General features: G+C 42.3%; 4 protein-coding genes and 1 long non-coding RNA gene across 8 annotated transcripts; 2 read left to right on the top strand and 3 right to left on the bottom strand.

Annotated features, from left to right (window-relative positions):
• Positions 1-279,239: 279,239 nt before the first annotated feature.
• On the bottom strand, positions 279,240-323,272 carry LOC140739526 (eukaryotic peptide chain release factor subunit 1). The gene is made up of 10 exons (XM_073067917.1): positions 322,938-323,272; positions 312,194-312,369; positions 305,698-305,837; positions 302,071-302,209; positions 298,978-299,168; positions 294,127-294,256; positions 288,849-289,004; positions 288,647-288,711; positions 283,848-283,995; positions 279,240-282,122 (listed from the first exon to the last, which is right to left on the bottom strand). Exons 1-10 carry the CDS (start codon positions 323,021-323,023, stop codon positions 282,040-282,042), a joined length of 1,314 nt encoding a protein of 437 aa, XP_072924018.1. The 5' UTR covers positions 323,024-323,272; the 3' UTR covers positions 279,240-282,039.
• Positions 323,273-327,444: 4,172 nt separating this feature from the next.
• Positions 327,445-362,166, bottom strand: LOC140739525 (uncharacterized). The gene is made up of 3 exons (XR_012101666.1): positions 361,924-362,166; positions 340,857-340,970; positions 327,445-328,632 (listed from the first exon to the last, which is right to left on the bottom strand). It is a non-coding gene; the product is annotated as an uncharacterized lncRNA (long non-coding RNA).
• A 157-nt stretch (positions 362,167-362,323) lies between these two features.
• Positions 362,324-423,104, top strand: lman2 (lectin, mannose-binding 2). Its single transcript, XM_073067915.1, has 8 exons — positions 362,324-362,773; positions 375,866-375,984; positions 380,760-380,877; positions 396,882-396,961; positions 398,988-399,149; positions 399,974-400,088; positions 400,555-400,674; positions 421,616-423,104. The coding sequence occupies exons 1-8, from the start codon at positions 362,575-362,577 to the stop codon at positions 421,774-421,776; spliced, it is 1,074 nt and encodes a 357-aa protein (XP_072924016.1). The 5' UTR covers positions 362,324-362,574; the 3' UTR covers positions 421,777-423,104.
• Positions 423,105-449,829: 26,725 nt separating this feature from the next.
• On the top strand, positions 449,830-495,170 carry LOC140739523 (programmed cell death protein 4-like). 4 transcript variants are annotated; one of them, XM_073067911.1, is made up of 11 exons: positions 449,830-449,977; positions 466,995-467,234; positions 471,093-471,190; positions 472,906-473,019; positions 475,780-476,001; positions 480,841-480,938; positions 482,424-482,535; positions 484,605-484,712; positions 485,670-485,780; positions 490,827-490,966; positions 494,680-495,170. In XM_073067911.1, the coding sequence occupies exons 1-11, from the start codon at positions 449,953-449,955 to the stop codon at positions 494,738-494,740; spliced, it is 1,329 nt and encodes a 442-aa protein (XP_072924012.1). In that variant the 5' UTR covers positions 449,830-449,952; the 3' UTR covers positions 494,741-495,170. The 4 variants fall into 4 exon arrangements, with proteins under 4 accessions (XP_072924012.1, XP_072924014.1, XP_072924013.1 ...); XM_073067913.1 differs by lacking the exon at positions 472,906-473,019; XM_073067912.1 differs by lacking the exon at positions 484,605-484,712.
• A 71,842-nt stretch (positions 495,171-567,012) lies between these two features.
• Positions 567,013-1,150,220, bottom strand: LOC140739621 (serine/threonine-protein kinase 32A-like). The gene is made up of 13 exons (XM_073068020.1): positions 1,150,168-1,150,220; positions 1,042,446-1,042,501; positions 999,165-999,316; positions 968,076-968,249; positions 936,776-936,813; positions 913,293-913,382; positions 650,526-650,629; positions 644,974-645,090; positions 640,211-640,336; positions 637,597-637,725; positions 620,888-620,919; positions 604,735-604,799; positions 567,013-568,182 (listed from the first exon to the last, which is right to left on the bottom strand). The coding sequence occupies exons 1-13, from the start codon at positions 1,150,214-1,150,216 to the stop codon at positions 568,088-568,090; spliced, it is 1,227 nt and encodes a 408-aa protein (XP_072924121.1). The 5' UTR covers positions 1,150,217-1,150,220; the 3' UTR covers positions 567,013-568,087.
• Positions 1,150,221-1,153,433: the final 3,213 nt, after the last annotated feature.

Here is a 1,153,433-nt window from a genome sequence, read left to right as displayed (position 1 = left end):
AAGGAAGGTGTTGGCAACATCAACTCCAGTTTCTGAGTCTCCATCACCAACACCCTGTTGCATCAGAGAAATAAGGTGAAAACTCCATGGATGCACCCCTGTTCAAAGACTTGATATTTTATACATCATGTCATTGTTTGGAGGAGGGATCGCAGAGACATCAAGGATACAAAAGCCATGGTCAGTGCTGACACTGGCTGGACAGACCAATGACTTATTCATTCACCTTCAAAATCATGTGGGAGGAGTAGAGTGGAAAAGAAGCTGAGCCATCCCAGATTCAACATCGAGAGCCTAGAAGACACATTGAAGGTACAACATCTCCAGGGTTTCTCGAAGACTCCCTAAGCAGTATCCAGAGGATACTGAAGCACACATGACCACACTGAAGGCCACCACTCTTGATACTTGTAAAAACATCATTGGATACAAGGCCAGGTAAAACAAAGATTGGTTTGATGAAAATGACAATGAAATAGAAGAGCTTTCTTTATTGTTTGGCACCTGCTTTTTGCTGCCATTCCCTGATACTCAATTTCATCTCACTTTCTCTTTTCTGACAATTATATTGTCTTTACTTTCATTTTTCACTTGCTGCTCTGCAGAAATTCCTTCACTAATACTTTCATTTCTCACATTCTTATCCCAGATATCCCAGTTTCCACCAACTTGGACTATATTTGGGCCAACCAAGGTTCTTGAGAGCTGGCTTGGGACCTGGCTTTTACTATACATTATACTAATGCGGCTGTTACTGTAGACTAATTCCATGCAGCTTTCCATTGTCTCCCTCTTCCACATTATCAGCCTCAATATTGTAGCTCTGAGGTTCCTATTCATATTTCTTGTCCCTAGCTCTGAATAACCTGCCTGTGAAACCAGATTACTCTCACTTGGATACAGATTTCAAAGGTTTCCAAGGTACATTTAATGTCAGAGAAATGTAGACAATATACATCCAGAAATGGTTTTTCATCACAACCATCCACGAAAACAGGGAAGTGTCCCAAAGAATGAATGATAGTTTATTTTCCAACTCTAACCCCTCTAACCCAGGATCTGTGCTTCCAGCCCCAGATCTTCTGTTTCGATAATGACTGATCAACCAGATGATCTCCAGTTTTCTGCCTCTACTCACCCAACATTCAGCACCATTCCCCAAACTTCTTATTGGGCTGTGTCTGCTCCAAGTTCAACCGTCCCTGAGAGGGGGCCCTTCCTCACAGGCTGAAGGCGATGGCAGATCCACCAACCAACAGGGGAGGAGCAACAGTGCCGATAGTTTGCAGTGGTTCGTCAGGCTATTCCAAAGAAATACGGTTAGAATTCCAAACAATACCAAGGAGATAAAGTGCAAAGATACTGCCCGCGTCAGCAGGGAGGAGCACATATCTTGGACTCTGTCAGCAGACAACTCCTGTCTTGCAGTTCTCAGAATATTTAACAATCCACTCGAAAAATAAGATGTACTGATGGCCTCACTACTTACCTCATTTTGATATTGTATGTAACTACAAGAAAATGCAAGATTGTTGTGGAAACAGCTCAGCACATAATGGAAACCAGCCTTCCCATGTGCAATAATATGCACTGATGACTTCACAATCTACCTCATTATGACCTTGAATGTGACTACAAGAAAAGGAAGAAAGTTGCGGACACAGCTCAGCATGGAAACCACCCTCCCCGTCATGAACTCTTCCGCATGTCCCACTGTCTCAGTAAAGACAACAGCAGATTCAAAGACCTCTCCCACACCAGACATGACCTCTTCTCTCCTCTCCCATTGGGTGCAAGACACAAAAAAGCACGTACCAGCAGCAGACACAAAAACAGCTTCTATCTTGCTATTATCAGACTATTGAACAGTCCCCATCCACAACAAGAAGACTTTTTATTTCACAATCTACCTCAATATCATCTTGCTTGTGATAAAAAAAAAACTGCAGTGCTGTGGACAGAGTTCAGCAATTCACAGAAACCAGCAACCCCTCCATGTACTCTGCTGACACTTCTCACTACCTCAGTAAAGCAGGCAGCATAATCAAAGACCCCTCCCACCTCAGACATTCTTACGTATGATGACTCCCATCCGGCAGAAGTTCAGAAGCCTGAAAGCATGCTCCACCAAGCTCAGGGACAGCTTCTACCCCTTTATACAAAGCTATTGGCAAATACAGTCGGGACAATGAAGAAACTTTCAGATAGGCACATGGATGATAGAAAATTTAGGGCTATCTCCTTTACCATAGCATGAGAGAGGGATAGGAACAGACAAGTTATGGAAGTGTTTAATTGGAGTAAGGGGAAATGGGAGGCTATCAAGCAGGAACTTGGAAGCATAAATTGGAAACAGATTAGAAATATACGGAAGAAATGTGGCAAATGTTCAGGAGATATTTGCATGGGGTTCTGCCTAAGTACGTTCCAATGAGACAGGGAAAGGATGGTAAGGTACAGGAGCTGTGGTGTACAAAGGGTGTTGTAAATCTAAGAAAAGAAGGAAAGAATCAAGAAAAGAAGAGGTAGAAAAGGATCAAAAAACTAGGTAATGATAGAGATCTAGAAGATTATAAGGCCAGCAGGAAGGAGTTTAAGAATGAAATTAGGAGAGCCAATTAAGAGGAAGATTAGAAGTGACCTGATAGAAGTGTATAAGATGATGAGAGGCATTGATCATGTGGATAGTCAGAGACTTTTTCCCCAGGGCTGAAATGGTTGCCAGAAGAGGACACAGGTTTACGGTGCTGGGGAGTAGGTACACAGGAGATGTGAGGGGTAAGTCTTTTTACTCAGAGAGTGGTGAATGTGTGGAATGGGCTGCTGGCTACAGTGGTGCAGGCGGATATGATAGGGTCTGTTAAGTGACTTTTGGATAGGTACATGGAACTTAGTGAAATAGAGAGCTATAGGTAAGCCTATACTTTCTAAGGAAGGGACATGTTCGGCACAACTTTGTTGTAGGTTTTCTACATTTCTATGTTTTTTTCTATGTTTCTAGCCAGAAGGGGCCATGAGAAGGCCTTGGTGGACAGGATTAAGGAAAACCCCAAGGCATTCTACAAGTATGTGAAGAGCAGAGGATAAGACGAGAGAGTACAGGACCAATCAAGTATGACAGTGGAAAAGTGTGTATGGAACAGTAGGAGATGGCAGAGGTACTTAATGAATACTTTGCTTCAGTATTCACTACAGAAAAGGATGTAGGGATGACCTGCAGTGGACTGATAAGATTGAACATTGATTTGTGGATCCAGAACTGGCTTGCCCATGAAAGGCAAACAGTGGTTGTAGACGGGTCATATTCTGCATAGAGACCGGTGACCAGTGCTGTGCCTCAGGGATCTGTTCTGCGACCCTTACTTTGTGATTTTTATAAATGACCTGGATGAGGAAGGGGAGGGATAGTTTGTAAATTTGCTGATGACACAAAGATTGAGTGTGTTGTGAATAGTATAGAGGGCTGTCAGAGGCTACAGCTGGACAACGAAAGGATGCAAAACTTGGCTGAGAAGTGGCAGATGGAGTTTAACCCAGATAAGTATGAGGTGGTTCATTTTAGTAGGTGAAATATGATAGCAGAATATAGTATTAATGGTAAGACTCTTGGCAGTGTGGAGGATCAGAGGCATCTTGGGTCCGAGTCCATAGGACACTCACAGCTGCTACGTAGGTTAACACTGTGGTTAAGAAGGCATATGGTGCATTGGCTTTCATCAATGCTGCAGCTATACAGGACCCTGGTCAGACCCCACTTGGAGTAGTGTGCTCAGTTCTGGTCACCTCACTACAGGAAGGATGTGAAAACCATAGAAAGGGTGCAAAGTACATTTACAAGGATGTTGCCTGGGTTGGGGAGCATGTTGTATGAGAATAGGTTGAATGAACTCAGACTTTTCTCCTTTGAGCGATGGAGAGGTGACCTGACAGATGTGTACAAGATAATGAGAGGCCCTGATTGTGTGGATAGTCGGAGGCTTTTTCCCCAGGGCTGAAATAGCTAGCATAAGAGAGCATAGTTTTAAGGTGCTTGGAAATAGGTACAGAGGAGATGTCAGGGTTAAGTTTTTTTTGCGCAAAGAGTGCGGGGAATGGACTGCTGGCAGTGGTGGTGGAGGCGGAAATGATAGGGTCTTTTAAGAGAGTCCTGGATGGGTACATGGAGCTTAGAAAAATAGAGGGCTATGTGTAAACCTAGGTAGTTCTAAGGTAAGGACATGTTCGGCACAGCTTTGTGGGCCAAAAGGCCTGTATTGTGATGTATTGGTCTGTATTGTGATGTTTCTATGTGAGAGAGAAGGGTTAGATAGAACTTAAGAGGACTTTAAAAGGTCAGAACAATTATCATGAGCTGAATAGCCTATACTTAGATGAACTCAAACTCACAATCTACCTCATTATGATCTTGTACTTTATTGTTTACTTGCACTGCACTTTCTCATTGGCTGCTACACTTTATTTTGCCTTTTCTTATTCTTTTACCTTGTTTACCTCAAAGCACTGTGGAATCTGTATGAATAGAATGTAAGACAAGCTTTTCACTGGATCTCGGAACAATCTCAATCCCAATATCAAATACATACTGGAAGTAAAAACAGGAGCCTGAGGCTGAGTCACTGTTGCCCATTGCAGGAAAGGTAGGCATCCATTTTAATGCAGATTTGGGTATTTTGTGCCCAATGGCCCCAGCACTTCCTGTATGCACCCCCAACCCCGCACTGTCTCTTGCCTGTGACACTGAGCCTGAGACAGTGCCGATACTTGTAGCCCCTGTATTAAGGGAGACACAAGAGACTGCAGATTGGGGCCAGAGCATCATCCCACACACAAACAAGCCCTCAGATCCAAATGGTCCATGCAAACTCAGTTTCCCATCTAAGCCATTTGCCTGCATCCAGCCCATGTCCCTATAATCCCTTCCAATCTATGATCCCATCCAAGTGTCTTTTAAATATGATGGTACACACCTCTCCTCACTTCCTCTGGCAGCTTGAGTGATTATGGAAAAGGAATGAGCTTCCTTACAAAAACCATTTCACGTGTGACTTTCTTCTGTTAATTGTTTGAATGGTCTCAGTGGACAAATTAAACTAATTTGGCAAGGGCATGAGAAACGTAGTGAAGGGACTCAGGACAGGACAGATGGCAAAAATGGAAAGATAGCATGCATTCAGACTGTCAGGGAGGGCAGACCATAATTGCAGCCAGCAGAGTGAGTATCAGTGCATTAGGGATGCAGAATCAAAAAGGGTAGCAAATACAGTACTCAAAGTGTGATATCTCAATGTACAGAGTATAAGAAAGAAGGTGGATGATCTTGTTCCACTATTATAGATTGTCAGGTATGATGTTGTGACCATCACTGAATAATGATGGCTGAAAGATGATTGTAGTTGGGCGCTGAATGTCCAAGTTTATACATTGTCTTGGAGTAGCTGGAAAGTACATAGAGGGGGCAGCGTGGCTCTGCTGGCATCAAATCAGTAGAAAGATATGACATAGGATCAGAAGATGTTGAATTCTTGTGAGTTGAGTTAAGAAACTGCAAGGGTAAAAGGGCCCTGCTGGCAGTTATATGCAGGCCTCCCAACAGAAGCTGGGATGTGGACCACAGATTGCAACAGGAAATGGAAAAGGCATGATAAAAGGGCAACGTTATGAAATGTATGGGAAGTTCCAACATACAAGTCAATGGGGAAAATCAGGTTGGAAATGGATCTCAAGAGAGTGACTTTGTTGAATGCCTAGGAAATGGCTTTTCAGAGCAGTTTCTCATTGGGAAACAGTGATACTACTTGGGGAACAGCGATACTAGATTGGGTGTTCTTTTATGAACTTGAGGTGATTAGGGAGCTTAGGGTAAAAGAACCCTGAGGAGACAGTGATCACAATATGTTTGAGTTCAACTTGAGATTTGAGGGGGAGAAAGTAAAGTCTGATGTAGCAGTATTTCAGTGGAGTAAAGGAAATTACAGTGGCATGAGAGGTAATTTGCCTGAAGACAGATTGGGAAGCTTCTAAAACCTGACAGAGAGCTACTAAAGAATTAAAAGGAGGGAAAAGTTGAAATATGAAAGCAAGCTAGCAAATAATATCAAAGTGGATTGTAAAAGCTTCTTCAAGGATGCAAATAAAGAGATGAGAGTGGATATAATACAGGACCATGAGGAAATGAGGCCAGTGATATAATAATGGGGAGCAAAGAGATGGCAGCTGAACTAGATGTATTTTGCGTCAGTCTTTGCTGTAAAAGACACAAGCAGTGTGCCATATGTTGAAGGGGTGTGAGGGAAGAGAAGTGAGTTCAGTTACTATTACAAGAGAGAAGGTGCTCAAAAAGCTGAAATGCCTAAGGATATGTAAGTCATCTGGACCAGATGAACTGCACCCTTGGGTTGTGAAAGAGATCACAGTAAAGACTATGGAGGCATTTGTAATGATCTTTCAAAAATAACTAGAGTCTAGCATGGTGCCAGAGGACTGGAAAATTGCAAATGCCACTGCATTCTTTCAGAAAGAAAGACAGCAGCAGAAAGGAAATTATAGACCAGTTATAGACTTCAGTGGTTGGGAAGATGTTGGAGTCAATTGTTTGGGATCAAGTTGTGGACTACTTGTTGAAAGAGGACCATATAGGATAAAGTCAGTATGCTTTCCTTGAGGGAAAGTCTTGCCGGCGAACCTGCTGGAAACCTTTGAGGAAATACATGCAGGATAGATAAAGAGAATGCAGTGGATGTTGTACATTTGGACTTTCAGACGCCCTTTGACAAGGTGCCACAAGAGGCTGTTTGCCAAGTAATGCCCATAACATTACAGGAAATTTACTGACATGCTGAGAGCATTGGTAGCGAGTGGGAATAAAAGGATCTTTTTCTAGTTGCTTGTCAGTGACTAGTGGTGTTCCGCAGGGGGCAGTTTTGGGGCTGCTTCTTTTTATGCTGTATATCAATGATTTAGATGATGGAATAGAACATAGAACATAGAAATCTACAGCACATTACAGATTCTTCGGCCCCCAATGTGGTGCCGACCATGTAGCCTTCTCTAGAAACTGCCTAGAATTTCCCTACAACATAGCCCTCTATTTTTCTAAGCTGTAAGAGGCTTTTCTAAGAGGCTCTTCAAAGACCCTATTGTATCCGCTTCCACCACCACCACTGGCAGTGCATTCTGTGCAACTACCAGTCTTTTGTGAAAAGCTGACCCTTGACATCCTCTCTGTACCTATTTCAAAGAACCTTAAAACTATACCCACTCATGTTAGCCAATTACCGGTAAGTTCTGGGAAAAAGCCTCTGGCTATCCACACGATCAATGCCTCTCATCATCTTACATGCCTCTATCAGGTCACCTCTCATCCTCTGTCACTCCAAGCAGAAAAGGCCAGGTTCACTCCACATATTCTCAATCCAGGCAACATCCTTGTAAATCTCTTTTGCATTCTCTCCATGGTATCTACATCCTTCCAGTAGTGAGGGGAGCAGAACTGGACACAGAACTCCAAGTGGGGTCTGACCAAGCACTTATATAGCTGTAACATTACCTCATGGCTTTTGAGGTAAATCCCATGGTTGATGAATGCCAACAACACTGTCAATCTGAACAGCAGCTTTGAGTGTCCTATGGACACGGACCCAAGATCTCTCTGCTCCTCCACACTGTTGAGTCTTACCGTTAATACTACATTCTGTTTTATTATTTGACCTACCAAAATTAACCACCACACTCGCCTGGGTTGAATTCCATCGGTCGCTTCTCAGCCCAGTTCTGGTTGTATTCATCCAAGGTACAAACCATTGACAACTGTTGGCAAGCTAGTTCTGGTTTGACAAAGCAGGGTCTCCTTGGATCCCATGCTTCCTTACTTTCTGAAGGAGCCTTGCATGGAGTACCTTATCAAATGCCTTACTGAAATCCATATACACTACATCCACTGCTCTACCTTCATCAATGTGTTTTGTTACATGCTCAAAGAATTTAATCAAGCTCATAAGGCAGAGGTGTAAAGGAGTTAATTTCCAGCTAAACGTGCAAAAAGTCTCATGTGTGGGGTAGGTAACGATTAGGGGTGGTGACATCATTAAGGTGTCACTCATTACCACATGGGGGACAACTGCCATCAGACAAAGGGAGCACATGGAAGGGAAAAGCCCAGGGGTGATTTGACCTGAGTATAATGACAAGTTTTTCCATGTTAGCAAACTCAGCCTTCGCAGTCACCAGCTTTTCTGGGTCCTGGCTCAGTGTCAGGCATGGACAAATGAGCCAGTTGTGGAAATGTGCTGCTGCTCCCATGTTTTATGACCGTAGTGGAGAATGTGGGGTGGTAAGGTTTGGGAATTCACCCAGCAGCTGAATAAACTCACATGCAGTGGTATATGCAGTTGTCAGGATCTTTGTGAAGAACCTATTGAGGGGGGCAAAGTAACGACCCAAAAACCTTGACATGCACAAGCCAGCAGTTCTTAAGATCAGGGTCCTTGAGCACACAGGAAATCTGTGTTGAGCAGATGTCAAGCCACTTCAACCAGGATGAAGTCTCGCCCACTGAAGCTGAGAGTCACACAAGTCTGGATTGTGCTGCTGTTAGCAGCCTCCAGCAGCCAGGTTATGTCGCTCTTTGCCTTCTCATCAATATACGATGCAAGCAGCAGACTCACGAGCATCAGGAAACATCACCCTGAAAGAGTGTCTGTAATGAACAGCAGACAATACTGACAGCTGGAACACGGTGTTCACAGACCTCTGATGTCCTAATGCACTGGCACTGTCAAAGCTGCAAAATGGTCGCAACTTCCCCGTATTTGTGCCAAAGCGAGCGTGATAAAAGCATAGACACAGTGTTATCCATTTCACAGCCGAGGGCATGAGGCTTGCACTGGGCTTGTTGAGGTAGAAAGAGGTGGAGAAATTATACACCTCTGCCTTGCTGAGTGTAGACTTTCAGTGATTTTAGCCAGCTCCCTAAAGTAGCTTATCATTCTATTAGCAAGGATTTTGCGAACTTGGTCAGGTATTTGTCACATGAAGAATTCTTTAAAAATAAAAGAAAGGTAAACACAAAGTACACTGCAGAAGCTGTGGTCAAATCAAGACATAAAAAAAAGTGGGATGAACTCAACAGGTCGGGCAGCATCCGTTGAAAGGAGCAGTCAACGTTTCGGGTCGACACCCTCCATCATGACTAAAGAAGGAGGGGGCAGGGGCCCTATAAAGAAGGAGGGGGGAGGGTGGAAAACCAATCAGAGGAAAGATCAAAGGTGGGGGAGGGAAAGCAGGGAGGGGACAGGCAGGAGAGGTGAAGAAGGAATCTAAGGGGAAAGCACTATGGAAAGATGGTGATTTTCCAGTGGAGACAGAACATGGTCCATTCACTCCAAAAGCATCGCATCCCCCACCATAGAGCCATAGAACATTACAGCTCAGAAACAGGCCTTTTGGCCCTTCTTGGCTGAACCATTTTTCTGCTTTTCCCACTGACATGCAACTGGACCATATCCCTCCATACAACTCTCATCCATGTACCTGTCCAAGTTTTTCTTAAAAGTTAATGAAGCATTTATCACTTCATCTGGCAGCTCATTGCACTTTCCCACCACTCTCTGTGAGAATGTCACCCTAATGCTCCATTTCTTATGCTTTGCAGTTGTCTGCAACCATTTTCATTACCTTTCCGTGGCTTTGTAAATGCTTGTGTTCTAGTATGTATAACATTACCTAAAGTAACTTCTCTAATGTCAATAAAGCACACATAAAAATGGTTGTAGACAATTCTGCAGCATATCAAAAGTAGAATTTTAGGGTTTAGATGAAGTTAGCTCACAGTAGTTTTCAGTAAAATTCAAACTTACACACTTTTGAACTGAATGCATCACTTTCTATTCTGTGCATAATGTGATAAATTGATGTATTTAGGCTTCAGCTGTAACTGTATGGAAATGGAAGGAAGAGTAGTCAGAACCATGGAATACTCAAAGTAAAGCTGAATTCATGAACATACAACACAGCAATTACATTGGAACTGCCATTACCTTCCCTTGGCTTTGTAAACGCTTGTGGTCTATCATGTATAACTGATAACATTACCTAAAGTAACTTCTCTAACTTCAATAACAGACACACAAGAATGGTTGCAGACAGCTCAATAGCATAGGAAAAGTAGAATTTAATGGTTTACATGAAGTTAGCACACAGTACTTTACTGCAAAGTTCAAACTTACACTTTTGAACTGAAAGCATTCCATTCTATTCAGTATATAATGTGATAAATGGATGAACATAAGTTTTAGGCTTCAGCTATAACTGCATAGAAATGGCAGGAATAGTTGCCACAACCATGGAATTCTCAAAGTAAAGCTGAATTCATGAAAATACCACACTGCATTTACCTTGGAAATGCAATTACATTTCCTTGTCTTTGTAAACGCATGTGTTCTACTATGTATAACTGATAACATTACCTAAAGTAACTTCTTCAACTTCAATGACAGACATACAAAAATGGTTGCAGTCAGCTGAATAGCATAGGAAAAGTAGAATTTAATGGTTTACATACAGTTAGCGCATAGTACTTTCCTGCAAAGTTCAAACTTACACTCTTATGAACTGAATGCATTCCATTCTATTCAGTACATAATGTGATAAATGGATGAACATAAGTTTTAGGCTTCCGTTATAACTGCATAGAAACGGCAGGAATAGTAGTCACAACCATGTAATTCTCAAAGTAAAGATGAATTCATGAACATACCACACAGCATTTACATTGGAACTGCCATTACCTTTCCATGGCTTTGTGAACGCTTGCCTTCCTATTATGTGCAACTGATAATATTACTTAAACTTCTTTAAGATGAATAACACACACAGAAGAATGGTTGCAGACAACGCCAAAGCATAAGAAAAGTAGAATTTTAAGGTTTGCATGAAGTTAGCACACAGTACTTTACAGCAAATTTCAAACTTGCGCTCTTTTCAACAGAATGTATTACATTCTATTCTGTGAATAATGTGATAAATGGATGTATATAAGTATTAGGCTTCAGCTATAACTGCATAGAAACAGCAGGAATAGTCGCCACAACAATGGAATACTCAAAGTAAAGCTGAATTCATGAAAATACCACACTGCATTTACCTTGCAACTACAATTACGTTTCCTTGTCTTTGTAAACACTTGTGTTCTACTATGTATAACTGATAACATTACCTAAAGTGACTTCTCCAACTTCAATGACAGACATACAAAAATGGTTGCAGTCAGCTGAATAGCATAGGAAAAGTGGAACGAAGGTTTACATGAAGTTAGCACACAGTACTTTCCAGCAATGTTCAAACTTACACTCTTTTGAACTGAAAGCAATACATTCTATTCTGTGCATAATGTGATAAATGGATGTACATAACTATTGGGCTTCAACTGTAACTGCATAGATACGGCAGGAATAGTAGTCACAATTATGGAATACTCAAAGTAAAGCTGAATACATGAACATATCACACAGCATTTACATTGGAACTGCCAATACCTTTCCATGGCTTTCTAAACTCTTGTTTTCTAATATGTATAACTGATAACATTACCTAAAATAACTTCTCTAACTTCAATAACAGACACACAAGAATGGTTGCAGACAACTCCAATGTATACGAAAAGTAGAAGTTTAAGGATTACATGACGTTAGCACACACTTCTTTCCAGCAAAGTTCAAACTTGCACTCTTTTGAAAAAAGCATTACATTATATTTAGTGCATAATATCATAAAGGGATATACATAACTATTAGGCTTCTACTTTTCTTAAACATTGGAGATGTCTGCAACCATTCTTGTGTGTCTGTTATTGAAGTTAGCAAAGTTACTTTATGTAATGTTATCAGTTATACATGGCAGACCACAAGCGTTTACTAAGCCAAGGAAACGTAATGGCAGTTCCAATGTAAAAGCTGTGTGGTATGTTCATGAATTCAGCTTTACTTTGAGTATTCCATGGTTGTGACAAGTATTCCTGCCCTTTCAATACAGTTACAGCTGAAGCCTAATAGTTAAGTACATCCATTTATGATATTATGCACTAAATATAATGTAATGCTTCAGTTCAAAAGAGGGCAAGTTTGAACTTTGCTGGAGAGTAGTGTGTGCTAACTTCATGTAATCTTTAAACTTCTACTTTTCTTATTCATTGGAGTTGTCTGCAACCAATCTTGTGTGTCTGTTATTGAAGTTAGAGAAGTTATTTTAGGTAATGTTATCAGTAATACATATTAGAAAACAAGAGTTTAGAAAGCCATGGATAGGTAAGGGCAGTTCCAAAGTAAATGCTGTGTGATATGTTCATGTATTCAGCTTTACTTTGAGTATTCCATAATTGTGACTACTATTCCTGCTGTTTCTATACAGTTACAGCTGAAGCCTAATAGTTATGTACATCCATTTATCAGATTATGCACAGAATGGAATGGAATGTTTTCATTTCAAAATAGTGTAGGTTTGAATTCTGCTGGAACATGCTGTGTTCTAGCTTCATGTAAACCTTCATCTTCTACTTTTCCTATGTTATTTAGCTGTCTGCAACCATTCTTGTGTGTCTCTTATTGAAGTTAGCGAAGTTACTTAAGGTAATGTTATCAGTTATACATGGTAGACCACAAGCGTTTACAAAGCCAAGGAAACGTAATGGCAGTTCCACTGTAAAAGCTGTGTGGTATCTTCAGGAATTCAGCTGTACATTGAGTATTCCATGGTTGTGACTAATATTCCAGCCCTTTCAATACAGTTGCAGCTGAAGCCCAATTGTTAAGTACATCCATTTATGATATTATGCACTAAATATAATTTAATGCTTTGTTCAAAAGAGTGCAAGTTTGATCTTTTATGGAAAGCAGTGTGTGCTAACTTCATGTAAACCTTCATCTTCTACTTTTCCTATGCTATTGAGCTGTCTGCAACCATTCTTGTGTGTCTGCTATTGACGTTAGCGAAGTTACTTTAGGTAATATTATCAGTTATACATGGTAGACCACAAGCGTTTACAAAGCCAAGGAAACGAAATGGCAGTTCCAATGTAAAAGCTGTGTGTTGTGTTCATGAATTCAGCTTTACTTTCAGTATTCTATGAGTGTGACTAGTATTCCTGCCCTTTCAATACATTTACAGCTGAAACCCAATAGTTAAGTACATCCATTTATCACGTTATGCACTAAATATAATGGAATGCTTTCAATTCAAAGGAGTGCAAGTTTGAACTTTGCAGGAAAGTAGTGTCTGCTAACTTCATGTAAACCTTAAACTTCTACTTTTCTTATTCATTGGAGTTGTCTGCAACCATTCTTGTGTGTCTGTTATTGAAGTTAGAGAAGTTATTTTAGGTAATGTTATCAGTTATAAATGGTAGAACACAAGCGTTTACAAAGCCAAGGAAACGTAATGGCAGTTCCAATGTAAATGCTGTGTGGTATGTTCATGAATTCAGCTTTAGTTTGTGTATTCCGTTGTTCTGACTACTATTCCTGCTGTTTCTATACAGTTACAGCTGAAGCCTAATAGTTATGTACATCCATTTATCAGATTATGCACAGAATATAAAGTTATGCTTCAGTTCAAAAGAGTGTAAGTTTGAAATCTGCTGGAACGTACTGTGTTCTAACTTCATGTAAACTTTACCTTCTACTTTTCCTATGCTATTGAGCAGTCTGCAACCATTCTTGTGCGTCTGTTATTGAAGTTAGCGAAGTTACTTTAGGTAATATCAGTATTATTCATTGGAGTTGTCTGCAACCATTCTTGTGTGTCTGTTATTGAAGGTAGAGAAGTTATTTTAGGTAATGTTATCAGTTATACATATTAGAAAACAAGAGTTTAGAAAGCCTTGGATAAGAATTGGCAATTCCAATGTAAATGCTGTGTGATATGTTCATGTATTCAGCTTTACTTTGAGTATTCCATAATTGTGACTACTATTCTTGCCGTATCTATGCAGTTGCAGCTAATGCCAACAGTTATATAGATCCATTTATCACGTTATGCACTAAATATAATGTAATGCTTCAGTTCAAAAGAGTGTAAGTTTGAATTCTGCTGGAACGTACTGTGTTCTAACTTCATGTAAACCTTCATCTTCTACTTTTCCTATGCTATTGAGCTGTCTGCAACCATTCTTGTGTGTCTGTTATTGAAGTTAGAGAAGTTATTTTAGGTAATGTTATCAGTTATACATGGTAGAACACAAGCGTTTACAAAGCCAAGGAAACGTAATGCAATTTCCAATGTAAATGCTGTGTGGTATGTTCATGAATTCAGCTTTACTTTCAGTATTCCATGAGTGTGACTAGTATTCCTGCCCTTTCAATACAGTTACAGCTGAAGCTCAATAGTTAAGTATATCCATTTATGATATTATGCACTAAATATAATGTAATGATTTGTTCAAAAGAGTGCAAGTTTGAACTTTGCTGGAAAATAGTGTGTGCTAACTTCATGTAAACCTTAAACTTCTACTTTTCTTATGCTATTGAGCTGTCTGCAACCATTCTTGTGTGTCTGTTATTGAAGGTAGAGAAGTTATTTTAGGTAATGTTATCAGTTATACATGGTAGAACACAAGCGTTTACAAAGCCAAGGAAACGTAATTGAATTTCCAATGTAAATGCTGTGTGGTATGTTCATGAATTCAGCTTTACTTTCAGTATTCCATGAGTGTGACTAGTATTCCTGCCCTTTCAATACAGTTACAGCTGAAGCCCAATAGTTAAGTACATCCATTTATGATATTATGCACTAAATATAATGTAATGCTTCAGTTCAAAAGAGTGTAAGTTTGAATTCTGCTGGAACGTACTGTGTTCTAACTTCATGTAAACCTTCATCTTCTACTTTTCCTATGCTATTGAGCTGTCTGCAACCATTCTTGTCTGTCTGCTATTGACGTTAGCGAAGTTACTTTAGGTAATATTATCAGTTATACATGTAGACCACAAGCGTTTACAAAGCCAAGGAAACGAAATGGCAGTTCCAATGTAAAAGCTGTGTGTTGTGTTCATGAATTCAGCTTTACTTTCAGTATTCCATGAGTGTGACTAGTATTCCTGCCCTTTCAATACAGTTACAGCTGAAGCCCAATAGTTAAGTACATCCATTTATCACGTTATGCACTAAATATAATGTAATGCTTCAGTTCAAAAGAGTGTAAGTTTGAATTCTGCTGGAACGTACTGTGTTCTAACTTCATGTAAACCTTCATCTTCTACTTTTCCTATGCTATTGAGCTGTCTGCAACCATTCTTGTGTGTCTGCTATTGACGTTAGCGAAGTTACTTTAGGTAATATTATCAGTTATACATGGTAGACCACAAGCGTTTACAAAGCCAAGGAAACGAAATGGCAGTTCCAATGTAAAAGCTGTGTGTTGTGTTCATGAATTCAGCTTTACTTTCAGTATTCCATGAGTGTGACTAGTATTCCTGCCCTTTCAATACAGTTACAGCTGAAGCCCAATAGTTAAGTACATCCATTTATCACGTTATGCACTAAATATAATGTAATGCTTCAGTTCAAAAGAGTGTAAGTTTGAATTCTGCTGGAACGTACTGTGTTCTAACTTCATGTAAACCTTCATCTTCTACTTTTCCTATGCTATTGAGCTGTCTGCAACCATTCTTGTGTGTCTGCTATTGACGTTAGCGAAGTTACTTTAGGTAATATTATCAGTTATACATGGTAGACCACAAGCGTTTACAAAGCCAAGGAAACGAAATGGCAGTTCCAATGTAAAAGCTGTGTGTTGTGTTCATGAATTCAGCTTTACTTTCAGTATTCCATGAGTGTGACTAGTATTCCTGCCCTTTCAATACAGTTACAGCTGAAGCCCAATAGTTAAGTACATCCATTTATGATATTATGCACTAAATATAATGTAATGCTTCAGTTCAAAAGAGTGTAAGTTTGAATTCTGCTGGAACGTACTGTGTTCTAACTTCATGTAAACCTTCATCTTCTACTTTTCCTATGCTATTGAGCTGTCTGCAACCATTCTTGTCTGTCTGCTATTGACGTTAGCGAAGTTACTTTAGGTAATATTATCAGTTATACATGTAGACCACAAGCGTTTACAAAGCCAAGGAAACGAAATGGCAGTTCCAATGTAAAAGCTGTGTGTTGTGTTCATGAATTCAGCTTTACTTTCAGTATTCCATGAGTGTGACTAGTATTCCTGCCCTTTCAATACAGTTACAGCTGAAGCCCAATAGTTAAGTACATCCATTTATCACGTTATGCACTAAATATAATGTAATGCTTCAGTTCAAAAGAGTGTAAGTTTGAATTCTGCTGGAACGTACTGTGTTCTAACTTCATGTAAACCTTCATCTTCTACTTTTCCTATGCTATTGAGCTGTCTGCAACCATTCTTGTGTGTCTGCTATTGACGTTAGCGAAGTTACTTTAGGTAATATTATCAGTTATACATGGTAGACCACAAGCGTTTACAAAGCCAAGGAAACGAAATGGCAGTTCCAATGTAAAAGCTGTGTGTTGTGTTCATGAATTCAGCTTTACTTTCAGTATTCCATGAGTGTGACTAGTATTCCTGCCCTTTCAATACAGTTACAGCTGAAGCCCAATAGTTAAGTACATCCATTTATCACGTTATGCACTAAATATAATGTAATGCTTCAGTTTAAAAGAGTGTAAGTTTGAATTCTGCTGGAACGTACTGTGTTCTAACTTCATGTAAACCTTCATCTTCTACTTTTCCTATGCTATTGAGCTGTCTGCAACCATTCTTGTGTGTCTGCTATTGACGTTAGCGAAGTTACTTTAGGTAATATTATCAGTTATACATGGTAGACCACAAGCGTTTACAAAGCCAAGGAAACGAAATGGCAGTTCCAATGTAAAAGCTGTGTGTTGTGTTCATGAATTCAGCTTTACTTTCAGTATTCCATGAGTGTGACTAGTATTCCTGCCCTTTCAATACAGTTACAGCTGAAGCCCAATAGTTAAGTACATCCATTTATCACGTTATGCACTAAATATAATGGAATGCTTTCAATTCAAAGGAGTGCAAGTTTGAACTTTGCAGGAAAGTAGTGTCTGCTAACTTCATGTAAACCTTAAACTTCTACTTTTCTTATTCATTGGAGTTGTCTGCAACCATTCTTGTGTGTCTGTTATTGAAGTTAGAGAAGTTATTTTAGGTAATGTTATCAGTTATAAATGGTAGAACACAAGCGTTTACAAAGCCAAGGAAACGTAATGGCAGTTCCAATGTAAATGCTGTGTGGTATGTTCATGAATTCAGCTTTAGTTTGTGTATTCCGTTGTTCTGACTACTATTCCTGCTGTTTCTATACAGTTACAGCTGAAGCCTAATAGTTATGTACATCCATTTATCAGATTATGCACAGAATATAAAGTAATGCTTCAGTTCAAAAGAGTGTAAGTTTGAAATCTGCTGGAACGTACTGTGTTCTAACTTCATGTAAACTTTACCTTCTACTTTTCCTATGCTATTGAGCAGTCTGCAACCATTCTTGTGCGTCTGTTATTGAAGTTAGCGAAGTTACTTTAGGTAATATCAGTATTATTCATTGGAGTTGTCTGCAACCATTCTTGTGTGTCTGTTATTGAAGGTAGAGAAGTTATTTTAGGTAATGTTATCAGTTATACATATTAGAAAACAAGAGTTTAGAAAGCCTTGGATAAGAATTGGCAATTCCAATGTAAATGCTGTGTGATATGTTCATGTATTCAGCTTTACTTTGAGTATTCCATAATTGTGACTACTATTCTTGCCGTATCTATGCAGTTGCAGCTAATGCCAACAGTTATATAGATCCATTTATCACGTTATGCACTAAATATAATGTAATGCTTCAGTTCAAAAGAGTGTAAGTTTGAATTCTGCTGGAACGTACTGTGTTCTAACTTCATGTAAACCTTCATCTTCTACTTTTCCTATGCTATTGAGCTGTCTGCAACCATTCTTGTGTGTCTGTTATTGAAGTTAGAGAAGTTATTTTAGGTAATGTTATCAGTTATACATGGTAGAACACAAGCGTTTACAAAGCCAAGGAAACGTAATGCAATTTCCAATGTAAATGCTGTGTGGTATGTTCATGAATTCAGCTTTACTTTCAGTATTCCATGAGTGTGACTAGTATTCCTGCCCTTTCAATACAGTTACAGCTGAAGCTCAATAGTTAAGTATATCCATTTATGATATTATGCACTAAATATAATGTAATGATTTGTTCAAAAGAGTGCAAGTTTGAACTTTGCTGGAAAATAGTGTGTGCTAACTTCATGTAAACCTTAAACTTCTACTTTTCTTATGCTATTGAGCTGTCTGCAACCATTCTTGTGTGTCTGTTATTGAAGGTAGAGAAGTTATTTTAGGTAATGTTATCAGTTATACATGGTAGAACACAAGCGTTTACAAAGCCAAGGAAACGTAATGCAATTTCCAATGTAAATGCTGTGTGGTATGTTCATGAATTCAGCTTTACTTTCAGTATTCCATGAGTGTGACTAGTATTCCTGCCCTTTCAATACAGTTACAGCTGAAGCCCAATAGTTAAGTACATCCATTTATGATATTATGCACTAAATATAATGTAATGCTTCAGTTCAAAAGAGTGTAAGTTTGAATTCTGCTGGAACGTACTGTGTTCTAACTTCATGTAAACCTTCATCTTCTACTTTTCCTATGCTATTGAGCTGTCTGCAACCATTCTTGTCTGTCTGCTATTGACGTTAGCGAAGTTACTTTAGGTAATATTATCAGTTATACATGTAGACCACAAGCGTTTACAAAGCCAAGGAAACGAAATGGCAGTTCCAATGTAAAAGCTGTGTGTTGTGTTCATGAATTCAGCTTTACTTTCAGTATTCCATGAGTGTGACTAGTATTCCTGCCCTTTCAATACAGTTACAGCTGAAGCCCAATAGTTAAGTACATCCATTTATCACGTTATGCACTAAATATAATGTAATGCTTCAGTTCAAAAGAGTGTAAGTTTGAATTCTGCTGGAACGTACTGTGTTCTAACTTCATGTAAACCTTCATCTTCTACTTTTCCTATGCTATTGAGCTGTCTGCAACCATTCTTGTGTGTCTGCTATTGACGTTAGCGAAGTTACTTTAGGTAATATTATCAGTTATACATGGTAGACCACAAGCGTTTACAAAGCCAAGGAAACGAAATGGCAGTTCCAATGTAAAAGCTGTGTGTTGTGTTCATGAATTCAGCTTTACTTTCAGTATTCCATGAGTGTGACTAGTATTCCTGCCCTTTCAATACAGTTACAGCTGAAGCCCAATAGTTAAGTACATCCATTTATCACGTTATGCACTAAATATAATGTAATGCTTCAGTTCAAAAGAGTGTAAGTTTGAATTCTGCTGGAACGTACTGTGTTCTAACTTCATGTAAACCTTCATCTTCTACTTTTCCTATGCTATTGAGCTGTCTGCAACCATTCTTGTGTGTCTGCTATTGACGTTAGCGAAGTTACTTTAGGTAATATTATCAGTTATACATGGTAGACCACAAGCGTTTACAAAGCCAAGGAAACGAAATGGCAGTTCCAATGTAAAAGCTGTGTGTTGTGTTCATGAATTCAGCTTTACTTTCAGTATTCCATGAGTGTGACTAGTATTCCTGCCCTTTCAATACAGTTACAGCTGAAGCCCAATAGTTAAGTACATCCATTTATGATATTATGCACTAAATATAATGTAATGCTTCAGTTCAAAAGAGTGTAAGTTTGAATTCTGCTGGAACGTACTGTGTTCTAACTTCATGTAAACCTTCATCTTCTACTTTTCCTATGCTATTGAGCTGTCTGCAACCATTCTTGTCTGTCTGCTATTGACGTTAGCGAAGTTACTTTAGGTAATATTATCAGTTATACATGTAGACCACAAGCGTTTACAAAGCCAAGGAAACGAAATGGCAGTTCCAATGTAAAAGCTGTGTGTTGTGTTCATGAATTCAGCTTTACTTTCAGTATTCCATGAGTGTGACTAGTATTCCTGCCCTTTCAATACAGTTACAGCTGAAGCCCAATAGTTAAGTACATCCATTTATCACGTTATGCACTAAATATAATGTAATGCTTCAGTTCAAAAGAGTGTAAGTTTGAATTCTGCTGGAACGTACTGTGTTCTAACTTCATGTAAACCTTCATCTTCTACTTTTCCTATGCTATTGAGCTGTCTGCAACCATTCTTGTGTGTCTGCTATTGACGTTAGCGAAGTTACTTTAGGTAATATTATCAGTTATACATGGTAGACCACAAGCGTTTACAAAGCCAAGGAAACGAAATGGCAGTTCCAATGTAAAAGCTGTGTGTTGTGTTCATGAATTCAGCTTTACTTTCAGTATTCCATGAGTGTGACTAGTATTCCTGCCCTTTCAATACAGTTACAGCTGAAGCCCAATAGTTAAGTACATCCATTTATCACGTTATGCACTAAATATAATGTAATGCTTCAGTTTAAAAGAGTGTAAGTTTGAATTCTGCTGGAACGTACTGTGTTCTAACTTCATGTAAACCTTCATCTTCTACTTTTCCTATGCTATTGAGCTGTCTGCAACCATTCTTGTGTGTCTGCTATTGACGTTAGCGAAGTTACTTTAGGTAATATTATCAGTTATACATGGTAGACCACAAGCGTTTACAAAGCCAAGGAAACGAAATGGCAGTTCCAATGTAAAAGCTGTGTGTTGTGTTCATGAATTCAGCTTTACTTTCAGTATTCCATGAGTGTGACTAGTATTCCTGCCCTTTCAATACAGTTACAGCTGAAGCCCAATAGTTAAGTACATCCATTTATCACGTTATGCACTAAATATAATGGAATGCTTTCAATTCAAAGGAGTGCAAGTTTGAACTTTGCAGGAAAGTAGTGTCTGCTAACTTCATGTAAACCTTAAACTTCTACTTTTCTTATTCATTGGAGTTGTCTGCAACCATTCTTGTGTGTCTGTTATTGAAGTTAGAGAAGTTATTTTAGGTAATGTTATCAGTTATAAATGGTAGAACACAAGCGTTTACAAAGCCAAGGAAACGTAATGGCAGTTCCAATGTAAATGCTGTGTGGTATGTTCATGAATTCAGCTTTAGTTTGTGTATTCCGTTGTTCTGACTACTATTCCTGCTGTTTCTATACAGTTACAGCTGAAGCCTAATAGTTATGTACATCCATTTATCAGATTATGCACAGAATATAAAGTAATGCTTCAGTTCAAAAGAGTGTAAGTTTGAAATCTGCTGGAACGTACTGTGTTCTAACTTCATGTAAACTTCACCTTCTACTTTTCCTATGCTATTGAGCTGTCTGCAACCATTCTTGTGCGTCTGTTATTGAAGTTAGCGAAGTTACTTTAGGTAATATCAGTCTTATTCATTGGAGTTGTCTGCAACCATTCTTGTGTGTCTGTTATTGAAGGTAGAGAAGTTATTTTAGGTAATGTTATCAGTTATACATATTAGAAAACAAGAGTTTAGAAAGCCTTGGATAAGAATTGGCAATTCCAATGTAAATGCTGTGTGATATGTTCATGTATTCAGCTTTACTTTGAGTATTCCATAATTGTGACTACTATTCTTGCCGTATCTATGCAGTTGCAGCTAATGCCAACAGTTATATAGATCCATTTATCACGTTATGCACTAAATATAATGTAATGCTTCAGTTCAAAAGAGTGTAAGTTTGAATTCTGCTGGAACGTACTGTGTTCTAACTTCATGTAAACCTCCATCTTCTACTTTTCCTATGCTATTGAGCTGTCTGCAACCATTCTTGTGTGTCTGCTATTGACGTTAGCGAAGTTACTTTAGGTAATATTATCAGTTATACATGTAGACCACAAGCGTTTACAAAGCCAAGGAAACGAAATGGCAGTTCCAATGTAAAAGCTGTGTGTTGTGTTCATGAATTCAGCTTTACTTTCAGTATTCCATGAGTGTGACTAGTATTCCTGCCCTTTCAATACAGTTACAGCTGAAGCCCAATAGTTAAGTACATCCATTTATGATATTATGCACTAAATATAATGTAATGCTTCAGTTCAAAAGAGTGTAAGTTTGAATTCTGCTGGAACGTACTGTGTTCTAACTTCATGTAAACCTTCATCTTCTACTTTTCCTATGCTATTGAGCTGTCTGCAACCATTCTTGTCTGTCTGCTATTGACGTTAGCGAAGTTACTTTAGGTAATATTATCAGTTATACATGTAGACCACAAGCGTTTACAAAGCCAAGGAAACGAAATGGCAGTTCCAATGTAAAAGCTGTGTGTTGTGTTCATGAATTCAGCTTTACTTTCAGTATTCCATGAGTGTGACTAGTATTCCTGCCCTTTCAATACAGTTACAGCTGAAGCCCAATAGTTAAGTACATCCATTTATCACGTTATGCACTAAATATAATGTAATGCTTCAGTTCAAAAGAGTGTAAGTTTGAATTCTGCTGGAACGTACTGTGTTCTGACTTCATGTAAACCTTCATCTTCTACTTTTCCTATGCTATTGAGCTGTCTGCAACCATTCTTGTGTGTCTGCTATTGACGTTAGCGAAGTTACTTTAGGTAATATTATCAGTTATACATGGTAGACCACAAGCGTTTACAAAGCCAAGGAAACGAAATGGCAGTTCCAATGTAAAAGCTGTGTGTTGTGTTCATGAATTCAGCTTTACTTTCAGTATTCCATGAGTGTGACTAGTATTCCTGCCCTTTCAATACAGTTACAGCTGAAGCCCAATAGTTAAGTACATCCATTTATCACGTTATGCACTAAATATAATGTAATGCTTCAGTTCAAAAGAGTGTAAGTTTGAATTCTGCTGGAACGTACTGTGTTCTAACTTCATGTAAACCTTCATCTTCTACTTTTCCTATGCTATTGAGCTGTCTGCAACCATTCTTGTGTGTCTGCTATTGACGTTAGCGAAGTTACTTTAGGTAATATTATCAGTTATACATGGTAGACCACAAGCGTTTACAAAGCCAAGGAAACGAAATGGCAGTTCCAATGTAAAAGCTGTGTGTTGTGTTCATGAATTCAGCTTTACTTTCAGTATTCCATGAGTGTGACTAGTATTCCTGCCCTTTCAATACAGTTACAGCTGAAGCCCAATAGTTAAGTACATCCATTTATCACGTTATGCACTAAATATAATGGAATGCTTTCAATTCAAAGGAGTGCAAGTTTGAACTTTGCAGGAAAGTAGTGTCTGCTAACTTCATGTAAACCTTAAACTTCTACTTTTCTTATTCATTGGAGTTGTCTGCAACCATTCTTGTGTGTCTGTTATTGAAGTTAGAGAAGTTATTTTAGGTAATGTTATCAGTTATAAATGGTAGAACACAAGCGTTTACAAAGCCAAGGAAACGTAATGGCAGTTCCAATGTAAATGCTGTGTGGTATGTTCATGAATTCAGCTTTAGTTTGTGTATTCCGTTGTTCTGACTACTATTCCTGCTGTTTCTATACAGTTACAGCTGAAGCCTAATAGTTATGTACATCCATTTATCAGATTATGCACAGAATATAAAGTAATGCTTCAGTTCAAAAGAGTGTAAGTTTGAAATCTGCTGGAACGTACTGTGTTCTAACTTCATGTAAACTTCACCTTCTACTTTTCCTATGCTATTGAGCTGTCTGCAACCATTCTTGTGCGTCTGTTATTGAAGTTAGCGAAGTTACTTTAGGTAATATCAGTCTTATTCATTGGAGTTGTCTGCAACCATTCTTGTGTGTCTGTTATTGAAGGTAGAGAAGTTATTTTAGGTAATGTTATCAGTTATACATATTAGAAAACAAGAGTTTAGAAAGCCTTGGATAAGAATTGGCAATTCCAATGTAAATGCTGTGTGATATGTTCATGTATTCAGCTTTACTTTGAGTATTCCATAATTGTGACTACTATTCTTGCCGTATCTATGCAGTTGCAGCTAATGCCAACAGTTATATAGATCCATTTATCACGTTATGCACTAAATATAATGTAATGCTTCAGTTCAAAAGAGTGTAAGTTTGAATTCTGCTGGAACGTACTGTGTTCTAACTTCATGTAAACCTTCATCTTCTACTTTTCCTATGCTATTGAGCTGTCTGCAACCATTCTTGTGTGTCTGTTATTGAAGTTAGAGAAGTTATTTTAGGTAATGTTATCAGTTATACATGGTAGAACACAAGCGTTTACAAAGCCAAGGAAACGTAATGCAATTTCCAATGTAAATGCTGTGTGGTATGTTCATGAATTCAGCTTTACTTTCAGTATTCCATGAGTGTGACTAGTATTCCTGCCCTTTCAATACAGTTACAGCTGAAGCTCAATAGTTAAGTATATCCATTTATGATATTATGCACTAAATATAATGTAATGATTTGTTCAAAAGAGTGCAAGTTTGAACTTTGCTGGAAAATAGTGTGTGCTAACTTCATGTAAACCTTAAACTTCTACTTTTCTTATGCTATTGAGCTGTCTGCAACCATTCTTGTGTGTCTGTTATTGAAGGTAGAGAAGTTATTTTAGGTAATGTTATCAGTTATACATGGTAGAACACAAGCGTTTACAAAGCCAAGGAAACGTAATGCAATTTCCAATGTAAATGCTGTGTGGTATGTTCATGAATTCAGCTTTACTTTCAGTATTCCATGAGTGTGACTAGTATTCCTGCCCTTTCAATACAGTTACAGCTGAAGCCCAATAGTTAAGTACATCCATTTATGATATTATGCACTAAATATAATGTAATGCTTCAGTTCAAAAGAGTGTAAGTTTGAATTCTGCTGGAACGTACTGTGTTCTAACTTCATGTAAACCTTCATCTTCTACTTTTCCTATGCTATTGAGCTGTCTGCAACCATTCTTGTCTGTCTGCTATTGACGTTAGCGAAGTTACTTTAGGTAATATTATCAGTTATACATGTAGACCACAAGCGTTTACAAAGCCAAGGAAACGAAATGGCAGTTCCAATGTAAAAGCTGTGTGTTGTGTTCATGAATTCAGCTTTACTTTCAGTATTCCATGAGTGTGACTAGTATTCCTGCCCTTTCAATACAGTTACAGCTGAAGCCCAATAGTTAAGTACATCCATTTATCACGTTATGCACTAAATATAATGTAATGCTTCAGTTCAAAAGAGTGTAAGTTTGAATTCTGCTGGAACGTACTGTGTTCTAACTTCATGTAAACCTTCATCTTCTACTTTTCCTATGCTATTGAGCTGTCTGCAACCATTCTTGTGTGTCTGCTATTGACGTTAGCGAAGTTACTTTAGGTAATATTATCAGTTATACATGGTAGACCACAAGCGTTTACAAAGCCAAGGAAACGAAATGGCAGTTCCAATGTAAAAGCTGTGTGTTGTGTTCATGAATTCAGCTTTACTTTCAGTATTCCATGAGTGTGACTAGTATTCCTGCCCTTTCAATACAGTTACAGCTGAAGCCCAATAGTTAAGTACATCCATTTATCACGTTATGCACTAAATATAATGTAATGCTTCAGTTCAAAAGAGTGTAAGTTTGAATTCTGCTGGAACGTACTGTGTTCTAACTTCATGTAAACCTTCATCTTCTACTTTTCCTATGCTATTGAGCTGTCTGCAACCATTCTTGTGTGTCTGCTATTGACGTTAGCGAAGTTACTTTAGGTAATATTATCAGTTATACATGTAGACCACAAGCGTTTACAAAGCCAAGGAAACGAAATGGCAGTTCCAATGTAAAAGCTGTGTGTTGTGTTCATGAATTCAGCTTTACTTTCAGTATTCCATGAGTGTGACTAGTATTCCTGCCCTTTCAATACAGTTACAGCTGAAGCCCAATAGTTAAGTACATCCATTTATCACGTTATGCACTAAATATAATGTAATGCTTCAGTTCAAAAGAGTGTAAGTTTGAATTCTGCTGGAACGTACTGTGTTCTAACTTCATGTAAACCTTCATCTTCTACTTTTCCTATGCTATTGAGCTGTCTGCAACCATTCTTGTGTGTCTGCTATTGACGTTAGCGAAGTTACTTTAGGTAATATTATCAGTTATACATGTAGACCACAAGCGTTTACAAAGCCAAGGAAACGAAATGGCAGTTCCAATGTAAAAGCTGTGTGTTGTGTTCATGAATTCAGCTTTACTTTCAGTATTCCATGAGTGTGACTAGTATTCCTGCCCTTTCAATACAGTTACAGCTGAAGCCCAATAGTTAAGTACATCCATTTATCACGTTATGCACTAAATATAATGGAATGCTTTCAATTCAAAGGAGTGCAAGTTTGAACTTTGCAGGAAAGTAGTGTCTGCTAACTTCATGTAAACCTTAAACTTCTACTTTTCTTATTCATTGGAGTTGTCTGCAACCATTCTTGTGTGTCTGTTATTGAAGTTAGAGAAGTTATTTTAGGTAATGTTATCAGTTATAAATGGTAGAACACAAGCGTTTACAAAGCCAAGGAAACGTAATGGCAGTTCCAATGTAAATGCTGTGTGGTATGTTCATGAATTCAGCTTTAGTTTGTGTATTCCGTTGTTCTGACTACTATTCCTGCTGTTTCTATACAGTTACAGCTGAAGCCTAATAGTTATGTACATCCATTTATCAGATTATGCACAGAATATAAAGTAATGCTTCAGTTCAAAAGAGTGTAAGTTTGAAATCTGCTGGAACGTACTGTGTTCTAACTTCATGTAAACTTCACCTTCTACTTTTCCTATGCTATTGAGCTGTCTGCAACCATTCTTGTGCGTCTGTTATTGAAGTTAGCGAAGTTACTTTAGGTAATATCAGTCTTATTCATTGGAGTTGTCTGCAACCATTCTTGTGTGTCTGTTATTGAAGGTAGAGAAGTTATTTTAGGTAATGTTATCAGTTATACATATTAGAAAACAAGAGTTTAGAAAGCCTTGGATAAGAATTGGCAATTCCAATGTAAATGCTGTGTGATATGTTCATGTATTCAGCTTTACTTTGAGTATTCCATAATTGTGACTACTATTCTTGCCGTATCTATGCAGTTGCAGCTAATGCCAACAGTTATATAGATCCATTTATCACGTTATGCACTAAATATAATGTAATGCTTCAGTTCAAAAGAGTGTAAGTTTGAATTCTGCTGGAACGTACTGTGTTCTAACTTCATGTAAACCTCCATCTTCTACTTTTCCTATGCTATTGAGCTGTCTGCAACCATTCTTGTGTGTCTGCTATTGACGTTAGCGAAGTTACTTTAGGTAATATTATCAGTTATACATGTAGACCACAAGCGTTTACAAAGCCAAGGAAACGAAATGGCAGTTCCAATGTAAAAGCTGTGTGTTGTGTTCATGAATTCAGCTTTACTTTCAGTATTCCATGAGTGTGACTAGTATTCCTGCCCTTTCAATACAGTTACAGCTGAAGCCCAATAGTTAAGTACATCCATTTATGATATTATGCACTAAATATAATGTAATGCTTCAGTTCAAAAGAGTGTAAGTTTGAATTCTGCTGGAACGTACTGTGTTCTAACTTCATGTAAACCTTCATCTTCTACTTTTCCTATGCTATTGAGCTGTCTGCAACCATTCTTGTCTGTCTGCTATTGACGTTAGCGAAGTTACTTTAGGTAATATTATCAGTTATACATGTAGACCACAAGCGTTTACAAAGCCAAGGAAACGAAATGGCAGTTCCAATGTAAAAGCTGTGTGTTGTGTTCATGAATTCAGCTTTACTTTCAGTATTCCATGAGTGTGACTAGTATTCCTGCCCTTTCAATACAGTTACAGCTGAAGCCCAATAGTTAAGTACATCCATTTATCACGTTATGCACTAAATATAATGTAATGCTTCAGTTCAAAAGAGTGTAAGTTTGAATTCTGCTGGAACGTACTGTGTTCTGACTTCATGTAAACCTTCATCTTCTACTTTTCCTATGCTATTGAGCTGTCTGCAACCATTCTTGTGTGTCTGCTATTGACGTTAGCGAAGTTACTTTAGGTAATATTATCAGTTATACATGGTAGACCACAAGCGTTTACAAAGCCAAGGAAACGAAATGGCAGTTCCAATGTAAAAGCTGTGTGTTGTGTTCATGAATTCAGCTTTACTTTCAGTATTCCATGAGTGTGACTAGTATTCCTGCCCTTTCAATACAGTTACAGCTGAAGCCCAATAGTTAAGTACATCCATTTATCACGTTATGCACTAAATATAATGTAATGCTTCAGTTCAAAAGAGTGTAAGTTTGAATTCTGCTGGAACGTACTGTGTTCTAACTTCATGTAAACCTTCATCTTCTACTTTTCCTATGCTATTGAGCTGTCTGCAACCATTCTTGTGTGTCTGCTATTGACGTTAGCGAAGTTACTTTAGGTAATATTATCAGTTATACATGGTAGACCACAAGCGTTTACAAAGCCAAGGAAACGAAATGGCAGTTCCAATGTAAAAGCTGTGTGTTGTGTTCATGAATTCAGCTTTACTTTCAGTATTCCATGAGTGTGACTAGTATTCCTGCCCTTTCAATACAGTTACAGCTGAAGCCCAATAGTTAAGTACATCCATTTATCACGTTATGCACTAAATATAATGGAATGCTTTCAATTCAAAGGAGTGCAAGTTTGAACTTTGCAGGAAAGTAGTGTCTGCTAACTTCATGTAAACCTTAAACTTCTACTTTTCTTATTCATTGGAGTTGTCTGCAACCATTCTTGTGTGTCTGTTATTGAAGTTAGAGAAGTTATTTTAGGTAATGTTATCAGTTATAAATGGTAGAACACAAGCGTTTACAAAGCCAAGGAAACGTAATGGCAGTTCCAATGTAAATGCTGTGTGGTATGTTCATGAATTCAGCTTTAGTTTGTGTATTCCGTTGTTCTGACTACTATTCCTGCTGTTTCTATACAGTTACAGCTGAAGCCTAATAGTTATGTACATCCATTTATCAGATTATGCACAGAATATAAAGTAATGCTTCAGTTCAAAAGAGTGTAAGTTTGAAATCTGCTGGAACGTACTGTGTTCTAACTTCATGTAAACTTCACCTTCTACTTTTCCTATGCTATTGAGCTGTCTGCAACCATTCTTGTGCGTCTGTTATTGAAGTTAGCGAAGTTACTTTAGGTAATATCAGTCTTATTCATTGGAGTTGTCTGCAACCATTCTTGTGTGTCTGTTATTGAAGGTAGAGAAGTTATTTTAGGTAATGTTATCAGTTATACATATTAGAAAACAAGAGTTTAGAAAGCCTTGGATAAGAATTGGCAATTCCAATGTAAATGCTGTGTGATATGTTCATGTATTCAGCTTTACTTTGAGTATTCCATAATTGTGACTACTATTCTTGCCGTATCTATGCAGTTGCAGCTAATGCCAACAGTTATATAGATCCATTTATCACGTTATGCACTAAATATAATGTAATGCTTCAGTTCAAAAGAGTGTAAGTTTGAATTCTGCTGGAACGTACTGTGTTCTAACTTCATGTAAACCTTCATCTTCTACTTTTCCTATGCTATTGAGCTGTCTGCAACCATTCTTGTGTGTCTGTTATTGAAGTTAGAGAAGTTATTTTAGGTAATGTTATCAGTTATACATGGTAGAACACAAGCGTTTACAAAGCCAAGGAAACGTAATGCAATTTCCAATGTAAATGCTGTGTGGTATGTTCATGAATTCAGCTTTACTTTCAGTATTCCATGAGTGTGACTAGTATTCCTGCCCTTTCAATACAGTTACAGCTGAAGCTCAATAGTTAAGTATATCCATTTATGATATTATGCACTAAATATAATGTAATGATTTGTTCAAAAGAGTGCAAGTTTGAACTTTGCTGGAAAATAGTGTGTGCTAACTTCATGTAAACCTTAAACTTCTACTTTTCTTATGCTATTGAGCTGTCTGCAACCATTCTTGTGTGTCTGTTATTGAAGGTAGAGAAGTTATTTTAGGTAATGTTATCAGTTATACATGGTAGAACACAAGCGTTTACAAAGCCAAGGAAACGTAATGCAATTTCCAATGTAAATGCTGTGTGGTATGTTCATGAATTCAGCTTTACTTTCAGTATTCCATGAGTGTGACTAGTATTCCTGCCCTTTCAATACAGTTACAGCTGAAGCCCAATAGTTAAGTACATCCATTTATGATATTATGCACTAAATATAATGTAATGCTTCAGTTCAAAAGAGTGTAAGTTTGAATTCTGCTGGAACGTACTGTGTTCTAACTTCATGTAAACCTTCATCTTCTACTTTTCCTATGCTATTGAGCTGTCTGCAACCATTCTTGTCTGTCTGCTATTGACGTTAGCGAAGTTACTTTAGGTAATATTATCAGTTATACATGTAGACCACAAGCGTTTACAAAGCCAAGGAAACGAAATGGCAGTTCCAATGTAAAAGCTGTGTGTTGTGTTCATGAATTCAGCTTTACTTTCAGTATTCCATGAGTGTGACTAGTATTCCTGCCCTTTCAATACAGTTACAGCTGAAGCCCAATAGTTAAGTACATCCATTTATCACGTTATGCACTAAATATAATGTAATGCTTCAGTTCAAAAGAGTGTAAGTTTGAATTCTGCTGGAACGTACTGTGTTCTAACTTCATGTAAACCTTCATCTTCTACTTTTCCTATGCTATTGAGCTGTCTGCAACCATTCTTGTGTGTCTGCTATTGACGTTAGCGAAGTTACTTTAGGTAATATTATCAGTTATACATGGTAGACCACAAGCGTTTACAAAGCCAAGGAAACGAAATGGCAGTTCCAATGTAAAAGCTGTGTGTTGTGTTCATGAATTCAGCTTTACTTTCAGTATTCCATGAGTGTGACTAGTATTCCTGCCCTTTCAATACAGTTACAGCTGAAGCCCAATAGTTAAGTACATCCATTTATCACGTTATGCACTAAATATAATGTAATGCTTCAGTTCAAAAGAGTGTAAGTTTGAATTCTGCTGGAACGTACTGTGTTCTAACTTCATGTAAACCTTCATCTTCTACTTTTCCTATGCTATTGAGCTGTCTGCAACCATTCTTGTGTGTCTGCTATTGACGTTAGCGAAGTTACTTTAGGTAATATTATCAGTTATACATGTAGACCACAAGCGTTTACAAAGCCAAGGAAACGAAATGGCAGTTCCAATGTAAAAGCTGTGTGTTGTGTTCATGAATTCAGCTTTACTTTCAGTATTCCATGAGTGTGACTAGTATTCCTGCCCTTTCAATACAGTTACAGCTGAAGCCCAATAGTTAAGTACATCCATTTATCACGTTATGCACTAAATATAATGTAATGCTTCAGTTCAAAAGAGTGTAAGTTTGAATTCTGCTGGAACGTACTGTGTTCTAACTTCATGTAAACCTTCATCTTCTACTTTTCCTATGCTATTGAGCTGTCTGCAACCATTCTTGTGTGTCTGCTATTGACGTTAGCGAAGTTACTTTAGGTAATATTATCAGTTATACATGTAGACCACAAGCGTTTACAAAGCCAAGGAAACGAAATGGCAGTTCCAATGTAAAAGCTGTGTGTTGTGTTCATGAATTCAGCTTTACTTTCAGTATTCCATGAGTGTGACTAGTATTCCTGCCCTTTCAATACAGTTACAGCTGAAGCCCAATAGTTAAGTACATCCATTTATCACGTTATGCACTAAATATAATGTAATGCTTCAGTTCAAAAGAGTGTAAGTTTGAATTCTGCTGGAACGTACTGTGTTCTAACTTCATGTAAACCTTCATCTTCTACTTTTCCTATGCTATTGAGCTGTCTGCAACCATTCTTGTGTGTCTGCTATTGACGTTAGCGAAGTTACTTTAGGTAATATTATCAGTTATACATGGTAGACCACAAGCGTTTACAAAGCCAAGGAAACGAAATGGCAGTTCCAATGTAAAAGCTGTGTGTTGTGTTCATGAATTCAGCTTTACTTTCAGTATTCCATGAGTGTGACTAGTATTCCTGCCCTTTCAATACAGTTACAGCTGAAGCCCAATAGTTAAGTACATCCATTTATCACGTTATGCACTAAATATAATGTAATGCTTCAGTTTAAAAGAGTGTAAGTTTGAATTCTGCTGGAACGTACTGTGTTCTAACTTCATGTAAACCTTCATCTTCTACTTTTCCTATGCTATTGAGCTGTCTGCAACCATTCTTGTGTGTCTGCTATTGACGTTAGCGAAGTTACTTTAGGTAATATTATCAGTTATACATGGTAGACCACAAGCGTTTACAAAGCCAAGGAAACGAAATGGCAGTTCCAATGTAAAAGCTGTGTGTTGTGTTCATGAATTCAGCTTTACTTTCAGTATTCCATGAGTGTGACTAGTATTCCTGCCCTTTCAATACAGTTACAGCTGAAGCCCAATAGTTAAGTACATCCATTTATCACGTTATGCACTAAATATAATGGAATGCTTTCAATTCAAAGGAGTGCAAGTTTGAACTTTGCAGGAAAGTAGTGTCTGCTAACTTCATGTAAACCTTAAACTTCTACTTTTCTTATTCATTGGAGTTGTCTGCAACCATTCTTGTGTGTCTGTTATTGAAGTTAGAGAAGTTATTTTAGGTAATGTTATCAGTTATAAATGGTAGAACACAAGCGTTTACAAAGCCAAGGAAACGTAATGGCAGTTCCAATGTAAATGCTGTGTGGTATGTTCATGAATTCAGCTTTAGTTTGTGTATTCCGTTGTTCTGACTACTATTCCTGCTGTTTCTATACAGTTACAGCTGAAGCCTAATAGTTATGTACATCCATTTATCAGATTATGCACAGAATATAAAGTAATGCTTCAGTTCAAAAGAGTGTAAGTTTGAAATCTGCTGGAACGTACTGTGTTCTAACTTCATGTAAACTTCACCTTCTACTTTTCCTATGCTATTGAGCTGTCTGCAACCATTCTTGTGCGTCTGTTATTGAAGTTAGCGAAGTTACTTTAGGTAATATCAGTCTTATTCATTGGAGTTGTCTGCAACCATTCTTGTGTGTCTGTTATTGAAGGTAGAGAAGTTATTTTAGGTAATGTTATCAGTTATACATATTAGAAAACAAGAGTTTAGAAAGCCTTGGATAAGAATTGGCAATTCCAATGTAAATGCTGTGTGATATGTTCATGTATTCAGCTTTACTTTGAGTATTCCATAATTGTGACTACTATTCTTGCCGTATCTATGCAGTTGCAGCTAATGCCAACAGTTATATAGATCCATTTATCACGTTATGCACTAAATATAATGTAATGCTTCAGTTCAAAAGAGTGTAAGTTTGAATTCTGCTGGAACGTACTGTGTTCTAACTTCATGTAAACCTTCATCTTCTACTTTTCCTATGCTATTGAGCTGTCTGCAACCATTCTTGTGTGTCTGCTATTGACGTTAGCGAAGTTACTTTAGGTAATATTATCAGTTATACATGGTAGACCACAAGCGTTTACAAAGCCAAGGAAACGAAATGGCAGTTCCAATGTAAAAGCTGTGTGTTGTGTTCATGAATTCAGCTTTACTTTCAGTATTCCATGAGTGTGACTAGTATTCCTGCCCTTTCAATACAGTTACAGCTGAAGCCCAATAGTTAAGTACATCCATTTATGATATTATGCACTAAATATAATGTAATGCTTCAGTTCAAAAGAGTGTAAGTTTGAATTCTGCTGGAACGTACTGTGTTCTAACTTCATGTAAACCTTCATCTTCTACTTTTCCTATGCTATTGAGCTGTCGGCAACCATTCTTGTCTGTCTGCTATTGACGTTAGCGAAGTTACTTTAGGTAATATTATCAGTTATACATGTAGACCACAAGCGTTTACAAAGCCAAGGAAACGAAATGGCAGTTCCAATGTAAAAGCTGTGTGTTGTGTTCATGAATTCAGCTTTACTTTCAGTATTCCATGAGTGTGACTAGTATTCCTGCCCTTTCAATACAGTTACAGCTGAAGCCCAATAGTTAAGTACATCCATTTATCACGTTATGCACTAAATATAATGTAATGCTTCAGTTCAAAAGAGTGTAAGTTTGAATTCTGCTGGAACGTACTGTGTTCTAACTTCATGTAAACCTTCATCTTCTACTTTTCCTATGCTATTGAGCTGTCTGCAACCATTCTTGTGTGTCTGCTATTGACGTTAGCGAAGTTACTTTAGGTAATATTATCAGTTATACATGGTAGACCACAAGCGTTTACAAAGCCAAGGAAACGAAATGGCAGTTCCAATGTAAAAGCTGTGTGTTGTGTTCATGAATTCAGCTTTACTTTCAGTATTCCATGAGTGTGACTAGTATTCCTGCCCTTTCAATACAGTTACAGCTGAAGCCCAATAGTTAAGTACATCCATTTATCACGTTATGCACTAAATATAATGTAATGCTTCAGTTCAAAAGAGTGTAAGTTTGAATTCTGCTGGAACGTACTGTGTTCTAACTTCATGTAAACCTTCATCTTCTACTTTTCCTATGCTATTGAGCTGTCTGCAACCATTCTTGTGTGTCTGCTATTGACGTTAGCGAAGTTACTTTAGGTAATATTATCAGTTATACATGGTAGACCACAAGCGTTTACAAAGCCAAGGAAACGAAATGGCAGTTCCAATGTAAAAGCTGTGTGTTGTGTTCATGAATTCAGCTTTACTTTCAGTATTCCATGAGTGTGACTAGTATTCCTGCCCTTTCAATACAGTTACAGCTGAAGCCCAATAGTTAAGTACATCCATTTATCACGTTATGCACTAAATATAATGGAATGCTTTCAATTCAAAGGAGTGCAAGTTTGAACTTTGCAGGAAAGTAGTGTCTGCTAACTTCATGTAAACCTTAAACTTCTACTTTTCTTATTCATTGGAGTTGTCTGCAACCATTCTTGTGTGTCTGTTATTGAAGTTAGAGAAGTTATTTTAGGTAATGTTATCAGTTATAAATGGTAGAACACAAGCGTTTACAAAGCCAAGGAAACGTAATGGCAGTTCCAATGTAAATGCTGTGTGGTATGTTCATGAATTCAGCTTTAGTTTGTGTATTCCGTTGTTCTGACTACTATTCCTGCTGTTTCTATACAGTTACAGCTGAAGCCTAATAGTTATGTACATCCATTTATCAGATTATGCACAGAATATAAAGTAATGCTTCAGTTCAAAAGAGTGTAAGTTTGAAATCTGCTGGAACGTACTGTGTTCTAACTTCATGTAAACTTCACCTTCTACTTTTCCTATGCTATTGAGCTGTCTGCAACCATTCTTGTGCGTCTGTTATTGAAGTTAGCGAAGTTACTTTAGGTAATATCAGTCTTATTCATTGGAGTTGTCTGCAACCATTCTTGTGTGTCTGTTATTGAAGGTAGAGAAGTTATTTTAGGTAATGTTATCAGTTATACATATTAGAAAACAAGAGTTTAGAAAGCCTTGGATAAGAATTGGCAATTCCAATCTAAATGCTGTGTGATATGTTCATGTATTCAGCTTTACTTTGAGTATTCCATAATTGTGACTACTATTCTTGCCGTATCTATGCAGTTGCAGCTAATGCCAACAGTTATATATATCCATTTATCACGTTATGCACTAAATATAATGTAATGCTTCAGTTCAAAAGAGTGTAAGTTTGAATTCTGCTGGAACGTACTGTGTTCTAACTTCATGTAAACCTTCATCTTCTACTTTTCCTATGCTATTGAGCTGTCTGCAACCATTCTTGTGTGTCTGTTATTGAAGTTAGAGAAGTTATTTTAGGTAATGTTATCAGTTATACATGGTAGAACACAAGCGTTTACAAAGCCAAGGAAACGTAATGCAATTTCCAATGTAAATGCTGTGTGGTATGTTCATGAATTCAGCTTTACTTTCAGTATTCCATGAGTGTGACTAGTATTCCTGCCCTTTCAATACAGTTACAGCTGAAGCCCAATAGTTAAGTACATCCATTTATGATATTATGCACTAAATATAATGTAATGCTTCAGTTCAAAAGAGTGTAAGTTTGAATTCTGCTGGAACGTACTGTGTTCTAACTTCATGTAAACCTCCATCTTCTACTTTTCCTATGCTATTGAGCTGTCTGCAACCATTCTTGTGTGTCTGCTATTGACGTTAGCGAAGTTACTTTAGGTAATATTATCAGTTATACATGTAGACCACAAGCGTTTACAAAGCCAAGGAAACGAAATGGCAGTTCCAATGTAAAAGCTGTGTGTTGTGTTCATGAATTCAGCTTTACTTTCAGTATTCCATGAGTGTGACTAGTATTCCTGCCCTTTCAATACAGTTACAGCTGAAGCCCAATAGTTAAGTACATCCATTTATGATATTATGCACTAAATATAATGTAATGCTTCAGTTCAAAAGAGTGTAAGTTTGAATTCTGCTGGAACGTACTGTGTTCTAACTTCATGTAAACCTTCATCTTCTACTTTTCCTATGCTATTGAGCTGTCTGCAACCATTCTTGTGTGTCTGCTATTGACGTTAGCGAAGTTACTTTAGGTAATATTATCAGTTATACATGGTAGACCACAAGCGTTTACAAAGCCAAGGAAACGAAATGGCAGTTCCAATGTAAAAGCTGTGTGTTGTGTTCATGAATTCAGCTTTACTTTCAGTATTCCATGAGTGTGACTAGTATTCCTGCCCTTTCAATACAGTTACAGCTGAAGCCTAATAGTTATGTACATCCATTTATCAGATTATGCACAGAATATAAAGTAATGCTTCAGTTCAAAAGAGTGTAAGTTTGAAATCTGCTGGAACGTACTGTGTTCTAACTTCATGTAAACTTCACCTTCTACTTTTCCTATGCTATTGAGCTGTCTGCAACCATTCTTGTGCGTCTGTTATTGAAGTTAGCGAAGTTACTTTAGGTAATATCAGTCTTATTCATTGGAGTTGTCTGCAACCATTCTTGTGTGTCTGTTATTGAAGGTAGAGAAGTTATTTTAGGTAATGTTATCAGTTATACATATTAGAAAACAAGAGTTTAGAAAGCCTTGGATAAGAATTGGCAATTCCAATGTAAATGCTGTGTGATATGTTCATGTATTCAGCTTTACTTTGAGTATTCCATAATTGTGACTACTATTCTTGCCGTATCTATGCAGTTGCAGCTAATGCCAACAGTTATATAGATCCATTTATCACGTTATGCACTAAATATAATGTAATGCTTCAGTTCAAAAGAGTGTAAGTTTGAATTCTGCTGGAACGTACTGTGTTCTAACTTCATGTAAACCTTCATCTTCTACTTTTCCTATGCTATTGAGCTGTCTGCAACCATTCTTGTGTGTCTGCTATTGACGTTAGCGAAGTTACTTTAGGTAATATTATCAGTTATACATGGTAGACCACAAGCGTTTACAAAGCCAAGGAAACGAAATGGCAGTTCCAATGTAAAAGCTGTGTGTTGTGTTCATGAATTCAGCTTTACTTTCAGTATTCCATGAGTGTGACTAGTATTCCTGCCCTTTCAATACAGTTACAGCTGAAGCCCAATAGTTAAGTACATCCATTTATGATATTATGCACTAAATATAATGTAATGCTTCAGTTCAAAAGAGTGTAAGTTTGAATTCTGCTGGAACGTACTGTGTTCTAACTTCATGTAAACCTTCATCTTCTACTTTTCCTATGCTATTGAGCTGTCGGCAACCATTCTTGTCTGTCTGCTATTGACGTTAGCGAAGTTACTTTAGGTAATATTATCAGTTATACATGTAGACCACAAGCGTTTACAAAGCCAAGGAAACGAAATGGCAGTTCCAATGTAAAAGCTGTGTGTTGTGTTCATGAATTCAGCTTTACTTTCAGTATTCCATGAGTGTGACTAGTATTCCTGCCCTTTCAATACAGTTACAGCTGAAGCCCAATAGTTAAGTACATCCATTTATCACGTTATGCACTAAATATAATGTAATGCTTCAGTTCAAAAGAGTGTAAGTTTGAATTCTGCTGGAACGTACTGTGTTCTAACTTCATGTAAACCTTCATCTTCTACTTTTCCTATGCTATTGAGCTGTCTGCAACCATTCTTGTGTGTCTGCTATTGACGTTAGCGAAGTTACTTTAGGTAATATTATCAGTTATACATGGTAGACCACAAGCGTTTACAAAGCCAAGGAAACGAAATGGCAGTTCCAATGTAAAAGCTGTGTGTTGTGTTCATGAATTCAGCTTTACTTTCAGTATTCCATGAGTGTGACTAGTATTCCTGCCCTTTCAATACAGTTACAGCTGAAGCCCAATAGTTAAGTACATCCATTTATCACGTTATGCACTAAATATAATGTAATGCTTCAGTTCAAAAGAGTGTAAGTTTGAATTCTGCTGGAACGTACTGTGTTCTAACTTCATGTAAACCTTCATCTTCTACTTTTCCTATGCTATTGAGCTGTCTGCAACCATTCTTGTGTGTCTGCTATTGACGTTAGCGAAGTTACTTTAGGTAATATTATCAGTTATACATGGTAGACCACAAGCGTTTACAAAGCCAAGGAAACGAAATGGCAGTTCCAATGTAAAAGCTGTGTGTTGTGTTCATGAATTCAGCTTTACTTTCAGTATTCCATGAGTGTGACTAGTATTCCTGCCCTTTCAATACAGTTACAGCTGAAGCCCAATAGTTAAGTACATCCATTTATCACGTTATGCACTAAATATAATGGAATGCTTTCAATTCAAAGGAGTGCAAGTTTGAACTTTGCAGGAAAGTAGTGTCTGCTAACTTCATGTAAACCTTAAACTTCTACTTTTCTTATTCATTGGAGTTGTCTGCAACCATTCTTGTGTGTCTGTTATTGAAGTTAGAGAAGTTATTTTAGGTAATGTTATCAGTTATAAATGGTAGAACACAAGCGTTTACAAAGCCAAGGAAACGTAATGGCAGTTCCAATGTAAATGCTGTGTGGTATGTTCATGAATTCAGCTTTAGTTTGTGTATTCCGTTGTTCTGACTACTATTCCTGCTGTTTCTATACAGTTACAGCTGAAGCCTAATAGTTATGTACATCCATTTATCAGATTATGCACAGAATATAAAGTAATGCTTCAGTTCAAAAGAGTGTAAGTTTGAAATCTGCTGGAACGTACTGTGTTCTAACTTCATGTAAACTTCACCTTCTACTTTTCCTATGCTATTGAGCTGTCTGCAACCATTCTTGTGCGTCTGTTATTGAAGTTAGCGAAGTTACTTTAGGTAATATCAGTCTTATTCATTGGAGTTGTCTGCAACCATTCTTGTGTGTCTGTTATTGAAGGTAGAGAAGTTATTTTAGGTAATGTTATCAGTTATACATATTAGAAAACAAGAGTTTAGAAAGCCTTGGATAAGAATTGGCAATTCCAATCTAAATGCTGTGTGATATGTTCATGTATTCAGCTTTACTTTGAGTATTCCATAATTGTGACTACTATTCTTGCCGTATCTATGCAGTTGCAGCTAATGCCAACAGTTATATATATCCATTTATCACGTTATGCACTAAATATAATGTAATGCTTCAGTTCAAAAGAGTGTAAGTTTGAATTCTGCTGGAACGTACTGTGTTCTAACTTCATGTAAACCTTCATCTTCTACTTTTCCTATGCTATTGAGCTGTCTGCAACCATTCTTGTGTGTCTGTTATTGAAGTTAGAGAAGTTATTTTAGGTAATGTTATCAGTTATACATGGTAGAACACAAGCGTTTACAAAGCCAAGGAAACGTAATGCAATTTCCAATGTAAATGCTGTGTGGTATGTTCATGAATTCAGCTTTACTTTCAGTATTCCATGAGTGTGACTAGTATTCCTGCCCTTTCAATACAGTTACAGCTGAAGCCCAATAGTTAAGTACATCCATTTATGATATTATGCACTAAATATAATGTAATGCTTCAGTTCAAAAGAGTGTAAGTTTGAATTCTGCTGGAACGTACTGTGTTCTAACTTCATGTAAACCTCCATCTTCTACTTTTCCTATGCTATTGAGCTGTCTGCAACCATTCTTGTGTGTCTGCTATTGACGTTAGCGAAGTTACTTTAGGTAATATTATCAGTTATACATGTAGACCACAAGCGTTTACAAAGCCAAGGAAACGAAATGGCAGTTCCAATGTAAAAGCTGTGTGTTGTGTTCATGAATTCAGCTTTACTTTCAGTATTCCATGAGTGTGACTAGTATTCCTGCCCTTTCAATACAGTTACAGCTGAAGCCCAATAGTTAAGTACATCCATTTATGATATTATGCACTAAATATAATGTAATGCTTCAGTTCAAAAGAGTGTAAGTTTGAATTCTGCTGGAACGTACTGTGTTCTAACTTCATGTAAACCTTCATCTTCTACTTTTCCTATGCTATTGAGCTGTCTGCAACCATTCTTGTGTGTCTGCTATTGACGTTAGCGAAGTTACTTTAGGTAATATTATCAGTTATACATGGTAGACCACAAGCGTTTACAAAGCCAAGGAAACGAAATGGCAGTTCCAATGTAAAAGCTGTGTGTTGTGTTCATGAATTCAGCTTTACTTTCAGTATTCCATGAGTGTGACTAGTATTCCTGCCCTTTCAATACAGTTACAGCTGAAGCCCAATAGTTAAGTACATCCATTTATCACGTTATGCACTAAATATAATGTAATGCTTCAGTTCAAAAGAGTGTAAGTTTGAATTCTGCTGGAACGTACTGTGTTCTAACTTCATGTAAACCTTCATCTTCTACTTTTCCTATGCTATTGAGCTGTCTGCAACCATTCTTGTGTGTCTGCTATTGACGTTAGCGAAGTTACTTTAGGTAATATTATCAGTTATACATGTAGACCACAAGCGTTTACAAAGCCAAGGAAACGAAATGGCAGTTCCAATGTAAAAGCTGTGTGTTGTGTTCATGAATTCAGCTTTACTTTCAGTATTCCATGAGTGTGACTAGTATTCCTGCCCTTTCAATACAGTTACAGCTGAAGCCCAATAGTTAAGTACATCCATTTATCACGTTATGCACTAAATATAATGTAATGCTTCAGTTCAAAAGAGTGTAAGTTTGAATTCTGCTGGAACGTACTGTGTTCTAACTTCATGTAAACCTTCATCTTCTACTTTTCCTATGCTATTGAGCTGTCTGCAACCATTCTTGTGTGTCTGCTATTGACGTTAGCGAAGTTACTTTAGGTAATATTATCAGTTATACATGGTAGACCACAAGCGTTTACAAAGCCAAGGAAACGAAATGGCAGTTCCAATGTAAAAGCTGTGTGTTGTGTTCATGAATTCAGCTTTACTTTCAGTATTCCATGAGTGTGACTAGTATTCCTGCCCTTTCAATACAGTTACAGCTGAAGCCCAATAGTTAAGTACATCCATTTATCACGTTATGCACTAAATATAATGTAATGCTTCAGTTCAAAAGAGTGTAAGTTTAAATTCTGCTGGAACGTACTGTGTTCTAACTTCATGTAAACCTTCATCTTCTACTTTTCCTATGCTATTGAGCTGTCTGCAACCATTCTTGTGTGTCTGCTATTGACGTTAGCGAAGTTACTTTAGGTAATATTATCAGTTATACATGGTAGACCACAAGCGTTTACAAAGCCAAGGAAACGAAATGGCAGTTCCAATGTAAAAGCTGTGTGTTGTGTTCATGAATTCAGCTTTACTTTCAGTATTCCATGAGTGTGACTAGTATTCCTGCCCTTTCAATACAGTTACAGCTGAAGCCCAATAGTTAAGTACATCCATTTATCACGTTATGCACTAAATATAATGGAATGCTTTCAATTCAAAGGAGTGCAAGTTTGAACTTTGCAGGAAAGTAGTGTCTGCTAACTTCATGTAAACCTTAAACTTCTACTTTTCTTATTCATTGGAGTTGTCTGCAACCATTCTTGTGTGTCTGTTATTGAAGTTAGAGAAGTTATTTTAGGTAATGTTATCAGTTATAAATGGTAGAACACAAGCGTTTACAAAGCCAAGGAAACGTAATGGCAGTTCCAATGTAAATGCTGTGTGGTATGTTCATGAATTCAGCTTTAGTTTGTGTATTCCGTTGTTCTGACTACTATTCCTGCTGTTTCTATACAGTTACAGCTGAAGCCTAATAGTTATGTACATCCATTTATCAGATTATGCACAGAATATAAAGTAATGCTTCAGTTCAAAAGAGTGTAAGTTTGAAATCTGCTGGAACGTACTGTGTTCTAACTTCATGTAAACTTCACCTTCTACTTTTCCTATGCTATTGAGCTGTCTGCAACCATTCTTGTGCGTCTGTTATTGAAGTTAGCGAAGTTACTTTAGGTAATATCAGTCTTATTCATTGGAGTTGTCTGCAACCATTCTTGTGTGTCTGTTATTGAAGGTAGAGAAGTTATTTTAGGTAATGTTATCAGTTATACATATTAGAAAACAAGAGTTTAGAAAGCCTTGGATAAGAATTGGCAATTCCAATCTAAATGCTGTGTGATATGTTCATGTATTCAGCTTTACTTTGAGTATTCCATAATTGTGACTACTATTCTTGCCGTATCTATGCAGTTGCAGCTAATGCCAAGTTATATATATCCATTTATCACGTTATGCACTAAATATAATGTAATGCTTCAGTTCAAAAGAGTGTAAGTTTGAATTCTGCTGGAACGTACTGTGTTCTAACTTCATGTAAACCTTCATCTTCTACTTTTCCTATGCTATTGAGCTGTCTGCAACCATTCTTGTGTGTCTGTTATTGAAGTTAGAGAAGTTATTTTAGGTAATGTTATCAGTTATACATGGTAGAACACAAGCGTTTACAAAGCCAAGGAAACGTAATGCAATTTCCAATGTAAATGCTGTGTGGTATGTTCATGAATTCAGCTTTACTTTCAGTATTCCATGAGTGTGACTAGTATTCCTGCCCTTTCAATACAGTTACAGCTGAAGCCCAATAGTTAAGTACATCCATTTATGATATTATGCACTAAATATAATGTAATGCTTCAGTTCAAAAGAGTGTAAGTTTGAATTCTGCTGGAACGTACTGTGTTCTAACTTCATGTAAACCTCCATCTTCTACTTTTCCTATGCTATTGAGCTGTCTGCAACCATTCTTGTGTGTCTGCTATTGACGTTAGCGAAGTTACTTTAGGTAATATTATCAGTTATACATGTAGACCACAAGCGTTTACAAAGCCAAGGAAACGAAATGGCAGTTCCAATGTAAAAGCTGTGTGTTGTGTTCATGAATTCAGCTTTACTTTCAGTATTCCATGAGTGTGACTAGTATTCCTGCCCTTTCAATACAGTTACAGCTGAAGCCCAATAGTTAAGTACATCCATTTATGATATTATGCACTAAATATAATGTAATGCTTCAGTTCAAAAGAGTGTAAGTTTGAATTCTGCTGGAACGTACTGTGTTCTAACTTCATGTAAACCTTCATCTTCTACTTTTCCTATGCTATTGAGCTGTCTGCAACCATTCTTGTCTGTCTGCTATTGACGTTAGCGAAGTTACTTTAGGTAATATTATCAGTTATACATGTAGACCACAAGCGTTTACAAAGCCAAGGAAACGAAATGGCAGTTCCAATGTAAAAGCTGTGTGTTGTGTTCATGAATTCAGCTTTACTTTCAGTATTCCATGAGTGTGACTAGTATTCCTGCCCTTTCAATACAGTTACAGCTGAAGCCCAATAGTTAAGTACATCCATTTATCACGTTATGCACTAAATATAATGTAATGCTTCAGTTCAAAAGAGTGTAAGTTTGAATTCTGCTGGAACGTACTGTGTTCTGACTTCATGTAAACCTTCATCTTCTACTTTTCCTATGCTATTGAGCTGTCTGCAACCATTCTTGTGTGTCTGCTATTGACGTTAGCGAAGTTACTTTAGGTAATATTATCAGTTATACATGGTAGACCACAAGCGTTTACAAAGCCAAGGAAACGAAATGGCAGTTCCAATGTAAAAGCTGTGTGTTGTGTTCATGAATTCAGCTTTACTTTCAGTATTCCATGAGTGTGACTAGTATTCCTGCCCTTTCAATACAGTTACAGCTGAAGCCCAATAGTTAAGTACATCCATTTATCACGTTATGCACTAAATATAATGTAATGCTTCAGTTCAAAAGAGTGTAAGTTTGAATTCTGCTGGAACGTACTGTGTTCTAACTTCATGTAAACCTTCATCTTCTACTTTTCCTATGCTATTGAGCTGTCTGCAACCATTCTTGTGTGTCTGCTATTGACGTTAGCGAAGTTACTTTAGGTAATATTATCAGTTATACATGGTAGACCACAAGCGTTTACAAAGCCAAGGAAACGAAATGGCAGTTCCAATGTAAAAGCTGTGTGTTGTGTTCATGAATTCAGCTTTACTTTCAGTATTCCATGAGTGTGACTAGTATTCCTGCCCTTTCAATACAGTTACAGCTGAAGCCCAATAGTTAAGTACATCCATTTATCACGTTATGCACTAAATATAATGGAATGCTTTCAATTCAAAGGAGTGCAAGTTTGAACTTTGCAGGAAAGTAGTGTCTGCTAACTTCATGTAAACCTTAAACTTCTACTTTTCTTATTCATTGGAGTTGTCTGCAACCATTCTTGTGTGTCTGTTATTGAAGTTAGAGAAGTTATTTTAGGTAATGTTATCAGTTATAAATGGTAGAACACAAGCGTTTACAAAGCCAAGGAAACGTAATGGCAGTTCCAATGTAAATGCTGTGTGGTATGTTCATGAATTCAGCTTTAGTTTGTGTATTCCGTTGTTCTGACTACTATTCCTGCTGTTTCTATACAGTTACAGCTGAAGCCTAATAGTTATGTACATCCATTTATCAGATTATGCACAGAATATAAAGTAATGCTTCAGTTCAAAAGAGTGTAAGTTTGAAATCTGCTGGAACGTACTGTGTTCTAACTTCATGTAAACTTCACCTTCTACTTTTCCTATGCTATTGAGCTGTCTGCAACCATTCTTGTGCGTCTGTTATTGAAGTTAGCGAAGTTACTTTAGGTAATATCAGTCTTATTCATTGGAGTTGTCTGCAACCATTCTTGTGTGTCTGTTATTGAAGGTAGAGAAGTTATTTTAGGTAATGTTATCAGTTATACATATTAGAAAACAAGAGTTTAGAAAGCCTTGGATAAGAATTGGCAATTCCAATGTAAATGCTGTGTGATATGTTCATGTATTCAGCTTTACTTTGAGTATTCCATAATTGTGACTACTATTCTTGCCGTATCTATGCAGTTGCAGCTAATGCCAACAGTTATATAGATCCATTTATCACGTTATGCACTAAATATAATGTAATGCTTCAGTTCAAAAGAGTGTAAGTTTGAATTCTGCTGGAACGTACTGTGTTCTAACTTCATGTAAACCTTCATCTTCTACTTTTCCTATGCTATTGAGCTGTCTGCAACCATTCTTGTGTGTCTGCTATTGACGTTAGCGAAGTTACTTTAGGTAATATTATCAGTTATACATGTAGACCACAAGCGTTTACAAAGCCAAGGAAACGAAATGGCAGTTCCAATGTAAAAGCTGTGTGTTGTGTTCATGAATTCAGCTTTACTTTCAGTATTCCATGAGTGTGACTAGTATTCCTGCCCTTTCAATACAGTTACAGCTGAAGCCCAATAGTTAAGTACATCCATTTATCACGTTATGCACTAAATATAATGTAATGCTTCAGTTCAAAAGAGTGTAAGTTTGAATTCTGCTGGAACGTACTGTGTTCTAACTTCATGTAAACCTTCATCTTCTACTTTTCCTATGCTATTGAGCTGTCTGCAACCATTCTTGTGTGTCTGCTATTGACGTTAGCGAAGTTACTTTAGGTAATATTATCAGTTATACATGGTAGACCACAAGCGTTTACAAAGCCAAGGAAACGAAATGGCAGTTCCAATGTAAAAGCTGTGTGTTGTGTTCATGAATTCAGCTTTACTTTCAGTATTCCATGAGTGTGACTAGTATTCCTGCCCTTTCAATACAGTTACAGCTGAAGCCCAATAGTTAAGTACATCCATTTATCACGTTATGCACTAAATATAATGGAATGCTTTCAATTCAAAGGAGTGCAAGTTTGAACTTTGCAGGAAAGTAGTGTCTGCTAACTTCATGTAAACCTTAAACTTCTACTTTTCTTATTCATTGGAGTTGTCTGCAACCATTCTTGTGTGTCTGTTATTGAAGTTAGAGAAGTTATTTTAGGTAATGTTATCAGTTATAAATGGTAGAACACAAGCGTTTACAAAGCCAAGGAAACGTAATGGCAGTTCCAATGTAAATGCTGTGTGGTATGTTCATGAATTCAGCTTTAGTTTGTGTATTCCGTTGTTCTGACTACTATTCCTGCTGTTTCTATACAGTTACAGCTGAAGCCTAATAGTTATGTACATCCATTTATCAGATTATGCACAGAATATAAAGTAATGCTTCAGTTCAAAAGAGTGTAAGTTTGAAATCTGCTGGAACGTACTGTGTTCTAACTTCATGTAAACTTCACCTTCTACTTTTCCTATGCTATTGAGCTGTCTGCAACCATTCTTGTGCGTCTGTTATTGAAGTTAGCGAAGTTACTTTAGGTAATATCAGTCTTATTCATTGGAGTTGTCTGCAACCATTCTTGTGTGTCTGTTATTGAAGGTAGAGAAGTTATTTTAGGTAATGTTATCAGTTATACATATTAGAAAACAAGAGTTTAGAAAGCCTTGGATAAGAATTGGCAATTCCAATGTAAATGCTGTGTGATATGTTCATGTATTCAGCTTTACTTTGAGTATTCCATAATTGTGACTACTATTCTTGCCGTATCTATGCAGTTGCAGCTAATGCCAACAGTTATATATATCCATTTATCACGTTATGCACTAAATATAATGTAATGCTTCAGTTCAAAAGAGTGTAAGTTTGAATTCTGCTGGAACGTACTGTGTTCTAACTTCATGTAAACCTTCATCTTCTACTTTTCCTATGCTATTGAGCTGTCTGCAACCATTCTTGTGTGTCTGTTATTGAAGTTAGAGAAGTTATTTTAGGTAATGTTATCAGTTATACATGGTAGAACACAAGCGTTTACAAAGCCAAGGAAACGTAATGCAATTTCCAATGTAAATGCTGTGTGGTATGTTCATGAATTCAGCTTTACTTTCAGTATTCCATGAGTGTGACTAGTATTCCTGCCCTTTCAATACAGTTACAGCTGAAGCCCAATAGTTAAGTACATCCATTTATGATATTATGCACTAAATATAATGTAATGCTTCAGTTCAAAAGAGTGTAAGTTTGAATTCTGCTGGAACGTACTGTGTTCTAACTTCATGTAAACCTCCATCTTCTACTTTTCCTATGCTATTGAGCTGTCTGCAACCATTCTTGTGTGTCTGCTATTGACGTTAGCGAAGTTACTTTAGGTAATATTATCAGTTATACATGTAGACCACAAGCGTTTACAAAGCCAAGGAAACGAAATGGCAGTTCCAATGTAAAAGCTGTGTGTTGTGTTCATGAATTCAGCTTTACTTTCAGTATTCCATGAGTGTGACTAGTATTCCTGCCCTTTCAATACAGTTACAGCTGAAGCCCAATAGTTAAGTACATCCATTTATCACGTTATGCACTAAATATAATGTAATGCTTCAGTTCAAAAGAGTGTAAGTTTGAATTCTGCTGGAACGTACTGTGTTCTAACTTCATGTAAACCTTCATCTTCTACTTTTCCTATGCTATTGAGCTGTCTGCAACCATTCTTGTGTGTCTGCTATTGACGTTAGCGAAGTTACTTTAGGTAATATTATCAGTTATACATGTAGACCACAAGCGTTTACAAAGCCAAGGAAACGAAATGGCAGTTCCAATGTAAAAGCTGTGTGTTGTGTTCATGAATTCAGCTTTACTTTCAGTATTCCATGAGTGTGACTAGTATTCCTGCCCTTTCAATACAGTTACAGCTGAAGCCCAATAGTTAAGTACATCCATTTATCACGTTATGCACTAAATATAATGTAATGCTTCAGTTCAAAAGAGTGTAAGTTTGAATTCTGCTGGAACGTACTGTGTTCTAACTTCATGTAAACCTTCATCTTCTACTTTTCCTATGCTATTGAGCTGTCTGCAACCATTCTTGTGTGTCTGCTATTGACGTTAGCGAAGTTACTTTAGGTAATATTATCAGTTATACATGGTAGACCACAAGCGTTTACAAAGCCAAGGAAACGAAATGACAGTTCCAATGTAAAAGCTGTGTGTTGTGTTCATGAATTCAGCTTTACTTTCAGTATTCCATGAGTGTGACTAGTATTCCTGCCCTTTCAATACAGTTACAGCTGAAGCCCAATAGTTAAGTACATCCATTTATCACGTTATGCACTAAATATAATGTAATGCTTCAGTTCAAAAGAGTGTAAGTTTGAATTCTGCTGGAACGTACTGTGTTCTAACTTCATGTAAACCTTCATCTTCTACTTTTCCTATGCTATTGAGCTGTCTGCAACCATTCTTGTGTGTCTGCTATTGACGTTAGCGAAGTTACTTTAGGTAATATTATCAGTTATACATGTAGACCACAAGCGTTTACAAAGCCAAGGAAACGAAATGGCAGTTCCAATGTAAAAGCTGTGTGTTGTGTTCATGAATTCAGCTTTACTTTCAGTATTCCATGAGTGTGACTAGTATTCCTGCCCTTTCAATACAGTTACAGCTGAAGCCCAATAGTTAAGTACATCCATTTATGATATTATGCACTAAATATAATGTAATGCTTCAGTTCAAAAGAGTGTAAGTTTGAATTCTGCTGGAACGTACTGTGTTCTAACTTCATGTAAACCTTCATCTTCTACTTTTCCTATGCTATTGAGCTGTCTGCAACCATTCTTGTGTGTCTGCTATTGACGTTAGCGAAGTTACTTTAGGTAATATTATCAGTTATACATGGTAGACCACAAGCGTTTACAAAGCCAAGGAAACGAAATGGCAGTTCCAATGTAAAAGCTGTGTGTTGTGTTCATGAATTCAGCTTTACTTTCAGTATTCCATGAGTGTGACTAGTATTCCTGCCCTTTCAATACAGTTACAGCTGAAGCCCAATAGTTAAGTACATCCATTTATCACGTTATGCACTAAATTTAATGTAATGCTTCAGTTCAAAAGAGTGTAAGTTTAAATTCTGCTGGAACGTACTGTGTTCTAACTTCATGTAAACCTTCATCTTCTACTTTTCCTATGCTATTGAGCTGTCTGCAACCATTCTTGTGTGTCTGCTATTGACGTTAGCGAAGTTACTTTAGGTAATATTATCAGTTATACATGGTAGACCACAAGCGTTTACAAAGCCAAGGAAACGAAATGGCAGTTCCAATGTAAAAGCTGTGTGTTGTGTTCATGAATTCAGCTTTACTTTCAGTATTCCATGAGTGTGACTAGTATTCCTGCCCTTTCAATACAGTTACAGCTGAAGCCCAATAGTTAAGTACATCCATTTATCACGTTATGCACTAAATATAATGGAATGCTTTCAATTCAAAGGAATGCAAGTTTGAACTTTGCAGGAAAGTAGTGTCTGCTAACTTCATGTAAACCTTAAACTTCTACTTTTCTTATTCATTGGAGTTGTCTGCAACCATTCTTGTGTGTCTGTTATTGAAGTTAGAGAAGTTATTTTAGGTAATGTTATCAGTTATAAATGGTAGAACACAAGCGTTTACAAAGCCAAGGAAACGTAATGGCAGTTCCAATGTAAATGCTGTGTGGTATGTTCATGAATTCAGCTTTAGTTTGTGTATTCCGTTGTTCTGACTACTATTCCTGCTGTTTCTATACAGTTACAGCTGAAGCCTAATAGTTATGTACATCCATTTATCAGATTATGCACAGAATATAAAGTAATGCTTCAGTTCAAAAGAGTGTAAGTTTGAAATCTGCTGGAACGTACTGTGTTCTAACTTCATGTAAACTTCACCTTCTACTTTTCCTATGCTATTGAGCTGTCTGCAACCATTCTTGTGCGTCTGTTATTGAAGTTAGCGAAGTTACTTTAGGTAATATCAGTCTTATTCATTGGAGTTGTCTGCAACCATTCTTGTGTGTCTGTTATTGAAGGTAGAGAAGTTATTTTAGGTAATGTTATCAGTTATACATATTAGAAAACAAGAGTTTAGAAAGCCTTGGATAAGAATTGGCAATTCCAATGTAAATGCTGTGTGATATGTTCATGTATTCAGCTTTACTTTGAGTATTCCATAATTGTGACTACTATTCTTGCCGTATCTATGCAGTTGCAGCTAATGCCAACAGTTATATATATCCATTTATCACGTTATGCACTAAATATAATGTAATGCTTCAGTTCAAAAGAGTGTAAGTTTGAATTCTGCTGGAACGTACTGTGTTCTAACTTCATGTAAACCTTCATCTTCTACTTTTCCTATGCTATTGAGCTGTCTGCAACCATTCTTGTGTGTCTGTTATTGAAGTTAGAGAAGTTATTTTAGGTAATGTTATCAGTTATACATGGTAGAACACAAGCGTTTACAAAGCCAAGGAAACGTAATGCAATTTCCAATGTAAATGCTGTGTGGTATGTTCATGAATTCAGCTTTACTTTCAGTATTCCATGAGTGTGACTAGTATTCCTGCCCTTTCAATACAGTTACAGCTGAAGCCCAATAGTTAAGTACATCCATTTATGATATTATGCACTAAATATAATGTAATGCTTCAGTTCAAAAGAGTGTAAGTTTGAATTCTGCTGGAACGTACTGTGTTCTAACTTCATGTAAACCTCCATCTTCTACTTTTCCTATGCTATTGAGCTGTCTGCAACCATTCTTGTGTGTCTGCTATTGACGTTAGCGAAGTTACTTTAGGTAATATTATCAGTTATACATGTAGACCACAAGCGTTTACAAAGCCAAGGAAACGAAATGGCAGTTCCAATGTAAAAGCTGTGTGTTGTGTTCATGAATTCAGCTTTACTTTCAGTATTCCATGAGTGTGACTAGTATTCCTGCCCTTTCAATACAGTTACAGCTGAAGCCCAATAGTTAAGTACATCCATTTATCACGTTATGCACTAAATATAATGTAATGCTTCAGTTCAAAAGAGTGTAAGTTTGAATTCTGCTGGAACGTACTGTGTTCTAACTTCATGTAAACCTTCATCTTCTACTTTTCCTATGCTATTGAGCTGTCTGCAACCATTCTTGTGTGTCTGCTATTGACGTTAGCGAAGTTACTTTAGGTAATATTATCAGTTATACATGTAGACCACAAGCGTTTACAAAGCCAAGGAAACGAAATGGCAGTTCCAATGTAAAAGCTGTGTGTTGTGTTCATGAATTCAGCTTTACTTTCAGTATTCCATGAGTGTGACTAGTATTCCTGCCCTTTCAATACAGTTACAGCTGAAGCCCAATAGTTAAGTACATCCATTTATCACGTTATGCACTAAATATAATGTAATGCTTCAGTTCAAAAGAGTGTAAGTTTGAATTCTGCTGGAACGTACTGTGTTCTAACTTCATGTAAACCTTCATCTTCTACTTTTCCTATGCTATTGAGCTGTCTGCAACCATTCTTGTGTGTCTGCTATTGACGTTAGCGAAGTTACTTTAGGTAATATTATCAGTTATACATGGTAGACCACAAGCGTTTACAAAGCCAAGGAAACGAAATGACAGTTCCAATGTAAAAGCTGTGTGTTGTGTTCATGAATTCAGCTTTACTTTCAGTATTCCATGAGTGTGACTAGTATTCCTGCCCTTTCAATACAGTTACAGCTGAAGCCCAATAGTTAAGTACATCCATTTATCACGTTATGCACTAAATATAATGTAATGCTTCAGTTCAAAAGAGTGTAAGTTTGAATTCTGCTGGAACGTACTGTGTTCTAACTTCATGTAAACCTTCATCTTCTACTTTTCCTATGCTATTGAGCTGTCTGCAACCATTCTTGTGTGTCTGCTATTGACGTTAGCGAAGTTACTTTAGGTAATATTATCAGTTATACATGTAGACCACAAGCGTTTACAAAGCCAAGGAAACGAAATGGCAGTTCCAATGTAAAAGCTGTGTGTTGTGTTCATGAATTCAGCTTTACTTTCAGTATTCCATGAGTGTGACTAGTATTCCTGCCCTTTCAATACAGTTACAGCTGAAGCCCAATAGTTAAGTACATCCATTTATGATATTATGCACTAAATATAATGTAATGCTTCAGTTCAAAAGAGTGTAAGTTTGAATTCTGCTGGAACGTACTGTGTTCTAACTTCATGTAAACCTTCATCTTCTACTTTTCCTATGCTATTGAGCTGTCTGCAACCATTCTTGTGTGTCTGCTATTGACGTTAGCGAAGTTACTTTAGGTAATATTATCAGTTATACATGGTAGACCACAAGCGTTTACAAAGCCAAGGAAACGAAATGGCAGTTCCAATGTAAAAGCTGTGTGTTGTGTTCATGAATTCAGCTTTACTTTCAGTATTCCATGAGTGTGACTAGTATTCCTGCCCTTTCAATACAGTTACAGCTGAAGCCCAATAGTTAAGTACATCCATTTATCACGTTATGCACTAAATATAATGTAATGCTTCAGTTCAAAAGAGTGTAAGTTTAAATTCTGCTGGAACGTACTGTGTTCTAACTTCATGTAAACCTTCATCTTCTACTTTTCCTATGCTATTGAGCTGTCTGCAACCATTCTTGTGTGTCTGCTATTGACGTTAGCGAAGTTACTTTAGGTAATATTATCAGTTATACATGGTAGACCACAAGCGTTTACAAAGCCAAGGAAACGAAATGGCAGTTCCAATGTAAAAGCTGTGTGTTGTGTTCATGAATTCAGCTTTACTTTCAGTATTCCATGAGTGTGACTAGTATTCCTGCCCTTTCAATACAGTTACAGCTGAAGCCCAATAGTTAAGTACATCCATTTATCACGTTATGCACTAAATATAATGGAATGCTTTCAATTCAAAGGAGTGCAAGTTTGAACTTTGCAGGAAAGTAGTGTCTGCTAACTTCATGTAAACCTTAAACTTCTACTTTTCTTATTCATTGGAGTTGTCTGCAACCATTCTTGTGTGTCTGTTATTGAAGTTAGAGAAGTTATTTTAGGTAATGTTATCAGTTATAAATGGTAGAACACAAGCGTTTACAAAGCCAAGGAAACGTAATGGCAGTTCCAATGTAAATGCTGTGTGGTATGTTCATGAATTCAGCTTTAGTTTGTGTATTCCGTTGTTCTGACTACTATTCCTGCTGTTTCTATACAGTTACAGCTGAAGCCTAATAGTTATGTACATCCATTTATCAGATTATGCACAGAATATAAAGTAATGCTTCAGTTCAAAAGAGTGTAAGTTTGAAATCTGCTGGAACGTACTGTGTTCTAACTTCATGTAAACTTCACCTTCTACTTTTCCTATGCTATTGAGCTGTCTGCAACCATTCTTGTGCGTCTGTTATTGAAGTTAGCGAAGTTACTTTAGGTAATATCAGTCTTATTCATTGGAGTTGTCTGCAACCATTCTTGTGTGTCTGTTATTGAAGGTAGAGAAGTTATTTTAGGTAATGTTATCAGTTATACATATTAGAAAACAAGAGTTTAGAAAGCCTTGGATAAGAATTGGCAATTCCAATGTAAATGCTGTGTGATATGTTCATGTATTCAGCTTTACTTTGAGTATTCCATAATTGTGACTACTATTCTTGCCGTATCTATGCAGTTGCAGCTAATGCCAACAGTTATATATATCCATTTATCACGTTATGCACTAAATATAATGTAATGCTTCAGTTCAAAAGAGTGTAAGTTTGAATTCTGCTGGAACGTACTGTGTTCTAACTTCATGTAAACCTTCATCTTCTACTTTTCCTATGCTATTGAGCTGTCTGCAACCATTCTTGTGTGTCTGTTATTGAAGTTAGAGAAGTTATTTTAGGTAATGTTATCAGTCATACATGGTAGAACACAAGCGTTTACAAAGCCAAGGAAACGTAATGCAATTTCCAATGTAAATGCTGTGTGGTATGTTCATGAATTCAGCTTTACTTTCAGTATTCCATGAGTGTGACTAGTATTCCTGCCCTTTCAATACAGTTACAGCTGAAGCCCAATAGTTAAGTACATCCATTTATGATATTATGCACTAAATATAATGTAATGCTTCAGTTCAAAAGAGTGTAAGTTTGAATTCTGCTGGAACGTACTGTGTTCTAACTTCATGTAAACCTCCATCTTCTACTTTTCCTATGCTATTGAGCTGTCTGCAACCATTCTTGTGTGTCTGCTATTGACGTTAGCGAAGTTACTTTAGGTAATATTATCAGTTATACATGTAGACCACAAGCGTTTACAAAGCCAAGGAAACGAAATGGCAGTTCCAATGTAAAAGCTGTGTGTTGTGTTCATGAATTCAGCTTTACTTTCAGTATTCCATGAGTGTGACTAGTATTCCTGCCCTTTCAATACAGTTACAGCTGAAGCCCAATAGTTAAGTACATCCATTTATCACGTTATGCACTAAATATAATGTAATGCTTCAGTTCAAAAGAGTGTAAGTTTGAATTCTGCTGGAACGTACTGTGTTCTAACTTCATGTAAACCTTCATCTTCTACTTTTCCTATGCTATTGAGCTGTCTGCAACCATTCTTGTGTGTCTGCTATTGACGTTAGCGAAGTTACTTTAGGTAATATTATCAGTTATACATGGTAGACCACAAGCGTTTACAAAGCCAAGGAAACGAAATGGCAGTTCCAATGTAAAAGCTGTGTGTTGTGTTCATGAATTCAGCTTTACTTTCAGTATTCCATGAGTGTGACTAGTATTCCTGCCCTTTCAATACAGTTACAGCTGAAGCCCAATAGTTAAGTACATCCATTTATCACGTTATGCACTAAATATAATGTAATGCTTCAGTTCAAAAGAGTGTAAGTTTGAATTCTGCTGGAACGTACTGTGTTCTAACTTCATGTAAACCTTCATCTTCTACTTTTCCTATGCTATTGAGCTGTCTGCAACCATTCTTGTGTGTCTGCTATTGACGTTAGCGAAGTTACTTTAGGTAATATTATCAGTTATACATGGTAGACCACAAGCGTTTACAAAGCCAAGGAAACGAAATGGCAGTTCCAATGTAAAAGCTGTGTGTTGTGTTCATGAATTCAGCTTTACTTTCAGTATTCCATGAGTGTGACTAGTATTCCTGCCCTTTCAATACAGTTACAGCTGAAGCCCAATAGTTAAGTACATCCATTTATCACGTTATGCACTAAATATAATGTAATGCTTCAGTTCAAAAGAGTGTAAGTTTGAATTCTGCTGGAACGTACTGTGTTCTAACTTCATGTAAACCTTCATCTTCTACTTTTCCTATGCTATTGAGCTGTCTGCAACCATTCTTGTGTGTCTGCTATTGACGTTAGCGAAGTTACTTTAGGTAATATTATCAGTTATACATGGTAGACCACAAGCGTTTACAAAGCCAAGGAAACGAAATGGCAGTTCCAATGTAAAAGCTGTGTGTTGTGTTCATGAATTCAGCTTTACTTTCAGTATTCCATGAGTGTGACTAGTATTCCTGCCCTTTCAATACAGTTACAGCTGAAGCCCAATAGTTAAGTACATCCATTTATCACGTTATGCACTAAATATAATGTAATGCTTCAGTTCAAAAGAGTGTAAGTTTGAATTCTGCTGGAACGTACTGTGTTCTAACTTCATGTAAACCTTCATCTTCTACTTTTCCTATGCTATTGAGCTGTCTGCAACCATTCTTGTGTGTCTGCTATTGACGTTAGCGAAGTTACTTTAGGTAATATTATCAGTTATACATGGTAGACCACAAGCGTTTACAAAGCCAAGGAAACGAAATGGCAGTTCCAATGTAAAAGCTGTGTGTTGTGTTCATGAATTCAGCTTTACTTTCAGTATTCCATGAGTGTGACTAGTATTCCTGCCCTTTCAATACAGTTACAGCTGAAGCCCAATAGTTAAGTACATCCATTTATCACGTTATGCACTAAATATAATGGAATGCTTTCAATTCAAAGGAGTGCAAGTTTGAACTTTGCAGGAAAGTAGTGTCTGCTAACTTCATGTAAACCTTAAACTTCTACTTTTCTTATTCATTGGAGTTGTCTGCAACCATTCTTGTGTGTCTGTTATTGAAGTTAGAGAAGTTATTTTAGGTAATGTTATCAGTTATAAATGGTAGAACACAAGCGTTTACAAAGCCAAGGAAACGTAATGGCAGTTCCAATGTAAATGCTGTGTGGTATGTTCATGAATTCAGCTTTAGTTTGTGTATTCCGTTGTTCTGACTACTATTCCTGCTGTTTCTATACAGTTACAGCTGAAGCCTAATAGTTATGTACATCCATTTATCAGATTATGCACAGAATATAAAGTAATGCTTCAGTTCAAAAGAGTGTAAGTTTGAAATCTGCTGGAACGTACTGTGTTCTAACTTCATGTAAACTTCACCTTCTACTTTTCCTATGCTATTGAGCTGTCTGCAACCATTCTTGTGCGTCTGTTATTGAAGTTAGCGAAGTTACTTTAGGTAATATCAGTCTTATTCATTGGAGTTGTCTGCAACCATTCTTGTGTGTCTGTTATTGAAGGTAGAGAAGTTATTTTAGGTAATGTTATCAGTTATACATATTAGAAAACAAGAGTTTAGAAAGCCTTGGATAAGAATTGGCAATTCCAATGTAAATGCTGTGTGATATGTTCATGTATTCAGCTTTACTTTGAGTATTCCATAATTGTGACTACTATTCTTGCCGTATCTATGCAGTTGCAGCTAATGCCAACAGTTATATAGATCCATTTATCACGTTATGCACTAAATATAATGTAATGCTTCAGTTCAAAAGAGTGTAAGTTTGAATTCTGCTGGAACGTACTGTGTTCTAACTTCATGTAAACCTTCATCTTCTACTTTTCCTATGCTATTGAGCTGTCTGCAACCATTCTTGTGTGTCTGCTATTGACGTTAGCGAAGTTACTTTAGGTAATATTATCAGTTATACATGTAGACCACAAGCGTTTACAAAGCCAAGGAAACGAAATGGCAGTTCCAATGTAAAAGCTGTGTGTTGTGTTCATGAATTCAGCTTTACTTTCAGTATTCCATGAGTGTGACTAGTATTCCTGCCCTTTCAATACAGTTACAGCTGAAGCCCAATAGTTAAGTACATCCATTTATCACGTTATGCACTAAATATAATGTAATGCTTCAGTTCAAAAGAGTGTAAGTTTGAATTCTGCTGGAACGTACTGTGTTCTAACTTCATGTAAACCTTCATCTTCTACTTTTCCTATGCTATTGAGCTGTCTGCAACCATTCTTGTGTGTCTGCTATTGACGTTAGCGAAGTTACTTTAGGTAATATTATCAGTTATACATGGTAGACCACAAGCGTTTACAAAGCCAAGGAAACGAAATGGCAGTTCCAATGTAAAAGCTGTGTGTTGTGTTCATGAATTCAGCTTTACTTTCAGTATTCCATGAGTGTGACTAGTATTCCTGCCCTTTCAATACAGTTACAGCTGAAGCCCAATAGTTAAGTACATCCATTTATCACGTTATGCACTAAATATAATGGAATGCTTTCAATTCAAAGGAGTGCAAGTTTGAACTTTGCAGGAAAGTAGTGTCTGCTAACTTCATGTAAACCTTAAACTTCTACTTTTCTTATTCATTGGAGTTGTCTGCAACCATTCTTGTGTGTCTGTTATTGAAGTTAGAGAAGTTATTTTAGGTAATGTTATCAGTTATAAATGGTAGAACACAAGCGTTTACAAAGCCAAGGAAACGTAATGGCAGTTCCAATGTAAATGCTGTGTGGTATGTTCATGAATTCAGCTTTAGTTTGTGTATTCCGTTGTTCTGACTACTATTCCTGCTGTTTCTATACAGTTACAGCTGAAGCCTAATAGTTATGTACATCCATTTATCAGATTATGCACAGAATATAAAGTAATGCTTCAGTTCAAAAGAGTGTAAGTTTGAAATCTGCTGGAACGTACTGTGTTCTAACTTCATGTAAACTTCACCTTCTACTTTTCCTATGCTATTGAGCTGTCTGCAACCATTCTTGTGCGTCTGTTATTGAAGTTAGCGAAGTTACTTTAGGTAATATCAGTCTTATTCATTGGAGTTGTCTGCAACCATTCTTGTGTGTCTGTTATTGAAGGTAGAGAAGTTATTTTAGGTAATGTTATCAGTTATACATATTAGAAAACAAGAGTTTAGAAAGCCTTGGATAAGAATTGGCAATTCCAATGTAAATGCTGTGTGATATGTTCATGTATTCAGCTTTACTTTGAGTATTCCATAATTGTGACTACTATTCTTGCCGTATCTATGCAGTTGCAGCTAATGCCAACAGTTATATATATCCATTTATCACGTTATGCACTAAATATAATGTAATGCTTCAGTTCAAAAGAGTGTAAGTTTGAATTCTGCTGGAACGTACTGTGTTCTAACTTCATGTAAACCTTCATCTTCTACTTTTCCTATGCTATTGAGCTGTCTGCAACCATTCTTGTGTGTCTGTTATTGAAGTTAGAGAAGTTATTTTAGGTAATGTTATCAGTTATACATGGTAGAACACAAGCGTTTACAAAGCCAAGGAAACGTAATGCAATTTCCAATGTAAATGCTGTGTGGTATGTTCATGAATTCAGCTTTACTTTCAGTATTCCATGAGTGTGACTAGTATTCCTGCCCTTTCAATACAGTTACAGCTGAAGCCCAATAGTTAAGTACATCCATTTATGATATTATGCACTAAATATAATGTAATGCTTCAGTTCAAAAGAGTGTAAGTTTGAATTCTGCTGGAACGTACTGTGTTCTAACTTCATGTAAACCTCCATCTTCTACTTTTCCTATGCTATTGAGCTGTCTGCAACCATTCTTGTGTGTCTGCTATTGACGTTAGCGAAGTTACTTTAGGTAATATTATCAGTTATACATGTAGACCACAAGCGTTTACAAAGCCAAGGAAACGAAATGGCAGTTCCAATGTAAAAGCTGTGTGTTGTGTTCATGAATTCAGCTTTACTTTCAGTATTCCATGAGTGTGACTAGTATTCCTGCCCTTTCAATACAGTTACAGCTGAAGCCCAATAGTTAAGTACATCCATTTATCACGTTATGCACTAAATATAATGTAATGCTTCAGTTCAAAAGAGTGTAAGTTTGAATTCTGCTGGAACGTACTGTGTTCTAACTTCATGTAAACCTTCATCTTCTACTTTTCCTATGCTATTGAGCTGTCTGCAACCATTCTTGTGTGTCTGCTATTGACGTTAGCGAAGTTACTTTAGGTAATATTATCAGTTATACATGTAGACCACAAGCGTTTACAAAGCCAAGGAAACGAAATGGCAGTTCCAATGTAAAAGCTGTGTGTTGTGTTCATGAATTCAGCTTTACTTTCAGTATTCCATGAGTGTGACTAGTATTCCTGCCCTTTCAATACAGTTACAGCTGAAGCCCAATAGTTAAGTACATCCATTTATCACGTTATGCACTAAATATAATGTAATGCTTCAGTTCAAAAGAGTGTAAGTTTGAATTCTGCTGGAACGTACTGTGTTCTAACTTCATGTAAACCTTCATCTTCTACTTTTCCTATGCTATTGAGCTGTCTGCAACCATTCTTGTGTGTCTGCTATTGACGTTAGCGAAGTTACTTTAGGTAATATTATCAGTTATACATGGTAGACCACAAGCGTTTACAAAGCCAAGGAAACGAAATGACAGTTCCAATGTAAAAGCTGTGTGTTGTGTTCATGAATTCAGCTTTACTTTCAGTATTCCATGAGTGTGACTAGTATTCCTGCCCTTTCAATACAGTTACAGCTGAAGCCCAATAGTTAAGTACATCCATTTATCACGTTATGCACTAAATATAATGTAATGCTTCAGTTCAAAAGAGTGTAAGTTTGAATTCTGCTGGAACGTACTGTGTTCTAACTTCATGTAAACCTTCATCTTCTACTTTTCCTATGCTATTGAGCTGTCTGCAACCATTCTTGTGTGTCTGCTATTGACGTTAGCGAAGTTACTTTAGGTAATATTATCAGTTATACATGTAGACCACAAGCGTTTACAAAGCCAAGGAAACGAAATGGCAGTTCCAATGTAAAAGCTGTGTGTTGTGTTCATGAATTCAGCTTTACTTTCAGTATTCCATGAGTGTGACTAGTATTCCTGCCCTTTCAATACAGTTACAGCTGAAGCCCAATAGTTAAGTACATCCATTTATGATATTATGCACTAAATATAATGTAATGCTTCAGTTCAAAAGAGTGTAAGTTTGAATTCTGCTGGAACGTACTGTGTTCTAACTTCATGTAAACCTTCATCTTCTACTTTTCCTATGCTATTGAGCTGTCTGCAACCATTCTTGTGTGTCTGCTATTGACGTTAGCGAAGTTACTTTAGGTAATATTATCAGTTATACATGGTAGACCACAAGCGTTTACAAAGCCAAGGAAACGAAATGGCAGTTCCAATGTAAAAGCTGTGTGTTGTGTTCATGAATTCAGCTTTACTTTCAGTATTCCATGAGTGTGACTAGTATTCCTGCCCTTTCAATACAGTTACAGCTGAAGCCCAATAGTTAAGTACATCCATTTATCACGTTATGCACTAAATATAATGTAATGCTTCAGTTCAAAAGAGTGTAAGTTTAAATTCTGCTGGAACGTACTGTGTTCTAACTTCATGTAAACCTTCATCTTCTACTTTTCCTATGCTATTGAGCTGTCTGCAACCATTCTTGTGTGTCTGCTATTGACGTTAGCGAAGTTACTTTAGGTAATATTATCAGTTATACATGGTAGACCACAAGCGTTTACAAAGCCAAGGAAACGAAATGGCAGTTCCAATGTAAAAGCTGTGTGTTGTGTTCATGAATTCAGCTTTACTTTCAGTATTCCATGAGTGTGACTAGTATTCCTGCCCTTTCAATACAGTTACAGCTGAAGCCCAATAGTTAAGTACATCCATTTATCACGTTATGCACTAAATATAATGGAATGCTTTCAATTCAAAGGAGTGCAAGTTTGAACTTTGCAGGAAAGTAGTGTCTGCTAACTTCATGTAAACCTTAAACTTCTACTTTTCTTATTCATTGGAGTTGTCTGCAACCATTCTTGTGTGTCTGTTATTGAAGTTAGAGAAGTTATTTTAGGTAATGTTATCAGTTATAAATGGTAGAACACAAGCGTTTACAAAGCCAAGGAAACGTAATGGCAGTTCCAATGTAAATGCTGTGTGGTATGTTCATGAATTCAGCTTTAGTTTGTGTATTCCGTTGTTCTGACTACTATTCCTGCTGTTTCTATACAGTTACAGCTGAAGCCTAATAGTTATGTACATCCATTTATCAGATTATGCACAGAATATAAAGTAATGCTTCAGTTCAAAAGAGTGTAAGTTTGAAATCTGCTGGAACGTACTGTGTTCTAACTTCATGTAAACTTCACCTTCTACTTTTCCTATGCTATTGAGCTGTCTGCAACCATTCTTGTGCGTCTGTTATTGAAGTTAGCGAAGTTACTTTAGGTAATATCAGTCTTATTCATTGGAGTTGTCTGCAACCATTCTTGTGTGTCTGTTATTGAAGGTAGAGAAGTTATTTTAGGTAATGTTATCAGTTATACATATTAGAAAACAAGAGTTTAGAAAGCCTTGGATAAGAATTGGCAATTCCAATGTAAATGCTGTGTGATATGTTCATGTATTCAGCTTTACTTTGAGTATTCCATAATTGTGACTACTATTCTTGCCGTATCTATGCAGTTGCAGCTAATGCCAACAGTTATATATATCCATTTATCACGTTATGCACTAAATATAATGTAATGCTTCAGTTCAAAAGAGTGTAAGTTTGAATTCTGCTGGAACGTACTGTGTTCTAACTTCATGTAAACCTTCATCTTCTACTTTTCCTATGCTATTGAGCTGTCTGCAACCATTCTTGTGTGTCTGTTATTGAAGTTAGAGAAGTTATTTTAGGTAATGTTATCAGTTATACATGGTAGAACACAAGCGTTTACAAAGCCAAGGAAACGTAATGCAATTTCCAATGTAAATGCTGTGTGGTATGTTCATGAATTCAGCTTTACTTTCAGTATTCCATGAGTGTGACTAGTATTCCTGCCCTTTCAATACAGTTACAGCTGAAGCCCAATAGTTAAGTACATCCATTTATGATATTATGCACTAAATATAATGTAATGCTTCAGTTCAAAAGAGTGTAAGTTTGAATTCTGCTGGAACGTACTGTGTTCTAACTTCATGTAAACCTCCATCTTCTACTTTTCCTATGCTATTGAGCTGTCTGCAACCATTCTTGTGTGTCTGCTATTGACGTTAGCGAAGTTACTTTAGGTAATATTATCAGTTATACATGTAGACCACAAGCGTTTACAAAGCCAAGGAAACGAAATGGCAGTTCCAATGTAAAAGCTGTGTGTTGTGTTCATGAATTCAGCTTTACTTTCAGTATTCCATGAGTGTGACTAGTATTCCTGCCCTTTCAATACAGTTACAGCTGAAGCCCAATAGTTAAGTACATCCATTTATCACGTTATGCACTAAATATAATGTAATGCTTCAGTTCAAAAGAGTGTAAGTTTGAATTCTGCTGGAACGTACTGTGTTCTAACTTCATGTAAACCTTCATCTTCTACTTTTCCTATGCTATTGAGCTGTCTGCAACCATTCTTGTGTGTCTGCTATTGACGTTAGCGAAGTTACTTTAGGTAATATTATCAGTTATACATGTAGACCACAAGCGTTTACAAAGCCAAGGAAACGAAATGGCAGTTCCAATGTAAAAGCTGTGTGTTGTGTTCATGAATTCAGCTTTACTTTCAGTATTCCATGAGTGTGACTAGTATTCCTGCCCTTTCAATACAGTTACAGCTGAAGCCCAATAGTTAAGTACATCCATTTATCACGTTATGCACTAAATATAATGTAATGCTTCAGTTCAAAAGAGTGTAAGTTTGAATTCTGCTGGAACGTACTGTGTTCTAACTTCATGTAAACCTTCATCTTCTACTTTTCCTATGCTATTGAGCTGTCTGCAACCATTCTTGTGTGTCTGCTATTGACGTTAGCGAAGTTACTTTAGGTAATATTATCAGTTATACATGGTAGACCACAAGCGTTTACAAAGCCAAGGAAACGAAATGACAGTTCCAATGTAAAAGCTGTGTGTTGTGTTCATGAATTCAGCTTTACTTTCAGTATTCCATGAGTGTGACTAGTATTCCTGCCCTTTCAATACAGTTACAGCTGAAGCCCAATAGTTAAGTACATCCATTTATCACGTTATGCACTAAATATAATGTAATGCTTCAGTTCAAAAGAGTGTAAGTTTGAATTCTGCTGGAACGTACTGTGTTCTAACTTCATGTAAACCTTCATCTTCTACTTTTCCTATGCTATTGAGCTGTCTGCAACCATTCTTGTGTGTCTGCTATTGACGTTAGCGAAGTTACTTTAGGTAATATTATCAGTTATACATGTAGACCACAAGCGTTTACAAAGCCAAGGAAACGAAATGGCAGTTCCAATGTAAAAGCTGTGTGTTGTGTTCATGAATTCAGCTTTACTTTCAGTATTCCATGAGTGTGACTAGTATTCCTGCCCTTTCAATACAGTTACAGCTGAAGCCCAATAGTTAAGTACATCCATTTATGATATTATGCACTAAATATAATGTAATGCTTCAGTTCAAAAGAGTGTAAGTTTGAATTCTGCTGGAACGTACTGTGTTCTAACTTCATGTAAACCTTCATCTTCTACTTTTCCTATGCTATTGAGCTGTCTGCAACCATTCTTGTGTGTCTGCTATTGACGTTAGCGAAGTTACTTTAGGTAATATTATCAGTTATACATGGTAGACCACAAGCGTTTACAAAGCCAAGGAAACGAAATGGCAGTTCCAATGTAAAAGCTGTGTGTTGTGTTCATGAATTCAGCTTTACTTTCAGTATTCCATGAGTGTGACTAGTATTCCTGCCCTTTCAATACAGTTACAGCTGAAGCCCAATAGTTAAGTACATCCATTTATCACGTTATGCACTAAATATAATGTAATGCTTCAGTTCAAAAGAGTGTAAGTTTAAATTCTGCTGGAACGTACTGTGTTCTAACTTCATGTAAACCTTCATCTTCTACTTTTCCTATGCTATTGAGCTGTCTGCAACCATTCTTGTGTGTCTGCTATTGACGTTAGCGAAGTTACTTTAGGTAATATTATCAGTTATACATGGTAGACCACAAGCGTTTACAAAGCCAAGGAAACGAAATGGCAGTTCCAATGTAAAAGCTGTGTGTTGTGTTCATGAATTCAGCTTTACTTTCAGTATTCCATGAGTGTGACTAGTATTCCTGCCCTTTCAATACAGTTACAGCTGAAGCCCAATAGTTAAGTACATCCATTTATCACGTTATGCACTAAATATAATGGAATGCTTTCAATTCAAAGGAGTGCAAGTTTGAACTTTGCAGGAAAGTAGTGTCTGCTAACTTCATGTAAACCTTAAACTTCTACTTTTCTTATTCATTGGAGTTGTCTGCAACCATTCTTGTGTGTCTGTTATTGAAGTTAGAGAAGTTATTTTAGGTAATGTTATCAGTTATAAATGGTAGAACACAAGCGTTTACAAAGCCAAGGAAACGTAATGGCAGTTCCAATGTAAATGCTGTGTGGTATGTTCATGAATTCAGCTTTAGTTTGTGTATTCCGTTGTTCTGACTACTATTCCTGCTGTTTCTATACAGTTACAGCTGAAGCCTAATAGTTATGTACATCCATTTATCAGATTATGCACAGAATATAAAGTAATGCTTCAGTTCAAAAGAGTGTAAGTTTGAAATCTGCTGGAACGTACTGTGTTCTAACTTCATGTAAACTTCACCTTCTACTTTTCCTATGCTATTGAGCTGTCTGCAACCATTCTTGTGCGTCTGTTATTGAAGTTAGCGAAGTTACTTTAGGTAATATCAGTCTTATTCATTGGAGTTGTCTGCAACCATTCTTGTGTGTCTGTTATTGAAGGTAGAGAAGTTATTTTAGGTAATGTTATCAGTTATACATATTAGAAAACAAGAGTTTAGAAAGCCTTGGATAAGAATTGGCAATTCCAATGTAAATGCTGTGTGATATGTTCATGTATTCAGCTTTACTTTGAGTATTCCATAATTGTGACTACTATTCTTGCCGTATCTATGCAGTTGCAGCTAATGCCAACAGTTATATATATCCATTTATCACGTTATGCACTAAATATAATGTAATGCTTCAGTTCAAAAGAGTGTAAGTTTGAATTCTGCTGGAACGTACTGTGTTCTAACTTCATGTAAACCTTCATCTTCTACTTTTCCTATGCTATTGAGCTGTCTGCAACCATTCTTGTGTGTCTGTTATTGAAGTTAGAGAAGTTATTTTAGGTAATGTTATCAGTCATACATGGTAGAACACAAGCGTTTACAAAGCCAAGGAAACGTAATGCAATTTCCAATGTAAATGCTGTGTGGTATGTTCATGAATTCAGCTTTACTTTCAGTATTCCATGAGTGTGACTAGTATTCCTGCCCTTTCAATACAGTTACAGCTGAAGCCCAATAGTTAAGTACATCCATTTATGATATTATGCACTAAATATAATGTAATGCTTCAGTTCAAAAGAGTGTAAGTTTGAATTCTGCTGGAACGTACTGTGTTCTAACTTCATGTAAACCTCCATCTTCTACTTTTCCTATGCTATTGAGCTGTCTGCAACCATTCTTGTGTGTCTGCTATTGACGTTAGCGAAGTTACTTTAGGTAATATTATCAGTTATACATGTAGACCACAAGCGTTTACAAAGCCAAGGAAACGAAATGGCAGTTCCAATGTAAAAGCTGTGTGTTGTGTTCATGAATTCAGCTTTACTTTCAGTATTCCATGAGTGTGACTAGTATTCCTGCCCTTTCAATACAGTTACAGCTGAAGCCCAATAGTTAAGTACATCCATTTATCACGTTATGCACTAAATATAATGTAATGCTTCAGTTCAAAAGAGTGTAAGTTTGAATTCTGCTGGAACGTACTGTGTTCTAACTTCATGTAAACCTTCATCTTCTACTTTTCCTATGCTATTGAGCTGTCTGCAACCATTCTTGTGTGTCTGCTATTGACGTTAGCGAAGTTACTTTAGGTAATATTATCAGTTATACATGGTAGACCACAAGCGTTTACAAAGCCAAGGAAACGAAATGGCAGTTCCAATGTAAAAGCTGTGTGTTGTGTTCATGAATTCAGCTTTACTTTCAGTATTCCATGAGTGTGACTAGTATTCCTGCCCTTTCAATACAGTTACAGCTGAAGCCCAATAGTTAAGTACATCCATTTATCACGTTATGCACTAAATATAATGTAATGCTTCAGTTCAAAAGAGTGTAAGTTTGAATTCTGCTGGAACGTACTGTGTTCTAACTTCATGTAAACCTTCATCTTCTACTTTTCCTATGCTATTGAGCTGTCTGCAACCATTCTTGTGTGTCTGCTATTGACGTTAGCGAAGTTACTTTAGGTAATATTATCAGTTATACATGGTAGACCACAAGCGTTTACAAAGCCAAGGAAACGAAATGGCAGTTCCAATGTAAAAGCTGTGTGTTGTGTTCATGAATTCAGCTTTACTTTCAGTATTCCATGAGTGTGACTAGTATTCCTGCCCTTTCAATACAGTTACAGCTGAAGCCCAATAGTTAAGTACATCCATTTATCACGTTATGCACTAAATATAATGTAATGCTTCAGTTCAAAAGAGTGTAAGTTTGAATTCTGCTGGAACGTACTGTGTTCTAACTTCATGTAAACCTTCATCTTCTACTTTTCCTATGCTATTGAGCTGTCTGCAACCATTCTTGTGTGTCTGCTATTGACGTTAGCGAAGTTACTTTAGGTAATATTATCAGTTATACATGGTAGACCACAAGCGTTTACAAAGCCAAGGAAACGAAATGGCAGTTCCAATGTAAAAGCTGTGTGTTGTGTTCATGAATTCAGCTTTACTTTCAGTATTCCATGAGTGTGACTAGTATTCCTGCCCTTTCAATACAGTTACAGCTGAAGCCCAATAGTTAAGTACATCCATTTATCACGTTATGCACTAAATATAATGTAATGCTTCAGTTCAAAAGAGTGTAAGTTTGAATTCTGCTGGAACGTACTGTGTTCTAACTTCATGTAAACCTTCATCTTCTACTTTTCCTATGCTATTGAGCTGTCTGCAACCATTCTTGTGTGTCTGCTATTGACGTTAGCGAAGTTACTTTAGGTAATATTATCAGTTATACATGGTAGACCACAAGCGTTTACAAAGCCAAGGAAACGAAATGGCAGTTCCAATGTAAAAGCTGTGTGTTGTGTTCATGAATTCAGCTTTACTTTCAGTATTCCATGAGTGTGACTAGTATTCCTGCCCTTTCAATACAGTTACAGCTGAAGCCCAATAGTTAAGTACATCCATTTATCACGTTATGCACTAAATATAATGGAATGCTTTCAATTCAAAGGAGTGCAAGTTTGAACTTTGCAGGAAAGTAGTGTCTGCTAACTTCATGTAAACCTTAAACTTCTACTTTTCTTATTCATTGGAGTTGTCTGCAACCATTCTTGTGTGTCTGTTATTGAAGTTAGAGAAGTTATTTTAGGTAATGTTATCAGTTATAAATGGTAGAACACAAGCGTTTACAAAGCCAAGGAAACGTAATGGCAGTTCCAATGTAAATGCTGTGTGGTATGTTCATGAATTCAGCTTTAGTTTGTGTATTCCGTTGTTCTGACTACTATTCCTGCTGTTTCTATACAGTTACAGCTGAAGCCTAATAGTTATGTACATCCATTTATCAGATTATGCACAGAATATAAAGTAATGCTTCAGTTCAAAAGAGTGTAAGTTTGAAATCTGCTGGAACGTACTGTGTTCTAACTTCATGTAAACTTCACCTTCTACTTTTCCTATGCTATTGAGCTGTCTGCAACCATTCTTGTGCGTCTGTTATTGAAGTTAGCGAAGTTACTTTAGGTAATATCAGTCTTATTCATTGGAGTTGTCTGCAACCATTCTTGTGTGTCTGTTATTGAAGGTAGAGAAGTTATTTTAGGTAATGTTATCAGTTATACATATTAGAAAACAAGAGTTTAGAAAGCCTTGGATAAGAATTGGCAATTCCAATGTAAATGCTGTGTGATATGTTCATGTATTCAGCTTTACTTTGAGTATTCCATAATTGTGACTACTATTCTTGCCGTATCTATGCAGTTGCAGCTAATGCCAACAGTTATATATATCCATTTATCACGTTATGCACTAAATATAATGTAATGCTTCAGTTCAAAAGAGTGTAAGTTTGAATTCTGCTGGAACGTACTGTGTTCTAACTTCATGTAAACCTTCATCTTCTACTTTTCCTATGCTATTGAGCTGTCTGCAACCATTCTTGTGTGTCTGTTATTGAAGTTAGAGAAGTTATTTTAGGTAATGTTATCAGTTATACATGGTAGAACACAAGCGTTTACAAAGCCAAGGAAACGTAATGCAATTTCCAATGTAAATGCTGTGTGGTATGTTCATGAATTCAGCTTTACTTTCAGTATTCCATGAGTGTGACTAGTATTCCTGCCCTTTCAATACAGTTACAGCTGAAGCCCAATAGTTAAGTACATCCATTTATGATATTATGCACTAAATATAATGTAATGCTTCAGTTCAAAAGAGTGTAAGTTTGAATTCTGCTGGAACGTACTGTGTTCTAACTTCATGTAAACCTCCATCTTCTACTTTTCCTATGCTATTGAGCTGTCTGCAACCATTCTTGTGTGTCTGCTATTGACGTTAGCGAAGTTACTTTAGGTAATATTATCAGTTATACATGTAGACCACAAGCGTTTACAAAGCCAAGGAAACGAAATGGCAGTTCCAATGTAAAAGCTGTGTGTTGTGTTCATGAATTCAGCTTTACTTTCAGTATTCCATGAGTGTGACTAGTATTCCTGCCCTTTCAATACAGTTACAGCTGAAGCCCAATAGTTAAGTACATCCATTTATCACGTTATGCACTAAATATAATGTAATGCTTCAGTTCAAAAGAGTGTAAGTTTGAATTCTGCTGGAACGTACTGTGTTCTAACTTCATGTAAACCTTCATCTTCTACTTTTCCTATGCTATTGAGCTGTCTGCAACCATTCTTGTGTGTCTGCTATTGACGTTAGCGAAGTTACTTTAGGTAATATTATCAGTTATACATGTAGACCACAAGCGTTTACAAAGCCAAGGAAACGAAATGGCAGTTCCAATGTAAAAGCTGTGTGTTGTGTTCATGAATTCAGCTTTACTTTCAGTATTCCATGAGTGTGACTAGTATTCCTGCCCTTTCAATACAGTTACAGCTGAAGCCCAATAGTTAAGTACATCCATTTATCACGTTATGCACTAAATATAATGTAATGCTTCAGTTCAAAAGAGTGTAAGTTTGAATTCTGCTGGAACGTACTGTGTTCTAACTTCATGTAAACCTTCATCTTCTACTTTTCCTATGCTATTGAGCTGTCTGCAACCATTCTTGTGTGTCTGCTATTGACGTTAGCGAAGTTACTTTAGGTAATATTATCAGTTATACATGGTAGACCACAAGCGTTTACAAAGCCAAGGAAACGAAATGACAGTTCCAATGTAAAAGCTGTGTGTTGTGTTCATGAATTCAGCTTTACTTTCAGTATTCCATGAGTGTGACTAGTATTCCTGCCCTTTCAATACAGTTACAGCTGAAGCCCAATAGTTAAGTACATCCATTTATCACGTTATGCACTAAATATAATGTAATGCTTCAGTTCAAAAGAGTGTAAGTTTGAATTCTGCTGGAACGTACTGTGTTCTAACTTCATGTAAACCTTCATCTTCTACTTTTCCTATGCTATTGAGCTGTCTGCAACCATTCTTGTGTGTCTGCTATTGACGTTAGCGAAGTTACTTTAGGTAATATTATCAGTTATACATGTAGACCACAAGCGTTTACAAAGCCAAGGAAACGAAATGGCAGTTCCAATGTAAAAGCTGTGTGTTGTGTTCATGAATTCAGCTTTACTTTCAGTATTCCATGAGTGTGACTAGTATTCCTGCCCTTTCAATACAGTTACAGCTGAAGCCCAATAGTTAAGTACATCCATTTATGATATTATGCACTAAATATAATGTAATGCTTCAGTTCAAAAGAGTGTAAGTTTGAATTCTGCTGGAACGTACTGTGTTCTAACTTCATGTAAACCTTCATCTTCTACTTTTCCTATGCTATTGAGCTGTCTGCAACCATTCTTGTGTGTCTGCTATTGACGTTAGCGAAGTTACTTTAGGTAATATTATCAGTTATACATGGTAGACCACAAGCGTTTACAAAGCCAAGGAAACGAAATGGCAGTTCCAATGTAAAAGCTGTGTGTTGTGTTCATGAATTCAGCTTTACTTTCAGTATTCCATGAGTGTGACTAGTATTCCTGCCCTTTCAATACAGTTACAGCTGAAGCCCAATAGTTAAGTACATCCATTTATCACGTTATGCACTAAATATAATGTAATGCTTCAGTTCAAAAGAGTGTAAGTTTAAATTCTGCTGGAACGTACTGTGTTCTAACTTCATGTAAACCTTCATCTTCTACTTTTCCTATGCTATTGAGCTGTCTGCAACCATTCTTGTGTGTCTGCTATTGACGTTAGCGAAGTTACTTTAGGTAATATTATCAGTTATACATGGTAGACCACAAGCGTTTACAAAGCCAAGGAAACGAAATGGCAGTTCCAATGTAAAAGCTGTGTGTTGTGTTCATGAATTCAGCTTTACTTTCAGTATTCCATGAGTGTGACTAGTATTCCTGCCCTTTCAATACAGTTACAGCTGAAGCCCAATAGTTAAGTACATCCATTTATCACGTTATGCACTAAATATAATGGAATGCTTTCAATTCAAAGGAGTGCAAGTTTGAACTTTGCAGGAAAGTAGTGTCTGCTAACTTCATGTAAACCTTAAACTTCTACTTTTCTTATTCATTGGAGTTGTCTGCAACCATTCTTGTGTGTCTGTTATTGAAGTTAGAGAAGTTATTTTAGGTAATGTTATCAGTTATAAATGGTAGAACACAAGCGTTTACAAAGCCAAGGAAACGTAATGGCAGTTCCAATGTAAATGCTGTGTGGTATGTTCATGAATTCAGCTTTAGTTTGTGTATTCCGTTGTTCTGACTACTATTCCTGCTGTTTCTATACAGTTACAGCTGAAGCCTAATAGTTATGTACATCCATTTATCAGATTATGCACAGAATATAAAGTAATGCTTCAGTTCAAAAGAGTGTAAGTTTGAAATCTGCTGGAACGTACTGTGTTCTAACTTCATGTAAACTTCACCTTCTACTTTTCCTATGCTATTGAGCTGTCTGCAACCATTCTTGTGCGTCTGTTATTGAAGTTAGCGAAGTTACTTTAGGTAATATCAGTCTTATTCATTGGAGTTGTCTGCAACCATTCTTGTGTGTCTGTTATTGAAGGTAGAGAAGTTATTTTAGGTAATGTTATCAGTTATACATATTAGAAAACAAGAGTTTAGAAAGCCTTGGATAAGAATTGGCAATTCCAATCTAAATGCTGTGTGATATGTTCATGTATTCAGCTTTACTTTGAGTATTCCATAATTGTGACTACTATTCTTGCCGTATCTATGCAGTTGCAGCTAATGCCAACAGTTATATATATCCATTTATCACGTTATGCACTAAATATAATGTAATGCTTCAGTTCAAAAGAGTGTAAGTTTGAATTCTGCTGGAACGTACTGTGTTCTAACTTCATGTAAACCTTCATCTTCTACTTTTCCTATGCTATTGAGCTGTCTGCAACCATTCTTGTGTGTCTGTTATTGAAGTTAGAGAAGTTATTTTAGGTAATGTTATCAGTCATACATGGTAGAACACAAGCGTTTACAAAGCCAAGGAAACGTAATGCAATTTCCAATGTAAATGCTGTGTGGTATGTTCATGAATTCAGCTTTACTTTCAGTATTCCATGAGTGTGACTAGTATTCCTGCCCTTTCAATACAGTTACAGCTGAAGCCCAATAGTTAAGTACATCCATTTATGATATTATGCACTAAATATAATGTAATGCTTCAGTTCAAAAGAGTGTAAGTTTGAATTCTGCTGGAACGTACTGTGTTCTAACTTCATGTAAACCTCCATCTTCTACTTTTCCTATGCTATTGAGCTGTCTGCAACCATTCTTGTGTGTCTGCTATTGACGTTAGCGAAGTTACTTTAGGTAATATTATCAGTTATACATGTAGACCACAAGCGTTTACAAAGCCAAGGAAACGAAATGGCAGTTCCAATGTAAAAGCTGTGTGTTGTGTTCATGAATTCAGCTTTACTTTCAGTATTCCATGAGTGTGACTAGTATTCCTGCCCTTTCAATACAGTTACAGCTGAAGCCCAATAGTTAAGTACATCCATTTATCACGTTATGCACTAAATATAATGTAATGCTTCAGTTCAAAAGAGTGTAAGTTTGAATTCTGCTGGAACGTACTGTGTTCTAACTTCATGTAAACCTTCATCTTCTACTTTTCCTATGCTATTGAGCTGTCTGCAACCATTCTTGTGTGTCTGCTATTGACGTTAGCGAAGTTACTTTAGGTAATATTATCAGTTATACATGGTAGACCACAAGCGTTTACAAAGCCAAGGAAACGAAATGGCAGTTCCAATGTAAAAGCTGTGTGTTGTGTTCATGAATTCAGCTTTACTTTCAGTATTCCATGAGTGTGACTAGTATTCCTGCCCTTTCAATACAGTTACAGCTGAAGCCCAATAGTTAAGTACATCCATTTATCACGTTATGCACTAAATATAATGTAATGCTTCAGTTCAAAAGAGTGTAAGTTTGAATTCTGCTGGAACGTACTGTGTTCTAACTTCATGTAAACCTTCATCTTCTACTTTTCCTATGCTATTGAGCTGTCTGCAACCATTCTTGTGTGTCTGCTATTGACGTTAGCGAAGTTACTTTAGGTAATATTATCAGTTATACATGGTAGACCACAAGCGTTTACAAAGCCAAGGAAACGAAATGGCAGTTCCAATGTAAAAGCTGTGTGTTGTGTTCATGAATTCAGCTTTACTTTCAGTATTCCATGAGTGTGACTAGTATTCCTGCCCTTTCAATACAGTTACAGCTGAAGCCCAATAGTTAAGTACATCCATTTATCACGTTATGCACTAAATATAATGTAATGCTTCAGTTCAAAAGAGTGTAAGTTTGAATTCTGCTGGAACGTACTGTGTTCTAACTTCATGTAAACCTTCATCTTCTACTTTTCCTATGCTATTGAGCTGTCTGCAACCATTCTTGTGTGTCTGCTATTGACGTTAGCGAAGTTACTTTAGGTAATATTATCAGTTATACATGGTAGACCACAAGCGTTTACAAAGCCAAGGAAACGAAATGGCAGTTCCAATGTAAAAGCTGTGTGTTGTGTTCATGAATTCAGCTTTACTTTCAGTATTCCATGAGTGTGACTAGTATTCCTGCCCTTTCAATACAGTTACAGCTGAAGCCCAATAGTTAAGTACATCCATTTATCACGTTATGCACTAAATATAATGTAATGCTTCAGTTCAAAAGAGTGTAAGTTTGAATTCTGCTGGAACGTACTGTGTTCTAACTTCATGTAAACCTTCATCTTCTACTTTTCCTATGCTATTGAGCTGTCTGCAACCATTCTTGTGTGTCTGCTATTGACGTTAGCGAAGTTACTTTAGGTAATATTATCAGTTATACATGGTAGACCACAAGCGTTTACAAAGCCAAGGAAACGAAATGGCAGTTCCAATGTAAAAGCTGTGTGTTGTGTTCATGAATTCAGCTTTACTTTCAGTATTCCATGAGTGTGACTAGTATTCCTGCCCTTTCAATACAGTTACAGCTGAAGCCCAATAGTTAAGTACATCCATTTATCACGTTATGCACTAAATATAATGGAATGCTTTCAATTCAAAGGAGTGCAAGTTTGAACTTTGCAGGAAAGTAGTGTGTGCTAACTTCATGTAAACCTTAAACTTCTACTTTTCGTATTCATTGGAGTTGTCTGCAACCATTCTTGTGTGTCTGTTATTGAAGTTAGAGAAGTTATTTTAGGTAATGTTATCAGTTATAAATGGTAGAACACAAGCGTTTACAAAGCCAAGGAAACGTAATGGCAGTTCCAATGTAAATGCTGTGTGGTATGTTCATGAATTCAGCTTTAGTTTGTGTATTCCGTTGTTCTGACTACTATTCCTGCTGTTTCTATACAGTTACAGCTGAAGCCTAATTGTTATGTACATCCATTTATTAGATTATGCACAGAATATAAAGTAATGCTTCAGTTCAAAAGAGTGTAAGTTTGAAATCTGCTGGAACGTACTGTGTTCTAACTTCATGTAAACTTCACCTACTTTTCCTATGCTATTGAACTGTCTGCAACCATTCTTGTGCGTCTGTTATTGAAGTTAGCGAAGTTACTTTAGGTAATATCAGTTATACATGGTAGACCACAAGCGTTTACAAAGCCAAGGAAACGTAATGCAATTTCCAATGTAAATGCTGTGTGGTATGTTCATGAATTCAGCTTTACTTTCAGTATTCCATGAGTGTGACTAGTATTCCTGCCCTTTCAATACAGTTACAGCTGAAGCCCAATAGTTAAGTACATCCATTTATGATATTATGCACTAAATATAATGTAATGCTTCAGTTCAAAAGAGTGTAAGTTTGAATTCTGCTGGAACGTACTGTGTTCTAACTTCATGTAAACCTTCATCTTCTACTTTTCCTATGCTATTGAGCTGTCTGCAACCATTCTTGTCTGTCTGCTATTGACGTTAGCGAAGTTACTTTAGGTAATATTATCAGTTATACATGGTAGACCACAAGCGTTTACAAAGCCAAGGAAACGAAATGGCAGTTCCAATGTAAAAGCTGTGTGTTGTGTTCATGAATTCAGCTTTACTTTCAGTATTCCATGAGTGTGACTAGTATTCCTGCCCTTTCAATACAGTTACAGCTGAAGCCCAATAGTTTACATCCATTTATCACGTTATGCACTAAATATAATGTAATGCTTCAGTTCAAAAGAGTGTAAGTTTGAATTCTGCTGGAACGTACTGTGTTCTAACTTCATGTAAACCTTCATCTTCTACTTTTCCTATGCTATTGAGCTGTCTGCAACCATTCTTGTGTGTCTGCTATTGACGTTAGCGAAGTTACTTTAGGTAATATTATCAGTTATACATGGTAGACCACAAGCGTTTACAAAGCCAAGGAAACGAAATGGCAGTTCCAATGTAAAAGCTGTGTGTTGTGTTCATGAATTCAGCTTTACTTTCAGTATTCCATGAGTGTGACTAGTATTCCTGCCCTTTCAATACAGTTACAGCTGAAGCCCAATAGTTAAGTACATCCATTTATCACGTTATGCACTAAATATAATGTAATGCTTCAGTTCAAAAGAGTGTAAGTTTGAATTCTGCTGGAACGTACTGTGTTCTAACTTCATGTAAACCTTCATCTTCTACTTTTCCTATGCTATTGAGCTGTCTGCAACCATTCTTGTGTGTCTGCTATTGACGTTAGCGAAGTTACTTTAGGTAATATTATCAGTTATACATGGTAGACCACAAGCGTTTACAAAGCCAAGGAAACGAAATGGCAGTTCCAATGTAAAAGCTGTGTGTTGTGTTCATGAATTCAGCTTTACTTTCAGTATTCCATGAGTGTGACTAGTATTCCTGCCCTTTCAATACAGTTACAGCTGAAGCCCAATAGTTAAGTACATCCATTTATCACGTTATGCACTAAATATAATGGAATGCTTTCAATTCAAAGGAGTGCAAGTTTGAACTTTGCAGGAAAGTAGTGTGTGCTAACTTCATGTAAACCTTAAACTTCTACTTTTCGTATTCATTGGAGTTGTCTGCAACCATTCTTGTGTGTCTGTTATTGAAGTTAGAGAAGTTATTTTAGGTAATGTTATCAGTTATAAATGGTAGAACACAAGCGTTTACAAAGCCAAGGAAACGTAATGGCAGTTCCAATGTAAATGCTGTGTGGTATGTTCATGAATTCAGCTTTAGTTTGTGTATTCCGTTGTTCTGACTACTATTCCTGCTGTTTCTATACAGTTACAGCTGAAGCCTAATTGTTATGTACATCCATTTATTAGATTATGCACAGAATATAAAGTAATGCTTCAGTTCAAAAGAGTGTAAGTTTGAAATCTGCTGGAACGTACTGTGTTCTAACTTCATGTAAACTTCACCTACTTTTCCTATGCTATTGAACTGTCTGCAACCATTCTTGTGCGTCTGTTATTGAAGTTAGCGAAGTTACTTTAGGTAATATCAGTTATACATGGTAGACCACAAGCGTTTACAAAGCCAAGGAAACGTAATGCAATTTCCAATGTAAATGCTGTGTGGTATGTTCATGAATTCAGCTTTACTTTCAGTATTCCATGAGTGTGACTAGTATTCCTGCCCTTTCAATACAGTTACAGCTGAAGCCCAATAGTTAAGTACATCCATTTATGATATTATGCACTAAATATAATGTAATGCTTCAGTTCAAAAGAGTGTAAGTTTGAATTCTGCTGGAACGTACTGTGTTCTAACTTCATGTAAACCTTCATCTTCTACTTTTCCTATGCTATTGAGCTGTCTGCAACCATTCTTGTCTGTCTGCTATTGACGTTAGCGAAGTTACTTTAGGTAATATTATCAGTTATACATGTAGACCACAAGCGTTTACAAAGCCAAGGAAACGAAATGGCAGTTCCAATGTAAAAGCTGTGTGTTGTGTTCATGAATTCAGCTTTACTTTCAGTATTCCATGAGTGTGACTAGTATTCCTGCCCTTTCAATACAGTTACAGCTGAAGCCCAATAGTTTACATCCATTTATCACGTTATGCACTAAATATAATGTAATGCTTCAGTTCAAAAGAGTGTAAGTTTGAATTCTGCTGGAACGTACTGTGTTCTAACTTCATGTAAACCTTCATCTTCTACTTTTCCTATGCTATTGAGCTGTCTGCAACCATTCTTGTGTGTCTGCTATTGACGTTAGCGAAGTTACTTTAGGTAATATTATCAGTTATACATGGTAGACCACAAGCGTTTACAAAGCCAAGGAAACGAAATGGCAGTTCCAATGTAAAAGCTGTGTGTTGTGTTCATGAATTCAGCTTTACTTTCAGTATTCCATGAGTGTGACTAGTATTCCTGCCCTTTCAATACAGTTACAGCTGAAGCCCAATAGTTAAGTACATCCATTTATCACGTTATGCACTAAATATAATGTAATGCTTCAGTTCAAAAGAGTGTAAGTTTGAATTCTGCTGGAACGTACTGTGTTCTAACTTCATGTAAACCTTCATCTTCTACTTTTCCTATGCTATTGAGCTGTCTGCAACCATTCTTGTGTGTCTGCTATTGACGTTAGCGAAGTTACTTTAGGTAATATTATCAGTTATACATGTAGACCACAAGCGTTTACAAAGCCAAGGAAACGAAATGGCAGTTCCAATGTAAAAGCTGTGTGTTGTGTTCATGAATTCAGCTTTACTTTCAGTATTCCATGAGTGTGACTAGTATTCCTGCCCTTTCAATACAGTTACAGCTGAAGCCCAATAGTTAAGTACATCCATTTATCACGTTATGCACTAAATATAATGTAATGCTTCAGTTCAAAAGAGTGTAAGTTTGAATTCTGCTGGAACGTACTGTGTTCTAACTTCATGTAAACCTTCATCTTCTACTTTTCCTATGCTATTGAGCTGTCTGCAACCATTCTTGTGTGTCTGCTATTGACGTTAGCGAAGTTACTTTAGGTAATATTATCAGTTATACATGGTAGACCACAAGCGTTTACAAAGCCAAGGAAACGAAATGGCAGTTCCAATGTAAAAGCTGTGTGTTGTGTTCATGAATTCAGCTTTACTTTCAGTATTCCATGAGTGTGACTAGTATTCCTGCCCTTTCAATACAGTTACAGCTGAAGCCCAATAGTTAAGTACATCCATTTATGATATTATGCACTAAATATAATGTAATGCTTCAGTTCAAAAGAGTGTAAGTTTGAATTCTGCTGGAACGTACTGTGTTCTAACTTCATGTAAACCTTCATCTTCTACTTTTCCTATGCTATTGAGCTGTCTGCAACCATTCTTGTGTGTCTGCTATTGACGTTAGCGAAGTTACTTTAGGTAATATTATCAGTTATACATGGTAGACCACAAGCGTTTACAAAGCCAAGGAAACGAAATGGCAGTTCCAATGTAAAAGCTGTGTGTTGTGTTCATGAATTCAGCTTTACTTTCAGTATTCCATGAGTGTGACTAGTATTCCTGCCCTTTCAATACAGTTACAGCTGAAGCCCAATAGTTAAGTACATCCATTTATCACGTTATGCACTAAATATAATGTAATGCTTCAGTTCAAAAGAGTGTAAGTTTAAATTCTGCTGGAACGTACTGTGTTCTAACTTCATGTAAACCTTCATCTTCTACTTTTCCTATGCTATTGAGCTGTCTGCAACCATTCTTGTGTGTCTGCTATTGACGTTAGCGAAGTTACTTTAGGTAATATTATCAGTTATACATGGTAGACCACAAGCGTTTACAAAGCCAAGGAAACGAAATGGCAGTTCCAATGTAAAAGCTGTGTGTTGTGTTCATGAATTCAGCTTTACTTTCAGTATTCCATGAGTGTGACTAGTATTCCTGCCCTTTCAATACAGTTACAGCTGAAGCCCAATAGTTAAGTACATCCATTTATCACGTTATGCACTAAATATAATGGAATGCTTTCAATTCAAAGGAGTGCAAGTTTGAACTTTGCAGGAAAGTAGTGTGTGCTAACTTCATGTAAACCTTAAACTTCTACTTTTCTTATTCATTGGAGTTGTCTGCAACCATTCTTGTGTGTCTGTTATTGAAGTTAGAGAAGTTATTTTAGGTAATGTTATCAGTTATAAATGGTAGAACACAAGCGTTTACAAAGCCAAGGAAACGTAATGGCAGTTCCAATGTAAATGCTGTGTGGTATGTTCATGAATTCAGCTTTAGTTTGTGTATTCCGTTGTTCTGACTACTATTCCTGCTGTTTCTATACAGTTACAGCTGAAGCCTAATAGTTATGTACATCCATTTATCAGATTATGCACAGAATATAAAGTAATGCTTCAGTTCAAAAGAGTGTAAGTTTGAAATCTGCTGGAACGTACTGTGTTCTAACTTCATGTAAACTTCACCTTCTACTTTTCCTATGCTATTGAGCTGTCTGCAACCATTCTTGTGCGTCTGTTATTGAAGTTAGCGAAGTTACTTTAGGTAATATCAGTCTTATTCATTGGAGTTGTCTGCAACCATTCTTGTGTGTCTGTTATTGAAGGTAGAGAAGTTATTTTAGGTAATGTTATCAGTTATACATATTAGAAAACAAGAGTTTAGAAAGCCTTGGATAAGAATTGGCAATTCCAATCTAAATGCTGTGTGATATGTTCATGTATTCAGCTTTACTTTGAGTATTCCATAATTGTGACTACTATTCTTGCCGTATCTATGCAGTTGCAGCTAATGCCAACAGTTATATATATCCATTTATCACGTTATGCACTAAATATAATGTAATGCTTCAGTTCAAAAGAGTGTAAGTTTGAATTCTGCTGGAACGTACTGTGTTCTAACTTCATGTAAACCTTCATCTTCTACTTTTCCTATGCTATTGAGCTGTCTGCAACCATTCTTGTGTGTCTGTTATTGAAGTTAGAGAAGTTATTTTAGGTAATGTTATCAGTCATACATGGTAGAACACAAGCGTTTACAAAGCCAAGGAAACGTAATGCAATTTCCAATGTAAATGCTGTGTGGTATGTTCATGAATTCAGCTTTACTTTCAGTATTCCATGAGTGTGACTAGTATTCCTGTCCTTTCAATACAGTTACAGCTGAAGCCCAATAGTTAAGTACATCCATTTATGATATTATGCACTAAATATAATGTAATGCTTCAGTTCAAAAGAGTGTAAGTTTGAATTCTGCTGGAACGTACTGTGTTCTAACTTCATGTAAACCTCCATCTTCTACTTTTCCTATGCTATTGAGCTGTCTGCAACCATTCTTGTGTGTCTGCTATTGACGTTAGCGAAGTTACTTTAGGTAATATTATCAGTTATACATGTAGACCACAAGCGTTTACAAAGCCAAGGAAACGAAATGGCAGTTCCAATGTAAAAGCTGTGTGTTGTGTTCATGAATTCAGCTTTACTTTCAGTATTCCATGAGTGTGACTAGTATTCCTGCCCTTTCAATACAGTTACAGCTGAAGCCCAATAGTTAAGTACATCCATTTATCACGTTATGCACTAAATATAATGTAATGCTTCAGTTCAAAAGAGTGTAAGTTTGAATTCTGCTGGAACGTACTGTGTTCTAACTTCATGTAAACCTTCATCTTCTACTTTTCCTATGCTATTGAGCTGTCTGCAACCATTCTTGTGTGTCTGCTATTGACGTTAGCGAAGTTACTTTAGGTAATATTATCAGTTATACATGGTAGACCACAAGCGTTTACAAAGCCAAGGAAACGAAATGGCAGTTCCAATGTAAAAGCTGTGTGTTGTGTTCATGAATTCAGCTTTACTTTCAGTATTCCATGAGTGTGACTAGTATTCCTGCCCTTTCAATACAGTTACAGCTGAAGCCCAATAGTTAAGTACATCCATTTATCACGTTATGCACTAAATATAATGTAATGCTTCAGTTCAAAAGAGTGTAAGTTTGAATTCTGCTGGAACGTACTGTGTTCTAACTTCATGTAAACCTTCATCTTCTACTTTTCCTATGCTATTGAGCTGTCTGCAACCATTCTTGTGTGTCTGCTATTGACGTTAGCGAAGTTACTTTAGGTAATATTATCAGTTATACATGGTAGACCACAAGCGTTTACAAAGCCAAGGAAACGAAATGGCAGTTCCAATGTAAAAGCTGTGTGTTGTGTTCATGAATTCAGCTTTACTTTCAGTATTCCATGAGTGTGACTAGTATTCCTGCCCTTTCAATACAGTTACAGCTGAAGCCCAATAGTTAAGTACATCCATTTATCACGTTATGCACTAAATATAATGTAATGCTTCAGTTCAAAAGAGTGTAAGTTTGAATTCTGCTGGAACGTACTGTGTTCTAACTTCATGTAAACCTTCATCTTCTACTTTTCCTATGCTATTGAGCTGTCTGCAACCATTCTTGTGTGTCTGCTATTGACGTTAGCGAAGTTACTTTAGGTAATATTATCAGTTATACATGGTAGACCACAAGCGTTTACAAAGCCAAGGAAACGAAATGGCAGTTCCAATGTAAAAGCTGTGTGTTGTGTTCATGAATTCAGCTTTACTTTCAGTATTCCATGAGTGTGACTAGTATTCCTGCCCTTTCAATACAGTTACAGCTGAAGCCCAATAGTTAAGTACATCCATTTATCACGTTATGCACTAAATATAATGTAATGCTTCAGTTCAAAAGAGTGTAAGTTTGAATTCTGCTGGAACGTACTGTGTTCTAACTTCATGTAAACCTTCATCTTCTACTTTTCCTATGCTATTGAGCTGTCTGCAACCATTCTTGTGTGTCTGCTATTGACGTTAGCGAAGTTACTTTAGGTAATATTATCAGTTATACATGGTAGACCACAAGCGTTTACAAAGCCAAGGAAACGAAATGGCAGTTCCAATGTAAAAGCTGTGTGTTGTGTTCATGAATTCAGCTTTACTTTCAGTATTCCATGAGTGTGACTAGTATTCCTGCACTTTCAATACAGTTACAGCTGAAGCCCAATAGTTAAGTACATCCATTTATCACGTTATGCACTAAATATAATGTAATGCTTTCAATTCAAAGGAGTGCAAGTTTGAACATTGCAGGAAAGTAGTGTGTGCTAACTTCATGTAAACCTTAAACTTCTACTTTTCGTATTCATTGGAGTTGTCTGCAACCATTCTTGTGTGTCTGTTATTGAAGTTAGAGAAGTTATTTTAGGTAATGTTATCAGTTATAAATGGTAGAACACAAGCGTTTACAAAGCCAAGGAAACGTAATGGCAGTTCCAATGTAAATGCTGTGTGGTATGTTCATGAATTCAGCTTTAGTTTGTGTATTCCGTTGATCTGACTAGTATTCCTGCTGTTTCTATACAGTTACAGCTGAAGCCTAATAGTTATGTACATCCATTTATTAGATTATGCACAGAATATAAAGTAATGCTTCAGTTCAAAAGAGTGTAAGTTTGAAATCTGCTGGAACGTACTGTGTTCTAACTTCATGTAAACTTCACCTACTTTTCCTATGCTATTGAGCTGTCTGCAACCATTCTTGTGCGTCTGTTATTGAAGTTAGCGAAGTTACTTTAGGTAATATCAGTTATACATGGTAGACCACAAGCGTTTACAAAGCCAAGGAAAAGTAATGGCAGTTCCAATGTAAAAGCTGTGTGGTATGTTCATGAATTCAGCATTACTTTGATTATTCCATGGATGTGACTAGTCTTCCTGCCCTTTCAATACAGTTACAGCTGAAGCTCAATAGTTAAGTATATCCATTTATGATATTATGCACTAAATATAATGTAATGATTTGTTCAAAAGAGTGCAAGTTTGAACTTTGCTGGAAAATAGTGTGTGCTAACTTCATGTAAACCTTAAACTTCTACTTTTCTTATTCATTGGAGTTGTCTGCAACCATTCTTGTGTGTCTGTTATTGAAGGTAGAGAAGTTATTTTAGGTAATGTTATCAGTTATACATGGTAGAACACAAGCGTTTACAAAGCCAAGGAAACGAAATGGCAGTTCCAATGTAAAAGCTGTGTGTTGTGTTCATGAATTCAGCTTTACTTTCAGTATTCCATGAGTGTGACTAGTATTCCTGCCCTTTCAATACAGTTACAGCTGAAGCCCAATAGTTAAGTACATCCATTTATCACGTTATGCACTAAATATAATGTAATGCTTCAGTTCAAAAGAGTGTAAGTTTGAATTCTGCTGGAACGTACTGTGTTCTAACTTCATGTAAACCTTCATCTTCTACTTTTCCTATGCTATTGAGCTGTCTGCAACCATTCTTGTGTGTCTGCTATTGACGTTAGCGAAGTTACTTTAGGTAATATTATCAGTTATACATGTAGACCACAAGCGTTTACAAAGCCAAGGAAACGAAATGGCAGTTCCAATGTAAAAGCTGTGTGTTGTGTTCATGAATTCAGCTTTACTTTCAGTATTCCATGAGTGTGACTAGTATTCCTGCCCTTTCAATACAGTGACAGCTGAAGCCCAATAGTTAAGTACATCCATTTATCACGTTATGCACTAAATATAATGGAATGCTTTCAATTCAAAGGAGTGCAAGTTTGAACTTTGCAGGAAAGTAGTGTGTGCTAACTTCATGTAAACCTTAAACTTCTACTTTTCTTATTCATTGGAGTTGTCTGCAACCATTCTTGTGTGTCTGTTATTGAAGTTAGAGAAGTTATTTTAGGTAATGTTATCAGTTATAAATGGTAGAACACAAGCGTTTACAAAGCCAAGGAAACGTAATGGCAGTTCCAATGTAAATGCTGTCTGATATGTTCTTGTATTTAGCTTTACTTTGAGTATTCCATAATTGTGACTACTATTCTTGCCGTATCTATGCAGTTGCAGCTAATGCCAACAGTTATATAGATCCATTTATCACGTTATGCACTAAATATAATGGAATGCTTTCAATTCAAAGGAGTGCAAGTTTGAACTTTGCAGGAAAGTAGTGTCTGCTAACTTCATGTAAACCTTAAACCTACTTTTCCTATTCATTGGAGTTGTCTGCAACCATTCTTGTGTGTCTGTTATTGAAGTTAGAGAAGTTATTTTAGGTAATGTTATCAGTTATACATGGTAGAACACAAGCGTTTACAAAGCCAAGGAAACGTAATGGCAGTTCCAATGTAAATGCTGTGTGGTATGTTCATGAATTCAGCTTTAGTTTGTGTATTCCGTTGTTCTGACTACTATTCCTGCTGTTTCTATACAGTTACAGCTGAAGCCTAATAGTTATGTACATCCATTTATCAGATTATGCACAGAATATAAAGTAATGCTTCAGTTCAAAAGAGTGTAAGTTTGAATTCTGCTGGAACGTACTGTGTTCTAACTTCATGTAAACCTTCATCTTCTACTTTTCCTATGCTATTGAGCTGTCTGCAACCATTCTTGTGTGTCTGCTATTGACGTTAGCGAAGTTACTTTAGGTAATATTATCAGTTATACATGGTAGACCACAAGCGTTTACAAAGCCAAGGAAACGAAATGGCAGTTCCAATGTAAAAGCTGTGTGTTGTGTTCATGAATTCAGCTTTACTTTCAGTATTCCATGAGTTTGACTAGTATTCCTGCCCTTTCAATACAGTTACAGCTGAAGCCCAATAGTTAAGTACATCCATTTATCACGTTATGCACTAAATATAATGTAATGCTTTCAATTCAAAGGAGTGCAAGTTTGAACTTTGCAGGAAAGTAGTGTGTGCTAACTTCATGTAAACCTTAAACTTCTACTTTTCGTATTCATTGGAGTTGTCTGCAACCATTCTTGTGTGTCTGTTATTGAAGTTAGAGAAGTTATTTTAGGTAATGTTATCAGTTATAAATGGTAGAACACAAGCGTTTACAAAGCCAAGGAAACGTAATGGCAGTTCCAATGTAAATGCTGTGTGGTATGTTCATGAATTCAGCTTTAGTTTGTGTATTCCGTTGATCTGACTAGTATTCCTGCTGTTTCTATACAGTTACAGCTGAAGCCTAATAGTTATGTACATCCATTTATTAGATTATGCACAGAATATAAAGTAATGCTTCAGTTCAAAAGAGTGTAAGTTTGAAATCTGCTGGAACGTACTGTGTTCTAACTTCATGTAAACTTCACCTACTTTTCCTATGCTATTGAGCTGTCTGCAACCATTCTTGTGCGTCTGTTATTGAAGTTAGCGAAGTTACTTTAGGTAATATCAGTTATACATGGTAGACCACAAGCGTTTACAAAGCCAAGGAAAAGTAATGGCAGTTCCAATGTAAAAGCTGTGTGGTATGTTCATGAATTCAGCATTACTTTGATTATTCCATGGATGTGACTAGTCTTCCTGCCCTTTCAATACAGTTACAGCTGAAGCTCAATAGTTAAGTATATCCATTTATGATATTATGCACTAAATATAATGTAATGATTTGTTCAAAAGAGTGCAAGTTTGAACTTTGCTGGAAAATAGTGTGTGCTAACTTCATGTAAACCTTAAACTTCTACTTTTCTTATTCATTGGAGTTGTCTGCAACCATTCTTGTGTGTCTGTTATTGAAGGTAGAGAAGTTATTTTAGGTAATGTTATCAGTTATACATGGTAGAACACAAGCGTTTACAAAGCCAAGGAAACGTAATGCAATTTCCAATGTAAATGCTGTGTGGTATGTTCATGAATTCAGCTTTACTTTCAGTATTCCATGAGTGTGACTAGTATTCCTGCCCTTTCAATACAGTTACAGCTGAAGCCCAATAGTTAAGTACATCCATTTATGATATTATGCACTAAATATAATGTAATGCTTCAGTTCAAAAGAGTGTAAGTTTGAATTCTGCTGGAACGTACTGTGTTCTAACTTCATGTAAACCTTCATCTTCTACTTTTCCTATGCTATTGAGCTGTCTGCAACCATTCTTGTGTGTCTGCTATTGACGTTAGCGAAGTTACTTTAGGTAATATTATCAGTTATACATGTAGACCACAAGCGTTTACAAAGCCAAGGAAACGAAATGGCAGTTCCAATGTAAAAGCTGTGTGTTGTGTTCATGAATTCAGCTTTACTTTCAGTATTCCATGAGTGTGACTAGTATTCCTGCCCTTTCAATACAGTTACAGCTGAAGCCCAATAGTTTACATCCATTTATCACGTTATGCACTAAATATAATGTAATGCTTCAGTTCAAAAGAGTGTAAGTTTGAATTCTGCTGGAACGTACTGTGTTCTAACTTCATGTAAACCTTCATCTTCTACTTTTCCTATGCTATTGAGCTGTCTGCAACCATTCTTGTGTGTCTGCTATTGACGTTAGCGAAGTTACTTTAGGTAATATTATCAGTTATACATGGTAGACCACAAGCGTTTACAAAGCCAAGGAAACGAAATGGCAGTTCCAATGTAAAAGCTGTGTGTTGTGTTCATGAATTCAGCTTTACTTTCAGTATTCCATGAGTGTGACTAGTATTCCTGCCCTTTCAATACAGTTACAGCTGAAGCCCAATAGTTAAGTACATCCATTTATCACGTTATGCACTAAATATAATGTAATGCTTCAGTTCAAAAGAGTGTAAGTTTGAATTCTGCTGGAACGTACTGTGTTCTAACTTCATGTAAACCTTCATCTTCTACTTTTCCTATGCTATTGAGCTGTCTGCAACCATTCTTGTGTGTCTGCTATTGACGTTAGCGAAGTTACTTTAGGTAATATTATCAGTTATACATGGTAGACCACAAGCGTTTACAAAGCCAAGGAAACGAAATGGCAGTTCCAATGTAAAAGCTGTGTGTTGTGTTCATGAATTCAGCTTTACTTTCAGTATTCCATGAGTGTGACTAGTATTCCTGCCCTTTCAATACAGTTACAGCTGAAGCCCAATAGTTAAGTACATCCATTTATCACGTTATGCACTAAATATAATGTAATGCTTCAGTTCAAAAGAGTGTAAGTTTGAATTCTGCTGGAACGTACTGTGTTCTAACTTCATGTAAACCTTCATCTTCTACTTTTCCTATGCTATTGAGCTGTCTGCAACCATTCTTGTGTGTCTGCTATTGACGTTAGCGAAGTTACTTTAGGTAATATTATCAGTTATACATGGTAGACCACAAGCGTTTACAAAGCCAAGGAAACGAAATGGCAGTTCCAATGTAAAAGCTGTGTGTTGTGTTCATGAATTCAGCTTTACTTTCAGTATTCCATGAGTGTGACTAGTATTCCTGCACTTTCAATACAGTTACAGCTGAAGCCCAATAGTTAAGTACATCCATTTATCACGTTATGCACTAAATATAATGTAATGCTTTCAATTCAAAGGAGTGCAAGTTTGAACATTGCAGGAAAGTAGTGTGTGCTAACTTCATGTAAACCTTAAACTTCTACTTTTCGTATTCATTGGAGTTGTCTGCAACCATTCTTGTGTGTCTGTTATTGAAGTTAGAGAAGTTATTTTAGGTAATGTTATCAGTTATAAATGGTAGAACACAAGCGTTTACAAAGCCAAGGAAACGTAATGGCAGTTCCAATGTAAATGCTGTGTGGTATGTTCATGAATTCAGCTTTAGTTTGTGTATTCCGTTGATCTGACTAGTATTCCTGCTGTTTCTATACAGTTACAGCTGAAGCCTAATAGTTATGTACATCCATTTATTAGATTATGCACAGAATATAAAGTAATGCTTCAGTTCAAAAGAGTGTAAGTTTGAAATCTGCTGGAACGTACTGTGTTCTAACTTCATGTAAACTTCACCTACTTTTCCTATGCTATTGAGCTGTCTGCAACCATTCTTGTGCGTCTGTTATTGAAGTTAGCGAAGTTACTTTAGGTAATATCAGTTATACATGGTAGACCACAAGCGTTTACAAAGCCAAGGAAAAGTAATGGCAGTTCCAATGTAAAAGCTGTGTGGTATGTTCATGAATTCAGCATTACTTTGATTATTCCATGGATGTGACTAGTCTTCCTGCCCTTTCAATACAGTTACAGCTGAAGCTCAATAGTTAAGTATATCCATTTATGATATTATGCACTAAATATAATGTAATGATTTGTTCAAAAGAGTGCAAGTTTGAACTTTGCTGGAAAATAGTGTGTGCTAACTTCATGTAAACCTTAAACTTCTACTTTTCTTATTCATTGGAGTTGTCTGCAACCATTCTTGTGTGTCTGTTATTGAAGGTAGAGAAGTTATTTTAGGTAATGTTATCAGTTATACATGGTAGAACACAAGCGTTTACAAAGCCAAGGAAACGTAATGCAATTTCCAATGTAAATGCTGTGTGGTATGTTCATGAATTCAGCTTTACTTTCAGTATTCCATGAGTGTGACTAGTATTCCTGCCCTTTCAATACAGTTACAGCTGAAGCCCAATAGTTAAGTACATCCATTTATGATATTATGCACTAAATATAATGTAATGCTTCAGTTCAAAAGAGTGTAAGTTTGAATTCTGCTGGAACGTACTGTGTTCTAACTTCATGTAAACCTTCATCTTCTACTTTTCCTATGCTATTGAGCTGTCTGCAACCATTCTTGTGTGTCTGCTATTGACGTTAGCGAAGTTACTTTAGGTAATATTATCAGTTATACATGTAGACCACAAGCGTTTACAAAGCCAAGGAAACGAAATGGCAGTTCCAATGTAAAAGCTGTGTGTTGTGTTCATGAATTCAGCTTTACTTTCAGTATTCCATGAGTGTGACTAGTATTCCTGCCCTTTCAATACAGTGACAGCTGAAGCCCAATAGTTAAGTACATCCATTTATCACGTTATGCACTAAATATAATGGAATGCTTTCAATTCAAAGGAGTGCAAGTTTGAACTTTGCAGGAAAGTAGTGTGTGCTAACTTCATGTAAACCTTAAACTTCTACTTTTCTTATTCATTGGAGTTGTCTGCAACCATTCTTGTGTGTCTGTTATTGAAGTTAGAGAAGTTATTTTAGGTAATGTTATCAGTTATAAATGGTAGAACACAAGCGTTTACAAAGCCAAGGAAACGTAATGGCAGTTCCAATGTAAATGCTGTCTGATATGTTCTTGTATTTAGCTTTACTTTGAGTATTCCATAATTGTGACTACTATTCTTGCCGTATCTATGCAGTTGCAGCTAATGCCAACAGTTATATAGATCCATTTATCACGTTATGCACTAAATATAATGGAATGCTTTCAATTCAAAGGAGTGCAAGTTTGAACTTTGCAGGAAAGTAGTGTCTGCTAACTTCATGTAAACCTTAAACCTACTTTTCCTATTCATTGGAGTTGTCTGCAACCATTCTTGTGTGTCTGTTATTGAAGTTAGAGAAGTTATTTTAGGTAATGTTATCAGTTATACATGGTAGAACACAAGCGTTTACAAAGCCAAGGAAACGTAATGGCAGTTCCAATGTAAATGCTGTGTGGTATGTTCATGAATTCAGCTTTAGTTTGTGTATTCCGTTGTTCTGACTACTATTCCTGCTGTTTCTATACAGTTACAGCTGAAGCCTAATAGTTATGTACATCCATTTATCAGATTATGCACAGAATATAAAGTAATGCTTCAGTTCAAAAGAGTGTAAGTTTGAATTCTGCTGGAACGTACTGTGTTCTAACTTCATGTAAACCTTCATCTTCTACTTTTCCTATGCTATTGAGCTGTCTGCAACCATTCTTGTGTGTCTGCTATTGACGTTAGCGAAGTTACTTTAGGTAATATTATCAGTTATACATGGTAGACCACAAGCGTTTACAAAGCCAAGGAAACGAAATGGCAGTTCCAATGTAAAAGCTGTGTGTTGTGTTCATGAATTCAGCTTTACTTTCAGTATTCCATGAGTTTGACTAGTATTCCTGCCCTTTCAATACAGTTACAGCTGAAGCCCAATAGTTAAGTACATCCATTTATCACGTTATGCACTAAATATAATGTAATGCTTTCAATTCAAAGGAGTGCAAGTTTGAACTTTGCAGGAAAGTAGTGTGTGCTAACTTCATGTAAACCTTAAACTTCTACTTTTCGTATTCATTGGAGTTGTCTGCAACCATTCTTGTGTGTCTGTTATTGAAGTTAGAGAAGTTATTTTAGGTAATGTTATCAGTTATAAATGGTAGAACACAAGCGTTTACAAAGCCAAGGAAACGTAATGGCAGTTCCAATGTAAATGCTGTGTGGTATGTTCATGAATTCAGCTTTAGTTTGTGTATTCCGTTGATCTGACTAGTATTCCTGCTGTTTCTATACAGTTACAGCTGAAGCCTAATAGTTATGTACATCCATTTATTAGATTATGCACAGAATATAAAGTAATGCTTCAGTTCAAAAGAGTGTAAGTTTGAAATCTGCTGGAACGTACTGTGTTCTAACTTCATGTAAACTTCACCTACTTTTCCTATGCTATTGAGCTGTCTGCAACCATTCTTGTGCGTCTGTTATTGAAGTTAGCGAAGTTACTTTAGGTAATATCAGTTATTCATGGTAGACCACAAGCGTTTACAAAGCCAAGGAAAAGTAATGGCAGTTCCAATGTAAAAGCTGTGTGGTATGTTCATGAATTCAGCATTACTTTGATTATTCCATGGATGTGACTAGTCTTCCTGCCCTTTCAATACAGTTACAGCTGAAGCTCAATAGTTAAGTATATCCATTTATGATATTATGCACTAAATATAATGTAATGATTTGTTCAAAAGAGTGCAAGTTTGAACTTTGCTGGAAAATAGTGTGTGCTAACTTCATGTAAACCTTAAACTTCTACTTTTCTTATTCATTGGAGTTGTCTGCAACCATTCTTGTGTGTCTGTTATTAAAGGTAGAGAAGTTATTTTAGGTAATGTTATCAGTTATACATGGTAGAACACAAGCGTTTACAAAGCCAAGGAAACGTAATGCAATTTCCAATGTAAATGCTGTGTGGTATGTTCATGAATTCAGCTTTACTTTCAGTATTCCATGAGTGTGACTAGTATTCCTGCCCTTTCAATACAGTTACAGCTGAAGCCCAATAGTTAAGTACATCCATTTATGATATTATGCACTAAATATAATGTAATGCTTCAGTTCAAAAGAGTGTAAGTTTGAATTCTGCTGGAACGTACTGTGTTCTAACTTCATGTAAACCTTCATCTTCTACTTTTCCTATGCTATTGAGCTGTCTGCAACCATTCTTGTCTGTCTGCTATTGACGTTAGCGAAGTTACTTTAGGTAATATTATCAGTTATACATGTAGACCACAAGCGTTTACAAAGCCAAGGAAACGAAATGGCAGTTCCAATGTAAAAGCTGTGTGTTGTGTTCATGAATTCAGCTTTACTTTCAGTATTCCATGAGTGTGACTAGTATTCCTGCCCTTTCAATAGAGTTACAGCTGAAGCCCAATAGTTAAGTACATCCATTTATCACGTTATGCACTAAATATAATGTAATGCTTCAGTTCAAAAGAGTGTAAGTTTGAATTCTGCTGGAACGTACTGTGTTCTAACTTCATGTAAACCTTCATCTTCTACTTTTCCTATGCTATTGAGCTGTCTGCAACCATTCTTGTGTGTCTGCTATTGACGTTAGCGAAGTTACTTTAGGTAATATTATCAGTTATACATGGTAGAACACAAGCGTTTACAAAGCCAAGGAAACGTAATGCAATTTCCAATGTAAATGCTGTGTGGTATGTTCATGAATTCAGCTTTACTTTCAGTATTCCATGAGTGTGACTAGTATTCCTGCCCTTTCAATACAGTTACAGCTGAAGCCCAATAGTTAAGTACATCCATTTATCACGTTATGCACTAAATATAATGGAATGCTTTCAATTCAAAGGAGTGCAAGTTTGAACTTTGCAGGAAAGTAGTGTCTGCTAACTTCATGTAAACCTTAAACTTCTACTTTTCTTATTCATTGGAGTTGTCCGCAACCATTCTTGTGTGTCTGTTATTGAAGTTAGAGAAGTTATTTTAGGTAATGTTATCAGTTATAAATGGTAGAACACAAGCGTTTACAAAGCCAAGGAAACGTAATGGCAGTTCCAATGTAAATGCTGTGTGGTATGTTCATGAATTCAGCTTTAGTTTGTGTATTCCGTTGTTCTGACTACTATTCCTGCTGTTTCTATACAGTTACAGCTGAAGCCTAATAGTTATGTACATCCATTTATCAGATTATGCACAGAATATAAAGTAATGCTTCAGTTCAAAAGAGTGTAAGTTTGAAATCTGCTGGAACGTACTATGTTCTAACTTCATGTAAACTTCACCTACTTTTCCTATGCTATTGAGCTGTCTGCAACCATTCTTGTGCGTCTGTTATTGAAGTTAGCGAAGTTACTTTAGGTAATATCAGTTATACATGGCAGACCACAAGCGTTTACAAAGCCAAGGAAAAGTAATGGCAGTTCCAATGTAAAAGCTGTGTGGTATGTTCATGAATTCAGCATTACTTTGATTATTCCATGGATGTGACTAGTCTTCCTGCCCTTTCAATACAGTTACAGCTGAAGCTCAATAGTTAAGTATATCCATTTATGATATTATGCACTAAATATAATGTAATGATTTGTTCAAAAGAGTGCAAGTTTGAACTTTGCTGGAAAATAGTGTGTGCTAACTTCATGTAAACCTTAAACTTCTACTTCTCTTATTCATTGGAGTTGTCTGCAACCATTCTTGTGTGTCTGTTATTGAAGTTAGAGAAGTTATTTTAGGTAATGTTATCAGTTATAAATGGTAGAACACAAGCGTTTACAAAGCCAAGGAAACGTAATGGCAGTTCCAATGTAAATGCTGTCTGATATGTTCTTGTATTTAGCTTTACTTTGAGTATTCCATGAGTGTGACTAGTATTCCTGCCCTTTCAATACAGTTACAGCTGAAGCCCAATAGTTAAGTACATCCATTTATCACGTTATGCACTAAATATAATGGAATGCTTTCAATTCAAAGGAGTGCAAGTTTGAACTTTGCAGGAAAGTAGTGTCTGCTAACTTCATGTAAACCTTAAACTTTTACTTTTCTTATTCATTGGAGTTGTCTGCAACCATTCTTGTGTGTCTGTTATTGAAGTTAGAGAAGTTATTTTAGGTAATGTTATCAGTTATAAATGGTAGAACACAAGCGTTTACAAAGCCAAGGAAACGTAATGGCAGTTCCAATGTAAATGCTGTGTTGTATGTTCATGAATTCAGCTTTAGTTTGTGTATTCCGTTGTTCTGACTACTATTCCTGCTGTTTCTATACAGTTACAGCTGAAGCCTAATAGTTATGTACATCCATTTATCAGATTATGCACAGAATATAAAGTAATGCTTCAGTTCAAAAGAGTGTAAGTTTGAAATCTGCTGGAACGTACTGTGTTCTAACTTCATGTAAACTTCACCTACTTTTCCTATGCTATTGAGCTGTCTGCAACCATTCTTGTGCGTCTGTTATTGAAGTTAGCGAAGTTACTTTAGGTAATATCAGTTATACATGGTAGACCACAAGCGTTTACAAAGCCAAGGAAAAGTAATGGCAGTTCCAATGTAAAAGCTGTGTGGTATGTTCATGAATTCAGCATTACTTTGATTATTCCATGGATGTGACTAGTCTTCCTGCCCTTTCAATACAGTTACAGCTGAAGCTCAATAGTTAAGTATATCCATTTATGATATTATGCACTAAATATAATGTAATGATTTGTTCAAAAGAGTGCAAGTTTGAACTTTGCTGGAAAATAGTGTGTGCTAACTTCATGTAAACCTTAAACTTCTACTTCTCTTATTCATTGGAGTTGTCTGCAACCATTCTTGTGTGTCTGTTATTGAAGTTAGAGAAGTTATTTTAGGTAATGTTATCAGTTATAAATGGTAGACCACAAGCGTTTACAAAGCCAAGGAAACGTAATGGCAGTTCCAATGTAAAAGCTGTGTGGTATGTTCATGAATTCAGCTTTAGTTTGTGTATTCCGTTGTTCTGACTACTATTCCTGCTGTTTCTATACAGTTACAGCTGAAGCCTAATAGTTATGTACATCCATTTATCAGATTATGCACAGAATATAAAGTAATGCTTCAGTTCAAAAGAGTGTAAGTTTGAAATCTGCTGGAACGTACTGTGTTCTAACTTCATGTAAACCTTCATCTTCTACTTTTCCTATGCTATTGAGCTGTCTGCAACCATTCTTGTGTGTCTGCTATTGACGTTAGCGAAGTTACTTTAGGTAATATTATCAGTTATACATGGTAGACCACAAGCGTTTACAAAGCCAAGGAAACGAAATGGCAGTTCCAATGTAAAAGCTGTGTGTTGTGTTCATGAATTCAGCTTTACTTTCAGTATTCCATGAGTGTGACTAATATTCCTGCCCTTTCAATACAGTTACAGCTGAAGCCCAATAGTTAAGTACATCCATTTATCACGTTATGCACTAAATATAATGGAATGCTTTCAATTCAAAGGAGTGCAAGTTTGAACTTTGCAGGAAAGTAGTGTCTGCTAACTTCATGTAAACCTTAAACTTCTACTTTTCTTATTCATTGGAGTTGTCCGCAACCATTCTTGTGTGTCTGTTATTGAAGTTAGAGAAGTTATTTTAGGTAATGTTATCAGTTATAAATGGTAGAACACAAGCGTTTACAAAGCCAAGGAAACGTAATGGCAGTTCCAATGTAAATGCTGTGTGGTATGTTCATGAATTCAGCTTTAGTTTGTGTATTCCGTTGTTCTGACTACTATTCCTGCTGTTTCTATACAGTTACAGCTGAAGCCTAATAGTTATGTACATCCATTTATCAGATTATGCACAGAATATAAAGTAATGCTTCAGTTCAAAAGAGTGTAAGTTTGAAATCTGCTGGAACGTACTGTGTTCTAACTTCATGTAAACTTCACCTTCTACTTTTCCTATGCTATTGAGCTGTCTGCAACCATTCTTGTGCGTCTGTTATTGAAGTTAGCGAAGTTACTTTAGGTAGTATCAGTTATACATGGTAGACCACAAGCGTTTACAAAGCCAAGGAAAGGTAATGGCAGTTCCAATGTAAAAGCTGTGTGGTATGTTCATGAATTCAGCATTACTTTGATTATTCCATGGATGTGACTAGTCTTCCTGCCCTTTCAATACAGTTACAGCTGAAGCTCAATAGTTAAGTATATCCATTTATGATATTATGCACTAAATATAATGTAATGATTTGTTCAAAAGAGTGCAAGTTTGAACTTTGCTGGAAAATAGTGTGTGCTAACTTCATGTAAACCTTAAACTTCTACTTTTCTTATTCATTGGAGTTGTCTGCAACCATTCTTGTGTGTCTGTTATTGAAGGTAGAGAAGTTATTTTAGGTAATGTTATCAGTTATACATATTAGAAAACAAGAGTTTAGAAAGCCTTGGACAGGAATTGGCAGTTCCAATGTAAATGCTGTGTGATATGTTCATGTATTCAGCTTTACTTTGAGTATTCCATAATTGTGACTACTATTCTTGCCGTATCTATGCAGTTGCAGCTAATGCCAACAGTTATATAGATCCATTTATCACGTTATGCACTAAATATAATGGAATGCTTTCAATTCAAAAGAGTGCAAGTTTGAACTTTGCAGGAAAGTAGTGTCTGCTAACTTCATGTAAACCTTAAACTTCTACTTTTCTTATTCATTGGAGTTGTCTGCAACCATTCTTGTGTGTCTGTTATTGAAGTTAGAGAAGTTATTTTAGGTAATGTTATCAGTTATACATGGTAGAACACAAGCGTTTACAAAGCCAAGGAAACGAAATGGCAGTTCCAATGTAAAAGCTGTGTGTTGTGTTCATGAATTCAGCTTTACTTTCAGTATTCCATGAGTGTGACTAGTATTCTTGCCCTTTCAATACAGTTACAGCTGAAGCCCAATAGTTAAGTATATCCATTTATGATATTATGCACTAAATATAATGTAATGATTTGTTCAAAAGAGTGCAAGTTTGAACTTTGCTGGAAAATAGTGTGTGCTAACTTCATGTAAACCTTAAACTTCTACTTCTCTTATTCATTGGAGTTGTCTGCAACCATTCTTGTGTGTCTGTTATTGAAGTTAGAGAAGTTATTTTAGGTAATGTTATCAGTTATAAATGGTAGAACACAAGCGTTTACAAAGCCAAGGAAACGTAATGGCAGTTCCAATGTAAATGCTGTCTGATATGTTCTTGTATTTAGCTTTACTTTGAGTATTCCATAATTGTGACTACTATTCTTGCCGTATCTATGCAGTTGCAGCTAATGCCAACAGTTATATAGATCCATTTATCACGTTATGCACTAAATATAATGGAATGCTTTCAATTCAAAGGAGTGCAAGTTTGAACTTTGCAGGAAAGTAGTGTCTGCTAACCATGTAAACCTTAAACCTACTTTTCCTATTCAATGGATTTGTCTGCAACCATTCTTGTGTGTCTGTTATTGAAGTTAGAGAAGTTATTTTAGGTAATGTTATCAGTTATAAATGGTAGAACACAAGCGTTTACAAAGCCAAGGAAACGTAATGGCAGTTCCAATGTAAATGCTGTGTGGTATGTTCATGAATTCAGCTTTAGTTTGTGTATTCCGTTGTTCTGACTACTATTCCTGCTGTTTCTATACAGTTACAGCTGAAGCCTAATAGTTATGTACATCCATTTATCAGATTATGCACAGAATATAAAGTAATGCTTCAGTTCAAAAGAGTGTAAGTTTGAAATCTGCTGGAACGTACTGTTCTAACTTCATGTAAACCTTCATCTTCTACTTTTCCTATGCTATTGAGCTGTCTGCAACCATTCTTGTGTGTCTGCTATTGACGTTAGCGAAGTTACTTTAGGTAATATTATCAGTTATACATGGTAGACCACAAGCGTTTACAAAGCCAAGGAAACGAAATGGCAGTTCCAATGTAAAAGCTGTGTGGTATGTTCATGAATTCAGCATTACTTTGATTATTCCATGGATGTGACTAGTCTTCCTGCCCTTTCAATACAGTTACAGCTGAAGCTCAATAGTTAAGTATATCCATTTATGATATTATGCACTAAATATAATGTAATGATTTGTTCAAAAGAGTGCAAGTTTGAACTTTGCTGGAAAATAGTGTGTGCTAACTTCATGTAAACCTTAAACTTCTACTTTTCTTATTCATTGGAGTTGTCTGCAACCATTCTTGTGTGTCTGTTATTGAAGGTAGAGAAGTTATTTTAGGTAATGTTATCAGTTATACATATTAGAAAACAAGAGTTTAGAAAGCCTTGGATAAGAATTGGCAATTCCAATGTAAATGCTGTGTGATATGTTCATGTATTCAGCTTTACTTTGAGTATTCCATAATTGTGACTACTATTCTTGCCGTATCTATGCAGTTGCAGCTAATGCCAACAGTTATATAGATCCATTTATCACGTTATGCACTAAATATAATGTAATGCTTCAGTTCAAAAGAGTGTAAGTTTGAATTCTGCTGGAACGTACTGTGTTCTAACTTCATGTAAACCATCTTCTACTTTTCCTATGCTATTGAGCTGTCTGCAACCATTCTTGTTTGTCTGTTATTGAAGTTAGAGAAGTTATTTTAGGTAATGTTATCAGTTATACATGGTAGAACACAAGCGTTTACAAAGCCAAGGAAACGTAATGCAATTTCCAATGTAAATGCTGTGTGGTATGTTCATGAATTCAGCTTTACTTTCAGTATTCCATGAGTGTGACTAGTATTCCTGCCCTTTCAATACAGTTACAGCTGAAGCCCAATAGTTAAGTACATCCATTTATGATATTATGCACTAAATATAATGTAATGCTTCAGTTCAAAAGAGTGTAAGTTTGAATTCTGCTGGAACGTACTGTGTTCTAACTTCATGTAAACCTTCATCTTCTACTTTTCCTATGCTATTGAGCTGTCTGCAACCATTCTTGTGTGTCTGCTATTGACGTTAGCGAAGTTACTTTAGGTAATATTATCAGTTATACATGTAGACCACAAGCGTTTACAAAGCCAAGCAAACGAAATGGCAGTTCCAATGTAAAAGCTGTGTGTTGTGTTCATGAATTCAGCTTTACTTTCAGTATTCCATGAGTGTGACTAGTATTCCTGCCCTTTCAATACAGTTACAGCTGAAGCCCAATAGTTAAGTACATCCATTTATCACGTTATGCACTAAATATAATGTAATGCTTCAGTTCAAAAGAGTGTAAGTTTGAATTCTGCTGGAACGTACTGTGTTCTAACTTCATGTAAACCTTCATCTTCTACTTTTCTTATTCATTGGAGTTGTCTGCAACCATTCTTGTGTGTCTGTTATTGAAGTTAGAGAAGTTATTTTAGGTAATGTTATCAGTTATAAATGGTAGAACACAAGCGTTTACAAAGCCAAGGAAACGTAATGGCAGTTCCAATGTAAATGCTGTGTGGTATGTTCATGAATTCAGCTTTAGTTTGTGTATTCCGTTGTTCTGACTACTATTCCTGCTGTTTCTATACAGTTACAGCTGAAGCCTAATAGTTATGTACATCCATTTATCAGATTATGCACAGAATATAAAGTAATGCTTCAGTTCAAAAGAGTGTAAGTTTGAAATCTGCTGGAACGTACTGTGTTCTAACTTCATGTAAACTTCACCTTCTACTTTTCCTATGCTATTGAGCTGTCTGCAACCATTCTTGTGCGTCTGTTATTGAAGTTAACGAAGTTACTTTAGGTAATATCAGTTATACATGGTAGACCACAAGCGTTTACAAAGCCAAGGAAAGGTAATGGCAGTTCCAATGTAAAAGCTGTGTGGTATGTTCATGAATTCAGCATTACTTTGATTATTCCATGGATGTGACTAGTCTTCCTGCCCTTTCAATACAGTTACAGCTGAAGCTCAATAGTTAAGTATATCCATTTATGATATTATGCACTAAATATAATGTAATGATTTGTTCAAAAGAGTGCAAGTTTGAACTTTGCTGGAAAATAGTGTGTGCTAACTTCATGTAAACCTTAAACTTCTACTTCTCTTATTCATTGGAGTTGTCTGCAACCATTCTTGTGTGTCTGTTATTGAAGTTAGAGAAGTTATTTTAGGTAATGTTATCAGTTATAAATGGTAGAACACAAGCGTTTACAAAGCCAAGGAAACGTAATGGCAGTTCCAATGTAAATGCTGTGTGGTATGTTCATGAATTCAGCTTTAGTTTGTGTATTCCGTTGTTCTGACTACTATTCCTGCTGTTTCTATACAGTTACAGCTGAAGCCTAATAGTTATGTACATCCATTTATCAGATTATGCACAGAATATAAAGTAATGCTTCAGTTCAAAAGAGTGTAAGTTTGAAATCTGCTGGAACGTACTGTGTACTAACTTCATGTAAACCTTCATCTTCTACTTTTCCTATGCTATTCAGCTGACTGCACCCATTTTTGTGTGTCTGTTATTGAAGTTAGAGAAGTTACTTTAGGTAATGTTATCAGTTATACATGGTAGACCACAAGCGTTTACAAAGCCAAGGACACGTAATGGCAGTTCCAATGTAAATGCTGTGTGGTATGTTCATGAATTCAGCTTTACTTTGAGTATTCCATGGTTGTGACTACTATTCCAGCCGTTTCTATGCAGTTATAGCTGAAGCCGAATAATTATGCACATCCATTTATCACATTATTCACAGAATAGAATGTAATACATTCAGTTCAAAAGAGTGTAAGTTTGAAATTTGCTGTAAAGTACTCTGTGTTAACTTCATGTAAACCTTAAAATTCTACTTTTCTTATGCTTTGGCGTAGTCTGCAACCATTCTTCTGTATGTGTTATTCTTGTTAGAGAAGTTACTTTAGATAATTTTATCAGTTGCACATAATAGGAAGACAAGCGTTCACAAAGCCAAAGAAAGGTAATTGCAGTTCTAATGTAAATGCTGTGTGGCATGTTCATGAATTCAGCTTTACATTGAGTATTCCTTTGTTGTGACTAGTATTCCTGCCGTTTCTATGCTGTTATAGCTGAAGCCTAAAACTTATGTTCATCCATTTATCACATTATGTACTGAATAGAATGGAATGATTTCAGTTCAAAAGTGTAAGTTTGAACTTTGCAGGAAAATACTCTGCGCTAACCATGTAAACCATTAAATTCTACTTTTCCTGTGCTATTGAGCTGTCTGCAAACATTCTTGTGTGTCTGTTATTGAAGTTAGCGAAGTTAATTTAGGTGATGTTATCAGTTATACATGGTAGACCACAAGCGTTTACAAAGCCAAGGAAACGTAATGGCAGTTCCAATGTAAAAGCTGTGTGGTAAGTTCATGAATTCAGCATTACTTTGATTATTCCATGGATGTGACTAGTCTTCCTGCCCTTTCAATACAGTTACAGCTGAAGCTCAATAGTTAAGTATATCCATTTATGATATTATGCACTAAATATAATGTAATGATTTGTTCAAAAGAGTGCAAGTTTGAACTTTGCTGGAAAATAGTGTGTGCTAACTTCATGTAAACCTTAAACTTCTACTTTTCTTATTCATTGGAGTTGTCTGCAACCATTCTTGTGTGTCTGTTATTGAAGGTAGAGAAGTTATTTTAGGTAATGTTATCAGTTATACATATTAGAAAACAAGAGTTTCGAAAGCCTTGGACAGGAATTGGCAGTTCCAATGTAAATGCTGTGTGATATGTTCATGTATTCAGCTTTACTTTGAGTATTCCATAATTGTGACTACTATTCTTGCCGTATCTATGCAGTTGCAGCTAATGCCAACAGTTATATAGATCCATTTATCACGTTATGCACTAAATATAATGGAATGCTTTCAATTCAAAAGAGTGCAAGTTTGAACTTTGCAGGAAAATAGTGTCTGCTAACTTCATGTAAACCTTAAACTTCTACTTTTCTTATTCATTGGAGTTGTCTGCAACCATTCTTGTGTGTCTGTTATTGAAGTTAGAGAAGTTATTTTAGGTAATGTTATCAGTTATACATGGTAGAACACAAGCGTTTACAAAGCCAAGGAAACGTAATGCAATTTCCAATGTAAATGCTGTGTGGTATGTTCATGAATTCAGCTTTACTTTCAGTATTCCATGAGTGTGACTAGTATTCCTGCCCTTTCAATACAGTTACAGCTGAAGCCCAATAGTTAAGTACATCCATTTATGATATTATGCACTAAATATAATGTAATGCTTCAGTTCAAAAGAGTGTAAGTTTGAATTCTGCTGGAACGTACTGTGTTCTAACTTCATGTAAACCTTCATCTTCTACTTTTCCTATGCTATTGAGCTGTCTGCAACCATTCTTGTGTGTCTGCTATTGACGTTAGCGAAGTTACTTTAGGTAATATTATCAGTTATACATGGTAGACCACAAGCGTTTACAAAGCCAAGGAAACGAAATGGCACTTCCAATGTAAAAGCTGTGTGTTGTGTTCATGAATTCAGCTTTACTTTCAGTATTCCATGAGTGTGACTAGTATTCCTGCCCTTTCAATACAGTTACAGCTGAAGCCCAATAGTTAAGTACATCCATTTATCACGTTATGCACTAAATATAATGGAATGCTTTCAATTCAAAGGAGTGCAAGTTTGAACTTTGCAGGAAAGTAGTGTCTGCTAACTTCATGTAAACCTTAAACTTCTACTTTTCTTATTCATTGGAGTTGTCTGCAACCATTCTTGTGTGTCTGTTATTGAAGTTAGAGAAGTTATTTTAGGTAATGTTATCAGTTATAAATGGTAGAACACAAGCGTTTACAAAGCCAAGGAAACGTAATGGCAGTTCCAATGTAAATGCTGTGTGGTATGTTCATGAATTCAGCTTTAGTTTGTGTATTCCGTTGTTCTGACTACTATTCCTGCTGTTTCTATACAGTTACAGCTGAAGCCTAATAGTTATGTACATCCATTTATCAGATTATGCACAGAATATAAAGTAATGCTTCAGTTCAAAAGAGTGTAAGTTTGAAATCTGCTGGAACGTACTGTGTTCTAACTTCATGTAAACTTCACCTTCTACTTTTCCTATGCTATTGAGCTGTCTGCAACCATTCTTGTGCGTCTGTTATTGAAGTTAGCGAAGTTACTTTAGGTAATATCAGTTATACATGGCAGACCACAAGCGTTTACAAAGCCAAGGAAAAGTAATGGCAGTTCCAATGTAAAAGCTGTGTGGTATGTTCATGAATTCAGCATTACTTTGATTATTCCATGGATGTGACTAGTCTTCCTGCCCTTTCAATACAGTTACAGCTGAAGCTCAATAGTTAAGTATATCCATTTATGATATTATGCACTAAATATAATGTAATGATTTGTTCAAAAGAGTGCAAGTTTGAACTTTGCTGGAAAATAGTGTGTGCTAACTTCATGTAAACCTTAAACTTCTACTTCTCTTATTCATTGGAGTTGTCTGCAACCATTCTTGTGTGTCTGTTATTGAAGTTAGAGAAGTTATTTTAGGTAATGTTATCAGTTATAAATGGTAGAACACAAGCGTTTACAAAGCCAAGGAAACGTAATGGCAGTTCCAATGTAAATGCTGTCTGATATGTTCATGAATTCAGCTTTAGTTTGTGTATTCCGTTGTTCTGACTACTATTCCTGCTGTTTCTATACAGTTACAGCTGAAGCCTAATAGTTATGTACATCCATTTATCAGATTATGCACAGAATATAAAGTAATGCTTCAGTTCAAAAGAGTGTAAGTTTGAAATCTGCTGGAACGTACTGTGTTCTAACTTCATGTAAACTTCACCTTCTACTTTTCCTATGCTATTGAGCTGTCTGCAACCATTCTTGTGCGTCTGTTATTGAAGTTAACGAAGTTACTTTAGGTAATATCAGTTATACATGGTAGACCACAAGCGTTTACAAAGCCAAGGAAAGGTAATGGCAGTTCCAATGTAAAAGCTGTGTGGTATGTTCATGAATTCAGCATTACTTTGATTATTCCATGGATGTGACTAGTCTTCCTGCCCTTTCAATACAGTTACAGCTGAAGCTCAATAGTTAAGTATATCCATTTATGATATTATGCACTAAATATAATGTAATGATTTGTTCAAAAGAGTGCAAGTTTGAACTTTGCTGGAAAATAGTGTGTGCTAACTTCATGTAAACCTTAAACTTCTACTTCTCTTATTCATTGGAGTTGTCTGCAACCATTCTTGTGTGTCTGTTATTGAAGTTAGAGAAGTTATTTTAGGTAATGTTATCAGTTATAAATGGTAGAACACAAGCGTTTACAAAGCCAAGGAAACGTAATGGCAGTTCCAATGTAAATGCTGTGTGGTATGTTCATGAATTCAGCTTTAGTTTGTGTATTCCGTTGTTCTGACTACTATTCCTGCTGTTTCTATACAGTTACAGCTGAAGCCTAATAGTTATGTACATCCATTTATCAGATTATGCACAGAATATAAAGTAATGCTTCAGTTCAAAAGAGTGTAAGTTTGAAATCTGCTGGAACGTACTGTGTACTAACTTCATGTAAACCTTCATCTTCTACTTTTCCTATGCTATTCAGCTGACTGCACCCATTTTTGTGTGTCTGTTATTGAAGTTAGAGAAGTTACTTTAGGTAATGTTATCAGTTATACATGGTAGACCACAAGCGTTTACAAAGCCAAGGACACGTAATGGCAGTTCCAATGTAAATGCTGTGTGGTATGTTCATGAATTCAGCTTTACTTTGAGTATTCCATGGTTGTGACTACTATTCCAGCCGTTTCTATGCAGTTATAGCTGAAGCCGAATAATTATGCACATCCATTTATCACATTATTCACAGAATAGAATGTAATACATTCAGTTCAAAAGAGTGTAAGTTTGAAATTTGCTGTAAAGTACTCTGTGTTAACTTCATGTAAACCTTAAAATTCTACTTTTCTTATGCTTTGGCGTAGTCTGCAACCATTCTTCTGTATGTGTTATTCTTGTTAGAGAAGTTACTTTAGATAATTTTATCAGTTGCACATAATAGGAAGACAAGCGTTCACAAAGCCAAAGAAAGGTAATTGCAGTTCTAATGTAAATGCTGTGTGGCATGTTCATGAATTCAGCTTTACATTGAGTATTCCTTTGTTGTGACTAGTATTCCTGCCGTTTCTATGCTGTTATAGCTGAAGCCTAAAACTTATGTTCATCCATTTATCACATTATGTACTGAATAGAATGGAATGATTTCAGTTCAAAAGTGTAAGTTTGAACTTTGCAGGAAAATACTCTGCGCTAACCATGTAAACCATTAAATTCTACTTTTCCTGTGCTATTGAGCTGTCTGCAAACATTCTTGTGTGTCTGTTATTGAAGTTAGCGAAGTTAATTTAGGTGATGTTATCAGTTATACATGGTAGACCACAAGCGTTTACAAAGCCAAGGAAACGTAATGGCAGTTCCAATGTAAAAGCTGTGTGGTAAGTTCATGAATTCAGCATTACTTTGATTATTCCATGGATGTGACTAGTCTTCCTGCCCTTTCAATACAGTTACAGCTGAAGCTCAATAGTTAAGTATATCCATTTATGATATTATGCACTAAATATAATGTAATGATTTGTTCAAAAGAGTGCAAGTTTGAACTTTGCTGGAAAATAGTGTGTGCTAACTTCATGTAAACCTTAAACTTCTACTTTTCTTATTCATTGGAGTTGTCTGCAACCATTCTTGTGTGTCTGTTATTGAAGGTAGAGAAGTTATTTTAGGTAATGTTATCAGTTATACATATTAGAAAACAAGAGTTTCGAAAGCCTTGGACAGGAATTGGCAGTTCCAATGTAAATGCTGTGTGATATGTTCATGTATTCAGCTTTACTTTGAGTATTCCATAATTGTGACTACTATTCTTGCCGTATCTATGCAGTTGCAGCTAATGCCAACAGTTATATAGATCCATTTATCACGTTATGCACTAAATATAATGGAATGCTTTCAATTCAAAAGAGTGCAAGTTTGAACTTTGCAGGAAAATAGTGTCTGCTAACTTCATGTAAACCTTAAACTTCTACTTTTCTTATTCATTGGAGTTGTCTGCAACCATTCTTGTGTGTCTGTTATTGAAGTTAGAGAAGTTATTTTAGGTAATGTTATCAGTTATACATGGTAGAACACAAGCGTTTACAAAGCCAAGGAAACGTAATGCAATTTCCAATGTAAATGCTGTGTGGTATGTTCATGAATTCAGCTTTACTTTCAGTATTCCATGAGTGTGACTAGTATTCCTGCCCTTTCAATACAGTTACAGCTGAAGCCCAATAGTTAAGTACATCCATTTATGATATTATGCACTAAATATAATGTAATGCTTCAGTTCAAAAGAGTGTAAGTTTGAATTCTGCTGGAACGTACTGTGTTCTAACTTCATGTAAACCTTCATCTTCTACTTTTCCTATGCTATTGAGCTGTCTGCAACCATTCTTGTGTGTCTGCTATTGACGTTAGCGAAGTTACTTTAGGTAATATTATCAGTTATACATGGTAGACCACAAGCGTTTACAAAGCCAAGGAAACGAAATGGCACTTCCAATGTAAAAGCTGTGTGTTGTGTTCATGAATTCAGCTTTACTTTCAGTATTCCATGAGTGTGACTAGTATTCCTGCCCTTTCAATACAGTTACAGCTGAAGCCCAATAGTTAAGTACATCCATTTATCACGTTATGCACTAAATATAATGGAATGCTTTCAATTCAAAGGAGTGCAAGTTTGAACTTTGCAGGAAAGTAGTGTCTGCTAACTTCATGTAAACCTTAAACCTACTTTTCCTATTCATTGGAGTTGTCTGCAACCATTCTTGTGTGTCTGTTATTGAAGTTAGAGAAGTTATTTTAGGTAATGTTATCAGTTATAAATGGTAGAACACAAGCGTTTACAAAGCCAAGGAAACGTAATGGCAGTTCCAATGTAAATGCTGTGTGGTATGTTCATGAATTCAGCTTTAGTTTGTGTATTCCGTTGTTCTGACTACTATTCCTGCTGTTTCTATACAGTTACAGCTGAAGCCTAATAGTTATGTACATCCATTTATCAGATTATGCACAGAATATAAAGTAATGCTTCAGTTCAAAAGAGTGTAAGTTTGAAATCTGCTGGAACGTACTGTGTACTAACTTCATGTAAACCTTCATCTTCTACTTTTCCTATGCTATTCAGCTGACTGCACCCATTTTTGTGTGTCTGTTATTGAAGTTAGAGAAGTTACTTTAGGTAATGTTATCAGTTATACATGGTAGACCACAAGCGTTTACAAAGCCAAGGACACGTAATGGCAGTTCCAATGTAAATGCTGTGTGGTATGTTCATGAATTCAGCTTTACTTTGAGTATTCCATGGTTGTGACTACTATTCCAGCCGTTTCTATGCAGTTATAGCTGAAGCCGAATAATTATGCACATCCATTTATCACATTATTCACAGAATAGAATGTAATACATTCAGTTCAAAAGAGTGTAAGTTTGAAATTTGCTGTAAAGTACTCTGTGTTAACTTCATGTAAACCTTAAAATTCTACTTTTCTTATGCTTTGGCGTAGTCTGCAACCATTCTTCTGTATGTGTTATTCTTGTTAGAGAAGTTACTTTAGATAATTTTATCAGTTGCACATAATAGGAAGACAAGCGTTCACAAAGCCAAAGAAAGGTAATTGCAGTTCTAATGTAAATGCTGTGTGGCATGTTCATGAATTCAGCTTTACATTGAGTATTCCTTTGTTGTGACTAGTATTCCTGCCGTTTCTATGCTGTTATAGCTGAAGCCTAAAACTTATGTTCATCCATTTATCACATTATGTACTGAATAGAATGGAATGATTTCAGTTCAAAAGTGTAAGTTTGAACTTTGCAGGAAAATACTCTGCGCTAACCATGTAAACCATTAAATTCTACTTTTCCTGTGCTATTGAGCTGTCTGCAAACATTCTTGTGTGTCTGTTATTGAAGTTAGCGAAGTTAATTTAGGTGATGTTATCAGTTATACATGGTAGAACACAAGCGTTTACAAAGCCAAGGAAACGTAATGGCAGTTCCAATGTAAATGCTGTGTGGTATGTTCATGAATTCAGCTTTAGTTTGTGTATTCCGTTGTTCTGACTACTATTCCTGCTGTTTCTATACAGTTACAGCTGAAGCCTAATAGTTATGTACATCCATTTATCAGATTATGCACAGAATATAAAGTAATGCTTCAGTTCAAAAGAGTGTAAGTTTGAAATCTGCTGGAACGTACTGTTCTAACTTCATGTAAACCTTCATCTTCTACTTTTCCTATGCTATTGAGCTGTCTGCAACCATTCTTGTGTGTCTGCTATTGACGTTAGCGAAGTTACTTTAGGTAATATTATCAGTTATACATGGTAGACCACAAGCGTTTACAAAGCCAAGGAAACGAAATGGCAGTTCCAATGTAAAAGCTGTGTGTTGTGTTCATGAATTCAGCTTTACTTTCAGTATTCCATGAGTTTGACTAGTATTCCTGCCCTTTCAATACAGTTACAGCTGAAGCCCAATAGTTAAGTACATCCATTTATCACGTTATGCACTAAATATAATGTAATGCTTTCAATTCAAAGGAGTGCAAGTTTGAACTTTGCAGGAAAGTAGTGTGTGCTAACTTCATGTAAACCTTAAACTTCTACTTTTCGTATTCATTGGAGTTGTCTGCAACCATTCTTGTGTGTCTGTTATTGAAGTTAGAGAAGTTATTTTAGGTAATGTTATCAGTTATAAATGGTAGAACACAAGCGTTTACAAAGCCAAGGAAACGTAATGGCAGTTCCAATGTAAATGCTGTGTGGTATGTTCATGAATTCAGCTTTAGTTTGTGTATTCCGTTGATCTGACTAGTATTCCTGCTGTTTCTATACAGTTACAGCTGAAGCCTAATAGTTATGTACATCCATTTATTAGATTATGCACAGAATATAAAGTAATGCTTCAGTTCAAAAGAGTGTAAGTTTGAAATCTGCTGGAACGTACTGTGTTCTAACTTCATGTAAACTTCACCTACTTTTCCTATGCTATTGAGCTGTCTGCAACCATTCTTGTGCGTCTGTTATTGAAGTTAGCGAAGTTACTTTAGGTAATATCAGTTATTCATGGTAGACCACAAGCGTTTACAAAGCCAAGGAAAAGTAATGGCAGTTCCAATGTAAAAGCTGTGTGGTATGTTCATGAATTCAGCATTACTTTGATTATTCCATGGATGTGACTAGTCTTCCTGCCCTTTCAATACAGTTACAGCTGAAGCTCAATAGTTAAGTATATCCATTTATGATATTATGCACTAAATATAATGTAATGATTTGTTCAAAAGAGTGCAAGTTTGAACTTTGCTGGAAAATAGTGTGTGCTAACTTCATGTAAACCTTAAACTTCTACTTTTCTTATTCATTGGAGTTGTCTGCAACCATTCTTGTGTGTCTGTTATTGAAGGTAGAGAAGTTATTTTAGGTAATGTTATCAGTTATACATATTAGAAAACAAGAGTTTAGAAAGCCTTGGACAGGAATTGGCAGTTCCAATGTAAATGCTGTGTGATATGTTCATGTATTCAGCTTTACTTTGAGTATTCCATAATTGTGACTACTATTCTTGCCGTATCTATGCAGTTGCAGCTAATGCCAACAGTTATATAGATCCATTTATCACGTTATGCACTAAATATAATGGAATGCTTTCAATTCAAAAGAGTGCAAGTTTGAACTTTGCAGGAAAGTAGTGTCTGCTAACTTCATGTAAACCTTAAACTTCTACTTTTCTTATTCATTGGAGTTGTCTGCAACCATTCTTGTGTGTCTGTTATTGAAGTTAGAGAAGTTATTTTAGGTAATGTTATCAGTTATACATGGTAGAACACAAGCGTTTACAAAGCCAAGGAAACGAAATGGCAGTTCCAATGTAAAAGCTGTGTGTTGTGTTCATGAATTCAGCTTTACTTTCAGTATTCCATGAGTGTGACTAGTATTCTTGCCCTTTCAATACAGTTACAGCTGAAGCCCAATAGTTAAGTATATCCATTTATGATATTATGCACTAAATATAATGTAATGATTTGTTCAAAAGAGTGCAAGTTTGAACTTTGCTGGAAAATAGTGTGTGCTAACTTCATGTAAACCTTAAACTTCTACTTCTCTTATTCATTGGAGTTGTCTGCAACCATTCTTGTGTGTCTGTTATTGAAGTTAGAGAAGTTATTTTAGGTAATGTTATCAGTTATAAATGGTAGAACACAAGCGTTTACAAAGCCAAGGAAACGTAATGGCAGTTCCAATGTAAATGCTGTCTGATATGTTCTTGTATTTAGCTTTACTTTGAGTATTCCATAATTGTGACTACTATTCTTGCCGTATCTATGCAGTTGCAGCTAATGCCAACAGTTATATAGATCCATTTATCACGTTATGCACTAAATATAATGGAATGCTTTCAATTCAAAGGAGTGCAAGTTTGAACTTTGCAGGAAAGTAGTGTCTGCTAACCATGTAAACCTTAAACCTACTTTTCCTATTCAATGGATTTGTCTGCAACCATTCTTGTGTGTCTGTTATTGAAGTTAGAGAAGTTATTTTAGGTAATGTTATCAGTTATAAATGGTAGAACACAAGCGTTTACAAAGCCAAGGAAACGTAATGGCAGTTCCAATGTAAATGCTGTGTGGTATGTTCATGAATTCAGCTTTAGTTTGTGTATTCCGTTGTTCTGACTACTATTCCTGCTGTTTCTATACAGTTACAGCTGAAGCCTAATAGTTATGTACATCCATTTATCAGATTATGCACAGAATATAAAGTAATGCTTCAGTTCAAAAGAGTGTAAGTTTGAAATCTGCTGGAACGTACTGTTCTAACTTCATGTAAACCTTCATCTTCTACTTTTCCTATGCTATTGAGCTGTCTGCAACCATTCTTGTGTGTCTGCTATTGACGTTAGCGAAGTTACTTTAGGTAATATTATCAGTTATACATGGTAGACCACAAGCGTTTACAAAGCCAAGGAAACGAAATGGCAGTTCCAATGTAAAAGCTGTGTGGTATGTTCATGAATTCAGCATTACTTTGATTATTCCATGGATGTGACTAGTCTTCCTGCCCTTTCAATACAGTTACAGCTGAAGCTCAATAGTTAAGTATATCCATTTATGATATTATGCACTAAATATAATGTAATGATTTGTTCAAAAGAGTGCAAGTTTGAACTTTGCTGGAAAATAGTGTGTGCTAACTTCATGTAAACCTTAAACTTCTACTTTTCTTATTCATTGGAGTTGTCTGCAACCATTCTTGTGTGTCTGTTATTGAAGGTAGAGAAGTTATTTTAGGTAATGTTATCAGTTATACATATTAGAAAACAAGAGTTTAGAAAGCCTTGGATAAGAATTGGCAATTCCAATGTAAATGCTGTGTGATATGTTCATGTATTCAGCTTTACTTTGAGTATTCCATAATTGTGACTACTATTCTTGCCGTATCTATGCAGTTGCAGCTAATGCCAACAGTTATATAGATCCATTTATCACGTTATGCACTAAATATAATGTAATGCTTCAGTTCAAAAGAGTGTAAGTTTGAATTCTGCTGGAACGTACTGTGTTCTAACTTCATGTAAACCATCTTCTACTTTTCCTATGCTATTGAGCTGTCTGCAACCATTCTTGTTTGTCTGTTATTGAAGTTAGAGAAGTTATTTTAGGTAATGTTATCAGTTATACATGGTAGAACACAAGCGTTTACAAAGCCAAGGAAACGTAATGCAATTTCCAATGTAAATGCTGTGTGGTATGTTCATGAATTCAGCTTTACTTTCAGTATTCCATGAGTGTGACTAGTATTCCTGCCCTTTCAATACAGTTACAGCTGAAGCCCAATAGTTAAGTACATCCATTTATGATATTATGCACTAAATATAATGTAATGCTTCAGTTCAAAAGAGTGTAAGTTTGAATTCTGCTGGAACGTACTGTGTTCTAACTTCATGTAAACCTTCATCTTCTACTTTTCCTATGCTATTGAGCTGTCTGCAACCATTCTTGTGTGTCTGCTATTGACGTTAGCGAAGTTACTTTAGGTAATATTATCAGTTATACATGTAGACCACAAGCGTTTACAAAGCCAAGCAAACGAAATGGCAGTTCCAATGTAAAAGCTGTGTGTTGTGTTCATGAATTCAGCTTTACTTTCAGTATTCCATGAGTGTGACTAGTATTCCTGCCCTTTCAATACAGTTACAGCTGAAGCCCAATAGTTAAGTACATCCATTTATCACGTTATGCACTAAATATAATGTAATGCTTCAGTTCAAAAGAGTGTAAGTTTGAATTCTGCTGGAACGTACTGTGTTCTAACTTCATGTAAACCTTCATCTTCTACTTTTCTTATTCATTGGAGTTGTCTGCAACCATTCTTGTGTGTCTGTTATTGAAGTTAGAGAAGTTATTTTAGGTAATGTTATCAGTTATAAATGGTAGAACACAAGCGTTTACAAAGCCAAGGAAACGTAATGGCAGTTCCAATGTAAATGCTGTGTGGTATGTTCATGAATTCAGCTTTAGTTTGTGTATTCCGTTGTTCTGACTACTATTCCTGCTGTTTCTATACAGTTACAGCTGAAGCCTAATAGTTATGTACATCCATTTATCAGATTATGCACAGAATATAAAGTAATGCTTCAGTTCAAAAGAGTGTAAGTTTGAAATCTGCTGGAACGTACTGTGTTCTAACTTCATGTAAACTTCACCTTCTACTTTTCCTATGCTATTGAGCTGTCTGCAACCATTCTTGTGCGTCTGTTATTGAAGTTAACGAAGTTACTTTAGGTAATATCAGTTATACATGGTAGACCACAAGCGTTTACAAAGCCAAGGAAAGGTAATGGCAGTTCCAATGTAAAAGCTGTGTGGTATGTTCATGAATTCAGCATTACTTTGATTATTCCATGGATGTGACTAGTCTTCCTGCCCTTTCAATACAGTTACAGCTGAAGCTCAATAGTTAAGTATATCCATTTATGATATTATGCACTAAATATAATGTAATGATTTGTTCAAAAGAGTGCAAGTTTGAACTTTGCTGGAAAATAGTGTGTGCTAACTTCATGTAAACCTTAAACTTCTACTTCTCTTATTCATTGGAGTTGTCTGCAACCATTCTTGTGTGTCTGTTATTGAAGTTAGAGAAGTTATTTTAGGTAATGTTATCAGTTATAAATGGTAGAACACAAGCGTTTACAAAGCCAAGGAAACGTAATGGCAGTTCCAATGTAAATGCTGTGTGGTATGTTCATGAATTCAGCTTTAGTTTGTGTATTCCGTTGTTCTGACTACTATTCCTGCTGTTTCTATACAGTTACAGCTGAAGCCTAATAGTTATGTACATCCATTTATCAGATTATGCACAGAATATAAAGTAATGCTTCAGTTCAAAAGAGTGTAAGTTTGAAATCTGCTGGAACGTACTGTGTACTAACTTCATGTAAACCTTCATCTTCTACTTTTCCTATGCTATTCAGCTGACTGCACCCATTTTTGTGTGTCTGTTATTGAAGTTAGAGAAGTTACTTTAGGTAATGTTATCAGTTATACATGGTAGACCACAAGCGTTTACAAAGCCAAGGACACGTAATGGCAGTTCCAATGTAAATGCTGTGTGGTATGTTCATGAATTCAGCTTTACTTTGAGTATTCCATGGTTGTGACTACTATTCCAGCCGTTTCTATGCAGTTATAGCTGAAGCCGAATAATTATGCACATCCATTTATCACATTATTCACAGAATAGAATGTAATACATTCAGTTCAAAAGAGTGTAAGTTTGAAATTTGCTGTAAAGTACTCTGTGTTAACTTCATGTAAACCTTAAAATTCTACTTTTCTTATGCTTTGGCGTAGTCTGCAACCATTCTTCTGTATGTGTTATTCTTGTTAGAGAAGTTACTTTAGATAATTTTATCAGTTGCACATAATAGGAAGACAAGCGTTCACAAAGCCAAAGAAAGGTAATTGCAGTTCTAATGTAAATGCTGTGTGGCATGTTCATGAATTCAGCTTTACATTGAGTATTCCTTTGTTGTGACTAGTATTCCTGCCGTTTCTATGCTGTTATAGCTGAAGCCTAAAACTTATGTTCATCCATTTATCACATTATGTACTGAATAGAATGGAATGATTTCAGTTCAAAAGTGTAAGTTTGAACTTTGCAGGAAAATACTCTGCGCTAACCATGTAAACCATTAAATTCTACTTTTCCTGTGCTATTGAGCTGTCTGCAAACATTCTTGTGTGTCTGTTATTGAAGTTAGCGAAGTTAATTTAGGTGATGTTATCAGTTATACATGGTAGACCACAAGCGTTTACAAAGCCAAGGAAACGTAATGGCAGTTCCAATGTAAAAGCTGTGTGGTAAGTTCATGAATTCAGCATTACTTTGATTATTCCATGGATGTGACTAGTCTTCCTGCCCTTTCAATACAGTTACAGCTGAAGCTCAATAGTTAAGTATATCCATTTATGATATTATGCACTAAATATAATGTAATGATTTGTTCAAAAGAGTGCAAGTTTGAACTTTGCTGGAAAATAGTGTGTGCTAACTTCATGTAAACCTTAAACTTCTACTTTTCTTATTCATTGGAGTTGTCTGCAACCATTCTTGTGTGTCTGTTATTGAAGGTAGAGAAGTTATTTTAGGTAATGTTATCAGTTATACATATTAGAAAACAAGAGTTTCGAAAGCCTTGGACAGGAATTGGCAGTTCCAATGTAAATGCTGTGTGATATGTTCATGTATTCAGCTTTACTTTGAGTATTCCATAATTGTGACTACTATTCTTGCCGTATCTATGCAGTTGCAGCTAATGCCAACAGTTATATAGATCCATTTATCACGTTATGCACTAAATATAATGGAATGCTTTCAATTCAAAAGAGTGCAAGTTTGAACTTTGCAGGAAAATAGTGTCTGCTAACTTCATGTAAACCTTAAACTTCTACTTTTCTTATTCATTGGAGTTGTCTGCAACCATTCTTGTGTGTCTGTTATTGAAGTTAGAGAAGTTATTTTAGGTAATGTTATCAGTTATACATGGTAGAACACAAGCGTTTACAAAGCCAAGGAAACGTAATGCAATTTCCAATGTAAATGCTGTGTGGTATGTTCATGAATTCAGCTTTACTTTCAGTATTCCATGAGTGTGACTAGTATTCCTGCCCTTTCAATACAGTTACAGCTGAAGCCCAATAGTTAAGTACATCCATTTATGATATTATGCACTAAATATAATGTAATGCTTCAGTTCAAAAGAGTGTAAGTTTGAATTCTGCTGGAACGTACTGTGTTCTAACTTCATGTAAACCTTCATCTTCTACTTTTCCTATGCTATTGAGCTGTCTGCAACCATTCTTGTGTGTCTGCTATTGACGTTAGCGAAGTTACTTTAGGTAATATTATCAGTTATACATGGTAGACCACAAGCGTTTACAAAGCCAAGGAAACGAAATGGCACTTCCAATGTAAAAGCTGTGTGTTGTGTTCATGAATTCAGCTTTACTTTCAGTATTCCATGAGTGTGACTAGTATTCCTGCCCTTTCAATACAGTTACAGCTGAAGCCCAATAGTTAAGTACATCCATTTATCACGTTATGCACTAAATATAATGGAATGCTTTCAATTCAAAGGAGTGCAAGTTTGAACTTTGCAGGAAAGTAGTGTCTGCTAACTTCATGTAAACCTTAAACTTCTACTTTTCTTATTCATTGGAGTTGTCTGCAACCATTCTTGTGTGTCTGTTATTGAAGTTAGAGAAGTTATTTTAGGTAATGTTATCAGTTATAAATGGTAGAACACAAGCGTTTACAAAGCCAAGGAAACGTAATGGCAGTTCCAATGTAAATGCTGTGTGGTATGTTCATGAATTCAGCTTTAGTTTGTGTATTCCGTTGTTCTGACTACTATTCCTGCTGTTTCTATACAGTTACAGCTGAAGCCTAATAGTTATGTACATCCATTTATCAGATTATGCACAGAATATAAAGTAATGCTTCAGTTCAAAAGAGTGTAAGTTTGAAATCTGCTGGAACGTACTGTGTTCTAACTTCATGTAAACTTCACCTTCTACTTTTCCTATGCTATTGAGCTGTCTGCAACCATTCTTGTGCGTCTGTTATTGAAGTTAGCGAAGTTACTTTAGGTAATATCAGTTATACATGGCAGACCACAAGCGTTTACAAAGCCAAGGAAAAGTAATGGCAGTTCCAATGTAAAAGCTGTGTGGTATGTTCATGAATTCAGCATTACTTTGATTATTCCATGGATGTGACTAGTCTTCCTGCCCTTTCAATACAGTTACAGCTGAAGCTCAATAGTTAAGTATATCCATTTATGATATTATGCACTAAATATAATGTAATGATTTGTTCAAAAGAGTGCAAGTTTGAACTTTGCTGGAAAATAGTGTGTGCTAACTTCATGTAAACCTTAAACTTCTACTTCTCTTATTCATTGGAGTTGTCTGCAACCATTCTTGTGTGTCTGTTATTGAAGTTAGAGAAGTTATTTTAGGTAATGTTATCAGTTATAAATGGTAGAACACAAGCGTTTACAAAGCCAAGGAAACGTAATGGCAGTTCCAATGTAAATGCTGTCTGATATGTTCATGAATTCAGCTTTAGTTTGTGTATTCCGTTGTTCTGACTACTATTCCTGCTGTTTCTATACAGTTACAGCTGAAGCCTAATAGTTATGTACATCCATTTATCAGATTATGCACAGAATATAAAGTAATGCTTCAGTTCAAAAGAGTGTAAGTTTGAAATCTGCTGGAACGTACTGTGTTCTAACTTCATGTAAACTTCACCTTCTACTTTTCCTATGCTATTGAGCTGTCTGCAACCATTCTTGTGCGTCTGTTATTGAAGTTAACGAAGTTACTTTAGGTAATATCAGTTATACATGGTAGACCACAAGCGTTTACAAAGCCAAGGAAAGGTAATGGCAGTTCCAATGTAAAAGCTGTGTGGTATGTTCATGAATTCAGCATTACTTTGATTATTCCATGGATGTGACTAGTCTTCCTGCCCTTTCAATACAGTTACAGCTGAAGCTCAATAGTTAAGTATATCCATTTATGATATTATGCACTAAATATAATGTAATGATTTGTTCAAAAGAGTGCAAGTTTGAACTTTGCTGGAAAATAGTGTGTGCTAACTTCATGTAAACCTTAAACTTCTACTTCTCTTATTCATTGGAGTTGTCTGCAACCATTCTTGTGTGTCTGTTATTGAAGTTAGAGAAGTTATTTTAGGTAATGTTATCAGTTATAAATGGTAGAACACAAGCGTTTACAAAGCCAAGGAAACGTAATGGCAGTTCCAATGTAAATGCTGTGTGGTATGTTCATGAATTCAGCTTTAGTTTGTGTATTCCGTTGTTCTGACTACTATTCCTGCTGTTTCTATACAGTTACAGCTGAAGCCTAATAGTTATGTACATCCATTTATCAGATTATGCACAGAATATAAAGTAATGCTTCAGTTCAAAAGAGTGTAAGTTTGAAATCTGCTGGAACGTACTGTGTACTAACTTCATGTAAACCTTCATCTTCTACTTTTCCTATGCTATTCAGCTGACTGCACCCATTTTTGTGTGTCTGTTATTGAAGTTAGAGAAGTTACTTTAGGTAATGTTATCAGTTATACATGGTAGACCACAAGCGTTTACAAAGCCAAGGACACGTAATGGCAGTTCCAATGTAAATGCTGTGTGGTATGTTCATGAATTCAGCTTTACTTTGAGTATTCCATGGTTGTGACTACTATTCCAGCCGTTTCTATGCAGTTATAGCTGAAGCCGAATAATTATGCACATCCATTTATCACATTATTCACAGAATAGAATGTAATACATTCAGTTCAAAAGAGTGTAAGTTTGAAATTTGCTGTAAAGTACTCTGTGTTAACTTCATGTAAACCTTAAAATTCTACTTTTCTTATGCTTTGGCGTAGTCTGCAACCATTCTTCTGTATGTGTTATTCTTGTTAGAGAAGTTACTTTAGATAATTTTATCAGTTGCACATAATAGGAAGACAAGCGTTCACAAAGCCAAAGAAAGGTAATTGCAGTTCTAATGTAAATGCTGTGTGGCATGTTCATGAATTCAGCTTTACATTGAGTATTCCTTTGTTGTGACTAGTATTCCTGCCGTTTCTATGCTGTTATAGCTGAAGCCTAAAACTTATGTTCATCCATTTATCACATTATGTACTGAATAGAATGGAATGATTTCAGTTCAAAAGTGTAAGTTTGAACTTTGCAGGAAAATACTCTGCGCTAACCATGTAAACCATTAAATTCTACTTTTCCTGTGCTATTGAGCTGTCTGCAAACATTCTTGTGTGTCTGTTATTGAAGTTAGCGAAGTTAATTTAGGTGATGTTATCAGTTATACATGGTAGACCACAAGCGTTTACAAAGCCAAGGAAACGTAATGGCAGTTCCAATGTAAAAGCTGTGTGGTAAGTTCATGAATTCAGCATTACTTTGATTATTCCATGGATGTGACTAGTCTTCCTGCCCTTTCAATACAGTTACAGCTGAAGCTCAATAGTTAAGTATATCCATTTATGATATTATGCACTAAATATAATGTAATGATTTGTTCAAAAGAGTGCAAGTTTGAACTTTGCTGGAAAATAGTGTGTGCTAACTTCATGTAAACCTTAAACTTCTACTTTTCTTATTCATTGGAGTTGTCTGCAACCATTCTTGTGTGTCTGTTATTGAAGGTAGAGAAGTTATTTTAGGTAATGTTATCAGTTATACATATTAGAAAACAAGAGTTTCGAAAGCCTTGGACAGGAATTGGCAGTTCCAATGTAAATGCTGTGTGATATGTTCATGTATTCAGCTTTACTTTGAGTATTCCATAATTGTGACTACTATTCTTGCCGTATCTATGCAGTTGCAGCTAATGCCAACAGTTATATAGATCCATTTATCACGTTATGCACTAAATATAATGGAATGCTTTCAATTCAAAAGAGTGCAAGTTTGAACTTTGCAGGAAAATAGTGTCTGCTAACTTCATGTAAACCTTAAACTTCTACTTTTCTTATTCATTGGAGTTGTCTGCAACCATTCTTGTGTGTCTGTTATTGAAGTTAGAGAAGTTATTTTAGGTAATGTTATCAGTTATACATGGTAGAACACAAGCGTTTACAAAGCCAAGGAAACGTAATGCAATTTCCAATGTAAATGCTGTGTGGTATGTTCATGAATTCAGCTTTACTTTCAGTATTCCATGAGTGTGACTAGTATTCCTGCCCTTTCAATACAGTTACAGCTGAAGCCCAATAGTTAAGTACATCCATTTATGATATTATGCACTAAATATAATGTAATGCTTCAGTTCAAAAGAGTGTAAGTTTGAATTCTGCTGGAACGTACTGTGTTCTAACTTCATGTAAACCTTCATCTTCTACTTTTCCTATGCTATTGAGCTGTCTGCAACCATTCTTGTGTGTCTGCTATTGACGTTAGCGAAGTTACTTTAGGTAATATTATCAGTTATACATGGTAGACCACAAGCGTTTACAAAGCCAAGGAAACGAAATGGCACTTCCAATGTAAAAGCTGTGTGTTGTGTTCATGAATTCAGCTTTACTTTCAGTATTCCATGAGTGTGACTAGTATTCCTGCCCTTTCAATACAGTTACAGCTGAAGCCCAATAGTTAAGTACATCCATTTATCACGTTATGCACTAAATATAATGGAATGCTTTCAATTCAAAGGAGTGCAAGTTTGAACTTTGCAGGAAAGTAGTGTCTGCTAACTTCATGTAAACCTTAAACCTACTTTTCCTATTCATTGGAGTTGTCTGCAACCATTCTTGTGTGTCTGTTATTGAAGTTAGAGAAGTTATTTTAGGTAATGTTATCAGTTATAAATGGTAGAACACAAGCGTTTACAAAGCCAAGGAAACGTAATGGCAGTTCCAATGTAAATGCTGTGTGGTATGTTCATGAATTCAGCTTTAGTTTGTGTATTCCGTTGTTCTGACTACTATTCCTGCTGTTTCTATACAGTTACAGCTGAAGCCTAATAGTTATGTACATCCATTTATCAGATTATGCACAGAATATAAAGTAATGCTTCAGTTCAAAAGAGTGTAAGTTTGAAATCTGCTGGAACGTACTGTGTACTAACTTCATGTAAACCTTCATCTTCTACTTTTCCTATGCTATTCAGCTGACTGCACCCATTTTTGTGTGTCTGTTATTGAAGTTAGAGAAGTTACTTTAGGTAATGTTATCAGTTATACATGGTAGACCACAAGCGTTTACAAAGCCAAGGACACGTAATGGCAGTTCCAATGTAAATGCTGTGTGGTATGTTCATGAATTCAGCTTTACTTTGAGTATTCCATGGTTGTGACTACTATTCCAGCCGTTTCTATGCAGTTATAGCTGAAGCCGAATAATTATGCACATCCATTTATCACATTATTCACAGAATAGAATGTAATACATTCAGTTCAAAAGAGTGTAAGTTTGAAATTTGCTGTAAAGTACTCTGTGTTAACTTCATGTAAACCTTAAAATTCTACTTTTCTTATGCTTTGGCGTAGTCTGCAACCATTCTTCTGTATGTGTTATTCTTGTTAGAGAAGTTACTTTAGATAATTTTATCAGTTGCACATAATAGGAAGACAAGCGTTCACAAAGCCAAAGAAAGGTAATTGCAGTTCTAATGTAAATGCTGTGTGGCATGTTCATGAATTCAGCTTTACATTGAGTATTCCTTTGTTGTGACTAGTATTCCTGCCGTTTCTATGCTGTTATAGCTGAAGCCTAAAACTTATGTTCATCCATTTATCACATTATGTACTGAATAGAATGGAATGATTTCAGTTCAAAAGTGTAAGTTTGAACTTTGCAGGAAAATACTCTGCGCTAACCATGTAAACCATTAAATTCTACTTTTCCTGTGCTATTGAGCTGTCTGCAAACATTCTTGTGTGTCTGTTATTGAAGTTAGCGAAGTTAATTTAGGTGATGTTATCAGTTATACATGGTAGACCACAAGCGTTTACAAAGCCAAGGAAACGTAATGGCAGTTCCAATGTAAAAGCTGTGTGGTAAGTTCATGAATTCAGCATTACTTTGATTATTCCATGGATGTGACTAGTCTTCCTGCCCTTTCAATACAGTTACAGCTGAAGCTCAATAGTTAAGTATATCCATTTATGATATTATGCACTAAATATAATGTAATGATTTGTTCAAAAGAGTGCAAGTTTGAACTTTGCTGGAAAATAGTGTGTGCTAACTTCATGTAAACCTTAAACTTCTACTTTTCTTATTCATTGGAGTTGTCTGCAACCATTCTTGTGTGTCTGTTATTGAAGGTAGAGAAGTTATTTTAGGTAATGTTATCAGTTATACATATTAGAAAACAAGAGTTTCGAAAGCCTTGGACAGGAATTGGCAGTTCCAATGTAAATGCTGTGTGATATGTTCATGTATTCAGCTTTACTTTGAGTATTCCATAATTGTGACTACTATTCTTGCCGTATCTATGCAGTTGCAGCTAATGCCAACAGTTATATAGATCCATTTATCACGTTATGCACTAAATATAATGGAATGCTTTCAATTCAAAAGAGTGCAAGTTTGAACTTTGCAGGAAAGTAGTGTCTGCTAACTTCATGTAAACCTTAAACTTCTACTTTTCTTATTCATTGGAGTTGTCTGCAACCATTCTTGTGTGTCTGTTATTGAAGTTAGAGAAGTTATTTTAGGTAATGTTATCAGTTATACATGGTAGAACACAAGCGTTTACAAAGCCAAGGAAACGTAATGCAATTTCCAATGTAAATGCTGTGTGGTATGTTCATGAATTCAGCTTTACTTTCAGTATTCCATGAGTGTGACTAGTATTCCTGCCCTTTCAATACAGTTACAGCTGAAGCCCAATAGTTAAGTACATCCATTTATGATATTATGCACTAAATATAATGTAATGCTTCAGTTCAAAAGAGTGTAAGTTTGAATTCTGCTGGAACGTACTGTGTTCTAACTTCATGTAAACCTTCATCTTCTACTTTTCCTATGCTATTGAGCTGTCTGCAACCATTCTTGTGTGTCTGCTATTGACGTTAGCGAAGTTACTTTAGGTAATATTATCAGTTATACATGGTAGACCACAAGCGTTTACAAAGCCAAGGAAACGAAATGGCACTTCCAATGTAAAAGCTGTGTGTTGTGTTCATGAATTCAGCTTTACTTTCAGTATTCCATGAGTGTGACTAGTATTCCTGCCCTTTCAATACAGTTACAGCTGAAGCCCAATAGTTAAGTACATCCATTTATCACGTTATGCACTAAATATAATGGAATGCTTTCAATTCAAAGGAGTACAAGTTTGAACTTTGCAGGAAAGTAGTGTCTGCTAACTTCATGTAAACCTTAAACTTCTACTTTTCTTATTCATTGGAGTTGTCTGCAACCATTCTTGTGTGTCTGTTATTGAAGTTAGAGAAGTTATTTTAGGTAATGTTATCAGTTATAAATGGTAGAACACAAGCGTTTACAAAGCCAAGGAAACGTAATGGCAGTTCCAATGTAAATGCTGTGTGGTATGTTCATGAATTCAGCTTTAGTTTGTGTATTCCGTTGTTCTGACTACTATTCCTGCTGTTTCTATACAGTTACAGCTGAAGCCTAATAGTTATGTACATCCATTTATCAGATTATGCACAGAATATAAAGTAATGCTTCAGTTCAAAAGAGTGTAAGTTTGAAATCTGCTGGAACGTACTGTGTTCTAACTTCATGTAAACTTCACCTTCTACTTTTCCTATGCTATTGAGCTGTCTGCAAACATTCTTGTGCGTCTGTTATTGAAGTTAACGAAGTTACTTTAGGTAATATCAGTTATACATGGTAGACCACAAGCGTTTACAAAGCCAAGGAAAGGTAATGGCAGTTCCAATGTAAAAGCTGTGTGGTATGTTCATGAATTCAGCATTACTTTGATTATTCCATGGATGTGACTAGTCTTCCTGCCCTTTCAATACAGTTACAGCTGAAGCTCAATAGTTAAGTATATCCATTTATGATATTATGCACTAAATATAATGTAATGATTTGTTCAAAAGAGTGCAAGTTTGAACTTTGCTGGAAAATAGTGTGTGCTAACTTCATGTAAACCTTAAACTTCTACTTCTCTTATTCATTGGAGTTGTCTGCAACCATTCTTGTGTGTCTGTTATTGAAGTTAGAGAAGTTATTTTAGGTAATGTTATCAGTTATAAATGGTAGAACACAAGCGTTTACAAAGCCAAGGAAACGTAATGGCAGTTCCAATGTAAATGCTGTCTGATATGTTCTTGTATTTAGCTTTACTTTGAGTATTCCATAATTGTGACTACTATTCTTGCCGTATCTATGCAGTTGCAGCTAATGCCAACAGTTATATAGATCCATTTATCACGTTATGCACTAAATATAATGGAATGCTTTCAATTCAAAGGAGTGCAAGTTTGAACTTTGCAGGAAAGTAGTGTCTGCTAACTTCATGTAAACCTTAAACCTACTTTTCCTATTCATTGGAGTTGTCTGCAACCATTCTTGTGTGTCTGTTATTGAAGTTAGAGAAGTTATTTTAGGTAATGTTATCAGTTATAAATGGTAGAACACAAGCGTTTACAAAGCCAAGGAAACGTAATGGCAGTTCCAATGTAAATGCTGTGTGGTATGTTCATGAATTCAGCTTTAGTTTGTGTATTCCGTTGTTCTGACTACTATTCCTGCTGTTTCTATACAGTTACAGCTGAAGCCTAATAGTTATGTACATCCATTTATCAGATTATGCACAGAATATAAAGTAATGCTTCAGTTCAAAAGAGTGTAAGTTTGAAATCTGCTGGAACGTACTGTGTACTAACTTCATGTAAACCTTCATCTTCTACTTTTCCTATGCTATTCAGCTGACTGCACCCATTTTTGTGTGTCTGTTATTGAAGTTAGAGAAGTTACTTTAGGTAATGTTATCAGTTATACATGGTAGACCACAAGCGTTTACAAAGCCAAGGACACGTAATGGCAGTTCCAATGTAAATGCTGTGTGGTATGTTCATGAATTCAGCTTTACTTTGAGTATTCCATGGTTGTGACTACTATTCCAGCCGTTTCTATGCAGTTATAGCTGAAGCCGAATAATTATGCACATCCATTTATCACATTATTCACAGAATAGAATGTAATACATTCAGTTCAAAAGAGTGTAAGTTTGAAATTTGCTGTAAAGTACTCTGTGTTAACTTCATGTAAACCTTAAAATTCTACTTTTCTTATGCTTTGGCGTAGTCTGCAACCATTCTTCTGTATGTGTTATTCTTGTTAGAGAAGTTACTTTAGATAATTTTATCAGTTGCACATAATAGGAAGACAAGCGTTCACAAAGCCAAAGAAAGGTAATTGCAGTTCTAATGTAAATGCTGTGTGGCATGTTCATGAATTCAGCTTTACATTGAGTATTCCTTTGTTGTGACTAGTATTCCTGCCGTTTCTATGCTGTTATAGCTGAAGCCTAAAACTTATGTTCATCCATTTATCACATTATGTACTGAATAGAATGGAATGATTTCAGTTCAAAAGTGTAAGTTTGAACTTTGCAGGAAAATACTCTGCGCTAACCATGTAAACCATTAAATTCTACTTTTCCTGTGCTATTGAGCTGTCTGCAAACATTCTTGTGTGTCTGTTATTGAAGTTAGCGAAGTTAATTTAGGTGATGTTATCAGTTATACATGGTAGACCACAAGCGTTTACAAAGCCAAGGAAACGTAATGGCAGTTCCAATGTAAAAGCTGTGTGGTAAGTTCATGAATTCAGCATTACTTTGATTATTCCATGGATGTGACTAGTCTTCCTGCCCTTTCAATACAGTTACAGCTGAAGCTCAATAGTTAAGTATATCCATTTATGATATTATGCACTAAATATAATGTAATGATTTGTTCAAAAGAGTGCAAGTTTGAACTTTGCTGGAAAATAGTGTGTGCTAACTTCATGTAAACCTTAAACTTCTACTTTTCTTATTCATTGGAGTTGTCTGCAACCATTCTTGTGTGTCTGTTATTGAAGGTAGAGAAGTTATTTTAGGTAATGTTATCAGTTATACATATTAGAAAACAAGAGTTTCGAAAGCCTTGGACAGGAATTGGCAGTTCCAATGTAAATGCTGTGTGATATGTTCATGTATTCAGCTTTACTTTGAGTATTCCATAATTGTGACTACTATTCTTGCCGTATCTATGCAGTTGCAGCTAATGCCAACAGTTATATAGATCCATTTATCACGTTATGCACTAAATATAATGGAATGCTTTCAATTCAAAAGAGTGCAAGTTTGAACTTTGCAGGAAAGTAGTGTCTGCTAACTTCATGTAAACCTTAAACTTCTACTTTTCTTATTCATTGGAGTTGTCTGCAACCATTCTTGTGTGTCTGTTATTGAAGTTAGAGAAGTTATTTTAGGTAATGTTATCAGTTATACATGGTAGAACACAAGCGTTTACAAAGCCAAGGAAACGTAATGCAATTTCCAATGTAAATGCTGTGTGGTATGTTCATGAATTCAGCTTTACTTTCAGTATTCCATGAGTGTGACTAGTATTCCTGCCCTTTCAATACAGTTACAGCTGAAGCCCAATAGTTAAGTACATCCATTTATGATATTATGCACTAAATATAATGTAATGCTTCAGTTCAAAAGAGTGTAAGTTTGAATTCTGCTGGAACGTACTGTGTTCTAACTTCATGTAAACCTTCATCTTCTACTTTTCCTATGCTATTGAGCTGTCTGCAACCATTCTTGTGTGTCTGCTATTGACGTTAGCGAAGTTACTTTAGGTAATATTATCAGTTATACATGGTAGACCACAAGCGTTTACAAAGCCAAGGAAACGAAATGGCACTTCCAATGTAAAAGCTGTGTGTTGTGTTCATGAATTCAGCTTTACTTTCAGTATTCCATGAGTGTGACTAGTATTCCTGCCCTTTCAATACAGTTACAGCTGAAGCCCAATAGTTAAGTACATCCATTTATCACGTTATGCACTAAATATAATGGAATGCTTTCAATTCAAAGGAGTGCAAGTTTGAACTTTGCAGGAAAGTAGTGTCTGCTAACTTCATGTAAACCTTAAACTTCTACTTTTCTTATTCATTGGAGTTGTCTGCAACCATTCTTGTGTGTCTGTTATTGAAGTTAGAGAAGTTATTTTAGGTAATGTTATCAGTTATAAATGGTAGAACACAAGCGTTTACAAAGCCAAGGAAACGTAATGGCAGTTCCAATGTAAATGCTGTGTGGTATGTTCATGAATTCAGCTTTAGTTTGTGTATTCCGTTGTTCTGACTACTATTCCTGCTGTTTCTATACAGTTACAGCTGAAGCCTAATAGTTATGTACATCCATTTATCAGATTATGCACAGAATATAAAGTAATGCTTCAGTTCAAAAGAGTGTAAGTTTGAAATCTGCTGGAACGTACTGTGTTCTAACTTCATGTAAACTTTACCTTCTACTTTTCCTATGCTATTGAGCTGTCTGCAACCATTCTTGTGCGTCTGTTATTGAAGTTAGCGAAGTTACTTTAGGTAATATCAGTTATACATGGTAGACCACAAGCGTTTACAAAGCCAAGGAAAAGTAATGGCAGTTCCAATGTAAAAGCTGTGTGGTATGTTCATGAATTCAGCATTACTTTGATTATTCCATGGATGTGACTAGTCTTCCTGCCCTTTCAATACAGTTACAGCTGAAGCTCAATAGTTAAGTATATCCATTTATGATATTATGCACTAAATATAATGTAATGATTTGTTCAAAAGAGTGCAAGTTTGAACTTTGCTGGAAAATAGTGTGTGCTAACTTCATGTAAACCTTAAACTTCTACTTCTCTTATTCATTGGAGTTGTCTGCAACCATTCTTGTGTGTCTGTTATTGAAGTTAGAGAAGTTATTTTAGGTAATGTTATCAGTTATAAATGGTAGAACACAAGCGTTTACAAAGCCAAGGAAACGTAATGGCAGTTCCAATGTAAATGCTGTCTGATATGTTCTTGTATTTAGCTTTACTTTGAGTATTCCATAATTGTGACTACTATTCTTGCCGTATCTATGCAGTTGCAGCTAATGCCAACAGTTATATAGATCCATTTATCACGTTATGCACTAAATATAATGGAATGCTTTCAATTCAAAGGAGTGCAAGTTTGAACTTTGCAGGAAAGTAGTGTCTGCTAACTTCATGTAAACCTTAAACCTACTTTTCCTATTCATTGGAGTTGTCTGCAACCATTCTTGTGTGTCTGTTATTGAAGTTAGAGAAGTTATTTTAGGTAATGTTATCAGTTATAAATGGTAGAACACAAGCGTTTACAAAGCCAAGGAAACGTAATGGCAGTTCCAATGTAAATGCTGTGTGGTATGTTCATGAATTCAGCTTTAGTTTGTGTATTCCGTTGTTCTGACTACTATTCCTGCTGTTTCTATACAGTTACAGCTGAAGCCTAATAGTTATGTACATCCATTTATCAGATTATGCACAGAATATAAAGTAATGCTTCAGTTCAAAAGAGTGTAAGTTTGAAATCTGCTGGAACGTACTGTGTACTAACTTCATGTAAACCTTCATCTTCTACTTTTCCTATGCTATTCAGCTGACTGCACCCATTTTTGTGTGTCTGTTATTGAAGTTAGAGAAGTTACTTTAGGTAATGTTATCAGTTATACATGGTAGACCACAAGCGTTTACAAAGCCAAGGACACGTAATGGCAGTTCCAATGTAAATGCTGTGTGGTATGTTCATGAATTCAGCTTTACTTTGAGTATTCCATGGTTGTGACTACTATTCCAGCCGTTTCTATGCAGTTATAGCTGAAGCCGAATAATTATGCACATCCATTTATCACATTATTCACAGAATAGAATGTAATACATTCAGTTCAAAAGAGTGTAAGTTTGAAATTTGCTGTAAAGTACTCTGTGTTAACTTCATGTAAACCTTAAAATTCTACTTTTCTTATGCTTTGGCGTAGTCTGCAACCATTCTTCTGTATGTGTTATTCTTGTTAGAGAAGTTTCTTTAGATAATTTTATCAGTTGCACATAATAGGAAGACAAGCGTTCACAAAGCCAAAGAAAGGTAATTGCAGTTCCAATGTAAATGCTGTGTGATATGTTCATGTATTTATCTTTATTTTGAGTATTCCATAATTGAGACTACTATTCCTGCCGTATCTATGCAGTTACAGCTGAAGCCCAATAGTTATGTTCATCCATTTATCACGTTATGCACTGAATGGAATGGAATGCTTTAAACCATGTATAACTGATAATATTACCTAAAGTAACTTCGCTAACTTCAATAACAGACACACAAGAATGGTTGCAGACAGCTCAATAGCATAGGAAAAGTAGAAGATGAAGGTTTACATGAAGTAATATCACAGTACGTTCCAGCAGAATTCAAACTTACACTCTTCTGAACTGAAGCATTACATTATATTCTGTGCATAATCTTATAAATGGATGTACATAACTATGAGCCTTCAGCTGTAACTGTATAGAAACAGCAGGAATAGTAGTCACAACAACGGAATACACAAAGTAAAGCTGAATTCATGAACATACCACACAGCATTTACATTGGAAATGCCATTACGTTTACTTGGCTTTGTAAACGCTTGTGTTCTACCATGTATAACTGATAACATTACCTAAAATAACTTCTCTAACTTCAATAAGAGACACACAAGAATGGTTGCAGACAACTCCAATGAATAAGAAAAGTAGAAGTTTAAGGATTACATGCAGTTAGCACACACTACTTTCCTGCAAAGTTCAAACTTGAACTCCTTTGAATTGAAAGCATTCCATTATATTTAGTGCATAACGTGATAAATGGATGTACATAACTGTTGGGCGTCAGCTATAACTGCATTGAAACGGCAGGAATACTAGTCACACTCATGGAATACTCAAAGTAAAGCTGAATTCATGAACATACTACAAAGCTTTTACATTGGATCTGCGATTACGTTTCCTTGGCTTTGTAAACTCTTGTGGTCTACCATGTATAACTGATAAAATTACCTAAAGTAACGTCGCTAACTTCAATAAGAGACACACAAGAATGGTTGCAGACAGCTCAATAGCACAGGAAAAGTAGAATTTAATGGTTTACATGAAGTTAGCGCACAGTACTTTCTGCAAAGTTCAAACTGACACTCTGTTGAACTGAAAGCATTCCATTCCATTCAGTGCATAACGTGATAAATGGATGTACATAACTATTAGGCTTCAGCTGTAACTGCATAGATACGGCAGGAATAGTAGTCACAATTATGGAATACTCAAAGTAAAGCTGAATACATGAACATATCACACAGCATTTACATTGGAACTGCCAATACCTTTGTTTGCAATTGTGAACGCTTGTCTTCCTATTATGTGCAAATGATAATATTATCTAAAGAAACTTCTCTAACATGAATAACACACACAGAAGAATGGTTGCAGACAACGCCAAAGCATAAGAAAAGTAGAATTTTAAGGTTTACATGAAGTTAGCACACAGTACCTTACAGCAAATTTCAAACTTACACTCTTTTGAACTGAAAGCAATCCATTCTATTCTGTGCATAATGTGATAAATCGATGTACATTACTATTAGGCTTCAGCTGTAACTGATATAGAAACAGCAAGAATAGCAGTCACAACCACGGAATACACAAAGTAAAGCTGAATTCATGAACATACCACACCGCATTTACATTGGAACTGCCATTACGTGTCCTTGGCTTTGTAAACGCTTGTGTTCTACTATGTATTACTGATAACATTACCTAAAGTAACTTCTCTAACTTCAATAACAGACACACAAGAATGGTTGCAACAGCTCAATAGCATAGTAAAAGTAGAATTTAATGGTTTACATGAAGTTAGCGCACAGTACTTTCTGCAAAGTTCAAACTGACACTCTGTTGAACTGAAAGCATTCCATTCCATTCAGTGCATAACGTGATAAATGGATGTACATAACTATTAGGCTTCAGCTGTAACTGCATAGATACGGCAGGAATAGTAGTCACAATTATGGAATACTCAAAGTAAAGCTGAATACATGAACATATCACACAGCTTTTACATTGGAACTGCCAATACCTATCCATGGCTTTCTAAACTCTTGTTTTCTAATATGTATAACTGATAACATTACCTAAAATAACTTCTCTAACTTCAATAACAGACACACAGGATTGGTTGCAGACAACTCCAATGTATAAGAAAAGTAGTAGTTTAAGCATTACATGAAGTTAGCACACACTACATTCCAGCAAAGTTCAAAATTGCACTCTGTTGAACAAATCATTACATTCTATTCTGTGAATAATATGATAAATGGATATACATAAGTATTAGGCTTCAGCTGTAACTGCATTGAAAGGGCAGGAATACTTGTCACAACTACGGAATACTGAAAGTAAAGCTGAATTCGTGAACATACCACACAGCATTTACATTGGAAATGCCATTACGTTTCCATGGCTTTGTAAACGTTTGTGGTCTACCATGTTTAACTGATAACATCACCTAAAGTAACTTCGCTAACTTCAATAACAGACACACAAGAATGGTTGCAGACAGCTCAATAGCACAGGAAAAGTAGAATTTAATGGTTTACATGAAGTTAGCGCAGAGTATTTTCCTGCAAAGTTCAAACTTACACTTTTCAACAGAAAGCATTCCATTCCATTCAGTACATAATGTGATAAATGGATGAACATACGTTTTAGGCTTCAGCTATAACTGCATAGAAAAGGCAGGAATACTAGTCACAACAAAGGAATACTCAATGTAAAGCTGAATTCATGAACATGCCACACAGCATTTACATTGGAACTGCCAATACCTTTCTTTGGCTTTGTGAACGCTTGTCTTCCTATTATGTGCAACTGATAATATTACTTAAACTTCTCTAACATGAATAACACACACAGAAGAATGGTTGCAGACAACGCCAAAGCATAAGAAAAGTAGAATTTTAAGGTTTGCATGGTTAGCAGACAGTTCTTTACAGCAAATTTCAAACTTACACTCTTTTGAACTGAATTTATTACATTCTATTCTCTGAATAATGTGATAAATGGATGTACATAATTACTAGGCTTCAGCTATAACTGCATAGAAACGGCTGGAATAGTAGTCACAACAATGGAATACTGAAAGTAAAGCTGAATTCATGTACATACTACACAGCATTTACCTTGGAACTGCAATTACGTGTCCTTGGCTTTGTAAACGCTTGTGTTCTACTATGTATAACTGATAACATTACCTAAATTAACTTCTCTAACTTCAATAACAGACACAGAAGAATTGTTGCAGACAGCTCAATAGCATAGGAAAAGTAGAATTTAATGGTTTGCATGCAGTTAGCACACAGTACTATCCAGCAAATTTCATACTTGTGCTCTTTTCAACTGAATGTATTACATTCTATTCTGTGAATAATATGATAAATGGATGTACATAAGTATTAGGCTTCAGCTGTAACTGTATTGAAAGGGCAGGAATACTTGTCACAACTACGGAATACTGAAAGTAAAGCTGAATTCGTGAACATACCACACAGCATTTACATTGGAAATGCCATTACGTTTCCATGGCTTTGTAAACGCTTGTGGTCTACCATGTATAACTGATAACATCACCTAAAGTAACTTCGCTAACTTCAATAACAGACACACAAGAATGGTTGCAGACAGCTTAATAGCACAGGAAAAGTAGAATTTAATGGTTTACATGAAGTTAGCGCAGAGTATTTTCCTGCAAATTTCAAACTTACACTTTGGAACTGGAAGCATTCCATTCTATTCAGTACATAATGTGATAAATGGATGAACATAAGTTTTAGGCTTCAGCTATAACTGCATAGAAAAGGCAGGAATACTAGTCACAACAAAGGAATACTCAATGTAAAGCTGAATTCATGAACATACCACACAGCATTTACCTTGGAACTGCCATTACCTTTCTTTGGCTTTGTGAACGCTCGTCTTCCTATTATGTGCAACTGATAATATTACTTAAACTTCTCTAACATGAATAACACACACAGAAGAATGGTTGCAGACAACGCCAAAGCATAAGAAAAGTAGAATTTTAAGGTTTACATGAAGTTAGCACACAGTACTTTACAGCAAATTTCAAACTTACACTCTTTTGATCTGAATGTATTACATTCTATTCTCTGAATAGTGTGATAAATGGATGTACATAATTATTAGGCTTCAGCTATAACTGCATAGAAACGGCTGGAATAGTAGTCACAACTATGGAATACTCAAAGCAAAGCTGAATTCATGAACATACCACACAGCATTTACCTTGGAACTGCCATTACGTGTCCTTGGCTTTGTAAACGCTTGTGTTCTACTATGTATAACTGATAACATTACCTCAAGTAACTTGTCTAACTTCAATAACAGACACACAAAAATGGGTGCAGTCAGCTGAATAGCATAGGAAAAGTAGATGAAGGTTTACATGAAGTTAGTACACAGTACTTTCCAGCAATGTTCAAACTTACACTGTTTTGAACTGAAAGCAATACATTCTATTCTGTGCATAATGTGATAAATCGATGTACATAACTATTAGGCTTCAGCTGTAACTGATATAGAAACAGCAGGAATAGAAGTCACAAACACGGAATACACATAGTAAATCTGAATTCATGAACATACCACACAGCATTTACATTGGAACCGCCATTACGTTTCCTTGGCTTTGTAAACTCTTGTGTTCTACCATGAATGACTGATAGCATTACCTAAGGTAACTTCTCTAACTTCAATAACAGACACAGAAGAATGGTTGCAGACAGCTCAATAGCATAGGAAAAGTAGAATTTAATGGTTTGCATGAAGTTAGCACACAGTACTTTCCAGCAAATTTCATACTTGTGCTCTTTTCAACTGAATGTATTACATTCTATTCTGTGAATAATATGATAAATGGATGTACATAAGTATTAGGCTTCAGCTGTAACTGCATTGAAAGGGCAGGAATACTTGTCACAACTACGGAATACTGAAAGTAAAGCTGAATTCGTGAACATACCACACAGCATTTACATTGGAAATGCCATTACGTTTCCATTGCTTTGTAAACGCTTGTGGTCTACCATGTATAACTAATAACATCACCTAAAGTAACGTCTCAAACTTCAATAACAGACACACAAGAATGGTTGCAACAGCTCAATAGCATAGTAAAAGTAGAATTTAATGGTTTACATGAAGTTAGCGCACAGTACTTTCCTGCAAAGTTCAAACTTACACTCTTTTGAACTGAAAGCAATCCATTCTATTCTGTGCATAATGTGATAAATCGATGTACATTACTATTAGGCTTCAGCTGTAACTGATATAGAAACAGCAAGAATAGCAGTCACAACCACGGAATACACAAAGTAAAGCTGAATTCATGAACATACCACACCGCATTTACATTGGAACTGTCATTACGTGTCCTTGGCTTTGTAAACGCTTGTGTTCTACTATGTATTACTGATAACATTACCTAAAGTAACTTCTCTAACTTCAATAACAGACACACAAGAATGGTTGCAACAGCTCAATAGCATAGTAAAAGTAGAATTTAATGGTTTACATGAAGTTAGCGCACAGTACTTTCTGCAAAGTTCAAACTGACACTCTGTTGAACTGAAAGCATTCCATTCCATTCAGTGCATAACGTGATAAATGGATGTACATAACTATTAGGCTTCAGCTGTAACTGCATAGATACGGCAGGAATAGTAGTCACAATTATGGAATACTCAAAGTAAAGCTGAATACATGAACATATCACACAGCATTTACATTGGAACTGCCAATACCTTTGTTTGCAATTGTGAACGCTTGTCTTCCTATTATGTGCAAATGATAATATTATCTAAAGAAACTTCTCTAACATGAATAACACACACAGAAGAATGGTTGCAGACAACGCCAAAGCATAAGAAAAGTAGAATTTTAAGGTTTACATGAAGTTAGCACACAGTACCTTACAGCAAATTTCAAACTTACACTCTTTTGAACTGAAAGCATTCCATTCTATTCTGTGCATAATGTGATAAATCGATGTACATTACTATTAGGCTTCAGCTGTAACTGATATAGAAACAGCAAGAATAGCAGTCACAACCACGGAATACACAAAGTAAAGCTGAATTCATGAACATACCACACCGCATTTACATTGGAACTGCCATTACGTGTCCTTGGCTTTGTAAACGCTTGTGTTCTACTATGTATTACTGATAACATTACCTAAAGTAACTTCTCTAACTTCAATAACAGACACACAAGAATGGTTGCAACAGCTCAATAGCATAGTAAAAGTAGAATTTAATGGTTTACATGAAGTTAGCGCACAGTACTTTCTGCAAAGTTCAAACTGACACTCTGTTGAACTGAAAGCATTCCATTCCATTCAGTGCATAACGTGATAAATGGATGTACATAACTATTAGGCTTCAGCTGTAACTGCATAGATACGGCAGGAATAGTAGTCACAATTATGGAATACTCAAAGTAAAGCTGAATACATGAACATATCACACAGCTTTTACATTGGAACTGCCAATACCTATCCATGGCTTTCTAAACTCTTGTTTTCTAATATGTATAACTGATAACATTACCTAAAATAACTTCTCTAACTTCAATAACAGACACACAGGATTGGTTGCAGACAACTCCAATGTATAAGAAAAGTAGTAGTTTAAGCATTACATGAAGTTAGCACACACTACATTCCAGCAAAGTTCAAAATTGCACTCTGTTGAACAAATCATTACATTCTATTCTGTGAATAATATGATAAATGGATATACATAAGTATTAGGCTTCAGCTGTAACTGCATTGAAAGGGCAGGAATACTTGTCACAACTACGGAATACTGAAAGTAAAGCTGAATTCGTGAACATACCACACAGCATTTACATTGGAAATGCCATTACGTTTCCATGGCTTTGTAAACGTTTGTGGTCTACCATGTTTAACTGATAACATCACCTAAAGTAACTTCGCTAACTTCAATAACAGACACACAAGAATGGTTGCAGACAGCTCAATAGCACAGGAAAAGTAGAATTTAATGGTTTACATGAAGTTAGCGCAGAGTATTTTCCTGCAAAGTTCAAACTTACACTTTTCAACAGAAAGCATTCCATTCCATTCAGTACATAATGTGATAAATGGATGAACATACGTTTTAGGCTTCAGCTATAACTGCATAGAAAAGGCAGGAATACTAGTCACAACAAAGGAATACTCAATGTAAAGCTGAATTCATGAACATGCCACACAGCATTTACATTGGAACTGCCAATACCTTTCTTTGGCTTTGTGAACGCTTGTCTTCCTATTATGTGCAACTGATAATATTACTTAAACTTCTCTAACATGAATAACACACACAGAAGAATGGTTGCAGACAACGCCAAAGCATAAGAAAAGTAGAATTTTAAGGTTTGCATGGTTAGCAGACAGTTCTTTACAGCAAATTTCAAACTTACACTCTTTTGAACTGAATTTATTACATTCTATTCTCTGAATAATGTGATAAATGGATGTACATAATTACTAGGCTTCAGCTATAACTGCATAGAAACGGCTGGAATAGTAGTCACAACAATGGAATACTGAAAGTAAAGCTGAATTCATGTACATACTACACAGCATTTACCTTGGAACTGCAATTACGTGTCCTTGGCTTTGTAAACGCTTGTGTTCTACTATGTATAACTGATAACATTACCTAAATTAACTTCTCTAACTTCAATAACAGACACAGAAGAATTGTTGCAGACAGCTCAATAGCATAGGAAAAGTAGAATTTAATGGTTTGCATGCAGTTAGCACACAGTACTATCCAGCAAATTTCATACTTGTGCTCTTTTCAACTGAATGTATTACATTCTATTCTGTGAATAATATGATAAATGGATGTACATAAGTATTAGGCTTCAGCTGTAACTGTATTGAAAGGGCAGGAATACTTGTCACAACTACGGAATACTGAAAGTAAAGCTGAATTCGTGAACATACCACACAGCATTTACATTGGAAATGCCATTACGTTTCCATGGCTTTGTAAACGCTTGTGGTCTACCATGTATAACTGATAACATCACCTAAAGTAACTTCGCTAACTTCAATAACAGACACACAAGAATGGTTGCAGACAGCTTAATAGCACAGGAAAAGTAGAATTTAATGGTTTACATGAAGTTAGCGCAGAGTATTTTCCTGCAAATTTCAAACTTACACTTTGGAACTGGAAGCATTCCATTCTATTCAGTACATAATGTGATAAATGGATGAACATAAGTTTTAGGCTTCAGCTATAACTGCATAGAAAAGGCAGGAATACTAGTCACAACAAAGGAATACTCAATGTAAAGCTGAATTCATGAACATACCACACAGCATTTACCTTGGAACTGTCATTACCTTTCTTTGGCTTTGTGAACGCTCGTCTTCCTATTATGTGCAACTGATAATATTACTTAAACTTCTCTAACATGAATAACACACACAGAAGAATGGTTGCAGACAACGCCAAAGCATAAGAAAAGTAGAATTTTAAGGTTTACATGAAGTTAGCACACAGTACTTTACAGCAAATTTCAAACTTACACTCTTTTGATCTGAATGTATTACATTCTATTCTCTGAATAGTGTGATAAATGGATGTACATAATTATTAGGCTTCAGCTATAACTGCATAGAAACGGCTGGAATAGTAGTCACAACTATGGAATACTCAAAGCAAAGCTGAATTCATGAACATACCACACAGCATTTACCTTGGAACTGCCATTACGTGTCCTTGGCTTTGTAAACGCTTGTGTTCTACTATGTATAACTGATAACATTACCTCAAGTAACTTGTCTAACTTCAATAACAGACACACAAAAATGGGTGCAGTCAGCTGAATAGCATAGGAAAAGTAGAAGATGAAGGTTTACATGAAGTTAGTACACAGTACTTTCCAGCAATGTTCAAACTTACACTGTTTTGAACTGAAAGCAATACATTCTATTCTGTGCATAATGTGATAAATCGATGTACATAACTATTAGGCTTCAGCTGTAACTGATATAGAAACAGCAGGAATAGAAGTCACAAACACGGAATACACATAGTAAATCTGAATTCATGAACATACCACACAGCATTTACATTGGAACCGCCATTACGTTTCCTTGGCTTTGTAAACTCTTGTGTTCTACCATGAATGACTGATAGCATTACCTAAGGTAACTTCTCTAACTTCAATAACAGACACAGAAGAATGGTTGCAGACAGCTCAATAGCATAGGAAAAGTAGAATTTAATGGTTTGCATGAAGTTAGCACACAGTACTTTCCAGCAAATTTCATACTTGTGCTCTTTTCAACTGAATGTATTACATTCTATTCTGTGAATAATATGATAAATGGATGTACATAAGTATTAGGCTTCAGCTGTAACTGCATTGAAAGGGCAGGAATACTTGTCACAACTACGGAATACTGAAAGTAAAGCTGAATTCGTGAACATACCACACAGCATTTACATTGGAAATGCCATTACGTTTCCATGGCTTTGTAAACGTTTGTGGTCTACCATGTTTAACTGATAACATCACCTAAAGTAACTTCGCTAACTTCAATAACAGACACACAAGAATGGTTGCAGACAGCTCAATAGCACAGGAAAAGTAGAATTTAATGGTTTACATGAAGTTAGCGCAGAGTATTTTCCTGCAAAGTTCAAACTTACACTTTTCAACAGAAAGCATTCCATTCCATTCAGTACATAATGTGATAAATGGATGAACATACGTTTTAGGCTTCAGCTATAACTGCATAGAAAAGGCAGGAATACTAGTCACAACAAAGGAATACTCAATGTAAAGCTGAATTCATGAACATGCCACACAGCATTTACATTGGAACTGCCAATACCTTTCTTTGGCTTTGTGAACGCTTGTCTTCCTATTATGTGCAACTGATAATATTACTTAAACTTCTCTAACATGAATAACACACACAGAAGAATGGTTGCAGACAACGCCAAAGCATAAGAAAAGTAGAATTTTAAGGTTTGCATGGTTAGCAGACAGTTCTTTACAGCAAATTTCAAACTTACACTCTTTTGAACTGAATTTATTACATTCTATTCTCTGAATAATGTGATAAATGGATGTACATAATTACTAGGCTTCAGCTATAACTGCATAGAAACGGCTGGAATAGTAGTCACAACAATGGAATACTGAAAGTAAAGCTGAATTCATGTACATACTACACAGCATTTACCTTGGAACTGCAATTACGTGTCCTTGGCTTTGTAAACGCTTGTGTTCTACTATGTATAACTGATAACATTACCTAAATTAACTTCTCTAACTTCAATAACAGACACAGAAGAATTGTTGCAGACAGCTCAATAGCATAGGAAAAGTAGAATTTAATGGTTTGCATGCAGTTAGCACACAGTACTATCCAGCAAATTTCATACTTGTGCTCTTTTCAACTGAATGTATTACATTCTATTCTGTGAATAATATGATAAATGGATGTACATAAGTATTAGGCTTCAGCTGTAACTGTATTGAAAGGGCAGGAATACTTGTCACAACTACGGAATACTGAAAGTAAAGCTGAATTCGTGAACATACCACACAGCATTTACATTGGAAATGCCATTACGTTTCCATGGCTTTGTAAACGCTTGTGGTCTACCATGTATAACTGATAACATCACCTAAAGTAACTTCGCTAACTTCAATAACAGACACACAAGAATGGTTGCAGACAGCTTAATAGCACAGGAAAAGTAGAATTTAATGGTTTACATGAAGTTAGCGCAGAGTATTTTCCTGCAAATTTCAAACTTACACTTTGGAACTGGAAGCATTCCATTCTATTCAGTACATAATGTGATAAATGGATGAACATAAGTTTTAGGCTTCAGCTATAACTGCATAGAAAAGGCAGGAATACTAGTCACAACAAAGGAATACTCAATGTAAAGCTGAATTCATGAACATACCACACAGCATTTACCTTGGAACTGCCATTACCTTTCTTTGGCTTTGTGAACGCTCGTCTTCCTATTATGTGCAACTGATAATATTACTTAAACTTCTCTAACATGAATAACACACACAGAAGAATGGTTGCAGACAACGCCAAAGCATAAGAAAAGTAGAATTTTAAGGTTTACATGAAGTTAGCACACAGTACTTTACAGCAAATTTCAAACTTACACTCTTTTGATCTGAATGTATTACATTCTATTCTCTGAATAGTGTGATAAATGGATGTACATAATTATTAGGCTTCAGCTATAACTGCATAGAAACGGCTGGAATAGTAGTCACAACTATGGAATACTCAAAGCAAAGCTGAATTCATGAACATACCACACAGCATTTACCTTGGAACTGCCATTACGTGTCCTTGGCTTTGTAAACGCTTGTGTTCTACTATGTATAACTGATAACATTACCTCAAGTAACTTGTCTAACTTCAATAACAGACACACAAAAATGGGTGCAGTCAGCTGAATAGCATAGGAAAAGTAGATGAAGGTTTACATGAAGTTAGTACACAGTACTTTCCAGCAATGTTCAAACTTACACTGTTTTGAACTGAAAGCAATACATTCTATTCTGTGCATAATGTGATAAATCGATGTACATAACTATTAGGCTTCAGCTGTAACTGATATAGAAACAGCAGGAATAGAAGTCACAAACACGGAATACACATAGTAAATCTGAATTCATGAACATACCACACAGCATTTACATTGGAACCGCCATTACGTTTCCTTGGCTTTGTAAACTCTTGTGTTCTACCATGAATGACTGATAGCATTACCTAAGGTAACTTCTCTAACTTCAATAACAGACACAGAAGAATGGTTGCAGACAGCTCAATAGCATAGGAAAAGTAGAATTTAATGGTTTGCATGAAGTTAGCACACAGTACTTTCCAGCAAATTTCATACTTGTGCTCTTTTCAACTGAATGTATTACATTCTATTCTGTGAATAATATGATAAATGGATGTACATAAGTATTAGGCTTCAGCTGTAACTGCATTGAAAGGGCAGGAATACTTGTCACAACTACGGAATACTGAAAGTAAAGCTGAATTCGTGAACATACCACACAGCATTTACATTGGAAATGCCATTACGTTTCCATTGCTTTGTAAACGCTTGTGGTCTACCATGTATAACTAATAACATCACCTAAAGTAACGTCTCAAACTTCAATAACAGACACACAAGAATGGTTGCAACAGCTCAATAGCATAGTAAAAGTAGAATTTAATGGTTTACATGAAGTTAGCGCACAGTACTTTCCTGCAAAGTTCAAACTTACACTCTTTTGAACTGAAAGCAATCCATTCTATTCTGTGCATAATGTGATAAATCGATGTACATTACTATTAGGCTTCAGCTGTAACTGATATAGAAACAGCAAGAATAGCAGTCACAACCACGGAATACACAAAGTAAAGCTGAATTCATGAACATACCACACCGCATTTACATTGGAACTGTCATTACGTGTCCTTGGCTTTGTAAACGCTTGTGTTCTACTATGTATTACTGATAACATTACCTAAAGTAACTTCTCTAACTTCAATAACAGACACACAAGAATGGTTGCAACAGCTCAATAGCATAGTAAAAGTAGAATTTAATGGTTTACATGAAGTTAGCGCACAGTACTTTCTGCAAAGTTCAAACTGACACTCTGTTGAACTGAAAGCATTCCATTCCATTCAGTGCATAACGTGATAAATGGATGTACATAACTATTAGGCTTCAGCTGTAACTGCATAGATACGGCAGGAATAGTAGTCACAATTATGGAATACTCAAAGTAAAGCTGAATACATGAACATATCACACAGCATTTACATTGGAACTGCCAATACCTTTGTTTGCAATTGTGAACGCTTGTCTTCCTATTATGTGCAAATGATAATATTATCTAAAGAAACTTCTCTAACATGAATAACACACACAGAAGAATGGTTGCAGACAACGCCAAAGCATAAGAAAAGTAGAATTTTAAGGTTTACATGAAGTTAGCACACAGTACCTTACAGCAAATTTCAAACTTACACTCTTTTGAACTGAAAGCATTCCATTCTATTCTGTGCATAATGTGATAAATCGATGTACATTACTATTAGGCTTCAGCTGTAACTGATATAGAAACAGCAAGAATAGCAGTCACAACCACGGAATACACAAAGTAAAGCTGAATTCATGAACATACCACACCGCATTTACATTGGAACTGCCATTACGTGTCCTTGGCTTTGTAAACGCTTGTGTTCTACTATGTATTACTGATAACATTACCTAAAGTAACTTCTCTAACTTCAATAACAGACACACAAGAATGGTTGCAACAGCTCAATAGCATAGTAAAAGTAGAATTTAATGGTTTACATGAAGTTAGCGCACAGTACTTTCTGCAAAGTTCAAACTGACACTCTGTTGAACTGAAAGCATTCCATTCCATTCAGTGCATAACGTGATAAATGGATGTACATAACTATTAGGCTTCAGCTGTAACTGCATAGATACGGCAGGAATAGTAGTCACAATTATGGAATACTCAAAGTAAAGCTGAATACATGAACATATCACACAGCTTTTACATTGGAACTGCCAATACCTATCCATGGCTTTCTAAACTCTTGTTTTCTAATATGTATAACTGATAACATTACCTAAAATAACTTCTCTAACTTCAATAACAGACACACAGGATTGGTTGCAGACAACTCCAATGTATAAGAAAAGTAGTAGTTTAAGCATTACATGAAGTTAGCACACACTACATTCCAGCAAAGTTCAAAATTGCACTCTGTTGAACAAATCATTACATTCTATTCTGTGAATAATATGATAAATGGATATACATAAGTATTAGGCTTCAGCTGTAACTGCATTGAAAGGGCAGGAATACTTGTCACAACTACGGAATACTGAAAGTAAAGCTGAATTCGTGAACATACCACACAGCATTTACATTGGAAATGCCATTACGTTTCCATGGCTTTGTAAACGTTTGTGGTCTACCATGTTTAACTGATAACATCACCTAAAGTAACTTCGCTAACTTCAATAACAGACACACAAGAATGGTTGCAGACAGCTCAATAGCACAGGAAAAGTAGAATTTAATGGTTTACATGAAGTTAGCGCAGAGTATTTTCCTGCAAAGTTCAAACTTACACTTTTCAACAGAAAGCATTCCATTCCATTCAGTACATAATGTGATAAATGGATGAACATACGTTTTAGGCTTCAGCTATAACTGCATAGAAAAGGCAGGAATACTAGTCACAACAAAGGAATACTCAATGTAAAGCTGAATTCATGAACATGCCACACAGCATTTACATTGGAACTGCCAATACCTTTCTTTGGCTTTGTGAACGCTTGTCTTCCTATTATGTGCAACTGATAATATTACTTAAACTTCTCTAACATGAATAACACACACAGAAGAATGGTTGCAGACAACGCCAAAGCATAAGAAAAGTAGAATTTTAAGGTTTGCATGGTTAGCAGACAGTTCTTTACAGCAAATTTCAAACTTACACTCTTTTGAACTGAATTTATTACATTCTATTCTCTGAATAATGTGATAAATGGATGTACATAATTACTAGGCTTCAGCTATAACTGCATAGAAACGGCTGGAATAGTAGTCACAACAATGGAATACTGAAAGTAAAGCTGAATTCATGTACATACTACACAGCATTTACCTTGGAACTGCAATTACGTGTCCTTGGCTTTGTAAACGCTTGTGTTCTACTATGTATAACTGATAACATTACCTAAATTAACTTCTCTAACTTCAATAACAGACACAGAAGAATTGTTGCAGACAGCTCAATAGCATAGGAAAAGTAGAATTTAATGGTTTGCATGCAGTTAGCACACAGTACTATCCAGCAAATTTCATACTTGTGCTCTTTTCAACTGAATGTATTACATTCTATTCTGTGAATAATATGATAAATGGATGTACATAAGTATTAGGCTTCAGCTGTAACTGTATTGAAAGGGCAGGAATACTTGTCACAACTACGGAATACTGAAAGTAAAGCTGAATTCGTGAACATACCACACAGCATTTACATTGGAAATGCCATTACGTTTCCATGGCTTTGTAAACGCTTGTGGTCTACCATGTATAACTGATAACATCACCTAAAGTAACTTCGCTAACTTCAATAACAGACACACAAGAATGGTTGCAGACAGCTTAATAGCACAGGAAAAGTAGAATTTAATGGTTTACATGAAGTTAGCGCAGAGTATTTTCCTGCAAATTTCAAACTTACACTTTGGAACTGGAAGCATTCCATTCTATTCAGTACATAATGTGATAAATGGATGAACATAAGTTTTAGGCTTCAGCTATAACTGCATAGAAAAGGCAGGAATACTAGTCACAACAAAGGAATACTCAATGTAAAGCTGAATTCATGAACATACCACACAGCATTTACCTTGGAACTGTCATTACCTTTCTTTGGCTTTGTGAACGCTCGTCTTCCTATTATGTGCAACTGATAATATTACTTAAACTTCTCTAACATGAATAACACACACAGAAGAATGGTTGCAGACAACGCCAAAGCATAAGAAAAGTAGAATTTTAAGGTTTACATGAAGTTAGCACACAGTACTTTACAGCAAATTTCAAACTTACACTCTTTTGATCTGAATGTATTACATTCTATTCTCTGAATAGTGTGATAAATGGATGTACATAATTATTAGGCTTCAGCTATAACTGCATAGAAACGGCTGGAATAGTAGTCACAACTATGGAATACTCAAAGCAAAGCTGAATTCATGAACATACCACACAGCATTTACCTTGGAACTGCCATTACGTGTCCTTGGCTTTGTAAACGCTTGTGTTCTACTATGTATAACTGATAACATTACCTCAAGTAACTTGTCTAACTTCAATAACAGACACACAAAAATGGGTGCAGTCAGCTGAATAGCATAGGAAAAGTAGAAGATGAAGGTTTACATGAAGTTAGTACACAGTACTTTCCAGCAATGTTCAAACTTACACTGTTTTGAACTGAAAGCAATACATTCTATTCTGTGCATAATGTGATAAATCGATGTACATAACTATTAGGCTTCAGCTGTAACTGATATAGAAACAGCAGGAATAGAAGTCACAAACACGGAATACACATAGTAAATCTGAATTCATGAACATACCACACAGCATTTACATTGGAACCGCCATTACGTTTCCTTGGCTTTGTAAACTCTTGTGTTCTACCATGAATGACTGATAGCATTACCTAAGGTAACTTCTCTAACTTCAATAACAGACACAGAAGAATGGTTGCAGACAGCTCAATAGCATAGGAAAAGTAGAATTTAATGGTTTGCATGAAGTTAGCACACAGTACTTTCCAGCAAATTTCATACTTGTGCTCTTTTCAACTGAATGTATTACATTCTATTCTGTGAATAATATGATAAATGGATGTACATAAGTATTAGGCTTCAGCTGTAACTGCATTGAAAGGGCAGGAATACTTGTCACAACTACGGAATACTGAAAGTAAAGCTGAATTCGTGAACATACCACACAGCATTTACATTGGAAATGCCATTACGTTTCCATTGCTTTGTAAACGCTTGTGGTCTACCATGTATAACTAATAACATCACCTAAAGTAACGTCTCAAACTTCAATAACAGACACACAAGAATGGTTGCAACAGCTCAATAGCATAGTAAAAGTAGAATTTAATGGTTTACATGAAGTTAGCGCACAGTACTTTCCTGCAAAGTTCAAACTTACACTCTTTTGAACTGAAAGCAATCCATTCTATTCTGTGCATAATGTGATAAATCGATGTACATTACTATTAGGCTTCAGCTGTAACTGATATAGAAACAGCAAGAATAGCAGTCACAACCACGGAATACACAAAGTAAAGCTGAATTCATGAACATACCACACCGCATTTACATTGGAACTGTCATTACGTGTCCTTGGCTTTGTAAACGCTTGTGTTCTACTATGTATTACTGATAACATTACCTAAAGTAACTTCTCTAACTTCAATAACAGACACACAAGAATGGTTGCAACAGCTCAATAGCATAGTAAAAGTAGAATTTAATGGTTTACATGAAGTTAGCGCACAGTACTTTCTGCAAAGTTCAAACTGACACTCTGTTGAACTGAAAGCATTCCATTCCATTCAGTGCATAACGTGATAAATGGATGTACATATCTATTAGGCTTCAGCTGTAACTGCATAGATACGGCAGGAATAGTAGTCACAATTATGGAATACTCAAAGTAAAGCTGAATACATGAACATATCACACAGCTTTTACATTGGAACTGCCAATACCTATCCATGGCTTTCTAAACTCTTGTTTTCTAATATGTATAACTGATAAATTACCTAAAATAACTTCTCTAACTTCAATAACAGACACACAGGATTGGTTGCAGACAACTCCAATGTATAAGAAAAGTAGTAGTTTAAGCATTACATGAAGTTAGCACACACTACTTTCCTGCAAAGTTCAAACTTACACTCTTTTGAACTGAAAGCATTCCATTCCATTCAGAGCATAATGTGATAAATGGATGTACATAGCTATTGGGCTTCAGCTGTAACTGCATAGATACGGCAAGAATAGTAGTCACAATTATGGAATACTCAAAGTAAAGCTGAATACATGAACATATCACACAGCATTTACATTGGAACTGCCAATACCTTTGTTTGCAATTGTGAACGCTTGTCTTCCTATTATGTGCAAATGATAATATTATCTAAAGAAACTTCTCTAACATGAATAACACACACAGAAGAATGGTTGCAGACAACGCCAAAGCATAAGAAATGTAGAATTTTAAGGTTTACATGAAGTTAGCACACAGTACCTTACAGCAAATTTCAAACTTACACTCTTTTGAACTGAATGTATTACATTCTATTCTCTGAATAGTGTGATAAATGGATGTACATAATTATTAGGCTTCAGCTATAACTGCATAGAAACGGCTGGAATAGTAGTCACAACTATGGAATACTCAAAGCAAAGCTGAATTCATGAACATACCACACAGCATTTACCTTGGAACTGCCATTACGTGTCCTTGGCTTTGTAAACGCTTGTGTTCTACTATGTATAACTGATAACATTACCTCAAGTAACTTGTCTAACTTCAATAACAGACACACAAAAATGGGTGCAGTCAGCTGAATAGCATAGGAAAAGTAGAAGATGAAGGTTTACATGAAGTTAGTACACAGTACTTTCCAGCAATGTTCAAACTTACACTGTTTTGAACTGAAAGCAATACATTCTATTCTGTGCATAATGTGATAAATCGATGTACATAACTATTAGGCTTCAGCTGTAACTGATATAGAAACAGCAGGAATAGAAGTCACAACCACGGAATACACATAGTAAATCTGAATTCATGAACATACCACACAGCATTTACATTGGAACCGCCATTACGTTTCCTTGGCTTTGTAAACTCTTGTGTTCTACCATGAATGACTGATAGCATTACCTAAGGTAACTTCTCTAACTTCAATAACAGACACAGAAGAATGGTTGCAGACAGCTCAATAGCATAGGAAAAGTAGAATTTAATGGTTTGCATGAAGTTAGCACACAGTACTTTCCAGCAAATTTCATACTTGTGCTCTTTTCAACTGAATGTATTACATTCTATTCTGTGAATAATATGATAAATGGATGTACATAAGTATTAGGCTTCAGCTGTAACTGCATTGAAAGGGCAGGAATACTTGTCACAACTACGGAATACTGAAAGTAAAGCTGAATTCGTGAACATACCACACAGCATTTACATTGGAAATGCCATTACGTTTCCATTGCTTTGTAAACGCTTGTGGTCTACCATGTATAACTAATAACATCACCTAAAGTAACGTCTCAAACTTCAATAACTGACACACAAGAATGGTTGCAACAGCTCAATAGCATAGTAAAAGTAGAATTTAATGGTTTACATGAAGTTAGCGCACAGTACTTTCTGCAAAGTTCAAACTGACACTCTGTTGAACTGAAAGCATTCCATTCCATTCAGTGCATAACGTGATAAATGGATGTACATAACTATTGGGCTTCAGCTGTAACTGCATAGATACGGCAGGAATAGTAGTCACAATTATGGAATACTCAAAGTAAAGCTGAATACATGAACATATCACACAGCATTTACATTGGAACTGCCAATACCTATCCATGGCTTTCTAAACTCTTGTTTTCTAATATGTATAACTGATAACATTACTTAAAATAACTTCTCTAACTTCAATAACAGACACACAAGATTGGTTGCAGACAACTCCAATGTATAAGAAAAGTAGTAGTTTAAGCATTACATGAAGTTAGCACACACTACTTTCCAGCAAAGTTCAAAGTTACACTCTTTTGAACTGAAAGCATTCTATTCCATTCAGTGCATAATGTGATAAATGGATGTACATAATTATTAGGCTTCAGCTATAACTGCATAGAAACAGCTGGAATAGTAGTCACAACTATGGAATACTCAAAGTAAAGCTGAATTCATGAACATACCACACAGCATTTACCTTGGAACTGCAATTATGTTTCCTTGGCTTTGTAAACGCTTGTGGTTTACCATGTATAACTGATAACATTACCTAAAGTAACTTCGCTAACTTCAAAAACAGACACACAAGAATGGTTGCAGACAGCTCAATAGCACAGGAAAAGTAGAATTTAATGGTTTACATGAAGTTAGCGCAGAGTATTTTCCTGCAAAGTTCAAACTTACACTTTTGAACTGGAAGCATTCCATTCTATTCAGTACATAATGTGATAAATGGATGTACATAGCTATTGGGCTTCAGCTGTAACTGCATAGATACGGCAGGAATAGTAGTCACAATTATGGAATACTCAAAGTAAAGCTGAATACATGAACATACCACACAGCTTTTACATTGGAACTGCCATTACGTTTCCTTAGCTTTTTAAAAGCTAGTGTTCTACTATGTATAACTGATAACATTACCTAAAGTAACTTCTCTAACCTCAATAACAGACACGCAAGAATGGTTGCTATTCTTTTTTCAATGTTAGATTACTGAATATTGTTTATACTCCTTCACATAGCACTTCAGAATGTGTTATTTCATTAGATGCGGAGAAAGCATTTGATAGAGTTGAATGGCCTTACTTATTTTATGTGTTGGAGAAGTTTAATTTTAGTCCGACATTCATTTCTTAGATTAAACTGATTTATCAGACTCCAGTAGCCTCGGTGTTTACTAATAATCAAAGAGCTCCCTTTTTTCGTTTATTTCGGGGCACTAGACAAGGCTGTCCTCTTAGCCCATTGCTATTTAACATTGCTTTAGAACGTTTGGCAATTGCCATCAGAGAATCACAGGATATTTCGGGTACTAATCGTGGGACAGATATTCATAAGTTATCTTTGTATGCAGATGATTTATTATTATTCATTTCTAACCCTGAGAAATCTATTCCAGCAATTCTATCATTGTTGGCTCAATTTAGTGAGTTTTCTGGGTATGTTAAATCTTAATAAGAGAGAATTGTTTCCTTTGAATAGTCAGGTCCCAAGTTATGGAAATTTACCTTTTAAATTAGTTAATGACTCTTTTATTTACTTAGGGATTAAAATCACAAAAAACCATAAAGAATTATTTAGGTTTAATTTTTTACCCTTAATTGATCAGATTAAATGCTTGTTTACTAAGTGGTCACCATTATCTTTATCTCTGATAGGTAGGATTAATGCTATTAAGATGGTTATTTTACCTAAGTTTTTATATATTTTTCAAGCGGTACCAACTTTTATTCCAAAATCTTTTTTTACTAATGTTGATTCAAAAATTTCCTCATATATATGGCAGAATAAAAATCCCAGGTTAAGTAAAATATACTTACAGAAGACAAAGAAGGAAGGTAGGTTGGCATGACCTAATTTCAGATTTTATTATTGAGCAGATAATATTAGTTATTTGTTATGTTGGTTGAAAGACTGGGATGGATCTTTTGGCCCTCATTTTGTGAGTTTGGAAATTAAATCGGTACCAGGTTATGCTCTGGGTTCTATTTTAGGGACTTCTCTCCCTTTTGCTCTTTCTACATTGCCGAAACGAATTGACAACCCGATACTTTATGTATATGGTTTCAATTTCGGAAATTTTTTGGGTTGACTCAATTCGTTTTAAATATTCCTATTGTATCTAATTGCTTTTTCCACCCTTCAATTATAGATCAAGCTTTTTCGGCTTGGAAAACTAAGGGATTACTAAGATTTTCTGATTTATTTTTGGACAATTGTTTTATGTCTTTTGAGCAATTATCTAAGAAATATAATTTGCCTAGATTTCATTTTTTTTTTAGATGTTTACATATTAGGCATTTTTTAAGTACGGTACTTCCTACGTTTCCAAATTTTGTGTCTTCAGATATTTTGGAGAGTTTGTTTGAATTAAACCCTTTTCAAAAAGGGCTTATATCAAAACTTTATAATATAATTATGAAGATACATTCAGAGCCCCTTTATAAGACAAAAATGATTGGGAAAGAGAGCTTAATCTTATTATTCCTATTGAGAATTGGGATAGAATTCTTCAATTACTTAATACATCAACTGTATTATGAATGTCAAACATTCATTAATACAATTTAAGGTCGTACATAGGACCAAGTACATATGTCCAAGGATAAATTAGCTCATTTTTATTCTTATATAAATCCTATTTGTGATAGATGTCAATTTGAAACCGCGTCTTTAACTCATATGTTTTGGTCATGTCCGCTTTTGAAAAAATATTGGAAAGATATTTTTGATATTATCTCTGCGATAGTGAACATCGATTTACAACCCCATCCTATTACCGCAATTTTTGGTTTACCAATGATGGACTCACTTCATTTATCTTCTTCCGCCTGTTGAATGATTGCATTTCTCACTTTGATGGCTAGAAGATCTATTTTGTTGAATTGGAAGGAAATTAATCCTCCCACTGTATTTCATTGGTTGTCTCAAACTATGTTATGTTTAAATTTAGAAAAAATTAGAAGTGGTGTATTCGATACTTCTATTAAATTTGAAAAGATATGGAGACCATTTATTCAATATTTTCATATGATGTAATATGACCCTGTTCCAAGCTTATTTGATTTTCCAGCTTTAATCTTATTTATGTTGACAGGTTGGGAGTTGACGACACTGATGATTATGTATTCTTGTGAGATATTATAAACAGCCCTTTTTTTCTTTTTCTAGTTTTTCTTTCTTTTTTGTCTTTTTTTGCTTCTTTTTTCTTCTTTATTAGCTATTAGATTAGTAGTTTAGTTAATTTTGCAAACTTTTTTTCCTTTTTTCTGTTTTTTTATATCATATATTATGAAATACCTAGATTTACCTTCTTCATACATATACTGTATGGTTCATGTTTTGGGAAAACTCATTTATACTGTAATCATTGCTTATGTATTCTTTCATGTGCAATGGGAATTTGTATGTTTGTAATCCCTTTATTAATATATCAATTGTATTTTGTTCATATTATTAATTTTAATAAAAAAATTGAAAGAGAGGGAGAGAGAGAGAAAAGAATGGTTGCAGGCAGCTGAATAGAATAGGAAAAGTAGAATTTAATGGTTTACATGAAGTTAGCACACAGTACTTTCCTGCAAAGTTCAAACTTACACTCTTTTGAACTGAAAGCATTCCATTTCATTCAGTGCATAATGTGATAAATGGATGTACATAACTATTGGGCTTCAGCTGTAACTGCATAGATACGGCAGGAATAGTAGTCACAATTATGGAATACTCAAAGTAAAGCTGAATTCATGAACATACCACACAGCTTTTACATTGGAACTGCCATTACGTTTCCTTAGCTTTTTAAAAGCTAGTGTTCTACTATGTATAACTGATAACATTACCTAAAGAAACTTCTCTAACTTCAATAACAGACACACAAGAATGGTTGCAGACAACTCCAATGTATAAGAAAAGTAGAAGTTTAAGTTTACATGAAGTTTGCACACAGTACGTTGCAGCAAAATTCAGACTTATACTCTTTTGAATTGAATGTATTACATTCTATTCTGTGCATAATCTGGTAAATGGATGTACATAACTATTAGGCTTCAGCTGTAACTGCATAGAAACGGCAGGAATACTAGTCACAACTATGGAATGCTCAACGTAAAGCTGAATTCATGAACATATCACACAGCATTTACATTGGAACTGCCATTACGTTTCCTTGGCTTTATGAACGCTTGTCTTCTACTATGTATAACTGATATCATTACCTATAGTAACCTCTCTAACTTCAATCACACACACACACACACACACACACACACAAATGGTTGCAGACAGCTCCATAGCATAGGAAAAGTAGAAGTTTAAGTTTACATGAAGTTTGCACACAGTACGTTGCAGCAAAATTCAAACTTACACTCTTTTGAACTGAAAGCATTCTGTGCATAATGTGATAAATGAATGTACATAGCTATTAGGCTTCAGCTGTAACTGTATAGAAAAAGCAGGAATAGTAGTCAGAACCATGGAATACTCAAAGTAAAGCTGAATTCATGAACATACCACGGAGCATTTATATTGGAACTGCCATGACCTTTCCTTGGCTTTGTAAACTCTTGTGTTCTAATATGTACAACTGATAACATTACCTAAAGTAACTTCTCTAACTTCAATAACACATACAAAAAAAGGTTGCAGACAACCCCAAAGCATAAGAAAAGTAGAATTTTAAGGTTTACATGAATCTAGCACAGTACTTTCCAGCAAAATTCAAACTTACACTCTTTTGAACTGAATGTTTTAATAACCTCCTGTTTTTATTTTTCATGTTAGCCAGGAATACCAACGGGTTGTGATTTCTATAAACAATTAAGGGTCTTTGCGCTTAACAAATGTACACTTCAAAATGTATTGCCAAAACAAGTGCCAACAATTCCTTTTCCACGGTACAGTAATTCCTCTGGTGCACATTGAACTTCCGGGAAAAATACGCTACCGGGTGTTCCACTGCATCCCCTGCTTTCTGCAATAGGACTGCCCCTGCAGCCTCATCACTTGCATCAGTCGCCAGGGAGAAGTGTTCTAACAAGTCAGGTGCCTTTAACACAGGGTGATGGCACAATATGGTTTTTAACTTTTCAAAAGCATTCTGACAAGAATTGCTGCATTCAAATTTTTCCTCCTTCCGTAGGAGTTTTGTAAGAGGAAAAGCAATATCCGCAAAATTTTTACAGAATTTTCGATAGTATCCCACCATGCCCCAGAAATCTTCTCAGTGCCGTTTTATTGGTGGGTACAGGAACCTCGGAAATAGCCTGTACTTTTGCTTGCACAGGAGCCAACTGCCCCTGTCCTACCACATACCCCAAGTAAGTGATTGTGGAATGACCAAATTCACTCTTTGCAAGGTTCACTGTAAGTTGGGCTGCAGACATTCTTTTAAAAAGGTTTTCTACAGCCTCAATGTGCTCCTCCCAGGTGTCACTCCAAACTACCACATCGTCAATATAAGCCTTGGTGTTGGTTAGCCCTTTTATCATTGTGTCAATCATCCTCTGGAATGTCCCTGTTGCATTTTTCATTCCGAACGGCAAAACATTGTACTCGTAAAACCCGGATGGGGTGACAAAGGCTGAAATTTCTCGAGTCCTGTCCATTAAAGGAACGCACCAGTACCCCTTTAACAAGTCAATTTTAGTAATGTAACTCGCCTTCCCCATTTTATCAATGGAATCATCCACCCTAGGGATAGGGTAAGCATCTGTCTGCATGACAGCATTCACCTTTCTGTAATCGATACAGAATCTTATGGTACTGTCCGGTTTTGGTACGACCACGCAGGGAGAGGCCCACGCAGAAGAGGATTTGCGGATTATACCAGCAGCTAGCATATGCTCAATCTCTTTTCCTACTAGCTTGCTCTTTTTCGAATTCATCCGATAAGGGGATTGTTTAATAGGCTGGGTTGAGGTAACAATCACATCATGCTCTGTTCCTCTACACCTCCTTGGAACATCTGGACATAAATCTGTATGCCGTTTAATGAGCTGTGTTAATTGCTCCCTCTTTTCAGGCTCTAAGTGATTGACTTTATCAGCAAGGTTTGCTAAAATAACATAGTTCTCTAATCTGGTGGGACCTATACATCTTTTCAAACCGCTCTGGTTCCTCCTCAACACTCCTTTCTGCCTCATCAGTTTTTGTGACTGCACTGACCACCGCGGGGGTCGTTTCATGATAACCTTTCATCATGTTCACGTGAACTAACTGGTTCGGCTTTCGTCTATCAGGTGTTTCAATCACATAATTCAGTGAGTCCTTTTTTTAATCACTTCTTACGGTCCTTGAAACCTTGCCTGTAGGGGGTTGGTAACTGTAGGAAATAGGACCAAAACCTTATCGCCCACGTGAAACTCTTGCTCTCTTGTTCGTTTGTCATACCATTGTTTCATTCTTGTCTGGGAGTCTTTAAGATTTTCTTTTGCCAAGGCGCATACCTTATGAAGTCTTTCCCGGAATTTTAAAACATAGTCAATCACACTGACTTGAACGTTCGGACTAGACCATTTCTCTTTAAGTAGGGTTAAAGGTCCTCTGGGGCTGTGACCAAAAACGAGCTCAAATGGACTGAACCCCAGAGATTCCTGAACTGTATCCCTTACTGCCAATAACAGAAGTGGTAATGCATCATCCCAGTCTCGAACGTTTTCCTGACAATAAGTTTTAATCATGGTCTTTAGTGTAGTGTAGAATCTTTCCAACGCTCCTTGGGATTCCGGATAGTATGCAGAAGCTAAAATTTGTTTGACTCCCATCTGGGTCATCATTTGCTGAAATGCTTTGGATGTAAATGTACTCCCCAATCCAACTGTATTTCCTTAGGTAGCCCCACTATGGTAAAGAATTTAATAAGTGCCTTCACCACCGCAGGGGTCCTAATATTCCCCAGAGGCACAGCGTCTAGAAATCGTGTAGTGGCACACATCATGGTCATGACGTACTGTTGCCCATTCGCAGTTTTAGGTAAAGGACCCACAAAATCCACAATGACTCGGGAGAAAGACTCCTCAAAAGCGGGTATTGGTCTGAGAGGTGCCTTAGGGATAACTTGGTTTGGCTTTCCTACCACCTGACATGTATGGCACTTTTTACAATATTCAGCAATATTGGCCAATAGAAATCTTTCATAACCCTATCCACTGTCTTCCTTACTCCCAAATGTCCACCTAAAGGTCCCTTATGAGCTAAGTTCAAAATTTCATCCCGATACACCTTCGGAACTACCACCTGATATACCACTGCCCAATCCTCATCGACCGGCACCGTGGTGGGCCTCCACTTCCTCATCAACACACCCTCCTTCAGGTAGTAACCCTCTGGCTCTTTCTCCATCTCTGTCTCAGAAAGAACTGACTCTCTCAATGCCACTAGTTCCTCGTCACGTCCCTGCTCTTCTATAAATTCTCTTCTTGCTAAGGGTAGGTCTACCTCTTCTCTTTTACTCTTTTCCACCTCCCTATTCTCCGTTGCACCATCCCCTAACCCCTCTTAGTACAGGGTCGATAAAAACGTATCAGCCAAATGAACACTGGACTCATTTAAACTGTCCTCTTTCTCAGCCGCCTTTCTCGACATGCTGCGAGTGATCGCACATGTGGGATAGATCTTAGAATCCAGGGGCGGGTCCTCAGCACTCACAGACTTGCTCGTCAGTTTCACTGCTGACCCCACCTCACCACCTGCTAAATCATTACCAAGAAGGACGTCCACGCCATCTCTCGGTAATTCTGACCGCACCCCTATTTCAACTGGTCCAGATACCAGGTCACATTTTAAAATGATCCCATGCAAAGGCACAGCTTCTGTCCCTTTTCCTATGCCTCTCAAAACTACCTCTCCAGTCTCAGGACAAAAATCTAGTACCTTACTTAGGATTAATGACTGATCAGCCCCAGTATCTCTCCAGATCTGCACTGGAACTGGGGTTTCTCCCTCTTTCACAGACACTGTCCCTTCTGAAATAAATTTCTCACGCCCCTCTCGTATTTTATCTACCTTGGCCTTTCTTGTCGATTTGCTGATTGACTCAATACACCCTGTAGGGACTGCTGTTTTTTTTCCTGTCTCCTTCTTCGGAGCCAAGAACCTAGATGCAATATGACCAACCTTTCCACAATTATAACAGGTCAAGCCAGGAACTTTCCTGCCAGCCTGCTTGGCTTCCTCTTTACCTTTACCACTAGCTCCTGGTTTATTCTCTACCTTAGCTGGTGGGCATCCTCTACCGTCCTTACTGCCTTTCTGATAACTTTTATTTGAGGAAAACCTTGTCTTGTGGGTTAGGGCATATTCATCTGCGAACCTGGCAAATTCTGATATAGACTTATTTGGCTTCTCGTTCAGATACATCCGGATATTATCTGAAACATAACCTTTAAATTCCTCAATCAGAATTAATTCTCTGAAACGATGGAAATCCTCCTCCACCCTTTCTGCCGCACACCAGCGATCCAAGAGCACACCCTTCTCATAGGCAAACTCTGCATACGCCTGATTCCACACTTTCTTTAAATCTCTGAACTTTTGTCTATATGCCTCAGGTACCAACTCGTAGGCCCGAAGGATAGCCTGTTTTACTTCCTCATAATTCTCAGTCTCCCCCTCGGACAACGCCGCATATGCCCGTTGAGCCTTCCCTTTTAAGACACTTTGTAACAACGCCACCCTGAATCTCTGGGCCACTTCTGATTCATTGCCACCTTTTCAAAATGCAAGAAGTAACTGTCAACATCTGTCTCCTCAAACGGAGGTACTAACTTAAACTCCTTACTAACATTTAACTTCTCCTCTCGGTCTGCCCCGCTACCCACATATTGCCATTTCTCCCTCTCGAACTGCCGTTGTTTCTCTTCCTCCTCCATCCGCCTTTCAGCTTCCTCTTTCCTCCTTTCAGCTTCCAGCTGTTTTAACCTGTTCATGCTCCCTCTGCTTCTCCTTCTCAACCAAATCAGCTCTTTCTTTCTCCCTTTTCGCCTCCAACTCATACTCCATATCTCATACTCCATTTTCCTCTTCTCCGTCTCCAACCTTATTTTTTCCATCTCTAACTGAGCCACCCCAACAACTGGTTTCTTTTCAAGGAACAGGTTCAATGCATCAGGTGTGAACACCTCATCGGATATATAATACTGGGCTATGGCCCTCTGTATCTCCCACTTTTTCATTGATGACTTCGCCTCTGGGAGATTTAATCATTTCGCAACCTCCACCACGTCTGTCTTTGCGACACCCCCTAGCACCTTCAAAGTCGGCTTTCCTAAAAACTTGTCTATTTCCATCTCTGCTGGCTTCCCGTCTGGTTACCCATGCAACCAGATCAAATAATGGACTTATAGCCCGATTCACTGCCCCCCCCCCAATTTGGTAATCAACTCCCAGACGAGCCCCCAATTTGTTACGTACCCCGTAACTGGGTGTCTTACCAGCAAAGATAGAAGTGTCCGTTGGAGTCTGGTGGTACTATTTTCAACTGTGTTTATTAGTAAAAATATACAAAACAATATCAATGCAAATATACAGATAATATACGTTAGCAATACTAAACCTAAAAGTGTGGGTATAATAGTAATCAATAATAAACCAGCTCTATTGTTGTCTAGGGGATAATGAATTGTCACATGGAAATATAAAGTTCAGTTCAGTTCATGCAGGCTGAGGTAGTTGTTGGTCAATGTGTTGTAATTGATGGAGAGAGAGAGAGAGCAAACAGTAACAGCTATTGTCTTGCAAACCTTCCTTTACGATCTTGATCTGTCGATGTGTTGTTGCTGTGGCCATTCAAGTATGACCCCACCGTCCTTTAGCTAGACCGTTCTTCCGTAGTGGACTCGTCACTCAGGCAAGGGTGGACACACACACAAGCCCCCACTGGCCTCGCTATAAACACTGTGAGTTAAAATTTACCGATCCTTCGTTCGGTCTCTGATGCCCCACACTTTCTCGTGGGTGTTTGATGCTCGCTAGTGCGTCTCCTGGTGCGTCTGAGGGGTGTCACCCCAGACCTCACTTTTATCCCCACTCACGGGGTCTCAAGTGTCAATCAGTTTTGAATGACTTAGCCCATCAAACCAGCTGTCTACCAAGGAATTTCAATGAACAAAATAGTACCAAGTAAACAATCCTTCTCCAAAGGACAATAAGAGTAAATCAATGGCTCCTCTCCGCTCTTATCATTAGCAGATGTTCCAACTTGTTTACCTCTTATCTGTGTCTCTCTCTCATTCTCTCTCATGAGCTGTTATCAGTAACAGCTGTCCTGGCATGTTTTCTTTTGTCTCTCTGTTAGCAGCATCGAAATAGTAACAGTTTGCGATTCTCCAAAAAGGGGGGCATGGGCAACTCTGCACCATTCTGCCCATCAGAGTTGTTCATCCTTCGTAACAAATGTAACTCCTCGAACTTTAGTTGCACATTCATAATATTGGTTGCAGACATCTCTAAATCCTATGGTGAGGAAAATCACAACGTTTACATCAAGGTAGCACATAGTGCTTTTGAGCAAATTTGGAATGTACAATCTTCGGAGCCTAATGCATTAGTTTCCATTCTATGCACTTTGTGTTTAGTATGCGTATAAAACTGCTCTGGCTGAGGTCTAACTGTGGAGAAACGGCAGGAATTCTGCTCAGAACAATGGAATACTAAAAATAAAGCTGAATTCAGGAACCTATAGCATTTAACTGGGTATTGCCAATAGCTTTATTTGCTTTGAAAACGCTAAAGTACTGTTATGTGCAAGAAGTGTTTTTCCTTAATATAAATTCTCTTACCTTAGTTGCACACTCATAAAATTGGTTGTAGACATCTTTAAATCATATGCTAAGTAAAACGAAAAAATTTACATCAAGGTAGCACATAGTACTTTTGAGCAAATTTGAAATGTACACTCTGTGGAGCTGAATGTTTCAGCTTCTATTCTGTGCTTTTAGTGTTAATTATTTGTACATAACTATTCAAGCTGAGTTCTAACTGTGGAGCAACGGCATGAACAATACTCAGAGTCATGGAATACTCCAAATAAAGCTGAATTTAGGAACCTACCGTATAGCTTTTAACTGGGTACTGCCAATAGTTTTGTTTTGCTTTGGAAAAGCTAAACATCTATGTTGGGCAAAAGGTTATAATACATAAAGTACCTTCTCTAACTTTAGTTGCACACCCATAAAATTAGTTGCAGGCAACTCTAAATCATATGGTAGTAAAATTAAATAGTTTAAATCAATGTGACACATAGTAATTTTGAGCAAATTTGGAATGTACCCTCTATGGAGCCTAATGCATTAGTTTCCATTCTGTGCATTTTGTGTTTATTATGTGTATATAACTTTTCAGGCTGAGGTCTAACTGCAGAGAAACGGCTGGAATACTACTCAGCACCATGGAATACTCAAAATAAAGCTTAATTCTGGAACCTACCTTATAGCATATAACTGGCTACTCCATTAGCTTTGGCTTGCTTTGCAAACGCTAAAGTTTTGTTATGTTCAAAAGGTATTATTACTTAAAGTATGTTCTCTCACCTTAGTGGCACACTCATAAATTTGTTTGGAGACAACTCTAAATATATGGTAAGTTAAACTAAACGGTTTACATCAAGGTAGCACATAGTACTTTTGAACAAATTTGAAATGTAGTCCCGTTGGAGCTGAATGCATGAGTTTCTATTCTGTGCATTTTGTGTTAAACATGTGTACTTGTCTATTCAGGTTGAGGACTAACTGTAGAGAAACTGAATGAATACTACTGAGAACCATGGAATAGTAAAAGTAAAACTAAATTCAGGGTCCTACCTACATAGCTTTAACCTTGGAACTGCCATTAGCTTTCTTTTGCTTTGGATACGCCAATGTTCTGTTATCTGCGAATGGTGACATTACTCAATATAACTTCTCTAAACCTTAGTTGCACACTCATAAAATTGTTTGGAGACAACTCTAAATCCTATGGTGAGTAAAATCACAATGTTTACATCAAGGTAGCACATAGTGCTTTTGAGCAAAGTTGGAATGTACACTCTTTGGAGCCTAATGCACTAGTTTCCAATCTGTGCATTTTGTGTTGTATTTGTTCTGTTCTGGCTGAGGTCTAACCGTAGAGAAACTGCATGAATACTACTCAGAACCATGGAATACTCAAAAGAAAGCTGAATTCAGGAACCTACCATATAGCTTTTACGGCTATTAGTTTTGCTTTGGTTTAGAACCACTAATGCTCTATTATGTGCACAAACTGTTATTACTTAAAGTAATTTCTCTAACCTTATTTGCAGAGTCAGAAAATTGGTTGCAGACAACTCTAAATCATATGGTAAGTAAAACAAAAAGGTTTACATCAAGCTAGCACATAGTACTTTTGAGCAAATTTGAAATGTACACTCTTTGGAGCTGAATGCATTAGTTTCTATTCTTTTTTTGTGTTAATATGTGTACATAACTATTCAGGCTTAGGTCTAACTGTAGAGAAACGGCATGAATACTATTCAGAACCATGGAATACTCAAAATAAAGCTGAATTCAGCAACTTATCACATAGCATTTTTCTTGGAACTGCTGTTATCTTTGTTTTTCCATGGAAATGTGAATGTTCCATTATGGGCAAATTATGACATTACTTAATGTAACTTCTGTAACTTTAGTTGCACACTCCTAAAATTGTTTGCAGACAATTTTGAATCATATGGTAAGTAAAATTGGATGGTTTACATCAAGGTAGCACATAATACTTTTGAGCAAATTTGGAATGTACAATCTTCGGAGCCTAATGTATTAGTTTCCATTCTGTGCTTTTTGTGTTTAGTATGTGTATATAACTGTTCTGGCTAGGTCTAACTTTAGAGAAACGGCAGGAATACTACTCAGAACAATGGAATACTCAAAATAAAGCTGAATTCAGGAACCTACCTTACAGCATTTAACTGGGTATTGCCAATAGCTTTATTTGCTTTGGAAATGCTGAAGTCCTGTTTTGTGCAAATGGTGTTTTTCCTTAGTTTGCACACTCATGGAATTGGCTGCAGACAGCTCTAAATCCTATGGTGAGTAAAATTACAATGTTTATATCAAGGTAGCTCAAAGTGCTTTTGAGCAAATTTGAAATGTACACTTTTTGAAGCTGAAATCATCTGTGCATTTTGTGTTAATTATGTGTACATAACTGTTCAGGCTGAAGTCTAATTGTAGAGAAACAACTGGAATACTACTCAGAACCATGGAATACGGAAAGTAAAACTGAATTCAGGATCCTACCACATAGCTTTAAACTTGGAACTGCCATGAGCTTTCTTTTGCTTTGGAAACGCGAATGTTCTATTATGGACAAACTGTGATTTCAAGCAGGCTTTTTCCACTGAGGCCAGGGGAAAAAAACAGAGGTCATGGGTTAAGTTTGAAGGGGGAAAAGTTTAAAGGGAACATTAACTGGGGGGGGGGGGCTTCACGCAGAGAGTGGTGGGAGTGTGGAATGAGCGGCCAAATGAAGTGGTGAATGTGGGCTCACTTTTGACATTTAAGAAAATCTTGGACAAGTATATGGATGAGAGGGGTTTGGAGGGATATGGCCTAGGTGCAGGTCAGTGGGATGAGGCAAAAAAATGGTTTGGCACACCCAAGAAGGGCCAAAAGGCCTTTTCTGTGCTGTAATGTTCTACGGTTCTATGGTTCTAATATCACCCTTGAACTTCCCTTCCCTTACCTTAAAGCCATGTCTTCTTGTATTGAGAAGTGTTGCCCTGGGGAAGCGGTGCTGGCTGTCCACTCTATCTATTCCTCTTAATAACTTGTACACCTCTAACATGTCTTCTCTTATCCTCCTTCTTTCCAAAGAGTAAAGCCCTAGCTCCCTTAATCTCTGATCATAATCCATACTCTCTAAACCAGGCAGCATCCTGGTAAATCTCCTCTGTACCCTTTCCAATGCTTCCACATCCTTCCTATAGTGAGGTGACCAGAACTGGACACAGTACTCCAAATGTGGCCTAACCAGAGTTTTATAGAGCTGCATCTTTACATCGCGTCTCTTAAACTCTATCCCTTGACTTATGAAAGCTAATACCCCATAAGCTTTCTTCACTACCCTATCTACCTGTCAGGCAACTTTCAGGGATCTGTGGAAATGTAACCCCAGATCCCTCTGCTTCTCCACACTACCAAGTATCCTGCCATTTACTTTGTACTCTGCCTTGGAGTTTGTCCTTCCAAAGTGTACCACCTCACACTTCTCCGGGTTGAACTCCATCTGCCACTTCACAGCCCACTTCTGCATCCTATCAATGTCTCTCTGCAATCTTCAACAATCCTCTACACTATCTACAACACTACCAACTTTTGTGTCATCTGCAAACTTGCCAACCCACCCTTCTACCCCCACATCCAGGTCGTTAATAAAAATCACGAAAAGTAGAGGTCCCAGAACAGCTCCTTGTGGGACACCACTAGTCACAACACTCCAATCTGAATGTATTCCCTCCATCATGACCGTCTTCTGCAGGCAAGCCAATTCTGAATCCATCTGGCCAAACTTCCCTGGATCCCATGCCTTCTGACTTTCTGAATAAGCCTACTGTGTGGAACCTTGTCAAATGCCTTACTAAAATCCATGTAGATCACATCCACATCATTACCCTCATCTATATGCCTGGTCACCTCCTCACAGAACTCTATCAGGCTTGTTAGACACGATCTGCCCTTCAAAAAGCCATGCTGACTGTCCCTGATCAGACCATGATTCTCTAAATGCCCACAGATCCTATCTCTAAGAATATATTCCAACAGCTTTCCCACCACAGATGTAAGGCTCACTGGTCTATAATTACCCGGACTATCCCTACTACTTTTTTTGAACAAGGGGACAACATTTACCTCCCTCCAATCCTCCTGTACCATTCCTGTGGACACCGAGGACATAAAGATGCTAGCCAGAGGCTCAGCAATCTCTTTGTGGAGCAGCCTGGAGAATATTCCATTGGGCTCCGGGACTCATCCATCCTAATGTATTTTAACGACTCCAACACCTCCTCTCCCTTAATATCAACATGCTCCAGAACATCAACTTCACTCATATTGTCCTCACTGTCATCAAGTGAATACCAAAGAAAAGTTTTCATTGAGGACCTCGCTCACTTCCACAGCCTCCAGGCACATCTTCCCACTTTTATCTCTCATCGGTTCTACCTTCACTCCTGTCATCCTTTTGTTCTTCACATTATGTGAAGAATGCCTTGGGGTTTTCCTTTTCCCTACTCGCCAAGGCCTTCTCAAGCCCCTTTCTTGCTCTTCTCAGCCCCTTCTTAAGCTCCTTTCTTGCTACCCTATATTCCTCAATAGACCCATCTGATACCTTGCTTCCTGAACTTCATGTATGCTGCCTTCTTCCACCTGACTAGATTTTCCACTTCACTTGTCACCCATGGTTCCTTCACCCTACCATTCTTTATCTTCCTCACCAGGACAAATTTATCCCTAACATCCTGCAAGAGATACTTAAACATCGACCACATGTCCATAGTACATTTCCCTGCAAAAGCATCATCCCAATTCACATCCACAAGTTCTAGCCTTATAGCCTCATAATTTGCCCTTCCCCAATTAAAATTTTTCCTGTCCTCTCTGATTCTATCCTTTTCCATGATAATGCTAAAGGCCAGGGAGTGGTGATCACTGTTCCCCAGATGCTCACCCACTGACAGATCTGTGACCTGACCCGGTTCGTTACCTAATACTATGGCATTCCCCTTAGTCAGCCTGTCAACATACTGTTACAGAAATCCGTCCTGGACACACTTAACAAACTCTGCCCCATCTAAACTGTTGGAAGTGCCAATCAATATTAGGGAAGTTAAAGTCACCCATGATAACAACCCTGTTATTTTTGCACCATTCCAAAATATGCCTCCCAATCTGCTCCTTGGTATTTCTGCTGCTACCAGGGGTCCTATAGAATACCCCCAGTAGAGCAACTGCTCCCTTCCTGTTCCTGACTTCCACCCATACTGACTCAAAAGAGGATCCTGCTACATTACCCACCCTTTCTGTAGCTGTATGAGTATCCCTGACCAGTAATGCCACCCCTTTTCCCGCCTCTCTATCCCCTTTAAAGCACTGAAATCCAGGAATATTGAGAATCCATTCCTGCCCTGGTGCCAGCCAAGTCTCTGGCCACTACATCATAATTCCATGTATGTATCCAAGCACTCAGTTCATCACCTTTGTTCCTGATGCTTCTTGCATTGAAGTACACACACCTTAGCTCTTCTACCTTACTACCTTTACACCCTTTATTCTGCTTCTCTTTCCTCAAAGCCTCTCTATATGTTAGATCTGGCTTTACTCCATGCACTTCTTTCAATGCTCTATCGCTCCGGGACCCATCCCCCTTGCAAATTAGTTTAAACCCTCCTGAACCATGCTGGCAAACCTACCTGCAAGGATATTGCTCCCCCTTGAGTTCAGGCGCAACCCATCCAATCTGTACAGGTCCCACCTTCCACAGAAGAGATCCCAATGATCCAAAAATCTAAAACCCTGCACCCTGCACCAACTCCTCGGCCACGCATTCAAATGCCATCTCCTCCAATTCGTACCATCACTATCACGTAGCACTGGCAGCAATCCTGAGAACGCCACCCTTGTGGTCCTGTTCTTCAGCCTTCTGCCGTGTTCCCGAAACTCACACTTCAGGACCTCATCCTTCTTACTGCCTTATGTATCACAACTTTTGGTTGCTTTCCCTCTTGTACCAGGATGTCATGCACCCGGTCAGAGACATCCCAGATCCTGGCACCTGAGAGGCAACAAACCATGCAGGTGTCCTTCTCATGTCCACAAAATCTCCTGTCTGCTCCCCTGACTATTGAGTCTCCAATGATGACAGCTCTCCTCTTCTCCATCCCATCCCTCTGCACCACAGGGTCAGAATCAGTGCCAAAGGACCTGCCACCGTGGCTCACACCTGGTCAATCGTCCTCGCCAACAGTATCCAGGACGGTAAACTTATTATTCAGGGGAATGGCTACAGGAGTGCTCTGCACTACCTATCTACTCACCTTCGCTTTCCCCCCCTCTGACTGTCACCCAACGACCTGTTTCCAGCAGCCTAGGTGTGACTACCTCCCTGTAGCTTTAGAAGCTACACTGATTTAGGAGCGCACAGATAAAACTACTTGCAGACAGCTCTAAATCATATGGTAAGTAAATTAAAAGATTTACATCAAATTAGCACAGTACTTTTCAGCAAATTGAAATGTATACTCTTGTCATCTGAATGCATTACTTTCTATTGTGTGCATTTTGTTTTATAGTATGGACTTAACAATTCAGGTTGAGGTGCAACTATACAGAATCTGCATGAAGAGCGCTCCGACCCTTGGAATACCCAAAATAAATCTTTATTCAGGTAGTTAGCACTTGGCATTTACATTGGAACTGGCAAAGTCTTTCATTTGCTCTGAAACGTTAAAGCTCTGTGATGTGCAATAGGTGATACTACTGAAATTAACATCTGTAACATTAGGAGCACATACATAAAACTACTTGCAGACAAGTCTAAATCATATGGTAAATAAAATTAAAAGGTTTACATCAACTTAGCTATTAATTGAGCAAAATTGAAATGTGTACTCTTTTTATCTGAATGCTTTACTTTCGATTGTGTCCATTTTGTTTTATAGTATGGACTTAACTATTCAGGTTGTGGTTTAACTGTACAGAAGGTGAATGAATAGTGCTCAGAACCATGGAATACCCAAGATAAATCTGTATTCAATTAGTAACCACATGGCATTTACATTGGAACTGGCATTGGCTTTCATTTGCTCTGAAATGCTAAAGCTCTATTCTATCCAAAAGGTTATAGACACTGAAGATGGTTGTCCAAGGATAGGGTCATAGATGCTGGACACAGTTCTCAAAGGATTGGGTTATAGACACTGAACACGGCTGTCTAAGGATAGGGTTATAGAGACACTGATCATGGTTATCTAAGGATAGGGTTATGGACAGTTCACATGGTTGTCTAAGGATAAGGGTATAGACACTGAACATGGTTCTCTAAAGATACGGTTATAGACACTGAACATAGTTGTCCAGAGATAGGGTTATAGACACTGAACATGGTTTTCTAAGAATAGTGTTATGGATGCTTCACATCGTTGTTATAGGATTGGGATATAGACACTGTTACCTACCCCGCAATGGGTTAAAAAGGACCAGCAGAAATGGACACACCTGGAGTCTGAGTCTTCTGTTAAAAACTCTATTTTATTAGTAACTACGTGATGAAGTAATATAAAACAAGATAAGGCAAACAGGTTGACAGAGTATATGCATATATAAGTGAGTAAATAAAGTTCCCAAGCTTCTCCCAGCTCAGGTGATAAATGATACAGTCTTACAATGGTATAGGTATGAAGTCAATTCAGTTCTGGATATTGAATTGAGTAGATTGAAGAGAGAGGGAGAGGGAGAGGGAGAGGGAGAGGGAGAGGGAGAGAGAGAGAGAGGAGAGAGAGATGAGAGAGAGAGAGGAGAGAGAGAGAGAGAGAGAGAGAGAGAGAGAGATGGAGAGAGAGAGAGAGAGAGAGAGAGGAGAGAGAGAGAGAGAGAGAGAGAGAGAGAGAGGGAGAGAGAGGAGATGGAGAGGAGATGGATGTTTGCTTCCAGTACCAATGCCATCAAATCTTCCACGTTGTCCTCCTGCTCCCAAAAAGTCACCAACTGTGACCACACAAAAAGAGAATGCCATTTTCACATGGTACAGATATCAACCCAGGCGAGGGTTACCCACACTGATAGCTTTCCACTAGTCACCCCTTTGTCCACACTGTGAGCAAAAACCCCACCTTTGTCGTGGGCACACAAAGCTCAACCGGTGTCAGTGTCTTCCGTGTGTCCCCTGGCGTGTCTGATTACGAAGCCAGTTGACCTTGTATATATTCCACAACTACTGAACACCAGCTGTCCATCATATAGCTCCGCCTTGCAACTTCCAAGGCAACTCACAGTGATTTTGCTGCTTTCTCTCCTCTCACACACGCTCTTTGCTCTCTCTCTCTTTTAAAAGGAACAGTCCATATTTCATAATCCTTTAGACCTTGTCACACCACCCTCCTTTTACAAAAAAAATTGATCAAGGAGCAAAAGTTTTGTCTCAACTGTCAATTATAACATAGCAAAGTGTATACAAACTTGAACTTAACATCTAGGCAAACAGTCTGCTATAATGTTGCCAGTACCTTTTCACGTTTTATTTCCATGTCATAGATCAGACTCCAGTTAAGCAACCTTCTATTCTTACCCTTCATTTTCCTCAGAAAACACTAATGGATTGTGGTCCGTGTAAACCACAAGTGTTTTCTACACAGGACATGTGTATACTTCAAAATGTTGCAATGCTAAAATGAGTGATAGCAACTGTTTTTCAACAGTAGAGTAATTTTCCTGATGCGTATTAAATTTCTTTGAGAAATAAGCTACTGGATGTTCAATTTCATCATCATCTTTTTGCAACAATACTGCTCCGGCAGCTTCATCACTAGCATCTACCATGATTGAAAATGGTTTATTGAAATCAGATGCTTTGAGCACAGGATGATAACACAGGATGGTTTTTAGGTGGTCTAATGCCTCTTAGCAAAGGTCACTCCATACAAATCTTTCACTCTTCCCTAGGAGTTTCGTTAGGGGGAGAGCAATGTCTGTGAAGTTCTTACAAAACTTACGGTAATACCCAACCATTCCTAAAAACCTTCTTAACGCTTTATTGTCCGTCGGAACAGGAACCTCAGCAATAGCCTGAACCTTGGCTTGCACAGGAGCCAGTTGGCTCTGGCCTGCTACGTAGCCAAGATACATGACAGTGGCCAAATTCTCGGTACTAAGCTCCACAGCTTCATTTGCTTTCATAACAATACTCACAGGTGATGTCTCCTTGTCATGATAAGGCTTGAGCATGCTTCCTTCGATCATGAGTTCTAATAACATAATTCAAAGAATCAATTTTCTTAATTATCTGGTATGGTCCACTAAATCTCACTTGAAGGGGGTTGCTAAGGAGGGGGAACAGCACCAGGATCTTATTCTCCAACACAATATCTCTGTTCTTTAGCTTTCCAGTCATACCACAGCTTTATCTTTATCTGAAAGTGCTGGAAATTCTGCTTTGCAAGGTCACAAGCCTTGTTATGTCTGTCTCTGAATTCCAAAACATAATTAAGCACACTCACACAACACTTTTAGATCAGACCACTATTCTCTGAGTAGGGTCAAAGGTCCTTTAGCTTTGTGACCAAAATCAAGTTCAAATGGACTGAACCCCAATGATTCTTGAATCGAATCCTTAACAGCAAATAGGAGTAGGGGAACCCCACCTCATCCCAATTTTTCCCATTTTCCACATGCTATGTTTTAATCATGGTCTTAAGAGTGGAGTGAAACCGGTCCAAGGCTCCCTGGGACTCTGGGTGATATGCAGATGACACAATGTGCTTAGCTCTGAACTCACCAACTATCTGCCAGAATGTTCTCGAAGTAAAGTTACTACCCTGGTCAAATTGAATTTCTTTGGGCAGACCTACCAGTGTGAAAACTTAATGAATGCTTTTACCACAGTCTTGGCCTTGATATTTCTGAGGGAAACTGCTTCAGGGAACCTAGACGCAGTACACATAATTGTTAACAATAACTGATGGCCAGCTGCAGTCTTTAGCAATGGGCTAACACAAACCACTATGACCACAGAAAAAGGTTCACCAAAAGCAGTTATCTGTGTAAGTGCTGCTACTTGAATAACTTGATTAGGTTTCCCCACAACCTGGCAGGTACGGCAAGTCTTGCAAAAAATTATAACATCCTTTCTTAAATTAGGCCAGTAGAGTTCCTTCATAATCCTGTTCACTGTCTTTCTCACTCCAGAATATCCACCTAAAGGCATACTATGAGCCATGTTTAAAAGCTCAGCCCTGTAAACTTTCAGGACAACAACTTGATGTTCAATGGCCCAGTCCTCACTTGCAGGCACAGTAGGTGGTCTCTACTTACTCATTAACACCCCATCCTTAAGATAATATCCTACTGACTCTCTCTGAACCTCATCTCCTGTGAGAGCTGTCTCCATTAACGCAGCAATTTCTGAAATCTCAGCTTTGTTCTGCTATAAATTCATCCCTGGACAAGGACATACCTTTCTCATCCTCCTTACTACCCAAATCCTGTTGTAACATGGAAGTTAGAGAGGTCTGTGACAAATCATCATGATTTGAATCCCTGGTTTTGCTATTATGAGCCTCAGAATCCCCCTGCCCTGAACTATCTGCATCAGCAGACTTTTTAGACAAGCTTCAGGTTACTACGCATGCGGGGTAAACATCAATATCCATGTGTGGGTTGTCAGCCACAGGCTTGCTCGTTAGCTGCACTGCTGAGTAAACATCACCACCTACAAGGTCATTACCCAGCAAGACATCAACATTGTCTATCGGTAATTCAGATCATACATCTATCTTAACATGTCCTGATACCACTTTGCATTTTAAAATTACCTTATGCAAAGACACATACTCAGTCCCTTTTCCAATTCCTTTAATAATATTGACTTCATCGGTTTTTGTCTCATCACCAAAGTCCAAAACACTATCCAATATCAGTGACTGGAAAAACCCAGTATCTCTCCAGATTTTCACTGGAACCGGGCTTGACCCCTCTTTTATAGACACAAACCCATCTGAGACAAACCATTTAAATCTCTCTTGCACGGTCATACCCCTTCTTTCTCCATGGTGTCTCAACCGACTGAACACAACCAATTGGGATCATCTCTTTTTCTTTTCCTTTTTCCCTTTTCATTGCAAAACAATTCGCCACCACATGACCAGGCTTCTTACAATAGTGACAGGTAAAACTGGGAAACTTCCCTTTTGATTGCTTTCCTTCCTCCTTACTCTTGTCACTAGTTCCCAACTTACTCTTTGGTGTAACCTGTGGGTATTTTTGTTATCTCTGCTACTCCTTTTGTAGCTTCTGCTCAGGGAAAACTTTACCTTGTAGGTTAAAGCATACTCATCTGCTAACCTAGCAGACTCTGATAGGGGTCGCAGCCTCTTTTTCATTCAAGTGTGTCTTTATGTTATCAGGGGACACAGTTTTTAAATTCTTCAATCAGCATCAACTCCATTTAGGCATACATATTCTCATTTGCCCTTTTTGAGTTACACTAGTGATCAAAATACACCCATTTTTCATGGGCAAACTCCATGTAGGTTTGGTTCCAAGACTTCCTCAAATCTCTGAACTTTTATCTATACACCTCCAGAACTAACTCGTGAACATTAAGCACTGCATCTTTCACTATATCATAATTCTTTGACTGTTCAAGCGTCAGGGCAGAATACACCTACCCCTTCAACACACTTTGTAACATGACAGCTCACTGATTCCTTGGCCATTGCGAGTCTGTGCCACCTTTTTGAAGTGCAGGAAATACCTATGGACTTTGGCTTCATCAAATGGTGGTACTAACTTAATTTCTTGGCTGATATTAAATGGTTCCCCCAGCTCCTCATCATGACCTGGCACTTGACCTCCTTGCATCCTCTCTTTCTCGAACTCCCTCCATTTGTCCACCTCATATACCCTCTGCTTTTCTGCTTCATTAACCTCGAGCTGTTTTAACTGCCACTCATGCTTATACTTCAGTTTTGCTGCCTGAAGCTGAACCTCAGCCTCAGTAAGTACTTTACCTTCAGCAAACATTTCCAACATCTCCTCTTCAAATGTTCCCTTGGTTACATAATGCTGTGCTATTACTGTCTGCATCTGAGCCCTCTTCATTCTATTAATCACCTTAATTTTTAACTTATGAGCAATTCCCAACAGCACATCCCTCTTAGCATCATCCAACGCCTCAGGGGTTGGTTCTGCCACAACTTTATTAACATCAGACTCCATTTCTGCTGATATTCCACATGCAAAGGGATTCTCCCCAATCAGATCAACTGTTCAATCAAGCCCCCAACAATTTTTAGAATGGCTCCCACCAATTTGTTCATATCCCGGACGCAGGCCCCAATTTGTTATGTACCCCATAACGGGTTAAAAAGTACCAGCAGAAATGGACACAACTGGAGTCTGAGTCTTCTGTTAAAAACACTATTTGAATAGTAACTATGTGATAAAGTAATATAAAACAAGATAAGGCAAACAGATTAACAGAGTATATGCATACATAAGTGAATAAATAAGGTTCCAAAGCTCAGGTGATAAATGATACAGTCTTATGATGGTATAGGTATGAAGTCAGTTCAGTTCTGGATATTGAATTGAGTAGATTGAAGAGTGAGAGAGATGTTTTGTCGTCCTAGTGCTGATACCGTCGAATCTTCCACGTCATCCTCCTGCTCCCAAAAAGTCACCAACTGTGACCACACAAAAGAGAATGCCATTTTCATGTGGTACAGCTATCAACCCAAGCGAGGGTGACCCACACTGATAGCTTTCCACCAGTCACCACGTTGTCCACACTGTGAGCAAAAACCCCACCTTTGTTACAAAGCTCATCCTGTGTCAATGTCTTCCATGTGTCCCTGGCATGTCTGATTACAAAGCCACTTGACCTTGTATATATTCCACAACTACTGAACACCAGCTGTTCATCATATAGCTCCACCTTGCAGCTTCTAAGGCAACTCACAGTGATTTTGCCTCTTTCTCTCCTCTCACACACACTCTTCGCTCTCTCTCTTTTTAAATGAATCCTTCAGATCTCATCACAAAACTGAACAGAGTTGTCCAAGGATAGGGTTATAGACACAGAACATGGCTGTCTAAGGATAGGTTTATAGACGCTGAACATGTTTGTCTAAGGATTGGGTTATGGACACTGAACACTGTTGACTAAGGTTAAGATTACAGATGCTCAACATGGTTGCCTTGAGCGCCTGTAAGGTTATGGACACTGAAAGCAGTTGTAGATGCTGAACACGGTTGTCAAAGGGTAGGGGTTATAGACGCTGAAAATGGTTGTCCAAGCATGGGGTTATAAACACTGAACACGGATGTCCCAGGATAGAGTATAAGACAAACAACATGGATGTCTAAGGATAGGATTATAGATACAGAACATGGTTGTTCAAGAGTAGGGGTATAGATGCTGAAAACGGTTGTCCAATGATAGGGTTCTATAAGCTAAACACGGTTGTCTAAGGATTGGGTTATGGACACTGAAAACAGTTGTAGTCGTTGAACACGGTTGTCCAAGGATAGGGGCATAGACGCTGAAAATGGTTTGTCCAACACAGATGTCCAAGGATAGGGTTATAGACACTGAACACGACTGTCGAAGGATAGGGTTAGAGGCACTGAACATGGTTGTCTAAGATTAGGGTTATAGACGCTGAACATGCTTTTCTACGGATCGGGTTATAGACGCTGAAAACAGCTGTCTAAGGATAGGGTTATAGATGCTGAATGCGAAGGGATATCAAAATAGAACACAGTTTTCTTAGGATAGATTTATATACGCAGAACATACTTGTCCAGGGTTATAGAAACTGAACACAGCTGTCTACAGATAGGGTTATAGACACTTAACACTGCTGTCTAAGTATAGATTTATTGACGCTCAACACGGTTATCTAGGATAGGGTTATGGACACTGAACAAGGAAGTATAAGAATAGGGTTACAGACACTGAACATGTTTGTCCAAGGATGTGGTTATAGACGCTGATCAGGGCTGTCTAAGGATAGGGTTATAATCTCTGAACAGGTTTGTCTAAAGGAAGTTTAAAGATGCTGAAAATGGTTGTCAAAGGATTGGGTTATAGATGCTGAACGTGGATGTCTACGGATAGGTTTATTGACACTGAACATGGTTCTCTAAGGATAGGTATATGGATGCAGAGCACGGTTGTCTAAGGATTTGGTTATTGACGCTTAACACGTTTGTCTAATGATGGGGTTATGGATGTTGAACACGTTTGTCTAAGGATAGGGTTATGGACACTGAACACATTTGTCTAAGTATAGGGATATAGACCCTTAACATGGATACTGAATAGGGTTATGGATACTGAATATGGTTCTCTTTAGGATAGGGTTATTGACACCTATCATGCTTGTCCAAGGATTGGGTTATAGACACTGAACACGGCTGTCTAAGGATATGGTTATAGACAATGAACATGATTGTCTAAGGATAGGCTTTTGATGCTGAAATTGTTTGTCCAAGGTAGCTTTCTCGACACTGAACAGGGCTTTCTAAGAATAGGGTTATAGACACTTAGCACAGCTGTGCAAGGATACGGTTACAGATGCTGAACATTGTTAACTAAGGATTGGGTTATAGACACTGAACTCGGTTGTCTAAGGATTGGGTTATACACACTGAACACGGTTGTCCAAGGGTTGGGTTATAGATGCTGAAAAATTATTGTCCAAGGATATGCTTATAGACACTTAACATGGTTGTCTAAACATTGAGTTATAGACATTGAACACGGTTGTCTAAGGATTGGATTTTCGATGCTGAACACGGTTTTCAAAGGATAAGATGCTGAACATAGTTGGTCAAGGGTAGAGTTATAGATGCTGGAAATGGTTGTCCAAGATGGAGTGATAAACACTGAACACGGATGCCCAGGATGGGGTAAAAGATGCTGAACACGGTTATAGGGTTATAGGTCCAAGTATAGGGTTATAGACATGGAACACAGTTATTAAAGTGTAGGGTTATAGATGCTGAACACTGCCGTCCAAGGAAAGGGTTCTTTACACTAGAGAAATGAGAAAGGATCTAAAAAGCATAGATTGGGACAGGTTGTTCTCTGGCAAGGAGGTGATTGGTAAGTGGGAGGCCTTCAAAGGGAGAAATTTTGAGAGTGCTGAGTTTGTATGTTCCTGTCAGGGTAAAAGGCAAAATGAATAAGAATAAGGAACCTTGGTTCTCGAGGGATATTGGAACTCTGATAAAGAAGAAGAGAGAGATGTATAACAAGTATAGGCAACATGGAGAAAATAAGATGCTTGAGGAGTATAAAAAGAGTAAGAAAATACAAGAAAAAAATCAGGAGGGCTAAAAGAAGACATGAGGTTGCTTTTGCAGTCAGGGTGAAGGATAATCCTAAGAGCTTCTACAGGTATGTTAAGAGCAAAAGGATAGTAAGGGATAAAATTTGGTCCTCTTGAAGATCAGAGTGGTCGGCTATGTATGGAACCAAAAGAAATGGGAGATATATTAAATGGGTTTTATTGCATCTGTATTTACTAAGGAAACTGGAATGGAGTCTATGAAAACAAGGCAAACAAGTAGGGAGGTCATGGAACTTATACAGATTAAAGAGGAGGAGGTGCTTGCTGTCTTGAGGCAAATCAGAGTAGATAAATCCCCAGGACCTGACAGGGTATTCCCTTGGACCTTGAGGGAGACTAATGTTGAAATTGTAGGGGCACTGGCAGAAATATTTAAAATGTCGATATCCACGGGTCAGGTGCAGGAGGATTGGAGGATAGCTCATGTAGTTCCGTTCAAAAAGTAAGCCGGGAAATTATAGGCCAGTAAGTTTGACATCGGTAGTAGGTATATTATTGGAAGGAATACTAAGAGATAGGATCTACAAGTATTTGGATAGACGGGGGACTTATTAGAAACAGTCAGCATGGCTTTGTGCGTGGTAGGTCATGTTTAACCAATCTATTAGAATTTTTCGAGGAAGTTACCAGGAAAGTGGATGAAGGGAAGGCAGTGGATGTTGTATACATGGACTTCAGTAAGTCCTTTGACAAGGTCCCCGCATGGGAGGTTAGTTAGGAATGTTACGTACCCGTGACACGTGACGGTGGTACCCTTGTCACGTGACTGGGGTTGAAGTTATACTGGACTTGAGGTAATGGTCTTGTGATGGTGGAGTGATGTCATTTTCCCACCAGTAGAGGTCATGTGACAGGTTTTTTTTACAGGTTATAAAAGGAAGACCCACCCTGTCAGGTGGGGCAGTTCGTGGCTAGATTTGCCAAGATGACTTCATGTCACTGTGTGATTTAATGTGATGACGCAGTTTAGTTAAAAAATGAAGTTTTATATAATGCCTAAAGTTTAAAAGGTCATTGCCAACAGTTTCTTTACTGTGGAGAGTGAAGATAAAAGTTTGGAAGATAAAGATCGAGGAGAATCAATTTTTCGATGGTGGAAAGTTCGACCTTATTTGATCCTCATTCGGAAGGATTTTGTTGACTGTTCTCGTGTTAATCTCTGCTGGGATAGCGGGAGATTGAGAATAGTGTGGAAGGAAGGTCAGTGCCTTTAAGCCGTTATATTTCATAAAATTCTTTGTGGGAAAGTTCGACGCGGGGAATTGAAGGACATCGACGTGGAAGAGAATTTAAATTGTTTTAAAAAGTCTCTCCTTTTAAATGGACTGTGAGCTTTTGAACTTTTGGCATACCGCTTTAAAGAACTGTTTTTTTTTCAATACCGCTTTAAGAACTGTTTGAACTGCAACGTTATTAAGAACTGTGAATCTGCCGCACAGCAGCTGAATTCCGGTTAAGCTAATGTTTGTTTACTTTTGGGGGGTTTGTTTTCAGTGTTTAATAAACGTGTTATTTGTTATAAAAACCCTTGCCTAACTCATATATATTTATTGTTGCCTGAATACGTAACAGGAAGATTCATTCGCTAGGTATACATGGAGAGGTAGTAAATTGGATTAGACATTGGCTCAATGGAAGAAGCCAGAGAGTGGTAGTGGAGGCCTGTGACTAGTGGTGTGCCACAGGGACCAGTGCTAGGTCCATTGTTATTTGTCATCTATATCAATGATCTGGATGATAATGTGGCAAATTGCATCAGCAAATTTGCTGATGATACAAAGATTGGAGGTGTAGTGGACAGTGAGGAAGGTTTTCAAAGCTTGCAGAGGGATTTGGACCAGTTGGAGGAATGGGCAGAAAAATGGCAGATGCTGTATAATGCGGACAAGTGTGAGGAAGGTCAAACCAAGGTAGAACGTACAAGGTAAATGGTAGAACACTGAGGAGTGCAGTAGAACAGAGGGATCTGGGAGTACATATACATAATTCCCTAAAAGTGGCATCACAAGTAGATAGGGTTGTAAAGAGAGTTTTTGGTACATTGGCCTTTATAAATCAAAGTATTGAGTATAAGAGTTGGAATGGTGAGGTTGTATAAGACATTGGTGAGACTGAATTTGGAGTATTGTGTGTAGTTTTGGTCACCTAATTACAGGAAGGATATTAAAAAGGTTGAAAGAGTGCAGAGAAGGTTTACAAGGATGTTGCCAGGACTTGAGAAACTGAGTTACAGAGAAAGGTTGAATAGGTTGGGACTTTATTCCCCGGAGCGTAGGAGAATGAGGGGTGATTTGATAGTGGTGTATAAAATTATGATGGGTATAGATAGAGTGAATGCAAGCAGGCTTTTTCCACTGAGGCCAGGGGAGAAAAAAAAAACAGAGGTCATGGGTTAAGGGTGAAGGAGGAAAAGTTTAAAGGGAACATTGGGGGGAGCTTCTTCACACAGAGAGTGGTGGGAGTGTGGAATGAGCTGCCAGATGAAGTGGTGAATGCGGGCTCACTTTTGACATTTAAGAAAAACTTGGACAAGTTGGACAAGGTGAGAGGGATTTGGAGGGATATGGCCCAGGTGCAGATCAGTGGGACTAGGCAGAAAAATGGTTTGGCACAACCAAGAAGGGCCAAAAGGCTTGTTTCTGTGCTGTAATGCTCCATGGTTCTATGGTTCTATGGCTATACATGGTTGTCTAAAGATAGGTTTATAGACACTGAATATTGTTGTCTAAGGATACAGCTATAGACACAGAACATGTTTCTTCAGGGATACGATTATAGACGCTGAACATGGTTGTCCACTGATAGAGTTATAGACACTGAACACGGCTGTCTAAGAATAGGGTTATACACACTAAACATGATTGTCTAAGAATAGTGATATAGACACTGAACACCTTTGTCTACGGATATCGTTATACATGCTGAACACGGTTGTCTAAGGATTGGGTTATGGACACTGAACTAGGAAGTATAAGGATAGGGTTAAAGACACTGAACATGTTTGTCCAAGGATGGGGTTATAGATGCTGAACACGGTTCTCTAAGGATATGTTATAGTCTCTGAACAGGTTTGTCTAAAGGAAGTGTTAAAGACATTGAGCACGGTTGTCAAAGGATAGGGTTATTGAGACTGAACATGGTTCTCTAAGGATAGGGTTATGGACGCAGAGCACGGTTGTCTAAGATTTGGCTGTAGACTCTTAACAAGTTTGTCTAACTGTAGGGTTAAAGACACTGAACACGGTTGTCTAAGGTAAAGGCTATAGACGCTGAACACCTTCCTCAAAGGACTCTGCTATAGACACTGAACACTGTTGTCTAAGGTGAGGGTTACAGACATTGAACACGGTTGTCTAAGGATAGGGTTATAGATGCAGAGCATGATTCTCCAAGGATGGGGTTAACATGGTTGTCTAAGCATGGGGTTATAGACACTGAAAACAGTTGATTTAGGATAGGGTTATAGATGCGGAACATGTTATTCTGAGGACAGGTGTGAGATACTGAACAGAGTTGTCTAATGACAGGGTTACAGATGCTAAACACAGATGTCTAAGGACAGAGTTAGAGACACTGAACATGGTTGCCTAAGGGTAGGGTTATAGACGCTGAAGACGGTTGATTAAGGATTGAGTTATAGAGGCTGAACGTAGTTGTCAAAGGATAAGCTTGTAGACGCAGAACACTGTTGTCTAAGGATAGATTTATAGACACTGAACATGGTTGACCAAGGATAGGGTTATCAACACTAAACATTGTTGCCAAGAATAGGGTTATGGACACTGAACAGAGATGTCCAAGCATAGCGTTATAGACATTGAACATGGATGACCAAGGGTAGGGCTATTAACACTGAACATGGTTGTCCAAGAATAGAGTTATAGACGCTGAACACAGATGTCTAAGGACATGTTTTTTGATACTGAACACGGGTGTCCAAGGATAGAGTAGCAGACGCTCAACACGATTGTCGAAGAATAAGGTTATAGACGCTGATCATGTTTGTCCAAGTATACAGTTATAGACACTGAACATTGTTGTCTAAGAATGGGGTTATAGACGCTGAACATGGTTGTCCAAGAGTAGTTTTAGAGATGCTGAACATGGTTGATCAAGGATAGTGTTATAGATGCTGAGCATGCTAAGGATAGGGTTATAGGCACTGAACACAGTTGTAAAAGGATAGGGTTATAGACACTGAACCTGGTTGCCTAACGATAGGGTTATAAACACAACTCAGTTGTCTAAGGATAGGGTTATAGACACTGAACATGGTTGTCTAAGGATTGGGTGATAGACATTGAACATCGTTGTATAAGGATAGGGTTATAGACATTGAATACCATTGTCTAAGGATCGGGTTACAGTCTCTGAAAATGGTTGTCAAATTATGGGTTATGGTCACTGAACATGTAGTCTAAGGATATATGTATAGTCACTGAATGCTATTGTCTAAGGACTGGGCTAAATACTCTGAACATGGTTGTCCAAGGATAGGGTTATCAACACTGTACATGGTTGTCCAAGGATAGGGTGACAGACACAGAATATGGTTGCTCAAGACAACGGTTATAGACTCTGAATATGGCTGTCCAATTATAGGGTTGAAACACTGAACATGGTTCTCTGAGCATAGAGTTATAGACGCCGAACATGTTTGTCTAAGGATAGGGGTTATAAACGCTGAACATGGTTGGCCAAGGATATGGTTGCAGACCCTGAACACAATTCTCTAAGGATAGGGTTATAGACACTGAACATGGCTCTCTAAGAATAGCGTTAGAGAAAATGAACACAGTTGTCTAATGATAGGGTTATAGACACTGAAACTGTTTGCCTAAGGGTGGCGTTAAAGACACTGAATGTGGTTTTTTAATGATAGGATTATAGACACTGAACATGGTTGCCTCAGGATAGGGTTACAGATGCTGAACACTTTTGTCTAACCATAGCATTACAGACTCTGAATACGTTGTCTAAGGATATAGTTATAGACACTGAACACGGCTGTCTAAGGATAGGGTTGCAGAACAGAACATGGTTGCTCAAGAATATGGTTATAGACACTGAACATGGTTGTCTAAGCATTAGGTTGTAGACTCTGAACATGTTTGTCTAAGGATAGGGTTATAGACGCTGAACACGGTTGTCTAAGGACAGGGTGAGAGTCACTGAACGCGGTTGTCTAACGATAGGGTTATAAGCGCTGAACACAGTTGTCTAGGATAGGGTTAGAAAGACTGAACATGGTTGCCCAAGGATGTGGTTGCAGATGCTGAACACGGTTCTCTAAGGATAGGGTTATAGAAACTGAACACTGTTGTCTAATTATAGGGTTATAGACGCTGAACACGGATGTCAAAGGGTAGGCTTATGGAAGTATAGGGTTATTGACGCTGAGCACATCGACTGAGAATGTGATGAGAGAAACTGAACATAGTTGTCTATGGATAGGGTTATAGATGCTGAACATGGTTGTCCAAGGATAGGGTTAACAACACTAAACATGGTTGGCAAGAATAGGGGTATAGACACTGAACACAGATGTCCAAGGACATGGTTAGAGTCACTGAACTTGGTTGTCTAAGAAAAGGGTTATAGAATCTGAGTATGGTTGTCCAAGGATAGGGTTATAGATGCTGAACATGATTGATAAGGATAGGGTTATACTGCAGTAACTGATCACGGTTGTCTAAGGATAAGGTTATCGACACTGAACATAGTTCTCCAAGGATGTTGTTATACACGCTCTACACTGTTGTCTAAGGATACGGTTATAGAAACTGAACATTGTTGTCTAAGACACTGATCGCCATTGTCTAAGGATATAACCATATAGCCATATAACAATTACAGCACGGAAACATGTCATCTCGGCTGTTCTAGTCCGTGCCGAACACTTACTCTCACCTAGTCCCACTGACCTGCACTCAGCCCATAACCCTCCTTTCCTTTCCTGTCCATAGACCTATCCAATTTTACTTTAAATGACAATATCAAACCTGCCTCTACCACTTCTATTGGAAGCTCGTTCCACACAGCTGAGTAAAGAAATTCCTCCTTGTGTTACCCCTAAACTTTTGCCCCCTAACTCTCAACTCATGTCCTCTTTTCGAATCTCCCCTATTCTCAATGGAAAAAGCCTATCATCATCAACTCTATCTATCCCCCTCATAACTTTAAATACCTCTATCAAGTCCCCCCTCAACCTTCTACGTTCCAAAGAATAAAGACCTAACTTGTTCAACCTTTCTCTGTAACTTAGGTGCTGAAACCCAGGTAACATTCTAGTAAATCTTCTCTGTACTCTCTCTATTTTGTTGACATCTATTCTATAATTCGGTGACCAGAACTGTACACAATACTCCAAATTTGGCCTTACCAATGCCTTGTACAATTTTAACATTACATCCCAACTCCTATACTCAATGCTCTGATTTATAAAGGCCAGCATACCAAAAGCTTTCTTCACCACCCTATCCACATGAGATTCCAATCTATGAGATAGGGTTACAAACTCTGAAAATGGTTGTCAAGGTATGGGTTATCGACGCTGAACATGGTTGTCTAAGCCTGTGGTTATAAACACTAAACATGGTTACCTAAGGAAAGGGTTATAGCTACTGAACATGGTTGTCTCAGGATATTGTTATAGACGCTGTACACTGTTGTCTAAGGATCGGGTTATAGATGCTGAACATGGCTCTCTAAGGATAGGTTTACAGAAACTGATTGTGGTTATCCAAGTACACAGTTATAGAATCTGAACATCGTTGTCTAAGGATAGGGTTATAGACACTGAATACTGTCGTCTACGGATTGGGTGATAGACATTGAACATCGTTGTCTAAGGATAGGGTTATAGATGCTGAATACTGTTGTCTATGGATTGGGTGATAGACATTGAACATCATTGTCTAAGGATAGGGTTATAGACGCTGAATACTGTTGTCTAAGGATTGGGTGATAGACATTGAACATCGTTGTCTAAGGATAGGGTTATAGACGCTGAATACTGTTGTCTACGGATTGGGTGATAGACATTGAACATCGTTGTCTAAGGATAGGGTTATAGATGCTGAATACTGTTGTCTAAGGATTGGGTTACAGACTTTGAAAATGGTTGTCAAATTATGGGTTATAGATGCTGAACACGTAGTCTAAGGATATGTGTATAGGCACTGAACACCATTGTCTAAGGACTGGGTTAAATACCCTGAGCATGGTTGTTCAAGGATAGGGTTATAGATGCTGAACACAGATGTCTAAGGATAGGGTTAGAGACACTGAACACGGTTGCCCTGAGGATGTGGTTGCAGACGCTGGAAACATTTCTCTAAGGATAGGGTTATAGACGCTGAACACCGATGTCAAAGGGTAGGCTTATAGAATCTGAAAATGATTGTCACAATATAGGGTTATCGACGCTATGCATGTTGACTGAGAATATGAAGAAAGAAACTGAACATGATTATCCAAGGATAGGGTTATAGACACTGAAAATGGTTGTCTATCATCGGAGTGGACTGAGGCAGAGTGGGATGGCTTTTGCTCAATCAGGCTTCGGCGAGAACAGGCAGAGGTGAGGCTTGAACGGGGCATGACTGCACAAGCATGTGACTGTTGGCCTCTGAGATCAGTGGGAGAATTTAAAAAGTGAGCAGAGGCTAAGGACGAGCTTCACTCCAAGTGAAGTAATGCCAGGTAAGCTCCTTTGATTAATTTAATTACGTTAAGAGAAGGTAATGGAGGCAGCAGTTAGGGCAGTTGAGTGCTCCGTTTGCAGTATGTGGGAAGTCAAATGTGGGAGCACAATTGTCCCTGATGACTACATCTGCAAAAGGTGCATCCAGCTGCAGATCCTGACAAACCGTGTTAGGGAACTGGAGATGGAACTGGATGAACTTCGGATCATTCGGGAGGCAAAGACAGAAATACACAGGAGTTACAGGGAGATAGTCACCCCTAAGAGTCAGGAAACAGGTAGCTGGGTGACTGTCAGGAGAGGGAAGGGGATTAGACAGAATGAACAGAGCACCCCGGTGGCGGTTCCCATCAATAATAGGTATAATGGATTCTGTTGGTGGGGACGACCTACCAGGGACAATTTGCAGTGGATGCATCTCTGGCACTGAGACTGGACCCTCAGATCAGAAGGGAAGGAGGGAAAAGAGGAGAGCAGTAGTGATAGGGGATTTGATAGTTAGGGGGGCAGATAAGAGGTTCTGTGGAAGAGATCGAGAATCCCAGATGGTCTGTTGCTTCCCTGGTGCCAGGGTCCATGATATCTCGGATCGAGTTCTCAGTCTTCTCAAGAGGGAGGATGAGCAGCCAGATATCATAGACCATGACGTAGGTAGGTACAGTGAGGAGGTCCTGAAAGGTGTGTTTAGGGAGTTAGGCGCCAAGTTAAAGGACAGGACCTCCAGGATAGCAATCTCAGGATTGCTACCAGTGCCACGTGCTGGTACTGGGTTTAGAAATAGTAAGATCGTGCAGATCAACACGTGGCTGAAGACATGGTACAGGAGGGAGGGCTTCAGATTTATAGATAATTGGGCAGTTTTCCAGGGAAGGTGGGCCCTGTTCCAGTGGGATGGTTTACATCTGAACTGAAGGGGGACAAATATTCTTGCAGGTAGGTTTGCTAGAGAGGCTCCAATGGATTTAAACTAGATACGGGGTGGGGGGGGGGGGGGGGGGGAGGGGAAGCAGAGTGTAGGAACAGATGTATGGGAGAAGGAAGAAAAAGAAGACAGTAAAGTTCTTTGTACTGTTAGAGATAAACAGAGAGGAAGAGGTGGAGAATTTCTTAAATGCATTTATTTTAATGCTAGGAGCATTGTAAGAAAGGTGGATGAGCTTAGAGCATGGATTGATACCTGGAAATATGATGTTGTAGCTATTAGTGAAACATGGTTGCAGGAGGGGTGTGATTGGCAACTAAATATTCCTGGATTTCATTGCTTCGGGGTGATAGAATCGCAGGGCAAGAGGGGGAGATGTTGCATTGCTTGTCAGAGAAAATATTACAGCGGTGCTCTGGCAGAATAGATTAGACTAGGGAGACTATTTGGGTGGAATTGAGGAATGGGAAAGGTGTAGTAACACTTATAGGGGTGTATTATAGACCATTTAATGGGCAGTGAGGATTGGAGGAACAAATTTGTAAGGAGATAGCAGATATTTGTAGCAAACACAGGGTTGTGATTGTGGGAGATTTTAATTTTCCACACATAGACTGGGAAGCCCATACTTCCCAGTGCTTCCCAGGGTAAAGCAGTGGATGTTGTCTATATGGACTTCAGTAAGGTCTTTGACAAGGTTCTGCACGGAAGGTTAGTTAGGAAGGTTCAATCGTTAGGTATTAATATTGAAGTAGTAAAATGGATTCAACAGTGGCTGGTTAGGAGATGCCAGAGAGTAGTGGTGGATAACTGTTTGTCAGGTTGGAGGCTGGTGCCTCAGGGATCTGTACTGGGTCCAATGTTGTTTGTCATATACATTAATGATCTGGATGATAGGGTGGTAAATTAGATTAGTAAGTATGCAGATGATACTAAGGTAGGTGGCGTGGATAATGAAGTAGGTTTTCGAAGTTTGCAGAGAGATTTAGGCCAGTTAGAAGAGTGGGCTGAACCATGGCAGATGGAGTTTAATGCTGATAAGGGTGAGGTGCTACATTTTGGTAGGAATAATCCAAATAGGACATACATGTAAATGGTAGAGCATTGAAGAATGCAGTAGAACAGAGTTTTGATCTCTAGGATTAATGGTTCCCTGAAGGTGGAATCTCATGTGGATAGGCTGGTGAAGAAAGCTTTTGGTATGTTGGCCTTTATAAATCAGTGCATTGTTGGGATGTAATGTTAAAATTGTACAAGGCATTGGTAAGGCTGAATTTGGAGTATTGTGTACAGTTCTGGTCACCGAATTATAGGAAAGATGTCAACAAAATAGAGAGAGTACAGAGGAGATTTACTAGAATGTTACCTGGGTTTCAGCACCCAAGTTACAGAGAAAGGTTGAACAAGTTAGGTCTTTATTCTTTGGGGCGTAGAAGATTGAGGGGGGACTTGATAGAGGTATTTAAAATTATGAGGGGGATAGATAGAGTTGACGATGTTAGGCTTTTTCCATTGAGAGTAGGGGAGATTCAAACAAGAGGACATGAGTAGAGAGTTGGGGGCAAAAGTTTAAGGGTAACACGAGGGGGAATTTCTTTACTCAGAGAGTGGTAGCTGTGTGGAATGAGCTTCCAGTAGAAGTGATAGAGGTAGGTTCGGTATTGTCATTTAGAGTAAAATTGGATGGGTATATGGACAGGAAAGGAATGGAGGGTTATGGGTTGAGTGCAGGTCAGTGGGACTAGGTGAGAGTAAGCGTTTGGCATGGACTAGAAGGGCTGAGATGGCCTGTTTCCATGCTGTAATTGTTATATGGTTATATGGTTACTGTAAAAGGGCTGGATAGTTGGGAGTTTGTAAAATGTGTGCAGGATAGTTTTTTGCAGTAGGACATAGAGTTACCAATTACAGAAGAGGCAGTGTTGGATCTCCTGTTAGGGAATGAGATAGGTCAGGTGATGGAGTTATGTGTTGAGGAGTACTTCGAGCCAGCGATCACAATGCCATTAGTTTCAATATAATTATGGAGAAGGATAGGGCTGGACCCTGGGTTGAGATTTTTGATTGGAGAAAGGCTAACTTTGAGGAGATACGAAAGGATTTAGAATGAGTGGATGTTTTATGGGAAGGATGTAATAGAGAAATGGAAGTCATTTAAATGTGAAATTTTGAGGGTACAGATCTTTATGTTCCTGTTAGGTTGAATGGAAAGGTTATAAGTGTGAGAGAGCCATGATTTTCAAAGGATATTGGAAACTTGGTTCGGAAAAGAGAGAGATCTACAATAAATATAGGCAGCATGGAGTAAATGAGGTGCTCGAGGAATATAAAGAATGTAAAAAGAATCTTAAGAAAGAAATTAGAAAAGCTAAAAGAAGATACGAGGTTGCTTCAGCAAGTAAGGTGAAAATAAATCCAAACCATTTCTACAGTTATATTAATAGCAATAATGAGGGATAAAATTGGTCCCTTAGAGAATCAGAGTGGACAGGTATGTGTGGAGCCAAAAGAGATACGGGAGATTTTGAACAATTTCTTTTCTTTGGTATTCACTAAGGAGAAGGATATTGAATTCTGTAAGGAAAGGAAAACAAGTAGGGAAGTTATGGAAATTATGACGATTAAAGAGGAGGTTAGTTAGGAAGGTTCAATCTTTAGGTGTTAATATTGAAGTAGTAAAATGGATTCAACAGTGGCTGGATGGGAGATGCCAGAGAGTAGTGGTGGATAACTGTTCATCAGGTTGGAGTCTGGTGACTAGTGGTGTGCCTCACTTTACTTTATTGTCACCAAACAATTCATACTAGAGCGTACAATCATCACAGCGATATTTGATTCTGTGCTTCGTGCTCCCTGAAGTACAAATCAAAATAAATATAATAAAAATTCAAATTATAAATCATAATTAGAAAAATAGAAAAGGGAAAGTAAGGTAGTGCAAGTCAGGTCTGGATATTTGGAAGGTACAGCCCAGATCCGGGTTAGGATCCGTTTAGCAGTCTTATCACAGTTGGAAAGAAGCTGTTCCCAAATCTGGCCGCACGAATCTTCAAACTCCTGAACCTTATCCCAGAGGGAAGAGGGACAAAAAGTGTGTTGGCTGGGTGGGTCGTGTCCTTGATTATCCTGGCAGCACTGCTCTGACAGTGTGTGGTGTAAAGTGAGTCCAAGGATGGAAGATTGGTTTGTGTGATGTGCTGGGCTATGTTCACGATCTTCTTATGGTCTTTTGGTCTTATGATAGGGTTACACATGCTGAATACGGTTGACTCAGGATAGGGCTTTAGGCACAGAACGTGGTTGTCTAAAGATAGGGTTATAGACACAGAACTTGGTTGTCCAAGGAATAGACTATAGATGCTGAATATGGTTGTCTGAAGGTAGAGTTTTGACACTGAATATGTTTGTCTAAGGATAGGGTTATAGACGCTGATCATGGTTGTCTAAGGATAGGGTTATACACACTGAACACAGCTGTCTATGGATGAGGTTATGGATGCTGAACCTGGTCGTCCAAATATAGCTTTATCTAAATTGAACATGGTTGTCTAAGGATAGGGTTATAGATGCAGAATACGTTTGCATAAGGATAGAGTTAGAGACACTGAACATATTTGTCTAAGCATAGGGTTATAGACGCTGAACATGGTTCTAAAAGGATAGGGTGATAGACTCTGATGATGGTTGTCAGAGGATGGGGTTATAGACGCTGAAGACGGTTGTCTAAGGATAGGGTTGTACACACTGAACATGGCTGTCTGTGGATAAGGTTATGGAAACTGAACTTGGTTGTCCAAATATAGTGTTATCTACTCTGAACATGGTTGTCCAAGGAGAGGGTCAAAGACGCCTAACACGGTTAACCAAGTATAGCATGCAGATGCTGAACACAGTTGTCCAAGGATAGGGTTATAAACACTGAACATGGTTGCCTAAAGATTGGGTTATGGACAATGAACATGGTTGTCTAAGGATGTGGTCATAGACACTGAACATGGTTGTCTAAGGAGAGGGTTAGAGACACTGAACATGGTTGTCTAAATATATGGTTATAGACACAGAACATGCTTGACTTAGGATAGGGATATAGACGCTGAACACATAGAAACATAGAAAATAGGTGCAGGAGTAAGCCATTCGGCCCTTTGAGCCTGCACCGCCATTCAGTATGATCATGGCTGATCATCCAACTCAGAACCCTGTACCTGTTTTCTCTCCATACCCCCGATCCCTTTAGTCACAAGGGCCACATCTAACTTCCTCTTAAATATAGCCAATGAACCGGCCTCAACTGTTTCCTGTGGTAGAGAATTCCACAGATTCACCACTCACTGTGTGAAGTTTTTCATCATCTCGGTCCTAAAAGGCTTCCCCTTTATCCTTAAACTGTGACCCCCTCGTTCTGGACTTCCCCAACATCGGAAACAATCTTCCTGCATCTAGCCTGTCCAATCCCTTTAGAATTTTATACGTTTCAATAAGATCCCTGCTCAATCTTCTAAATTCCCATGAGTATAAGCCTAGTCGATCCAGTCTTTCTTCATATGAAAGTCCTGCCATCCCAGGAATCAATCTAGTGAACCTTCTCTGTACTCCCTCTATGGCAAGAATGTCTTTCCTCAGGTTAGGGGACCAAAACTGCACACAATGTTCTAGGTGCGGTCTCACCAAGGCCTTGTACAACTGCAGTAGAACCTCCCTGCTCCTGTACTCAAATCCTTTTGCTATGAATGCCAACATACCATTTGCCTTTTTCACCGCCTGCTGTACCTGCATGCCCACCTTCAATGACTGGTGTACAATGACACCCAGGTCTTGTTGCATCTCCCCTTTTCCTAATCGGCCACCGTTCAGATAATAATCTGTTTTCCTGTTCTTGCAACCAAAGTGGATAACCTCACATTTATCCACATTAAATTGCATCTGCCATGAATTTGCCCACTCACCTAACCTATCCAAGTCACCCTGCATCCTCTTAGCATCCTCCTCACAGCTAACACCGCCGCCCAGCTTTGTGTCATCCGCAAACTTGGAGATGCTGCATTTAATTCCCTTGACTAAATCATTAATATATATTGTAAACAACTGGGGTCCCAGCACTGAGCCTTGTGGTACCCCACTAGTCACTGCCTGCCATTCTGAAAAGGTCCTATTTACTCCCACTCTTTGCTTCCTGTCTCCCAACCAATTCTCTATCCACATCAATACCATACCCCCACTACTGTGTGCTTTAAGTTTGCACACTAATCTCCTGTGTGGGACCTTGTCAAAAGCCTTTTGAAAATCTAAATATACCACATCCACTGGCTCTCCCCCATCCACTCTACTAGTTACATTTTCAAAAAATTCTATAAGACTCGTCAGACATGATTTTCCTTTCACAAATCCATGCTGACTTTGTCCGATGATTTCACCTCTTTCCAAATGTGCTGTTATCACATCTTTGATAACCGACTCTAGCATTTTCCCCACCACCAATGTCAGACTAACCGGTCTATAATTCCCTGACACGGTTGTCTATGGATAGGGTTATAGACACTGAACACTGCTGTCTAAGGAGAGTGTTACAGATGCTGAACATGGTTGACTAAAGAGAAAGTTATAGATGCAGAACATGGTTGTTTAAGGATATATTATAAGAGGCACTGAACACAGATGTCTAAAGATAGAGTTATGGACACTGAAGATGGTTGTCCAAGGATCAGGTTATAGACACTGATACATGGTTGTCTAAGGTTAGGGTTATAGGCATTGAACACTGTTCTAAAAGGATAGGGTTATCGACACTGAACATGGCTGTCTAACAATAGGGTTATATACACTGAACACTGTTGTCCAAGAATAGGGTGGGACACTGAACATGGTTGTCCAAGGATAGGATTATAGACATTAAACATGGTTGCCTAAGGATTGGGTTATAGTCTATGAAGATGGTTGTCTAAGGATATGGTTATGGATGCTGAACATGGTTGCCTCAGCAAAGGGTTATAGACTCTTAACATGGTAGTCCAAGTATAGGGTTATAGAAACTGAACATGGTTGTCTAAAGATTTGGTTATAGACACTGAACATGGTTGTCTAAATAATGGGTTACAGACACTGAATGTGGTTGTATAAGGATAGGGATATAGTGTTACGAAGGATGAACAGCTCTGATGGGCAGAAGGGTGCAGAGTTGCCCATGTCCCCCCCACCCCCGGGAGAATTGCAAACCGTTACTGTTGCCATGCTGCTAATGAGAGAGAAAGAGATGGAACAAAAACATACCAGAACATCTGCTACTGATAAGAGAGGGGAGAGAGGCTTGTTGTTCCACCATATTATGACTTCTGAAAGACTTATGGCTTCTGAGAAGGATTGTTTACCTTATACTATTCTGTTCATGAAAATTCCTCAGTGGACAGCTGGAGTGGGCTGGTTTGATGGACTAAGCCATTCAAAACTGATTGACACCTGAGACCCCGTGAGTAGGGATAAAAGTGAGGTCTGGGGAGACACCCCTCAGATGCACCAAGAGACACACTAGTGAGCACTGCTTAAGTGTTGGAACCCATGAGAAAGTGTGGGGCATCGGAGACCAAATGAAGGATCGGTCAATTTTAACTCACAGTGTTTATAGCGAGGCTGGTGGGGGCTTGTGTGTGTGTCCACCCTTGCCTGGGTGACAAATCCACCATAGAAGAATGGTCTAGCTAAAGGCGAGAGGGGTCATACCTGAATGGCCACAACAACACATCGACGGATCAGGAACGTAAAGGACGGTTTGACTGAAAATAGCTGTCACTGTTTGCTCGCCCTCTCTCTCTCTCTCTCCCTCCAATGGTTACAACAAAAGAACCAACAACTACCTCAGCCTACATGAACTGAACTGAACTTTATACTTTCCCATGATAATCCATTATCCCCTAGACAATGATAGAGCTTGTTTATTATTGATTATTATTATACCCACACTTTTAGGTTTAGTATTGCTAACGTGTATTATCTGTATATTTACATTGTTGATATTGATTTGTATATTTTACTAATAAACACTGTTTTGAAAATAGTACCAGACTCCAACGGATACTTCTATCTTTGCTGGTAAACACCCAGTTGCAGGGTACTTAACAAATTGGGGGCTCATCCGGGATTTGATTACCAAATTGGGGGGCAGTGAATCGGGCTGTAAGTCCATTATTTGATCTGGTTGCGTGGGTAACCAGACAGGAAACCAGAAAAGATGGATATAGACGAATTTATAGAAAACCCAACTTTGAAGGCGCTAGAGAGTGCCAAAAAGACGGACTTGGTGAATATTGTGAAAGGTTTAAATCTCCCAGAGGTGAAGTCGTCAATGAAAAAGTGGGAGATACAGAGGGCCATAGCCCAGCATTATATATCCGAGGATGTGTTCATGCCGGGGGTATTGGAACTTATCCCTGAGAGTAAACCAGTTGTTGGGGAGGTTCAGTTAGAGATGGAAAGATTAAGGTTGGACGCGGAACAGAAGAAAAGGGAGTATGAGCTCCAGCTAAGGGAGTTGGAGGCGAGAAGGGAGAAGGAAAGAGCTGAAAGGGAGATGGAGGAAAGGGAAAAGGAGAGAGATAGGCAGCATGCGCTGGACATGGAGAGGTTAAAGCAACAAGGAAGATACCGAGGGGAAGGCTCAGTTGAGAAGTTTAATGTTAGTAGGGAGTTTAGGTTAGTACCTCTGTTCGAGGAGACAGATGTTGATAGTTACTTCTTGCATTTTGAAAAGGTGGCAGTGAATCAGAAGTGGCCCAGAGATCAGTGAGTGGCGTTGTTACAAAGTGCATTAAAAGGGAAGGCTCAACGGGCATATGCGGCATTGTCCGTGGACGAGTCTGAGGATTATGAGGAAGTAAAGCAGGCTATCCTTCTGGCCTACGAGTTGGTACCTGAGGCATAAAGACAAAAGTTCAGAGATTTAAAGAAACTGTGGAATCAGACGTATGCAGAGTTTGCCTACGAAAAGGGTGTGCTCTTGGATCGTTGGTGTGCTACAGAAAGGATGGTGGAGGATTTCCATCATTTCAGAGAGTTAATTCTGATTGAGGAATTTAAAGGTTGTGTTTCAGATAATATCAGGATGTATCTGAACGAGAAGACGAATAAGTCTATATCAGAATTTGCCAGGTTCGCAGATGAATATGCCCTAATCCACAAGACAAAGTTTTCCTCGAATAAGAGTTACCAGAAAGGCAGTAGGGACGGTAGAGAAAGCCCACCGGCTACGGTAGAGAATAAGCCGGGAGCTAGTGGAGAAGGAGAGGAGCAGGAAAAGCAGGCTGGCAGGAAAGTTCCTGGCTTGACCTGTTATAATTGTGGAAAGGTTGGTCATATTGCATCTAAGTGCTTTGCTCTGAAGAAGGAGACAGGAAAAGGGAAAACAGCAGTCCCTACAGGGTGTAGTGAGTCGATTAGCAGATCAACGAGGAAGGCAAAGGTAGATAGAGTACGAGAGGGGCATGAGAAATTTATTTCAGAAGGGACAGAAGCTGTACCTTTGCACAGGATCATTTTAAAATGTGACCTGGTATCTGGACCAGTTGAAGTAGGGGTGCGGTCAGAATTACCGAGAGACGGCGTGAATGTCCTTCTTGGAAATGATTTAGCAGGTGGTGACGCGTGTTCAGCAGTGAAATTAACAAGCAAGCCTGTGAGTGCTGAGGACACACCCCTAGATTCTAAGATCTATCCCGCATGTGCAATCACTCGCAGCATGTCGAGAAAGGCAGCTGAGAAAGAGGACAGTTTAAATGAGTCCAGTGTTGATTTGGCTGAGACGTTTTTACCGACCCTGTACCAAGAGGGGAGAATAGGAAGGTGAAAGAGAATAAAGGAGAGGAGGTAGACCTACCCTTAGCCAAGAGGGAATTTATAGAGGCACAGAGTAAAGATGAGAAACAGATGAGGCAACTAGAAGGTCCAGGGTTGGACACAGATGATCTGTCTGGCTTGACAGAGCAGTCTGACGTTGAAAAATTTAAATGTGTTCCCGATAATGATATAAGGGCAGTCCTAGATGAAAAGGATGCCGCTACCTTGAAGGAGTCTGCTAGGTTAGCAGATGAAGTTGTTTTAATCCGGAGGGTTGAGTTTACTCCGGATGGGAGTTGCCCAGAGAGTAACTGGGAGGATCAGGGGAACTTAGAATTTGAAAAAGGGACTGGTATGGAAAGCCTGGAAGAGGTAGATGTCCCATTTGAGTGTGTTCAGGATGTGAAGGATGTGGAGTCACAGGGTACTGAACCTAGTATTGAAACTCAGGAAAGGTCTGAGGTATCTGATTTAATTGAAAAGGAATGCAGTCCTTTTGGGTCAGATGGACTTGGTTCAGTGAAGAAAGGGTTAACCTTGGTACCAGTGGAAAGTGAGAATTCTCAGTTGTTTGTGTTAGAAGGTGTGTTAAAAGTTAGTGAGGAGATGGAAGGTGGTGATGTGAATATTATTGAAGGAGAAGGGAAAGGTGGTGTTCCTAAATTGAATAAAGAAAATTTAAAGTCTGAGTTGGTTTTAGAAGCAGTAACCAGGCTGAAGGAACAATGGCTTGTTAACAAGGTGCCTGTGAATCAATTACAGTTTGTTTTGCAATTTAAAGGTAAACAACTCGCTGATGTTGTTCAAGGAGATGGTTTGGAGGGTCAGAACCAAAAGAGTTGCTTTGACAAAGAGGGATCACTTGCAGATGTTAAACTGAAAACTAATAGAATGAAGGGTCCTGAAGATAAAATTAATGACTTGCTCAAAAATAAAGAATTGTGTGGAAGTTCAGAAAATGGGCTAAATTTGGAAAACATTGGTGATAAGATAACTCCTATGAAAGGAGTATATGAAAGCCTATTCCACACTGGTGAGCAAGCTAACCATGTGAGAGTTAAATGGAAAAGGGGCAAAGGTTGACAAAATTTCACGTTTGAATAACAGGATCTGGTTTTGAGGGAATTTGACAAAGCATGTGAATAATAAAGAAAACATCATGGAAGATTGACTATTAAGTTTAAAAGTAAAATAGAGATTAGTATTTGTACAAACTTTTGTAATGTACATTTTGTAATATACACTTAAGCTAAGATCACAACCCTTTAGTTTTTTTTGCTGACGAAAGAGAAAAAATAGGTGATTATTAAATTGGAGTCTGATGCTACAGGAATTTATTAAGATACAACATACTAAAGGAGGTGACAATGTAATCACTGACTGGTTATCTAGATGCTAAGTTGAAGGTATATCTGTATTGCTTTGTAGTTAAAAACACTTCTGTATTTTGTTAGATTCTATAATTCTATAAGACGCTGTATTAGTTAATTTTCCCCTTTGGTGAAAATTCCTAGAAGGATGGGGGTGTTACGAAGGATGAACAGCTCTGATGGGCAGAAGGGTGCAGAGTTGCCCATGTCCCCCCCACCCCCGGGAGAATTGCAAAATGGTACTGTTGCCATGCTGCTAATGAGAGAGAAAGAGATGGAACAAAAACATGCCAGAACATCTGCTACTGATAAGAGAGGGGAGAGAGGCTTGTTGTTCCACCATATTATGACTTCTGAAAGACTTATGGCTTCTGAGAAGGATTGTTTACCTTATACTATTCTGTTCATGAAAATTCCTCAGTGGACAGCCGGAGTGGGCTGGTTTGATGGACTAAGCCATTCAAAACTGATTGACACCTGAGACCCCGTGAGTAGGGATAAAAGTGAGGTCTGGGGAGACACCCCTCAAATGCACCAAGAGACACACTAGTGAGCACTGCTTAAGTGTTGGAACCCATGAGAAAGTGTGGGGCATCGGAGACCAAACGAAGGATCGGTCAATTTTAACTCACAGTGCTTATAGCGAGGCTGGTGGGGGCTTGTGTGTGTGTCCACCCTTGCCTGGGTGATGAGTCCACCATAGAAGAATGGTCTAGCTAAAGGCGAGAGGGGTCATACCTGAATGGCCACAACAACACATCGACGGATCAAGAACGTAAAGGAAGGTTTGACTGACTATAGCTGTCACTGTTTGCTCGCCCTCTCTCTCTCTCTCTCCCTCCAACTGTTACAACAAAAGAACCAACAACTACCTCAGCCTACATGAACTGAACTGAACATTATACTTTCCCATGATAATTCATTATCCCCTAGACAATGATAGAGCTTGTTTATTATTGATTATTATTATACCCACACTTTTAGGTTTAGTATTGCTAACGTGTATTATCTGTATATCTGCATTGTTGATATTGATTTGTATATTTTACTAATAAACACTGTTTTGAAAATAGTACCAGACTCCAACGGATACTTCTATCTTTGCTGGTAAGACACCCAGTTACGGGGTACGTAACAATAGCCACTGAACACGATTGTCTAAGGATAGGGTTATAGACTCTGAACACAGTTGTCTATGCACACGATTGTAGACACTGAACACTTGTTTAAGGAGAGGGTTATAGACACTGAACACGGTTGTCCAAGGGTAAGGTTATAGATGCTGAATATGTTTGTCTAATAATAGGGTTATACACACTGAACACAGTTATATAAGGATAGGGTCAGAGATGCTGAACACAGTTGTCTAATGATAGGGTTAAAGACAGTGAACATGGTTGTCTAAGGAGAGTGTTATAGATACATAGAAACATAGAAGAGCTACAGCACAATACAGGCTCTTTGGCCCACAAAGTTGTGCCAAACATGTCTCTACCTTAGAAATTACCTATTGCCCTCTATTTGACTAAACTCCATGTACCTGTCTAAAAGCCTCTTAAAAGACCCTATCGTATCTGCATCCACCACCGTTGCTGGCAGCCCATTCCATGTACTCACCACTCTCTGAGTAATAAACTAACCCCTGACATCTCCTCTGTACCTACTCCCCAGCACCTGAAACGTGTGTCCTCTAGTGGCAACCATTTCAGCCCTGGGAAAAAGCCTCTGACTATCTACATGATCAATGCATCTCATTATCTTGGACACCTCTATCACGTCACCTCTCATCTTCCTTTGCTCCAAGGAGAAAAGGCAGAGTTTGATCAACCTATTCTCATAAGGCATGCTCCCCATTCCAGGCAACATCCTTGTAAATCTCCTCTGCACCCTTCCTTTGGCTTCCACATCCTTCTGTAGTGAGGCGACCAGAACTGAGCACAATACTCTATGTGGGGTCTGACCAGGGCCTATCTAGCTGCAACATTACCTCTCGGCTCCTAAACTCAGTCCCACGATTGATGAAGGCCAATACAGTACACCATATGCCTTCATAACCACAAAGACACCTGTGTAGCTGCTTTGAACATCCTATGGACTCGGACCCCAAGATCCCTCTGGTCCTCGACTCTGCCAAGAGTCTTCCCATTATTACTATATTCTGCCATCATATTTGACCTACCAAAATGAACCACCTCACACTTATCTGGGTTGAACTGCATCTGCCACTTCTCAGCCCAGTTTTGCATTCTATCAATGTCCCACTCTAACCTCTGACAACCCTCCACACTATCCACAACACCTCCAACCTTTGTGTCATCAGCAAACGTACTAACCCATCCCTCCACTTCCTCATCCAGTCATTTACAAAAAATCACAAAGAGTAGGGGTCCCAGAACAGATCCCTGAGGCATTACACTGGTGACCAACCTCCCTGCAGAATATGACCTGTTGACAACCACTCTTTCCCTTCTGTGGGCAAGCCAGTTCTGGATCCGCAAAGCAATATCCTCTTGGATCCCATGTCTCCTTACTTTCTCAGTAAGCCTTGCATGGGTTCCTTATCAAAAGCCTTTCTGAAATCCATATATAGTACATCTACTGCTCTTCATTCATCAATGTGTTTAGTCACATCCTCAAGAAATTAAATCAGGCTCATAAGGCATGACCTGCCCTTTACAAAGCCATGCTGACTACTCCTAATCATATTACACTTCTACAAATCTTCATAAATTCTGCCTCTCAGGACCTTCTCCATCAACTTACCAACCACTGAGGTAAGACTCACTGGTCTATAATTTCCTGGACTATCTCTACTCCCTTTCTTGAATAAAGAAACAATATCCGCAAACCTCCAATCCTCCAGAACCTCTCCCGTCCCCATTGATGATGCAAAGATCATCTCCAGAGCCTCAGCAATCACCTCCCTCGCCTCCCACAGTAGCCTGGGGTACATTTCATCCGGTCCCGGCAACTTATCCAACTTGATGCTTTCCAAAAGCTCCAGCACATCCTCTTCCTTAATATCTACATGCTCAAGCTTTTCAGTCTGCTCCAAGTCAACACAATAATCTCTAAGACCCTTTTTCATAGTGAACAATGAAGTAAAGTATTCATTAAATACCTCTGCTATTTCCTCCGGTTCCATACTCACTTTCCCAATGTCACACTTGATAGGTCCTATTCTTCCACGTCTTATCCTCTTGTTCTTTACATACTAGAATGTCTGGGGTTTTCCTTAATCCTGCCTGCCAAGGCCTTCTCTAGGCCCCTTCTGGCTCTCCTAATTTTCTTCTTAAGCTCCTTCCTATTAGCCTTATAATCTTCTAGATCTCTAACATTACCTAGCTCTCTGAACCTTTTGTAAGCTTTTCTTTCCTTCTTGACTAGATTTATTACAGCCTTTGTACACCACGGTTCCTATACCCTAACATAACTTCCCTGTAAAATAACTTACTTATTGCAGAACTCCACACAAATTTCCCCTGAACATTTGCCACATTTGCTCCATACTTTTCCCTGAGAAAATCTGTTTCCAATTTAAGCTTCCAATTTCCTGCCTGATACCCTTGTAATTCCCCTTACTCCACTTAAACATATTTCTAACTTGTCTGTTCCTCTCTCTCTCTCCAATGCTGTTGTAAAGGAGATAGAGAGAGTGCATTGGGACAATTTGTTTTATGGGAAGGATGTAATAGAGAAATGCTCTCCAAAATGCTCTCCCACTGAGAAATCTGACACCCGACCAGGTTCATTTCCCAATACCAAATCAAATACAGCCTCTCCTCTTATGGGCTTATCTACATACTGCAACAAGAAATCTTTCTGAACACACCTAACAAACTCTACCCCATATAAACTCCTCGCTCTAGGGAGATGCCAATCGATATCAGAGCATCCCTTCTCTATCACCTGCCTATCCTCTCTCTCGCACTGTCCCCAAGCTTTCTCTATTTGTGAGCTAACCTCCTCTTCCCCAGTCTCTTCAGTTCAGTTCCCACACCCCAACAATTCTAGTTTAAACACTTCCCAGTAGCCTTAGCAAACCTCCTCGCCAGGATATTGGTCCCCTGGGATTTAAGTGCAACCAGCACTTTTTGTACAGGTCACACCTGCCCCAAAAGAGGTCCCAATGACCAGAAATCTGCTCCAATGCCTCAGCCATGCATTTATGCTCCACCTCATCCTATTTATATTCTCACTGTCATGTGGCACAGGCAGTAATCCCGAGATTGCTACCTTTGTGGTCCTGCTTCTCAACTTCCTTCCTAACTCCCTGTAATCTTTTCTCAGGACTTCTTCCTTTCTCCTGCCTATGTCATTGGTACCAATAGGTACCACGACCTCTGGCTGTTCTCCTTCCTACTGCAGGATATCTTGGACGTGAACTGAAACATCCCAGACCCTGGCACCTGGGAGTCAAACTACCATCCGAGTTTCTTTCTTGCATCCACAGAATCACCTGTCTGACCCTCTAACTATAGAGTCCCCTATCACTACTGCCTTCCTCTTCCCTTTCCTACTCTTCTGAGCCACAGGGCAGGACTCTGTGCCAGAGGCACAGCCACTGCCACTTCTCCCAGGTAGGCTGTCCTCCACCAACAGGCCTCAAACAGGGGTACAGCCACAGGGGTACTCTCTAGTACCTGACTCTTCCCCTTCCCTCTCCTGACTGTGACCCACCTGTCTGTCTCCCATGGGCCTGGTGTGACCTCCTGCCTGTAACTCCTCTCTTTCACCTCCTCACTCTCCCTGACTCTGGAGGTCCCACACTGACCTTGTCTCTCATTTTCAGGGTATCCAACTGACCTAGTCTCCCACAATCAATGTCTCACACTGACCCAATCACCCACCCTGAGGGTCTCATGCTGACACACTCTCCCACCCTGAGGGTCTCACTCTGAAGCAGTCTCCCATGCTAAGGTCTCACAATGACTAGTGTCTAACACTGAGGGACCCACACTGACCTAGACTGCCACTCTGAGCTTCTCTCACTGACCCACTTTCTGACACGGATACAGTCTAACACACTGAGGGGATCACATTGACTGAGTCTCCCATACTGAGGGTCAGAATACTGACCTAGTCTCCCATTCTGAGGGTTACAATACTGACCCAGTCTTCCATTCTGAGGGTTACAACTTTGACCTAGTCTGCCTCTATGAGGGTCTCACACTGACCTATTTTCTCATTCTTGGGTCAAAACACTGACCCAGTCTCCCATTCTAAAATGTCTCTGTTGCAGTGTCCCATTATGAGTGTTCCACACTGACTAGTCTCCCATTTTGACAGTCTCCCACTGACTTAGTCTCCCGTACCAAGGCTTTCACACTGACCCAGTCTCCCACACTCAGCATCTCACACTTACACAATCTCACACTCTGATTGTCTCACATCTGACCCAGTCTCCCACACTAAGGGTCTCACACTGACCCACTGTCTGACACTGAGGAACACACAGTGACCCAGAATGTGACTCTGAGGGTCTCAGACTGACCTAATCTTCCACACTGAGGGGATCACACTGACCCAGTCTCCCATTCTGGGGGTCACAACAGTGACCCAATCTCCCACCGAGTCTTACATTCTGGGGTCCCACAGTGACCCTGTTTCCCACTATGAGGGTCGCACTCTGACCCAGTTTCCCATTCTGGAACCAAAACACTGACCCAGTCTCCTATTTTGGGGATCTCACACTGACCCTGTCTCCCATTCTGGGGGTCCCAATACTGACCCAGTTTCCCACTGTGAAGGTCACACTGACCCAGTCTCCCACTGACCCATTTTTCCATTCTGGGGTCAAAACACTGACCAGGTTTACCATTCTGGGGGGGTCTCACAAACTTCCAGTGTCCCATTATGGGGGTCCCACATGACCTAGTCTCCCATTTTGAGGATCTCCCACTGACCTAGTCTCCCACAATCAACGTCTCACACTGACACAATCTCACACGCTAAGGGTCTTACACTTACCCAGTGTCTAACACCGAGGGACCCACACTGACCCAGACTGCCACTCTGAGCTCTCACATTGACCAAGTCTCCCATTCTGGGGGTCTCGCACTGACATTGAGGACCCCACACTGACCGAGACTGCCACAGAGCTTCTCACACTGACCCAGCTTCCCATTCTAGGGGTCCCACACTGACCCAATCTACTGCATTGAAGGTCTCACATTTACCCAGCCTCCCATGCAAGGGGTCTCACACTGATCTGGTGTCTAACACTGAGGGACCCACACTGACCCAGTCTGCCACTCTGAGCTTCTCACACTGACCCAGCCTCCCATTCTAGGGGACTCACACTGACCCAGTCTCCCATTCTGGGTGTCACAACTCTGACACAGCCTCCCAGACTGTGTGGTCAAAACACTGACCCAGTCTCCCATGATGTGGGTCTCCCACTGATCCAGTCTACCAGGTTGAGGATCTTACATGACTCTGTTCCCTACAGGAACCCAGTCTCACACTGACACAATATCTCATTCTGTGTGTTCAGAACACTGACACAATCTCCCACACTGAGGGTCTCACATGACCCAGTCTCACACACTAAGGGTCTCGCATATCAACTCTGGCATAAGCTCTTCAGTCTGTGCTCTACTGCTTGTGGTCTATGAACTCAAACTGAACTCTTCAAACTGTGATCTGCAGTCTCTGGTCTATGGTCTCTCACCTAAGCTCCACAGCCTCTGCTCTGCGGTCGGTAGTCTATGGTCTCTCATAGAATCTCCGTGGTCTGAGGTCTCTGGTAACTGGCCTAAACTCTACAGTCTGTGCTCTCTCATCTGTCATCTGTGGTCTCTGACTTAGGCTGTATGCACTATGCTCTACAGCCTGTGGTCTCTGGCCTAAACTCTACAATCTCAGCTATATGGACTGTGGTCTATGGACTCTGGCATATACTCCTCGGTCTGTGCTCTACTGTTTGTGGTCTGTGGTCTCTGGCCTGAACTCTTCAAATGGTGTTCTGCAGTCTGTGGTGTATGGTCTCTCGCCTAAGCTCTACAGCAGGTGCTCTGCAGTTGGTAGTCTATTATTAACTTCTCTAAATGGTCACCATGGTAGAGTATCAGTTAGTGTAATGCTGTTACAGCTCAGGGGCATCAGAATTCATTCCCAGCATCCTCTGTACATCGTCCCCATAGAAAGTGTCTGTTTCCTCCCACCGTCTGAAGATGTACCAGTCCTGTTTACTGTTATAGTAAAGTGTGCCGCGATTAGATTAGGGTTAAATCGGGGTTGTCAGGGTTTGCTGGGCAGTGCAGATTGAAGGACCACTGCATCACTAAATAACATAAAATATGATTCTTTGCACAATTTGTCCTCTTTTTCACATTGACTGTTAATCAGTCTTTATGGTTTTTCATAAATTCTGTTGTGTTACTTTATTTTCCTGTAAATACCTGCACCAAAATTAATCTCAAGCTAGTATATGGTGATATATATGTACTTTGAAAATAAATTTATGTTGCATTTGGAACACTGAACCAACAGTAGCCAACATGGGCTATCTGCTTGAGAGGAAAGTGGTCACAATAGATTCCTACACTGGGAAGAACAGCCAGAGATTATGGTGATAAGGACGGAGCAAAAAGGAAGAAGAGTCCTGCAACATGAATTTATAAAACTGAGTCACCCATTGCTCTTTGTCCAAGCCAACAGTAACGGTGGGGAAGCTGGCTCACTGTAAGAACTATTGGCATTGTCCTCAACATAATGGATGGTTCAGGTTGAATTCATCCACATCTCCAATTGTGCAGTGCTCTAAGTGAGAAGCAGCAACTGGGCATTTTTCCTCTATACACAGTCACTGGGGTTGATGGAAGTATTCCTCGTGAAGAGCATTTCACAGGTGATAAGATCTCCTGCTCGAGTAACCCTTTGATTATCATTGCATAATTAATAACTTATGCAGGAGATTTGCTTCAGTCTGAACACAACCTAGCTGGCTGGTTGCATAGTGGCATTAACGCCAGACTTCGGAGCAAAGGCTCCCGAGTTTGAATCCAGCCGGCTCCTTTGAACGCTGTCCATCTGTGCTGGGTTGAGTGTTGAGCTAGCAACTCAGCCTCATAAAAATAAGGAAGCCTGCGATAAAAAAACGCCGTGATGACAGCTTCCCGAAGTCTCCACTCGGAGTTAAGGGTTTTCTTCTTCTGAACACAACCTATTACAGTCTGAAGTCCCTTCACCTTATGCTTCTTGCACAGTGCACTGAGTCCAGCTGCTGGGGTACAGAGAGAGAAGTGAGCGAGCTGACAGTGCTGCATGTTTCATGATGGGCAGGAGAATGGTGAAACATTTCTGGTCTCAGTTGCTGACTTCTCTGTCTCTGGTCACCTATCACAGTGCTTATACCTGGTCTTTCAGTGGAAATGCACAGACCACACATCCCCTCACACCTTTACCCACCATCTTCACCTCCAACTCCCACCTTTCCTCCACACCTCCACTCTCCTTCCCAGCTGGAATTCTACAGACTTTGGCTAGTGAGGAGATTGAGGCCTCAGGGTTAGAGCAGTATGCAGTGCAGGGGTTCAGCTGTGGACTGCCGCTACTGAATCTGTGTCACTGCATGCAAAGACATCTTGGTGGCATGAGATCAAATGGGGTCCTGGTAAAATACTCCACATGAAGTCTCAGCGAGGGAAATTTGACGTGACGAGGACTATGTGCATTGCCTGGGTGTGTGACTAACCCCAGTTGCACCATCCTGTCCGCTTTCATCATTCACTATGCTCTCACTGAACAGACAGATGGGCCATTTCTGCACATTCCCCTCCTGCTTACCATCTTGGTTGACCCACTGTCATCCTGACTCTCTCTAATCCTGTGCTTCCTCACTGGGTGAGCCTGGAGTGCTGAAGGACTCAAAGGCAGCAAGGTAGGTGTCCCTCCTCCAATCCAATGCCATCACCCTCCTGTCTCTGCTCAGGATCTTACCATCTGACCCCCAGCAGGGGAGACTGGGTCAGTGTGAGACCCTCACTGTGGCAAACTGGGTCAGTGTGGGACCCCAGAAATGGGAGACTGGGTCAGTGTGGTACCTCCCAGAATGGGAGGCAGTGCCAGTGTGGGAGACAGGGTCAATGTGGGACCCTAGAATGGGAGACTGGGTCTTTGTGAGCTCATTGTGGGAGATTGGGTCAGTGTGAGAAGCTCAGTGGCAGTCTCGGTCAGTGTGGAGCCCTCAATGTCAGTGTGAGCAATGAGGTCAGTGTGAGACCCCAGAATGGGAGACTTGGTCAGTGACAGTAGCTCAGAAAGGCAGTCTGGGTCAGTGTGGGTCCCTCGGTGTTACACAAGGGGTCAGTGTGAGACCCTTAGTGTGGGAGATAGTGTCAGTATGAGACGCTGATTGTGGGAGACTAGGTCAGTGGGAGATCCTCAAAATGGGAGACTAGGTCAGTGTGGCACCCCCATAATGGGACACTAGGACATTGTAAGTCCCCCCAGAATGGTAGACTTGGTCAGTGTTTTCTCTTTCAATATTTTATTAATTTCATATAAATTGCATAAATACAAATACAAAATTAATAAGGTACAAGTAATACGAATTACATTACATTTAAATCAGTAATATGATCACTGTATCCCATATTCCAAATCAATCATGTAGAAAAAAAGATTGAATTATGTAATGAAATGAAATAAAATAATTGTACTTTATTAAAAGACATCTACCCCCACTACCAAAATGAGCTGGTTGGTGAAAAAAAGAAAAAAAACCTTACTATCTAATATTATATTAATAAAGGCTCAGAACCATACTTTAATAACATAGAAACATAGAAAATAGGTGCAGGAGTAGGCCATTCGGCCCTTCGAGGCTGCACCGCCATTCAGTATGATCATGGCTGATCATCCAACTCAGAACCCTGTACCTGCTTTCTCTCCATACCCCCAATCCCTTTAGCCACAAAGGCCATATCTAACTTCCTCTTAAATATAGCCAATGAACCGGCCTCAGCTGTTTCCTGTGGTAGAGAATTCCACAGATTCACCACTCTCTGTGTGAAGAAGTTTTCCCTCATCTCGGTCCTCAAAGACTTCCCCTTTATCCTTAAACTGTGACCCCTCGTTCTGGACTTCTCCAACATCGGAAACAATCTTCCTGCATCTAGCCTGTCCAATCCCTTTAGAATTTTATATGTTTCAATAAGATCCCCCCTCAATCTTCTAAATTCCAGTGAATATAAGCCTAGTCGACCCAGTCTTTCTTCATATGAAAGTCCTGCCATCCCAGGAATCAATCTGGTGAACCTTCTCTGTACTCCCTCTATGGCAAGAATGTCTTTCCTCAGATTAGGGGACCAAAACTGCACACAATATTCTAGGTGCGGTCTCACCAAGGCCTTGTACAACTGCAGTAGAACCTCCCTGCTCCTGTACTCAAATCCTTTTGCTATGAATGCCAACATACCATTTGCCTTTTTCACTGCCTGCTGTACCTGCATGCCCACCTTCAATGACTGGTGTACAATGACACCCAGGTCTCGTTGCATCTCCCCTTTTCCTAATTATTGTAAATAACAGTTCAAAAATTATGAAAATAACTCAGAAAGGGTCCCCATAACATTAGAAAACCATGTTTAGAATCAGAAATCGAACAATGAATCTTCTCTAGATCAAGGCACATCATAATTTCAGATAGCCATTGAACATGAGTGAGCAGGGCAGCCTCTTGAGCAAGATCGCCCTCCTGGCCAAAGGAGACAAAGGCCAATACCCACAAATCAGATGGCTTCAGCTTTGCAATACTATCCTGAACAATACCAAACATGGCAGTCAAGGGACTGGGCTTAAAACTAACATTGAAAAGTATAGAAAAAGTTTGAAATACATCTTTCCAAAATTTTTCACGGCTCGGACATGTCCGAAACATATGAATTAGTATGGCCATTCCATTAGTGCATCTACCACAGTAGGGGAAAATATCTGCATAGATAAGAGAGAGCTTGTCTTTAGACATATGAACTCTATGTATCACCTTGATTTTTAATAAAGAATGACAAGCGCATAACGATGAAGAATTAATCAATTTTAATATACTCTTCCAGCTCTCTTCAGATGTGAAAATCTGTAAAAACTTTCCCCAGTCTCCTTTAATTTTATCTAAAGAGGCCTTTTTCACTTCCAACAGCAGACAGCAAATGTAAGATATGAACCATTGTCGAAGGTTTTCAGATTAAAAATTGTATCTATTATATTCTTATCTGGACTTGTAGGAAATGTATGTAGTTGGGATCTTAAAAAATCTCTAATCTGTAAGTATCAAAAAAGTGAGTATTGGAAAGGTTAAATTTAATTGAAAGTTGCACAAAAGAGAGATTCCCTCCATCAAACAAATTCTGAAATCTATCCCTTTCTTTAAAAGATGGTTTAAAAAAACAATTAGAAAAGATGGGACTCAAGAGGGAGAATCTCAATAAACCAAAATGTTTTCTAAACTGTAACCAAATCCTCAAAGTATGTTTGACCACCACGTTGTCAGTTAGTTTATTTTAAAATAAAGGAAGTGAGGATCCAAGTAAAGAAATAATGGAAAATTTCACAACAGAGCTGGCTTCCAAAGCAACCCATATAGGGCAATTCTCATGGTTAATGTAACATATCCAGAATGTAATATTTTGTATATTAACTGCCCAAGAATATAATCTAAATTTGGGTAAGGCAAAGCCTCCATTCTGTTTGGTTTTTTTTGAAGGTGAGCTTTATATATGAGGTTTTTCATTCTTCAATATATAGGAAGAAAGAATTGAATCTAAAGAGTCAAAAAAAGATTTAGGAATAAAAACAGGCACAGCTTGAAAATGGTATATAAATTTAAGTAAGATATATATATTAATAGAATTAATTCAGCCGATCAGTGATAAAGAGAGAGGTGACCAATTAGAAAGTGTTTTTAACATAATTCATTAAAGTTTAAAAAATTTCCTTAAATAAATCTTTATAATTCTTAGTAGTTGTTACTCCTAAATATGCAAATTGTTTTCTTAAAATGTTAAAAGGAAGATTAATATCAGTTGGTGTTACATTGTTTAAAGGAAACAGTTCACTCTTATGTAAATTTACCGGTAATTGATATCCTGAGAACTGACTAAAATTAGTCAGTAGACAAAACACAAATGGTAAAGAGGTTGTAGCATTAGATATAAAAAGCAATAAGTCATCAGCATAGAGTGACACTTTATGGATAGTACCTCTCCTTAAAATACCAGTAATCTCTTTAGACTCTCGAAAAGCAATTGCTAAGGATTCTAATGCCAAATCAAAAAGCAGATGGCTCAAAAGGACAACCTTGTCTAGTTCCACATTGGAGTTTAAAGGGTTTAGAATTCTGAAGATTAGTAAGAACCTGAGCGGAGGGAAATAAATAAAGTAATTTAATCCAATGAATAAAATTAGGTCCAAAATTAAATTTTTCTAAGGATGTAAAAAGATTATTCCATTCAACTCTGTCAAAGGCCTTCTCCACATCCAAAGATATCACACATTCCGATATTTCCTTAGATGGAGAATGCATAACATTTAACAAATGCCATATATTAAAATGGGAATATTGATTTTTAATAAATCCTGTCTGATCATCCAAAATTATAGAAGATATAATATTTTCAAGTCTATGAGTCAACACTTCAGATAAAATTTTAGTGTCAAAATTGAGTAAAGAGATAGGTCTATACAAAGAGCTTTCAGTAGGATTCTTATTCTTTTTGAGAAAAAGCAAAATGGAAGCTTCGTAAAAAGACTGCGGTAATCTTCCTTCCTTGAAGGAATCTGTAAGGGTAGAACATAAGTGTGGTATAAACGAGGAGGAAAAAGCCTTATAAAACCCTCCAGAAAATCTATCAGGTCCTGAGGATTTCCCAGAATGCAATTCTCAAATAGCCTGAGCAACTTCCTCCTGGGAAATGGGTAGAACCAATTGCCTACTTGGTCAGTGTTTTGACCCCATAATGGAAAAATGGGCCAGTGGAAAAAAGGGTCAGTGGGAGACTGAGTCAATGTGAGGCTCCCAGAATGGGAGAAGAGGTCAGTATTGCACCTGCTGAATGGGAGACTATGTTAGTATGGGGCCCCACCATGGGACACTGGGTCAGTGTGGGAGACTCAGTCAGTGTGTGACACTAGAATGGGAGAATGGGTGAGTGTGACACACTCAGAGACAGAGATTGCGTCAGTGTGAGACTAGCAGGGTTGGAGACTGGAGGAGTGTATTTCTGTGAAATGGGAGACTTGGTCAGTGTTGTGACCCCCAGAATGGGAGACTGGGTCAGTGTGAGACCTTCAGTGCAGTAGATTGGGTCAGTGTGGGACCCCCTAGAATGGGAGACTGGGTCAGTGTAAGAAGCTCAGAATGGCAGTCTGGGTCAGTGTGGGACCCTTAGCTTGGAAGGTTGTGTCAGTGTGAGACGCTGATTGTGGGAGACTAGGTCAGTGCGGGACCCCACAATGGGACACTGGGAGATTGTGAAACCCCCCCCAGAATGGTAAACTTGGTCAGTGTTTTGACCAATGGAAAAATGGGTCAGTGGGAGACTGGGTCAGTATTGGGACCCCCTGAATGGGATACAGGTTCAGTGTGAGACCCCAGAATGGGAGAATCCCATCAGCTGTTATCTTTACCATTTATTCTGACAGGCACAATGCAAGCTTTGTATTCCCACTTTCACTTTTGAAGGCCTGCTATTTGCCATGTACACCTTTGCCAGACTATTACTGGGTCAGTGTGACCTTCACAGTGGGAGACTGGGTCAGTATTGGGACCCCCAGAATGAGAGACAGGGTCAGTGTGAGATCCCCAGAGAGGGAGACTGAGACATTCTGGGGTCCTTCAGAATGGGAGACTGGGTCAGTGTTTTGAATTCAGAATGGGAATTTTCCATGGGTCAGTGTGCAACCCTCATTAGGAAACAGGGTCACTGTGGGACCCCAGAACGTGAGACTTGGTTAGTATGGGATCACAGGTGGGAGACTGGGTCACTGTTGCGATCCCAGAATTGGAGTTGGGGTCAGTGTGGGACCCCCAGAATGTGAGATTTAATCAGTGTGTAATCCCCAGAATGGGAGCCTGGGTCAGTGTGATCCTCAGTGTGGAAATCTATGTCAGTGTGAGAGATTGGGTCAGTGTGCGACCCTCAGTGTGGAAGATTAGGTCAGTCTGAGACCCTCAGAGTTGCAGTCTGGGTCAACGTGTGTTCCTCAGTGTCGGACAGTGGGTGAGTGTGAGACCCTTAGTTTGGGAGACTGGGTCTTATTTGGAGAGCCTCATTATGGGAGACTGTGGGAGACTGTCAAAATGGGAGACTAGGTCAGTGTGGGACACTCATAATGGGACACTGGAAAAGTGTGTGAGCCCCCCAGAATGGGAGACTTGGTCAGTGTTGGGATCCCCAGACTGGGAGACTGCATCAGTGTTTTGACCCGGAATGGGAAAATGGGTCCGGGGAGACCCACATTCTGGGAGAGTGGATCAGTGTTGTAACTCACAGAATGGGAGATGGGGTCAGTGTGGAAGATTGGATCAATGTGAGATTGGGTCAGTGTGAGACCCTCAGTGTTGAAGATTAGGTCAGTGTGAGATCCTTAGTGTCGGACACTGAGAGACTGCGTGAGAGACTGCGTTAGTGCAAGACTGCAGAACCTGAGAATGGGTGAGTGTGAGACTCCCTTAATTGGTCAGTGCTGGACCCCCCCAGAATGTGGGACTGGGTCAGTGTGTGACCCCCAGAATGGGAGATTGGATCAATATAAGACCCCAAGAATGGAAGTCTAGGTCAGTGTGAGAGATTTGGGTCAGCGTCTGACCCTTAGCGTGGGAGACTGAGTCAGTGTGAAAACATCAGAGTGGGGGATTGTGTAAATGTGAGATGCTGAGTGTTGAGGACTGGTTCCATGTGACAGCCTCAGTGTGGGAGACTAGGTAAGAGGGAGGCATCGAAGTGGGAGTCTAGTCAGTGAGGGACCCCCATAATGCGACACTGTGACAGACACCCCCCAGAATGGAAGACTGTGTCAGTATTGTGACCCTCAGAATGGGAGACTTGGTCAATGTGAGCCCCTCAGTATGGTAGACTGCATCAGTGTGAGTAATTCGGTCAGTGAGAGAAGCTCACAGTGGCAGTCTGGGTCAGTGTGGGTCCATCGGTGTTAGACGCTAGTCATTGTGAGACCTTAGCATGGGAGATTGTGTCAGACTGAAACCCTCAGGGTGGGAGATTGTGTCAGTGTGGGAATTGAGTGTGGGAATCTAGGCCAGTGGGAGACTCTCAAAGTGGGAAATGGGTCAGTGTGAGACTCTCATGGTGGGAGACTGGTTCAGTGTGAGACCCCGAGGGTGGAAGACTATGTCAGAGTGGAATCCTCAGTGTGGGAGACTGAGTAGGTGTGAGGCCCCCAGAATGGGAGAATATTTCTTTGTGGGACCCCCAAAATGTGAGAGTGGGTCAGTGTGAGACTGGATCAATGAGAGAGCATCAGTGTGGGAAACTGGGTCAGTGTGAGACCCCAGAATGGGAGATTTTGTCAGTGTTAGGACCTACCAGAATGGGAGACTGGGTAAGTGTGAGACTCTCTGTCTGGGTGACTGAGTCAGTGTGAGGCTCCCAGAATGGGAGAGTGAGTCAGTGTTGCACCTACTGAATGGGAGACTGTGTCAGTATGAGACCCTCACAGGGTGAGAGAGTGGGTCAGTGTGAGAGGTTAGGTCAGTGTGAGACTCTCAGTGTGGGACACTGGGTCAAAGTTGCACCTGTTGCATGGGAGACTGTGTTAGTGTGGGACCCTCAGAATGGGAGAAGAGTCATTGTGGGAGACTGGGTCAGTGTGAGACCCTCAGTGTGGGAGACTGAGTCAGTCTGAGACCCTTAGAGTGGCAGTCTACGTCAGTGTGGAGCCCTCAGTGTCAGACACTGGGTCAGTGTGAGACCCTCAGTGTGGGAGACTGGGATAGCGTAAGACCTGTGGAATGGGAGAGTGGGTCAGTGTGAGACCCTCGGCGTGGGAGACTGGGTCAATGTGAGACCCGCGGTGTGGGAGACTGGGTCAATGTGAGACACCGGAATGGAAGATTGGGTCAGTGTTAGGACCTACCAGAATGAGAGACTGGGTAAGTGTGAGACTCTCCGTCTTAGAGATTGGGTCAGTGTGAGGCTCCCAGAATGGAAGAAGAGATCAGTATTGCACCTTGGTGTTCACTTGGTGGAGAATTTCACCTGATCCCTCAACACCAGCTCCATAGCAAAGAAAGCCCAGCAGCGTCTCTACTTTCTGCAAAAGCTGAGGAAAGTCCATCTCCCATCCCCATCCTCATCACATTCTACAGGGGTTGTATTGAGAGCATCCTGAGCAGCTGCAACACTGCCTGGTTTGGAAATTGCACCATCTCAGATCGCAAGACCCTGCAGCGGATAGTGAGGTCAGCTGAGAAGATCGGGGTCTCTCTTCCCGCCATTACAGACATTTACACCACACGCTGCATCTGCAAGGCAAACAGCATTATGAAGGGCCCCACACAACCCTCATACAAACTCTTCTCCCTCCTGCCATCTGGGAAAAGGCACCGAAGCATTCGGGCTCTCACGACCAGAATAGGTAACAGTTTCTTCCCCCAAGCTATCAGACTCTCAATACCCAGAGACTGACACCAACTTACTGCCCTCTACTGTGCCTATTGGCTTGTTTATTATTTATTGTTATGCTTGCACTGTTTTGTGCACTTTATGCAGTCCTGGATAGGTCTGCAGTCTAGTGTAGTTTCTTTTCTGTGTTGTTTTCACATAGTTCAGTGTAATTTTTGTACTATTTCACGTAGTACCATGGTCCTGAAAAACATTGTCTCGTTTTTACATACCAGCAGTTATGGTCCAAATGACAATAAAAAGTGACTTGACCTGACCTGCCAAATGGGAGACTATGTTAGTATGGGACCCCATCATGGGACACTGGGTCAGTGTGGGAGACTCAGTTAGTGTGTGACATTAGAATGGGAGACTGGGTGAGTGTGACACACTCAGAGACAGAGATTGCGTCAGTGTGAGAACAGCAGGGTTGGAGACTGGGGTAGTGTAAGACCTGCAGAATGGGAGACTGGGTCAATGTGAGACCCTCACAGTGTGGGAGACTAGGTCAGTGTGAGACCCCAGAATGGAAGATTGCATCAGTGTTATGACCACCCAGAATGAGAGACTGGGTAAGTGTAAGATCTCCATCTTGGGTCAGTGAGAGACTAGCAGGGTTGGAGACTGGGTTAGTGTAAGATCTGTGGAATGGGAGAATCGGTCAGTCTTGTGACTGTCCAGAATGGGAGACTGGGTCAGTGTGCAAACCTCAGAATGGATAAGTGGGTTATTGTGGGAGGCTGGGTCAGTGTGAGACCCTGGAATGGGAGACTGTGACAATGTGGAGACCCCTGAATGAGTGTCTGGGACAGTTTGAGGTCCCCTGAATGGGAGATTGGACCACTGTGAGACTCTCACTGTGACCACCCCCCCCCCCCCACAAAATGGGAGACGGTCAGTGTGGGACCCACAGAATGGGAGACTGAGTCAATGTGAGAGCCAAGGTCAGTGGGAGACCCTCAGAATGCTAGATTGGGTCAGTGTGAGACCCTCATTGAGGGACATGGACTGTGTGAGACCACCCAAATGGGAGACTGGGTCAGTGCAGGAGATTAGTTAGTTTGGTTAGTTTGAGACTCTCAGAATCAGAGACTCAGACCAGAGTCAGAGACGATCAGTGTTGGAATGTGGGCCAGTGTAAGACCCTCAGGATGGGAGCCTGGGTTAGTGTGAGACCCAGTCTCCCATTCTACATAAGAACATAAGAGATAGGAGCAGGAGTAGGCCAATCGGCCCCTCAAGCCTGCTCCACCATTCAACAAGATCATGGCTGATCCAATCTTAACTCTAGTTTTCACCGAATCCCACAAGGCAACAGTGCCAACCAACAGGGCACCATGCCGCCCATTTTATTTTATTATTCATCCCGCCCAAACCCATGTGATCACCCGGGGAAAAAAAACCGAGTTGCCAATTGAGGAGAAAAAATCTGGAAAATTCCTCTCCGACCCATCCAGGCTATCGAAAACTGGTCCAGGAGATCACATGGCTGATCTAAACCTAGCCTCATGTCCACTTACCTGCTCGCTCACTGTATCCCCTAATGCCATTTTTATCCAGGAAAATGTCTATCTCCGTTTTGAATTTATTGAGTGTAGTAGCTTCCACAGCTCTCTGGGGCAGTAAATTCCACAGCCCCACTACCCTCTGAGTGAAGAAATTTCTTCACATCTCAGTCCTGGAACGGCATCCCCTTATTTTAAGATTATGCCCCTAGTTCTAGTTTCACCCATCATTGGGAACATTCTCCCCGCATCCACACGATCAAGCCCCTTCACAATCTTATATGTTTCAATAAGATCGCCTCTCATTCTTCGGAACTCCAATGAGTAGAGTCCCAATCTACTCAACCTCTCATCATACATCAACCCACCCATCCCCGGAATTAACCTAGTGAACCTTCTCTGCACTGCCTCGAGAGCCAGTATGTCCTTTCTTAAATATGGACACCAGAACTGCACGCAGTACTCCAGGTGTGGTCTCACCAATACCCGGTACAACTGCAGTAAGAGCTCCCTGTTCTTATACTCCATCCCCCTAGCAATAAAAGCCAGCATTCCATTGGCCTTCTTGACCACCTGCTGCACTTGCATACTAACTTTTTGTGTTTCCTGCACCAGGACCCCCAGATCCCTTTGCACAGAAGCACTTTCCAGTTTCTCTCCATTTAGATAATAACTTGCTCTATTATTTTTCCTGCCAAAGTGCAAGACCTCACACTTGTCAGTATTATATTTCATCTGCCAAATGTATGCCTAATCACTCAGCCTATCTATGTCCCCCTGCAGGGTTTCAATGTCCTCCGCACTCATTACACTCCCTCCCATCTTTGTGTCATCAGCAAACTTCGATACGTTGCACTTAGTCCCTTTCTCCAAATCATTAATATAGATTGTAAAGAGTTGGGGTCCCAACACCGACCCCTGCGGAACACCACTAGTCACCAACTGCCAGTCTGAGAATAAACCATTTATCCCAACTCTCTGTTTTCTGTTAGAAAGCCAATCCTCCACCCATGCCAGAATATTATCCCCAATCCCATGATTTTTTACTTTAAGTAATAATCTTTGGTGTGGCACCTTGTCAAATGCCTTTTGGAAGTCCAAATACACCACATCCACTGGTTCCCCTTTATCTACCCTAAGTTATGTCCTCAAAGAACTCCAACAAATTTGTCAAACATGACTTCCCTTTTGTAAAGCCATGCTGACTTTGTCCTATTAAGCTATGTTTATCCAAATGCCCTGTTACTGTTTCCTTAATTATCGATTCCAACATTTTGCCAACCACAGATATTAGGCTAACTGGCCTATAATTCCCAGCCTTCTGTCTATTGCCCCTTTTAAATAAAGGAGTTACATTAGCATTTTTCCAATCTGCTGGGACCATTGCTGAGTCCAGCGAGTTTTGAAAAATTATCACTAATGCATCCACAATCCCGACCGCCACTTCCTTTAAGACCCTAGGATGCAAGCCATCCAGTCCAGGGGATTTATCCACCTTCAGTCCCATTAATTTATCAAGTACCATTTCCTTGGTGATTTGAATCGTAGTTAGCTTCTCTCCCCCTAGAGCCCCCTGTTTATCCAGTGTTGGGATATTTTGAGTGGACTACCAGACTACCAACTGCAGAGCGCAGGCTGTAGAGCTTAGGCGAGAGTCCATAGACCACAGACTGCAGAACAGTTTGAAGAGTTCAGGCCAGACACCATATTCAACAAACAGTAGAGCACAGACCGAAGAGCAGATGTCAGAGACCATAAACCACATTCCGTATATTCGAGAATGTAGAGCTTAGGCCACAGACCACAGGCTGTAGAGCATAGTGCATACAGCCTAAGTCAGAGACCACAGATGACAAATGAGAGAGCACAGACCATAGAGTTTAGGCCAGTTACCAGAGAAAACAGACCACAGAGATTCTATGAGAGACCATAGACTACCGACCACAGACTGTAGAGCTTAGGTGAGAAACCTGAGACCACAGTCTGCAGATCACAGTTTGAAGAGTTCAGGCCAGAGTGCATAGACCACAAGCAGTAGAGCACAGACAGAAGAGCTCATGCCAGAGTTGGTAGACCACAGTTTGTATAGCGCAAGTTGCAGAGCTTAGGCCAGAGAAAGCAAAGGACTGAGCATTGGTTTATACGATTGGATAGATAGGTACTTGATGGTCAGGAAGGTTATGTTGGGCTGAATGGCCTGTGTCTGTGGTGTAGGACTCCATGATTTTCTGTATACAGGCCAGCTGTAAACAGGCAGCACTCTGCATACAAACTCATAAACACAGGTTGGCCATGTGCAGACCCATAGAAAGAGGCTGTGGGATTGTGGGCAATGTTATTCCGTGCATCACAACCTGGTATGGAAGTTGTCTTGTCCAAGACCGGAAGAAGCTACAGAAGATCGTGAACACAGCCCAGCACATCATACACAAACCAATCTTCCGTCCTTGGACTCACTTTACACCACACACTGTTGGAGCTGTGCTGCCAGGATAATTAAGGACATGACCCACCCAGCCAACACACTTTTTGTCCCTCTTCCCTCCAGGAGAAGGTTCAGGAGCTTGAAGACTTGTACGGCCAGATTTGGGAACAGCTTCTTTCCAAGCGTGATAAGACTGCTGAACGTATCCTGACCCACATCATTTGGATATTTGGATACCTTCCAAATATCCGGACCCATCTCTCATTTTTTTTTTGCACTACCTTACTTTCCCTTTTTCATTTTCTATTATGATTTATAATTTAAATTTTTATTATTTTACTATCGATTTGTACTCCAGGGAGCACGAAGCGCAGAATCAAATATCGCTGTGATGATTGTATGCTTTAGTATCAATTGTTTGGTGGCAATAAAGTACAAAGGTAATAAAAGTATTCGGGCTCAGCTGACACTGGGCATATAGACAGTTTGCATTTCTACAGAAATATTCCAAGTGTTTACTCACACACTCTCCTGGTTTCCTCTCACTGCCATCCTTTCCCTGAAAGGAAGAACGTTTAAACCAGAGTTATTCAAACCTTCACCTCCGCCGTAGACGGTCCCAAGCCTGGCTGTAAAAGAGGTTTGGAGATAGGGTCAGCAACCCCATCCTGTAAAAACCCAGCTCTTCAGAAACACCAACATTGCTTGGGAGGGGAAGGATCTTTGCCTAGAAGACAGAAGATGGATTACACCTGGGGACAACTGGAAAAATTGGACCGGGACAGAGTACTCTTGCAGCTGCTCTAGGAAGTCTGTCCCAGTGGGAGATGATGGGCTTCAGAAGAAGGAAAAGAACAATCTGAACATTCGCTCTGCAGCAACAAGAGTTTTCACACACTAAACTTTTACGGAAGAGTCCAGTTAGCACTGTCTCTGGCAGAAGGAGAGGCAGGAATTGAGCAAATAAGAGACAGGAATAACAGACAGGGAGAAGGAGAGGTACACAGAAACAGCACACCAAATGAGGGGGGGGGGGAAGAGGGAGAGAGGGAGAGAAAGGGGGGAGTGAGAGGAGAGGGAGGAGGAGGGAGTGTAAGAGGGTGATAGAGGGGAAGAGAAAAGAGAGTAAGGGAGAGAGGAGGAGGAGAGAGGAAGGGGCAGGGAGAGGGAGGGATGAAAGGAAGGGAGAGGGGGAGTGAGAGAGAGAACATGTTAACAACTTCCCCTCATCCAACCACTACATAACACCACTCATTCTCCCTCCCACGCAAGACAGCCCTAACCCCTCTCAGTACCACTTCTCCAGGGGTCCTGCCTTTGAAATCCTGACCCAGGCTCTCATCACTCTTTACCTCACTGTGTGAGGTTCTCCAGTCCCATCTCCAGCTCTGAGGTTGTAGCACACATAATCCCACAGCTCCTGCCCCCCACACTCCAAACCATTCATGGTGTGTCTGGAAGGGTTTGCCACTAAAACACTAACTTTATTTCTCCTTCCATAGAGTTGACTTGCCTCACTGAGTGTTTCCCAGTAACTTTTCATTTAAAAACCTGCCAGAAAATCTCCTGGTATAGTTTGTTCTCCAGACCTGTTTGAAAAGTACACTGTGAAACTCTCGGAGGTTGATGGACTGACAATTCTGATGGGTGGGTGAACTTGGTCTCAGGAGAATACTGTCAATGGCAGAAAGTAGTCACCTCCCACAAACTGCCCACCCACGCACCCGCCCCAGACACCCACTCCCCATTGGTTCCCACACTGGCATCATCAGCTACCCTAGAGCCCACAAACTGCTAAGGTGAGTCATCCCCAACCCCAAAATGCCACCTGAGGAGAAGATAAACACAAGCTGATGTGAATTCACCAGCAGGCCAGGCTGTCTGACTCCAGGGGGTCCCTTCTGCCCCTGTTGAATGTAAAGAGAGCAAATTGTTAATTCACTAGTCACATTCAGCTGAAGTCAGCACAGAGATCCTTCAAACTACACATGACAAGACACCCGCACACTCAGCTTCTTTCCCTTCAGACCTGGAGTACCCACATGTCCTTGCAGACCTCGCAGACCCTATGACAATGGAAAAACACACTCACTCACACACTCACACTCTCTTTCTGACTGTAAGTTCAGACAGCCAATATTACTGATGACTTGCATGTCTTCTGAGTGTTTCTGTCCCAGGCAGTCCAGGATTGCCTCAAGGGCTTGGTTTCCCTGGAAGTCCAATCACTTCTTGAAATCATCTGGAATTGTGGGGTAAACCTCATACTGATCTCCCTGTACAAGACAATCGGAACACCACAAATAAATAGGGAATACTTCAGCACTTGATCCCAATCGGATTACTTGATGAATCAGGAGTGAGGAACACACTGGAGGATATTTGGACATATGATATGTGGCAGCAATATTATGTGACCTGTGTCTGGCCAGATGTGGAGGTGTAGTGTGGTGTAGAAATAAAATACGGACAGTGCCAATCAGCATCTCTCATGTTCACCACGTGACCTATTTGTCTGTGTGTCCTCATCAACTATGCCAAGCCGAAGGTGAGCAGGGCCAGAGCTGAGGGAAGCTGAGAAGGATCAGTCAGTGAGAAACAGAGGAACAGTGAGGTCACAATGTTGTCCAGTCATTTCCGCAGCTCACCACTAACCCTGAACACAGTATGCACAGCACCCTGGCTTCAAACCAGGGTGCAGGAAAGAAAAATGAGGGCAAGGACTGATAAGGCACCAAGCAGAAGTTCAACACTTCCTTCTCAACCAACCTCAGAGCCAACTGATTCCAGTTAGTAGGATGAGGCAAGAGCAATCTGTTCAAATCAGGGACACCTGCAGAGAGTGAGAACCTGCTGGGATCAGGGACACCTGCAGAGAGTGAGAACCTGCTGGGATCAGGGACACCTGCAGAGAGTGAGAACCTGCTGGGATCAGGGACACCTGCAGAGAGTGAGAACCTGCTGGGATCAGGGACACCTGCAGAGAGTGAGAACCTGCTGGGATCAGGGACACCTGCAGAGAGTGAGAACCAGCTGGGATCAGGGACACCTGCAGAGAGTGAGAACCTGCTGGGATCAGGGACACCTGCAGAGAGTGAGAACCTGCTGGGATCAGGGACACCTGCAGAGAGTGAGAACCAGCTGGGATCATAATATCACAAGATCACAAGACAAAGGAGCAGAAATAGGCCATTTGGTCCATCCAATCTGCTCCACCACTCCACCATGAGCTTTATAAACTATTCTCCCACCTAGTTCCAATTTCCAGCTTTTTCCCCATATCTCTTGATACCCTGACTAATCAGGTACCTATCAATCTCCTCCTTAAACACCCTCAATGATCAGGCCTCCATAGCTGTATGTAGCAATGAATTCCATAAATCCACGACCCTCTGGCTAAAAAAATTTCTCCTCATCTGTTTTAAATGGATACCCTCTAATTCTAAGACAGTGGCCCTTGTCCTGGACTCACCCACCAAGGGAAACAGCCTTTCCACATCTACACTGTCCAACCCTTTCAACATTCAAAATGTTTCTATGAGACCCACTCTCATTCTTCTAAACCCTAATGAATACAGTCCAGGAGCTGACAAACGCCCCTGCATTCCAGGAATCATCCTTGTAAATCTTCATTGAACTCTCTCAGTACATCCCTTCCAAGATAGGGGTCCCAAAACTGCACACAGTATTCCAAATGAGGTCTCAACAGTGCCCCATAGAGCCTCATCAACACCTCCTTACTCTTATGCATTATTCCTCTTGAAATGAATGTCAACTTAGCATTCGCTTTTCTTACTGCTGATCCAACCTCATGGTCAACATTAAGGGTATCCTGCACGAGGACCCCCAAGTACCTTTGCAATTCCAATTTTTGAATTTTCTCCCATCTAAATAATAATCTGCCTGATTATTTCTTCTTCCAAAATGTACTACAGTACATTTTTCAACATTGTATCTCATCTGCCATTTCTTTGCCCACTCTCCTAAATTGACCAAAGTCTCTCTGCAACCTTTCCGTTTCTTCAACACTTCCTGCTCCTCGACCTATCTTGGTGTTATCCGCAAATTTAGCCACAAAACCATTTAATCCATAATCTAAATCATCGATATACAGTGTAAAAAGAAGTGGCCCTAACACCGACCCTTGTGGAACGCCACTAGTAACCGGCAACCAACCAGAATAGGATCCCTTTATTCCCACCCTTTTCCTCTTGCCTATCAGCCAATGCTCCACCCATTCCAATATCTTTCCTGTAATTTCATGGGCTCTCATCTTATTAAGCAGCTTCTTATGCAGCACCTTATCGAAGGCCTTTTGAAAATCCAAATATACAACATCCACAGCCTCTCCCTTGTCAATCTTATTTGTGATTACCTCAAAAAATTCCAATAGGTTGATGAGGCAGGATCTTCCCTTCATGATACCATGCTGGCTTGGGCCCATCTTGTCATGCACTGAGGTATTTCCTAACCTCATCCTTGAGGATCGATTCCAATAACTTTCCAACTATCGATATCAAACTAATAGGTCTGTAATTTTCTTTTTGCTGCCTCCCTCCTTTCTTAAACAGCGGAACTACATTTGCGACCTTCCAGTCCTCCGGAACCATGCCAGAGTCTATTGATTCCTGGAAGATCATTTCAAATGCCTCCACAAACTCCAAAGCCACCTCCTTCAGAACCCGTGGGTGCACCTCTTCTGGTCTGGGAGACTTATCCATTTAGCTTCCCAAGCACTTTCTCTCTAGTAATCTTGACTGTACCAAATTCTATTCCCTGAGACCTCTGGCTATCAGGTATGTTGCTAATGTCTTCCACTGTGAAGACTGATGCAAAATACTCGTTTAGTTCCTCTGCCATCTCTTTGATACCCATTATAATTTCCCCAACATCATTTTCATTTGGTCCTATATCTACCCGTGTCACTCTTTTACTCTTCATATATTTAAAAAACTTAGTATCCTTTTTTATGTTAGTTGCCAACTTCCTTTCATAATTCATCTTTTCTTTCCTTTTTTTGTAATTTATTTTTTTATTGAAGTTCATCATCAAACATTTCCAGAAGATGTATTTCAGACATTTTACATATATAACATATAATCATATATATCACAAATCTCCACAAAGTATTTATCTGAGGTATACACTTATAGAAAAGCGTTGAAAGAAAAAACAAACAAAAGGAAAGAACCATGTACAAGTAGGGAGTGATTTTTTTTTTTACAACAGATTCATTGATTTGTGAGAATAAAATCATGCCTATGAGGCATTATGTAGTTAAACCATTTTTCCCAGTATGAATCAAATTGCTCCAACTTATGGTTAACAGATGCTGTTAATTTAAATGTAAATGTCCATTGTAATTTCCAACCATGTATTTAAAGTTGGGCTCTCCTGTGATAACCATTTCCTAGTAAGAGTCTTTTTACCAGCCACCAACAGTATATTCATTAAATATTTATCTCTTTTCTACCATTCTTGAGGTATATATCCAAAATATATGGTCTTACTCTCTAAGGGTATTTCACATTTAAAGATGTCTTGTAGGGCATTGTGTATCCCCCTCCAATAGTTTTTGATAACAGGGCAGTCCCAAAGAATATGATAATGATTTGCATTTCGATTTCCACAATTTCTCCAGCAAACAGGGAGGCTACTATCATAATGGGATTTCTGAGAGGGTGTAATAAAATATCTTATCAAGTTTTTCCATCCAAACTCCCTCCATTTCTGTGAACTGGTACACTTCCATTGATATCTCCATACTGTTGTCCATTCTTCCTCAGATATAATTATCCCTCCTTCCTTCCCCCATTTTGTTTTAATGTATGAATCGAATGTGTTTTAAGATTTGACAACCCCTTATACATGCTTGAAATGATTCTACTACCATTAACTGAATTATATGCTTTCCTAAAGAGCTCTATCAAGCATGTATTTGCCTTGTTTACATTTTTAAGCATCTTAGTAACATATTGTCGCATCTGTAAATACCAATAAAAATCTTGTTTTTCTAATAAGTGTTTCTCTTTAAGCATTTCAAAACTGAACAGTGTTCCTTCTTTCATTATGTTGCAAAGAACTGTTATTCCTTTAGCTGTCCAGTCCTTAAATCTAGCATCCAGTTCATTTGGTTTAAAATCAGAGTCATATGCACACCATTTAAGAATTGTAATATCTCCCTCTAGGTTATATTCTTTTATAGTAGTTTTCCATATTTTAAGAGTCAATTTCACCCATGGGTTATCAATAGTATTTATGTACCTTTGCAGGTTGTTATCAGCCAAAATTGCTTGTATGGGGATGGGAAGTACCAGCTCCTCAATGTTTTTCCATTGAGCGTCATATGATGGGTTGCACCAACATATCACAGCTCTCAACTGTGCTGCAAAATAATAATCTCTAAGAGAAGGTAGGCCCCATCCCCCCCTTTTCCTTTGCTAATTGCAAAGTTTTGAGATGAACTCTAGGCCTTTTACCCTGCCAAATATACCTTGAGAGCATCTTGTTCCATTCATTGAATTGATTTTGATTAATCTCTATTGGTAGGGTCTGAAAGAGATATAACAGTCTGGGCAGTATATTCATTTTAATAGACAATCCTTGAACTGAGACTGAAAAAAGGAATCAAGTTCCATCTTGCCACATCTTCCTTAATTTTTTTATATAAAGGCTGATAATTACATTCTGATAATTTTGCCAAATCTTTTGGCATACTGATGCTCAAATATTTGAAAGACTCTGTGTGCCATGCCCAGGGGTATTGACTTTCAATTTCTCTTGGTGTGCTATAGTAATATGAAAGTAATTGGGTTTTATCTATGTTGATCTTGTATCCTGATAATTGACCATATTATTCAAAGGATTGCATCAATTTAGGTAAAGAGTATGTTGGTTGCCCTAGGTAGATCAAAATGTCATCCGCATAACAAGCCAGTTTATGCTCTGTCCCTTTAATAGTAATTCCCCTGATATCTTCATTTTGTCTGATGCATTGAGCTAATGGTTCCAGATATAACGCGAAGAGTAGTGGTGACCATGCACAACCCTGTCTCGTGCCCCTTTCTAGGGTAAGACTATTTGATAAATATCCATTGATTTTAATCCTAGCAGTAGGATTGTCATATAGTGTCTGTATAGTTTTAATAATTGTGTCTTAGAAACCAAATCTATGTAAAACTCTGTAAAGAAAATTCCAATTAACTGAATCAAATGCTTTTTCAGCGTCCATGCTTATCACTATTGCTTCGATTTTATTTTTTTGTATATGATCCATAATGTGAAGTGTCCTTCGTATATTGTCTTGTGTCTAGCATTGTCGTATAAAGCCTGTCTGATCATTATGTATCAGTATAGGTAGAAACTCCTCTAATCGTTTGGCCATGTTGGAGGTAAATAACCTATAATTTACATTAAGAACTGATATTGGTCTAAATGATCCACATTCCATTTTATCCTTGCCTTCTTTCGGTATAGCTGAGATTATCGCTTCCTTCCAACTGGGTGGCATTTGTGCCTTTTTTAGAGCCCAGTTCAGTGTGGGGAGTAAAACAGGAATTAACCCATTTTTAAATTCTTTGTACCACTCTGCCACATACCCATCTGATCCTGGTGACTTGCTTAATTTAAGCCTACTAATTGCAACTTTTAATTCAACTTCAGTTATGTCAGCAGTCATCATTCTATTTTGTTCTTCGCTTAAAGTGGGTAACTCTAGAGAATTCAAGAAGGTGTCAATTTGGGTTATGCTTCCCCCTGGAACTTTGGAATATAGAGTTTTGTAAAATACTTCAAAAGCTTCTTGAATTTCACTTAGCTTATTTTTTATCATTTTGGTTCTTGGGTCCCTAACTCTATGAATTGTATTTTCTGCTATCTTTTTTTTCCAGTTTCCACGCTAGTATTTTCATAGATTTCGTCCACTTTCATAATATCTCTGTTTCAGAAACATTAAGTTTTTCCTGATTTCTTGCTTAGCCAAATTATTTATTTCATTCCTAGTTCTTTTAATTTCCCCTAATGTATCCTGTGCCAAATTCAAGTTGTGTTTTTTCTCTAGTTCCTTCAGCCTATTTTGTAATTCCTCTAATATTTTATTCCTTATTTTTTTCTTATATGAAGATATCGCTATAATTTTCCCTCTTAAGACTGCCTTCAGAGTATCCCATAAAATGGGAGGTGAAACCTCTCCATTATCATTAAATTCTAAGTAGAGACCAATTTCTTTTTTAATTTCTTCCTTAAAGTACGGATCATTGAGTAGACTTGAATTTAGTTTCCAAATTGTATTCTTTGGTTGTAGGTCAAAATCAACAGATAAATATATAGGTGCATGGTCACTTACATCTATTGTCCCAATTCCACAGGTGTTTATTTTGTCTTTGTCTTTTCCAAATGTTATGAAATAGTCTATTCTTGTATATACAGAATGGGGAGCAGAATAATGGGTGTAATCCCTTCTGTCAGGGAAAAGGTCCCTCCATATATCAATTAAACCAACGTCCTCAAAAAGTGTATTGACTTTCTTATGTAAAGATTTTGTTTCATAGACTCTTTCAATAGAAAAAGCTAAGTTTGGTTGTAATTGTAAATTTAAGTCTCCCCCACATATCAGGAGACCTTCTGTTTCCGTTACCATAATATCAGTAATTTTCTGAAAGAAATCGATATCACTTCCCGGGGGTGTATATATATTCAATAGAGTAACTGAATTGCCATCGATATTCCCCCTTACCAGAATATATCTGCCCTCTTTATCTCCCATTTTGAATACTTTTCCAAAATTTAGCTTACTTGAGATAAGAATAGCAACTCCTCTCCTAGGTCCTGATTTATACGAGGAGAAAAAAAGATTAGTGAAGCCCATTCTCTTTAGTTTTTTATGCTCATTATCACTTAAAGGAGTTTACTGTAAATATACTACATGGGCTTGTTCTTTCATTTTGGATAAAATTCTCTTACGTTTGATTGGATTTAATAGCCCATTGACATTAAAAGAAATAAATTTTACCTTGTCCTTAGCCATCTGTATTTATCTGTCAATGTGTCATTGAAATTAGAATAAAACTTAATCGATCTACTCCCCGAACAAATAAGAACCAAGAAACGCAAATAATAACTAAAATGGCAACGAACGTGTGATTCCAAGGCTGAGGTCTCTAGTAGATGACCCTGTGTTGAGCTAGAGGAAATGTCTAGCTGTGGGGGATAACCCCTCCTACTTGTGAGTTGAGGGCCCCCATTGCAGTATTTATAAAAGTCAGTGAACAAATCCATTACACAGAAAAGATTTCGCTGTGTACTCCTATATATACATTTATATATGCACACACACAAATATATATATGCATGCATACATATATATACATATGCACACATTACACACATACACATATATGCACACGTATATATATATTCTCATCTTGGTGGGGAAAAAGGAGTAAGTGAGCAAATAAAGAACAACAACTAAGTAATATAAAATCCACATTATAACAAGTATTTCTCAAGATAGGTATATCACCATGGTACTTTTGCTTCCATTTAGCTTCTCAACATTTTTAAAGTTAGTCAAACCTTATGGTTCTTCTGAAGGGGGTGAGGACTGTCTTTGGGAAACTCCAGGTCTCTTCCTGATATATTTCTCTCAGCCTCCTCCTGTCTCCTGCCTTCTTGATTCTCGCACTATTTCCCAAGCGGAGCGGGATAATTCCTCAGTCAGGCTTTCCCTTGTTTTGGTCATGCTGACGGGCAACCCTCTGGCCTTCATGTCCATAGTCGCCTCAACCACATCCCATTGTCATAAAACACTCAAAGTTTAGTAGGGTACGGAGTTTGAAATCTAATCTTATTTTGCTTTAGTACTCGCTTTACGTCAGAGTATTCTTTGCGTTTCTGGAGGACTGCGGGGGGGGGGGGTAATCTTGGTCAAAATATATTAATTTATCCTCTAAAAACACTCTCTTCTTATCCCAGGCCCTTCATAGAATCTCTGCCTTGGTGCTCTACCGAAGGAATTTAATTATTATTGAGCGTGGCTTTCTATCCTGGGTAGGTTTTTGGACTAGTGCGCGGTGGGCTCTTTCAACTTCCAGTTTCATAGCCGGGGGAAGATCCAACATGTCCCGCAGTAACTTTCTGACAAACTCCATCACAGATGAGCCCTCCACTCCTTCGGGAACGCTGTAGATTCTGATATTTTTCTGCCGTGATCTTCTCTTCAGGTCAAGCAGTTTACCTTCTTGGTGATGTATTATTTTTATTGTCTTTCTCAGTATCCGTTCCACGTTTTGAACGCGATCTTCCACCTTCTCAATTCGGGTCTCTTCCACTGCTATTTTTTGATTAACGCTGGCGAGCTCTGCTTTAATATCATGGAGCTGCTGCTCTATTTTTTACCGGAACTCCCTTATCTCTTTCAGGATTTCGAAGATATTCGGCGCTTTGTCTGAACGAGGCCCAGCAGCCACCTCTCTAGCACGCGGTCGGTTCGGAGAGCCGCTCGCTGCACTCCTCTCAGACGCAGGCTCCGCAGTGTTGCTTTTTTTATTTCCATTTCTTTTCCCCATTCTTGCCTCTTTTCAGTTCAAATATTTTGTGAAAAATATTATAATTGATGGGTTAACAGGGCTTAATACGCGTTTTTCCAGAGGAGCTAGTGACTTAAGCTGCCATTCTTGACAATGATGTCCTCATCTTTTCTTTCCTAATGACTTTCTTAGTTTCCTTCTGTAAATTTTTGAAAGTCGTCCAGTCCTCAGTTTTCCCACTAATTTTTGCTTCCTTGTATGCTGTCTCTTTTGCTTTAATTTTAGCCTTAACCTTTCTCGTTAGCCACATTTGCACCATTTTTCCATTCATGATTTTCTTTTCTTGGAATATATTTTTCCTGCACTTTCCTTATTTCTTGTAGGAAGTTCATCCAATTCTGCTCTACTATCCCTTCATCTAGCTTACTTTTCCAATCAACTTGAGCCAGTTCCTCTCTCATACCATTGTAATTTCCTTTGTTCTACTGAAATATCGATACACCTGATACCAGCTTCTCCTTTTCAAATTTGAAACTGAACTCAATCATATTATGATCACTACTCCAAGGGGTTCCATTATCTCTAGCTTCCTAATCACCTCAGGTTCATTACACAGCACCCAATCCAAAACAGCTGATCTCCTGGTGGGCTTATGGACAAGCTGCTCCAAAAAAGGATCAGGGACACCTGCAGAGAGCAGGAACCTGCTGGAATCAGGGACAACTGCAGAAAGTGAAAACCTACTAGGATCAGGGACACCCGCAGACAGTGAGAACCAGAGATAGGGAACACCTGCTGGGAATAGAAATATTTGCTCAGACAAAAGCAACAAGAAATTGTTGACTCACCTTCTCGCCATTTAGTCCAGGAGAACCTTGTAATCCTTGTTTTCCAGGGTTTGCTGGAATTCCTATGGCACCCGGCTCTCCTGTATCAATCTTTGGACCAGGATCACCCTGAACAAAGGAATTAAACATTTTCTCTGAGTGTTAATAAGAACTTACCCATTCTACCCCCAGAACCCCCTACTTGGTGAAGCAGTCCAGAACCCTCAGTAAATTGTCAGGGAAGGGCAGGAATTCATCTTACACCAGGTGAGTAGCCTGTTTCCTCAGTAACAAGAGGAAAGAGACTGGTTCCTGATCCGACATAAATTAGGTCACACCTCCCTCCACTGCACACCCTTCCCTCACTTACCAGACAAGTCACTGGCCTTGCAGTGGCACCTGTAGCTCCAGTGACAGTCAAGGTTTAGATAGATCCCTCAGACAATCCTGTCATTCCTGCTCCCACACCACACTAATCTTCACTGGTTGATGGCATACAAACCTGGTCCTCCAGCTCTAGGTCAGTTGTTTAACCTTTGCCATCATTTGTAAATTCCAAATTAATGCTTGCTGAGCTTCTGATTTGGATCCAGGGCCATGAATGTATTTTTTTCCAGAACCCCCAGGTATCTTTAGATAAAGACCATGAGCTTGTACTTTAATGATTCCTAGTGACTCCCCAGTATGTGATAATTGCAGTGGACTGTAGACCTCAGAGGTAATGGTCCCCAACCATCCTCCCTGTATTCGCAACTGATGTAGAAACTTCATTCTTCAATAAAGCATAACACTATTACAGCACTGGCTGCAAGACCAGTTCCTGTCAGTGTCTGTAAAGAGTTTATACCTTCTCCCTGTGACTGTGTGGGTTTCCTGTGGGTTTCCTCTGGGTGTCCCAGTTTCCTCCCATAGTCCAAAGGTGTATGTGTAAGTTATGAGCACATCAGAAACAGGGCAAAACTTGTGGGCTGCCCAGCCCAATCTCACTGATTTGATTTGATTTGACATAAACAACAAATTTCATGGTATGTTTTGACGTATGTGTGACAAATAAAGCTTATCAATCGTCTTAAAAAATAGGCGGATATGAACTCCCCCTCTAGGCTCCCACCCAAACCATCTCCACAATTTGACATAGATATTCAGCTGAGGTTGAGCAGGTCCTGGTCAAATATTCAGTAGTAGTAAAATATTGGCTGATAGCACACACGAGATGCTGTGTTCCACCAGCATTTTGTGTGTGTTTAAATTTCCAGCATCTGCAGATTTCCTCATGTTTGCTCTTTAAATATTGGCTGAACATCTTTTGAGTCTTTTAAGAGACTCTTGGATAGGTACATGGAGCATAGAAAATAAAGGGTTATGGGTAACCTTGGGTAATTTCTAAAGTAAGTACAGTACATGTTCGGCACAGCATTGTGGGCTGAAGATTGTGTTGTCGGTTTTCTATGTTCTGCCAACAACAACCCAGCACGTAGCCCTCACAAGCTCTCACACAGACTCAGCTTGAAAGAGGGTGATTAGATGTGTCTTGCTGTGCTACTGTCACTAACATGGAGTACCTTCCAACAAAGGGTGAGCTGAGATCCTGCAGAATGAGTCTGCCAATCTGTCTACAAGGGCAGACTGAAAACTGGTGAACAGGACAATCACATTCAGATTGTACATTGGTTTACCACGGCCTCCCGAACATGGGCATCAGACCCCAGCATGCCATGGACTCACTTGCTTCTGATTCGGACCTTAGTTCTGGCACCCTGCATGCCACAGGCTCCGACTCCCCCAGCTCTAGATCCAGCTCAGACCGAGATCTTGACTCTATCGAGACCAGGACCGCTCTTACTGCTGCTGAGTCCTACTGCTCGTCTTATTCCTTTACTACCCCCTATCCTCCCCGTGACTTCCAACCCTCCCTCCACCCCTCATCCCCCCTCCATTCCTCTGATTCCTCATCCTCTCCTCAGCCCGCTCTCCCTGAACATCCCAACCCCCGCTCCCTCCTGAGACCTCCCACTCTTTACCCTCCTCTGACCCCAGCCCCAACCCTTGCCATGTCTTCATCATCCCCTCTGACCTCTGAGGCTCCCCTCTGAGGCAGAGCATTCTGTGCTTAGTAAGGGCTTCACTTCTGTCCCCCTTTCCACACCTCAGTGAGTTCCGTGCCCAGCATGATGCTGAACTCTCCTTCCATCGCCTACGTCTCCGAGCCTACTACTTTAACAAGGATTCTGCTCCCCCTATTGATGACCCCTTCTCCCGTCTTTAACCCTCCTCCTCCTCCTGCTGGACACCCCCACTGGGCCTGCTACCTGCACTCGATCTTTTCATCTCCAACTGTCGCCAAGACATCAACTGTCTCAACTTCACCACTCCTCTCTCCTGTTCCAACCTCACTCCCTCTGAACACACTGCTCTCCACTCTCTCCGTACTAATCCTAACCTCACCATCAAACCCGCAGACAAATGTAGTGCCGAGATAGTCTGGCAGACGGACCTCTACCTCACTGAGGCCAAACAGCAGCTCTCTGACACCTCCTCTTACTTACCCCTGGAACAGGACCCCACCAAAAAACATCAAACCATTGTCTCCCGTACCGTCTCCCGTACCATCACTGCCCTTATCAACTCCGGAGATCTTCCCGCACTGCTTGGTTTTACCTCCTCCCCAAGATTCATAAGCCTGACTGTCCTGGTAGGCCCATAGTTTCGGCCTGTTCCTGCCCCACCAAACTTGTATCTGCCTACCTGGACTCCTTTCTGTCACCCATAGTTCAGTCCTACATACCTACATCCGGGATACATCCCTTGCCCTCCACCTCTTCAATAACTTCCAGTTCCCTGGGCCCGACCGCTTCATTTTCACCATGGATGTCCAATCCTTATACACTTCATTTCCCCATCCAGAAGGCCTCAAAGCCCTCCACTACTTTCTTGACAATAGACCTCACTAGTTCTCCAACACCACCACACTGCTCCAGTTGGCGGAACTGGTACTCACAGTTAATAACTTCTCTTTGTCTCTTCCCACTTTCTTCAGACCAAGGGTGTAGCTATGGGCACTCACATGGGGCCCCAGCTGTGCCTGCCTCTTCGTGGGTTATGTGGAACAGTCTAAGCTCCAAATCTATACTGGTACTGCTCCCCAACTTTTCCTTCGCTACATTGACGACTACATTGGTGCTGAGCTCATCAAATTTATCGACTTTGCCTCTAACTTTCACCCAGCCCTCAAATTCACTTGGTCCATCTCAGACACTTCTCTCCCCTTTCTCGATCTCTTGGTCTCCATCTCTGGAGATAGACTGTCCACTGACATCTTCTATAAACCCATTGACTCCCATGACTACCGTGATTATACCTCTTCACACCCTGCCAAATGTAAAAATGCTATTCCCTATTCCCAGTTCCTCCATCTCCGCCTCATCTGTTCCCATGATGAGGCTTTCCGTTCCAGGACATCCCAAATATCGTCTTTAAGAATCGTGGTTTCCCTTCTGCCGTCATCAATGATGCCCTTACCCACATCTCCTCCATTTCCCACACTTCAGCACTCACCCCATCGTCCCGTCACCACAACAGGGACCATGTTCCCCTTGTCCTCACCTACCACCCTACCAGCCTCCGGATCCAGCATATTATCCTCTGCAACTTCTGCCACCTTCAACAGGACCCCACCGCTAAGGACATCTTTCCCTCTCTACCCCTCTCTGTTTTTCGCAGGGATCATTCCCTCCGTGACTGCCTGGTCCACACGTCCCTCCCCACAGATCTCCCACCTGATACTTATCCCTGCAAACACAAGTGCTACACCTGTCCCTACATCTCCTCTCTTACCACCATTCAGGGCCCCAAACAGTCCTTCCAGGTGAGGCAACACTTCACTTGTGAGTCTGTTGGGGTCATCTATTGCATCTGGTGCTCCCGGTGTGGCCTCCTCTACATCGGCAAGACCCGACGCAGATTGGGGGACCACTTCGTCGAGCATCTCCGCTCCGTCCGCCACAACAGACAGGATCTCCCAGTTGCCACCCACTTCAACTCTGCTTCACATTCCCATTCAGATATGTCCATACATGGCCTCCTCAATTGCCACGATGAGGCCAAACTCAGGTTGGAGGAGCAACACCTCATCTACCAATTGGGTAGTCTCCAGCCCCTTAGTATGATCATCGAATTCTCCAACTTCTGGTAATTCCCTCTCTCTCCCTTCCCCCATCCCACTTTCAGTCTGTCTCCTCTCTCATGATTCTGTCTTCTACTATCCATAGTGCTTTCCCCTTAGACTCCTTCACCTCTCCTGCCTATCCCCTCCCTGCTTCCCCTCCCCCCACCCTTTGATCTTTCCTCTGATTGGTTTTCCACCCTCCCACCACCTTCTTTATGGGGCCCCTACCCCCTCCTTCTTCAGTCCTGACAAAGGGTCTCGGCCCAAAACGTTGACTACTCATTTCAATGGATGCTGCCCAACCTGCTGAGTTCATCCAGCTTGTTTATATGTGTTGATTTGACCACAGCATCTGCAGTGTACTTTGTGTGTACATTGGTTCTGCTGTCAGTGTGATGTGCCCAGTGTCACAGGGACTGTTGTCAGTGTGACGTGACCGATATGACTGAGTGAAGAATGTGAACATCCTGCTACTGATAAATACAGGCTTTTTTACCCCTGTGATTTGCGTGGCCAGAGATCTCCAGGATCATGAAAATCAGCCCTTGGGATGAACAGACAGTGTCTGAGATCTGGATGAGTGGGTCTGCAGCAATGAAGGTGCCACAGTGAAGGCTGGAGTGTAGACGAAGAGGTCTAATCTGAGGCCAGCCTCAATATATCACAGTTCTAGTTCCTGACAAAGACGAGCCTGCCTCCTGCTCAAGATCCTGGTGACCCACCTGCAAGGACTGTGATACGCTTCCTAAGCGACTCCCTTGTCCAGTTGTCCCTCCCTACTTACCTCCCTCCTAACACTTATCCTTGCAAGTGCAACAAGTGCTACATCTTCTCCAACACCTCCTCCTTCACTAACATTCAGGGCCCCAAACAGGCCTTCCAGGTGAGGCGACACTTAACCTGTGAGTCTGTTGTGGGTCATATATTGTCTGGTGCTCTCGAAGTAGCCTCCTATATATCGATGAGACCCAACATAGATTGAGAGACCGCTTCACTGAGCACCTATGCTCTGGCCACCACAAGAAGCGGGATCTCCGAGTAGCCACCCACTTTAATTCAACTTCCCATTCCCATTCCGGTATGCCCATCCATGGCCTCCTCCATTGCCGTGATGAGGCCACACTTAGGCTGGAGGAACAACATCTTATATTCTGTTTGGGTAGCCTCTAACCTGATGGCATGAACATCCATTTCTGGTAATGGCACCACCCCCCCCCCCCCACCTTCACAATTTCCCATTCCCTGTTCCTTGCCTGCCTATCACTTCCATCTGGTTCTCCTCCCCCCTTTTCTTTCTTCCATGGCCTTCTATCCCCACCTATCAGACACCCCCTTCTCCAGCCTGTATCTCTTTCACCAATCAACTTCCCAGCTCTTTACCTCATCCCTTCCCCCTCCCGGTTTCACCGATCACCTTGTACTTCTCTCTCCCCTCCCCTACCTTTTAAATCTACTTGTCATCTTTTTTTCCTCCAGTCCTGCCAAAGGGTCTTGACCTAAAACGCTGACTATACTCTTTTCCATAGATGCTGCCTGGCCCGCTGAGTTCCTCCAGCATTTTGTGTCTGTTTAAAAAGACATGCAGCTATGGGAGACAGTGACATGCAAGACCCTTAGCCTGACAGACTGGATCAGTGTGGAACCCTCGAATGGGGAAACTAGGTCACTGTGAGGCCCTCAGTGTGGGAGATTATGTCAGTGTAAGACCCACAGCCTGGCAGCCAGGTCAGTGTGAGACCCGCAGCCCGGCAGACTGGGTCAGTGTTTTGACCACACAGACCGGGAGGCTGATTCAATGTGAAACCCCCAGTGTAGTAGACTGGGTAAGTATTGTGATCCACAGAATGGGAGTCTGTCAGTGTTAGACCCTCAGAGTTGATAACTGTTATTGTGGGAGAGTGGGTCAGTGTGACACCCCAGAATGGGAGACCATTCTGATAATGTGGGGACCCCCGAATGAATGTCTAGGCCAGTTCGATACCCCTCAGAATGGGAGATTGAGCCAGTGTAAAGCGCTCATAGTGGGAGACTAGGTGAGTGTTGTGACCCCCCTGTGGTGAACTACATATACCTGTCTGGACACGCCCCCCCCCCCCCCCCCGCTGACTGCTCCTGTGGCTCCTCCCATAGACCCCTGTATAAAGGCGATTGGAGGCACTGCTCCTCCCTCAGTCTCCAGGATGTTGTGTGGTGGGCTCTTGCAGCTGACGGTGCTTTCTTCCAGCTAATAAAAGCCTATCTCGACATGTCTCTGAGAGTTATTGATGGTGCATCACTTTTATTAGCTGGAATTTTAAAACATGGAAAGTATTTTACATCCGGAAAAATTGGACACTGATCCTCAAGCCCCAGAAGCAGCTATTGCCTTTGAACTCTGGCTTGCATGCTTCCAATCGTACTTGGAAGAGATTCCCGTGACTGGGCCTGCTATCATGCACAAAATCCTCCTTTCCAGATCAGTCCATAGGTATACTCCCTTATCAGGGACCTGCCGACCTACCAAGGGGCACTGGACGCCCTCAAAAGACAGTACCTGTGGCCGGTGAACACCGTCTACGCAAGACATCACTTAGTGACATGGCGGCAGCGGGCCAGACAGTCGAGCGCTGAGTTTGTCCGGGCTCTACAGACACTCGTGCTGGCCTGCGACTGCAGGCGACTGACGGCAGAACAGCATGCGGAGCTCCTGGTACGAGACGCCTTCGTTACGGGGATCAGGTCAGTGTACGTGCATGAGCGGCAGCTGGAAAATGTCGATCTTACCTTATGCTTGGCGATCGAGCTGGCCGACACGCTGGAGGCTGCTCTGCACAACGCTGATGCTGTCCAGCCGCGCGATCTCCCGCCGGTTCCATGGACGTTGCAGACCACGCCACCCGGCCAATCGACCTCAGCTGCTGCCACTCGCGAGTCCATGAACTCCCCAAAACCCTCCAGCGAAGCGACCACAGCGGCTGCCGGTCGCAAGACCGCACAGTGTTACCTCTGCAGACTTGAAAAGCACCCCCGAAAATGCTGCCCAGCCCGAGAAGCTACCTGCTCCAGCTGTGGAAAGAAGGGCCATTTCGCCAAGGTCTGTAAGTCTAAACCACGAGCGGGATCGAGCAGCGCCGCGTGCGAGGCATGGGGGCCGCCATCTTGGTCGCTGCCATCTTGCCTGCCCGCCTCGTGCGAGACATGGGGGCGGCCACCTTTGTCGGCGCCACTTCGCCCCGCCTCCAACCCACGGGTGCTTACCGGGCACCAAGACGGCGATTCAACTCTGGCCTCCTTAACCCTCGACCAAAGTGCTCCACACCAGCTTGCAAGGTCAATGATGGACATCCTGGTGGAGGGGCACAGGACTAGCTGCCTGTTTGACATGGGCAGCACTGAGTTTTATTCACCCGGACACGGTGCAATGCTGCGGACTCGTGACACAGCCGGTAAGCTAGAGGGTCACCATGGCTTCTGGGTCGCATTCCACAGACATCCGGGGGGGTTGTGTAGCGACATTGGTGGTGCAGGACACAGAATATCGGGACTTTGCGCTACTGGTCATGCCTCAACTGTGCGCGCCTGTGCTATTGGGGCTGGACTTCCAGAGCCACCTCAAAAGTGTGACTATGGCATATGATGGGCCCCTCCCACCACTCACTGGCCGGAATCCTCAGTTTTGTGGGACTTCGTCATATACCCCGCTACTGACCACACACCCACACATCCCACCCAGCACCATGACGATAGCTGCGCTACTGACACCACTTGCAGCCTCTCCACCCTCAAGATCCCTCCCCCCCCCCCCCCTGCTGTTCGCCAACCTGACCCCCGACTGTAAACCTGTGGCAACTAAAAGCAGGAGGTACAGCGCGGGGGACAGGGCCTTCATTCAGTCAGAGGTGCAGTGGCTGCTCAGGGAGGGGATCATTGAGCCAAGCACAAGTCCTTGGAGGGCCCAGGTGGTTGTTGTTCGGACCGGGCAGAAAAATAGGATGGTTGTGGACTATAGCCAGACCATCAATAGGTTCACGCAGCTTGACGCATACCCCCTACCCCGCATCGTGGATATGGTCAACCAGATAGCTCAGTACAAGGTGTACTCGACAATAGATCTGAAATCCGCCTGGAGGACCGTCCCTACACCGCCTTCGAGGCGGGCGGCAGGCTCTATCACTTCCTGCGCGTCCCCTTCGGTGTCACAAATGGTGTCTCGGTCTTCCAGAGGGAAATGGACTGGATGGTGGACCAGTGCCAACTGAAGGCCACATTTCCATATCTGGATAACATCACCATCTGCGATCACGACTGGCCGGATCACAACACCAACCTCCAATGATTTTTCCAAGTGGCCAAAGCTCTGAACCTTACCTATAACAGGGACAAGCATGTGTTCGGAACCACCCGACTCGCTATCCTTGGGTATGTCGTGGAGAACAGGGTCATTGGCCCTGATCCCAACCGTATGCGCCCCCTGTTAGAACTCCCTCTTCCCACCACCCTCAGAGCCCTCAGACGGTGCCTGGGCTTCTTTTCCTATTACGCCCAATGGGTCCCTCATTACGCAGACAAGGCCCGCCCCCTGGTCAAGTCCACCACATTTCCCCTCTCTGCCGAGGCCGCATTAAAGGGGATATTGCCAAAGCAACAATGCATGCGGTGGACGAGACCATTCCCTTCCAAGTAGAGAGTGACGCCTCCGATTTCGTGCTGGCTGCAACCCTCAATCAGGCAGGCAGGCCAGTAGCATTCTTTTCTTGTACCCTTCAAGGCCCTGAAATTCGGCACTCCGCGGTGGAGAAAGAAGCCCAGGCCATAGTGGAAGCTATTAGGCACTGGAGGCACTATCTCGCCGGCAAAAGGTTCACCTTGCTGACCGACCAGCGCTCAGTTGCATTCATGTTCAGCAACCAACAGTGGGGCAAAATCAAAAATGATAAAATTCTGTGGTGGAGAATAGAACTCTCCACCTACAACTGTGATATCCTGTACTGGCCTGGAAGGCTCAATGAGCCCCCTGATGCCCTATCCCGGGGAGCGTGCGCCAGCATGCAGCTCGACCAGCTATACGCCGTCCATGCAGATCTTTGCCACCCGGGGGTCACCCGAATTTACCATTTCGTGAAAGCCCGGAACCTGCCTTACTCCCTTGAGGACATCAGGATGATGACCAGGGACTGCCAAGTCTGCGCTGAGTGCAAACCGCACTTCTACCGTCCTGAAAAGGCACAACTTATCAAGGCCACCCGCCCCTTTGAGCGACTAAGTGTTGACTTTAAGGGCCCCCTTCCCTCCACCGACCGCAATGTCTACTTTCTCAACATTATCGACGAGTACTTGTGGTTCCCCTTTGCCATCCCCTGCCCCGATACCACTGCCACATCCGTCATAAAAGCCCTGTGCCAGCTCTTCACTCTGTTCAGATATCCCTGCTATATCCACAGTGATAGAGGGTCCTCCTTTATGAGTGATGAGCTGCGCCAGTACCTGCTGGCTAGGGACATTGCTACTAGTAGGACCACGAGCTATAATCCCCGGGGAAATGGACAGGTGGAGAGGGAGAATGCCACAGTGTGGAAGGCCACACTTTTAGGTCTTAAGTCAAAGGGGTTGCTGCCCGTCTCTCGATGGCAGGAGGTCCTCCCCCAGGCACTCCACTCCATCCGCTCTCTGTTATGTATGTTCACCAATGCCACCCCTCATGAGCGCCTCTTCTCTTTTCCCAGGAAGTCTGCCACTGGGACCACCCTACCGGCTTGGCTGACGTCCCCAGGGCCAGTGCTGCTCCGGAAACATGCGCGGAGCAATAAATACTCCCCACTGGTCGAGAGGGTTCACCTACTACATGCAAACCCCCAGTATGCCTACGTGGTTTTACCTGATGGGCGAGAGGACACGGTCTCCGTCCGCGACCTGGCACCCGCAGGAGCAGCAGACCACTACCCCGAACACTCCACGGTAACTATGAACCCTGTACCCACCGAGGTGTATACCCACCTGACACCATGCACACCAAGCCCTACAGATTCCTCACGACACTCCCATACCAGGCGCCTCACACACGCATGAGGGATCACTGACGCCTAATGGGCTGACACCGTCTGGCCGGAGCCAGCACAACCACCATCACTGGTGCAATCACCACCGGTGCTACGTAGATCGCAGCGACAGACTCGACCACCTGATAGACTTAACCTGTAAATATACTTGTAAGAAACTTCACCCCATTGGGACTCTCTTTTAAAACAAAGGGGGGGGGTGAATGTGGTGAACTACATATACCTGTCTGGACATGCCCTCCCCTGCTGACTGCTCCTGTGGCTCCTCCCACAGACCCCTGTATAAAGGCGATTGGAGGCACTGCTCCTCCCTCAGTCTCCAGGATGTTGTGTGGTGGGCTCTTGCTGCTGACGGTGCTTTTTTCCAGCTAATAAAAGCCTATCTCGAGAGTTATTGATGGTGCATCACCCCCGAAATGGGAGACAGGGTCAGTGTGGGAGCCTATGTCACTGTGAGAGATTAAGCCAGTGTGAGACCCTCAGTGTGGAAGATTTTGTCAGTCTGTGACCCTTAGTGTGGGTGTATGTGTCAGTGTGAAACAGTCAAAGAGGGAGACTGTGTCAGTGTCAGACCCTCAGTGTGGGACTCTGGGTCAGTGTGAGACCCTCATTGAGAGCCTCACACTGTTCCAGTGTCCCACAATGTGGAGAGGATTATTTCTCCATGGGGCTGGGAAGTTGTGTGTGCTGAGTTCCTGCAGCATTTTGTGTGTTCCTCAGGATTTCCAGCATCTGCAGAACCTCTTTTGTTTAGGAGTAGCAATCACTGGCTTGTGACACTGGGATGAACAGAGGTCACCCCAGTGAAAATCTCCTCTGGGCCAGTGTCCTAAAAAAAGTCACCAGTTTTAATGTTATCTGGTTCTCTTTCAGGGACAAGTTCACACACTGGTTCCTGTCATCTGTCTAACCCCACTCACCTCTGGAGGATTTGAACCCAAATCATACTGATAGAAACACAAAACTGACAACACAATACAGGCTCTTCAGCCCACAATGCTGCTCCGAATATGTGCTTACTTTAGAAACTACCTAAGGTTACCCAGAGCCCTCTATTTCTCCAAGCTCTGTGCACCTATCCAAGAGTCTCTTAAAAGACTCAAAAGATGTTCAGCCAATATTTTACTACTACTGAATATTTGACCAGGACCTGTTCAACCTCAGCTGAATATCTATGTCAAATTGTGGAGATGGTTTGAATGGGAGCTTAGAGGAGGAGTTCATATCCACCTGTTTTTTTAGGACTATTGATAAGCTTTATTTGTCACACATACGTCAAAACATACCATGAAATTTATTGTTTATGTCAAATCAAATCAGTGAGATTGGGCTGGGCAACCCACAAGTTTTACCCTGTTTCTGACATGCTCATAACTTACACATACACCTTTGGACTGTGGGAAGAAACTGGGACACCCAGAGGAAACCCACACAGTCACAGGGAGAAGGTATAAACTTCTGCCACAGACAGTGGCAGGAACTAAACCCTGGTCTTGCAGCCAGTGCTGTAATAGTGTTATGCTTTATTGAAGAATGAAGGTTCTACATCAGTTGCGAATTCAGGGAGGATGGTTGGGGACCACTACCTCTGAGGTCTACAGTCCACTGCAATTATCACATACTGAGGGGTCACTAGGAATCATTAAAGTACAAACTCATGGTCTTTATCTAAAGATACCTGGGGGTTCTGGAAAAAAATACATTCACGGCCCTGGATCCAAATCAGAAGCTCAGCAAGCATTAATTTGGAATTCATGAATGATGACAAGGGTTAAACAACTGACCTAGAGCTGGAGGACCAGGTTTGTATGCCATCAACCAGTGAAGATTAGTGTGGTGTGGGAGCAGGAATGACAGGATTGTCTGAGGGATCTATCTAAACCTTGACTGTCACTGGAGCTACAGGTGCCACTGCAAGGTCAGTGACTTGTCTGGTAAGTGAGGGAAGGGTGTGCAGTGGAGGGAGGTGTGACCTAACTTATACCAGATCAGAAACCAGTCTCTTTCCTCTTGTTACTGAGAAAACAGGCTACCCACCTGGCGTAAGATGAATTCCTGCCCTTCCTTAGACGATTTACTGAGGGTCCTAGACTGCTTCACCATGTGGGGGGTTCCAGGGGTAGAATAGGTAAATTCTTATTAACACTCAGAAATGTTTAATTCCTTTGTTCAGGGTGATCCTGGTCCAAAGGGCAATTCAGGAGAGCCAAGTGCCATAGGAATTCCAGGAAACCCTGGAAAACAAGGATTGCGAGGTTCTCCTGGACTAAAGGGCGAAAAGGCAAGTAAACAATTTCTTATTGGCTTTGTCTGAGCAAATATTGCTATTCCCAGCAGGTGTTTCCTATCTCTGGTTCTCACTGTCTGCGGGTGTGCCTGATCCCAGCAGGTTCCTGCTCTCTGCAGTTGTCCCTGATTTCAGCAGATTCTTGCTCTCTGCAGGAGTCTCTGGTCCTGGCAGGTTGTCACCCTCTGTGGGTTCCCTGATCCCAGTAGATTTTCACTTTCTGCTGGTCTCCCTGATCCCAGCAGGTTCTCACCCTCTGCAGGTGTCCCTGGTCCCAACAAGCTCTCATTTTCTGTGGGTATCCCTGATTTGAACAGATTGCTCCTGCATTCTTACACACTCACCATTCTCTGCGTAAAAAGACTTACCCTAACATCTCCTCTGTACCTACTTCCCAGCACCTTAAAACTGTGCCCTCTTCTGTTAGCCTTTTCAGCCCTGGGAAAAACCTTCTGACTATCTACACTAACAATGCCTCTCATCATCTTATACACCTCTATCAGGTCACCTCTCATTCTCCACCACTCCAAAGAGAATAGGCCAAATTCACTCAACCAATTCTCATAAGGCATGCTCCCCAATCCATGCAATATCCTTGCAAATCTCCTCTGCACCCTTTCTATGGTTTCCTCATCCTTCCCATAGAGAGGTGACCAGAACTGAGCACAGTACTCTGTTATGAAACCAGTAACTGGTTTCACTTACCAGCAAAGATAGATATGTCAGTTGAAGTCCAATGGTACTATTTTCAAAAGTTTTATTAATAAAGGGGCACAAAAATTAAGGTTAATACAAACATTCAGATAACATGCGTCAATACTCAATCTAAAACGCAGGTACATTAATAATCACTCAGAAATAAGCTCTTTCGTTGTCTAGGGTATAATACTGAGTCCAATTGGAAATATAAAGAGTCACTCTGAAGTCTGCAGGCTTTTCCCTTTTGGTGTCACGTGTTGGAGAGAGAGAGAGAGATTGTTAGGAAAAGAGACACTTGCCGTTGTCTTTATGAATCAAATCCTCAGCCTCAGAGGATTTGGCTTCCCTGGTGTTAAATAAAAGCGGTTTTCCGTTGGTTCTAGCCACAAACCCCGCATTTGGAATTTAACGCACGTGGCTTGCTTCAAAATGGCTTCCCGTTCCCACGGGAAGCGGTATCGTGCTTCTTGGTGTCTCCTTGGTGCGTCTGAGGGTCGTCCTCTTTCAGACCCTTCTTTATACTGCCTCACGGGATCTCAGGTGTCAATCAGGTTGCAGGTGATGCAATCTCTCTCTCAACCAGCCCACTTTGCCCGAGGGCTTTACACGTAGTACAGGTCTCAATTCACAAAGGGTGTCTCCATTTAGACAATGACCACAGTCGCCAGCTTTTGTCCCAGTGGAATGTGGTATCCAGCACGTCGCTGTCTTTCCATTTCCTGTGCCCATTCGGCCTGTCTCTCTTGCTCTCTCTCTCGGGTCATTGACCCCCCTTTCACTAGGGCTCTTGCAATTCTCACAAAGGAGGGGGCTGGTATCATAACAACTCCAAGTGGGGTCTGACCAGGGTCCTATATAGCTGCAACATTACCTCTCAGCTTCTAAACTCAATCCCAATATTGACGAAGGCCAATGCACCATGTGCCTTCTTAACCACAGAGTCAACCTGCGCAACTGCTTTGAGTGTCCTATGGACTCAGACCCCAAGATCCCTCTGATCCTCCACAGTGCCAAGAGCTTTACCAATAAGATTATATTCTACCATCATATTTGACCTACCAAAATAAACCAATCACACTTATCTGGGTTGAACTCCATCTGCCACTTCTTAGCCCAGTTTTGCATCCTATCAATGTCCCGCTGTAACCTCTTACAGCCTTCCACATTATCCACAACACCCTCAACCTTTGTGTCATCAGCAAATTTACTAACCTATCCCTCTACTTCCTCATCCAGGTCATTTAAGAAAATCGCAAAGAGATGGCATCCCAGAACAGATCCGAGGCACACCACTGGTCACCGACCTCCATGCAGAATGAACTATCTACAACCACTCTTTGCCTTCTGTAGGAAAGCCAGTTCTGGATCCACAAAGCAATGTCCCCTTGGCTCCCATGCCTCCTTACTTTCTCATTAAATCTTGCATGGGGTACCTTATCAAATGCCTTGCTGAAATCCATATGCACTACATCTACTGCTCTACCTTCATCAACGTTTTTATTCACATCCCCAAAATATTCAATCAGGCTCTTAAGGCACAACCTCCCTTTGACAAAGCCATTCTGACAATTCCTAATCATATTATGCATCTCCAAAGATTCATAAATCCAGCCTGTCAGGACTTCTCCATCAACTTACTCACCACTGATCTATCTCTACTCCCTTTCTTGAATAAAGGAACAATATCTGCAACCCTACAATCCTCCAGAACCTTTCCCCGTCCCCACTGATGATGCAAAGATCATCGCCAGAGGCTCAGAAATCTCCTCCCTTGCCTCCCACAGTAGCCTGGGGTACTTCAAATTAAGTTTCATAAGTCATTGAGAACGGACGGGATATACCACAACCTCTGGCGGTTCTTCCCACTTCAGGATATCATGGACACGATCAGAAACATCCCGGACTCTGGCACCTGGGAGGCAAACTACCATCCCGTGAGTGTGTCTGTGTCACATTTTGGTGTGTTTTTTCCATTGTCATAGGGTCTGCGAGGTCTGCAAGGACATGCGGGTACTCCAGGTCTGAAGGGAAAGAAGCTGAGTGTGTGGGTGTCTTGTCATGTGTAGTTTGAAGGATCTCTGTGCTGACTTCAGCTGAATGTGACTAGTGAATTAACAATTTGCTCTCTTTACATTCAACAGGGGCAGAAGGGACCCCCTGGAGTCAGACAGCCTGGCCTGCTGGTGAATTCACATCAGCTTGCGTTTATCTTCTCCTCAGGTGGCGTTTTGGGGTTGGGGATGACTCACCTTAGCAGTTTGTGGGCTCTGGGGTAGCTGATGATGCCAGTGTGGGAACCAATGGGGAGTGGGTGTCTGGGGTGGGTGCGTGGGTGGGCAGTTTGTGGGAGGTGACTACTTTCTGCCATTGACAGTATTCTCCTGAGACCAAGTTCACCCACCCATCAGAGTTGTCAGTCCATCAACCTCCGAGAGTTTCACAGTGTACTTTTCAAACAGGTCTGGAGAACAAACTATACCAGGAGATTTTCTGGCAGGTTTTTAAATGAAAAGTTACTGGAAAACACTCAGTGAGGCAAGTCAACTCTATGGAAGGAGAAATAAAGTTAGTGTTTTAGTGGCAAACCCTTCCAGATACAGCATGAATGGTTTGGAGTGTGGGGGGCAGGAGCTGTGGGATGATGTGTGCTACAACCTCAGAGCTGGAGATGGGACTGGAGAACCTCACACAGTGAGGTAGAGAGTGATGAGAGCCTGGGTCAGGATTTCAAAGGCAGGACCCCTGGAGAAGTGGTACTGAGAGGGGTTAGGGCTGTCTTGCGTGGGAGGGAGAATGAGTGGAGTTATGTAGTGGTTGGATGAGGGGAAGTTGTTAACATGTGGTCCTCTCTCTCACCCCTCCTGCTCTCCTCTGTCCTTCTCCCCTTCTCACTCCCTCACTCTTCTCTTTCCTTCTCACCCCTTCCTCCTCCTTCCTCCCCACTCTCCATCTCTCCTCCTCTGTCTCTAATTCCCGTCCTCCATTCTCTCCATCTCTCTTCCTCTCACCTTCTCCCCTCATTTGGTGTGCTCCTCATGTGTGTCTAGCTGTCTGTTTCTTTGTACCTCTCCCTGTCTGTTATTTCTGTCTCTAATTTCCTCATTTCCTGCCTCTCCTTCTGCCAGACACAGTGCTAACTGGGACTCTTCTGTGTAAGTTTAGTGTGTGAAAACTCTTGTTGCTGCAGAGCGAATGTTCAGATTGTTCTTTTCCTTCTTCTGAAGCCCATCATCTCCCACTGGGACAGACTGCCGAGAGCAGCTGCAAGAGTACTCTGTCCTGGTCCAATATTTCTAGTTGTCCCCAGGTGTCATCCATCTTTCGTCTTCTAGGCAAAGATCCTTCCCCTCCCAGGCATGAGGTCTTTGGAGCATCTGCTGGCGTTTCTGAGGCTCTGGGTTTTTAATTGGGATGAAGTTGCTAGCTGCATTCCAATCCTCCTTACACAGCCAGGCTTGGGACAGTCCATGGCGGAGATGAAGGTTTAAGTAACTCAGGTTTAAACGTTCTTGCTTTCAGGGAAAGAATGGCAATGTGAGGACACTAGGAGAGCCTTGAGTAAATACTTGGAATATTTCTTTAGAAATACGAACTGTCTATGTGCCCAGTGCAAGTGTCAGCTGAGCCCGAATAACATTGTCCACAATCCCACAGCCTCTTTCCATGGGTCTGCACATGCCAACCTGTGTTTATGAGCTTGTATGTAGAGTGCTGCCTGTCTCCCAGTGCTGGAGTCCTACAACACAGACACAGGCCATTCAGTCCACCATAATCTTCCTGACCATCAAGTACCTATCTGTCCAATCGTACAAACCAATGCTTGGTCCTTTGCTTTCTCTGGCCTAAGCTCTTCGGTCTGTGCTCTACTGTTTGTGGTCATCTAAACTCTACAGCCTGTGTTCTGCAGTCTTTGGTCCCTCATAGAATCACATGGTCTGTGTTCTCTGGTAATTGGCCTAACCTCTACAGTCTGTGCTCTATGATTTGTCATCGATAGATTCTGGCTTAAGCTGTATGCAGCCTGTGGTCTGTGGTCTCTGGCCTAAGCTCTCAATCTGCGGTCTATCGACTCTGCCATAAGCTCTTCTGTCCATGCTCTACTGTTTGTGGTCTATGGTTTCTCACCTAAGTTCCACAGCCTGTGCTTTGCAGTCGGCAGTCTTTGGTCTCTCATAGAATCTCCGTGGTCTGTGATCTCTGCTGACTGGCCTAACCTCTACAGTCTGTGCTCTATGATCTGTCATCGATGGTCTCTTGACTTAAGCTGTATGTACTAGGCTCTGCAGCCTATGGTCTGTGCTATCTCACCTAACCTCTACAATCTCAGCTATATGGACTGTGGTCTATGTTCTCTGGCCTAAACTCTGCAGCTTGTGCACTGCGGTCAGTGCACAAGCTGTCTCTCATGGTCTCTCATAGAATATTCATGGTCTGTGGCTTCTGTTAACTGGCCTCACCTCTACGGTCTGTGCTCTATGATCTGTCATCTAGTCTCTGACTTAATCTGTATGCACTATGTTTACAGCCTGTGGTCAGTGGTCTCTGGCCTAAGCTCTATGATCTGTGCTATACAGACTGTGGTCTATCAACTCTGGTATAAGCTCTTCTGTCTGTGATCTACTATTAGTGGTCTATGGTCTCTGAACTCTTCAAACTGATCTGCAGTCTCTGGTCTATGGTCTCTCATAGAATCTCCATGGTCTGAGGTCTCTGATAACTGGCCTAACCTCTATGGTCTGTGCTCTCTCATCTGTCATCTCTAACGTAGGCTGTATGCACTATGCTCTACAGCCTGCCATCTAATCTCTGGCATAAGTTCTTCGGTTTGTGCTTTACTGTTTGCTGTCTATGGTGTCTGGCCTGAATTCTTCAAACTGCGTTCTGAAGTCTGGTGTATAGACTCTCGTCTCAGCTCTACAGACTCTGTTCTCTGGTAGAATGGGAGACTGGGTCTCACACTGACCCAGTCTCCCATTCTGAGGGTCTCAAACTAACCAAATCTCCCGCACTGACCCAGTCTCCATTTGGGTGGTCTCTCACAGACCCAGTGTCCTTAGTGAGGGTCTCACACTGAGCCAGTCCAGCATTCCAAGGGTCTCACACTGAGACTCCCACACTGAGGGTCTCAGACTGACACAATCTCCCACACTGAGAGTCTCCCATTCCAGTGTTACCATAGAACCATAGAACACTACACCACAGTACAGGCCCTTCAGCCCTCCATGTTGTGCTGACCCATATAATCCTTAAAGTACTAAACCCACACTACCCCATAACCCTCTATTTTTCTTTCATCCATGTGCCTGTCCAAGAGGCTCTTAAATACCCCTAATATTTTAGCCTCCACCACCATCCCTGGCAAGTCATTTCAGGCACTCACAGCCTTCTGTGTAAAAAAAAATTACCCATGATGTCTCCTCTAAACTTCCCTCCCTCAATTTTGTACCTATGCGCTCTGGTGTTTGCTATTGGTGCCCTGGGAAACAGGTACTGACTATCCACCCTATCTATGCCTCTCATAATCTTGTAGACCTCTATCAAGTCCCCTCTCATTCTTCTACGCTCCAAAGAGAAAAGTCCCAGCTCTGTTAACCTTGCTTCATATGACTTGTTCTCCAATCCAGGCAACATCCTGGTAAATCTCTTCTGCACCCTCTCCTTAGCTTCCACATCCTTCCTATAATGAGGTGACCAGAATTGAACACAATACTCTAAGTGCAGTCTCACCAGAGATTTGTAGAGTTGCAACATGACCTCTCTACTCTTGAACTCAATCCCCCTGTTAATGAAACCTAGCAACCCATAGGCCTTCTTAACTACTTAAGTTCTTAACAACCTTCTTAACAACCTGTGCAGCAACCTTGAGGGATGTATGGATTTGAACCCCAAGGTCCCTTTATTCATCCACACTCTTAAGTAACTGACTATTAATCCTGTACTCAGTCTTCTGGTTTGTCCTTCCAAAATGCTTCACCTCATACTTATCCGGATTGAACGCCATCTGTCATTTTTCTGCCCAACTCTGCAGCCTATAATACCTTCAACCATCTACAGCTCCATCCACAACTCCTCCGATCTTCGTGTCATCCGCAAACTTACTCACCCATCCTTCCATCTCTACATCCAGGTTATTTATAAAAAATCACAAATAGCAGAGGTCCCAGGACAGATCCCCGCGTCACTCCTCTAGTCACCAACCTCCAGGCAAAATACTTTATTTCCACAACTACCCTCTGCTTTCTTCCTTTAAGCCAATTTTTTTTATCCAAACAGCCAAGGTTCCGCTTATCCCATGCCTCATGACTTTCTGGATGAGTCTGTCATGAGGGACCTTATCAAATGCTTTGCTAAAGTCCATGTAGACCACATCCACTGCCCTACCCTCATCAATTTCTTTTGTTACCTCTTCAAAAAACTCTATCAGGCTCGTGAGGCATGATCTTCCCTTCACAAAGCCATGTTGACTATCCATGAGTAGACTGTACTTCTCCAAATGCTCGTAGATCCTATCCTTAAGAATCCTTTCCAGTAGTTTGCAGACTACCGACGCAAGACTCACCGGTCTATAGTTCCCAGGTTTCTCTCTATTACCTTTTTTAAACAAGGGAACTACATTTGCCATTCTCCAGTCCTCCGGCACTTGCCCTGTAGCCAAAGAAGATTCAAAGATCATAGCTAATGCTCCTGCGATCTCATCTCTCAATTCCCACAACAACCTGGGGTGTATCATATCCGGCCCTGGGGATTTATTAATCTTAATGTTTTTAAGAAGATCCAGCACTTCTTGTTCTCATTGTGTCCCACACTGAGGGTCTCATACTGACACAGACTCCCACATTGAGAGTCTCACACTGACCCAGTGTCCAACAATGAGAGTCCCACACCAACTCAGACTCCCACACTGAGGGTCTCAGACTGACAAAATCTTCCACACTGAGGAGCTCACACTGACCCAATTTCTCACACTGACATAGGCTCCCATATTGACCCAATCTCCCATTCTGGGGGTCCCAGACTGACCCCATTCCCATTTTGGGGGTCACAACACTCACCTGGTCTCCAAATATGGGGATCTCACACTGACCCAGTCTCCTATTCTGGAGGTCCCGCACTATCCTAGTCTCCCATTTTGAAGGTCTCAAACTGACCTAGTCTCCCACAATCAACATCTCACACTGACACTCTCCCACCGAGAGCCTCGCACTGACCTAACCTCTCTGACTGACCCACTCTCCCACTCTGTGAGGGTCTCATACTGACCCAATCTCCCATTCGGTAGGTGCAACACTGACTCACTCTCCCATTCTGGGAGCCTCACACTGACTCAGTCACCCAGACAGAGAGTCTCACACTTACCCAGTCTCCCATTCTGGTAGGTCCTAACACTGGCCAAATCTCCCATCCTGGCATCCCACACTGATGCTCCGTCATTGATGCATTCTCCTACACTGACCCACTCTCACATTTTGAGGGTCCTACGATGAAATAGTCTCATTTGCCTGGTCTCACACTGACCCAGTCTCCCATTCTGGGGACCTCACACTGACCCAGTCTTCCACACTGAGGATTCCACACTGACAGTCTTCCACCCTCGGGGTCTCACACTGAACCATCTACCACCATGATGGTCTTAAACTTACCCATTTCCCATTCTGGAGGTCTCGCTCTGACTTAGTCTCCCATTTTGAGGGTCTCCAACTGACCTAGTCTCCCACACTCAACGTCTCACTGACACAATCTCCCACCCTGAGGGTCTCACACTGAAGCAGTCTCCCACTCTAAGGTCTCACAATGATGCCATGTCTAACCCCGAGGGACCCACACTGACCCAGACTGCCACTCTGAGCTTCACTCACTGCCCAATTTCCTACACTGATACAGTCAACCACACTAAATTGATCACATTGACCGAGTATCCCATTCTGAGGGTTACAACACTGACCCAGTGTCCCAAACCAAGGATCTCACACTCACCCACTGTCTGACACTAAGGAACACATTGACCCAGACTGCGACTCTGACGGTCTCAGACTGACCTAATCTTCCACACTGAGGGTCGCACACTGACCCAATCTCTCACACTGACATAGATTTCCACACTGAGGATCACACTGACCCAGGCTCCCATTCTGGGGATTGTACACTGACTAAATCCCACATTCTGGGGGTCCCACACTGATCCCATCTTCAATTCTGGGATTGCAACAGTGACCCAATCTCCCACTGAGATGATCCCAAACTAACCAAGTCTCACATTCTGGGGTCCCACAGTGACCCTTTTTCCTAATGAGGGTTGCACACTGACCCATTTTTCCATTCTGGGGTCAAAACACTGACCAAGTTTACCATTCTGGGGGGGGGGGTCTCACAATCTCCCAGTGTCCCATTATGGGGGTCCCGCACTGACCCACTCTCCTATTCTAGGGGTCCCACAATGACCCAATCTACTGCACTGAAGGTTTCACACTGACCCAGTCTCCTATTCTAGGGGTCCCACAATGACCCAATCTACTGCACTGTAGGTCTCAGTGACCCAGCCTCCCACGCTAGGGGTCTCACACTGATCTGGTGTCTAACACTGAGGGACCCACACTGACCCTGTCTGCCACTCTGAGCTTCTCACACTGACCCAATTTCTCACACTGAACCAGTCTCCCATTCTGGGGGCCACCACATTGACCCAGTCCACTAGAGGACATGGCTTTAAGGTAAGGGATGGAAAGTTCAAGGGGGATATTAGAGGAAGGTTTTTCACTCAGAGAGTGGTTGGTGCTTGGAATGCACTGCCTGAGTCAGTGGTGGAGGCAGATACACTAGTGAAGTTTAAGAGACTACTAGACAGGTATATGGAAGAATTTAAGGTGGAAGGTTATATAGGAGGCAGGGTTTAAGGGTCGGCACAGCATTGAGGGCCAAAGGGCCTGTACTGTGCCGTACTGTTCTATGTTTTATGTTCTATGACTCAGCCTCCCAGTCTGTGTGGTCCACACACTGACCCAGTTTACCACAGTGAGGGTCACACACTGACCCAGCCTCCCATGCTGGAGCTGCCCACAGGAACCCAATCTCCCACACTGAGTCTCACACTGACACAATCTCTCATTCTGGATGTTCAGAACACTGACACAATCTCCCACACTGAGGGTCTCACACTGACCCAGTTTCCCCATTCGAGAGTTCCACACTGATCCAGTCTGTCAGGCCAAGGGTCTTACATGTTACTGTCTCCCATTCAGGGGGTCCCCATAAGGTCTTAGTCTGCTATTCTGAGGGTCTCACACTGACCCAGTCTCTTACAGAGTCGACATGATCCAGTCTCCCATTCTGGGGGGTCCGACACTGACTCAAGCTCCCACTCTGATGGTCACGCACTGACCCAGTCACCCACAGTGTGGGTCTCATTCTGACTCAGTCTCCCACTCTCCAGGTCTCCACACTACCTGGTCTGTCATTCTGACCCAGACTCTCACACCAACCCAATCTCCCACACTGAGGTCTTGCAATATGGTCCCAGTCTGCCATTGTGAGGGTCACATAAGACCAGGTTTCACATTCTGGGGTTCCCACATGGACCCAGTCTGCCTTTCTGAAGATCTCATATCCTCTTAAACTGAGGCTTACACACTGACACAATCTCCCATTCTAGGGGTCCCACACTGACCCATTCTCTTACACTACTGGTCTTAAGATTCACCCAGTCTCCCACTCTGACCCAGTTTACCACAGTGAGAGTCTCCCTCTGACCCAGTCTCCCACGCTGCAACTCTCAAACTGACCCAGTCTCCTATGCTGTGGGTCTCACTCTGACCTAGTCTCCCACACCGAGAGACTCACACTGACCCAAACTCTCTCACTGAACATCTCACACTAACATTGTCTCCCAGTCTGCATGTCTCACACTAACTCTGTCTCCCACACTGTCCAGTTTTGCATTCTGAGGGTCACATACTGACCCTGTCTCCCACACTGACACAGCCTCCCATTCTGGGGTCCCACACTGACACAGCCTCCCATTCTGGGGTCCCACACTGACACAGTCTCCCACACTGAGGGTCTCACACTACCCGGTCTCTCAGTGACCCAGTGTCCAATGCTAAGTGTTCCACACTCACCCAGTCTCCCACACTGAGGGTGTCATAACGTGGGCACTGGGAGCATACCCAAATGCAAGACACAGACACTGAAGTACTGTACTAGGAACTGGACTGGACTAGAGTTAGGGACGGGACAGGACACAGATATGAGCTAGGACCTTGGCTAGGAAAGCAGGACCAGGACAAGGAACTGGGAATTAGGAGCCTAGGCTTGGACTCCAAGCCAGAGACTGGACAAGGACCCAGAACCTGGGTCTTGATTCAGGCCCAGACCCCAGAACTAGGCAAGGACATGACATGGCTACAGGACTGGAGATGGAACTCCTGCACAGGACAAGGCACATGGACAGGACAAGAACTCAAAGACTTGACTCAATCTTGGGACACCTGAACACAGAGCCTTGGCCTTGAAGGAACTCAAACACAGGAACATGGAACACAGAGCCAGGACCCCTCCTTAGGAGCAGGACTTGAGGCCAGGGCTCTACAGAGTCAGGACCCCTCCTAGGGAGTAGGACATAGGGCCAGAGCTTATACACGGAGAGATGGTTCCCAACACAAGATAACAGCAAACAGCCAGACCTACCTAGCAAAGGCATGGACACAGAGACAGTTCCTTATCTAGATACAGCAAGGCTCCTGTCTTGCTCCAGCAGTAGAACATGACAGCAATACAGGCAAGGTTGCAGGTGAAGGGAACAGTCCAGAAAATGAAGTTGAACCCAGGAGCTATTTATGTGGCCAGCCCAAAATGAGAATCAGGTGCCTCAATTAGAGCATCCAACAGAACAAGGGAAGACCAGAAAACCTGGAATAAGAAACTTGGACCGGACCGTGAATCGGAATGCGGACTTCACGGACCAGACCATGATAGAGGGGCTCCCACTCACCCAGTCTCCCACACTAAGTGTCTCACAGTGACCCAGTCTCCCACATTGAGGGTCGCACACTGGCCCAGTCTCCCACACTGACCCAGTACCTCACACTGACCCAGTCTCCCAAACAGTGGGTCTCACAGTGACCCAGTCTCCCACACTAACCCAGCCTCTCACACTTACCCAATCTCGCATACTCACCCAGTCTCCCACACTGAGGGTCTCACATTGACCCAGTCTCCCACACTGAGGGTCTCAAACTGACCCAGTCTCCCACACTGAGGGTCTCAAACTGACCCAGCCTCCCATTCCTCTGGTCTTACACTACCCCAGTCTCCCACACTGAGGGTCTCACACTAAGCGACTTGAAACTTGAAACTCATGGTGGGAGGCTGGTCTCATAGTGGGAGACCTTGAAACTCATGGTGAGACCCTGAGGGTGGAAGACTATGTCAGTGTGGAATCCACAGTGTGGGAGATTGAGATTTTCAGTGCTTTAAAAGGGAGGAGAGGTGGCATTACTGATCAGGGATACTATTACAGCTGCAGAAAGGGTGGGTAATGCAGCAGGATCCTCTTTTGAGTCAGTATGGGTGGAAGTCAGGAACAGGAAGGGAGCAGTTACTCTACTGGGGGTATTCTATAGGCCCCCTGGTAGCAGCAGAGATACCGAAGAGCAGATTGGGAGGCAGATTTTGGAAAGGTGCAAAAATAACAGGGTTGTTATCATGGGTGACTTTAACTTCCCTAATATTGATTGGCACTTGATTAGCTCCAAGGGTTCAGATGAGGCAGAGTTTGTTAAGTGTGTCCAGGATGGATTCCTGTCACAGTATGTTAACAGGCTGACTAGGGGAAATGCCATACTAGATTTAGTATTAGGTAACGAACCGGGTCAGGTCACAGATCTGTCAGTGGGTGAGCATCTGGGGGACAGTGACCGCCACTCCCTGGCCTTTAGCATTATCATGGAAAAGGATAGAATCAGAGAGGACAGGAAAATTTTTAATTGGGGAAGGGCAAATTATGAGGCTATAAGGCTAGAACTTGCAGGTGTGAATTGGGATGATGTTTTTACAGGGAAATGTACTATGGACATGTGGACGATGTTTAAGGATCTCTTGCAGGATGTTAGGGATAAATTTGTCCCGGTGAGGAAGATAAAGGAACCATGAGTGACAAGTGAAGTGGAAAATCTAGTCAGGTGGAAGAAGGCAGCATACATGAAGTTTAGGAAGCAAGGATCAGATGGGTCTATTGAGGAATATAGGGTAGCAAGAAAGGAGCTTAAGAAGGGGCTGAGAAGAGCAAGAAGGGGGCATGAGAAGGCCTTAGTGAGTAGGGTAAAGGAAAACCCCAAGGCATTCTACAATTATGTGAAGAATAAAAGGATGACAGGAGTGAAGGTAGGACCGATTAGAGATAAAAGTGGGAAGATGTGCCTGGAGGCTGTGGAAGTGAGCGAGGTCCTCAATGAATACTTCTCTTCAGTATTCACCACTGAGAGGGAACTTGATGACGGTGAGGACAATATGAGTGAGGTTGATGTTCTGGAGCATGTTGATATTAAGGGAGAGGAGGTGTTGGAGTTGTTAAAATACATTAGGACAGATAAGTCCCCGGGGCCTGATGGAATATTCCCCAGGCTGCTCCACGAGGCAAGGGAAGAGATTGCTGAACCTCTGGCTAGGATCTTTATGTCCTCGTTGTCCACAGGAATGGTACCAGAGGATTGGAGGGAGGCGAATGTTGTCCCCTTGTTCAAAAAAGGTAGTAGGGATAGTCCGGGTAATTATAGACCAGTGAGACTTATGTCTGTGGTGGGAAAGCTGTTGGAAAAGATTCTTAGAGATAGGATCTATGGGCATTTAGAGAATCATGGTCTGATCAGGGACAGTCAGCATGGCTATCAAGCCTGATAGAGTTCTTTGAGGAGGTGACCAGGCATATAGATGAGGGTAGTGCAGTGGATGTGATCTACATGGATTTTAGTAAGGCATTTGACAAGGTTCCACACAGTAGGCTTATTCAGAAAGTCAGAAGGCATGGGATCCAGGGAAGTTTGGCCAGGTGGATTCAGAATTGGCTTGCCTGCAGAAGGCAGAGGGTCGTGGTGGAGGGAGTACATTCAGTTTGGAGGGTTGTGACTAGTGGTGTCCCACAAGGATCAGTTCTGGGATCTCTACTTTTCGTGATTTTTATTAACGAGCTGGATGTGGGGGTAGGAGGGTGGGTTGGCTAGTTTGCAGATGACACAAAGGTTGGTGGTGTTGTAGATAGTGTAGAGGATTGTTGAAGATTGCAGAGAGACATTGATAGGATGCAGAAGTGGGCTGAGAAGTGGCAGATGGAGTTCAACCCAGAGAAGTGTGAGGTTGTACACTTTGGAAGGACAAACTCCAAGGCAGAGTACAAAGTAAATGGCAGGATACTTGGTAGTGTGGAGGAGCCGAGGGATCTGGGAGTACATGTCCACAGATCCCTGAAAGTTGCCTCACAGGGTAGCTAAGAAAGCTTATGGGGTGTTAGCTTTCATAAGTAGAGGGCTAGAGTTTAATAGACGCGATGTAATGATGCAGCTCTATAAATCTCTAGTTAGGCCACACTTGGAGTACTGTGTCCAGTTCTGGTTGCCTCACTATAGGAAGGATGTGGAAGCATTGGAAAGGGTACAGAGGAGATTTACCTGGATGCTGCCTGGTTTAGAGAGTATGGATTATGACCAGAGATTATGGGAGCTAGGGCTTTACTCTTTGGAGAGAAGGAGGATGAGAGGAGACATGACAGAGGTGTACAAGATATTAAGAGGAATAGACAGAGTGGACAGCCAGCACCTCTTCCCCAGGGCACCACTGCTCAGTACAAGAGGACATGGCTTTAAGGTAAGGGGAGGGTAGTTCAAGGGGGATATTAGAGGAAGGTTTTTCACTCAGAGAGTGGTTGGTGCGTGGAATGCACTGCCTGAGTCAGTGGTGGAGGCAGATACACTAGTGAAGTTTAAGAGACTACTAGATAGGTATATGGAGGAATTTAAGGTGGGAGGTTATATGGGAGGCAGGGTTTGAGGGTCAGCACAATGTTGTGGGCTGAAGGGCCTGTAATGTGCTGTACTATTCTATTTTCTATGTTCTATGTTCTATGTTGCTAAAAGAACCACAGTAGCTTCACATGATGTAGATGTTGGAGATGCCAAACCCATAAAGCAACATCAATATCAGATGAGCATGGAAAAATGTGAACTTGCTGAACAAGAAATCAAGTATATGTTAGAGAATAATATTATTAGACCTTCTAATTCGAATTGGAGTTCACCTTGTGTTATGGTGCCTAAGCCAGACGGTAGTATTTGGTTTTGTACTGATTACAGGAAGGTGAATGCTGTAACAAAAACTGATGCGTATCCAATCCCTAGAGTGGATGATTGTGTGGACAAAGTTGGACAAGCAAAGTTCCTTACAAAGATTGATTTGTTAAAAGGGTATTAGTGTGTTCCATTGACGGATAGATGTAGAAGGATTTCTGCATTTGTAACCCCATCTGGGTAATATGAATATAATGTTCTTCCTTTTGGGATGAAGAATGCACCAGGTACTTTCCAGCAGATGATTAATTCTGTGATTCATGGGTTAAAAGATACAGATGCCTATATTGATGATTTATTTACAGAAAATGATACCTGGGAAGCACATTTTACTGCGGTGGAGAAACAATTTGAAAGGCTTTCAAAAGCTAACTTAAATATTAACTTAACTAAAAGTGAATTTGGTCATGCCACTGTGAACTACCTTGGTTATGTTGTGGGTCAAGGTAAATTAGCTCCTGTTCAGGCAAAAGTTCAAGCTATTTTAGAGGTACCTCTAAAAAGACTCTTAGAAGATTCTTGGGAATGGTAGGATATTACTGAAAATTTTGTAAGAATTTTGCTGACATTGCCCTTCCATTAACTAACCTCTTGAAGAAAGGTGAAAAGTTTGTGTGGACTGTACTTTATCAGGAGACATTTGATAAACTGAAAACTATGCTATGACATCAACCTGTGCTCAGGTCACCTGACTTTGAAAAACCATTTTCATTAGCTGTAGATGCTAGTGATGAGGCTGCAGGAGCAGTGTTACTTCAAAGAAATGAGGGTGACAAGGTTGATCATCCAGTAGCTTACTTTTCTAAGAAATTTAATGAGCATCAAAGAAACTATTCAACCATAGAAAAGGAATTATTATCTCTTGTTTTGGCTCTACAATATTTTGATGTGTATGTTGGTACAACTCAGAAACCACTCATAGTTTACACCGACCATAATCCGTTAGTGTTTTTGAGTAAGATGGAAAACAAAAATAGGGGAGTCTGCGCCTGTCTGTGAATGGAGTAACAGCAGTTTCTGTGCTGCTCCTAGTTTTGTTCCTTTCCCCCTAGTTTAAACTTTGAATTTAAAACTTTTAGTTGCTGATTCTTGAAGGGGAACAATATGTCTTTGAGGAGTGGGAAGAACTTGTCTGAAACTAGTGAGAAAGGCAATGGGAAAGGAAAGATGCAAAAGGAAAGATCTGATGAAATGCCATCGTGGGCCGAAGATATGATTCAAACACTGAATTCAATTAAAGACCAAATGGAAAAGAACAGTAATGAAATGATGTCATTTCTAGGAAAACTTAAAGATCTGGAAACTCAAGTCATTACACACGAAGAGGAATTGAAGGTAACTAAGCAAATATTGCTTGAAACTACAACTTGTTTGGAAGGATATCGAAATAAAATTATAGACCTGGAAACTAGGTCTCGCTGAAGGAGTATACGAATTGTTGGGCTGCAGGAAGGAATCAAAAATGGAGACTTAACTGTTAACTTTGGTAAGCTTTTTTATACCTTATTTCCTACTATACTATCGCAGCCGCCTACTATAGAAAGAGCACATAGATCATTTACTTTGAGACAAGATCCAAATAAACCAAGCAACACACACAAAATGCTGGTGGAACGCAGCAGGCCAGGCAGCATCTATAGGGAGAAGCACTGTCAATGTTTCGGGCCGAGACTCTTCATCAGGACTTTGTGGCCCCAGGCCCGGCTGTCGAAACTCTGCTCTCCAAATAAACCATGGTCTGTTTTGGTCTGTTTTCATCATTTTAAGATTAAGGATCAAATAATGCGACAGGAGAGAAAGCAGAGACTTTTCAGATTTGAGAAATCTGAGCTCCGTTTCTGTGAAGATTATGCAAAGGAGGTAATGGAGCAAAGATCAAAATTTGCTCTGGTGATGAAACAGGCATATGAAAAGAAATGGTTTCCTTCCTTGCGTCACCCAACAAGAATGAAAGTTTTTCCTCCTGATTCTCCTCCTCGTACATTTTTTGATCCTAAAGTTGCACTGGCGTTTGTTCAAACCATACCTGCTGTAACTGCCGATTGAACTGTCTGGAAGGTTGTTTGCTTATCTGCATTAACATTTCTGAAAGAAGATTTATGAAGATCAGGGGACTTGTTCATTATTGCATATCATCGGTTTGTTTTGGAAAGAAGATTTATGGTTCAAGTATGAATTGTTAAATGGTTATTCGGACATTAGACTGAGAAAAGGAAGATGAGGACTTATTCCTTTAACCTAATATCAGGTTTGCTTTTCTTTTGGTTTCTTTCTTAATTAACTAACTGGTAGTTTTTCCTACTAATGGGGCTAGTTCCTTTTTTATATATATACTTATTGATATTGATCCAAGATGGTGGTGCGACGCAGCTTGCAGCGGCCACTCCAGAACTGATTATCTGTTATTTGTGAAGTGGGGTGCCATGCGCAATCATAATCAATTGAAAACGGACATGGAAGCACTGAGAAACATCAGGAAATTCCAGGAAGACCTTCTTCATTGCAGCTGCTGCTGTGAGGTCCGGGACTCTGCTGGAAAGAACAGGCCCCCAGTCCTCGGGGTTGCTTTGTCGATGGCCGTTGGCGGGGCCGTCTTAATACGCTCAGCAGAGGATGGAGCTCGGAGAAGCTGTGCCGGAGGGGATGGTCGTCAGCTCGAAGGTTCAACGGACTCGGAGTCCTTTCGACGGACTCAGGTCGCTTTCGGTGTGTGCTGCGTCTGCGAGGCTGGTTTCAACGGAGCTTCCATTGTGTGCTGCGTCTGCGAGGCTGAGTCGGGTGGCGCCTTGAAGTCCATAGCGGGGGTACTCCCTTCTGCCGCCGGCGTGGGATGGCGAGTCTGTCAGGACCCTGGGGACTTGTGGAAACTGTGGTGATTTCATTTGAACTTACAGTCCTTTAACATCTTGGACTATTTTTACTGTGCCCATTGATGCACCATCAATAACTCTGAGACGTGGGTTAAGGTAGGCTTTTATTGGCTGGAAGAAAGAACAAGCAGCAAGTGACCACCACACAACATCCTGGAGACTGAGGCCGGGGCTGTGTCTCCAATCGCCTTTATACCGGGGTCCGTGGGAGGAGCCACAGGAGCAATCAGCAGGGGAGCATGTCCAGACAGGTATATGTAGTTCACCACATTCACCCCCCCCCCTTTGTTTTAAAAGAGAGTCCCCATGGGGCGAAGTTTCTTACAAGTATATTTACAGGTTAAGTCTATCAGGTGGTCGAATCTGTCGCTGCGATCTACGTAGCACCGGCTGTGATTGCACAGGTGCCGGTGGTGATTGCACCGGAGACGGTGGTTGTGCTGGTTCCGGCCTGACTGGAGGTGTCTGCCCACTAGGCGTCAGTGATCCCTCATGCGTGTGCGAGGCGCCTGGTATATGCGTGTGCGAGACGCCCGGTATAGGAGTGTCGTGAGGAGTCTGTGTAGAGCTTGGTGTGCACGGTGTCTCCTCGGGTACAGGGTTCATAGTTACCGTGGAGTGTTCAGGGTAGTGGTCTGCTGCTCCTGCGGGTGCCAGGTCGCAGACGGAGACCGTGTCCTCCCGCCCATCAGGTAAGACCACGTAGGCATACTGGGGGTTCGCATGTAGTAGGTGAACCCTCTCGACCAGTGGGGAGTATTTATTGCTCCTCGCATGTTTCCGGAGCAGCACTGGCCCTGGGGATGTCAGCCAAGCCAGTAGGGTGGTCCCAGTGGCAGACTTCCTGGGAAAAGAAAATAGGCGCTCATGAGGGGTGGCATTGGTGGACGTACATAACAGGGAGTGGAGTGCCTCGGGGAGGACCTCCTGCCATCGAGAGACCGGCAACCCTTTTGACTTAAGGGTTAAAAGTGTGGCCTTCCACACTGTGGCATTCTCCCTCTCCACCTGTCCATTTCCCCAGGGATTATAGCTCGTGGTCCTACTAGTAGCAATGCCCCTAGCCAGCAGGTACTGGCGCAACTCGTTACTCATAAAGGAGGACCCTCTATCACTGTGGATATAGCAGGGATATCCGAACAGAGTGAAGAGCTGGCACAGGGCTTTTATGACAGACTTGGCAGTGGTGTCGGGGCAGGGGATGGCAAAGGGGAACCGTGAGTACTCGTTGATAATGTTGAGAAAGTAGACATTGCGGTTGGTGGAGGGAAGGGGGCCCTTAAAGTCAACACTCAGTCGCTCAAAGGGGCGGATGGCCTTGATAAGTTGCGCCTTTTCAGGACGGTAGAAATACGGTTTGCACTCAGCGCAGACTTGGCAGTCCCTGGTCATTGTCCTGATGTCCTCAAGGGAGTAAGGCAGGTTCCGGGCTTTCACGAAATGGTAAAATCGGGTGACCCCCGGATGGCAAAGATGTGCATGAAGGGCATACAGCTGGTCGAGCTGTGCGCTAGCACACGCTCCCCGGGATAGGGCATCAGAGGGCTCATTGAGCCTTCCAGGCCGGTTCAGGATATCATAGTTGTAGGTGGAGAGTTCTATTCTCCACCGCAAAATTTTATCGTTTTTGATTTTGCCCCGCTGTTGGTTGCTGAACATGAACGCAACTGAGCGCTGGTCGGTCAGCAAGGTGAACCTTTTGCCGGCGAGATAGTGCCTCCAGTGCCTAATAGCTTCCACTATGGCCTGGGCTTCTTTCTCCACCGCGGAGTGCCGAATTTCAGGGCCTTGAAGGGTACAAGAAAAGAATGCTACTGGCCTGCCTGCCTGATTGAGGGTAGCAGCCTGCGTGAACTCGGAGGCGTCACTCTCTACTTGGAAGGGAATGGTCTCGTCCACCGCATGCATTGTTGCTTTGGCAATGTCCCCTTTAATGCGGCTGAAGGCCGCGTGGGCCTCGGCAGAGAGGGGAAATGTGGTAGACTTGACCAGGGGGTGGGCCTTGTCTGCGTAATGGGGGACCCATTGGGCGTAATAGGAAAAGAAGCCCAGGCACCGTCTGAGGGCTCTGAGGGTGGTGGGAAGAGGGAGTTCTAACAGGGGGCGCATACGGTCGGGATCAGGGCCAATGACCCCCTTCTCCACGACATACCCAAGGATAGTGAGTCGGGTGGTTCCTAACACACACTTGTCCCTGTTATAAGTAGGGTTCAGGGCTTTGGCCACTTGGAAAAATCATTGGAGGTTGGCGTTGTGATCCGGCCAGTCGTGACCACAGATGGTGATGTTATCCAGATAGGGAAATGTGGCCTTCAGTTGGCACTGGTCCACCATCCAGTCCATTTCCCTCTGGAAGACCGAGACACCATTTGTGACACCGAAGGGGACGCGCAGGAAGTGATAGAGCCTGCCGCCCGCCTCGAAGGCGGTGTAGGGGCGGTCCTCTGGGCGGATGGGGAGCTGGTGATAAGCGGATTTCAGATCTATTGTCGAGTACACCTTGTACTGAGCTATCTGGTTGACCATATCTGCGATGCGGGGTAGGGGGTACGCGTCAAGCTGTGTGAACCTATTGATGGTCTGGCTATAGTCCATGACCATCCTATTTTTCTGCCTGGTCCGAACAACAACCACCTGGGCCCTCCATGGACTTGTACTTGGCTCAATGATCCCCTCCCTGAGCAGCCGCTGCACCTCCGACTGAATGAAGGCCCTGTCCCCCGCGCTGTACCTCCTGCTTTTAGTTGCCACAGGTTTACAGTCGGGGGTCAGGTTGGCGAACAGCGGTGGGGGAGGGATCTTGAGGGTGGAGAGGCTGCAAGTGGTGTCAGTAGCACAGCTGTCGGCATGGTGCTGGGTGGGATGTGTGGGTCGGTGTGTGTGTGTGGTCAGTAGTGGGGTATATGACGAAGTCCCACAAAACTGAGGATTCCGGCCAGTGAGTGGTGGGAGGGGTCCGTCATATGCCATAGTCACACTTTTGAGGTGGCTCTGGAAGTCCAACTCCAATAGCACAGGCGCGCACAGTTGAGGCATGACCAGTAGCGCAAAGTCCCGATATTCTGTGCCCTGCACCACCAATGTCGCTACACAACCCCCCCGGATGTCTGTGGAATGTGACCCAGAAGCCATGGTGACCCTCTGGCTTACCGGCTGTGTCACGAGTCCGCAGCATTGCACCGTGTCCGGGTCAATAAAACTCTCAGTGCTGCCCGTGTCAAACAGGCAGCTAGTCCTGTGCCCCTCCACCAGGATGTCCATCATTGACCTTGCAAGCTGGTGTGGGGCACTTTGGTCGAGGGTTATGGAGGCCAGAGTTGAACCGCCGTCTTGGTGCCTGGTAAGCACCGGTGGGTCGGGGGTGGGGCGAGGTGGCGCCGACAAAGATGGCCGCCCCCATGTCTCGCACGAGGCGGGCAGGCAAGATGGTGGCGACCAAGATGGCCGCCCCCATGTCTCGCACGAGGCGGGCAGGCAAGATGGCGGCCCCCATGCCTCACACACGGCGCTGCTCGACCCCGCTCGTGGTTCGGACTTACAGACCTTGGCGAAATGGCCCTTCTTTCCACAGCTGGAGCAGGTAGCTTCTCGGGCCGGGCAGCGTTTTCGGGGGTGCTTTTCGATTCCGCAGAAGTAACACTGCGCGGACTTGCGACTGGCAGCAGCTGTGGTCGGTTTCGGGGAGTTCATGGACTCGCGAGTGGTAGCAGCGGTGGTGGATTCACTCGCAGGTGGCGGGGTCTGCAGCGTCCACGGAACCAGCAGGGGATCGCGCAGCTGGACAGCATCAGCGTTGTGCAGAGCATCCTCCAGCATGTCAGCTGTCTCGATCGCCGAGCGTAAGGTAAGATCGGCATTTTCCAGCAGCCGCTGGCACACGTACACTGACCTGATCCCCGTAACGAAGGCGTCTCTTACTAGCAGCTCTGAATGTTGTTCCGCTGTCAGTCACTTGCAGTCGCAGGCCCACACGAGTGCCTGTAGGGCTCAGAGAAACTCCCCGCTCGACTCATCGGTCTGCTGCCGCTGCGTCGCTAAGCGATGTCTTGCGTGGACGGTGTTCACCGGCCTCAGGTACTGTCTTTTGAGGGCGTCCAGTGCCCCTTGGTAGGTCGGCAGGTCCCTGATAAGGGAGTAAACTTTCGGGCTGACCCTCGAAAGAAGGATTCTATGCATAATAGCGGGCTCAGTCACGGGAATCTGTTCCAAGTATGATTGGAAGCATGCAAGCCAGAGTTCAAAGGCAAGAGCTGCTTTTGAGTCTTGTGGATCAAAATCCAATTTTTCCGGATGTAAAATGGAAAATTGTTTTAAAACTTCCAGCCAATAAAATTGATGCACCATCAATAACTCTGAGACGTGGGTTAAGGTAGGCTTTTATTGGCTGGAAGAAAGAACAAGCAGCAAGTGACCACCACACAACATCCTGGAGACTGAGGCCGGGGCTGTGTCTCCAATCGCCTTTATACCGGGGTCCGTGGGAGGAGCCACGAGAGCAGTCAGCAGGGGGGCGTGTCCAGACAGGTATATGTAGTTCACCACACCCATAGTCTGTTTTTTTTAATAAATTATGCTATTGTTTGCACTGTTGTAACTATATGTTGTAATTATATGGTTTTGTGCAGGTCTTGTAGCTTTAGTTTTTGGTCTTGTTTTTTTCTGGTAGATTTGGAGCTCCTTTCCCGGGAACGCACTAGACAGTAGCTCGATATTAATACGCAGCAGGCTCTCCGGACTCTGGACTGCGGATTGCCAAAAGTTACGTGGATTTTCTGGTGTAGTCTGTTTTGTTATATGCTTTTGTGATATCATTCTGGGGGAGCGTTGTCTCATTTTTTAACTGCATTGCATTTGTGGTTTCTAAATGACAATAAACTGAATCTGAACGTAGCGGAGGTTTCAATTATTTATATAATATTATTAGTTGGTAGATTTGAAAATTTAATTGGGTTAAATATGCTATTAATGTTTCTTCTTGTTTTTTTTAGCTTTTTAAAAAGAAAATTGTGTTGATTTGTTATCAAATACTATGCTTGGTTTCTCTAGGTGATATATTTTAGATTTTAATAACTTTATCTTTTTAATTTCTTTTCAATATATTAGTTTGTTTTTTATGTAATAGAATATTATAGCATCATAACTGAATTTAAAGCTTTTTCAGGGGATCTAATGTTAAATTTAAGATGGCGCTGGGTTTTCTTTTTAAGAGATAACAATTTTTTGGTTTTCTTTTTTAAAAAGATTATATATAAACATGGGATAGTTTGTAGATGCTGGAATGTAAACACTTTTCTCTGTTTAGACTTTCTCATTTCTCTTACAAGGTCAGCGGATTTCATTTTTTTTTACTGGGGGCGGGGTAGAGAACCATTTTAAATTTTCTTTGGACAGACAGAGTAGTCAAGGCATCATTTTTCTATCATAGGGTGCTTGCTTTTTTCTGAGCTGTGGGGGGAGGGGGTGGGGTTAGAGTTAGGGATTTTTTTCCATTGGGTGGTTCCGGAGCACGCAAATTTTTTTAGAGCCCTAACCCCTCTCAGTACCACTTCTCCAGGGGTCCTGCCTTTGAAATCCTGACCCAGGCTCTCATCACTCTCTACCTCACTGTGTGAGGTTCTCCAGTCCCATCTCCAGCTCTGAGGTTGTAGCACACATAATCCCACAGCTCCTGCCCCCCACACTCCAAACCATTCATGCTGTGTCTGGAAGGGTTTGCCACTAAAACACTAACTTCATTTCTCCTTCCATAGAGTTGACTTGCCTCACTGAGTGTTTCCCAGTAACTTTTCATTTAAAAACCTGCCAGAAAATCTCCTGGTATAGTTTGTTCTCCAGACCAGTTTGAAAAGTGCACTGTGAAACTCTCGGAGGTTGATGGACTGACAATTCTGATGGGTGGGTGAACTTGGTCTCAGGAGAATACTGTCAATGGCAGAAAGTAGTCACCTCCCACAAACTGCCCACCCACGCACCTGCCCCAGACACCCACTCCCCATTGGTTCCCACACTGGCATCATCAGCTACCCCAGAGCCCACAAACTGCTAAGGTGAGTCATCCCCAACCCCAAAACGCCACCTGAGGAGAAGATAAACACAAGCTGATGTGAACTCACCAGCAGGCCAGGCTGTCCGACTCCAGGGGGTCCCTTCTGCCCCTGTTGAATATAAAGAGAGCAAATTGTTAATTCACTAGTCACATTCAGCTGAAGTCAGCACAGAGATCCTTCAAACTACACATGACAAGACACCCGCACACTCAGCTTCTTTCCCTTCAGACCCGGAGTGCCCGCATGTCCTTGCAGACCTGGCAGACCCTATGTGTCCTCATCAACTATGCCAAGCCAAAGGTGAGCAGGGCCAGAGCCAAGGGAAGCTGAAAAGGATCAGTCAGCGAGAAACAGAGGAACAGTGAAGTCAGTGTTTTCCTGTAATTCCCACAGCTCACCACTAACCCTGACCACTGCACCCACAGCACCCTGGCTTCAAATCAGGGTGCAGGAAAGAAAAATGAGGGCAATGGCACCAAACAGAAGTTCAAGACTTCCTTCCCAACCAACCTCAGAGCCAACTGATTCCAGTTAGTAGGATGAGGCAAGAGCAATCTGTTCAAATCGGGGATACCCACAGAAAGTGAAAACCTGCTGGGATCAGGGACACCTGCAGAGAGCAGGAACATGCTGGGATCAGGCACACCCGCAGACAGTGAGAACCAGAGATAGGAAACACCTGCTGGGATCAGGGAGACCCACAGAGAGTGACAACCTGCCAGGACCAGGGACACCTGCAGAGAGCAAGAATCTGCTGAAATCAGGGACAACTGCAGAGAGCAGGAACCTGCTGGGATCAGGCACATCCGCAGACAGTGAGAACCAGAGATAGGAAACACCTGCTGGGAATAGCAATATTTGCTCAGACAAAGCCAATAAGAAATTGTTTACTTACCTTTTCGCCCTTTAGTCCGGGAGAACCTCGCAATCCTTGATTTCCAGGGTTTCCTGGAATTCCTATGGCACTCGGCTCTCCTGAATTGCCCTTTGGACCAGGATCACCCTGAACAAAGGAATTAAACATTTCTGAGTGTTAATAAGAATTTACCTATTCTACCCCTGGAACCCCCCACATGGTGAAGCAGTCCAGGACCCTCAGTAAATCGTCTAAGGAAGGGCAGGAATTCATCTTACGCCAGGTGGGTAGCCTGTTTTCTCAGTAACAAGAGGAAAGAGACTGGTTTCTGATCTGGTATAAGTTAGGTCACACCTCCCTCCACTGCACACCCTTCCCTCACTTACCAGACAAGTCACTGGCCTTGCAGTGGCACCTGTAGCTCCAGTGACAGTCAAGGTTTAGATAGATCCCTCAGACAATCCTGTCATTCCTGCTCCCACACCACACTAATCTTCACTGGTTGATGGCATACAAACCTGGTCCTCCAGCTCTAGGTCAGTTGTTTAACCCTTGTCATCATTTGTGAATTCCAAATTAATGCTTGCTGAGCTTCTGATTTGGATCCAGGGCCGTGAATGTATTTTTTTCCAGAACCCCCAGGTATCTTTAGATAAAGACCATGAGCTTGTACTTTAATGATTCCTAGTGACCCCTCAGTATGTGATAATTGCAGTGGACTGTAGACCTCAGAGGTAGTGGTCCCCAACCATCCTCCCTGAATTCGCAACTGATGTAGAACCTTCATTCTTCAATAAAGCATAACACTATTACAGCACTGGCTGCAAGACCAGGGTTCAGTTCCTGTCACTGTCTGTGGCAGAAGTTTATACCTTCTCCCTGTGACTGTGTGGGTTTTCTCTGGGTGTCCCAGTTTCTTCCCACAGTCCAAAGGTGTATGTGTAAGTTATGAGCACATCAGAAACAGGGTAAAACTTGTGGGTTGCCCAGCCCAATCTCACTGATTTGATTTGACATAAACAACAAATTTCATGGTATGTTTTGATGTATGTGTGACAAATAAAGCTTATCAATAGTCCTAAAAAACAGGTGGATATGAACTCCCCCTCTAAGCTTCCACTCAAACCATCTCCACAATTTGACATAGATATTCAGCTGAGGTTGAACAGGTCCTGGTCAAATATTCAGTAGTAGTAAAATATTGGCTGAACATCTTTTGAGTCTTTTAAGAGACTCTTGGATAGGTACATGGAGCATAGAAAATAGAGGGTTATGGGTAACCTTGGGTAATTTCTAAAGTAAGTACAGTACATGTTCGACACAGCATCGTGGGCTGAAGAGCCTATATTGTGTTGTCGGTTTTCTGTTTCTATCACTATGATTTGGGTTCAAATCCTCCAGAGGTGATTGGTTTTAGACAGATGACAGGAACCAATGTGTGAGCTTGTCCCTGAAAGAGAACCAGATAACATCAAACTGGTGACTTTTCTAGGACACAGGCTCAGAGGAGATTTTGAGCACTCACAAGCCTGTGAGTGCTACTGTTAAACACAAGGTGTTCTGCAGATGCTGGAAATCCTGAGGAACACACACAAAATGCTGGAGGAACTCAGCACACCCAACTTCTCAGCCCTGTGGAGAAATAGTCCTCTCTCCATGGAATCACCGCAGCCCTGTTCTACTTTGTCGATGCTCACTCGCCGGTCTTCTATCCTCAGGTGCTTCCAAATGTGGGGAGGCAGCACTGAGATTCCCATGTGGAGCAGTGCAGCAAGGTCCACATCCTTCGCCCTGCATTGTGAAGAGAAAAGAGCGAGTTTTACCATAGCTTCTGCACTGACAGTAACCCACAGAACGGTCCTCCCACACCAACACTGAGGGTCCTTCTAGAACCTGGATCTCACCCACACTGGCTGTGGATTGTTACAGTGACAGACTAGCTGCTCTTTCCTAAACTGTTCCACCGCACGATGGACTAAACACTTCCTCGAGGACTCTGTCTACACTTCACTGGCCCATCATCAGACAATCATTTCCAGCTCTTTGGGACTGTCTCCATGAATGAACGTCCAGGAGACACCGTGCAGTGACTGGAAACAGAAGTGCATTGATTAGGGTGCAGCAGCCCACCTTGCAACACTGCTTCGAATGCCTACAAGTACCACAGCAGCTGTCACCCCAGGACCAGATTACAAGCTATCAATTAGCACCCACGGCTGCTTCAGGTAAAGGCCAAGAATCCTTCTCAGTGATTCCTGTGTGGGGTCTCTTGGTTCTTCAGCACACAAATCACTTTCAGTTACATGGATGTGTTCCCCACAGGTGAATAGTTGTCAGTGGACAGCACCCACAGCCATTCCCTCTAACCTGAATGCCCCCACCATCCATTGGTGATTTCAGTGCCTTTGTGTCTTAAAATCACAGCCTGTGACTGTACACAAGCTCTGTGTCTCACAGCTTCCCCCACCTCATCACTGCACTAATCTGTTAAACATAGTCCATTCCAAAGAGTGCTACTCATCCACTTCCCTTTCTGTGCTTCTCATACATAAACACCACTCAGTCTCAGCCCTCATTCACTGAACATACTGCCAGTGTAAAGAGTCACAAAAAGGTACAGTACAGGGACAGGTCCTTTGGCTCATCACATAATCCCATTAGCCCAAACTAAGACCATATGCTTCCATGCCTTGACTTCTTCAATTGCCTCTCTCAAAGTTTCTCAACCATAGTGACTGTACCTTATCCCACCAGGTCCTCTGGCAGCAAGTTCCAGGCAATACTCACAAACCCTTCAGATCGTCTTTAAACCTCCTTCCTTTTTACTTTATAGCACCAGTGGTCAGGGTTCAATTCCCGCTGCTCTCAGTAAGGAGTTTGTATGTCTTCCCCATGACAGCCTGGGTTTCCTCTGGGTGCTCTAATTTCTTCCTACATTCCAAAGGTGTACAGTTTAGGGTTAGTAAATTGTGGGCATACTTTTTTGTGCCGAGAGCTTGATGGCTGCCCCTAGCACATCCTCGGACTGTGATGGTCATTGATCCAAATGACACATTTCACTGGATGTTTTGATGTTTCAATTTAAATGTTGCAAATAAAGATAATCTTTAAATCTACATACTATTTTTGATATTCCAAACATGGGAAAAACATTTTGACTACCTACCATATTTATACCTCTATAATCTATATTCTGTACATCTATCGCGTCACCCCTCAGCTTCTTTTTCTTCAGGAAAGATAAAACCATTATGTCCAATCTGTCCCCATCTCTTTTCTAATACAGATAATATCCTGGTGAATCTCCTCTGCACAAAATTGACAAAGATGTGCAGCCCTTCACAGATAGAATTTCTCCTCATCCCAATCAGACCCCCTATCCTGAGGATTTGACCCTGTTCCAGACTTCTGGAGAGAGCCTCCAGTATCCACCTGCCAATTCCCACTTTGCCTTTCCCCTTTGTGTTTGTACTTTCCTCAGACACCCTTGATCAATTCCTCTGCACCTGTCTCTGTATTCTCTAAAGGGACCAGCAGAACACCCAATATTGCCTCATGATGTGTACGACTCCACCAATACTAGCTCCCTCTCCTCATTCTTCCCAGTGGCCCATCCCCATGAAATGCTGCAACAACCTACAACCGCAATCACACCCCTCACATCCAATATCCTTGTTCCCAATAAAGCCCAGATTCTGTCCTTGCAACACACACACAAAATGCTGGAGGAACTCAGCAGGCGTGGCAGCATCTATAGAAAGAAGTACAGTCAACGTTTTGGGCGAAAACCCTTCAGCAGGACATTTTGTCCTTTTCTTGTTCTACACAGAGACTATCAAACCCTCGGTGAGGTTTGTGGACATGTGTGAATGGGTTTATCAGACCTAGAGGGATGGGTCACCCTACAGCACAAAGATAAACCTGACACTATCACTCCACTCCACTCCCTTCACCACTCCAGCCTTACCTCTGCACAACCTCACCGACACTCATCCCCAGTGATTTTTGCCAAATGAAGGCGACATAATGTGTTAGGTCTCTCAGTCATTAATCCCATCACCTCCTCCTTACCCCTAGCATTTGTTACCACACTCCCCAATCTAATATCCTCCTTCCAAGAAACAACAAACCAAACAGCCATCCAGTTTCCCCCTCCTCAGCTTTGATCCTACCTAATGTCCTCTCATGCCTAAATTGCCAAGTGCTCATCTTGTCTGAGGGACTCACAGAGGGCTGACAATCCAATCCTATCACGGCTACCTGCAGAGAGCTCATCCTGTCAGAGAGTCTCACAGAAGACTAATAACCCAATCCTACCATGCTTCGCTCACCAAGTGCCCATCTCGTCAGAGACTCTCAGAGGGCTGACAATCCAATCCTATCATCAGCTGCTCTAAACTTTAGATATTCACTTGGTGGTGGGAGCAACTGTTCCCACTGGTTTGGTGATCTTGAATTAATTACACAGAGTAGATTCAAGTTCTTGCTTATAATTGGGAGTGTATAGGTAGCAAAGATCAGTTTGAGATGGCGTTCGTGAACCCCATTCACTAAGTACAGGTGGTGGCAAACAAAACAAAGAATGCAACTAAATACTTTAATAATAACTCCTTTTCTTGTAAAATGAATGGTAAGCGATCACCACAAACAATGGAGAGGCGAGTGATGGTGCGGCTGAGTCAAGTGTTAAAGCATGCGGGTGAGAGGTAGAGTTGGGGTGAGGTCAAGGCACGTTTGACGTAAAGTCAGGACGAGTGGAGTGGAGCAAAGCTGTGCAAATAATAAGTACTTTTTACCGTGAATTTTTAATTTTGTTGCTTGTTTTCTATTTTACTGTGTCATGTGTTTCTATTTTACTGTTCTGCATTTCTATTTTATTGTGCTCTCTGTTTCTATTTTATTGTGTTCTGTGTTTCTAATTTACTGTGTTCTGTGTTTCTATTCTACTGTGTTCTGTGTTTCTATTTTACTGTGTTCTGTATTTGTATTTTACTGTCCAGTGCATCTATTTAACTTTCCTGTGTTTCTATTTTACTGTGTTCTGTGTTTCTCTTTTACTATAACCATATAACCATATAACAATTACACGGGTCAGGAACACGTTGGCCGTCCACTCATCCCAACAAAAAGGGCAGCAATCTCATATAACCATATAACAATTACCGCACGGAAACAGGTCATCTTGGCCCTTCTAGTCCGTGCCGAACACTTACTCTCACCTATTCCCATTGACCTGTACTCAGCCCATAACCTTCCATTCCTTTCCTGTCCATATACCTATCCAATTTTACTTTAAATGACAATATTGAACCTGCCTCTACCACTTCTACTGGAACCTCATTCCACACAGCTACCACTCTCTGAGTAAAGAAGTTCCCCCTCGTGTTACCCCTAAACTTTTGCCCCCAACTCTCAACTCATGCACTCTTGTTTGAATCTCCCCTACTCTCAATGGAAAAAGCCTATCCACACCAACTCTATCTATCCCCCTCATAATTTTAAATACCTCTATCAATTCCCCCCTCAACCTTCTATGCTCCAAAAAATAAAGACCTAACTTGTTCAATCTTTCCCTGTAACTTAGGTGCTGAAACTCAGGTAACATTCTAATAAATCTTCTCTGTACTCTCTCTATTTTGTTGACATCTTTTCTATAATTCGGTGACCAGAACTGTACACAATACTCCAAATTTGGCCTTACCATTGCCTTGTACAATTTTAACATTACATCCCAACTCCTATACTCAATGCTCTGATTTATAAAGGCCAGCATACCAAAAGCTTTCTTCACCACTCTATCCACATGAGATTCCACCTTCAGCGAGCTATGCACCATTATTCCTAGATCACTCTGTTCTACTGCATTCCTCAATGCCCTACCATTTACCATGTAGGTCCTATTTTGATAAGGGAAAAGGACGCATGCGAGCTCCACCGGCTGTCGCTATTAAACGCTGTCACGGGATTTCTAGCGTTTCTCCTGGTGCGTCTAAAGGGGTTGTTCCCCAGACCCTCTTTTATCCTTACTCACGGGTTCTCAGATGTCAATCAGGTTGGGATGACGCAATCCCTCAACCAGCCCACTCTGGTCATCTCCTGAGGGCTTCAATGAATAGTACAGTACTCAATACACAATTCCGTCTCCAAGAGACAATAGCCGTTATCAGTGGTTCCGTCTTGCTGAGGCCAGGACACATTCCAAACCCTGTGTATTCTGGACGTCTCTCTCTCATTTCCTGGGTCCCAGACCCGAATTAATAGCGATCTTGCGATTCTCAAAAAGGAGGGGGCTACTTTGTATCCTTCGGCCCCTCAGAGTTGTGGCACATTCGTAACACCACATCTTTTCTGTAGTGAGGCAACCAGCACAGTACTCCAAGTGGGGTCTGACCAGGGTCCTATATAGCTGCAAAATTACCTCTCAGCTTCAAATTTTAATTCCCATTGATGAAGGCTAATACACTGTATGCCTTCTTAGCCACAGAGTCAAACTGTGCAGCTGCTTCGAGCGTCCTATGGACTCAGACCCCAAGATCCCTCTGATCCTCCACACTGCCAAGAGTCTTACCATTAATACCATATTCTGCCATCATATTTGACCTACCAAAATAAACCACTTCACACTTATCTGGGTTGAACTTCTCAGCCTAGTTTCCTATCAATCTCCCGCTGTAACCCCTGACAGCCCTTCACACTATCCACAACACCTCCAACCTTTGTGTCATCAGCAAACTTACTAACCCATCCCTCCACTTCCTCATCTAAGTCATTTATAAAAAATCATGAAGAGTAAGGGTCCCAGAACAGATCCCTGAGGCACACCACTGGTCAACAACCTCCATGCAGAATATGAACCATCTAAAACCACTCTTTGCCTTCTGTGGGCAAGCTGGTCTCTTTGGATCCCATGCATCCTTACTTTCTCGATAAGCCTTGGATGGGATACCTTATCCAATGCCTTGCTGAAATCTATATACACTACATCTACTGCTCTTCCATCATCAATGTGTTTCGTTACATCTTCAAAAAATTCAATCAGGCTCGTAAGGCACGACCTGTTCTTGACAAAGCCATGCTGACTAACCCTAATTGTATTATACCTCTCCAAATGTTCATAAATCCTGCCTCTCAGGATCTTCTCAATCACCTTACCAACCACTGAAGTAAGACTCACTGGCCTATAATTTCCTGGGCTACCTCTACTCCCTTTCTTGAATAAAGCAACAACATTCGCAACCCTCCAATCCTCTGGAACCTCTCACATCCCCATTGATGATGCAAAGATCATCACCAGAGGCTCAGCAATCTCCTCCCTCACCTCCCACAGTAGCCTGGGGTACATCTCATCCGGTCCCAGTGACTTATCTAACTTGATGCTTTCCAAAAGCTCCAGCACATCCTCTTTTTTAATATCTACATGCTCAAGCTTTACAGTCCACTGCAAGTCATCATTACGATCACCAAGATCCTTTTCCATAGTGAATACTGAAGTATTCTTTAAGTACCTCTGCTATTTCCTCCGATTCCATACACACTTTTCCACTGTCACACTTGATTGGTCCTATTCTCTTACATCTTCATACTTGTAGAATGCCTTGGGGTTTTCCTTAATCCTGTCCACCAAGGCCTTCTCATGGCCCCTTCTGACTCTCCTAATTTCCTTCTTAAGCTCCTTCCTATTAGCCTTATAATCTTCTAGATCTCTAACATTACCTAGCTCTCTGAACCTTTTGTAAGCTTTTCTTTTCTTGACTAGATTTATTACACCCTTTGTACACCACGGTTCCTGGACCCTACCCTGTCTCATTGGAACGTGCCTATGCAGAACTCCACACAAATATCCCCTGAACATTTGCCACATTTCTTCCATACTTCTCCCTGAGAACATCTGTTCCCACTTTAAGCTTCCAATTTCCTGCCTGATAGCCTCACATTTCCCCTTACTCCAATTAAACACGTTTCTAACTTATCTGTTCCTATCTCTCTCCAATGCTGTTGTAAAGGAGATAGAATTATGTTCACTATCTCCAAAATGCTCTCCCACTGAGAGATCTGACACCTGACCAGGTTCATTTCCCAATACCAAATCAAGTACAGTCTCTCCTCTTGTAGGCTTATCTACATATGTATGTATACTGTGTCAAGAAACCTTCCTGAACACACCTAACAAACTCCACCCTATCTAAATCCCTTGCTCTAAGGAGATGCCAATTGATATTTGGGAAATTAAAATCTCCCATCATGACAACTCTGTTATTATTACACCTTTCCAGGATCTGTTTCCCTATCTGCTCCTCGATTTCCCTGTTACTATTGGGCGGCCTATAAAAAACACCCAGTAAATTTATTGACCCCTTCCTGTTCCTAACCTCCACCCACAGACTCCATAGACAATCCCTCCATGACGTCCACCTTTTCTGCAGCTGTGACACTATATCTGATCAACAGTGCCACGTTGCCCCCCCCCCCCCCTTTTGCCTCCTTCCCTGTCCTTTCTGAAACATCTAAAACCCGGCACTTGAAGTAACCATTCCTGTCCCTGAGCCATCCAAGTCTCTGTAATGGCCACCACATCATAGCTTTAAGTACTGATCCACGCTCTAAACTCATCCACTTTGTTCACAATACTCCTTGCATTGAAATACACATCTCAAACCACCAGTTTGAGTGGGTCCCTTCTCTATCACCTGCCTATCCTCCTTAACACACTGTCTCCAAGCTATATCTTCTTCCCCAGTCTCTTCAGTTCTGTTTCCACTCCCCAACAATTCTAGTTAAAACTCTCCCCAGTAGCCTTAACAAACCTCCCTGCCAGGATATTGGTCCCCCTGGGATTCAAGTGCAACCTGTCCTTTTTGTACAGGTCACACCTGCCCTAAAAGAGGTCCCAATGATCCAGAAATCTGAATCCCTGCCCCCTGCTCAAATTCCTCAGCCACACATTTATTCTCCACCTCATTCTATTCCTATACTCACTGTTAAGTGGCACAGGCAGTAATCCCGAGATCACTACCGGTCCTGCTTCTCACTTCCTTCCTAACTCCCTGTAGTCTGTTTTCAGGACCTCTTCCCTTTTCCTACCTATGTCATTGGTACCAATATGTACCACGACCTCTGGCTGTTCTCCCTCCCACTGCAGGATATCTTGGGCACGATCTGAAATGTCCTGGACTCTGGCACCTGGGAGGCAAACTGCCATCCGAGTTTCTTTCCTGCGTCCACAGAATCACCTGTCTCTACTTGCTACCCTTCCTACCCTTCTAAGCCAACCTTTTTTGCTTTATATTATAAAAACTATACTATTCATTTTTATATTTTGTTAGTTTATTTTCACAATCCAGCTTCCCTTTCATTATTGTTTGCTTAGTGGTACTTTTTGTTGTGTTTTAAAGATTTTCCAATCTTCCAGTTTCCCACTACTCTTGGCGACTTTGTATGCACAAGTTTTTAGTTTGATGTCTTCTATTTCCTTAGTCATCCAAGGCTGGCTCCCCCCACCTTTACTTTCCTTGATTTTAACTGAAACATACTTTTTATTGAGCACTGTGAAAAATCTCTTTGAAAGTCTTCCACTGTTCCTCAACTGTCCCACCATATAGCCTGTGTTCTCAGTCTACACTAGCTAAATCCCCCCTCATCCCACTGTAGTCTCCATTGTTTAGGCATAATACACTGGTTTTAGATTGAACTATTGCACCCTCCATTTGCATGAAAAAAATCAATTATACTGTGATCACTCTTTCCAAGAGGATCCCTAACTAAAAGATCACTAATTTTACCTGTCATTACTCAGGACTAGATCTAAGATAGCATGTTCCCTTGTAGGCTCAGTAACATGCTGTTCAAGAAAGCCATCCCGGATGCATTCTATGAAGTCCTCCTCAAGACTGATTCACCCAATCTATGTGCAAGTTTAAGTCCCCCATGATAACTGCTGTTCCATTCTGACATGCCTCAGATATTTCTCTGTTTATTGCCTGTGCCACTGTATTGTTGTTTGATGGCCGATAAACAACTCCCGCCATTGATTTTTTTTCCCTTTACTATTGCTAATTTCTACCCAGATGGATTCAACATTCTGCTCCTTAGATCTTAAATTGTCTCTATCACCCTGATCTCATCCTTAATTAAGCACACTACCCCACTTCCCTTACCTTCTTGCCTATCCTTCCATATTACCCGACATCCTTGGATATTTAATTCTCAATCCTCTCCACCCTGTAACGTTTCTGTAATGGCCACTAAATCATACCTCTTTGTACTGATTTGGGTTACAAGTTCACTAACCTTGTTTCAAATACTACTGGCATTCAAATAAAGTGCCCCTACACTCATTGTGCTTTTAAAATCTTGTAATCTTTTGCTGTTTGCACTTGACTTTTCTTCACTCCTCTCTTACTTTATCTTTTGCTTTTTCTTTATCCACACTTTTCTTCATTACTTTTTCCATTCTTCTCCAATCTGTTGAACCCACCCCTTTATTTAGTTTAAAGCCCTAGTTATGTGATTCAGGTCCCATCACAGTTCAAGTGGAGCCCATTCCATTCGTACAGTTCCCTCCTTCCGTCCCAAAATCCCATGAATTCAAACCCACTTTTCCCACACCAATCCTGGAGCCACACTCTCTAATCTGACATTTGCAATCTTCCAGTCCTCCAGAACCATGTGATTCTTAAAAGATCATGACCAATCTATGGTCTCTTTAACAACCTCTCTCAGGACTCTGGGATGTAGTCCACTTGGTCCAGATGACTTATCCAACTTAAGACCTTTCAGTTTGCCTAACACTTTTTCCTTTGTAATAGCAATGGCATTCACTCCTGCTCCCTGATACCCGTGGACCCCTGGCACACTGCTAGTGTTCTCCACAGTGAAGAAAGATGCAAAGTACTCATTAAGTTCAGCTGCCATGTTTTGTCACCCCATTACTAACTCACTAGCATCATTTTCCTGTGGTCCAATATCAACCTCCCTTTTACTCTTTATATAACTGAAAAAACTTACAGTATTCTGCTTTATAATATTGGCTAGTTTGCCCTCATATTTCACCTTTTCTTATAGTGTTTTAGTTGTCTTTTGTTGAATTTTAAAAGCTCTCCAATCATTCAATTCACTTTTGCTACCTATAAGCCCTTTCCTTTGGCTTTTATGCAGTCTTTAACTTTCCTTGTCTGTCACGGTTGCCTACAGCTGCCATTTGAGAACTTCTTCTGTGGGACATATCTATCCGGCGCTTTGTGAACTATTCCCAAAAAATTCAGCCATCTCTGCTCTGCTGTCATCCCTGCCAGCATCCTCCTGGGCAAGCTCCTCTCTCATGCCTCTGTAATTCCCTTTATTCCATCAACAACACTCCGTCCTTCTGCACTGGAAGCAATGATGAGTACCATGAACAACACTCCATCCTTCTAGTGCAAGTAACGGTATCAGGCTTGAGAAGTAGCATTGAGTTAAATAAGGGGGCTTGATGCAGCTACTTGGCCTTGCTACAAAACCAAGATCATAAGTCAAACACAAGAATTACAAACATTAATCCTGATTGAAGGGCCTTTTCATAGATGCTGCCTGAGCTGTTGAATTCCTTCAGTATTTTAATAAAGTTGACATGATTCAAAGTCAAATTTATTATCTTGTGTACACATACATATATAAATGGAAGCAACATAACTCTTAACTGCAGCAACACCACAGGTACATAGCATTACAGTGGGATGCTCCATTGTGATACCTGAATTTCCCTCCAAATTTGACATTAGGTTCTGTTTTCTGCAGGTAGGCTGGTGAAGTCCTTCATGTTGAAGACACTATGATGTATCTCTTGAAGCAACATTGGTGGCATTGTGCGTGATTCTGTTTGCAGCTCCAGAGGAAGAGTATGATTGCACTTGAGAGACAATCAGTATTAGTCATAATCAGGTTAATTTTTACTGTCTTATGATATGAGTAATACATTTAATTCTGATAACTGATGGGTAAATATAATCCAGGGATATTTAAAAGCAAGGATGCCTAGTTTTAACATAAAAGAATGGAGTTTTAAAGGGTATCTGAGGGGAATATGTATTTTTATACAGACATCGGATGATACCTGGAATTCACTCCAGGAATTGAACTGGTGGGCCAATGCTGTACAAGTCTATGACTCTATGATTGGTATTGGTTTATTATTTTCATATGTACAAAGATACAGTGAGAAGCTTCTCTTGCATATTGTTTATACAGATCAAGTCAGTACAGCACATTGAGCTAGAATAAGGCAAAACAGTAACAATGCAGAATAAAATATAAAAGATTCAAAAAGTGCAGTGCAGGTAAACAATCAGGTGCAAGATCATAAAGTAGATTGTGAAGCCAAGAGTTCATCTTATCATACAAAAGATCCATTCAAGAGTCTGCTAACAGTGGGATAGGGCAGGAGAGAATGTCCGGGGTGGGTGGGGTCTTTTATAATGCTAGCCACTTAACTGAGGCTGTGAGAATTGAGAGTCCATGGAGAGGAGGCTGGTTCCTGTGATGTGCTGAGCTGCATCCATAATTCTCTGCAGTGACTTGCGGAGCGGTTGCCATACCAAGCAATTACGCATCCATACAGAATACTTTCTATGATGCATTGATAAAATTGGTAATAATTGATGGGGACAGACTGAATTTGTTGAGCTTCTTGAGGAAGTAGAGGCTTTGGTGACTTTCTTGACCATGACACCAACAAGACAAGCTGTTGGTAATGCTCTCAGCTGTAAACTTGAAGCTCTCAACCTCAACACTGGTGATGGGAGACAGAAAGGTGTGTGCACAGCCTTTCCCCCTTTTATGAAATCAATGATGAGCTCTTTTGTTGACATTGAGGGAAAGGTTGATATCAAAATATCATGTCACTCTGCTATTTCCTTCCTGTATTCGAGCTCAGGAGATTATGGTTTGATACAGAATATAGGTGTGATACTTGAACAAAGGAATTTGCATTGGATATGGGGAGATACATGAACAAGAGTTGGGTGGATGAACATGGCTTAGACACAGAAATGCAAATTGGATACAAGAATTTGGGTTACATATACAAGGGTCAGACACAGGAACATGGATAACGTACAAGGACATGTGTTAGATGAGCATGGGCTTGATATAGAAATGTATTTTAGTTTCACATGTACCAAGATAGTGAAAAATGTTGCTTTGCATGCCATCAATACAGATCATTTCATCAGTTTGTCAATATAGTACAGGAACAAGGAATAGTAGAATGCAGCATAAAGTGTTACACTTGCAGAGGCAGTGCAGCGGAGATAGACAATAAGCTGCAAGGCCATAACATGGTTGATTCGCAGTCAAGAGTATATCTGATCATACAATGGGACCATTCAATAAACACCTCCTGAAGAATGAAGGAGATCTCATTGAAATCTATCAAATATTGAAAAGCCTAGATAGAGTGACATCAATTTAGAACAGAAATGAGGAATTTCTTCAGCCGAAGAGTGTTGAATCTGTGGACAAGGGTGTGGAAGCTGAATCATTGGGTACATTTAAAGCAGAGGTTGAAATGGGATAATAAATCAGCCATGATGGAATGGTGGAGCAGACTATGGGCCAAATGGCCTAATTCTGCTCCTTTATCTTATGGTCTTGGACACTTGAGAGTTCCTGGTTTGAATAGTGTAGTCATATTAATCAGGTGAGAGCTACATTTCAGGAGAACCAAGTACACAATTAGAATTAAGAAGATGGACATGAGATATGTTGATTAATTCTACCGTCCATTTCAGATGCACAAATGTAGCTTCAAAGCATGATTGTTAGTCCATATAGGGATGTGGAGGAACAATGGACTAAATAGAGATGAAATATGTGTATTAGGTGAGTGTGATTTGGATACAGGAAAATGTATTAGAAAAAATATGGGTTGGAACTAGGTACATCTGTTGGTTAGAGATAGGAAGATGCAGGATGTAGAATATCTATCACATTTAGAAAGTGACAAGATATATGATTGTGGGTTATCTAGGCTGGATTCAGGATTGTGAATGATATTGTACATGGCTCGAAGTAAAGGGATGTGTGTCTTAAAACATTTTAGCAACATTGGATTAGTCGAGGAATTGTATTATTCTATTCACTAATTGAATCTTAAGTGTGGTGGCAAGACCATCACACAATGCAAATCTGTGAGACGATGGTAGTGAGCCACCTTTTTGAAGCGCTACAGGCACCCGAAGAAGGTCTCCCTCAACCCTGTTGGAGAGTTCTGGAATTTAGACCCAGTGATAATGAAGCACTAATGGCACTTTCTTAATTCAGGTTGTGCATGTGACTTGAAGGGGAACCTGCAGGCTTGGTGTTCCCATGTGCTAATTGCCCTTGTTCTCCTTAGGGACAAGGATCAATTAGTTGGGATGTGCACTAGAACAGTGGATTATGTAGCTAAGTCCCTCTGTGAACCAGTAGTGGAGGGAGTGAATGTTCACAGTGGTTTTAGTCCTCTTATATTTCTTAAGTTGGAGCTGCAATTATCCAGGATAATGGAGGGTATTCCATCATGCCCCTGACTTGTGCCCTGTAGATGGAAGGAGGACTTTGGAATGTCAGTAGATGAGTCACTCACTGTGGCATATCCTGTCTGACTTTTGGTACAAGTGTGCAGTTCATTTTCTAATCAATCTGGGTGTAAATGCTGAGGAATGCAAGTTAATACTAGCAATAATCACAGGCATATTTATGGAATTTCTCCTGTTGGAGATGGCAATTGAGTATTTCGCCTACATTTAATGTTAAATAAAGTGTGTGAAAGGCTAAAATATTGTGACAAATCCGATTATTGGAAGAGCAGCGCCATCTAGTGTGCAGCCTAAGCCACTACCTTTTCCTATCAAAGGAAGGATTAAACTTTGAACTACTGTATACCTGGGACCATTTTACCCATACACATTTTGGCTTTAAATGGATACATTAGACATTATATTGAGCTTTAAGGTGAAAGCTCTTTAACTCATACTTGAAACAACATCCTTGTCAAAAAGATTAATTTTGAATAGTTAAGCATTTGTTTTCTACTTGAACTGTCTTCTAATCCTCATGAGGTGGCATGGTAGCATACTGATTAGTATAATGCTTTACAGTACCAGCAATCTTGATTCAATTCGTACCACTGAGTGTAAGGAGTTTGTATGTTCTCCCCATGACCATGTCGTTTCCTCCCACATTACACAGACATTAAGTTGTGGGATATTATTTTGGCACTGAAAGCATGGCAACACCAGCAAACTTTCCCCAGAACATTCTTGGACTGTGTTAATGTAGACACACTTCTCTGTACGTTGCGATGCACAAGTAACAAATAAGGATAATCTTTAATCTTGAAGGAGGCTGTATTATTATTCTAGTCATAAAATGATGGCATTTAGCACAGAGAGCTTTGAAACTATCCTAATTATTTCTTGTGATCTGTACGTGGATGAGGGGTGGGTTTTGCCTATGTTGTACTTTTAGCTGAGGGCCAACTCCCCCGAACCTTGATAATAAAGAAATTCTGCATCACACACAAAAAGCTGGAGGAACTCAGCAGGCCAGGCAGAATCTATGGAAAAGTGTACAGCCGACATTTTGGGCCAAAACTCTTTTGCTGCCTGGCCTGCTGAGTTCCTTCAGCATTATGCTTAGATTTCCAGCACCTGCAGATTTTCTCGTTTAAGAAACTCTGCACATTCCCTCTCCCCATTCTCAAATTTGTGCCACGTAGATATTGACGTCTTCACCAATAGACTCTCCCATTCATCTTGGCCTTTCAGTCAGAATGTCTTTGATCACAGTACTTTTTCTTTCTGTCTCAGAAAGCAATTCCAGCATAGTCAATATCATTATAATTAAATATCTGAAAACCTTGTAAACCCATAGATCTCCTTCATAGCCTCCTCTTGCTACACCTTATAAATGCTTATCCCCACTGGGCATCCATGCACACTACACAAGGGGCAATTAACCAACTCAAACATCGCAGGAAACCAGAACACCTGGGGGAGAACATACAAACTCCACACAGGCAGCAACAAAAGCCAGAATCAAACTCAGATGGCTGGGAAAATAAGGTTACACCAAACATATTTGGTAGAAAGATTATGTGATCTTTCCAAGGAGATAAAGAGACCTCATAGGAAGCTATTATAGAGATAAGGCAAGTACTTAGGAAGCCAAATAGAACGTTGGCCTTCATTGTTCACAGAATGGTGACTCATTCCCTTTTATTGGCACTAACAATGTGGCATTAAATTTAAAGGACCCCTGTGGGAGAAAAATCAAAGACAAATGTCAGAGACAGAACACCAGATTTGTGGTGTTTTGCAGGGGTCAGTGTTGAGACTGGCATTTAACATGAAAAAAGCAATAATGTGAATGACAGAGCTGATAATGGTCGAGTTTGTGACGATACAAAAGTAGGCAGAGGGACAGATAATGTTGAGAAAGCAGGAGTCTGCAGAAGAACCAAGAAAGAATGGGCAGAGAAGTGTCAGATAGAATATAGTGCATAGCCGTGCTCTTTGGCAGAAGGAAAAAAGGCATAGACTATTTTCTAAATGGGCAGCAAATTCAGAAATCAGATGGGCAAAATGACCTGGGAGTCCTCAAGCAGGATTCCCTAAAAGGCAAACTTACAGGTTGAATTGATGGTAAGAAAGGCAAATACAATATTAGCATTGATTTCAAGAGGACTAGAATACAAGTGCAAGAATGTTAAGGCTTTATAAGGCACTGGTCAGACGGAAAAGCATTGTGCGCAGTTTTGGGCCCTTATCTAATAAAGAATGCACTCAAATTGGAGCAGATCCAAAGGAAATTCATGAAAATAATCCTGGGAATGAAATGGCTAACATATGAGGAGCATTTGATGTACTCATTGGAATTTAGAATAATGAAAATATTGAAACCTATCAAATATTGTAAGGCCTAGATGGACTGGGCATAGAGAGAATATTTCCTGTGGAGGGGGAGTCTAGGGTCCAGAGGGCAGCCTCCTCACCTCTGTTCTTTAGAACAAAGATGAGGAATTCCTTCAGCCAGAAGGTGGTGAATCTGGAATTTATTGTCACAGAAGGCTGTAGAGGACAAGTCATTGGGTATATTTAAAGCAGAGGTTGATAGATTAGTAAGGGTGTCAAATGCTATAGGGAGAAGGCAGGAAATGGGAGTTGAAAAAAAATCAGCCATGATGAAATAACAGTGCAGATACGATGGGACAAATGGCCTAATTCTGCTCATGACTTGTGTTATGATCCAAAGGAAATGAAAATGGAAGCAGAAAAGGTTCAAATGTAGAGGGGTAAAAGAAAATGGCTAAAACAGTTCTGGTTATGGGGTGAGGAGGGGACTGATTCTATGGACAGAACAGAGTTGCTCCTGTGCTTGTAAGCATGATTTCTTGAAAATATGTTGTCTTCCTATTCCCCTTATGAAAATTGTAGGATGAGAGGGATGCTAAAAATCTAGATTCATTGCCCATTAGTACCAGTGACAAAGGGAAAGTATTCTGCAGGCAGATAAGGAGTTTCAAGTGTAGTATTCAAAAAAGGTAGCTGGATGAATGTGCAGGATTACAGAGCTAACTACATTGAATCTGCTCTAACAGATTAAATGTCAAATAGAGGTCTCTTGTGCTGTTCTCATTCTTGTGACTTAATAATCTATACTTCTATTTTGCATCGAAGTATGAAATTAGACATCAGGAGTGGAGTTACTCTTTTGTGTTCTTTATAAAGGTTTTCTAAATAACTCTTGTGTTATTTAAAGGTTTCACATAATTTCTATGCATCTTTTACTTTGATAACTTCATTTTGAAATGAATCACCACTTTTCTTTTTAAATACTCCTTGGTTTTCCAGCAGATCACAAGCTTCAGTTCATTCTCATCTTAAACTGGATGCTTTTCAACACCAAGAATTCCCTTTCTTGATGGGAACATATTTGCTCTGAACCCTCATGAAGAACTCCTTTAATGTTACCCTCAGCTCTGACTTTCCTGATAGGATATCAACCCACTTTTGCTGAATTACCTCTTAAGTGAATAACAAATCACATCTTGCTAACACTAAACACTTGCTAATTCTGATACTATCTTCAGAATGTTTTTATTGCTGCACCTGCCCCATTCATTCCACAGCACCATAGCTCAATGACCAAACAACTTATTGTTGCAAGCAGAAAAAAACCTTCACAGTTCCCTCACACACATTTCCTTTTCAAGTGCACTGTGAATGAAGCATTGTATGAACACAACCCACAACAGGTGACTGTTAGGGAAGGGAAAATTTGAGGTCTGCGATGACTTTTCGCAATACTGGCCCCATGCTCAATACTTGCAGACATCCTACCCCAATCATATGCATGGGATCCAAAACCATTACTCTCATTAGTGTCCGGCTAAATACCAGCCTCAATCTCATGTGTGTTATATGTGTAAGACATCGACACCAAATCATTGAGTATTGAGTGAAGTCTAACTTCAATGATCATTTCAGTCCAGAATCGATCAAGGGATAACTGGCCCCAGGAAAACAAAGACCAATTATTTACACTAACAGTTCTCTATGGGCTAAGAATACCTAACTTTTAGACACCCCTGCGTACAAGCAATCTCTCATAATAATTAATTTCAAAGATCGAACATACAAATAATGCTCATTCCTACCAAAAGGAGAATTACTTTCCTCCATTGCTTCACTTTCAGTACTTGCTCTATCATATCAGTCTTATGTGGTTTTGGTACCATTCATGACTGTGGAAGTATGGTTACCACAGAATGATTTTTGTGCATTTCCTGACTTATGGACAAAATCAACTCAAAGTCATCTGTGAAAATAAAAACCAGAAGACAGCATGTACGTCAAAAACCAAGAATCAAATACATTTTGTAATGGCCTAGCTAGACATTGACCAAACACCCCCAAAAAAAACTCAAGTAAAAGATATTCTTAAATATGGTTTTAATACTCTTCTCCATTTCTGTACATCACAACACCAAGTTGCTGGTTGGGACCTTTCTGCAGAGGCTGCAGTGCATAAAAGCTGAAATCTACCCCTTTCTGTGAATTCAACAGCTTGGAGAATACAGTGGTCGAAGGAATACAAAAAAACATTTTGGCATCATTTCCAAACTTAAATAGTAAACATTAAAACTACAAAAAGAGCTGCATACTTTCAAATACATACCTTTTATACCAAGCAGTGGGCTATTTGAAAATGTAAATATATATATTTTATATATCCTTGTTTTATGTATCAAAATGGCCCCATTTACATAGTTTGCACAACTCAAGTGCTGAAAGCATGGTCCACCACAATTCTCCCTTTTGACAGAGACTGCAGAGGACAAATAGAACATTGCAAGTGTGCACAAACTCAACATGAGTTCTACACAAATCCTTTTAAGCACTGAAAACTTCAGAGGCCAAAATGAACAAAAAAACAATTGCAATCATTACATATCATACAATATTTGGAAAATCTTAATTCTACTTTATATATTCAGCATGAGATATTTTGACTGCTTTGAAACAAAACATGTGGATATTTCAACATAAAACTATTTCAGAAGCTGTAAATTTCTGTATTTGGAGAATTTTGAAAATATATTCAAATCTTAATGGTGAGAACAGAACCATTGTAGTATACTGGTTTTAAACTGCCAACTTTGTATAACTGAGCTAAATTAAATATACATCTACTTAGAAAGATCTTGGGATCTGTACAGGGTTAGTAGCACTGCAAAGATCACTACTCATATGGAATAGGAAGGTCTTTGTAATTAATGGCAATGGTGCTATATATTAGATGTGTGACAGAACAGAACCTGATATTAGTGGCTTATGAACTGCACTATACACTTTCAAACAGTAAGGAGCTAAGGTATTGATGTGGTGATCTGTACAAATCAGAATCCATCTTTCCGCATTATTCAAATACCACATTTAAAAATAATCACAAACCAGTTGATTTAAAAAAAAAACTGCTTTCCTTTTGGTCTGCACTAGCTAGAGAAGCTGGGGTTGATTGATTCCAACAGAGCATAGTGCAAGCCACCACAAAGACACTGCTTGTGATGCAAAAGATGACCAGTAACCAAATCACACCACTAATTTACAAACATACTCCACATTTGAGCACTTAAATGTTCGACATGTGATGCAACCCAATTAATAATCCAAATGACCACCTCAGTTTATTAACGTGATTTCTTCAGGCATGATAATTTGCTAGACCTCGACTATTTTGAATTCAGTGAATTAGCTACTTAACAAGGCTCTTTTGACATTTGTTCCCTATTAATTTCTCAAAGCATATCCAACAGTTTAATACAGCTCCAGCCCAAAATCAATATTCAAAGCACTCTCTTTGTAATAATATGAACCCTTTCTGTGCAGTTTTAATGATCTATTTTTTTTTTTAGCTGTCAACAGATTGTAAAAAAAAGTTTTCTGATAACCTCAAGTAACTGGAGAAAGTAAGAAACCCTCCTTGTGCTATGTCAACTTGTAGGCTGAATCACAACACTGGGGGCTTTAGAATGAGGGCCTCCCCAAACGAAAACCCCAACTCTGCCATGTGTGTGACTCGAGTTTCATGAGAGTGCCTGGCTGAGTTTGCTAGAATTTAGGTCTTAATTTCTTTGAAGCAATCCCATCAATTTTCCAACAGTGTCTATAGACAACATAATAGAACGCATATCCTGTAGTGTGACTGCTAGGGTGCATCCAGTACAAGTCCATTCTGTAGCAACAATAAACCCCAATATGGAGTGGATCCTATTAACGCAATACACCTTCACACAGATCAAAACCAAAGTTATAACTTAGTGGCTTTTGCACACAAAAACAGTCGAAGGCTGGCCTTAATTTGTCAAGAAAACAGGAATGCTCATCTAAAAATAGCAGGACCACTGCAGGTATGAAACTTGCTCAGGGATTAAGTATCCACAAAAGTGGTCATCACCAGGACATATATGGTAAAACCAGATCAGAAAAACTCAGCAAAACAGAAAGCAAAATTGAGTTTTGAGCAAACTCAGAGTTCTGCTCAAGCCTCCCAATAAATATTCATTCTTAGTAAGAGAATATCAGATTCTTTTCTGCTCCCTCTGCAAAATCACAAGACAGTTCCCCCGCCCCCCAATTGCAAACTTGAAAATTTACCTCCCACTACTTTAACCTGGAGATTAATATTAATCACGTACATAGCAAAAGGCATATTCTTCACTCTCCCCCTTTAAGTATAACCATGTATATTGGTGCCCATGTAAACGGGGTCATTCACTACACAAGCTGATCAAGATTTCCATTTGTTTTAATATAGAAATTCTTTCCAAGGGGAAAAACAGAGCTTATATTCATTCAGCCTGCAGAAATGAAATTCAATAGCATTCTGTTTTTATTATTTGCCTCTACATATGGAGGTAAAAAATGTTTCAATTTCATAAAATACAACAGCAACAAAAAATCCCATTGAAGTAAAAACTAAAAAAAGAAGTTCCTCAAAAGATTAGTCCAAACTGGCATGAAGAACAGTAGTTTGGTGTTGCTGCTGTATTGACACTATGACAAATCTATGTGTGTTATTGTTTTTTTTAATTCACCATCTCGAATGTATTTAGACATCACAAGTTGTGATAATGTCTGTTCTAAGGCAGGGATTGATTACTCTGTTGCGGATCTTCACTTCTTGGGTTGGATGTTGGAGGGTTAGGCACCTGTAACCAGACCAATTCCAGACTACCTAGTAGTCATCCAGGTCATAAAAGTCTTCCTCATCTCCCTGGTACTCCATTCCTTGAAAATCCACACGATATCGCAGAATACCTGTTTTTTAAAAAAATCATTAATTATAGTGATGTCTTACAAAACCACAGTACTTTGCAAACAATGTATCTGAAATATAGACTCAATAATAACTTTATAAAACTCTAGCTAGCTGCATTTGCAGTATTGCATACAGTTCTGGTCATCACATTACCTGGATTAGAGAGCATGTGTTATAATGAGAAGCTGGACAAAGTTAGGTTGTTTTCTCCGAAGTGCCAGAGAGGTTTATAAGATTATGAGAGGCATAAATAAACAGTAGCTTCTTCCAAGGGTTGGAATGTCTAATAGCAGAAGACATGTATTTAAGATGGGATGGGGTAATTTCAAAGGAGAAATGTGGGACAGGTTTACTTGTTTATTCATTTTCACACAGGTGGGTGCCTGGAATGCACTGGCTAGGAAAGTGGTTGAGCCAGAAACATCAGAGACTTTTAAGAAATGTTTAGAATGTGAGAATAATGAAAGGATAGGGACATTGTGTAGGCTATAGAGATTATCCATTTGATTACTAATTTAATTGGTTTGGCACAACATTGTAAGATGAAGGGCTTGTTCCTGTGCTGTACTGTTTTAGTTCATTTGTCTGTAACAATCTCCAGTGTAGCTCCAAATACAATGTATTTTAAGGAGATACTAAAATTTTCAACAAAGCAAAGTTATAGAAGATTTTGAATTGCTCTTGCAACAGCTGTATTTAAAGAAAAACCTGCAAACTGTCTACAATGACGTGAATTTCTTTGCCGACATACCTAGAAGCAATTAAATTAAATAAGGATCTCTGATTCTCAAGATGAGGAAGTATATACATCTTTAGTAACAATATCACTAATGGATTAGCTAACAGTAAAGTTAATTCACTTCACTTGTATAACAAAGTAATTGAACCATAAAAAGACAATCCACCAGGTAAGAAGAGGGGCAAAAAAAAATTATACTTTAAGGCTTAGAAGATTTTAAAAGATAATTCCCAGATCAATATCTCAGAAGTATCCTGAGCTTACTCATTCTAAGGTTGGTCACATCACCTCTGCAAAGTTAAGGGTGTGAACAAAATGGTAGGAACCTGGGCTGCAATAAATAGGTAAGAGGAATCAGCTTTCAGCACAACAATGTATGGGGGAATTGTCCAAACAAGACGAGCCAACCTGAGCAAAGCAAATGTTTCACAAGATGTCTAATGGAATATTCATGTAGCTGGTTCACTGATGAGAGAGGATGCAAATGATCAGTAAGACAAAACATCTCCCTTGAAAAACAACACATAAGGGGAGAATACTGAAGTGGCTACTGACATTAGATAACAAGCAAAATTGCCCCAAAATTATGATGTGCTTAAATCGCAATACCTTTGCCAATAACTCATTTGATTTATTATGAAGTTATTTTAATTTTTTGTTGCTATCAGTAGCTTGACTGTTGAAAAAGTAGTCTAATTCTTAAATATGTGCAGTTATGATTCTACCACACATCTACCTTTTGAAACATTTTATTGTCTGTTTAATTTGCTTCTACATAAATTTAGACTGATTGCACCAGGCTGGCAAAAATAGCATCAGATCATATACCAATTCCAAAAACTATTCAACAGGAACCAGAGAAAATCTGCAGATGCTGGAAATCCGAGCAACACAAAGAAAATGCCTGCTGAGTTCTCCCAACATTTTGTGATCATCAATTCAACAGGTTGTTTATACACTTCACAGCTCAAGGAACAAGGCTTACCACCAATCCCACCAAAGCCTTTCACGAACTGTGATCCTTCCTGTGATTTGTCTGTAACAATCTCCAGCGTAGCTCCAAATTTTTTGTAGTTGTTGGCAAACCATTCCAGGAGGGGCATGCTTTCTATGAGCTCATGCTCCTGGCCAGTCTAAATTTTAAAGAAAATTAAAATCAGTTTACTTTGTAAGATAATTTTGTTCATCACTTTAATCTGAACAGGTTGTTACCTCAACACAATTTAAATATACTACATCCTGGACTAATAATTCAACTATCTTGTCCATGAGCCAAGGGTCAAGTGTCAAAAATCTCACACAAAATGACCAGTAACCCTGTTCACTGTTGGCTTTTGCCAACTAAAGTTAAAACACTTTGTCCTGTTCTAAACATGTAGATGCTATGACCAACAAGGCTCACCAACACCCCTACTTCCTCAGGAGGCTACAGAAATTTTGCATGTCGCCTTTGGCCCTCACCTATTTTTATTGGCATACCATAGGAAACGCCCTATATGAATGCATAACAGTTCGGTTAGCAACTGCTCTACCCATGGTAACAAGAAACTGTAGGAAGTTGTGCTGAGCTGTGTCCACATCACAAAAATCAGTCTCCCTTTCACGAACTGTCTACATTTCTCACAGTCTCAGTAAAGCAGTGAACATAATCAAAGACCCCCACCGACTCCAGACATTCTTTGATCCCACCTCCCATCAGGCAGAAGATTCAATACTGTTTATTGTCATTCTTCAGTACACATATAAAGGAGAACAAAATGAATGTTACCCTGGATCCAGTGCAGCATAAAAAATGACAATAAGCATAAAGAACACAAATAAGCACAATAAATACAAATATAAAAGCAACTCCTATAAAGCACAATGTACAGTTTTGAGAAATAGGTGATGAACCCTTTGCAATTACCTGGTTTTCTGCATTAATTACTCATAAAATGTGCACTGCTCTTCATCTAAGTCACAATAATAAACAAACACAATCTGCCAAAAAAAACAACCAATTGTACTGCTTCACATCAATATGGTGTTTAAACATCCACAGTCTAGGTTCAATAAGTATGAACCTCTAGGCTAATGCTTTCTACAAAAGCTATTTGGAATCGGGTGTTCCAATCAATGAGATGAAATTAGAGGTGTGGGTTGTAGAGGTGCCCAACCCTATAAAAAAGGCACAAAATCAGGTTACTGACAGAGCTTATTCTTCTCAAGAAAGATCTGTTTATGAGCACCATGCCTCAATCAAAACAGCTTTCAAAGGACCTTAGAAGAATTGTTGAGATGCACGAAGCTAGAGAAAGCTACAAAGGCATTTCTAAAGATCTGAATGCTCATCACTACACAGTAAAATAAATTGTCTATAAATGGAAGAAATTCAGTATTGCAACTACTCTCCCTAGGAGTGGGCATCCTGCAAAAGTCACACCAAGTGCAATGCTGAAGGAGGTGAAAAAGAACCCTAGGATAACAGCAGAAGTCTCTGTTCATGTTTCCACTATAAGAAAAACACTGAACAAGAGGAAACCACTGTTCTCCAAAAAACATTGCTGCATGCCTCAAGTTTGCAAAAGACTACTTGAATGTTCCACAACACTTCTGTGGACAGATGAGATAACAATTGAACTTTTTGGCTAAAATGCACACTGCTGTGTTTGGAGGAACACCAACACCAAAACCTCATCTCAACTGTGAAGCATGGTGGAAGGAGCATCATGGTTTGGCTTTGCTGTTTCAGGGCTTGGACAGCTTGCAATCGTTGAGGAAACAGTGAATTCAAAATTGTATCAAGACATTTAACAGGAGAATGTAGCAGTCCGTCACCCAAAGCTTAATAGAAGTTGGATGATACAACAAAATAATGATCCGAAAGACAAAGAATATATCAACAACAGAATGGCTTAAAAAAAATGTTTGGAATGGCCAAGTTAAGAGTCCAGGCCTTAACCTAATTGAGATGCTGTGGCACGAACTGAAGAGGGCTGTTCATGTAAGATATCCCGGAAATATTGATGAACTGTAACAGTTTTGTATGGATGAATGGTCTAAAATTCCTCCTCGCACTGTGCAAGTCTGATCAGCAGCTACAGGAAACATTTGATGGGGGTTATACTAATAATTATGAGAGGCATAGATAGGGTGGGTTGTCAGTACCTGTTACCCAGGGCACCAATAGCAAACACTAGAGGGGGCATATGTACAAAATTAAGGGAGGGAAGTTTAGGGGAGACATTAGGAATAAGTGTGTGTGTGTGTGTGTTTTTTTTTTACACAGAGGGTTGTGAGTGCCTGGAATGCCTTGCCAGGGATGGTGGTGGAGGCTAAAACATTAGGGGTATTTAAGAGCCTCTTGGACGGGCACATGGATGAAAGAAAACTGGAAGGTTGTGGGGTAGTGTGGGTTTAGTACTTTTTTTTTTAAGGATTATATGGGTCGGCACAACATGGAGAGCTGAAGGGCCTGTACTGTGCTCTAATGTTCTATGGTTCTATGGTAATTAAATACAAGGCTTCACATACTTTTTCCAGCCTAGACTGTGAATGATTAAACAATGTGTTCAATAAAGACAAGAAAAATATAATTGTTCGTGTGTTATTGTGTTTGGCTATTATTGGAACTTAAATGAAGATCAGACCACATTTTACAAGTAATTAATGGTGAAAACCAGATAATTGCAAAGGGTTCAAGCGTTTTCTTGCAACTGTACAGATGATTGTTATATACATTGACTGACTGTATCCATTAGGTGATGTTTATGTAGTGGTGGTGGGAGATGGGTTAATGGGTGGAGGTATTGATCAGCTGGACAGCTGGGGGAAGTAACAGTTTTGAGTCTAGTGGTTCTTGCATAGATGCTGCAGAGCCTCTTCCTGATGTTTTTGGCCTTTCTCTGGCACTTTTCTGAACATTTGTCCTTGATGGCAGCTAGACTGGTGCCAGTGATGCGTTGTGCAGTTTTAACTCTGTTGTAGAGCTCTCTTGTCCCCTGCAGTGCATTTTTGTACCACACAGTGATGCAGCATATTAGGATGCTCTCCACTGCACATCTGTAAAGGTCATGAGTGGTATCGGTTTTCCTGAACTTGATAACCATCTCCTGTCTTGATGACATTGATACAAAAGTATGAAAGCATGTAAAATCAGCCTCAAGGGCATCTTCTATCCCACTAGAATAAGACGATTTAATGTTCTGTAATAATGTGATGGCCTCTTGACCTCACAATCTATCTTGTGGTGATCTTGCACCTTACTCTCTACCTGCATTGTAGTCTGTACTGTAGTATTATATTCTGCACCCTGTTAATGCTTTACCTTGTATTACCTCAATCCACCACTGTAATGAACTGATCTGTATGCACAGTATGCAAGCTTTTTTTAAAAACTGTACCTTGGTACATTTGACAATGAACCAATTTACATTAATAACTTGGAAATGAATGTAGAAGGTTTCTTTAACAAGTTTAATTTTTCTTTAGACAACAGAAAAATTGGTTGCTATTGATAGTGAGGATAATCTTACAATATTGATCAATTGGAAAGATGGTCAAAGCAATGACACATAGAATTTAATGTTGTTAACTTGAAGATGATGCAGTCTGAGAGAATGCAGATCCTCCCTGGATGATCACCAGGATGTTTCTGAAACGGAATGTTTCAGTTCTGAAAAGTAACTGAATAAGCCGAGTTTGTATCCCTTGGAGTGGTGGACGCTGAGATGGTATCTGATGAAATTACGAGGGGCATAGATAAAATAGACAGACGGAGCCTTTTTACAATAGCAGATACGTTCAGCACAAAAGCACATATATAAGTTTAAGAAATGAGAGGTTTAGGAGGACCTGAGGAAGAGATTCCGTACCCATACAACAACTGGAATCCGGAAATCAGTGACTAAAGTAGAGGCTCCCATAATATTTAAGAATTTAAACTAGGGGTTCCCAACCTGGATCTACAGATCCCGCGGTTAATGGTAGAAGTCCACGGCATAAAAAAGGCTGGGAACCCTTGACTTAAAACATTTGAATCAACAAGGTATAGACAGTTACAAGAAAATAGGATTAGTATAGATGCCCAAATTGCTGTAGAAATCTGACCCAGGGTTCAGGAACATTTCGTTGTAGGCATACATATATATACTGTATATATAAAGCTAGGGTGCCTGAGACTTTTGCACAGCACTGTAGCAATTTTATGTACTGCACTGTATTGCTGCCGCAAAAAAAAAACATTTCATGTGAGTGATGATAAGCCTGATAGGTCTCTATTGTGGACTGAGAGTGAAACAGGGGCAGGGAGAGGGGAATCATGGTTGGGAAAAGGGGAAGGGAGAGGGGAGGGAGTGGGAAGCACCAGATATTCTGTAATGATCAATAGCCAGTTGTTTGGAATCAAATGACTTTGCCTGGTGTCTCATGGCTGAGTGTGCCTGCACCTGCACCATTCCCCACCTGATACTCCTCCTCAGCCACCACATCTCCCATGGCACTTCACCCTTGCCACTCCCAACATCCTTTGCTCCTGCTAGATTTACGAACTCACTCCACACTCCATGTTGACAAATACAATACTGTACAAAACTTTTAGGCACCCTAGCTATACATGAGCTTAAGACTTTTGCACAATACTGAACATGCAATTTCACAAAAAGAAAACAGCATTACAGATTACCATTTTGTCATACTACAAACACTGCATTGAAACACTAACATTTTTCAACTAGACATTCAAAAGCCAAACCTCAAACACATAACATTCATCTCTTATGACCGACGTGTAGAATGAAATCGTACCTCTTTGTCCGTGAAATGGGATTTATCCTTCTCTTGTTCAGGAGTCAAATACAAGATTTTCTCTTCTGGGAAGTAAATGACACAGTAAGGCTGTTTATTTAGCTAAGTTCACAGTAAAACTAGTATTTTAATTTGCAGATATTCAATATGTGGACATTGAATCTGACACCCAACAACTTACAATGAAAGAAAGTGTGATTACCTTCTGTGCCATGGCAACGGAGTACATATCGCATAATGTCCAGATTTTCATAAACTATCAGAATCTCAACTGCACCCATTTCCAGTGCTTTAAGTGTGTCATCTACTCCAAAGCAGTACTTCCCTGTATCTTGACTGATTTCATCAAAGTATCGCCCTGTAGGATAAACAAGTTAGCTATTGTTCAAACTAAGTATTCTAGGAAAAATAAGTTAATCATTAAAAGATGCTTATAAAGACACTGCTTAAAAGTGCCCATAAAGATGGGATGCCAGGCAAGATTATACAACATTTTGCTTAATGAACAATGACTCAGTAGTCAGTGCCAAGCAGTGACCTTCACAGAATATTGCAGAAATGCTATCAAAACTTCATCTAAAACATACAAACAGCAGCACTTGGAAATCAGATGATAATACCAAAGACTTAACCACATAATCTAAAGCAGGGATTAACCTTTTTTATGCCACGAACCAAATACCAATAAATGGATGCCAGTTTAGGAACCCCTGCTCCGGTTTTATCCCAGAGTCTACAGACAGTAGGTTAATTGTCCTATGATTAGGGTTAAATAAGTGGGTTGTTGAGCAATGTGGCACACTGCTAGATCTCTAAACTATAATTTTAAAAAGTTGTTCCTTGAGCTACAAAGATGAAGAAACTCATCGGGTCAATCAGCAATTGCTGAGGAAAACAGAAAGGCAACATTTCAGGTTAAGACACCTCACCTGGACTAAAAAAGTCTTGATCTGAAACGTTAACTGTTCATTTCCCTCCATAGATGCTGTCTGACTTGCTGAGTTCTGCAAGGGTATAAAGACCCTGACGGGAGTTATATACAGGCCCCTTAACAGTAGTCAGGATGTGAGATATATATTTCAACAGAATATAGAAAATAAGAGAAATGTTACATTAGTCAAGGGGGATTTCAATATGCATGATAAACAAAGGAACGTCAGTGGATTCAGTGAAGGTTGTTTGCATGGATTTTCAGAAGGCCTTATACAAGATGTTGCATATGAGGCTGCTTAACAAGAGCACACAGGATTACAGGGAAGATGGATAGAAGATTGTCTGGCTGGCAAGAGGCAAAGAATCTGAATAAAGGGAACCTATTCCAGTGACAAGTGATGCTCCACAGAGGTCGGTATTAGGACGGCTTATAGGTCAACAATTTAGATTATGGAATTGATAACTTTATGGCCAAGTTTGGAAAATTATACAAAAGATAGGTGGCAAGGCAGGCAGTGTTGAAGCAGTGAGGAGGCTGAAGGAGGACTTGGACGGATTGGGACAATATAACCATATAACAATTACAGCACGGAAACAGGCTCCGCCCTTCTAGTCCGTGCCGAACGCTTACTCTCACCTAGTCCCACCGACCTGCACTCAGCCCATAACCTTCCGTTCCTTTCCTGTCCATATACCTATCCAATTCTTTTTTAAAATGACAATATCGAACCTGTCTCTACCACTTCTACTGGAAGCTCGTTCCACACAGCTACCACTCTCTGAGTAAAGAAGTTCCCCCTCATGTTACCCCTAAACGTTTGCTCCCTAACTCTCAAATCATGTCCTCTTGTTTGAATCTCCTCTACTCAATGGAAAAAGACTATCCACGTCAACTCGATCTATCCCCCTCATAATTTTAAATACCTCTATCAAGTTCCCCCTTATCCTTCAACGCTCCAAAGAATAAAAACCTAACTTGCTCAACCTTTCTCTGTAACTTAGGTGCTGAAACCCAGGTAATATTCTAGTAAATCTCCTCTGTACTCTCTCTATTTTGTTGACATCTTTCCTATAATTCGGTGACCCAAACTGTATACAATACTCCAAATTTGGCCTCACCAATGCCTTGTACAATTTTAATATTACATCCCCCAACTCCTATACTCAATGCTCTGATTTATAAGGGCCAGCATAACAAAAGCTTTCTTCACCACCCTATCCACACGAGATTCCACCTTCAGGGAGCTATGCACCATTATTCCTAGATCACTGTTCTATGCATTCCTCAATGCCCTACCATTTACCATGTAGGTCCTATTTTGATCAGTCCTAACAAAATGTAGCACCTCACATTTATCAGCATTAAATTCCATCTGCCATCTTTCAGCCCACTCTTCTAACTGGCCTAAATCTTTCTGCAAGCTTTGAAAACTACTTCATTATCCACAATGCCACCTAACTTAGTATCATCTGCATACTTACTAATCCAATTTACCACCCCATCATCCAGATCATTAATGTATATGACAAACAACATTGGACCCAGTACAGATCCCTGAGGCACACCAACATGAGTCACCGGCCTCCAACATGACAAACAGTTATCCATTACTACTCTCTGGCATCTCCCATCCAGCCACTGTTGAATCCATTTTACTGCTTCAACATTAATACCTAACGATTGAACCTTCCATGTGGAACCTTGTCAAAGGTCTTACTGAAGTCCATATAGACAACATCCACTGCTTTACACTTGTCAACTTTCCAAGTAACCTCTTCAAAAAATACAGTAAGATTCGTCCTTCCATGCACAAATCCACGTTGACTGTTTCTAATCAGACCCTGTCTATCCAGATAATTATGTATACCATCTCTAAGAATACTTTCCATTAATTTACCCACCACTGACGTCAAACTTACAGGCCGATAATTGCTAGGTTTACTCTTAGAACCCTTTTTAAACAATGGAACCACATGAGCAATACGCCAAACCTCTGGCACCATCCCCGTTTCTAATGACATTTGAAATATTTCTGTCAGAGCCCCTGCTATTTCTACACTAACTAGGGAATATCCTGTCAGGACCTGGAGATTTATCCACTTTTATATTCTTTAAAAGCGCTAGTACTTCCTCTTCTTTAATCATAGTTTCCATAACTACCCTACTTGTTTTCCTTACAATTCAATTCAATATCCTTCTCCTTAGTGAATACCGAAGAAAAGAAATTGTTCAAAATCTCCCCCTTCTCTTTTGGCTCCACGCATAGCTTTCCACTCTGATTCTCTAAGGGACCAATTTTATCCCTCACTATCCTTTTGCTATTAATATAACTGTAGAAACCCTTTGGATTTATTTTCACCTTACTTGCCAAAGCAACCTGATATCTTCTTTTAGCTTTTCTAATTTCTTTCTTAAGATTCTTTATATTCCTTGAGCACCTCATTTACTCCATGCTGCTTATATTTATTGTAGATCTCTCTCTTTTTCCAAACCAAGTTTCCAATATCCCTTGAAAACCATGGCTCTCTCAAACTTCTAACCTTTCCTTTCAACCTAACAGGAACAAAGATTCTGTACCCTCAAAATTTCACCTTTAAATGACCTCCATTTCTCTATTACATCCCTCCCATAAAACAAGTTGACCCAATCCACTCCTCCTAAATCCTTTCGCATCTCCTCAAAGCTAGCCTTTCTCCAATCAAAAATCTCAACCCTGGGTCCAGACCTATCCTTCTCCATAATTATATTGAAATTAAAATGCAAAGAAGTAGAAGATGGAATACAGTGTATGAGAAATGTATGGTCATGTACTTTGATAGAAAGAATAAAGGCACAGACTATTTTCTAAACAGGAAGAAAAAAATCACAAAGGGACTTAGGAGTCCTTGTGTGGGATTCTGTGAAGGTTAACTTGCAGGTTGAGTCAGTGATAAAGAAGTCATATGCAATGTTAGTACTTACTTTGAGGACCAGAATATAAGAGCAAGGATGTGATGCTGAAATTTTATAACACATTGGTCAGACCACACTTGGGAGGATTGTGAGCACCTTTGGGCCGCTTATCTAAGAAAAGGTGAGCTAATGTTGCAGAGGGTCCCCAGGTGGTTCACGAGAATGATTCCAGGAAATGAGTTGTTATCATATGAGCCAAAAATGGCTTTGAAGCTGTACTCGTTGGAACTTAGAAGAATGGGGGAGAGATATTCTCAATTAAACCTATCAAATATTGAAAAGCCAAGACAGAGTGGATGTGGAGAGGTGGAGAATATGTTTCTTATAGTGTGAGAGTCAAGGAGCAGAGGACACAGCCTCAGAATAGAGTGATAGCCATTTACAACAGGGATGAGAAGAATTTTTTTTTTAGCCAGGAAGTAGCAAATCTGAGGAGTTTATTTTGTAGAAGCCAAGTCAATGGATATATTTAAAGCAGAGGTCAAAAGATCTTTGATTAGTAAGGGAGTCAAAGGTTACAGGGAGAAGGAAGGAAAATGGGTTTGAGAGGGATAATCAAGCAGCCACGATGAAATGGTGGACCAGACTCAATGAGACGAACAGCCTAATTTTGCTCCTGTGTCTTATGGTCTTCTTCCAGCTTCCTGTTTGATGCTCCAGATTTTGCCATCTGCAGTTGTGTTTCTCCATGGTTATTCATTAATAGAAAACCAATGTTATCATCACAATGTGGCGTGAGTCAGCTGGAATTCAAGTACATCTCAAAATATTGACTTAAAAAAAGTTGCTCATAGAGCACTTTGACTGAAAACCGGGCTTTCCAAATACAGTGGACTCCAGTTAATTAGGCCATTGGTTAATAGTAGTAGATGTTTATTTGGGACATCATGCCAATCGGGGCAGGAGACTGTTGCTGAGCAGGTTTTAACTTGCGCCACTCGCATGCGTTTGTGTAAGCTTTAAGACAGTACACAGTGCTTAGAATGATCAATTTTAAATAGTGTTAGTTGCGTGTGTTTGTGTTCAAAAAGTGGGTATTTTTGACACTGACAGTTGATGAGAAATAAGCAGCAAGATAATTCTCAACTGTGATGCTCACCATGGTTTCAAGTGTTCAGGCCAGAACGGCTGGGAGAGAAAATGAAATGATTTCACTTCTTCAGTAAGTTAGGAATTATGTAGAATGTGAAGATATCCACAATCATCTTGAATGTTACAATGAGAATTAAGATTTCGAGGTAGAGCATCATACGAAGGCAGTCCATTATCTGCACTAGGAGTCTGCACTGACTGTTCATTTACACACAGCAGATGAATTTCTCTGGAAATTAGGAACCAATACAGTTTTATAGTACGGTAGAGGTATTGGTAGTGTCCTAATTTGTTCTGTATTCCATTTAAATACATGAATTGTTACTCAGTTAAATGGTAGTTTGTCTTTTTTTTAATACCTTTTAATTATTTCCACAAAGCTTGGGCTAATTGGGACAGCCACTCAATTGGGTCAAAATGTACTGGTCTCATATGTCCCAGTTAACTGGAATCCACCATACAAGTGCTTAGCTTATCTAATAAACTAGTAGGAATTTCTCACCTATTAGTTTCTTTTCCTGAATGAACTTCACACTGGACAAGACCTCAGCTGACAACTCAATTGCTTGATTAAAACCATTCTCACCTCCATAGGAGATGTCCACCAATTTTAGTACTTTGCTCTGCAATCGCTGTGTAGAGAAATACAAAGAAGAATTTCAGCTTGAAGGAAAATATGCTTAACACAAGGTGGTAATAGAGAACAGCACAGTATCCCAATTCTAATAGCTTTCTTTGTACCTCTTCAGTCCCAAAAGAGGAGGATGAGAGCTGAAAACAAGGAGATGTAATAAGTTGTGGACTGAGGAATCACACGAAGACCTAATAAGTATGACGAGGGTCCAGAAAATTGCTCGTAACCCAACATCAGAACATGGCTGCAAGAAATGATTCCAAAACCATGCCAGATCAGTTTTACAAATGAAAATCTAAACTGTAGAATTTGGGCATGTGAAAGAAATGGAAAATGCTAGAAACAATCAGCAGGTCAAGCAATACCTGAAGAAAGTTGATAAAGAGTTAACACTTCAATTCAAAGGGGTGACATTAACTCTTTCTCTTGACAGTTGCTTCCTGACCTGCTGAGTGTTTGTAGTTCGTCGGTCTGACCAGATTCCCCTTGAGCAAAGCAATAAAAAACTGTAACACAAGGTCTTGACAAAAATCATTAGGAGGGGCTTACCCCCAAGCTCCAGCTGAGAGAACAGTGGCTCAAGGATTCATTAACCAGAAACTCAGAATTAAATTATTGCGAGTTCCAAATTCTGCAGAAGAAAAACGTTTCTTCTCTGCAGAAACTGCATCAAACTCTTCACACATCAGCTCATCTCCAACTTCCACACACATACTGGAATGCAGTATTCAGAGGAATTGCTGGATTAACAACCTGCTCCCTGCACATCCAAATGATCTTCAGCCTTCCTACGAATCAGGGTGGTGTACAATCCTCAGATGGTGAACTTTGAGCCCAACCTAGAGATTGCTGTATTAGGCAAATGAACTATTTTAAATAGATATGATCAGCAACCATTCAAAATATTTAAGGTTGAGAACAATTAAACGGAACATAGAATAATAGGGTGCAGGAGCAGGGTCTCTGGTTAATGTTGTGCCAGATTAAATGTTTGAGTGTGGATGAACAAAGGGACCTTGGGGGTTCAAATCCATACATCCCTCAAGGTCACTGCGCAGTTTGATACGGTAGTTAAGAAGGCCTATGGGATGCTAGGCTTCATTAACAGGGGGATTGAGTTCAAGAGTAGAGAGGTCATGTTGCAACTCTACAAATCTCTGGTGAGACCACACTTACGAGTATTGTGTTCAATTTCTGGTCACCTTGTTATAGGAAGGATATGGAAGCAATGGAGAGGGTGCAGAAGAGATTTACTAGGATGTTGCCTGGTTTGGAGAACAAGTCATATGAAGCAAGTTTAGCAGAGCTGGGACTTTTCTCTTTGGAGTCTAGAAGAATGAGAGGGGACTTGAAAGAGATCTACAAGATTATGAGAGGCATAGATAGGGTGGATAGTCAGTACCTGTTTCCCAGGGCACCAACAGCAAACACCAGAGAGCATATGTACAGAATTAAGGGAAGGAAGTTTAGGGGAGACATCAGGGGTAAGTTGTTTGTTGTTGTTGTTGTTGTTGTGTGTTTTTTTTTTAAACACAGAGGGTTGTGAGTGCCTGGAATGACTTGCTAGGGATGGTGGTGGAGGCTAAAACATTAGGGGTATTTAAAAGCCTCTTGGACAGGCACATGGATGAAAGAAAAATAAAGGGTTATGGAGTAGTGTGGGTTTAGTACTTTTTTAAAAAAAAAGGATTATATGGGTCGGCACAACATGGAGCGCTGAAGGGCCTGTACTGTGCTGTAATGTTCCACAACACTTCTGTGGACAGATGAGGTAACAATTGAACTTTTTGGCTAAAATGCACACTGCTGTGTTTGGAGGAACACCAACACCAAAACCTCATCTCAGCTGTGAAGCATGGTGGAAGGAGCAACATGGTTTGGCTTTGCTGTCTCAGGGCTTGGACAGTTCGCAATCGTTGAGGAAACAGTGAATTCAAAATTGTATCAAGACATTTAACAGGAGAGTGTAGCAGTCCGTCACCCAAAGCTTAATAGAAGTTGGATGATGCAATAAAATAATAATCCGAAAGACAAAGAATACATCAACAACAGAATGGCTTAAAAAAAATGTGTTTGGAATGGCCAAGTTAAGAGTCCAGGCCTTAACCTAATTGAGATGCTGTGGCACGAACTGAAGAGGGCTGTTCATGTAAGATATCCCGGAAATATTGATGAACTGTAACAGTTTTGTATGGATGAATGGTCTAAAATTCCTCCTCGCATTGTGCAAGTCTGATCAGCAGCTACAGGAAATATTTGATGGGGGTTATACTAATAATTATGAGAGGCATAGATAGGGTGGATTGTCAGTACCTGTTACCCAGGGCACCAATAGTAAACACTAGAGGGCATATGTACAAAATTAAGGGAGGGAAGTTTAGGGGAGACATCAGGAATAAGAGTGAGTGTGTGTGTGTGTGTGAGAGTGTGAGAGTGAGAGTGAGAGAGTGAGAGAGTGAGAGAGTGAGAGAGTGAGAGAGTGAGAGAGTGAGAGAGTGAGAGAGTGAGAGAGTGAGAGAGTGAGAGAGTGAGAGAGTGAGAGAGTGAGAGAGTGAGAGAGTGAGAGAGTGAGAGAGTGAGAGAGTGAGAGAGAGAGAGAGAGAGAGAGAGAGAGTGTGTGTGTGTGTGTGTGTGTGTGTGTGTGTGTGTGTGTTTTTTACACACAGAGGGTTATGAATGCCTGGAATGACTTGCCAGGGATGGTGGTGGAGGCTAAAACATTAGGGGTATTTAAGAGCCTCTTGGACAGGCACATGGATGAAAGAAAAATAAAGGGTAATGGGGTAGTGTGGGTTTAGTACTTTTTTTTAAGGATTATATGGGTCGGCACAACATGGAGGGCTGAAGGGCCTGTACTGTGCTGTAGTGTTCTATGGTTCTATATCCTTTCTGCCTAAACCACCTTCTGTTCTGATGCAGGGTTTTGACCCGCAACATTTACAATTCCATCCTCTACCCTCCTCCCTGTATCTCACCACTCTGATGCTGTTTGTCCCACAGATTTCCTCTAGCGTTTGCAGTTTAGTATCTCATTTTGTTTCTCACACCATTTAAGTTTCTGACCGAGGAAATCAGTTCAAGTCCTGGGTATCCTTTCTGATGGGCATTCCCAAAACTCTTGACATATTAAGATGTAGATAGGAGTCCTGTGCAAAAAGCAGTCAGGTTGAGATATGCTTGGGGCCGGAAATGTTTTGGATTTTGAAATATATAACGTCTCATGCAGATAGCTTGGGATTTCCATCATTTTAAACTCTGAATTTATGTGCTACCAGTAAGCAGCTTTTGTCTTATTCTTGTTGATCCCACAAATGTAGTTAACAGTAAAAATTATTTAATACCAAAGCAGCACAGTAGCATTAGCAGAATACCAACAAACAATGACAGGCTTAACGATCATCGGAGTACTCAGAAGATCAAAGATGGAGCAGGTCAATAATTTTAAAATTCCTGGGTGTTACCAACTGAGAAGACCTGTCCTGGATGCATCATATCAATACAATTGCAAAGAAACCACAGCAACGCCTCTACTTCCTCAGGAGTCCGTGGGGATTCAGCATGGCCTCAAAAACCTTGGCAAACTTCTATAGATGTGTGGTGGAAAGTGCAATGACTGGCAGTGTTACGGTCTGGTATGGAAACACCAATGCCTTTGTGCAGAAAATCCCACAAAAGGCAGTGCACTTGGCCTAGTCTATCACAGGTAAAACCCTCATAACCATTGAGCACATCTACATGATATGTTGCCGAAGGAAAGCAGCATTATCAAAGATCCCATCACCCAGGCCTTGCTCTATTCTCACTGCTGTCATCAGGTAGAAGGTACAAGTGCTTCAGGATTTCCACCACCAGGTTCACGAACAGTTACTACCCCCCCCCCCCCCCCAACAACCAGGCTCTTGAACAAAAGGGAATAACTACAGTCATTTAAGGACTCTTGTTATTTCATGTTCATACTTAAAGCTATTTCTATCTGTATTTGCAGTTTGTTGACAAATGATCCTGCTTAAAATTACTGTTTCATAGATTTACTAAGTATGCCTGCAGAAAATCTCAAGGTTGTATGTGGTGACATATATGTACTCTTTTAATACAGTTTTACTTTGACGATGTCATATTTTGATTAAAAGTATACAAATTCAGTGTATTGTAACTTCTTTTTAGGTCTTATGCAAAGTATAAAAGCAATCAGCATTATATACTTGTTCTAGTGTTGGATTTTCATCACTGACTCTAAAATTTAATGTCGTTATGTATAAAGTATAAAAACAATCAGCATCGTAGCCTAGTTCTGGTGCTAGATTTTCCTGATCAGCAGTTAAAAATTTTTATGCATGCCGTTTCTTAAATTTCTGCAACCAGCCTGCTGAATATTGACAATTACTTTCAATTTTCAGTTCATCATAATAGATCTTTGCTTGTTTCACGACCGACATACCATTAAGCTTACTCTGCATATGTTAACACTGACAATATACAATTGAGATCTTCATTTTTTGCTTTATATTTTTCATTAATATGTGAGGTCACTTCTCAGAACTGTCCGTAGTGCACAGAGATCTTGTGGAATTTTCCATTTATAATATGTCAGCACTCAAAAAAAAATTCAGATTTCGGAGGTTCTTGGATTCTGGTATTTTGGATAAGAGGTATGCAACATGTACTAAACATTTCAGTGCTGTTTTACTCAGTCTATAGTCATGTTCTGCTTTAGCTTACCGGATCAAACATGTCCGACTGACTGAGCTCCGTTTTGAAATCAGCTGATCCTGCCAGAATAAGTCCTGCAACGTTCACCTTGTCACTGCTGATGAAGAGCTGCACAGCTGTCTCTGCTACCTTCCGCACATAGTTATGCCTCTTTTCCATTCGCAAGCGAGCAAAACGCAGGGCAGACTGGCCTCCTCTGCCTTTAAACACAGAACACCCGAATTCAAAAATCTATTAGCAAAAACACTTTCACAATATCCAACCAGTGAAACTAAAAAACCATAGATGTTGGAAATAAACAGCAAGACTCCATCTTTATATTCTTTATAAACACCTGATGTGTTTCAAAGCTTCAATCACAACGAATTGAGGGTGCAATGAATCCCATAACCAGCATTTGAATAAATGCAGTTATTTTATTTGTGTTGATAAAGAACATAACTAATATTCCTGTTCTTAAAATAATAATCAAGAACCGGAATAACAAGTGCTCTATAAAGAAAGGCAGCTTCACAGTGCATTGACCTAGAGTGGCAGCTTGGGTCAGGAGTAAAGTTTGTAAATTTGTGATCACAGAATATCCCCTCAACTCAGCTATCTAAAGATCAGTAAGAATTCATGTAGTGATTTGAATGGGATCCTTAATCTGTTCACACTATGCAGTCAACCTTTCTTTGTAATAACAAGTAAACTTATCAAAGATTATCCTCAACCTAAAACCAAAGTCTAAAAACATTCATGAAAGGAATTTCTTATGCAACAAGACTAAGACATCACCATCAAAAAAAATTATTCTAAAGATTTCCCAAAGAGAAATACAAGAACAGAGAACCAATGAATGATTCAGAGGAGGAGCAGTATATTCAGGCTCAGTCACTGGTTCAAAAACTCATCTGTGAAAGTGTCCCAAACAGCATCAATCTTGATTTTGGGAGGGGTGGGGAGGCAAGGAGAAGCATTTCCAAATGCCTACTAACTTTAACATTAAAAATTCCTGACTTGCAAATTTTAAATCGCAAACTGTGCCTTCTTGGGTTCTTAGCCAGAGGAAACCTTAGTCCTATCAATATCTTTATTATAAGTGTCCCTTAAGTTACTACTTAAACCTAGTGTCCCTAAGGGTACCCATGCAATCTATGATAGTAATTCAAATGTTTTAACTTCAATTTAGTAAGTTGTGAAAGGGAATTTATCCTTGGAATCAAAACTGAACAGAATGCTCCATATGGAGTGGAACAAATTATAGTAAAAATTAATTGTAGGAGTTGCTCATTAGTAGTGTGATAAGTAGAATTCAGGCCTGTCCCCTTTTATTAGAAATGGAAATAGGCAGAGTAAAAGAACCAGAGAGGGCAGAGAAATAGGTGATCATGCAGCATTGAAATTCTGAGAGCTGTTGAAATCCTGAATCTAGGTTCAGTCTGCAAGGCCGTACAATTCAATTCAGAAAATGCAATCATTTGGACAGGTGAGTGAGATCCGTAAAATGAAAACGAAGTACCCTTTGTTAAGTATCAAATGTGATAGGTACTGGTGTGACTATTTATAAGGGCTTCTCAAAGGCATTGAATAAGAAACAATTAACAAAAATAACAAGTGAATGGTAAAGGGTGGCACTCTTTCTTAAATGGAAAATGAATGAAGTGAGAGAAAGAACAGAAATATTACATATTTACTCTAGATCCTGGTAAGAGATACAAGTATACAAATACAAAGCATCCAACAAATATATTATTTCCTAGTTTCCAAAATTCTATTTAATTATCTTTCACATTGCTCCTTGGGATATTATTCTTTTCCTTGGGAGGCTACTGAAATTTGTCACGTGCCCAATCACCCTCATCAATTTTTATTGATGCACCATAGAAATACACCCTATCCAGATAAATGATGGTTTGGTATGGCAACTACTCTGCCTATGACTGCAAGAAACTGCAGAAAACTGTAGACACGGGTCAGCACATCATGGAACCCACCCTGTCAACTGTTTACATCTTGTGGTCTTGGTAAAGTAGCCAACATAAAGACTTTGCCCTCCCCAGATAGTCTCTCTTCTCACCCATCCTATCAGGTAGAAGATACAAAATCCTGATAGCATATATCAAAGCTCAAATGACAGCTTCAACCCACTTTAAAAAATTACTCAACAGTTTCCAGCTACAGTAAGGTGCACTGACCTCACAATTTACTTCGCTATGACCTTTCATCTTATTGTCTGCCTGAACTGCACTTCCTCTGTAATACTTTACTCTGCACTCTTATTGTTTACCCCATACTACCTTAATGCACTGTTGCAATGAATTGATCTGCAAGAACAGTACGCAAAACAAGATTTCACAGTATCAAGGCATATGCAACAATAGTAAAACAATTTACTATAGACATCAGGTCCAAAGAAGCCAAGTGGATGAATGCCAACAGATCAAAAAGATAAACTGTTCCACCTTCAGAGAAACTCTGGAAAACATTTCTGTTCAAACACAAGTACATTACAGTACAGATGCACAAAATGAACATACATGGCCTGAAATCCATGTCTATCTGGCTTTTCCTCACAATAAATTCATTAGCATTCAATTTCAAGGTCAGTTAGAATTTTTCTAAACTGAACAAGTTCATCAACATGACCTTCAGTAAACAAAATCTCTATATTGTCTCTTGTCAGGTTCTTGTGCTGATTCTGGATGTCATACTTAACATTTAAAAATACATAAATTGCAAAAAAAAACTTTTTTATGTCCCTAAGTAACAATGTCCCTAACGAACATGGCGTAGCCACATGTTGAAAGTTCAAACCTCTTTTCTGGCACCAGTAATCTTTGCTGAAATGTTATACAGGAAGTGCACAGAGCAATCTGCCCTTGATTATGCTGATGGTGTGTGAAGAAGTGGGACTGGGAGTGGTTCTTATACCTTCAACATGCAACATCTAGGTAATACTTTCTTTCAACCCAATAACAAAAGATGCCATTGGCTTCTAAGGAAGGGGCTAAACTATAGACCGGTAGAGAGCATGTTAAACTTAGCATGCAAGGAAACAAATTCAGAAAGAAATATCACAGGGGAGAGGAAATCTGTAAAAACCAACAGTTCCACCCATACCGTGCTTCTTTGGTAGATCCACTGTGAATTTGTGTAGTACTTCTCGTGTGTTTCCCTGTAGAGTACCAAACAAAGCTCCAGTACCATCAATTACGATAAACCCGAACTTGCTGTCATCTGAAAGAAGTGCAGTAAGAGCCTTTCAAAAGAAGAAATAATGTATGTTAGCAATCTTGAAATGGAAAATAACCATAGTAGCTCGTGCAAGAGGCCTGCAGAAAGTCCCATTTGACAAGTCATTTTAATGAATCAGAAGGGTGGTTCACCTCAATTTGCACAGTTGTCCAAACATCAGGCTCTCACATCTCAACCTACAGATAGAGCACCCATGCTTCAGTAAGATCATTCACATCACTGAATTGAAGTCTTATATCCTATGCCAAAACAGCAACTTAAAATCTGGACAAGTAATAAGTGCAATGCTGAAGGAATGCAGATCTATTGCCATCTTTGAGATGATGTACTCTATTAGGAGGTACAGGGGAAAAAAGTACCTGAACCCTCTCAGGCATGATCAGCATTTCTTTCTCTCCACTCAAAAAGCAAAAGTAAATTATCTGGTTTGTGAGGGAGCTTATGATGACCAAATTGACTGGCACTTTTAATATAATGCAACTTTGAAAATACAGCATTCATTTCCTTCATTATAAGCTTCAAAAGAATGTTCCTTGTTCTTAAAATCAAGTCAACTGGAGCACTTCTAATGTCAGAGGTTATAAACACAGGAAATTTTCCAGAAAACAAATATTAAAATAAAGCATTTCCTCCATATTTCTGAATCTCAACTTGCACTTTCCTCCAGCAACATGAAAGAGCTGGAAGGATGGCAAGGGCAGAAAAGAAAAAGAAAAAGGGGTAGAAAACAAAGGTAAGTTTCTTGTTGCCATCTTAAGTAGTCACTTTGCTTTTGAAAACCTGCAAAAGGTCAATGTCTGGATATGTCTAAATTGATATTACAATAGTTCCTCAAAGAAATTAAAATAATGAGACTTTACAGACATTGAGAATGATTTTTCATCCATTTTTTCTAATAGGCTAGAAATAAATTGTGAATTCATTTGAAAAAATATTATTTGAAATCATTGCAGAAAATGTTGGCAGATCAGTCAGCATCTGTAGAAAAAGAATTACTGTTTCCCGTCCACAACTCCTGAGAACTTACGAAGTTAGAAATCAATCAATTTAAGCTTCAGATCAGCGAATGGAATGGAAAAAAACAGAAACTGGCTGGAGTCCAAACAATGGTAGCAGTGCTTACCAAGAGGCAGTGATGCTTTGTTAATCACAGAAGATCTGTCTGATGCAGATGCAAGAGAATGGAAACAGGAGGGAAAAAGAACACTGGAATTAAGAGATAAAAATCAATGGAGAAATAAAATACTTCTTTTGCTAGAAACCTGAAAAAAAAACAGAATTCCAGAAATATTCCAGGTCAGGCAGCATTGATGAAGATGGAAGCAAAAGTAACAGCTGAATATACGTCATCAGAATGAGCCAGTTGCGATACAAAAGATAGAAATGGTGGACAAACTGTGACAAGTTTTCTCTGTAGAAGATACAAGCAGTATGCCAGAAATTCAGAGCTATCAGAGGGCAGAAGTGAGTGGTTGTGTATTTTGCAATTACTATTGCTATTACTAATGTTATGAATGTACCACAGCTCTGAGGGGCCGAAGGGTGCAGGACCAGCCCCCTCCTTCCTGAGAATCGCAAGATCGCTATTAATTTGGGTCTTGGACCCAGGAAATGAGAGACAATGCAATGGATTTGACCATTGTTCTTAGAGACACTTGTGTGAATTGCGACTCGATGCTACGTGCCAGCTCTCAGGGACATGGACACCCTTGGGCAATGTGGAGGGGGATTGTATCCCCCTACCTTGATTGACATCTACAAATCTGCCAGTCACAATAAAAAGGGACAGCAGGAGGCAGTACGCCAGTGACGCACCAGACGGAGACACCATTGCTCATGTAAGGACGGGAAGCTGTTCGGGAGCCACGTGTGATTCGGTTCCCCTAGCCTGGGAACCGAGTGGCTGATAACCCCGAAAAGGAGTTCGAATTGACAACGGGGAACTCACGTTCCCGATTCAACGCTTTGAGTCCAAAAGGCTGGCAAGTTTATTTTCTCTCTCCAACCCGTGAACACCCAGCGGTCCCCAAAACGGCTAAAAGCCTTCATGAACTGGCGAGACTTTTATATTTCCATCGGACAATAGTTTTACCCCTAGACAAACGATAGAGCTACTTCTTATTGTTGATTATTACTATACCCGCGCTTTAGATTGAGTATTGACGACGTTTATTATCTGAATGTTTGTATTAACCTTACTTTTGTGCCCCTTTATAAATAAAAACGTTTAAAAATAGTACCATCAGACTTCAGCGGACCTCTCTATCTTTGCTGGTAAGTGACCCAGTTACGGGGTTCGTAACACTAAGGAGAAGATGCTTGGGAAGCTGAAAGATGATAAGTTACCTGGACGACATGAACTTTTCAGGAAAACCTGCTCACCTCTACCAGAAAGCTTACACTGGGGAGGAAATTCATTTTTCAGCAGGACACTGCCAGAGCATTGATGATGTAGCTTTGAATGATGGAAATTGAGGTCCTTGAGTGGCCCAGTCAGACTAATGATCTTAACCCGATTGATTTTCCCTGGGGCAGGACCTCAAGATTGCTGTCCACCGCCATTCCCCAACTAACCTGGCATAGCTTGAACAATTTTGCAAGAAGATATGAGTAAATCTTGCTCCATCACCTTGTGCAAAGCTAACAGATACTTATCCAAAAAGACTACTGGCTGTAATAGTTGAACCACCTCTCACAGCTAAGTACTGTGCAAAGAAATTTGAACTTGAATTTGAAAAGAAAAAATACTTTTGAACTGTTGCCATTTCAGTTTTTGAATCTAGTTTTTCACGCTTTACACTTTTTGCCTTTTTGGGCTCTATTGTGAAAAAAGTAGTATGTGATTCACAAGTAAAAATTCTCAATTAAACTGAAAAAATTCCCTGGTTATAATACTCATTTACATGAACAAAGAGCTGGGATGAATACTTTTACTAGGCACTAGTTACAGTGGAAGTTCAAAGGTACTTATTTAGGAAGGGCATCAAAGGTTATGAGAAGAAGGCAGGAGAATGACAGGGAAAGTAAATCAGTCATTTTCAAATCTGAAACTATTGAAAGTAATCTCCAGCTCTGGGCTATACCAGTTCAGAGAGTTGGTTTATCAGGCTTACTTGGACTTCACTGGAACAGGGCAAGAAGCTGAAAAGCAGAGAGATCGAAGTGGGAATGGACACTTACAATATAAATTAACAATCAATGATGGGAAAGGAAAACACGTTTTACAAGTGGGCATGTAAAAGCATGTTTGCTCCAGTGTACCACTATAATAAGACCATAAGATATAGGAGCAGAAGTAGGACCAAATACACTACACCGAAAATGATGTCATTTTTTTGTATCTTTTTTAAAAATGGCAATCTGAAATAAATAGGGAACACTCGAAAATTAGCTAAATTTTTTGAAGAGGCTGTGAGCTGATAAGTGAGATACTGCTCAGAACTTAGACCATGCACTCAAGAAAAAATATAACTTCTAAATGCTTCAACTTACCTCTGTATGAAATTTGTTATCACAGAGATATAAAGATGTATTAATTGGTTTGAAGGGCTCAAAATCAATGTTAACTTTCTTTTCTTTGCCTTCTTCTGTTACAATTGTTCCACAGTAGACAACCAAACCATTGGGTGGTACTACATAAACACAGTAAAGAGCAAGTATTAACATTTAAAGTAACAGATGGATGGAACAAATTTTGTGTATATACAACAGAAGTGTGGATCAGGGTTTCAATAGATGAACAGTGGTAGCAGCAAGGTCAGTGGTGGCTAAGTGTTTTTTTTGGGCAAAGGTTAGGAAAAGTCTCAGGAAAAGAAACTTTGTGGAGAATAATGCAGAGGTATACAACTTGACTCAAGAACCAGAGGCCTGGTCAAACAATCCGGAGACACAAAGTCAAATGCCAGCATGCATGTGCGCGTGCAAGCACACAGATAAATAATCAAGATCAAGAAGTTAATTCCAGTACATGAAACAAATTAAGTTTACAAACATTCAAGTTGCTCATTAACATTATTCAGGGAAGGAAATTCTGAAAAGAGGTTGCTGTCCAAGTTGCATGCCATCTTGGACAATGTCTCCCATCCACTCCATAATGTACTGGTTAGGCACAGGAGTACGTTCAGCCAGAGACTCATTCCACCGAGATGCAACACTGAGCGTTTAGGAAGTCATTCCTGCCTGTGGCCATCAAACTTTACAACTCCTCCCTCGGAGTGTCAGACACCCTGAGCCAATAGGCTGGTCCTGGACTTATTTCCACTTGGAATAATTTACTTATTATTATTTAATTATTTATGGTTTTATATTGCTATATTTCTACACTATTCTTGGTTGGTGCGACTGTAACGAAACCCAATTTCCCTCGGGATCAATAAAGTATGTCTGTCTGTCTGAAATCAACCATCATTTTCCATAAAGGCATACATAACTTGAATGCCACAATGCACTCTAAAGTACCATTCTGGTTTCCAGCAATTATGGATGGGAAGCCTTTTCACCAGCACCCATAACCAATGAAATAACAAACAAAGGAGCTGGTTATGGACTACAGGAGGAATGGAGACAGGCTAACCCCTACTGCCATCAATGAATCTGGGATTGAAAGGGTGAACAGCTTTAAGTTCCTAGGCAATACACATCACCAAGGATCTGTACGTACCAGCTGTGGTAAAAAAAAATCACAAAGGTGCCTCTTTCACCTCAGATGGTTGGCGAAGTTTGGCATGGGTCCCAAATCCTAAGGATTTTCTACAGGGGGACAATTAAGAGCATCCTGACAGGCTGCATCACTGCCTGGTATGAAACTATACTTCCCTCAATCGCAGGACTGTGCAGAGAGGGTTGAAGACAGCCCAGCGCATTTGTAGATGTGAACTTCCCACTATTCAGGATATTTACAAAGATGTGTGTGGAAAAAGGGCCCAAAGGATCATTGGGGACCCGAGTCATCCCAACTGCTACCGTCCAGGAAATGGTACCGCAGCATAAAAGCCAGGATCAACAGGCTCCAGGACAGCTTATTCCACAAGGCCATCAGACTGATGGTGATACAATTGTATTTCTATGTCATATTGACTGTCCTGCTGTACATACTATTTATTACAAATTGCACATTACACATTTAGAAAGAGACGTAACAAAGATTTTTATTCCTCATGTATATGAAGGATGTAAGTAATAAAAGTCAATTCAATTCAACATGATCTGAAGCATGGTTGGAGATCAAATCTGAGATGATACTGTAAATGGTCTATCTCAGGCTCAAGGCAAGAGGATGGCTGCAACAAGGCTAGGAAATAAATGTTTTTGATGGTCAAGGCATGAACAACTATTGCCATTATTCCAAACCATCAAAGGAAGACAACTCATGCGTTATTCCCAACAGCCTCATTGTATCTCCCACTCCTGTGCTGTGCAAGTTGACATAGTTCTACTGATATACTTTTTTTTCAATATTCAAGGGAATTAATACTTTAGTACTCCAAAAACACCTGGTCAAGTCAACTGGCTCCCCATTATTCTCCCAACCCATATGGCAAAACTGTGGCTCAGTAAAACAATTTAAATATTCTCCTCTAATAATAGTACTTCAGGACATTTATCCCTCACTTTAGTGGTTACAGTAATAATGTCATTAAATACACTGAGTATTTGCGGTTAGGAATTTCATCTGTGAACACAGTAATATTTCAGACTGTAAAATCTTAGTGGCAGTACAGTACAAGGACACTGACTAGGGTACAGTTTGTAGCATACACTTGCATACATAGCAAGCTGCTGGATAATAAAGAACTTCACCTAATTACATCATTTCTTTTATCTGCATTCCTTTTCCATATTTCTATTCCTTGGCAGTTGGTTGCCACTTGTAGTTGAAAACATAGAACATAGAATAGTACAGCACATTACAGGCCCTTCGGCCCCAACGTTGCACTAACCATCAAACCCTGCCTCCCATATAACTCCCCACCTTAAATTCCTCCTAGTAGTCACTTAAACTTCACTAGTGTATCTGCCTCCACCACTGACTCAGGCAGTGCATTCAACGCACCAACCACTCTCTGAGTGGAAAAACCTTCCTCTAATATCCCCCTAGAACTTCTCTCCCCTTACCCTAAAACCATGTCCTCTTGTACTGAACAGTGGTGCTCTGGGGAAGAGGCGCTGGCTGTCCACTCGGTCTATTCCTCTTAATATCTTGTACACCTCTATTATGTCTCCTCTCATCCTCCTCCTCTCCAAAGAGTAAAGCCCTAGCTACCTTAATCTCTGATCATAATCCATACTCTAAACCAGGCAGCATCCTGATAAATCTCCTCTGTACCCTTTCCAATGCTTCCACATCCTTCCTATAGTGAGGCGACCAGAACTGGACACAGTACTCCAAGTGTGGCCTAACTAGAGTTTTATAGAGCTGCATCATTACATCGCGTCTCTTAAACTCTATCCCTCGACTTATGAAAGCTAACACCCCATAAGCTTTCTTAGCCACCCTATCTACCTGTGAAGCAACTTTCAGGGATCTGTGGACATGTACCCCCAGATCCCTCTGCTCCTCCACACTACCAAGTATCCTGCCATTTACTTTGTACTCTGCCTTGGAGTTTGTCCTTCCAAAGTGTACCACCTCACACTTCTCTGGGTTGAACTCCATCTGCCACTTCTCAACCCACTTATGCATCCTATCAATGTCTCTCTGCAATCTTCGACAATCCTCTACACCAGGGGTGTCAAACTCATTTTAGGTCACGGGCCGGATTGAACAAAATGCAGCTTCATGCGGGCCGGATCAGTCAGACGCGTGCGAACGCAGCTTTCGTTGCCTCCGTGTTTTCAGCCTGCTCTCATGTGTCTCAGTCTCTGCTATAACTACAAAGTGTTTCACTTTACAAATTCCGTTTCTTATGAAGAAGACTGCCGAATAAACACTAAAAACCCTGAAAACCTGGTACCTGAATAAACTCAGCATTAGCCATATCATACGCCATAGGCGCTTCGATTACTGGGGCCAGCTTTAATAGTAATTAGATATTATCTCGCGGGCCAAAGATAATTCCACCGCGGGCCGGATTTGGCCTGCGGGCCTTGAGTTTGACATATATGCTCTACACTATCCACACCACCACCAACCTTTGTGTCGTCTGCAAACTTGCCAACCCACTCTTCTACCCCCACATCCAGGTCGTTAATAAAAATCACAAGAAGTAGAGATCCCAGAACCGATCCTTGTGGACAACACTAGTCACAACCCTCCAAACTGAATGTATTCCCTCCACCATGACCCTCTGCCTTCTGCAGGCAAGCCAATTCTGAATCCACCTGGCCAAACTTCCCTGGATCCCATGCCTTCTGACTTTCTGAATAAGTCTACCGTGTGGAACCTTGTCAAATGCCTTACTAAAATCCATGTAGATCACATCCACTGCACTACCCTCATCTATATGCCTGGTCACCTCCTCAAAGAACTCTATCAGGCTTGTTAGACACAATCTGCCCTTCACAAAGCCATGATGACTGTCCCTGATCAGATAATGATTCTCTAAATGCCCACAGATCCTATCTCTAAGAAACCTTTCCAACAGCTTTCCCACCACAGAAGGCTCACTCATCTATAATTACCCGGACTATCCCTACTACCTTTTTTGAACAAGGGGACAACATTCGCCTCCCTCTAATCCTCTGGTACCATTCCTGTGGACAACGAGGACATAAAGATCCTAGCCAGAGGCTCAGCAATCTCTTCCCTCGCCTCGTGGAGTAGCCTGGGGAATATTCCGTCAGGCCCCGGGGACTTATCCGTCTTAATATATTTTAACAACTCTAACCCCTCCTCTCCCTTAATATCAACATGCTTCAGAACATCAACCTCACTCATATTGTCCTCACCGTCATCAAGTTCCTTCTCATTGGTGAATACCGAAGAGAAGTATTCATTGAGGACCTCGCTCACTTCCACAGCCTCCAGGCACATCTTCCCACTTTTATCTCTCATCGGTCCTACCTTCACTCCTGTCATCCTTTTGTTCTTCACATAATTGAAGAATGCCTTGGCGTTTTCCTTTACTTTACTCGCCAAGGACTTCTCATGCCCCCTTCTTGCTCTTCTCAACCCCATCTTAAGCTCCTTTCTTACTACCCTATATTCCTCAATAGACCCATCTGATCCTTGCTTCCTAAACCTCATGTATGCTGCTTTCTTCCACCTGACTAGATTTTCCACTTCACTTGTCACCCATGGTTCCTTCACCCTACCATTCTTCATCTTCCTCACTGGGACAAATTTATCCCTAACATCCTGCAAGAGATCCTTAAACATCGACCACATCTCCATAGTACATTTCCCTGCAAAAACATCATCCCAATTCATACTCAAGTTCTAGCCTTATAGCCTCATAATTTGCCCTTCCCCAATTAAAAATTTTCCTGTCCTCTCTGATTCTATCCTTTTCCATGATAATGCTAAAGGCCAGGAGCAGTGATCACTGTCCCCCAGATGCTCACCCACTGACAGATCTGTGACCTGACCCAGTTCGTTACCTAATAATAGATCTAGTATGGCATTCCCCCTAGTCAGCCTGTCAACATACTGTGACAGGAATCCATCCTGGACACATTTAACAAACTCTGGCCCATCTAAACCCTTGGAACTAATCAAGTGCCAATCAGTATTAGGGAAGTTAAAGTCACCCATGATAACAACCCCGTTATTTTTGCTCCTTTCCAAAATCTGCCTCCCAATCTGCTCCTCGGTATCTCTGCTGCTACCAGGGGACCTACAGAATACCCCCAGTAGAGTAACTGCTCCCTTCCTGTTCCCGACTTCCACCCATACTGACTCAAAAGAGGATCCTGCTACATTACCCACCCTTTCTGTAGCTGTAACAGTATCCCTGACCAGTAATGCCACCCCTCCTCCCTTTCCCCCCCTCTCTATCCCCTTTAAAGCACTGAAATCCAGGAATATTGAGAATCCATTCCTGCCCTGGTGCCAGCCAAGTCTCTGCAATGGCCACTACATCATAATTCCATGTATGTATCCAAACTCTCAGTTCATTACCTTTGTTCCTGACGCTTCTTGCATTGAAGTACACACACTTTAGCCCTTCTACCTTACTACCTTTACACCCTTCATTCTGCTTCTCTTTCCTCAAAGCCTGTCTATATGTTAGATCTGGCTTTACTCCATGTACTTCTTTCACTGCTCTATTGCTCCGGGTCCCACCCCCCTTGCAAATTAGTTTAAACCCTCCCAAACCATGCTAGCAAACCTAACTGCAAGGATATTGCTCCCCCTCGAGTTCAGGCGCAACCCATCCAATCTGTACAGGTCCCACCTTCCCCAGAAGAGATCCCAATGATCCAAAAATCTAAAACCCTGCCCCCTGCAGCAACTCCTCAGCCACGCATTCAACTGCCATCTCCTCCAATTCTTACCATCGCTATCATGTAGCACTGGCAGCAATCCTGAGAACGCCACCCTTGAGGTCTTGTTCTTCAGCCTTCTGCCTAGTTCCCGAAACTCACACTTCAGGACCTCATCCCTCTTCCTGCCTATGTCGTTGGTACCAACATGTATCACAACTTCTGGTTGCTTTCCCTCTCGTACCAGGATGTTATGCACCCGGTCAGAGACATCCCGGTTAGTTGTTTCTTTGTAGATATTTTTCCAACTCAACCCTAAATTATCTATTTTTCAACCTTTCCTCATCCATCACAAGCTTTAATAATTTACTTCAAATGTCTACCTTCAACAGCTTTGGCAAATTGTGTACAATGAATGAACAATCATCAGGTTGAGAACACTTTCCAAGTTTTTCTGACTCATTTCAAGACCGAGGCTAGATGCACTTCACCTACTAAACAAGAAGAGTAACTTCCAATGCAAAAGGTAGCTACCACGTCCAGGCAATCAGCAAAAACTGCAGCTTCAGTCAATGCATCGTGAGACAAACCAACTCCAAGGCAAGTTTTGTGGATACAGACCAACCTTTGTTGTATAGTTTAAGGCGCTGCTGCACAGATGTAATGGCCCCCAGCACTGACAAACGATTCACTCGAGATTTTATGTTTGAAGCAGTGCCAAACTCATCCGCCAACATTTTTGCCACTCGTGAGATCTGGTCTTTGGGAGGAATGATGAGTGATATCATACTGGTGCCATTCCTAAAGAAACAAAAACATCTGTTTCACTGAAATATTCAATCAGATCATTGGTCAAGTATGTTATAATATGAGCCACACAGATACATGTACAAACCAAATACACCATGAGTGGTTAGGATAAAGGAATTCTTAACCTTAATTGTAAGTGAGATTAGACACAAAATGACACGTTTCTTGTGGCTGAGGGTGAGGTCCTTAAAGGCAGAGGACCTATTGGTCACATCTGTGGGCAACACACAGAAAGACCCTGACCTGCAGCTACACACTGATCACAGTTCTTTGCGGGAATGGAACCCACTCTCAGGGTTTAACAAATGGCCATTATTCAGCAAGCCAAAGGCTTAGCCTAAAAGCTCTGCTCACTTTCGAAGGACTGAGATTTCATGGCTCTGGAGACAGTGATGGGGGGGGGTGGTTGCAGTTGGAGGTCGGTGTCCAGGCAGGAGATCCAAATCTTTGTGCCCAGAGACCCTGGACCTTTGGGCAAAGAGCTCAAAAAAGCAAAACAGACTTTTAACATCGTAAACCAATAAGTTGTTTGTTAAGTCTCCCCTCTCGTTGTGAAATGCGGGGAGGGGGAGCGGGAGCGTGCGCTTGTGGTATATTGAATACCAGGTGAATAAGTAGTCTTTGGGGTACTGCAAGTCTGTGTCTTTGCTGTTGCTTTGCTCATGCTTGAGTGCTTGGTGGCTTGTGCCAATGCTTTTTTTGCCGGTGGGGACATTGTTGCTTGCTGCCGCTTACGCACAGGAGGGAAGGGAGCTGGGGGGACTTTGGGGTTCTACCATTTAACTGTCATTCATTCTTTGGGGCACTCCTCTGTTTTCATGGATGATTGCAAAGAAAAAGCATCTCAGGATGTATATTGCACACATTTCTCTGACATTACATGTACCTTTGAAACATACAAGCGTTAGAAAGTGTTTTTGGCAAAACAGACAGCCTAGCAGAGCTTATGATGAGCTTCAAGCACACATTTCAGGAGAAAGGGGAGTTTGGGTCTGTGCCAGTGAGCAGGAATGAGCAAATGTTTGGCCATTGCTGCAGCAGACTTGGAGGCAATTCCATGCAACAGAACCAAGGCAAGGTGAGCAGAACTGCGACACAGTGAGGTGGAGCTTGGGTCCAAGAGCAAGGAAACACCCGAGGTTTGACTGATTCTAAGTGCCAAGCCGAACTGGAAAGGTCGGGTACAGGCCGAGTGGAAGCGGTGGGGCTTGGCTGAAGCAGCAGGACCAGAGTCTGAGGTCAGGGTGTTGGGGCCAGAGGCAAGGGATGGTCCAGTTCCAACTTGCTGCTTCATGAGGTTTACTCATCTCTGAACTGAACTGAGGCTGTGGCTTGCAACGAACGGGTTTCCACAGACTCACTTTCGTGCACTTCAGTTCTAAATTCAGTTGTTTACTTTTATTGTTTGCATGATTTGGATTTTTTCCCTCTGCGCATTGGGTGTTCAACAGTCTACTCTTGTTTGAATGGGTTCCATTGGGTTTCTTTATTTTGTGGCTGTCTGTAAGGAGACAAATCTCAAGGATGCATATAGACTTAAACACTTTGATAATAAATGTACTTAGAATTTAGGTGATGTTCACTCAAGGAAAATGCAACCCTCAAGCCTCTTGACCTCAGCACCACTGCTAAAAACAAGAGCATGTGCATTGCCTGCCAACATTTACTGAACTCAATAACCAGATTTTATTTTTGCTGTCATTAAGGCAAAAGTTATATACCCCATCTCCTTCCTGACTCCAACCTATCATTAGATACAGCCCATAAAATTGGTCTGTCATTTTGCAATTTTGTAATTACTTCATCGTCTTCAGCTTTTGAAGGGGATAAAGTCTGGTGGAGGTGGTCAGTGGTTCCAGCAGCCCACCAGGGCTGTATTGGGGATTTGCCTACACACCCCATTCATGAGTGCAATCTTCAGCCCTGATGTAGGATTTCAATTCGAAACATCAACAATTTCTTTCTTTCCACAATTGCTGCTGGAACTACTGTCCTCCTCCAGCAGATTCTGTTGAACCAGATTCCAGCATTGTAATCTCAGGTCTACATTCTTCAGATTTGCATGTTTTCTCAAAGAAAATCAGCAATCCATAAAACAACGGTGATGCAGAAAACAGGAAACAGTAATTCCTCAACCAAAGATGGCAGAGCAAAACAAAAGTCATTTACCACTTGGTAAAAAAATTCACCTATGCAGCAAGGTGGTTTCTGAATGCACGGTTCCAAGCAGACTTTCACCCATGTTTCCATAACATGTTTGGAAAAATATAATTTACTGCATACACAAGTGTCTCCCTTGTATTTAACAAATAAAATTCATTAAGAGTTCCCCTCAGAAAGTTGAGTTTTTCACTACTTCACATAATATTGTTAAAATCTGCAACTGGAGTTAATAGAAATATCATGGTTGGGATCTTCCTATTTTGATAGGCTTGCTGACATCCATTATTGAGGCTTAAGAATGAAAGCAGCAAAAGGCTTCACAGGCAGTTATTAGACAAAAACTGAAGGAAATGGAGTCATTCCAATCCATTCAACAAGACAAATAACAGACTCAAATCCTTTGTGATTTTAGCAAATGGGTCCACCACAAGTGAAAAAAAATTAAACCAAAAGAAATTTTCATGTTTGTCTAAAAGGCAGGGGTTAATTGTTAGATTAACATGCAGCAGTACAATTAGTGAATGTACACAAAAACCCAAGGTACAAGCAGGATTTTCTTAACAAGTTGAAAACTCACTTCAGACAAATGCATTTTCTCTGGGAACTGCAGATACAGGAGGAAATATCAAAGCCAGAAAAATTCCAATAATTTTATGAAGTCACCCCCTGCCAATCTGTGATCTTGAAATTATAGTAGCCAAGAGCACGCACAATCCAGTAGAGCCTTGTTCCAGGAATCTTAAAACTGGAAGTCTAACATGTACATGCAACTCAACCACTCCAGCAATACAAGACAAAAACAATGTCTTGTTAGGAGTGCTGCAAGTGACACTGATACTCTTCCTGCAAATCAGTTGTTTACTCAATCTGGTAAAAAAAAGGGGAAAAACTAATGCAATTAGATCCACAAAACTTCAACTACTAACTTCAGCAAAAGCTGCAATATGTACTTTATCACATCTGTCAACAAGAATGTGCATTTCTTTAGCATAATATCCCAAAGATCTTCATTGCGCTCCATGAAATTACCCAGCGTTTTTCAAAAAGTGTCTTTAATAATGAATATGTAAAGCAATCATTTCTCAATAGTGCTTTGGACTTTTGCACTCTTATGACCTTGAGTTAATATCTAACCCCCAAAATATCACCCTGATAATGCAGCGATGATCTTTTTAGATTATGTACTATAGATCCTTGAGTGCAATTTGACCTCACCACAATTAATCAAAAGCAAGGCTACAGCTGAACCATGCAGAATGAAGGTTGGTAAATGAAACTAATTGTTTCAAAATGTGGCAGGGCACAGCAATCTGGTCAAATGAATATCCTATGCCTCATGGAAACAAATTATATCATGAACAGCAGATGTTATTAAAAGAAACCTCAAAGCATTATGAGTGGGGATAGTGGAAGCTAAGAGATCTGTCTAAACTTTTTTCATTACAGGAGAGAGAGGTTCAGACAGTTCAGGTACTAGGAATGATTAATGGGACACAAATAGAAATTCCACATCACCCCTAATGTCATGCATTGGAGAAATTATACATTAATTATACATCAACTGCAGTATAGCAAAATTTGCTGATGAAATAAGGATAAGTTACCAAGAGCCAATGAAACGATAAGTGAATGGAGGTGTCCTCTTGAAGATCAGAGTGGTCGGCTATGTATGCAACCAAAAGAAGTGGGGGAGATCTTAAATGGGTTTTTTGCGTCTGTATTTACTAAGGAAACTGGCATGGAGTCAATGGAAATAAGGCAAACAAGTAGTGAGGTCATGGAACCTCATGAAGAGGAGGAGGTGCTTACTATCTTGAAGCAAATCAGAGTGGATAAATCCCCAGGACCTGACAGGGTATTCCCTCGGACCTTGAAGGAGACTAGTGTTGAAATTGCAGTGGCCCTGGCAGATATATTTAAAATGTCGGTATCTACTGGTGAGGTGCCGGAGGATTGGAGGATAGCTTGTGTTGTTCTGTTGTTTAAAAAAGGCTCTAAAAGTAATCCGGGAAATTATAGGCCAGTAAGTTGGACGTCAGTAGTAGGTAAATTATTGGACCAAGTACCAAGAGATAGGATCTACAAGTATTTGGATAGACAGGGAAGAGTCAACATGGCTTTATGGGTGGTAGGTCACGTTTAACAAATCTATTAAGAGTTTTTCGAGGAGGTTACCAGGAAAGTGGATGAAGGGAAGGCAGTGGATGTTGTCTACATGGACTTCAGTTAGGCCTATGACAAGGTCCCGCATGGGAGGTTAGTTAGGAAGATTCAGTCGCTAGGTATACATGGTGAAGTAGTAAATTGAATTAGACATTGGCTCAATGGGAGAAGTCAGAGTGGTAGTGGAGGATTGCTTCTCTGAGTGGAGGCCTGTGACTAATGGTGTGCCACAGGGATCAGTGCTGAGTCCATTGTTATTTGTCATCTGTATCAATGATCCAGATGATAATGTGATAAACTGGATCAGCAAATTTGCTGATGATACAAAGATTGGAGGTGTAGTGGACAGTGAGGAAGGTTTTCAAACCCTCTGGCAGGGTCCAAGAGGCAAAATGGCAAATGGCAGATGGAGTTTAATACAGGCAAGTGAGGTATTGCACTTTGGAAAGACAAACCAAGGTAGAACATACAAGGTAAATCCCCAGGTAGGGGATTTGGCAGGGCACTGAGGAGTGCAGTAGAACAGAGGGATCTGGGAATACAGATACAAAATTCCCCAAAAGTGGCGTCACAGGTAGATAGGGTCGTAAAGAGAGCTTTTGGTACATTGGCCTTTATAAATCAAAGTATTGAGTATAAGAGTTGGAATGTTATGGTGAGGTTGTATAAGGCATTGGTGAGGTCAAATTTGAAGTACTGTGTACAGCTTTGGTCACCGAATTACGGGAAGGATATTAATAAGGTTGAAAAGAGTGCAGAGAAGGTTTACAAGGATGTTGCCAGAACTTGAGAAACTGATTACAGAGAAAGGTTGAATAGGTTAGGACTTTATTCCCTAGAGCATAGAAGAATGAGGGAGATTTGATAGAGGTATATAAATTATGATGGGTATAAATAGAGTGAATGCAAGCAGGCTTTTTCCACTAAGACTAGGGGAAAACCAGAGGACATGGGTTAAGGGTGAAGGGGGAAAAGTTTAAAGGGAACATGGGGCTTCTTCACACAGAGAGCCGTGGGAGTGTGAAATGAGCTGCCAGATGAAGTGACAAATGCAAATGACAAAAGTGACAACTTTTAACATCTAAGAAAAACTTAGACATGTACGTGGATGAGAGGTGCATGGAGGGATATGGTCCAGGTGCAGGTCAGTGGGACTAGGCAGAAAAATGGTTCATTGATACAAGAATGTTGAAGCAGCCACGTCTCATAGCCCAGGAAAGTAAATGCCCAAAAATTCACGCAGGCAATTGTCAGCAGACCAAGCAGAACCAAGGAATAAAATTAATCACTAGCCCCAAATTTTCTGATTTAGACTTGCACTAACACAATTAATCTTGCAATTTCTATGACTTAGCTTATTATTTGATCCAATTTATTCCACTCATTGAAATTCACAAGTTCTGCTTTACTTCTCTAAATATGATGTTCTCAAGTCTCTGCATTAAGTGTTCATAACTTACTATTTCCACTGGATTTCTTGGCCAGCATACTTCAGAGGCTTTGAAAAGTGTGGATGAAACAGCATTTACCAGGAGCGATCCAATAGGATTTCAAATGATTAAGGCACAATACAGGTTTAGAGTTAATTCTAACAGTATGTTTCTGTGGTATATAAACATCTGCATTGACCAGCTGGGTTGATTGGCTTGTTTGTATTGTAAATTCTGCAGAGCACAAGGTCACCTTCCTTCCAAGGCTGAACAGTTTTTTTTAAAGTTTATCCTAACAACTCAGTCCTACAACTTACACTAATCATTCGCTTATCACTTTCCTGAATACGTCTGAATGCGCTAAAATCTTAGGCAGAAGATCAGTTTTGTTTTGGATGTTTATTTTTGTCTTCTACATTAGTGTCAGTATAAAAGATCAGATTTTAGATTGCCAAACATTCATTTTCCAAAATATTAAATGTTTGAGAGAATTTTTGTCATTTGTTAAAAGAAAGTAATAGCAATCATGAGAAAGTCTGCAGATACTGGAAATCCAAAGTACATTAAATTCCAAGATCATTAAGTGATTCATTATTTGATTCTTAGTAGGTATATGCCTAGTGCATGATTAAACAAAGATCTCAAACAGGTGCTAATGTTCAATGTCATAATGTGTTGAATGAACCCAATTAACAGAAACAGAAACTATATGAAGGACAGCCAAACTAAAAGGCGAGGGCAGGATAAGTGTGACAAATCAATTCTTACACCATGGCAAGAGTGAGCATAGCAGCAAGACACAAGGTGGTCACTCTGCAGTAGCAAAGTCTCAACAAAGCAGAAATTCTGCAGCAGCCAGGAGTTTCAAGATTTGCTGTCCAAGCTCTTCTGAAATAGTACAAAGAAACAGACAAGGTAGAGAACCAGAAAATCAGTGGTCAGCCACTGAAACAGCTGAATGCAGCAGACAAGAGATGCATCAAATTGATGTCCCTTCTAAATCAGAAGAACTCTAGCACTATGTGTTCCGATTGTTTCTATAGTCTGGATAAGTCTTGTCAGAAGAGTTCTTCATGGAAGAGTTGCTGCCAAAAATCTATTCCTCTAAAGTGGAAATAAACCCAAGAGACTCGCCTATGCACAAAATGGAGTGTTGAACAATGGCGGTGAGTGCTCTGGACTGAAGAGTCAAAATTTGAAGAGCTGGAGAGTACTACGTGGATAAAGATTTCGCCAGCAGTGAAGAATGGTGGAGAATCCCTGCAGGGTTATGCCTGCATATCTTGAAATGGGGATGGTGATGGCCAGAATTAACAGAAGACTCAATGCAGAAAAGTACAAGCAGATTCTCATCCATCACACAATACCATCAGGGAGACTTTAATTCTAATTTTCATTCTGCAGCAGGACAATGACCCCAAACAGACAGCCAAGGTAATGAAAACTGTCTACAGCAAAAAGAACAAGGACTTCTGCAACAGATGGCATAGCCTCCACAGAACCCTGATTTCAACAACATCAAGACTGTCTGAGATTACCTGGGCAGAAAACAGCAAGTAAGATAGCCGAAGTCTGCAGAAGACAGCAATGTTTCCAAGATGACTGGAACAACCTACTAGCTGGTTTTCTTATAAAACTGCACAACAGTGTACATAACAGAATTGATGCAGTTCTAAAGGCAGTAAGTGGTCACACCAAATAGTGATTTGATTTCGTTTTATACCGCTCTTCATAGCCAGTTTTTTTTAATATTTAGTAATTTTCCATTTCATTATTGTTGAAAGCATCTTAGCTGTACAGATTTTTTTTACATGTGCCTAAGACTTTTGCACAGTACTGCAACTCACTAGAATTGTAGGAGTAACAGATGTGGGAGGACAATGGCAAGTAGAATTTTATGAATGAAGATGAGAATTTTTAAATTGAGACAGTTTAATTATCTCATTGTAGTTCACTAGAGTAAGGCATAAGTCCACAAACTTCCCACTGTAACAATAAGCATAGTGGTTAGCATGACATTATTACGGCTCACAATGTTGAAGTTATTGAATTCAGTCTTGGCAGATTCCTACTGAATCTAAATAAGCTTGTCCAAGCTTGTATTTTGTTGATTTGGATAGAACATACTGATTGACTTTGGAGTGACAATAAGCAAGGTAACAAATTCAATGAAGAACAAATACACAAAAACCTTTTTTTTAAAAAAATGCCTCAGACTGTCTTTGTTGGATTGAGGAAGTTCAATTGAACAATTTGCTTTTGCTTTAACCAGCATTTCATCACAGAAAAATTAAAGTAATTAGACAGAGTATAACAGTGCACATTACTAATGCCAAAATTCCTCCACCTAATACAAGCCTAAAGCTTTCAACCATGCAACTAACATTTCCTAATAGTATCACAAAAAAAATCTGTATAAGAGTTTACCAATTCCTGCTCTGTCAGCAGTTGTGGACTTGGAGAATGTGGGGGGGGGGGGGATTCTGACCTATTGGAAATCAGAAATCATAGGCATGCAGTTTCATGATTGGCTTATCTACATAAAAAGGGTGTGCGCCCTTCATCAACTAGGAGAGTAATTGTGACCATATCTATTAGCACTTAAATTCGTTTTAGCCTTCAACCTCAATGTTGTCAGAATTAATTACTCCAAAGAAAACCACAGCAATCTGCTCAGAATGGAGCAGTAATAAAAGCATTAATTACAGTGAATCATAAAATGCAAATTAAGAGCAACTTAAAGTAAAGCTTGCGACAACAAAGGCTTTCCATTTGTCTATCTAAATTTGCAGAGGGCAAACCTGTTTATTTATTTAAACTATCAACCATATTTATTTAAAGGTACTGCGCTTCCGAATCACCCCACTGCCCTTATTAAACCCTAGCTTACAATGACCAATTAACCCACCCTTTGGACTGAGGAAGAAAACAGAACACCCAGAGAAACACATGTATTCCTTGGGGAGGATGTACAGACTCCTTACAGAGGATGCCAGGATTAAACTCCAACCTCATGAGCTGTAATAATGTCATGCTAACCACTACGCTTATTGTTACAGTGGAAAGTTTGTGGACTTATGCCTTACACTAGTGAACTACTATGAGATCATTAAACTGTCTCAATTTTAAAATGCTCATCTTCATAAAATTCTACTTGCCATTGTCCTTCCACATCTGTTACTCCTACAATTCTAGTGTCTTCAAGAACTCTCACAAAATTCTGATTAAGTTCCCATGCATCCTGGACTCGCATTTAGCTAGAAACTATCCAAGAGATAAACTCTTTTTTGATTGAGATACATGTATCTGTGTAAAAACAGCTCTTTGACCAAGTTCCAATTTTGGCCATCAACACACTTCATACTACTTTTTGAATGATAGTCTTCTACATTTTTATTTGTTAGAACTGGTTGTGCTCTGCAATAACAACTTGAATAAGAATTCAGTGAAATACTTTGAGACAAACAAATAAGTGTTAAACTGAACATTCTGTCCTACCAGACAAAAATAGCACCAGAGTTGTTCAAACTCTTTATGCTGTGTAACATTAGCTGCAGTACAAATGGACGTAGGTCTGAGTGGCAACAAATGGCAGATATCACAAAGTGCTTTAATGTTGATTTTAAACAACTCCATGAAGAAACAACTAGTGACACTGAAAAGTGATGATCCTGTACAGCAGCTGAATGGAGGGATGTTTGAAATCTGCATTGATCACACATTACTACTTATAACAAAGACATCATGTGATGTACACTTTGAAGCTTCAAAATTTAACACCAGCACCCACCTTCCTCTTTCTCCTTCACTGCTTGACAATTAGCCAGATGCAAACACTGTGCTGGACAACTCACCTGAGATTATTCACAAAGCACCTTCTCTTACATCAACCTGAACTATACCAAACTGTCTCAATGAGCTGGTAATTATACAATTGTACTTTCTGATCTTTCAACCTTATTCCATTGACAGTTGAGTTAAATACACCAGAAGACAATAAAGATCATGGGAAAAGAATGACTGCACACTCTTGCAATGTGACAGGAGAGAGGAAAGACTGGATTTCCCCAAATGGATTACCCAATATCTTTTTAAAAAATCAAACTGGCAAGTTAATATATGAAATATATCACATCAGACATAATGTAACCCATTAGTTCCCCCCCCAAAAATTTTCCATATTCCCATTATACTATTCCTTAGGCCTTGGCCAACCGGGGGAGTCACTGCATTACACAAGCCGTCGTGATCCACAACCGCTCTCAATCACTTCCTTCAAAAAGACCGCTGCCCCAGCCTACAAATAACAAGAAAGTAATTCATGAAAGCTACCTTCTCAACGTGGATTAGTTTATCCGCGCCGAAAGCACACAGATCTTCCACAGAAGATATTCTCTCTTCACACCATTAATCTTCCAGTTGCCATTTTCTTTTTACAGCTTGACGACCAGGTTTCAGACTGTTCGTGCGTGTGTGTATTAGAATACAAACAACACGCACCTCTAAATGCCACCAATAACGTACAAAGCTCACAATGTTAGCTTCACTACCGCAACAGGGTGTTAAAGACTACGCACAAACGTTTTGACATCTCGGTGCAAAGGTGGATGACCGGGTCCCGGTTGAAGTTTGGCGCAGCCCGTGGTTCTCTCTTAGACCCATTTTACAACTGGTTGCAATGGTGACCATCCCCTCCCGCCCCCCCCCCCCCCATCTATCTACCACATTCCTTCCCAATTCCCATCCCTATGACCTGACTGCGGGGAGGGGGGAAGCGAGGACTGCCCACCGGACTATGCTCACCCTCTGGCCGCTTCCAGGCTCTTGATGAGCTTCTTGATCTTCCAGATCTCCACGTTCCTGTCGGCTGCAGTAGGGTCGTCCGCCATTTTCTTCTGGTGCTGCTACTCCAGCTGCGCTTGGCAGGGGGGGGGGGGAGGGAGAAAAGAAAGAGAGAGCGAGAGACGGGGAGTGAGAGACTGGCTCCCCTTACACTCACACAGCACCCGGACCCCGGACCCGCCGCTCGTCTCGCTACCCGCTTCGACTTAGCCCCCACTCTCCGCCCTGACGTCAGGAACCGGCTCGCGTGTGCGCCAACTTCACATGGAGCGTTCGTCCTGACTCCGCTGACGTCACCGTCAGCAATACCACCACTGCCCATTCGCTCCGCCCGCCACTTCACCACAGACCAAAACCTTTCCCGATTGGTCCCATTACGTCTCCCTAACCCGCTTGCGCAATGGACAGGAAGGGGCGGGAAGTACGATGGGCATTGTGGGAACTGTGGTTCTGCTGCTTTTTCCTTTCGCCTCTTTCAGGTTGTCATGTTCTGCAGTTTAAAGCGCCATTACGTTACTGGCGTTGCAAATCTCTCCTTCTCCCCACCCCACACACTATCTTATATTCTCATGTGCCCGTCAGTGGATGCTTTGCAGTGATAATACTTACTCGGTTTGTTTTTATTATTTTGAAAATAATTATTTTCTGTAACTCTGCTGACAAGAGGCAGCATTATCCCGCAAAAGCACTAGATTCTCTCTAAGTCTTTGGGATAATGCGTCTATCTCAGAATACTGAAGAGCTCGGAAGATTGTCTGGATCAGCTGGCACAGTTAAGAGTTATGTGGTGTCGCAGGAGACAAAAATGGTCAACAGTCTGAACGTTATCTAACATTTGAAAGTGTGGAGTCTGCCTGGACAAGGACAGGGTGGGGCTCAGCTCAGTTGTCCTTTATCACGATCCCTTTTCAGCTAACAGCGGTGATACTCCAATAGAAATAATAGCGATTTAGACAAATTATCGGAGATCATGGACTCATGCATTGCAAACGTACCTCTCATGAACACTAAATAAAAAAAACTAAACTCTTCTGAGCAAAATTTTACGTGGGCGAATGCTCAGCTGAGTGTCCGTAGGATAAACGGAAATTGTTGAGCTTTGTACTAGCTTGAACCATCTAATCTTTCACGTATTTTGCTTGATAAAATACGAGGCAAGCATAAAACATATTGTGTAATCGGTAATGGATTCAGTGAGGTGCCAAGAAAGTAAGAGTTTTATATTTGAATGCGTTGCTTTGGAGATTGTGTTATGTTCAGTTCGACACCCATCAGTTCATTGACTTTAGAAATTGTAATGCCATTGCTATTTCCACCGCACCTGACGTAGCATAATGAATTATTGTAAAGACGAGTCCAACGTGAGATTTTATGTCAACTTTTCAGTTCTCCCAAAGGTGGTCAAGACTGTGGGGTGTATAAAATCATCCATTTTCCTTCCTTTTACATCTCTGCCATGAATCCTGGCTCAATGTGTTCAAAGAATCAATTTCTCCTCAGCAAAAACACTACTGACTCATTACTGTCCACCAAAGCACATGATCGATGTAGATTTTAGTATAAAAATAACCCAAGTTATGTACTCTAAAATATATACAGAGCTCTAATGTTTAAATTAATTTATCAAACAGTCCTGGACCAAAGAGGAGTGGGGAAAAACTGGTTGTTAAGGCTCTTACAGTCATCTCTCAGATAAGGTCTCATATAGAACAATAAAAATATCAAACTGGCAAATTTTGATTGTGTGAAACAAAAATGGAATACTGGAAATCGTGCGGCATGTATGGAAAGAGAAACAATCACAAAGAGTCTGAAGCATTAACAGTTGCTGCATGACCTACTGAAAGTGTGAGAGAGACAGACAGAGAGAAATAAAACAAACAAACAAACAAATAAAATAAATAAAATAAATAAACAAACAAATAAAACACACCCAAATAAAAACAAAGAGCATGAAGAACTGAAAATCCAGTAAAAGAAAATAAATGAATAGAAATTACATTCTATATTAGTTTATGTTTTTGACGTAAGTCTTATTTACATTTGTCTACTCTGCTTCCACAACACATCCTCACCTCTAACAATCAATGCAATCCAGAATACTGATGAAACTACAATACAGAGTAGGCAGGACATAGTGGTATAGTGCTTATCCATCACCTAGGTACATTGGTTTACCTTGCCTCCCAATCTAGTAGCAGTTCAACAACTGCATACTTGGTTTCTCCAATTACAAACGTACAACCTCTTTCACTAGATGCATTTGCCTTGGTTCTCTACTATGACAATTCATTCAACTGCCTAGTTGTGGAATTATTTCCATGAACCTCATGTCTCTCACCTCCTTTCAGACAAACCTGACAATCCAATCCTTTCACATCCTCTTGGTCACCAATTCAAATATATATCTAACATGGCTTCATATCAAGTTTTCCCAGATCTATCTTTTGAGTGTCACCATGTTAAGAAAAAACATTGCATGAAATAGAAGATGTGGTTATGTTACTGGGTTTATTATCTATTATGTCTGATTGTGACAAAGGATAGTAGATGTAAATGGTAGTGGTAGAGATGGTCATGTGATAAACATTATATGATGGGATGGGACAAGCATTAGTTCAGCTCAAGCCCTCGTAGAATGTTAAGGTTCTGAAGTATTCAGGTTAACCAGATAATGTTCCATAAGGGGAAGCAAAAGTGAATCACAATCAGGTGCAACTCTTATTCCAAATCCAAGATCACAGAAGACAAAAGTGCAACCCAGCAGGGATCAACAATCTCAGCACGGGATAAAAAAAAGATAATCTCTGCCTTCCTATTTTCAGGTTTCCCTTTCACCCATCTAGAGATCATGCTGGTCTTTTAAATATGACTTCACAATGGTCACTGTGATGCCATTCCTCTGCAACATGTTAAGGTTGCCCAGAAATGACATCACTGTCTTTCTGGCACTGAGCTGAAACTCACCACTTCAAAATTGTTTCTATAGATCGTTGAAAATTTTACTCAGGAAGCTGAATTTCTCAACACTCAAACATGTTAGAAATGAACTATGCAAACTTGCTGCTTTTGTTAGTTTTATGCACAGGTTGTTCCCTTCAAATGTAAAAGCCACACAATGTTCTTCTTGATATCTGGTGCTCGTCACTACTAATTTTTACATTAGGGTGGCATCCTAGTGTTTTTGGTTGCTTGCACTGAGGCAACATAAACTGAAAACTATGAGATTGTGATATCATCTCCCCAGAATAATATCATCACATGACTGGCAGGAGGTTATTAAGAGGAATTTTATATTTAGAAAAGTAAGTCAATTGGCAGAGACATTATTAATCGAATAGGATTAGCTGTTCATGATGAATTATTATTTGAATTTATAATAATGACCCTAAGACATATATGTCAAACTCAAGGCTCGCAGGCCAAATCCGGCCCGTGGTGGAATTATCTTTGGCCCGCGAGATAATATCTAATTACTATTAAAGCTGGCCCCAGTAATCGAAGCGCCTATGGCGTATGATATGGCTAATGCTGAGTTTATTCAGGTACCAGGTTTTCAGGGTTTTTAGTGTTTATTCGGCAGTCTTCTTCATAAGAAACGGAATTTGTAAAGTGAAAAACTTTGTAGTTATAGCGGAGACTGAGACACATGAGAGCAGGCTGAAAACACGGAGGCAACGAAAGCTGCGTTCGCACGCGTCCGACTGATCCGGCCTGCATGAAGCTGCATTTTGCTCAATCCGGCCTGTGACCTAAAATGGGTTTGACACCCCTGCCCTAAGAGGTATGATCTTGAAATACTGAACTGAAGAATCTATCAGGACAAAAAGAAGAGAATGCTAAATGAAAACTCTGCAGATCAGGCAGCATCAGAGACAGAAAAACTAATTTAAAATAAGAGATTGATGACCTCTCAACAGAACTGGAGACAAATTGAAAAAGGCTGGTTATCTGTACTTGTTGAACATCAAGTCCTGTAAACAGTGCAAAAAGTATAATGAATGACAGAACAAGCTAAAAACTGACCAAGGCCAGAGACAGGAGCTGGCTTGATACCAATGTGCATGCATGAGCTCCAGAATAGCAGATGGACCCAGAAACAAATGAGGCAATGGAGATAAAAGCAGTTGGAATAGCTCAGTTCATGGATGAAGTCATGAGCTGCAGGTCAAATTGTAGGTAAATCCTGGGTAAATGAATCATCTCAGGATGAGAAAAACACTGGGCAGTTACAAACCTATGTTGTTAGAGAATTCCAAGAGCTTTCAAATTACATATGGCAGATGAAATCTTTTCTGACAAATGTAAAGTTATCGAACTCAGTAAAAGAATAAATGAACAGTTTTTTTTAAAATAATGAGGAACTACATGGTGCTCATGTTCAGAGCAAATTGGGTTTCCTTGCACATAAATCACTTAAAGTTAACATGTTGACACGCCAAGCAATTAGGAAGGCAAATACAGTACATAACTGGTATGTTAGCTTTTATTGCAAAAGTATTTGAGTACAGGAATCAATGTCTTAGCAGAACCTTACACAAGTGTCTTGAGGGAACATTCAGCATTGGAGAAAACAGAGGGAGCACAAAAAATGTTAAACAAAATTATTTCTGGAATGCCATTGATTATTCCAAAAGATGAACTAGACCTACACTTTGGAGTAAAGAGATTCCATTCAAATACTCAAAACTGGTATGCAGAATGATTTTCATCAGACTGGGATGTCTTGAACCAAGAAAGAGGGAGTCAAAATAAGAGGCTAGTCATAAACAAGAGATGACTAGATATGCCTTCACCCAGAAGGTAGTGTATCTTTGGAATTCTATCCTCAGGGTGCAGAATACCCTATTTTCCAGCTGGACAGCCTCCAATCTGATGGCATGAATATTAATTTCTCCTTCCAGTAATTAAAACTTCTTCCCCCCCCCCCCCCAACCACCACTGATCTATTCACCACTCTGACTTTATACTTCTTACCCGTCTATTAATTCCTCCTCCTTCCCTTTCTCCTATGGTCCACTCTCTTATTATATTCCTTCCACTCCAACCTTGATTTTCCCACCCACCTGGGATCGCTTATCGGCTTCCTGCTGAACTCATTCTTCTTGCCCTACCTTTCTATTCTGGCATCGTCCCCCTTACTTCTCAGTCCTGAAGAAGAGCCTTGTCCAACCTGCCGAGTGTATTGGTCTGGATTTCTAGCATCTGCATACTTCCTCCTGGTTAGTGTTTGATAGTTTTTTTCAATAATAAAGAAAGTAGAGGGATATATAACTTAGTACAGCAAAGTGATGCTGAGGTCATAGATTAGTCCCGATATGAATTAACAACAAAGCAGGAACAAGCAGCCAAAAGGTTTCCTTTGTTCTTACAACAGCACCACCAATACAAATCATCATGTCCTAAAACACATTTGTGAAAACTATGTGATTAATATGTCACAATTTGTTCAGTCCAACCACCATGTTAGTCGTTTGAGAACATGGACCCCTTTTCAGGACCATGGACACTTTATCTGAGCTGAAGCCATATTAAAAATGTGATTCATTGTCAGAGATAAGATGGTAAACCAACAGTCCAGACTTCATATCCTATGGAAGGGATATTCAAAGGATAAAAGAACCATCCTCCTGATGTCACAGCAACATTTCTCAGCCTACAAAACAGAAAAAATAGAACATTTTGTTATTTGTTGCATTAATCATTTGGAGGACTTGCTATGCACATACTGGTTATCACATTTGCCTCCATTTCAACAATCACAGTTCATAAAATCTCAATGACTGCAAAGTGATTCACGATTGACAAGTTCTTTAATAAAGTTTTGTTTTCCATTCATCAGGTTTCATTAATAACTGAATTTCTAAGCTCAGCATCTTGTTATATTGTGGATATTTCTGTCCACATATTTCTCCACAGGAGAAAATTGATTAAAAATAAATTAATCTTAGAAAATGTAAATATTTTAGTGCAGATGTGTAAAGAAGGTCAGACAATGTAATCACATAGAAAACAAATAAACTCTTCTTGGGCTCCAGCTGGGTACAGGCTTCCCTTTTCCAGGTGGTTCACAGCATGGCTGGCAGTTACAGGATTTCCCATGTATAACAGCCAGATGGGGTGCATGGTGAAAATCCATATCACAGAGAGCAAGAGGTGTATCCGTTTGGATTATCTGGAGAAGTCGGCAGCAGCAGAACATTGCATTCACAATGGCCATAGCACTGACCTCGATAGCACTAAACTACTGTACTGCATCAATGGCTTTTGACACCATCTGGTGAAGGAAGTCATTGAAATAAAACTAGAGAAAAAGAATTTTAACAAATATGAAGGTCTCGCTCTAAGTGAGAACTGGAATTCAATTGTAAACAAGGTGGAGCAACAGAAACATGATTGGATGAGGAATAACCAGTTAGGAGGGGCAGACAACTAGGGTATACTAGACGTATACTGTACTAGACGTGCCCATGCATCATCCCTGATGAAGATGGCAGAGTACTTCATCAAAGCACCAGTTAAAATTGATACTTGTATGCAGCTGGAAACCTGAGAAGCATTTATTCGTTATATACACCAAGAAAGCACTAGACTCTTTTTCACATAAAAGACATTTATTGCAGCAACACACACAAAATGCTGGAGGAACTCAGCAGGCCAGGCAGCATCTAAGGAAAAAAGTACAGTCGATGTTTCGGGCCCAAACCTTTCAGCATTTATAGTTTCTGTTCTCTAGAATGACCCAAAATACAAAAGACACTTGTACCAGTTCTGGGGCTTCCACAAACATACAATTGCAAGAAAAAGTTTGTGAACCCTTTGTAATTACCTGATTTTCTGCATTAATTCCCCATAAAATGTGGTCTGATCATCCAAGTCACAATAATAGACAAACATGATCTGCCTAAACTAATAACACACAAACAACTGTACTTTTCATGTCTTTATTAAACACATTGTTTAATTATTCACAGTCCAGGCTGGATAAAGATTCAAAGTGTAGTTATTATCAAAGAATGTACAAATTATACAACCTTGAGATTTGATGCTTAACAGGCCGTCGCAAAGCAAGGAACCTGAAAGAACCCAATTAAAATAATAAGACCAACCCCCAGCACCCACAAAGAAAGAGAAAAAAAATTCAAAACAAATAATGCAAACAATAGAAGTGAGCAACAAAAGCATTTCGAACCAAATTGAGTCCTGAGATCCAAATCCCTGGAGCAGCTCGGAGTGGGCCCAAAGACTCGGTATTCAGCTCCTCATATTCGGTGCATAGTTCACAGACATGAAGCACAGCAGCCAGGGGCAGTCTCACAGCCTTAGCGTCACGGAGAGAGGAGACCCAGACAATCTGGGCTGATGTTTAAATCATCTGAACTTCACACTAAGTATTGGGCCCTGCCATGACAAATCGCTCCAGGCCTAGATTTCGCTGCTGGAGAAGCCATTCTCAACCTCTCCAAATCAGGTTGGTGCTTACAGCGATCCAACCTTGCCCAACTCTCCTCCTTACTAACATCTGGGGACTTGAGCCAAAGTTGGGAGAGCTGTCTCACAGACTAGCTCAAGCAACAGCCTGACATAGTTGTACTGACAGAATCATACATTACAGTTAACATTCCAGACTTCACCATCACCAATCCTGGATATGTACCATCTCACCGGCAGGACAAGCCTAACAGAGGTGATGGCACAGTGGTATAGAGCAGAGAGGTAGTTGCCCTGGCAACTCTCGTCAAATGATTCTGGACCTCATAAAGTCTCATGGCACCAGGTTAAACATGGGCAAGGAAACCTTCTGCTGATTACCACATACCGTCCTCCCTCACTGATGACTCAATACTTCTCCATGTTGAGCAGCAATTGGAGGAGGCATTGAGGATGGCAAGGGCACAGAATGTACTCTGGGTGGGGGACTTCAATGTCCATCACCAAGAGTGGCTCGGTAGTACCACCATACAGAGCTGGTCAGGTCCTACTGGACATAGCTACTAGGCTGGAACTACAGAATGCGGTGAAGGAACCAAAATGAGGGAAAAACACACTTGACCTCAATTTCACCAACCTGTCCATGACAGCATTGGTAGAAGTAACCACTGCACAGTATTGTGGAAACTAAATCCAATCTCCACATTGAAGAAACCCTCCACAGCATTGTGTGGCACTACCACTGTACTAAATGGGATAGACTTCGATCAGATCTAGCAGTCCAAGACTGGGTATCTATGAGGCACCATGGGCCATCAATAGTAGCAGAATTGTACTCAACTACAATCTGTAACCTCATGGCTTGGCATATCCCCCACTCTAACATGACTACCAGGCCAGGGCCTCAACCATGGTTCAATGGAGTGGAGAAGGGCATGCTGAGATCAACATTAGGCATACCTCAATATGAGGCGTCACCCTGGTAATGCCACAATACAGGACTACTTGTATGCCAAACACCATAAATAGCAAGTAATAGACAGAGCTAAGTGGTCCCACAACCAATGAATCAGACCTAAACTCTGTATTCCTGCCACATCCAGCCATGAATGGTGCTGAACAATCAAACAATTCACTGGAGGAGGAGGCTCCACAAATATCCCCATACTCAATGATACAGGAGCCCAGCACATGTGTGCAAAAGACAAGGCTGAGGCATTTGCAACAATCTTCAGCCAGAAGTGCCGAGTAGACGATCCAGCTCGGCCTCCCCCAGAAGTCCCCAGCATCCCAGATGTCAGTATGCAACCAATCCAATTCACTCCACGTGATATCAAAAAATGGCTATGGGCCCAGACAAAATCCTGAAGACTTGTGCTCCAGAACTTGCTATCCCACTATAGCCAAGCTGTTCTAGTACAGCAACAACACCGACATCTACCCAGCAATGTGGAAAATTGCCCAGGTATGTCCTATACACAAGAAACAGGCCAAGTCCAACCTAGCCAATTACCACCCTATCAGCTTACTCTCAATCATCAGCAAAGTAATGGAAGGGGTCATCAACAGTACTGTCATGTAGCACCTACTCAGCAATAACCTGCTTACGGATGCCCAGTTTGGGTTCCGTCAAGGCCACTTAGCTCCTGACCTCGTCACCTCCTTGGTCTAAACATGGACCAAAGAGCTAAATACGAGAGGTGAGGTGAGAATGATAGCCCTCGACATCAAGACAGCATTTGACAGAATATGGTATCAAGGTGTCCTAGCTAAAATGGAGTCAATGGGAATTGGGGGGAAAACACTCTGCTGGTGGGAAACATACCTGACTCAATGGAAAATGTTTGTGATGGTTGGAGGTCAATCATCCCATCCTCAGGACATCACTGCAGGCGTTCCTTACGGAAGTGTCTTAGGACCAACCATCTTCAGCTGCTTCATCAATGACCTTCCTTCCGTCATAAGGTCAGAAGTGGGGATGACTGCACAATTTGTGACTCCTCAGATAGTGAAGCAGCTCAGACCCAAATGCAGCAGGACCTGGACAATATCCAGGCTTGGGCTGACAAGTGACAAGTAACATTCGAGCCACACAAGTGCCAGGCAATGACCATCTCCAACAAGAGAGGCTCTAACCATCGTCCCTTGACATTCAGTGGCATCACCATCACTGAATCCCCTACTATCAACATCCTGGGGGCTACCATTGACAGGAAACTGAACTGGTCGAGCTATATATACACCGTGGCTACCAGAGCCGGTCAAAGGCTAGGAATCCTGTGGCATGTAACTCACCTTCTGACTCCCCAAAGCCTGTCCACCATCTACAAGGCTCAGGTTAGGAGTGTAATGTAATACTTGCCACTCGCTTGGATGAGTGTAGCTCCATCAACACTCAAGAAGCTTGACACAATCCATTACAAGGCAGCCCACTTGATTGGCACCCTTTCCACAAGCATCCATTCCTTCCACCATCGATGAGTAGTTGCAAGTGTGTATTATCTGCAAGCAGCACTGCAACAACAAAGTTCCTAAGGCAGCACCTTCCAGACCCATAACCACTACATCTAGAATAACAAGAATAGCAGATACCTGGGAACACTCACCATCCTGACTTCAAAATATATCACCATTCCTTCATTGCTGCTGGGTCAAAATCATGGAATTCCCTCCCTAACAGCACTGTGGGTGTACCTACACCCCAGGGACTGCAGCGGTTCAAGAAGGCAGTTCATCACCACCTTTTCAAGGGCAACTAGGGATGGGCAATAAAAGCTGGCTTGCTGGTGACATCCACATTCCATAAATGAATAATTTAAAAAACCTCTTGTTTTTCTGCAATGACATTTCAATTCTCCAAACAATGTATTATACCTCGCATTATGACTCAGGCCTTAATGCAGCGAATCGCTCTGGGCCTAGTGATTTGCTTCAGACCAGGATTTTGCTGCTGAAGCAGCTGTACTTGACTCACTAAATCAGCTCAATGCTTTAAATGATTCACCCTCACACCTGATTAAGTTGTATGGGCATCAGAACTCCTCCGTCCCATCTTCTCCCCTCTGAATCATCCACTCCAACCAGTACGGCTCCAAGTGTGCCGAGTTCGCTTTGCCCTCACTTGCCTCTTCATTGCTTGTGGTGAAAGTTTACCACATTTACTTCAAAACAATTGTTATTAAGAATGTTTTTAATCAAATTCTTTTGTTTTGGAACCACTTGTAATTGTCACGTCTTCAGTAGCTCCATCTTAAAACATTTCTAAGTATGTGAACCCTTGTATTTAATAGGAACATAGAAAACATACAGCACAATACAGGCCCTTCAGCCCACAAAGCTGTGTCAAACATGTACTTTAGAAATTACCTAGTGTTACCCATAGCACTCTATTTTTCTAAGCTCCATGTACCTATCCAGGAGTCTCTTAAAAGACCCTATCATATCCGCCACCACCACGCTCGGTGTAAAAAAAAACAACTTACCCCTGACATCTCCTCTGTACCTACTTCCAAGCACCTTAAAACTGTGCCCTCTCGTGCTAGCCATTCCAGCCCTGGTAGAACCTCCTTTAGCAGCAATAACCTCCTCCAAACGTTTCCTGTAGCTGCTGATCAGACTTGCACAATGGTAAGGAGGAATTTTAGACCATTCTTCCATACAAAACTATTTCAGTTCAATATTTCTGAGATACCTTGCATGAACAGCCCTCTTCAGGTCATACCACAACATTTCAATTGAGTTAATGTTTGGACTCTGACTCAGCCATTCCAAAACACAATTTTTTTTTTAAACCATTGTTGTTGATTTACTCATTGCAGGTTATTGTCTTGCTGCATCATCCAATTTCTATCAAGCTTCAAGTGATGGACCCTGACATTCTCTTGTTAAATGTCTTGATACAATTTTGAATCATTGTTCCCTCAACAATTGCAAGCTGCCCAAGTGCTGAGGCAGCAAAGCAGCCCCAAACCATGATGCTCCTACCACCATGCTTCAGAATTGGAATGAGGTTTTGGTGTTGGTGTGCAGTGCCCTTTTTCCTCCAAACATAGCGGTGTGCATTTCTGCAAAAAGTTCAACTTTTGTTTCATGTATCCACAGAACATTGTCCCAGAAGCACTGTGGAACATCCAGATGGTCTTCTGCAAACCTGAGATGTGCCGCAATGTTTTTTGGAGAAAAATGGTTTGTTTCCTCCATGGTGTCCTTCCATTAATACTATTTTTGTTCAGTGTTTTTCTGCAGGTTTTTACTCGAGGGTTCTTTTTCACCTCTTTCAGCATTGCATGTTGCAAAGTTCTTCTTCTGAATTTCCTCCATTTGTAGGCAATTTCTCTTACTGTGGACTGATGAACACACAGGTCTTTATAACAAGAGGAATTGAGTATAGGAGTAAAGAGGTCCTTCTGCAGGTGTACAGGGCCTTGGTGAGACCCCACTTGGAGTATTGTGTGCAGTTTTGGTCTCCAAATTTGAGGAAGGACATTCTTGCTATTGAGGGAGTGCAGTGTAGGTTCACAAGGTTAATTCCTGGAATGGCGGGACTGTCATATGTTGAAAGATTGGAGCAACTGGGCTTGTATACACTGGAATTTAGAAGGATGAGAGGGGATCTGATTGAAACATATAAGATTATTAAGGGATTGGACACGCTGGAGGCAGGAAGCATGTTCCCGCTGATGGGTGAGTCCAGAACTAGAGGCCACAGTTTAAGAACAAGGGGTAGGCCATTTAGAACAGAGATGCGGAAAAACATTTTCACTCAGAGAGTGGTGGATATGTGGAATACTCTGCCCCAGAAGGCAGTGAAGGTCAAGTCTCTGGATGCTTTCAAGAGAGAGTTAGATAGAGCTCTTATAGATAGCGGGGTCAAGGGATATGGGGAGAGGGCAGAAACGGGGTACTGATTGTGTATGATCAGCTATGATCGCAGTGAATGGTGGTGCTGGCTAGAAGGGCCGAATGGCCTACTCCTGCACCTACTGTCTATTGTCTTTAGAAATGCTTTTGTAGCTTCATGCATCTAAACAATTCTTTTTCTAAGATCCTCTGAAAATTGCTTTGATCAAGGCATGGTGCATATGAACAGATCTTTCTTGAGAAGAACAGGCACAAAGAAAAACCTAACTTTATGTGCCTTTTTTTGTATATAGGGCAGGGCACCTCTACAACCTAAACCTCCAATCTCATCTCTGATTGGAGCACCTGATTCCAAATAGCTTTTGTAAAAGACAATACCCAGGAGGTTCACATAAATGTGGTACTCAGTATTGACATGAAGTACAATTTTCTATGCGTTATTAGTTTTCTGTGTCTATTATTGTGACTTAGATGATGATCAGACCACATTTTATGAGTAATTAATGAAGAAAACCAGGTAACTGCAAAGGGTTCACAAACTTTTTCTTGCAACTGTACATAATACACCAGGAAAAAATACTTTATGCAATGAAGCAGGTTTCAAAAGATGAAATTCTTAATTTGTAGGTTTTCTGGCCAGGAAAATCAAGAACCTAATAAGAACCTCATGAAGTAGGAGCAGAGTTGTCCATCTAGCCCATTCAGCCTGCTCTGCTCTGCCATTCAGTAAGATCATGGCTGATCTGGCTATGGATTCAGCTCCACTTATCTGTCTTTCCCCCCATATCCCTCAATTCCTGTTATCTAGCAAATTGTGCCCTGTACATGTTTAATGAAGTAGTCTCTACTGGTTCCCTTGGCAGAGAATTCCATAAATTAACTACTCTCTGGGAAAAGCAGTTTCTCTACGTCTCCATCCTGAATCTTGAAACTGTTTCCGTTTTAGTTTCACTTACCAGTGGAAACAATATTCCTGCCTCTATCTTATCTATCCTTTTCATAATTTTCTAAGTTTCTATGATCCTCTCTCATTCTTCTAAATTCCAGTCAATAGAGTCCCAAATGACTATATTTCCTCACAGACTAACCCCATCATCTCTGGAATCAACCTGGTGAATCTCCTTTGCACAGACTCCAAAGCCATTATGTCTTTCCCCAAGTAAAGGGGCCAGAACTGCATGCAGTACTCCAGTTGCAGCATAACCACCCTAATCTTAAATTCAATCCCTCTAGCAATGAAAGCCAACATTCCATTGCCTTCTTGATAACCTGTTGTACTTGCAAACCAACCTTTTGCCATTCATGCACAAGTACTCCCGAGTCCACCTGTACAACAGCATGCTGCAATCTCCCACTATTTAAATATTAATCTGATTTTCTATTTTTACTTCAAAAGTGGACGACTTCATATTTTAAAAAAATTTTCACTCCATCTGCTGGACAATTGTCCACTCATTTAATCTATCCAAATTTCTCTGCTGGCTCTCCACATCCTCTGCACAATTTGCGTGTCATCAGCAACTTAGATATGCTACACTCATTTCCCTTTTCCAAGTTGCTAATGTACATCATGAACAGTTGCAGGTCCAGAACCAACCCCTACATCACTCTGCTCACTGCTGATGGCTAGCTAGAGAAACAACCATTTTCCCAACTCTCTACCTTCTATTTCCCAACTCTACCAGTCCTCACCATGCTAACACATTACTCCCAACTTAACGCATTCTTCTATTACAACTAAGACGTTTAGGCGGCACCTTATTGAATGCCCTCTGGAAATCCAAGTATCCATTTGTTTCCCCTCTGTTCACTGTGCTCAACAGATAGATACTTTATTCATCCCAAAGGAAATTACAGTGTCATAGTAGAATTACAAGCACACAGATATACAAATATTAGAAGAGAAGAAAGAATGAGTAAAAAAAATTAGTTACCTCAGTCTTAATAGGAGGGGGACATAATTTCTGCAGCTATAGGTTGACTCATTATAGAGCCTAATGGCAGAGGGTAAAAATGACCTTGTGTAGCACTATTTGGAGCTGCACAGTTGTCTTAGACTAAAAGTGCTTGGCTGAACAGAGGAGATGGCATGCAGATGGTGAGAAACATTGTCCAGGATTGCCAGGTTTTTCTGTAGGGTACTTTGTTCTACCAAAGCCTGTAGTGTGTCCAGTTTGACTCCTATAACAGAGCCAGCCTTTCTAATCAGTTTATTGAGCCTGTTGCCATTACCCCAACACAACACTGCATATATAAAAAAAATTGTACTGGCAACAACAGACTGGTAGAACATGAGAAGGAGAGGCCTGCATACTCCAAAGGACCCCAGTATCCTCAGGAAGTAGAGGTGACTCTGGCCCTTCTTGTACATAGCCACTGTGTTGGTGCTCCACTCAAGTCTGTCACCCAGGTGCACCCCCAAGGTAAGTCCTCACCACATCCACGACCTCACCATCAATAGAAACAGGGAGCAATGCAGGCTTAGCCTTCCTCAAATCCATCACCATTTCCTTTGTCTTACTGATATTGAGCTGCAGATGATCAGCTTGCATCATTTGACAAAGTCCTTCACCAGGGTCCTGTCTTCATCCTCTCATCCTCCCTTTATATCCTCAAAGATCTCCAGTAAGTTTGTCAAACAGGACCCATGCTGTGCCTGCCTGACTGAATCATGTCTATCCAGGTATCTCACAAATTCTTCTTTAACAATAGCTTCAAGCATTTTCCTGACTACAAATATTAAGATAACAGACCTATACCTACCTACTTTTTGCCTACATCTTTTTAAAAATTAAAAGAGGCATGACACTCGCTGTCTTCTAATCTGCCAGGTCCTGCCCCAAGTCTGAAGAATTTTAGTAAATTACCATAAACACATGTGCTATAACTGTATTGATTTCATTCAGTACGCTGGTATTCCCATCAGGACCAGAGGACTCATCTATCTTTAGGCCCATCAGTTTGCTTATCACAACCTCTTCAGTAACAGCTATTGTGTCGAAATCCTCACCTGCCATCACATCCAAAACATCTCTCTGTGGTGTGTTAAGACATTTCATCCACAGTGAAGACCAATGCAGAATAGTTATTCAAAATTACCCAATGTTAATTTCCCATTCTCATCTTCCAAGGGACAACATTCCCTTCAGGCATCTTTTTCCACTTTATACAAATCATAACAAATCAAAATCTTTTTCTATTCATTTTTATATTTTCTGTTAACTTACTTTCATAATCTACCTTCCCTTTTCTTATTGCTTACTTAGTGGTTCTTTGTTGCTTTTAAGATTTACCCAATCTTCTCGTTTCTCACTACTCTTGACAACTTTGTATGCATGAACTTTTAGGTTGACGCCTTTTATTTCCTCAATTATCCAAGACTGGCTCTTGTGCCCTTACTGTCTTCACTTTTAACTGGAATATACTTTTATTGAGCACTGAAAATATGTCTATGAAAAGTTTTCCACTGTTCCTCAATTGCCCCACCATATAGCCTATATTTCCAGTCTAACTTGGCCACCTCCTCCCTCACACCCTTGTATTGTCCATCGTTAAGGCCTAATACACTGATTTTAGATCAAACTATTGCACAATTTATTTGTACAAGAACATCATACTGTAATCACTTTTTCCAACAGGATATCTAATTATCAGATCATTAATTTTACATGTCTCATTGCCCAGGATCACATCTTGGAAATCATTTTCCCTTATTTGTCCACTAACATGCTGCTCAGGAAAACTATCACAGACGCATTCCATGAATCCCACGCTCCGACCCTGGGATCACAGAAAACTTCAAAGCAAAAGCATCTCAAAAGGTTGAAATTTGATTATAAAGAGGTAATAATAGCAGTTTGTGATGGGTACAGTTACCAAAGGCAAGTTGAATAACATTTGTATAGTCCAATGCAGTAGCATCATATTGCAATACCTTTGACATGATTGTTCAGTGATTGAATTAAGTGAGGCAGAAGCTTGGAAAAAAATGTTAAAACTCATCTCTGCAAACAGTTGCATTATAAACAATCACAAAGCAGTCTTTGATGTATTCGAGAGTTAAATTGGCAGAGCTTTGTTATCTTTGAATGGAGGTAATTCACTCAGGCATTTCAGTTAGAGGATATTAAGATCATATAGAGTAGCATATAGGCCAGATTGAATAAGGATAACTGATTAATTTCCAAAATGCATATGAACTAGAAGGGTTTTATGAGATTGCAAAGGTTTACGATATCATTACTGAGAGTAAACCTTTACATCTGGATTTATGTAATTATATTTAAATTAACCAGAAGGATCGTCTAGGCCTTTAAATTACTTGTCAAATAACTTACTAACAAACCAGAAGATATAAGTTTAGTTATGCCATCAGAATCATAACATTATTTAAAATATAGGATCAAAGATAAACTTTACAGGCACTCCCATCTCTCCAAAGGAGAGTTCTCTGGAGGATGATAAACAGGATAATTTGCCAAGCTTCTTGGTCTTTTACTTTGACTCTTTGAATAGGCTTTACCTGGTATATCTACCTCTCATGAGAGAAAGAACGTCTTATCTGGTCTACTATATTATACTACAACAAGTCTTAGAGGCCAGTGTGTGAGTGAGCCAGTAGTGGAGAGGCTTTGATGAGGTAAACTTCGTGTTCTTCATTCCTCGTAAGTGCAGTGAAAATGGTTCCAGTGACTCTGTTGTGTTTTTCATGTGAGATATGGGAATTCTGGGAGACCTCCAGCCTCCATATGCACCGAGCTACAGCTCCTCTGAGAATATGTTAAGGAACTGGAGCTGCAGCTCAATTACCTTCAGCTCATATGGTAAACAGAGGAAGTGATAGATAGAAGCTACAGGGAGGTAGTCTCTCCCAAGTTGCAGGATGCAGGTAACTGGGTGACTATTGGGAAGAGAAAAGGAAGTAGGCAGCCAGTACAGAGTACCCCTCAGTAATAAGTAATTATTTTGGATACCATCGGGGGTGGGGGGTGCGCAGTGACCGGTTCTCGGGCACTGAGTCTGACATTGTGGCTCAGAAGAAAAGAGAAGAGGCCTGGAGTAGCGATAGGAGATTCCATAATTAGAGGAATAGAGGAGAGATTCTATGCACGCAATAGGGACACATGGATGGTATGTTGCCTCACAGATGCCAGGGTCAGGGACATATTGGTTTGGGTCCATGACATTCTAAAGAGGGAGGGTGAGAAGCCAGAAGTCTTGGTACATATTGGCACCAATAGCATAGGTAGGAAAGGAAAGGCGATCCTGAAGAGAGATTTTAGGGAGGTAAGTAGAAAGCTGAAAAGCAGGACATCCAGGGTAGTAAGCTCTGAATTTCTGTTTGTGCCACACATCAGTGAGGTGGCAGTGGTTTTTTTATGAGGTCGAGTTGCGAGCTCGACATCAACCCGGCACAGATGGAGAGCGCACTCGAGAGCGGTCTGTCACTGGATCAAACCCGGGAACCTCCGTTCTTGAGCCCAGCGCTGATCTCACTGCGCCACCAGCCAACCGGAAAAGGTTGGGGGGGGTGGTCAGGGTGAATCTTGCTAAGAAAAATTTAAGCCAAATACAAAGTTACACACTTACAGTGTCAATGGCAACGACTTAAAATGGCAGACGGCGTCGCAATCCGACTTAAAATGGCAGACGGCGTTCTCCTTCCTCGGTTTGTAAGTTGGATGTTCCTAACTCTGGGACTACCTGTACAGCAAAAATTAGTGGGAAGTTAGAGAATTGGGATGCTTTTAAAAACTAATAGAAGGCAACTAAAAAAGTAATAAAGAAGGAAAATATATGAAGGTAAGCTAGCCAAAGTATTAAAGAGCATACCAAAAGTTTCTTCAGATACATAAAGAGGAAAAGAGAGGCGAGAGTAGATATTGGACTGGAGAGGTAGTAATGGGGGTCAAGGAAATGGCAGACGAACTGAATAAGTATTTTGCATCAAGATCTTTCAAGAATCAATAGATTCTGACATGGTTCTGGAAGACTGGAAAATTGCAAGTGCCACTCCACTCAAGGGGGAAAGAGGCAGAAGAAAAGAAATGAAAGGCACTTTAGTCTGACCTCAGTGGCTGGGAAGATGTTGGAGTTGATTGTTAAGGATGCGGTTTTGGGGTACGTGGAGGCACATGACAAAATAGGCCATAGTCAGGATGGTTTCCTTAAGGGAAATACTTGGCTGACAAATCTGTTGGAATACTTTCAAAAAATAACAAGCAGGATAGACAAAAAAGAATCTGTGAATGTTGTGTACTTGGGTTTACAGAAGGCCTTTGAAAAGGTGCAACACATGAGGCTGCTTAACAAGAGCCCATGGTATCACAGGAAAGATACTAGCAAGGTCAGAGCACTCCCTGGCTGATTGTCAGGAGGCAAAGAGTGGGAATAAAAGGAGGCTTTTCTGGGTGACTGTCAGTGACTAATGGTGTTCTATAGGGGTCTGTGTTGGGACTGCTTTTTACATTATATGCCAATGATTTGGATGACAGAAATGATGACTCTGTGGCCACATTTGTGGACAATACAAAAATAAGTGAAGGGGAGATAATTTTGAGGAAGCAGAGGCTGCAGAATGACAGTCAGATTAGGAGAATGGGCAAAGAAGTGGCAGATGGAATACAGTGTCCAGTCGTGTATGGTCACGCACATTGGTAAAAGAAATAAAAGCGAAGACTATAGAAGAGAAAATTTTTAAATTTGAGGTTTCAAAAGTACATTTAATGTCAAAGAAATGTATATAATATACATCCTGAAATGTTTCTTTGTATCCATCCACAAAAACAGAAGAGTGCCCCCAAAGAATGTATGACAGTTCAATGTAAGGGTCTCGGCCTGAAACGTCAACTGTACTTCTTCCTATAGATGCTGCCTGGCCTGCTGTGTTCCACCGGCATTTTGTGTGTGTTGTATGACAGTTAAATGTTAGAACCCCAAAGTCCCCCCTAGCTCCCCTCCCTCCCACGCATAAGCGGCAGCAAGCAACAATGCCCCCTTCCCCCCACCAGCAAAAAAAAGCAACGGCACCCACTACCAAGCATTCAAGCATGAGCAAAGCAACAGCAAAGACACAGACTTGCAGTACCCCAAAGACTACTTGTTCACCTAGTATTCAACATAGCACAGGCTCTCTCTTTCCCTGGTGCAAAGAGTCCTTGTGCAGGATTCCCCAAAGGTTAATTTGCAGGTTGAGTCAGTGGTGAGGAAAGCAAATGCAATGTTAGCATTCATTTCAAGAAGATTAGACTACAAAACCAAAAACGTAATGCTGAGGTTTTATAAGGCACTGATGAGGCCTCACCTGGAGTACAGTGAAGAATTTCCAGCCCCTTATCAATGTGCTAACATTGAAGGGGGTTCAAAGGAGGTTCACGAAAGTAATTCCAGGATTGAAAGACTTACTACACGAGAAGCATTTGATGGCTCTGGGCCTGTGCTTACTGGAATTCAGAAGAATGAGGGGTGATTTCATTGAAACCTATTGAATTTTGAAAGGCCTTGAGAGTGTGGATATGGAGAGGATGTTTCCGATGGGAAGGGGTGGTCTAAGAGTAGAAGACATAGTCTCAGAATAGAGAGATATCCATTTAGAACAAAGATGAGTAGGAACACACACAAAATACTGCAGGAATTCAGCGGGCCAGGCAGCATCTATAGAAAAGAGTACAGTCGAGGTTTGGATCTGATAAAGGGTCTCAGCCCAAATTGTCAACTGTTGCTTGGATTTCCAGCATCTGCAGATTTTCTCTTGCTTGCTTAAATCAGTAGGAGTTTCTTTAGCTAGGCAGTGGTGACTCTGAGGTATTTGTTGCTGTGAGCGACTGTGGAGGCCAAGTCATTGGGTATATTCAAGGCAGAGGTTGATAGATTCATGATTAGTCAGGGCATGAAGGGTTATAGTAAGAACATAGGGGATTGGGGCTGAGAGGGAAATAGATCAGCCATGATGCAGAGCAGACTCAATGGGCCAAATCTGCTCTGCTCCTGTATCTTATAGTCTACTTCAATCTTATACCCATGTAGTTAATTATTAAAAGTTGGAAAATGAATTGTCTTAATTCATTCAGTAGGAAAATTGAATGCCTGCTATGTCAGACACATCCACAATTAAATCAACAAATGTAGATGGACACCACAATCTCAAAGAACAAATTCTAACAGAGAGCAGAAGGAAGATCATGAATTTCAGAAGTCATCTTGCCAGTCAGTCATTTGGCCATCATGTGAAGATCACTAAAGCAGGTGATATTTGTCAGCAAGTAGAAACGCAAGTTACCAGCACATAAAGTGGATTAACTCACTTCCAGGTGTCAAGAAGAATGGATAAAAGCTCTTTTAAGGGAGATTCATTGTTCTGACACCACTGCCTAGAGCAAGAAGCAATCCTTTTAACTAACCAATAGGAAGACAGTTTCCCCCCGCTATCTGAAGGTAGAGTGTTCCTATGAAACCATTCGTAAGCCGAAATGGCGTAAAGCGAAGAAGCAATTACCATTAATTTATATGGGAAAAATTCTTGAGCATTCCCAGACCCAAAAAAATAACCTACTAAATCATACCAAATAGCACATAAAACCTAACACTAACATATAGTAAAAACAGGAATGATATGATAAATACACAGCCTATATAAAGTAGAAATAATGTATGTACAGTGTAGATTCACTTACCAGAATTGGGAAGATAGAGCCAAACCGATTTGTAGAGAGAGAGAAAAAAAAAATTCGGCACATACACGCATGCGCACATACCTGCCCGCGCAAGGCTTCATGGTCATGGTAGTCTTTCTCGGGGTAAACACAAGCTTAAAGCGGGTGTCTTTTTTTGAAAAGCAAAAATCCTCTTTCAGTTAGTGAAAACAGGTACTGGCATAGGTCTTTCATAAAAGCAAAATGTCGTAAAGCAAACGTTCAGAAAGTGGGGGACACCTGTAATAAGGTGGTATTAGTTGCAGGAAATTACTCAGTCAAGCCAAAAGTACTGACATGTTCAATCAATTGCTGTTCAACTTCAGTTGACAGCTCTCAACTGAATATGATTCAAATTAATCTGTTAGAAATTAAGTCCATCCGAGACACCAATTTCAGTGATAAATTGATAATCAGCACTCAGTTAGCACCTTTGTCATATAATTGATGTGTTTTTATAACCTTCCTAATTCATTTGTTAGTTAACCTCAACCAATTACTAGCATTTCTAATGTTTACATTTAAATATGGCTAAAAATAATTTTGTAGTCAATACACATCTCACTGACTTATTTAATATTAGGATTGATTTGATCATATAACTTCTGTACGTTTCAATTATAGACTGGAAAGATAAAGACTAAATCAAACACACAGAGTGAAAGAGTTCCAATTTCTCTGGTCCTTGATGAAATACGTATCACATTGTTGTTCTATTACCTTTCTTGGTCTTTTTGTGACCTGTATGTTAATAGAAAAACATTTACATTGTAGCGATGTACTACACACACACACACACACACACACACACACACACACACACACACACACACACACACACACACACACACACACACACACACACACACACAACACACACAGACAGAGCTAGAAATAACGACACGCGGTCTGTAAGTTGCACTCGAGACTAGTTTGTTCAAACCTCACAGCACTAGCTTTTACGCAGTTCCGTTCCTGCCCTCTCCAGGCAGAAATGACATCAGAGATGCATTATAAAAGTCTCTTTCCGCGCGCGGGCTTTCTCCCCTTGCTGGTGAAGAAGAAGGCCCAGCGCCATTTTGGGGCTGGCCTCTCTGCCGACGCACGCGCCATTTTGTGAGCTGGTTCACCTGTGTAGAAAGTGGGTCGCCACAACATCATGATTTTTCTAATTTCAAACTTACTAGAGTTCTGTAATAAATCCTTGTTAACTTCACCAGGGAATGAAAGCTTCATACTGTTCCAGATCAACTAATAGCCAATGTTAAACATAAATTCAAATGAAAATTGTCTATCAATTTCTCATGCTTTGTAACTAAAACTAAAAATCACTCATGCTAGTAGTGGGGACTACATCACAATGTTTACCACCAGCATGAAGCACTGTGATTGGAGATCACACCATCTCAAAATTACAGGAAATGAGTATTACAACCTCAGGCAAAAGGACACACACACATACACAGTTCCTGAGTATAAAATGCACAACCCACTCAATGTTAAAACACTCCTTTTAAAATGTAATTCACACAACTTGGTAAACAGTTGTCATCCGCACCAGCCTATCAGGCAACTAGTCCGAGGTTATAATCCAGCTGACTCCTTGCATGCTTGCCATCCATGCTGGCTTGAGCGTCAAGCTAGCAAATTGGCCTTGTAAAATGCAGACAAAATGCTACAGAAACAGCAAGGTTGCTGCCTGATGTCCCACAAGACGCAGAAAGGAACAATTGTTATAAGTAAAACTTTGGGAGTAAAGTATTGCAACTTTAAAATTAGACCGTTAATGTCTTGGTATTTCTTTGTGCCTGCAGATGTGTAGTGTATTATCTGCACCATTGAATTGTACATGTACTTCTTGTCACAAAAGTTTACCTCCAACTACACCATATATGTTCTGGCCATTTTATCAGTTTCCCCAACTAAAATGAGTTGCTGAGTCACATGCCATGCCTCAAAAATGTTCAGTGCTAAGTTAGCCCATTTTTGCTCTATCAAAAACAAGGCCTATCAGATGTCCTGGACTAGAGAAAAGAGAGAAAGTGGTCACAATTCCAATTTCTCATTGCTAACACATCACACTAAAAAGAATATAAACATGAAGGAATGTTGGTTGAAGGGCAAATATTGGCCAGAACATCACAAGAATAGTTTTGAGGCACCACTTAAGCATCTCTTTTAAAAAGTCTCTGGAGTAACCTACTTCAGCTATCATAGAATCTTCAGACATTAGATTATCAGCTGATTGACAAGTCGATATTGGTGGCATTGACATCTGGTACGTGGAAAGATAATGAGATTAATGAAGGCTGTTTGTAGAAACTGAAACAACCAGAACATGCTCCAGTCTTTTGTAGCAAATTCCATGCTGTGTCTCCAAAATAAAATTTCCTTGAGAATGCATTGGTGAAAACTGTCCATTTCAGCTAGTTTCATGGGATTAGTTATGAGTTAAAAGTATCCTGTTCTAATGAAAGGTCACTAACATGAAACACTAGCTCAGTTTCCCTTTATGTGGATGCTGTCTAACTTGTTAGATTCTTCTCTACTTTCCTTAAAGTTTCCATGTTTACTTGATATAGTATCTTTCCCTCAAGTCTGTACAAGTTTTCTTTCTGACTTAAGGAATTTCTGTTAAATATTTACCATTCACAATCTTTGTACTTTGTACACCTAGAGTATTATTTAATCTTCGCAAAAATTGAAAAAAATTAATATTTGTCCATTGAAGAACCATTAATATCAATCTGTTCCAATAAAACATTAACACTAACAGCTTATTCAAAGTAGCTTCAAAAATATCCTACCTGCCTGATAACTAACAAATAGGAAAAAGTTTAAATACAGTTTTAATTATCTTTGTTCCAATATTTCAGAGAGATTTGAATGGACTATATGGTTACATCACTGTAAGATTGTACAAATCCAGTCTGAGGCTCATATCATCCACAGGAGAGGTCATTTCGATTTTTAATTGAGTGGTGCTGCAAAACTGCCTTTGCTGCTTGGAAATGTCAAGCCAATTGTACTGCTTTGCAAAGGACAACTCATTTACCTGTGTAAGATCATTACATTTGCAACACTGAGTTTGTACTTTGATCTAGTAGTGCATAGTTGTGGCAGGTGAGAGATTATTGGAAACCATTCTACTGTGGCAAAGATTCTCTTTCAACCACTAGACCCACAACAGGTAAAGATCAGCTTATTGTCTATGAAAATGCAAAAAAAAAACACTTTGAATTGGAATATTATTGTTGCCTGTACTGAGGTAGAGTGCAAAGCTTCATACAGATCAACTCAGAACTCAGTGCATGGGATCATACAAGGTAAAGCAATAATAGAATGCAGAATAAAGAACAACATCTAGCACCAGATCTCACAGCCATTAAATAGGCCATTTGTCCTCAATCATTTATCCTTTACTTCAGTGGTCCCCAGCATGCGCTACCAGGTCACAAGGAAACAATATGATTTGGTGGTATTGTAGCGGTGTGCTATGCGCAGCGCTGAAATTACGACACGGAGTCGGTAAACTGCAACCACGGAATAAGTTTATTTCACAAACACAGTCTTGCTTAAAAGCCTGTCTCCCCCCCACTCGAAACTTGGAGAGGCACGTAACTGAAACTCCCTGAGGCTATGTATCTTTGTCTCTGGCTCTGGCTAATTGTCAGCCGGTTCGAGTGTGCTAGTAATTGGGTCGCCACATAACCCCCCCCCAGAACCGGCGGTACACCCCCCAATGTCCACAGTCTGGGCCGGGCCCTGTTTGGGAGGTCGGCCTCTGCGCCGCGGTGCCGGAAACTCAACCGGTTGCGCCAAGTCCACGTGGGCCGGTTTGAGTCGGTCCACCGTGAAAACCTCCTCTCTCCCTCCAACGTCCAGCACGAACGTGGACCCGTCGTTTCTGATCACCGTAAACGGCCCCTCGTAGGGCCGTTGCAGCGGTGGCCGATGCCCGCCCCGGCGTACAAACACAAACTTACAGTTCTGCAGATCTTTGGGTACGCAGGTCGGGTGCTGCCCATGCTGCGAAGTGGGCACGGGGGCCAGGGCACCGAGTCTCTCGCGTAGTCTGCCCAGGACCGCTGCGGGTTCTTCCTCTCGCCCCCTTGGGGCTGGTATGAACTCCCCGGGAACGACCAGGGGCGCGCCGTACACCAACTCGGCCGACGAAGCGTGCAGATCGTCTTTGGGCGCCGTGCGGACGCCGAGCAGGACCCAGGGAAGCTCGTCCGCCCAGTTAGCTCCTCGCAGGCGGGCCATGAGATCCAACTTCAGGTGGCGGTGGAAACGCTCCACCAGTCCGTTCGACTGTGGGTGGTAGGCAGTGGTGTGGTGCAGCTGAGTCCCCAACAGGTTGGCCATCGCTGACCAGAGGCTGGAGGTGAACTGGGCGCCTCTGTCGGAGGTAATGTGGGCCGGGACACCAAAGCGGGACACCCAGGTGGCGATCAGCGCCCGGGCGCAAGATTCGGAGGTGGTGTCGGTGAGCGGGACCGCCTCTGGCCATCTTGTGAACCTGTCCACGATAGTCAGGAGGTGCCGCGCCCCGCGTGACACAGGCAGGGGGCCCACGATATCCACATGAATGTGGTCGAAACGCCGGTGGGTGGGGTGGAACTGCTGCGGCGGGGCCTTGGTGTGTCGCTGCACCTTGGCCGTCTGGCAGTGCAGGCACGTTCTGGCCCAGTCACGGACCTGCTTGCGGAGTCCGTGCCAAACGAACCTGCTGGAGACCATCCGGACGGTAGTGCGGATGGAGGGGTGGGCCAAGTTATGAATGGAGTCGAACACGCGTCGTCGCCAAGGTTCCGGGACGACGGGACGGGGCTGGCCGGTGGCGACGTCACAGAGTAGGGTCCTCTCACCTGGGCCTACGGGGAGGTCCTGGAGCTGCAAACCGGAGACTGCGGTTCTGTAACACGGGATCTCCTCATCTGCCAACTGTGCCTCAGCCAGTGCCTCAAAGTCTACCCCTTGGGAAAGGGCGTGAATGTTAGGGCGAGAGAGCGCATCCGCCACGACATTGTCCTTACCCGAGACGTGCCGGACGTCCGTCGTGTATTCAGAGATGTAGGACAGATGGCGCTGCTGGCGGGACGACCAGGGATCGGACACCTTTGTGAATGTAAAGGTAAGCGGTTTGTGGTCCGTGAACGCGGTGAAGGGCCTACCTTCTAAGAAGTACCTGAAATGCCGGATTGCCAGGTATAGCGCCAACAGTTCCCGGTCGAAAGCACTGTACTTGAGCTCGGGTGGCCGCAGGTGTTTGCTGAAAAACGCCAGGGGTTGCCAGCGGCCCGCGATGAGCTGCTCCAGTACCCCACCGACTGCGGTGTTAGAGGCGTCCACCGTGAGGGCGGTAGGGACGTCCATTCTGGGGTGCACTAGCATCGTGGCATTCGCCAAGGCATCCTTCGTTTGAATGAAAGCGGCGGCGGACACCTCGTCCCAGGTAATGTCCTTGCCCGGACCGGACAGCAAGGCGAACAAGGGGCGCATGATCCGGGCAGCTGAAGGGAGGAAGCGGTGGTAGAAATTGACCATACCTACGAATTCCTGGAGGCCTTTGACCGTGGTGGGTCGGGGGAAATGACGGACCGCATCTACCTTAGCGGGCAGAGGGGTTGCCCCGTCTTTAGTAATCCTGTGGCCCAGGAAGTCAATGGTGTCGAGCCCGAACTGGCATTTGGCCAGGTTGATCGTTAGACCGTAGTCACGCAGCCGGGCAAAGAGCTGTCGGAGGTGGGACAGATGCTCCTGACGACTGCTGCTGGCTATGAGGATGTCGTCCAAATAGATGAATGCGAAGTCCAGGTCGCGTCCCACCGCGTCCATCAACCGCTGGAACGTCTGTGCGGCATTCTTCAGGCCGAACGGCATGCGGAGGAACTCGAAAAGGCCCAACGGGGTGATGAGAGCCGTTTTGGGGATGTCGTCTGGATGCATCGGGATTTGATGGTATCCGCGGATTAGGTCTACCTTGGAGAAGATCTGCGCGCCGTGCAGGTTGGCTGCAAAGTCCTGAATGTGCGGCACAGGGTAGCGGTCCGGTGTTGTAGCCTCGTTCAGCCTGCGGTAGTCGCCGCACGGTCTCCAGCCCCCTGTCGCCTTGGGCACCATGTGCAGGGGGGAGGCCCAGGGGCTGTCGGACCGCCGAATTATCCCCAATTCCTCCATCCGCGTAAACTCCTCCTTCGCCAGTCGGAGCTTGTCCGGGGGAAGCCGCCGAGCGCGGGCATGGAGGGGTGGTCCCTGGGTCAGGATGTGGTGCTGTACACTGTGCCGGGGCATGGCTGCCGTGAACTGTGGTGCCAGAACCGATGGGAAATCCGCCAGGACCCTGGTGAAGTCGTTGCCGGACAGCGTGATGGAGCCGAGGTGAGGGGCTGGCAACTGGGCTGCACCCAGGGGGAATGTCTGAAAGGTCTCGGCGTGAACCAGTCTCTTCCTGGGCAGGTCGACCAGTAGGCTGTGAGCCCGCAAGAAATCCGCACCCAGAAGCGGTTGGGCTACGGCGGCCAGTGTGAAGTCCCACGTAAACTTGCTGGAGTCGAGCCGTAGCTGCACCGGACGGGTGCCATAAGTCCTTATGGTGCTGCCGTTCGCGGCCCGTAGGGGGGGACCCGGCGCCCTGCTGCGGGTGTCGTAACTCGTCGGAGGTAAGACGCTGATCTCGGCACCGGTGTCGACCAAAAACCGGCGTCCCGACTGTTTGTCCCAGACATACAGGAGGCTATCCCGAAGGCCAGCCGTCGTAGCCATCAGCGACGGCTGGCCCTGGCGTTTCCCGTGGAATTGGCAGGGCGGGCGACAGCGGCAGGCATCTGCGCCCCACCGCTGGTGGTAGAAACACCAGTGTTCGTTGGGCTCCACAACCCGGCCTCTGGGTTTAACGGGCTCTGCGGCCGGGCCTGGACTGGTTTGCTGCTGGGATGGCCTGGTGATCTGTGCGATGGACATCCCACTCACCTTCTTGGCGTTCCACAGCGCGTCCGCCCGGGCTGCCACCTTCCGGGGGTCGCTGAAATCCGCGTCGGACAGCAGCAGGCGTATGTCCTCGGGCAGCTGCTCCAGGAATGCCTGCTCAAACATGAGGCAGGGCGAGTGTCCGTCGGCCAGAGACAACATCTCATTCATCAAAGCCGATGGAGGCCTGTCTCCCAAGCCATCCAGGTGCAGTAAGCGGGCAGCTCGCTCGCGGCGGGAGAGCCCGAAAGTCCTTATGAGCAGGGCTTTGAATTCCGTGTACTTGCCGTCTGCCGGGGGAGACTGTACGAACTCTGCGACCTGGGCCGCTGTGTCCTGGTCGAGGGAGCTCACCATGTAGTAGTAACGGGTGTCCTCTGAGGTTATTTGCCGAACATGGAATTGGGCTTCTGCTTGCTGAAACCATAGGTGAGGTTGTAGCGTCCAGAAGCTTGGCAGCTTCAAGGAAACCGCGTTAACAAACGCAGCGTCTGCCATCTCCAGTCCAAAAAAACGGTTGGACCGTCGGGGTCACCAATGTAGCGGTGTGCTACGCGCAGCGCTGAAATTACGACACGGAGTCGGTAAACTGCAACCACAGAATAAGTTTATTTCACAAACACAGTCTTGCTTAAAAGCCTGTCTCCCCCCCACTCGAAACTTGGAGAGGCACGTAACTGAAACTCCCTGAGGCTATGTATCTTTGTCTCTGGCTCTGGCTAATTGTCAGCCAGTTCGAGTGTGCTAGTAATTGGGTCGCCACAGTATGAAGCGATACGAGTCAGCTACAGTGCAGCTGACTTATATCGCTTCATACCGCCAAATCATATCATTTCCTCGTGGCCCAGTATACTATCCAGCTCGAAGCCAAAGGTAGAGGAGTTCCTGCGGGAGGCACACAGGAGGGATCAGGGACTAGGAACCAATTGAGCTGTGCGTAGACTGGAAAAACCATCAATTGAGCTGAATGTGAAGGAGCCTACATGGCAGGAAATCTAGGACATCGTCCGGAAAGCTAAAGCATCAGTTGCCCCAGGCCCAAGTGGCATACCTTCTTCGGAGACTGTGGAAGGTCATGAGAAAGATCTGGGCCAAAGGTACTATTCCATCAAGTTGGAAATTGGCAGAGGGACATTTTATTGCAAAGAAAGAGGATTCTTCCACAATTGCCCAGTTTAGGACAATTTCTCTCCTGAATGTGGAATGTAAGATTTTCTTTTCTGTGCTTGCAAGAAGGCTGACTTCTTACATGACGCAAAACTGCTATATCAACACATCCATCCAGAAAGCCAGCACTCCAGGCTTTTTGGAGTGTCTGGAACACACCTCAATGATTAGCCAGTTGATCCCTGAGGCCAAGCAGAGAAAAGGCGACCTAACAGTTGTCTGGTTAGACCTCATGAACACCTACGGGTCTATTCCACATGAACTCATCCTAGAACTTGACCACTTCTACATCCCAGTGGCTATTCGAGACATGATCACCAGCTACCTAGGAGGATTCAAACTCAGATTTACATCAGCCCATTTCACAACTAGTTGGCAGGACCTCCAGAAGGGGATTCCAACAGGGTGCACCATCTCCTCCACCCTATTTATTATGGGAATGAACCTCCTAATATTAGAAACAGAAGATGTAACCCGCGGCCCAATGCTGGAGTTGGGCATTGCCCAGCCGGCTCTATGAGGGTTCATAGAAGACATCACTATAGTCAGCATGGGTTTGTGCGTGGAAGGTCATGTCTGACAAATCTTATTGAACTTTCTGAAGAGGTTACGAGGAAAGTTGACGAGGGTAAAGCAGTGGATGTTGTCTATATGGACTTCAGTAAGGCCTTTGACAAGGTTCCACATGGAAGGTTAGTTAGGAAGGTTCAATCGTTAGGTATTAATGTTGAAGTAATAAAATGGATTCAACAGTGGCAGAGCGTAGTGGTGGATAACTGTTTGTCAGGTTGGAGGCCGATGACTAGTGGTGTGCCTCAGGGATCTGTACTGGGTCCAATGTTGTTTGTCATATACGTTAATGATCTGGATGATGGGGTGGTAAATTGGATTAGTAAGTATGCAGATGATACTAAGGCAGGAGTTGGGATGTAATGTTAAAATTGTACAAGGCATTGGTAAGGCCAAATTTGGAGTATTGTGTACAGTTCTGGTCACCGAATTATAGGAAAGATGTCAACAAAATAGAGAGGGTACAGAGGAGATTTACTAGAATGTTACCTGGGTTTCAGCACCTAAATTACAGGGAAAGGTTGAACAAGTTAGGTCTTTATTCTTTGGAGCGTAGAAGGTTGAGGGGGGCTTGATAATGGTATTTAAAATTATGGGGGGGATAGATAGAGTTGACGTGGATAGGCTTTATCCATTGAGAGTAGGGGAGATTCAAACAAGAGGACATGAGTTGAGAATTAGGGGGCAAAAGTTTAAGGGTAACACAAGGGGGAATTTCTTTACTCAGAGAGTGGTAGCTGTGTGGAATGAGCTTCCAGTAGAAGTGGTAGAGGCAGGTTCGGTATTGTCATTTAAAGTAAAATTGGATAGGTATATGGACAGGACAGGAAAGGAATGGAGGGTTATGGGCTGAGTGCAGGCCAGTGGGACTAGGTGAGAGTAAACGTTCGGCATGGACTAGAAGGGCCAAGATGGCCTGCTTCCGTGCTGTAATTGTTAAATGGTTATAACAACTTTGTCACATGTCCAAGCAAGATGGGTATTGGAAACCCTGGACAATGTAACTACTTGGGCGAGGATGTCCTTCAAGACCAAGAAGTCCAGGCATATGATGATCAGAAAGGGCAAAGTAACTAGCAAGTTTAGCCTCCAATTTCAGGGTGAGGTCATCCCTTCCATCGAAGATAACCTGATAAAATGCTTGGGGAAGTGGTTTAATGCGTCATTAACAGATGGGGCCAATGTTACCAATGCCGTGAAGCAGACAGAAGAATGGCTGAAGAAGATCGAGAAATCAAGACTTCCCGGTAAATTCAAGACCTGGCTGTACCAATACGGCCTTCTGCCCAGGCTTCTCTGGCTCTTCACACTTTACGAGTTCCCCATGACCGCTGTAGAGGGCATCGAGAGGAAAACCAACAAGCACCTGCGGAGATGGTTAGGAGTTCTCCCAAGCTTCTCTTCAGTGGGCCTCTATATTTAATCCAGGCAGCTGCAGCTTCCCCTGTCATCTGTTGTGGAGGAATTCAAGGTGGCTAAATGCAGAGCCTTATTAAGCTTGAGAGATTGCAATGACGACCTGGTAAAGCAAGCAGGTGTTACAACCAGATTTGGGCGCAAGAGGGCAGCCAATGCAGCAATAGAGCAGGCAGTGTGTTCTCTGAAGCTGCGAGGTATCATCGGCAACCCCTGTGTCCAGCGGCAAGGCCTCAGCTCAGTTCACTTCCAGCAGTGGGGAAACGCAAGCATAAGGAACAGGCGAGACATGGTACAGGCAGAAGTATGGATCCATGAGGAAGAGAAGCAGATGTCAAAGGCAGTGGAACAAGTATCCCAGGGTGCCTGGACAAAATGGGATCTGCCCAAGCGCAAGATCTTATGGGCAGAGTTACGGAGACTGGAGCCCTTCCGTATTTCCTTCCTCTTGCAATCCATGTATGACACCTTTCCTTCGCCATTACATCTGTACACATGGGGGATGAGAGAGGACCCGAACTGTAAGCTCTGTGGTCAAAAGGGGGCACTGGCTCATATACTGTCCAGGTGTAAAACAGCTCTAATTCAAGGACGGTATAGGTGGCACCATGATAAGGTTCTGCTGGTTCTTGCTGACACACTAGAGCGAGAGAGATGCAAGAAGAGGACGGCTGGCACAGATTTGAGGAAGGCCATCACCTTCATCAAAGAGGGAACTAGGCCTTTCGTAACCAAACAACCAAAGCCAAATCTGCTGCTAACAGCCAGGTACTGGGAGATGAGGGTCGATGTGGGAAGGAGGCTGCAGTTCCCAGAGGTGGTACACACAACCATCTGCTCGGACATTGTATTGTGGTCAACTGAAGACCGGAAAATAATTCTGGTTGAGCTGACAGGTGCCATGGGAGGAGGGGTGGGAAGAGGCCCATGAGAGAAAGGCCTTGAAGTACCAGCCCTTAGTGCAGGAGTGCAAAGACAAGGGATGGCAGGCAAGGTTGTTCCCTGTGGAGATCAGCTGTAGAGGTTTCCCAGCCAAATCAGCATGGCGGTAGTGGTCAGCTCTGGGCCTGGACGAAAGGAGCAAAAAACAAGCAACTCGTAGGATGGGGAAAGAGGCAGAACGAGCCTCTTGTTGGATTTGGAGTAGGAGAGAGGAGGGAAGCTGGAAGCCAGGAGCAGATGGGCAGTGATTTGGCCACCACTGCCGGCCCACCAACTGGAGAGTGCCATGGTTAAGCGTCGAAACACTCTGTGAAGGTTGGGAACCACCTGATGACATCTGCTCCTGGCTGAAGGCTACGGTTACCTCATAAGGTATCTGGAGAATGCACCCTAACAGGTGTATGTAACAAGTAACTTGGATAATAAATTTACTTTGAACTTTGAAAGCTTTTTAATTATTTTGTGACTGGGCTGTATCCACCACTTTTTGTAATTTTTTTCCATTCAAGGCATTGGTGTTTCCATACCAGGCTGTGATGCAGCCAGTCAATACACTCTCCATTACACATAGTATTAAAAGCAAAGCTGTAGACAACAAAGAACATTCTGATATATGCATCTTTGCTGTTCAGATGGCCCAGGATTGTGTGAAGATTGATGAAATGGCATCTGCTTGCACTGGTAGATAAATTGGAGTGGATTCAAGTCACTTCTCAGGCAGGAGTTGATATGTTACATCACCAACCTCTCAAAGCACTTCATCACAGTGGATGCAAGTTCTACTGGACGATAATCATCGAGCAGGTCACGATGTTCTTCTTGGGCACTGGTATAATTGAAGCCTGCTTGAAGCAGGTGGGTACCTCAGACTGTCGAAGTGAGAGGCTAAAGATCTCAGTGTACACTGATGGCGAACACTGGTCTTTAGAACTCGGCAAGATACCCCATCCGGACCACATGCTTTCCATGTATTCACCCTCCTGATGGATGCTCTCACATCAGCCTCAGAAACTGTAATTACAGAGTCATCTGGGACTGTGGGAGTTCATGAAGGCTCCTCTAAGTTTTATCAGTCAAAGCGAACATAAAAGGCATGGAGTTCATCTGGGAGTGAAGCCTTATCATTGTCCATGTCACTTGGTTTCATGCCGTAAGGTGCTACGTACTGTGGGTGTCACTTTATAAAACGCTTGCATGAGGTGGGACTATGACATCAGTATAACAAGCTGCGACAGACCGCTGGGACCTTCAGTAGGAAGGAGGGGGATTGGGGGGGGGGGGGTGAGAAAAAAAGAATGAAAGAAAGTTTGGACTGCAAGCTGCTGGCATTACAGTCAGCCCTCCTTATCCACGAGGAATAGGTTCCGGGACCCCTCGCAGATACCAAAAACCGCGGATGCTCAAATCCCTTATTCAACCTGTCTCAAAGCAGTGGACCTTAGGACCCAGGGGAACCCCAGACCTTATTTAACCTGTCTCAGTGCGGTGGACATTAGGACCCGGCGGTTGTGTTCTGAATCCACAGTGTTTCTGCTCATGAAAATAACCACGATTGAAAATAAAGTGGAAATAATAAAGCGATCGGAAAGAGGTGAAACGCCATCGGTCATTGGAAAAGCGTTAGGCTACAGTCAAGTCAATGATCGGAACAATTTTAAAGGATAAGGTGAGAAAGGCCCTGCCCTGATGAAAGCTACAATTATTACTAAGCAACGCTTAGTAATAATTATTGGGTTTTGGGTTTTTAATCCTCCACATCAACCAGGCACGTTAGGAGAGCGTGCTCGGAAGTGGTCTGTCACTGGATCGAACTCAGGAACTTCCCGAGCCCAGCACTGAAACATATGTTAAGTGTTTTATATGCATAGAAAGGTAAAATATATACTATATACTAAGACAAACGTTTGACTAACTGACGCTAAATAATAATGGATGTACCTGTTCCGACTTACTTAGTAAGAGAACTTTTTTTTAAAATCCCGATCCATGGTAACCTATGCACATCTTCCCGTATACTTTAAATCATCTCTAGATTACTTACAATACCTAATACAATGTAAATGCTATGTAAACTAGTTGTTATACTGCATTGTTTAGGGATTAATGACAAGAAAGAAAAGTCTGTACATGCTCGAACAACAAGTGCTGGAAGAGCACTTCCGGGTTTTCTCGATTCGCGGTTGGTTGAATTTGTGCATGCAGAACTCACAGATAAGGAGGGCCGACTGTACTTTGCTACAATATTGGTAGAGTTTGATACTTTCCCATGCCAAAAGATTGGGTTGATCAATGGCACACCGTGCACATTGAATGCGTGACTGTCACTTCAGATGATCCATATATGGATTTTGTTGCAGTATCCTGTGGAACCACTTTACCTGGATTCGGGTGTGTTATGTGGTAACCACTTTTGCGAAGGGATATTCTGTGACTGTCACTTTGTGATATCACTATGTGGATTTCAGAATGACTCGACGGATAAGATCATCGGTGACTGTTACTTCGTTTACCTAGCATGGAATCTGTGGAATTCTTCATAATTGCCTTCTCTCTACATTTTAAAGTGGATTTACAAAATCTCTCCCATCATTTATTCCATGGATTACTGGACCTTTCTACTTTGCCACCTTACTCTTAAGACTTTAAGAACTGTTCCTAAGCTTGACAGTTTGGGAGGGGAGACACACACACCACTGTTAACTTGTTTATTTTGTTTAATTTTCTATATTATGAGTAGATACTAATAAAGATAGTGGTTTTAACATCAAAACCTGACTCAATTTGTGATCTATTGCTGCTGGAACGTGACAGAGGCAATAGCTTTCAAGCCCTGCCACAGCTGTTGAGCATCCTTCAGTGATTCAAGTTTGGTCCAGAATTGTTTTCCATATGTTGTACCTGGACTTCTTTTCTTACTTGGTTGCCAGACCTGAATCCCACTGATCTGGTCCTCAGCAAACTGCAGATCTCGTGGTTCATCCAGGGCTTCTGGTTAGGGGAGTCTCTAACAGATTTTCTGGGACACACTTGTCTATAACTGTTTCTATAAAGTCCGTGACAACTGATATATTAATTTAGATTCTCTCATTCCAAGCATTTCATATCACATTGCGGGCTGGTTACAAAGCTTTTCAATATATCTCTAAACTTCTAAGTAATGTCAGTTTACTGAATACTATTATTAGTGCAGGTCATGAGGTGACAACACATCACCTTATGCCATAATGGCAGACAGAATAAGCAAACCAATTTTGCAAGGATCGGCTACCCAGAATATCACAGTGTTGGACAACATTGCGTATGTTAAGTGAACTGGGAGATGTACTGGAACAAAGTGAATTCACCCTGTCAATGTTCAAGATAATATCTTCTTAGGCTATTCTTCAAGAGAATGACTTGTCCTCACTCTAAACCTGTGGAATGAGGTGTTAGGTGGAGCTAAACTGGGACCTACAAACTCTTCAAAGGTATGTAGCTTGGGAGATTTTTCTACTTTTTTTTAATATAAACACACTGGACTTTTGTGTTCCTGATGCATAACTGAGGATTCAATGTCATCCTGTATGCTCTTATCCACTTTGAATCCACTTTGGTTTCCAGCAGGTAGTTCATAAGTTACACCTTTCATAAAGGTTTTGAGAACACTATACAATCTTTTTCTTTCTCCACCTGGTAACCTCTTGCTGTAAGAACTCAGGATAGAATCTGCCCCCAGACAGGAGAATCACCTAATGAGTCAACCATTTGTCACTGGGGCTACGATGCTGATGAACTTGGTGTGGGAGAAGATTTAACTGTCAATTTAATTTATGCTGCTAGTCCATTTGAAGAATTGAAACACCCTGACTGCAGATGCTGGAATCCAGAACAAATAAAGGGTCTCGACACAAACATCAACTGCCCATTTCTCTCTGCAGATGCTGGCTGACCCACCAAGTTCCTCCTGCAGTTAGGTTTTGCATTTGAGGAAATTTGCAGAGACACCTTTAATGTCATCTCTCCATTAATTTAAAAAGTGCCAACTGTAAAGTAGTCTAAATCTTAAGAGCATCCAGAAATAGAGATCACTGCTATTCAGTAGACCAAGAACTTTGTGCTGAATTTTGTTCCATTACATATTGAAGACAATGGAGAAAGTCCACATTGACATCTGTCTTTCCAAGGATGACTCCTGAGGTGTATGAAGGGTCATGACTTAGAGCCACAATGCAGGCTGCTCAGTGCATCTCATCATGCCAGCCATCAATAACTTGCATCATGGGCTCCTAAGCCATAGCAACTCCAGTGTTCATCGTTAAAGATTGTGAGACTGCGCACTTGCACCATCCATTAAAGCAGTGTATTCTAGATTCAAATTACCCACTGGATGAAAAAATTCTTCAGATCCCCTCTAACAATGATAGTCAATTTATTAGGGAAGGAGGCACCCGCTAGGAGTGGTGGCAGTTGTTTGTCCTATCCACTGATGACAGGAAATTTGTGCGGGACAACATTTAAAGTGGAAAAACCATTGCACTGGGACAGTTCCACTCTCTCAACCTCAGTTGTCTGGGTACAAGTAGTCATCTCAACTGGTTGCAGTGGATGACTAGGACTTCTGTGCCTCATCATGCCCTTTACTTCCCACATAGCATTTCAAAACCACCTTCCTGGCCATTGGATCTCATCCATCCAGTCTGCCAGGGCTGACTTTGCACACTAGGACAGGTATGTCCATAATTCACTGAGGTATGAGGTCCACTGGCTGCCCTCACTTGGTTTAGCCTGCCGGTCAAAGCAGTGTACCAGGGTGTGGCCACTGTCACATGCAAACAGCTACTTGGAGCCATAAGTGAGAGTTAAGTGTCCATTTAGGACCAAAGGTGAGTTAACTGCCCTAGATTGGACATAAACCTCTTCACCAGAGGTGCTACACTTCTTCCATGGGCACCCCATATATACCCCAACCCACTGAGTACTTTGTAAAGAAACTCCCTAAGTGCTGTTCTGCTTTGAGGTAAGTATTCTTGACTCAATCCGACATCAAACTTGGCAGCCCAGTTTCACCACTAAATGTGTCATTGAAACAGCAGTATAAATATAATACTTAAATCATCATAATCATTATCATCTTCAAGAAAGATATCTAGCCACAGCTAGATATGCCTGCCATCTACCACAGAGAAAGCTATTGGCTCAGTTGTGCTCTCCCAAGGTTCAAACAGCTGTTCATTGAATTCTGGCATAGCTTTTACCCATTGAGGAGCACAATGGGGTTATTGCTCAACAAAGATTATACGTCCAAGGGATCAATACAAACTCAACTCACAGCCTTTCTGACCTTGCAAAAGCCCTCAACTCCTTCCCCCGCCCCCTTGGCTGTCTCCTCACCTTATATTTGCTTAACAATTATATGGATCCACCACACATCCACACTGATATCAAGCAAACCTGTATCATTGCTGCAATCAACTTTTCTCTGGAGTGGAGCTGATCCAAAAGGCTAATGGTTCTGGATTGGACACACCAACATCTGCAGCATGTGACCATACAGAACACATTATGACTGCCACTGTCTGAAATATGACACATTTATTCTTTGCTAGTATCCTGCTATGAATCAAAGCCTCTTGTACAAACAAAAGGGTGACCACTAACTGCAAAGTTGGCAGCTCTTCTACAAAGTTCAAATGCATTTAACAAATGCCTGAAAAATGATAAAATAGACTGTTGGCCAGCTCATGCGATGGCTCCATTGACTGAACCACCATACACAAACTACACCATACTACAGTCATGAAGACATATTTAGTAAGAAACTACTGCAAAGCAAGAAAATGGATGAGGTAATTCATAGTCCTCATGCAAGATTCCCTACTTGCAAGTTGAGTCAATGGTAGGTAGGCAAATGTAATGTTAACATTCATTTCGAGTGGTCTAGTATATAAAAGCAAGGATGTAATTCTGAGGCTTTAGAAGGCAACACCGTAATGGTTTGAGCCCCGCTATTGATGATGGTACCATCCATGGGAATAAAATGTCATGCTTGTTATTGCTGTCAGCAGTTATGCATTCCCTTGCCAAGCTATCTACACTACACTAATTAGGTTTGTATGCTACAACAAATAGTGTGTTTGATCACGAGCCAACAGTGTGCTCAAGATGTGAAATATAGTTGCAATGTTCAGAAGGTATGTAATTAAATATGTGAAAATCAAATCCAAGTCTGAATAAGACATCGACAAGTTGTTTGTACTGAACAATCTATACTAATTACATTTACTGGAATTTGGTCTGTAGCCTTCTATTCTTTTGTAACTATAGGTATATCTTAAAAAGTTCAGTATCGATCCCACCTCCATGAGTGTTCCAGTTTCTAGGCATCCACTGGATTAAACAAAAACTTCAGAGCTGCCCATTAAACCCTCTGCCTTCTATCCTAACTTTTACTTTCTGGTTCAGTTTCTAAGAAATTTTCAGTTTCTTACCCGTCATAATTTTGTTTACTTCAGACAGTTTCTTCCGCTCCACCCAGAACGTATATCTCACTGTATAGTTAAACTGCTTTATCCCAGACAAATCCTAGTACCCTTGGCACCCACTCCAGCGGTGTCACATCTTTCCCGACAGTACTTCAGTGACCTGCAGCTGTCCCAAGTAAAAAGAGGGGCCACCTTAAGGCAAACCCTGCGATCTGGACACACAATTAGAAATAAGAAAGCACATGCTGAAAATCTTCAGCAACACTCACACACACATCTTAAGCATCTATGAAGATGAGTAACAGTTGAGATTTCAGGCCGAGAGCCTTCATTAGGGCGCCTCGGCCCGAAATGTCACTGTTTATTCCGATCCACAGATGTTGCCAGACCTACTAAGTCCCTCCGGCATTTTGTGTGTTACCCCATATGAGAGGTTACCTCTGCAGAATGATACCAAGGTCCTACGTTATCATCTCCCTGCAGGGCTGTCTTCCTCCAGTGTTTATTCGGGGTGTGCCAGACCGGAGGGCTACATGAAAGAGGCAGAGAATCGCTTGTTATCGAGGTCTTCAAGAGGGTAAAAGCACTCAGCCACTGCAGACGTAACCCACCGCCCACCACCATACATGGGCTAAGGACACACGTTCTATCGTCAATGAACACCGTGCTTGTAACGGGCACTCTGACGTCTTAACCAATAATTATTGAGCGAGGCGATTTCTTAGCCTATCGCCGGCGACCAGTCATGACATCATAACCAATCGCTGGCGACCACGCTAACGCCATAGCGATTGCCGGTGACAGCTCTGACGCCTTAGCCAATGGGTTGTGGCGATACTCAAGGGTTGTTCTCTCACGAGTGGCTGACAGTGTTGTAGCTGCGTTTATCTTCCGGCTTTGCCGCAGCTCGTTCTTCCTCCTTGGGTTGATGCTTACGATAGGTTTTGCACATTTACAGAGCGGGAGGTAGAAATTCTCTGGACGGGAAGAGTGTCACCCACCACACCCCCCTCGAATTTCTTCCTTTACCCTGTCCATTTCCGGGCGGCACCTGGAAACGGGACTAACTGGAAGTGCCTGAGATAGAAGATGGCGGCAGGTCGGCAAGGTTGGGAGTGTGTGTGTGGCAGCCGGCGGGCAGAGTGGCCCTGGTCCCGCTCTAGGCTGGGCTGGGCGTTGCTCCTAATACATTATCTGAGCTTGGCTCTGGTCCCGGCGAGCGCTGACATGACGGACGGGAACAGCGAGTACCTGAAGCGGGAGCACAGTTTAATGAAGCCGTACCAGGGTGAGTGCGGGGAGGGAAGTAAGGCAGCGAGAGAGGCTTAGGGCTCGGGTATCTAGCAGTATTACATGCTGACTCCAAGCTCCGAAGCGATGAGGTAACCCACCATGCTTTGCTTCAGCACACTGCCTCTCCATGAGTCCATGGTTGGCTTATTTCTGTTAGAGATACAACATGAAACAGGCCTTTCCCACCCAACCAAGCCATGCTGCCCAGCAACGCAACTATTTAACTCTGGCCTAATCATGGGACAATTTATGATCACAACTATGTAGTATCTTGCAGTTACCAACAGATTGGCAGGTAATGGCAGTTACCATTACCGAGGTGTGATACATAGGGAGAGGATGCTTTCTATAGTCCGTTGATTAAAGATTGGGTAGGGTCAGCGGGGACGTAACTAATTCCTTTATGCCCTTGAGGGAGAGGCATCCTTGACTATGGTATCTACATAGATTGAGCTAGTGATGTGCACTTCTGGGAACGAAGCTTTTAACCCTCTCAACCTCAGCACTGCTGATGTAAACAGGGGTACATTCCCCCCCCCCCCATCCTTTTGAAGTCAATAAGTATATCTTTTGTTTTGCTGATAATGAATGAAATGTTGTATTCCAAATTATCCTTTTTTGCAATTAGGCCGCTATGGTGGTATTTGACCACACAGTCGTGAGTGTATAGTGAGTAGAGGCGCAGCATTGTTGAGAACACAAATGCATATTGGAATGTTTTTTAGGTATCCTGTTTAATTAGTTAATCTGCTGAGTGCCCTCTCACTGCCCAATCATCAGTTATAAACTGTTACCTTATGGAATGATGGTGACAGCGGAGATTCACATGTTCAAAATCATATGATGGCAAAAGATGGGGGTTATGCAAGGCAGTTTAGCACAAGATTGAGGAAAATGTGTTAGTATGTATTAAAGATTGATTCCACTGTCTTTCTGTATGGTACATATAAAGAGTATTCACCCCCATCCCACTGGAAGTTTTCATATTTTATTATTTTACAACATTGAATTTATTTGGCTTTTTTGACACTGATCAACAGAAAAAGACGCGTCAAAGTGAAAACAGGTCTCTACAAAGTGATCTAAATTATAAATATTAACACAAAATAATTGATTGCATGAAGTACATACACCCTTCAAGTCAGTATTTAGTAGATGCACTTTTGGCAGCAATTACAGCCTTCAGTCTGTGTGGATAGGCCCTTATCAGCTTTGCACATATGGACATTGCAATTTTTCCCCATCTTTATAAAACTGCTGAAGCTCTGTCAGATTGTATGGGGGTCATGAGTGAACAGCCCTGTTCAAGTCCAGGCACAAACTCTAACTTGGATTAAGGCCTGGACCCTGACTTGGTCACTTCAGGACATTAACTTTTGTTGTTTTTATCCCATTCTTGTGTAGCTTTATGCTCGGGGTCATTGTCTTGCTGGAAAGCAAATCTCCCAAGTCGCAGTTTTCTTGCAGACTGCATTAAGTTTTCCTCCAGGATTCCCCTGTATTCTGCTGCATCCTCTACCTTCACAAGCCTTCCAGGGCCTTACAGTGAAGCATCCCCTCATGCTTCGCGGTAAGGATAGTGAGTCTTTCATGATGTGCAGTATTTGGTCTGATGTCTGAAAAGCTTGATTGGGTTTCATCAGACCAAAGAACCTTCTTTCAGTTGACTTCAGAGTCTCTCACATGACCTCCCTCATGAGTCCCCTTGCACAGTATCCCAATTATTGAGGACAGCCTGTATATTTAGTGTCATGGAAATTTTCTTGCATCCGTCTCCTGTATTGTGCTTTTCAATAACCTTTTTGTGTAGTTGCTTGGACTGGTCTTTTTTGTCTTCATGGTCTAGCTTTTACCAACAGTTGGACCTACTAGATACAGGTGTATTTTTACTACAATCAATTAAACACCTTGTCTGAACACAGATCTCCAAAAACAGACTTCCATTTAACTAATTATGTGACTTCTAAAACCAATTGGCTGCACCAGTGATGATTTGATGTGTCATATTAAAGGGGGTGAATACTTTTGCAATCAATTATTTTGTATATTTGTAATTAATTTAGACCAGTTTGTATGGATCTTTTTTCATTTTGACACAAGAAGTCTTTTTTTATTGACCATTGTCAAAAAAGCCAAATTAAGTGCACTGTGATTCAATGTTGTAAAACAATAAAACATGAAAACTTCTGGGGGGGGGGGGTGAATACTCTTTATAGGTACTATATAACCAATGGTTCTACAGTTGAATAGGATGACTAGAAATGTAGAAATATTCCTAGTGTGTCTTAACTAAAGTTTATACTGGAAGGGCATTTGCAGTGGAATGCTCTAAGATTTGTTCCTGTTCCTCAGTATTTACTATCCGTGTTAATAATCTGGGGGAAGAGAGTAGTGTAAAGATCTCAGAATATTCTAGGAAAAAGATAGAAGGGCATATTGCAAGGAAGATGGTTGGACTCTGCAACAGGATTTGAGAAGTGGAGGGTGTGAGTGAAAGCTTGGCAACTAGAATTTAATGTGTAGAAAGTAAGAAAGGAATCTACCTATTTATATAGAAATTGTGGAAGTGAAGTACAGAGAATTGTATAAGAATAAGTGAAGTATTGGAATCTCATTTTTTAAAAACAACAGAATTGGGCATTTGACCTATCAAGTCTGCTCCAACATTTCATCATAGCTGATCCATTTTCCCCTCTTAATCCCAGGTCCTCCCTTCTTTCTGTATCCCTTTATGGCCTGGCCAATCAAGAATCCATCAATCTCTGCCTTAAATGTACGTACACACTTGGCAATGAATTCCATAGATTCACCACTCTCTGGCTAAAGAAGTTCTCATCTCTGATCTATAAGGATGCTCCTCTATTCTGAGGCCATGTCCTCTGGTTTTAGACTGTCCCACCATGGGAAACAACTTCTCCACATAGACTCTTATCAAGGCCACTCATATGAACTGAAAGTTAGTAGGATTGTCGCAAACATTTTGGCCTTTATTGCCAAAAGGCCAAAGCTTGGAATTTAGAAATAAAGTGTTATTACAATTATATTGGATATAGAATGTGATTTTGGTCCCCTTATTTAAGAAAGGGTCCACCAGAGACAGATAGGGTTTAAAGGAGATTAACTCAGAAAAAATACTTAGGATGAGGAAGTTATCCAGTCAAAAGTGTCTAAAGAAGCTGAATCTGTATTGTTTGCAGTTTAGTAAAAATACAGCGGATTTTAGTGAAATAGACAGTATACCTCTGACAGCATAGATGTGGAGAGGTTTCTATGATTTTAATAGAAACAAGAGGATGTAGTTAGCAAGTAAAGCAGCAGGTGTATAAAACAATTGTATTGGATTTTTTTTGCAGAGGGTAATGACAATGGAATTCCTTGAGTTATGGAGGTACTTGAGATTAAAATAAAATCCTTAAATGTTTGTGAATTAAGGGTAGTGGAGAACTTGCACAAGAGTTGTGGCCTGGGACAGATCAGTCTGAAGTTAATTGAGGGGCAAGCTTCAGAGGCCAGGTGGTCTACATATGCTGTTTCTACTCAAATGTGAAAAGACCATAAGTGAGGGATGGAATTAGGCCATTCAGCCCATTGAGTCTGCTTAGCCATTCTGACACGGCTCTTAAAGTGATGTAACCCTGATTATGTAAATTTGCAAAATCATGTTAGACTTCGCCCTTGGTTAGTTGTGAGTCCAGGAATTTTATGTTTGCTGCTGCTTTTCACTGATAATCAGCAGTGGAGAAGCGGAGCCTTTACTTTTCTTTACCCATCTGAAACCTCTATTTTCTCCAGGTATTTGAGCAACTTGGGTCAACTGATCCAGGGTATGGAAAAAAAACTGTTGGAACCTGATGTTTTTGATATGAAGTTTTTAAGAAGTCAAGAATGAGATACAAACCTTGTTGCTTACAATTGTTTATTAAGTGTTGAGAGAGCAAAGAGAGAGAAGAAAGAAATGTGGGGTGAAGAGACCCACATGGCAGGGAAAAGAACATGGCTAAGAGCAAAAGGACTGGTTCAACTGAGTCTGGTTCTCTTATACCAGTTTGCCAGTTCCATTGAATTTTCATGGATAACAGACATTCCAATGAAATTCCATTGCTTGAATTAACCAATTCCCCATTCGAGTGATGCAGCACATTCAACCACTTAAAAATGAATGGTTGCGTTTATACAAGAATCCAAATAAGCATAAGGAAGTTAAACTGCAGGGAAAATAACAATTATAAAGTCCTATTCAACATTACTGCCTTTGACTCCACATCACATATTTTGAATTGTTACATTTAGAAACATAGAAAACCTACAACACAATACAGGCCCTTCGGCTCACAAAGTTGTGCCCAACATGTCTCTACCGTAGAAATTACTAGGCTTACCTATAGCCCTCTATTTTACTAAGCTCCATGTACCTGTCTAAAAGTCTCTTCAAAGACCCTATTGTATCCACCTCCACCACCGTTACTGGCAGCCCATTCCACACACCACTCTCTGAGTAAAAAAACTTACCCCTGACATCTCTGTACCTACTCCCCAGCACCTTAAACCTGTGTCCTCTTGTGGCAACCATTTCAGCCCTGGGGAAAAGCCTCTGACTATCTGCACGATCAATGCCTCTCATCATCTTTTACACCTCTATCAGGTCACCTCTTATCCTCAGTCGCTCCAAGGAGAAAAGACCAACTTCACTCAACCTGTTTTCATAAGGCATGCTCCCCAATCCAGGCAACATCCTTGTAAATCTCCTCTGCACCCTTTCTATGGCTTCCACATCCTTCCTGTAGTGAGGCGACCAGAACTGAGCGCAGTACTCCAAATGAGGTCTGATCAGAGTCCTATACAGCTGCAACATTACCTCTCAGCTCCTAAATTCAATTCCACAAATGATGAAGGCCGTTACACTGTATGCCTTCTTAACCACAAAGTCATCTGTGCAGGAGCTTTGAGTGTCCCCAAGATCCCCCTGATACTCCATACTGCCAAGAGTCTTACCATTAATACTATATTCTGCCATCATATTTGACCGACCAAAATGAACCACTTCACACTTATCTGGGTTGAACTCCATCTGCCACTTCTCAGCCCAGTTTTGCATCCTATCAATGTCCCACTGTAACCTCTGACAGCTCTCCACACTGTCCACAACACCTCCAACCTTTGTGTCATCAGCAAACTTACTAACCCCTCCCTCCACTTCTTCATCCAGGTCATTTATAAAAATCACAAAGAGTAAGGGTCCCAGAACAGATCCCTGAGGCACACCACTGGTCACTGACCTCCATGCAGAATATGACCCATCTGTTTGCCTTCTGTGGGCAAGCCAGTTCTGGATCCACGAAGCATTGTCCACTTGGATCCCATGCCTATTTACTTTCTCAATAAGCCTTGCATGGGGTACCTTATCAAATGCCTTGCTGAAATCCATATACGTTACACCTCCTGCTCTTCCTTCATCAATGTGTTTAGTCACATCTTCAAAAAATTCAATCAGGCTAGTAAGGCACGACCTGCCCTTGACAAAGCCATGCTGACTACTACTAATCATATTATACCTCTACAAATGTTCATAAATCGTGCCTCTCAGGATCTTTTCCATCAACTTACCAACCCACTGAGGTAAGACTCACTGATCTATAATTTCCTGGGATATCTCTACTCTTTCTTGAATAAAGGAACAACATTCGCAACCCTCCAATCCTCCAGAACCTCTCCCGTCCCCATTGATGATGCAAAGATCATTGCCAGAGGCTCAGCAACCACAGTAGCCTGGGGTACATCTCATTCGGTCCCGGAGACTTATCCAACTTGATGCTTTCCAAAAGCTCAAGCACATCCTCTACATGCTTAATATCTACATGCTTGAGCTTTTCAGTCTGCTGAAAGTCATCGCTACAATCACCAAGATCCTTTTCCATAGTGAATACTGAAGTAAAGTATTCATTTATTTCCTCTAGTTCCATACACACTTTCCCACTGTCACACTTGATAGGTCCTATTCTTTCACATCTTATCCTCTTGCTCTTCACATACTTATAGAATGCCTTGGGATTTTCCTTAATCCTGCCCGCCAAATCCTTCTCATGGCCCCTTCTGACTCTCCTAATTTCCTTCTTATGTTCCTTCCTATTAGCCTTATAATCTTCTAGATCTCTAACATTACCTAGCTTTGTGAACCTTTTGTAAGCTTTTCTTCTTGACTAAATTTATTACAGCCTTTGTACACCATGGTTCCTGTACCCTACCATAACTTCACTGTCTCATTGGAACGTACCTATACAGAACTTCACACAAATATCCCCTGAATATTTGCCACGTTTCTTCCATACTTTTCCCTCAGAAATCTACTTCCAATTTAAGCCTCCAATTTCCAGCCTGATAGCCTCATAATTCCCCTTACTCCAATTAAACACTTTTCTAACTTGTCTGTTCCTATCTCTCTCCAATGCTATTGTAAAGGCGACAGAATCACTACCTCCAAAATGGAAATTCAGAGGCAGAAATACGTGGTACTTGTATTAAATATAACAATAATCAAAAATTCAACTATGTTATGAAAATATCACAAGGTGTTGATAGGATTATGTCATTGCTAGGTTGACTATTTTTGCACATAGGCATACATGTAAGTATGCCTATGTGCAAAAATAATCAACCTAGCAATGACATAATCCATCATGAATGTAAGTATGAATGATTGCCTTTATACCTTTTTTAAAAAAGAAGGGAAATTATGGTAAAGCATATTAGAACTACCGTAGATTCCGTACTACAGAGCGCACCTGATTAAAAGCCGCAGGCTCTAATTTTAGAAAGAAAATCAATTTTGTACTTGTACAAGCCACACCGGATTTTAAGCCGCAGGTGTCCCACGTTGTAATATGAGATATTTACACAGAAAGATATTACACGTGAGGATTTTTTAACTTTTAATTAAATCCGTATGGTAACATAAACAAATACATATTGCAAATGCTTTTTTTCGAACCGTGCCTGTAACACGGCTACTTTTAAATATACATACGTATCGGTAACACACAAATTACGTTGCGTATACTTTTTTACTGAACAGTGCACGAACAACATTCCAATATCTCCTAACGACTGGTAAAAAAATATATACTGCAGCCTACCAGGAAAAGTTATTGATTGCCTTTAACTTAAAAGCAGCGTTTTCGCTCGGGTCTAATGCGCTCCCCCCCCCCCCACCTTTCCGTTTATCACAAACCGGCATTTTCCCACAAGACGCGGCGAAACCGGATGTGACGTCATAGCATCCCGGGATGTAGTACAGAAAACAAATATACTTAAAACACTTCTAACTTTAACTAGAAAATACTAACAAATGAATTACTAAGCGAAAATATTATAAACTAAATAACTGCCATAAAGGCAGCACAATGCTTTTCTTCGAGTGTTTTCCATGTTGATGAGGGTGAGTACAAATGACTGATTTACAATAATTTAATTGTGAAAGTGCGCTTGATTTATCGTACAATTTCATTGGACCTCTGTGAACAACTCATCAATTTTATTGGTCTACTGTTACGAGGCAAAATGTTTTTGGCGGCATGAAAAAAAACCATGCATTAGCCGCACCGTAGTAAAGGCCGCAGTGTTCAAAGCTGTTCAAAGCGTGGGAAAAAAGTAGCGGCTTATAATCCGGCATCTACGGTAATATGGCTGATCTGACCATGGACTCATCTCCACCAACCTGCCTTTTCCCCATAATCCTTCATTCCCCTACTATGCAAAATATCTATCCAACCTTGTCTTAAATATACTTACTGAGGTATCCTCCACTGCTTCATTGGGCAGAGAATTCCACAGATTCACCACTCTCTGGGGAAAGCAGTTCTCCTTCTCTCCATCTTAAATCTATTCACCCAAATCTTGAGGCTGTGTCCCTTAGTTCTTGTCTCACCTACCAGTGGAAACAGCTTTCCTACCTCTATCTTCTTCATCCCTTTCATAATTTTATGTTTCTATAAGATGTATTCTCGTTCTTCTGAATTCCAGCTAATACAGTCCCGGGGACATAACCTCTCCTCATAGTCTAACCCCCTCATCTCCAGAATCAACAGAGTTAGCTGTTTCTTTACAAATATCATAAGACATAGGGGTGGAATTGGACCATTTGACCCATTGATTCTGCTCTGCCAGTCCACCATGGCTGATTTATTATCCCCCTCTACCCCATTCTCCCCGTAATCTTTGTTGACCGGATTAATCAATTATCTATCATCCTCCGCTTTAAGTATACTTAATGACTTGGCCTGCACAAGCATCTGTGGCAACAAATTCCACAGATTCACCACCCAATGGCTACAGAAATTCATTCTCATCTCTGTTCTAAATGGATGTCCCTTTATTCTGAGGTTGTGCCTTCTGGTCCTAGACTCACCCACTATAGGAAACCTCCTCTCCACATCCACTCAAATGAGGCCTTTCAATATTGAATAGGTTTTGATGAGATCCACACCTCATTCTTCTGAACTCTAGCTAGTACAGGTCTAGAGCCATCATATGATAATCATTTCATTCTTGAAATCATTCTCATGGACCTCCTCTGCACCTTCTGTGATGCCAGCACATCTTTTCTTACATAAGGGGCCCAAAACTGCTCACAATACTCCCAAGTGTGGTCTGACCAATATAAAGACCCAGCATTACACTTTTGCTCTTATATTGTAGGCCTCTTGAAATGGATGCTCATTATATGTTAGTCTTCCTTACTGCTGACTCGGCCTGCAAATTAACACTTGCCCCAAGTCCCTTTGCACCTCTGATTTTTTTCTTCTTCCTGTTTATAAAATAGTCTACACCTTTATTCCTTCTACCAAAGTGCGTGACCATATATTTCCTGACACTATATTTCACCTGCCACTTCTTTGCTTATTTTCCCAATCTAAGACCTGCACTCTGCTTGTTCAACAGCCTCATGTGTCACACTTTGTTAAGGGCCTTCTTAAAATCAAAGTAAACAACATCCACTGACTGTATTTTGTTTATCCTGCCTATTATTTCCCCAAAGAATTGCAATGGTCAGGAGGGACTTCTCAGGCAAGATTTCCCCTTAAGAAAACCATGCTGATGTTGACCTACTTTATTATGCACCTCCAAGTACCCCAAAACCTCATCCTCATCCTCCAATATCTTGCCAATCATTGAAATCAGGCTAATTGGCCAATAATTACTTTTTTTCTGCCTCCCTCTCTTCTTGGACAGTGGAGTGATAGTTGCAATTTTCCAGTCCTCTGGAGCCATTCCAGAATCTAGCGATTCTCTAATGCCTCCACAATCACTTTAGCGACCTCCTTCAGAACCCCAGGGTGTAGTCCATATGGTCCAGGGTACTTATGTACCTTCAGATTCCCAAACACCTTGTCCTTAACAGTAGCAGTTCTGCCCCCTGACACTCACGCCATTTCTTTGTCCCCATTTCTACCTCTCCAGCATTATTTTCCAGATTCACTGTCACCTCTTTATATATTTGAAAATATTTTGGTGTCTTTTATACTATTGGCTGGCTTGCATCATATTTTTTTCTCCTTATAGCATTTTAGTTGCTTTCTGTTGGTTTTTAAAAGCTTCCTAATCCTCTAACTTCCCACTAATTTTTGCTATATTATAAGCTTACTCATGCTTTCATGCTGTCTTTGACTTCCTTTGTCAGCTATGGTTGCGTCATCTTCCCTTTGGAATACTATTTCTGTGCTATGTACCTGTGCTTCTTCCGATTGCTCTCAAAAACTCTTGCCATTGCTGTTCTTTCATCTCTGATACTGTTCACTTCCAATCAACTTTGGCCAGCTTCTCTCTCGTGCCTCTAATTTTCTTTACTCCACTGTAATACTAATACACCTGACTGTCTTCTCCCTTTCAGAGTGCAGGGTAAATTCTATCATATTACAATCATTGGCTCTTCAGGGTTCCTTGACCTTAAGCTCTCTCATCAAATCTGAATAATTACACAACACTCAGACCAGAATTGCCTTTCCCCTCGTGGTCTCAACCACAAGCTGCTCTAAAAAGCCATTCCACAAATTCACTCTCTTGGATTCCAGCACTAACCTGATTTTCTCAATCTATCTGCAAATTGAAATCCCTGATTGCTCTTTTTACATGATTTTTCTATCTCCCATTGTAATTTGTACCCCACATCCTGGGTACTTATCTGAGTCCTGCATATCACTTCTATCAAGTTCTTTTTATCCTTGCAATTTCTTAACTCTACTCACAAGGATTTTACATCTTCTTATCCTATGTCACCTCTTTCTAAGGATTTGATTTCATATTTTACCAACAGAGCCATCTCACCCCTCTGCCAAGGTGCCTGTCCTTTCAATTTAAGATGTATCCTTGGATGTTGAGCTTCCAACTATGATCTTTCAGCCACGACTCAGTGACGCTAACAATGTCGTACCTCCCAATCTCTAATTGCACTACATGTTCATATAAAGTATTCTGTATACTGCATGCATCCAAATATAACATCAGCCCTGTATTCGTCACCCTTTTCAATTTTGCTTTCATGTTACACTTAAACTCATTCCACTGAGTGCAATTTTTCTCTATCATCTACCTGTCCTTCCTCAGAGTCTCACTACACAGTGCATCGACTTGTACACCAACTGCCCCATCCTCAGCCCTGTCACTCTGGTTCCCATTCCCCTGCCAAATTAGTTTAAACCCGCCCAGCATACTTTACAAACTTGTCCCCCACTCTCTGTTCCCCCCCCCAATGTTTCTGTTGCCCCCCCCAATGTTTCTGTTGTCTATCTTGTTTTCTATACCAACAACTTCAAGCCCAGTGTCCTTTTTTTACTACAGTGACATTTTGTTTTAGGGGATTGTCCTCGGAGGCTTGACTCAGACTGAGATTGCTGCGGTGCACATGATGAATTACAGTCCCACTTCTGTTGGTGAAAGGGTGTTTGCTGTTGACTCACCTGCAGTAGCTGTGGCTGTTGACTCATGGTCAGTGGCTGTTGATCAGCAGGTAACTGACCCACCCGTAACGATCTTATTTGGGTTTTGATATCCCATTCCACTTGTTTGGCAGCTTGCACTGTCTTACTACATGGAACACCAGCTTCACTCCAATTCATTTTTGTTACCTTCACCATCTTTGCAATACCTGGTTTCAGGCCATCCATAAAAGTTTACTTCAAGGGATTTCTGTTATCTTCATTTACTCCCTGAATTCCTGAATAACTTAACCACACTGTCCTTTCAAGTTTTTATTTTCAAAAATATTCTCAAACCTTTATCTATCACTTTCCCCTAAGCAGTCTGCATTGGGGCCTGTTATTCCAACCACTTCTTAACTGCATCCCAACCACCTTGTATATTTTGTTTATCATCTCTCATGTCATTGTCAACTCTGCAAGTCAATTGTCTGATTTGTTGAGATCACTTAGTAGCCAAAATTTGGATGCCATCATATGGGTGCAGTTTGTTTCTGTTAATAATTTGAAGCTCAGTCCAGACCTTTAAAGTTTCTTTTTTATGATGTGGAATTTCTCTGGAGCATTTATCAATCTTTTCCTTGGGAAGTGATTGACGGAAACCATGAAAATTCTTTCTTAGGTTCCATTTTCAGTGCTGCATGTCTTCATTTCTTCAAACTTTATTGGAGCAAGCCGTAACATAATCCTGTTGTTACATCACTGTCATCCTTACTTGAGTTGATAGGGGTCGCTGTAGACTCCCTGTCCATGTTATATCCATACCATGATTCCTCGGAGTTCAGATGGCAGCATTGTTCAACGTAAGGGGTTTTTCCCAAGGAGAAGCATCGATAGGAGGACTGCCCACTTGAGGGTCCTCGCTGGCTTTTCTGATTCTACTTCAGTTTACTTAATGCAAAGATTTGCTTTTTAGACTTTAGAGTGAAAAACAGGCAGGATAGACAAAGGAGAGTTGGTGGATGTTGTTTGCTTGGATTTTCAGAAGGCCTTTGACACATAAGGTTGTCTTAGAAGATAAGAGCCCATGGTATTACAGGAAAAACACTAGCATGGGTAGAAGATTGGCTGATTGGGAGGAGGAAAAGAATTGTAATATTGTAATTGTAATATTCTGGTTGGCTGCCAGTGCCGAGTGATTTTTCCACAGGGGTCTGAGTTAGACTGCTTCTTTTCACATTTTATGTCAATAATTTGGTTAATGGAGTTGATGGCTTTGTGGCCAAATCTGCAGATGTACAAAGATAGGTGGAAGGATAGGTAGTGTTGAGGAAGCAGTGAGTCTGCAGGAAGATTTGGGCGAATTGGGTGAATGGGAAAAGAAGTGGCAGATGGAATATCATGTAGGGAAGTGTATGATCATGCGCTTTGGCTGAAGGAATAAAGGCATGGACTATTTCTAAATAGGGAGAAAATACAGCAAGATGGGCTGTGAGTTAATGGCTACTGTAATTTGATAATTAGTATTGGTAAATAGCATAAGTATCAAAGATGGACATGTGAGAAGTAGATGGCAGGGCCACAGGAAATATGGAATGGGTCTAATGGGATTGCGGCTACTGGTTCAGAGCAAGTTATCAACAAAATGGCCTATTTTTGCATCATAACCCTGTCATGATTATAACTCTTGTAGATGGTGCAAGTGTCATTAGAGCAGAATTACAATTATGATTGGAAGTTCTTTCTGATGAACACCTTTTAAAATGAGTGGCAGCACTTTTTGAGAAATCTCAGCTAAGTTTTCTGTGTCAACATGGAATTGTAGTATCTTGTAGAGGTGTTTGAATTTAATGATAAGATGGTGATTCTTAAAAAGAAATTAGAGTGGAGGAGAAGTAGGTTAATTGGCTTGTTTTTATTGTTTTATTTGCTTCTTTTTCCTTTCCTCCGCCACTAATTAGCTTTTCAGCACCTTGTGTTTGCCTCTTCATTCACCTTCAGATGTTCCCTGAAAACCATCTCTTCCAAAGTGCTTTCAGGTACTTCTGGACAATTTAGGGGTGTTAAAGATAAATACAGTTTAAAATATCCTTGCATTGCAGAACAGTTACTGGTAGCTTTTGAGAAAATGTTAATCTTCGTGCATAGCTCTGTATTTCTTCCTTTGCATCTTGCTACAGGTGTGGGCTCGAGCTCAATGCCCCTGTGGGATTTTAGCGGGAGCACAATGCTAACAGGCCAGTATGTTCGTCTAACACCTGATGATCGCAGTAAAAGTGGATCGATCTGGAACCGAGTGGTAAGTGTCTGCATGCATTAGTAAACAGTAGTTTCCTCATGAGTCAACAATCTTAGTGAAGTAAGTGTGAAGTAATAAAACTGAGCTAAATATTGAATAATTGGAAGGATGAGAGAATTGTCTGTCTCATGACTATGTGGAATTTTTACCAGCAAAAAACCTTGCTAATTGTTTTTTCTTATCAGTGCTAGTGTTCTCCCTTGCTGGATTGTTAGCCCAGAGGGATTAACTCTGTTAATCACATGAGCAGTTTTGGTATTCTGGGCCAAATTTACTGATTTAGCTTTGTATACTAAATAAAATAAAAATGACAGGACCAGACTTTACCCAGGTTTCTCCAAAGGCGTGCCAGGCAACAATATGAATATTGAAATTAGTGTCTTTCAGGCTATACTGCTGCTTACTCATGGGAAAGATGTGAGGTTAAAAGGGACCTGGTTCTGTTCCTGTTACACAAGTTTAGCTTGAGCTCCAGTAATATTGATTTCGTGTGTTTAGGCAAAAAAATGGTTTACATATATAGGTCTGCTACAAGCTCTGTTTCTAGAACAATAAATGCTAAGTGCATAAGTTTTCTTTAACCTGTTCCTTGACCTGTTTTGTAATTAAAAGTTCAAGGTGGTTCTATTATCAAAGTACATAGATGTCACAATATACTGCCTTGATTTGTTTATTTGCAGGCATTTACAGGGAAAATAATACAATAGAATTTATGAAAAATATATAAATAACAAAGACTAGCAAACAATCCATGTGCGAAAGAAGACAAATCATGCAAATTATTTTAAAGAAGTAAATAAATAGTACTGAGTTGTAGAGTCCTTGAAAGTGGTTCGATAGATTTTGGGATCAGTTCAGCATTGAGGTGAGTGAAATTTTCCACAGTGGTTCAGAAGCCTGATAGTTGTAGGCTAATAACTGTTCCTGAACCTTGTGGTGTGCGACTCCTGTACCTCCTGCCTGATGGTAGTGGCGAAAAGAAAGCATGGCCTGGATGATAGGGGTCCTTAATGATGGATTCTTCTTTTTTATGACTGCACTCCTTGCTGAACAATGGGGAGGGCTTTGTCTGTGATGGACTCAGAATCAGAATCAGGTTTATTATCACCTGATAAGTTTGTTATCGACAAATGGGCTATATTCACCAACTTTTGTAGACTTTTCTGTTCCTGGATATTGGTGTTTCCATACCAGTCAATTATGTACAAGTACTCCCAAGTCCCTCTGCACAACAACACGCTGTAATCTTCCACTATTTAAATAATAATCTGATCATATTTTCCTTTCCAAAGAGGACCTCACGTTTAAAAAAATATTGCACTCCATCTGCTAGACACTTGCCCACTCATTTAATCTATCTATATTTCTCTGATGACTCTCCATATCCTCTGCACAATTTGCATGTCATCTGCAACTTAGATATGCTATATTAATTTCCCTTTTCCAATTTGTTAATGTATATCATGAACAGTTGCAGGCCCAAAACCAACCCCTACATCACTCTGCTCACTGCTGACGGCCAACCAGAGAAACAACCATTTTCCCAACTCTCTGCCTTCTATTGGTTAACCAGTCCTCACCATGCCAACACATTACTCTCAACTCGATGCATCCTTCTATTACAGCTAAGTCTTCTATGCAGCACCTTATTGAATGCTTTCTGGAAATCCGGGTATCGACCTGTGTTTCCCTCCATCCACTGTGTTCATTATATCCTCAGAGCTCCAGTAAGTTTGTCAAATAGGACCCATGCTGTGCCTGCCTGACTGAACCATATCTATCCAGGTGTCTCACTCATTCTTCCTTAATGTTAGCTTCAAGCATTTTCCTGACTATAGAAGTTAAATTGGGTGGCCTGTAGTTGTAGTTCTTTCATGTACTGCTGCTACTTAATTACAAATTTCACAATACATGCCAGTGATATTAAACCTGATTCTGACAATGCTTTCTTTGTTGGTGTTTGAACTGATGCTTGGAGTTGATGTTGAGACTCCCAGGGCTACTTCCAACTCACGATTGCCATCTCTGGGTCTGTCCTGATAGAACAAGAGTTACACAATGATTGTTTAGGAACCTGGCACATTGATTCTTTGAGTGCAGCTGTGTCTTTATGTACTTTTATTCTCCCAGTTTCGACTTCAATTCCCTGGTGTGAGGGGGTTCTTTATAGTGTTAACTGGTTTAGGAGATCTGGCTACATATGAATTCAATATTAAAAGTTACTATCAGGTGATCCATCAGTTTCATAGAAGCATAGCAAACCTACAGCACAACACAGGCCCTTTGGCCCACAAAGCTGTGCTGAACGTGTCCTTACCTTAGAAATTACCTAGGGTTACCCATAGCCCTCTATTTTTCTGAGCTCCATGTACCTATCCAGGAGTCTCTTAAAAGACCCTATCGTATTCGCCTCCATCACCGTCGCCAGCAGCCCATTCCACGCACTCACCACTCTCTGTGAATAAAGAACTTACCCCTGACATCTCTTCTGTACCTACTTCCAAGCACCTTCTCGTGCTAGCCACTTCAGCCCTGGGAAAAAGCCTCTTGACTATACACATGATCAATGCCTCTCATCATCTTGTAGACCTCTATCAGGTCACCTCTCATCCTCCATTGCTCCAAGGGGAAAAGGCCGAATTCACTTAACCTATTCTCATAAGGTATGCTCCCCAATCCGGGCAACATCCTTGTAAATCTCCTCTGAACCCTTTCTATGGTTTCCACATCCTTCTTGTAGAGAAGCAACCAGAACTGAGCATAGTAGTCCAAGTGGGGTCTGACCAGGGTCGTATATAGCTGCAACATTAACACTCAGCTCTTAAACTCAGTCCCATGGTTGACGAAGACCAATGCTCCATATGCCTTCTTAACCACAGAGTTAACCTGCTCAGCAGCTTTGAGTGTCCTATGGACTCGGATCCCAGGATCCCTCTGATCCTCCACATTGCCAAGAGTCTTACCATTAATACTATATTCTGCCATCATATTTGACCTACCAAACTGAACCACCTCACACTTATCTGGATTGAACTCCATCTGCCACTTCTCAGCCCAGTTTTGCATCCTATCAATGTCCCGCTGTAACCTCTGTAACCTCCACTCTATCCACAACACCTCCAAAATTTGTGTCATCAGCAAATTTACTAACCCATCCCTCCATTTCCTCATCCAGGTCATTTATAAAAATCACAAAGAGTAAGGGGTCCCTGAACATATCCCTGATGCACACCACTGGTCACCGACCTCCATGCAGAATATGACCCGTCTACAACTACTCTTTGTCTTCTGTGGGCAAGCCAGCTCTGGATCCACAAAGCAGTGTCCCCTTGGATCCCATGCCTCCTTACTTTCTCAGTAAGCCTTGCATGGGGTACCTTATCAAATGCCTTGCTGAAATCTATATACACTACATCGACTGCTCTACCTTCATCAATGTGTTTAGTCACTTCCTCAAAAAATTCAATCAGGCTTGATGGGAACGTTCTGCCTTTGACAAAGCCATGCTGACTATTCCTAATCATGTTATGCCTCTCCAAATGTTCATAAATCCTGCCTCTCGGGATCTTCTCCATCAACTTACCAACCACTGAAATAAGGCTCACTGGTCGAAAATCTCCTGGGCTATCTCTACTCCCTTTCTTGAAAAAGGAAACAACATCTGCAACCCTCCAATTCTCTGGAACCTCTCCCGTCCCCATTGATGATGCAAAGATCATCACCAGAGGCTTAGCAACCTCCTCCCTCACCTCCCACAGTAGCCTGGGGTACATCTCGTTTGGTCCTGGAGACTTATCCAACTTGATGCTTTCCAAAAGCTCAAGCACATCCTCTTTCTTAATATCTACATGCTCAAGCTTTTCAGTCCACTGTAAGTCATCCCTACAATCGCCAAAATCCTTTTCTGTAGTGAATACTGAAGCAAAGTATTCATTATGTACCTCTGCTGTCTCCTCTGGTTCCATACACACTTCGTCATACTTGATTGGCCCTATTCTCTCATGTTTTATCCTCTTGCTCTTCACACACTTGTAGAATGCCTTGGGGTTTTCCTTAATTCTGTCCACCAGGGCCTTCTCATGGCCCTTTCTGGCTCTCCTAACTTCATTCTTAAGATCCTTCCTGCTAGCCTTATAATCTTCTATATCTCTATCATTACTTAGTTTTTTTTAACCTTTCGTAAGTTCTTCTTCTTGACTACATTTATTACAACCTTTGTACACCACAGTTCCTGTATCCAACCATCCTTTCCCTGTCTCTGGAACGTACCTATGCAGCACTCCACGCAAATATCCCCTGAACATTTGCCACATTTCTTCCATACATTTCCTTGAGAACATCTGTTTCCAATTTATGTTTTCAAGTTCCTTGGTCTGTTTTTGTTTTGTGAATGTATCCTGCTCGTGTATGAGTGGCAGCTGAGGATTAAAGATAAGGCTGTAGGTTTGGAGTGAAATAGGATAAATAGGAGAGTGGGTTTCCTCCAAGGAAGATTTTATTTATTGTAATTTGTTATTTTCATTTTAGTCTTTAGGACAGCTTCTTCATTCTGAGATTACATAAGTGGCAGAAATTAAATTTGTCAGCTGTTATGGTGGGATTTGATGTGTAACTGATTGTCATCCACATCTGCAAATTGCTGGACATGAATCTAACCACTGCACTGCCACCACCTCTACAAATTCTAACTTTTACAGCTTATGTAACTGATTATGTAGAGATCAAAACATAATCTTTTTCTGTAAGGACTCAGCCACTGTTGTCTGTCTTGGCAGCCTTGTTACCTCAAGGACTGGGAGCTTCACGTCCAGTTCAAAGTTCATGGAGCAGGGAAAAAGAATCTTCACGGTGATGGGTTAGCTGTATGGTACACAAAGGATCGATTAACACCTGGTACAGTATTTCTCCTATGTTATCAGATTGAAATGTGAGTAGGAACTGAATTCCACTGATTTTGTATGCCATGTTCAAATATTTGAAAAGTGGTATAAGTTGATGATGCCTTATATAAATGAGGAAACTTAACTTGAGAAATTTATCGTCTTAGTCTAATCCTGACGAAGGGTCTCGGCCCGAAACGTCAACAGTGCTTCTTCCTATAGATGTTGCCTGGCCTACTGCATTCCACCAGCATTTTGTGTGTGTTGCTTGAGAAATTTATCTTGACTGAAGTTACAACCCTTGGCCTCATTTTACAGACAGAACTTGCATTAATATTGTGTAATAGAGGACACTTAATAGCAGTCCCTGGTGTAAGATAGCTGATACAGTAGCCAATCTGGTAGTCGGATTTGAACAGCTAAGTGGTTGTGAATAAAAAACTGTAGCATTGTTGGCAGTTAAGAATGGAGAAGAGCTCCCTGATTTGCTCACTGTTGCAGAACCTTTTGCTTTGTATTTGAACTCAAATCTTTGCACAAAATACTTACTTGTGAATTGTGTGTCCCTGTTTGCAAGTCGCAATTTTGCCAGGCTGATTTTGTCCATCATCCTTTGCTCAGCTTGCTTGGGTGTGGATGGAACCATGTGATTGTAAAATAACAGGCTTTGAACAAGCCATCTGGAACAGGTGATTTTAACTAGGCATAGGATGCAACCAAATAGTAGCTATAATTCTACAAAACAAAAACCGCACACCAACGTTTGTTTATCCACCCCTGCAGAAGTTAAAGTTATTTTCCATTCTTAATTTGGCTGTGCTGAAAAGCATTCCCAGTTTTTCTTGAGAAACTGTGAATGTGCATTCCTGTCAAGCTCCAGATTGAGGACTAAAGACATTCTTACACTGCTGTTCGGGAGTTCCAGAAGTTTAACCCAGAGTTTGTAAAGAGATGACATTTCATATTCAAATTAAAATAAAATTGCCGTTGAAGGAGCCTGATGATTTTTCTTGCATCTGTTGCCATTTGCATTAGAATTGGGTTGGTATCTGCTCTGAAGGAAATGACATTTGATAGTGCAGTCTCATTTATTCACATTGATTTAAAACTTTCTGATCAAATTTCTGACGTCTCTTGTTGCCAGTGAGCAAGGCATTGGCAGACTATCCATGATGGAGAGGTCCATTGTATCTATGCTCAAAGGTTTGTATGTGGCGCCATGGTAGCATAGCAGATAGTGTGACACTATTACAACTCAGGATGCCAGACTTTGGATTGGAGTTCAATTCTGGTGTTATCTGTAAGGAGTCTGTACATCCTCCCTGTGGAATGTGTGGATTTTCCCTGGGTGCTCTGGTTTCCTTCCATAGTCTAAGGACAAATGGCGTAGGTTAATTGGTCATTGTGAGTTCGAGTTGAATTGGGGGTTGCAGGGTCAGAAAGGCCTACTGTCCTGTACCTCTAAAATGAGCATCTGTGCTAGCTTTGGACAAGGAATAATAGAGAATTCGCTTTGACTGAGTTTGATTCACTCGGTAAAGTTTTACTTTACTTCCTGCTTGTGCTGTCAAAAGCAGTCCTCTTAGAAGCCATGAAATCATATTGGACTGACATTAAAATGATTAACTGTTGGGCTGCTTTTATCATTCCCAAAAGGACTGACCTTACCAAGTGAGCACTTCCAACCTGGTTTTGAATATCATGATGCATCGACACCGCTCAATTTTAGCATTTCATTGACTGCAATTATCACTTTTCTCTCTCACTGACGCAGTTTCTTTATGTCCCTTTGCTGCATTTTCTTCTTTCTCAGTGACTTAGATGAGTTGACTTAAGCCAGTCATTCTGATAACCGGGAAGGTCATGCCCCTGAATTTTAACTGGTTAGGCTTAGGGCTTTAAATGTGTTTGAATATTCTTGCCCTTCCAAAACTGCTCAAACTCTATGAAACAATTCAAAGTTATTAAAATGCTACATCACTTAAAATTTTTGTAACAGCAGAAATTGCCACTAGTCCTTGCCTGCACAAGGAGCACAAGTGCTAGTACACATTTCATAAATTGTCAGAGAAGCTTGACCTTTGGTTTGGAACTTGTTTATGTTGAATCACAAATATGGTTGTATTTCTTGCTGATACATTTACCTTGCAAGCTCAAGTCCAATGTGGTACTCAGTTAATTAGATTATGATGCAATCTTGAAGAACTAAAATCCAGTTTCTTTTCAGTCTCTCATTGAGACTTTTGGCAGGAGGCTTGACCATTTCAAATAACATGAATTGATGCAGCCTTTATTTCAATAATGGACTGGTAATTGTTGCCTCTAATATTCTTCATTCAACTTTGCCCACCTTTGTCCTTTCATTTTCTGTGTAGTTTACTGTGTTGTAATATTGTGGATCTCAGTGCAATCTTAAGTCCTCTAAGTTGTACTATTCTCTGATTCTTTTGTTCATCTTGTAAGTCTCTTTTACATTTGCAGCTCTGCTGGATACTAAGAGCATCAAGTACTGCAGGATTATCCCATCAGCGAGTTGTTCGATAGTGATGGAACTAGACTCACTACGTATCATTGTTGCATTGTTGTCTGAACTCATTACATACCATTAGATCAAGGTGGTGCCTGATCCAACAAATTGGTTGTTTTATTGGATCACAAGACTCTGCTGGACTTTTAACATGTAATACTGCAAGTCGGTTCAGTGGTGAGGCCAACAGTGCTTTGGCAGTGGAGTTGCCTTGAATGTAGCGGCCTGTTGTCACTGTCCAGAGAAGAGAGCATGGGCTTCTGCTGGGTGTGCTGAGTTGGGAACTCAGGGAACTAGCCCCTCAGTACTGACCTCCAGTGTTCACTGGGTGCTGCCTTCTGGTGTTTAGTGCTGCTTTCCAGTGTTCGCTCAGTGGAAGAACAATCTGGACCAGTCATGCCACTTCGGGATTTGGGCTATATGTTTTTCTGAAATTGTAGCTATATTTGTGCCATTTGCTGTGTGCTGTTGGTAATGTGCTTTGCACCTTGGCCCCAGAGGAACGATGTTTCAATTGGCTACATTCATGTATGGGTGAATGATAATTAAATTTGAACTTATGCAGTGCATTGCTCGGTAACATGGACTTGATGCATACTGCACAGTGTCATTTGAAATTGTTCACATCGTTAGTGGCATGGGAACTGGCAAAGTTCATTCTCCTGTGAAATAGTATTTTGTTTACATACCTTTGGATACAGCACAGTTAATTCACCATATAAGCATGACATTTTGTAAAATAATTATGTTTATGTAATTGCTTTGCTCTCACTCCTTTCGACTTTCTCAGTGAAATATTTGTACATATACCTAATGTAGGCAGATAGAACTAAATAACTTGGAGTTGGAAGTTGAATTGTTTTACGTATTATTCGTCCAATGTAAATCTGAACTTGATCAAGCCTTTATATGCTGTAACGTTGTGTGCTTGTTGGGCAGAATTGTTTAAAAAAAATGTATTGACTTTTTATTAGCATCAGTAATTTGCAGAAGGAATGAATATTTATTATTTGGGAAAGAAGGTTAATAGCTTATGAAGCCATTGTATACCACTTTGTGTTGTGGCTTCTGTTGAGAATGAAGCTATTGTCAATCACCATTCCCCAGCAAAGATCAGAATTTGATGACTGGGACTCTGTACCAATGACCCACAGAGTGAAATACTTTTCTTCAACTTACACTTGTTTGGAAACATGCCCGGATACCAAGAACAAGCCAATTTTGCAACTACATTCCCCAATTCATCAAAAACCTTTCCAAATCCTCTGCAGGAGCCTACACACCTTTTTTCTGTACTCTGTCACTGACTCTTCGTCTCCTGCAGCTGTTACTTACCTCACTAAGCTTGCTCCTCATCCTGTTGCTTCACCTTCATGCCTTACAGAAAAACAATGCTATTTAAGGGTAAGTAGTGTGCCACATAGCCTTTGCAGCTCAGGCTAAAGTACTGCAGTGTATGCTAAACATAGCAGAATCTGCAAACTCTGGGGGAAATTTGCAATCAAGATGGTGCCTTACACAATAGTCAGTTTCTTTAAACATGTCAGTTTAACCTGATGCTGATCATTTGATATTCTTTATCAATCTTTTTTATTGAGTTTCAAATAGATAAACATAACAATGATAATGATTCAAAATTCAAGATTCAAAAACTTTATTGTCATTCTAACCGTACATCAGCTCTACAGGGCAGAATGAAACAGCGTTTGCCAGGAGCAGTGCAATCATAACATAACAAACGCAACACTAAATAATAAACATAACAATAAATAGTAAAACAGAACAGCCACATGTCAGTTAAAACCAAGTTATAAGTGTCCAGTGCAAGTTAAAAGTGTCCAAAACAGAGTCAGGCATTTAGCAGTCTGACTGCTTTGGGAGGAAGCTGTTTAGTAGCCTTGTGGTTTTAGTTTTGATGCTCCTGTAACGTTTACCTGATGGCAGAAGAACAAACAGTTCATGGAGAGGGTGTGAGGGGTCTTTAATGATGTACCGTGTCTTCTGGAGGCATCGACTCTGAAAGAGGTCTTGGACAGAAGGTAGGGAGACCCCAATAACCTTCTCTGCTCCCCTAACCACCCTCTGCAAGGCTTTTTTGTCGGCAGCACTGCAGCTGGAGTACCAGGCTGTGATGCAAAAGGTCAGCACACTCTCAACCACGCCTCTGTAGAATGTAGTTAAGATGTTAGTGGGGAGTGATGCTTGTTTAAGCTTCCTCAGAAAGTGCAATCTCTGCTGGGCTCATTTCACAATCCCAGTGGTGTTCCTGGACAAGGTGAGATTGTCCGAGATCTGCACCCCAAGGAACTTGATGTTTTCCACTCTCTCCACTGTGATGCTGATGCTGAGGGGTGTGTGCTCAGGCTGAGACCGTCTGAAATCGACGATCATCTCCTTGGTTTTGGTGACATTAAGCATCAAGTTGTAGTCACTGCACCAGCTCTCTAGGTGTTTGACCTCCTGATTGTTTCATCGTTTTTGCTGATGAGCCCCACCACTGTGGTATCATCAGCAAATTTAATGATCAGGTTCTCCTTGAATCTGGCTGCACAGTCATGTGTTCGCAGTGTAAACAGCAATGGGCTAAGCACACAGCCTTGTGGAGATCCAGTGCTCAGTGTGATGGAGTCAGAGATGTTCCTGCCAACACGGACTGACTGTGGTCTGTCTGTCAAGAAATCCAGAATCCAGCGACACATGGCAGTGTTAAGGCCAAGCAACAACAGTTTCTCCACTAGTCTTTGCGGGATGATGGTATTGAACGCTGAACTGAAATCAATGTACAGGATTCTGGCACAGGTGTCTTTGTTGTCCAAGTGAGAGAGAACTGTGTGCAGTGTGGTGGATATTGCGTCCTCCGTAGAGCGATTTGGACGATAAGCAAACTGTAGAAGATTCAGTGATGAGGGGAAGCTGGCTGTGATATGAGGCTTGACAAGACGTTCAAAACATCACTATGGGGGTCAGGGCAACGGGACAGTAATCATTCAGACAGGCTACAACTGATTTCTTTGCTACAGGGATGATTGTGGAGGTTTTGAAGCATCTGGGGACAATGGCTTGACTAAGGGAGATGTTGAAAATGTCTGTCAGGACATCTGCTAATGCATCAGCACATTCCTTGAGCACATGTCCAGGGATGTTGTCGGGACCTCCCGCTTTTCGTGGGTTAACCCTGGCAAGGGTCTTCCGTGTTTGCTCTGAATCAATGATTGGAGCCGGCTAGTCAGATGGTAAGAAGGGACTGGCTGTCCCCCTTGCTGGAATGTTTGATGCTTCGAAGCGTGCAAAGAATTTGTTAAGCCTGTTAGGAAGAGAGGCGTCGCTGTCATCAGTTTTCTGCCTGATCTTGTAGTCTGTGAGAGCTTTAATTCCCTGCCACATCCGTCTGGTGTCACCTGTGTCACAGAAGTGTCCATGTATTTTGCCTGCGTAGGCCCTTTTCGCTTTCCTGATCCCTAGTGAAAGCGCAATGATACAAAGAGATCAGGGTTACATTAATAACAGTTAACGTATACATAAACAGACTCCGATAATGCGTGTAATCTAAGCCTCCCAATCTCTTAGTAACTAAACATGAAAAAGATTCAACGAGAAAAATTTTTTACAAGAAGGGGAAAAAAAATCCCCCTAAACTAACAAAAAAAAACAAAATAAAAACAAAACAAAAGCTGGGCTGCCCTGTTTCATCGGTTAAAATGGTTATTTGTCATTAACTCTGCACAAACAAAAAGTTATTGAGAAGGATTCAGAAAAGGTCAGCTTACATCATATGAAAATGCTGAATAAATGGTCTCCAAGTTTCTTCAAAATTTTAACCGAAGGGTCAATAGTGCCACTCCTAATTTTTTTTCAAATTTAAATACGTTATAGTTTGGGAAAACCATTGAAATGTAGTAGGGGGATTAGAATCTTTCCATTTAAGTTAAATGGATCTTCTGGTTATTAATGTAACATATGCAATCAAACGGCAAGCTGAAGGGGATAATTGACTAGAGTTCATCATTGGTAATTCAAAAATTGCAGTAATAGGATAAGGTTGTAAATCAATACGCAAAACTTCTGAAATAATATAAAAAATATCTTTTCTATATTTTCCCAAGACCAGAACATATGTGTCAAGGAAGCGACCTCAGACTTATATCTGTCACAGACAGGATTTATATGGCAAAAAAAAATGCGCTAACTTATCCTTGGACAAGTATGAACCACCTTAAATTGTATCAAAGTGTGTCTAGCACACATTGAAGAAGTGTTAACTAGTTGGAGAATTTTCTCCCCATTTCTCTATAAGTAAAAATACCTGAAGTTCTCTTTCCCATTCATTCTTAATTTTATCAGATGTACCTAGATGTATTTTCGTAATCAGATCATAGATAATTGTTATTAAACTCTTCTGATAGGGGTTTAAACCTAAAAAAATTTCTGTAATTTCAGTTTGATGTGGTACCGGAAAAGTAGGTAAAATAATATTCAACAAGTTTCTAATCTGTAAATATCTGAAAAAATGTGATCTAGGCAAACTATTGATTAGACAACTGTTCGAAAGACATGAGACAGTTATCCATGAATAAGTCATGAAAGCATGTTATTTCCTTTGTTCTCCATAAAAGAAAAGCTTGATCAATTCAGGATGGTTGGAAGAAAAAATTAGATATAATAGCACTTTATAGGTTAAATTTATTCAATCAAAAAACTTTATGAAATTGAAACCATATTTGTATTGTATGTTTAGTTATTGGATTAGTCATTTGTTTAGTCAGTTTAGTAGGTGCAAAGGGAAGCAAGGCCCCTAAGATAGAAGCCAATGAGAACCCCTGTACAGATTCACGCTCGAGGTTCACCCATCGTGAACAATGAATTTCATCCAGATCTTGTGTCCAAAACGTTAAATATTGAATATTAATTGCCCAATAATAGAATCTTAAATTCGGCATTGCCAAACCGCCCTCCTTTTTTGATTTCTGTAAATATTTCTTACTTAACCTAAGATTTTTATTCTGCCATATATATGAAGAAATTTTAGAATTGATAATATCAGAAACAAAGACTTAGAAGTGAAAATTGGTACCACCTGAAATAGATACAGAAATTTAGGTAAAATAATCATCTTAATAGTATTCTACCAATCAACGATAAGGACAATGGGGACCATTTAGTAAACAGTTGTTTAACATGATCAATTAATGGTAAAAAGTTAACTTTAAGTAGATCCTTATGCTTCTTAGTAATTTTAACACCCAAATGAGTAAAGTAATCAGTAACCAGTCTGAACGGTGATTGTCTATAGATTGTAGCTTGCATATTTAATGGAAAAAATTCACTCTTATTAAGATTCAATTTATAACCAGAAAAAGTACTAAACTGAGCAAGTAGTGGTATTATTGCAGAGATGGATTTCTCTGGGTTAGAGATATATAGTAACAGGTCATCTGCATATAGTGATACCTTATATATCCCATTCCCATGAATAATGCCAAATATATTGGGTGAATCATGAAGAGCAGTTGCCAAGGGCTCCAAGGCAATATCAAATTTATCAATTTCTTTAATCTTATCAAGCAATGTACGTATTTCATTCATTTTTTCAATCTAGCAGAATATGATATAATTTGACCGCAGATGTATACTTTAAAAGTATCCCAGAATATCCCACTGGAAATTTCTTCCGTAAAGTTAGTTGAAAAGAAAAAGGCAATCTATTCTTTAATAAAGTTAACAAAGTTTAAGTCCTGAAGTAGAGTAGAATTGAACTGCCATTCCTAGCGCTAAAAGTTACATCAGTTAATTTGATTGATAGTCTCAAGGGCACATGATCGGAAACGGCGATTGCATCGTACTCACAGGCAGTAACAGATGGAACTAATCAACGGTCGATTAAAAAGTAATCAATTCTAGAATAATTATGATATACATGAGAAAAGAGTGAGAACTCTTTATCGTTAGGATGTAAAATCCTCCAAATATCTAAAATTCCGGAGTCAACTAAAAAGGAATTAATAAGAATAGTAAACTTAAGGAAATTTGCAGATGCTGGAAATTCAAGCAACACACACAAAATGCTGGTGGAACGCAGCAGGCCAGGCAGCATCTATAGGGAGAAGCACTGTCGACGTTTCAGGCCGAATCATCAGAACGAAGGGTCTCGGCCCGAAATGTTGACAGTGCTTCTCCCTATAGATGCTGCCTGGCCTGCTGCGTTCCACCAGCATTTTGTGTGTGTTAATAAGAATAGCAGATTTGTTTGGAGGTACCTGATTGGACGCAGACCTGTCCATCGAAAGATTCAGGCAACAATTAAAATCTCCGCCCATTATCAACATATATTCATTTAAATTAGGAAGACATGCAAATAAATGTTTAAAGAATTCAGGATAGTCAGCATTTGGTGCATAGATATTAACCATAACAACTTCTTTGGTTATAAAGTAAACCAGTAATTAATAGAAATCTACCATTCGGGTCTGAGATTGTTTCATAGTGAACAAATGAAATCGAGGAGTTTATAAAATAGATACACCTTGGCTCGTGAATTAGAATGAAATTGTTGTTTACTTTTCCAAAACCTAAAGAAACACTGATTATCCTTCTTGCTCACATGAGTTTCCTGGACAAAGATAATCTGAGCATTCAATCTATGAAAAACTTTTAAAATCTTCTTCCATTTAATCGGATGATTCAAACCATTCTTATTCCATGAGACAAAGTTAGTAATATTATCTGTTTTATTTGAATAAACCATATGGTATGTAAAGGGTTAACCTTCCTGCATAGGAAACTCATGAATCAGGAAGAGGGAAAAAGGTACGACAATTAAGACATATTTGTAGTTTCAGTTCAGCCCAGATGAAAAAACCTAAACTAAGGATAGCCCCGTGCCCCCACCCACAAAAGCCTGAAAACTGGCCAATAGACAACCAGAAAGCTAACTAGAATCTCCCGTACCCCCACTCTCTTGATGGCAAGTCTCCAAAATTGAAAAAAGATGCAAAATACCACCCAGTCAAAACATTGAAAAAGGAATGCCATATTTGCAAAACATTTTGAGAAGCGAAATCTTAAAAAGTGAAACAGAATACAATCTTATTAATATTTCAGGAAAAAAACAATCAGTCACCAGATCAGAAAAAACTACAAACTCTAACAGTCAGATCTATAAACTGGTCATTAATTCATAAACTAAATGAATACAGACACAAAAAAATTGAGAAAAATGCAAACTTCCACCTTAGTCAAAACATTGAGAAGGGAATGCTATAAACAACACCAAACAAGTGGTTTTTAAAAAAATCAGCCATTTGCAAAACATTTTAACAGACGAGCTCCCAAAAAATGAAACAGAATACAATCTTATCAATATTTCAGAGAAAAACAGTCAATCACCAAATCAATTTCTTAATTATTTTCAAAAAACGAACAATTGAAAATAATAAAGTAGCAAAGGGAAAAAAAAACTTAAACATAGAAGCATAATAAAAATCCATATTCCAAAACAGAACACGAGTGTTATCAAACCAACGGCAAAAATCTTCAAACTTCAAAAGTCTAAATCTATGAATTGATTACTAACTTTTAAACCAAATGAATACAGACAGGAAGAGACAGTAAATTTATTAGACAGCTGGGATCGAAAGTTGATCGTCAAGGAATTGTTGAGCTTATTCCACGGATTTAAACCATTTACGTGATTTGTCAGGCAGAACAACCCTTAAACGAGCTGGAAATAGCAGAGCTGGTTGAAACTTTCTTTGATAAAGCTCCGACATCACCGGTTTAAAAAGCAATCTTTCTCGCATCACCTCGGGACTATAGTCTTCAACCAGTCGAAACTTGAGGTACCCGTGTTCAATAACCCCTTTCCGACGGGCAATTCGAATTAAATGCTCCTTGGTTTGCACATAGTGGAATCGAAGTATAACAGGTCGGGTCTTCAGCTCTTTCGGGGGTTTGGCTGTCAGAGCGCGGTGGGCACGATTAAGTATAGGGTTAGTAGAGAAAGCTTCAGAACTGAACACCTCCATTAAAAATTGAGAAAATAATTTAGTAAGCTCACCACTCTCAACATCTTCTCGGAGTCCTATTATTCGCAGGTTCTGTCTACGACTGCGACTTTCCAGGTCAATAATCTTGAGTTTATACTGTTCCAGTGTTTGAGTAGTTGAAGTTAATTTCTTTTCCAGCGCATCCAATCTGCGATCTCTCTGTCTTCCAGCTTCATCGAGTTCAGCTATTTGACGCTGTTGTTTCTCACTCTCCCACTTAAGGGCTCCCAGTCTGTTTTCGATCTCCTTAAATACTAGTTCCAAGTAGAATTTTTTTTATTGAATTTATCATCCAGGAGTTTCGACATAGCTTCCAAAGTGAGTGGAGATTGTTTAAGGTGTTTAGGATCTCCTTCTTTCCTTCCACTTCCATTACCGGCTTCCTTGCCTTCGGCTGATGCCTTTTGCCCTCTGGTATTCATTTTCCGCAATTAAAAATCAAAGTTCAGGCATATAAAAGTGTTATAAACACTTTAATATAAATAGTGAAAGGGTGGTAAAAAAAATTGAAAAATGAACAGAGCAAAGCCAAACTATGACTTACTCCATCTAGTGCCCCAAGAGAATCCGATCATTTGGTATTCACTTCAGCAGTTCTAAGTTAAGATTGGAGGAGCATAGTCATTAAGTAGTAATTCTGTTCAGGACCTCGGTGATTTTCCTCAGGTCCCTTTCCTTTTTCATAATTGTTGAAACTGGCTTCTCCCAGGTCACTATGAATTTTTTAAACTATTTATATAAATGCACAATTCTATAAGACAGTGAAACTAATTATCTAGATGAGATATTTAATCCAAGGATCCAACAACTCATTCTGTTACACGTGAGGTTGCTTGTAATGTTAAATATTAATTCTGTAAATCATTGAACTTTAACTCATCAGGAGTTCATTCAAAAAAGCAGGAAAGTTCAGTGTTTCAATATTGTTTAATAACATTGCAATCAGAATATTCCTGTTTGTGAGGTAGGCAAGCTGTGGTTTCATTTGCAGCTGGCACCTACTTGAATTTGCATATTTTGAGCAGGAGGGTGTGGCGACCCACTTTCTGCACAGGCAAACCGGCTCACAAATAGCCAGCGCGCAGGGGGAGACTTTGGTAATGCACCTCTGACTTCATTTCCGCCCAGAGAGGGCGGGCGCTAGGGATTTAAATGCCAGCGCCGCAAAGTTTGAATAAACTAGTCTTGAAACAACTTACCAACTGCGTGTCGTTATTTCAGCGCTGTGTGTAGCACATCGCTACATTGGTGACCCCGACGGTCCAAACGGGATTTGGACCAAAGATGACCGACTCTTCATCTGTTCACGCAGTTTCGCTAAAACTGCCGACTTTCTGGACACTGCAACCACACGTGTGGTTTAGCCAAGCAGAAGCCCAGTTCCAGATTTGGCAGATATCCTCCGATTCCACGCGTTACTACCACATGGTGAGCGCCCTTGACCAAGAGACAGCCGCCCAGGTTGCGGATTTCATACAGTCGCCCCTGGAAGAAGGCAAATATGAAGCATTCAAGGCGCTGCTCATTGGGACCTTTGGCCTCTCACGGCGTGAGTGGGGTGCCCGCCTGCTTCACCTGGACGGTTTGGGAGGCAGACTGCCGTCAGCATTGATGAACGAGATGCTGTCCCTGGCTGACAGACACAAGCCCTGCCTCATGTTCAAGCAAGCGTTCCTAGAGCGACTGCCCGAGGACATACATCTGCTGCTGGCCGACGCAGATTTCAGCGACACCCAGAAGGTGGCGGCCCGGGCAGACGTACTGTGGAAAGCCAAGAGGGAGAGCGTGGCGTCCGTCCGTCAGATTACCAGACCACGTGCCCAACAGCAGACCAGGCCAGGCCTGGCAGGGGGGCGCACACAACACAGAGGCAGGAGTGAGGAGGCCAGTGAACACTGGTGTTTCTACCACCAGTGGTGGGGCACAAAAGCCCGCCGTTGTCACCCGCCCTGCAAGGGCCAGCTGCCGCTAATGACTATGGCGGCTGGCCACCAGGACAGCCTCTTGTATGTCTGGGACAAACAGTCGGGACGCCGCTTCTTGGTTAACACCGGAGCAGAGATCAGCGTCTTTCCCCCGACGGGGTACGACACCGGCAACAGGAAGCCAGGACCCACCCTGAGGGCCGCAAACGGCAGCACGATACGGACCAACGGCACCCTCACAGTGCAGCTGCAGTTCGGCGCCAGCTGGTTCACATGGGACTTCACACTGGTTGGTGGTTGGTAGCCCAACCACTCCTGGGGGCGGACTTCTTGCGAGCTCACAGCCTGCTGGACAACTTGCAAGGGAAAAGACTGGTACATGCCAAGACTTTCCAGACATTCTCCCTGGGTGAAGCCAAGTTGCCGGCCCCACACCTGGACTCCATCACGCTGTCGGACAGTGAATTCACCAGAATCCTGGCAGACTTTCCATCGATTCTGGCACCGCAGTTCACGGCAGCCATGCCCAGACACGGGGTACAGCACCACATTCTGACCCAGGGACCACCCCTCCACGCCCGCGCATGAAGGCTCCCCCCGGAAAAGCTCCGCCTGGCGAAGGAGGAGTTCAAGAGGATGGAGGAATTGGGGATCATACGGAGGTCCGACAGCCCACGGGCCTCCCCCCTGCACATGGTGCCCAAAGCAGCCGGGGGTTGGAGACCATGCAGCGACTACCGCAGACTGAGTGAGGCTACCACTCCAGACCACTACCCCGTGCCGCACATACAGGACTTTGCAGCAAACCTGCAGGGGGCAAGAATCTTTTCCAAAGTAGACCTCGTCCGGGGATACCATCAAATCCCGGTGCGCCCTGAAGACATCCCCAAAACAGCACTCATCACCCCGTTCAGCCTGTTCGAGTTCCTCCGAATGCCGTTCGGCCTGAAGAATGCTGCACAGACGTTACAGCGGCTAATGGATGCAGTGGGACGCGACCTGGACTTTTGCGTTCATCTATTTGGATGACATCCTAAAAGCCAGCAGTTGTCATCAGGAGCATCTGTCCCACCTCCGCCAGCTCTACTCCCACCTGAGTAATTTCGGCCTCACGATCAACCCGGCCAAATGCCAGTTTGGTCCCGATACCATCGACTTCCTGGGCCACAGGATTACCAAAGACGGGGCAACACCTCTGCCCGCCAAGGTAGACGCAATCCGCCACTTTGCCCAGCCCAACACGGTCAAAGGCCTGCAGGAGTTCATTGGTATGGTGAACTCCCCTCAGCAGCCCGTATCATGCGCCCTTTGTACACCCTGATGTCGGGTAAAGGCAAGGACATTACTTGGGACAAGGAGGCCGCGGCCGCTTCCGTTAAAGCCAAGGAAGCCTTGGCAGGTGCCGCTATGCTGGTGCACCCCAAAACGGACGTTCCGACCGCCCTCACAGTGGATGCATCCAACACAGCAGTTGGTGGGGTGCTGGAGCAGCTCATCGAGGGGCACTGGCAACCCCTGGCATTCTTCAGCAAGCACCTACGACCACCCAAACTCAAGTACAGTGCTTTCGACCGGGAACTGTTGGCACTGTATCTGGCAATCCGGCATTTCAGGTACTTCTTAGAAGGCAGGCCGTTCGCCGTGTTCACGGACCACAAACCGTTGACCTTCCCGTTCACGAAGGTGTCCGATCCCTGGTCGGCTCGCCAGCAGCGACATCTGTCCTACATCTCCAAGTACACGACGGACATCCAGCATGTCTCGGGAAAGGACAACGTCGTGGCAGACGCACACTCCAGACCAGCTGTCCAGGCCCTGTCCCTGGGGGTGGACTGTGCAGCACTGGCGGAGGCACAGCAGGTAGACGACGAGATGCCCAGCTACAGGACCGCAGTCTCGGGTTTGCAGCTGCAGGACTTTCTTGTAGGCCCAGGTGATAGGACCCTCCTGTGCAATGTGGCTACCGGCCAACCTCACCCCATCGTCCCGGCAGCCTGGAGACGGCGAGTTTTCAACTCCATACACGGTTTGGTGCACCCATCTATCAGGACAACCGTCCGGCTGGTCTCCAGCAAGTTCGCGTGGCACAGACTTTGCAAGCAGGTCAGTGAATGGGCCAGAACGTGCGCGCAGTGCCAAACAGCCAAGGTGCAGCAGCACACTAAAGCCCCACTGCAGCAGTTCGAACCCACCCACCGGCGGTTCGACCACATTCATGTGGATATCGTGGGCCCCCTACCAGTGTCCCAAGGAGCGCGGTACCTCCTAACTATGGTAGACCGGTTCACGAGGTGGCCAGAGGTGGTCCCGCTCACTGACACATCTGCCGATTCCTGCGCCCGAGCACTGATTGCAACCTGGGTAGCACACTTCGGGGTACCGGCCCACATTACCTCTGACAGTGGCGCCCAGTTCACCTCCAGCCTATGGTCGGCTGTGGCCAGCCTTTTGGGAACGCAGCTGCACCACACTACTTCCTACCACCCACAGTCGAACGGACTAGTGGAACGCTTCCACCGTCACTTGAAGTCGGCTCTCATAGCCCACCTGAGAGGACCTAACTGGGTGGACGAGCTTCCCTGGGTCCTGCTTGGAATTCGCACAGCGCCCAAAGAGGATCTGCATGCCTCGCCGGCCAAGTTGGTGTACAGCGCGTCCCTGGCCGTCCCGGGAGAGTTCATACCAGCCCCAACGGGGCAAGAGGAAGAACCCGCAGCAGTCCTGGACAGGCTACGTGAAAGGCTCGGCAATCTGGCCCCCGTGCCAACTTCACAGCACGGACGGACCCCGACCCATGTACCCAAAGACCTGCAGGACTGTAAGTTTGTGTTTGTATGAAGGGGCGGACACCGGGCACCGCTACAGCGGCCATACGAGGGGCCATTCAAGGTGATCAAGAACAACGGGTCCACCTACGTTCTGGACATTAGGGGGAGAGAGGAGGTTTTCACGGTGGACCGACTCAAACCAGCCCATGTGGACTTGGTGCAGCCGGTCGAGGTTCAGGCACCGCGGCGCAGAGGCAGACCTCCCAAACAGAGGCTGATCCAGACTGTGAACATTGGGGGGTGTATTGCCGGTTCTGGGGGGGGGGGGTTATGTGGCGACCTACTTTCTGCGCAGGCGAACCGGCTCACAAATAGCCAGCGTGCAGGGGGAGACTTTGGTAATGCACCTCTGACGTCATTTCCGCTCAGAGAGGGCGGGCGCTAGGGATTAAGTGCCAGCGCAGCGAAGTTTGAATAAGCTAGTCTCAAAATGACTTACCAACTGCGTGTCGTTATTTCAGCGCTGTGTGTAGCACATTGCTTCAAGGGAAGCAATAATGGGGTAGAATTGCAATTAATTCTTGGTTATGTATGCAGTCTTATTTCTTCCTCCTTCAGCCAACCATGCTATTTTGCAGAAAGTTATCTAATGACGAGTGATTCATAAAACATGCTTGGTGACACCTATAACAGCAGGAGCTCATGTTGAGGATCTAAGTGCGGAACTTCTCACACCTTTTCATTTTTACTTGCAGGCACCGTATTTGGAAGCAAAGATATGTTCCATGGTTTAGGACTTTTCATTGACACATACCCAAATGATGAGACTGCTGATGTGAGTGCCAGGTGATACCCTAACCTTGTTCTATGACTGCTATGTTAATACTTCTTAAACTTAATGTCAACATGTTTATGGTTGGTTATCAACTTGAGGTTGTCCATCTTGAAAGAGATTTAACAGAAGTATTCAGTTATGAAAGGACTTGCAGTGGTGTGTCTAATTAAATGAATCAGTAACAAAAGAACACAGACTTGGATGGTAAAAAAGCTTTAATTAAAGAATTTTATAACTTCAAAATATGATTTGGTGATCACAAGCTGAAAAAGTGACAGATGTGCATCTTTTCAAAGGGATTTGGATATAGGTATAATTCTATATAGGAAAAGTTTGCAGTAGAGTACAACTGTATTGTGTGCTATGATTCTGTTATACAGTAGTTAGTTTTATGCACACTATTTGGCCCCAGGTAAAAACAAATCTGTAAATCACAAATATATCAAGTCTCAATTCTCAGCTCCAATTGTGTCGTAGCATCAATGGCTTCCCTGCAGCACTTTCTCAACCTGGTGTTAAGCACTGTCATGACTGTTTACATACTATTTACAGGCAGCTAAGTTTGAGCATCATGCCTTCTTGGTTGATAAAATTCAAAGGACCACTTTCTTAACATTTCAGTCATTCTGCAGAATTGTTTTTATTGGCATTACAGATAACGCTAGTGTTTGATATCCATTTCTTGGTACTCAGAAGAAAATGGGAGAAATGTAAAATTTCCTGATTGTAGCAGGTTATTTGAAGGTGCCATGCTTCTGCATGCATGTTTATGTGATGGACACCAAGAAGGACTTAATTTGGAGGGTCATTCAGTTATTACTTTTCGTATTTCTGCAATCTTTGGTTTGTTCATCCAAACTTCTGAAATTCCTGTCCTTTCAGCTAAGTTAATAGCAGTCAAATGTGTATTCAATCCCAAATGAGAACATGTTGTATCTAACTTTGCAATGTTGAGGCTGGGTAGCTATTAGGAATAAAATTCAGTCTCTTTTCCGAACATTAGTGTCAGAGGCAATGCTTAGAAAAGCATTGAGTTTTCCCAATCCCAATCTCTCCAATCAGCACCAGTTCATGGTGGAAGCACCTCCCTGATATATTCAACAATAGAAGTTCTTTTCAGAACTTCAAAAAATGTAAAATGTTCATATCCCTATTTAAAGGGGATATTAAAGGTGACAAATGGTAAATTATTCAATATTTATGTTTGCTTTGAACTGTGATACGTGACATAGAATTGTTTAGAACATAAGACTCTTGAGTCCACTAGAAATTATGCTATTAACTTATCAGTGTATCATTGTCCTTGTATATTTAACTGGCTTCTTCATAAATATTTGCCTCAGCAGCTCTAAATGCAAACAAGTTCTGTGTGATAGCCACTTTTGCACACATTCCTTGCTGGATTTGTGCACCCATTGTTAAGGAGACCCAATGTTTGATGGTCTGACAGAGTTGAAATGTCTTTTCTGTCTTTGTCTTGTCCTATCAAACCACAGTTTTGAAGATCTGTTGTAGAGGAAAGAGCCTTATTATGAAATTTATCAGTATTAGTTTTGGTTGTTGATGATTTGCAAACTGAATTTCAGTGCTAGCCTAAAATATTATTCCACTGCTTTCCTTTATGACCGCCCACTATTATAAATACATGTTACTAATACTCTGACTCCATACCAATTGTTTTCTTTTTATCCACCTTCCCTGTGTTGGCATTGATTTCTGGTCATTTAACATAACCATTGTAAAGTTCACATTCTTGACCAGTTTATATCCTCTGTTTGTAATGTCATCCAACCATTTAAATCCCAACAAATCCTCTTGCCTCTGAACTCGCCAAATTCCATTGTTCTACCGTGGTAACTGTGTATTTAATTGCATTATCCCCAAAATCTGAAATTCACTCACTCAAACTACCCGACTCCCTTTTAAGTCTTTCCTGAGGACTTTGTCAGATCTTCTACAGTAGTTTGGGGTTCTCAATTGTCTAAGGATTTCTTTTTAACAATGTTAATCTGTCATTTGTCTACAGCGGGTTTTTCCCTACGTCTCAGCAATGGTCAACAATGGATCTTTAGTGTATGACCATAGCAAAGATGGGCGCACCTCTGAGCTTTCTGGATGTCCAGCAGAACTTCGAAATGTTGACCACGACACTTACTTAGCAATTCGTTACTCAAGGGGCAGATTAACAGTAAGTGACAGATTTTCCCAATATCGGAGTAACACCTTCACATTTATTATCTGTGCTGCCCAAAGCATTTGACGAACAATGATTGTGCTAAAATATTTGAAATAGCTCCCAATATCTAGCTTTAAGTAGTGGACCCCAGAGGGCGGGCTATCTTTTCTGAGAGTATGGGTCTTGTTGTAAGTCTGTTCTTCACAATACAATGGAAGAAAGTTTTATCTACTTTTAAGAAAAAGCTAGATAGATTCTTACAAAACAAGAGGGGGTAAAATTATCAAGTGTAGGTGGATTATTTGGATCTATTGTATTGAGCATGATCTCATTGAATGGTAGAGTAGGCTTAAGAGCTTCGCTCAGTAAGACGACCTGTTCTGCTCCTAGGTTGTCATCATCGTTACGTGCTGTGTTGTATAACATTGGCAATCATAGTGTTATCCATGACCATGATTGTTCTTGGCAGATGTTTTCTACAGAAGTGGTTTGCCATTGTTTTCTTCTGGGCAGTATCTTTACAAGACGGATGACCCCAGCCATTATCAGTAACCTTCAGAGATTGCATGGCATCAGCAGTCGCATAACCAAAATTTGTGATATGCGCCAACTGCTCGTACGACCATCTCCCATCTGCTTCCATGGTTTCATGTGACCCTGATGGGGCTAAAAAGGTAATGCACCTTGCCCAAAGGTGACCTGCAGGCTAGCGAAGCAAAGGAACACTTTACACACCCTTTGATAGAGGCGTATCCACCCCAGCACCTAGTTTATATGTTTGTAAATCCCCCATTAGTCATTTCCTCAATTGTTTCAATTTTGTTACCTGTTCTCAGGTGATGACAGACGTTGAAGACAAGAATGAGTGGAAAGAGTGCATAGATATTAGTGGGGTCCGTCTTCCCACTGGGTATTTCTTTGGTGCGTCTGCAGCTACCGGAGATCTGTCAGGTAGGAGCAACTTTTGGCTTTATTACCTTATTGTAGTGTATATTGTACATTCAATACTAGTACTCCTGCCTCTGAGATGATAGGCTATGGACAAGTCCTTTTCCTCAGCTCAGGGCAGAATTGAAGGAATGCTGCGTGATAGGAAGTACATTGTCATTAAAGAATGCCTTTTTGTGCTTTTGGATAAACAATACTACTCGGTTCTCTGAAAGGGAGTAACGGAGTTGTCACTGGCATCATGAACAATATAACCTGATGTCAACTGGGCAAGTCATGTTGCCATCTGGAGTTATTGTCTGAAAATTACCCTCCATGTATTCTGAAGCCTTTAGAGATTATGTAAATCACTTCCTTACCTATATTTCACACATTACTTTTCAGTTATTCCCAATCTGATGACAAGCTTGAGATGCAAAGGTACTGGTACTTGAAATAGTTTTGGATTGAAGTATTCCATTTCTTTCAGACAACCATGATATTATCTCCATGAAACTCTACCAGCTGACTGTGGAACACTCACCTGAAGAAGAAAACATAGACTGGACAAAAATTGAGCCCAGCGTCAGCCTTCTTAAATCTCCTAAAGGTTTGCCAAGTTCTTAATTTTATTTTTCTGAAGGAAGGATGATAGAGATCTATGTAGAGTGGTGAATAAAAAAACTTTATTGGATTACTGACCCCTTGGCTCCCAGACCACATTCCCATGCCTGCATATCCTTCTCTGGCATTAAATAAAAACTATAATGAATTTTGATTTACATTGCACAGTGAAAGAAAATGAGAACTGCAAATTCTCAAAGCAGTGACAAATGATTGGAAAAATTATTCAAATCTATTTAAAGCAACAAATAAACGTTTTTTAATTACAATAGAAACAATTTTCATTAACAATTTTAGAGCATACATTAGTTGACCCAGTATTAAGTTCATTGCTTTTTCACCTTTCAATGAGATGGATGTGCTTGGTGTAATGATATCAGCTTCTCAACATCAGGCTGAATGCCACTCAAGGACTCTCAGATCCCCACATTGAGTAATTTACAGTCTGTTTTGTTGGTTTGAAAGAAGTGGATGACTGCACTGAAAGCGCACTCCACTAAATATGATTGATGTTGGAAAGGCAATAAAAACCATCTTGACCTTTTTCCACAGTGCAAGATAGTGTTCAGAAATTTCTATCTACAACCAAAAGCCTTTATATGATTTTTTTTTTAACCTCGACTTCAGCTCAAAGTTATTTTGTAGCAAGATCAGTTCTTCCTCCATTCTTTCTGTTAATTCCTCATTACAAATGTTCAGGAAAGGATTTATTTCCTAATCTGTAATTTGGATTGAAAGGAGATCCTGAAATCCCTCTGACATGTTAGTATGCAGCTCGCCCAGGTGGGCACAATATACATCATCTTGTATTCTTTGTCTTCCTCCTGCTCTGAAATTGGAAAAGGTCATGACGGCCATTGTTACACTTAAATAGGGCTAACTTGGACAGAAATGTGGAGACGATTGATTTGAATCATGCTTTCATTTTTTATGAGGCAAACATAACAAAGAAGCAAAGATTCATTGACTGGTAAAGTTGACTCATCCAACTGCAGAGCAAATTTTGTTCTCCTCTGCATGTCACACAATGTGTCTTCCATATTCTTGACATTTCATCGATTTGTTTTTGAGCAGAGTTGTCACTAAGCAGAATTGCTTGTTTGCTCTGGTGACTCATACAAAACCATATTCAAAATCACCTTTACTGTTGGCAGAATCAGTTCTTCTCCAATTGTATGGAGCTTTCCAGATTTATCAATGAGTAGAATCAGTTCTTCTCCAATTGTATGGAGCTTCCCAGATTTATCAATGAGTGTGAAGCACACAAACCATCACTGTTTTATTGTGAAGTGCTGGTAAACATGTTTTCAAGTATTTCCCATTTCTTAAAATTTTCACGAAGTGATTGAAAATAAGCTAAGTTCTTTATCAGAGTTTCTGGAGAAGGAAGGATTCAAAGGGGGGAAAGGGGCCACAGTGGTTGACAAAGGAAGTCAGAGATTGCATAGCATTAAAAAAAAGGAAGTATGACAGAGCTAAGGTGAGTGGGAGGACAGATGATTGGGAAGTTTTTAAGGAACAACAGAACTTAACTAAAAAGGCAATACGGGGAGAAAAAATGAGGTAAGAACGCAAGCTAGCCAGGAATATAAAGGAGGATAGCAAAAGCTTTTTTAGGTATGTGAAGAGAAAGAAGATAGTTAAGAACAATGTTGGGCCCTTGAAGAATGAATTGGGTGAAATTGTTATGGGAAACAGAGAAATGGCAGAAGAATTTAATAAGTACTTTAGATCTGTCCACTAAGGAAGACACAAGCAATCTCCCAGATGTATGGATGGGCCAAGGACATAGGGTAACAGAGGAAATGAAACAGATTGACATTAGGAAGGAAACGGTGATGAGTAGACTGATGGGACTGAAGGCTGACAAATCCCCAGGTCCAGATGGTCTGCATCCTAGGGTACTAAAGGAGGTGGCCCTGGAAATTGCGGATGCTTTGGTAATCATTTTCCAATGTTCCTTAGATTCAGGATCAGTTCCTGAGGATTGGAGAATGGCTAATGTTATCCCACTTTTTAAGAAAGGAGGGAGGGAGAAAACAGAGAACCATCGACCTGTCAGCCTGACATCGGTGGTGGGGAAGATGCTAGAGTCCATTATTAAAGATGAAATAGTGGCATATCTAGATAGCAGTGATAGGATTGGGCTGAGCCAGCGTGGATTTACCAAGGGTAAATTATGCTTGACTAATCTGTGTTGGAGTTTTTCGAGGATGTAACCAGGAAGCTAGATGGGGGAGATCCAGTGGATGTAGTGTACCTCGATTTTCAGAAGGCATTTGATAAGGTCCCACATAGGAGATTGGTGGGTAAAATCAAAGCTGATGGCATTGGGGGGAAGACATTGACATGGATAGAAAACTGGTTGGCAGATAGAAAGCAAAGGGTAGCGGTGAATGGGTGTTTCTCGGAATGGCAGGTGGTGACTAGTGGGGGGCCACAGGGCTCGGTATTGGGACCACAGCTGTTTACGATTTACGTTGTCGGGGTTTCTCGTGCCCCACAAACGACCAGGAGACGCAGAAAATTCTTCAAAAAGGGTTCAACTTTAATTTGCAAATCAAAGCTGAGAGTGTCATTGAGCTAGTCACTGATTGCCCACCGATCCTTGTACATAGCATTTTTTATAGCAATCTCCTGGTTTAGTTGCATTAGCATATCCAATCCATCTACAGTTGCGTATCACAAGTACATCCGCCACTATTGTTTCTACCCATTGACTTAATCATGTTCTAATCTACATCTCTTAGCTACCTCTCAATAACACACCATTATAATCTACATCTCTTAGCTAGCCTCTCATTAACACCCCATTATCTTCTACATTCTTAAGATTTCATTCTTCTACTAAATTGGATACATGCATAGCAAATAGCAAGCTCAAAGCTGACTACATAGTTCTGGTTACACAGCAAACAATGCAACTTTTATACTCCAATATATCCCCCCCTTTGAGACCCGTAGGGTCTCACACAGAGAAAGAAGACTAAGAGTCCGCGCACTAAAGCCCCAATAAACTCAAGCACTTATTCCCAAATCTCGGGTTAAACTATAATTTTCTGCGCCAAGACCTCAAAGTATTCTCTCCCTGTTACCCTGGGCCGCTGAGCCAAAAACCTGTCCCTTTGTACCTGAGACGGGAAAAAAACTCAGAAGCCCTCCCACACTGTTGTTTTGCTCTTGTTCATCCTGCAGGTGTTGTAGGCTGTAACGATACATTTTCGGTGTTTCTTTCTCCACTAAGCTTGCTTCAGTAATTGCCACGAGCATCGGAAATTGTTTTTTTTATTGATTTTTTTTAATGCATTTTCTACAACACTACAAATTTTAAAAAAACCCCAAACCAAAATAAAAAATTAATACAGTGCAAAAATAAACATACAATAATAATATAATACAAAAAAGATAATTGAGAAAGCACCCAAATTGAAGTCATGTAAAGTTAGTATCCTCCCCAAGCCCCACAACAAAAAAAACTCCAGACCAACCACAACACAATATAGAGAATATAAATCAGGACATTCAAACCCCCAAAACTGTAAATACACTTGAAAACAGAAGATAATAATGCCTACTACCAAAAAAAAGCTGAAAGTAAGGGACTGAAAAAAAACCTTAATTAAGAGGAATGTTATGAAAGTAATAAAAGGTCCCCAGACCTTATGAAACTTTATATCCTAATTAAGAATTGAATAATGAATTTTTTTAAGGTCTAAACAGGACATAATATCATTAAGCCATTGAGCATGCGTGGGCGGGGCAACATCTCTCCATCTAAGGAGGATTAGACGTCTAGCCAGGAGAGAAGCAAAAGATAATATTCGACACTTAGTCGAACTCAAACGTATATCTGTCTCATCCAAAAAACCAAACAGAGCAATTAAAGGGTTAGGTTCTAAGTGGTGATTCAGAATACAGGATAAAGTTATAAAAACATCTTTCCAAAATTTCTCTAAACTAGGACAAGACCAATACATATGAATAAGAGAGGCCTCGCCCCTTTTGCATTTATCACAAAGAGGACTAATATTAGGGTAAAATCGAGATAATTTAAATTTAGGCATATGGGCTCTATGAACAATCTTAAACTGTAAAAGGCAATGGCGAGCACAAAGAGAGGTTGAATTAACCGATTTGAGAATCAAGTCCCAAATCTCATCAGATAAAGAGATATTTAAATCATGCTCCCAAGCCATTCTAATTTTATCCACAGGGGCACGCCGTAAGAATGCTAATTTATCACGAATAAATGATATTAAACCTTTACCCAGTGGATTAATAGAAAGAAAGAAATCCATAACATTTTTCTCGGGCATTTCAGGGAAGTTAGGAATTAAAGGATTAATAAAGTGTCTAATTTGGAGATATCTAAAAAAATGGGCATTAGGCAGATTGAACTTAGCAAAGAGCTGTTGAAAAGATGCGAAGCGATTATCGATAAAAAGATCTTCAAAATGTCTAATGCCCTTCCTATACCGATCATAGAATGTTGAGTCATACATAGTAGGTAAAAAAAAGTGATTGTGTAAGATAGGACTAGAAAGGGAAAAACCATAAAAACCATAAAATTTCCTTAACTGAGCCCATATTCGCAAAGTGTGTCTGACAAGAGGATTAACAATTAGTCTAGACAAACTACTAGGGAGTGCAGAGCCAAGAAGTGCAGAAATAGATAAATCTTTAGTGGAATTCAACTCCTTTGCCACCCAATTAGGGCACTCGGGTTGGCTATGAAAGAAAGACCAAAAGGTAGTGCAACGTATGTTAGCTGCCCAATAATATAAACCAAAGTCAGGTAAGGCCATGCCACCCTCTTTTTTAGATTTTTGAAGATAAACTTTATTATTCTAGAACGCTTATCCTTCCACAGATATGACAAAATAATAGTCTAAGGAATCAAAAAAGGTTTTAGGAATAAAAATTGGGATAGATTGAAATAAATATAAAAATTTAGGGAGAACATACATTTTAACAACATTAATACGACCTACCAAGGACATAGATAGAGGTGACCATTGTGACAGACAGTTTTGTAGTATATAAAAGATTGGCAAAATTTTCACGAAAAAGATCTTTAAACTTCCTTGTAACTGTAATCCCAAGGTAAGTAAATTGATTATGAACTACTTTAAAAGGGAGGTCACGAAATGCCAATTCTTGTGCTTCTTTATTAATTGGGAAAAGTTCACTCTTATGTAAATTAAGTTTATAGCCAGAAAACTGGCTAAACTGATCAAGAAGTGAAAACATTGGAGGTAAGGATGTGGACGGATTTGAAAGAAAAAGTAATAAATCATCAGCATAAAGAGAAACTTTATGCTTAACACCCCCCCTCCAGATCAGTTCAGGACAGCTTCGGAATGCTATCGCCAGAGGTTCTAGAGCCAAATCAAAGACAAAGGGACTTAAAGGGCATCCTTGACGGGTGCCACGTTTGAGGTTAAATAACTGGGATTGCTGAAAATTAGTCAAAATAGAGGCGGTAGGACACAGATACAGCAATTTGATCCAAGAGATAAAACTTTGACCAAAGTCAAATTTTTCTAAAACTGCCAAGAGGTAATTCCACTCTATACGATCAAATGCTTTCTCCACATCAAGAGAAATAACGCATTCAGGAATCCCAGTTGAAGGTGAATATAAAATGTTAAATAAACGCCGAATGTTAAAAAAAGGAAGACGGTTTTTAATAAAACTAGTTTGATCATCAGAAATAATAGAGGGAATAACAGTTTCTAATCTATGAGCCAAAACTTTGGCCAAGATTTTAACATCAACATTAAGCAAAGAAATCGGCCTGTATGAGGAACACTCTGTTGGATCTTTACCCTTTTTTAATAAAAGAATAATAGATGCCTCATTAAAAGAGGGTGGCAATTTGCCATCATTAAACGAGTCAGATAGTACTGAGAGTAACTGAGGAGAAAGGAGTGAAGAGAATGATTTATAAAATTCTACGGTGAACCCATCAGGTCCAGGAGATTTTCCTGAAGACAATGCAGAAATTGCAAAAGATATTTCTTCTGATGATACAGGCTCATTAAGTTTTGCTTTAAAATCAGATAAAAGCAAAGGAATATTCAGATTATTTAATTAAAGATCAACAGAAATATTCTCATTCAGAGATTCAGAGGAATAAAGCCGAGAGTAAAGATTTTTAAATACGTCATTGATTTCTAAGTGATCCAATGTAAAATCCCCATTCTCCTTCCGGATCTTTGTAATATGTTGTTTAGCTTTAGAACGCCTCAGCTAATTAACTAGAAATTTACCAGATTTGTCACCATGAATATAAAAGCAACACTTACTTTCAAGAAGTTGGCGTTCAACAGGTTGAGTAGACAGAAGATTAAATTTAGTTTGAAGTTCTACACGCTTCTTGTATAATTCAGGATTCTTAGTTTGAGCATACAATTGATCTAATTCTTTAATCTGATTAATTAGGTCTAATCGATCTATACAGGACTTTCTATTAAGATTTGCTGTATAAGAGATTATTTGACCCCTCAAATATGCTTTCATGGCATCCCAGACAATCTGGGATGACATTTCAGATGATGTATTGGTGTTAAAATAAAAAAGTTATCTGATCCTTAATAAATTTTAGAAAATCATCATCCGATAATAAAGTCGAATTAAAACGCCAGTGTTTATTCCTCTGAGGGAGACCAGGAAAGTTTAAAGACAAAGTAATTGGGGCATGATCAGAAATCAGTATACTCTGATAATCACAAGAATAGACAAATGGAATAAGTTGATTATCAAGTAAAAAATAGTCAATTCTAGTAAAGGTATGGTGAACATGTGGAAAAAAAAGAATAATCTCTCTCAGTAGGATGAAGGAAACGCCATATATCTGAGATACCATAATTAGAAAGAAAAGAGTGAATAGCTAAAGCAGATTTAGTAGGTGATCTAGTAACAGAGGACGATCGATCCAAATTAGGATCTAACCAACAATTAAAGTTGCCACCCAGTATAAGAGAATATGAATTTAAATCTGGTAGTGAGGAGAAAAAATGTTCAAAAAAATTAACATAATCAAAATTGGGAGCATACAGGTTTGCTAGTACAACTTTAGTATATAATTTACCAGAAACGATATTAAAACGGCCATTTGTATCAGATATCTTATTATGGAGTTCAAAAGGAATATTTGAATTAATAAGGATGGAAACCCCCCCCCCCCCCCCAGCTTTGGCGGCAAAGGATGAATGAAAATGCTGACCCACCCACTTTGACAAAAGCCAAGAATTATCAAAACTACGAATATGAGTTTCTTGAAGGAAAGCAATGTCAGCTTTGAGTTGTTTAATATCAGAGAAGACCTTCGTTCTTTTAACAGGATGATTCAATCCCTTTACATTCCAGCTCACAAATTTAAGTGTATTAACCATTATCAATTGTTAGTGCATAGAAGGTAGCAGGCATATAAAAAATCAAACAGTACAATAACAGTCTGGGAGCAAAAATGTAAACTTAAATCAGTAGAATCAGGACAGAAACATGTCCTGAATAACAAGGGAAAACAAAAAAAACAGTGAGTAGTGTTGGAACTGGAGAACCCATCTAACCCTCGCAACCCAAAACTAGACGGCTACCCAAAAAAGCAGCTAGCTCTACAAAAAATATTAACCCAAAAATGACTTCCAGTTCCGTATCGTTAACAAAGGTTCCATATATATAATATAGCAAAATAATAGCCAATTTATGCACTAGAGAGCAAAATTACAAATAGGAACAACTTCATCAAAAAAGGTATAAAAGTTAATACCAAAAAAATCAGAAAAGAAAACTAACCTACCCGCGAGAAACTATGAAAGATTGAAAGAAAAAAATTTTTTTGCAAGGAGGGGGGAAAAGGGGGAAATTATAAATTTAAAGAGAGTACTTATCAGCCGTTTACAGAAAAAAAACAAATCTTATACTATAAATCAACCAACAGGGAGGCCTTCAATAAAAAACTCTGAGCCTCCAAAACAAATTAAGATCAATTGTAGTTCTCTATAGATAAAGTTCTACAGAAGTAAAATAAATTACACAGGTAAAATCTAAAAGTCCGCAGGGAAACATTAAACTTACCGGTAAATCATCTGTTTAGGAAAAATGCACCAAGTCCAGGGAGAGATTAACTAGAGCCCTTAGAATCTCAATAGTTAATGTCTGAATTATTCAAGTAAAGTCTGAGTTCGGAAGAAAGAACTTTACTTCAAAAGGTACTTATCAGCCGTTTTAGAAGGTCAGACCGATTCCGAAGAAGACAAGATGGCTGGAAGACTTCCAACAAACAACTCAGCCTCCTTCACTGATTTAAACCACTTATATTCTCCAGTAGTAAGCGTAATTCGAAGATCAGCTGGATTTCGAAGAGAAGGTCTGAATCCACGATCAAAAAGCACTTTCATTACACCTTTAAACTCAGCATGCATCTTCAGAACCTGGGGGGCATAATCTTCCACAAAATGAATGTTTGTGTTTTGAAAATCAAAAGTACCTCTGCGGCGTGCCTCCATAATCAAACGGTTTTTCACCTGGTATCGATGAAAGCATAAAATAATTGGCCGTGGACGGGAACCCAAAATTGCGCGAGGAACATAAATCCTGTGAGCCCTTTCTAGCTCAGGTGGAGTCGGAAGAAATTCTTTCCCGAAAATCTCACAGAGAAGAGAAAAATTCAACGGAAGAGCCCTTTTCGGTGGCCTCTGGCAAATCAAGAATTCGTAGATTGCAACGTCTGCTCCGATTTTCAAGATCCACCATTTTGGAAGTAAGTTTACTGTTCTTCTCCGCTAGGTTGGAGCAGAAAGTTTCCAGATGTTGAACACAGCGTTCTAAATCTTCAGAAGTTAGGTCGATGCGAGATAAATGTTCAGCATGGTCATCCACTCTGGCATTAATCTGATCCAATTTTGAATCCAGCTGGTTGATAGAAGTTCTAAATTCAGTTTTAATATCCATTAAAGTATCTTGTCGATGTTGTTCCAAAATAGCGAGAATCTCAGCCGACAGAGCCGTGGAAGTTTCTCTTTTCCCGATTTTAGTACCTTTTGTAGCCATTATGAGATAGATGTATTCGCAGGCAGGTAAAAGAGAACTAATAAAATAACAAACTAAGGTTTAAAAAGGGAGACATATAGTGCAAAGATAGGAAGTATAACGGAGCAAAAGTTTGGAGCGACTAAACAATCGCCATCTTACTGGAAGTCCCCGGAAATTGTTTGGTTGCAGCACGCACTACAAGAGACTTGAGACAAGGAAGAAAACAGCACAGCACAAACGCACAGCTCAACAATACAATACTGACAGTTATTGCCATTTTAGTCAGCCATGCTCCCCATCCTCCAAGTCTACTTTCTAACCAGTCAAATAACAGATGTCCGAACCCTGCATTCTGTTTAACTGCCTTTCTTAGACTTTTCAACTTATACATTGCCTTAGTAACCGATCCTTCTGGACTAGTGTTATTTGGTATAAAAGTACAGCACTTCTCTCCAAACATCACACAAACTCCTCCTTTTTCTGCCAACAGCCAGTCCAATGCTTTCAGGGTTCCATTAATTCTCCCTACCATGCCCTGCGACTAAGGGTGGTATACACATCCAAATCTTTGCTTTATCCTCAGCGCTTGTAGTACCAATTTGACCACTTTCTGGATAAAAGCTGAACCATTGTCTGAGCTAATTTCTGTAGGAATTCCAAACCTTGGGATCACTTCATTTGTCAGAAATTTTACCACTGTCTTTGCCCCTTGATCTCTTGAAGGTACCGCCTCCACCCATCTGCTAAATCGATCAGTTACTACCAGCATGTATCTCTTCCCTCTCACTGTCTTTATCATGTCTATGTAATCGATCACTAGATGTTTAAATGGCCCTTCAGGTACGGGAATGTGACCTATTGGGGTTGTGATTCCCTTCCGAACATTATTCTGTGCTCATACCTCGCACTGTGACAAGACAAAGTCCACTGAAGCCTGTCAATAAGGTGACCAAAAACCATCCTTCTTTATTTTCTTTATCACATCCCCCCTTGCACAATGGTCAATCCCATGCGCTTCTGAAATCAGAATCGTCAGTAGAGGGGTGGGCGCTACCAACAAACCGTCTTCCATGCTCCACAAGCCTTCTGGGTTCTGCTTGGCCCCCCTTCGTCTCCACATTGTCTGTTCTGCTAAAGTTGCCTTACCTTGTATTTCAATTAGGTCCTCTACCACAGGTTCTGGAGCTAGGCTTACCTGGGGGGCAATGACAGCTGATGTACATCCAGACGCTTTTCTGGCTGCCTCGTCCACAGCTTGATTTCCCTTTGTTATTACATCATTTCCCTTTTTATGTGCCTGGCATTTTACTATAGCCAATGCTTTAGGTTTCATTATGGCTTTTATTAAGTCTAGAATTTGCTGGCAATGTTGTATGGGATCTCCACTGCTTTTTTTAAAACCTCTCTGTTTCCACACTGCCCCGAACAAATGGCATACTCCATGAGCATATGCCGAACCAGTATAGATGTCTATTTTCTCGCCTTCCATTATTTCACACGCAGCTGTCAGGGCTTTGATTTCCGCTAGTTGGGCGGAACACGGTTGGGGACAGGACTCCATCCTAATAATCTTATAGTTCGACTGATCCTGCTGCACTACTGAGAACCCTGCATGATTTCCATCATAATCCCTATAACAAGAGCCATCTACGAACAGAACCTTTTTATCTGCATCCTCTAGTGGTTCTGACCGTAAATCTGCTCTCAATTTGGCAAATGCCATCGTCTTCCCTACACAATCATGAGGTTCTCCTTCATAGCCCAAAGGGACAAAATCCGCTATATTACTGGTAGTGCATCTCTGTATAGTTATGTCTGGAAATGTCAATAGCATCTGATACGCTGCTATCCTGGCTGGCGTCAGCACAAATTTCCCTCTTTCCAGCAATTCTGCTACTTTGTGGTGTGTGTACAGAGTCATAGGATAGCCCAGGGTTACAGATGATGCCTTTTCATATGCATAGTACAGCGCCGCCAATCCCTGATAACAGGGTGGATACCCCTGAGCCACCTCATCTAGTCTCGTATTGTAGTATGCTTTCAGCTGCTTTGCTTTTCCTGTGCCTGTCTCTTGTGTTAGAACTGCTGTGACATAACCCTCCTGTTGGTTCGATACATACAAATGAAAAGCCTTCTCGTAGTCAGGCAAAGCTAATGCTGGTGCTGACTGCAATTCCTGCTTAATAGTACTGAAAGCTATCTCTGCCTCTCCATTCCACTGTAAGCCGTTCTTCAAATTTGTATGTCCTGCTTCTTTCATTATCTTTCTCAAAGGTGCCACAATCTCAGCATATTCTCCTATCCAATCTGAGCTGTACCCTGCCGTTCCCAAAAACGTCATCATCTGCCCTACAGTCTGGGGTTTTGGGGCCTTAGTTATTGTCTCAATCTGATCTGGTGCTATCGCCTTCACTCCCTTGGATATTACCCTGCCTAAGTATTCCACTTGCTGCGTGCAAAATTGCAAGTTTCTTTTTGGATACTTTATGTCCTCCATGCGCCAGCTTCTCTAACAGAGTTATAGTGTCCTGCTCACACTGTTCCTTACTGTGGGAGCAAATCAACAGGTCATCCACATACTGTAACAATGTACTTTCCAATGGTATGCCCTCTAGGTCTGCCTTCAACACCTGATTAAAAACATGTGGTGAATGTTTAAACCCTTGCGGTATTCTGGTATAGGTATACTGAGCACCTCTGTAAGTAAATGCAAACAGATACTGACACTGGTCGGCCAGAGGAATGCTGAAGAAAGCTGAACACAAATCAATCACTGAAAAGTAACTTGCTTCTGGTGGAACATTAGTCAAAAGCGTGTGGGGGTTGGGGACTACCGCAGGCCAGTCCTCTACCACATCATTTACCACTTGCAAATCATGCACCAATCTCCACTTAGATTTATCTGCTTTTAAGACCAGCAGCAACGGGGTATTGCATGGATTGTTTGTTCTTTTAAACATTCCTATATCAAGCAACCCCTGCACTGTCAATGCTATTCCCTCTTCTGCTTCTGGTCTTAGAGGGTATTGTGGTCTCCTGGGTGGAATTGCTCCTTTTTCCAGCCTTATTTCCACCGGACTAGCTGATTTTATTTTCCCTACGTCTGTGCCATGCTGTGACCACAGAATAGATGGCAACTCATCTAACCTTCTATCTTTCTGCTGGCCTTTTTCCTTTCCCAGCAATGGCATGTGTGGTTGGGGAGTTATTTCAACCTCTCTCACTGTCCCTACCATATCTACACTTACCATTATTTTAATGCAATTGTTGTCTTCTGATATCCACACTTCTGGCGTGATTTTCCTCCACACTGTTACGGTTTCAGCACTCTTAACTAAGGGTCCTAAGTCTTTAGACTGATATCCCTTGTTTACCAACAACGTTACGTGGGGTGCAGCCTCCGGTATCCTGTACCATTTTTCTAAAAAGGTGTTCCACTTAACTTGTAAAGCTGCCCCTTGCTTTCCAATTATCACAGCCTCCCCTTCCAGGTGCTGTTGGGTACATGCCTCCAGGTGCCATCTCTCCTCTAACTCCCTGTTCTGAGTCTCGTCAAAAATCACTGTACAATGTAGCTCAGATTTGGGCATTACAGCCCTGGGTAATATAGCCTGCATGCCCTTTTTCCATTTTTCCCAGGTTTCCTGAATCTGATCTGCGATGTCTCCTATCCAAAAGACAATTAGCCTTCTTGTCTTCTTGCACTATCAATTGAGCCCCTGCTCTTTCCACACTCAGCCCATTTCTGGTGCATTCTAATTTTAATTCCAGTTTCAATAAGGCATCTCTGCCCAACAAATTAATTGGAGTTCCTTTAAATACCTGCACCGGCAAAACAATTCCTTTATTTCCCATTCTCAACTGCACTGGAGCCGTGCACTGTGTCAACTGTGTTTTTCCCCGAGAACCCTACCGTCTTAATAAACTTTCCTGGCATGGGAAGGTGAAGGGCATACTGTGGCTGTACACAAGTGTACGTGGCTCCAGTATCTATCATCATTGGTGTCAGTTGCCCTTCTAACATAACCTGAACAATGGGTTCCTCGTCTGCATCCCTTGTTATCATTGGGTAATGTCCCTTCCCACTCAAGTTCTCGGGACACCCCTAATACCTTGCATAGGGGTTCACAGGTCCGCTTGGGCCTGTGGGGGCTGGTCCTTGGCTAAACTTTAGTTCCCTTCTTATCAGTTCCTGCTGGTGTGTGACAGGCCATGGTGTAAACGGACAATCTCCTCTCATGTGACCTGGCTGATTACATCCCCAGCACAATCTCTCTACCTCTCTTTCCCCCTGTTTCCTCACTGTTCCCCTCTGCCCATAGCTCCTCTGTCCCCCTCCTTGGGACTTCCAGTCCTGTCTGGGCTGTTTGAATTTAGTCTGTTCCTGACAGGGCATTTGTGGGAATGCTCCTCCAAAGACGTTGATTATTGGCATGGGGTTTTCCAGCCCTTGTCTTACAGTATGATCGGTTCCTCCATATAGCGGTGCTTCATCCAGTTCGATGGTTGTCCTCAGACCGGTGGTTGCTGGCAGCATCTTTTTGCTTTTCTCTTTTTCCTTCTTTCTGAGTTCTTCGAGCTGCATTTGTATTAACTTTCTTTGCACCTCTTCCTGCTGCTCAGCCAACCGTTTGCCTTTCCAGTATTTCTCAACTGCATGGACTACGTGGTCTCTAAATTCTTGTGGGGTCATTGACGTCAGCCCAACCACTTCCTCCAGTTTGGATTTTACTTGCGGAGGCATTGCATCCAAAATGCTATGTCGGAACAGTGTGGTGATAAATAAACTATTTTCCACCTCTTGCTCGGTCTCCAGTCTCCACCTTTTCAACTGGTTTTCTACGTAGGCTGCTGGGTTTTCATTGTCTCCCAGTGGATCCCCCTTTAAGGCTTTGGGGTCCAGTTTGGGTGGATAAAGCTTCCTGAGGGCCTGCCATACCCTCTGCCTCACTCTGTCAAACCCGTCTCCATCAGTTCTCAGGTCGTTCGAGTTTACTATGCCAACCATTTCCATTAGTTCGTTAAATTTGGAGGTTCCCATCAACCTTATCAATAGTGTCTTCAAATCTCCCATAGCCAATAATCGTCCCGCCGTTTCTTCTTCAAAGGCTCTAATCCATTTCCCTGCTCCTTCATGTAGATTGGGCAGAGTGTTTTCAGCCCTTCTAGGTCCTGGGATCCCCAAGGGATGTACTGCACTTGTCCTGATCCTTTAACTAACAACGGCATCATTCTTCCTCCTTCTTCCCACCTGCCCTGGCTCTCCTCCTCGCCTGACTCCCCATCTGTCTCAGGGTATGTCTTTACTACCTCCCACACAAATTTCTCCGGGGTCCTCTTCTTCCCTCGGTCTCCCTGTGGAGTCCTTCCTTTCTGACCTGATTCAATACTTGGTTGGCCCCTGGAGTATTTTTCGCATCTCCTCTGGCAATCCCCTCTCAGTAACTTATCTAGCTCTCTCTCTACTTCCGCAAGTCGCTTCCCTACTGCCTCCTTCTGCTCTTCTAGGCTTCTGCCTCGTACCTCTTCCCCACAAATTCTCGCATCCTCTCTCTCTCCACTTAACTCTTGCTCCTTCAATGAGTCACCTTCTCTTTCTTCCTGTCCGTGTCTGTACACCTGTGGCAGGGACTCCTCATGATCCTTACTCGTGCTTGATTCCCTTCTCTCTGTGTTTCTCCAAGACTCTCATCTCCTATCTTTTTTCCACTTCCTCTTGAATGCCTCATCTCTTCCTGCCCTGATGAGCCACTTTCTTTTCTAGTCTGTTTATTTCTACGGTATAACCGATACTGCTCATACTCCTTTTCCTTTCTCAAGTATTTCATCCGTTCAATCTCTTCTTTCATTTCTCTCTTTGCCTGTTCCACCTTTATCCTTTCTGCCTGTATCTCCTTCCATATCGCCGCTTTTTCCTTCTCGTATTGTCTTTTTTCCTCCTCATTATCCCAAACTTGTACTTCTCCCTGTATGTTTACTGTTCCCGTCAGCAGGGGGCACTGCTTAGGGGTTCCTTCCTCATTATAGGGAGGGGGCTTTTCTGTTTCTTTCGCATCCGGGTACGGAGCTGAAGCCAGCTTCTCACTGTACCTTCTCTCTCTTTCTAACAGGCTGTTTCTCCAGCACCTTAGTGTCTTCCTCGCTTGTAATCAATATTCTACCTGTCCTTCTCCGCTTTTCTCCCTCCGTTCTGAAGAGTTAGCACTTCCATTTCTCGTTCTCTTTTTTGCCCTCTTAGATTTATCTTTTGGTTTGTAATTTTTAATTAGTGCCTCCATTTCTTCGCACAAGCTTACATCAAACGTTCCTTCTCTTGGCCATTTTGTGACCAGGTTTTTGGTTCTCTTTTCCCATTTTTCTGAAGTTTTTGTGATCTCATATTTATTTACCGGGATTTTTTTGCTCAGAATCTCTACTGCCGTTCCTTTACCTGTCATGTTGTTCTCTCTTTTTTAGGTATTTCAGAGATTCACAGTTCGTTTACTGGATAATATTATTTACTCTAATTCTATGCCTAGTCTATCGTCTATCTACCAGCGCTTTAAACTATGTATTGGACTGTCCTTGTTTCCTATTCTGTTCTGCCCGTACAGACCTCTACTTAGAGCGGTATCCACAGAACTTTCTCTTTGCACCTCATCTATTCAGACCCTTATCTCTTAAGGCGGTATCCACGAGGATTTTCTCTATTTTCCTTTCCCTGCCCGTTCAGACCTTCGTTTCATATGAAGCGGTATCCACAGGGATTTTCTCTATTTTTCTTTCCCTGCCCGTTCAGACCTTCGTTTCATACGAAGCGGTATCCACAGGGATTTTCTCTATTTTCCCTTTCCCTGCCCGTTCAGACCTTTGTTTCATATGAAGCGGTATCCACAGGGATTTTCTCTATTTTCCCTTTCCCTGCCCATTCAGACCTTCGTTTTATACGAAGCGGTATCCACAGGGACTTACCAACACCACATGAAATTTTTCTTCACTTAACTTCTTATTAGCTTATTTGTACTTACCCTCACTGCAGTGTTCTTGATCAATCCTCTGAGCCTCCTGTTAACCCCCAATTCTGCCAGTTTCTTTGGACCGGAGAGACCCTTCGGCAGTGGTTCCACACTTCTGAGACTCCAAGACCTCCCCAAAACCAACAGAATTCTTAGTCCAAATTGTCGCAAAAAGCGCTTACCTTTTGTTTGGGTGCACCCTTAATTCTGTTAGCCTTGTGGGGGTCCCTAGAGGACTGGGAAGCGTCCCTAATCTGCCGTTTCCTTTCCGCGGGTCTCTTTCCGGTCCTGCCACGGTCGCCAATTTTGTCGTGGTTTTTCGTGCCCCACAAACGACCAGGAGACGCAGAAGATTCTTCAAGAAGTATTAAACTTTAATTCGCAAATCAAAGCTGAGACAGTCATTGAGCTAGTCGCTGATTGCCCACTGATCCTTGTACATAGCATTTTTTATAGCAATCTCCTGGTTTAGTTGCATTAGCATATCCAATCGGTCTACAGTTGCGTATCACAAGTACATCCGCCACTATTGTTTCTACCCATTGACTTAATCGTGTTCTAATCTACGTCTCTTTGCTACCTCTCATTAACACACCATTATAATCTATATCTCTTAGCTAGCCTCTCATTAACACCCCATTATCTTCTACATTCTTAAGATTTCATTCTCCTACTAAATTGGATACATGCGTAGCAAATAGCAAACTCAAAGCTGACTACATAATCTACATCTCTTAGCTAGCCTCTCATTAACACACCTTTATCTTCTGCATTCTTAAGATTTCATTCTCCTACTAAATTGGATACATGCATAGCAAATAGCAAGCTCAAAGCTGACTACATAGTTCTGGTTACACAGCAAACAATGCAACTTTTATACTCCAATAACGTCAACGATTTAGATGAAGGCATTGAGAATAACATCAGCAAATTTGCTGATGATACTAAGTTGGGTGGCAGTGAGACATGTGATGAGGATGTTAGGAGAATTCAGGGTGACTTGGATAGGCTGGGTGAGTGGGCAGATACTTGGCAGATGACGTTTAATGTGAATAAGTGTGAGGTTATCTACTTTGGGAGTAAGAACAGGAAGGCAGATTATTATCTGAACGGTGTAGATAGATAGATAGATAGATACTTTATTCATCCCCATGGGGAAATTCAACTTTTTTCCAATGTCCCATACACTTGTTGTAGCAAAACTAATTACATAGAGTTAGGTAAGGGAGAAATACAAAGAGATCTAGGAGTCCTTGTTCATCAGTCACTGAAGGTGAATGAGCAAGTGCAGCAGGCAGTGAAGAAGGCTAATGGAATGTTGGCCTTTATTACAAAGGGAATTGAGTACAAGAGCAAGGAAATCCTCTTGCATTTGTACAGAGCCCTGGTAAGACCACACCTGGAGTATTGTGTACAGTTTTGGTCTCCAGGGTTAAGGAAGGACATCCTGGCTGTAGAGGAAGTGCAGCGTAGATTCACGAGGTTAATTCCTGGGATGTCTGGACTGTCTTACGCAGAGAGGTTAGAGAGACTGGGCTTGTACACGCTGGAATTAAGGAGATTGAGAGGGGATCTGATTGCAACATATAAGATTATTAAGGGATTGGACAAGATAGAGGCTTTAAATATGTTCCAGATGCTGGGAGAGTCCAGTACCAAAGGGCATGGTTTGAGAATAAGGGGTAGGTCATTTAGGACAGAGTTAAGGAAAAACTTCTTCTCCCAGAGAGTTGTGGGGGTCTGGAATGCACTGCCTAGGAAGGTAGTGGAGGCCAATTCTCTGGATGCTTTCAAGAAGGAGCTAGATAGGTATCTTATGGATAGGGGAATCAAGGGATATGGGGACAAGGCAGGAACCGGGTATTGATAGTGGATGATCAGCCATGATCTCAAAATGGCGGTGCAGGCTCGAAGGGCCGAATGGTCTACTTCTGCACCTATTGTCTATTCTCTTCAAATATTCAAGGAGCCATGATGGTTTCATTGCATCATTTGAAAAGACTTTTTCACACAACAAACATATCGGTTGCTTGGTTCTGGTATAAATCCATATTTCAGATACTCCGCACTATACTGTCCAACCTCGAGCTCTGCGATCAATAAATGGGAAAGTTATGATGTCATCATAGCTCAGGTCTAAACTGACTCTGCCTGAAGGTATATATAGTCAGGTATTGATATCTCGGTTGGGCCATGGGCTAGAGAAATGTGGTCAAGCCATTCAAAAGGAGAGATTCTGAACTTCAGCCATTGAACACCATAGCCTAATTCAGAGGAATTGCATCACTGCATGACTAGAGTATGAGAATCATAATAGCAAACACTGTACTGCTGTAGTGAATGGCAATAATGCATGGGTCAGCTGTGAAAATAACACAATATCTTGTCCAGATTTCTAATAATATGCTAAGTACATAAGTGTCACATTGCTTTTCAACAAGTAGAACATGCCTTGAGCAAAGTCTAAGAGAAAAGTGGGTTAGCAAGATCTGAGGTAATTACGTGATCATTGTAATCAATTGTGAGGCACTGAGGATCAAATAATTATAATAAGTAATTCATTTTCTAAATTAGTCTAATCCCTCAGCTTCCCCCTGCCTTTATTGTCCCTTAGATACACTGACCCCCCCCCCCCCCCCAGTTGGGGTGATATTGCCCACTTGGGGAACCACTGAAGTAGCATTAGGAAAAGGAAGGAGTATTTTCTGGATCTAAATTTCTAATCTAACACCCAGGTTAAGATTTTTACTGCTATGCTGCAGTATTTCATTTTATTTCTATAAGAGCAGTCTGTTCTACTTTTAGCATGTTTGGGTTTGAGCTAAACATAAGGCTATGTTGTTCAACTTAGAAATGTTGTGTCAGCCAATCAGGATTGTGGAATTGGGAGAAAATTCTAGAGAACGCTGGGCAGAGAGATTTTTGTGACAGACACTGGTGTGGGTCAAGGGCTTTTTGGCAGGAGCTGGGAGAAGGCAGGAGAATAGGTGGCTGAGGATGCTGTCCCTGTTACACAAGGTGCTTTGTGCAGATGAATGGCTTCAAGTAAGAAGGACGAGAATACTCCCGTGGGGGAGCCCATTTGTTCAAGGTGATCCCGAGTGACATTTGGAAAGTAGTGTGAGCTTTCCTGCAGACCGTGGGTCCAGCGCGTGAGTTCAAGGCAACTTCAAGATGTGCTCCAACTTGTGTGCATATTTGGACTGAGTTAACTGTAATGGGCCCTTTTTATTTCCTTTTTCCTACTAACTGATAAAGCTGACATATGTAAATACAGTTTCTTTTTAATTGTATGCAGTGTACAATCTGTTATTTTTTGCCAACGGCTAATTGCAAGGGGACAATATTTACACAGTATTCACACAGATTGGGGTTTGGGTGGTTGCAACAACCCAACTTCTCAGTTTTGGTGGGACTGAAGTCATACTGACCCTAGACACACAGAGTCTGAGAAAAGTGGTTTTCTCACTGCTGTTAGTGAGGGGCTAATGAGCTGCATCTCGAGAGACACCAGGAATAAGACATTTCAGTAATTCAGAAATTTTAGTGGTTTTCCTGCAATAGATCAATAAGTTTAAAATGTTGCCAGATGCAATACTTGCACTGAGTTGGTAGCCCAGTTTCCCTTCATTTTTAGATTGATTCTCAAGCCCATTTGAAATCAGTCAGTTTAAAATTTTAGAAATGGTTACAGCATGAAAGGAGGCCAATTGGCTCATCAGGTCCATATCAGCTCAATGCAAGGGCAGCCCCCTCTTTTCCATGTAGAGTAACTCCAGTATTTCTGTCATCTCTGAAATCATTGGCGTAACTCATGTCTGACTAAACCTTTGTTCCATCAGGCTGGCTACAAGAGCTGGAAGCCATTCTCTGACTGGAGTCAATAAGAAAGTTCATCATAACTTCCTAGCTCTAGTAACTATTCCCTCTCATTATAAGTCCTAACTCTGGATCTCACTGAATTGAATTGAATTGACTTTATTACTTACATCCTTCATATACTTGAGGAGTAAAGATTTTTACGGTCCATCTCCGTCTAAATGTGCAATGTGCAATTTATAGTAATTTGTAATAAATAGTATGAACAACAGGACTGTCAATATAGCATAGAAATACAATTGTATCAGCATGAATTAATCAGTCTAATGGATTGGTAGAAGGAGCTGGGCCGGAGCCTGTCGGCCCTGGCTTTTACACTGCGGTACCGTTTCCCAGATGGTAGCAGCTGGAACAGTTTGTGGTTTGGGTGACTCGGGTCCCCAATGATCCTTCAGGCCCTTTTAAACCCGTGTCTGTGTAAATGTCCTGCATAGTGGGAAGTTAACATCTACAGGTGCGCTGAGCTGTCCGCAACACACTCTGTAGGGTCCTGTGATTAAGGGAGGTACAGTTCCCATACCAGGCAGTGATGCAGCCAGTCAGGATGCTCTCAATTGTGCCCCTGTAGAAATTCCTTAGGATTTAGGGGCCCATACCAAACTTGCTCAACTGAGGTGAAAGAGGTGCTATTGTGCCTTTTTCACCACACAGCCAGTATGTACAGACCACATGAGATCATCGGTGATGTTCATGTTGAGGAACTTAAAGCTGTTCTCCCTCTCAACCCCAGATCCATTGATACCAGACCTTGTGTTACCTTGGGCAATGTGAGAGGGAGGGGATGGTTTTCGGGGTTCTGATGATTCTATCGTTAATTCTATGGAGTTTCTTGTTTAGTGGATGTCTGTGAAGAGTAATTTCAGGTTGGATACCATATACATTCTCATATTAAATTGAACTGTTTGAACCCAATATTTCATCCAGTGGGCAAACATTTGATCTAGGTACAAGCTGCTTTTATATATGGTAAATGCCCTGCAGAAATTGCAATACTATGGTATTTTTGTCTTGCAGATAACATTGATGATCCAACGGGTAATTTTCGTAGTGGGCCACTGACTGGTTGGAAAGTCTTCCTGCTGCTGCTTTGTGCATTGCTTGGGATCATTGTGTGTGCAGTGGTGGGTGCTGTGGTCTTCCAGAAGCGTCAAGAGCGCAACAAACGATTCTACTGAATGACAAGCTCTGCAGCAGGCCTTTAAAATGTGAAGTGTTCCTTTTCTACACTGTGGTTTCTATCACACAAGGTGTTTATATCCAGAATGGAGAAGACAAATCAAAACTATTTTCATATGTTTCTATCATAGATATGGGACTTGTGATATTAACAAGTAGAGAAAACAATGAACGGATATCACATAGCTCTCTCCCTCTGTCACTTTCTGATGGGGACCGTGCTTCCTTTTTTAACAGACATGGTTGTTATGAGTACAAATGATTTTGGTTTGTTTAAACTGTTCCTGAAATGTTGGGCTTGTTTGACCTGATTCCTTTATCTACCGAACCTACCCTTTTATCAGATGCGCAGTCATCAGGGTGACAGAGTTTGCTTAAGTGGTTCCATTCTTAATTGGGGCTGCATGTTCTGATCCTGTTCTGTTGCTTACTCCAGATTAGCCTCTGTCCTGTTCATTGTTGCTCAGAGTCTGCCTCTGGCTTTACCACCATTTGAATTTGATTCTGGTTTACACTCTGGCTCTGACCTACTGCTCTTGCTCTCAAAGGCACACCTGAGTGTGGAAGCAGGTATGGATTGGGAATTTCAGAAGTTCCTTTTTGGTTGTGGAAATTTGTTTAGAGTTTTAACAGTATTGGAAACAGGATGAGTTTTGGCATGTTCCTCCTAATTTTCCCAAATGGGGTTCAGTAAACATTCAACTATTCTGTTTAAAAACTGTGCTGTGTCACCCACTCATCTGCTTCACGTTATCACTAGCTTCAAATCGAGGCACAGAACATTTTTTGCAAAATCTTTTTTAATCCTAGAGCCTTAAAACTTTATCTTCATCCTTCTTTTCTCTTACAGTGATTTACAGCTTTAAATCTCAACTTTGTTATCAACTGGCTACTGCCTCCTGGTTTAATTTTTTTAACATCACAGTAGGATCTTTTATTATTGAGCTTCAGTGAAAGGAGCAAACTCTAGTTTCATCCTACCATGTTAGAAGGATTAACAAAGTGATTCTATTTTAATTGAGTTATACAAGCTGCTGCATTTGTCAGAAGTTATATTGGGATTGATCAGCTTTTAATGAACTGATGTGTTTTCTTGCACTCTTCTGTGGGCCAGGGTAAACTGTTTTAAACCTGATGGCTCCTTAATAATCAGTTCAGTTGGGCAGTGCATAGGAAGTTTTCTTAAAGTCTGAAGATGTTCAGCTTTGGGAAAAGGCAACAACACAAGTTGTATTCATGTGTGATTGTAGTTACAGTAACGTAAACTGGAATGTAAGGAGCAACTTTGTGTGATGGGTACTGATAGAAATAAACTGCTAATTCCCAATTGCTTTTGGCTGGAGACTTTGTTCTTCCCTTTAATAGCTAATGTTTCAGCATTCAAAGCTACTTCTTTGAACTCTGAGCTAAGGAAAATTACTGTTTTATTCTGGTCAAATTCTTTTGCTCCAAAATATTTGTCTGGTGGATTCACAGTGATCTCTGAAGTAATTGGTGAGTTCCTCCTAATCCTTGTGTATTTTTAATGTTGGTTGTACTGAGAAGGCTTTTGTGCAGTGCTGTCAGGTATGGAGTTAAGAATTATGATTAAAAATAGGGTGTTAATTGTTGGTATTCATTCTCCTAAAACCAAACAATTTGCATGCTATTTACCACCTAGCAGCCAAAGCCAGAAAGTTGTCCAGATTCTGCAACATATTGGCTTTAGACTCAGGAGCCAAGCACTGCAGTAATCGCAATGTTTAACTTTTCTGGTATTTAAAGTGGAGGGAATTGAGTTTGAGAAGCAGAGCAATATGGAGAAATAGCTCAGAGGAGGAGTGGAGGCCTGCATAGATCAACCATGATCACATTGAATGGCGGAGCAGGCTTGATGGGCCAGATGGCCTACTAATATTTACTTCTGTACCCCCAGGTAATTTGGTTCTCTCCACATGATATTGAGGAATATTGAGAACATCTGTTAGAGTTACAGCATTCTTCTGCTGTAAGACTATTGCTTGTATAATAATCCCTTTTACAAAGTGCTAGAAGCCTCACACTGATTATGCTGCACAGATGCAAGTGTGAGCACATGCCATTCATAAATGGGGAATGACATGGTGATATACAGGGACTGAGATACAGGGAAACCTGACAATTCTGTTGTATGTAACTTGCATTTGAAATTCTTGCTCTTTAAGCAAAAGTATTAATGTAGTTTTAATGCCAGAAAAAAAGACCTGGCATGGAGTAATTACCAAGCCCAGAATTGTTCATGCACTGTCATTACAGAGGTAATGCAGTAAAAACACATGACCAACTTGCTATTTAATAGCTAAGTGAAAAGAAAAGATGACAAATAATACACAAGTTTGCCTGATATATATTGACAAACAGATGACTACAGCAACAAATAGAATTGACATGAATTTATAATGGAAAACCGTATTTGACAAACTTAGCACTTCCTTGGGATGCAGCAGGAAAGAATGTTTATGACACCAGCTGCTCTGATTCATAAGGATTTTATAAGGGCAGAAAGGACATTTTATAAGATCCCATATTACATTTTGACTCAAATGGTGTTTCCTGTTAACAAGTGGGACTGGTAAAAGAAATGTGAGGTATCTTCTTTGGAGAGAAAGAAACGTTCTGTTTCAGGTTGATCAGATTTCCAGCATCTGAGTATCAGAATCACATTTATTATCATGATGTTGTGGTGAACTACATATACCTGTCTGGACACGCCCCCCCCTGCTGACTGCTCCTGTGGCTCCTCCCACAGACCCCAGTATAAAGGCAATTGGAGCCACAGACCCTTCCTCAGTCTCCAGGATGTTGTGTGATGGTCACTTGCTGCTTGTGCTTTCTTCCAGCCAATAAAAGCCTACCTTAACCCACGTCTCAGAGTTATTGATGGTGCATCAATTTTATTGGCTGGAAGTTTTAAAACATGGAAAGCATTTTACATCTGGAAAAATTGGACATTGATCCTCAAGACACAGAAGCAGCTCTTGCCTTTGAACTCTGGCTTGCATGCTTCCAATCATACTTGGAACAGATTCCCGTGACTGAGCCCGCTATTATGCACAGAATCCTCCTTTCGAGGGTCAGCCCGAAAGTTTACTCCCTTATCAGGGACTGGCCGACCTACCAAGGGGCACTGGACGCCTGCAAAAGACAGTACCTGCGGCTGGTGAACACCGTCTACGCAAGACATCGCTTAGCGATGCGGCGGCAGCGAACTGGTGAGTTGAGCGGGGAGTTTCTCCGAGCCCTACAGACACTCGTGCGGGCCTGCGACTGCAAGTGACTGACAGCGGAACAGCATGCGGAGCTTCTGGTACGAGACACCTTCGTTACGGGGATCACGTCAGTGTACGTGTGCCAGCGGCTGCTGGAAAATGCCGATTTTACCTTACGCTCGGCGATCGAGATGGCCGACACGCTGGAGGCTGCCCTGCACAACGCTGTTCAGCCGCGCGATCCCCCGCCGGTTCCATGGACGCTGCAGACCCCGCCGCCCGCGAGCGAATCCACCACCGCTGCTGCCACTCGCGAGTCCACGAACTCCCCAAAATCGACCACAGCTGCTGCCAGTCGCAAGTCGGCACAGTGTTACTTCTGCGGACTCGAAAAGCACCCCCGAAAACGCTGCCCGGCCCGAGAAGCTACCTGCTCCAGCTGCGGAAAGAAGAGCCATTTCGCCAAGGTCTGTAAGTCTAAACCACGAGCGGGTTCGGGCAGCGCCGCATGTGCGGCATGGGGGTCGCCATCGTGGTCGCCGCCAACTTGCCTGCCCGCCTCGTGCGAAGCATGGGGGCGGCCATCTTGGTCACTGCCATCTTGCCTGCCCGCCACGTGCGAGACATGGGGGCGGCCATCTTTGTCGGTGCCACCTCGCCCCGCCTCCGACCCACGGGTGTTTACCGGGCACCAAGACGGCGGTTCTACTCTGGCCTCCGTAACCCTCAACCAAAGCGCCCCACACCAGCTTGCAAGGTCAATGATGGAGATCCTGGTGGACAGGTACAGGACTAGCTGCCTGTTTGACACGGGCAGCACTGAGAGTTTTATTCACCCGGACACGGTGCCACGCTGCGGACTCGTGACACGGCCGGTAAGCCAGAGGATCACCATGGCTTCTGGGTCGCATTCCACAGACATCCGGGGGGGGTTGTGTAGTGACATTGGTGGTGCAGGGCACAGAATATCGGGACTTTGCGCTACTGGTCATGCCTCAACTGTGCGCCCCTGTGCTATTGGGGCTGGACTTGCAGAGCCACCTAAAAAGTGTGACTATGGCATATGATGGGCCCCTCCCACCACTCACTGTCAGGAACCCTCAGTTTTGTGGGACTTCGTCATATACCCCGCTACTGACCACGCACACACACCAACCAACACATCCCACCCAGCACCATGACGACAGCTGCGCTACCGACACCACTTGCAGCCTCTCCACCCTCAAGATCTCTCCCCCACCGCTGTTCACCAACCTGACCCCCGACTGTAAACCTGTGGCAACTAAAAGCAGGAGGTACAGCACGGGGGACAGGGCCTTTATTCAGTCAGAGGTGCAGCGGCTGCTCAGGGAGGGGATCATTGAGCCAAGCACAAGTCCTTGGAGGGCCCAGGTGGTTGTTGTTTGGACCGGGCAGAAATATAGGATGGTCGTGGACTATAGCCAGACCCATCAATAGGTTCACGCAGCTTGACGCGTACCCCCTACCCCGCATCGTGGATATGGTCAACCAGATAGCTCAGTACAAGGTGTACTCGACCATAGACATGAAATCTGCTTACCATCAGCTCCCCATCCGCCCGGAGGACCGCTCCTACACCGCCTTCGAGGCGGGCGGCAGGCTCTATCATTTCCTGCGCGTCCCCTTCGGTGTCACAAATGGTGTCTCTGTCTTCCAGAGGGAAATGGACTGGATGGTGGACCAATGCCAACTGAAGGCCACATTTCCCTACCTGGATAACATCACCATCTGTGGTCATGACTGGCCGGATCACAACACCAACCTCCAACGATTTTTCCAAGTGGCCAAAGCCCCGAACCTTACTTATAACAGGGACAAGTGTGTGTTCGAAACCACCCGACTCGCTATCCTTGGGTATGTCGTGGAGAACGGGGTCATTGGCCCTGATCCTGACCGTATGCGCCCCCTGTTAGAACTCCCTCTTCCCACCACCCTCAGACGGTGTCTGGGCTTCTTTTCCTATTACGCCCAATGGGTCCCTCATTACGCAGACAAGGCCCGCCCCCGGTCAAGTCTACCACATTTCCCCTCTCTGCCAAGGCCCGCACGGCCTTCAGCCGCATTAATAGACAATAGGTGCAGAAGTAGACCATTCGGCCCTTTGAGCCTACACCGCCATTTTGAGATCATGGCTGATCATCTACTATCAATACCCGGTTCCTGCCTTGTCCCCATATCCCTTGATTCCCCTATCCATAAGATACCTATCTAGCTCCTTCTTTAAAGCACCCAGAGAATTGGCCTCCACTACCTTCCGAGGCAGTGCATTCCAGACCCCCACAACTCTCTGGGAGAAGAAGTTTTTCCTTAACTCTGTCCTAAATGACCTACCCCTTATTCTCAAACCATGCCCTCTGGTACTGGACTCTCCCAGCATCTGGAACATATTTAAAGCCTCTATCTTGTCCAATCCCTTAATAATCTTATATGTTGCAATCAGATCCCCTCTCAATCTCCTTAATTCCAGCGTGTACAAGCCCAGTCTCTCTAACCTCTCTGCGTAAGACAGTCCAGACATCCCAGGAATTAACCTCGTGAATCTACGCTGCACTTCCTCTACAGCCAGGATGTCCTTCCTTAACCCTGGAGACCAAAACTGTACACAATACTCCAGGTGTGGTCTCACCAGGGCTCTGTACAAATGCGAGAGGATTTCCTTGCTCTTGTACTCAATTCCCTTTGTAATAAAGGCCAACATTCCATTAGCCTTCTTCACTGCCTGCTGCACTTGCTCATTCACCTTCAGTGACTGATGAATAAGGACTCCTAGATCTCTTTGTATTTCTCCCTTACCTAACTCTACACTGTTCAGATAATAATCTGCCTTCCTGTTCTTACTCCCAAAGTGGATAACCTCACACTTAATTACATTAAACGTCATCTGCCAAGTATCTGCCCACTCACCCAGCCTATCCAAGTCACCGTGAATTCTAACATCCTCATCACATGTCACACTGCCACCCAGCTTAGTATCATCAGCAAATTTGCTGATGTTATTCTCAATGCCTTCATCTACATCGTTGACATAAATTGTAAACAGCTGTGGTCCCAATACCGAGCCCTGTGGCACCCCACTAGTCACCACCTGCGATTCCAAGAAACACCCATTCACCGCTACCCTTTGCTTTCTATCTACCAACCAGTTTTCTATCCATGTCAATGTCTTCCTCCCGATGCATGCGGTGGATGAGACCATTTCCTTCCAAGTAGAGAGTGACGCCTCCGATTTTGTGCTGACTGCTACCCTCAATCAGGCAGGCAGGCCAGTAGCATTCTTTTCTCGTACCCTTCAAAGCCCTGAAATTCGGCACTCCGCGGTGGAGAAAGAAGCCCAGGCCATAGTGGAAGCTATTAGGCACTGGAGGCACTATCTCGCTGGCAAAAGGTTCACCTTGCTGACTGACCAGCGCTCAGTTGCGTTCATGTTCAGCAACCAACAGCGGGGCAAAATCAAAAATGATAAAATTTTGCGGTGGAGAATCGATCTCTCCACCTACAACTATGATATCCTGTACCGGCCTGGAAGGCTCAATGAGCCCCCTGATACATAACATAAGAACATAACATAAGAGATAGGAGCAGGAGTAGGCCAATCGGCCCCTCAAGTCTGCTCTGCCATTCAACAAGATCATGGCTGATCCAATCTTAACTCTAGTTTTCACCGAATCCCACAAGGCAACAGTGCCAACCAACAGGGCACCATGCCGCCCATTTTATTTTATTATTCATTCCACCCAAACCTATGTGATCACCCGGGGGAAAAAAACCGAGTTGCCAATTGAGGAGAAAAAATCTGGAAAATTCCTCTCCAACCCATCCAGGCTATCGAAAACTGATGCCCTACAGCTTGACCAGCTATACACCCTCCATGCAGATCTTTGCCACCCGGGGGTCACCCGATTTTACCATTTCATGAAAGCCCGGAACCTGCCTTACTCCCTTGACGACATCAGGACGATGACCAGGGACTGCCAAGTCTGCGTTGAGTGCAAACCGCACTTCTACCGTCCTGAAAAGGCGCAACTTGTCAAGGCCACCCGCCCCTTTGAGCGACTGAGTGTTGACTTTAAGGGCCCCCTTCCCTCCACCGACCGCAATGCCTACTTTCTCAACATTATCGACGAGTACTCGGGGTTTCGTTTTGCCATCCCCTGCCCTGACACCACTGCCATGTCCATCATAAAAGCCCTGCGCCAACTCTTTACTCTGTTCGGATATCCCTGCTATATCCACAGTGATAGAGGGTCCTCCTTTATGAGTGACAAGCTGCGCCAGTACCTGCTGGCTAGGGGCGTTGCTACTAGTAGGACCACGAGCTATAATCCCCAGGGAAATGGACAGGTGGAGAGGGAGAATGCCACAGTGTGGAAGGCCACACTTTTAGCCCTTAAGTCAAAGGGGTTGCCGGTCTCTCGATGGCAGGAGGTCCTCCCTGAGGCACTCCACTCCATCCGCTCTCTGTTATGTACATCTACCAATGCCACCCCTCAAGAGCGCCTATTTTCTTTTCCCAGGAAGTCTGCCACTGGGACCACCCTACCGGCTTGGCTGACATCCCCAGGGCCAGTGCTGCTCCGGAAACATGCGAGGAGCAATAAATACTCCCCGCTTGTCGAGAGGGTTCACCTACTACATGCTAACCCCCAGTATGCCTACGTGGTCTTACCTGATGGGCGGGAGGACACGGTCTCCGTCCGCGACCTGGCGCCCGCAGGAGTAGCGGACCACTACCCCAAACACCCCACGGTAACTATGAACCCTGTACCCGAGGTGACACCACACACACCAAGCCCTACACAGACTCCTCACGACACTCCCATACCGGGCACCTCGCACACTCATATACCAGGCGCCTTGCACATGCATGAGGGATCACTGACGCCTAGTGGGCTGACACCTCCAGTCAGGCCGGAACCAGCACAACCACAGTCTCCGGTACAATCACCACCGGCACCTGTGCAATCACAGCCGGTGCTACGTAGATCGCAGCGACAGATTCGACCACCTGATAGACTTAATCTGTAAATATACTTGTAAGAAACTTCGCTCCATGGGGACTCTCTTTTAAAGCAAAGGGGGGGTGAATATGGTGAACTACATATACCTGTCTGGACATGCCTCCCCGCTGACTGCTCCTGTGGCTCCTCCCACAGACCCCGGTATAAAGGCGATTGGAGCCACAGACCCTTCCTCAGTCTCCAGGATGTTGTGTGGTGGTCTCTTGCTGCTTGTGCTTTCTTTCAGCCAATAAAAGCCTACCTTAACCCACGTCTCAGAGTTATTGATGGTGCATCAGATGTGTCGTGATGTTTGTTGTTTTCTGGCAACAGTACAATGCATAAAATATAATATGAATTACAGTTTTTAAAAGTATAAAAATGTAAGTAATGCAAAAATAGTGAAGTGGGGTAGTGTTCATGGATTCATTGTCCATTGGGAAATCTGATGGCTGAGGTGAAGAAGCTGTTCCTCAAACATTTGAGCGCATGCTGTCAGGCTCCTGTACCCTTTCTTTGGTGGTAGTAATGGGAAGACAGTATGTTCTGGGTGGTGGGGGTCCTTGATGATGGATGCTACCTTTTGAAAATAAAACATAGAACAGTACCGCACAGGAACAGGCCCTTCGGCCCATGGTGTTATAATCTAATGGCTAAAGAAACCCTTCTCCTTTGCCCTACACAATGTCCATATCCTTCCTCTTTCCTCTCATTCATATGCTTAACTAAACATCCCTCAAAGTCCCCTAATGTTTCTGTCTCTACCACCACCCCAGGCAGTGATTTCCAGATACACACCACTGTGCTTAAAAAGCAAAACAACTTGCCCCTCATATCTCCTTTGAGATGTCCTCGATGCTGGGGTGTGCAGGATGGAGGGGTTATATTTAGGGGTAGGGTTAAGACCCAGAGGGGAGGAGGAGGGTTAGGTGATGGAAGTGAGGGGCTGGAGGAAGAGGAGTTTATGGTTAGGGTTAGGGGATTGGGGTAGAGGGATCTGGAGGTATTTCAGAATGGACAATAAACCCATGAATATTTCCTCAGTATTTTTCCCTCTTTGCATTGCTTATTTAATTTATTTTTATATATACTTTTTACTGTCATTGATAGTTTTTATTACTATGTATTGCAGTGTACTGCAGCTGCAAAACAGCAAATTTCACAATAAATGCCATCAATAGTAAATTATTCTGATTCTGATAGGGTTAGGGGATGGAGGAAAGGAGACCGGCAGAGAAGGCTTTTTCCTGCCCTGCTTGAGGAGTGAGTGTCCTGGTGCACCATGTTACAGTGTAGCACCATCTATACTGATAGGGTGGGGTGCCATGTGAATTGGTCTGCATTGAAGGAATCTAGTGGGGGATGTGCATGATTTTGAAGAGGGCACACCTTCCATGCTTTGTGTAGTTCTTTGAAGTTTTATTTTGTATCTGGGTGTATAGGAGTGTCCCCTGTCTGGGTTAAATTAACAGGCATTGTGTGGCCCTAGTCTCGATGCTCTAATTTTAGAGATCCAATCAGTATTTTTAGGCCTAGTCATTGGGCTTAGATTAGACCATTTGAGGAGTAGTTTTGGTTTTCATGGGTTGTTGGCAGAATCTCAGGTGGTAATGAGGTGTATAGGAGTGAGATGAAGTTGCTGTTTGAGTGTTGTCACAATAACAAACTCACATTTGGCATTCAAGATTTGCTGTCATTTCTTGTACACAAGTGTAAGGAGAATGAAATGATTGTTACATAAGATGAACGCAATAATAATTTTAAAAACAATAAATATAAGGTAAACATAAGATAGTTTTTATACATTGATTGTATGTCTATTAAGTGATGCTAGGCTGTACATACATAAGGTGACTGATGGGGAAAAGATGTTCATCAGCCTTATTGCTATGATAAAGTAGCTGTTTTGAACCTGGTGGTCCTGGCATATATGCTATGTAGCTGCCTCCCTGATGGGAGTGGGACAAATAGTCAATGGCAGGGTGTGCGGGATCCTTCATGAGAGGTTATTACCCTGGCATTAGGCCTCTATCACCTCCACCTCCTCTCTGTAGGTCATCTCATTGAAGTTGCTAATGATGTCACTGTAATGTCTTCAGGAAGACCAAGGAATTCACTGAATTTCAGGAAGGAGCATTCGGGAGAATACACACCAGTCCTTACAGAGGATCAGCAGTGTAAAATGTAACCAACTTCAAATTCCTGGACATCAACATCTCAGATCTATTTTGGGCCCAATATATTGATGTAATCACCAAGGCATGCCAGAGGCTCTACTTCATTTGGAATTTGAGCAGATTTGGTATTTCACTTATGTACCATAGTGAGTATTCTGATGGGTTACATCGTAGCTTGTTGATGGCTCCAATGCACAGGATTACAAAAGGCTGCAGAAGGCTGTAGACTCAGCCATCTTCATCACAGGCACAACACTCCACCATAGAGGACATCAAGAGGCTGTGCCTCAAGAAGGCAGTATCTATCATTGAGGACCTCTTCATCTGAAGCATGCTTCCTCGTTACTACCAGCGTGAAGCTGGTGCAGGTGCTTGAAGAACCACACTCAATAATGTAATAACAGCTTCTTCCCTTTCTCCACCAGATTTCTGAAAGGTCCATGAACACTACCTCAACTTTTCCCCTTTTGCACTATTTATTCATGTAATTTCTAGTAACTTTCATTTTGCTGAAAACAAATTCCACAACACATGATAATAAACATGATTCTGATTCACTGTTTTACTCTTCAAATTCAAAGTAAATTTATTAAAGTACTTTGAAATTCATTTTCTTGCAGATATTTACAGGAAAAAAGAGCAATAGAATTAGTGAAAAATTTTCATGAAGTCTGACAAACAATCAATGTGCAAACAATGACATTGTGTAAATTAAAAAAAAATAAATAGTACCACAAACATGAGATGTGGAATCCTCAAAAGTCTGTAGGTTGTGGAATCAGTTCAGAGTTAAGATGAGTGAAGTAATTCATGCTGGTTCAGGAGCGTGATGGCTGTAGGATAATAACTGTTTCTGAAATTGGTTTTTCGACCTCCTGCTTGATGGTAGTAGCAAGAAGAGCGCATTGCCTGGATGGTAGGGGTCCTTGATGGACGCTGCTTTCATGTGGCAGCGCTCCTTGTAAGTGTGCTCAGTGGTGCGGAGGGCTTTGCCTGTCATAGAGTGGGCTGTATCCATCACTTTCTGTAGACTTTTCTATGCCTGGATATTGGTGTTTCCCCACACCAGGTGATGATGTAACCAGTCTGGATACTCTCTGCTGTAGCGTCTGTAGGAATTTATGAATATTTTAGATGGCATACTGAATCTATGCACACTTCTAAGAAAGTAGGGTTGCTGCCATGCTTTCTTTATGTTGGCATTTGCATGCTGGACACAGGACAGATCCTTTGATATGATAACACCAAGGAATTAAAGTTATCCTTGCCTCCGATCCTTTAATGAGGACTGGCTAATTGACTTCTGGCCTCTTCCTCCTGTAGTCAATAATCAGCTCTTTAGTTTTGCTGACTTTGAATGAGAGATTGTTGTTGTGGCAGCACTCAACCAGAATTTCAATCTCCCTCCTTTCTACTGATTTGTCTCCATATAGAAGGGAGATAGAAAATCTGGTTGAATGGTACTACAACAACCTTGCAACCAATGTCATATTAAGAGGGCCACTTCACAATTTATGAGTGCATATTAGGTTCCAACACCTATTAATTGCTTGAAATGCGTCGGTTTAAACTTGAGGTTTAAATGTCTTGACTCTAAATTATCAAATGATTTAATTGGCAATTTGGCTAAAACAATCCATAAAATGAGGAGAAACAAAAGATTTGCTCTGATTGGTGTTCATATCAAGTTTAAGCCTATGTATTTTAAGGGATCAGATGTAAATACCTATTTAATGACCCCTTAAGTTCAACAGTGAGGAAGTTCTATTGCAGCTTTATAAAGCTTTGCATAGATTGCATTTAATTCTGTTAGCCCCATTTTGGGAAGGGTGCAAAGGCTTTGGAGAGGGACCAGAAAGATTTATCAGACTGCTGTCAGGGTTGGAGGTGTAGTGGACAGTGAGGAAGACGATCAAGAGTATGCAGCAGGGTCTGGACCAGCTGGAAAAATGGACTGTAAAATGGCAGATGGAATTTAATACAGACGTGTGAGGTCTTGCACTTCAGTAGGACCAACCTACTATAAGTAGACCTTACACAGTGAACAGCAGGGCACTGAGGAGTGCAGTAGAACAAAGGGATCTGGGAATACAGGCTCGTAATTCATTGAAAGTGGCCTCACAGTTGGATAGTGTCATAAAGAAAGCTTTTGGCACATTGGCTTTTATAGCTTAGGACTTTATTCCTTGATACGTAGAAGAATGGGAGATTTGATAGAGGTATACAAAATTATGAGGGGTATAAGTAGGACAACAGTGGTCACGCCTCTGGCACAGAGTCTGGCTCTGTGGCTTAGAAGGGTAGAGAAAGGTTATATGGTTATAGAAAGGAAGTGGATGGTAGTAGTGATAGGGGACTCTATAGTTAGGGGGTCAGATAGGCGATTCTGTGGACACAGGAAAGAAACGCGGATGGTAGTTTGCTTCCCAGATTCCAGGGTCCGGGATGTTTCTGATTGCATCCACGATATCCTGAGCTGGGAAGGAGAACAGCCAGAGGTCGTGGTACATATTGGTACCAGCAACAGGTAGGGAAAGGGAGGAGGTCCTGAAAACATTCTACAGGGAGTTAGGAAGGAAGTTAAGAAGCAGGACCTCAAAGGTATTAATCTCGGGATTACTGCCTGTGCCATGTGACAGTGACTATAGGAATAGAATGAGGTGGAGGATAAATGTGTGGCTGAGGGTTTGGAGCAGGGGGCAGGGATTCAGATTTCTTGATCATTGGGAACTCTTCTGGGGCAGGTATGACCTGTACAAAAAGAACAGGTTGAATCCCAGGGGGACCAATATCCTGGTGGAAAGATTTGCTAAAGCTACTGGGGAGAGTTTAAACTAGTATTGCTGGGGGGTGAGAACCAAACTGAAGTGACGGAGGAAAGGGCATTTGGCTCACAAATAGAGAAAGCTTGGAGGCAGTGTGAAAGGGAGCATAGGCAGGTGATAGAGAAGGGACGTGCTCAGACCAATAATTTGAGATGTGCCTATTTTAATGCGAGGAGTATTATGAATAAAGCGGATGAGCTTAGAGTGTAGATCAGCACTTGGAGCTATGACGTTGTGGCAATTACAGAGACTTAGATGATGCAGGGGCAGGAACGGCTACTTCAAGTGCCAGGCTTTAGATGTTTCAAAAAGGATAGGGAGGGAGGCAAAAGAGGTGGGGGTGTGGCACTGTTGATCAGAAATAGTGTCATGACTGCAGAAAAGGAGGAAGTCATGGAGGGGTTGTCTATGGAGTCTCTGTGGGTGGAAGTTAGGAATAGGAAGGGGTCAATAACTCTGCTGGGTGTTTTTTATAGACCATCCACTAGTAACGGACATCGAGGAGCAGACAGGGAGACAAATTCTGGAAAGGAGTAATAATAACAGGGTTGTTGTGGGAGATTTTAATTCCCAATTATTGATTGGTATCTCCCTAGAGTGAGGGGTTTAGATGAGGTAGAGTTTGTTAGGTATGTTCGGGAAGGTTTCTTGAAACAATATGTAGATAAGCCTACAAGAGGACAGGCTGTTCTTGATGGATCCTGGTCAGGTGTCAGGTATCTCAGTGGAAGAGCATTTTGGAGATGGTGATCACAATTCTATCTCCATTACAATAGCATTGGAGAGGGATAGAAACAGATAAATTAGGGAAACGTTTAATGGGAGTAAGGGGAAATATGAGGCTATCAGGCAGGAACTTGGAAGCATAAATTGGAAACAATGTTCTCAGGGAAACGTGCGGAAGAAATGTGGCAAATGTTCAGGGGATATTTGCATGAGGTTCTGAGTAGGTACATTCCAATGAGACATGGAAAGGATGGTAGGGTACAAGATCCGTGGTGTACAAAGGCTGTTGTAAATCTAGCCAAAAAGAGCTTATGAAAGGTTCAATAAACTTAAGTAATGATAGGAATCTAGAAGATTATAAGGTTAGCAGGATGGAGTTTAAGAATGAAATTAGGAGAGCCAGAAGGGGCCATGAGAAGGCCTTGGTATTTAACAAGTATGTGAAGAGCTAGAGGGTAAAACATGAGAGAATAGGACCTATCAAGTGTGACAGTGGAAAAGTGTGCATGGAACCTGAGGAGATAGCAGAGCTACTTAATGAATATTTTGCTTCAGTATTCACTACGGAAAAGGATTTTGGCGATTGTAGGGGATGACTTACAGTGGACTGAAAAGCTTGAGCATGTAGATATTAAGAAAGAGGATGTGCTGGAGCTTTTGGAAAGCATCAAGTTGGATAAGTCTCTGGGAGGATTGCGGATGTTGTTCCCTTCTTCAAGAAAGGGAGTAGGGATAGCCCAGGAAATTATAGGCCTGTGAGTTAATTCAGTGGTTGGTAAGTTGATGGAGAAGATCCTGAGAGGCAGGATTTATGAACATTTGGAGAGGTATAATATGATTAGGAATAGTCAGCATGGCTTTGTCAAAGGCAGAACGTTCCCATCAAGCCTGATTGAATTTTTTGAGGATGTGACTAAACACATTGATGAAGGTAGAGTCGTAGATGTAGTGTTTATAGATTTTAGCAAGGCTTTTGATAAGGTACCCCATGCAAGGCTTATTGAGAAAGTAAGGAGGCATGGGATCCAAGGGGACATTGCTTTGTGGATCCAGAAATGGCTTGCCCACAGAAGGCAAAGTGTGGTTGTAGACAGGTCATATTCTGCATGGAGGCTGGTGACCAGTGGTGTGCCTCAGGGATCTGTTCTGGGACCCCTACTCTTTGTGATTTTTATAAATGACCTGGATGAGGAAGTGGAGGGATGGGTTAGTAAATTTGATGATGACACAAAGGTTGGGGGTCCTGTGGATAGTGTGGAGGGCTGTCAGAGGTTACAATGGGACATTGATAGGGTGCAAAACTGGGCTGAGAAGTGGCAGATGGAGTTTAACCTAGGTAAATGTGAGGTGGTTCATTTTGGTAGGTCAAGTATGATGGCAGAATATATCATTAATGGCAGTGTGGAGGGTCAGAAGGATCTTGGGGTCCGAGTCCATAGGACACTCAAAGCTGCCATGCAGGTTGACTCTGGTAAAGAAGGCATATGGTGCATTGGCCTTCATCAACCGTGGAATTGAGTTTAAGAGCCGATAGGTAATCTTGCAGCTATATAGGACCCTGGTCAGACCCCACTTGGAGTATTGTGCTCAATTCTGGTCACCTCACTACAGGAAGGACATGGAAACCATAGAAAGAGTGCAGAGGAGAATTTCAAGGATGTTGCCTGGCTTAGGGAGCATAATTAGGTTGAGTGAACTCGGCCGGACTGGAGCGAAAGAGGATGAGAGGTGACCTGATAGAGGTGTTCAAGATAATGAGAGGCTTTTCCCCAATGCTGAAATGACTAGCACGAGAGGGCATAGTCTTAAGGTGCTTGAAAGTAGGTATAGAGGAGATGTCAGGGGTAAGTTTTTTACGCAGAGAGTGGTGAGTGCAAGGAATGGGCTGCTGGAGGCGGAAACAATAGGTTCTTTTAAGAGACTCTTGGATAGGTACATGGAGCTTAGAAACATAGAAGGCTATAGGTAAAACCTAGGTAGTTCTAAGGCAGGGACATGTTCAGCACAGCTTTGTAGGCCAAAGGGCCTGTCTTGTGCTGTAGGCTTTAAATGTTTCTAAATGTAAGCAGGCTTTTTCCACTGAGGTTGGGTAAGAGTCCACTAAGGGTCATATGTTAAGGGTGAAATAGGAAAAGTTTAAAGGGAACATGAGAGGAAACTTCTTCATTCAGTGGGTCATGGGAGTGTGGAATGAGCTACCACCACAAGTGGTGCATGTGAGCTCAATTTCAATGTTTAAGAGAAGTTTGGAGAGGTACATGGATGGCTATGGTCCCGGTATAGGTCGATGGAAGTAGATAGTTTAAGTTAGTTAGCTTTTGTTTATTTATTTATCTATCTATCTATATATATATTTAGTGTTCTTCCTTAGCATTTTGGTTGCTTGGTGGTCTTTGTGTTCATTTTTGCATTAATTCTATAGTATTAGAATTACTAATACAATGTAATATGTTCTATGTTACATTGAACCGTAAAGCGCAGAAACAGGCCATTCAGCTGACAATGTTGTGCCAACCTAAATAAATTAATAAAATCACCATCTAAACTAATGAGAGAATGTCTATAACCTTTCATTTGTCTCACATTCATGTACCTATCTAAATGTCTCTTAAATGTATCTTCCTCTACCACCACTCCAGGAAGTGCATTCCAGACACCTTACCAATTTCTGTGTTTAAAGAAAATTCTTGCCTCTCACCTTTTTTTGAAATTAACACTTCTCACATTAAATGCATGCCCCCTGATATTGGACATTTTGACCCTGGAGATAAAGATACTCCCTGTCTACTGTACATCTTATGAGATCACCCCTCAGCCACCAACACTCCGGAGAAAACAATCTAGGTTTTTCCAACCTCTCGTTTATAGTACAGTCCCTCTAATACAAGAAATATCCTGGTATACCTCTTCTGCTCCCTTACCAAAGCCTCAACATCCTTGCTATAATAGTGACCAGAACTATGCAATACTCTAGATGTGGCCTAAATTAGAGTTTTATAAAGATGCTACATAACTTACTAATTTCTGAACTCAGTGCCGCAACTAATAAACTCACCACATATGCCTTCTCAACCAACCTATCAACCTATGCAGCCACTTTCAGGGAGTTATAAACTTGGACCCCAAGATTCCCCTGCTCATCAACACTTAAGGATCTTGACCTTAACAGTGTACTATCTATTTACATTTGACCGGGATAAACTCCCATCTGTCATTTCTCTGCCCACCTCTGTAAAAGATCTATATCCTGCTGTTTTCTATGCTATCCACAACACCAATTTTCATTTCATCTGTAAACTTACTAACCCGTCATTGTCGTTAGGTCTCATCTGGAATTTCCATTTGGCGGACGATTTCTCTCCATGCTGCTCTGACATGTTGGGAAATCATGTTTGTGACTGGTTACAGCAGTGATTTGCCTTTGCCTTCTGCCAAGCGAGTTTAAAGAGATCACTACCTCTTGCAGTGAATGACCAGGACGTCTAAGTGCCTTGTTGTACTCTTAGCGCTCCGCAACGCCTGCTTGCCTGCCTTCTTGACCGTTGGACCATTAATTGGTCTCTTCCACTCAATCTGCCATGGCCAGACTTCACACGCTGGGACAGGCAAATCCCCTACCTCACCAAGGGTCGAAGACCCGTCGGCTCCCCTCACCTGGTTTGGGCCATCTGCCGAGACAGTTTACCGGAGTGTGGCCGCTGTGCATGTTACAGCTACTTGGAGCCACAAGTGAGAGCTGAGCGCCAGGTGGGGACCAAAGATGGACAAGCTGTCCTGAAAAAGGGCACAGCAGGCCCCCCCCATCAGAGGTGCTACCCCTCCCTAGACACCCCATACACCCAGCCAACTATATTCAAGTCATTTACAGGCATCACAAACAGCAGAAGCTCCAATACAGATCGCTGTAGAACACAATTCATCACAGACCTCCAGCTAGAATGTCCCTTCGAGCGCTACCCTCTGTGTTGTATGGACAAGCCAATTATGAATCTAAATGGCCAATTAACCAATGATCCCATACATCTTAATCTTCTGGGTGAACCTTCATTGAAGGGCCTTACTAAAATCCACGTAGACAATATCCACAACTCTTAACTTCATCAATCATCCATGTCACCTCATCAAAATACTCAAGTAAGACATGACTTGCTCACACAAAGCCATGCTGGCTCTCCCTAATTCATCATCATCTTGTGCTGTGTTGTATGATGTAGGTGATAATGATCTCTCCATGACCACCATTGTCCTTGGCAAATTTTTCTACAGAAGTGGTTTGCCATCGCCTTTTTCTACGCAGTGTCTTTACAGGACGGGTGACCCCAGCCATTATCAATACCCTTCAGAGGTTGTCTGCCTAGCATCTGTGGTCGCAAAACTTGTGGTATGCACCAGCTGCTCATATGACCGTCTACCACCTGCTCCTGTGGCTTTATGTTACTGAGGAGGTGGGGACTAAGCAGGTGCTTCACCTTGCCCAAGGGTGACCTGCAGGCTAGCAGAGGGAAGAAGAACTTTACATCTCCTTTGATAGAGATGTAACTCCACCTTGCCACCCTAATTAGGCCATGGTTTTCCAAATACTCATAAATCCTATTCCTAAGTGTTCTGTCCAGTAACTTCCCTACCACTGAAATGAGACTCACCGGTGTATAGTTTCCAGGATCTCTTCTTGAATGATGGAACAATATTAGCTACTCGTGGGTCCTCTGGGACCTCATCTGTGACTAGGGAGGACACAAAAATATTGGTCAAGGCTTCAGCAATCTCTTCACTCGCCTCGCTCAATAATGTGGGATATATCCCGCCAGGCTCTGGGGACCTAAATGCTCTTTAAGAGATCCATACTTCCTCCTCTACTTCAAAATACCCTAGCATATTAAGACTCTTTGTACTGATCTCCTGGTCCTCCACATCCTTTTTCTTGGTAAATACTGATGTAATGTACTCATTAAGGACCTCAACCACATCCTTTGCATCCAAACAAATATATTCCCCTACCCCCTTTAACCTAGAGCGGTCCTATCCTCACCCTAGGATCCTCTTGCTCCTGATATCTATATAGAATGCCTTGGGATTCTCTTTAATCCTACTTGCTGAGGATTATTTTCAAGATCCCTCCTGACTTTCCTCATTCCCTTGAGTTGTTTTCTGGCTTCTTTATAATTCTCAAGGATTCTGTTTGATTCATGCTTTTCCTTTTTCTTCTTGACTAAATTCATGATCTCACTCAACATCGAAGGTTCTCTTACCTTGCCATCCTTGTTGTTTCATCTTACTGGAACATACCTGTCCTGTACTCTGTGTGGTTTGTCTTAAACACCTTCCATATATCTAATATGGACTTGCTAAAAATAGCTGTTCCCAATTAACTCCCCAGTTCCTGCCTAATGCTCTCATAATTTACCCTGCCCCCACTTTAATACTCTCCCGCAAGGTCCATACTTATCCTTATCTATAGCTGTCTTAAAACTTATGGACTTGTGGTCATTGTTCCTTCACTGAAAGGTCAGTCACCTGGTCAGGCTCATTACCCAACACCAGATCCAGTACCGCCCCTCCTCTCGTTGGACTTTCTACTGTACATATTGATTTAAGAAGCCCTCCTGGATGCACCCAACACATGCTGCCACATCTAAACCTCTTGCACAAAGAAGGTCCCAGTTTATATTAGGGAAGTTGAAATCCACCATGACAACAACCCTATTGCTTTACACCTTTCCTTAATCTGCCTACATATCTGTTCCTCAATGTCCTGGTGGCTACTGGGGGTATCTGTAGTACAATCGCATCAAAGCGATTGCACCTTTCCAATTTTTGAGTTCTACCCATACAGAATCAGTGGACTCCGTTATGTCCCCTCTGAGTGCAACTGTGATATCACCTATGATTATTAGTGTAACACCCCTCTCTTTTATCTCACTCGCTATCTTTTCTAAAACATCAAAACCCTGGGACATGAAGCACCTGTTCTCGTCCCTTTTTCAATCAAACCTCTGTAATGGCCACAACATCATAGTTCCATGTGTGAGTCCATGATCTAAGTTCATCATCTTTACCCATAATACTAGCAGTAAAATACACACATTTCAAACTATCTGCATTACCTATTACTTTGTTCCTGCTTGTTTATACTGGACCTGACATCAATCTTTCTTTCCATACCTCCACTTTGTGACCTGGTGCTCCAGTTAACATCCCCTGTCAAACTAGTTTAAACTCTCCTGAATAGCACTGGTGAACCTGGCCTGTATATTGGTTCCCCTCCAATTTATGTGCAACCCATCTCTCTTGCTTAGGTCACCCCTGCCCTAGAAAAGGTTCCAATGATCCAGGAACCTGAAACCTTGCCCCCTACACCAGTTCCTCAACCACTCATTCATCTGTTCTATCATCCTTTTCCTGCCTTGACTAGCACGTGGCATCAGGAGTAATCCAGAGATGATTACCTTGGAGGACCTCTTCTTTACCTCTTCCTTAACTCCCTATACTCACTGCACTGGACATCTTCCTCCTTCTACCCTTTGTCATTAGTACCAATGTGCATTACGACCTCTGGCTGCTCACCCTTCCCCTTGAGAATATTCTGCAGCCGCTCTGAGATATTCTGTACCCTAACTCTGGGAGGTGTTACGAATGTGAAGCAACTCTGAGGGGCCGAAGGGTACAAAGTCGCCCCCTCCTTTTTGAGAATTGCAAGATCGCTATTATTTCGGGTCTGAGACCCAGGAAATGAGAGAGAGACATCCAGAATACAAAAGGTTTGGAATGTGTCCTGACATCAGCGGAACGGAACCACTGATAAAATGCCATTGTCTCTTGGAGAAGGAATTGTGTATTGAGTACTGTACTATTCATTTAAACCCCTCAGGGGACAACCAGAGTGGTCTGGTTGAGGGATTGCATCATCCCAACCTGATTGACATCTGAGACCCCGTGAGTAAGGATAAAAGAGGGTCTGGGGGAACACCCCTTTGGACGCACCAGGAGAAACACTGGAAATCCCGTGACAGCGTTTTATAGCAAAAGCCGGTGGGGGCTCGTGTGTCCTCCCTTGCCTGGGTGGCGGGCTCACCACGGAAGAAAGGTTTAGCTAAGGGAGAGGTCACACTTGAACGGCCACGGCAACGAGACACCTGACGGATCGAAATCATAAAGGTTGGAAAAACCCGTAGCGGTAAATGTTCCCATGATCTCTCTCTCTCTGTCTCTCTCTCTCTCTCCAACAGTGCAACACAGCGACAACCAAAAGACGGCAGCTTGTGGAACTGCAGTGAACTTTATATTTCCATTGGACAATTCATTATCCCCTAGACAACGATAGAGCTTATTTCTTATTGATTATTATTATACCCGCACTTTTAGATTTAGTATTGACGACGTATATTATCTGTATATTTGCATTGATATTATTTTTTGTGTATTTTTACTCATAAATACTGTTAAAAATAATATCATCAGACTTCAACGGACGTCTCTATCTTTGCTGGTAAGAGACCCAGTTACGGGGTTCGTAACAATGTGGGGGCTCATCCGGGATTTGATACCAAATTGGAGGGCCAGTAAATCGGGCTTTTGAGTCCAAACTTGGATCTGGTTGCACGGGTAACCAGACGGGAAACCAGCAAAGATGGACGTAGACGAATTCATAGAAAACCCGACTCTGGAGGCGCTAGAGGCTGCCACAAAGTCGGACTTGATAAATATTGTGAAAGGACTAAATCTCGCAGAGGTGAGGTTGTCAATGAAAAAGCGGGAGGTGTGGAGGGCCATAACATATTGTGAAGAATGTGTTTTCGGCTGAGGTATTGAAAAATATCCCTGACAAGGTACCAGCTAGTGGGAAGGCTCAGTTAGAGTTGGAGAAATTGAGGCTGGACACGGAACAGAGGAAAAGGGAGTATGAGCTCCAGCTAAAGGAGTTAGAGGTGAAAAGGGAGAAGGAAAGAGCTGAAAAGGAGCAGGAAAGAGCTGAAAAGCAGAGTGAGCATGAAATTAAGTTAAAACAGCTGGAAGCAGCTGAAAAGGAGAGGGAAAGAGCTGAGAACCAAAGGGAGAAGGAGAAACAGAGGCAACATGAGATGGACATGGAGAAGTTAAGGCAAGAGCAAAGAGCTCAAGGGCCAGACCGAGAGGAGAGATTTAATGTTAGTAAGGAGTTTAGGTTAGTACCTCCGTTTGAGGAGACGGATGTTGATAGTTATTTCTTGCATTTTGAAAAGGTGGCAGTGAGTCAGAAGTGACCCAGAGATCAGTGGGTGGCGTTGTTACAAAGTGTGTTAAAAGGGAAGGCACAACGGGCATATGCGGCGTTGTCCATGGAGGAGGAGGAGTCTGAGAATTATGAGAAAGTAAAGGAGGCCATTCTTCGGGCCTATGAATTGGTACCTGAGGCCTATAGACAAAAGTTCAGAAATTTAAAAAAAGGGTGGAATCAGACGTATGCAGAGTTTGCCTATGAGAAGCGTGTGCTCTTGGATCGCTGGTGTGCAGCAGAAATGGTGGAAGAGGATTTTCGGCGTCTCAGGGAGTTAATTCTGATTGAGGAATTTAAAGGTTGTGTTTCAGATGATATCCGGATGTATTTGAACGAGAAGCCGAATATGTCCATATCCGAATTTGCTAGGTTTGCAGATGAATATGCCCTAACCCACAAGGCAAAGTTTTCCTCGAATAAGAGTTACCGGAAAGACCGTGGGAACGGTAGAGAAAGCCCGCCGGCTGAGGCAGAGATCCAGCCGGGAGCTAGTGGTAAAAATAAAGAAGAGGAAAGGCAAGATGGCAGGAGGGGTCCTGGCTTGACCTATTTTAATTGTGGAAAGGTGGGTCATATTGCATCTAAGTGCCTTGCTCCGAGGAAGGAGACAGGAAAAGGGAGAGCAGCAGTCCCTACAGGATGTATTGTGGTGATCAGTAAATCGACGAGAAAGCCCCAGGTAGACAGAATACGAGAGGGGCCTGAGAAATTTATTTCAGAAGGAACTGTGTCTGTGAAAGAGGGAGACACACCAGTTCCAGTGCGGATCTGGAGAGACACTGGAGCTGAGCTGTCATTGATTCGCAGTAAGGTACTAGATTTTGGTCCCGAGACTGGAGAGGTGGCTTTGAGAGGCATAGGAAAAGGGACAGAAGCTGTGCCTTTGCATAGGATCATTATAAATTGTGAGCTGGTATCTGGACCAGTTGAAATAGGGGTGCGATCAGAATTTCCGAGAACTGACGTAGACATCCTTCTGGGTAACGATTTAGCTGGTGGTGAAGTTTGGTTGGCCATGGAGCTGACGAGCCAGCCTGTAAGTGTTGAGGACCCGCCCCTAGATTCCAAGATCTATCCTGCATGCGCGACCACTCGCAGCACGTCGAGAAAGGCAGCTGAGAAAGAGGCCAGTATCAATTTGGCTGAGACGTTTTTACTGACCCTGTACCAAGAGGAGTTAGAGGGTGGTAAAACGGAGAATAGGGAGGTGAAAGAGAGTAAGGGAGAGGAGGTAGACCTGCCCTTAGCCAGGAGGAAATTTATAGAGGCACGGTTAAAATGAGAAACAGATAAGGCTGTTAGAAGGTCCAGGGTTGGGCATGGATGATCTGTTTGGTTTGACAGAACTGTTTGAAGAAGTTGAAAATTTTAAAGGTGTTCCCGATAATGAAATGAGGGCAGCCCTAGATGAAAAGGATGCCATTACCTTGAAGAAGTCTGCTGGGTTGGCAGATGAGGTTGTTTCAGCCCGCGGGGTTGAGTTTACTCCGGAAGGGAGTTGCCCAGAGAGTAACTGGGAGGATCAGGGGAACTTAGAATTTGAAAAGGGGACGGGTATTGAAAGCCTGGAAGAGGCAGATGTCCTGTTTGAGTGTGTTCAAGATGTGGATGCACGTGGTACTGAACCTAGTAATGGAACTCAGAAAAAGTCTGAGGTATTTGATTCAGTTGAAAAGGAATGCAGTCCTTGTGGGTCAAATGGACTTGGTTCAGTGAAGAAAGGGTTAACCTTGGTACTAGTGGGAAGTGAGAATTCCCAGTTGTTTGTGTTCGAAGGTATATTAAAAGTTAGTGAGGAGATAAAAGGTGGTGATGTGAATCTTATTATTGAAGGAGAAGGGAAAAGTGTAGTTCCTAAATTGAATGAAGAAAATTTAAAGTCTGGATTGGTGTCAGAAGCCATAACCAGGCTGAAGGGACAATGGTTTGTTAACACGGTGCCTGCAAATCAATTACAGGTTGATTTGGAATGTAAAGGTGCCCCACGTGCTATTGTTATTCAACAGTGTGCTGTGAAGAGACAGAATTTGAATTTGAAATGCTGTTTGGACAAAGAGGGGTCGCCTGCAGATATTAAACTGACAACTAATAGAATGAAGGGTCCTGAAGATAAAACTAACGACTTGCTTAAAAATAAAGAATTGTGTGGAAATTCAGCAAATGGGCTAAGTTTGGAAAACATTGTTGATAAAATAACTCCTATGAAAGGAGCATGCAAAAGCCTATTCCACACTGGTATACAAGCTAACCACGTGGGAGTTAACTGGAAAAGGTGCAAGGGTTGACGGGATGCCACTTTAAATAACAGGATCCGGTTTTAAGGGATTTCGACAAAGCATGTAACTAATAAAGACAACCCCCTGGAAGATTGACTGTTAAGTTTGAAAGTAAAATAAAGATTAGTATTCGCATGAACTTTTGTAATATACATGTAAGCTAAGATCACAACTCTTTAGTTTGGTTTTGCTGAAGAAAAAGAAAAAATAGGTGGTTATTAAATTGGAGTCTGTGATGCTACAAGAATATTAAGGTGCAAGATATTAAGATATTAAAGGAAGACAAAGTCAGCTAACTGTTAGATGCTGACTTGAATGTATAACTGTATTACTCTGTAGTGAAAAAAAAACTCTTTTGTATTGTGTTAGATTCTGAAATCCTGTAAGACTCTGTATTAATTAATTTTTACCTGTGGCAAAAATCCTAGAAGGAAGGGGATGTTACGAATGTGAAGCAACTCTGAGGGGCCGAAGGGTACAAAGTCGCCCCCTCCTTTTTGAGAATCGCAAGATCGCTATTATTTCGGGTCTGAGACCCAGGAAATGAGAGAGAGACATCCAGAATACACAAGGTTTGGAATGTGTCCTGACATCAGCGGAACGGAACCACTGATAAAATGCCATTGTCTCTTGGAGAAGGAATTGTGTATTGAGTACTGTACTATTCATTTAAACCCCTCAGGGGACAACCAGAGTGGTCTGGTTGAGGGATTGCATCATCCCAACCTGATTGACATCTGAGACCCCGTGAGTAAGGATAAAAGAGGGAAGGGCTTCTTCCTTTCACTTCTGGTGATTACCTGTCTACTACCTGAAGCCCACACACTGGGTGTGACCACCTCAGTAAAAGATATATCTATGAAGTTTTCAGCATCCCGGATGGTCCTGAGAACATGCAGCTCCAGCTCCGGTTATTTTACCTTGTCAGTCAGGAGCTGCAGTTGTCAGGTACCTTGAAGTCCCACATCTCATAGGAGGAGCATTTCTACTCTCTGAACTCCCATTCTGTCAACATTTGTTATGCCTCTAACTTCTCAAGCACAAGTTCCAGTCTACACCTGTTCTTGCCCAAGCCTATTGAGCCAAATCCAGACCACTCCAACACTGGTCCGCTCCCACAATGACCACTCTTTTTAAACTTCCTTTTTTAATTTGATCAAATAAAACCCACTGCAATTGAGACTGGAGTCAAATAGTTTCCACCCTGCTACAATCTTGCAGTCTCACTCTCTACTTCAAAGAATATTCTGCTGTGAATGCCTGTAAGGAAATGAATCTCAGGTAATATATTGTGGCATACATACTTTAAGAGGTTGCTAGATTCCTTTGCGGTGGTAGTGGGGAAGATGGGCCTTTAATTTTTCTATTAGTGCATCCATGTGTGGTTCGGGCACAATTTTTAAGTAAAAACTATTTAGAAATTCAACAAATAGAGCAAAAATCTTTGCAATGACAATGCCAGAATCAAGCAGATGTAACTACTGAAATTGCCCAGAAAATGCTGAAAAGCAGGTCAGTCAGCATCTGTGGAAACAGAGGCCAACACAGTCAAGCAATGTTGGCAGTACAACTGCACCTGTAACTGCTACTTGCAATTCTGAAAACTGAATTAACAATTCAGGTTGACAACATTTCAGTCTTATCAGAAAAGTGAGAGAACAGTATGTTTTAGGTTTCATAGAGAGAAAGGGGTGGACGAACAAAAGATATTTGTGAGAGGGCAATAATCAAGACTGTTCAGCTGGCAGTCTGTGGGTGCTCTGTTAAAACAGGGTAGTTTTTTTGTTGCTCATTATGCCTCTGGCATTTGTTGCAGCAATGAAGATCCTACATTGCTTCATTGCAGTGTGCTGTGCTCGGGGCTTCCTTCATCATGTCAGTCGCTTCCTCTCAGTTTTCACTGCTGTCAGTTCATGCAAGTCTGAGTGGAGACTCAGGAATATTATCACACTCAGGTGTAGAAGGATTCTCCATCGTTGTTTCCATAACAGTTTTGGTTGACTAGTCAGAGTTTTTATTTATTCATTGAGATACAGCATACACTTTGAGCCGTGGCATCCAACAACCCCCAATTTGACATTAGTCTTATCAAGGGACAATTTACAATGACCAATTAATCTAGCAAACTGTGCGTCTTTGGACTGGAAGGAAACCAGAGTACTAGAGGAAACTCACAAGGTCATGGAGAATATACAAATTCCTTACAGGCAGTGACAGGAGACTAACCCAGGTAGCTGATTGTGCTAACTTGATTGTCCTGTTAGCCCCGAGGTGAACCCCTGAACCTGGAAGACTGGTGGAACACTCTTAGTCTGGCATCGGTGACCCTACCAAGAGACAAGGCATAAAGCCCTGACTCCAGCCAGCACGCAAGCCTTCAGATGCAATAATAAGGTTGTGGTCCTCTTGGTGGAGACAGGATAGTGAATGCCTGTAAATCACAGTTGACTGGAGGAGAATGGGAAATAAAGTGTTAGATGTGTGCAGAACACAGTAGCAGCTGGAAATCAAAAATTAAAGAGAAACCTGGGAACACTCAGCAGGTGGGCGAGAATTTGTGACCATAGGTGGATTATGGAGATTTGAGTGGTGATCTCAGGAAGGCTTAGGGAACCATTGAAGGTTACAAGGAGAATTGGTTTGTGAGGGATAATAAATCACCCATGTTGAAATGGTGGAGCAGACTCAATGGATTGAATGGCCTAATTCTTATGTCTTATGGAAATAGAGCAGTTCAGAGATGTCTCCACTCAGAAGGGTGAGAAATAGACACCCATACGAGGAGCATTTGATGACTCTAGGTCTCTACTCACAGGAATTCAGAATGAAGGGTGACCTCATTGAAACCTATAGAATGTTGAAAGGCCTCCATAGAATGGATGTTTCATGTGGTGGGGGTGTCTAAGAGCAAAGGACACAAGCTCAGAATAGAGGGGTGAACTTTTAGAACAGAGATGAGGAGGAATTTCTTTAGCCAGAGAGTGGTGAATCTGTGGAATTCGTTCCCACAGGTAGCTGTGCAGGTCAAGTCTTCAAGTATGTTTAAGGCAGAGGTTGATAGATTCTTGATTAGTCACGGCACGACAGGGATATAGGGAGAAGTCAGGAGAGGGAAAATGGATCAGCCATGATGAAATGGCGGAGCAGATTCAATGGGCAAAACGTGGAATGTTATACTAAAGGAGGGGAGGGTTGGCAAGGGGATGGTGCCTAAGGAAATTGGGGCAGGACTGCGGTGAGGTTAAGATGGGAGCGGCTTGATAAAGAGCGAAAAAAAGCCTTCCCAATGGCGCACCAGTTTTGTGCTAACTCTGAGCTGTCTGTATTAAGTTTCATGTCAATTTCACCAGATTTCCACCAAGCTGTTTATAGGCTTCCAAACACACAAGCACTGCTTTCTCCTTCTTTCAATCTCGTAAGTAAATAGTCCAGTTTAAGAAATACAGAACACGTTATCCCACCCCTTCCAAAACTCAGCCAATCAGCCTAGGAGCTGGCGCTATCACGTGACTGGAACGTGGAAGGAAACGAAAGTTTGCAAAGGTTTGGCGTTTGGTTGAGTTGTTTTGAGAGTTGTAGAGAGGAGACCAGTGCGTGGCGGCGGTTGCAAACCGAGCGGAGTTCGTGTCATAGAGCGAAACAGAGTGGAAGATAAAAAGGATCGGAGTGACTATGGCGACCGAGGCACTAGGGTCGGGTAAGGAGAGTTGCATTGATTTGGTTTGCGGCAAGATCAGTGCCTGACCACCTTAGGGAGAAAGTCCGCCCTCCTCAGATGCATCTCCGCTGCCCCGAACTGTTGACTTAGGCGCAGTGGGGGGGGGGGGGGGGACCCAGGGGGAGGCATAGGGTCATCCCCCGTAAGGGAGAAAAGAATATTCCTCCATCTGAACTCGTGGTAAACCTGTTCCAAATACCTGTGAGAAATAAAACTTGGTTCACTAAATGTTGGGAACGAGGAAAAATCCATTCTTTCAAATGCAAATAAGAATGTGTCAGGGCACTATCGTGTTGTTTCAATAGTTTGAATAGGACAGCAGTATTTGTAAGGTGCAGATGTATTTGCAGACCCTATCACCGCATCGCACTGGTGCAAGAGGGCTGTGTTTCTTTCAGGATCTCGGCACTGGCAGCAAGGCCAGCATTCATTGGCCATCCCTAATTGTCCTTGGGAAGTGGAATTGGGCTGCCACCTTGAACCTTTGGTAGAGGTGCTCTAAGAATGCTGCTGAAGGGGGAGGAGTTTCAGGTCATAGAAGCGAGAACAACGGAGAACCGGCGATATATTTCTATGTCAGGATGTTGTAAGTAGGGGAGCTTTCACAGGTGGTGCTTCCCTGTCCTCAACAGAAGAAAACTATGGACCTAACATGGGTAAGGAGGATTAGTGAGATAGATATAAAGGACATGGACATGGACATGGAGAGCTGAATGTCCGGTTTTTTTGCTGTACAGCTCGTTGACTCGAGAGTCAGGAGATGCCGTCGTGAGTAACTACAGTGCATTTTGTAGATAGCACCATAATCTTTGCACCATTTTGCTTTACGCTTGTTGCTGTATTTATTAGACCATAAGAAAACGGAGCAGAATTAGGCCATCCAACCTATCAAGTCTGCTTTGCCATTTCATCATGGCTGATTCATTTTCCATCTCAACCATATTCTCCCTGTAATCTTTAATGCCCTGACTAATCAAGACCCATATCAACCTCTGCCTTAAGTACATCAAATGACTTGGCCTCCACAGCCGCCTGTAGCAATGAATTCCACAGATTCATCACTGGCTAAAGAAATTCCTCCTTATCTCCATTTTGAATGGGCGTCCTTCTATTTTGAGGCTGTGCCCTCTGGTCCTGGATTCTCCTACTGTAGGAAACATTCTCTCCACATTCACTCAGTCAAGGCCTTTCAACATTTGATAGGTTTCAATGAGACTCCTCCCCCCCCCCCCCCCCCCCCCCATTCTTCTAAATACCAGCAAGCACAGACCCAGAGACAGCAAATGTCCTTTCATTCCTGGAATCATTCTCATGAAACTTCTCTGAACCCTCTCCAATGTCTGCACATCCTTTCTTAGATAAGGAACCCAAAACTGCTCACAATATTCCAAGTGAGGCCTCACCAGTTCCTTATAAAGTTTCAGCGTTACATCCTTGCTTTTATATTCTAGTCATCTCAAAATGAGTGCTGACATTGTATTTGTCTTTCTCACCACCAATTCAACCTGCATGTTAACCATTGAACCTCAGATTTTTGAATTTTCTGCCCATTTAGAAAATAGTTTATGCTCTTGTTCTTACTACCAAAATGCAGGGCCAAGCATTTCATGACACTGTCTTCCAACTGTCATTTCTTTACCCATTCTCCTAATATGTCCAAGTCCTTCTGCAGCTTCCCTGTCTCCTTAACAATACATGCCCATCCACCTATCTTCATATCGTCTGTAAAATTGGCCACAAAGCCATCAATTCCATGATTCAAATCATTGATGCATAGTGTAAAAAGAAGTGGTCCCAACACTGACCCCTGTGGAACACTACTAGTCACCACTAGTCACCAGCAGCCAACCAGAAAAGGCTTCCTTTATTCCCGGTATTTACCTCCTACCAATCAGCCAATTCTCTATCCGTGTTAGTATCTTTCCTGTAATACCTTGGGCTCTTACCTTGTTAAGCAGCCTCATGTGCAGCACCTTGTCAAAGGCTGTCAGAAAATCCAAATACACAACATCCACTGATTCTCCTTTGTCTATCCTGCTTGTTATTTCCTCAAAATATTCCAACAGATATGTCAAGCAAGATTTTCCCTTAAGCTTATGCTCCCTATGTTTGCTTTGCCCTATTTTGTCATGTACTTCTCAAGACCTCATCCTTAAGAATCGACTCCAACATTTTCCCAGCCACTGAGGTCAGACTAACTGGCCTATAATTTTTTCTCTTCTGCCTCCCTCCCTACTTGAAGAGTGGAGTGACATTTACAATTTCCCAGCACATCCCAAACCATGCCAGAACCTTGTGATTTTTGAAAGATCATTATTAATGACTCCACAATCTCTTCTGCCACCTCTTTCAGACTCCTGGGGTATAGGCCATCTGGTCCAGGGAACTTGTCCACTTTCAGAACTGTCAGCTTTCTGTGCACCTTCTCTCCAGTAATAGCAATTGCACTCGCCTCTATCTCTTAACACTCTCAAAATTCTGGCATACCATTAATGAATTCCACATTGAAGACAGATGCAAAATACGTATTTTTGAGTGAAGATTGATTCAAAATACTTAGTCCATCTACCATTTCCCTGTTCTGCCCCCACCCCCATTACTGCCTCTCCTTTGTCATTTTCCAGTGATCCGGTTATCTACCCTTGCCTCTCTTTTACACTTTATATACTGTACAATATCTGATAAAACTTTTGGTATCCTCTTTGATATTATTGGCTAACTTATTTTCATAGTTCATCTTTTCCCTCCTCATAGCTTTTTTAGTCGCCTTCTGTTTTCTAAAAGTTTCCGATCCTCTAACTTCCAACTAATTTTTGCTCTATTATATGTCCTCTATTTGACTTGTATGTTGCTTTTAACTTCCTTTGTCAATGACGGTTGCATCATCCTGTCTTTAGAATACTACTACATCTTTAAGATTTTCTCCTAGAAACTCCAGCCATTGCTGTTCTGCAATCATCTCTGACAGTGTTCCCTTCCAGACAATTTTGGCCAGCTCCTCTCTCGTGCCTCTATAATTCACTTTATTCCTTTACTCCACTGTAATACTGATGCATCTGACTTTAGTTTATCCCTGTCAAATTTCAGGGTTCATTCCACAACACCCAATCCAGAATAGCCTTTCCTTTAGTGGGCTCAACTACAAGTTGCTCCAAAAATCCATATCATAGGCATTCTACATATTCTCTCTTGGAATCCAGCACCAACCTGATTTTCCCAATCTGCCTGCATATCAATATCCCCTGTGCCCATTTGACATGTGTTCTCTATCTCCCATTGTAGTTTGTAGTCCACATGCTAGCTGCAATTTGGAGATCTGTATGTAACTCCCATCAGGGTCTTTTTACCATTGCGGTTTCTTTACTTGATCCATATCTTGCAATCCTCTTTCCAAGAAATTTTTAAGAAATCTATTTCAATTTTTATGAACAAAGCTACTGTGGGTGACAGGTGCCAATCGTGCAGGCTGTTCTGTCCTGGATAGCTTGAATTGTATGAGTTCACGGAAGTGGAGCACATTCCTTACTTGTGCCTCGATGATGGAAAGGCTTGGGGTGTCATATGGTTAGTTTACCAAGCCGCTTATAAACACCGTGGTGTGTTTCAGGTCATTGGTAATGTGAGGGTGCTGATGGTTGGGTCTCGGTCATGGTAAGGCAATTGAATGTTAAGGGTGGACCTGGGTGAGGTGGTCATTGACTCCTGGATCAGGTGGTCATTGCCATGAATAATATCAGCTGCACAGCAGTCAATGCCTGAATGTTGTCTAACAATATTGGCAATTGTGTATGGACAAAGGAGTAATGTGCACAGAAAGAATTAGTAACTGAATTTAATCCTGACTAGAGAGCTGTGAATCAGATATTAACATTTTTCTAAACCCTTCTTTTCAATTTGATGTGTGGAAAGATATGTAGTATGGCCCGAACAAAGCACTTCATAGTGCGCAGAATGTCCTCTGGGTGGATAGAACTACCACTGATCGAGCTGATCAGGTCCTAAAGGGCAGAGTTGTTCAGTGGATCTACAACAGATCAATACACGTCCTTGTTCTCAGCAGTACACCTGTGAGGTATGTCTTTATAAGCTTGTTGGCAGAAGTCATCAATGTTTTTGTGGAGACGGTACTATGTCTTTTCAATAAAGATGTTGTCTGTAAAAACGTGGCATTACACATGTTAAATGGGATAGACTTCCAAAAAGTGGCAGATAGTGAATGAGAAGCAGTCCCCATCCTCAGTGGTAATATTCTGCATGGCAAAGTCATTTGAAGCTGTTTCTAGCCAGAGGTGCCAAGTGATGACCCATCTTGACTACCTTCTGATCCCCAAACAATTAAATTAATTCTGACGTCAAGGAAAGTCTGAGCTGTATTGATCAGTGTCTAGTTAATTTGCAGGAGCCCTGTTAAAAGAATAGTTTCTTGTCAAATGCCTTGCTAAAGTCCATGTAGCCAACGAACACTGCCTTGCCTTCATCATTTTACTGGTAACTTCCTCAAAAACCTCTAAGATTGGTTAGGCGTGACCTACCATACACAAAGCCATGCTGACTATCTTTAAAATCAGTCATGTCTAAGCACATGCTGAGGATACCCTCCAATAATTTTCTCACAGCTGACATCAGACTCACCAGCCTATCATTTCTGGGATTAATGTTTAGAGCTTTTTCTAAACAGTGGAACAACACTGGCTGTCCTCCAATTCTCTGGCACCTCTCTTCTTAGTACGGATGTTTTAACTATCTCTGCTAAGGCCCTGGAAATTTCTGCACTTGCCTCACATAGGGTCATAGGGCCTTTACCTTGTCAGGCCTCGGGGATTTATCCACCTTGATTTGGCTCAGGGTGGCAAACACCTCCTCCTCTGTAATGTGTACAGGGTCCATGAAGTTGATGTGCTTTGCCTCACTTCTGTGGACTATATCCTGAGATATAGTCCACAGATATAAAGAATTTATTTCAGACATCCCGCATCTATTTTGGCTCCACACATCGATTACTATTCTGGTCTTTCAGAGATAGATAGATAGATAGATAGATACTTTATTCATCCCCATGGGGAAATTCAACTTTTTTTTCCAATGTCCCATACACTTGTTGTAGCAAAACTAATTACATACAATACTTAACTCAGTAAAAAATATGATATGCATCTAAATCACTATCTCAAAAAGCATTAATAATAGCTTTTAAAAAGTTCTTAAGTCCTGGCGGTAGAATTGTAAAGCCTAATGGCATTGGGGAGTATTGACCTCTTCATCCTGTCTGAGGAGCATTGCATCGATAGTAACCTGTCGCTGAAACAGCTTCTCTGTCTCTGGATGGTGCTATGTAGAGGATGTTCAGAGTTTTCCATAATTGACCGTAGCCTATTCAGCGCCCTTCGCTCAGCTACCGATGTTAAACTCTCCAGTACTTTGCCCACGACAGAGCCCGCCTTCCTTACCAGCTTATTAAGACGTGAGGCGTCCCTCTTCTTAATGCTTTCTCCCCAACACGCCACCACAAAGAAGAGGGCGCTCTCCACAACTGACCTATAGAACATCTTCAGCATCTCACTACAGACATTGAATGACGCCAACCTTCTTAGGAAGTACAGTCGACTCTGTGCCTTCCTGCACAAGGCATCTGTGTTGGCAGTCCAGTCTAGCTTCTCGTCTAACTGTACTCCCAGATACTTGTAGGTCTTAACCTGCTCCACACATTCTCCATTAATGATCACTGGCTCCATATGAGGCCTAGATCTCCTAAAGTCCACCACCATCTCCTTGGTCTTGGTGATATTGAGACGCAGGTAGTTTGAATTGCACCATATCACAAAGTCCTGTATCAGTTTCCTATACTCCTCCTCCTGTCCATTCCTGACACACCCCACTATGGCCGTGTCATCAGCGAACTTCTGCACATGGCAGGACTCTGAGTTATATTGGAAGTCTGATGTGTACAGGGTGAACAGGACCGGAGAGAGTACGGTTCCCTGCGGTGCCCCTGTGCTGCTGACCACCGTGTCAGACCTACAGTCTCCCAACCGCACATACTGAGGTCTATCTGTCAAGTAGTCCACTATCCAATCCACCATGTGAGAGTCTACTCCCATCTCCGTTAGTTTGTGCCTTAAGATCTTGGGCTGGATGGTGTTAAAGGCACTAGAGAAGTCAAGGAATGTAATCCTCACAGCTCAACTGACCCCCTCTAGGTGAGAGAGTGATTTGTGCAGCAAATACGTGATAGCATCCTCCACTCCCACCTTCTCCTTATACGCAAACTGAAGAGGATCCTGGGCGTGCCTGGTTTGTGGCCTCAGATTCTGTATTATCAGCCGCTCCATGGTCTTCATCACGTGCAACGTCAAGGCAACAGGTCTGAAGTCATTCAACTCCTTTGGTTGTGGTTTCTTCGGTACCGGGACAATACAGGATGTTTTCCACTGTCTGGGTACTCTTCTCTGCTCCAGGCTCATGTTGAAGATGCGCTGTAGTGGTTCTCCCAGCTCAGTCGCACAGGCCCTCAGTAATCGTGGGGAAACTCCATCCGGTCCAGCCGCCTTGCTGGTACAGATCTTCCTCAGTTGACCTTCCACCTGTGCAGCCGTAATCCTGGGCGTGGGCAAGGTCTCCTGTGAGTGGCTATTTTCCTGTGAGGGAAGTAAGCCTGGTGTGGATTTCTGCGGTGAGGATGAGATTGAGCTGTCGAACCTGTTGAAGAAGTTGTTCAGCTGGTTCGCTTTCTCCACATCTCCACTTATGTTCGCCCCCCGCTTTGCACCGCATCCGGTGATGATCTTCATCCCATCCCACACCTCCTTCATGCTTTTTTTCTGCAGCTTTTGTTCTAGCTTCCTCCTATACTGCTCCTTTGCCCCCCCTTATCTGTACTCTGAGTTCCTTCTGAACTCTTTTAAGCTCCAACCGATCACCATCTTTAAAGGCCCTCTTCTTCTGGTTTAGGAGGCCTTTGATGTGACTAGTGATCCAGGGCTTATTATTGGGATAGCAGCGAACAGTTCTAACAGGGACAACTGCATCCACACAAAAGTTAATATAGTCCGTTGTGCATTCAGTGACCTCCTCAACGCCCCCACAGAGCCCCCCTTGCAGTACATCCCATTTAGTAGTACCGAAGCAGTCTCTCAGGGCCTGTTCAGCTTCAGGAGTCCACTTCCTAAAAGAGCGTGTGGTAGTGGGATGCCTCATCACAATTGATTTATATCTGGGCTGTAACAAAACCAGGTTGTGATCAGTTTTCCCCAATGAAGGCAGTGGGGATGCACTATATGCCTCCTCTACGTTTGCATACAGTAGGTCAATAGTCCTATTACCCCTGGTGTAGCAATCCACGTACTGGGAGAAAGCAGGTAGTGTCTTGTCCAAAGTCACATGGTTGAAGTCCCCTGTAATTATCACCAATTTTGTCCCTTGCAGTCCTTTTGCTTGTAACATATCTGTAGAATCCCTTAGGATTCTCCTTCACCTTGTCTGCTAGAGCAATGTCATGTCTTCTTTTAGCCCTCCTGATATATTTCTTAAGTGTCCTCTTGCATTTTTTGGACTCCATAAAGTGCCTCATTTGTTCCTGTTTGCCTATACCTAGCTTTTAACTGGGGCATCAATATCTCTTGAAAACCAAGGTTACCTACACTTGTTATCTTTACCTTTTATCTGACATGTACATACAAACTTAGTACTCCTCTCAAAATTTCAGTTTTGAAGGCCTTCTATTTTCAGAATCAGGTTTATTATCACTGGCATGTGATGTGAAATTTGTTAACTTAACAGCAGCAGTTCATGTAATACATAATCTAGCAGAGAGAAAAAAAATCAGTAAACAAGTAAATCAATTACATATATTGAATAGATTTTTAAAAAGTGCAAAAACAGAAATACTGTTTATTTAAAAATAAGTGAGGTAGTGTCCAAAGATTCAATGTCCATTTAGAGATAAGATGGCAGAGGGGTAAGAAGCTGTTCCTGAATCGCTGAATGTATGCCTTCAGGCTTCTGTACCTCCTTCCTGATGGTAACAGTGAGAAAAGGGCATACCCTGGATGCTGGAGGTCCTTAATGGACACTGTCTTGCTGAGACACTGCTCCCTGAAGATGTTCTGGGTACTTAGTAGGCTAGTACACAAGATGGAGCTGACTAGATTTACAACCTTCTGCAGCTTCTTTCGGTTCTGTGCAGTTTCCCTTCCGTACCAAGACAATGACGCAGCCTGTCGGTACAACTATGGATGTTTTTGAGTGTATTTGTTGACATGACAAATCTCTTCATAGAACCATAGAACATTACAGTGCAGAAACAGGCCTTTTGGCCCTTCTTGGCTATGCCATACCATTTTTCTGCCTAGTCCCACTGACCTGCACCTGGCCCTTATCCCTCCAAACACCTCTCATCCATGTACCTTCCAAGTTTTTCTTAAATGTTAACAAGTGAGCCCGCATTTACAACTTCATCTGGCAGCTCATTCCACACTCCCACCACTCTGTGTGAAGAAGCCCCCCCCCCCAATGTTCCCTTTAAACTTTTCCCCCTTCACCCTTAACCCATGTCCTCTGGTTTTTTTTCTCCCCTAGCCTCAGTGGAAAAAGCCTGCTTGCATTCACTCTATCTATACCCATCATAATTTTATATATCTCTATCAAGTCTCCCCTCATTCTTCTACACTCCAGGGAATAAAGTCCTAACCTACTCAACCTTTCCCTGTAACTCAGTTTCTCAAGTCCCGGCAACATCCTTGTAAACCTTCTGTGCACTCTAATATCCTTACTAACCTTACTAATATCCTTCTTGTAATTCTGTGACCAAAACTGTGCACAATACTGCAAATTCGGCCTCATCAATGCCTTATACAACCACACCATAACATTCCAACTCTTATACTCAATACTTTGATTTATAAAGGCCAACGTACCAAAAGCGCTCTTTAATACCCTATCTACCTGTGACACCACTTTTAGGGAATTTTGTATCTGTATTCCTAGATCCCTCTGTTCTACTGCACGGTAAATGGTGTCCTACCATTTATCTTGTATGTTCTACCTTGGGTTTTCCTTCCAAAGTGCAATACCTCACACTTGTCTGTATTAAACTCCATCTGCCATTTTTCAGCACATTTTTCCAGCTGGTCCAGATCCCTCTGCAAACTTTGAAAACTTTCTTCACTGTCCACTACACCTCCAATCTTTGTATCATCAGCAAATTTGCTGATCCATTTTACCACATTATCATCCAGATCATTGATATAGATGACAAATAACAATGGATCCAGCACTGATCCCTGTGGCACACAACTAGTCACAGGCCTCCACTCAGAGAAGCAATCCTCCACTACCACTCTCTGACTTCTCCCATTGAGCCAATGTCTAATCTAATTTACTACCTCACCATGTGTACCTAGCAACTGAATCTTCCTAACTAACCTCCCATGCAGGACCTTGTCAAAGGCCTTACTGAAGTCCATGTAGACAACATCCACTGCCTTCCCTTCATCCACTTTCCTAGTAACCTATCACGCACAAAGTCGTGTTGACTCTCCCCTAATAAGTCCCTGTCCATCCAAGTATTTTTAGATCCTATCTCTTAGTACTCCTTCCAATAATATACCTACTACAGACGTCAAACTTACCAGCCTATAATTTCCCGGATTACTTTTTTGAGCCTTCAAACTCCTAATAAAGTATAGCTGCTGTCTTGCCTTATTTATAACTACATCGATATGATGGGACCAGGTTAGATCCTCACAGATGTTGACACCAAGGAACTTGAAGTCACTCTCTCCACTTCTGATCCCTCTATGAGGAGTGGTATGTGTTCCTTCATCTTACCCTTCTTGAAGTCCACAATCAGCTCTTTCGTCTTACTGACGTTGAGTGCCAGGTTGTTGCTGTGGTACCACTCCACTAGTTGGCATATCTCACTCCTGTATGCCCTCTCATCACCACCTGAGATTCTACCAACAATGGTTGTATCATCAGCAAATTTATGATAGTATTTGAGCTATGCCTGGCCATGCAGTCATGGGTATATAGAGAGTAGAGCAGTGGGCTAAGCACACAACCCTGAGGCTTGCTAGTGTTGATCGTCAGCAAGAAGGATATGTTTTATAGAAAGTAATGTCTTGCAGACCCTGCCAGAGTTGCTGTGTATCTGATCTTGCCTCTAACCTCATTTGAAATGGTCTCTTCACCCTTGAAATAGCCCTCTGCAAATCATACCTGGTTTTCTGGTACAGGCCTGGGTTGCCAGACTTGAATGCCACAGATCTAGCCTTCAGCAGACAACATACCTCCTGGTTCATCCACGGCTTTTGGTTTGGGAATGTACAGTAAATACACCACATCTGGATGATGGGGTGGTAAATTGGATTAGTAAGTATGCAGATGATACTAAGGTAGGTGGTGTTGTGGATAATGAAGTAGGTTTTCAAAGTTTGCAGAGAGATTTAGGTGAGTTAGAAGAGTGGGCTGAGTGATGGCAGATGGAGTTTAATGCTGATAAGTGTAAGTGCTGCAATTTGGTAGGACTAATCCAAATAGGACATACATGGTAAATGGTAGGGCATTGAAGAATGCAGTAGAACAGAGTGATCTAGGAATAATGGTGCATAGTTCCCTGAAGGTGGAATCTCATGTGGATAGGGTGGTGAAGAAAGCTTTTGGTATGTTGGCCTTTATAAATCAGAGCACTGAGTATAGGAGTTGGGATGTAATGTTAAAATTGTACAAGGCATTAGCAAGGCCAAATTTGGAGTATTGTGTACAGTTCTGGTCACCAAATTATAGGAAAGATGTCAACAAAATAGAGAGAGTAACAGAAGATTTACTAGAATGTTGCCTGGGTTTCAGCACTTAAGTTACAAGGAAAGATTGACTAAGTTAGGTCTTCATTCTTTGGAGCGTAGAAGGTTGAGGGGGAACTTGATAGAGGTATTTAAAATTATGAGTGGGTTAGATAGAGTTGACGTGGATAGGCTTTTTCCATTGAGAGTAGGGGAGATTCAAACAAGGGGACATGAGTTAAGAGTTAGGGGGCAAAAGTTTAAGGGTAACATGAGAGGGAACTTCTTTACTCAGAGAGTGGTAGCTGTGTGGAATGAGGTTCCAGTAGAAGTGGTAGAGGCAGGTTCGGTATTGTCATTTAAAGCAAAATTGGATCGGTATATGGACAGGAAAGGAACGGAGGGTTATGGGCTGAGTGTGGGTCAGTGGGACTAGGTGAGAGTAAGTGCTCGGCATGGACTAGAAGGGCCGAAATGGCCTGTTTCAGTGCTGTAATTCTTATATATGGTCTTTATGGGCACACATTCACCCACACAGGTTTTAATGAAGTCGGTAACAACTGCAGCATACTCATCCAGGTTCAAAGATGAATCCCTGAATACAGTCCAGTCAACTGATTCAAAGCAGTTAAAATCCCCTGCTATATTAACCTTACATTTCTTAAAATAGTCTGCGATCTCCTTATAAATTTGTTCCTCTAAGTCCCTCAGAAGTCTACCTAAGTCTATCCCTTTGGTAGTCTATAATATAACCCCATTAACATGGTCAAATCTTCCTTATTTTTCAGTTACTCCTATAACGCCTCACGAGTCAAGTTCTCCAGTCTGTCCTGACTGCACACTGCCATGACATTTTCCCTGACTGATATCGCCACCTCTCTTCCTTTAATCTCTTCTGCTCCATCACATCTGAAACAATGGAACCCCAGGATATTGAGCTGCCAGTCCTGGCCCTCCCGCAACCAAGTCTCAATGATGGCTACATCATAATTCCAGGTGTTGATCCATGCCCTGAGCTCATCCACCTTTCCTGTGATACTTCTTGCATTGAATTATACGCAGCTCAGGATACTAATCACACAAAGCTCAACCTTTTGATTCCTGACTTTGTCTGAGGTCTTACCTACATCTGCCACCCACAACCTCTCCACTAATTGTTCTGACGTTAGGGTTCCCACCCCCCACAATTTTAGTTTAAACTGCACTGTGCAGTATTAACAAATCTACCTTCTAGGATATTAGTCCCCCTCCAATTCAGTTGCAAACTGTCCCTTCTTTATGGGTCTCACCTCCTCTAGAAGAGAGCCCAATGATCCAAAAATCTTAGCCCTCCCTCATACACCAACTCCTTAGCCATGAGTTAAACTGTATAATCTTCCTGTTTCTGGCCTCAGTAGCACATGGCACGGCAGCAATCCTGAGATCACAACCTGGAGGTCCTGGCCTTTAACTTGGCACCTAACTCCCTGAACTCTCTATGCAGAACCTTGTCACTTGTCCTACCCATGTCATTGGTACCCTCATAGACCATAACGGTTCACCCTCCCACTTAAGATGCGAGACCCACTGAGATATCCCGGACGCTGGCACCTGGGAGGCAACGTACCATCCAGGAATCTCCTGTCCGTTCCCTTAACTAATGAATCCCATATCACCACAGAGTACCTCTTCTCCCCCTTCTGAGTCACAGAGCCACATTCAGTGCCAGCGATCAGACCACTGTGAACTTCCTCTGTTAGGTCAAACCGCTACGGCCTCCAATAGTATTGAAAGTAATATGCTTGTTGTTCGGGGGATGGCGACAGGGTTATTCTGCATTGGCTGCTTAACCCATTTGCTCTTCCTGAATGTTCACCCAGTTTCCTGTGTTCTGAATTGTGGGTGTAACTGACTCTCTATATGTCCTATCTATTATCTATTAGTGGTCAGGGAACTGGAGGTCTCCCTGCCTTCCCACATCCCACAGGAGGAGTTTGTATCATCTCGATTCAAACTTAGAGCCCCAGATTCTGACCCAAAGTGCCAGCCTCCATTCAGGAGGTTTGAAACCTGCACGTCCTGTTGCAGAGCCATGAATGCTGGTTTCTTTCCATGGATAATTTGGGTGCGAGATTACAAACCACGAGCTCTGTGAAAACAACAAGTCAGTAATTTGAAAGGAGCTCTTCAGATGTGGAATCCCAGTGCTGATTAAAATCATTGCATTGTTAACAAGCAGAGGTTTATTCAACCCTGGAATATGCATACATCAAAAATGCATACATCAGGATGCTCTTTATCAACTACAGTTCAGCACTCAATACCATCATTCCCTCAAAACTAATCAAAAAGCTCCAAGATCTTGATCTCAATACCTCCTTGTGCAATTGGATCCTCAATTTCCTCACTTGCAGACCCCAGTCAGTTCAGATTGGCAACAACATCTCCTCAACAATCTCCATCAGCACAGTTGCATCACAAGGCTGTGTGCTTAGCCCCCTGCCCTACTCACTTTTTACTTCTGACTGTGTAGCTAAGCACAGCTCCACTGCCATTTTCAAGTTTGCTGATGACACCACTGTCATAGGCAAAATCAAAGGTGATGATGAATCAGCTTTTGGAAGGAGTTTGAATATCTGGCTGAGTGGTGACATAACAATGACCTCTCACTCAAGTTTGGCAAGAACAAGGAGCTGATTATAGACTTTAGGAAAAGGGAACCAGAGGTCCATGAGACAGTCTTCATTGGAGGATCAGAGGTGGAGAGGATCAGCAACTTTAAATTCCTCAGCGTTATTTTTTCAGAGGACCAGTCCTGAGCCCAGCACGTAAGTGCAATCATGAAGAAAGCATGGCAGTGCCTCCACTTCCTTAAGAGTTCACGGAGATTCAGCGTGACGTCTAAAACTTTGACAATCTTTTATAAGTGTGTATTGGAAAGTATATTGACTGGCTGATTCGCACCCTGTTATGGAAACACCAATGCCCTTGAATGGAAAATCCTACAAGAATTAGTGGATTTGGCCCAGTCAGTCACGGGTAAACCCCTCCCAACCATTGAGCACATCTACATGAAACGTTGTTACAGGAAAGCAGCATCCATCACCAGGGACCCCTACCACCCAGGACAAGCTCTCTTCTCACTGCTGCCATCAGGAAGAAGGTACAAGAGCTTCAGAACTCACACCCCCAGGTTTAGGAACAGTTATTATCTTTCAACCATCAGGCTCTTGATCCAAAGAGGAAAATTTCACTCAACTTCACTTGCCCCAACAATGAACTGTTTCCACAACTAATGGACTCACTTTCAAGGACTCTTCATTTCATGTTCTTGATATTTATTGCTTATTTATTTATTATTGTTTATTTTGTATTTGCATAGTGTGTTGTCTTTTGCACTCTGTTTGAACGCCCTAGTTGGGCAGTCTTTCACTGATTTTATTATCAGATTTGTTGAGAATGCCTGCAAGAAAATGAATCTCACTGTTGTATATAGTGACATGTGTACTTTGATAATAAATTTATGTTGAAGTTTGAGATTGTACTTTCTTTACTTGGAACCACTGTTGCCCCCACACTACCCACCGCCCATCCCAGGCTCTGACCTTGCTAGATCAAAACTTTTCAAGTGCTTCACACATCTCGTCTGCTTTGAGACCTGGTGCTTGTTTTGTAATAGTTTGTCCATTTAGTCAGGCTCCTTTCCATACCTTGCCACTCACCCTGCTTGCAATTATGTGCATGTGTAAGTTGAAAGTTGGCTGCTGGGGGAGGTGGGGAGGGTCCAGGAGTTATAGCTGCCCAACTGGCATCCAATCTCAAAAACAGCATGCAGAGCATACTTAGGGGTAATACTTTTACTATTTGAAGGCTTCCTCAAGTTTTTTCTTGAGGTATGCCTGGAAAGCACATGAAAATGCAGGTCCTCATGCAAAGCGTGATAACAAAGTCCTGACGAAGGGTCTCAGCCTGAAACGTCGACAGTGCTTCTCCTTATAGATGCTGCCTGGCTTGCTGTGTTCCACCAGCATTTTTTGTGTGTTGTAACAAAGTGTGGGCTGAACTGAGCAGTTTTTTAGCCTTAATTTTTAAACCCAGAAATTTGAACACATTCTGTGGATTGACATTCCTGTAACATATCAGGAGGTGGTTCCCTGTGGAATGTGGCATTAAATCATGGAGTTTAACATCCAAATTAATGCCATGGTTAATTTCACTTTAGAACCCAGAATACCTGCTCCTTGCCTTATTGTTTGTGGAATAATGCTGTGTGCTCCCTCAGCTGTTTGTCCACATTGTTACAGTCGTTTGCTGAAGTATATAGCAGTGGGATCATCTCGGATAATTCATTCTGAAGATGGCACACCTGATGGAGCAACATTCCCTCAGCTCAGCACTGAATTTCATAAGTCTCTGGATTGGATGTTCATCAGCTAATCTCTGCTTCAGCAGTGTGTGTCACAAAAGGTATAAGAGCTGACTAGTACACTGGACATACACAAAGTTCTGTTTGTGACAGGGATCTGAAGTTGCTTGACTGAAGAAAATGGTTTGGGTATTCTAGAGTTCTGTATCACTGTAACATTCGCTATACCTCTCTGTGGTATAAGAGTATATCTGAGTGATAGAAGCATTCTGTCAATTCTTTCCTTGTCCCAACATTGGTCTGGTTTGTGACCTGAATACGTGGACACTTTATTCAAATGGCCACACTCTGACCGGCTATTTTTTAACCTCGGGTGAGGAACAGATGGCTGATAAATGAAAGGCTGGGGATTGGGGTGGGCCTTGGGTGGAAATTAATTGAGTGAAAGTGGAAGGAATATTGGGGTTGGGCAGAAGAGGCTTTTTATGTAAGGAATTATGATTGAGATAAGGCAAGAGGAGTGTTGGGGATGGTGAGGTTTAAGATGTGAGGGGAGAGATTTTATAGGAACCTGAAGGGGTGGTTTTTCACCCAGATGGTGTCATAGAACGACTTACAAGAGGAAGTGATGGAGGCAGACACAGGCACATTTAGGAAATTTTAAAGATGTTTGCACTTTTGAAGGTGCGAATAGGAACATGGGCAAATGGAGTTTGGAGCCGGGAATGGTGGTTGTCACAAAGCAGTAGAGCTGAAGACCCATTTGCTGGTTGTGTGCATTACGATTGTGAAGTGCAATAGAATGGTGAGAGAAGCATGGGCTGAATTGGCTCAGCGTCTGATGTTCCTGGCCTAGTGTGAGGTCTTGTTCTGTGAGTCGGCTAGTGTGGTATACTGCGTCCGGTGCTCCCGGTGTGGCCTTTTATATATTGGTGAGACCCGACGCAGACTGGGAGACTGTTTCGCTGAACACCTACGCTCAGTCCGCCAGAAAAAGCAGGATCTCCCAGTGGCCACACATTTCAATTCCACGTCCCATTCCCATTCTGATATGTCTATCCATGGCCGCCTCTATTGTCAAAATGCATCCAAACTCAGGTTGGAGGAACAACACCTTATATACCGGCTGGGTAGCCTCCAACCTGATGGCATGAACATTGACTTCTCTAACTTCCGTTAATGCCCCTCCTCCCCTTCTTACCCCATCCCTGACATATTTAGTCGTTTGACTGTTCTCCATCTCCCTCTGGTGTTCCCCCTACCTCCTTTCTTTCTCCTGAGGCCTCCCGTCCCATGATCCTTTCCCTTCTCCAGCTCTGTATCACTTTCACCAATCACCTTTCCAGCTCTTAGCTTCATCCCACCCCCTCTGGTCTTCTCCTATCATTTCGCATTTCCCCCTTCCCCCCACTACTTTCAAATCTCTTACCATCTTTCCTTTCGGTTAGTCCTGACGAAGGGTCTCGGCCCGAAACATCAACAGCGCTTCTCCCTATAGATGCTGCCTGGCCTGCTGTGTTCCACCAGCATTTTGTGTGTTGTTTGAATTTCCAGCATCTGCAGATTTCCTCGTGTTTGCTCTTGTTCTGTACTTGTAGTTTTATCTAAATGAAAACTAATTATCTCTCTTTCAGCTTTCAGACCTGAATCATTTACACTGTTTTCCTTTCAACAGCTGAATATTTCTAACTTTTACTATGTAAAATTACCCATTGGGTTGTATCCCTTCTGCACACTGAACTCGCTCAAACGGCCTCTTTGACCAACTATTTGGTCACTAATTTTAATCCAGAGCTTTGGATGTCGTAACTGTTGACTCTGTTGTGTTATAGAGCTGAGTATAAATGCCGGTGTGTGTTATGGTGTTTTGCAGCTGTTGATGACTGTGCACTGGGCCAGGCTGCAGATGCTGACACCCTAACCACCCGCGAGGAGGAGCTGCACAAAGCACGAATGAGTGCCAAGGCCAAGAGGAAGCTGAGGAAGAGTTCATCACACGACTCCGGATCTGGTCGTGAATTCCTTTCTGAGAGTATGGAAACCGGTGGTAACAAAGGCAAGATGGGGGACAAGAAGTCCCGATCAGGAAAGGGTCGAGGTTTGCCGAAGAAAGGTAATTGGGAGCAGGGGATTGGGGTGTTCAAGACTAAGAAGAGGTCTATTGGGAGCAGGGCTAGAGGGTGTTCAAGACAGGCTAAGCCTATTGGGAGCAGGGGCAGAGGGTGTTGAAGACTGAGGGGAAGTCAATTGGGAGCAGGTGTTTGGGGTGTTGAAGATGGGAGGGGTAATGGGAGCAGGGGATTGGGGTGTTAAACACTGAGGGGAGGTCTCCTATTTGTCTTTGCGTATTCCTTTTCCCCATTTGCTTTCTTGATGCTACTCGAGAGTTACCCTGCTGTCTTGTTCAAAGGTTCATTTATTATCAAAGTATACAAGTCTGAAATTCTTCAATTCTCCAGGTGGCCATGAAACCAAGAAAGAAAAGAAAGCATGATCATCAATCCCCAAATCCCTCCTCCCTGCTAAAAAAATGAACAAAAACAGAACAGGCACATCAACCCCCACATTCCTTCTGTACAAAAACAGAGCAAAACATTCCAGGCATATCAACTTCCGATTCCCTCCTCCTGCACAAAAAAAATGAACAAAATCGATCAGGCACATCAACCCCAATATCTTTACCCACACAAAAAAACAAACAAATTAGATTGGGCACATTGACCCCCCCACAAATCCCCTCCCTGCACAAAAAACCAAGAAGATCAAGCGAAAAAACACAGAATATAAAAACTGAAGACGGGGGGGGGGAGAGTCTACAGTCCGAGTCCACATCCAAATGCTGAAAAAACCTGGGAACGTTGCGGTGTAGAACAACCAATCTAAAGGCAAGCAGCTAGCATCTACCCTCTGCACTCACTTAAATGCTCAATTTCCCTCGTTACTTTAATCGACAAACAGTGGAAGTTATAACTGATGAAATGGAGCCAAAAGTTGGCTTCTGACTAGTCCTGCAGTCTTCCAGCTACAAGGAAACTGCAGAGTGCTGGAACACCCAAACAATCTCCAAATTCCACACTCATCTTGATGTTTCAATCGCCTCCATCACCATAATCAGCAAAATTAGGTCAAACATCAGCTCATGTGCCATCTTTCAGCCTTCTCGCCACAAGGTTCGCTCACCCTGCCTCTGCCTCCCGGAATATTCTTGGAGACTACAGAGCGTGAAGCACCCAAACAAACTCTGAACAGCAAAACATGGACTTCAACAGTTTCAGAATCACATTGAAGAAAAGAAACTCATGTAAAAGTCATAAAAGTGAAAAAGATGGTTTCATGATCTAACCAGAAGATATCAACCAAAGGAGTGTTGTATGCAAGCACCATCTTGACTGTCATTGCTTTAGCTTTTATTACAATGAACATAGAGTGCCTATAAAAAGTATTCACCTCCGTGGGTCAGCCCACAGAAGGCTGCTGGACCAGACAATATTCCAGGTAAAGTGCTTAGAGGATGTGCAGACCAGCTAGCAGTGTTCTCACTGACTTCGTGAGAAATTTATTAACCCATCCCTCCACTTCCTCATCCAAGTCATTTATAAAAATCACGAAGAGTAGGGGTGCAAGGACAGATCCCTGAGGCACACCACTGATCACTGACCTCCATACAGGATAAAATCTGTCTACAACCACTCTTTGCCTTTTGTGGGCAAGCCAGTTCTGGATCCATAAAGCAATGACCCTTTGGATCCCATGCCTCCTTACTTTCTCAATAAGCTTTGCATGAGGGACCTAATCAACTACCTTGCTAAAATCCATATATACTACATCTACGGCTCTACCTTCATCAATGTGTTCAGTCACATCCTCAAAAAATTAAATTAGGCTCGTAAGGCACAATCTGCCCTTGACAAAGCTATGCTGACTATACCTAATCACATTATGACTCTCCAAATGTTCATAAATCCTGCCTCTCAGGATCTTCTCCATCAACTTAACAACTCACTGGTCTATAATTTCCTGGGCTATGTCTACTCCCTTTCTTCAATAAGGGAACAACATTCAAAACCCTCCAACTCTCCAGAACCTCTTCCATCCCCATTGGTGATGCAAAGATCATCGCCCAGGCTCAGCAATCTCCTCCCTCACCTCCCACAGTTGCCTGTGGTATGTCTTGTCCGGTCCCGATGACTTATCCAATTTGATGCTTTCCAAAAGCTCCAGCACATCCTCTTCTTTAATACTTACATGCTCAAGCTTTTCAGTCCATTGTCAGTCATCCCTACAATGGCCATGATCCTTTTCTGTACTGAACACTGAAAGAAAGTACTCATTAAGTACCTCTGCTATCTCTTCCGGTTCCATACACACTTTTCCACTGTCACACTTGATTGGTCCTATTCTCTTACACCTTATCCTCTTACTCTTCACATACTTGTAGAATGTCTTGGGGTTTTCCTTCTTATGGCCTCTTCTGGCTTTCCTAATTTCATTCTTAAGCTCCTTCCTTCTAGCCTTATAATCTTCTAGATCTCTATCATTACCTAGTTTTTTGAACCTTTCATAAGCTTTTCTTCTTGACTAGATTTACAACAGCCTTTGTACAGCACGGTTCCTGCACCCAACCATCCTTTCCCTGTCTCATTGGAACGTACCTATGCAGAACTCCACGCCAATATCCCCTGAACATTTGTCACATTTCTTCCATACATTTCCCTGAGAACATCTGTTCCCAATTTATGCTTCCAAGTTCCTGCCTGATAGCCTCAGATTTCCCCTTGCTCCAATTAAATACTTTCCCACCTTGTCTGTTCCTATCCCTCTCCAATGCTATGGTAAAAGAGATACAATTGTGATCACTATCTCCAAAATGCTCTCCCACTGACAGATCAGAACTCTAGATCAAGAAATTTCACCCCATCTAAACCCCAGGTGTAATAATAACAAGGTGGTTGTGGTGGGAGATTTTAATTTCCCAAATATTGATTGGCATCTCTCTGGAGCAAGGGAAATGGTGCAGAAGATTTACAAGGATGTTGCCTGGATTGGGGAGCATGCCTTATGAGAATAGGTTGAATGAACTCGGCCTTTTCTCCTTGGAGCGACAGAGGATGAGAGGTGACCTGATAGAGGTGTACAAGATAATGAGAGGCATTGATCGTGTGGATAGTCAGAGGCTTTTTCCCAGGGCTGAAATGGCTGGCACGAGAGGGCACAGTTTTAAGGCGCTTGGAAGTACATACAGAGGAGATGTCAGGGGTAAGTTTTTTTGTGCAGAGAGTGGTGAGAGCATGGAATGGGCTGCCAGTGACGGTGTTGGAGGCGGAAGTGATAAGGTCTTTTAAGAAACTCCTGGATAGGTTCATAGGAGCTTGGAAAAATAGAGGGCTATGGGTAACCCTAAGTAATTTCTAAGATACGGACATGTTTGGTACAGCCTTGTGGGCTGAAGGGCCTGTATTGTGCTGTAGGTTATCTATGTTTTTATGTTAAGCCCCTTCCTCTAGGGAGATGCCAATCGATATTTGGGAAATTAAAATCTCCCACCACGAAAACCCTGTTATTATTGCACCTTCGCAGAATCTATCTCCCTATCTGCTCTTCGATGTCCCTGTTATTATTGGGTGGTCTATAAAAACACCCAGTGGAGTTATTGACCCCTTCCTGTTCCTAACCCCCACCCACAAGACTCCATAGAGAATCCCTCCATGACTCCCTCCTTTTCTGCAGCTGTGATACTAACTCTGATTAGCAGTGCTACGCCCCTACCTCTTTTGCCTCAGTAAAGGGGAGAAGTAATGGGTAAAAGGGGTGGAAAGTGCTCAGATCAGCTATGATCTTGCTGAATGTTCATGTAGACTCAAAGGGTTGAATGGCGTTCTCCTGCTCCTGCCTCTTAATTTTGCTGTCTGTCAGGAAGTGGCTCCGTTTCACTGTGTGAGCACATCTGATCAAGGCCTTTTGTGTGTCACAGGAGGCGCTGGTGGCAAAGGTGTGTGGGGCGCTGCAGCCCAGGTGTATGATGTGGAACAGCCAGACATCCATGACCCCAACTATGACGACGACAAGCAGGTATTGATGGGTCAGGTCTGAATCCAGATAGTCAAGTGCAGTCTGCCAGAAATGCATGCGATTTAGGGACGTATGGAGTAATTTTAATCTCCAGCATATCACTACATATTTTATTGCTTTGTAATGGTGATATGGGATTGTTTTTATACATTACTACTGCTTTCATCATGTGGTCACTTGTATTATCCCTTGGGTTTATTGTGGGATATGGTTGTAATTCTCTGGATTATTAATCAATTTCTGTAACAAAGGTTGAAGGTTAGGGAACACTAAATGCATGTTGGCATTTGTATGTTAATTGTGTGTGTAGTATGTTGTGTTTGTGTGTGGACACAGGTTAGACATCTCAGAGCTGTAACAACTAAAGGATTGTACACAGCAAGGTGAAAATGTGCTGTGAAAGTTACTCTGTGTTACTGTGCATACCTAATCATTTTCACACGTACACACAAACCCTACATCGGATGCCCAAGATATGCTTCAGCACAGCCACTGCATAAGTATCAGATTAGTGTGATTTTTGATGACATCAAAAATTTTGATGGTGAGGAACAGAATGCTGAGTCTCTAGACCACATAGCAGAGCCCATCAAGGGAGGTTGGGAATGTCTCTTTCTACACAGCATACACATTTACTGTAATTTAATTATATTTAAAGATACAGTGCCGAACAGGCCCCACTGAACCACATTGTCCATTAACCCAGGCGTAATCACAGGACAATTTACAGTAATCAATTGGACTGTGAGAGGAAACCACAGTACCTGGAGGAAACACACGCACCCACAGAAAGGAACATACATACTTGTTTACAGAAAATGCCAGAATTGAACTCCAAACTCCAAGGCCCTGAGCTGTAATAGCATCACGCAAACAACATATTATGACTTCCTGGATTTATTTTGTTGATACAATACCCATTTAATTTGTTAGCTATTTTTGCACCTGCCCATTCATTAGATACTTTATCTTTTTTTTAAACTGAAGAAATAATTTCACTTCCCTACTATAGGAATTGTTATGTGTGTATCCATTTTACTTTACAGTTTCCTCAATGTTGCCAGATAGTTCACTCTATTTTCTATAATTAATATGTACCTGCCTTCATGCACAGTCTTAAAATTTGAGTTGGGCTGTTCTGGAATGAAATTGGAATTGTTGCCCACGAACACAGGAGAAAAAAAATCCCAATCGTTCTCTTAAGGAATGTGAGTCCTCAGAAGCAGTTTTATGGTATAGATCGACCTTTCTTCATTGAAAGAGGTTGTTTAGGTCAATCGAGTCTATGCTCTTTCAAAGGGAAATCCCACTTTCCCCCACTAGATTTCTTTCCCTGTAAACTGTTTTCCCCAAATTCCTGACAACTACTTGTGGATTTTACCACCTATGTACACCTATAGTAATTTACAGTGGCCAAGCAACCTGCACATCTTTTATATGTGGGAGGAGAAATTGGAGGAAACATAGGAAACAAAGTCACGGGAAGCATACAATCCCTCCCCCCCCCCCCCCCCACAGATAGCATCTAAGGTGAAGATTGAATCTAGGTTTCTGGAACAGGGAGACAGCAGCTTTACCAGCTATGCCATGAATCAAAGTGGCTGAGCAGGAAGGAGGAGCGGAGTGGCCAGGGTTCCGACACTGTGGCAGATTTCTTACGTATTCCATTGACGAATCTCTGAGGTTGTCAGTGACTGATGTCTGTTTTGTTGTAGGGGAAAACTGTATACCAAACGGTTGTTCCTGAACTGGACGACAGTGAGTTTGAAAGGGCAGTGACCCCAATCATTCAGGAGTACCTTCAGCATGGAGATACCAAGGAGGTTGCCGTAAGTGAGATTCCTAGCACTTCTCTTGCATTGAATCTCAGTGAAGTAAAGGTGAGGGATCTGATAACTGAGTCAGAATCTTGTCTGTGGAGCATGCAGCCATTGTTAATAAGCCAAACTAAAATGTAGATACTGTGGCTTCCGGTTTATTGGGACACAATGCCACATAATTGAGCAGGATACTGTTGCCGAACAGTTTCTAACTAGTGTCAGTCGCATGCACGTGTGCTTCAAGCAAACAGTTTTTGAAAATCATCAGTTATGTGTGTTTGTGTTCAAAAAGCAGTGATTTTTGTCACTGATACTTGGTGAGAAATGCTACAGTTAGCAAAATAGGACTAGTAGAGAACAGTGTTAAAGGTTTACTGGAATGTGGGGAGAGTGATCGGGGAGGAAATGGTTGTTTAGTTTTTTAAGGGCGACGGGACTGGAAAGACAACTTTAGGCAGTCAAGTGATTGGACAATGAGGGACAGTAAATCCTGAAAATGGCAGTAATGCAGCAGTGTGGATGCCAACTACTGTAAAAACTCAAGGAAGAAGAAGAAGTTGGTGAGAAATATGCAGTAAGACAATTCAGAACTGTTTTGCTCACTACAGTTTCAAGCATTCTGGCTTGGGGATGCCAGAAACAGCTGGGAGTGAAAATGAAAATATTTCACTACTTCAACAAATTAGAAACTATGAAGAATTTAAAGGTATTGACAATCGTCTTGAATGTTACAATGAAAATGAAAATTTGGATATAATCGTTGACAGCTTTGTATGAAGGCATTCCATTATCTGCATGCAGTATCTGCACTGATTTTGTTAATTTACAGTCAAAAGAACATGACCTGGACAGACTCCTCCATCTGAAGTACTATTGGTAGTGTTCTAATTTGTTCTCTATTTCACTTAACTACATAATTTGTTACTCAGTTAAATGGTAGTTCATCTTTTTTAATACCTTTTTTAACTGTTTCCATGAAACCTAGGCTAATTGGGGCAGCTGCTTAATTGGATCAAAATGTACTAGTCCAGTGTGTCCCAAATAACTAGAATCCTGATTTTTTAACAAGAAATTAAAATAATGAGTAAGAGTTTAAAGTTGTGCAAAAACATATAAATTAGTTTTTTATTTTCTTTTGTACTGAGATACAGTAAAAAATCTTAGTTTTGTAAACCATCCAAACTGATCATTTCATAGCAATAACAGAAGATAGTGTTACTGAGAAGGTGCAGCACAAACAAACGGTCAGACACAAGGCCATGATAAGGTAGATGGTGAGGTCCAGAGTTCAGACGTGCATTCAGTAGTCACGTAACAGCAGAGTAGAAGCTGTCCTCGAGCGTTGTCCAGTGTGTTTTCAAGTTTGTTTATCTTCTACTTGGTGGAAGTGGGGGAGAAGAGACTATGTCCACAGTAGGAAAGGTCTTTGCTTATGTCGGCTGTTTTACCGAGGCTGAGAGTAGTGTAAACAGAAGTCCATGAGAGGCTACACAGTTGTCTGAAGATGTGACTAAATCCAGCCCCATTACTAACCAGCAGGTATGAGCTGGCCCTGGCATAATATTGACTCAACTGCTCACAGGTCTACTTTTAGAGAGCCATGACCAGATGCCACGGTTGCATAATTGTTATTGCAACACCATTACAGCGTAAGGCATTGGAGTTCAAAGTTCAATCCCAGTGTTCTCTGTAAGGTGTTTGTACATCCTACCTGTAGAATGCGTTTTCTCCGGGTGTTCCAGTTTCTGCCCACATTCCAAACACGTACCAGTTAGTAGGTTAATTGATCATTGTAAGCTGTCAAGTTATATTGTGGATTGTGGTGTCACAACTCGAGGGGTCGAGAGGGCCTTTTCTACACTGTATCTGTAAATAAATTAAAATGTATTAGCGCACTGGTTCTGAAGTCACCAGCAGGTCCAGCATTGCTCGTCATCGGCTATCTTGAGAAGGCAGTGTTAGGATCAAGAGATAGTTAGAATTTCCAGGGCTGATCTAATTCCTGTGACTTCAGCTCCATATAGATGTTGCCAAATTTTGACTATCTTTATTGGGTGAGGATAATCTGTTTGATTTTTAATAAATCAAGCACTGATGTGAAAGCCTTCTGCTTCCAGTTCTTGAGCTATGATGATGGGATTCAAACTTATTTTCTCTAGGTTAATGATCCCAGTTACTTGCACTGCTCCAAGCTCCCTTAGCTAATGGTGGCTAAGAAGGATTTGATATACTTTATTTAGCTGTTAGCTGAGTGAGGAAGGAGCTCTCACACATGGACATAAAAAGGATTTACAGATTGCATGGTAGGTTCCAAGGTTTGCTTACTGGTTTGCCTTTTGACTTTCCATTTCCTGGTCTTTGACATCAGAGAAAAAGTCTGTTGTGGGCTGGTAGTGATAGCATAATCCAGGAGGAGTGAAAGGAAAAGCAAAGGCCAAGGAGAGATAGCACCAAGTTGGGCTTTGGGTCGCTGGAGTTTGTTGATATTCCCTTGCTCTTCGCAAGTGGTCAGTGGTCAATGCCTAATGTGCATTGAAAGCAGGACAACCTCACCTACAGCTGTGAGTTTGCACATGCCCCACCATTGTTTTATGACATCCCCAGAGCTCTCAACATGGGCCCCATGTTGTGCCCTGTGTTTGTTCAGGTGGACGGAGTTAGAGCGTGGGGTGGAAGAAGTGTTTAATAGTACTGGTTGACACTGCTGTGGTGTTGAGGATGGGGAGAATGTGAGAGATTTTCTTTAATGATGTTTCTCTGGTTTTCTAGACGTTACTGCACCAGATGAACCTGGGCAACAAGAAGAGCAAGCTCCCATTGTTGTCGGTGACCATGTCACTCGAGGGAAAGTCCAGCCACCGGGAGCTGATCTCCCAGCTCCTTGCTGATCTCAACGGCAAGCAGTTGTTGGCTGAGGACATGGTCAAGGCTTTTGACCAGCTCCTGCATGAATTACCCGACCTTATCCTGGACACTCCCGAAGCACCTCAGGTATGTGGCAGTGACTGGGTTCCTCTATTAGGGGTGACATTTTGGCAACATTTCCATCCCTGCCTGTAAACCCCAGATGAGTGTAGGAGGCAGGGCTGCTGGAGGTCCTGAAACAGAGTCTCCACCAAGAGATGCTGCCAAAACTACCAAGCTCCTTCAGTGGTTTGTTTCAGTCCAGATTCCTTGACCTCATCCACACTGGCAAACTTCCCTGTGTCTGCCAGAAAGAGCAGTGAGCAGTGAGGGATAGGGAGTGCAGAGTGGAGGGAGTCAGTAAAAACTCCAAAACACAGATCAGTTGGTTTTTGATAGGCATACGAATGGGTGGTAAGGAAAGCAGTACAGGTGGAGCCAGCACAGAGACAGCTGTAAATTGAACTCTGAGTCAGGGTAGCACAGTGGCTCAGCTGGTTGAGATGCTGCCTCACAGTGTCAGAGTTATGGGTTCAGTCATGACCTCGGGTGCTGTCTTCCTGTAAGTGTGTGGGTTTCTTGTCACATCTCAAAGTCTTGGTGGTCAGTAGATTAATTGCTCACCTTAAATTGCTCCCAGTGTGCAGGGGTATGGTAGAATCTGCGTTTGGGGAGGGGTGGGGGTTGGGATGATAATACATCCATGCCATTGATGTCTAGCATAGAATCAATGGACCAAAAGGACTATTTCTATGCTGTGTAGCTATCAACTGGTGGGACTCACATTTGCTGCCGTGAGGTTAGTTATGGCTGGAATTAACTCCTGCCTGAGCAAGGACTTGGACATACTGCAATACTGCAACAGCAGACACAGTCTCACTTGGCTTTGGAGCACCTAGCTAACGGCAAGACATACGTCGGATTACAGCTTGGATTTTTAGCCTCTGTACCTCCCCCTGCCACTGGATCTTTGACTTCTTCATCAGGAGACCATAGCCAGTGTGGATCAATATTAACATCTCCTCTTTGCTGACATCCACATCACACACTTCGAGCCTGTGTGCTTAGCCCTTTGCTATACTCACTCTGCACACATGACTGTGTGGTTAGGCACTGCTCCATCCAACGGCATGACACCAGTGGTGTTGGGAGGGTTTCAGAGTAGGTGTACAGGAATGAGATCGATCTCAGTTGAGTGGTTTTGCAATAGCAACCTCCTACTCAAAGTCAACTAGACTTGAGGAAGAGGAAGCACACGCCAGTCCTTACCGAGGGGTCAGCAGTTAGCAGCTTCAAGTCGGTGAGTGACAACATCTCAGAGGATCTATCCTGAACCCAAGACATCGATGCAACGTTGATAAGCTACGCCAGACTCTATACTTCAATACGAGTTTGTGTATAGTGGAGAACATTCTGACTGGTTGCATGGCGGCCTAGTATGAAATCTCCAATGCACAGAATCGCAAGAGGCTGCAAAGGGTCATCGACTGAGTCAGTTGCACCATTGACACTCGCTATCATCGAGGACAAAAAGCACAGTGTCTGAGCAAATCAGCTTTGATCATTAAGGACCTTCACCATCTGGGATGTGTCCCTTTCTCATTTCTGTCATCAGAAGGAAGTACAGGAATTTGAAGACCCACACTCAGCAATTTAGGAACAGTTCATTCTCCCTCTGCCATCAGAGTTCTGAAGGGTCCGTTAACGCCAGGCGTTAGGGGGATTTCAACATGCAGGTGAACTGGGAGAATCAGGTTGGTGCTGGACCCCAGGATAGGGAGTTTGTAGAGTGCCTAAGGGATGCCTTCTTGGAACAGCTTGTATGAGAGCTGACCAGGGACAAGGCTATTCGGGATTTAGTGTTATGTAATGAACAGGATTTGATAAGCGATCTTGGAAGTAAAGGAGCCATTAGGAGGTAGTGATCATAATATGATAAGTTTTTATCTGCAACTTGAGAAGGATAAGGGCAGCTCGGAGGTGTCAATGTTGCAGTTGAACAAAGGAGACTATGGAGCCATGAGGGAGGAGCTGGCCAAAGTTAACTGGATGGATATCCTAGCAGAAAAGACAGTGGAACAGCAATGGCAGGTATTCTTGGGAATAATGCACAAGGTGCAAAATCAGTTCATCCCCCGGAGAAGGAAGGATTCAAAGGGGGGAAAGGGGCCTCAGTGGTTGACAAAGGAAGTCAGAGATTGCATAGCATTAAAAAAAAAGGAAGTATGCCAGAGCTAAGGTGAGTGGGAGGACAGATGATTGGGAAATTTTTAAGGAACAACAGAACTTAACTAAAAAGGCAATACGGGGAGAAAAAATGAGGTACGAACGCAAGCTAGCCAGGAATATAAAGGAGGATAGCAAAAGCTTTTTTAGGTATGTGAAGAGAAAGAAGATAGTTAAGAACAATGTTGGGCCCTTGAAGAATGAATTGGGTGAAATTGTTATGGGAAATAGAGAAATGGCAGAAGAATTTAATAAGTACTTTAGATCTGTCTTCACTAAGGAAGACACAAGCAATCTCCCAGATGTATGGATGGGCCAAGGACATAGGGTAACAGAGGAAATGAAACAGATTGGCATTAGGAAGGAAATGGTGATGAGTAGACTGATGGAACTGAAGGCTGACAAATCCCCAGGTCCAGATAGCCTGCATCCTAGGGTACTAAAGGAGGTGGCCCTGGAAATTGCGGATGCATTGGTAATCATTTTCCAATGTTGCTTAGATTCAGGATCAGTTCCTGAGGATTGGAGAATGGCTAATGTTATCCCACTTTTTAAGAAAGGAGGGAGGGAGAAAACAGAACTATGTCAGCCTAACATCAGTAGTGGGGAAGATGCTAGAGTCCATTATTAAAGATGAAATAGTGGCATATCTAGATAGCAGTGATAGGATTGGGCCGAGCCAGCATGAATTTACCATGGGTAAATCATGCTTGACTAATCTATTGGAGTTTTTCGAGGATGTAACCAGGAAGTTAGACAAGGGAGATCCAGTGGATGTAGTGTACCTCGATTTTCAGAAGGCATTTGATAAGGTCCCACATAGGAGATTGGTGGGTAAAATCAAAGCTCATGGCATTGGGGGGACATTGACATGGATAGAAAACTGGTTGGCAGATAGAAAGCAAAGGGTAGCGGTGAATGGGTGTTTCTCGGAATGGCAGGTGGTGACTAGTGGGGTGCCACAGGGCTCGGTATTGGGACCACAGCTGTTTACGATTTACATCAACGATTTAGATGAAGGCATTGAGAATAACATCAGCAAGTTTGCTGATGATACTAAGCTGGGTGGCAGTGTGACATGTGATGAGGATGTTAGGAGAATTCAGGGTAACTTGGATAGGCTGGGTGAGTGGGCAGATACTTGGCAGATGACATTTAATGTGAATAAGTGTGAGGTTATCCACTTTGGGAGTTAGAACAAGAAGGCAGATTATTATCTGAACGGTGTAAAGTTAGGTAAGGGAGAAATACAAAGAGATCTAGGAGTCCTTGTTCATCAGTCACTGAAGGTGAATGAGCAAGTGCAGCAGGCATGAAGAAGGCTAATGGAATGTTGGCCTTTATTACAAAGGGAATTGAGTACAAGAGCAAGGAAATCCTCTTGCATTTGTACAGAGCCCTGGTGAGACCACACCTGGAGTATTGTGTACAGTTTTGGTCTCCAGGGTTAAGAAAGGACATCCTGGCTGTAGAGGAAGTGCAGCGTAGATTAACAAGGTTAATTCCTGGGATGTCAGGACTGTCTTACGCAGAGAGGTTAGAGAGACTGGGCTTGTACACGCTGGAATTAAGGCAATTGAGAGGGGATCTGATTGAAACATATAAGATTGTTAAGGGATTGGACAAGATAGAGGCAGGAAATATGTTCCAGATGCTGGGAGAGTCCAGTACCAGAGGGCATGGTTTGAGAATAAGGGGTAGGTCATTTAGGACAGAGTTAAGGAAAAACTTCTTCTCCCAGAGAGTTGTGGAGGTCTGGAATGCACTGCCTCAGAAGGCAGTGGAGGCCAGTTCTCTGGATGCTTTAAAGAAGGAGCTAGATAGGTATCTTATGGATAGGGGAATCAAGGGATATGGGGACAAGGCAGGAACCAGGTATTGATAGTAGATGATCAGCCATGATCTCAAAATGGCGGTGCAAGCTCGAAGGGCCGAATGGTCTACTTCTGCACTTATTGTCTATTGTCTGCAGGGTCCATTAATGTCAGGCCTGAATGAAGGGGCTTCCTGGTGTTAATATGTAACTCTTTCAATACTGTCAGCATTGGTGCTGGGGGAAGGGGTAGGTGTGGAGATATGTGCACATCACAGTGGCATCATGGATGTCCTGTGTGACCTTGCCCACCACCCTAAGGTAAGTAATGAAGGGATGTCCATTGGGTAGGGTTGAAGAACTGGCCTTGCTGAATGACCAAAACTGGTTTCTGACAAAGTGTTGTGTCGGAGCATACTGCTGGTATTCTGAGTCTGGAGTGGGGTTTGCAATCAGCCTGTGGCTTGGGATCAGTGGGAAACAGAGCCTCTGCAACTCCTCAGGATTGGGGGGAGGGTGGTCCTCAGTTGGAGACCTAGCAGCCACGCACACCTGTTTAATCTCATTCTCTCCCCTATGGAAGGGTGAAGATGAACACCCCTGGGGTATGTTTGGAGTTGGAGTGAGTGGTCATTCTGTGCCATTCTTGGTCTTTCCCATCCCTCCCTACCCCCACACTTTGGGGGAATTCCCTGAGTTGGAGGGTCTTGAGGCTATGTTATTTATGTTGCACTGCCTCCCCAACACCCACTAGGGGTGCTGCATGCAGGCCGTTGCCCCTTTCCCACTGGCTTGTGATTGTGGTGGAGTTTGTGGGTGGGCTGGGGTTACACTTCCCCTTCATGATGCCTCATTACCAATGGATGTTGTGCTGTGTTTGTGCACAGATGGTGGGCCAGTTTGTCGCCCGCGCCGTGGCTGATCACGTTCTGTCGGCAGACTTCCTGGACAGTTACAAGGGAAAGGTTGACTGCGAACACACCCGGTAAGTACTCCCAGCCTCCAGCACCAACCAGGCAATCCTGCTGAAGTGGCCTTCAGTTCCATTCACATATTAGTTTTGTTATCATTCCAGAAGGCTGCACTGGCAGAAACCGCTGCTCCCAGCTCTTCTCCAACAATCTCTTCCTGCATGATCCCCTGAGCAGGAAACCCCGATCCCACGGGGGTCAGCTGGCTGAGCTGGTTCATGGTGCCAGAGACCCAGCTTTGATCCTGACAGCTGTGTGCAGTGTGTGGTTTCCCCAGGCCCTCTGGTTCCCTCCCGCAGGTAGCCTGCCAGACTAATTTGTCCCGAGTGAGTGAGGATAGACTCGAGGGAGTAGTTGATGGGAATATTGGGAGAATAGAATGGATTACTATAAAAATGGACAGTTGCCAGTCGGCATGGATTGGTAGACCAAAGAAACCTGTTTCCATGCTGAATGTATAATCAGCAATGCTGGTGGGGTGTGTGTGGCACAGTTCCGTGGGAGCTCTGATCTGGATAATGCCCCTGGCCTTTTCTCCAAATCTCAGGGTCTACTGGCTCCAGTGATGTCGACTGGAGTCTTCAACTGCCCAGGCACTCACACCACCAATGGCAGCACTGACTATGGCAAATGTTAATGTCCATCAAAGTATCATTTTTTTATTTTGGAGGGGAGTCAAAATTTCCCTCCCTCCATTTTACTTCCTGTATATCGGTGAGACTAAGGACAAACTGGCCGTTGCTTCACCGAGCACTTGCACCCCATCCATCTACCATAACTATCTGGAGCGCCCAGTTGCCAACCATTTCAATTCTCCTCCCCATCTCTACACCAACATCTGTGTCCTCAGACTCTCCCATTGCTAGGCTGAGGCTAGACACTTCACATTAGTCTACAACCCAGTAGTTGAAGACTGAACTCTCCAATTTGAGGTGAATTAGTCCTCCCCGTCCCTTTTCTTTCTCCACCTGATGTACCAGGTCCCTCCTATTCCACACCTTAGCCCCCATCACCTGTCTCTTTCCAGTCCTCCACCCACTCCATCTGCCCATCACTTACGCATTCTTCCCAATGACCCCTTCCCCCACTGTTTCTCACTGTTCTCTCTGCTTCTGTCCCTGGTTTCATTGTCTATCTTCCTTCTCTTTGCAGCACTTTGTAACCTCTACCTCCCAGCCACTTCTCCCTCTTCCATCTGACTATCACCTCCCCTCACTTCAGTCCACATCACTTACCAGATCTTGTTCCATATCTCCCTTCACCCCCTCTCTTTTCATATGGACTATCTCCTCTATTTTTCAGTCTAGATGAAGGGTTGAGATGTGAAACGCAGACTATCCATTTCTCTCCACAGATACTGCCTAACCCATTGAGTTCCTCCAACAACTTGATTGTTGCTCTTCCTTGTGTTGTCATTCCTCCCTTTCCTCCTGTACCCTGGGCTGCTTGAACCAGTGGAAGTAGGCCAGCCTGCTGACCTAATGCCTGTTTCTCTGCAGCCTAGCGCTGGACAAAGCCACCGTGTTGCTGAGCATGAACCGGGGGATGCGTCTAGACAATGTCTGGGGCGTTGGTGGGGGTCTCAGACCCGTGAAGCAGCTCGTCAAGGAGGTAGGGCAACCATAAACCACGGTAGAAGGGAGGGTGGTTCAGAAGTGCTAGGGTGCACTTTACTTGTGGCCTTGAGTGGGATGGACCGGGGGAGCTGGCATTAATTTAATACTCTGCCCTCCTGGAAATGATCAAAGGGTGCTCCTGGTCTGCCCTGGAGCATCCATTGCCTGCAGACCCTATCCTGAAGCATCTGTACAGCCTCTGGTAGGGAATGGGAATCTGGTTCCCTTTTCCCAATTCAAATTTGCCTGGATCTGGGTCCCTAAACTGAAGCAGGCCCCATCATTGATGGCATAGCAATGCTGTTGTGTTCCTGATGTAAGCTGCTTTGCTTGCCTTGTGTGTGCAGTGAGACTTCTATTATCCTGATCCTCGCTTCTTTAGTCTTCCTATGACACAGGACCTTGTTTTGAAAAGGTGGGCTAATTTCAGGATCTGCTTAAAGTCCAGCATCACGTGACAATTATAAAGGATTTTCAAAATGCTTTATTTATCTGCTGCTCATCCCCAAGTCATTTATTTTCCCAAAAGCCCCTACAGTTGTACTAGAACATGGAACTTTATCAAAGTAAAAAGTCTCTATCATTCTGTGGCATATTCCCCAATTTAGGAACCTGTGAAATAATAATAGTACCAGTGGATGAATTCTTGTAGGTGCTGGCTTGTACACATTAATCTAGTTTAATCTCTGCTTTAAATAGCACCCTCAGAACCTGCTGTTTACATTCACATTGGTTGCAACATCAGTCCGACTGTGAGCAACGTTTGTTGTGCTGCACCTGCCAGAACTGACTAACTAACCAATTCCTGCATAACATGCAAGTTGCAGCTTTAATTTCCAAGTTTTACACTTTGAAAACTACCCTCTCCCTCTCCAGTTCTTTCCTTTAAAGTCAATCGTTCATTCATTATGTGCCATGTCATGTGACATAAGCAATCATGATCTTTCCATGACCATGATTGTTCTCGGCAAATTTTTCTACAGAAAATGGTTTACCATTGCTGCCTTCTGGGCGGTGTCTTTACAAGACAGATGACCCAAGCCTTTATCAATGCTCTTCAGAGGTTGTCTGCCAGGCATCAGTGGTTGCAAAACCAAGACATGATATACACCAGCTGCTCATATGACCATCCACCACCTGGTTCCGTGGCTTTATGTGGCTGGGGATGTGGGGACTAAGCAGGTGCTTCACCTTGCCCAAGGGTGACCTGCGGGCTAGCAGAGGGAAGGTGGGCCTTACACCTCTTTTGGTAGAGTGGGGAAGTCAATCAGGTGGGGAAAATAAAGGCATGTCATGCTTGCATTTATTAGCAGAGGCTCCGAGTTCAGGAGTCCGGAAGTTATGTTGCAGCTTTATAAAGCTCTGGTTAGGTTGCATCTGGAGTGTTGCATTTAGCTCTGGTTGAAAGGATGTGGCTTTGAAGAGGATGCAAAAAGATTTACCAGACTGCTGCCTGGGGATTTAGAGGGCAAGATTGGACATACTTGTGTTGTTTTCTCTGGAAGAGTGGGGTATGAGGGAGAACCTGGGATTTATAAGATGATAAGAGACTTGGGTAGAGTATACAGCTGATATCTTTTTCCCAGGGTTGAAATTTCTAATACTAGAGGGCATACATTGAAAGCGAAAGAAAGAAAGTGCAAAGGTGATGTGTGGGTGCCTGGAATGTGTTGCCAGGGATGGTGGTGAAAGCAAGGATGATAGAGCTATTTGAGAGGCTCTTGGACAGGCATGTAAAAATGCAGAGAGTGGAGGAGTATGGACTACGTGCAATCAGAAGGGATCGGGTTGAACTAATTAGCTTAATTAGTTCAGTTCAGCACAACATGGTGGGTCCAAAGGGTTTGATCTGCTGCTAACTGTTCTATGCTCTCTTCAGCTCACTGTATCAGTGCACTTGCACTGTTGATCCAGCCCACCTCAGACATATACCATACATAGTGCAACACAAGTCCATCTCTTACTCTTCCCCGGGTTCCCATGTGTGTACAGGAAGAGCTGTGCTATGGCACTGACTGCAGAAGGGGGCAAGCACAAGAATTAACTCATTGAACTCTTCACCAGATGAATCTCCTGCTGAAGGAATACCTCCTGTCTATGGACACAGCTGAAGCTGAGCTCTGCCTGCAGAACCTAGAGGTGCCCCATTTCCACCATGAGCTGGTCTATGAGGTACCTGTCATCCCCTCCTCTCCTTCCTTTGAGCTTCTTGGTCTATGTGCATGTAAATCAGAAGATCAGCAGCAGCCAGCACCACCTCCGGACTCTCCCCTCTCGCTGCTTCTACACTTTGTCCTTGGGTAGTCAGAATATTGTGCCTCTGTCATTTTTCCTTTGCTGACACCTTGAAAAAGAACAGGAGAAGCTGCTGGTGACCTGAATTTGTTCAAGAACAGAAATCATTCCAGGTAATAGTCCGCATTCCTTTCTGCATTCCAAAGGGATGTTTACTTCCAAACTTCTGGACAAGCTTCTTTTCCATCTCTGTCCACCTCCATTTTCCCAGACAGCCATAAGGATGCAACACTTGTCCTTTCACCTGGTTTCCTTCTCATCATTCCAAGGACCTAGCACTCCTCCTAAGTGAAGCAGCCATTCTCTTGCAGCTCCCATTTATGGTGCTCATGATGTTTTCTCCTCTGTGCAGAGGAATCCAAACCCAGATTAGATGACCACTTTGGAGAACATTTTCAATCAGCCCCCAAAGAGGACCCTAACCTTTCCACTCCACACTGACCCCTGACCTCTGTCTAGAGAAACTACCTCAAAGTAGAGCCATTAGTCCCATCACTAAGATCTGCAAAGTTTACAATTTTATTTCTGGTAACTTCAGGTAATTATTCTGCTCCTTCCCTATTTAAACCCCCTGACGTTCTTGCATCTTGACTTTCCCCTCACCCCTTTCTCTCTCCTGTCTTGTACCCTTCCACCTGCTGCTGCCTTGTTTCTACCTCCCACCCTTCTCCCTGCCTCCTTCAGGTTTGTTTCACTTTTGTAATGACCTGATCTCACCTGTCTTCCTACCTGGTCCACCCTCACCCTGACCATTCTCACATGTTGCTGCTGTTCCGTCTGAGCCCAGGTCTTCATGTTGTCCCTAGATCTCCACTAACCTGTGCTTTCCTGCAGGCCGTGGTGATGGCGCTTGAATCCATGGATGTCAATACCTCAAACTTAATTGTAAATCTCCTGAAGAGTTTCTGGGAATCTGGCTTTGTAACTCTTGATCAGATGAACCGGGTGAGTTTGGTAAAGTCAAGCAAATCTTCATGTAAGAACACAGGAACAGAGGAAATTCAATCAGTTTTTAATTTTTCAGAAGGAAAAGCAATAAGAGAATGCAGAATACAGTGAAAGTACAGTATAGGTAGACAATAAGGTGCAAGCACCAAGATGAGGTAGAGTGGGAGATCACAAATTCGTCTTTATTGTATAAGAGGTCCATTCAAGAGTCTTATATCAATGGGATGAAAGCTGTCTTTGAGCCTGATAGAGCATGTTTCTAAGATTTTGTATCTATTGCCTTGTGGGAGAGGGTGGGAAGGGGAACAACTGGGGTGGGAGGGTCCTTTGTTTATACTGGCTACTTTTCTGTGGCCGTGGGAAGTGCACACATGGTGTAGGGGAGGTTAGTGAAGAACTGAGCAGTGTACACAATTCTCTCAACATTTACCATTTGGAAGTTGATATTTTAATAGATTCCATTTATATTTTTTAAAATAAGAGTTTTGGCCTAATAGCCCATCTAGGCTACACCACATTTGGACAGCTACATGGTGGTGGCATCCGTCGGTCTCGAGAGACCATGGATCTGCGCCTGGAGTTTTCCAGGGCGCAGGCCTGGGCAGGGTTGTATGGGAGACCAGCAGTTGCCCAAGCTGCAGGCCTTCCCCTCTCCATGCCACCGATGTTGTCCAAGGGAAGGGCACTAGGACCCATGCAGCTTGGCACCGGTGATGTCGCAGAGCAATGCGTTGTTAAGTGCCTTGCTCAAGGACACAAACACGCTGCCTCAGCTGAGGCTCGAACCAGTGACTAGCTACATGATTAGCAGGATATTGGCCAAACATGAGCTAATGGGATGAGCTTGGATAAGCATTTTGGTTGCTGTGGTTGAGCTGGGCAAAAATACTTTTTCCATGCAATATTACTCTGACTCTGTTGAAATCCTCATTAACCCCTTCTAGTCCTGGATGCTGTCTGCCACCAATGTGATCTCCTGAGCAAAGCAGGGTCTCTGAGCTGCACCTACTGGGAGTCGAGCAATTTGCCCTTCTGCTGAAACCAATGATCCTCTTATAAAATGTGTACACCTATTAGAAATGAGTCCAAATCCCTGAAAAAAAGGCATGGGTGAAGAGATTATGGAGGTATTAGTAATGATCTTTCAAGAATCACTAGCTTTTTGGAATGGTTTCAGTGAACTGGAAAATTACAAATGTCACTCCACTCTTTAAGAAGGAAGGGAGGGAAAAGACAGTAATTATAGGCCAGTTGACCTGACTTCAATCGTTGGGAAGAAGTTGGAGTCTATTATTAAGGATAAGGTTTCAGGGTACTTGGGGGCACATGATAAAATAAGCCAAAGTCAGCATGGTTTCCTTAAGAGGAAATCTTGCTTGACAGATGTGTTGGAATTCTTCGCGAAAATAGCAGGCAGGGTAGACAAAGGCGAGTCAATGGACATTGTTTACTTGGATTTTTCGAAGGCCTTTGATGAGGTGCCACACTTGAGACTATTAAACAAGATAACGGCCCATGGTATTATAGGAAAGGTACTAACACGGGTAGAAATTTGCCTGACAGAGGCGAAAAGTGGGAATAAATGGGGCCTTTTCTAGTTGGTCCACATGGATCTGTATTGGACTACATTTTTCACATTATATTTCAATGAATTAATGGCTTTGCGACCAGGTTTGTGGATGATTCAAAGGTAGATGGAGGAGCAGGTGTGTTGAGGAAGCAGGGAGTTTGCTGAAGAACTTGGACAGATTAGAAGAATGGGCAATAAATTGACAGATGATGTAGACATTTTTCTAAACGGGAAGAAAATCCAGAAATCAGAGGCGCAAAGGGACTTGGGAGTCCTCGCACAGGATTCCTTAAAGGTTGATTTGCAGGATGAGTCAGTGGTAAGAAAGACAAATGTAATGTTAGCTTTCATTTCAAGAGGACTACATTATAAAAGCAAGGATGTAATGCTTAGGCTTTATACACAGGGTATTGTGGGCAGTTTAGAGCCCCTTATCTAAGAAGGATGTGCTGGCATTGAAGAGGGTCCAGATGAAGTTCACGAGAATGATCTTAGGAATGAAGGGTTAACATATGAGGAACGATTAGCTCTAGGCCTGTACCCGGGGGATCTCATTGAAACCTATTGATTATTGAAAGGTCTAAATAGAGTGGACGTGGAGAGAATGTTTCTTATAGTGGGGGAGTCTAGGACCAGAGGGTGCAGCCTCAGATGAGAGGGACGCGCCTTTAGAACAGAGATGAAGAGGAATTTCTGTAGCAAGAAGGTGATTTGATTGTGAGGAATTTATTGCCCTGAAGGCTGTGGAAGCCAAGTCATTGGAATTATTTAAAGCTGAGTTTAATAAATTCTCGACTTATAAGAGCTTCAAAGGCTAAGGGCAGAAGGCAGGCAAATGGGTTGAGAGAGATGAAAGATCAGGTATAATGAAATGCTGGAACAGATTTGATGGGCCAGATGGCTTAATTCTACTCCTATGTCTTATGGTCTAAATGGTGACTGACTTCAGTTCTTGAAGCTGCAGTGAAAGAGTTGGATTAGTCTGTGAAACTGGGCTCTGTGTATCTAACCAACTGATGTCATAGGTTCATGTCACTGTTTGAAGGAGCAAGGGAGGTCCAGGGTCTCAATTAATCATACATCCCCGTACTAGCATGAAAACGGATAACCTGTATGTAATTAGTTTATGGTTTATGGGACAAGTGTATGGGACATTGGAAAAAAAGTTGAATTTCCCCATGGGGATGAATAAAGTATCTATCTATCTATCTATTATTCCATGCTGTTCATGGGAGGTTGCAGTGCTGCCAGGTTTAACTACTTCAATAGGTTCAATAGGTACATTTAATATCAGAGAAATGTATACAATATACATCCTGAAACTCTTTTTCTTCACAAACATCCACGAAAACAGAGGACCGCCCCAAAGAATGAATGACAAACCCCAAAGACCCCCAGCACCCCCCTCCCACGCACAAGCAGCAGCAAGGTAATGACCCCCCTGCAGCAAATAAGCATCGCCCCCCCCACCAAGCACTCAAGCGTGCAACAAAGCATCAATAAGACACAGACTTGCAGTACCCCAAAGACTACTCGTTCACCCAATAATTTGACATACTTCCTGCTCTCTTTCTCCCAAATAAGGGAAAAAGGTGTCCCCATTTCACAGCGAGACAAGAGACATAACAAATAACTTGCTGATTTATGGTGTTAAAAGTCTGTTGCGTCGCTTTTTCCAAGCTCCGTGCCTAGAGAGTCGGTCCCAGAATGGCTCGAGTCTCTGCGCACATTGCCAGCAACAAGCTCACTGCTTCCGATCTTTCGTGTTCTCCCCTGATCCATCAGGCAGCAACACCAGCCTTGAATCAGCCCACCTCTAGATCCACAAACATCCAGCACCCTGAAGGCGTGCAAGTCTTCCAGGCTGCGTCCTTGGGATATCGAAAAATGGCCGGTCATGAGGCCCTGAGAGCGGGTCCCATTTCCTCAAAGAACCAAAATCAGAGTGTAACTCCAGGCCAGGGTCTTCAAAGGAACCTTGAAAAGGGAAAAAAGAAATATCAAAGTGTTAGGAACCCTGTATCTGGGTCACTTACCAGCAAAGATAGAGAGGTCCGTTGAAGTCTGATGGTACTATTTTTAACAGTATTTATTAGTAAAAATACACAAAAATAATATCAATGCAAACATACAGATAATATACGTCGTCAATACTAAATCTAAATAATAATAAGAAATAAGCTCTATCGTTGACTAGGGGATAATGTATTGTCCGATGGAAATATAAAAGTCACTCAGTTCGTTCAGGCTGCAGCCTTTGGTTGGAGTCAAGAGAGAGATTTTTAGAACTTGCCGGCTTTTCCTTTTATGATTTTGATCCTTCCAGAGTTCCGTTAGTGTGGCCTCTCCTTTAGCTAAAGCCGTTCTTCCGTGGCGAGCCCGCCAATTCCCAAGCAAGGGAAAAGGACGCACGCGAGCCCCACTGACTGTCGCTATTAAACGCTGTCACGGGATTTCTAGCGTTTCTCCTGGTGCGTCTAAAGGGGTTGTTCCCCAGACCCTCTTTTATCCTTACTCACGGGGTCTCAGATGTCAATCAGGTTGGGATGATGCAATCCCTCAACCAGCCCACTCTGGTCATCCCCTGAGGGCTTCAATGAATAGTACAGTACTCAATACACAATTCCGTCTCCAAGAGACAATAGCCGTTATCAATGGTTCCGTCTTGCTGAGGCCAGGACACATTCCAAACCCTTGTGGATTCTGCGTGTCTCTCTCTCATTTCTTGGGTCCCAGACCCGAATTAAAAGCGATCTTGCGATTCTCAAAAAGGAGGGGGCGACTTTGTATCCTTCGGCCCCTCAGAGTTGTGGCACATTCGTAACAAAAGAAAGAATAGAGCTGATTCCAAAGATGCAAGCAAAGGAGTCGCCGTTTAGCACCATCATCACTCACATCACTCAGCTCCACTCACTTCTTTACAATAGTGACTATACTTAACAAGAAATTAATTGGCATTGGTTCATTATTGTCATGCATAGAGATGCAGGGGGAAGCAGTTGTTTGCCTGCCAGCCTGATGTGCAATCCCATACACAAGTATTTGGGGTTATTAAAAAAGGACAAAGTATAGAATACAGTGTTACAGGATAAAGTGTAGTGCAGATAGACAAGACCATGACAAACTAGAAGGGTTTATCTTTTAGAGTATGAGAGATCTGTTTAAAAATCTGATAACAGTGGGATAGAAGCTATCTTTGAGCCTGGTGCTCTCAAACTTTTGTATGTATTGCCCTATGGGAGGGCGGTTGGGGGAGAGAACAGTTAGAGTGGGAGGGATCTTTGATTATGTTAGCTGATTTCCCGAAGCAGTAGGCAGAGTCAATGGAGAGAAGGTCGGTGGGTGTGGTGAACCTTGTCTATGACAGACTCAATGTTGGGAGGTTTTACCAAAACTGACAGAAGTGCAGTATCGTTCATCTCTTGCTGAACATGGCACCTTACTTCCACACCTCTCCCCACCTTTTTCTGCAGGGATTCAACCGGGTCTTTGAAGCCATGCCTGAGATCAGCTTGGATGTACCAAACTCCTACAGAACGCTGAAGGACTTTGTGAACCTTTGCCATCAGCAAGGTGTCATCACCAAAGCACTCCAGGAGCAGTGTCCTTCATGGTATTGTGTCAAAACTTAAGTTCTGTGACTCTACTTGTATCAAGCTAGAACCTCAGAAATGGAATAATCAGGCCTTAAGCTAAATTGTTGGTGATTGGGTGCAGGGCTGTAGGTTCAACTGAAGTTTAGAAAATTTGAGAAAGGATAATACAATAATTTGAAGGAAGTGAATTGGATAATGAGTTTGTCTGGAATGGATTATCATAGCCTGAGCAAGGAGCTAGTTCAAGATTTTATCTGATTACACATTGCAACTTTAAGTGGATGAATTAACACCGAAAATAGAAATTAATAAGAATGATGAATGATTATGGAATAAATAAGAACTCATTATGGAGTTGCTGTTGCATAATTTAACATGTAATAAATATTCCGGTATACTTTTAGGACAGACAGGCAATGTGGAAAATTCCACAATGAAAGAGTGGGATAATGGAGTAATTACATGGATTAAAGAGTGCCTGTTCTGAAATTTGGGCAGCACAGTGGTTCAGCTAGGAGAGCTATTCCATGCAGCTCCAGGGACCTCATTTCAGTCCTGACCCTGGTGCTGACTGTGTGGATTTTGCCTGTTGCCTTGATTGCATGGTTGCAAAATGGGTTCCCCTTTTCTACATCCCAGAAACATGCTGGTTAGTAGGTTATTTAGCTGTGTGTGGGTGAGTGGTAGAATCTGAGGAGAGTTGATGGGAATGTGGAGAGAATCTAAAATACGTGGGAAACATAAGAGACTGTAGACACTAAAATCTGGAGCAACAAACAATCTGCTGGAGGAACTCAGTGGGTTGAGCAACAGTGAGAAGAAGGGAAAAATTGGTGCAGATGGTGAGCTAAGTGACCTGTTTCTTTTAATTTGACCTTTGAACTTTGTATCTGCCTGTGACTATAAAGTCAAGTAGAACCAATGCGGCTGGAGCTGAGAAATAGCAAAGAGCAGAGAGCATTGTCCATCAACAATTCAGGGCGGAATATAAATTGGGAAATATTGTGTGTATCGAAGATGATACTATAGCCCCAGCAGAGCTTTGATCTATATAGGGTCTGGGAAAACCAAGTATAATGCTGAGAAGGGGAATGCATGAAGTTGGTTTCCTGGATACTGAAGAGCCAACAAGGCAGCAGGTTATTTTGGGTTTAGTGTTGTGCTACCAAAAAAAAGTTAATTCATGATCTGGTTAAGGGCCTTTGGGGACTAGTTCATAATATAGTGAAGTTTTACATTGGGACCAAAAGAAATTTTGTTCATTCTGAAAATGGATGTGGATAAAGCCAGCTCACTGATGCGGTGTGAGCCCAACAGCAATAATGGCCACTGCTATCAAGAAACATAAAAGAAAAATGGTTTAGTTGTCAAAAAGTGCATTTAAGCTGAAGATTGGAAAAAGGCGAGGTCAGCAGAGCAGCAATGAAACATGGATGTAAAGGCTAGCAGGGAATGTAAATGCATTGAACTGGCAAAGATCCTCATTAATGGAATAAATGAGGCATATTTGGACTTTCAGAAAGCCTTTGATAAGGGGCCACGTGAGATTATTAAGCACAATTGTATCATGGATTGGTGAATGGACCACAGATAGTACTGACAATAAATGGTCATTTTTGGGCTGGGGGTGATGTCGGCATCAGTGCTGACAACAGTACTGAATGTTTGTACCACTGGTTTGGGTGAAGGGACTAAATGTAGTTTATCCAAGTTTGCTAGTGATACAAAGCAGGGTAGCAGCAAGGGCAGCCAGGGAGATGTAGATAGGTTAAGCTAATGGGCAGGAACATGACAAACAGAAATTGTGGACAAAAACAGAAAAGTGAGAAAGAGATTATTTTTTTCAACCTGGTGGAAGATTGAATGGTGTTGATGGTCAGAAGGAGTCTGGTGGCCCTATAACGGAATCACTGTTGATTAACATGTAGGTCCAGCAAACAAATGGTGTGCTGCCCTACAGTGCAATGGAGTACAGGATTAAAAATGCCTTGCCCTAGTTGTATGGAAAGTTGTAGACCATATTTAGAAATTTTTGTTCTCCATGTCCAAGGATGAGTGTCCTTGTGATAGAATGGAGTTTGGGATGGAGAGGAGATGCTCAAGTCTGCATCAGTCACAATGGTGAATGGAAAGGTGGTTTTAACCATGAGCAATGTACAGTGTCTGAGGTGTGAGGTATTGCCCTTGTTTCTGGGCAGGTTAAACCATCTGCTGACTGCTCCATGCTTTAGTGAATGCATTAGGAGCAACTTGCCTTTATATGGTGGCTTGCATGAAGGATAAACAAAATATAGTGGCACTGCATGTTAAGACAGGAGCCAGGCTGGCTCAGCATGTTGGGCTAGAAGGTCAGCAGATGGGCAGGAAGATTTAGGGACTGATTTAAGAACTGTTGTTTACACATGGTTGAATCTGCTAGGGTAATAACAATTGGGAACCTCAGAAGAACAAAATTAGTAGTGTTCAGAGATCAGGAGTGTGGGGATGGATAAAGTGATAGAGATGGGGAGGGAGAGGTTCAGAGGAATCTCATGAAAAATTTCAAGACAAGGTGAAAATCAGAAAAGGCTGGAAACACTGTCAGAACTGGGAAAAGAGAACAAAAACATAGTTACTGATGGGATGGGGGAGGAGTGTTGGGACAAATGGGATATTAGTGATAGGGGATAACATGGGAGTAGTTACAGGGTGATTACTTCCTTGTCTCGGATTCCATCCAGTAATAGGCTTAACTGAGGTTTTATACAAATGAGCTGAGCCTTTCATGTATCAATGACTTGCAACAAAATTAGCAAGTTATGATACAGAGAGAGAAAGCAAGTTACGTGCAGCTACAATATTTCCAGCACTTGCACTCTGAGAGCTCCAGTATTGACAGCTTTTTTCATTTTGGTTTGAAATTGATCCGTTGGTAGATTGGGAAAATAGTTACTAACCTGACAGCACAGGAGCAATGGTCAGATCGGACTGTTGCCTATCTCCTTACTAGAACAGCTGAGTCTAGAGTTGACAGAAACACAGGAGGGTCGGAGCTACCACAGCAGAGGTACTGCTAGTGTTATTCTCTTGCCTGTTTGTCTACTCTGTCTAATAGTGGTCCCCTCCCCCATCACACCTCCACTGAGGACTGAACCCCAGTGCACAAGCGTTCAGCCCCAAGTACAGAAACAGATTGGTTCAGACTGAGCAGATTTCTTCCTGCAGAAGAAAATGGAAGGGTGACTGTAGACATCTTTAATGTGGTGATGGCATTCAAGGATTCAGGAGGCAGTTTCCACTTTAAGGACCTAAAGAGACACAAACCAGGGGCCACAATATTCACCACTTAGAGGGATATTTGTACCCGCAAAAGGGTTGGCAATGTGGAGCATGATTGTGAGTAGTATTCATAGACGGTTTAACAGAGTAGTGATGGCCCCCTTCATGCTATAAAACTGTCCAAACCTGCAGGATCCCAGTTCTAGGAGCTATAGTAACTTCTATTTTAAATCTCTTATGTGGCTGTTAAATAAATGCTGATAGAAAGTGCCTTGTTATTTTTAGCACTGTAGCTGATGGCATATCTACTGTAGGCAGAGGAGTTATGTTACCTTCCTATGCTGTACTGGGGAAACATTTCCACTCTGCTGAATGTGCCACTTAAGTGCAAGGTGTTGTTGCACCTCATCATTTCTGAGGTATCAGTGTTCTTCGATCTGATTCATGTGGTTATTTACTCTCCTTTTTTTAGTAACATCAGGCACTCTGCAGATGAGTACACCAGAGACTGCATTACTGCCACAGCCCAGTAACAAGCCTGGACGACAGATGGGACATGCTGGAGGGAGTCTCAGCAAGGGTTGTGTTTGGTTTTGCAGATAAAGGGGTCTCAGGGTTCATCAGGTGGGGAAGCAACCCTGGTGTAGGGTTCTGTTAATTGGTCTTCCTGCCTGTTGTAATTTTAGAAATGCCTAACCTTAACTGTATTTGTGCTTTTGAATTTGCTTCTCATTGGTGTTGTATCCACTGCTACAATTTGCTTTTGGCTCAGATCTTTGGAAGGGAATGGATTGAGAAATTTTGAAATGCTTCCTGTTGAACCAGATCTTTGAATGTATTTCTTGGTGGAGTGTTTACTCTGGGTGTTTCTCACACTGCAGTCAAGAATAGTCAAATGTTTAAATCCAGTCTGTAACATTTATAATCCAAATGCCTTCTTGAAAATAAAACCCTATGCTTGATCATGGTGGTCTGTGGTTTTCTTGGTGTTCTGTTGCAAGAAGCTTGGATAGGCCTTGAGGATTTATGGAGGTGGCAGAGAACCAGAGCTTCTGGTTGTACCATCAAGTACCCACTTAAATTAATCACACTTTATTCTCCCTGTGTTCATAGATATTCCCTTTGTCCAACCTTCCTCTCCTCAACCTTGACTGTAAATTGAAACAAACTTGTTTCTCTCTGTGCTAGTTCTGACTTTCTGAATGCTTTTTGAATTTTCTGTTTTTATTTCCAATTTTCAGTATCTGCAGTTTTTTGAATTACATCCAGTAAACTGACTCTGTGTAAACTGGAATCAAGTTACAAATATTCGGAGAGAACAGTTAAGAATTTCTTGCAGATCACGGCTTCAGATTTCAAAGCAAACAAGGGGTGGATGAATAAACTGTTGTTGACACCTACCAGATTCAGCAGCCACACAGAATGGAGTTTTCCAGTTGCTGACGCAGCAAATTACTCTTGGCAAATCAATTAAGTTGCCTGATGGAGATTGTGCATAGAAGCGAAAACTAACAGCTGGGCCTTGTCTTTCTAATTTTACACACTGTATGAAAAGGCTGCTCTAATTTAAAAGATACCAAGAGAATTTGCCAACAAGAGAAAGTTTAAATCTTCCCTTCAACACGAGTTCAGTGGACTCTCCTACTGCTTCCTTGCTGTGATCCCTGCTGCTCTCTGACTCTGCTCTTTGACCATGTATTCAACCTAGACCTGCTACTACAGCCATGTATCCTCTCTGGGAACATAACCTTCACTGCCAGCTTATACCACAGGTTTCTAGATTCATTCTCAAGTTGCTCAATTTCGCCCCTCAGAAGACCCCAGGTACTCATTCAATTGACTGTTTCTTCCACTGCCTCTCTCACTGCGTTCTATGCGCCACATTTTCTGCCATGAGGAGGTACCTAGTGTCCCAGTCCCAGTCACATCCACAACTCTGTGATTCTCTCTCCGCTCCTTGTACGCTGTTTCACCCTCTGCTGCATCCACGCTTTAAATTGCCTGGACGTCACCAGACCACGATCCCTACTGCTGACCTCAACAGTTCTAACAAACCACAGCAGACTCAAAACCCGGGTTCCACCGCTATCAATGCAGTGAAACACTCTGGTTCCATTGGCTGCATAAGTCTAGGGAAGACAGTTTCCGGTCCTGCTAAACATTGAGATGCAAGCCCACCCCGAAACCCCTATTTATGTGGATGCTGTGTGATTTGTTATCGTTGCAAGTAAGTACCACGAAATAACAGACAGTACACCGCATACAATTAAACGATGTAGCTTTATAATTCTTAATTTGACTAAAGGGTTAGTAAAGAAAAAGCAAAAAAAAGAAAAGGGCCCATTTTAATGGAACTGTCTAAAGTACACAAGTTGGCTTCCCCTTCGCCAATCCTCTTCAATCACCCCGGGCTTCATCGAATCGTGGCCCTGCTCCAGGTCAAGTTCTATGACCTCTTCTCTCCGGCAGTCTTCTTCCTTCATCCCGCGCCAAACAAAACTCCCAGCTCACACCAGTGTCAGGCACATAACACAAAAACACACTCCCTTCACTGGATAGCTCACATTCCAAAGCGCCCATTATCTCTAACCATAACTCAAAACACTGCTTCTACAGAAAGACCTTTACATTAGCAGTGAAACCTTTCCCAGGGTGTTAGACTCTCCCCCCACCAAAATTAGTCAGGTCCTCATGACATTGAGGTAATTTGCCATTCCTTCATACAATGCACAAAGTCCAACCCAGGTGTAAATGGCAGTGACATGGCTCACCAAGGGGATAGGTGCCACACTCTGTTCTCCTAGTGTTACATAGGCCTGCCTTCCTGGGAGTCTTTGTGACCTCCTTACCCCATCATTTACTACTTCAGGTTCAGACACACCTTGGGATACTTACGGTCTGCATGGCAAGACCTCCCCCGGTCTATTACTCATGCCCTCCTGCAACTCGGACCCCTCTGCCACTTGGCTGAGCCCCGCTTCATCCCTATCGTGGTCCCGCTGAAACCCAGTCTGTCCACCCTGATTTCACCTGACTCAGCGTGAGAAGGGTTGGGAATCTCTTTCTCAATCAGTGGGGAGTTGGCAAAAGGCAGCATATACCACACCTCCATTTCCTCATCCTCCGAGTCCATTTCTATTCAGGGAAGGGGGCTGGTCTAATCTCTCCTGCTGTTGGTCCTTCAGTCACTAGGCTTTGCCAAGAGTCCTCTTACTAGGTGTAGGCTCCAGGACAACCCGCACCTCTTGTCCCAGAGGCAGAAGGTGGTTCCGATGAAGAATCCTGACAGGCCCATTCCCATCCTCTGGTTTCACCCGGAAAACAGGTACGTTTGGCATCTGACTCTCCATTACATAGGGCGTAGCTGCCCAGCAGTCAGCCAACTTGTGCTTCCCAGGTAGCCCCAAATTCCTGATGAGGACTTGGTCTTCCAGCATGAGTTGGAAGAACCTAACCTTTTGATCATACCGCATCTTATTTCCATGTTTCTGCTTGGCAGCCGTGACCTCAGCTAATTCATAAGCCTTTAATCAGCTCCATTCTGATATCAGACACATATTTCAGATAAATCTTTGGTGGTAGGTCTTTGTCGCCAGTCTCAAAACAAAGATCAATGGGCAATTTTGCCTCACACCCAAACATCAGATAATATGGTGAGTACCTGGTAGCTTTATTTCATGTACAGTTGTAGCAGTGGACCAGATGTCCAATATGTTGACTCCATCTGCTCTTGCTGATCTCCAAAGTTCCGAGCATGTCTAGCAAGGTCCGATTAAACTTCTCGGGCTGGGGATCACCCTGCAGACTATAGGGTGTAGTCCTCAACTCTCAACTCCAAGCATGCTTAGCAACTCATGTATGAACCTACTCTCAAAATCCCTTCCCTGAGTACTATGTATCCACCTGGGGATTCCATTATAAATGAAATACTTCTCCCATAACACTTTGGCCACTTGGATGCCCTCTGATCCTTGGTAGGGAAAACTTGCACATATCTGATGGTGTGATCTGTGACGACTAAGACATTCACCATGTAGCTGGCATCTGGGTTTATTGACAGGAAATCCACACACACCAGGTCAAAGGGTCCTGCACTCTGCAAGTGGGACAATGTAGGCAGTGTCTTCGTCTATATGCATCGAATGCACAATTTGCAGTATTCTTTGACCTCCGGCTTCATCTGGGGCCAGTAAAACCAATCTCTAAGCAATCCCATCAGTCTTTTCAACCCCCAAATGTCCAGAATCATCATGAAGTGACTTCAACACAATCCTCTGATACTTCTAGGCAGAAGCAGCTGAGAACACCGAGGTCAGTCCGGAGATGATGTGATCCAATATAGAATCTGGTTCCTCAACTCCAGCCAGGGCCATTCTCTCAGTAATGGAGACACTGCAGCATGTTTCGTCTTCTCCGCCTGAGCCATGTCTCCCTTATTGACCGCTGACCAAATGGTACCAATGCCCGGGCAATCTCTCTGAGCATCTGCCACTTCCCCAGAACTCAATTCTGGTAACTGGTTTATCTTCAGAGCAGTCAGGTTACAGTAAACTTGTGGAATGGTTTCATCAGAAGCTCCCAATTGATCTACTGCTCGAACCTGCCCTTGCCTTCCCTCTGCCTTCACCATGATGGAAAACTGGCACATGGCTTTCACTCCCAGGGTAGGAAAACTCTCCCACTCTTCGTCCCTGTCCAGCCCTTCATGCGCACATCAGGACAAAGTATCAGCATCAATGTTCCTGCTTCCTGGCTGGTACTTCAGGCTCAAATCATAGGCAGACATTGCTGCCAACACCGATGGCCTGTGTTTCACCAAGGTCACAATATAAGTTAGCAAGTTGTTGTCTGTCCTCACTTCAAACTTGGCACCACAGAGGTAGTCACTCAACTTATCCACCACAGCCTATTTCAATGCCAGAAACTCCAAATTGTGCGTGGGATAGTTTTCTCAGAGGGCATCAGACTCCAGTTGACAAACACAATAGGTCTCAACTCGGTACCCTGGTATCCATATGCAGTAAGTACATACAGCAATCGAGGGTCTGCAAAAGCCAGCACAGGCACCTGGGTCAGCAGCTCCTTCAGCAACTGAAAGGCCTCCTCACATTTCCCACCTCGGTCCAAAAGGCTCTGAAGGGCTAAGATACTCTTTACCTTTCTCTCCTTTTGTCGTCCTCCCTTTCTTCCTCAAGGTAGGATAACCACACAGAAGCTGGTTCAACAGGTGACTCACTTTTGCGTAGCCCTTCACAAACCTCCGATAGTACCCAAGGAATAAGTGCAAAGCGCTCACAGTCTGGGGCCTTGTCCATGTGGTCACTGCCTCTATCTTAGCTGGATCTGTAGCTACTCCATTTATGAGACTATGTGCCCAACATAGCTGACAGATGTCTTGCAGAACTGGCACTTAAGGGAAACTTTTCAGGTGACCAGGCACCCTCTGCAGCCTCGCTTCATGTTCCTCCCAGGTGGACCCAAATACTATGAGGTCATCCAGATACATCAATACCTCGTTCATATCCCCCACTGTTTTCTCTATGACACTTTGAAAGATCGCGGGGACTCCCGATAGGCCCTGGGGAATCCTTTTGAACTCAAAGAATCCCAGTGGACATATAAATTCCATCTTCTCTTTGTCAGCCTAACTCATGGGGATCTGATAATATCCACTCCTTAAGTCTAGCACACTGAACCACTTCACACCACTCAGGCAGGTCAGCGCATTTTCAATCCTCAGGACCGTATACTCATAGGGGACGGTACACCTGTTCAGAGTCCTATAGTCCACATACTTCTTCTTCCTGGCCACTACTATTGGGGACACATAGGGGCTTCTGGACTTAGCGATGATCCCAGCTTCCTTCAATTTACACAAATGCTGCTGAACATCTTCCACCTTTGCAGGGGCCAGTCACTGTGACCTTTCTCTGAACTGGGTGTCCTCTGTCACCCGGATCATGTGGTGAGTGCTCTTGGAACAACCCACATCAAACTCGTCAGTAAAAAAGACACCTTCCAGTTTCAACATCTTTTCTATCAACCTCCTTTTCCAACCTGCAGGTACTGGGGAGTCCCCAAAGTCAAATGACTCAGCAGTCAACTTTCTCCTTTTTGGAGAGAGTTTCTCTCCAGTTTGTCTCACAGAGACACTAAACACTACCATCACTGGGAAGAGATGTGCCGGGGCCTCTCTTTTCATAGTGTTCCTGACAATCACTGCTATCCCGTTCGCCTATACATCCGAGGGCTTCTGCAGTTTGGGCCTCACCAGTACCCCAGCAGGCACGCCCAACTCCTTGTTGTGGTCTGCTGGATCATCCACCAAGAGGGCCTCAAACTCGGGTATTCCGGGAAATTTGGAGTTTCCTTGCACACTTCCATTAGTCTCCTCACAATGGGAGTATTTGTCCCCACAAGAATTGAAACTCTGCCCCTCTCAATGGGGTGTGGACAAACTAGCATTAATGTATCAAGGACCTGAGCCATTCCCATATCTGCCTCCAAAATCTTCAGCTTCACTGACAAATAACCATCGTACAGATAATCACCCACACTAAGACCCCAGATCTCTAGTGCACTGAGTGGCGTCAATGGTATATGTGTCAAATACTGGTTGTAAAATGAACGGTGTAGCAAAATGACCTGCGACCCTGTGTCAAGTATGGCTTTAGCGTAAATAGCGATACACTGGAGCTTGGCCCCACTAAACCTTCAGGAATAGGGTTTTTTGCTTTAGGGTGTTCCTTGATATATTGCTGGGAACGTGTTCCCCCCGAGATGCCAGGCAGTCCCCTTATTGAGTCTCTTTTAAGTTTTCCCAGCGTCTCTCTCTGCTTAGGTACCCAGGGGCTCACTCTCCGAAGGGTTTCCCATCTTTCACACTCCCACCTGAAGTGTCCCTCTTCACCACAGTTATAACAGACAATACCAACCACTCCCCTTCTTGCAGGACCCCAGCTGCTAGCAGGCCTCTGCATACATCGTCCCCTTAGAGGATCTGCCTCCCTATCAGCTCCATCATACGGGGGGGGGGGGGGGGGGTCACACCTGCTGATAAAATTGAGACATCTCAGTTCTCATCTCTGCCACGATCACCTCTATCACTCCCTGGGGTGCGCTATCCATGGTCACTTCACCGCAGGGGACCGCTACTGAGGACTGTACCCTGGTGATGGAGGCATCCCGCGCCTCTGATGTATTCTCCTCCTCTTTTACTTCTCTGATCAGCTCAACAAACGAGGGAGGGAGTGCATCTTACAAGATGGAGACCCCAAGCGATCAGGTTCTGGGACTGGGAGCCTTTCACTATTTGGTCTATTCTTAACTGATCCACCTCAGCTGTCTGAATGGCCCCTCCACGCCGCAAGCAATTTAGCTGCCTCTCCAGCCTAAAAATGTAAGCAGAAATCTTCTGCCCCTCCTCCTGACAGATGTTCTAAGACCCTGTCATGAGCACCATTGGGCCTCCCATCACACCAAACCCCTTTTCTAGTGCTTGCATGTAGGCCGCAGAAGTGGCAAGAGGGTTCTGTGCCTTTACTGCTCTCATTACGTCAGCAGCCTGGCATCTCAAATTTTCAACCAATTGCTTTCTTTTACATCATCAGAGCACTGTCACTCATCTAACAACTGAGGGGTCTGCGCCGACCAAGTCTCATACTCCTCTTCCCCTTTAGGGGTGGGCTTCGTTCCTGAGAACAGGCGAACCTACCATAGCTGGGACTTTGAACTTGGGCATTTTTCCATTTATTCACCAGGGAGGTAAGGGCAGCTACCAACTCAGAATTTTCACTTCTCACCGAGACACTTATTAGACATTCCAAATTAGACCACTCCTTCCCCTCACTCTGCAGAAATGAGAGCACCCTGTCTTTCTGCTTGCGATTCGGCCCACTCCCCTATACTCTCCTCCTCTCTGAAAGTATGGACAGTCCATGGCCCCCCTCTCCTGCGGCCCCAATAGTACCAGGCAGTTCCACTGCCGTTACATCAGTGCTAGTCTGGAGTAAAACAAAGTCTTTGCTAGTCATTTTATCAAATCTCTGCCCCACAATTATAACTTCCTACAGCTTTAACAGTATTAAAATACAAGTAAACAATTCATCAGGGATATGAATATCTACCCCACTCAACACACATGCATTCATTACCGGTAATCACCACTGCTCAACCCTGGGGGGGAGAGGTCTATAACTACATATCATAATCTCTTTACTAGACAATAGTTTAGCAGAGACTTAAACATACAACCCACTGGGTCAGTGCTCGGGGCAATCACACAGCATCTAATGAAATCAATCTCAGATGAGCCCCCACAATTGAAACACTCTGGTTCCATCGGCTGCATAAGTCTAGGGAAGACAATCTCTGGCCCCTGCTGAACATATGAGACTGAGGTGCAAGCCCACCCTGAAAACCTATTTGTGTGGATGCTGTGTGATTTGTTACCCTTTTACGAATAAGTACCACGAAATAACAGACAGTACACTATATATAATTAAACCATTTAGCTTTATAATTCTTAATTTGACTAAACGGTTAGTAACAATAAAGCAAGAAAAAAGAGAAGGGCCCAGTTTAATGAAACAGTCTGACATGCACAGGTTGGAGCTCACGGTTTCCCCTTCGCCAATCCTCCTTTGATCTCCCTGGCCTTCGTCAAATCATGGTCCCGCTCTGGGTCGAGTCCTATGACCTCGCCTCTCCAATGTCTTCTCCCTTCATCTCCTGCCAAACAAAAGACTCAGCTCCCACCGGTGTCAGGCACACAACATGAAAACACACTCCCGTCATTGGATGGCTCTCATTCCAAAGCACCCGTTATTTCTAACCATAACCCAAACACTGCTTCTACTGAAAGACCATTACATCAGCAGTGAAACCTTTCCCAGGGTGTTACACGGATTCCAATTACCTCGGATACTTCCAAAGTGCCAATTATGCAACCTCCATCACCGGCCTTGATCTCCAGGCTGGGTCTTTACGTGCTGCAGCCAGAACCCCCATCTCCACTTCCCCCACCACCACTCCACAATCCCCTCACTCTCAGGTTCCACCACCAGCTCTTGGGCCCTCAGAGATTCCATCTTCCTCTCACCCCACCATCCCTGAACACCCCAAACCTCTCTTCATCTCAGACACCACCAATCACCTTTTCCCCTCCGATTCCAGTTCTCATCCTTGCCGGGTTTTCACCACTCCCTCTTACCTTCCCCCTCTGAGACAGAATGCTCTGTCCTCAGTAAGGGCTTCACCTTTGTCCCACTGTGCCCACACTTCAGTGAGTTTCGCGCCCACCATGATACTGAACTCTTCTTCCGCCGCCTCCGTCTCTGAGCCTATTTCTTTGGCAAGGACTCCCCAGCGCACACCAATAACCCCTTCTCTTGCCTTCAACCCTATTCCTCTTCCTGGACACCCCGCCCTGGTCTGCCTGCTCTGGACTTTTTCATTGCCAACTGTTGATGGGATATCAACCATGACTTCTACACTCCCCTCTCCTATTCCAACCTCACTCCTTCCAAACGCTCAGCTCTCCCCCTCCGCATTAATCCTAACTTCACCATCAAACCTGCAGATAAGGGGGGTGCTATAGTGGAACTTGTCCTCATTCTAAATAATTTCTCCTTTGGATCTTCCCACTTACTTGAAACAAAAGGGGTAGCCACAGGCACTTACATGGGTCCAGGCTCTGCCTGCCTGTTTGTTGGCTATCTGGAACTGTCTATGTTCCAAGCCTACACTGGTGACCATCCCTCACTTTTCCTATGCTTCATCAACAACTGTGTTGTTGCTGCTTCCTGCACCTGTGCTGAACTCGTCGGTTTCAGCAACTTTGCCTCTGACTTCCACCCTGTCCTTAAACTCACCTAGTCCAATTCTGACACCTCCCGTCCCTTTCTCAATGTCACTGTCTCTATCTCTGGAGACAGCTTAATTTCTATAACAAACCCACAGACTCTCATAGCTACCTGGATGACACCTCACCCCACCCTGCAACTTGTAAATTCTCTCAATTTCTCAGTCTCCACTGCATCTGCTCTCAGGATGAATCTTTTCATTCTAGAACAAAGGAGATGTCCTCATTTTTCAAAGAAAGGGGCTTCCCTCAACGCTACCCTCAACCGCATCTCTTCCATTTCACGCACATCTGCTCTCACCCCATCCTCCCACCACCCTAGCAGGGATAGGGTTCCTCTTGTACTCACCCACAACCACACCAGCTTCTCCGTCCAGCACATAATTCCCCAAAACTTCTGCCACCTCCAACGGGATCCCACCACCAAGCACATCTTCCCTTCCTCCCCACTTTCTGCTTTCCATAGGGATCGCTCCCTACGTGATTCCCTGGTCCATTCATCACTCCCCACTGATCTCTCTCCTGGCACTCACCCTTGCAAGTAGAACAAGTGCTACATCTGCCCCTACACCTCCACCCTCACTACTATTCAGGGCCCCAAACAGTCTTTCCAGGTGAGGCGACAATTCACATGTGAGTCTGTTGGAGTCATTTGCTGTGTCCCGTGCTCCCGGTGTGGCCTCCTGTATATTGGTGAAAACGGACATAGATCGGGAGACAGCTTTGCTAAACCACCAGAACAAGTGGGATCTCATTTTAATTCTACTTCCCATTCCCATTCTGATATGTCTATTCATGCTCTCCTTCACTGTTGTGATGAGGGCACACTTAGGTTGGAGGAACAACACAACAACACAACAACCTTTCCAAACTCAATCAGGTTTGGGTAGCCTCCAATCTGATGGCTTGAACATCGATTTCTCAAACATCCGGTAATTCCCTCCACCCCCTTCCTTCACCATTACCCATTCCCTTTTCCCTCTCTCACCTAATCTCCTTACCAGCCCATCGTCTCCCTCTGGTGCTCCTTCTCACCCCACCCACCTCTTCCTTTTTTCCATGACTCTCTTTCTCACCAATCAACTTCCCAACTCTTTACTTCATCCCTTCCCCTCCTGGTTTCACCTATCCCCTAGTGTTTCTCTCTCCCCTTCCCCTATCTTTTAAATCTACTCCTCAGCATTTTTTTCTCCAGCCTTGTTGAAGGGTCTCATGCCAAAAACATTGACTGTACTCTTTTCCATAGATGCTGCCTGGCCTGCTGAGTTCCTCCAACATTTTGTGTGTGTTGAAGAGAATTTGCCACTCTTTTGGTACCTTAGTCATAGAATAAACACAGCACAGAAGGAGGCTGTTTGGCCCTTCATGTCTGTGCTGGCTCTTTAACAGAAAAACTCTTGGAGATCATCCAACCCATTGGGTCCATACCATTTCCAAAAAAACAACCCCATTATTCCCACATCCCTTCTTATTGTTGTGGGGGTCTGGACCCCCACAACCTATTGCCTTTCTCATAAGCCTTCCAATTCCCCTTCAATTTTTATTGGACACTTACTTACACCAAGGAGTGATTTCTAGCAGCCAATTAATTGAGCAATCTTCATATTTTTGGGATGTGGGAGAAAATGGAGCAACCAGAGGAACACCAGGAGATGACAGAGTGTGCAAAATCTGCACAGACAGGCACTCAAGATGAGTATCATTCCTGCTTATTTATTTACCATTGACCCTCTTGATCAGGTCAACAAGAATTGTTTCATAGTTGTAGAAAGCCTGTAGGACCAGATAGAAGTTTTCAAAGTCAGAGGTTCAGTGTTCTATTCCAAATTGATATCTAGTCATTAACTTAAACTGAGTAATTAACTGAGGGTCTGTTTATTCAAGAGGAAGTATTGGTAGCACGCATATCTTACTCTGCTGACTTGGGACTCTCCCCAAAATCTACTCAAGTTCTTGGTCATCTGTCCAATGTCTCCTGGTTGCTTTGGCATCAAATTTTGTTTAGTGACATACTGGGTAATGCAGCACAGAAAGGGGCTATTTGGTCACTGAGTCAGTGTTGACCATTAACCATACATTTACACTAATCCAGATTAAGATCTCCTTGCTAAGTCCTGTTTTGTGCTACCCTCAGGAGTCACTTACAATGGCCGATTAACTCATCAACCTGACTGAGTTTGGAAAGTGAGGGAAACCTGAGCACTCAAAAGAAACCCACATGTTGACAGGATGAATTGAAGAACAAGAAGGACAAACTCCACACAGCAAGAGAGCAGAAAGAGTTAAATTTGATTCCTCCTTGGTATACCTAAAATATGTAACTCAAGCTGGAAGTTTGAAAGACAAAAAGATCTTCCACGCATAACTGCCTGCAGAACCCAAACTGAGCTTTTGATTATAACTGTTTTTAAAAGCCAATTTTTATTAAGAACTGAGTTTGGGTAAGATGACAACTAGAGGTCATAGGTTAAGGGTGAAAGGTGAGAAGTTTAAGGGAAACATGAGGGAAAAGATTTTCACCCCGAGGGGGGTGAGAGTGTGGAAAGAGCTGCCAGCACAAGTGTTGCATGTGAGCTTGATTTCAACGTTGAAGAGAAGTTTGGATAGATACATTGATGGTAGGGCTATGATCCCAGTGCAGATTGTTGGGAGTAGGCAGTTTAAATGGTTTTTGCATAAACTTGATGAGCCAAAGGGCCTGTCTCTGTGCTGTACTTCTCTATGATTCTACTATAGTCATAATTTGTCTTGCAAAGATGCCATCTAATGACTTTCAAGAACTAGAAACATTCACAATTAAGGTGCTGGATTTATTTAATCAACAGCTGGTATTTCCAGACTTGCACATTATAAAACTTCAATAGAGTTGCTCTGAGCAGGAAAATTTTATTTATCCTGAAACCTGTGTGGTACTTTAATATTAACATTATATAAAATTCCAGTGGTGCAGCAACAGGCTATATGCACAGGAGCATTTCAGTTACTGCCTGGGTGTGCACCCTTGCAGTGGCTTCATCAGAGTTAAAGCAGCATAAATGTGTTGTTATGTTTTGTTGCCTTTGTGTTGTCTGCAGGGCAATAGAGTGGTCAATTAGTATAGCTGCTGTTTCATAGCACCTGAGACCCAGGTTCAATCCTCTAACAAAAATATTTTAAAATTCATTCTGCATTTTTTCCTGATTCAGCAGAGCTATCCACAAACAAAGGAGGCACTGTATACAGGTTATATGAAATTACTTGAGTTATGTATAAAATAATACTTATCAATAAACTACACAACACAATGTCCTGCCAAAAGGAACTAAGAGTGCTACAGTTTTTGCAGTCTCTCTTGTTCTCCCAATGTCCTTGGCTATATCTCCAGCTCTTAACCCAAGACACAACCCTAAGATTCCCATTTGCACCAACAAGATGCCTCTTTTTATATCCTTCAGCTCACTGCTCAAATAGCTTCCCAGACAGACAAACATATTTTCACTGTTATCTACTTTCAAGGCTATAGAGTGGTACTCACTAAATACTCAAAACATTGCTGTGGACTGGTTCTTGTAGTTTCTCAAAACATTCCCTCACTGGTTCAAGGGGGATATATGAGAAAGATCTACAGATGGCCATTATTTATCAATTAGCATCAAGCAGAACACTGGAGGAATCTATGGGTCAGGCATAGTGTGGAAGGGAGTAGGCAGCCACTGTTTCAAGTCAAGACCCTTCACCTGTACAACATGATCAAAGGGAGATGCCAGTGTAAAGAGGAAGGGGTGGAACAGGAGCTGGCAAGTGACAAGAAGATTCCAGCATCTGTAGTCTATTGTATCTCCTTGGGGCAGTGTAGTAGCATCGTAGTTAATACATCATTTTACACCCTCAACTGTAAGAAGGGTTTGATTCTCACCACTGCCTGTAAGGAGTTCATCCTCATGCGCCGGTTTCCGCCCATATTCCAAAGACCTACAATTAGGGTTAGTGAGTTGTGGTCTATGCTTGCATCAGATGTATGACAACACCTGTGGGCTGTCCAGCACAACTTTCTCTGATTTGATGTGATGCAAATGATGCATTTCATTGTATGTTTCGATACATATGTGACAAATAAAGCTAGTCAAATTTACCAGTCAGCAGCCAATTGTGAGGATTTTTGCCTCTTGGCAGGAGTTCCAGGCCCCAGCACTGTGGATTTATTTTTTTTGGGCAACAGTCGGTAGATATTTCCTCTCATCTTGTTAACTGTTTTATTTCTCCCCCAAGTTTTGTGTGTTTCTCCAGATTCCAACGTCAGCAGTCTTTTGTCTCCTCTCTGCTTCTTTGTTTTTGATCTTTCCGGTAAGGGAAATAGCTCTTTCCTGTCTACCTTCTTTCAGTTCTTCATAATCTTAGACACCCCAATTTAAACTCCCATCAGCCTCCTCTTCTCCAAAAAAAATCTCTATGCTACATCTTTCAGATCCCTGTACATCTTAGTACATATCTTCCCTACCCTCTCCCATGCAATCACATCTCTCCTATAAAGTGTGACCAGAGCCACATGTAACAGTCAAGCCAGGATCTAATTAAGTCATGTAAATGGATATGGCAAATAAAGTTGATCCTTGATTAGAGATGTATTTAATTCCAGCATACTTTCCCTACTCATAATTTAGGAAGTGAAGGAAAGTATTTTGTTCAAATTTTAACCACATTAAAACCTGCTCCGTTACCTTCAGGATCAGTTGATGTACAGTGCTAAGGTCCTATCCTTATTGCTGCTTATTGCTTATTCTGTTGTCTTGATGGACATCACAGAGTGCTTGGCCTTACATTTCTTGCGATTAAGCTCCATTTGCCATTTTCTACCTATACACTACTGTTGTCAGAAGCTTTCCCCCGACTATCAATCACACAGTCAATTGTTAGCACATTCCCAGAAATAACCTGAGAACTATATGCTATCATCCAGAGAAGGAGATCTCAAGGCAAATGAGAAGTTGACAGGAATCCCAGTTGAGACCCCTTTACAGATTGGTAGACCAATGTAATTGATAATCAGTTGCACACCAGCCTAGAGAATAGATTATCAAAACTTTAGAATAGATTAGATTAGATTCAACTTTATTATCATTGTGCCGAGTACAGATACAAAGCCAATGAAATGCAGTTACCATCTAACCAGAAATGCAAAGAATAGTGTCATTTATAAAATAACTGCAAATAAAAAGTAAGTTCTACAGCACACAAATATAAAAGTACTGAGACAGTACAATATGGGTGCAATTGGTGAGTATGCTCTCAACGGTACAGCAGTAAAAATCCTTCAGTATCCTGGGACAGAGGTGAGCTTTCTTGATGCTCTGCAGAAAATAAATGTGGACACCAAGGAATTTGAAGCTTGATACATGCTCCACTACAGCTCTGTTGATGTAGATGGGAACGTGAATGTGGCTCCTAGCATGCCTGAAGTCCACAATGATCTCCTTAGTCTTCTGGGTGTTAAGGGCCAGGTTGTTGTCGGCATACCATGCAACCAGGTGCTGGACCTTGTCACTGTAGGCCATCTCATTATCCCCCTCTTTTATACCAACCTTTTCAGCCCCATATTATCAGTTTTTGTTTTGCTACAATGTCATCCAGTTAATTGTCCAATGGTCCAACTATTTGATACCCTCGAGATCATTTTCTAGCCAGTGAAGTCCCTTCCTGTTTAGAGAGAGGAATAATAAGAGGGGATTTGAAATATCTTTAGCAGTCAGAACATAGAGAAGTGCAAATACTGCAGCCCATGATGTCTGCCAAATGTGATATCTATTTAAAGTACACATCAGCCTGAACACGGTCTACATCCCTCCGTTCCCTGTCTGTTTGTGTGTCTGTCTGATTGTGATGCCTATTTAAACTACACATCAGCCCAAAAATGGTCTATATCCCTCCATTCCACATCAGCCTGAACATGGTCTATATCCCTCCGTACCCTGTCTATCTGAATGCCTGTTAAACACAGCTATCATACCTGCTTCCACCACTTCCCTGACAGCATGTTCTAGGCACCCCCCACTCTCAATGTTTAAAAAAACACTTGTCCCATAAAACATCTTTAAACCTTCTGCCATCACCTTAAAACCATGCTCTCTATAACCATATAACCATAAAACAATTACAGCAGGGAAACAGGCCATCTCGGCCCTTCTAGTCCATGCCGAACGCTTACTCTCACCTGGTCCCACTGACCCGCACTCAGCCCATAACCCTCCATTCTTTTCCTGTCCATATACCTATCCAATTCTACTTTAAATGACAATACCGAACCTGCCTCTACCACTTCTACTGGAAGCTCATTCCACACAGCTACCACTCTCTGAGTAAAGAAATTCCCCCTCGTGTTACCCTTAAGCTTTTGCCCCCTAACTCTCAACTCATGTCCACTTGATTGAATCTCCCCTACTCTCAATGGAAAAAACCTATCCACGTCAACTCTATCTATCCCCTCATTATTTTAAATACTTCTATCAAGTCCCCCCTCAACCTTTTACGCTCCGAAGAATAAAGACCTAACTTGTTCAATCTTTCCCTGTAATTTAGGTGCTGAAACCCAGGTAACATTCTGGTAAATCTTCTCTGTACTCTCTCTATTTTGTTGACATTTTTCCTATAATTCGGTGACCAGAACGTCTCACAATACTCCAAATTCAACCTTACCAATGCCTTGTACAATTTTAACATTACATCCCAACTCCTATACTCAATGCTCTGATTTATAAAGGCCAAAATAACAAAAGCTTTCTTCACCACCCTATCCACATGAGATTCCACCTTCAGGGAACTATGCACCATTATTTCTAGATCACTCTGTTCTACTACATTCTTCATTGCCCTGCCATTTACCATGTATGTCCTATTTGGATTATTCCTACCAAAATGTAGCACCTCACACTTATCAGCATTAAACTCCATCTGCCATCGTTCAGCCCATTCTTCTAACAGGCCTAAATCTCTCTGCAAGCTTTGAAAACCTACTTCATTATCCACAACACCACCTACCTTAGTATCATCTGCATATTTACTAATCCAATTTACTACCCCATCATCCAGATCATTACTGTATATGACAAACAACATTGGACCCAGTACAGATCCCTGAGGCACACCATTAGTCACTGGCCTCCAAGTTATCCACCACTACTCTCTGGCATCTTCCCATCCAGCCACTGTTGAATCCATTTTATTACTTCAATATTAATACCTAACGATTGAACCTTCCTAACTAACCTTCCGTGTGGAACCTTGTCAAAGGCCTTACTGAAGTCCATATAGATAACATCCACTGCTTTACCCTCCTCAACTTTCCAAGTAACCTCTTCAAAAAATTCAATAAGATTTGTCAAACATGACCTTCCACGCACAAATCCATGTTGACTGCTCCTAATCAGACCCTGTCTATCCAGATAATTATATATTCTATCTCTAAGAATACTTTCCATTAATTTACCCAACACTGACGTCAAACTGACAGGTCTATAATTGCTAGGTTTACTCTTAGAACCCTTTTTAAACAATGGAACTACATGAGCAATAAACCAATCCTCTGGCACCATCCCCGTTTCTAATGACATTTGAAATATTTCTGTCAAAGCCCCTGCTATTTCCACACTAACTTCCCTCAAGGTCCTAGGGAATATCCTGTCAACAAGACCCAGAGATTAATCCACTTTTATATTCCTTAGAAGCGTCAGTACTTCCTCCTCTTTAATTGTCATAGTTTCCATAACTTCCCTACTTGTTTCCCTTACCTTACACAATTCAATATCCTTCTCCATAGTGAATACCGAAGAAAAGAAATTGTTCAAAATCTCCCCCATCTCTTTCAGCTCCACACATATCTGTCCACTCTGATTCTCTAAGGGACCAATTTTATCCCTCACTATCCTTTTGCTATTAATATAACTGTAGAAACCCTTCGGATTTATTTTCACCTTACTTGCCGAAGCAACCTCGTATCTTCTTTTAGCTTTTCTAATTTCTTTCTTAAGATTCTTCTTACATTCTTTATATTCCTCAAGCACCTCATTTACTCCATGCTACCTATATTTATTGTAGATATCTCTCTTTTTCCTAACCAAGCTTCCAATATCCCTTGAAAACCATGGCTCTCTCAAACTTTTAACTTTTCCTTTCAACCTAACAGGAACATAAAGATTCTGTACCCTCAAAATTTCACCTTTAAATGACCTCCATTTCTCTATTAAATCCTTCCCATAAAACAAATTGTCCCAATCCACTCCTTTTAAATCCTTTCACATCTCCTCAAAGTTAGCCTTTCTCCAGTCAAAAATATCAACCCTGGGTCCAGTCCTATCCTTCTCCATAATTATATTGAAACTAATGGCATTGTGATCACTGGACCTGAAGTGCTCCCCAACACATACCTCCATCACCTGACCTATTTCATTTCCTAACAGAAGATCCAACACTGACCCTTCTCTAGTCGGTACCTCTATGTATTGCTGCAAAAAACTATCCTGCACACATTTTACAAACTCCAAACCATCCAGCCCTTTTACAGTATGGGCTTCCCAGTCTATGTGTGGAAAGTTAGAATCTCCCACAATCACAACCCTGTGCTTACTAAAATATCTGCTATCTCCTTACAAATTTGCTCCTCCAATTCTCGCTCCCCATTAGGTGGTCTATAATACACCCCTATTAGTGTCACTACACCTTTCCCATTCCTCAATTCCACCCAACTAGTCTCCCTAGATGAGCCCTCTAATCTATCCTGCCAGAGCACTGCTGTAATATTTTCTCTGACAAGTAACGCAACACCTCCCCCTCTTGTCCCTCTGATTCTATCACACCTGAAGGAACGAAATCCAGGAATATTTAGTTGCCAATCACACCCCTCCTGCAACCATGTTTCACTAATAGCTACAACATCATACTTGCAGCTATCAATCCATGCTCTAAGCTCATCCACCTTTCTTACAATGCTCCTAGCATTAAAATAAATGCATTTAAGAAATTCTCCACCTCTTCCTCTCTGTTTATCTCTAACAGTACAAAGAATTTTACTGTCTTCTTTTTCTTCCTTCTCCCATACACCTGTTCCTACACTCTGTTTCCCCTCCCCCCTCGTATCTAGTTTAAATCCACTGGAGCCTCTCTAGCAAACCTACCTGCAAGAATATTTGTCCCCCTCCAGTTCAGATGTAAACTGTCCCACCGGAACAGGTCCCACCTTCCCTGGAAAACTGCCCAGATCTATAGATCTGAAGCCCTCTCTCCTGCACCATGTCTTCAGCCACGTGTTGATCTGCACTATCTTACTATTTCTAAAACCACCTGCACGTGGCACTGGTAGCAATCCTGAGATTGCTATCCTGGAGGTCCTGTCCTTTAACTTGGTGCCTAACTCCCTAAACTCACCTTTCAGGACCTCTTCACTCTTCCTACCCACGTCTTTGGTCCCGACATGGACCACGGCATCCAACTGCTCACCCTCCCTCTTGAGAATACTGAGAACTCGATCTGAGATATTGCGGACCCTGGCACCAGGGAGGCAACAGACCATCCGGGATTCTTGATCTCTTCCAGAGAACCTCCTATCTGTCCCCCTAACTATCGAATCCCCTGTCACTACTGCTCTCCTCTTTTCCCTCCTTCCCTTCTGAGCTGAGGGACCAGTCTCGGTGCCAGAGATGCAACCACTGCAACTTCTCCCTGGTAGGTCGTCCCCACCAACAGTATTTAAAACGGTATACTTATTGTTGATGGGAACGGCCACAGGGGAGCTCTGCTCTTCCTGTCTATTCCCCTTCCCTCTCCTGACAGTCATCCCAACTACCTGTCTCCTGACTCCTAGGGGTGACTATCTCCCTGAAACTCCTGTCTATTTCTGCCTCCCGAATGATCTGAAGTCATCCAGCTCCAGCTCCAGTTCCCTAACACGATTTGTCAGGAGCTGCAGCTGGATGCACCTTTTGCAGGTGTAGTCATCAGGGACAGCTGTGCTCACCCTGACTTCCCACAAACTGCAAACAGAGCACTCAACTGACCTCGCTGCTGCCTCCATTACCTACTCCTAATCTAATTAGATTAATTAAAGCAGCTTACCCGGCCTTACCTCACCTAGAGCAAAGCTCGTACTCAGCCTCTGCTCGCTTTTTAAATTCCCCGCTGATCTCAGATGCCGACTTTCACACGCTTGCGCAGTCTAACCTCTTTGCCCCGATCAGTTAAAAAAAAACAGCTCCTCTCCGAGCTTCTTTTACCTCTTCCCTCTCCGCCTCTTGCTTTGATTTAATTCTTTGATCTAGTATGTGACATTTCCACCCTGAAGAAATAGACTCTGACCATCTCCCGTCATCATTTCATTAACTTCTATCAGTGCTCCCCTCTGCCTCTGACACTCCAGGGGAAACAGCCCAATTTTGTCCATCATCTCCTTATTGTTAATACCCTCCAATACAGACAGCATCCTAGTAATCCTTTTCTTCACCTCTCCAAAATTTCCACATCCTGCACACAACTCCCAATATTTCATCGTGTGTGCTATTCTGTTTCGGAAGGTGTGGCAAAGGCTGAACATTAAGAAAAAGGGAGATTTGTTTGTTGATCACTGGGATCTGATAGAGAGGAGGAGATATCATGTGATATCTTTGATTGGCAGGGGTGTGTTAACGGTGCTCCCTAGACTGCGTTTCAGTGGGTCAGTGACAGGATTATTTGTACAGACAAGGTTCACACACATTAAGTTCTGCATTGCCCTGTCATTCGACTGGGTAATCTTTGAGGAGGAGGAATTGGAATTGGTTTTCTATTGTCACATTCTCCAGAATACAGTGAAAAACTTAGTTTTGTATTCTGTCCATAGAGATCATTTCAAAACCTCAGTACACTGAAATAACACAAAGGATAATGCAATAACAGAATTTAATTGTTAATGTTACAATGACAAAGAAAGTGCAGTACAGATAGACAGATAAAGAGCATGAGTAGATTGTCAGCTTAAGAGTTCATCTTTACTACACAAGAGAAATGTTTAAGACTTTTATAACAGTGAGATAGAAGGTGTCCTTGAGCCTGGTGGTACATCCTTTTAGGCTTTTGTATCTTCTGCCTGATGGGGGGTGGGAGCACTCTTTGATAATGTTGGCAGTGAGAAGTACAGACAGAATCCATGGAAGGAGGTTGATTTTCTTGATGTTCTCCACAGCTCTGCAATTTCTTGTTGCCGTGGGCAGTGCAGTTGTAAGACCAATCTGTTAAGCATTCAGATAGGATAAGATGGCAGGGCACACCAGCCCAACCAAATGTATTATTGTCCGTTTTAAATGTTTTCTTGCAATTGCAAGACCATGCTAGACATTAAGATCTTTGAAGTACTGCAGGGCTACCCCATCAGCAAACTGCTCACTGGTGGAGGAACTGAAGGAGCAGGACTTGGAGCAGATCGTCATCAGTGTCAAAGAGATGTCAGATTGGGTGTGCTGTCAGTTTTCTTATGATCACAAGACCTTGTTGGACGTTGTTAATATGGAATGCTGCAAGTCTGATTCACTGTTTTATTGACAGATGGCTGGTGAGCTGCCTGGCCTTGGTTGTAGTGAGGACTAGGCCTTGAGACACGGTGTTGCCTGTTTGCAGCTACCCTCGAAAGAGGCTTTGGAGTTGGTGCTTTCGTCCAGTTTTCGTTCAGCAGAAGACAAGATGTATTGTGTTTGACTGCAGACTGTTGCAACAGTCAGGACTCAGGGACTGTATTTTACTGCTGTTTTAAATGTACTATGCTGTGTCTTGTGCTGTGCTGTGTATACTGTTGATACTGTTTTGCACATTGGCCCTGGAGTAATGCTATTTTGTTTGGCTGTATTCATGGTTGAATGATAATTAAACCTAAACATGAGTTGGGCAGAAAAATGGCAGATGGAGTTCAATCCGGATAAGTGTGAGGTGATGCATTTTGGAAGGACAAACCGGAAGACTGAGTACAGGATTAATGGTCAGTTACTTAAGAGTGTGGATGAACAAAGGGACCTTGGGGTTCAGATCCATACATCCCTCAAGGTCGCTGCACTAGTTGATAGGGTAGTTAAGAAGGCCTATGGGATGCTAGGCTTCATTAATAGGGGGATTGAGCTCAAGAACAGAGAGGTCATGTTGTAACTCTACAAATCTCTGGTGAGACCGCACTTAGAGTATTGTGTTCAATTCTGGTCGCCTCATTATAGGAAGGATGTGGAAGCTATGGAGAGGGTGCAGAGGAGATTTACCAGGATGTTGCCTGGTTTAGAGAACAAGTCATATGAAGCAAGGTTAGCAGAGCTGGGATTTTTCTCTTTGGAGCGTAGAAGAATGAGAGGGGACTTGATAGAGGTCTACAAGATTATGAGAGGGATAGATAGGGTGGATAGTCAGTACCTGTTTCCCAGGGTACCAATAGCAAACACAAGAGGGCATATGTACAAAATTAAGGGAGGGAAGTTTAGGGGAGACATCAGGGGTAAGTTTTTTTACACAAAGAGTTGTGAGTGCCTGGAATGACTTGCCAGGGATGGTGGTGGAGGCTAAAACATTAGGGGTATTTAAGAGCCTCTTGGACAGGCACATGGATGAAAGAAAAATGGAGGGTTATAAGTGTAGTGTGGGTTTAGCACTTTTTTTTAAGGATTATATGGGTCGGCACAACATGGAGGGCTGAAGGGCCTGTACCGTGCTGTAGTAGTGTAGTGTTCTATGAAACTTGAAACTGGGATGCTTTCTATGGTGCATCTAAACAAAAATAGTGAGTGCCAAAGGAAACATGCTGAATTTCTTTAGCCTCTTGCATTATAGAAGGAGAGGTGATTGTGTGTATATGTGGGCACCAGTGCAGGATATTGATGGTGTTTCCACCTCTCTGGGTAGGAGCTGGGTTTGCTTGTGACATAGATCCCAACTGCATTGTGATTCATTCCTGATCACTTTGTGATGAAACTGCAGATTAGAGAAACATAGAAAACCTACAGCACAATACAGGCCCTTTGGCCCACAAAGCTGTGCCAAATATGCCCTTACCTTAGAACTACCTAGGCTTATCCATAGCCCTCTAAGCTCCATGTACCTATCCAGGAGTCTCTTAAAAGACCCTATCATTTCTGCCTCCACCACCGCCATCGGCAGCCCATTCCACGCACTCACCACTCTCCGCGTAAAATACTTAACCCTGACATCTCCTCTGTATCTACTTCCAAGCACCTTAAAACTATATGCCCTCTTGTGCTAGCCATTTCAGCCCTGGGAAAAAGCCTCTGACTATGCACATGATCAATGCCTCTCATCACTTTATACACTTCTATCAGGTTACCTCTCAACCTCCGTTGCTCCAAGGAGAAAAGGCCAAATTCACTCAACCTATTCTCATAAGGCATGCTCCCCAATCTAGGCAACATCCTTGTAAATCTCCCCTGCATTTTTTCTATGGTTTTCAAGTCCTTCCTGTAGTGAGGCGACCAGAATTGAGCACAGTACTCCAAGTGGGGTCTGACCAGGGTTCTATATAGCTGTAACATTACCTCTTGGCTCTTTGAGTGTCCTATGGACTCGGACCCCATGATCCCTTTGATCCTCCGCACTGCCAAGAGTCTTACCATTAATGATATATTCTGCCATCATATTTGACCTACCAAAATGAACCACCTCACACTTATCTGGGTTGAACAAGTTAGGTCACACCGGTCTCACTCAGTGAGGGGAGTCATTGGGTGTCATTCAATGGCAGCTCAGCAGTTACTGTGTGAGACCAAACAAACAATTAGGAAGTCACAGGAGATTGTGGACACTGGAATGTGGATCTACAAACAGGCTGCTGGAAGAGTTCAGAGTTTCGTGAAGCATCTCTGGAGAGAAATAGTTAATCTGGATCTAGATTGAAAGATTGAGAGAGAGATAGTATGAACAGATGGAGGGAAGTGGTGGAGCATGACTTGCTGGTAATTGAAACAGCCAGGTGAGGATGTGAGAAAGGCAGATGGAGGAGGGCAGAATGGGAATTGACCCTGAAGCTGGGAGGTGATAGGATATGATAGGTAAAGGTGACAAAGGGTTGTAGATGATGGAATCAAGTCAGAGAGGAAGCTGGAGCATGGAATAAAAGGAGGGGTGTGAAAAGGGGACTCGGGAGGAGTGCGTAGATGATGTGCAGATTGAGTGGGAAGGAAAGAAACTGGATGATGGGGGTGAGGTGGGCAGGTCAGGGGTGATAGAAAAGCGACACAGGGGAGCAAGTTACAGAAAGATGGAGAATTATGCCACCTGGCTGTAGTCAACCCAGGAGGGAAATGAGGTGATGTTTCTCTAGTTTGCTTTTATCTTTCATGGAAGGAGTTAAGGACAGACAAGTCAGTGTGGGAATGGGGAGGAGAACTAAAACAGTTAGCAATCAGGAGGCCCAGACCACTAGGGCAGTGGGAGTGCAGGCATCCAATCTGTGTCTGGTTTCACTGATACAGAGGACTGATTGCAATAGACAAGGGTGTAGACTTGTACGTGAACATCTGGCTCACCTGGAAGGGCTCTGCTGAGGGAGATGTTGTTACACCTATGGTTGTAGTGGAATATGGAGGGATGGAGGGGTTGAGTAGCGAGGGATGAGCATGGAGAGAATGATCCATGTGGAAAGCATAAAAAGGTGGAGAAGGAAAGATTATTGGTGTGGGACCATGTTATAGCTGGTGGAAGGTGCGAAGGATGATATGCTGGTAGATGAGGAGCAAGGGAACATCATCAATATTCTGTCTGGGAGGGATGCAGTGAGGGCAGAAGTGCAGAGAGTAGAGGAGATGTGGGTTAGGACTCCATAGCAGTGGGGGTAGGGAGAAAAAGGAAGATGTCTCTTTAATCGCAGATTGGAAGAAGGGCTGAGGCAAAGTACTTCAATGAGTCAGGCAGCATGGAAGGCCAGTTAGCCATCATGTATCTTTCTATACTACTACCATTTTCCAACATCTAGGCAGTTATCTTCTCTGCCATGACATTTGTAATGGGCTGGGTTGATCAGACCCAAACAACTGGAGTTCCAGGAAATGTGGTAATAGTGTACATTACAAGCACAGCAAAGTAACTTGAACCTAAATTATTATCATAAAATAGAACACACAAAAATAACCCAGACAAACACTACATTGAGAGTCACAAAGAATTCAGGGCTCAAAATTCTTAATCACCACTTGTTTGTCGTTGTTGTCAGGGGAATACCAAATTTGACTCACTCATGAAACCACCCCTGGATCCTTGAGTCCAATCACAATTTCTGGCCTTTAGTTGGTCCAGTGAAACCAGGAAAAGGCACAACAATAAATACAAGTTTCACAAACGTAGAAAGACACACAGAGACGGACAAACTCTTTGATATTTTGTTTCGGTATAGCCTATCTTTCTTTGACACATTCTGTGTCTATTAACACACTATTTAGCAAATCCTCATAAATCATTTCAACATTGTAATGGCTACTCCTCATCCATTAGTCCACCAATTATTTGTACACAGCATTCCTTGGACTTACAAAGCAACATTAATATTATGTATAAGTGATAAGCCTGAATCCAAAAAGGAATCCCTCAAACTAACTTGACAGACATTTTCACTTTAGTGGTGCTTGAAGCTAAGAAAGATTCCAGCTGTGGACATTAACAGACCTACAGTATTTATCTTGTACAGACACTCTGCGAACATTACTCACTAGCAGACCCCACGTGCTAAGGGTTCAGAAAGAGTTACATTGTCATTTTGAATTGTTCAGACATTCATTCAATGTTTTACAAAATTTAATATGACACACTTCAAGCACTTGTCTAAATATTTCTTAATGTGATGGAAATACCTGCCTCCAGCAACTACCCTGAGGCAGTGCCTTCCAAACTCTGACCACTGTGGCTGACATCAGGTAAGGTTTCTGCTCAGGTTGGCATCTGAGCCATAAGTAAGTTCTATCAGTATTCACCTTTTACTGTAACACATTGACATTAGCCAAATTTGTGTGTAAAGTTAGTGCTATGTTGCATGCAAGATCTGAGTTGGCTCTTTTGATTAAACAATTTAGAGAGAGTTGTACTTAGTTCTGTCCTTGATTTTTTGAGAGTGTCAGAGGCCACTTCCCTGGCTTGGGTATATCTGGTGATCATTGCTAAGTGAGCCCAATTAATATACAACAGCATTGAACAAAACTTTAATTGTTTGATAGGACATTATAAAACACAATTTACTCTGTGTCCAACACATTCTGTACCTACCTTGATAAGTTCAATGAGACAATGGAGTCGAAAATGTACTCTTGACCTACGTGATATTGGCTAATATCTTCACTGACTCAATGATGGCTTGAAATCATTCACACTATACATTTTTAGACCTGGAGAATTATGGGTTCAACCACAAGCTCTAGAGAACCAACCTATGTTTGCTTTTCATTCTGTTAATGTGTCAATGTGCACATGTATGCCTGTATGCAATGTATGTGAGTATATGCGTGTATGTGTGTGTTTGCATGCATGTTGAGGATAAAAAGAGCAGCATGTTTAATGATCAAAGGTCTAATCTGATAATTCATGGACTTAGTATGGAGATCTTCAGATCCCATTGTCAATTGATTTTCTTGCTGCTGTTAATGGCTCTTGATGATGGGCTTTTGGTGAATCTCCCTATTTGTTTCGAACATACCAGTACATTTAAATTTCATTTCATAGACTATTTCCTCAAGCAATAGATGGTACATAAGATGAACCTATCACAGGGATTGCCAAATGATGGACCAGATGGGAAACCTCTAGATATAATATCCGCATAACTTTTCTTACTCGTAACATTTTGGAGGTCCAGGTCCCTGTTGCAGTCATTATTCCTGGGGCATTTTGGAAATTTTCATTAATGTATTGTAAATAACAGCTCAACAATCATGGAAACTTTCATTTGATGGACATACAAGCTCATCTCCAGCATTTCCTGTGGAATTCATTGCCACAGATGGTTGTGGAGGCTAAGTCATTTAAAGCAGTGGATGAAAAAGTTCTTGATTAGTAAGGCTGTCAAAGTCATGGACGGGGGAAGGCAGGAGAATGGAGTTGAGGGGGCTAATAAGCAAGCCATAATTGAATGGTGGAGTAAACTTGATGGCCAAAATAGCCTAATTATGCTCTTTTATCTTATGATCTTTCGTGGATGGAGAAGATCCCTGCTAATTGCACCCATATTGTCCTCCATGAGACCTCTTCTACCAGCATGGGTAAAAGCCCTTGTGTAACAGCTATTTGATTCTACAGTGTTTGCCAATGCCATTCAGAAAAAGGCTTGGTGTTTGCTCAAGACTATTGGGACCCTTTTACATCAGCAAGTGTGTGAAACTTCAAGAATATCACACAGCCAAAGTGGTGATAGAGCCCCCCCCCCACACTGCCTCTACAACGCTCATCACTATTGACACCTCATCTGCCCCTGACTCTAGAAACTTTGTGAGACCCAGAATTTACATGCTTTATCTGACTGACCCTGCCAGGCTAGGTACACAATCAGCAAATCCATTCATTTCAATGCAGAAGAACAGCTGTGAGAGAGAAGCAAGTTTTAGCTAAAGGACATTGATGTAACCAGTTTATTTTAAGAGGTTTTTAAATTGTTTCATATCTTCATACTTTTAAAACTAAAACTGTTTTAAAATTAATAAAATTAAGTTGAATATGTAACAATTGTTCATTGTTAGTAAATTGTTCAATGTTAACAGCCAGTTTATTGTCAGTTAGTGCTGAGAGCCTCAATGGTCATGTGGAGCTGGTTTCCTTGAATAATTTTTCACTGGTGGAGACTCCATTGAGGTAAGTAAAGGTTTAGCAGTAGTAAGCAACAATGATAGAAAGACACCTTATTGGTTACCTTTCTCTTATTCAGAAGGACATTCCAAGGAGGTTCCAGGCTAATGAATGTATCCTGGATGTTAGTGTTCCACGTCAACAAGGCACAGGGTCTTATGGTAATTAGTAATAATTAACTTATCCAAAACAATTTGTATCATGGCTTGATCAAGCTTGGCATAGTGTTCAGTGGGAGAAACAGAGATTATACAAGTTTGAGACAAGGATGCTGGAAATCTTGAGGAAAACAGACAAAATGTTAATAAGTCAGGTAGCATCTATGGAGTGGAATAAACAGTTGACATTTTGGGCCAAGACCCTTCATCAGGACTGGAAAGGGAGGGGTAAGAGAAGTCAGAATAAGAAGGTTGAGATAGATGAAGGAGCACAAGTTGGCAAATGATAAGTGAAACCAGGTGAGGAGGAAGGTGGTTAGATGGAGGTGAGGGGATAAAGTAAGAAGCAGAGGTAAGATAGGTGGAACAGATAAAGAGCTGAAGAAGAAGGAATCTGATAGGAGAGGATAGTGAAATTTGGAAGAAAGGGAAAGAGAAGGGGAACCAGAAGGAGGTAATGAGGTAATGCACAGGTTCAAGGTTCAAAGAACACCTATTATTGAAGTATATACAGTGCCTATAAAAAGTATTCACCCCTCCCCCCCCAAAGTTCTCATGTTTTATTCTTTTACAACATTGAATCACAGTGGATTTAACTTGGCTTTTTTGACACTGGTCAACAGAAAAGTACTTTCTGTGTCAAAGTGAAATGAGATCTCTACAAAGTGATCTAAATTAATTACAAATATAAAACACAAAATAATTGATTGCATAATCACTCACCCCCTTCAAGTCAGCATTTAGTAGATGCACCTTTGGCAGCAATTACAACCTTGAGTGTGTGTGGATAGGTCTCTATCAGTTTTACATAACTGGACACTGCATTTTTCACCCATTCTTTGTTACAAAACTGCTCAAGCTCTATCAGATTGCATGGGGATTGTGTGTGAACATCCCTTTTCAATTCCAGCCACAAACTCTCAATTGGATTGTCTGACTTGGCGACTCCAGGACATTAATTTTGTTGTTTTTAAGCTATTCCTGTGTAGCTTCGGCTTTATGCTTAGGGCCATTATCTTGCTGGAAAACTAATCTTCTCCCAAGTCCAGTTCTCTTGCAGACTGCATCAGGTTTTCCTTCAGGATTTCCCTGTATTTTGCCACATTAATTTTACTCTCTAACTTCACAATCCTTCCAGGGCCTGGTGCAGTGAAGCATCCCCACAGCATGATGCAGTCACCACCACACTTCACGGTAAGGATGGTGTGTTTTTGATGATGTGCGGTGTTTGGCTTACGTCAAACAGCATTTAGTCTGATGGCCAAAAAGCTCAATTTTGGTTTCATCAGATCATAGAACCTTCTTCCAGCTGACTTCAGAGTTTCCCACATGCCTTCTGGCAAACTGTAGCCGAGAGTGAGTTTTTTCTTTGCCACTCTCCCATAAAGCTGCAACTGGTGAAGCACCCAGGCAGTCTCTCTCATCTCGGCCACTGAAGCTTGTAGCTCCTTCAAAGTTATCATAGGTCTCTTGGTGGCCTCCCTCACTAGCCCCCCTTGCACAGTCACACAGGTTTTGAGGACGGCCTGCTCTAAGCAGATTTATGGCTATGCCAATTTTTTTTACTTATTTAGAGATACAGTGCGGGACAGGCCCTTGTGGCCCAGTGAGATGCACCACCCAGCAAGCCACCTATTTAACCCAGGCCTAGTCACAGGACAATTTCCAATGACCAATTTACCTACTAACCAGTTCATCTTCAGAATGTGGGAGTAAACCAGAGCAGCTGAGGAAACCGACATGCTCATAGGAAGGACATTGAAAGTTCTTACAGACAGTGCTGGAATTGAACTTCGATCTCCTCACATCACGCGCTGTAATAGCGTTGTGCTAACCACTACTCTACTGTGGCACTGTTCCTCATTCCCAGAATATTCTTTGCTCAAAACATCAGGATTCCCAATATTGAGATACAAGGCTGGTGTCTCCCTTGCCTCTACATAATACTACCTAACTGACAACAAGTGAAATACCCACACTCTGTAGTGATGTCCTTGAGAGTGTGTGGTTACAGTAGTCAATGTTACAGCTTGCAATAGACTACCCCTCTTCAGAGTTAAACCATCCATACAACCAAGACTGTCTCAGTAACCAATCTGGCAAAGGTCCGGTAAGACCCAACTCCCAGTTTATGATCAGAGGTGATTAACTAATCTGGCAAAGGTCCAGTAAATCCCATCTCCCAGTATATGATCAGAGGTATTGCATCAGTAAAGCATTCAGCATATTCAAACATCCAACCCAACCAGATGTTCTCTCTTCTCCCCCCTCATCAGGCAGAAGATACAAAACTCTGAAATATGTACTTCTAGGCTCAAAGGCACTGTCAGGTTCTTGAATGAAGCTCTCATGGTCTCAGGTAGACTCTTGGCCTCACAATCTACCTCTTTATTGTTTACTTGCTCTACATTGTTTCAGTAGCTTTTACACTTTATTCTGCATTGTTACTATTTTACTTTACCCTATCTCAATGCACTGTGTAATGATTTGATCTGTATAAACAGAATGCAGGACTAGATTGTCACTGTATCTTGGTACGTGTGACAATAATATGCCGATGCCGATAATGAAGAGACTGGAATCTCAATTGCTAAAGCAATATCAATATTTTATTTAATGCAAACAACCTCACTCTTGAAAATATATATTCATTAAATTATTTTGCATTTGGTTTGATCTTCTTCTTCACTCCCAAGCTCATGGTTATTCCGCAGAATGAAAAACACCAGGAGACAATGATCTGTTTGGATTTGAGGTGCCGAATCACATCAAGTAACAGTGGTTGGTGGGTCAACCATGGTACTGGCCGAGGTTTTCAGCTTTTGTGTCTTAGGGAATGCTCATGGTTGGCCCACAAGCCGTAAAACGTGCTTCAGTAAAAATGGGTGCTGCAGTCAAAAGTTGTATCTATCAAATGCTCTGCCTCCCGAATGATCCTAAGTTCATCTAACTCTAGCTCCTACTCCTTAATGCAGTCTTTCATGAGCTGGAGTTGGCTGCATTTCCCACAGGTGTAGTCGTCAGGGAGACTATTGGGTTCCATGAATTCCCACATCCTACTGGAGGAGTATTCCACTGCCCTGCCATATCTGCCATCCTGCCAACACTGTACAATCTTCTAACCTGTTTCTTTGGCCTCAGCCTCTTCTTGTCACTGCTAGTTCACTCCCAACAATGCCCACCCCGACAATGGCTGCCCTGTTTGTCCCTGCTATAATTTACTTTGCAGTGCTCTGTTCCTACCTCCGGAATGTTTGAATGCCCGCGAGCTCTCCAATAACCTCCTCAAAGTGCTCAGTTCCCACTGCTGACTGGGGCTCCACAATCCAAATTTCTATTAAGTGTTGAAATCAAACCCAATTTCACACACTTCTGCCAGCAACTCATTGCACACTTTCACCACTCTCTGGGTGAACGAATTCCCTGAAAGGGTGGCGAGAGAGTGTTCCGCCATATTCCCCTTAAACATTTCACCTTTCCCCTTATATATTCTTTTCATTTCTTGATGATTGACTGAACTGTACTTCAATGACTTGGAAATTTTCTTGTATCCATCCACTGTGATTCACTGTTGTAAAGCAATAAAATATGAAAACTTCCTTGGGGGAGGGGTTGGATGAATACTTTTTATAGGCACTGTATATTATAAACAACCTTAAGATTTGTCTCCTTACAGGCAGCCACGAAACAAAGAACCACAACAGGACCCAATTTTTAAAAAAGGGCATCAAACACCCAATGTGCAGAGAAAAAAATGTGCATACAGCAGAAGTAAGCAAATAGCATTCAGAACTGAAGTTCATGAAAGTGAGTCCACAGACATGAAGCCAGCAGCCGATTCAGGAGCCTATTAGTTGCAGGCCACAGCCTCAGTTCAGCTCAGAGATGAGTAAACCTTGTGGAGCAGCAAGATAAGCCAGATTGCCCCTCACCTCCAGCCTCAACACTCTGACCTTTTCAGTCTGGCCTGGTGCTTAAATCGTCCTAAGCTTGGGTTGTTCCTTTCTCTTGGACCCAACCCTGTTGCTTCTTGGGCCCAGGGCTCCACCGCTTCGATTTGGCCCATACTCAATCTTTCCAATTCAGCCCAGCGCTTAAACCTTGCGTATACTTTGACCTTGGGTTGGGGCCCTACTTTCACTCCCACCTGAGTCAATCATAGCAAAAGTCAGACCACTTTATTTGGAAAATCTCCCAACCATTCCTATGCTATCCATATAGTAAATCTGAAAAAAAAAACAGGAAATACTCAGCAGGTCAGGCCACAATTGTGGTAAGAGATAGAGTTTCCCCTATATTCTTTGTTCCCTTTGCCACCAACTCGGATTACTTTTTAAAAAAATTTTTATTTATTAAATTTTTAAGAGAATTACATAAAATGAATAGAATATTAGAATAGTGAAAAATTAATATTGGCCATCCTCCCTCCCCATAACCCCCCCCCCTTAGACCCCTATCTGAAAAAAAGAAAAGAAGAAAAAAAGAAAAAAGAAAGAAAGAAAAAAGATAGAAAGATTGCCTGGATATCGGAGGATCCCCACATGCTCCATGGAGTTCAAAATAACTTAGTTTTTATTTTCCCCAAATAACATAATTTTATCTTCAAAGGACCTATATATTTAATCCTATCTTTTGTAGATAGGGGTGCCAAATTTTCAAAAATATATCATATTCATTTCTTAAATTATAAGTAATTTTTTCAAGTGGAATGCAGCTATATATTTCATTATTCCAATGATCCATAGTTAAATATGAATCTGATTTCCAAGTAACTGCAATAGCTTTTTTGGCTACTGCCAATGAAATTTTTATAAATTTTTTCTGATATTTATTCAATTTAGGTTTTGGTATTATCCCTTCAATATCACCTAATAAAAATAATATTGGGCTATGTGGGAATTGTATTCCAATAATTTGTTCCAGTAAAAGTCTTAAATTTATCCAAAAAGGTTGAATTTTAGAACAGGACCAAGTAGAATGTAAAAAGGTACCAATTTCTTGATTACATCGAAAACGTTGGTCAGATAAATTTGCATTTAATCTATTTATTTTCTGTGGTGTTATATATAATTGATGTAAAAAATTATATTGTATTAATCTAAGTCGGACATTTATTGTATTTATCATACTATCAAGACATAGTCTTGACCAATTTTTTTCATCAATTTTAATATTCAAACCAGTTTCCCATTTTTGTCTTGATTTATGGATTCCTGGTTTAATTGTCTGTTTTTGAATCAAATTACACATACAAGATGTAAATTTTTAAATTTTTCCTTTTTGAATTAAGATTTCTATTTCATTAGGTTTTGGCCTTAACATTGTTTGAGCCAGTTTATCTCGTAAATAGGCCTTTAATTGAAAATAACAGAAAAGAGTGTTATTTGATATTTTATATTTATTTTTAATTGATCAAACGACATCAATATACCTCCTTCAAAACAGTCACCTATATATCTGATCCCTTTTTGAAACCAGTTATGTAAAAATTGATTATCCATTGTAAAAGGAATAAGCCTATTTTGAATTAAGGTTCTTTTTGCTAATGAGGATTTCTTTATTTCATCATCCATATTTACCTTGTTCCATAAATCAATCAAATGTCTTAATATGAGATTCTTTCTTTTCCCATGTCCATTTGGATTCCCTTTTATATATAAAATCTTCTGGTATATTTTCTCCTATCTTATCTAGTTCTATTCTAATCCATGCCGGTTTTTCTTCATCAAAAAAAGATGCAATAAATCTAAGTTGATTTGCTTTGTAATAATTCTTAAAATTTGGAAGTTGTAACCCTCCTAAATCAAATTTACATGTCAATTTTTCCAACGATATTCTTGACATCTTTCCTTTCCAACGAAACTTCCTCATACATTTATTCAATTCTTGAAAAAACTTCTGAGGCAGTTGTATTGGTAATGTTTGGAATAAATATTGTAATCTTGGAAATATATTCATTTTTACAGCATTAATTCTACCTATTAATGTTATTGGTAACATCATCCATTTATCAAGATCTTCTTTTATTTTTTTTAATAATGGCAAATAATTTAGTTTATATAAATTCTTTATATCATTATTAACTCTTATACCTAAATATTTTATACCATTTGTTGGCCATCTAAATTGAGTTACTGGTCGACATTGACTATAATCTCCTTTGGTAAGGGATAAAATTTCACTTTTATCCCAGTTTACTTTATACCCTGATATTTTCCCATATTCTTTCAATCTAAAAGATAATTTTTACAATGATCGCAATGGGTTTGTTAAATAAATCAGAACATCATCAGCAAATAAATTAATCTTATATTCTTCTTGGTTAACTCTGAAGCCCACAATATCTAAGTCCATTCTAATTATTTCAGCTAATGGTTCTATCGCTAATACAAATAGGGCAGGTGATAATGGGCAGCCTTGTCTAGTTGACCTTGTTAAGTGAAATGATGTTGAAATTTGACCATTTGTCACTACTTTAGCTTGAGGACTAATATTTAAGGTTTTAATCCATTTTATAAAAGATTTTCCTAACTCATATTTTTCCAATACCTTAAATAAAAAATCCCATTCCAATCTATCAAATGCTTTTCCTGCATCCAAAGCAACTGCCACACTCATTTCCTCTCTTTTTTGTGCTAAATGAATTCTGCTAAGTAACCGAGTTACATTATCCGTCGATTGTCTATTTTTAATAAAGCCTGTTTGATCCATATGTATTAATTTTGGTAAATATTTAGATATTCTATTAGATAAAATTTTTGCTATTATTTTATAATCTGTATTCAACAAAGAGATAGGCCTATATGATGTTGGTTTTAAAGGATCTCTATCTTTTTTTGGCAATACTATTATGATCGCTGTCGAAAAAGATTGTGGGAGTTTATGCGTTCTTTCCACTTGATATATTAACTCCATAAAAGGAGGGATTAATAAATATTTAATTTTTTTATAAAATTCAGGCAGAAAACCGTCTTCTCCTGGGGATTTATTACTCTGAAGTGATCCTAAAGCTTCTTCAACCTCTTTTAATGTAAAGGGCATATCTCGTCCTTTCTGTTCTTCCAAATTTAATTTTGGAAGAGTTATTTGTGATAAAAATTTGTCTATCTCAGCAATCTCATTTTGTGATTCTGATTGATATAATTCGGAGTAAAAATTTTTTAAAGTTTCATTAATTTCTAAAGGTTTATAAGTAATCTTATTTGCACTTGTTCTAATTGCATTTATTGTTTTAGAAGCCTGTTCTGTTTTCAACTGCCAAGCAAGAATTTTGTGTGATCTTTCACCTAATTCGTAATATCTCTGTTTAGTTCTCATAATTACTTTTTCTGTTCGATACGTCTGGAGTGTATTATATTGTAATTTTTTATTGACAAGTTGTTTTCGTTTTTCTTCTGTCGTATATCTTTGGGATTCTTTTTCTAATTTTGTAATCTCTTTTTCTAATTGATCTATTTCTACCATATATTCCTTCTTAATTTTAGAAGTATAACTTATTATCTGACCCCTCAAATATGCTTTCATCGCTTCCCATAGTACAAATTTATCCTCAACTGAATGTGAATTTGTATCCCAAAAAAAATTGGATCTGTTTTTTCATAAAATCACAAAAATCTTGATGTTTTAATAAAATTGAATTAAATCTCCATCTATAAATCAATTCCTCCTTATCCATCATTATCACTGTCATTATCAAGGGGGAATGATCTGACAGTATTCTTGCTTTATATTCCACAGTTTTCACTCTATCCTGAATATTCTTTGATAATAGGAAAAAATCAATCCTTGAATAAGTTTTATGTCTATTTGAATAGAATGAATAATCTCTTTCTCTTGGATTAATTTTTCTCCATATATCAATCAGATTTAAGTCTTTCATTAATGATAAAGTTAACTTTATTACTTTTGATTTTGTAACAGCTTTAGTTGACCTATCTAGAACTGGGTCTAAACAAAAGTTAAAATCCCCACCTATTAATATTTTATCATGTGCGTCAGCCAAATTCAAAAAAACTTCTTGTATGAATTTTGCATCATTTTCATTTAGTGCATAAATGTTCATAAGAGTCCATAATTCCAAAAAGATTTGACAATGTATAATCACATATCTCCCCACAGAATCAATTAATACATTTTGTATTTTAAGTGGTAAGGTTTTATTAACCAAAATTGCAACTCCCCTCAATTTTGAATTAAATGAAGCTGCAATAACACTTCCAACCCAATCTCTCTTTAATTTCTGATGTTCTGTCTCTGTTAAATGTATTTCCTGCAAAAAAAACTATATCTCCTTTCATTTTCTTAATATATGTTAAAACTCTTTTTCTTTTCACAGGTCCATTAAGCCCATTAACATTAAAACTTAAAAAATTAAGTAAATTAGTCATTCATACTACCTTGGGGAGTCTCTTTAAAATTCTCCATGTTGTTATGTGTCTCTCCCCAATCATCCAGGCAAAAAAAAAAAAGAAAAATAGAAAAAAGATAATTGATATAGAAAAAAAAGCAAGTACAAAGTACCCCCCCCCACTAATGTTGTGAATAAAAAGAAACACAATATTACCCCCCTCCATTTTACAGGTCATGTCAATCGCCATGATTGCGCATGTGAATCCCACAGCCATCGACCAGAAGCTCCTCCAGCTCTCCCGCAAAAAAAAAAGAAAAGAGAAAAAATATATATATATATGTGAAGAAGAAAAAAAAGTTAATATCAATTATTTTCTTTTTTCTTGTTCCCCTTCTATCATATAGTTAAAATATATTTGTGTTCTTCTACTCATAAATGTCCATCAAATCCAATCCCTAACTCAATCTTCATCTTTAATCCATTTCATTTCTATAATTCTTTACTGCATCTCGCGAATATTAGGGAGTTCTTGTACGAATTTCTCCACTTTCTGATGATCAGTAAAAAAATCTTCTTTCTTCATCATCTAGAAAAATTATCAATGTTGCTGGGTAACTCAATATAAATTTATAACCCTTTTCCCATAAGGATTTTTTCACTGAATTAAATTCCTTCCACCTCTTCAAAAGGTCGTAACATGTCAGGATAAAAAAGAACTCTTTTCCCTTCTATCATCAATGGCCCATTTCTCTTTCTGGCACCCTGAGCAGCTGCCTTCAAGATCTTTTCTTTATCTTGATATCTTAAACATTTTATCAAGATTGATCGTGGATTTTGACCTTGTTGAGGTTTTGGTCTTAAAGCTCTGTGAGCCCTTTCAATTTCAATTAGCTGACTTCCCTCTTCCATTTCCAGAGTTTCTGGAATCCATTTTTGAAAGAATTTTATTGAATCTTCTCCATCCATACCTTCTTTAAGACCAACAATTTTAATGTTGTTTCGTCTGCTAAAATTTTCAAGCACATCTACTTTTTCCAACAACCGTTTTCTTTCTGATGTCCAGGCAAGAATATTATCTTCCATCTTATCCATTCTTTCAACGTTGTCTCCCATTTTTTCTTCCAACTTTTTAACTTTCTTGTTCATCTTCTTTTGGTTTTCCACCACTTTATATTTCACGTAATCTTTATATTTCTAATATCTGTTTTTATTACTTTTAATTCATGCATTATTCTGATTACTTGAATATGCTGTGACTTCAGGACAAGTGAATTTACTTAGGAAGTCAGGAGCCATGGGATCCAGGGAAACTTGGCTGCATGGATTCAGAACTGGCTTGCCCATAGAAGGCAAAGTGAGGTTGTAGATAGAGTGTATTCTGCCTGGAACTCAGTGATATGTGTTCTGCAAGGATTTGTTTTGGGACCTCTGCTCTTAGTGATTTTTGTAAATGACAGGATGCGGAAGTGGAAAGGTGGATTCAGTTTTCAGAAGACATGAGGGTTGGGGCTATTGTGAATAGTGTAGAAGGCTGCATTAGGTTTCAAGGGGCATTGATAGGTTGCAGAGCTAGGCTGAGAAGTGGCAGATAGAGTTCAATCTGGAAAGATGTGAAGGTACTCACTTTGGAAGGCAGGAAGTACAGGGTTCTTAGGGTTCATGTTCATAAATCCCTTGAAGCTGCCATGCAAGTTGGTGGGGTGGTTAAGAAGGTGTATGGTATGTATGTCTTATTTAGACAAGTGATTGAGTTCAAGAGCTGCAAGATATTGTTGCAGTTGTACAAAACTCTGGTTGGGCCATATTTGGAGTATTGTGTTCAGTTCTCATTCCAGGAAGGATGTCGAAGATTTAAACAGAGAGAGCCCTGTTGGCAGTTGATAGGGTAACATCTTTTTAAAGTCACTCCTACCTTACTTATCTCTTTATTTTCTACCAGTTTTGAGACCTTATTATAAATCTTAATATTACTCTAATATGTCTCCGAGAAAGACGAAAGCCGCTGCAAAAGAAAAAGAAGAAGACTCTCCAACTACTTTGGAATCTGTTTGCGATTTCCTTAAAAAGCAAAGAACAGAACTCTCTGAGGAATTTCAACATCTTAATGTCAAGTTGGATGCTATTCAACAAACAAACGAACATGAAAAGCGAATTAAAGAGAATAAAGAAGCCTTGTTATTGGAAGTGGACTTAGAAGATATGAGTAAGATCTGCAAAAAATTATCATTATCTAATGAAAAATTAACAAAGATTATCAACCTGGAAAGCAGAAGCAGAAGGAACAATTTGCATATTTTGGGTCTTGAAGAATCAATTGAAGGTGACCACCCCAAGGAGTTCTTTGCAAACGTTTTGAAGCAGATATTCCTGGATTTATTGCCGTCCGTGCCTTAGTTGGACCATGGCCATCTACCACTATTCCCGAAACCCATGGCAGGAGAATGTCCCATGTCGTTCATTTTATGTTTTTATGAATTTCACACTAAGGAGCTTTTAATCCGACATACCTGTTGAGTCGGAACAATTGATTTCAATGGGATGAAAATTAGATTTGTGGAAGATTATGACCGGAGGTTATGTCTGAATGTGCTAAGTACAAAGAGGTCATGTCGTTGCTTTATAAGAAAGGGCTTAAGCCCTCTCTTTATTTCCCTGCACGACTCAGAATCGTTTTGAAAAATGGCAAGCGGAAATGGCTGGGATCGGTCAAACACGCTCAGAAGTTTCTGGAAGCAGAAGATTAATTGCGTTATATCTTTTACAAGAGTAATTATCTTTTAAATGTTGGACAGTATCAGGTTTAATAAAACTATGTTTTAACCTTTTACATATCTTGTTTTTTTGGTATTTTCTTTGATATTTTTTACTATTTTATTCTTTCCTGTAAGGTTTCTGTATATATATTTCTTTTGAAATTGTTAAAATGAATCCTCTTACGTTTTGGATTTTTGATCTAAGTTTTTTCTTTGTTTTGTCTGGGTAGGAACAAAACAACTTTCAAAGTTTTGGAGTTTTGCCAGCATGATTCCTTGGGAAGGGTTATCTGTGGGGTTAACTTGCCGGCTGACCTCTAGCCGGCTTTTCTGGCTTTGGGAGGGGGAGGGGGGTGGGCTCTCTTTTTATTTCTGGAAGCTGGGTTGGGTTAACATCCAAATGTTCTGCTTGAGTACCTTATTTCATGGTCTGTCTTTTGGATCTAATAATGCTCAGATCTTTTAACTCTTCTGTTAATTACAATTTAAAATGGAGCAAAATATTAATTTACTCAGTTTGAATGTGAAAAGGTTAAATCATCCTGTAAAACGGAATAAGATCTTTGCATATATTAAGAAGTTAAGGGCCCCCATTATTTTTCTACAAGTAATGCATGTACGTAGTTGTGATAATGCATGCCTTTTTAATCGGTGGAGGGGTTTACAATTTCATTCTTCATTCAGAGCAAAATCTCTTGAGGTCTCAATTTTTATAGACAATACAATTTCTTTTGTTCAACATAAAGTTGTCTCTGACCCTAATGGGTGATTTGTTATAGTGTCAGGGAAACTAGATAATAAATTAATTGTATTTGCTAATGTGGATGACCCAAGATTTTTTGAGCATTTCTTTTCATCCCTGCCAGATTTGAGCTCTTATTCTTTAGCGATGGGAGGAGATTTTAATTGTTGTCTAGATCCAGTATTAGATCGTTCTTCTTTTAAATTAACCACGCCTAATAAATCAGCTTTATTTATTCAATCCTTTCTAATGAAATGTGATATCGTTGATGTCTGGCATTCTCTTCATCCAGCAGAAAGGGAGTATTCATTATTTTCCCAGAGGATAAATGCGTGGCTGACGGATTGGAGCAAGGGGCAGGGATTCAAGTTTCTGGATCATTGGGACCTCTTTTGGAGCAGGTGTGACCTGTACAAAAAGGACGGGTTGCACTTGAATCCGAGGGGGACCAATATCCTGGTGGGGAGATTTGCTAAGGCTACTGGGGAGACTTTAAAATAGAATGGTTGGGGGGTGGGAATCAAATTGAAGAGACTAGGGGAGAGGAGGTTAGTTCACAAATAGAGAAAGCCTGTAGACAGTATGTGAGGAAGGATAGGCAGGTGATAGAGAAGAGGAGCGCTCAGACCGAAGATGTAGGGGAGAAGGAAGAAAAAGAAGTTAATAAAGTTGTTTGCACCATTAGGGATAAACAGAGAGTAAAGATGGACAATTTCTTAAATGCATTTATTTTAATGCTAGGAGCATTGTAAGAAAGGTGGATGAGGTTAGAGCATGGATTGATACCTGGAAATATGATGTAGCTATTAGTGAAACATGGTTGCAGGAGGTGTAGGGGTGTATTATAATGGGGAGCGAGAATTGGAGGAGCAAATTTGTAAGGAGATAGCAGATATTTGTAGTAAGCACAAGGTTGTGATTGTGGGAGATATTCATTTTCCACACATAGACTGGGAAGCCCATTCTGTAAAAGGGCTGGATGGTTTCGAGTTTGTAAATTGTGTGCAGGATAGTTTTTTGCAGTAATACATAGAGGTACCAACTAGAGAAGGGGCAGTGTTGGATCTCCTGTTAGGGAATGAGATAGGTCAGGTGACGGAGGTATGTGTTGGGGAGCACTTTGGGTCCAGTGACCACAATGCCATTAGTTTTGATATAATTATGGAGAAGAATAGGTCTGGACCCAGGGTTGAGATTTTTGATTGGAGATGCGAAAGGATTTAGACAGAGTGGATTGGGACAATTTGTTTTATGGGAAGGATGTAATAGAGAAATAGAAGTAATTTAAAGGTGAAATTTTGAGGGTACAGAATCTTTATGTTCTTGTTAGGTTGAAAGGAAAGGTTAAAAGTTTGAGAGAGCCATGGTTTTCAAGGGATATTGGAAACTTGGTTCAGAAAAAGATAGAGATCTACAAGAAATATAGACAGCATGGAGTAAATGAGGTGCTTGAGGAATATAAAAAATGTAAAAAGAATCTTAAGAAAGAAATTAGAAAAGCTAAAAGAAGATATGAGGTTGCTTTGGCAAGTAAGGTGAAAATAAATCCAAAGGATTTCTACAGTTATATTAATAGCAAAAGGATAGTGACGGATAAAATTGGTCCCTTAGAAAATCAGAGTGGACAGCTATGTGTGGAGCCAAAAGAAATGGGGGAGATTTTGAACAATTTCATTTCTTCGGTATTCACTAAGAAGAAAGATACTGAATTTGTGTAAGGTAAGGGAAACAAGTAGGGTAGTTATGGAAACTATGATGATTAAAGAAGAAGAAGTACAGGCGCTTTTAAGGGATATAAAAGTGGATAAGTCTCCAGGTCCTGACAGGATATTCCCCAGGACCTTGAGGGAAGTTAGTATAGAAATAGCAGGGGCTCTGACAGAAATATTTCAAATATCATTAGAAACAGGGATGGTGCTGGAAGATTGGCATATTGCTCATGTGGTCCCATTGCTTAAAAAGGGTTCTAAGAGTAAACCTAGCAATTAGTTTGATGTCAGTTGTGGGTAAATTAATTGAAGTATTCTTAGAGATGGTATATATAATTATCTGGATAGACAGGGTCTGATTAGGAACAGTCAACATGGATTTGTGCATGGAAGGTCATGTTTGACAAATCTTATTGAATTTTTTGAAGAGGTTACTAGGAAAGTTGAGGAGGGTAAAGCAGTGGATGTTGTCTATATGGACTTCAGTAAGGCCTTTGACAAAGTTCCACACGGAAGGTTAGTTAGGAAGGTTCAATCATTAGGTATTAATATTGAAGTAGTAAAATGGATTCAACAGTGGCTGGATGGGAGATGCCAGAGAGTAGTGGTGGATAGCTGTTTGTCAAGTTGGAGGCCGGTGACTAGTGGTGTGCCTTGGGGATCTGTACTGGGTCCAATGTTGTTTGTCATATACATTAATGATCTGGATGATGGGGTGGTAAATTGGATTAGTAATTATCCAGATGATGCTAAGATAGGTGGCGCTGTAGATAATGAAGTAGGTTTTCAAAGCTTGCAGAGAGATTTAGGCCAGTTAGAAGAGTGGGTTGAAAGATGGCAGATGGAGTTTAATGCTGAGAAGCGTGAGCTTCTACATTTTGGTAGTGTCACGCAGGTGAGAAATTGCTAGAAAATTCAGCAGTCTAATGAACAAGGAAGCAATTAAAAGAGAAAGAAGACTCTGACTTGGTTTTGATAACACTTTTAATTGTGACCTTGAGAGAGAGAGTACGGCGCCAGCTGAGACACGAGCTGGGAAATCGCCATGGTAACAGCTCAGAGCAGTTGAGCTAACGGACAGGTGGAATTCCGGATGGAATATAGAAGTTGAGGCGTTGGTCTGATAACAGCAGAGGAGACATGACACGGGAGAAGTGCGGAAGCTACACAAGAAACCACTCGTGGAGTTTAAGACCACCACAAGGGTAGAGGCCATGGACTGATTAATTTCGACCTGTGATTATCAGTGTGGGTAAGAGCTTGCCTGTGGGGGTCTGCTGGTGGTGAACCCGTGCCGTGGGTTAGTAGAAGAGGCTCTGTCCGTTTGTGTCTGTGTGGGGTTCACACGAAGTGACTCTAAAGACTTCGGAAGCAAGAACAGCTAAAGCTGCCAACTTAAACAACAACTCAAATAACTCACTCTCTCTCTCTCTCCATCAATTCAACTCGTCGCCACACAAAGTGAACTGAACTGCTTAAACTTACCTGACACCGTAAAACTGATATCTACCTCCAGGACTATTATCTTTGTATCCACACACACACATTTACGGAGATACATATATATATATATATATATATATATATAATAGTTTATAACCTGTATCGTATTATCCGGTTTTAATGACATTAATTCGTAGTAGTAATAAATATAGTCTTAATTTGTAGTGTTACGTACCCCGTAACTGGGTTAACAGACCAGCAGAAATGGAATGATACGTTGGAGTCTGGTGGTACTGTAACTAAAGTTCAGTTCAGTTCGTGCTGAGGTAGTTGTTGTGTTGCAATGTTGGAGAGAGAGAGAGTGAGCAAGATATGAGCAGCTGCAGCAGGCAAACCTTCTGTTGTCTTCTTGTTTCGTTGTACTGATGTGGTCATTCGGTTATGACCCCTCCGTTCTTGGCTAGACTGTATTTCTGTGGTGGGCTCGTCACTCTGGCATGAGTGGATACACACACAAGCCCCCACCAGCCTTGCCGTCACACTGTGAGCTTTGTGACCGATCTCCCGATTCGGTCCTCTAAGCCCCCGCCTTCCTGTGGGTGCACAACACTCTTTCAGTGTCCACTGGTGTGTCTGAGGGTGTCCCCCCAGATCCATCTTTTATCCCCATTGACGGGGCATCAGCCATCCATCAACTCAATATGTCCATGTCCATCAAACTAGTCCACTCCCTGCTGTCTCAGCAAGAATGTTAACGAGCAAAAGAAGTGTCCTTGCAGCAAAAGATTGTTTACCTTTTCATCAGTGAAGAAGCCATAATACATAAATCAGTCGTCTCTCTCTCTCTTATCTGTAGCAGATGCCTTTACCTCTGTTCTTCATCTCTCTCTCTCTCATTAGCAGCATAGTTCCTGGGGGGGCGGGGTAGTCTGGACCCCATTTCCATCTGGTTTGTTCAGCACACATAACACCCCCACCCTTCAAGGAATTTTCACTGGGGTGAAAATTAACTAATAAGGCACATTACAGAATCTAATATAATACAGAAGTGATCATTAATCAACAGAGTAACACAGATATGATTTCAAATTAACACCTGGATAAACAATCAGCAATTACATTGTCAGTCCTCTTTACATGTTGTATTTTAATATTGAATTCTTGTAACATCAGACTCCAACTTAATAATGGCTTATTTTTATTCTTCATGTTAGTCAAAAATACCAAGGGGTTGTGATCAGTATAAACTATCAATGGTTTTTGTGCCGGACAAATGTAGACGTCAAAATGCTGTAACGCCAGGATAAGTGTCAGTAATTCTTTTGCTACAGTGGAATTAATTCTTAGCTTAGGTGTATATTACAAAGTGTAAACCAATACATGTGTGATTATAATGTAGTTTGTGCTACTCTCTATTTTACTTTTAAACTTAACATTCAGTCAATATTGTCTTTATCTTTCACAAGCTTCGTCTAAAAAAAGTCAAATTCCCGCAAAACCAGATCCTGTTATTCAAAGTGGCATTTGGTCAACCCTTGCCTCTTTTCCATTTAACTCTCACGTGGTTAGCTGGCTCACCAGCCCAGATTAGGCCTTCACAGACTCCCTGCACAGGAGCTAGTTTATCACTAATGTTTTCCAGACTTAGCCCATTTGCTGAACTTCCACACCACTCATTAATTTTAAGCAAGTCATTAATTTTATCTTCAAGATCTTTAAGTCTATTAGTTTCCAGTTTAACAGCTGCAGGTGATCCCTCCTGGTCAAAACAACACTTCAAGTTCTGCCTCTCCAAATCACATACTTGAACAACATCAAGTTGTTTATCCTTAAATTTCAAAACAAACTGTAATGGATTTGCAGGCACCTTGTTAATAAACCATTGTTTAGTTAACGGTCCCTTCCCTTTGGTCAACAGTTCTGAAACCAAACCCGACTTTAAATTTCCCTTATTCAAAAGTTTAGGAACAATACTTTCCCCTTTTCCTTCAATAATATTCACATCACTGGCTTTCATCTCATCACTAACTTTTAGAACACCTTCTAACACAAGTGACTAAGAATCCTCACTTTCCACTGGTGCCAGGGTTAACCCTTTCTTCACTGAACCAAGTCCATCTGACCCAAAAGGACTGCATTCCTTTTCAATTAAGTCAGACCCCTCAGACCTTTCCTGAGTCTCCACACAAGGTTCAGTACCCTGTGAATCCACAGGTACCTTCACAACCTGAACACAGGCAAACGGGACATCTGCCTCTCCTAGGCTTTCAATACCAGTCCCAATTTCAAATTCCAAGTTCCCCTGATCCTCCCAGTTACTCTCTGGGAAACTCCCATCTGGAGTAAACTCTACCTTGTGGGTTAAAAACAACCTCGTCTGCTAACCCAGCAGACTCCCTCAAGGTAGCGGCATCCTTTTCATTTCGGAATTCCCTTACATCATCGGGAACATACTTAAATTCTTCAAGCTAAGCTACATAAATCACCAGTGTCCAACCCTGGACCTTCTAGCTGCCATATCTGTTTCTCATCTTGTCTCTGTGCCTCCATAACCTCCTTCCTCACTCCAAAATGTTCACCTAGGGGTATCTTATAGGCAAGGTTCAAAATTCCGTTCCTTGACAACACTATATCTGCTTCGTCTCCCTTACATTCCTTAGCTCCACTATTCTCCACTTTACCATCCTCTAACCTCTCCTGGTACAGGGCTGGTAAAAAGTCTTAGCTAAATCAACACTGGACTCCTTTAAACTGGCGCCTGTCTTAGCCGCTTTTCTGGCCATACTTCGAGTTACTGCGCAGGCGGAATTAACTTCAGAAACTATGGGCGGGTCCTCAGTCCCGGCAGGCTTACTCGTGAGCTGAACTGCAGAGAACACATCCCCCCCGCCAGGTCATTCTTGAGTAAGACATCTACATCGGTTATTGGGAGTGCAGACCGTACCCCTGTTGTGACTGGTCCGGATACCAAATCACACTTCAAAAATACTTTATGTAATGGCCTCAGTCCCTTTTCCAACCCCTTGTATCACATTTACCTCCCCAGTCTTGGTCTCAGCACCGAATTCTAACACCTTCCTTAAGATCAATGACTGACCAGCCCCAGTATCTCTCCAGATTCGCACTGGAACTGGGGTTTCTCCTTCCTTCACAGATACCATCCCTTCTGAAATAAACTTCTCATGCCCCTCTTGGGCTCTATCTAACCTTGCCTTCCTCATTGGTCCGCTGACCTGCTCAATGCAACCAGTCGGGGTTGTTGTCTTTCCTTTCCCTGTCTCCTTCTTCGGAGCCATGCACTTAGATTCTATGTGACCAGCTTTCCCACAATTATAACACGTAAAACTGGGAAACTTCTTGCCAGCCTGCTTTTCCTCCTCCTTGCCTTTTCCGGTAGGCCCCGGCTTATTCTCTGACTTAGCCGGTGGGCTTTCTCTACCATCCCTACTCCCTCTCTGGTAGTTCTTATTTGGGGAAAATTTTGTCTTGTGGGTTAAGGCATACTCATCTGCTAACTTGGCAGTTGCAGACAGAGTCTCTGCCTCCTTCTCATCCAGATAGGTCCACATACCTTCAGGAACACAACCTTTGAACTGCTCAATCAGCATTAGCTGTAGCAGTTTGTCATAATCTCCAGCGACCCCTTTCGAGACGCACCAACGCTCACAATATATTTGCATTTCACGGGCAAACTCTAAATACGTGCGGTCCCACGGCTTTCTCAAATTCCGGAACTTCTGCCAGTATGCCTCTGGAACCAACTCGTAACTCCTCAGTATGGCCCTTTTTACTTCATCATAATCTTTAGTCTCATTCATAGACAATGCAGAATAGGCTTGCTGAGCCTTCCCCTTAAATACACTCTGTAACAGAACAGCCCACTTCCTCTTAGGCCAGTCCTGATTCATAGCAACTTTCTCAAAATGGAGGAAGTACCTATCGACATCCATCTCCTTGAATGGGGGTACCAATTTAACCTCCTGACCAATCTTGAACCCCTTGTTTGGGTCTGATTCCTGGTCCTCTCCCCTCGATGCCTTTAACCTTTCTTTTTCCAGCTCAAACTGCCTCTCTCTCTCCCTTTCTTCCCTCTGCCTTTCAGCTTCTTCCCACTCCAGCTTCCTTATCCTGAGCTCATGCTCCCTTTTCTTTTCCTCCTCAGCCAACCTTAATTTTTCCAACTGAAGCTGGAGCTCACCCCCATCTGGTTTACTCTCAGGGAACAGCTCCAACACCTCTACCGGGAACACATTCTGGGATACATAATACACAGCTATTGCACTCTGTATCGCCGACTTCCACATTGCCGGTTTAACCGCCGAGAGATTCAACCGTCTCGCTATACTCAACAATTCCAACTTTCTGGCATCCTCTAATGCCTCTGAAGTTGGTCCGTTTATAAATTTTTCAATCTCCATCTCTGCCAGTTTCCTTTCTGGTTTTCCACGCAACCAGATCGGATAAGGGAATTCCACCCCGATTCACTGGCCCCCCCAATTTGGTAATCAAATTCCGGAGACGAGGCCCCAATTTGTTACGTACCCCGTAACTGGGTTAACAGACCAGCAGAAATTGAATGATACATTGGAGTCTGGTGGTACTGTAACTAAAGGTGTTTATTAGTAAACGAAGCAATACAGTATCAAAAATGCAAATATACATATAAAACAGGTTAGCAATAATAAAAACAGAAGTGTAGGAATAATAATCAACAGTAATAAACAAGCTCTATCAAAGTCTAGGGGTAAATGAATTGTCATAAGAGAATGTAGAGTTCAGTTCAGTTTGTGCTGAGATAGTTGTTGTGTTGCAATGTTGGAGAGAGAGAGAGTGAGCAAGATATGAGCAGCTGCAGCAGGCAAACCTTCTGTTGTCTTCTTGTTTCGTTGTACTGATGTGGTCATTCGGTTATGACCCCTCCGTTCTCGGCTAGACTGTATTTCTGTGGTGGGCTCATCACTCTGGCATGAGTGGATACACACACAAGCCCCCACCAGCCCTGCCGTCACACTGTGAGCTTTGTGACCGATCTCCCGATTCGGTCCTCTAAGCCCCCGCCTTCCTGTGGGTGCACAACACTCTTTCAGTGTCCACTGGTGTGTCTGAGGGTGTCCCCCCAGATCCATCTTTTATCCCCATTGACGGGGCATCAGCCATCCATCAACTCAATATGTCCATGTCCATCAAACTAGTCCACTCCCTGCTGTCTCAGCAAGAATGTTAACGAGCAAAAGAAGTGTCCTTGTAGCAAAAGATTGTTTACCTTTTCATCAGTGAAGAAGCCATAATACATAAATCAGTCATTTCTCTCTCTCTTATCTGTAGCAGATGCCTTTACCTCTGTTCTTCATCTCTCTCTCTCATTAGCAGCATAGTTCCCGGGGGGGGGGGGGCAGGGTAGCTCTGGACACCATTTCCATCTGGTTTGTTCAGCATACATAACAGTAGTAAACCAGACTCCAGGTGTGTTCCATTTCTGCTGGTCCTTTTCAACTTGTCACGGGATTCGTGACAGTAGGACAAATCAAAATAGGACATACATGGTAAATGGTAGGGCATTGAGGAATGCAGTAGAACAGAGTGATATAGGGATAATGGTGCATAGTTCCCTGAAGGTGGAATCTCATGTGGATAGGATGGTGAAGAAAGCTTTTGGTATGCTGGCCTTTATATATCAGAGCGTTGAGTATAGGAATTGGGATGTAATGTTAAAATTGTACAAGGCATTAGTAAGGCCAAATTTGGAGTATTGTGTACAGTTCTGGTCACCGAATTATAGGAAAAATGTCAACAAAATAGTACAGAGAAGATTTACTAGAATGTTACCTGGGTTTCAACAACTAAGTTACAGAGAAAGGTTGAACAAGTTAGGTCTTTATTCTTTGAAGCATAGAAGGTTGAGGGGGGACTTGATAGAGGTATTTAAAATAATGAGGGTGATTGATCAAGTAGATTGGCTTTTTCCATTGAGAGTAGGGGAGGAATTGAGAGTTAGGGGCACAAGTTTAGGGGTAACACGAGGGGGAACTTCTTTACTCAGAGAGTAGTAGCTGTGTGGAACGAGCTTCCAGTAGAAGTGGTAGAGGCAGTTTCGATATTGTCAATTAAAGTAAAATTGGATAGGTATATGGACAGGAATGGAGGGTTATGGGCTGAGTGCATGTCCTGTGGGACTAGGTGAGAGTAAGAGTTCGGCACGGACTAGAAGGGCGGAGATGGCCTGTTTCTGTGCTGTAATTGTTATATGTTTATATATATATAACTGAAATCATTACTCCAACATGCTCAGCCTTTTGATTCCTGGCTTTGTATGTAGGCTTAACAACATCTTTCTCCACAACCGCTCCACTATCTGTTCTGCAGCCTTGGTTCCCATGCCCCTGTGACTCTAGTTTAAACACCCTTCACCTCACCCCCCCCTGCCATCAAGCACTAGTGAACCCTTCTGCTAGGTTATTAGTCCCCCTCCAGTTTAGCTACAAACGATCCCTTCCTGGGAAGAGACCCCTATGATACAAAACGCTGAAGCTTTCCCTCCTGCACCAACTCCTTAGCCATGAGTTGAACTGTATGGCCTCACTAGTATGCGGTACAGGTAGCATTCCTGAGATCACAATGCTAGAGGTCCTGTCCTTTAAAAGCAGTTAACTCCCTGAAAACACTTTGCAGGTTCTCATCACCTGTCCTACCCAAGTCATTGGTACCGACCTGGACCACAACCTCAGGCTGCTCATGTTCCCCTTTAGAATGCTATGGATTCAATTTAAGATATCCCTGACCCCAGCACCCAGGATTCAACAAACCATTCGGGAACTTCGTTTTCCTCCATAGTACCTCCTTTCTGTTTCCCTAACCAACATCTCATCTATCATTGCTGAAAGCTGTTGAGTGTTTCCTGCATTTCTTGTTTATATTTAGCATTTGCAGCATCTGGAGCTTTTTAAATTTAGATTCATTCTTATGCCCTTCCCTGTCTGCCCAACAATTTTCAGTCCTTGCTAGTACTCCAACCATCCCGTACACTCCAATTTCACAGACAAATTTCTTATGTCGGATCTTATCCATATACACCACATCCACTGCTTCTCCCTCCTGCACCTACATCCTCAAAAATGCCAATGGATTTGTCAACATGATTTCTCACTCACAAATTAATCCCTTGGGTATTTATTAATTACTTGTTCTTATATCTTATATGTAATTGTAATGCTCTGGTTAAGATTTTACTGGTAATGCTGTAAGGTATTTCATTTAGTAGCTTTCTGTAAAAGCAGTGTGTCCTGCAGGTAGAGTGTTTTGGTTTTGGTTTTGGCTAAAGATAAGTTATGATGTTTAACTTTGGTATGTTGTATTAGCCAATCAGGATGGTGGAATTGGGAGAAGGTTCTTGACGGAGTTGGGTGGAGAGAGATTGGTGACAGACTCTGGTGAGGTTCATGGTCTTTTGGCGGGAGATGCAGAGAAGAGAAGATCGGGAGATGGCTTTGATATGACAGTAAGAATCGATTGCAAGGAGTGCTTCAGGAGATGAAAGAGTCCAAGATGGGAAGTTCTCATTGGTGATGAGAATTCAACACTGCGAGTAACGGTCATAACCAGTTTTTGCACAACATGAGCTCCAACAGTACATTTAGACTGGTTTAACTGTGATGGGCCCTTTACTTCTTGTAGTTTTTTTCCCTTCTTGATAACTGTACAATTAGTAAATACACTTTCTTTATAATAATATGTGGTGTATGATCTGCTATTTCTTGCGAACTATTCGTTGTCCATGGGCAGTATTCACAGAGCACAGTTCAAATCGAGGTTCCGTTAATCAAAATGCCCCAAATTTCTTGTTTAGTTTTTGGATCTCCCCATCCCCCCTCCCACTTTCAAATCTCTTACTATCTCTTCTTTCAGTTAGTCCTGACGAAGGGTCTCGGCCCGGAACTCAACTGTACTTCTTCCTATTGATGCTGCCTGGCCTGCTGCATTCCACCAGCATTTTGTGTGTGTTGCTTGAATTTCCAGTGTCTGCAGATTTCCTCGTGTTTCCATTCTGTAACATTCATTTATGCATTCCTTCTTGTCTAACTGTTATGATGCTGCTTTTGCACTGACTCATTTCTGCGTCGTATGACTCTAAACATAGAAAACAGGAAATGGATTTGCTCATTGGGTCCTTTGAGCCTGTTCCACCTTTAAATTTGATCACGGTAGATTCTATATCACAAAATTGTAACCTTACTCTCCTACTACCACACCTCTGATGCCTTCTTGTCCAGGAGCCGTGACAATGTAAATGTCCCAGCCAAGGAAAATAGCTGTCCAAATCCAATCCTCTTATTCTTGTCAGAATGTACATTTCAATCAGATCCCTTCTCATTATTTAGCTCTAGTGAATATAAACCCTGTCAGCTTTATATCTCATCATGTGCCATTTCTGCCATCCCAGAATCAGTCTGATTTGCATTCACTGCATTCCTTTCATGGAAAGGAGATGAAAACTGTAAATACTATTCCTAGTGTGGTCTCATCAAGACATTCAATAATTACAGCAAGACATTCTTTCTCTTGTATTCAAAGATGCTTGCTATGAAGACCAACAGACCATTTGTCTTCTTAACTGTTTGCTGAACCTGAATGTTTGCCTTTAGTGATCGCTGGACAAAGATAACACTTGTAGTAGTTCAAGTTGAAGTTTATTGTTATTCAACCATATACACATATGAAACAACAGTCTTCCAAACCAAAGTGCACCACACATTACATATAACTCACACACAATACATAAAGCAATATTAGCACAATAAATTAGCAAATAATAAAATACAAACGTTGTATATTCCAGAAGATTGACATTTAGTATAAGGTGAATTTGCAACACAAGTTAAAAAGTAAACAGTATAATGCTACTGGCGCTTTCAGAGGTGATGAGCCTTGGGTTGAGCAGAGAGTTTGGTAGTCTCACTGTCTAGGGTAAGAAGCTGTTTCCCATCCTCATAGTATTAGAACAAGGCCGACAGAATCTCCTGCCTGATGGTAGGGGGTTAAAGAGATTGTGGGACAGATGGGAGCTATCCTTGACAATGCTAAGGGCCCTGCATATGCAGTGCTCTCAGCAGTCCTCAAAATCCTTCGTAGGTCGGATGCCTTGCAATTTCCATATCGGACACTAATGCAGCAGGTCAGGACACTGCATGGTGCTCCTGTAACAATTGGTTAGAATGAAGGATGGGGAGACTCACTCACCTCAATTTTCTCAGTAAGTGGAGGAACTGCTGTGCTTTTTTGACCAAAGAAGCGGTGGTTGAGGGACCAGTTACATTCACTCCCGGAAGCTTCATGCTGTTAACTCCTTCCATGGAGGAGTCGTTTATGTGAGGACTAGTCTGCCTGCACCTTCCTAAAGTCCACAATCATCTCTTTAGTATTGTTCATGTTGTTGAGACTCAAGTTGTTGTGCCTGCACCATTAGCCCTCCTCTTCATGCATTGTCTTGTCATCATTGTTGATGAAGCCAACCTCTGTTGCGATATTAACAAACTCGATGATTCAGATTGAGCTGGAACTGGCACTACAGTCATGCATCAGTAGTGTGAATGGCTGCAGGCTGAGCCCACAGCCCTGGGGGGCACCAGTGCTGAACATGATAGAGCTAGAGACTTTGTTGCCAACACAGACTAACTGTGGTTTTTCTGTCAAGAAGTCCAATGTCCAGTTGGTCACACCCAAAGTGCAGGCATCAGATAGTAGACGGGTGACCACCAGGAGAGGTATAGGGAGTAAGCAGTCAGTGCTGGGTTCCCCTGTGGCCATTCCCCTCAGCAGCAAGAATACCCATTGGATACTGTTATGTGACAATCACCTGCCAGGACGCAGCTGTAGTAGCCAGGCCAGTGGCATTGTGGGTCAGCAGGGAAGGCAGATCGATAGTGATAGGAAACTCAATAGTTAGGGAGATGGACAAGACATTCTATGTCTGAGAAAAAGGTACCAGGACGGTGTGTTGCCTGCTACGTGCTAGGGTTCAGGATGTCTCAGAGCGGCTGCAGAAGATTCTCAAGAAGTGGGGTTAGCAACCAAAGGATGTGAAGCAATGAGATATGTCAAAAGGGAGAAGAGATCCTGAACAGTGAGTGTATGGAGTTAGGGAAAAGGCTGAAGAGCAGGACCCTCAAGGCAGTAATCTCTGGCCTGCTCCCAGTACCACATGCTAGTCAGAACAGGAATAGGATGATAGTACAGATGAATGAGTGGCTGAAGAAGTGGTGCAGGAGGTGGTGTTTCACATTTATGGATCAATGGGCTCGCTTCAGGGGAAGGTATGACCTGTACAAAAATATACCTGAACTTGAGGGTAACCAATATTCTTGTGGGCAGGTTTACTGGAGCTCTTGGGGAGGATTTGGCAGGGGAATAGGAACCGAATAATCAGGCTGAGGATGGGGAAGTTGGAATATAAGTTGATGCATTGTCAAGAAGGTCTAGACAGGAAGGCAATAGTGCATATCTACTGGTCAGTGGGATGGGTTGAAATGTAACATGAGGGCAAAATTGAAAAGCGCAATGAATACAGGTCTGAAGGTGTTATATTTGAATGCATACAGTATATTGAATATGGTAGATGATTTTGTAGCACAGTGAGAGATTGGCAGGTATGATGTTGTGGGCATCACTGAGTCATGGCTGAAGATTGCATTGAAAGGATAGGCAGAAGACTGGGTGGCGGTGTGGTTCTGTTGGTAAAAAATGAAATCAAATCCTTAGAAGGCGGTGACATAGGATCAGAAGATGTAGAACCCTTGTGAGTAGAGTTAAGAAACTGCAACATCTACGAACAGCAGCCAGGATGTGGTATATAAATTACATTGGGAGATAGAAAAGGCATATAATAAGGCAATGTTATGACAGTCATGGGGATTTGGGTGATGTGAAATGAACTGGATTTGATTAGGGAGCTTAAGATAAAGGGACCTTTAAGAGGCAGTGATTATAATATGGTAGAATTCAGCCTGCAGTTTGAGATAGAGCAGATAAAGTCAGATGTACAGTATCAGCATTTCAGTGGAGGAAAGGGAAATACAGATGGATGAGAAAGGAGCTAGTTAAAGTTGATTGGAATGTGGCACTAGCAGGGATGACAGTAGAACAGCAACAGATGGAGTTTCTGGGGGCAGGATACATACATCAGGAGGATGGCCCCATGGAAAGCATCTGGCCCAGATGGGGTACGTGGCTGAGACCTAAAGACCTGTGCTCATCAACTGGCTGGTGTGTTCACTGAGATCTTTAACCCCTTGCTTCAACTGTCTGAGGTACCCACCTGCTTCAAGCAGGCCTCAATTATACTGGTGCCCAAGAAGAATGTGGTAACCTGCCTCAATGACTATCGTCTAATAGTGATGAAGTATTTTGAGAGGTTGGTGATGAACCATATCAATTCCTGTGACAGAAATGACTTGTGTAACACCCTGGGAAACGTTTCACTGCTAACATAATGTTCTTCCTGTGGAAGCAGTGTTGGATTATAGTTAGAGATTGCAGGTGTTTTGCAATGTGAGCCGTCCACTGAGGGGAATGTGTTTTTGTGTGAGCTGGGTACTTTTGTTCGGTGGGAGATGAAGAGAAAATACGCTGGGGAGAACCGGTTGTAGCATCTGACCTGGTGGGAGACCCGTTTGTTCGAGATGGATTTCGAGTGACGTTCGGAAGGTGGTGTGGGCTTTCATGAGGCATGTGAGGGCCCAGCGCGTGAGTGACAGAAACATTCAAGATGAGCTCCAACTGGTGCACATTTCACTGTTCAATTATAGTGGGCTCTTTTTGTTTTTTTTCTTTCTATTCTTTACTAATCCTTTAGTTAAGATTCATAAATATAATTCCTTTAATCGTATGCAGTGTGTTGTCTGTTGTTTCTAGGCACTGAATTATAACAGTGTAGCAAATTACACAACATTCACACAAACTGGGGTTTGGGGTGGGAGAGCTGTCTCAATTTCATGAGTCTGGCTAGACCGAGAAACTAGCAGGATTTTAATTTGATTTTAATGGAACATCTTGAACATCCCCATCATTAAATTTTCATTGTGGGAGCTCGTCCGGGATCGATTTTATTGGATGCTGTGTGATTGCCCTGAGCATTGATTCAGTGGGTTATGTGTTTAAGCCTGTGTTAAACCATTGTTCAGTGAAGTGATTAAGATACGTGGTTATGGGTTTGAGCAGTGGTGCAAATCCACAGGGTTACCGGTAACGAATGAGTGTGTATTGAGTGGGGTAGACATTCGTAGCCCCAATGAATTGTTATTTGGACTTTAAGTACAGTTAAAGCATTAGGAACAGTTATGATTGTGGAGCGGAGGTTTGACAAAATGGCGGGCTAAGACTTTGTTTTAGTTCCGATTAGCACTGATGTAATGGCAGTGAATCTGCCATTGGGCCCCGAGAGTAGGGGGTGGGGTGCATGGGCTGTCCATGCCTTCCAGGAGGAGGGGAGTGTAGGCGAGGGTGCCGAATTGGAAGCTGAGTTTCTGAGCGAGGGAAGGAGTGGTCTGATGTGGAAAGTCTAATGAGTCCTCCAGCAAGGGGTGAGCATTCCGAGTTGGTATCAGCCCTTACCTTCCTGGTGAATAAATGGCAAAATCCTCGGGTGCTAAGGCCCAGTTATTGTAGGCTCAGAATGATCTCAGGAATAATGCCACCCTCGATGGGGAAGAGTTGTGCTCTGAACTGCTCTTGAGGAAGTGTGTGGCTGCAGTGGGTTAAATGATAAATGTAAATGAGAGACTGTGTGGTTCACCCAGTCCAAACCAGTTATGTTACAGCCTGAGGAAGTAGCTAGAGTGACAGGAAACCCCGAATTTCCCAGAATCCCTGCCTAATGCTGAGGCCCTCTGGAAGACTACGAAGAGGAGTCACGCTTACCTGCTGGGGTACAGGTGAGGCCTGAACTCCAGAAGCCCTCAGTTATACAGGTGAATAGGATGACAGTGAATGTCAGGAACACTTTGGAAAAGGAAGTCTCCCTCAGGTGGGGGATGCCAATGGCATACCTCTTCCCGGTGATGGTAATGTCTAGTGTCCCTGTGAGACAAGCTGGGGAGAATCTCTCTCTGAAAAAAGGAAAGTTGACTGCTGAGTCATTCAACTTTGGGGACTCTCTGGTACCTGGAGGTTGGAAGAAGAGGTTGATAGAGAAGATGTTGAAGCTGGACGATGTCTTTTCTACTGATGAGTTTGATGTAGGTTGTTCAAAGAGCACTCGCCACACCATCTGGGTGACCCTGTTCAGAGAAAGGTCCTGCAGAGGGGAAGCTACGAATGGTACTTGCAGAGGGGTAAGATGTTTGGCAGCATCTGCAGAAGCTGAATGAAACTAGGATCAACACTAGGAGAAGCCTTTAGGCATCTCCAGTAGTAGTGACCAGGAAAAAGAATGGGAAGGTGTGGATATGTGTGGACTATCGGACTCTGAACAGCCACACCATCCCCAACCAGTATACAGTCTCGAGATTGAGGATGTGCTGGCCTGTCTGAGTGGTGTGAAGTAGTTCAGTGGGCTGACCGCCGTGAGGAGTGAGTATTATCAGATTCCCATGAGTGAGGCCGATGAAGAGAAGACAGCATTCATATGTCCACTGGGATTCTACCAGTTTGAAAGGACGACCCAGGGCATATCAGGGCATATCAGGACATGAAGCGAGGCTACTGAAGGTGCTGGGCTGCCTGAAAGCTGAAGGGTTAAAACTTTCCCCAGACAAGTGCCAGTTCTGTCAACTATGTTGGGCACGTAGTCTCACTGAATTGGAGTAGCTATGGATCTGCCTAAGATAAAGGCGATGACCATTTGGCCAAGTCCCAAGAATGTGGGCACCCTTTGTTCGTTCCTTGGATTCTGTGGGTACTTTCGGAAGTTTATGAAGGATTACTCCGAGGTGAGTCACCTTTTAAACCAGCTTCTGTGTGGTTACACTCCCTTGGGGAAGAAAGGGAGGAGGACAAAAGGAGAGGAAGGTAAAGAGTATCTTAGCCCTTCAGAGCCTTTTGCAGCAAGATGGGATACAAAATGTGAAGAGGCCTTTCAGTTGCTGAAGGAGCTGCTGACGAAAGTACCTGTGCTGACTTTTGCAGACCCCTCCCCCGCTGTATGTATTGCAAACGGATGCCAGTAGAGAGGGCTTCGGGCATAGGTCGGCAACCCGCGGCTCCGGAGCCGCATGCAGCTCTTTCATCTCTGTGCTGCGGCTCCCTGTGGCTTTGGAAAATAAATGATGAGTATTTAATTAAATTGTATTTTATGTTAGTTTGTTAGTTTTTGAAATGTAATTCTAAATTTGAAGATTATGGTGATCTTGTACAATCTAAATAAAACGTGTTTTTTGTCGCTATTAATATACGTCACCACTGCCAATGCCTGACACCCGCCAGTGCGCGATTTCTTTAATTTTTCGATCCAAGGTAGGCTAACTATGGAGAATTCTAAAAAAAGAAAAGTGACTGAAGAAAACAGAACGTTTAATGATACGTGGGCAGATTCATTTGCTTTCACTGCTGACGAGACTGGTTTACCGGTATGCTTAATATGCAATGAGAAACTAGCAAACAACAAAAAGTCAAATGTCGCAAGACATTTCCAGAATAAACACGCAGCCTTTGCTCAAAAATATCCGGATGGAGATGAGAGAAAAAAAGCCGTTTCGGAACTGATGCGGAAGGTTGATCTGAGCAAAAATCATTTCAAGAAGTGGATGAAGTCTGGAAAATCAACTACATATGCTAGTTTTGTTGCCGCTCAGGAAATAGTCAGGCACGGGAAGCAGTTTACAGATGGTGAATATATAAAAGAATCTTTCATTAAGATTTCAGAACATCTATTCACGGACTTTAAAAACAAGAGTGAAATTGTGCAGAAAATCAGGGATATGCCCCTCTCTGAAAGACTGTCAAAGACAGAACCATAAAAATGGCAGAAGACATCACAAGGCAGCAAATTAAAGACATCAATTCAGCTGTGGCCTACTCGATTGCCTGCGACGAGTCTAAAGACAAAGGTGAAATTGAACAAATAGCGCTGTTCTGCCGATATGTAAACTCTGCCGGGCCACAGGAAGAAATGATTGAGTTGATACCTCTAAAAGGCCAAACACGGGGGGAGGACATCTGTGAGGCTGTCTTGAATTGTTAAGAGCCAAATGAATAAAGACCACCCACCTGGTGTCAGTAGCTACTGATGGGGCACCAAGTATGACAGGAGCGCACAAGGGATTTTTGGCTTTACTGCAGAAGTCACTGGACAGAAAGCTGCTGACTTTTCACTGCATCTTGCACCAAGAGGCACTGTGCGCTCAAACATTTCCTCCAGAATGCACAGAGTAATGGATGTTGTCATTCAGATTGTCAATAAAATAATGGCAAAAAGTTTAAATCACCGTCAATTCCGTTTGTTACTGGACGAGCTGGAAAGCGCATATTCTGATCTCCTGCTGCACAACAAAGTCCGGTGACTGTCCAGAGGGGAGGTGCTGAAACGCTTTGTCGCGTGTCTGGAAGAAGTGAAAACTTTCCTGGGCAGCAAAGGGCTCACCTTTCCTGAGCTGGAACAGCCAGAGTGGCTGGAAAAGCTACACTTCATGGTAGACATGACAGCGCACCTGAACACGCTGAACACAGCTCTTCAGGGGAAAGGATGCACAGCCCTGCACATGTTGGAGGATGTTTTGGCATTCGAGCGCAAGTTGACAGTGCTTGCCAGAGATTTACAGAAAGGCACATTGTCTCACTTCCCCAATTTGAGAGAGTTCAAACAAGCTCACGACATGATAAATTCGGAGTATTTAAATTCTGCAATCATCGCAATGCAAACATCGTTTGGGAAACGCTTCTGTGAGTTCAGAGAGGAAAAAAACACATTATCCTTCCCGGTCACTCCTCTAAGCATCGATCCATCCCTACTGAATACAACTGCATTGGCAGGTGTGAGTCAACCTGATCTTGAGATGGAACTGGCCGATATAGCCGACAAAGACATATGGGTGTCCAAGTTTAGACGCTTGACAGCAGACCTTGAAGATGTTGCCCGTCAGAAGGCCGTTCTTGCTGAGAATCACAAATAGAGTGATATTGAAAACCTCCCCAAACCGGACAAACTTGTGTTCGAAACATGGAATGCTATCCCCGACATTTATGTAAACATTAAAAAGTATGCGCTTGGAGTCCTGTCGATCTTTGGATCCACATATGTATGTGAGCAGGTGTTCTCCAACATGAATTTTATTAAAAACAAACATCGCGCACGCCTCACAGATGACAGCTTGCGATCCTGTGTAAAGATGAAGGTGACGTCATACAGCCCTGATGTGCAGACGCTGTGCGCTGAGGTCCAGGAGCAGAAATCCCATTAACCAAGTATGATAAATATTTTAATTGCCTATTATTTTACGTATATTCATATTTTTTCATTGTTCAGTGAAATAGTCCTTTTATTTTTCAGGTTGACAGCTGGCTGACGTTATTTTTGGTTTGCTGCTGGTGGACAATTTAAGTTCGGCGTTTTTCATAAATACAAGAAGGACTCAAATAGACATTGAGTATTTTACTTAAAAGTAACCTTCAACCCAACGTCTTTTTTTCGGAGTTCAAAATGTTTTTGTTGCATGCAGAAATGTAATTTCATTTTCTCTGCAGGAGTTAATCAATTTCATAAATGCAACACATTATAGTTTGTTTATACATAGCATAAAGGCAAAAAAAAACGTTGTATGCAGTGTTATTTCATTTTAAATGTCAAACGGGTTCTGTGGCTCCCAGTGTTTTCTTTTCTGTGGGAAACGGGTCCAAATGGCTCTTTCAGTGGTAAAGGTTGCTGACCCCTGGCTTAGGGGGTGTCCTGTATCAGGATCAGGGCACCAGGTTGAGACCTGTCAAGTTTATCAGCTGGACTCTGTCGCCTTCTGAGAAAAACTATCCCACACGCAAGTTGGAGCTCCTGGTATTGAAATGGGCGGTGGTGGATAAGCTAAATGACTACCTCTATGGTGCCAAGTTTGAGGTGAGGACGGACAACAACCCATTAACTTATATCCTGATGTTGGCAGAATTGGATGCCACAGGCCATCAGTGTCTGCCTATGATTTCAGCCTGAAGTACCGGCCAGGGATTCAGAACTTTGATGCTGATGCTTTGTCCTGACATGCACATGAAGGGCTGGACAGGGACAGAGAGTGGGAGAGCATTCCTGCCCCTGGAGTCAAAGCCATGTGTCAGCTTTCCATCACGGGGAAGGCAGAGGAAAGGCATGGGCCGGATTGAACGGTAGATCATTCGGGAGCTTCTGATGGTGCCATTCCACAGGCTTAGTGCAACCTGACTGCTCTGAAGATAAAGCAGTTGCCTGATTTGAGTCCAGGGGAAGTGGCTGTTACCCAGCTGGTTCTGCCTGAGAAGTATCGGAGGATTGTATTGAAGTCACTTCATGATGATTCCGGTCATTGGAGGGTTGACAAGATCTATGGATTGCTTAGAGATCGGTTCTACTGGCCCCGGATGAGGCCAGAGGTAGAAGAGTACTGCAAGTTGTGCATTCGATGCATATTGTTAGGGTTAATGTTAGGGTTAATTCGAGACTGCCATTACAGGTCAGGAGTGGCTCACGTAATATTAGGAGACCGGAATGCGAGGGAGGGGGGGGAAGCGAAACTGGGGATTCCGCTACACCGAAACTACTAGTGTCACGCGATTCAGTAAACAAAAGAAACAGGTAACTCGTGAGTGTATGGCATCGGGCCAATAAGATGGACACAAGTGCCCGATATTACCTAATATGTAGCAGGGGGTTGTGCTGGGGGGAAAAGGGGTATAAATAAGAGCAGATTGTAAGGGGAAGTCAGAACGCGCCTTCTCCAGCGACTCCGTGGATTCGCTGTGCCAGTTACGAATTCTGCAATAAACCCAAGTTTTGTAATATTCCGGTGTTGGTTGTCTCTCTTCCTAAACGAACACAGGGCAGAATTTCAAGCTCTGAAGATAAAGCAGTTGCCTGATTTGAGTACAGGGGAAGTGGCTGTTACCCAGCTGGTTCTGCCTGAGAAGTATCGGAGGATTGTATTGAAGTCACTTCATGATGATTCCGGTCATTGGAGGGTTGACAAGATCTATGGATTGCTTAGAGATCGGTTCTACTGGCCCCGGATGAGGCCAGAGGTAGAAGAGTACTGCAAGTTGTGCATTCGATGCATATGGAGGAAGACGCCGCCCACGAGTGCCACTCTGTTGTCCCACTTGCAAATTGCGGGGCCACTTGACCTAGTGTGTATGGATTTCCTGTCAATAGAGCCACATGCCAGCAATATGGCAAATGTTTTGTTCATTACAGATCACTACACTAGATGTGCACTCGCCTTCCCTACCAAGGATCAGAAGGTGTCCTCTGTTATGGAAGAAGTATTTCATTTATCATGGCCTCCCCAGGTGGATACATAGCAATCAGGGATGGCTTTAAGCATGCATAAGTTACTGAGCATGCTTGGAGTCAAAGCCGAGGTCTTTACCTTATCACCCGCAGGGTGATCCCCAGCCCGAGAGGTTCAATTGGACCTTGCTAGACATGCTCAGAACCTTGAAGATCAGTAAAAAGAACAAGTGGAGTCAACATATTGTACATTTGGTCCAATGCTACAATTGTACACAGAATGAAGCTACCAGGTACTCTCTGTATTATCTAATGTTTGGGCGCGAAGCGAGGTTGCCTGTTGACTTCTGTTTTGGGACTGGTGAGGAAAATCTACAACAGAGGACTTATCTTAAGTATCTGTCTGATATGAGAGGGGAGCTGCAAAAATCTGAGGTCTCTGCTACCAAGCAGGATCAAGGAAATAAGAAGAGGTATGATCAAATGGTTAGGCTCTCCCAACTAACGCCTGGGTCTACCTGGGAAGCATAAGTTGACTGACCGCTGGGTGGCTATGCCCTATGTGGTGGAGAGTCAGATGCCAAATGTACCTGTTTTCTGGGTGAAGTCAGAAAATGGGAATGGGCCTGTCAGGATTCTCTATTCTCCCACCTTCTACCTTTGGGACAAGAAGTAAATGTTGACCTGGACCCTACACTTAGTAAAAGGACTCTGCGGTGATGGGCGGGGAGAGCGAGGGACTGAAGGACCAGCAGCAGGAGTGATTAGACTGGACCCCACCCCTGAATATGATACAGACTTGGAGGATGAGGAAATGGGGGTGTGGTATATGCTGCCCTTTGCAAACTCCCCAATAATTGATGAACAGATTCCCAACCCTTCTCATACTGAAATGGGTGAAAAGGGGGGAACTAGCAATGGACAGGCAAGTTTGCAGTTAGAAAATTACGGGAGGCTGTACTCTAAAGTAACTGGGCACAAGGATGAGCTCAGTCAAGTGACAAGGGGACCTGATTGTCAGGAAGCATGAGTAATGGACAGGGAAGGGCCTTCCCAGGTAGATGGGAAAGAGCCCAGGGAGTGTCTGAAACTGAAGAAGTAGATGATGGGGTAAGGAGGTCCCAAAGAGTCAGGAGAGTCCTAAAGAATTAGGAAACCCCCCCAGACAGACTGGCCTATGTTGGAGGAGGAGCTTAGGATGAGACAATAGTGCCTAACGGCGACTCCTTTGTTTGTATCTTTGGAAACAATTCTATTTCTATCTTTAATATCTGTATTTTTCCCTTTCAGGGTTCTTTTGAAGACCCTGACTGGAGTTACGCGCTGACTTTGGTTCTTTGCAGGAATGGAACCTGCGCTTGGGGTTTCACAACAGGCAATTATTTGACATGCCAAGGGCGTGGTCCAAGAGATCAGCTCGGAATCCGGTGTGTTGTAGGAGTCGGAAGATCTCTGGCTGTGTGCCCAGAGACCTGAGATCTTTGGGGACAGAGCTCGGAAAAGTGACACAACAGATTTTTAACATAGTAATTAGTGTGTCATTTGTTATGTCTCCCCTCTCTCTGTGAAATGCAGGCACCTCTTTCTTCCTTATTCGGGAGAGAGAGCCTGTGGTATGTTGAATACCAGGTGAATGAGTAGTCTTTGGGGTACTGCAAGTGTGTGTCTTTGCTGATGCATTGCTGCACACTTGAGTGCTCATTGGGGGTGCAGATGCTGTTTTTTGCTGGTGGGGAGGGGGGTCGTTGTTTTGCTGCTGATTACTCTTGGGAGGGGGGAGGGGGGACCATCAGAATATTTAACTGTCATTTGGAGGCACTCCTTTGTTTTCGTGGATGGTTGTGAAGAAAGAGCATTTCAGGATGTATATTGTATACATTTCTCTGACATTAAATGTACCTTTGAAACCTGGGGAACACAGTGTAGCACCTATCCCCTTGGTGAGCTATATCACTGCCATTTACACCTTGGTTGGACTTTGTGCATTGTATGAAGGGGTGACAAATTATCTCAATGTCATGAGGATATGACTAATTTTAGTGGTGGGAGAGTGTAACACTCTGGGAAAGGTGTCACTGCAAAAGTAATGGTCTTTCTGTAAAAGCAGTGTTTGGGTTATGGTTAGAGAAAACATGTGCTTTGCAATGAGAGCCCATCATGAGGGGAGTGTGAGCTGGGTCCTGTTGTTCAGTGGGAGATGAAGAAGACGCTGGGGAGAACTGGTCGTGTATGCAACCCAGTGGGAGACCCATTTGTTCCAGATGGATTGTGAGCAACATCCGAAAGCTGTTGTTGGTGTTCATGCAGACCAAAGGCCTAGTGCGTGAGTGACAGAGAAGTTCAAGATGAGCTCCAACTCGAGCACATTTGACTGTTTAATTAAAATGGGCCCTTTTTGGATTTTTTCTTTCTTTACTGGCCCAAAGTAAGATTCATAAATATAATTCCTTTAATCGTATGCAGTATGCTGTCTGTTATTTCTGGGCACTGAGCTGTAACAGGGTAGCAAATTACACAGCATCCACATAAACTGGGGTTTGGGGTGAGAGAGCAGTCTCAATCTCATGGGTTTGGCAGGACTGTAGTGTGTATTTCCTAGACTTACACAGCCAAGGAAACCAGGTGGTTTCACTAGGATCCACTCCAGTTTGCCTACTGGCAGAATGGGTCAACAGCAGATGCCATTTCATTGTCTCCTCGCTTGACCCTGGAACATTGGGACAGTAAAGGTGTATACATCAGGATGTGCTTTATTGACTATACTATAGTCCCTTCAGAACTATCAATAGCTTCAAGACCTTGGCCTCAATTCCTCCTTATGCAATTGGATCCTTGATTTCCTCACTTGCAGACCCCAGTCAGTTTGGATTGGCAACAACATCTTCTCCATGATTTCCATCAGCACGTGCATCACAAGGCTGTGTGGTTAGTCCCCTGCTCTACTCACTGTATGGCTAAGCAAAGCTCCAATACTATATTTAAGCTTACTGACTTAAGTCAAATCAAAGGTGGTGACAAATCTGCATACAGGAAGGAGAGTGAAAATCTGGCTGAGTGGTGTCTCAACAACAACATCTCACTCAATATCAGCAAGACCGAGGAGCTGATTATGGACTTCAGGAGGAGGAAGTTGGATGTCCATAAACCTTATCAGAAGATCAGAGGTGGAGAAGGTCAGCAAATTTAAATTCCTCAGTGTTATTATTTTGGAAGACCTGTCCTGAGCTCAGCACCCAAGTGCAGTTATGTAGAAAGCACAGCAGTGCCTCTGTTTCCTTCAAAGTTTGTTAATATTTGGCATGACATCTAAAACTTTGGCAAACTTCTATAGAAACTCACACAAAATGCTGGAGGACCCCAGCAGATCAGGCAGCATCTATGGAAATGTATAGATAGTTGACATTTCGGGCCAAGACCCTTTTTCAGTCCTGAATCAAAGGTGGTGACCAATCAGAACATGGGAGGGAGATTGAAAATCTGGCTAAGTGGTGCCACAACAACAAATTCTTACTCAATGTCAGCAGTCCTGAAGAAGCAGACATTTTCCTGTTTATAAACTTCTGTAGATGTGTTGTGGCAAGTATATTGACTGGCTGCATCACTGCCTGGTATGGAAACACCAATGGAAAAGTAGTTGATACTGCCCAGTTCATCATGGGTAAAGCAATCCACACCAATGAGCACATCTACCCATCGCTGAAACCCATCAGGGACCTCACCACCCACATAATGCTTTCTTCTCACTGTCATCAGGACTCACACCACCAGGCTCAGGAACAGTTATTACCCCTCAACCATCAGGCTCTTGAATCAGAGAGGATAACTTCACGTGTCCCACTACTGAACCATTCCCACAACCTATGGTCTCACTTTCAAGGACTCTTCATCTCATTTTCTTTATTTTTGTATTTGCACAGTTTGTTGTCTTTTGCACACTGGTTGCCCTTTTGGGTGCAATCTTTTAATGATTCTATTATAGTTATTGGATTTACTGTGCATGCCCACAAGAAAATTAATCTTAGTGCTGTATATGGTGACATACTTGTACTTTGATAATATATTTACTCTGAACTTAATAAATATTTTGCATCTTTACTGTAGAAGATACTAGCAGCTTCCCAGAAATTCGAGATGTCAGAAGTCAGAAGTGAGTGTAGTTGCTATTAGTAAGGTAGGCAAGTCATCTGATCCAAATGGACTATGCCCCAGGATTTTGAAAGAGGTAGCTGAGAGATTGTCAATAGAGAGGTAGAGATAGAGATAGATAGGTAGAGAGAGAGAGAGAAAGAGAAAAAAATTCTGTATCACTGAGTGTGGGTCTTCAGGCCCCTGTACTTCTTCCTGATGGAAGCAATGAGAAGACGGCATTTCTTGAATGGTAAGGGTTCTTAGAGATTGATGCTGCCTTCTTGAGGCATTGCCTCGTGAAGATGTTCTTAGTGATGGGGAGGGCTGTGTCCATGATGGAGCTGCATGAGTCTATAACCCTCTTGCAACCTTTATACCAGACTCTGATGCACCAGTCAGAATACTCCCTACTGCATATCTCCTCAAACCACCTAATGAAATAGTGCTGCTACGTGCCTTCAATGTGATGGATCAGGTCGCCTGAGATGTTAACATTGAGTTTGAAGTTTTGTTGCAATACCACTCAACCAGCCAATCTATCTCATTCCTCTACATTTCTTTGTTGCTCTCTGAGATTTTGCAAACAACAGTGATTTCAGTGGCGAATTTGTATATAGTGTTATGACCTCAGCCCCCTCCTTTGTGAGAATCGCAAGAGAGAGAGAGAGAGAGAGCCTTACGGTTTGGAATGTGGGCTGGTCGTTCAACAAGACAAAAGCCTTGGACATAGCCATTGTCTTGGGAGACACCTTTGTGGAATAAGGAACTGGCCTACGTGCAGACCCTCAGGGCAAGGTGAGATGGGTGATGGGGGAAAGATTGCCTCGCCCCCCCGACCCTGATGGACATCGACAACCCTGCCAGTCCAGATAAAAGGTGGGCTGCCGAGGCGGGGCCTCAGACACACCAAGGAGACACACGAAGAAGACACGATAGTGCTTCCCATTGGAGCGGGAAGCCATTTTGAAGGAAGCCACGTGCTTTAGATTCTGGATCGGGAGTCTGTGGCTGGAACCAAAGGACAAACCGTTTTAACTAACAACAGGGATTTGCTTCGCAAAGACGACGGGCAAGTGTTCCTTCTCTCTCTATCCAACACGTGAAATGTCAGTGGTTCCCGAAACGGGGAAGCCTGCAGACTTTGAGTGACTCTTATATTCCATTGGACTCAGTATCCCCTAGACAACGATAGAGCTTATTTTTGATTGATTATTACTACACCTGTGCTTTAGATTGAGTTTTGACGATGTATATGATCTGAATGTTTTGTAGTAACCATACGTTTGTGCCCCTTTATAAATAAAACGTTTGAAAATAGTAGCACCAGGCTTCAGCGGACCTATCTATCTTTGCTGGTAAGTCACCCGGTTACTGGGGAACGTAACAAGTGGGGTGCTCGTCCTGGATTTGAAACCAAAGGGGAGGGTCAGTGAATCGGGCTGTAAGTCCAAACTTAAATCTGGTTACGCAAGTAGCCAGACAGGAAACCAGCAAAGATGGATGTGGGTGAATTTATGAGAAACCCGACTGTAGAGGCGCTAGGCACGGCTACCAAATCAGACTTGGTAAATCTGGCAAAGGGGTTAGACCTCGCAGAGGTGAGGTCATCAATGAAAAAGCAGGAAGTGCGAAGGGTCATAAATCAGTATTACATTGGGAAGGAGGTGTTTGCAGCTGAGGATTTGGAAAATATCCCCGAAAAGAGATTAGCGATTGGGACAGATCAGGTAGAGTTGGAGAAAGTAAGGTTGGAACATGATCTTAAAGTAAAGCAGCTAGAAGCAGCTGAAAAGGCTGAGGAACGGGCTGCAAAGGAAAAGGCTGAGGAATGGGCTGCAAAGGAAAAGGCTGAGGAACGGGCTGCAAAGGAAAAGGCTGAGGAACGAGCTGAAAAGGAAAAGGCTGAGGAACGGGCTGCAAAGGAAAAGGCTGAGGAACGGGCTGCAAAGGAAAAGGCTGAGGATCGGGCTGAAAAGGAAAAGGCTGAGGAACGGGCTGCAAAGGAAAAGGCTGAGGAACGGGCTGCAAAGGAAAAGGCTGAGGAACGGGCTGCAAAGGAAAAGGCTGAGGAACGGGCTGAAAAGGAAAAGGCTGAGGAACGAGCTGAAAAGGAAAAGGCTGAGGAACGAGCTGAAAAGGAAAAGGCTGAGGAACGGGCTGAAAAGGAAAAGGCTGAGGAACGGGCTGCAAAGGAAAAGGCTGAGGAACGGGCTGAAAAGGAAAAGGCTGAGGAAAGAGCTGCAAAGGAAAAGGAAAGGGAGCAGGTGTTCAAACTAAAGGAATTAGAGATGAAACGGGGTCATGAGCTCCAGCTAAAGCAGCTAGAAGCAGAAGCAGAAGAGAAAGAGAAACAAAGGAGCCATGAATTGGAGCTGGACAGGCGAAAGCAAGAGCGAAGAGCTCAAGGGCAAGAGAGAGAGGAGGGGTTTGATGTTAGTCGGGCGTCGAGGTTGGTCCCCCCCTTCGAGGAGACGGATGTTGATAGTTATTTCTTGCTTTTTGAAAAGGTGGCAGTGAATCAGAAGTGGCCCAGAGAGCAGTGGGTGGCATTGTTACAAAGTGTGTTACGAGGGAAAGCACAGCGGGCATATGCCACATTGCTCCCAGAAGGGGAAGGGAATTATGACCAAGTAAAGGAGGCCATTCTCCGAGGTTACGAGTTAGTACCTGAGGCGTATAGACAAAGGTTCCGAAATTTAAGGAAAGGGTGGAATCAAACGTATACCGAGCTAGCCCATGAGAAGGGTGTGCTCTGGACAGTTGGTGCACCGCGGAAAAGGTGGCCGAGAATTATGGGCGTCTCAGGGAGTTATTTTTGATTGAGGAATTTAAAGGTTGTGTTCCGGAAGAGATCCGAATGTATTTAAATGAGAGGACGAATCAGTCCATCTCAGAAATTGCTAGGTTCGCAGATGAATATGCCCTAACCCACAAGACAAAGTTTTCCTCACCAGAAAGTTACCCGAGAGATCGTCGGAATGGTAGGGAAAGCCCGCTGGCTGAGGCGGAGATCCCGCCGGAGCTAGCAGAAAAAGTGAGGATAACAGGCAGGAAACCTGGAGATTTCCTGGTTTAACCCGTTTTAATTGTGGAAAGGTGGGTCATATTGCATCTAAATGCTTTGCTCCGAGAAAGGAGCCAGAGAGAGAGAGAGCAGCGATCCCTATCGGGCGTGCAGTGGTAATCAGAAAATCGGCAAGAGGGTCCCAGGGGAGCAGAGAGCGTGAGGGGTCGGAGATTTATCTGTCACCCGGAACTGTGTCTGTGAGGAAGGGGGACCTGCCTATCCCCGTACGGATTTGGAGAGACACGGGGGCGGAGCTATCATTAATTAGCCGTAACGTATTACCATTCGGACCTCCGACGGGCGAGGTAGCCCTGAGAGGCATAGGAAACTGGACCGAGGTAGTGCCTTCTAGATTGTGAGTTGGTGTTGGGACCAGTGGAACTGGGGGTCCTGCCGGAGTTGCCGGGGGAAGGCGTGGACGTCCTTCTGGGTAACGACCTAGCGGGTGGGAAGATGGGAGCAGCCGTGAAGCTGAAAACCCAGCCCGTGAGAGTTGAGGCCCCGCCCATAGAGTCCCCGAGCTATCCCGCATGCGCGGACACTCGCAGCCTGTCGAGAGCGGCAGCTGAGAAAGCAAGCAGTTTAAAATTGGCCCAGACGTCTTTACCGACCCTGTGCCACGAGGGTTTCGAGGGTGGTAAAACGAGGAATAGTAATGTAAAAGGGGATAAAGGAGAGAAAGGAGAGAAGGTAGATCCTCCTTTAGCAAAGAAAAAGGTCCTAGAGGTAGGAAATAAAGATGAGAAACAGATAAAGCTGTTAAAAGGTCCAGGGTTGGACCTGGATGAATCTAAAGGTGTTCCCGATAATGAAATGAGGGCAGTCCTCGATGAAAAGGATGCCATCACCTTGAAGAAGTCTGCTGGGTTGGCAGATGAGGTTGTTCCAGCCCAAGGGGTTGAGTTTACTTCGGAAGTGAGCTGCCCAGAGAGTAACTGGGAGGATCAAGGGAAGTTAGAATTTGAAAAGGGTATGGGTATTGAAAGCCTGGAAGAGGCCAATGCCCCGTTTGAGTGTGTCCAAGATGGGGGGGCCTGTGGTCCTAAACCTAGTCACGGAGCTCAGAAAAAGTCTGAGGTATTTGACTCGGCTGGACGAGACGGCCGTCCTTTTGGATCAGATAGACTTGGTTTGGGAAAGAAGGTGTCTGTGCTGAAGGGGGTGTTCAGAGTTAAGGTGGAGTTTACGAATGGGGAGATAACTGTTGTTGTGGAGGAGAACGGTAAATCTGTACTTCCCAAATCGAATGAAAAAAAGTTAAAGTCTAGATTGATGCCTGCGCATCGATTACAGGTTGATTTGGAATGTAAAGGGGCCTCACACGCTATTGTTATTCAGGAAAGCGCTGTGAGGAAGCCGAAATTTAAATGCGGCCGGAGAAAAAGGTTCGAACTAAAACACATCAGCCTGTATGGTTTTGACAAAAGGGTTAACTACCTGAGTAGCATTAAAGAATTGGGCGGAAATTCCCATGATGGACTAGGTTGGGGACACGGAGTTAAGAGAATAACCCTCGTGGAAAGGAAAGGCGGGAGAGTACCTCGCCAAATTACTCAAGTTTCCCAAGGGGGGACTCCCCGGGAAAGAGGCGATGGTCAATAGAAGTTGTCATTTTTAAACAGCGACGCCGGTTGTACGGGTTTGCGCCCAAAGCCTGTGCATAATAAAGACAACCCCTTTGGAGACCTGCCGGTGAAATAACACGACCGAAACGATTAGTATTTGTATAAACTTTTGTAGATGCACCTAAGCTAAGATCACACCTCCTTAGTTGTGTTGCTGAAGAAAATAAATAAAAATAGGTGGTTATTGAGCTGAAGTTTGATGCTACCAGACTTTAGTACGGTACGTGAGGTTAAGATATTAAAGAAAGGGGCACTGTAATTGTTACCTGTTTAGATACTGACTGGAATGTATAACGGTAGTACTCTGTGAAGAGAAAAGCTTGTGTAGTATGTTAGAGTCCAGAAAAAATCCTCTACCAACTTGTTTTTAACCGCTGGTAAAAAAACTTTTAAGAGGGGAGGTGTTATGACCTCAGCCCCCTCCTTTGTGAGAATCGCAAGAGAGAGAGAGAGCCTTACGGTTTGGAATGTGGGCTGGTCGGTCAACAAGACAAAAGCCTTGGACATAGCCATTGTCTTGGGAGACACCTTTATGGAATAAGGAACTGGCCTACGTGCAGACCCTCAGGGCAAGGTGAGATGGGTGATGGGGGAAAGATTGCCTCACCCCCACCCTGATTGACATCGACAACCCTGCCAGTCCAGATAAAAGGTGGGCTGCCAAGGCGGGGCCTCAGACGCACCAAGGAGACACACGAAGAAGACACGATAGTGCTTCCCGTCGGAGCGGGAAGCCATTTTGAAGGAATCCACGTGCGTTAGATTCTGGATCGGGAGTCTGTGGCTGGAACCAAAGGACAAACCGTTTTAACTAACAACAGGGATTTGCTTCGCAAAGATGACGGGCAAGTGTTCCTTCTCTCTCTATCCAACACGTAAAATGTCAGCGATTCCCGAAACGGGGAAGCCTGCAGACTTTGAGTTACTCTTATACCCAATTGGACTCAGTATCCCCTAGACAACGATAGAGCTCATTTTTGATTGATTATTACTACACCTGTGCTTTAGATTGAGTTTTGATGATGTATATGATCTGAATGTTTTGTAGTAACCATACGTTTGTGCCCCTTTATAAATAAAAATGTTTGAAAATAGTAGCACCAGGCTTCAGCGGACCTCTCTATCTTTGCTGGTAAGTCACCCGGTTACTGGGGAACGTAACAATAGCATCTGAGCTATGCCTGAATACACACCCCTGTGTAGAGAGAGAACAATGGGCTAAGCACGCATCCCTGAGATGCGCTAGTGTTGATGTCAACAAGAAGATATTACCAATCTGCAGACTGTGGTCCTCCAATAAGAAAAATGCAGAGGGAGGTACAGAATCCAGGTTTTGTAGCATGGGTATTAATACTGAGGGTCTGATGGTGTTGTGTTGAATGCTGAGCTTTATTTGATAAACAGCAGACTGACGTGCGTTTTACAGTTGTCTAGGTGCTCCGTAGCAGACTGCAGAGCCATCGCTTATGACCTATCATAGCAGGTCCAGCTCCTTGCTCAGCCAGTATTCCCCCAAGCACATTCATTCGCTCACCACCCCTCCTTATGGAGTACACAAGTCTCCAACCATTCTCCTCTGGACATTCACACTCTGCCATCGCATCCTCAGGGTCATTCACACTTCTTCACTATTTTTTCCTGGAAGTATTCACTTTTGCTCACCATTCCTAAAAAAGATTTCACTCTTTCACTGTTTACCATTCTCTTTGTGAAGATTTGCATAACTGAATCTTTGGGACTTTGAATATTTGGCATTAGCACTATTCCTAGGTAGCTGAACTACTCTCTGACTTTCCATTCCATCGTCTTATTTCTCCACTGAAATTTCTATCTCTCTTGCTGTTCGCCTTTGCCAACCCCATCTAGTTATGATTCCTGCAAACATACTTTTTCCAGGAAAAGAGTACAGGTGGCATTTCGGGCTGAAACCCTTTGGCAGGACTGCATTTCCAGCATCTGCAGATTTCCTCTTGTTTGTGATTCCTGCAAATGTGGATTCACATCACTCCTGGCCAAATGTAAACACAAGGGCCTGATATTGTGAAACAGTTAAATCCTCTATTGGTCTGTTATAAGTCTTTTGATTGAGTATCAACTATGGGTAAAAGTCAAGCAGTAAGGGTGGAGATCTTTGCTTAATAGCGAGACACTGGGTTCAAGCTTGTCATAAACAGGCTTGGAGTGCATATGTTCTCTTTGCAATGTACATCAAATGTCTATGACAAGCCAGTCATAGAATTATATAACATGTAAACTGGCCTTTTGGCCAAAGACATTCATGCCAATCAAGTTGCCCAATCATGCTAGACCCATTTGCCTACATTTGCCCATATCCCTCTAAACCTTTCTTATCCAAAAACCTTTTAAATGTCATAATTGTACCTGTTGCTACTACTTCCTCTGGTAGCTCATTTCATATTCCACCACCCTATGTATAAAATCAAGCAACACACACAAAATGTTGGTGAAATGCAGCAGGCCAGGCAGCATCTATAGGAAGAAGCACTGTCAACGTTTTGGGCCGAGACCCTTCGTCAAGTCCTATAAGATCACTCCTCAGCTTCCAGCACTCCAGGGAACACACTCCCAGTCTTTCCAGGCTCTCCTTGCAATCAAACCATCCAGTCCCAGTAACAGCCTTGGAAGTATTTCCTGCATCCTTTCCAATTTAATGACAACCTTCCTAGAGCTGGGCAACCAGAATTCTACATGGTATACAAGTGTTGCCTTACCAATAAAATCATCTTGGAATAATCTTGGAGGTTTCATTAGATTTTTATTTAGGTGAAAAAAGTGCTACATTGAAAAGCTTATCATGCTTTTAAAAGCTTTATCTCCATGGTGGAAATAGAATGATAATATTGAGAACCACAAGTTACAAGCATCAGCCAGAAACTTAGAAAATTATTTCTCTACTGATTGGTCAAAATTGTGAAGTCAACACTACTAAAGTGGGATCTAGTATGGAGTGCAATAAACCCTAGTAGAGTAGCTGTTAGTGGTTAAACATCTTCTTTAAGGTGCTGGGTGGCTGGGGTATTCTGGGTCATAGGTTTTCACTGTTCTGGAATGAATTCACAAGCAGCTCTAGAGAAAACTAGGGAACCCAAATGATTGAGGCTGGTGCTGAATTAATCAGATTTCATTTCTTTGATCTGTTCTGTCACTCTGCTGATATATAACTTAGGTTGGTCAAAAGGCCTGTTTCACTCCTACATCATTCTATGACACTATCACTTATTAAAGGGGCATTTGGAAAGCATTCCGGGAATAAGGAGGTGAAATTCATCTCTTGTTTCAAACCAAAAAGACTGAATCCTTTCTCAATGATTCTCCAATGTTATCCCCAGCTCACTCTATTCTTGATACAGCTGTGGATATAGTGGGGGTACACTGGGAACTTGCCTGTTGGCCAGTCTAAGTATTAGCCTTGACAGTTACTACTGGTATGTTAAGGCAACTACGGGAGATAATTCTGCCATCCTGCTTCTTTTCATTTGAATTCCATCAGATGCTAGGAAGTGGGGCCTTACTTCGTTAGGTTTCTGGTAGTTTTCCAATACCCTTACCTTTACACATTAACCTTTACCCTTGTTTCTACTGCAGTAAAGATCAGCTTACTCAGCATACACCAGGGAAGAAACCTTCAAGACTATTGTTCAGAGCTACATTACACAGCGCATTTCGTCACTGAGCCATGACTCCAGCTAGGACAATATCTGTTTAATGAAGAGAATTGACATGTACTATGAAAAGGTGGACTATGCACTTCCTTATTTAGTGTGGAAGATGCCAGATGTGTCCCACTTCCAGTGCTAAACCTAACATGGCTGTGTGTAAGTTGATGTTATAATGTTATTGTTCTTCCCATCATTGTTTTCTGTGTGAAGCTCTTCTTTGTCAGTACACTTAGCCAGTACTTGGCCTGGATTCCGTTTGAGTCTGAAACAAATAAGAAAGAGTTAATAGTTCAGGAGAAGATTCATGTCACATGTGAAATAACCTGGTCACAGCAGCCTCACAACAAATGGGACTCTTCCTTTATCTTCAATAGTATCAACAACTTCTCAACCATTAAAAATAATGAAATCCAATGTATGGTAATAAAACAAACTAATCAACATCGAATGACCCAAAGAACCACCTGAAAAAGTTGAAAGAAAGTAAGCTCAATCTTCTGACCAGTTTGAAGAGTTACAGCCTCCAAATGAGTGCATAACACAGCAACCCACCTGTACAGCCAGATGTCACTGGCACCTGCACTTCTGCAATACAATTGCTGCATGGCAGTTTGCTCATGTGGTCTTAATGGAACGAAGTGTGTGTCTGTGTGCCAAATCTCTACGTGAATCCATTGACATATAGTGAGAATGAGGTTTATTGAAAGCACTTTCATGCACTTTTTAGTGCAACTGGAATGAACTGAAATACTCTGTCTCTGCTGTAGCGTCTGTGAAGACCTGCTTGGAGCACAGAGCACTGAGAGGTGTATGAAATGACAAGGGGAAGAGATAGGCTGAATACAGTTATTCTTTTCCATCGGCTTGGGGAAGAAAGCACAAGAGATTCCACTCTCATGGAATATAACACCTGCTTGGAGGAGTGAATCGTCGTTCCAATTACTGAGCTGACTTGCTACAATACTTCTGTGTCTCCGGAATAAGCACCACCACACTTGGGTGAAAACAGTAGCTAACCATGTGGTCATTGCTTCTTTGAGAGGATTCTGATGAAAATCTGGTGGAAACAACTGTGATCATATCTTGTCCCTGTCCTCTTACAGGTAGCACACGTGCTGTCTCACAGCTTCATTGATCAGGGCTCAAGGCTGACTTTGAACGATATCTGTGCGGAGTTCACAAGTTCTTTCTGTGGGAATCCCTTTGGGTGCTGCAGATTTTTCCCCACATCACCAAGTCATACAGGTTGGTAGGTAAATTGGCACTGTAAATTCCCCCCCTACCCCCATATGTATGTATGTCTCTTAAAAGACCTTATCGTATCTGCCTCCACCACTGACGCCAGCAGCCCATTCCCCACACTCACCACTCTCTGCGTAAAAATCTTACCTCTGACATCTCCCCTGTACCTGAAACTACTGCATTGTTTGTGCCACAAAGATTGCTCCATGACATGATTGCTCCACATATTTGAATGACCTGCAAAATGCACTATCCACCATCTTTTACTGACTTACTCAGAGAAGTTTGAGAGGAGAAAAGCATGGTGGAACATTCTCAAAAGCTGAGTAGTGCCTTCAGTGGTAGCCTCTGCTGCCTGATGGCACAGGGAGAGCTTTTGAGGAATGAGTGGAAAACCTTCAAGCTGAGCTGATTCAATGAAAGTCTGCAAATGTTTCAACTAAATGTGATACATCCGTTAGGAAACCCAACCCCCCTTATAGGATTTACAGCACAGAGAAAAGCTGCTGAGAAGGGTCTTTTGACTGGAGAGGCGACCAGTATTTCTGTTACAGCTGTAGAAAAGATGGACAATTCAAGCGAGACGGTGAGGGACAGCAGAATCTTTGAAGAGTAAGTCAGCAGTTAATCAAACAAAGAAGAAAAGGGGCCCGGTAACAGAATAGGCTGGCATCTTGGAGAGGATGCATTCCAGTCAGGGAATTAAGGGGAAAACTAAAGTGTAAAATACTATTCCTGAAGGGTTAATGGGACCAAGCTCTGATATCCATACTGATTGAAGGTGTTTATGATAGAAACTGTGGTGACCCACTTTCTGCGCAGGCGAACCGGCTCACAAATAGCCAGCACGCGGGGAGAAACTTTGGTAATGCACCTCTGATGTCATTTCCGCCCGGACAGGGCGGGCGCTAGGGATTAAATGCTAGCGCCGCGAAGTTTGAATAAACTAGTCTCGAAACGTGTCGTCTCTAGCTTTGTATGTAGTACATCGCTACATTGGTGACGCCGACAGTCCAAACGGGATTTGGACCAAAGATGACTGACTCTTCATCTGTTCACGCAGTTTCGCTAAAACTGCCGACTTTCTGGATGCTGCGACCACGCGTGTGGTTCAGCCAAGCAGAAGCCCAGTTCCAGATTCGGCAGATATCCTCTGATTCCACGCGTTACTACCACGTGGTGAGCGCCCTTGACCAGGGGACGGCCGCTCAGGTTGCGGATTTCATACAGTCGCCCCCGGAAGAAGGCAAATATGAAGCATTCAAAGCGCTGCTCATTGGGAACTTTGGCCTCTCGCGGCGTGAGTGGGGTGCCCGCCTGCTTCACCTGGACGGTTTGGGAGACAGACTGCCGTCGGCATTGATGAACGAGATGCTGGCCCTGGCTGACGGACACAAGCCCTGCCTTGTGTTTGAGCAGGCGTTCCTAGAGCAACTGCCCGAGGATATACATCTGCTGTTGGGTGACGCAGATTTTAGCAACCCCCGGAAGGTGGCAGCCCGGGCAGACGTGCTGTGGAAAGCCAAGAGGGAGAGCGTGGCATCCGTCGGTCAGATTACCAGGCCACGCGCCCAACAGCAGACCAGACCAGGCTCGGCAGGGGGGCACACACAACACAGAGGCAGGAGTGAGGAGGACAGTGAACAGTGGTGTTTCTACCACCAGCGGTGGGGCACAAAAGCCTGCCGTTGTCACCCACCCTGCAAGGGCCAGGGCCAGGGCCAGCAGCCGTTAATGACTATGGCGGCTGGCCACCAGGACAGCCTCTTGTACGTCTGGGACAAACAGTCGGGATGCTGCTTCTTGGTCGACACTGGAGCGGAAATAAGTGTCTTGCCCCCCACGGGGTACGACACCCGCAACAGGAAGCCAGGACCCACCCTGAGGGCCGCAAACGGCAGCACAATACGGACCAACGGCACCCGCACAGTGCAGCTGCAGTTCGGCGCCAGCCGGTTCATGTGGGACTTCACAGAGGCCGCGGTGGCCCAACCACTCCTGGGGGTGGACTTCTTGCGAGCTCACAGCCTGCTGGTCAACTTGCAAGGGAAAACACTGGTACATGCTGAGACTTTCCAGACGTTCTCCCTGGGTGAAGCCAAGTTGCCGGCCCCACACCTGGACTCCATCACGCTGTCGGACAATGAATTCACCAGAATCCTGGCGGACTTTCCATCGATTCTCACACTGCAGTTCACGGCAGCCATGCCCAGACACGGGGTACAGGACCACATTCCAACCCAGGGACCACCCCTCCATGCCCGCGCACGAAGGCTCCCCCTGGAAAAGCTCCGCCTGGTGAAGGAGGAGTTCAAGAGGATGGAGGAATTGGGGATCGTACAGAGATCCGACAGCTCATGGGCCTCCCCCCTGCACATGGTGCCCAAAGCAGCCGGGGGCTGGAGACCATGCGGCGACTACCGCAGACTGAACGAGGCTACAACTCCAGACCACTACCCCGTGCCGCACATACAGGACTTTGCAGCAAACCTGCACGGGGCAAGAATATTTTCCAAAGTAGACCTCGTCCGGGGATACCATCAAATCCCGGTGCACCTTGAAGACATCCCCAAAACGGCACTCATCACCCTGTTCGGCCTGTTCGAGTTCCTCCGAATGCTGTTTGGCCTGAAGAATGCCGCACAGTCGTTCCAGCGGCTAATGGATGCAGTGGGACGCGACCTGGACTTTGCGTTCATTTATTTGGATGACATCCTTATAGCCAGCAGTAGTCGCCAGGAGCATCTGTCCCACCTCCGCCAGCTCTACTCCTGCCTGAGTGATTTCAGCCTCACGATCAACCTGGCCAAATGCCAGTTCGGTCTCGATACCATCGACTTCCTGGGCCACAGGATTACCAAAGACGGGGCAACACCTCTGCCCGCCAAGGTAGATGCAATCCGCCACTTTGCCCAGCCCAACACGGTCAAAGGCCTGCAGGAGTTCATTGGTATGGTGAACTTCTACCACCATTTCCTCCCCTCAGCAGCCCGTATCATGTGCCATTTGTACACCCTGATGTCAGGTAAAGGCAAGGACATTACTTGGGACAAGGAGGCCGCGGCCGCTTTTGTTAAAGCCAAGGAAGCCTTGGCAGATGCCGCGATGCTGGTGCACCCCAGAACGGACGTTCCGACCGCCCTCACAGTGGACGCATCCGACACAGCAATCGGTGGGGTGCTGGAGCAACTCATCAAGGGGTGCTGGCAACCCCTGGCGTTCTTAAGCAAGCACCTACGACCACCCGAACTCAAGTACAGTGCTTTCGACCGGGAGCTGTTGGCACTGTATCTGGCAATCCGGCATTTCAGGTACTTCTTAGAAGGCAGGCTGTTGACCGCATTCACGGACCACAAACCGTTGACCTTCCTGTTCACGAAAGTGTCCGATCCCTGGTCGGCTCACCAGCAGCGACATCTGTCCTACATCTCCGAGTACATGACGGACATCCAGCATGTCTCGGGGAAGGACAACGTCATGGCGGATGCACTCTCCAGACCAGCTGTCCAGGCCCTGTCTCTGGGGGTGGACTATGCAGCACTGGCAGAGGCGCAGCAGGCAGATGACGAGATGCCCAGCTACAGGACCGCAGTCTCGGGTTTGCAGCTGCAGGACTTTCTCGTAGGCCCAGGTGATAGGACCCTCCTGTGTGACGTGGCTACCGGCCAACCTCGCCCCATCGTCCCAGTAGCCTGGAGGCGGCGAGTTTTCGACTCCATACATGGTTTGGTGCATCCATCTATCAGGACAACCGTCCGGCTGGTCTCCAGCAAGTTTGCGTGGCACAGACTTTGCAAGCAGGTCAGTGAATGGGCCAGAAGGTACGCGCAGTGCCAAACAGCCAAGGTGCAGCGGCACACTAAAGCCCTGCCGCAGCAGTTCGAATCCACCCACTGGAGGTTCGACCACATTCATGTGGATATTGTGGGCCCCCTACCAGTGTCCCGAGGAGCGCGGTACCTCCTAACTATGGTAGACCGGTTCACAAGGTGGCCAGAGGCAGTCCCGCTCACCGACACATCTGCCGATTCCTGCGCCCGAGCACTGATTGCAACCTGGGTAGCACGCTTCGGGTTACCGGCCCACATTACCTCCGACAGAGGCGCCCAGTTCACCTCCAGCCTGTGGTCGACTGTGCCCAGCCTGTTGGGAACGCAGCTACACCACACTACTGCCTACCACCCACAGTCGAACAGACTAGTGGAACGCTTCCACCGTCACTTGAAGTCGGCTCTCATGGCCCACCTGAGAGGACCTAACTGGGTGGACGAGCTTCCCTGTGTCCTGCTTGGAATTTGCACAGTGCCCAAAGAGGATCTACACGCCTCATCGGCCGAGTTGGTGTATGGCGCACCCCTGGCCATCCCAGGAGAGTTCATACCAGCCCCAAGGGGGCAAGAGGAGGAACCCGCAGCAGTCCTGGACAGACTACACGAAAGGCTCGGCAACCTGGCCCCCATGCCGACTTCACAGCACAGACGGACCCTGACCCATGTACCCAAAGACCTGCAGGACTGTAAGTTTGTGTTTGTACGAAGGGGTGGACACCGGGCACCGCTACAGCGGCCGTATGAGGGGCCGTTCAAGGTGATCAACAACAACGGGTCCACATACGTTCTGGACATTGGGGGGAGTGAGCAGGTTTTCATGGTGGACTGACTCAAACCAGCCCATGTGGACTTGGCGCAGCCGGTCGAGGTTCAGGCACCGTGGCACAGAGGCAGACCTCCCAAACAGAGGCTGATCCAGACTGTGGACATTGGGGGGTGTATCGCCGGTTCTGGGGGGGGGGGGGTGGGGTTATGTGGCGACTCACTTTCTGCGCAGGCGAACCGGCTCACAAATAGCCAGCGCGCGGGGAGAGTCTTTGGTAATGCACCTCGAATGTCACTTCCTCCCGGAGAGGGCGGGCACTAGTGATTAAATGCCAGCGCCGCAAAGTTTGAATAAACTAGTCTCGAAACATATAGTACATCGCTACAGAACCATATTTGACACAGATTCTCAAGTTACCTTGCTTTATAGATCCTTTTACTTTTTTTTTGACCACAAAATAATTTTTATTATGTTACTTCCATGGGAAGATTTTTTACAGAAGTGATTTATTGCTAGTTTTTTAAAATCGTAGTTTATATCTAAATTCTATATATTTTCTTCATCCTTATTAGTTAATTAACGTTTACTTCTCTGTAATCAAGTTTTTGAAGGCTAAGGTTATATCAGTTGAACACTACAAAAATGTTGTACAAACATTGTAAGGTAACACTGATTCTACATATTTCAATGCAAAATTTTAGTGCAAAAGAGGGACATCCAAAAAAAGTATAAAAACATGGACAAATTTCAATTAAAAAGCATGTGAGTGTATTAAAGGTGAGTGTCAGCTATTGGTATTCTTCGTAGCTCCACAATCTGGGAATTTGAAATGCTTCTACCATCTTGACTTCCATGATATGATTCATTGTCACCTGCACTGAGGCCGGCACCAGTTTTTAAGGCGAATATCAAATCATCAAACTCTTGTGCTTCCTCATCACCCATCAGGTTGCTGGTGCCGTAGTCTCCTTTTGTGACATAGATGTTGCCGCTCACTGGACTTTCCTTGAAGATGCTGCTTGCTTGACTGCTGGGTCTTAAAGAGGCTTGTTCCCAGTCAGACGGTATCTCCTCCATTGCAGCAATGAGGTTCTGAGTGGATTTGCTGATGTCCCCTCCTTTTGATGGTGCACCGCTGCCCGATGTAAGGTAAGTTGACCCAGGACTGGGATGACCATTGATTTCCATACTGTAGCTGGCTTTTACTGGCCAGCAGAACTGGTTGTGTAGGATAAAATATACCACAAAAACATACAGACCCTGCAGGATATTGAAGATTGCATACAGGATTAATATCCAGAAGTGTCTGTATGCCATGTGCAGGCCTCCCAAAAGCCATGTCAACGATATCAATGCAAAAAGGTACAGGACCAGAGGAACTTCTGTGCCATTAGCTCTTCCCCTGTAAATATCATCATAGGACTTCCAATGCTGAACAATCTGATAGGTGTGGATAAAAATCACAGTGACTCCCACAAGGCATAACAAAGGTATCAGTGCTGCTGTGGCAAGAGCTGCATAAACATTGGGAATGAAATACACATCACCATGTACCGAGCCATATACTTCCTGCATGGTCCAGTTGTAGCCCCCTCGCAGTAATTACAAGCAAGGCCACGACAAAGGCAGGTAACCCCCAACTCAGGCTGAAAAAGAGCAAGTACCGTCGATCGGGGTGTTCATCATTCATCACAAGCACCTGCCAGAAATTGACGGACTGAATGAGCATCCAGCTGAACTGACAGAGGTAGAGGTAATGTACCACCAATCCAAGCGCAGAGCAACTCTCCTCTGTGAGCTCTTGACTGAGGTACGCAGACATCAGAAACGAGATCTGAGTTCCTAGGCAAGCGACCATCATGTACAAGAGGAGTTTGGCTGCAAACATGGAAAATCTTGAACAGAGCAGATGAGACAAAATGGACAGGGAGAAACCTGAAATACAAATGAATGCGGCTGAGAAGAAGATTTCATTGTAAACGGGAAGTGTCTCTGTTAAGGCAGAGGCCGAGTAGGTGGACATGTGTGAGCAGGCACACTTCACAAAGTTACTCAGGTCATCAACCACACGACAGAACTGGTTGCTTGATAGCCAACTTTCAGCAGCTTGGTTCCACAGAAGGCATTCAGCTGTACGTGGAACAACAGCACCATCTGGATTATGAACCCGATAGACTACCTCATTGCCATCTGCAAGAGGTTGTGGATCACGATCCTTCAGGCTGACTGAAAATATTTTATTGTTGAGTGCAGTTCCCTTTGCACTGGTTTGGAACCACTGCCGGCTGCTGTACTCTGTGAATTGCACATGCTGACAGTCCTCACGTCCTGGATCAAGTGAAGGTGGAGACAAGACTTTGAGCAACTGCCCAGGAATTTGCACAGAATCACCATTCTTCCACTCAACCTTGTGCCCATTGATTTGTTGGGGTACCAGTGATACGATTTAATAGTGAGGTACTGACAAGTGTCAAGAACTGTCTTGCCCCTCTGGCCAGGTGATCCACATTCTACACCAGTGAGAAGGCAAATCTCTCAGTCACTTCAACCAGCTGACTAAGCCCTTTGGTATCCTTGCGGGTGGCATCCAGTAGTGCACAAAGACTATTGTACAATAGTCTAATGCTGGTATCATCAAGAGGTCTCTTTTCTCCTTCTTGGATCACCTTTTTGAATACTTCTGTTACTGCACCAAGCTGTTCTCTTGTGGTTTCCACAGTAATCTTGCTCTGCAGTTTCTGAAGAACTTCATTTATTAATTCTGGTGCAACTGATCAACTAAACCCCAGAGGAACTGAGAGTTAGTGTCCGTGACTATTGTAATATTTGCTACGTTGAAATCATCATCCAACTGAATTCCTGGCGTTGGATTGTAGAGCACCACTTGGAATCGTTTGGGCAATGGATTGGAAGATGTTAGCTCTGGAGTAAGGACAATATCCAATGAAATTCTTAACTGTTCTGGTTGAAATGTTAAACTGCCCTCTGATTTCGCAAAATCCATTGCAGCAATTGCTGGTGATATTAATGTCTGACCCACCAGCTCAGCCTTAGTTAATTCCTGTGTTTTGTAACTGACAGTTACAACTGTACTTGAAACAGCACTCTTGTCAAACTGCAGGCGAATGAATGTGGTCTCCTGATGAACCACAGAAAGCCAAGATCCTGAAGCAAAATATATCAACGTGTGAAGGCTATCACTCTCTAAAACCGTAATGTTTATGAATCAAGCACTGTTATTTATCAAAGCTCCTGATCCCACTTCATAGATTTCCACAAGAAACCATGTTGCAGGTTCTGGGATCTGGTCTGCTTTGATCTCGATGGTGATTGGGCATAGCGTCTCTCCAGAAACACAGAGGATAATTTCTGATGGAGCTGTGAGCTCATTGACCAGATCCAACCCATCTCTTTGCAGTACCGTGTCTGTTTCATTAAAGGTCACACGCCAGGAAATTGTCACATTCTCAAAAGATCTGTTTTTTTGTCTTTCAACTGTTAGCCGAACCTTCCTACTTTTTGAGTCTTCATCCAAGACTGGGTTACCATTGGATACACTTGCAAATCCCACAATGCCATTCTGTACATCATTTCCTGTAGTACAAATATATTAAGGCTAAGAAAAGTAATTATGCCAAACTAAGGTAATGTCTGTTTAAAGAAAACTGGGGACTTGGCCATGTGTAGTTAGACTCTGTGGTTAAGAAGGCATACGTGCATTGGCCTTCACCAACTGTGGTATTGAGTTTAAGAGCCGAGAGGTAATGTTACAGCTCTTTAGGACCCTGGCCAGACCCCACTTGGAGCACTGTGCTCAGTTCTGGGCACCTCACTACAGGAAAGATGTGGAAACTATAGAAAGGGTGCAGAGGTGATTTATAAGGATGTTGCCTGGATTGGGGAGCATGCCTTATGAAAGTAGGTTGAGTGAACATGGCCTTTCTTCCTTGGAGCGGCGGAGGATGAGTGATGACCTGATAGAGATGATGAGAGGCATTGATCGTGTGGATAGTCAGAGGTTTTTGCCCAGGGATGAAATGGCTAACATAAGAGGGCACAATTTTAATGTGCTTGGAAGTACGTACTGAGGAGATGTCAGGGGTAAGAGAGTGGTGAGTGTGTGGAATGGGCTGCCGGTGACAGTGGTGGAGGAGGCTATAGTAGGATCTTTTAAGAGACTCCTGGAGAGGTACGTGGAGCTTAGAAAAATAGAGGGCTATGGATAAACCTAGGTAATTTCTAAAGTATGTCCATGTTCGGCAAAGCTTTGTGGGCCGTAGGGCCTGTATTGTGCTGTAGGTTTTCTATGTTTCTATGTCTATGTGAAATAGTCTCCTAGATTGAGGAAGTTGACATTGAAGTCCAAGGAATGAGCGAAAAGAAGATTAACTGAGAAGATGTTTGAATGCGAAATTGCCTTTTGTACTGACAGTCTGATGTTGGTTGCTCCAAAAGTACTTGCCACACTGAGGACTGAGGATACCCCTTTCACCGATTAGCACCAGCAGAGGTTGAAGATGTTCAGCAGCATCTGCTTAACCTGAAGCTAAGTTCAGTCTTGGTTCAGAGGGACCTGAGCTGCCAGAGGGTACACAAGATTCACAAGGAGTGGTTGAAGCTGCAGAAGCTGGAAGATGTGATAAGGAGGTCTCAGGGAGTCAGGAAACCCCTACCAAGTCTGGCAGAGGATGCACCTGGGAAACAGTGTTATGTCCATTCCCATGGTGTGATATGCTACTTCCATTTACAAATGGATTGGGGGTCCTGAAATCACAAAATTCATTTGAATACTGTGTTATTAATAATGGTTTTCATCAGTTCTAAAGTCGGGAGGACATGACTATTTTTGGTGGGGGGAGAGTGTAATGCCTTGGCTAGGATTTCTACTGTTATGCTGTAGATATTTCATTTCAGCAGTTTTTTTCCCCAAAACCAGTGCGTCCTGCTGGTAGAATGTTTTGTTTTTGACTAAAAATAAGAAGTCCTGCTATTCAACTTAGGAATATTGTGTCAGCCACTGAGGATGGTGAAATCAGGAAAATGTTCTAGAGAAAGTAGGGTGGAGAGAGATTTGTGATGGACAGTAGTCTGGTTTGGGGTCTTTTGGCCGGAGCCAGGAGAGGACAGAAGGGAAGATGCCACAGAATGCTATTGGAAGGAGAGTCCCAGTTGCACAAAGTGCTTTGTGCGGATGAATGGCTCCAAGGAGGAAGGGCCAATATTCCTGAAGGAGAGTCAGTTTGTTCGAGATTGATTTTGAGGGAAGTTTGGAATGTGACATGTGCTTTCATGCAGACTGTGGGTCCATTGAGTAAAAGATGACTTTCAATGGTCATTGAACACATTGGAATGCTTTAACTGTAATGGACCCTTTTATTATTTTTTCCTTTCTCTTTTCTATTAACTACTAGATGAAGCTGTAATTAGTAAGTATACTTTCTTTGTAATCTCTGCAGTGTACAATTTGTTATTTCTTGCTGACCAATAATTGTGTATGGGCAGTATTTACACAATATTTGCTCCAATCGAGGTTCCTTTAATTGGAACATCACAATGTTCCTGTTTGGCTGAACCCCAAATCATACCGATCCTATACATATTATTTATGAAAGGTGGCCTCACCACAGAATCACATGGCTAACAAGCCAAGTTTGCTTACGAGCCCAGTGAAGGTGCTACACATATCTGTAGAAGCCCTTAGGATTCCCTTTCACCTTGTCTGCTATAACAACCTCATGTTTTTTTTTTGCCCTCCTGATTTCTTTCTTAAGTGTTCTCTTGCATTTCTTTTACTGCTCAAGTACTTCATTTGTTCCTAGCTGTAATGAGGTCTTTAGACTGGTGCAGGGTGTCAAAGAGCATTGGGGTCTGAGGTTTTCAGAGCACCGGAATTGGTTAAATATTGCTTAATGACAGTCAGTAATCGTTTATAGTTCCTTGCATTTTTTTCGACCAATTCGCACTTTCAATTGTGGTCTCCTGGTGCCTTCTGTTTAAGCTTGTTAAGTTGATTTTGATAGGCTCAGGGATTCCATGTTACTTGTATTATTTAAGCAGATGCCCAATTAGCTCTAATCACAGAGCCCTAGTTTTGAGAATGTTACTTCTCACCGTGTCACTCAGCTATGCCACTGCTGTTCTTCTTTAAATTATTGTGAGTAAATTTCCATTGCTGTCTCTACATTGGAGTCTTTCTTTCCTCTGCACTTGAGTTTTGATATTGTCAGTGTACATCCTGATAGAAGGACCCTGTCAGGTAATGGACCCAGTGAAGGTTGAACAGCGGTGTCTTGACTTCGGTGGCCAGGCGGCCTTCTTTTCTCAGTGAATGTCCTGAGCCTACATTCCCGTGTCCTGAGTTTATGTTCTGAACGGACATTCAGAGCTACTCTTGTCTACATTCCCGTGTCCTGAGTTTATGTTGTCATGACCTCAGCTCCCTCCTTTGTGAGAATCGCAAGAGAGAGAGAGAGCCTTACGGTTTGGAATGTGGGCTGGTCGCTCAGCAAGACAAAAGCCTTGGACATAGCCATTGTCTTGGGAGACACCTTTGTGGAATAAGGAACTGGCCTATGTGCAAACCCTCAGGGCAATGTGAGATGGGTGATGGTGGAAAGATTGCCTCGCCCCCACCCTGATTGACATCTACAACCCTGCCAGTCCAGATAAAAGGTGGGCTGCCGAGGTGGGGCCTCAGACGCACCAAGGAGACACACGAAGAAGACACGATAGTGCTTCCCGTCGGAGCGGGAAGCCATTCTGAAGGAAGCCACGTGCGTTGGATTCCGGATCGGGAGTCTGTGGCTGGAACCAAAGGACAAACCGTTTTAACTAACAACAGGGATTTGCTTCGCAAAGATGACGGGCAAGTGTTCCTTCTCTCTCTATCCAACACGTGAAATGCCAGCGGTTTCCGAAACGAGGAAGCCTGCAGACTTTGAGTGACTCTTATATTCCATTGGACTCAGTATCCCCTAGACAACGATAGAGCTTATTTTTGATTGATTATTACTATACCTGTGCTTTGGATTGAGTTTTGATGATGTATATGATCTGAATGTTTTGTATTAACCATACGTTTGTGCCCCTTTATAAATAAAACGTTTGAAAATAGTATCAGCAGGCTTCAGCGGACCTCTCTATCTTTGCTGGTAAGTCACCCGGCTACTGGGGAACGTAACAAGTGGGGTACTCGTCCCAGATTTGAAACCAAAGGGGAGGGTCAGTGAATCGGGCTGTAAGTCCAAACTTAAATCTGGTTACGCAGGTAGCCAGACAGGAAACCAGCAAAGATGGATGTGGATGAATTTATGAGAAACCCGACTGTAGAGGCGCTAGGGGCGGCTACCAAATTAGACTTGGTAAATCTGGCAAAGGGGTTAGACCTCGCAGAGGTGAGGTCATCAATGAAAAAGCAGGAAGTGCGAAGGGTCATAAATCAGTATTACATTGGGAAGAAGGTGTTTGCAGCTGAGGATTTGGAAAATATCCCCGAAAAGAGATTAGCGAGTGGGACAGATCAGTTAGAGTTGGAGAAAGTAAGGTTGGAACATGATCTTAAAGTAAAGCAGCTAGAAGCAGCTGCGAAGGAAAAGGAAAGAGAGCAGGCGTTCAAACTAAAGCAGCTAGAAGCAGAAGAGAAAGAGAAACAAAGGAGCCATGAATTGGAGCTGGACAGGCGAAAGCAAGAGCGAAGAGCTCAAGGGGTAGAGAGAGAGGAGGGGTTTGATGTTAGTCGGGCGTTGAGGTTGGTCCCCCCGTTCGAGGAGACGGATGTTGATAGTTATTTCTTGCTTTTTGAAAAGGTGGCAGTGAATCAGAAGTGGCCCAGAGAGCAGTGGGTGGCGTTGTTACAAAGTGTGTTACGAGGGAAAGCACAGCGGGCATATGCCGCGTTGCCCCCAGGAGGGGAAGGGAATTATGACCAAGTAAAGGAGGCCATTCTCCGAGGTTACGAGTTAGTACCTGAGGCGTATAGACAAAGGTTTCGAAATTTAAGGAAAGGGTGGAATCAAACATATACCGAGCTAGCCCATGAGAAGGGTGTGCTCTTGGACCGTTGGTGCACCGCGGAAAAGGTGGCCGAGAATTATGGGCGTCTCAGGGAGTTATTTTTGATTGAGGAATTTAAAGGTTGTGTTCCGGAAGAGATCCGGATGTATTTAAATGAGAGGACGAATCAGTCCATCTCAGAAATTGCTAGGTTCGCAGATGAATATGCCCTAACCCACAAGACAAAGTTTTCCTCGCCAAAAAGTTACCCGAGAGACCGTCGGAATGGTAGCGAAAGCCCGCCGGCTGAGGCGGAGATCCCGTTGGGAGCTAGTGGTAAAATTGAGGAGAGGCAAGACGGCAGGAGAGGTCCTGGCTTGACCTGTTTTAATTGTGGAAAGGTGGGTCATATTGCATCTAAATGCTTTGCTCCGAGAAAGGAGCCAGAGAGAGAGAGAGCAGCAATCCCTATCGAGCGTGCAGTGGTAATCAGAAAATCGGCAAGAGGGTCCCAGGGGAGCAGAGAGCGCGAGGGGTCGGAGATTTATCTGTCACCCGGAACCGTGTCTGTGAGGAAGGGGGACCCGCCAATCCCCGTACGGATTTGGAGAGACACGGGGGCGGAGCTATCATTAATTAGCCGTAACGTATTACCATTCGGACCTCCGACGGGCGAGGTAGCCCTGAGAGGCATAGGAAACTGGACCGAGGTAGTGCCTTTGCATAGGGTCCTTCTAGATTGTGAGTTGGTGTCGGGACCAGTGGAACTGGGGGTCCTGCCGGAGTTGCCGGGGGAAGGCGTGGTCGTCCTTCTGGGTAACGACCTAGCGGGTGGGAAGATGGGAGCCGCCGTGAAGCTGACAACCCAGCCCATAGAGTCCCCAAGCTATCCCACATGCACGGACACTCGCAGCCTGTCGAGAGCGACAGCTGAGAAAGCGAGCAGTTTAAAATTGGCCCAGACGTCTTTACCGACCCTGTGCCACGAGGGTTTCGAGGGTGGTAAAACGAGGAATAGTAACATAAAAGGGGGTAAAGGATAGAAGGGAGAGAAGGTACATCCTCCCTTAGCGAAGAAAAAGGTCCTAGAGGTAGGAAATAAAGATGAGAAACAGATAAAGCTGTTAAAAGGTCCAGGGTTGGACATGGATGAGTCTAAAGGTGTTCCCGATAATGAAATGAGGGCAGTCCTCGATGAAAAGGATGCCATTACCTTGAAGAAGTCTGCTGGATTGGCAGAAGAGGTTGTTCCAGCCCAAGGGGTTGAGTTTACTTCGGAAGTGAGTTGCCCAGAGAGTAACTGGGAGGATCAGGGGAAGTTAGAATTTGAAAAGGGTATGGGTATTGAAAGCCTGGAAGAGGCCAATGCCCCGTTTGAGTGTGTCCAAGATGGGGGGGCCCGTGGTCCTAAACCTAGTCACGGAGCTCAGAAAAAGTCTGAGGTATTTGACTCGGCTGGACGAGACGGCCGTCCTTTTGGATCAGATAGACTTGGTTTGGGAAAGAAGGTGTCTGTGCTGAAGGGGGTGTTCAGAGTTAAGGTGGAGTTTACGAATGGGGAGATAACTGTTGTTGTGGAGGAGAACGGTAAATCTGTAGTTCCCAAATCGAATGGAAAAAAGTTAAAGTCTAGATTGATGTCTGCGCATCGATTACAGGTTGATTTGGAATGTAAAGGGGCCTCACACGCTATTGTTATTCAGGAAAGCGCTGTGAGGAAGCCGAAATTTAAATGCGGCCGGAGAAAAAGGTTCGAACTAAAACACATCAGCCTGTATGGTCTTGACAAAAGGGTTAACTACCTGAGTAGCATTAAAGAATTGGGCGGAAATTCCCATGATGGACTAGGTTGGGGACATGGAGTTAAGAGAATAACCCTCGTGGAAAGGAAAGGCGGGAGAGTATCTCGCCAAATTACTCAAGTTCCCCATGGGGGGACTCCCCGGGAAAGAGGCGATGGTTAATAGAAATTGTCATTTTTAAACAGCGACGCCGGTTGTACGGGTTTGCGCCCAAAGCCTGTGAATAATAAAGACAACCCCTTTGGAGACCTGCCGGTGAAATACACGACCGAAATGATTAGTATTTGTATAAACTTTTGTAGATGCACCTAAGCTAAGATCACACCTCCTTAGTTGTGTTGCTGAAGAAAATAAATAAAAATAAGGTGGTTAGGTTATTGAGCTGAAGTTTGATGCTACCAGACTTTAGTATGGTACGTGAGGTTAAGATATTAAAGAAAGGGGCACTGTAATTGTTACCTGTTTAGATACTGACTGGAATGTATAACGGTAGTACTCTGTGAAGAGAAAAGCTTGTGTAGTATGTTAGAGTCCAAAAAAAATCCTGTACCAACTTGTTTTTAACCGCTGGTAAAAAAACTTTTAAGAGGGGAGGTGTCATGACCCCAGCTCCCTCCTTTGTGAGAATCGCAAGAGAGAGAGAGAGAGCCTTACGGTTTGGAATGTGGGCTGGTCGCTCAGCAAGACAAAAGCCTTGGACATAGCCATTGTCTTGGGAGACACCTTTGTGAAATAAGGAACTGGCCTACGTGCAAACCCTCAGGGCAATGTGAGATGGGTGATGGGGGAAAGATTGCCTCGCCCCCACCCTGATTGACATCTACAACCCTGCCAGTCCAGATAAAAGGTGGGCTGCCGAGGCGGGGCCTCAGACGCACCAAGGAGACACACGAAGAAGACACGATAGTGCTTCCCGTCGGAGCGGGAAGCCATTCTGAAGGAAGCCACGTGCGTTAGATTCCGGATCGGGAGTCTGTGGCTGGAACCAAAGGACAAACTGTTTTAACTAACAACAGGGATTTGCTTCGCAAAGATGACGGGCAAGTGTTCCTTCTCTCTCTATCCAACACGTGAAATGCCAGCGGTTCCCGAAACGGGGAAGCCTGCAGACTTTGAGTGACTCCTATATTCCATTGGACTCAGTATCCCCTAGACAATGATAGAGCTTATTTTTGATTGATTATTACTATACCTGTGCTTTGGATTGAGTTTTGATGATGTATATGATCTGAATGTTTTGTATTAACCATACGTTTGTGCCCCTTTATAAATAAAACGTTTGAAAATAGTATCAGCAGGCTTCAGCGGACCTCTCTATCTTTGCTGGTAAGTCACCCAGTTACTGGGGAACGTAACAATGTTCCGAACGGACATTCAGAACTACTCTTGTCTATGTTCCCATGTCCTGAGTTTATGTTCCGAACAGACATTTAGAGCTACTCTTGTCTATGTTCCCGCGTCCTGAGTTTATGTTCCGAACAGACATTCAGAGCTACTCTTGTCTACGTTCCCACGTTCTGAGTTTATGTTCCCAATGAACATTCAGAGCTACTCTTGTCTATGTTCCCACGTCCTGAGTTTATGTTCCCAATGAACATTCAGAGCTACTCTTGTCTACATTCCCACGTTCTGAGTTTATGTTCCGAACGGACATTCAGAGCTACTCTTGTCTACGTTCCCGTGTCCTGAGTTTATGTTCCGAATGGACATTCAGAGCTACTCTTGTCTACGTTCCAGTGTCCTGAGTTTATGTTCCCAATGAACATTCAGAGCTACTCTTGTCTACGTTCTGAGTTTTTCCAGTCTAATTCTGAGCTTTTCAAATCGCAAGTACTCAGATTCCCAGCTTTGGAGTCTTGTGTGTCAGGTCTGCCTATCAATTACAAAGTCAACAAATTTAATGACATGCCAGTGATATTAAACCTGTTTCTGATTCTGAACTGAGTGTTTCAAGCAAGCTTATCGATAAAGTTCTTTGATTTAACAAATCTGTATTCAAGTCAATTTTGGAAGAGACCTGCTTCAAAGTTGATATCTGGCTAGACCGTACAAACACACAAGTAAGGTAACCCTATCAAGAGTAAACTACCTCATTTTTAATTTCTTGATGAAAGTCATGGTACAGACAGTGAAAATTGAACTTGCATATCACAAATGAAAGAGCTCTAGAGACAGTCTCCATCCGTCAAATTGACAGTACAGTCTCTGTATCCTAATTACCTCTGGAACATTAATGAAGGGTAACACACTGTGAGCAAGCTCCTTCCAGGATCTTGCCCTAGCTTTCAAGTTTCATGTTTTCAAAGACTCAGGTTTTCAGGCTTTGTCCCGTCTTAAGTGTTCAAGGTTATCAAGCTTCTCAAGTTTTCCTAAGACTTTTCCTAATGTTTCTAAGGTTTTTACAATGTTGAACCCCACTCAAGGACTCCCAAGCCTCCCTCTTGGGGCCCTGCTTGAGGTTTGCTGGTCTCAGTTGAGGTTCCCCTTGGGGTTCCTTGGTCTTTCTGCCTCTTGGGGTCCTCTAGTCTCTCTGCCTTTCGGGACCTTTAGGTCTCTCTACTTCTCAGGGTCACCAGGTCTTTCTGCCTCTTGGGGTCCCCTTGAGTTCTCCATGCCTCCCTCTCGAGTCATCCCTAGATATTGAGTTTTCAGGTCTCTCTGGATCGTCAGGTGCCAGCTATAGGGAGGGTGGTCCTGTAATGTGTTCTTCAGGCCTGTGAGGGGTTCCAGAGAGCATTGGTTTCTGATGTTTTTAGAGCATCTGACTCTTCGTTGTTTAAAGTGAGTTACTAATTGTTTAGAGTTCCTTGTGTTTTTCTCAAGTGACCCGCTCTTTGAAATCCAGTCCCCTGGTGCCTTCTGTTTAAGTTTGATAAGTTTATTTTGATAGGTTCAGGAATTCTGTGTTACTTGTACTACTTAAGCAGATGCCTGATCAGTGCTAATCGCAGGGTCCTAGTTTTGAGAATGTTATGTCTTGCGGGTAAATGTTCCTTTGGAGTTATTGTGAATAAACTTCTGTTGCGGTCTCTACATCAGTGTCTTTTCTCTGCACTTGGGTTCCAATGTTGCCAGTGCACATTGTGACACTATCTGCCTATATCTGTATGCACTTCCTTTTTTTTCCTTAACCAAGGCCTCAATATCTTACGAAAACCAAGGTTCCCTGAATTCTGACAGGCATATGCAAGCTTTGTACTCTCAAAATTTCACTTTTGTAGGTCTCCCACTTACCATGTGCAACTTCGCCAGAACATAGCTTGTCCCAATCCACATTTGCCAGATCGTTTCTGAAGCCATCAAAATTGGCCTTTCTCCAATTTAGAATCTCAGCCTGAGGAGCAGACCTATCCTTTTCCATAATTAACTTGAAACTAATGGCATTATGATCACAAGATGCAAAGTGTTCCATTGTACAATCTTCTGTCACTCCCTAATAGGAAATCAAAGCAACAACATCTCGTTCTGATTGGATGAAGACAATGAGGAAAATTATCATTAAACTCCACCACAGTCCTTCTTATGTGTGACCACAATAGGAGCACAATTTCGCCCATTGAGTCTGCTCATAGCTGATTTTTCTTTCAACTCCATTGTCTCACCTTAAGCCTAATAAAGACCTCATCAATGTGTGCCTTAAAGTCCCTTTTGGCAATGAATTTCAGATTCACCACCCTTTGTCTGAAGAAATTCTTTCTCATCTTAGTTCTAAAAGGAAGTCCCTTTATTCTGAGGCTGTGTCCTCCGATCTTAGGTCTTCTACTTTTGGAAATATCCTCTCCAATATTCACTCTATTCAGGCCTTTCAGTATTCAGTAGATTTCCATGAGATCTCCTTCATCTGGGCCTGTACTTTACTCTGAACTCCATTGAGTATAGGCCCAGATTCATCAAACTTTCTAGGTTACGCCAATCATTTCTAGGATCATTCTTGAGAACCTTCTCTGGAATCTCTCTAAGGCCTTATACAATGGCCCAAATGCAGTCTCACCAATGCCTTACACCCTTGTTAGTATATTTTCCTTAAACCTGGTCCTTAATGATTTACTCAATGAGCCATGGAATGATGCAGAATGGAAACAGACTCTTTGGCTCACTGAATCCACACTGATCAACAAACCCCCATATTAACACTAATCCTGCCCCGACCTGTTTTATTCTCACAACATACCCATCAATTCCCCTCAGATTCTACCACTTATACACTAGGGACAATACACAGCGGCCAACTTACCCACCAGTCTTCATGTCTTTGGAATGTGGGAGGAAAACAGAGCACCTGGAGGAAGCCAATACACATCACACAGACAGCACCAGAGGTCAAGGTTGACTCGGAATTGCTGTAACTGTGAGTTGCAGCTCCAACAGTTGCACTACTGTGAATGTGTTTCTGCAGGGGACACTAAGCCTTTTAATGTGTGCTGCCTGGAGAAAATCACCAGTTGCTAAGCACTCAATCAACTGATGAACAGAAATAAACCACATTTTTGCAGCATCATGTACAATCTCAGAACATCCCACACTTATCACACAAAGCAGTATTCCTGAAGTCTCTCAGTGACAGCCAACAGTCACTGTTGCTAACGTACTGAAGCTTCAGTGAGGTTATTGTCCTGGAGTTTTAGATGTGCCCTTTAGGAAGCAGAAGGACATGAGCAGAGTGTCAGTGGAAAAGCTGGTACAACAGTATTGCTGTTTTCCACAGTAATGCACAAAGTTCATCCTCAGGCCTAGGAGTGGTTTATAACTTCTGAGTAACAGAGATGTCTATTAGGTGCAGTTGTAATGAATGGAGTTTCACGTGAACTAGCCTGTCTCTGACCTTTCTTCTGTGTGCATTAAACCCTTAGATCCTTGATGGTGCAGGAAACTATCAAATATCCTGTAACTGATTCTGCCAGTTATTGCACTTGGCCTGTTGCCCAATTACAATATCTAACTGCCTCCAAAGTGGTTGTTTCTAAGAGATAAAATCCTGTGTGATCACCTCCTGTATATGTATCAAATCTGAGATGAAGCAGATTATGAAACTAAACCACAGGCATTACATATGTAAAATAAAAGTCTGAATGAAATAATTTTTGTGATTAAAAGATATAATTTTCATCATTGCAATGAATGAATAGGAGGATTTTCTTGTGTACCATCAGCAAGTATTGTGTAGATATTAATTTCAGGAATGAATTTCATGGGAGGTGTACAATGTGATAACATTGTTACATTATGTATTAGGTGCTACTGACTGGGGATTCATTTCTGGATATATATATATATATATATATATATATATATATAGACACACACACACACACACACACATGAATGCAAGGGCAGCACTTGACAAAAAAAACCTTAAGGGAGTGAGACTGTTACTAAGAAACCAAATTGTGCCTAAGGTTATTTTGAGATTCCCTTTTCCTTCCACAGATTGCTATTTCAAGCATATTGCGTCACACAGAATTCAGACATGCCAGCACTATGTTTAAAAACAAAATATCCAATGAAAATTTGAGCAAAAATATTCCTCGATGTCTCCAGTTGCAGATATCCAGATTAATAATCTGTGTCCCTTTCTCTACTAATACTATCGAAAACTTGTTTATCACACACAAGAAAAGCATTGAAGGAATTAGCTTCCAATTTTAGCCTCTTGCTATTTCAACTGTTTTGGGGCTGCCTCTTTACTCCTTCCCCAATGGGATACTATTACATCAGTGATGCACCATCAATAACTCACGCTGAGACGTAGGAAGCGAGGTATCGGCTTTTATTGACTGGAAGAATGAACAACACTACATCCTGGGGAATGAGGCAGGGCAACAGGCCACAGTCGCCTTTATACAGGGGTCTGTGGGAGGAGCCACAGGAGCAGTCAGCAGGGGTCTGTGGGAGGAGCCACAGGAGCAGTCCAGACAGGTATATCTAGTTCACCACATTCACCCCCCCTTTGTTTTAAAAAAAAAGTCCCCAAGTATATTTACAGGTTAAGTCTATCAGGTGGTCGAATCTTTCGCTGTGATCTACGTAGCTCCGGCTGCAATTGCACAGGTGCCGGAGGTGGTGATTGCACCGGAGACGGAGAGTGGGCTGGTTCTGGCCCAACTGGAGGTGTCAGGGATCCCTCGCGTGTGTGCGAGGCCCCCGGAATAGAAGCGTACGAGATGCCCGGTACATGAGCGTCGTGAGGAGTCTGGGTGTGGCACGGTGTGCGCGGTGTCACCTCGGGTACAGGGTTCATAGTTACCGTGGAGTGTACAGGGTAGTGGTCTGCTGCTCCAGCGGGCGCCAGGTCGCGGACAGAGACCGTGTCCTCCCGCCCATCAGGCAAGACCACGTAGGCATACTGGGGGTTAGCATGCAGGAGGTGAACCCTCTCGACCAGCGGGGAGTATTTATTACTCCTCACATGTTTACGTAGCAGCACTGGCCCCGGGGATGTCAGCCAAACTGGTAGGGTGGTCCCAGTGACAGACTTCCTGGGAAAAGAGAATAGGCATTCGTGAGGGGTGGCATTAGTGGACGTACACAACAGGGAGCGGATAGAGTGGAGTGCCTCAGGGAGGACCTCCTGCCATCGGGAGACTGGCAACCCTTTTGACTTAAAGGCTAAAAGTGTGGCCTTCCACACTGTGGCATTCTCCCTCTCCACCTGTCCATTCCCCCGGGGATTATAACTCGTGGTTCGACTAGTAGCAATGCCCCTAGCTAGCAGGAACCGGCGCAACTCGTCACTCATAAAGGAGGACCCTCTATCACTGTGGATATAGCAGGGATATCCAAACAGAGTGAAGAGCTGGCGCAGGGCTTTTATGACGGACGTGGTAGTAGTGTCGGGGCAGGGAATGGCAAAGGGGAATCGCGAGTACTCATCAATAATACTGAGAAAATAGACATTGCGGTCGGTGGAGGGAAGGGGGCCCTTAAAGTCAACACTCAGTCGTTCAAAAGGGCGGGTGGCCTTGACAAGCTGCGCAGTGTCAGGACGGTAGAAGTGCGGTTTGCACTCAGCGCAGATCTGGCAGTCCCTGGTCATCGTCCTGATGTCCTCCAGGGAGTACGGCAGGTTCCGGGCTTTAAGGAAATGGTAAAATCGGGCGACCCCCGGATGGCAAAGGTGTGCATGAAGGGCATACAGCTGGTCGAACTGTGCGCTAGCACACGTTCCCCGGGATAGGGCATCAGAGGGTTCATTGAGTCTGCCAGGCCGGTACAGGATATCATAATTGTAGGTGGAGAGTTCTATTCTCCACCGCAAAATTTTATCATTTTTGATTTTGCCCCGCTGTTGGTTGCTGAACATGAATGCAACCGAGCGCTGGTCGGTCAGCAAGGTGAACCTTTTGCCGGCGAGATAGTGCCTCCAGTGCCTAATAGCTTCCACTATGGCCTGGGCTTCTTTCTCCACCGCGGAGTGCCGAAGTTCAGAGCCTTGAAGGGTACGAGAAAAAAATGCCACTGGTCTGCCTTCCTGATTGAGGGTAGCAGCCAGCGCGAAGTCAGAGGCGTCACTCTCTACTTGGAAGGGAATGGTCTCGTCCACCGCATGCATCGTTGCTTTGGCAATGTCCCCTTTAATGCAGCTGAAGGCCGCGCAGGCCTTGGCAGAGAGGGGAAAAGTGGTAGACTTGACCAGGGGGCGGGCCTTGTCTGCGTAATGGGGGACCCATTGGGCGCAATAGGAAAAAAAACCCAGGCACCGCTGGAGGGCTTTGAGAGTGGTGGGAAGAGGGAGTTCTAACAGGGGACGCATACGGTCAGGATCAGGGCCAATGACATAACCCACGACATAACCCAAGGATAGCGAGTCGGGTGGTTCTGAACACACACTTGTCCCTGTTATAAGTAAGGTTCAAAGCTTCGGCCACTTGGAAAAATCGTTGTAGGTTGGCGTCGTGATCCGACCAGTCGCGACCACAGATGGTGATGTTATCTAGATAGGGAAATGTGGCCTTCAGTTTGTACTGGTCCACCATCCGGTCCATCTCCCTCTGGAAGACTGAGACACCATTTGTGACACCAAATGGGACGCGCAGGAAGTGATAGAGCCTGCCACCTGCCTCGAAGGCGGTGTAGGGGCGGTCCTCTGGGCGGATGGGGAGCTGGTGATAAGCGGATTTCAGATCTATCGTTGAGTACACCTTGTACTGAGCTATCTGGTTGACCATATCCGCGATGCGGGGTAGGGGGTACGTGTCAAGCTGCGTGAACCTATTGATGGTCTGACTATAGTCCACAACCATCCTATTTTTCTGCCCAGTCCGAACAACAACCACCTGGGACCGCCAAGGGCTTGTGCTTGGCTCAATGATCCCCTCGCAGTCACAAGTCCGCACGAGTGCCTGTAGAGCTCGGAAAAATTCAGCAGTCGACTCCGTAGGCCACTGTTTTCGGGTGGCCAAGCGATGTCTGGCATAGACGGTGTTCACCGGCCGCAGGTACTGTCTTTTGAGGGCGTCAAGCGCCCCTTCGTAGGTCGAGAGGTCCCTGATGAATGAATAAACTTTTGGGGTGACTCTCGAGAGGAGAAGTCTGTGCCTAACAGCGGGGTCAGTTGCACGAACCTCCTCCAAGTATGATTGGAAGCATGCAAGCCAGAGTTCAAAGGCAAGACCTGCTTCAGGGTCCTGGGGGTCCAAATCCAAATGTTCCGGGCGTAAAACGGTTTCCATGCTTTAACTTCCAGTCAATAAAATTGATGCTCCATCAATAACTCACGCTGAGACGTAGGAAGCGAGGTATCGGCTTTTATTGACTGGAAGAATGAACAACACTACATCCTGGGGAATGAGGCAGGGCAACAGGCCACAGTCGCCTTTATACAGGGGTCTGTGGGAGGAGCCACAGGAGCAGTCCAGACAGGTATATCTAGTTCACCACAATCAGTAGTGTCATTCCACCAAGGAATGTGTTGTCATTCAAGGTTAGAACAGCTGCAAAGGACAAGTTCACAGCAGCAGACAGGAAAATGTAAGTTTACATACACCAGAATACTGATGTGTTGCCTCTGGCAGCAAGTTCTGGCCTAATACTTTCTAATGATTTTAGGGCTGAAACACTAGTTAGGATAAACCAATGTTTAACATCAATTTTGAAATATAATGATATAGTTTGCAACAAGGCACCATTCAGCAGCGTGATGGAATACTCTCCACTTAGCTGGATGTGCAGTTCCACCAATTCTCAAGAATCTGATAGGATAAAGCAATCCAATTGATTATATTCATTCACTACCCTAAATACTCATCCTTCTACCACAGTGTACCATCTACACAATGCACTAGGGCTACTGACAGCAATTTCCAACACTGAACCACCAAGAGGAGCCAGGGAACATCCACTTGCTGGTTCCCATCTTGCCAGCAGTGGTGGTGGAAGCGGATACAATTGGGTCTTTTAGGAGCCTCTTAGATAGGCACATGGAGCTTAGAAAATGGGCTATGCAGGTGGGAAATTCTGTGCAGTTTCTAGAGTAGGTTACATGGTCAGCACAACATTGTGGGCTGAAGGACTTATAATGTGCTGTAGATTTCTATGTTCTATAAGATGCACACAACCCTATTGCTCACCAGTCTTTCACTGTCACTGGTGTGGGAACTCCCTATGGGAGCATGTTAATCTGAAAGATTGCAGCAGCCCAATAAGGCAGTTTCAATAATGGGTATTGACTACTGACCTTACCAATGACGCCAAGAATGAATGTCAAAAAGTCCAACAAAAATAAGCAACTTTGTAGGTGAAAGGCACATCCAGAGATACAACACTGCTCAAAAATATTCCATTAAAGTGATTTTCACTTCACATTGCAGTACTCAAGACACATCATCTTCCAAATGGGATTTACATACTATGCACAAGTAAATTGGTTCTGTCAGCAGGACTTGACCCCCAAGCTGTCAAGCTGATCAACATCTCCACCCATTAACACACACCACCACCTTCCACTACCACTATAAGTTATGCGTAACTTCATGTACATAAAATCAAACTACAGTATGTATATGTCAGTTACTGGTACATTTTGTTTTAAATTATTACTTTTATATCTATATTCACCATGTTTTTATGTTCTTCATGCTTATTGTGTTTTAATGTGCTTTTGGATCTGGAGTAACAATCATTTTGTTCTCCTTTACACTCGTGTTCTGAAGAATGACAATAAACAATCTTGAACACCTCCCACTCTTGCTTTCAGTTCAACAGAATCTTTGGAAACACTTGTATATTTTCCATCTGAAAATCCTGTAAAACCAAGTGATAGAAGTTGAACCAGATGGCTTTTCACTTCTAGCAATCCCTGCTTTCAAGAGACTTGGGCTTGATGTTGAATTAAGAATTTACTGTTAGATCCTGATGTTGTTGTAGTAGTAGTAGTAGTAGTAGTAGTAGTAATAATAATAATAACTTACTTATAGAGCAGTTACTTTTCTCTTGTAGCCTCTCCCACATGGAAGCACATTTATCAGCAGGAAGGACCACAACTGGCTCCTTGCCATATCAGATACTAATTGCTATTTACTACTATCTGCTTATATAATGCTCTAAGTGTTTGCAAAGGATAGTGATGGATCTTCTGCACAAAGCAGATGACCAGATCTGGTTACTTTAATGGGTGTTCTTCTTAGAGTGCAAAGGGAGAGTGAGAGGAGGACATACAGTTCACATGGTCCTGTGTAGCCAGACTTCTCCCACCTATCCCTTTGTGGGAAGAAGTGGATGAAACTATTGCAGCACCATAAATACAACGTCACTAAAGTATGGCACCAGCTACATGCCCTGCACAACAGCCACGAGATGTGCGCCAGCAGATGGGGGTTCTATTCCATAAGACCATCAAACATAGGAACAGAATTAGGCCATTTGGCCCATTGAGTCTGCTCCGCCATTTGATCATGGCTGATACATTTCCCTCTCACCCCATATTCCTGCCTTCTCCCTGTAATCTTTCTTGTCCTGACTAATCAAGAACCTATCAACTCCTGCTTTAAATATACTCAATTAGCTGTCCTTCACTGCTGCCTGTGGCAACAAATTCCACAAATTAACCACACTCTGGCTAAAGAAATTCCTCCTTATCTCCGTTATAAATGGATATTGCTCTATTCTGAGGCTATGCGTGCTAGTCTTAAACTCCCCTATGATAGGAAACATCCTCTTCACATCCATTCTATCTAGGCCTTTCAACATTCAATAGGTTTCAATAAGAATGTCTTCCCCCACCCGGTCATTTTTCTAAATTCCAGCAAGTAAAGGTAGAGAACCATCAATTGGTATTCATACAAAAAACCACTATCAGCACATCCTTTCTTAAATAAGAGGCCAAAATTGCTCACAATACACCAAGTGAGGCCTCACCATTGCCTTATAAAGCCTCAATATTAAATGCTTGTTTTTACATTCTAGTCCTCTCAAAATGAATACTAACATTGCATTTTCCTTCCTCACCACTGACTCAACCTGCAAATTAACCTTTAGAGAATCCTACGTCAGGACTCGCATTCACAACCCTCCAATGCTCTGCAACCTCTCCCGTCCCCATTGATGATGCAAAGATCATTGCCAGAGGCTCAGCAATCTCTTCCCTCACCTCCCACAGTAACCTGGGGTACATGTCATCCAGTCCTGGCTACTTATCCAACTCGATGCTTTCCAAAAGTTCCAGCACATCCTTTTTCTTAATATCTACATGCTAAGCTTTTCAGTCTGCTGAAATTCATCACTACAATCATCAAGAACCTTTTCCATAGTGAATACTGAAGTAAAGTATTCATTAAGTACCTCTGCTATTTCCGCAAGTTCCATACACACTTTCTCACGGTCACACTTGATAGGTCTTATTCTTTCACGTCTTATCCCCTTGCTCTTCACATACTTGTAGAATGCCTTGGGGTTTTCCTTAATTCTGCCCGCCAAGGCCTTCTCATGGCCCCTTCTGGCTCTCCTAATTTCCTTCATAAGCTCCTTCCTACTAGCCTTATAATCTTCTAGATCTCTAACATTACCTAGCTCTCTGAACCTTTTGTAAGCTTTTCCTTTCTTATTAACTACATTTATTACAGCCTTTGTATACCACGGTTCATGTACCCTACCATAATTTCCCTGTCTCATTGGAACGTACCTATACAGAACTCTGCACAAATACCCCTAAATATTTGCCACATTTCTTCTGTACTTTTCCTTGAGAACATCTGTTTCCAATTTAAGCTTCCAATTTCCTGCCTGATAGCCTCATAATTCCCCTCACGCCAAATAAACACTTTTCTAACTTGTCTGTTCCTATCTCTCTCCAATGCTATTGTAAAGGAGACAGAATTATGATCATTATCTCCAAAATGCTCTTCCACTGAGAGATCTGACACCTAACCAGGTTCATTTACCAAATCAAGTACAGCTTCTCCTCTTGTAGGCTTATCTACATATTGTGTCAAGACACCTTCCTGAACACATCTAACAAACTCCACTCCATCTAAACCCCTTGCTCTAGGGAGATGCCAATCGATATTTGAGAAATTAAAATCTCCCATCACGACAACTCTGTTATTATTACACCTTTCCAGGATCTGTTTTCCTTGCTGCTCCTTGATATCTGTGTTACTATTGGGCGGCCTATAAAAAACACCCAGCAAAGTTATTGACCCTTTTCTGTCCCTAATCGCCACTCATAGAGACTCTGTAGAAAATCCCTCCATGGCATCCACCTTTTCTGCAGCCTTGACACTATCTCTGATCAACAGTGCCACACCCCCCACCACTTTTACCTCCCTCCCTGTCCTTTCTGAAACATCTAAAACCCAGCACTTGAGGTAACCATTCCTGTCCCTGTTCCATCCAAGTCTCTCCAAGCCACCACATCATATCTCCAAGTACTGATCCACGCTCTAAGCTCATCCGCTTTGTTCACAACACTCCTTGCGTTAAAATAGACACATCTCAAACCTTCGGTCTGAACGCATCCCTTCTCTATCACCTACTTACCCTCACACAATGTTTCCTGGCTTTCTCTATTTGTGAGCCAGCCGCTTCTTCCCCAGTCTCTTCAGTTTGGTTCCCACCCCACCAAACAATTCTAGTTTAAACTCTCCCCAGCCCCTTAGCAAACCTCCCTGCCAGGATATTGGTCCCACTGGGATTCAAGTGCAACCCATCCTTTTAGTACAGGTCACACCTGCACCAAAAGAGGTCCCAATCATCTAGAAATCTGAATCCCTGCCCCCTGCTCCAATCCCTCAGCCATGCATTTATCCCCCACCTCATTCTATTCCTATACTCACTGTCGCGTGGCACAGGCTGTAATCCCGAGATTACTACCTTTGAGGTCCTGCTTCTCAACTTCCTTCCTAACTCCCTGTAGTCTGTTTTCAGGACCTCTTCTCTTTTCCTACCTATGTCATTAGTACCAATATGTACCACAACCTCTGCCTGTTCTCCCTCCCACTGCAGGGTATGTTGGACGCAATCTGAAACATCCCGGACCCTGGCATCTGGGAAGCAAACTACCATCCGATTTTCTTTCCTGCGTCCACAGAATCGCCTGTCCGACCCCCTAACTATAGAGCCCCCTAGCACCCTTTCCCTACCCTTCTGAGCCACAGGACTCTGTGCTAGAGGCACGGCCACTGTTGCTACCCCAAGGTAGGCTGTCCCCCCCCAACTGTACTCAAACAGGATTACTTATTGTCAAGGGGATACAGTCACAGGGGTACTCTCTAGTACCTGACTCTTCCCCTTTCCCCTCCTGACTGTAACTCCTCTCTATCAGCTGCTCGCTCTCCCTGACCAGGTGAAGGTCATCGAGCTGCATTTCCTTTTTTTGGTAATTTACTTTATTATTGAAGTTCATCAAACATTTCCATAAGATGTATTTCAGACATTGTACATATATATCATATAATCATATATATCACAAATCTCCACAAAGTATTTATCTGAGGTATACACTTATAGAAAAGAGTGGAAAGAAAAAACAAGCAAAAGGAAAGAACTATGTACAAGTAGGGAGTGATCTTATTTTTTTTTTTACAACAGATTCATTGATTTGTGAGAATAAAATCAGGCCTGAGGCATTGTGTAGTTAAACCATTTTTCCCAGTATGAATCAAATTGTTCCAGCTTATGATTAACAGATGCTGTTATCTTCTCCATTTTGTAAATGTCCATTGTAATTTCCATCCACGTATTTAAAGTTGGGCTCTCCTGTGATAACCATTTCCTAGTAAGAGTCTTTTTACCAGCCACCAACAGTATATTCATTAAATATTTATCTCTTTTCTACCATTCTTGAGGTATATATCCAAAATATATGGTCTTACTCTCTAAGGGTATTTCATATTTAAAGATGTCTTGTAGGGCATTGTGTATCCCCCTCCAATAGTTTTTGATAACAGGGCAGTCCCAAAAAATATGATAATGATTTGCATTTTGATTTCCACAATTTCTCCAGCAAACAGGGAGATTACTATCATAATGGGATTTATGAGAGGGTGTAATAAAATACCTTATCAAGTTTTTCCATCCAAACTCCCTCCATTTCTGTGAATTGGTACACTTCCATTGATACCTCCATATTGTTGTCCATTCTTCCTCAGATATAATTATCCCTCCTTCCTTCTCTCATTTTGTTTTAATGTATGAAGTCAAATGTGTTTTAAGATTTGACAACTCCTTATACATCTTGAAATGATTCTACTACCATTATCTGAATTATATGCTTTTCTAAAGAGCTCTATCAAGCATGTTTTTGCCTTGGTTACATTTTTAAGCGTCTTATTAACATATTGTCACATCTCTAAATACCGATAAAAATCTTGTTTTTCTAATAAGTGTTTCTCTTTAAGCATTTCAAAACTGCACAGCGTTCCTTCTTTCATTATGTTGCAAAGAACTGTTCTTCCTTTAGCTGTCCAGTCCTTAAATCTAGCATCCAATATATTTGGTGTAAAATCCAAGTTATATGCACACCATTTAAGAATTGCAATATCTCCCTCTAGATTATATTCTTTTATAGTAGTTTTCCATATTTTAAGAGTCAATTTCACCCATGGGTTATCAATAGTATTTATGTACCTTTGCAGGTTGTTATCAGCCAAAATTGCTTGTATGGGGATGGGAAGTACCCGCTCCTCAATGTTTTTCCATTGAGCGTCATATGATGGGTTGCACCAACATATCACAGCTCTCAACTGTGCTGCAAAATAATAATCTCTAGGAGAAGGTAGGCCCATCCCCCCCTTTTTCTTTGCTAATTGCAAAGTTTTGAGACGAACTCTAGGTCTTTTACCCTGCCAAATATACCTTGAGAGCATCTTGTTCCATTCATTGAATTGATTTTGATTAATCTCTATTGGTAGGGTCTGAAAGAGATATAACAGTCTGGGCAGTATATTCATTTTAATAGACTCAATCCTTGAACTCAGACTGAAAAAAGGAATCAGGTTCCATCTTGTCACATCTTCCTTAATTTTTTTATATAAAGGTTGATAATTACATTCTGATAATTTTTGCCAAATCTTTTGGCATAATGATGCCCAAATATTTGAAAGACTCTGTATGCCATGCCCAGGGGTATCGACTTTCAATTTCTCTTGGTGGGCTATAGTAATATGAAAGTAATTGGGTTTTATTTATGTTGATCTTGTATCCTGATAATTGACCATATTGTTCAAAGGATTGCATCAATTTAGGTAAAGAGTATGTTGGTTGCCCTAGGTAGATCAAAATGTCATCCGCATAACAAGCCAATTTATGCTCTGTCCCTTTAATAGTAATTCCCCTGATATCTTTATTTTGTCTGATGTATTGAACTAATGGTTCCAGATATAACTCGAAGAGTAGTGGTGACCATGCACAACCCTGTCTCGTGCCCCTTTCCAGGGTAAGACTATTTAATAAATATCCATTGATTTTAATCCTAGCAGTAGGATTGTCATATAGTGTCTGTATAGCTTTAATAATTATGTCTTGGAAACCAAATCTATGTAAAACTCTGTAAAGAAAATTCCATTTAACCAAAACAAATGCTTTTTCAGCGTCCACGCTTATCACTATTGCTTCGATTTTATTTTTTTGTATACGATCCATAATATGAAGTGTCTTGTGTCTGGCGTTGTCGTATAAAACCTGTCTGATCATTATGTATCAGTATGGGTAGAAACTCCTCTAATCGTTTGGCCATGATGGAGGTAAATAACCGATAATCTACATTAAGAATGGATATTGGTCTAAATGACCCGCATTCCATTTTATCCTTGCCTTCTTTCGGTTTAGCTGAGATTATCACTTCCTTCCAACTGGGTGGCATTTGTGCCTTTTTTAGAGCCCAGTTCAGTGTGGGGGGTAAAACAGGAATTAACTCATTTTTAAATTCTCTGCCATATACCCATCTGATCCTGGTGACTTGCTTAATTTAAGCCTACTAATTGCAGCTTTTAGTTCAACTACAGTTATGTCAGCATTCATTGTTCTATTTTGTTCTTCGCTTAAAGTGGGTAACTCTAGAGAATTCAAGAAGGTGTCAATTTGGGTTATGCTTCCCCCTGGAACTTTGGAATATAGAGTTTTGTAAAACATTTCAAAAACTTCTTGAATTTCACTTAGCTTATTTTTTATCACTGTCGTTCTTGGGTCCCTAATTCTATGAATTGTATTTTCTGCTATCTTTTTTTTCAGTTTCCACGCCGGTATTTTCATAGATTTCGATCCACTTTCATAATGTCTCTGTTTCAGAAACATTAAGTTTTTCCTGATTTCTTGCATAGCCAAATAAAATGGGAGGTGAAACCTCTCCATTATCATTAAATTCTAAGTAGAGACCAATTTCTTTTTTAATTTGTTCCTTAAAGTATGGATCATTGAATAGACTAGAATTTAGTTTCCAAATAGTATTCTTTGGTTGTAGGTCAAAATCAACAGATAAATATATAGGTGCATGGTCACTTACATCTATTGTCCCAAATCCACAGGTGTTTATTTTGTCTTTGTCTTTTCCAAATGTTATGAAATAGTCTATTCTTGCATATACAGAATGGGGAGCAGAATAATGAGTGTAATCCCTTCTGTCAGGGAAAAGGTCCCTCCATATATCAATTAAACCAACATCCTCAAAAAGTGTATTAACTTTCTTATGTAAAGATTTTGTTTCATAGGTTTTTCTATTGGAAGAGTCTAAGTTTGGTTGTAATTGTAAATTTAAGTCTCCCCCACATATCAGGAGACCTTCTGTTTCCGTTACCATAATATCAGTAATTTTCTGAAAGAACCCAATATCACTTCCTGGGGGTGTGTATATATTCAACAGAGTAACTGAATTGCCGTCTATATTCCCCCTTACCAGAATATATCTGCCTTCTTTATCTCCCAGTTCGAATACTTTTTCAAAATTTAGCTTACTTGAGATAAGAATTGCAACTCCTCTCCTATGTCCTGATTTATATGAGGAGAAAAACAGAGAAAAACCGTGGTACTTCTGCTTCCATTTAGCTTCTCAACATTTTTAAAGTTAGCCAAACCTTATGGCTCTTCTGAAGGGGGTGAGGACTGTCTTTGGGAAACTCCCGGTCTCTTCCTGATATATTTCTTTTGGCCTCCTCCCGTCTCCTGCCTTCTCGATTCTCGCATTATTTCCCAAGTGGAGCGGGATAATTCCTCAACCAGGCTTTCCCTCGCTTTGGTCATGCAGACGGGCAACCCTCTGGCCTTCATGTCTGTAGTTGCCGTTTCCACTGTCTGGTACAACCGTGTCCCGTTGTCATAAAACACTCAAAGCTTAGCAGGGTATGGAGTTTGAAATCTAATCTTATTTTGCTTTAGTACTCACTTTACTTCAGAGTATTCTTTGCATTTCTGGAGGATTTGTTGGTCGAAATATATTAATTTATCCTCCAAAAACACTCTCTTCTTACCTCAGGCCTTTTGTAGAATCTCCGCCTTGGTGCTGTACTGAAGGAATTTAATTATTATTGAGCGTGGCTTTCTATCCCGGGTAGGTTTCAGGACAAGTGTGCGGTGGGCTCTTTCGATTTCCAGCTCCATAGCCAAGGGAAGCTCCAGCGTGTCCCGCAGTAACTTTCCGACAAACACCATCACAGACGAGCCCTCAGCTCCTTCGGGAACGTTGTAGATTCTGATATTTTTCCGCTGTGATCTTCCCTCCAGGTCAAGCAGTTTACCTTCTTGGTGAAATAATATTTTTATTGTCTTACTCAGTATCCGTTCCATGTTTTGAACGTGATCTTCCATCTTCTCAATTCGAGTCTCTGCCACCGCTATTTTTTGATTGATGCTGGCGAGCTCTGACTTAATATCATGGAGCTGCTGCTTTATATCTTTCTGGACCTCCATTATTTCTTTCAGGATTTCGAAAATATTCGCTGCTTCACCTGAACGAGGTCCAGCGTCCGCCTCGCTAGCACGCGGTTGGGTAGGAGAGCCGCTCGCTGCACTCCTCTCGGCCGCAGGCTCCGCATTGTCGCTTTTTAAATTTCCATTCATTTTCCCCATTCTTGTCCCTCTTTTCAGTTCAAATATTTTTTGAAAAATATTATATTTGATGGGTTAACGGGGCTTAATACGCATTTTTCTGGAGGAGCTAGTGACTTAAGCTGCCATTCTTGACGATGACATCACCGGAAAACCCTCGAGCTGCATTTCCAGTTTCCTAACTTCCCTTAGGAGCTGCAGCTCGACACACCGGGTGCAGATATGGTCGTCTGGGAGGCTGGGAGACTCCAGGACCTCCCACATCTGACACCAAGCACAGAAAACTGGCCTCACACAGAGACCTTTCAGTTTCCTAAGAACCTTCTCTCTAGTAATAGTAACTTCATTCACTTCTGCCTCCTGATGCTTGTGAACTTCCAGCATACTGCTAGTGTATTCCACAGTGAAGAATGATGAAGACGTCTTCAGTTCGTCCTCCATTTCCTTGTCCCTCATTACTACCCCTCCAGTGGGTTCCATCCCAAGGGTTATTTTGCCTCAATTCCCTTATCAAAACCAGTTCAATCCAGTCCAGAATAGTGGATCCCCTCGAGCTGCTCTTGTAGGCATTCTACAAATGTCCCCTCTGGGTATCCAGCATCAAACTAATTTTCCCAATCTACCTCCATATTGAAATCTCCATAATTACCGTAACATTGTCCTTTTGAATTCCTGTCCTATTTCCCATTGTAATTTGGACCCATATCCTGGCTACTGTTCAAAGGTCTGTATATAACTCCTATAAGCGTCTTTTTAACCTTCGGCCCACAATGTTGTTCCAACTATGTAACCTACTCTAGAAACTGCCTAGCATTACCCTACCACATAGCCCTCTATTTTTCTAAGCTCCATGTACCTATCTAAGAGTCTCTTAAAAGACCCTATTGTATCTACCACCTTCGCTGGCCATGCATTCCATGCACCCACCACTCTCTGTGTGAAAAATTACCCTTGACATCCCCCTTGTACCTGCGTCCAAGCACCTTAAAACTGTGTCCTCTCACGTTAGCCATTTCAGCCCTGGGAAAAAGCCTCTGGCTATCCACACAATCAATGCCTCTCATCATCTTGTACACCTCTATCAGGTCACCTCTCATCCTCTGTTGCTCCAAGGAGAAAATGCCAAGTTCACTCAACCTATTCTCATAAGGCGTGCTCTCCAATCTAGGCAACATCCTTGTAGATCTCCTTTGCACCCTCTCTACAGTATCTACATCCTTCCTGTAATGAGGTGACTGGAACTGAACACAGTATTCCAAGTGGAGTCTTCAACCAAGTTTAATGGAAGAATATGTATTATGAGAAGCAGCGTTCCTAGTACCAAGCCCTGGAGAACTCTACTGCACAGTTCTCTCCATTCTGAAAATCATCCTTCAACTGCCTATTATTTCCTGCTGCAAAATCCCTCTTTTATAGACCTTTATATTAACGACTTGTCATACTTCAGCACCAATCAAGAACCTTTTGGAAGACTACACATTCCTCACTGGCCCTCTATTATTTTATTAACAAGTTCTATGGTACATCATCATGACTTGCTTTTAATAAATGTATCCTGGGTTCCCTGATGTGGGCAATTGTCATTGCTTCTAGAATTTGCTTCAAACAAAGCTTAAAATGACTGGTTTGTAGTTACAGGGCTTATTTCTACATTTCTTCTTGAGCAAGAGTATAATATTTTCAGTTTTCCAGTAAAAAGTAAAAGGAAGTAGAAGCAGGAGGAGGCCACTTGGCCCCACAAGCCTGTCCTACCTTTCTACATGAACATGTTACCCTCATCTGCCCAGGCCTTAACTCTTCTTCTGTGCCATTTCATCATAGCCCTGAATTCCATAATCTAAGTAAGTGTAAGTTAGTATCCTCCACCTATTCAAGTAACTTCAGTGATCCAGCTTCCATAACCACCAGGATAAGGAATTCCAGAGATTCACCTCCTTCTGAGAGGAAGAAGCGCTGAGTCTACAGATGTTGGGAAGATTATGGCCAGGGCTTCTGTAGTTTTCTGCTTTATTTCTTCATCAAAATGCCCTGCATCCTATCTGGACCAGGTAATATCCACGTTAAATGCTGCCAGCCTGTTAGATTTCAGCTCATTTTTCTTTGCTGAGACTCCAACAGCATCATTTTCAGTAAAAATAGATGTCTTAGTACCTGAGGCAACCAAGACTTGGTTGATCTGTTGGTAATATCACTCAACAATATCACAAGAGTCCATTCCCACAATCCCTCATATAACCTTTCCTCTGCTGTTGACCATCACTGCTTCCATATGGTCACAATGCAGCAAAAAAAAACCAACATGGAGTCAATTGAAAAACATTTTATATGTCAATTTACAGTGAATTAACAGATGTCTCCTTTCTGCAGCCACACTAGTAAGGAAAATGGAATTTGAATGAGTACTAACTACACATCATAACAACCAATGAAGAGTTGGAAGATCTTCTGAAAAGAAAGTTGCATGGAAGTAAAGCAAGAAGTAAGATAATTGATACAAAGAATTCATTTTTGCTCAGAGAGGAAAAATGTAACTGTTTGTAACTGCAGCATTATAGCAAGAAAATGAGAGGAAGAATGCTCATAGCTCTGAACAAAGTCCAAGCACATCATTCTGTAAGATCAAGGTGAACTGTACATTAACAAATTATTATATTATTAATAAACATAAAAATTATGCTCAAACCATTGCACTGCAAACAGAGTTGACTTACCTCTCTCTGTTAAACACAATAAATTCCTTTTGCACTGTGTCCAGATGTTGCTGCAGGTGTTGGTTCTTCAGGTATTTAACCAGTGCATGATGCGAGAGGAATTGAAAATACAAATAAGATCATTGTGAGATATCATAATTCATTACTTTGTTCTTTCTATGTTAGACATCACATTCAAATCCAGCTTCTGTTAAAATGGACCACTGCAAACAGACAGCTTCATAGCCTGAGTCATGATCTGAGTTCACATGCCTATTTCTTTGGAGATGGATCTTGTAAAAGTTTCCTTACGCAATTGTCTGGACTCACATACTAAAACATTCCTGCCCTGATAGTTCTGTAATCTTGTGCTCCATGAACAAATTATTTTATACTTTATGTTACCCATCCCACTTACAGTGGAACCCTGTGACAGCCCTTCATTAAAAGAGTTTCGGGGGTAGAATTGCAAGGAAGTAACATTCTCGATGTACTTCCTGAAAGTCTGACCTTTGCTGCTTCCCTAAATTTCTTCATCCATCTGTAGGCAGTTCTAATGTCAGCAGCCTAGATCCAGAACTCTGGAATTTCCTCCCTAAATCCCTCCCAGTTAACTTAAATTTATGTTAATTTATGTTTGTCCCATTTTATCATGTACTAAGCTGCTACAAAAGAACCTAATTTTCCTAGCATCTAAACCATCTGTATTTGAGGCATTCTGGGGCTGACAGTTCACCCAAGCTTTCCTGGCAGCCAGCTCTACTTATTGTTCTTGTTTGAAAATGTATTTGTGGAATTATGGTGAGATGTTCAAGTTCATTTATTTTTACATTTTACACTGGGTGATACAGTTATTCACGTGTGTTTGTGAATCACTATGACTGTAACCAAGGTGTGTGATGATCACCTTCCCCATCTGTATGTGACTGAGTGGGCTCTCACTGAGTGCTGGTGCTCTGTTATTGTGCTTGTTGAAATAAAAACAGCAGTTGAAATAGATGAGCTCTTTTCGTCTGTCATCATGGACTGAATGTTCGTCACAGTTTTATTACTGTGTCAACAATAAACTTGAACCTGAATTGAATTTCTCTACCTCATCTCACTTCATTCTCCTCGGAGACATTCTTCAAATCTATTTCCTTAACCAATGATTTGATTCACTATCCTAATAACTCCTTTCAATCTTTATTTGTCTTTAGTTAAATGTATTTTATGATGTTAAAATAAGGTTGCATTTCTACAGCTACCTCACAACCTTAGATAGCCTGAAAGAGATGGACAGCCAATGAGAGATTTGGAAATGCAGTAACCGCATAATGTAAGATGCACACAGTCAGTTTACAGAGTCTCATAAAAAAAAAGTGGAATAACATGAGAAGTATGTATGTTTATTGAGGGATAATGATGAGGATGTTGTTAAAGATATTTAATATAAGCTTTTAACAGATATTTTAACAGTGGTGTAAAATATCCTGAAAAATCTAAATATCACAGCTCCCACCCATTTCTTCCTCTGTTATGCTTTGTAGTCTATTATTTAATTCCTTATTTTGTCTCAACCTCCTCAACAAGCTTGCTCATCTCAAGGAAAAGAGAGATGGCACTTATGGCCTACTTCTGACTTACCAAAGGTCTAATATTGAACAAAACACATTAATCAGTTTTGACAATCCTGACAATCAAGGATTACCTTGAGATTTCACGTTAATAGGGTTACTTCAGAAAATAAACAGAGAAAATTATTATGGTCTGTTCAGATGAAGGGTATTGGGGTTGAATTAGGGCAGGAGAGGGGAAAGACTGAAATGAAATCTTATCCATGCTGCTGCTGAGGGATGGGCATTGGGTGCATCAGTCAATAAGCAGCAGTAAGAGGTCAGTATTAAAAATGAATAGTTTGATGTATTGCAGTTTCCCCTGAGGAATACTGGTAGACACTGGCCATTTAATACGATTGATGAGCTGACCTATCACCCTAGTCTGCTTTAGCAGTGTATAAGCAAAGTTATAGCTGCATAGTCATGCCTGGAGCAGTATTTGATTGATGATAAGCACGTCACTTGCTTTGTATACACTTCTCTCTGCTCCATTATTCTGCAGATATAATCCTGCTCTGGTCAAAAGACTGGTCTGGCTGCAGTTTGGCCATGACCTAAAGCTACAAATCCTGCCACACTCTTACAATACAACAAATAACAAGAAATTGCATAAAGCAGAGTTCCTATTTATAACTTCTTACTTCTACATGAAAATCATTTATTTTGGTGGTACTAATGTCACTTTCTTAAAAATAGTATTATTCCTATTAAAATAATGTGAGGAGTATAAAAAAATTACCCTTCATACACCTTTTAAGATTCCTTCCTTTCATCATTACAGCTCTAAATAATATGGAATTGTATCATTTCAATGTTGCAATTTCTGCAGTGTGCAAATTATAATTTTAACCAGATTGTAAAGACAGCCAGATAAGCGTGAGATGGTTCATTTTAGTAGGTCAAATATGACAGCGGAATATAGTATTAATTGTAAGACTCTTGGCAGTGTGGAGGACCAGACGGATCTTGGGGTCCGAGTCCATAGGATACTTAAAGCTGCTGCGCAGGTTGACTCTGTGGTGTATTGTCCTTCATCAATCGTAGAATTGAATTTAGGAGCCGAGAGGTAATGTTGCAGCTATATTGGACCCTGGTCAGACCCCACTTGGAGTACTGTGCTCAGTTCTGATCACCTCAATACAAGAAAGATGTGAAAACTATAGGAAGGGTGTGGAGGAAATTTATAAGGATGTTGCCTGGATTGGGGAGCATGCCTTATGTGAATAGGTTGAGTGAACTTGGCCTTTTCACCTTGGAGAGATGGAGGGTGAGAGGTGACCTGACAGAGGTGTATAAGATGATGAGAGGCATTGATCGTGTGGATAGTCAGAGGGTTTTTCCCAGGGCTGAAATGGCTAACAAAAGAGGGCGCAGTTTTAAGGTGCTTGGAAGTAGGTACAGAGGAAACATCAGGGGTAAGTTTGTTACGCAGAGAGTGGTGAGTGAGTGGAACGGGCTGCCGGTGATGGTGGTTGAGGCGGAAATGATAAAATCTTTAAAAGCCTCCAGGATAGGTACATGGAGCTTAGAAAAATAGAGGGCTATGGGTAACCCTAGGTAACTTCTAAAATAAGTACATGTTCAGCACAGCATTGTGGTCCGAAGGACCTATATTGCACTGTAGGTTTTCTATGTTTCTAGTTTTCTAAACTTTAAAAATCATGAGTAATAAAATAATCGTGATTTCAATCATGTAGTTATGCAATAAGAATATCTATATTATTGTATGATCACTCTCTATTCACTCCCTCTCTCATCCCTTTCTTTCCAATTCCAATCTCTGTCCCCTTCTTCTCTCTGTCCATCTGCCCATCCCTTGTCAGTGTCCACCACTTCTTTCTCTTTTCTTTCCTCTACTTCTCACTCTCTCAGATGAAAGAGGAGTTAGAGGCTGGGCCATGTTTGGGTCAGCTAGGCCTTGCATTGTTCCTGAGCTGTCCAACTCTATGAATTGGGACTGAGACACCAGGGACCCAGCAGTGTCTGAGGGCAGATGTCCAAGGCAATATGCTGGACTATGTTCGATAACTGCAGTGCAGTTAACAATTAGAGCAGATAATTAACTAAAATAGAAAATACTAATTTCTGAGCTTATTAATCACCGGTGACCCTGTGATCTATGTCTCGGATGCCGATGTTAGGCTGTCTTTAAAGAATGCGGACCCTCGCAAGGTGGAGGGTCCACACGGAGTACCTGGTAAGGCTCTGAAAATCTGTGCCAACCAACTAGCGGGACTATTCAAGGACATTTTCAACCTCTCACTGCTACAGGCGAAAGTTCCCACTTGCTTCAAAAATGCGACAATTATACCAGTGCCGAAGAAGAATAATCTGAGCTGCCTTAATGACTATCACCCAAGTACACTCACATCTACAGTGATGAAATGTTTTGAGAGGTTGGTCGTGACTAGACTGAACAACGACCTCAGCAAGGACCTGGACCCACCACAATTTGCCTATTGTCACAATAGGTCAATGGCAGATGCAATCTCAATGGCTCTTTGCACAGGCTTAGACCACCTGGACAACACAAACACCTATATCAGGGTGCTGTTCATCAACAATAGCTCAGCATTTAACTACATCATTCCCACAACCCTGATTGTTAAGTTACAGAACCTGGGCCTCTGTACCTCCCTCTGCAATTGGATCCTCAACATCCTAACCAGAAGACCATAATCTGTGCAGATGGGTGATAATATCTCCTCCTTGTTGATGATCAACACTGGCAAACCTCAGGGTTGAGTGCTTAGCCCACTGCTCTACTCTCTCTAAACCCATGACTGTGTGGCCAGGCATAGCTCAAATACCTTCTATAAATTTGCTGATGATACAACCATTGTTGGTAGAATCTCAGATGGTGACAAGAGGGTGTACAGGAGCAAGATATGCCAACTAGTGAGGTGGTGTTGCAGCAACAACCTGGCACTCAACATCAGTAAGGCGAAAGAGCTGATTGTGGACTTCAGGAAGCGTGAGACGATGGAACACATACCAATCCTAATAGAGGGATCAAAAGTGGAGAGAGTGAGCAGTTTCAAGTTCCCGGGTGTCAAGATCTCTGAGGACCTAATCTTGTCCCAACATATCGATGCAGCTATATAGTCAAGACAGTGACTATACTTCATTAGGAGTTTGAAGAGATTTGGTATGTCAACAAAAACATTCAAAAACTTCGATAGATATACTGTGGAGAGCATTCTGACAGGCTGCATTACTGTCTGGTATTGGGGGGTGGGGGGAAGCTACTGTACAGGACTGAAAGAAGCTGCAGTGGTTGGTAAATTTAGTCAGCTCCAACTTGGGTACGAGCCTACAAGGTACCCAGGACATCTTCAAGGAGCAGTGTCTCAGAAAGGTAGCATCCATTATTAAGGTCCTCCAGGACTCAGGGTATGCCCTTTTCTTACTGTTACCATCAGGTAGGAGGTACAGAAGCCTAAAGGCACACGCTCAGTGATTCAGGAACAGCTTCTTCCCCTCTACCGTCCGATTCCGAGATGGACATTGAATCCTTGGACACTACCTCACTGTTTTAATATATATTATTTCTGTTTTTGCACAAATTTTAAAATCTATTCAATATACATATACTGTAAATGATTTATTTATCTATTTATTTATTTATCTATTTTCTATATTGTGTATTGCATTGAGCTGCTGCTGCTGTTAGATTTCATGACACATGCCTGTGATAATAACACACACAAAATGCTGGTGGAACACAGCAGGCCAGGCAGTATCTATAAGGAGAAGCACTGTCGACGTTTCGGGCCGAGACCCTTCGTCAGGACTAACTGAAAGGAAAGATACTAAAAGATTTGAAGGTAGTGGGGGGAGGGGGAAATGCAAAATGATAGGAGAAGACCGGAGGGGGTGGGATAAAGCTAAGAGCTGGAAAGGTGATTGGTGAAAATGATACAGAGCTGGAGAAGGGAAAGGATCATGGGACGGGAGGCCTCAGGAGAAAGAAAGGGGGAGGGGGGAGCACCAGAGGGAGATGGAGAACAGGCAGGGTGATGGGCAGAGAGAGAGAAAAAAAACAATCATTAAATATTGTTAGGGATGGGGTAAGAATGGGAGGAGGGGCATTAACGGAAGTTAAAGAAGTCAATGTTCATGCCATCAGATTGGAGGCTACCCAGCCGGTATATAAGGTGTTGTTCCTCTAACCTGAGTGTGGCTTCATCTTGACAGTAGAGGAGGCCATGGATAGACATATCAGAATGGGAATGGGACGTGGAATTAAAATGTGTGGCCACTGGGAGATCCTGCTTTCTCTGGCGGACTGAGCGTAGGTGTTCAGTGAAACGGTCTCCCAGCTGGGTACTGACTGGGTAGCCTCCAACCTGATGGCATGAACATTGACTTCTCTAACTTCCATTAATGCCCCTCCTCCCCTTCTTACCCCATCCCTGACAATATTTAGTTTTTGGTTTTTTTTCTCTCTCTCTCTCTGCTCATCACTCTGCCTGTTCTCCATCTCCCTCTGGTGCTCCCCCCTCCCCCTTTCTTTCTCCTGAGGCCTCCCATCCCATGATCCTTTCTCTTCTCCAGCTCTGTATCACTTTTGCCAATCACCTTTCCAGCTCTTAGCTTCATCCCACCCCCTCTGGTCTTCTCCTATCATTTTGCATTTCCCCCTCCCCCCACTAATTTCAAATCTCTTAGTATCTTTCCTTTCAGTTAGTCCTGACGAAGGGTCTCGGCCCGAAACTTCGACAGTGCTTCTCCTTATAGATGCTGCCTGGCCTGCTGTTTTCCACCAGCATTTTGTGTCTGTTGTTTGAATTTCCAGCATCTGCAGATTTCCTTGTGTTTGCCCTGTGATAATAAACCTGATTCTGACATGGGCTAACAGTGATTAACTGACAGTCCTACATGTATCATTTCAGAACTCACTTCAAGCCTTTCATGGAAACACAGAAAACCTACAGCACAATACAGGCCCTTCGGCTCACAATGCTGTGCTGAATATGAACTAACTTTAGAAATTACCTAGGGTTACCCATAGCCCTCTATTTTTCTAAGCTCCATGTACCTATCCAGGAGCCTCTTAAAAGACCTGTGGTCCACCTCCACCACAGTCGCCGGCAGCCCATTCCACACACTCACCACTCTCTGGGTAAAAAACTTACATCTCCTCTGTACCTACTTCCAAACACCTTAAAATTGTGCCCTCTCACGTTAGCCATTTCAGCCCTGGGAACAAACTTCTGACTATCCACATGATCAATGTCTCTCATCATCTATACACTTCTATCAGGTCACCTCTTATCTTCCATCACTCCAAGGAGAAACGGCGTATCTTTCGCCAACAGGTTCAGAAGACAATAAGCACAAGAGATTCTGCAGATGCTGGAAATCCAGAGCAATACACATAACATACTAGAGAATCTCAGCAGGGCAGGCAGCACCTATGGAAAAAAGTACAGTTGAAGTTTTGCACCCTGAGACCCTTTAGCAAAACTGGCGAACAAAAAATGAGTAGATATAAAATGTGGGGGAGGGGAGAGAGAAACACAAGGTGATAGGTGAAACTGGGAGAGGAAGGGATGAAGTAAAGAGCTGGGAAGTTGATTGGTGAAAGAGATACAGGGCTGAAAAGGGAGAGTCCAAAAGGAGAGAACAAAAGACCATGGAAGAGCCTCCCTCCAGTGGTCCTCCCCATTTTCTCTTTTCCATAGCCTTCTGTTCTCTCCTGTTGGACTCCACCCCTGGCCCCTCTTCTCCAGCCCTGTATCTCTTTCACCGATCAACTTCCCAGTTCTTCCCTCCCAGTTTCACCTATCACCCTGTGTTTCTCCCTCCCCTCCCGTACCTTTTATATCTATTCCTCATCTTTATTTCTTCAGTCCTGCCAAAGGGTCTTGGCCCAAAATGTTGACTGTACTTTTTTCTACATGGCCTGCTGAGTTCCTCCAGCACTTTGTGCATGTGTAGCTTGGATTTCCAGCAGCTGCAGATTTTCTCTTGTTTGTGTATAGTGAATGCAAGCATGTTGCTTTGTTACTGAAGGTAAGGGATACTAGATTAACTACTTATCAAGCACAGTGCAATTCCCACCACTTTACTTCATTCTCATTACATTGAATCAATGGATTGTAGTGCTCTTAATAATGAACAGGGAGTTCCTTTCTCTTATATGTGTGCTACTGAAGTTGTTACATCGATAAATTGCAGAGTTTAAATTATTTTTTGAATTTAGAGATACAGCACGGTGACGGACCTTTACACCCCAATGAGCCTGCGCCACTGTAATTACACCCATGTGACCAGTTAACTGGAGCACAAGAGAAAACCCATTCCGTCACGGGGAAAGCATACCATACAAGCTCCTCACAATCAGTGACGGAATTGAACTCAGGTCACTGGTACTGTAACAGCATTATTCTATTTGCTATGCTGCCACGCTGCCCTCAACACATGTTCAGTGCAGTGCAGGCAAATACTAAGGTTCAATATCATAATGAGGCAGACAGTGGAAGTCAAGAGGCTGTCTTATCACACTGATGGACCATTCAGTAGTCTTGTAACAGTGGCACAGAAACTATCTTTGTGTCAGGTGGTTTGTGCTTTGGGAGGAGGAGAAGAGAGCATGACCAGGGTAGATGGTATCTTTAATTATGTTGGCTACTTTACTGAGGCAGTGGGAAGTATAGACTGAGTCCATGGAGGGGAGGCTGATGTCTGACATGTTGAGCTGAGTCTACAACACTCTGCAGTTTCTTGGACAGAGCAGTTGCCACACCAAGTCGAAATATATCTAGACATGATACTTTCTATGGTGCATCAATAAAACCTGGTGAGAGCAAAGGGGACATGCTATATTTCTTTAACCTCTGGAGAACTTTCTTGGCCATGGTGTTTACATGGTTGGACCAGGACAGTTCACTCCTAGGAACTTGAACTCTTAAGTTTCTCAGCTCAGCACCATTGATTGAAACATCAGTGTGTGAACTGTCCCCTTTTCCAGAATAGCTCTTTTGTTTTGCTGTCATTATTTATGGTTTGGCCACTACAGTAGTATAATTGACAAACTTGCAGATGGAGTTAGAACAGAGTCTGGCCACGCAGTCGTGAGTGCATTGGGAGTGAAGTAGGGGTGAGATACCACAGCCCTGTGGGGCACAAGTGTTGAGGATAATCATGGTGGAGGTTTTGCTGATTGCTGATATCCATTACTGATGGTGGTCTGTTAGTCAAGAATCCAAGTTGCAGAGGGTTGTTGTTCAGGAAGTCAGGAAATTTGAAGATCAGTTAGCTTGTATTTATAGCACTGAAGGCAAAGTGATAATCAATATGCCGAAATAAGTGTCTTTACCATCCAGGTGCTTTAGAGATGAGTGTAGGGCTAGAGATGTTTCAATGGTAGGTGAATTGCAGGGGGAATGACATCAATTCTGTGGTTTCTTTAGTAAGGCAATCCATATTCAGATTCTCTCAAAATCCTAGCAGTAAGGATGTCTGTGTTTCATGAGTTTTGGGCTACACGACAATTGGAAGGCATGAGAAACCTTAGGGTTTCTCCCAGAAGATTGAGCTTTGAGAGAAATATCAACTAAATAAATTATTAAGTCATACAGATTCACCGGCCACCTTTGTGGATAAAAGTCACCAATGTTTGTCTAGTTTGATCATACACGAAGACTCATCAGAAATATGTTGTCGCATTCTAAATTTAGAAAGACCACCTCTCTGTTTGTGCCACTGGAACAAGCCTTTGGCAGTTGAGGAGTACCTTTGGGTCAACAATGATATAAACTAATTTCCAAAATGGCTGATAGAAAACAAATGTATGCTGTCCCTTGCCAGAAAGAACAGCCAATTATTCTACAACCCCTTGGGATTTTCTAGAATTATGTGCTCATCTGATTTATAATTATCTGAATTGCCAGCCTTGGGATGTTTGGCAAGGTTTGCAACTGCTGTCAATGTATAGCCAACCTCTCAGAGAGCTGTAAGTGTAGGTCTGGACCTAACGGGGCAATTACTTTGCTCACTCTTTGTTGGAAATGCCGCCTGCCCTTGATTTCCAATCTAGCTTATTGTGGTCAATACACGTTATTTGTCAATACACTACTTGAACTGCACTTTCTCTGCAACTGTAACAACATATCATGCATTCGGTTTTCTTTTTACTACCTTGATGTGATTATGTATAGCATGATCTGCCTGGACAACTTTTCACTGTTTCTTAGTACATGTGACAATAATAGAGCAATACCAATTTGAATAGTTTCAACCAGCCAGCCAAAATGTGGGAGGGAAAAGTGACGAGCAAATTCCTACCTTGGAAGGTACTCTGCACATCTGCATTGGAGCTCTGAGCCAGGCTGATGTTGGATCCCATCATAGGGTGAACTTAGCCTGAGATGCCTTTTAGCTTGCAGAGACAGAAGTATCTGTAATGGCTAGTGTTGGGGTGAGGAAGTAGAGAAGCCTTCTAGTATGTCAAACTACATAGATAGTGTGATTCCTGTTGTCTCACTGGCTAGGCTGCACTAAGCTACACTTACAACTTTACACTGGAAGCAGGAACTCAGGTGCACATGGGGAGATTAAACTTGCTCAGATACCACTGAGGTTTTTGGTTGCCTGTCTTCCCCTTGCATTGGTAAACGTTTCCAGTCAGTAGGAATGGAGGAGTGAGTAGGCCCAGAATATTGGCCTGACCAATATTCTGGCTATAAGTCTAACCAGGCCCAGAATATTGGCTATATGTTCACCTCCTTGCAGCCTCTACATCCTCCTCAGAAACTGATCCTGTGTCCTACTGTTTGGTGCAGCCCACTTTATACACTGATGTTCTTTGAAATTAATGTTAATATTTAATTTTCAGATTACATTAACTTACATAGGCACAGCATAGAAATGGTTCTTTTTCCTATGGTGACATTTTTGCCCATTACACTAACCTCATCTCCATTGGGCCCATATCCATGCCTATTTAAATGTTTATCTGAATGTCTCTTAAACCTTGGTAATTGTAGCAAACTCACCACTGCTTTCAGCAGCATGATCCAGATTTCAACCACTTACTGCGTAAGAAATCTTTCACCGCAGATCCCCTATAAAGCTCCTTCTTACTTCAAAAAAAATGCTGTCATTTCTTATCATGGAAAAAGATTCTTACTCTTGTTCATTTGTTTGTTATGTGCCATGTTGCATGACGTGGGTGATCATGGTTGTTCCATGACCATGATTGTTGGTGGCATTACCTTCTTCATTATAAGATGGGTGATCCCAGCCATTATCAATACTCTTCAGAGACTGTCTACCTGGAGTCATTGGTCGCATAACCAGGACTTGTGATATGCACCAGCTGCTCATACGACCATCCACCAGCTGCTTCCATGGCTTCAGGTGACACTGGGGACTAAGCAGATGGTACACCTTGCCCAAGGATGACCTGCTGGCCTGCAGAAGGAAGGTGCACCTTACATCTGCCTTTGGTAAAGACATATCTCCGCCCTGCCACCCTGTATCCTATCTATGCCACTCATAAACTTACATACCTTAATCAGATCATCCTTCAGCCACCTTAACTCCAGTGAAAATTAGACCAGCCTATGCAATTTCTCCTCATAACTAAAGTCCTCTAATCCAGGCAACACCCTGGTGAATCTCCTCTGCACTGTCTGCAGAGCAAGCACATCCTTTTTATAGCATGGTGACCAGAACCATGCAGTGTTCAAGTGCAGCCTATTGGTGTATGGTAAAGTTGCAACAAAGTGTCCTGATTTTATATTCTATGTGGATTGGGATAGGCAGTTTTTTGGTAATGGAAAGCCTTCAAAAGTGAAATTTTGAGAGTACAGTTTGTATGTTCCTATCACAATAAAAGGCAAGGAAAACAGGCTTATAGAACCTTGGTTTTTGAGAGATAGTGTGGCTCTGGAAAAAAGGAGGAGCATAGCAGGTATTGGCAGGCAGGAACAAACAAGGTACTTGAGGAGTATAAGAAATGCAAGAGAACATATGTAAGAAGGAAATCAGGAGGGCTAAAAGAAGGAATGAGGTCGCTCTCGCAGACAAGGTGAAGGAGAATCCTAAGGGCTTCTACAGATATATTAAGAACTAAAGCAATGATTCTCAACTGTTTTTTGGCCATGGCCCCCTTAGGAGCTCTTCTCAAGTTCCAGGGCCCCCCTTTCAAACAGGGATACAACACGAACAATAGACAGAAAATCATCTATTATTGAACACCAAGAAAACTTGAACATTCCGACATTCTGGACAAAACTTTAAAAAACTGTATGAAATTAAACATCTATCAGGCCTAATGCAATCCTTGAGCTTGGTGCTTTTCTGCAAGTTTCATAATATCGGGCTCAAGTTTCAATTGGTGGCCCCCTTCAAATGTGCCAGGGCCCCCAAGGGGGCCATATGGCTCCCGTTGAGATTGGCTGAACTAAAGGACAGCAAAGACCAAAACTGGTCCTCTAGAAGATCTGAGTGGTCATCTATGTATGGAGCTGAAGGAGATAGGGAGATCTTAAATGGATTTTTTGCATCTGTATTTACACGGGAGATGGACAAAGAGTCTATGGATGTGAAGAAATGTAACAGAGAAGTCATGGACCCTATACAGACTACAGGTGTTTGCTGTCTTGAGGCCCCAGGGCCTGACAATGCTTTCCCTCAGACTAAGTGGGAGGCAAGTGCCTTATAAGAGGGAAAAAAGATCAGCCATGATTGAATGGCCTAATTCTGCTCCTATGTCTTATGGTCTATGTGCAGAGATTGCAGGTGCCCTAGTAGAGATATTTAAAACATCCCTAGTTACGGATGAGGTGCCAGAGATTTGGAAGATAACTAATGTTGCTCAATTGTTTAAAGGAAGGCTCTAAGAATAAGCTCTAAGGCTCCAAAGTTAAGTGGATCAGCAAATTTATAGACAACACCCAGATGACATCAAAGCTTGCTGAGGGATGTGGATCAGCTGGGAAAAAAGGATTGAAAAATGGCAGATGGAGTTTAATGCAGTGTGAGTTGTTGCAATTTGAGAGAACTGACCAGGGTCAGTCTTAAGCAATGAACAGTAAGACATTCAGGAATACTATAGAACAGAACAGAAAGAGCTGGGAATACAGCTCCATAATTCCTTCAAAGTGGTATCACAAGTTGGGTTGTAAAGAAAACTTTTTGCACATTGGCCTTCATAAATGAATGCACTGAGTGAAGGAATTCAGATGTTATGTTGAAATTGGGTAAGACATCGGTGAGGCCTAATCTGTATGCAGAAAAGCAGTAAATAAGAACATACAACATAGAAATTTACAGCACATTACAGGCCCTTCGGCCCACAATGCTGTGCCAGCCATGTAACCTACTCTAGAAACTGCCTAGAATTTTCCTAGTGCAAAGCCCTCTATTTTTCTAAGCTCATGTATCTAGCTAAGAGGCTCTTAAAAGAATCTATTGTATCTGCTTCCATCACTGCCACTGGCAGTGCATTGCATACACCCACTAAAATTGAAAGAGTGTAGTGAAAATTTGCAAGATGTTACCAGAACTTGAGGAAAGGCTGAATAGGTTAGAACTTTTTCCCCCTAGAATGTAGAAACTGATGGGAGATTTAACTGAAGTACACAAAATTATGAGGAGTATAGATAGGGTAAATGCATGCAGGCTTTTTCCACAGAGGTTGTGTGAGACTACAAGTAGAGGTCATGGGTTAAGGATGAAAGGTGAAATATTTAAGGGGAACATGACGGGGAACTTCTTCATTCAGAGGGTGGTGAGAGTGTGGAACGAGCTGCCAGCACAAGTGATGGATCTAGAGTCGATTTCAACATTTAAGAGACGTTTGGATAGGTTCATGGATAAGAGGGATATGAAGGGCTATGGTCCAGGTGTAGGTAGAGGCAAGAGGTACATTAATGGTTTGACACTGACCAGATGGGCCGAAGGGCCTACTTCTGTGCTGTAGTGCTCTATGCCTCAACCTATGAAGGTAAACATATCATATGCAGCTTCACCACCCTATAGGTATGTGTTACCATTTTCAGGGGACTATGGATTGGAACCCAGGTCTCTTCGATCATCAATATTTCTTAGGGCACTATCATTCACTGTGAAATTCCTATCCCTGCTTGAATTCTTGCGGGTCTATAGGGGTTAGTTTTAAAACAATATGTCTATTACCCCCAACATACCTGCTTTAAGACAGCAAACATCCCAACCTTTAACTGCTCAACTACATCACAAGACAGGCTATCATGGAGATTTGGCTCTGCAAGCTCAGAGGGTCAACTCTTTCTGTACCTGCATAAGGCCATACTGGAGTACCTTCCCTGCCCAGCTCAGCTCTCCTTACTGCCTGGCTGCACTAAAAAGCACTAGATAGGCTTCAATGTACCACCAGCTCACTACTCTTGACCAATGAAGAACAGACAAGAGCAGACTGGGCAAATGGCCAAATAGCAGTGACAACTTGTAGCAAATCTGTTTACATAGGAAAAGGCCTTTTGGCCCACCCACTTGTGCTAAACATGGTTCCTATCAGCACAGGTGCACCACAGGGATGTATGTCTAGCCCCTTTCTCTTCCTGCTTTACACATATGACTATGTGCTAAGCACAGCTCCAACACCATATTCAGGTTTGCTGATGACACCACTGTTGTGGGCTGTATCAAAGGTGTTGATGAATCAGGGTGCAGGAGAGAGATTGAAAATTTGGCTGAGGTGTAATAACAACAGCCTCTCACTCAATGCCAGGAAGACCAAAAAAAAAATGATTGTAGACTTCAGGAGGGGGAAACCAGAAGTCCGAGAGCAGGTCCTCATCAGATGAGCAGAGGTGGAGAAGGTTAGCAACTTTAAATTCCTCAGTTTCAGGACCTAAAATGTAAATGTAATTGCAAAGAAAGCACAGCAGTGCCTCTACTTCCTTAGAAGTCTGTGGAGATTTGATATGATATCAAAAACTTTGACAAAACTCTATAGATGTGTAGTAGAGACTGGCTACATCACTGCCTGGTATGGAAACACCAACGCCTTGAACAGAAAATCCTACAAAAGGTGTTTTTTCAGCCCAGTACATCATGGATAAAACTCTCCCAACCACTGAACACATCTACATTGAATGCTGTCATAGAAAAGCAACATTCTTCAGAGATCCTCACCACCCAGGTCATGCTTTTTTCTCACTGCTACCGTCAGGTAGAAGGTAACAAATAATCTTTTGCAGGAATTCAACTGGTTAAGGAGCATCTGTAAAGGAAAGGACAACATCTTTTCCCCACAGATGCTTTTCAACCTGCTGAATTTCTGCAATCATTTGTTATGCTACGAGAAAATCAGTCCTTTAGATCTCCTTGAAACTGTTTGAATATTGAAATGTTGCATTTCCTTATGATGGGACAGTTCTTCTTCCCATAATATTTTAATAAATTCCTCCTGTGACCTTTTAACTGATACAGTAGATATAATTACACAGCTTCTTTTAGTTTTTAATATCACTTCAAATTCTTGCTTGAGCAAAGGATGAAACGTCGTTACCGAACCTCTTCAGAACAAATGCTTGTTGGAGAGAAATCCAGGAATAAATTGCTGAAAACAAGATAAGGGTCAGTTCCTGCTTCCTGCTGTTTGCAAAGGGCTTGTCTTTTCTCATTACAGTTACCCTGCTGTAACTCAGCACCTGTCCTCTGCCTAATGTCATTTGTGATGGTCTAATTACCTGTTTCACTTCTTTAAATTCATTCCCCACTTCACCCACTGTAACAAAGAGCTCACCAGTCACCAGTAAGTGGGCCAGGTACCATGCAGGCTCCCAGGCCACCTTCCATTGTTGATTTCTTTCCTGTGTGGTTTCAGAACAAACTCATAGACACATTCTAAGTCAGTCCTCTCCAACTGCTCAGATAGAGTGCCCCTGACTCTAGTTGTTTATCTCCCTGGATAGTTTATTACCTAATTTGCCTGTATCCTTGCCACCCCTAATCTCACAATTCCTTTTCTCTCAATGCCTCAATTGCAAACTAAAAGACAAGTAATGGATAATTTGTGAATCTCAAACAATCTGGTTCCACACTAAATATATTTCTAGGCCAAGAAATATGTAAAGGAAAATTTAAAGATATTTTCAAAATTCTAATGATTTTTCTTAGGTTGCTTGGGGAGAAATTTTCAGCTCCAGGAGACTCCAGGCCAATCCAGTGGGTAGAGCACCTTGAGAACTGGTAAGGGACACACTCTGATGCTGAATACAGGGTGGCGCTCTGAAAGAGGGCTGGAAGATATTGTACGGTTTATGCCATGAGCTAAGATTTCATTCTGGATCCCTAAGGTCAAAACTATTTCATGGTGCATCTTTTAGGAAAGTAAGTGTAGAGGAAATGTGCATAAATAATAGTACCCACACTCTGTCTCCTTAACCAGTGAATTAAAAATTGACAGAGAAAGAAAAGAGGTGAATTAGAATCAAATTAGGGTCTGGAGGAGGAGCAAAGTAAGTTTGAATTGAGATAGAAAACACAGAGGTAGTAAGGAAAAGTTTCTAAGATTCAAAGTACATTTATTATCAAAGAATGTATAAATTATACAACCTTGAGATTTGTCTACTTACAGGCAGCCACGAAGCAGGAAACCTGAAAGAACCTAATTAAAAAAATAACCAACACCCAATGAGCAGAAAAAGGGAAAAAACACCAATCATGCAAACAATAGAAGCAAGCAACAATATTCTGAACCAAGTTTGAGTTCTTAGATTTCTGTCCCCGGAGCAGCCCAGAGTAGGCCCACGTCTTGGTCTCAGTTCACATATTAGTGAGGTCAATCACCGCGAAGCTTGCAGACACAAAGCATAGCAATCGGGGCAGTCTCACAGCCTCAGCATCGTGGAGAGAGCAGTGAACATTGAGGGAGAGCAAGCAAGAGAAGCAAGCAAATGTAAAATACTTCTTTACCAACATTTACTTTGTAAGAATCAGACTCAGCCACTTAAATTGCAGCATTTCAGGAGTGGTGAGATTTGATTAGCAATTACATTGTTTGTGTAATTATAGGCTCTAATAATTATGGGTTCCAACTTTTAGTGGTGTGTTGAGCTAACAGATGCTGCATTGTCTCACAAATAAGAAGGCTAAGGAATAGATGCTGCTTGCTGCTTAAGCTAAATAAATAGCAGAGCAGCAGAAATCAGCCAGCAAGTTCTGGGTTTTCAATCCACAATCTTCTTCCCCTAACCTTGCTGCATTAGTTACACAGTTTCATTTCCAGGCAGATTTGGACCATTGATGAGGGAAAGTAGAAGCATCAGATAATAAGTTTAGTGCATTTCACACGAGTTTCACTATCATTAATCCCTTGGGACATATGCAGCCATCTATTGTCTGAACACTGTATTGCCCTTTACAAAATACTGGAGTATCACCAACGTCATGCTGATGCTTATCATATTTTTCCTGTCCTTGGTTAACCTCTTACACGGACGTAATGTGCATATTGTGTCTCTGACAACTCTCTACATCGTCTGGAGACAGATGATATGCTTACCTTTTTATAAATCTATTTACTTTCACAGCTACCTGGACTATATCTCTTCCCAGCTTGTCACTTGTAAAAAATGCTACTCCCTTTCTCAGTTCCTCCATTTCCACAGCACTTGTTCTCAGGATAAGAATTTCCATTCTCAAACATCTAAGATGTCCTCCTTCTTCAAAGAACAGGGTTTCCTTTCTACCACCATTGATGCTGCCCTCACCTGCATTACAGGGATAGGTCCTTACCTACTATGCCACAAGTCTCCATACACAACATGTCATATTCCATACTTTCCGCCATCTACAACCGGATTCTACCACTAAGCTCATCTTCCACACCCACCCCCCACACATCTCCACTTTCCATAAGGATCATTCTCTACATGACCCCTTTGTCCATTTGTCCCTCCCCACTGATCTCCTTCCTAGTACTTATTCCTGCAAGCATGACAAATGCTACACCTGCCCCTTCACCACCTCCCTCTCCCCCTTCCTGGGCTCCAAACAGTCCTTCCAGGTGAGGTGAGGAAGGTCCTTTCCTTTCCTTTCCAGACCTGTGAGTCTGTGAGGCATCTACTGTATCCGGTGCTTCTGGTGTGGCCTCCTCTATATTGATGAGACTTTAAGTAGATTGGGAGACTACTTCAATGAGTGCAAAAGGCAGTACCTCCTGAAGGCCACCCATTTCAATTCTACTTCCATTTCCCATACTGACATATCATTCCATGGCCTCCTCTGCTGACATGATCAGGCACACACTCAGGAGGAGTGTGCATCCTGAGTAGCCTCTAATCTCATATTTTGCCTGGGTGGCCTCTAATCTAATGGCATGAACCTAAATTTCTCTAACATTTCTCCCCCTTCCTCCCCTTCTTTCTTTTTCCGTTCCACATTCTGGTTCCCCTCTCACCCCTTCTCCTCCCCTGCCCACCACCTCCTTCTGGTGCCCCTCCTCCTTTCCTTTCTTCCATACTCCACTGTCCTCTCCTATTAGAATTTTTTCTTCTTTCGCCCTTCACCTCTTTCACCTATCACCTCCTGGCTTCTTAATTCATCCCCCCCCTCCACTGCCCACCCACCTTCCCCTGACCTGGATTCATATATCACTTGCCAGCCTGTACTCCTTCTCTCCCCCACCTTTTCATTCTGACTTCTTCTCCCTTCCTTTCCAGTCCTGATAAAGGGTCTCAGCCTGAGACATAGATGTCCATTTCCTTCCATTGATGCTACCTGCTTGCTGAGTTCCTCCGGCAGTTTGTGTGTGTTGCTGAAACCTCAATTGGAGCTATTGTTGTATGGCAGCAAATATCATTGTAGAGAGGCCCAACAAGTTGTGGGATCAGAGTGGACTACAGTGGAATACACACTCGCCTACATACACACACACACTCTCTCTCTCTCTCTCACTCACTCATATGTGGGTTAAACACCATCTGCCAGTTTTCTGCCCATATCTGCAACTAGAAACATCAAAAACCTACAGCAGAATACAGGCCCTTCAGCCCACAAAACTGTGTCGAACGTGTCCTTAGCTTAGAACTACCTCAGCTTACCCATAGCCCTCTATTTTTCAAAGCTCCATGTTTCCATCCAAGAGTCTCTTAAAAGACCCTATCATTTCCGCCTCCACCACAGCCACTGGCAACCCATTCCACGCACTCACCACTCTCTGTATAAAAAAACTTACCCCTGACATCTCCTCTGTACCTACTTTCAAGCACCTTAAAACTGTACCCTCTCGTGCTTGCCAGTTCAGCCCTGTGAAGAAGCCTCTGACTAACCACATGATCAACGCCTCTCATTATCTGGTACACCTCTATCAGGTCACCTCTCATCCACCAAAAAAGGCTGAGTTCACTCAACCTGATCTCATAAGGCATGCTCCCCAATCCAGGCAACATGCTTGTAGATCTCCGCTGCACCCTTTCTATGGTTTCCACATCCTTCCTGTAGTGAGCCGACCAGAACTGAGCACAGTACTCCAAGTGGGGTCTGACCAGGGTCCTATATAGCTGCAACATTACCTCTCGGTTCCTAAATTCAATTCTACGATTGATGAAGGACAATACACCACAGAAGTCAATCTGCACAGCTGCTTTGAGCGTCCTATGGACTCGGACACCAAGATTCCTCTGATCCTCCACACTGCCAAGAGTCTTGCAATTAATGCTATATCCTGCCATCATATTTGACCTACCAAAATGAACCACTTCACACTTATTTGGGTTGAACTCCATCTGCTACTTCTCAGCCCAGTTTTGCATCCTATCAATGTAACGATCAACCTCTGACAGCCCTCCACACTATCCACAACACCTCCAACCTTTGTTCATTAGCAAATCTACTAACCCATTCCTCCACTTCCTCATCCAGGTCATTTATAAAAATCACAAAGAGTAGGGGTCCCAGAATGGAACTGATCTATATTGTGCTGTATTCTTCACCAGTCTTCTACACTAGCCACAACTCCACCAATTTTGGTATCATCTGCAAAGTTACTAACCCACTCACCTACTTTTTCATCCAGGTCATTTAAATACATCACAAACAGAAGAGGTCCCAGCACAAATCCCTATGGAACACCTTTAATTACAGACCTCCACTTTGAATAAGTCCCTACCACTACCCTCTGTCATCTATGTGCAAGCCAGTTCTGAATCCAAATAGCTAATTCATCACAGACCCCATGCATCTTAATCTTCTCAAAAGCCTCCCATCAAACACCTTACTAAAATCCATGTAGACAACATTCACTGCTCTACCCTTATCAATCTCTCTCATCATCTTGTCAAAAAACACAATCAAGTTTGTAAGACACGACCTGCTGGCTCTCCCTAATAATGCCATGGGTTTCCAAATGCTCACCCTTAAGAACCTTTTCCAGCAATTTCCTTACAACTGATGTGAGACTCACCAGTCCATAGCTCCCAGGATCTTCCCTTGTTCCCTTCTTAAATACAGGTACAACATTAGCCGCTCACCAGTCCTCTGGGACCTTGCCTGTGGCTAGAGAGGACACAAAGATACTGGCCAAGGGCCCAGAAATCTCGTCTCCAGCCCTCTTCAATAACCTTGGGTAAATTCCATCAGGCCCTGGGGACTTATCCATTTTAATACTTATTAGGAGGCCCAACAATTCCTCCTCCTTGACCTCTAAACGTCTTAATGTATTGGCCCCTCCTGCCTTTCCTAATTCCTTTCTTGAGTTTTTAGTTTGAAGCGTGTGTATTTTAATGCTAGGAGTATTATGATGAAATCAGTACATGGAACTACAATGTTGTAGCCATCATTGAAACTTGGTTGACAGAGGGACAGAAATGGGTGATTAATGCACCAGATTTTAGAGAAGATAGAGGATGAAAGAAGGGTGGGAGTTGTACTACTAATAGAGTCAGAGAGTTATGTAGTAGGGAAACAGGGCCAAATTATGTCAAATTAGCGCCATTTTCCTGTGTTTGACCGATATTCCTCTTTGCTTTTCCTGTCCATGTACCTGCCTAAATGCCTTGTAAAGAATAACTGCAGTCACCCTTACCACTTCCTCTGGCTGCTTGTTCCACATACCCACCATCTTTTGTGCAGACGTGCTTGCTCCTCGTCCCCATTAAATCCTCTGATCTCACCTTAAACTTATGAACTCTAGTGTTGGACTCCTTTGCCCTGGGAAAAAGACTATGACCATTCACCTTATAAAAACCATTAATAATTTTATTGAACTTTATTCTGTAATTCATTAGCTTCCTCAATTCAGGGTAAAACTCCCACCTATCCCGCCTCCTTCTAACTCAAGCCTACCAATCTAAATAACATTCTTGCAAATCTTTTCTGCACCCTTTCCTTCCTATAGATGGTTGACCATAAACTCATGAGTGGCATGTACAGTTGGAACATGATGTCCCAACTCCTGTACTCAGTGCCCTAACGAGGGTAAACATACCAAATGCCTTCTTCAGAGATCTGTCTGCAAACATATTGTTGGTCTCTCTCTTTAACAATTCTCTCCTGGTCTTTACCATTTTCTTAGTAACCAGACGTATTAAGTACTGCCTGATCCACACACTCTCACAATGTACCTCCAGTTTATGAAGCAGACAAATTAAGCAGTGCAGGTTGGCTTTCACCAGAGCTGCTCCCTCACTATATTGCTTCTCTGTTGATCTACCCAGGACAGTTAATAACACTGAATTGATAAGTTTCACCTAAAGGAGTGAGGAGTAAGTAAAGAGTGACAAGGCACTAAGGTAATGTAGTTGTTAGCGTGACACTGTTATGGCTTGGGCTGTTGGAGCCCAGAGTTCAATTCCTGTGTCCTCTGGAAGGAGTCTCTGTACATCCTCCCCATGGAGTGTGTGGGTTTTCCCAGTTTCGTCCCATGGTCCACAGACATTAACTACTCTTTGTAAATTGCCCCATGATCAAGATAGGGTTAAATTGGGGTTAGAAACGTAGAAGCACAGAAAACCTACAGCACAATACAGGCCCTTCAGCCCACAAAGCTGTGCCGAACGTGTCCTCACCTGAGAAATTACCTAGGGTTATCCATAGCACTCTATTTTTTAAGCTGTCCAGGAGTCTCTCAAAAGACCCTGTCATTTCTACCTCCACCATCATCGCTGGCAGCCCATTACACACACTAATCACTCTCTGCGTAAAAAACTTACCCCTGATATCTCCTCTGTACCTATTTCCAAGCATCTTAAAACTGTGCCCTCTTGTGCTAGCCATTTCAGCCCTGGGGAAAAGCCTCCGACTATCCACATGATCAATGCCTCTCATCATCTTATACACCTCTATCAGGTCACCTCTCAACCTCTGTCACTCCAAGGAAAAATGGCCAAATTCACTCAACCTATTCTCATAAGGCATGCTCCACAAACCAGGCAACATCCTTGTAAATCTTCTCTTTACCCTTTCTATGGCTTTCACATTCTTCCTATAGTGAGGCAACCAGAACTGAGCACAGTACTCCAAGTGGGGTCTGACCAGGGTCCTATATAGCTGCAACATTACCTCTTCGCTCCTAAACTCAATCCCATGATTGATGAAGGCCAATGCACGGTATGCTTTCTTAACCACAGTGTCAACCTGCGCAGCAGCTTTGAGTGTCCTATGGACTCGGACCTCAAGATCCCTCTGATCCCCCACACTGCCTACATTCTGTCATCACATCCGACCTACCAAAATGAACCACCTCAAACTTATCTGGGTTGAACTCCATCTGCCACTTCTCAGCCCAGTTTTGCATCCTATCAATGTCCCACTATAACCTCTGACAGCCTTCCACACTGTCCACAACACCTCCAACTCTGTGTCATCAGCAGACTTACCAACCTATCCCTCCACCTCTTCATCCAGGTCAATTATAAAAATCACAAAGCGTAGGGTCCCAGAACAGATCCCTGAGGCACTCCACTGGTGACCAACCTCCATGCAGAATATGATCCATCTACAACCTCTCTTTGCCTTCTGTGGGCAAGCCAGTTCTGGATCCACAAAGCAATGTCCCCTGGGATCCCATGCCTCCTTACTTTCTCAATAAGCCTTGCATGGGGTACCTTGTCAAATGCTTTGCTGAAATCCATATACACTACATCTATGGCTCTACCTTCATCAATATGTTTAGTCACGTACTCAAAAAAATCAATCAGGCTCATAAGGCACAACCTGCCTTTCACAAAACCATGCTAACTATTCCTAATCATACAATGCATCTCCAAATGTTCATAAATCCTGCATCTCAGGATCTTCTTCATCAACTTACCAACCACTGAAGCAAGACTCATGGATTTATAATTTCTTGGGCTATCTCTACTCCCTTTCTTGAATAATGGAACAACATCCACAAACCCTCCACTCTTCCAGAACCTCTTCCATTGATGGTGCAAAGATCATCGCCAGAGACTCAGCGATCTCCTCCCTTGCCTCCCACATTAGCCTGGGGTACATCTCGTCTGGTCCCGGTGACCTATGCAGCTTGATGCTTTCCAAAAGCTCCTGCACATCCTCTTTCTTAATATCTACATGCTCAAGCTTTTCAGTCCGCTGTAAATCATCCCTACAATCGCCAAGATCCTTTTCCGTAGTGAATACTGAAGAAAGGTACTCATTAAGTATCTCTGCAATCTCCTCTGGCTCCATACACACTTTTCCACTGTCACACTTGATTGGTCCTATTCTCTCATGTCTTATCCTCTTGCTCTTCACATACTTGTAGAATGCCTTGGGGTTTTCCTTAATTCTGTATGCCAAGGCCTTCTCATGGCCCCTTCTGGCTCTCCTAATTTCATTCTTAAGCTCCTTCCTGCTAGCCTTATAATCTTCTAGCTCTCTATCATTACCTAGCTTTTTGAACCTTTTGTAAGCTCTTCTTTTCTTCTTGACTGGACTTACAACAGCCTATGTACACCACGGTTCCTGCAGGCTACCATCCTTCCCCCGTCTCATTGGAATGTATCTATGCAGAACGCCACGCAAATATCCCCTGAAAATTTGCCACATTTTTTCGTACATATCCCTGAGAACATCTGTTTCCAATTTACGCTTTCAAGTTCTTGCCTGATAGCCTCATATTTCCCCTTACTCCAATTAAATGCTTTCCTAACTTGTCTTTTCCTATCTCTCTCCAATGCTATTGTAAAGGAGATAGAATTGTGATCACTATTTCCAAAATGCTCTCCCACTGAGAGATCTGACACCTGACCAAGTTCATTTCCCAATACCAGATCAAGTACAGCCTCTCCTCTTGCAGGCTTATTGTGTCAGGAAACCTTCTTGAACACACCTAACAAACTCCACCCCATCTAAACCCCTTGCTCTAGGGACATGCCAATTGATATTTGGGAAATTAAAATCTCCCACCACAACAACCCTGTTATTATTACTCCTTTCCAGAATATATCTCCCTATCTGCTCCTCGATGTCCTTGTTACTATTGGGTGGTCTATAAAAAACCCAGTAGAGTTATTGACCCCCTCCTGTTGCTAACTTCCACCCACAGAGACTCTGTAGACAATCCCTCCATGTCTTCCTCCTTTTCTACAGCTGTGACACGATCTCTGATCAAGTGCCACGTTCCCACCTCTCTTTCCTCCCTCTCTGTCCTTTATGAAACATCTAAAGCCTGGCACTCGAAGCAACCATTCCTGCCCCAGAGCCATCCAAGTCTCTGTAATGGCCACAACATCATAGCTCCAAGTACTGATCCACGCTCTAAACTCATCCACTTTGTTCATAATACTCCTTGCATTAAAATAGACACATCTCAAACCATCAGTCTGAGCGTGTCCCTTCTCTATCACCTGCCTATTTTCCCTCTCGCACTGTCTCCAAGCTTTCTCTATTTGTGAACAAACCTCTTCCTCCATCTATTCAGTTCTGTTCCCACCCCCCAGCAATCCTAGTCTAAACTCTCCCCAATAGCTTTAGCAAACCTCCCTGCCGGGATATTGGTCTCCCTGGGATTCAAGTGCAACCTGTCCTTTTTGTACAGGTCACTCCTGCCCCAAAAGAGGTCACAGTGGTCCAGAAATCTGAATCCCTGCCCCCTGCTCCAATCCCTCAGCCATGCATTTATCTTCCACCTTACTCTATTTCTATACTCACTGTCATGTGGCCCAGGCAGTAATCCCGAGATTACTACCTTTGTGGTTCTGCTTCTCAACTTCCTTCCTAACTCCTTGTAGTCTGTTTCCAGGACTTCCTCCCTTTTCCTGCCTACGTTATTGGTACCAATATGTACCACGACCTCTGGCTGTTCTCCCTCCCACTGCAGGATACCTTGGATGCAATCTGAAACATCCTGGACTCTGGCACCTGGGAAGCAAACTACCATCTGATTTTCTTTGCTGCGTCCACAGAATCGCCTGTCTGACCCCCTAATTATAGAGTCCCCTATCACTACTGCCTTCCTCTTCCTTTCCCTACCCTTCTGAGCCACAGGGCTGGGCTGTGCCAGAGGCACGGCCACTGTTGCTTCCCCCAGGTAGGCTGTCCCCCCAACAGTACTCAAGCAGGAGTACTTATCGTCAAGTGGTACAGCCACAGGGGTGCTCTCTAGTCTCTGACTCCTGCCCTTCCCTCTCCTGACTGTTACCCACTTATCTGTCTCCCCAGGCCCAGTGTGATTACCTGCCTGTAGCTCCTCTCTATCATCTCCTTGTTCTCCCTGACCAGGCGAAGGTCATCGAGCTGTATTTCCAGTTCCCTAATGCAGTCCCTAAGGAGCTGGAGCTCAATGAATTTCGTGCAGATGTGGCCATCCGGGAGACTGGGAGTCTCTCAGCCCTCCCACATCTGACATCGAGCACAGGTAACCGGCCTGCTCAGGCAGCCTACCTCACCTCGAACTGCTATTATCAAAGCTCCGTTGAGCCAAAGCCTTTCTACTCTGTCGCACGTTCTATAAGGCTGTCTCCTTTTAAACTCCTCTTGCTGGTCTCACTGATGGAGTTGTCAGGGGTTGTTGGGGCAGCTCGACTCAATGGGCCAGAAGGACGTACTCTGCACTGTATCACTAACTAGACAGATGCATAGATAGATGGATAGTAGTACCAGAATACTTTCTGCAGGGGAACAATTGAGAGCATCCTGACTGGCTGTAGCACTGGCTGGTATGGGAACTGTACCTCCCTTAATCGCAGGACTCTGCAGAGAGTGGTGTGGACAGTAAGACGTGAACTTCCTACTATTCAGGATATTTATAGAGACAGGTGCGTAAAATGGGCCTGAAGGATCACTGGGGACCTGAGTTAACCCAACCACAAACTGTTCCAGCTGCAGTCATCCGGGAAATGGTACCACGGCATAAAAGCCAGAACCAACAGGCTCTGGGAGAGCTTCTTCCACCAGGCCATCAGACTGATTAATTTATACCGATAAAATTGTATTTCTATGCTATAATGACTGTCCTGTTGTACTTACTAATTATTACAAGTTACTATAAATTGCACATTGCACATTTACTTGGAGATGTAATGTAAAGATTTTTACTCCTCATGTATATGAGGGCTGTAAGAAATAAAGTCAATTCATTTCAAAAACATTGTAAACGCTGGTGGGAGTTGTGTACAGGCCACCTAACAGTAGTAGTGAGGTTGGGGATGGCATTAAACAGGAAATTAGAAATGCATGCAATAAAGGAACAGTAGTTATAATGGGTGACTTCAATCTACATATAGATCGGGTGAACCAAATTGGTAAGGGTGCTGAGGAAGAGGATTTCTTGGAATGTATGTGGGATGGTTTTCTGAACCAACATGTCTAGGAACCAACTAGAGAGCAGGCCATTCTAGATTGGGTATTAAGCAATGAGGAAGGGTTAGTTAGCAATCTTGTCATGCGAGGCCCCTTGAGTAAGAGTGACCGTAATATGGTGGAATTCTTCATTAAGATGGAGAGTGACATAGTTAATTCAGAAACAAAGGTTCTGAACTTAAAGAAGGGTAACTTTGAAGGTATGAGGCGTGAATTAGGTAAGATAGACTGGCAAATGATACTTAAAGGGTTGACGGTGGATATGCAATGGCAAGCATTTAAAGATCGCATGGATGAACTACAACAATTGTTCATCCCAGTTTGGCAAAAGAATAAACCAGGGAAGGTAGTGCACCCGTGGCTGACAAGGGAAATTAGGGATAGTATCAAGTCCAAAGAAGAAACATATAAATTAGCAAAAAAAAGCGGCACCTGAGGACTGGGAGAAATTCAGAGACCAGCAGAGGAGGACAAAGGGCTTAATTAGGAAAGGGAAAAAAGATTATGAGAGAAAGCTGGCAGGGAACATAAAAACTGACTGTAAAAACTTTTATAGATACGTGAAAAGAAAAAGATTGGTCAAGACAAATGTAGGTCCTTTACAGTCAGAAATAGGTGAATTGATCATAGGGAACAAAGACATGGCAGACCAATTGAATAACTACTTTGGTTCTGTCTTCACTGAGGAGGACATAAATAATCTTCTGGAAATAGTAAGGGACCAAGGGTCTAGTGAGATGGAGGAACTGAGGGAAATACATGTTAGTAAGGAAGTGGTGTTAGGTAAATTGAAGGGATTAAAGGCAGATAAATCCCCAGGGCCAGATGGTCTGCATCCCAGAGTGCTTAAGGAAGTAGCCCAAGAAATAGTGGATGCATTAGTGATAATTTTTCAAAACTCCTTAGATTCTGGATTAGTTCCTGAGGATTGGAGGGTGGCTAATATAACCCCACTTTTTAAAAAAGGAGGGAGAGAGAAACCGGGGAATTATAGACCGGTTAGTCTGACATCGATGGTGGGGAAAATGCTAGAGTTGGTTATCAAAGATGTAATAACAGCACATTTGGAAAGAGGTGAATTCATCGGACAAAGTCAGCATGGATTTGTGAAAGGAAAATCATGTCTGACGAATCTTATAGAATTTTTTGAAGATGTAACTAGTAGAGTGGATAGGGGAGAGCCAGTGGATGTGGTATATTTAGATTTTCAAAAGGCTTTTGACAAGGTCCCACACAGAAGATTAGTGTGCAAACTTAAAGCACACAGTATTGGGGGTATGGTATTGATGTGGATAGAGAATTGGTTGGCAGACAGGAAGCAAAGAGTGGGAGTAAACGGGACCTTTTCAAAATGGCAGGCAGTGACTAGTGGGGTACCGCAAGACTCAGTGCTGGGACCCCAGTTGTTTACAATATATATTAATGATTTAGACGAGGGAATTAAATGCAGCATCTCCAAGTTTGCGGATGACACAAAGCTGGGCGGCGGTGTTAGCTGTGAGGAGGATGCTAAGAGGATGCACAGTGACTTGGATAGGTTAGGTGAGTGGGCAAATTCATGGCAGATGCAATTTAATGTGGATAAATGTGAGGTTATCCACTTTGGTTGCAAGAACAGGAAAACAGAGTATTATCTGAACGGTGGCCGATTAGGAAAAGGGGAGATGCAACGAGACCTGGGTGTCATTGTACACCAGTCATTGAAGGTGGGCATGCAGGTACAGCAGGCGGTGAAAAAGGCAAATGGTATGTTGGCATTCATAGCAAAAGGATTTGAGTACAGGAGCAGGGAGGTACTACTGCAGTTGTACAAGGCCTTGGTGAGACCGCACCTAGAATATTGTGTGCAGTTTTGGTCCCCTAATCTGAGGAAAGACATTCTTGCCATAGAGTGAGTACAGAGAAGGTTCACTAGATTGATTCCTGGGATGGCAGGACTTTCATATGAAGAAAGACTGGATCGACTAGGCTTATACTCACGGGAATTTAGAAGATTGAGCAGGGATCTTATTGAAACGTATAAAATTCTAAAGGGATTGGACAGGCTAGATGCAGGAAGATTGTTTCTGATGTTGGGGGAAGTCCAGAACGAGGGGTCACAGTTTAAGGATAAAGGGGAAGCCTTTTAGGACCGAGATGAGGAAAAACTTCTTCACACAGAGAGTGGTGAATCTGTGGAATTCTCTGCCACAGGAAACAGTTGAGGCCGGTTCATTGGCTATATTTAAGAGGAAGTTAGATATGGCCCTTGCGGCTAAAGGAATCAGGGGGTATGGAGAGAAAGCAGGTACAGGGTTCTGAGTTGGATGATCAGCCATGATCATACTGAATGGCGGTGCAGGCTCGAAGGGCCGAATGGCCTACTCCTGCACCTATTTTCTATGTTTCTATGTTAATTTGGAGATGATACATTCGCAATTCACTTATACAAACCTTTCCATCCATTACCCTAACAAGCGAACACAATTGTTTATCTCTACCCTGTGGAAATTAGCAGCCTTGTGTATTAACATTGTTATTTGTCTTCCGAAACATGGAGTGAGGAAATTAGGTGGGAAAGCTCAGGGGAACAGTTTGTGCTTTCTACAAAAAGGTCAGTTTTTCCACAACAAGCTGTCATGACTGAAACATGGAAACATTTCTTGGCAGAGTACAGTATAGTACTGTAGGTCTTTGTTTTGAGTAAGTGCGTGTGCGTGTTAGTAGTGCATCATATAATCATCACATTTCCCTAAAGGATCCTTTACTGTGAAATTCTAATTAACTTTCCCTTCTTCACAATACAAGATCAAAAATAACAATTCAAAATAGCAACTCTTCCTTGTTGCTTACACATCGGGCTGCTTATGGACTCATCACCCAAATTACTACTGTTGGATTGATTTGACCAGTATACATGAAGTTCAAAGTTCATCTCAATTATGTTCTGACCTCTACATCAAGGTCTTTCTTATTAATTGATTAATAATCTCTTGAACAACTTTGCTTCTTTACACGTGATGAACAGTGTATTGACCTTGTTATTATATTCTCTCTTTTTCTGGGTCTGCATTATTGTATTATTCTGTATCGGCATCACTACTCGAACACTTCTCTATATTTTCTCTGCTGTATAATCATCAAGTACCCTCGAATATTTATTATCCTTCCTTAATCATCATGGAGCGTCTCTGTAATGGCAGTAAGAACCAACCTGTTTCCCCCATTGGTGGATCCACTGCAACATGATGCTTTACTCATTCAGACACAATGCCTTGAATTTGAACTTTTTGATTATTGTACAATGTACATTACTGCAGCAGTCCTCAGGACACAACAGTGTTTTGTTCCTCAGCAAAGTTCCTAGATTGCAAATCTTGTGTATTTGATATTTAACTAATATTTGAGTAAACTTGCATATATATTAGTTGATTAAGCATTTTTGTTTATTTAAATAATTCATTATGGGCTATATGTAAAGATACATGAATTCCATAGTCATCACACTATCAACTGATAGGTGCACGCCATGCTTAAAGTAAGATGAAGTTAAATTCACATTTCAGACTCCCATGTCTTCCTTTGAATTAGTTTAATATTTTGAAGTTGCAAAACATAACAGGAAATGAACACAAACAGTGTGTAGGAGTGGATCGCAGGAACAGCTGTGACAGGAGAGCAAGCAGGTTCAGGCATTGACTCTGTGCTCCCAGGTCTGCTCAACTTGGCCCAGCTTCCAACTGTTGTTGCTCTGCAAGGGGTGTGGTGGGGGGGGGGGGGGGTGTTGTAGAGCAAGAGAAGGCACACAAAATTGCCCCATTCCCACAAAACAGAAGATGCTTGCAGCCCTACAGCAGATGGCAAATGGATCCCACTGGTCTCAAAAAGCTCATTTGCAAGGACAGTTTGCCCATTGGTAACCTGGGAGGATCTGTGCTAAACTCTGTTCCTTTCAATTACATGCAGTTGTCATTTACTGTTCTCCTGTTTCAGCTTTCTCCTTTCCTGTTATATCCACAGCTTTTCCCTCATCCCCACCTGATTTTCTTGTCAAGCCCCTGGTAATTGGATTCAAGGAGACTGTTTATATGACAATCAATTGAAATGTTTTCTTGGTGTGCAGGATTTGGACTGATGAACGAAGAGCTGATATTATTTAGTTCTGAATGAACTTGTTGAAAAGAGGTCTCTTCTAGATTAACAAAAACTTGATCAGTGTGCATCAAGATCTTTTCACTTAAGCTGTACTTCTAGGACACACTTAAGACCCTATAAGCTTGAAATTGTGATGTAATATTAAAGCAGTAACCCAATAAATACAGTGTTAGTTCACAACAATACTTCTGCTGTCACCTAGCATTTAGTTTTAATTACATGTAATTTGTTTGTTTGTAATTACAAAGAACTGCACAAAAAAGTACAGAATGGATGAGGCATTACTATATTTTAATTTTTAAAATTTTAAAAATATTATTTGATAATTAGAATTGTTATTTGCTAGTCTAAGGTAATTGTTAAAAATGTGATTTTCTGCATTGGTCTTTGTCACTACTGCACCCTAACCCCTCCACAGCTCCATCACTGTTATGTTCGTTTGTCCTCCAGTTGAGGCCGATACCTCCAGTATGGATGAGAGGGATTTGGAGGGATATGGCCCAGGTGCAGGTCAGTGGGACTAGGCAGAAAAATGGTTCGGCACAGCCAAGAAGGGCCAAAAGGCCTGTTTCTGTGCTGTAATGTTCTATGGTTCTATGATAGTGCTTATTCCAGTTGGCATTGGAATTTGATTCTATTTCAGTTAGTTACCTTCTTCAAATAAAAGAACATTTTTGAATTGCTGAGGATAGTTAACAGAGCAGCCTATTTACATATTACAGCAATGTCTGATTTGTGTGTAGTGCAGAGGTCTCCAGTTATCAGTTGAGAAAAGACATTACTAAATGATTATCATCTCTTTCACTCCCTTCCCCTTCCTTGCCATCCATCACAGGATGCTACAGATGTTACAACTATCAGGGGATGGAAGGAGGCCAACTGGGATTCTTAATCCTGCTAGCTCTCTTTGAGACAAACATAGTCAGTCCTTTATGTTAATCTAATAATTTTTCTCCTCTTCCTACCAACATGCTCCCTAACACTTTAGTAACAGTGTCAATCAGTGTCAACCCTTCTACAAAGCAAACAGCTTTGTATTCTGACTATCCAAATTTCTATGATTTTGAGTATCTCTTGTAAATTATCTGTCAACCACATATTGTATGCTCAGGAAAGAACACTTTTAAATGCTTCAGTCTACCTGTCTCTCCAAAGACGCTAATCTCCAGACCATTCTTCTGAGCTTTTCTGCACTTTCTTCACATCCTTCCCTTAGAATGATGGTCACAATATTCTGGTTTAGGCAAAGCAGCATTTCACAGTGGATTAACATAAATCCCCTGATTTGTACTCTGCCATTTAGTTTAAAAATAAAGCCCAGGATCCCACTAGCTTTCAAAAAGTCTTGTCGTCCATGCAAGACTTGATGTGCACATTGCTTGCTGGGGGCCATTGCTGACTCTGGCATCTATATTCACAATGCATGGAGATTATTGTGAATTATTTCATTTGATCTCAGAATGTGGATGTCACAGGCAATGCTGCCACTGACTGCCTACTTCTTGGTGCTCATCACACTGATGGGCCCGGAGTCACATTGAGGTCAGACTGAGCAAGGACACCAGATATTGGAAATAAAAACAGAAAGTGCAGGAAATGTTCAGCATATCATGCGGCAATTGTTCAAAGAAAAATCCTTAAAGTTTCAGGTTTGTGACTCCCCATCCTTTCTCCTCTGGTTCATGGTGCCTATTGCTGATGGCAATAGCATTTGATTCCATTGTACTAGAACACACAACATAGAACAGAAATTTACAGCACATTACAGGCCCTTCGGCCCACAATGTTGTACCGACTATGTAACCTACTCTAGAAACTGCCTAGATATTCCCTAGCGCATAGCCCTCTATTTTTCTGTATTAGTTACTTCCTGAATTTCAACTAAAGGGCTATATTTGAGTTGCTAGGAACAGCTTAGCCATTTACGATGATAGGTCTTGGACCTGAAATTATAACTGTTTCTCTTCCCACAGATGCTGTCTGATCTGACATTCAGAAGATGGTAGATTTCTTCCCCAAATAACATCAATGAATGGGTTGTGTTTTTAAAATAAACAGTGGCAGATAGTATTTGAGATTTTGTTAAATAAATTTCCAATGTAATCAATTGATTGTAAATTCCTCACTTGCCTTGGTAGGTTTTGAACTCTGTTTCAATGGTCCAGAACTTTCTGGCTGCTAGTCTAGTAACCCAACCACTACACTGCCATACTTCATGTCAAGTCAGCTGCTAACTATAGGGATGACTTTACAGGCCGATCTGTTAACATTACAGTTTATGTTAGGATATCTGAAACTAACACTTCAGCCCCATGGAAAGCACCAGTGTTAACATATAACCCACTGCACCATGTCCTTTCCAAGCCAGACCCTCAGACTCTGTAGGATACAATATGGTTTTACTGACCAGTGATGAATTGTCTTTTCTATTTTCCTTTGATTTTTTAGCCAGGCGTTTTTTCTTCTTGTGAAGGGGCTTCGACTCGAGAATCATTTCTTCAAGTTCAAATGTAGGGTCACAGTTTAGCTGTCCTTTCTGCAGACAAAGAAGAATAATTATATCAGGTAAAGTCGGACTGCGATAGAATGAGACCATTAAAGCTCATGCCTGTGTTTTACCATGGGTTTCACTTCTACTGTAAACATGTCACTTGTGCTGGAACACTTGCTACCTGATCAAAACATTATAGCAATATACAGAATTACATAGAATGGACAACAAAGAAAACGGCTAACCAACTCAACTGCCGCATGTTGGTGTTGCTGTTAAACTTTCTACCATTCCTGACTGAAACAAGTTTGCAAGATAATTAAACTTCTTCTGATTTACAGGAAGTGACTATTCAGAATCTTGGTGTGGACACAATGGTGGATATTTGCTTCTCGATCACTGAGATTGCTAGTTCGATATCTATTGAATCACCCAACTCTGCCCCTCTCAACTTATCTGCAGCTGAAACACTCAACGTAGTCTTGTCCATTCCAATGCCCCTTTACCTATTCTCTATGAACAAAGAGTATGAGATCGGTCAGGATTCTACTGCTCATGCTCACACTGAGCACTGCTGGAGCTCAAAGAAGTTAGCATTAGTAAAGACCAATACTAATTTAGTGGGACGGATGGAAGAGCATTAAATCCTTGAGAAGTGTATGAAGGGGGAGCTACAGAGATAGTGTAGATGCCTTCTCTCAAAATTCCATTGATTCAAAAATAATTCCCAGATCGAAAGTTGTCAAATGTAACCCTGCTATTTAAGAAAGAAAGTACAGAGAAAATGGGTCAGTTTGATGTCAGTGGTATAAGAAATTATTAAAATGAGGAATTCTGCAGATGCTGGAAATCCAAAGCAACACACACAAAATGCTGGAAGAACTCAGTAGGTCAGGCAGAATCTATCGAAATTTCAGGCCGAAAACCTTCTTTGTGACAGAAGGGGGTCGACAGAATAAAATGGAGGGAGGAAGGAAAGAGGAGAGCTAGAAAGTGACAGGTAAAGCCAGGTGCGCAGGAAAGATAAATGGCTGGATGGGAAGGAATTGGATAGGGAAGGAAAGTTGCCCATAGGAGAAAGGGAAGGAGAGCAGTCTCAGGGAATCTGATCAAATCGAGGTCTGAGCGGACAACTATTATTATTTCCTTTTCATAAATCTACTTATCATTATTTTCCTTTTCATAAATCTACCTGTCATTATTTTCAAAGTGCCCTGTTACCACTTCTCATCTTTAGGCTGCTGTTCAAATACAAACTATAGTTGGAAGAAGTTTTATGATCCATTTAGCATTGATGCATCCCATAGACATCACAATTTTCCATTTTCTAAGCTATGTAAAACTAGAATGAATCCCAAGAGGAAGTGCGGAACTAACTTTGACGTACCAACTCAGCTGTCCTGATGGGTAAAAGTGCAGCCTTTAAGTCAAAGACCATAACATCCCAGCAGAAGTTGTCAGTCCATGCTGGGTAACAAACTTATAGCCTGATTTTTGCAATGCTTTACCCAAGCAAGTGCATAGAGTATGTGGCTAAAGTCACAACGACCAGAATGTCCAAGTTCTCAGCCTACGTTGAGTTAGAATTAGGGTGGAATTGGGCACCATAACTGTTCCATCAAATGAGAAGGAAATGTGGGAGTATTACTGCTTATGGTCTCTTATCTAAGTTCCCAATTTAGGAGTTTCTTGTGATCAAAGGACTTGGCTTGTATTGGACAAATTTTTTGCTGAGTACCAAAAGCATCAAAGATAATTATTGAAAAATGTAACAGAAAGATAGCAGGAGGTTACCAACCATCTGTTCAGGAAAATGATATGGCACAGCATATGAAATAGTCCTTCCACCCATGATGTTGAGCTAAACTGTTTAAATTAGTAATTAAACACCCAACTAAACTAATCTCTTCTGCCTGCACAATCACAAATTCCCTCCATTATCTGCAAGTTCATGTATCTACCCTAGAGCCCGTTAAACGCTTCTATCACATTTGCCTCCTGGCAGTGCACTCCAGGCACTGACCACTTTGTGTAAAAACTTATTCGCACATCTCCATTCAACTGAACCACGCCTCACCTTAATAACCACATATAAAATAGCAAGTGTGCACAACTTTATTTTTGGGTTCAAGTCCTGTTCTTTAGCCTGTAGACTCATAACTTCAGTCAAGTACAGATAGAATGAATTTCAGTAGATGCCATTCTTTCAGTTAAATGGAAGCTCCACAACAAAACTTCAAGGACAGTATCTGTGTGTCGTTGGTGGCTTCTTTAACTCGCTCAAGCAAAACTACAAAATTACTTTGCCATTTTGGGGATTTCATGATATATCAATAATGTTCATGTAGAAGTGGCTGATTAAGACCAGTTTTATATTTTGGGAAGTGACACACAAGTTTGTTCTTTCTGACAGATGAATTTTGTATCAATTAAAGACCGAAAAAGATAAATAGATAGGGATCAAACAACATGGCTGTCAGCTCTTGTGATACACAGGAAAGTGCCAAAGGACTCTGTGGACAACGCTTACATTAGGAATGAATCCTGCTGTGAGCTTCTTCTCCAGGACAGCATCCCATTCTACATCTGCCAGATAAGGAGACTGCTGCATATTGGCCAGGCTGGAAAAGCGTTGGGTCGAACTGACTGCAATCAACTGAAATATAATCAACAGAAATTATTAATAATAAGAAGAAAATCCATCTGAGACCATTGGGTATCCAATTCCAACTTGCCTCCTTCACTCGCCATTTTTTCAGAATTTGTAATCTGCACATGGCATAGAGAACCTCACAGTGAGGTCCTTTTTCACTCCCTCTATTTCTGTCTCCTTTCCCATCCCCCTCAATCCAAATCCAGCTCCCATAACTCATTTTTGTACATTATTCACATATTTCACCCACTAGCTCTCCCTCCACGATTAACCCCCCCCCCCATCTGCTTTTGGTTCCATCTGACCTTCATCACTCCTCTAATGGTTCTATTATCACCTTTGTTACTTATCAGATTCCACGATAGGTAACCTTTGTGTTCCTGCTTATCACACTCCAGTAACTGTCTCCTCCTTCATCTTCCCATCCCCCAACCTCACTTCATCTGTCATCCACCTGACTGTCCCTCCCTCTCCCATAACTGGCTCCATCTGCCTGTCATTCTTCAGCCGTCCTCAGATCACCAATCACCTACTGGCCTCTGTCTCATCACTCCCCACCTCCTCTTTATACGCCATCTCCCTTCTCCTCTCTCAGGGTAAAGATCTAAAACATCAACAAATCCTTTCCCTTACACATGTTGCTCAACCCACTGAGTTCTTCCAGCAGACTCCAGATTCCAGCATCTGCATGTCTCCTGTGTCAACTGTTACTTACAAATGCACACTTTTCCTTACAAACATCCACTCTGGATGAGAGTGGTTGCTCCACTTAGCTCTTGTTGAGTGAGCAATATGGTTATTTGATGATGAGCATGGAACGTGTGATCTCGAGGGTCTGTTTCTATGCTGTGTGACTTTTTGACTACACAACAACAGTGGCACATAGCTATCAGATCAGATACTGACATTGACAATAGGCCAGACAGGGTGATATTCACACTGGATGGCAGCCCACAGAGGATGGCTGAGGAGCAAGTACAATGAAGTGCAAACCCCTCTGTTGTTTCCACCTATCACCTCCCTGCCTTTGTCAGTAATTCCACCCTTCTCTCCCCATCTATTTCCAAATGCCCATCAACCCCTTCTCACCTGGATCTGCCTATCAGCTGTCAGCTCCTGTCTAACACCTCCACTCACCTCTTTATACTGGCGGTTTCATCTTTATACTCTCACCCCTGATGCAGGGTCCCAACCAGAAATGGCAATCACCCTTTTGTACTGTGATTGATGTTGTGATGGTCAGTGAAAGAATGAAGGCCAGGTGTAGGGTTGCTGTAGCTCCCTGGAATGCACATAGAAAACTCCAAAAAACCAAGGCTTCTCCACACTTTTTATTAATGTGGCATGTCTAAATATCTATCTACCACTAAAAATGAAGTGTGGAGATTATAAACTCAGGAGATTCTGCAGATGCTGGAAATCCAGAATAACACATACAAACAACACACACAAAATGCTGGTGGAACACAGCATTTTGAGTGTGTTGTTTGAATTTCCAGCATCTGCAGATTTCCTCATGTTTGCTCTTTAATAACACATACAATACTGAAGGAACTCAGAAGATCAGGCCGCATCTATGGAGAGGAATAAACAGTCAAAATTTTGGGCCGTGACCCTTCTTCAGGACTAGTGTGGAGATTTATTCTTCAGCTGGTTATTTTATTTTTACTTTTTCCTTGTTTATATCTCATTTTATCTCTTAATTCACCATTATGTTCTCTTTATCCCTCTCCAGTGCCTGGTTTTGTATTTCCACACATATATATATCTATAATTGTTGCTAACCTGTTTGATATATCTGCATTTATATTACTGTATCGTGTAGTTACTAATAAACACTATTAGTTAATAGCAATACCAGGCTCCCCCAATGTATTTTCCATTTCTGCTGGTTCTTTAACCTGTCACAGGGTACGTGACACCAATCAAAAATCTCAACCCTGGGTCCAGTCCTATCCTTCAACATAATTAAATTGAAACTAATGGCATTGTGATCCCTGGACCCGAAGTGCTCCCCAACACATACCTCCGTCACCTGACCTATCTCATTCCCTAACGGGAGATCCAACACTGCCCCTATGTATTGTTGCAAAAAACTATCCTGCACACATTTTACAAACTCCAAACCATCCAACCCTTTTACAGTATGGGCTTCCCAGTCTATGTGTGGAAAATTAAAATCTCCCACAATCACAACCCTGTGCTTACTTAAATATCTGCTATCTCCATGCAAATTTGCTCCTCCAATTCTCATTCCCCATTAGGTGGTCTATAATACACCCCTATTAGTGTTACTACACCTTTCCCATTCCTCAATTCCACCCAAACAGCCTCTCTAGATGAGCCCTCTAATCTATCCTGCCAGAGCACTGCTGTAATATTTTGTCTGACAAGCAATGCAACACCTCCCTCTCTTGTCCCTCCGATTCTATCACACCTGAAGGAACAAAATCCAGGAATATTTAGTTGCCAATCACACCCCTCCTGCAACCATGTTTCAATAACAGCTACAACATCATATTTCCAGGTATCAATCCATGCTCTAAGCTCATCCACCTTTCTTACAATGCTCCGAGCATTAAAATAAATGCATTAAAGAAATTCTCCACCTCTTCCTCTCTGTTTATCTCTGAGGGTGCAAACAACTTTACTATCTTCTTTTTCTCCCTTCTCCCATACATCTGTTCCTACACTCTGGTTCCCTTCCCCCCTCATATATAGTTTAAATCTACTGGAGCCTCTCTAGCAAATCTACCTGCAAGAATATTTGTCCCCCTTCAGTTCAGATGTAAACCATCCTGCCGGAACAGGTCCCACCTTCCCTGGAAAACTGCCCAATTATTTGCAAGTCTGAAGCCCTCCATCCTGCACCATGTCTTCAGTCATGTGTTGATCTGCACTATCTTACTATTTCTAAACCCACCTGCACGTGGCACTGGTAGCAATCCTGAGATTGCTATCCTGGAGGTCCTGTCCTTTAACTTGGCGCCTAACTCCCTAAACTCACTTTTCAGGACCTCCTCACTCTTTCTACCCACGTCATTGGTCCCTACAAGGACTACGACATTCAGCTGCTCACCCTCCCTCTTGAGAATATTGAGAACTCGATCTGAGTTATCAAGGACCCTTGCACCAGGGAAGCAACAGACCATCCGGGATTCCCGATTTCTTCCACAGAACCTCTTATCTATCCCCTTAACTATTGAATCCCCTATCACTACTGCTCTCCTCTTTTCCCTCCTTCCCTTCTGAGCTGAGGGTCCAGTCTCGGTGCCAGAGACACAACCACTGCAACTTGTCCCTGGTAGGTCGTCCCCACCAACAGTATCCAAAATGGTATACTTATTATTGATGGGAATGGCTACAGGGGTGCTCTGCCCATTCTGTCTAAACCCTTTCCCTCTCCTGACAGTCACCCAGCTACCTGTCTCCTGACTCTTAGGGGTGACTATCTCCCTGTAACTCCTGTTTATTTCTGCCTCTGCCTCCCGAATGATCCGAAGTTCATCCAGCTCCAGCTCCAGTTCCCTAACACGGTTTGTCAGGAGCTGCAGCTGGATGCATCTTTTGCAGGTGTGGTCATCAGGGACAATTGTGCTTTCCCTGACTTCCCACATACTGCAAACAGAGCACTCAACTGCCCTAACTGCTGCCTCCATTACCTACCCCCAAAGTAATCAAATTAATTAAAGGAACTTACCCGGCCTTACCTCACTTAGTGTGAAGCTCGTCCTCAGCCTCTGCTCGCCAAAGCCTTCCTACTCTGTCTCCCTCTACTAGTTCACCCACTCCGTTAATCTGCTCGCTTTTTAAATTCTCCCGCTGCCGCATGGGCCGACCTTCACGCACTTGCGCAGTCGTGCCCCATTCAAACCTTGCCTCTGTCTGTTCTTGCCGAAGCCTGTTGAGCCAAAGCTATCCCACTCTGCCTCAGTCCACTCTGATGATGGCCGCTACGACAATGGCCACTGTATATGGTGGTCTTTTTTTCAACCTTTGGTGCGCTACGTCATGCGCCTGTGCAGTCTAGTCTCTTTTCCCCTATCAGTTAAAAAAAAGGCTTCTTTCCGAGATGCCTTTACTTCTTCACTCTCCGCCTCTTGTTTCAATTTAAAAGACCGTTGAAAAATTCCTCTCCTTTTTAAACCTTTGGCACGCTACTGCATGCGCTTGCGCAGTCTAGCCTCTCTTCCCCAATCAGTTAAAAAATACGGCTTCTCTCTGAGACGCCTTTATTTCTTCACTCTCCGCCTCTTGCTTCGATTAAAAAGACCGTTGAAAAATTCCTCTCCTTTTTAAACCTTTCTCATCTCATCTACAACTTTCAGACTCCTGAGTTTATACTTGCAAAGCCCCCAGGGTTTCAGGAATTGAAACAAATCTGTTGAATGCTGCTTCAAATGGAAAATTATGCAAGCAGTAAGAACTAATAATTTTGAATATTTGTAGGAGATAAAAATGTTGGTAATGGTTGATGGTCAAAATTATACCCTGACGTACTAAGGAGTCTATACTTTCCAAATACCGTGGAAAGATGCCACTCACCAGGATTGAGCAATAAAGTGGGAGCATGGCAGAGCAGGGCAATTGAGCAAGTAGGAGGTTATCTTGAAAATATATCCAATCAGATGTCTCCTTACCTTCTGAAGCAATGACACCAATCCAGTGGACCAGGAAGAAGGATATTTTATGCTGACAGATTTGAACATATGAAGGGCTTCATTAACAGAGGTGCTGGAACGGATTTCATATGGTCTCTGTGAAGAGACATAAACATATGTAGTATTAAGTATCAGAGGTAAATATCTATTAAAACTTTATTTTCATCGCTTCGTTGTCTTTATTATAAACAAAAGTCATTATATTTTAAACATCTCAATTGTATAATCAAGCTGAGAAAAATAAAGGGAAAATACTGATAGTGGAATTACATAAAGGGATTATCATTTAGCTGTAATAGCAAAGGCTTCACTACTTTTGTCAAATTAATATGGCCAAATGAGTTAATGTAACATGGGATTAGTTTAATTAACCATTCACACTTGGGTTTGATTCCACATCGGGGCCTATCAGGATTTAACTGCACAGCAGGAGATCATGGAGGGAGTTAGTTTCTTGTGGACTTTACAGGCCAGTTTTAAAAACTAAGTGGGGCCTGTCTGGATGTCTGCAGAGCAGGAGATTGCTTGGGTAACTAGAAACTTAGCAAGGGCCAATAAAAAGAAGCAGGGTGTAAACAGAGTGGCCATTGTGGGAATGGGCAAAGTTAGAGTGGTCAGACTTAGCTCAAAAGGCTTGGGGAAGAACAGTTGTGGGCTAAAACTTATGTTTGAGATTTTAGAGGTATAACAAATGTAGGATGGATTGTAGTTCAGGCAGTAGAATGCTCTTCCTGTGAGATGTGGAACTTCAGGGTACCTGAAGATCTTGATGACTGCATCTGCAGGAGGTGTATTCAATTGTAGCTCCTGAGTAACAAGCTCAAGGCACTGGAGCTGGAGTTGGATGTGCTCAGGACCATTGAGGAAACTGAAAAACTCACAGATGAGACTTTTACTGAGGTGGTCACACCTAGAGTGTAGGTTTGAGATTGTAGTTGGGTGACCACCAGGAAAGGTAAGGGAAATAAGCAGTCAGTGCAGGGTTCCCCTGTGACCATTGCCCTCAGCAACATTACCCTCATCCATGTCCCTGTGGATACTGCTGGTGGGGGCTGACCTATCAGGGCACAGCAGCACAGTGGTCATTGCTGAGGTTCAGAACAGAAGGGTAAAGCAAGGCAGAGCGAAAGTGATGGGAAACTCGATAGTTATGGGGGTGGTTAAGAGATTCTGTGTCTGCAAAAAAGAATCAAGGATGTTATGTTTCCTCCTACATGCTAGTGCTCAGGATGTCTCAGAGTGGCTGCAATAGATTCTCAGGACGGAGACACCAATGACATGGGTAGAAAGGGGGAAGAGGTCCTGCACAGTGAGTGTATGGAAGAAGCTGAAGAGCAGGACTTCCAAGGTAGTGATCTCTGGATTACTCCCAGTACCACTTGCTTGTCAGGGCAGTAATAGGATGACAGTACAGATGAATGAGTGGCTGAGAAAGTGGTGCAGGGGCAGGGTTTAAAAATTTCTGGATAATTGGGATCTTTTCTGGGGAAGGTTTGACCTGTACAAATCGGATAGGTTCCACTTGAACCCAGGGGGACCAACATCATTGCAGGCAGGAATGTTAGAGATATTGGGAAGGGTTTAAACTAATTTGGCAGGGGGATGGGAACCAGAGTGAAAAAGCTGAGGTTGGGGTAGTTGGTGTACAAGTCGATGCATTGTGAGGAAGGACAGGCGGATGATAGAGCAAAATTACTGTAAGTGGGTTCAGTTGAAGTGTAACATGGGGGCAAAATTGAAAAGGGCGACAAATTCAGGATGAAGGTGTTATATTTGAATGCACACAGTATACAGAATAAGGTAGATCATCTTGTAGTGCACTTAGAGACTGGCAGATAAAGAGATGTAGGCATCACTGAGTCGTGGCTTAAAGAAGATCATAGTTTGGAGCACATTCCAAGAATGCACATTGTATCAAAAAGACAGACAGGTAAGCAAAGGGGTTGTGATGGCTCTGTTGGTGAAAAATGAAATCAAATCCTTAGAAAGAAGTGACATAGGATTCTTGTGGGTAGAGTTCAGAAACTGCAAGGGTAAAAAAATCTAATGGGAGTTATATACATGCCTCCAAACAATAGCCAGGATGTGGGATATAAATTACAATGAGATAGAAAAGGTATGTCAAAAGGGCAATGTTATAATAATCATGGGGGATTTCAATATGCAGGTAGAATGGGAAAATCAGATTGATGCTGATCCCAAAAGAGGGAATTTGTAGAATGCCTACCATGGCTTTTTAGAGCAGCATGGGGTTGAGCCCATGAGGGGAAGTGGAATTCTGAATTGGGTGTTGTTTAACAAACCAGATTTATTGAGGAAGCTTAAGACAAAGGAACCCTTAAGAGGTATTTATCATTATATGATTGAATTCAGCCTGCAATTTGAGAAGACAAAGTTAGATGTACAATATCAGTATTACAGTGGAGTAAAGGAAATTACAAAGGCATGAGAGAGCAGCTGGAAGGGGACACTAGTAGGGATTGCAGCAGAACAGTAATGGCTGGAGTTTCTGGGGACACAGAAGGCACAGGATAGATTTATCCCAAAGATGAAAAATTATTCTAAAGGGAGGATGAAGCCACTGTGGCTGATAAGAGAAGTCAAAGACAGCATAAAAGCAAAATAGAAGGCATATAATATTATATATATATAAAACATATGTGGAAAATTAGTGGATTGGGAAGCTTTTAAAAAGAAATATAAGGCAATTAAAAAGCCACAAAGAGGGAAAAGATGAAACCTCAAGGTAAGCTATCATATTCAGCTATTCTGGCTGTCTGGTGGTGACTAGTGGTTTTTCACTGCAGTCGGTTTTGGGACCAAGCAACACACAAAAGCTGGAGGAATTCAGTAGGCCAGGTAACATCTATGGAAAGAAGTACAGTCGACTCTTGGCCCGAAATGTCAATTGTACTCTTTTCCATAGATGCTGCCTGGCCTGCTGAGTTCCTCCAGCATTTTGTGTGTGTTGCTTGGATTTCCAGTATCTGCGGATTTTCTCTTGTTCAGTATTAGGACCACTTCTTTGCACATGATCTGTCAGTGATTTGGATGACTTTGTGGCCAAATTTGCAGATGATACGAAGACAGGTGGAAAGGCAGGTAACGTTGAGGTATCAGGAGTCTGCAGAAGGACTTAAGACAGATTGAGAGATTTGGCAAAGAAATGGCAGATGGAATACAGTGTCTGGTCATGCACTTTGGTAGAAGGAAGTATAGACTGCTTTCTCAACAGAATCATCAGAATCAGAATCAGGTTTATTATCATTGGCATGTGACGTGAAATTTGTTAACAGCAGCATGCAATACATAATCTAGCAGAGAGAAAAAAAATAAAATAAAAATAATAATAAGTAAATCAATTACAGTATACATATATTGAATAGATTTTAAAAAGTGCAAAAATATATATATACTGTATATTAAAAAAGTGAGCTAGTATCCAAGGATTCAATGTCCATTTAGGAATTGGATGGCAGGGGGGAAGAAGCTGTTCCTGAATTACTTCAGGATGCCTTCAGGCTTCTGTACCTCATACCTGATGGTAACAGTGATAATAGGGCATGCTCTGGGTGCTGGAGGTCCTTAATAAAGGAAATTCAAAAATCAGAGGTGAAAATGGGCTTGGGAGTCTTTTTGCAGGATTCCCTGAAGGTTAACATGCAGGTTGAATTGGTGGTGAGGAAGACAAATGCAACATTAGCATTTACTGTATTTGGAGAGGACCAGAATATAAGAACAAGGATGTAATGCATTGATCAGGTATTTTCTTTGTTTTCTTGCAGGCATACTCAGTAAATCCAAGAACCATAATAGAAAGACTGCACCCAACAAAGTGTGCAACCAATATGAAAAGACAACAAACTTCAGAAAAATAATAATAATGATAAATAGCTAAGCAATAAATATCAAGAATATGAGAGGAAGAGTCCTTGAAAGTGAGATCATAGGCTGTGGGAACAGTTCAGTGGTGGGGAAAATGAATTTGAGTAAAGTTATCCCCATTGCTTCAAGAGCCTGATGGTTAACTGTTCCTGAACCTGGTGGTGAGGGTTTTGAGGCTCCTGTACCTTCTTCCTGATGGCATCAGCGAGAAGAGAGCATGAGCTGGATAGTGGGTGTCCCTAATGATGGAGGCTGCTTTCATATGACAGCACTCCATGTAGATGTGCTCAGTGGTTGGGAGGGCTTTATCTGTGATGGACTCGGCCATATCCACTACATTTAGTAGGATTTTCCATTCAACAGGCTTGGTCTTTCTATACAGGCTGTGACAAGGGGCCAAGGCATGTGTTGGCATTGGACAGGTCCTGGAAGAGGTTCACGAGAATAATTCAGGGAATGAAAGGTAGCATTTGATGGCTCTGGGTTTGAACTCGATGGAGTTTAGAATAGGGAAAGATCTCACTGAAACGTATTCAACACTGAATAACCTAAATAAAGTGGATGTAAATAGGATGTTTCCTATCATGGGTGAGTGTAGAACCAGAGGATACAGCCTCAAAGTAGAAGGACATGATATTAGAACAGAAGTGAGGATAAATTTCTTTAGCCAGAGGGTGGTGAATCTGTTGGATTCATTGTCATGGATGGCTGTGGAGGCCAAATAATTGAGTATATTTATCATGGAGGTTGATAGGTTCTTGATTAGTCAATGTGTCAAAGGTTGTGGAGACAAGGCAAGAGGATGGGGTTGAGAGGGATAATATATCAGTCATGATGGAATACCAGAACAGACCAAATGGGTTGAGTAGCCTAATTCTGCTTTTATGTCATAGTTTTATGGTCTTATACAGCATGGAAAGCAGACCCCTTGGCCCAAAACCCATGTTGACCATGTTGCCCAAATGAGTTAGGCCCCATTTGTCAGTTTATGGCCCATATCCCTCTAACTCTTTCCTATCTGTGTGCTTGTGTGTCCTTGCTCTACTAATTTGACAGTAAATTCCATATATGCATAGATCTCCGTGTGAAAATGTTCCCCTCCCACTCTAAACCTCTGACCTCTAGTTTTGGGCTCCCCTGCCCTGGGGATAATAGTGGCTATTCAACTTAGCTACACCCCTTATGACTTTATATCTCTATAGGGTCACCCCTATTATTCAGGGAAAAGAAATTCTATCCTAACTAGCCTCTCCTTATCATCCAAACCATCAGACCTGGCACTGTCCTTGTAAATTTTAGAGATTGCCAACATCCTTGTTTATGTAAGCTGTCCTGGTAGCTGAGTGGGTTCACTCAGAGCAGGGATGGGTAACGTGATTTGGTCCATTTGTTATCTGGCACTCGGATAACTGATGCAGGCACCAGTGGGTTTGCATAGCGTGGCAAGTCTCATAGTCACATCTTGTAATGAGTAAAGGCACTACAGTGCAACAGTTGGTATGATCTCAAACAAAGTAAGAAAACAGTGTAAGGCAAAGGGAGAGTGAAATTAGCAACAAGATGATCTGTAACCAGTGATTCATTGTGTGAACAAGGTAGGGAGTGCATTGAGTGCAGTCAATAAAAACAAAAGCAGTTCAGCATACGTGTCCTTTGAGGAGCTCATAGGCAGTGATTCCAAGAGACCACCAATCCACGGCAAAGTGATAGCCAGTACATCCATTTACAAATGGGTGGAATATTTCAGGAGCTAGGGGGAATAAAAAACAGATACAATAAATAAGATTGTTGAATGTAGTCAATACTCCACATTCAGTAGTGATTGTGGAAGCAGTGCTCCTTTCCAGATTAAAACACAGTTCTGTTTCTGAGAACTGTCTGTAAGGAGCTTGTAAATTTTCCTCTTGACTGCGTAGGTTTCCTCCAGATGTTCCGGTTTCCTCCCGCAGTCCAAAAATGTACCAGTTGGCAGGTTAATTGGTCGTTGTAAATTGTCCCATGATTAGGCTAGGGTTAAGCTGGGGGGGGATTACTTGGTGGTGTGGCTCAAAGTGATTGAAGGGCCTATTCTGCATTTTATCTCAATTAACAAATAAAAACGGTTCATAACATAAACAATTTGGAAATGTAACACTGAGTGATATTTTTAAATTAAAAACACAGGCTAACCAAGGGTAAGATGTAGTTAAACCAGAACATTTAACTCAACCATTTTGATCATGCTGCAAACCAAGTTCCCCATTGTAGGAGATACATGCAGCCTCGCAGTGGCCGGCAAATCCATCCTACTGGTCTCCCAAATGATGGTTTGGATGTGCAGACTGTATATTGTTGGAAAATCTCACTGTATGGATGTGCATGTGTGTCCCTGTAAACTATGCCGGGTTTATTCACAGTAAACTGTACATCACGAGAGGTTAAAATTCAGCCCATCCTGCCTACTCCACTATTCAGTGAGATCACAGCTGAGCTTTAAACTTAGTGAGACAAAGCATGTCGAAGTACTCTAGAACTGCTCCCCACATAAAGTAAATAAATCGACACGCCAGGTTATATTCATTATTTTTATCTTTTTAAGAACTTTCTTACTTATTTTAATTTTATGGGCATGTCACATACTTTGTAATCCTTGGAAGAACATGAACTCAGGCTGGTGACCTCTAATAAGTCCTTCTTTGCCTTCACTTGGGTCGTCCCCATTGCTGCCTGTGATGTGTCCATGGCCTGTGAGTTCATATCTGGGAGGATTTGTATATTTATCTACCATGTTCTTTTTTGAGTAGACTGTTCTAAATGAGGCTTCAGTGAAAACAGACTGTGGCAAGGTAAGTAGGTAAGTTAATTCCTTATTTCTTATTTAACTCTTGAGAGAATAAGGGGTATGTCTACAGGGCCAGAGTTCTGTTCTGGGTGTCAGGTGTGGGATTTCTGGGAGATTTCCAGCCTCCTCGATGGCACATCTGCACCAGGTGCATCAATTTGAAGCTCTTCAGAGACCATGCTAGGGAACTGGAGCTGCTTCTCAATGACGTTCGGCTTGTCAGGGAAAGACAGGAGCTACAGGGAAGTAGTCACCCCAAGGCTACAGCAGACAGATAAATGGGTGACTGTCAGGAGAGGGAAGTGAGAACATTAGATAGTGACGAGCACCCCTGTGGTCATACCCCTCCACAATTACTCCGTTTTTATATTGTGGGGGAGGGGGAATGACTTACCTGGGGGAAACAACAACAGCCATACCACTGGCACTGAGTCTGGCCCTGTGGCTCAAAAGGGTAAGGAGCTGAAGAGGATGGCAGCAGTAATAGGGGACTCTGTAGTCAGGGGGACAGACAGGTGATTCTGTGGATGCGAAACAGAAACACGGATGGCAGTTTGCCTCCCAGGTGCCAGGGTCCATGATGTTTCTGAAAAGGGAGGGTGAGCAGCCAGAGATCGTGGTACATATTGGTACCAACAACATAGGTAGAAAAATGGGGGAGGACCAGAAAACAGAATACAGGGTGTTAGGATGGAAGCTGAGAAGCAGGACCTCAAGGGTAATAATCTTGGTATTGCTGCCTGTGTCACGTGACATAGAAATAGAATGAGGTGGCAGATAAATGTGTGGCTGAAGAATTGGAGCAGAGGGCAAAGATTCAGATTTCTGGATAATTGGGACCTCTTTTGGGGCAGGTGTGACCTGTACAAAAGGGATGGGTTGTTTTTGAATCCAAAGGGGACCAATATTCTTGTGGGCAGGTTTACTAGAACTGTTGAGGGTGGTTTAAACTAATATGGCAGGGGGATGGGAACCAGTATGATAGAGCTGAGGATGAGCCACAGGTTTACAAATAGATGATGGGTGTAACATGAATGTAAGGAAGGACAAACCAATGATTGGGTACAAATGTGGACAGAGCAAAGAGGTAAATTGTACCCCAGAGACAAAATTCAAAAGGACAAAGAATGAAGGACTGAAGGTGCTGTATTTAAATGCTCATAGCAGTCAGAATAAGGTGGATGAACTTACGGTGCAATTACAGATTAGTCGGTATGATGTTGTGCGCATAACTGAATCATGGCTGAAAGGTGGTCATTGTTGGGAACAACATCAAAGGATATACTCTGTATCGAAAGGACAAGCAGGAAGGCATAGGCAGTGGTATGGCTCTGTTGGTAAGAGATGGAATTACATCTTTAGAAAGGGTAACAAAACTTAGGAATCATATATAGGCCTCCATATAGTAGCCAAGATGTGGAGTTGAGATTGCAAAGTTTGTTGGAAAAAGCATGTAATAAGGGTAATGTCACAATTCCAATGGGCAACTTCAATGTGCAAGGGGATTGGGAAAATCAGGTTTGCGTTGGATTGTAAGAGAGGGAACTTGTTGAATGTCTATGAGATGGGTTTTTGGAGCAACTTGTGCTTGAGCCTATTGGGGGAAAGGCTATCTTAGATTGGGTGTTGTGTAATAACCCAGGTCTTATTCGGGAGCTTAATGTAAAAGAACCCTTAGGAGTCAGCGATCATTATGATTGAATTCATACTGCACTTCAAGAGGGAGAAGCATAAATCACATCTATCAGTATTGCAATGGAATAAAGGGAATTGCAGAGACACAAGAGAGGAGCTTGCCCAGGTGGATTGGAGGAGGATACTGGTGGGGATGATGGCAGAGCAGAGGTGGCTGAAGTTTCTGGGAATAGTTCATAAAGCACAGGATAAATATGTCCTACAGAGGAAGAAGTTCTCAAATGGCAGGCAGGCATAGGCAACCGTGACTGACAAGGGAAGTTAAGGACTGCATAAAAGCCAAGGAAAGGGCAAATAAGGTAGCTAATGTGAGCCAGAATTTGGATAATTGGGAAGCTTATAAAATCCAACAAAAGGCAACTAAAAAAGCTATAAGAAGGGAAAAGATGAAATACAAAGGCAAACTAGCCAATAAAATAAAGCAGGATACCAAAAGTATTTTCAGGCATATAAAGAGTGAAAGGGAGGTGACAGTTGATATTGGACCACTGGAAAATGATGCTGGTGAGGTAGTAATGGGAGACAAAGAAATGGCAGATGAACGTAATGGGTACTTTGCATCTGTCTTCACTGTGGAAGACACTAGCAGTGTGACAATGGTCTGTGAGTGCCATTGCTTTTACAAAGGAAAAAATGCAAAGTAAACTCAAAGGTCTTAAGGTAGTTAAGTTGCCTGGACCAGGTAGACTACATCCCAGAGACCTGACAGAGGTTACTAAAGAGATAATGAATGCATTGGTCTTGATCTTTCAAGAATCACTTGATTCTGGCATGGTCCTGCAGGACTGGAAAATTGCAAATGTCACTGCACTCTTTAAAAAGGAAGGCAAAAGAGATGAAATTATAAGCCAGTTAGCCTTACCTCAGTGGTTGGGAAAATGTTGGAATCTATTATTAAGGATGAGGTTTTGGGGTACTTGGAGACTAATAATTAAATAAGTCAAAGTCAGCATGGTTTCTGTAAAAGGAAGACTTGCCTGAGAAATCTGTTAGAGTTCTTCAAGGAAGTAACAAGCAGGGTGGACAAAGGAGAGGCAGTGGATGTCATTTTCTTGGATTTTCAGAAGGCATTTGATAAGGTGCTACACATGAGGCTGCTTAATAAGATAAATTCCTATGGCATTACAGGAAGATACTGGCATGGATAGAGGAATGGCTGACAGACAGGAGACAGCCAGTGAGAATAAAGAGGACCTTTTCTGGTTGGCTGCCAGTGACTAGCTATCTTCCTCAGGGGTCATTGGGACCACCAATTTTCATTGTTTTAGACAATGGAATTGATGGCCTTCTGGCAGTTTGCGGATAATACAAAAGTAGGTAATACGGATAGGTAATGCTGACGAAGCAATGCGATTGCAGCAGGACTTTGACAAATTGGAAGAATGGGCAAGAAAAGTGGCAGATGGAATACAGAGTTGGGAAATGTATGATAATGCATTTTGGTAAAAGGAACAATAGTGCAAGCTATTATCTAAATGGGAAGAAAATTCAAACATCAGAGGTACAAAGGGACTTGGGAGTCCTCATGCAAGACTCCCAGCAGATTAATTTGCAGGTTGATTCTGTGGTAAAGAACGCAAATACAATGTTGGTATTTACTTCAAGGGGAATTAGAATATAAAAGCAAGGAGATGATGCTGAGGTTTTATAAGACACTGGTCAGGCTGCACTTGGAGTATTGTCAACAGTTTTGGGCTACATAGCTCAGAAAGAATGTATTGCCATTGGGGAGAGTCCAGAGGAGGTTCAAGAGGATGATTCCAGGAATGAAGGGGTTAACATATGAGGAGCATTTGGCAGCTTTGGGCCTGTGCTCACTGGAATTTAGAAGAATGCAGCTGAATCTCATTGAAACCTACTGAATGTTGAAAGGTCTAGACAGGGTGGACGTGGAGAGGATGGTTCCTATGGTGCGGCTATCCAAAACTAGAGGGCACAAAAATCTACAGTATTATAGGCTCTTCAGTCCATAATGTTCTGCCGACCATGTAACCTACTCCAGAAACTCCCTACAATTACCCTACTGCATAGCCCTCTATTTTTCTAAGCTCCATGTACCTATCCAAGAGTCTCTTAAAAGATCCTATAGTATCCGCCTCTACCACCGTTGCTGGCAGTGCATTCAATGCACCCACCACTCTGTGTGAAAAACTTACCTCTGACATCCACCTTGTACCTATTTCCAAGCCATTTCAGCTCTGGGAAGAAGCCTCTGGCTATCCACATGATCAATACCTCTCATCACCTTATACACCTCTATAAGGTCACCTCTCATCCTCCGTCACTCCAAGGAGAAAAGGCCAAGTTCACTCAACCTATTCTCATAATGTACGCTCTCCAATCCAGGCAACATCCTTGTAAATCTCCTCTGCACTCTCTCCATAGTATCCACATCCCTCTGTAGTGAGGTGCCCAGAACTGAATGCAGTACTCCAAGTGGGGTCTAACTAAGGTCTTATATAGCTTTAACATTACCTCACGGCTCTTGAACTCAATCCCACAGTTGATGAAGGCCATCACGCTATACACCTTGTTAAAAACAGTTAACCTGCATAGCAGCTTTGAGCGTCCTATGGATACAGACCCCAAGATCTCACTGATCCTCCACACTGCCAAGAGTCTTACCATCAATAATATATTCTATCTTCAAGTTTGACCTAGCAAAATGAACGACCTCACACTTATCTGGGTTGAACTCCATCTGCCACTTCTCAGCCCAGTTCTGCATCCTATTGATGTCCTCCTGTAACTTCTGACAACCCTCCAGACTATCCACAACACTCCTAATCTTTGTGTTATCAGCTAACATACTAACCAACCCTTGTACTTCCTCAACCAGGCATTTATAAAAATCACAAAGAGGAGGGGTCCCAGAACAGATCCCTGTGGAACACCACTGGTCACCATCCTCCATACAGGATACAAAACGTCTATAATCACCCTTTGCCTTCTGTTGGCAAGCTAGTTCTGGATCTGCAAAGCAAGGTTGCCTTGGATCCCATGCTTCCTTATTTTCTGAATGAGCCTTGCATGGCGAACCTTATCAAATGCCTTACTGAAATCCATGTACTCTACACCCACTGCTCTACCTTCATCAATATGTTTTGTTACATCCTCAAAGAATTCAGTCAGGCTCATAAGGCATTACCTGCCCTTGACAAAGCCGTGCTGACTACCCCAATCAGATTTTGTCTCTCCAAATGCTCATAAATCCTGCCTCTCAAGATCTTCTCCAACAACTTGCCCACCACTGAAGTTAGAGTCATTAGTCTATAATTTCCTGGGTTATCTCTACTCACTTTCTTGAACAAGGGAACAACATTCACAATCTTCCAATCCTCTGGTACTTCTCCCGTCCCTATTGATGATGCAAAGATCATCACCAGAGGCTGATCAATCTCCTCCCTCACTTCCCACAGTAGCGTGGGGTGTATCTCATCCAATCCTGGTGCCTTATCTAATTTAATACCTTTCAAAAGCTCCAGCACATCCTCTTTCTTAATGTCTATATGCTCAAGCGTTTCAATCCACTGTAAGTCATCCCCACAATTGCTAAGGTCCTTTTCACTGGTGAATACTGGAGCAATGTATTCATTAAGTACCTCAGTTACCTCCTCCAACTCCATGCATATGTTTCTACTATTACACCTGATTGGTCCTATTCTCACATGGCTCTTCCTCTTGGTCTTCACATACTTGTAGAATGCCTTTGGGGTTTTCCCAAGGCCTTCTCATGGCCCCTCCTAATTTCATTCTTGAGCTCCTTCCTGGCACCCTTGTAGTCTAACAGTATCTAGTTTCTTAGAACTTTTCCAAACTTTTCTTTTCTTCTTAACTAGATTTTCTGTATCCTTTGTACACCATGGTGTTTTAACCCTACCATCCTTTCCCTGTCTCAATGGAAAGTACCTATGCAGAACTCCATGCAAATGTTCCCTGAACATTTGCCACATTTCTGAAGTGCATTTCCCGGAGAACATCTGCACCCAATTTATGTTCCCAAGTTCCTGCCTAATAGCACCATATTTCCCCCCTACCCTAATTAAATGTTTTCCTAAATTGTCTGCTCTCACCTTTCTCCAGCGCTATGATAAAGGAGATAGAGTTGTTATCACTAACTCCAAAAGTATGTCCAAAATTGTACATCAAAATTGAGGGATGACTTTTTAGAAGACAGGTAAGGAGAAATATAAAGAGCAGTGAATCTGTGGAATGCTCTGCCACAGATTTCGGTGGAGGCCAAGTCTGTGGGTATATTTAAAGTGGAAGTTGATAGTTTCCTGATCAGTCAGGGCATCAAAGGATATGATGAGAAGGCAAGTGTATGGGGTTGAGTGGGATCTCGGATCAGCCATAATGGAATGGCGGAGCAGACCTATGGGTTGAATGGCCTAATTCTGTTCCTATGTCTTATGGTCTAATACTTTCAAGAGGGGAGTTAAGTAAAATGCAGCAGGGTGAAACAGAAACTGATCATTTTGTATTCCACTGTTTTACATCTGATTGTAAATTCCCATAAACTCACCACTGCAGAACCAGAGACGACCACATGCCTAAAACTTTTTTCTGGAATCATCCTTACATGATAGTAATAGGGCTGGAAACAGCAACTGTTATCTGAATACAGCAACAACTTCAAAACAAAGTACCAGCTTGGGCTTTCTGGCAGTCAATTAAGAAAATTAGGATATTGAGGAGTTTTGCTGTGACTGGATTTCAAAACCAGATGTTTAGGAATTGTTTGAACATTCTTTCCATATTCCATTCTTTGTTCCAATGGATGTTTATCCATAGGTTACACTCATCTTGCAGGATGACAATGAGGTGGAACACAGGCCATGGATGCATCACAGGCAGCAATGGGGACCACTTGAGTGAAGGCAGAGAAGGACCTTATCCACCTATCAGAGGTCCCCAGCCTGAATTCATGTCCTGCCAAGGGCTACAAAGTATGTGACACTCCCATAACACTAACATAAGTAGGAATGGCCTTAGAAACATAGAAAATAGGTGCAGGAGTAGGCCATTCGGCCCTTCAAGCCTGCACCGCCATTCAGTATGATCATGGCTGATCATCCAACTCAGAACCCTGTACCTGCTTTCTCTCCATACCCCCGATCCCTTTAGCCACAAGGGCCATATCTAACTTCCTCTTAAATATAGCCGATGAACCGGCCTCAACTGTTTCCTGTGGCAGAGAATTCCACAGATTCACCACTCTCTGTGTGAAGAAGTTTTTCCTCATCTCGGTCCTAAAAGGCTTCCCCTTTATCCTTAAACTGTGACCCCTTGTTCTGGAATTCCCCAACATCGTGAACAATCTTCCTGCATCTAGCCTGTCCAATCCCTTTAGAATTTTATACGTTTCAATAAGACCCCCCTCAATCTTCTAAATTCCAGTGAGTATAAGCCTAGTCGATCCAGTCTTTCTTCAAATGAAAGTCCTGCCATCCCAGGAATCAATCTGGTGAACCTTCTCTGTACTCCCTCTATGGCAAGAATGTCTTTCCTCAGATTAGGGGACCAAAACTGCACACAATATTCTAGGTGCGGTCTCACCAAGGCCTTGTACAACTGCAGTAGAACCTCCCTGCTCCTGTACTCAAATCCTTTTGCTATGAATGCCAACATGCCATTTGCCTTTTTCACTGCCTGCTGTACCCGCATGTCCACCTTCAATGACTGGTGTACAATGACACCCAGCCCTCGTTGCATCTCCCCTTTTCCTAATCGGCCACCGTTCAGATAATAATCTGTTTTCCTGTTCTTGCAACCAAAGTGGATAACCTCACATTTATAATTTATAAACCTCACACTAAAATTCAATAATAATTAATATAACCTGGAATGTCAACTTATTCTCTTCATGTTTAAAAAAAACGGAGGGTTATGGGCTGAGTACAGGTCGGTGGGTCTAGGTGAGAGTAAGCATTCGGCATGGACTAGAAGGGCCGAGATGGCCTGTTTCCGTGCTGTAATTGTTATATGGTTATATGTGGAGAGCAGTTCTGGAGTACTTTGACATGCTTATCTCACTGTAAGATTTACTTTGTTTAGTTAATATTCTTTGAGTTATAAACTTTTACATTTTATCCACAGGCATCTAAGGTAGTGTGCAACAGCATCTGCATAGCTTATTTGCATTGTACAAATTAACTTCCATCACATGAATGTTAAGAGAATTAAGGGATATTAGGGCTGAATTACAGGAAATTACAGGAAATGGGGCTGTTAAAAGATCAGCGATAATCTCATTGAATAGTGCAGCAGACAAAAGTGGAACAGTGGAGTTTACAGGGGCAGGGGACAAAGGTTTTCAAGGCTACACACAGACACAAATACATAACCACACTTCTCAACAATAATCTCTATGCATGCTCTGCCTTAAAACAATTTTCACTGAGATTTGTGACCTCATACATCGCCACATTTCCTGTCTAAGTTGCCGTATGAAAACACAGCAGCATGCGCCTTCCGCTCTCCCACTGCCACCTGTACTTCAGTCACTATAGAATCATTGAAAGTTCTGTCAGGGTCCATGTTGATTGCAAGGCCACTATAAGGCCACTGAAAGTAGATCAATGTCCTCTGCCTGGAATAGAGGATATCTTTGCAAACCGTTCTGGAGGAAAACACTTCAGCAAAGTGGACTTAGCAAAGGCCCTACAGATGGAGAAGGAAGAAGAGTCCAAAGCGTTCGTCACCATAAACACTCACAAAGGGCTTTATCATGATAATAGGCTTATTTTTGAAGAAGCATCTACACCTCTACTCTGACTGAAAGCTAAGGACCACATGCTGCAAGGCTGCCCAGGCACTGAATATTACCTGGATGACATCATTGTTACTGGTGAGGATGTCAAGGAACATCTCCAAAATCTTAAGGCAGTGTTAAACAAGTGTGAATCTTTAAACCAGGCATCATTTACTGTGGTCACCCCACTGACACACAAGATTCGCACAAGCGTGCTGAGAAAATTAAAGCAGTGGTGGATGCCCCAAGGCAATATCACAGTTGTGGTCCTTTTTAGAATTTGTCAATTACTATAGCAGGTTCCTACCAAACTTGACTACTGTGCTCCACCCCTTGAACTCATTACTACAGATCAGGAAGAAATGCCAATGGACAAAGCAGTGTGAGGTGACTTCGAAAAAGGTAAAGGTAATGGTGACGTCAGACACTGTACTCGCACATTGTGATCCACATTGTCCAGTGAAGCTTGCCTGTGACACTTTGCCTTATGGTATAGGTGCAGTCATGTCACATGTTCTGAGTGATGGATGTGAATGCCCTATAGCCTTTGCATCACATTCTCTTACCACTGCAGAAAAAAATTATGCACAGATTGACAGAGAGGCCTTAAGTGTAGTTTGGCCTGTAGAACATTTACCCTCATTTCTGATCATCAGCCACTAGGGTCCATTTTCAATCTATAGAAGTGTGTTCCATTAACAGCAGCAGCATGAATAAGAGAAAGACTCAGAGGGCGGTGCAAAGTCAAGATGGTGCTAAACGGCGATTCCTTGGCTTGCATCTTCGGAAACATCTCAGTTTCTATCTTTGATAGCTTCTTTTTCCCTTTTCAAGGTTCTTTTGAAGACTCTGACCTGAGTTACTCTCTGACTTCAGTTCTTTGCAGAAATGGGACCCGCTCTCAGGACATCACGACCAGCTGCTTTTTGATATCCCAAGGACACGGCCTGGAAGACTAGTGTACCTTCAGGGTGCTGTATTTTAGTGGATCTGGAGACAGGCTGATTCTAGGCCAGTGCCCCTGATTGAGGCATCGCAGGAGAACACGGAACATTGGAAGCAACGGATTACCTGCCATGGGCTGCGTGTCCAGAGACCTGAGCCTTTCTGGGACCGACCCTCTGGGCACAGAGCTCGGAAAAAGCAATGCAACAGACTTTTAACATCAGCGAGCTGTTTACTATGTCTCCCCTCTCACTGTGAAATGGGGATATCTCTTTTTCCCTTATTAGGGAGAGAGAGAGCAGGTGGTATGTCAAATTACTGAGTCTTTGGGGTACTGCAAGTCTGTGTCTTATTGATGCTTTGCAGCATGCTTGAGTGCTCATTGGGGGGGGGGCGCCGATGCTTTTTTGCTGATGGGGAGGGGGATTGTTGCCTTGCTGCTACTTGTGCATGGGAGGGGGGAGCTGGGGGATGCTTTGGGGTTCTAACGTTTAACTGTTATTCATTCTTTGTGGCATTCCTCTATTTTTGCGAATGTTTGTGAAGAAAAAGAATTGCAGGATGTACATTGTATACATTCCTCTGACATTAAATGTACCTATTGAACCTATTGTTTCTTGGAGGATAACAACTACAAGATCAAATTCAGGAGACCAACTAATCATTGAAATGCTGATGAATTGTCCCATTTATCTTTAGAAAAGGAAATAGCTGAAAAAATTTACAAGAAAGGACACTCCTCTTGACATATTCCACCTTACGTAAATCAAAAGTCTCCTCAGTATGATTCAGATGATACAAAGGAAAACCAGAGAGGACCCCATACTGTTTCAAGTCTACATAGCCACCAAAATAGTTGGAATGTGCAGCAGAAATGCCATTTACCCCATTTTTACCAGCGTCAGAATGAACTTGCCTTTGACAGGAGTTGCCTTATGTGGGTATTGAGAGTTGTACCATCCAAGCTGAGAGCTAAAGTGTTGGAGGAGCTACATGCTGATCCTCTAGATGTGGTCAAAAAGAAAGTGTTGGCTCAAAGCTTTGTCTGGTGGCCTGGGATAGATCAGCAGATCGGGCAGCTTGCCATGCATTGTTTGGGATGCCAACACATCCAGAAGATGCCAAGAGCAGCATCTCTCCATCCCTGAGAATAGTCTGTATTGCCCTGGCAGAGGATTCATGTGAGTTTTGGTGGACCATTCATGGTCACAAATTTCTTGGTCATAGTGGATGCAGCTACAAAATGGTCAGGAGTGTTCCCAATAGTCTCCTCCACAGTCACATACATTAAGGGTTGAGAAGCCGCTTCACAAGGGCTGGTGTTCCAGAACATTTTGTCAGTGGTAATGGACTGAAGTTTATTGTGGAACAGTTTCAGTCATTTCTGAAAATGAAAGAAATAAGACATATTACATCTACACTGTACCATCCAGCTACAAATGGCTTGGTGGTATGTTTTATCCAGAGTCTATGAGCATTGTCAGCAGAACACATTACTCTGACACTGAATCAGAAGCTCACCAAATTCCTCCTTGCATATCGCAATACAGCACACTCCACAACCAACAACTCACCAGCTATGCTGTGCCTGGGTTGGCCCGTGCTTAGATCTCTTCAAACCCAATCTCAAGAATATGCAGGACAAACAGCTGAGACAAACTAAGGGCTCCTCAAACAAGGAGGTTAAATGTTTAATTCCTGGACAAATAGTCCTGGTGAGGGACAAGAAAGGTGTTCAAAAGTGGATATTTAGAAAGATTAAGGACAGAACTGGACCACTCTCCTACACAGTGGAGATTGTGTCTGATGTTATCTCGATGACTCATCAATTAGTTGTGGAGAACAGAGTCAATTGTTAGAGAAGAAACATGTGTAGAGCTGTCAGAACCATTTCCTGCTGTCCCAGAGTCAACTCTCCACCACTGAGGAGACCCCAGAACCTGAGATTTTTTCATAGCCACAAATCTCAACTGCCAAGCAGAGTGATCCCTCCTGCCCCCCCCCCAACCCTCCGATGGGAATGAGTATCTCCACCATCAGATTTCTGAATGATCCAAATGATTCTGAACTATTTCACAAGAGTAAGAAGTCTTCCAAAGTGATTAAATCCTTGGACCTGAATGGGACAATTTAAAATCTACTATGCCATGGATATCTGTATAGTTGGGTATTATATAGTCTGTTGTGTAAATAAATAAATATGTACAAACATTTGTATATAATTTAGATGCATTCTATATTGAGTTGGAGTTTATAGCTAAGCATGGAGGAGTGTTGTGTATTGGATAGTTCAGTAATACTTGAGTAATATTGTAAATATATTGCTTGATTAAGCATTCTTTGTTGTTTACATAAATTATTGTGGGTTATATTAAAAGTACATGAATGGCAATATTATTATGCCAACATATCATTTGTGCTGGTCTCACTAAATGTAGTACACACGTCATTCCTGGCTTCATGTTTTTCTTTCAATTAGCTTTGATGTTTTGGAGTGAGCATAACAGGAGTGAGGCTCCTGTTATCCATAACAGGATAGTAAAGCATTTGACAAGGTTCCACACGGTAGGCTTATTCAGAAAGTCAGAAGGCTTGGGATCCAGGGAAGTTTGGTCAGGTGGATTCAGAATTGGCTTGCCTGCAGAAGGCAGAGGGTCGTGGTGGAGGGAGTACATTCAGATTGGAGGGTTGTGACTAGTGGTGTCCCACAAGGATCGGTTCTGGGACCTCTACTTCTCGTGATTTTTATTAATGACCTGGATGTGGAGGTAGAAGGGTAGGTTGGCAAGTTTGCAGACGACACGAAGGTTGGTGCTGTTGTAGATAGTGTAGAGGATTGTTGAAGATTGCAGAGTGACATTGATAGGATGCAGAAGTGGGCTGAGAAGTGGCAGATGGAGTTCAACCCCGGGAAGTGTGAGGTGGTACACTTTGGAAGGACAAACTCCAAGGTAGAGTACAAAGTAAATGGCAGGATACCTGGTAGTGTGGAGGAGCAGAGGGATCTGGGGGTACATGTCCACAGATCCCTGAAAGTTGCCTCACAGGTAAATAGGGTAGTTAAGAAAGCTTATGGGGTGTTAGCTTTCATAAGTTTAAGAGTTGCGATGTAATGATGCAGCTCTATAAAATTCTGGTTAGGCCACACTTGGAGTACTGTGTCCAGTTCTGGTCGCCTCACTATAGGAAGGATGTGGAAGCATTGGAAAGGATACAGAGGAGATTTACCAGGATGCTGCCTGGTTTAGAGAGTATGGATTATGATCAGAGATTAAGAGAGCTAGGGTTTTACTCTTTGGAGAGAAGGAGGATGAGAGGAGACATGACAGAGGTGTACAAGATATTAAAAAGAATAGACAGAGTGGACATCCAGCGCCTCTTCCCCAGAGCACCACTGCTCAGTACAAGAGGTCATGGCTTTAAGGTAAGGGGAGGGAAGTTCAAGGGGTTTGAGGGTTGGCACAACATTGTGGGCCAAAGGGCCTGTAATGTGCTGTACTATTCTCTGTTCAATGTTCTCTGGAAATAATACTGTTATAGATGAAGTTCTGCTACCATTCCAGGAAACTCTCTATCCTTAGATCGTCTTTGTTTAACTCTGTTCATGTGGGAGCCTTGCAGATGGATACTAGTTCCAAAACAGCCAACATGATGCTTATATTTAACTGATGGACTTGCCCATTTTTTCAACAACTTATTCTCCTGTCAGTAGTGGAAAGGGTGAATGGCTAGAAGTTCTTGGCTGTCAACAGTTCTGAAGATCTATCCTAAGCCCAACACACTGATATTACAAGTACAAAGAAGACATGCCAATGACTATAATTCACTAGTAGTTTGGAGAGACTTGGTATGTCAATAAAGACTAGTAAATTTCTACAGATATACTGTGGAGAGCATTGTGTCACCATCTGGTATGGACACTCCAAACCACAAGATTGGAAAAAAACTGCGGAGTGTTGTAAACTCAGAGACCTCCATCACGGGCTCTAGCTTTGACTCAAGAAGGTGGCATCCATCATGAAGGACTATCAGCATCCAGAATCTGCCTCCTTTGTATTACTATGAACAATGAGAGGACGCAGGAGCCTGAAGACAGACAGACTCACACACACAACATTTTAGGAGCTGCTTCTGTCCCTTAATCATCAGATTTCCAAATGATCTATGAACCCATAAACACTACCTCATTATTTTGCTCTCTTTTTGCACTATTTATTCAGTTTTCATACTTTGTTATTGTAATTTATCATAAATTTTATATGATTGTACTGTACCATTGCCACAAAACAACAGATTTCACATCATATGTCAGTGATAATAAACCTTTCTTTTTACAATATTTTTATTCAGAAGAAAAAAAACCAAGATTTACAGAGTGCAACACATAGATACATCTCAACATAACTTGTGTACATTCATATATTGTAATAAAATTGATCAAAATGTTATAGCATAACACAAAGGTATACCACTCTGTAATCAAAAATTTAAAGTCATACATCATAAAAGAATTTTTTTATATAAAAAAAAGTCAACCCCCTACCAACTACCAAAGAAAAAAGCTGATGGATGACAATGGATAATTAGAAAAAAAACACATTCACTTAAGAAGAGAAGATAAAAATATACATAAAAGTCTGTGCACTGTTAAACTTTATAAATTGGAAAAGTAATTTAGGAAAGGTCCCCAAATATCATAAAAAGATTGTTTCGAATTTAAGACTGAGCAGCGGATCTTTTCTAAATTCAAATAAGACATAATATCACGTAGCCATTGAAGATGTGTAGGAGGGGTAGACTCCTTCCATTTAAGCAAGATTGCTCTTCTTGCTAAAAGAGAGGTAAAAACTAAAACCTGTAGGTTAGGAGTATTTAAAGTTATATTTTTATTTGCAATAATACCAAACAAAGCAGTAAGGGGATAATAAACCTGATTCTAGAAACATTCTTTTCCGTTCTTGTATCATTGTCAGATGGAGATTAAGGCTCAGAGCAATCATTTCCATGGCTTGTTCTAACTTGCCAACATAGCTTCAGCCAGAGGTATTCTGTTTTTACTTGTAAATCATATTTTCTCAACTGGGTGCTCTGGCCTGCTGTTCAGTTGAGTAAAGTTCCAAGATACAGCAAAAGCTTGGAGTGCTAATCTAGCTGCAGAAGGCTGAACTTGTGAATATGATAACAATATTCGCCTGGACTGTTACAAACAAGATATAGTTAGCCACCATGAGTGGACTTCCAGGACACTGGATGTTGGCTGTTGCCCTCACATGTACATGTTTAAAGAGCCTTTCATGACTTACATACTTTAATGAAGAATACAAGGCTGAGCTGGGGGATATATTTGAGTATGGCTGTGAGGGTCAGGAAGAGCTACTCTTGATGAAATTACAAGAGCAAGACACAGATATTATCTGATCAGGAGCAAGTCAGCTCTACAGGTTTGTGCTGATCTTCACCACTACACAACACGTAGAGGATATCTGGAGAAAAGGTGAGACATGCTAAATGCAAAACTTTGGGTACAAGGTGCAAAGTGCTGGAAAGCATTAAGCAGGCCAAAGACAAAGAGTGAAAACAAGTTCAGTATAAAGGGCTGGAAAGTATTAAGCATGCCAAAGACTAAGGATTAAAACAAGTTCAGTGTAAAGGGCTGGAGGAGATGGCTGGAGCTTGGTAAAAGTTATCTGCGCCATGTGCCAGAGGCAAAAGGCTGGACGGCTGCTGCAGGATTGTCTGTTTGGCAGTTTGCTCAGAGACACTGAGGAGGGTGTGTGACTCCCTATCCAAGAAGGGTGGGGAGTGGTGTGCATCACATACCTTGTCAAAACAATATGTATGCTCTAATGTTCACTGTTCATTCCCCAGGAGAGATTCCTTTATTGTTTACTGTGGAGCAGCTTTTTATTTCTCAAAATGAAAACAGGCATTATGAAAAGACTGGCAAGCACAATTCATTTCAGCCAAGGCAACGTTATCAAGCGAAAATTCTTTCAAATTCTGCTGGTATTAATCCACTCTTGAAAATGCATAAGGTGACTTGACTGTCAGGCTGAGAGAATATAGTGATATTGTATATGGAAATGGTTATTGAAGCTATTTTTTAAAATTTCAAAGTCACATCCCCATTGACACACAGGACTTGACAGGCAAGGTAACAACTTGCATGTCTAAGATATCTAAGGTTGTGACCAAAACTTAACAGAACCTGGCTGCTGACACAAAGTCGATCATTCTCTCCTGTGCCTTATGTGGCCTGTGAGGCTGAACAGGTGGCAATTTGCTCAGCCAGTCCATTCCATAATTCCATTCCACAGACCCAAACATTAATTCATTCTGACACTTCAATGAAGTATGAGCAAGTTCTGAATATCAAGATCAGTCAACTGCCTCGCTATATTATGGATGACTGCTTCACAATATTTTCCATATTAAGTAGAAAACAATTTGGATTTAATTTAGAGCTTCCTTATTTCCACCTTTAGTGCCATATGAGTTTGTGAAGAAAGTGTGTATACCATGAGTGGGCAAGCACCTTACATTGAGTATTCACGTGGACAGCTTAACACACCTTGGAGGGCAGAGCAGAACACATCAGTGGCAGCAGTGATGTGTACTCAGGCAACAGAAAATATTCTCTGCACTGGAGCCATTGATGCCCAAGGAATAAAGGAGCTTGTAGCAAAGTTAATGTAATAACTGTAGACATATTTCATCTTCCTACACACTGGCCAAGTCAAATTGGCAAAGATATTCTTGAAAATAGGCTCATGATATTTATTTAAGACAAATTCATAGAGGTGTATTATGGACATAACTAGGGACATTGCTACTTTAAATTTTGTCATGTTTAATGACACAGAATTAATTAGTTATCACAGAGTAAGGGAAGTATTGGGAAACAGGGGATTAGAACTTGAAAAATTTCAAATCAGTTAAAGATTGATGAAGTTAGGCCTGGAACTGGCATCTTAAATACAATTCAGAGCAGGGGTATAGTGCAATGGAAGAATTGGAAAATTAGATTAAAATGTATGACAGAGTATTTTCAGAACTTTAAAATTATATTTCATTATTTACAACAAAGATATTTAGCACTGAGAAATGATGAATATCAGCAATGAGATCAACCCAAAACGAATCAAAACAACAAAATATTAAATGTTTATTTTATTGAAAATGTTAATGTTGGGCCTGAGGATAGGAAAAGACTAAATCATTAAGTGGCCAAGTTGGGACTTCTTTTATTCCTTGAGAATGCTTTCCTAATGCATTTGAATCCTGAATCCATTGAATCTTCAAATATGGCAATCAGAAACACTTACAAAGCAAGGAAAAATTGAGAGTAAGCAAGCAAAGAGTAAGAAAAAAAGTGTGCGAAATTTACAAGAAGACAGAGACCCATAAAATTAAATATTCCTGCCTTAATAGCTTTTATTGGTTTTGAGATACATCAGAGTAACGGACACTTCTGTCCTGTCACTGATAAATCACAGTAACAGACACTTCTGTCCCCTGTCTCTGATACATCAGTAACAGACACTTCTGTCCACTGTCACTGATGCATCACAGTAACACACACTTCTGTCCACTGTCACTGATACATCACAGTAACACACACTTCTGTCCCGTCACTGATACATCACAGTAACACACACTTCTGTCCCGTCACTGATACATCACAGTAACAGACACCTCTGTCCACTGTCGCTAATACATCACAGTAACAGACACTTCTGTCCACTGTCACTGATACATCACAGTAAGACACTTCTGTCCCCTGTCGCTAATACATCACATAAACAGACACTTCTGGCCCGTCATTGATACATCACATTAACAGACACTTCTGTCCACTGTCACTGATACATCACAGTAACAGACACTTCTGTCCCCTGTCACTGATACATAAGTAACAGACACTTCTGTCCCGTCACTGATTCATCACCGTAACAGTCACTTCTATCCCGTCTCTGAAACATCACAGTAATAGACACTTCTGTCCAATGTCACTTAAACATCACAGTAACAGACATTTCTGTCCACTGTCACTGATACATCACAGTAACAGACACTTCTGTTCCCTGTCGCTAATACATCACAGTAACAGACACTTCTGGCCCGTCATTGATACATCACAGTAACAGACACTTCTGTCCCGTCACGATACATCACAGTAACAGACACTTCTGTCCACTGTCACTGATACATCACAGTAACAGACACTTCTATCCCGTCACTGATACATCACAGTAACAGACACTTCTGTCCCGTCACTGATACATCACAGTAACAGACTCTTCTGTCCTGTCACTGATACATCACAGTAACAGACATTTCTGTCCACTGTCACTGATACATAAGTAACAGACACTTCTGTCCACTGTCTCTGATACATCAGTAACAGACACTTCTGTCCACTCACCCTGATACATCAGCAACAGACACTAATGTCCCCAGTTATTGATACATCACAGTAACAGACACTTCTGTCCCGTCACTGATACATCACAGTAACAAACTCTTCTGTCCCGTCTCTGGTACATCACAGTAACAGACACTTCTGGCCAATGGCACTGATACATCACAGTAACAGACACTTCTGTTCCCTGTCACTGATACATCACAGTAACAGACACTTCTGTCCCCTGTCACTAATACATCACAGTAACAGACACTTCTGTCCCGTCACTGATACATCACAGTAACAGACACTTCTGTCCCGTCACTGATACATCACAGTAACGGACACTTCTGTCAACTGTCACTGATACATCACAGTAACAGACACTTCTGTCTACTGTCACTGATGCATCACAGTAACAGACATTTCTGTCCGGTCACTGATACATCACAGTAACAGAAACTTCTGTCCACTGTCACTGATACATCACAGTAACAGACACTTCTGTCACCTGTCACTGATACATCACAGTAACAGACACTTCTGACCACTGTCACTGATACATCACAGTAACAGACACTTCTGTCCACTGTCACTGATACATCACAGTAACAGACACTTCTGTCCACTGTCACTGATACATCACAGTAACAGACACTTCTGTCCACTGTCACTGATACATCAGGAACAGACACTTCTGTCCACTGTCACTGATACATCACAGTAACAGACACTTCTGTCCACAGTCACTGATACATCAGTAACAGACACTTCTGTCCACTGTCACTGATACATCAGTAACAGACACTTCTGTCCTGTCACGGATACATCACAGTAACAGACACTTCTGTCCCGTCACTGATACATCACAGTAACAGACACATCTGTCCACTGTCACTGATGCATCACAGTAACAGACACTTCTGTCCACTGTCACTGATACATCACAGTAACAGACACTTCTGTCCCGTCACTGATACATCACAGTAACAGAAACTTCTGTCCACTGTCACTGATACATCACAGTAACAGACACTTCTGTCCACTGTCACTGATACATCAGTAACAGACACTTCTGTCCACTGTCACTGATACATCAGTAACAGACACTTCTATCCCATCTCTGAAACATCACAGTAACAGACACTTCTGTCCCGTCACTGACACATCACAGTAACAAACTCTTCTGTCCCGTCTCTGGTACATCACAGTAACAGACACTTCTGTCCAATGGCACTGATACATCACAGTAACAGACACTTCTGTTCCCTGTCACTGATACATCACAGTAACAGACACTTCTGTCCCCTGTCACTAATACATCACATTAACAGACACTTCTGTCCACTGTCACTGATACATCACAGTAACAGACACTTCTGTCCCGTCACTGATACATCACAGTAACAGAAACTTCTGTCCACTGTCACTGATACATCAGTAACAGACACTTCTGACCACTGTCACTGATACATCAGTAACAGACACTTCTATCCCATCTCTGAAACATCACAGTAACAGACATTTCTGTCCCGTCACTGATACATCACAGTAACAGAAACTTCTGTCCACTGTCACTGATACATCACAGTAACAGACACTTCTGTCACCTGTCACTGATACATCACAGTAACAGACACTTCTGTCACCTGTCACTGATACATCACAGTAACAGACACTTCTGACCACTGTCACTGATACATCACAGTAACAGACACTTCTGTCCCGTCACTGATACATCACAGTAACAGACTCTTCTGTCCCGTCACTGATACATCACAGTAACAGACATTTCTGTCCACTGTCACTGATACATAAGTAACAGACACTTCTGTCCACTGTCTCTGATACATCAGTAACAGACTCTTCTGTCCCGTCACTGATACATCACAGTAACAGACATTTCTGTCCACTGTCACTGAAACATAAGTAAATGACACTTCTGTCCACTGTCTCTGATACATCAGTAACAGACACTTCTGTCCACTGTCTCTGATACATCAGTAACAGACACTTCTCTCCACTGTCTCTGATACATCAGTAACAGACACTTCTGTCCACTCACACTATTACATCAGCAACAGACACTAATGTCCCTGTTATTGATACATCACCGTAACAGACACTTCTGCCCACTGTCACTGATACATCACAGTAACAAACTCTTCTGTCCAGTCTCTGGTACATCACAGTAACAGACACTTCTGTCCAATGGCACTGATACATCACAGTAACAGACACTTCTGTTCCCTGTCACTGATACATCACAGTAACAGACACTTCTGTTCCCTGTCACTGATACATCACAGTAACAGACACTTCTGTTCCCTGTCACTGATACATCACAGTAACAGACACTTCTGTCCCGTCACTGATACATCACAGTAACAGACACTTCTGTCCCGTCACTGACACATCACAGTAACAAACTATTCTGTCCCGTCTCTGGTACATCACAGTAACAGACACTTCTGTCCCCTGTCACTAATACATCACATTAACAGACACTTCTGTCCCGTCACTGATACATCACAGTAACAGACACTTCTGTCAACTGTCACTGATACATCACAGTAACAGACACTTCTGTCCACTGTCACTGATGCATCACAGTAACAGACATTTCTGTCCCTTCACTGATACATCAGAGTAACAGAAACTTCTGTCCACTGTCACTGATACATCACAGTAACAGAAACTTCTGTCCACTGTCACTGATACATCACAGTAACAGACACTTCTGTCACCTGTCACTGATACATCACAGTAACAGACACTTCTGACCACTGTCACTGATACATCACAGTAACAGACACTTCTGTCCACTGTCACTGATACATCACAGTAACAGACACTTCTGTCCACTGTCACTGATACATCACAGTAACAGACACTTCTGTCCACTGTCACTGATACATCAGTAACAGACACTTCTGTCCACTGTCACTGATACATCAGTAACAGACACTTCTGTCCTGTCACTGATACATCACAGAAACAGACACTTCTATCCCGTCTCTGAAACATCACAGTAACAGACACTTCTGTCCAATGTCACTGATACATCACAGTAACAGACACTTCTGTTCCCTGTCACTGATACATCACAGTAACACACACTGCTGTCACCTGTCACTGATACATCACAGTAACAGACACTTCTGACCACTGTCACTGATACATCACAGTAACAGACACTTCTGTCCACTGTCACTGATACATCACAGTAACAGACACTTCTGTCCCGTCACTGATACATCACAGTAACAAACTCTTCTGTCCCGTCTCTGGTACATCACAGTAACAGACACTTCTGTCCAATGGCACTGATACATCACAGTAACAGACACTTCTGTTCCCTGTCACTGATACATCACAGTAACAGACACTTCTGTCCCCTGTCACTAATACATCACAGTAACAGACACTTCTGTCCCGTCACTGATACATCACAGTAACAGACACTTCTGTCCCGTCACTGATACATCACAGTAACAGACACTTCTGACCACTGTCACTGATACATCACAGTAACAGACACTTCTGTCCACTGTCACTGATACATCACAGTAACAGACACTTGTGTCCACTGTCACTGATACATCACAGTAACAGACACTTCTGTCCACTGTCACTGATACATCAGTAACAGACACTTCTGTCCACTGTCACTGATACATCAGTAACAGACACTTCTGTCCACTGTCACTGATACATCAGTAACAGACACTTCTGTCCTGTCACTGATACATCACAGTAACAGACACTTCTGTCCCGTCACTGATACATCACAGTAACAGACACATCTGTCCACTGTCACTGATGCATCACAGTAACAGACACTTCTGTCCACTGTCACTGATACATCACAGTAACAGACACTTCTGTCCCGTCACTGATACATCAGTAACAGACACTTCTGTCCACTGTCACTGATACATCAGTAACAGACACTTCTGTCCACTGTCACTGATACATCAGTAACAGACACTTCTATCCCATCTCTGAAACATCACAGTAACAGACATTTCTGTCCCGTCACTGATACATCACAGTAACAGAAACTTCTGTCCACTGTCACTGATACATCACAGTAACAGACACTTCTGTCACCTGTCACTGATACATCACAGTAACAGACACTTCTGTCACCTGTCACTGATACATCACAGTAACAGACACTTCTGACCACTGTCACTGATACATCAGAGTAACAGACACTTCTGACCACTGTCACTGATACATCACAGTAACAGACACTTCTGTCCACTGTCACTGATACATCACAGTAACAGACACTTCTGTCCACTGTCACTGATACATCACAGTAACAGACACTTCTGTCCACTGTCGCTAATACATCACAGTAACAGACACATCTAGCCCGTCATTGATACATCACAGTAACAGACACTTCTGTCCCGTCAAGATACATCACAGTAACAGACACTTCTGTCCCAAGTCGCTAATACATCACAGTAACAGACATCTGTTCCATGTCACTGATACATCACAGTAACACACACTACTGTCACCTGTCACTGATACATCACAGTAACAGACACTTCTATCCCGTCACTGATACATCACAGTAACAGACACTTCTGTCCCGTCACTGATACATCACAGTAACAGACTCTTCTGTCCCGTCACTGATACATCACAGTAACAGACATTTCTGTCCACTGTCACTGATACATAAGTAACAGACATTTCTGTCCACTGTCTCTGATACATCAGTAACAGACTCTTCTGTCCCGTCACTGATACATCACAGTAACAGACATTTCTGTCCACTGTCACTGATACATAAGTAATAGACACTTCTGTCCACTGTCTCTGATACATCAGTAACAGACACTTCTGTCCACTGTCTCTGATACATCAGTAACAGACACTTCTGTCCACTGTCTCTGATACATCAGTAACAGACACTTCTGTCCACTGTCACTGATACATCAGTAACAGACACTTCTGTCCTGTCACTGATACATCACAGTAACAGACACTTCTGCCCACTGTCACTGATACATCACAGTAACAAACTCTTCTGTCCAGTCTCTGGTACATCACAGTAACAGACACTTCTGTCCAATGGCACTGATACATCACAGTAACAGACACTTTTGTTCCCTTTCACTGATACATCACAGTAACAGACACTTCTGTACCCTGTCACTGATACATCACAGTAACAGACACTTCTGTCCCGTCACTGATACATCACAGTAACAGACACTTCTGTCCCGTCACTGACACATCACAGTAACAAACTCTTCTGTCCCGTCTCTGGTACATCACAGTAACAGACACTTCTGTCCCCTGTCACTAATACATCACATTAACAGACACTTCTGTCCCGTCACTGATACATCACAGTAACAGACACTTCTGTCCCGTCACTGATACATCACAGTAACAGACACTTCTGTCAACTGTCACTGATACATCACATTAACAGACACTTCTGTCCCGTCACTGATACATCACAGTAACAGACACTTCTGTCCCGTCACTGATACATCACAGTAACAGACACTTCTGTCCACTGTCACTGATGCATCACAGTAACAGACATTTCTGTCCCGTCACTGATACATCACAGTAACAGAAACTTCTGTCCACTGTCACTGATACATCACAGTAACAGAAACTTCTGTCCACTGTCACTGAAACATCACAGTAACAGACACTTCTGTCACCTGTCACTGATACATCACAGTAACAGACACTTCTGTCCACTGTCACTGATACATCACAGTAACAGACACTTCTGTCCACTGTCACTGATACATCACAGTAACAGACACTTCTGTCCACTGTCACTGATACATCACAGTAACAGACACTTCTGTCCACTGTCACTGATACATCAGTAACAGACACTTCTGTCCACTGTCACTGATACATCAGTAACAGACACTTCTGTCCTGTCACTGATACATCACAGAAACAGACACTTCTATCCCGTCTCTGAAACATCACAGTAACAGACACTTCTGTCCAATGTCACTGATACATCACAGTAACAGACACTTCTGTTCCCTGTCACTGATACATCACAGTAACACACACTGCTGTCACCTGTCACTGATACATCACAGTAACAGACACTTCTGACCACTGTCACTGATACATCACAGTAACAGACACTTCTGTCCACTGTCACTGATACATCACAGTAACAGACACTTCTGTCCACTGTCACTGATACATCACAGTAACAGACACTTCTGTCCACTGTCACTGATACATCAGTAACAGACACTTCTGTCCACTGTCACTGATACATCAGTAACAGACACTTCTGTCCACTGTCACTGATACATCAGTAACAGACACTTCTGTCCACTGTCACTGATACATCACAGTAACAGACATTTTTATCCCAAGTCGCTAATACATCACAGTAACAGACATCTGTTCCATGTCACTGATACATCACAGTAACAGACACTTCTATCCCGTCACTGATACATCACAGTAACAGACAGTTCTGTCCCGTCACAGATACATCACAGTAACAGACTCTTCTGTCCCGTCACTGATACATCACAGTAACAGACACTTCTGTCCACTGTCACTGATGCATCACAGTAACAGACATTTCTGTCCCGTCACTGATACATCACAGTAACAGAAACTTCTGTCCACTGTCACTGATACATCACAGTAACAGAAACTTCTGTCCACTGTCACTGATACATCACAGTAACAGACACTTCTGTCACCTGTCACTGATACATCACAGTAACAGACACTTCTGTCCACTGTCACTGATACATCACAGTAACAGACACTTCTGTCCACTGTCACTGATACATCACAGTAACAGACACTTCTGTCCACTGTCACTGATACATCACAGTAACAGACACTTCTGTCCACTGTCACTGATACATCAGTAACAGACACTTCTGTCCACTGTCACTGATACATCAGTAACAGACACTTCTGTCCTGTCACTGATACATCACAGAAACAGACACTTCTATCCCGTCTCTGAAACATCACAGTAACAGACACTTCTGTCCAATGTCACTGATACATCACAGTAACAGACACTTCTGTTCCCTGTCACTGATACATCACAGTAACACACACTGCTGTCACCTGTCACTGATACATCACATTAACAGACACTTCTGACCACTGTCACTGATACATCACAGTAACAGACACTTCTGTCCACTGTCACTGATACATCACAGTAACAGACACTTCTGTCCACTGTCACTGATACATCACAGTAACAGACACTTCTGTCCACTGTCACTGATACATCAGTAACAGACACTTCTGTCCACTGTCACTGATACATCAGTAACAGACACTTCTGTCCACTGTCACTGATACATCAGTAACAGACACTTCTGTCCACTGGCACTGATACATCAGTAACAGACACTTCTGTCCACTGTCACTGATACATCAGTAACAGACACTTCTGTCCTGTCACTGATACATCACAGTAACAGACACTTCTGTCCCGTCACTGATACATCACAGTAACAGACACATCTGTCCACTGTCACTGATGCATCACAGTAACAGACACTTCTGTCCACTGTCACTGATACATCACAGTAACAGACACTTCTGTCCCATCACTGATACATCACAGTAAAAGAAACTTCTGTCCACTGTCACTGATACATCACAGTAACAGACACTTCTGTCCACTGTCACTGATACATCAGTAACAGACACTTCTGTCCACTGTCACTGATACATCAGTAACAGACACTTCTGTCCACTGTCACTGATACATCAGTAACAGACACTTCTGTCCACTGTCACTGATACATCAGTAACAGACACTTCTGTCCTGTCACTGATACATCACAGTAACAGACACTTCTGTCCCGTCACTGATACATCACAGTAACAGACACATCTGTCCACTGTCACTGATGCATCACAGTAACAGACACTTCTGTCCACTGTCACTGATACATCACAGTAACAGACACTTCTGACCCGTCACTGATACATCACAGTAACAGAAACTTCTGTCCACTGTCACTGATACATCACAGTAACAGACACTTCTGTCCACTGTCACTGATACATCACAGTAACAGACACTTCTGTCACCTGTCACTGATACATCACAGTAACAGACACTTCTGTCCACTGTCACTGATACATCACAGTAACAGACACTTCTGTCCACTGTCACTGATACATCACAGTAACAGACACTTCTGTCCACTGTCACTGATACATCACAGTAACAGACACTTCTGTCCACTGTCACTGATACATCAGTAACAGACACTTCTGTCCACTGTCACTGATACATCAGTAACAGACACTTCTGTCCTGTCACTGATACATCACAGAAACAGACACTTCTATCCCGTCTCTGAAACATCACAGTAACAGACACTTCTGTCACCTGTCACTGATACATCACAGTAACAGACACTTCTGTTCCCTGTCACTGATACATCACAGTAACACACACTGCTGTCACCTGTCACTGATACATCACAGTAACAGACACTTCTGACCACTGTCACTGATACATCACAGTAACAGACACTTCTGTCCACTGTCACTGATACATCACAGTAACAGACACTTCTGTCCACTGTCACTGATACATCAGTAACAGACACTTCTGTCCACTGTCACTGATACATCAGTAACAGACACTTCTGTCCACTGTCACTGATACATCAGTAACAGACACTTCTGTCCTGTCACTGATACATCACAGTAACAGACACATCTGTCCACTGTCACTGATGCATCACAGTAACAGACACTTCTGTCCACTGTCACCGATACATCACAGTAACAGACACTTCTGTCCCGTCACTGATACATCACAGTAACAGAAACTTCTGTCCACTGTCACTGATACATCACAGTAACAGACACTTCTGTCCACTGTCACTGATACATCAGTAACAGACACTTCTGTCCACTGTCACTGATACATCAGTAACAGACACTTCTGTCCACTGTCACTGATACATCAGTAACAGACACTTCTGTCCACTGTCACTGATACATCAGTAACAGACACTTCTGTCCTGTCACTGATACATCACAGTAACAGACACTTCTGTCCCGTCACTGATACATCACAGTAACAGACACATCTGTCCACTGTCACTGATGCATCACAGTAACAGACACTTCTGTCCACTGTCACTGATACATCACAGTAACAGACACTTCTGTCCCGTCACTGATACATCACAGTAACAGAAACTTCTGTCCACTGTCACTGATACATCACAGTAACAGACACTTCTGTCCACTGTCTCTGATACATCAGTAACAGACACTTCTGTCCACTCACACTGATACATCAGCAACAGACACTAATGTCCCTGTTATTGATACATCACCGTAACAGACACTTCTGCCCACTGTCACTGATACATCACAGTAACAAACTCTTCTGTCCAGTCTCTGGTACATCACAGTAACAGACACTTCTGTCCAATGGCACTGATACATCACAGTAACACACACTTCTGTTCCCTGTCACTGATACATCACAGTAACAGACACTTCTGTTCCCTGTCACTGATACATCACAGTAACAGACACTTCTGTTCCCTGTCACTGATACATCACAGTAACAGACACTTCTGTCCCGTCACTGATACATCACAGTAACAGACACTTCTGTCCCGTCACTGACACATCACAGTAACAAACTCTTCTGTCCCGTCTCTGGTACATCACAGTAACAGACACTTCTGTCCCCTGTCACTAATACATCACATTAACAGACACTTCTGTCCCGTCACTGATACATCACAGTAACAGACACTTCTGTCCCGTCACTGATACATCACAGTAACAGACACTTCTGTCCACTGTCACTGATGCATCACAGTAACAGACATTTCTGTCCCGTCACTGATACATCACAGTAACAGAAACTTCTGTCCACTGTCACTGATACATCACAGTAACAGAAACTTCTGTCCACTGTCACTGATACATCACAGTAACAGACACTTCTGTCACCTGTCACAGATACATCACAGTAACAGACACTTCTGTCCACTGTCACTGATACATCACAGTAACAGACACTTCTGTCCACTGTCACTGATACATCACAGTAACAGACACTTCTGTCCACTGTCACTGATACATCACAGTAACAGACACTTCTGTCCACTGTCACTGATACATCAGTAACAGACACTTCTGTCCTGTCACTGATACATCACAGAAACAGACACTTCTATCCCGTCTCTGAAACATCACAGTAACAGACACTTCTGTCCAATGTCACTGATACATCACAGTAACAGACACTTCTGTTCCCTGTCACTGATACATCACAGTAACACACACTGCTGTCACCTGTCACTGATACATCACAGTAACAGACACTTCTGACCACTGTCACTGATACATCACAGTAACAGACACTTCTGTCCACTGTCACTGATACATCACAGTAACAGACACTTCTGTCCACTGTAACTGATACATCACAGTAACAGACACTTCTGTCCACTGTCACTGATACATCACAGTAACAGACACTTCTGTCCACTGTCACTGATACATCAGTAACAGACACTTCTGTCCACTGTCACTGATACATCACAGTAACACACACTGCTGTCACCTGTCACTGATACATCACAGTAACAGACACTTCTGTCCACTGTCACTGATACATCACAGTAACAGACACTTCTGTCCACTGTCACTGATACATCACAGTAACAGACACTTCTGTCCACTGTCACTGATACATCAGTAACAGACACTTCTGTCCACTGTCACTGATACATCAGTAACAGACACTTCTGTCCACTGTCACTGATACATCAGTAACAGACACTTCTGTCCTGTCACTGATACATCACAGTAACAGACACTTCTGTGCACTGTCACTGATACATCACAGTAACAGACACTTCTGTCCCGTCACTGATACATCACAGTAACAGAAACTTCTGTCCACTGTCACTGATACATCACAGTAACAGACACTTCTGTCCACTGTCACTGATACATCAGTAACAGACACTTCTGTCCACTGTCACTGATACATCAGTAACAGACACTTCTATCCCATCTCTGAAACATCACAGTAACAGACACTTCTGTCCCGTCACTGACACATCACAGTAACAAACTCTTCTGTCCCGTCTCTGGTACATCACAATAACAGACACTTCTGTCCAATGGCACTGATACATCACAGTAAAAGACACTTCTGTTCCCTGTCACTGATACATCACAGTAACAGACGCTTCTGTCCCCTGTCACTAATACATCACATTAACAGACACTTCTGTCCACTGTCACTGATACATCACAGTAACAGACACTTCTGTCCCGTCACTGATACATCACAGTAACAGAAACTTCTGTCCACTGTCACTGATACATCAGTAACAGACACTTCTATCCCATCTCTGAAACATCACAGTAACAGACATTTCTGTCCCGTCACTGATACATCACAGTAACAGAAACTTCTGTCCACTGTCACTGATACATTACAGTAACAGACACTTCTGTCACCTGTCACTGATACATCACAGTAACAGACACTTCTGTCACCTGTCACTGATACATCACAGTAACAGACACTTCTGACCACTGTCACTGATACATCACAGTAACAGACACTTCTGACCACTGTCACTGATACATCACAGTAACAGACACATCTGGCCCGTCATTGATACATCACAGTAACAGACACTTCTGTCCCTTCATTGATACATCACAGTAACAGACACTTCTGTCCACTGTCGCTAATACATCACAGTAACAGACACATCTGGCCCGTCATTGATACATCACAGTAACAGACACTTCTGTCCACTGTCACTGATACATCACAGTAACAGACATTTTTATCCCAAGTCGCTAATACATCACAGTAACAGACATCTGTTCCATGTCACTGATACATCACAGTAACAGACACTTCTATCCCGTCACTGATACATCACAGTAACAGACACTTCTGTCCCGTCACAGATACATCACAGTAACAGACTCTTCTGTCCCGTCACTGATACATCACAGTAACAGACATTTCTGTCCACTGTCACTGATACATAAGTAACAGACATTTCTGTCCACTGTCTCTGATACATCAGTAACAGACTCTTCTGTCCCGTCACTGATACATCACAGTAACAGACATTTCTGTCCACTGTCACTGATACATAAGTAACAGACACTTCTGTCCACTGTCTCTGATACATCAGTAACAGACACTTCTGTCCACTGTCACTGATACATCACAGTAACAGAAACCTCTGTCCACTGTCACTGATACATCACAGTAACAGACACTTCTGTCACCTGTCACTGATACATCACAGTAACAGACACTTCTGACCACTGTCACTGATACATCACAGTAACAGACACTTCTGTCCACTGTCACTGATACATCACAGTAACATACACTTCTGTCCACTGTCACTGATACATCACAGTAACAGACACTTCTGTCCACTGTCACTGATACATCACAGTAACAGACACTTCTGTCCACTGTCACTGATACATCAGTAACAGACACTTCTGTCCACTGTCACTGATACATCAGTAACAGACACTTCTGTCCACTGTCACTGATACATCAGTAACAGACACTTCTGTCCTGTCACTGATACATCACAGAAACAGACACTTCTATCCCGTCTCTGAAACATCACAGTAACAGACACTTCTGTCCAATGTCACTGATACATCACAGTAACAGACACTTCTGTTCCCTGTCACTGATACATCACAGTAACACACACTGCTGTCACCTGTCACTGATACATCACAGTAACAGACACTTCTGACCACTGTCACTGATACATCACAGTAACAGACACTTCTGTCCACTGTCACTGATACATCACAGTAACAGACACTTCTGTCCACTGTCACTGATACATCACAGTAACAGACACTTCTGTCCACTGTCACTGATACATCAGTAACAGACACTTCTGTCCACTGTCACTGATACATCAGTAACAGACACTTCTGTCCACTGTCACTGATACATCAGTAACAGACACTTCTGTCCTGTCACTGATACATCACAGTAACAGACACTTCTGTCCCGTCACTGATACATCACAGTAACAGACACATCTGTCCACTGTCACTGATGCATCACAGTAACAGACACTTCTGTCCACTGTCACTGATACATCACAGTAACAGACACTTCTGTCCCGTCACTGATACATCACAGTAACAGAAACTTCTGTCCACTGTCACTGATACATCACAGTAACAGACACTTCTGTCCACTGTCACTGATACATCAGTAACAGACACTTCTGTCCACTGTCACTGATACATCAGTAACAGACACTTCTGTCCTGTCACTGATACATCACAGTAACAGACACTTCTGTCCCGTCACTGATACATCACAGTAACAGACACATCTGTCCACTGTCACTGATGCATCACAGTAACAGACACTTCTGTCCACTGTCACTGATACATCACAGTAACAGACACTTCTGTCCCGTCACTGATACATCACAGTAACAGACACTTCTGTCCACTGTCACTGATGCATCACAGTAACAGACATTTCTGTCCCGTCACTGATACATCACAGTAACAGAAACTTCTGTCCACTGTCACTGATACATCACAGTAACAGAAACTTCTGTCCACTGTCACTGATACATCACAGTAACAGACACTTCTGTCACCTGTCACTGATACATCACAGTAACAGACACTTCTGTCCACTGTCACTGATACATCACAGTAACAGACACTTCTGTCCACTATCACTGATACATCACAGTAACAGACACTTCTGTCCACTGTCACTGATACATCACAGTAACAGACACTTCTGTCCACTGTCACTGATACATCAGTAACAGACACTTCTGTCCACTGTCACTGATACATCAGTAACAGACACTTCTGTCCTGTCACTGATACATCACAGAAACAGACACTTCTATCCCGTCTCTGAAACATCACAGTAACAGACACTTCTGTCCAATGTCACTGATACATCACAGTAACAGACACTTCTGTTCCCTGTCACTGATACATCACAGTAACACACACTGCTGTCACCTGTCACTGATACATCACAGTAACAGACACTTCTGACCACTGTCACTGATACATCACAGTAACAGACACTTCTGTCCACTGTCACTGATACATCACAGTAACAGACACTTCTGTCCACTGTCACTGATACATCACAGTAACAGACACTTCTGTCCACTGTCACTGATACATCAGTAACAGACACTTCTGTCCACTGTCACTGATACATCAGTAACAGACACTTCTGTCCACTGTCACTGATACATCAGTAACAGACACTTCTGTCCACTGTCACTGATACATCAGTAACAGACACTTCTGTCCTGTCACTGATACATCACAGTAACAGACACTTCTGTCCCGTCACTGATACATCACAGTAACAGACACATCTGTCCACTGTCACTGATGCATCACAGTAACAGACACTTCTGTCCACTGTCACTGATACATCACAGTAACAGACACTTCTGTCCCGTCACTGATACATCACAGTAACAGAAACTTCTGTCCACTGTCACTGATACATCACAGTAACAGACACTTCTGTCCACTGTCACTGATACATCAGTAACAGACACTTCTGTCCACTGTCACTGATACATCAGTAACAGACACTTCTATCCCATCTCTGAAACATCACAGTAACAGACACTTCTGTCCCGTCACTGACACATCACAGTAACAAACTCTTCTGTCCCGTCTCTGGTACATCACAGTAACAGACACTTCTGTCCAATGGCACTGATACATCACAGTAAAAGACACTTCTGTTCCCTGTCACTGATACATCACAGTAACAGACACTTCTGTCCCCTGTCACTAATACATCACATTAACAGACACTTCTGTCCACTGTCACTGATACATCACAGTAACAGACACTTCTGTCCCGTCACTGATACATCACAGTAACAGAAACTTCTGTCCACTGTCACTGATACATCAGTAACAGACACTTCTATCCCATCTCTGAAACATCACAGTAACAGACATTTCTGTCCCGTCACTGATACATCACAGTAACAGAAACTTCTGTCCACTGTCACTGATACATCACAGTAACAGACACTTCATTCACCTGTCACTGATACATCACAGTAACAGACACTTCTGTCACCTGTCACTGATACATCACAGTAACAGACACTTCTGACCACTGTCACTGATACATCACAGTAACAGACACTTCTGACCACTGTCACTGATACATCACAGTAACAGACACATCTGGCCCGTCATTGATACATCACAGTAACAGACACTTCTGTCCCTTCATTGATACATCACAGTAACAGACACTTCTGTCCATTGTCGCTAATACATCACAGTAACAGACACATCTGGCCCGTCATTGATACATCACAGTAACAGACACTTCTGTCCACTGTCACTGATACATCACAGTAACAGACATTTTTATCCCAAGTCGCTAATACATCACAGTAACAGACATCTGTTCCATGTCACTGATACATCACAGTAACAGACACTTCTATCCCGTCACTGATACATCACAGTAACAGACAGTTCTGTCCCGTCACAGATACATCACAGTAACAGACTCTTCTGTCCCGTCACTGATACATCACAGTAACAGACATTTCTGTCCACTGTCACTGATACATAAGTAACAGACATTTCTGTCCACTGTCTCTGATACATCAGTAACAGACTCTTCTGTCCCGTCACTGATACATCACAGTAACAGACATTTCTGTCCACTGTCACTGATACATAAGTAACAGAAACTTCTGTCCACTGTCTCTGATACATCAGTAACAGACACTTCTGTCCACTGTCACTGATACATCACAGTAACAGAAACTTCTGTCCACTGTCACTGATACATCACAGTAACAGACACTTCTGTCCACTGTCACTGATGCATCACAGTAACAGACATTTCTGTCCCGTCACTGATACATCACAGTAACAGAAACTTCTGTCCACTGTCACTGATACATCACAGTAACAGAAACTTCTGTCCACTGTCACTGATACATCACAGTAACAGACACTTCTGTCACCTGTCACTGATACATCACAGTAACAGACACTTCTGTCCACTGTCACTGATACATCACAGTAACAGACACTTCTGTCCACTGTCACTGATACATCACAGTAACAGACACTTCTGTCCACTGTCACTGATACATCACAGTAACAGACACTTCTGTCCACTGTCACTGATACATCAGTAACAGACACTTCTGTCCACTGTCACTGATACATCAGTAACAGACACTTCTGTCCTGTCACTGATACATCACAGAAACAGACACTTCTATCCCGTCTCTGAAACATCACAGTAACAGACACTTCTGTCCAATGTCACTGATACATCACAGTAACAGACACTTCTGTTCCCTGTCACTGATACATCACAGTAACACACACTGCTGTCACCTGTCACTGATACATCACATTAACAGACACTTCTGACCACTGTCACTGATACATCACAGTAACAGACACTTCTGTCCACTGTCACTGATACATCACAGTAACAGACACTTCTGTCCACTGTCACTGATACATCACAGTAACAGACACTTCTGTCCACTGTCACTGATACATCAGTAACAGACACTTCTGTCCACTGTCACTGATACATCAGTAACAGACACTTCTGTCCACTGTCACTGATACATCAGTAACAGACACTTCTGTCCACTGTCACTGATACATCAGTAACAGACACTTCTGTCCACTGTCACTGATACATCAGTAACAGACACTTCTGTCCTGTCACTGATACATCACAGTAACAGACACTTCTGTCCCGTCACTGATACATCACAGTAACAGACACATCTGTCCACTGTCACTGATGCATCACAGTAACAGACACTTCTGTCCACTGTCACTGATACATCACAGTAACAGACACTTCTGTCCCATCACTGATACATCACAGTAAAAGAAACTTCTGTCCACTGTCACTGATACATCACAGTAACAGACACTTCTGTCCACTGTCACTGATACATCAGTAACAGACACTTCTGTCCACTGTCACTGATACATCAGTAACAGACACTTCTGTCCACTGTCACTGATACATCAGTAACAGACACTTCTGTCCACTGTCACTGATACATCAGTAACAGACACTTCTGTCCTGTCACTGATACATCACAGTAACAGACACTTCTGTCCCGTCACTGATACATCACAGTAACAGACACATCTGTCCACTGTCACTGATGCATCACAGTAACAGACACTTCTGTCCACTGTCACTGATACATCACAGTAACAGACACTTCTGACCCGTCACTGATACATCACAGTAACAGAAACTTCTGTCCACTGTCACTGATACATCAGTAACAGACACTTCTGTCCTGTCACTGATACATCACAGAAACAGACACTTCTATCCCGTCTCTGAAACATCACAGTAACAGACACTTCTGTCACCTGTCACTGATACATCACAGTAACAGACACTTCTGTTCCCTGTCACTGATACATCACAGTAACACACACTGCTGTCACCTGTCACTGATACATCACAGTAACAGACACTTCTGACCACTGTCACTGATACATCACAGTAACAGACACTTCTGTCCACTGTCACTGATACATCACAGTAACAGACACTTCTGTCCACTGTCACTGATACATCAGTAACAGACACTTCTGTCCACTGTCACTGATACATCAGTAACAGACACTTCTGTCCACTGTCACTGATACATCAGTAACAGACACTTCTGTCCTGTCACTGATACATCACAGTAACAGACACATCTGTCCACTGTCACTGATGCATCACAGTAACAGACACTTCTGTCCACTGTCACCGATACATCACAGTAACAGACACTTCTGTCCCGTCACTGATACATCACAGTAACAGAAACTTCTGTCCACTGTCACTGATACATCACAGTAACAGACACTTCTGTCCACTGTCACTGATACATCAGTAACAGACACTTCTGTCCACTGTCACTGATACATCAGTAACAGACACTTCTGTCCACTGTCACTGATACATCAGTAACAGACACTTCTGTCCACTGTCACTGATACATCAGTAACAGACACTTCTGTCCTGTCACTGATACATCACAGTAACAGACACTTCTGTCCCGTCACTGATACATCACAGTAACAGACACATCTGTCCACTGTCACTGATGCATCACAGTAACAGACACTTCTGTCCACTGTCACTGATACATCACAGTAACAGACACTTCTGTCCCGTCACTGATACATCACAGTAACAGAAACTTCTGTCCACTGTCACTGATACATCACAGTAACAGACACTTCTGTCCACTGTCTCTGATACATCAGTAACAGACACTTCTGTCCACTCACACTGATACATCAGCAACAGACACTAATGTCCCTGTTATTGATACATCACCGTAACAGACACTTCTGCCCACTGTCACTGATACATCACAGTAACAAACTCTTCTGTCCCGTCTCTGGTACATCACAGTAACAGACATTTCTGTCCCGTCACTGATACATCACAGTAACAGAAACTTCTGTCCACTGTCACTGATACATCACAGTAACAGAAACTTCTGTCCACTGTCACTGATACATCACAGTAACAGACACTTCTGTCACCTGTCACAGATACATCACAGTAACAGACACTTCTGTCCACTGTCACTGATACATCACAGTAACAGACACTTCTGTCCACTGTCACTGATACATCACAGTAACAGACACTTCTGTCCACTGTCACTGATACATCACAGTAACAGACACTTCTGTCCACTGTCACTGATACATCAGTAACAGACACTTCTGTCCTGTCACTGATACATCACAGAAACAGACACTTCTATCCCGTCTCTGAAACATCACAGTAACAGACACTTCTGTCCAATGTCACTGATACATCACAGTAACAGACACTTCTGTTCCCTGTCACTGATACATCACAGTAACACACACTGCTGTCACCTGTCACTGATACATCACAGTAACAGACACTTCTGACCACTGTCACTGATACATCACAGTAACAGACACTTCTGTCCACTGTCACTGATACATCACAGTAACAGACACTTCTGTCCACTGTAACTGATACATCACAGTAACAGACACTTCTGTCCACTGTCACTGATACATCACAGTAACAGACACTTCTGTCCACTGTCACTGATACATCAGTAACAGACACTTCTGTCCACTGTCACTGATACATCACAGTAACACACACTGCTGTCACCTGTCACTGATACATCACAGTAACAGACACTTCTGTCCACTGTCACTGATACATCACAGTAACAGACACTTCTGTCCACTGTCACTGATACATCACAGTAACAGACACTTCTGTCCACTGTCACTGATACATCAGTAACAGACACTTCTGTCCACTGTCACTGATACATCAGTAACAGACACTTCTGTCCACTGTCACTGATACATCAGTAACAGACACTTCTGTCCACTGTCACTGATACATCAGTAACAGACACTTCTGTCCTGTCACTGATACATCACAGTAACAGACACTTCTGTGCACTGTCACTGATACATCACAGTAACAGACACTTCTGTCCCGTCACTGATACATCACAGTAACAGAAACTTCTGTCCACTGTCACTGATACATCACAGTAACAGACACTTCTGTCCACTGTCACTGATACATCAGTAACAGACACTTCTGTCCACTGTCACTGATACATCAGTAACAGACACTTCTATCCCATCTCTGAAACATCACAGTAACAGACACTTCTGTCCCGTCACTGACACATCACAGTAACAAACTCTTCTGTCCCGTCTCTGGTACATCACAATAACAGACACTTCTGTCCAATGGCACTGATACATCACAGTAAAAGACACTTCTGTTCCCTGTCACTGATACATCACAGTAACAGACGCTTCTGTCCCCTGTCACTAATACATCACATTAACAGACACTTCTGTCCACTGTCACTGATACATCACAGTAACAGACACTTCTGTCCCGTCACTGATACATCACAGTAACAGAAACTTCTGTCCACTGTCACTGATACATCAGTAACAGACACTTCTATCCCATCTCTGAAACATCACAGTAACAGACATTTCTGTCCCGTCACTGATACATCACAGTAACAGAAACTTCTGTCCACTGTCACTGATACATTACAGTAACAGACACTTCTGTCACCTGTCACTGATACATCACAGTAACAGACACTTCTGTCACCTGTCACTGATACATCACAGTAACAGACACTTCTGACCACTGTCACTGATACATCACAGTAACAGACACTTCTGACCACTGTCACTGATACATCACAGTAACAGACACATCTGGCCCGTCATTGATACATCACAGTAACAGACACTTCTGTCCCTTCATTGATACATCACAGTAACAGACACTTCTGTCCACTGTCGCTAATACATCACAGTAACAGACACATCTGGCCCGTCATTGATACATCACAGTAACAGACACTTCTGTCCACTGTCACTGATACATCACAGTAACAGACATTTTTATCCCAAGTCGCTAATACATCACAGTAACAGACATCTGTTCCATGTCACTGATACATCACAGTAACAGACACTTCTATCCCGTCACTGATACATCACAGTAACAGACACTTCTGTCCCGTCACAGATACATCACAGTAACAGACTCTTCTGTCCCGTCACTGATACATCACAGTAACAGACATTTCTGTCCACTGTCACTGATACATAAGTAACAGACATTTCTGTCCACTGTCTCTGATACATCAGTAACAGACTCTTCTGTCCCGTCACTGATACATCACAGTAACAGACATTTCTGTCCACTGTCACTGATACATAAGTAACAGACACTTCTGTCCACTGTCTCTGATACATCAGTAACAGACACTTCTGTCCACTGTCACTGATACATCACAGTAACAGAAACCTCTGTCCACTGTCACTGATACATCACAGTAACAGACACTTCTGTCACCTGTCACTGATACATCACAGTAACAGACACTTCTGACCACTGTCACTGATACATCACAGTAACAGACACTTCTGTCCACTGTCACTGATACATCACAGTAACATACACTTCTGTCCACTGTCACTGATACATCACAGTAACAGACACTTCTGTCCACTGTCACTGATACATCACAGTAACAGACACTTCTGTCCACTGTCACTGATACATCAGTAACAGACACTTCTGTCCACTGTCACTGATACATCAGTAACAGACACTTCTGTCCACTGTCACTGATACATCAGTAACAGACACTTCTGTCCTGTCACTGATACATCACAGAAACAGACACTTCTTTCCCGTCTCTGAAACATCACAGTAACAGACACTTCTGTCCAATGTCACTGATACATCACAGTAACAGACACTTCTGTTCCCTGTCACTGATACATCACAGTAACACACACTGCTGTCACCTGTCACTGATACATCACAGTAACAGACACTTCTGACCACTGTCACTGATACATCACAGTAACAGACACTTCTGTCCACTGTCACTGATACATCACAGTAACAGACACTTCTGTCCACTGTCACTGATACATCACAGTAACAGACACTTCTGTCCACTGTCACTGATACATCAGTAACAGACACTTCTGTCCACTGTCACTGATACATCAGTAACAGACACTTCTGTCCACTGTCACTGATACATCAGTAACAGACACTTCTGTCCTGTCACTGATACATCACAGTAACAGACACTTCTGTCCCGTCACTGATACATCACAGTAACAGACACATCTGTCCACTGTCACTGATGCATCACAGTAACAGACACTTCTGTCCACTGTCACTGATACATCACAGTAACAGACACTTCTGTCCCGTCACTGATACATCACAGTAACAGAAACTTCTGTCCACTGTCACTGATACATCACAGTAACAGACACTTCTGTCCACTGTCACTGATACATCAGTAACAGACACTTCTGTCCACTGTCACTGATACATCAGTAACAGACACTTCTGTCCTGTCACTGATACATCACAGTAACAGACACTTCTGTCCCGTCACTGATACATCACAGTAACAGACACATCTGTCCACTGTCACTGATGCATCACAGTAACAGACACTTCTGTCCACTGTCACTGATACATCACAGTAACAGACACTTCTGTCCCGTCACTGATACATCACAGTAACAGAAACTTCTGTCCACTGTCACTGATACATCACAGTAACAGACACTTCTGTCCACTGTCACTGATACATCAGTAACAGACACTTCTATCCCATCTCTGAAACATCACAGTAACAGACACTTCTGTCCCGTCACTGACACATCACAGTAACAAACTCTTCTGTCCCGTCTCTGGTACATCACAGTAACAGACACTTCTGTCCAATGGCACTGATACATCACAGTAAAAGACACTTCTGTTCCCTGTCACTGATACATCACAGTAACAGACACTTCTGTCCCCTGTCACTAATACATCACATTAACAGACACTTCTGTCCACTGTCACTGATACATCACAGTAACAGACACTTCTGTCCCATCACTGATACATCACAGTAACAGAAACTTCTGTCCACTGTCACTGATACATCACAGTAACAGACACTTCTGTCACCTGTCACTGTTACATCACAGTAACAGACACTTCTGTCACCTGTCACTGATACATCACAGTAACAGACACTTCTGACCACTGTCACTGATACATCACAGTAAAAGACACTTCTGACCACTGTCACCGATACATCACAGTAACAGACACTTCTGTCCACTGTCACTAATACATCACAGTAACAGACACTTCTGTCCCAAGTCGCTAATACATCACAGTAACAGACATCTGTTCCATGTCACTGATACATCACAGTAACACACACTACTGTCAACTGTCACTGATACATAAGTAACAGACATTTCTGTCCACGGTCTCTGATACATCAGTAACAGACTCTTCTGTCCCGTCACTGATACATCACAGTAACAGACATTTCTGTCCACTGTCACTGATACATAAGTAACAGACACTTCTGTCCACTGTCTCTGATACATCAGTAACAGACACTTCTGTCCACTGTCTCTGATACATCAGTAACAGACACTTCTGTCCACTGTCTCTGATACATCAGTAACAGACACTTCTGTCCACTCACACTGATACATCAGCAACAGACACTAATGTCCCCTGTTATTGATACATCACCGTAACAGACACTTCTTCCCACTGTCACTGATACATCACAGTAACAAACTCTTCTGTCCAGTCTCTGGTACATCACAGTAACAGACACTTCTGTCCAATGGCACTGATACATCACAGTAACAGACACTTCTGTTCCCTGTCACTGATACATCACAGTAACAGACACTTCTGTTCCCTGTCACTGATACATCACAGTAACAGACACTTCTGTTCCTTGTCACTGATACATCACAGTAACAGACACTTCTGTCCCGTCACTGATACATCACAGAACAGACACTTCTGTCCAGTCACTGACACATCACAGTAACAAACTCTTCTGTCCCGTCTCTGGTACATCACAGTAACAGACACTTCTGTCCCCTGTCACTAATACATCACATTAACAGACACTTCTGTCCCGTCACTGATACATCACAGTAACAGACACTTCTGTCCCGTCACTGACACATCACAGTAACAGACACTTCTGTCAACTGTCACTGATACATCACAATAACAGACACTTCTGTCCACTGTCACTGATACATCACAGTAACAGACACTTCTGTCCACTGTCACTGATACATCACAGTAACAGACACTTCTGTCCACTGTCACTGATACATCAGTAACAGACACTTCTGTCCACTGTCACTGATACATCAGTAACAGACACTTCTGTCCTGTCACTGATACATCACAGAAACAGACACTTCTATCCCGTCTCTGAAACATCACAGTAACAGACACTTCTGTCCACTGTCACTGATACATCAGTAACAGACACTTCTGTCCACTGTCACTGATACATCAGTAACAGACACTTCTGTCCTGTCACTGATACATCACAGTAACAGACACTTCTGTCCCGTCACTGATACATCACAGTAACAGACACATCTGTCCACTGTCACTGATGCATCACAGTAACAGACACTTCTGTCCACTGTCACTGATACATCACAGTAACAGACACTTCTGTCCCGTCACTGATACATCACAGTAATAGAAACTTCTGTCCACTGTCACTGATACATCACAGTAACAGACACTTCTGTCCACTGTCACTGATACATCAGTAACAGACACTTCTGTCCACTGTCACTGATACATCAGTAACAGACACTTCTGTCCTGTCACTGATACATCACAGTAACAGACACTTCTGTCCCGTCACTGATACATCACAGTAACAGACACATCTGTCCACTGTCACTGATGCATCACAGTAACAGACACTTCTGTCCACTGTCACTGATACATCACAGTAACAGACACTTCTGTCCCGTCACTGATACATCACAGTAACAGAAACTTCTGTCCACTGTCACTGATACATCACAGTAACAGACACTTCTGTCCACTGTCACTGATACATCAGTAACAGACACTTCTATCCCATCTCTGAAACATCACAGTAACAGACACTTCTGTCCCGTCACTGACACATCACAGTAACAAACTCTTCTGTCCCGTCTCTGGTACATCACAGTAACAGACACTTCTGTCCAATGGCACTGATACATCACAGTAAAAGACACTTCTGTTCCCTGTCACTGATACATCACAGTAACAGACACTTCTGTCCCCTGTCACTAATACATCACATTAACAGACACTTCTGTCCACTGTCACTGATACATCACAGTAACAGACACTTCTGTCCCGTCACTGATACATCACAGTAACAGAAACTTCTGTCCACTGTCACTGATAAATCAGTAACAGACACTTCTATCCCATCTCTGAAACATCACAGTAACAGACATTTCTGTCCCGTCGCTGATACATCACAGTAACAGAAACTTCTGTCCACTGTCACTGATACATCACAGTAACAGACACTTCTGTCACCTGTCACTGATACATCACAGTAACAGACACTTCTGTCACCTGTCACTGATACATCACAGTAACAGACACTTCTGACCACTGTCACTGATACATCACAGTAACAGACACTTCTGACCACTGTTACCGATACATCACAGTAACAGACACTTCTGTCCACTGTCACTGATACATCACAGTAACAGACACTTCTGTCCACTGTCGCTAATACATCACAGTAACAGACACATCTGGCCCGTCATTGATACATCACAGTAACAGACACTTCTGTCCCGTCAAGATACATCACAGTAACAGACACTTCTGTCCCAAGTCGCTAATACATCACAGTAACAGACATCTGTTCCATGTCACTGATACATCACAGTAACACACACTACTGTCAACTGTCACTGATACATAAGTAACAGACATTTCTGTCCACTGTCTCTGATACATCAGTAACAGACTCTTCTGTCCCGTCACTGTTACATCACAGTAACAGACATTTCTGTCCACTGTCACTGATACATAAGTAACAGACACTTCTGTCCACTGTCACTGATACATCAGTAACAGACACTTCTGTCCACTGTCTCTGATACATCAGTAACAGACACTTCTGTCCACTGTCTCTGATACATCAGTAACAGACACTTCTGTCCACTCACACTGATACATCAGCAACAGACACTAATGTCCCCTGTTATTGATACATCACCGTAACAGACACTTCTTCCCACTGTCACTGATACATCACAGTAACAAACTCTTCTGTCCAGTCTCTGGTACATCACAGTAACAGACACTTCTGTCCAATGGCACTGATACATCACAGTAACAGACACTTCTGTTCCCTGTCACTGATACATCACAGTAACAGACACTTCTGTTCCCTGTCACTGATACATCACAGTAACAGACACTTCTGTTCCCTGTCACTGATACATCACAGTAACAGACACTTCTGTTCCTTGTCACTGATACATCACAGTAACAGACACTTCTGTCCCGTCACTGATACATCACAGAACAGACACTTCTGTCCAGTCACTGACACATCACAGTAACAAACTCTTCTGTCCCGTCTCTGGTACATCACAGTAACAGACACTTCTGTCCCCTGTCACTAATACATCACATTAACAGACACTTCTGTCCCGTCACTGATACATCACAGTAACAGACACTTCTGTCCCGTCACTGATAAATCACAGTAACAGACACTTCTGTCAACTGTCACTGATACATCACAGTAACAGACACTTCTGTCCACTGTCACTGATACATCACAGTAACAGACACTTCTGTCCACTGTCACTGATACATCACAGTAACAGACACTTCTGTCCACAGTCACTGATACATCAGTAACAGACACTTCTGTCCACTGTCACTGATACATCAGTAACAGACACTTCTGTCCTGTCACTGATACATCACAGAAACAGACACTTCTATCCCGTCTCTGAAACATCACAGTAACAGACACTTCTGTCCAATGTCACTGATACATCACAGTAACAGACACTTCTGTTCCCTGTCACTGATACATCACAGTAACACACACTGCTGTCACCTGTCACTGATACATCACAGTAACAGACACTTCTGACCACTGTCACTGATACATCACAGTAACAGACACTTCTGTCCACTGTCACTGATACATCACAGTAACAGACACTACTGTCCACTGTCACTGATACATCACAGTAACAGACACTTCTGTCCACTGTCACTGATACATCAGTAACAGACACTTCTGTCCACTGTCACTGATACATCAGTAACAGACACTTCTGTCCCGTCACTGATACATCACAGTAACAGACACTTCTGTCCCGTCACTGATACATCACAGTAACAGACACTTCTGTCCACTGTCACTGATACATCACAGTAACAGACACTTCTGTCCCGTCACTGATACATCACAGTAACAGAAACTTCTGTCCACTGTCACTGATACATCACAGTAACAGACACTTCTGTCCACTGTCACTGATACATCAGTAACAGACTCTTCTGTCCCGTCACTGATACATCACAGTAACAGACATTTCTGTCCACTGTCACTGATACATAAGTAACAGACACTTCTGTCCACTGTCTCTGATACATCAGCAACAGACACTAATGTCCCCTGTTATTGATACATCACCGTAACAGACACTTCTGCCCACTGTCACTGATACATCACAGTAACAAACTCTTCTGTCCAGTCTCTGGTACATCACAGTAACAGACACTTCTGTCCAATGGCACTGATACATCACAGTAACAGACACTTCTGTTCCCTGTCACTGATACATCACAGTAACAGACACTTCTGTTCCCTGTCACTGATACATCACAGTAACAGACACTTCTGTCCCGTCACTGATACATCACAGTAACAGACACTTCTGTCCCGTCACTGACACATCACAGTAACAAACTCTTCTGTCCCGTCTCTGGTACATCACAGTAACAGACACTTCTGTCCCCTGTCACTAATACATCACATTAACAGACACTTCTGTCCCGTCACTGATACATCACAGTAACAGACACTTCTGTCCCGTCACTGATACATCACAGTAACAGACACTTCTGTCAACTGTCACTGATACATCACAGTAACAGACACTTCTGTCCACTGTCACTGATACATCACAGTAACAGACATTTCTGTCCCGTCACTGATACATCACAGTAACAGAAACTTCTGTCCACTGTCACTGATACATCACAGTAACAAACTCTTCTGTCCAGTCTCTGGTACATCACAGTAACAGACACTTCTGTCCAATGGCACTGATACATCACAGTAACAGACACTTCTGTTCCCTGTCACTGATACATCACAGTAACAGACACTTCTGTCCAATGGCACTGATACATCACAGTAACAGACGTTTCTGTCCCGTCACTGATACATCACCGTAACAGACACTTCTGCCCACTGTCACTGATACATCACACTAACAGACACTTCTGTCCAATGGCACTGATACATCACAGTAACAGACACTTCTGTCCCGTCATTGATACATCACAGTAACAGACACTTCTGTCCCGTCATTGATACATCACAGTAACAGACACTTCTGTCCCGTCATTGATACATCACAGTAACAGAGACTTCTGTCCACTGTCTCTGATACTTCAGTAACATACACTTCTGTCCCCTGTCGCTAATACATCTCAGTAACAGACACTTCTGTCCCGTCACTGATACATCAGTAACAGACACTTCTGTCCCATAACTGATATATCACAGTAATAGACACTTCTGTCCCCTGTCACTGATACATCAGTAAGACACTTCTGTCCCGTCATTGATACATCACAGTAACAGACACTTCTGTCCGGTCTCTGATACATCAGTAACAGACACTTCTGTCCGGTCTCTGATACATCAGTAACAGACACTTCTGTCCACTGTCACTGATACATCACAGTAACAGACACTTCTGTCCACTGTCACTGATACATCACAGTAACAGACACTTCTGTCACCTGTCACTGATACATCACAGTAACAAACTCTTCTGTTCAGTCTCTGGTACATCACAGTAATAGACACTTCTGTCCAACAGCACTGATACATCACAGTAATAGACACTTCTGTTCCCTGTCACTGATACATCACAGTAACAGACACTTCTGTTCCCTGTCACTGATACATCACAGTAATAGACACTTCTGTTCCCTGTCACTGATACATCACAGTAACAGACACTTCTGTCCAATGGCACTGATACATCACAGTAACAGACACTTCTGTTGATTGTCACTGATACATCACAGTAACAGACACTTCTGTCACCTGTCACTGATACATCACAGTAACAGACACTTCTGACCACTGTCACTGATACATCACAGTAACAGACACTTCTGTCCACTGTCACTGATACATCACAGTAACAGACACTTCTGTCCACTGTCACTGATACATCAGTATCAGACACTTCTGTCCACTGTCACTGATACATCAGTAACAGACACTTCTGTCCTGTCACTGATACATCACAGTAACAGACACTTCTGTCCTGTCACTGATACATCACAGTAACAGACACTTCTATCCCGTCTCTGAAACATCACAGTAACAGACACTTCTGTCCAATGTCACTGATACATCACAGTAACAGACACTTCTGTTCCCTGTCACTGGTACAGCACAGTAACACACACTGCTGTCACCTGTCACTGATACATCATTAACAGACACTTCTGTCCCGTCACTGATACATCACAGTAACTGACACTTCTGTCCACTGTCACTGATACATCACAGTAACAGACACTTCTGTCCCGTCACTGATACATCACAGTAACAAACACTTTTGTCCAATGTCACTGATACATCAGTAACAGACACTTCTGTCCTGTCACTTATACATCACAGTAACAGACACTTCTATCCCGTCTCTGAAACATCACAGTAACAGACACTTCTGTACCGTCACTAATATATCACCGTAACAGACACTTCTATCCCGTCTCTGAAACATCACAGTAACAGACACTTCTGTCCCGTCACTGAAACATCACAGTAACAGACACTTCTGTACCGTCACTGATACATCAAATAACAGACACTTCTATCCCGTCACTGATACATCACAGTAACAGACACTTCTGTCCACTGTCACTGATACATCACAGTAACAGACACTTCTGTCCACTGTCACTGATACATCAGTAACAGACACTTCTGTCCACTGTCACTGATACATCAGTAACAGACACTTCTGTCCCGTCACTGATACATCACAGTAACAGACACTTCTGTCCCGTCACTGATACATCACAGTAACAGACACTTCTGTCCCGTCACTGATACATCACAGTAACAGACACATCTATCCACTGTCACTGATGCATCACAGTAACAGACACTTCTGTCCACTGTCACTGATACATCACAGTAACAGACACTTCTGTCCCGTCACTGATACATCACAGTAACAGAAACTTCTGTCCACTGTCACTGATACATCACAGTAACAGACACTTCTGTCCACTGTCACTGATACATCAGTAACAGACTCTTCTGTCCCGTCACTGATACATCACAGTAACAGACATTTCTGTCCAATGTCACTGATACATAAGTAACAGACACTTCTGTCCACTGTCTCTGATACATCAGCAACAGACACTAATGTCCCCTGTTATTGATACATCACCGTAACAAACTCTTCTGTCCAGTCTCTGGTACATCACAGTAACAGACACTTCTGTCCAATGGCACTGATACATCACAGTAACAGACACTTCTGTTCCCTGTCACTGATACATCACAGTAACAGACACTTCTGTTCCCTGTCACTGATACATCACAGTAACAGACACTTCTGTCCCGTCACTGATACATCACAGTAACAGACACTTCTGTCCCGTCACTGACACATCACAGTAACAAACTCTTCTGTCCCGTCTCTGGTACATCACAGTAACAGACACTTCTGTCCCCTGTCACTAATACATCACATTAACAGACACTTCTGTCCCGTCACTGATACATCACAGTAACAGACACTTCTGTCCCGTCACTGATACATCACAGTAACAGACACTTCTGTCAACTGTCACTGATACATCACAGTAACAAACTCTTCTGTCCAGTCTCTGGTACATCACAGTAACAGACACTTCTGTCCAATGGCACTGATACATCACAGTAACAGACACTTCTGTTCCCTGTCACTGATACATCACAGTAACAGACACTTCTGTCCAATGGCACTGATACATCACAGTAACAGACGTTTCTGTCCCGTCACTGATACATCACCGTAACAGACACTTCTGCCCACTGTCACTGATACATCACACTAACAGACACTTCTGTCCAATGGCACTGATACATCACAGTAACAGACACTTCTGTCCCGTCATTGATACATCACAGTAACAGACACTTCTGTCCCGTCATTGATACATCACAGTAACAGACACTTCTGTCCCGTCATTGATACATCACAGTAACAGAGACTTCTGTCCACTGTCTCTGATACTTCAGTAACATACACTTCTGTCCCCTGTCGCTAATACATCTCAGTAACAGACACTTCTGTCCCGTCACTGATACATCAGTAACAGACACTTCTGTCCCATAACTGATATATCACAGTAATAGACACTTCTGTCCCCTGTCACTGATACATCAGTAAGACACTTCTGTCCCGTCATTGATACATCACAGTAACAGACACTTCTGTCCGGTCTCTGATACATCAGTAACAGACACTTCTGTCCGGTCTCTGATACATCAGTAACAGACACTTCTGTCCACTGTCACTGATACATCACAGTAACAGACACTTCTGTCCACTGTCACTGATACATCACAGTAACAGACACTTCTGTCACCTGTCACTGATACATCACAGTAACAAACTCTTCTGTTCAGTCTCTGGTACATCACAGTAATAGACACTTCTGTCCAACAGCACTGATACATCACAGTAATAGACACTTCTGTTCCCTGTCACTGATACATCACAGTAACAGACACTTCTGTCCAATGGCACTGATACATCACAGTAACAGACACTTCTGTTGATTGTCACTGATACATCACAGTAACAGACACTTCTGTCACCTGTCACTGATACATCACAGTAACAGACACTTCTGACCACTGTCACTGATACATCACAGTAACAGACACTTCTGTCCACTGTCACTGATACATCACAGTAACAGACACTTCTGTCCACTGTCACTGATACATCAGTATCAGACACTTCTGTCCACTGTCACTGATACATCAGTAACAGACACTTCTGTCCTGTCACTGATACATCACAGTAACAGACACTTCTGTCCTGTCACTGATACATCACAGTAACAGACACTTCTATCCCGTCTCTGAAACATCACAGTAACAGACACTTCTGTCCAATGTCACTGATACATCACAGTAACAGACACTTCTGTTCCCTGTCACTGGTACAGCACAGTAACACACACTGCTGTCACCTGTCACTGATACATCATTAACAGACACTTCTGTCCCGTCACTGATACATCACAGTAACTGACACTTCTGTCCACTGTCACTGATACATCACAGTAACAGACACTTCTGTCCCGTCACTGATACATCACAGTAACAAACACTTTTGTCCAATGTCACTGATACATCAGTAACAGACACTTCTGTCCTGTCACTTATACATCACAGTAACAGACACTTCTATCCCGTCTCTGAAACATCACAGTAACAGACACTTCTGTACCGTCACTAATATATCACCGTAACAGACACTTCTATCCCGTCTCTGAAACATCACAGTAACAGACACTTCTGTCCCGTCACTGAAACATCACAGTAACAGACACTTCTGTACCGTCACTGATACATCAAATAACAGACACTTCTATCCCGTCACTGATACATCACAGTAACAGACACTTCTGTCCACTGTCACTGATACATCACAGTAACAGACACTTCTGTCCACTGTCACTGATACATCAGTAACAGACACTTCTGTCCACTGTCACTGATACATCAGTAACAGACACTTCTGTCCCGTCACTGATACATCACAGTAACAGACACTTCTGTCCCGTCACTGATACATCACAGTAACAGACACTTCTGTCCCGTCACTGATACATCACAGTAACAGACACATCTATCCACTGTCACTGATGCATCACAGTAACAGACACTTCTGTCCACTGTCACTGATACATCACAGTAACAGACACTTCTGTCCCGTCACTGATACATCACAGTAACAGAAACTTCTGTCCACTGTCACTGATACATCACAGTAACAGACACTTCTGTCCACTGTCACTGATACATCAGTAACAGACTCTTCTGTCCCGTCACTGATACATCACAGTAACAGACATTTCTGTCCAATGTCACTGATACATAAGTAACAGACACTTCTGTCCACTGTCTCTGATACATCAGCAACAGACACTAATGTCCCCTGTTATTGATACATCACCGTAACAAACTCTTCTGTCCAGTCTCTGGTACATCACAGTAACAGACACTTCTGTCCAATGGCACTGATACATCACAGTAACAGACACTTCTGTTCCCTGTCACTGATACATCACAGTAACAGACACTTCTGTTCCCTGTCACTGATACATCACAGTAACAGACACTTCTGTCCCGTCACTGATACATCACAGTAACAGACACTTCTGTCCCGTCACTGACACATCACAGTAACAAACTCTTCTGTCCCGTCTCTGGTACATCACAGTAACAGACACTTCTGTCCCCTGTCACTAATACATCACATTAACAGACACTTCTGTCCCGTCACTGATACATCACAGTAACAGACACTTCTGTCCCGTCACTGATACATCACAGTAACAGACACTTCTGTCAACTGTCACTGATACATCACAGTAACAGACACTTCTGTCCACTGTCACTGATGCATCACAGTAACAGACATTTCTGTCCCGTCACTGATACATCACAGTAACAGAAACTTCTGTCCACTGTCACTGATACATCACAGTAACAAACTCTTCTGTCCAGTCTCTGGTACATCACAGTAACAGACACTTCTGTCCAATGGCACGGATACATCACAGTAACAGACACTTCTGTTCCCTGTCACTGATACATCACAGTAACAGACACTTCTGTCCAACGGCACTGATACATCACAGTAACAGACGTTTCTGTCCCGTCACTGATACATCACCGTAACAGACACTTCTGCCCACTGTCACTGATACATCACAGTAACAGACACTTCTGTCCAATGGCACTGATACATCACAGTAACAGACACTTCTGTCCCGTCATTGATACATCACAGTAACAGACACTTCTGTCCCGTCACTGATACATCAGTAACAGACACTTCTGTCCCATAACTGATATATCACAGTAATAGACACTTCTGTCCCCTGTCACTGATACATCAGTAAGACACTTCTGTCCCGTCATTGATACATCACAGTAACAGACACTTCTGTCCGGTCTCTGATACATCAGTAACAGACACTTCTGTCCGGTCTCTGATACATCAGTAACAGACACCTCTGTCCACTGTCACTGATACATCACAGTAACAGACACTTCTGTCCACTGTCACTGATACATCACAGTAACATACACTTCTGTCACCTGTCACTGATACCTCACAGTAACAAACTCTTCTGTTCAGTCTCTGGTACATCACAGTAACAGACACTTCTGTCCAACGGCACTGATACATCACAGTAACAGACACTTCTGTCCAACGGCACTGATACATCAGTAACAGACACTTCTGTCCACTGTCACTGAAACATCACCGTAACAGACACTTCTGTCCTGTCACTGATACATCACAGTAACAGACACTTCTATCCCGTCTCTGAAACATCACAGTAACAGACACTTCTGTCCAATGTCACTGATACATCACAGTAACAGACACTTCTGTTCCCTGTCACTGGTACAGCACAGTAACACACACTGCTGTCACCTGTCACTGATACATCATTAACAGACACTTCTGTCCCGTCACTGATACATCACAGTAACTGACACTTCTGTCCACTGTCACTGATACATCACAGTAAAAGACACTTCTGTCCAATGGCACTGATACATCACAGTAACAGACACTTCTGTCGATTGTCACTGATACATCACAGTAACAGACACTTCTGTCACCTGTCACTGATACATCACAGTAACAGACACTTCTGTCCACTGTCACTGATACATCACAGTAACAGACACTTCTGTCCACTGTCACTGATACATCACAGTAACAGACACTTCTGTCCACTGTCACTGATACATCAGTATCAGACACTTCTGTCCACTGTCACTGATACATCAGTATCAGACACTTCTGTTCCCTGTCACTGATACATCACAGTAACAGACACTTCTGTCCCGTCACTGATACATCACAGTAACAGACACTTCTGTCCCGTCACTGACACATCACAGTAACAAACTCTTCTGTCCCGTCTCTGGTACATCACAGTAACAGACACTTCTGTCCCCTGTCACTAATACATCACATTAACAGACACTTCTGTCCCGTCACTGATACATCACAGTAACAGACACTTCTGTCCCGTCACTGATACATCACAGTAACAGACACTTCTGTCAACTGTCACTGATACATCACAGTAACAGACACTTCTGTCCACTGTCACTGATGCATCACAGTAACAGACATTTCTGTCCCGTCACTGATACATCACAGTAACAGAAACTTCTGTCCACTGTCACTGATACATCACAGTAACAAACTCTTCTGTCCAGTCTCTGGTACATCACAGTAACAGACACTTCTGTCCAATGGCACTGATACATCACAGTAACAGACACTTCTGTTCCCTGTCACTGATACATCACAGTAACAGACACTTCTGTCCAATGGCACTGATACATCACAGTAACAGACGTTTCTGTCCCGTCACTGATACATCACCGTAACAGACACTTCTGCCCACTGTCACTGATACATCACAGTAACAGACACTTCTGACCAATGGCACTGATACATCACAGTAACAGACACTTCTGTCCCGTCATTGATACATCACAGTAACAGACACTTCTGTCCCGTCATTGATACATCACAGTAACAGAGACTTCTGTCCACTGTCTCTGATACTTCAGTAACATACACTTCTGTCCCCTGTCGCTAATACATCTCAGTAACAGACACTTCTGTCCCGTCACTGATACATCAGTAACAGACACTTCTGTCCCATAACTGATATATCACAGTAACAGACACTTCTGTCCCCTGTCACTGATACATCAGTAAGACACTTCTGTCCCGTCATTGATACATCACAGTAACAGACACTTCTGTCCGGTCTCTGATACATCAGTAACAGACACTTCTGTCCGGTCTCTGATACATCAGTAACAGACACTTCTGTCCACTGTCACTGATACATCACAGTAACAGACACTTCTGTCCACTGTCACTGATACATCACAGTAACAGACACTTCTGTCACCTGTCACTGATACATCACAGTAACAAACTCTTCTGTTCAGTCTCTGGTACATCACAGTAATAGACACTTCTGTCCAACAGCACTGATACATCACAGTAATAGACACTTCTGTTCCCTGTCACTGATACATCACAGTAACAGACACTTCTGTCCAATGGCACTGATACATCACAGTAACAGAAACTTCTGTCGATTGTCACTGATACATCACAGTAACAGACACTTCTGTCACCTGTCACTGATACATCACAGTAACAGACACTTCTGACCACTGTCACTGATACATCACAGTAACAGACACTTCTGTCCACTGTCACTGATACATCACAGTAACAGACACTTCTGTCCACTGTCACTGATACATCAGTATCAGACACTTCTGTCCACTGTCACTGATACATCAGTAACAGACACTTCTGTCCTGTCACTGATATATCACAGTAACAGACACTTCTGTCCTGTCACTGATACATCACAGTAACAGACACTACTATCCCGTCTCTGAAACATCACAGTAACAGACACTTCTGTCCAATGTCACTGATACATCACAGTAACAGACACTTCTGTTCCCTGTCACTGGTACAGCACAGTAACACACACTGCTGTCACCTGTCACTGATACATCATTAACAGACACTTCTGTCCCGTCACTGATACATCACAGTAACTGACACTTCTGTCCACTGTCACTGATACATCACAGTAACAGACACTTCTGTCCACTGTCACTGATACATCACAGTAACAGACACTTCTGTCCTGTCACTGATACATCACAGTAACAGACACTTCTGTCCAACGGCACTGATACATCACAGTAATAGACACTTCTGTTCCCTGTCACTGATACATCACAGTAACAGACACTTCTGTCGATTGTCACTGATACATCACAGTAACAGACACTTCTGTCGATTGTCACTGATACATCACAGTAACAGACACTTCTGTCCACTGTCACTGATACATCACAGTAACAGACACTTCTGACCACTGTCACTGATACATCACAGTAACAGACACTTCTGTCCACTGTCACTGATACATCACAGTAACAGACACTTCTGTCCACTGTCACTGATACATCACAGTAACAGACACTTCTGTCCACTGTCACTGATATATCAGTATCAGACACTTCTGTCCACTGTCACTGATACATCAGTAACAGACACTTCTGTCCTGTCACTGATACATCACAGTAACAGACACTTCTGTCCTGTCACTGATACATCACAGTAACAGACACTTCTGACCACTGTCACTGATACATCACAGTAACAGACACTTCTGTCCACTGTCACTGATACATCACAGTAACAGACACTTCTGTCCACTGTCACTGATACATCACAGTAACAGACACTTCTGTCCACTGTCACTGATACATCAGTAACAGACACTTCTGTCCACTGTCACTGATACATCAGTAACAGACACTTCTGTCCTGTCACTGATACATCAGAGTAACAGACCATTCTATCCCGTCTCTGAAACATCACAGTAACAGACACTTCTGTCCACTGTCACTGATACATCACAGTAACAGACACTTCTGTCCCGTCACTGATACATCACAGTAACAGACACTTCTGACCACTGTCACTGATACATTACAGTAACAGACACTTCTGTCCACTGTCACTGATACATCACAGTAACAGACACTTCTGTCCACTGTCACTGATACATCACAGTAACAGACACTTCTGTCCACTGTCACTGATACATCAGTAACAGACACTTCTGTCCACTGTCACTGATACATCAGTAACAGACACTTCTGTCCTGTCACTGATACATCAGAGTAACAGACCATTCTATCCCGTCTCTGAAACATCACAGTAACAGACACTTCTGTCCAATGTCACTGATACATCACAGTAACAGACACTTCTGTTCCCTGTCACTGATACATCACAGTAACACACACTGCTGTCACCTGTCACTGATACATCATTAACAGACACTTCTGTCCCGTCACTGATACATCACAGTAACCGACACTTCTGTCCACTGTCACTGATACATCACAGTAACAGACACTTCTGTCGACTGTCACTGATACATCACAGTAACAGACACTTCTGTCCCGTCACTGACATATCACAGTAACAAACACTTTTGTCCAATGTCACTGATACATCAGTAACAGACACTTCTGTCCTGTCACTTATACATCACAGTAACAGACACTTCTATCCCGTCTCTGAAACATCACAGTAACAGACACTTCTGTACCGTCACTAATACATCACCGTAACAGACACTTCTATCCCGTCTCTGAAACATCACAGTAACAGACACTTCTGTCCCGTCACTGAAACATCACAGTAACAGACACTTCTGTACCGTCACTGATACATCAAATAACAGACACTTCTATCCCGTCACTGATACATCACAGTAACAGACACTTCTTTCCACTGTCACTGATACATCACAGTAACAGAAACTTCTGTCCACTGTCACTGATACATCACAGTAACAGACACTTCTGTCCACTGTCACTGATACATCAGTAACAGACACTTCTGTCCACTGTCACTGATACATCAGTAACAGACACTTCTGTCCACTGTCACTGATACATCAGTAACAGACACTTCTGTCCCGTCACTGATACATCACAGTAACAGACACTTCTGTCCCGTCACTGATACATCACAGTAACAGACACATCTGTCCACTGTCACTGATGCATCACAGTAACAGACACTTCTGTCCACTGTCACTGATACATCACAGTAACAGACACTTCTGTCCCGTCACTGATACATCACAGTAACAGAAACTTCTGTCCACTGTCACTGATACATCACAGTAACAGACACTTCTGTCCACTGTCACTGATACATCAGTAACAGACTCTTCTGTCCCGTCACTGATACATCACAGTAACAGACATTTCTGTCCAATGTCACTGATACATAAGTAACAGACACTTCTGTCCACTGTCTCTGATACATCAGCAACAGACACTAATGTCCCCTGTTATTGATACATCACCGTAACAGACACTTCTGCCCACTGTCACTGATACATCACAGTAACAAACTCTTCTGTCCAGTCTCTGGTACATCACAGTAACAGACACTTCTGTCCAATGGCACTGATACATCACAGTAACAGACACTTCTGTTCCCTGTCACTGATACATCACAGTAACAGACACTTCTGTTCCCTGTCACTGATACATCACAGTAACAGACACTTCTGTCCCGTCACTGACACATCACAGTAACAAAGTCTTCTGTCCCGTCTCTGGTACATCACAGTAACAGACACTTCTGTCCCAGGTCACTAATACATCACATTAACAGACACTTCTGTCCCGTCACTGATACATCACAGTAACAGACACTTCTGTCCCGTCACTGATACATCACAGTAACAGACACTTCTGTCAACTGTCACTGATACATCACAGTAACAGACACTTCTGTCCACTGTCACTGATGCATCACAGTAACAGACATTTCTGTCCCGTCACTGATACATCACAGTAACAGAAACTTCTGTCCACTGTCACTGATACATCACAGTAACAAACTCTTCTGTCCAGTCTCTGGTACATCACAGTAACAGACACTTCTGTCCCCTGTCACTAATACATCACATTAACAGACACTTCTGTCCCGTCACTGATACATCACAGTGACAGACACTTCTGTCCCGTCACTGATACATCACAGTAACAGACACTTCTGTCAACTGTCACTGATACATCACAGTAACAGACACTTCTGTCCACTGTCACTGATGCATCACAGTAACAGACATTTCTGTCCCGTCACTGATACATCACAGTAACAGAAACTTCTGTCCACTGTCACTGATACATCACAGTAACAAAGTCTTCTGTCCCGTCTCTGGTACATCACAGTAACAGACACTTCTGTCCACTGTCACTGATACATCAGTAACAGACACTTCTGTCCACTGTCACTGATACATCAGTAACAGACACTTCTGTCCCGTCACTGATACATCACAGTAACAGACACTTCTGTCCCGTCACTGATACATCACAGTAACAGACACATCTGTCCACTGTCACTGATGCATCACAGTAACAGACACTTCTGTCCACTGTCACTGATACATCACAGTAACAGACACTTCTGTCCCGTCACTGATACATCACAGTAACAGAAACTTCTGTCCACTGTCACTGATACATCACAGTAACAGACACTTCTGTCCACTGTCACTGATACATCAGTAACAGACTCTTCTGTCCCGTCACTGATACATCACAGTAACAGACATTTCTGTCCAATGTCACTGATACATAAGTAACAGACACTTCTGTCCACTGTCTCTGATACATCAGCAACAGACACTAATGTCCCCTGTTATTGATACATCACCGTAACAGACACTTCTGCCCACTGTCACTGATACATCACAGTAACAAACTCTTCTGTCCAGTCTCTGGTACATCACAGTAACAGACACTTCTGTCCAATGGCACTGATACATCACAGTAACAGACACTTCTGTTCCCTGTCACTGATACATCACAGTAACAGACACTTCTGTTCCCTGTCACTGATACATCACAGTAACAGACACTTCTGTCCCGTCACTGACACATCACAGTAACAAAGTCTTCTGTCCCGTCTCTGGTACATCACAGTAACAGACACTTCTGTCCCCTGTCACTAATACATCACATTAACAGACACTTCTGTCCCGTCACTGATACATCACAGTAACAGACACTTCTGTCCCGTCACTGATACATCACAGTAACAGACACTTCTGTCAACTGTCACTGATACATCACAGTAACAGACACTTCTGTCCACTGTCACTGATGCATCACAGTAACAGACATTTCTGTCCCGTCACTGATACATCACAGTAACAGAAACTTCTGTCCACTGTCACTGATACATCACAGTAACAAACTCTTCTGTCCAGTCTCTGGTACATCACAGTAACAGACACTTCTGTCCAATGGCACTGATACATCACAGTAACAGACACTTCTGTCCCGTCACTGATACATCACAGTAACAGACACTTCTGTCCCGTCACTGACACATCACAGTAACAAACTCTTCTGTCCCGTCTCTGGTACATCACAGTAACAGACACTTCTGTCCCCTGTCACTAATACATCACATTAACAGACACTTCTGTCCCGTCACTGATACATCACAGTGACAGACACTTCTGTCCCGTCACTGATACATCACAGTAACAGACACTTCTGTCAACTGTCACTGATACATCACAGTAACAGACACTTCTGTCCACTGTCACTGATGCATCACAGTAACAGACATTTCTGTCCCGTCACTGATACATCACAGTAACAGAAACTTCTGTCCACTGTCACTGATACATCACAGTAACAAACTCTTCTGTCCAGTCTCTGGTACATCACAGTAACAGACACTTCTGTCCAATGGCACTGATACATCACAGTAACAGACACTTCTGTTCCCTGTCACTGATACATCACAGTAACAGACACTTCTGTCCAATGGCACTGATACATCACAGTAACAGACGTTTCTGTCCCGTCACTGATACATCACCGTAACAGACACTTCTGCCCACTGTCACTGATACATCACAGTAACAGACACTTCTGTCCAATGGCACTGATACATCACAGTAACAGACACTTCTGTCCCGTCATTGATACATCACAGTAACAGACACTTCTGTCCCGTCACTGATACATCAGTAACAGACACTTCTGTCCCATAACTGATATATCACAGTAATAGACACTTCTGTCCCCTGTCACTGATACATCAGTAAGACACTTCTGTCCCGTCATTGATACATCACAGTAACAGACACTTCTGTCCGGTCTCTGATACATCAGTAACAGACACTTCTGTCCGGTCTCTGATACATCAGTAACAGACACCTCTGTCCACTGTCACTGATACATCACAGTAACAGACACTTCTGTCCACTGTCACTGATACATCACAGTAACATACACTTCTGTCACCTGTCACTGATACCTCACAGTAACAAACTCTTCTGTTCAGTCTCTGGTACATCACAGTAACAGACACTTCTGTCCAACGGCACTGATACATCACAGTAACAGACACTTCTGTCCAACGGCACTGATACATCAGTAACAGACACTTCTGTCCACTGTCACTGAAACATCACCGTAACAGACACTTCTGTCCTGTCACTGATACATCACAGTAACAGACACTTCTATCCCGTCTCTGAAACATCACAGTAACAGACACTTCTGTCCAATGTCACTGATACATCACAGTAACAGACACTTCTGTTCCCTGTCACTGGTACAGCACAGTAACACACACTGCTGTCACCTGTCACTGATACATCATTAACAGACACTTCTGTCCCGTCACTGATACATCACAGTAACTGACACTTCTGTCCACTGTCACTGATACATCACAGTAAAAGACACTTCTGTCCAATGGCACTGATACATCACAGTAACAGACACTTCTGTCGATTGTCACTGATACATCACAGTAACAGACACTTCTGTCACCTGTCACTGATACATCACAGTAACAGACACTTCTGTCCACTGTCACTGATACATCACAGTAACAGACACTTCTGTCCACTGTCACTGATACATCACAGTAACAGACACTTCTGTCCACTGTCACTGATACATCAGTATCAGACACTTCTGTCCACTGTCACTGATACATCAGTATCAGACACTTCTGTTCCCTGTCACTGATACATCACAGTAACAGACACTTCTGTCCCGTCACTGATACATCACAGTAACAGACACTTCTGTCCCGTCACTGACACATCACAGTAACAAACTCTTCTGTCCCGTCTCTGGTACATCACAGTAACAGACACTTCTGTCCCCTGTCACTAATACATCACATTAACAGACACTTCTGTCCCGTCACTGATACATCACAGTAACAGACACTTCTGTCCCGTCACTGATACATCACAGTAACAGACACTTCTGTCAACTGTCACTGATACATCACAGTAACAGACACTTCTGTCCACTGTCACTGATGCATCACAGTAACAGACATTTCTGTCCCGTCACTGATACATCACAGTAACAGAAACTTCTGTCCACTGTCACTGATACATCACAGTAACAAACTCTTCTGTCCAGTCTCTGGTACATCACAGTAACAGACACTTCTGTCCAATGGCACTGATACATCACAGTAACAGACACTTCTGTTCCCTGTCACTGATACATCACAGTAACAGACACTTCTGTCCAATGGCACTGATACATCACAGTAACAGACGTTTCTGTCCCGTCACTGATACATCACCGTAACAGACACTTCTGCCCACTGTCACTGATACATCACAGTAACAGACACTTCTGACCAATGGCACTGATACATCACAGTAACAGACACTTCTGTCCCGTCATTGATACATCACAGTAACAGACACTTCTGTCCCGTCATTGATACTTCACAGTAACAGAGACTTCTGTCCACTGTCTCTGATACTTCAGTAACATACACTTCTGTCCCCTGTCGCTAATACATCTCAGTAACAGACACTTCTGTCCCGTCACTGATACATCAGTAACAGACACTTCTGTCCCATAACTGATATATCACAGTAACAGACACTTCTGTCCCCTGTCACTGATACATCAGTAAGACACTTCTGTCCCGTCATTGATACATCACAGTAACAGACACTTCTGTCCGGTCTCTGATACATCAGTAACAGACACTTCTGTCCGGTCTCTGATACATCAGTAACAGACACTTCTGTCCACTGTCACTGATACATCACAGTAACAGACACTTCTGTCCACTGTCACTGATACATCACAGTAACAGACACTTCTGTCACCTGTCACTGATACATCACAGTAACAAACTCTTCTGTTCAGTCTCTGGTACATCACAGTAATAGACACTTCTGTCCAACAGCACTGATACATCACAGTAATAGACACTTCTGTTCCCTGTCACTGATACATCACAGTAACAGACACTTCTGTCCAATGGCACTGATACATCACAGTAACAGAAACTTCTGTCGATTGTCACTGATACATCACAGTAACAGACACTTCTGTCACCTGTCACTGATACATCACAGTAACAGACACTTCTGACCACTGTCACTGATACATCACAGTAACAGACACTTCTGTCCACTGTCACTGATACATCACAGTAACAGACACTTCTGTCCACTGTCACTGATACATCAGTATCAGACACTTCTGTCCACTGTCACTGATACATCAGTAACAGACACTTCTGTCCTGTCACTGATACATCACAGTAACAGACACTTCTGTCCTGTCACTGATACATCACAGTAACAGACACTTCTATCCCGTCTCTGAAACATCACAGTAACAGACACTTCTGTCCAATGTCACTGATACATCACAGTAACAGACACTTCTGTTCCCTGTCACTGGTACAGCACAGTAACACACACTGCTGTCACCTGTCACTGATACATCATTAACAGACACTTCTGTCCCGTCACTGATACATCACAGTAACTGACACTTCTGTCCACTGTCACTGATACATCACAGTAACAGACACTTCTGTCCACTGTCACTGATACATCACAGTAACAGACACTTCTGTCCTGTCACTGATACATCACAGTAACAGACACTTCTGTCCAACGGCACTGATACATCACAGTAATAGACACTTCTGTTCCCTGTCACTGATACATCACAGTAACAGACACTTCTGTCGATTGTCACTGATACATCACAGTAACAGACACTTCTGTCGATTGTCACTGATACATCACAGTAACAGACACTTCTGTCCACTGTCACTGATACATCACAGTAACAGACACTTCTGACCACTGTCACTGATACATCACAGTAACAGACACTTCTGTCCACTGTCACTGATACATCACAGTAACAGACACTTCTGTCCACTGTCACTGATATATCAGTATCAGACACTTCTGTCCACTGTCACTGATACATCAGTAACAGACACTTCTGTCCTGTCACTGATACATCACAGTAACAGACACTTCTGTCCTGTCACTGATACATCACAGTAACAGACACTTCTGACCACTGTCACTGATACATCACAGTAACAGACACTTCTGTCCACTGTCACTGATACATCACAGTAACAGACACTTCTGTCCACTGTCACTGATACATCACAGTAACAGACACTTCTGTCCACTGTCACTGATACATCAGTAACAGACACTTCTGTCCACTGTCACTGATACATCAGTAACAGACACTTCTGTCCTGTCACTGATACATCAGAGTAACAGACCATTCTATCCCGTCTCTGAAACATCACAGTAACAGACACTTCTGTCCACTGTCACTGATACATCACAGTAACAGACACTTCTGTCCCGTCACTGATACATCACAGTAACAGACACTTCTGACCACTGTCACTGATACATCACAGTAACAGACACTTCTGTCCACTGTCACTGATACATCACAGTAACAGACACTTCTGTCCACTGTCACTGATACATCACAGTAACAGACACTTCTGTCCACTGTCACTGATACATCAGTAACAGACACTTCTGTCCACTGTCACTGATACATCAGTAACAGACACTTCTGTCCTGTCACTGATACATCAGAGTAACAGACCATTCTATCCCGTCTCTGAAACATCACAGTAACAGACACTTCTGTCCAATGTCACTGATACATCACAGTAACAGACACTTCTGTTCCCTGTCACTGATACATCACAGTAACACACACTGCTGTCACCTGTCACTGATACATCATTAACAGACACTTCTGTCCCGTCACTGATACATCACAGTAACCGACACTTCTGTCCACTGTCACTGATACATCACAGTAACAGACACTTCTGTCGACTGTCACTGATACATCACAGTAACAGACACTTCTGTCCCGTCACTGACATATCACAGTAACAAACACTTTTGTCCAATGTCACTGATACATCAGTAACAGACACTTCTGTCCTGTCACTTATACATCACAGTAACAGACACTTCTATCCCGTCTCTGAAACATCACAGTAACAGACACTTCTGTACCGTCACTAATACATCACCGTAACAGACACTTCTGTTCCCTGTCACTGATACATCACAGTAACAGACACTTCTGTTCCCTGTCACTGATACATCACAGTAACAGACACTTCTGTCCCGTCACTGATACATCACAGTAACAGACACTTCTGTCCAATGTCACTGATACATCACAGTAACAGACACTTCTGTTCCCTGTCACTGGTACAGCACAGTAACACACACTGCTGTCACCTGTCACTGATACATCATTAACAGACACTTCTGTCCCGTCACTGATACATCACAGTAACTGACACTTCTGTCCACTGTCACTGATACATCACAGTAACAGACACTTCTGTCCACTGTCACTGATACATCACAGTAACAGACACTTCTGTCCTGTCACTGATACATCACAGTAACAGACACTTCTGTCCAACGGCACTGATACATCACAGTAATAGACACTTCTGTTCCCTGTCACTGATACATCACAGTAACAGACACTTCTGTCGATTGTCACTGATACATCACAGTAACAGACACTTCTGTCGATTGTCACTGATACATCACAGTAACAGACACTTCTGTCCACTGTCACTGATACATCACAGTAACAGACACTTCTGACCACTGTCACTGATACATCACAGTAACAGACACTTCTGTCCACTGTCACTGATACATCACAGTAACAGACACTTCTGTCCACTGTCACTGATACATCACAGTAACAGACACTTCTGTCCACTGTCACTGATATATCAGTATCAGACACTTCTGTCCACTGTCACTGATACATCAGTAACAGACACTTCTGTCCTGTCACTGATACATCACAGTAACAGACACTTCTGTCCTGTCACTGATACATCACAGTAACAGACACTTCTGACCACTGTCACTGATACATCACAGTAACAGACACTTCTGTCCACTGTCACTGATACATCACAGTAACAGACACTTCTGTCCACTGTCACTGATACATCACAGTAACAGACACTTCTGTCCACTGTCACTGATACATCAGTAACAGACACTTCTGTCCACTGTCACTGATACATCAGTAACAGACACTTCTGTCCTGTCACTGATACATCAGAGTAACAGACCATTCTATCCCGTCTCTGAAACATCACAGTAACAGACACTTCTGTCCACTGTCACTGATACATCACAGTAACAGACACTTCTGTCCCGTCACTGATACATCACAGTAACAGACACTTCTGACCACTGTCACTGATACATTACAGTAACAGACACTTCTGTCCACTGTCACTGATACATCACAGTAACAGACACTTCTGTCCACTGTCACTGATACATCACAGTAACAGACACTTCTGTCCACTGTCACTGATACATCAGTAACAGACACTTCTGTCCACTGTCACTTACATCAGTAACAGACACTTCTGTCCTGTCACTGATACATCAGAGTAACAGACCATTCTATCCCGTCTCTGAAACATCACAGTAACAGACACTTCTGTCCAATGTCACTGATACATCACAGTAACAGACACTTCTGTTCCCTGTCACTGATACATCACAGTAACACACACTGCTGTCACCTGTCACTGATACATCATTAACAGACACTTCTGTCCCGTCACTGATACATCACAGTAACCGACACTTCTGTCCACTGTCACTGATACATCACAGTAACAGACACTTCTGTCGACTGTCACTGATACATCACAGTAACAGACACTTCTGTCCCGTCACTGACATATCACAGTAACAAACACTTTTGTCCAATGTCACTGATACATCAGTAACAGACACTTCTGTCCTGTCACTTATACATCACAGTAACAGACACTTCTATCCCGTCTCTGAAACATCACAGTAACAGACACTTCTGTACCGTCACTAATACATCACCGTAACAGACACTTCTATCCCGTCTCTGAAACATCACAGTAACAGACACTTCTGTCCCGTCACTGAAACATCACAGTAACAGACACTTCTGTACCGTCACTGATACATCAAATAACAGACACTTCTATCCCGTCACTGATACATCACAGTAACAGACACTTCTTTCCACTGTCACTGATACATCACAGTAACAGACACTTCTGTCCACTGTCACTGATACATCACAGTAACAGACACTTCTGTCCACTGTCACTGATACATCAGTAACAGACACTTCTGTCCACTGTCACTGATACATCAGTAACAGACACTTCTGTCCACTGTCACTGATACATCAGTAACAGACACTTCTGTCCCGTCACTGATACATCACAGTAACAGACACTTCTGTCCCGTCACTGATACATCACAGTAACAGACACATCTGTCCACTGTCACTGATGCATCACAGTAACAGACACTTCTGTCCACTGTCACTGATACATCACAGTAACAGACACTTCTGTCCCGTCACTGATACATCACAGTAACAGAAACTTCTGTCCACTGTCACTGATACATCACAGTAACAGACACTTCTGTCCACTGTCACTGATACATCAGTAACAGACTCTTCTGTCCCGTCACTGATACATCACAGTAACAGACATTTCTGTCCAATGTCACTGATACATAAGTAACAGACACTTCTGTCCACTGTCTCTGATACATCAGCAACAGACACTAATGTCCCCTGTTATTGATACATCACCGTAACAGACACTTCTGCCCACTGTCACTGATACATCACAGTAACAAACTCTTCTGTCCAGTCTCTGGTACATCACAGTAACAGACACTTCTGTCCAATGGCACTGATACATCACAGTAACAGACACTTCTGTTCCCTGTCACTGATACATCACAGTAACAGACACTTCTGTTCCCTGTCACTGATACATCACAGTAACAGACACTTCTGTCCCGTCACTGACACATCACAGTAACAAAGTCTTCTGTCCCGTCTCTGGTACATCACAGTAACAGACACTTCTGTCCCAGGTCACTAATACATCACATTAACAGACACTTCTGTCCCGTCACTGATACATCACAGTAACAGACACTTCTGTCCCGTCACTGATACATCACAGTAACAGACACTTCTGTCAACTGTCACTGATACATCACAGTAACAGACACTTCTGTCCACTGTCACTGATGCATCACAGTAACAGACATTTCTGTCCCGTCACTGATACATCACAGTAACAGAAACTTCTGTCCACTGTCACTGATACATCACAGTAACAAACTCTTCTGTCCAGTCTCTGGTACATCACAGTAACAGACACTTCTGTCCCCTGTCACTAATACATCACATTAACAGACACTTCTGTCCCGTCACTGATACATCACAGTGACAGACACTTCTGTCCCGTCACTGATACATCACAGTAACAGACACTTCTGTCAACTGTCACTGATACATCACAGTAACAGACACTTCTGTCCACTGTCACTGATGCATCACAGTAACAGACATTTCTGTCCCGTCACTGATACATCACAGTAACAGAAACTTCTGTCCACTGTCACTGATACATCACAGTAACAAAGTCTTCTGTCCCGTCTCTGGTACATCACAGTAACAGACACTTCTGTCCACTGTCACTGATACATCAGTAACAGACACTTCTGTCCACTGTCACTGATACATCAGTAACAGACACTTCTGTCCCGTCACTGATACATCACAGTAACAGACACTTCTGTCCCGTCACTGATACATCACAGTAACAGACACATCTGTCCACTGTCACTGATGCATCACAGTAACAGACACTTCTGTCCACTGTCACTGATACATCACAGTAACAGACACTTCTGTCCCGTCACTGATACATCACAGTAACAGAAACTTCTGTCCACTGTCACTGATACATCACAGTAACAGACACTTCTGTCCACTGTCACTGATACATCAGTAACAGACTCTTCTGTCCCGTCACTGATACATCACAGTAACAGACATTTCTGTCCAATGTCACTGATACATAAGTAACAGACACTTCTGTCCACTGTCTCTGATACATCAGCAACAGACACTAATGTCCCCTGTTATTGATACATCACCGTAACAGACACTTCTGCCCACTGTCACTGATACATCACAGTAACAAACTCTTCTGTCCAGTCTCTGGTACATCACAGTAACAGACACTTCTGTCCAATGGCACTGATACATCACAGTAACAGACACTTCTGTTCCCTGTCACTGATACATCACAGTAACAGACACTTCTGTTCCCTGTCACTGATACATCACAGTAACAGACACTTCTGTCCCGTCACTGACACATCACAGTAACAAAGTCTTCTGTCCCGTCTCTGGTACATCACAGTAACAGACACTTCTGTCCCCTGTCACTAATACATCACATTAACAGACACTTCTGTCCCGTCACTGATACATCACAGTAACAGACACTTCTGTCCCGTCACTGATACATCACAGTAACAGACACTTCTGTCAACTGTCACTGATACATCACAGTAACAGACACTTCTGTCCACTGTCACTGATGCATCACAGTAACAGACATTTCTGTCCCGTCACTGATACATCACAGTAACAGAAACTTCTGTCCACTGTCACTGATACATCACAGTAACAAACTCTTCTGTCCAGTCTCTGGTACATCACAGTAACAGACACTTCTGTCCAATGGCACTGATACATCACAGTAACAGACACTTCTGTCCCGTCACTGATACATCACAGTAACAGACACTTCTGTCCCGTCACTGACACATCACAGTAACAAACTCTTCTGTCCCGTCTCTGGTACATCACAGTAACAGACACTTCTGTCCCCTGTCACTAATACATCACATTAACAGACACTTCTGTCCCGTCACTGATACATCACAGTGACAGACACTTCTGTCCCGTCACTGATACATCACAGTAACAGACACTTCTGTCAACTGTCACTGATACATCACAGTAACAGACACTTCTGTCCACTGTCACTGATGCATCACAGTAACAGACATTTCTGTCCCGTCACTGATACATCACAGTAACAGAAACTTCTGTCCACTGTCACTGATACATCACAGTAACAAACTCTTCTGTCCAGTCTCTGGTACATCACAGTAACAGACACTTCTGTCCAATGGCACTGATACATCACAGTAACAGACACTTCTGTTCCCTGTCACTGATACATCACAGTAACAGACACTTCTGTCCAATGGCACTGATACATCACAGTAACAGACGTTTCTGTCCCGTCACTGATACATCACCGTAACAGACACTTCTGCCCACTGTCACTGATACATCACAGTAACAGACACTTCTGTCCAATGGCACTGATACATCACAGTAACAGACACTTCTGTCCCGTCATTGATACATCACAGTAACAGACACTTCTGTCCCGTCACTGATACATCAGTAACAGACACTTCTGTCCCATAACTGATATATCACAGTAATAGACACTTCTGTCCCCTGTCACTGATACATCAGTAAGACACTTCTGTCCCGTCATTGATACATCACAGTAACAGACACTTCTGTCCGGTCTCTGATACATCAGTAACAGACACTTCTGTCCGGTCTCTGATACATCAGTAACAGACACCTCTGTCCACTGTCACTGATACATCACAGTAACAGACACTTCTGTCCACTGTCACTGATACATCACAGTAACATACACTTCTGTCACCTGTCACTGATACCTCACAGTAACAAACTCTTCTGTTCAGTCTCTGGTACATCACAGTAACAGACACTTCTGTCCAACGGCACTGATACATCACAGTAACAGACACTTCTGTCCAACGGCACTGATACATCAGTAACAGACACTTCTGTCCACTGTCACTGAAACATCACCGTAACAGACACTTCTGTCCTGTCACTGATACATCACAGTAACAGACACTTCTATCCCGTCTCTGAAACATCACAGTAACAGACACTTCTGTCCAATGTCACTGATACATCACAGTAACAGACACTTCTGTTCCCTGTCACTGGTACAGCACAGTAACACACACTGCTGTCACCTGTCACTGATACATCATTAACAGACACTTCTGTCCCGTCACTGATACATCACAGTAACTGACACTTCTGTCCACTGTCACTGATACATCACAGTAAAAGACACTTCTGTCCAATGGCACTGATACATCACAGTAACAGACACTTCTGTCGATTGTCACTGATACATCACAGTAACAGACACTTCTGTCACCTGTCACTGATACATCACAGTAACAGACACTTCTGTCCACTGTCACTGATACATCACAGTAACAGACACTTCTGTCCACTGTCACTGATACATCACAGTAACAGACACTTCTGTCCACTGTCACTGATACATCAGTATCAGACACTTCTGTCCACTGTCACTGATACATCAGTATCAGACACTTCTGTTCCCTGTCACTGATACATCACAGTAACAGACACTTCTGTCCCGTCACTGATACATCACAGTAACAGACACTTCTGTCCCGTCACTGACACATCACAGTAACAAACTCTTCTGTCCCGTCTCTGGTACATCACAGTAACAGACACTTCTGTCCCCTGTCACTAATACATCACATTAACAGACACTTCTGTCCCGTCACTGATACATCACAGTAACAGACACTTCTGTCCCGTCACTGATACATCACAGTAACAGACACTTCTGTCAACTGTCACTGATACATCACAGTAACAGACACTTCTGTCCACTGTCACTGATGCATCACAGTAACAGACATTTCTGTCCCGTCACTGATACATCACAGTAACAGAAACTTCTGTCCACTGTCACTGATACATCACAGTAACAAACTCTTCTGTCCAGTCTCTGGTACATCACAGTAACAGACACTTCTGTCCAATGGCACTGATACATCACAGTAACAGACACTTCTGTTCCCTGTCACTGATACATCACAGTAACAGACACTTCTGTCCAATGGCACTGATACATCACAGTAACAGACGTTTCTGTCCCGTCACTGATACATCACCGTAACAGACACTTCTGCCCACTGTCACTGATACATCACAGTAACAGACACTTCTGACCAATGGCACTGATACATCACAGTAACAGACACTTCTGTCCCGTCATTGATACATCACAGTAACAGACACTTCTGTCCCGTCATTGATACTTCACAGTAACAGAGACTTCTGTCCACTGTCTCTGATACTTCAGTAACATACACTTCTGTCCCCTGTCGCTAATACATCTCAGTAACAGACACTTCTGTCCCGTCACTGATACATCAGTAACAGACACTTCTGTCCCATAACTGATATATCACAGTAACAGACACTTCTGTCCCCTGTCACTGATACATCAGTAAGACACTTCTGTCCCGTCATTGATACATCACAGTAACAGACACTTCTGTCCGGTCTCTGATACATCAGTAACAGACACTTCTGTCCGGTCTCTGATACATCAGTAACAGACACTTCTGTCCACTGTCACTGATACATCACAGTAACAGACACTTCTGTCCACTGTCACTGATACATCACAGTAACAGACACTTCTGTCACCTGTCACTGATACATCACAGTAACAAACTCTTCTGTTCAGTCTCTGGTACATCACAGTAATAGACACTTCTGTCCAACAGCACTGATACATCACAGTAATAGACACTTCTGTTCCCTGTCACTGATACATCACAGTAACAGACACTTCTGTCCAATGGCACTGATACATCACAGTAACAGAAACTTCTGTCGATTGTCACTGATACATCACAGTAACAGACACTTCTGTCACCTGTCACTGATACATCACAGTAACAGACACTTCTGACCACTGTCACTGATACATCACAGTAACAGACACTTCTGTCCACTGTCACTGATACATCACAGTAACAGACACTTCTGTCCACTGTCACTGATACATCAGTATCAGACACTTCTGTCCACTGTCACTGATACATCAGTAACAGACACTTCTGTCCTGTCACTGATACATCACAGTAACAGACACTTCTGTCCTGTCACTGATACATCACAGTAACAGACACTTCTATCCCGTCTCTGAAACATCACAGTAACAGACACTTCTGTCCAATGTCACTGATACATCACAGTAACAGACACTTCTGTTCCCTGTCACTGGTACAGCACAGTAACACACACTGCTGTCACCTGTCACTGATACATCATTAACAGACACTTCTGTCCCGTCACTGATACATCACAGTAACTGACACTTCTGTCCACTGTCACTGATACATCACAGTAACAGACACTTCTGTCCACTGTCACTGATACATCACAGTAACAGACACTTCTGTCCTGTCACTGATACATCACAGTAACAGACACTTCTGTCCAACGGCACTGATACATCACAGTAATAGACACTTCTGTTCCCTGTCACTGATACATCACAGTAACAGACACTTCTGTCGATTGTCACTGATACATCACAGTAACAGACACTTCTGTCGATTGTCACTGATACATCACAGTAACAGACACTTCTGTCCACTGTCACTGATACATCACAGTAACAGACACTTCTGACCACTGTCACTGATACATCACAGTAACAGACACTTCTGTCCACTGTCACTGATACATCACAGTAACAGACACTTCTGTCCACTGTCACTGATATATCAGTATCAGACACTTCTGTCCACTGTCACTGATACATCAGTAACAGACACTTCTGTCCTGTCACTGATACATCACAGTAACAGACACTTCTGTCCTGTCACTGATACATCACAGTAACAGACACTTCTGACCACTGTCACTGATACATCACAGTAACAGACACTTCTGTCCACTGTCACTGATACATCACAGTAACAGACACTTCTGTCCACTGTCACTGATACATCACAGTAACAGACACTTCTGTCCACTGTCACTGATACATCAGTAACAGACACTTCTGTCCACTGTCACTGATACATCAGTAACAGACACTTCTGTCCTGTCACTGATACATCAGAGTAACAGACCATTCTATCCCGTCTCTGAAACATCACAGTAACAGACACTTCTGTCCACTGTCACTGATACATCACAGTAACAGACACTTCTGTCCCGTCACTGATACATCACAGTAACAGACACTTCTGACCACTGTCACTGATACATCACAGTAACAGACACTTCTGTCCACTGTCACTGATACATCACAGTAACAGACACTTCTGTCCACTGTCACTGATACATCACAGTAACAGACACTTCTGTCCACTGTCACTGATACATCAGTAACAGACACTTCTGTCCACTGTCACTGATACATCAGTAACAGACACTTCTGTCCTGTCACTGATACATCAGAGTAACAGACCATTCTATCCCGTCTCTGAAACATCACAGTAACAGACACTTCTGTCCAATGTCACTGATACATCACAGTAACAGACACTTCTGTTCCCTGTCACTGATACATCACAGTAACACACACTGCTGTCACCTGTCACTGATACATCATTAACAGACACTTCTGTCCCGTCACTGATACATCACAGTAACCGACACTTCTGTCCACTGTCACTGATACATCACAGTAACAGACACTTCTGTCGACTGTCACTGATACATCACAGTAACAGACACTTCTGTCCCGTCACTGACATATCACAGTAACAAACACTTTTGTCCAATGTCACTGATACATCAGTAACAGACACTTCTGTCCTGTCACTTATACATCACAGTAACAGACACTTCTATCCCGTCTCTGAAACATCACAGTAACAGACACTTCTGTACCGTCACTAATACATCACCGTAACAGACACTTCTATCCCGTCTCTGAAACATCACAGTAACAGACACTTCTGTCCCGTCACTGAAACATCACAGTAACAGACACTTCTGTACCGTCACTGATACATCAAATAACAGACACTTCTATCCCGTCACTGATACATCACAGTAACAGACACTTCTGTCCACTGTCACTGATACATCACAGTAACAGACACTTCTGTCCACTGTCACTGATACATCACAGTAACAGACACTTCTGTCCACTGTCACTGATACATCAGTAACAGACACTTCTGTCCACTGTCACTGATACATCAGTAACAGACACTTCTGTCCACTGTCACTGATACATCAGTAACAGACACTTCTGTCCCGTCACTGATACATCACAGTAACAGACACTTCTGTCCCGTCACTGATACATCACAGTAACAGACACATCTGTCCACTGTCACTGATGCATCACAGTAACAGACACTTCTGTCCACTGTCACTGATACATCACAGTAACAGACACTTCTGTCCCGTCACTGATACATCACAGTAACAGAAACTTCTGTCCACTGTCACTGATACATCACAGTAACAGACACTTCTGTCCACTGTCACTGATACATCAGTAACAGACTCTTCTGTCCCGTCACTGATACATCACAGTAACAGACATTTCTGTCCAATGTCACTGATACATAAGTAACAGACACTTCTGTCCACTGTCTCTGATACATCAGCAACAGACACTAATGTCCCCTGTTATTGATACATCACCGTAACAGACACTTCTGCCCACTGTCACTGATACATCACAGTAACAAACTCTTCTGTCCAGTCTCTGGTACATCACAGTAACAGACACTTCTGTCCAATGGCACTGATACATCACAGTAACAGACACTTCTGTTCCCTGTCACTGATACATCACAGTAACAGACACTTCTGTTCCCTGTCACTGATACATCACAGTAACAGACACTTCTGTCCCGTCACTGACACATCACAGTAACAAAGTCTTCTGTCCCGTCTCTGGTACATCACAGTAACAGACACTTCTGTCCCCTGTCACTAATACATCACATTAACAGACACTTCTGTCCCGTCACTGATACATCACAGTAACAGACACTTCTGTCCCGTCACTGATACATCACAGTAACAGACACTTCTGTCAACTGTCACTGATACATCACAGTAACAGACACTTCTGTCCACTGTCACTGATGCATCACAGTAACAGACATTTCTGTCCCGTCACTGATACATCACAGTAACAGAAACTTCTGTCCACTGTCACTGATACATCACAGTAACAAACTCTTCTGTCCAGTCTCTGGTACATCACAGTAACAGACACTTCTGTCCAATGGCACTGATACATCACAGTAACAGACACTTCTGTTCCCTGTCACTGATACATCACGGTAACAGACACTTCTGTCCAATGGCACTGATACATCACAGTAACAGACGTTTCTGTCCCGTCACTGATACATCACCGTAACAGACACTTCTGCCCACTGTCACTGATACATCACAGTAACAGACACTTCTGTCCAATGGCACTGATACATCACAGTAACAGACACTTCTGTCCCGTCATTGATACATCACAGTAACAGACACTTCTGTCCCGTCACTGATACATCAGTAACAGACACTTCTGTCCCATAACTGATATATCACAGTAATAGACACTTCTGTCCCCTGTCACTGATACATCAGTAAGACACTTCTGTCCCGTCATTGATACATCACAGTAACAGACACTTCTGTCCGGTCTCTGATACATCAGTAACAGACACTTCTGTCCGGTCTCTGATACATCAGTAACAGACACCTCTGTCCACTGTCACTGATACATCACAGTAACAGACACTTCTGTCCAACGGCACTGATACATCAGTAACAGACACTTCTGTCACCTGTCACTGATACCTCACCGTAACAGACACTTCTGTCCTGTCACTGATACATCACAGTAACAGACACTTCTATCCCGTCTCTGAAACATCACAGTAACAGACACTTCTGTCCAATGTCACTGATACATCACAGTAACAGACACTTCTGTTCCCTGTCACTGGTACAGCACAGTAACACACACTGCTGTCACCTGTCACTGATACATCATTAACAGACACTTCTGTCCCGTCACTGATACATCACAGTAACTGACACTTCTGTCCACTGTCACTGATACATCACAGTAAAAGACACTTCTGTCCAATGGCACTGATACATCACAGTAACAGACACTTCTGTCGATTGTCACTGATACATCACAGTAACAGACACTTCTGTCACCTGTCACTGATACATCACAGTAACAGACACTTCTGTCCACTGTCACTGATACATCACAGTAACAGACACTTCTGTCCACTGTCACTGATACATCACAGTAACAGACACTTCTGTCCACTGTCACTGATACATCAGTATCAGACACTTCTGTCCACTGTCACTGATACATCAGTATCAGACACTTCTGTTCCCTGTCACTGATACATCACAGTAACAGACACTTCTGTCCCGTCACTGATACATCACAGTAACAGACACTTCTGTCCCGTCACTGACACATCACAGTAACAAACTCTTCTGTCCCGTCTCTGGTACATCACAGTAACAGACACTTCTGTCCCCTGTCACTAATACATCACATTAACAGACACTTCTGTCCCGTCACTGATACATCACAGTAACAGACACTTCTGTCCCGTCACTGATACATCACAGTAACAGACACTTCTGTCAACTGTCACTGATACATCACAGTAACAGACACTTCTGTCCACTGTCACTGATGCATCACAGTAACAGACATTTCTGTCCCGTCACTGATACATCACAGTAACAGAAACTTCTGTCCACTGTCACTGATACATCACAGTAACAAACTCTTCTGTCCAGTCTCTGGTACATCACAGTAACAGACACTTCTGTCCAATGGCACTGATACATCACAGTAACAGACACTTCTGTTCCCTGTCACTGATACATCACAGTAACAGACACTTCTGTCCAATGGCACTGATACATCACAGTAACAGACGTTTCTGTCCCGTCACTGATACATCACCGTAACAGAAACTTCTGCCCACTGTCACTGATACATCACAGTAACAGACACTTCTGACCAATGGCACTGATACATCACAGTAACAGACACTTCTGTCCCGTCATTGATACATCACAGTAACAGACACTTCTGTCCCGTCATTGATACATCACAGTAACAGAGACTTCTGTCCACTGTCTCTGATACTTCAGTAACATACACTTCTGTCCCCTGTCGCTAATACATCTCAGTAACAGACACTTCTGTCCCGTCACTGATACATCAGTAACAGACACTTCTGTCCCATAACTGATATATCGCAGTAATAGACACTTCTGTCCCCTGTCACTGATACATCAGTAAGACACTTCTGTCCCGTCATTGATACATCACAGTAACAGACACTTCTGTCCGGTCTCTGATACATCAGTAACAGACACTTCTGTCCGGTCTCTGATACATCAGTAACAGACACTTCTGTCCACTGTCACTGATACATCACAGTAACAGACACTTCTGTCCACTGTCACTGATACATCACAGTAACAGACACTTCTGTCACCTGTCGCTGATACCTCACAGTAACAAACTCTTCTGTTCAGTCTCTGGTACATCACAGTAACAGACACTTCTGTCCAACGGCACTGATACATCACAGTAACAGACACTTCTGTCCAACGGCACTGATACATCAGTAACAGACACTTCTGTCCACTGTCACTGAAACATCACCGTAACAGACACTTCTGTCCTGTCACTGATACATCACAGTAACAGACACTTCTATCCCGTCTCTGAAACATCACAGTAACAGACACTTCTGTCCAATGTCACTGATACATCACAGTAACAGACACTTCTGTTCCGTCACTGGTACAGCACAGTAACACACACTGCTGTCACCTGTCACTGATACATCATTAACAGACACTTCTGTCCCGTCACTGATACATCACAGTAACTGACACTTCTGTCCACTGTCACTGATACATCACAGTAAAAGACACTTCTGTCCAATGGCACTGATACATCACAGTAACAGACACTTCTGTCGATTGTCACTGATACATCACAGTAACAGACACTTCTGTCACCTGTCACTGATACATCACAGTAACAGACACTTCTGACCACTGTCACTGATACATCACAGTAACAGACACTTCTGTCCACTGTCACTGATACATCACAGTAACAGACACTTCTGTCCACTGTCACTGATACATCACAGTAAGAGACACTTCTGTCCCGTCATTGATACATCACAGTAACAGAGACTTCTGTCCACTGTCTCTGATACTTCAGTAACATACACTTCTGTCCCCTGTCGCTAATACATCTCAGTAACAGACACTTCTGTCCCGTCACTGATACATCAGTAACAGACACTTCTGTCCCATAACTGATATATCACAGTAATAGACACTTCTGTCCCCTGTCACTGATACATCAGTAAGACACTTCTGTCCCGTCATTGATACATCACAGTAACAGACACTTCTGTCCGGTCTCTGATACATCAGTAACAGACACTTCTGTCCGGTCTCTGATACATCAGTAACAGACACTTCTGTCCACTGTCACTGATACATCACAGTAACAGACACTTCTGTCCACTGTCACTGATACATCACAGTAACAGACACTTCTGTCACCTGTCACTGATACCTCACAGTAACAAACTCTTCTGTTCAGTCTCTGGTACATCACAGTAACAGACACTTCTGTCCAACGGCACCGATACATCACAGTAACAGACACTTCTGTCCAACGGCACTGATATATCAGTAACAGACACTTCTGTCCACTGTCACTGAAACATCACCGTAACAGACACTTCTGTCCTGTCACTGATACATCACAGTAACAGACATTTCTGTCCAATGTCACTGATACATAAGTAACAGACACTTCTGTCCACTGTCTCTGATACATCAGCAACAGACACTAATGTCCCCTGTTATTGATACATCACCGTAACAGACACTTCTGCCCACTGTCACTGATACATCACAGTAACAAACTCTTCTGTCCAGTCTCTGGTACATCACAGTAACAGACACTTCTGTCCAATGGCACTGATACATCACAGTAACAGACACTTCTGTTCCCTGTCACTGATACATCACAGTAACAGACACTTCTGTTCCCTGTCACTGATACATCACAGTAACAGACACTTCTGTCCCGTCACTGATACATCACAGTAACAGACACTTCTGTCCCGTCACTGACACATCACAGTAACAAACTCTTCTGTCCCGTCTCTGGTACATCACAGTAACAGACACTTCTGTCCCCTGTCACTAATACATCACATTAACAGACACTTCTGTCCCGTCACTGATACATCACAGTAACAGACACTTCTGTCCCGTCACTGATACATCACAGTAACAGACACTTCTGTCAACTGTCACTGATACATCACAGTAACAGACACTTCTGTCCACTGTCACTGATGCATCACAGTAACAGACATTTCTGTCCCGTCACTGATACATCACAGTAACAGAAACTTCTGTCCACTGTCACTGATACATCACAGTAACAAACTCTTCTGTCCAGTCTCTGGTACATCACAGTAACAGACACTTCTGTCCAATGGCACTGATACATCACAGTAACAGACACTTCTGTTCCCTGTCACTGATACATCACAGTAACAGACACTTCTGTCCAATGGCACTGATACATCACAGTAACAGACGTTTCTGTCCCGTCACTGATACATCACCGTAACAGACACTTCTGCCCACTGTCACTGATACATCACAGTAACAGACACTTCTGTCCAATGGCACTGATACATCACAGTAACAGACACTTCTGTCCCGTCATTGATACATCACAGTAACAGACACTTCTGTCCCGTCACTGATACATCAGTAACAGACACTTCTGTCCCATAACTGATATATCACAGTAATAGACACTTCTGTCCCCTGTCACTGATACATCAGTAAGACACTTCTGTCCCGTCATTGATACATCACAGTAACAGACACTTCTGTCCGGTCTCTGATACATCAGTAACAGACACTTCTGTCCGGTCTCTGATACATCAGTAACAGACACCTCTGTCCACTGTCACTGATACATCACAGTAACAGACACTTCTGTCCACTGTCACTGATACATCAGTATCAGACACTTCTGTCCACTGTCACTGATACATCAGTATCAGACACTTCTGTTCCCTGTCACTGATACATCACAGTAACAGACACTTCTGTCCCGTCACTGATACATCACAGTAACAGACACTTCTGTCCCGTCACTGACACATCACAGTAACAAACTCTTCTGTCCCGTCTCTGGTACATCACAGTAACAGACACTTCTGTCCCCTGTCACTAATACATCACATTAACAGACACTTCTGTCCCGTCACTGATACATCACAGTAACAGACACTTCTGTCCCGTCACTGATACATCACAGTAACAGACACTTCTGTCAACTGTCACTGATACATCACAGTAACAGACACTTCTGTCCACTGTCACTGATGCATCACAGTAACAGACATTTCTGTCCCGTCACTGATACATCACAGTAACAGAAACTTCTGTCCACTGTCACTGATACATCACAGTAACAAACTCTTCTGTCCAGTCTCTGGTACATCACAGTAACAGACACTTCTGTCCAATGGCACTGATACATCACAGTAACAGACACTTCTGTTCCCTGTCACTGATACATCACAGTAACAGACACTTCTGTCCAATGGCACTGATACATCACAGTAACAGACGTTTCTGTCCCGTCACTGATACATCACCGTAACAGACACTTCTGCCCACTGTCACTGATACATCACAGTAACAGACACTTCTGACCAATGGCACTGATACATCACAGTAACAGACACTTCTGTCCCGTCATTGATACATCACAGTAACAGACACTTCTGTCCCGTCATTGATACATCACAGTAACAGAGACTTCTGTCCACTGTCTCTGATACTTCAGTAACATACACTTCTGTCCCCTGTCGCTAATACATCTCAGTAACAGACACTTCTGTCCCGTCACTGATACATCAGTAACAGACACTTCTGTCCCATAACTGATATATCACAGTAATAGACACTTCTGTCCCCTGTCACTGATACATCAGTAAGACACTTCTGTCCCGTCATTGATACATCACAGTAACAGACACTTCTGTCCGGTCTCTGATACATCAGTAACAGACACTTCTGTCCGGTCTCTGATACATCAGTAACAGACACTTCTGTCCACTGTCACTGATACATCACAGTAACAGACACTTCTGTCCACTGTCACTGATACATCACAGTAACAGACACTTCTGTCACCTGTCGCTGATACCTCACAGTAACAAACTCTTCTGTTCAGTCTCTGGTACATCACAGTAACAGACAGTTCTGTCCAACGGCACTGATACATCACAGTAACAGACACTTCTGTCCAACGGCACTGATACATCTGTAACAGACACTTCTGTCCACTGTCACTGAAACATCACCGTAACAGACACTTCTGTCCTGTCACTGATACATCACAGTAACAGACACTTCTATCCCGTCTCTGAAACATCACAGTAACAGACACTTCTGTCCAATGTCACTGATACATCACAGTAACAGACACTTCTGTTCCCTGTCACTGGTACAGCACAGTAACACACACTGCTGTCACCTGTCACTGATACATCATTAACAGACACTTCTGTCCCGTCACTGATACATCACAGTAACTGACACTTCTGTCCACTGTCACTGATACATCACAGTAAAAGACACTTCTGTCCAATGGCACTGATACATCACAGTAACAGACACTTCTGTCGATTGTCACTGATACATCACAGTAACAGACACTTCTGCCACCTGTCACTGATACATCACAGTAACAGACACTTCTGACCACTGTCACTGATACATCACAGTAACAGACACTTCTGTCCACTGTCACTGATACATCACAGTAACAGACACTTCTGTCCACTGTCACTGATACATCACAGTAACAGACACTTCTGTCCCGTCATTGATACATCACAGTAACAGAGACTTCTGTCCACTGTCTCTGATACTTCAGTAACATACACTTCTGTCCCCTGTCGCTAATACATCTCAGTAACAGACACTTCTGTCCCCTGTCACTGATACATCAGTAAGACACTTCTGTCCCGTCATTGATACATCACAGTAACAGACACTTCTGTCCGGTCTCTGATACATCAGTAACAGACACTTCTGTCCGGTCTCTGATACATCAGTAACAGACACTTCTGTCCACTGTCACTGATACATCACAGTAACAGACACTTCTGTCCACTGTCACTGATACATCACAGTAACAGACACTTCTGTCACCTGTCACTGATACCTCACAGTAACAAACTCTTCTGTTCAGTCTCTGGTACATCACAGTAACAGACACTTCTGTCCAACGGCACCGATACATCACAGTAACAGACACTTCTGTCCAACGGCACTGATACATCAGTAACAGACACTTCTGTCCACTGTCACTGAAACATCACCGTAACAGACACTTCTGTCCTGTCACTGATACATCACAGTAACAGACACTTCTATCCCGTCTCTGAAACATCACAGTAACAGACACTTCTGTCCAATGTCACTGATACATCACAGTAACAGACACTTCTGTTCCCTGTCACTGGTACAGCACAGTAACACACACTGCTGTCACCTGTCACTGATACATCATTAACAGACACTTCTGTCCCGTCACTGATACATCACAGTAACTGACACTTCTGTCCACTGTCACTGATACATCACAGTAAAAGACACTTCTGTCCAATGGCACTGATACATCACAGTAACAGACACTTCTGTCGATTGTCACTGATACATCACAGTAACAGACACTTCTGTCACCTGTCACTGATACATCACAGTAACAGACACTTCTGACCACTGTCACTGATACATCACAGTAACAGACACTTCTGTCCACTGTCACTGATACATCACAGTAACAGACACTTCTGTCCACTGTCACTGATACATCACAGTAACAGACACTTCTGTCCACTGTCACTGATACATCAGTATCAGACACTTCTGTCCACTGTCAGTGATACATCAGTATCAGACACTTCTGTTCCCTGTCACTGATACATCACAGTAACAGACACTTCTGTCCCGTCACTGATACATCACAGTAACAGACACTTCTGTCCCGTCACTGACACATCACAGTAACAAACTCTTCTGTCCCGTCTCTGGTACATCACAGTAACAGACACTTCTGTCCCCTGTCACTAATACATCACATTAACAGACACTTCTGTCCCGTCACTGATACATCACAGTAACAGACACTTCTGTCCCGTCACTGATACATCACAGTAACAGACACATCTGTCAACTGTCACTGATACATCACAGTAACAGACACTTCTGTCCACTGTCACTGATGCATCACAGTAACAGACATTTCTGTCCCGTCACTGATACATCACAGTAACAGAAACTTCTGTCCACTGTCACTGATACATCACAGTAACAAACTCTTCTGTCCAGTCTCTGGTACATCACAGTAACAGACACTTCTGTCCAATGGCACTGATACATCACAGTAACAGACACTTCTGTCCAATGGCACTGATACATCACAGTAACAGACACTTCTGTCCCGTCATTGATACATCACAGTAACAGACACTTCTGTCCCGTCATTGATACATCACAGTAACAGAGACTTCTGTCCACTGTCTCTGATACTTCAGTAACATACACTTCTGTCCCCTGTCGCTAATACATCTCAGTAACAGACACTTCTGTCCCGTCACTGATACATCAGTAACAGACACTTCTGTCCCATAACTGATATATCACAGTAATAGACACTTCTGTCCCCTGTCACTGATACATCAGTAAGACACTTCTGTCCCGTCATTGATACATCACAGTAACAGACACTTCTGTCCGGTCTCTGATACATCAGTAACAGACACTTCTGTCCGGTCTCTGATACATCAGTAACAGACACTTCTGTCCACTGTCACTGATACATCACAGTAACAGACACTTCTGTCCACTGTCACTGATACATCACAGTAACAGACACTTCTGTCACCTGTCACTGATACCTCACAGTAACAAACTCTTCTGTTCAGTCTCTGGTACATCACAGTAACAGACACTTCTGTCCAACGGCACTGATACATCACAGTAACAGACACTTCTGTCCAACGGCACTGATACATCAGTAACAGACACTTCTGTCCACTGTCACTGATACATCACAGTAACAGACACTTCTATCCCGTCTCTGAAACATCACAGTAACAGACACTTCTGTCCAATGTCACTGATACATCACAGTAACAGACACTTCTGTTCCCTGTCACTGGTACAGCACAGTAACACACACTGCTGTCACCTGTCACTGATACATCATTAACAGACACTTCTGTCCCGTCACTGATACATCACAGTAACTGACACTTCTGTCCACTGTCACTGATACATCACAGTAAAAGACACTTCTGTCCAATGGCACTGATACATCACAGTAACAGACACTTCTGTCGATTGTCACTGATACATCACAGTAACAGACACTTCTGTCACCTGTCACTGATACATCACAGTAACAGACACTTCTGTCCACTGTCACTGATACATCACAGTAACAGACACTTCTGTCCACTGTCACTGATACATCACAGTAACAGACACTTCTGTCCACTGTCACTGATACATCAGTATCAGACACTTCTGTCCACTGTCACTGATACATCAGTAACAGACACTTCTGTCCTGTCACTGATACATCACAGTAACAGACACTTCCATCCCGTCTCTGAAACATCACAGTAACAGACACTTCTGTCCCGTCACTGATACATCAGTAACAGACACTTCTGTCCTGTCACTGATACATCACAGTAACAGACACTTCCATCCCGTCTCTGAAACATCACAGTAACAGACACTTCTGTTCCCTGTCACTGTTACAGCACAGTAACACACACTGCTGTCACCTGTCACTGATACATCATTAACAGACACTTCTGTCCTGTCACTGATACATCACAGTAACTGACACTTCTGTCCACTGTCACTGATACATCACAGTAACAGACACTTCTGTCCACTGTCACTGATACATCAGAGTAACAGACAATTCTGTCCTGTCACTTATACATCACAGTAACTGACACTTCTGTCGACTGTCACTGATACATCACAGTAACAGACACTTCTGTCCCGTCACTGATACATCACCGTAACAGACACTTCTGTACAATGTCACTGATACATCAGTAACAGACACTTCTGTCCACTGTCACTGATACATCACAGTAACAGACACTTCTTTCGACTGTCACTGATACATCACAGTAACAGACACTTCTATCCCGTCTCTGAAACATCACAGTAACAGACCCTTCTGTCCAATGTCACTGATACGTCACAGTAACAGACACTTCTGTTCCCTGTCACTGGTACAGCACAGTAACACACACTGCTGTCACCTGTCACTGATACATCATTAACAGACACTTCTGTCCCGTCACTGATACATCACAGTAACTGACAATTCTGTCCACTGTCACTGATACATCACAGTAAAAGACACTTCTGTCCAATGGCACTGATACATCACAGTAACAGACACTTCTGTCGATTGTCACTGATACATCACAGTAACAGACACTTCTGTCACCTGTCACTGATACATCACAGTAACAGACACTTCTGACCACTGTCACTGATACATCACAGTAACAGACACTTCTGTCACCTGTCACTGATACATCACAGTAACAGACACTTCTGTCCACTGTCACTGATACATCACAGTAACAGACACTTCTGTCCACTGTCACTGATACATCACAGTAACAGACACTTCTGTCCACTGTCACTGATACATCAGTATCAGACACTTCTGTCCACTGTCACTGATACATCAGTATCAGACACTTCTGTTCCCCGTCACTGATACATCACAGTAACAGACACTTCTGTCCCGTCACTGATACATCACAGTAACAGACACTTCTGTCCCGTCACTGACACATCACAGTAACAGACTCTTCTGTCCCGTCTCTGGTACATCACAGTAACAGACACTTCTGTCCCGTCTCTGGTACATCACAGTAACAGACACTTCTGTCCCCTGTCACTAATACATCACATTAACAGACACTTCTGTCCCGTCACTGATACATCACAGTAACAGACACTTCTGTCCCGTCACTGATACATCACAGTAACAGACACTTCTGTCAACTGTCACTGATACATCACAGTAACAGACACTTCTGTCCACTGTCACTGATGCATCACAGTAACAGACATTTCTGTCCCGTCACTGATACATCACAGTAACAGAAACTTCTGTCCACTGTCACTGATACATCACAGTAACAAACTCTTCTGTCCAGTCTCTGGTACATCACAGTAACAGACACTTCTGTCAAATGGCACTGATACATCACAGTAACAGACACTTCTGTTCCCTGTCACTGATACATCACAGTAACAGACACTTCTGTCCAATGGCACTGATACATCACAGTAACAGACGTTTCTGTCCCGTCACTGATACATCACCGTAACAGACACTTCTGCCCACTGTCACTGATACATCACAGTAACAGACACTTCTGTCCAATGGCACTGATACATCACAGTAACAGACACTTCTGTCCCGTCATTGATACATCACAGTAATAGACACTTCTGTCCCGTCATTGATACATCACAGTAACAGAGACTTCTGTCCACTGTCTCTGATACTTCAGTAACATACACTTCTGTCCCCTGTCGCTAATACATCTCAGTAACAGACACTTCTGTCCCGTCACTGATACATCAGTAACAGACACTTCTGTCCCGTCACTGATACATCAGTAACAGACACTTCTGTCCCATAACTGATATATCACAGTAATAGACACTTCTGTCCCCTGTCACTGATACATCAGTAAGACACTTCTGTCCCGTCATTGATACATCACAGTAACAGACACTTCTGTCCACTGTCACTGATACATCACAGTAACAGACACTTCTGTCCACTGTCACTGATACATCACAGTAACAGACACTTCTGTCACCTGTCACTGATACCTCACAGTAACAAACTCTTCTGTTCAGTCTCTGGTACATCACAGTAACAGACACTTCTGTCCAACGGCACTGATACATCACAGTAACAGACACTTCTGTCCAACGGCACTGATACATCAGTAACAGACACTTCTGTCCACTGTCACTGAAACATCACCGTAACAGACACTTCTGTCCTGTCACTGATACATCACAGTAACAGACACTTCTATCCCGTCTCTGAAACATCACAGTAACAGACACTTCTGTCCAATGTCACTGATACATCACAGTAACAGACACTTCTGTTCCCTGTCACTGGTACAGCACAGTAACACACACTGCTGTCACCTGTCACTGATACATCATTAACAGACACTTCTGTCCCGTCACTGATACATCACAGTAACTGACACTTCTGTCCACTGTCACTGATACATCACAGTAAAACACACTTCTGTCCAATGGCACTGATACATCACAGTAACAGACACTTCTGTCGATTGTCACTGATACATCACAGTAACAGACACTTCTGTCACCTGTCACTGATACATCACAGTAACAGACACTTCTGACCACTGTCACTGATACATCACAGTAACAGACACTTCTGTCCACTGTCACTGATACATCACAGTAACAGACACTTCTGTCCACTGTCACTGATACATCACAGTAACAGACACTTCTGTCCACTGTCACTGATACATCACAGTAACAGACACTTCTGTCCACTGTCACTGATACATCAGTATCAGACACTTCTGTCCACTGTCACTGATACATCAGTAACAGACACTTCTGTCCTGTCACTGATACATCACAGTAACAGACACTTCCATCCCGTCTCTGAAACATCACAGTAACAGACACTTCTGTCCAATGTCACTGATACATCACAGTAACAGACACTTCTGTTCCCTGTCACTGGTACAGCACAGTAACAAACACTGCTGTCACCTGTCACTGATACATCATTAACAGACACTTCTGTCCTGTCACTGATACATCACAGTAACTGACACTTCTGTCCACTGTCACTGATACATCACAGTAACAGACACTTCTGTCCACTGTCACTGATACATCAGAGTAACAGACAATTCTGTCCTGTCACTTATACATCACAGTAACTGACACTTCTGTCGACTGTCACTGATATATCACAGTAACAGACACTTCTGTCCCGTCACTGATACATCACCGTAACAGACACTTCTGTACAATGTCACTGATACATCAGTAACAGACACTTCTGTCCACTGTCACTGATACATCACAGTAACAGACACTTCTTTCGACTGTCACTGATACATCACAGTAACAGACACTTCTGTCCACTGTCACTGATACATCAGTATCAGACACTTCTGTCCACTGTCACTGATACATCAGTATCAGACACTTCTGTTCCCTGTCACTGATACATCACAGTAACAGACACTTCTGTCCCGTCACTGATACATCACAGTAACAGACACTTCTGTCCCGTCACTGACACATCACAGTAACAAACTCTTCTGTCCCGTCTCTGGTACATCACAGTAACAGACACTTCTGTCCCCTGTCACTAATATATCACATTAACAGACACTTCTGTCCCGTCACTGATACATCACAGTAACAGACACTTCTGTCCCGTCACTGATACATCACAGTAACAGACACTTCTGTCAACTGTCACTGATACATCACAGTAACAGACACTTCTGTCCACTGTCACTGATGCATCACAGTAACAGACACTTCTGTCCCGTCACTGATACATCAGTAACAGACACTTCTGTCCTGTCACTGATACATCACAGTAACAGACACTTCCATCCCGTCTCTGAAACATCACAGTAACAGACACTTCTGTTCCCTGTCACTGTTACAGCACAGTAACACACACTGCTGTCACCTGTCACTGATACATCATTAACAGACACTTCTGTCCTGTCACTGATACATCACAGTAACTGACACTTCTGTCCACTGTCACTGATACATCACAGTAACAGACACTTCTGTCCACTGTCACTGATACATCAGAGTAACAGACAATTCTGTCCTGTCACTTATACATCACAGTAACTGACACTTCTGTCGACTGTCACTGATACATCACAGTAACAGACACTTCTGTCCCGTCACTGATACATCACCGTAACAGACACTTCTGTACAATGTCACTGATACATCAGTAACAGACACTTCTGTCCACTGTCACTGATACATCACAGTAACAGACACTTCTTTCGACTGTCACTGATACATCACAGTAACAGACACTTCTATCCCGTCTCTGAAACATCACAGTAACAGACCCTTCTGTCCAATGTCACTGATACGTCACAGTAACAGACACTTCTGTTCCCTGTCACTGGTACAGCACAGTAACACACACTGCTGTCACCTGTCACTGATACATCATTAACAGACACTTCTGTCCCGTCACTGATACATCACAGTAACTGACAATTCTGTCCACTGTCACTGATACATCACAGTAAAAGACACTTCTGTCCAATGGGACTGATACATCACAGTAACAGACACTTCTGTCCAACGGCACTGATACATCAGTAACAGACACTTCTGTCCACTGTCACTGATACATCACAGTAACAGACACTTCTATCCCGTCTCTGAAACATCACAGTAACAGACACTTCTGTCCAATGTCACTGATACATCACAGTAACAGACACTTCTGTTCCCTGTCACTGGTACAGCACAGTAACACACACTGCTGTCACCTGTCACTGATACATCATTAACAGACACTTCTGTCCCGTCACTGATACATCACAGTAACTGACACTTCTGTCCACTGTCACTGATACATCACAGTAAAAGACACTTCTGTCCAATGGCACTGATACATCACAGTAACAGACACTTCTGTCGATTGTCACTGATACATCACAGTAACAGACACTTCTGTCACCTGTCACTGATACATCACAGTAACAGACACTTCTGTCCACTGTCACTGATACATCACAGTAACAGACACTTCTGTCCACTGTCACTGATACATCACAGTAACAGACACTTCTGTCCACTGTCACTGATACATCAGTATCAGACACTTCTGTCCACTGTCACTGATACATCAGTAACAGACACTTCTGTCCTGTCACTGATACATCACAGTAACAGACACTTCCATCCCGTCTCTGAAACATCACAGTAACAGACACTTCTGTCCCGTCACTGATACATCAGTAACAGACACTTCTGTCCTGTCACTGATACATCACAGTAACAGACACTTCCATCCCGTCTCTGAAACATCACAGTAACAGACACTTCTGTTCCCTGTCACTGTTACAGCACAGTAACACACACTGCTGTCACCTGTCACTGATACATCATTAACAGACACTTCTGTCCTGTCACTGATACATCACAGTAACTGACACTTCTGTCCACTGTCACTGATACATCACAGTAACAGACACTTCTGTCCACTGTCACTGATACATCAGAGTAACAGACAATTCTGTCCTGTCACTTATACATCACAGTAACTGACACTTCTGTCGACTGTCACTGATACATCACAGTAACAGACACTTCTGTCCCGTCACTGATACATCACCGTAACAGACACTTCTGTACAATGTCACTGATACATCAGTAACAGACACTTCTGTCCACTGTCACTGATACATCACAGTAACAGACACTTCTTTCGACTGTCACTGATACATCACAGTAACAGACACTTCTATCCCGTCTCTGAAACATCACAGTAACAGACCCTTCTGTCCAATGTCACTGATACGTCACAGTAACAGACACTTCTGTTCCCTGTCACTGGTACAGCACAGTAACACACACTGCTGTCACCTGTCACTGATACATCATTAACAGACACTTCTGTCCCGTCACTGATACATCACAGTAACTGACAATTCTGTCCACTGTCACTGATACATCACAGTAAAAGACACTTCTGTCCAATGGCACTGATACATCACAGTAACAGACACTTCTGTCGATTGTCACTGATACATCACAGTAACAGACACTTCTGTCACCTGTCACTGATACATCACAGTAACAGACACTTCTGACCACTGTCACTGATACATCACAGTAACAGACACTTCTGTCACCTGTCACTGATACATCACAGTAACAGACACTTCTGTCCACTGTCACTGATACATCACAGTAACAGACACTTCTGTCCACTGTCACTGATACATCACAGTAACAGACACTTCTGTCCACTGTCACTGATACATCAGTATCAGACACTTCTGTCCACTGTCACTGATACATCAGTATCAGACACTTCTGTTCCCCGTCACTGATACATCACAGTAACAGACACTTCTGTCCCGTCACTGATACATCACAGTAACAGACACTTCTGTCCCGTCACTGACACATCACAGTAACAGACTCTTCTGTCCCGTCTCTGGTACATCACAGTAACAGACACTTCTGTCCCGTCTCTGGTACATCACAGTAACAGACACTTCTGTCCCCTGTCACTAATACATCACATTAACAGACACTTCTGTCCCGTCACTGATACATCACAGTAACAGACACTTCTGTCCCGTCACTGATACATCACAGTAACAGACACTTCTGTCAACTGTCACTGATACATCACAGTAACAGACACTTCTGTCCACTGTCACTGATGCATCACAGTAACAGACATTTCTGTCCCGTCACTGATACATCACAGTAACAGAAACTTCTGTCCACTGTCACTGATACATCACAGTAACAAACTCTTCTGTCCAGTCTCTGGTACATCACAGTAACAGACACTTCTGTCAAATGGCACTGATACATCACAGTAACAGACACTTCTGTTCCCTGTCACTGATACATCACAGTAACAGACACTTCTGTCCAATGGCACTGATACATCACAGTAACAGACGTTTCTGTCCCGTCACTGATACATCACCGTAACAGACACTTCTGCCCACTGTCACTGATACATCACAGTAACAGACACTTCTGTCCAATGGCACTGATACATCACAGTAACAGACACTTCTGTCCCGTCATTGATACATCACAGTAATAGACACTTCTGTCCCGTCATTGATACATCACAGTAACAGAGACTTCTGTCCACTGTCTCTGATACTTCAGTAACATACACTTCTGTCCCCTGTCGCTAATACATCTCAGTAACAGACACTTCTGTCCCGTCACTGATACATCAGTAACAGACACTTCTGTCCCGTCACTGATACATCAGTAACAGACACTTCTGTCCCATAACTGATATATCACAGTAATAGACACTTCTGTCCCCTGTCACTGATACATCAGTAAGACACTTCTGTCCCGTCATTGATACATCACAGTAACAGACACTTCTGTCCACTGTCACTGATACATCACAGTAACAGACACTTCTGTCCACTGTCACTGATACATCACAGTAACAGACACTTCTGTCACCTGTCACTGATACATCAGTATCAGACACTTCTGTTCCCCGTCACTGATACATCACAGTAACAGACACTTCTGTCCCGTCACTGATACATCACAGTAACAGACACTTCTGTCCCGTCACTGACACATCACAGTAACAGACTCTTCTGTCCCGTCTCTGGTACATCACAGTAACAGACACTTCTGTCCCGTCTCTGGTACATCACAGTAACAGACACTTCTGTCCCCTGTCACTAATACATCACATTAACAGACACTTCTGTCCCGTCACTGATACATCACAGTAACAGACACTTCTGTCCCGTCACTGATACATCACAGTAACAGACACTTCTGTCAACTGTCACTGATACATCACAGTAACAGACACTTCTGTCCACTGTCACTGATGCATCACAGTAACAGACATTTCTGTCCCGTCACTGATACATCACAGTAACAGAAACTTCTGTCCACTGTCACTGATACATCACAGTAACAAACTCTTCTGTCCAGTCTCTGGTACATCACAGTAACAGACACTTCTGTCAAATGGCACTGATACATCACAGTAACAGACACTTCTGTTCCCTGTCACTGATACATCACAGTAACAGACACTTCTGTCCAATGGCACTGATACATCACAGTAACAGACGTTTCTGTCCCGTCACTGATACATCACCGTAACAGACACTTCTGCCCACTGTCACTGATACATCACAGTAACAGACACTTCTGTCCAATGGCACTGATACATCACAGTAACAGACACTTCTGTCCCGTCATTGATACATCACAGTAATAGACACTTCTGTCCCGTCATTGATACATCACAGTAACAGAGACTTCTGTCCACTGTCTCTGATACTTCAGTAACATACACTTCTGTCCCCTGTCGCTAATACATCTCAGTAACAGACACTTCTGTCCCGTCACTGATACATCAGTAACAGACACTTCTGTCCCGTCACTGATACATCAGTAACAGACACTTCTGTCCCATAACTGATATATCACAGTAATAGACACTTCTGTCCCCTGTCACTGATACATCAGTAAGACACTTCTGTCCTGTCATTGATACATCACAGTAACAGACACTTCTGTCCACTGTCACTGATACATCACAGTAACAGACACTTCTGTCCACTGTCACTGATACATCACAGTAACAGACACTTCTGTCACCTGTCACTGATACCTCACAGTAACAAACTCTTCTGTTCAGTCTCTGGTACATCACAGTAACAGACACTTCTGTCCAACGGCACTGATACATCACAGTAACAGACACTTCTGTCCAACGGCACTGATACATCAGTAACAGACACTTCTGTCCACTGTCACTGAAACATCACCGTAACAGACACTTCTGTCCTGTCACTGATACATCACAGTAACAGACACTTCTATCCCGTCTCTGAAACATCACAGTAACAGACACTTCTGTCCAATGTCACTGATACATCACAGTAACAGACACTTCTGTTCCCTGTCACTGGTACAGCACAGTAACACACACTGCTGTCACCTGTCACTGATACATCATTAACAGACACTTCTGTCCCGTCACTGATACATCACAGTAACTGACACTTCTGTCCACTGTCACTGATACATCACAGTAAAACACACTTCTGTCCAATGGCACTGATACATCACAGTAACAGACACTTCTGTCGATTGTCACTGATACATCACAGTAACAGACACTTCTGTCACCTGTCACTGATACATCACAGTAACAGACACTTCTGACCACTGTCACTGATACATCACAGTAACAGACACTTCTGTCCACTGTCACTGATACATCACAGTAACAGACACTTCTGTCCACTGTCACTGATACATCACAGTAACAGACACTTCTGTCCACTGTCACTGATACATCACAGTAACAGACACTTCTGTCCACTGTCACTGATACATCAGTATCAGACACTTCTGTCCACTGTCACTGATACATCAGTAACAGACACTTCTGTCCTGTCACTGATACATCACAGTAAAAGACACTTCCATCCCGTCTCTGAAACATCACAGTAACAGACACTTCTGTCCAATGTCACTGATACATCACAGTAACAGACACTTCTGTTCCCTGTCACTGGTACAGCACAGTAACAAACACTGCTGTCACCTGTCACTGATACATCATTAACAGACACTTCTGTCCTGTCACTGATACATCACAGTAACTGACACTTCTGTCCACTGTCACTGATACATCACAGTAACAGACACTTCTGTCCACTGTCACTGATACATCAGAGTAACAGACAATTCTGTCCTGTCACTTATACATCACAGTAACTGACACTTCTGTCGACTGTCACTGATACATCACAGTAACAGACACTTCTGTCCCGTCACTGATACATCACCGTAACAGACACTTCTGTACAATGTCACTGATACATCAGTAACAGACACTTCTGTCCACTGTCACTGATACATCACAGTAACAGACACTTCTTTCGACTGTCACTGATACATCACAGTAACAGACACTTCTGTCCACTGTCACTGATACATCAGTATCAGACACTTCTGTCCACTGTCACTGATACATCAGTATCAGACACTTCTGTTCCCTGTCACTGATACATCACAGTAACAGACACTTCTGTCCCGTCACTGATACATCACAGTAACAGACACTTCTGTCCCGTCACTGACACATCACAGTAACAAACTCTTCTGTCCCGTCTCTGGTACATCACAGTAACAGACACTTCTGTCCCCTGTCACTAATATATCACATTAACAGACACTTCTGTCCCGTCACTGATACATCACAGTAACAGACACTTCTGTCCCGTCACTGATACATCACAGTAACAGACACTTCTGTCAACTGTCACTGATACATCACAGTAACAGACACTTCTGTCCACTGTCACTGATGCATCACAGTAACAGACACTTCTGTCCCGTCACTGATACATCAGTAACAGACACTTCTGTCCTGTCACTGATACATCACAGTAACAGACACTTCCATCCCGTCTCTGAAACATCACAGTAACAGACACTTCTGTTCCCTGTCACTGTTACAGCACAGTAACACACACTGCTGTCACCTGTCACTGATACATCATTAACAGACACTTCTGTCCTGTCACTGATACATCACAGTAACTGACACTTCTGTCCACTGTCACTGATACATCACAGTAACAGACACTTCTGTCCACTGTCACTGATACATCAGAGTAACAGACAATTCTGTCCTGTCACTTATACATCACAGTAACTGACACTTCTGTCGACTGTCACTGATACATCACAGTAACAGACACTTCTGTCCCGTCACTGATACATCACCGTAACAGACACTTCTGTACAATGTCACTGATACATCAGTAACAGACACTTCTGTCCACTGTCACTGATACATCACAGTAACAGACACTTCTTTCGACTGTCACTGATACATCACAGTAACAGACACTTCTATCCCGTCTCTGAAACATCACAGTAACAGACCCTTCTGTCCAATGTCACTGATACGTCACAGTAACAGACACTTCTGTTCCCTGTCACTGGTACAGCACAGTAACACACACTGCTGTCACCTGTCACTGATACATCATTAACAGACACTTCTGTCCCGTCACTGATACATCACAGTAACTGACAATTCTGTCCACTGTCACTGATACATCACAGTAAAAGACACTTCTGTCCAATGGGACTGATACATCACAGTAACAGACACTTCTGTCGATTGTCACTGATACATCACAGTAACAGACACTTCTGTCACCTGTCACTGATACATCACAGTAACAGACACTTCTGACCACTGTCACTGATACATCACAGTAACAGACACTTCTGTCACCTGTCACTGATACATCACAGTAACAGACACTTCTGTCCACTGTCACTGATACATCACAGTAACAGACACTTCTGTCCACTGTCACTGATACATCACAGTAACAGACACTTCTGTCCACTGTCACTGATACATCAGTATCAGACACTTCTGTCCACTGTCACTGATACATCAGTATCAGACACTTCTGTTCCCCGTCACTGATACATCACAGTAACAGACACTTCTGTCCCGTCACTGATACATCACAGTAACAGACACTTCTGTCCCGTCACTGACACATCACAGTAACAGACTCTTCTGTCCCGTCTCTGGTACATCACAGTAACAGACACTTCTGTCCCGTCTCTGGTACATCACAGTAACAGACACTTCTGTCCCCTGTCACTAATACATCACATTAACAGACACTTCTGTCCCGTCACTGATACATCACAGTAACAGACACTTCTGTCCCGTCACTGATACATCACAGTAACAGACACTTCTGTCCCGTCACTGATACATCACAGTAACAGACACTTCTGTCAACTGTCACTGATGCATCACAGTAACAGACACTTCTGTCCACTGTCACTGATGCATCACAGTAACAGACATTTCTGTCCCGTCACTGATACATCACAGTAACAGAAACTTCTGTCCACTGTCACTGATACATCACAGTAACAAACTCTTCTGTCCAGTCTCTGGTACATCACAGTAACAGACACTTCTGTCAAATGGCACTGATACATCACAGTAACAGACACTTCTGTTCCCTGTCACTGATACATCACAGTAACAGACACTTCTGTCCAATGGCACTGATACATCACAGTAACAGACGTTTCTGTCCCGTCACTGATACATCACTGTAACAGACACTTCTGCCCACTGTCACTGATACATCACAGTAACAGACACTTCTGTCCAATGGCACTGATACATCACAGTAACAGACACTTCTGTCCCGTCATTGATACATCACAGTAACAGACACTTCTGTCCCGTCATTGATACATCACAGTAACAGAGACTTCTGTCCACTGTCTCTGATACTTCAGTAACATACACTTCTGTCCCCTGTCGCTAATACATCTCAGTAACAGACACTTCTGTCCCGTCACTGATACATCAGTAACAGACACTTCTGTCCCGTCACTGATACATCAGTAACAGACACTTCTGTCCCATAACTGATATATCACAGTAATAGACACTTCTGTCCCCTGTCACTGATACATCAGTAAGACACTTCTGTCCCGTCATTGATACATCACAGTAACAGACACTTCTGTCCACTGTCACTGATACATCACAGTAACAGACACTTCTGTCCACTGTCACTGATACATCACAGTAACAGACACTTCTGTCACCTGTCACTGATACCTCACAGTAACAAACTCTTCTGTTCAGTCTCTGGTACATCACAGTAACAGACACTTCTGTCCAACGGCACTGATACATCACAGTAACAGACACTTCTGTCCAACGGCACTGATACATCAGTAACAGACACTTCTGTCCACTGTCACTGAAACATCACCGTAACAGACACTTCTGTCCTGTCACTGATACATCACAGTAACAGACACTTCTATCCCGTCTCTGAAACATCACAGTAACAGACACTTCTGTCCAATGTCACTGATACATCACAGTAACAGACACTTCTGTTCCCTGTCACTGGTACAGCACAGTAACACACACTGCTGTCACCTGTCACTGATACATCATTAACAGACACTTCTGTCCCGTCACTGATACATCACAGTAACTGACACTTCTGTCCACTGTCACTGATACATCACAGTAACAGACACTTCTGTCCCGTCACTGATACATCACAGTAACAGACACTTCTGTCCCGTCACTGATACATCACAGTAACAGACACTTCTGTCAACTGTCACTGATGCATCACAGTAACAGACACTTCTGTCCACTGTCACTGATGCATCACAGTAACAGACATTTCTGTCCCGTCACTGATACATCACAGTAACAGAAACTTCTGTCCACTGTCACTGATACATCACAGTAACAAACTCTTCTGTCCAGTCTCTGGTACATCACAGTAACAGACACTTCTGTCAAATGGCACTGATACATCACAGTAACAGACACTTCTGTTCCCTGTCACTGATACATCACAGTAACAGACACTTCTGTCCAATGGCACTGATACATCACAGTAACAGACGTTTCTGTCCCGTCACTGATACATCACTGTAACAGACACTTCTGCCCACTGTCACTGATACATCACAGTAACAGACACTTCTGTCCAATGGCACTGATACATCACAGTAACAGACACTTCTGTCCCGTCATTGATACATCACAGTAACAGACACTTCTGTCCCGTCATTGATACATCACAGTAACAGAGACTTCTGTCCACTGTCTCTGATACTTCAGTAACATACACTTCTGTCCCCTGTCGCTAATACATCTCAGTAACAGACACTTCTGTCCCGTCACTGATACATCAGTAACAGACACTTCTGTCCCGTCACTGATACATCAGTAACAGACACTTCTGTCCCATAACTGATATATCACAGTAATAGACACTTCTGTCCCCTGTCACTGATACATCAGTAAGACACTTCTGTCCCGTCATTGATACATCACAGTAACAGACACTTCTGTCCACTGTCACTGATACATCACAGTAACAGACACTTCTGTCCACTGTCACTGATACATCACAGTAACAGACACTTCTGTCACCTGTCACTGATACCTCACAGTAACAAACTCTTCTGTTCAGTCTCTGGTACATCACAGTAACAGACACTTCTGTCCAACGGCACTGATACATCACAGTAACAGACACTTCTGTCCAACGGCACTGATACATCAGTAACAGACACTTCTGTCCACTGTCACTGAAACATCACCGTAACAGACACTTCTGTCCTGTCACTGATACATCACAGTAACAGACACTTCTATCCCGTCTCTGAAACATCACAGTAACAGACACTTCTGTCCAATGTCACTGATACATCACAGTAACAGACACTTCTGTTCCCTGTCACTGGTACAGCACAGTAACACACACTGCTGTCACCTGTCACTGATACATCATTAACAGACACTTCTGTCCCGTCACTGATACATCACAGTAACTGACACTTCTGTCCACTGTCACTGATACATCACAGTAAAACACACTTCTGTCCAATGGCACTGATACATCACAGTAACAGACACTTCTGTCGATTGTCACTGATACATCACAGTAACAGACACTTCTGTCACCTGTCACTGATACATCACAGTAACAGACACTTCTGACCACTGTCACTGATACATCACAGTAACAGACACTTCTGTCCACTGTCACTGATACATCACAGTAACAGACACTTCTGTCCACTGTCACTGATACATCACAGTAACAGACACTTCTGTCCACTGTCACTGATACATCACAGTAACAGACACTTCTGTCCACTGTCACTGATACATCACAGTAACAGACACTTCTGTCCACTGTCACTGATACATCAGTATCAGACACTTCTGTCCACTGTCACTGATACATCAGTAACAGACACTTCTGTCCTGTCACTGATACATCACAGTAACAGACACTTCCATCCCGTCTCTGAAACATCACAGTAACAGACACTTCTGTCCAATGTCACTGATACATCACAGTAACAGACACTTCTGTTCCCTGTCACTGGTACAGCACAGTAACAAACACTGCTGTCACCTGTCACTGATACATCATTAACAGACACTTCTGTCCTGTCACTGATACATCACAGTAACTGACACTTCTGTCCACTGTCACTGATACATCACAGTAACAGACACTTCTGTCCACTGTCACTGATACATCAGAGTAACAGACAATTCTGTCCTGTCACTTATACATCACAGTAACTGACACTTCTGTCGACTGTCACTGATACATCACAATAACAGACACTTCTGTCCCGTCACTGATACATCACCGTAACAGACACTTCTGTACAATGTCACTGATACATCAGTAACAGACACTTCTGTCCACTGTCACTGATACATCACAGTAACAGACACTTCTTTCGACTGTCACTGATACATCACAGTAACAGACACTTCTGTCCACTGTCACTGATACATCAGTATCAGACACTTCTGTCCACTGTCACTGATACATCAGTATCAGACACTTCTGTTCCCTGTCACTGATACATCACAGTAACAGACACTTCTGTCCCGTCACTGATACATCACAGTAACAGACACTTCTGTCCCGTCACTGACACATCACAGTAACAAACTCTTCTGTCCCGTCTCTGGTACATCACAGTAACAGACACTTCTGTCCCCTGTCACTAATACATCACATTAACAGACACTTCTGTCCCGTCACTGATACATCACAGTAACAGACACTTCTGTCCCGTCACTGATACATCACAGTAACAGACACTTCTGTCAACTGTCACTGATACATCACAGTAACAGACACTTCTGTCCACTGTCACTGATGCATCACAGTAACAGACATTTCTGTCCCGTCACTGATACATCACAGTAACAGAAACTTCTGTCCACTGTCACTGATACATCACAGTAACAAACTCTTCTGTCCAGTCTCTGGTACATCACAGTAACAGACACTTCTGTCCAATGGCACTGATACATCACAGTAACAGACACTTCTGTTCCCTGTCACTGATACATCACAGTAACAGACACTTCTGTCCAATGGCACTGATACATCACAGTAACAGACGTTTCTGTCCCGTCACTGATACATCACCGTAACAGACACTTCTGCCCACTGTCACTGATACATCACAGTAACAGACACTTCTGTCCCGTCATTGATACATCACAGTAACAGACACTTCTGTCCCGTCATTGATACATCACAGTAACAGAGACTTCTGTCCACTGTCTCTGATACTTCAGTAACATACACTTCTGTCCCATGTCGCTAATACATCTCAGTAACAGACACTTCTGTCCCGTCACTGATACATCTGTAACAGACACTTCTGTCCCATAACTGATATATCACAGTAATAGACACTTCTGTCCCCTGTCACTGATACATCAGTAAGACACTTCTGTCCCGTCATTGATACATCACAGTAACAGACACTTCTGTCCGGTCTCTGATACATCAGTAACAGACACTTCTGTCCGGTCTCTGATACATCAGTAACAGACACTTCTGTCACCTGTCACTGATACCTCACAGTAACAAACTCTTCTGTTCAGTCTCTGGTACATCACAGTAACAGACACTTCTGTCCACTGTCACTGATACATCACAGTAACAGACACTACTGTCCACTGTCACTGATACATCACAGTAACAGACACTTCTGTCACCTGTCACTGATACCTCACAGTAACAAACTCTTCTGTTCAGTCTCTGGTACATCACAGTAACAGACACTTCTGTCCAACGGCACTGATACATCACAGTAACAGACACTTCTGTCCAACGGCACTGATACATCACAGTAACAGACACTTCTGTCCAACGGCACTGATACATCAGTAACAGACACTTCTGTCCACTGTCACTGAAACATCACCGTAACAGACACTTCTGTCCTGTCACTGATACATCACAGTAACAGACACTTCTATCCCGTCTCTGAAACATCACAGTAACAGACACTTCTGTCCAATGTCACTGATACATCACAGTAACAGACACTTCTGTTCCCTGTCACTGGTACAGCACAGTAACACACACTGCTGTCACCTGTCACTGATACATCATTAACAGACACTTCTGTCCCGTCACTGATACATCACAGTAACTGACACTTCTGTCCACTGTCACTGATACATCACAGTAAAACACACTTCTGTCCAATGGCACTGATACATCACAGTAACAGACACTTCTGTCGATTGTCACTGATACATCACAGTAACAGACACTTCTGTCACCTGTCACTGATACATCAAAGTAACAGACACTTCTGACCACTGTCACTGATACATCACAGTAACAGACACTTCTGTCCACTGTCACTGATACATCACAGTAACAGACACTTCTGTCCACTGTCACTGATACATCACAGTAACAGACACTTCTGTCCACTGTCACTGATACATCAGTATCAGACACTTCTGTCCACTGTCACTGATACATCAGTAACAGACACTTCTGTCCTGTCACTGATACATCACAGTAACAGACACTTCCATCCCGTCTCTGAAACATCACAGTAACAGACACTTCTGTCCAATGTCACTGATACATCACAGTAACAGACACTTCTGTTCCCTGTCACTGGTACAGCACAGTAACACACACTGCTGTCACCTGTCACTGATACATCATTAACAGACACTTCTGTCCTGTCACTGATACATCACAGTAACTGACACTTCTGTCCACTGTCACTGATACATCACAGTAACAGACACTTCTGTCCACTGTCACTGATACATCAGAGTAACAGACAATTCTGTCCTGTCACTTATACATCACAGTAACTGACACTTCTGTCGACTGTCACTGATACATCACAGTAACAGACACTTCTGTCCCGTCACTGATACATCACCGTAACAGACACTTCTGTACAATGTCACTGATACATCAGTAACAGACACTTCTGTCCACTGTCACTGATACATCACAGTAACAGACACTTCTTTCGACTGTCACTGATACATCACAGTAACAGACACTTCTGTCCCGTCACTGATACATCACAGTAACAGACACTTCTGCCCACTGTCACTGATGCATCACAGTAACAGACACTTCTGTCCACTGTCACTGATACATCACAGTAACAGACACTTCTGTCCCGTCACTGATACATCACAGTAACAGAAACTTCTGTCCGCTGTCACTGATACATCACAGTAACAGACACTTCTGTCCCCTGTCACTGATACATCACAGTAACAGACACTTCTGTCCACTGTCACTGATACATCACAGTAACAGACACTTCTGTCCACTGTCACTGATACATCAGTAACAGACACTTCTGTCCACTGTCACTGATACATCAGTAACAGACACTTCTGTCCTGTCACTGATACATCAGAGTAACAGACCATTCTATCCCGTCTCTGAAACATCACAGTAACAGACACTTCTGTCCAATGTCACTGATACATCACAGTAACAGACACTTCTGTTCCCTGTCACTGATACATCACAGTAACACACACTGCTGTCACCTGTCACTGATACATCATTAACAGACACTTCTGTCCCGTCACTGATACATCACAGTAAGCGACATTTCTGTCCACTGTCACTGATACATCACAGTAACAGACACTTCTGTCGACTGTCACTGATACATCACAGTAACAGACACTTCTGTCCCGTCACTGACATATCACAGTAACAGACACTTCTGTCCAATGTCACTGATACATCAGTAACAGACACTTCTGTCCTGTCACTTATACATCACAGTAACAGACACTTCTATCCCGTCTCTGAAACATCACAGTAACAGACACTTCTGTACCGTCACTAATACATCACCGTAACAGACACATCTATCCCGTCTCTGAAACATCACAGTAACAGACACTTCTGTCCCGTCACTGAAACATCACAGTAACAGACACTTCTGTACCGTCACTGATACATCAAATAACAGACACTTCTATCCCGTCTCTGAAACATCACAGTAACAGACACTTCTGTCCACAGTCACTGATACATCACAGTAACAAACTCTTCTGTCCAGTCTCTGGTACATCACAGTAACAGACACTTCTGTCCAATGGCACTGATACATCACAGTAACAGACACTTCTGTCCCGTCACTGATACATCACAGTAACAGACACTTCTGTCCCGTCACTGATACATCACAGTAACAGACACTTCTGTCCAATGGCACTGATACATCACAGTAACAGACACTTCTGTCCAATGGCACTGATACATCACAGTAACAGACGTTTCTGTCCCGTCACTGATACATCACAGTAACAGACACTTCTGACCACTGTCACTGATACATCACAGTAACAGACACTTCTGTCCACCGTCACTGATACATCACAGTAACAGACACTTCTGTCCACCGTCACTGATACATCACAGTAACAGACACTTCTGTCCACCGTCACTGATACATCACAGTAACAGACACTTCTGTCCACTGTCACTGATACATCAGTAACAGACACTTCTGTCCACTGTCACTGATACATCAGTAACAGACACTTCTGTCCTGTCACTGATACATCAGAGTAACAGACCATTCTATCCCGTCTCTGAAACATCACAGTAACAGACACTTCTGTCCAATGTCACTGATACATCACAGTAACAGACACTTCTGTTCCCTGTCACTGATACATCACAGTAACACACACTGCTGTCACCTGTCACTGATACATCATTAACAGACACTTCTGTCCCGTCACTGATACATCACAGTAACCGACACTTCTGTCCACTGTCACTGATACATCACAGTAACAGACACTTCTGTCAACTGTCACTGATACATCACAGTAACAGACACTTCTGTCCCGTCACTGACACATCACAGTAACAGACACTTCTGTCCAATGGCACTGATACATCAGTAACAGACACTTCTATCCCGTCTCTGAAACATCACAGTTACACACACTTCTGCCCCGTCACTGATACATCACAGTAACAGACACTTCTGTCCTGTCACTGATACATCAGAGTAACAGACCATTCTATCCCGTCTCTGAAACATCACAGTAACAGACACTTCTTTCCAATGTCACTGATACATCACAGTAACAGACACTTCTGTTCCCTGTCACTGATACATCACAGTAACAGACACTTCTGTCGACTGTCACTGATACATCACAGTAACAGACACTTCTGTCCCGTCACTGACACATCACAGTAACAGACACTTCTGTCCACTGTCACTGATACATCAGTAACAGACACTTCTATCCCGTCTCTGAAACATCACAGTTACACACACTTCTGCCCCGTCACTGATACATCACCGTAACAGACACTTCTGTCCAATGTCACTGATACATCAGTAACAGACACTTCTGTCCTGTCACTTATACATCACAGTAACAGACACTTCTATCCCGTCTCTGAAACATCACAGTAACAGACACTTCTGTCCCGTCACTGAAACATCACAGTAACAGACACTTCTGTACCGTCACTGATACATCAAATAACAGACACTTCTATCCCGTCTCTGAAACATCACAGTAACAGACACTTCTGTCCACAGTCACTGATACATCACAGTAACAAACTCTTCTGTCCAGTCTCTGGTACATCACAGTAACAGACACTTCTGTCCAATGGCACTGATACATCACAGTAACAGACACTTCTGTCCCGTCACTGATACATCACAGTAACAGACACTTCTGTCCCGTCACTGATACATCACAGTAACAAACTCTTCTGTCCCGTCTCTGGTACATCACAGTAACAGACACTTCTGTCCAATGGCACTGATACATCAGAGTAACAGACCATTCTATCCCGTCTCTGAAACATCACAGTAACAGACACTTCTGTCCAATGTCACTGATACATCACAGTAACAGACACTTCTGTTCCCTGTCACTGATACATCACAGTAACACACACTGCTGTCACCTGTCACTGATACATCATTAACAGACACTTCTGTCCCGTCACTGATACATCACAGTAACCGACACTTCTGTCCACTGTCACTGATACATCACAGTAACAGACACTTCTGTCGACTGTCAGTGATACATCACAGTAACAGACACTTCTGTCCCGTCACTGACACATCACAGTAACAGACACTTCTGTCCACTGTCACTGATACATCAGTAACAGACACTTCTATCCCGTCTCTGAAACATCACAGTTACACACACTTCTGCCCCGTCACTGATACATCACCGTAACAGACAGTTCTGTCCTGTCACTGATACATCAGTAACAGACACTTCTATACCGTCTCTGAAACATCACAGTTACACACACTTCTGCCCCGTCACTGATACATCACCGTAACAGACACTTCTGTCCAATGTCACTGATACATCAGTAACAGACACTTCTGTCCTGTCACTTATACATCACAGTAACAGACACTTCTATCCCGTCTCTGAAACATCACAGTAACAGACACTTCTGTACCGTCACTAATATATCACCGTAACAGACACTTCTATCCCGTCTCTGAAACATCACAGTAACAGACACTTCTGTCCCGTCACTGAAACATCACAGTAACAGACACTTCTGTACCGTCACTGATACATCAAATAACAGACACTTCTATCCCGTCTCTGAAACATCACAGTAACAGACACTTCTGTCCACAGTCACTGATACATCACAGTAACAAACTCTTCTGTCCAGTCTCTGGTACATCACAGTAACAGACACTTCTGTCCAATGGCACTGATACATCACAGTAACAGACACTTCTGTCCCGTCACTGATACATCACAGTAACAGACACTTCTGTCCCGTCACTGATACATCACAGTAACAGACACTTCTGTCCCGTCACTGATACATCACAGTAACAAACTCTTCTGTCCCGTCTCTGGTACATCACAGTAACAGACACTTCTGTCCAATGGCACTGATACATCACAGTAACAGACACTTCTGTCCAATGGCACTGATACATCACAGTAACAGACGTTTCTGTCCCGTCTCTGAAACATCACAGTAACAGACACTTCTGTTTTCTGTCACTGATACATCACAGTAACACACACTGCTATCACCTGTCACTGATACATCATTAACAGACACTTCTGTCCCGTCACTGATACATCACAGTAACCGACACTTCTGTCCACTGTCACTGATACATCACAGTAACAGACACTTCTGTCGACTGTCACTGATACATCACAGTAACAGACACTTCTGTCCCGTCACTGATACATCACAGTAACAGACACTTCTGTCCACTGTCACTGATACATCAGTAACAGACACTTCTATCCCGTCTCTGAAACATCACAGTAACAGACACTTCTGTACCGTCACTAATACATCACCGTAACAGACACTTCTATCCCGTCTCTGAAACATCACAGTAACAGACACTTCTGACCACTGTCACTGATACATCACAGTAACAGACACTTCTGTCCACTGTCACTGATACATCACAGTAACAGACACTTCTGTCCACTGTCACTGATACATCACAGTAACAGACACTTCTGTCCACTGTCACTGAGACATCACAGTAACAGACACTTCTATCCCGTCTCTGAAACATCACAGTAACAGACACTTCTGTCCAATGTCACTGATACATCACAGTAACAGACACTTCTGTCGACTGTCACTGATACATCACAGTAATACACACTGCTGTCACGTCACTGATACATCATTAACAGACACTTCTGTTCCGTCACTGATACATCACAGTAACTGAGACTTCTGTCCACTGTCACTGATACATCACAGTAACAGACACTTCTGTCCAATGTCACTGATACATCACAGTAACAGACACTTCTGTCGACTGTCACTGATACATCACAGTAATACACACTGCTGTCACGTCACTGATACATCATTAACAGACACTTCTGTCCCGTCACTGATACATCACAGTAACTGACACTTCTGTCCACTGTCACTGATACATCACAGTAACAGACACTTCTGTCGACTGTCACTAATACATCACAGTAACAGACACTTCTGTCGACTGTCACTAATACATCACAGTAACAGACACTTCTGTCCCGTCACTGATACATCACAGTAACAGACACTTCTGTCCACTGTCACTGATACATCACAGTAACAGACACTTCTGTCCACTGTCACTGATACATCACAGTAACAGACACTTCTGTCCACTGTCACTGATACATCAGTAACAGACACTTCTATCCCGTCTCTGAAACATCACAGTTACAGACACTTCTGCCCCGTCACTGATACATCACCGTAACAGACACTTCTGTCCAATCTCAGTGATACATCAGTAACAGACACTTCTATCCCGTCTCTGATACATCACAGTAACAGACACTTCTGTCCCGTCACTGAAACATCACAGAAACAGACACTTCTGTACCGTCACTGATACATCACCGTAACAGACACTTCTATCCCGTCTCTGATACATCACTGTAACAGACACTTCTGTCCACTGTCACTGATACATCACAGTAACAAACTCTTCTGTCCAGTCTCTGTTACATCACAGTAACAGACATTTCTGTCCAATGGCACTGATACATCACAGTAACAGACACTTCTGTTCCCTGTCACTGATACATCACAGTAACAGACACTTCTGACCACTGTCACTGATACATCACAGTAACAGACACTTCTGACCACTGTCACTGATACATCACAGTAACAGACACTTCAGTCCCGTCACTGATACATCACAGTAACAGACACTTCTGTCCCGTCACTGATACATCACAGTAACAGACACTTCTGTCAACTGTCACTGATACATCACAGTAACAGACACTTCTGTCCCGTCACTGATACATAAGTAACAGACACTTCTATCCCGTCTCCGAAACATCACAGTAACAGACACTTCTGTCCACTGTCACTGATACATCACAGTAACAGACACTTCTGTCCACTGTCACTGATACATCAGTAACAGACACTTCTATCCCGTCTCTGAATCATCACAGTTACAGACACTTCTGCCCCGTCACTGATACATCACCGTAACAGACACTTCTGTCCAATGTCACTGATACATCAGTAACAGACACTTCTGTCCTGTCACTGGTACATCACAGTAACAGACACTTCTATCCCGTCTCTGAAACATCACAGTAACAGACACTTCTGTACCGTCACTGATACATCACCGTAACAGACACTTCTATCCCGTCTCTGAAACATCACAGTAACAGACACTTCTGTCCCGTCACTGAAACATCACAGAAACAGACACTTCTGTACCGTCACTGATACATCAACGTAAAAGACACTTCTATCCCGTCTCTGAAACATCACAGTAACAGACACTTCTGTCCACTGTCACTGATACATCACAGTAACAAACTCTTCTGTCCAGTCTCTGGTACATCACAGTAACAGACACTTCTGTCCAATGGCACTGATACATCACAGTAACAGACACTTCTGTTCCCTGTCACTGATACATCACAGTAACAGACACTTCTGTCCAATGGCACTGATACATCACAGTAACAGACGTTTCTGTCCCGTCACTGATACATCACCGTAACAGACACTTCTGCCCACTGTCACTGATACATCACAGTAACAGACACTTCTGTCCAATGGCACTGATACATCACAGTAACAGACACTTCTGTCCCGTCATTGATACATCACAGTAACAGACACTTCTGTCCCGTCATTGATACATCACAGTAACAGAGACTTCTGTCCACTGTCTCCGATACTTCAGTAACATACACTTCTGTCCCCAGTCGCTAATACATATCAGTAACAGAGACTTCTGTCCCGTCACTGATACATCAGTAACAGACACTTCTGTCCCATAACTGATATATCACAGTAATAGACACTTCTGTCCCCTGTCACTAATACATCAGTAAGACACTTCTGTCCCGTCATTGATACATCACAGTAACAGACACTTCTGTCCGGTCTCTGATACATCAGTAACAGACACTTCTGTCCGGTCTCTGATACATCAGTAACAGACACTTCTGTCCACTGTCACTGATACATCACAGTAACAGACACTTCTGTCCACTGTCACTGATACATCACAGTAACAGACACTTCTGTCACCTGTCACTGATACATCACAGTAAAAGACACTTCTGTCCAATGGCACTGATACATCACAGTAACAGACACTTCTGTCGATTGTCACTGATACATCACAGTAACAGACACTTCTGTCACCTGTCACTGATACATCACAGTAACAGACACTTCTGACCACTGTCACTGATACATCACAGTAACAGACACTTCTGTCCACTGTCACTGATACATCACAGTAACAGACACTTCTGTCCACTGTCACTGATACATCACAGTAACAGACACTTCTGTCCACTGTCACTGATACATCAGTATCAGACACTTCTGTCCACTGTCACTGATACATCAGTATCAGACACTTCTGTTCCCTGTCACTGATACATCACAGTAACAGACACTTCTGTCCCGTCACTGATACATCACAGTAACAGACACTTCTGTCCCGTCACTGACACATCACAGTAACAAACTCTTCTGTCCCGTCTCTGGTACATCACAGTAACAGACACTTCTGTCCCCTGTCACTAATACATCACATTAACAGACACTTCTGTCCCGTCACTGATACATCACAGTAACAGACACTTCTGTCCCGTCACTGATACATCACAGTAACAGACACTTCTGTCAACTGTCACTGATACATCACAGTAACAGAAACTTCTGTCCACTGTCACTGATGCATCACAGTAACAGACATTTCTGTCCCGTCACTGATACATCACAGTAACAGAAACTTCTGTCCACTGTCACTGATACATCACAGTAACAAACTCTTCTGTCCAGTCTCTGGTACATCACAGTAACAGACACTTCTGTCCAATGGCACTGATACATCACAGTAACAGACACTTCTGTTCCCTGTCACTGATACATCACAGTAACAGACACTTCTGTCCAATGGCACTGATACATCACAGTAACAGACGTTTCTGTCCCGTCACTGATACATCACCGTAACAGACACTTCTGCCCACTGTCACTGATACATCACAGTAACAGACACTTCTGTCCAATGGCACTGATACATCACAGTAACAGACACTTCTGTCCCGTCATTGATACATCACAGTAACAGACACTTCTGTCCCGTCATTGATACATCACAGTAACAGAGACTTCTGTCCACTGTCTCTGATACTTCAGTAACATACACTTCTGTCCCCTGTCGCTAATACATCTCAGTAACAGACACTTCTGTCCCGTCACTGATACATCAGTAACAGACACTTCTGTCCCATAACTGATATATCACAGTAATAGACACTTCTGTCCCCTGTCACTGATACATCAGTAAGACACTTCTGTCCCGTCATTGATACATCACAGTAACAGACACTTCTGTCCGGTCTCTGATACATCAGTAACAGACACTTCTGTCCGGTCTCTGATACATCAGTAACAGACACTTCTGTCCACTGTCACTGATACATCACAGTAACAGACACTTCTGTCCACTGTCACTGATACATCACAGTAACAGACACTTCTGTCACCTGTCACTGATACCTCACAGTAACAAACTCTTCTGTTCAGTCTCTGGTACATCACAGTAACAGACACTTCTGTCCAACGGCACTGATACATCACAGTAAAAGACACTTCTGTCCAACGGCACTGATACATCAGTAACAGACACTTCTGTCCACTGTCACTGATACATCACAGTAACAGACACTTCTATCCCGTCTCTGAAACATCACAGTAACAGACACTTCTGTCCAATGTCACTGATACATCACAGTAACAGACACTTCTGTTCCCTGTCACTGGTACAGCACAGTAACACACACTGCTGTCACCTGTCACTGATACATCATTAACAGACACTTCTGTCCCGTCACTGATACATCACAGTAACTGACACTTCTGTCCACTGTCACTGATACATCACAGTAAAAGACACTTCTGTCCAATGGCACTGATACATCACAGTAACAGACACTTCTGTCGATTGTCACTGATACATCACAGTAACAGACACTTCTGTCACCTGTCACTGATACATCACAGTAACAGACACTTCTGTCCACTGTCACTGATACATCACAGTAACAGACACTTCTGTCCACTGTCACTGATACATCACAGTAACAGACACTTCTGTCCACTGTCACTGATACATCAGTATCAGACACTTCTGTCCACTGTCACTGATACATCAGTAACAGACACTTCTGTCCTGTCACTGATACATCACAGTAACAGACACTTCCATCCCGTCTCTGAAACATCACAGTAACAGACACTTCTGTCCCGTCACTGATACATCAGTAACAGACACTTCTGTCCTGTCACTGATACATCACAGTAACAGACACTTCCATCCCGTCTCTGAAACATCACAGTAACAGACACTTCTGTCCAATGTCACTGATACATCACAGTAACAGACACTTCTGTTCCCTGTCACTGTTACAGCACAGTAACACACACTGCTGTCACCTGTCACTGATACATCATTAACAGACACTTCTGTCCTGTCACTGATACATCACAGTAACTGACACTTCTGTCCACTGTCACTGATACATCACAGTAACAGACACTTCTGTCCACTGTCACTGATACATCAGAGTAACAGACAATTCTGTCCTGTCACTTATACATCACAGTAACTGACACTTCTGTCCCGTCACTGATACATCACCGTAACAGACACTTCTGTACAATGTCACTGATACATCAGTAACAGGCACTTCTGTCCACTGTCACTGATACATCACAGTAACAGACACTTCTTTCGACTGTCACTGATACATCACAGTAACAGACACTTCTATCCCGTCTCTGAAACATCACAGTAACAGACACTTCTGTCCAATGTCACTGATACGTCACAGTAACAGACACTTCTGTTCCCTGTCACTGGTACAGCACAGTAACACTCACTGCTGTCACCTGTCACTGATACATCATTAACAGACACTTCTGTCCCGTCACTGATACATCACAGTAACTGACAATTCTGTCCACTGTCACTGATACATCACAGTAAAAGACACTTCTGTCCAATGGCACTGATACATCACAGTAACAGACACTTCTGTCGATTGTCACTGATACATCACAGTAACAGACACTTCTGTCACCTGTCACTGATACATCACAGTAACAGACACTTCTGACCACTGTCACTGATACATCACAGTAACAGACACTTCTGTCACCTGTCACTGATACATCACAGTAACAGACACTTCTGTCCACTGTCACTGATACATCACAGTAACAGACACTTCTGTCCACTGTCACTGACACATCACAGTAACAGACTCTTCTGTCCCGTCTCTGGTACATCACAGTAACAGACACTTCTGTCCCGTCTCTGGTACATCACAGTAACAGACACTTCTGTCCCGTCTCTGGTACATCACAGTAACAGACACTTCTGTCCCCTGTCACTAATACATCACATTAACAGACACTTCTGTCCCGTCACTGATACATCACAGTAACAGACACTTCTGTCCCGTCACTGATACATCACAGTAACAGACACTTCTGTCAACTGTCACTGATACATCACAGTAACAGACACTTCTGTCCACTGTCACTGATGCATCACAGTAACAGACATTTCTGTCCCGTCACTGATACATCACAGTAACAGAAACTTATGTCCACTGTCACTGATACATCACAGTAACAAACTCTTCTGTCCAGTCTCTGGTACATCACAGTAACAGACACTTCTGTGAAATGGCACTGATACATCACAGTAACAGACACTTCTGTTCCCTGTCACTGATACATTACAGTAACAGACACTTCTGTCCAATGGCACTGATACATCACAGTAACAGACGTTTCTGTCCCGTCACTGATACATCACCGTAACAGACACTTCTGCCCACTGTCACTGATACATCACAGTAACAGACACTTCTGTCCAATGGCACTGATACATCACAGTAACAGACACTTCTGTCCCGTCATTGATACATCACAGTAACAGACACTTCTGTCCCGTCATTGATACATCACAGTAACAGAGACTTCTGTCCACTGTCTCTGATACTTCAGTAACATACACTTCTGTCCCCTGTCGCTAATACATCTCAGTAACAGACACTTCTGTCCCGTCACTGATACATCAGTAACAGACACTTCTGTCCCGTCACTGATACATCAGTAACAGACACTTCTGTCCCATAACTGATATATCACAGTAATAGACACTTCTGTCCCCTGTCACTGATACATCAGTAAGACACTTCTGTCCCGTCATTGATACATCACAGTAACAGACACTTCTGTCCGGTCTCTGATACATCAGTAACAGACACTTCTGTCCGGTCTCTGATACATCAGTAACAGACACTTCTGTCCACTGTCACTGATACATCACAGTAACAGACACTTCTGTCCACTGTCACTGATACATCACAGTAACAGACACTTCTGTCACCTGTCACTGATACCTCACAGTAACAAACTCTTCTGTTCAGTCTCTGGTACATCACAGTAACAGACACTTCTGTCCAACGGCACTGATACATCACAGTAACAGACACTTCTGTCCAACGGCACTGATACATCAGTAACAGACACTTCTGTCCACTGTCACTGAAACATCACCGTAACAGACACTTCTGTCCTGTCACTGATACATCACAGTAACAGACACTTCTATCCCGTCTCTGAAACATCACAGTAACAGACACTTCTGTCCAATGTCACTGATACATCACAGTAACAGACACTTCTGTTCCCTGTCACTGGTACAGCACAGTAACACACACTGCTGTCACCTGTCACTGATACATCATTAACAGACACTTCTGTCCCGTCACTGATACATCACAGTAACTGACACTTCTGTCCACTGTCACTGATACATCACAGTAAAACACACTTCTGTCCAATGGCACTGATACATCACAGTAACAGACACTTCTGTCGATTGTCACTGATACATCACAGTAACAGACACTTCTGTCACCTGTCACTGATACATCACAGTAACAGACACTTCTGACCACTGTCACTGATACATCACAGTAACAGACACTTCTGTCCACTGTCACTGATACATCACAGTAACAGACACTTCTGTCCACTGTCACTGATACATCAGTATCAGACACTTCTGTCCACTGTCACTGATACATCAGTAACAGACACTTCTGTCCTGTCACTGATACATCACAGTAACAGACACTTCCATCCCGTCTCTGAAACATCACAGTAACAGACACTTCTGTCCAATGTCACTGATACATCACAGTAACAGACACTTCTGTTCCCTGTCACTGGTACAGCACAGTAACAAACACTGCTGTCACCTGTCACTGATACATCATTAACAGACACTTCTGTCCTGTCACTGATACATCACAGTAACTGACACTTCTGTCCACTGTCACTGATACATCACAGTAACAGACACTTCTGTCCACTGTCACTGATACATCAGAGTAACAGACAATTCTGTCCTGTCACTTATACATCACAGTAACTGACACTTCTGTCGACTGTCACTGATACATCACAGTAACAGACACTTCTGTCCCGTCACTGATACATCACCGTAACAGACACTTCTGTACAATGTCACTGATACATCAGTAACAGACACTTCTGTCCACTGTCACTGATACATCACAGTAACAGACACTTCTTTCGACTGTCACTGATACATCACAGTAACAGACACTTCTGTCCACTGTCACTGATACATCAGTATCAGACACTTCTGTCCACTGTCACTGATACATCAGTATCAGTCACTTCTGTTCCCTGTCACTGATACATCACAGTAACAGACACTTCTGTCCCGTCACTGATACATCACAGTAACAGACACTTCTGTCCCGTCACTGACACATCACAGTAACAAACTCTTCTGTCCCGTCTCTGGTACATCACAGTAACAGACACTTCTGTCCAATGGCACTGATACATCACAGTAACAGACACTTCTGTTCCCTGTCACTGATACATCACAGTAACAGACACTTCTGTCCAATGGCACTGATACATCACAGTAACAGACGTTTCTGTCCCGTCACTGATACATCACCGTAACAGACACTTCTGCCCACTGTCACTGATACATCACAGTAACAGACAGTTCTGTCCCGTCATTGATACATCACAGTAACAGACACTTCTGTCCCGTCATTGATACATCACAGTAACAGAGACTTCTGTCCACTGTCTCTGATACTTCAGTAACATACACTTCTGTCCCCTGTCGCTAATACATCTCAGTAACAGACACTTCTGTCCCGTCACTGATACATCTGTAACAGACACTTCTGTCCCATAACTGATATATCACAGTAATAGACACTTCTGTCCCCTGTCACTGATACATCAGTAAGACACTTCTGTCCCGTCATTGATACATCACAGTAACAGACACTTCTGTCCGGTCTCTGATACATCAGTAACAGACACTTCTGTCCGGTCTCTGATACATCAGTAACAGACACTTCTGTCCACTGTCACTGATACATCACAGTAACAGACACTTCTGTCCACTGTCACTGATACATCACAGTAACAGACACTTCTGTCACCTGTCACTGATACCTCACAGTAACAAACTCTTCTGTTCAGTCTCTGGTACATCACAGTAACAGACACTTCTGTCCAACGGCACTGATACATCACAGTAACAGACACTTCTGTCCAACGGCACTGATACATCAGTAACAGACACTTCTGTCCACTGTCACTGAAACATCACCGTAACAGACACTTCTGTCCTGTCACTGATACATCACAGTAACAGACACTTCTATCCCGTCTCTGAAACATCACAGTAACAGACACTTCTGTCCAATGTCACTGATACATCACAGTAACAGACACTTCTGTTCCCTGTCACTGGTACAGCACAGTAACACACACTGCTGTCACCTGTCACTGATACATCATTAACAGACACTTCTGTCCCGTCACTGATACATCACAGTAACTGACACTTCTGTCCACTGTCACTGATACATCACAGTAAAACACACTTCTGTCCAATGGCACTGATACATCACAGTAACAGACACTTCTGTCGATTGTCACTGATACATCACAGTAACAGACACTTCTGCCCACTGTCACTGATGCATCACAGTAACAGACACTTCTGTCCACTGTCACTGATACATCACAGTAACAGACACTTCTGTCCCGTCACTGATACATCACAGTAACAGAAACTTCTGTCCGCTGTCACTGATACATCACAGTAACAGACACTTCTGTCCCCTGTCACTGATACATCACAGTAACAGACACTTCTGTCCACTGTCACTGATACATCACAGTAACAGACACTTCTGTCCACTGTCACTGATACATCAGTAACAGACACTTCTGTCCACTGTCACTGATACATCAGTAACAGACACTTCTGTCCACTGTCACTGATACATCAGTAACAGACACTTCTGTCCTGTCACTGATACATCAGAGTAACAGACCATTCTATCCCGTCTCTGAAACATCACAGTAACAGACACTTCTGTCCAATGGCACTGATACATCACAGTAACAGACACTTCTGTTCCCTGTCACTGATACATCACAGTAACACACACTGCTGTCACCTGTCACTGATACATCATTAACAGACACTTCTGTCCCGTCACTGATACATCACAGTAAGCGACATTTCTGTCCACTGTCACTGATACATCACAGTAACAGACAATTCTGTCGACTGTCACTGATACATCACAGTAACAGACACTTCTGTCCCGTCACTGACATATCACAGTAACAGACACTTCTGTCCAATGTCACTGATACATCAGTAACAGACACTTCTGTCCTGTCACTTATACATCACAGTAACAGACACTTCTATCCCGTCTCTGAAACATCACAGTAACAGACACTTCTGTACCGTCACTAATACATCACCGTAACAGACACATCTATCCCGTCTCTGAAACATCACAGTAACAGACACTTCTGTCCCGTCACTGAAACATCACAGTAACAGACACTTCTGTACCGTCACTGATACATCAAATAACAGACACTTCTATCCCGTCTCTGAAACATCACAGTAACAGACACTTCTGTCCACAGTCACTGATACATCACAGTAACAAACTCTTCTGTCCAGTCTCTGGTACATCACAGTAACAGACACTTCTGTCCAATGGCACTGATACATCACAGTAACAGACACTTCTGTCCCGTCACTGATACATCACAGTAACAGACACTTCTGTCCCGTCACTGATACATCACAGTAACAGACACTTCTGTCCAATGGCACTGATACATCACAGTAACAGACACTTCTGTCCAATGGCACTGATACATCACAGTAACAGACGTTTCTGTCCCGTCACTGATACATCATAGTAACAGACACTTCTGACCACTGTCACTGATACATCACAGTAACAGACACTTCTGTCCACCGTCACTGATACATCACAGTAACAGACACTTCTGTCCACTGTCACTGATACATCAGTAACAGACACTTCTGTCCCGTCACTGATACATCAGTATCAGACACTTCTGTCCTGTCACTGATACATCACAGTAACAGACACTTCTGTCCACCGTCACTGATACATCACAGTAACAGACACTTCTGTCCACTGTCACTGATACATCAGTAACAGACACTTCTGTCCACTGTCACTGATACATCAGTAACAGACACTTCTGTCCTGTCACTGATACATCAGAGTAACAGACCATTCTATCCCGTCTCTGAAACATCACAGTAACAGACACTTCTGTCCAATGTCACTGATACATCACAGTAACAGACACTTCTGTTCCCTGTCACTGATACATCACAGTAACACACACTGCTGTCACCTGTCACTGATACATCATTAACAGACACTTCTGTCCCGTCACTGATACATCACAGTAACCGACACTTCTGTCCACTGTCACTGATACATCACAGTAACAGACACTTCTGTCAACTGTCACTGATACATCACAGTAACAGACACTTCTGTCCCGTCACTGACACATCACAGTAACAGACACTTCTGTCCAATGGCACTGATACATCAGTAACAGACACTTCTATCCCGTCTCTGAAACATCACAGTTACACACACTTCTGCCCCGTCACTGATACATCACCGTAACAGACACTTCTGTCCTGTCACTGATACATCAGAGTAGCAGACCATTCTATCCCGTCTCTGAAACATCACAGTAACAGACACTTCTTTCCAATGTCACTGATACATCACAGTAACAGACACTTCTGTTCCCTGTCACTGATACATCACAGTAACAGACACTTCTGTCGACTGTCACTGATACATCACAGTAACAGACACTTCTGTCCCGTCACTGACACATCACAGTAACAGACACTTCTGTCCACTGTCACTGATACATCAGTAACAGACACTTCTATCCCGTCTCTGAAACATCACAGTTACACACACTTCTGCCCCGTCACTGATACATCACCGTAACAGACACTTCTGTCCAATGTCACTGATACATCAGTAACAGACACTTCTGTCCTGTCACTTATACATCACAGTAACAGACACTTCTATCCCGTCTCTGAAACATCACAGTAACAGACACTTCTGTCCCGTCACTGAAACATCACAGTAACAGACACTTCTGTACCGTCACTGATACATCACAGTAACAAACTCTTCTGTCCAGTCTCTGGTACATCACAGTAACAGACACTTCTGTCCAATGGCACTGATACATCACAGTAACAGACACTTCTGTCCCGTCACTGATACATCACAGTAACAGACACTTTTGTCCCGTCACTGATACATCACAGTAACAAACTCTTCTGTCCCGTCTCTGGTACATCACAGTAACAGACACTTCTGTCCAATGGCACTGATACATCAGAGTAACAGACCATTCTATCCCGTCTCTGAAACATCACAGTAACAGACACTTCTGTTCCCTGTCACTGATACATCACAGTAACACACACTGCTGTCACCTGTCACTGATACATCATTAACAGACACTTCTGTCCCGTCACTGATACATCACAGTAACCGACACTTCTGTCCACTGTCACTGATACATCACAGTAACAGACACTTCTGTCGACTGTCACTGATACATCACAGTAACAGACACTTCTGTCCCGTCACTGACACATCACAGTAACAGACACTTCTGTCCCGTCACTGACACATCACAGTAACAGACACTTCTGTCCACTGTCACTGATACATCAGTAACAGACACTTCTATCCCGTCTCTGAAACATCACAGTTACACACACTTCTGCCCCGTCACTGATACATCACCGTAACAGACAGTTCTGTCCTGTCACTGATACATCAGAGTAACAGACCATTCTATCCCGTCTCTGAAACATCACAGTAACAGACACTTCTGTCCAATGTCACTGATACATCACAGTAACAGACACTTCTGTTCCCTGTCACTGATACATCACAGTAACAGACACTTCTGTCGACTGTCACTGATACATCACAGTAACAGACACTTCTGTCCCGTCACTGACACATCACAGTAACAGACACTTCTGTCCACTGTCACTGATACATCAGTAACAGACACTTCTATACCGTCTCTGAAACATCACAGTTACACACACTTCTGCCCCGTCACTGATACATCACCGTAACAGACACTTCTGTCCAATGTCACTGATACATCAGTAACAGACACTTCTGTCCTGTCACTTATACATCACAGTAACAGACACTTCTATCCCGTCTCTGAAACATCACAGTAACAGACACTTCTGTACCGTCACTAATATATCACCGTAACAGACACTTCTATCCCGTCTCTGAAACATCACAGTAACAGACACTTCTGTCCCGTCACTGAAACATCACAGTAACAGACACTTCTGTACCGTCACTGATACATCAAATAACAGACACTTCTATCCCGTCTCTGAAACATCACAGTAACAGACACTTCTGTCCACAGTCACTGATACATCACAGTAACAAACTCTTCTGTCCAGTCTCTGGTACATCACAGTAACAGACACTTCTGTCCAATGGCACTGATACATCACAGTAACAGACACTTCTGTCCCGTCACTGATACATCACAGTAACAGACAATTCTGTCCCGTCACTGATACATCACAGTAACAAACTCTTCTGTCCCGTCACTGATACATCACAGTAACAAACTCTTCTGTCCCGTCTCTGGTACATCACAGTAACAGACACTTCTGTCCAATGGCACTGATACATCACAGTAACAGACACTTCTGTTCCCTGTCACTGATACATCACAGTAACACACACTGCTGTCACCTGTCACTGATACATCATTAACAGACACTTCTGTCCCGTCACTGATACATCACAGTAAGCGACATTTCTGTCCACTGTCACTGATACATCACAGTAACAGACAATTCTGTCGACTGTCACTGATACATCACAGTAACAGACACTTCTGTCCCGTCACTGACATATCACAGTAACAGACACTTCTGTCCAATGTCACTGATACATCAGTAACAGACACTTCTGTCCTGTCACTTATACATCACAGTAACAGACACTTCTATCCCGTCTCTGAAACATCACAGTAACAGACACTTCTGTACCGTCACTAATACATCACCGTAACAGACACATCTATCCCGTCTCTGAAACATCACAGTAACAGACACTTCTGTCCCGTCACTGAAACATCACAGTAACAGACACTTCTGTACCGTCACTGATACATCAAATAACAGACACTTCTATCCCGTCTCTGAAACATCACAGTAACAGACACTTCTGTCCACAGTCACTGATACATCACAGTAACAAACTCTTCTGTCCAGTCTCTGGTACATCACAGTAACAGACACTTCTGTCCAATGGCACTGATACATCACAGTAACAGACACTTCTGTCCCGTCACTGATACATCACAGTAACAGACACTTCTGTCCCGTCACTGATACATCACAGTAACAGACACTTCTGTCCAATGGCACTGATACATCACAGTAACAGACACTTCTGTCCAATGGCACTGATACATCACAGTAACAGACGTTTCTGTCCCGTCACTGATACATCACAGTAACAGACACTTCTGACCACTGTCACTGATACATCACAGTAACAGACACTTCTGTCCACCGTCACTGATACATCACAGTAACAGACACTTCTGTCCACCGTCACTGATACATCACAGTAACAGACACTTCTGTCCACTGTCACTGATACATCAGTAACAGACACTTCTGTCCACTGTCACTGATACATCAGTAACAGACACTTCTGTCCTGTCACTGATACATCAGAGTAACAGACCATTCTATCCCGTCTCTGAAACATCACAGTAACAGACACTTCTGTCCAATGTCACTGATACATCACAGTAACAGACACTTCTGTTCCCTGTCACTGATACATCACAGTAACACACACTGCTGTCACCTGTCACTGATACATCATTAACAGACACTTCTGTCCCGTCACTGATACATCACAGTAACCGACACTTCTGTCCACTGTCACTGATACATCACAGTAACAGACACTTCTGTCAACTGTCACTGATACATCACAGTAACAGACACTTCTGTCCCGTCACTGACACATCACAGTAACAGACACTTCTGTCCAATGGCACTGATACATCAGTAACAGACACTTCTATCCCGTCTCTGAAACATCACAGTTACACACACTTCTGCCCCGTCACTGATACATCACCGTAACAGACACTTCTGTTCTGTCACTGATACATCAGAGTAACAGACCATTCTATCCCGTCTCTGAAACATCACAGTAACAGACACTTCTTTCCAATGTCACTGATACATCACAGTAACAGACACTTCTGTTCCCTGTCACTGATACATCACAGTAACAGACACTTCTGTCGACTGTCACTGATACATCACAGTAACAGACACTTCTGTCCCGTCACTGACACATCACAGTAACAGACACTTCTGTCCACTGTCACTGATACATCAGTAACAGACACTTCTATCCCGTCTCTGAAACATCACAGTTACACACACTTCTGCCCCGTCACTGATACATCACCGTAACAGACACTTCTGTCCAATGTCACTGATACATCAGTAACAGACACTTCTGTCCTGTCACTTATACATCACAGTAACAGACACTTCTATCCCGTCTCTGAAACATCACAGTAACAGACACTTCTGTCCCGTCACTGAAACATCACAGTAACAGACACTTCTGTACCGTCACTGATACATCAAATAACAGACACTTCTATCCCGTCTCTGAAACATCACAGTAACAGACACTTCTGTCCACAGTCACTGATACATCACAGTAACAAACTCTTCTGTCCAGTCTCTGGTACATCACAGTAACAGACACTTCTGTCCAATGGCACTGATACATCACAGTAACAGACACTTCTGTCCCGTCACTGATACATCACAGTAACAGACACTTCTGTCCCGTCACTGATACATCACAGTAACAAACTCTTCTGTCCCGTCTCTGGTACATCACAGTAACAGACACTTCTGTCCAATGGCACTGATACATCAGAGTAACAGACCATTCTATCCCGTCTCTGAAACATCACAGTAACAGACACTTCTGTCCAATGTCACTGATACATCACAGTAACAGACACTTCTGTTCCCTGTCACTGATACATCACAGTAACACACACTGCTGTCACCTGTCACTGATACATCATTAACAGACACTTCTGTCCCGTCACTGATACATCACAGTAACCGACACTTCTGTCCACTGTCACTGATACATCACAGTAACAGACACTTCTGTCGACTGTCACTGATACATCACAGTAACAGACACTTCTGTCCCGTCACTGACACATCACAGTAACAGACACTTCTGTCCCGTCACTGACACATCACAGTAACAGACACTTCTGTCCACTGTCACTGATACATCAGTAACAGACACTTCTATCCCGTCTCTGAAACATCACAGTTACACACACTTCTGCCCCGTCACTGATACATCACCGTAACAGACAGTTCTGTCCTGTCACTGATACATCAGAGTAACAGACCATTCTATCCCGTCTCTGAAACATCACAGTAACAGACACTTCTGTCCAATGTCACTGAAACATCACAGTAACAGACACTTCTGTTCCCTGTCACTGATACATCACAGTAACAGACACTTCTGTCGACTGTCACTGATACATCACAGTAACAGACACTTCTGTCCCGTCACTGACACATCACAGTAACAGACACTTCTGTCCACTGTCACTGATACATCAGTAACAGACACTTCTATACCGTCTCTGAAACATCACAGTTACACACACTTCTGCCCCGTCACTGATACATCACCGTAACAGACACTTCTGTCCAATGTCACTGATACATCAGTAACAGACACTTCTGTCCTGTCACTTATACATCACAGTAACAGACACTTCTATCCCGTCTCTGAAACATCACAGTAACAGACACTTCTGTACCGTCACTAATATATCACCGTAACAGACACTTCTATCCCATCTCTGAAACATCACAGTAACAGACACTTCTGTCCCGTCACTGAAACATCACAGTAACAGACACTTCTGTACCGTCACTGATACATCAAATAACAGACACTTCTATCCCGTCTCTGAAACATCACAGTAACAGACACTTCTGTCCACAGTCACTGATACATCACAGTAACAAACTCTTCTGTCCAGTCTCTGGTACATCACAGTAACAGACACTTCTGTCCAATGGCACTGATACATCACAGTAAAAGACACTTCTGTCCCGTCACTGATACATCACAGTAACAGACACTTCTGTCCCGTCACTGATACATCACAGTAACAAACTCTTCTGTCCCGTCACTGATACATCACAGTAACAAACTCTTCTGTCCCGTCTCTGGTACATCACAGTAACAGACACTTCTGTCCAATGGCACTGATACATCACAGTAACAGACACTTCTGTCCAATGGCACTGATACATCACAGTAACAGACGTTTCTGTCCCGTCTCTGAAACATCACAGTAACAGACACTTCTGTTTTCTGTCACTGATACATCACAGTAACACACACTGCTGTCACCTGTCACTGATACATCATTAACAGACACTTCTGTCCCGTCACTGATACATCACAGTAACCGACACTTCTGTCCACTGTCACTGATACATCACAGTAACAGACACTTCTGTCGACTGTCACTGATACATCACAGTAACAGACACTTCTGTCCCGTCACTGATACATCACAGTAACAGACACTTCTGTCCACTGTCACTGATACATCAGTAACAGACACTTCTATCCCGTCTCTGAAACATCACAGTTACACACACTTCTGCCCCGTCACTGATACATCACCGTAACAGACACTTCTGTCCAATGTCACTGATACATCAGTAACAGACACTTCTGTCCTGTCACTTATACATCACAGTAACAGACACTTCTATCCCGTCTCTGAAACATCACAGTAACAGACACTTCTGTACCGTCACTAATACATCACCGTAACAGACACTTCTATCCCGTCTCTGAAACATCACAGTAACAGACACTTCTGACCACTGTCACTGATACATCACAGTAACAGACACTTCTGTCCACTGTCACTGATACATCACAGTAACAGACACTTCTGTCCACTGTCACTGATACATCACAGTAACAGACACTTCTGTCCGCTGTCACTGATACATCAGTAACAGACACTTCTGTCCACTGTCACTGAGACATCACAGTAACAGACACTTCTATCCCGTCTCTGAAACATCACAGTAACAGACACTTCTGTCCAATGTCACTGATACATCACAGTAACAGACACTTCTGTCGACTGTCACTGATACATCACAGTAATACACACTGCTGTCACGTCACTGATACATCATTAACAGACACTTCTGTCCCGTCACTGATACATCACAGTAACTGACACTTCTGTCCACTGTCACTGATACATCACAGTAACAGACACTTCTGTCGACTGTCACTAATACATCACAGTAACAGACACTTCTGTCGACTGTCACTAATACATCACAGTAACAGACACTTCTGTCCCGTCACTGATACATCACAGTAACAGACACTTCTGTCCACTGTCACTGATACATCACAGTAACAGACACTTCTGTCCACTGTCACTGATACATCACAGTAACAGACACTTCTGTCCACTGTCACTGATACATCAGTAACAGACACTTCTATCCCGTCTCTGAAACATCACAGTTACAGACACTTCTGCCCCGTCACTGATACATCACCGTAACAGACACTTCTGTCCAATCTCAGTGATACATCAGTAACAGACACTTCTATCCCGTCTCTGATACATCACAGTAACAGACACTTCTGTCCCGTCACTGAAACATCACAGAAACAGACACTTCTGTACCGTCACTGATACATCACCGTAACAGACACTTCTATCCCATCTCTGAAACATCACAGTAACAGACACTTCTGTCCACTGTCACTGATACATCACAGTAACAAACTCTTCTGTCCAGTCTCTGTTACATCACAGTAACAGACATTTCTGTCCAATGGCACTGTTACATCACAGTAACAGACACTTCTCTTCCCTGTCACTGATACATCACAGTAACAGACACTTCTGACCACTGTCACTGATACATCACAGTAACAGACACTTCTGACCACTGTCACTGATACATCACAGTAACAGACACTTCTGTCCCGTCACTGATACATCACAGTTACAGACACTTCTGTCCCGTCACTGATACATCACAGTAACAGACACTTCTGTCAACTGTCACTGATACATCACAGTAACAGACACTTCTGTCCCGTCACTGATACATAAGTAACAGACACTTCTATCCCGTCTCCGAAACATCACAGTAACAGACACTTCTGTCCACTGTCACTGATACATCACAGTAACAGACACTTCTGTCCACTGTCACTGATACATCAGTAACAGACACTTCTATCCCGTCTCTGAATCATCACAGTTACAGACACTTCTGCCCCGTCACTGATACATCACCGTAACAGACACTTCTGTCCAATGTCACTGATACATCAGTAACAGACACTTCTGTCCTGTCACTGGTACATCACAGTAACAGACACTTCTATCCCGTCCCTGAAACATCACAGTAACAGACACTTCTGTACCGTCACTGATACATCACCGTAACAGACACTTCTATCCCGTCTCTGAAACATCACAGTAACAGACACTTCTGTCCCGTCACTGAAACATCACAGAAACAGACACTTCTGTACCGTCACTGATACATCAACGTAAAAGACACTTCTATCCCGTTTCTGAAACATCACAGTAACAGACACTTCTGTACACTGTCACTGATACATCACAGTAACAAACTCTTCTGTCCAGTCTCTGGTACATCACAGTAACAGACACTTCTGTCCAATGGCACTGATACATCACAGTAACAGACACTTCTGTTCCCTGTCACTGATACATCACAGTAACAGACACTTCTGTCCAATGGCACTGATACATCACAGTAACAGACGTTTCTGTCCCGTCACTGATACATCACCGTAACAGACACTTCTGCCCACTGTCACTGATACATCACAGTAACAGACACTTCTGTCCAATGGCACTGATACATCACAGTAACAGACACTTCTGTCCCGTCATTGATACATCACAGTAACAGACACTTCTGTCCCGTCATTGATACATCACAGTAACAGAGACTTCTGTCCACTGTCTCCGATACTTCAGTAACATACACTTCTGTCCCCAGTCGCTAATACATCTCAGTAACAGACACTTCTGTCCCGTCACTGATACATCAGTAACAGACACTTCTGTCCCATAACTGATATATCACAGTAATAGACACTTCTGTCCCCTGTCACTAATACATCAGTAAGACACTTCTGTCCCGTCATTGATACATCACAGTAACAGACACTTCTGTCCGGTCTCTGATACATCAGTAACAGACACTTCTGTCCGGTCTCTGATACATCAGTAACAGACACTTCTGTCCACTGTCACTGATACATCACAGTAACAGACACTTCTGTCCACTGTCACTGATACATCACAGTAACAGAGACTTCTGTCCACTGTCACTGATACATCACAGTAACAGACACTTCTGTCCAATGTCACTGATACATCACAGTAACAGACACTTCTGTCGACTGTCACTGATACATCACAGTAATACACACTGCTGTCACGTCACTGATACATCATTAACAGACACTTCTGTCCCGTCACTGATACATCACAGTAACTGACACTTCTGTCCACTGTCACTGATACATCACAGTAACAGACACTTCTGTCGACTGTCACTAATACATCACAGTAACAGACACTTCTGTCGACTGTCACTAATACATCACAGTAACAGACACTTCTGTCCCGTCACTGATACATCACAGTAACAGACACTTCTGTCCACTGTCACTGATACATCACAGTAACAGACACTTCTGTCCACTGTCACTGATACATCACAGTAACAGACACTTCTGTCCACTGTCACTGATACATCAGTAACAGACACTTCTATCCCGTCTCTGAAACATCACAGTTACAGACACTTCTGCCCCGTCACTGATACATCACCGTAACAGACACTTCTGTCCAATCTCAGTGATACATCAGTAACAGACACTTCTATCCCGTCTCTGATACATCACAGTAACAGACACTTCTGTCCCGTCACTGAAACATCACAGAAACAGACACTTCTGTACCGTCACTGATACATCACCGTAACAGACACTTCTATCCCATCTCTGAAACATCACAGTAACAGACACTTCTGTCCACTGTCACTGATACATCACAGTAACAAACTCTTCTGTCCAGTCTCTGTTACATCACAGTAACAGACATTTCTGTCCAATGGCACTGTTACATCACAGTAACAGACACTTCTCTTCCCTGTCACTGATACATCACAGTAACAGACACTTCTGACCACTGTCACTGATACATCACAGTAACAGACACTTCTGACCACTGTCACTGATACATCACAGTAACAGACACTTCTGTCCCGTCACTGATACATCACAGTTACAGACACTTCTGTCCCGTCACTGATACATCACAGTAACAGACACTTCTGTCAACTGTCACTGATACATCACAGTAACAGACACTTCTGTCCCGTCACTGATACATAAGTAACAGACACTTCTATCCCGTCTCCGAAACATCACAGTAACAGACACTTCTGTCCACTGTCACTGATACATCACAGTAACAGACACTTCTGTCCACTGTCACTGATACATCAGTAACAGACACTTCTATCCCGTCTCTGAATCATCACAGTTACAGACACTTCTGCCCCGTCACTGATACATCACCGTAACAGACACTTCTGTCCAATGTCACTGATACATCAGTAACAGACACTTCTGTCCTGTCACTGGTACATCACAGTAACAGACACTTCTATCCCGTCCCTGAAACATCACAGTAACAGACACTTCTGTACCGTCACTGATACATCACCGTAACAGACACTTCTATCCCGTCTCTGAAACATCACAGTAACAGACACTTCTGTCCCGTCACTGAAACATCACAGAAACAGACACTTCTGTACCGTCACTGATACATCAACGTAAAAGACACTTCTATCCCGTTTCTGAAACATCACAGTAACAGACACTTCTGTACACTGTCACTGATACATCACAGTAACAAACTCTTCTGTCCAGTCTCTGGTACATCACAGTAACAGACACTTCTGTCCAATGGCACTGATACATCACAGTAACAGACACTTCTGTTCCCTGTCACTGATACATCACAGTAACAGACACTTCTGTCCAATGGCACTGATACATCACAGTAACAGACGTTTCTGTCCCGTCACTGATACATCACCGTAACAGACACTTCTGCCCACTGTCACTGATACATCACAGTAACAGACACTTCTGTCCAATGGCACTGATACATCACAGTAACAGACACTTCTGTCCCGTCATTGATACATCACAGTAACAGACACTTCTGTCCCGTCATTGATACATCACAGTAACAGAGACTTCTGTCCACTGTCTCCGATACTTCAGTAACATACACTTCTGTCCCCAGTCGCTAATACATCTCAGTAACAGACACTTCTGTCCCGTCACTGATACATCAGTAACAGACACTTCTGTCCCATAACTGATATATCACAGTAATAGACACTTCTGTCCCCTGTCACTAATACATCAGTAAGACACTTCTGTCCCGTCATTGATACATCACAGTAACAGACACTTCTGTCCGGTCTCTGATACATCAGTAACAGACACTTCTGTCCGGTCTCTGATACATCAGTAACAGACACTTCTGTCCACTGTCACTGATACATCACAGTAACAGACACTTCTGTCCACTGTCACTGATACATCACAGTAACAGACACTTCTGTCACCTGTCACTGATACATCACAGTAACAAACTCTTCTGTTCAGTCTCTGGTACATCACAGTAACAGACACTTCTGTCCAACGGCACTGATACATCACAGTAATAGACACTTCTGTTCCCTGTCACTGATACATCACAGTAACAGACACTTCTTTCCAATGGCACTGATACATCACAGTAACAGACACTTCTGTCGATTGTCACTGATACATCACAGTAACAGACACTTCTGTCACCTGTCACTGATACATCACAGTAACAGACACTTCTATCCCGTCTCTGAAACATCACAGTAACAGACACTTCTGTCCAATGTCACTGATACATCACAGTAACAGACACTTCTGTCGACTGTCACTGATACATCACAGTAATACACACTGCTGTCACGTCACTGATACATCATTAACAGACACTTCTGTCCCGTCACTGATACATCACAGTAACTGACACTTCTGTCCACTGTCACTGATACATCACAGTAACAGACACTTCTGTCGACTGTCACTAATACATCACAGTAACAGACACTTCTGTCGACTGTCACTAATACATCACAGTAACAGACACTTCTGTCCCGTCACTGATACATCACAGTAACAGACACTTCTGTCCACTGTCACTGATACATCACAGTAACAGACACTTCTGTCCACTGTCACTGTTACATCAGTAACAGACACTTCTATCCCGTCTCTGAAACATCACAGTTAAAGACAGTTCTGCCCCGTCACTGATACATCACCGTAACAGACACTTCTGTCCAATCTCACTGATACATCAGTAACAGACACTTCTATCCCGTCTCTGAAACATCACAGTAACAGACACTTCTGTCCCGTCACTGAAACATCACAGAAACAGACACTTCTGTACCGTCACTGATACATCACAGAAACAGACACTTCTGTACCGTCACTGATACATCACCGTAACAGACACTTCTATCCCGTCTCTGAAACATCACAGTAACAGACACTTTTGTCCACTGTCACTGATACATCACAGTAACAAACTCTTCTGTCCAGTCTCTGTTACATCACAGTAACAGACATTTCTGTCCAATGGCACTGATACATCACAGTAACAGACACTTCTGTTCCCTGTCACTGATACATCACAGTAACAGACACTTCTGACCACTGTCACTGATACATCAGAGTAACAGACACTTCTGTCCACTGTCACTGATACATCACAGTAACAGACACTTCTGTCCCGTCACTGATACATCACAGTAACAGACACTTCTGTCCCGTCACTGATACATCACAGTAACAGACACTTCTGTCAACTGTCACTGATACATCACAGTAACGGACACTTCTGTCCCGTCACTGATACATAAGTAACAGACACTTCTATCCTGTCTCTGAAACATCACAGTAACAGACACTTCTGTCCACTGTCACTGATACATCACAGTAACAGATACTTCTGCCCCGTCACTGATACATCACCGTAACAGACACTTCTGTCCAATGTCACTGATACATCAGTAACAGACACTTCTGTCCTGTCACTGGTACATCACAGTAACAGACACTTCTATCCCGTCTCTGAAACATCACAGTAACAGACACTTCTGTACCGTCACTGATACATCACCGTAACAGACACTTCTATCCCGTCTCTGAAACATCACAGTAACAGACACTTCTGTCCCGTCACTGAAACATCACAGAAACAGACACTTCTGTACCGTCACTGATACATCAACGTAAAAGACACTTCTATCCCGTCTCTGAAACATCACAGTAACACACACTTCTGTCCCGTCACTGATACATCACAGTAACAGACACATCTGTCCACTGTCATTGATACATCACAGTAACAGACCCTTCTGTCCCCTGTCACTAATACATCACAGTAACAGACACTTCTGTCCACTGACACTGATACATCACAGTAACAGACACTTCTGTCCACTGTCACTGACACATCACAGTAACAGACACTTCTGTCCCGTCACTGATGCATCACAGTAACAGACACTTCTGTCCACTGTCACTGATTCATCACAGTAACAGACACTTCTGTCCCGTCACTGATACATCACAGTAACAGAAACTTCTGTCCACTGTCACTGATACATCACAGTAACAGACACTTCTGTCCACTGTCACTGATACATCAGTAACAGACATTTCTGTCCTGTCACTGATACATCACAGTAACAGACACTTCTTTCCCTTCATTGATACATCACAGTAACAGACACTTCTGACCACTGTCACTGATACATCACAGTAACAGACACTTCTGTCCACTGTCACTGATACATCAGTAACAGACACTTCTGTCCTGTCACTGATACATCACAGTAACAGACACTTCTGTCCCTTCATTGATACATCACAGTAACAGACACTTCTGTCCCCTGTCGCTAATACATCACAGTAACAGACACTTCTGTCCCGTCACTGATACATCACAGTAACAGACACTTCTGTCCCTTCATTGATACATCACAGTAACAGACACTTCTGTACCGTCTCTGATACATCAGTAACAGACACTTCTGTCCACTGTCACTGATACATCACAGTAACAGACACTTCTGTCCAATGTCACTGATACATCACAGTAACGGACACATCTGTTCCGTCACTGATACATCACAGTAACGGACACTTCTGTTCCGTCACTGATACGTCACAGTAATGGACACTGCTGTCCATTGTCTCTGATACATCAGTAACAGACACTTCTGTCCACTGTCACTGATACATCAGTAACAGACACTTCTGTCCACTGTCACTGATACATCAGTAACAGACACTTCTGTCCACTGTCACCGATACATCACAGTAACAGACACATCTGTCCACTGTCACTGATACATCACAGTAACAGACACTTCTGTCCCTTCATTGATACATCACAGTAACAGACACTTCTGTCCCCTGTCGCTAATACATCACAGTAACAGACACTTCTGTCCACTGTCACTGATACATCACAGTAACAGACACTTCTGTCCCCTGTCGCTAATATATCAGTAAGACACTTCTGTCCACTGTCACTGATACATCACCGTAACAGACACTTCTGTCCCGTCACTGATACATCACAGTAACAGACACTTCTGTCCACTGTCACTGATATATCACAGTAACAGACACTTCTGTCCCGTCATTGATACATCACAGTAACAGACACTTCTGTCCCGTCACTGATACATCACAGTAACAGACACTTCTGTCCACTGTCACTGATACATCACAGTAACAGACACTTCTGTCCACTGTCACTGATACATCAGTAACAGACTCTTCTATCCCGTCTCTGAAACATCACAGTTAAAGACACTTCTACCCCGTCACTGATACATCACCGTAACAGACACTTCTGTCCAATCTCACTGATACATCAGTAACAGACACTTCTATCCCGTCTCTGAAACATCACAGTAACAGACACTTCTGTCCCGTCACTGAAACATCACAGAAACAGACACTTCTGTACCGTCACTGATACATCACCGTAACAGACACTTCTGCCCACTGTCACTGATACATCACAGTAACAGACACTTCTGTCCAATGGCACTGATACATCACAGTAACAGACACTTCTGTCCCGTCATTGATACATCACAGTAACAGACACTTCTGTCCCGTCATTGATACATCACAGTAACAGAGACTTCTGTCCACTGTCTCCGATACTTCAGTAACATACACTTCTGTCCCCAGTCGCTAATACATCTCAGTAACAGACACTTCTGTCCCGTCACTGATACATCAGTAACAGACACTTCTGTCCCATAACTGATATATCACAGTAATAGACACTTCTGTCCCCTGTCACTAATACATCAGTAAGACACTTCTGTCCCGTCATTGATACATCACAGTAACAGACACTTCTGTCCGGTCTCTGATACATCAGTAACAGACACTTCTGTCCGGTCTCTGATACATCAGTAACAGACACTTCTGTCCACTGTCACTGATACATCACAGTAACAGACACTTCTGTCCACTGTCACTGATACATCACAGTAACAGACACTTCTGTCACCTGTCACTGATACATCACAGTAACAAACTCTTCTGTTCAGTCTCTGGTACATCACAGTAACAGACACTTCTGTCCAACGGCACTGATACATCACAGTAATAGACACTTCTGTTCCCTGTCACTGATACATCACAGTAACAGACACTTCTTTCCAATGGCACTGATACATCACAGTAACAGACACTTCTGTCGATTGTCACTGATACATCACAGTAACAGACACTTCTGTCACCTGTCACTGATACATCACAGTAACAGACACTTCTATCCCGTCTCTGAAACATCACAGTAACAGACACTTCTGTCCAATGTCACTGATACATCACAGTAACAGACACTTCTGTCGACTGTCACTGATACATCACAGTAATACACACTGCTGTCACGTCACTGATACATCATTAACAGACACTTCTGTCCCGTCACTGATACATCACAGTAACTGACACTTCTGTCCACTGTCACTGATACATCACAGTAACAGACACTTCTGTCGACTGTCACTAATACATCACAGTAACAGACACTTCTGTCGACTGTCACTAATACATCACAGTAACAGACACTTCTGTCCCGTCACTGATACATCACAGTAACAGACACTTCTGTCCACTGTCACTGATACATCACAGTAACAGACACTTCTGTCCACTGTCACTGTTACATCAGTAACAGACACTTCTATCCCGTCTCTGAAACATCACAGTTAAAGACAGTTCTGCCCCGTCACTGATACATCACCGTAACAGACACTTCTGTCCAATCTCACTGATACATCAGTAACAGACACTTCTATCCCGTCTCTGAAACATCACAGTAACAGACACTTCTGTCCCGTCACTGAAACATCACAGAAACAGACACTTCTGTACCGTCACTGATACATCACAGAAACAGACACTTCTGTACCGTCACTGATACATCCCCGTAACAGACACTTCTATCCCGTCTCTGAAACATCACAGTAACAGACACTTTTGTCCACTGTCACTGATACATCACAGTAACAAACTCTTCTGTCCAGTCTCTGTTACATCACAGTAACAGACATTTCTGTCCAATGGCACTGATACATCACAGTAACAGACACTTCTGTTCCCTGTCACTGATACATCACAGTAACAGACACTTCTGACCACTGTCACTGATACATCACAGTAACAGACACTTCTGTCCACTGTCACTGATACATCACAGTAACAGACACTTCTGTCCCGTCACTGATACATCACAGTAACAGACACTTCTGTCCCGTCACTGATACATCACAGTAACAGACACTTCTGTCAACTGTCACTGATACATCACAGTAACGGACACTTCTGTCCCGTCACTGATACATAAGTAACAGACACTTCTATCCTGTCTCTGAAACATCACAGTAACAGACACTTCTGTCCACTGTCACTGATACATCACAGTAACAGATACTTCTGCCCCGTCACTGATACATCACCGTAACAGACACTTCTGTCCAATGTCACTGATACATCAGTAACAGACACTTCTGTCCTGTCACTGGTACATCACAGTAACAGACACTTCTATCCCGTCTCTGAAACATCACAGTAACAGACACTTCTGTACCGTCACTGATACATCACCGTAACAGACACTTCTATCCCGTCTCTGAAACATCACAGTAACAGACACTTCTGTCCCGTCACTGAAACATCACAGAAACAGACACTTCTGTACCGTCACTGATACATCAACGTAAAAGACACTTCTATCCCGTCTCTGAAACATCACAGTAACACACACTTCTGTCCCGTCACTGATACATCACAGTAACAGACACATCTGTCCACTGTCATTGATACATCACAGTAACAGACCCTTCTGTCCCCTGTCACTAATACATCACAGTAACAGACACTTCTGTCCACTGACACTGATACATCACAGTAACAGACACTTCTGTCCACTGTCACTGACACATCACAGTAACAGACACTTCTGTCCCGTCACTGATGCATCACAGTAACAGACACTTCTGTCCACTGTCACTGATTCATCACAGTAACAGACACTTCTGTCCCGTCACTGATACATCACAGTAACAGAAACTTCTGTCCACTGTCACTGATACATCACAGTAACAGACACTTCTGTCCACTGTCACTGATACATCAGTAACAGACATTTCTGTCCTGTCACTGATACATCACAGTAACAGACACTTCTTTCCCTTCATTGATACATCACAGTAACAGACACTTCTGACCACTGTCACTGATACATCACAGTAACAGACACTTCTGTCCACTGTCACTGATACATCAGTAACAGACACTTCTGTCCTGTCACTGATACATCACAGTAACAGACACTTCTGTCCCTTCATTGATACATCACAGTAACAGACACTTCTGTCCCCTGTCGCTAATACATCACAGTAACAGACACTTCTGTCCCGTCACAGATACATCACAGTAACAGACACTTCTGTCCCTTCATTGATACATCACAGTAACAGACACTTCTGTACCGTCTCTGATACATCAGTAACAGACACTTCTGTCCACTGTCACTGATACATCACAGTAACAGACACTTCTGTCCAATGTCACTGATACATCACAGTAACGGACACATCTGTTCCGTCACTGATACATCACAGTAACGGACACTTCTGTTCCGTCACTGATACGTCACAGTAATGGACACTGCTGTCCATTGTCTCTGATACATCAGTAACAGACACTTCTGTCCACTGTCACTGATACATCAGTAACAGACACTTCTGTCCACTGTCACTGATACATCAGTAACAGACACTTCTGTCCACTGTCACCGATACATCACAGTAAAAGACACATCTGTCCACTGTCACTGATACATCACAGTAACAGACACTTCTGTCCCTTCATTGATACATCACAGTAACAGACACTTCTGTCCCCTGTCGCTAATACATCACAGTAACAGACACTTCTGTCCACTGTCACTGATACATCACAGTAACAGACACTTCTGTCCCCTGTCGCTAATATATCAGTAAGACACTTCTGTCCACTGTCACTGATACATCACCGTAACAGACACTTCTGTCCCGTCACTGATACATCACAGTAACAGACACTTCTGTCCACTGTCACTGATATATCACAGTAACAGACACTTCTGTCCCGTCATTGATACATCACAGTAACAGACACTTCTGTCCCGTCACTGATACATCACAGTAACAGACACTTCTGTCCACTGTCACTGATACATCACAGTAACAGACACTTCTGTCCACTGTCACTGATACATCAGTAACAGACTCTTCTATCCCGTCTCTGAAACATCACAGTTAAAGACACTTCTACCCCGTCACTGATACATCACCGTAACAGACACTTCTGTCCAATCTCACTGATACATCAGTAACAGACACTTCTATCCCGTCTCTGAAACATCACAGTAACAGACACTTCTGTCCCGTCACTGAAACATCACAGAAACAGACACTTCTGTACCGTCACTGATACATCACCGTAACAGACACTTCTGCCCACTGTCACTGATACATCACAGTAACAGACACTTCTGTCCAATGGCACTGATACATCACAGTAACAGACACTTCTGTCCCGTCATTGATACATCACAGTAACAGACACTTCTGTCCCGTCATTGATACATCACAGTAACAGAGACTTCTGTCCACTGTCTCCGATACTTCAGTAACATACACTTCTGTCCCCAGTCGCTAATACATCTCAGTAACAGACACTTCTGTCCCGTCACTGATACATCAGTAACAGACACTTCTGTCCCATAACTGATATATCACAGTAATAGACACTTCTGTCCCCTGTCACTAATACATCAGTAAGACACTTCTGTCCCGTCATTGATACATCACAGTAACAGACACTTCTGTCCGGTCTCTGATACATCAGTAACAGACACTTCTTTCCGGTCTCTGATACATCAGTAACAGACACTTCTGTCCACTGTCACTGATACATCACAGTAACAGACACTTCTGTCCACTGTCACTGATACATCACAGTAACAGACACTTCTGTCACCTGTCACTGATACATCACAGTAACAAACTCTTCTGTTCAGTCTCTGGTACATCACAGTAACAGACACTTCTGTCCAACGGCACTGATACATCACAGTAATAGACACTTCTGTTCCCTGTCACTGATACATCACAGTAACAGACACTTCTGTCCAATGGCACTGATACATCACAGTAACAGACACTTCTGTCGATTGTCACTGATACATCACAGTAACAGACACTTCTGTCACCTGTCACTGATACATCACAGTAACAGACACTTCTATCCCGTCTCTGAAACATCACAGTAACTGACACTTCTGTCCACTGTCACTGATACATCACAGTAACAGACACTTCTGTCGACTGTCACTAATACATCACAGTAACAGACACTTCTGTCGACTGTCACTAATACATCACAGTAACAGACACTTCTGTCCCGTCACTGATACATCACAGTAACAGACACTTCTGTCCACTGTCACTGATACATCACAGTAACAGACACTTCTGTCCACTGTCACTGATACATCAGTAACAGACACTTCTATCCCGTCTCTGAAACATCACAGTTAAAGACACTTCTGCCCCGTCACTGATACATCACCGTAACAGACACTTCTGTCCAATCTCACTGATACATCAGTAACAGACACTTCTATCCCGTCTCTGAAACATCACAGTAACAGACACTTCTGTCCCGTCACTGAAACATCACAGAAACAGACACTTCTGTACCGTCACTGATACATCACCGTAACAGACACTTCTATCCCGTCTCTGAAACATCACAGTAACAGACACTTCTGTCCACTGTCACTGATACATCACAGTAACAAACTCTTCTGTCCAGTCTCTGTTACATCACAGTAACAGACATTTCTGTCCAATGGCACTGATACATCACAGTAACAGACACTTCTGTTCCCTGTCACTGATACATCACAGTAACAGACACTTCTGACCACTGTCACTGATACATCACAGTAACAGACACTTCTGTCCACTGTCACTGATACATCACAGTAACAGACACTTCTGTCCCGTCACTGATACATCACAGTAACAGACACTTCTGTCCCGTCACTGATACATCACAGTAACAGACACTTCTGTCAACTGTCACTGATACATCACAGTAACAGACACTTCTGTCCCGTCACTGATACATAAGTAACAGACACTTCTATCCTGTCTCTGAAACATTACAGTAACAGACACTTCTGTCCACTGTCACTGATACATCACAGTAACAGATACTTCTGCCCCGTCACTGATACATCACCGTAACAGACACTTCTGTCCAATGTCACTGATACATCAGTAACAGACACTTCTGTCCTGTCACTGGTACATCACAGTAACAGACACTTCTATCCCATCTCTGAAACATCACAGTAACAGACACTTCTGTACCGTCACTGATACATCACCGTAACAGACACTTCTATCCCGTCTCTGAAACATCACAGTAACAGACACTTCTGTCCCGTCACTGAAACATCACAGAAACAGACACTTCTGTACCGTCACTGATACATCAACGTAAAAGACACTTCTATCCCGTCTCTGAAACATCACAGTAACACACACTTCTGTCCCGTCACTGATACATCACAGTAACAGACACATCTGTCCACTGTCATTGATACATGACAGTAACAGACCCTTTTGTCCCCTGTCACTAATACATCACAGTAACAGACACTTCTGTCCACTGACACTGATACATCACAGTAACAGACACTTCTGTCCACTGTCACTGACACATCACAGTAACAGACACTTCTGTCCCGTCACTGATGCATCACAGTAACAGACACTTCTGTCCACTGTCACTGATTCATCACAGTAACAGACACTTCTGTCCCGTCACTGATACATCACAGTAACAGAAACTTCTGTCCACTGTCACTGATACATCACAGTAACAGACACTTCTGTCCACTGTCACTGATACATCAGTAACAGACACTTCTGTCCTGTCACTGATACATCACAGTAACAGACACTTCTTTCCCTTCATTGATACATCACAGTAACAGACACTTCTGACCACTGTCACTGATACATCACAGTAACAGACACTTCTGTCCACTGTCACTGATACATCAGTAACAGACACTTCTGTCCTGTCACTGATACATCACAGTAACAGACACTTCTGTCCCTTCATTGATACATCACAGTAACAGACACTTCTGTCCCCTGTCGCTAATACATCACAGTAACAGACACTTCTGTCCCGTCACTGATACATCACAGTAACAGAAACTTCTGTCCACTGTCACTGATACATCACAGTAACAGACACTTCTGTCCCTTCATTGATACATCACAGTAACAGACACTTCTGTCCCGTCTCTGATACATCAGTAACAGACACTTCTGTCCACTGTCACTGATACATCACAGTAACAGACACTTCTGTCCAATGTCACTGATACATCACAGTAACGGACACTTCTGTTCCGTCACTGATACATCACAGTAACGGACACTTCTGTTCCGTCACTGATACGTCACAGTAACGGACACTGCTGTCCATTGTCTCTGATACATCAGTAACAGACACTTCTGTCCACTGTCACTGATACATCAGTAACAGACACTTCTGTCCACTGTCACTGATACATCAGTAACAGACACTTCTGTCCACTGTCACCGATACATCACAGTAACAGACACATCTGTCCACTGTCACTGATACATCACAGTAACAGACACTTCTGTCCCTTCATTGATACATCACAGTAACAGACACTTCTGTCCCCTGTCGCTAATACATCACAGTAACAGACACTTCTGTCCACTGTCACTGATACATCACAGTAACAGACACTTCTGTCCCCTGTCGCTAATATATCACTAAGACACTTCTGTCCACTGTCACTGATACATCACCGTAACAGACACTTCTGTCCCGTCACTGATACATCACAGTAACAGACACTTCTGTCCACTGTCACTGATACATCACAGTAACAGACACTTCTGTCCCGTCACTGATACATCACAGTAACAGACACTTCTGTCCACTGTCACTGATACATCACAGTAATAGACAATTCTGTCCACTGTCACTGATTCATCACAGTAACAGACACTTCTGTCCACTGTCACTGATACATCACAGTAACAGACACTTCTGTCCACTGTCACTGATACATCACAGTAAAAGAAACTTCTGTCCACTGTCACTGATACATCACAGTAACAGACACTTCTGTCCACTGTCACTGATACATCACTGTAACAGACACTTCTGTCCACTGTCACTGATATATCACAGTAACAGACACTTCTGTCCCGTCATTGATACATCACAGTAACAGACACTTCTGTCCCGTCACTGATACATCACAGTAACAGACACTTCTGTCCACTGTCACTGATACATCACAGTAACAGACACTTCTGTCCACTGTCACTGATACATCAGTAACAGACACTTCTATCCCGTCTCTGAAACATCACAGTTAAAGACACTTCTACCCCGTCACTGATACATCACCGTAACAGACACTTCTGTCCAATCTCACTGATACATCAGTAACAGACACTTCTATCCCGTCTCTGAAACATCACAGTAACAGACACTTCTGTCCCGTCACTGAAACATCACAGAAACAGACACTTCTGTACCGTCACTGATACATCACCGTAACAGACACTTCTATCCCGTCTCTGAAACATCACAGTAACAGACACTTCTGTCCACTGTCACTGATACATCACAGTAACAAACTCTTCTGTCCAGTCTCTGTTACATCACAGTAACAGACATTTCTGTCCAATGGCACTGATACATCACAGTAACAGACACTTCTGTTCCCTGTCACTGATACATCACAGTAACAGACACTTCTGTCCACTGTCACTGATACATCACAGTAACAGACACTTCTGTCCCGTCACTGATACATCACAGTAACAGATACTTCTGTCCCGTCACTGATACATCACAGTAATAGACACTTCTGTCAACTGTCACTGATACATCACAGTAACAGACACTTCTGTCCACTGTCACTGATACATCAGTAACAGACACTTCTATCCCGTCTCTGAAACATCACAGTTAAAGACACTTCTGCCCCGTCACTGATACATCACCGTAACAGACACTTCTGTCCAATCTCACTGATACATCAGTAACAGACACTTCTATCCCGTCTCTGAAACATCACAGTAACAGACACTTCTGTCCCGTCACTGAAACATCACAGAAACAGACACTTCTGTACCGTCACTGATACATCACCGTAACAGACACTTCTATCCCGTCTCTGAAACATCACAGTAACAGACACTTCTGTCCACTGTCACTGATACATCACAGTAACAAACTCTTCTGTCCAGTCTCTGTTACATCACAGTAACAGACATTTCTGTCCAATGGCACTGATACATCACAGTAACAGACACTTCTGTTCCCTGTCACTGATACATCACAGTAACAGACACTTCTGACCACTGTCACTGATACATCACAGTAACAGACACTTCTGTCCACTGTCACTGATACATCACAGTAACAGACACTTCTGTCCCGTCACTGATACATCACAGTAACAGACACTTCTGTCCCGTCACTGATACATCACAGTAACAGACACTTCTGTCAACTGTCACTGATACATCACAGTAACAGACACTTCTGTCCCGTCACTGATACATAAGTAACAGACACTTCTATCCCGTCTCTGAAACATCACAGTAACAGACACTTCTGTCCACTGTCACTGATACATCACAGTAACAGACACTTCTGCCCCGTCACTGATACATCACCGTAACAGACACTTCTGTCCAATGTCACTGATACATCAGTAACAGACACTTCTGTCCTGTCACTGGTACATCACAGTAACAGACACTTCTATCCCGTCTCTGAAACATCACAGTAACAGACACTTCTGTACCGTCACTGATACATCACCGTAACAGACACTTCTATCCCGTCTCTGAAACATCACAGTAACAGACACTTCTGTCCCGTCACTGAAACATCACAGAAACAGACACTTCTGTACCGTCACTGATACATCAACGTAAAAGACACTTCTATCCCGTCTCTGAAACATCACAGTAACACACACTTCGGTCCCGTCACTGATACATCACAGTAACAGACACATCTGTCCACTGTCATTGATACATCACAGTAACAGACCCTTCTGTCCCCTGTCACTAATACATCACAGTAACAGACACTTCTGTCCACTGACACTGATACATCACAGTAACAGACACTTCTGTACACTGTCACTGACACATCACAGTAACAGACACTTCTGTCCCGTCACTGATGCATCACAGTAACAGACACTTCTGTCCACTGTCACTGATTCATCACAGTAACAGACACTTCTGTCCCGTCACTGATACATCACAGTAACAGAAACTTCTGTCCACTGTCACTGATACATCACAGTAACAGACACTTCTGTCCACTGTCACTGATACATCAGTAACAGACACTTCTGTCCTGTCACTGATACATCACAGTAACAGACACTTCTGTCCCTTCATTGATACAACACAGTAACAGACACTTCTGTCCCTTCATTGATACATCACAGTAACAGACACTTCTGTCCCGTCTCTGATACATCAGTAACAGACACTTCTGTCCCGTCACTGATGCATCACAGTAACAGACACTTCTGTCCACTGTCACTGATTCATCACAGTAACAGACACTTCTGTCCCGTCACTGATACATCACAGTAACAGAAACTTCTGTCCACTGTCACTGATACATCACAGTAACAGACACTTCTGTCCCCTGTCGCTAATACATCACAGTAACAGACACTTCTGTCCCGTCACTGATACATCACAGTAACAGAAACTTCTGTCCACTGTCACTGATACATCACAGTAACAGACACTTCTGTCCCTTCATTGATACATCACAGTAACAGACACTTCTGTCCCGTCTCTGATACATCAGTAACAGACACTTCTGTCCACTGTCACTGATACATCACAGTAACAGACACTTCTGTCCAATGTCACTGATACATCACAGTAACGGACACTTCTGTTCCGTCACTGATACATCACAGTAACGGACACTTCTGTTCCGTCACTGATACGTCACAGTAACGGACACTGCTGTCCATTGCCTCTGATACATCAGTAACAGACACTTCTGTCCACTGTCACTGATACATCAGTAACAGACACTTCTGTCCACTGTCACTGATACATCAGTAACAGACACTTCTGTCCACTGTCACCGATACATCACAGTAACAGACACATCTGTCCACTGTCACTGATACATCACAGTAACAGACACTTCTGTCCCTTCATTGATACATCACAGTAACAGACACTTCTGTCCCCTGTCGCTAATACATCACAGTAACAGACACTTCTGTCCACTGTCACTGATACATCACAGTAACAGACACTTCTGTCCCCTGTCGCTAATATATCAGTAAGACACTTCTGTCCACTGTCACTGATACATCACCGTAACAGACACTTCTGTCCCGTCACTGATACATCACAGTAACAGACACTTCTGTCCACTGTCACTGATACATCACAGTAACAGACACTTCTGTCCCGTCACTGATACATCACAGTAACAGACACTTCTGTCCACTGTCACTGATACATCACAGTAATAGACAATTCTGTCCACTGTCACTGATTCATCACAGTAACAGACACTTCTGTCCACTGTCACTGATACATCACAGTAACAGACACTTCTGTCCACTGTCACTGATACATCACAGTAAAAGAAACTTCTGTCCACTGTCACTGATACATCACAGTAACAGACACTTCTGTCCACTGTCACTGATACATCACTGTAACAGACACTTCTGTCCACTGTCACTGATATATCACAGTAACAGACACTTCTGTCCCGTCATTGATACATCACAGTAACAGACACTTCTGTCCACTGTCACTGATACATCAGTAACAGACACTTCTATCCCGTCTCTGAAACATCACAGTTAAAGACACTTCTACCCCGTCACTGATACATCACCGTAACAGACACTTCTGTCCAATCTCACTGATACATCAGTAACAGACACTTCTATCCCGTCTCTGAAACATCACAGTAACAGACACTTCTGTCCCGTCACTGAAACATCACAGAAACAGACACTTCTGTACCGTCACTGATACATCACCGTAACAGACACTTCTATCCCGTCTCTGAAACATCACAGTAACAGACACTTCTGTCCACTGTCACTGATACATCACAGTAACAAACTCTTCTGTCCAGTCTCTGTTACATCACAGTAACAGACATTTCTGTCCAATGGCACTGATACATCACAGTAACAGACACTTCTGTTCCCTGTCACTGATACATCACAGTAACAGACACTTCTGTCCACTGTCACTGATACATCACAGTAACAGACACTTCTGTCCCGTCACTGATACATCACAGTAACAGATACTTCTGTCCCGTCACTGATACATCACAGTAATAGACACTTCTGTCAACTGTCACTGATACATCACAGTAACAGACACTTCTGTCCACTGTCACTGATACATCAGTAACAGACACTTCTATCCCGTCTCTGAAACATCACAGTTAAAGACACTTCTGCCCCGTCACTGATACATCACCGTAACAGACACTTCTGTCCAATCTCACTGATACATCAGTAACAGACACTTCTATCCCGTCTCTGAAACATCACAGTAACAGACACTTCTGTCCCGTCACTGAAACATCACAGAAACAGACACTTCTGTACCGTCACTGATACATCACCGTAACAGACACTTCTATCCCGTCTCTGAAACATCACAGTAACAGACACTTCTGTCCACTGTCACTGATACATCACAGTAACAAACTCTTCTGTCCAGTCTCTGTTACATCACAGTAACAGACATTTCTGTCCAATGGCACTGATACATCACAGTAACAGACACTTCTGTTCCCTGTCACTGATACATCACAGTAACAGACACTTCTGACCACTGTCACTGATACATCACAGTAACAGACACTTCTGTCCACTGTCACTGATACATCACAGTAACAGACACTTCTGTCCCGTCACTGATACATCACAGTAACAGTCACTTCTGTCAACTGTCACTGATACATCACAGTAACAGACACTTCTGTCCCGTCACTGATACATAAGTAACAGACACTTCTATCCCGTCTCTGAAACATCACAGTAACAGACACTTCTGTCCACTGTCACTGATACATCACAGTAACAGACACTTCTGCCCCGTCACTGATACATCACCGTAACAGACACTTCTGTCCAATGTCACTGATACATCAGTAACAGACACTTCTGTCCTGTCACTGGTACATCACAGTAACAGACACTTCTATCCCGTCTCTGAAACATCACAGTAACAGACACTTCTGTACCGTCACTGATACATCACCGTAACAGACACTTCTATCCCGTCTCTGAAACATCACAGTAACAGACACTTCTGTCCCGTCACTGAAACATCACAGAAACAGACACTTCTGTACCGTCACTGATACATCAACGTAAAAGACACTTCTATCCCGTCTCTGAAACATCACAGTAACACACACTTCTGTCCCGTCACTGATACATCACAGTAACAGACACATCTGTCCACTGTCATTGATACATCACAGTAACAGACCCTTCTGTCCCCTGTCACTAATACATCACAGTAACAGACACTTCTGTCCACTGACACTGATACATCACAGTAACAGACACTTCTGTACACTGTCACTGACACATCACAGTAACAGACACTTCTGTCCCGTCACTGATGCATCACAGTAACAGACACTTCTGTCCACTGTCACTGATTCATCACAGTAACAGACACTTCTGTCCCGTCACTGATACATCACAGTAACAGAAACTTCTGTCCACTGTCACTGATACATCACAGTAACAGACACTTCTGTCCACTGTCACTGATACATCAGTAACAGACACTTCTGTCCTGTCACTGATACATCACAGTAACAGACACTTCTGTCCCTTCATTGATACAACACAGTAACAGACACTTCTGTCCCTTCATTGATACATCACAGTAACAGACACTTCTGTCCCCTGTCGCTAATACATCACAGTAACAGACACTTCTGTCCCGTCACTGATACATCACAGTAACAGAAACTTCTGTCCACTGTCACTGATACATCACAGTAACAGACACTTCTGTCCCTTCATTGATACATCACAGTAACAGACACTTCTGTCCCGTCTCTGATACATCAGTAACAGACACTTCTGTCCACTGTCACTGATACATCACAGTAACAGACACTTCTGTCCAATGTCACTGATACATCACAGTAACGGACACTTCTGTTCCGTCAATGATACATCACAGTAACGGACACTTCTGTTCCGTCACTGATACGTCACAGTAACGGACACTGCTGTCCATTGTCTCTGATACATCAGTAACAGACACTTCTGTCCACTGTCACTGATACATCAGTAACAGACACTTCTGTCCACTGTCACTGATACATCAGTAACAGACACTTCTGTCCACTGTCACCGATACATCACAGTAACAGACACATCTGTCCACTGTCACTGATACATCACAGTAACAGACACTTCTGTCCCTTCATTGATACATCACAGTAACAGACACTTCTGTCCCCTGTCGCTAATACATCACAGTAACAGACACTTCTGTCCACTGTCACTGATACATCACAGTAACAGACACTTCTGTCCCCTGTCGCTAATATATCAGTAAGACACTTCTGTCCACTGTCACTGATACATCACCGTAACAGACACTTCTGTCCCGTCACTGATACATCACAGTAACAGACACTTCTGTCCACTGTCACTGATACATCACAGTAACAGACACTTCTGTCCCGTCACTGATACATCACAGTAACAGACACTTCTGTCCACTGTCACTGATACATCACAGTAATAGACAATTCTGTCCACTGTCACTGATTCATCACAGTAACAAACACTTCTGTCCACTGTCACTGATACATCACAGTAACAGACACTTCTGTCCACTGTCACTGATACATCACAGTAAAAGAAACTTCTGTCCACTGTCACTGATACATCACAGTAACAGACACTTCTGTCCACTGTCACTGATACATCACTGTAACAGACACTTCTGTCCACTGTCACTGATATATCACAGTAACAGACACTTCTGTCCCGTCATTGATACATCACAGTAACAGACACTTCTGTCCCGTCACTGATACATCAGTAACAGACACTTCTGTCCACTGTCACTGATACATCACAGTAACAGACACTTCTGTCCACTGTCACTGATACATCACAGTTACAGACACTTCTGTCCCCTGTCACTGATACATCATAGTAACAGACACTTCTGTACCCTGTCACTAATTCATCACAGTAACACCCACTTCTGTCCCGTCACTGATACATCACAGTAACAGACACATCTGTCCACAGTCATTGATACATCACAGTAACAGACCCTTCTGTCCCCTGTCACTAATACATCACAGTAACAGACACTTCTGTCCACTGACACTGATACATCACAGTAACAGACACTTCTGTCCACTGTCACTGATACATCACAGTAAAAGACATTTCTGTCCCCTGTCATTGATACATCACAGTAACAGACACTTCTGTCCCCTGACACTGATACATCAGTAGCAGACACTTCTGTCCCGTCTCTGATTCATTACCGTAACCGTCACTTCTATCCCGTCTCTGAAACATCACAGTAATAGACACTTCTGTCCCATGTCACTTAAACAACACAGTAACAGACATTTCTGTCCACTGTCACTGATACATCACCGTAACAGACACTTCTGTCCACTGTCACTGATACATCACAGTAACGGTCATTTCTGTCCCTTCACTGAAACATCACAGTAACAGAAACTTCTGTCCACTGTCACTGATACATCACCGTAACAGACACTTCTGTCACCTGTCACTGATACATCACAGTAACAGACACTTCTGTCCACTGTCACTGATACATCACAGTAACAGACACTTCTGTCCACTGTCACTGATACATCACAGTAACAGACACTTCTGTCCACTGTCACAGATACATCACAGTAACAGACACTTCTGTACCCTGTCACTAATTCATCACAGTAACACACACTTCTGTCCCGTCACTGATACATCACAGTAACAGACACATCTGTCCACTGTCATTGATACATCACAGTAACAGACCCTTCTGTCCAATGTCACTGATACATCACAGTAACGGACACTTCTGTTCCGTCACTGATACATCACAGTAACGGACACTTCTGTTCCGTCACTGATACGTCACAGTAACGGACACTGCTGTCCATTGTCTCTGATACATCAGTAACAGACACTTCTGTCCACTGTCACTGATACATCAGTAACAGACACTTCTGTCCACTGTCACTGATACATCAGTAACAGACACTTCTGTCCACTGTCACCGATACATCACAGTAACAGACACATCTGTCCACTGTCACTGATACATCACAGTAACAGACACTTCTGTCCCTTCATTGATACATCACAGTAACAGACACTTCTGTCCCCTGTCGCTAATACATCACAGTAACAGACACTTCTGTCCACTGTCACTGATACATCACAGTAACAGACACTTCTGTCCCCTGTCGCTAATATATCAGTAAGACACTTCTGTCCACTGTCACTGATACATCACCGTAACAGACACTTCTGTCCCGTCACTGATACATCACAGTAACAGACACTTCTGTCCACTGTCACTGATACATCACAGTAACAGACACTTCTGTCCCGTCACTGATACATCACAGTAACAGACACTTCTGTCCACTGTCACTGATACATCACAGTAATAGACAATTCTGTCCACTGTCACTGATTCATCACAGTAACAAACACTTCTGTCCACTGTCACTGATACATCACAGTAACAGACACTTCTGTCCACTGTCACTGATACATCACAGTAAAAGAAACTTCTGTCCACTGTCACTGATACATCACAGTAACAGACACTTCTGTCCACTGTCACTGATACATCACTGTAACAGACACTTCTGTCCACTGTCACTGATATATCACAGTAACAGACACTTCTGTCCCGTCATTGATACATCACAGTAACAGACACTTCTGTCCCGTCACTGATACATCAGTAACAGACACTTCTGTCCACTGTCACTGATACATCACAGTAACAGACACTTCTGTCCACTGTCACTGATACATCACAGTTACAGACACTTCTGTCCCCTGTCACTGATACATCATAGTAACAGACACTTCTGTACCCTGTCACTAATTCATCACAGTAACACCCACTTCTGTCCCGTCACTGATACATCACAGTAACAGACACATCTGTCCACAGTCATTGATACATCACAGTAACAGACCCTTCTGTCCCCTGTCACTAATACATCACAGTAACAGACACTTCTGTCCACTGACACTGATACATCACAGTAACAGACACTTCTGTCCACTGTCACTGATACATCACAGTAAAAGACATTTCTGTCCCCTGTCATTGATACATCACAGTAACAGACACTTCTGTCCCCTGACACTGATACATCAGTAGCAGACACTTCTGTCCCGTCTCTGATTCATTACCGTAACCGTCACTTCTATCCCGTCTCTGAAACATCACAGTAATAGACACTTCTGTCCCATGTCACTTAAACAACACAGTAACAGACATTTCTGTCCACTGTCACTGATACATCACCGTAACAGACACTTCTGTCCACTGTCACTGATACATCACAGTAACGGACATTTCTGTCCCTTCACTGAAACATCACAGTAACAGAAACTTCTGTCCACTGTCACTGATACATCACCGTAACAGACACTTCTGTCACCTGTCACTGATACATCACAGTAACAGACACTTCTGTCCACTGTCACTGATACATCACAGTAACAGACACTTCTGTCCACTGTCACTGATACATCACAGTAACAGACACTTCTGTCCACTGTCACAGATACATCACAGTAACAGACACTTCTGTACCCTGTCACTAATTCATCACAGTAACACACACTTCTGTCCCGTCACTGATACATCACAGTAACAGACACATCTGTCCACTGTCATTGATACATCACAGTAACAGACCCTTCTGTCCCCTGTCACTAATACATCACAGTAACAGACACTTCTGTCCACTGACACTGATACATCACAGTAACAGACACTTCTGTCTACTGTCACTGATACATCACAGTAAAAGACATTTCTGTCCCCTGTCATTGATACATCACAGTAACAGACAATTCTGTCCCCTGTCACTGATACATCAGTAGCAGACACTTCTGTCCCGTCACTGATTCATTACCGTAACCGTCACTTCTATCCCGTCTCTGAAACATCACAGTAATAGACACTTCTGTCCCATGTCACTTAAACAACACAGTAACAGACATTTCTGTCCACTGTCACTGATACATCACCGTAACAGACACTTCTGTCCACTGTCACTGATACATCACAGTAACGGACATTTCTGTCCCTTCACTGAAACATCACAGTAAAAGACACTTCTGTACCGTCACTGATACATCACCGTAACAGACACTTCTATCCCGTCTCTGAAACATCACAGTAACAGACACTTCTGTCCCGTCACTGAAACATCACAGAAACAGACACTTCTGTACCGTCACTGATACATCAACGTAAAAGACACTTCTATCCCGTCTCTGAAACATCACAGTAACACACACTTCTGTCCCGTCACTGATACATCACAGTAACAGACACATCTGTCCACTGTCACTGATACATCACCGTAACAGACACTTCTGTCCACTGTCACTGATACATCACAGTAACGGACATTTCTGTCCCTTCACTGAAACATCACAGTAACAGACACTTCTGTACCGTCACTGATACATCACCGTAACAGACACTTCTATCCCGTCTCTGAAACATCACAGTAACAGACACTTCTGTCCCGTCACTGATACATCACCGTAACAGACACTTCTATCCCGTCTCTGAAACATCACAGTAACAGACACTTCTGTCCCGTCACTGAAACATCACAGTAACAGACACTTCTTTCCCTTCATTGATACATCACAGTAACAGACACTTCTGACCACTGTCACTGATACATCACAGTAACAGACACTTCTGTCCACTGTCACTGATACATCAGTAACAGACACTTCTGTCCTGTCACTGATACATCACAGTAACAGACACTTCTGTCCCTTCATTGATACATCACAGTAACAGACACTTCTGTCCCCTGTCGCTAATACATCACAGTAACAGACACTTCTGTCCCGTCACTGATACATCACAGTAACAGAAACTTCTGTCCACTGTCACTGATACATCACAGTAACAGACACTTCTGTCCCTTCATTGATACATCACAGTAACAGACACTTCTGTCCCGTCTCTGATACATCAGTAACAGACACTTCTGTCCACTGTCACTGATACATCACAGTAACAGACACTTCTGTCCAATGTCACTGATACATCACAGTAACGGACACTTCTGTTCCGTCACTGATACATCACAGTAACGGACACTTCTGTTCCGTCACTGATACGTCACAGTAACGGACACTGCTGTCCATTGTCTCTGATACATCAGTAACAGACACTTCTGTCCACTGTCACTGATACATCAGTAACAGACACTTCTGTCCACTGTCACTGATACATCAGTAACAGACACTTCTGTCCACTGTCACCGATACATCACAGTAACAGACACATCTGTCCACTGTCACTGATACATCACAGTAACAGACACTTCTGTCCCTTCATTGATACATCACAGTAACAGACACTTCTGTCCCCTGTCGCTAATACATCACAGTAACAGACACTTCTGTCCACTGTCACTGATACATCACAGTAACAGACACTTCTGTCCCCTGTCGCTAATATATCACTAAGACACTTCTGTCCACTGTCACTGATACATCACCGTAACAGACACTTCTGTCCCGTCACTGATACATCACAGTAACAGACACTTCTGTCCACTGTCACTGATACATCACAGTAACAGACACTTCTGTCCCGTCACTGATACATCACAGTAACAGACACTTCTGTCCACTGTCACTGATACATCACAGTAATAGACAATTCTGTCCACTGTCACTGATTCATCACAGTAACAGACACTTCTGTCCACTGTCACTGATACATCACAGTAACAGACACTTCTGTCCACTGTCACTGATACATCACAGTAAAAGAAACTTCTGTCCACTGTCACTGATACATCACAGTAACAGACACTTCTGTCCACTGTCACTGATACATCACTGTAACAGACACTTCTGTCCACTGTCACTGATATATCACAGTAACAGACACTTCTGTCCCGTCATTGATACATCACAGTAACAGACACTTCTGTCCCGTCACTGATACATCACAGTAACAGACACTTCTGTCCACTGTCACTGATACATCACAGTAACAGACACTTCTGTCCACTGTCACTGATACATCAGTAACAGACACTTCTATCCCGTCTCTGAAACATCACAGTTAAAGACACTTCTACCCCGTCACTGATACATCACCGTAACAGACACTTCTGTCCAATCTCACTGATACATCAGTAACAGACACTTCTATCCCGTCTCTGAAACATCACAGTAACAGACACTTCTGTCCCGTCACTGAAACATCACAGAAACAGACACTTCTGTACCGTCACTGATACATCACCGTAACAGACACTTCTATCCCGTCTCTGAAACATCACAGTAACAGACACTTCTGTCCACTGTCACTGATACATCACAGTAACAAACTCTTCTGTCCAGTCTCTGTTACATCACAGTAACAGACATTTCTGTCCAATGGCACTGATACATCACAGTAACAGACACTTCTGTTCCCTGTCACTGATACATCACAGTAACAGACACTTCTGTCCACTGTCACTGATACATCACAGTAACAGACACTTCTGTCCCGTCACTGATACATCACAGTAACAGATACTTCTGTCCCGTCACTGATACATCACAGTAATAGACACTTCTGTCAACTGTCACTGATACATCACAGTAACAGACACTTCTGTCCACTGTCACTGATACATCAGTAACAGACACTTCTATCCCGTCTCTGAAACATCACAGTTAAAGACACTTCTGCCCCGTCACTGATACATCACCGTAACAGACACTTCTGTCCAATCTCACTGATACATCAGTAACAGACACTTCTATCCCGTCTCTGAAACATCACAGTAACAGACACTTCTGTCCCGTCACTGAAACATCACAGAAACAGACACTTCTGTACCGTCACTGATACATCACCGTAACAGACACTTCTATCCCGTCTCTGAAACATCACAGTAACAGACACTTCTGTCCACTGTCACTGATACATCACAGTAACAAACTCTTCTGTCCAGTCTCTGTTACATCACAGTAACAGACATTTCTGTCCAATGGCACTGATACATCACAGTAACAGACACTTCTGTTCCCTGTCACTGATACATCACAGTAACAGACACTTCTGACCACTGTCACTGATACATCACAGTAACAGACACTTCTGTCCACTGTCACTGATACATCACAGTAACAGACACTTCTGTCCCGTCACTGATACATCACAGTAACAGACACTTCTGTCCCGTCACTGATACATCACAGTAACAGACACTTCTGTCAACTGTCACTGATACATCACAGTAACAGACACTTCTGTCCCGTCACTGATACATAAGTAACAGACACTTCTATCCCGTCTCTGAAACATCACAGTAACAGACACTTCTGTCCACTGTCACTGATACATCACAGTAACAGACACTTCTGCCCCGTCACTGATACATCACCGTAACAGACACTTCTGTCCAATGTCACTGATACATCAGTAACAGACACTTCTGTCCTGTCACTGGTACATCACAGTAACAGACACTTCTATCCCGTCTCTGAAACATCACAGTAACAGACACTTCTGTACCGTCACTGATACATCACCGTAACAGACACTTCTATCCCGTCTCTGAAACATCACAGTAACAGACACTTCTGTCCCGTCACTGAAACATCACAGAAACAGACACTTCTGTACCGTCACTGATACATCAACGTAAAAGACACTTCTATCCCGTCTCTGAAACATCACAGTAACACACACTTCGGTCCCGTCACTGATACATCACAGTAACAGACACATCTGTCCACTGTCATTGATACATCACAGTAACAGACCCTTCTGTCCCCTGTCACTAATACATCACAGTAACAGACACTTCTGTCCACTGACACTGATACATCACAGTAACAGACACTTCTGTACACTGTCACTGACACATCACAGTAACAGACACTTCTGTCCCGTCACTGATGCATCACAGTAACAGACACTTCTGTCCACTGTCACTGATTCATCACAGTAACAGACACTTCTGTCCCGTCACTGATACATCACAGTAACAGAAACTTCTGTCCACTGTCACTGATACATCACAGTAACAGACACTTCTGTCCACTGTCACTGATACATCAGTAACAGACACTTCTGTCCTGTCACTGATACATCACAGTAACAGACACTTCTGTCCCTTCATTGATACAACACAGTAACAGACACTTCTGTCCCTTCATTGATACATCACAGTAACAGACACTTCTGTCCCGTCTCTGATACATCAGTAACAGACACTTCTGTCCCGTCACTGATGCATCACAGTAACAGACACTTCTGTCCACTGTCACTGATTCATCACAGTAACAGACACTTCTGTCCCGTCACTGATACATCACAGTAACAGAAACTTCTGTCCACTGTCACTGATACATCACAGTAACAGACACTTCTGTCCCCTGTCGCTAATACATCACAGTAACAGACACTTCTGTCCCGTCACTGATACATCACAGTAACAGAAACTTCTGTCCACTGTCACTGATACATCACAGTAACAGACACTTCTGTCCCTTCATTGATACATCACAGTAACAGACACTTCTGTCCCGTCTCTGATACATCAGTAACAGACACTTCTGTCCACTGTCACTGATACATCACAGTAACAGACACTTCTGTCCAATGTCACTGATACATCACAGTAACGGACACTTCTGTTCCGTCACTGATACATCACAGTAACGGACACTTCTGTTCCGTCACTGATACGTCACAGTAACGGACACTGCTGTCCATTGCCTCTGATACATCAGTAACAGACACTTCTGTCCACTGTCACTGATACATCAGTAACAGACACTTCTGTCCACTGTCACTGATACATCAGTAACAGACACTTCTGTCCACTGTCACCGATACATCACAGTAACAGACACATCTGTCCACTGTCACTGATACATCACAGTAACAGACACTTCTGTCCCTTCATTGATACATCACAGTAACAGACACTTCTGTCCCCTGTCGCTAATACATCACAGTAACAGACACTTCTGTCCACTGTCACTGATACATCACAGTAACAGACACTTCTGTCCCCTGTCGCTAATATATCAGTAAGACACTTCTGTCCACTGTCACTGATACATCACCGTAACAGACACTTCTGTCCCGTCACTGATACATCACAGTAACAGACACTTCTGTCCACTGTCACTGATACATCACAGTAACAGACACTTCTGTCCCGTCACTGATACATCACAGTAACAGACACTTCTGTCCACTGTCACTGATACATCACAGTAATAGACAATTCTGTCCACTGTCACTGATTCATCACAGTAACAGACACTTCTGTCCACTGTCACTGATACATCACAGTAACAGACACTTCTGTCCACTGTCACTGATACATCACAGTAAAAGAAACTTCTGTCCACTGTCACTGATACATCACAGTAACAGACACTTCTGTCCACTGTCACTGATACATCACTGTAACAGACACTTCTGTCCACTGTCACTGATATATCACAGTAACAGACACTTCTGTCCCGTCATTGATACATCACAGTAACAGACACTTCTGTCCACTGTCACTGATACATCAGTAACAGACACTTCTATCCCGTCTCTGAAACATCACAGTTAAAGACACTTCTACCCCGTCACTGATACATCACCGTAACAGACACTTCTGTCCAATCTCACTGATACATCAGTAACAGACACTTCTATCCCGTCTCTGAAACATCACAGTAACAGACACTTCTGTCCCGTCACTGAAACATCACAGAAACAGACACTTCTGTACCGTCACTGATACATCACCGTAACAGACACTTCTATCCCGTCTCTGAAACATCACAGTAACAGACACTTCTGTCCACTGTCACTGATACATCACAGTAACAAACTCTTCTGTCCAGTCTCTGTTACATCACAGTAACAGACATTTCTGTCCAATGGCACTGATACATCACAGTAACAGACACTTCTGTTCCCTGTCACTGATACATCACAGTAACAGACACTTCTGTCCACTGTCACTGATACATCACAGTAACAGACACTTCTGTCCCGTCACTGATACATCACAGTAACAGATACTTCTGTCCCGTCACTGATACATCACAGTAATAGACACTTCTGTCAACTGTCACTGATACATCACAGTAACAGACACTTCTGTCCACTGTCACTGATACATCAGTAACAGACACTTCTATCCCGTCTCTGAAACATCACAGTTAAAGACACTTCTGCCCCGTCACTGATACATCACCGTAACAGACACTTCTGTCCAATCTCACTGATACATCAGTAACAGACACTTCTATCCCGTCTCTGAAACATCACAGTAACAGACACTTCTGTCCCGTCACTGAAACATCACAGAAACAGACACTTCTGTACCGTCACTGATACATCACCGTAACAGACACTTCTATCCCGTCTCTGAAACATCACAGTAACAGACACTTCTGTCCACTGTCACTGATACATCACAGTAACAAACTCTTCTGTCCAGTCTCTGTTACATCACAGTAACAGACATTTCTGTCCAATGGCACTGATACATCACAGTAACAGACACTTCTGTTCCCTGTCACTGATACATCACAGTAACAGACACTTCTGACCACTGTCACTGATACATCACAGTAACAGACACTTCTGTCCACTGTCACTGATACATCACAGTAACAGACACTTCTGTCCCGTCACTGATACATCACAGTAACAGTCACTTCTGTCAACTGTCACTGATACATCACAGTAACAGACACTTCTGTCCCGTCACTGATACATAAGTAACAGACACTTCTATCCCGTCTCTGAAACATCACAGTAACAGACACTTCTGTCCACTGTCACTGATACATCACAGTAACAGACACTTCTGCCCCGTCACTGATACATCACCGTAACAGACACTTCTGTCCAATGTCACTGATACATCAGTAACAGACACTTCTGTCCTGTCACTGGTACATCACAGTAACAGACACTTCTATCCCGTCTCTGAAACATCACAGTAACAGACACTTCTGTACCGTCACTGATACATCACCGTAACAGACACTTCTATCCCGTCTCTGAAACATCACAGTAACAGACACTTCTGTCCCGTCACTGAAACATCACAGAAACAGACACTTCTGTACCGTCACTGATACATCAACGTAAAAGACACTTCTATCCCGTCTCTGAAACATCACAGTAACACACACTTCTGTCCCGTCACTGATACATCACAGTAACAGACACATCTGTCCACTGTCATTGATACATCACAGTAACAGACCCTTCTGTCCCCTGTCACTAATACATCACAGTAACAGACACTTCTGTCCACTGACACTGATACATCACAGTAACAGACACTTCTGTACACTGTCACTGACACATCACAGTAACAGACACTTCTGTCCCGTCACTGATGCATCACAGTAACAGACACTTCTGTCCACTGTCACTGATTCATCACAGTAACAGACACTTCTGTCCCGTCACTGATACATCACAGTAACAGAAACTTCTGTCCACTGTCACTGATACATCACAGTAACAGACACTTCTGTCCACTGTCACTGATACATCAGTAACAGACACTTCTGTCCTGTCACTGATACATCACAGTAACAGACACTTCTGTCCCTTCATTGATACAACACAGTAACAGACACTTCTGTCCCTTCATTGATACATCACAGTAACAGACACTTCTGTCCCCTGTCGCTAATACATCACAGTAACAGACACTTCTGTCCCGTCACTGATACATCACAGTAACAGAAACTTCTGTCCACTGTCACTGATACATCACAGTAACAGACACTTCTGTCCCTTCATTGATACATCACAGTAACAGACACTTCTGTCCCGTCTCTGATACATCAGTAACAGACACTTCTGTCCACTGTCACTGATACATCACAGTAACAGACACTTCTGTCCAATGTCACTGATACATCACAGTAACGGACACTTCTGTTCCGTCAATGATACATCACAGTAACGGACACTTCTGTTCCGTCACTGATACGTCACAGTAACGGACACTGCTGTCCATTGTCTCTGATACATCAGTAACAGACACTTCTGTCCACTGTCACTGATACATCAGTAACAGACACTTCTGTCCACTGTCACTGATACATCAGTAACAGACACTTCTGTCCACTGTCACCGATACATCACAGTAACAGACACATCTGTCCACTGTCACTGATACATCACAGTAACAGACACTTCTGTCCCTTCATTGATACATCACAGTAACAGACACTTCTGTCCCCTGTCGCTAATACATCACAGTAACAGACACTTCTGTCCACTGTCACTGATACATCACAGTAACAGACACTTCTGTCCCCTGTCGCTAATATATCAGTAAGACACTTCTGTCCACTGTCACTGATACATCACCGTAACAGACACTTCTGTCCCGTCACTGATACATCACAGTAACAGACACTTCTGTCCACTGTCACTGATACATCACAGTAACAGACACTTCTGTCCCGTCACTGATACATCACAGTAACAGACACTTCTGTCCACTGTCACTGATACATCACAGTAATAGACAATTCTGTCCACTGTCACTGATTCATCACAGTAACAAACACTTCTGTCCACTGTCACTGATACATCACAGTAACAGACACTTCTGTCCACTGTCACTGATACATCACAGTAAAAGAAACTTCTGTCCACTGTCACTGATACATCACAGTAACAGACACTTCTGTCCACTGTCACTGATACATCACTGTAACAGACACTTCTGTCCACTGTCACTGATATATCACAGTAACAGACACTTCTGTCCCGTCATTGATACATCACAGTAACAGACACTTCTGTCCCGTCACTGATACATCAGTAACAGACACTTCTGTCCACTGTCACTGATACATCACAGTAACAGACACTTCTGTCCACTGTCACTGATACATCACAGTTACAGACACTTCTGTCCCCTGTCACTGATACATCATAGTAACAGACACTTCTGTACCCTGTCACTAATTCATCACAGTAACACCCACTTCTGTCCCGTCACTGATACATCACAGTAACAGACACATCTGTCCACAGTCATTGATACATCACAGTAACAGACCCTTCTGTCCCCTGTCACTAATACATCACAGTAACAGACACTTCTGTCCACTGACACTGATACATCACAGTAACAGACACTTCTGTCCACTGTCACTGATACATCACAGTAAAAGACATTTCTGTCCCCTGTCATTGATACATCACAGTAACAGACACTTCTGTCCCCTGACACTGATACATCAGTAGCAGACACTTCTGTCCCGTCTCTGATTCATTACCGTAACCGTCACTTCTATCCCGTCTCTGAAACATCACAGTAATAGACACTTCTGTCCCATGTCACTTAAACAACACAGTAACAGACATTTCTGTCCACTGTCACTGATACATCACCGTAACAGACACTTCTGTCCACTGTCACTGATACATCACAGTAACGGTCATTTCTGTCCCTTCACTGAAACATCACAGTAACAGAAACTTCTGTCCACTGTCACTGATACATCACCGTAACAGACACTTCTGTCACCTGTCACTGATACATCACAGTAACAGACACTTCTGTCCACTGTCACTGATACATCACAGTAACAGACACTTCTGTCCACTGTCACTGATACATCACAGTAACAGACACTTCTGTCCACTGTCACAGATACATCACAGTAACAGACACTTCTGTACCCTGTCACTAATTCATCACAGTAACACACACTTCTGTCCCGTCACTGATACATCACAGTAACAGACACATCTGTCCACTGTCATTGATACATCACAGTAACAGACCCTTCTGTCCAATGTCACTGATACATCACAGTAACGGACACTTCTGTTCCGTCACTGATACATCACAGTAACGGACACTTCTGTTCCGTCACTGATACGTCACAGTAACGGACACTGCTGTCCATTGTCTCTGATACATCAGTAACAGACACTTCTGTCCACTGTCACTGATACATCAGTAACAGACACTTCTGTCCACTGTCACTGATACATCAGTAACAGACACTTCTGTCCACTGTCACCGATACATCACAGTAACAGACACATCTGTCCACTGTCACTGATACATCACAGTAACAGACACTTCTGTCCCTTCATTGATACATCACAGTAACAGACACTTCTGTCCCCTGTCGCTAATACATCACAGTAACAGACACTTCTGTCCACTGTCACTGATACATCACAGTAACAGACACTTCTGTCCCCTGTCGCTAATATATCAGTAAGACACTTCTGTCCACTGTCACTGATACATCACCGTAACAGACACTTCTGTCCCGTCACTGATACATCACAGTAACAGACACTTCTGTCCACTGTCACTGATACATCACAGTAACAGACACTTCTGTCCCGTCACTGATACATCACAGTAACAGACACTTCTGTCCACTGTCACTGATACATCACAGTAATAGACAATTCTGTCCACTGTCACTGATTCATCACAGTAACAAACACTTCTGTCCACTGTCACTGATACATCACAGTAACAGACACTTCTGTCCACTGTCACTGATACATCACAGTAAAAGAAACTTCTGTCCACTGTCACTGATACATCACAGTAACAGACACTTCTGTCCACTGTCACTGATACATCACTGTAACAGACACTTCTGTCCACTGTCACTGATATATCACAGTAACAGACACTTCTGTCCCGTCATTGATACATCACAGTAACAGACACTTCTGTCCCGTCACTGATACATCAGTAACAGACACTTCTGTCCACTGTCACTGATACATCACAGTAACAGACACTTCTGTCCACTGTCACTGATACATCACAGTTACAGACACTTCTGTCCCCTGTCACTGATACATCATAGTAACAGACACTTCTGTACCCTGTCACTAATTCATCACAGTAACACCCACTTCTGTCCCGTCACTGATACATCACAGTAACAGACACATCTGTCCACAGTCATTGATACATCACAGTAACAGACCCTTCTGTCCCCTGTCACTAATACATCACAGTAACAGACACTTCTGTCCACTGACACTGATACATCACAGTAACAGACACTTCTGTCCACTGTCACTGATACATCACAGTAAAAGACATTTCTGTCCCCTGTCATTGATACATCACAGTAACAGACACTTCTGTCCCCTGACACTGATACATCAGTAGCAGACACTTCTGTCCCGTCTCTGATTCATTACCGTAACCGTCACTTCTATCCCGTCTCTGAAACATCACAGTAATAGACACTTCTGTCCCATGTCACTTAAACAACACAGTAACAGACATTTCTGTCCACTGTCACTGATACATCACCGTAACAGACACTTCTGTCCACTGTCACTGATACATCACAGTAACGGACATTTCTGTCCCTTCACTGAAACATCACAGTAACAGAAACTTCTGTCCACTGTCACTGATACATCACCGTAACAGACACTTCTGTCACCTGTCACTGATACATCACAGTAACAGACACTTCTGTCCACTGTCACTGATACATCACAGTAACAGACACTTCTGTCCACTGTCACTGATACATCACAGTAACAGACACTTCTGTCCACTGTCACAGATACATCACAGTAACAGACACTTCTGTACCCTGTCACTAATTCATCACAGTAACACACACTTCTGTCCCGTCACTGATACATCACAGTAACAGACACATCTGTCCACTGTCATTGATACATCACAGTAACAGACCCTTCTGTCCCCTGTCACTAATACATCACAGTAACAGACACTTCTGTCCACTGACACTGATACATCACAGTAACAGACACTTCTGTCTACTGTCACTGATACATCACAGTAAAAGACATTTCTGTCCCCTGTCATTGATACATCACAGTAACAGACAATTCTGTCCCCTGTCACTGATACATCAGTAGCAGACACTTCTGTCCCGTCACTGATTCATTACCGTAACCGTCACTTCTATCCCGTCTCTGAAACATCACAGTAATAGACACTTCTGTCCCATGTCACTTAAACAACACAGTAACAGACATTTCTGTCCACTGTCACTGATACATCACCGTAACAGACACTTCTGTCCACTGTCACTGATACATCACAGTAACGGACATTTCTGTCCCTTCACTGAAACATCACAGTAAAAGACACTTCTGTACCGTCACTGATACATCACCGTAACAGACACTTCTATCCCGTCTCTGAAACATCACAGTAACAGACACTTCTGTCCCGTCACTGAAACATCACAGAAACAGACACTTCTGTACCGTCACTGATACATCAACGTAAAAGACACTTCTATCCCGTCTCTGAAACATCACAGTAACACACACTTCTGTCCCGTCACTGATACATCACAGTAACAGACACATCTGTCCACTGTCACTGATACATCACCGTAACAGACACTTCTGTCCACTGTCACTGATACATCACAGTAACGGACATTTCTGTCCCTTCACTGAAACATCACAGTAACAGACACTTCTGTACCGTCACTGATACATCACCGTAACAGACACTTCTATCCCGTCTCTGAAACATCACAGTAACAGACACTTCTGTCCCGTCACTGAAACATCACAGAAACAGACACTTCTGTACCGTCACTGATACATCAACGTAAAAGACACTTCTATCCCGTCTCTGAAACATCACAGTAACACACACTTCTGTCCCGTCACTGATACATCACAGTAACAGACACATCTGTCCACTGTCATTGATACATCACAGTAACAGACCCTTCTGTCCCCTGTCACTAATACATCACAGTAACAGACACTTCTGTCCACTGACACTGATACATCACAGTAACAGACACTTCTGTCCACTGTCACTGACACATCACAGTAACAGACACTTCTGTCCCGTCACTGATGCATCACAGTAACAGACACTTCTGTCCACTGTCACTGATTCATCACAGTAACAGACACTTCTGTCCCGTCACTGATACATCACAGTAACAGAAACTTCTGTCCACTGTCACTGATACATCACAGTAATAGACACTTCTGTCCACTGTCACTGATACATTAGTAACAGACACTTCTGTCCTGTCACAGATACATCACAGTAACAGACACTTCTGTCCCTTCATTGATACATCACAGTAACAGACACTTCTGTCCACTGTCACTGATACATCAGTAACAGACACTTCTGTCCTGTCACTGATACATCACAGTAACAGACACTTCTGTCCCCTGACGCTAATACATCACAGTAACAGACACTTCTGTCCCGTCACTGATACATCACAGTAACAGAAACTTCTGTCCACTGTCACTGATACATCACAGTAACAGACACTTCTGTCCCGTCTCTGATACATCAGTAATAGACACTTCTGTCCACTGTCACTGATACATCACAGTAACAGACACTTCTGTCCAATGTCACTGATACATCACAGTAACGGACACTTCTGTTCCGTCACTGATACATCACAGTAACGGACACTTCTGTTCCGTCACTGATACGTCACAGTAACGAACACTGCTGTCTATTGTCTCTGATACATCAGTAACAGACACTTCTGTCCACTGTCACTGATACATCAGTAACAGACACTTCTGTCCACTGTCACTGATACATCAGTAACAGACACTTCTGTCCACTGTCACCGATACATCACAGTAACAGACACATCTGTCCACTGTCACTGATACATCACAGTAACAGACACTTCTGTCCCTTCATTGATACATCACAGTAACAGACACTTCTGTCCCCTGTCGCTAATACATCACAGTAACAGACACTTCTGTCCACTGTCACTGATACATCACAGTAACAGACACTTCTGTCCCCTGTCGCTAATATATCAGTAAGACACTTCTGTCCACTGTCACTGATACATCACCGTAACAGACACTTCTGTCCCGTCACTGATACATCACAGTAACAGACACTTCTGTCCACTGTCACTGATACATCACAGTAACAGACACTTCTGTCCCGTCACTGATACATCACAGTAACAGACACTTCCGTCCACTGTCACTGATACATCACAGTAATAGACAATTCTGTCCACTGTCACTGATTAATCACAGTAACAGACACTTCTCTCCACTGTCACTGATACATCACAGTAACAGACACTTCTGTCCACTGTCACTGATACATCACAGTAAAAGAAACTTCTGTCCACTGTCACTGATACATCACAGTAACAGACACTTCTGTCCACTGTCACTGATACATCACTGTAACAGACACTTCTGTCCACTGTCACTGATATATCACAGTAACAGACACTTCTGTCCCGTCATTGATACATCTCAGTAACAGACACTTCTGTCCCGTCACTGATACATCAGTAACAGACACTTCTGTCCACTGTCACTGATACATCACAGTAACAGACACTTCTGTCCACTGTCACTGATACATCACAGTAACAGACACTTCTGTCCACTGTCACTGATACATCACAGTTACAGACACTTCTGTCCCCTGTCACTGATACATCATAGTAACAGACACTTCTGTACCCTGTCACTAATTCATCACAGTAACACACACTTCTGTCCCGTCACTGATACATCACAGTAACAGACACTTCTGTCCACTGACACTGATACATCACAGTAACAGACACTTCTGTCCACTGTCATTGATACATCAGTTGCAGACACTTCTGTCCCGTCACTGATTCATTACCGTAACCGTCACTTCTATCCCGTCTCTGAAACATCACAGTAATAGACACTTCTGTCCCATGTCACTTAAACAACACAGTAACAGACATTTCTGTCCACTGTCACTGATACATCACAGTAACAGACACTTCTGTCACCTGTCACTGATACATCACAGTAACAGACACTTCTGTCCACTGTCACTGATACATCACAGTAACAGACACTTCTGTCCACTGTCACTGATACATCACAGTAACAGACACTTCTGTCCACTGTCACAGATACATCACAGTAACAGACACTTCTGTACCCTGTCACTAATTCATCACAGTAACACACACATCTGTCCCGTCACTGATACATCACAGTAACAGACACATCTGTCCACTGTCATTGATACATCACAGTAACAGACCCTTCTGTCCCCTGTCACTAATACATCACAGTAACAGACACTTCTGTCCACTGACACTGATACATCACAGTAACAGACACTTCTGTCCACTGTCACTGATACATCACAGTAAAAGACATTTCTGTCCCCTGTCATTGATACATCACAGTAACAGACACTTCAGTCCCCTGTCACTGATACATCAGTAGCAGACACTTCTGTCCCGTCACTGATTCATTACCGTAACCGTCACTTCTATCCCGTCTCTGAAACATCACAGTAATAGACACTTCTGTCCCATGTCACTTAAACAACACAGTAACAGACATTTCTGTCCACTGTCACTGATACATCACCGTAACAGACACTTCTGTCCACTGTCACTGATACATCACAGTAACGGACATTTCTGTCCCTTCACTGATACATCACAGTAACAGAAACTTCTGTCCACTGTCACTGATACATCACAGTAACAGACACTTCTGTCCACTGTCACTGATACATCACAGTAACAGACACTTCTGTCCACTGTCACTGATACATCACAGTAACAGACACTTCTGTACCCTGTCACTAATTCATCACAGTAACACACACTTCTGTCCCGTCACTGATACATCACAGTAACAGACACATCTGTCCACTGTCATTGATACATCACAGTAACAGACCCTTCTGTCCCCTGTCACTAATACATCACAGTAACAGACACTTCTGTCCACTGACACTGATACATCACAGTAACAGACACTTCTGTCCACTGTCACTGATACATCACAGTAAAAGACATTTCTGTCCCCTGTCATTGATACATCACAGTAACAGACACTTCTGTCCCCTGTCACTGATACATCAGTAGCAGACACTTCTGTCCCGTCACTGATTCATTACCGTAACCGTCACTTCTATCCCGTCTCTGAAACATCACAGTAATAGACACTTCTGTCCCATGTCACTTAAACAACACAGTAACAGACATTTCTGTCCACTGTCACTGATACATCACCGTAACAGACACTTCTGTCCACTGTCACTGATACATCACCGTAACAGACACTTCTGTCACCTGTCACTGATACATCACAGTAACAGACACTTCTGTCCACTGTCACTGATACATCACAGGAACAGACACTTCTGTCCACTGTCACTGATACATCATAGTAACAGACACTTCTGTCCACTGTCACTGATACATCACAGTAACAGACACTTCTGTCCCGTCATTGATACATCACAGTAACAGACACTTCTGTCCACTGTCACTGATACATCATTAACAGACACTTCTGTCCAATGTCACTGACACATCACAGTAACAGACACTTCTGTTCCCTGTCAATGATACATCACAGTAACACACACTGCTGTCACCTGTCACTGATACATCATTAACAGACACTTCTGTCCCGTCACTGATACATCACAGTAACTGACACTTCTGTCCACTGTCACTGATACATCAGTAACAGACACTTCTGTCCTGTCACTGATACATCACAGTAACAGACACTTCTATCCCGTCTCTGAAACATCACAGTAACAGACACTTCTGTCCAATGTCACTGATACATCACAGTAACACACACTGCTGTCACCTGTCACTGATACATCATTAACAGACACTTCTGTCCCGTCACTGATACATCACAGTAACTGACACTTCTGTCCACTGTCACTGATACATCACAGTAACAGACACTTCTGTCGACTGTCACTGATACATCACAGTAACAGACACTTCTGTCCCGTCACTGATACATCACAGTAACAGACACTTCTGTCCACTGTCACTGATGCATCACAGTAACAGACACTTCTGTCCACTGTCACTGATACATCACAGTAACAGACACTTCTGTCCACTGTCACTGATACATCACAGTAACAGACACTTCTGTCCACTGTCACTGATACATCAGTAACAGACACTTCTATCCCGTCTCTGAAACATCACAGTTACAGACACTTCTGTCCCGTCACTGATACATCACCGTAACAGACACTTCTATCCCGTCTCTGAAACATCACAGTAACAGACACTTCTGTCCCGTCACTGAAACATCACAGTATCAGACACTTCTGTACCGTCACTGAAACATCACAGTAACAGACACTTCTGTCCACTGTCACTGATACATCACAGTAAAAGACATTTCTGTCCCCTGTCATTGATACATCACAGTAACAGACACTTCAGTCCCCTGTCACTGATACATCAGTAGCAGACACTTCTGTCCCGTCACTGATTCATTACCGTAACCGTCACTTCTATCCCGTCTCTGAAACATCACAGTAATAGACACTTCTGTCCCATGTCACTTAAACAACACAGTAACAGACATTTCTGTCCACTGTCACTGATACATCACCGTAACAGACACTTCTGTCCACTGTCACTGATACATCACAGTAACGGACATTTCTGTCCCTTCACTGATACATCACAGTAACAGAAACTTCTGTCCACTGTCACTGATACATCACCGTAACAGACACTTCTGTCACCTGTCACTGATACATCACAGTAACAGACACTTCTGTCCACTGTCACTGATACATCACAGCAACAGACACTTCTGTCCACTGTCACTGATACATCACAGTAACAGACACTTCTGTACCCTGTCACTAATTCATCACAGTAACACACACTTCTGTCCCGTCACTGATACATCACAGTAACAGACACATCTGTCCACTGTCATTGATACATCACAGTAACAGACCCTTCTGTCCCCTGTCACTAATACATCACAGTAACAGACACTTCTGTCCACTGACACTGATACATCACAGTAACAGACACTTCTGTCCACTGTCACTGATACATCAAAGTAAAAGACATTTCTGTCCCCTGTCATTGATACATCACAGTAACAGACACTTCTGTCCCCTGTCACTGATACATCAGTAGCAGACACTTCTGTCCCGTCACTGATTCATTACCGTAACCGTCACTTCTATCCCGTCTCTGAAACATCACAGTAATAGACACTTCTGTCCCATGTCACTGAAACAACACAGTAACAGACATTTCTGTCCACTGTCACTGATACATCACCGTAACAGACACTTCTGTCCACTGTCACTGATACATCACAGTAACGGACATTTCTGTCCCTTCACTGATACATCACAGTAACAGAAACTTCTGTCCACTGTCACTGATACATCACCGTAACAGACACTTCTGTCACCTGTCACTGATACATCACAGTAACAGTCACTTCTGTCCACTGTCACTGATACATCACAGTAACAGACACTTCTGTCCACTGTCACTGATACATCACAGTAACAGACACTTCTGTCCACTGTCACTGATACATCACAGTAACAGACACTTCTGTCCACTGTCACTGATACATCACAGTAACAGACACTTCTGTCCCGTCATTGATACATCAGTAACAGACACTTCTGTCCACTGTCACTGATACATCACCGTAACAGACACTTCTGTCCCCTGTCGCTGATACATCACAGTAACAGACACTTCTGTCCCCTGTCGCTGATACATCACAGTAACAGACACTTCTGTTCCCTGTCGCTAATACAGCTCAGTAACAGACACTTCTGTCCCCTGTCGCTGATACATCACAGTAACAGACACTTCTGTTCCCTGTCGCTGATACATCACAGTAACAGACACTTCTGTCCCGTCACTGATACATCACAGTAACAGACACTTCTGTCCACTATCACTGATACATCACAGTAACAGACACTTCTGTCCCGTCATTGATACATCACAGTAACAGACACTTGGGGCCACTGTCACTGATACATCACAGTAATAGACAATTCTGTCCACTGTCACTGATTCATCACAGTAACAGACACTTCTGTCCACTGTCACTGATACATCACAGTAACAGACACTTCTGTCCACTGTCACTGATACATCACAGTAAAAGAAACTTCTGTCCACTGTCACTGATATATCACAGTAACAGACACTTCTGTCCCGTCGCTGAAACATCACAGAAACAGACACTTCTGTACCGTCACTGATACATCACCGTAACAGACACTTCTATCCCGTCTCTGAAACATCACAGTAACAGACACTTCTGTCCACTGTCACTGATACATCACAGTAACAAACTCTTCTGTCCAGTCTCTGTTACATCACAGTAACAGACATTTCTGTCCAATGGCACTGATACATCACAGTAACAGACACTTCTGTTCCCTGTCACTGATACATCACAGTAACAGACACTTCTGACCACTGTCACTGATACATCACAGTAACAGACACTTCTGTCCACTGTCACTGATACATCACAGTAACAGACACTTCTGTCCCGTCACTGATACATCACAGTAACAGACACTTCTGTCCCGTCACTGATACATCACAGTAACAGACACTTCTGTCAACTGTCACTGATACATCACAGTAACAGACACTTCTGTCCACTGTCACTGATACATCAGTAACAGACACTTCTATCCCGTCTCTGAAACATCACAGTTAAAGACACTTCTGCCCCGTCACTGATACATCACCGTAACAGACACTTCTGTCCAATCTCACTGATACATCAGTAACAGACACTTCTATCCCGTCTCTGAAACATCACAGTAACAGACACTTCTGTCCCGTCACTGAAACATCACAGAAACAGACACTTCTGTACCGTCACTGATACATCACCGTAACAGACACTTCTATCCCGTCTCTGAAACATCACAGTAACAGACACTTCTGTCCACTGTCACTGATACATCACAGTAACAAACTCTGTTGTCCAGTCTCTGTTACATCACAGTAACAGACATTTCTGTCCAATGGCACCGATACATCACAGTAACAGACACTTCTGTCCACTGTCACTGATACATCACAGTAACAGACACTTCTGTCCACTGTCACTGAGACATCACAGTAACAGACACTTCTGTCCACTGTCACTGATACATCAGTAACAGACACTTCTATCCCGTCTCTGAAACATCACAGTTACAGACACTTCTGTCCCGTCACTGATACATCACCGTAACAGACACTTCTATCCCGTCTCTGAAACATCACAGTAACAGACACTTCTGTCCCGTCACTGAAACATCACAGTATCAGACACTTCTGTACCGTCACTGAAACATCACAGTAACAGACACTTCTGTACCGTCTCTGAAACATCACAGTAACAGACACTTCTGTCCACTGTCACTGATACATCACAGTAACAAACTCTTCTGTCCAGTCTCTGGTACATCACAGTAACAGACACTTCTGTCCAATGGCACTGATACATCACAGTAACAGACGTTTCTGTCCCGTCACTGATACATCACCGTAACAGACACTTCTGTCCCGTCACTGATACATCACAGTAACAGACACTTCTGTTCCCTGTCACTGATACATCACAGTAACAGACACTTCTGTCCAATGGCACTGATACATCACAGTAACAGACGTTTCTGTCCCGTCACTGATACATCACCGTAACAGACACTTCTGTCCAATGGCACTGATACATCACAGTAACAGACGTTTCTGTCCCGTCACTGATACATCACCGTAACAGACACTTCTGTCCCGTCACTGATACATCACCGTAACAGACACTTCTGCCCACTGTCACTGATACATCACAGTAACAGACACTTCTGTCCCGTCACTGATAAATCACAGTAACAGACACTTCTGTCCCATCACTGATACATCACAGTAACAGCCACTTCTGTCCAAAGGCACTGATACATCACAGTAACAGACACTTCTGTTCCCTGTCACTAATACATCACAGTAACAGACACTTCTGTTCCGTCACTGATACATCACAGTAACAGACACTTCTGTCCCGTCACTGATACATTAGTGTAACAGACATTTCTGTCCAATGGCACTGATAAAACACAGTAACAGACACTTCCGTCCCGTCATTGATACATCACAGTAACAGACACTTCTGTCCTGTCATTGATACATCACAGTAACAGAGACTTCTGTCCACTGTCTCTGATACTTCAGTAACATACACTTCTGTCCCCTGTCGCTAATGCATCTCAGTAACAGACACTTCTGTCCCGTCAATGATACATCAGTAACAGACACTTCTGTCCCATAACTGATATATATTACAGTAATAGACACTTCTGTCCCCTGTCGCTAATACATCAGTAAGACACTTCTGTCCCGTCACTGAGACATCACAGTAACAGACACTTCTGTCCAATGTCACTGATGCATCACAGTAACAGACATTTCTGTCCCTTCACTGATACATCACAGTAACAGAAACTTCTGTCCACTGTCACTGATACATCACCGTAACAGACACTTCTGTCACCTGTCACTGATACATCACAGTAACAGACACTTCTGTCCACTGTCACTGATACATCACCGTAACAGACACTTCTGTCACCTGTCACTGATACATCACAGTAACAGACACTTCTGCCCACTGTCACTGATACATCACAGTAACAGACACTTCTGTCCACTGTCACTGATACATCACAGTAACAGACACTTCTGTCCACTGTCACTGATACATCACAGTAACAGACACTTCTGTCCACTGTCACTGATACATCACAGTAACAGACACTTCTGTCCCGTCATTGATACATCACAGTAACAGACACTTCTGGCCACTGTCACTGATACATCACAGTAATAGACAATTCTGTCCACTGTCACTGATTCATCACAGTAACAGACACTTCTGTCCACTGTCACTGATACATCACAGTAACAGACACTTCTGTCCACTGTCACTGATACATCACAGTAAAAGAAACTTCTGTCCACTGTCACTGATATATCACAGTAACAGACACTTCTGTCCCGTCGCTGAAACATCACAGAAACAGACACTTCTGTACCGTCACTGATACATCACCGTAACAGACACTTCTATCCCGTCTCTGAAACATCACAGTAACAGACACTTCTGTCCACTGTCACTGATACATCACAGTAACAAACTCTTCTGTCCAGTCTCTGTTACATCACAGTAACAGACATTTCTGTCCAATGGCACTGATACATCACAGTAACAGACACTTCTGTTCCCTGTCACTGATACATCACAGTAACAGACACTTCTGACCACTGTCACTGATACATCACAGTAACAGACACTTCTGTCCACTGTCACTGATACATCACAGTAACAGACACTTCTGTCCCGTCACTGATACATCACAGTAACAGACACTTCTGTCCCGTCACTGATACATCACAGTAACAGACACTTCTGTCAACTGTCACTGATACATCACAGTAACAGACACTTCTGTCCACTGTCACTGATACATCAGTAACAGACACTTCTATCCCGTCTCTGAAACATCACAGTTAAAGACACTTCTGCCCCGTCACTGATACATCACCGTAACAGACACTTCTGTCCAATCTCACTGATACATCAGTAACAGACACTTCTATCCCGTCTCTGAAACATCACAGTAACAGACACTTCTGTCCCGTCACTGAAACATCACAGAAACAGACACTTCTGTACCGTCACTGATACATCACCGTAACAGACACTTCTATCCCGTCTCTGAAACATCACAGTAACAGACACTTCTGTCCACTGTCACTGATACATCACAGTAACAAACTCTTTTGTCCAGTCTCTGTTACATCACAGTAACAGACATTTCTGTCCAATGGCACTGATACATCACAGTAACAGACACTTCTGTCCACTGTCACTGATACATCACAGTAACAGACACTTCTGTCCACTGTCACTGAGACATCACAGTAACAGACACTTCTGTCCACTGTCACTGATACATCAGTAACAGACACTTCTATCCCGTCTCTGAAACATCACAGTTACAGACACTTCTGTCCCGTCACTGATACATCACCGTAACAGACACTTCTATCCCGTCTCTGAAACATCACAGTAACAGACACTTCTGTCCCGTCACTGAAACATCACAGTATCAGACACTTCTGTACCGTCACTGAAACATCACAGTAACAGACACTTCTGTACCGTCTCTGAAACATCACAGTAACAGACACTTCTGTCCACTGTCACTGATACATCACAGTAACAAACTCTTCTGTCCCGTCACTGATACATCACCGTAACAGACACTTCTGTCCCGTCACTGATACATCACAGTAACAGACACTTCTGTTCCCTGTCACTGATACATCACAGTAACAGACACTTCTGTCCAATGGCACTGATACATCACAGTAACAGACGTTTCTGTCCCGTCACTGATACATCACCGTAACAGACACTTCTGTCCAATGGCACTGATACATCACAGTAACAGACGTTTCTGTCCCGTCACTGATACATCACCGTAACAGACACTTCTGTCCCGTCACTGATACATCACCGTAACAGACACTTCTGCCCACTGTCACTGATACATCACAGTAACAGACACTTCTGTCCCGTCACTGATAAATCACAGTAACAGACACTTCTGTCCCATCACTGATACATCACAGTAACAGCCACTTCTGTCCAAAGGCACTGATACATCACAGTAACAGACACTTCTGTTCCCTGTCACTAATACATCACAGTAACAGACACTTCTGTTCCGTCACTGATACATCACAGTAACAGACACTTCTGTCCCGTCACTGATACATTAGTGTAACAGACATTTCTGTCCAATGGCACTGATAAAACACAGTAACAGACACTTCCGTCCCGTCATTGATACATCACAGTAACAGACACTTCTGTCCTGTCATTGATACATCACAGTAACAGAGACTTCTGTCCACTGTCTCTGATACTTCAGTAACATACACTTCTGTCCCCTGTCGCTAATACATCTCAGTAACAGACACTTCTGTCCCGTCAATGATACATCAGTAACAGACACTTCTGTCCCATAACTGATATATATTACAGTAATAGACACTTCTGTCCCCTGTCGCTAATACATCAGTAAGACACTTCTGTCCTGTCACTGAGACATCACAGTAACAGACACTTCTGTCCAATGTCACTGATGCATCACAGTAACAGACATTTCTGTCCCTTCACTGATACATCACAGTAACAGAAACTTCTGTCCACTGTCACTGATACATCACCGTAACAGACACTTCTGTCACCTGTCACTGATACATCACAGTAACAGACACTTCTGTCCACTGTCACTGATACATCACAGTAACAGACACTTCTGTCCACTGTCACTGATACATCACAGTAACAGACACTTCTGTCCACTGTCACTGATACATCACAGTAACAGACACTTCTGTCCACTGTCACTGATACATCACAGTAACAGACACTTCTGTCCCGTCATTGATACACCACAGTAACAGACACTTCTGTCCCGTCTCTGATACATCAGTAACAGACACTTCTGTCCACTGTCACTGATACATCACCGTAACAGACACTTCTGTCCCCTGTCGCTGATACATCACAGTAACAGACACTTCTGTCCCCTGTCGCTGATACATCACAGTAACAGACACTTCTGTTCCCTGTCGCTAATACAGCTCAGTAACAGACACTTCTGTCCCCTGTCGCTGATACATCACAGTAACAGACACTTCTGTTCCCTGTCGCTGATACATCACAGTAACAGACACTTCTGTCCCGTCACTGATACATCACAGTAACAGACACTTCTGTCCACTATCACTGATACATCACAGTAACAGACACTTCTGTCCCGTCATTGATACATCACAGTAACAGACACTTCTGGCCACTGTCACTGATACATCACAGTAATAGACAATTCTGTCCACTGTCACTGATTCATCACAGTAACAGACACTTCTGTCCACTGTCACTGATACATCACAGTAACAGACACTTCTGTCCACTGTCACTGATACATCACAGTAAAAGAAACTTCTGTCCACTGTCACTGATATATCACAGTAACAGACACTTCTGTCCCGTCGCTGAAACATCACAGAAACAGACACTTCTGTACCGTCACTGATACATCACCGTAACAGACACTTCTATCCCGTCTCTGAAACATCACAGTAACAGACACTTCTGTCCACTGTCACTGATACATCACAGTAACAAACTCTTCTGTCCAGTCTCTGTTACATCACAGTAACAGACATTTCTGTCCAATGGCACTGATACATCACAGTAACAGACACTTCTGTTCCCTGTCACTGATACATCACAGTAACAGACACTTCTGACCACTGTCACTGATACATCACAGTAACAGACACTTCTGTCCACTGTCACTGATACATCACAGTAACAGACACTTCTGTCCCGTCACTGATACATCACAGTAACAGACACTTCTGTCAACTGTCACTGATACATCACAGTAACAGACACTTCTGTCCAATCTCACTGATACATCAGTAACAGACACTTCTATCCCGTCTCTGAAACATCACAGTAACAGACACTTCTGTCCCGTCACTGAAACATCACAGAAACAGACACTTCTGTACCGTCACTGATACATCACCGTAACAGACACTTCTATCCCGTCTCTGAAACATCACAGTAACAGACACTTCTGTCCACTGTCACTGATACATCACAGTAACAAACTCTTTTGTCCAGTCTCTGTTACATCACAGTAACAGACATTTCTGTCCAATGGCACTGATACATCACAGTAACAGACACTTCTGTTCCCTGTCACTGATACATCACAGTAACAGACACTTCTGACCACTGTCACTGATACATCACAGTAACAGACACTTCTGTCCACTGTCACTGATACATCACAGTAACAGACACTTCTGTCCCGTCACTGATACATCACAGTAACAGACACTTCTGTCCCGTCACTGATACATCACAGTAACAGACACTTCTGTCAACTGTCACTGATACATCACAGTAACAGACACTTCTGTCCCGTCACTGATACATAAGTAACAGACACTTCTATCCCGTCTCTGAAACATCACAGTAACAGACACTTCTGTCCACTGTCACTGATACATCACAGTAACAGACACTTCTGCCCCGTCACTGATACATCACCGTAACAGACACTTCTGTCCAATGTCACTGATACATCAGTAACAGACACTTCTGTCCTGTCACTGGTACATCACAGTAACAGACACTTCTATCCCGTCTCTGAAACATCACAGTAACAGACACTTCTGTACCGTCACTGATACATCACCGTAACAGACACTTCTATCCCGTCTCTGAAACATCACAGTAACAGACACTTCTGTCCCGTCACTGAAACATCACAGAAACAGACACTTCTGTACCGTCACTGATACATCAACGTAAAAGACACTTCTATCCCGTCTCTGAAACATCACAGTAACACACACTTCTGTCCCGTCACTGATACATCACAGTAACAGACACATCTGTCCACTGTCATTGATACATCACAGTAACAGACCCTTCTGTCCCCTGTCACTAATACATCACAGTAACAGACACTTCTGTCCACTGACACTGATACATCACAGTAACAGACACTTCTGTCCACTGTCACTGACACATCACAGTAACAGACACTTCTGTCCCGTCACTGATGCATCACAGTAACAGACACTTCTGTCCACTGTCACTGATTCATCACAGTAACAGACACTTCTGTTCCGTCACTGATACATCACAGTAACAGAAACTTCTGTCCACTGTCACTGATACATCACAGTAACAGACACTTCTGTCCACTGTCACTGATACATCAGTAACAGACACTTCTGTCCTGTCACTGATACATCACAGTAACAGACACTTCTGTCCCTTCATTGATACATCACAGTAACAGACACTTCTGTCCCTTCATTGATACATCACAGTAACAGACACTTCTGTCCCCTGTCGCTAATACATCACAGTAACAGACACTTCTGTCCCGTCACTGATACATCACAGTAACAGAAACTTCTGTCCACTGTCACTGATACATCACAGTAACAGACACTTCTGTCCCTTCATTGATACATCACAGTAACAGACACTTCTGTCCCGTCTCTGATACATCAGTAACAGACACTTCTGTCCACTGTCACTGATACATCACAGTAACAGACACTTCTGTCCAATGTCACTGATACATCACAGTAACGGACACTTCTGTTCCGTCACTGATACATCACAGTAACGGACACTTCTGTTCCGTCACTGATACGTCACAGTAACGGACACTGCTGTCCATTGTCTCTGATACATCAGTAACAGACACTTCTGTCCACTGTCACTGATACATCAGTAACAGACACTTCTGTCCACTGTCACCGATACATCACAGTAACAGACACATCTGTCCACTGTCACTGATACATCACAGTAACAGACACTTCTGTCCCGTCACTGATACATCACAGTAACAGACACTTCCGTCCACTGTCACTGATGCATCACAGTAACAGACACTTCTGTCCACTGTCACTGATACATCACAGTAACAGACACTTCTGTCCACTGTCACTGATACATCACAGTAACAGACACTTCTGTCCACTGTCACTGATACATCAGTAACAGACACTTCTATCCCGTCTCTGAAACATCACAGTTACAGACACTTCTGTCCCGTCACTGATACATCACCGTAACAGACACTTCTATCCCGTCTCTGAAACATCACAGTAACAGACACTTCTGTCCCGTCACTGAAACATCACAGTATCAGACACTTCTGTACCGTCACTGAAACATCACAGTAACAGACACTTCTGTCCACTGTCACTGATACATCACAGTAAAAGACATTTCTGTCCCCTGTCATTGATACATCACAGTAACAGACACTTCAGTCCCCTGTCACTGATACATCAGTAGCAGACACTTCTGTCCCGTCACTGATTCATTACCGTAACCGTCACTTCTATCCCGTCTCTGAAACATCACAGTAATAGACACTTCTGTCCCATGTCACTTAAACAACACAGTAACAGACATTTCTGTCCACTGTCACTGATACATCACCGTAACAGACACTTCTGTCCACTGTCACTGATACATCACAGTAACGGACATTTCTGTCCCTTCACTGATACATCACAGTAACAGAAACTTCTGTCCACTGTCACTGATACATCACCGTAACAGACACTTCTGTCACCTGTCACTGATACATCACAGTAACAGACACTTCTGTCCACTGTCACTGATACATCACAGTAACAGACACTTCTGTCCACTGTCACTGATACATCACAGTAACAGACACTTCTGTACCCTGTCACTAATTCATCACAGTAACACACACTTCTGTCCCGTCACTGATAAATCACAGTAACAGACACATCTGTCCACTGTCATTGATACATCACAGTAACAGACCCTTCTGTCCCCTGTCACTAATACATCACAGTAACAGACACTTCTGTCCACTGACACTGATACATCACAGTAACAGACACTTCTGTCCACTGTCACTGATACATCACAGTAAAAGACATTTCTGTCCCCTGTCATTGATACATCACAGTAACCGACACTTCTGTCCCCTGTCACTGATACATCAGTAGCAGACACTTCTGTCCCGTCACTGATTCATTACCGTAACCGTCACTTCTATCCCGTCTCTGAAACATCACAGTAATAGACACTTCTGTCCCATGTCACTTAAACAACACAGTAACAGACATTTCTGTCCACTGTCACTGATACATCACCGTAACAGACACTTCTGTCCACTGTCACTGATACATCACAGTAACGGACATTTCTGTCCCTTCACTGATACATCACAGTAACAGAAACTTCTGTCCACTGTCACTGATACATCACCGTAACAGACACTTCTGTCACCTGTCACTGATACATCACAGTAACAGACACTTCTGTCCACTGTCACTGAAACATCAAAGGAACAAAAACTTCTGTCCACTGTCACTGATACATCATAGTAACAGACACTTCTGTCCACTGTCACAGATACATCACAGTAACAGACACTTCTGTACCCTGTCACTAATTCATCACAGTAACACACACTGCTGTCCCGTCACTGATACATCACAGTAACAGACACATCTGTCCACTGTCATTGATACATCACAGTAACAGACCCTTCTGTCCCCTGTCACTAATACATCATAGTAACAGACACTTCTGTCCACTGACACTGATACATCACAGTAACAGACACTTCTGTCCACTGTCACTGATACGTCACAGTAAAAGACATTTCTGTCCCCTGTCATTGATACATCACAGTAACAGACACTTCTGTCCCCTGTCACTGATACAACAGTAGCAGACACTTCTGTCCCTTCACTGATTCATTACCGTAACCGTCACTTCTATCCCGTCTCTGAAACATCACAGTAATAGACACTTCTGTCCCATGTCACTTAAACAACACAGTAACAGACATTTCGGTCCACTGTCACTGATACATCACCGTAACAGACACTTCTGTCCACTGTCACTGATACATCACAGTAACGGACATTTCTGTCCCTTCACTGATACATCACAGTAACAGAAACTTCTGTCCACTGTCACTGATACATCACCGTAACAGACACTTCTGTCACCTGTCACTGATATATCACAGTAACAGACACTTCTGTCCACTGTCACTGATACATCACAGTAACAGACACTTCTGTCCACTGTCACTGATACATCATTAACAGACACTTCTGTCCAATGTCACTGACACATCACAGTAACAGACACTTCTGTTCCCTGTCAATGATACATCACAGTAACACACACTGCTGTCACCTGTCACTGATACATCATTAACAGACACTTCTGTCCCGTCACTGATACATCACAGTAACTGACACTTCTGTCCACTGTCACTGATACATCAGTAACAGACACTTCTGTCCTGTCACTGATACATCACAGTAACAGACACTTCTATCCCGTCTCTGAAACATCACAGTAACAGACACTTCTGTCCAATGTCACTGATACATCACAGTAACACACACTGCTGTCACCTGTCACTGATACATCATTAACAGACACTTCTGTCCCGTCACTGATACATCACAGTAACTGACACTTCTGTCCACTGTCACTGATACATCACAGTAACAGACACTTCTGTCGACTGTCACTGATACATCACAGTAACAGACACTTCTGTCCCGTCACTGATACATCACAGTAACAGACACTTCTGTCCACTGTCACTGATGCATCACAGTAACAGACACTTCTGTCCACTGTCACTGATACATCACAGTAACAGACACTTCTGTCCACTGTCAATGATACATCACAGTAACAGACACTTCTGTCCACTGTCACTGATACATCAGTAACAGACACTTCTATCCCGTCTCTGAAACATCACAGTTACAGACACTTCTGTCCCGTCACTGATACATCACCGTAACAGACACTTCTATCCCGTCTCTGAAACATCACAGTAACAGACACTTCTGTCCCGTCACTGAAACATCACAGTATCAGACACTTCTGTACCGTCACTGAAACATCACAGTAACAGACACTTCTGTCCACTGTCACTGATACATCACAGTAACAAACTCTTCTGTCCAGTCTCTGGTACATCACAGTAACAGACACTTCTGTCCAATGGCACTGATACATCACAGTAACAGACGTTTCTGTCCCGTCACTGATACATCACCGTAACAGACACTTCTGTCCCGTCACTGATACATCACAGTAACAGACACTTCTGTTCCCTGTCACTGATACATCACAGTAACAGACACTTCTATCCAATGGCACTGATACATCACAGTAACAGACGTTTCTGTCCCGTCACTGATACATCACCGTAACAGACACTTCTGTCCAATGGCACTGATACATCACAGTAACAGACGTTTCTGTCCCGTCACTGATACATCACCGTAACAGACACTTCTGTCCCGTCACTGATACATCACCGTAACAGACACTTCTGTCCCGTCACTGATACATCACCGTAACAGACACTTCTCCCCACTGTCACTGATACATCACAGTAACAGACACTTCTGTCCCGTCACTAATACATCACAGTAACAGACACTTCTGTTCCGTCACTGATACATCACAGTAACAGACACTTCTGTCCCGTCACTGATACATTAGTGTAACAGACATTTCTGTCCAATGGCACTGATAAAACACAGTAACAGACACTTCCGTCCCGTCATTGATACATCACAGTAACAGACACTTCTGTCCTGTCATTGATACATCACAGTAACAGAGACTTCTGTCCACTGTCACTGATACTTCAGTAACATACACTTCTGTCCCCTGTCGCTAATACATCACAGTAACAGAAACTTCTATCCACTGTCACTGATACATCACCGTAACAGACACTTCTGTCACCTGTCACTGATACATCACAGTAACAGACACTTCTGTCCACTGTCACTGATACATCACAGTAACAGACACTTCTGTCCACTGTCACTGATACATCACAGTAACAGACACTTCTGTCCACTGTCACTGATACATCACAGTAACAGACACTTCTGTCCACTGTCACTGATACATCACAGTAACAGACACTTCTGTCCCGTCATTGATACACCACAGTAACAGACACTTCTGTCCCGTCTCTGATACATCAGTAACAGACACTTCTGTCCACTGTCACTGATACATCACCGTAACAGACACTTCTGTCCCCTGTCGCTGATACATCACAGTAACAGACACTTCTGTCCCCTGTCGCTGATACATCACAGTAACAGACACTTCTGTTCCCTGTCGCTAATACAGCTCAGTAACAGACACTTCTGTCCCCTGTCGCTGATACATCACAGTAACAGACACTTCTGTTCCCTGTCGCTGATACATCACAGTAACAGACACTTCTGTCCCGTCACTGATACATCACAGTAACAGACACTTCTGTCCACTATCACTGATACATCACAGTAACAGACACTTCTGTCCCGTCATTGATACATCACAGTAACAGACACTTCTGGCCACTGTCACTGATACATCACAGTAATAGACAATTCTGTCCACTGTCACTGATTCATCACAGTAACAGACACTTCTGTCCACTGTCACTGATACATCACAGTAACAGACACTTCTGTCCACTGTCACTGATACATCACAGTAAAAGAAACTTCTGTCCACTGTCACTGATATATCACAGTAACAGACACTTCTGTCCCGTCGCTGAAACATCACAGAAACAGACACTTCTGTACCGTCACTGATACATCACCGTAACAGACACTTCTATCCCGTCTCTGAAACATCACAGTAACAGACACTTCTGTCCACTGTCACTGATACATCACAGTAACAAACTCTTCTGTCCAGTCTCTGTTACATCACAGTAACAGACATTTCTGTCCAATGGCACTGATACATCACAGTAACAGACACTTCTGTTCCCTGTCACTGATACATCACAGTAACAGACACTTCTGACCACTGTCACTGATACATCACAGTAACAGACACTTCTGTCCACTGTCACTGATACATCACAGTAACAGACACTTCTGTCCCGTCACTGATACATCACAGTAACAGACACTTCTGTCCCGTCACTGATACATCACAGTAACAGACACTTCTGTCAACTGTCACTGATACATCACAGTAACAGACACTTCTGTCCACTGTCACTGATACATCAGTAACAGACACTTCTATCCCGTCTCTGAAACATCACAGTTAAAGACACTTCTGCCCCGTCACTGATACATCACCGTAACAGACACTTCTGTCCAATCTCACTGATACATCAGTAACAGACACTTCTATCCCGTCTCTGAAACATCACAGTAACAGACACTTCTGTCCCGTCACTGAAACATCACAGAAACAGACACTTCTGTACCGTCACTGATACATCACCGTAACAGACACTTCTATCCCGTCTCTGAAACATCACAGTAACAGACACTTCTGTCCACTGTCACTGATACATCACAGTAAGAAACTCTTCTGTCCAGTCTCTGTTACATCACAGTAACAGACATTTCTGTCCAATGGCACTGATACATCACAGTAACAGACACTTCTGTTCCCTGTCACTGATACATCACAGTAACAGACACTTCTGACCACTGTCACTGATACATCACAGTAACAGACACTTCTGTCCACTGACACTGATACATCACAGTAACAGACACTTCTGTCCACTGTCACTGACACATCACAGTAACAGACACTTCTGTCCCGTCACTGATGCATCACAGTAACAGACACTTCTGTCCACTGTCACTGATTCATCACAGTAACAGACACTTCTGTTCCGTCACTGATACATCACAGTAACAGAAACTTCTGTCCACTGTCACTGATACATCACAGTAACAGACACTTCTGTCCACTGTCACTGATACATCAGTAACAGACACTTCTGTCCTGTCACTGATACATCACAGTAACAGACACTTCTGTCCCTTCATTGATACATCACAGTAACAGACACTTCTGTCCCTTCATTGATACATCACAGTAACAGACACTTCTGTCCCCTGTCGCTAATACATCACAGTAACAGACACTTCTGTCCCGTCACTGATACATCACAGTAACAGAAACTTCTGTCCACTGTCACTGATACATCACAGTAACAGACACTTCTGTCCCTTCATTGATACATCACAGTAACAGACACTTCTGTCCCGTCTCTGATACATCAGTAACAGACACTTCTGTCCACTGTCACTGATACATCACAGTAACAGACACTTCTGTCCAATGTCACTGATACATCACAGTAACAGACACTTCTGTCCACTGTCACTGATACATCACAGTAAGAAACTCTTCTGTCCAGTCTCTGTTACATCACAGTAACAGACATTTCTGTCCAATGGCACTGATACATCACAGTAACAGACACTTCTGTTCCCTGTCACTGATACATCACAGTAACAGACACTTCTGACCACTGTCACTGATACATCACAGTAACAGACACTTCTGTCCACTGTCACTGATACATCACAGTAACAGACACTTCTGTCCCGTCACGGATACATCACAGTAACAGACACTTCTGTCCCGTCACTGATACATCACAGTAACAGACACTTCTGTCAACTGTCACTGATACATCACAGTAACAGACAATTCTGTCCCGTCACTGATACATAAGTAACAGACACTTCTATCCCGTCTCTGAAACATCACAGTAACAGACACTTCTGTCCACTGTCACTGATACATCACAGTAACAGACACTTCTGCCCCGTCACTGATACATCACCGTAACAGACACTTCTATCCCGTCTCTGAAACATCACAGTAACAGACACTTCTGTCCCATCACTGAAACATCACAGAAACAGACACTTCTGTACCGTCACTGATACATCAACGTAAAAGACACTTCTATCCCGTCTCTGAAACATCACAGTAACACACACTTCTGTCCCGTCACTGATACATCACAGTAACAGACACATCTGTCCACTGTCATTGATACATCACAGTAACAGACCCTTCTGTCCCCTGTCACTAATACATCACAGTAACAGACACTTCTGTCCACTGACACTGATACATCACAGTAACAGACACTTCTGTCCACTGTCACTGACACATCACAGTAACAGACACTTCTGTCCCGTCACTGATGCATCACAGTAACAGACACTTCTGTCCACTGTCACTGATTCATCACAGTAACAGACACTTCTGTTCCGTCACTGATACATCACAGTAACAGAAACTTCTGTCCACTGTCACTGATACATCACAGTAACAGACACTTCTGTCCACTGTCACTGATACATCAGTAACAGACACTTCTGTCCTGTCACTGATACATCACAGTAACAGACACTTCTGTCCCTTCATTGATACATCACAGTAACAGACACTTCCGTCCCTTCATTGATACATCACAGTAACAGACACTTCTGTCCCCTGTTGCTAATACATCACAGTAACAGACACTTCTGTCCCGTCACTGATACATCACAGTAACAGAAACTTCTGTCCACTGTCACTGATACATCACAGTAACAGACACTTCTGTCCCTTCATTGATACATCACAGTAACAGACACTTCTGTCCCGTCTCTGATACATCAGTAACAGACACTTCTGTCCACTGTCACTGATACATCACAGTAACAGACACTTCTGTCCAATGTCACTGATACATCACAGTAACGGACACTTCTGTTCCGTCACTGATACATCACAGTAACGGACACTTCTGTTCCGTCACTGATACGTCACAGTAACGGACACTGCTGTCCATTGTCTCTGATACATCAGTAACAGACACTTCTGTCCACTGTCACTGATACATCAGTAACAGACACTTCTGTCCACTGTCACCGATACATCACAGTAACAGACACATCTGTCCACTGTCACTGATACATCACAGTAACAGACACTTCTGTCCCCTGTCGCTAATACATCACAGTAACAGACACTTCTGTCCACTGTCACTGATACATCACAGTAACAGACACTTCTGTCCCCTGTCGCTAATATATCAGTAAGACACTTCTGTCCACTGTCACTGATACATCACCGTAACAGACACTTCTGTCCCGTCACTGATACATCACAGTAACAGACACTTCTGTCCACTGTCACTGATACATCACAGTAACAGACACTTCTGTCCCGTCACTGATACATCACAGTAACAGACACTTCTGTCCACTGTCACTGATACATCACAGTAATAGACAATTCTGTCCACTGTCACTGATTCATCACAGTAACAGACACTTCTGTCCACTGTCACTGATACATCACAGTAACAGACACTTCTGTCCACTGTCACTGATACATCACAGTAAAAGAAACTTCTGTCCACTGTCACTGATACATCACAGTAACAGACACTTCTGTCCACTGTCACTGATACATCACTGTAACAGACACTTCTGTCCACTGTCACTGATATATCACAGTAACAGACACTTCTGTACCGTCATTGATACATCACAGTAACAGACACTTCTGTCCCGTCACTGATACATCAGTAACAGACACTTCTGTCCCGTCTCTGAAACATCACAGTAACAGACACTTCTGTCCCGTCACTGAAACATCACAGAAACAGACACTTCTGTACCGTCACTGATACATCACCGTAACAGACACTTCTATCCCGTCTCTGAAACATCACAGTAACAGACACTTCTGTCCACTGTCACTGATACATCACAGTAAGAAACTCTTCTGTCCAGTCTCTGTTACATCACAGTAACAGACATTTCTGTCCAATGGCACTGATACATCACAGTAACAGACACTTCTGTTCCCTGTCACTGATACATCACAGTAACAGACACTTCTGACCACTGTCACTGATACATCACAGTAACAGACACTTCTGTCCACTGACACTGATACATCACAGTAACAGACACTTCTGTCCACTGTCACTGACACATCACAGTAACAGACACTTCTGTCCCGTCACTGATGCATCACAGTAACAGACACTTCTGTCCACTGTCACTGATTCATCACAGTAACAGACACTTCTGTTCCGTCACTGATACATCACAGTAACAGAAACTTCTGTCCACTGTCACTGATACATCACAGTAACAGACACTTCTGTCCACTGTCACTGATACATCAGTAACAGACACTTCTGTCCTGTCACCGATACATCACAGTAACAGACACTTCTGTCCCTTCATTGATACATCACAGTAACAGACACTTCTGTCCCTTCATTGATACATCACAGTAACAGACACTTCTGTCCCCTGTCGCTAATACATCACAGTAACAGACACTTCTGTCCCGTCACTGATACATCACAGTAACAGAAACTTCTGTCCACTGTCACTGATACATCACAGTAACAGACACTTCTGTCCCTTCATTGATACATCACAGTAACAGACACTTCTGTCCCGTCTCTGATACATCAGTAACAGACACTTCTGTCCACTGTCACTGATACATCACAGTAACAGACACTTCTGTCCAATGTCACTGATACATCACAGTAACAGACACTTCTGTCCACTGTCACTGATACATCACAGTAAGAAACTCTTCTGTCCAGTCTCTGTTACATCACAGTAACAGACATTTCTGTCCAATGGCACTGATACATCACAGTAACAGACACTTCTGTTCCCTGTCACTGATACATCACAGTAACAGACACTTCTGACCACTGTCACTGATACATCACAGTAACAGACACTTCTGTCCACTGTCACTGATACATCACAGTAACAGACACTTCTGTCCCGTCACGGATACATCACAGTAACAGACACTTCTGTCCCGTCACTGATACATCACAGTAACAGACACTTCTGTCAACTGTCACTGATACATCACAGTAACAGACACTTCTGTCCCGTCACTGATACATAAGTAACAGACACTTCTATCCCGTCTCTGAAACATCACAGTAACAGACACTTCTGTCCACTGTCACTGATACATCACAGTAACAGACACTTCTGCCCCGTCACTGATACATCACCGTAACAGACACTTCTATCCCGTCTCTGAAACATCACAGTAACAGACACTTCTGTCCCATCACTGAAACATCACAGAAACAGACACTTCTGTACCGTCACTGATACATCAACGTAAAAGACACTTCTATCCCGTCTCTGAAACATCACAGTAACACACACTTCTGTCCCGTCACTGATACATCACAGTAACAGACACATCTGTCCACTGTCATTGATACATCACAGTAACAGACCCTTCTGTCCCCTGTCACTAATACATCACAGTAACAGACACTTCTGTCCACTGACACTGATACATCACAGTAACAGACACTTCTGTCCACTGTCACTGACACATCACAGTAACAGACACTTCTGTCCCGTCACTGATGCATCACAGTAACAGACACTTCTGTCCACTGTCACTGATTCATCACAGTAACAGACACTTCTGTTCCGTCACTGATACATCACAGTAACAGAAACTTCTGTCCACTGTCACTGATACATCACAGTAACAGACACTTCTGTCCACTGTCACTGATACATCAGTAACAGACACTTCTGTCCTGTCACTGATACATCACAGTAACAGACACTTCTGTCCCTTCATTGATACATCACAGTAACAGACACTTCTGTCCCTTCATTGATACATCACAGTAACAGACACTTCTGTCCCCTGTTGCTAATACATCACAGTAACAGACACTTCTGTCCCGTCACTGATACATCACAGTAACAGAAACTTCTGTCCACTGTCACTGATACATCACAGTAACAGACACTTCTGTCCCTTCATTGATACATCACAGTAACAGACACTTCTGTCCCGTCTCTGATACATCAGTAACAGACACTTCTGTCCACTGTCACTGATACATCACAGTAACAGACACTTCTGTCCAATGTCACTGATACATCACAGTAACGGACACTTCTGTTCCGTCACTGATACATCACAGTAACGGACACTTCTGTTCCGTCACTGATACGTCACAGTAACGGACACTGCTGTCCATTGTCTCTGATACATCAGTAACAGACACTTCTGTCCACTGTCACTGATACATCAGTAACAGACACTTCTGTCCACTGTCACCGATACATCACAGTAACAGACACATCTGTCCACTGTCACTGATACATCACAGTAACAGACACTTCTGTCCCCTGTCGCTAATACATCACAGTAACAGACACTTCTGTCCACTGTCACTGATACATCACAGTAACAGACACTTCTGTCCCCTGTCGCTAATATATCAGTAAGACACTTCTGTCCACTGTCACTGATACATCACCGTAACAGACACTTCTGTCCCGTCACTGATACATCACAGTAACAGACACTTCTGTCCACTGTCACTGATACATCACAGTAACAGACACTTCTGTCCCGTCACTGATACATCACAGTAACAGACACTTCTGTCCACTGTCACTGATACATCACAGTAATAGACAATTCTGTCCACTGTCACTGATTCATCACAGTAACAGACACTTCTGTCCACTGTCACTGATACATCACAGTAACAGACACTTCTGTCCACTGTCACTGATACATCACAGTAAAAGAAACTTCTGTCCACTGTCACTGATACATCACAGTAACAGACACTTCTGTCCACTGTCACTGATACATCACTGTAACAGACACTTCTGTCCACTGTCACTGATATATCACAGTAACAGACACTTCTGTACCGTCATTGATACATCACAGTAACAGACACTTCTGTCCCGTCACTGATACATCAGTAACAGACACTTCTGTCCACTGTCACTGATACATCACATTAACAGACACTTCTGTCCACTGTCACTGATACATCACAGTAACGGACATTTCTGTCCACTGTCACAGATACATCACAGTAACAGACACTTCTGTACCCTGTCACTAATTCATCACAGTAACACACACTTCTGTCCCGTCACTGATACATCACAGTAACAGACACATCTGTCCACTGTCATTGATACATCACAGTAACAGACCCTTCTGTCCCCTGTCACTAATACATCACAGTAACAGACACTTCTGTCCACTGACACTGATACATCACAGTAACAGACACTTCTGTCCACTGTCACTGATACATCACAGTAAAAGACATTTCTGTCCCCTGTCATTGATACATCACAGTAACAGACACTTCTGTCCCCTGTCACTGATACATCAGTAGCAGACACTTCTGTCCCGTCAGTGATTCATTACCGTAACCGTCACTTCTATCCCGTCTCTGAAACATCACAGTAATAGACACTTCTGTCCCATGTCACTTAAACAACACAGTAACAGACATTTCTGTCCACTGTCACTGATACATCACCGTAACAGACACTTCTGTCCACTGTCACTGATACATCACAGTAACGGACATTTCTGTCCCTTCACTGAAACATCACAGTAACAGACACTTCTGTACCGTCACTGATACATCACCATAACAGACACTGCTATCCCGTCTCTGAAACATCACAGTAACAGACACTTCTGTCCCGTCACTGAAACATCACAGAAACAGACACTTCTGTACCGTCACTGATACATCAACGTAAAAGACACTTCTATCCCGTCTCTGAAACATCACAGTAACACACACTTCTGTCCCGTCACTGATACATCACAGTAACAGACACATCTGTCCACTGTCATTGATACATCACAGTAACAGACCCTTCTGTCCCCTGTCACTAATACATCACAGTAACAGACACTTCTGTCCACTGACACTGATACATCACAGTAACAGACACTTCTGTCCACTGTCACTGACACATCACAGTAACAGACACTTCTGTCCCGTCACTGATGCATCACAGTAACAGACACTTCTGTCCACTGTCACTGATTCATCACAGTAACAGACACTTCTGTCCCGTCACTGATACATCACAGTAACAGAAACTTCTGTCCACTGTCACTGATACATCACAGTAATAGACACTTCTGTCCACTGTCACTGATACATCAGTAACAGACACTTCTGTCCTGTCACTGATAAATCACAGTAACAGACACTTCTGTCCCTTCATTGATACATCACAGTAACAGACACTTCTGACCACTGTCACTGATACATCACAGTAACAGACACTTCTGTCCACTGTCACTGATACATCAGTAACAGACACTTCTGTCCTGTCACTGATACATCACAGTAACAGACACTTCTGTCCCCTGACGCTAATACATCACAGTAACAGACACTTCTGTCCCGTCACTGATACATCACAGTAACAGAAACTTCTGTCCACTGTCACTGATACATCACAGTAACAGACACTTCTGTCCCTTCATTGATACATCACAGTAACAGACACTTCTGTCCCGTCTCTGATACATCAGTAACAGACACTTCTGTCCACTGTCACTGATACATCACAGTAACAGACACTTCTGTCCAATGTCACTGATACATCACAGTAACGGACACTTCTGTTCCGTCACTGATACATCACAGTAACGGACACTTCTGTTCCGTCACTGATACGTCACAGTAACGGACACTGCTGTCCATTGTCTCTGATACATCAGTAACAGACACTTCTGTCCACTGTCACTGATACATCAGTAACAGACACTTCTGTCCACTGTCACTGATACATCAGTAACAGACACTTCTGTCCACTGTCACCGATACATCACAGTAACAGACACATCTGTCCACTGTCACTGATACATCACAGTAACAGACACTTCTGTCCCTTCATTGATACATCACAGTAACAGACACTTCTGTCCCCTGTCGCTAATACATCACAGTAACAGACACTTCTGTCCACTGTCACTGATACATCACAGTAACAGACACTTCTGTCCCCTGTCGCTAATATATCAGTAAGACACTTCTGTCCACTGTCACTGATACATCACCGTAACAGACACTTCTGTCCCGTCACTGATACATCACAGTAACAGACACTTCTGTCCACTGTCACTGATACATCACAGTAACAGACACTTCTGTCCCGTCACTGATACATCACAGTAACAGACACTTCTGTCCACTGTCACTGATACATCACAGTAATAGACAATTCTGTCCACTGTCACTGATTAATCACAGTAACAGACACTTCTGTCCACTGTCACTGATACATCACAGTAACAGACACTTCTGTCCACTGTCACTGATACATCACAGTAAAAGAAACTTCTGTCCACTGTCACTGATACATCACAGTAACAGACACTTCTGTCCACTGTCACTGATACATCACTGTAACAGACACTCCTGTCCACTGTCACTGATATATCACAGTAACAGACACTTCTGTCCCCTGTCGCTAATATATCAGTAAGACACTTCTGTCCACTGTCACTGATACATCACAGTAACAGACACTTCTGTCCCGTCACTGATACATAAGTAACAGACACTTCTATCCCGTCTCTGAAACATCACAGTAACAGACACTTCTGTCCACTGTCACTGATACATCACAGTAACAGACACTTCTGCCCCGTCACTGATACATCACCGTAACAGACACTTTTGTCCAATGTCACTGATACATCAGTAACAGACACTTCTGTCCTGTCACTGGTACATCACAGTAACAGACACTTCTATCCCGTCTCTGAAACATCACAGTAACAGACACTTCTGTACCGTCACTGATACATCACCGTAACAGACACTTCTATCCCGTCTCTGAAACATCACAGTAACACACACTTCTGTCCCGTCACTGATACATCACAGTAACAGACACATCTGTCCACTGTCATTGATACATCACAGTAACAGACCCTTCTGTCCCCTGTCACTGATACATCACAGTAACAGACACTTCTGTCCACTGACACTGATACATCACAGTAACAGACACTTCTGTCCACTGTCACTGACACATCACAGTAACAGACACTTCTGTCCCGTCACTGATGCATCACAGTAACAGACACTTCTGTCCACTGTCACTGATTCATCACAGTAACAGACACTTCTGTTCCGTCACTGATACATCACAGTAACAGAAACTTCTGTCCACTGTCACTGATACATCACAGTAACAGACACTTCTGTCCACTGTCACTGATACATCAGTAACAGACACTTCTGTCCTGTCACTGATACATCACAGTAACAGACACTTCTGTCCCTTCATTGATACATCACAGTAACAGACACTTCTGTCCCTTCATTGATACATCACAGTAACAGACACTTCTGTCCCCTGTCGCTAATACATCACAGTAACAGACACTTCTGTCCCGTCACTGATACATCACAGTAACAGAAACTTCTGTCCACTGTCACTGATACATCACAGTAACAGACACTTCTGTCCCTTCATTGATACATCACAGTAACAGACACTTCTGTCCCGTCTCTGATACATCAGTAACAGACACTTCTGTCCACTGTCACTGATACATCACAGTAACAGACACTTCTGTCCAATGTCACTGATACATCACAGTAACGGACACTTCTGTTCCGTCACTGATACATCACAGTAACGGACACTTCTGTTCCGTCACTGATACGTCACAGTAACGGACACTGCTGTCCATTGTCTCTGATACATCAGTAACAGACACTTCTGTCCACTATCACTGATACATCAGTAACAGACACTTCTGTCCACTGTCACTGATACATCAGTAACAGACACTTCTGTCCACTGTCACTGATACATCAGTAACAGACACTTCTGTCCACTGTCACCGATACATCACAGTAACAGACACATCTGTCCACTGTCACTGATACATCAGTAACAGACACTTCTGTCCACTGTCACCGATACATCACAGTAACAGACACATCTGTCCACTGTCACTGATACATCACAGTAACAGACACTTCTGTCCCTTCATTGATACATCACAGTAACAGACACTTCTGTCCCCTGTCGCTAATACATCACAGTAACAGACACTTCTGTCCACTGTCACTGATACATCACAGTAACAGACACTTCTGTCCCCTGTCGCTAATATATCAGTAAGACACTTCTGTCCACTGTCACTGATACATCAGTAACAGACACTTCTATCCCGTCTCTGAAACATCACAGTTAAAGACACTTCTGCCCCGTCACTGATACATCACCGTAACAGACACTTCTGTCCAATCTCACTGATACATCAGTAACAGACACTTCTATCCCGTCTCTGAAACATCACAGTAACAGACACTTCTGTCCCGTCACTGAAACATCACAGAAACAGACACTTCTGTACCGTCACTGATACATCACCGTAACAGACACTTCTATCCCGTCTCTGAAACATCACAGTAACAGACACTTCTGTCCACTGTCACTGATACATCACAGTAACAAACTCTTCTGTCCAGTCTCTGTTACATCACAGTAACAGACATTTCTGTCCAATGGCACTGATACATCACAGTAACAGACACTTCTGTTCCCTGTCACTGATACATCACAGTAACAGACACTTCTGACCACTGTCACTGATACATCACAGTAACAGACACTTCTGTCCACTGTCACTGATACATCACAGTAACAGACACTTCTGTCCCGTCACTGATACATCACAGTAACAGACACTTCTGTCCCGTCACTGATACATCACAGTAACAGACACTTCTGTCAACTGTCACTGATACATCACAGTAACAGACACTTCTGTCCCGTCACTGATACATAAGTAACAGACACTTCTATCCCATCTCTGAAACATCACAGTAACAGACACTTCTGTCCACTGTCACTGATACATCACAGTAACAGACACTTCTGTCCACTGTCACTGATACATCACAGTAAAAGACATTTCTGTCCCCTGTCACTGATACATCACAGTAACAGACACTTCTGTCCCCTGTCACTGATACATCAGTAGCAGACACTTCTGTCCCGTCACTGATTCATTACCGTAACCGTCACTTCTATCCCGTCTCTGAAACATCACAGTAATAGACACTTCTGTCCCATGTCACTTAAACAACACAGTAACAGACATTTCTGTCCACTGTCACTGATACATCACCGTAACAGACACTTCTGTCCACTGTCACTGATACATCACAGTAACGGACATTTCTGTCCCTTCACTGATACATCACAGTAACAGAAACTTCTGTCCACTGTCACTGATACATCACCGTAACAGACACTTCTGTCACCTGTCACTGATACATCACAGTAACAGACACTTCTGTCCACTGTCACTGATACATCACAGTAACAGACACTTCTGTCCACTGTCACAGATACATCACAGTAACAGACACTTCTGTACCCTGTCACTAATTCATCACAGTAACACACACTGCTGTCCCGTCACTGATACATCACAGTAACAGACACATCTGTCCACTGTCATTGATACATCACAGTAACAGACCCTTCTGTCCCCTGTCACTAATACATCACAGTAACAGACACTTCTGTCCACTGACACTGATACATCACAGTAACAGACACTTCTGTCCAATGTCACTGATACATCACAGTAACGGGCACTTCTGTCCCTTCATTGATACATCACAGTAACAGACACTTCTGTCCCTTCATTGATACATCACAGTAACAGACACTTCTGTCCCCTGTCGCTAATACATCACAGTAACAGACACTTCTGTCCCGTCACTGATACATCACAGTAACAGAAACTTCTGTCCACTGTCACTGATACATCACAGTAACAGACACTTCTGTCCCTTCATTGATACATCACAGTAACAGACACTTCTGTCCCGTCTCTGATACATCAGTAACAGACACTTCTGTCCACTGTCACTGATACATCACAGTAACAGACACTTCTGTCCAATGTCACTGATACATCACAGTAACGGACACTTCTGTTCCGTCACTGATACATCACAGTAACGGACACTTCTGTTCCGTCACTGATACGTCACAGTAACGGACACTGCTGTCCATTGTCTCTGATACATCAGTAACAGACACTTCTGTCCACTGTCACTGATACATCAGTAACAGACACTTCTGTCCACTGTCACTGATACATCAGTAACAGACACTTCTGTCCACTGTCACCGATACATCACAGTAACAGACACATCTGTCCACTGTCACTGATACATCACAGTAACAGACACTTCTGTCCCCTGTCGCTAATATATCAGTAAGACACTTCTGTCCACTGTCACTGATACATCACCGTAACAGACACTTCTGTCCCGTCACTGATACATCACAGTAACAGACACTTCTGTCCACTGTCACTGATACATCACAGTAACAGACACTTCTGTCCCGTCACTGATACATCACAGTAACAGACACTTCTGTCCACTGTCACTGATACATCACAGTAATAGACAATTCTGTCCACTGTCACTGATTCATCACAGTAACAGACACTTCTGTCCACTGTCACTGATACATCACAGTAACAGACACTTCTGTCCACTGTCACTGATACATCACAGTAAAAGAAACTTCTGTCCACTGTCACTGATACATCACAGTAACAGACACTTCTGTCGACTGTCACTGATACATCACTGTAACAGACACTTCTGTCCACTGTCACTGATATATCACAGTAACAGACACTTCTGTACCGTCATTGATACATCACAGTAACAGACACTTCTGTCCCGTCACTGATACATCAGTAACAGACACTTCTGTCCACTGTCACTGATACATCACAGTAACAGACACTTCTGTCCACTGTCACTGATACATCACAGTTACAGACACTTCTGTCCCCTGTCACTGATACATCATAGTAACAGACACTTCTGTACCCTGTCACTAATTCATCACAGTAACACACACTTCTGTCCCGTCACTGATACATCACAGTAACAGACACATCTGTCCACTGTCATTGATACATCACAGTAACAGACCCTTCTGTCCCCTGTCACTAATACATCACAGTAACAGACACTTCTGTCCACTGACACTGATACATCACAGTAACAGACACTTCTGTCCACTGTCACTGATACATCACAGTAAAAGACATTTCTGTCCCCTGTCATTGATACATCACAGTAACAGACACTTCTGTCCCCTGTCACTGATACATCAGTAGCAGACACTTCTGTCCCGTCACTGATTCATTACCGTAACCGTCACTTCTATCCCGTCTCTGAAACATCACAGTAATAGACACTTCTGTCCCATGTCACTTAAACAACACAGTAACAGACATTTCTGTCCACTGTCACTGATACATCACCGTAACAGACACTTCTGTCCACTGTCACTGATACATCACAGTAACGGACATTTCTGTCCCTTCACTGATACATCACAGTAACAGAAACTTCTGTCCACTGTCACTGATACATCACCGTAACAGACACTTCTGTCACCTGTCACTGATACATCACAGTAACAGACACTTCTGTCCACTGTCACTGATACATCACAGTAACAGACACTTCTGTCCACTGTCACTGATACATCACAGTAACAGACACTTCTGTCCACTGTCACAGATACATCACAGTAACAGACACTTCTGTACCCTGTCACTAATTCATCACAGTAACACACACTGCTGTCCCGTCACTGATACATCACAGTAACAGACACATCTGTCCACTGTCATTGATACATCACAGTAACAGACCCTTCTGTCCCGTCACTAATACATCACAGTAACAGACACTTCTGTCCACTGACACTGATACATCACAGTAACAGACACTTCTGTCCACTGTCACTGATACATCACAGTAAAAGACATTTCTGTCCAATGGCACTGATACATCACAGTAACAGACACTTCAGTCCCGTCACTGATACATCACAGTAACAGACACTTCTGTCCCGTCACTGATACATCACAGTAACAGACACTTCTGTCAACTGTCACTGATACATCACAGTAACAGACACTTCTGTCCCGTCACTGATACATAAGTAACAGACACTTCTATCCCGTCTCTGAAACATCACAGTAACAGACACTTCTGTCCACTGTCACTGATACATCACAGTAACAGACACTTCTGCCCCGTCACTGATACATCACCGTAACAGACACTTTTGTCCAATGTCACTGATACATCAGTAACAGACACTTCTGTCCTGTCACTGGTACATCACAGTAACAGACACTTCTATCCCGTCTCTGAAACATCACAGTAACAGACACTTCTGTACCGTCACTGATACATCACCGTAACAGACACTTCTATCCCGTCTCTGAAACATCACAGTAACACACACTTCTGTCCCGTCACTGATACAACACAGTAACAGACACATCTGTCCACTGTCATTGATACATCACAGTAACAGACCCTTCTGTCCCCTGTCACTAATACATCACAGTAACAGACACTTCTGTCCACTGACACTGATACATCACAGTAACAGACACTTCTGTCCACTGTCACTGACACATCACAGTAACAGACACTTCTGTCCCGTCACTGATGCATCACAGTAACAGACACTTCTGTCCACTGTCACTGATTCATCACAGTAACAGACACTTCTGTTCCGTCACTGATACATCACAGTAACAGAAACTTCTGTCCACTGTCACTGATACATCACAGTAACAGACACTTCTGTCCACTGTCACTGATACATCAGTAACAGACACTTCTGTCCTGTCACTGATACATCACAGTAACAGACACTTCTGTCCCTTCATTGATACATCACAGTAACAGACACTTCTGTCCCTTCATTGATACATCACAGTAACAGACACTTCTGTCCCCTGTCACTAATACATCACAGTAACAGACACTTCTGTCCCGTCACTGATACATCACAGTAACAGAAACTTCTGTCCACTGTCACTGATACATCACAGTAACAGACACTTCTGTCCCTTCATTGATACATCACAGTAACAGACACTTCTGTCCCGTCTCTGATACATCAGTAACAGACACTTCTGTCCACTGTCACTGATACATCACAGTAACAGACACTTCTGTCCAATGTCACTGATACATCACAGTAACGGACACTTCTGTTCCGTCACTGATACATCACAGTAACGGACACTTCTGTTCCGTCACTGATACGTCACAGTAACGGACACTGCTGTCCATTGTCTCTGATACATCAGTAACAGACACTTCTGTCCACTATCACTGATACATCAGTAACAGACACTTCTGTCCACTGTCACTGATACATCAGTAACAGACACTTCTGTCCACTGTCACTGATACATCAGTAACAGACACTTCTGTCCACTGTCACCGATACATCACAGTAACAGACACATCTGTCCACTGTCACTGATACATCAGTAACAGACACTTCTGTCCACTGTCACCGATACATCACAGTAACAGACACATCTGTCCACTGTCACTGATACATCACAGTAACAGACACTTCTGTCCCTTCATTGATACATCACAGTAACAGACACTTCTGTCCCCTGTCGCTAATACATCACAGTAACAGACACTTCTGTCCACTGTCACTGATACATCACAGTAACAGACACTTCTGTCCCCTGTCGCTAATATATCAGTAAGACACTTCTGTCCACTGTCACTGATACATCAGTAACAGACACTTCTATCCCGTCTCTGAAACATCACAGTAACAGACACTTCTGTCCCGTCACTGAAACATCACAGAAACAGACACTTCTGTACCGTCACTGATACATCACCGTAACAGACACTTCTATCCCGTCTCTGAAACATCACAGTAACAGACACTTCTGTCCACTGTCACTGATACATCACAGTAACAAACTCTTCTGTCCAGTCTCTGTTACATCACAGTAACAGACATTTCTGTCCAATGGCACTGATACATCACAGTAACAGACACTTCTGTTCCCTGTCACTGATACATCACAGTAACAGACACTTCTGACCACTGTCACTGATACATCACAGTAACAGACACTTCTGTCCACTGTCACTGATACATCACAGTAACAGACACTTCTGTCCCGTCACTGATACATCACAGTAAAAGACACTTCTGTCCCGTCACTGATACATCACAGTAACAGACACTTCTGTCAACTGTCACTGATACATCACAGTAACAGACACTTCTGTCCCGTCACTGATACATAAGTAACAGACACTTCTATCCCGTCTCTGAAACATCACAGTAACAGACACTTCTGTCCACTGTCACTGATACATCACAGTAACAGACACCTCTGTCCACTGTCACTGATACATCACAGTAAAAGACATTTCTGTCCCCTGTCATTGATACATCACAGTAACAGACACTTCTGTCCCCTGTCACTGATACATCAGTAGCAGACACTTCTGTCCCGTCACTGATTCATTACCGTAACCGTCACTTCTATCCCGTCTCTGAAACATCACAGTAATAGACACTTCTGTCCCATGTCACTTAAACAACACAGTAACAGACATTTCTGTCCACTGTCACTGATACATCACCGTAACAGACACTTCTGTCCACTGTCACTGATACATCACAGTAACGGACATTTCTGTCCCTTCACTGATACATCACAGTAACAGAAACTTCTGTCCACTGTCACTGATACATCACCGTAACAGACACTTCTGTCACCTGTCACTGATACATCACAGTAACAGACACTTCTGTCCACTGTCACTGATACATCACAGTAACAGACACTTCTGTCCACTGTCACTGATACATCACAGTAACAGACACTTCTGTCCACTGTCACAGATACATCACAGTAACAGACACTTCTGTACCCTGTCACTAATTCATCACAGTAACACACACTGCTGTCCCGTCACTGATACATCACAGTAACAGACACATCTGTCCACTGTCATTGATACATCACAGTAACAGACCCTTCTGTCCCCTGTCACTAATACATCACAGTAACAGACACTTCTGTCCACTGACACTGATACATCACAGTAACAGACACTTCTGTCCAATGTCACTGATACATCACAGTAACGGGCACTTCTGTCCCTTCATTGATACATCACAGTAACAGACACTTCTGTCCCCTGTCGCTAATACATCACAGTAACAGACACTTCTGTCCCGTCACTGATACATCACAGTAACAGAAACTTCTGTCCACTGTCACTGATACATCACAGTAACAGACACTTCTGTCCCTTCATTGATACATCACAGTAACAGACACTTCTGTCCCGTCTCTGATACATCAGTAACAGACACTTCTGTCCACTGTCACTGATACATCACAGTAACAGACACTTCTGTCCAATGTCACTGATACATCACAGTAACGGACACTTCTGTTCCGTCACTGATACATCACAGTAACGGACACTTCTGTTCCGTCACTGATACATCACAGTAACAGACACATCTGTCCACTGTCACTGATACATCACAGTAACAGACACTTCTGTCCCCTGTCGCTAATATATCAGTAAGACACTTCTGTCCACTGTCACTGATACATCACCGTAACAGACACTTCTGTCCCGTCACTGATACATCACAGTAACAGACACTTCTGTCCACTGTCACTGATACATCACAGTAACAGACACTTCTGTCCCGTCACTGATACATCACAGTAACAGACACTTCTGTCCACTGTCACTGATACATCACAGTAATAGACAATTCTGTCCACTGTCACTGATTCATCACAGTAACAGACACTTCTGTCCACTGTCACTGATACATCACAGTAACAGACACTTCTGTCCACTGTCACTGATACATCACAGTAAAAGAAACTTCTGTCCACTGTCACTGATACATCACAGTAACAGACACTTCTGTCCACTGTCACTGATACATCACTGTAACAGACACTTCTGTCCACTGTCACTGATATATCACAGTAACAGACACTTCTGTACCGTCATTGATACATCACAGTAACAGACACTTCTGTCCCGTCACTGATACATCAGTAACAGACACTTCTGTCCACTGTCACTGATACATCACAGTAACAGACAATTCTGTCCACTGTCACTGATACATCACAGTTACAGACACTTCTGTCCCCTGTCACTGATACATCATAGTAACAGACACTTCTGTACCCTGTCACTAATTCATCACAGTAACACACACTTCTGTCCCGTCACTGATACATCACAGTAACAGACACATCTGTCCACTGTCATTGATACATCACAGTAACAGACCCTTCTGTCCCCTGTCACTAATACATCACAGTAACAGACACTTCTGTCCACTGACACTGATACATCACAGTAACAGACACTTCTGTCCACTGTCACTGATACATCACAGTAAAAGACATTTCTGTCCCCTGTCATTGATACATCACAGTAACAGACACTTCTGTCCCCTGTCACTGATACATCAGTAGCAGACACTTCTGTCCCGTCACTGATTCATTACCGTAACCGTCACTTCTATCCCGTCTCTGAAACATCACAGTAATAGACACTTCTGTCCCATGTCACTTAAACAACACAGTAACAGACATTTCTGTCCACTGTCACTGATACATCACCGTAACAGACACTTCTGTCCACTGTCACTGATACATCACAGTAACGGACATTTCTGTCCCTTCACTGATACATCACAGTAACAGAAACTTCTGTCCACTGTCACTGATACATCACCGTAACAGACACTTCTGTCACCTGTCACTGATACATCACAGTAACAGACACTTCTGTCCACTGTCACTGATACATCACAGTAACAGACACTTCTGTCCACTGTCACTGATACATCACAGTAACAGACACTTCTGTCCACTGTCACAGATACATCACAGTAACAGACACTTCTGTACCCTGTCACTAATTCATCACAGTAACACACACTGCTGTCCCGTCACTGATACATCACAGTAACAGACACATCTGTCCACTGTCATTGATACATCACAGTAACAGACCCTTCTGTCCCGTCACTAATACATCACAGTAACAGACACTTCTGTCCACTGACACTGATACATCACAGTAACAGACACTTCTGTCCACTGTCACTGATACATCACAGTAAAAGACATTTCTGTCCCCTGTCATTGATACATCACAGTAACAGACACTTCTGTCCCCTGTCACTGATACATCAGTAGCAGACACTTCTGTCCCGTCACTGATTCATTACCGTAACCGTCACTTCTATCCCGTCTCTGAAACATCACAGTAATAGACACTTCTGTCCCATGTCACTTAAACAACACAGTAACAGACATTTCTGTCCACTGTCACTGATACATCACCGTACCAGACACTTCTGTCCACTGTCACTGATACATCACAGTAACGGACATTTCTGTCCCTTCACTGATACATCACAGTAACAGAAACATCTGTCCACTGTCACTGATACATCACCGTAACAGACACTTCTGTCACCTGTCACTGATACATCACAGTAACAGACACTTCTGTCCACTGTCACTGATACATCACAGGAACAGACACTTCTGTCCACTGTCACTGATACATCACAGTAACAGACACTTCTGTCCACTGTCACTGATACATCACAGTAACAGACACTTCTGTCCACTGTCACTGATACATCACAGTAACAGACACTTCTATCCCGTCTCTGAAACATCACAGTAACAGACACTTCCATCCCGACTCTGAAACATCACAGTAACAGACACTTCTGTCCAATGTCACTGACACATCACAGTAACAGACACTTCTGTTCCCTGTCAATGATACATCACAGTAACACACACTGCTGTCACCTGTCACTGATACATCATTAACAGACACTTCTGTCCCGTCACTGATACATCACAGTAACTGACACTTCTGTCCACTGTCACTGATACATCAGTAACAGACACTTCTGTCCTGTCACTGATACATCACAGTAACAGACACTTCTATCCCGTCTCTGAAACATCACAGTAACAGACACTTCTGTCCAATGTCACTGATGCATCACAGTAACAGACATTTCTGTCCCTTCACTGATACATCACAGTAACAGAAACTTCTGTCCCCTGTCACTGATACATCACCGTAACAGACACTTCTGTCACCTGTCACTGATACATCACAGTAACAGACACTTCTGTCCACTGTCACTGATACATCACAGTAACAGACACTTCTGTCCACTGTCACGGATACATCACAGTAACAGACACTTCTGTCCACTGTCACTGATACATCACAGTAACAGACACTTCTGTCCACTGTCACTGATACATCACAGTAACAGACACTTCTGTCCCGTCATTGATACACCACAGTAACAGACACTTCTGTCCCGTCTCTGATACATCAGTAACAGACACTTCTGTCCACTGTCACTGATACATCACCGTAACAGACACTTCTGTCCCCTGTCGCTGATACATCACAGTAACAGACACTTCTGTCCCCTGTCGCTGATACATCACAGTAACAGACACTTCTGTTCCCTGTCGCTAATACAGCTCAGTAACAGACACTTCTGTCCCCTGTCGCTGATACATCACAGTAACAGGCACTTCTGTTCCCTGTCGCTGATACATCACAGTAACAGACACTCCTGTCCCGTCACTGATACATCACAGTAACAGACACTTCTGTCCACTATCACTGATACATCACAGTAACAGACACTTCTGTCCCGTCATTGATACATCACAGTAACAGACACTTCTGTCCACTGTCACTGATACATCACAGTAATAGACAATTCTGTCCACTGTCACTGATTCATCACAGTAACAGACACTTCTGTCCACTGTCACTGATACATCACAGTAACAGAAACTTCTGTCCACTGTCACTGATATATCACAGTAACAGACACTTCTGTACCGTCACTGATACATTAGTGTAACAGACATTTCTGTCCAATTGCACTGATAAAACACTGTAACAGACACTTCTCTTCCGTCACTGATACATAACAGTAACAGACACTTCTGTCCCGTCACTGATACATTAGTTTAACAGACATTTCTGTCCAATGGCACTGATAAAACACAGTAACAGACACTTCTGTCCCGTCATTGATACATCACAGTAACAGACACTTCTGTCCTGTCATTGATACATCACAGTAACAGAGACTTCTGTCCACTGTCTCTGATACTTCAGTAACATACACTTCTGTCCCCTGTCGCTAATACATCTCAGTAACAGACACTTCTGTCCCATAACTGATATATCACAGTAATAGACACTTCTGTCCCCTGTCGCTAATACATCAGTAAGACACTTCTGTCCCGTCATTGATACATCACAGTAACAGACACTTCTGTCCACTGTCACTGATACATCACAGTTACAGACACTTCTGTCCCCTGTCACTGATACATCATAGTAACAGACACTTCTGTACCCTGTCACTAATTCATCACAGTAACACACACTTCTGTCCCGTCACTGATACATCACAGTAACAGACACATCTGTCCACTGTCATTGATACATCACAGTAACAGACCCTTCTGTCCCCTGTCACTAATTCATCACAGTAACAGACACTTCTGTCCACTGACACTGATACATCACAGTAACAGACACTTCTGTCCACTGTCACTGATACATCACAGTAAAAGACATTTCTGTCCCCTGTCATTGATACATCACAGTAACAGACACTTCTGTCCCCTGTCACTGATACATCAGTAGCAGACACTTCTGTCCCGTCACTGATTCATTACCGTAACCGTCACTTCTATCCCGTCTCTGAAACATCACAGTAATAGACACTTCTGTCCCATGTCACTTAAACAACACAGTAACAGACATTTCTGTCCACTGTCACTGATACATCACAGTAACAGACACTACTGTCCCCTGTCGCTAATACATCACATTAACAGACACTTCTGGCCCGTCATTGATACATCACAGTAACAGACACTTCTGTCCACTGTCACTGACACATCACAGTAACAGACACTTCTGTCGACTGTCACTGATACATCACAGTAACAGACACTTCTGTCGACTGTCACTGATACATCACAGTAACAGACACTTCTGTCCCGTCACTGATGCATCACAGTAACAGACACTTCTGTCCACTGTCACTGATTCATCACAGTAACAGACACTTCTGTCCCGTCACTGATACATCACAGTAACAGAAACTTCTGTCCACTGTCACTGATACATCACAGTAACAGACACTTCTGTCCACTGTCACTGATACATCAGTAACAGACACTTCTGTCCTGTCACTGATACATCACAGTAACAGACACTTCTGTCCCTTCATTGATACATCACAGTAACAGACACTTCTGACCACTGTCACTGATACATCACAGTAACAGACACTTCTGTCCACTGTCACTGATACATCAGTAACAGACACTTCTGTCCACTGTCACTGATACATCACAGTAACAGACACTTCTGTCCCTTCATTGATACATCACAGTAACAGACACTTCTGTCCCGTCTCTGATACATCAGTAACAGACACTTCTGTCCACTGTCACTGATACATCACAGTAACAGACACTTCTGTCCAATGTCACTGATACATCACAGTAACGGACACTTCTGTTCCGTCACTGATACATCACAGTAACGGACACTTCTGTTCCGTCACTGATACGTCACAGTAACGGACACTGCTGTCCATTGTCTCTGATACATCAGTAACAGACACTCCTGTCCACTGTCACTGATACATCAGTAACAGACACTTCTGTCCACTGTCACTGATACATCAGTAACAGACACTTCTGTCCACTGTCACCGATACATCACAGTAACAGACACATCTGTCCACTGTCACTGATACATCACAGTAACAGACACTTCTGTCCCTTCATTGATACATCACAGTAACAGACACTTCTGTCCCGTCGCTAATACATCACAGTAACAGACACTTCTGTCCACTGTCACTGATACATCACAGTAACAGACACTTCTGTCCCCTGTCGCTAATATATCAGTAAGACACTTCTGTCCACTGTCACTGATACATCACCGTAACAGACACTTCTGTCCCGTCACTGATACATCACAGTAACAGACACTTCTGTCCACTGTCACTGATACATCACAGTAACAGACACTTCTGTCCCGTCACTGATACATCACAGTAACAGACACTTCTGTCCACTGTCACTGATACATCACAGTAATAGACAATTCCGTCCACTGTCACTGATTCATCACAGTAACAGACACTTCTGTCCACTGTCACTGATACATCACAGTAACAGACACTTCTGTTCCCTGTCGCTAATACAGCTCAGTAACAGACACTTCTGTCCCCTGTCGCTGATACATCACAGTAACAGGCACTTCTGTTCCCTGTCGCTGATACATCACAGTAACAGACACTCCTGTCCCGTCACTGATACATCACAGTAACAGACACTTCTGTCCACTATCACTGATACATCACAGTAACAGACACTTCTGTCCCGTCATTGATACATCACAGTAACAGACACTTCTGTCCACTGTCACTGATACATCACAGTAATAGACAATTCTGTCCACTGTCACTGATTCATCACAGTAACAGACACTTCTGTCCACTGTCACTGATACATCACAGTAACAGAAACTTCTGTCCACTGTCACTGATATATCACAGTAACAGACACTTCTGTACCGTCACTGATACATTAGTGTAACAGACATTTCTGTCCAATTGCACTGATAAAACACTGTAACAGACACTTCTCTTCCGTCACTGATACATAACAGTAACAGACACTTCTGTCCCGTCACTGATACATTAGTTTAACAGACATTTCTGTCCAATGGCACTGATAAAACACAGTAACAGACACTTCTGTCCCGTCATTGATACATCACAGTAACAGACACTTCTGTCCTGTCATTGATACATCACAGTAACAGAGACTTCTGTCCACTGTCTCTGATACTTCAGTAACATACACTTCTGTCCCCTGTCGCTAATACATCTCAGTAACAGACACTTCTGTCCCATAACTGATATATCACAGTAATAGACACTTCTGTCCCCTGTCGCTAATACATCAGTAAGACACTTCTGTCCCGTCATTGATACATCACAGTAACAGACACTTCTGTCCACTGTCACTGATACATCACAGTTACAGACACTTCTGTCCCCTGTCACTGATACATCATAGTAACAGACACTTCTGTACCCTGTCACTAATTCATCACAGTAACACACACTTCTGTCCCGTCACTGATACATCACAGTAACAGACACATCTGTCCACTGTCATTGATACATCACAGTAACAGACCCTTCTGTCCCCTGTCACTAATTCATCACAGTAACAGACACTTCTGTCCACTGACACTGATACATCACAGTAACAGACACTTCTGTCCACTGTCACTGATACATCACAGTAAAAGACATTTCTGTCCCCTGTCATTGATACATCACAGTAACAGACACTTCTGTCCCCTGTCACTGATACATCAGTAGCAGACACTTCTGTCCCGTCACTGATTCATTACCGTAACCGTCACTTCTATCCCGTCTCTGAAACATCACAGTAATAGACACTTCTGTCCCATGTCACTTAAACAACACAGTAACAGACATTTCTGTCCACTGTCACTGATACATCACAGTAACAGACACTACTGTCCCCTGTCGCTAATACATCACATTAACAGACACTTCTGGCCCGTCATTGATACATCACAGTAACAGACACTTCTGTCCACTGTCACTGACACATCACAGTAACAGACACTTCTGTCGACTGTCACTGATACATCACAGTAACAGACACTTCTGTCGACTGTCACTGATACATCACAGTAACAGACACTTCTGTCCCGTCACTGATGCATCACAGTAACAGACACTTCTGTCCACTGTCACTGATTCATCACAGTAACAGACACTTCTGTCCCGTCACTGATACATCACAGTAACAGAAACTTCTGTCCACTGTCACTGATACATCACAGTAACAGACACTTCTGTCCACTGTCACTGATACATCAGTAACAGACACTTCTGTCCTGTCACTGATACATCACAGTAACAGACACTTCTGTCCCTTCATTGATACATCACAGTAACAGACACTTCTGACCACTGTCACTGATACATCACAGTAACAGACACTTCTGTCCACTGTCACTGATACATCAGTAACAGACACTTCTGTCCACTGTCACTGATACATCACAGTAACAGACACTTCTGTCCCTTCATTGATACATCACAGTAACAGACACTTCTGTCCCGTCTCTGATACATCAGTAACAGACACTTCTGTCCACTGTCACTGATACATCACAGTAACAGACACTTCTGTCCAATGTCACTGATACATCACAGTAACGGACACTTCTGTTCCGTCACTGATACATCACAGTAACGGACACTTCTGTTCCGTCACTGATACGTCACAGTAACGGACACTGCTGTCCATTGTCTCTGATACATCAGTAACAGACACTTCTGTCCACTGTCACTGATACATCAGTAACAGACACTTCTGTCCACTGTCACTGATACATCAGTAACAGACACTTCTGTCCACTGTCACCGATACATCACAGTAACAGACACATCTGTCCACTGTCACTGATACATCACAGTAACAGACACTTCTGTCCCTTCATTGATACATCACAGTAACAGACACTTCTGTCCCGTCGCTAATACATCACAGTAACAGACACTTCTGTCCACTGTCACTGATACATCACAGTAACAGACACTTCTGTCCCCTGTCGCTAATATATCAGTAAGACACTTCTGTCCACTGTCACTGATACATCACCGTAACAGACACTTCTGTCCCGTCACTGATACATCACAGTAACAGACACTTCTGTCCACTGTCACTGATACATCACAGTAACAGACACTTCTGTCCCGTCACTGATACATCACAGTAACAGACACTTCTGTCCACTGTCACTGATACATCACAGTAATAGACAATTCCGTCCACTGTCACTGATTCATCACAGTAACAGACACTTCTGTCCACTGTCACTGATACATCACAGTAACAGACACTTCTGTCCACTGTCACTGACACAACACAGTAAAAGAAACTTCTGTCCACTGTCACTGATACATCACAGTAACAGACACTTCTGTCCACTGTCACTGATACATCACAGTAACAGACACTTCTGTCCACTGTCACTGATACATCACTGTAACAGACACTTCTGTCCACTGTCACTGATATATCACAGTAACAGACACTTCTGTCCCGTCAGTGATACATCACAGTAACAGACACTTCTGTCCCGTCACTGATACATCACAGTAACAGACACTTCTGTCCACTGTCACTGATACATCACAGTAATAGACAATTCTGTCCACTGTCACTGATTCATCACAGTAACAGACACTTCTGTCCACTGTCACTGATACATCACAGTAACAGACACTTCTGTCCACTGTCACTGATACAACACAGTAAAAGAAACTTCTGTCCACTGTCACTGATACATCACAGTAACAGACACTTCTGTCCACTGTCACTGATACATCACTGTAACAGACACTTCTGTCCACTGTCACTGATATATCACAGTAACAGACACTTCTGTCCCGTCATTGATACATCACAGTAACAGACACTTCTGTCCCGTCACTGATACATCAGTAACAGACACTTCTGTCCCGTCACTGATTCATCACCGTAACGGACACTTCTATCCCGTCTTTGATACATCACAGTAATAGACACTTCTGTCCCCTGCCACTGATACATCAGTAACAGACACTTCTGTCCCGTCACTGAGACATCACAGTAACAGACACTTCTATCCACTGTCACTGACACATCACAGTAACAGACACTTCTATCCCGTCTCTGACACATCACAGTAACAGACACTTCTGTACCGTCTCTGACACATCACAGTAACAGACGCTTCTGTCCCGTCTCTGACACATCACAGTAACAGACGCTTCTGTCCCGTCTCTGATACATCACAGTAACACACACTGCTGTCACCTGTCACTGATACATCATTAACAGACACTTCTGTCCCGTCACTGATACATCACAGTAACTGACACTTCTGTCCACTGTCACTGATACATCAGTAACAGACACTTCTGTCCTGTCACTGATACATCACAGTAACAGACACTTCTATCCCGTCTCTGAAACATCACAGTAACAGACACTTCTGTCCAATGTCACTGATACATCACAGTAACACACACTGCTGTCACCTGTCACTGATACATCATTAACAGACACTTCTGTCCCGTCACTGATACATCACAGTAACTGACACTTCTGTCCACTGTCACTGATACATCACAGTAACAGACACTTCTGTCGACTGTCACTGATACATCACAGTAACAGACACTTCTGTCGACTGTCACTGATACATCACAGTAACAGACACTTCTGTCGACTGTCACTGATACATCACAGTAACAGACACTTCTGTCGACTGTCAATGATACATCACAGTAACAGACACTTCTGTCCCGTCACTGATACATCACAGTAACAGACACTTCTGTCCACTGTCACTGATGCATCACAGTAACAGACACTTCTGTCCACTGTCACTGATACATCACAGTAACAGACACTTCTGTCCACTGTCACTGATACATCACAGTAACAGACACTTCTGTCCACTGTCACTGATACATCAGTAACAGACACTTCTATCCCGTCTCTGAAACATCACAGTTACAGACACTTCTGTCCCGTCACTGATACATCACCGTAACAGACACTTCTATCCCGTCTCTGAAACATCACAGTAACAGACACTTCTGTCCCGTCACTGAAACATCACAGTATCAGAAACTTCTGTACCGTCACTGAAACATCACAGTAACAGACACTTCTGTACCGTCTCTGAAACATCACAGTAACAGACACTTCTGTCCACTGTCACTGATACATCACAGTAACAAACTCTTCTGTCCAGTCTCTGGTACATCACAGTAACAGACACTTCTGTCCACTGTCACTGATACATCACAGTAACAGACGTTTCTGTCCCGTCACTGATACATCACCGTAACAGACACTTCTGTCCCGTCACTGATACATCACAGTAACAGACACTTCTGTTCCCTGTCACTGATACATCACAGTAACAGACACTTCTGTCCAATGGCACTGATACATCACAGTAACAGACGTTTCTGTCCCGTCACTGATACATCACCGTAACAGACACTTCTGTCCAATGGCACTGATACATCACAGTAACAGACGTTTCTGTCCCGTCACTGATACATCACCGTAACAGACACTTCTGTCCCGTCACTGATACATCACCGTAACAGACACTTCTGCCCACTGTCACTGATACATCACAGTAACAGACACTTCTGTCCCGTCACTGATAAATCACAGTAACAGACACTTCTGTCCCGTCACTGATACATCACAGTAACAGCCACTTCTGTCCAATGGCACTGATACATCACAGTAACAGACACTTCTGTTCCCTGTCACTAATACATCACAGTAACAGACACTTCTGTTCCGTCACTGATACATCACAGTAACAGACACTTCTGTCCCGTCACTGATACATTAGTGTAACAGACATTTCTGTCCAATGGCACTGATAAAACACAGTAACAGACACTTCCGTCCCGTCATTGATACATCACAGTAACAGACACTTCTGTCCTGTCATTGATACATCACAGTAACAGAGACTTCTGTCCACTGTCTCTGATACTTCAGTAACATACACTTCTGTCCCCTGTCGCTAATACATCTCAGTAACAGACACTTCTGTCCCGTCAATGATACATCAGTAACAGACACTTCTGTCCCATAACTGATATATCACAGTAATAGACACTTCTGTCCCCTGTCGCTAATACATCAGTAAGACATTTCTGTCCCGTCATTGATACATTAGTGTAACAGACATTTCTGTCCAATTGCACTGATAAAACACAGTAACAGACACTTCTCTTCCGTCACTGATACATCACAGTAACAGACACTTCTGTCCCGTCACTGATACATTAGTGTAACAGACATTTCTGTCCAATGACACTGATAAAACACAGTAACAGACACTTCTGTCCCGTCATTGATACATCACAGTAACAGACACTTCTGTCCTGTCATTGATACATCACAGTAACAGAGACTTCTGTCCACTGTCTCTGATACTTCAGTAACATACACTTCTGTCCCCTGTCGCTAATACATCTCAGTAACAGACACTTCTGTCCCGTCAATGATAAATCACAGTAACAGACACTTCTGTCCCGTCACTGATACATCACAGTAACAGCCACTTCTGTCCAATGGCACTGATACATCACAGTAACAGACACTTCTGTTCCCTGTCACTAATACATCACAGTAACAGACACTTCTGTCCTGTCATTGGTACATCAGAGTAACATACACTTCTGTCCCCTGTCGCTAATACATCTCAGTAACAGACACTTCTGTCCCGTCAATGATACATCAGTAACAGACACTTCTGTCCCATAACTGATATATCACAGTAATAGACACTTCTGTCCCCTGTCGCTAATACATCAGTAAGACACTTCTGTCCCGTCATTGATACATCACAGTAACAGACACTTCTGTCCAATGTCACTGATGCATCACAGTAACAGACATTTCTGTCCCTTCACTGATACATGACAGTAACAGAAACTTCTGTCCACTGTCACTGATACATCACCGTAACAGACACTTCTGTCACCTGTCACTGATACATCACAGTAACAGACACTTCTGTCCACTGTCACTGATACATCACAGTAACAGACACTTCTGTCCACTGTCACTGATACATCACAGTAACAGACACTTCTGTCCACTGTCACTGATACATCATAGTAACAGACACTTCTGTCCCGTCATTGATACACCACAGTAACAGACACTTCTGTCCCGTCTCTGATACATCAGTAACAGACACTTCTGTCCACTGTCACTGATACATCACCGTAACAGACACTTCTGTCCCCTGTCGCTGATACATCACAGTAACAGACACTTCTGTCCCCTGTCGCTGATACATCACAGTAACAGACACTTCTGTCCCGTCATTGATACATCACAGTAAAAGACACTTCTGTCCACTGTCACTGATTCATCACAGTAACAGACACTTCTGTCCACTGTCACTGATACATCACAGTAACAGACACTTCTGTCCACTGTCACTGATACATCACAGTAAAAGAAACTTCTGTCCACTGTCACGAATATATCACAGTAACAGACACTTCTGTCCCGTCACTGATACATTAGTGTAACAGACATTTCTGTCCAATTGCACTGATAAAACACAGTAACAGACACTTCTCTTCCGTCACTGATATATCACAGTAACAGACACTTCTGTCCCGTCACTGATACATTAGTGTAACAGACATTTCTGTCCAATGGCACTGATAAAACACAGTAATAGACACTTCTGTCCCGTCATTGATACATCACAGTAACAGACACTTGTGTCCTGTCATTGATACATCACAGTAACAGAGACTTCTGTCCACTGTCTCTGATACTTCAGTAACATACACTTCTGTCCCCTGTCGCTAATACATCTCAGTAACAGACACTTCTGTCCCGTCACTGATACATCAGTAACAGACACTTCTGTCCCATAACTGATATATCACAGTAATAGACACTTCTGTCCCCTGTCGCTAATACATCAGTAAGACACTTCTGTCCCGTCATTGATACATCACAGTAACAGACACTTCTGTCCCGTCACTGATACATCAGTAACAGACACTTCTGTCCACTGTCACTGATACATCACAGTTACAGACACTTCTGTCCCCTGTCACTGATACATCATAGTAACAGACACTTCTGTCCCCTGTCACTGATACATCATAGTAACAGACACTTCTGTACCCTGTCACTAATTCATCACAGTAACACACACTTCTGTCCCGTCACTGATACATCACAGTAACAGACACATCTGTCCACTGTCATTGATACATCACAGTAACAGACCCTTCTGTCCCCTGTCACTAATACATCACAGTAACAGACACTTCTGTCCACTGACACTGATACATCACAGTAACAGACACTTCTGTCCACTGTCACTGATACATCACAGTAAAAGACATTTCTGTCCCTTGTCACTGATACATCAGTAGCAGACACTTCTGTCCCGTCACTGATTCATTACCGTAACCGTCACTTCTATCCCGTCTCTGAAACATCACAGTAATAGACACTTCTGTCCCATGTCACTTAAACAACACAGTAACAGACATTTCTGTCCACTGTCACTGATACATCACAGTAACAGACACTTCTGTCCCCTGTCGCTAATACATCACAGTAACAGACACTTCTGTCCCGTCACTGATACATCACAGTAACAGAAACTTCTGTCCACTGTCACTGATACATCACAGTAACAGACACTTCTGTCCCTTCATTGATACATCACAGTAACAGACACTTCTGTCCCGTCACTGATACATCACAGTAACAGACACTTCTGTCCACTGTCACTGATACATCACAGTAACAGACACTTCTGTCCAATGTCACTGATACATCACAGTAACAGACACTTCTGTCCCGTCTCTGATACATCAGTAACAGACACTTCTGTCCACTGTCAATGATACATCAGTAACAGACACTTCTGTCCACTGTCACTGATACATCAGTAACAGACACTTCTGTCCACTGTCACCGATACATCACAGTAACAGACACATCTGTCCACTGTCACTGATACATCACAGTAACAGACACTTCTGTCCCTTCATTGATACATCACAGTAACAGACACTTCTGTCCACTGTCACTGATACATCACAGTAACAGACACTTCTGTCCCCTGTCGCTAATATATCAGTAAGACACTTCTGTCCACTGTCACTGATACATCACCGTAACAGACACTTCTGTCCCGTCACTGATACATCACAGTAACAGACACTTCTGTCCACTGTCACTGATACATCACAGTAACAGACACTTCTGTCCCGTCACTGATACATCACAGTAACAGACACTTCTGTCCACTGTCACTGATACATCACAGTAATAGACAATTCTGTCCACTGTCACTGATTCATCACAGTAACAGACACTTCTGTCCACTGTCACTGATACATCACAGTAACAGACACTTCTGTCCACTGTCACTGATACATCACAGTAAAAGAAACTTCTGTCCACTGTCACTGATACATCACAGTAACAGACACTTCTGTCCACTGTCACTGATACATCACTGTAACAGACACTTCTGTCCACTGTCACTGATATATCACAGTAACAGACACTTCTGTCCCGTCATTGATACATCACAGTAACAGACACTTCTGTCCCGTCACTGATACATCAGTAACAGACACTTCTGTCCCGTCACTGATTCATCACCGTAACGGACACTTCTATCCCGTCTTTGATACATCACAGTAATAGACACTTCTGTCCCCTGCCACTGATACATCAGTAACAGACACTTCTGTCCCGTCACTGAGACATCACAGTAACAGACACTTCTATCCACTGTCACTGACACATCACAGTAACAGACACTTCTATCCCGTCTCTGACACATCACAGTAACAGACGCTTCTGTACCGTCTCTGACACATCACAGTAACAGACGCTTCTGTCCCGTCTCTGACACATCACAGTAACAGACGCTTCTGTCCCGTCTCTGATACATCACAGTAACACACACTGCTGTCACCTGTCACTGATACATCATTAACAGACACTTCTGTCCCGTCACTGATACATCACAGTAACTGACACTTCTGTCCACTGTCACTGATACATCAGTAACAGACACTTCTGTCCTGTCACTGATACATCACAGTAACAGACACTTCTATCCCGTCTCTGAAACATCACAGTAACAGACACTTCTGTCCAATGTCACTGATACATCACAGTAACACACACTGCTGTCACCTGTCACTGATACATCATTAACAGACACTTCTGTCCCGTCACTGATACATCACAGTAACTGACACTTCTGTCCACTGTCACTGATACATCACAGTAACAGACACTTCTGTCGACTGTCACTGATACATCACAGTAACAGACACTTCTGTCGACTGTCACTGATACATCACAGTAACAGACACTTCTGTCGACTGTCAATGATACATCACAGTAACAGACACTTCTGTCCCGTCACTGATACATCACAGTAACAGACACTTCTGTCCACTGTCACTGATGCATCACAGTAACAGACACTTCTGTCCACTGTCACTGATACATCACAGTAACAGACACTTCTGTCCACTGTCACTGATACATCACAGTAACAGACACTTCTGTCCACTGTCGCTGATACATCAGTAACAGACACTTCTATCCCGTCTCTGAAACATCACAGTTACAGACACTTCTGTCCCGTCACTGATACATCACCGTAACAGACACTTCTATCCCGTCTCTGAAACATCACAGTAACAGACACTTCTGTCCCGTTACTGAAACATTACAGTATCAGAAACTTCTGTACCGTCACTGAAACATCACAGTAACAGACACTTCTGTACCGTCTCTGAAACATCACAGTAACAGACACTTCTGTCCACTGTCACTGATACATCACAGTAACAAACTCTTCTGTCCAGTCTCTGGTACATCACAGTAACAGACACTTCTGTCCAATGGCACTGATACATCACAGTAACAGACGTTTCTGTCACGTCACTGATACATCACCGTAACAGACACTTCTGTCCCGTCACTGATACATCACAGTAACAGACACTTCTGTTCCCTGTCACTGATACATCACAGTAACAGACACTTCTGTCCAATGGCACTGATACATCACAGTAACAGACGTTTCTGTCCCGTCACTGATACATCACCGTAACAGACACTTCTGTCCAATGGCACTGATACATCACAGTAACAGACGTTTCTGTCCCGTCACTGATACATCACCGTAACAGACACTTCTGTCCCGTCACTGATACATCACCGTAACAGACACTTCTGTCCCGTCACTGATACATCACCGTAACAGACACTTCTGCCCACTGTCACTGATACATCACAGTAACAGACACTTCTGTCCCGTCACTGATAAATCACAGTAACAGACACTTCTGTCCCGTCACTGATACATCACAGTAACAGCCACTTCTGTCCAATGGCACTGATACATCACAGTAACAGACACTTCTGTTCCGTCACTGATACATCACAGTAACAGACACTTCTGTCCCGTCACTGATACATTAGTGTAACAGACATTTCTGTCCAATGGCACTGATAAAACACAGTAACAGACACTTCCGTCCCGTCATTGATACATCACAGTAATAGACACTTCTGTCCTGTCATTGATACATCACAGTAACAGAGACTTCTGTCCACTGTCTCTGATACTTCAGTAACATACACTTCTGTCCCGTCTCTAATACATCTCAGTAAAAGACACTTCTGTCCCGTCAATGATACATCAGTAACAGACACTTCTGTCCCATAACTGATATATCACAGTAATAGACACTTCTGTCCCCTGTCGCTAATACATCAGTAAGACACTTCTGTCCCGTCATTGATACATCACAGTAACAGACACTTCTGTCCAATGTCACTGATGCATCACAGTAACAGACATTTCTGTCCCTTCACTGATACATCACAGTAACAGAAACTTCTGTCCACTGTCACTGATACATCACCGTAACAGACACTTCTGTCACCTGTCACTGATACATCACAGTAACAGACACTTCTGTCCACTGTCACTGATACATCACAGTAACAGACACTTCTGTCCACTGTCACTGATACATCACAGTAACAGACACTTCTGTCCCGTCACTGATACATTAGTGTAACAGACATTTCTGTCCAATTGCACTGATAAAACACAGTAACAGACACTTCTCTTCCGTCACTGATACATCACAGTAACAGACACTTCTGTCCCGTCACTGATACATTAGTGTAACAGACATTTCTGTCCAATGGCACTGATAAAACACAGTAACAGACACTTCTGTCCCGTCATTGATACATCACAGTAACAGACACTTCTGTCCTGTCATTGATACATCACAGTAACAGAGACTTCTGTCCACTGTCTCTGATACTTCAGTAACATACACTTCTGTCCCCTGTCGCTAATAAATCTCAGTAACAGACACTTCTGTCCCGTCACTGATACATCAGTAACAGACACTTCTGTCCCATAACTGATATATCACAGTAATAGACACTTCTGTCCCCTGTCGCTAATACATCAGTAAGACACTTCTGTCCCGTCATTGATACATCACAGTAACAGACACTTCTGTCCCGTCACTGATACATCAGTAACAGACACTTCTGTCCACTGTCACTGATACATCACAGTTACAGACACTTCTGTCCCCTGTCACTGATACATCACAGTAACAGACACTTCTGTCCCCTGTCACTGATACATCATAGTAACAGACACTTCTGTACCCTGTCACTAATTCATCACAGTAACACACACTTCTGTCCCGTCACTGATACATCACAGTAACAGACACATCTGTCCACTGTCATTGATACATCACAGTAACAGACCCTTCTGTCCCCTGTCACTAATACATCACAGTAACAGACACTTCTGTCCACTGACACTGATACATCACAGTAACAGACACTTCTGTCCACTGTCACTGATACATCACAGTAAAAGACATTTCTGTCCCCTGTCATTGATACATCACAGTAACAGACACTTCTGTCCCCTGTCACTGATACATCAGTAGCAGACACTTCTGTCCCGTCACTGATTCATTACCGTAACCGTCACTTCTATCCCGTCTCTGAAACATCACAGTAATAGACACTTCTGTCCCATGTCACTTAAACAACACAGTAACAGACATTTCTGTCCACTGTCACTGATACATCACAGTAACAGACACTACTGTCCCCTGTCGCTAATACATCACATTAACAGACACTTCTGGCCCGTCATTGATACATCACAGTAACAGACACTTCTGTCCACTGTCACTGACACATCACCGTAACAGACACTTCTGTCCCGTCACTGATACATCACAGTAACAGACACTTCTGTCCACTGTCACTGATACATCACAGTAACAGACACTTCTGTCCCCTGTCGCTAATACATCACAGTAACAGACACTTCTGTCCCTTCATTGATACATCACAGTAACAGACACTTCTGTCCCGTCTCTGATACATCAGTAACAGACACTTCTGTCCACTGTCACTGATACATCACAGTAACAGACACTTCTGTCCAATGTCACTGATACATCACAGTAACGGACACTTCTGTTCCGTCACTGATACATCACAGTAACGGACACTTCTGTTCCGTCACTGATACGTCACAGTAACGGACACTGCTGTCCATTGTCTCTGATACATCAGTAACAGACACTTCTGTCCACTGTCACCGATACATCACAGTAACAGACACATCTGTCCACTGTCACTGATACATCACAGTAACAGACACTTCTGTCCCTTCATTGATACATCACAGTAACAGACACTTCTGTCCCGTCGCTAATACATCACAGTAACAGACACTTCTGTCCACTGTCACTGATACATCACAGTAACAGACACTTCTGTCCCCTGTCGCTAATATATCAGTAAGACACTTCTGTCCACTGTCACTGATACATCACCGTAACAGACACTTCTGTCCCGTCACTGATACATCACAGTAACAGACACTTCTGTCCACTGTCACTGATACATCACAATAACAGACACTTCTGTCCCGTCACTGATACATCACAGTAACAGACACTTCTGTCCACTGTCACTGATACATCACAGTAATAGACAATTCTGTCCACTGTCACTGATTCATCACAGTAACAGACACTTCTGTCCACTGTCACTGATACATCACAGTAACAGACACTTCTGTCCACTGTCACTGATACATCACAGTAAAAGAAACTTCTGTCCACTGTCACTGATACATCACAGTAACAGACACTTCTGTCCACTGTCACTGATACATCACTGTAACAGACACTTCTGTCCACTGTCACTGATATATCACAGTAACAGACACTTCTGTCCCGTCATTGATACATCACAGTAACAGACACTTCTGTCCCGTCACTGATACATCAGTAACAGACACTTCTGTCCCGTCACTGATTCATCACCGTAACGGACACTTCTATCCCGTCTTTGATACATCACAGTAATAGACACTTCTGTCCCCTGCCACTGATACATCAGTAACAGACACTTCTGTCCCGTCACTGAGACATCACAGTAACAGACACTTCTATCCACTGTCACTGACACATCACAGTAACAGACACTTCTATCCCGTCTCTGACACATCACAGTAACAGACGCTTCTGTACCGTCTCTGACACATCACAGTAACAGACGCTTCTGTCCCGTCTCTGACACATCACAGTAACAGACGCTTCTGTCCCGTCTCTGATACATCACAGTAACACACACTGCTGTCACCTGTCACTGATACATCATTAACAGACACTTCTGTCCCGTCACTGATACATCACAGTAACTGACACTTCTGTCCACTGTCACTGATACATCAGTAACAGACACTTCTGTCCTGTCACTGATACATCACAGTAACAGACACTTCTGTCCCGTCTCTGAAACATCACAGTAACAGAGACTTCTGTCCAATGTCACTGATACATCACAGTAACACACACTGCTGTCACCTGTCACTGATACATCATTAACAGACACTTCTGTCCCGTCACTGATACATCACAGTAACTGACACTTCTGTCCACTGTCACTGATACATCACAGTAACAGACACTTCTGTCGACTGTCACTGATACATCACAGTAACAGACACTTCTGTCGACTGTCACTGATACATCACAGTAACAGACACTTCTGTCGACTGTCAATGATACATCACAGTAACAGACACTTCTGTCCCGTCACTGATACATCACAGTAACAGACACTTCTGTCCACAGTCACTGATGCATCACAGTAACAGACACTTCTGTCCACTGTCACTGTTACATCACAGTAACAGACACTTCTGTACACTGTCACTGATACATCACAGTAACAGACACTTCTGTCCACTGTCACTGATACATCAGTAACAGACACTTCTATCCCGTCTCTGAAACATCACAGTTACAGACACTTCTGTCCCGTCACTGATACATCACCGTAACAGACACTTCTATCCCGTCTCTGAAACATCACAGTAACAGACACTTCTGTCCCGTCACTGAAACATCACAGTATCAGAAACTTCTGTACCGTCACTGAAACATCACAGTAACAGACACTTCTGTACCGTCTCTGAAACATCACAGTAACAGACACTTCTGTCCACTGTCACTGATACATCACAGTAACAAACTCTTCTGTCCAGTCTCTGGTACATCACAGTAACAGACACTTCTGTCCAATGGCACTGATACATCACAGTAACAGACGTTTCTGTCCCGTCACTGATACATCACCGTAACAGACACTTCTGTCCCGTCACTGATACATCACAGTAACAGACACTTCTGTTCCCTGTCACTGATACATCACAGTAACAGACACTTCTGTCCAATGGCACTGATACATCACAGTAACAGACGTTTCTGTCCCGTCACTGATACATCACCGTAACAGACACTTCTGTCCAATGGCACTGATACATCACAGTAACAGACGTTTCTGTCCCGTCACTGATACATCACCGTAACAGACACTTCTGTCCCGTCACTGATACATCACCGTAACAGACACTTCTGCCCACTGTCACTGATACATCACAGTAACAGACACTTCTGTCCCGTCACTGATAAATCACAGTAACAGACACTTCTGTCCCGTCACTGATACATCACAGTAACAGCCACTTCTGTCCAATGGCACTGATACATCACAGTAACAGACACTTCTGTTCCGTCACTGATACATCACAGTAACAGACACTTCTGTCCCGTCACTGATACATTAGTGTAACAGACATTTCTGTCCAATGGCACTGATAAAACACAGTAACAGACACTTCCGTCCCGTCATTGATACATCACAGTAACAGACACTTCTGTCCTGTCATTGATACATCACAGTAACAGAGACTTCTGTCCACTGTCTCTGATACTTCAGTAACATACACTTCTGTCCCCTGTCGCTAATACTTCTCAGTAACAGACACTTCTGTCCCGTCAATGATACATCAGTAACAGACAATTCTGTCCCATAACTGATATATCACAGTAATAGACACTTCTGTCCCCTGTCGCTAATACATCAGTAAGACACTTCTGTCCCGTCATTGATACATCACAGTAACAGACACTTCTGTCCAATGTCACTGATGCATCACAGTAACAGACATTTCTGTCCCTTCACTGATACATCACAGTAACAGAAACTTCTGTCCACTGTCACTGATACATCACCGTAACAGACACTTCTGTCACCTGTCACTGATACATCACAGTAACAGACACTTCTGTCCACTGTCACTGATACATCACAGTAACAGACACTTCTGTCCACTGTCACTGATACATCACAGTAACAGACACTTCTGTCCACTGTCACTGATACATCACAGTAACAGACACTTCTGTCCCGTCATTGATACACCACAGTAACAGACACTTCTGTCCCGTCTCTGATACATCAGTAACAGACACTTCTGTCCACTGTCACTGATATATCACCGTAACAGACACTTCTGTCCCCTGTCGCTGATACATCACAGTAACAGACACTTCTGTCCCCTGTCGCTGATACATCACAGTAACAGACACTTCTGTTCCCTGTCGCTAATACAGCTCAGTAACAGACACTTCTGTCCCGTCACTGATACATCACAGTAACAGACACTTCTGTCCACTGTCACTGATACATCAGTAACAGACACTTCTATCCCGTCTCTGAAACATCACAGTTACAGACACTTCTGTCCCGTCACTGATACATCACCGTAACAGACACTTCTATCCCGTCTCTGAAACAACACAGTAACAGACACTTCTGTCCCGTCACTGAAACATCACAGTATCAGAAACTTCTGTACCGTCACTGAAACATCACAGTAACAGACACTTCTGTACCGTCTCTGAAACATCACAGTAACAGACACTTCTGTCCACTGTCACTGATACATCACAGTAACAAACTCTTCTGTCCAGTCTCTGGTACATCACAGTAACAGACACTTCTGTCCAATGGCACTGATACATCACAGTAACAGACGTTTCTGTCCCGTCACTGATACATCACCGTAACAGACACTTCTGTCCCGTCACTGATACATCACAGTAACAGACACTTCTGTTCCCTGTCACTGATACATCACAGTAACAGACACTTCTGTCCACTGTCACTGATACATCACAGTAACAGACACTTCTGTCCACTGTCACTGATACATCACAGTAAAAGAAACTTCTGTCCACTGTCACTGATATATCACAGTAACAGACACTTCTGTCCCGTCACTGATACATTAGTGTAACAGACATTTCTGTCCAATTGCACTGATAAAACACAGTAACAGACACTTCTCTTCCGTCACTGATACATCACAGTAACAGACACTTCTGTCCCGTCACTGATACATTAGTGTAACAGACATTTCTGTCCAATGGCACTGATAAAACACAGTAACAGACACTTCTGTCCACTGTCACTGATACATCACAGTAATAGACAATTCTGTCCACTGTCACTGATTCATCACAGTAACAGACACTTCTGTCCACTGTCACTGATACATCACAGTAACAGACACTTCTGTCCACTGTCACTGATACATCACAGTAAAAGAAACTTCTGTCCACTGTCACTGATACATCACAGTAACAGACACTTCTGTCCACTGTCACTGATACATCACTGTAACAGACACTTCTGTCCACTGTCACTGATATATCACAGTAACAGACACTTCTGTCCCGTCATTGATACATCACAGTAACAGACACTTCTGTCCCGTCACTGATACATCAGTAACAGACACTTCTGTCCCGTCACTGATTCATCACCGTAACGGACACTTCTATCCCGTCTTTGATACATCACAGTAATAGACACTTCTGTCCCCTGCCACTGATACATCAGTAACAGACACTTCTGTCCCGTCACTGAGACATCACAGTAACAGACACTTCTATCCACTGTCACTGACACATCACAGTAACAGACACTTCTATCCCGTCTCTGACACATCACAGTAACAGACGCTTCTGTACCGTCTCTGACACATCACAGTAACAGACGCTTCTGTCCCGTCTCTGACACATCACAGTAACAGACGCTTCTGTCCCGTCTCTGATACATCACAGTAACACACACTGCTGTCACCTGTCACTGATACATCATTAACAGACACTTCTGTCCCGTCACTGATACATCACAGTAACTGACACTTCTGTCCACTGTCACTGATACATCAGTAACAGACACTTCTGTCCTGTCACTGATACATCACAGTAACAGACACTTCTATCCCGTCTCTGAAACATCACAGTAACAGACACTTCTGTCCAATGTCACTGATACATCACAGTAACACACACTGCTGTCACCTGTCACTGATACATCATTAACAGACACTTCTGTCCCGTCACTGATACATCACAGTAACTGACACTTCTGTCCACTGTCACTGATACATCACAGTAACAGACACTTCTGTCGACTGTCACTGATACATCACAGTAACAGACACTTCTGTCGACTGTCACTGATACATCACAGTAACAGACACTTCTGTCGACTGTCACTGATACATCACAGTAACAGACACTTCTGTCGACTGTCAATGATACATCACAGTAACAGACACTTCTGTCCCGTCACTGATACATCACAGTAACAGACACTTCTGTCCACTGTCACTGATGCATCACAGTAACAGACACTTCTGTCCACTGTCACTGATACATCACAGTAACAGACACTTCTGTCCACTGTCACTGATACATCACAGTAACAGACACTTCTGTCCACTGTCACTGATACATCAGTAACAGACACTTCTATCCCGTCTCTGAAACATCACAGTTACAGACACTTCTGTCCCGTCACTGATACATCACCGTAACAGACACTTCTATCCCGTCTCTGAAACATCACAGTAACAGACACTTCTGTCCCGTCACTGAAACATCACAGTATCAGAAACTTCTGTACCGTCACTGAAACATCACAGTAACAGACACTTCTGTACCGTCTCTGAAACATCACAGTAACAGACACTTCTGTCCACTGTCACTGGTACATCACAGTAACAAACTCTTCTGTCCAGTCTCTGGTACATCACAGTAACAGACACTTCTGTCCAATGGCACTGATACATCACAGTAACAGACGTTTCTGTCCCGTCACTGATACATCACCGTAACAGACACTTCTGTTCCCTGTCACTGATACATCACAGTAACAGACACTTCTGTCCAATGGCACTGATACATCACAGTAACAGACGTTTCTGTCCCGTCACTGATACATCACCGTAACAGACACTTCTGTCCCGTCACTGATACATCACCGTAACAGACACTTCTGCCCACTGTCACTGATACATCACAGTAACAGACACTTCTGTCCCGTCACTGATACATCACAGTAACAGACACTTCTGTCCCGTCACTGATAAATCACAGTAACAGACACTTCTGTCCCGTCACTGATACATCACAGTAACAGCCACTTCTGTCCAATGGCACTGATACATCACAGTAACAGACACTTCTGTTCCGTCACTGATACATCACAGTAACAGACACTTCTGTCCCGTCACTGATACATTAGTGTAACAGACATTTCTGTCCAATGGCACTGATAAAACACAGTAACAGACACTTCCGTCCCGTCATTGATACATCACAGTAACAGACACTTCTGTCCTGTCATTGATACATCACAGTAACAGAGACTTCTGTCCACTGTCTCTGATACTTCAGTAACATACACTTCTGTCCCCTGTCGCTAATACATCTCAGTAACAGACACTTCTGTCCCGTCAATGATACATCAGTAACAGACAATTCTGTCCCATAACTGATATATCACAGTAATAGACACTTCTGTCCCCTGTCGCTAATACATCAGTAAGACACTTCTGTCCCGTCATTGATACATCACAGTAACAGACACTTCTGTCCAATGTCACTGATGCATCACAGTAACAGACATTTCTGTCCCTTCACTGATACATCACAGTAACAGAAACTTCTGTCCACTGTCACTGATACATCACCGTAACAGACACTTCTGTCACCTGTCACTGATACATCACAGTAACAGACACTTCTATCCCGTCTCTGAAACATCACAGTAACAGACACTTCTGTCCAATGTCACTGATACATCACAGTAACACACACTGCTGTCACCTGTCACTGATACATCATAGTAACAGACACTTCTGTCCACTGTCACAGATACATCACAGTAACAGACACTTCTGTCCCGTCATTGATACATCACAGTAACAGACACTTCTGTCCCGTCACTGATACATCAGTAACAGACACTTCTGTCCCGTCACTGATTCATCACCGTAACGGACACTTCTATCCCGTCTTTGATACATCACAGTAATAGACACTTCTGTCCCCTGCCACTGATACATCAGTAACAGACACTTCTGTCCCGTCACTGAGACATCACAGTAACAGACACTTCTATCCACTGTCACTGACACATCACAGTAACAGACACTTCTATCCCGTCTCTGACACATCACAGTAACAGACGCTTCTGTACCGTCTCTGACACATCACAGTAACAGACGCTTCTGTCCCGTCTCTGACACATCACAGTAACAGACGCTTCTGTCCCGTCTCTGACACATCACAGTAACAGACGCTTCTGTCCCGTCTCTGATACATCACAGTAACACACACTGCTGTCACCTGTCACTGATACATCATTAACAGACACTTCTGTCCCGTCACTGATACATCACAGTAACTGACACTTCTGTCCACTGTCACTGATACATCAGTAACAGACACTTCTGTCCTGTCACTGATACATCACAGTAACAGACACTTCTATCCCGTCTCTGAAACATCACAGTAACAGACACTTCTGTCCAATGTCACTGATACATCACAGTAACACACACTGCTGTCACCTGTCACTGATACATCATTAACAGACACTTCTGTCCCGTCACTGATACATCACAGTAACTGACACTTCTGTCCACTGTCACTGATACATCACAGTAACAGACACTTCTGTCGACTGTCACTGATACATCACAGTAACAGACACTTCTGTCGACTGTCACTGATACATCACAGTAACAGACACTTCTGTCGACTGTCACTGATACATCACAGTAACAGACACTTCTGTCGACTGTCAATGATACATCGCAGTAACAGACACTTCTGTCCCGTCACTGATACATCACAGTAACAGACACTTCTGTCCACTGTCACTGATGCATCACAGTAACAGACACTTCTGTCCACTGTCACTGATGCATCACAGTAACAGACACTTCTGTCCACTGTCACTGATACATCACAGTAACAGACACTTCTGTCCACTGTCACTGATACATCACAGTAACAGACACTTCTGTCCACTGTCACTGATACATCACCGTAACAGACACTTCTATCCCGTCTCTGAAACATCACAGTAACAGACACTTCTGTCCCGTCACTGAAACATCACAGTATCAGAAACTTCTGTACCGTCACTGAAACATCACAGTAACAGACACTTCTGTACCGTCTCTGAAACATCACAGTAACAGACACTTCTGTCAACTGTCACTGATACATCACAGTAACAAACTCTTCTGTCCAGTCTCTGGTACATCACAGTAACAGACACTTCTGTCCAATGGCACTGATACATCACAGTAACAGACGTTTCTGTCCCGTCACTGATACATCACCGTAACAGACACTTCTGTCCCGTCACTGATACATCACCGTAACAGACACTTCTGTTCCCTGTCACTGATACATCACAGTAACAGACACTTCTGTCCAATGGCACTGATACATCACAGTAACAGACGTTTCTGTCCCGTCACTGATACATCACCGTAACAGACACTTCTGTCCCGTCACTGATACATCACCGTAACAGACACTTCTGCCCACTGTCACTGATACATCACAGTAACAGACACTTCTGTCCCGTCACTGATAAATCACAGTAACAGACACTTCTGTCCCGTCACTGATACATCACAGTAACAGCCACTTCTGTCCAATGGCACTGATACATCACAGTAACAGACACTTCTGTTCCGTCACTGATACATCACAGTAACAGACACTTCTGTCCCGTCACTGATACATTAGTGTAACAGACATTTCTGTCCAATGGCACTGATAAAACACAGTAACAGACACTTCCGTCCCGTCATTGATACATCACAGTAACAGACACTTCTGTCCTGTCATTGATACATCACAGTAACAGAGACTTCTGTCCACTGTCTCTGATACTTCAGTAACATACACTTCTGTCCCCTGTCGCTAATACATCTTAGTAACAGACACTTCTGTCCCGTCAATGATACATCAGTAACAGACAATTCTGTCCCATAACTGATATATCACAGTAATAGACACTTCTGTCCCCTGTCGCTAATACATCAGTAAGACACTTCTGTCCCGTCATTGATACATCACAGTAACAGACACTTCTGTCCAATGTCACTGATGCATCACAGTAACAGACATTTCTGTCCCTTCACTGATACATCACAGTAACAGAAACTTCTGTCCACTGTCACTGATACATCACCGTAACAGACACTTCTGTCACCTGTCACTGATACATCACAGTAACAGACACTTCTGTCGACTGTCACTGATACATCACAGGAACAGACACTTCTGTCCACTGTCACTGATACATCATAGTAACAGACACTTCTGTCCACTGTCACAGATACATCACAGTAACAGACACTTCTGTCCCGTCATTGATACATCACAGTAACAGACACTTCTGTCCCGTCACTGATACATCAGTAACAGACACTTCTGTCCCGTCACTGATTCATCACCGTAACGGACACTTCTATCCCGTCTTTGATACATCACAGTAATAGACACTTCTGTCCCCTGCCACTGATACATCAGTAACAGACACTTCTGTCCCGTCACTGAGACATCACAGTAACAGACACTTCTATCCACTGTCACTGACACATCACAGTAACAGACACTTCTATCCCGTCTCTGACACATCACAGTAACAGACGCTTCTGTACCGTCTCTGACACATCACAGTAACAGACGCTTCTGTCCCGTCTCTGACACATCACAGTAACAGACGCTTCTGTCCCGTCTCTGACACATCACAGTAACAGACGCTTCTGTCCCGTCTCTGATACATCACAGTAACACACACTGCTGTCACCTGTCACTGATACATCATTAACAGACACTTCTGTCCTGTCACTGATACATCACAGTAACTGACACTTCTGTCCACTGTCACTGATACATCAGTAACAGACACTTCTGTCCTGTCACTGATACATCACAGTAACAGACACTTCTATCCCGTCTCTGAAACATCACAGTAACAGACACTTCTGTCCAATGTCACTGATACATCACAGTAACACACACTGCTGTCACCTGTCACTGATACATCATTAACAGACACTTCTGTCCCGTCACTGATACATCACAGTAACTGACACTTCTGTCCACTGTCACTGATACATCACAGTAACAGACACTTCTGTCGACTGTCACTGATACATCACAGTAACAGACACTTCTGTCGACTGTCACTGATACATCACAGTAACAGACACTTCTGTCGACTGTCACTGATACATCACAGTAACAGACACTTCTGTCGACTGTCAATGATACATCACAGTAACAGACACTTCTGTCCCGTCACTGATACATCACAGTAACAGACACTTCTGTCCACTGTCACTGATGCATCACAGTAACAGACACTTCTGTCCACTGTCACTGATACATCACAGTAACAGACACTTCTGTCCACTGTCACTGATACATCACAGTAACAGACACTTCTGTCCACTGTCACTGATACATCAGTAACAGACACTTCTATCCCGTCTCTGAAACATCACAGTTACAGACACTTCTGTCCCGTCACTGATACATCACCGTAACAGACACTTCTATCCCGTCTCTGAAACATCACAGTAACAGACACTTCTGTCCCGTCACTGAAACATCACAGTATCAGAAACTTCTGTACCGTCACTGAAACATCACAGTAACAGACACTTCTGTACCGTCTCTGAAACATCACAGTAACAGACACTTCTGTCAACTGTCACTGATACATCACAGTAACAAACTCTTCTGTCCAGTCTCTGGTACATCACAGTAACAGACACTTCTGTCCAATGGCACTGATACATCACAGTAACAGACGTTTCTGTCCCGTCACTGATACATCACCGTAACAGACACTTCTGTCCCGTCACTGATACATCACAGTAACAGACACTTCTGTTCCCTGTCACTGATACATCACAGTAACAGACACTTCTGTCCAATGGCACTGATACATCACAGTAACAGAGGTTTCTGTCCCGTCACTGATACATCACCGTAACAGACACTTCTGTCCAATGGCACTGATACATCACAGTAACAGACGTTTCTGTCCCGTCACTGATACATCACCGTAACAGACACTTCTGTCCCGTCACTGATACATCACCGTAACAGACACTTCTGCCCACTGTCACTGATACATCACAGTAACAGACACTTCTGTCCCGTCACTGATAAATCACAGTAACAGACACTTCTGTCCCGTCACTGATACATCACAGTAACAGCCACTTCTGTCCAATGGCACTGATACATCACAGTAACAGACACTTCTGTTCCGTCACTGATACATCACAGTAACAGACACTTCTGTCCCGTCACTGATACATTAGTGTAACAGACATTTCTGTCCAATGGCACTGATAAAACACAGTAACAGACACTTCCGTCCCGTCATTGATACATCACAGTAACAGACACTTCTGTCCTGTCATTGATACATCACAGTAACAGAGACTTCTGTCCACTGTCTCTGATACTTCAGTAACATACACTTCTGTCCCCTGTCGCTAATACATCTCAGTAACAGACACTTCTGTCCCGTCAATGATACATCAGTAACAGACAATTCTGTCCCATAACTGATATATCACAGTAATAGACACTTCTGTCCCCTGTCGCTAATACATCAGTAAGACACTTCTGTCCCGTCATTGATACATCACAGTAACAGACACTTCTGTCCAATGTCACTGATGCATCACAGTAACAGACATTTCTGTCCCTTCACTGATACATCACAGTAACAGAAACTTCTGTCCACTGTCACTGATACATCACCGTAACAGACACTTCTGTCACCTGTCACTGATACATCACAGTAACAGACACTTCTGTCCACTGTCACTGATACATCACAGTAACAGACACTTCTGTCCACTGTCATTGATACATCACAGTAACAGACACTTCTGTCCCGTCATTGATACACCACAGTAACAGACACTTCTGTCCCGTCTCTGATACATCAGTAACAGACACTTCTGTCCACTGTCACTGATACATCACCGTAACAGACACTTCTGTCCCCTGTCGCTGATACATCACAGTAACAGACACTTCTGTCCCCTGTTGCTGATACATCACAGTAACAGACACTTCTGTTCCCTGTCGCTAATACAGCTCAGTAACAGACACTTCTGTCCCGTCACTGATACATCACAGTAACAGACACTTCTGTCCACTGTCACTGATACATCAGTAACAGACACTTCTATCCCGTCTCTGAAACATCACAGTTACAGACACTTCTGTCCCGTCACTGATACATCACCGTAACAGACACTTCTATCCCGTCTCTGACACATCACAGTAACAGACGCTTCTGTACCGTCTCTGACACATCACAGTAACAGACGCTTCTGTCCCGTCTCTGACACATCACAGTAACAGACGCTTCTGTCCCGTCTCTGATACATCACAGTAACACACACTGCTGTCACCTGTCACTGATACATCATTAACAGACACTTCTGTCCCGTCACTGATACATCACAGTAACTGACACTTCTGTCCACTGTCACTGATACATCAGTAACAGACACTTCTGTCCTGTCACTGATACATCACAGTAACAGACACTTCTGTCCCGTCTCTGAAACATCACAGTAACAGAGACTTCTGTCCAATGTCACTGATACATCACAGTAACACACACTGCTGTCACCTGTCACTGATACATCATTAACAGACACTTCTGTCCCGTCACTGATACATCACAGTAACTGACACTTCTGTCCACTGTCACTGATACATCACAGTAACAGACACTTCTGTCGACTGTCACTGATACATCACAGTAACAGACACTTCTGTCGACTGTCACTGATACATCACAGTAACAGACACTTCTGTCGACTGTCAATGATACATCACAGTAACAGACACTTCTGTCCCGTCACTGATACATCACAGTAACAGACACTTCTGTCCACAGTCACTGATGCATCACAGTAACAGACACTTCTGTCCACTGTCACTGTTACATCACAGTAACAGACACTTCTGTACACTGTCACTGATACATCACAGTAACAGACACTTCTGTCCACTGTCACTGATACATCAGTAACAGACACTTCTATCCCGTCTCTGAAACATCACAGTTACAGACACTTCTGTCCCGTCACTGATACATCACCGTAACAGACACTTCTATCCCGTCTCTGAAACATCACAGTAACAGACACTTCTGTCCCGTCACTGAAACATCACAGTATCAGAAACTTCTGTACCGTCACTGAAACATCACAGTAACAGACACTTCTGTACCGTCTCTGAAACATCACAGTAACAGACACTTCTGTCCACTGTCACTGATACATCACAGTAACAAACTCTTCTGTCCAGTCTCTGGTACATCACAGTAACAGACACTTCTGTCCAATGGCACTGATACATCACAGTAACAGACGTTTCTGTCCCGTCACTGATACATCACCGTAACAGACACTTCTGTCCCGTCACTGATACATCACAGTAACAGACACTTCTGTTCCCTGTCACTGATACATCACAGTAACAGACACTTCTGTCCAATGGCACTGATACATCACAGTAACAGACGTTTCTGTCCCGTCACTGATACATCACCGTAACAGACACTTCTGTCCAATGGCACTGATACATCACAGTAACAGACGTTTCTGTCCCGTCACTGATACATCACCGTAACAGACACTTCTGTCCCGTCACTGATACATCACCGTAACAGACACTTCTGCCCACTGTCACTGATACATCACAGTAACAGACACTTCTGTCCCGTCACTGATAAATCACAGTAACAGACACTTCTGTCCCGTCACTGATACATCACAGTAACAGCCACTTCTGTCCAATGGCACTGATACATCACAGTAACAGACACTTCTGTTCCGTCACTGATACATCACAGTAACAGACACTTCTGTCCCGTCACTGATACATTAGTGTAACAGACATTTCTGTCCAATGGCACTGATAAAACACAGTAACAGACACTTCCGTCCCGTCATTGATACATCACAGTAACAGACACTTCTGTCCTGTCATTGATACATCACAGTAACAGAGACTTCTGTCCACTGTCTCTGATACTTCAGTAACATACACTTCTGTCCCCTGTCGCTAATACTTCTCAGTAACAGACACTTCTGTCCCGTCAATGATACATCAGTAACAGACAATTCTGTCCCATAACTGATATATCACAGTAATAGACACTTCTGTCCCCTGTCGCTAATACATCAGTAAGACACTTCTGTCCCGTCATTGATACATCACAGTAACAGACACTTCTGTCCAATGTCACTGATGCATCACAGTAACAGACATTTCTGTCCCTTCACTGATACATCACAGTAACAGAAACTTCTGTCCACTGTCACTGATACATCACCGTAACAGACACTTCTGTCACCTGTCACTGATACATCACAGTAACAGACACTTCTGTCCACTGTCACTGATACATCACAGTAACAGACACTTCTGTCCACTGTCACTGATACATCACAGTAACAGACACTTCTGTCCACTGTCACTGATACATCACAGTAACAGACACTTCTGTCCCGTCATTGATACACCACAGTAACAGACACTTCTGTCCCGTCTCTGATACATCAGTAACAGACACTTCTGTCCACTGTCACTGATATATCACCGTAACAGACACTTCTGTCCCCTGTCGCTGATACATCACAGTAACAGACACTTCTGTCCCCTGTCGCTGATACATCACAGTAACAGACACTTCTGTTCCCTGTCGCTAATACAGCTCAGTAACAGACACTTCTGTCCCGTCACTGATACATCACAGTAACAGACACTTCTGTCCACTGTCACTGATACATCAGTAACAGACACTTCTATCCCGTCTCTGAAACATCACAGTTACAGACACTTCTGTCCCGTCACTGATACATCACCGTAACAGACACTTCTATCCCGTCTCTGAAACAACACAGTAACAGACACTTCTGTCCCGTCACTGAAACATCACAGTATCAGAAACTTCTGTACCGTCACTGAAACATCACAGTAACAGACACTTCTGTACCGTCTCTGAAACATCACAGTAACAGACACTTCTGTCCACTGTCACTGATACATCACAGTAACAAACTCTTCTGTCCAGTCTCTGGTACATCACAGTAACAGACACTTCTGTCCAATGGCACTGATACATCACAGTAACAGACGTTTCTGTCCCGTCACTGATACATCACCGTAACAGACACTTCTGTCCCGTCACTGATACATCACAGTAACAGACACTTCTGTTCCCTGTCACTGATACATCACAGTAACAGACACTTCTGTCCACTGTCACTGATACATCACAGTAACAGACACTTCTGTCCACTGTCACTGATACATCACAGTAAAAGAAACTTCTGTCCACTGTCACTGATATATCACAGTAACAGACACTTCTGTCCCGTCACTGATACATTAGTGTAACAGACATTTCTGTCCAATTGCACTGATAAAACACAGTAACAGACACTTCTCTTCCGTCACTGATACATCACAGTAACAGACACTTCTGTCCCGTCACTGATACATTAGTGTAACAGACATTTCTGTCCAATGGCACTGATAAAACACAGTAACAGACACTTCTGTCCACTGTCACTGATACATCACAGTAATAGACAATTCTGTCCACTGTCACTGATTCATCACAGTAACAGACACTTCTGTCCACTGTCACTGATACATCACAGTAACAGACACTTCTGTCCACTGTCACTGATACATCACAGTAAAAGAAACTTCTGTCCACTGTCACTGATACATCACAGTAACAGACACTTCTGTCCACTGTCACTGATACATCACTGTAACAGACACTTCTGTCCACTGTCACTGATATATCACAGTAACAGACACTTCTGTCCCGTCATTGATACATCACAGTAACAGACACTTCTGTCCCGTCACTGATACATCAGTAACAGACACTTCTGTCCCGTCACTGATTCATCACCGTAACGGACACTTCTATCCCGTCTTTGATACATCACAGTAATAGACACTTCTGTCCCCTGCCACTGATACATCAGTAACAGACACTTCTGTCCCGTCACTGAGACATCACAGTAACAGACACTTCTATCCACTGTCACTGACACATCACAGTAACAGACACTTCTATCCCGTCTCTGACACATCACAGTAACAGACGCTTCTGTACCGTCTCTGACACATCACAGTAACAGACGCTTCTGTCCCGTCTCTGACACATCACAGTAACAGACGCTTCTGTCCCGTCTCTGATACATCACAGTAACACACACTGCTGTCACCTGTCACTGATACATCATTAACAGACACTTCTGTCCCGTCACTGATACATCACAGTAACTGACACTTCTGTCCACTGTCACTGATACATCAGTAACAGACACTTCTGTCCTGTCACTGATACATCACAGTAACAGACACTTCTATCCCGTCTCTGAAACATCACAGTAACAGACACTTCTGTCCAATGTCACTGATACATCACAGTAACACACACTGCTGTCACCTGTCACTGATACATCATTAACAGACACTTCTGTCCCGTCACTGATACATCACAGTAACTGACACTTCTGTCCACTGTCACTGATACATCACAGTAACAGACACTTCTGTCGACTGTCACTGATACATCACAGTAACAGACACTTCTGTCGACTGTCACTGATACATCACAGTAACAGACACTTCTGTCGACTGTCACTGATACATCACAGTAACAGACACTTCTGTCGACTGTCAATGATACATCACAGTAACAGACACTTCTGTCCCGTCACTGATACATCACAGTAACAGACACTTCTGTCCACTGTCACTGATGCATCACAGTAACAGACACTTCTGTCCACTGTCACTGATACATCACAGTAACAGACACTTCTGTCCACTGTCACTGATACATCACAGTAACAGACACTTCTGTCCACTGTCACTGATACATCAGTAACAGACACTTCTATCCCGTCTCTGAAACATCACAGTTACAGACACTTCTGTCCCGTCACTGATACATCACCGTAACAGACACTTCTATCCCGTCTCTGAAACATCACAGTAACAGACACTTCTGTCCCGTCACTGAAACATCACAGTATCAGAAACTTCTGTACCGTCACTGAAACATCACAGTAACAGACACTTCTGTACCGTCTCTGAAACATCACAGTAACAGACACTTCTGTCCACTGTCACTGGTACATCACAGTAACAAACTCTTCTGTCCAGTCTCTGGTACATCACAGTAACAGACACTTCTGTCCAATGGCACTGATACATCACAGTAACAGACGTTTCTGTCCCGTCACTGATACATCACCGTAACAGACACTTCTGTTCCCTGTCACTGATACATCACAGTAACAGACACTTCTGTCCAATGGCACTGATACATCACAGTAACAGACGTTTCTGTCCCGTCACTGATACATCACCGTAACAGACACTTCTGTCCCGTCACTGATACATCACCGTAACAGACACTTCTGCCCACTGTCACTGATACATCACAGTAACAGACACTTCTGTCCCGTCACTGATACATCACAGTAACAGACACTTCTGTCCCGTCACTGATAAATCACAGTAACAGACACTTCTGTCCCGTCACTGATACATCACAGTAACAGCCACTTCTGTCCAATGGCACTGATACATCACAGTAACAGACACTTCTGTTCCGTCACTGATACATCACAGTAACAGACACTTCTGTCCCGTCACTGATACATTAGTGTAACAGACATTTCTGTCCAATGGCACTGATAAAACACAGTAACAGACACTTCCGTCCCGTCATTGATACATCACAGTAACAGACACTTCTGTCCTGTCATTGATACATCACAGTAACAGAGACTTCTGTCCACTGTCTCTGATACTTCAGTAACATACACTTCTGTCCCCTGTCGCTAATACATCTCAGTAACAGACACTTCTGTCCCGTCAATGATACATCAGTAACAGACAATTCTGTCCCATAACTGATATATCACAGTAATAGACACTTCTGTCCCCTGTCGCTAATACATCAGTAAGACACTTCTGTCCCGTCATTGATACATCACAGTAACAGACACTTCTGTCCAATGTCACTGATGCATCACAGTAACAGACATTTCTGTCCCTTCACTGATACATCACAGTAACAGAAACTTCTGTCCACTGTCACTGATACATCACCGTAACAGACACTTCTGTCACCTGTCACTGATACATCACAGTAACAGACACTTCTATCCCGTCTCTGAAACATCACAGTAACAGACACTTCTGTCCAATGTCACTGATACATCACAGTAACACACACTGCTGTCACCTGTCACTGATACATCATAGTAACAGACACTTCTGTCCACTGTCACAGATACATCACAGTAACAGACACTTCTGTCCCGTCATTGATACATCACAGTAACAGACACTTCTGTCCCGTCACTGATACATCAGTAACAGACACTTCTGTCCCGTCACTGATTCATCACCGTAACGGACACTTCTATCCCGTCTTTGATACATCACAGTAATAGACACTTCTGTCCCCTGCCACTGATACATCAGTAACAGACACTTCTGTCCCGTCACTGAGACATCACAGTAACAGACACTTCTATCCACTGTCACTGACACATCACAGTAACAGACACTTCTATCCCGTCTCTGACACATCACAGTAACAGACGCTTCTGTACCGTCTCTGACACATCACAGTAACAGACGCTTCTGTCCCGTCTCTGACACATCACAGTAACAGACGCTTCTGTCCCGTCTCTGACACATCACAGTAACAGACGCTTCTGTCCCGTCTCTGATACATCACAGTAACACACACTGCTGTCACCTGTCACTGATACATCATTAACAGACACTTCTGTCCCGTCACTGATACATCACAGTAACTGACACTTCTGTCCACTGTCACTGATACATCAGTAACAGACACTTCTGTCCTGTCACTGATACATCACAGTAACAGACACTTCTATCCCGTCTCTGAAACATCACAGTAACAGACACTTCTGTCCAATGTCACTGATACATCACAGTAACACACACTGCTGTCACCTGTCACTGATACATCATTAACAGACACTTCTGTCCCGTCACTGATACATCACAGTAACTGACACTTCTGTCCACTGTCACTGATACATCACAGTAACAGACACTTCTGTCGACTGTCACTGATACATCACAGTAACAGACACTTCTGTCGACTGTCACTGATACATCACAGTAACAGACACTTCTGTCGACTGTCACTGATACATCACAGTAACAGACACTTCTGTCGACTGTCAATGATACATCACAGTAACAGACACTTCTGTCCCGTCACTGATACATCACAGTAACAGACACTTCTGTCCACTGTCACTGATGCATCACAGTAACAGACACTTCTGTCCACTGTCACTGATGCATCACAGTAACAGACACTTCTGTCCACTGTCACTGATACATCACAGTAACAGACACTTCTGTCCACTGTCACTGATACATCACAGTAACAGACACTTCTGTCCACTGTCACTGATACATCACCGTAACAGACACTTCTATCCCGTCTCTGAAACATCACAGTAACAGACACTTCTGTCCCGTCACTGAAACATCACAGTATCAGAAACTTCTGTACCGTCACTGAAACATCACAGTAACAGACACTTCTGTACCGTCTCTGAAACATCACAGTAACAGACACTTCTGTCAACTGTCACTGATACATCACAGTAACAAACTCTTCTGTCCAGTCTCTGGTACATCACAGTAACAGACACTTCTGTCCAATGGCACTGATACATCACAGTAACAGACGTTTCTGTCCCGTCACTGATACATCACCGTAACAGACACTTCTGTCCCGTCACTGATACATCACCGTAACAGACACTTCTGTTCCCTGTCACTGATACATCACAGTAACAGACACTTCTGTCCAATGGCACTGATACATCACAGTAACAGACGTTTCTGTCCCGTCACTGATACATCACCGTAACAGACACTTCTGTCCCGTCACTGATACATCACCGTAACAGACACTTCTGCCCACTGTCACTGATACATCACAGTAACAGACACTTCTGTCCCGTCACTGATAAATCACAGTAACAGACACTTCTGTCCCGTCACTGATACATCACAGTAACAGCCACTTCTGTCCAATGGCACTGATACATCACAGTAACAGACACTTCTGTTCCGTCACTGATACATCACAGTAACAGACACTTCTGTCCCGTCACTGATACATTAGTGTAACAGACATTTCTGTCCAATGGCACTGATAAAACACAGTAACAGACACTTCCGTCCCGTCATTGATACATCACAGTAACAGACACTTCTGTCCTGTCATTGATACATCACAGTAACAGAGACTTCTGTCCACTGTCTCTGATACTTCAGTAACATACACTTCTGTCCCCTGTCGCTAATACATCTTAGTAACAGACACTTCTGTCCCGTCAATGATACATCAGTAACAGACAATTCTGTCCCATAACTGATATATCACAGTAATAGACACTTCTGTCCCCTGTCGCTAATACATCAGTAAGACACTTCTGTCCCGTCATTGATACATCACAGTAACAGACACTTCTGTCCAATGTCACTGATGCATCACAGTAACAGACATTTCTGTCCCTTCACTGATACATCACAGTAACAGAAACTTCTGTCCACTGTCACTGATACATCACCGTAACAGACACTTCTGTCACCTGTCACTGATACATCACAGTAACAGACACTTCTGTCGACTGTCACTGATACATCACAGGAACAGACACTTCTGTCCACTGTCACTGATACATCATAGTAACAGACACTTCTGTCCACTGTCACAGATACATCACAGTAACAGACACTTCTGTCCCGTCATTGATACATCACAGTAACAGACACTTCTGTCCCGTCACTGATACATCAGTAACAGACACTTCTGTCCCGTCACTGATTCATCACCGTAACGGACACTTCTATCCCGTCTTTGATACATCACAGTAATAGACACTTCTGTCCCCTGCCACTGATACATCAGTAACAGACACTTCTGTCCCGTCACTGAGACATCACAGTAACAGACACTTCTATCCACTGTCACTGACACATCACAGTAACAGACACTTCTATCCCGTCTCTGACACATCACAGTAACAGACGCTTCTGTACCGTCTCTGACACATCACAGTAACAGACGCTTCTGTCCCGTCTCTGACACATCACAGTAACAGACGCTTCTGTCCCGTCTCTGACACATCACAGTAACAGACGCTTCTGTCCCGTCTCTGATACATCACAGTAACACACACTGCTGTCACCTGTCACTGATACATCATTAACAGACACTTCTGTCCTGTCACTGATACATCACAGTAACTGACACTTCTGTCCACTGTCACTGATACATCAGTAACAGACACTTCTGTCCTGTCACTGATACATCACAGTAACAGACACTTCTATCCCGTCTCTGAAACATCACAGTAACAGACACTTCTGTCCAATGTCACTGATACATCACAGTAACACACACTGCTGTCACCTGTCACTGATACATCATTAACAGACACTTCTGTCCCGTCACTGATACATCACAGTAACTGACACTTCTGTCCACTGTCACTGATACATCACAGTAACAGACACTTCTGTCGACTGTCACTGATACATCACAGTAACAGACACTTCTGTCGACTGTCACTGATACATCACAGTAACAGACACTTCTGTCGACTGTCACTGATACATCACAGTAACAGACACTTCTGTCGACTGTCAATGATACATCACAGTAACAGACACTTCTGTCCCGTCACTGATACATCACAGTAACAGACACTTCTGTCCACTGTCACTGATGCATCACAGTAACAGACACTTCTGTCCACTGTCACTGATACATCACAGTAACAGACACTTCTGTCCACTGTCACTGATACATCACAGTAACAGACACTTCTGTCCACTGTCACTGATACATCAGTAACAGACACTTCTATCCCGTCTCTGAAACATCACAGTTACAGACACTTCTGTCCCGTCACTGATACATCACCGTAACAGACACTTCTATCCCGTCTCTGAAACATCACAGTAACAGACACTTCTGTCCCGTCACTGAAACATCACAGTATCAGAAACTTCTGTACCGTCACTGAAACATCACAGTAACAGACACTTCTGTACCGTCTCTGAAACATCACAGTAACAGACACTTCTGTCAACTGTCACTGATACATCACAGTAACAAACTCTTCTGTCCAGTCTCTGGTACATCACAGTAACAGACACTTCTGTCCAATGGCACTGATACATCACAGTAACAGACGTTTCTGTCCCGTCACTGATACATCACCGTAACAGACACTTCTGTCCCGTCACTGATACATCACAGTAACAGACACTTCTGTTCCCTGTCACTGATACATCACAGTAACAGACACTTCTGTCCAATGGCACTGATACATCACAGTAACAGACGTTTCTGTCCCGTCACTGATACATCACCGTAACAGACACTTCTGTCCAATGGCACTGATACATCACAGTAACAGACGTTTCTGTCCCGTCACTGATACATCACCGTAACAGACACTTCTGTCCCGTCACTGATACATCACCGTAACAGACACTTCTGCCCACTGTCACTGATACATCACAGTAACAGACACTTCTGTCCCGTCACTGATAAATCACAGTAACAGACACTTCTGTCCCGTCACTGATACATCACAGTAACAGCCACTTCTGTCCAATGGCACTGATACATCACAGTAACAGACACTTCTGTTCCGTCACTGATACATCACAGTAACAGACACTTCTGTCCCGTCACTGATACATTAGTGTAACAGACATTTCTGTCCAATGGCACTGATAAAACACAGTAACAGACACTTCCGTCCCGTCATTGATACATCACAGTAACAGACACTTCTGTCCTGTCATTGATACATCACAGTAACAGAGACTTCTGTCCACTGTCTCTGATACTTCAGTAACATACACTTCTGTCCCCTGTCGCTAATACATCTCAGTAACAGACACTTCTGTCCCGTCAATGATACATCAGTAACAGACAATTCTGTCCCATAACTGATATATCACAGTAATAGACACTTCTGTCCCCTGTCGCTAATACATCAGTAAGACACTTCTGTCCCGTCATTGATACATCACAGTAACAGACACTTCTGTCCAATGTCACTGATGCATCACAGTAACAGACATTTCTGTCCCTTCACTGATACATCACAGTAACAGAAACTTCTGTCCACTGTCACTGATACATCACCGTAACAGACACTTCTGTCACCTGTCACTGATACATCACAGTAACAGACACTTCTGTCCACTGTCACTGATACATCACAGTAACAGACACTTCTGTCCACTGTCATTGATACATCACAGTAACAGACACTTCTGTCCCGTCATTGATACACCACAGTAACAGACACTTCTGTCCCGTCTCTGATACATCAGTAACAGACACTTCTGTCCACTGTCACTGATACATCACCGTAACAGACACTTCTGTCCCCTGTCGCTGATACATCACAGTAACAGACACTTCTGTCCCCTGTTGCTGATACATCACAGTAACAGACACTTCTGTTCCCTGTCGCTAATACAGCTCAGTAACAGACACTTCTGTCCCGTCACTGATACATCACAGTAACAGACACTTCTGTCCACTGTCACTGATACATCAGTAACAGACACTTCTATCCCGTCTCTGAAACATCACAGTTACAGACACTTCTGTCCCGTCACTGATACATCACCGTAACAGACACTTCTATCCCGTCTCTGAAACATCACAGTAACAGACACTTCTGTCCCGTCACTGAAACATCACAGTATCAGAAACTTCTGTACCGTCACTGAAACATCACAGTAACAGACACTTCTGTACCGTCTCTGAAACATCACAGTAACAGACACTTCTGTCCACTGTCACTGATACATCACAGTAACAAACTCTTCTGTCCAGTCTCTGGTACATCACAGTAACAGACACTTCTGTCCAATGGCACTGATACATCACAGTAACAGACGTTTCTGTCCCGTCACTGATACATCACCGTAACAGACACTTCTGTCCCGTCACTGATACATCACAGTAACAGACACTTCTGTTCCCTGTCACTGATACATCACAGTAACAGACACTTCTGTCCACTGTCACTGATACATCACAGTAACAGACACTTCTGTCCACTGTCACTGATACATCACAGTAAAAGAAACTTCTGTCCACTGTCACTGATATATCACAGTAACAGACACTTCTGTCCCGTCACTGATACATTAGTGTAACAGACATTTCTGTCCAATTGCACTGATAAAACACAGTAACAGACACTTCTCTTCCGTCACTGATACATCACAGTAACAGACACTTCTGTCCCGTCACTGATACATTAGTGTAACAGACATTTCTGTCCAATGGCACTGATAAAACACAGTAACAGACACTTCTGTCCCGTCATTGATACATCACAGTAACAGACACTTCTGTCCTGTCATTGATACATCACAGTAACAGAGACTTCTGTCCACTGTCTCTGATACTTCAGTAACATACACTTCTGTCCCCTGTCGCTAATACATCTCAGTAACAGACACTTCTGTCCCGTCACTGATACATCAGTAACAGACACTTCTGTCCCATAACTGATATATCACAGTAATAGACACTTCTGTCCCCTGTCGCTAATACATCAGTAAGACACTTCTGTCCCGTCATTGATACATCACAGTAACAGACACTTCTGTCCCGTCACTGATACATCAGTAACAGACACTTCTGTCCACTGTCACTGATACATCACAGTTACAGACACTTCTGTCCCCTGTCACTGATACATCATAGTAACAGACACTTCTGTCCCCTGTCACTGATACATCATAGTAACAGACACTTCTGTACCCTGTCACTAATTCATCACAGTAACACACACTTCTGTCCCGTCACTGATACATCACAGTAACAGACACATCTGTCCACTGTCATTGATACATCACAGTAACAGACCCTTCTGTCCCCTGTCACTAATACATCACAGTAACAGACACTTCTGTCCCGTCACTGATTCATTACCGTAACCGTCACTTCTATCCCGTCTCTGAAACATCACAGTAATAGACACTTCTGTCCCATGTCACTTAAACAACACAGTAACAGACATTTCTGTCCACTGTCACTGATACATCACAGTAACAGACACTACTGTCCCCTGTCGCTAATACATCACATTAACAGACACTTCTGGCCCGTCATTGATACATCACAGTAACAGACACTTCTGTCCACTGTCACTGACACATCACCGTAACAGACACTTCTGTCCCGTCACTGATACATCACAGTAACAGACACTTCTGTCCACTGTCACTGATACATCACAGTAACAGACACTTCTGTCCCGTCGCTAATACATCACAGTAACAGACACTTCTGTCCCGTCACTGATACATCACAGTAACAGAAACTTCTGTCCACTGTCACTGATACATCACAGTAACAGACACTTCTGTCCCTTCATTGATACATCACAGTAACAGACACTTCTGTCCCGTCTCTGATACATCAGTAACAGACACTTCTGTCCACTGTCACTGATACATCACCGTAACAGACACTTCTGTCCAATGTCACTGATACATCACAGTAACGGACACTTCTGTTCCGTCACTGATACATCACAGTAACGGACACTTCTGTTCCGTCACTGATACGTCACAGTAACGGACACTGCTGTCCATTGTCTCTGATACATCAGTAACAGACACTTCTGTCCACTGTCACTGATACATCAGTAACAGACACTTCTGTCCACTGTCACCGATACATCACAGTAACAGACACATCTGTCCACTGTCACTGATACATCACAGTAACAGACACTTCTGTCCCTTCATTGATACATCACAGTAACAGACACTTCTGTCCCGTCGCTAATACATCACAGTAACAGACACTTCTGTCCACTGTCACTGATACATCACAGTAACAGACAATTCTGTCCCCTGTCGCTAATATATCAGTAAGACACTTCTGTCCACTGTCACTGATACATCACCGTAACAGACACTTCTGTCCCGTCACTGATACATCACAGTAACAGACACTTCTGTCCACTGTCACTGATACATCACAGTAATAGACAATTCTGTCCACTGTCACTGATTCATCACAGTAACAGACACTTCTGTCCACTGTCACTGATACATCACAGTAACAGACACTTCTGTCCACTGTCACTGATACATCACAGTAAAAGAAACCTCTGTCCACTGTCACTGATACATCACAGTAACAGACACTTCTGTCCACTGTCACTGATACATCACTGTAACAGACACTTCTGTCCACTGTCACTGATATATCACAGTAACAGACAGTTCTGTCCCGTCATTGATACATCACAGTAACAGACACTTCTGTCCCGTCACTGATACATCAGTAACAGACACTTCTGTCCCGTCACTGATTCATCACCGTAACGGACACTTCTATCCCGTCTTTGATACATCACAGTAATAGACACTTCTGTCCCCTGCCAGTGATACATCAGTAACAGACACTTCTGTCCCGTCACTGAGACATCACAGTAACAGACACTTCTATCCACTGTCACTGACACATCACAGTAACAGACACTTCTATCCCGTCTCTGACACATCACAGTAACAGACGCTTCTGTCCCGTCTCTGACACATCACAGTAACAGACGCTTCTGTCCCGTCTCTGATACATCACAGTAACACACACTGCTGTCACCTGTCACTGATACATCATTAACAGACACTTCTGTCCCGTCACTGATACATCACAGTAACTGACACTTCTGTCCACTGTCACTGATACATCAGTAACAGACACTTCTGTCCTGTCACTGATACATCACAGTAACAGACACTTCTATCCCGTCTCTGAAACATCACAGTAACAGACACTTCTGTCCAATGTCACTGATACATCACAGTAACACACACTGCTGTCACCTGTCACTGATACATCATTAACAGACACTTCTGTTCCGTCACTGATACATCACAGTAACTGACACTTCTGTCCACTGTCACTGATACATCACAGTAACAGACACTTCTGTCGACTGTCACTGATACATCACAGTAACAGACACTTCTGTCGACTGTCACTGATACATCACAGTAACAGACACTTCTGTCGACTGTCAATGATACATCACAGTAACAGACACTTCTGTCCCGTCACTGATACATCACAGTAACAGACACTTCTGTCCACTGTCACTGATGCATCACAGTAACAGACACTTCTGTCCACTGTCACTGATACATCACAGTAACAGACACTTCTGTCCACTGTCACTGATACATCAGTAACAGACACTTCTATCCCGTCTCTGAAACATCACAGTTACAGACACTTCTGTCCCGTCACTGATACATCACCGTAACAGACACTTCTGTACCGTCTCTGAAACATCACAGTAACAGACACTTCTGTCCACTGTCACTGATACATCACAGTAACAAACTCTTCTGTCCAGTCTCTGGTACATCACAGTAACAGACACTTCTGTCCAATGGCACTGATACATCACAGTAACAGACGTTTCTGTCCCGTCACTGATACATCACCGTAACAGACACTTCTGTCCCGTCACTGATACATCACAGTAACAGACACTTCTGTTCCCTGTCACTGATACATCACAGTAACAGACGTTTCTGTCCCGTCACTGATACATCACCGTAACAGACACTTCTGTCCAATGGCACTGATACATCACAGTAACAGACGTTTCTGTCCCGTCACTGATACATCAACGTAACAGACACTTCTGTCCCGTCACTGATACATCACCGTAACAGACACTTCTGCCCACTGTCACTGATACATCACAGTAACAGACACTTCTGTCCCGTCGCTGATAAATCACAGTAACAGACACTTCTGTCCCGTCACTGATACATCACAGTAACAGCCACTTCTGTCCAATGGCACTGATACATCACAGTAACAGACACTTCTGTTCCGTCACTGATACATCACAGTAACAGACACTTCTGTCCCGTCACTGATACATTAGTGTAACAGACATTTCTGTCCAATGGCACTGATAAAACACAGTAACAGACACTTCCGTCCCGTCATTGATACATCACAGTAACAGACACTTCTGTCCTGTCATTGATACATCACAGTAACAGAGACTTCTGTCCACTGTCTCTGATACTTCAGTAACATACACTTCTGTCCCCTGTCACTAATACATCTCAGTAACAGACACTTCTGTCCCGTCAATGATACATCAGTAACAGACACTTCTGTCCCATAACTGATATATCACAGTAATAGACACTTCTGTCCCCTGTCGCTAATACATCAGTAAGACACTTCTGTCCCGTCATTGATACATCACAGTAACAGACACTTCTGTCCAATGTCACTGATGCATCACAGTAACAGACATTTCTGTCCCTTCACTGATACATCACAGTAACAGAAACTTCTGTCCACTGTCACTGATACATCACCGTAACAGACACTTCTGTCACCTGTCACTGATACATCACAGTAACAGACACTTCTGTCCACTGTCACTGATACATCACAGTAACAGACACTTCTGTCCACTGTCACTGATACATCACAGTAACAGACACTTCTGTCCACTGTCACTGATACATCACAGTAACAGACACTTCTGTCCTCTGTCACTGATACATCACAGTAACAGACACTTCTGTCCCGTCATTGATACACCACAGTAACAGACACTTCTGTCCCGTCTCTGATACATCAGTAACAGACACTTCTGTCCACTGTCACTGATACATCACCGTAACAGACACTTCTGTCCCCTGTCGCTGATACATCACAGTAACAGACACTTCTGTCCCCTGTCGCTGATACATCACAGTAACAGACACTTCTGTTCCCTGTCGCTAATACAGCTCAGTAACAGACACTTCTGTCCCGTCACTGATACATCACAGTAACAGACACTTCTGTCCACTGTCACTGATACATCAGTAACAGACACTTCTATCCCGTCTCTGAAACATCACAGTTACAGACACTTCTGTCCCGTCACTGATACATCACCGTAACAGACACTTCTATCCCGTCTCTGAAACATCACAGTAACAGACACTTCTGTCCCGTCACTGAAACATCACAGTATCAGAAACTTCTGTACCGTCACTGAAACATCACAGTAACAGACACTTCTGTACCGTCTCTGAAACATCACAGTAACAGACACTTCTGTCCACTGTCACTGATACATCACAGTAACAAACTCTTCTGTCCAGTCTCTGGTACATCACAGTAACAGACACTTCTGTCCAATGGCACTGATACATCACAGTAACAGACGTTTCTGTCCCGTCACTGATACATCACCGTAACAGACACTTCTGTCCCGTCACTGATACATCACAGTAACAGACACTTCTGTTCCCTGTCACTGATACATCACCGTAACAGACACTTCTGTCCCGTCACTGATACATCACCGTAACAGACACTTCTGCCCACTGTCACTGATACATCACAGTAACAGACACTTCTGTCCACTGTCACTGATACATCACAGTAACAGACACTTCTGTCCCGTCATTGATACACCACAGTAACAGACACTTCTGTCCCGTCTCTGATACATCAGTAACAGACACTTCTGTCCACTGTCACTGATACATCACCGTAACAGACACTTCTGTCCCCTGTCGCTGATACATCACAGTAACAGACACTTCTGTCCCCTGTCGCTGATACATCACAGTAACAGACACTTCTGTCCCGTCACTGATACATCACCGTAACAGACACTTCTGTCCCGTCACTGATACATCACAGTAACAGACACTTCTGTCCACTGTCACTGATACATCACAGTAAAAGAAACTTCTGTCCACTGTCACTGATATATCACAGTAACAGACACTTCTGTCCCGTCACTGATACATTAGTGTAACAGACATTTCTGTCCAATTGCACTGATAAAACACAGTAACAGACACTTCTCTTCCGTCACTGATACATCACAGTAACAGACACTTCTGTCCCGTCACTGATACATTAGTGTAACAGACATTTCTGTCCAATGGCACTGATAAAACACAGTAACAGACACTTCTGTCCCGTCATTGATACATCACAGTAACAGACACTTCTGTCCTGTCATTGATACATCACAGTAACAGAGACTTCTGTCCACTGTCTCTGATACTTCAGTAACATACACTTCTGTCCCCTGTCGCTAATACATCTCAGTAACAGACACTTCTGTCCCGTCACTGATACATCAGTAACAGACACTTCTGTCCCATAACTGATATATCACAGTAATAGACACTTCTGTCCCCTGTCGCTAATACATCAGTAAGACACTTCTGTCCCGTCATTGATACATCACAGTAACAGACACTTCTGTCCCGTCACTGATACATCAGTAACAGACACTTCTGTCCACTGTCACTGATACATCACAGTTACAGACACTTCTGTCCCCTGTCACTGATACATCATAGTAACAGACACTTCTGTCCCCTGTCACTGATACATCATAGTAACAGACACTTCTGTACCCTGTCACTAATTCATCACAGTAACACACACTTCTGTCCCGTCACTGATACATCACAGTAACAGACACATCTGTCCACTGTCATTGATACATCACAGTAACAGACCCTTCTGTCCCCTGTCACTAATACATCACAGTAACAGACACTTCTGTCCCGTCACTGATTCATTACCGTAACCGTCACTTCTATCCCGTCTCTGAAACATCACAGTAATAGACACTTCTGTCCCATGTCACTTAAACAACACAGTAACAGACATTTCTGTCCACTGTCACTGATACATCACAGTAACAGACACTACTGTCCCCTGTCGCTAATACATCACATTAACAGACACTTCTGGCCCGTCATTGATACATCACAGTAACAGACACTTCTGTCCACTGTCACTGACACATCACCGTAACAGACACTTCTGTCCCGTCACTGATACATCACAGTAACAGACACTTCTGTCCACTGTCACTGATACATCACAGTAACAGACACTTCTGTCCCCTGTCGCTAATACATCACAGTAACAGACACTTCTGTCCCGTCACTGATACATCACAGTAACAGAAACTTCTGTCCACTGTCACTGATACATCACAGTAACAGACACTTCTGTCCCTTCATTGATACATCACAGTAACAGACACTTCTGTCCCGTCTCTGATACATCAGTAACAGACACTTCTGTCCACTGTCACTGATACATCACCGTAACAGACACTTCTGTCCAATGTCACTGATACATCACAGTAACGGACACTTCTGTTCCGTCACTGATTCTTCACAGTAACGGACACTTCTGTTCCGTCACTGATACGTCACAGTAACGGACACTGCTGTCCATTGTCTCTGATACATCAGTAACAGACACTTCTGTCCACTGTCACTGATACATCAGTAACAGACACTTCTGTCCACTGTCACCGATACATCACAGTAACAGACACATCTGTCCACTGTCACTGATACATCACAGTAACAGACACTTCTGTCCCTTCATTGATACATCACAGTAACAGACACTTCTGTCCCGTCGCTAATACATCACAGTAACAGACACTTCTGTCCACTGTCACTGATACATCACAGTAACAGACACTTCTGTCCCCTGTCGCTAATATATCAGTAAGACACTTCTGTCCACTGTCACTGATACATCACCGTAACAGACACTTCTGTCCCGTCACTGATACATCACAGTAACAGACACTTCTGTCCACTGTCACTGATACATCACAGTAATAGACAATTCTGTCCACTGTCACTGATTCATCACAGTAACAGACACTTCTGTCCACTGTCACTGATACATCACAGTAACAGACACTTCTGTCCACTGTCACTGATACATCACAGTAAAAGAAACCTCTGTCCACTGTCACTGATACATCACAGTAACAGACACTTCTGTCCACTGTCACTGATACATCACTGTAACAGACACTTCTGTCCACTGTCACTGATATATCACAGTAACAGACACTTCTGTCCCGTCATTGATACATCACAGTAACAGACACTTCTGTCCCGTCACTGATACATCAGTAACAGACACTTCTGTCCCGTCACTGATTCATCACCGTAACGGACACTTCTATCCCGTCTTTGATACATCACAGTAATAGACACTTCTGTCCCCTGCCAGTGATACATCAGTAACAGACACTTCTGTCCCGTCACTGAGACATCACAGTAACAGACACTTCTATCCACTGTCACTGACACATCACAGTAACAGACACTTCTATCCCGTCTCTGACACATCACAGTAACAGACGCTTCTGTCCCGTCTCTGACACATCACAGTAACAGACGCTTCTGTCCCGTCTCTGATACATCACAGTAACACACACTGCTGTCACCTGTCACTGATACATCATTAACAGACACTTCTGTCCCGTCACTGATACATCACAGTAACTGACACTTCTGTCCACTGTCACTGATACATCAGTAACAGACACTTCTGTCCTGTCACTGATACATCACAGTAACAGACACTTCTATCCCGTCTCTGAAACATCACAGTAACAGACACTTCTGTCCAATGTCACTGATACATCACAGTAACACACACTGCTGTCACCTGTCACTGATACATCATTAACAGACACTTCTGTTCCGTCACTGATACATCACAGTAACTGACACTTCTGTCCACTGTCACTGATACATCACAGTAACAGACACTTCTGTCGACTGTCACTGATACATCACAGTAACAGACACTTCTGTCGACTGTCACTGATACATCACAGTAACAGACACTTCTGTCGACTGTCAATGATACATCACAGTAACAGACACTTCTGTCCCGTCACTGATACATCACAGTAACAGACACTTCTGTCCACTGTCACTGATGCATCACAGTAACAGACACTTCTGTCCACTGTCACTGATACATCACAGTAACAGACACTTCTGTCCACTGTCACTGATACATCAGTAACAGACACTTCTATCCCGTCTCTGAAACATCACAGTTACAGACACTTCTGTCCCGTCACTGATACATCACCGTAACAGACACTTCTGTACCGTCTCTGAAACATCACAGTAACAGACACTTCTGTCCACTGTCACTGATACATCACAGTAACAAACTCTTCTGTCCAGTCTCTGGTACATCACAGTAACAGACACTTCTGTCCAATGGCACTGATACATCACAGTAACAGACGTTTCTGTCCCGTCACTGATACATCACCGTAACAGACACTTCTGTCCCGTCACTGATACATCACAGTAACAGACACTTCTGTTCCCTGTCACTGATACATCACAGTAACAGACGTTTCTGTCCCGTCACTGATACATCACCGTAACAGACACTTCTGTCCAATGGCACTGATACATCACAGTAACAGACGTTTCTGTCCCGTCACTGATACATCAACGTAACAGACACTTCTGTCCCGTCACTGATACATCACCGTAACAGACACTTCTGCCCACTGTCACTGATACATCACAGTAACAGACACTTCTGTCCCGTCACTGATAAATCACAGTAACAGACACTTCTGTCCCGTCACTGATACATCACAGTAACAGCCACTTCTGTCGAATGGCACTGATACATCACAGTAACAGACACTTCTGTTCCGTCACTGATACATCACAGTAACAGACACTTCTGTCCCGTCACTGATACATTAGTGTAACAGACATTTCTGTCCAATGGCACTGATAAAACACAGTAACAGACACTTCCGTCCCGTCATTGATACATCACAGTAACAGACACTTCTGTCCTGTCATTGATACATCACAGTAACAGAGACTTCTGTCCACTGTCTCTGATACTTCAGTAACATACACTTCTGTCCCCTGTCACTAATACATCTCAGTAACAGACACTTCTGTCCCGTCAATGATACATCAGTAACAGACACTTCTGTCCCATAACTGATATATCACAGTAATAGACACTTCTGTCCCCTGTCGCTAATACATCAGTAAGACACTTCTGTCCCGTCATTGATACATCACAGTAACAGACACTTCTGTCCAATGTCACTGATGCATCACAGTAACAGACATTTCTGTCCCTTCACTGATACATCACAGTAACAGAAACTTCTGTCCACTGTCACTGATACATCACCGTAACAGACACTTCTGTCACCTGTCACTGATACATCACAGTAACAGACACTTCTGTCCACTGTCACTGATACATCACAGTAACAGACACTTCTGTCCACTGTCACTGATACATCACAGTAACAGACACTTCTGTCCACTGTCACTGATACATCACAGTAACAGACACTTCTGTCCTCTGTCACTGATACATCACAGTAACAGACACTTCTGTCCCGTCATTGATACACCACAGTAACAGACACTTCTGTCCCGTCTCTGATACATCAGTAACAGACACTTCTGTCCACTGTCACTGATACATCACCGTAACAGACACTTCTGTCCCCTGTCGCTGATACATCACAGTAACAGACACTTCTGTCCCCTGTCGCTGATACATCACAGTAACAGACACTTCTGTTCCCTGTCGCTAATACAGCTCAGTAACAGACACTTCTGTCCCGTCACTGATACATCACAGTAACAGACACTTCTGTCCACTGTCACTGATACATCAGTAACAGACACTTCTATCCCGTCTCTGAAACATCACAGTTACAGACACTTCTGTCCCGTCACTGATACATCACCGTAACAGACACTTCTATCCCGTCTCTGAAACATCACAGTAACAGACACTTCTGTCCCGTCACTGAAACATCACAGTATCAGAAACTTCTGTACCGTCACTGAAACATCACAGTAACAGACACTTCTGTACCGTCTCTGAAACATCACAGTAACAGACACTTCTGTCCACTGTCACTGATACATCACAGTAACAAACTCTTCTGTCCAGTCTCTGGTACATCACAGTAACAGACACTTCTGTCCAATGGCACTGATACATCACAGTAACAGACGTTTCTGTCCCGTCACTGATACATCACCGTAACAGACACTTCTGTCCCGTCACTGATACATCACAGTAACAGACACTTCTGTTCCCTGTCACTGATACATCACCGTAACAGACACTTCTGTCCCGTCACTGATACATCACCGTAACAGACACTTCTGCCCACTGTCACTGATACATCACAGTAACAGACACTTCTGTCCACTGTCACTGATACATCACAGTAACAGACACTTCTGTCCCGTCATTGATACACCACAGTAACAGACACTTCTGTCCCGTCTCTGATACATCAGTAACAGACACTTCTGTCCACTGTCACTGATACATCACCGTAACAGACACTTCTGTCCCCTGTCGCTGATACATCACAGTAACAGACACTTCTGTCCCCTGTCGCTGATACATCACAGTAACAGACACTTCTGTCCCGTCACTGATACATCACCGTAACAGACACTTCTGTCCCGTCACTGATACATCACAGTAACAGACACTTCTGTTCCCTGTCACTGATACATCACAGTAACAGACACTTCTGTCCACTGTCACTGATACATCACAGTAACAGACACTTCTGTCCACTGTCACTGATACATCACAGTAAAAGAAACTTCTGTCCACTGTCACTGATACATCACAGTAACAGACACTTCTGTCCCGTCACTGATTCATCACAGTAACAGACACTTCTGTCCACTGTCACTGATACATCACAGTAACAGACACTTCTGTCCACTGTCACTGATACATCACAGTAAAAGAAACTTCTGTCCACTGTCACAGATATATCACAGTAACAGACACTTCTGTCCCGTCACTGATACATTAGTGTAACAGACATTTCTGTCCAATTGCACTGATAAAACACAGTAACAGACACTTCTCTTCCGTCACTGATACATCACAGTAACAGACACTTCTGTCCCGTCACTGATACATTAGTGTAACAGACATTTCTGTCCAATGGCACTGATAAAACACAGTAACAGACACTTCTGTCCCGTCATTGATACATCACAGTAACAGACACTTCTGTCCTGTCATTGATACATCACAGTAACAGAGACTTCTGTCCACTGTCTCTGATACTTCAGTAACATACACTTCTGTCCCCTGTCGCTAATACATCTCAGTAACAGACACTTCTGTCCCATAACTGATATATCACAGCAATAGACACATCTGTCCCCTGTCGCTAATACATCAGTAAGACACTTCTGTCCCGTCATTGATACATCACAGTAACAGACACTTCTGTCCGGTCTCTGATACATCAGTAATAGACACTTCTGTCCACTGTCACTGATACATCACAGTTACAGACACTTCTGTCCCCTGTCACTGATACATCATAGTAACAGACACTTCTGTACCCTGTCACTAATTCATCACAGTAACACACACTTCTGTCCCGTCACTGATACATCACAGTAACAGACACATCTGTCCACTGTCATTGATACATCACAGTAACAGACCCTTCTGTCCCCTGTCACTAATACATCACAGTAACAGACACTTCTGTCCACTGACACTGATACATCACAGTAACAGACACTTCTGTCCACTGTCACTGATACATCACAGTAAAAGACATTTCTGTCCCCTGTCATTGATACATCACAGTAACAGACACTTCTGTCCCCTGTCACTGATACATCAGTAGCAGACACTTCTGTCCCGTCACTGATTCATTACCGTAACCGTCACTTCTATCCCGTCTCTGAAACATCACAGTAATAGACACTTCTGTCCCATGTCACTTAAACAACACAGTAACAGACATTTCTGTCCACTGTCACTGATACATCACAGTAACAGACACTACTGTCCCCTGTCGCTAATACATCACATTAACAGACACTTCTGGCCCGTCATTGATACATCACAGTAACAGACACTTCTGTCCACTGTCACTGACACATCACAGTAACAGACACTTCTGTCCCGTCACTGATGCATCACAGTAACAGACACTTCTGTCCACTGTCACTGATTCATCACAGTAACAGACACTTCTGTCCCGTCACTGATACATCACAGTAACAGAAACTTCTGTCCACTGTCACTGATACATCACAGTAACAGACACTTCTGTCCACTGTCACTGATACATCAGTAACAGACACTTCTGTCCTGTCACTGATACATCACAGTAACAGACACTTCTGTCCCTTCATTGATACATCACAGTAACAGACACTTCTGACCACTGTCACTGATACATCACAGTAACAGACACTTCTGTCCACTGTCACTGATACATCAGTAACAGACACTTCTGTCCTGTCACTGATACATCACAGTAACAGACACTTCTGTCCCTTCATTGATACATCACAGTAACAGACACTTCTGTCCCCTGTCGCTAATACATCACAGTAACAGACACTTCTGTCCCGTCACTGATACATCACAGTAACAGAAACTTCTGTCCTCTGTCACTGATACATCACAGTAACAGACACTTCTGTCCCTTCATTGATACATCACAGTAACAGACACTTCTGTCCCGTCTCTGATACATCAGTAACAGACACTTCTGTCCACTGTCACTGATACATCACAGTAACAGACACTTCTGTCCAATGTCACTGATACATCACAGTAACGGACACTTCTGTTCCGTCACTGATACATCACAGTAACGGACACTTCTGTTCCGTCACTGATACGTCACAGTAACGGACACTGCTGTCCATTGTCTCTGATACATCAGTAACAGTCACTTCTGTCCACTGTCACTGATACATCAGTAACAGACACTTCTGTCCACTGTCACTGATACATCAGTAACAGACACTTCTGTCCACTGTCACCGATACATCACAGTAACAGACACATCTGTCCACTGTCACTGATACATCACAGTAGCAGACACTTCTGTCCCTTCATTGATACATCACAGTAACAGACACTTCTGTCCCCTGTCGCTAATACATCACAGTAACAGACACTTCTGTCCACTGTCACTGATACATCACAGTAACAGACACTTCTGTCCCCTGTCGCTAATATATCAGTAAGACACATCTGTCCACTGTCACTGATACATCACCGTAACAGACACTTCTGTCCCGTCACTGATACATCACAGTAACAGACACTTCTGTCCACTGTCACTGATACATCACAGTAACAGACACTTCTGTCCCGTCACTGATACATCACAGTAACAGACACTTCTGTCCACTGTCACTGATACATCACAGTAATAGACAATTCTGTCCACTGTCACTGATTCATCACAGTAACAGACACTTCTGTCCACTGTCACTGATACATCACAGTAACAGACACTTCTGTCCACTGTCACTGATACATCACAGTAAAAGAAACTTCTGTCCACTGTCACTGATACATCACAGTAACAGACACTTCTGTCCACTGTCACTGATACATCACTGTAACAGACACTTCTGTCCACTGTCACTGATATATCACAGTAACAGACACTTCTGTCCCGTCACTGATACATCACAGTAACAGACACTTCTGTCCCGTCACTGATTCATCACCGTAACGGACACTTCTATCCCGTCTTTGATACATCACAGTAATAGACACTTCTGTCCCCTGCCACTGATACATCAGTAACAGACACTTCTGTCCCGTCACTGAGACATCGCAGTAACAGACACTTCTATCCACTGTCACTGACACATCACAGTAACAGACACTTCTATCCCGTCTCTGACACATCACAGTAACAGACACTTCTGTACCGTCTCTGACACACACAGTAACAGACGCTTCTGTCCCGTCTCTGACACATCACAGTAACAGACGCTTCTGTCCCGTCTCTGATACATCACAGTAATAGACACTTCTGTCCAATGTCACTGATACATCAGTAACAGACACTCCTGTCCCGTCACTGATACATCACTGTAACAGACACATCTGTCCACTGTCACTGATACATCACAGTAACAGACACTTCTGTCCCTTCATTGATAGATCACAGTAACAGACACTTCTGTCCCCTGTCGCTAATACATCACAGTAACAGACACTTCTGTCCACTGTCACTGATACATCACAGTAACAGACACTTCTGTCCCCTGTCGCTAATATATCAGTAAGACACTTCTGTCCACTGTCACTGATACATCACAGTAACAGACACTTCTGTCCCCTGTCGCTAATGTATCAGTAAGACACTTCTGTCCACTGTCACTGATACATCACCGTAACAGACACTTCTGTCCCGTCAGTGATACATCAGTAACAGACACTTCTGTCCCGTCACTGATTCATCACCGTAACAGACACTTCTATCCCGTCTTTGATACATCACAGTAATAGACACTTCTGTCCCGTCACTGAGACATCACAGTAACAGACACTTCTGTCCCGTCTCTGATACATCAGTAACAGACTCTTCTGACCACTGTCACTGATACATCACAGTAAGAGACACTTCTGTCCCCTGTCGCTGATACATCGCAGTAACAGACACTTCTGTCCCCTGTCACTGATACATCACAGTAACAGACACTTCTATCCACTGTCACTGATACATCACAGTAACAGACACTTCTATCCCGTCTCTGACACATCACAGTAACAGACGCTTCTGTCCCGTCTCTGACACATCACAGTAACAGACGCTTCTGTCCCGTCTCTGATACATCACAGTAACAGACACTTCTGTCCAATGTCACTGATACATCAGTAACAGACACTGCTGTCACCTGTCACTGGTACATCACAGTAACAGCCACTCCTGTCCCGTCACTGATACATCACTGTAACAGACACTTCTGTCCAATGTCGCTAATACATCACAGTAACAGACACTTCTTTCCCGTTTCTGATACATCACTGTAACAGACACTTCTGTCCCATCTCTGATACATCACAGTAACAGACACTTCTGTCCCGTCACTGATACATCAGTAACTGACACTTCTCTCACGTCACTGATACATCAGTAACAGACACTTCTGTCCCGTCAGTGATTCATCAGTAACAGACACTTCTGTCCAATGTCACTGAATCATCACAGTAACAGACACTTCTGTCCAATGTCACTGATACATCACAGTAACAGACACTTCTGTCCCGTCTCTGATACATCAGTAACAGACACTTCTGTCCAATGTAACTGATACATCACAGTAACAGACACTTCTGTCCACTGTCACTGATACATCACAGTAACAGACACTTCTGTCCACTGTCACTGATACATCACAGTGAACAGACACTTCTTTCCAACATCACTTATCAATCACAGTAACAGAGACTTCCATCCTTGGCTTTCCGATTCAACTCATGTGACCAATTCACCTAGTAGGCCATATTTTTTTGCATGTGTGAGATAATAAATGCACCCAGTGGAGCATCATGGGGTTGAGGTGAAAATTTTTTACTAGAAATATGATAAACAGTATATTATCCATTGGTTTGCATTGTGTGTTACTGAACGAACTTCAAATTTCAATTTCTTTTAAATTATCTCAGTCAATGGAGCAGCACATACGTGATATTTCCCACACTTACCCATGTATGGCTTCGTGCCTGCAATCGAGGTGATTTCTTTCTCCTCCTTCACTATTGCTGCAATGTTGAAGTCTGTGACGTGCACATGCCCTGAAAAGTTTCAGATAAAATATAGATGTTCAACACAGTCAAATTGTATTTATGAAAGCTGATCTCTGGTAGGAATTACATGGACTCACGGTAATCAGGCCACACTCCTCACTCTATCTGTTAAGTAGTAATTTGTAATTACTGGAAATCTTAAACTGAGGCACAAGGAATTTCATAAGCACTTAGAGAGACACAAGAGACTGCAGATTCTGGAATCTGGAGCAACAAACAATCTCCTGAGTAAGACAAGTTGAGCAGCATTTGTGGTGGGGGTTTGTGAGGGTGGGAAGGAATTGATGACATTTGAAGTCAAAACCTGTATCAGTACTGTAAGTAAATACTTAGTAGGTCACAGATGAGCGAAACAATGTTTCACTTGAAGCAGAGAAAAGAGGTAGAGAAGGAAGAAATGAAAGGAAAGGGAAAGCCTGTAATAGGGTGAAGGCAGGAGTAATTATACGAAGTCTGCATTATTGTCAAAGGTTAGGAGTATAGATGTCCTACATAAGACCATATGATGTAACAGCAGAATTAGGCTACTTGGCCCATCGAGTCCGCTCCACCATTTCATCATGGCTGATCCAATTTTCTTCTCAACCCCAATATCCTACCTTCCTCCTGTATCCCTTCACACCCTGACCAATCAAAATTCTATCAATCTCTGTTTTAAATATACATAAAGACTTGGCCTCCATGGCCACCTGTGGCAAAGAATTACATGGATTCACCACCCTCTACCTAAAGAAATTTCTCCTCATCTCCATTCTAAAAGGACTCCCCTCTATTCTGGAGCTGTGTCATCTGGACTTAGACTTTCCCACCATAGGATACAATCTCTCTATATCCACTCTGTTCACCATTCGATAGGTTTCAATGGGGTCACCCCCATTCTTCTGAATTCTAGTGAACACAATCTCAGAGCCATCAGATGCTTTTCAAATGAGAAGACGTCCTTTCATCCACTCAGCACATCCTTTTGAAGATAAGGGGCCTAAAACTGCTGACAAAACTCCAAGTGAGGCCTCACCAGAGCTTTATAAAGCCTCAACATTACATTCTTGCTTTTATTTTCTAGTCCTCTTGTAATGTGTGCTAGCATTGCATTTGCCTTCCTCACCACAGACTCAACCTCCAAATTAACCTTTTGAAAATTCTGCCCAAGGTCGACCAAGTCCCTTTGCACCTCAGTTTTTTGTATTTTCTTTCCATTTACAAAATAGTCGATCCTTTAATGTCTTCTACCAAAGTGCATGACCATACACTTCCCAACACTATATTCCATCTGCCCATTCTCCTATTCAGTCTAAGTCCTTCTGTAGCCTCTCTTCTCCCTCAAAACCACCTGCCCCTTAACCTCTCTTCATATCGTCTTCAAACTTTGCAACAGAGCATCAATTCCATCATCCAAATTATTGACATATAATGTAAAAAGAATCAGTCCCAACACATGGAACACCCCTAGTCACCGGCAGCCAACCAGAAAAGGCTCTCTTTATTCCTACTTTTTGCCTCCTGCCAATCAGCCACTGCTTTATCTATGCTAATATTTTTCCTGTATTACCATGGTTTATAGCTTGTTAAGCAGCCTCATATGGGGCACCTTGTCGAAGGCCTACTGAAAATTCAAGTACACAACTTCAACTGATTCTCCTTTGTCTATCCCACTTGTTATTTCTTCAAAGAATTCCAACAAGGCAATATTTTCCCTTGAGGAAACCATCCTGACCACGGTCTATTTTATCATGTGTCTCCAAGTACACCAACCCCTTATTTTTAATAATCGACTTCAGCATCTTCCCAGCCACTGAGGTCAGACTAACTGGCCTATAGTTTCCTTTCTTCTGCCTCTCTCCCTTCTTGAAGAGTAGAGGGACACTTGCAATTTTCCAGTCTTGAAAGATAATTACTCATCCCTCCATGATCTCTTCAGCCAACTCTTTCAGAAACCTGGGGTGTACACCATCTGGCCCAAGTGACTTATCTATCTTCAGACCTTTCAGTTTCCCAAGAACCTTCTCTCTAGTTATAGAAACTTCACACATTTCATGACTCCTGACACCTGGAACTTCCACCATACTGCTAGTGTCTTCCAAAGTGAAGACTGACACAAAATACCTATTCAGATCATCCACCATTTTGTTGTCCCCCATTACTACCTTCCCAGCATCATTTTCCACTGGTCCGATATCCACTCTCACCTCCCTTTTACACTTTATGTATCTAAGGAAACTTTAGGTATCTTCTTTAAGAGTATTAGAAACACAAAAACATAGAAAACATAGAAAACCTACAGCACAATACAGGCCCTTCGGCCCACAAAGTTGTGTCAAACAAGTCTTTATCTTAGAACTACCTAGAGTTACCCACAACCCTCTATTTTTCTGAGATCCATGTATCTATCCAGGAGTCTCTTAAAACACTCTATCATTTCTGCCTCCACCACTGTCACCAGCAGTCTATTCCACACACTCACCACTCTCTGCAAATAAAACTTAACCCTGACATCTCCTCTGTACCTACTTCCAAGCACCTCAAAACTATGTCCTTTTGTGCTAACCATTTCAGCCTTGGGAAAAAGCCTCTGACTATCCACATGATCAATGCCTCTCATTATCTTGAACACCTCCATCAGGTCACCTCTCATCCTCCATCGCTCCAAGGAGAAAAGGCCAAGTTCACTCATTCTATTCTCATAAGGCAGGCTCCTCAATCCAGGCAACATCCTTGTAAATCTCCTCTGCACTCTTTCTATGGTTTCCACATCCTTCCTGTAGTCAGGCGATCAGAACTGAGCACAGTACTACAAGTGGGGTCTGACCAGGGTCCTATATAGCTGTAACATTACCTTTTGGTTCTTAAACTCAATCCCACGATTGATGAAGGCCAATGCTCCATATGCCTTCTTAACCACAGAGTCAACCTGTGTAGCAGCTTTGAGTGTCCTATGGATTCGGACCCCAAAATCCCTCTGATCCTCCACACTGCCAAAGAGTCTTGCCATTAATTGGCTAGCTTACTTTCATATTCCATCATTACCTTCTTAATTACTTTTTTAGTTGCCCTCTATTGTTTTTTAAAAGCTTCCCAATCTTCTAACTTCCCCTAATTTCATGTTATGCATGGTCCTTTTCTCTCTTCATGTTGATTGAGTGATGCCACGATGATGACTTTGCACTCAACATAAGACTAAGAAATTTATTTTTGATGTATTTCTCATTATAATTTACAACATATTTTATATGCTGCACTATACTGCTGCTGCAAATCAGCAAACTTCATAATATACATCAGTGAGAATAAACCTGATTCCGATTCTGGAAACTCATTTTCTCACCTTTCTTCATATCTTTTTTTTAAATTTTTTTATTCAATTTTTAAGATAGTTACATAGAATGAATAGAATAATAAAATAATATGATATCGACCCTCCCCCCTTAACATCCCTATCTGAAAAAAGAAAAAAAAAGAAAGAAAGAAAGACTGCCTGGATATCGGAAGATCCCCACATGCTCCATGGAATTCAAAATAGCTTTAATATATGTATTTGTTTCTTTTTCCAGAGGACCAATAACTTTATCTTCGGAGCACCTATATATACAATCCTATCTTTTGTAAATAAGGGCGCCAAATTCTCAGAAATGTGTCATATTTATTCCTTAAATTATAAGTAATTTTTTCAAGTGGAATGCAGCTAAAAATTTCATTATTCCAACGATCCATACTTAAGTATGAATCCAATTTCCAAGTTACTGCGATAGCCTTTTTGGCTACTGCCAATGCAATTTTTATAAATTCTTTCTGATATTTGTTCAATTTAGGTTTCGGTTTTATCCCTTCAGTATCACCTAGTAAAAATAATATTAGGTTATATGGAAGTTGTGTTACAATAATTTGTTCCAATAAAACTCTTAAATTCATCCAAAAAGGCTGAATTTTAAAACAAGACCAGGTAGAATGTAAAAAAAGTACCAATTTCTTGATTACATCGAAAACATTGATCAGATAAATTTGGGTTTAATCTATTTATTTTTTGCAGAGTAATATATAGTTGATGTAAAAAATTGTATTCTACTATTCTAAGTTGGACATTTATTGTATTTGTCATACTGTCAAGGCATAGTCTTGACCAACTTGTTTCATCAATTTTAATATTCAAATCTATTTCCCATTTTTGTCTTGACTTATAAATTCCTTGTTTAAGTGTCTGTTTTTGAATCAAATTATACATACAAGAAGTAATTTTTTAAATTTTTCCTTTTTGAATTAAAGTTTCTATTTCATTAGGTTTCAGCATTAACATTGTTTGACCTAGTTTATCTCTTAAGTAAGCCCTTAGTTGAAAATAACAGAAAAGTGTTATTTGATATTTTATATTTATTCTTTAATTGATCAAATGACATCAATATACCTCCTTCAAAACAATCTCCTATATATCTAATCCCTTTTTGAAACCAGTTATATAGAAGTTGATTATCCATTGTAAAAGGAATGAGTCTATTTTGAATTAGAGGTCTCTTTGCTAATAAAGATTTCTTTATCTCATCATCAACATTTGTCTTATTCCATCAATCAATCAAATGTTTTAATACAAGAGATTCTTTTCTTCATATCTTAATCAAGGTCAGTCTTTACAAAGTGCTCCCAACATTTAAGACAAGAAAATTATTTGGCAATAATCATCTTCTACAGGACAAAGTTACTACTTATATCTGGCTTTATTGTCACAAAGCAGCAACCATCACCAATCTGGGAATTTGCTTTGTCTAGAAGTTCATCTGGAGCAGCCACATAGAATGTAGGAAAGTTGGTTGTTCATTGATTTCGATGATGACAGTTGTGTTTGTGGAGCTCAGCTGATGTGTGTTTAGAGAAGACTGTGGAGGCCAATTCTTGAATGGCATTGATGTTCACAGTGGGGACAAAGGAGTTGTCCTGATTCCATAGGCACTGAAGCCTCTTCTGTCCAGCAGTCTCCAGGTCCACGTGGTGCCTATCTTCTAAGTTGCTGTGAGCATGTTTAACCAAGGTGCAACAACCAGTTCTGTTTTGTGCCCTATGTTCCAGATGCCAGGGAACAAGTCAACTATAAGCAACACTGGCTTTCAAACAGTCTTTAGACTTTTTACGAGGTTTCTGCTTCCACATGATAACTGGCCATAGAGCAGCTGCTTAGGAAGTCTGGAGTCCTCCATATAACATGTCTGGTCCATCTAAGCTGTGCTTTCAGGATCAAGGCTTCAATACTTGTAGTCTTTGCCCTATTGAGGACTTCCAGGTTTGTGATACAGTCATGCCAGCAAATTCCCTCAACGGACCTCAGGCCGTGTATGCGGATGTTCTCCAGCAGTTTGAGATACTGTGACTAACAGAGTGGGTCAGAGGCTGGGTTTCCAGTAGCAAATGACACATGCTCTGACACTCCAGAACCTTTCATCCATCTACAAGGCACGAACCACTAGTGTGATGGACTGCCTGGACAAGTGTCGCTCTAATAACATCCAAGAAGTTTGACACTGTTCAGGACACTTGTCTAATGCCCCACCCACCAGCTTCAAACTCATTCCATTCACAATAGATTTACCTTGGCAGGTACCATCCACAAAACGCCCCAGCATTACTCACCTAGGCTTACCTGACAGCACTTCCTAAACATAAGAACATATACAAAGTATGAAGAACAGTGGCCCATCCTCAAAGCTGCTCTGCCATTCAACAAAACATGTGATTCCTACAAACAAGAACACAGCTAACACAGGAGAATACCACTGTCTGTTGGTCTCCCTCCAAGTCCTGAATTGGAATAACATTACCATTCCTTGTTTTCACTGGCACTAAATCTCCAACAAGTCTGTGGGAATACCTACATCAGAAGGACCGCAGCATTTCAAAATGGTGTCTTCAATAGAAAATCCCATATCTCAAAAATTGAACGAATGAGGATACAATAAGTTTGATTCCTTCATCTAAGACTCTAACAGATTGAAAATGACTATAGTCTCATTAGAGACTTTTGTGTCACCTTTAGTTACAGCTTGCCAATCTGAAAATAACCTATTTTTCCAACTCTGCCTTCTGTCAGTTTTCCACCTCACTGTCTATCTTAATATATTAGCTCTAACAATATAAATTGTAAACCTCATTACATGCCTTTGGAAATCCAAATGGACTCTATTTAACATTATTCATTCAAATCATATTAAATTTGTTAAACACTATTTCCTTCACAAAATAATGTTCGCTGTGCAACAAAACTTGCAGTAATTAAGGTTTTTATTCTTTGGAGCGTAGAAGGTTGAGGGGGGACTTGATAGAGGTATTTAAAATTATGAGGGGGATAGATAGAGTTGACGTGGATAGGCTTTTTCCACTGAGAGTAGGGGAGATTCAAAGAAGAGGACATGAGTTGAGAGTTAGAGGGCAAAAGTTTAGGGGTAACACGAGAGGGAAATTCTTTACTCAGAGAGTGGTAGCTGTGTGGAACGAGCTTCCAATAGAAGTGGTAGAGGCAGGTTCGGTATTGTCATTTAAAGTAAAATTGGATAGGTATATGGACAGGAAAGGAATGGAGGGTTATGGGCTGAGTGCAGGTCGGTGGGACTAGGTGAGAGTAAGCGTTCGGCATGGTCTAGAAGGGCCGAGATGGCCTTTTTCTGTGCTGTAATTGTTATATGGTTATATAATTCACATTACCAGTAACCCATGAATTGAAGCACATTTCTCTTAATGATCCAGAGCAGATTCAAAACCTGGATGCCACTGACATCAATGTGGATTCCACTGACCTTGGACACCTTCAAAGTGCCGATTGCGCAAACTCCAACTCCAACTCCGGCCTCGACCTCCAGGCCAGGTCTTCAAAAGCTGCCACTGGAACCCCCATCTCCCCTTCCCCACTCTGCAACCCTGTCTCTCTTAGGTCCCACTGACAGCTCTTGGGCCCTCAGAGACTCCATCTTCTTCTCACCCTACAATCCTTGAACACCCTAAACCTCCCTTCTCTTCAGACACTACAAACTCTCTTCCCCCTTATGATCCCAGCTCTCATCCACGCTGGTCTTTACTAATTCCCTCTGACCTTCCTCCCTCTGGGGAAGAATGTTTGGTGCTCAGTAAGGGCTTGGCCTTTTGCCCCCTGCACCCACACCTCAGTAAGTTCCACACCCACCATGACACTGAGCTCTTTTTCTGTCACCTTCATCTTCATGCCTACTGTTTTGGCAAGGACTCTCTACCCCGCATCGATGACCCCATCTCCTGTCTTCAACCTTCCTCCTATTCCTGGATACTCCACTCTGGTCTTCTGTCTGCTGTGGACCTTTTCAATGCCAACTGCAAACTGGACATCAACCATCTCGACTTTAATACTCCTACCTCCAACCTCATAGTTCCTGTCCTTCATACTTCCTGTTTCTACCTCCTACCCAAGATCCATAACCTGCCTGTCCAGGTAGACTCATTGTTTCAGCTTGTTCTTGACCCACTGAACTCATATCTGCATACCTCGACTCTATTTTATCCCCCCGGTTCAGTCCCTTCCTACCTACATCCGTGACACTTCACATGCTCTTGATCTTTTTAAGAACTTCAAGTTCTCTAGCCCCTATCATCACACTTCCACTATGGATGTCCAGTCCCTATACACCTCAATCCCCCACCAGGAAGGCCTCAAAGCTCTCCAGTTCTTTCTGGACACCAGACCCCACCAGTTTCCCTCCACCACCTCTCTCCTCCATCTAGTGGAACTTGTCCTCAACTCTTAATAATTTCTCCTTCAGCTCCTCTCACTTCCTTCAAACAAAAGGTGTAGCCATGGGCACTTGCATGGGTCCTAGCTATGCCTGCCTGTTTGTGGGCTACATGGAACAGTCTATGTTCCAACCCTACACATATAACCATATAAACATATAACAATTACAGCACAGAAACAGGCCATCTTGTCCCTTCTAGTCCATGTCGAATGCTTACTCTCACCTAGTCCCACCGACCTGCACTCAGCCCATAACCCTCCATTCCTTTCCTGTCCATATACCTATCCAATTTTTTTTCTAAATGACAAAATCAAACCTGCCTCTACCACTACTACTGGAAGCTCGTTCCACACAGCTACCACTCTCTGAGTAAAGAAGTTCCCCTCGTGTTACCCCTAAACTTTTGCCCCTTAACTCTCAACTCATGTCCTCTTGTTTGAATCTCCCCTACTCTCAATGGAAAAAGCCAATCCACGTCAACTCTATCTATCCCCCTCATAATTTTAAATACCTCTATCAAGTCCCCCCTCAACCTTCTACGCGCCAAAGAATAAAGACCTAACTTGTTCAAACCTTCTCTGTAACTTAGGTGCTGAAACCCAGGTAACATTCCAGTAAATCTCCTCTGTACTCTCTCTATTTTTTTGACATCTTTCCTATAATTTGGTGACCAAAACTGTACACAATACTCCAAATTTGGCCTCACCAATGCCTTGTACAATTTTAACATTATATCCCAACTCTTATACTCAATGCTCTGATTTATAAAGGCCAAAATAACAAAAGCTTTCTTCACCACCCTATCTACATGAGATTCCACCTTCAGGGAACTATGCACCATTATTCCTAGATCACTTTGTTCTACTGCATTCCTCAATGCCCTACCATTTACCATGTATGTCTTATTTTGATTATTCCTACCAAAATGTAGCACCTCACACTTATCAGCATTAAACTCCATCTGCCAGCTTTCAGCCCACTCTTCTAACTGGCCTAAACCTCTCTGCAAGCTTTGAAAACCTGCTTCATTATCCACAACACCACCTATCTTAATATCATCTGCATACTTACTAATCCAATTTACCACCCCATCATCCAGATCATTACTGTACATGACAAACAACATTAGACCCAGTACAGATCCCTGAGGCACACCACTAGTCATCGGCCTCCAACCTGACAAACAGTTATCGACAACTACTCTCTAGCATCTCCCATCCAGCCACCGTTGAATTCATTTTACTACTTCAATATTAATACCTAAAGATTGAACCTTCCATGCGGAACCTTGTCAAAGGTCTTACTGAAGTCCATATAGACAACATCCACTGCTTTACCCTCGTTGACTTTCCTCGTAACCTCCTCAAAAAATTCAATAAGATTTGTCAAACATGACCTTGCATGCACAAATCCATGCTGACTGTTCCTAATCAGATCCTGTCTATCCAGATAATTATATATACCATCTCTAAGAATACTTTCCATTAATTTACCCACCAGTGACGTCAAACTTACAGGCCAATAATTGCTAGGTTTACTCTTAGAACCCTTTTTAAACAATGGAACAACATGAGCAATACGCCAATCCTCCGGCACCATCCCCGTTTTTAGTGATATTTGAAATATTTCTGTCAGAATCCCTGCTATTTCTACACTAACTTCCCTCAAGGTCCTAGGGAATGTCCTGTCAGGACCTGGAAATTTATCCACTTTTATATTCCTTAGAAGCACTTGTACTTCCTCCTTTTTAATCAACATAGTTTCCATAACTTCCCTACTTGTTTCCCTTACCTTACACAATTCAATATCCTTCTCCTTAGTGAATCCTGAAGAAAAGAAATTGTTCAAAATCTCCCCCATCTCTTTTGGCTCCACACATACCTGTCCACTCTGATTCTCTAAGGGACCAACTTTATCCCTCACTATCCTTTTGCTATTAATATAACTGTAGAAACCCTTTGGATCTATTTTCACCTTCCTTGCCAAAGCAACCTTGTTTCTTCTTTTAGCTTTTCTAATTTCTTTCTTAAGATTCTTTTTACATTCTTTTTATCCCTCGAGCACCTCATTTACTCCATGCTGCCTATATTTCTTGTAGATCTCTCTCTTTTTCTGAACCAAGTTTCCAATATCCCTTGAAAACCATGGCTCTCTCAAACTTTGAAACCTTCCTTTCAACCTAACAGGAACATAACGATTCTGTACCCTCAAAATTTCACCTATAACCTCCATTTCTCTATTAGATCCTTCCCATAAAACAAATTGTCCCAATCCACTCCTTCTAAATTCTTTTGCATCTCCTCAAAGTTAGCCTTTCTCCAATCAAAAATCTCAACCCTCGGTCCAGTCCTATCCTTCTCCATAAATGGCATTGTGGTCACTGGACCCGAAGTGCTCCCCTACACATACCTCCGCTACCTGGCCTATCTCATTCCCTAACAGGAGATCCAACACTGCCCCTTCTCTACTTGGTACCTCTATGTATTGCTGCAAAAAACTATTCTGCACACATTTTACAAACTCCAAACCATCCAGCCCTTTTACAGTATGGGCTTCCCAGTCTATGTGTGGAAAATTAAAATGTCCCACAATCACAACCCTGTGCTTACTACAAATATCTGCTATCTCCTTGCAAATTTGCTCCTTCAATTCTCGCTCCCCATTAGGTGGTCTATAATATACCCCTATAAGTGTTACTACACCTTTCCCGTTCCTCAATTCCACCCAAATAGTCTCCCTAGACGAGCCCTCTAATCTATCCTGCCAGAGCACCGCTGTAATATTTTCTCTGACAAGCAATGCAACACCTCCCCCTCCTGTCCCTCCGATTCTATCACACCTGAAGCAACGAAATCCAGGAATATTTAGTTGCCAATCACACCCCTCCTGCAACCATGTTTCACTAATAGCTACATCATATTTCCAGGTATCAATTCATGTTCTAAGCTCATCCACCTTTCTTACAATGCTCCTAGCATTAAAATAAATGCATTGAAGAAATTTCTTCACATCTTAATCTCTGTTTATCACTAACGGTGAAAATAACTTTCCTATCTTCTTTTTCTTCCTTCTCCCATACATCTGTTCCTACACTCTGGTTCCCTTCCCCCCTCATATCTAGTTTAAATCCACTGCAGCCTCTCTAGCAAACCTACCTGCAAGGATATTTGTCCCCCTTCAGTTCAGATGTAAACCATCCTGCCAGAACAGGTCCCACCTTCCCTGGAAAACTGCCCAATGATCTATAAATCTGAAGCCCTCCATCCTGCACCATGTCTTCAGTCATGTGTTGATCTGCACTATCTTACTATTTCTAAACCCACCTGCACGTGGCACTGGTAGCAATCCTGAGATTGCTATCCTGGAGGTCCTGTCCTTTAACTTGGCGCCTAACTTCCTAAACTCATCTTTCAGGATCTCCTCAGTCTTTCTACCCATGTAGAAAGACCCTCTTGAGAATACTGAGAACTCGATCTGAGATATCGCGGACCCTTGCACCAGGGAAGCAACAGACCATCCGGGATTCTCGATCTCTTCCACAGAACCTCCTATCTGTCCCCCTAACTATCAAATCCCCTATCACTACTGCTCTCCTCTTTTCCCTCCTTCCCTCCTGAGCTGAGGGTCCAGTCTTGGTGCCAGAGACGCAACCACTGCAACTTGTTCCTGGTAGGTCATCCCCACCAACAGTATCTAAAACGGTACAGTTATTATTGATGGGAATGGCCACAGGGCTGCTCTGCCCATTCTGTCTAATTCCCTTCCCTCTCCTGACAGTCGCCCAGCTTCCTGTCTCCTGACTCCTAGGGGTGACTATCTCCCTGAAACTCCTGTCTATTTCTGCCTCTGCCTCTCGAATGATCCGAAGTTCATCCAGCTCTAGCTCCAGTTCCCTAACATGGTTTGTCAGGAACTGCAGCTGGATGCACCTTTTACAAATGTAGTCATCAGGGACAATTGTGCTCAAACTGACTTCCCACATACTGCAAACAGAGCACTCAACTGCCCTAACTGCTGCCTCCATTACCTACTCCCAAGGTAATCAAATTAATTAAAGGAACTTAACCAGCCTTACCTCACTTGGAGCGAAGCTCGTCCTCAGCCTCTGCTCACTTTTTAAATTCTCCTGCTGATCTCAGAGGCTGACTTGCGCAGTCGTGCCCCATTCAAACCTCGCCTCTGCCTGTTCTCACCGAAGCCTGTGAGCCAAAGCCGTCCCACTCTGCCTCAGTCCACTCCGATGATGACTGCTACAAGGGTGGCTGCTGTATATGGTGGTCTTTTTTTAAACCTTTGGCGCGCTTCATCATGTGCCTGTGCAGTCTAGCCTTTTTCCCCGATCAGTTAAAAAAAAAAAAAATGGCTTCTCTCTGAGATGCCTTTACTTCTTCCCTCTCCGCCTCTTGCTTCGATTTAAAAGACCTGCTGAGATCCTACAGCATTTTGTGTGTTTTGCTCCGGATTTCCAGCATCTGCATATTTTCTCTTGTTTGTGATTCTATCGACTCTAGTGCTTCATAGCTAATGTGGACCAATGATTGAAATTTGTCCACAGAAATGGAGACTGAGATGGAAAGAGTAAGGTAAGGGGAGAGCGGCGTTTGTGACAAACTTGACAAAATCATTTTCTTAAGAGCAACAGCAGGAAAGAACTTTCATGTAGGGTTGTGAAAGGATTGGGTTACTGGACTGGTATCTAGTGCTTTGGAATTAAACAAATTAGTGCTAGCATTGGTCATCATGAAAGTGTCAGATTGTCATCAAAACCCATCTGGTTCACTTAGAGAAGGCAACAGCAGCCCTTCCCCAGACTGCAACATTTGATCCAGGCCCACCAAAGTTGTTGATTCTTAACTGTCCCCTGAAACAACTTACAGCGTGGATAGGAATCTATCACATTGATGGCTTTGGAGTCAGATATAGCAACGAGTTCAGACTTAGTACCAACAAATAAAGTCAACTGTATTCAGAAAAGAGCTGAGACAAGGGAAGGGACTAAAGAAGTAGCATATTCCATCTATCTGACAAAGGGCACAATTGGTGAGGATATTCAAAACGTCTACTACAACTTTTCATTTTATCTTCTGCTTACTGGATTTAACCTTCTCTGACCCCATCCTCTGGCTCCACATATTAATACCCTCAGTTGGAATTCCTCAATGGAAGATGTAATGGTGCTGGAGACGGTACAGGAGAGATTCTTCTGGATGCTGCCTGGGACTGGGGAGGCTGCAATTCTCCTGGAGTGGAGCAGGTTAAGAGGGGACATGACTGAGCTATATAAAATATATGAGAGACAACAGGCTGCGGAAACTTTTCTCCATATCAGAGGTACATAAAATCAGAAGACATAGATTTAGGGCAAGGGGTAAGAGATTTAGAGGGGATAAGAGTGACATTTTTTCACTCAGAGAGTGGTAAGTACCTTTAATATACTGCTTGAGAGAATTGTGGAAGTAGAGTCAGTTTTCTCTTGGTATTTAGGATGAAGTAGTAAATTAGATTCATGGGAAAAGCTAGAGAGTGTTGGTAGACAGTTGCCTCTCCGACTGGAGGCCTGAGATTAGTGGTGTGCCACAGGGATCAGTGCTGGGTCTATTGTCATCTATATCAACAATCCGGATGATAATGTGGTAAACTGGGTCAGCAGATTTGCAGATGACACTAAGATTAGGGGGCACACTGGACAATGAGGAAGTCTATCAAAGCTTGCAGTGGGATCTGGAACAGCTGAAACAATGGGCTGAAAAATGCTAGGTGGAATTTAATGCAGACAAGCACGAGGTGATGACAAACCAGGGTAGAACAACAGGAAACCAAGGAGTGCATAGATCAGAGGGATCTGAGAATACATATCCATTATTCCTTGAAAGTGGAGTCCCAGGTAGATAGGGTTATAAAGAGAGCTTTTGCACATTGCCTTCATAAATCAAAGAATTGAATACAGGAGTTGGCATGTTATGTTGAAGTTGTATAAGATGTTGGTGAGGCCAAATTTGGAATGCAGTTCCAGTCACCTACCTATGGGAAAGATATCAATAAGGTTCAAAGAATACAGAGAAAACTTACAAGGATGTTCCCAGGATCTGAGGACCTGAGTTATCAGAAAAGGCTGAATAGGTTAGGACTTTATACCCTGGAGTGTAAGAAAAAGAGAGAAAATTTGTTAGTATACAAAATTATGAGGGGTATAGATAGGGTGTAGAAATGCAAGCAGGCTTTTTCATCTGAGGTTGGGTGTGACTAGAACTAGAGATCATAGGTTAAGGGTGAAAGGTGAAATATTTTAAGGGCATCTTCTTCACTCAGAAGGTGGTGAGATTGTGGAATGAGCTGCCAGCAGAAATGGTGGATGGGATTTTGACTTCAACGTTTTAAGTGAAGTTTGGATAGGTTCATGGACAGTCAGGGTATGGTCCAGGTATAAATCGATAGGACTAGATAAAATAAGTTTGGCACAGACTAGAGAGGCTGAAGGGCCTATTCCTGTGCTGTATTGCTCTATGACTTTGGAATTAATTATACCATTTGAGAAGTGAATTGCTGAGACAACTACTGAGAGCACTTGAATTGCTGAGACAGAAAGCGTTTAGGTCAAGTATTGAAAGAAGGATTAATGAGGATGGGTGCCAATTGGTTGGTATGGATGGTTTGACTCTATGCTGCATGGATCTATGACCTTATGACTTTTCATGTGTCCCAAGACCCTGCCTCATCTGTATTCATTCAGCCTATTCCAAGCAGACTTTCAGTTAGAAATACCAAAAGGGTTAAAATAGTGGCACATTTAAGTCATACATATAACACTTGAGAAATTATATTCTGAAACACTAAAATCATAATTTAATCAACACCTCTCAAGGCCTCTTCATCAACTCAGCCAAAGAAAATGTATAAAAATGTTTTTAGCTTCAATAGTTGATTGACATGTCAGAACAGGAATGGGGATAGGAATTGAAATAAAAGGCCACTGGAAAATTCTGCTTTTAGCAGATGGAGCTGAGGTGCTTGACAAAGCCATCACCAGATCTCAGCAATGTAAAGGAAGCTGCACTAGCTACTGCAGACGACACCAACAGATTTGTACATGAAGTGTTGCCTGATCTAGAAGGACAGTTTGGGGCCTTGAATGGAGGTGAAGGAGAAGGCAAATGGGCAGGTGTAGAACTTCTGTCACTTGCAGGATTAAGTGCCAGAAGTAGATTAGTTGGGGAAGGATGAATGGACAAGGGAATCACAGAGGGAGTGATCCCAGTGGAGGGGGGGGGGGGACGATGGGGGTGGTAAAGATGTGTTGGTTGGTAGGGTCCTGCTGAAGACAGAGGGAGTTGCAGAGAATGATATGTTGGATGTGGAAGCTCATAGGGTGGTAGGTGAGGACAAGAGGAACTCTCAAAAGATGTCATTATTAGGATTGATGCAGTATTATTCATAAAATGTCAATAAAAAGTAATTATCCACTCTTGGAAGTTTTCATGTTTCATTGTTTTACAACATTGAATTACAGCAGATTTAATTTGGCTTTTTTTGGCACTGATCAACAGAAAAAGACCCTACCGTGTCAAAATGAAAATAGATCTCTACAAAGTGATCGAAATTAATTTGAAATATAAAACACTATATTGATTGCATAAGTATTCACTTACTTCAAGTCAGTATTTAGTAGATGCATCTTTGGCAGCAATTACAACCTTGAGTCTGTGTGGATAGATCTCTATCAGATTTGCACATCTGGACACCGCAATTTTCCCCCCATTCTTCTTTACCAAACTGCTTAAGCTCTGTCAGATTGCAGGGGATCATGAGTGCACAGTCCTTTTCAAGTTCAGCCACAAATTCCCAATTGGATTTAGGTCTTGACTCTGACTTGGCCACTGGAGGACATTAACTTTGTTGTGTTCAAGCCATTCCTATGTAGCTTTGGCTTTATGCTTGGGGTCATTTTCTTTCTGGAAAATAAACCTTCTCCCAAATGCAGTTCTCTTGCAGACTGCATCAGGTTTTCCTCTGGGATTTATCTGTACATTGATGCATTCATTTTACCCTCTACCTTCACAATCCTTCCAGGGCTTGGTACAGGGAAGTACCCCCACAGCATAATGCAGCCACCACCATGTTTCATGGTAGGGATGATGTGTTTTTGATTATGTGCGGTGTTTGGCTTATGCCAGACATAGCACTTAGTCTGATGTCCAAAAAGCTCAATTTAGATTTCATCAGATCATAGAACCTTCTCCCGGCTGACTTCAGAGTCTCCCGCATGCCTTCTGGCAAACTCTAGCTGAGATTTCATTTGAGCTTTTCTTCCAACAGTGGCGTTCTCTTTGCCACTCTCCCATAAAGTTGTGACTGGTGAAGCACCCAGGCAACAGCTGTATGCGCAATCTCTCCCATCTCAGCCACAGAAACTTGTAACTCCTCCAGTGTTGTCATAGGTCTCTTGGTGGTCTCCATCTCTAGTCCCCTTCTTGCACAGTCATTCAGTGTTTGAGGATGGCCTACTCTAGGCAGATTTACAGCTGTGCCATATTCTTTCCATTTCTTGATGATTAACTTAACTGATAACCAAGGGATATTCAATGACTTGGAAAATCTCTTGTATCCGTCTCCTGACTTGTACTTTTCTACAACCTTTTTCGCAGAGTTGCTTGGAGTGTTCTTTTGGGTTTATGGCATAGTTTTTGTCAGGATCCTGACTCAACTGCAATTGGACCTTCCAGATACAGGTGTTTTCTTACTACAATCAATTGAAAGACCTTGACTGCACACAGGTGATCTCCATTTAACTAATTCTGTGACTTCAAAAGCCAACTGGCTGCACCAGTGATGATTTGGTGTGTCATATTAAAGGGGGTGAATACTTATGCAATCAATTATTCTGTGTTTTATATTTGTAAATAATTTAGATCATTTCAGACAGATGTTTTCACCTTGACACAAAAGTCTTTTTCTGTTGATCAATGTCAAAATAGCCAAATTAAATCCCCTCTTCCATGGGGGGGGGGGGGGAGGGGTGAATACCGTTTATAGGCACTGTATTTTCAAATGAATTTGGCAATAGTAGTTTTGTCACTTAATTCATGGAATATTTTTTGCTAATCTGGGATGAGGTATAGTTAGTGAGTAAAACATCCATGACCATTACAACATGACCCATGAATTAAGGTTACTGAATGATACTTCAGCCTCCTGTCCTGGCGATTTAAAGATTGATAGCCAGGAGAAACTTGTAGCTTGCATCACATAATTTGAGAAAAAAAATGACAAAAATTCTTCCCAAATAGTAAAACAGAATTCTGCCATGATGTTAATTTTTAAAAAGATCTGTTAAATCTTTCAAGACAGAATATAAATTATAACCGATAATATTTTGCTCAATATCAGCCACCTCACCAGTGGCAGCAACATAAAAACACTGGGTAGTTCCCCTGTATCAAAATGACTACAAAATAGAACACAAAATCTGAAAGTTAAAGTAGACAGTCTAGACTATCCCCCAGCAGTTCAGACATGGGACGTTAATGTACCTTCTACATTCTAACTTGTAAACAATAATTTCCATTGACATTTTCAGGCAAAGAAAGATCTGACAGTGAACCTCCCAGGCTGAATGGATTTGCGTAAGTGCAAGATTATTTTACATCCATCAAGATGAATTGTCTTGTGATCGTGTAAGTGATACCAGCTATATTAAGAATGAAGATCCAGAGAGATCTGTGGCATCGGAGTAGTGAAGGCAATTGCCCTCAGTTTTGTTGATTGGCCAGGTTTGGGTCAAGCTGCAGAAGCGTTTATGGAATGTAGTACCATCAGTTGTGCCGATCAATGGCCATAAAACAACACTGGAAGTGTGAACATGGTCAAACATTTTCAATAAATGCAGGTTGATTTTTTGTGAAAAGCAAAATGAGCCTTGCCTAGTTCATATTGAGTCATTCCAAATGATTGGAAGTTAAAACAATTGGAAATTTGCCACCACAGAACATAACTTAGATAAGTTAAGAAATATTTTTAAATGACATGATCTACTAAAGGAAACAGTCTCCAAAAATTAACTACATTTCAATCCTGTTAGCTTACCCATTCAGTGAGAAGGAATGGTATCAAATAATCCTTATGTACAAACAAGCAGCTGGATTAACTCACTGAGTTAGGCAGCATTTGTGGAGGAAATGGACAGGCAACAGTTTGGGTTGAGACCCTTCATCTGTTCTGCTTGGCATATCCTTATCATCCAGTAGCTAGATAATCTATCAGAATAGTCAAGGATGTCGATACTTTAAGAACTTTCCTTGTTAATTACTTTTTTTTCAAAATTCTCTTATTGAACAAGGTCACAGCATTATAGGGTACAGATCAGGATTGAATTTGGATTTCTTGAGCTGTAAGAGAGCAGACCTAACTACTGTACCATGGTGCTGCCCTAATTATGACTGCATCTTCATGCTATCCATACAGATGTGCTTTCCAAAGGAAAGCCATCTGAAGTCAGCACCCTTCCTATGTGGAAAGCGGCCAGTGAGTGAGTGGGCCAGTGAAGGAGTGGAGATTTGAGGCTTTGACTCGAGAGGCTTCGGCGAGCAGAGGCTGAGGACGAGCTTCCACTCCAAGTGAGGTAAGGCCGGGTAAGTTCCTTTCAAAGGAGAAAGTTTCAAAAATTGAGGCAAGTGTTGGGTAGGTCATGGCAGCTGAGATCGGCCCCGTAGTTTGTTCATCCTGCAGCATGTGGGAAATCAGGGATACTTCCAGTGTCCCTGACGACTATGTGTGCAGGAAGTGTGTCCAACTGCAGCTTCTGGCAGACCGCATTGAGCGTCTGGAGCTGCGATTGGATTCATACTGGAGCATCCGCAATGCTGAGAAAGTCGTGAATAGCACGTTCAGTGAGTTGGCCACACCGCAGGTAAAGGCTACACAGGCAGAAAGGGAAGGGGTGGCCACTAGACAGCGTAGCAGTAGGCAGGTAGTGCAGGAGTTCCCTGAGGTCATCTCCCTCCTAAACAAATATATTGTTTTGGATACTGTTGGGGGAGATGTCTCATCAGGGGAAGGCAGCAGCAGCCGAGTTCATTGCACCATGGGTGGCTCTGTGGCACAGGAGGGAAGGAAAAGGAGTGGGAGAGCTATAGTGATAGGGGATTCGATTGTAAGGGGAATAGATAGGCGTTTCTGCAGCCGCAAATGAGACTCCAGGATGGTGTGTTGCCTCCCTGGTGCAAGGGACAAGGATGTCTCTGAGCGGCTGCAGGACATTCTGGAATGGGAGGGTGAACAGCCAGTGGTCGTGGTGCACATAGGTACCAACGATATAGGTAAAGAACGGGATGAGGTCCTACAAGGTGAATTTAGGGAGTTAGGAGATAAACTGAAAAGTAGGACCACAAAGGTAATAATCTCTGGATTACTACCAGTGCCACGTGCTAGTCAGAGTAGAAATAGGAGGATATTTCAGATGAATACGTGGCTTGAAAACTGGTGCAAGGGGGAGGGATTCAAATTTCTGGGGCATTGGAACCAGTTCTAGGGGAGGTGGGACTGGTATAAACAGGACGGTCTGCACCTGGGATGGACTGGAACCAATGTCCTAGGGGGAGCGTTTGCTACTGCTGTTCAGGAGGCTTTAAACTAATGTGGCAGGGGGATGGGAACAAGTGCAGAGAGACAGAGGGGTGTAAAATGAGGGTAGAAGGAAAAAGTAGTAAGGTGAAAAGTAAAAGTGGTAGGCAGGCAAATCCAGGGCAAAAAGCAAAAAGAGCCACTTTTCAACATAATTGTATAAGGGCTAAGAGTGTTGTAAAAACAAGCCTGAAGGCTTTGTGTGTCAATGCGAGGAGCATTCATAACAAGGTGGATGAATTGAATGTGCAGATAGTTATTAATGAATATGATATAGTTGGGATCACAGAAACATGGCTCCAGGGTGACCAAAGATGGGAGCTCAACATCCAGGGATATTCAATATTCAGGAGGGATAGACAGGAAAGAAAAGGAGGTGGGGTAGCATTGCTGGTTAGAGAGGAGATTAACACAATAGAAAGGAAGGACAATAGGCTGGAGGATGTGGAATTGATATGGGTAGAGCTGCATAACACTAAGGGGCAGAAAACGCTGGTGGGAGTTGTGTACAGGCCACCTAACAGTAGTAGTGAGATTGGGGATGGCATTAAACAGGAAATTAGAAATGCGTGCAATAAAGGAACAGTAGTTATAATGGGTGACTTCAATCTACATATAGATTGGGTGAACCAAATTGGTAAGGGTGCTGAGGAAGAGGATTTCTTGGAATGTATGTGGGATGGTTTTCTGAACCAACATGTCGAGGAACCAACTAGAGAGCAGGCCATTCTAGATTGGGTATTGAGCAATGAGGAAGGGTTAGTTAGCAATCTTGTCGTGCGAAGCCTCTTGGGTAAGAGTGACCATAATATGGTGGAATTCTTCATTAAGATGGAGAGTGACATAGTTAATTCAGAAACAAAGGTTCTGAACTTAAAGAAGGGTAACTTTGAAGGTATGAGACGTGAATTAGCTAAGATAGACTGGCAAATGATACTTAAAGGGTTGATGGTGGATATGCAATGGCAAGCATTTAAAGATCGCGTGGATGAACTACAACAATTGTTCATCCCAGTTTGGCAAAAGAATAAACCAGGGAAGGTAGTGCACCCATGGCTGACAAGGGAAATTAGGGATAGTATCAAGTCCAAAGAAGAAACATATAAATTAGCAAAAAAAAAGTGGCACACCTAAGGACTGGGAGAAATTCAGAGACCAGCAGAGGAGGACAAAGGGCTTAATTAGGAAAGGGAAAAAAGATTATGAGAGAAAGCTGGCAGGGAACATAAAAACTGACTGTAAAAGCTTTTATAGATACGTGAAAAGAAAAAGATTGGTCAAGACAAATGTAGGTCCTTTACAGTCAGAAACAGGTGAATTGATCATAGGGAACAAAGACAAGGCAGACCAATTGAATAACTACTTTGGTTCTGTCTTCACTAAGGAGGACATAAATAATCTTCCGGAAATAGTAAGGGACCGAGGGTCTAGTGAGATGCAGGAACTGAGGGAAATACATGTTAGTAGGGAAGTGGTGTTAGGTAAATTGAAGGGATTAAAGGCAGATAAATCCCCAGAGCCAGATGGTCTGCATCCCAGAGTGCTTAAGGATGTAGCCCAAGAAATAGTGGATGCATTAGTGATAATTTTTCAAAACTCCTTAGATTCTGGATTAGTTCCTGAGGATTGGAGGGTGGCTAATGTAACCCCACTTATTAAAAAAGGAGGGAGAGAGAAACAGGGGAATTATAGACCGGTTAGTCTGACATCAGTGGTGGGGAAAATGCTAGAGTCGGTTATCAAAGATGTGATAACAGCACATTTGGAAAGAGGCGAAATCATCGGACAAAGTCAGCATGGATTTGTGAAAAGGAAAATCATGTCTGACGAATCTTATAGAATTTTTTGAAGATGTAACTAGTAGAGTGGATGGGGAGAGCCAGTGGATGTGGTATATTTAGATTTTCAAAAGGCTTATGACAAGGTCCCACACAGGAGATTAGAGTGCAAACATAAAGCACTTGGTATTGGGGGTATGGTATTGATGTGGATAGAGAATTGGTTGGCAGACAGGAAGCAAAGAGTGGGAGTAAACGGGACCTTTTCAGAATGGCAGGCAGTGACTAGTGGGGTACCGCAAGGCTCAGTGCTGGGACCCCAGTTGTTTACAATATATATTAATGATTTAGACGAGGGAATTAAATGCAGCATCTCCAAGTTTGCGGATGACACGAAGCTGGATAGCGGTGTTAGCTATGAGGAGGATGCTAAGAGGTTGCAGGGTGACTTGGAAAGGTTAGGTAAGTGGGCAAATTCATGGCAGATGCAATTTAATGTGGATAAATGTGAGGTTATCCACTTTGGTTGCAAGAACAGGAAAACAGATTATTATCTTGAACGGTGGCCGATTAGGAAAAGGGGAGATGCAACAAGACCTGGGTGTCATTGTACACCAGTCATTGAAGGTGGGCATGCAGGTACAGCAGGCGGTGAAAAAGGCAAATGTTATGTTGGCATTCATAGCAAAAGGATTTGAGTACTGGAGCAGTGAGGTTTTACTGCAGTTGTACAAGGCCTTGGTGAGACCGCACCTAGAATATTGTGTGCAGTTTTGGTCCCCTAATCTGAGGAAAGACATTCTTGCCATAGAGGGAGTACAGAGAAGGTTACCAGATTGATTCCTGGGATGGCAGGACTTTCATATGAAGAAAGACTGGATCGACTAGGCTTATACTCACTGGAATTTAGAAGATTGAGAGGGGATCTTATTGAAACGTATATAATTCTAAAGGGATTGGACAGGCTAGATGCAGGAAGATTGTTTCCGATGTTGGGGAAGTCCAGAACAAAGGGTCACAGTTTAAGGATAAAGGGGAAGCCTTTTAGGACCGAGATGAGGAAAAACTTCTTCACACAGAGAGTGGTGAATCTGTGGAATTCTCTGCCACAGGAAACAGTTGAGGCCGGTTCATTGGCTATATTTAAGAGGAAGTTAGATATGGCCCTTGTGGCTAAAGTGGCTATGGAGAGAAAGCAAGTACAGGGTTCTGAGTTGGATGATCAGCCATGATCATACTGAATGGCGGTGCAGGCTTGAAGGGCCGAATGGCCTACTCCTCCACCTATTTTCTATGTTTCTATGTTTCTATTCAAGACAATAGTCTATCTCAGTTCAGCTAAATATGGTGACCTTTGCAACGTCTAATGTCACCTTACATTCCATTTTATGAACTAAGTAGTGAACACGTCTTGAATTAAGTGATAACAAGTTTCATTTGGATAATGTGGAAGGCTGTCAGAGATTACAGTGGGACATTGATAGGATGCAAAACTGGCCTGAGAAGTGGCAGATGGAGTTCAACTCAGATAAGTGTGAGGTGGTTCATTTTGGTAGGTCAAATACAATGGCAGAATATAGCATTAATGGTAAGACTCTTGGCAGTGTGGAGGATCAGAGGGATCTTGGGGTCTGAGTCCACAGGACGCTCAAAGCTGCCACGCAGGTTGGCTCATCAATCATGGGATTAAGTTTACCCACTTGGAGTACTGTGCTCAATTCTGGTCATCTCACTACAGGAAGGACGTGGAAACCATAGAAAGGGTGCAGAGGAGATTTACAAGGATGTTGCCTGGATTGGGGAGCATGCCTTATGAGAATAGGTTGAGTGAACTCGGTTTTTTTCTCCTTGGAGTGACGGAGGATGAGAGGTGACCTTATAAAGGTGTACAAGATAATGCAAGGCATTGATCGTGTGGATAGTCAGAGGCTTTTTCCTGGAGCTGAAATGGCTATCACGAGAGGGCATAGTTTTAAGGTGCTTGGAAGCAGGTTCAGAGGAGATGTCAGGGGTAAGATTTTTACGCAGAAAATGGTGAGTGTGTGGAATGGGGTGCCAGCAACAGTGGTGAAGGCAGAAACGATAGGGTCTTTTAAGAGAGTCCTGGATGGATACATGGAACTTAGAAAAATAGAGGGCTATGGGTAAACCTAGGTAGTTCTAAGGTAAGGACATATTCGGCACAGCTTTGTGGGCTGTAGGTTTTCTATGTTTCTATTTATTTTTGGCTCAAGTACTCTTTGTCACTTACCATAATCATCAAGAAGAATGTTGTCAGGCTTTATGTCCCTGGAAGGGAAAAAGAAAGATGAATAAATTTTGTTAGTAGCTTCCTTCTTATTTTGAGCCTAAGGTGAATTCAATTTTTCTAAGTTGCTTCTAATTATATCATTCTGATTTTCCAAAGCTGATAGATATTTCCAAACGTAAGATAAATGAATAACATGCTCTAGAAATTGCGACGACCGTCAAAGGAAGGGAACACTGATCAAGCATTGGAATTAAAAGGAATTCTATGGAATGTGCAGAACAACAAGTCATCAAGACTAACAGTTCACAACATCCTCCTACTCTTCAATTACCTCTCCATCTTAACCATCTGTTTTCTTCAGATTGTGCCCCACTGAAGTTCAGTTCTACTCAGTTAAACAAAGCATTGCACAATGGATTTCTGTGAAATTTCACTTCTGCTTCAGGCAGACGAGCCGGGTAAATTCACAGGCCCCATTGTTGGAGAGTGAGACACTTTTTGAGAAATAAGTCAAGGATTTTATATGCTCCATCCTATGTTGTACCATCCAATTGAAGTTCAGTTTGCAACTGGAGTGAAGGAATTTACAATAGCAGCAGATCCTCAAAACAAAAGGAGACATATGCAGCACATAGTCAGTCAGTCAGTCAGTCCTGCCGAAGGTTTTGGGCCCAAAATGTCGACTGTACTTTCTTCCATAGACGCTGCTGGCCTGCTGAGTTCCTCCAACATTTTGAGTGTGTTGCTCGGATTTCCAGCATCTATAGATTTTCTCATTTGTCATATGTAGAACATGCTGGGTACTGACTATAATCACAAATCAACAATCAATTATGATTAATAGAAATTGTGCTCAGAAGAAGTAAATGTCAACCGTTGCTCAAGCAAAGTGACCTTTCCTCTGTAACCCTTACGCGACAGGCTGGTATATGTCTAGGGGAAACTTCCAGCCACTCGCCAACACCGCCTCCCGTATACACAGGTGCTGTGGAACACAAGTTAATGCAGTGTCGCACACACAATATCAAACTCACACCAAATACAGTTATGGAATTTACTTTACAGATTTTACTAGAACTAAATGATTACTAACAATACAGTATATATGAAGGAAAAGAAAATAAAGTAAAAGGCGCCAAACTTATCAGAGTTCAGTCAATTTAGTGCACATTGTTGGAGCTCAACCATCAAACCATTCGATCACCCTTCCTTTTCCTCCAACCTCCACGACTTCGCACCTGGGACCACCCGAGGTGATCGACCGAGCAGTGCGGCACACGTCCACCTTCTTCGGCGTCTTCCTCCCCACTCTTCCAAAAGACCGCAAAAACCCCGCTCCCAGATCCACAAGTAAAAAATGACATCCAACCCCATTGGTTAACAAATGAATACAATCCCGTTATCAGCAATTATAAACCTAAACAGACTGCGAGAAGCTTCAAGAATGCTAAACCAGACAACACTCTCTCTCCAGTTAGCATAACAAAGAAGCAGTTTTACTTTTAACAAACAAAGAAGCCATTTTGAATTAACATGCGCAGTACACCTCTGATTCTGAAGATTGTGGATTCTATTTCACTTAACCGTCACTAATAACCCAGGCAGAAATACTGTGAGTTCTGCTCTAGTGATGAGTCATTCTTATGTGAGGTCCTGCCTGTGACTTAAGGTGGACATAAAGGATCTATTGACACTGAGATTGTGAACATTTTTTCCTTTTTTTTTACCATTCAAGCTATATCACTGGGGATCAAATCTGCAAAGGCTCAGTCACTTGGGTACATTCAAGACTGATGTCAATAGATCTTTAGATGGTAAGATTGGCAGAGCAGACTTAGGGGGCCGAATGGTCTAATTCTGTTCCAGTGTCTTATTGTCTAAGAGATATTAACTTAGAGCAGGAAAGTGAAGCTGAGCTAAAAGATCAGCTATAATCTTATTGAAGGGCAGAGGAAGCACAAAGGCCAAATAGTCTATTCCTACTTCTATTTCCTATGTACTCAGATTCTAGCTTGTAAATTGATTTAGAAAAGTGCGAGGCAATTCCTGTCCCAAAATGGGAGCTGTCCATTCAGTTAATTGGATTTTCAGAATGCCAACAGTTTCACATGAATTTAAAAACAAATTTAAGGCCATGGGAACACTGAGCAAGGGGTTGGACAGAATTCAACAAAAGATTGTGAGGAAATAGGCTTGAGAAGTGTTTGTAGTGCCAATCTAGGAGCAGTGATCCAGGTGATCTGATGAATTGTATTGCTACAAATAGAACACAGAGGAAATACTCTTCACGAGAACTCAAATGTTAGCTAAAACATCATAATGGTGATACAGTTTCAAAGATACAAATTTGGTGAATCAGAGTCAATGTGAGGAAGTGTGTGGCCATGCACTTAGGTAGAAGGAGTAACCAAAGAGGCTACTATAATATCCAATTTTAGTTGAATGGGGACTCCCATTAGATGGTATATGTATTTCCAGGCCATGAAATGCTATGTGAGAAAGACCAAAGCTATTTTGGTAAGTAGTGAAGAAAGTTAGGATGATTTTTAATTAACAAGAAGCAACTTAATGCTGATATCCAAAGGAATGGTGGAAAGCTACAGCAGCAGAAAGTGAGGAAAATAAATTGTTTATTGACCTTCACCGTGAGGAGGTTGGATTATAAAGTAAGGAAATACTGCTTGATACTTGTGATACTATTAAATGCAGTTTTGGTCTCTGCACTTGAGGAATGATACCATTGGTTTGGTGTAGTGCAGTATGGATTCACCCAATGTCTGAGATAGCAGAGTTATTTTATATATTGAGATTGTGTAAGATTGAAGTTTAGATGACTGCATGTAGATCCCTTTGGGACATGCATTTAGATGAGTAAACAAGGAAGATCTTAAGAGGCCTTGTCCAATCCACCAAAAGCAGGGGCACAGTCCCAAGATAAGGGGTTGGTTATTTAAGATTAAGATGGGGAGGGATTTCTTATGTTCAGGTGGTCAATTATATTCAAAGCTGCAATTGGCATTTTAAAGGGACCGCAGAAATTGGGTGGGAAGCAATGGTCAAAAGAAAGTGGGAATTGTACAACTTATTTCTGCTTACACTTTTTTACATCTTTATTTCAACAAGGGGCCTTTAAGAGAAAGCCTCTCTTCATTTGCTGAGGTACTTTAAGTCTTTGTTGCAATGACTAGTGGATGCAACAAAAAGGATTTTAAAAGACAGTTTTAATTATTCCTAAACTGTTAATCAAAGTGCCAATATTGAATGTTAATGGGATTTGCTGATATATGCTCAATGATTCAGGAATACTGATTTTCTCACCTACTTCTAAACAACATCCATTCCTCATAATTCTGTACAGCCTATGAGCTGCAGTTAAATCCCAGTGATTTTCAAAGCATTTAGCCACTTCTTTGCCATTCTCCTAATCTGTCTAAGTCCTTCTGCAGACACTCTTCTTCAAACTGATTGGTAACACAATAATTTTAAATAAAGGTTTATAAATAAAGGCATGGACTCTCTCAGCAAAGGGATTCATTTTTATATTGGATCAAACCAACTTGACCAATCCTCATTATCTCCTGTGATCCTTGGAAAACCTCTTGAACCTCCCTCTGATTGATGTGAGGAAGTGTCATAGAAACACAGACAACCTACGGCACACTATAGGCCCTTTGGCTCACAAAGCTCTGCCAAACACGTCCTTACCTTAGAAATTACCTAGGGTCACCCATAGCACTCTATTTTTCTAAGCTCCTTGTACCTTTCCAGCAGCCTCTTAAAAGACCCTTTCGTATCCGCCTCCACCACCATCACCAGCAGCTCATTCCACGCACTCACCACTCTCTACATAAAAAACTGACCAGGGTTCTGTTTTCCTGCAACATTACCTCTTGGCACCTAAACTCAATCCCACGATTGATGAAGGCCAATGCACCATATGCCTTCTTAACCACAGAGTCAACTTGCGCAGCAGCTTTGAGTGTCCTATGGTCTCAGACCCCAAGATCCCTCTGATCCTCCACACTACCAAGAGTCTTACCATTAATGCTATATTCTGCCGTCATATTTGACCTAACAAAATGAACCACTTCACACTTGTCTGGGTTGAACTCAATCTATCACTTCTCAGCCCAGTTTTGCATCCTATCAATGTCCTATTGTAACCTCTGACAGCCCTCCACACTATCCACAACACCCCCAACCTTGTAAATGTAAATTTGTCATCAGCAAATTTACTAACCCATCCCTCCACTTCCTCATTCAGGTCATTTATAAAAATCACAAAGAGAAGTGGTCCCTGAGGCACACCACTGGTCACCAGCCTCCATGCAGAATATGACCCATCTACAACCACTCTTTGTCTTCTGTGGGCAACCCAGTTCTGGATCAACAAAGCAATATCCCCTTGGATCCCATGCCTCCTTACTTTCTCAATAAGCCTTGCATGGGGTACCTTATCAAATTCTTTGCTAAAATCCATATATACTATGTGTCAGATGGAGATCAACCAGAAAAAGTGAAGTGTTTCACTTTGGAAGGTTCAATTTGAGGACAGAATACAGGTGTAATGGCAGGATGCTTCACAGTATGGAGGAACAGCGGGATCTTGGGATCTACCTCCAAAGGTCACTCACAGTTGCCAAGCAAGGTGATAGGGTTGCTAAGAGGCGTATTGTGTGTTGGGTTTTATTAGTCAGAGGATTGAGTTAATTTTATTTGTATTTTTATTTAGAGTTACAGCATGGAATAGGCTACCTGGCCCTTCGAGCCGTGCTGCCCAGCAACTCCCGACAAACCCAATTGAACCCTAGTTTAATTACAGGGCAATTCACAATGACCAATTACTAACTAACTAACTGCTATGTCTTTGGACTGTGGGAGGAAACCCGAGCACTCGGAGAAACCCCTGCATTCCATGGGGAGTACGTACACAGTCCTTACAGAGGAAGCTGCAGCTCTCTGGTTATACCACTCTTGGAATATTGTATTCAGTTCTGATTGCCTCATTATAGGAAGAATATAGAAGATTTAGAGAGGGTGCAGAGGAGATTTACCAGGATGCTGCCTGTATTAGAGAGCATATTTTATGAGGATATGTTGAGTGTGTTAGGTCTTTTCTCTTTGGCGCAAAGGAGAATGAGAGGTGACTTGATAGAGATGTACAATAGGTTAAGAGGCATAGATCGAGTGGATAGCCAAAGACTTTTTCCCAGGGCAGAAATAGCTCATACAAGGAGGGCATCATTTTAAAGTGATTGGAAGAAGTATGGGGGAGATGTTAGAGGTAAAGTTTTTATGCAGTGTGGTGATCGAGACAGATTCTTTAGGGATATTTAAGAAACTCTCAGAAAGGAACATGGAAGACAGAAAAATGTCAGGCTATTTAGGAGGGAAGGGTTAGATTGATCTTATAGTAAGTTAAAGGGTCAGCACAACACTGTGGGCTGAAGGGCCTGTGCTGTACTCTATGTTCCATCTTCTATTTGAATGGGCCAGTCAAAAATTAACAATCAAGAGGAGCCAGTAGATCATGTAGGATGGGCCATATATTGAGCAGCAGTTTCTCTAAACTAGGCCTTTGATGGGATCATTCACATACTGTATGTACCATGTGTATACAGATGTTGAGGTTTGCCGGGTTGCTTAAACTTTGTGAGACAGAAGCAGACGTCCTGGGGTTATGGGGTGGGTAATGTGATGACTTTGCAATGTAGAATTCTAAATGGCTTATCAAGAGTCTGGAGCTGCCAAATCTCCAGGAATTAAAGACCTATATCCAGGACACTCCTCTGACAAATGCCCAGAGTAAAAGCATAGACTCAAAGTATAACTGCATTTTAATCTTCTTCCAATAAAAAAAATATGGTGAAAGCACACAGTGGTGCATCTGCTGCCTCACAGATCCACTGACCTGGGTTTGATCCTTGCCTTGGGTCCTGTCCAGGTACATTTTACATAATTTTCCTTGTCACTAAGTAGGTTTCACCCAGATGCTCTGGTTTCCTCCCAATGCAAAAGAACAGTTTAATTGGCTGTTGTAAACTGCCACAATGTAGTTAAGTGGGAAAAGTCTCAAGGGGACTTGATGTTCATGTGAGAGAGGATAAGACGATAAATTGCAAGGCTACAGGAAAGTACATCAATGATCTTCAGATCTCATGTTCGATGGTTAAATGCCAAGCAGAAGTCATGAGCTCCAGCGGACCAGTTAAGCACAGTGCCTTTAAGGGTCAACACCATGGCCAAAAATGTGGCAGGAGAGGTGGAATTCAAACCAAGCTGATGCACAGAGGGATGAGGCCTCCTCTACTGAGCATCTTGTTGGCGACTGTGCAGTCACTGGAAAATAATATTGACAATCTCAGGGCAAGGTTGCTGCATCAGAGGCAGACGAGGCAGGTCTCAAGTGTTTGTTGCATTGAGACTTGGTTAAATACAGATACCCTGTACACCAAGTGCAGGGTTTTTGAAATGTGAACTCTGGCAAAGAAAAAGGTGGCAGAGTGTGCTTTTTAGTCAATTCTCATTGGTGCATGGACTTACAGAGTTATATCAACTTCTTGTTCCTCTGACTTAGAGCAACTAACAATTAAACGTAAACCATTCTATTGTCTTGGGAGTTCTCATCCGTGATCTTGACCGTAGTTTACATATCACCAGCAGCCGATTATAAGCAAGCACTCATGAAACTGCACAACACCATCTGTAAACAAGAAATGGTCCACCCCGACGTATTTCAAATCATAGCTGGTGAGTTTAGCCAGGCTTGTTTGAAGAAAACCCTGCCCAATTATCACCAGCACAAAACCTGTTGTATCAGAGAACCCAAAACATTAGACCACTGCTACACTACGATAAGGAAAGCCTATTGTTCCTTCCTGAGATCGCATTTTGGCAAGCCAGCTACCTGCGTACAGACAGAGCCTAAAGAGCAAGGCTGCAGAGATCAAGATGGTGGGAGTCTGAGGAATGTTTACAGGATTGCCTTGAGTCAGTAAATTGGGTTGTGTTCAAGAACTCATCTGAGGACCTAAATGACAACACCAGGGTCATTACAGACTTTATTGAAACAGCTGTGGATGAATGTGTCCCCTCAAAATTGTTCAGGGTTTTCCCCAATCAGAAGCCCTGGATGAACAATGAAATCTGGAATTTGCTGAGAGCCAGATCTCTACGAGCCCTTTTGTCTGGACTAACGTAATGAACACAGCTTTTGCAGAGCTTAAACCACGGTTCACATCAGCTCTCATTATGGTTTCTCCTAACCTGGACCTTCCCTTCATCATGGCGGTGGACGCCTCAGACAGTGGACCTTTGGTTCACCTCTGGAATGTAAACTGCACTCATGTGCATTCTCTCCAGGGAGCTATCCTTGGCAGAGAGAAACTATAACATTGGAAAATTGGGAGCTTCTTGCAGTTGTTAGCTTTGGAGGAGTTGCGTTACTGGCTAGAGGGGGCCAAGAACCCTTCTATCATTTGGACTGACCACAAGAACTTGGCTTATATTAAGGAAGCTGAAAGACTGAATTCCAGGCTAGCCAGGTGGTCTTTGTTCTTTAATTTCATCCTGACATGTTGACAAGGGTCAAAGATCTAGAAGCCAGATGCCTTTTCCTGTCAGTTTGAAGAGCTGGAACAAGAGGAACAGCCTACCACCATTTTGCCCCAGGCCAGGGTGGTGGCACTAATTCATTGGAGAACTGGCACTCTTGTACACAAGGCCCAATGCAAGGAGAGATTCCTATGAACAGTCCTCTGGTTTGGCTGTTCATTCCAAGTTCTGTCTGGTCTCAGGTGCTCCAATGGGGACATTCGTTGAGAATGACTGCCCACTCAGGGATAGCCAGGACCCTCAAACTTATCAAGAGAAGATATTGGTGGCCTAGAATGACAAAAGAGGTCCGGCATTACATACAGGCATGCAAGGTGTGTGCCTGGAACAAGGAGTCCCTTACCTGACCTCAAGACTCCTCCACCTCCTACCTGTTCCAGAAAGACCATGGGCACGCATCTCCATGGACTCTGTCACAGGTTTTCCACCATCCAAGGGGAAGTTGTCATCATGGCAACTGTCGATCAGATTTTGAAAGGCTGCAAGTAGATTGCCTTGGATAAACTATCATATGTGGCAGATGGCCGAAATAATCCTGGACCAAGTCTTCAGGATCCACGGACCCCTGGTGGACATTGTCTCAGATACGGTCCACAATTCGCACCACATTTCTGGAGGGCGTTCTGAGTTGATTGGGGCAACAGCAGATCTTTCCTCTGCGTTTTACCGCAAACCATCGGCCAGATGGATTGTAGCAACCAAGATTTGGACTGAACCCTGAAGTGCCTGGGCTCGGAAAGACCTGAGGAGTGGTACAAGCATTTGATGTGGGCAGAGGTCACCCACAACACAGCATTCAGCAAGTGGGATGTCACCATTCAAATGCCAGTTTGGTTCATTAGACGCTTTAAAATCCTGAGGGAAGTAAATCCAGTGGCTTGCAGCTCCCAAAGACCCTAAGGATCAATCCCACTTTCCACATCTCTAAATTAAAACCTGTCTGCAACAGCCCCTTAGCCCCACCACCAGCAGTCCCGCCGCCACCCAGGTTTATCAAGAGGGAACAGGTCCCCGCAGTGAGAAGAGTTTTGGACTCACAAACTGTTCAGGGTGATTAGCAATACCTTGTGGACTGGGAGGATTCAGACCCAAGGAAAGGTGCTGGATGTCTGAAAGAGACATCTTGGATCTGGTTCTCCTCCACAACACCATCACTGATTCTCTAAGCAGCCAGGGCCATCACCCATAGGAGAGGGGGTCCTGCTACGAGAGACCCAATCATGCCAGCTTCCAGGGTTTATACGCTCTGGATAGCTTGAGGCCTCTTTAAGGGTTCAGGACTGCCCCGCTAATTGGCAATTGTGTATTGGGTACCAAGAATTGAGTATTTAAAAGCATCTGAAAGGAGCCTTAGTGCTCAATCATAAGCCCAACCAGAGATATTATCTACTGTTTTGTTTTTTGCTCAGTACTCAATCCAATTTTATTCCATGTTTCAATCCTAACATCAGATACTCCAGCAATTGGGTCCAAACTATCCTCATCGAGGACTCTCATCGTAACTTTGACCACCAGAACAGGGAGGAACCATGTCTCACGATGATCCTTAGGTTTCAGTATCTGAAGATGACGTGCCGGCTACCCTCAAGAGATTGAATCCAAGGAAAGCATCCAGTCTCAATGAAGTACCTGGCCAACTACTGAAGACCTGTGCTGACCAACTGGCTGGTGTGTTCATGGATCTTCAACTTCTCCCTCCAGCAGCGTGTGGTACCCGCCTGCTTCATGCAGGCTTCAATCATACCAGTGCCCAAGAAGAGCATGGTTTCCTGTCTCAATGACTATCACCCAGTGGCACTTACATCCACAGTGATGAAGCATATCAACTCCTGTTTGAGTGGCGACTTGGATCCGCTCCAATTTGCCTACCAAAGCAACAGGTCTGCAGCAGATGCTATCTCATTAGCTTTTCACACAACCCTGGAACATCTGGACAGCATTAGCATGCCCTTTATTGATTACAGCTCAGCATTTAATACCATTATCCCCTCAAAACTGTTCAATAAGCTCCAAGATAATGGGCTCAATACCCACTTGTGCAATTGGATGCTGGATTTCCTCACTTGTAGACCTCAGTCAGGTCAAATTGGCAAAAACATCTCCATTAGCACAGGAGCACCACAAGGATGTGTACTTAGTCCACACTCTACTTGCTTCACACCTATGACTATGGGGCTAGATACAGGTCCAACACTATATACAAGTTTGCAGATGACACCACTGCTGTGGGCTGTATCAAAGGTGGTGATGAATCAGCATACAGGAGGGAGGTTGAAAATTTGGCTAAGCAGTGTAATAACAACCTCTCACTCAATGTCAATTATTCCAAGGAACTGACTGTAGACTTCAGGAAAGGGAAACCAGAAGTCTATGATCCAGTAATCATCAGAGGATCAGAGGTGGAGAGGGTCAGTAACTTTAAATTACTGGGTCTCACTATCTCAGACAACCTGTTCTGGACTCAGCATATAAATATAATTGCAAAGAAAGCATGACAGTGCCTCTTCTTCCTCAGGAGTCTGCAGAGATTTGGTATTTCATCAAAAACCTTGTCAAGCCTCTACAGACATGTGGTGGAAAGTGTACTGACTGGCTGCATTGCAGCCTGGAATGCAAATACCAAAGCCTTTAAGTGAAAGATCCCACAAAAAGTAATGGATTCAGCCCAGTACAACACAGGTAAACCCTCCCAACCACTGAAACGTTGTCATAGAAAAGTAACATCAATCATCAAAGATTCTCACCACCATGTTCTTTTCTCACTGCTGCCACCAGGTAGAAGGTACAGGTACCTCAGGACCCACACCACCAGGTTCAAGAACAGTTACTACCCCTCAATCATAACAAAAGGGGATAACTACACTCATTCCACTTCTGTTCCCACAATAGATGGTCTCACTTTAAGGATTTTTAAATCTTGTTACTTAGTGATTTATTTATATCTGCATTTGCACAGTTAGTTGTCCATTGATCTGGTTTACAGTAACTCTTTTATAGATTTGCTAAGTATGCCCACAGAAAAAGTATCTTAGGGTTATATATGGTGACATGTATGTACTCTGAATAAGGGAACGGGGGTTGGGGGAAGAGATGCATTGAGCCAGAGTCATACAGCATGGAAATGGGTCCTTCAGACAACTTGTCCATGTTGACTAAGATTCACATCTGAAGATAGTTCTATCTGCCTGTGTTTTGCCCATATCCCTCTTAACCTTTCCTATCCATGTCCAAAGGGGATCCAAGGGGATATTTGCACTAGGATCTGCCATGGTCCCAACAAGTAAAATTATCTCCTCTGTGCCACAGTGAGTAAGGTTTCCCTTCAGGGTCACATGTGGGAAATTCATAAGAATGCATATATGCAAGGGAACACTTTTGGGAAAATACACTGAAGTTTTTCTAGAATGTTATATCAGAATGAAGGGAATATATTGGACACAATTTTCCTTTTGACTTTGCCTTGGGCATTTCAAATGGCTGAGACTTCCTACTGGGAATATAAATTCACTCTGTATAAGTGTTCTTGATAAAGTATGCTTAGTCTGAACAATCAGTGATCATTACTGTCCTTCTGCACATTGCCATCACATCCTGTGGCTGCTTTTTCAATTTTGGTTACTGAATACTCGGGTTACTTTTTCTATTGATTGTTCTCTCTTTATCTTTTCCAATGCTACTGAAGTAGAAAGTCATGCAATGCAGGTGGAATGCCATTGACTTGTCCATTCCATGTCCTGCCTGACATTCAGTTCCATTGAGTCAACAAAACAATATCCAGTGGAATACAAATATAGGTAATGCAGTTCTGCATTACTACCGAAAGATGAATTTCCATCTTCTTGATCATGCCTGAGTGATGACAGCATTGTTTTTTGATATTTCCTAAAGACATTTCTTTATCCCATATCTTTATTGAAAATAAGTATTAGTGTCACAAACATGAGAAAATCTGCAGATGTTGGAACACATAGGTGCTGAAGGGTTTTGGCCCAAAAAGTTGACTATTTATTCTTTTCCGTAGTTACTGCCTGGCCAGCTGAGTTCCTCCAGCATTTTGTTTGTGTTGCACTAGTGTGCTGTTTGACAGTGCAAAGCATTGCAGTGGAACTTGATCGTCCTGCCACTTCTCACTGTGAAACTGAGCATTTTCTAGCCCAAGTTGGCATGTTGAAATGGGCTCCATTCAGTGGCTAAACTACAACATTCCAAATGACTGATTTTTTCTTCTAAGTTGAGGGTCACTGCATTCAGTTGTTTTGCCTCTGACTTCTACTAACAGAATAGCAGAGAAGATTGGGAACCTGACATACCTCAGCTACAATTGATGTAGATTCTCTGAACTGGGCACCATGTGCCACACAAGCACACGTCAGAAGATATACACTTCCCAGCCATGACATCTTCCAAAGAAGTGAAAAAAATACTGGAAATTTGGAAAAATGTGGGATTCTCCTCATTGATCCTCTGAACTGATCAAAACTGATCTAAATAAAGGCAGTACTGGGTTATTCTGCTGTTTCCCTTTCAGTGACTTCATGAACACCATCACTGAATAAACTCCCACAAAGTTCAACAAATAAAACCAATACAGTCCCCACACCACCTCTCCAGCATCAACCCACTTAGAAGCGGAGAAGGGAATCCAGAATTTCAGTTGAAAAGAGGTTGAGGAAATTAACTCAGATTGGGGATTGAACAACAGCAGCACTGAACCAATTATAGCTTTGACTGATGCAACCAGATTTATTAAACTGGATTCAAACTAAAAGGGAAGCTGAAGAGAACTTCCTTAAACAAAATGCAATTAAAGGACAGGGGACAACAAGTTAAAGAGCTACAGATCTATTATTAAATCACTGTTAGTTTGGGGAATAATTTTCAATGAGTCACTGTGACTGTAATAGGAAATAACAGACTGTCCAGTTGCTAATAGGAACCACCAATCAACAGAAAGTATATGACAAGTTTGAAGCCAGGAAAACACATGTCAGAATGTCTTGGTGGAAAGGAAACAACAAATGCACAAGTTGTAACTCTGTCACTCACAGGATGGAACATCACCACCAGATTATTTTCAACAGGAAACACATCGGTGATTTTAGACTTGGAGCAGGAAACAATTCAATTATTTTAGCTGAAACTGTAAACTAATGCGAATGCAGAGCAGCCAGGCAGTGGTAAACCTGATCTATTAGTTTGAATTGTCTCTACAACCTATTACAGGGCTTTAATGACCTAATTACATGCCTTGTCAGTCGGTACTGTGACACCTGAGATGCCCTTTAGAACAGAATGTAACATAACACAGTATGACATCCACATAGAACCTGATGGTGTTTGGTTTCAGAGAATGAATTTTAAATTTTCAAACTCTACACAGGTAGATGCCAATTCACAAAATGAATTGAGATGTGTTCTGTCGAGGGCAATGTTGTTCTCATATAGTAACAGAAACAGGTTAATATTACCAGCACTAGAGCAGTTCCCCAGAATTGTTTTCCGCATTAATATGGGTAGCACAGTGGCACTGCCTGTAGTGCTACTGCCTCACAAAGCCAGCAATCCTGACCTCAGCTGCTGATTTCCCTGTGACCATGTGGGTTTCCTCCATGTGCTCCAGTTTCATCACATGTCCCCAGTTGTGCGGGCTAATTGGTCGCTGTAAATTGCCTCTAGTGTGTTGGTGAGTGGTAGAATCTGGGAGAATCTGACCAGAATGTGGACAGAATAATAAAATGGATTAATGTAGGATTGGAGTAACTGGGTAGCTGATTGATGTGGCCGGTGTTGGTGTTATATCATTCTGTGTGTAAATAATTATCTATCTGAATGAGTTGCAGAAATTTTCCACCATTTTGTTTTGGTCCAAATTGTCCTGGATCTTTGTCCTTTTTCTGCCTTTCCCTAGACATTACACAAGTTGGGATCAGGTGTCACTATTTCCTCAAGTTCAAATCCTGAATGAAACATTTAAGAAATGTGAACAGCAATCTCATTTTCCACTAATTAAGAATACAAACACAGAAACAGTAGCAGCCAAGAACAGAGCCTCTGAGCCATTCAACTTGTTGATCATAACTTGTATATATATTTACTTCATTCGAGGATTTATTAATAGAGAATGGAAAGAAGAACATTTTGGAGGTTCTGAAACTGCAGTGGTGCCTGAAAGATGTCTGCTTGGGCTACATTAATGACAGGGTCATTTCTATTGCATCTCCTTTGTTGATTAGGCAAAGCTATTTGAAAATGCAAACTGAGAGGTAGCAAAGGAAGTAAATGACAAGAAGTGGAGAGAGATGAACTATACGTAACATTTTCTATACGTGAAATTATTCAAATTTATGAGGATAGGCCTTTTTAAATGTGAGAGAGTAAAAAGTATTAATTTTAAAAAGATTTAGACATTCTATACACTTATCACTGAACTTCCAATATTTCTTTTCTAATATTTGTGTATTTGTAATGCTACTGTGACACTGTAATTTCCTTTGGGGTCAACAAAGTATCTATCTATTTGCCCATTTATTTATCTCTATCTTAGTACCCCAGCTAGGGAAAGAAATAATATGTTGGATTTTATTCCAAAGAGGAAATCTAATACTTCAACTGCAATTATATGTCTGAGTTGAGACTAAGACTGGAGTAATAACTATTGTTTTGGTTCCTTGACCTAAGAAAAGGATGATTGCTCTTGTAGCGTGGGTAGTTGGTAGATGATAAATCCATTAGATTCATTCCTTGACAGATCCTTGCAGCTTTCTAATCAACAGTACTGTGGCAGGACTTTAAGGAAGAGGTCCGTTACTCTCAAAGGCATTTAGTGATAGGCCAGTCCTTTTGTCAGCAACACAGGTGGTACAGTAGCATATTGGTTAGTGTGATGATATTACAGAGTGGAGGATCTGGGTGCATTTCCTGTAAGGAGTTTGTACATCCGCCCCCATGACCACGTGGGTTTTCTCCAGGTAATCTGGTTTCCTCCCACAGTCCAAAGACGGTTAGGAGGTAAATTGGTCACATGGGGGTAACTGGGGTCAAATGCTCATCGGGTTGGAAGGGCCAGTTAGCATGCTATATGTCTAATTTTTTAAAAATCTGCATCCTGGAAAACGATAAAAAAGGACTGTCCAATGAAGAGATTAAGTGGACCTTTAGCAAAGTATGTTACATGAGGAAGTCAGTGGGTGAGGCAGCATCTGTAGAGGAAAATGGACAGTCAGAATTTTGGATTGAGATCCTTCATCTGGAATGGAACTTACTTGGCAGTTTAGAAAGATGTAAGGAGATTCTTAAAGGAATTGACACAAAGAGAGCTTATGAGAGTTTGTGGATATTCAGTTCTTTGAGGTGTTCACCCTAAGAGCATACAAAGTAAAACAGCACAGCATTTTCTATTGTCTTTTGGAGAGCAGTGTGGAGAGGAGGTTCAGGGTCATACAGTACCTTGGTCTTATCGTGCTGTGTGGGGCCCATCCTCTCATTGAACAAGTCAGTGATGGCATGGAGCTCAGCATCTGTGAGCCTAAAGTCAAGTAAGCAAGAGTCGTATTCCCTGGACTATTGTCCAGGAGCCCACAGCAGCCACCATAATGGACTCATTGTCCGTCCTCAACCACACTGATTCTGTCCACATTATCAGCTGTGTGTGTTGAGCACGTGCCATTAGTTGTGTCGAACACATGCCATTAGTTGTGTCATGGTCAGGCTGATAGTAAATCAGTACTGTACATTGACTGACATCACAACCTATTCTCTCTGCAAATTTCTGCCACTTTTTCAAAATATAGTCAAACCAATGCTGCTAAAAATTTTAAAACATTAAAATTTTTAAAAATTTAAAATTAAAAACATTGACTTCTCTAACTTCCATTAATGCCCCTCCTCCCCTTCTTACCCCATCCCTGACATATTTAGTTGTTTGTTTTTTTCTCTCTCTGCCCATCACTCTGCCTGTTCTCCATCTCCCTCTGGTGCTCCCCCCTCCCCCTTTCTTTCTCCCTAGGCCTCCCGTCCCATGATCCTTTCCCTTCTCCAGCTCTGTATCACTTTTGCCAATCACCTTTCCAGCTCTTAGCTTCATCCCACCCCCTCTGGTCTTCTCCTATCATTTTGCATTTCCCCCTCCCCCCACTACTTTCAAATCTCTTACTATCTTTCCTTTCGGTTAGTCCTGACGAAGGGTCTCAGCCCGAAACATCGACAGTGTTTCTCCTATAGATGCTGCCTGACCTGCTGTGTTCCACCAGCATTTTGTGTGTGTTGCTTGAATTTCCAGCATCTGCAGATTTCCTCGTGTTTGCTGCTAAAAATTTGTACATCTGAGCACTTTATAAAAATTTGAAGAAGATTTACACCCTTAGTGCTCAAACATCCAAACCCCTACAGCTGGATTTGGTGGCTTGGTCTTTTACTTAAGAACTAATATTTCAATTTCCCCTTGACTTTAAGTTTCAAGTTTTGCATGTATTCCACTTAACTGGAAAGCTTCAGTTTAAGGTGGTTACAATACTGCTGGAAATTTAGGATCAATGTTTGGAGTAATAATGACAGTGTGAAGTTGGAGTGGCCTGTTAAGTACAGTGTGGGATGGTAGTGCTTGTTCATTAGAGTGTGACATTGCAATGATTGTAAACGATAGTTTGAAGTACAGTGTCTTTGCTACTGATGGTGTGAAGATGGAGTGAAATGAAATCCTTTGCCTTTGCATTTGACCGTTCCATTGCTCTGCTTGGCCTCCTTTTCACCTTACATTACCTTGCTCATCCAAACTCCACACTCATATTTTAACTTAACAACCTCATTCACCCATTTGTGTATGTTTTCAAACCCTCTTTCTTATTTTCAAGTCCTTTCACACATTGAGGGCCCCCTCTCCACCATTCAAAAAAAAAGTTGAATTTCCCCATGGGGATGAATAAAGTATCTATCTATCTATCTATCTATCATTTTCCTCTCTCACCATATTGCCTTACCTGCCTGTCACCTCCCTCTGTTGCTCCTCCCCCTTCCCTTTCTTCCATGGCCTTCTGTCCTCTCCTATCAAATTCCCCCTTCTCCAGCCCTTTATCTCTTTCACCAACCAACTTCCCAGCTTGTAACTTCACTCCTCCCCCCCTTCCGTTTTCACCTATCACCTTGTATTTTCCCCTTCCCTCCCCCACCTTCTTATTCTGACTTCTCATCTTTTTTTCCAGTCTTGATGAAGGGTCTCAGCCCAAAATGACAAAGGTTTACTCTTTTCAATAATTACTACCTAGTCTGCTGAGTTCCTCCAGCATTTTGTGTGTGTTGCTTCATCCTCAAATACCATTTTCCACAGTTAGCCATTCCACAGCTCGCACATTGAAAGAACCAGTGCATTTCATCACTACTTTCTATCTTCACAGAGAAATTTGATAAGTTCATGATTTCCGAGGTTTCTTGTCAGACAGCTATGTGATGTAGCAGGGAAGGTCTGGTACAGGACCTTGGTGTTGCAGGCATCGAGTGCAAGGCCCATGTTCAGCTATACAGAGCTTCAGTGAATTAGTTGATTTAGGCTTGGAACTTGGACTCCAATTGTGAGGAAATGTAAGCATTGTTTGTGGTCTGCAATTCATTTACTGAGGTCTAGGTGACCTATACTCCAAGGTGGAGTTGCCATTAGGTTGTATACTTTCCCTTTAGTTCTGAAGATTAGTTCCTCCCTACTGGAGGTGAAGATACATATGAGGGAGGGGGAGAGGAGAATATACATTGGGCTGCAGACTATCCAAGTACAATATCAGCCATCGTTCTTCTAGTTTGTGTTGGGCTTCACCCTGACAGTGGAGAAGGACAAGGATATACAGGTCAGCATGAGAATGGGAAGGAGAAATGGCATGCACTTGGGAGTTTGGGATGGCCATTCTGGGTTGTATGTACAAACCAGTCATCCAGTGTGCACTTTGCCTTGAATATGCAGAAACGGCTTTGAATGCAAGTCACAACGTTAGAGGAGGCCCTTTGCCTCGTCTGGAAGGCCTGTTTAAGTCCCTGAATGGTAGTGAAGAAAGGGTGTAAGAACAAATGTTCCACCTCCTGCAGTTGCAGGTTGACAGGGAAGCAATAAGAAGTGGTAAGCAATAAGAAGACCAGGAAATCAAGGTTGAATGAAAAGTGGCGATGAGAAAAGGCATGGCCAGAGGTTATATACTGCATGTCAAGGCTAGTAGGCCAAAAGGTGAGGACCAAATTAACTCTATCTCTATTCTATTTGTAGAGTGGTGTGGAATGAGCAGATGCCCAAGAAATGGAGGAAGCCACACATTCCTGAAAAAGGAGGAGGTGAAGAGCAACACTATGGCAAGAAATATTGAGGAATGAGTTGAGACAAATTTTCAGTCTTGCCCAACACCAGTCTGCAATGGGATTAAGTCTGTTGTGGACCCATGGGCTAAAATCTGGATTGAATGTCTTCATATGGCCAATGTAGTCTGGAGATGAACTTCTGAGATAAGCCAAAATGAACTTTTCAGATCCTGAATACAAAAATATCCTCAATTAGTGGTTGAGGCTGCCCCTTTCATTTCCTTTAGAGATGGTACATAGTGAAGATTATGTTCACTGTACCTGCAGCTACAATGCTATTCAGGAAGCAGCTCTTGGACTACTGAAAGAAGGTTGTAGAATATGAGCCTTGCAATGACTCTCCCTCAGGTGGACATCAAGAGATTCCTTTGTAAACTCTCTGATTTTGTTGCAGATGCTCACAAGTATGGTGACCCAGAGGTTTCCTGCCATGTCTTTCTCATCCTAGATTCACAATTCTTGGGTTCTGGTTCTGGAATTCTCTCCCTAAAATTTCTGCCTTTCACTATCTCCTCCTTTCAGATGCTCCTTCAGACTCACTCTTGTCATCTAATCCCAACACAAACAAGAGAAATTCTGCAGATGCTGGAAATCCAAGCAACACACACAAAATACTGGAGGAACTCAGCAGACCAGGTAGCATCTATGGAAAAGAGTACAGTTAACATCTCAAGCCGAGACCCTTCAGCAGGTCCTGATGAAGTGTCTCAGCCCAAAACATTGTCTGTTTGTTCTTTTCCATAGATACTGCTGGCCTGCTGAGTTATTTTGTTTGTTTACTAATACCATAAATTCTTGGCATATCTCATTACACAGAAATTATTAAATAAGTACATGTTCCTGCTGTTATTTGCAAATGACTATTTAAAGACCCTTTAAGGTTGGAATAACACTTAACGACAGTGTGAGGATAGAATAGTTGGTAATTATTTTTTGAAATTGAAGTAACTGTATGTGATCCCAGTGTGTGTGCGTGTGTGTGAAACTTAATTTTTGTGATATTGACAGCAGACTCTCAAATACTAGTCTTGGAGAAGAAGCAGTACCGATAGTAGGAGACAATAGAATGGAGAGAGGAATTAGTTCTTCTTATGGAAGATGGATGTGATCTGGAATGATGCAAATAAAATTTGGAATGCCACTGGAAGATGAAAGTGGTCTAGAATGATGTATATACAATCAGAAGTGGCACAAGGGCTGTCTCACTGTCCCAGAGGCAGGGTCCAAACCTGGCACAGGTTGTTGTCTGTGTGGAGTTTGCACATTCTCCTTGTGGCCCTCCACAGTTTTGGATTAGTGCAGCTGAATGTTTGATAGTTGGTGTGGACTCGGTTGGACAAAAGGTCTGTTTCCATGCTGTATGACCCTATGAACTCAGCTGTTGAAGGATGAGGGCTAAAAGTTCCTTGTCACATAATGGGCAGTGAAAACTAAAACTCCCTCCTCAAGGAAAACTTTAAAATGGAGGTTGAGTTCTTTTGGTCAGTGAGATAATTAAAGCACCAAGTTGAGCAGATCTAATCAAAGATGGCGAAGATACAGCCTCCTACTCAATAGTCCCTGAAATAGCTGGTGATTCTGCTCTTTAGTTATCCTGCTCCATTCCATTTCGACTATTCCTTGTGCGACTGTGCTCTGTGATGTTAATACAGTAACCACAGTGCTAAGTAAGAGAAGTGCACTACTGTGAAGGCAAAAGAACGCAATTGCAATTAAGCATCTTGTCTCAAATATGAAGAATTTATGTCAAATCTGTATGTTCAGAAGTCATCAATAATTATCAACGAAAAGGTGAGAGTAGCAACCTGGAGAAAGAGATCCCTGTTAAAAGTAAACCAGGTGGGGGCGTGAGGTGAGGGTGGAACAAGGTATTATCTGACAACAAAGTATCAAGATCTCATATTACACTAAAGGTTGTAAATATTTTGGTCCATGGACAGGTGCAAACCAGCAAATGACACATAAATATATTCATTACCAAAGAACAAGTTGTTTCTACATTCTGTCATGGGTTAATTTAACAGAGTGACTTTCTGAAACTCAGTATTCTGCATGGAATAAAGACAATCCCAGATCACTGGGTTAATTACAGCAGGGAAGTACATACAAAGCAAGCTAACAATCTGGTTAACATCTTTTTGTTGATATTTTGCTTGTGTTTTGCACATAGCGCTGATATTTCATTGGGGGAAATCACCAAATGTTTCACATTACTTGAGTACACTTGCATTTTGAAATCCTCTTTTTTAAATTCTCATTACACGTGGTAAAACACAGCCTGCTATTGAAATGAGGAACAATGGGGGAGAATGGGGTAACAGAATGGAGCAGGAGGAGGTGAGAAAATAATGGGTAGGGGAGAAACAAATGCAGGGAATGGAGTTTCAGTCTTCTCATGAAACCTCCCACCACACAATATACAGCAGTGTATAAGCTGCCCCAACACACTTCAGGGTGATGAATGGTTGAATGGCACTGTGGAAGTGATGGCATCATCATCTGTGCCAACGTCCAACCAGAAGAGTCTGGGCCAACTTCCCAATGGCCTCAAAAAGAAATGCATACAGGTATTTCAGTGTGTGTGAAACAAGCTTCATGTGTGATTATTGCATAAAATGGGTAAAAATTGTTCAAATTCTGAGTTCATAAATTTAGTTTCAATCAAATTGGGACACCACAGTAGTGTAGCGGTTAGCACAACACTATTACAGCTCAGGGTGCCAGAGTTCAGAGTTCAAGTCCAGAGCTGCCTGTAAGAAGTTTGTAAATTCTTCCCTTGACACTGTGGGTGCTCTCTTTCCTCCCACAGTCCAAAGATGTAGCAGGTGAATAGGTCATTGTGAATTGTCTTGCAACTAGGCTAGGTGGAATAGGTAGGTTGCTGAACGGTGTGGCTCATTGACCTAGAAGTGCCTGTTCCACACTGCCTCTGTAAATAAATAAGCAGATTTTGTACTCTTGTGCCCATGTATATTACAGGCTCAGTTTGCCACATCAACAACTTAATTGCTTTTAGATCATTAATTACAAAGGTTACTTACTTTTATAACCTGCTAATCAGCCTTTCAGTGTCCTGATAGAAGGGGGTGAAGGATAGACTCAGAGCAGTGAAGCTATTGTTCCTGAGTTTTCCTGGGATTCACTTGGCCTTTCACTTGCTCTCAGGCAGCCTCCAAAACAGCTAGCTTTTGGCTTTGCCTCATTTTTCTGGAGCACCTACTGGTCTTCAGCCACAAATCGTCTATAAGTACTCCCACCAACTATTAAGCATCAGCTCACTAACCAATTAAATTCCCAGCTGCCCTGCAGCTTATTTCTTTGGTTCAATATTTTGAAAAGCAGTGGAGTTTCACTCCATTGAAATTGACATTCATTTACCATACCCTTTTACTTGTTCCAGCAAGGACATATATACAGAAATTGGCTGAAAAAGGGCCAGTAACATCATGAAGGATCCCAACCACACTGTTTATGGACTGTTTATTTCACTCCCATCAGCGAGAAGGCTATGTAGCATCCATGCCAGGACCACCAGACTCAAGAACAGTTATTTTCCCCAAGCAGTAAGACTGATCAACACCTCCACCCACTAACCCACCCCTCCACCATTTCTTTATCAATTCCTGTCAGAGTTACGTAGACACACTGTGCCTAGCATCACTTTATGGACACACCATCAATCTATGTACAGCACATAAGCCATCTTATGTATTTATATTTATTGTGTTTTTATTATTGTGTTCTTTATTTTATTGTGTTTTTCTTGTGCTGCATCAGATCCAGAGTAACAATTATTTCATTCTCCTTTACATCGGTGTACTGGAAATGACATTAAACAATGTTGAATCTTGAAGAGGAACTACCAGGTGTTCTGTATTAGGAGAACACGGGAGCAAAGTCAACAGAATTTTCCTTGAAAATAGCTGTGTAAACATGACTTGTAGCAGAGTTTTCACCTCAGATGGTTGAAGAAGTTTGGCATGAGCCCCAAATCTTAAGGACTTTCTACAGGGGCACAATTGAGAGCATCCTGACTGGCTGTGTCACTGCATGGTATGAAACCCTACTTCCCTCAATTGCAGGACTCTGCAAAGAGTGGTGCAAACAGCCTAGCGCATCTGTAGATGTGAACTTCCCATGATACAGGACATTTACAAAGACAGGTGTGTAAAAAGGGCCCAAAGGATCACTGGGGACCTGAGTCACCGTAACCACAATCTATTCCAGCTGCTACCATCTGGGAAATGGTACCGCAGCATAAAAGCCAGGAACAACAGGCTCCAGAACAACTTCTTCCACCAGGCCATTGGACTGATTAATTCATACTGACATAGCTGTATTTCTATGTTATATTGACTATCCTGTTGTACATACTATTTATTATAAATTACTACAAATTGCACGTTGAAGCATTCAGACAGAGGCATAACGTAAAGATTTTTACTCCTCATGTATATGAAGGATGTGAGAAGTAAAGTCAATTTGTTTCAGATTCATTTGCAGATGCCATTATAACAAGTGCAGTGGCAGCAAGATGTAGAGTAAGGTTACAACATGGTGAGTGTGTCTTTCCACATTGTCATCCTGCTGGAGAAGGCAACTACCAGCCAAGGATGAGAAGTAATGACTGTCCCTTGAATTCTATGCCATGTTGATCGGCAGTTTGGCTGTGGAAGGTGTCATACCTTTAAAGTAACACTGCACCTAGAAACCCCTCTTCCCATCACCTCTCAGCAAGTAGCAATTGTTGCAAGGTACTCCCACTAACCTTTCTGTCTTTTTAAAAAAAAAACTTTTTTTACTGAGTTTTCAGATAATTACAGAAAGAAGAAAAAAAAACCCTTCCCCCCTCCCCTTAGCCCCTCCCCCCTAACATCCCTATAAAAAAAGAAAGGAAGAAAGAAAGAAAGAGTGCCTGGATATCAGAAGATCCCCACCTGCTCCACGGAGTTCGTAATAACTTTAGTATATATATTTATTTATTTCCCCAAATAACCAATTATTTTATCTTCAGAGCACCTATATATTTAATCCTGTCTTTTGTAAATAAGGGTGCCAAATTTTCAAAAATGTTTCATATTTATCTCTTAAATTATAAGTAATTTTTTCAAGGGGAATACAGCTGGAAATTTCATTCTTCCAACGATCTACACTTAAGTATGCATCCGATTTCCAAGTAACTGCAATAGCCTTTTTGTAATTTTTATAAATTTTTAAAATAACTTTATAAATTCTTTCTGATATTTATTCAATTTGGGTTTCAATTTTAACCCTTCAATATCGCCTAATAAAAATAATATTGGATTATGTGGAAGTTGTGTTCCAATAAAACTATTAAATTTGTCCAAAAAGGTTGAATTTTAGAACAAGACCAAGTAGAATGTAAAAAAGTACCAATTTCTTGGTTACATCGGAAACACAGATCAGATAAATTTGGATTTAATTTATTTATTTTTTGTGGTGTAATATATAATTGATGTAAAAAATTATATTGCACTAATCTTAACCGGACATTTATTGTATTTGTCATACTATCAAGACATAGTCTTGACCAATTTGTTTCTTCAATATTAATATTCAAGTCACTTTCCCATTTTTGTCTTGACTTATGAACTCCTTGTTTAATTGCCTGTTTTTGAATCAAGCTATACATACAAGAAATAAATTTTTTAGTTTTTCCTTTTTGAATTAAAGTTTCTATTTCATTAGATTTCGGCAATAACATTGTTTGACCTAATTTTTCTCTTAAATAAGCCCTTAATTGGAAGTAACAAAAAAGAGTGTTGTTTGATACTTTATATTTATTCTTTAATTGATCAAATGACATTAATATACCTCCTTCAAAACAATCTCCTATATATCTAATCCCTTTTTGAAACCAATTATATAAAAGTTGATTATCGATTGTAAAAGGAATAAGTCTATTTTGAATTAAAGATCTCTTTGCTAATAAAGATTTCTTTGTCTCATCATCAACATTTATCTTATTCCATAAGTCAATCAAATGTTTTAATTTAGGAGATTCTTTCTTTTCCCGTATCCATTTAGATTCCCATTTATATATAAAATCTTCTGGTGTATTTTCTCCTATTTTATCTAGTTCTATTCTAATCCATGCCGGTCTATCTTTCTCAAAAAAAGATGCAATAAATCTAAGTTGATTTGCTTTATAATAATTCTTAAAATTTGGAAGTTGTAACCCTCCTAGATCAAATTTCCATGTCAATTTTTCCAACGATATTCTTGACATCTTACCTTTCCAAAGAAACTTCCTCACATATTTATTTAACTCTTGAAAAAACTTCTGGGGTAATTGTATTGGTAGTGATTGAAATAAGTATTGTAATCTAGGGAATATATTCATTTTTACAGTATTTACTCTACCTACTAATGTTATTGGTAATATCATCCATTTATCAAGATCTTCTTGAATTTTTTTCAATAATGGTAAGTAATTTAATTTGTATAAGTTCTTTATATCATTATCAACTCTTATACCTAAATATTTTATACCATTTGCTGGCCATCTAAATTGAGTTATTAATCGACATTGACTATAATCTCCTTTAGTAAGAGGTAAAATTTCACTTTTATCCCAATTTATTTTGTAACCTGATATTTTCCCATATTCTTCCAATCTATAGGATAATTTATGCAATGAGTGCAATGGGTTTGTTAAATAAAGCAGAACATCATCAGCAAATAAGTTAATCTTGTATTCTTCCTGATTAACTCTGAAACCCTTAATATCTGGGTCCATTCTAATTAATTCAGCTAATGGTTCTATCGCCAACACAAATAAAGCAGGTGATAATGGACAACCTTGCCTAGTTGACCTTGATAACTGAAATGGTGTTGAAATTTGACCATTTGTCACTACTTTAGCTTTGGGATTAATATTTAAGGTTTTAATCCATTTTATAAAAGATACCCATAATCCATATTTTTCCAATACCTTAAATAAAAAATCCCATTCCAATCTATCAAATGCTTTTTCTGCATCTAAAGCAACTGCCACATTCATTTCCTCCCTCTTTTGAGCCAAATGAATTGTACTAAATAACCGAGTTACATTATCTGCCGATTGTCTATTTTTAATAAATCCTGTTTGATCTATATGTATTAATTTTGGTAAGTATTTAGATAGTCTATTAGATAAGATTTTTGCTATTATTATCGCCATGATTACACACGTGAATCCCGTAGTAATCGATCCAAAGCTCCCCAGCCCCCCGCAACATAAAAAGGTATATATATAAGAAGAAAAAAATACTATTCTCAATTAGTATTTCTGAAATTTTGCTTTTCTCCCCTGTCATCCTTAAATGTCCATCACTTCCATTCACTGTCTCTGTCTTCATCTTTAATCCATTACACTTGGAAATCTCTATGTGTAATTAGTGAGTAGTTGGAAGTTTTTGTGCGAACTCCTCCGCTTCTCGATAATCAGTAAAAATCTTCTTTTTCCCTCCTCCAAAAAAATTATCAGTGTTGCTGGGTGACGCATTATAAATTTATAACCCTTTTCCCATAAAACTTTTTTCGCTGGGTTAAATTCCTTCTTTCTCTTCAAAAGGTTATAACTTATATCAGGATAGAAAAGAGCTGCCTTCCCTGCTATCATCAATGGCCCATTTCTCTTTTTGGCACATTGTGCAGCCGCCTTCAGGATCTTTTCTTTATCTTGGTATCTTAAACATTTTATCAAAATTGATCGTGGATTTTGGTCAGCTTGAGGTCTTGACCTTAAGGCTCTATGAGCCCTTTCAATTTCAATTAGAGTTTCTCCTTCCATTTTCAATTTTTCAGGAATCCATTTTTGAAAAAAATTTATTGGAGCTTCTCCTTCTATATCTTCTTTAAGTCCAACAATTTTAATATTGTTTTGTCTACTAAAATTTTCAAGCTTATCAATTTTTTCCAACATTTGTTTTCTTTCTGATGTCCAGGCAGTAATATCATCTTCCATTTTATTCATTCTTTCAACCATGTCTTCCGTTGTAGTTTCCAAATCTATAATTCTCTTTTCTATTTTTTCCTGTCTTTTTGTCATTTTCTCAAACATAATCTCCATATTTATCATTTTTTTTGATTACTTTTAATACGTCTAATTTACGCATCATTTGCATCAAAGTCTTTGCTATATTTCCAGAAGAACTTTTACCTCCATCTTCGTCTGATTTTTCCAGAGAATCTGAATCTACCTCAGATTCACTTTCACTTTCGGTTTCAATCGTAACTGAGATTTGTAGTTCAGGTTGCTCTCGTTTGCGCATGCTCCTTCCTTTACGTTTGCGCAGTTCTCGTTGGTCTTTTTCTTTAGAAATGGTCGATGTTGCAGCAGTTTCCTGTTCTGTATCGCTGGTGGTAAAATGTACCTGAGCCCGTGGTTCTTTGGCAGAGGTGGGCCTTGATTCTGTTCCAACTTGCGTTGTCTTCACGGTAGTAGTTTTCTTCATCTTCTGTTTGTGAGGCATAACTTGAAACAATCCGGAGTAGTTTATAAGTAACTTTTAGAAAGTATTAACTAACTTCTCTTCACTTAAACATTAATTTACTGATTTTTTACGGGAGAGCTGGGTTCCAGCGTCTCGATCCTACGTCATCACGTGACGTCCCCCCAACCTTTCTGTCTTTAAAAAATATTCTATGTGGCTGAGCTGTTAAAAACATGGAAACAGAAAACCTACAGCACAATACAGGCCCTTCAGCCCACAAAGTTGTGCTGAACATGTCCTTACCTTCGAAACTACCTAGGGCTATCCATAGCCCTCTATTTTTCTGAGCTTCACGTACCTATCCAGGAGTCTCTTAAAAGACTCTATCGTTTCCACCTCCACTACTGTCGCTGGCAGCCCACTCCACGCACTCACCACTCTCAGCATAAATAACTTACGCTTGACATCTCCTCTGTACCTACTTCCAAGCACCTTAAAAGTGTGCCCTCTCATGATAGCCATTTTAGACCTGGGAAAAAGCCTCTGACTATCCACACGATCAATGCAACAATGAGCTTCTTTTACCTCTTCCCTCTCCGCCTCTTGCTGCGATTTAAAATTAAAATTAATATTTAAAATGACATGACATTGAATGACATTAAATAGGCTATCAACTGCATGGTGCAACTTCATAGAACAAAGAAATCTACAGCCCACAATGTTGTTCTGACCGTGTAAACTTACTCTCAAAACTGTCTGGAATTACCTGACCGGTGTTATGACCCTCTATTTTTCGAAGCTTCATGTACCTGTCTAAGAGACTCTTAAAAGACCCTATTGTATCCACTTCCACCACTGTTGCTGGTAGTGCATTCCACGCACCCACCACATTACACTGAGAGTCAGTGTGGAAAACTTACCTCTGACATCTCCCTTGTACCTAACTCCAAGCACCTTAAAACTATGCCCCCTCATGTTAGCCATTTCAGCCCTGGGGAGAAAGCCTCTGGCTATACACACGATCAATGCCCCCCATCATCTTATACACCTCTATCAGATCATCTCTTATCCTCCTTCGCTCAAGGAGAAAAGGCCAAGTTCACTCAACCTATTCTCATAAGGCATGCTCTCCAATCCAGGCAACATCCTAGTAAATCTCCTCTGCACTCTCTCTATAGTAGTGGTCGCCAACCAGTCGATTGCGATCGACTGGTCAATCTTTGAGACTTTCCCAGTAGATCCTGAGAAAAAAAGAAAAATAAATACACAAATACATTATGCCTGATAAACCTTTTGATGCAAATATGCAGTAACCTCTACTTTGAAAAAGGACCACTTGAGAACTTCATGCCCAAAAGGAACAACTTTATCTAGGACGGAAAAATGATATTCGCATACAGAAGTTTTCACTAATGCACACTGTGCAGAAAAGACCAGAAGGAAAATCCCGCAACCCTGCAAACAATCTCTCTTTACAAACAGTTTCCGTAGCGGGAGTATTGCTATATTACCATGATCCTAATTGGTATTATCTTTATAATGCTCACATTATAACTCTTCTTCCCCTTTAAATTCCAACATTCCCCAAATGTACAAGAAGTGGGAAACAAAAACAGTTGTGTCATTAGGTTGCGTACCCCTGAAACTTCTACTAGTGTCTCAGTAACGTTACCAATACCAGGAAAGTTGAGGAGCTGAAATCAGGGTTGAAGGCCCAGCAAACATGCTGCTCAAAGGACGTGGATGGAAAAGTATTAAAGGACTTATCACTCTGTGAATATTTTTCACGTCAGTTTGATGAATCCCTGGATGTAATACAAACAGCTCAGCTTGTTGTATTTGTCAGAATGGCTTTCCAGGATTTTACAACAAAGGAGGACTTCCTCACTCTTTTGCACTAAAGGAGAGAACAAGAGGTGAGGATATTTACAATGAGTTTAAAAGAAAATGTCCATGAAAATGACATCCCCATTCATAAACTGGTGGCAATTACTACTGATGGGGCCCCAGCAATGCACAGTGTGCACGTTGGTTTTTATAGCATTGTGCTGTAATGACCCTGATTTTCCCGACTTCCTGGATTATCACTGTGTGATTTGTCATGGGAAAACCTAGTTTGAAACGGGGTCCAGAATAGACCCTATGAACTGTGCTGCTATTAAGAGAGAGCGAGGGAGGTGTCCGGCGCAATGAGAGAGAGTGACAGACAGAAACTGCTCGAAAGATTGATGTTATGGTTTCTCTGCCAGCTTGTTTACCTTTTCCCCGAGGTCACTTGCCTACTTGTTAAAGTTCTTGCAGAGAGAGCAGGGCAGAGCAGGTTGATGGACAGCTGGTGTCCAACATGCGGAGATAAAAACCAGGTCTGCTGTTACACAGACAGACACACCACAAGACACACAGTTCGGACACTGAACGAGCTTTGTTGCACTCACAAGAAGGTGGGGGTTTTGGAGGATTGATTGGGGGAAATTGATCAGTGGCTCACAGTGTGAAAAAGGTGCAACTGGTGGGGAATTATTTGTGTGTCCATCCTTGCCTGGGTGATAATTCCACCACTGAAGAATGGTCGTACTTATCACGGTCATAGTCGGTGACCACGACAGGACTTCGGAAGACAACGGGCAGATCGGAGGCATCACCTCTACCTATCTCTCTCTCTCTCTCTCTCTCTCTCTCTCTCTCTCTCTCTCTCTCTCTCTCTCTCTCTCTCTCTCTCTCTCTCTCTCTCTCTCTCTCTCTCTCTCTCTCTCTCTCTCTCTCTCTCTCTCTCTCTCTCTCTCTCTCTCTCTCTCTCTCTCCTCTCTCTCTCTCTCTCTCTCTCTCTCTCTCTCTCTCTCTCTCTCTCTCTCTCTCTCTCTCTCTCTCTCTCTCTCCAATATTACTCAACTAACTACCTCAAACTGAACTAAACTCTCTTCATCATTGTAACACTCTATCCATTTACCCCTATGTTTGAAAGAACCTAGTTTTGTTCCTATTTCCACACACTTATGTATATATATTGCTAACCTGTTTGATATATTTGCATTTATATTATTGTATTGCTTAGTTACTAATAAACACTATTAGTTCATACTAATACCAGATTCCAAAGTGTTTTCCATTTCTGCTGGTTCTTTAACCCGGTCACGGGGTACGTGACGGATTCATCAGCAACCCTTGACTGGGAAGGTCATGGACCTTTTCTCATGTAAAGACACTGGTGGTTAAACTGATTAACTTGATTCGAGCAAAAGCGCTTCAGCACCACTTATTCAAGGTGTTATTGGATGAGTTCGATGCCACTATGGCCTGTTTGATATGCTAGTTACTGTGTTTTCTTGGTTAAATTAATTTGAAAGTTTGATAAAAGCATTTTATGTAATTCAAATACAATCAGCCCAAATAAAGGGCCACAAGTTGGAAGTACAATCTGAGCTGTTTTTTTCTCTTGTAGCGATGTACTACACACAGAGCTAGAGACGACACGCAGTCGGTAAGCCGTTTCGAGACTAGTTTATTCAAACTTCGCAGCGCTGGCATTTAATCCCTAATGCCCGCCCTCTCCGGGCAGAAATGACGTCAGCGGTGCATTACCAACGTCTCCCTCCGCGCACTGGCTATTTGTGAGCCGGTTCGCTTGCGCAGAAAGTGGGTCGCCACACTCTAAACGATTTAGTAGGTTGATTTTGCCTTTCATTAAGGCCAAGTTAGGGGATCTTGGGCTTAAAAAGGTTGGTAACCACTACTCTATAGCATTCATATCCTTCCTGTAGTGAGGTGACCAGAATTGAACACAGTACTCCAGGTGGGGTCTGATCTAGGTCTTACATAGCTGTAACATTACCTCATTGCTCTTGAACTCAGTGCCATTGTTAATGAAGGCCCACACACCATATGCCTTCTTAACAACATTGTCAACATTGTCAGCAGCTTTGAGTGTCCTATGGACACAAACCCCAAGATCTTTCTGAACCTCCACACTGCCAAGTGTCTTACCATTAATATTATATTCTGACTTCAGATTTGACCTACCAAAATGAACCACTTCACACTTATCTGGGTTGAACTCTATTCGACATTTCTCAACCCAGTTCTGCATCCTATTAATGTCCCATTGTAAACTCTGACAACCCTCCAGACTATCCACAACACCCCCAACTTTGGTGTCATCAGCAAACTTACTAACCCACCCTTCTACTTCCTCATCCAGGTCATTTATAAAAATCACAAAGAGGAGGGGTCCCAGAACAGATCCTTGTGGAACACCACTGATCACTGACCTCATGCAGAATATGAACCATCTACAACCACAACTTTGCCTTCTGTTGGCAAGTCAATTCTGGATCCACCAAGAAATGTCTCCTTGGATCCCATCTCTCCTTTATGAATGCGCCATGCAGAGGGAACCTTATTCAAACCCGAACTTAGAAATTACTTTTGACATATGCCTGTAAACAGTACAACATTGCCCGTGTGTTCACCATTAATGGTATTGTCTAGGATCAGATGGCTTTCTTTAGCCTGATTGTGTCAAGGCACTGCACAACAATAAACACTTTTGAAGAGGTAGATTTGGTGACAACCTTGTTAAAAATACATTGTCTTTTCATTTAATATCACAAGAAATGCTTCATTGTATTAAAACAGATAATGACTGAAGAAATTTAATTTGTAACATATAGAATGTAATGCTTTAGACCAATGCTTTTAGTCTGATAAGGAATAATTAAAGTTAAGAACTGATCTGAGTATCAAGTTATTTATGTAACAACTTGTAGACTTCTACCAATCAGAAACACAAAAAAAACTATCGTTTAGTATAGATGATAATGACCAAAACTGATAATCATCATATGCAAAAGTGAGCACACTGTACAAATGATAACAGTTCATTTACAATTAACTCCACCCTCCTTTGACTGAACACAAACCTGTGAATGATGTGCCTGTTCTGCAGGTAATCCAGTGCCAGAGCCAGCTCGCAGATATAAAGTTTCACCGTTTCCTCCGTAAAGTGAACATTCTGTTGTAGGTGATAACGAAGGTCTCCACCGAGTAGGAGGTCCACCACCATGAACATGTCCTCCTCATCTTGAAAGGAATACCTGAAAGGATGGAGATGAATTGAAATTACTGACATTTACAATAGAGATTTTAAGATTATGAGAAGGTCTTTGGACCTAAACACTGTGAACATTTTTGCATGTGGATGTGGAAACATAACAGTGTTAAACAATAAATATTTAGAGTATAGAGTAGCACAAAAACAGACCCTTTGGCCTAAATGCCCAACTAATGACCTCTGCCTACACAATGTCCATACCTGTCCATTTCCCTCACGTTCATGTGTTGTGTGAAAGCCCTGCCTCCACCACCAGCCCAGGCAGTGCATTCGAGGTACTCACCACTGCATAAAAACCTTCCTCTGCACATCTCCTTTGAACTTACCCTAACTCACCTTAAATATATGCCTTCTGGCATTAGACATTTTTAACCCCTGGAGAAAGATACTGGCTGTCTACTCTCTAATCCAGGCAGTAGTCTAATAAACCTCTTCTATACACTTTCTAAAGCCTCAACATTCTGGAGAAACCAGAACTGAATGCAATATTCCAGATGCAGTCTAACTGGAGTTCTATAAAGCTGCAACATAACTTTCAGACTCTTGACCTCTATTTGACTGATAACAGTGAACATGCTGCATTCCTTCTTTGCCATGTGTCAACATGATGAACTTGGACACTAAAATGCCTCTGCTCATCATCGATGCTCAAGGCCTTGCACGACCAGTGTTCTTTCTCTTTACATTTGATTCCATTGTGCAACACTTCACATTTGGCTGGTTTCAGCTCTATCGACATCTGCAATTGATCTACTGTAAATCCTGCGGTATCTATTGCCAGTCTTCTATGTTTTACACAACACCTGCAAACGTACTAACTCACCCATCCACATTTTCATATATCACAAACAGCAGGGCTACAGAACACAAGTCACAGACCTTCAGCCAGAATAAATCCGATCAACCACTACTTTTGTCTTCTATGGGTGTGGTGAACTACATATACCTGTCTGGACTGCTCCTGTGGCTCCTCCCACAGACCCCTGCTGACTGCTCCTGTGGCTCCTCCCACAGACCCCTGTATAAAGGTGATTGAGGCCTGAGCCCGGCCTCATTCTCCAGGATGTAGTGTTGTTCATTCTTCCAGTCAATAAAAGCCGATATCTCGTTTCTTACATCTCAGAGTGAGTTATTGATGGTGCATCAATGGGCAAGCCAGTTCTGTCCAAATCCACTCACTGTGGATCCAGTGCATCTTATTCTTCTGGTTGAGCCTCACATGAGGGACTTCCTCAAATGTATTACTAATGTAGCCAGGTATAGCAGAGAATTGTGCCTGTTGTTTCTGGCAGGAGGGAAATAGTGTGGGATCTTCCTCCCCAAGTGGCTTTAAAAGTGTGCCCCCACAAGTGCTTGGGCTATTGTCTAGTCCATAAGAGGCAGTATAGCTGATCCTTTTGGTTGATTTAGTCTAGTGACCATGTGTACCTGTATGAGGTGAGTTACTTAAGCAGGACATTGTACACAGCAGGACAATGTAGCTACTTGTGTCAGTCACTGCTTTAGCCTTTTATTTAATGCACTTTGATTAACTTGAATTTGTGGTATGTGTACGATTAGTCTTAGATTTCCATGTAAACTTGAGGCACTGATGTGCTTTATGATACTGGTGCAGTAACTTTACCTAACACAATGTATTGCACTTTACTCAGTCTGATGATAACTCAGGAGCTGCATTTTATGTAAAATCTGACTTGCCTCTCTGTACAGTCTTTAAACTATCTTGTCAGACTGCCTGCCTTCAAAAGATACAGAAGCTGCCTGTAATCCTGGCTCAGTGGTTACACTAAAATCTATGTAGATGATATCCACAGCTCTACGTTCCTCAATCACCCAAAACAGCTATTCCCAATTGACTCTCTTGATACTCTGGCAATTTGCCCTGCTCCAGTTTAATTAGTGTCCCACAATATTCACTTTTATTCTTATCTTATCACTATACGCGAACTGTTCTGCCACTGAAAGATCAGTCACCGGGCTGGGCTCATTACCAGCTCCAGTATGGCTCCTCCTCTTGGCAAAACAAACAAAATGCTGCAGGAGCTCAACAAGTCAGGCAGCATCTATGGAAATGAATAAACAGTTAATATTCTGGACTGAGACCTTTCATCAGGACCAGAAAAAAAACGAGCAGTCCATCTTTTCTTATTTTAAAAGATGATTCCTCATCTCTTTTTGCCTGATGAAGGGTTGGGGCCTGAAATGTTATCTGTTTATTACTTCCATAGATGGTGCTTGACTTGCTGAGTTCCTGCAGCATTTTGTGTTTTGCCTTGGATTTCCAGCATATACAGATTTTCTCTTGCTTTGTGACTCCTCTTCTTGTTGGGCTAGATACATATTGTTTTAAGAGGTTCTTCTGGGTGCACCTAATGAGTTCTGCCCTATCTAAACCTGTTACAATAACCCTTTTCATTTTGCATCTCTCACTAATGTACTTGCACATCTGCTTCTCAATGTCTTGCTTGCTGCTGGGAGCTTTGTAGTAAAAAAATCCCATCAGATTTTAAATCGCGGCAAGAGGCGGAGAGGGAAGAGGTAAAAGAAGCTCAGAGAGAAGAAGCTGTTTTTTTTTTAACTGATTGGGGCAAAGAGGCTAGACTGCGCAGGCGCGTGACATAGCGCGCCAAAGGTTTAAAAGAAAGACTGCCATATACAGCGGCCATCGTCGTAGCGGCCATTATCGGAGTGGACTGAGGCAGAGTGGATCGGCTTTGACGAGAACAGGCACACGCGAGGTTTGAACAGGGCACGACTGTGCAAGCGCGTGAAAGTCAGCCCAAGAGGCAGCGGGAGAATTTAAATAGTGAGCAGAGGCTGAGTACGAGCTTGGTGAGGTAAGGCTGGGTAAGCTCCTTTAATTAATCTAATTAGATTAGGAGTAGGTAATGGAGGCAGCAGTTAGGGCAGTTGAGTGGTCCATTTGCAGTATGTGGGAAGTCAGGGCTGTTGTTCCTGATGACTACACCTGCAAAAGGTGCATCCAGCTGCAGCTCCTGACAAACCGTGTTAGGGAACTGGAGTTGGAGCTGGATGAACTTCGGATCATTCGGGAGGCAGAGGCAGAAATAGACAGGAGTTTCAGGGAGATAGTCACCCCTAGGAGTCAGGAGACAGGTAGTTGGGATGACTGTCAGGAGAGGGAAGGGGAATAGACAGGAAGAGCAGAGCTCCCCTGTGGCCGTTCCCATCAACAATAAGTATACTGATTTGGATACTGTTGGTGGGGATGACCTACCAGGGACGAGTTGCAGTGGTTGCGTCTCTGGCACCGAGATTGGACCCTCGGCTCAGAAGGGAAGGAGGGAAAAGAGGAGAGCATTAGTGATAGGGGATTCAATAGTTAGGGGGACAGATAGGAGGTTCTGTGGAAGAGATCGAGAATCCTGGGTGGTCTGTTGTCTCCCAGGTGTCAGGGTCTGCGATACCTCGGATCGAGTTCTCAATATTCTCAAGAGGGAGTGTGAGCAGCTGGATGTCATAGTCCATGTAGGGACCAATGACGTGGGTAGGAAGAGTAAGGAGGTCCTGAAAGGTGAGTTTACGGAGCTGGGTGCCAAGTTAAAGGACAGGACCTCCAGGATAGCAATCTCAGGATTGCTACCAGTGCCACGTGCAGGTGGGTTTAGAAATAGTAAGATAGTGCAGATCAACACATGGCTGAAGACATGGTGCAGGATGGAGGGCTTCAGATTTATAGATAATTGGGCAGTTTTCCAGGGAAGGTGAGACCTGTTCCTGCGGGACGGTTTACATCTGAACTGGAGGGGGACAAATATTCTTGCAGGTGGGTGTGCTAGAGAGGCTCCAGTGGATTTAAACTAGATATGAGGGGGGAGGGGAAACAGAGTGTAGGAACAGATGTATGGGAGAAGGAAGAAAAAGAAGATGGTAAGGTTCTTTGTACTGTTAGAGATAAACAGAGAGGAAGAGGTGGAGAATTTCTTAAATGCATTTACTTTAATGCTAGGAGCATTGTAAGAGCTTAGAGCATGGATTGATACCTGGAAATATGATGTTGTAGTTATTAGTGAAACATGGATGCAGAAGGGGTGTGATTGGCAAGTAAATATTCCTGGATTTCATTGCTTCAGGGGTGATAGAATCGGAGGGACAAGAGGGGGAGGTGTTGCGTTGCTTGTCAGAGAAAATATCACAGTGGTGCTCTGGCAGGATAGATTAGAGGGCTCATCTAGGGAGACTATTTGGGTGGAATTGAGGAATGGGAAAGGTGAAGTAACACTTATAGGGGTGTATTATAGACTGCCAAATGGGGAGCGAGAATTGGAGGAGCAAATTTGCAAGGAGATAGCAGATATTTGTAGTAAGCACAGGGTTGTGATTGTGGGACATTTTAATTTTCCACACATAGACTGGGAAGCCCATACTGTAAAAGGGATGGATGGTTTGGAGTTTGTAATATGTGCGCAGGATAGTTTTATTGCAGCAATACATGGAGGTACCAACTAGAGAAGGGGCAGTGTTGGATCTTCTGTTAGGTCAGGTGACGGAGGTATGTGCTGGGGAGCACTTCAGGTCTAGTGATCACAATGCCATTAGTTTCAGTATGATTATGGAGAAGGATAGTACTGGACCCAGGGTTGAAATTTTTGATTGGAGAAAGGCTAACTTTGAGGAGATGCGAAAGGATTTAGAAGGAGTGGATTGGGACAATTTGTTTTATGGGAAGGATGTAATAGAGAAATGGAGGTCATTTACAGGTGAAATATTGAGGGTACAGAATCTTCATGTTCCTGTTAGGTTGAAAGGAAAAGTTAAAAGTTTGAGAGAGCCATGGTTTTCAAGGGAGATTGGAAACTTGGTTAGCAAAAAGAGAGGTATCTACAATAAATATAGGCAGCATGGAGTAAATGAGGTGCTCAAAGAATATAAAGAATGTAAGAAGAATCTTAAGAAAGAAATTAGAAAAGCTAAAAGAAGATACGAGGTTGCTTTGGCAAGTAAGGTGAAAATAAATCCAAAGGGTTTCTACAGTTAGGTTAATAGCAAAAGGATAGTGAGGGATAAAATTGGTCCCTTAGAGAATCAGAGTGGTCAGCTATGTGTGGAGCCAAAAGAGATGGGGGAGATTTTGAACAATTTCTTTTCTTCGGTATTCACTAAGGAGAAGGATATTGAATTGTGTAAGGTAAGGGAAACAAGTAGGGAAGTTATGGAAACTATGACGATTAAAGAAGAGGAAGTACTGGCGCTTTTAAGGAATATAAAAGTGGATAAATCTCCGTGTCCTGACAGGATTTCACTAGGACCTTGAGGGAAGTTAATGTAGAAATAGCAGGGTCTCTGACAGAAATATTTCAAATGTCATTAGAAATGGGGATGGTGCCGGAGGATTGGCGTATTGCTCATGTGGTTCCATTGTTTAAAAAGGGTTCTAAGAGTAAACCTAGCCATTATAGGCCAGTCAGTTTGATGCCAGTGGTGGGTAAATTAATGGAAAGTATTCTTAGAGATGGTATATATAATTATCTGGATAGACAGGGTCTGATTAGGAACAGTCAACATGGATTTGTGCATGCAAGGTCATGTTTGACAAATCTTATTGAATTTTTTGAGGGGGTTACGAGGAAAGTTGACGAAGATAAAGCAGTGGATGTTGTCTATATGGACTTCAGTAAGGCCTTTGACAAGGTTCCGCACGGAAGGTTAGTTATGAAGGTTCAATCGTTAGGTATTAATATTGAAGTAGTAAAATGGATTCAACAGTGGCTGGATGGGAGATGCCAAGGAGTAGTGGTGGATAACTGTTTGTCAGGTTGGAGGCCGGTGACAATTGGTGTGCCACAGGGATCTGTACTGGGTCCAATGTTGTTTGTCACATACAGTAATGATCTGGATGATGGGTTGGTAAATTGGATTAGTAAGCATGCAGATGATACTAAGGTGGGTGGCGTAGTGGATAATGAAAGGTTTTCAAAGTTTGCAGACAGATTTAGGCCAGATAGAAGAGTGGGCTGAACGATGGTAGATGGAGTTTAATGCTGATAAGTGTGAGGTGCTAAATTTTGGTAGGAATAATCCAAATAGGACATACATGGTAAATGGTAGGGCATTGAAGAATGCAGTGGAACAGAGTGATCTAGGAATAATGGTGCATAGTTTCCTGAAGGTGGAATCTCATGTGGATAGGGTGGTGAAGAAAGCTTTTGGTATGCTGGCCTTTATAAATCAGAGCATTGAGTATAGGAGTTGGGATGTAATGTTAAAATTGTACAAGGCATTGGTAAGGCTGAATTTGGAGTATTGTGTACAGTTCTGGTCACCAAATTATAGGAAAGATATCAACAAAATAGAGAGAGTACAGAGAAGATTTACTAGAATGTTACCTGGGTTTCAGCACCTAAGTTACAGGGAGAGGTTGAACAAGTTAGGTCTTTATTCTTTGGAGCGTAGAAGGTTGAGGGGGGACTTGATAGAGGTATTTAAAATTATGAGGGGGATAGATAGAGTTGACGTGGATAGGCTTTTTCCATTGAGAATAGGGGAGATTCAAACATGAGGACATGAGTTGAGAGTTGGGGGCAAAAGTTTAAGGGTAACACGAGGGGAAATTTCTTTACTCAGAGAGTGGTAGCTGCGTGGAATGAGCCTCCAGTAGAAGTAGTAAAGGCAGGTTTGGTATTGTCATTTAAAGTAAAATTGGATAGGTATATGGACAGGAAAGGAATGGAAGGTTATGGGCTGAGTGCGGGTCAGTGGGACTAGGTGAGAGTAAGCGTTCGGCATGGACTAGAAGGGCCAAGATGGCCTGTTTCCCTGCTGTAATTGTTATATGGTTAGAATACGATCAGATGAATGTAACAGACTTCTTGCCCAGAGAGTGTTAGGAAAACAGAATTCTGCAACCACCCGATGTGTCTAATAGCACAAATACACTTAAAGCAATACAAGGTCGACACATTAAAGAGAGAGGGCTAGAATAGTCTAGAGGCAGGAGCAGGCCTCAGTGATGAGGTTTCTCGCAGGACGGCAACATTTGTTTAAAAGTACAGAAGGGATTCTCAGGGCAGCCATTGTTGGAAGTAGGCGTGTCAGGCTTTGGCTCCGAAGTGGCGTTGGCTCTGGGTAAACTTTTGTTAAGGTTCCTCTTCTTTCTCTGACTGTACCTGGCACAGTAAATGGCTGTTGTGTTCTTCATGCTGGATGCTGGAGTCCTGGGAGATTCAGAGTCTCCGAAAGAACTGCATCTGTGTGAAGTGCATCCAGCTGCAGCTCCTTGAAGACTATGTTAGGGATCTAGAGCAGCAGCTAGATGACCTTTGGCTTGTACAGGAGTGTGAGGAGATAATCAATCAGAGTTACAGGGAAGTAGTCACCCCTAAATTGCAGGAGGTGAATAACTGAATGACTGTCAGGAGAAATGGAAAGGTGAATAGGCAGTTAGTGCAGAGCACCCCGTGGTCATTCCCTTTAAAAATAAGTATATTGCTTTTGATACTGTTATGGGGAATGACCTCCCAGGGGAATATCACGGAGACAGGGTTACTAGCAATGTGCATAGGTTCATGGTGCAGAATGGAAAGACAGAAAAGACTGGACTGGTAGTGACAGGGGGCTCAATAGTCAGGGGAACAGACAGGAGATTCTGTGGAAATGAATGGGACACCCGAATGGTATGTTACCTCCCAGGTGCCAGTGTCAGGGATGTCTTGGATTGTGTCCACAACATTTTGGAGGGAAAGGGACAGCAGCCAGATTGCTTGTTACATATTGGTACCAATGACATAGGAAGGAAAAGCAAAAAGGTCCTAAAAAAGAGTATCTGGAGAGCTAGGCAGAAAGCTGAGAAGCAGGACCTCCCGGGTAGTAAATTTCTGGATTGCTCTCTGTGCCGTGTGCCAGTAAGGATAGAAACAGGATGATTTGGCAGATAAATAAGTGGCTGAGAAGCTGGTGTAGTGGGTAGGGGTTCAAGTTCTTGGATCATTGGGATCTCTTCTGGGGGAGGTATAATCTGTTCAAAAGTGACGGGTTGCACCTGAACCCAAGAGGGACCAGTATTCTTGTGGGCAAGTTTCTTAGAGATGTTGGGGAGGGTTTAAACTAATTTGGCAGGGGTTTAGGATCCAAAGTGAAGGGTCTTGAGATAGAACAGATGGTAACAAAGCAAAGATAGTGTGCTGTCAGGAAGGGCAGGCAAATGATAGGACATATTTGCAGCCAGCAAACATCAGTGCATTAGGGATGCAGAATCAAAAAGGGTGGCAAATACAGGACTTAACGTGTTATATCTCAATGCATGGAGTATAAGAAATAAGGTGGATGTTCCTGTTGCACTTTACAGATGGTCAGTTATGATGTTTTGACCATCACTGAATCGGGGCTGAAGGATAGTTGTAGCTGGAAGCTGAATGTCTAAGGTTACACATTGTATCAGAGGAATAGTAAAGTAGGCAGAGGGGATGGTGTGGCTCTGTTAGTAAAGAATGGCATCAAACCAGTAGAACGATGTGACATAGGATTGGATGATGTTGGATCCTTGTGGGTTGAGTTAAGAAATTGCAAGGGTAAAAGGATTTTGATGGCAGTTATGTACAGGTCTCCCAATAGTAACTGGGATATGCATCACAGATTACAATGGGAAATAGAAAAGATGTGTCAAAAGGACAATGTTATGATAGTCATGGGAGAATTTAACATGCAGGTCAATTGGGAAAATCAGGCTGTTAACGGATCTTGAGAGTGTTTGTTGAATGCCTTCAAGATTTCTTTTCAGAGCAGTTTGTTGTTGAGCCTATCAAGGGATCAGCTATACTGGATTGGGTGTTATATAATGAACAGGAGGTGATTAGGGAGCTTAAGGTAAAAGAACCCTTAGGAACCATTGATCACAATATGATTGAGTTCAACTTGAAATTTGATATGGAGAAAGTAAAGACTGATGTAGCAGTATTTCACTGGAGTAAAGGAAATTACAGAGGTATGAGAGAGGAGCTGACCAATGTATATCGGAAGGAGATACTGATCTGTCCAATTTCCACTTTCTTTATTTCCCTGTAGCCCTGCAGCTTATTGTCTCTCATGTGTGCCCATGAAGAAGGTTGAGGTGCATGAAACACCACCCACCGGAAGAAATATGTCACTGAAGATCCACAGCTGGTCCTTCATCATGGTGTACAGATCTTGGAATCCATTCTTCAAACTTTGCAGAGGAAAATTCACTAGAAAGGGCTTCAATGATTCATGAAGGAAGTTTGCCATCATTTTCTCATGATTGCATTGGCCAATAAATAGAACTTGCCAACTCTGTTCTTCAAAGTGGCAATTTTTAACTTAATCACTTTATGAGTTTTTTAAAACTAAAATTTACACAATTGACACATTTACTAGATATCTGTAATGAAACTGAAAAATGGAGAAGTCACTATGGGTGGTGAATTTAAGTTTGCCTCGCATATTAAATATATTGGCACAAAGCAGAGAGCTGGGAATGAATGGGTCATTTCCAGTTTAGTAAACCTTATCACTAGGGTGCATCAAGGATCAGTGTTGCATCTTCACCTATTTGCAATCCATCTTAATGAGAAGATGATGGGTTCCAATGTACTGTGCTAAAGACTGCTGAAAATACAAAAATAGGTGAAGAAATGGGTTGGAAAGAAAAAGGACTAGAAATTGGATTTGGTTTATTATTGCCACATGTAGGAGATACAGTGAAAAGCTTGTCTTGCAGACCAATACACATAAAATGCTGGAGGAACTCAGCAGGCTAGGCAGCATTTATGGAAAAGAGTGAACAGTTGAAGTTTCGGTCCTGAAACATAGACTGTTTGCTCTTTCCCATAGATGCCACCTGACCTACTGAGTTCCTCTAGCATTTTGTTTCCTTGCTTTGGATTTCCTGCATCTGAAGATTTTCTGTTTGTCATGTGTACTGTTCAAATAGTTTAAATCATTAGAAAGTGAATTAAGGCAGAACAAGGTAAAACAATAGCAATGACAAATAAAATGTAACAGTACAGGTATACAAAGGTACAAGGTCATAATGAGGCAGGTTGTGAGGTCAAGAGTCTATCTGTAATATAAGAATATTATATGCATTGTAAGAATATTGTATAACAGCAGGGTAGAAGCTATCGCTGAGCCTGGTAGTACTTACAGGCTTTTCCTTTCTTCCATTGGGTAGAAGAAAAGTGTATGCAGTGCATGAGGTTTTTGATTATGCTGCTACTTTATAGAACACAGAATAGTACAGCACATTACAGGCCCTTCGGCTACAATGTTGTGCTGACCCTCAAACCCTGTCTCCCATATAACCCCCCACCTTAAATTCCTCCATATACCTGTTGAGTAGTCTCTTAAACTTTACTAGTGTATCTGCCTCCACCACTGACTCAGGCAGTGCATTCCACATACCAACCACTCTCTGAGTAAAAAACCTTCCTCTAATATCCCCCTTGAACTTCCCTCCCTTTACCTTAAAGCCATGTCCTCTTGTACTGAACAGTGGTGCCCTGGGGAAGAGGCGCTGGCTGTCCACTCTGTCTATTCCTCTTAATATCCTGTATACCTCTATCATGTCTCCTCTCATCCTCCTTCTCTCCAAAGAGTAAAGCCCTAGCTCCCTTAATCTCTGATCATAATCCATACTCTCTAAACCAGGCAGCATCCTAGTAAATCTCCTCTGTACCCTTTCCAATGCTTCCACATCCTTCCTATAGTGAGGTAACCAGAACTGCACACAATACTCCAAATGTGGCCTAACTAGAGTTTTATAGAGCTGCATCATTACATCACTACTCTTAAACTCTATCCCTCGACTTCTGAAAGGTAACACCCCATAAGCTTTCTTAACTACCCTATCTACTTGTAAGGCAACTTTCAAGGATCTGTGGACATATACCCCCAGATCCCTCTGCTCCTCCACACTACCAAGTACCCTGCCATTTACTTTGTACTCTGCCTTGGAGTTCGTCCTTCCAAAGTGTACCACCTCACACTTCTCCGGGTTGAACTCCATCTGCCACTTCTCAGCCCATTTCTGCATCCTATCAAGGTCTCTCTGCAATCTTCGACAATCCTCTACACTATCTACAACAGCACCAACCTTTGTGTCGTCTGCAAACTTGCCAACCCACCCTTCTATCCCCACATCCAGGTCGTTAATAAAAATCACGAGAAGTACAGGTCCCAGAACAGATCCTTGTGGGACACTAGTCACAACCCTCCAATCTAAATGTATTCCCTCCACCACAACCCTCTGCCTTCTGCAGGCAAGCCAATTCTGAATCCACCTGGCCAAACTTCCCTGGATTCCATGCCTTCTGACTTTCTGAATAAGCCTACTGTGTGGAACCTTGTCAAATGCCTTACTAAAATCCATGTAGATCACATCCACTGCACTACCCTCTTCTATATGCCTGGTCACCTCCTCAAAGAACTCTATCAGGCTTGTTAGGCACGATCTGCCCTTTACAAAGCCACGCTGACTGTCCCTGATCAGACCACGATTCTCTAAAAGCCCACAGATCCTATCTCTAAGAATCTTTTCCAACAGCTTTCCCACCACAGACGTAAGGCTCACTGGTCTATAATTACCCAGACTATCCCTACTACCTTTTTCGAACAAGGGGACAACATTCGCCACCCTCCAATCCTCAGGTAGCATTCCCGTGGACAACAAAGACATAAAGATCCTAACCAGAGGTTCAGCAATCTCTTCCCTTGCCTCATGGAGCAGCCTAGGAAATATTCCGTCAGGCCCCAGGGACTTATCCGTTCTAATGTATTTTAACAACTCCAACACCTCCTCTCCCTTAATATCAACATGCTCCAGAACATCAACCTCACTCATATTGTCCTCACCGTCATCAAGTTCCCTCTCAGTGGTGAATACCGAAGAGAAGTATTCATTGAGGACCTCGCTCACTTCCACAGCCTCCAGGCACATCTTCCCACTTTTATCTCTAATCGGTCCTACCTTTACTCCTGTCATCCTTTTGTTCTTCACATAATTGAAGAATGCCTTGGGAATTTCCTTTACCCTACTCACCAAGGCCTTCTCATGCCCCCTTCTTGATATCCTCAACCCCTTCTTAAACTCCTTTCTTGCTACCCTATATTCCTCAATAGACCCATCTGATCCCTGCTTCCTAAACCTCATGTATGCTGCCTTCTTCCACCTGACTAGATTTTCCACTTCACTTGTCACCCATGGTTCCTTCACCCTACCATTCTTTATCTTCCTCACCGGGACAAATTTATCCCTAACATCCTGCAAGAGATCCTTAAACATTGACCACGTGTCCATAGTACATTTCCCTGCAAAAACATCATCCCAATTCACACCCGCAAGTTCCAGCCTTATAGCCTCATAATTTGAGGCTATAAATTAAAAATTTTCCTGTCCACTCTGATTCTATCCTTTTCCATGATAATGCTAAAGGCCAGGGAGTGGTGATCACTGTCCCCCAGATGCTGACCCACTGACAGATCTGTGACCTGACCCGGTTTGTTACCTAATACTAGATCTAGTATGGCATTCCCCCTAGTCGGCCTGTCAACATACTGTGACAGGAATCCATCCTGGACACACTTAACAAACTCTGGCCCATCTAAACCCTTGGAACTAATCAAGTGCCAACCAATATTAGGGAAGTGTTATGCCCTTGGCCCCCTCCTTTGTGAGAATCGCAAGAGCCCTAGTCGAGGGGGGGTCAACTGACCCAAGAGAGGAAGAGACGTGCTGAATAGACACAGGAAAATGGGAGAAAGAGAGAGAGACGTGCGGAAGACCACGTTCTCCCAAGAAGCAGAATAAAGGTGACATTGACTATTGTCTCATGGAGACCACGTGAAAAGCCCTCGGGCAAAGTGGGCTGGTTGAGAGAGAGATCGCATTACCTGCAACCTGATTGACACCTGCGATCCCGTGAAGAAGTATAAAGGAGGGTCTGAGGGGGGGGAACCCTCAGACGCACCAAGGAGACACCAAGGAAGCACGATACCGATTCCCGTGGGAGCGGGAAGCCATTTTGAAGGAAGCCACGTGCGTTAGATTCCAAATGTTGAATCTGTGGCTAGAACCAACGAAAGACTGCTTTTAACTAACAACGGGGAAGCCTGCTCCCCTGATTCCAAGGATTTGCTCTGCAAAGACAACGGGCAAGTGTTTATCCTTCCTAAATCATCTCTCTCTCTCTACAATGTGAAAACCCCAGCGGTTCCCAAAAGGGAAAAGCCTGCAGACTTCTGAGTGACTCTTTATATTTCAATTGGACTCAGTATTACCCCTAGACAACTATAGAGCTTATTTCTGATTGATTATTATTACACCGGTGTTTTAGATTGAGTTTTGACGATGTATATGATCTGAATGTTTTGTATTAACTATACGTTTGTGCCCTTTTTGAATAAAATGTTTGAAAATAGTAGCATCCGACTCAGCTGATCCCGCTATCTTTGCTGGTAAGTTACCTGGTTACGGGGTTACGTAACAGAAGTTAAAGTCACCCATGATCACAACCCTGTTATTTTTGCACCTTTCCAAAATCTGCCTCCCAATCTGCCCTTCAGTATCTCTGCTGCTATCAGGGGGCCCACAGAATACCCCTAGTAGAGTAACTGCTCCCTTCCTGTTCCTGACTTCCACCCATACTGACTCAAAAGAGGATCCTGCTACATTATCCACCCTTTCTGCAGCTGTAATAGTATCCCTGACCAGTAATGCCACCCCTCCTCCCTTTCCCCCCCTCTCTATCTCTTTTAAAGCACTGAAATCCAGGAATATTGAGAATCTATTCCTTCCCTGGTGCCAGACAAGTCTTCGTAATGGCCACTACATCATAATTCCATGTACGTATCCAAGCTCTCAGTTCATCACCTTTGTTCCTGATGCTTCTTGCATTGAAGTACACACACTTTAGCCCTTCTACCTTACTACCTTTACACCCTTTATTCTGCTTCTCTTTCCTCAAAGCCTCTCTATATGTTAGATCTGGCTTTACTCCATGCACTTCTTTCACTGCTCTATCGCTTCAGGTCCCATCCCCCTTGCAAATTAGTTTAAACCTTCCCGAACAATGCTAGCAAACCTACCAGCAAGGATATTGCTCCCCCTTGAGTTGAGGTGCAACCCATCCAATCTGTACAGATCCCACCTTCCCCAGAAGAGATCCCAATGATCCAAAAATCTAAAACCCTGCCCCCTGCACCAACTCCTTAGCCACACATTCAAATGCCATCTCCTCCAATTCTTACCATCACTATCACGTAGCACTGGCAGCAATCCTGAGAACGCCACCCTTGAGGTCCTGTTCTTCAGCCTTCTGCCTAGTTCCTGAAACTCACACTTCAGGACCTCATCCCTCTTCCTGCCTGTGTCGTTGGTAACAACATGTATCACGACTTCTGGTTGGTTTCCCTCTCGTACCAGGATGTCATGCACCCGGACACCGGAGACATCCCGGACCCTGGCACCAGGGAGGCAACAAACCATGCGGGTGTCCTTCTCATGTCCACAGAATCTTCTGTCTGCTCCCCTGACTATAGAGTCCCCAATGGCGACAGCTTTCCTCTTCTCTGTCCCACCCTTCTGTATCACAGAGTCAGACTCAGTGCCAGAGGCCCTGCCACCGTGGCTCACCCCTGGTCGGTCATCCCCACCAACAGTATCCAGGATGGTAAATTTATTATTCAGGGGAATGGTTACAGGGGTGCTCTGCACTACCCGTCTACTCACCTTCACTTCCCCCCCCCTCGGACTGTCACCAAATGTCCTGCTTCCGGCAGCCTAGGTGTGACTACCTCCCTGTAGCCCTCATCTATGACTGCCTCATTTTCCCTTATGAATCGAAGGTCATCCAGCTGCTGCTCCAGATACCTCACATGGTCTTCCAGATCGCCTAGCCGCAAGCACTTCTGGCAGATGTGACTCTGCGGGAGAGGGGAATTCCCCCAAGACTGCCACATCTCACAGGAGTGGCACATCACCGTCTCAGGAGGCATTGTAAAGACTAACTGGGAACAAGCTCGTCCTCCGCCTCTTCTTATTGAAACCTCTCAAGTCAAAGCCTCAAATCTCCACATTTTCTGCAAGACACAACTCCATTGTGCGGTGGAGCACACAACACTTGCTTGTAGGAGTGTCGCTTCAGTGAAGCTGAGGAAGCCCAATCATATCAAAGATAAAGCAGCTTGCTTGCAGGAGTGGCCAATAAGCAGGACTTCTGCTGGCAGACATTGTGCAGCTTGGAGGACTCTCAGCATCTGTGACAGCATCAGCACAGGAAAAAGGTAGTCCTCTGGAAAATCCCAGTGGAAGAGCTGGGTGGATACTCACATCTGAGGCCAGTGGCAGCAGACAGAAACAGTGCTGCCCCATACCCATGCCCACAAACCCATTCACTTGGATGGAGAGAGTTCTGGCGATCATGTCAGTGGTGGCTCAGAGATCAATTGTCTTTCTAACATCTCCTTTAAACCAGTCTTCTGCCTCATTGTAGCCAAATGAGGTAAAAGCTCACAATGTTCCTTCAGTCTGCATTGGTCAGCCTTGTGGAATGTTAGCCAAGTCAGCCTGAGGTGAGCTCCCCTCCAACTCAGTCCTCAATTAAAGTTGCAATTAATGGTGTAATTCTGACAAAGTTATTAACATGAAACCTACATTTCTCTCCGTACATACTACCTAATCAGCTCAGAATTTCCAGCATTTACTTTTTTTGCATTACAATTAACAAACCACTGATCTTGGTTCAATCCCAGCCTCACGTCTTAATAAGCTGGTAAGGAAGGCGGGCTCTGTCGTGGGCAAAGTACTGGAGAGTTTAACATCGGTAGCTGAGCGAAGGGCGCTGAGTAGGCTACGGTCAATTATGGATAACTCTGAACATCCTCTACATAACACCATCCAGAGACAGAGAAGCAGTTTCAGCGACAGGTTACTATCGATGCAATGCTCCTCAGACAGGATGAAGAGGTCAATACTCCCCAATGCCATTAGGCTTTACAATTCTACCGCCAGGACTTAAGAACTTTTTAAAAGCTATTATTAATGCTTTTTGAGATAGTGATTTAGATGCATATCATATTTTTTTACTGAGTTAAGTATTGTATGTAATTAGTTTTGCTACAACAAGTGTATGGGACATTGGAAAAAAGTTGAATTTCCCCATGGGGATGAATAAAGTATCTATCTATCTATCTATCTATCTATCTACTGCTGTCTGTGTGGAATTTCCACATTCCTAGTTAATTGGCTCTAAACTGCCCTCAGTGTGTTGGTGCACAGACACCTACTCTCCACTCTTTTTATGGATATCTGTGGAGAATATCCTGGCTGGCTACATAACAAGCCTACAAAAAGTTGTGAAAACAGCCCAGTTCATCACAGGAAAAGACACCCCCACCCCCCACCACCAATAAGCACACCTACAAGGAATGCTGCCAGAGGAAGTAGTATCCATCATCAAGAACCCCCACCATCCAGGCCATGCTCTCTTCTTCACACTGCCAGTGGGAAAGAAATAAAGGAGCCTTGGGTCACACATCACTGGGTTCAGGAACAGTTAATGTCCTTCAACTGTCAGGTTCCTGAGCGAGCATGGATAACTTCACTCACCTCAAACTCTGAACTATTCCATAACCTATGGAGTCCCATTCAAGACCTCATCAACTTGTGTTCTCAATATTACTTTTTTTTTTGTAACTTCAGTTTGTTTTTTCATGCACATTGATTATTTGTCTGTCTTGTTGTGTAATTTTTCTTTGATTCTATTGTGTTTCTCTATATCTATTGTGAATACCCAGAAGAAAATGCATCTCAGGGTTGTATATGGTAGCATATACGTACTTTTAATAAATTTACTTTGAAGTTTGAGCAGTAGAAACTGGGGAAATTAATAGAAATATTGGGAGAATGAAAGGAAGTGACTCTAAATGGGGCTTGTCAGTACAAAGTGTGATGTGGCCCGTAACTGCACTCTATGACTCCACCCCCTTTAAGTTGTACCAGATCTGGGCTTGTCCTAGAACTCAGAACCAGGCTTTGTGATCACGGCCTGCATTGTTTGATTGCACATAAGTTTCACCAGAGAGTCCCTAGTTGGATGTTGCATGCAGATTGAGGTTACCTGTACACATACTTTAATTATTTCGTGTGCATGTGGCAGATAGAAACAAGCAATAAGAAGTTACCACATGAAAAATAAACACTATAAGATTGTAGTCATGGTTCCTGATCATTTAGTTGTGTCAGTTATAAAGATGTACTTCCTGGCTGGATTTCTAGACTGGCAATTTTACACTGAACCTTAGAACCATAATCTCAATTACCATTATATAATCAATAATCAATTTTAAAAATAGAAATAGCTTTATTTTCATTGTGATCAATTTGATGAGGCTGGTAATGCTTATAATTTCCAATTAAAAATCCACAACTGAAATCACACAGGAAATCAATCACCTGCTGTCTTCCTAGTCCCCAAGGTAGGCACGCTGTGGACAACTCCCTGGTTGCAGGGAACTTGTGTAGTAAACAGCAAACATAACCATTACGAGTAACAATCTGGCACCATATGCCTGTTATTAAGAAAAAAAATCCTCCTGGGACATCTGAGTTTAGTGATGTTTCATCATTATTTTTAAAAGAGCACATTCATCAAACCAATGAGATCTTTTTTGTAGCAAGATGCTATTAAACATTGCAAAGTATTCCCGAGTATCATTCCCCTTCCTCCCTCACACTTTAAAGGCTGGAGTCTGGAGAGTAATTTATCAACTGTGCAACTACGTTTGAAAATTTTTTAAAGCTGTGTATGCAGGTAATCTGAAATAAAACAGGGCAGGATGGTAGTGTAGTTGTTAGCACAATGCTTTACAATACCAGCGACCTGCGTTCAATTCCCGCTGCTGTCTGTAAGGCGTTTATATGTCCTCCTCGTGACCATGTGGGTTTCCTCCAGGTGCTTTGGTTTCCTCCCACAGTCCAAAGACCCAGTTGGTAGGTTAATTCAACCAACACACACAAAATGCTGGTGGAACACAGCAGGCCAGGCAGCATCTACAAGGAGAAGCACTGTCGACATTTCGGGCCGAGACCTTTGTCAGGACTAACTGAAAGGAACGATAGTAAGAGATTTGAAAGTAGGAGAGGGATGGGAAAATGCGAAATGATAGGAGAAGACCAGAGGGGATGGGGTGAAGTTGAGAGCCGGAAAGGTGATTGGCAAAAGTGATACAGAGCTGGATAAGGGAAAGGATCATGGGACAGGAGGCCTAAGGAGAAAGAAAGGGGGAAGGGAAGCACCAGACAGAGATGGAGAACAGGCAGAGTGATGGGCAGAAAGAGAGAGAAAAGGAGGGGGGAAAACTAAATATATCAGGGATGGGGTAAGAAGGGGAGGAGGGGCATTAACGGAATTTAGAGAAGTCAATGTTCATGCCATCAGGTTGGAGGCTACCCAGCTGGTGTATAAGGTGTTGTTCCTCCAACCTGAGTGTGGCTTCATCTTGACAGTAGAGGAGGCCATGGATAGACATATCAGAATGGGAATGGGACGTGGAATTAAAATGTGTGGCAACTGGGAGATCCTGCTTTCTCTGGTGGACAGAGGGTAGGTGTTCAACAAAACGGTCTCCCAGTCTGCGTCGGGTCTCACCAATATAGAAAAAAGGCCACACCGGGAGCACCAGACGCAGTATACCACACCAGCCGACTCACAGGTGAAGAGTCACCTCACCTGGAAGAACTGTCTGGGGCCCTGAATGGTGGTGAGGGAGGAAGTGTAAGGGCAGGTGTAGCACTTGTTCCGCTTACAAGGATAAGTGCCAGGAGGGAGATCGGTGGGAAGGGATGTGGGGGGATGAATGGACAAGGGAGTTGTGTAGAGAATGATCCCTGCGGAAAGCAGAAAGGAGGGGGAGGGAAAGATGTGCCTGGTAGTGTGATCCCATTGGAGGTGGCGGAAGTTACGGAGAATTATATGTTGGACCTGGAGGCTGGTGGGGTGGTAGGTGAGGACAAGGGGAACCCTATCCCAAGTTGGGTGGTGGGCAGATGGGGTGAGGTCAGGTGTGCGGGAAATGGGAGAGATGCGTTTGAGAGCAGAGTTGATGGTGGAAGAAGGGAAACCCCTTTGTTTAAAAAAGGAAGACATCTCCTTCGTCCTGGAATGAAAAGCCTCATCCTGAGAGCAGATGCGGTGGAGACGGAGGAATTGTGAGAAGGGGATAGCATTTTTGCAAGAGTCAGGGTGGGAAGAGGAATAGTCCAGGTAGCTGTGAGAGTCTGTAGGCTTATAGCAGATATCAGTCAATAAGCTGTCTCCAGAGATGAAGACAGAAAGATCAAGAAAGGGGAGGGAGGTGTCAGAAATGGACCGGGTAAATTTGAGGGCAGGGTGAAAGTTGGAGGCAAAGTTAATGAAGTCAACGAGCTCAGCATGCGCGCAGGAGGCAGCGCCAATGCAGTCGTCGATCGGATACCCGTATAAGCTTGGAACGTCGACTGTTCCATAAAGCCAACAAAAAGACAGGCATAACTGGGACCCATGCAAGTGCCCATGGCTACACCTTTGGTTTGGAGGAAGTGGGAGGAGCCAAAGGAGAAATTATTGAGAGTAAGGACTAATTCCGCTAGATGGAGGAGAGTGGTGGTAAAGCGGAATTGGTTAGGTCTGGAATCTAATAAGAAGCGAAGAGCTTTGAGACCTTCCTGGTGGGGGATGGAGGTATATAGGGACTGGACGTCCATGGTGAAAATAAGGCAGTGGGGGCCAAGGAACTTTAAATCATTGAAAAAATTCAAAGCATGAGAAGTGTCACAAACATAGATGGGAAGGGATTGAACAAGGGGTGATAAAATAGTGTCAAAGTATGCAGAAATGTGTTTGGTGGGGCAGGAGCAAGCTGAGATAATGGGCCTACCTGGACAGGCAGGTTTGTGGATCGTGGGTAGGAGGTAGAAACAGGAAGTGCGGGGTGTGGGAACTATGAGGTTGGTGGCAGTGGATGGGAGATCCCCAGAGCTGATAAGGTTGGTGATGGTATAGGAGACAGTGGCCTGGTGCTCCTTAGTGGGGTCATGATCAAGGGGTAAATAAGAGGAGGTATCAGAGAGTTGTCGCTGTGCCTCGGCCAAGTAGAAGTCAGTACGCCAGACTACGACAGCTCCCCCCTTATCAGCGGGTTTTATAGTGTGGTAGGTTAATTGGTTGTTGTAAATTGTACCATGATAAGGCTAGGTTATATCGGGGGATTTCTGGGCTGTGTGCCTCGAAGGGCCTATTCTGCACTTTTTTTAATCAATAAATAAATAATAGTAATTGTTGAAGACTCAGCAAATCAGGCAGTGTAGGTGTCAATGTTTGGAGTCTGTCACCCTTCATCAATTCTGATTATTGAGTTGTCAGCATTACCTGTCTCAAATCTCTCACCGTCACTAACCTCTCCCATGTGTGCCAGCTATGAGGAGACTGGACCTGAAATAGAAAATTCTGGGGATGCTCAGCATCCTTCATCAGAACAGGAGAGATGTTTTAAGATTCAGAGAGGAGGGGGTGGGGGGAAACAAAGGAAATGTCTGAAATAGAGTGGAGACTGAGATAGTCCAGCAGACACAATGTTTTTAGTGCCTGAGAGAGGGGGGATAAGTGTAGGCTAATCCTAACAGATCTGTATGATGATGTTATGACTATGTAAGCCGGCATATTTTAAGGAGCATGAAAAGAAACTTCATCTGTACTCCCCTCAGTTGGCATTGTAGTTAGTATGCCATCAGGATCTGATGCCTTTTGTTTCATTGTTATTTGGACCTCGTATAGCTAGGGGTAGTAGTGGAGACAAGTTCCCACTACCTATTAAATGCTCCCACTAGCATGTCTCAAATAGCCTCTGACAACCAAGTCCAGCTCCTGACCTTCACATATGGCTTAGTTCCTCAGCCCAGTGGAACCATTTCTTCTGACAGAAGGGACAAAGATGGGTTACTATGCTTGATGCTTTCTAACTTCAACTTTACTTATGTCCAATGACAAATGCTACCAGGATACCTTCTAGAATCCAATTATTTCATTCACACTCAGACCAATGTTTTGAGGCAGTGTAGCCCAGGCACAAACTAACCTGGACACTAATGAAGTTAGTGGTGTCAATGTCCCACTTTACAGTGTTCTTGAGTTTTATTTTTACCTTCCATAACTTTGGTTGGTGACAATAAGCTGAAGGGGAATAGCGATTATTGCAATGTTTTTACAGTTTGGGGTGGTCCAGAGTCTGGAGTTCAATTCTGGCGCTGTTTTGTAAGGAGTCTCTATGTCCTCCCTCTGGAATGCACAGGTTTTCCCTGGAGGCTCTGAGTTCCTCGAACAGTCCAAAGATTGGTTATTGTAAATTGTCCCATGATTACGTTAGGGTTAGTCAGGGTCTTGGGGTGGCATAGCTTGAAGGGTCGGAAAGGCTTTGTATATGCAGTGAGACTGCAGATCTCTCATGATCCTTTGAAGTCTGTACTAAAGTGTGAAAGCACATACTAGCGGGCATAAGGACAGCTTCTATTTCACCGGTACTCCTGAGCAAACCTCCCATGCAGTGAAGATGAATTTTTGATCTCTTAATTAATCTACCCTGCCATAGTGATGGTAATTTATTTGTCTACCTGCACCCACTTTGTCAGTAGCTGTAACACTACATTCTGCATTTGATTTTCTTTTTACTACCTCAGTGTACTCGTGTATGGAATGAAATGCATGGATGTCACACAAACAATTTTTCACTGTACCTTTATGTGTGACAATAAATCAATATCAATACCATTGCTTTCACTTGAGCACAAATACAGTTCTGTGCTGTAGCTTTGCCAGGTTGGTACCTTGTATTTAGTTACACCTCGTGTTAGTGCATACTCCCATATCTTCCACTAGATTTGTTACCCAGGCTTCAATGAATGAAGTCGCTGATCATGATGATATTCAATTCTATCATGTCTACTGAAAATTCATACTGATTCTGAGAAGACAGATTTTTCAGGTTTTAGATCTATTCTGAACTCTTGGAAATTAACACTGTGTAGTGTTGCAAAGTCTGGTGAAGGATATTCTCTGTGTGACTGCATCTTCACAAGAAAGCTGCCACAGTCAAGCTTATTAATACAATCATAGTCAAATTTTTACCTATGACCTACAGGTCAGTATAAAGTTCAGCAGTACTCTTCCTTATTGGTGCCCTCACCACCTGCACCAGGGCCAATCTTGAGCTGATACCTTCAAAGCACAATACTGTCATCTTGCAGCTACACTAGAGTATCTTCTAAATCTTTGTGCTCCCAGTACTTCTTCTAAGCATGCTTGATTTGATTTCAAGGAGCATTGATTTACTGAAGAATGGAAATTGGTACAGTAGGTGGTAATCAGTAAATGATTCCTTGTCCCATCTTTTACCTAATTCAACGTGACTTAATATCCAGAAGGTGAAATTTTTCTAGGTGTGACCTGTCTGCAAACACACTGCCATCAGACCTACCAGAGAAGAGTCATGATGAAGGTTTCAGTAGCCAAATAGGAGAGTCTGAATTTGGTGAAGGTACAGAGGGAACATTGTCTATCATGTGATGGAGGAGCTTTATCTTCATATTAAAGTCGACATTGAGACCGAGTGGTCAGATTCAGTCTTGGAACATAAAAATCAGAGAGCAAAAATACAACATTTGACTCTTGTGCTTTCTCCACCATTTAATAAACTCATTTTTGACCTTAAACTTGACATAATTCTTTTCTACTAATCTTATTCCCTTCATGTATATAAAACAATCCATTTGTCTTTAAACTCAGCAACTAAGCTGCCTTACACAGTGACTTCCAAAGATTCCGCACACTTTGTGCTGCGGGGGGTTGGAGGTGATGGGTGACTCCTCGTCTCTTTGCTGAATAGCCAGCACCTTACTTTGAGAATGTGCTCCCTAGTTCTAGACATTCTAACCAAAGAAAACATTACATTTGCAACTATCCAAAGTCATCACCTCTTGTTCCTCCATTCCTGTCTCCTTAATCCCTTTTCATGTGACATATCAGCCATCCCAGGAATCAATTTTTGCTTCCCTCCCTCTGTCACGAGTATATCTTTACTTTATTTGAGGAGAAAAAGGGCATATATGCATATTCCATGTGCTGACCACTAGTACCTTGTAACTGAAGAAGGACATCCTAGCTCTAGCTCCTACATCCTCTTGCAATAAAAATCAACATTCTGTTTGCCTCCTAACTGCTGACTGCATCCGTGGTACTTGTGGCACACCAATACCTTTCAATCTCTCTCCATTTAAAAGAACATGGAGTTAGAGCTATAGAACTCTGCAACACAGAAACAGGCCCTTAAGCGCATGTAGTTCATGCCGAACCATTAACCTGGTACCTGGATCATAGTCCTCCTAACCCTTCCAATCCTATAGCTTTCCAAATTTCTGTTAAATGTTGAAATCAAACCTGCATCCACCACTTGCGCTGGCAGTTCATTCCACACTCTCACCACTCACCATGACCTCTAGTTGTAGTCTCACCCAACCTCAGTGGAAAAAGCCTGCATGCATTTACTCTATCAAAAACCCTCATTATTTTGTATATCTCTATCAAATCTCCCCTCAGTCTTTTATGTTCTAGCAAATAAAGTTCTAAGCTATTCAATCTTTCCCTATAGCTCAGGTCCTCCAGTCCCAGCAACATCTTTGTAAACTTTCTCTGCACTATTTTAATCTTATTTGCATCTTTCCTGTAGGCTGGTGACCAAAACTGCACACAATGCTCCAAACTGGGCCTCAGCAATGTCTTGTACAACTTCAACATAGAATCTCAACTCCTGTACTTGATACTTTGATCTATGAAGGGCAATGTGCCAAAATCTTCCTTTACGACTCTATCTACCTATGATGCTACTTTCAATGAATTATGGATCTGTCTTCCCAGATCACTCTGTTCTACCACACTCCTCAATGCCCTACCATTCTGAGTGCAAGTCCACCCAAGGTTTGTCCTCCCAAAGTGCAACACCTCATACTTGTCTGCATTAAATTCCATTTGACATTTTCAACCCATTTTCCAGTTTCCTGTTGCAAGCTTTGGTCTTCCTTGTGATCTACTCCACCTCCAAATACTTGTATATCCAGTCCTTTCTGATGCCTTCTAATAACTGATCTACAACTGATGTCTGGCTCACAGGCCTATAATTTCCTGGCTTATTCTTGGAGCCTTTCTTAAAAAATGGAATAACATTAACTGTCCTACAATCCCCTGGCACCTCAGCCATGGCTAAGGACATTTTAAATATCTCTGTAGGGTCCCTGCAATTTCTGAACGTGCCTCCCATAAGATTCAAGGGAACACATTGTCAGGCCCTGGGAACTTATCCACCCTAATTTGCATCAATACAGCAAATATCTCCTCTGTAATCTATACACAGTCCATAACCTTGCCGCACTTCTATAGACTGTGCCCATCTCCCAAGTAAATACAGATGCAAAAAAAAATCCATTTCTATCTTCCCTCGTCTGAGTCATGTTAGTAGCGGTACACACTGGGCAACTCGGTGTGGGAACTACAAATCAGGCATGCCAAGACGAAAAACGCGCACACACGAAAACCCATGCCTAAAGAGAGAGCCCTCCCCATGTAGGAGGTCTACACCACTAGATAGATTGGCTGCATGTGCACTTGTCACATTCTCACAATTGATCTTATATGATGCACTGTTCCTCTAAACAGCGACTAACCTCATCTTGGCAGTAAAGGAGGCTGTGGGCAGAATGGCAGTGTGGAAGTGGAATCAGAGTGGTGGGTCACCAGATGATCCAAGCTGTCTCAGCAGATGGAGTGAAGGTACTCAACAAAGTGATCCCCAAATCTCAACAATGCAGAGAAGGCCACCAGATGCAATGAATGATACCAATGAGTTCTCATATGAAGAGCTACCTCACCTGGGAGGATTCTTTAGGGTCCTGAATGATGGTTAGGGAAGAGGTGTAGGGGCAGGGATACCATTTAGCACAGTCACAGGGATAAGTACTTAGAGAGTTATCTGCGGGGAGGGATAAATGGACAAGGGAGTAATGGAAAAAGCAATTCTTGCAGAAAGCAGAGAGAGGAAGGGAGGGGAAGATGTGCCTGGTGGAAGGTACAAGTTGCAGAGAATGATATGTTTGATGTATAGGCTCAAGGTGGTAGGTGAAAATAAGGGGAACTCTGTCCATTGCTTCTGTGGGGATCGGGTGAGGGCAAATGTGCAGAAAATCTTAGATGTGAGTGATGGCTTCATTGATAACATTAGGGTGGGGAGGAACCCTGTTTTTTGAAAGAAGAAAATGCCTCAGATATCCTGGAGTGGAAAGCATCATCACAAGAAAACATGAGGCATAGACGGAGGATCTGAGAGAAGGGAATTCCAACTTTGCAAGTGGTACAGTGAGAAAAGATGGGAATGGTGGAAGTTAGTGTGTTTGTAGAAGATGCCAGTGGATAATGTATCTTCCAAAATGGATGCTGCACCAATGCTATCATCAGTGTAGTGGAGAAAGTTTGAGGAACATTGCTGGTGCGGTTTGGAAAATGGTGCATTCCATATAGCCAACTAAAAGGCAAGCATAACTGGGATCCATGCAAGTGCCTATGACTATAGCTTCAGTCTGGATCTGCCCATCATCCACACTTTCCTCCCTCTGGTTCCCCTCTCACCTCCTACCCTTTATTTCATGGTGCACTGTACTTTCCTATCACATTCCATCTTCAGTTCTTTGTCACTTCCACCTATCATTTCCCCCAGCTTCTTGCATCTTTCCCACTTTGCTCCTGCCTCACTTGCCTCTCATCCACCTCTCATCTATCACCCACCAACTCGTGGTCCATCCCTTTCCTCCACCTTTTTATATTAGCTATCTAACCTCTTTATTTCCAGTCCTAGTAAAGGGTCTCAACCCAAAATATCAACCGCCCTCTTCCTTCCATAAATGCTGCCTGACCTGCTGAATTCTTCCAACATTTTGTGTAGCTCCTTCACATGAGTATAATGTTATTCTCTTCCCTGATAAGAAGGTTCCAGTACAAAAGCCATGCATGAATTCTGGGCCAAAAGTCCCTCACTTTTAAATGTGGTTGTAGACTCCATGCTATCTTTTCTCTACAATTACTAAGGACAATAATCTCTTGCATTTCAGTGACTAAGTGAGGTCAGGCAAGTAGAACTTTAAGGCTACATCCACACTAGACTGGATAATTTTGAAAACACCAGTTACGCGTAAAAACGATAGGCGTCCACATTATGCGTTTTTGAAAATATCTCTGTCCACATTGAAACGGAGATTTCGGCGAATTTCCTCCTACTGGGCATGCGCACGACACATTACTGAAAACAAGCGACATGCTTGGTGTTGAATCTCGCCATAAAAGTGTACGTTTGTGTAGTAACAGACTGTTGGCTCTTGCACAGGAGAACTTAAAAGTAAAAAAAAAACAAATACTGGAGCATATAGAGGCAACCGACAGGGAGTTCACAGACAGATTGACCCGGCTGACGACGAACATTGAAAAACTGACTAACTCTGTTGCATTAATAAAGCACCTTGTTAAATGTATAAAACATGTCTGCATCAGTGTTATCTTGTATTTCCATACAATGTTACATTAGGCTGTTACACAGCTATTGTCAGAGAAGTACTTGCATAAATAGGTAAACCACCTTCATACGAGCAAGGACAGAAAACGGCAAAGTGAGTATACTTATTTATTCAGTAAGTTATGGGTCAAAGTATTTAGTGAGTACATTTCTAACTCTTCTGACTTCAGTCTCGTTGCCGTCTGTTCTGAAATTGTTAGGTTGCATTCAAGAAAAAAATGAAATAGCGCGCTGCCGTCTGATAGCGTTTTCAGATTTCTCTGGTTACCCCATCCACACTGATCTGCCCGAGCAGCATTTTCAAAAATACCCACCCTGGAAAACGTTTCTGAAAAGCTCCTGTTTCAGGAGACAAAAACGCTGTTTTAGTGTGGACGAAGGGTAAAAACGAAGAGAGAAAGCTTCAGTTACGGATTTATCTGGTGTAGTGTGGATGTAGCCTAAGTTTTCCCTGATCACATGTTAAAGTTCATCAATAATTCAGTGTACTTCAAGGAGAGTCGGTCTTGAATTACAATGGAGCCTAAAGAAAATCTCTTTTTGCTGACAACAACCATTGTTAGCAGAATTTCAGGTGAGATAGATCAGCTGGTTGAATGGTGTTGCAGCAACAGCCTTGCACTCAATGTCATCTGCATCACCATCCGTTATTGAGGGGTCACTGCACAGTTTCAGAAAAAGCTGCAGAAAATTGTAAACTCAGCCAGCTCAATCATGGGCACTAGCCACCCCAGCACTGAGGACATCTTCAAAAGGCAGCATTCATCATGAGCACACTTCTCACTGAGGGTATGCCCTCTCTCATTGCTACCATCATGGAGTAGATACAAGAGCCTGAAGACACTCAACATTTCAGGAACAGCTTCTGCCCTTCTGCCATTAGGTTGCTAAATAGACAATGAACCCATGAACACATTAGTATTTCCTTTTTCCTTCTTTTTGCACTAATTTATTTTTATATGTAATTCTTGTTGTAGTTTTTAGTTTTATTACTATGTATTGCAATGTACTGCTGCCACAAGATGATAAACTTCACGACCCGTGCTGGTGATATTAAGCTCCGATTCTGATATCCATAGGCTCTATGTAGCAACTGGACTTCTGTCCTCACTACACCAAAGAGATTGATTTCAATGATGATTTCATGGAATTTTTACATTTTTAGCAAAAGCAAATTAATTTGTCTAACATATGATGAACTCCATTATTTCCAGAAGTACCTTGCATTTAATATAACAATTTTTCAATGTATATAAATGCAACAAGGCATAGTTTAGAAAAGGTAATAAAGATTGTATGGAGGAGGAAGTGAATTTAACAAGGGCCTTTAAAGTAGTAGAAAATTGAAAAGTGAGGGAAGATGGGAGCCATGAGGGAGATGGAATTGAACTGGAGGTATTGTGGATAGTGTGGAGGGCTGTCAGAGGTTACAGTGGGACATTGATAGGATGCAAAAATGGGCTGATAAGTGGCAGATGGAGTTCAACCCAGATACATGTGAGGTAGTTTATTTTGGTAGGTCAAATGGCAGAATATAGTATTAATATTAAGACTCTTGGCAGTGTAGAGGATCAGAGGGATCTTGGGGTCTGAGTCCATAGGACACTCAAGGCTGCTGCGCAGGTTGACTCTATGGTTAAGAAAGCATATGGTGCATTGGCCTTCATCAATCGTGGGATTGAGTTTAGGAGCCGAGAGGTACTGTTGCAGGTAAGACAGAACCCTGGTCAGACAGAGTACTGTGCTCAGTTCTGGTCGCCTCACTACAGGAAGGATGTAGAAACCATAGAAAGGGTGCAGAGGAGATTCACAAGAATGTTGCCTGAATTAGGGAGCATGCCTTATGAGAAAAGGTTGAGCGAACTTGGCCTTTTTTCCTTGGAGTGACAGAGGATGAGAGGTGACCTGATAGAGGTGTATAAGATGATGTGATCGTGTGGATGGTCAGAAGCTTTTTCCCAGGGCTGAAATGGCTAGCATGAGAGGGCACAGTTTTAAGGTGCTTGGAAGTAGGTACAGAGGAGATGTCAGGGGTAAGTTTTTTTATGCAGAGAGTGGTGAGTGCATGGCTGTTAGTGACAGGGGTGGAGGCAGATATGATAGGGTCTTTTAAGCGGCTCCTGGATAGGTACATAGAGCTTAGAAACATAGAGGGCTATGGATAACCCTAGGTAATTTCTCAGTTAAGCACAGCTTTGTGGGCTGAAGGGCCTGTATTTGTGCTGTAGGTTTTCTATGGTCTCTATGAATTGTAAAGCAATGGTGAAGAGCAATGGTGAAGAAAAATGGAGAACTGTTGGGAAAGAGATGGAATAAAATAATATTACAGTTGGCCCTCCTTATCCGCGGGGGATTGGTTCCAAGACCCCCCGCGGATAACAAAAAACGCGGATGCTCAAGTCCCTTATTTAACCTGTCTCAGTGCAGTGGTCTTTAAGACCCAGCGGAACCCCAGATTTAATTTAACATGTTCAGTGCGGTGGACATTAGGACCCGGTGTAGCTCTGAATCCGCGGTGTTTCTGTTCACGAAGAAAATCATGATCGTGATTGAAAATAAGATGGAAGTAATAAAGTGATCGAAAAGAGGTGAAACATCATCAGTCATTGGAAAAGCATTAGGCTACAGTCGGTCAACGATCGGAACAATTTTAATGGAGCATTTGAAAGGCCCTGCCCCGATGAAAGCTACAATTATTACTAAGCAATGCAGTGGTATAATTATTGAAATACATATGTTTCTTAAGTGTTTTAAATGCATAGAAAGATAAAATATGTACTATATACTAAGAAAAATGTTTGACTAACTAACGCTAAATAATACCAGGTGTACCTGTTCCGACTTCAAATCCGACTTAAAGACAGACACAGGAACGGAACTCGTTCATAACCTGGGGACTGCCTGTACTTTTAAGTCATTTCTAGATTACTTATAATACCTAATACAATGTAAATGCTATGTAAATAGTTGTTATACTGTATTGTTTAGGGAATAATGACAAGAAAAAATAGTCTGTACATGCTCAAACAACGAGTGCTGGATAGAACTTCCGGGTTTTCCTGATCCGCGGTTGGTTGAATCCACGCATGCGGAATCCGCGGATAAGGAGGGCCGACCGTATTTGGGAGGAAGGTGATGGATTTCTGGTTTGAAAAAGTGGAAGCACATGGGAGGAAGAATTGAGTATGGACAAACATAAGGATTGGCTGGAAGGATAGGGACAGATTCATTAATCAAATAAGCATGACAGAACAAATGTTAACACAGAAGGAATGTGTGGCTAAGGAGATAAGATTAGTTCAAGGATATTAAAATGGCAGCTTTTTAAAAAAAATACCATGTTGGGAACACTAAGTTGCTTCAATTAATAAAGAAGTTCTGTCACTGGTATGCAAATATTGTTCAGATTTTATCATTTCTTATTTAAATAATGTAAGAGTTCTTCTCACTAAGTAAAACTTTGAAAGTTCCCTAACAGTGGCAGCATTAATTCAAAATGTTGAGTCCTCACTCCCCCGTAATTGATGCCATACCTCTTGCCTAAACACAAATGAGATTATTTCAGGTGAGAAGCCAACTTCATTTCACATGGACCAAAACAGTAATTTCTAATTGATTTTTAACTGATTTCAGAAAATAATATTAAGTCAATTGCTTCAGAAATTGCTGGATCCTAATTAACTCACTGCCTCCCATCTTTTTATCCCCCATTTTTATGGGCACGCTTCTCTTCAAAGGACATCATCTTCAATTTACTTTAGTGTCAGGATTTATCTGAGTTTGATCTGTCATTACCATGGAATGCCCAGGGGATATGAGACAATAATTTGTATCTCAACACAGGACGGAAGAAGAAAATGTAATGCAGCATACAGATAGTTGAATAGGATCTGCAGCATGAAGGCAAGAAAATGGGATTTGCAACAGGTAGATAAAATCTATAAAATAGGGATAGGTGGTGAGAACATACCGAAGAGATATGGGTAAATGGATTCTACAGGATGGAGTTGAGTAGATAGGATGTGCAGAGTTGAACTGAATGAAGATAGATAACAGATGTATATGTAGAAATCAGTTAGAGTGATAGAATAGTTAAACAGGATGTCCAGGGTATATGGAATGGTGTTTGGGGGTGGGGGGGGGGGGAGTAGAACCTATGAGATAGAAAAGCTTTTTAAAAAAACATTGTTTTCTATCCATAGGTATTAGCATAAGCTCCAAGCACCAATTAAGTGAAAATTTACAGATGACAATGAAGTATATTTTTAAAGTAATAACTACTTACCATAAATTGACAAGAAAGGGGTGCTCCAGACCCTGCATAACCCTCAACTCTTTGAAAACATTCCGCACTTCATTACGTTCCACACACTGCTGTTTGTTCATGTATTTCATAGCATACATCTTCTTCGAGTCTTTCTTCTGTACAATGCATACCTAATCAAAGAACATACATTCTGAATAAATGCACTAGAAATCAAATGCATGTTCATTGTGTGGGGCTGTTTGACAGCACTAAAATCTGGTACAAACATGCCAATTCTCAACCCTAAAAGTTATGAAATAGTAATGTTTGGGTGGGCATTGAAAAGCAAAATTAGAAGGCGCATGAATTGGATTGTGAAGCAAACTTCACTAATATTTAACTGGTTGAGTATTGATATATAGACTCCTCAGCCTGGACCTAACCTAGCTGGAATCATCAATTTAAAGAGTTGGTGCATGAAATAGTTGTGTGCTGCTGACAAAACAGAACAAAAGGCAAAAGGACTGAGAATGACATTGGAGCTTAGATTCATGTCATTGTGATTTGTTTCATCATTTTGGAAGGAAAGTGATATTTTGTCAAACATTCTCTCAAGAAATTGAATACTCAGGGAAAAATTCTAATGGGGCAATTTTGGATGCCCATTCAAGAAATGGGAGCATGGAAAATTGCCTTATTGGAATCTTGGACCATAATCCTAAAAGACATAGGAGCAGAATTAGGCCATTTAGTCCACTGAGTCTGCTCTACCATTCAATCATGGCTGACTTATTATTCCTCTCAACCCCATTTGCTTAACTTCTCCCCATAACCTTTTCCACCTTGCTAATGAAGAACCTATCGACCTCCACTTTAAATATATGAAATTACTTTGCATCCACAGCCTTCCATGGCAATGAATTCCACAGTTTCAACACCCTCATCACCTCTGTTCTAAAGGGATGCCCTTCACTTTGAGTCTATGCCTTCTGGTCCTAGAATCCCCCAACTACAGGAATCATCCTCTCACATTTGCTCTATCAAGGTCTTTCAATATTCAATAGGTTTCAATGAGTTTCCCCCTCCAAACTCCATTGAGTACAGGTCAAGAACCATCAAATACTCTTCATATGTTAACTTTTTCATTCCCGGGATCATTCTTATGAAAAACCTCTGGACCCTCTCCAATGCCAACATATTATTTATTAGAGAAGGGGTCCAAAGCTGTTCAGAATACTCCAAATGTGGTCTGACTAACACCTTATGAAGCCTCTGCATTACATCCTCGCTTTTATATCACTGAAAATTAAAGCTAACATTGCATTTACCTTCCTTATCACCAACTCAACCTGCAAGTAAACCTTTGGGGAAGTCCTCTGCACCTCTGATTTCTGATTGTTCTCCCCATTTAGAAAATAATCTACTTCTTTATCCCTTCTACCAAAGTGCGAGACCATACACCTCCTGACACTATATTTCCACCACTATCTTTCTGTCAATTCTCCTAATCTGTCTAAGCACTTCTACAACACTGTTTCCTCAGATCTACCTGCCTTTCCATCTTTCTTTGTGTCGTCAGCAAATTTGGCCAAACAATTCTATCAGCGAAACAACTGACACATGATGAGAAAACAAGCGGTCCCAAAATCAAACGCTGCAGAACACCACTAGCCCCTGGCAGCCAAACAGAATAGGCCCCCTTTATTCCCACTCTTTGCTTGCTGCCAGTCAGCCAATCTTCTACTGTGGTATGTATAGTAGTATACATGGGCTCCTGGGGACAGGCAAGTCCTGGGCTGGACATCCTGCTCACTTAAGAAAGTGAAGCATCTTCCACAGCCTCACCTTTCGAGGTGTAGTGACCGCCACTGAACCACTGTTTGGCTTGTCATGCAGGACACCACTCACATATGGCCTCTCCTACACTACTGTGCCCGTAGCAATGCCTTCATGTGACATCCCTGTTCTTACTGTTTCTATGTCATGCGCAATCAAGTGTCTGGTGGTATAACTGGGTGGGCAGGCTGGGCTCATTAGCCTTGGTTGGCAGCTAGTCTAGCAGCAGGACAACTCCAATTCCAAACCCAGGTAGTTGGGAGTCATTAGCCTTGCCAGGCAGTCTGTCTAGGAGAAAGCGAACTCCAATACTGAACCTACAGCCTTGTGGTTGCCACAGTCGTCACAACTTGGCGTGCCATTGTGGAATCAGTCTGCACTATATCCTCACTATAAACCCACACAGCGCGGGCCAGTGAAAAGTTCTTCAGCGATAGAGAAGGGCACCTCTACAGTCAGCAATGATCATGCCATCACTCCTGAGGACTCTTCTTCCCTCCTAATCGCGTGAAGAACCAGCCATCATCATCCCAAGGGCTCTTATCTTGTTTACATTACAAGGTGCCACATATCAGACAAAGGCCTTCTGAAAATCCAAGTAAACAGCATCCACTGACAGTCCTCTGTCTATGCTGCTTGGTATTTTCTCAAAGAATTTCAACAGATTTGTCAGGGAAGATTTCCCCTTAAGGAAACCATGCCAACTTTGGCATATTTGATCATGTGCCTCTTTGTACCCCAAAACCACATCCTTAATAGTGGACTACAACATCTGCCCAATCAATGAAGTCAGGCTAACTGGCCTATAATCTCCTGTCTTGTGCCTCCCTCCCATGGCAAGGAAGAATAGCCAGACTGAATGAAGCTGACAAGAAGGCGATAGCAACTCAAATAACAATGCGTTACAACAGTGGTGTGCAGAAGTGCACCTCTGAACCTTGAAGTGGAAAGGCTATAGCAAAAGCAGACCATGGATGTGCACCCAGTGGCCACTTTATTAGGCACATGAGTTGCCTAATAAAGTGGCCATTGAATGTATATGACATTTCTTGCTTTTTTGTTATCTTTGTCTTCCCTTGTCAGCCATGGTTACCTCACCTTTCCCTTTAGAATCTTTCATCAGGATGTATCTGTCTTGCGCCTTCTGAATTGCTCCCAAAATCTCCAGTATTGCTTTTCTGCCATCATCCCCGCTAGTGTCCCCTTCCAATAAACCAGCCAGCACCTCTCTCATGCCTCTGTAATTATCTTTACTCCATTGTAATACAGATTCATCTTGTTTTATCTTCTCTCTCTCAAACTGCAGAGTGAATTCAATCATATTATGATCACTATTTGTAATGATTCCTTTACCTTAATTGCCATAATCAGATCTGGTTCATTACAAAATACCCAGTCCAGAATTGCCTTTTCTCTAGTGGGCTCAGTCACAAGCTGCTCTGAAAAACTATCTCAAACTATCTCATAGGCATTCTACAAATCATGTCTCCAGCACCAACTGGATTATCCAATCGACCCGCATACTGAAATCCCCCATGATTATCCAAACACTGCTGTTTTCGCATGTCTTTTCTATCTCCCACTGTAATTTGTACCCCACATCCTGCCTCCTGTTCGGAGGCCTGTATAGGCCTCCAGTTAGGATCTTTTTACCCTTGCATTTTCTAACTTTACCCACAAGGATTCTAAATGTTCCAATCATGTCAGGATTTGATTTCATTTTTTACCAACAGAGCCACCCCAAGCCCCTGCCTACCTGCCTGTCCTTTGGAAACAACACACAAAATGTTGAAGGAACTCACCAGGTCAGGCAGAAGCTATGGAAATGAATGAACAGTCGACATTTCAGGCTCAGAACCTTCAAGACTAGGAAGGAAGGAGAAAGATGGCAGAAGAAACGGGTGAGGGAGGGGAAGGAGGACTAACTAGAAGGTGATAGGTGAAGAGGATAGCCTCCACTTTTGCTATGATGAAGCCACCTTCAGGATGGTGGAGTAACACCTCATATTCCATCTAGGTAGCTGCAACCTGATAGCAGGAACATTGATTACTTGTTCTGGTAATTTTTCCTTCCTCCTTTCCTCTTCTATTTCCCACTCTGGCCACTTACTTCATCTCTTCACCTGCTTATCACCTCCCCCTGGTGCCCCTCCTTCTTCCCTTTCTCCCATGGTCCACCCTCCTCTCCTACCAGATTCCTTCTTCTCTTGGCTTCACCTATCACCCTCTGGCTATCATCCTTCTGCTCTCCTCCACCTTTTTATTCTGGCATCTTCCGCCTTTCTTCCCAGTCCAGAAGAAGGGTCTCTGCACAGAACATTGACTGTTTATTTATTTCTATAGATGCTGCTTGACCTGCTGAGTTCCTCCAACATTTTGTGAGTGTTGCTTTGGGTTCCCCGCATCTGCAGTGTATCTTGTGTCCTTTTGATACACTGTGTATCCTTGGATGTTCAGCTTCCAACTATGATCTTCTTTCAGCCACAACTCAGTGATGTCCACAACACCACACCTGACAATTTCTAAATGCGCTTCAAGATCATCTTGTGCATTCAAATACAGCACCTTTTCCATTTTTGTATATTCTTCCCCTTTTTATGGTCCACATTTCCTTGCTTATATTCTTAACACACCACCACTACCAAGCACTTTCCCTGACCTGGTGTAATTTGAATTAAATGGATGTGTATTCCTTGCATCAGAAATTCTATTTGAACTAATACTGGTCAATGGCATTATGCCTTCACTCCAAAAAACAAAAATTAGCTTCCCAAACATTTAGGTTTGGATCTGCTCCCACCATCTCTTCCAGATGGTGGATTCCAGATCAAAGCAATGAGTCCTACCAATACTGTGCAGTGGGGGGCTGTGTCTCAACGCTTTATAGGTATGTGTAGCATTGGCTACACATTGTGAGTGTTAGTACAACAAATATAGAGAGTTGAATGGTAATATAAAGTTGGCACCACAGTAGTGTAGAAGTTAGCATGATGCTATTACAGTTCAGGGAGTTCCAGAGTTCAATTCCAGCACCATTCTATAAGGAATCGCTGTACATCCACCCCATGGAATGATGGGTTTTTCCTGGTGCTCCAGTTTCCTCCCACAGTCTGCAGATGTACCGGGTAGGTTAACTGGCCATAGTATATTATCCTGTGATTGGGTTAGGGTTAATCAGAGTTGTGGGGTTGCTGGGACAATATGATTTGAAGGGCGAGGAGGGCCTACTCCACGCAGGACCACTAAATAAATATACAGGTAGATTGGATGGTAAAGAAGTTGTACGGCATACTTGCCTTATTGGTTAGAGCATGGCATATAAAATTTGGGGCATCATTTTGCAGTTGTATAAAACTTTGGTTAGACCATATTTGGAGTATAGAGAACAATTCTGGTTGCCACATTACAGGAGGATTTGAAGGATTCGGAGAGGGTGCAGAAGAAATTCAATGGAACTTTGCCTAAAACAGTGTATCAGCTATCAACTATCAGACAAGGTTGGACAAACTTGGATAATTTTCTCTGTAGCACCAGAGGCTGATACATTTAAAATTATGAGAATGTGTAGACAGGGTGGATAGTCAGTGTCTTTTTCCTCAAGATGGAAATCTCAAAAAGAAGAGGAACTATATTTAAGGTGAGAGAGGGAAGGTTTAAAAGAAATATTTGAAGCAAGTGTTTTACAAAAGAATTGTAGGTACCTGGAACACACAATTGAAGTGGAAGAAGCAGGCACTTACACAAATAAATAAACAGGTAGAAAATGGAGGGAAATATAGAATTGTTTTAAATTGGCATCCTGGTCTTCAGAGTCATGGTGTATTTTAGGGCCTGTTCTTGTGATGTAATTCTCTATATTCTATGTTCCATTTACTGCATATAATAATGAATACAGTATTTTTTTGAAATGAACAAAATTCCAGATCATAAGGATTTCCTCAAGTGATTCTTATACCTGGGTTAAACCCTTGTCTAACTCACATTGTCTATATCTATGATATTTCTGAATTCTTCCATTAAATCACCTCTCACTCCACTTTGTTTTATAAAGGGAACCATCTCAGGTTCTCTAGATTTTCTACATAATTGAACTCCCTCATCATTAGGAATATCCTACCAATTCTTTCTCTAGGATTGTGACAGTTAGGGTGTATTCTGCAGTTAGGGTATATAACAAATATTAGTTTCATGAGCAACTAGTCTTCAGATTTAAATGTGGATTACAGACTAAAAGTAGCTTAGAACAATTCGACCTCAGTTGCCTGCATATGCATGAATGTGACTGAGATACAGTGGGGATTAACATTCATATAGTGTCGGTGTTGGTATATATGGTTTGAAACTCCTCTCTGGGTCAAATACAACAACAAAGTTGCAGGCAGGTTAAACATTTTCCAGGGAGAGGGATGGAAACAGTAGCTCTCAAGGAAGGGCCTATTTTCACACATCATTAGTGACAATGCAGTGGGAAGGAGGTGGGGGGATCTGGGCTGTCTCAGCATTGAGTGTGGAACCAACAAGTAGGTAACAATGCCGCCTTTTGAATGGCATCCACTGTTTTCACTTACTTGATGAATCAACACTCTTCCATATTGAAGACCATTAAAAATAGGACAGAGAATACCTAGGTAACTAAGCAGAGTCTGGATCAAGCACAACAATGCTCACCTAGAAGAGCACATCCATGGTGGGGACTACCTCAAGCTGAACCAGCTATGCCCTGAAGGATATCCTTGTCCTGGATCAAATGGTGAGAGAGCCAACAGAAGGGATGTCCGTCACAGATCCAACAGTTCACGGCATTACTGGTAAGCATGAGCCAACTAGCCCTTGTGGAGAACACACTCCATGTGATTCATTGGACAAAGATTTCTGCTCATATAGATCTGTTCAAACAAGGCATCCATGAAGCAGTACATGCCATCATCAGGTTTGCATTTCACCAAAATCTTCAGTCTTGTGATAGAAAAGACCAGAGACGGAGCGTGGGGTCATGAACAACTCCATCTCGAAGCAGCAAGGAAGATTGAAGCATCAAAGTGATTGTGGAGGAGGTAAGCGGTCGCTCTCAACACCACGGATTCAGTAGCCGGGTCGGCGGCATTCACATTCGGATGCAGCACTTGTCACGGAAGGACCGGCTTTGCACAGCCACTCTTCTTGAAAGCTGATGGAAGGATGCTTTTGACATTCTGAGATTTATGATTATGGACTATACTTTCTATCGGTCTCCTTCAGTTTTTGGTGCCAGTTGGCAGGTGGGCAATTTGTTACTCTTTATGCAAGGCAGAAGTCGGGAATTTGGGGCCTGGTGTTTGTTTTTGTTGTTTTTTTTCTGAGTGGATGAATCTGTTAGTTTTTGTGAGTGAGAGGGGGGTTGGGGTTTTGTTGCTGTTCTTTATGAGGTAGGGGCTAGGGATTTGATGTTATCGCGCTTTTTTTTGCAAGGGAAGGGTGGAGAGATTTTGTGGTTTATGAATTTTGTTTCTTTTTCATGTCGGAGAAGAGTGATGGCTTTTCTTTTCAGTGGCTCTCATGGGTATCTAGAGAAGACGAATATCAGAGTTGTGTTGTACATGCATATTTTGACAATAAATTGAACTTTTGAATCCTTGAACCTTTGAACCTATGAAGAAATCCCTGAATCTACTATGGTGTCTTCGTAAATCTATTAAGTACCACATGATACAAAAAATAAGGCAGTAGTTTAACCAAAATATGAAAGACTTGACCAATCTACAGAATTACAGTTTATAAGTGATAGTCAATAATGAGAAAGACTCCAATAAATGAGATGATGATGTTATAGAATGACCAAATAATTGGCAAGTGACTGATGTGGTAACATACTTTGGTAGAGAAGAAATTTATCTTGTTACTTGGAAAGTACAAATCTTAATAGTGCAAACACATCAGTTGCCAAAAGTTGAACCAAAGGTATCAACATCATAAAGGAAACAAGCCAACTATGTTTATTTCCAGAGTAAAGGAATTAAAATGTAGTGTTACGTGGTGTTTGGAATCTTGATTGGACTAGGCCTACTTCTGGTAGGAGTGATAGTGAGACATAAAGGTAAAAAACAGAATTGACTAAGGGTCCCAACCAACACTACTCTTTCATTCAACACCAGTAAAATAAGCTATTTATCATCTCACTTATGGACACAAAGCTGTGGGTGTGTGCCATTAATCAGCTTCAAGCAGTCTATCTTAAACAAAAAGAAAATTCTGAGGAAGCAACACTTTTTGGTGGGGGGGGAGGAGAAGAAATAGTTGTCTAGTCTTATGTGAAGTGTTTTCTGACCTAACTAAGTGTGACCAAAACTAAGAGAAAGGTTGAACTCTTTAACCCGTTCATGCATACTGTATGAACACAAATTTTCAGCAGGAATAGGCTACTCAGCTCTTGAGCCTGCTCCATCGTTTAATAAGATCCTGATGCAATGTTTTAATCTTCCCTTTTCCTCCAATGAGTTCTCTGCTAGTTTATTTTAACTCCAAACTCTGGCACCTGCCGTCTCCTGCTTCTTTACTTTAAGACAATGCTTGATCTTTGGAAATGTTTCAGCCTCTTGTTTATCAATAAGCTATCTATAAAAAAACAAAGAGAAACAGTTGGCATTTTCAGAATTGGAGGAAAAGAGGAGTTTTCTGGAGAGCAGAGAAGGTGAGGAATGGATGTGAATGGATCAAAGAGAAATCTTTGCCACAGTAATGTGGCAGTTAAAGTCAAATTATATAATAGCCAAACTGTACAACAAGCCAGGCTTTGCAAAAACATGGAGGGAAGAAACAAACAGAAAACTATATCAAAATGTTAATAATGGCAGGCAGAAATGATCAGATAAAAATAGAAAAATAAGTGAGTCCACCTCGAAGGACTGTTTGTGTATCTGAATAGTGGGAAAGAAGAGCAGGAAGGACAGCTGATGCACTTTCTGTGGTTGCATGGAAAAATACCAAACTATACGAAGTGATGGGCAAAGAGAAAAACAGACCAGGGAGTTGTGGTGTTAAAGTGGAGGGAAGACTATCTGTCTGGTGGAAATTTGCAAGAGCTGGCAGAAATTGAGGAGGATGGTTGGTTAAACACAATGGTTGGAAAGGTAGAACGCACACAAACACAAAGTACACTGCAGATGCTGTGGTCAAATCAAGACGGACAAAAAAGCTGGATGAACTCAGCAGGTCGGGCAGCATCCATTGAAAGAAGCAGTCAACGTTTCAGATCGAGACCCTTCGTCAGCAAAGATTCTCTGAACTGCTTCCAATGTATACAGTATAAACAGACCAAATACTATATACAGTACTCCATTGGTGACTCTGTATAACTGAAACATAAACTTTGTATGTTAATATTCTTTTCAAGAACTAAATGATAAAATACTGTTGGCTATTCTCTTTTGTTGTGCCTATAGACGAGCTTTTTGTGAAAAATACACCTGGACACCCAGCTCCCTGCAGCCTATTTAACCCCAGTTTTCATACACAGATCTTGTTTACTTATCAAACTAGCCGGTCTCAACCAGTTGCCTGTTGTATTTAGTTTCTGTTCTCTTGGTTTGTGACCTCTCAAGTCTAGTATTAAAGTTATCATTCATTGCTAAATTGTCTCCCCTGCTCTGCTTCTGGGTCAAGCCTCCTCTACATCTCCTGACAAAATAAATGAACCCTCGACTGACCCAGCAGAGAATGCTCATCTAGAGGAAGGCATTCACGGATACAAGTACATGATCTATAAGCAGCAGGAAACCACTGACCATCTGCTCACCACCCTCTTCCAACTCACTGCATTGGTGTAGCAACTTGCACCAGTTAACCTCCTTCCTCTGACCACCCGATTCCATGCCCAAATGCTTTGATGGATCTCCAATCCGATACCCTGATTTCCTGTCCCAGGGGCTTCTTGCACTTTGAGCTCCAGCTGACTCTGTATTCTACAGACCAGGCCAAGGTTGCCCTCCTCTTTGCTCTCTTGATTGGGTGAGCTCAGACCTAAGCCACCACTAACTGTAACAATAAAACCCACATTTGTAACAGACAGGAGGATTTCACCGCTGAGATGTGTCAGGTTTTTGATCACCTGGGAACTGGAGGGAAGGCAGCAGATCAGGTACTTTGCCTGCATTAAGGCTCATGCTCTATGCTGGATTACACCACGGAATTCAGGATCCTTATGGCAGAGTCCAGCCGGAACACAGTGGCACTGCTGGCCTATCACCATCATAACCTCTCAGAACACTTGAAAGATGAACTGTCTACCCGGGAGATGCACACTGACATTGAAAGCCTCATCACTCTGGCTTTCCATGTTAACAAACATCTCATGGAATAACCATTAAGACCATCAGCCAGACTCCCAGTTCCATTTCAGGCTGAAAGACCCTCCTCACCAATGCCTTCACAATCCCCAAGAACATGAGCATCACTGGAGAAACAACTAATGTGTTTACAGCAGAGCAGCAAACCACCAATGCATCTGGGAAACAGTGCCTCCAGGTTGAGACAAGTGGCATCCTCTCTGGGAAGCTCTCCCTAGCCCCTTGTTCCAGCACTACAACCCATCTCACTCACTCTGTACTCTTCCACATTCCACTGGCTCCACTCGCACAGGAGGTTCTGGTGGATTCCAGCACAGCAAATTTCTGTATCAGAATCTGTGTGTGCAGCTTGGACTCCCTGCAAAGCCTAGCTCTCCCTTCAACATCATGGCCATTGAGGGATGTCCCTTGGGATCTTCAACATGGCCTGTGCATGAGTGTCAGAGAGCACAGCAAATCTATTTAGTTCTTTCAGATCAACACCCAACACTCCTTTCATCCTGGATCTCCACTCACAATCCTCATTTTACCTGTTCAGCCATTTCACTGCTGAGTTGGGGACACACCCGCCTGCAACATCAGCTGACTTCATTGCGTAAATCCTTGGAGACGGAGGAAACATTTGACCTCACCAAACTCCCACAGAAGAATCATGACTTACCCAGTGTCTTTGGTAAAAAGGAGGCCAGCACTCACTAGCCTCTTTGACCACATGACTGTGTGATTGACCTCCTCCCAGGCATCTGTTCTCTTTATCTCCTTCTGAGATCCAAGCCATGAATGAGTACATCCCCAAAGTGCTACTGTATGGATTCATTCAGCCATCCCAATCCCCAGCTAATGCAGGGTTCTTCTTTGTCAAAAAGAAAAATGGGGGTCTTTGTCCTTGGATTGACTACCATGGACTCAACAAAATCACCGTTAAGATCCGCTACCTTCTCGCCTTGATGGATAATGAATTCAAGACACTCTGCAGGGACCAGATCTTTCTCAAAATGGATCTATGGAGTGCGTACAATCTGATCTACACCTGTCGGGGGATGAGTGGAAGACAGCATGTAAAACACCCACTGGCCACTATGAATACTATGAAAGCCATTCAGACTTTCCAACTTTTCCATGCCTTCATCAACAAGAATGTCTGAGATACTCTACACAGAGATTCAACTTCACAGGTATGTTTTCATTTACCTCACCAAGATCTTCATCTTCGCCAAGGACACCCTAGGACCATGTCTGTCACATCCACTCAGCCCGACAGCATTTTCTCAAAAACCAACTACAAGTTGCAAATTTCCAGTTCCATACTCAGGTCATTTCTTTTCTTGGTTGTGTCCTTTTACTCCAAGGCATAACCCAGAGAAACTTGTGCCCCATCTTTGAATGGCCCCAACTGCAGTTGCTCAAACAGCCTCAGTAATTCTTAGGCTTCTCCAGATTCTATAATCAGAAACTACAGTCAAATCACTGTTCATCTCGCTTCCCTCACCAAGTCACCTACCTCAAAGATAATCTGGTCTGCTGCTGCTGCAGACCACATTTCTGAGGAACTCAACAGACATTCACCACTGCTCTCGTTCTCCGCCATCTGAACCCCTCCAGACCTTTTGTGGTAGAAGTGAGTGCATCTGACATGGAGCCATTCTCTTCCAGTGAAAACTGGACACAAGACACACCTTTGTGCCTCCTTGCACAAGTTCAACCCCACGCAGTCGTTATGGAGTAGAGCACAGGGAGCTACTCATCATTAAATGGACCTTGGAGGAATGGAATGGAGAAATTGGCTGCTGAAAACACTTAAAATGTATGCCCTGTCAAGATAGTTCAACCCAACTGAAACAGAGACATACTCTCACCCTCCCAGATCCTCACCCCAATCATCTGGGACTTTAAGAACTAGATCCCCCAGGCCCTAAAGCACAAGCCTGCTCTAGCTAACAAACCTGACAACCGCATGTGCGAGCTGGTGGCCGTGCACTCCAGTGGGTCCACTTCTCACACCTCTCCGACCATCCAGGTACACGACAGACTCTAGATCATGGCCCACCATGATCGCAGTTTGTTGCTACCTGCCCTCAGCACACTCACTGTAATCCTTCCAACCAGCTCCTGCCATCCCACATCACCATACATTTCTCGATAGGGATTTCTGGATTGCTACCAGTGTCACATGCTAGTGAGGGTTGAAACAGGATAATCTGGCAGATAAATGCATGGCTGGTGCAGAGGGCAGGGCTTCAGGTTCTTGGGATCTCTTCTGGGGGAGGTATGACCTGTACAATGGGACATGTTGCACCTGAACCCAAGAGGAAAGAATATTCTTGCGGGTAAGTTTGTTAGAGCTGTTGGGGAGGGTTTAAACTAATTTGGCAGGTGGGTGGGAACTGGAAGGAAGGGATTCAGGATAGGACAGATGGTAAAAATAGCAAAGACAGCACGCAGTCAGACTGTCAGGAAGGGCAGACAGTTGATAAGACAAAATTGCAGTCAGCAGGGTGGGTATCCGTGCATTAGGGATGCAAAATCAAATAGGGTAGTAAATGCAGCACTCAAAGTGTTGTAACTCAATGCAGAGTATAAGAAATAAAGTGGATGATCTTGTTGCACTATTACAGATTGTCCGGTATGATGTTATGGCCATCACACTGAATTGTGACTGAAGGATGGTTGTAATTGTAAGCTGAATGTCCAAGGTTACACATTGTATTAGAGGGATGGGAAGGTAGGCAGAGCAGGTGGCATGGCTCTGTTGGTAAAGAAAAGCATCAAATCAGTGGAAAGATGCGATATACGATCGGAAGCTGCAAAGTTAAGAAGCTGCAAAGTTAAAAGGATCCTGATGCCAGTTATATACAGGCCTCCCAACAATAGCTGAGAGTTGGCCACAGATTACAACAGGAAATAGAAAAAGCATGTCAAAAGACAATGTCATGATAGTCACTGGGGATTTTAACATGCAGGACAATTGGGAAAATGAGGTTGGTAAGGGTGAGTTTGTTGAATGCCTAAGAGAATGGCTAAGAGATTTTAGAGCAGTTTGTCATTGAGCCTACTAGGGGATCAGCTATGCTGGATTGGGTGTTATGTAATGAACCGGAGAGATAAGGGTTTAAGGTAAAAGAACCCTTAGGAGCTAGTGATCACAATATGACTGAGTTCAACTTGAAATTTGATAGGGAGAAAGTAAAGACTGATGTAGCAGTATTTCAGTGGAGTAAAGGAAGTTACAGAGAGGAGTTGGCCAAAGGAAATTGGAAGGAGCTGCTGGCAGAGATGACAGTAGAGCAGCAATGTCAAGTTTCTGAGAAAAATGAGGAAGGTGCAGGACTGATGTATTCCAAAAATGAAGAAGTATTCCAATGGCAAAATAGTATAACCATGGCTGACAAGGGAAGTCAAAGCTAATGTAAAACAAAAAAGAGGGTATAAAACAAAGCAAAAATTAGCAGAAGACAGAGGATTGGAAAGCTTTTAAAAACCTGCAGAGAGTAACAAAAAAAACATTAGGAGGAAAAAGATGAGGAAAGAGAATCATTAGGGAAAATATCAAAGTGAATAGTAAAAGCTTTTTCAAGGATGAAAAAAAAATGAGAGATGAAAGTGAATATAGGCCAGAGAAATAATAATGGGGGCCAAAGAGATGGCAGATGAACTAAATGAGTATTTTACATCAGTCTTCAATGTGGAAGAAACTAGCAGTATGCCTGATGTTGTAGTGTGTGAAGGAAGAGGAGCTTGTATGGTTACTATTACAAGGCAGAAGATGCTCAAAAAACTGAAAAACCTAAGGGTACATAAGTCAGCTGGACTAGATGAACTGCACCCTAGGGTTCTGAAAGAGGTAGTGTTTAGAGATTGTGGAGGCATTAGCAATGTTTTTCAAAAATCAATGGACTCTGGCATGGTGCCAAAGGACTGGAAAAATGCAAATATCAATCCAGTCTTTAAGAAAGGAGGAAGACAGCCGAAAAGAAATGATAGACCAGTTAGCCTGACCTCAGTGGTTGGGAAGGTGTTGGAGTCAATTATTAAGGATGAGGTTATGGAGTGCTTGGTGACACAGGACAAGATAGGACAAAGTCAGCATGGTTTTCTTAAGGGAAAATCTTGCCTGATGAGCCTGTTGGAATTCTTTGAGGAGATGACACATAGGATAGATAAAGGAGATGCAGTGGATGTTGTAGATTTGGACCTTCAGAAGGTCTTTGACAAGGAGCCACACGTGAGGCTGTTTACCAGGTTTAGAACATAGAAAAAATACAGCACAATACAGGCCCTTCTGCCCACAATGCTGTGCCGAACATGCAGTTACCTGAGAAATTACCTAGGATTACCCATAGCCCTCTATTTTTCTAAGCTCCATGTACCTATCCAGGGGTCTCTTAAAAGATCCTATCACATCTGCCTCCACCACCATCACCGGCAGCCCATTCCACACATTTACCACTCTCTGCGTAAAAACTTACCCCTGAATCTCCTCTGTACCTACTTTCAAGCACCTGAAAACTGTGCCCTCTCATGACAGCCCTTTCAGACCTGGGGAAAAGCCTCTGATTAACCACATGATCGATGCCTCTTATCATCTTATACACCATGGTAAGTATTACAAGAGTCCATGGTATTACAGTAAAGTTACTAACATGACTAGAGCATTGGCTAATTGGTGGGAGGCAGCAAGTGGGAATGAAATGACCCTTGTCTGGTTGGCTGCCAATGACTAGTGGTGTTTCACAGGGGTATATGTTGGAATCACTTATTTTATGCTTTACATAAATGATTTAAATGAGGGAACAGATGGCTTTGTTGCCAAGTTTGCAGGTGATATGAAGATTAGTGGAGGGGCAGGTAGTGTTGAGGAAATAGGAAGGCTGCAGAGCAACTTAGATCAGGAGAATGGGCAAGAAAGTGGCAAATTAAATACAATGTTGGAAAATTCATGGACATGCACTTTGGTAGTAGAAATAAATGTGCAGACTATTTTCTAAACAGGGAGAAAATCCAAAAATCTGAGATGCAAAGGGACTTGGGAGTCCCTGTGCACTACACCCTAAAGGTTAACTTGCAGGCAGAGTTGCAGGGGAAGATGGCAAATTAAATATTAGCATTCATTTCAAGAGGTCTAAAATACAAGGATGTGATGCTGAGGCTTTATAGGGCACTGGTGAGGTCTCACCTTGAGTATTATGAACAATTTTGGACTCCTTATCTAAGAAAAGATGTGCTGGCATTGGATAGGGTCCAGATGAGGTTCACAAAGATGAAACATAGAAACAGAGAATGCCCACAGGCCCTTTGGCCCACAATGCTGTGCTGAACATGTACTTACTTAAAAATGACCTTATGTTACCCATAGTCCTCTATTTTTCTAAGCTCCATGTACCTATTCAGAAGTCTCTTAAAAGACCCTATTGTATCCTCCTCCACCACCGTCACTGGCAGCCCATTCCACACACTCACCACTCTGCATTAAAAAAACTTACCCTGACATCTCCTTTGTACCTACTTAAGCACCTTAAAACTATGCCCTCTCATGTTAGCCATTTCAGCCCTGAGAAAAAGCCTCTGACTATCCACACGATCAATGTCTGTCTTATACATCTCTATCAGGTCATATCTCATCCTCCGTCGCTCCAAGGAGAAAAGCCTGATTTCACTCAAATGTTTCTCATAAGGCATTCTCCCCAATTGAAGCAACATCACTGTAAATCTCCTCCACAGCCTTTCTATAGTTTCCACATCCTTCCTGTAGTGAGGTGACCAGAACTGAGCACAGTACTCCAAGTGGGGTCTGACCAGGGTCCTATATAGCTGCAACATTACCTCTCGGCTCCTAAATTCAATTTCACGATTGATGAAGGCCAATGCACCGTATGCCTTCTTAACCAGAGTCAACCTGCGCAGCTGCTTTAAGTGTCCTATGGACTCAGACCCCAAGATCCCTCTGCCAAGAGTCTTGCCATTAATACTATACTTTCCCATCATATTTGACCTACCAAAATGAACCACTTTACACTTATCAGGGTTGAACTCCATCTGCCACTTCTCAGCCCAGTTTCACATTCTATTGATGTCCCACTGTAACCTCTGACAGCCCTCCACACTATCCACAACACCCCCAAACTTTGTGCCATCAGCAAATTTACTAACCCATCCCTCCACTTCTGATGCACCATCAATAACTCACGCTGAGACTTAGGAAACGAGATATCAGCTTTTATTGACTGGAAGAATAAACAGCACTACATCCTGGGGAAAATGAGGGAGAGCAGCAGCCCACAGTCGCCTTTATACAGGGGTCTGTGGGAGGAGCCACAGGAGCAGTCAGACAGGTATATCTAGTTCACCACAACTTCCTCATCCAGGACATTTATAAAAATCACGGAAAAGGGGTTGCCTCTCCAAATGTTCATAAATTCTGCCTCTCAGGATCTTCTCCATCAACTTACCAACCACTGAAGTAAGACTCACTGCCTATAATTTCCTGGGTTAACTTTACTCCCTTTTGTGAATAAGGGAACAACATCTGCAACCCTCCAATTCTCTGGAACCTCTCCCGTCCCCATTGATGATACAAAGATCATTGCCAGAAGCTCAGCAATCTCCTCCCTCACCTCCCACAGCAGCCTGGGGTATATCTCATCTGGTCCCAGAGACTTATCCAACTTGATGCTTTCCAAAAGCTCCAGCACATTCTCTTTCTTAATGTCTATATGCTCAGGCTTTTTAGTCCACTGTAAGTCATTGTGAAGATCCTTTTCTGCAGTGAAAACTGAATCAAAGTATTCATTAAATACCTAGAACCATAGAACATTACAGCACAGAAACAGGCCTTTTGGCCCTTCTTGGCTGTGCCGAACCATTCTTCTGCCTAGTCCCACTGACCTCCATATCCCTCCATACACCTCTCATCTATGTACCTGTCCAAGTTTTTCTTAAATGTTAAAAGTGAGCCCACATTTACAACTTCATCTGGCAGCTCATTCCACACTCCCACCACTCTCTGTGTGAAAAAGCCCCCCCAATGTTCCCTTTGAACTTTTCCCCCTTCACCCTTAACCCATGTCCTCTGGTTTTTTTCTCCCCTAGCCTCAGTGGAAAAAGCCTGCTTGCATTTCCTCTATCTATACCCATCATAATTTTATATGCCTCTATCAAGTCTCCCCTCATTCTTCTACACTCCAGGGAATAAAGTCCCAACCTATTCAACCTTTCTCTGTAACTCAGTTTCTCAAGTCTCGGCAACATCCTTGTAAACCTTCTCTGCACTCTTTCAATCTTATTATTATCCTTCCTGTAATTCAGTGACCTAAACCGTACACAATAATCCAAATTCGGCCTCACCAATGCCTTATACAACCTCACTATAACATTCCAACTCTTATACTCAATACTTTGATTTATAAAGGCCAATGTACCAAAAGCTCTCTTTATTACCCTATGTACCTGTGACGCCACTTTCAGGGAATTTTGGATCTGTATTCCTAGATCCCTCTGTTCTACCACACTCCTCAGTGTCCTACCATTTACCTTGTATGTTCTACCTTGGTTTGTCCTTCCAAAGTGCAATACCTCACATTTGTCTGTATCAAACTCCATCTGCCATTTTTCAGCATGTTTTTCCAGCTGGACCAGATCCCTCTGCAAGCTTTGAAAACCTTCCTCACTATCCACTACACCTCCAATCTTTGTATCATCAGCAAATTTGCTGATCCAATTTACCACACTATCATCTAGATCATTGATATAGATGACAAATAACAATGGACCCAGCACTGATCCCTGTGGCACACCATACCTCTGCTATTTCCTCCGGTTCCATGCACACTTTTCCACTGTCACACTTGATTGGTCCTATTTTCACATCTTATCCTCTTGCTCTTCACATACTTGTAGAATGCCTTGGGATTTTCCTTAATCCTGCTCACCAAGGCCTTCTCATGGCCCCTTCTGGCACACAGTAGAGTTATTGACCCCTTCCTGTTTCTAATTTCCACCCATAGAGACTCAGTAGACAATCCCTCCATGACTTCCTCCTTTTCTGCAGCCATGACACTATTTCTGATTAGCAGTGCTGCACCCCCACCTCTTTTCCCTCCCTCCCTGTCCTTTCTGAAACATCTATAGCCTGGCACTCTAAGTGCTCCTGAACCATCCAAGTCTCTGTAATGGCCACAACATCATAGCTCCAAGTATTGATCCACGCTCTAAGCTCTTCCGCTTTGTTCATGATGCTTCTTGCACTAAAATAGACACATTTCAAACCATCGGTCTGAGCATATCCCTTCTCTATCACCTGCTTATCCTCCCTCTTGCTCAGTCTCCAAGCTTCCTCTATTTGTGAGCCAACAGCCCCTTCCTCCGTCTCTTCAATTCGGTTCCCACCCCCCAGCAACTCTAGTTTAAACTCTCCTCAACAGCCATCGCAAACCTCCCTGCTAGGGCATTGGTCCCCCTCAGATTCAAGTGCAACCCGTCCTTTTCGTAGAGGTCACACCTGCCCCAAAAGTGGTCCCAATTTTCCAGAAATCTGAATCCCTGCCCCCTGCTCCAATCCATCAGCCAAGCACTTATCCTCCACCTCACTCTATTCCTATACTGTACTCACTGTCATGTGGCCCAGGCTTTAATCCTGAGATTACTACCTTTGAGGTCCTGCTTCTCAACTTTCTTACTAGCTCCCTAACGTCTGTTTTCAGGACCTCCTCCCTTTTCCTACCTATGTCTTTGGTACCAATATGTACCACGACCTCTGGCTGTTCAGCTTTCCACTCCAGGATATTGTGGACACGATCAGAAACATCCCAGACAAACTACCATCCGTGTTTCTTTCCTGCATCCACAGAATCACCTGCCTGACCCCCAAACTACAGAGTCCCCTGTTACTGCTGCCTTCTTTCTTTCCCTACTCTTCTGAGCCACATGGCCAGATTCTGTGCCGGAGGCTTCCCTCAGGTAGGCCATCCCACCCAACAGTACTCAAACAGGAGTACTTATTGTTAAGGGGGACAGCCACAAGGGTACTCTCTAGTATCCGCCTCTTGCCCTTCCCTCTCCTGACTGTTACCCACTTATCTGTCTCCCAAAGCCCCAGTGTGACTACTTGCTTATAGCTCCTCTCTATCACTTCCTCACTTTCCTGGGATTCTGGGAATGAAAGGGCTATCATATGCATAACATTTGATGACTCTGGGTCTGTACTCATTGGAATTTAGAAGAATGAGGGGGGTTCTCATTGAAACCTCTCGAACTTTGAAAGGCCTAGACAGAGTAGATGTGGAAAAGGTGTTTCCCATGGTGGGGGAGTCTAGGACAAGAGGGGACAGCCTCAGGATACAGGGGCATCTATTTAAAACAGAGATGCGGAGAAATTTCTTTAGCCAGAGGGTGGTGAATTTGTGGAATTTGCTGCCACATGCAGATGTAGCGGCCAGGTCATTGTGTGTATTCAAGACAGAGATAGACAGTTTCTTGATTGGACATGGCATCAAAGCTTACAGGGAGCAGGCCAGGAACTGGGGTTGAGGAGAAGTAAAAAGGATCACCCATGATTGAATGATGGAGCAGACTCGATGGGCCAAATGGCCTAATTCTGCTCCTGTGTCTTGTGGTCTTATTTCACCACAAGTTTGCTACCTTCCAATGGGACCACATAGTTTTCCAACATGTAGTTCACTTCCACAGCTTTCCTCAGGACATTGTCAGACCAGAGCTTACAATACATCTTCCATTTCTGGTGAGCCTTGTGCTCCACACCTGAGTGACTTTGTCCTCTGGCTATCATCCACAGACCAAAGAACAGTCAGAAAGAGCTTTGAACTGCTTTGAAACAGCTAACCCTTCCACATGGAAGAAGAATCTTCTTTGGACCAAACTGTCCCACGATTTACAGACCTCCTCTGCCATAGGTATGTCACTCTTTCAAGTGCTTCATGGTGATCAACACCTGTTGTTTCCCATGGAGAAGTCCAAGATGGTGGTCCCATCTGCCAGGGCCTCCATTCTCCAGGGCTTTGGTTGACCACTACTGGAACCCTTGGAGGAGGACACTGAGGGCCATCCTAGCCACCTACTGCCACCAGGCCAACCACCTTTGGTGTCCAGCCTGACGACTCTAGCCAGGGTCCCTCTGTTCTCCATCTGAGATCTGCTTCTGTGCACTGATCCTTGCAAGCTCTCTCTCTGGTTCATTGGTCCCCTCAAGGTCATCCACTGTTTCAGTCCAGTTACTTACCATCCCCTTAGGATCACACCTACCTTCTATGTGTCCTGAAGTCTGTTATCTATGTACCACTCAACCACCTTCAGAACCTGCAACAGTGATCTCATGTACACAGTTCATCAGTTGCTGGATTCACATCTCCATGGACAGAGTGTGCAATACCTGGGGGACTGGGAAGGGTATGGCCTAGAGCAGAGGATTGGGTAACATGTAGTTACATCTTGGATTCATTGCTCATTGTTGAGTTCCACCAAACCCATTCAGATCATCCTGGGCCATCAGGAGCCAGCCATAGAGAGGCACCCCTCAGTCTTCACTCAGCTCATAGTCACTTGTTCTAGACTTGTCACCAGCAGCCTATTGAACCCCAGTTCTCATCCACAGTTCTTGCTCACACATCGAACTAGCTGGCCTCAGCCAGTTACTCCTTGTTGCCTGTTGTGTTTAGTTGCTGTTTTCTCTTGGTTTGTTGCCCTTGTGGCCCCCTCTACATTTCCTGACACTTTTACTTTCTGCAATAACTTTTGGTGTGGCACTTTCTGGAAATCTCAGTATAGTTCACTAATAATTATGTGAATTACATCAATTATCTCTGGGAAATGCAAGGCAGACAGGGTGTTTATCCTGGCTTCTCTTTATTCTCAGGGCAACTTCCAGCAGTTAATTCTTTCCTCCAGGCAAGAAACACATGGTTATAATCAGGTCTCTCACATTCCTCTTCCACAGAATCTACTTAAGTCACAGGTTCAAGCTACCTGTTAGCAGCTGCTTTTAGCATCCTTTCATGTAATCAACCACATTGTGAAATCATGTGTGACTGAAAGGGCAATTATCTCAGACAGCTTCCCACTCACATTTGCATTCATTATGCCAATCACATGCATGCTCATTGACTTCCTTCTCCTCCCCAATTATATAATATAATTACATTTGTTCTTACTGAATTAGTTATTGAAGTTTATTTTATTAAATTGATATACATCAACTAGTCTTGGATAGACAATAGACAATAGGTGCAGGAGTAGGCCATTCGGCCCTTCGAGCCAGCACTGCCATTGAATGTGATCATGGCTGATCATCCACAATCAGTACCCCAATCCTGCCTTCTCCCTGATGCACCATCAATAACTCTCGGAGACGTGAGACGAGATATAGGCTTTTATTGGCTGGAAGAAAGAACAAGCAGCAATTGACCACCATACTACATCCTGGAGACTGAGGCCAGGGCTCAGGCCCCAATCGCCTTTATACCGGGGTCTGTGGGAGGAGCCACAGTCAGTGGGAGGAGCCACAGTCAGTGGGAGGAGCCACAGGAGCAGACAGCAAGGGGGGCATGTCCAGACAGGTATATGTAGTTCACCACATTCACCCCCCCTTTGTTTTAAAAGAGAGTCCCCATGGGGCAAAATTTCTTACAAGTATATTTACAGGTTAAGTCTATCAGGTGGTCGAATTTGTCACTGCGATCTACGTAGCACCGGTTGTGATTGCACAGGTGCCGGTGGTGATTGCACCGGAGACGCTGGTTGTGCTGGTTCCGGCCTGACTGGAGGTGTCAGCCCACTAGGCGTCAGTGATCCCTCATGCGTGTGCGAGGCGCCTGGTATATGCGTGTGCGAGACGCCCGGTATAGGATTGTCGTAAGGAGTCTGTGTAGGGCTCAGCGTGCGTGGTGTCACCTCGGGTACAGGGTTCAGAGTTACCGTGGAGTGTTTGGGGTAGTGGTCTGCTGCTCCTGCGGGTGCCAGGTCGTGGATGGAGACCGTGTCCTCCCGCCCATCAGGTAAGGCCAAATAGGCATACTGGGGGTTCGCATGTAGTAGGTGAACCCTCTCGACCAGTGGGGAGTATTTATTGCTCCTCGCATGTTTCCGGAGCAGCACTGGCCCTGGGGATATCAGCCAAGCCGGTAGGGTGGTCCCAGTGGCAGACTTCCTGGGAAAAGAAAATAGGCGCTCATGAGGGGTGGCATTGGTGGACGTACGTAACAGGGAGCGGATAGAGTGGAGTGCCTCGGGGAGGACTTCCTGCCATTGAGAGACCGGCAATCCCTTTGACCTAAGGGCTAAAAGTGTGGCCTTCCACACTGTGGCATTCTCCCTCTCCACCTGTCCATTACCCCGGGGATTATAGCTCGTGGTCCTACTAGTAGCAATGCCCCTAGCCAGCAGGTACTGGCGCAGCTCGTCACTCATAAAGGAGGACCCTCTATCACTGTGGATATAGCAGGGATATCCGAACAGAGTGAAGAGCTGGCGCAGGGCTTTTATGACGGACGTGGCAGTGGTGTCAGGGCAGGGGATGGCAAAGGGGAACCGTGAGTACTCGTTGATAATGTTGAGAAAGTAGACATTGCGGTCGGTGGAGGGAAGGGGGACCTTAAAGTCAACAGTCAGTCGCTCAAAGGGGCGGGTGGCCTTGATAAGTTGCACCTTTTCAGGACGGTAGAAGTGCGGTTTGCACTCAGCGCAGACTTGGAAATCCCTAGTCATCGTCCTGATGCCCTCAAGGGAGTAAGGCAGGTTCTGGGCTTTCACGAAATGGTAAAATCGGGTGACCCTCGGGTGGCAAAGATCTGCATGGAGGGCGTACAGCTGGTCGAGCTGTGCGCTGGCACACGCTCCCCGGGATAGGGCATCAGGGGGCTCATTGAGCCTTCCAGGCCGGTACAGGATATCATAGTTGTAGGTGGAGAGTTCTATTCTCCACCGCAAAATTTTATCATTTTTGATTTTGCCCTGCTGTTGGTTGCTGAACATGAACGCAACTGAGTGCTGGTCGGTCAGCAAGGTGAACCTTTTGCCGGCGAGATAGTGCCTCCAGTGCCTAATAGCTTCCACTATGGCCTGGGCTTCTTTCTCCACCGCGGAGTGCCGAATTTCAGGGCCTTGAAGGGTACAAGAAAAGAATGCTACTGGCCTGCCTGCCTGATTGAGGGTAGCAGCCTGCGCGAAGTCGGAGGCATCACTCTCTACTTGGAAGGGAATGATCTCGTCCACCGCATGCATTGTTGCTTTGGCAATTTCCCCTTTAATGCGGCTGAAGGCCGCGTGGGCCTCGGCAGAGAGGGGAAAAGTGGTAGACTTGACCAGGGGGTGGGCCTTGTCTGCGTAATGGGGGACCCATTGGGCGTAATAGGAAAAGAAGCCCAGGCACCGTCTGAGGGCTCTGAGGGTGGTGGGAAGAGGGAGTTCTAACAGGGGACGCATACGGTCGGGATCAGGGCCAATGACCCCCTTCTCCACGACATACCCAAGGATAGCGAGTCGGGTGGTTCCAACACACACTTGTCCCTGTTATAAGTAAGGTTCAGGGCTTTGGCCACTTGGAAAAATTGTTGGAGGTTGGCGTTGTGATCCGGCCAGTCATGACCACAGATGGTGATATTATCCAGATAGGGAAATGTGGCCTTCAGTTGACACTGGTCCACCATCCGGTCCATTTCCCTCTGGAAGATAGAGGCACCATTTGTGACACTGAAGGGGACGCGCAGGAAGTGATAGAGCCTGCCGCCCGCCTCGAAGGCGGTGTAGGGGCGGTCCTCTGGGCGGATGGGGAGCTGGTGATAAGTGGATTTCAGATCTATTGTCGAGTACACCTTGTACTGAGCTATCTGGTTGACTATATCCGCGATGCGGGGTAGGGGGTACGCGTCAAGCTGCGTGAACCTATTGATGGTCTGGCTATAGTCCACGACCATCCTATTTTTCTGCCCTGTCTGAACAACGACCACCTGGGCCCTCCAAGGACTTGTACTTGGCTCAATGATCCCCTCCCTGAGCAGCAGCTGCACCTCCGACTGAATGAAGGCCCTGTCCCCCGCGCTGTACCTCCTGCTTTTAGTTGCCACAGGTTTACAGTCGGGGGTCGGGTTGGTGAACAGCGGTGGGGGAGGGATCTTGAGGGTGGAGAGGCTGCAAGTGGTGTCAGTAGCGCAGCTATCGGCATGGTGCTGGGTGGGATGTGTGGGTCGGTGTGTGTGTGGTCAGTAGCGGGGTATATGACGAAGTCCCACAAAACTGAGGATTCCTGACAGTGAGTGGTAGGAGGGGCCCGTCATATGCCATAGTCACACTTTCGAGGTGGCTCTGGAAGTCCAGCCCCAATAACACAGGCGCGCACAGTTGAGGCATGACCAGTAGCGCAAAGTCCCGATATTCTGTGCCCTGCACCACTAATGTCGCTACACAACCCACCCGGATGTCTGTGGAATGCGACCCAGAAGCCATGGTGACCCTCTGGCTTACCGGCTGTGTCACGAGTCCGCAGCGTTGCACTGTGTCCAGGTCAATAAAACTCTCATTGCTGCCCGTGTCAAACAGGCAGCTAGTCCTGTGCCCCTCCACCAGGATGTCCATCATTGACCTTGCAAGCTGGTGTGGGGCGCTTTGGTCGAGGGTTACGGAGGCCAGAGTTGAACCGCCGTCTTGGTGCCCGGTAAGCACCGGTGGGTCGGGGGCGGGGCAGCGCTGCCCAACCCCGCTCGTGGTTCAGATTTACAGACCTTGGCGAAATGGCCCTTCTTTCCACAGCTGGAGCAGGTAGCTTCTCGGGCCGGGCAGCGTTTTCAGGGGTGCTTTTCAAGTCCGCAGAAGTAACACTGCGCGGACTTGCAACTGGCAGCAGCTGTGGTCGGTTTCGGGGAGTTCGTGGACTCGCGACTGGCAGTGGCGGCGGTGAATTCGCTCACAGGTGGCGGGGTCTGCAGTGCCCACGGAACCGGCGGGGGATCGCACGGCCGGACAGCATCAGCGTTGTGCAGAGCAGCCTCCAGCGTGTCGGCTGTCTCGATCGCCGAGCGTAAGGTAAGATCGGCATTTTCCAGCAGCCGCTAGCGCATGTACACTGATCTGATCCCCGTAACGAAGGCGTCTCGTACTAGCAGCTCCGCATGTTGCTCCGCCGTCAGTCCTTTGCAGCCGCAAGCTCGCATGAGTGTCTGTAGGGCTCGGAGAAACTGCCGCTCGACTCGTCAGTTCACTGCAGCCGCGTCGCTAAGCGATGTCTTGCGTAGACGGTGTTCACCGGCCGCAGGTACTGTCCTTTGAGGGCGTCCAGTGCCCCTTGGTAGGTCGGCAGGTCCCTGATAAGGGAGAATTCTTTCGGACTTACTCTGGATAGTAGTATTTTGTACATTGTGGCAGGCTCAGTCACTGGAATCGCTTCCAAGTATGATTGGAAGCATGCAAGCCAGAGTTCAAAGGCAAGAGCTGCTTCTGGGGCTTGGGGGTCCAAGTCTAATTTTTCCAGATGTAAAATACTTTCCATGTTTTAAAACTTCCAGCCAATAAAATTGATGCACCATCAATAATTCTCCGAGACGTGGGTTAAGGTAGGCTTTTATTGGCTGGAAGAAAGAACCAGCAGCAATTGTCCACCACACTACATCCTGGAGACTGAGGCCGGGGCTCAGTCTCCAATCGCCTTTATACCGAGGTCTGTGGGAGGAGCCACGGTCAGTGGGAGGAGCCACAGCAGCAGTCAGCGGGGGGCGTGTCCAGACAGGTATATGTAGTTCACCATACTCCCCATATCCCTTGACTCCGCTATCTTTAAGAGCTCTATCTCTTTCTTGAAAGCATCCAAAGAATTGGCCTCCACTGCCTTCTGAGGCAGAGCATTCCATAGATCCACAACTCTCTGGGTGAAAAAGTTTTTCCTCAACTCTGTTCTAAATGGCCTACCCCTTATTCTTAAACTGTGGCCTCTGGTTCTGGACTCCCCCAACATTGGGAACATGTTTCCTGCCTCTAGCGAGTCCAATCCCTTAATAATCTTATATGTTTCAATCAGATACCCTCTCATCCTTCTAAATTTCAGTGTATACAAGCCAGAAGTGATTTTTATAAATGACCTGGATGAAGAGGCAGAAGGATTGTTGGTGAGTAAGTTTGCAGATGACACAAAGGTTGAAGGAGTTGTGGATGGAGTTGTAGGTTGTCAAAGGTTACAAGAGGAAATAGGATGCAGAGTTGGGCAGAAAAGTGGCAGATGGAGTTCAATCCAGGTAAGTGTGAGGTGATGCATTTTGGAAGGACAAACCAGAAGGCTGAGTACAGGGTTAATGGTTGGTTACTTAAGAGTGTGGATGAACAGAGGGACCTTGGGGTTCAAATCCATACATCCCTCAAGGTCGCTGTGCAGGTTGATAGGATAGTTAAAAAGGCCTATGGGATGCTAGGCTTCATTAATAGGGGAATTGAGTTCAAGCGTAGAGAGGCCATGTTGCAACTCTACAAATCTCTGGTGAGACCGTACTTAGAGTATTGTGTTCAATTCTGGTCACCTCATTATAGGAAGGATGTGGAAGCTATGAAGAGGATGCAGAGGAGATTTACCAGGATGTTGCCTGGATTGGAAAACAAGTCTTATGAGGCAAGGTTAGCAGAGCTGGGACTTTTCTCTTTTGGAGTGTAGAAGGATGAGAGGGGACTTGTTAGAGATCTACCAGATTAGTAGAGGCGTAGATAGGGTGGATAGCCAGTACCTGTTTCCCAGAGCACGAATAGCAAACACCAGAGGGCATATGTACAAAGTTAAGGGAGGGAAGTTTAGGGGTGACATCAGGGGTAACATCAAGGGTAAGTTTTTTTTACACAGAGGGTAGTGGGTGCCTGGAATGACTTGTCAGGGATGGTGGTGGAGGCTAAAACATTAGGGATATTCAAGAGCCTCTTGGACAGGCACATAGATGAAAGAAAAATAGAGGGTTACAGGGTAGTGTGGGTTCAGTAATTTTTTTAAAGGAATATATGGATCGGCACAACATCGACAGCTGAAGGGCCTGTACTGTGTTGTAGTATTCTAGAGTTCTAGGAGTTTTAGTTCCTTTCTAGGCAGAAACATAGAAACATAGAAAATAGGTGCAGGCGTAGGCCATTCGGCCCTTCGAGCCTGCACCGCCATTCAGTATGATCATGGCTGGTCATCCAACTCAGAACCCTGTACCTGCTTTCTCTCCATACCCCCTGATCCCTTTAGCCACAAGGGCCATATCTAACTTCCTCTTAAATATAGCCAATGAACCGGCCTCAACTGTTTCCTGTGGCAGAGAATTCCACAGATTCACCACTCTCTGTGTGAAGAAGTTTTTCCTCATCTCGGTCCTAAAAGGCTTCCCCTTTATCCTTAAACTGTGGACCCTCGTTCTGGACTTCCCCAACATCGGAAACAATCTTCCTGCATCTAGCCTGTTCAATCCCTTTAGAATTTTATACATTTCAATAAGATCCCCCCTCAATCTTCTAGATTCCAGTGAGTATAAGCCTAGTCGATCCAGTCTTTCTTCATATGAAAGTCCTGCCATCCCAGGAATCAATCTAGTGAACCTTCTCTGTACTCTCTCTATGGAAAGAATGTCTTTCCTCAGATTAGGGGACCAAAACTGCACACAATATTCTAGGTGCGGTCTCACCAAGGCCTTGTACAACTGCAGTAAAACCTCCCTGCTCCTGTACTCAAATCCTTTTGCTATGAATGCCAACATACCATTTGCCTTTTTCACCGCCTGCTGTACCTGCATGCCCACCTTCAATGACTGGTGTACAATGACACCCAGGTCTCATTGCATTTCCCCTTTTCCTAATCGGCCACCGTTCAAGATAATAATCTGTTTTCCTGTTCTTGCAACCAAAGTGGATAACCTCACATTTATCCACATTAAATTGCATCTGCCATGAATTTGCCCACTCACCTAACCTATCCAAGTCACCCTGCATCCTCTTAGCATCCTCCTCACAGCTAACACCGCCACCCAGCTTCGTGTCATCCACAAACTTGGAGATGCTGCATTTAATTCCCTCGTCTAAATCATTAATATATATTGTAAACAACTGGGGTCCCAGCACTGAGCCTTGCGGTACCCCACTAGTCACTGCCTGCCATTCTGAAAAAGTCCCGTTTACTCCCACTCTTTGCTTCCTGTCTGCCAACCAATTCTCTATCCACATCAATACCATACCCCCAATACCGTGTGCTTTAAGTTTGCACACTAATCTCCTGTGTGGGACCTTGTCAAAAGCCTTTTGAAAATCTAAATATACCACATCCACTGGCTCTCCCCTATCCACTCTACTAGTTACATCTTCAAAAAATTCTATAAGATTCGTCAGACATGATTTTCCTTTCACAAATCCATGCTGACTTTGTCCAATGATTTCACCTCTTTCCAAATGTGCTGTTATCATATCTTTGATAACCGACTCTAGCATTTTCCCCACCACCGATGTCAGACTAACTGGTCTATAATTCCCTGGTTTCTCTCTCCCTCCTTTTTTAAAAAGTGGGGTTACATTAGCCACCCTCCAATCCTCAGGAACTAATCCAGAATCTAAGGAGTTTTGAAAAATTATCACTAATGCATCCACTATTTCTTGAGCTACTTCCTTAAGCACTCTGGGATGCAGACCATCTGGCCCTGGGGATTTATCTGCCTTTAATCCCTTCAATTTACCTAACACCACTTCCTTACTAACATGTATTTCCCTCAGTTCCTCCATCTCACTAGACCCTTGGTCCCTTACTATTTCAGAAGCAGCTGAGAATAGGAGAGTTGGAATGAGAGACAGGAGACAGATATAGACAATAGATTCTGCAGATGCTGGAAATTATGAGCAATACACATAAAATGCTGGAAGAGCTCGGCAGGTCAGGCAGCATCTATGGAGAGGAATAAAAATATACAAAGAGCTAAGTTTTGGTATTGTGTTCCTTTCCATGTAGCAGGAGAGTAATGAGACATAGCTGTAAACAGTTAATAAATGATTGTATAATAGTCATAGAAAAGTACAGCATAGAAACAGGCCCTTTAACCCATCCAGTCTGTGCCAAACCATTTAAGCTGTCTACTCCCATCCACCTGCACCAGGACCATAGCCCTCCATATCTCCTACCGTCCTTATACCTATCCAAACTGCTCTTAAACGTTGAAATTGAGATTGCATGCACCGCTTGCACTGACAGCTTGTTCCCCACACTCACAGCTCTCTGAGTGAAGAAGATTCCCCTCATGTTCCCCTTAAACTTTTCTCCCTTCACCCTTAGCCCATAACTTCTAGTTGTAGTCCCTCCCATCCTCAGTGGAAAAAGCTTGCTTACAATTACTGTACCCTATCTATACCCCTCAAAATTTTGTACATCTCTATCAAATCTCCCCTCAATCTTCTAGGTGCCAAGAAATAAAGCCCTAACCTAATCTTACCCTTTAACTCAAGCCCTCCAGATCCAGTAACATCCTTGTAAATTTTCTCTGTACTCTTTCAACATTATTTGCATCTTTCCTCTAAGTAGGTGACTAAAACTGCACACAATACTCCAAATTAGGCCTTACCAAAGTCTTATACAAGTTCAACATTACAACCCATCTCACGTTGTCAATATTTTGATACTGTATACAATGGCCAATGTGCCAAAGCTTTCTTTATGACCCTTATCATTGTGACACCACTTTCAATAAATTATGGACCTGTATTCCTCGATACCTTTGTTCTACCACACTCCTCAGTGCCCTACCATTCACTGTGTAAGACCTACTCCTGGTTGGTCCTACTGAAGTGCAACACCTCATACTTATCTGCATTAAATTCCATGCGCCAATTTTTACCTAATTTTTCCAGCTGGTCCAGAACCCACTGGAAGCTATGATAGTCTTTCATCTTGTCCGCTACAGCCCCAATCTTGGTGCCTGCCTTGTGGGGGGGGGGACGGGGGGGGGGGGCATGCCTTATTCTGATTGTCAAATGTCACTTCCATTGTGATTGGTTAGTTTAGAAACTGCAGCTGCTTTTTCCATTGGATAGCTGCCCAGTGTCCAGTTTCAAATATCCTGGGTATATAAAATAGCACATGGAAGGGGCTCACATAAAATGCTGGAGGAACTCAGTAGGCCAGGGAACATCTATGGAAAAGACTACAGTCAACGTTTCAAGCTGAGACCTTTCATCAGAATTGGAGAAAAAAAGATGAGAGGTCAGAGTTAGAAGATGGGGGGGGGGGGAAGGGATGAAGAAATACAAGGTAGTAGGTGATAGGTGAAACCTGGAGAGGTGGAGGAGTGAAGTAAAGAGCTGGGAAGTCAATTGGTGAAAGAGATAAAGGGCTGAAGAAGAGGAAATCTTATAGGAGAGGACCGAAAGCCATGGAAGAAAGAGAAGGGGGAGGTGCACCAGAGGGAGGTTTTGGGCAGGTAAAGCAGTACAGTGAGAGAGGGAATGGGGAATGGTGAAAGTGTGTGGGGGGGGGCATTACCAGATGTTCAAGAAATCAATGTTCATGCCATTAGGTTGGAAGCTACCCAGATGGAATATAAAGTGTTGCTCCTCCAACCTGAGTGTGGCCACATCGCGGCAGCAGAGGAGACTGTGGACTGACATGTCAGAATGGGAATGGGAAGTGGAATTAAAATGCTCTCTCTTTCTTTGTTTAAGGCAAAGATGCACATGACGATTGGGAAGATATGATTTGAGCACACTTTTAACTCAGCATGCTTGTTGAATGTGCATATGTTTGTTGAGTATTCACCTTTGTAGTGTCTGCAATCTGGGGAACATGAATGTTTGGTCAATTTTTTACTGTTTGTAAATAAATGATCAAATTACATATTCAAAGTCAATGCATTTCCTGTCTTACTTGCCAGACCCACGAACCTGATTCAACATTACAGTGTCTTTCTCAAATTTGCTGATCCAGTTAACCATATTATCATCCAGATCATTGATGTAGATGACAAACAATAACAGTGCCAGCACCAATCCCTGCGGCACTCCACTAGTTACAGGCCTCCAGTCAGAGAGGCAGCCATCTACTACCACTTGTTGGCTTCTCCCACGAAGAGAGTGTCTAATCAAATGTACCTCATCTTGAATGCCCAGTGACTGAACCTTCTTGACCAACCTCCCATGTGGGTCCTTGTCAAATGCATTCCTTGAAAACTCTATAAGATTGGTTTGACACAACCTACCGCACATGAAGCCATGCCGACTACCTTTAATCAGTCCACATCTATCTATACTCATATATCCCGTCCCTTAAATAGGACCAATTTTATCCCTTGCCATCCTTTTGCTTTTAACATATCAGTCGAATCTCTTGGGATTCTCCTTCACCTTGTCTGCTAAAGCAACTTCATGTCTTCTTTTAGTCTTCCTGATTTCTTTAAGTGTTCTTTTACATTTCTTAAACTCCACAAGCACCTCATTTATTCCTACCTGTCTATTCCTGCAATGCATCTCCTATTTTTTTCTTAACGAGTGCTCAATATCTCTTGAAATTCAAGGTTCCCTACATCTGTTATCTTTATTTTTTATTCTGACAGGCACAAATATGTTTCGGTCTCTCACAATATCACTTTTGAAAGGCTCCCACTTACCACGTACACCTTTGCCAGAAAGCAGCCTGTCAGAACCCACACTTGCCAGATCCTTTCTGATACAATCAAAATTGGCCTTTCTCCAATTTAGAATTGCAACCCGCTGACCAGCCCTATGTTTTTTCATATTTACTCTGAAACTAATGACATTAGATCACTAAATGCAAAGTGTTCCCCAACACAACAACCTGTCACCTGCCCAATCTCATTGCACTAGGAAACATTCCTGTTAGGTTATTGGGCCCCTCCAGTTTAGGTGCAAATTGTCTCTTCTGTACAGGCCCCACCTTGCCTGGAAGAGAGCCCAATGATCCAAACATCTGACATTCAAAGGAAGATGACAACTGGAGGTTATTAAGGGTGATCTCTGCCCAAACCAATTGGGAGCTCCAGGACGTGGGGTTGGAAGAGGCAAGACAAAACAGGGTTGTCTCTAACTCCTGGTTCACTCTCTTAGTCTGGCCATTGGATTGGGGGTGGAAACCAGATGAGAAGCTGGTCATGGCTCCTACAAGAGAGCTAAAAGCCTTCCAAAAGCAGAAAGTGAACTGTGGTCCACGATCAGACACTATGTCTTGAGGAAAGCCATGGAGCCTGAACACACAAGTTGAACCATGAGTGTGGCAGTCTCACGAGCCAATGGGAGCTTGGGGAGGGCAATGAAGTGGGCAGCCTTGGAAAATCTATCCACAACGACATAAATGGTTGTGTTTCCATTAGACGGGGGCAGACCAGTGATAAAATCTACTGAGAGGTGGGAGCAGGGGCAATGGGGCACAGATAGTGGACATAACAGACCCATAGGACACTGGCATGATGTCTTGTTCCGAACACAGGTGGGACAGGCAGATACAAAGTGGTGGATATCTTGGGACACAGATGGCCACCAAAATTGTCTCTTTATAAACTCCTGGGTCTGTTGAATTCCTGGACATCCAGCCAGATGGCAAGAATGACCCCATTCCAACACTTTGGAGTGCACGGCAGCAGGAACAAACAGCCGGTTAGGAGGTTCCCCACTCAGCCTGGGTCCAACTGTTCGATAGCCCTCACCTCTGCCTCCATTCCCCAGATCACTTGAGCATCAATACACGAGCGAGGAAGGATGGGTTCTGGATCGTCATTATCCTCAGATCTGTCAAACTGCCTTTGTATTCTTGCTACCGGGACAATAGGTGAAGATGAAATTGAACTGTGTGAAGAAGAAAGCTCACTGGACATGTGAGAGTTGAGTCTCGTTGTATCCTGAATGTAGGAGATGTTCTTGTGATCTGTCCAGAGCCAGAAAGGATGCTCTGTCCCTCCAGCCAATGTCGCAATTCCTCAAGGGCCTCCTTGACAGCCAGAAGTTTCCAGTTCCCAACATCGTAATTCCGCTCAGCCAGAGTCAAGCAACAGGAAAGAAAGGCACAAGGGTGCAGCCAGCTATCCGCAGATGAGCGCCGAGAGAGGACAGCTCCAATGATGACATCAGATGCATCCACCTCAACCATGAATGGTTGAAATGGGTCTGGGTGTTACAGCAGTAGGGCAGTGGTAAAAAGTTGATGTAACTCCGAAAATGCTTGGTCAGCACCATCTGTCCAATGCAGAGATCTTCTTGGTGAATGTATTTATAGGAGCCACGATAGAGCTGAAATTCCACATGAAGCGGTGATAGAAGTTCGTGAACCCCATCAAGCACCATACCTGTTTGACTTTAGAAGGTTTGGGCCACTCTGCAACTGCCTGAACTTTACTAGGGTCCATTTGAACCTGGTCTTTATGGAATTCACATTTTTCAGGCTTGGCGTAAAGGTTATTTTCAAGAAGGCGTCTGAGCACTCTCTGGACATGCTGGAGATGCTCCTGATGAGAGCGGAATAGATAAGGATATCATCTAAATACACAAACTGGTTCAACATGTCCCTGAGCACATCGTTAACCAAGGTCTGGAATACAGCAGGGTATTGGCCAGACCAGAAGGCATCACAAAGCACTCATAGTGGCTATTAGAGGTGTTGAAAGCTGTCTTCCACTCATCCCCTTCTCTTATGTGAATCAGTTTGTAAGCATCGCACAGATCAATTTTGGAAAACATGGTTGCTCCCTGGAGATGTTGAAACACAGATGCCAGTAGGGAAGAGGGTAGCAGTTCTTCACAGTGATGTAATTCAGAGGCCAATAATCAATGCAGGGACAGAGCTTGCCATCTTTCTTGCTCACAAAAAAGAAGCCCGCTCCTGCTGGCAAGGTTGACGGGCGGATAAACCCCATGGCCAATGACTCCTTGATGCACTTCCCTATGGCCAACATTTCAGAACAAGAGAGGGAAAAGAGCCAGCCCCGGGGAGGACTAGAGCCAGGTAGGAGGTCTATGGCACAGTCGTATGGCTGGTGTGGGGCAGGGTGGTGGCTTTCCTTTTACTGAAAACCTCAAGGAGATCTGCATATTTAGTCTGAATCCCAGACAGGTCCACATCCTGAGCTGACACAGGAGGGAATTCATGGAACGGAGCATGAGGTGGATTCAGACAAGTAGACTCTAGACAAGTCTCAGAGTGTTTTCAGAGGCCAATTGATCCGTAGGTTACAGACAGACAGACATACTTTATTGATCCTGAGGGAAATACGTCAGGATGACCAGGGGAGACAAGTTATTTCTTGATATTCATTTACAGGATGTGGGCATCGCCAGCTAAGTCAGCATTTATTGCCCATCCCTAGTTGCCCTTGAGACGAAGGTGATGAGCTGCCTTCTTGAACTGCTGCAGTCTCTGAGGTGTAGGTATACCCACAGTGCTATTAGAATTCTATGATTTTGACCCAGCAACAATGAAGGAACAGCGATATGTTTCCAAGTCAGGATAGTGAGTGACTTGAAGGGGGATTTCCAAGTGGTAGTGTTCCCAGGTATCTGCCGTTCTTGTCCTTCTAAATGGTAGTGGTCGTGGGTCTGGAAGATACTGCCTTAGAAACTTTGGTGTGTTGTTACAGTGCATCTTGTAGGTAGTACACACTGCTGAAAATGTTCATCGATAATGGAGGGATTGGATGCCTGTGGAAGGGGTACCAATCAAGTGGAATGCATCATACTGGATGGTATCAAGTTTCTTGAGCTTTGACGGAACTGCACTCATCCAGGCAAATGATGAGTATTCCATTACATTCCTGACCTGAGCCTTGTAGATGGTGGACAAACTTTGGGGAGTCAGGAGGTAAATTACACACTGCAGGATTCCTAGCCTTTGACCTGGTCTGGTAGCCATGGTGTATATATGGCTCGACCAGTTCAGTTTCCTGTCAATGGTAGCCCCCAGGATATTGATAGTAGGGGATTCAGCTATGGGGATGCCACTGAATATCAAAGGATAATGATTAGAGCCTCTCTTGTTGGAGACGGTCATTGCCTGGCACTTGTGTAGCTCGAATGTTACTTGTCACTTGTCAGCCCAAGCCTGGATATTGTCCAGGTCCTGCTGCATTTGGGTCTGAGCTGCTTCACTATCTGAGGAGTCACAAATTGTGCAGTCATCCCCACTTCTGACCTTATGACGGAAAGAAGGTCATTGATGAAGCAGCTGAAGATGGTTAGTCCTAGAACACTTTCCTGAGGAACTGCAGTGATGTTCTGAGGATGAGATGATTGACCTCCAACCACCACAACCATCTTCCATTGTGTCAGGAAAAATTCCAACCAGCAGAGGTTTTCCCCCCTAATTTCCATTGACTCCATTTTAGCCAGGGCACCTTGATGCCATACTTGGTCAAATGCTGACTTGATGTCGAGGGCTATCACTCTCACCTCACTTCTGGTATTTAGCTCTTTGGTCCATGTTTGGACCAAGGAGCTGATGAGGTCAGGAGCTGAGGAGTCTTGACGGAACCCAAACTGGGCATCCATAAGTAGGTTATTACTGAGTAAGTGCTGCATGATAGCACTGTTGATGATCCCTTCCATTACTTTGCTGATGATTGAGAGTAGGCTGATAGGGCAGTAATTGGCTAGGTTGGACTTGCCCTGTTTCTTTTGTACAGGCATACCTGGGCAATTTTCCATTTTCCTGGGTAGATGCTGGTGTTGTAGCTGTACAGGAACAGCTTGGCTAGTGGCATGGCAAGTTCTGCAGCACAAGTCTTCAGGACTATTGCTTGGATTTTATCTGAGCCCATAGCCTTTGCAGTATCCAGTGCTTTCAGCCTTTTTATTGATATCACGTGGAGTGAATCAGTGGTAGTGCGCACAACACAGTGGAGGGTTTCTTCATTGTAGAGATGGGATTTAGTCTCCACAAACACTGTGCAGTGGTCACTTCTACCAATGCTGTCATGGATAGATACTTCCACATCAGGCAGATTGGTGAGAATGAGGTCAAGTGTGTTTTTCCCTCTTGTTGGTTCCCTCACCACCTGCTGTAGTCCCAGTCTATGTCCAGTAGGACGCAACCAGCTCAGTCTGTAGTGGGACTACCGAGCCACTCTTGGTGATAGACATTGAAGTCCCCCACCCAGAGTACACCCTTACCACACACAATGCCTCCTCCAAGTACTGCTCAACATGGAGAAGTACTGATTCATCAGCAGAGGTAGGACGGTATGTGGTAATCAGGAGAAGATATCCTTGCCCATGTTTAACCTGGTGCCAAGAGACTTTTTCGGGTCTTGGGGGACTCTCATCAATGTATGAGAGTTGCCAGGGCAACTCCCTCTCTGCTCTATACCACTGTGCCATCACCTCTGCTAGGCTTGTCCTGCCGGTGAGATGGTACATATCCAGGATTGGCGATGGTGGAGTCTGGAATGTTAACTGTAATGTATGATTCTGTCAGTACAACTGTGTCAGGCTGTTGCTTGAGCTAGTCTGTGAGACAGCTCTCCCAACTTTGGCACAAGTCCCTAGATGTTAGTAAGGAGGACTTTGCACTATTAGACAGGGCTAGTTTGCCATTGTCATTTCCAGTGCCGAGGTTGATGGCAGGTTAACCATCCGGGTTCATTCCATATTTTCTTTTTAGTGGTCGGATACAACTGAATGGCTTGCTAGGCCATTTGCTGTGGGTCTGGAGTCACATAGTGGTCAGACCAATACCAGTGGCAGTTCAGGCAAACCAACCAGATAGAAAGAGACTTCTTCATGATGGTAGCCTTTGAGCACAAGTTGGAGGGATTGGTGGCTGGTGCTCAAAGGTTGACCGTCCAATGCCTTGACTTGGATCTTTTCTCTTAATTCCTGAGTTGGAAATCCCCAACTCTGAGCTAGAGAGATGTCCATGAAGTTCCCAGCTGCACCAGAGTTAATAAACACACTAAGTTCATGACCTGAGACCTCCACGACAAGGAAGATATGAGCATTACACAATTAGGGAAAGCTGACTAAAGAAAGAAACTACCTGTCAGGATTCCCCTCCTTGCTGACGGGTATCCTCTTTTACTGGATGCTTGGAACATGCCGCCCAGAAATGTCCTGGATTGCCACAAGCAGGCACCAACAGGCGCCACTCTCGTTCTGCCTGAGACAGGTGCATGTGCCCTACTTGCATAGGCTCCTCCGTGGACTACGTGCTGGGTAGTGAGGGAGGGAGAGAGGACGAGGAAAGACGATGATCAATAAGAAGCTTGAAACATTCTTTCCCTGCACCACTCAGTCACCCAGTCATCAACTCAAATAACCAGATTAATCAGGTCATCCAGACTATCTTGCTTGTCCTGGAAAGCGATCTCATCCCTTGCGTTCAGTCCATGCTGGAAGGCAGTGATGAGAGATCTCATTCCAACCCGTCTCTACTACAAGCGTATGGAATTTGCCTGCATAGGCTCTCGCATTCCTCTGCCTTGGCGCAGGTCCAAGAGTCAGTAGGCAGCATCATCACCAAAACGACCAGCTTGGAATGTCAGCTCTCACTGGATAATAAAATTCCTGCAACCATCATGAAACACATAGTTCAACAAGATAGACATACAACTAATTCATTATTTTAGTAAATGGAGGCTTTCAATCTAATTGTTCAAATAATCCTTTTTACAGTACCAAATATCCAGGTATATAGCAATTAACTTTTTATATAACTTAATTATATCAGAATGTTGGAAAAGACTGAAATAAAACTGATACCAAGAGCATCTACACATATGAAACCAGAGACTTCTATAAAGCAAGTTCATGAAAATAATGGCCTGGTGTGCAAACACCAATGTCTGGGAAAGGAAATGGCTACACTAAGTGCTGGATACAATCTGGTCCATCACAGGCAAAGTCCTCTCTGCCAATGAGTCTATTTACATGGAGCACTGTCACTACATGGTGCAGCATCCATCATCAAAGACCCCCACCATCTAGCCATGCCCTCTTGTCACTGCTGTCATCAGGCAGGACGTATAGAAGCTTTAGGCCCCACACCTCTAGATTCAGCAGCAGTTAATACCCTACAACCATCAGGCTCATGAACCAGTATAGATAATTTCAATCACACTAGACTGAACTGATTCTATGACCTATAGACTCAGCTTCCAAGACTCGTTACACCTCTTGTTCACAGCATTTTTTAATAATGTGCACAGTTTGTCTTTGTTTGGAAGTTGTTTGTTTGTCAATCTTTACCTGTTTGGGTATAGCTATTTTGTGAAGTTCCATGTTAATTCATGTTTTCATGTTAATGCCTCAAGGTAATATAAGGTAATATGTATTTACTTTGATAAATTAACCTTGAAGATTGAACTTTGATTTGTTTTAACTACATTTGCTTAGAAAGTTCGATCAAAGTAAGTAAAATTGCATCTTAACAACTGGCAATAATTTTGTCCATTAATCTTACTTTCTCATCTCCAAATGTTCACAGAACACAATACACAACTGTTATATTCAAATTCCATGACCAAATCTCAAATACAATGACAGAAAATAGTATTAATGGTAAGATTCTTGGCAGTGTGGAGGATCAGAGGGATCTTGGGGTCCGAGTCCACAGGACACTCAAGGCTGCTGCGCAGGTTGACTCTGTGGTTAAGAAAGCATATGGTGCAATGGCCTTCAATTGTGGGAGTAAGTTTAGGAGCCAAGAGGTAATGTTGCAGCTATATAGAACCCTAGTAAGACCCACCTGAAGTACTGTGCTCAGTTCTGGTCGCCTCACTATAGGAAGGATGTGCAAACCATAGAAAGGGTGCAGAGGAGATTTACAAGGATGTTGCCTGGATTGGGGAGCATGCCTTATGAGAATAGGTTGAGTGAATTTGGCCTTTTCTCCTTGGAGTGACACAGGATGGGAGGTGACCTGGTAGAGATGTATAAGACAATGAGAGGCATTGATTGTGTGGATAGTCAGAGGCTATCCAGGGAAGAACCAGGGCTGAAATGGCTATCACAAGAGGGCACAGTTTTACAGTGCTTGGGAATAAGTACAGAGGAGATATCAGGCCTAAGTTTTTTTTTTAAAAACACAGAGTGGTGAGTGTGTGGAATGGACTGCCGGCAATGATGGTGAAGGTGGATACGATAGGGTCTTTTAAGAGACTCTGGACAGGTATATGGAGCTCAGAAAAATAGAGTGCTATGGGTAACCCTAGGTAATTTCTCAGGTAAGGACATGTTCGGCACAGCTTTGTGGGCCAAAGGGCCTGTATTGTGCTGTATGTTTTCTACATTTCTATCTCAGCCGTTTCATTGCCTCATATTCCTTTTTCTCATTTAGACAGTTTAGACGTTTAAAGACTTTAAGGGATGATCAAATATCATTAATTTCTCAAATACACTTCCATCTGTCACTCTACACACCCTAAATGACAGGAAAAGTGTATGTTACAAACACTCCCTTGGTGTGTTCGTTTTGGCAACCACATCTCCTCCATGGTCACTATCATCACAAGTGCGCCACAAGGCTGTGTGCCTAGCCCACTGCTCTACTCGCTTTTCACTTCTGACTGTGTGGCTAAGCACAGCTCCAATGCTATATTTAAGCTTGCTGATGACACCACTGTTGTAGGCCGAATCAAAGGTGATGAATCAACATACAGGAGGGAGATTGAAAATCTAGCTGAGTGGTGTCAATACAAGAACCTCTTGCTCAATATCAGCAAAACCAAGGAGCTGATTATTGACTTGAGGAGAAACCAGAGGTCCATGAGCCAGTCCTCATTGGAGTTTCAGAGGTGGTAAGGGTCAACAACTTTAAATTCCTTGGTGTTATCATTTAAGAGGACCTGTTCTGGGGCTCAACACATAGGTGCAATTACTAAGAAAGCGCAGCAGTGTTTCTGCTTCCTTGGGAGTTTACGAAGATTCGACATGACATCTAAATCTTTGACAAACTTCTATAGTGGTGTAGCGGAGAACATATTGACTTATTGCTTCATAGCCTGGTGTGGAAACACCAATGCCCTTGAATGGAAAATCCTACAAAAAGTAGTGGATATGGTCCAGTCCATCACAAGTAAAAACCTCACAACCATTGAGAATATCTACACAAGACATTGTGGCAGAAAATAGCATCCATCACCTGGTACCCCCTAATCCCAGGAAATGCTCTCTTCTCACTGCTACCATCAGGAAGAAGTTACAGGAGCCACAGGATTCGCACAACTAGGTTCAGGGATAGTCATTAATCCTCAACCATCAGGCTCTTGAACCAAAGGGGATAACTTCACTCAACTTCACTTTATTGAAATGCTCCCACTTTCAAGGGCTCTTCATCTCATGTTCTCAATATTTATTATTTATTTATTTATTATTGTTTCTCTTTTTGTACTGCACAGTTTGTGTCTTTCGCACACTGGTTGAATGCCCAAGTTGCTGCAGTCTTTCATTGATTCTGTTATGGTTATAATTCTATTATGGATTTATTGAGTATGTCCACAAGAAAATGAATCTCAGGGTTGTATATGGTGACATATATGTACTTCGAAAATAAATTTACTTTGAACTTTTTGAACTTTGAGGAAGGTCTTAAGGAATGTTTTGAAAGGGAAAGGGGAGGTGTATTGAGAATTTCTACCAAGTTAGGGCGTGGAATAACATTAAGTGGTGGGGCAATGGTTACTTGTCATTGCATGTGCACAACTACATAGTTCATGGAGGCCCAAGGTCTTGAACAATGAGTACTAAGCCTGACCATACTGAGGTTGATTCCTCCTGCTGATTCACCAGCCCTTCCTGTCCAGGTCTGTCAATCACCAGTCATCTACCTGACTAACCCCCTCACCAATCACCTCCATTGAGCATGTTGGGACTTTTTCTCTGGAGCATAGAATGAGTGGTGAGCTATGGAGGTGTATACAACCATGAGAGACACAGATGGGGTCACCAATTTATTAGTAACTAGAGAACCCACTACTGTGGATTAACTATGTGACAATCATACTTTTGTATTCAAATGGAATCAAACTCACCTTTATGGGCTACTTGGAGAGAGTCCAAACAGTGATCTCTTTGTCACTAGGTTTCCTCTGTTTCATACCTTCCTCACCTCTCCTCTCGCAAACTTCTTCTAGTTGCAGCTCTTGTGAGAGTCATTTATCAATACTCTGGATTCATCTCAACTCATCCCTTTGGGCTACTGAAAGTTTAAACCAGCGACCACACTCACTGGTGTCTTTCATTGACCGAAACCATTTCGACTGACTGTGTGTCTGTGTCTGTGTCTTTGTATATTCAAAATAAGCTGCAGAATGAATGTAAACATTCATTGTCCATCACCTCTCTCACCATAGTAACCAAGCAATTTTGTAGTCAGTAGAAGTCCAACAGTGTCCAAAAGACAGTCTTATTCTCTCGGCGTTTTAAAGTGACAGTCTACAGAAAAAAATGAACCCTACGGGTATATAACACAAGTTATTGGGTATACTTAAATAACTTAACTTAACTTAACAATAAAGCAGGGATTGACAGATTCTTGGTTAGTCAGCGCATCAAATGTTATCGGCAGAAGGCAGGAGAATGAGGCTGAGAGGGATAATAAATTGACCATGATGGAATGCCAAAGCAGACTCAGTGGGCCAAGTGGCCTAATTCTGCTCTTATGTCTTGGTCTTATAACCTGCAAAGGTACTGGACTGAAGTACCTTTGCAGCATTTCTATCATCTCATTAAATACCTGAGCAGGCCAATATTGTGCCAGTATTTGGTCCTATTTCCAGCAACATAATTGCTTCTTTGCATTACCAGAATAACCTCATTCTAAATCTTATTTTTTTGCTCATCCTTCTCATATTAATTCTCCTAAAATATCTCCATTAATTTGATATATAAATGGAAGCCCTCACACATTATTGAGATTTCATAGAATTATACAGCATAGAAACAGATCCTTTGGGCCAAACACATCCATGCTGACCATCAAGTACCGATCTATTCTAATTCCATTTCCAAGCGCACTGTAGCTTTCCATGCCTGCGCCTTCCAATATATCTGATTTGGGACTACCCTGGGATTTTGAATTGACTCCTGCTTTGACAACTGCCAGGTCTGCATCTTAGTTCATTTTCAGGCACTGCTCTCTTTCCTCAAATTCAGTTTGCACTTTTTTGAAATTAATCTGAGGGTCATAGACTTTCAACATAGCCATGCAGTTATGCAGCGTTCTCAATGACATCATTTTACAACATTCATTTTATTTTTGTAAGTCACACCTCATTTCACAGCCCTTCTTCAAACATCAATTTGCTCCAAGGTGCAGAAAATAATAGCAAGACATATGCTTAATAAAAACCCTCACTGCATTAGTGTGCATTGATTATGATAGTCAGGATGCTGACTTCCAAATCAAGATTTGGGGAAGAAAAATAATTGCAAAGAGCAATTCCTGGAGAAACATTAAAAAGCTTATTGTCTTCCATTACCTCTTGACATTTGGAGGCATCCTTTGGCAAATTGGGCATGATGATCTTAATAGGTTATGGTATGTCTATTCCATGACACAAGTTCCCCTTTCTCACAAGCATGCACATAAATACCCACATTACATTTATGAAAGATTAGTGTTTCACAAAATAGCATTTAAAGAGTAAGTGAATATCCACTTAGCTACCTTGATGTTTTTATCATAGCATTTTAGTTGGCAAAGTAGAACCTAATTAAATGTCAGTTTACCACATCAAAGTGACCTGGTGTGATATGGCTTGAAATTAACTTTCTGTTCTGATTCATAATCAGTCCACCCAGTAAATGTTAGAGATCCAATGGAATAAAGATTGAGTCACTAATTTATTTGCTGACTTTCCCAACACGTCGTCATCTGAACCCTTAGTGCCTAGGTGGCACATGGTGCCTCAACCTTCCCAACACGCTTCATTGAAAATTCAATCACAGTCAATACAGATGATGCAACATCAAGAACATAAAAATATAAGAAATAGCAGCTGGCTATTCAGACAGTCAAGTGTGCTCTGCCATTCAATGAGATCAGGGCTAAACCTGAAACTGCACCTCGTCTTTTATTTTCACACCTGGTTCCCAGATCAGTTCTCTTAAGAGTGCAAAAATCTAGCAATCTCAAAATATCCGATTCCAGATTTTTCACAGCTCTCTGGTCTTGTCGAAAGAGACAGAAGGATAATTCTGTAGATATCAGCATAGTACTATGAAGGTGCAAAGTAGCAGAATCCCTTACCTTTCCAAAGCTGCCCTTGCCAATTGCTCTTAAGATCTGGAAGTGGTCAAAGTTCACTGTAAGGAATGAAAGGTGAGTCACTTCACAATATATTTCTGCTACCAGCCATCATCATCATCATGAATATAAAAATTTCTGTTTGGCAATAATGATCTTGCTTTTGATGAGGCAGAGACATGCAATTTGTTTTGCAGGACTGGTTATTTAGAACCATAGAACAGTACAGTACAGGCCCTTCAGCCCTCTATGTTGTGCCGACCCATATGATCCTTTAACAATGTACTAAACCCACACTACCCCATAACCCTCCATTTTTCTTTCATCCATGTGCCTGTCCAAGAGACTCTTAAATACCCTAATGTTTTAGCCTCCACCACCATCATGGCAAGTCATTCCAGGTACTCACAACCCTCTGTGTAAAAAACTTACCCCTGATGTCTTCCCTAAACTTCCCTCCCTTAATTTTGTACATATGCCCTCTGGTGTTGGCTATTGGTGCCCTGGGAAACAGGTACTGACTATCCACCCTATCTATGCCTCTCATAATCTTGTAGACCTTTATCAAGCCCCCTCTCATTCTTCTACACTCCACAGAGAAAAGTCCCAGTTCTGCTAACCTTGCTTCATATGACTTGTTCTCCAAACCAGGCAACATCCTGGTAAATCTCCTCTGCACCCTCTCCATAGCTTCCATATACTTCCTATAATGAGGTGACCAGAATTGAACACAATACTCTAAGTGCGGTCTCACCAGAGTTGCAACATGACCTCTCTACTCTTGAACTCAATCCCCCTGTTAATGAAGCCTAGCATCCCATAGGCCTTCTTAACTACCCTATCAATCTGCGCAGCAACCTTGAGGGATGTATGGATTTGAACTCCAAGGTCCCTTTGTTCATCCACACTCTTAAGTAACTGACCATTAATCCTGTACTCAGTCTTCTGGTTTGTCCTTCCAAAATGCATCAACTCACACTTATCCAGATTGAACTCCATCTGCCATTTTTCTGACAAACTCTGCAGCCTGTCTATATCCTCTTGTAACCTCTGACCACCTACAGCTCCATCCACAACTCCTCCAATCTTCGCGTCATCCGCAAACTTACTCACCCATCCTTCCCCTTCTACATCCAGGTCATTTATAAAAATCACAAATAGCAGGGGTCCCAGGACAGATCCCTGTGGCACTCCACTAGTCACTGATCTCCAGGCAGAATACTTTCCTACTACAATACCCTCTGCTTTCTTCCTTTAAGCCAATTTTTTATCCAAACAGCCATGGTTCCACTTATCCCATGCCTCATGACTTTCAGGATGAGTCTCTCATGAGGGACCTTGTCAATGCTTTGCTAAAGTCCATGTAGACCACATCCACTGCCCTACCCTCATCAATTTCTTTTGTTATCTCTTCAAAAAACTCAATCAGGCTCATGAGGCAGTTGTTTAGGGACAGTTCTAAACTTCTCCCATATTACTTCTGTGCTTTCCCCTTTGAACATCTGTTTCCAAATTCCAATTTCTTACACATTTGTAAATAAAGAATGGGTCAAGTAATTATTTTAAAGATTATATAGTGTGTGTGTGCGCGTGCGTGTGCACAGTGCTTTTAATTTCCCTTAGTATTCCACTTCTTACTACTATACAGTTCCGTAATAACAAAAACTGTAGGATGTTGTAACTGTTAAACAAAACTCCTCCTTTGAGAAATTGGGAACTAGTAGATTGTATCTAACTGACAAGGAAATGTTTAAGTGTATGAGGTGGTTTGAACTCTGAACTTGTTCTCAAACCTAGTTCTACATAACTTATGAGTAGTTCATGCCAAAAACAGCTTAAGAACTCAGGGGTCAAGCATCATCTATGGAGGTCAAATGATGATCAACGTTCAGATCTTGATCCAAAACATTGGTTAACATTTCTCTAATGGCTGCTATCAGTTGACTAGGCTTTAACATGAAGCTTGCACTCATTGTCCAGGTATAAGAGGCAAGGAAAATATCCATTAAACAATCACTGAGCATGTGTACCAATAGTAGAGCTTGATAATTATTACTGGAATCATGAGCAAAAAGAAACTGATCTTCCTATCCTCACAATTGAGTAAAATGAAAAAGAAAATGTAAAATAAAAAACAAAATACTTCTCAGTGAAATAATGATTCAATAATTCAGCAAAATGACATACATAATTCCAGTCTCTTCAGCCAACTTTAACAAAGATAGCAACAATATATTATGCAATATTTTCTTATCATGTGGGAAGGAGGCTGTTCAACACATTGTGTCAATGCTGATTCTCAGAGCAATCCCATCAGTCCCTTTCTCCTATTTATTTCCTTCTAACCTATTCATTCCCACTTGACCACGTAGATGTAGTGCCTAACATATCCTAGAGTGTAGGAGATGAGAACGAAATTGGAGTTAGTGTAAAAACTTTCTGATGTTTGGCACAGACACGGGGCTCATGCTCACTTCTATAATTCTCACAGATTCTTTTCCACTTTAAGAATGATTTACATAGTTGATTAACAAACCAACCACCACATCGTTGGAATGAGGAAGATCACATGCAAACTCCACATATTTAGTATAGAGGTCAGGAGTGAGCATTGGTCCCTAGATCTGTTGCAGAATTAGCGTTAATTGATGTGCCACTCAACATTTACCTATGTTGTCGCTGTAATAGCAGAAGCAGATTTATCATCACAGATATGTGTCAAGAAATTTTTAACTCAGCAGCAGTTCAATGCAATACATAATATAGTAGGAAAAAGTAATAATAAATAAATAAATCAATTACAGTATATGTATATTGAACAGATTAAAAATCGTGCAAAAACAGAAATAATATATATATACAGTCGGCTCTCCTTATCCGCGGGGGATTGCTTCCGGGATCCCCCACGGATACCAAAAAACGTGGATGCTAAAGTCCCTTATTTAACCAGTCACAATGAGGTGGACCTTAGGACCCAGCAGAATCCCAGACCTTATTTACCGGTCACCGTGAGATGGTCTTTAGGACCTGGTGCAGCTCTGAATCCGCAGTGTTTCTTTTCACAAAAATAATCACGATTACGATTGAAAATAAAGTGGAAATAATAAAGCGATCAGAAAGAGGTGAAACGCCATCAGTCACTGGAAAAGCGTTAGGCTACAGTTGGTCAACAATCGGAACAATTTTAATGGATAATGTGAAAGGCCCTGCCCCGATGAAAGCTACAATTATTACTAAGCAACACAGTGGTTTGATTATTGAAATACATACATTTCTTAAGTGTTTTATATGCATAGAAAGGTAAAATATATACTATATACTAAGACAAACGTTTGACTAACTGACGCTAAATAATACCGGATGTACCTGTTCCAACCTCAAATCCATTTTAAAGACTGACTCACTCCTTCATAACCCGGGAACTGCCTGCACTTTTAAATCATCTCTAGATTACTTATAATACCTAATACAATGTAAATGCTATGTAAATAGTTGGTATACTGTATTGTTTAGGGAATAATGACAAGAAAAAATAGTCTGTACATGCTCAAACAACGAGTGCTGGAAAGAGAACTTCCGGGTTTTCCCAATCCGCGGTTGGCTGAATCCGCGCATGCGGAATCCGCAGATAAAGAGGGCCGACTGTATTTAAAAAGTGAGGTAGTGTTCACTGGTTCAAAGTTCATTTAGGAATCGGATGGCAGAGGGGAAGAAGCTTTTCCTGAATCACTGAGTGTGTGCCTTCAGGCTTCTGTATCTCCTACCTAATGGTAACAGTGAGAAAAGGGCATGTCCTGGGTGCTGGAGCTCCTTAATAATGGACGCTGTCTTTCTGAGACACTAAAAATGTCCTGGGTACTTTGTAGGCTAGTGCCCAAGATGGAGCCGACTAAATTTACAACCCTCTACAGCTTCTTTCGGTCCTGTGTTGACAGTGATGCAACCTGACAGAATGCTCTTTCCTTTCTCTCATCTTCCTGTTGAAGCATATCTCGTGGACTAGAGATGTCGGATACAGCAGGGCTTCAGGGCCATTGTTGATACACTCTGAAAGGTATCATGGTAACTTCAGCCATTTTGGACTCAATGAGTTAACATATCACAATATGTTCACACATGATGCCTGTGAATGTGACACTGCCTGCAATATAATTCATTATCTACTTTTTCTCTTTCAGCTGCTAATTTTCTCCCTTTTCCTATCCCTGTCTTATCTCAGTATAATTTACACTTATCCCAGCTCTGGTGTAAAGACTTCTTCATTTCCCTTTTACTCACTATTCAGGAAACAAAGAAAGACCTTATACACAGAATATCATTCTGTGCCAAGATCTTGTGTGGTCTGAAGGAGTAAGCTCAGCTGTTAATACGACACCTACTGCTAAATTAACAAGACAGCATGATCATCACCTGTGAGATGCTTTTCTCTCAATATCTTCATATAGAGAGTGATAAGTATATGGAAGGAGCTGCCAGAGGAAGCTGTAGAGGCAGATCTTTGAAGAAATCTCTGCTCAGTTATCATCAGTATATATCTTGCTGTATCAGGGGCCGCAACACACTTGGCCACTGAGATACTACTACGAGGAATGCCTACCATTCCATGCCCAGACTGCATTTCAGGAAATCTGATCCCTTGGCAGTCCTTCTACCTGCATACAGGGGTCTCGGGGACTGTGTCAGCATTTACAGGTAGTCCCAGGTTGATGTGAGAGCATCCTTGAGGACAGTGAAGCTACGGAAAGTATCCATCCCAGATGGTGTACGTGACCAAGTACTAAATCACAAGTACTGGTGCTGATCAACTGATTGGAGTGATCACCAGCTTCAAGCAGGCTTCAATTATACTGGTGCCTAAGAAGAACATGGTAACCTGCCTCAATTAATTTCTTCTTAAATCTACAGCACATTACAGGCCCTTCAGCCCACAATGTTGTGCCGACCATGTCACCTACTCTAGAAACTGCCTACTATTTCCCTACCGCATAGCCCTCTATTTTTCTAGGCTCCATATACCTATCTAAGAGTCTCTTAAAAGACCCTATTTTATCTGCCTCTACCATGGTCGCTGGCAGTGCATTCCACACACCCACCACTCTCTGTGTGAAAAACTTACCCCTGACATTCTCCTTTTAACTACTTCCAAGCACCTTAAAGCTATGTCCCATAATGTTAGCAATTTCAGCCCTCGGAAAAAGCCTCTGACTATCCACACGATCAATGCATCTCATCATCTTACACAACTGTATCAGGTCATCTCTCATCCTCCGTCACTCCAAGGAGAAAAGGCCAAGTTCCCTCAACCTGTTCTCATAAGGCAGGCTCTCCAATCCAGGCAACATTCTTGTAAATCTCCTCTGTACCCTTTCTATAGTTTCCACAGCCTTCCTGTAGTGAGGTGACCAGAACTGAACATAGTACTCCAAATAGGGTCTAACTAAGATCTTGCATAGCTTTAAAATTACTTCACAGCTCTTAAACTCAATCCCACAGTTGATGAATGCCATCACACCATATGCCTTCTTAAAAACACTGTCAACCTGTGCAGCAGCTTTGAGTATCCTATGGACATGGACCCCAAGATCTCACTGATCCTCCACATTGCCAAGAACCTTACCATTAACATTATCTTTTGTCTTCAAATTTGACCTACCAAAATGTACTACTTCACACTTATCCGGGTTGAAGTCCATCTGCCACTTCTCAGCCCAGCTCGGCATCCTATTGATATCCCACTGTAATCTCGGACAACCCTCCAGACTACCCACAACCCCCCCACATCAGCAATTTACTAACCCACCCTTCTATTTCCTCATCCAGGTCATTTTTAAAAATCACAAAGAGAAGGGGTTCCAGAACAGATCCCCATGGTCTCCGACCTCCATGCAGAATCCAAACCATCTACAATCTCTCTTTGCCTTCTGTGGTCAAGCCAATTCTGGATCCACAAAGCAAGGTCTCCTTGGATCCCATGACTCATTAATTTCTGAATGAGACTTGTATGGGGAACCTTATCAAATGCCTTAATGAAATCCAGATACACTACATCCAAGTTCAAGTTCAAGTTGCTTTTATTGTCATTTTGACCATAAACTGCTGGTACAGTACACAGTAAAATCGAAACAACATTCCTCCAGGACCGTGGTGCTACATGAAACAACACAAAACTACACTAGACTATGTAAAACAACATAAAAACTGCACTAGACTACAGACCTGCACAGGACTACATAAAGTGCACAGAACAGTGTAGGGCAGTACAATGATTAATAAACAAGACAATAGACACGGGAGAGGACAATAATACAACAATTGCAATATAACAATAAATGATGTAGATGTCAGTCTAGACTCTGAGTATTGAGGAGTCTGATGGCTCGGGGGAAGAAACTGTTGCACAGTCTGGTCTTGACAGCCCAAATGCTTCAGCACCTTTTGCCAAATGGCAGGAGGGAGAAGAGTTTGTGCAAGGGGTGCGTGGGGTCCTTCACAATGCTGTTAGCTTTGCAGGTGCAGCATGTGGTGTAAATGTCTGTAATAGCGGGAAGAGAGACCCCGATGATCTTCTCAGCTGACCTCACTATCCGCTGCAGGGTCTTGTGATCCGAGATGGTGCGATTCCTGAACCAGGCAGTGTTGCAGCTGCTCAGGATGCTCTCGATACATCTTCTGTAGAATGTGATGAGGATGGGGGGTGGGAAATGGACTTTTCTCAGCCTTCGCAGAAAGTAGAGATGCTGCTGGGCTTTCTTGGCTATGGAGCTGGTGTTGAGGGACCAGGTGAGATTCTCCGCCAGGTGAACACCAAGAAATCTGGTGCTCCTAATGATCCCAACGGAGGAGCCATCAATGTTCAGCAGAGAGTGGTTGCTCCATGCTCTCCTGAAGTCAACAACCATCTCTTTTGTTTTGTTCACATTTAGAGATGGGTTGTTGGCTCTGCACCAGTCTGTTAGCCGCTGCACCTCCTCTGTATGCTGACTCGTCATTCTTGCTGTTGAGACCCACCACGGTTGTGTCATCGGCAAACTTGATGATGTGGTTCGAGCTGTGTGTTGCAGCATGGTCATGGGTCAGCAGAGTGAACAGCAGTGGACTGAACACACAGCCCTGGGGGGGCCCTATGCTCAGTGTGATGGTGTTGGAAATGCTGCTCCCGATCCAGACTGACTGGATTGTTACATTCTCAAAGAATTCAATCAGGCTCGTAAGGCATGACCTTCCCTTGACAAAGCCATGCTGACTATCCCTAATCAGATTTTGGTTTTCCAAATGCTCAAAAATCCTGCCTCTCAGGATCTTCTCCAACAACTTGCCCACCACTGAAGTAAGAATCACTGGTCTATATTTTCCTGGGTTATCTCTACTCCTTTTCTTGAACAAGGGAACAACATTTGCAACCTTCCAATCCTGTGGAACTTCCTCCATCTTTACTGACCATCCATCCTTAAAGATCATCACCAGAGGCTCATCAATCTCCTCCCTCATTTCCCACTGTAACCTGGGGTACATCTCATCTAGTCCCAGTGACTTACCTAATTTAATACCTTTCAACAGCTCCAGTACATCCTCTTTCTTAATGTCTATACACTCATGCGTTTCGGTCTACTGTAAGTCATCCCCACAATTACCAAGGTCCTGTTCACTGGTGAATACTGAAGCAAAGTATTCATTAAGAACCTCCGCTGCCTCCTCCAACTCCATGCTAGGTTTCCACTATCGCACCTGATTGGCCCTATTCTCACACGGCTCATTCTCTAGCTCTTCACAAACTTGTAGAATGCCTTGGGGTTTTCCTTAATCCTGCTTGCCAAGGCCTTCTCATGGCCCCTTCTGACTCTCCTAATTCCATTCTTAAGCTCCTTCCTGGCAACCTTGCAATTTTCTAGAGCTCTAACAGTACCTAGTTTCTTGAACCTTTTGTAAGCTTTCCTTTTCTTCTTAACTAGATTTTCTACATCATTTGTACACCATGGTTCTTTAACCCTACCATCCTTTCCCTGTCTCAATGGAACATACCTATGCAGAACGCCATGCAACATTTGCCACATTTATGCTGTGCATTTTCCTGAGAACATCTGCTCCCAATTTACGTTCCCAAGTTCCTGCCTAATAGCATTATATTTCCCCCACTCCAATTACGTTTTCCCAAATTGTCTGCTCCTATCTCTCTCCAGCGCTATGATAAAGGAGATAGAGTTGTGATCACTACCTCCAAAATGCTCTCCCACAGAGAGATCTGACACCTGACCAGGTTCATTTCCCAATACCAGATCTAGTACAGCCTCTCCTCTAGCAGGGGGACTCTGCACTGACTTCTTTCTCCCTTTACCTCTCCCAGTGTTCACCCATCTACTCCCTGAATTCTGCACTCTGGGTGTAACTACCTGCTCAAAAGTCGTATCTATCAATATCTCTGCCTCCTGGATTATCCTAAGCTCATCCAACTCCACCTCCAGCTCCTTAATACAGTCTTTCATGAGCTGGAGTTGGCTGCACTTCCCACAGGTGTAGTCATCAGGGAGACTATCAGGTTCCATGAATTCCCACATCCTACAGGAGGAGCATTCCACTGCCATATCTGCCATCCTGCCTGCACTGTACAATGGACAACCAAGACCATATCCGCCAGCCTGTTTCTTTGGCCTCAGCCTCTTCTTGCGAAGCCTCTTGAGTCAAAGCCTAACACTCCCACTCTCACCACTGACCCACTCACAACAATGTCTGTCCTGCTTGTCCCTTCTGTACTTTTATAAACTTCACAGTGCTCTGTTCCCAGCTCTGGAATGTCCAAATGCCCGCTAGCTCTCCTTTTATACAACCTTCACCAACCTGCGAGTAAACTCCTCAAAGTGCTCTGTTTCCACTGCTGATTAGGCCTCCAGGATCCATTAGCGCATCCATGCACTGTGATAAAATGCATTGAGAGATTGGTGATGAAACATATCAACTACTGACAGAGAAGTGACTTGGATCCACTCAAATTGTTTTACCAGCACAACAGGTCCACAGCAGATGCTCTTTACTCAATCCTGGAGCATCTGGACAGCAAAGGTGCATACACCAGGATGTTCATTATCGACTACAGCACTATCAACACCACCATCCCATCAACTTAACCAGAAAGCTTCAAGACCTAAGCCTCAATACTTCCTTGTGCAATTGGATCCCTGATTTCCTCACTTACAGACCCTGGCCCTCCATCACCACAGGTGGACCACAAAGCTATTTGCTTAACACCCTGCTTTACTCTCTTTATACTTATGAATGTGAGACTAAGCACAGCTCCAATGCTATATTTAAGTTTGCTGAAAACATATAAAGCAGGGGTGCCTAAGACTATTGAACAGTAAGATGCAATTTATGTATTGCATTGTATTACTGCCACAAGAAAAAACAAATTTCATGATATATGTGAGTGATGATAAACCCAATTCTGATCTGGATCTTTATTGTGGACAGAGAGTAGAACGAGGGTAGTGAGAGGGGAATCACGGTTGGGAAGAGGGGACAGAACAGTAAGCACTGGAGAGACATTCTGTAATGATCAATAACCCAATTGTTTGCAATCAAATGACCTTGCCTGGGGTCTCAGGGCTGGGTGTTGGCACCCGCAGCATCCAACACCACTAGTACTCCTTCTCTGCCACCTGTCCCACGGCGCTCCACCCTCATTATCCTTTGCTCCTGCCAAATTTACAAACTCGCTCTCTGCTCCGCATTGATAAATACAGAGCTGTGCAAAAGTCTTAGACACCCTAACTACCTATATGTGCTTAAGACGTTTGCACAGTACTGTTGGGAGCAGATTTAAAATCTCTGAGTGGTGCCACAAAAACAATCTCTCACTCAATGTCAGCAAGACCAAGGAGCTGATTAACTTCAGGAGGAAGAAACTAGAGGTCTATGAACCAGTCTTCATCAGGGGTTTAGAGGTGGCAAGGGTCAACAACTTTAAATTCCTGGTGTTATCATTTCAGAGGATCTGTCCTGAGCCCAGCATGTAAGTGCAATTATGAAGAAAGCACAGCAGCACCTCTACTTCATTAGAAGTTTGAAAAGATGCAGCATGACATCTAAAAGGTTCAAAGGCTCATTTATTATCAAAGTATGTATGCAATATACAACTCTGAGATTTGTCTCCTCCGGATAGCCATGAAACAAAGAAAACTATGGAACCATTCAAAGAAAAAAATCAACTATCCTCCACACCAAATAAAAACAAATTGCAAAATGGCAACAAGAACATTGACACCATCCCCATGCAGAAAAACAAATAATGCAAACAGTGAGAACATCAAACCCCAAGCCCCAACATCCCTCCCATACAAAAACATCTAACAAATCATGCCAAACGGCAACAAGAAAACACGCAATATAAAAAATATCAAACTTTTCCTCCCACCCCACCAGTCTCTGCACCCTGCACATAATTCTCCAAAACTTCTGACATCTCCAACGGGATCCCACCACCAAGCACATCATTCCACCCCCTCCTCACTTTCTGCTTTCCGCAGGGATCCTTTCCTTCGCAACTCCCTGGTCCATTTGTCCCTCCCCACTGATCTCCCTCCTGACACTCATCCTTACAAGTGAAACAAGTGCCACACCTGGCCCTACACTTCCATCCTCACTACCATTCAGGGCCCCAAAATGTCCATCCAGGTGAGGAGACACTTCACCTGTGGATCTGTAGGGATCATCTACTGTATCTGGTGCTCCCGGTGTGGCCTCCTGAATATCGGTGAGACCTGACATAAATTGGAAGACCACTTCACCAAGCACCTACGCTCCATTCACCAGAAGAAGCAGGATTTCCCAGTGGCCACCATTTTAATTCCACTTCCCATTCCCATTCCAGTATGTCCATACATGGCCTCCTCTGCAGTCACAATGAAGCCACACTCAGATTGGAGAAACAACACCTTATATTCAATCTGAGTAGCCAACAACCTTATGACATGAACACTGAGTTCATTAAAATATGTGTGGATGAGTGTTTGACTATGAGAACTTACAGTGTATAATCAAATCAAATGCCGTGGATGAACCAGGAGGTCCATAGTCTGCTGAGGGTTTAATCAGTGGCAATTAAATTTAGCGGCCCAGGTCTGTAGAAGAAAACCAGGTATGAACTGTGCAGGGCTATTTCAAGAGCTAAGAAATAATTCCAAGCGAGTTGTACCTATCCAAACTTCTTTTAAAAATTAAAATTAAGCTTGCATGCAGCACTTTCACTGGCAGCTCATTCCACACTGTCATGACCCTCTAAGTGAAGACGTTTCCCCTCATGGTCTCCTTAAACTTTTCAGCTTTCACCTTTAACTCATGACCTCTAGTTGTAGTCTCACTAAACCTTAGTGGAAAAAGCCTGCTTCATAATATTGAAATATCTCTATCAAATCTCTCAATCTTCTATGTTCCAAGGAATAAACTCCTAACCTATTCAATCTTTCCTTATAACTCAGGTCCTCCAAATCCTTGCAACACCCTTGTTCATTTTCTCTGTACTCTTTCAAAGTTATTTATATCTTTCCTGTTGGTTGGTGACCAAAACTGCATGCAATATTCCAAATTAGGCCTCACCAATGTCTCATACAACTTCAACATAATATCCTATCTCCTGTACTCAATATAAATAGATAACCTTGTTCAAAATGAAAACACAATTAAAAGAGTTAGAAAGATCTGTATAATCATACGTGGGAAGAGATGTAAATGTAACACATTCTAAGAATTGGTGGACATTTTGTAATGATTTAAAAGAAGAATAACTTCAATATTGAAGATAAGCTATAGAAAATGTTCAGTGTACATAAAAATATAAGGTTTATATTTTCTGTACATGTGTCTGATCTATACTGATTGTGAAGATCTGAACAACAAACAGAGTATATAGTGAGCTCTCTAACAAGAGAAAATCTGCAGGTTCGATTTTGTCATTTAAAAAAAATTAGGTAGGTATATGGACAGGAAAGGAATAGAGGGTTATATGCTGAGTGCAGGTAGGTGGGACTAGGTGAGAGTAAGCATTCGGCATGGACTAGAAGGGCCGAGATGGCCTGTTCCCATGCTGTAATTGTTATATGGTTATATAGCTATGCTGGAAATCCAAGCAACACACATAAAATGTTGGAGGACCTCAGCAGGCCAGGCAGCATTTATGGAGAAAAGCACAGTTGACATTTCGGGCTGAAACCGTTTGGCAAGATTGGAGAAAAAAAGCTGAGAAGTAGATTTAAAAGATGAGGGGTGAGGGGACAGAGAAACACAAAGTATAGGTGGATTTAATTTGGCTTTTTTCACACTGATCAACAGAAAAAGATTCTTTTGTGTCAAAGTGAAAACAGATCTCTACAAAATGATCTAAATTAATTACAAATATAAAACACAAAATAATTGATTGCATAAGTATTTACCCCCCCCCCCTTTAATATGACACACCAAATCATCACTGATGCAGCCAGTTGGTTTTAGAAGTCACAGAATTATTTAAATGGAGATCACCTGTGTGCAGTCAAGGTCTTTCAGTTGATTGTAATAAACGTACACCTGCATCTGGGAGGTCTGACTGCTGGTGAGTCAGTATCCTGGCAAAAACCAGACCATGAACACAAAAGAGCACGCTGAGCGACACCACAAAAAGGTTATTGAAAAGCACAAGTCAGGATATGGATACAAGAAAAATTTGAAGTTATTGAATATCCTTTGGAGTAGTTAAGTCAATCATCAAGAATTACAAGAATATGGCACAGTTGTAAATTTGTCTAGAGCAGGCTGTCCTCAAAAACTGAGTGACCGTGCAAGAAGAGGACTTGTGAGGGAAGTTACTGAGACCTATGACAACTCTGCTTCAGTGCTGAGATGGGAGAGACTGCACATACAACTGTTGCCTGGGTGAAGCATGGTGGTGGCTGCGTCATGCTGTGGGGATGTTTCACTGCAACAGGCACTGGAAAGCTTGTTAAGTTAGAGGGTAAAAGGAATGTAGCAAAATACAGGGACATCCTGGAGGAAAACCTGATGCAGTCTGCAAGAGAACTGCAACTTGGGAGAAGATTTGTTTTCCAGCAAGACAATGACCCCAAGCATGAAGCCGAAGCTGCACAGGAATAGCTTAAACACAACAAAATTAATGTCCTGGAGTGGTCAAGACCTCAATCCAATTGAGAATTTGTGGTTGGACTTGAAAAGGGTTATTCACTCATGATTCCCATGCAGTCATACAGAGCTTGAGCAGTTTATAAATGTAACACTTACCCACAAAGGCTGGTATATGTCTAGGGGAAAAGGAGATCCAGCCACACACCAACCCACCTCCCGTACACGCAGGTGCTGTGAGAATCGAGTTTATGCCTCGCACCGCCCACCGTATCAACTTCACACCAAATACCGTTATAAAATACACTTTATAGAATTTACTAACATTAACTAAAGTATTAGGCAATACAATATATATATATATATATATATACAAGGAAAGAAAAAAACAAAAGGCGCCAACTTATCAAAGTTCAGTCAGTGTAGTGCACATTATAGGAGCTCAATCAACAAATCATCCGACAGCCACGTCGTCCCCCTGGGACCACCCCGGTGGTCTTACGAGCTGTCCAGTGCCAGTCGCGGTGGTCCTACAGCGCCCGTCCACCTTCCTCGTCCGTCTCTCCTCCCGACTCTCTCCACACCCCAAGCCCGTGCAACCCCTCCCCCAAGTTCCCAGCCTCACATAACATTCCCCATTGATTAACAAATGAATACAATTACCATATCTGCCATTCTAAAGCGAAACAACAGCGAGAGAAACTTTTAACAGACAAAGAAGCATTCCTACTCGTAACAAACCAAAGAAGCCCTTTTTAGTAATATACACAGGACATTGTACATTCTCTCCCCACCAGCAAATGTCATGCCCTCATGGCACTACTAGAGTTCCCCAAAGCTTCTTGCAACACACAAAACCCAACCCAGGTGCAGAAAGCAGTGACATAACTACCCAGAGCAGTAGAAATCACACTCGGTTCTCCTGGTACCACATATGTCAACCGCTCCGGGGGACGCCTACTCCTCTGAGATCTCCATACCCCTTCTGCCCCACTGGGCTCCCTCTTCACCTGTGAACCCACTGTCTTGGACACCCCAGGTCTACCTGACAGACCCTCACCCCCTTCTTCACAGGGGTCCTCCCTCACCTGAGATCTCTCCGGCTCACGCTCGGGCTCCACCCTCTCTCCCACCACTGTTGGCTGCCTCTCCATCTGACCCTCAAGACCTTCCCTCCTCTCACCCAATTCAGTATGGGAAGGGCCAGGAGCCTCCTCTCCTGGTACTGGAGCACCAGCGAATGGGAACAGAGGCCACTCATCTGAGTCATCCTCTTCCGAATCAGTAGCCATTTCCGGGCGAGGGACCCGTCCCCGCTCTTCAGCAGCGGGCTCTTCCCTTTCTCTGCGCCCTCGCAGAGTCCTTGTACTAGGCGTAACCTCCCACTCTGGCTCCATATCCACCTGCACTGCTTGACCCAGCGGCAGCAGGTGATTCCGATGGAGTACCTTGATAGGCCCTTTCCCATCCTCAGGTTTCACCCGGTAAACTGACAGGTTCAGCATCTGGCTCTCTATTACATAGGGGCTGGCCGCCCATCGATCTGCCAACTTGTGCTTACCAGGGAGTCCCAAATTCCGTAAAAGGACCCGGTCGCCTGGCAATAATTGAACAAACTTCACCTTTCGATCATACCGCATCTTATTCCTCTGATTTTGTTTGGTAGCCGCCGTCTCGGCCAACTCGTACGCCCGCTGTAACTCCCTCTTCATGTCGGACACATACTTTAGATGGGACTTCCCGGGTAATTCACCCACTTCACTCCCAAAACACAAGTCAATGGGCAACCTCGCTTCCCACCCGAACATCAGATAATAGGGCGAATATCCTGTAGCATCATTGCGAGTACAATTGTAACAGTGAACCAATTGTCCAATATGATGACTCCACCTGCTTTTCTGCCCAATCTCCAGCGTCCCGAGCATATCCAACAGGGTCCGGTTGAACCCCTCTGGCTGCGGATCTCCCTGTGGGTGATACGGGGTAGTCCTGGATTTCTCAACCCCAAGCATAGTCAGTAATTCATGGATAAGGCGGCTCTCAAAGTCCCGCCCCTGATCGCTATGGATTCACCTGGGAAGGCCATAATGAACAAAATACTTCTCCCATAACACCTTCGCCACTGTCGTCGCCTTCTGATCCTTAGTGGGAAATGCCTGAGCATAGCGAGTGTAATGATCGGTGATGACTAAGACATTCGCGGTGTTGCTGGTGTCAGGCTCAATCGACAGAAAATCCATACATACCAGGTCCAGAGGTCCCACACTGCAAGTGCGACAGTGGAGCCACCAACGCAGGCAGGGTCTTCCTCCGGATGCAACGACTGCAAACGACAGTATTCTTCGACTTCCCCCCTCATCCGGGGCCAGTAGAACCGGTCTTTGAGTAATCCATAGGTCTTTTCCACCCCCAAGTGTCCAGAATCATCATGTAGGGCCTGGAGTACAGCCTGCCGATACTCCTTCGGCAGGACCAGTTGCCAACAGTGGGGTTGGTCCGGAGGCACCGTTACCCGGTACAAGATTTGGTTCTTTAACTTCAACCGAGACCACTCCTTCAACAACAGGGGCACGAATGGGTGTTTCGCCTTCTCAGCCAACGCCCCATCCCCCTTCTCGACCGCTCTCCACACTGTGCCAATGCCCGGGTCATTTTGCTGAGCAGCTGCCACTTCCCCCGGACTCAGTTCCGGCAACTGTTTAGTCCGCAGTGCGGTCAGGTCACAGTAAGCTAGGGGTATGGCATCGTCAAAACCCCCCAAATGGTCCACGGCTCGTTCCAGCCTCCCTCTTCCCTCGGCCTTCACGGTGATAGCAAACTGACACATCGCCTTCACTCCAGGGGCAGAGACACTCTCCCACTCCTCATCCCTCTCCTGTTCCCCCGGCTCCCGACGAGACAAAGCATCCACATCGACGTTCTTGCTTCCGGGGCGGTACCTCAGGCTGAAATCATATACCGACAAGGCCGCCAGCCAACGATGTCCTGTGGCATCCAGCTTCGCCGAAGTCAAAATATAAGTGAGAGGATTGTTATCCGTTCGCACCTCAAACTTGGCTCCGTACAGGTAATCGCCCAGCTTGTCCACCACCGCCCACTTCAGCGCCAGGAACTCCAACTTGTGAGTGGGATAGTTGCTCTCCGATGGCGACAAGCTTCGGCTGACAAAGGCTACCGGCCTCAATGCTTTGCCATGCTCCTGGTACAGAACAGCCCCGAGACCCTCTCGACTGGCATCCGTGTGCAGCACATATGGCTTCTGGGGATTGGCAAAAGCCAACACAGGGGCCTGGGTCAGTGCCCTTTTCAAAGATCGGAATGCCTCTTCACATTGATCATCCCATCTTGAGCCAAAAGGTTCCGCCGGGTTCCAGTATCCTCCAGCGTCCTGCCTCTGGTCCCCCGTCCTTTTCTTTCCCACCGGGGGATAGCCACACAACAACTGAGTCAACGGGTGACACACTTTGGCGTATCCTTTCACAAATCGCCGGTAATACCCACAGAACCCCAAAAATGAACGCAGAGCGCCCACTTTCTGGGGTCTCGGCCAGGTGGTCACGGCCTCTATCTTGGTTGGATCAGTAGCCACTCCCTCTCGCGAAATGATATGGCCAACGTAGCTAACCGACGACTTGCAGAACTGGCATTTGTCCAGGGAAAGCTTCAACCCTTTTTCATTAAGCCGGCCCAACACCTTCAACAGCCTCTCCTCATGTTCCTCCAAAGTCGATCTAAACACTATCAAATCGTCCAGGTACACCAGCACTTCTAACAGATTCATATCCCCCACAGTTCTCTCCATGAGCCTCTGGAAGGTGGCTGGGGCTCCAGATATGCCTTGGGGCATTCGTTTGAACTGAAAGAACCCCAGCAGGCAGATAAAAGCAGTCTTCTCTTTATTGCCTGGACTCATCGGGATCTGGTAATACCCACTTCTTAAATCCAGCACACTGAACCACTTCGCACCGCTCAGGCAGGCCAGCGCATCCTCGACTCTTGGGACAGTATATTGATCAGGGACAGTTCGCCGATTCAACGGCCTGTAGTCAACACACATGCGCACTCGCCCATTCTTCTTCCGTGCCACTACTATTGGGGACGCATAAGGACTTCGGGACTCAGCTATGATTCCGGCCTCCTTCAACTTGCACAAGTGCTGCCGCACGTCCTCAACATCTGCCGGAGCCAGCCGCCGGGATGTCTCTCGGAACGGGGTGTCCTCCGTCACCCGAATGGTGTGGCGAGTGCTTTTGGAGCAGCCAACATCAAACTCGCCCCGAGAAAAAACAGCTTCCATCTTCAGCATCTTCTCCACTAGCCTGTGTTTCCACTCCGGCGACACAGGGGAATCCCCGAAGTTAAAGACTTCAGCGGTCAGCTCCCTTCGATGCTCCAATCCCTCCCCGTTAGGGGTCCTCACTGGTGCGCTAGACATTACCGTCACCGGGAACAGATGTGCCAGTGGCATTCCCCTCTTAAAGGTGATGTCTCTTGCCGTGGTGTTCCTGACACTTATAGCTATACGCCTTGCATGTACCACCCCTGGTCTCTGCACTTCGGGCCTCACCAGCGCCCCCGCCGGAAATCGTGTCTCCCCTTCAAGATCGTCTGGGGCGTCTACTAACAGGGCTTCGCCCGTCGGCACTCCTGGGAATCTGGGGGTCCCTATCACTAGTGCTACCTCCCCGGATCGGATCACCTTGGGCCTCGCCTGCGTACACCACACCGTCCCTCGTTTACACTCCAGGTCCAGTCTGAGGGAGGCAACCCCTTCTTCGAACACTGCTCGAAACACTGGATGCACCGAGAGGGTCTCCAGAAAGTCTTCCCCCGCTTTCTCCTTACAAGCTCCCAGGAGCCGTCGCACAACGGGGGAATTAGTCCCCACCAGGAGGGCAGCACCACCGGTTTCCACCGGGTCAGGACACACCAACACCAATGTCTCAATAGCTTCGGACACTCCCACATCGCCCTCCGAGAACTCCAATCTCACCAATAGGTACCCATCGTACGGGTAGTCACCCTCGCTCACACCCCAAATCTGCAGGGCATCAAATGGCTTTAGATATTGGTTGTAGAAAGACCGGTACAATAAGGTCACCTGCGATCCCGTATCCAGAACAGCTTTTGCGTAAATTCCCTCTATCCGTAGACCCACACTGGCACGGGGTCCTACCAGCCCATCTGGAATAGAGGCGTGGGCACCCTGTGATCCCCTGGCTGATCTCTGGGAACGTGTTCCTCCAGAGGCTCCAGTCCGTTCCCTCACTGAGCTTCTCCTAAGTTTCCCGACACCTCCCCCTTCTTAGTCGCAGGGGGGCTTGTCCTCCGCGAAACTCCTGGTCTCTCACAATCCCACCTAAAGTGTCCCTCCTCTCCACAGCTATAGCACACCCTCGGCCGCCCACAGTCCCGCCTGAAATGCCCCTCTTTCCCACAGTTAAAGCACACGCTGCCTGCCGCCCCTCCTCTCCCAGGACAACTCCCACTCCCAACCCACGGCACTGGTCGCCCCTGAGAGTGGGTACCTCCCCTGTCCCTCCCCTCCAGAGGGGATTCTCTACCCCTCGGTGGGTTGTCATTCCTCCACCCAGCCACCACTTCCTGTATCGCTGAGGATCGCTCCCGTAGGCCCGTGCCCCTTTTCCGCCCCAACGCTCTCTCTTCCTCCCGCACCTCTCTAATCAGTTGCCCGAACGATGGAGGGGGCCCTTTCCTATAAGCCTGCCGAACAGTCCACGCCACCTTGTCCTCCTCCAGAGAGCCACTGAATAACTGACTCATCCTCACACTAGCCACGTCAGGCGCCTTCACTACCCCCCGGCGCCGCAGCCCCGAGAGCATCCCCTCCATCCTAAATATGTACTCGGAGAGCTTTTCCCCTCTCCATTGTTCCAGGCATTGGAACTCTGCTAAAAGCAGCCAGGTTTCCCCTGACAACCCAAACGCTCCCTCCAAAACTTCTATACATTCCTCCACTGAGGCCCCAGGCTTCTCAGCTTTCAACTCCTGAACTGTTTTGGCTGCTAAACCCCTCAAACTTCCCACCAATCGCTGCCGCTTCTCCTCCTCCGAGCTAGGCCACTCCTCTAACATCAAGGATGTATGCTCGATCCAGGTCTCATAGTCCACCTCCCCGTCCGGAGTAGGCTTGGCTCCGGAGAACACCCCCAGCTTCAGCCGTGGCCTCTCGGCCACTCCCACCAGGGAGTTAAGTGCGGCTGCCAGCTCCGAGGCTTCCCCCCTAACTGGGGGGCGGGGCCTAGTCACGACTCCCTCCTCCCTCCTCCCTTTGCTAGTGCCTGCCACCTCTCTGGGGTTTTCCTCTAGCTCCTCCTCCGATGTCTCCTCAGCCTCATCCTCGGAGAGAGCGTGGAGCCCCCACAGCCCCTCCTCCCCCGGTACACTGACCGTCGCCGGCAGTTCCAATGTCCTGACGTCAGCACTCGTACGAACCAACACCCAGCTAGACTCCATCTCTTTACCACACCGTCTAGCTACCAATTCTACCTGCCCCATACCCTTCACCAAACTTAACCCCCGCACTACCGCGTCTCCTGAAACTCGAAAATCCACTCCGCTCACTACGCATGTGTACTGTACCGGTACACCTTCAAATCCACACCAGCGAACAATTTTATCTCTGTCCATCTCCGCTCACTACCTGCGCGATTCCACAGCCCCCTGACAATCCAATCCCGGGCGAGCACCGCACAAATGTAACACTTACCCACAAAGGCTGGTATATGTCTAGGGGAAAAGGAGATCCAGCCACACACCAACCCACCTCCCGTACACGCAGGTGCTGTGAGAATCGAGTTTATGCCTCGCGCCGCTCACCGTATCAACTTCACACCAAATACCGTTATGAAATATACATTATAGAATTTACTAACACTAACTAAAGAAGTATTAGGCAATACAATATATATATATATATATATATACAAGGAAAGAAAAAAACAAAAGGCGCCAACTTATCAAAGTTCAGTCAGTGTAGTGCACATCGTAGGAGCTCAATCAACGAATCATCCGACAGCCACGTCGTCCCCCTGGGACCACCCCGGTGGTCTTACGAGCCATCCAGCGCCCGTCCACCTTCCTCGTCCGTCTCTCCTCCCAACTCTCTCCACACCCCAAGCCCGTGCAACCCCTCCCCCAAGTTCCCAGCCTCACAAAACACAATAACATTCCCCATTGATTAACAAATGAATACAATTACCATATCAGCCATTCTAAAGCGAAACAACGGCGAGAGAAACTTTTAACAGACAAAGAAGCATTCCTACTCGTAACAAACCAAAGAAGCCCTTTTTAGTAATATACACAGGACATTGTACATAAAGATGGGAGAAAAACTGCAGGGTCCAGATGTGCAAAGCTGATAGAGACCTATCCACACAGACTCAAGGCTGTAATTGATACTGTCTTGAAGGGGGTGAATACTTAGGCAATTATTTTGTGTTTTATACTTGTAATTAATTTAGATAATTTTGTAGAGACCTGTTTTAATTTTGACACAAAAGAGTCTTTTTCTGTTGATCAGTGTCAAAAAAGCCAAATTAAGTCCACTGTGATTCAATGTTGTAAAACAACAAAACATGAAAATTCTAAGGGAGGTGAATACTCTTTACAGGCACTTCATATAAAATCATAAGGAGCAACCTTTTTACACAGAAGGAGGTGGGTATATGGAACAAGCTTTAGAAGAAGTGATTAAGGCAGGTACAATTTTTTTTTAAATTGGAAAAGTACAAGAATAGGAATGGTTTAGAGGACAATGCACCAAATACATGCAAACAGGATTAGTCTGGATGGGCGTTTTGGTCAGCACTATCAAGTTCGGCCAAAGGGCTTGTTTATGTGATTCTGATGATTCTGTGAGTCATCTCTCAGCCCCATCCCATCAGCCTTCATTAGGGTTTTGGACAGGCCATGAGAAAGTGTTTTTCATACCCAAGTAAGAATTGTCAAGAAACAGACCATTGTCAAGCTAATGGAGGAGACTGGATGTATTTTTCTACCTTGGACATTAACATGCAAGTAGGAATGAACTAGCCAAATGGAAAACAGTTTCTCACATTGATCTTGAAAGAAACAAACCACAAGTTTACATCTGTGTAGATACAATTTAAGCCTTCAAGCACACAAATAAAAATAAACAAATCTCAAGAGGTTCAATGAGTTTTATTGCAAAAGAAAACACAGCTGGTAAAAGTAAATTATTCTCTACCAAGTAACTCATTGGTAGAGAACAGTAAAATTACTGTGTGGCATTGGACACATTAATGAATGAAGTGAAGAGGAGAGAAGTCCCATACCCACAGAATGCTAGTACATCTTCCAGGACCAGAGTCGGGGAAGAGGTGGAAAATAAGGCCAGGAGTGCAATCCAAAAGCCTGGATGTTATTCTCCAAGAAACTAAATAGTATCAAATGCATGGTCTGGTTCACTGAACAGATCTACAAGTCCAGAGTCCTGGACTTGTAACCTTAGCTTTTCACTCTGTTCTATGCTACACATTCATCATTCACCAAGCAATGAAATTTATCAGTCAGGATTCCCATATTGCTAATGTATTCACCACTACGCCAAATGTCATAAATACAACTTTCTCATACTGCCAGTGATTCAATAAAGCCAGATGCATCGCTTGAATCTCATTAATATATCTCTCCCTCCCTTGCAAATGACAGCAGTCCAAGTCTCACTGAGCTGGAGAAACTGGCAATTAGTAGGAAGGCTTTGAGAAAAGCCATGGTCAGTGATGCAAGAACTGATCAAAATGGCAGAATGTTCACACTAATGTTCCTTCTCATTCACTGCTACCTCCCAGTCTTATAGAATGTTAATGGTGAAGGCAAACAGTTCTTACTTGACCCATGCACACTATCCTGCTTCCAGTTCTCTTTTGAATAGCCAAGAACTCCCAGATGCTCCATCAGAGATGCCAGAGCCAGAAGGCTAAGAAGATGGCATTATCTGCAGCTCATTATAAATGGAATTCATAGCCACCCGTTCAGATTCTGGCATTTTGCATACATTAAAGCAAAGCAAAGCAAAGGATCTTTATGTACTGAGTCTATAGCCAATGGAAGGAGTAAAGGGAAATTTGGAAGGCATAAAGATGTCAGGAATTCAGGATTTGACAGAGCAAAAATAAAAAAAGCAGATACTTTTCTGAGGGAGGATAGTCTATGACTTGGAGACAAGGTTCTGCGATATTGGGAGTTGAGCTTCTCCCACTAAATATCAAACATTTGTAGACTTAATAATTATGTTGTTACTCTATTTACATAACTGGCAACGGTGATCCCCAACATGTTGTTTGTGAGGTTTCAATGAAGCTTACGCCATTGAGTGTCAAAACGAAATGGTTGACTATTGTGTAAATTTCAAACACACAATAATTTGGCTCAAAAGTTTCCCTGAGTGAACCAGGGTCAGTGAAAAGGAAATTCTGCACTGGAAGAAAATCAGTAGCAGTAGAGAGATGAGAATGAAAGCATTGATAGCAGGGTGAAAAGCAGTGAAGAAGTATGCAATCACTTTAAATTAAAAAAGTAGTTTCTAGAATAGCCATGCTGAAATTGACAAGTCAGTGATTACTCATCATAAACTACTCATAAAGTATTCAAAGACCCAGAAAACCTATTCAAATAAATTCATTTGCAGAGCTAATTAGACCCTCATTTAGTCTTAGGAACTTAAATGCTTAAGATATTATGGACAAATCTACTTGTCCAGTCCAGCACCATATCTATTTCCAGATGACAACATTGAAAAATCTACACCACAGACTTATTGAGTGAGTAAGGGTTTGCTAAAATGCAAAGATTTTCCTACCCTCAGCCATTAAGCTCGAGAATGAGTCAACCTATAGCCAGGGAAATGATGATCCCCTCCTATTTGAGGTTACTTACTTTTTATTCTTTCTTTCTTCTCTTCTAATATTTGTGTATCTGTGCACTTGTAATGCTACACTGAACGAAGTAACCATATAACCATTACAGCACAGAAACAGGCCACCTTGGCCCTTCTAGTCCGTGCCGAACGCTTACTCTCACCTAGTCCCACTGGCCCGCACTCAGCCCATAACCCTCAATTCCTTTCCTGTCCATATACCTATCCAATTTTACTTTAAATTACAATACCGAACCTGCCTCTACCACTTCTACTGGAAGCTCATTCCACACAGCTGACACTCTCTGAGTAAAGAAATTCCCCCTCATGTTACCCTTAAACTTTTGCCCCCTAACTCTCATATCATGTCCTCTTGTTTGAATCTCCCCTACTCTCAATGGAAAAAGCCTATCCATGTCAACTCGATCTATCCCCCTCATTATTTTAAATACCTCTATCAAGTCCCCCTCAACCTTCTATGCACCAAAGAATAAAGACCTAACTTGCTCAACCTTTCCCTGTAACTTAGGTGCTGAAACCCAGGTAACATTCTAGTAAATCTTCTCTGTACTCTCTCTATTTTGTTGATATCTTTCCTATAATGTAGGTATCTATCTATTATTATGTGCTAATTTTCATCGACCATAAAGCTAAACCTTCTGTTGGTTAACAAAGCAGTGATTATATGAAATACAAGTAGAAGAAATGGGAACAAACAGGAGAATCGTCATCTGCTCAATTGTAGAAACCATAATATGTGCCTAATGATTTAAAGAACATAAGTCTCTGAGGAATACATGTCCCATACGATAGTCATTTCCAGTGAGATGGACTATTGTGTGCTGGAATACCAGTCATCAGTCAGTTACCATTTTCCACTTGTTTCCATTACAATAGATCTTTTTCCACATGGTGCTCCTGGGACAATGTATCAAAGAAAATAAAGCAATGCAATTTAATTACACTGCTTAGAGTGTACAAATAATGGGCAATGATACCTCACATATCTGACAGTTAGGGAAGGTCAGACTCAACAAGGATATCATGGACATCTAAGCGTTTATCTGTTTTTTTTTATTAATGCTGTTTGTAGTTTAAATATTGAGCAGGACACAGAGGATAACTCTCTTGTCCTTATCATGCCCTCTTAAATTTCTGGTGGGAATAAAAATAGCTGATGTTCAGAGCTTCAAATGACATTGTCTTCACTGGAAGAGCATGCTTCAAAATATTGCAATCAAAATTTGAAAGGCCGAAATATTGCTTGCCGAATATTGAAAGTCTTCGATAGAGTGGACATAGAGAGGATGTTACCAGTAGTGGGAGAGTCTGGACTATAAGGCACAGCCTCAAAATTAAAGGGCATCCCATTAGAACAGAGATAAGGAGGAATTTCTTCAGCCAAAAGGTGGTGAATCTGTGGAATTTGTGCCACAGAGACCTATGAATTGTGAGACCCAGTTGAATTGCAGTGCAGTCTTAATGGACTGAGTAACCCAAGTGTTCTCCTATAGCTTATGGTTGTGCGAGTTTACAGAATGTTACTAGTTGATCAGTAAGACTTTGTAGGATGCTGCCATAGTTATTCAACTATAACTCTTGCTATATTTTAAAAGTATTCAACTTAGGAGCTTCATATAATAGATGTAGTCATGTTTTATTTTCACAACTCTTTGGGGTTGAGGGGAAGATGAATATGGAGATAATTAGGATGATGGTAAACAGAAACACTATGACCACTCACGCTGGAACCTGATGAGTAAGGAAGATGATAATGGGAACCAATAGGGGAGAAGTTGAAGGACAGATAACCAGGCTATATTTGGCTGTTGATACGTCTAATCAATTGCTTTCTGCAGTGAGCTAGGTTGAAAGGTTATACAAGTAAAATATGTATTGGAGACAAAGTTACATCAATTCCACAAGTTGCATGGTCTTTGCTCACTCGGGAGTACAGTTCCAGCTGTATAAGAACTGCCAAATGATACATGCCACAACACAAACTGTTGGAAACTGCAGTAGATTTGTGTTGACAAGTAATACGTTGACAAGTTTACAGAGAAAGAAAGAAAACATATACCATATAAAGTCAAGCTCAAATCATGGCACTAGCAATTTATTCTAATAGACAAAATAAGTTATGTAATTTTTATTCAGATATTGTTATTTCAAGAGCCTGGTGATATTGGTCCTGACGAAGGGTCTCGGCCCGAAACGTTGACAGCGCTTCTCCCTATAGATGCTGCCTGGCCTGCTGTGTTCCACCAGCATTTTGTGTGTGTTGTTGTTTGAATTCCCAGCATCTGCAGATTTCCTCGTGTTTGGTGATATTGGTCCCTATTTTAGAAATAACCTGGTACATAATTACAGCTAAATCACATCTCATTAAAGAAAGCTTGTCTCACACATGATCTAATCTTATGAAGATACATATTTACATTTGAAAATTGTCACAGGGATATAGTAGTTTCCAAAATACTGGGAAATGCACCAAACAAAGTTAAGCATATTCTGGACTGGTTGCATCCATTTGAAAAGAAAAATAACTAAAAATGATCATAAGACCATAAGGCAGAGAAGCAGAATTAAGCCATTCAGCCCATCAAGTCTGCATCACCATTCCATCATGGCTGAACCCAGACCCCACTCAACCCCATACATCTACCTTCTCGCTATATCCTTTGATGCCCTAACTGATCAGGAAACAATCAGGTTCCGCCTTAAATATATCCTATACCACATCCATGACAGAGCATTCCACAGATTTACTGCTCTCCGGCTAAAAAAAATTCCTCCTAACCTCTGTTCTAAAATGTTGCCACTCAATTTTGAGGCTGTTCCCTCTAGTTCTGGATACTCCCACCATAGGAAACATCCTCTCCACATCCACCCTATCTTGTCCATTCAACCATGTGATTTATCTTGGAATTCTTTAACCTTTAATTAACAAAGGAGATAAGTTACTTGGAGCAAATTCTCCATGTTCACTTGGACCTGAAGTGCTCTGAGCATTTCAAGGTGGGCCAGCTGCTAGGAGGCTGTGATAGAGAAGTTGAGGATAGGAAAGATGTCAACAAAATAGAGAGAGTACAGAGGAGATTTATAACCATATAACAATTACAGCACGGAAACAGGCCATCTCGGCCCTTCTAGTCCGTGCTGAACGCTTACTCTCACCTAGTCCCACCGACCTGCACTCAGCACATAACCCTCCATTCCTTTCCTGTCCATATACCTATCCAATTTTACTTTAAATGACAATACCGAACCTGCCTCTACCACTTCTACTAGAAGCTCGTTCCACACAGCTACCACCCTCTGAGTAAAGAAATCCCCCCTCGTGTTACCCCTAAACTTTTGCCCCCTAACTCTCAACTCATGTCTTCTTGTTTGAATCTCCCCTACTCTCAATGGAAAAAGCCTATCCACGTCAACTCTATCTATCCCCCTCATAATTTTAAATACCTCTATCAAGTCCCCCCTCAACCTTCTACGCTCCAAAGAATAAAGACCTAACTTGTACAATCTATCCCTGTAATTTAGGTGCTGAAACCCAGGTAACATTCTAGTAAATCTCCTCTGTACTCTCTCTATTTTGCTGACATTTTTCCTATAATTCAGTGACCAGAACTGTACACAATACTCCAAATTCAGCCTTACCAATGCCTTGTACAATTTTAACATTACATTTCAACTCCTATACTCAATGCTCTGATTTATAAAGGCCAACATATCAAAAGCTTTCTTCACCACCCTATCCACATCAGAATCAGAATCCTTTATTATCGCCGAGTATGATGACACACACAGGGAATTTGATGCCGGTTTCCCTGAGCTCTCTCTGTACAGAATTAAAAGCAAACAAGAACAATAGTGCAAATAATCTTAAACTATATACAATGAGGTCCACCTCATTGAATGCACAGGTGGACTTGATTTATAATAGACTAAAATTCAAATGTTCATAAGACTGGTGGCTTACGGAAAGCAACTGTTCTTGTACCTATTTGTCCTGGCATACAGTGATCTAAGGTGCCTACCAGAAGGAAGGAGTTGGAACAGGTGATGTCCAGGGTGTGATGGGTCTACAATAATGCTACTTGCTCGCTTCCTGATTCTAGATGCATATAACCATATAACCATATAACAATCACAGCACGGAAACAGGCCATTCCGGCCCTCCTAGTCCGTGCCGAACTCTTAATCTCCCTAGTCCCACCTACCCGCACTCAGCCCATAACCCTCCACTCCTTTCCTGTCCATATACCTATCCAATTTTACCTTAAATGACACAACTGAACTGGCCTCTACTACTTCTACAGGAAGCTCATTCCACACAGCTATCACTCTCTGAGTAAAGAAATACCCCCTCGTGTTTCCCTTAAACTTTTGCCCCCTAACTCTCAAATCATGTCCTCTCGTTTGAATCTCCCCTACTCTCAATGGAAACAGCCTATTCACGTCAACTCTATCTATCCCTCTCAACATTTTAAATACCTCGATCAAATCCCCCCTCAACCTTCTACGCTCCAATGAATAGAGACCTAACTTGTTCAACCTTTCTCTGTAACTTAAGTGCTGAAACCCAGGTAACATCCTAGTAAATCGTCTCTGCACTCTCTCTAATTTATTGATATCTTTCCTATAATTCGGTGACCAGAACTGTACACAATTAAGGACATATAAGTCCTGGATCGAGAGCAGCATCACACCAATAATCCTTTCCGCAGCCCTGATGGTTTTTGGAGTCTATTCTTGTCTTGTTCGGTGGCTGATCCAAACCAGACAGTGATGGACAAACAGAGAACATACTGGATTATTCCTGAATAGAATTGAATCAGCAGCTCCTGAGGCAGGTTGTACTTCCTGAGTTGACGTAGGAAATACAACCTCTGCTGAGCCTTTTTGATAAGAGTGTCTGCATTGAGTGTCCACTTCAGGTCCTGGGAGATTGTGACACCCAGAAATCTGAAGGTACTGTTGAGTATAGTGAGTGGGGGGAGTATTGGGGAGCTTCTCCTGAAGTCCACTGTCATCTCCACAGTCTTGAGCGTATTTAGCTCCAGATTGTTCTGACCACACCTGAGGGCCAGCCGTTCCACCTCCCGTCTGTATGCAGACTCATCACCGTCTCAGATAAGGCCAATGACAGTTGTGTCGTCTGCAAACTTCAGGAGTTTAACAGATGGATCCTGTGAGGTGCAATCATTAGTGTAAAGGGAGAAGAGCAGTGGGGAGAGCACACATCCCTGGGGGGCACCTCTACTGATTGTCCGGGTGCTAGAGATGATGCTCCCCAGCCTCACTTGCTGCACCCTATCAGTCAGGAAGCTTGCGATCCACTGACAGATGGCAGGAGAGACAGTAAGCTGGGTGAGTTTGGACTGAAGGATTTCTGGGACGATGGTGTTAAACACCAAGCTGAAGTCAACAAACAGGACCCTCACAGAAGTTCCTGGGTTGTCGAGGTGTTGTAGAATGTAATGCAGTCCCATGTTGACTGCATCATCCACTGACCTATTTGCCTGATAAGCAAACTGCAGGGGGTCCAGCAGGGGGCCTATGATGTATTTCAGGTGAGCCAACACTAGTCTCTCAAAGGACTTCATGACCACAGATGTCAAAGCAACAGGCCTGTAGTCATTTAGTCCCTTGATAGTGGGTTTCGTAGGGACTGGAATGATAATGGAGCGCTTGAAGCAATGAGGGACTTCACACAGCTCCAGTGATCTATTGAAGATCCGTGTGTAGATGGGGGCCAGCTGATCAGCGCAGGTCTTCAGGCAGGAGGGTGACACACTGTCTGGGCCTGGCGCTTTCCTGGTCTTCAGCCTCCACAACAGCTGACTCACCTCCCTCTCACAGATCCTAAGTGCAGGTACAAGGGAGTTGAGGTGAAGGGGGGTAGGGGGAACAGTTTTTGTAATGTGGGGTGAGAAAGCAAATACTAAGATGTCAGGGTGATGGATGACAGGTAGGTCTGTGTTTTGGCTGGGGATTCCACCTTCAGGGAACTATGCACCATTATTCCTAGATCACTCTGTTCTACTGTTATTGTGTCCTATTGTTCACAAGTTAATCTCATTGTACAGCAATGGTACCTAAATTCATTCAGATAAAACATTGAAACTTGATTTGTGAGGACCAGAGAGATTTCTGACATAAAAAGTAATTGCTTATATTTATTCCAACACACCAAAAATATTCCCACCCTTGCTGCTCATCTCCATGGGCACATAGCAGCTTGCATTCAAGAGTTCAAAAGAAATCTAAAAACACACACATCTTGGTAACACTCCTGAGTGATTTTTTCTAACCAAGGTTGCTAGCAACATTGTCTAGGAGCTGTCTGTCCCATTTCCAACAGGGTGGAGGCTACGTAGCAACCATGACAGAACCACCAGACACAAAAACAGTTACTTTCCCCAAACAGTAAAACTGATCAATACCTCCACCATCACTGCTTTATCGTTTCCTGTCAGTTACCTTACATACAGACACTCCTGTGTCTTGTGTCACTTCATTGACATACAGTCCATCTATGTGGACAAGTTATGCATTTATTGTGTTTTTTATTATTGTGTTCTTTTTCTTATTGCGTTTTTGTGCTGCATTGAATCCAGAGTAGCAATTATTTTTTTCTCCTTTACACTTGTGTACAGGAAATGATATTAAACAATCTTGAATCCTTAATTCCTTTAAATTGTGAGCCCCAGGACAATCCTCGAAGGTTGGCAACCTCAATTCCGATATCCATTCTTGCCAGCATTTCTCCTGCTCATCCTGTCACCCTGTCATTCCTTTAGTGAGAATGAAAATGGATCCAGCCAAAGTAATAGAGGGGGTGAAGTTGCATCCAATGCACCAGCCTCCCAGTGTAGGCCAGATACCAAAATCAAGCCCATTACTCATACTGCAATTATACAAAACCATCAAAACTTGTACTTGGATTATTGTATACAGAGCTGGTCACCACACAACAGGGAGGAATAGTGAGAGCGCAGAAGAGATTCACCAGAATGTTGCCTGGATTGGAAGTCTATAGTTATAAAGCAAGATTGGAAATGTTAAGTTTATTTTTACTGGGATGCAGGAGGCTGATGGGTGACCTTATAGAGGTTTATAAAATTATGGAGGGTGTTGAGTGAATAGAGTCAGTTTCCTTTTCCCAGGGTAATACAGGATGAGAGGATGCAGTTTTAAGATGAGAGGGGAGATTTGGGTGTAAGTTTTTTTAATACAGAGGGTGGTTGTTATCTACAAGAAACTGCCAGAGGAAGTGGTGGAGGCAGATACTGTATTAAAGGGCTTTTGGACAATATTTTGGATAGAAAAGTAGGAGAGGAATTGGAGCCAAATGCAGGAAAATATGATTAGTTTAGATCAGCATCACGGTCAGTATGGATAAGATGAGCAAAACAGCCTGCATCTGTATTGTATGTTTCTATGATTCTATATTTTCATAATTCTTGCGGAAATAGGATGTTGATATGGCACTTGAAGGCAATTCTTCAGCACATTCACCACTCTCCCAGTGTTTTAAACCAAATATATAAAATTGTTCTTTTTAAACTAATCTCCTATCTTGAAGGCATAGACACAAGCATTTCAGGTACCTTCCAGTTAGTTCCTCACACAAGTAGCACCCTTCTTGTGTTTATTTTGCCAATGGATATGACTAGTCTGCAGACGTGGAGGGCACAGAAGTTAGTGATCAGTATGATCCACCAAACAATTGAAAGCTTTTCTGCACAAGTAAAACTGACTTTTCCAATAGCCTTTTGTAAAGGTAAATACTCCATTTTGCTTTTGACCTCACCGCCTCTGATCAAAAAGCAAACATGATCTGGTTTGCATTCCCTGATTCAACAGTAAAAAACTGAAGGTAAAACAAAAATTGCAGTGCCTGATGGAGACAGCAGAAATGCAATTAATTAGCTCATTTTGAGTTAGCAGAGTACAATGGCCTCCTTCCAGGCAGTGTTTGGGTTACGGTGGTAGCCATGCTTTACTTGACCAGAACAGAGTCAAGTGATGACCAGCCCCACCTGATGGAGAGTGAAGTGTGGTTGTCAATTAAAAGTTCTATCACAATACGGTGGCTTCAGGGAAGGAATAGTTCACTATCAAGAACTGTTTGCATTTATGCACCTCATGGACTATTTAGACTCATAGATTTGCACAGCAATAACAATCCAAAGAGAAAAGAACAAAGGAATGAAGGTATCACTATTAACAAACTGATCATTTTGGATGTGGAAACAAGATTTAACATCAGCTGCTACAGCTCAGCCAGACCACTTCAACCTGCAGGTTACAACACTTCAAATGCTATGAAACTCATTAGAGGTCTAACCTCTTAATTACAATGCACACCATTTCTCATTTTCTTCCTTAGCCCTAAAACAGGGTGATTTAAATTTCATCATAGTGAATCAGAGCAGGTGAAAGTTACTTGCTAAATATATTTCTAGAAGTGAGTAGTGACCTGAATATTGAAAATTGCTTTGGTTGTTCTTTAAATTATTGTGGGAATAAACTAATCAATCAGGAACTGGGACTGAATTAAGTGGGTGAAAATAAAGAATGATTTGGAAAAAAAAGTTTTTGTGTAAACTTTATAAAGAATGTGAGAACTTGGCTTTCATTTCTTTGTACCTTCAAGACAGAACTCACGTCTAAAATTCGGCTAATCAAACATATGCCAACATTCCTTAATTGGTTTCCTAAACTCCAATGTATGGATAAACACAAGCTGCCTTTCACATTCAGAATTCTGAATTTGTTTATAGGATGTCCATATTCCTGACTAGGAGCACTTATTACCCATCAGTAAATATCATTCAGAAGGTAGTGCTGAGCTATTTTCGCTCCATTCTAAGCGATGACAGGATTCCACAGTGCCATTACATAACGAGTTCCAGGAGGCTGATACAATGACTCTGCTATGGAGTTGGACTTGATACAATGATTGTGGTGCAGTGAATCTGGAAGTGAGCACAGTAACATAACAGGTGCAGAGCTATGCTTTGTGTTGTAACTCCATAAGACCACAACACATAGCAGCAGAATTAGTCCATTTGGCCCATGGAGTCTGCTCTGCCATTTCATCATGGCTGATCCAATTTTCTTCTCAGCCTCAATATCCTGCCTTCTCCCTGTATTCCTTCATGCTGATTCCCACTCTTTCCCTCCTGCCAATCAAGAATCTATCAACCTCTGCCTTAAATATACATGAAGACTTGGCCTCCACAGTTGCCTGTGGCAATGAATTCCACAGATCACCACTCTCTGACTAAAGAAATTCCTCCTCATCTCCACTCTAAAAGGATGTCTCTCTATTCTGTAGCTGTGTCCTCTGGTCTTAGACTCTCCCACCAAAGGGAACATCCTTTCCACATCCATTATATGAGAGGTTTCAATTAGGTCACCCCTCATTCTTCTGAATTCTAGTGAAGACAGCCCCAGAGTCATCAAACACTCTTCATGTGACATTACATTCAATCCTGGAATCATATTCGTGAACCTCCTTTGAACCCTTTCCAGTTTCAGCACATCCTGTCTGAGATTAGGGGCACAAAACTGCTCACAATACTCCAAGTGAGGCCTCACCAGTGATTTATAAAATCTCAACATTACATCCTTGCTTTTGTATTCTAGTCATCTTGAAATGGATGCTAACATCGCATTTGCCTTCTTCATCACAGACTCAACCAGCAACCTTTGGGGAATCCTGCACAAAAACTCCCCAAATCCCTTTGCGCCTCAGATTTTTGTATTTTCTCTCCATTTAGAAAACAGTCAACCTTTTCATTTCCTCGACCAAAGTACATGACCATATATTTCCTGACACTGTATTCCATCTGCCACTTCTTTGCCCATTCTCCCAATCTAAGTCCTGCTGTAGCCTCTCTACTTCCTCAAAACTACCTGCCCCTCTACCTATCTTCACATTGTCTGGAAACTTTGCAACAAAACCATCAATTCCATCATCCAAATCATTAACATATAAAGTAAAAAGAACCGGTCACAACACAGACCCCTGTGGAACACCACTAGTCACCAGTAGCCAACCGGAAAAGGCTCCCCTTATTCCCACTCTTTCCCTCCTGCCAATCAGCCACTGCTTTATCCATGCTGGAATCTTCTGTGCTGAGCCCCTTGTGATGATCTTTGCAACATCGATAGTGACAGGAGAAGTACTGGAGGCTTGCAAATGTTGTTCCCTTGTTCAAGAAAGGGAGTAGAGATAACCCAGGAAATTATAGACCATTGAGTCTGACTTCAGTGTTGGGCAAGTTGTTGGAGAAAATCCTGAGAGGCAGGATTTATGAGCATTTGAAGACATAATCTGATTAGGGATAGTCAGCATGGCTTTGATTGAATTCTTTGAGGATGTAGCAAATCACATTGATGAAGGGAGAGCAATGGATGTAGTGTGTATGGATTTCAGTTAAGGTATTTGATGAGATTACCCATGCAAGGTTCCTTTATAAAGTAATGAGGCATGGGATCCAAGGAGACCCAGCTTTGTGGATCCAGAATTGGCTTGCCCACAGAAGGCAAAAGGTGGTTGTAGATGGCACTTTTTCTGCATGAAGGTCAGTGACCAGTGTTGTTCCACAGGGATCTGTTCTGGGACCTCTCCTCTTTGTGATTTTTTTAAATGACCTGGAGGAAGGAGTAGAGGGTGGGTTAGTAGATTTGCTGATGACACTAAGGTTGGGAGTGTTGTGGATAGTCTGGAGGTTTGTCAGAGGTTACAGTGGGTCATCAATAGGATGCAGATGGACTTCAACACAGGTAAGTGTGAAGTGCAAACATGAGGAAATCTGCAGATGCTGGAAATTCAAACAACACACACAAAATGCTGGTGGAACACAGCAGGCCAGGCAGCATCTATAAGAAGCACTGTCGACATTTCGGGCCGCGACCCTTCGTCGTCGACAGTGCTTCTCCTTATAGATGCTGCCTGGCCTGCTGTGTTCCACCAGCATTTTGTGTGTGTTAAGTGTGAAGTTGTTCATTTTGGTAGGTCAAATTTGAAGACAGAATATAATATTAATGGTAAGACTCCTGGCAGTGTGGAGGATCTGAGAGATCTTGGGGTCCGTGTCCATATGACACTCAAAGCTGCTGCGCAGGTTGACAGTATTGTTAAGAAGGCGTATAGTGTGTTGGCATTCATCAGCCGTTGGACTGAGTTCAAGAGCCAGGAGGTAATGTTACAGCTATACAGTCAGCCCTCCTTATCCGCGATGGATTGGTTCCGGGACCCCTCGTGGATACCAAAAAATGCGGATGCTCAAGTCCCTTAGTCAACCTGTCTGAATGCAGTGGATCTTAGGACCCAGCGGAACCCTAGACCTTATTTAACCTGTCTCAGTGCTGTGGACATTAGGACCCGGCAGTTGTGCTCTGAATCCACAGTGTTTCTGTTCAGGAAAATAATCACGATCACGATTGAAAATAAAGTGGAAATAAAGCGATTGGAAAGAGGTGAAATGCCATCGGTCATTAGAAAAGCATTAGGCTACAGTTGGTCAACGATCAGAACAATTTTAAAGGATAAAGTAAGAAAGGCCTTGCCCCAATGAAAGCTACAATTATTACTAAGCAATGCAGTGACTTAATTATTGGGTTTTGGAATTTTGATCCTCCACATCAACCTGCACGGAAGGAGAGCGCGCTCGGAAGTGGTTCGCCACTGGCTCAAACTCTGGAACTTCCTGAGCCCGGCACTGAAACATACGTTCTTAAGTGTCTTATATGCATAGAAAGGTAAAATATATACTATGTACTAAGTCAAACGTTTGACTAACTGACACTAAATAATACCAGACGTACCTGTTCCGACTAACATAGTAAAAGAACTTCCGATTTTTTTTTTATCCCGATCCACGGTAACCCACGCACATCCTCCTGTATACTTTAAAACATCTCTAAATTACTTATAATACCTAATACAATGTAAATGCTATGTAAACTAGTTGCTATACTGCATTGTTCAGGGAATAATGACAGGAAAGAAGTCTGTACATGCTCGAACAACAAGTGCTGGAAAAGCACTTACGGGTTTTCTCGATTTGCGGTTGGTTGAATTCGCACATGCAGAACTCGAAGATAAGGAGACTGTATAAGACCTTGGTCAGACCCTACTTGGAGTACTGTGTTCAGTTCTGATCACCTCGCTAGAGGAAAGATACGGATACTATAGAGACAGTGCAGCGGAGATTTACAAGGATGTTGCCTGGATTGGAGGCCATATCCTATGAGAATAGGTTGAGTGAACTTTGGAGTGACGGAGGATGAGAGGTGACCTTATAGAGGTGTATAAGATGATGAGGGGGGAATTGATCATGTGGATAGCCAGAGGCTTTTTCCCAGGGCTGAAATGACTAACACAACGGGGCACAGTTTTAAGGTGCTTGGAAGTAGATACCGAGGGGATGTCAGGGGTAAGTTTTTCCACACAGAGAGTGCTGGGTGCATGGAATGCACTGCCGGTGGTGGTGGAGGAATCGGATACAATAGGGTCTTATAAGACCCTCTTAGATAGGTACATTGAGCTTAGAAAAATAGAGGGCTATGCACTAAGGAAATTCTATGAAGACTCTAGAGTAGGTTACGTGGTTGGCGCAAAGGGCCTGTAAAGTGCTGTAAATTTCTGTGTTCTATGTTCTAATACCATAGTTAATACCATAGCTTGTTAAGCAGCTTCATGTGTGGCACCTTGGCAAAGGTCTTCTGAAAATCCAAGTACACAACATCAACCAATTCTCTTTTGTCTATCTTGTTTGTTATTTCTTCAAATAATTCCAACAGATTTGTTAAGCAAAATTTTCCCTTGAAGAAACCATGCTGACTACAGCCTACAACACACACAAAATGCTGGTGGAAAACAGCAGGCCAGGCAGCGTCCTGACGAAGGGTCTCGGCCCGAAACGTCGACAGCGCTTCTCCCTATAGAAGTTTGACTACAGCCTATTTTATCAGGTGACTCCAAGTACGCCTAAACCACATCTTTAACAATCAACTCCAAAATCTTCCCAACCACTGATGTCAGACTAGCTGGCCTCTAATTTCCTTTCTTTTGCCTCCCACCCTTCTTGAAGAGTGGAGTCATATTTGTAATTTTCCAGACTTCTGGAACCATTCCAGAATCTAGTGCTTCTTGAAAGATCATTACTAACGTTTCCACCAGCTCTTCAGGCGCCTCTTTCAGAAATCCCATGCAGTCTGTGTATTGCATTGAATCTGAAGCAGGTTGCAGTGTACCTGATGCATATTCCATTTTGATTCAGTCCAGTTATTGGGATTAGCTATCTGACCTGAACCCTCTGCATGTATTAGATTTAAGCTGGGAAGAAAACAGCTAATTGGTGAGTCAGTGTCACATTAAGAAACCTTCCATCATTTTGCTGAATAGACCATATCCCAGGTGTTCAGCAGCAGAATGGGATGATGTCGGGGTTTTGCATTGTTGCATGCTGATTGTTATGGCTGAAGCTTTGGGGCCCTCAAAGAACAATTACTGATTTGATGGGCTGATCCAAAGATGGGTACATGCACTTCCACCTTCACTCTCAATAATCTTCTTCACCAGTAACAGAGTCATTAACTGACAGGAGCATTTCATAAACCAATGATCAATCTTGGTCCTCTGGAAATATTTCTCTTTTATCTTATGAAACATTTTTAGCTTGCTGGATCAACCACTGGAGTGCATGCTCTCATCTCATCCATTACTGAAGAAGCAACAACATTGTTTAAAAAAAGCTGTTGTTTCTGGGATAACATTTCATTATATCAAATGTGCCACTACATCCACAGTTGTTTGGAGCATTATCAAATTTATAATCAAATTGAGATGAAGTACCTTTCAGTTCATGTACAGAAACAATCCAACATCAAGTAATAGTTCAATTGTTGACCAGGAGAAATATAATTCAGAGAAGGGCTCCTTACTGGAGAGGTCCTTTAATAAAGAATGTTGGCTCTCATGTAGAGAATTCCGTTCTTTAAAGGTAGTTTAGGTTGTAGTTTCGCAATCTAAATGAATGACAAAATGGAGCACATTTACAATTACAAAAGCTCTTTTAACTTTACACCAAAAGTAGGTGTGACATGCTGGAATTTTTCAGTGCCATTCGGTTGGATTTTCTAATACTTTCCTGTCTGTCTAAGATTTAAGTTTTCTGGGAGATTTGGATATCTGCAGTCAACTAAGAGAAGAAGCCCAGAGTTCTCCAGTTCATTACACATGTGAAAGTTTGCCCTTTGATTGCTGGCACACAGGTGGAAATTTATAAAGATACTTGAAGAGATATCAGTACAAGTAGTCTCAGAGCTGCAAGAGAAATTTCAAGCACTTTGCTGGTGGTTCTCCACTATTGAAGCCTGCAGCAGCACACCAGTGGGAAATAACCACAAAAATCAGGATGATGGTGGTCCTCATCTCTTGAGTGGGTAAATGGTCCATGCAGCTAGTTATGGCTTCCCCTTGGATTCCTAGGTTAGAGTGTAAAATTGTTTTTGGTAGGCTACACCAATTTCAAGAAGTCATGTTCCATTTCATGGCTCTGACTACCCATTCAGGAGGTTTCATCAATGTACAAAACCTTCCCTTTTAATATCACCACAGCCAAAGAAAGCAAAGATACTTTGAGAATGGCAGTTAGAAAACAGCACTCGATCCTGGATAAGGCTACAAGCATGAAATGCTTGAAATCTTCCAGTTGGAGAGATATCTACTAAAGGAGGAAGAGAAACAAGAATTACACCAGCAAGGTGTTTGTAGCCTTGGCACACCTCAATGCTCTTGAGAGTTCATGTCAAGTCACTTTTATTGTCATTTCGACCATAACTGCTGGTACAGTACATAGTAAAAATGAGACAACGTTTTTCAGGACCACGGACACAGTACAAAAACTAGACTGAACTACGTAAAAAACAGCACAGAGAAATAAAAACCAACTACACTAGACTACAGACCTACCCAGAACTGCATAAAGTGCACAAAACAGTGCAGGCATTACAATAAATAATAAACAGGACAATAGGGCAGTAAGGTATCAGTCCAGGCTCTGGGTATTGAGGAGTCTGATAGCTTGGGGGAAGAAACTGTCACATAGTCTGGTCGTGAGAGCCCGAATGCTTCGGTGCCTTTTCCCAGATGGCAGGAGGGAGTAGAGTTTGTATGAGGGGTGCGTGGGGTCCTTCATAATGCTGTTTGTTTTGCGGATGCAGCGTGTAGTGTAAATGTCCGTGATGGCGGGAAGAGAGACCCCAATGATGATCTCAGCTGACCTCAATATCTGCTGCAGGGTCTTGCAATCTGAGATGGAGCAATTTCCGAACCAGGCAGTGATGTAGCTGCTCAGGATGGTCTCAATACAACCCCTGTAGAACGTGATGAGGATGGGGGGTGGGAGATGGACTTTCCTCAGCCTTCGCAGAAAGTAGAGATGCTGCTGGGCTTTCTTTGCTATGGAGCTGGTGTTGAGGGAACAGGTGAGATTCTCCGCCAGGTGAACACCAAGAAATTTGGTGCTCTTAATGATCTCTACCGAGGAGCCATCGATGTTTAGCGGGGAGTGGTCGCTCTGTGGCCTCCTGAAGTCAACAACCATCTCTTTTGTTTTGTTCACATTCAGAGACAGATTGTTGGTTCTGCACCAGTCCGTTAGCCGCTGCACCTCCTCTCTGTAAGCTGACTCGTCGTTCTTGCTGATGAGACCCACCACAGTTGTGTCATCGGCGAACTTGATGATATGGTTCGAGCTGTGTGTTGCAGCACAGTCGTGAGTCAGCAGAGTGAACAGCAGTGGACTGAACACACAGGCCTGGGGGGCCCCTATGCTCAGTGTGATGGTTTGGAGATGCTGCTCCCGATCCAGACTGACTGAGGTCTCCCAGTCAGGAAGACTAGGATCCAGTTGCAGAGGGAGGTGTTCAGGCCAAGTAGGCTCAGCTTTCCAATCAGTTTCTGAGGAATGATTGTGTTGAATGCCGAACTGAAGTCTATGAACGGCATCCGAACATATGTGTCTTTCTTGTTAATGGAGTAACTTCAAAGTATAAGTTGTTGCATTGTAGGCAAACACATTGGCCAAAATTTGTATAGCAAGACTTTACAAACAGTGACAAAAGTGACAAGATAACTCATGGTTTGGACAAGGGATAAATGGTCACTGGACCTTGGGGACAACTCTCCACTTTGCTCCAAATAATAATATCAATGCTGTACTATTAATTATCCATTTATTTCAAATTCCCCTGAAATTTGAACCCTGAAAAGGCTAGTTTGTTCTGCTGACATGTTTGTCTCCAAATATGTGGAACGATGGTTGAAAAGAGAGAAATGATCTCATTGTGCACATTATCCTGATTGTCTGAATTTGACTGCCTTTTAAGGTGATTAAGTGATCTTTGTCTCGAAATACCACTGTTGCTGTGTATGTTACTATGGGGGTAGCTAAAAAAAATTGTTTCCTGCATACATGACAAAAATGGTGTAAAAACTCTGTATCTCTGTGCTTTGGCAGAGAGACCTGCGTGTGCCTAAGGAGGGCTCTCTCTAGTAGCCAGCTACTAATAAAAAGCTGTTGCTTTATACTCCATAGTACTGTGTGTTCTTGTGTCGGGTAATGGGTAATAATTAGAAGTAAGGTTTAACAACCCCATCTACAAAATGGCACTCTGACAGTAGAGCACTCCCAGAAGTACTGGACTGGACAGTCAGATGATATGTGAGCTAACAAGTTGCTGGGATGACAGCTGAACTGGACATAATGGACATAAGTGTCTCTCTCACTGAATCAAGAAGAAAATCTCAGAAGCCGTAATTCTTAGATTTCATCTAGCATTGTTCTCTACAGGGCCATGAAATAAAGACTGAATTTGGAACTGAGAATAAATCAAACAATAAGAAATATTCTTTACCCCATACAGTGAGCGACGAACTGCACACACAGGAGCATCAGTGCCACATTGTAATCCTACCAATGAGAACATGATCATGCATTCTTCTCATTGCTATCATCAGGAAAGAGGTACAGAAGTCTGAAGCCAAGCACCCAGTGATTCAGAATCAGCTTCTTCTCCTCTTCCATCTGATTTCTGAATGGACATTGAACCCATGAACATGACCTCACTACTTTTTTAAATTCTATTTTTGCACTGCTTATTTAACACACACACACACACACACACATATATACATATATATACACACACATATATATACATATATATACACATATATATACACACATATATATACATATATACATATACATACATACATACACACACTATATATATGTATGTGTGTATATGTATACACACACACACACACTCTCTTACTGTAGTTCACTTTTTTTATTATCAATTGCAATGTACTGCTGCCATAAAGGCCACAAATTTGAGGACATATGCCAGTGATATTAAACCTGATTATGATTGTCACATTGACACACTCTGCAAGGCCAACACCCACTGGTGTACTATTTAACAAGCTACTTTTTGTAAAATAGTATTAAAGCTACAGGATGTAGTTGTTGAGTGGCTCACTGAGCTGGCTTGTTAGCTTGCAGACATTTCATTACCCAGCTAGGCAACATTAACAGTGTAACTTCAAATGAAATGTCGGTAATCTACATTGTTCGTCCTTTATATGTCCTGTGGTGTGTGTGTGTGTGTCTCTGTGTCTGTGTCTGTCGCAGGACACAAAGCCAGCTTGGCGAGCCACTCACAACAACATCCTAAAACTGAGCTACAAATCTTTTCCAATATTTTAAAGCTACAGAATGTAGTAACAATTGAATACTTGACTGGTAATGCAGAGACCAGAATTTAACCCATCTTGGCAGGTGCAAAGCTTAAATTGTGGCATCCAACAAAAAACAGTATGTGAGCAATGACGTCTATAAAACTGCTTAACTATTGTAAAATCCAAATCTAGCTCATTATATGATCTCTCTTTATATCTCGAAAATAGCTAACAACCCGTTCAGTTCACAGCCAATTAGGGATGGGCATTGAAACTATTCTTGTCCAAATCCGGAAAAATGAATAATATACACATTTCTGTTCTCTGGGCTTCTTTTCATATTTATATTGTTCAGGACCCTGGAAATGAAAGACAAAAGAAATTCACAGATCTTATTCTCCCAGTCAACATGCACAAAACATGGGAGAAATCAGCATCTATGGAAATGAATAAACAGGTGACACTTCAGGCCAAGATCTTTCTTGAATGATCACTGGGAGTTCTCTCTTAATAGGAAGTTAAAGGCTTGCTTTCTCTTCTGATATGGAGGAACTAGCAATCTGTCCTCACAGCCATACTCTCATTCAGATCAGACTGCCAGAAAGCAGGTTGGCGACCTAATTGACCAAGACCCTCTATTATAACCACCTCTTTGCTCTAGCAGAACGAGGATTATCAGGTGCTGTCATTTCAAAAAAGCTCCAGCATAAAATCAATGGGCCAAGAAGGAAAGGAAGACTGCACTGACAAGCAGTAGTTACTGGTTTTGTCTAGTAATATGGCACAATAAATTTAATCATATTTTTACAGAAGGTCTTTGACCTGCAACATTCATTCTGTATCTCTTTCTCCAGAAGCTGCCTGACCTACAAAACATTTCAATCATTTTTGAGATCAGATTCACCCCATTTTGATTGTGTGGTCTAACTTGCTTGTAAAGTAGCCTTTTAAAAATTACATCAAGACATCTATCATTATAAACTAACAATATAATCAGATGCTCACTTTTATGCTCACTTGGGAAAAACAACAATGAAAGCAAATATTCTATTAAAACATTCACAGCATCTTTATTCTCCAGAAAAAAAATGAATAGCCAGAAACAACTAACATGACTCTATTGACAAAAGACTGACAGGGAATATGTACTAAAGAGACTAATTAACAGAATGTCTAAAGAAATTGGGTTTACTGCCAACATCAAGGGTTAAGATACCAATACAAAGCCATTCAAGTAAATTCTATCCTGCCTGCTGGAATCATACTTTGATACAAATCTTCCCCGGATTACAAAAGCCTGACTATGTGCAGCAGGTACATGCTAACAAGTACTTCGGAGATCAACGGGTTGGATTTGTTGTCTGTTGTAGGGCTGCAGGCTTTTATCTGCTGGGTGGGAAATTGGTTCCCAGACACATTTACAATAACTGAGTTTACCAACCATCAAAGCAGTTGCAATATTTCTGACAAAAATAGCCGTAAACACTATCTGGCCTTTGCTGTATGGTACACAGAATAAGTAATCAGGTTGGTTAAGCATCATAAGCATAGACATAAGCATCATTAAGCAACCCCAGGAGTTACTAAGATATATAGTTGCTGTGAAAAATTGAAACCTTTTATACCCTCTACCCCCTTCACCATTCAGATCTTTCTTGAAGTTAAATAATTTTACAAAGTGTTTCCACGATAGTTAAATGGTCACTTTGGTTCTGCTGTGACCCACTTTAGACTAATATTTTACAATCAAAGCACCATAAAATTCTCATCCTGTTGAATGGTTTCGGCCCGAAATGTCAACTGTTTACTCTTTTCCATTGATGCTGCCTGACCTCCTGAGTTCCTCCAGTATTTTGTGTGTGTTGCCATAAAATAATATTTAATGAAGAAGTAAAGCTAGTGATCTATTCTGGGAGACTACATAGCTTACCTCTTCACAGCTAAAAGCAAATTTGTATAAAATACAATCAATAAAGTTAATTTATAAACTAACAGGCAAAAGTAATGGGTTCTAATGCAGATTAGGTTAGGAAGAAGTATGAGTGGCAAGTAAAATTTCAACCATCTATAGAGCAAAGGGAATCTTGGTCCAAAATATACTAAGAGGAAATTGAAGCCAAGTAGCAAAAAAGGATTTAAGATATCATTTGAATTGTAAACGTGCTAAAATATGGATATTGAATTGATGATTAAATTGATGAATAACAATTCCTTGCCTAAAAACATAGGGTATTGTTCAAAAATTGTGGCATAGTTGGAGGCGAGACTATTGCACAAGAGATGTAATTTACATTTATAAGATGGGGTTATTTAAATAAGTCAGTGTGCAAACTACGAGGGAATACAGTCTAAAATCATCCCACTAAAGCTTCACCATGGAGTATATTATCTCAATAATTATCACATATTGTTCAATGTGTTGCCACTTATTGATTCAATCAAAGCCATTAGCTGAGTTCATAGTGTCTGCTACAGAAACTATTGGATGGCATACCACGGCCCTTGAGAGATAGGAATAGATGTCAGAATTCCTGGGAGCAGCCAAGAGGTAGGATAGGGACTCTGAGAATTAGACTGGGTTTAACACAGAAATCTACAGCACATTACAGGCCTTCGGCCCACTATGTTGTGCTGACCATGTGCCGAACCTACTCTAGAAACTGCCTAAAATTTCCCTACCACATTGCCCTCTAAGTACAATGTACCTAGCAAGAGTCTCTTAAAAGACTCTATTATATCCACCTCTATCACTGTTGCTGGCAGGGCATTCCACACACCCACTACTCTCTGTGTGGAAAAACGTACCTCTGACATCCCCTTTGTACCTATTTCCAAGCACCTTAAAACTGTGCCCTCTCGTGTTAGCCATTTCAGCCCAAGGAAAAAGCCTCTGACTATCCACATGATCAATGCCTCTGATCACCTTATACACCTCTATCAAGTCACCTCTCATCCTCCATCATTCCAAGTTCATGCAAGGCCAAGAAAAGGCCAAGTTCATTCCAAGGCCAAGAAAAGGCCAAGTTCATGCAACCTATTCTCATAGGGCATGCTCTCCAATCCAGGCAACATCCTTGTAAATCTAAACACAAAGTACACTGCAGATGCTGTGGTCAAATTAAGACGTACAAAAAAGCTGGATGAACTCAGCAGGTTGGGCAGCATCCGTTGACTGCTCCGTTCAACGGATACTGCCCAACCTGCTGAGTTCATCCAGCTTTTTTGTACATCCTTGTAAATCTCCTCTGCACTCTCTCTATAGTATTCACATTCTTCCTGTAGGTGACCAGAACTGAACACAGTACTCCAAGTGGGGTCTACTAAGGTCTTATATAGATGTAACATTACCTCATGGATAATAATAACAAACACAAAAATTAAGATTTAAAAATTTAAGATTTCTAAAATAATCTTTAGAAAGTGACATCTTCCCACTTGAAGACTCAGAAAAGTAGGAAGTTTATTATCACTGACCTACTCCATGACATTCGTTGTTTTGCGGCAGTGGTACAGTTCAATACATAAAATTACTGTATGTTACAATAAGAATATATAAAGGGAAGAATCTGTTTCAAAAATGTTGAGTGTGTGTCTTCAGGCTCCTGTACCTCCTCCATCATGGCAGTAATGACAAGAGGGGATATTTTGGGTGATGGGGGTCCTTAATGATTAATGCCACCTTTTTGAGGCATTGCCTTTTGAAGATGTCCTTGATGGTGGGGAGGCCATGATGGAGCTGGTTGACTATACAAGTAAATTTATTATCAGAGTGTATATATCAAGTCAAGTCACTTTTATTGTCATTTCAACCATAACTGTTGGTACAATACATAGTAAAAATGAGACAATGTTTTTTCAGGACCATGGTGTTACATGACACAGTACAAAAACTAGACTGAAACTAAAACTATATATGTTAAGATTTCCACTGCTATGCTGTGAGGTATTTTTATTTTAGCAGTTTTCTGCAAACCCAGTGTGCCCTCTTATTAAGCTTCATTGACTATTGATTTAACATTGGCTAAAGGAGCATTTGCCCAACTTAGGAATGTTGTGTCACCCAATCGGGTTTGTCCTGGTAACATGTTGTAACTTTTTGCCCAGTGGGATGCTATGGAAGATTTCAGAGAGCTGGGCCAGATCAAATTTCTGAAGAACAGTAGTCTAGTTTGGAGTATTTTGTTAGGAGATGTGGAGAAGAGCCCAAGGAAGATGCTCAGAGGATCCCACCCAAAGGGCAGACCCTATTGTAAGAAGTACTTTGTGTCGATGAATGGTTCAAAGGAGTAAGTGCTCCTGTGTTAACCAGTTCATTCAAAATGGTCTTCGAGGGAAGTTCGAACTGTGGTTGGTGTCCTCTGGTGAAGGGGCTTGTCATGTCCATTCTGGGACAGCTCGTTCACCTTGGGCCTCACTGGACACTCAGCTCTCACCTGTGGCTCCAAGTAGCTGTTTGCATGCACCAGTGGCCATATTCTGGTTCACTGCTTTGTCAGATGGGCTAAGTCAGATGAGGGTAGCTGGTGAGCCTCATACCCTGGTGAGATAGGGACATATCCATCATACCATGTGAACTCAGCTCCTGCAGACTGGGCAGATAAGATCTACAGTGAGATCCAATGGCTAGGAAGGCCGTTCTGCAACACTTCATGGAGAGCGAAGCGTGTGACAAGGCAAAAAGTCATGATCATCCACTGCAACGAAGGAAGAGCCCAGTTTGTGACGACCATTCGTAACACTGGACCCAGATTTCCATGGACAAGAAAGTGGAACTGTCACAGTAAAATGGATTTTCCACTTTTAAAAACTCTCCTGCACAGGTCTCCTTTTATTGTAGAATACAATGAACAACCACCAAACCTCGTGGTGTATGACCTAAGCTATGGTTAGCACAAAAGGGCATAGTTTTAAGGTGCTTGGAAGTAGGTACAGAGGAGATGTCAGGGTAAGTTTGTTTGTTTTTTTTTAAAAACACAGAGAGTGGTGAGTGTGTGGAATGGGCTGCCGGTGGCCATGGTGCAGGCAGAAACGATAGGGTCTTTTAAGAGGCTCCTGGATAGGTACATGGAGCTTAGAACAACAGAGGGCTATGGGTAACCCTAGGTAGTTCTAAGGTAAGGAAATGTTTGGCACAGCTTTATGAGCCGAAGGGCCTGTATTGTGCTGTAGGTTTTCTATGTTCTGTGTTCTAAGCCTTCTGTACTCCTGCCTGGCAGGGATGACAGCAGAGAATATAATCTGGATGGTGGGAATCTTTGGGGCAGTGCTCCATGTAGATGTGCTGAATGGGTCGAATGGATTAACCTCCTCATGTTAGTGAACCTGCAACTTCAATAACATAGAAAAACAAAAACAATTCTGGAGGAACTCAGTAGTTCAAGTAGCATCTGTGGAAGGAAATGGACAGTCAAACATATTGTGTTGAGACACTTCATCTGGGCTGACTCCAGTATCTGCAGTCTTCTGTGTTTCCATTTCAGTAACATCTCACTTCAGGTAGAAACAATGTGCATAACTAATGATGTTATATTTGTTTCTCGTTTATATGCTATGATTGTCTATACTTTTGTCCTGGTGTTTAATAATAAACACTCAGACCGAGGAAGCACTGGTATGTTTATGACTCCGCTAGTTTATCAGAAGAACATAGCATTAGAAATAACTTCAGAATAAATTACAAGTTGCAAATCATTAAAGCGAACAAGAGTGTGGCTCTCATCTGACAAGAAACTCAAATATTCCTCAGATAAAGAGCACGATTTTTTTCCTGAAATAATTGATGCTGTGATGACAAGTGTAATTAAAGCCCTTTCAGATGTGATAATACTAATCCGGCAGCCTGAGAAACCACAGGCATCTTTAAACTTTATACAATATTCCCAAAGTGCAACCCATCAGAAGTCTGATAGCATTCAGAATTACATTCATTTTCCTTCTTCCTGCTACTAGAAAAGCTGCTAATAGAGAATGTCAATTACTGTCAATGGAGAATGCCAGACAGTTTATGCCCTGCTAAACATCCCTCCAATAAATCACCATCAATAACACATGAAGAATTTGAAAACCAAAGCCATGCTTGTCTTAACAGATAAATTAACTTATTCCAATCTTACTCTCTTAGATTCAAAGGCACAGAAGTTAATTTCAATAAGCTTAACATCATGCCAGTTGAATCCAGCATACTCCAAGCATTACTTGCTTATTTTGGTAAAATGAGACCATTCAGCCCATCACATCTATGCTCTAGCAGGGCAATCAGAAAAGATCCAACCCCTTCTTTCCGCACCCTTGCAACTTATTTTCTATCACATGTACAATAATTCCACTTCAATTATTTTGCCGCTTATCTGTACCTATTTACATCAGCCAAGTACCAAGGAGTTGAGATGGTGAAGTGGTCACGACCCTCTAAGCAGGCCATTGCCTTTGTCAGAGCTGGGGAGCAGCCAATATCTGTCAAAAGAACATCTACAGGTATCCTGACTTCTGCAAGGGACTGGCAGCTGTTGGTGGACCGTGAAAGGCAGCTGAAGTTCCCCAACCATATCTCAGCCACCACCCTGCGACCTTGTGTCTGAGTCTACCAAGCAAGTAGTAAGCTCTCCAAGTACACAGGACTGGTCAACAACTGCCAGCAGGCTGGATGGAGAGCAAGATGTCTCCCAATGGAGGCTGGTTGTAGGGGATTCACAGCCCGTTCCATAGCCAGAGCCTTCAGTAATTTGGGCATCGAGGGAGAGAGAAAGAGGAGAGCCATCCACAGTACCACCGATGTGGCAGAGAGGGCCTCCAGATGGCTGTGGCTCAAAAGTGGGGAGCCATGGAGTCATAAGTAGCTAGATATCTGGACACAAGCTGGGGTCTGATCAGCCCCGGCTGGGTCACCTGAAGGAGGGTGTATGATGTTGAAAGACCCGAAACACCTGATGATTCCAGGAACATCACTGAGGATGTGTCCAGAGGCATCAGTAGATGTATGTACACAGCAAGTACATTTTTGAATGTGGGTAAATACTGGAGCATCAGGGAAGAATGACAGGAAAAACACACAAACTCCACACAGACAAACTGCTGAAGGAACTCAGCAGGCCAGGCAGCATCTAGGAAAAGAATACAGTCGACATTTCAGTCCAAGATCTGACTGAAGGGTTTTCCAGCATCTGTAGATTTTCTCTTGTTTGTTATTAAAACTCCACACAGGCAGCACCTGATATTGGGATCAAACCCAGATCCCTGGTGCTGTCAGATAGCAGTACCAGCTACTTTGCCACAAGGTCATGGACCCACATTGAATCCAGAGGCACTTGGTATGCTATGATTCACTTGCTCATTGAGATCCTGGCACACTTGTAAATGCAATATATTTCTAGTTAACCATCTAAGTAGCAATTATGAGCCAACTCCAACAAACTTGGAAAGTGATCAATAGCTGGGGGCCTTTTGTTTTTGCTAGATTAGAGACCTTAAGATAAAAGAACCCTCAGGGGAAAGTGATCATAATATGATCAAATTCACCCTGAAAATTGAGATGAGAAGCTAAAGTCAGATGTGTCAGTATTACAGTGGAGTAAATGGAATTACAGAGGCATAAGAGAGGAGTTGGCCAGGGCTGATCAGAGAAGAACACTGGCAGAAATGACGGCAGAGCAGCAATGGCTGGAATTTCTGGAAGCAATTTGGAAGGCACAGAATGTATACATTCCAAAGAGGAATAAGTATCCTAAAGGCAAGATGACACAACTGTGGCTAACAAGAGAAGTCAAAGCCAACATAAAAGCAAAAGAGAAGCAAAAAATAGAGCAAAAGTTAGTGGGGAGTGAGAGGATTGGGAAGCTTTTAAAATCCAACAGAAGTGAACTAAAAAGCCATTAAGGTAAAGATGAAACACAAAAGTAAGCTAGCCAATCATATTAAAGAGGATAGCAAAAGTTTCATCAGATGCATAAAGTGTAAAAGAGAAGCAAGAATGGATATCAGAATCAGGTTTATCATCACCGGCATTTGTCATGAAATTTGTTAACTTAGTAGCTGTAGTACAATGCAATACATAATCTAATAGAGAGAGAAAAAATAATAATAAGTAAAATAAAACATAATAATAAATAAACAAGTGAATAGATTATTTTTTAAAATGTGCAAAAAACAGAAGTACTGTATATTAAAAAAAAAAGTGGGAACTTCCGGTAAGATGGCGACTGTTTAGCTGCTCCGAACTTTTGCTCCGTCATTCTCCCTACCTTTGCACTATATGTCTCCATTCTTAAACCTTAGTTAGGTATTTTATTAGGTTTCTTCTACTTGCCTGCGAACACATCTATCTTATAATGTCTAACAAAAGTACTAAAACCGGGAAAAAGGAAACTTCGGCTTTGCCGGCTGACATTTTCGCTGCTTTGGAACAGCATCGACAAGATATTTTAAAGGAATTTAGAACTTCTTTCAACCAGCTGGATGTCAAATTGGATCGGATCAACGCTAGAATGGACGAACATGCTGAACATTTATCTCGCATCGACTCAACTTCTGAAGATTTAAAACACCGTGTTCAATATCTCGAGACTCTCTGCTCCAGCCTAGAGGAGAAGAATTGCAAACTTTTTTCCAAAATGGTGGATCTTGAAAACCGGAGCAGACGTTGTAATCTATGCATTCTTGGTTTGCCAGAGGCCACCGAACAGGGCTCTCCGGTGAAATTTTTTTCCGTTTTTCTCTGTGAGATTTTTGGGAAAGAATTTCTTCCGACTCCACCTGAGCTTGAAAGGGCACACAGGATCTACGTTCCCCGTGCAATTCTGGGTTCCCGTCCACGGCCGGTAATTTTGTGCTTTCATCAATACCAGGTGAAAAACCGTTTGATTATGAAGGCACGCCGCAGAGGTACTTTTGCTTTTCAAAATACAGTCATTCACTTTGTGGAGGATTTTGCCCCCCAGGTTCTGAAGATGCGTGCTGAGTTTAAAGGTGTAATGAAAGTGCTTTTTGATCGTGGTCTTAGACCCTCCCTTCGAAACCCAGCCGACCTTCGAATTACGCTTACTACTGGAGAATATAAGTGGTTTAAATCGGTGAAGGATGCTGAGGCATTTGTTGGAAGTCTTCCGGCCATCCCGTCTTCTTAGGAACCCGGTCTGACCTTCTAAAATGGTGGATAAGTACCTCTCGTAGTAGAGCTATTTTTTTCTGGACTCAGACTGTACTTGAATAATTCAGACATTATCTATTGAAACTCTAAGGGCTGTAGACAATCTCTCCCTGGACCTGGTGCATTTTTTCTAAATAGATAATCCGAGTTTAATGTTTCCCTGTGGACGTTTAGATTGTACTTGTGTAATCTATTTTATTCTTGTATAACTTTATCTATAGAGATCTACAATTGACTTTATCTTGTTTTGGAGGTTTGGAGTGTTTATTGAAGGCCTCCCTATTGGTTGATTCATAGTTTAAGTTTTGCTTTTTTTTCTGTAAATAGTTGATAAGTACTCTCTTCGAATCTATAATTTCCCTCTTTTCTCCCTCCCCTTTTTTTCTTTTAATCTTCTATAATTTTTCATGGGTAGGTTAGTTTTGGTTTTCTTTTGATTTTCTTTGTAGTTAGTCTTATACTTCTGCTGAAGTTGTTCCTATTTGTTATTATGTTTTCTAGTGCATAAACTAGTTACCATTTGCTATAGTATTTATACGGAACTGTTGTTAACGACACAGAACTGAAGTCATACTTGGGTTAATTTTTTTGGTAGAGCTAACTGCTTTTTTTGGTAGCTGTCTAGTTTTGGGTTGCGAGGATGGGAAGGGTTCTCCAGTTCCAACACTACTCACTGTTTCCTTTGCTTTCCTTTGTTACTCAGGACATGTTTCTGTTTTGATTCTACGAATCTATGTTTACATTTTTGCTTCCAGACTGTTATTGTACTGCTTGACTTTTTATATGCCTGCTGCCTTCTACGCACTAACAATTGATAATGGTTAATACACTTAAATTTGTGAGCTGGAATGTAAAGGGATTGAATCACCCTGTTAAAAGAAGGAAGGTCTTCTCACATATTAAACAACTCAAAGCTGACATTGCTTTCCTTCAAGAAACTCATATTTGTTGTTTTGATAACTCCCGGCTTTTGTCAAAGTGGGCGGGTCAGCATTTTCATTCATCCTTTGCTGCCAAAGCTAGGGGGGGGGGGTGGGTCTCCATCCTTATTAACTCAAATATTCCTTTTGAACTCCATAATAAGATATCTGATACAAATGGCCATTTTATTATTGTTTCTGGTAAACTATATAATACTAAAGTTTTACTAGCAAACCTGTATGTCCCCAATTTTGATGATGTTAATTTTTTTGAATGTTTTTTCTCCTCACTACCAGACTTAAACTCATACTCTCTTATACTGGGTGGTGATTTCAATTGTTGGTTAGATCCTAATTTGGATCGATTGTCCTCTGTTACTAGACCACCTACTAAATCTGCCTTAGCTATTCAATCATTTCTCTCCAATTATGGTATCTCTGATATATGGTGTTTCCTTCATCCTACTGTGAGAGATTATTCTTTTTTTTCACATGTTCACCATACCTTTACTAGAATTGACTGCTTCTTACTCGATAATCAACTCATTCCATTTGTGTATTCTTGTGATTATCAGAGTATACTGATTTCTGACCATGCCCCAATTACTCTGTCTTTAAATTTTCCTGGTCTCCCTCAGAGGAATAAACACTGGCGGTTTGATTCGACTTTATTATCGGATGATGATTTTCTAAAATTTATTAAGGATCAGATAACCTTTTATTTTAACACCAATACATCACCTGAAGTGTCATCCCAGATTGTCTGGGATGCCATGAAAGCATATTTGAGGGGCCAAATAATCTCCTATACTGCAAATCTTAATAGAAAGTCCTGTGCAGATCGATTAGACCTCATTAATCAGATTAAAGAATTGGATCAACTGTATGCTCAAACTAAAAATCCTGAACTATACAAGAAGCGTGTAGAACTTCAAACTAAATTTAATCTTCTGTCTACTCAACCTGTTGAACGCCAACTTCTTGAAAGTAAGAGTCGCTTTTATATCCATGGCGACAAATCTGGTAAATTTCTAGCCAATCAGCTGAGGCGTTCCAAAGCCAAACAACATATTACAAAGATCCAGAAGGTGAATGGAGACTTTACATCGGATCACTTAGAAATCAATGACGCATTTAAAAATTTCTATTCTCAACTTTATTCCTCTGAATCTTTGAATGACAATATCTCTGTTGATCATTTTTTAAATAATCTGAATATTCCTTCGCTTTCATCTGATTCTAAAGCCAAACTTAATGCGCCTATATCATCAGAAGAAATATCTTTTGCAATTTCTGCATTGTCTTCAGGGAAATCTCCTGGACCTGATGGGTTCCCCGTAGAATTTTATAAATCATTCTCTTCACTTCTTTCTCCTCAGTTACTTTCAGTATTATCTGACTCATTTAACTACGGCAAATTGCCACCCTCTTTTAATGAGGCTTCTATTATTCTTTTATTAAAAAAGGGTAAAGACCCAACAGAGTGTTCCTCGTATAGGCCAATTTCATTGCTTAATGTTGATGTTAAAATCTTGGCCAAAGTTTTGGCTTATAGATTAGAAACTGTTATTCCCTCTATTATTTCTGATGATCAAACTGGATTTATTAAAAACCGTCTCCCTTTTTTTAACATGCGGCACTTATTTAACATTTTATATTCACCTCCAACTGGGATTCCTGAATGTGTTATTTCCCTCGATGCGGAGAAAGCATTTGATCATATAGAGTGGAACTACCTTTTTGCAGTTTTAGAAAAATTTTACTTCGGTCAAAGTTTTATCTCTTGGATCAAATTGCTGTATTTGTGTCCTACTGCCTCTGTTTTAACTAATTTTCAGAAATCCCAGTTATTTAACCTCAAACGTGGCACCCGTCAGGGATGCCCTTTAAGTCCCTTTCTCTTTGATTTGGCTATAGAACCTTTGGCGATAGCATTTCGAAATTGTCCTGAACTGATCGGGATTTGGAGAGGGGGTGTTGAGCATAAAGTTTCTCTTTATGCTGATGACTTATTACTTTTTCTCTCAAATCCAACTACATCCTTACCTCCAATGTTTTCACTTCTTGACCAGTTTAGCCAGCTCTCTGGATATAAACGTAATTTACATAAGAGTGAACTTTTCCCAATTAATAAAGAAGCACAAGAATTAACATTTAGTGATCTCCCTTTTAAAGTAGTTCATAATCAATTTACTTATCTTGGGATTACAGTTACAAGGAAGTTTAAAGATCTCTTTCGTGAAAATTTTGCCAATCTTTCATATACTATTAAACAGAGTCTGTTACAATGGTCACCTCTTTCTATGTCTTTGGTAGGTCGTATTAATGTTGTTAAAATGTATGTTCTCCCTAAACTTTTATATTTATTTCAATCAATCCCAATTTTTATTCCTAAATCTTTTTTTGATTCCTTAGACTATTATTTTGTCATATCTGTGGAAGAATAAGCGCTCTAGAATTAATAAAGTTTATCTCCAAAAATCTAAAAAAGAGGGTGGCATGGCTTTACCTAACTTTTGTTTATATTATTGGGCAGCCAATATACGTTGTGCTACCTTTTGGTCTTTTTTCCATGGCCAACCCGAGTGCCCTAATTGGGTGGCAATGGAGTTGAGCTCCACTAAAGAATTATCTATCTCTGCACTTCTTGGCTCTGTACTCCCTAGTAGTTTGTCCAGATTAATAGTTAATCCTCTTGTTAGACACACTTTGCGTATATGGGCTCAGTTTAGGAAATTTCATGGTTTTTCCTTTTCTAGCCCTATTTTACATAATCACCTTTTTTTACCTACTACATATGACTCAGCATTCCATGATTGGTATAGGAAGGGCATTAGACATTTTGAAGATCTTTTTATTGATAATCACTTCACTTCTTTTCAACAGCTCTCTGCTAAGTTCAATCTGCCCAATGCTCATTTTTTTAGATATCTCCAAATTAGACACTTTATTACTCCTTTAATTCCTAACTTCCCTGAAATGCCTGAGAAAAATGTTATGGACTTATTTCTTTCTATTAATCCACTAGGTAAAGGTTTAATATCATTTATTCATGATAAATTAGCAGCCTTACGATGTGCCCCTGTGGATAAAATTAAAATGGCATGGGAGCACGATTTAAATACCTCCTTATCTGATGAGACTTGGGACTCGATTCTCAAATCGGTTAATTCAACCTCTCTTTGTGCTCGCCATTGCCTTTTACAGTTTAAGATTGTTCATAGAGCCCATATGTCTAAATCTAAATTATCTCGATTTTACCCTAACATTAGTCCGCTTCGTGATAAATGCAAAAGGGGCGAGGCCTCTCTCATTCATATGTACTGGTTTTGTCCTAGCTTGGAGAAATTTTGGAAAGATGTCTTCATAACGTTATTGTATATTCTGAATCACCACCTAGAACCTAACCCTTTAATTGCTTTGTTCGGTTTCTGGGGTGAGACAGATTTACGTCTGAGTTCGACTAAGGGTCGAATATTATCTTTCGCCTCTCTCCTGGCTAGACGTTTAATCCTCCTTAGATGGAGAGATGTTGCCCGCCCACGCATGCTCAATGGCTTAACGATATTATGGCCTGCTTAGACCTTGAAAAAATTCATTATTCAGTTCTTAATTCGGATTTAAAGTTCCATAAGGTCCTTCCTCTTAACTACGGTTTTTTTTTGGTCCCTTGCTTTCAGCTCCTTTTTTGTTGGTAGTAGGCATTAATTTCTTCTGTTGCTAAGTGTATTTACAGTTTTGGGGGTTTGATTGTCCTGATTTATATTCTCTATGTTGTGTTGTGGTTGGTCTGGAGTTTTTTTTTTGTTTGTTTGCGGGGCTTGGGGAGGATACTAATTTTACATGTCCTCAATTTGGGTGCTTTCTCAATTATCTTTCTTTGTATCATATTATTATTGTATGTTTATTTTTGCACTGTATCAATGTTCTTCATTTTGATCTGGGGGTTTTTTTATCTGTAGCTATATAGAAAATGTACAAAAAAACTGATAAAAAAATAAAATAAAAAAAAAGTGAGGTAGTGTCCAAAGCTTCAATGTCCATTTGAGAATCAGATGGCAGAGGGGAAGAAGCTGTTCCTGAAATGCTGAGTGTGTGCCTTCCGCCTTCTGTATTCTCCTACCTGATGGTAACAGTGAGATAAGGACATGCCCTGGGTGGTGGAGGTTTTTAATAATGGACGCTGCCTTTCTGAGACACCGCTCCCTAAAGATGTCTGGGTACTTTGTAGACTAGTTCCCAAGATGGACCTGACTAGATTTACAATTTTCTGCAGTTTCTTTCGATCCTGTGCAATAGCCCCTCCATACCAGACAGTGATGCAGCCTGTCAGAATGCTCTCCATTGTACAACTATTGAAATGTTTGAGTGTATTTGTTAATATGCCAAATCTCTTCAAACTCCTAATAAAGTATAGCCACTGTCTTGCCTTCTTTATGACTACATCAATGTGTTGGGACCAGGTTAGATCCTCAGAGATCTTGACACCCAGGAACTTGAAGCTGCTCACTCTCTCCAATTTTGATCCCTCTATGAGGATTGGTATGTGTTTTTTGGTCTTACCCTTCCTGAAGTCCACAATCAGCTCTTTCATCTTACTGATGTTGAGTGCCAGGTTGTTGCTGCGACACCATTCCACTAGTTGGCATATCTCACTCCTGTACACCTTCTCGTCATCACCTGAGATTCTACCAACAATGGTTGTATCGTCAGCTAATTTGTAGATGATATTTGAGCTATACCTAGCCACACAGTCATGTGTATACAGAGAATAGAGCAGTAGGCTAAACACACACCCCTGAGGTGGGCCAGTGCTGATCATCAGCGAAGAGGATATGTCATCACCAATCCGCACAGGCTGTGGTCTTCCGGTTTTGGAAGTCGAGGATCCAATTACAGAGGGAGGTACAGAGGCCCAGGTTCTGCAACTTCTCAATCAGGATTGTGGGAACGATGGTATTAAATGCTGAGCTATAGACAAGCCCTGCGAGCATGGAGTGGATTTTGCCATTAGGAACTCCTTGTTGCAAATGGAGGAGCCACCAGAAAATGGATCAGAACAACTTATGACTCTCCGCCTACATACCAGTCATGGCCCAGTATCTTTCAGTGTGTATGACCCTACCTCAAATTCCACCTCTGAGGCAAAAGACATGTTCTACGACAAATTAGAAGCTGTTGTCAGGAATATTCCCAGCGATGAGCACCTCATTCTCCTTGGTGACTCCAACGCCAGAGTGGGAGCCAATAACGATTCCTGGCCGTCTTGTCTTGGCCACTTTGGAATTGGCAAAATAAATGACAATGGACAACGTCTCCTGGAGTTTTGCTCCTGTTATAACCTGTGTGTAACTAACTCCTACTTACAGACGAGTTCGCAGTACAAGGTCTCATGGCAACATCCACGGTCTAAACACTGGCATCAACTAGACATGATCATCACCAGGTGCTCTTTCATCAACTCTGTACTAATCACCCACTCCTACCACAGTGCAGACTGCAATAGGAATCATGCTTTAGTATGCTGCGAGATCAAACTACATCTGAAGAAAATCCACCACTCTAAACAAACTGGAAAACCTCGCATCAACACAACAGAGATGAAACAGTCAGAAAAGGTTGACCATTTTGCCAAGTCAGTACAGGGTGCTATGACTACCTCCTCACAAGGAGATACTGCAACAGAACAATGGTTATACCTTCGCTACACCATCCATGAATCAGCACTCTCTACCTTTGGAAGAAAGACCACAAAGAGCAGTGACTGGTTTGAGGCAAAGTCCAACATCATGACTCCTGTCATCGAAGCCAAGCGTGCAGCTCTCACAGAGTACAAGCACTCATCATCCGACCAAACACTTCCAGCTGCTAGAAGCAAAGTGCAACAGGCTGCAAGGCAGTGCGCAAATGAGTACTGGCTCTAGCTCAGTGAGGACATTCAGACACCTGCTGTGACAGGCATCAATGTATGATGGTATCAAGAAGGCCCTTGGCCCATCGCAGAGCAAGACAGCACCCCTGAAGTCATCCAGCGGTGAAATAATCACCAATAAAAGCAAGCAGATGGAACGCTGGGTAGAACACTACTCTGAGCTCTACTCAAGGGAAACTGTTGTTGTTAGCTCAGCCATTGATGCCATCGATTGTATACTAGTCATGGATGAACTCTACTCCGAATCAACCATTGAGGACCTCAGGAAGGCAACTGACAGTCTGGCCCCAGGGAAAGCTCCTGGCAATGATGGGATTCCTCCAGACCTGATCAAACACTGCAAGAGCTCACTCCTCCAACCTTTACACGGGGTCCTTCGTCAGTGCTGGAAGGAAGCAGCCGTACCACAGGATATGCGCAACTCCAAAATCGTCACTTTGTACAAGAACAAGGGTGATAGGAGTAACTGCAACTACAGAGGTATCTCCCTCCTGAGTATTGTCGGCAAAGTCTTTGCTCATGTAACTCTGGCACATCTACAAACTCTGGCAGAACGGGTCTACCTTGAGTCCCAGTGTGGTTTTCACACAACGTTGTCAACTATCAACATGATTTTCTCACTCCGTCAACTCCAGGAGTAGTGCAGGGAACAAAAGAAACTCCTCTATGTTGCTTTCATCGACTTGACCAAGGCATTTGACCTTGTCAACAGGGATGGGCTCTTTCAGATTCTCTTCAAGATCGGCTGTTCCCCGAAACTCCAAATTATCATCAAGTCATTCCATGACGACATGAGGCTACTGTTCAGTACGATGGCAGCTCATCAGAACCCTTCACTTATCGTAGTGGAGTCAAACAAGGATGCGTGTTGGCCCCAACATTATTCAGCATCTTCTTCTCTCTTCTATTGTTTGGGACATCAACAGAAGGCATCTACATGCACACCAGGTCTGATGGGCAGCTGTTCAACCCTGCGTGCCTGAGAGCAAGGACAAAGGTGCGAAAGATCTTAATACATGACATGCTCTTTGCCGATGATGCTGCTATAACCTCAGACACCAAACAGCAACTACAAACTCTCATGGACCGCATCTCTAAGGCATGCAAGGACTTACCATCAGCCTAAAGAAAACAAATGTCCTTGCCTAGAACGTAATGGAGACACCAGTCATTACCATTGACAAATACGATCTAGAAGTGGTCCACAAGTTCACATACTTGGGGTCGACCATTAGCAACACTCTCTCCCTCAATGCTGAAATCAATAGGCGCATCAGCAAAGCAACATCGATCCTTGCTCGACTCTCCTCACAGATGTGGGAGAATCTGAAACTCATTACAAAAACTTGATACTACTGTGTACAATGCATGTGTTATCAGCACCCTCCTGTATGGTAGCGAGACTTGGAACATCTACTCTAAGCAGAGAGGAAACCCAATAGTTTTCACCTGCACAGCCTTCACTGCATCCTTGGCATCACCTGGAGAGACAAAGTCCCAAACTCTGAGGTCCTCTCCTGCACTGGACTTCCCACAATGTTCACGCTTTTCAGACAACGCAGACTGTGCTGGCTGGGCCACGTCCATTGTATGAAGGATGGGAGACTGCCAAGGATATCCTCTACGGAGAACTAGCAACAGGCAAGAGGAACATTGGTAGACCCCAGCTTCGCTTCAAGGAGCTCTGCAAGCGTGACATGAAAGCCTTAAAAATCAACCCAGAGTGCTGGGAGGATACAGCAGATGACCACAACAAATGGTGAGGTACTCTTCAGCAACACCTAGAGCAAGGCGAAAGAGTGATCCCGAGTCAGTTTGAGGAGCGGAGAGCTAAACGGACAGCACAGTGGACAGCGGACAATTCCACGATGCCGTACACATGCAACAACTGTGGCAGAGCCTGCTGTTCCAGGATCGGCCTCAATAGCCACATAGCAGTCAAGTAGCAGTTTGACGCTGCTCGACAAACCAGTGACTACCAGAGGCGCAGTACCCATGGTCAATCACAACCAATGGAGGCCATACATGTATAGTCGATGAACAGCATCCTGATGTTTGTGTTGTCTACGTGGTCTAAAGCCGTGTGGAGAGCCATGGAGATTGCGTTTGCCATTGACCTATAGTGATGATAGGCAAGTTGCAATGGGTTCAGGTCTTTGCTGAGTTCAGTCTAGTCATGACCAACCTCTCAAAGCATTTCATCACTGTCGATATGAGTGCTACAGAGCGATAGTCATTAAGGCAGCCCACATTATTCTTCTTTGGCACTCGTATAATTGTTGGCTTTTTGAAGCCAGTGGGAACTTCTGCCCACAGCAGTGAGAATTTGAAAATGTCCTTGAATACTCCTGCTAGTTGGTTGGCACAGGTTGTCAGAGCCTTACCAGGTACTCCATCGGGACCTTCTGCCTTGCGAGGGTTCACTCTTCTTAAAGACAGTCTAACATCGGCCTCTGAGACAGAGATCACAGGGTCATCATGTGCAGCAGGGATCTTCACAGCTGTAGTTGTGGTCTCCCTTTCAAAGCATGCATTGAAGGCATTGAGTTCATCTGGTAGTGAAGCATTGCTGCCTTTCATGCTATTGGGTTTTACTTTGTAGGAAGTAATGTCTTGCAGTCCCTGCCAGAGTTGCTATGCATCTGACTTCACCTCCTCATTTGAAATTGTCCCTATTCGAAATGCCGTTGAAATAGCCCTCCGCAAATCATACCTGGTTTTCTGGTACAGGCCTGGGTTGCCAGACCTGAATGCCACAGATCTAGTCTTCAGCAGACGATGTACCTCCTGGTTCATCCACGGCTTTTGATTTGTGAATGTACAGTAAGTCTTTGTAGGCACACACTCATCCACACTGGTTTTAATGAAGTCAGTAACAACTGCAGCATACTCATTCAGATTCAAAGATGAATCCCTGAATACAGTCCAGTCCACCGATTCAAAGCAGTCCTGTAGGTGCTCCTGTGCTTCCCTTGTCCATACCTTCTTGGTCCTCACTACTGGTGCTGCAGTCTTCAGTCTCTGCCTATACTCAGGGAGTAGAAGTACAGCCAGGTGATCAGACTTCCTGAAGTGAGGGTGTGGAACAGCATGATAGGCATTCTTGATGGTGGTGTAACAATGTGTGTGTTTCCTCTGGTATTGCAAGTGATCTGTTGATGGTAATTGCTTAGTGATTTATTCAGACTGGCCTTGTTAAAATCTCCCAAAACAATGGTGAAGGCATTAGGGTGCGCTGTTTCATGCATGTTGATTCCATTGCTCAGATCATCTAAAGCCTGCTTGACATTGGCCTGAGGTCAAGTGTAAACTGCTACCAGAATTATAAGACCTCTAGGAAATGATGCTGGAGAGGTAGCAATAGGGGAAAAGGAAATGACGGATGAACTGATTAAGTATTCTGCATCAGTCTTTACTGTGGAAGACAGTAGCAGTATGGTGGAAGTTCCAGATGCCAGGGGTCATGAACTGTGAGAAGTTACCATCACTGGAGAGAAGATTCTTGGGAAACTGAAAGGTCTGAAGGTAGACAAGTCACCTGGACCAGATGGTGTACATCCCAGGGTTCTGAAAGAGGTAGCTGAAGAGATTGTGAAGGCATTAGTAATGATCTTTCAAGAATCATTAGATTCTGGAATGGTTCCGGAAGACTGGAAAATCGCAAATGTCACTTCACTCTTCAAGAAGGGAGAGAGATAGAAGAAAAGACACTATAGGCCAGTTAACTGACTATGGAAGCTTTCGGACAGTGTTTACAGGAAGATCACACAGACCAGTACCTGAATTTCTAGTCAAATCATCGTTCGAGACAGTAAGAGCAAGTACCTTGTGCACAACTAGAGCTGCAAAGGAGGAAACGTGCAAGAAGATCAGGGAAGCATTCAAGAAAAATGGCTACCCTATGCACATAATTGAGAAAGGAATGGGGTGCAACACAATACCACCACAGACAACCTCCAACTGGAACAGTACTTGTGCCATACAGTGGCAGCTTAACTGAAAGGCTAAGACAAATTTATCAGAAGTATAGTGTCCAGTTAATAGCAAAACATGAGGATACAATTAGAAAAAGGATAAGCAAAGAGGCACCTAGAAGAACTTAAGAACTGTGTCAGAGAGGTGTGTACTCCATACCTCTATATCACCTTGCCAAAGGTATATATCGATGCACCTGGAAGGGCATTGAAGACCAGGATAGCTGAATATAATAGTGCCTTAAAAACTTGAAAGTAGAACAAAGTGGGATCACTAAACACTGCCTATCATGCTCATGTAGACCAAAAGTTGATGAGGTCAACATCCTTGGCAAGGAAGAGAATGCTGACAAGAGCAAGATAAGGGAATCACTGGAGATGGGGCATGTGGGGGAATCTAAATTCTAAAAAATCTAATCTAAATCTAAAAAACTGCTCCCTGCTTCAGTCTAAGATCCCCTCGTGTTTTAAGAAGGCAACGATAATCCCGGTGCCAAAGAAAAGCAAGGTGGCTTGCCTAAATGACTACTGACCTGTGGCTCTAACATCAATTGCTATGAAGTGCTTCGAGCAATTGGTTATGGCACACATCAACCATAACCTACTGGTCAACCTCGACGCTTTGCAATTCGCCTACCGGAGCAACAGGTCAACAGCAGATGCCATCTCTCTGGCACTACATTCTTCCTTAGAACACCTGGAGAATAAAGACGCATATGTAAGGCTCCTTTTTATCGACTACAGCTCTGCCATCATTCCAAATAAACTGATTCCTAAGCTCCGGAACCTGAGTCTTAGCACTCAGATCTGCAGCTGGATCATCAACTTCCTCACAGACAGGACCCAGGCTGTAAAAATAGGGGACAAGCTCTCCTCTACAATCACTCTGAGCACCGGTACCCCACAAAGCTGTGTACTCAGCCCCCTGCTGTACTCACTGTACACCCATGATTGTGTAGCCAAGTTTCCATCAAACTCAATATATAAGTTTGCTGATGACACACAATTGTAGGCAGTATCTTGGGTAATGATGAGTTGGAGTACGGAGAGGAAATTAAGAACCTGGTGGCATGGTGTGAAGACAATAACCTATCCCTCAATGTCAGCAAGACGAAGGAATTGGTTGATGACTTCAGAAGGAGTAGCGGACCGCACAAACCCATCTACGTCGGTGGTGCGCAGGTGGAACAGGTCAAAAGCTTTAAGTTCCTCAGGGTGAATATCACAAATGACCTGACTTAGTCTAACCAAGCAGAGTCCACTGCCAAGAAGGCCCACCAGCACCTTTACTTCCTGAGAAAGCTGAAGAAATTTGGTCTGTCCCCTAAAACCCTCACTGATTTTTATAGGTGCACTGTAGAAAGCATTCTTCTAAGGTGCATCATAACCTGGTATGGGAGTTGTCCTGTCCAAGACCAGAAGAAGCTGCAGAAGATCATGAACATAGCCCAGCACATCACACAAACCAATCTTCCATCCTTGGACTCACTTTACACCACACATTGTCGGAGCAGTGCTGCCAGGATAATCAAGGACAAGACCCACCCAGCCAACACACTTTTTGTCCCACTTCCCTCTGGGAGAAGGTTCAGGAGCATGAAGATTTGTATGGCCAGATATGGGAACAGCTTCTTTCCAACTGTGACAAGACTGCTGAATAGATCCTGACCCGGATCTGGGCCGTACCTTCCAAATATCCGGACCTGACTTGCACTACCGTACTTTCCCTTTTCTATTTTCTAATTATAATTTATAATTTAAATTTTTATTATATTTACTTTGATTTATACTTCAGAGAGCATGAAGTGCAGAAACAAATATCACTGTGATGATTGTATGCTCTAGTATCAATTGTTTGGTGACAATAAAGTTAAAAAGTTAAATGTAGAGACAAACTCCAGTCTGGGACCATACATTCCTACAAAGGGTTTGGCCTAAAAAGTAACGACTAATCAGAACAAGGCCAGTTCAAACTAACCAATCAGGAATAGGCATTTCAGATCCAACCAATCAGGATTGAGCTTTAAGCTCCGCCTATACCCTGCTCACTCGAGAGAGTATTTCAGGAGGTGCCTTTAGGGGTATTTGTCATTTGACTAACTTATGTCTGATAAAGATGGTTGGGTTTGCTGCTGAAATGTTGCAAGCAGTATCTGTAAGTATGTGGCTGTTAGGGCCAAAGGACAGTACGTACAGGCCAGTTAGTCTAATTTCAGTGGCTGGTAAGATGTTGGAGTTGATATCAAGGATGAGGTCTCAGGGTACTTCGAAACACATGATAAAATGGGCTGTAGTCAGTGTGGTTTCCTCCAGGGAAAATCTTTCTTGACAAATCTGTTGGAATTATTTGGAGAAACAACAAGCAGGATAGATAAAGGAGAGTCAGTTGATGTTGTGTACTTGGATTTTCAGAAGGCACTTTGTCAAAGTGCCACACATGAGGCTGCTTAACAAGCTATGGGCCTGTGGTATTATAGGTATGAAGGGATACAGGGAGAAGGCAGGGGATTGTGGCTGAGAGGAAAATTGGATCAGCCATTATGAAATGGCAGAGCAGATTCAATGGGCCAAATGGTCTAATTCTGCTCCTATATCTTATGCTCTTATGGTCCTTCTAAACAGGCTGCTACTTGTAAAGATCACTTCCATCTATATTGATTGGTTATTTTCTGGTTTTAAATAAGAGCCAATCTTCAGTTCTTAATATGTAAAAGGAAAGCACTTATCAGTAATGAGCTTAAAAAACACAACTTTGCATGCAGATATATTCTGTAGAAAGCAGGTTGTTGAATAACTACTCCTGTCTTACTTCTCAAAAGGTGCAGTATAAGATAATGGGTTATTTAATTTGGCTTGTTTCAAAACAAATTACACTGACTAAGACTACATCCACACTAGACCAGATGATTTTGAAAACGCCAGTTTCGCGTAAAAACGATAGATGTCCACACTGTGTTTTTGAAAATATCTCTATCCACATTGAAATGGAGATTTCGGCGAATCTCCTCCTACTGCACATGCGCAAGACGCATCTACCGAAAACAAACGACATGTTTGGTGTCGAATCTCGCCATAAAAGTGCGCGTTTGTGTAGTTACAGACTACAAAAACTTAAAACGATGGACAGCTGTTGGCTCTCACGCAGGAGAACAAAAGTAAAAAAAAACAAATACTGGAGCGTACGGACGCAACCGACGGGGAGTTCAAGGACAGATTAACCCGGCTGATGACGAACATTGAAAAACTGACTAACTCTGTTGCATTAATAAAGCACCTTGTTAAATGTATAAAACATGTCTGCATCAGTGTTATCTTGTATTTCCATACAATGTTACATTAGACTGTTACATATCTATTGTCAGAGAAGTACTTGCATAAATAGGTAAACCACCTTCATACGAGCAAGGACAGAAAACAGGACAAAGTGAGTATACTTATTTATTCAGTAAATTATGGGTCAAAGTATTTGATGAGTACATTCCTAACTCTTCTAGCTTCAGTCTCGTTGCCGTCTGTTCTGAAATTGTTAGGTTGTGTTCAAGAAAACAATGAAATAGTGCACTGCTGTCTTGATAGTGTTTTCAGATTCTATGGTTACCCCATCCACACTGATCTGCCCGAGCAGCGTTTTCAAAAATACCCACCCTGGAAAGCGTTTCTGAAAAGCTCCAGTTTCAGGGGACGAAAACGGCATTTTAGTGTGGACGTAGGGTAAAAATGAAGAGAAAAAGCTTCGGTTACAGATTTATCCAGTGTAGTGTGTACTAAGTTGCTTAGTTCTAGGAAAAATGACCAGATGGATAAGATCAATTAGTATATCAATAGTTGATCTACCTTGTGTTTTATGTATTCAGAGAAGTTAACTTCACAGCATTAATTAAGGGTACTGGGATCTATGTCTCTAAGAAGCTTTTAGAACATTTGTGTTAAAAGGGGTCTAAAAGAACCCTGTCTGAAGAAGCCCAAGTGGCAAAGAAACTGTATAAATGAAGAGAGCAGTTCTGACTCATTAGGAATGGGGTAAGGTACACCAAGAAGCATGAAAAAAAACTGAGTGAACTAGAGTACATTCCTCTGCCTTCGATTACTGTGATTGTCTACATTGCTGGCATGTCTTTTTAACTTGTAGAAATCCCTTGTTTTAGAAATGGCTTGTAATTTTGAAGTCTTTTTATAAGAAAGATATCCTGAGTTTTTAATGTTTTAAGAATGTTGTTTAGCTTTAAATTTGTATTGTTAAAAATAAATGAACTGTTTAAACTACTTTGCTAGCTCCCTGGTGTGGGGGTGGGGGACCACCACTCAAATAGTGGGTCTTGGCAGCTAAACTCACTGCAGAATAAATGGGAAAGTGAACTAGTCTTTGAAGATTGGCTAGTCACAGTATAATCTCCCTTTAGTGAGGGTACTCATGGCTATTTGTATTGGATAGATGTTAAGGTCCTTGCCCGAGTTTAAAATTTTGCAGTTGTTATGCCTGCAGTCCCCTCCTTTGTGAGAATCGCAAGATCACTATTGGGTTGGGTCAGGGGACCCAGGAAATGAGAGAGAGACGTGCAGAATGCCTCGTTCCCCGGCGATGTAAAGCCACGGGACATGGCCATTGTCTCTTGGAGACACATTTGTGGATTGAGATGCTATGCTACGTGAATGCCCTCAGGCAAAAGTGGGCTGGGTGAGAAAGAGATTGCATCACTCCAACCTGATTGACATCTACAACCCTGCAAGTCAGGATAAAAGAGGGTCTGTAGGAACAGCCCCTCAGATGCACCAGAAGAAACGCTAGCGATCCCGTAATAGCGGGAAGCCATTTGAAGGAGGCCACGTGCATTCAGTTCCATTGCTTGGGACTGGTGGCTGGAAACACGGAAAACGGCTTTTAGCTAGCAATGGGGAAATCAACTCCCCCGACTCAAAGGACTGGCCTCATAAAAGACCTGGGCAAGTTTAAAACCGTCTCTCTTAAACCCAAAGAGCTGCAGCTTGAATGACAGTGACTTTTATATTTCCATCGGACAATACATTATCCCCTAGACAACGATAGAGCTATTTCTTATTGATTATTATTATACCCGCGCTTTTAGAGTTAGTATTGATGAAGTATATTATCTGTATGTTTGCATTGATATTATTTTGTGTCTTTTTATCAATAAATACTGTTAAAAAAAATAGTACCATCAGACTTCAACGGACCTTTCTATCTTTGCTGGTAAGTGACCCAGTTACGGGGTACGTAACACAGTTGGCAAACCAAACACCATCACAAAAGCCACTGCAAATGCAAGCACAAGCATAAGGCATCCAAGGATAAAGCTGATTATCTAAAGGCTGTGACAAAGTAATATCTGCAGACGCAGAACAGTTGGTCAGATGGACAAAAACTGGCAATGCCAGGAAGCACCAGCCTTCAGTCATAAAGCCCCTGTGACAACACGTATGATTGCAATCTTTTTTAAGTACTTGTTCTCTCACTCATACCTGCAGAGAACTCAAAGAACTGATGTCAATTATGGTCTGAGATGCAAGCTGGAAATTTGGAATTGGTTTATTTCTGTCACATGTACATTTCTGCATACTGTCCATACAGAGCAGATCATGTTGGTAGAACAAGGTAAAACAATAGCAATGTAGTGTAAAGTGTAACAGTTACAGAAAGTGCAGTACAGGTAAACAAGGTGCAAGATCTCAATAAGGTAGATTAAGATCGAGACTCCACCGCGTACTAGGAAATGGCTGACATCCTGGTTTTCAGTAGTTACGCAGGGAGATGCTGGTTGATACTATGCATGTGTAATAGTATAGTAGAAAGAATAGATAATACCCTGCCTGCTCCTCAAATTGAACATGATGAATATTTTATTCTTCGGAGACTGGAATGATGATGGGATGGAACACAGAATAGGATCCAGATTAGGCAGACCAAACTGCATACCTTTTTGATATAGCTGCAGACATTTCAATGTTCAATTCTAATATTATTCAACACTACTAACTATTGGAGCCTACAGGAAAAGTAAAATTGCAGGCATACATGGAAGCAAAGTAGAATGTCAACATATAAAGTTCCTGTACAGATATACAGGATTAAATAAGCAATAGAAGTAACATGAAATAGCTAGTGCTTCTAACAAGAACACCAGATGCCTCCTGTTGGTTTTGTGCTACAACCAGACCTACAACCAATGCAACTGCACCAGATGAACAAGAGATGGAGTCAGAAAAAACTAGACTGTATCAGGATAAAATGATCAGTGAAAGCAAAATATTTTGTGCAAATATTATGAACACCGATGTAACACCCCAACCTCCATGCAATGGTTGATATTGAACCAACTAAATTAGGATGCAACTTTCCCATGCCATAAACTATGCCATATAACCAGAGAAAATCAATCTCTCCAGGAAACTGTGGATTGCCTCTGTAAACAAGGCGTTTTGATAAAAGGACCTTCTCAATTTAACTCACTTGTGCTTAACATAGCCAAGACTGATGGACAATGGTGACTGGTCATCAACTACCCTACATCATCCTGAATAAACTCACAGCACCAAATTTGGCTCAACAACTATCTTTACAACAAGTGCAGCAAGGGCTGATTCATAAAAAGTATAAATTTTGTATAGATATGGTCAATGGCTTCCAGTCACACCCAATGTTTGAAAGTGATAGACATTATAGCACCTTATGGCTCTCAGTATCAGTGGATCAGGCTCTAACGAGGTTTTTGGAATATTCAAATATTTTGCAGGAGTCATTCAGAGTGTAATGGAATACCAGATATGTGTGCATGTGGATAACATATATTGCACAGCCCACACACTGGGTGAGCAATTATCACAGACTGTCATTAAAGGGTTGATAGACAGGGTCCATGTAAATGCCATTTTTTAAAAAAATAACTCAACTATCGTACAAAAGTAAAATTCTTAGGTAAGACAATTACCAATTAGGGACATGGTATAATCGTTGAATTTAGACAAAAAGAAATCACTCGTAGGATATTCAAAGACCCTAAAAGACATACAATCACCCCTAGATCTATTGAATTACACTAGAGCTTTCATACCTGACAATGCTCAATTGTCAAAACCAATCTTTCATTGATGTACTCTGATGGTTTCCTGATCAGTCAGGGCATCGAAGGATATGGCAAGAAGGCAGGTATATGGGATTGAGTGGGATCCAGGATCAACCATGATGGAATGGCAGAGCAAACGATGGGCTGAATATATGTAGGATATATCTTAGGATATATACATTTTTGTATAGCATATACTTTTGTATACTCTGAAAAATGAAAAGCTTTGTTTTTAATCGCAGAAGATTGAGGCACTAGAGAAACTGATGAATGCAGTTCAGCAAGCAATAGACCTCCAGACAAAAAACAAAACCTCTTCTGCAAATTCGTGTTTCTCCAAAAACTGCTGTAACCATCTGCTATAATGAGGAAGAAGAAGAACAAGCCCCCATACACTATGCCTCAAAGTTGCACCACAGCAGAACAGAAACTTGCTTCCTTACAACAATGTATTCCTTACATTTATTGCAGTAAGACCACAGCAAGGGGTAAAACCAATTATTATACAAAGTTTGCCATTTTGAAAAATGATAGCAAGTTACCAACAGATGAACAGAGCTCCCACAGTGGATACGGGGAATGGTGAATACCCATATTCCTGAGAGTTCTGACTTGCCATCCTTGCCTACCACGGAAGATTCAGAACCATCTTCTCCATGACCCAATGTAGCAAGCTATATTCCCTCTAATCTGTGCTTGTGGGCACACGCACACAGAGTTTTCAACCAGAGCACAAAGGAAATTAATGTGCGCACAAAAGATCTTAGTCTAGATAGAATTTACAAAGAATGGGTAAATGTCAAAGACAGGAGAGAGAAAAAATAACTGAGTGACTTAAATATGTATGTTATTTTGTTGTTCTGTGCAGTTTTGTCAAATATTTTGTAAACCTACATAAATTGTGCCATGTGTGCATTCAGTGCACACATACTTTTGTCACAGGAAGAAATTTGCACAACATAAGATTATTGCGCACACTGACTACTAAAAATTAAAGGGAACATTGGTAACAAGACATCCTTTAGAGCACTATTCTCAAATATGGTACTGAGATGGATCAGCAATGACAATTCAGAAAGGTGGATCCACTCAATTATATCCCTGTTCCTGATTATAGAAGGATTTTTTTCTTCAAAAACTGAATTTGAATCACATGAGGGCATCATACAGCTCAATTTGTGGAGGCTAAAGCCCTAGAATTATGGCTAAAGCCTGTACAACAGAACCAGTCTTGATCTGTACTAACTCATAATTATGTTAAAAATGTGCCAGAAAGAGATCTTCCCTTCTGGTCAACTACTAGATGGAGAACACACTAGGTTTTGCTAGTAACTAAATAACAATTTTTAAAAACTCAGGATGGTGTTTTAAGAATTCTCCTAGATACTATTAATCCCAATCCCAAAGGAATTTCAACTCTATAAATATGAAGCTGAGTGTTGAAGATAAGGTTTCAGTATGCCACCCTGAAAAAGAAGCAAATACCTACAAACAAGCTGGATGAACTCAGCAGGTCGGCCAGCATCCATTGAAAGGAGCAGTCAATGTTTCGGACCGAGTCCCTTCATCAGGACTCCTGCCTAAAAGTGAGATAAACTGATTGGAGAAGCCCCCAGTCATGGTGGCAAACCGGACACTCGTGAAGTTAGGCATGTTATACTGGTGGCTGAGTAATTATAACTGACTCATTGCAAATAGTGAAGAATGTCCAGCCTATAAATAAAGGAGTGGTCTCAAAAGCACCTGCACAAATGCAGATGTGGCACATTGATTATATAGGCCTATTTCTGGCATCACAAGGCAACCCACCTTATTAAAAATCTAATAAGTATATGCTTGTTATGTTTTGTAACTCCAAGGAAACACCAGCTTTCTGTCACAAAGCCCCTGTGCGATTGAGTTCTTGACAACATGTATGATTGGAACATTTCTTAATTAGTAAATATTCTCACTCATATCTGCAGAGAACTCAAATACAACACAATAATGTCAATTATGGTGTGAGATGGCAAGCTGGAAATTTGGAATTGGTTCATTTGTCACATATACCATAGAACACTACAGCACAGTACAGGCCCTTCAGCCCTCCATGTTGTGCCAACCCATATAATCCTTAAAAAAGTACTAAACCCACACTACCCCATAACCCTCCATTTTTCTTTCATCCAAATGCCTGTCCAAGAGGCTCTTAAATACCCCTAATGTTTTAGCCTCCACCACCATTCCAGGCACTCACAACTCTTTGTGTAAAAAACTTACCCCGGATGTCTCCCCTAAACTTCCCTCCCTTAATTTTGTACATATGCCCTCGTGTTTACTACTGGTGCCCTGGGAAACAGGTACTGACTATCCACCCTATCTATGCCTCTCATAATCTTGTAGACCTCTATCATGCCCCCTCTCATTCTTCTATGCTCCAAAGAGAAAAGTCCCAGCTCTGCTAACCTTGCTTCATATGACTTGTTCTCCAAACCAGGCAACATCCTGGTAAATCTCCTCTGCACCCTCTCCATAGCTTTCACATCTTTCCTATAATGAAGTGACCAGAATTGAACACACTACTCTAAGTGCGGTCTCACCAAAGATTTGTAGAGTTGCAACATGACCTCTCTACTCTTGAACTCAATCCCTCTGTTAAGAAGGCCTAGCATCCCATAGGCCTTCTTAACTACCCTATCAACCTGCGCAGAGACCTTGAGGGATGTATGGATTTGAACCCCAAGGTCCCTTTGTTCATCAACACTCTTAAATAACTGACGATTAATCCTGTATTCAGTCTTCTGGTTTGTCCTTCCAAAATGCATTACCTCACACTTGTCCGGATTGAATTCCATCTGCCATTTTTCTGCCCAACTCTGCAGCCTGTCTATATCCTCTTAACCTTCGACAACCTACAGCTCCATCCACAACTCCTCCAATCTTCATGTCATCCACAAACTTACTCACATTTCTGCGTACTGTTCATACAGAGCAGATCATGTTGGTAGAACAAGGTAAATCAATAGCAATGTAGAGCAAAGTGTAACAGTTACAGAAAGTGCAGTACAGGTAAATAAAGTACAAGATCTTAAGGTGGTAGATTGAAATTAAGATTCCACCTCATACTATGAAATAGCTGACACCCTGATTTCAGCTGGGTCCACAACTCCTTGCAATTTCTTAGACACATGCAGAGCAGTTGGACATGTCAATGTTTTTTCAGCCTCCTGAGGCTTGGTGAGCTTTTTTGGCTGTGACATTTACATGGTTGGATCTGGACAGGCTATTGGTAATGTTCAATCCTAGCAACCTGGAGCTTTCAATTCTCTCAATCTCAACACTATTGCTGTACACAGGAGCATGTGCACTGCCCTCCTGATGTTAATGACAACACTTTTGTTCTGCTAACATAGAGGGAATGACTGCTGTCCTGTCACCATGTTACTAAGCTCATTACTCCTTCCTATGCTCCAACTCATCATTATTTGAGATACAGCCCACTGCCATGGTATCATCTGCAAACTTCCAGATAGTTAGAGCGGAATCTGTTCACACAGTCATTAGTATACAGGGAACTTACAGATAATTTGGTATAACATTCTGTAATAATCAAATACATTGTCAGCCAGCAAATGCATTGAAAATGAAATTGCACGCTGTAACTCTTGTCTGGGCTGCCTTTTATCTTTTAAGTGAAAGCAAATATATATTTAAGTTTAAATAAAATAATGTGGTTCTATATACTAATAATGTGATCTTCAAATAAGAGAAAATCTGCAGATGCTTGAAATCCAAGCAACACACACAAAATGCTGGAGGAACTCAGCAGGCCAGGCAGCATCTATGGCAAAGAGTACAGTCGACATTTCGGGCCAACACCCTTCGGCAGGACTGGAGAGAAAAAAAAGAGTAGGAAGATGGGGGGGGGGGGGGGGGAGGGGAGTTAGAAAAAGATGATAGGTGAAACTGGGGGAGGAGGGGTTAAGTAAAGAGCTATGAAGTTGATTGGTGAAAGATACAGGACTGGAGAAGGAAGAATCTGATAGGAGGGGACATGGAAGAAAGAAAAGGGGGAGGAGCACCAGAGGGAGTTGATGGGCAGTTAAGATGAGGTGAGAGAGGGGAATAGGGAATGGTGAGGTGGAAGGGGAACATTACTGAAGTTCAAGAAATCAATGTTCATGCCATCAGGTTGGAGGCTACCCAGACAGAATTCAATATGCTGCTCCTCCAACCTGAATATCTCCTCATTTAGACAGAGGAGGCCAATGAGTGATATGTCAGAATGAGAATGAGAAGTGGAATTAAAATAGGTCGCCAGTGGTAGATCCTGCTTTTCCTTGTCGACAGAGCTGAGGTGCTCAGCAAAGTCATCTCCCAATCTATGACAGGTCTCATCAATATACAGGAGGCTACACCAGGTACACCGAACACAGAATATGACCCTCACAGACTCACAGGTGAAGTGTCATCTCACCTGGAAGGACTATTTGGGGCCCTGAATGATAGTGAGGGAGGAGATGTAGGAACAGGTGTAACACTTGCTCTGCTTGCAAGCATAAGTGCCAGGAGAGAGATCAATGGGGAGGGACGAATAGACAAGGGAGTCGCATAGGGAAGCAGGAAATGCTTCCTGAGGAAAGCAGGAAATGGGGAGAGATGGAGAAGAGGGGAAGGTCCTTGGTGGCGGCATCCCGTTGGAGATGGTGGAAGTTACAAAGAATTATGTGCTGGATGCAGAGGCTAGTGGGGTGGTAAGTGAGGACAAGAGGAACTCTTTCCCTGGTAGGATGGAGTGAGGGCAGATGTGCATGAAATGGAAGAAATGTTACTGAGGGCAGCATTGATGGTGGAGGAAGCAAAGCCCTTTTTGAATGAAGACATCTCCTTAGTTCTGGAATAAAAAGTCTCATCCTGAAACCATATGTGGCAGAGACAGAGGAATTGAGAGAAGGGGGATGGCATTTTTATAAGAAACCGGTTGGGAAGCTTTATATCCAGGTAGCTGTGAGAGTCAGTGGGTTTATAACAGACATTAGTAGATGAGCTGTCTCCAAAGATAGAGACAGAAGGGTCAAAAAAGTGGAGGGAGGCGTCGAAAATGGACAAGATAAATTTGAGGGCAGGGTGGAAACTGGAGGCAAAGTGGATGAAGTCAACAAGTTTAGCATGTCTGCAGGAAGCAGCATTAATGCAGTTGTCAATGTAGCATAGGAAAAATTGGGGAATGACACCATTGTAGGCTTGGAACATAGACTGTTCCACATAGCTGACAAACAGGCAGACATAGCTCAAATCCATGCAAGTGCCCACGGCTACACCTATTATTTGAAGGAAGTGGGAGGAGCCAAAGGAGAAATTATTAAGAGTGTGGACAAGTTCCACTAGACGGAGGAGAGTGGTAGTGGAGGGGAATTGGTTAGGTCTGGTATCCAGAAGGAAATGGAAAGCTTTGAGGCCTTCCTAGTGAGGGGTAAGATGATTGAGGCTAGGGAACTTGAAGTCATTGAAATAATCAAGAGCATGTGAAGTGTCACAGATGTAGGCAGGAAGGGACTGAGTCAAGGTATGTAGATACGAGTTCAGTGGGGCAGGAACGAGCAGAAACAATGGGTCTACCTGGAAAGGGAGGTTTGTGGATCTTGGGTAGGAGGTAGAGATGGGAGGTGTGGGGTGAGGGAACTGAGGTTGGTGACAGTGGATGGATAGTCCTAGAGTTAACAATAAGGTCATTGGTGTGGGAGACAATGGCCTGGTGCTCCTTAGTGGGATCCTGTTCAAGAGGTGTGTAAGAGTTGTCACCTGGACTCAGCAGGTTAGAGATCAGTCAGCCAGACTACTACAACACCCCCCCTTATCTGCAGGTTTGATGATGAGGTCAGGATTAGTGCAGAGGGAGTGGAGAGCCAAGCATTTGGAAGGAGTGAGGTTGGAATTGGAGAGAGGAGTGTTATAGTCGAGATGGTTAATGTGCCATTGGCAGTTGGCAATGAAAATATCCAGAGCAGACAGAAGACCAGGGTGGGGTGTCCAGGAGGAGGAGGGCTGATGATGGGAGAAGGGGTCATTGGTGTGGGCTCAGAGATGGAGACGGTGGAACAAGAGCTCAGTGTCATGGCAGGGGCAGAACTCTGAGGTGTGGGCACAGGGGGACAAATGTGAGAACATTCTGCCTCAGAGGAAGGTTGAAGGGGATGGTGAAGATCCAGCATGGATGAGGGCTGGGGTTGGAAGAGGTAAGGTAGTTTCAGAGGAGAGTGACGGATTGTAGTGTTCAAGGAAGGTGGAAGATGGAGTGTCTGAGGACCCAAGAGCTGGGAGTGGGACCTGAGAGACACAGGATTGCAGAGTGCTGGTGGGGGAAGAGGAAATGGGGGTTCCAGCGGCACCACATAAAGTGATCTTTTTATTCACTTCTGGTTATAGAACATAGAAAGCCACCAGCACAATACTGGCCTTTTGATCCACAATGCTGTACCAAACATCTACCAACTTTAGAACTTACCTAGGGCTACCCATAGCACTTTATTTTTCTAAGCTCCATGTATCTATCTAAGAGACTCTTAAAAGACCCTATCGTATCCACCTCCACACACTCACCATTCTCTGCGTTAAAAAAAACACATCAACAACAACAACAACTACCCCTGACATCTCCTCTGTACCTACTTCCAAGCACCTTAAAACTGTGTCCTCTCATGTTAGCTATTTCAGCCCTGGACTATCCACACAATCACTGCCTCTCATTATCTTATACACCTCAGTTCACCTCTCATCCTCCATCACTCCAAGGAGAAAAGGCCAAGTTTACTCAACCTATTCTCAAAGCATGCTCGCCAATCCAGGCAACATTCTAGTAAATCTCCTCAGCACCCTTTCTGTGGTTTCCGCATCCTTCCTGTAATAAGGTGACCAGAACAGAACGTAGTGGGGTCTCAACAGGGTCCTATATAGCTGTAACATTACCTCTCGGCTCTTGAACTCAATCCCATGGTTGATGAAGGCCAATATACCATAAGCCTTTTTAACCACACAATCAACCTGCACAGCAGCTTTGTGTGTCCTATGGACTCGGACCCCAAGATCCCTTGGATCCTCCACACAGCCAAGAGTCTTACCAATACTACTATATTCTGCCATCATATTTGACCAACCAAAATGAATCACCTCACACTTATCTGGGTTGAAATCCATCTACCACTTCTCAGCCCAGTTTTGCATCCTATCAATGTCCCACTGCAAACTCTTACAGCCCTCCACACTATCCACAATCCTCGCCACCTTTGTGTCATCAGCAAATGTACTAACCCATCACTCCACTTCCTCATTCAGGTCAATTATTAATAATCACGAAGAGAAGGGGTCCCTGAACAGATCCCTGAGGCACACCACTAGTCACCACCCTCCATGCAGAATATGCCCCATCTACAACTACTCTTTCCCTTCTGTGGGCAAGCCAATTCTGGATCCACAAAGGAATGTCCCCTTGGATCCCATGCTTCCTTACTTTCTCAATAAGCCTTGCATGGGGTACCTTATCAAATGCCTTGCTAAAATCCATATACACTACATCGACTGCTCTACCTTCATCAATGTGTTTAGTCACATCCTCAAGCAAAATTCAATCAGGCTTGTAAGGTATTTTAAGGTATTAGGCAATGTAAAGTATTTTAAGGTATTAGACAAAGCCATGCTGACTATTCCTAATCATATCATGCCTCTGCAAATGTTCATAAATCCTGCCTCTCAGGATCTTCTCCATCTACTTACCAACCACTGAGGTAAGACTCATTGGACTATAATTTTCTGAGCTATCTCTACTCCCTTTCTTGAATAAGGAAGCATCTGAAACCTTTCAATCCTCCGGAACCTTTCCCGTCCCCACTCATGATGTAAAGATCATCACCAGAGGCTCAGCAATCTCCTCTCTCACCTTCCACAGTGGCCTGAGGTATAGCTTATCAGGTCCCAGTGACATCCAACTTGATGCTTTCCAAAAGCTCCAATACATTCTCTCTCATAATGTCTATATGCTCAAGTTTTTCAGTCTCCTGTAAGTCATCCCTACAATCACCAAGATCCTTTTCTATAGTGAATACTGAAGCAAAATATTCATTAAGTATCTCTGCCACTTCCTCTGGTTCCATACACACAAGCAGGATTAAGGAAAACCCCAAGGCATTCTACACGTATGTGAAGAGCAAGAGGATAAGATGTGAGAGAATAGGACCAATCAAATATGACAGTGATAAAGTGTGTATGGAACTAAAGGAGATAGCAGAGGTACTTAAGAAATACTTTGCTTCAGTATTTACCATGGAAAAGAATCTTGGCAATTGTAAGGATGATTTACAGCGGACTGAAAAGCTTGAGCATGTAGATATTAAGAAAGAGGATGTGTTGGAGCTTTCGGAAAGCATCAAGTTGTTTAAGTCACCGGGACCGGACAAGCTGTACCCCAGGCTACTGTGAGAGGTGAGGGAGGAAATTGCTGAGCCACTGGCGATGATCTTTGCATCATCAATGGGGATGAAAGAGGTTCCAGAGGATTGGAGGGTTGCAGATGTTGTTCCCTTATTCAAGAAAGGGAGTAGAGAGAGCCCAGGAAATTATAGACCACTGAATCTTACTTCAGTGGTTGGTAAGTTGATGGAGAAGATCCAGAGAGGCAGGATTTATGAATATTTGGAGAGGCATAATATGATTAGGAATCATCAGCATGGCTTTGTGAGTGGCAGGTCATGCTTTATGAGCCAGATTGAATTTTTTGAGCATATGACTAAACACATTGATGAAGGTAGAGCAGTAGATATAGTGCATATGGATTTCAGCAAGGGATCTGATAAGGTACCACATGCAAGGCTTATTGAGAAAGTAAGGAGGCATGGGATCCAAGGGGATATTGCTTTGCAGATCCAGAATTGGCTTGTCCACAGAAGGCAAAGAGTGGTTGTAGACAGGTCATATTCTGCATGATGGTCGGTGATCAGTGGTGTGCATCAGGGACCCCTACTCTTTGTGAGTTTTTTTAAATGACCTGGATGAGGAAGTGGAGGGATGGGTTAGTAAATTTGCTGATGGCACAAAGGTTGGAAGAGTTCTGGATAGTGTGGAGGGCTGTGAGAGATTACAGTGGGACATTGATAGGATATAAAACTGGGCTGAGAAGTGGCAGATGGAGTTCAACCCAGATAAGTGTGAATTGATTCATTTTGGTAGGTCAAATATGATGGCAGAATATAGTATTAATGGTAAGACTCTTGGCAGTGTGGAGGATCAGAGGGATCTTGGGGTCTGAGTTCAAAGGACACTCAAAGCTGCTCTGCAGGTTGACTCTGTGGTTAAGAAGGCCTTCATCAATCTTGGGATTGAGTTTAGGAGCCAAGAGGTAATGTTGCAGCTATATAGGACCCTGGTCAAGCCCCATTCGGAATACTGTGCTCAGTTCTGGTCACCTCACTACAGGATAGATGTGAAAACCATAAAAAGGGTGCAGAGGAGATTTACAAGGATGTTGCCTGGATTGAGGATAGGTTGAGTGATGGAGGACGGGAGGTGACCTGATAGAGATGTACAAGATGATGAGAGGCATTGATCGTCTGGATAGTTAGAAGCTTTTTCCCAGGGCTGAAATGGCTAGCACGAGAGAGCACAATTTTAAGGTGCTTTAAGTAGGTACAATGGAGATGTTAGGGGTACGTTTTTGACACAGAGTGTGGTGAGTGTGTGGAATGGGCTGCCAGAGAAGGTGGTGGAGGTGGATACGATAGGGTCTTTTAAGAGACTCCTGGATAGGTACATGGAACTTAGAAAAAGTGAATTATAGGTAACCCTAGGTATTTTTGTGGGCCAAAGGGCCTGTAATATGCTGTAGGTTTTCTGTTTCTATGTTTCCTGCTAGCCTTATAATCTTCTAGGTCTCTATCATTACCTGTTTTTTTTTAACCTTTTGTTAGCTTTTCTTGACTAGATTTTCTACAGTCTTTTTCACCATGGTTCCTGTACTTTACCATCCTTTCCCTGTCTCATTTGAACAAGCCTCCGCAGAACACCACACAAATATCCACAAACATTTGCTACATTTCTGCTGTAAATCTGCTCCCAATTTATGCTTCCAAGTTCCTGCCTGATAGCTTCATATTTCCCTTTACTCCAATTAAATGTTTCCCTAACTTGTCTGTTCCTATACCTCTCCAATGGATTGGTAAAGGAGAGAGACCTGACACCTGTGCAGGTTCATTTTCCAATACTAGATCAAGTATAGCCTCTCCTCTTGTAGGCTTATCTACATATTATGTCAGAAAGCCTTCCTTAACACATCTAACAAACTCCACCCCATCTAAACCCCTTGCTCTAGTGAGATGCCAATCAATATTGGGGAAATTAACATCTCCCACCATAACAACCCTGTTATTATTGCACCTTTCCAGAATCGGTCTCACTATCTGTTCCTCTATGTCCCTGTTACTGTTGGGTGGTCTTTTAAAAAAAAAAAGACCCAGTAGGGTTATTGACCCCTTCCTGTTCCTAAATTCCACCATCAGAGACTTAGTAGACAATCCCTCCATAACTTCCTCCTTTTCTGCAGCCGTGACACTATCTCTGATCAGTAGTGCCACGCCCCCAACTCTTTTGTCTCCCTGTCCTTTCTGAAACATCTAAAGCCTGGCACTCGAAGTAGCCATTCCTGCCCCTCAGCCATCCAAGTCTCTGTAATGGCCACAACATCATAGCTCCAAGTACCTGCCTTGCCTCCCTCCCACAATGTCTACAAGCTTTCTCTATTTGTGATTGAACCACCCCTTCCTCCATCTCTTCAGTTCGGTTCCCCCAGCAATTCTAATTTAAACTCTCCCCAATAGCCTTAGCAAACCTCCCTGCCAGGATCCCCCTCGGATTCAAGTGCAATCCATCCTTATTGTGCAAGTCACGCCTGCCCCAAAGATCCAGAATCTGAATCCTTGCCTGCTGCTCCAATCCCTCAGCCTCGTATTTGTCTGTCACCTCCCTCTATTCCTATACTCACTGTAGCATGGCAAAAGCAGTAATCCCAAGATTCCTACCCTTGTGGTATCAGTATTACGGTGGGATAAAGGAAATTACAAAGGCTTGAGGGAGGAGTTGGCCAGAGTTGACTGGAAAAGAACACTGGCAAGGATGATAGTAGTGTAGCAATGTCTGGAATTTCTGAAAGCAATTCAGAAGGCGCAGGAGACATTCATCCCAAAGAGGGAAAAGTATTCTAAAGGAAAGGTGACACAATCATGTCTAAGAAGGGAAGTCAAAGACAACATAAAAGCCAAGAGGGCATAGAGCAAAAATTAGTAGGAAGTTGAGGGTTTGGGAAGCATTTAAATACCAACAGAAGGCAACTGAAAAAAAAGTCATTAAGGTAAAGATGGAATATACAACTAAACTAGCCAATAATATTAAACAGGATACCAAAAGTTTCTTCAGATACATGAAGTGTAAAAGGTAAAAGAGAGGTGATAGTGAATATTGGACCAATGGAAAATTATGCTGGAGAGGTAGTAATGGGGGGGGGGGGGGAGGAAGTGGCAGATGAACTGAGTAAGTATTTTGCATCAGTCTCCACTATGGAAGGTGCTAGTAACATGGGGGAATTTCCAGGTGTCTGGGGTTATGAAGTGTGCAAAGTCTCCATTAATAGGGAGAAGATTCTTGGGAAACTGAGAAGTCTGAAGGTAGATAAGTAAATAAGGTAGATATACCAGATGGTGTATACCCCAGTGTTCTGAAAGAGGTGGCTGAAGAGACTGTGGAGGCATTAGTAATGATCTTTTAAGAATCAATAGATTCTGGCATGGCTCCAGAAGACTGGAAAATTGCAAATGTCACTCCACTGTTCAAGAAGGGAGAGAGGCAAAAGAAAGGAAACTATAGGCCAGTTAGTCCGACCTTAATGGTTAGGGAGATGTTGGAGTCTTTTGTTAAGGATGAATCTCAGGGTACTTGTAGGCACATGATAAAATAGGTCATAGTCAGCATGGTTCCCTAAGGGAAAATCTTATCTGACAAATCTCTTGGAATTCATTGAGGAAATAACAGGCAGAATAGACAAAAGAGAATCAGTTGATGTTGTGTACTTAAATTTTCAGAAAGCCTTTGACAAGGTGCCACACATGAGGCTGTTTAACAAGCTACGAGCCCATGGTATTACAGGAAAGATTCTAGCATGGATAAAGCAGTGGCTGATTGGCAGGAGGCAAAGATGGGAATGACAGAAGACTTTTCTGGGGCTGCCAGTGATTAGGGTTGACTATTTTCTAAATGGAGAGAAAATACAAAAATCTTCAGTGCAAAGGGATTTGGAAGTCCTTGTGCGGGATTCCCTAAAGATTAATTTGCAGGTTAAATCTGTAATGAGGAAGGGAAATGAGATGTTAGCATACAGTACAAGAGAACTAGAATATAAAAGAAAGGATGTAATGTTGAGATTTATAAAGCACTGTTGAGGCCTCACTTGGAGTATTGTGAGCAGTTTTGGGCCCCTTATCTTAGAAAGGTTGTGCTGAAACTGAAGAGGGTACAAAGGAGGTTCACAAAAATGATTCCAGGATTAAACGTCTTGTCATATGAAGAACATCTGATTGATCTGGGCCTGTATTTACTGGAATTTAGTAGAACGAGGGATGACCTAATTGAAACCTATTGAATGATGAAAGGCTTGATAGAGTGGATGTGGACAGAATGTTTCCTATGGTGGGAGAGTCTAAGACCAGAGGGGACAGTCTGAGAAAAGAGGGCCATCCTTTTAGAACGGTAATGAGGAGGAATTTTTTTAGCCAGAGAGTGGTGAATCTGTTGAATTCTTTGCCACAGGCAGCTGTGGAGGCCAAGTCTTTATGTATATTTAAGGCAGAAGTTGATAGATTCTTGATCGGTCAGGGCATGAAGGAATACGGAGTAGGGGGTGGATACCAGCAGGAGTTTGAGGTGGAGAGGAAAAATGGACCAGCCATGATGAAACGGTGGAGCAGTCTCAATCAGCCAAATGGACTAATTCTGCTCCCATATTTTATGGTGTTATTGTCTTATTAGCCTATCAACCAGATGGTGGGAGGAAAGCCAAACAGTCATGGGGAGTAAGTAGGAACTCTACAGACAGCATCAGGAATTGAATCTGGGTCACTGATACTGTAGAGTGTTGTGCTAACCACTACACAATTGTGCCTCCCCATTTTTATTCCAATTTTACTCCAAAATTTGACAAAATGCTATCCCTGCAAGTTGCAAGATCTCCTGTAGCTATAATATTTTGGATTTTTTTATTTTGTTATGTCAAAATATTTATCATACATCATCATGTGTGTACTGTTGGCCCTGCTGTTATTGTGTTTTGTCTTTATATCCTGACCCTTTCAAAACTAAATGATTATTGGCAATTGCTATTTTGCTTTTGCAATTTCTATACTGAGATTTATTCACACTAATTTTTCACACACTTACTAACCCTCCTCATCTCTGCTCTATCCCAACCTTTTTTTGTTGCTTGTGTGTGTCGTCCTGAAAATGTCCAAACCTAAGACATACCGCTGATGTTTCAGGCCAAGGCCCTTCACCAGGACTGGAAAGGAAGGGGGTAGAAGCCTGTATAAGAAGGTAGAGGGAGGAGGAGGACAAGCTGGCAGATGATAGGAGAGAACAATTGAGAGGGAAGGTAAGTGGGTGAGGGAGGGAGGGATGAAGTAAGAAGCTGGAAGCTGGTGACTGGAAGAGGTAAGACGTGAAGAAGAAAGAATCTAATAGGAGACAATAGTAGACCACGGAGGAAAGGAAAAGGTGAGCAGATGAGAAAAAGAGAAGGATGAGTGGGAACCAGAATAGGGAATGGAAAAAGAGAGGTGGAGGGAGGAGAAATTGCTTAGAAGAATTGATGTTCATGCCATCAGGTTGGAGGCAGCGTGACAAATTATCATATTACAGCAACTCGCAAGTCTTTGGAACGTGGGAAGAAACTAGAGCACCTGGAGGTAACCACGAGGTCATGGAAAGACGTACAAACTCCTTACATGGAATATGAGGCATTGTTCCTCCAACCTGAGTATGGCCTCATCGGGGCAGTGAAGAGGTAATGAACAGGCATATCAGATTAGGAATGGGAAATTGAATTGAAAACGGTGGCCATAGGAGATTTTGCTGCCTTCAGTAGACAGAGCAAAGGTGCTCAACAAAGCTTTTCTCCCATTCTATGTTGGGTTTCAATGTAGATGAGGCTGCACCGGGAGCATCTGATACAATGGATGACCCTGACAGACTCCCAGATGAATTATCATCTCATCTGAAGGACAGCTGGGAGCCCTGAATGGTGGCGAGGGAGATGGTGTAGGGGTAAGTTTAGCACTTGACACACTTGCAGGGAGAAGTTCCAGGAGAAATATCAGTGGGGAGAGGACAAGATGATAAGGAGTCACATAGACAACAATCCCTATAGAAAGAAGGGGGAGGAAAAGATGGGCATAGTGGTCGGATTCCATGGGAGATGATGGAAGTTATGGAAAATGAAGTGCTAGATATAGAGTTTTGTGGGATGGTAGGTAAGGACAAGAGGAATCCTATCCCTGCTGTGTTAATAGGGGGATGGAGTGAGGTAAAATGTACCGGAAATGGAGGAGATGCAGGTAAGAGCAATATCCGCCACGGAAGGGAAACCCCGTTCTTTGAAACAGGAAATCTCAGAAGCCTTAGAATGGAAACTCTCACCCTGACAACAGATGTGCTTCAGATTTTAAATTTCTGTACACACCCATATATCAAAACATGCAGTGGAAAGTTCAGAAGTGTCACCACATTCTTTTACTGCTTTACCTTGTAGTTGCTCAGTGCATTGTGTTGTAATGAATTGACATGTATGGATGGTGTACAAGACAAGTTTTCCCCTGCACCTCAGTACATGGGACAACAATAAGCCAATTTACCATTTTATGATCCCACTGATTCCATGGGTTGTATAGGGGTGAATAATCTGCCTCAAACATTACTGACCAGGTGGTTTATTAATCTGGCTCTGAGGGAACAAAATGTGGTTTTGATTTGGAAAATGCAAGGCGTGGTTGGGGGATAGGGGATGGGGATGGGGGGTTAGGGAGGGAGGGAAAGAGTGAGGGACAGAGCAAAACTAAGAAAATGGCAGGGTGTGGGTAGAAAGACAGTGATCAGGAAAATGGGATGGAGTAACCAAGATGAAGAGAAAGGACATACAAACGTTTGTAGATAGACAGAGAAAGGCCTTTAAAGAACAATCGGGTCTCAAATTTAATCCATATAATTATTTAACAAACCTTATTAATCTAGAAAACTAATTTTCTCACACCAATGTTCAGGACTCCACATGACAGAAAGTGACAAATACCGAGACTTGTACATTGTGAAGTTTAATAATGTATGGCAAAGTATCTTACCATGTATTATTGAAGTTTACAATGTACAAGACTTAACATTTTCACAAAGGATCAATATACAGGGTAGCGATGAACCCATGCCTGGTCTACTGCACTAAATTTGTTCCATTTACTTTGGAAAAGAAATAGTAACATGGAGACAGTCCGCGTGAAACTCACACAGTCAATTTCTGGGCTGAGAGAAATGAGGTAAAACAGTTTGGGTCTGCATTCATTGGAGTTTAAAAGGTCCTTTTAAATAAGAGGGGCTTTTATTCAAGTACGTTAGATTCTAATGAGCATGACAGGGTGGTTATTTTGATGTTTTCAATATTGCGAGAGTCTTGAACAAGGGGACGTGGTTTCAAGATAAGTGACTGGTCTTTGAAAACTTAGGTACGTGTAAATTTCTTCTCAAAAGGAGTGGTTAATCTCTGGAATTATCTGCCCATTAGAGTTTTGAAAGCAAGATCATTAGACATGTTTAATGGGAGATAGGTTAAATTTTGAAAGATGAGAGGAGTGAGGACACTAAGAATCTGGCACAGAGAACTGAGCCCAGGACATATCAGCATGGATGGTAAGATTACAATCTTGCCCATGCAGCAATTCCTCATTATTACACCTAATGTTAACTGGCATTACATTGCACAAATCCAACAATAGCACCTAGATTTGCAATTTGTTGCCAGAGGATTTTGAAGCAGTCAAGTTTTGTCAATGCTAAAAATTGGTCATCTCTCAGTTCAATTTAGCACAGCAGGTAATGCTGCTGCCCCCCAGCTCCAAGAACCCAGGTCTGATTCTGTGCTTGGCTGTTGTCCATTAAGGTTTTCATATTTTTCTCTGTGAACACATGGGTTTCTTCCAAAATCATAAAGACATGAGGGTTAGTTAAATAGATAGTTAAATTAATCTACAGTGAAGATTAATGGCAAAAATAATCAAAGGGGAAATCGATTGGCATGTGCGAGAGAGAATAAATTATGTGACAATAGGCCTTTGTTTCCAGATGAGCACAATGCCTTCTATACTCACTTTGACTGTCAAATATGTAGGAACCATCATGAACTCCCACAGTCCCCAATGACTTGGCTCTGTGATTTCAGTGTCTGAGCCCAATGTGAGAGTATCCTTCAGGAGGGTGAAACTACTGAAAGCATCCAGTCCAGATGGCATACCTAGCCGAGTACTGAAGACCTGTGCAGATCAACTGGCCAGAGTGTCTACTGAGATCTTTTCAATCCAAGTTACCCACCTGCTTCAATTATACCAGTACCTAAGAAGAACATGGTAACCTGCCTCTCCAATATGGGGAGAAAAGATGAGGTACGAAGGTAAGCTAACCAAGAATATAAAGGAGGATAGTAAAAGCTTCTTTAGGTTTGTGAAGAGGAAAAAATTAGTTAAGACCAAAGTTGGGCCCTTGAGGGCAGAAACGGGTGAATTTATTATGGGGAACAAGGAAATGGCAGACAAGTTGAACAGGTACTTTGGATCTGTCTCCACTAGGGAAGACACAGACAATCCCCCAGATGTAATAATGGCCAGAGGATCTAGGGTAATGGAGGAACTGAAGGAAATTCACATTAGGCAGAAAATGGTGTTGGGTAGACTGATGGGACTGAAGGCGGATAAATCCCCAGGGCCTGATGGTCTGCATCTCAGGGTACTTAAGGAGGTAGCTCTAGAAATCGTGGACACATTTCTGAACATTTCCCAATGTTCTATAGATTCAGGATCAGTTCCTGAGGACTGGAGGGTAGCTAATGTTATCACACTTTTTAAGAAAGGAGGGAGAGAGAAAACGGAATTATAGACCAGTTAGCCTGACATCAGTGGTGGGGAAGATGCTGGCGTCAATTGTAAAAGATGAAATAGCAGCACATTTGGATAGCAGTAACAGGATCGGTCCGAGTCAGCATGGATTTATGAAAGGGAAATCATGCTTGACTGATCTTCTGGAATTTTTTGAAGATGTAACCATGAAAATGGAGAAGGGAGAGCCAGTGGATGTAGTGTACCTGGACTTTCAGAAAGCCTTTGATAAGGTCCCACATAGGAGATTAGTGTGCAAAATTACAGCACATGATATTGGGGGTACTAACATGGATAGAAAATTGGTTGGCAGACAGGCAACAAAGAGTAGGGATTAACGGGTCCTTTTCAGAATGGCAGGCAGTGACTAGTGGGGTACTGCAAGGCTCAGTGCTGGGACTGCAGCTATTTACAATATACATTAATGATTTAGATGAAGGGATTAATAGTAACATTAGCAAATTTGCAGATGACACAAAGCTGGATGGCAGTGTGAAATATGAGGAGGATGTTAGGAGAATGCAGGGTGACTTGGACAGGCTGGGTGAGTGGGCAGATGCATGGCAGATGCAGTTTAATGTGGATAAGTGTGAGGTTATCCACTTTGGTGACAAGAACAGGAAGGCAGATTTCTATCTGAATGGTGTCAAGTTAGAAACAGGGGAAGTACAACGAGATCTAGGTGTCTTTGTTCAGCAGTCACTGAAAGTAAGCATGCAGGTACAGCAGGCAGTGAAGAAAGCTAATGGCATGTTGGCCTTCATAACAAGGGGAGTTGAGTATAGGAGCAAAGAGGTCCTTCTGCAGTTGTACAGGGCCCTGGTGAGACCACACCTGGAGTCTTGTGTTCAGATTTGGTCTCCAAATTTGAGGAAGGACATTCTTGCTGTTGAGGGAGTGCAGCGTAGGTTCACGAGGTTAATTCCTGGGATAGCGGGACTGTCATATGTTGAAAGATTGGAGCGACTGGGCTTGTATACTCTGGAATTTAGAAGGATGAGAGGGGATCTGATTGAAATATATAAGATTATTAAGGGATTAGACACGCTAGAGGCAGGAAACATGTTCCTGATGTTGGGGGAGTCCAGAACCAGAGGCCAAAGTTTAAGAATAAGGGGTAGGCCATTTAGAACAGAGTTGAGGAAAACTTTTTCACCCACAGAGCTGTGGATCTATGGAATGCTCTGCCTCAGAAGGCAGTGGAGGCCAATTCTTTGGATGCTTTCAAGAAAGAGTTAGTTAGAGCTTTTAAAGATAGTGGAGTCAAGGAATATGGAGAGAAGGCAGGAACGGGGTACTGATTGTGGATGATCAGTCATGATCATATTGAATGGCGGTGCTGGCTCGAAGGGCCAAATGGCCTACTCCTGCACCTATTGTCTAATAGCACTTGCATGCACAGTAATGAAGTGTTTTGAGAGGCTGGTGATGAAACATGTAACTCCAGCCTGAGAAGCAACTTGAATTCAATCCAATAAGCCTGCTGGAACAACAGATCCACAGCACATAGCATTTCATTGACTCTTCACTCCATCCAGGAACATATGGACAGCAAAGATGCACTCATCATGGTGGTCTTTATAGACTAAAGTTCAGCGTTCTCCTCAAAACTAATCAATATGCTAGCCCTCAATACCTCCTTCTGCAACTGTATCCTCAATATTTTTATTTGCAGACCCCAGTCACTATGGATTAGCAACAACTCCTCCATAATCTACATCAGGACAGGTGTACCACAAACTGTGTGCTTAACTGCCTGCTCTACTTACTTTATACTTATGACTGTGCAGCTAGGCATAACTCCAGTGCCATCTTTAAGTGTGCTGATGATACCAGCTGAAGTGGGCTGAATCTAAGGTGGTGATGAATCAGCATACAGGAGGGAGATCTGGCTGAGTGACACCACGGCAACGATGAACTCTCAATCTCAGCAAGACCAAAGACCTGATTATTAACTTCAGGAGGAGGAAACCAGAGGTCCATGAGCCAGTCCTCATCAGGGGTTTAGAGATGGACAGGGTCAGCAACTTTAAATTCTTTGGAGTTATAATTTCAGAGGACCTGTCCTGGGCTCAGAACACAAGTGTAATTACGAAGAAACCATGGCAGTGCCTCTTTTTCCTTAGAAGTTTGCGAAGCATGACATCTAAATCTTTGACAAACTTCTAGATATGTAATGGAGAGTATATTGACTGGCTGAGAGTATATTACCTGGTATGGAAACACCAATGGCATTGAATAGAAAATCCCACAAAAAATTAGTGGATAAAGTCCAGTCCATCATGGGTAAAGCCTGTCCCACCATTGAGTACATGGAATGTTGTCACAGAAAAGGAACTTTCCTCATCAGGACCCCCACCATCCAGAACATGCTCTCTGTTGCTATCAGGAAGGTACAGGAGCCTCAGGACTTACACCACCAGGTTCAGGACAATTATGATGCATCAACCATCTGGCTCTTGAACCAAAGAGGGTAACTTTACTTAACTTCACTTGCCCCATCATTGAAATGTTCCCACAACTTATGGACTCACTTTCAAGCACTCTTCAACTCATGTTCTTGATATTTATTGATTATTTATTTTTTATTATTATTACTTTATTTTCTTTCTTCCTGTATTTTTCCATTTTGCTCTCTTTTGCACACTGGCGTCCACCGTGTTGGAGTGGTCTTTCATTGATCCCAGTATAGTTATTGAATTTATTGAGTATGCCCATAAGAAAATGAATCTCAGGGTTGTATATTGTGAAATATATATTATATACATGGTGCTTTGATAATACATTTATCTTGAACTTTGAACCTTGGGTATAATAAATCCTGAACAGTAGAAACAATCTTATCATGAGGAGGCACAGTTGCATAATGGTTAGCACAACACTTTACAATATCAGCAAACCGGTTCATTTCCTGCCACTGTCTATAAGAAGTTTGTACTTTCTCCCCATGACTGCATGGGTTTCCTCTGGGTGCTCCAGTTCCCTTCTACAGCCCAAGGGTACAGTTTGGAAGGTTAATTGGTCATTGTAAATTGTCCCACGATTAGGCAACGATTAAACTGGGGGATTGTTTGGTGTTGCAGCTCAAAGGACCAGAAGGCCTACTCCTAGTATCTAAGTAAGCAAGTGAGTGAGTAAAACAACCAAATGCAAGGAGAAGGACAGAGTAGAACCAAAGTTATTGTGATAACATCATATCACTAAAATAATAGGCAGTAAGCCAAACAATTACTACTGTTTTTGTTTATTTGTTCTAACTTTCCCTAATCTATTCAGAAAATCTCAAAGCACTCTTTGGATGAGGGGTGATCTCATTGAAACCTTCTGAATGTTGAACAGCCTAGACAGAGTAGAGGTGGAAAGGATGTTTCTCATGGTGGGGGAGTTGAGGACAAGAGGGCAAAGCTTCAGGATAGAGGAGGGCCCTTTCAAAACAGAGATGCAGAGAAATTTCTTTAGCCAAAGGGTGGTGAATTTGTGGAATTTTTTGCCACATGCAGCTATAGAGGCCAGGTCGTTGGGTGTACTTAAGGCAGAGATTGATAAGTTCTTGATTAGGCATGACATTAAAGGTTACGGGGAGAAGGCCGGAGAATGGGGTTGAGGAGGAGATAGAAAAAAAATATCAGCCATGATTGAATGACAGAGCAGACTTGATGGGTCAGATTGCCTAATTCTGCTCCTATGTCTTATGGTCCTTACAGATGAATCACTTTTGAAGTGATTCATCACTTTTGTAGGTTTGAAGTGTACCATATCAAAGAACACATAAATTAACTGCCAAGGACACATACTTGTATAAGCCTTGCAGCCTGACAGATACAAATTATTCAGGACACTGGGATTCTCCTGATCTTTTTCAAACAGTGCAAAAGATAATTTTTTAATTCCCATGAAGAAAACAGATGGCGCCTTACATTAACATCTTATCTGGAAAATTTTGTCTGCAACATGAAATTATATTTATTTAATTCCTGTAACATAGTAAAATATTCTAAGGTGCTTTACATCTCCACGTCCTCTGGCATCAGTAAGAGGGTTAACATAAAATCTGTCAAGAATTTCTAATCAGCCAAGTGAAAACCAGATTGGGATTGCTCAAGACACAAGAGACTGTAAATGCAGGAATCTGGAGGAAAAGAGAAGCAAAGTACTGGAGGAAATCTCAGGGTCAGGCAGCATCTATGGAGAGGAATAAAGAGTTGAAGTTTTGGGCTGAAACTCTTCATCAGGACTGCAAAGGAAAGAGGAAGATGCCAGAATAAGAAAATGGGGGAAGGGGAAGGAGTAAAAGCTAGAAAGTGATTGGTGAAGCCAAGTAAATGAGAAGGTAGGTGCGTGGGGGAGAGGATGAAGTGAGAATCCCTAAAGATGCTAGGTTGAAAAGGTTGAAGCAAAAGCAATCTGATAGGAGAGTGGATCATGAGAAAAAAGGGAACAAAAAAGGACACCAGAGAGAGGTGATAGGCTGGTGAGAAGAGAAGGGGTAAGAGGGGAACCAGAATGGGGAATGGTAAAGGAGAGAAGGAGGAAGAGGGAGAAATGACCAGTGGCTGGTGAAATCAATGTTCATGCTGTCACATTGGAGACTACCCAAATGAATATGAGGTGTTGCTCCTCAACCTGAGTGTGGCCTCATCATGGCAGTAAAGAAGCCATAGACAGACATGTCGGGATGGGAATGGGGAGTGCAATCAAAATCGATCAGCAGGAAATCCTCTCAGCGAATCAGGAGTTCCTTTTTATTGTACAAGGGGCCTATTCAAAGGTCTTCTAACAGCAGGATAGAATCATCAAAACATATGGATCATGGGCATTATTGAATATGGAACAAAATTAGGCAAGTCAAGATAAAACATTGGAGTTCTATGTTGAATTCTGGGTGCCAACAGTTAGAAAACAGATAAAAACAAGACAGAGAATAATTTATTAAAATGATTCTAGAGATGCGAGACTTTGATCATGTGGACAGACTGGAGATGTTTTCCCTCACTGAGTAATTGTTTCATTTGTTTATTTAGCAACACCATGGTAACAGGCTCTCGCAGCCCATCTTTGGAATGCGTGAAGAAACCGGAATACCCAAAGGAAACCCTCATGGTCACAGGAAGGAGGTACAAACTCCTTACAGACAGTGGCAAAATTGAACCCAGATCACTGGTGCTGTAATAGCGTTATGCTAATTGCTATTCGGCCATGCCACCCCACTTATGTTCCTTTCCAACTTGTGGAAGATTCAACTTGCGGACAGTTCTCAGGGACAGACCCTATGTATTCTGTGGGGTGCCTATATTGTACTATATTAAGTGAGAATGAAGGTAAATAAATAAAGTGCAAGATTATGACAAGATAGATTGAGGTCAAGAGTCTATTTTATTGAACTAGGGAACCATTTAATAGTCTTTGAGCTGTCCTTGAGTACAAGTTCTTAAGCTTTTAGATCTTTAGTCCAAAGGAAAAGGGGAGAAGAGAGAACATCTGGGATGGATGTCATCTTTGATTATGCTGGCTTGTTTACTGAACAAGTGACAAAATCCTTAGAGGAGAGGCACGTTTCCATGAAGTTCAGTGTAGTTGCTATGCCAAATTGTTCAGTGTCCAGATAGGATACTTTTCATGGTGCATTGATAAAAATTGGTAAGGGTCAACAGTGACATGCCAAATTTCTTTAACCTCCTGAGAAGTTGAGACATTGGTGAGCTTTATTGGCCATAGTTGCATCAGGACAGGCTATAGTTATGTTCATTCCTAGGAACCTGAAGCTCTCAAATTCAACACCATTGATGTAGAGAAGCCCCACCCTTTCCTGGAATTAATGACCAGCTCTTTCATTTTGCTGACATTGAGGGAAAATGACACCATGTTACTAAACTCTCTATCTCCTTCCTGTACTCCAACTCCAACTCCATGGAATGCACTGCCTGAGTCAGTGGTGGAGGCAGATACACTAGTGAAATTTAAGAGACTACTAGACAGATATATGGAGAAATTTAAGGTGGGGGGGTTATATGGGAAGCAGGGTTTAAGGGTCGGCACAACATTCTATTTTATGTTCTATGTTCATCATTCTTTAAGATATGGCCCATGATGCTGATATCATCTGCAAACTTATAGATGGAGTTAGAGCAGAATCTGGCCACTCAGTCATGAGTGTACAGGCAGCAGAATAGGGGGCTAAGGATATAGAGCACCAGTGTTTAGAATAATCATGCTGGAGGTGTTACTGCCTGTCCTTACTGATTCCAGTCTGTTGGTCAGTAAGTCAAGGGTCCAGTTGCAGAAGAGGTCACTCCCAGAGTCTGGAATTTGGGGTTGAGTTTGTAATGAACTCCAAGGCTTGATTATAGCAAAATCAAACTCAGGAGTTGTTAGTTAGCACTCCCAAGTTTCCCTCAGAGTAACAGTGGGATGAAATAAGAATATATAGTGCTGAAACTGAATGATAATTAAGGCCTTTCAACCTTGATTCACTGAGAAGTAGGGCAATCTCTACTGAAAGTCCTTGACAAAAGGCATAAACATTGAATAACCCAGAGACAAGCAATAAGCACATTTAATAAATCAACTTGTCACCCAATTTATGAACTAAATTGAGCAACCAAGGATGTTTAATCATATTGGAAGCATTATGATGATAGAGAAATAGCTTTATTATCTCCAGTTTAAAGTGATTACATTTAAATTAGCCCCATACTGAACTCACTTTGTTCACCTCATTAGTGTTCTTGACTCATTTAAATCACATTTACTACCCTGTGCTTACTTGGTGAACAGTGGGTCTTAAAGCCTTTAGATAAAATTGAAGCTCAAGCATTACAATCATGTCTTGGTGCTATTAAATCGTCCCCAATTTCAGCATTCCTGGTAGAAATGAGCAATGTACCTTCACGTCTACGCAGGTTAAAGTTAACAATTGGATTAACATAATAGGACATAAAATTGGTCATCCAATATTGGCAATGCTAGTAGAGAGTTGGGAGCTGCATTCATAAGGTCTTCAGTTTTCAGAATCAGAATCAGGTTTATTATCACCGGCATGTGTCATGAAATTTGTTAACTTAGCAGCAGCAGCAGTTCAATGCAATACAAAATATTGAAGAAAAATAAATAAATCAATTACAGTATGTGTATATTGAATAGATTAAAAATTGTGCAAAAATAAAAGTTTTATAAATGTATGTGTGTGTGTGTGTGTTTGTATATATGTACAGAAGAAATGTGGCAAATATTCAGGGGATATTTGTGTGGAGTTCTGTACAGGTACGTTCCAATGAGACAGGGCAGTTATGGTAGGGTACAGGAACCGTAGTGTACAAAGGTTGTAATAAATGTAGTCAAGAAAAAAAAGAAAAGCTTACAAAAGGTTCTGAGAGCGAGGTAATGTTAGAGATCTAGAAGATAAGGCTAATAGGAAGGAGCTTAAGAAGGAAATTAGGAGAGCCAGAAGGGGCCATGAGAAGGCCTTGGCAGGCAGAATTAAGGAAAATCCCCAAGGCATTCTACAAGTATGTGAAGAGCAAGAGGATAAGACGTGAGAGAATAGGACCTATCAAGTATGACAGTGGGAAAGTGTGTATGGAACTGGAGGAAATAGCAGAGGTACTTAATGAATACTTCACTTCAGTATTCACTATGGAAAAGGATCTTGATGATTGTAGTGATGACTTGCAGCAGACAGAAAAGCTTGAGCATGTAGATATTAAGCTTTTGGAAAGCATGAAGTTGGGTAAGTCGCCGGGACCAGATGAGATGTACCCCAGGCTACTGTGGGAGGCGAGAAAGGTACCCCAGGCTACTGTGTGTTGAGCCTCTGGCGATGATCTTTGCATCATCAATGGGGACAGGAGAGATTCCAGAGGATTGGAGGGTTGCAAATGTTGTTCCTTTATTCAAGAAAGGGAGTAGAGATTGCCCAGGAAATTATAGACCAGTGAGTCTTACCTCAGTGGTTGGTAAGTTGATAGAGAAGATCCTGAGAGGCAGGATTTATGAACATTTGGAGAGGTATAATATGATTAGGAGTAGTCAGCATGGCTTTGTCAAAGGAAGGTCGTGCCTTACGAGCCTGATAGAATTTTTTGAGGATGTGACTAAACACATTGATGAAGGACGAGCAGTAGATGTAGTGTACATGGATTTCAGCAAGGCCTTTGATAAGGTATCCCATACAAGGCTTATTGAGAAAGTAAAGAGGCATGGGATCCAAGGAGACATTGCTTTGTGAATCCAGAACTGGCTTGCCCACAGAAAGCAAAGAGTGGTTGTAGACGGGTCATATTCTGCATGGAGGTCGGTCACCAGTAGGGTGCCTCAGGGATCTGTTCTAGGACCCTTACTCTTTGAGATTTTTATAAATGACCTAGATGAGGAAGTGGAGGGATGGGTTAGTAAGTTTGTTAATGACACAAAGGTTGGAGGTGCTGTGGATAGTGTGGAGGGCTGCCAGTGGTTATAGTAGGACATTGATAGGATGCAAAACTGGACTGAGAAGTGGCAGATGGAGTTCAACCCAGATAAGTGTGAAGTGGTTCATTTTGGGAGGTCAAATACGATGGCAGAATATAGTATTAATGTTAAGACTCTTGGCAGTGTGGAGGATCAGAGGGATTTTGGGGTCCGAGTCCATAGGATGCTCAAAGCAGCTGCGCAGGTTGACTCTGTGCTTAAGAGGGCGTATGGTATATTGGCCTTCATCAATCATGGAATGGAATTTAGGAGCCAAGAGGTAATGTTGCGGCTATATAGGACCCTGGTCAGACCCCATTTGGAGTACTGTGCTCAGTTCTGGTCGCCTCACTACAGGAAGGATGTGAAAGCCATAGAAAGGGTGCAGAGGAGATTTACAAGGATATTGCCTGGATTTGGGAGCATGCCTTATGAGAATAGGTTGAGTGAACTCGGCCTTTTCTCCTTGGAGAGACGGAGGATGAGAGGTGACCTGATAGAGGTGTATAAGATGATGAGAGGCATTGATCGTGTGGATAGTCAGAAGCTTTTTCCCAGGGCTGAAATGGTTGCCACAGGAGGACATAGGTTTAAGGTGCTGGGGAGTAGGTACAGAGGAGATGTCAGGGGTAAGTTTTTTTTACTCTGAGAGTGGTGAGTGCATGGAATGGGCTGCCAGCAATGGTGGTAGAGGTGGATATGATAGGGTTTTTTAAGAGACTTTTAGATAGGTACATGGAGCTTAGTAAAATAGAGGGTATGGATAAGCCTAGTAATTTCTAAGGTAGGGACATGTTTGGCACAACTTTGTGGGCAGAAGGGCCTGTATTGTGCTGTAGGTTTTCTATGTTTCTATATTTTTAGAAAGTGAAGTAGTGTTCATGGGTTCAATGTCCATTTAGGAATCGGGTGGCCGAGGGGGAAGAAGCTGTTCCTCAGTCACTGAGTGTGTACCTACTACCGGATGGTAAAAGTGAGAAAAAGTCATGCCCTGGATGCTGGGGGTCCTTAATAATGGACGCTGCCTTTCTTAGACACCATTCCTTGAATATATCCTGGGTACTTTGTAGTCTAGTATCCAAGATGGAGCCAACTAAATTTACCACCCTCTGCAGCTTCTTTCAGTCCTGTGCAGTAACTCCCCCCCCCCCCATACCAAATAGTGATGCAGCTTGTCAGAATGCTGTCCACGGTACATCTAAAGAAGTTTTTGAGCATTTTTGTTGACATACCAAATCTCTTCAAATGCCTCATGAAACATTGGATGGATGGGAAATAAATGGGCATAATATCTTGGGTTGTTTAACATGGGGTCTGGTCCCAGTATACCCTTTTTGTCTCTCCTCGGTTTTTACTAAGGAGATAGAGGCAAGTGAGGCTCCCCCAACCCAATGAATTTTACAGGAGCACCATCGAGAGCATCCTAATAAAATGGATCTCTATCTGGTATGGGAGCAGCAGAGCATCAGACTGGAAGTCCCTATGTAGGACTCTGAGAACAGCACTACCATCCATCGAGGGACATTTATCAGGAGCGCTGCATACACAGAGCCTTAGTATTACCAAGGATCCCACCCATCCATCCAGCATCCTCTTTGACTTCCTACCATTAAGCAGGAGACTCTGATGCATAAAGACAAGATGGTCAGGAGGAGAGACAGCTTTCTCCCCTCAGGTCATTGGGATTCTGAGCTCCCTGCCACTTCGGTTTCAAAGAGTCACCAGTTAATTTATTCTGTACCCGACAATATTTACTTTATGCACTTTACTTTGTTTATTTATGCATAATTTGTTTGTCGATTTACTTTCCTCAGCTACTGTGAGTTATATTTATGTTATTTGTACTACTGTGCTTTACACCCTGATCTGGAGAAAAGTTGTCTTGTTGACTTAAAAAGTTCAGTTAAATGATAATGAACTTGACATAACTTGGGACAGGAGCAGTTTTTAACATGTAAAGTTTGTTAGGATATCACTGCCATTGTAATGTATATAAGTGCATTATTGACTTTTTGATTTTTTTGTGTGTGTGGGGGGGGTATACATCCTTTCTCTTCCTTCCACAGTCCTACTCATTAGGTGGTGGTAATTGGTCACCATTAAACTTCACAGGAAGGAGGAGCTTTGTCAGTTGATTCATGAGTGTTGCCTGTTATCTTTAGTACTTTAAATATTTTATCTGAATTCTGTTATTGTATTCTGACTGCCAGCTACAGGATTTTACCATGTACTATGTAATACATTTCTGTTCAGTTAAAACTTGTAATTATGAACCATATTAGAGAAAACTTTTTTTTTGCAGGCATTACTGTCAACTTGGTAGTTCATGAACTGAGGGGAAGAATCTGTACCTTCTCATACTGCCTCCTGTAAAGGATTGGAATGCACAAGCTTCCTGCTACCAGCTGAGTCACAACAGACAACTAAAAGCACCACTTAACACAATTGTTATAGGTTGCGCTCCATCCGATCATGAAAATAACATGGTATGTTTCAGGAATTATTCATGGATCAATGGAAGGAATGATTTTAAAACTCCACATCACCACTAATAAGTTGTATATGTAACTCACTCACTGTAGGCTCATAATGCTGTGAGTTCAACCTCACGGCACCATAACTCGACCATGAAAGAGGTCATTTCCATTAAATAAACGTGTGCGGTAAATATGATTTCGTGCTTACACAAGCATTGAAGTTTGTATGTTCCTTCCAAGGGGAAACGAAGGCAGTTACTGTATGAACACCGCCACACCCAAAAAAAAATACTGTTCGCCAGGAAACTCCCACCAATATAAACTTAGATCGAAAACGTATTGACAAGAATGTTTAAACTATAACAAAGATGATAATACTATATAATACAAAATAAAGAGCAAGCCCATCATACATATAATAGCTTATATGGTGTACGTAATGGTTGGAGCTCTTGTTGCGTAATCAATCCAGTTTACTCACATGAAATGTTTTTGTGCTGAAGAACCTGTCCCAGGAAACAAATCATCACAAACGCAACAAGCAAGGAAAAAATATTGAACTTTCTCCAACGTCGTGTGCGAACCAGCTAACTAAAAGTAATCTGCACATTCTCCGTGAGACCATTGTCTGCATGGGAATTTTCCAACATCAGTATCTGTCCTTCCAATCGGGTTCTGTGAGCATTTCACTGTGTTCTTCTCCGATGTTCATTGTCCATTTCCATCCTCCTTCGATCCCGTGCTCTCTAGAAAAAAAACTCATTTTCTCCGTCCTTTTCCCCCGCTTTCTCTAAAAATGGCAAATACTATTGGCTAATTCAACAAGCTTAATTTAATCACAGATTTTTTATTTTAAACAGCGAAAATGAAATGCTCGATTGTATAATGTAATTATAGGAACACTCGTTGCAGTTTGAGAAAATCTGCAGGAAGTAACATACTCCTGCGGCATAACTGCATAAATAAAATACAGCATGGTCTTAAACCAGGGTATATACATATAATGGATACTTTAAGACAATGAAATCCTCATGTTTCCATTGATTTGCCAGCAGTAGGAAGATGCTGCAGATATTTCAGCTCATTGCCTAGTTGTGTTATGAGCACAGTCATATAATATTTCATCTATTGTGTACGGTTTGGGCACACAGATAATGCCCAGTGTGCAAGGTGATACAAGAGAGCAACACGTTGAAAATGAAGTGAGAGCTTATTTTGTTGTCTACCACAGGACCAGCCAATGCTTCACTATGCTTTGGCGTGTATTAACCTGCGCTTAGCTATTATATCTCTTTTGTTATCATTAAGGATTGTTTTAGCTAGGCTTTGTAAACTTGTAATCATAGCAATACTGTAACTTCACTTTGAAGTAATCTTACCAGGTAAATACATTGGATATTAACCAACACTAAAATCGACAAGTTGTGGAATATGTCGAATAAATCTCTACCCACTATTTCAAAACTACACTTTTAAAATACACACATTCTCTTATGGGGTGTTATTGGCATAATCCTGAAATTGTAGACACTTGCATTTTTTAAATGCATTCCAAGGCATTTAAAGATTGATTTTATTTTGCCCCGAGTGGAATGCAATTACAATCGAGTCTGGTAAAATCGCACCATTCTGAAAATTCAGCCTGGGCATTCTGCTCATTATTATTTACACTAATTATAACATAAACATAGTACATTTTGCTGGAAATTTCAATGTATTTTTCTCTTTCTGTTGTTTTAAAAGATTTGGGATGATTAGCTTTATACAGGAAGCTGTGAGATATTTAATGTTAGTCAATCCCAACAGCACTGCTTTAAGGAGGCCACCAGAACAGATCCTAAATTAGTATTAGCACCAACTACAGCAGATAACCTTCAATATAATTGTTTACCTGAACACTTTAGGTCCACACACACATGAAATTTGACAAACTATCCAGACCCTATCCAAGATCTGACTCCTGTTGCCCAGACCTTTCTCCCTGTTGCCACCTGGGACTGCCCCACACTTGGATGTTCCTTTTTTTTGCATACTCCAAAAAAAAGCAGTCCTCTCAAGAATATATATATATATATATAACATTTAGTAACAGCAAGTTCATGACCAAAGCTTTTTGGATGCCAGTTAATGATGACTGAATGCCGGGCCTGTGTGCTGCCATTGTTCATCAGCTACCAAGCCTGTCTGTCCACACTTCCATTTCCAAATGTGGCGGTGGATAGGGTAACAGTCAAGCAATCTGCCTCTCCTTGGTTTCTTGAGTGTTGCTAGAGCTGCATTTGTACCTTGTAGAGGGCAGAAAGGCTTTTACGAGTCAAGAGGTGAGTCATGTTTTGGGGCACCAGCCTCTAACCTGTTCAATTGGGTTAATTTTGATGCCCAGCATATTCATATGCCCTCAAGTTTTAGAAAAATGGGAGAAGAAGTGTAGGGAAGTGTATGGTCATGCATTTTGATAGAAAGAATAAAGGTGCAGACTGTTTTCTAAATGAGGAGTAAATTCTGAAATCACAGCTGCAAAAGAATTTGGGAATCCTAGTGCAGGATTTCCTAGAGTTTAACTTTGAAGTTTGAGTCAGTAGTAAGGAAGGCAAATGCAATGTTAAAATTCATTTTGAGAGGACTAGAATATAAAAGCAAGGATGTAATGCTGGACATTATAAGCAATTGATTAGATTACATTTGGAGTATTGTGAGCAGTTTCGGGCCCCATATCTAGGAAAGGATGTGCTAGCAGAGAGAATTTATGAGAATGATCCTGGGAACAAAAGTGTTAATGTATGAGTAGAGTTTGATGGCTCAGGACCTGTACTTGCTGGTGTTTAGAACAATGAGAGGAGATCACATTGAAAGGCCTGGACAATGTGGATCTGGAGAGGATATTTCCTATAGTGAGTGTCCAGGACCAGAAAGCACAGCTTCGATACACAAACAGAACCAGGTTTAATATCACTGGCACAAGTCATGAAAATTGTTATTTTGCAACAGCAGTACATTGCAATACATAATAAACTATTAATTACAGTAAGTATATATTTAAAAGAATACTAAATAGAGCAAGTAGTGCAAAAAGAGAGGGGGAAAAGCTGAGTTGTTGGGTTCATTGTCCGTTTATAAATCTGATGGTGGAGGGGAAGAAGCTGTTCCTGAATCATTGAGTGTGTGTCTTTAGGCTCCTGTACCTCCTCCTTGATGGTAGAAATGGGAAGAGGGCATGTCCTGAGTGATGAGGGTCCTTAATGATGGATGCTGCCTTTTTGAGGCATTGCCTTCTGAAGGTATTCTGTCCCTTTAGAATAGAGATCAGGAGGATTTTTTTTAGGCAAAGGGTAATGAATCTGTAGAATTCACTGGCACAGACTGCTGTGGAGGCCAAGATATTGGGTATATTTAAAGCAGAGTTTGATAGGTTCTTGATTAATAAGTGTGTCAAAGGTTATGGAGAGAAGACAGGAGAATGGGTTTGAGAGTGGTTAATAAATTAGGCATAGTCAATGGTGGACTATACTCAATGGGCCAAATGGCCTAATTCTGCTGCCCTGTCTTATGATCACTTGCACCATGGTTAGCAGTTTTTATCAATAACCTAACCTCTGTCATAAAATCAGATGTGCTAATGGGATCAATATGCACCAAACATAAGGCTGAAGCATTTTTAAACCCGGTCAGCCTTAAGGGCTGAATGGCTGATTCCCCTTGGCTTCCTTCTGAAATCCCCATCATGACAGAAGGCAGTCTCTAGCCAATTTAATGTGACATCAAAAAATAATTTGGAGTACTAAAGACAGAAATGGCCTTGTGAACCTTTGGTTCAGAACCAACTGCACCTCTTGCTAATGATTTAAGTGTCCTTGTGATTGTACCACATTCAGTTTCATTCAGACAAAACAATCCAAATATGGTCAGACGATAGCCGCACAGAGCAAGACCTACAGCATTCAGGCAGGGGCTTATTTCTGCTATAAAGATGTAAAGCAATTGTTTTTTTCCCAACAAAAGTCAAATTACCTATCAGCTGAAATAGCTTTCAGTCTAATTCAATAGCATTTCCATCGGTGAGATTCTCTCTCTCCCCACTAACTCAGTAGCTTTGTTCCTCTCTCACTACAGACAATGCCTGACCTGCTGAGTAGCTCCAGCACTTGCTGGTTTAGTTTCATATTACATTACCTGCAGTGTTTTTTTTAGGACCTGATTAAAAATCCTGAAATTATCTCCACAAAGTTGTACTTCATTAATTAAAGGTCATAGCTACTATTAGGAAAGTAGTCATTAAATCAGTGAACTGCTATCTAGAAGGCTGAGCATTAATCTAAAGAAATGAATTTGAATCCCACTCATGGCAGCTTGGAAATTTACTTCCAAATAATTAATAAGTCTGGAGAACAAGCTCGTATCAATGACACTGCCCACAGATTGTTATGAAAATCTATCATGTCCATAAGGAAAGGAAACCTGCCAATCTCATGAATACAGCCTGCATGTGAGACCAGACACATCAATGTACTTGATCCAATGCTAAAGTATGAAATAGCGCAGAAAGGCACACAGTGTGGGAAAATAAAGGATGGTTAATAAATATGGAAAACAACAGATCCTGAAAATCTGAAATAAAAAGCACTATCTATGAGGACAGACACAGGGTTAAGCACTATCTGTAGGGACAGAGACAGGGTTAAGCACTATCTATGGGGATAGAGACAGGGTTAAACCCTATCTATGGGGACAGGGACAGGGTTAAACACTATCTATGGGGACAGAGACAGGGTTAAGCACTATCTATGGGGACAGGGACAGGGTTAAACCCTATGGGATCAGAAACAGGGTTCATATGTCAAGTCAAAGTCAGAATAAAAGATCTTCGACCAAAAGTCTGTTTCTCTTCCCACACATGCAGTCTGATCTGCTGAGTGTTTCTGGCAGTTTCAGAAAACTAACATCAGTTCTGATGACATTACCACATCACATAGAGGAATACAGTAGTTTTTCAAAACGAGAGAGAAAAAGCTATAGTCTTGTACTGTTGCCCAAAAGTGTGAAATACTTAGTGAGTCGGGAAAGTGAGATTACATCAGAGACTTCCAGCTTCGTTTTACATTTCTCACATTCATATTATAATAAAGAATATGAATAATTTCGCACACTCACATTATAACAAATGAATTATCCCAGAAAAAGTCAATAGTATGACAGAGTTATATATATTTACATAATTATACAAATTGTATTCAGGAACGTATGAATTTATTTAGTCCCCAAACTGCTGGAAATTGCCACCATCAACCTCCATCCATGATGAATACAAAATTACAGTAGGTAATTAATTAGTATTGATGTTCAAATCCCCATCACATCCATTTGAGAACATAAGTTCATTAAATAAATCAGATTCAGCAATGTTGACATTAAACTGAGACTGCTAGATTGTTGAGAAAGGCTATCCATTTCATTAAAGTTCTTCAACAAAAGAGTTATTCTTACCCAGTCTAACCTTTATATAACCTCCAAAACCCCAACATGGTTGATTCTGACATGGCCCTCAGTTCAGAACACAGAGGGCAATAAGTGGTAGACTAGCCAGCTAAGATGCACCGTATCAATTAAAAATGACATGGACAAAAACTGGTCAGTTTCAATGTTGATACATGACATAAGCTTTCTCCATCTCATCCAACACTGTGAAGGTGACCTTTAATGCATTCTCCTCATTGAATTGATCCAGATTCCCATTTAATGCATATATGCTGTTCACCATAACCACTCCACACAGTAGCAAGTCTCATATTCTAACCCCTTTTTGTTTACTAAACTTTGCCCTGAAATCCTAACTAAACTTAATTGTTACTGTTCTACAATCTTGTCTTCAGTATCCATGTGTGGAAATAATTTCCCTCTTATCAAACCTTATTGTTTAATTACTTCATTAATTCACAGAAACCATCTATTGTACTTATTTGTGGGCAAATGCTTCCTTAAGCTAATGCATTCTGAGCGATACAGTGAAGAATATGTAGGCCAGTAAACCTCAGGTTACACCACCGAAGAAACAATGTCCAGACCGAAAAATCAGTTCTGTTAGATAGAGAACTCTAGGATCTTAACCAATTAACACATGATGATACATGTCCACTGCTGGGTAATGAAAGACTTAGACGAGAACAAGCAGCCAGTCGTTGCTACTGTTAAATAAGGGGACTCACTTCACCTCATCCTTAGCCCTTCTGTCCATGTTCAGATCAAAGCTGTAATACAACCTGGAGTTGGGTAATCCTGCCAGAAACTAAACTCAATATCAGAAACAGATTAATGCTGAATAACTGTTCTTCTATCATAACCCTTTCTTCATTTTGAAGGTGAATGGTCTGATTGGACAGTAATTGGTCAATAAGGGTGGCATTTATCTGGACAGGTAATTTTGCAAGTGCTACAGTTGCTGGAAGTGGTTCTGGTTCTGGGCCACTGGCTCTTTAGCACTGTAACTGGGAAGTCCCAGTGCTTACAAGGCTTACACTGTAACTGGGAATTCCCTGGGCTTACAGCTTTTTCTGCATCTAGTTTACACACTAGTTTGAATGAGAGAGAAATAAAGAGACAGAGATCCCTCTAAACCTTTCAGATTTCTGAACCTGTCCAAATACCCAAAACCCTCTGTGAGTAATACTTGCTTCTCTGATTCTCTTTAAATCTTTTCTCTCTCACTTTAAACCTAGACTTCCCTATCCTGGGGAGAAAGACTGCAAATATCTACCATTTCTATGCCCTATGATTTTATGAGGTTCTGTAAGGTCACCCCTCAGGCTCCTTTGATCCAGAGGAAACAGAAACAGACATAGCTATCCAACTGTTTCGCTGAACACCTACGCTCTGTCCGCCAGAGAAAGCAGGATCTCCCAGTGGCCACACATTTTAATTCCACATCCCATTCCCATTCTGATATGTCTATCCATGGCCTCCTCTACTGTCAAGATGAAGCCACACTCAGGTTGGAGGAACACCTTATATACCGGCTGGGTAGCCTCCAACCTGATGGCATGAACATTGACTTCTCTAACTTCCATTAATGCCCCTCCTCCCCTTCTTACCCCATCCCTGATCCTTTCCCTTCTCCAGCTCTGTATCCCTTTTGCTTTTAGCAAAATCCTTTCCAGCTCTTAGCTTCATCCCAGCCCCTCTGGTCTTCTCCTATCATTTCGCATTTTCCCATCCCCCCACTACTTTCAAATCTCTTAGTATCTTTCCTTTCAGTTAGTCCTGACAAAGGGTCTCGGCCCGAAACATTGACAGCGCTTCTCCCTATAAATGCTGCCTGACCTGCTGTGTTCCACCAGCATTTCGTGTGTGTTGATAGGTATCCAATCTCTTCTCATAACTCAAGCTCTTCAGTCCCAATACATCCTTATGAATATTTTGTGCCACCCTCTCCAGCTTAATAACATCCTTCCAAAATATTTGTGAGTGAATTGATTTGGCTAAAGAGAGACTTCTGTAATGATAACCATCAAAGAGGAGACTAAATAGTTATTCATTCAGCAATTCTAGTGGTTAAATGTATTTTGCATTTTGGTGCAGTGTCCTGCTTTTATTGAGGATGAAGATGTTCATGGGGCTTCCTCCTCCTGTTCACAGCATAAATCCATTCTTGACAGATCATGGCTTTATTATCCCTCTAAACACCATTGTCCTGCCTTCTCCCCTAGCTTTTGATGCCCTTAAAAATCAGGAACCTATCAAACTCCACTTTAAATATGCCTAACAACTTGGCCTCCCCAGCCATCTGTGACAATAAATTCCATAGATTCACCACCTTCATCCCTGAAATTCCTCCTCCTCTCTGTTCTAAAGGGACATCCTTATATTCTGAGGCTGTGTTCTCTGGTCCTTAGACCCGCCCCCCCCCCCCCACCCACTGTAGGAAACAAACTGTTAATGTGCACCCTCTCTAAGCCTTTTAATATTCAATAGGTTTCAGTGAGATCCCACCTCACTCATTCTTCAGAACTCCAGTGAATACAGGCCTAGAGTCATCAAACACTCCACATATATTAGCCTCTTCATTCCTGGGGTCATTGTTATAAGACTCCTCTGGACTCTATCCAAAGCTAGCACATCCTTTCTTAGATAATGGATCCAAAACTGATCACAATACTCCAAATGTGATCTGGCCAAAGGTATTACATCTTTGCTTTTATATTTTAATGATTGTTAACATTGCATTTGCCTTCCTTACTACTGACTTAACCAGCAAGTTATCATTTAAGGAATCCTGCACAAGGATTCCCAAGTCCCATTGCACCTCTGATTTCTGAATTTTCTCATCATTTAGAAAATAGTCTATACCTATATTCCTTCTACCAAAGCGCATGACCATACACTTCACGATACTGTATTCTATCTGCCACTTCTTTTCCCATTCTCCTAATCAGTACAAGTCATTCTGCAGACTCTCTGCTTTCCCCTCAATCTATCTTTATATGATCTGCAAACATGGCCAAAAAGCCATCAATACCATCATCCAAATCATTTACATATAATGTGAGGAGAAGTGGTCCCTAAACTGAACTCTGTGGAACTCTCTTTGCTTCTTGCTGGTCAGCCATGCTAGTGTCTGATACGGTCATAGAGATATTGTTCGTGCTAGTATCTTTCCTGTAATATCATGTGATCTTATCCTTTTTAGCAGCCTCATGTGCAGCACCTTATCAAAGTCCTTCTGCAAATCAAAGTGAATAACATCAGATGGGACACTAATTAGCCAGGTAATACTGGCATTTATCTGAGTGGGTAATTTTCCAAGTGCCGCTAGAAATTATTCTGGTTCTTTCATAAATTGAAGCATTACACAGGTATATGTGTGAGGCCCAAGTCAAACAGGTTGTCTTATACTAGTTTTCTTCATTGCTGTTTTAGACAGAATATAATAGTTCCGTCCTTCAGGATTCTGGCAACTCAGTCAACAATGCTGCAATAAACCACACATGGCAATAAACATGGAAAATACTCCTGTGCTCTTTCTACTATCACTGCTTCTTTACAGGTGATGTTCAGCATGGACAGACTAACACTAGTTCATAAGCAGAGAGACAGCAGTAGACTTCACAATAAGCCCATGCTCATGCTTGACCTTAGGACATGATGCTTCAGTGAGTCAATGTTAAGAACTTCCAGGGCCACTATTTTCTCTTGTATATCACTGTGCTTTCTGGTGTACGTATCTTCAACATTGATGGGATAGGACACAGTCGGGAATGATAAAAGGGGTGTCTAGGATGTAGAATGCAACTTATCAACATCAGGTAGATGCTGATAAATCTGCAGAATAGGTTTTCTATTTTGCTACAAGTCCTCAGGTGTTCTTGAGGAAGTCTTTGCTGTGCCGTTGAGTTTGGGTAGTGCCAGGTTCATACTCCAACCCACTCTCACAAAAGCCTTATAGTACCACAGGCTACTCCTTTTCAGGAGCTAAGTTGGCACCAGAGATTCCTAGTGACAATGGTCAATATAGCTAGGGCAGATACAATGGAACAAGCTTCCAGAGGAAGTACAGAGGAAGGTAGAATTATAATGCTTAAAAGACATTTGAACAGGATCATGGATAAGAAAGGCCTACAGCAGGAGTTCCCAACCCTTCTTATGCCATGGAGCCTTACCATTATCTGAGGGGCCCCTAGATCCCAGGTTGGGAACCCCTGACCTAGAGGAATGCAGACCAAATGCAGACAGATGGGACTAGTTTGGATAGACAGTTTTGTTGGTGGGGATGTGTTTGGCCAAATGATCTGTTTCCATACCATATTATTCTGTGACTCTACACCAAATATTTTCTTATTTACTTTTACAATAATTGTGAACTTTCAAACCAAATCATCTCAATATTATTAAAGCCTCATAGACATTTCTAATCCTTGGCATTTGCTAATTTCTGAGATTGCTGTTATAAGTCAGCCACTTCATGGTGGATCTGTATGCAAATAAGTTATATGAGCTAAGAAAGCAGATTTTCTTCCTTAAGGTGATTTATTGCAAACTTCATTCTCACCACTGCTGATATTAGAATTTTTTAAAATTCAAGATCTAGTAAATTAACAATTTAAATGACTCAGCACCCTGGCAAAAAGGAATCTAATATCCCCAGTTTACTAATTCAGGTCTCTAAGATATTGGCCCAGTAATTCAGCTAAAATGTTGACTTGGTGCATACTTTTTTATAACTTTATATGGCCTGCCTTCAATATTGTACAGGAAATAACCTCAGCCAGCTCAGTCTTTCCTGAGAGGTCTCAGTTCAGGAATTCTCTTTGTCCACCTGTTTTCCAGCAAGATGACCACTTCTTCCAGCCCTCTCCACCTTCAGTATTGGTTTTATGTAATTTGTATTACACTTTCCAAAAATCCAGCAAACTTCCAGCCTTCTTTTCTGCAACTTAAAACATTGGAATGTCCAGTTCAGATAGGAATGTTGATTTTGTTTTGGTCTTCACAGAACTTGTCCGATTTAATGTGTGATTCTAATCATTTTTATGCGTGATTTCTCTTCTTACTTCCCTCTCTGTTGAGAAAACCTTTCATATACAGCTTCCCCTCAATCTAAACTCCGACAGAAACTCCTCCACAATTCCTAGTAGCCATTTCCCTTATCAAAGCATGAATCTTTCATTACCTCACAAATCCTAACCTTTCTTATGAAAGCTGCCGGACTTTCATACCGTGTCCACCTTCAGTTTTTCTACTCAGAACACAATCTTATTCCTTCAAACTTCCTGAATCTGCTCACATCCCTCTGTTCCCTGCTTGTTCATGCTTACCTGACCTCTTGTCGCTGGGCAGATTTAGACAGTGGTTTAAAGAATTAAGAAATGGGATGATATAGAGGATGGGTCGGCACAGATATTGTGGGCTGAAAGACTGTTCCTGTGCTGTAATGTTCTATACCCGGACGGGCAAAGAGGCAGTAGCTTTAGGATGGCTGTAGGAAATATTATTTTTCAAGTTCTTTATAAAATTATTACATCTTGGAAATTATCCAATTTTCCGGGGAAAAAGCAAACCTCTGCAGAAAACGTGCTGAAGTGCACGTTGAAAATAAAAAAAATGCATATTAAAAAAATCAAAATGCTGAAGACATTCAGAAATTCAGGCAGCATTTTGGGCGAGAAAAATAGGATGATGGTTCAAGTGCAATGAGCTTTCATCTGCTCCGATGTCGGGACTGATCGGAAACTTTGATTTTTCTATTTCCACTCATGCTGCCTGATCTGCTGACTTTTTAAAGATTTTTTTGTTTTGATCCCCGATTGTGATTGGACTGTGTATGCTACTAAGAGATCTAATTAAACCAAATGTCTGCACTATTCGATTTATTGGAGGATTACACACTGCAAGGGCGCTGCTCCGCTGAAGTTGCCTTTCCCCGCGCAGCGCAGCCTAAAATTTCTCTGAACTCTCAAAGCCATTGGATAGTTATATTACTAAGCATTGAGAGATATGAACCAAATGCAGACAAATCGGACGGGCTCAGTTAGGCAACGTAGGTTGGTCCGAAGCGCTCGTTTCCGTGCTCTGACCCAGTGCGCTCAAAAACAACGGCGCGGTTCCTTTATTTTCGAAGGATAATGAATCCGTTACATTTTAGATAGTTTAACCTGTTTGACGGTTTGATCCTATCCCTTAGTTATGGTACACGGTTCACTATCACCTGTCTTCAGGGATGGGTGGAAACAGGACATTGTCACAGCTGCTAATAAAAACGACCTAAAGTTTGTGTTGATAAAACTAAGCCTTACCGTCCTCGTTCTCGTTCACCGGTGTCTTATGAGAATGGTTGGCTCCCATCTTCGTCTCGGTTACATTATCCGGACGGACGGCGGGAGATCAACAGCTGATGTGAGGCATCGGTAATTCTCTGGCGTCCTACCTGGCGATCAGCCGGCCGCCAGCGAGCAACAAGGTCTCCGAAGCGATGTATGAACAGGCGATGATTTGGCAGCGCAGAGGGACACGAGCAAGTACCCAGTCGCCGCCGCCAATACACTGCTCTTTGCCTCTACCCAAAGAACTTTACCAAAAATCAAAAGACCTCGCAGGTCCCCTGATCTGGGGGTTTCCAAGTACAGTTTCCGAGTTGCTGGGAAGAATTCTCTAGGCAAGCAATGGTTGCATCAGTGTTTCACCTTTGGACCGCCTTGTTGTCAATCTTCTTAATTATTCCGTTTTGGTACGGGTTAGGAGCTGGAAGTTGCCGCTGTATGCACAATGCTGCGTTGGACACCAGTTGCAAAGCTTTTGTTGCAAATGTGTTCTCTCTCTCTCTATCTCTATCTCTATCTCTATCTCTATCTCTATCTCTATCTCTCTACCTCTATCTCTATCTGTCTGTCTCACGGCTGGACGAGAAGTCAGGCAGTTTAATTGCTCGCCTCTCTGGGGAAAAACGCGTTGCGAGTTGAGTACGTATCCCTCGCGTAACTACACCAACAGCTTGCCGCACGGAAAGAGAACAGGTTCGTTTTCTGGTTTGACATCAGACAGAAAGAGAACAGGTGTTTCAAATTGTAAGCCAGATATTCTTCTTGAGATCGGACAACAACCGCTGAGGCTGCAGGGTCTAGGCTTGTGGATGCATTTTGTAAGGGTCCCTGTACATGTTGGCAGACATTATAGCCAAGCAATAGTTTAAAATTAAGGATATAAACGTAGTGATGCCTTTGCGTAAGGAAAAGATGAAAGCCATAATTAAAAAGTCTATTCGATCACTGTGGCAACAACGCTGGGATAAGAAAAAAAAAGAACGGCATTGATATAAAACTGAGAGCATAGTGGGTCTCAACTGGGAGACTGGTATAGCAGAAGTTATATTTAACACGTTTATCTATTGGACATACCAGGCTGAATAATTCCTTGCTCTGAATTAATTTAAGTGTTTGAATGGTATGAGGTGCAAAGGAAACATCTCATTGCTAAATTGAGATCTTTGGGACCGACACAGTTTAACATGGAAATTTTAAGAATCACTGCCATCGTAATGAATATAAGTGCATATTTGACTTCCTGAAAAGCATTAAATTTTTTGCTATTATTTGAGTTTTGGGGGGGGAAGGAATTTGGTGGGTATACTTCCTGCTTCTTTGCTTCACACTTCAACTCAGTAGGTGGCGGTAATGCAGAGATCTCTGCTTCATCGCTGCTGCTACCGGCGAAGCTCTGGAAGACTTGAAGGTGGCTAATGCTTTCTGTTGTTTAAGAAAGGCAGGAAGGATAAGTCAGGGAATTACAGGCCGGACAGCCTGAAATCAGTAGTGGGAAAGTTCTTGGAAGGAATTCTGACGGAAAGGTTCTATCGGTATTTGGATAGAGAGAGTCTGATTAGGAAGAGTTAGAATGGCTTTGTTCATGGGAAGGCATTCAGGTAGTGAATGTTGTCTGTTTAGACGTTAGCAAGGTCTTCTACAAGGTCCAACATTGTAGTTTGGTCTGGAATGGAGGCTAGGTGGATTCAATGTTGGCTCAGAGGTTGGAAGCAGAGGGTGTTGGCTGAAGGGTGTTTTGGAATGGAGGTTGGTGTCTAGTGGGGTACTTGAGTGTTGGGTGGTAGCACTCTTGTAATTCATTGTTTAATTGCTTTGGATGCAAGAATGCAAGACCTGATCAGTAAATTTGTGAATTACATAATATTAGGAGGTGTTGTTGATTGTGGAGAGATTATCATAGGTTTTGGGGTACCGTATCTTAATCATTTGGGAACTGGGCTGAGGATTGGCAATAGATTTCAATACAGATAAGAGTGAGGGGTACATTTTGGAAAGTCAAAGCAGTTGTAGAACTTATACAGTGAATGGTAGAGCACTAACAGTGTAATGAAACATTACACTGTTACAAGTGCAAAGTTCATTGAAAATAGCGACACAGGTAGATAGGGTGGCAAAAAAGGTGTTAGCATGCTGGCTTTACTCTATCAAAGCATTGAGTATAGAAGTTGGGATATTACATTGCTATTATGTAACTAATTCACAAGGTCACACTTGGAGTACTGTGTATGATTTTCCTTATGCTGTTACAGGAAAGATATGATTAAATTGGAAAAAAATGCAGTGAAGATTTGAGGATGTTGCCAGGACTAGAAGGTCTTGGTTGAAGATGTCATAGAGTTGTGGAAAACTGTAGCATCGAAACAGGGCCTTCAGTCCATATAGGACATTTAAACTTCCTAGCCCCATCAACTTGCACCCGGATCATATACCTCTCACATTCATGTACCTATCCAAACTTATCTTAAACTTTGAAATCAAAATTGCATCTACTACTTCTGTTGGCAGCTCGTTCCACACTCTCACAGCCCTGAGTGAAGAAGCTCCTCTTGAATATTTCACTTTTTACTCTTAACCCATGACCTCTAGTTCTAGTATCTCTCAACCTCAGTGCTTCCATTTACCTTATCTGTACCCCTCATAATTTTCAACACTTCTATCAGGTCTCCCCTCATTCTTCTATGCTGTAGGAAATGATGTCTGAAACAATTCAAGCTTTCCTTATAATTTAGATCCTCAAGTCCTAGCAACATCCATTTTTATGCACTCTTTCCTGCAGGTCGGTGACCAAAACTGCACACAATACTCCAAATTAGGCCTCAACAATGTCTTATATAACTTCACCATAATATCCTAACTCCTGTACTCAAATTCTCTGATTTATGAGGGCCAATGTGCTAAAAACTTTCTTTATGACCCTATTTACCTGTAACACCACTTTCAAGGAATAGTAGATCTGTTTTCCCAGATCCCTCTGTTTTCCGCACTCCTCAGAACCCTACCACTCTCCGTGTATGTCCTACCCTGGTTTGTCCTCCCAAACGGCAACTCTTCACACTTGTCTGCTATAAGCTTTGATCACACTGTAAGCTTTGATAGTCTTCCTTGCTGTCGAGTACACCCCCAATCTTGGTGTAATCTGCAAATTTGCTGATCCAGTTAAATGAATTATCATCCAGGTTGTTGATATAGATGACAAACAATAAGTGCATCTGAAATAAAATCTTGGTGACATTGTCTTCCTG

This window comes from Hemitrygon akajei, chromosome 15, assembly GCF_048418815.1.
Source record: "Hemitrygon akajei chromosome 15, sHemAka1.3, whole genome shotgun sequence".
Taxonomy (NCBI): Eukaryota; Metazoa; Chordata; class Chondrichthyes; order Myliobatiformes; family Dasyatidae; genus Hemitrygon; species Hemitrygon akajei.
The sequence above is the reverse complement of the archived record's forward strand: the minus strand, read 5'-3'. Positions and strand labels throughout refer to the sequence as shown.

Excerpts from the sequence above, each read along its gene's own strand:
- lman2 (XM_073067915.1), top strand. The coding sequence starts at position 362,575 with ATGGCGGCAGGTCGGCAAGGTTGGGAGTGTGTGTGTGGCAGCCGGCGG. Across the intron at positions 396,962-398,987 it reads CAAATGATGAGACTGCTGAT|CGGGTTTTTCCCTACGTCTC; the intron begins GTGAGTGCCAGG and ends ATTTGTCTACAG. Across the intron at positions 400,675-421,615 it reads CCTTCTTAAATCTCCTAAAG|ATAACATTGATGATCCAACG; the intron begins GTTTGCCAAGTT and ends TTTGTCTTGCAG.
- LOC140739523 (XM_073067911.1), top strand. The coding sequence starts at position 449,953 with ATGGCGACCGAGGCACTAGGGTCGG. Across the intron at positions 473,020-475,779 it reads GAGATACCAAGGAGGTTGCC|ACGTTACTGCACCAGATGAA; the intron begins GTAAGTGAGATT and ends CTGGTTTTCTAG. Across the intron at positions 476,002-480,840 it reads ACACTCCCGAAGCACCTCAG|ATGGTGGGCCAGTTTGTCGC; the intron begins GTATGTGGCAGT and ends GTTTGTGCACAG.
- LOC140739621 (XM_073068020.1), bottom strand. The coding sequence starts at position 1,150,216 with ATGGGAGCCAACCATTCTCATAAGACACCGGTGAACGAGAACGAGGAC. Across the intron at positions 645,091-650,525 it reads ATGAGCTCCTCAAAGGACAC|AGACCATATGAAATCCGTTC; the intron begins GTATGCTGAACT and ends GTCTCTTCACAG. Across the intron at positions 640,337-644,973 it reads TGGTGTCATTGCTTCAGAAG|TTGATTGCAGTCAGTTCGAC; the intron begins GTAAGGAGACAT and ends ATTATATTTCAG.
- LOC140739526 (XM_073067917.1), bottom strand. The coding sequence starts at position 323,023 with ATGGCGGACGACCCTACTGCAGCCGACAGGAACGTGGAGATCTGGAAG. Across the intron at positions 305,838-312,193 it reads CCTTAAACTATACAACAAAG|TACCACCCAATGGTTTGGTT; the intron begins GTTGGTCTGTAT and ends GTGTTTATGTAG. Across the intron at positions 294,257-298,977 it reads AGTCGGACATGTTTGATCCG|CGATTGCAGAGCAAAGTACT; the intron begins GTAAGCTAAAGC and ends TTCTCTACACAG.